This window comes from Numenius arquata, chromosome 4, assembly GCF_964106895.1.
Source record: "Numenius arquata chromosome 4, bNumArq3.hap1.1, whole genome shotgun sequence".
NCBI lineage: Eukaryota > Metazoa > Chordata > Aves > Charadriiformes > Scolopacidae > Numenius > Numenius arquata.
Genome location: NC_133579.1, coordinates 34,913,436 through 35,980,310, shown reverse-complemented (window position 1 = coordinate 35,980,310; position 1,066,875 = coordinate 34,913,436). Strand labels below are relative to the sequence as shown.

Genomic DNA, 1,066,875 nt, shown 5'->3' with positions numbered 1-1,066,875 from the left:
TATAATAGTCTGGATATTTAGTCTGAAGTTTCTGTTCTTTCAGAAAAAAAAGGATCATAAAGTGAAGTGTACTTTGAATTGTCTTTAGATTGTGACTCTCTTGTTTTCATTGTACCAACATAGTTTTCCTAATTCTAACTTCAGTGAATTCAATAAAGAATCCCTCTGAACTTTCAAGGGTTGCAAAACAGTCCCGGGCTGTTACAGAAAATCTTATAAGCTGAAACTATAACAAGCTCCTATTTTATGCAGTCAAGCTCCTATTTTATGCAGTCTTTGAGAGGTTTATTAAGATAAGGAGTAACGTTGGCTTGTGACCACTATTGGGTTGTACACTAGTAGCATTCTGATAGAGTTGTCTGAAGTTTCACTTCTTTTCTCAAAGTGATGTGGAAGGAGAGAGTTACAATTGTTTGGGTTACCTAAGTTGCACTGAGGGTTTAACAAAGTGAAACTACACCATGTCATTTTGGTGCTTTAAATTATTCCTGATTTTTGAAAATAGCTCTGAGAATGCACTCTAAAGAGATCTGTGCTAGAAATAAACAAATGATATTTGCAATTTAATCCCATATTAACAAAGGTTCTTATTATTATTGAATTTGGGTTTTGTTTGCTTCATTGGTCTTGAATTATTTTCTCAGTTGAAAATCCACTCTGTATTTCATCACATTCTGGATCAACACCAAAAGAATAATGTATGACAATTCAAAAAAAAGGAAAAGGAAATGTATAATGCAACTTAGTAACACTATGTAATTGTCATATTGCTGAAATGTAAGCATTGGAGACGGATATGAGAATGTCAAGAAGTGTAGTTTCTGTATTTAAGAATTAAAGGTGTGCCAGCCTTTACTGTCAGAACACACTTCCAGGAGGTGACAATGAAAGTTTATATTACAAAGGTCACTCAGAGAAGAAGAATGTCACAAAGTTAAGTACATCCAGGGAAGATCAGATAATAGGGAATATCTTTTTCAAAGCTAAAATGATAGATTGCAAGAATGGTAAAATAGAGCACATGGCAGATAGAAAGGGAAATCAAGACAAGAAAAAAAATAAAATAGAAGGGTAATATAATATAAGTGAAGCTGTAGAAATCATAAAAGAAATGCTTTGAAACAAGAGTGAAACTTATTGAATAAAATAAAATTTTATTCAGAGCATTCAGATGGTAAGATTCAGAAAAATAACCAGCAGAGTGGCATCTTAGCTGATTGCAAGATGCTTGACGAATACGTTTTAAAAATTGTCATGTGTTTTCATATAACACCATATGAATAATTTAACAGCAATGCCAAGATTTATGAAAAGAGCATTATCAGAGTTAATGCCTGAGACAAGAAATTGTGGGGGCCTAGGGTGACTGTACAGTTCTAATTTATAAAAAACTTACAGCATTTAACATGGACTTGTAAAGCTGGGACAAGATATTTCTGGATTTCTACAGTATTAACAAAGATGAAAGCCTGATGATATTTGGGAATTCTGTACTAGTTATCATTTAATAAAATCTTTGGCAAACAGAAAATGTATAATGCTGTCAAAGCAATATTTATACAGAATAGCAAGCCTAATTATTTTTCATTTAATATTTTGCTTCCTTTGATGAGCTCATCATAAAGTGATCCTTTGTACTGAGCAAGAAATTTTATGATGTCATTAAAATGTTACAGACACAATCATTATGTAATGTTAGTCATTTTGCCCTTGGAAAACATATAAGGAAGAGCTTGTGTGGGCAGATTGATTCGGTTGCTTCCATGCCTGGCCACAACACGAGACAGACACAGTATTTCAGTTTCCTGTGGACAGCAATTGCTGCACCTCGACAAAGAATCCCACCTTTATTCACCATGTTGGGCTTTCCTATGACACACAAAAAAGTTGACAAACGAGTACAAAACTGAGAGGTTTCCATCCATTTGCCTGCATAGCCCTTATCTGCAGGATTACAACAGTTCCTTGCAGTAATGGGAAACTGTTGGGAAAATCTCCTGAGAGGACAAAAGTGGGTGGAGCACAAAAATAGAGACAGCGTCTGTTTTAAATTTATGATACCATAACCATTTTCCAACTTCATCTGCCTTAGTGTCTCCTATAGGGAGAAGATACTAAGCTGAACTTCCATGGTTGCAATATGTGCACAAGCAAGACAATCTGATCCTCTAGCCCAGTGGTGTTGAAATCAGAAATAGTGAGTGTAAACATTCTGAACAGAGCACTTTCATATGGGACAACATCATTTTAAGTAAAATTATTTAGACAATTGGTGGGCTAAAGAAATAATGTAAATTCATTTTCAAACTATATGATACAGTGTGCTTCAGGAGTGACTTAGCATACTTCTTTCCCTACAGCTCATATGACCTCCACAGTCATTTCCAAATCTTCCAGTAATTTAATTCAATTAAATGTTACAACATCTTTTACCTTGGCTTATAGTCAGTCCTTAGCTATAGAAAGCACATACCTAATGACCATAGCTCTTTCTCAGAAATATTCTAATCACTAAATTTGTATCAGCAACATAAAACTCGCATATACATTGAACTGGTCATAAAGTCTGGCCATGATCTGGACCATGGCATATCTCCAGTTACAGAAACAAAAACATTGTACCAACCAAAAAAGTACATCTTGCTGTGGACACGCTGACTCCCAAAAGATGCTGAGGTCAACCCATTATCCCTTAGAACTGTAACAATTGACACAAAACCTTCTGGAAACAGGCTTTTCAGATGGACCTCTCTTGAGGTCAGATTGTCAGGAGAGCAAGAAGAAACACAGAGAGAAAAAAAAAATCCATGAAACCATGGCACAGCCTTCAGGAATCCTCAGCTAGAAGCAGCATGTATTTATAATTCTGTTCCTCCTAAATTGGAATCCAAACTGTGTAGTCTGCAAAAACAACTGTGTAACAGCACGGATTGGACATGTGCAGGACTTTAAGAATTTGATGAAGGTCTGTCAGCTCTGAATAGGGTGAAATCTCAGGCTGTTAAACTTGTTTGTCCACCTAAGACTGTTTTTATGGGATCGAGTTTTACTTGAAGATATGTCTTAAGCAAGCTCACTTAACCAAGAAAAGATAAGTTGGGTTTTTGTACTGAAGTTTTAACTTTTGCAATCTATTTTTGTAATGCATTTTTAAAGAATGCTTTGCATATGCATGCAGACTATTACAAAAGTACACTGTGATTATAAAACAAAACAAACAGGTTCTGTACTTATTTTAATCTCTGCAGTGAGGAACATTAGAACATCCCTGCTTTTATGTTTTTCAGACTCCTGTATATCAGGCATGACTACCAATAACAGTTGTGACTATTTTTCTTTTCGTTTTCATTCTTTTTCTGTACATTGTGGCTTATTTTGAAAAACAGCTCCTATTTTGAAACTGCAAACAGTTGAAAACTCTTAGTAAAAAGCGGATGTTGTATTAAAATATTAGACTTAACATATTGCAGTGCAGTGGCATATGATATTAAGGGTGGGACTCAGGCTGATTTTATGGTTTCTTTACATTCCTATGGTTTCTTTTCACCAGTCTGATATAAAAGTTCTCACAAAAACTGTAATTAGGCCTCAGATCTTTTTTCCTGTCTATGAGTAGTTCTCTGATTTCAGCAGTCATGATTTACTGTCATGATAAAATCTACTAATTCATGAGCCACCAATTTACTTGGTCATCTGTTCCTACACAAGCCACAGGAAATAGAAAAGGCGGAACTTACATCCTTCCACTTGCCCTGGACCACCTCTACTTTCATCGTTCATGGCAGACACTTGTTCCAACTCTTTTTGGAAATTCCTATGATGGAGATCCCACAACCTCCCTGGCAGAACCACGCAATTGTTACTTTAAGAGAAGGATTTTTTCTTTTTTCTGTTTTAATGCATAACACATGTCTTTTGCTGAAAAGAAAAAAAATGTATTGCTATAAGAAAACCTCCTGTAGTTATGTGTCTCTTTCTCTATGCTAAATAACACCATTTCAATCAACCTTTTGTCATAGGTCACATTCTCTATGTTTCTGGTCTCTCTCATTCCTCTACTAATTTGATCTTCCTCTTTGTAAAAGTATGGTATTAACAAAGTGGTACTTCAGCTGGGGCCATTCCAACACTGAGCAGGGTAGAATCATTAGGTCACATATTTTTCAGGGTATATCTTGACAGCCCAAGGTAGCGGCTGTCTTTTTGCAACACCATTGACATTGTGGACTCGGGCTGGGGTCCATTACAACCCCCGAGATCCTCTCCTTCAGTCCTTCTGCTTAGTCAGCTTGTATTTGTTCTTGCAACTATTTATTCTTATCTAAGCACAGTGCTCTGCTGATTCAGTAACTTTATCTTTTCAATTTGTCAGGAACATTTTTTTTATTCTAATCATGTCCACCAATGCACTTCGTGTCTCAGCCCATCTACAAATTCCTTAAGCATCCTCTCAAGTCCTTTGCCCAGTTCTCTAGTGACAAACTCAAGCCAGGACAGATGTCTGTCAAGTCTCATTCACTGCAGTCCTCCATTTAGAGAATATATTACTGATAGCTATAAACTGGGTATGGTTTCCCATCAATTTCTGTGCTAGTAACAATTTAACCTAAACCACATTTGCCAAGCTTTCATATCAGGCCACACTGAAAAATGTCTTACCAAAAGATGTATACTGTCAAGTCCTTCTTTCACCTATCATGTAATTGTTTTGATATGAATTGCCCCTCACAGCTCCCCCTTGGGTGTTTATTCCTCTCTGTTATCACTCAGGTGGTTGAAAATTCTTTCTTTTTTTTTTCCTTTTTTTTTTTTTTTTGTTTATATCTAAAGATCAGCTTTGCTGTTTTCTCGTTTGTGGAACTTCCACAAGGTCTCAGAGAAAATGGCTACTGGTTTGCAACTGTGAGCTACTGGTTTACTACTGGTTTGCAACTTCAGCCAGATCTGTGAGCATCACAGGGTGAATTTCACCTGGCTCACATGATTTACAGCACCTACAGAACAGCTCTCGCCTGCTCATTCCCTACAATATAGAATGATATGTTTTTTTCACCCTGACACTGGGGTTAACTTTGTGACCACAGTCGGTCCTTTTAGCAAAGGTCGTAGCATACTGCCTTGTGATATGCTGCCGTGATTTCCAGTAGCCTTCATGTTGCAGCACATCTGTAAGTACTGAAAAAGATAGAAGAGCAGCAGTGAGCTGTAACCAAACTAGTAGAATATGTTCATCTTCTCTAATTGACAGCATATTGTTTTACGTTATTGTTTCCTATCTTTGGCCTGATATATTTCTAACAGATAAAGCAAAGCTCTCTCCTTCTCTATCTCTTTCCATATGTCTGCCTTCTTCTTTTACTTCTTGTTCTCTGTCTGTTATTGGGAGTTACAGATCTTGCATGATCTAATGAGATGAATGTTATAAAGTGAGAATGGGAAGCTCTGTGCTTTCACTGAACTAATCTCTACCCTGGTCTAAGGGGCTTATTTGCAGCTGAAAGTCCTGGCAGTCTAGAAATAAATGCCTCATAAAGAATTACTTAATTTAGTTAATAATGTTTGAATCAAGTCATTCTTCATTTTCCATAAAACTAGAATAGAAGTAATTCAATTATTTTTTACAAGTACTAATGAATAAAGTAAATGTGTAATTTCCAATAAATTACATAGTTACTTGTGGTGTTAAAAATTGTGCACTCAAAACAAGTAAAAAATGTGTCACTTTTATTTTTATAGTATGTCCTTTAGAAGAGATATTAAAGCACTGTTTACTTTATCCCATGGTACTCTATAGAAAACTGTAGATTAATTTTCCCTCAGAGAAGCCGTATAGCATTTCAACCCTGAAAGAAAAAAAATGCCTTAGAGAGAATCATTCAGGTACCTTGTATAAATTCTTCAGTAATAAGAAATAGGTATTTATGCACTTACTACATAGCCTGTATCTGTTGAGGAAATATATTCTTGCCCTATTGAAGGATAGATTTGGGCTTTTTCTATCTGAGTCTTTGTGCTCCTCTTTTAATTTAAATGCAAACTTGGGCATAATCCTGCCCTCTCAAACAGTGGTTTTGTGTTCTGAACCATGAGGTTAGACTTTCTTTTCTCTGGGCAATGGGTAGGACAGAAGAGTCATCGATGGAAGGCAGGGGATGAAATACCCCTCATGCCATGTACTTCCTTTCTCTCCTGTTTTCCTTCCAAAGCTTCAGAAAATCTCTGTGTGTTCATGGAAACGACCAAGGAATTTATTTCATACTTTCAAATACAGAAAGAGGCAACTTAAAAGAGTACAGTATTTATAAAAATGTACTTACTGCAATCTGGGATCCCTCTTGGCATACCTGCATGCAAGCACCATCTATGAGTAATGCATTCACTGATTGTGCTGGTGCACTGGGGGGAAGGGGAAAATACAGAGATTCACAAAATACATATCTCAGTAACCACAAATGAAGCAAATCCACTTTAGCTTTGCTGTGACCTCCAGGAAGCAGAGCATGAATTGCTTTGATTTATCACAAAATTGGAGCTTGCATCTAGAAATGTAAGTGTGAGATCATTTACTTAAAAGCTGTAGTCATCACCATAATCTTTAAGGAGCCAGATCCTGAGGCAAATTGCTGATGTGCTGATGTGCTAAGGCCTAGAAAGCAAGTCAGACTTCCAGGATGCTTTACAAATATGGCAATATTGACAGGCTGTAAATTGGTTTCTTTGTGCATGCTGCCTAGCCAAATAACCCTTAAGGAAAGCGTGATAATAGCATAAGTCGCCAAATACGTTTCACCAGGCCTCTGTGCAGATGTAACTCTTCAGAATAAAATAAACCAGCTATGCTAGTTTTGAAGACAAGGTAGTCTTACTTAGTTGTGAAATAAACCACCGCCCAGCACAATACAACCTCCTCCTCTGCAGTAGGCTTTGTCTACAAGACATGAAACCAGTACCTTCACAGGCAGCACTGGCTCCTCAGCAGGCACGGGATAGTTGTGGATTTAGTGAAGGAATGTACTGGCCACTAAGACAATCCAGGTAAAGCAGTGCCGCGCGTTCAGATATGCATACAGGAACAATGAGTTGTGAGGCTCTATGTGTTTCTGGGCCGCGGAGGTGAATACAATCTTTGCCAGAATTTCTTTAGATGTGATGTCCCTTTGGTGAGAGCTTTTTCACTTCTGGTAGGCAGAAGTTAGGGAGTGACCTGTGTTTCAGCTCTGCTGATCCGGGACCCGTGACCTTTTTCCAAGTACGCCTCATGACTGCATTCTGTGCTTTAAAGTAAGATTACCCAAATAGAGACCTGCTAGTAAAACATTAAATAAATGTGGAATAAGTGTTGACTTCTTACAATGACTCTCTAGTATCTTCCTTTCAGTAATCTGAAAATGAGCAAACACAAAGCATGCAGTGAACCAGCTTTTACAAAGGAAGCAGGATAACAGAACGATAAAATAAATTTTAAAAAAAGAGTTCAGGTCATTTTTTCTCCACTAGCTGATTCAGAACAGAATCTTCAAAATTAAACAACACATGATCAGTATACACACAGTTATGTACTAAAAGTCCATATAATAAGCGTTTCTTATTGTTAGAAATGCCTGGAGTACCTTATCTTCTGTAATATGCTAATGCCACATGCTGATTTCCAAAACAGTATCCAGTGTAGACTAACTACTGGCAGATATAAAAATATTTACATAGATGAACAAAACTGTATGTGGTAATATACTTGCAAATTTATCTTACAGATGTCATTTCCAGACATGAAGACATGATAATCATTTTCTAGCTAGCCCTAATTAATTAAGAACCTAAAAAGCTATAACAAATTACCATCAACATATTTGAAAGCATTTTAGAAAGATATTCCTTAATTTTTTGGTCAATGTAGAAATGTGGTGATAATTCTGCTATTCATACTCTCTGAAATTTGTTTGTACAGCACCTACTATACCTAGAATGAACTAAGAAATTATTTTTTCCTCTTAAAAATATTATTGTTGTCCAAGTTTCCAGTACATATTTTCTTTTTAATTTATTTTCCTATGGGGAGGGAAAGGAAGCTTCACAGCCATTTTTTGCAAAAACGTAAGCAAAGTAAATCAAAATTGAACCACCCCACTCACCAAAATTAAAAGAGGGGCTTATATATCCTGTGTATATGGCAAAATATTATAACAAATAGTTAAAAATGAATTCACAAATTCCAGAAACTAAACAAGAAGGAATCTGAGCTAGCCATTAAAAAAATCATGAGAACCATGATGCACCTAGTCCTGCGCAGAAAGCAGATGAGCCCTGAGTACCCAGCACAAGGATCCCAGTATTTCCGCTCTGCCAATACAGCTCTCTGGCCCCATGCTACCAAGTCATACACCCTCTTGTGTTCACTTTCTCTGAACCCAAGGATTTTGCATTCATGACTGCGCTGTTGTCCAGCTTCAACAAGAAAACAGAGAATTAGCTCTTTCCAGCCAGCCTCATGAAGCCTGGTGGTTATGCTGCATCTGTATGTGACATGAAAGCTGTGAGCTTGAATCCATTCAGGCCAAGATACTTTGTGTTCTAGGTCAGCTACTTTTTGTTAAAGCTCAATCAAGACAATTAAAACAGCCCTGGTCAATGTAGACGAAACTCAGGCACCTAAATCAACACACTGAAATCTATTCCTGAAAGGCATGACTTAACTTCTAACTGTTAAGTAATCTTTTCAGTACTTTTTTTCCTAATAACTATATCCATCCAAAATGTCCAGTTCCCAATGACTACATTTTCAGAAGACATTCCATAAATGTTGTTTTCTTAGTTTTTTACATTATGTTCGTATAGCATAATATTTTTAGTATGTTATTATTTTGGTTGACTTAAAAACATATAAAGCAGCATTTATACTAAGTTTTGTGCAGACAAAAATCTTGGTAAGAGAAAGCATGACCAATATCAATGGAACAGTTTTAAACATCAGTCTGACTTCTTAAAACATAGTTAAGCTTAACTAATGAGGGCTCATGAAACCTGATAAGTCTGAATTGGGAAATGGAGCAAAATTTCTTTTAGAACAGGGCCATTTTCTTGTGGATATTGGCTTCTTATATTCCCGAGTTATTCCTCTTTAACTTGTTGGGGATTTTTTTTAGTGAAAGGTTCTGAAAAAAGTCTTTTTTTTTTCCTTATGGAGTTGAAAGGCTTTGCAAATATTCCAATTTAAAAAACATAATGAATAATACCAGGAAAAAGGACATGACCACAATTTCAACACACTTCTTTCACTAAAAGAAGCACATATGACTTTGGCTACTCTAGTTGGGAATGTAGCTGGGCATATCTTGTTCAGTGCAGTGGTGTCATACTTTCTCAGAATATTTAGAAGATGAGCATTATGTAAAAAGTCAAAAAACTATGATGTTCTATTGGAAACTAAATCAGGCCTCTGGCTCAAAGTTTCGGTGTACGAAAATGGTGTGTGGAAGCAGTTGTCGTGCTGAAACTGGCTGTCTAGGATTCGCCCTTCTGCCATCTGTATAGGCTCTGAGCACCTCCGAATATGAGAAAGTTACATTTGTGTCCCTTGTACTCCTCAGGGCCGTTAGCTGCACAAGAGCAGGAAAAAAGAAGGCTCCTTATGCTTCACCTGAACCAAAAACATTAGCTCAGTTGCTCCATGCCCACCTCTGTCAGATTTTGTGATGCAGATTGTGTGGGGATGGTAATCAAGGGGGCCTCCAGCAGGTAGAGGGAGTAGATCCTCCTGGAGTGGTGTATCCAGGTCTGTCCCCAGTACAAAGGAGATGGAGAGAGTCAAGCAAAGGGCCACAAAGATGATGGGGGGGACTAGAACATCCCTCCTATGAGGAGAGGCTGAAAGAGCTGGGACTGTTCAGCCTGGAGAAGAGAAACTCAGGGGGGAGTTCATCAATGTATATAAATACCTGAGGGGAGGGTGCAAAGAAGAGGAATCCAGGCTCTTTTCAGTGGTGCCCAGTAACAGGACCAGAGGCAATCGGTACAAACTGAAACATGGGAGGTTCTGCCTATGATGGTGACTAAGCACTGGTACAGGTCGCACAGGGAGGTTACAAAGTCCCCATTCTTATATTCAAAAGTTCTCTGAACATGATCCTGAGAAACCTGGTCTAGGTGCTCCTACTTGAGCCAAGGGGTTGGACTGGATGACATCCAGAGGTCCCATCCAACCTCAACTATTCCGTGATTCTGTGAAATATGTCCCAAGTCAGAATTATGGATATGTAACAAAATCCAAACACCATATGCACCTCATCCTGGACTCACCCAAGAGGCCATCAGGTTATGACATACATATATATACATATGGGAGGTAGAGGCAGCATGTACTTGCTTCCCCTCCCCCAAAGACTTTTGCTTACAAGGTTATGCACTCACTCAGTGTTCCATAGAGTTCATATTTTTTTATGCCCTTCACAAAAGGACTGTGATGTCTGAAGATTTCCCTCCATTTCAGAAGGATGTCCCTTCCGAATTCTCCATTTCATGAATGGCCCCCCTGAATAATTTCTCTTTCTGAAGTCAGCATTCCCCCTGAAGGCTGATTCATGGCGAGAGAGTCTTCCTGAAGTTCTGCTCTTCAGTGATTGAGGTCCCATGTTTATGGAAAGAAAAAAATCTTTTGAGAGTCTCAGGGCATTGATATCTTGCATCTCAGCAAATTGCCATGGGGTAGAGCATTCTGGTGTTATCTGTTAATACCAGAAGGTGCAGTCTTATAGATTTTTATGTTAAGATGCAAAATAGTGGCACCTGGTGACTCCAGCTCCTTGAAGAGAAACAGTATTTTTGTATTGAGTCTGTTCCATTCCTGTATTCATCAAGTCACTTTGCTGAGCAAGAACAGATCATTTAATTTTTTGGCCCAGCTTGCTGCATAACCATATTAATTGGAATTTTCCATGAAGGATTTATAGGGCACAGTTAAAATGAAATATACTTGCTAACACCTCTGCAGAGGAGTTTATATTAGAAAATAGATGAGGACTAACTGAGTTCCCTTTAGAAAACAAATGTACATGTATACACTGCACATTGCAAACCAGATAACATACATTGTTCAGGGTATAAATTAGACACAGGGGAAAAAATAAGGAGAAGACAAGATCAAGAACTTAAATCTGAAAATCTTCCAGTTGTCTTTTCCAGAAAAATAATAATGCAAAATATTTTTCTACTTGTTTTCTTCTCCCACAAACCAGCTACCTCTCAGCCACCGGGTGGTAAAGTTTCACTCTAAATAAAGCGTTGATGGTATGAAAAAACAGCTGCAAAAAAACAAATGACAGTCAGTTCTGACTGTCAATCTACAAATTTAATGAGAAACTCTGCTCAATTTAATGAATCCTGGTGCTTCAGTCTAGCATCACTTTAAGTTGAACCTGCATACACAACTATGTAGTGTCAATTTGGGGCGTGCATTATGGCAGTACAATACACCTCTGAAGGGAGAATTTCATTTTCTGAACTATTAACCATATAAGAAATTGTTACTAATTTACTGTGAGAAATGTGTGTGAAAATGTATTTGCACATGATTGGTTTGGTGAGACAGCTTGAAAATGTTTAATCAGGGCTGAATAATTCTGTGTCTATAGTAGCAGTTAGATTAAAAACAATCAAAAGAAAAAAAAATAATACTATCACTTCACCAGTGTGTCAGGGGTGAAAGTCTAATCGGTTTGTAGTTGAAGATAAACTAACTTCACTGTGAACTGACTAGTTGAAATTTGGGGATTGGATTCATTATCTTGAGCTTGACCTTTGATTCCTGAGTCTGATAAAAGTACCCTTCTTCAGAGAGTGTATTTCATGGGGGGGGGGGGGGGGGAGGGAGGGGCAAAGAAAAGAAAAAAAAATTCCTTTAAAGCTGCTATTTGACATAAGTAGGTGGCTGATTACAATGCCTAGGTCAGGACCATTCACTCTTTGCAAATATATGGATATGTTACCTCTAATAAACGCCTGTATTTATGCATGTGTTTATCAGCCAGAAGTGCTAGCACAAACAAAACGCTTGGATTATTTTAGGTATCCCTCTAAAAGATTGCCCTTGAAATTCTGCACAGTTACTGATTTTAACAACCGTACTTGAATGCTGGCTGTGAACGTCAGACCCACGCTCATTACAGACAGCCACGAACAAGCCCAAACCTCTTCCCCTCCACCCCAGGCTCTCTCACATAAACCCATCCTCGCACTGTTGTAAAGGACTGCAGCCTGGTTCCTCTCTGCATGAGGCTGAGAACCAGCTCATGTAAATACAAGCTGGAGAATTTGGGTTGTGTCACGTAGCAAAAACAATGAGTGGAACAAATGAGTCGGGCAGCTCGGAGAGTTGGAAATCTCTAATTACCAGACCCAGTCACAGACAAACACTGAAGGAGGGGCGGACTATTTGCACTTAGTGCCACTCAACCAGGGTGACAATAAATTTATGAAAGGTCAAAGAACTTTCTATATGTAAAACTTGCAGTGGGAACGACGTGGGGCTGTCATCGGGCCAGGGCTGCCAGGCCTGGGACGATGCTGCCACCTGCCGATGTCTCACCCTCCTCCGAGATTTACGTCCAGGCTGCGCTTCTCTTTGCCAGCCTCCCCGTTTCTGCAGATAACTTACACTGGTTTTCTTCCTGTCACCTGACAGAATCTCCAGTTACTCGTTGAGATTATGACACTTACTTAGGACCTAGCTGGGTCAATTCAACATCTTCTCTGCTGAGAAGCCGCTATCCTGCCTGTAACTGCAATATCACTTACTGGAAAGGCAAACATAAATATTGGACAGCTACTACTTGCCTTTGTTAAATATAGACTCCTTTTCTAAAGAGAGTTTTGACTCCAAGCATTTATAGCGGCGTGGACTATAGTATACTCCTTGCCAACATACCCCTTATTGCTTAGTTATCAGACTGTTGAAAATGGTTTTCTTATAAAAATGCCTTTCCCAAAAATATACCAAAACCTCCATATCAAGAAGTCCTAATGACAAGCACTGTAATAGCATTGTCTTATTTATAAAATTTACACAGACGTGTATAAATGCATACAAATTCACACATAAACATATACACAGGGAAACAGGAGTAATAAAAGGATTTTTTTAAAAAAGGAGAAATATAACATAACCATATTCAAGAAATATTCTCTCTGTGAATACCTCCTGCTACTTTTTTTGGACAATTCATCTAGCTCAAGCTAAAAAGTGGGGGGGAAAACATTGCAACAACATTCTTGTTGCAGGCTATGGATTAGTCTGTATGTTTGGGTACTGGCAGGACTCAAGCATCAAGGAGAGAAAAGCTGAATTACAGGATGACCACTTTGGCAACTGCTCCTGGTTCCCAACTGTACAGCAGTGCAAAAAGCAGGCTGGCATCTGCTACAGCACCATTCACCTCTCAGATTCATTCAAGGGCCATGCCTGGACAGCGAGAGGGGCTGCAAAAGCCGCTCAATCAGCAAGAAGCATGAGTACGCTGCTGTCCTCAATAGCACAGGCAAGGGGCAGGGGGAGCACCTGCCACTGTCTCCCCGGGGCTTTTGGGATGGCCTCCTGACCGGTCTGTGCCCTGCCAAGCTCCCCCTCCCCAGGCACAGCTTTACAGGGGATTCTGCAATGCCTCACTCAGGCCATTTCCGCGCTTGTACAGTCCCATTGCGCGGGTTCGTTCACATCACCTGGGGGTCTCTTTGTGAAGAAGGATCTGAAACAAAGCTCTTTCCAAAGAATTGTTTGAGTAGGGCCATCTCCAGTTGAACTCTCAAAATTAACTGGCCAGCTAAGTGTGTCCTGTGTGTGCTGTCCCTCCCCAGCTCATACTCATGCATGCAGACACACACACACTTTTTCAAGTAGTTATTGAAAAATGTAATTTTGGAAGGACTACCTTGACTTCTCTTTCTCAAAATCTTGATTTTGTGTACTCGTGTGACAGACTGCTTAGGACAATGGCATCCCAAGTTTTCATTTAGCCCTGTTCTCTGCATTTTCCTGCAAATGTGTCTGAACTGTCATGTTCAGATGCTGCACATACCATCATCGCGTTGGTTTGTGCTGCAACTACAACCAGGCCAGCACTAAGCCATAGTGTACTTTCAGCTTGCAGCAACTGCAGGAGTCAACCCATCTGTACATGACCAAGTGAAGGGAAAGGCTCCTTCTAGCTGTGCAAATGCTGTCATCAACCTACAGTGATCACAGTGGTCAGGCCCTGGAGGAAGCATGTGGTAGTGGCAACAGTACCTGTCCTCAGAGCAAAACCACCAGCCTCCCACACAGTCAGCCCAGCGCAAGCGTAATTCTTGTTTCTTTGTGCCTGATTAAGGACTCTGCACCTGAATTTTAATCGTGAGAAAATCGTGTCCAATACACGGCAAGAGACAGAGAGAGGGTGCCCTTGGAGGACCTTCTGTAGTGATTACTTGGCCTAAACCCCTAAATTTCTTACATTATGTTTAATCATTATAAGACAGATAGACCAAGGGTAACAATTCCAGCAGTGGATAAGCCCTGATGGTCAGCTAAGCTACCTGAGGGTGTGCATTTTAAAAAACATTTGCATAATGATGGGGCTGTTTAAAAATTGCATAACTACAATTAAAATGCCAGAGAGTGGCAAAGCTGAGCTGTTGCTTAGGTTAGCTGATGTGATCCTGAATCTCTCTGCCAGCTACTTTCTTCTCTGAAACTGCTTGCTGGCTTGAAATGTAAAGACATGCTTTTCCAGTGGCTTTCACAGTTTTCACTTACATATGAAGTCTCTGGTGGGCTGCATGCTGCTCTCTCAACAAAATATTTCATACCTATAAAATGTATTAGCATCTTAAGATTTGCTGCCAAAACAATACCAGCATTTAAAGGTCGTCTTTATCTGCTGTTATGAAGTTGTGGACTAAGTATTGTTTACAAAGTTATATAATAATAATAAATGTATGTATAGAGCAGTTTTCTTTATTTTAAAAAAGCAAAATACTCCCTGCTAAGTTTTCAATATATCATAATTTAATTGTACTATGGGTCTGACTGTTAAAAATCTATTTACACTAATGTAGGTTTCTGCACTTCAGCGCCACTATATATGATGTAAAGTCTGCATTTAAATACTATTCAACTTTGACATCGACAAGTGTTGAAGAGAGTGTTCACATTTTTTTCTTGCTGAGAATATTCTTTCTTGTCAAATGTTGTACTTGAGCCACTAACAGCTGGCACAAGTCTTATCTGTTTTGACAATCATGATACCAAAAAGGAAAGACATGACTTCCCTTGCCTCTTGATTTTCAAGATTACAAAGGACTTGGACCAGAATTCCAGAACTGAATATTTCCTTGTTCAGATAAGATTGATTTGGGAGATCACCTCTGAGTTTAAATTTTGTGTCTGGGCCTCATCTCAGTTCAAGACATCAAGTGCTGCTGGGAGGAACTTGACAGGCAATGGAAGCTCTCTCTATACTGAATTGTAATGGCATTTCCCAGTTCTAAAAATGAAAATGTAAGAATGAAAATTGCAATTCTTGGCTGCAAATGATTGCAAGGCACTTATTTTTGACCACTGATATTTGCTGGGAATTAAAAATGTAGGTCAAATGTACTCTCCTGTCTGTGCTTCGGAGAATTAAAGATACTGACCACTGAGAAGCCTGCCTAACTTTAAACACTAGGCTTTCTGCTGGTTATTAAAAGTTATGCAAGACCAATGGCAAATGGTAATGAACAATAGTCTTTCAAGAAATTCCAACCAGTGGAATTCTTTAATAAGAACCTAAAAACATAACCAATTTTTTTAAAATAAACAAATGTTTTCTGAATGAAAAGTGCTTGATTTCATCCCAAAATTAATTTTGCCAAAAAGAACTTTGCTACCATAAATTCTGAGCTTCTACCAGGATTATTGTTACATGAAAGTCCTCATTTAGTATTGAAAATCTTTTTTTCTTCTAGAGAAGCTGCAAATTGAATAATAAACATCCTTTTACTTTGCCTGCCAAACAAATGCAGCTTCTATGATATGCAAGAAACATCTTACAACAAGCACACGACAAACTGCCTCCAAGGGGACTTTCTTCAAGTTAAAAGGATAAAGTGGGTTTCACTTGTCAAAAATGCATTGTTGTTTTAAAGAAGCAAATGAATTAAAAAACATATATTTTACATTTAGGAACCATTTAGGAAATGAGAAATCTTCCTCAGTAATAAGAAAATAAATTATAAGTTCAAAAGCAACCTCCCTAGTCCAAAGAAAAATCCAGTATGTATTGACTGACATGCCTTTAGGTTATTACTGGTGTTACACTATTTATTTGCTACTTGCAAAGATGACAAAGGGAAGAAGCTATGCAGAAATAACCCTTTTTTCCAGTATAACGGACTTGAATTGTCCAAAGAACATGATTTTCAGTAGAACAAATATGAAATAAATAGGCCCAAGGACTCCATTAGCAGGTAAGCAGATATTTCACAAGGAATATATGGCTGCAGGCAGAGAGAAACACAAAAAAAAAGCATTTGCATTTTTTTAAATCCTGGAAAACAGAAATATTTTCTAGCTGTGTCATAACCACTGCAATGTTTCTTTCACACAATAGTTTATCAGAGCAGGCTGTGATTCAGTGAGCTGGGAGTAGGTCAGTGTATTTCTTTCACAATGTCAATATGACTCTTGAAGAAATGTACTTGGGTATGTTCATCAAGAGCAGATGAGAACTTCAGGGTCAGGCACAGTGCTGCTGCTTCTTCAGAAAGAAAGATGCAGTGACTTACTTCCAAAGCCACACCCGCAGCAGAAGTCAGTGAGTGACATGTCTTGACCTATTGGTTACGTCTGCTGTATGTAAATGGCACACATTTCTCAGCTGTTTGAGGTTTGTAATTGCTCAGCTACTGCATTAGGTAGGGAAGAAGGAAGACCAGGTCAACAAAGTTTTTTACAAATGAGCATTTCATACTACGTTTTATATTGGCTTGGGCTGAAAACCGAGAGAATGATCTTTTTTAAAAAAAAATCCTTTAATTTTATCCCAAAATTTAATAATTGAGACTGAAAGTCAAAGTAGCAGGACAGTTACAGGGAACAGTAGAATGGCATTGTGCCGTAGCTCTAATGAGGATAAACACAATAAAGAAACTATTTGATTTTCTGGAAATTAGTCTTGGATGCCATGGAGATAGAATGAACAAGATACAGTCCTCTAACACACAGATACACTACACAGGCATAAGAAAGGGTTTGCATGTACATTTATCACTCTGAAGAAGAGGAAACATTTTATGGAGGGTGTTTGAATGCTATTTATGCAAATTGAGCTATACCATTCATACTCAGTAGAAAGATTGAAGATATGTCCATTAAAACCCCAACATTTAAAACAGCGGAAAGTGCAGCACTTAATTACTCATCTCCAATACATGTAAGATAATACTTTATGGGTGATCTATGTACTGATCAAAATGGATTTAATATATTTATTATTGGAAACCGGATACAAATAAGTTAAGAAACTGGATTAATTGCATTGTTTTGCAGGAACCAAAGGAGGGGAGAATCAGCTGTGATCAAAAATGTTCTTGTTCTGCAAAATACAATATGATTCTATGCAGTGTTTTAAAGTTTGTTCAATAGTATGTAATGTAATAATATGTTATGTAGCAATACAGATCTTGCTTCTGCTTGAGGTATTGTAAATCACTATTGATTTCAGTGCAGGCAGGATCAGGTTCTTAGTTAGAAATGATAACAAGCCAATTCGGAATTCTCTTATGCTTACCAAAGATAGTTGTCATCTTTGACAGAGATGCAGAAATGGCAAGAAAATCTATTCACGTGCTTTAGACACTGGCTTTTAGCAGCAGAAAAAAAGATATCAAAAGAGCACAGCTTTACTCGCATATGCAAGAGCAGCATTATAGATGACTTTCCTGAACAAAGGCTTGCATCATCGGGCCAAATTGCTTGTGAGGCTTTTACCAAGCTTTCAAATTGTACAGAAATAAAGAGGGAAAATGGTGTTTAAAAAGTATTTTTAAACCTGTTGCAGTATTCTGACTGGGTTTGAATTAGATTGCAGATGTTCAATGTGCCTGAATTAGTACTTTTTATTAACAGACAAAGAGCACTCCATTAGACTTCTGTTTTGAATCGCACTACTTGTCCTTAAACAATCAGAGCATGTTTTCTCTTTCTTTTGACCTTGGCAATTAACATATAAACTTTCAAAGCGCTACACTCAGACCTCTAAAACGAAATATGATATAGAACACAATTAGTGACATAGAGATGAAGGAGACAAATAAAGGGTATCTAAATATAAAGAAATTTCCTAAAAACTCTTCCTGAAAATGAGAGACTGTTATTAGAGATTAGACAGTTTAAAGTGAAAAGACATCTGACATTTGCATTGATGCTATAGTAGTGTAGCTCCGACTTACAGTAGGTGTAATTAGAGCACTCACTCTACTGAGGAAGAAAGACCTGTCACTCTGCAGCAGAGCCCCAAGCAAGGCAGGATAGCTAACAATGTCTTATCCTTAAATTACGCTTCTGATTTGAAAAAATATTTTAAAAAAACAAGTTTTGAGGTGGATTCTGTAGTGTTAGTAACTGAACCTTCCCCACTTCTCTGTTAATATTATTACAGCAAGTTATTACATATTTTTTGAAGCCCAGAGGAGAGCTCAAGATTCATCTGCTTGAGTAAATGCCCTGATAGGATTATTTTGGAAAAGCATGATGTAAGCAGGCTCTTTCTAATAGAATGAAACCCCTCAAGATATTCGTAATTAAATTGATTCATTTGGCTTGTGAAGGTGCACTGTGTCATCTGATTTTGAAGGCAGACAAATATCCAAGAGATAGAATATCAGTGTCTTCTTGTCGCTTCTTTATTAGGGTTAACATACTACCTGCTAACATGGGAAACATCTCAGACAAAATCTCCTTTTCAGCTGAGCTGATTGAATGGAGTTGGAAATTTCAATTTTCTCCAGCCCTGGACAAGAAAGAATTCCCATGCATCGGAAATAGCTTTGAATGTTCTGAAATACATGAAATGCAAACAGTTCAGTCCCCGTTCAACCTTGAAGACATTCCCTGCAAACCCCACTGTTCTTAAAAAATCCCTTCTTCTACTAAGAGGAATTTAGACAAAACAGATGAGGTTCTCACTCCTACATGACCAGGGATAGAGTGGATGATACCTACAATGACGCTTTCCTCTTTTCTTGCAACACTATTGATCTTTTTGTCACCTGCCCCCAGAGATCCACTGGCACTATTTTGTCATTACAGTGCTTGCCGTGAGACACAGAAGGGACAACTTAATGCTGCTTTCTGAAATACTAGTCACTTTACAGACTTCAAAATGGAGATTGAGACCGAATGTCAGAGTTCTGTGAAGGGTAGATGACTTTCAAATAATGGCCTCACACCTACTCCTAAAGCAAGCCATAAAGGTTTTTTCTTGTAGGGATCCCTAAATCTCCTCTGTTTAGAAGAAGCAATAGCTTTCCAGGGAAGTAGAAAACAATACTAAAAGTTATTGAGAGTTTCAATTTGTAAGGGTCCCCTTGGCTACAGCCACAAAGGAAGAGAATCATTTGGGCTACCATTGCCAAATTCCGTAACTGAAATTTATGCCAGAAAATGAAATATAGGGCACATAAGCAAAACCAATGAAATATAACAGAAAATCAGAGAAATTTGGCCAGTAATCAATTTAGGATTACCATTAAATGAGGCAAATTGGCTCTTCAGAGAAGTCTTTCTCAATAGCTCTCCAACTTCTGTTGAGTAGGCATTGCAATAAACTTGATCATCATTTGAACTACTTATGAATAATTGATTTAGGAGTAATTTCCCTGACATAAATCTCAGAGTTCAGTTTGCTACGGTTTGTGGAACATATTTATATCCATTTTTAACAATGCTAATCGACAGCAATCCAGACTTTTGAACCCTTCAAAAAACTAATTGAACATTACAAACTCAAATACTGTCGATCAACGTAATTTAATAGAGTGTCTTCCATAGATTACCTAACAAAGATCAATCATAATCACAGGACCCTCAACCATTTCTATTCTCCTGTGGTTATTAAAATAGATGGATTTTTCCAGTATGTCTAGAAGATTAATGAATCAGATTTCTGGTAGATCAGAGTGGGATACTAAATTAGGAACAAGTAGTTCTCCAGAAGAACCCTCACCAGTAGCCTGTCCCCACATGCAGTTTTTGTCAATGGAGTTCCATTTGGAATATCTTTGTTGATCACAATAGCAGAAGCATGTCCCCAGGTTTCAGAATATTTAGCACTTCCAAGATTCCTAGAGGAGAACTGGACCTACAGGTGCACTACGAGATGAAAAAATAGCCAATGGCAATCCTGAGATGCTATATGTTGTTTTAATGAAATATATTTTTATCATTATTATTATTATTCATTTTGTTGTTGGAATTGATAACTAAATGTAAGATAGTTAGATCTTTACTGTGGTATCGATTATGGATATGCAGATAGCTGGACAGAAAATACATGTGCCCTGTATTCCTAGACAGAGTGTCTACTTATGTAGACCAGGAGAGATTAATTAAATTTAACTCACTGCAATAGCAAGAGAATGATGAGCTATTACGATATGTCTGGGTTTCATGCACCTCTACATGAGAACACACTAAAAGTATTAGCCGAAAAGATAATACTGTTTAACATTTTGTTGGCTTGGTGTGTGTGTGTGTAGCCCACAGACTGTGTTGCTTTCATAATAAATACGTTTTTTATGTAAGAGTGCAATGCATTGCTCTGTTGGACAGTAGCACACTGAAAAGAACAGCTCACATGGAAATCCAGAATAAAAAGTCAAGTAAAAGAAGGGTCATCGATACAAGAACTGGTAGCAGCAAAGTATGTTCTACACAATCAAGAGACACAGCTTAGGGTGCCTGAGGTGACTTGATGTAGGGTACTGAGTCTTCTTTTACCTCCGGAGTAGAAGAGATGTAATGTTCAGTGATAGCAATATGCTTCCTCTTCATAGACACGTCACATAATGATAAAAATACCAGCTGGTATAGAAGACCTCTGGCACTGAGCATAAATTTTGGCTCCAAAAATATGACTCTTTGCAAAATTTCTTTTAAACCAAAGAAGTAAATCCCCAAAGGGACCTTAACAGAAAAATCGACTTTGTTCCCACTTCTCTATTTCCATCCAGTTTGCCTTCCTATCCAATTTTTCAGGTTTCCTACATGGCTTTATCACAAAAACTGCAGTTACAAAGCATCAGAGAAACTGATGTGTGTACAAAACAGTTGAATTATTACTCATGTTTATTCAGAAAAAGGCCTGACATAACAACACAAATTTGGAAAATTACAGTGCTTCAAAAGCCCTTCTGCCCTTGTAGGACAAGGAAAATGAAATCCCTCCTGGAATAGCCCAACAAGTCCTAAAAGAACGAACAGAACATTACTCCTGTCTTCCCTCCACCTGCTTTCAGAAAAGAGGGCTACAGAGCTTGAGGGAACTGCTGCAAAGAGTATGTACAGATTTTGCTTTCCAGGTTAGTGTAGTAACCTGCAAGGGAGAGGAGAATACCTTCATCTTTCAGGAGAGGGGTGTAGCAGCTAGCAAGAGAGATCTTGATGGGCCAACTTCACCAAAGCAACACTGACACAGGTTCAGAGTGTCAAGGAAGATGAGGGGTAAGGATGAAACCTCTGCACAGAGTGTGACTGCATCTGGTGGCTCATCCTACAAGCAGATTTTCCTATTTAATAGATGATTAACAGAAAAGAAGCAAATCCCAAGCAAGTTACGTGGTGAGAATGTCGCCAGCTTTCCTAGCTTCACTATCTCTTAAAATGACCTGAAGAAAGATGTCTTGTTATCTAAGAAAATTAAAGCAAGTGTTTAGAGAACAGGTAGAAGACATAAACTCCAGAAGATCAAACCAGCACCTTGTAAACCACATGAACAAAGGTCCATAACTCTCTGCCACCAATGCAAGGAAAAGACTCAAATGCAACTCAAAACTGTGCTTCACCACAGAATTATAATGGTCACCGGCAGGCAACCACCTCCTCAAGCGGGCCTGCAGATACCACAAGCTCAAGGGGACACAAGCTCAAATTTTGCAGCCCCTCTCAACAGTCCCATTCTTTACATATGAGACTGAAGAAGCAAACAGAGCTGATACGCACTCTGGATGACAAAGAAATAAATTTTTTTAATCCATTTGGGGCTGTTCTTCAACCTACATGGAAGTCTATTTTGCTTCATGGTCAGTCAGAGTTTTAATGCTATGACATGATATGCAAACTGGTAGGAGTTTCGTATTCTCTTTTGAGGGGAGGGGGGGAAGTAGAAATGAACAATTCAACAAGTTACAAGACTTTTATTCAGGGAGTAATATGCACTAGCATGGAACACCAGGAGAAGACTTGGATTATAGGTTTATCTGTCCCTTTTTATGGGTGACCTTGAAAATGCTTAGAGAAAGCTAGAGAGAAAAGCAATTACATTTTTGAAATTACACACCACTGTTCTCATTCATCTTGATAAGCACTTTTAAGGAATCCAAAAAAGGCTAGAATATTGCTTTTATAAGAGTTATAGAGACCTTGGTTCTGCAGAGTCAGTTTAAAAATAAATTTAGATGTACAAAGATGAATTTTTATTTCCTTTGTGTTGCTAAATTGGCCACTTTAAAAAAAAAAACTGCAGTTCTATACTGGGGCCTTTGGCAAAAAAAAAGTGTACAGGATTTTTTTTCCTTTGTTCTAAAAAGATATACAGCAGCTCAGCTTATGTTGTGCAGCCATCCCTACTGTGTTGCAAGCATCTGCATTCATCCTTTTCTGTGCATTTATAAGTGTGATTGAAGTGTTGATAGGAAGCTGCATTTATAAAAACAGGATGTTATGTGAACAATAGGCACAAGATAGTAGTTATTCTTATTCCTGCTGGTTAAGCTCCCCTGTGTTCATTTAGGCATGATCTGTCTTCGTGTCTCTTTTACTCTCATTATTATCTTGCCTTACCAATTAGGTAAGGCACTGAACGGCCTGTTATTCCAGCCTGGGAGGGCTGGGGGTCAGAAGGAGTCGTGCTTAATGTTAAGTAGCTGTGAAACGTTTAAGCCTGTAAATTCATCAGGACAGTTGGCCTAGCCCACTGCAGGGCAAGGGGTATAAGTACTTTTCTGCTTGAATTACGCATGGAGCAGCTCTGGCTTTGAAATACCAGGATCCACGCTGAGCCCGGCAAACGCTCCCCAAGCGCGTAGCTCCAGCCTCAGCTCTAATAGCAGGAGCAATAGGGGTTATATTTGGAAGCTCTTGGCAGTCAGATAGAAAAAGAAACTTCAAAAATCATTCTTCCTCTTTACTGAGGACCCCCTTAGGAGTACTACTGGGAAGAATTCTGTCGACCTGCCACAGCTAATAGTCACTCAGCAACCCAGCGTAACCACCGCTCCAGAATCAATGCGCTGCAGCTATTCAGTAGTACCACATCTGATGCTTGAAAGGATGGAAAATACGATATGTGACAGCTGCTTATGAGTGATAGTGATGGTGAACAAAAAGCCTAATGGGTACTGGAATCTCCCCACCCTGCATTCAGAAAAGACGAGGAAGGGAATGATGACTTTTCCTAGCACGGCTGCACTCTTCAGCAGGCACCGTCCTGTGTGCCAGATTGGCATCTCCAACAGCTCAACAGCAATTATTCACATGCCACCTCTGAAGCTGTGGTTTGCTACTCACATAATCTCTGCTATATCACATACCAGACTGCTGACTGCACATCAAGAGGTTTTTCACTTGTTGGACAAGAGAATAAGAGAACAACAGACAGAAAACAGAAAAGGGTCAAATCTGTTAGTCTAGAGTTTGTACAAGGAAAGCAAGAGCTTTTGTAACCAACACACACAAGGTTAAAATCTAAGCAAGGCTAGTTTAGCTTTGGAAAGAAGGATTTTCTGGTGCACCAAAAAAAATGGCATGGTGTTTTACCACTGACTTCATTGGGATATTGGTTGCATATCCTCTTGGCCTGCTTGAAACTTATCACCCAGCAATACTTGAATAATTTCTGGAATTGTGGATCATTTCTTGAAATCCCATAGTTTCCCATTTTGATGTACAGTATGATATTTCTTTGCATCTGTCTTTGTGTCTGTCTGCTATATGGCTTAGCACCTCAAACTTTTGACTCCAAACCTAGATACTTATAGCTATACCTCACCTCCATGAACTTCACTCTTCATTTTGCGAGCATAACTTTGATTGTTATTTAGAGAAAAATATTCATTTGTTCTGATAGGGAAGCACATTTGTTAACATGGCTGAAACTTTTAAAAATGTGTCTCAAAACAAATATCATAAGTTATTCATTGTCATAAACTCCTATAGAAAAAACATTCAGTATAAAACATTAATGTATTTCTAGCATGCAGAATGATAGAACACCTGCCCAAAAGGAAAAAAGAAGACAAAAAGATATTTCATCAGGAGAGAACCTAATTATTAAAGACATTTTAAAAGCAGAGGTGACTCTGAATTTGGGGTAGAAAGACAAGTTTGATCAAAGGGCTAGTTCAATCACTTGTCTGTACAAGAAAGTGCTGCCCTAAGTTGTCAGTAGCTCTTTTCAACCTATTAAAAGTCCTGAGTATTATTTTGTAGATCTCATTTGGAAAGACTGCATTAATATTCCCACATATGAGAATAATTAATTACTATCTATATTACTATTTTCTGATATTATGTTCAAATTTTCATACTGTAAGACTTTTTTTTATTTTGGTTTAAGATACATAAACATCCTTTCAAATGTTTACATACCACCAAGAAATATTTTCAAGGCTACGTCTGTTTGTGATTTTATCTTCATGCTAGGGGATTCAAAAGGTTAAGATTTTAATCCACTGCAATGGATTTGTTGAATAAATATCTTGTTTCTAAGGATGGATTGAAAGTCGGATTAAGACAACACACTAAACCTGCTCCATCTAACTACAACAAACAGAGTGAATCTTGCCAAGAAAATAAACTCATCAGTTTATCCTTACTTATGCACAAATCTGTGAATAACTGTTATAACCAGCTAGTGATACTGGTTACATTATCTTGTCTGTAAACATGCTCTGCATGCTGAAACAGCTGAAAGGAATATACAGGATTAGGAAAAATCACAGAAGCTGAAAACATGTTTTAACACAACTATGGGAGAAAAAAAATCCTCTGCTCCAGGTGAAAATCTTTATAGTCTCTCTCATCTCCCCTTATCCTCTCACATTGCCCAGAATTGCCCTTCTTTGTCAGAGAGAAGCTATGAAAAAAGCTCCTTAGAATGACCCAACTTGAAGGAGTACCTCCTACTTCAATTTCCTTAAGAACAGGTAAAACAGTATATAGGCAACTACCTTTAAACTATTGTTTCTCAAAACATACACTAGCACTGGTTAGAAAAAAATGCTATATATAAGGAAATAAAAAACAGAGCCCAAGTGGTTTGTGAATTTGTAAGCCACTGTTTAAACTTTGAGTTTCAACATTTACTTTTTAGCCTAGGAGGCCCCAAGCATGTTATAAATTTATCAGCTTTGTGTTCCCATTAATCCCATTAACGTTACATGGATTTTAGTTGGCAACATCAGTTGGAGAAGTAGTGGGCTGCTTGTTTAAGGACAGCATCTAGCATCTAGCCTGCAGAGAAACAGCTGTTTAAAAATATAAAGGAATGTTGCAGAGCTATTTAGGATAACAAATACATGGCAGTATTATTCTGCCTTCCTGACATACTCTTCCAATGACCCAAACTTGTGCCAGAACACTACAATTTCTGAAATCTGCAACTTCTCAAGAATCAGCCAGCAGTTCTCAAAAAAGATTCTGTACCAGGAGAGACCTCATGTCACAGGACGAGCCACTTAAATCCAACTTCTCGGGCCCTACAGGCCACCCTGTCAGGTGAAATGAGCATAAAGCCCTTGGTATTTACTATGAAAGGATTTGTTTTCTCTCACAGTATGACCATTAGCAACATCTCTGGTTTTGTAACTGAGCTAGAAGACTGTAGCTGTGGCACAAACCAGTTGCTAATATCATTATTTTAAAAGCTGAGTTTGCTACTGAACCTGTCTGATGGAAGAGGGTAAATGTGCTTTACTGAACATTCATTGCAGTCTGCAGCACCTCAGCCTAACCCCAGGGGTGAGAGAAGAGGTTTGGCATAGTCGTGTAACCCCACCTCAGTGACATGTTCTGCTGATGTGACATATTTAGAGGCTGCAGGACTTTGAAAAATCTTGTTAAAAAATAATAGTATAAAGATTCATTTATCCTACTTTGCAAATGAATACGTCATAAACATTTCTTGAAGACCTTTACCTTTCTGCAAACTAGCTGCCTCCCGCACCACGATCCAGGCTGATTGGGGAAGGGACAGAAAGGAGATGCTGGCCTTCCTTCAGAGCTCTAATGGGGTGAAAGCAGCTAGGAAATTGCACTTCTGGCCGTTGCTGCCTGCCCTCTTTGAGCAGAGAAGCCTAATAACCTGTGCTGACGTTACAGATATACAGCAGGCTCCAGGGAAGCCTATCCCTCAGCACTGGAAGCAACTACAGCCTGCAATTCTACATTTCATATAAGAATTTACTGCCACATACAAAGAAAGAGAGGCATCATCTAAGGCTTAGACTCAGCAAAACCTTCCTATCAAAGCTGGAGTGATCCCGTACCTGGCTGTCTTGAGACTGTACTTTTGTACCACTCAACATCTGCTGACAGGAGGGATTGTAAGATGATGCCCTGCCTCCTCAAGGGTAACAAGAACTTGCAAACAAGAGCAAAAATGCTTACTTGCAGCTCACCCAAAATTATCTGACTTGTTTTGTCATTTGCTGGGGGAAGGGTGTGGTGTCAGAAAGGAAAAAATTGCTCAACGGCAGCATGTTCAGGGGATGTACATCAGTTTCAATAAACCTCATGATCCCTATGGAAAGGACTCTGATTTTCTGCCTGCTGGTTTCCAGGCTTCAAGCTCTTAGACACAAAGTTTTTTACTTTTCGAGGAAAAACCGAGTCTACTTTTGAGCAGTTGGTCCCCCCACCAGGATATTACATGACATTATCCTGGGAAGGAATCAGTAAAGCCTAACTCATCACTCAGTGAAAAGAAGATGGCCTCAATTACAACTCCTAAGCAAGAGTGTCTGTTTCCCTAGGTACATTTATGTTTCTATGAAGAAAGTCTTTTGTTCTGGAGTACTCTGCATGTGCCGACTCAGAAAACCAGATGGATCCAGCCTGATGTGGTCACATGTGGTTGGGTTGTTTAGGATCAGAAATATAGGCCAAGTTCCTTCACTTGTATTTTGAATGCTGCTACTGGCATTTCTGATGAAAACAGTCAGCTCTATGTCAAGGCCATACCACAGGGAAGAAAGTCTGGCACAGTCTATCCTTAAAATTCAGTGGTACTATTTTCACTTTATGATGCAATGAAGTTCAAGTAGCATGGGACATACCACAGATCAGACTCTTGTAGGTATTTTTTTTTCCTTCAGCAATTGGCAAAGTATTGATGTTACTGTACCATTATGTCTTCCAAAATATTATTTTTTTCCAGAAGGGAATACAGTGATGAAATACAGCAGATTAAAATCAATGTTTGAAACTTACCACAGACTCCCCAGAACTAACACTGGAAAGAAATGTAATAACTTCAGTATAAATGAATATCTTAACAGCACTGTTAAATTGCAAGATTTAAACTCCAGTTTTTTCTTGCTTAACTTTCTACTGGAGGAAAAGCAGCAAAGGGGCAAAAAGTATCATGGCCTTGAATTTCTGAATGCTAAGAGAAGGATTCATTTTTCCAACTTTACTGGAGAAACCCGTGCATTCATACACGCAACCTCAGAATCAGATGCATATGCAGTGTCTGTTTAATAACTGTTACAGCATTTGCCAACAGTTAAATGCTTTTTCAATTAGTGTATTTCCCACTTTATTTCTTTAGGCTAAATTATCTCCCAGGAAATTACCTCAGTAAAGCTGTTGTCCTAATATTTCCTCCCCCAGTCTATACACTATACACTATGTGTGCTGTGCACACACACACACACACACACATATATATATTCTTCATTTCAATAGTTTTTCACCTCTAGAACTTGGCAGAATCTAGTCTAACTCCCCTCTTATTATTTAGTTTTATAGTAGAGTAGTTTGACTGAACAGAAATTACATTTTTATACAAACAACAGTGAGATAAGATCACGATTTCACCGCAACTGAATGACTAATACCTCTAATTCCAGAAATGGGCATGAGAAAGAAAATTTATTCCATACCCAAGGTGTGTGAAATACTAAACCTAAACTGAAATTTAACCACAGAATTTGGATAGCAAGAGTACTAGTCTGAACAAAGGGACTATGAGCCTTCCTGTGATGGCTCGCTAATTTTGACCTGGAGAGTACATTTTAGGAAGAGAAGGATAACCTATTATGTACACTCACTCAGCCTGCAGTCCCTCCTCTAAAACTCTGAGATTCCATAGTAAGGCCTAAAATTTACCTTTATTTTATGGCTCTCTCTCCCCTAAGAGGTGAACTGAGAACCTCTGTTTAACAACAGAAGTGCTAGATCTCATCTTTTCTTTAGAGTTCATTTTCTAACACATATAAGATTAAATGTTTATGTTCCTAAATACGACTTTGATAATGTATGGGAATGTATTCCTGATGCAAATTGAACATTAATGAGACCCAGCAGAACAGTTGCATGTAGAATTATTAAAAACGTGGACAGAAAGGCAAAGACCAATCACACAATCTTCAAAACCAGACAGAAAACAGGAGCCAGAGAGAGAATTTAATGCTGTTAGTACTATCTGACAATTTGGTCAGTTTTTCTTCATACACAAAGAATACTAGAGGTCCAAGAAAGTCATCTGGAAATATCATATATTTCATTTTTAACACTTCTTTTGACACAAAACCTGAGGCCGTAACTGAAGCATGAACTGACAGAAGTTTGGCTCTAATGAAAAAGAAAGGTTTGAAAAAAGAGACATAACTGCTCCTTGTCACACTGAAAAAAGTATTATAGTTCCATATAAGCACTGTACAATGTCAAATGCACATGGTACATTTTTTGTCTCACGCAGACCACTACATTTTATATATTCCCAAATTTTGAATATTTAACCACAAAATCAACTATGAAACAAGATTCATGTACATTACCTTTTTTCCCATTCAATGTCCAGAAACAATTTCAGTGGATATAATTTTATAAAATTAAGCTAAACTTCCTATGTAAGATGCTGATTTGGAAAAAAAGATAGGAAGATAGGATATGGAAGAAATTCTTCTTGCAATAGAAAAACATGTAAGTTGCTGCCTGTTGAGCATGGACTTTAAAAATCTGAAAGATGAGTTTAGGGTTTTCTTCATGTTTTCTCTTCAGATTCAAAAGAATCCATCTGAGAAGTCCATGGAAAGCTGGAATTACAGCAGTGAGAAAATATTTCAGGTGTGATCCTGCACATCTTAATAGCATACAAGGCCAGAAAGTTTCTACTTTTCTAAATGTGTAGAAAACCATTTTCTTTAATAGCTATGTAAATGAAGTAAGTGAACTCTAGATTTTTCTAATTTCACATTTGCATCTACATTTTAAGGTTTTTTCCTATGAAGCCAAAGAACTGAGTTTGCAACTCCCTCCAGTTCTCCTGCCTAGCCAAACATTTTTTACTATGAGATTTCCTTAGAAATCCATTTAGAGAAAAAAAAAATTTCCCACAACTTCTAAGTAAAACAAAACAAAACCCCACAGTTCTTGTTGCTAAGAAGGACAGTAGCTTCACTCTGCCTTAGATGTTCCATAAGGCACTACATAACATTAAATTAAGTTTTTTAAGTGGTGCTCTTGCATTATAGAGTTGGAGACATGCAGATTTTTCTGCTAACCAAGCACATTTTGTTATTTATACTTTATTTCTATTATACAATGAAAAAGAATGTGTGACCAGAAGAACTAGCAAAATGGACAATAAAATGATCATTTGGTGTACAAGCTGGGACATTCCAGTCACTTAATTTACTTTTCTCCAGGAAGCATAGCTATCTGAATTTCCTTAATGTAAAACTGTTTACTCTGCCACTGAGTAGGAATTTCTGAACAAAATACCCCTGTGGCATAGCTTAAAGAAAATTACTACAGTAAAACATTCATTTTCATAATATATATTAAATAGATGTATGGATATAAAACACCACCATTTCTCTCATCCACAGTAGTAAAAACAGCAAATAGGGAGTTCAGCAAGTGGACCTCAAGGAAGTTTTTACAATTCTTTGTCAGGATTTTGTCATTGTCTGGTCAGAAACATCAGTCAGTTCTCTAATAATTTATCAGTAAAGATATAAAGAAGTGAACACTGCTTAGTGTTCATTGATTCTTCTATAAGTAAAATTATAGCATGAATTTATTCATCGAACAAAGAACACATTCACTCGGGATACGTGCTCATTTTGTTCCCTCAAATAGTTTCACAGGATGAGGAGTCTCTTCTCATAAAAAAACCTTCCACTCTTAATAAAGTGGGCAAAAAAAATATACTGGTTTTGAAACACACACAGAGTTCATAAAGATGAATCACTACATATGCTGGTTAGTAATGTCTCAATTTAAAGCAACATAATTCCTGAAAGTTGTATATCACAAATCATTTGTTTCATTTGAGCAATACTTATATGGATTTGTCCATATTACCAGAAGGAAACAAACACATTTTAATATGTGGTCCTAAAACTTACATGTAAGCACACACTACCCAAAAACTAGAACTGTAGCTAACAGCAGTGTAATTGTTAGTTTATTTCTAATCCTGTAGAGGGCTATTATCCCTAATAGTTACGGAAATAGAAATTATGTCTAAAATGAAGATACTGCATTTTTGTTCTTCAAAGACCAAGGATTTCAACTGAATAGTTTTGGTTAAGCTGTCCAAGATATTTTGGGCAATACATATTTGGAACACAAGAAAAAATAAGCATCCTAAACAGAATACAATAATACATTGGAGAAGACCTTATAAATCAAAATATTGGAGACTTTGAGAATTGCAGAAGCAAGATTCATTCCCTTGGACCAGTAATTTGGGGATGCATGCCTTCTGGTCTTTCATATACGTATATATATGTATTATACTTACTCTCCAGTATTCAGCATGTCTGCATTGGCAAGTAATCCATTTGGCATTGACAAAAGAGTTATGAAGAAGTCTTTTAGAGTGATATCCTGCACCCTCAGGCTTCAGGAGAGAGAGGATTTTCCCTCATCATTCCAATCTATTATGAAAATTATATATTTCTATGGACAGAGATGCTACAAATGCAACATAATCTATTTCACCTGTTAATATCTGTCTACATATGCCCATACCTTAAATTTGGAGACTTTTTTTTTCTTAAATGTATAACTCTTTCCACCCTCCCAAAATTCTGCATGAGTGGATCGAAGACATATTCAGTACCTAAACTGAGGAAGGTCAATTTCAGTCTAAATGCTGGAGGAACAGGAATTAAAAGACACAGAATTCAGGGGAAAAAAAATGTTAAACGGATTATAAAAATAACATTTGTTGTCTATAGATTTATTGAACAGATTGCCAAATGATCTATGCTCTTCCATAAGTACATATACATGCTTTAGATAGTATACATAATGACTACATTCAGTTATAAAATGTTCATTGTGTCAAAGTTGCTAAGTTTCTGAAAAAAAAAAACCAACAATTTACTCTTGGAACATTTTTTTCTGGTGTCATTGGTTGAAAATATTACACAAAAGATATGAGGCATTGTTCTGATGTAAGGCAGGTCACAGTAAAAAGGTTCACGAGACTCAGAGAAAATAGCATAAGAAACTTAGAGCAACATCTGGATGCTCAGCATAATTCTTTTGGAACCCTTCACCTCATCTGTCTTTTATGTCCCCCCCATATGGTGAAATGTGTGTATCTGAACAGCCTCATAATTCTTGCACTGGTCAGAGGAGTCACATAGTGCTGTACTTTCCCTCTTCCAGTCCTCCTGACACTTGTTCCTAGTCTGTGTTGTCTGAAAAAGCCCTGGAACCTTCTTCCACAAAATCTGAAGATTCAATCCAGCTCCAAAGAAACCCGAAGAGCTTCACTTGAAGATCATTCTTATCATGAGGAAAGAGAGCCTTTCCCCAAAGGAAAACTGCAGGTTGGGAAAAAAAAGTCATTATGAAATGAGGTCTTAAAAAAATCACTTCTGTGAAGAGTTCTGTTACCTGAACAGGACCACATTTTACCTGTGACCTTCACTCAGAACATCTCTGGAGTGTACCTTCCATCCATGGGAGTGCTTCAACAGAGCTTTGTGTTGTCCTGACCCCGCAGCCTGCACTTTCCCAAGCCAGCAGTGGTGAATGGAGTCTAATATCTGTGTTCCGTTTGTGTGAAAATACTTCAAAGACACAAATAAATTCCACTGCTTATTTATGAAACACTTCAGAGCTGTGGCAATGGACAGGTATTAATTCACAACCAGGGAGTCATTAGTTTGAACTGAAGTTCCAGTGTCGACTGTAAACTGGTATTTGTAGTAAAACTGAGATGCTCACTGAAGGCAGTGACTTGAGAGAGGGAATCTCACTCTGAACTTTAAAATATACAAGAATGCAATTGTTTCTGGCAATCTAAAATGTCTCTCATGTTTTTTTTCCTAGGCTTACCATCTGCTCTCCGGTATTGGAATGTTGCGGGGGGTGGAGGGGCAAGAACCAAAAGTTAGACAAGGGGGCTTTCTTAAAAGACAGCTCACCAACCTATTCTCGTGCTGTTCCATTTCAGATTTTGAAGGTATGACTTGCACCAATGATCTGGCACAATTGCCTGCCTTAAGCCCAATTAGTTGCTTCAAAAGGTGAAAACTCTTTCTGAATTTTCCCACAAATTTCACTCTTGCCTAAAACCGTTCTGCGACCCCCAATAACCCTCTGCTTTCTTTGTCAAGGCAGCTGCTCCTGAAAGACAACCTTATGCCAGAGGATGGAGATATATTAGTACTTCCAGCCCAATTCAATCAATTAATTGGTAATAACTACTAGAATTAATCATCCTTGCCTATCTGGCTTCATTACTCAGAAACAAAGTACCAACATCTCTTTACTGTTGTCACTTCTGTTCATTTTTCCTGTATATTTTGCTTAATCTTACACATTATTACATCTGAATTTATTTAAAAGGTAGATCTCACATTACAGTAAAGCACAGTATCTGTGCTTTGCCCTGTACCATCACAGCATAGGGAAGTAAGGTGCTCTGCTTGCTGGGCTGCATTTTTGTGACTGGAAAGAGAAAGTGAGAGTGTGTATTAGGAACAGTGCAAAACTGGGCAGATCCAGTGAAGCAACGGCTTTTACTTTTGCATCTGCTGGCACATTGAAAGTGTGACCATGGACTTTAACAGGCATTTGAAGTAGGATTAAAATAATATTGCAAAAGTCACTGTTCCTTGCCAGCCATGTCATATTCACCACCCCAAATGCAAAGACTATTTTGTATAGGACATCAGCAGCCACAGTCATAGGCTTGGTAACATTAATATAAATGCTGAGGTGAAATCTGTGAGGGTTTAGGAGAAAATAAGATTTTTCTGCCTCAAGAATAGAAATATCTGTCAGACAGTTGGAGGAGACACTGGGAACGTATAGATAGCTTCAGCTTTCCTGTTGCTATCTACTCCAGGTTTTTATCCAGTTCCTGTGCTGCTTGATCCCAGAATGGAAATGCAAGTACGCTATATCCACAAAAATGGACCAGTTGATGCCATTTCCCAAATAGCCTCATCCAAAAAGGTTCTCTTTACTCATATAGACTAAACTCCTGATATATGTCAAACATAAGCCTGGTATGATCAAACTCAACCAGCCAGTCCTGATCTTCTCCTTTGTGAGTTTTAGTTATTCTTCTAGATATTTCTATTTAAAGCCTTTCCATGATTTATAGCCCATTACTCCACACTTTCTTTAGTTTCCAAGGCCAGGTCCTAAATAAAGACCAAAAAACACTTCAAACAACTTAATCCTTCCTAGAAAAGGCTGTTAGCATTCAAAGATGACACTACATCAAAAGCAAAGGTTAAACTCCAGAATGCATTCTTTGAATGAAGTAACAAAAGCTCTATTATATCCTTTGATCACTTGAGCTCACCTGTAGGAAATGTTACACCTTTTTATTAAACTGTTGAATTGTCTTTGCTGTACAAGCTGGAGACATTCTTGACAGGCTTCAAGTCATTAACACCTCTGAGGAATGCTCAGCAGAGCCTGTAATACTCTCTCGTGTCTATGCATGTTAGTACAGCTACTCTATAGCTTCCTAACATCCCAGGCACTCTTTCCTCTTGATATTTGTGTAACAAATTTATTGAAATAAGTGAAATAATAGCATATTGGCAAAATTCTCTATACACAAATGTGCACAGTAAAATATACAAATAAAATTCCCTAGCACTAAATTAGCAAATTTATTGAATTACCGTGACATATTTGTAAAATAAATCACCACTTAATTACTGCAAAAAAGTCACACCAACTTTATGGTTTTTATTGGTGTCTGGCCAGTACATTTACCGGTGTAAACACATTCAATTACTAATTACTGTATACATAGTCAATCCATCTTCCATTCCCATAACATATATTCATATTCTCACACAAATAGACACACACATACACCATGCAATTCTCTCTCTTTCTCTCTTAATATCTGCTTATGTATAAATGTATATGCATGCACATACGGCCTATTAAAATAAGATTAAAGATCAACACTGTATCTTTGGTTTCTCTTCTTTTAAAGATTTTGTTACACATTTGTTTTAGAAGTATAGCCAACTATAAACATAAATAAACAACTAAATAAATTTATAAGTATTTTCTGGCAATCCAGACTGCTATTTAGTTCTAATATCTTCAGCAATGACGAGCTGAAGGTTATTTTCCTCCTGCTTCTGTGGATTCTTTCTTTCCTTTTATTCCTTCAGTTCTTTTGCAGAGCTCATCTCTTCATGCTTAAACAATATTTTAATGAAAGAATAGTATTCCTACATGGGTACTCTCTTTCAGACACACAGAGAACTGGGACTTGATTCTCCTTTTCTTCTCAAGTTGTGCACTATATACATTATTTCTTACATGTCACAAAGCTTTTGAATATGTCTAATACACTTCAGGTTCTGATACATCTTCTGCTGAATAAGCACTCATAAAGGCTTACTGCCAGACCATCACTACATACACATAGAAGAACAATTCTTACATAGCTCTGAGACAGCTAAGAAACACAGCACAAACAACTACCGAATCTAAATGATGGTAGATTTCAGAAAGAATACGTATGATTTTAAAAAAGAAATTCACATGCTATCTGTATTGTAGCCAAAGCCACACACACAAGCTAATGTAATCACCAAAACCCAAGTTTACATCCTTCTTTCATACTTGACCTATGATTTTCTTAGAGAACTTTCGACTTGCTCATGCTTCTATTCTTGGCCTATTTAGAGATAACTATTCAGTGGAGGCTTACAGTGAGCTTCTGGATCTTAATCCTGTTGTCTCGATTAGTCTCTCTAATGATTACACAGTTTGATTGCCTCAGAGGGAGGTGGAGAAGAATGGGGTGGAGGGAAGGGAGCAGTTTGTATAGTCCCCATTAGCTTCTGATTACAGGAAAAACAAGATAGCGTCATGTTGGCTGAGTTCAGTGGGGAGGAAGGCAACGTGCCTTGGAATAATTCTGTACAATCAAGAGATTAGAAGGATTAAATGTAACCAAACCTTTCCTAAAACAGAAGGATGAGCAATATGTTTTTAAATGGTAAACACTGGCTAATTTGTTCACTCATTTGTGAGATAGTCTACTAACACAGTGAGAATGCAAGTAAGAATAAAGAAGCTACCTATACCTGTTTCCCTGCTGAATCACATGTAATGGATTTAAGATTGCTGCGCTTATCTGACTTTATTCACTGAAAATTTATTTCTATCTATCTCCTGCCCCCAACTCCATTGGGCAATAAAATGTGAGTCTCTTCTAAAACTATGAATTTCTCTGTACCTGTGGATAACCAGAATGAATGAGCAAAAGTTTGGAAGAATTATTCATCAGTGGTTTTGAGTGATTTAGAATTTGTATTTTTCATAAAATTTGAAAATGGCTTTCATAAAAATTCACCCAGAAAACAACACAAATTTCTTTGCTGATTTCCTTGGAAAAATTATACAATGCAAAAAATAAGCCCGAGTGATAGACTTTTCATTTTTCTATTTTTGATCCCTTCTTAAGTTAAGAATTAGTTTTTTCCTTATTTCATTTTATGAAAATAGCTCATTATTTGCAGAGGCATAAGAAAAACTCCTCTACTTTAAATGTCTTTGGTTTCTAGAGAATCATTTCATCTTTTCCATAGTCACACCACTGTCTGATGCAGAAAGCAAGCTTCACTCTGCCCAGAGAAGCCCTTTTCAACTCCCACAAGAACTCCAACGCTGGAAAGAATATTCACGTCAATGAAAAACTAGATAACCAATACAATCCTCCCCTAAAAGCTCATAGAAGGGGATGGCTTTCACTGAGAACAGCAGCTCCTCCAACTGGAAAAAACATGTCCCTTCCTTATCAAGCACTTAAGTCTGTGCTGCTTACTCACTTTTAAGTTATCCATCCCTAGTAATGTTAGCCTGCTCTTCCCTCCCAGTCACAGCATTCAGCAGAGAGGGATAACTGCAGTGAAGTATACAAGCTAATCCGAAAGGACATGAAAAGCAGTAGTAATTCCCTCCTATATGTGGAGAGAAGAGTGAAGGAGTTGTGCCCTGTCAGGTGCTATTCTCACAACATTAAAATAAAGATGTTAAATGAGACTTTATACGGAGTTTACATAATAGGTTTAAGACTATGTATCATGTCAACAAGAATCACTAAGTCAATGTAAGGAGAGAGAATATCTTTTATGATTTCAGCTGGTACAGCTACAAAATACAAACAAATTTCTGAAGCATTTCATCATGAAATATGGTTTCAAAATACGTGGTAGCCCATGTAATTCCATTTCCAACCAACTTGAGGATCTAAACATGAAGGTAACAGCATACAAGAACTAATAGTTTACAGCTCATGTAGATATGTGGGCTGAAGCTCACAACAAACTCAGACATAGCCTAGAAATGAATTCTGAATTGCTCATGGTTTCAGATACTGGCCTTCAGTCACATCAGGATAATTCTCAGATTAGCACTCCCATTAATAGGATGTAAGCACAGCTCTTCACATGGCCTAAATTGAAGAGCAGTCAGCATCACTCTTTTGCCATCAGGAGTTAGAATCTGAGGTTTCCTCAACTTATGATTGAGCAAAAAATGAGCAGGGAAAAAACGGTGTTTGTCCACATTCTCAGGGCTGAGATTTCCAAATACATGCACCCTTCTTGTGGGAGCTCAGCCTCGTCTGGAAAAGTAAATGGATAGGCAGTGGCTGAATTAAGGATCTGAAAGATCAGGTTAACGTGGATGTTTTACCAGAAGGAAAATGTTGATTTCCAAATAGCCACCCCAAAGTGGGATTGTTTTCCACATCATTTGTTCAGCAACCTTAGTAATCAGTAATGGAGTGTAGGGACTCTTTTGACACACTATTCATCACAAGCAGAAACTAGAAAGTCATAACACTAAAAAAAAAGTTTGTTGCCCCAGGCATGTTTTAGCTTACTGTCAGCTCAGTTTGTTCTAGTGTTTCACTTGTAATAGCTCCCTCGCTGTACTTATGACTAATAACAATAAAATATTAACAAAATTGTTTTGCTTGCTGGTGACTCTAGAGATAGGAATGAAAGCTGTTGTGTCCTTTGTTTTGTTTCAAGTCTGACAACTACTTTTGCTCCCATTACCACTGTATCATTTTGGTGACAAAACCATCAGTGACAGCAGTAGCACCGTATTCCTCACTGGAGTAAGAACAAACAGGCCGGCGTGCTCTCCTCACCTTAGAGGGAACTTGTTTTCCTCTAGTGTCTCTTCCTCCTCAACTTGAATTCCTCAACACCCTTCAGTTTCCTCCAGCTTTTCCAGCTTCCTCCCTGATGTTTCTAGAAGATGCGGTCATACTTTTCCTCCTTGAGCTGCCTCAGTGCCTGTGTTGAGCTCCCTTTCACCTCTTTCAGCTCCTTCTGCACTCACTCTTCCTCCAGCCCCAGCCCTTAGAGCTGCTACTATTCACAGAGCCTCAGGAGTGATAATTTCTCCAAAAGACAATCCTCTCTCCCTCTGTAGTGCAGCAGTGGATATGAAAGGTTAGCCAGTTCTCAGAAGACACTTCCATAAAATCACCCCAAAATATCTGAAAGATTACTTTCAATTTATTTTTTTTTTAAATGTATATTTTTATTTGATTGTAATTACTCCTTGCTTATAATCATGCCTGCAGGTCCCAGGTGAGACCGGGCACCACCTCTACCCATACTAATAAACAGCCCTCAATGCAGGGTTTGCAGTATAGGCTTAAGATAAGGGAAGCAGATACTATAAATTTTATTGCCTCATTTCACTCCAAGGCACATCCGAGTTCATTCAAAATCTTTGCCAGTTGTTGCCAAGCATTCAGATACTACTATGAGCTTGATGCTGAGTGTATACTGAAGTGGGTTTGTACCATTTTCAGGGATATTTGCAGAAGCTTCATGTGGTTCTAGTACTTACAGAATTACAGTCTATATGTTTCAGCACCAGTGCCTTATGAACTAATAAGGGATCTGTTAAGACCTTCTCAAACATTTCATTCAAACTAAATTCTGTGGTAAAGCCAAGTTTAATTTCTTTAAATAAACTAAGGTTTATGTTTTTAATTCCTTGGGTGATGTCACATGAATGTACAATTTTATGGGCAAGCTAAGACGGGTTCTTAGAATGTGAAAAAAGAAAATTAAAAAGAGAAAATTAAATAAAGCTTGAAAAAATGAGGCACTAACCATTGGCTAATATTGAGATTCATTTTTACATTTTCTGTGTAATTTGCAGGCTGTCATTCAGACGAAATGATGCCTTTAAAATCTGTTTTACAAATGATGTGACAAGATTAGACAAGATTTGTGATCACACAGACAACCCTGTTAGACCTAATGCTTTGGCCCTCACCTCTTCAAGGTATTTCAGTTCCATAGTTTGTTCTCTCAGACTTTTGTATTCTGGCGCTTTTTTAATGCTGACACCAGTCGACTCTAGATTGCAATATCCCTTGGCATTATAGTGGTGATGAGATTCACATTACCACTGGCAGGTTATCTCCTGGTAATTGTGTAATTAACTTACAGTGTAATTGTCATTGTTTCCAGCAACTTGCTATATGATTCTCACCTTGTTACCACAAAGTAGCACATGTTGGTTTTCACATGGTCAAACCGTGTGGTGTTTGAAGGTTCGTGAACTTTATGATGTCTGAAGGGCTTGCAAGCTGTTTTGTCACAGCTGAGGACCAAATTAGGAGCCGAGTCAACTTGAGGAGGATCACCATACTTAAATGGATAACAACAATCTCTCTAACCTCCAAAACAGAATACTTCTGTGAATAAATTATACATTCTCAAAAATAAACAAATTCTAGATACATGCAAGCTTATACCAACTAGGAAAATGTCAACACATCTAGATATGCTAGGCACTGCATATGGCACTGTATGCTGGGTTTTTAAATTTTACTTCTCTAGGTGTCTCTTTTTAATATACCACAGTGTCCATACCTTTCCACATTGTCTGTTCTTTGATCCTGTTTTCAACCCACTTATTTTTTTCTTAAGGTTTCTATTCCATTTCTCTAGCCATTTTGTTTCATTCATTCATTGAGAAGAATTTTTGTACACAGGATATTCAAGCCAATTCAAGAAGAGGCAAATGTGGTCTTCTCATCCCACACTCTTCTACAGAAACCAGGAAAAAAAAAAAGTGTCCCCAGTGCTTCACTACAAGTACAACCTCTTTTAAACATCAGTTGTTATCAGTGAGATCAGTGTTTTCATTTCTCTTACGCACAGATCGATTGCTCAATTTAGTTCCAGCTCTGTTTAGTTTTCCTAAATACTGAAAGGAAATAGAAAGTCCTTTCAGTTCAAACTGACAAATTTTCCCAACGTGCCTGGATTGTACAAGCACTTAATTGCCTATAACCAGACTAAACATTGACATAAGTGAGGATTATGTCTGCAGATCAGTAGCAGAAAAGAGGTAGGACAGATCTACTGGGCGATCTGGGAGTTAATCAACTTTGGGTTTTATGTCGACAGGTGACACACTCTTTGCTTCATTTTCTTAGGCTGGAGACCAGGGATACCTATTCTAAACCGGCCTTTCGAACTTCCCTGAGAATGCTGAACAAATTACACTGGATATGACCGCATTATTTTTATATAGTTAGAATTGAGTCTGAATTCAGATGAGACCGAAACCACTTTTTCTATTGAAGAGTTCTCCAGCAAGACAGGCCAGAAGGGTGATGTTCGCTATTGTTTAAATATCTGCAAAACTGTAGCTTTAATATTAATGGCTTATTCAGGTCATGCCATTTCTTAACGTTTTTTTTGTATCATCCTCTATGATATTTATGCTAATTGCCAAATGCTTTCAGTGAACCTAATTTCCAGCTTCAGTGAAATAACTTCTACACATCTAATTTAAAAAGTAGAACACTTAATTTAAACAGAATATACATAAAGAGTTTTTTTCTCTTTTGCCTTATACTGTTATTGTTAAGCCCAAATCAGATATGAAATCTAAGCTTGTTACTGGGAAAAAAATCCATTCATATTCAAAGTTTAATGTTACTCGGTTTTCCATACAGTCACTGCAATAATACTTTATCTGCCTATTATGAGTGTCCTTGACAGAATGTTCACGGAGCTAATAATTTACAGAAAAAATCACAAACGAGGGTGACAATGATATGTATATATATTTTTTTATATATATATATCTCACATATATATATACACACAAACACACACACGTGCGTGTGTACATACAAGCTTATATACACTTGGAGATGATTTTTTTTCTGCTCTAGACATTTGCAGCTTCTCACTGAAGCCATAAGAAGTTACTACAACCTAAGCAGGGAAATCAAGGCTTCTGGACTCACTTATGTTTTTAAATACTTACAATTACATAAATTGTTTTGAAATTCTTAAAATAACCATTGTTGCATAGTGATTCACTACCTGTATTAAACAAAATATTGCTGTCAAATATAATCCTACTCAGTGTTTGTTATGAAATCATACACTCAAGCAATAAAAACTTTCAGAAAGTTATGACTCCATTGAACTATTTACAGCTGCTGGCCTAATATACATTCTGGTACAACTTCTTCTTTAATCTCTTAATGAAACCTAATACTGCAGATGGTAGTCTAGCTCCTTAAAACTGCAGCTTACAGGATACCTTTGTGGTGCATTAATCTTTTAACCCCTTGAGGCATTCTGAACATCAATTACACAGTGCCGTTGCCCAGAGGTGAGATATGTGAGCTGGAGCTGAAGACAGGCTACAGCAGCGGCATCTCACACACAGATCGTGAACAATCCATCTTCTTCAGAGTGTGGGGGCAGAACAACTTCAGAAAGCCGTCAGCATGTAATACGGTATTTGAGTGCATTTGCAGCTAAAACTAACTTGTCGCACAAGGAAGAGCTCGCAAATCATCCTGACCTTCTCGACCCCATGCAATCTGCTGCTGAGGAGCACAGGCTATTAAAGAGCCTCGCAAGGTCCACACAAAAGGAGCAAAAAGGGACTCTTATAACTACCCAGGATTTCTCAGACCATCCAGCTCAGTAGGAGGATGGAAGGTAAATAACACCACCAAAACTGAGAGTTATCATTGGTATTGCTTAAAGACAAGACAGGTCTGCTCTCAGAAAAAAAAAGAAAGGGGGGGAAAACCAGCTCAAAAAACATGATACGAACTCCCTGCTATTGAGATTTCCCAGCAGTTGCAAATATTAAAAAGTGAGCTTTTTCCTTCTGTGGAAACTACAATAACTGTTTGCCTCCTCTACATGTTTTGCAAGATGCTAAGTTTGTTCTTAAGTTGTTTACAGATTAAGATAGTAAGAGTGTTATTGTTTTAGGAAGTAGAAATCTAAAACATACAGAGTGGTTCTTATGAACCTAGGCTTGTTTAAGGATAGATTGAACTGATACCATCCCCTTTAACATCATCCAGTACTCTCTATTTTAGAATTCGCTTCTTATGTCATGAATATATGTACACCTTTCATGGGCAGCTACCTGCAATTTCATCAAGGCTTGCCTTGATGCAGTGACATGCCATGTCTTTGAAAACTCACCAGAGCAGCCAGTTCAAGAAACCTCTAAAACACTGAATAAAGGATGCATTGACTGAACAAGGTTAATGTTTAATAAGGATAACAATGTACTGAATAAGGGATGTGTTAGAGTATGATAGATGCGTTTCCCAAAGATTTTCATTGGGGCATCCTGGGGTTGAAGAAAGGGAATAAGTAGCCAGGAGTGAACACTGGTGTCAGGCTCCAGAACTAAGAGTTTATTATCTGCTTTTTATTACTCTTCAATTTCTATTAGACAGAATAACATGGAAGTAAAAGAAGTTTGCACCCATCTGTGTTAAATATTATACATACCTTGATACCTATTGGACAGCTAATGAGCTATCATAATCACTGCAAGTTACTGGATGTTTTCTTTCTTCAGAAAATACTGGGTACACCTTTTCTTGTTGCATTTTTATGTTGAGGTTGGTATTTATCACCTGCTAAATTCCTTCTGTGAACAGGCTTACTCTAAACTCCTTCTTAGCAATTCTTGTTTCATCTGATGTTTCTGTCTTCTGTGTTTGAAGAACATTTCCCATTTTAGAGATTTCTTTTGATATAAGTAATGCTCAGTGCTGGCTGAATGTGTAAAGGCATGCATTTTTCTCTACTAATCGTTTGTTTGCCACACGTCTGACTATTGTCTTTGACAGCCCAAGTCAGACATGGTGTCTACTCCTGCCCACAGTCATCAGCATGCTTCAAAAGGGGGTAGAAGTTTTTAGAAATCAAACTGGGTTCCAATGGTTTGTGGGCCTGCCCAAAGATTCTCAGTAGCATAGGTAAAATTGAATTTGTCATCTTTAAGAAAAAGGAAGAAGTAACTTATTTGGTTTTCACGCATGGGATGGCAAAACTCATGGTTTATTGCAGCACAGCAGGGGCCATCTACTTGTGCTCATCTCTGCTTGAAGCCGCCCCAGTTATCTCTGTTTGCCCACAGTTTCTACTTTTGTCTTCATTTGTAGACTATCAGTATTTCAAGTACCCGAACAAAGGCATAAAATATTTAGGCATTTGCTTGAACTGTATAACAAAAGAATTAAATGCAGTAAATAAATATGCACTTTAGTAAAGCACAAACATTACGTAGATTATAGGTCTTCCTAGACTGTTATGCTTTCAGTATGTTGCAGCTGCAGAAGCTTGCTGTGCTTGTAAAATAACTATACAATCACAACCTTTATTCAAGGAGGAGAAAGACTAGATTGAAGTTGGATATTTTGCACACATGTAAACAGCGTCAAGCAGTGGTGGCCTTGCTGAAGTTTGTGGAGTCACTGATTTTAGTAGGGTCAGGGTCCCATTCACTCTTTTTTAGAAAATAATAGGAGGGGTTGGCAGCATCTTTCACTAATAGACCAGCAAGGGAGAGCCTTGGCTCCACTAGCTCTTTAACTTCTAGACAGATAAAGCTAATCTAAAATAGGCTCCCTCTACAGTTAATGGATGCAGATAGGCATCTCCAGAAGGTGTTTCATCCCACCCAGTTTTGATGTATACCACGGAAGAACTGCCCTCAGGAGATGCATGTTTTTCTGTGCTGATTATGGAGAAAATACAAATGACTAGTGCATTTAGATGTGTAGGTTTCAGATAGCTAACTTTACATTAAACAAATACCACTCTGAATAGATATTTAGAAGTAGATAGTTTATAAAGTCTTGTGATCTCACTTCCAAAATGAAAATAAAAATGCAGAATAAACAAGTTATGTATTAAAACAGCTGTATAGATGCATGCAAAGAAGGTAATGGGTCTCTCCCAACACCATTAACTTTTCCTTAACATGCTAGTAACCCTTTTTTCTTTGGTCAGTCTGAGTAAAGCATTTCTATGTTATATTATCTATTAAGCCACACAGCTAGAGTAATATTCACTGCCTTCATACATAGGCACTTACATAGTACCTTCTGTGTGTGGCTCGTAGACTGTCTTACAAACATTAATAAATTTAGCTTCTCTGTGAGCAAAATACTATTGTTGTATTTGCTATATAACTGTTGAAACTACAGCAGCATACATGGGGTAGAGTCTAGTGCTTGAGAACTACAAAGTTTCATTTAATGTTCGCCCTGTGAATGTAAACATGAAACAAAGACTTTTGAAAGCTGCTTTCTGGAGGAAATGTTTCTTGGCAGCAGCGCCAAAATTACAACCGTTTCTCATTTTTGTGCAACCTGTGATTGGCGATTATCATACAACAGAAGATTAACATCAGACACGCTGAGATATTTTAAAATTTTGTCAAATAAAGAAATATATTTTTAAGGCAGTTTGGAGGAAAGTTTGCAACTACTACACTATGCATAGTATAGTGAGTATGTATCATAAGACTAGTTATAAACAGGTTATCACCATTATTTTTTAAATGTCTACTTTTTGAGCATGGTGTTTGTTCTGAATTAAAATAAAAATCAAAATTATTTTTAAATCTTTTTTTTTTTATATATCGTAGCTGAACTCATGAGAAAATGTAATTTCGTTTCCAATGTCAAAAATCCCTTTTAGTTGTATACTATTAGATGAGCATGTATTCTATACTTTATATAATGTGCATGTCTACAAATATATACATATATCCAGAGAGATTCACAGGAAAAAACAGAAATATTGGAGACCGTGTTAAAATTTTCAGGAGATTGTGTTTTATTATTTTGATTATTGGAAAACCTTTCTAATAACTTTCTACAGGCATATAACTCACTGGGAGAAGACTTTTCGAAGACTATTCAGTAAACTTGTGCCTTGAAGTATCACAAGTGCTTATTTTGAAAAAGAAATTTATTCACAATAATATTGACTAGCCTAGGATGCTTTATTTATTGAATGAAAACATCAGATCATTCAGTCACTTAGTTGTTCAATCCTTAATGTTTTTCATCGTTAAAAGGATCATTCTCTAATTTATGAAAGTAGCTGACTAGAATTTTTCATGCGTATTCTTTATATATATATACACACACATATCTATATGTGCACATATATACATACATGAACACAGAAATTAGAATGTCTCTGCAGTATCTTTCATTCTTTTAATCACTGGTAAAAAGTAGACAATGAATATCACCATTAGTATCTACTCCAACTGTCAGAACATTCCTAACCTTCCGCACACATTAACTCTCTTCTTTTCATACAAAAGCATTACAGGATTTGCTTCTAAAGATCCCTTCTGGTCCAGACAGAAATTCAGGGGCCTCCAGAGATCTCGGTCAACTGTTTAATCTCAAGAGTAAATTCCCTGGTAGGCCAGCTTCTACCAAAATAATACTGTGGAGTTGATTTGTAGCATGATATACCAACTCCCCATTTCCAAGAAAAACGTAAACTAGAAGTTATTTCTGGATACTTTTTTTCAGTGTGTCTGCTCCCTCTCCTCACTCTGCCCAAAATACCTCTCTCAGGTTCTTTAAAGTGGGGCTTCTCCCCTGCAAGAAGCAGATAGTTCACAGGAGACTGCTCTGAGAGTGACATTTCTTGCCTTCCAGCTTATGAGAGAATAGGTAACACTGACTGAACACTCAAGACAAAGAACACTGAATGTCTGAAGCAGACAAGGAGTTACAATACAGGGGCATTTCACCCTCTCAAGTTAGCAGTCTGTTGGAGCCACGGGGCATTTCTTTCTCATCAGATGAGCTTACCTGTTTTAGCACTGCTTTTGGATCTCAGTGCCAGAAATACTTAGAAAAGTATCTACTAATTATCTGATAAATGTGTTTGTTCATGTCTGAAGTGCAGCTTATCTAATTGCCAGTGCCCTTGCTATTTTCCTCTGAGGGGTGGGTTTAGTTGTGAATTCTCCCAAAGAGCTTGCTTTTCATGTAAGTAATTATGTGCTTTGCTTTCTTCGAAGGGATATTAGCTCATCTGCCAATGGCAGCAGACAAAAAAAATATTCTCAAGGAGATTCAGATCTAAAATAAAACAGAAGCAAAGAATTTTGGATTTGTGGCTTTAGACTTTATTAAAATGAACATACAGCTAACAGTGAGGCTTGCTAGAAAGTACTAGCAGATCTGTGTTACTGGAAGTGCTGTCTTAAGAGCATAAACTTGTAAGGCCAAGTCACTAATCAGCTTTGTACTTGGGAGTCAAGAGATTGAAAAGTTAATAAAAACAATCAAACAAACAAGAAAAAATTAGGTGTTATTAAGAGGTAAACTCTTGCAAACTTTGCAAATCCCTTGGCAACCACTTCTACATCTGAAATTCCAACGACTTGCTAGGCCCTACCAACACAACTTCCAGGCCCAGATGCCCCTTTCTTCAGGAGCTGCTATGAAACTGCAGGAGGCAGAATGCGGTTCAGCTTCTTACTAGGTCTACCGGACTTGGAACAAAAGGAGAAGGACTCAATCCTTTTTGTAGGATATATAAAAATTAACTTGGGCAGAATACAGTTCAGTTTTACTAAATAACGGAGAAAGCATTAATCTGGATAATACTGAGATACATTAAATAAATTGTAACAGATATATATTGCATACAAAAGAAAATAACGTTTACATTTATTATTAGAGCAAGGAGAATGTTAATACAGTTAGACAGTTATATAGGTTCATTTGTTGATGTCTTTCATTAAACGCTCTTAAAGAATATTCAGTGGGACAGTATGTATCTAAACGCAGACCCAAGAACTGATTAAAAGGCAGGAAACAATGAGCAGTTTTGACTGTCTCAAGTGGTTGTAACTGAAGTCTGACAAAGAGCTATGCCATGGAGAGTGTTATGCAATGTAAACATTTTTGAAAGCAGATGAGGTGATAAATTTATTGCTGTTTATCAGGGCTGACAGCTAAGAACTACAGACTAACCTTAATATACTTAGCAATAGAATGTCAGGTTAACTTCAAGGTAGATTAATGTTAAAAAAAAAGAGGGAAGAACTTTCCTTATTCACAGACATGAGGATGTTCTCTTGACCTACTCTTACCCCAAGATAAAAAAATATTGAGGATATATTTGGAACTTTATGAAAATGTCAACTCAGAGGTAAAAAGCAGATTGTGAAGAAAAGCTAATACACAGACCAGCACTATTTATCTTGAAAAAGCGATGACTGAAAGGGATATAACGGAGGCCTATAAAACCAAAGGTGGCAGAAGACAATGAATTGAGAACAGTTGTTCATCATTTCTCATAAATACAGGAGCTAGGGGCAAGAACTAAGATTCGTAGATTGCATATTCAGTACAGCAACAACAACAATAAAAGAGATTTCTTTATACAACCCATGAGGATAGTGTGGGGAGTCCACCACTTCCCTGGGCAAATTATTTCAATGGCTGATTGTTGTCATTGTGAAAAAATTTCCTCTTGTATCCAATGAGAATGTCCCCAGGAATAACTTGTACCCATTACCCCTTGTCTTTGCCATGTGACTCCTTGTAAAAAGGGAGTCTCTGTCTTCTTTGTAGCCACCCTTTAAATACTGGAACATGGTGATAAGGTCTCCCCTAAGCCTTCTTTTCTCAAGGCTGAACAAACCCGGTACTCTCAGCCTTTCCTCATATGGCAGGCTTCCCAGTCATTTGGTCATCTCTGTGGCTCTTTTCTGTACCCTCTCCAGCCTGTCCACATCTTTTTTTATATAGTGGGGACCAAAACTGAACACAGTATTCCAGGTGTGGCCTGACAAGTGCTGAGTAGAGTGGGATAATGACTTCTTTATCTCTGCTGGTGATGCCCTTGTTGATGCAACCCAGCAGCCTGTTGGTTTTCTTTGACGCTGCAGGACACTGTTCACTCATAGTGAGCTTGTTGTCCATGAGGACCCCCAAGGCCGTTTCCACAGAGCTGCTCCACAGCCAGGTACATCCCAGTCTGTTCTGCACTCCTGGATCATATTTTCCTAGGTGCAAGACTTTACACTTGTGCTTGTCGAACTTCATAAGGTTCTTGCTAGCCCACTCTTTCAGCCCATTGAGGTCTTCCTGCAGGAAGGAAGAAAGGCCCTCCCTACCAAAGTGCTCACTTCCCACTCAGTTTGGTACCATCAGCAAACTTCGTCAAAGTACGCTTGATCACATCATCCAGACCACTTATGAAGACATTAAGCAGTGTTAGGTCCAACATCGGTCCCTAGGGGACCCCACTTGTCACGGGTTGCAAGTTTGGAAAAGAGCTACTTACCACCACTCTCTGGGTGTGGCCTGTCTGCCTGTTCGCCACCTGCTGCACAGACTACTCACTTGTCCAGAGAGTAACACAGAGAATAATAAGAAGTAAATCTTTGTTCCTCAGTGGACTAGACTCATACCAACTCTCAAATACCTTAATCTGACTATAAATTTACCCGTCCTATACCTTATCATCCTCTATATTATTTTTTTCTCTGAAAAGACTGCTACTAACAGTTAGCTGCAATACCCCCATCCCCTCCCCCCTGCCCACCCAAGTACGAAATTCAATTAAATAGGTGTCTATTGCTAAGAGTATTGCAAAGATTGTCTATTCCTATAGGGATATATTTTCAGCAAGGTAGCGGAATTTGATGTGGCGGTCTTATTTAGAAGATGTGCAATTTAACCGTGGAAGTAAAATATTCCTGGTTGATTGGAAACATCTCCATCTATGCTATTTTGATACATTATCTGTATCACAGCAGATGTCTCACGGCAGCTTAGCATGCAAGTGCTGTCTTGGGAGAGGGAAGGCCCATACGGAAACACAGGGAGGTGTCAGCTCACAGGAGTACAGACCTTCAGCAATAAACCTCCACACTATAGAAGTCCTGCCATTGCAGTAACTTAGCAGGGTCTTTAAGCTTTTGGAAAAAAGGGGGACAAAAGATACCCTAAGCAAAATAGACCACTGCACTGTTACTACTAATAACCTTTGTCCCAGTTACACACCTCTTTCCACAATGAAATAGGGAGAAAGTCAGATGACTTCTGTCTGAAGCACTATGGAAAAAAGTATAAGCAATAAACCAACCACTTCTTTGATGCTCAGACAAACTACAGGGAAGTATGAGGAGCCAATGGCAAGCTGAGGGAGAGAGAAGTTCAAAGTTCCCTGATACTGTTATGAAACAAGCACACTCCTGCAAAGCACTTTTTGCTTCAGTGTCAAATCTGCAAAAAAACAGACTGCCAAGTAGCCTGAAGGGAACTGCGATGAAACCTCCCTTCCCTGTTCTCTTCTAACCTACTGACCTCCACGCCTCCTTTCTCACTCTACTGCTTTCCCTTCAGCTAATCATCCCTGAAAATGAAACAAAAGAAAATAAGGCTTTTTCTTATTGTGGAGCTGGAATGATCCTCAAATACTACCACCAAGTGGGTGCCCTATCCTTCTTGCCATTATTTGTCTTATCTTCTCTAAAAAGATCACACCTTCTTTATGTAGGGAATGGTATTTATTCCATGGTATCTAGAACAACCTGAGGTTTGGCTGCTCCTCTTCCCGTATCAAACAACAAACTAACAACTAGAAACAACAACTAACTGCATGCTAAATAAAATTGTGAGCAACACACTTAACCTCTTTTGGCTGAAAGGTTTTTCTTCACCCAGCACAGTTGCGGATAAACAATGAAGAGAAGGTGAAATATCTGGTACCATTCTCCCTCTCACTTCTATGTTATTTACTGTGCACTTAGACTGTCTAAGTGAAATGAAGCAAGATCTGTTGCACCTGGACAAGAGCTTCTATCCTCTACCCAGAAGATCATCTTAAGAAGAAAGTTTTTTATTAAGAAGAAAATGAGGTTCAAGAAATAGATAAATACCCAAATTAATCTTACCACAAATCCTGTAATAATTGAATATCATTTTACATCCTACTTGCCTCTCAAAATTTCACCAATTTAAGAAAGTGAAAGAATCACCCAAAGGGTAAGCTTTCTCATACATATAAAGTACCTGCAGAGTCTTGTTGATCTTATTTTGTGAGTTGTGAAGCAGTACAGAATTTGAGTTAGCAGTACCTCAGCCTTGGTTCAACAGTGGTGACATATTTCGCTTGTCTACCAAGACCTGTTTTTCTTTACATTAGAAGTTTTTCAGTGTATGTATCCAATATGTCACTTGCTTTGTAAGACAGCAACTTTACTGATTATCTGTCACAGACATTCATTGACCATTTAACAGCTGAAGTAAACAGTCATCGCAATGACATTTTGGGTGGGATTCATTTGTTGGTTTAAATTTAGGAGTCTGCATATATGAGTCTACAAGTGAGATGGGCATCTGAGCTTCTGTCAGTGGAGACCTGTGTCTCAATTCAGTTGTCTAAACATAGGCACCTGGAGCTGTTTGGGTTGTCTGAGATAAGGCAGATATGACACAGGTCCTATGGGACAGCTAAATCTTTCTGAGATGGCAGCAAAAACCAGGTTGGGATAATTTAGCTTGTCTACAATGACAACAGAGGCCTGATTTCAGGCAACTGAATTAAACCTCAAATCAGTGCAATCAGTGCACTGAAGTAGACATCTACTTCAGTAGACATCTACTTTTGGTCAACTGATTTGACTCCATTGATTGTACGGAGGACTCTCTTGTCCTCAGTCCACCCTTTGTGTATAAACAACCAAACTCTATTGACTTCTAGTAACATTTGGGAGCCTAAATACCTTAAGCTATTTTAAAAAACCATGTATAAGAGCACGTCCCCTGCAGTTGCAGGGACTACTGAAGAAAGATGTAAGTAAATGTTGCACCAATATTGCATAGGTAGCACCAACAGCAGGAGCAGTCTAGACACAGCATCTTGAGGTTGTTTGCAACTGATTTCCTGAGTTTTTCAGGCAGGTTTTGAGCCTGGAATGCTTAAGGCAAGTGAACTTATGTTACCTAAACTAATTTACTGAGTTGATGGCACAGTTATTTTAACTTATGTATAATACACTTTTGAATTTCAGTAACAAGTTTCAACTCATAAACCTTAACATTTTTAAAGCAGTAAGTACCAGAGTTGCAAGTACAGAGTCAGCTAAATTATTTCACTGAAGCAATACAAAAAGATAACTGAGAGTATCCACGTTCAAAAGTAGTTTGAGGCCAGAGGCTTTTCCCATGGTGGTGATTTATTGTCACATGACTCAGCCTCTCAAGATATAAGTTTACGTTTGTGAGTTTTAACTTAGAGAGTTCACTGATTTAACATATAGTTGCACTTAATAACACACTTTATATACATCCTCAAAAATGTGAGTTATTACTTTTGTGCTGATTTTAAACTGCTTAATTTCTGGGAGTTATAAACTGCTTTGAACATTAAAGGTGCCTAAGTTTCTTATCAATGAATTCAATAAAAACCTTTTTATCGACACGAAGAAAAACAAAACCAGGTTCTCAATGAATACTTAATGTATGGCACTAATAGGGTTAGCTATGAACAAACACTACTTGGGAAAACACTTTTCAACTAAATTGAATTAGTTTCAGTTAAATGGATAATCAGTAAAATCAGAGTTTCAAACTTTTCAATTCCTTTCATTACTTTCATTCAGCCCATAGCAGATACAGAGTTTCCATTAGACTTTCCAGTTTGACTGGCAAACTAATAAAGAGCTCAATAAAACAGTCATGGTTCATTTTGATATGGGATTTGAATACGTTTGCCTTTTTAAAAGAATTTTTACTCTATTAATTTGATTTATTATTTCCTGTTACATCCTGTCTTGAAATCATTCATTTAGCCATTGTAAACATGAGTATATAACCACTTTATTAGAATTTCTGTTTTGATTAATAATCATCAAGCTCATATTTCACTACAATTTGCATTTGTGAGAAGCACGCTAAAGGACAAGCAGTCCTTAACTGCAGTTATTTTACTAGCACATCTTACCATAATTACTTTGTTGTTTTCAACACAAGAAAGAAAATTAGGCTACCACTTCATAATTATAATCTCTACTTTCAGAGCAGAATTTGATGTCTGGTCCCAATCTATTGTACTATCCATGGATTGATTTTCAAACACTTTGATAAACTTACCAAGTATACTTATGTGCTTAAATACAAGTTCAGCTCCTTTGAAAGCTTGGACCTAAAGGCTTGGTCGTGTACAATGCTGGACTATATGTGCAATATTTCCATGACCTTTTTCTTTTCTGCTGCCTTTAAAGTAAATATTCTCTATCATGCAAAATACACTTCCGTGTTCAGACACACACAAACACACACACACAGTTACCCCTTCTCTTCTTTCTGTACTTTCTCTTTCCTTGAACCCCTCTATGTACGCCCCTTCCCATCCCTTTGACTTTCTTCTAGTGCTCCCTTCTAAGGGAAAGTTCAAAGACTGAGAGGTTTAGCACTGTTTGGATAAGCATGAAATTCTAGTTGCTTATCCCAATTACACAAAACCTCTAAGTCTTTTGAACTTTCCCTTAGAAGGGAGCACGTAAAATTTTATGCTTATTCAGGACACCTGGATTTTCAAACCTGAGCTGGAATTTTATGAGGACAGTCTCTCTCTCATGGGGTAATACACATACTAGAGTGAACAGAGAAATAAGAATAGAAAAACACTGATTTATAATCCTGGATTTACTACTGTTTTTGAAAAGTTTTGTGACCATCCTCCTGTCTCATCTTCTCTGTCTGGAAGATGAAACAAATCCAATTACCTACCCATCACAAGAAAGCTGTTGGGACTTTTAATTCATAACCCATTGCATGTGCTTTACTCTCAAGAATGACCATGGTAATGCTGTTGACTCTTAATGCCTTTCAGCACCAGAAGTTCCAGACTGGCCAGTGCAGAGAAAAAGAAAAACAAAGTAAGGAGTCAAACAAACTTTTTTTTCTTATGATAACAGTAGCAAAACCTGTATTTAAGTTTATCTGTATCTAGGTTTACATGTATTTCATATATTCCAGTTGGCTCATTATTTAAGTTCTGGCATCATAAAATTATGTTCAGATTTCCCTTTATGACTTCGCAAGTTGAGAAATATCTTTGAGATTATGATAATGCCTTTAATTCTGAAGCTGTCTTTCTGTTCCTCAGCAGTAACATCGACAGACTGGCTGAGCACTCCAGTTTAAGCTTTCTCTTCTATAGTTCTCGCTATTGGCAAAAGTATGATTCTGAGAATGGCACTAGAGAATATTATTGCAATGCAAGAACAAATGGTCTGAGTATGGCCCCACAAGAAAGAAGAGACAGAGGTAGTAAGGCATCTGTCCTTCTTGTGGTATCTGTAACAGGCATCTTAGGTGAGTTTCTTTCAGTGTCCCTGGTTATGACAGTACCATCAGAAGTGTTTATGTTTCATACCTGTGGTTCTTATATGAGTGCAGCAGACACATACTAAAATAATGAAAGTGGCATTATTAACATTATATGTCATAAGACTTGACAGCTTCATGTAAATGAGGACCTTACTTGGCCAAAAAAGAAAGAATGCAGCTTTTTCTTTAAAGCGAGTTCAGGACTAAAATAACAACTGATCCAGGCTGGAACCCAGGAGTGCAGTGCCTGTGACACTCACAAGCACAAATTAACTTCTTTTACTCTTTCTGCTTTTTAGTCTGGAAAGGGTAATTTGTCTATTTTGATATGAGTTGCATAATTCTTAGCAATGCCTTCTGCTATGTTACCCTTTCCTCAGCTGTTAGGAGAGGAGGGAGAAGAGAGAGACAGGAAAGAGGGGAGGGAGAGCGATGCGAAATGGACTGAGTGGCAGCACAGAGCAGGACCAGTGGTTCAGGTTCCTCCCTGTCAGAAACAGCACAGGTGCTTTCAGACCTAAATGGAGCAAGTCAGAGCATTTCTCCCCTGTTGTCACAACAGACTTAGCAGGTCTTCCTGATGTGGCTCCCAGCTTTCTCATTTTCTTGCCTTGTCAGAAGGTTGCCATCATTTAGAAAGGTACACAGTATTTTGATAGGATTAGGGGATAAAACACAACTCAATCCTTTACAAAAGAGAGACAGAGAAGGGGAAGGGGAAAAGCAAAGTATCAGGTGCTACAGAGCGACTGGACAAGAATAACGCGCACAAATAAAAATAGTAATTTGATTGAACTCCTGTTCCTATGAAGCAGGGTCAGAAAGAAATGATACATGACAAATACTCTACTGCCAGAGCAAAGCAAGAGGACCAAAATGTAGATTATGACAACGTATGAAGGCAGAGGGTTAGGCGACACCAGCAAGGGAGACGTCACCCCCCAGAAAAGAACTAGTTCTACAATTATTTAATCCTGACGTGGGAAGCTTCTGCTTTACTATTAATTGCATATTAACTAAAGAAATTTACAGTAACAGCAACAAATGCTGCTTATTATTGTACTAGCAAAGCCTGACAAGTTTCTTTTTTGCTTTCATGGGCTTTTCTCTTAAACTGCATATCAGGAAATGCCCTTAAATATTCAAGTCGCTCACACCTTTTCCCCCTACAAAAAATGCCCTTGTGTGTGGGTTTGCAGATTTCACAAATTGTTAGCCTGCTCATGAATGTGATATTTGTGCTGAGGAATTAATATTCACTCATTTATTAACAGATCCCATAAATAGGTCAAACATCTGTTATTTCATTGGGTATTTTGAAAATACTAACAGCACAATGTATGATACCTTGCCTCTTATGCAAGTCAGAGGTTTTTTATGATTCACAGTAAGTTTCTAACATTAAACACTGAAACACACCACTCATTTATAGAAAGTGAGATTAAAAAATAACATTTTTCATCACTTTAGTATATTTTAATGATTTTCCTCTCAATTTCTGCAGCAAATGAAAAAATGAGAGGTGAAAGTTTGTCATACTATTTTTACCAAAGAGAACATTTTACTTGTTTCCCCCTAAATGAATATAAGGCCTGTTCATGGCCATGTTTACAGTCACAAAACCTCCATGATTAATCACAGCCAACCAATTCACAGGAGCTTTCATTTCAAATTGATCTAAAACAGATTTCATTAGTATCTTCTGCCAAGATGTAGCTTATTTATTTCTAATTTATGTTTTCTCCATTTCCTTCTTCTCTCTCTATGTTACAGTACTTTTGTTTAGACATCAGTGGTTACTTAAGGCAGTGTGCTAGTAATCACTTACATACATAGATTCTGGAGTGTGATACACAACAAAACTTTTTTTCTACTGTAATACTGCCCAACAGCCTTTACTAAAATGTGCCTACTGACCAGTCAAACTATTGAATGACTGTTCATGGGAATGCGAGGCATCTGCAAGTGTGGGTTCCTTGTGCCACAGGAAGAAGTCCAGGTCATTTGAATTGCTTAGGTCACCTTAAGCACTTCAGAGACCTGAGAATTCCTCCTCCACTACTTTATCCAGTTACCTTTCTTAAGAAAAAAGAATAAAAAAGAAAGGTAACTTCCATGGAACTAATTGAATTTACGATAAAAAGGCTGAAAGCAAAGAGACAACTTCACATTGACATGTTCTGAATTTTTAGTGAATCTGTAAAGAGCTTAATGTCTTTCAGCTCATGAAAGATTTAGCAATTTTAAAACATAACACAATTATTACAATAAAAATTTATTAAAATACTTATTTTAGAATACCTCATAACTATTTTTACAAGGTATTTTAATGCTTTTTACTCAAATTTATAATATTCAGAATCTTGCTAGAATTGTTGGTGTGGTACTGGATGTCAGTACCACACGTTTATACCTTTTATCACATAAAATCTCGTGCATGCTGCAAGAGATGCTGTACTCTTAAATTTTTCCTCTACTTCATAAAATGTTTGGTAATGTCACTAACATGGCATCTCTTTAGATTATTTTTCAGCTTTCTTGCTGATCTGGACAAGGAGCAAATACAAGTAGGTAAGCTCATTCATACCCTGGCTTAGCTAATCACTAAGCAAATGTCTCCGTTCATTCCTTGCCACTACTAGCTTTCTCCTGTACAGTTGTGGACAAGACAAAACAGACACACATGGACCCTGTAAAGTAAATTCTTACTGGAAGAGAAGCAGCAACTATACAGAGCAAACCTGTAAAGAAAAGAGATGGCGATGTAGACCTAATTCTGGGTCTTGCTGGCATAAAGATTTCTTTCAGTCATGGAAATCTGAAACTTGCAGAAAAATGGCATATAATTAAAATGAAAGTGGTGTTCTTGTCCATCAGGACGTGCAATTAAGTTGAGTTTGGGGTTTTTTTGGGTGGAGTTTATTGGTTACATTACTCCAGCAACATTAGCAAACAAGGTCAGCAAGTAGATGGCTAAACAAGATAGGTACATCAGCCTAGTTATGCAGTAGAGTTTATAAGAGAAGTGGTGTCATTTATGAACTTTGGAGTAGCCTGATGTGCAGCAGGAAGATCCTGCAAGAAAATAACTTTGCAAGTGCCCAGTTATGCAAGTACTGTAAGTGCCTCTGCCCAAGGGCATTTCTGACTGATAGAGTACCCACTTAGATTATTATGGCACTGGTTGCCCACACTTCATTCTTATTTGTAAACAAATCTCTGCCTCCAGAGTTGGTTTGCTGTCTGGCCTCACCTGAAGATAAAAACTTCACTCCTAAACTCGTAATTGAGGGGAACTCTCTTATATTACTTCCTTTTATTTTCCCTGCTAGAAACTATATCCCAGTTCAGTGAATTCTAACAAGCTGCAGGAAATACTTTGGTGTGCCATGCAGCTTGAAGAATCAGTTTCTACTAAGGGAGAGATGGGGCAAGACGATCCTGAAGCACAACCCCCAGAGATATAAGGGAGGCACAGGAGGGCACAAAATCCAGCTAAGCTGCCAAACAAAACAAATCCATTAGTTTGAAGAATACCAGTATCTTTCATTTCAGATGCCACATGGACAATCTCACCATAGTCACTGGGCTTCAATTAAAAAAATTATTTTAACAAAAAATAATATTCCAAGGCAAGTAACACAGTCAGATAGGTGTTATCTTTAACTTGTTTTATCTTTTGTTGTTGTTTTTGCTTTTTTAAACATTTTTCTTTTTGTTTAATCACTCATTCACAAAACAGACAAACAAAAGCTATTTTATTAACAATTTCTAATTTTTGCTCCTCTATCCATAGCTGGTGAATACTGGCTGACAGCACACACCATTGTAATTCCTAAAAAACAGAGGTAAGCGCTACTGAAACCAGTCAATTTGCTAATTGCTGAGAGGAACTTTGACTTAATGTGACAATGGCTGCCCTCAATCAAGAGTTTCAAAAGATTCTGTGTTCCTAAATGGCTGGTTTGGAAAGGAAATTACCTGACTCAGAAATTGCAGCAGGATGTTGGCAAGCTTTAAATTCCCTGGGCAGGACTTCAGCTGTCCAGCTGGAGCTTTTTCTACACTCTCAGCATCTACTTGGCCTCAACACAATCCTATTTATCCTGGAACATCAGAACCAGCCTAAGCCAGGACCAGCCCAGACAAAAGGGGAGAAAATAGTGAGCTAAGTACTCTAAGTGCATGTAGCTCCTTAAATTGCTGTAGTCTGTCCTGAACATGATTTGAATCAAATATGTGAAGCATGTGGACAGAAAGTTCACAGTAATCTGCAACTGTACGACACACCACGGATCTGAGAAGTAAAGGGGAAAGTCCTAGTACATATATCCAAAATATAGTCATGGCTATTTAATTGTTTTATTCTACTTTGAAAATACTTAAGGCTGAAATAACTAGTACATTTAAAAGATGCTATCAGATCACCCTATTAATTAAGAAAAATGCAGCAATTATCATATATATGGTTTAAAATAAAAAATACATGATATTATGAAAAAAAAAAGTTAGTGGGAGAACATGAATGCAACCCAGCATATATGGACATCTAAGTATGAAAGCAAAAGCAAATAAATAGATTTTGTAATACTCACGAGAAAGTTACAGGTAATCTATCACTCTTAGCTATTTTGTGTAACTCATGAGAATACATAGAGAAAGCTACCACTCATTATAATGGAAATACAGAATCTTAGTCCGTATAATCAAATTTAATTAAAGACTGGGCAGTAATGCATGCAAACAAACCCTTAATTTTGACCTTCCCTGATCTCTGAGTTGGTCATCATACTTCCTTACCATCTTCAGAACGTTGTTTTTCTCATGATATTAATAAGGCTAGCTGACTTTCAAAACAGAAGTTTCAATAACAAAAAATATTCAAGTAATAACAATTGTGCATAATCTGCGTTAGTATTTTTGTTATCCAGGTTGAGTATGTCCCACACAAGTTTTTGGCGGTTTTGGAACGAGAGGTTTACACACCAACTGAGTTTGGGGGATTGGTTGTTCTTACTTTCTGAAGCCTTTTCATTCTTATCCATGATGAAAAAGCCAATGATGTACAAACAGGCACTACAGCATTGGACCGTTTTCTGTTCGGTAGCTGCAGAAATTTTTACAAACAATTTTTTGCCATGAGCTGCTTACATAGACACTCTGAGCTATGGGAAAAATTAACCCTTACACTTTGGATCTTTTTATGTCACATTTTTCATCATTACTGGTGTGCATTCTGTTACTATCCCCTACCAAAACCATTACGGTGTGCTTTAAACAAAGTCAACTCCTTCAAGCTAATGACAGCCATTCAGTGCATAGTACATTGCATGATAAGACAAGAAAACTTGTTCAAAGACACCCAGATTCTACTTTTTACAAAATGAGGTTTATAATGAGGTTCTAATCTTTAAGCAGAGCTGTGCAGGATCTCAGTCTATGAAACTTTATCCTAAAACTCATACTGAGAATTTCAAAACAAATTTGAAAAGTCTGCAGAATTAAAGGTCTATAAACTGACACGCAACGGATAGTGCTTAGCATACATCAAATGTGTGTCAGCAATAAGGACTGCCACTCAAGAAAGAAATTTTGCTGGACGTTGCAGGTTGTCATCTTTAAGGCTGCAGTTCTGATGCAGACAGCTCATCTATTGTGCTCCACAAGTCTTCAGTTTGGGGATATCTTAGTACAGAACTATCCAATTAATTGCTTAAAGCTGTAGTAATGTTATGCATGACAAGCAGGAAAATTGCTCTGATTAGGCAAAAGTGCAGAGTCAGACCTCAGAACAATGCAGTTGTATTTCCTTGTGAATATACAGGATAGAAAAACCAAGACAGCTCTTCTCTTTGAGTGGATGTGAAATATGTACTTGATGCTTTCATTAAAAATCAAGTAAATGGCATTTTTATATCATCGCTGTCACAGAGGGCCACCAGACCGCTTTTACTGAAAGAGAAACATCTGTCTTTGAATGGCATGCTTGGAACAACATCTTTTACTGTTCCATTGGAACATAAACAAAAATTCTGTCTACTAGAAATGAACAGAAGCGAGCATACTTCACCTAGGATCACTGCAAATATATTGCCGTTTCTTTCTCTCCTATGACTGAGAATGCTTTCCCTTTTCCTAGGAATTCCTCTGGATATGTTGGTAGAGGAGACAGCACTGTGCACTTCAGGAGAGTACAAATTACAGTCCAGCTGCAAAAAGGGCACTAAAACTGAAACAAGTGAATAATTAAATATGATAGACAGGGAAAAATGAAATTAAATCGGAAAAGATTCCTACATTAAGGCAAAAACTCAGAGGAAGACCGGACATAGGACAATAACAGACACAAATAAGATGGCTCATGCTCTACTTTCACAAGAGATAAGTATATGTTCAATGCAACAAGGAAGATGACTACTTGGAACTCAAAGAAAAGCTAATATAAGAAATTAATAACAGAATATAAGAGAAATATCATTAATAACTGATAAACTTTGGAAAGCATCAGGAAAAAAATAACATGCAAATAATTAAATGCAGCTCCCTGCATTTTGGAAACCTTTCAGGCGAAGACCATTGACCTCAACCTTTAAACCTATGAAATTAGAAAGGGAATTACCTAAATAAGATGACAAGTTTTAGTTAAAGGAATAACACCCAGGATTATTGTAATCATTTTTCACAGTCCTAGTAAACCAATCATTTATTTATATTATATTTTATAGTTTTATAGGGATACACCACCTTTTGAAAGTGGTGAAAGGTGTGTCAATGTATGCATGTACACTAAAAATGTTCAGTGACATTTATGCTTTACTGGACAAAGGACTTCTGTAATAAACATGATATATATAAAACACAACACACATAAACAGTATATAAACAAGAAATATGAAGAACAAGAGAAAACTGACATGACTGAATTTTGAAGTTAGGTCTGCTCTGAACAGGAGGCTAGACCAGAAAATTTCCAAAGTTCCCTTACAACCTCGACTATTGACTGATTCTACAGTGGTTCTTTTTCTATAAACTACAATCAAACACCTTGCCTTGTGAAGGTCCTTGTGGTTCACCACCAGAGAGCAGCTTTGGGAACCAGTAGCTGAGGGAAGTTGGTGTAACAGGGTCCCACATGATCTTTCAGCTGCGGGGCTGATGGCAGTAATGATATTCCCAACAACCAGCAGCCGAAGCTTGAATATGTACTGCCTTCTGCCCTACCACAGATTTCTTTAGATATAATGTTTTACGTAACTGTTAGCTCTTGTAATTACTATAGAAACAAAGCAGTCAGAAAGGATAAAAAAGGCTGGAATTATAAATTGCAGACATAATGCTAAGCTCTTGAGAAATATAATACAAATGAGAGAGTTACATAAAAGTTTGTGTGCGCAGTATTGAGGCTACAATATAATTTACAGACACTCTGAAACAAGTCTTTTTGAAGAAAGGCTTTTTTACTGGCAAGTGGTGAAAAAAGCAGGAGAAATCTGAGTACAGAGAGAAACAATAACGACCATAGTGCTTGGGCAGAGTTACAAAAATTAAGGGTGATAAACAAAAAGAACTGAAAACTTATCTCAAAAAAGTACCCTTCAGTGTATTTATGTTTGGGTTTCAAATCATGTTTGTTCAGTTACTAGTTTATTAAAGAGATAAAGTGCTCAAAATTATAGACACCGTACACCAGGTTTTTCAAAGAAGTGGTTAAGAGAGCTAAAGAGCATGTTGATTCTCATCTGTGCCATAAACATAGCTACACAACTCTGTTCATCCTAAGAGAAACTCCAAGTGAAGTGCTGGTTTCACATTATGTATGTGGCCCGTATCTATATCTGAACCCTGTATTGATCACTTTCCTGTTTCCCTGCACTAAGCAACCAGTCACACTCTGGGTGGACACAGAAGAGCTGTCAGAAATGTCATGTAGATATTGCTGGGAATTAGGTATGTCTCTTTCTGGAATCCTCTGTTAGGACCCAAAGCATCTGAGAAACTCAGAAGAGAGTCGACAGCAGACCCAGAATAATCCTGACCCTCTGCTGAAGTCACATTAACTACGTTTGGGTTTGCAAGACAGAGGATGAGATAGCACCAAGACAGCTAGCCTGGGGACAGGCTTCAGGTTATTAAGACAGCTACGGGGCTAGCCAGGAGGGATACAAACTTCGGCAAAATTTCCTGAGGGGAAGGAGGAAAAGTGGGAGTTAAGACCAACCAAGTAGCCTGCCCGGTAGCAACAGTTATGTGATGGCAGCCTTCAGCTAGCCAGAGGCGTCCATGAAAACTGCACAGAATCAGTTCTGCAATCCAACTGTAATGTCCATTTATTGTAGAAATTAATTCCCCAAAGAAGAGAGCAAAAGAAAAAAATCAAACATAGCAAATTTTTCTGACATTAAAAGATGAAGTGCAAGTCTATACCCTTCTCAATATACTATCTCTGTTAAAATAAGTACTTCCTTGGCAGTTCATTTCTGATGACAGCCAAATCCCCAAATATTAGTACCATGAAGCATTATTAGATATTGAATCACTGAAGAAATACAGTAGCGGAATAAATAGTGATGCTGTTCTATTTCTTTGAATTAGATTTTTGAAACAAAATGTGAGTCTTTCTGCTAGCTACACAGGTGTGACAGAGAAGCAGCATGACTGAATAATGAAGTAAAATGTTTCTCTATTAAACACATTAAACCAGTTAATGCAGATGAGTAGGTACTGCTCACTTGCTTTTCAGTAACATTGGCTTGCAAATTATTTGCAAGAGGATGCTAAATTCTCTCTTTGGTATGGATCCAGGAAAACTACTGCCAGATCACACCTCCTGGGAAATGCAGGACTTGGCATGGGATTTGGCACAAGACTTTACAAATGTCAGCTTTCCCGTAAAAACGTCAGGTCTGTTGTCATAAAAACATCAGTTATGAGTAATTTCTTTTCTTAATATTACTAGCCAATACAAATAGAGAGGGGATGAGATGTCAGTCATGTGCAGCCGAGCACTCAGAACTGGATTTTTGTAACACAATTGCCCAGAATAGAAATATGAATTTTGGATTTTGAAACGGATGTCCACACTTTGGATCAGTACATGTTGTATTCAAAAGTGTATTTGCCCTGTACTTCGGAATACCTGTCATTATGAAATAACTGACAATTAGGAGCGAAACAGAAAACAGTATGTGCTACGTACTCATGTTCAATCCAGAGTTGCTGGGTTGTCATTCTATTTAATTTTCTTTAAATATATTTGAAGAGTATGGATTTATTATTTTATTATTATTATTATTCCCTAAGAATATAAAGCACTAGAGAAAAGTTGGGATTTGTAAAAGATAGTCATGGCAATAAATTCAGTAGTCTGTGATATTATTTTTACCAGTTTGGCAAGCAATGAGCTGTATGAATGCTTTACTAAATTAGTACACATAAACTAAGCTCCTGGCAGGTCCAAGCCTTTATGTGGTTAATTAGTACCTCATTTCAGATATAGTGCCTAATCTGTGGGAAAGCAGAGAAAACCTGCTCCAAGCAAGTGCAAGTTAGTCATCTTTTAGAAGATGGCTATTAAGTTTGAGAAGCCAGAAAAAACTTTTTGTCTGAATGGACATCTTACTACACGCAGCTGTTCAATAGATCTTATTCATTTCTGTATGTATCAACCTGCCAGCACATAAACATTCAGCCCTCTGAGTCACATGTTAAATTTGCACTGGGATCTCCTCAGAAATCTCATATTGATAGTAACAGCGGTTATGTCTGAACCTTAAAAAAACCCATTGCTGAAGATTCCCAAATTAAACTTTGCCCATAACACCACCTTTTCTAAAATTGCCCTTTTATTAAAAAAATAATTTGAATGCATGTTTATATGTCTAGCCGTTGCATAGAACAGTTATCCAGGAAGAAGTACACAGAAGAAATCTCAGAGGTGAAAGCTTCAGTATGGGACCAGTGTCAAAGTAGGTCAATTTTTAGGACTAATAGCCTTGACAGTGTCCCTTTAATATGTTGATCTGTTTCTGTAAAGCACATTAAGAAAAGTTTAGCGTGAAAGAAGCTAAAAATGTGTTTGATATGATATGGCAATAAGTGTACATTTTGAGCATACTAAAGCTGCCCAAGTACATTTTAAACTGCTTTTCTTTACTAGCTAAGGGCCCAGTTCAATGAAAAAAAATCCAGACTTCTGTACACTAGAAGCTGCAGAAAATCTGGTTTTCTGTGACATCTATAACCCACTGTACTTATTTTCAAGGTGGAATCTACATCTTTCTTTGAGAGATAATGAATATTATTTGTCTGTTCAGACCCCTGAGAAACGTCAAATTCAGATCAGGGCTGGATGTTGTCCATATAGAGTTAGGGAAAATCCCTTGACTTGAGAATTTAGAAGTCCTGCATACTTTGTTTTTAAAAATACTGCTGAATCACCTCATCTGCTGCTTCATATTACTCCTGATGTGCTTCTCATGTCCATTATACACATGTGAATCTATTTGATGAGAGTTTGATGCTGCAAGAGATATACAGTCTGCATCATGTGAGAGGTATTGCTAAGGAAAGCTCACTTGCCGAAGAAAGTTTTTTCAGTGAGATCTTATTTCCAAAGAGACCTTACTAGTTTTTCTCAGCTTCTGCTTTGATTAAAGCAGATGTTAATTCAATGGCCAACACATACAGAAAGTATCTAAATAGCACAGATAATTCAGGTGGTTCTCTGTAAAAAGGGCAAAGTTTAAAAGGAAGTCTCAAATTTAATAAAGAACCCTTCCAAAATAAACTTCAGTGAAGAAATTCCAAGATGTCTTTATTTTTGTAATGTCTTACACAATCTCTTTCTAAAGTACTGTCTATTATCAATTATTATTCTTATGAAGCACTTACTGATGCTTCACAATTACATCGTGCTGGCCTCTTCATTGTTCCCATTGTTGCACACTATTAAAATAACCTAGAAGTACATCCAGTAGTTTTGTTTTATTGTTTTCCTATTAAACAAGTTACCCTGTAGTTTTCACCACATTTGTATCATCTGCAGTAAAGGACATAGTAATAATAGCCTCCATTTTAATCTATTTTGTTACACTAACAGATGTAATTGAAAAAGCAGACAGGTTTTCAAGCGCACAAGCCCTTCTTCAGGTCTAAAATGGAAACAGCCAAGCTTAAAGCATGGGACTTATACACACATACAAGCCTGTTAAGTGAACACAATGAAATAATTTTATTTGGTTAGCGCTGCATTCAAACCATTTCCTAGGAACTTTTCTGGAGTTGCTTCCAAAATGTTTTTAGAAGTGTAAACATTTAAGGAAACACATTTAAAAATATGGCAAAGTAATCTACTACTAGGAGATGCTTTAAAAACTAAAGTCCAATCACAAAGAAACTTCTAAGGCTTAATAAAATGAGGACTGACATTCTACAAAATATCAAAGAATGAAAAGACATAAAATATACATTAACACAAAAATATCTTTTCAAGGAATTTATGCACAACTGTGAATTAATGGCAAATGAGGATCAAATAATTTTCTTGTGCAGAACCACAACTACCAAAGTGTAAAATGTGACTCATTGTGCAACATAAATAAAAAAACAATCAGATCAACAGTAGGTACTTTATATCTCCAAGTGAACAACTCCCAAGATCTCATCTTCAACCAAAATATCCTTTTCCAGCTTTGATTTATGGCAATTTATTGTTTCCTTTGAAATGTGGGGGGAAGATGTTTCTACAGTTTCTTAGGTTTACAATAGAGCTTCATCTCCTTGTATTCATTTTCAGTACAACAGAATAGAAAGCAGGCAACATTAATTTAGCTGTCAACATTTAGTGTTTAAGTGAATTTTTTCCTCCTAAAATTATAGTGATTAGAAATGTATCCCTGCCCTGTTTCTTTATTCTTCCCAGAAACATGCCTCCTGCATTTGACACAACTTTTACATTGTTGCCATGATGGAATCTGAAAAAATCATTTTTTGCAAGAAAAAAGTAGAAAAGGACTGATTCATATACTAGCTTCCAAATCTAACTACACACCGAGCAATCCACACATTCCTTCTGAAATTCTTGTTATCTACAGAAACAATGATGGCAGGACTCATCACAAATTCTCATTTTACAATGTCTCTCTGTCTTCTCTTTAGGACTCTATTCTCCTGGAAAAGTAAGCGTTACCTAGTCTTTTCTTCTTTATGTACTTTCTTATTTTTCCACATTTATTTGTTTCAGCTGGCACTTCCTCTATTTCATTGCTCCTACCTGCAGATACAATGTATCTAAAGAAACTTTTGGTTTAGAATGATCAAATTAGGAATATAATAGACCCTAGTGCACAAAAACATCAGAACAGAACTCTGCACTACTATGATTTAATGCAGCAGAAAAGCAGGTGCCTCACCCTTGTAACAGAAGTCCTTCTGCACTGAACATCTTTGATAAGGAACATTCATAAGCAACATACTGGCAGAGCTCAAGTTTTGCACAGGCATTAACAAATGAGGTAAAAAGAGAATAACTGCTGAGGAGCTCAGGAGGGCTCTCAGTCCGGTCTCAGGGCAGCCTTGCTCTAGGGACCATAGACCTCTTCCTCTTACACAGGAAATTCTGCGTTCACAGTTTCAAAAAAAAGGAAGGTCAGATTTAGCATAAGACCTGAATGCAACAGGTCTTGCTGGATAAACCTTCTGTGCTGAAATCACATACATTGGTGTAAAAATAGCTTTGTGCATTTGGCAGCCAGAAACCATGGGTGAGAATCACTAAGTGCACCTTAAGAGATATAACCAATTAAACGACAACCACCAGAACTTTAAAAGAACTTTCTTCTAGGAATTATCTCAGAAGTATTTTGCTAACTTTACTGTTCATTTAGTGCAAAGTAGACCCATACATATAATTTACATTAAACAGGAGAAATAAGCTTCTTACAAAGCAGATCAGAGACACTATGTACATATTTGCTATCTGCTACCCCAACCCCATGCAAGATATAAGAAATAAATGTGTTTCTTATATAATATTGCACCTTCTCAGCAAAAAGCATATGACTAAGCCTTGGGAGACAAAAAAACAATCCCTCCTTCAGGGCACCGCATTGCAGAGTTTCAAGCACAGAAGAAACAGCATAATGTGAAAAGCAAGTTCCTAAGAGGTAGCGCTATCTCAGAACCCAATACTGAATATTTGTGCACGCAGAAGTACAAATAGGAAAAAAGAAAGAACAGGGTAGTCATGAAATAGCATTCAGTGAAATAAAAAAAGTCACAGTGAATGACAGCAGCAGCAAAGGCGTGGGATATTCAAGACCAAGGCACTGAAAGAAATCCTTCCCATTTATAGCCAAATTTATATGAAGACAAAGTATTTAGGATTAGAGAAGGAAAAAGATCAAAAGGTTGAAATTATGTTTATTTAACTGGGTTTATGAAAGGGTATATTAAGAGGAGCTGCACAAACAAATTAAGTTTATGTAGTTTTGACATATGCAACAAAGGGTAATGAAAACCACAACTACCACTGGGAAACAACAGCGGGTAACCAGCTCCTGCAAGGGAGTGGTTCAGAAGAAGAGAAAATTATAAAGATCACTTGATAAAAAGATATTGGTAAGAGCAAAGCCCTAACGTGCTGTATCTTTTGATACTTCGGATTTCAGCCTTGTCATGGTTTACTATAATCAAAACACAGGTAACAACACGACACAGAAATGGAGAGCAAGCCTGAGGTTATTTTCACTTGAGACATAGGAGTTGCCATGTAAATTGCTCAGAACTATTTGGCCTCCAGAACTTACCTGGCCTCTTTTCACTCCAGGCTCCCGCCAGGTGTCTGGAAGTACCTGCTGGAGTCAAGGCTGCAAATACTTGGTAAATTCTTGTTTTCACATTGCTGTAATTACTTGAACTCTCTCATCCCATCATGGCGTCCCACATACACACACAGAGTATCACTCTCCAGGTGATATTTCACTTCCCTGAAAAAAATAAAAAATGTTTTGTAAGATAAAACCCCTTCAGCCCATCTCACCAGTTGCTGGGGGGTCAAGAGTACTGCTGAAGAGATCCCACTGTGTGCTAAATTCTACACTTAATCCCACCATTTCATACACTATGGTTTTATGAATACCACTGCGTTGCCCAGTAATAGTACAAACCATTACTGATAAAAGATCACACGCATTTCCAACTGCAGGTTGATTCAGTTCTGTTGGCAATTCCTAGCAATTTTAGCGATCTCAGACTAGATCACTCTACCTGTTAAGCGATTTTTTGCACAGCTTTACAGCAAACTCTTCCAATTTTTTGTTGCACACATATTTAGGCACAAATATTGGCATATTCATTTAGCTGTTTTGAAATACAAAATGCTAATTTTGAGTTTCATTCTTTGATTCTGTCATTTTTAAACTTATAACTGCTTAGCTTCCAGACTAAAAATTCAAAATTATTTTAGGCTGCATAGTATTATATATATCATTCAGTTGAAATAATACAATTCCATTAATAGAAGGACAACTGAATTTATTGAAAAATATGTAACAAATAATGCTGCCTCTAATACAGCTGATTTGGTACGAAATATTTTTAAATAATTTCATAGCTTTAAATGCATGTGCTGCAATTTTCTTTCATTTTGAATATTCTGTAGCTACAATCAAGGCTTAACAAAAGTTAGCACTGAACAAAAAATTTTGTATATCCTTGCAACATTTTTATAGACTGACAGTAATTTAAGGACTTGTAATTAGCTAAGTTTATGGTCTTGCTTTAATTTATGTTTTTTAATGCGATCAGTACAATCTTGGTCTGAGGTGTAAGACCTAAACTAAGACTTTGGAAAAGCCGCAGAAGGTAAATACAGGAAAAAAAAAAAAAAAAGATTAAAAAAAAGGTTTTCTATGTTCTTTTCACAAAAATCTAATTAGTGGTTTGCCTAAATCAAGATTCTCTATCCCAAAAAAATCCCATATATTCTCAGTGTGAATTTTGCTAATAGGAGACACAAAAGGCCAAGCTTGGTCTGATAAAAATTAGAAGCACAAAGCACAAATAAAAACTAAAAAAAAACCCCATGGCTACAAAGCTGTCATATAATATGTATGAGGGATAGCACTTTTAACCTACTAATGTTTATGATATTTTGAGTAGTTTAACAGCGTAACATCTCTTTTGCTTTTCCTGCTGTTGAACACAATGACATATAAATAGCAGGACTTATGACTGGGCCATGTTTATGCTGCCTTTAAATTTTTCATTCATCTTTCTGTTTCTGCATTTGGTATGTAATAAAAAATTCTACAATCATTCCAGGAGTTCAACATAACAATGCTTCAGTATTGCTATAGAAAACACTTTTATAAGCAGAGATCATGGAGATGTCTGCAACACTACAGTCTGTGTTATTGTACAGCCATTAATTATTAAAAATGCCCTGAACACTGTAGCCCTACTTAGATCTTCTGGGTATTTCATTAATGTTTTCAGTGGAAATAAGAGCAATTATCTTTATTACTTTAATGTCAGCATTTGCGACTGATATTTTCCAGTAAAAGATGCATCCTTTAGGCTTGCAGAAAGGAGACTAGAGACAGTAGGGGGAAAGGGAGATACAATGATATCTATTTATTGCATTCACTCCATTTGCCAAGATGGCAAATTTCTGATAGGAAAAGCAGCACTTGATGTGAAAATAAAAAAGAAACAAAAACTTAAAATCTAAGTGTTTTTTTCTGCTTCAAATATGATACAGGATTTAGCTACCAGCAGTATGAAATATGTTCTGTTTCAAGATCTCTGTTTCATATTTACATTGCACAGTATTATGAGATTTTAACTTTCCCCTTGGAAATTACTTCCTCTTTTAAAAATTAAATACAACTAAAACTTATTTTGTAGCACAATAGCTTCTGAGGATTAAAATTAATCCTGGAATTGCAGTAGAAGATGGAAACAGGCATGGAAGAACTATTATTGTTGATGATATAGTTTTACTGCTCAGGAGAACTGCAATAAACCACACTAGAAGTTCTAGAAGAGACTGCAGGATTTTTTTTCCTCTGGTTTTGTCTGACTCTTAAACAATTAGTTTGATTATTTTTTCCTTATCAGATTTCCTATAATTAGAGGCTATATGAGAAAGATCGTTAAATAGGAAATTATTTTTTCATCAGCCATATGGTCACCTCAGAGATTTAGGAATTTAGTTTAGGCCCCATCTGTGCCAGTAAGAGTTTACTGGCAATGTCAAGAACTCTATGCTGTACACAAGTGGACACGTAGCAGAGGAAACCTAAATCTGAGATGACATGATGCCACAGACAGTTTGTGTATAGATCCGATCTCACATGCTCAAATTCTGCCCTGGGTCATACACATAAAGTCTGACATATTATGCTAAAAAGGAAATTCATAACTTGATGTAAGGAGGGAACTTCTAATTCATATTAAAATTTACATCAATTTAAAACGGTCAGCAGACAAAAATTGCCTTTTGGATACCTATGGTTCCATGTCTTGGTATAAAGAAGTTAATTATATAGCACATTCTGCTGAAAAGAAGAATTGACTCTTTAATAGTCTTTGAGGTGGCAAAGTTGAAATCAGAACTCACCAATTTGCAGCATTTTGAGACTCTAATCATGAAAACTCTCATCTAAAATCAAGGCCCAGCTATGACAAACTGTAAGTTTCTAAATGAAGCCAAAAGGTTGGGTGATTACCTGAAATCACTAAAGGAGAAATTAACTCTGAAATGTTGGATTTCTATCTGAACCTGGCATTGAAGGAAGTGGTTAGCAGTAATCTTTGGAAATAAATGCTCATCAGCACCTTTGTTCTACTTGATCCGGTTTGCAAATAAGTATGGAGATTTTATATAAACCTGTTCCTTTTGGAAAATTCTCCAACTGTTCATGCTTTTCATTACAAGCTAGAAGAGAAACAGTTTTTGTGCTGCTCATGATTGCTCTCACTGATTCTGGGCTAGGCTGAAAATGAGAAGCAAAATCTAAGAAGTGAGATTTTGCCCTACCGGGGTCAATAGGAAAATAGGCTTTAGTTTATTCAAAGTAGTTCACAAATGTGCAAAAAGATATCTCTCTCTCTCTGGAAAAAAAAAAAAAAAAAAAAAGGAAAAACTTAAAATGTCTAGTTTGTCCTTTTTTTCCCCCTGAAACACTGGGAAATGTGTGCTTCCCCCACCACCAATTTCAGAAATTCAGGAAAGAACTGGTCAAATTACAAGTAAAGAATTTTTGTATAAAAATCAGCTTCTCTTTTTCATTCTTAAGTCTAAATGAAAGACTTATTGCACTTATTGAGTAACACTCCATGATGAAATGTGTCAGGCAAGATAGTAAGGGCAAGATTTTTTTTTTAAAGTGGCTGTAATTTCCAAGTGTACATTTTAGAGCACTGAATATGAGAAAGAGACCTTTTTTTAAATTTATTTTTTTAAGAAAGCACATGGTCTCAATTTCCATGCAGAGTTTATCAAATGGGTAATCAAATTTAGGGAGTAGAGTCACTATATTCATGTCACTAGTTAGTCACTATAGTGATTATATATATACTTGCAGTGTAGCAATAGCAATAGCAATAGTATAGTCACTACTAGTAGAACAGAGTTACTAATATTCATGTACTAAAGAACAGACTTGAATGTTTTCCACTTCCCTGGAAGACATACCTTGGCTGAAACAAATTGTGACCCTACCAAAACCAACTGGGTTGTTGTGATATAAATGAGTACAAACGTTAGAAATATCATAGTATAGGTTTAGTAAGAACTAGCTGTTTACAGAGTCAGATTTTTTTTCTGTCTCTCTGACAAAAAGATATTAAGGGGCAAAGGAAATATAAAGAAATGTCATGCTGTCTTTTCTTCAATCATAATGGCTCAATTACAACCTATGGTCCTAGGTGGAGCAAACAGGGCAGTGCTCTAGGCCAAGTCCCCTTCTCTAATTCCCTTTTAAGACTTCATCCAGCAATGGAGCACAACTAGAATCACTGCTGTCCCTAAAGCACAAGTGCAATATGTGTCTTGCAAAGGGATTAAGCCCTAGTTTTCTGCCATTCTATGACCACATGCAAATGGAAAATATGCTGCAGTGCTATACTCACAGAGGTGAACCCCTGAGAGTTCATACACAGAGTATGCATTTAAAGATTATTTCAGGAGGTTTATCATGGTCTCCTGCAATGTGAAGCCATAAGGTTTTGAGTTTTAGATGTGGCTGACCACAGATTGACTTTTACATGATCTACTTGTCATCACATATCACACTTAAGAAAAAATAAATAAAGTCAGAAGTAGGCTTCTATTTTCTTTTCAAATTTTTAAAAACAAAAATATATTCATGCTATGTGCATACTGACAGCTGAACCATCAACAGTCAAGAAACAGTAAACAAAGAAAAAGCAGAATATCTGAAAACAATTTTGGACCAGCTCTAGGGCTGCCATAATTTAAATGTACTGTCACAATGGGTAGGGGAACCTTGCTTCAAAAAGCAAACAGACAAACCAAAATCAAACAGACAAACAAAAAGCAAACAAACAAACAAAAACAAAACAAAACAAAACTAAACCAAAAACAAGCTGCAAATTGACCACTGGAGAAACTCATAGTGCTTTTTAGGTGAAAGTTCAGAAGTGCTCCTCTGAACTGGGCTGACCTGGGAGCTGACTTTATTGCTCATGTGTACGAACTATTGCTCTGGTGAAAGGCTCCTGTAGTTACATATTGTTAATTCAATTAGACAGACACAGTGCTTCGGGATAAAGAGAGATAAAGCTACACCTCACGTCGGGAAGAGCAATGTGCAAAAACTTGCATCTTCTTCCATTCATGAAAAAAGCAGCATACCTGAAGAGGGAGAAGTCCTTTGTCTCCATCTCCTTTGGGAATTACAATAAGGACATCATCAGACTTTCTGACATCCCAACAACCCTAGAAGGTATGTTTTAACAATGCAGCTTACAATAGTCTGTTGCTCACCCTTTCCCGACCACTTCATGATTGCATCTCCCATGGCCCTCACAAAAGTCTCTAACCTAAGCCATAGGAGTCCAACAAATTATTGTGATTCCATGATCACAAACTATCTCACATACTCTCTTCAGGATTATCTTGCTACAGAGTAGTAGCAGCTGTTTACATTGAAAATAAATATATGCAAGAGAGCTCGTATGACCTAACATCCATCTGAATGTTTTGCATCTAGTCTGAGTGGTCTACACTCCCTCACTAGGCAATGGTAGATTTATCTCTGGTACCTTTCACCGTTTCTTGAAACAAATCACACTCTATCTCTTGATTACAAAAGGAGCTTAATGAACTTAAATTTGACACAAGACTTTAAAATGTGTTAGGTAAGTCGCACCCATGCACAGTACAGTTTTCTTACTCAAATTCTGGATCTTGTTCAGTTTCCCAAAGCTGTTACACAGTAGATTTGGTATCCTGAGCATGATGCTCCAGGGCTTCTATGTCAAACACTTTGAGAAGAGAAGAAAGAACAGAAGTACTTCCTTCATTCACGCCATATATACAAATAAAGACAAGTGGAGATGATCTTATCATTCTAACAAGTGAAAACAAACCTCAACTATGCTAGAGCAACTGAAAAACACAATCTTTCCTTTTAATATAGCAATATGCTTTAGGCCAGTTTTTGAGGGCAAGTTGAAGCTTTTGAGACTGTTCTCAGTGACGAAAAGTTTTCAAGATCTTGGGCTCCACTGAGCTAGGTGCTGGACAGATGCTGCCTACTCCAGATTTCAGAAAAGGGAACATAGAATCTAGCCTGAAACAAGATGTAGTTGTGCTACAATTGTGTTTTGCCAGTTTTCACCAAACAGATTAAAAACAAAAACTTTTTTTTTAATCCTTTTTGGATGCTATAGTTGTTTTAAACCTCTCTTGTTTTAATGCTCTTTCATGTTGAAGAATATGAGGACTGTAAATTTATTTAATATGTAAATACACTGTAAATTTACTATTTACTAATTTAAAATTACTATTCAATTACAATTAAAAAGAAATAAAAAGAAAGATGTCAAATTTAGGGCAAAAGACATTTTAATGAGCTCTTAGCAATTAATCATGAATGAGTATTCATCCTTAAACTGAAAGGAGGAAGACAGGTAGATGGAACTATGTCACCCATGGATTCAACAGCAATTGTCACACTGTTTTCCTTTCCCCTTTATTTGCCTAAAAGTTTACACTAGAAAGAAAAAATATTTGTAATAAGCAGACCATAAAATTTACCTTCTTTTAATGACCATCAAAACTGCACAATGAAAAGCAATCAATCACATACAAATATATTCAGGAGCAATGGAATGCTACTAAATGCTGTATTTCAGTGCACCAGGTGGTAACAAATACAGTGTTGCAGTAAGGGTGGCTTTTGGTAACAGCAAGGTTACCAAGAACTTTTAAGCTTTCTGTCCACAGTCCTTAGATCTGAGGAGCAAATAAACTAGACTAACCTTGACTCCTATTGCTTTAATGTATCACTTTCTACTAATTGAATTAACAACAGTAAGTTTATCTTCTCAGCTTTGTTTCCATTTAAAGTGATAAGGCCTAAGTCCCTCATAGTTTTGAAAAATTCATTACCTTCAGCCTCAGACATCCAGAAAGTCTTGCACAGAGCTCCAGTGATAAAAAGCTTGAAAAACCCGAACCTTCCTGAGTGAGATATTTCCAAGCAAAACTGAGAAATGACAGGCCTAGAAATTATATGTAAAGGCAGATCTTCAAGCAATGGTCAGCTAAGTAAGGGTTGGATAGCTGAGTGTTGGGCCTGCATCCTTCTTTATGCACAAAAGTCAAGGAAGAAATACAATTTCATAAAACAAGAAGCTGGTCATCACACCACTTTAGAAGGGATTTCTGGGAAAACAATTTCCCTTTTCTTTGGGACTGCTCTCAGGCTTTTTCATTTCATTATGAATTCTTACCAAATACAGGTGTGAATTCCTACTGGGAAAGCAAACTACTCATCCAGAGCACCTCAGGATGCACGCCAAAGCAAATGCATAAGAAAATACAACTGATGGAGCACAGGCTCTTTGCACATCACAGTAGGTTTTATTTCATCACTGATGCTCCACTTAATTCACCTTACTATGGGGCAGCGGGGAGGGGAGAAAAATGAGCTCTCTGTCATGGTTACAGGGCTAGCAGCGTCCCTTTTCCCTTCCTTACTTCTTTGAATACACTTGCCCTCTCCAAGGATATAATTCTCTAATCTATCCACTTTGGATGGACCACTGCACAGCATGTGCTTGTCTCCCTCCTCTGCCTGCACTCTGACCTGCCTGGACACAACCAAGTCAGACGCAGAAGCTGGACAGCCACTAGCAGAGCACTGAGCCTCAGTTGATAAGCCCCACTGAGAGACCAACGGCTGCTGGCTTGTGTCCACACAGACAGATACTTCAGCTCCGCCTCAGTCTGCAATATCCTGTGCATCAGCTGCTCTTGTACAATCTGTTAAACTGATATCAGCACATATGAAATCTCTGTTCAGAAATCCATGATCAGCAGTAAATACACCAGATAAACCACCTTATTATTTAACAATGCCTTGACATACGAAGAAAAAAATTTATAGAAAAGATTTGAAAGCAAGAGCATACATTCAACTCTACTGTAATTCAAGCCTTTCTATTCTTACTGTGACCAGTAGAGCAAGCTGCTCAGGGTGCCTTGGACCTGGTTCCTCCGCAAACATTCTCCCATCATAAACTACTGCAGCCTCACAGGTCATCTGCTCTCAAAGTGTAAGATCTACCCTCAGAAATAAGTCTCTGCCTGGGCTAGAGCAGAGCTAGCAGTTCAGTCAGCTCTTTAGTGTTGTTGAAGAGCAGCCCAGATTGAACAACTGTTTCCCTCAAAGCAAAACAGTTGTTCCCTCAGTCGACGTCTTTGCTAATGCCAGTAGACAGGGGCAAGGTAAAGATTAAAACACCTTCCTGAGCTGTCAGCAGGCAATCTGACTGACAGGAGATATGGCCATCCTACCCTCCCTTTCATTTTGTTCTTCCTGACAAACTTTTGCATTGGAAGGAAAGAGTGTTTGTACACACTGACTGAACCACGCAGAGCAGCCGCTCTGCCCAGCTCTGTCCCAGCACCGCGTGGAGCTAAAAGCTGGGACTGCCTCATTTCTCAGCAGCAGTTCCTTCCTTCCCCAACCCTTACACAATTAGTGTTTAGGTGAGTTGATACCTAAAACACGGCTCTGAGAGTCCACCTGTCAATAGCATGATTGACGCTAGCAACAGGAATGGATTTTGGTAAGAGAATTCTCCTGATGTACGTTATAACTAACTTCATAAGTAAATTCCATTTATGAATCTGAGCTCTTAACTGATCAGTTTTGTTCAAATACTCCGGTGCTCCTGAGGAGCCAGATCTGGTCTGCTGGCTTCAGCCACCATTCAAACTGACAGCAAGGTGTCGTATAACAACAAGAAAGTCAGAACAAGCTCACCAAGGTGACGCTGTAAGCACTTCAGCTAAACACCAAAGAGATCATCTCATATCTTAAATTAAGACTGAAGTTCCATATCCATCAAATTTCACCAGGTGCTGCTTCAGGAAGGAGATTTTACTTTGGTAGGGGGAAAGGAGGAGGGGGAATGCCTGCAACTTGCCAAGTCTTCTACTGGTCTAAAAAGCTTTAAGAAAAAGGCGAGATGTATTAAAACACAACAGAAAAGATATGCTAGTGTGTTATTGCCTATGATCAGCCCACTGTGCATTGCTGATCCAGCTCAATGTTTGAAGCCAACAGCAATGTGCTTTGCCCATTACTGAGGTCCCGGACAGGACGACTCGGTAGGGGTGGGGTTATCACAGAATAATCACACCCTTGGGTATTGGGTACACAACCACATCTCAAATCTTGTAACACCCCAGAGGTGTGATTATCTGCTGTCATGCTTTAATTCTTAATTAAAACAAGAGCTGCAGCTCAGATAAGATCTATGAGAGGATTATGGTCATTCTTGGTTAGACAAGGGGGAACGTGTATCTTTGGAATTAAAATTCAGGTGCTTGGGTGAACTCTGCAATGCTGAGCTGTGCTTGAATCCAGCTCGTCTTAGTTTTCCCTTTGATATGATTTAACCAGGAGGCAGCACACACAAAAAGCTGCAATCCCCAGGAACCAAACACTGAATAACCCACTAAGCTGCACAGAGCTGCCATCATTCAAACATTTTCACACTTTAATCACTTCTCAGAATTTTGACTTAAATAAAACTGTAAACTTTAAGTGTGCTTCTAATGATGCTAAAAGACCAATTATTGTTACTAAACATTAGTACAAGCCACCGCAACCATAAAAACACTGCAGGAATGTCTTGATGAAATGTGTACTAAACTACACAACTTGCAAATATAAAGATGGATATATGGCCCAAGGAAAAATGAACATAAAGCACTTTCGTGATTTTTTTAGAAACTTAATTTTATTTTTAACAAATATTAACCCAACTTAAGGTCTCTTTTAAAGGTTACATTTGCATTTACAAAGAACTTTCAAGCAATTTAACTACAATGAATTTTAACAAGGCAGCTTCCTGTCCTCACAGCTTACCTATTTTTAAATTTTATGAGACTCTTCTGGCAGAGTTTTGTAGCCGTTAAGATGAAAGCCTGGATGCATGCATACTTTAAAAGTGGAGGAGGAGGAAAAAGAAGAATAAAAAGAAGAAAGGAAAATAATCAATTTGGTATCAAATTTATTCCAAAGCCGAAAAGTGCATTTTTTTTTCTGATTGTGAAAGAAGACATGCAGGGAGGTCAAAGGTCAAGCAAAGAGGAGACAGTATTGTGTAGGAACTGTCACGCATCACCACCTATTTTGACATGCACAGGGCCGTTTGTTGTCTGTCGAACATGCAAATTAAGTGCCTGCTGTCATAGCTAGCCGATATCTGAAAGTGGAAAATGAGACCACCTGTAACCAGTGAATGGAGTGATGGACAAGCATTCAGAGCTCGTCATTTCCAACGCCATTCACACCACCTCCGAATTGCATATGACATGTAAAAATCTTTTCTTAATATTCACAACCGGGAAGTTTGGGGAATTATGGAGGCTTCAACTGCTGCATCTAATGGGTTCTCCAAGCAGACAGCTGTGACTGTGAGCTGGCTTGATAATTAGGTGTCCAGGAAGATTTTATGCTATGAATCAGTTAAAAGGGGGAAAAGAAAAAGAAAATAATGGCAAGCAAAACTCGCTGGAATGGAAATCATATTAACCCTTCCATGTCTTCCTCGGCACTTGGCTTTTACAATTCCTGTGAAGCAAGATTTTCAGAAATCAGACACATAATAATTTGTCTTCTGTCTCTGAGCAGCACTGTCTTCCTACTCAGAAAATTGCACTCCAACCTTGTTTGATGCTTTGTTTTCCTGAAGAGAACTTAGAAGCATTAAATCTAAATATGCCAATCCCTCTTCTATTTGAAAGCAAAGGCAAGGCTTTATTTGAATTTCTAGTTAATATGGTGCATAAGATTTTAAGGAACAGATTCATTGTACTAAAGTCATGTTCTGTCATGTGCCTGTACATATGAAAATCAAATAGTTTAGCTAGCTCTTCTGTAATCCTTTGCATGTTATCCCTATTTTTGTATGCATATCTGTCTTTGTGCATTGGATACCACAAATACTGCAGGCAGTATAATGCCAAGAAAAAATGTGATCTTCCTGATTTTTACTTCTGCTTGATAAATAAAGCTGTTCTAAAACACTTAGGATAAGACAGGAGAGTTCAGATGTGCCCAGTTGCTCAACAAGCTCACAAAACCTGTTATTTTATTCAGGGCCTAACTAATTAATGCCAGTGCTCATTCCTAAATAAAAAATAGAGCTCTTCAGTTTGCAACTTCTGTGCTGTGTTCTGAAAGCCATCCTGGCTGGGTTTCTTTTCAAATATAAAGATGACATGGATATGTACGGCAGTCTGTCAACATTCAGGAAGGTTATTCAACCCACTGAGGATGAATCAGAATTCAGCCGTGGAATACTGTCCACCAATGCCTCCAAGCATAACTAGAGAGTTTTGGGAGCCCATCTCAAGTCCTGCTAAGCAAAGATTGCAGTCCTGCTACAGACTACCAAGGAGTGAAGCCAGGCTCTCAGAATCAGAAGCAGGTGAGTTACTAGTACAATAAACAAGCTTCTCTGAGTCATGCAATAGAAAAAGCAGAATTTAAATTTGGTTTATTTTTTTTAAAGCATTACACTTTTTTATTTACATTTTATTACATTTACATTTCATTTACATTATTACATTTTTCCAAGCTGTTCCACCGTTGCCCACCACCTGCATTCACTGCTGTTCTGATTAAAGTCTCCAGCGATTCTCTCTTCCCTCCTGTGGTAGGGAGAGTTTAGAGAAGCTGAAACAGGATTCACTGACCTCTCTGAGTGTGGCTAGGAGGGGAAATCAGAAAAGGAAGGAATGAAAAGAACTACTGAATAGACACCCAAGGGAAAAGGAGCTGAAGAGACACCAGAGAAAGAAAGATCCTACCTGCACATGTTCAAAAACCATCCCTATCCCATCTTCTCAAACAACATGGCTACCCTGTCTCTTCCTCTGTGTTCTTGTCCTATTTATTTTAGACCTGCAAGTTTTCTTCAGAGCACTACTTCTCTGAAGTTTCCATATGATCTATAGAGAAAAAAGGGGATAAGCATCTCAAAGATTCCCATTTCCCAGCCACAAGCCAGCAAACCCTGTTTGATGGTTTACATATCTAAGACTGCTGGGAAACAAAGTACAAGAGCCTGAATTAGATACCACTCAGCCAGTTCTACACTGCCAGGCACAGCTGAGAAGTGTGCAAAAGCATACTTAAACACAACCCTGAAATACTATCACTCTGTTTCCTCGTTTCTCCCAAACACGTTAGTTTGCTGCTGAGCAGACAGAAGTGGAAAAGGCAAAAAAATTGGCAAGCTCTCTGTTTTATCTGTTTGCACCCACTCCAGAGAATAACCTTTTTTCTCTGTGCCTGAAATCAAGATCCACTGAGGACTTAAAGACAGGCAGCATGAGGGTGGCATCTAACTAATCATATTCTAATCTACACACAATAGAAAATCTAAAACACCAACAGTTAAAACCATCTACTGTGTGCATTTCCACAGAACAAAGTGCTTGGCAACAGAGTCAGATTAAAGATTTCTTCCTCAAAACACCTTCCAATTGCTATTCATGTGCAACACACTCACATGCCCCAGCAGTGCCTTGGCAACTGCCAGCCTGTCAGTGTGACCAGGGTTGAAAATACCCCTCGTCTTTGAGCATATTTCAGCCTTTTATATTTTTTAACTCCCTATAAAATGGAAGAAGAGGAAGCATAAGGCTCACCGACTGGCTTATGATATGTGCCTGAGCCAGCTCACTGCCTGCAACATCTGTGCTGGCACAAGCAGGAAGGCAGCACGCTGCCATGCAAAACCAAAAACCTGCAGCTTCCAGTAGGACTTAAACTGGCATTGTGGCTGAAGGACTACATAGCATGGATCTACAACCAAGTCCACACTGTTCATCTGCCTATTAGGGATCTGGGTGGGAGTTCAAGAAGTTGGGCTCCGCTTCTCAGTATGGCCCTAGGCGGTCAGTTCACCTCCAGCAGCATGGGTATACAAGGCCGTAATGTCATGACTGCTTTTAAGGGATACCATAGTCATTAATAACAACAATTCTTTCTATATGCATTTTACTTTGTTGCTACTATACAAATTAAAGCAAGCTTTGTTTTCTACATGAGCTATTAAAATAAGACTCTACAACCTTCAACCTCTGAAAATGTACTTCTCAATATGGCTTGCTCCAAGTTTCAAATAAGACCTAATAATTTTCAGGAGTCAAAAATAGGCTGTCGGGTAGCACGAGGTTGTTATCTCCATTAAACAAGAAGTTAGAAAGAAACCAAGGTCTGTCAGAAAGTTCTCATAGGAGTAAGAGGGGAGAAACGGCCATCACGTGGCTTCAAGTTAAACCGACGAGGGACTTGAGCATCACAGTTGAGCAACATCTCTGTGAGACTACCAAGTCTCATTCACACTGGACTTTTAAGCCAACCAACACATTTCCTAAAATTTAATTTCACTGGAAATGTTTCAAACAGGTCACAAGCTGGCATCAAATGCTTTCCCAGCACAGGTCTGAGTAGCAGGGACACAGGCGAGGGTTTTTTAAGAGAATTCTGTTTGCTAACACGTTGCAATACCAGGAACCCAAAAATATCATATTTGAAATGTCTGCCTGCAGTACTTCAGCCCACATGTTGCCACTCTTTCCTTGCAGTAAGCAACATGCCATGCAGAATACCTGATTTGCCTGTCAATATGCGTAACAACGGCAGAGTATTTGTGGAAGAAAGACCTCGTGAATGTAAGTCCTACTTCTCACTGTGTAGTCACACTCCTGTGTGTGACTATGTAGTCCATGGGGCAAAGTGTCATACGGCCAGCTGTGTCTGACTTAGACATACCCAGGTCAATATAAGCCACCAAATACTCATCACTTCCGAAAATTCATCTACTACTTGCATGCCTTCAATAAATAGAAAAGGACACAGAAGTTCTCTTTATTCTGGAGAGATGTACAATATAGGTTGGGCAGACAAATAAGGCCCTTCACTTTTGTATGATGTTTTTATAGAAATCTGCTTAATCTGTCACTGAGAAGCAGCGTGACTGAAAAAGACACAGTAGATGAAAAACTGAACTTTACTGAACCTTAAATAAGGTAGAACTTTTCAACCTTAAATAAAGCAAGCCAACTGTTCTTTCTAAATGAGTGTAATTTACCCAAATACAAGACCTTTTTACCATTCAAACACAAGTCCATTTAACCCTAAAACCAAAACTGTGTGACTTAGAAGTGTTGTAGACACACTGAATTTTCCCTCTTCATAAGACAAATTTTCACACTAATTAAGAAAATAAAATAATAAAAAATCTCAAGAATTTTTATTTATATGTTACATCACCTATATATAATATTATCATTAATATGTATTTAACCATTACCTGTATTATTAAAAATTACCTGTACAGGAAAAATACTTTTCTTGCTTTGGTACACACAATAATTAAAATATTCGGTTAGTCTTAACATTTAAAAGCAGCACGAGAAAATTTTATCCCTGTATTTATATGCACACGGTACTTCATTTTCTGATTATATTCTTCAGTTTCCAAGTTAATATACTGAAGCTTTCTACCAAAAGAATTTCCAACAATAGATTGTGCCAGTAATAAGGAAAAAGAAAAGTACAAACATGCTTTTCCACTCACTTTCTAGATAAGCTTAATTTCCCCTATCATTTTTTAATTGATGGTTTTATAAGTATTTTTCAATGTGACTTTATCTAGCTCTTTTAGAAATACTGTCTTACCACTACAGATTTCTGAAATATATACAAAACCAAGTGAGAAAAAAAACACAGCATGACTATAATATGCGCTACTGGAGGAAGTAAACTGCAACAAATTAAACAGCATACAACAAAAAAAGTGAGCACTGCACATTGTGATGAAGTCCTCAAACTGGAGTTTTATGATGGCAGCTTAAAGTTTCTTACATGCCCTTGTGTTGCGGCGCTGAATGAGCCAGGGACAGCTGCACCAATTCTACACAATTAGTCAAGGTCAGACAGTGGAAAGGGAGGACACTCACTATTTGTCAAGAGAACAATGGCAGGAGGCTCAGCCTTTCTCTGCCAGGAATGACTGTTCCCTACATGCATTCAATCAGTGGTGAAATTATGCCTGGCCCTTTTTTTGTATAGTAAAGAGGGGCAACCTTTCCAGACAATCGAAGTGTAAGAACTAACAAGGCAGAGCAACAGCACAAAACCAAGCTTGTTTTAAGTACTGAAAGCATATGTTCTTGACACAAATTAATGTTTTGACACTTGCAGAGACGAAGGTAATAATTTCTACAAGCTTCGAGTAAAAACACTAAACCCACTTAAAACTGTTCCTTCATTACCAATTATTGGCATTGCAGATTTAAAAAAAAAAATCCTGACAAGTTATTGGCAATTATTTTGATTACTCTGAGGGGTTTTGGAGTTTTGTGTTGTTTTCTTTTTTAAAAAACATGTATTTTTCATAAACCTAGAAACATATTCAGAAAGAAAAGAGTTAAATTTTGGGCAAAGGCATTTCCTTCAACATAGGCAGGCAACCAGTGATGGAAAACATGAAAAGCAATCCAAAGTATCAGTCATTAGCAGGAGGGGAAAAAAAAAAAAAAGAAAAACAAAACATTTTTAACAGTGAGTGTTTAATTATGTGCACTTGGAGCTGTATTTTGAGTTTCTTTATGACACAGCACAAATACAGAAAAGGCAGAAAAGTAGTCATAAATAATGGATGTGAAGTAGTAGTTTTGATATAGAATTCTCACGGTGCTGCACTGGAATAAATGGGTTTAATTGTGTAAATTCTGTCACTTGAATGAACAAGTGTGGGGTTGTAGAATGTGCTTAAATTATTACGTGGAGACTATACTGAGACCACCTTTTTAAAAAGCGCACTAAAAATTTAGATATATTAAAATTATTCATATTCACTGCAAACAGTATTTAAGCAAATTTATGACAGTTCTGAATGGGAACATACTTTTAAGTGTTTTATCATATTTGCATTCATCAAAGGCAAATAATTTTTAGATACTTAAGGCGGGAATTCTTACAATTAAGGAGTTTGAAAGCATTACTCTAAGTATGTGTAATTAAAAACATCAAAGGGCAAATATTCTAGACACGACCTGAAAACTAGATCGCATTAACTTTGGAAGAAAGGAATTTCTCCTTCAGGTAGTTTTTCCAGCTACTAAGGCTGCACAAGCCACACCTGTAGTTGCACACTGCCATGTAAGGCCAGCCCTAACCATATCTACCTCCTTCTCTGTTGCTGTCCTGCAGACACATCAGGATGTTTGAAAATTATTTTTTTTTAAATGCTCACCATCTGTTTGGTGGTTTTTCCCTCCAAAAATCTTTCCCCTTTGACCTGAAGCTGCATCGGCCTTACAGTTAAGGAGCCATCTGCCCCAGCAGAAAAACTCATTCTGGAAAGGTGCAATAAGGGGAGGAAATGGGAGTGATTTTACCTTGATTTAACTTCACACCCAAAATATCCCACATTCATGATAAACCTCTAATGAATTATATCTGAAAAACAGGTTTTTAATATCTTAACTTTAGGACATCCATTTTCACCTGGAGCAATTTAGAGAAATCTTTAAACTAGCACAAATTTTCTTCTTTGTATATCTAATAAAGACTGAGATTTGACTGTATGAACTGTGCTTGTTAATTGAGACAAGAAACTGCTGCACTACCTTCTAATTCTAAATCCTTAAAGGAACTTTGTTATGTTATTGTTTACAAAGCAAGGCATCCTTGACTGGTTTCTTTATCATATTTCCAATGTCAACTGAATAAATTAGAACAGGAAAACGTCAGAGTACAATGTACCTTTTCAAGCCATTTGGTTTAGTGAAGCAGGATAGATTCAGGCAAAATTACTTCTTTTCCAGTCTGGTGGCTTTGCAGGAAGTTAGTGCATTTTTCTTCATGTTTAGCAGTCCGTTCCCATCCTCTCTTTCTCTAGAAAGAAGCCCTGTGAGGTAAATGAAGTTTGCAAATGGAAGTAACCACTGAGGCCATTTTCAAGCTGCTTGCCATACACCTTCTGTATTGACAGGTACAGTTACTGCTTCCTGTGATGAGAATTTAAACCTAAATTTTGCTCATTCTATTCTTCCTCTCCCCCAGCCCAAAGCAGAAGCTTTGCACCGTCCTCCCCTCACTAGCTCTTATCTATTTGCTAGAAGGTGAAGACAGGCCCCATGTTTGAAAACAGTGCTGATCAACAGAAAACAGTCAATCTCGTCTAAGACTGAACAAGGAAATTTATTAGAAAAAGGAAGACAGAATTTCTTAAGCTATTCCAGTCTTTTCACTAAATCTATCATAAATCAAACAGACCAAAAACCCCACTTGGGAATTACTGGATCTGAGAAAGAACTTATTCAAATGAATTCATCTGCTAAAGGCAACTGTTATTTAACTGCATATTTTGAATTTTTCAGCAGGAAAAACTAGATATTTCTATTCCATACTGACTTTTCACACATTTGGAAGGCTGAATTTTGAAGCCTCAGAGCACATTAGGAAATAATATTTTGTGGCATTATTGAGAAGGTTTTTTCCCGACTGTGTCTACTGCCATATCTAGTATCAGTACCTGACTGGTTTGCAAATTTTTGCACACAGTCCAAAAATGGAGAAGTATTGCTTGAAACTTTTATCAAGTATAAACTATGCAAGTGATAGCATTTTACATAAAAGTTTTACCCATGGGGAAAAAAAGAATAAAACCTATATTAATGTTGAATATCTAGTAACTTACAAGCTATTTTTACAACATTCATTTAAAGTCACTATGTCACCTTATCTCAAAACACCATTAAAATCCAAATAGAAATGTTTCAAATTGGAGCAAAATCTTTTAATATTATTCTTCCTGAACACCATGGGCTGCAGAATGTTCCAAGTATATCTATTCAAATATGCATGTTCTTCATAATGAGTAGATAAACGTTTTTACATGATTGCAAAATATGTCTAAAATGCTTTCATTCATTAGCATAGTGTTATGGTAGCCATATTCTGCTTGAAGCTAGGTCTAGGTTTGATGGATGTATAGTTTTCTCATATAGTAAATAAGAACATACACCAGCTTCAGGTAGTTTATAAAACAAAAGTCACCAATGGTGAATTAAATGCTATAAACAACATTCAGAACAGTAACCAACCTGTCATTTTGATATTACTTTTATGCATTTGACAGGGAGTGTTGCCGTCTAAAGAGGTTAATAGAGTCACAACTTATGCATCACCGAAGTTGAACTGATCTACACAGACTGTCAAGAAAAGGGCAGATGGACAGCTAAATTAGAAAACACCGAAATAACTTCCTCACTGCTGTAACAAGGAGGAAAAAGAGGAAAAACTAGGACTCAGAGTCATTAATTCCTTTCCAATATCACTCATAGTGTACTAACTTAGGTCCCTATCAAACCTGAGATCCTGAAACATGGGGAAGTCAACTATAAGGAGATGGATTACAGCAAATCATAAACAGATGCACAGTTATACTCCAGCGAAAATTATAAAGGGATGCACAGTTATATTCCAAGCACACTGTTAACTCTTAATGCACATTTCTATGAACCATAAATATCACTGATTGCTGAATTTATTCATTCTAAATGCTATACTGAACTGAAAACCTCTGAAATAAAGTTGTTTGAAAGAGGGCAAATTGATCCAGTACCAAGGCATTATGGACACATCAAATAAACTGCCTTCATTTAAACCTAAGAAATCTATTTCTAGTTTAACAATATTCATTACTAAGAGAAAGCACTTGTGCAAGCAAAATGCAGTTCACACAAAATTTACATTGTAAAACAAATTATCACTGGAAGAATTAGTGTTCTTTAAAGAGGAAAACCACAGCTGAACTAGAATTGAAATAAAAACCTTTTTCGGGCTTTCTTAAATTAAAGGAATCGTGATGACAAGTGTGCGCCTGTGGAACGCAGAAATTGAAATCTAAATATTCTCTGAAATTTGATCTGAATCAAGATCAGAAATTCTACTGTGAACTATCCCAAATAAAGATAGACAGAATCATACTGTAAAGCTGAAAACAAACTCTTACTTTCATAATACAATTCATGAGCATGTATTACTGGAAATTAGCAGGAATTTCTGCTACTATAAATCCTATGTTTTGCAGAAACACACTTTGAATGATTTCACTCTTATCTGTTAGGTGCCTGGAATACTTGCAGGAAAAGAAGAACATAAAAGTAGGAGCATCCTTCAAAGCATCTAATTTAAAATTCAATAGTTAAAAAAAAAAATTTAATTCTGCATTTACTAGTTATTACCTCTAACACCTGCTAAAACCAATGACTATGATAAGACCTCAAGTTCTGGATATTTGATAAAGGGCCTTGACTTTCAGAGGACAAGTGCTCACCACTTTCTGAATCATTAAGTAGAAAATTAAGGGCTGTGTTCCTCCATCCTGGCAGAAGCACACCATATGATTTAGGTGATGAGTCACTGAGCTGGAATTTCGATGATCAAATATTCACAATGAGATCCTTGAGAATGAGCTACAGACCAAGACCAAGAATTATTCACAGAAGTTATCGGGTGAATAGTTTTGAATAATGAGCTCATATAAGAGTCTTTGCTTATACAGTCTGTGAAGAAAAAAAATATCAATTGTGGAATAAATTGTTAATTTTAGATTATATATCTGGCTCTAAAACATATTTACTACATTACAGTGAAGTGTAAGCCTGACTGTAAACTGCCTGCCCTTTATATTTTCTAAGTCCGAAGTTTTCACGATAGCCACACACTGCAAGAATAAATGTCTGAATTGAAGTGACGGTGAGAGTTTGTTGTGAAACATGAAATACATTGCTTCTTTGATCAAAGGTCAAACCTAGAATAGTGATGTAAACACACATGGGCTGGGCATAGGTGAGATGTCTTTCATAAATCCAGCAGAAGTGAAAGCTGTCACTAGTTTCTTTTTATGAGCTTGTTTGATGACAGTGGCCTGAGGTACCAATTAAAGGGAGTTACTTTATGACATTATTAGTGCAAAGTGTGTTCAAAGGTGAGCCTATTTGTCATGCCTGATTAGTACCAAGTATGGGAAAAAATTAAAATGGTAACAAACCAAGGAAAACCTGTTTTTAAAAAGATCCAGTGAAATTGATTTGACTTTCACTTGCTCAACTACAAACACTAGTTCCTTCCAGCTCTGTTTGTTTTTTTGTTTTGTTTTGTTTTTAATTAATGATTCAGAATAAAATTTCTTACCATCCCACTGGTACCATGACAGCTATTAATACTATAGTGCAGATAATTTTACTGAGTATTTGGGTGGGAGGTTTTGATTTACTGGACTCTCTAATCATCCTGTAATTTTACCCTTTGATTCTCTCTATTCTAAGCCACTGATTCTCCTACCATATCATGACTGAAAAAAAAGAGCATGTAAATCAAAATCTTCAAGCACATTTAAAACCAAATCTCAAAATGCCCTAGGAAATCTCCAAGACTCTTGCAAACTTTTCTGGAGACAGGGTCTAAACCAACAGTTTTCATCACAAAGTCAGGAAACCTAATGAAACTTTGACTAGATGTCCTGCAAGGGTAACCTTTTCCCAGAGTATAATAGTCAGTGGGGTTTTCCCATTTTCCCATTTCCTTACCTAAAGAAAAGATGTTTTGTTGACAACTCCCCAAAATTCCTGATTTCAAAATCTGAGATTGATCAAAAGTCAGTTATTTCAAGAGTCTTCCATTTTATTAACAATCCATACAGCTTTCTTCTCTTTTTAGTGTGGAATCAAAGCAAAAAGTTACAACCAAATTCAATTATATTTCAAAAAGCTCAAGCGGACAGGATGCATCTGTTGATTTAAATACTAACCCTCAATTATTTATTCTTAAGTATAACCCAAGAAAAATTGTTTTAAATTTTCCAGCATTTACCCCAAAGATCTCTTACAATGATATGGAATCAGAGAATCATAGAATTGTTTGGGTTATCATTATCTAGAACTTAAAGCTAACTCCTCTTGCCCTCTGTCCTAAATAGGAATGAACAGAAGCCAAAAAAAACAGCATCAAACCTGCATAGCTATCTCTTTCCTTCCACAATATTAAACCCCAACTTTTCATTTCATTACAAATCCTAAATATGAGTCTACCTTAAAGAATTCTGTAAGGTGAATGGCATTTCTTTGACAGTAACACCGTACCTGAAAAAAAGGTACTTGAACCTAGTTCAACATTAAAGCAGTGGTTGCATCTAATTCACCTTAAGAAATCAGCAGGATGTAGATACAGTATATGCATATCATTACATATCAAGTGGTATGCAATGTATAGTCCCTCAGAGATGCACAGATCAAGCATACAATGCATATACTGGGTCCTCAGCTCACCGGCTGAGACCCCCTTTACAGAGGGAACCCAACACACTGAGATATGCTTGACAACATTATGCAACTGCCCACTGCATAGCACTGAAAAGTTTGTTTACAATTTTCACACTTCTAAAAATGCAAAAGATGCTACTGCCTTCATTAAAACTACTACAAAAACAGACTTCTACCACTGAACTGCATATGCAGCTCATGTCTTTTCACAGATTCTATGGGAAGAAATTATGACGTGATTCAAATCAGATTCTTAGCCTAGGGTTTTTTACTTAAAACCTTCTAGAAGTTAAATGTGCCTCTAAATATGTATTCAGTTTGGCTGCCCAAAACTCAACATGTTTTAATAAGTTGGGATTCCAGTGTAAGACAAGAGAATTCCACTCAAATCCATTTAAAAAAATTAATTCAGAAGCTAAATAAACAAAAACCCATTCATCAAAAAGAAATGTTTTTCCTTAGACAGAGAAGCAATAAGCAATGTTTATTTTACATTTAACAAGTTTAGCCGCATTTCTTAACTGAATACCTATGCATCTTCATGGGAACTTTCCCTAGGTTTCTAACAGTCATTAGATGAGTAAACGTGCAACAATTTCTTTCTCTCTTTCTTTACCCTCTCCTTGTCATGAATAAGCTGACTTGATAATTTAAAAAGTAGCCTCACTTACGGTCAGTCCCTCATTTCTGATTTTTGTCTGTTGTTTACATCTCTTCTTTACTTTATTATTTGTTGAATACTATCCACGTCTTCCAAATTTCCAATGTAGATTGAGTACTATCCATGTGTCTTCCAAATTTCCAATGTAGATTTTAACAACAATCTCCCTTTATATTAAAAACATGAAATTCAAAAGAAGTACTGAGAAAAAACAGTTTTTAGCTTCACCACATTAATTATGAATACTTTTGGCTCCAATGTGGGTGTGAGTCTTGGAGCACTTAATAGAATGGGAAAATAAAATACTGAGGAAAAACTTCGGGGCCAGGTGCAGAAAATGTACATGCAAGAAAAAATTAGTAAGGAACTGTGGGAGGCCTATGAAATACCAAGCAAGTGTTGTGGAACTTCACCACTTAATTAGGTCAGGGCATGAATACAGGATTATGAAAAACAGGTAATTAAAGGATCTTGTAGAATGCTGTTCCTTCTAATAGCAAGACCAACTAAAAACATGATATTGTAGTAGGAGGGAATCACACCTAAGCACTCTTATTATGAATTAACACAAATGGTAACAATTCATTCTTTCCTAAAAAGACTGGGTCAAATTGAGTCACAACAGACAAAAGGTTTACAGACCCAGAGGAGAAGATGTGATAGCAGCAGCAGCAAAATAATTTCTCATTTTCGCTCAAAGTCTTCCTCTTATTATTTATGGAAAACTGACCATTGACCAGCTACTTCAGAGAAAATGAATTTTGCATTCTGGCATTCGGAAACTGTGGAGTCTGTTGCCATTCTTGGAAGAAGAAGCCAAGCCAAGATCTGCCTCTGGCTCCCACCAGCTCTGCCCTTAGTGCTTGACACTTCTGCTATCCCATTACAGCATTTTACCCTATCACCAACTCATCAGCATTTTTCTCCATTGACTCAAAACTTTTGGTAAAATATGTGAGTGAGTTGCACCAGCACCAGAGTGTTATTCTTTATAAATCTTGTTTTACATTTGTATGGTAAAAATATTCCCTATTGGAAGTGTTTATTAAGATATAAAATAAGATCCAAAGACCGAGAAGCAGACTGAGACTGCAGGTCTTCTCACACAAGTGCTGGGGTCACTCATTCAAAAAAAGTCTTCAGAGTTTCAAGGGGATTGATGACATCCAAAGGGGTTGGGGCAAAGTGGTTAGTCTGTTACGGACTGGGCAGTAGTTGGGCCTTTCTCCACAACCGTAAATATGCTCTCGTATTATTTCTCTGTCCAGAAGATGCTCTGAACATTTGTTGTTCTATGCTACATTAAAGCATGAAAAAAAGTCTTCTGTTCCAGGGTCAACTGCCTGTAGAGCTGGAAAAGATTTGTCTCCTTCTTCATTGTCTCTGTTGAGGTCAGGACAGGTTAGAAGCATTGGAGACCACCTAGTGACCAAGGCATGGTATTGAGCAGCATGAAAGAGCATGAGCTGCATCGAATGCTGAGCATCATTCTGCACATCTTTGTGATATTTCTTGATTAAATAGCAAGCACCACACCGACCATTAAAGGTGTGCTGAGAAGGAACTACCACCATTATCATCTGACTTACAGGACTACCCAATATAGAGTAATACTGGGATCATTTGAAGGTATCTTGCCTCATCACCGGGGCATTTGGATGATGTCCCAATCGCTCCTGTTACTTGCTGAACATGTGCAGGAAGGCATCAGAGAAACCGATACTACAGTAATGCTCCCACTGTGCTGTGGACTGGATATCCAGGGAAAGATGATTGCAGAATGCTGAGTGCATCACTTAAACACTTCCCAGCACAGAAAGAAACTCAATTTCCAGCTCAGTAATGTTTTCTGTGTCTCCAGACCTATACACATTGCCACCCACATGTGAACAAAAGCGAAGACTAATGCAGACTGCATACTTTAAAAAAAAATATTTTGCTGAAGTGTTACCTAAAAGGCATACTGAAGCTGAATAATGAGAATCATTATTCCTCTTCTTACTCAATCTGTTAAAACACATAAAGGAACAATCAAATATACCAGTGTTACTTAACTATATAACAGTTCACAGCCCTAGGAAGTCCGTCTACTCAAAAGTAATTCCCAGACAGCTAGCTCTCCATCCATGATCCCTTCATGTCTGTTTCAGCACTTCAAAAAGCCAAAACTGCTCTGGTGATTTATCTTAACATGCTAAATTCAGGCAACTAGGAAACAGCCTAAGATAAAGCTCTATGCTCCTATCTTGAAATTTAAAAAAAAAATGTTACCATCCAAAAAGTACCCCAGCAACGCCTGCTGGCATTACAACACAGAAAAGAACAGACAGTAAATTCTGGGCTTTCTGCTGTTGTACTCATTTCTTTCAGGTGTTTTCAGTTCTAGAAGACAGCTCTTTCTTATCAGTTGCAAAAATATCCCAAAATTCTGTTGCTTATTGCCTGTTAACATCCACATTGAAATTTTCTAGCACTTTTTTTTTTACACCAGACTTTCTGTTTTCCAGGTTTAGATTTACCAGTCTCAAACACTGAGAGCGCATCTTCATGGAGAAATTGAGAGATATAAAACATGACGGAAACATAAAATATTCTGTAGTACTTTTACTACTTTGTTTTGGGGTGTTGTTTTTTTAATCTAATAGGAAAACTTCTGAATCTAGTTTGATCATACAGGATTATCCAACACATATCAGTTTGAACAGGAAGCCCTTATCTTTCTGCAATGTTGACAGTAAAGGTGACAAAAGTCTTGCTTACTTTATTGTGCAGCAGTTGACACAGGTCAATGTATTTATGAGTTCTGTTGAACTGTAATTCTAATTTAAATATTCCTATTATATTGCAAACTCTGTTTGGTATACTAAATGGTACAGGACTATAACTCTCAGATAAAGTGGTATATTTAGAAAAAGAAGTATACTTATTGCTAAGAATATGTGATATGCTCTTAAAACCAGTTAAATAAGTTAGAAATAATTTTTAGACATTGAAAAATATAATTAGCAGTCTCATCTCACATAGTATGGTAAAAGTCCAGAATCATTAGGAGAAACAAAGAACTATTTTACAATAAAACATTAAACTGCCTTCTGTCATTTACCACACAGATTTCTAAATGAAAACACAGAAGTGTCCCAACTTTCCATTGCTGCATATACCACTTTGCTATTTAAAAGCTGGAATATTGAGCAATATTTTAACAAAAAAAATACTTCAGTATTTTCAAGCATATTCAGGAAATAACTCATTGTTTGATCAGAGACATATTTTGTACTGCCACAAAATGAAAGTTATCTGTATGTATGTAAATAAAAACAATAGTGAATGCAGCACAATGGAAGAGCCATTCAACCTGTGAATTGCAAGGTTATTTTTGTAGCTGTGTCCTGTCTAACCAGAGCAGCAGATGATTTATGGTCTCCAGCAGAGCTTCATCATCATTGTTCTCACCTTTATTTCCATCATAGTTAATTAAAGGGAAGGTCATTGTCACCTTATGTTTTAAGCCTTCTTAACATAATATATCACCCTGGGTATGCTTTAATAAGGGGACCTGTGAAGGAATGCTGTTATAGGAAAAAAAACTTACAGCATAATCCATCCTGTTAACAATTACACCTTAGATTTACACATAATGAAAGTTAATAAGCAGACAGAATGAAGGCTACATCTTGATACTCATTCAAATCTTGATTAATTGGCTGTGTGATCTAATGGAATAAACAGTATTATGCTCTTCTTGACTTCAGGCGTATGTGTGAAGAGTGAGTTTCTAAAGGGAAGATCTTCCCTTGAAATAATTTTAGCATACAAAACACTGTGCCAGTGGGAAAGAAAAAAAAAAAAAAAAAAAAGCAAAAAAAAAAAGCAAAGCACATATTTTAAATATTACCAAAGAAAGCTCTTTTGATGTTAGATGTACAAAATAAACCACCTTTAAGTTCAAGATTGGCTCAGACAGATTACAATATATTCAGACAATGAAGACAATGGTTCTTAATACAGTTTCAGTAGGTGTTAGCATTTTTAAACCCCCTGAGGGAAAAATTCAAACTGACTTATAATTATCTACTAAAGAGAACTAACTCACTAAAACATACACGGATTTGGGGGAGGAGGGGAATAATTTAAATATATATTTAAATATTTGCTGCAGAAGATCTCAAAAAAATCTTCTCTGCTTAATCTATGATAAACATTTTTTAAAACTATTATGTTGTTTATACAATCAGCCAAAATATGGGCTAAACATACATGGAAAACGGAGTTCTACAGCCCTATTGTACTCATTAGCCAGACTTTTATAGAAAACCTGAATGCTGAGTACTTTATGGCTTCACAAGCTTATCTCCATGCTGGAAGTCAAAGTTGATTTTTATTATAATATTAGTGAACTGTAGTATAAGCCCTAGAAGAAATAATGTACAAAAGTATGGTCCTTGTCATCTGCATGTATAGTACCTCCTGTCCTCATATTGCAAATATAGCAGCCTTCAGCTTGCCTATATGAAGACAATTTGCCCAGCTGGAGGCAAGTTTTTACCTCAGCCAGCTGGCCTGTGCAGGGAAATCATGGACCACAGAACCAATCTGTCTACTGAGAGCTAAAAAATGGGATCCGAGGCTGAAAGTCCTGTCCATCAGCTCAGCTGGAATCACTAATTTTGGCTTCCTTGCTATACACCGCAAAACTTCTCTGTCAGTGGAGAAAACAACTGTTCTATATGGAACCAAAAGCATACTGATTTAGGAACTCCTCATCCTGGTTGCAGTGCTTCCAGTGCTGCTTCCACTGATCGAGTATGCATCTCTGACATGTTAGCATGCTTTCAGATGGTGGCTCTAAGATTTGTCTTGTGCCTCAGTGGTTTGAGGAGTCAGGAAGCAATTTCATGGTTGCCCTGAAGGATAAATTTTTATCAACCCCTTCCAATGGCTTAGCTGGAGACTAGGAGAAGAATGGTTAACAAACTGCCACTTGGAAAACTTGCTCTTGAGACCAGCAATACTTTTGAAAGTATACCTCGCCAGACCACAGAAATATGATATTAATACTCTCTGTAGACAATATAAGTACATAATCTCCTTATTTGTCTCGACTTGTCTTCTGGCAGCATTAACAAAAGCCCTAAAGGCCTGAGATCCAGACCTGTGAGAACTTCCATGGAAAAGTCACAGATCCAGTAAAGGAAGCATGAAAAAAGGTTGCCATACATTCAACACATTGCTGAAAAAATTGTGACCTCATGCCAAACATATTAGCCTGCTCATGCAACAACAAAACTCATATATGCACGTGCAGTATGTTGCTGTGTACTTGTGTGGAATGGTAGATTAAGTAACTTTGTATGTTGTATTCGGTCACCGCAGAAGTAGGCTTCATTCTTAATAGACTGATGTGAGACTTTTCTTAAACGCCAACAAATAATTTTGGCAAATAGCATACATAATATATTGCAACAATGTTGATCTTTTCAAAACATCCTGTGCTTATATCTAGACAGCATTTCAGGAACTCTAGACTCAGTATTCTGCTATAGAGCAGTCAAAAAGCAAAGCAGGGAAGTGGGCAAGGATGAATCCCGGTCTTATCCTTCCTAATAATCTAGTTGTTTGGCTTATTCTGCTGTGAAGATCTCAGTCATATTAATTAGAGCAGTTCATTTTGCTTCAGGACAGAAGTATTTAACAGAGCAAAGCCTAAAACCAATGTTATTACTCTAAATATCCAACTAGAGAAATGTAGCAAAGGAGACCTCTCTTCATACACATTCATAAAAGGAAGAACCACAGCCACAAAGTGTAATCTACACCAGTTTGAACAGTTGGAAACCTGAAAGAACCACCAGATGTTTCAGTTCACATCCCAGGCTTTCCACTTGTATTCAGTTCTCCTGTGTTTTTGTACGAAAAGAGATGTTTAGCAAAATACTATCTTTTACATAACTGATGTATTGCTTTAGCTCCTGCTAAGATGTGAGAAAACTTAAATTTTGAGGCCTTAACATCTCTCAATACTACTATCACCAGTCTCAAGCACTCAGATATCATGAGTCAAACAAAAGAAAAAATCATTACCTCAATGCCAAAATCCAATTGAAAAAACTTATATTTCTCTTACACATTTGGCAAGTCTTCCAACCTCGCATTAAGTAATGTGTGTGCAAGTTACTGTGCCAACTCTGTTTGACATTAAAAAAAAAAAGATAAACCTGGCCCCTGCTGATTAACAGGTAGTATAGAACTGACAACTTCTTATCAAATCTCAACTACTAATTAACTAATTACTAACTGCATGAAGTTTCTCTGCTCTTTATATTACTATCAAAGATCCATAATTAATATAACCTTCAGAGTTCCTACATGACTTTGCACCTATCCCTGAGAGAATGAACTCACTCCTCCTGCGCTTTCAGAGGTTCTCCATTAACCTCTTCTCCTCCCCAGGCTTGGCTTAGCATGAATGGGAAAGAGAGAAAAGATACCTATACCGGCTTTTTACAATGACCTTCACTACCTGTCCCTTCCACAAAACTGGGGAACTAGAAGTGTCAGACAATCAGATGAAGGATCTTTATGGGCGTGGAGGCCGGCACTTCTCTCCTCTGATGATGCCTGCAACAGAGGCCAAAATCAAAGTTATGCAACATGTCAGCTCTGACAGACTTCCTGCAAGGTGAGAGAGATGTTAGCAAACAGAGAGAGTCAGAACAGACATCCTCAGAAGGATGCTCAGTTCTCCACAGCCACGTAAATCATTGCCTTTAGTTCGTTTGAACTTCACAAAGATGGATTTGTTCTGATCTGGCAAAAGAATGTCTCTTCTACAAGCAGCTTTGAACAAGGTTCACAAGGTTCGCTGTCTACACACTTGACAAAATTTTAGTACCTCCACTAATCTGCAATAACTGAATGACCCTGACTCTGATTATCCAGTAACAGTTCCAGCCTATCTTCATGATGACTCTTGCATGGTTTCTCAACATGAAATTATGAAAATGAGAGAGATGTCTAAAAAGAAACCCCTTGGAAACCCCCTTATTCGGCAAATTTCCTCTACTCAGGTGAGCAATCCCCTTAGGAGCATCATCTTTCTCTTGGTACCTGGCAATAAGCCCATCTGCATTAGAAGTCTCTCCTTAGAAAGAAACAAGCCATCCAGTGTAGCAATCCAGTGACCTGAGACTTCAGAAGCAGATGTGGGACAGACAACAGGTTTTCTTAGGCTCTTTTCCAAACAACAGGGTATCATCCAAGCCACCTTTTTCTCTTCCACAAATTAGACAATGACTAAATATTAGATACCTCAAAAAAGAACTTCTGTTCAAGTGGTCATCATCAGCAAGAATGGGATAAAAAATGAACTGTAAGAGAAGGTAAGTACTAATGTGCCCTAATTTATAGTGGAGGAAAGCATGAGGTTTTTGGCCTGAGGGACTTGGAGTCTTTACTTGACACTGGTATTTAAAGTGACAGATGATTACCCAGAGATGGAAATAATATGACATTAAAATATTCCCCAAGACATACGGCATTTGATAACCTACCTGAAGAAACCTACTCCAAAATAATAGTAGTAGTAGTAGTAATAATAATAATAATAGTAATAATAATAATAATAACAATTCAGATTGGGTTGGGAGGCAGCAGAGGCAGCCTGGTTAAAGAGTGGTTTAAAAAAAACATGGGAAAAAAAAGCTAGTGAGATGACACTATGTCTATGTCTAAGACTAAAATCTGGTCTTAATGCCTAACAAAACCATATAAAGGTTGGGTAGAAATCAGAAATGGGACTTACATGGGAACCATAGTGATTGAACTTTGTTTACTGACATGCGTAGCTCTCCCTGATATGAAAGATCTCATGACCAATACCACAACAGTAGTTGTTTATCAGTCTACCGAGACACAACCTACTAGTATATATATGAATATATTCTCAATTAATATCCAAAAAAGCACACTCACAACTCACTGATGACATTTGTAGATTGTAAACAAAGTTTTGCACCCCTAAAAATTGTGAGAGTTTTCTTCCAGTACCCCCCAAAACACACCTTTTTCTATTTCCTTCCAAGACTTAGAATATTCACACCGTTCAAAAGTAGAGCCAGAGAGTTCTTCAACACAGACAAAATATCACCTGTCAAAAAGCCCCTACATTTTCTAGATTTTTATGGTTTAAAATATGACAACAATGCCACCTACTAATAGACTGGGGCTGTATTTACATGACTCTTTAAATTTCCCTGATTGTTAGGCTTCAGAATTCTAGCTGGTCTCACAGTTGCCTGCCAATTCAGCATGCCCCTCTCCATTGCGAATGATTTGCTGGAGACAAAAAGTTAAATAATTGTGAAACAAGTTCAATTTTCAGCATTACACAATGGGGTTAGAGAATAGCTAGCAATAATATATATATATTTCAGGCACTGTTTACTATTTATATCTTTATAAATCATGTATAGCATCCTGCTGTATTCATATTTTTACAGCATAAATTACGTAGGTGACAAGTTGTGACAGTCATACAAAATCTGATTTTATGACAGTTTTCCACTTGCTGCCTTTGGTATTAAAAAAATCAGGTTAACATCATTCTGCTTCATATTTATAGTTCCTATAGAATGACATGGAGAAGTTTCAGAGTAGGTTAGTCACATTGATATGCATTTGTTTGCCTACATAAGTGAGACTGCTTATACATAAAATCAGTAAATTTACTGTAATTCACATCTCAGCAAGCCAGCACTGTTTATACTAATTCATATAAAAATCCCATACACTAAGAAATAGCTATAAATATTCTCTGGGATTTCTAAATACACCTGCCTATTTCAAAACTACTCCAGTTTCTCTAGTGACTCTGAAGAGAAAACACATTGAAAATATAATGAACTATTTCTATTCCCCTCAAAGCAATCAGCATTGTGACTTACTTTAGCAAGGTAAAACCTTTCTAACTGAATGTGATTTACAAATCAGTTAACACTTTCCTCTGACTTCCCCTAGAAAATGTTAAAAAAAACCAACCAAAACTTCCTGGATAACAGAAGTCCAAAAGAAGTCAGATTTTCCTTTTTCTTAAATCAGGGAAACTCAAAAATAAAATGCCATTAGTTGCCTCATATACTAGAAAACACAATATTGCTTATGCTACCAATATCTCTTGTAAAACATGTAATAGCAAATACAGACACACACTAAAGAAACCACTGGTTTTTATTACTTACATCATGGCAAACAACACACCCTATAGACTTTGAATTATAGCAGGAAGTTATCGAGAAAGTGATGATGTAGTTGTCTGGCAAACCTGAAAAGCTTTCTTGTTCTCAGCACAAAACTGGAAAGAAAACTATTTCAGAGTGCATCAGAGTTAGCAAAACAAAAGAAAGAACTCAGAAAAAGCCAAACCATTAGATTAATTTTTCACACTACACTTGTTTAGCACAGATGGTGATTGAGCAAAATTTCAGTTATGACACAAGTTCCCTGGACATCCTAAAAAGAAACCTGCCAAGCACTTTTTCTTGTCATTCTTTTTGTCTTGTCTTTGGTTGATTTTTTTCTTTTTTTTTTTTTTTTTTTTTGCCTGGTTTGAGGCTTGTTTTGTTCTGGCTTCATTTTAGGAGGATTTATGAATATTAGGGGATTTTGTTTATTTGCTTTTCCAGTTTTCAATATTACCCTTCTATAATGCATATTACCCTTCATAATCCATGATACTCCCTGTCTGAAATGTAATTCCTGTTCCTTTTGCCCTGTGAGAAGAAATAAGGTTTCAGAATTCTGTGCTAATAAGGTTTAGGATTGATTGTCCAAAATAGAGTAGGAGAGAGGAACCCAGGACATAGACCTGCAACGGATCTGTAGCATGAGGCAAAAAAGAAACAAATAAAACCCTCTCACTAACAGGAAGTTATAGAATCATTCACTTCATTTCAGTCAAATGAACATTTTAGATTAAAATATTGGCCAGATTTCATGTTAACAACAGATTTTTGAATAGCTTGTCTGCTAAATGTAATACACCTTTTTTTCAGGTTTTTTTTTTAAGCTCTTGGACAATTTATTTTTTTTCTAAAGCTTAAGAAGTTCCTATAAGATAACTTAGTGTTTTGATACACCTGTAATACCGCAGTAGCATTTTTATCTTTATAGCAATACATCGCTTAAACTCATTTACATGCATCTTTTCCATTTCTAGTTTGTCATAAAGCCATCAGGATCTTTTTCTAGGCCATTGCAGTATTTCTTGAATAGCTGTATGAAAAATAAGGTTTGATTATGAAGCAATCTATACTAAACCTTGCTGACATTCAAATTATGAGTAACCTGTCTCGTGCAACTTCAATTAACTGGCAAATGTTGTCCTAGACTACAGAAGGCAAAACTCCTTGCTTAACAAACACTACCAACCTTTTACTAAGCAAAACATTTATTTTATTGTAAAATCTCTGATGCGTTTTTCACATCTCCCATTTTCTTCTGCCAAAGACCACTCTAACAAGGAAGCTTGCAAAGGCACAGGTAAACATGTAGAATCTACTCCAGTGATGGGAGGCCAAAAGATAAGAGCTCTTATAAATCCCACCCTTCTGCTTCACTGTAGGTTTTTCAATATGCCTTTGCAAAAAGCTTTATAGACTTTTTAATCTTTCAACAGGTTATTTCTGCACTTTCATAACAGGCAATGGTATTTCAGCCCTTCCAGCATGTTTCTCAGAGAATATGCTGGAACATATCTTACATCTCACATCACTCGTTCACAGTGTTTATTAGAAGACAATCCCTATTGAGAAAGTAAGTACCGTGGAAGAAATGCATTAAGTAAATGCAAACGAAACTAGTAATGACTATGCAACATGTTAATCTGAAAGAACTACTATCAATATCTCATGTTAATTCTGTCTCAAAGGAGCACCTTCTTGTATGACTACCATATGCTTTTATCCTTTAAAAATGTCGACCCTCTCTAGTGCCTATTAGAGGGATTTCTCCCAGGCATTGTGATCATGTTTCAAACCACTTATATTCTTGGACAGCCAAGGGACTGCATTTGCTCTATCAGAAACCTAATGCTGAATGCTCAATACTTCAATGTGTCAAATTTATGTACTAGCATGAATTAAAAAGCATCAGGCAGTGAACTAGCAAAACTTCAAGGAAAATGCACAGTACTGTTGTGATCTAATACATGTATCTCTGTCAAGTTGCCATCTTTCATTGGTTCAACGGAACATTACATGTCACAAAATCCGAAACATACTACATTGGCTCCATAAATATTTTTAACTTCATGGTATTTAAATAAGTCTTAGGTAAAAATTAGAAACTTATATTTCAATTATGCCAGCTTGGAAAAAAGAATTTGAAAGATTTGTTTTTTTCAACTTGAAATCTGTTAAGAATTTATTTTCTAATTCCAGGAGGAAGATAAGCCAAAACAAAACAATAAAACCTCCACAATTATAACTGTCATAGATACTTTAAGACACAAAACCTAGCCTAAATAGTCTGTAAGTATGTGGATTCCAGTTACTCCTCCCAAATTCTTGCTGTTTTACACAAACATCTCATGATTACAAGTTATACTTTTCACACACAGTGTTTCCTATACTTTTCCTTTCCCTTTCATTGAGCACTGCTTAGTTGCCTGGCCCCGGTGCAAGCACAAAAGGGAAGACTCAAACAAAGTTTTCTTCTCCTCTTTACCGGATGACTACTTAACTCATGTCCCCATTCATTGTGGTTGGAGTCAGAGACTCCAACCTTTCAGGCCTGGGGTGCGGCTTCAGGAATACACATGGCAGAAATAGCCTCTCCCCCACTCCACATGGAGGGCATGAAATCTGGGCCATCAGCAAGAGTTTTGTCTGCAAGGCCAGGATTTCACATAGCGTGTCCATAGTTGAATGACAGACACAAAAGAACTTGAAAAGTGCTGTGCTCTTAAGATAGATGTCACGGTTGACAGTTATGGTATGGAGCTGTCAGCTGGGAGCGACAATACATTCACTACCTAAATATTCTTCTCTCTGTCCACCCCAGGGCTGGTACCGCCCAACTTTTGAATAATTGCAGGCCAAGATTTGGCACTTAAGGAACAATTCATGAAAACCCATATCTTTAGATAATTCATTCCCTTCCAGAAATCACCTCTTCAAGTTTTGTGAGCTCTAGGCTAAAATTACAAGTTTGGAGCATGCTTTGTCAAGCTCGTGCTGATCAAGGGAACTGACAACATAATTGCTTTATCAAGATGAGTATCTATTTGATGTTCTTTTAAGATTCTGCCCAGCTGGACTGCTAAGCAGAAATTTATGAGGTTTTAGAACAGATGTAACCAGGCTTAGAGCTATGGGGATCCTTTTCTTCCTCCAGATGTACATGTACTCATGTACAAGATTTTCATATTTAGTTTCAGCTCGCTCTCTCTTTTGCCCCCCACTCCATTCACCTCACACACACACAGACATGTTTCTTGAGCTGATAATGGCATGGATCCACAAAATGCCTAAAATAATATACTGTGTTGCAGCAGTGGGGAAATTAACAAATTAATAGTCCTTTAAAATATTTTCAAACCTTCTATATATTGTTTCAGACCACAGGTATCCCCTAAAGCTACTAGCAAGTTGCCTAATCTTTGGATCTGACAGTATGCAGGATGCACGGAAGGAAAGCAGCAATATGTGTTCCTAAGACTAAGTACAGACTGTTCAAATAAGTATTAGGCAACCTACTGATGTGAAAGATAAAGTATATTTCACTGTATGGCAATATTATGAAGTTTAGAAGAGCAATTTATTAAGCAAAAAAGTGTGCACCTCAATACTATACTGTTAATGAAGATATTAGAATAATTTTCTCTATGTAATGATTGCAGTCAGCCCAGATTCAGAGGAAGTTAAACTCACATTGTCATTAATTTTTTATATATGAATTTAAAATACTTTACCAAGAGAATCCCTGGGAGGAACATTTAAAATAATTGCATGCTTACATTAGTTAGTAGCAATTCAGAATGATCATTCTCTAGTACAGACTCTGAAAGAACTTTTATGAAGTTAGGATGAAAGCTTTAAACCCATCACATGCACAACATTCACTGAAGTCTAATGCGATTAAAGGAAATTATTTAAAGTTATATAAATAATCCAGTATTATATATATTTATCTTCCATAAGATTCTCTTGTAGAGAAACAGAAGAAAGATGATCATGGCTGGAAGATCTCTAGGAGGATAGGTTTGATGATTGAGCTTTGATCACATCTTGTGTTTGAGAGAGAAAGGATTAGTCCTTTACTAACTAGTTTACCATCCAGCAATCAAGGGGTGATAACTATATGAAGAAATCACTCAGTGCAAGATTCAGAGAGACTCTGTACAAAACTCTAGCTTATTAAGGTAGACTTCCCATTAACTAAACAAAAATGTATTCTGTGATGATACTGGTAATAAATACCGGTAATACTAAACACTAAAAAAAAAAATTAATTTATTCATTTTAAAGCATTATTTCCTCATTTAAAATAATTTACTCTAAGTATTTTCATTCAAATAGTGACACTTTCACTCTTCAAATTCTTACATTCCTTTCCGGTGATTTTTTCCAAAAATAAGAGACAGCTGACTCCGGACACTGAAGGGTACTTGTTGAAGTATTTTATATCTGGTGGGCTAAATTTTAGGCTACTTAGGTCTAGAGTTCTTTCTAAAGCTTTTAGCACTAGAAATGTATCAGTGAGTTCAAATGTTGCTAAATTCTGAGTAGTGACAAGATGAGGAAGTCATTTGGAAGAAAAGCAGAATTATTCTAGGCCTGAGGCCAAATCCTAGTTGCAGTTTTAATTCTGATTTAAAAGTACTCTACATGTCGAAGGATATTCTCAAGAGATTTTGGCAGCATCCAAACTGAAAACAGGATAGGAGCTCTTCCAATTTAGGGGGCAATGGTAAAGAAAGAAGTAATGCAAATCACAAAGTAATCACTGATCTCTGTCTCCACACAATTCAAAAGAGACTTGTTCACTTTATTTTATCTGATTTTTGGTTGTTGGTTTCTTTTTTCTTCTTTTTTCTTTTTTCTTTTTTTTTTTTTTTTTAAGAGGAATGAAAACTAATTACACTAAAGTGTAAGACAGCAGTGAAGGTGGAGTTTATTTGAGGTAAAGAAAAACTGTAGCAGAAAAGAGAAGGAGATACCTTCTCTTTTCTGCTACAGTTTTTCTTTACCTCAAATAAACTCCACCTTCACTGCTGTCTTACACTTTTCTCACCTGAGATTCTGCCACTGCAAGTGCCTCAGTCTTCCAGAGATGCCTCTTCTTCTTACTGGCAAATCTTTCTTAGGTGACAAAACAGGATTTCACAACCCAAAAACCCCACAAATGAGAACCAGAATCCTATATTCCTGGAACTCCCATAAATAAGAGAAGTAGATCTTCACCTGTGTCCTGAAGGTCAAAGACAACTCTAATGCAAAAATTTACAAAGTGAGTGATTACTCCCCCATCTCTTACCAACAAAAGATTTTGCTCTGCTTTTGAAAAGAAGGCAAGTAGAAAGCCAAATAACAATAATTTAATAAAATCCTGGGCTCATATGTGGATGTTTCCCATTCAAACTCCTTTCTTTTTTTCATATTGTATTAAATAAGTTGTCAAGCCATTGTATTATATGAAATAAAAAAACACTAGTTCAACTCCACCTAATTTTCAAACATACTATTGCAGGGAATTTAGTAGAAATGCATGATGTTTAAGCCTGGGCAGAATACGGTCCATTGCAAATGCCTTCTGTTTCTATCATGGCAGCTGAATTCTAATAAAATACAAAACTGTTGCATGCATCTATATTCAAACACAAGATAAAATGCATATTTGGATATTCAGCTTTGTTCTTCGACTGCTGTGCCAAGCTCTTATTTATTTGTGGTGTGTAAACCTTTATGCACGTAAGGAATATATTGATCAACTTGTCTGAGAGTTTAACTCTGATTTCAGGATTAGCCTGAATCAAATATTCACATTTGGCACATCATTTAAATTTCCAGCAATATACATCTTAGAAGAAAAGCTAAATATAGAGATCTTACTCACACACATTGTTTTCTCTCCCGCACTAGTATAAATCGAAACAAAAAAAAAGATTACATGTCAATAAAAAAAAGGCAGGATTTCTATAAGACCCCATCTTGCAGCTATAAATGGAAAAACATATGAACGTGTTCAATGGAGCTGAAGTTTAATATTACTATCCAAATTCCATTTTATCCCACTGTCACTGCCACCAAAGGAGGGGTTTTATGTTGGAGATAATATGATACCACAGTATAAGCCCTCCTCAGATTTCAAACAGGTCAACTTGTCAAAGCTTTTTAAGGGAGCCAATTACATTAATTTTCCACAGCAGAGAAATACATATTTCATTTCCATCTCCCACTAGAGATGGGGCCCAGGGATTCTGTTTCGAAAGGCTCTTATCACTAAGTAACATTCGTACCCCCAAAGGAACCTTTGGCAGTCACTGGTCCATTGATATAATTGAGCAAGGTATGAGCTGTCTGACACTGCCATGGCATTGCTCAATAGCGCTGTGCACTAAGCACTTGGAACAATGAAGCTTCAGCAGACGGCCGCATTGTCAATAAATTTCAATTACACTAATTGCCAAGAGTTCAATGAGTGCACTTTCAAAGGGGAGGGGGAAGGACGGATGGAAGATTAAAAAAAGCCTATGCCTACTATGGCTAAAGAATAGGATGCAATAAATAAACTGCAGCCTCTAATGGGGGCATTAATGTATTTTTTTTAACATGGCTTAACAAGATTTTACAAGCTGTACCAGTTTCAGGGATCCTGTTTTACATTTCTTTGTTACTGTCTCCAAACAACCTGTACAGAGACTCAATTATGTGGCATTATCTTTCAGGGAAGAATCATTTTCTTAGGTTTTTTGTTGTTCGTGTTCTGTTCAGGACGGATAATGCATTTGAAAGCAGAATGCTGTAATGTCAATTCCATGAGCAAATGAGGCTGCTCACTGAACAGGCATAGAGCGACCAAATGTATCACCTTACTGGAGTGACACAATCACATATTCCAAATTAATTAGAGCTCTGCAGGAAACTTACATATACAATCACTCCAATCACTATTAATATTAGGCACCCAGCAATGTGAACAGTATCGATAAAAGTAATTTATATACTTACCTTTTACCCACAGATTATTTACTGCAATGTCTGAACTTGCATAAAAAAAATTGGTAACTATTCTGAGCTAAATATGGGAACATTGTTTGCCGCATATGGGCCAAGACAGCAAACAAAGTATTTCCTGTTATGTTTTCTTCTGGTTTGGTTTTTAATCACAGAATCATTTTGGTTGGAAAAGACCTATAATATCATCAAGCCCAACCGTTAACCTAGCACTTAGTGGTGAAGTCCACCACTAAACCATGGCCCTAAGGGCCACATCTACACATCTTTTAAATATCTCCAGGGATGGTGACTCCACCACTTGCCTGGGCAGCCTGTTTCAGTGCTTGATACCCCTTTTGGTGAAGACATTTTTCCTAATATCCAATCTAAGCCTCACCTGGCACAACTTGAGGCCATTTGCTTTTGTCTTATCACTTGTGACTTCTGAGAAGAGATTGACACCCACCTCGCCACAACCTCCTTTCAGGTAGTTGTAGAGCGCAGTAACGTCTCCCCTCAGCCTCCCTTTCTCCAGGCTAAACAACCCTAGTTCCTTGTAAAAGGAAGTTCAGGGGAAAAGTCACTTTGCTCAGTATATTTTCAAAACTTTATAGAAATTCTGAGTAGTTAAATGGTTAAATTAATAACTACATGATGAAATAGTATGAGAACTTACAGGACTGCTAACAGTTCACATTTCTGTAGGAACTGTATAATGAATGAACTGGATAATCATTTCTCTCAGAAGGGATCTAAGGAGGTCTCTAGCTCAACCTTCTGCTCAAGCACGGTCAGTTCTGAGGTCAGAACAGGTTACTCAGCACTTTATCCAGGTGGGTTTTGAAAATGCCAAAGACAGAGTTTGCCCAACCTCTCTAAGCAACTTGTTCCAGTGCTTGGCTGTCCTCATGGTGAAAAAGATTTTCCTTACATCTGCTTGGACTCTCTTACGTTTCAAATTGAGCTTGTTACCTCTTGCTCTCCCACCATGCCTCCCATTCATCTTCCAATGAAAGCCCTTGTACTAAACACTATTTAAATGCATAGACAGAGTGCAACAGTTTAACAAACATGTAACCCAAAGAGGCACACATGAAAGTATGGCAATATCAAGAAAAGGATTTGAAAGTGGGCCTCCTCCAGTCCAGTCTACTGGCTCTACTGGAATTAAAAAAATTTCAGCTTTAAAAACCCATACATAAAAATTCAGAAGGTTTTACTGTAGCCCAAAATAGAAATCTCAAAGAACTGCAGCTCCAAAATCAGTTCAGGAAATTAATACTTTTCAAGATTTTTTCTTTAATAAGAAACTAGAGAACATAATAAAGTCACTTCAGTTTGATAAAATTAGGTCTTCAACATCTCAGTGTACCACTGAGAGTGGTGACAATAATGACTAAAGCTGTAAAGGGCTCCATAAGACACCAGAAGAATTTAGAGTACACTAGCTCAAGGCACAAAAGTTGGAAGCAGTCACTTATCTACACAGGAGATTTTTAACAATTTAGTTGAGAAACATGAGCAGATGACCTCAGATTTCTGGGTAAAAATAACAAATACTTTCTAGCAAAAGAGAGGAGGAAATGGTGGAACAAGTGGAAAACTCAATTTCCTGCTCTGCTTGATTACGTTTGATTATATTAACCCCTTTTTTACACCTCAGAAAGACCAGATCACGATTTGTCTGTGTACATAAGGAAGGGCTAAGAGCAGAACTTAAACCTCCTGGAGGCAATATTACCCAACCACAGCATGCAGAGATTTCTGCGGCTGGCATGGTAAGCAGCACAAGATCGAGAAATGCCATAGCATCACAGCATAGGAAGGAGGCTCATCACTAATATCATAGTTAAAAACACTACATATGCAGACTAAAAGTGAATCAGGTATGGCTAAGGAAGAAGTCCAGAGGTGATGTACTTATCAGAAAGCATGAGGTTATGGAGAATCTCCTGGACACAGTTAGACTTTCAAAAAATTTACTGCCAGCTGATAAAGAGATTTTCCGATTCTTTTTCTTTTACACAAATTTTACATGCCAAAATTAACCGATTAGCCCAAGTATGTCACTATTTATCATGCAGCTCTCCCAAAAAACACCACAAAAAACTAGAGAGGCAAATTATTTATCCATCTGGGCATTTATATTCTGCTAATGAAAGCAAAGGAATTATTCAGAGATTTAAGATCAGGAGTCATAATGATCCCGTGTTTCAACTTCCTGCATAAGACAGGCTGTACAATGTCACAGAATCATTTCTACATGAAGACTAGTAACTTGTGGTTGAACAAAAGCTGTTTTTAATAAGATATCTGACCTTAATTTTAAAACCTAGTGACAAAAATTCCACCACATTTATTGGTATTTGCTAGTGTTTCATTTTTCTTAAAACTGTATACTTTGTTCCTATTGTTGCCCTTACCCATATGCACAGGACTTTCTATCTTTTGAAATTTGTTAGAATTATGTCTAATAGTTTTAAAAGACCAGTAGGTATGTATTTATGTAAATCAAAAGAAGAAAGCGTCAGAGGTGCTCTGTGTGCCTTTGACCTGAAAATCTACCCTGAAACAAAATCTTAACATTAATGTGAAGACTAATTTTTATATCAAACTGCATATGCATTTGCTGTTTTCCATAGAATATTTTCTTTATCTGGGTTACAGGAACCTAATGGAACATTCTATACTGAATACCTAAATCATGCATTAATTAAATTAACACATATATAACACAATTAATTTTACATTTATTATAATAATTCTGGAAAGCTATCCATCCACTGGAAATGTTTTTCCTAAGATCAATTTTTGTGTACACTGTGAGGTACTCCCCTGGTAAAAAAAAATTTCCTCTATTCAATACCACATATATGTATGAGACCTGTGAGACATAACAAGTCAGGAAAAATCTCTCCATTTCACTTCAGAAATGAAGACACTCCCTAGTGTAAAAGAAGAAAGAAAAAAAAAAATTGCTTGTGAAGTGTAACAAATATTGTTGATTTCATTTTTATCATTTTTGAATATGATCTCATATGTGTCAAAAATAAGTGATGGTTAATGGTATCTAGACTATCTTTCAAGGTATTTATTAAAGAAAAAGAAAATTATTCTTTTTTGCAGGAAGGCATGGTTGATGCTATTACATCATAACAGCATAAATAGTCTGGTTTATATCAGAAAATTGTGATTCTGTGCTTTCTGAGCTTATGGGACAATCAAGTAAACCCATTGGAACAAAATAATTTTAAGCTTAAACCATGACAACTTTGGAATACTAACTCTCCAACTTGAATTTGTTTATTAATATCAATTTTAATAACAGGTTTTGAATCTACTTCAAATTACAAAAAATGAAGAACACATTTTCCTGGTTCAATCCCACTTTTGTAAGAGACTCATGAGACTTAATGAGGTTGTCAAATGATTCCTGATGTCTGAGAGTAATTTTTTTGCTTCCTTCTACTTACACAATTGAGTAGTACTTCCAGGATAACAGGACACAGCCATATGCAACTTTATGCATGATCCTGCAGCATTTTAAGATGCTTTTGTTTTCCACAGACATAAATTAATTTTATAGTATTTACTGTGTATCCAGATTGGAATGAAAGTTCTCCTTTAAACTCTTAAATATTTAGTTCCTCTCAGAACTTATGTCTTAAAAAAATTCTCCTAAGCATTGTTGAAAACTCTGGGAATCTATGAGAACAGTATCCTGTCCAAGTGTACTAGAGAAGTATGATATATTAAACCTGACAGGATGATGTTCATTAATCTTTGAAATGTAGTCGGGACACTGGTAATTCCAAGAGGCATTACATTAAAATGAAAAGCCCCCTTATGGCAAATGAAGGTGGTTTTTTGTTTCCTGTCATCATCCATTTGTAACTGCCAATAGCCACTAGTTAAATCAATGCACCTGATAAATATTGCTTGACTGAGGAAATCTAGAGAATCATCATTTCTTAGCACTGGGTATTTATCTTGTTTTCTTATTGAATTTCTTTTTCAGCAGTACTGTACTCTGAAAACCTGCTCATACCATTTGGCTTTTCAGCAATTAACATTGGCCTAAAGGCAAATTGAGAGAGAGATGGTTTCAGACAAAAGCATATACTACAGCTGTTGCTTTACCACTCTTCCTTGCAGAGGAAGAGGTTTGTGGACAGAATTTCATGATTCCTGATGTTTTTATTCAACATCTCCTTCTCTCAGCTGTATGGTAACATTTGGAAGACTTTGGAATAGAAAAGCTCTATTTCTTATTAAACTCAAGAAAAACAAAATTAAATACTGTATTTACAGTACAGAACAACTATACAACTCTAGAAATACAACATATACCCTGGAAGTAGGTGAAGACTGGATCTAGTCAATGATTTATCCCTCCCTCATCTTTAAACTAATACAAAATTCAAGACAAAAAAGAGGAAAATATTTGACTATTTACTGTTTAACCTCTTAGCTACAAATCACGTACTTATGATTTGAGAATAAAATACAGAAAAGTGAGTGGGGGCAAAAGATATGCATACTTGATACAGTCTAAAAGTCTCATTTGTTTGTTGGTTTTGCCTATAGTATACAAAATATGAAGTGCAAATTTAAGGCTTATCCATATTTCTTTACACTGAATATTTCTATCTCTTTCTTATGAAAAGGCAGAATTTTTCAGAAGTGCCCATTTGCTTTGATTGTTCCATTATTTTACATGTCTAGCCTGTGATCCATACATTTGGGCAATTCAAGATTAGTGATCACTAGATTTTAAAAGTACTGATACATATTTGTGTATTTTTCTTTAGTGGTAAGATTCCCAAAATATTAAAATGTTTTCTTCAGTGACGTGCAAAAACTCTTACAAGATGCTAACTTTTTCATCAGGGCCAGTGAGAAGCTATTTAGTTTAACAACAGAAAGAAGCTCTTTCTAGTGATTTATTGATGACATATATTTGCCAGATAGGCAAAGAAGCAGAGAAAGAAGTACTTTGAATGTCATTCTGAAGTATAGGGTCAGTGGTCTCTGCCAGAAATTTCCTATGTGATCTTGAGCAAGCTAATCTGAACACTCTCTGTCTTTAAAATGGGCCAACAATTCCACCCTACAATGCAGTAGTAGTGTGTAGAGATATTATAGAACATGAGGTACACAGCTAGCAGCCTTGAGAGCTGTGAGGATACCACAATATAATGCCTAAACCAGACAATATCTCGAGGGGAAGTTATTTCACAAGTATGGAATTTTGCGAACAAAGAAGTAAAATACATTCGACTTGATAAATTTGCTAACAGTTTTGGTCTGTTGTTGGTTATATCCAATGTCAAATCACTCTTCTCTCCTAAGACAGAAAATTCATTAAAAATTAATTTTGCCTCATTATCACAACTAGGTTTTGGTCCATGACCTCCACACACCAACTTAGCCGGACATGCCTTTATTTTGAGCTATACTCTTACCTCAGTTTTTATAGGAAAATTTCACTAAGAATTTGTACACACACAGAATTTGTACCCATAATAAAGGCTTGATCCAGCAAAAAAATTAATTCATGCATAACTTCAAGCATGAAAATATTGTCACTGAACTCAGTCCAGCTGGTTACATATTGAAGGTTCTACCTATGTATATGCCCTTTGACCAAAGTCACAAGTTTGCAAGGTTGCCCTGTGCTTTAGTCCAGTTATACCACACCATGGAGAAGGATACTTTTTTGACTGAAGAACCAAGAACAAATCTTTCAGCACACAGAGTATGGTTTTCCCAAAGACAAATGTCAGGTGAAAGGAGGACACAGTGACTATACTCCTACCTGGCATCACACAAGTATGAAGATAAAAGCTGCCAGAGGACTGCTCATGCTCTGTGCCCCACTCTGCATATCACAAACGTAATAAGACAACATCACTGGCAACGGCCACAAAAAGAGCTATTGAAAAGAAAATGCTACCACGCTTAGAAAGAAGAGAAAGGGAACACTGATGTATTTTGTCAGAAGTAAAAACCAGTATCAATAGTGCATATGTGTATAAATGCTCCCATTCCATTTTTGCATCACGTTTTAAAATCATTTGGCGAAGCCTTATACTTTTGTCATCCCTGCCATTCAGTAGGCTTTGTCATAAGAATCGTCATCACCATCTCTGCCATAAATATACATCTATAATTTCTGCACTAAGCTTTAAGATCTGGCTTCAATACAAATAATACAAGCTTACTCCACTCCACTGATCTGCCTCAACCTGTGAGAACTGAAAGCCAATTCAGTGCCCCATCAGCCAGTTTTAGTTGAGATGCCTTTAGAAACCTAGCCCTGGCTGACTGTCATTCACTATCTTTCTCACATCCTCATTTTCAGCAAGAAATTGCTTGCTCTTATGTTTGACAATATATATTTCACATTTGGTAATTATTCTTCATCACATTATCATAATGTACCATGTCCTAAGGGCAACGGCCCTTTGAGATTCAGTTCTCTTGGCCTCTCCCATTAATACAGGCCTACTGGCTGTTTTACACGATTGAGGTTTGACTCACAGAAATACAAGTAACATAAATTTAGGCCACTGGCTTTTTAATCTCCCCTTGGCTCCCCAGCAAGGCAAATGACAATATTCTAATCTGTTTTCCATTACAATTAAGGCTCTCATTTAGTTTATGGTTTTATAATTGGAGCACCACACCTCAAGAAAAATCACAGGTCCTTTCCACTTCACAGATAAATCAGGGAAATTCTGCACGTAACAGAGAGGCCATAGGTGTAACAGAAAATATATTTATATAGAAGGAGAAGAGATGTGGTTCAGAAAGGTTCATATTTCCAAGGTGATGAAAAGCATGTCCACACAGCACAATTGGGCACATGTTAGAGAGCACTGAGCAAGCTCCAAATTTGTTTGTATCTGGTACAATAAAAGAAAGCACTGCCCCATAAGCGTAGCAGAAGAATTAACATGCCTCACTCTGCAAGCTGTTTAGTCCTACTGACAGGGTCTGGTTTGCCACCAACTCATTTGATACCAGTAATGGATAACCCATGCCATGCCCCATGACATGATTTAAACACGCTCATCACAGTAAAAATAGTTCAGGATTTACAATAGAGTTTCCCTTAGGTTGGATTTCTCCAAGAAGGTTAAGTCTTCATGTTGACTTTGAAGAGCTATTTAAATTTGTTGGTTTTCACTGTGGGGATGAAGACAGATGAAAAGATGGTTCTTCTTACAGCGAAGAACTATGAACAAGGGCACTCAGCTGGTAAAGATGAGAAGCAGAGAAAGGCCAAAGGCTGCAGTACTAATCCCATACAGAACAACTTTGGGTTTGTTCTGAATAAGGTATTTTAGTTGTTAACAACACCAGAAGCCTGAAGTGTGTGTTTGTTCTTTCTGCTGTGAATCATTAATGCTATTCCCAAACAGGAAAACTTCAATTAGACGATTATCAACCTAAAAAGAACACATATAGAAAATGTTTTACTTTTAATCAGTCACAGACAGGACAACGTAGGGTTCCAGGGAAGAAGAAAGTGATAATACAGGATTTTTTTTTCCCAAAGTGCAGAAGAATCAAGGGAGAGAAACTTAAGGCAGAAACAGCAAAGTGACACACACATAATCTAGCGCTTACTTCAGGAGCAATGAGGAGAGGACTGAATGGTACAACAATAGTTACGATTACTGTATGTGCCAAAAATCATCATCTGTCAGCATGGGAAAATCAGGCATGATAACAGCAGTGTGCACAATGAAGTAAGGTTAACGGGCTTCCGGTTCTTTCAGGATGCCCAGAGCTCCTGGACTCCACAAGGGCCAGGATCACAGAGCTGTTGGAAGGTTATATTCAAAACAAGTGTCTGCCAAGAGAAGTACTATTGTATTGGCATCTCTGGGGGCATTTCTGACCTGCATTTTCTCAAGTAGCAGTGCTTTTTCCAAGCTGCTGGTGTATACTCAAAGCTGGTGTTTAGTGAAGCAGATGCTATTGTAACCGACAGGTGAGCTGGCCTCTCTGAGGGAACACGGAGACGCACATCTTTATTAAAATAAGCCAGCCTCTGTTGTCACAATATTACTCCACAAGTCAGAACATGGTCCCAGCAAGGACAACGATGACAAGGTTTGTACTGTAGACCTTATAAACTTTATAAACCTGGATATGCACTGCATGAAACAGTAGCTAATTGCTGTTTACCATCAGACACATTTTAACATCTAACTTCCGCACACCATATGTCATTTTCTACATCCCCATCCTCCCACATATTTTAAGTTTAAAAGAGCTGTCATTCCTTATATAACCTTTGGTTTTGGGGAAGTGGTTCCATATTGTTTTCCCTTTGGTTCTCAGCGACATCAGTTTAGGTATTTAATTACATGATCTATAAAAATAATTAAGAAAAGCTGTTGCAAGAAAGCTATTTCAATTTGCTTTCAGAGAAAGGGTTAAAATCAACTTCACTTCAACTAAAACTCTTTTGACTAGCAAAGAACTACTCTAAAAGATGATTATGACTTCACTGCTAGGGGAGCATATTTTTACAAGAATTACATGGGAAGTCTGCCATTCAGATGATACAAGAGAGATTGCACGTAGCACTGAGAGTGTTCAAGGAGGATACAGGTTAACTGTACCTACTGCACAATACCTGTCCTCCAAAGAAGCCCACTGTTGAAATGGCTTCAACAGTTCTCTACAGAAACGGTCTTCAATTTTTTTTTCTTATATTGCCAGAGCAATAACTGTATCAACTTCTCAAATGTAAATTAAACTAGCTACCAACAAAGGTTCAAACTGAAATTATGTCACAAAGAGGAGAAAAAAAAATGTTTGGCATTCTTCTACCGCTTCTTTTTTCCCTATTCAAAATAAAATAAAAAAATGAGAAATGGGTATTTTTTGTCTTTTTTTTTTACTGTTATTCTGCAACTTCCTAAAATTGCAAGAGGCTCTGAAATTGCAGAGCAGTGAACGGAAAAAAAAAGAAAGAGACTAAATCACAGATATTATCAATTTCATTGCAAGAAGAAAGATAGGGATGAGAAAGGAACATGTTAGGCCTGCATAATTTTGACGTTACCGTTTCATCAGTCTACAGTGTTTTCCACAAATGGAAAAAAAAAGAATCAGATAAAAGTTGCTCTATTTTATATCATGTTAAAGGTAAAAATTTGGAAGTTGCTTCTCTTTTGGTGAAATTGTTCTGCCATTTTTCAACACAACCTATTGGCACGTTATCTGGCTTCATCAAACACATGAAAGACCTAGGAAGAGAAGAGACATTTGGACAGGTTTTCTCAAAAGCAGACAATTATTTCCAAAGACTATTTGTATCAGTAATGTAAGTAATACATACTGTTTAACCCATAGCAGAAGTGGTTGTAAATCAGTCTGCATAACCCTAAAATCTAACCACCAATTACCCATTGAGTTGAACAACGTTCAACTCAATTTTCATAATGGTTAGAGGTCATATACCCCAGTGAAACAGTTGACAGACTGCAAATTTTGACAGGCAGACTGTGATACCAGAATTTGCAACTGAGCCAAAATAGATTTAAAAGTGAAACAAATTCCAATTTTACTGATTTCGCCATGGTAAAACAGTTTCATAGAAGCTGAACTTCCTTCATTCTGTGTAAAAGTTTTACAAAATGGTTTGCGAAATTTCACTACTACTTCCCAGACAAGGCCATTAAATGTACAAATTAATTCACAAAAAGAATCTGCAAAAGTACTTATGCAAATTGATAAATATATGATATGCACACTAATCTGTTTGATTTAAACAAAAAGAAGACAGCATGTTTATGTTTAAACTAGAAACCATTGTGGCTTTGGGAAGAAGAAAATTAGAATAAAACTAGAAACCATTGTGGCTTTGCAAAGAAGAAAATTAGAATAAAATCTAAGTCAATAGTGGTTAATACTGAGTATCTATCTGAGCCAAAAAATCTTAAAGTGGATAGGACAAAAAAGTGCACTGAAGACCTGGAAAGTTTAGACATGAACACATGCTTCAGAACTCACAGAATGCTACAGTATCTGTAGATGTTATGTCATATGGATGAGATGTTATCTGTCATTCATGAAAAGCCTAGATAGCACAATTATCTTGTGCATTAGGTGTGATACCTTTAGAATTAATTCACATCACACAGTGGGTATAAACACTCCAAAGCCTCATGAAAGGAGAGCCACCAAGCTGGTGAGGGGTCTAGAGAACAAGTCATATGAGGAGAGGCTGAGGGAACTGGGCATGTTTAGTTTGGAGAAGAGGAGGCTGAGGGGAGACCTCATTGCCCTCTACAACTACCTGAAAAGAGGTTGTAGAGAGGTGGGTGTTGGCCTCTTCTCCCAAGGGAATAATGACAGGACCAGAGGAAATGGTGTAAAGTTGCGGCAGGGGAAGTTTAGATTAGATATTAGGAAGAATTACTTTACTGAGAGAGTGGTCAGGCACTGGAACAGCCTGCCCAGGGAGGTGGTGGAGTCGCCATCCCTGGACGCAATTAAGAAACGTGTAGACATGGCACTTCAGGGCATGCTCTAGTGCCCAAGATTGTTGGTTTGTGTCTGTCTGTGGGTGGGTGTGGTGTGTGGTTGTGGGTCTTTGTTTTGGTTTGGTTTTGGTGCTTGGTGTTGGGGGGTTTTTGTTGTTGTTTTTTTGTTGTTGTTGTTGGTTGGACTTGATGATCTCAAAGGTCCCTTCCAACCAAGAAGATTCTGTGATTCTGTGAAATACAGGAAACAGAAAACTTACCTGATCAATACTAACCTACTTTGCTATACACTTGCATAAAAATCTGTTGTAATAAATGGTTGCACCTTGCTTAGCTCTTATGCGGAATTTAAAAAATTTCTTACAGTTCTGCAGCCAAAATTATGGCTCAGGTCTTACTGACACACGGATGAAAAAAAAACGTTGAAATACAGAAGTCTTAGCATTTAAGTCAAAGACGTTAAACATAACGGTCAACAAAAGAAATTAACAAGAATTATGGCAAAATACTCTTAATAAAGGAAGATACAAAAGAAAAGGATCACTGGCAAATGAAGTAGCTATAAAAATGATAGAGACATGGGCAGTTTCTGACATATATTTTGTAGTCAGAAAAACCCAGTTAATCAAATACATAGATAGATTATCTATAGGTAAATTTTTATAACATTCTTTTGCTACTGTGTTTTGAAGTTGTACCTCTCCTCCTCTAAGACTCTGACAAGAAATTGCAAAACTGGAAGCTACCAAAAGCTAAATTGTTCTAAAGTGCCCAGGCTGGACACAGCCACCGCATATGTAAGTAAAAGTAAAATTTGTACTCCTAAATTGAAAGAAGCAGCACACATTTCTCTCTCTTGTTGTTTAAGTATTTTGCTTAGTACATCCAAAAAATGAATACAGTCAAAACACAGTCCTAGGAAAGAATTCAGAACATAATGGTAGGACATAATGGTACTGACTATATCACTTCACTATACCTTTCAAAGAATAACTGACAATTAATTCCCCTCAATAATTCCCCTTAAGGAAGTAAATATTACTGTTTTACATTTTACAGCTGGTGAAATAGTGAAAAAGACTGAGGAACTCCCCTCTGGCTGCATATCATATTAATGGTTTCCCAGAAGCTGTGTGGTGCCTACTGGCTCACACAACTTCTTCATTGCAATGACTTCAATTGTACATTGTACCATCAGAAACATGAGCCTGACCTGGTACAAAATCATGATGCGAATAAACAGAAGACAAAGACCACTGTAGTGGAAGTAAGACACAAACACAGATGATGCACGCTAAGTGTTTTTCAGACATGAACACAGGACTTGCTGTTCTGGCTCAAACTTGTCACCCACCAAGCCTAATACACTGTCTCCAGCAGTACCCAGCACCAGATGCTTTGGTGAAAGATACAGGAAACCCCCACAGATGCGGGATAATCTGTCTCCCTTGAAGGTCTCCTCCTAATCCTTTTAGTTATAGATTCCCTTAAATCCTGATGCATGAGGGGTTTTATCCCTTCAAATACTCTTTTTTAGCATTACTATGATAACTCTGGATATTCTTGTTATCCATATAAATGCCCCTTCCCTCTTTGAAGCTTGCAAAATTCTTGATTTCATCTTCATCCAGAGTCAATGAGATCCACAGTTTATATAGCCATCTTTTGGTGAGTGCTTCTTTATTCTTAAGAGACAGGGAAGACTGTAGTCTCCTGATCTTTGTTCTCTGCTGTATTATTTTTTTTACCTCTTTTTTTTTTTTTTTAACCATATACTTTATCACTCTCACTCCCATCTGACTCTTCAGGTAAGCAATCACTTCAGATACTTTTATAAACTAGCCTTTCTCTCTATTTTTATCTGGGCCTGTCTAATTCTGCAATATTTTTTCCAAGATGGACTTTCCATTAATGCCCAATAAATTTTATGTAACACCATACTGCTGGTTGATACAATGACTCTGTAGGCAATTGCTTTAAATTTTTTCTATATTTCTTCAAAAAAAACATACCTCACAGTTACCTAGTCTGACTGAGTTCATGTGAAATTCCTTAAGGCTTCTCTGGACTTGATTAACAAGTAACCTACAAAGAAGTTATCTACCAATAACGTGGTGTTGCTGCCTCATTTCTCCTTCCTCTTTCCAAATAACTAATAAATACATTACACAACAACAGACCTAGTACAGAAACTTGTGGCTATTAACCTTTTGCCATGATGAAAATGGACCATTTGTTCCTGCTTTGTCTCCTGCCTCTCTGCTACTTTTTGATCCATGATATTACATTGCCTCACGGCTACTTGGTTTCTTTTAGAATAGACATTATCAATCCACAACCTTCAAAAAACCATGCATGACTGGCAAAAGAATCACGTGATAGATTACAAATCACGACATATTAAGACATGATAACAATTCTGGTTCTCCTGCTGTCCAGTTTCTGAGCTAGACTGAGTCACAATTGTGAGCTTTAATTCCTGAGCTTCTAGGTTGGGGCTTTTTTTTAGAATTCTTTCTTTTTCACAAAACTCATTCCATTTCCTCACTTCCATAATGAAGAATTTCAAAGAAACAAAAACAGGTAGTATGGGGCTTAAGGGAAAACCTCGAGAACTAGCAGTGCTTAGCTATATACATGATTAGCTATAGATTATTATCTTCCAACTCCTTTTTCTATTTCAGTGTTACCTCTTTAAAAAATATAAAATTTACCTTTTTAAAAGATACAATCAGCATTTCTACCCTCTTATCATCTGGCCAGTTAGCCCATTTTTAAGCAAGCTATTGGTTTTGTTACAAACTCAGCTGAGTCATACTTAAAACTCCTTCAATGCTCTTCGATATATATAATGTGGGCATGGTAACTTCTTTTGAAATTATCACTGTTTTACTACACCTTTCAAAAGTATAGATTGAAAAACCAGCCTGTGCTTTTATAGATCAGTGAATCACTGAGAGAAAATAAGTGTAAATAATCAAATATTCTATGTCAAAGGATACATAAATTGTATAGAAAACTTTTTTGAATTTGTTCAATGGTGAACTCCAAGCACAAGGTGGGGGAAAAAAAAAAAAAAAGAGACAGAATAGAAACAGAGAAAAAAGACAAGATATTCAGGGAAAATATCATACCAAGAATTACCTTAGTAACTGCAGAAGCCATACTTTTGGCAACTTATTTTTTAAGTAGTTCACACATTTTATTTCATTTCCTTTAGCTACCCTTGTGGAGAAAAGGAGAGGTTTCATACTGGGATAATATCTTGCTATCACACCTAGATGAAACAGGTAGTTTTATAACATAGCTTAGAAGATGTATGCACTCCTTGGAAAGATTCATGTGCATTTACATTTTAAAATGTAAAGTGAGGGATTCACTTCTGCTCAATTGCCATTGTCCTACTCCCTTGAGTCCTGTGCAGTTGTGGATCTATGAATGAAGCCTGGAAAACATGCAAGTCCCTCTAAGAAATTGTCACACTCTAAGGTTTGAAAAATCTTACAGGATCAGAGGGTACAAAGAACATAATTTGACATGGTCTGCATAATACTGTTACCTGCAGCATCTAAAAGCAGGCCAGTAAAAAAGTTCTGCACAGACAATTGCTAGTTGCTAGCAACAACAAACAGATGAAGAAAGTAGGCCAGAATTTAAAGGAGGAAAAAATATAATAAAGATAAATAAACAAACCCGCTCAGAAAGACTATATGATGTGGGGAAGGAAACGTTTCCTTTCCAAAATCACTAACACAAATACTGGCAAGAAGTTGGGAAACATATCCTGCTTGTTTCACTTGATATATCTAAAACATTTTGTGTGATGAGTACAAAGCTGAAGGTTTATCTTGTGTTACTGTACTTGTTCTAGCGTATATTTGACATGTGGCTTCCAGAAACTCAGTTTCAGCTCACAGTATTTGAAAAGTGAGATTTAAAAAACAAGAAAAGGAATTCTATTCTCTTGTGAACTTTGACATGGCAGACTGCATAAGTTGTACTTACCAAAGCCCACAAATCAAAAGGAAATTCTGCCGCTTCCAACTTCCAATCAAGAACTTCCCCGAAACTCGTAATTCCAAATGCAAAAACTGTGAAGCATAAGAGAGGACACAGGCTAAGTCCAGCCACCTTTGTAAATCTCCTGAATTTGTACTGTATGTTTTTATACTGTTATTATGGTCTGAAAAGGTCACCATACAATGCCATACATGATGTGGCTGCACCATTTTGGGAACAAATTGCTGAGTTCTCCTGCATCTGGAAAGCATACCACATGGGAAATATTGGTTTACATATAATTTTAAAGCAAAAGCTGATTTCCAATAAAGCCTGTAATTGCAAGAAGATATGAATTTACTCACAAATACCAGACAGCACTTACAATTTTCCTAGGTATTTTTTGGCACAATAGTTATATTACAGTGCCATCCACTGACTCTCTCCTGCAAGTACGTGCACAGACACACAGCTGCTGTTTTACATTGAGTTGGCTTAATTCCCACTGAAGGGCCAACCATCCCCAGACAGATATATTCCCAATTCATTTCCTCCTGCAATGATAACTGTGAAATTTACCCAGCTCACAAAGGAAGAGAAATAATTTCTCTAATAGCCTTAATGGGTTTTTAGAGACCTTGGCTAGCAGCCAAGAGAGACTTAGACATGGCTTTGCAGTCAGCATGAATACAGAGCTTAGTTTCGTGTGTGTGTGTGCGTGTGCGTTGTGTGCATGGTTTTATTGTGAGATACGTTTCAGAAAAAAAAAAGTATTAATTGAACCCCATCAGCACTGATGCACCCACCAATAGTTTTCCCTCACTGACATCAAGGGATATGAATGAAAACTAATTGTGCTTCAAAGAAAAGGCAAATCACAAGTCTGTTGTAGGATTAGGTTTTTCTTTAATTAAGATTGTTGAAATAAACAGCAAGAGAGCTGTTACGGACTTTTTCATGTATACTTTAGTTCCAGTTTCTCTATTGAAATGTGAGACTATCATGTTATTACAAAAGAAGATCAAAGAAATGAATACACTAGAAAAGCCTGAAAAGCTTTCAGAAGACAAAAAAAAAAAAAGCCAAACATTAAGCTTTACTTAAGTAAAATTCCCTGAAATAGTCCACCAAAGAAAAGTTTTTAATATTTCATTTACAAAGAGTTCAATAATAAACTCTTACAATTAGAATTTCATAATATGGACCTTACTCACAGTCTCTTTCAAACAGAAGTAGAGCATGTAAAGACAGATTTGAGAAGTAACTTCGACGATTCAGGGGCTGCTAGAATTAACACAGTAAAATATGTTTTCTCACTTCTTGTTATAATACATGTTCATTGACTGGCACATTACATGCTAGCACAGGAGGATGTGTCCACATACCAGCAGAAACACACTGCAGAGACTCTGCAGTGCTTTAAAAATCCTATAGAGAAGGATCCATTTTTGTGACAAATCCCATGCTTAGAAAAGAGTGACTGAGCCATGAAGAGCTTCAAATTAAGAGCAGGTTAGGAAGAAAGGAGCCTGAGTAGTACAAGGGTAGTCCAGCTGGTTGGACTATTTAGTAGCAGTTCTGCACCACACATGCATACATGTTGCTACAGACAGTAAGGGGGAAAGGGGGGGGGGAAGTGTGTATCACAAAGTCATGTATTCTACCATGCCTGTAATGTGTATAGTGTGAACAGAGCTTTAAAAATCCTCCTCTATAGCAGTTTGTCACTGCCTGGAGATGTATTTAAAACATGTTTAGCTGAAATACGGTTTTTAGAGCTTGATGCACACACAGCAGACAGAAGAAACAGGCCAAACTTAATGCACCTCCGCAAATTATCTGCCATACAGAGGCAGGGAGGAAATTCCATTGGAGCACTGCGATTTGGAGCATTTCAGCAAGTACATGTCCTGCATGACTTGCCAGTCTCTCAGCCCCCTCCATCTCTTAATCTTTAGCCCCTTTCCCATTCTGCTGGTGACAATCACTCATTTCAAACACTCTCACGTTCCTTATTCCTACCTCCACTGGCAATGGAGCAACAGTTGTGTTGCCTCCATACTGTGAGCTGGCTGCCTTCTGACACCTGAACTTCTAGCAGCCAGGTACGCAATGAGCCAGGAGCCATCAGTCAGACAAGAGCTGTAGAGCTTCACAAGCACCAACCAACATAGTGCAACTATCGCTGTTCAGTAATTGCCAATTGCCTTGCTATACAGCAATATCTACTGTTGCTTCTCATTGCTAGCAATTAAAAAACGTACCCAAATTGCTCGTCAGCCACAAAGTACTACAGATTTCCACAATCTGTGATCTCTGTCTTTGGGTACCGCTGGGGAAATCTACATATCTATTACCACTGTATCAAAGGGTTTTAGTACACTGATACTGATGCACATATGTTTTCATAGTGCCTACATGGAGGAGTTTTAATAAATGCTACATTCTGTTACTTTATGAAAGCTGGAAAAAAATTGCGTTAGGGAAAAAAAAATTTAAGAAAAGTTGCAACTGGAAGTTCTCCCTAAGAAGCTGGGTCCTGGTTAATGTAACAGTAAAACCCCACCTCCTTGGGTTTCAGGTTAGTTCAATGACACCTTACTGCAGGATACAACTATACTGAAAGCCACCTACATAAACACAAAAAAGTGGTAAGACAGAAAGCCATAATATTTGGAATGAGAAGGGAAAAGGAGATCTTTTTTGACAAAGACAAGGGTCATGAAGACTACATATATGTGCTCCTGAGTCCTGAGACACTGCCTTTTAAAGTATTCCTTCTAGCATTACCAGAATAGACTGGTTTTATTTCAGCTACACTTCATATATGTAACTATCTTGATTTTTTTCAGTCTCAAAATATTTGAGTTATTTTTCACAATGGCATTGGAAGCATGGACTAATTTTGTCCTCACAGAAAAGGAATGAAAGTCCAAATTCAGCAATTTTGCTTTAAAACAAAACAAAACAAACAAACAAAAAAAAAATCTTTCTCAAACCTCTAGTCTCAGCATAGCGGAGATTAAATGATGGTTTAAGCTCGCCTCTCTTGAGACAGGTACTTAAAGCTGTTTGAACATTTCTGCTTTATCCCTTTTCTAAGAGCTATGGTGCTAAAAAGAATTCTCTTCCTCAAAGACCACTGAAGTCTGACAAAGATAGTATAAAAAATTTGCTGGATTTTAGCACTCATGAAAGTTGGAGACAAAGTATACGCCCTAGAAGCATGCCATATATGTGCATATCCAGAAGCAAAATTCCTACATGTCCACAGTGATAATTTCTTTTTTATTTAATATTGTTTCCAACACCTGGAATCCCATCTTCTATTTTCCCTGCTTTTTCCGATATCCATTAATGTCTTTTGCTACAGCTTCTGCAGCACATGTATATCAACTGGCCAACATATTACTGTCATCTTTTGAGGTTGAGGAAACTCAAAATAAACTTTAGAATAGCCACTAAGTGCAGTAGACATTTTACAGTGCCTAACCTGACAAAACTGTAAAATGAATGGCTGTGACTGGAACATAATATGCTGCATTTTAGGTCCATAACCTTTAATATCCCATACCCATTGTTCAGAACTACTGCAGAGATCCCAGGTCCAGCCGTGCCAGATGAAAATCTGGTGCTCACAAGGACATCCAGACTGTCATTTGAAAAGAGCTCCCCGTTCAATTCCAACACCATCTATCTATGTAGAAACCCCAGACATGAAGCCCTAGGCAAAGCAGAAGGCCATCTTCTAAAACACACAGAAACCTAGTTCCCTAAGGACTCCCAAAAGCTTTGTATGGTGAATATGCTGCCAGGCATACCCAGGCAAGTTTTTCCTCAGCTGCTTGCAATGCCCAGGAGGTGGACAGAGTGCAAAACACATCATGTCACAAGCACTTCTGAGGCCACTTTTCAGAAAAGCATTATAGATTTAACCAATAAAACTTAACCTTAACTTTAACCACACAAAATCCCATTCAAACTTCTCATGAATGTTGCTTTTTTCCTTTTTTTTTTTGTTGTTGTTGTTGTTGTTGTTTGTGTTCTGGTTAGGTTTTCTTATCTAAACTCCCCAGATTGCATTTCTGTTGTGGTTCAACCTGGATAAAACACAGTAGCAAAGTGGATTAATACCTCTTCCAAAGAGATAGTGGAGAGACCAAAACCACACATATAGAGAAGTTACAACTTATGTGATTGCCTTCAGATCATACAGGCAGGACAATTTCTCATTTGTCATTTCAGTTTTTCAATTAAATTCACCCATCTTGTTTACAAACTGTAGTTACACTCTCCAGCTACATGGAAATAGACACATGCTGACCTGAAATATCATATTCTTCAGCCACTCTTAGGAGTTCATAGTCACAGCAATGATTTTTCTGGCATCCTCTTACAGGAAAACTTTAGACCTTCCCTGTTCTGGGCCAGTTTCAGAATTATCAGTCTCCTCTATTAGGATCTCTACCTACATTACTTCTCCTTGAACCTAAAATTTCAACATCATTTTTTAGCCTGTTTAATTCAGTAGGTGATATGTGTTTCAAATTTAGACAAAATCTGACCAAACTAAGCAATCCATGTGCATTGGATTTGCAGCAATCCCTTGAAAAGATTACAGCTCAGAAGCATACCCTAGATGCATGCCACATACTCAGATTTTCACTACTATGTGTCAATGTGTGGGTCAGCTGTGGCTAACAGCCAAATGCTCACCCAGATGCTCACCGCCAGATCCCCCTCAGTGGGGCAGGGCAGGGGAAGTAGGAGGAGAAATATCCCAGTCAAGATAAAGACAGGGAGGTTGCTTACCAGTTACTGTTGCAGGCCAGACTTGACTTTGGGGAAATTCCTTTACTCTATGGCCAATTAAAACAGATTCAGGTAGTGAGAAACAAAGACAAACATTCAAAAAACACCTTTCCTCCTTGGAGCGGCGTAGGAGGGGATGGGGGGGGCATGTGGACAGTGCACGGAAGTGAGAGGATCTCTACCGCTCCATCTCCCTCACACTTTTCCACTGCTCCATCATGGCTCTCCCTGTGGGCTGCAGTCCTTGAGGAAAAAAAAAATATCTGCTCCAGCATGGGATCTCCATGGACTGCAGTCTTGTCAGGACATATCCACTGCTCTGGTATGGGGTCCTCCACAGGCTGTAGTGGATATCTGCTCCAGTGCCATGGAGCACCTCATCCTCCTCCTCAGTCTTCCCTCTGCTGTTTCTCACTCTTCCTTTCCACACTCCGGCCCTTCCTCCTCTGCCTGTGTAGTGTTTTCCACCCTGCCTTACACAGGCCTTCCCTGAGGCACCACCATCTTGGCTGCAGGGCCAGGCCAGGCCCTGCAGTTGGTTGGTTGGAGCCGGCTGAGCCGGCTGTGTCCGGCACAGGGCAGCCCCAGCCGCTCCTCACAGGGGCTGCCGCTGCAGGGCCCACTGCCAGCGCCTGGGCACCCCCACTTGGTACAGTGCAAAGGATGAGAATTTACACATATCAAGGCCAGAAAGGAACCAGGGGAAGGCTCAGTCTGACACAAAGTGTTACGTTTTACCCAGCTCAGCCCTGCACCAGCTAGAAGCTTACATTCATCTACAAAACGTCTTCCTCCAAAAGGCAGTCTTGGTTTGAAGACTGAGACTGCATCACTCACCAGCTTAACTGTTTTCACCATTTAAGGTGCATTTCAGCCGAACTTGGCCGTTTTCTCTCAAGTTGCTCATTCCCGTTAACAAGAAGACAGTGTGTAGCATCTCTGTCTCACCAGCGCTACAGATACACTGCTTTTGGCGTCCTGAAGTTCTTATAACATTCAGTCCCCAATTTCTCAATATTACTTATACTTTATCAAATCTCTAGCACTGGTCACTATTTTCTCAGCTGTCACCAATTTTATTGTTTTTTTTCACTAGATTTGAACAGCTGAAATAAAGCCTTCTAGGTGAAGGGCTGTGACCTACATGTTTCTAGTCTCTCGCTTTCCAGGCAGCATTTGACTCAGTTCAGCAGCCATCTCCTTTCCGCCTTTCAGCTATAGGGCCCCATTCTTTTTTCTCCCACAGAGATTAGAGGTCCATGCATTGTAAGAAGTATCATTTTCTGTATACTCATTTATTTAGCTTTTAATTCCTTACCAATGACTTCTCCAATGGGCACTCAGAAGTTGAAAATCCTTCCCGTAATACTGGCACCTATGGAGAGGGTGGGAAGAAACCCATTAGAGCGTTTACACGGTAACATCCACTCACTATATTGTTTCTTTCAGCAAATATAAACTAAACACGAATAGAAGCAGTAAAAGAATCAATAACAGCTCTATTTAAGAGAAAGAAAAAGAACAGCTGAAATCTTAGCCAGCATTAAAATAAGCCAGTTGTCCCCAACTAAGAAAAGTCCGACAATGTCTCATAATCTGGCCTCAAAGTACCTACAAGAGATGCAGGCAGAATGAGACCCACCTGCAACAGCACCCAGTCCAGCACTCAGAAGAGAAACCTCCTGCCCACAGCAAGGATGCCAGGAAGCTCCCACATACTAAAGGTAGGCTTAATATAGCACAAGCTCTAAGGTAAGTCCTTTATTCAGTCGGGACTGCTAAATAAAGCAGCTTGAAACTAGAGGTTTGGAAACTTTTACCAGCTCTTCCTTGCAGAGGTGCCCTTGCCTTTAGCCCTAATTTTCAAGCTAATGACAAACTCCTAACATGCACAAACCTCACAGTACCCTGCAGAGCTCCACAGCAACCTCTTTCATCCCCATCACCTGAAGGCTCGGCTGCATGTCTACCCTCCTTTCATGCAAAGCCCACCTTACTAAAATCCACCTCACCTCCAGCCATCGCAGTCTGCACCACCCCACAGCCCAGATGCCTCTCCCACCTGCACAGCAAGATTACTCTCAAGGGAAGGCACAATCTCCCCTCCATCTATAGTTTTCCTGATCCTGAACACAATGTGCTGCCCAGCTACAGGCTTGTTAACGAAACTGAACACACAGGGTGTATTCAATGAGCAAAATAAATAGTTCAACCATTCATCACACTGTTCTTAACAGAATTTTAAAACAATAACAGTGTGCAAGTGTGATGCCAGACTGAGGCGTATGTACAAACGCACAAGCTGTATGGGCTAACATTAAGAAACTGTATGTTATACTTTAGAGAGCAATAGGTCACCACAAAGAGCAGGGCAGGCAACACCTAATATAAAGCAGACTTGAACAAACTTCACATGGGGCTTTGGGAAGTATCCACTGATGAAATAGCACCAGTCCAATGTTCAGTGCTTTAGAAATTACACCTCGCATTTTTTATTTGTGTCATTACACTTGTTTTTCTGTCTTTTTTTCTTTTAAATGTGATTGTCCTTGTTCATAATTTGCTGTTGCTGGCTTTTTCTTTGTTTATTTTTGCACTTTCACTAAAGTATTATTTTGCTGGTTCTCAGGTCTTATGTGTTCCAGCGCAGAAGTGTCACCCACTCCTGCTTGAGCAGTGCTGTGTATGCCCTCTTGAACTCACTCCATGGATAGAGGAAAGGAAACAGCTTCATATTAGAGTAGGATGCACTTAGAATTCCTATTTAATAACGCAGAGAGCAGTAACTAGGATGATTTACTAGTAAGTTTTATTTCCTCTACATTAATAGTCCATAGTGGTCTGTCAATGCGTGTTAAAATCAGAACTGAATGTTGTCACCAGGAAACAGAGGCACAGAAGGTTTAAATGTCTCACTCCAACTTTACACAGCAGAATAATCATGAAAACAGTTAAATACTGGTTTTCTAGGGCATTTAGATCAGACTGAGTCCTGGCTAGAGGGTTCATGCATTGCAGTATGGCCATTGTGTTACATAGGACACAACCAAAATGGAGACAAATAGATTTGAGATGAAGAGGTTTGGTTTTTAGTGTTTCTCACCTCAAATTCTGTCTAAAATGTTGGGTGTACAGCATTATGTTTCTGGTGTGGTTCATATAGTAGTTAGCTGTGCTGTTGAGCTCTTTATTATATTACTAAATCACAATATCTCAATTATGTTCTGTTATTATACTGAAATATTATAGTATTCTTAAGTCTCAAGTGACTATGAGAGACACAAAAATATGCTCCGCTGTACATAGCATGAAAATTAATTGGCCTCCAGATATAGAGCTGTATCTGGAGAAAAGTGGAAATGTACTGTAGATAATTAGGTCAGACTTGAGGGCCTCCTAAGCCTGCTTTTGACCCATAATATTTCTAACTCATGGATTCAGTTACAGTAAAACTGTTACACTCCAGAGGGAGTGCAGCTTTAAAGGTCTTTGTTTGTCATACCATTTGGGATTTTCTCATAGATAGTAAAAAACAGAGACCAAAACTTGTCGGAATGAGAATTTAAATTATGCTTTTATTTTGACATTGTAACTAAGCCTAATAACATTGTTTTGCAGCTCAGAAGAGATGCTAATATTAATACATTTTAATGGTTAGCAGTATACGCAATGCTGTGGGACTTTGACAAACAGTAACATGTGTAATTTCAGATTTAATTAATTTGTGGGGTAAATGTATTTCTCAAATCCTAAACACCTCACTTCACCCCTCTGCTCAGTGCAATCACCAGCGCAAGCTCATTCAAAGAAATCTGTAGGGTAGAATTCAGCAAGCTGCAGCTGCTTGTCTCTGCCTTTTTTAATGAGAAAGTATAATAAAACTCTAATTTGGTTCCATGTTTATCTAAGATCTAACACACAGCCAGCCTACTTTTGTGAGCAATGAGTGTATCTATTTTGTTCAACTGAGGAATGCACTTTTGAAGCAAATCTCTCAATCCACCCAAGTTACTGTGTTTTCATTTGTACTGTGTAGCAGTCTCAGAGGCTCTATCTATCTGTATGAAATTAAGCTGGAAGATGCTCACTCCCCAGCAGCACACCGGAATCCCTAGAAGGCTGTTCCTGTTATGCTGGACTAATTTAATGGTTAATATTGACACAGCCTGTGAAGGTGTGTCTACAGGCCCAACTTCTGAGTTCAGTTCATCTTAAGCTTTAACTGCATAGATTTGTAAGGCTCCAGCAGTAGAGTGTTGTTTATAAAAACAGGACAGCCTGGGCAGCTGGAGCCCAGCAAGACATAGATCCATGTTTCAGTATCCTACTTCCCAGATAGGTTTTCTTCTATCTATCTTATATTATAATTTAAATCCAGTTTCTGCAGATATGTCCACATCCCCTGACCACAGTTCAATCAGACTGTACAGTATCACTCAAACACACTGAGTTCAATCACTCCCTCTCTAAAGATTGGGCAGGACAAATCTTCTGTGCAGAGTAGGAAGTGGAACATGAGGAGTCCCGGTCTTCTAAACAAAGTAAAAGCACACTGTCAAATATCCAGGCAATCACAATCTGAACTGATTTGGATTAATTAACCCCACTGCCGCTCTGAATGCAGCAGTTTACCTAATGTCCATAAGTATTGTAGTGAATGAAGCTCAAAGCTTTGCACTCCAGGGCTAAATCACGTAAATCCTATTTTACACACACACACACACACACACACTCGTTTCATTTTCTCAGACCACACTCATCTACCTGTCAACAAGGCCAGTACTAAACCCACTAGTTCACACTGTTGCAACCCCTCTAAATCTTGTGGTCAGTGGACTGGAGGGATTGTGTCTCTCTTTGATGCCTTCTCACTGTTTTTTAATTTAGCAGGACAGTGCAGCATGTCCTAGCTCTTCCACATCTCTAACACTGTTTTTTAAGAGCCTGAAGTCAGTCCCATGATAATTCTGGATCTGAACAACTAGAGATGCCCTTGTTTTTCAAAAGTCATTAAGAATTCAGTAGTTTCCACTGTCTTATTGGAGCTGCTGGATAGATGGCAGAAGTCCTAAATCTCCTGGAGGATGTAGCCAGGTTACCAAGTAAAAGATCAGAGAGCAAAAGTCTCCTAAGCTTTGCACTAAGTAGCCAAAACAATCCAATGGTTTACCTGTGGATTCAGCAGTCCTGCAAACTTAATTTTCAGAAGATATTAATGGTATGTGAATTACTGCAAAATATTCACCATTCCCTAGTTCACTGTATTAGGAAGAACTACTCAAATAACTGGGTCTCACGTGGGTCTTGTGTACCTAGAGTTTCTGTGGATGCTCAGTTGTAAGACTTCAAAATCTCTAACCTGATAAAAATAGAACTGGTCAGGTAGTCTTTGTCAAATGTATTATTCAAAGAGTACTGCTGTTATTCATCAAAACTGTTCTTCAGCAAATAGCTTTTAGCAGCATTTGACCAATTCTGTAGCTAGCTGAATACTATTCACTGAATAAATTAATTCATGTATAATGGCAATATTCACTGAATAATTTATTTGAGGAATACTTTTTTCAAGCATTTGACAAGCTCCATTAAATTCCAATAAAATCTAAGACATCTCCTAATTAAAAATAATTAAAAGTCTGTTTACAAAAATTGGCCTTATTCTTTGGTAAATTGTACATGTTTTATGGCATTTGACTAACTCTCCAGTTGCCAGATAAAGTTTGGATAACCCAGACAGGAAAGCAGACTCAGACTGCTCAGAGCTTTAAACTCGTATTTTCACTGCTATTTACATACTCCAAGACACATGAAATATATGCTGAAAGAAGCTGTGTACATACCTATAACCGTGTATCGTGCAGACCACAGCTAAGATTTCTATCCAACTGTGCAATTGATATTTCAGGCTATTAATATAATACACAAATTGTTAGGAAAATTACTTTTCATGAATTATCAGCAAGAATCACATTTTTATGTAACACATAAGATTATTTCTTTCACTGTGACAATCTTTTTTGTGACTTTTTTCCTGTGGAAAGCATTTTGACATTATGGCAAATGTTATGATTTAAATGTACTTTGTGCAGTATGTACACATACAGATGCAAATATAAATTCCTACTTTTGTACACACGCATTGAAAGATGACATTTAGATTTACATGTAGTTAATTTCCAGTGAAATTATTATAATAATTGCTATCTCCATATTCCACAGCTAATAGATTGGCATTAATAAACTGAGCAATAATATTTTTCAGAAGCCTGTGCCTCCTTTTGTCACCACTCTGAGTATGAATCTAGTTTTCCACATTACAGTTCCTTCATATATGTCAGTGGCGACCAAAACTTCAGTCTGGTTCTCTATTGCCCAGTAAAGAAATCAGGCTCGATGCAAAGCATGAAGCTTCAGTGCCAACCGATTAGTCTTAGGGGAAAATTACATGTATATAGGTGAGATCCATTGATTTAATAGATCAAAATGATTCACCCCTGAAAGAATGGTGACAAGGCAGCAGAGGGAAGCTGTTCACAAGATTATCCTGTTGGAAGGATTTTCAGTACATGGGATTATCTGTAATGAGATTAACCACTGGGAGATCAAATTCTGAATGGATGCTTCAGGGAGACAAAATGCCCACTAAAACAAAAGAGAAGTGGGAGGTAAAAGCTACAGGATTTAAGATAAAGTCTGGTCCTGAAAGTCCTGTTGTTCAGGCAGCAATAATAGGAAGAAGGCTGCTTGGCAAACATTCAAGAGACATGCCAAGCGCACATCAGTAAGGCTCTAATGACAGGGTTTCTAATGAATGGAGCAATGTGGAAATGTGATACAAGGTGGCCACTGATTCTTCTGCATCAGTGGGGGGCTGAGAATTCTTATGTGAGCAGCCAGACAACGCTGCAAACAATCACGATGTGTGTTACATTTGGTGTACAGTTACACAGATCAGCTTAGACAGGATTTTAAATAAGAGCCTAGAATGAAGTACAAAGAATGGGTAACATTTATTCTTAAAACCAACCAGGAAATTTCCAAGAGAGACATTTGGCAAACTGTCAGTCCTTCTAGCAACTAGTCAGTAAAAAAATTCTGAACTTCTGGTGCAACATTTAGTCAAAACAGAAGGTGGTTTTGGGAAGGGAGATATCTGTATATCATAAAAATGCCTGGGAAATAATTGTCACTAAATTTAAACTTAGGTCAAAATCAAGATCTAAATTTCCCAGAAGTTTCAGTCCAATGCAGTATTTTTGCACTTCTAATTAATAGCCGATGCACTAGTGGGTAAGGTTATATTTCTGAGGCATAGCCCAAAGCAGAGGTAGAGATTGTGCATCCATCCAGAAATGCAACTGTACCCTTCCCTCTCAAACCTTAGGTGTTATGCATATCTTTTCCTGCTCTTCAGGCGGAAACATACGTGGGACATGCTTTCTCTGCAGTGACTTTGGCATATCTACTAGAGACATCTGAAGGCTAGTTTTATAAAAGCCATCGAAGACAGTACTCAGAAAAAGTACTCTGTCTGTACAAGAATCTGCTGTTCACAGGCGTATTTACAGTTCCACAGGTTGTAATATATGGGACTTCTATTTTGGGTAGAAACGATTATCAGGAACAACTGGAAAAGAAGCCAGGTTTGGTCTGGACCCCTGTCCCTGCTCTTTCTCCATTATCCCTCTCTCAGTCTGGTAAGAAATGTCAACGCACAGCTGCAGTTTGTGGTGTGCTCCTCTGCTCAAATGTCCTCAGCTATTCTGTATGCCACACATGGGAAGGGATAGACAACACTGGCTACCTGCAGAAGCCCCAGACTTGCAGGTAGCCATGAAGATGCACTACTTCATTGTGGGAGCAAGTTTCAGAAGGAGAGAGAAACAAGCATACAACAAGCATGGGTTTGTGCTGAGTGGGATGCCAGACCTCGGAAACCAGGGGGTGTATGCTAAGCTGTAAGTCACCAAGGGTATTTGAAAGGCTTTCTCAGGCCCTGCAGAAGTCAAAGACTCTTCACCTGGCAATTGCAGCACACACCCGAGAAGCAGTAGAAAGGTGTCTGAGACCTCTGCAACTTAAAGGGATTAAAACACTTGCTTCCCATGCCCCAAAAAAGTGTTTGATGAAGAGACTGCAAAAAGGAAAATAACTACTTCTCCTTGAAGAGTTTCTTTCAAAGAATATTTTAGGGAACACCATTTAGTTTAATATGTTTTTCATCAAGATATGTGGGCGTGCCTGTGAGCACACATTTATTTTCTTCAGATATACAATTCAGTATTGTAGGTTCAAATTTTAAATTATACCTGCTTAATATAGTTCCATGCAAATATGCGCCGTATATCAATTCATAAAACTTTTGTCATGTATAAGTGAAATAAAATTTAAATTTAAACAGTCTCTACAGAATCCATGTTTATGATATTCTTAGCAAGCTTGTTTACTCAAGGAAATATTATTCTTACTGTTGTACTAGAGTGAACATAAATTCCACAGGCTTTAAGTAATTAAGGTACTCAGGATTTGAAGATTGAAATGTTGTTTCCTAACACAACATTTCTGAAGCTGTATGCATGCTCTACTAAGCATCTCGCTACAATATTCCTGACAGTCTATACCTCGTCTTTTTCGTTACTGAGCCTTCAAGAATGCTTGACATGTTTTTTCAAAAGGTGACTGGATCAGGTAAGGATAGTGTGAAGTCAGATATTTGAGAGCAATTGTATATCATTAAATGGAGACACTTTACATTTTTCCTGACTTATCTTTTAACATACTCTGAAAAATAAATAATTAGTATTCGGGCACCAGACGTGAATCCATCATTCCCATTTCTTCCTCCTCAGAGAACTAAAAATCTCAGTCTCGTCTGACATTCAATATCTAACTTTTAATAGCTGGGTAATAATCAAGAATCTTTCAACTTCATAAAGATAATCTTAGGGTGATAAGGCTCAACACTTCCATATATTTAAAGTTAGGAAAATTAAATTTTTCCCGCAATTTGAAAACTCGTTGCTATACAATGTAATTGAAAAACTTGTTATTTTTTCTATATCATCAAATGATGACTAATCTATCATGTACTTTGTTGCAATATGCAGTATATGAGCTAAGTAATTAGCTAGAAGCAAATCTTTTCCATTATTAATCATGAACTGTTTTCCTCCCCAAGTTAACAGTAGTATGGTAGGCACTAAATAATGAAAAACTGCCAAAACCCCTCTAATTCAATTAAACTCACTACATTATCAAATATTGCTAATGCATTTTGATTTTTGTCTAAAAAAAAGGGTGGATTATTCTTATGTATTGTTGGAAACATGACATATTTCAATTGCTTTGAAGTATTAGTAGCTATAGAGAAACATTCACAGTTCAACCAACTTAATTATTGTTTCCTCCTATGAAAGAAGAACTGGAATTTTGTTGACAATGCATACACCTTTCTCCTTCTTAAACATAGCTTTATAGCACTCACTAAACCATACTCATACATCGATGGAGTAGGAGTGACTGGCAGGATATGTCTTACAATTTTCTTAGCAGCAACACTGTTTCAATAATTGTCTTCTTAACTATATTATATACTTTTATGATTTATGTTTGTATTTTTTTGCATCTGACAGTCTTTCATGAAGAATTAAGCAACACATAGTCAACACATTGAGTATGCAGCAACTGTTCTACAAATACATTTAAAATGTATCTTTCTGAATTTCAGTGGTAGTAGTATTCATATCATCACAATTTTTTTTAAACTAGATCCTTTTTTTAAAAAAGTCAGTGCAAGTATAATGTATGTTAAGCCTATGAGTGTAAAGTACTCCTATTTGGGAAGCCTTGATCTTAGACCAGGTGCACTGAGAATATAAAGCAGCCTTCAGAGCAACAGCTCAGTCTGAGTGATTCTGATATCCCTCTGATGGAGTGAATACTAATAATACTTCTCCCTGTTTGTTGTGCTGAGATTTTTTTTCCTTACTCAGACAAGTGAGGGAAAGCTTTATGCTTCTCTCCTCATATTGCCTCAACGAATGAGTCCAGAAGTTTTCCAACACAGCTCTCTGAAAATTTCAGCTGGGCTTTACTGTAGGATCAGAAAAAGCCAATTTGTTTTCCCAGTTCCACATCCCAGCTCAGAAACTGTTCCCTACTCTCCCCTCAGCAGCAGCACAGTAGAGTGAAGCTCCACAAAGGCTGGAGATCTCCTTCAATATACAGGCTGGCAAAATCAAATGAGAATTCAGAAAATTCTAGTAAGGCCCTTGACCCTTAAAGCTGCAGTCAGAGGAGCTGGCTTTTCCTCTGCTCATAGCAGTCACTCAATGTGTGAGTGTGCACTCACATTCACATTTCACACGGCTGTTAGTCACAAAGGCTTCTTCCTTGCACAGCTCTACCGCAGTGACACAAGAGAGGGGAAAAAAAGATCTAACAAGTACAATCTCATGAATCAGCTCCATGATTTGTATTTCAGGTAGTTCAGTGTGCTGTTAGATCAGCACAAAGAAGCTTTTATTTTTCTAACATTTTGTGTGTGTGTGTGTGGTTAGCATAAGGATTCTGTATGCTGCTTAAGCTTTCTCTACGCTTATTGTTGAAAACATCTTTAATCAACTCCTACATTGTTCTGCAAAGGTTTGATTGATCTTTTCAACCCTCCTCTTATTCACATAATAGGCAAAATAGAAGAAAAGACAAAACAGACAAAATAGAAATAAGGCATTGCTTGCTTGACACAGACAAGAAATTAAAGGAGTAGGGGGCAGAAAGTAACTGTATGTACTTTCTATTCTTCTTATAGAAGCTGTGCCATTGTGCAGATAGGAACAAGTGATTTAAGCCCTAGTTCATGTCCAGCCCTGCGAGTGTCTATGGGTGAGTTTAGAGCACGTCTACTGGTAAAGACTGAACAGGGGATTTAAGTGCTGCTCACAGAGTTGCTGTTTCCTGCCCCATCGTAGGAAGATGTCTACCTGTGCAGGTGAAAGCAAAAGCAAAAGACAAAAGAAGAGCAGGAACATGACGAACTTTCAGGTCAAACTGGAAAACATCTCCAGCATTAGACAGCTGCCAAGAGAGAAGTCTTTTTCAGACCACAGTTTTGCACCAAGGTGTCCAAGCTTTTCTTCTTTTTTTTTTTTTTTTATTTGTCTAAGTCCAGGAATTTCAGCTACTTCAAGATAGGTGTTCTGGAAAAAGAGTCCTAGTTTCCACAGCCCTGCTATTACACTTTATCAGAGAAGAATTGCATCTTTATGGCTGAGGGATCAGTGACTGAATAAATAGCCACTAACAATGGCTTATTCTACCACTAACTAATATCATTGATTCTCTCTCCTTTCCAGAAGGCAATGTTAGCCTACTGCCATCCCTGGGAACTCACTCACAGTTAAGCTTCTGGTGATTCTGTGTGTCATGTCAGCTCTTCAGAACAGTGTAAGGAAGATAGGTTGAATAACAGAAATCTACCTGGCTTTAACATTTCATAGCATCGTTCATTAACTTAGTACTGATAACCACCTGCAATCTACTTCATTATTTCCTTTTCAAAAGGACACGTGACTAGAATCCATCTCTAAACCAAACTGAATAGACCGTTGCTTTCAGCACCATGATGCTCAGCTGCCTAAATTTTGTACAATTCCTGCTTATGAAAATATGCACTATCACAGCATTTGACAAAAAGGAACAGGGGTATCTGCAGGGATATATAATTAATTTAATAACTAATAGCCATCACAAAGAATCATACTACCAAATTACATAACATATTAGCTCATAAAGAATTGTTTTGATGAACAGAGAATGAAATACAATGAAAAGTAAAGCAGAAGTAAAAGTAGCTATACATCTTCTATTATTTGTCCTTCTTTTTAAGTATCTATTTTTCATTTTGGAGTTTTTCATTCCCTTAGGTACAGCATGAACTTAAAAGCAACCTATATTCTTCACAGGATTTTTAGAGTATATGATGGATCAATAATTTGTTGGTTTGTTTATGAAATATGCCAACTTACTGGGACAGAGTCATTTTTAAGAGGAAAGAAAGATCAATATATATGTGCATAGATTTATGGGTGTTTTTGTTACAATCAAAATAAGTCTTTCTCTTTAAAGAACTCTAAAAGGCAAGCTTGGCTTTTCCTTTTCATTGATGCATTGGCTTGAGCAGGCTGCTTTAATTCTAAATCTGAGAAATACTACTTGTGAATCTTTCACTCTGTTAAAATCTTAAGTAAAGCAAGTTCTAAAAACACAGGCATCAAGCCTACTAAAACTTTTAAAACATTATGATGACTACAATTTTTCCACTTCTTTTAAATATAAGAAATGTTTTCCTAGAACTCTGAATCTTATCCACTGTTGCGCTTTTTCTTCCATCAGGTTATACAGATAGAAGTTTCTCAGGAGAAAAAAAACAGCGCTAGATGGGAAAAACAGAGGGCTTAGAATCCCCAGTTCCTATTTGCATCCCCCACACAAGGGCCACAGCTTTTTCCTGGCTCTTGCAGCAGCAGTGCAAGTGTGACAGGGAGAAAGATTGAGCCTGATGAGAAGATTGAAGTCTCTGACCCCGTGGCTGCAGGACACAGTACACACAGTACTGGCTGTATGGGAGTAGGGAACTTCCTCGTCCACACCAGTTTTCTGTTTCAATACTCTCAGTGCCATGGTGCACTCTAAAATTTAAATATTAAATTTACCTGTCCCCTCCCGTTCTTGCTGCCAAATTTGAAGACAAAGAAGTCCTTCAGGGCTTCAGTGATGCTAATACTGCTCTCTAATTATTTGCTACCAATCACGAATATAGCTACCGATCTCCTGATGGCACACAGCACTCTTACTGCCATTTTTCACACATCAGTAAGAATTTCAAACTAGGTGCATCTCTGCCTATCTGACCCCTAGGGTTCACTTTGATTACTTTGGTATTCTCAAACTCCATACAAACTGTAATGGTTACACAGTGATAGTGCTGTATATAAAATATCTAATTTTTACCTAGCAGATGCAGCTTTTCCCTGGCATAGAGGTAAGAATAATCAGTCTTTCCTCTTCCTGGGCAGGCCAGGTCACAAGAGAGTTCCGTAAAATAATCCCAAGGAGAGGGATAGCATCTCCTTATTAAAAATGCTGAGTAAACCTTTTATATATGCGGCCTAAGGACTAGAACCTGTATCTGCTAGGTAGTCTACTGTAAGGTAAGCCTATAAGTGATGTGAGTTTTGACATCTGTCTGCCGTGAAAATATTCAGAATTCTTCAAGCCCCTATTGGTCACTTAAGCAGCTGTTATCTCACATTCACGAATAGGCGTGACACATGCCCAGACTGAGTGAGGTATGTTTAGCCTTCCTATATGTTGCTTCTAGAGGGGATGGACTTGAAATCTAAAAATACATCACTTGATGCAAATCTCACTGTGGCCAGTTGTTCACTAATCCTAGTCATTGGATAGTCTCTCACTGAACACAACAGATCTGAGATGCAGACTTTTCATGTGACTATGCATTCTCTTTTGTCACTGCTGGTATAGATGCATTCTCGAACTACTGAAAGAAAAATCAGAACGAACTGGCCACTGCCTCGCTTGGCATATCTGTTCCACTCATGACGGGAAAGGTCTGCCTTTCAAATCAGAGTAAATGCAGTAATTAAAGACACAATTATTTTTTTCCCATTTTACACACAAAGGATGAAGATTAATACATATTACTACATACACACTGTATAGTAATAGAAATAAAATATGCATTGGAAGAAAATTAACTATTTTATTTACTGGATAGATGATGGTACTAACTGATAACATTTTTTTGTTTGCTTGGAAATGTCATTAAAGAATGGAATTTAGTACTGGGTGTTAAAGAAAAAATATACAATTGGTTATTTTCAGACCTCCTTGGAGGTTAATTTTTTGCATAATTTTTGCATAATTGCAGTGCAATTCCACGAACTTGGCTTAGAAAACAAGACATTACAAAATTGATTTTTACTGTTTGAGCACCTAAGTTAGTTTATTGATCTTTCACTTCTTTGTGTGATTTCAGCTATCTTCCTTAAAATACAGGTTGTGTGTGGGAAGAGGATAACATGATGCAAGCCACCTACTAAACACAGTTAATTCAACTGTTTCCCAAATTCTGTTTTCTTCCTCAATGAATACATTCACATCCACATTTTTTCTCTTTCTCACTTTCCCTCACCCTGCTAAAGCATCCAGAGATATCAAAGGCATCATTAAAGAAACAAAAAAGAGAAATCAAGGAAATAAAGCAAGATCACCTTGTTAAAAAAATTCAAATGAGCTACTAAAACAAGAAGAAATAGCAAATAAAATAATAAAAGTATTTTTCAAAAGATGCTATTAATAATATTTTGATTGTGATGTGTCTGAGAGTTAGAGTTGAGAAGTGAAACTGCCCCACCTCTTCAGTAATATGCCAAAGGTTCCCAAACTTAGCCATTTAAACAAGGTAATTTATTAGCTTCAATATCTTGTTATTGTCAGAATTTTTAAAAATCTGCATATTATCTAGGAGCTTTATTTTTCATTGTTCTAATCTACACTTTTATTACATTATCAACAAAACAATTGGAAAATCATAAAACAAACAAAGTTTTCAAGGATTTGCAGTGTTGCCAGTAACTTTATAAAACTAACCAGAGGAAATTTACCTTTCTTGTCTTGTTCTGACTCTTTGGCTGTCATGGGTAAAATTCTTAGTTGCTGTCCTACTGATTAAAAAAAAAAAACAAAACAAAACAAAAAGGCATCAAACCACAACATTCAGTTCTGTCAGGGCTGTCAAAAAGGTGAAGAAAATTACCCAAGAGTTCTGGCTGTTCTTTGAATAAAATGAAAAAAAAAGAACACATTTCTTTCCTTCATTTATATTTTTATTTCTTTCAATGCACTTGTCCAAATCCGAACATAATTCTTTCTTGGGCTTTTTCTACCATTGTTGATTTTATTGCCTAATATTTAAAAGAACTCAGTGCAATTTAAGGAGATTACGTCAGATAAATACCCTGGATGTGAGGGACTACACAAGTGCTGACCAGCTTCAATGGATAATTTATATGTATTTATCGTGCTCTACAAAACATAACACACTAAATGTTAAATATTAATAATTACTATTTCTATTATAAATTATGTCTCTGTTAACTATCATAACTACAGCAAGCTAAGCAAAGTGTGAAACTATGTAACAGACTTTTTATAAGGGACCTGAAATAATATTCTATTAATATGTAATAATTAATAGTCCTCTCTATTGTCCTTTACAGTTTAATTCACAGACTCACTCAGAGGTAATAAAAAATGTCTATATCACCCCAGAAAATATAGATCCAAGATTTTGTGCTAACAGAAAGTATATATCCAAGATGCAGTGATCAATGTTATATTTATTTATCCATAAGTCTTTAGATTAATCCTCTGTTGCGTTTGAACTGATTAAGAAGATACACAGTCAAAGATAAATATGTTAGACCTCAACAATGTCCAGTTAATTGATGAGTCTACTTAAAATTACTAAACTGTTTACATTAGCCTGTATTACAGATATTATTTTCACATTTATTTTATGCATCATTGTCCAATAATCAAATGCATCAATTCTATCAGTCATTGAACTATTCATCTTTTTTCTCAGTCCCTGTTATTTATAGCCAGAAATACTTATTTCAAGAAGCTCATTTGTTCTCTAGTATAGCAATACTCTGCTTTTCCAAGTTTCTGCAACATGAACTAATAATTCCTAGTAATAATAATATTAATAAACGAATCTAATCTAAAGTCATAATGCAGGTGCTGGTTTAGGAATTTTGCTGTAATACAAAATGCCCAAAGTAATGATGAGGTGCTAACTGTCTTTGACTTTCAATATGAAAACTAGAAACTACTTCTTGAAGATGCTCATTTACAGATGTCATTAGGTTTTGTTGAACTGAATAGGAAAGTCTTGGGTTTGTTATTTTTTAATTTGATGGAAAATACGTTCCATGACTGAGTAGCTTTTGACTGTGCTTAATCTTAGAATTCCTGAAACAATGACTAGTTTTGTTAAAACCCTTGGAGATCAGATTACGCCTCACCTTCAAAGTCCCAAAGGAATGAAATTCATTACTATTGTGATCCCATTCTTTGTGCATGTTGACAATGTCTTGAGAAAAAAAAAAGCCACAGTGATTGAAAAGACCACACAAAACAATTTCAAAATGCTTTAGGCACAAACTATGTGAGTGACAACTACAAATTTAAGTGCTGTAATTCTTTGATTAATATAAGGAAAGTGATTTAGATTATTTTGATAACAGCCTTTAGGGAGAAAATGACACTTAAAGGAATATAAAGATTTGAGGTTTGAATTACTCGCCTAAGATGTGTTTTTATAAATAACCTGTCACCTATATTTTGGAGGGAGAAGAAAAAAATCTGAGTTATTGGCTTTTTACAAAGTATACTACCTACTGTATACTCCAGAAATGACACTTACATTTTTTCTTACTATATCCAAAACCTCAAGAACTTGAAACATATAACAACCTATCACAGAGCCAGAGTATGGACATGATAAGAAAGCAAATTCAGAATTTACTTCTAATTCACTAAAAAGAGTAAAACTATACTCTCTTCAAAAAATGCTCCGTACAAAGACTTCTCTCTAATAATAGCAGTTTTGAAGACTGGCTGCACAGATCAATAATGTATAATCATTTAGCACCTAGTACACTAACATGAATTAAAATTACCTGTTTTAAGAAGTGTATTTGAAGTCCAATTCCACTCAAAGGTTCTACTTGTTTGCCATTTTAGTCATTTAGGTGAACAAATAAAGAATTAGAACCTAACTTTGCAACTTCCCATTTTACCACTATTAATTTTTCACAAAGAAAAATCTGGTACTTCTCAGTGCTTTTAAACAGCACCCTTTGCATGACTCAGTATCCCCTCAGGAAGGAGAAGCCTGGGAACTCTGTAGATCTGCAAAAAATTACAAAATACCCTTACCCTCTATTCATAAACTTCTGAAGCAAATTTGTATCCCACATGCTGACCTTCTTCATTGAGTCTTGACCCCTAAAATTATTCTGCCACTCACTTTGCTGTATCTACGGCCTGATTTTGTGTAAAAAAGCTAAAAGGGAAAGGGAAAGATCCTGAAAAAGAGTGTCTTCCTCTTGTGTCACTTGCTTCCCTCTCTGATAATCCAAAAGGTCCTTGCTTAGACTAAGTTTCAGCTGATAGAGCAATCAGTTATGACACCAAGTAATGCGTACCTTAACAGGAGGCAACATAGCATTTGCTGAAGTTGTCATTCTCTCATTTTTGTAGCTACTTTCATATCTGTTTGATCCTTTCACTCATTATTCAAGTAAATAATTTGATCTTACCCAAACAAGATATTTTTTTAGTGCATCTCAGAAAACCCTTTACTGAGAACTGTCAAATACATAATACTTTATATTACATGATTTTTAAAGAAACACAAAATTTAAACTACTTTTTTTTTAGCTTTCTTGGTGCAAATAAGTACCAATAAACTAAGGAATTTGCAGAGTTCAGACAAAAGTCATATCTATTTTGTACCTCATAATTATTTTGCTTATAGAAACTGCAAAGTCAGATAAAAATTTATAGCATGACTCATTGCTGAGGGCTGTAAGAGACAAAACTCTCCTGGGCAAGTGAAACTGCAGATGTCACAGGCCCCTTTGAATGTGAAAAATCAGAGTCAAACAGGAAAAGGAAGAGTATATTTAGCTGGGTCAAGGCATTAAAAAACATTTTTTTCTCTCTTCATCCTCCTCAGAAGACACACATAGCAAAAGCGTTCGTATAGAGCACATAGAAAAAACACAAGACAGAAATTCAGTTAAGTTCCTACTAAAGGAACCAACCTATTGATAAGGTCAGTTCATCAGTAATATTCTTGATGAAATTTTAGGTGAAAGTGTCACATAAACTTCTATTCACAAGGATTTTGCGTATTTGAGATTGTCCACTGTGAAAAGAATTCTTAGGATAGGAGCATAGGTTCTTTGGATAACTCAGGTTATAAAGGACTTAAGGGGCCTCAAGCCCAACCTTCTGCACATTCTGTTAAACTTTAGTGTAGAATAGAATAGAATAGAATAGAATAGAATAGAATAGAATAGAATAGAATAGAATAGTTCAGTTGGAAGGGGCCTAAAACAATCACCTAGTCCAACTGCAACTTGCTCCAGTTTATCAATGCCTTTCTCTAGATGGGGTCTATGAGTGCTGAACAGGTGGGAATAATAATTTTCCTCCAGCGACCAGCTATGTTCCTGTTAATATAGTCCAGAGTCTTCTTTTCTGACAGGACATGTTGCTGGCTTGTCTCCAGCTTCCGCAGAGCTGTTCCGCTGCCACTCCATCCTTGGCCTATATTCTTGCAGAAAGTTTTCCCATCACATACACTGGACACTGAAAAATTTCAAAAGGTTCCTGCTGGTCCATTCTTTCAGCATTTCCAGGTGCCTCTGAATGGCAGCCCTGGCCTTGATCACAAATGGTCACCGTCACCCAGTTTGGTGCCATCTGCAAGCTTGAGAAGCAAGGACTCCATGGCTTTCTCCAGGTCATTGATAATTGTGCTTAAAAGGACAGGTTCCAGAATAAACCACTGCAGGTCGTCATTCAGCTCCAGGTGGACTATGACTAATTAACCACTACTCTCTGAGCTTTATGATCCAGCCAGTCACTATGGATCTTCCCTTATCTCCATTTACACAATTTTCAGTCCACCTCACTGTCTGCTCATCCAGCCCACACTTCATCAGGTTCTTTATGAGGATCTTGTGGAATACACTGTCAAAAGCCTTCTAAAGGTAGAAAGCAGCCTCACAAAAGCACTTGACAGCTCTCTCAACAACCTTGGATAAAGGTCATGGACTTGTATGGGTTGAGTTTTCTCAAGTTACCCCTACCTCAATTTACATCCACTTCTGGTAGCTCTCCTTGAACCCTTTCACTGAGCACAGAGGCCATGGACAACTTGTTGGTGAAGACTGAAGCAAACAAGGCACAAGCCTTAGCTGTGTTGCTGATACTAAAACACCCATTCCATTCAGCAGTGGCCACACATTCTCCTTGTTCCCTTTTTATTATTGATATCACAGTAGAAGTTCTTCTTGATGCCCTCGATATTCTGCACAGGTGTCAGCTCCAGTTGAACTTTGGCCTCCTAACATCTTACGTGGATCTCTAAGCAGTATTTCTTAAATTCCTTCTTCACACCATCTGCGTATACTGTCTGTCTGCAGTGGAGCATCACCATGAGTTCTCTGTTTAGCTAACACCTCTTCACAGTGGTGTTTCCAGGCTGAGGTGCTGAATGGATACAGGGCTATATTGATGTGTTTATAATAGAATGTCAACCTAGAAAAATCTGTGTGTATCATCCAATATATTGGATGGACATACCTAACAAAAGGATGCTGTACTGCCCCCTTAAAAAAACCCTCAGCAGATCCACACAACTTTAATGAAACCAGAGGGGAAGGGAATGTACTTTAACAAAGCATCTAATGAGGTACACATTTAGTATTTACCCTGTTAAGGAAAATTCTAAGTTCTGCTGTTTTTAAAGGCATCTAAGGAACTTGGGCAGCCAGTCCCACAGCAGTGCCAATGGAGCTGGACACCCATGTTCCTTACGCGTCTTTGCAAATCCCAGCTCTCACCTATACAGGTTTTTGAAAACTTTGTAGATTAATGATAATGGAAAGTAGATTAATAATAATGGAAAGTTTTCACCCACACATGCTTTGAAATTTAATGATAAAATTTTAAAAATTAACACACATTGACAGGAAGCTGATGCAGAGGACAGAGGACAGTAGTGGTAACAGCATAATCACTAGGAACAAGAACACATGGTTGCTGCAGCATTTAAACATGTGGGAGCCAGAAGCAATTTATCTGACAGTGTAACTGATAGAGAAATACAGTAATGTCACCTCAAGTTGATCAAGCATACACCAAACTCCAGCATCACTCTTATATTTCATACAGCTCCATCTAGGAGTGGCCACTCAATAAAAGATGCACTTATTGTGCACCTATTCTATAAAAAATTAACATCACTGAGTAGGAAACAGGCATTTACGTTATTGTCAACATATTACCAGAACCTGAAAGACCACTGAAGCCGGCCAGTTTCAGTGACTTCAGTGGTGTTTGAATCTATCGCACTGCTTAAATATTACATATTCAGGGAGAAAAACAAGTACTCTTCTCAAGAAAATTACTGTTTCAAGCAGACTGAACATGGCACACTAAAAAGAAGACAGGATGCACGTGGGGATACATACGTAATATGTATTATATACCTCCTTATATATATACACACATATTATTGTATTTATCTGATCAATGATTCATAGTTTTTGTTCCCTTTTGCTTGCATAAGGATACTAAAACTGTAATACTTTATCCAGTCTGCATTTCCTTATGGTCAATAATAAGACTGAAAAATCCAGCTAACAACTTGCATGCATAAAATATATTCTCAAACTTTTTATAATTATACTAGAAAGCCAGGTTTGAAAGGCACAAACAGGTTAATATTGAGAAAAGTTTCAATTAAATGATCAAATTTTGCTACACTGTGAATGAACCTGAAGCTATTTCAGTTAAAAACACAAAAGTTTTTCTGATTTATTTCAGAAAGGGAATGAATTAAGACAGGCTTTTTTACAAATATATATCCATTGCCAGATGATCTGTTGGTTTTGTACCAAAAGACTACTTGTTGGTAGCTAGAAGTTTAGAACTCCAAAAAACAAAAAATCTTTTCCTGAAACTCTGAAAGAGCATAGAGAAGTGGCTAGTAAAGGTCCCGTGAAATAGATGATGTAAGGTTAAGGTCTGTTGAGAACTCCTTTAATCCACCAAAGTCCTTAAATAAAACATGATCTATAATGAAGAATTGTGCACCAGCTGTTTTAAACTCAATAGGCAAGAAAAGGTAAATCCACAAAAGAAAACTAAATCAAAAAATGCTCTGACATTAGTGACAAGATTTTTGGAGCAGTTATAGTTGCTTTAAATGCAGATTTGGAAGATCTATGGTATCACTTGGAGGCAACTCAGGCCTCGTCTTTTTCCATCCCTCATTAAATACTTAAAAGATTATCAAATTAAAATTTTTGTCCAGAGATTTTACTGACCTACTGACAGAGTAATTTGGGTCGTCACAGAGTAATATAAGTGTGAAGGGGCCGTGGGAGGCCATCCAGTTGAACATATGGCTCAAGGCATGCTTAACATCAAAGCTAGATCAGATTGCCTAAGGCCTTGTCCGATCGCATTTTGAAGCTCTCTGAGGATGGGTATTTCACAACCTGTCCAGGCAAACTGTTCCAGTGCACTGATGCAGTAACGGTACAAGAAAAACAATGTAAGCAATGGGAGGTGCCTGACAGCCACTGGGACATTAAAGATTTCCTCTTCTTCCAGCAGTAAGGGGTGCAGGGGTCTTTGTCATACAGGACTGCTTGGACAGAGGGTTCCCAAGAGGTGGACTACATCCAGAAGCAGTAGCACTTCCACAAAGACTGAAGGGCCCTGCAACCACATGCAATTCCTGGCCACACCAGAACCTAAGAAGACTTTGTAGAGGTGGCCTAGCATGCCCTAGTCTGGAGGGTTAAGTGGCAGGAGGTAGTCTGGAGGTCAGTGACACAAAAGAACTGAACAGAAAGTTAGAAACTGGCTTATATTGAAATTGCAGGAAACAAGAACAGGGTGGAGAGGAGCTGAAAAGCTGTGATCAGCCCCATGTTCCCTTCAATTGCTCTGGATGTTGCTTTTTTTTTTTTTTTTGAATGATTCATCTCCTACTAAAAATAATTGTGGAATTGACAAGATGGGTCCTGCTATGACCAGTTTACTCCAGTTATGCTCTACATTATTTGCAACCTATTTAAATTGTCAACTCTGTGTTTGTACAGGGCTTAGCAAAATGGTGATCAATACTTGGTTGACCCTTAACCACTGCAATAATAAATATGATTAATAACAATGTCAAGATTTTTTATCTTTTTTGGTCCAAGAACATGAACAGAAACAAGTTCATTGAGGAAAGATGAAAAGGTTCCCACTGCTCTATTCTCTGCATTCCACCTGCTGTTTAAATCCAGATTTATAAAGCCAAATAAACAGTCATTCTGCCTCAAACTTTGCTCACTTTTTTCACTGCATGAAAGATAAGCCACTGCTACTATACAGAGAGCAATCGTACATTCAGCCTTCAATATCTGATATCCTTTACTTCCCAAAGTTACCTTTAGATCATTAAAGAATTTTATCAGCTAGACCTTTTGCACTCTGATACCCATCAAGAGGGGAAGGGAGCCTCCAGTGTCTGCACACTGATAAGAAAGTCTTGCTCAGGAAAAATAAATTACCATCTTCTGTCTTATTTAACATTTATTCCCTTTTTTGAACTATAGTCTTTCTCAGAGTGTGATCAACTAAGATTATTGCTTTTCATGCAAAACAAGATCATTATGCTGTCTTACTACCTTCCCATCCTGTATTTAGCTGGTTATAATCTATTGTGCTTGTCATAAAATTACCGTATAAGCATTTGTAGGCAAGAGTATTTATATTACATGTTATACAGAGCCTAGCACTTTTTAATCAGGGCACTTTTATTATATGTACTACCAATAATTTAAACATGGTGAAAAGAAAACTCATATTTTTATATTGAAACAATTGTAATTTTTCTGTTTGAAAAGGTGCAGAGGGCTCAGGGACTGATATAGATTCCTTTGATGTAAAAAGGACTCAAAATCTGATAATCCTCTCCACTTCTATAAGCAGAGGGGACCCAAATGAGCAGTTTTTGACTGAGAATGGACCTATGGATATCTCCTGTCTGCAACTAGGCACAGCCACTGCAACAGCAGGCAGTTACCATCACTAGACACAATTTCTTGTGCAAATCATTGTATTAAAATCAGAAGTGTAAGCAATGGCCACTCTATCCAAGACTGAATATATATGGTAAAAGCAGTTACTTAGGAATAACTGTGTTAGTTTCTTATAATAAATTTACCAGAAACGTTTTCGCATAGGGAAGGGAAAAAAGTATCATTGACATCTGCTTTTTGCCCTCCATAGCTAAATCCATTTTCACCTCTCTTCTCTATACTCTGATATGCTTATGATGTATTCTTAAAAAGTCCAACAGCTCACAAATTGACGGATAGCAATTTTTCCCATGAAAATTACTGTGACAGAGGAGTGATGCAGGCAGGGACTTAAGAAATGCATACATTCTAAATACATAGGGAGAGTGTGCATGGGGTGGGGGATGGAGAGGCAAGAGTCAGATCATCCTTATCATCAACTGGAGGAGAGGCTGGTTTTTTTAGTGGCTGGTTTTACAGCAGCTGAGATCTTTTGAAATCATCCTTCACCAATCAATTTATACTGAGTTCTGCTAACTCTTGTCACTGTGCTGTTTTTTTGTGCTTCCCTCTGGATGGTCTTGCTGACCTTGATTCAGCAGAGGAAGACGATGAGAATGAAAACATAGCCATTCAGAGAGAAAAAGCACTCACAATAAAAGATCTACGCTGGATATTCAGGCCCACAGATGAGGCAGCTGAGTCTGACAGATAGTACATCACGTTCAGAAAGGTCTCATGCACTGCCAGCACCACCTCCAGCAGGTGATCTCAGTGATCTTGTTGTACATTTAGAATAGGGAAATCAGGGTCTAAGCAGCAAGTTGGCTGGGAGGACTAACAATTACAAGGCTGCTAAAGCTAAGTAAACAGCAATTGAGTGTCAGAGAGAGGGAAGAACTTATAGTGAAAGCTTAATTTTTTATTTTGTTTCTGCAAAAATTATCACCTGTAGCAATATCAACAACCCAAAAGAGACAGTCTTAAACTTTCAGTTGTCACACAATTTAGTGCAAGAATACTTACACTAAATAAGGGTAATATTTTCTATTTTTGATCACTCTGTATCAAAAATTAAAAAAATTCTTTAAATACAACCATCTTTCAGAATGCTTAGGTCAACAAGAAACAGAAAGAGAAAATGAGTCCATTTTAAGTGTTGTGTAAGACTGCATAAAATCCAAATATATCACCTGTCTATAGTCAGAGAGGTAATTTAAAAGAAAAAAAAAAAACAACTTGATAATATAGATTGCTTAGTCTAATGCCTTTGTGCAACATATTAAAGCAGATTCTTAAAACATGAAGTAGCCAGGCCAGTTTCATTTGGCTTATTCATGTAATCAATATCGTCACACTAAGTATTATTGTATGAAATGAACTGCACTTACAAAGAGACCCCACAGTGCTATTGTGACCATGAGAAGCAGCAAGACCTGCTCTGGATGGTCTGACCTGGACTGGTAGCATGCTTGCTGCAGGATATCTTCTCACACAGCTTTGCACAGTTAAGCACTTCTACTGGTTGCTGTAAAGGATGGGATGCAGAATCCTCACCCTGCCTCCATATAATTTTCTCTGCTTTACTGGAAAACTGACTAATACAGGGTTAGAGAGAGGAAGACAGCTGTATTCCAACTGAATGCAAGGACTGTTATTCTACCTTGCCTTTACAATTGTGGCTTAGTGGCAGACACTTGCCTTAGCCTCCAGCCTTGCCTTTCTTAAGGTTCTGGGAATGCCCTGAACCCTAAGAAAGGGAATGGTAATGACCTCCAGAGAGTTTGCAAGCTAGAAAGTGGGACCCAAGTCCAGTACATACAGCAATCAATGCCTTATGCTATCAATATTATTTTTTTAAGTGTAAGGCAGAAGATTCCCAACAACACAGTTTCAGTAGAGTCAGTTGGTCCAGAGGTGGTAAAATACGACCACTGTTATCCCTAACATGAATTCCCCAGGTATCCACAGGACTGTGAGTCAAACTGTCCTGCGCTTTGGTAAGGTCCAACTCTGTCCAGCACTGCCAAGCAGAAAAGGCAAAGTGTAAAATGACATTGGATAGACAGAGCAGGTATCATTGCCTGGGAGGGCTTCTCTTTCTCATGTTGTCAACATAAGCTCTAAATTCAGCGATAAATAAAGTGTGAAGGAGAGAGCTGGATATCAAGCCGGGGGAAAAGCAAGTGATAATGATTCCATATTAGCTGTTAAAAAACCTCATTCAAAACACAAGATCCAGGATTTTGCAGCAGTGCAGAGTGTTTCAGGCTTCATAAAGACACATATTCAAGGTTTTAATTAGCACTGTGACAGTTTCGAAACCACTGTCAATCAATCTTTGGGAAAAAAAACCCACTTGTCAAGTTTGCATGCCCAGGGAGAGTTAGTTAAATTGAAATTAAAGTGAATTTTAAAAGATGGGAAATAATTAGGGCACCAGGAAAAAGAATCCAGAGAAAAAGAAAGCTGTGAGAGGAAAAGTATGTTACTAATTATGCTTTTTACTTCTCCTAATTAATCCTCATCCCAGTCGCAGCCCACCTTTAATAAAGTTAATGAATGATTACATAGGGAGTGTTATACTGTTCAATATTTGGTTATGCAGATTTGCCACACCATGCGCACACATAAAAGCATGCCCAAATGACCAAGTATGTGCCCGTCGGAAATGCAGCAGAACGATCTACACCATACAAATGAGATTCCCAAACTCACATGTACAGTTTATTAGCATATTCACACAGCCCAGTTTCAAGTGCAAAAGCAAAGTTGTATATTCCCTAAAGCCTGCTCAAGAAAATTACAGAGGATGTTCACATAGGACAAAAGGGTATCAGCATCAAACACTTCCATTCTCCAGTCAGTGCCGCTCCCATGCAAAAGCTGAAATCTGGGAGCAATGAAAACATTAGCTTGTGAAAGAGAATTGTGGGAAAGACGTAAAACTACTGTGAGACAAGCACCCAAAACAGTAAGCTAACAGAGACTGCACAAAGCAAAAGCAACCAGGGAGGAAAACCTGGCATTGTGTTCCGAACAGACAGCTGGGTGAAGGAAATACATCAGAAACCCTCACTGGAGAAGACAAGCTAGACTTCATTTTGCTAAAGGAGAAATGATAATCATTGTCATAGCTCCTGAAGATACCACTTTCATATAAACACATATATGGGAGTGAGGGCATGTGCACATGTGTGGTTTACAGATAGAAACATACACAAAACACACAAAATGTCCTATATAAGTATATACAAAATCCCCTTTATCTACAAGGTCAGTACAGAGATGCAGTGTCATTTATACTTTTTCAAGTAACCAGTGGTTCATGGTGCATATCTGAAATGTCTGTACTGCTTTAAGGCAAAGATCCTGATGCTATTGTCTTTGCAAAGAGGTCTAAGAAACAGAATGAGATTACATACCCAGTGAATAGGAATGGTATCTGTAACTGCTGTGGCTGTCCCGAAACATGGTTAATAGCCTTTGTCTGACTCATTGAGCAAAAGTGGCATCCTTCTGCAATGTTTTGTGAACCTGACAATTTAATGGCAAGTAAGACAGGAGAAAGAAAACTCAGCTCCCAGACAGCAAAGGGGTTCAGTTCCCACCCACTCTCCTACTTCAGAAGCCTTAGCTTTATCATTAAAGGAATATGTGTGGTCGCTCCAAAGTGATAGTTCATAATCCTAATGTCAAAACAAAAAAGCTTTGATAAGGGCAAGCTTTAGCTTACAAGACAATAGACTCAGAGGATCTGTTCCTGCATAGCTGCTCCATGCATCCATGGGGTTCTTCTTCAGGGAAAAAAAAAAAAGTGATGTACAGTGTTCTGGAAAAGTCTATGTGCACTCTGGTCTCTCAGGGCCAAGCCCTCCACTGGGAAGGTAATATCCTTCCAAACTCTTTCCCTCTCTTCTCTAAGAAAGCAATCACAGCTCAGGCTTGCTTAAATGTGAATGTACATGCTAAATGATATTGATATAAGTGAGTTGGAGACACAGTCTCTTTCACTCTCTTGATATTTAAAATCTTTCCGAGCACATGAAAATAAATCCGGCACCTCTCCATAGCTCACTAATGTTTCTTTATAAATCTGCAGCTCACCCATAAGATGAATGGGCAAGCTGACTTTGCTCTCACATACTCACTCTTTTTTCTAAGCCAATTTTCTTATCCTTACTTTCTCTTTTATTTCCCAAGGTAGAGATGCTGGACCTTCAAACAAGAGACACAACTGAACAGTTTCCTGCAGTGCCCCCACTGAAACTGTAACTGTATTTTATCTCACCTTTTAAACAAGATGGGTATTGTTGCTTTTAACAGACATCTAAGATATAAACAGCCAATGTCTGCACTCTTTTTTCTTGAGCTCCACATCGAAACAAGGTAACTGCACTAAAATTGTATTTTACAAAAAACCTGATGTAATTCCAAAAAAGGCAAATGTTATTGGAACATTTCTCAGCAGAGAAGTTCCACCTGCTTCAGAACGACTGCTGTTAAACCTTTCAGCAAGAATATGGTTAGATGTATCAAAACACCTATGTTTGGTTTCACAATCTGCTAACACTTGAAATTGCCAATATAAACAGCTTTCCATGCCCCCTTCCTGCCTTTATGCATGTACAGTTCTTCTGCTGGCAAATATATATTATCTGAAAATGTATTGCAAACTGAAATGATACCAACTGCTTAAGTTAGCCCTGTGCGTTAAGGCTGTATTTGCTGCTACTTCTAATACACGCCCTGTGAGAAGTATGTTTTTAAAATATATCCTTTAGTGTCTGCAGTTTTAACAGACATGTCACTGCAAACAAGTACAGACAAATATTGTGACACTTGAGTTCTTCATTAGAACACATACTGATCTATACAGTTTTTCTTTTGTGTATAGAGAGTAAAGCATCAGATAGCTTCAGAAAGTCAATTAAAAAGAGAGACAGTGCATCTTAATCACAGGGCTTTTCCTATCTATTTTTTCCAGTAGTTACTTAAAACCACTAACTTGAAATCAGTCACATGCTGTCTTCAGAAGTTCACTCAATCAAAGGGCCAAGCTCTGAGTAATCAAAGATCTTAAATCACTGGAGCTCCCAACATCAGCCACAGGAGGATTAAAAATCCAGTAGCCAGAACTCAATTCTTCGATCTAGCGAGCACCAGCGCATTATGAGAAGTCCCTAAAGCCCTAGATCACAGCCCAGCCTTTGCCTACTGTGGAGCTAAGTGGAAACCGTCTTTAATTCCTTAGGAGATCCTATCTTGCCAGATGAAAATAGATATTGGCCTCTGTGTGTAGGATGATTAGAAGAATGGAAGAGGATTAAACAAGATGCAAGGGGAAAGGCTCAGAGTGGCTCATTTACATGGTATTACCGCTGACAGATAGGTGTTAACAGAACAGAGCAACCTAAAGGCAAAACTGTATCTGAATTAAAGCTGTATTTATTTACTCAAGTTATAAAGGGATTAAGTCCTGTTTATTTTACCACATCCAGCACTGTTTTATCTATTAAGCACTTTGATGCTTACTCAATTGTTCTGTGTCATGCATTGCACAGCTGTTTGGGGATGTGTTTATCTTCATTTAAAACAGAAGCTTTTAAATGTTTCAAACATAAAATATAGATGCTAATGGCAAGTTAAACATTCACGGCTGTCTTCTTGTCTCCCAAAATGGAGACATTTTTAAAACAGACAACGGAAAAAGTAAAAAGCACATTTATAAGTACTTTGTAGATTGCTGACAGGAAGAACCAAGTACAGGAGAGTATGTCACACATACACATGTGAACACAAAGGCAGTGTCACTGACACAAAATCATTGTATTTCTATCAATTTCTAGTTATTCAAAAGCTTTAATTAGGCAGGAAAATTATTTAGCAAAAATTCCATCTAACCCAAACTATCAGTCTTTCTGGGAATCAGTGATTTTTCCCAAAAGCCAGTTTAACATCTCATAAAGTAGCTGCCATTTTACTCTTGAGTGAAGCCCTCTAACAGCTGCTCCCGGGTGACCCAGTTCTCAGGGGACTTCAGAAACTTTCCCTGCTCTGCCAGCAACACCAGAAAACCAGTTATTTGTTAGACCCTGTCTCAGTGCTGCTTGGCTGCTTTTATACCCTTAGCTGCCCCGTTTACCATCCCAAGGTTGTTCATGATCTTTATCGTCTTCTGGGAACTGAAAAGCTAACAACACCACTTAGCTTGCCCTTCCCTGCTTGTGCTCCAGAAGACTTACTTTCCTTCTCCTCTCTTCTTCTCTTCCTGCTCATTGCAGATCATACCACTTTGCAAATGTTTGTGTCATAGCCCACTCCTAGACAACCCATTCTGCATGAAGTATGGTGAGAGCAGTGAGAAGAGAGGCAGGGCATGAAGACAGACAGAGGCATAGAGAATCTTTCAGAGTTTCGTTTTTCACTCCTACCACTGCTCAGTGCTGTTATGGGTTTGCCTACCTTCATACTCTCCACAAGGAAATATTTGCAAAGCCATCAGGACTCACCTGATTGCAATCACGCTCTTATTAATCCTGTCAGTAACATCAAGAGTTTTGTCTTCCGTTGCTACATTTTCTGTTCCAGCTGGGACAGAACTGAAGTGCTATGAGGCTCTGGGAATAGGCTTCTGCAGGTTTTTTTTCTGTGGAGAAAAAGAGCAGGTAAAAGACAATGGAAAATAACTTCTGTCCCAAATTGTACAAGAAATAGTAACATGTTTCTACAATCTGAACGCTCAGCTCCCTGCAAAATCACAGCTAATAAGACTTGCCATAGTACCCTAGATCCTTTATAAGAGGCTGCTCCAGGTGAAATAGAGGCAAAGCTAAGTACTTGGCAGGAAAATCTTCCATGTTCTGCTGGGAAGGGCTGTGCTTCTTTTGTTATTAAGGTTTCTCACTCTTCTTTGTGGATGGCTTACTATTCATAGGAACCTATCTGTGCCATGATGGCCAGTAAAATCTGTGCAAACACTTTTGAAGCTAAGCCCCATGCCCCAGGAAGGTTATCATCAAAGGAGCAAGAAAAACAAGCAAACCACTCTCCAAAAAAACCCCAATAAACAAGCAAGCAAACAAACAGAAAAATGGATTGAAGACATAAGGAATAGATTCAGTCCTGCCTTCAGAGAGCACCCGAGAGCCTTCATGTCATGCGGGGCAAGTAACCCCCTGTAGGTATAAGGGTCTAGCAGCATGTCAGTAGTTGGATTCATATCTCCATGTTCATCACAATTAGGTCCTCCTTCCAGTCACCTGAACTGTCCCCAGCTCTCTCAGTGTGCTCCTCAGACATCCCAAGCACTTTTTGCAGTAATATTCTCGACCCTGCCTGCAGTTGAAGCATGACCTACTTACATTTGATTTTGAAAGATAGTGTGACCCTGACATTGTTGAAGATTTTTTTCTCGGTAGTGCAGTTCCTTGTATTCTCCTACAAGATCAGACTCTGCCATTAATACTTTAGATGTGAATACTGGCCCTGTTACGCCAGGTACACTATTATGCACAAAGGAAACAAGATTGAAGTAAACAAGATTTCCAGGCATTAAATAGTAATAAAAGAACCCAGAGACTTTAACTAGCCTTTTTATAGAGCTTCAATGCCTCTTAAAATAAATAGGTCAGTGTTGATAGAAAGACTGGGCTCTGATTTTATCATTCTGTATTTTCAGAATGCTTTCCAGCATCTAAGCACAATATGAAGAAAAACCACAGGCCTATCTCTTCATGCTTCCCTAGCCTTGGTATTGATATTAATGCCAACAAAATTAGTAATTTGACAATTAGTTTTCCACTTACCTGAAAAGACATGAAAGGCAGAAAGAAAGTAGTTTAACTAGATTATAATGTGGCTGTGACAACTCAGGTTCCTGTCATGTTATAGCCTTCCAACTTTAACATTTTCATGTCTCCTTGGCAGGTTATTAAAATAAATGAGGGTGTGTTGGACTGCTGTTGCACTTTTCTCTAATGGGAGTTCAGGAATTTGCAAGCCGCTACCGTAAATTGACCGATCGTGAAGTCTGAAAGAAGTTGGCTAAAGTGGACAATTAGGAGCATTTCTCCACAGCTGAGTGAAATATTCCTTGTTATTTTAATAATTCAGGCACAGGCTAATTTTCGGAGGCTGAGTTTGTCAAGATAATGTGCCTTGTGCTTGTCTGCTTGTCATTTTTAACTCAATCCCACATGTTACAGGTGCAGCCTAGCTTACAAAACAGGCAAATCACTCACAGTGGAATTTGCATATGGAATATAGATATATTGTACTAAGGAAAAACAGTCCAAGAAGTCAACAGATAGCTGTGATAGGAATGCACATGATGGTAAAAACTTTTGATGTTTGATAGCTGTTCTATCCCTCTTTATGCTGATATAATTAAAGGTGTTATTTGGCAGCATGCATACACAAATATGTATAATGTAAAGCATCATGTAGATTTCTTTGTAAAGAGAGATGGTAAGGCCACAGGAATCCCATGTGGCATGCAGATGTTCTGGGTAGACTCAGTTACTTTTTTCAACTTAAAACATCTCAATGTCAAAAAATGTGGAACATGCAGGGAATAGTTACTTCCTTCAACTGAAAGGATGAAGTCTCCTTTATAAAAGATGAAGCAGCTTCCATAGACATTATTATACCCAGCTTCTGAAGGCAAAGGCTACACTACTGAGCCAGAATTTTGAAATCTCCAGTTCTCTTTTCTCCTCTGTGTCACTTACCAGTTGTTTCTTCTCTGAGAGGTGGCAAGAATGGCATTCTCACAATGCATTTTTTTCTCCTTTTCTCAAGATGGATTTCTGGCACATACAGAAGCATGTGTTCAGGTCCAAAATAGTTGAGAAATTCTTTAACTTGCTACAAGCTGAATGTGAGCCAGCAGTGTGTCCAGGTGGCCAACAGCATTCTGGCTTTAATCAGAAATAGTGTGGCTAGCAGGACTAGGGAAGTGATCATCCCCCCTGTCCTCAGCACTGGTGAAGCCGCACCTCGAATACTGTGTTCAGTTTTAGACCCCTCACTACAAAAAAGACATTGCGGTGCTGGAGCAAGTCCAGAGAAAGGCAACGAAGCTGGTGAAGGGTCTAAAGCCCAAGTGTTATGAGGAATGGCTGAGGGAACTGGGGTTGTTTAGCCTGGAGAAAAAGAGGCTGAGGGGAGACCTTTTTGCTGTCTACAACTAACTGAAAGGATGTTGTAGTGAGGTGGGGGTCGGTCTCTTCTCCCAAGTAACAAGTGATATTAGACAAGAGGAAAGGGTCCTCAAGTTGTGCCAGGGGAGATTTAGATTGGATATTAGGAAAAATTTCTTCACCAAAAAGGTTGTCAAGCATTGGAACAGGCTTCCCAGGGAAGTGGTGGAGTCACCATCCCTGGAGGTATTTAAAAGACGTGTAGATATGGTGCTTAGGGACATCGTTTAGTGATGGACTTGGCAGTGCTAGGTTAACAGTTGGACTCAATGATCTTAAAGGTCTTTTCCAACCAAAATAATTCTATGATTCTAAGCTCCCCCAGCAGATTTAAGAATTCGTGATGAGCCAGGAGAATTCATTCCAGGATAAAACAATTGGAGTGGATAAAGCATTTCTAGGACAGATTCTTGAGAGTCAGCTCAGACCTCTAAAATACCAGCCTATAATGAAGACATCAGAACTATATCATCCTAAGGAACATCTTCACACTGCAGCAAACTTGTATGTACATATATGAATAATGTGTATGCATATATATGAATATATATTTTTACATATGCATTTATATATTTTAAAGTGTAGGAAAATTCAATTCATTATGGCCATTTTATCAATCAGATTTCTCCCTTGAGGTCATACAAAAGAGCTCTTTGCTAGAAGACAACGCAATATGCACCACTGTGAGCTCACCAGTCAAAAGGGTCATGATACTGCCTGATCTCTGGTGTTGCCATCACACCTGTATGTTCAAGAAGCGATGGACCAATACTACCGTCTCCTACTATGAAACAAAACTGAAGGCAGTTTTGTTAACTGGGTTGAGAGATGAAGGATATGGATTCCCATTGGCACCAAAGAGGAGCCCATTAAAACTTGCAGGACCATGAAAGGTCTGGTGGAGAGAGAGAGCACTTACTTACACTTAACAGTGGTGTGGTATGAATCCTTAAAAGAATGCACCATGAGAGTTCCTGTTCTCAGGCCTTTCCTATAGATACTCTAAAACACTGAGAACGATCTGAATTCCAATATTTGCATGCAAACCAGGTTATCCATGTGTGAACACGAGCATTTATCATATATTATTCATTTCTGATTGCATTTTGAAAGTTTCAGTCATTCAATCAGGGAGCAAACTCAGTCCTAGGCAGCTGAGGTGGCCACTCACTCAGCATGAAGAATGAAGAGCACAGAGTGAAGAGCTGAAGCAAACAGCTCACTCTCAAAGACTATTCATATAAAATTGTCCATATAACAAAGCATATCCATAAACAAGCAACTTGCACTCAGCAATTTGCAAACAGAATTCATGGAATGAATTACATGTTAGAAATTATTCTGAACAGCTCTGATCTTCACACACGAGGAGCAATAGTCCTTAGGTCAGACCTAAGACATCACTTCTGGTAGTACAGATTCCATTCCTTTTTGGGACTAGATAACATACAGACAATTACCTCTGAAAATGATTGGAAGACCTTGTCTGCTTGTGGTTCAAAAACCACACAAAATCTATTTGAAAAAGAAAAAGAAAAAGAAAAAGAAAAAGAAAAAGAAAAAGAAAAAGAAAAAGAAAAAGAAAAAGAAAAAGAAAAAGAAAAAGTTATTTTTGTTAAAGGCAGGCACTTGAATCCAATGTGTGTCAACAAAACAAATTATGTACACTAAATATGGAACTTAAAATGTCAAGAACATTACACCTGACATTTTGAAGTTGCAACAACTGAAAACATGGTGTATATTTGGTCCTCAAAGTACATTTTAGTGGCCAAGAGGAATAAAGGCATCCTCATTATCAGCAACAAATTGTGACCAAAAACTAACCATAAGCAATTCTGCAATATTTGGAGGTTAAGGAACATATTCACAAATGCTAGTGTTTGTCTAATTGTTTATGTGTCTACCCTTGAGCAAATCTGAGTTCACACATACTTTATCTCCTTAACACTAGAGGGAATTTGCAGCCATTTCTTTACAGAATAAGAGCCCACTAGTGCGTGTGAATGCAGATATTCCCCATATGTACATGCAGATGTAATATTTTAATGCAGATGCAGTGAAGCCCCATTTATAAACTTAATCTTATAATTAACTTAAAATAAACAATCTTAAAAATACTCATATTAAAATATTTGCATGTAGAACTGATTTTGAAGCAGTATATGTAATTTCTTATGTGCTGTACTCTCAGTCTTGTTAATATCTGCAGTTGTCTTTTGCAGAAGCAGACAAATGCTAGCACCTGCATTTTATTACAAAGATGTAGATTCAGAATCCTGAATTTTGGAATAGAGCAGAACAAATACATTTCTACCAGAATGCTTTCCTCCTTTTTTTATTCAGCATAATTATAAAACAATCCTATTGTCTGAATCATTTTGCAGCTACACCTGATATTTAATAAATAGAGACTGAAACTGCTTGAAACTCTCTCCTAGACGAAAGATATGACACCTCTTTTTAACAGGAAAACTGTAGTTCCTTCAAGGATTGATTTATGAGTATATAGAGAGTCTGTTTAAGTCTGTTTAACTCTGAATTGTTACACATAATGAAGCCTGAAATATTTCAGATAAACATATGACATTTATAAACACACTTTAATATAAAACACATAGTATGACTTACCTTGTATGTTTGTAACAGAAATGTTAAGGATAATTATCAGACAGATTAAAAAATCCTTGATATTTCTAAGTCTCCTATAGAACTCTAACCTGCCAAGACACAAATGTGGACAAAAAGCATGACAGAAGCTCAATGACTTTTTAAAGTAATTATTTCTTATTAAAAATAAGAATATCTGATATTATCAGTGTATGTTCATCAAACATATATGGCACTTGAAGCTACTTTATGATAAAAAGGTTACATTCCTCAATGTTTGAGAATCTACCTCAGTCAATTGTAAAAATGGTTGTGTAGCACCTAATAAGTGAGTCAGTGGAAAATGTAGAAATATGCTGAAATATATTTTCATATATTTCCCCCAAAACCTCAAGGTGACTGTAACTTGGTTTGAAATTGTCAATTCACTGTTTGAACATAGCAAATAAGACTGGTTATGTCATGGTATATTATACCATGATATATATGGATAATAGAATGCAATCATATTATTATAAAATTATATAACTATACAAAATATACATAATATTGCATATTAACATTAAAGAGAAACTTTCTGCAGACAACTCTTCTCATACTGTCTTTTCCCCTTCAGGAAGCTCTTACAGAGAAACTTGCCCTTTACAGAAAAATTATAGTGATTAGTTCCAATAACTTGGACAGCTAAATAAATATTTACAGTATCAGAACATACAGTAAAAACTCATTTGCATGGACCTAGGTGACCTCATATGGATTATCAATTTTTGCAAGTAGTGTGTAAATAAACAAACAGGATTTAAAAAGTCAAGGATACTTTATCACAGAGTGTACTTTGTTCATTTATTTTGACAAGCACAGTTTTGTTTTAATTGTGAATAATAACGCTACCAATCATTTTATAGTTAAAGTATTATGGGATGTTTGATGAACAGAATGTGCTTTGAAAATATATCTGCAAAGATAGAATCAGGGAGATAAGTTCAAAAGCAAATTTGATCTAATGATATTTGTCTTTTCAAAGGAGGTTTAGCTTTTTTTCCTTTCATTTCATTGCAAAATTTCATTATATGTTTTAGTTTCAATAAACCGCAAAATGTTTTTCCTGTTATCAATTGCTGAGGCAAAATATTATTTTTTTTTTAATTTCACGTTTCCACATACTTTTTACTTACTTTACTCTTTTTCCGGTGTTTTCAAGGGTATCAACTTAGTTGTGTAATCTAGCACAAAGCAGATTCTCCATGCTTTGGCTTACTCATCTACAAATACTGTGTAACACGCTGATTGTGCAGAATTAGTGTGATGTTTAATCAATCTTCATAGAAGCACTCAGCTTCAGAATCCTAGTAGCACATATGTAGGAAGTACCAACACATTTGATTTCTTATGTTTCCAGCATTGACAGAGTGGCAAAAATGGAATGTAGTTCCACTTTTTAAATGTTAAAATTATTAATGAGTCCTGCTTTTTTGCGTTTTAGAAACAGAACATGCTAGCATTTCTCCAAGTCAGACCTGCCATTTTGCTAATGCAGCTCTGAGTATACTGGAAGTGTATTAAGGTATAAATGCAGCTCTATAGTAGTGCTCCTGAGACAGAAAGACTGTTAGAGTTGTTTCGGTATGTTCCATTTTATTTCTCTCCAGTGTGTAGAAATGTTAATGCTTAAGACCAGGTCTTGCTATATGTCATCAAACTGTCCTTTTAATGTCTCCCTCTTCTGAGCTATGTTCCCTATGACCAATTTTGTTACCAGATTGCTAACACAGCAGCTGCTTAAATAACTGTTAAAGATTAATTATTACCATTATTTCACAGGAGTTCCCAAAACATACCAAATGCTAGATAAACGTTATAGCAAGATAGGGACTGTCCCCACCCTTAACTCCCCACACCCCCGCCCCCACCCATGCGATGGGAAAAAGCCTTCAGAAATGTTCCTAGTTCATCGCCTGTGAAAGTCAATGGACAATCGATCAGGCTGTACTCTTGCAACTAGAGGTCACGATTAGAAAGTCTGTAACACTGTACTGCTTCACAGATATGACAGCAATTGTAGTGCAGATGCTTAGTAAGTAAAACAGCATGTTTTTCTCACCATTGATGTTGTTTCTACCTGCTAAAATATATCTCTTCAAATAGATTTCTTCATTAATAATATTTTAGATTAATGTCTTATGTTGATCATTAAAGAACAGATTGGAAACTGAAGTAGCTGTGCCTAATTGAGTAACTAATACTACCCCAGTAATGGGACATGTGAAGCATTTTATCTGCTTTCTTTGCAGATTGTTAATTTAAATGGATGGCATAGCAATAAACCAGTTAGAGTTAATCAGCTGAACAAAACTGTAGAAAGACAATGTAAGGATCATTTTAATGTTAACTCAGAAAACTACAGCTGCTGTAAAATATAATAATTAATAATTAATACAGTTGATGAGAAACTAATTTCTGAAAAACTGGACATCATTCTAAAGCTACTCATGGGTAAAAGCCTCTGAATTTCTTCAACATAACAGCCTGAAAAGATCTCATATTCTAATGAGAAAGACTGAATTGTAGCAAAGCAAGCTGGTATTTCTCAGCCTCCGTAGCTGCAGTGAAAGGAACTGCAAGGGCCACATACAAAGCAGCAGCCCCAAAGGGCTACACTTTGAATCATAAAAACCCAGAAATGTGCTGTATGTGCTTTCAAAATTAATTAGAAATCTCATTACCACCTACACAAGGTTTCAGTGGACCCTTAACAAAAAATTGTGTTTTCAAATTATCAGTGTTAAATAGTATCTTTTTGTACATGTTTTCTCAAACATTAACAGAAATTTTTGGGTTTCAGAGATTTGGAACTCTATATTTTTTGGAGCAATGCGAACTTAATAGTATACAGTTTAAAGGACTAGGTCCCTGGCCCTATTTATTTATTAATATAAACTTATATCTAGTGTGACACCAGTTCTATCAAAGTTTAAAAAACTCTGGATGTCCTACTTCTGTTTGGAACCAGAAGGGCAGTGGAGGGAAGAGTCTCTTGTCTCAATATTAACAACGGATTTTGTGAACTCAGATGTCACTAAACGTTCAGGGTGTTGGATGCTCTTTGTGATCCATTTTTTTGGAACCTTTGCCTATGCAACCATCACAAAACACAACTCCAAAGACCCTACAGCTATTAGAGATGTCCCCAAACAGCGCTTTTACATCAGAATATGTGGGGAAACAAATGTAAAAATATCTGTTTTTAACAGACAACCTCTTCAGGCTGCACAATTCTTCTTGAGGTCTATTGACCTTGTGACCACCATAGCAATGTCTTGGCCATAACAAGTATTCAACAAGTCAATGGAAAAATATTAACAAGAAATTTGGTCCCAAATTCTTGCCTCAAATCTGTTCAGTTTTAAACAGCAAGTCTCTTTAAAGTTGGCATATTGTAATCTGATTATACAGGCCTGTAGAGCACAAAGGATTACAGTCTGTAAACATGGTTTCTAGGTTAACATATGGGGATCTCAAAGGGGACAAATCATTACACAAATACACTGAAATCAGTAGGACTGAACAGCAGTAATGGTCTGCTGAATCTTAATCAAGTTTAATAATGGTCCGGATTTTAGACTAAATAAAATCACTACGTCTCAATAGCTTTTACCCTGAACTCCATTTTGGAGTTTTGGAGTTCCTATGCAGAGCCACCCACTTCAAATCATGAACATACCTGGAACTGAGTTAACACTGCCACAGAATTAAATTCATAATGCCAGGGATAGTTTTTACAAAGCAGACCATGACTCACATATCAGCAGTTTTGATGTTCCATAGATCTATGCTAGAGAGGAGGATGAAAATATCTTTAATGAAATTATGAACATGACAAATATTGCATCTCTTCAGAATCTGAAGGTAACAACTTAATAACAGGGGTTTTAGTATTGTATGTTTTACAAAACTCTTCTGGTTACAGTAATAGAGAAAGGATGAAAGCTGGCTTATATTTTTGCATAAATTTGCAAAGTGGAAGAAGCAGCACCTATGTTAAGGTACAGACATGAAAGATATTTATATACAGGTTTTTAAAGGATGACATATCAAAGACATTTGCAGGAATATGCACTGGGTCACTCAACCTGATAGAGTGAGGACTGCAACATTTAAAATCCCCTCTCCTGAGTCTTCTCAAGGTCAGAGAAATGTTTAAAATAAACTACGAGGTGAGGAAAAATAGAAGAGCAGGTAAGCCAAGGTACTCATCTGCCTTGTCAGCCTCCTTTGCACCAGCAGGCAGAATAGCCATGAATCAGCACAACATCAGAATGCCACAGAGATGCAGATGTCTTTGAAATGTCTTCTTCTTAAACATCTGTCTGGGCAAATGCATCAGGAGGGTTTCTAATCTCACCAGCCTTTTGCCAATCTGACACTGATGTAAAAATTGCCATTTCCATGAAAATGCCAACCCTTATTCAGAAACATATCCAAAGTCCCTGTGAGTACAGAGAGCTCCATATTCATTATAGGCATATTGTTTGCATCACGGAACTGGATTATTTTTTGGTTTTAAGTTGATATGCTTCTTTGCTGACGTACTGTAAATGTACGAATCTATTAGTCCTCTTTCCCAGCTGGAAAATACTTTTATTGGGAGTGTTTTTTATTATTATCAGCAAGAAAAGTAAATACTGGGTGAATCATTATTAAACACAGTAGGCATGACTTTTTCTGGGAGTCTTATAGCAGCTTTGTATTCATTCAGGGATCACTCAATTCTCGTCATTTAAGATTTCTGATGTTTTTAGAGTTATTGTCCTCAACCTCCTTAAAAACAAACAAACAAACAAACAAACATTAAACTTTTACATTTATTCTTCTAATCCTTATAATTTCACAGCAACACTGATGCATCAATCTCTTTCCTTGGAAGGGAAGCCAGCTGCCACAGCACTCCTAATGCCAGACAGAGATCAGTGAATCATGGTGTGGTCCCCTGACCACCAGCTTACTGTATGGGGATACAGACAGGCAGAATCACTCTGCAAGTCTCCACTGTAATGATACTTCACAAAGTTGCAAAGGGAACTGGGTCTGTGGTCATATTCCCATTCTTCCACTGTGGTGACGGCAAGGCCAGCTGATGAACAAAACACTAGGATCCGCTAAGACCATCTGAGGAGTTACAACAAAATGGTGGGTTTACTTCCATCCTGGAGAAAGAAGGAAAACAGTCTACCGTCACTTCCCTCTGTGGTGAAGAGAACTTAAAAGTTGGCTCTTCCAGAAGCAACAGCACTCTAAGATAGCGTGTCTTTAAATTTAAAATGTTGACATTCTTGTCGACAACTCCACAATTACATCAAAAATCATCCTTGCTTCAGATATGAAATAAAAATTTCTTATTTCCCCGCTTACATTGTGGCATGCGATCAGTCTAGCTACTTGCATTTGTGAGGGTATAGACATCTTAACGATACACAAAGTCTGTAGAGCAAAAGCTCCTTCGATTTAAGAAGTAATCTATAATAGCCAACATCTGAGGAGACAGAGAAGATTCATAATGAATCATGCCTAAGACTACATGGTACAGGTCACAGGAAAGTTTAATTTATAAATTTAAAATGCCTCTCGTCCTCTGTTGATGTTTGTTTTCCTCTATTCCACAAGTTGCAGAGTGAAAATAAGAATCTGATGTTTTGACTGCTTGGGTCCTATTCAAGCCTGGACAGAAATGTAGCTATTCCTGATGATGAAATATTTCCTGGCATCAGTGCCTTCTTGCAGTTAAGCACCAAGTGTTGGCGTATCTTCCTCTCTCCCCCATCCAGTATTTGACAACACAAAATGCTGCTCATCCAGACATGAAAACCATATATGGATGCAGCCTTCAAATGAGTGCTGAGCACTCCAAATCTTCTTTCAGATCCAGCTGCTATACACATCTGTTTGTAAGTACCAAGCTAAAGCTTATTTATGCTTTGTCAGCAAGCAGACTTTCTGTTCCAGGCTTCCTCAATACCCATATTATTAGTCCACTGAATGCTGAATTATCAGAGGATAAGCAGGAAGCAAAGCTGCTCTGGTTGCTTACTGCAGGGGAGAGGTGGAGAAATAGCAGGAAATCAGAACATTCAACAGCTGCACATGTAAGGTGGCTTCTCCTCTGAAAAATGTCAAAACAAAAAGAGGGAGGAAAGTTTAATTCCCTCTCCAGGAATCTTCTCTTCAGAACTCTTCATAATAACATCAGCTGTTCCCAAAACTTAAAAACAATTAGTTCTCATCAAAGACAGAATATCAGACACTCCCTCTACCTTCTCTCAAAAAAAAAAAAAAAAAAAAAAAAAAAAAGTGTGGGAATAATAAATTCCATGTATTCAAATCCACAGAGCCTGGCAGAAATAATTTGAGATTGCCAAACGTTCTGTAATCAAGGCATATTTGAGAAATTTAGCACCATTCTGGACTTCTGCTGGAGAGCTCCTCACCTCTCCTTCCTTGCTGTCTCTGTCTTAGCATACCTGCTCTCCTTCCTCTACCACAAGAATGTGCCTGGCAATGATTTCTTAGCTTGGAATCAGTACCTTATCCCTGCTGCCTCAGAATATCCCTGCTGCCTTATCTCTCACAGGCTGGTGAGAAACTGGCTTTCCCAATGAGGAATCAGTGCCCTTAAACATTTAGGACTCTATGTGACTTCTAAAGCACTCATTTTTGAGAACTTGGAAAGATTGCTAGAGTAGCAAGAATGAAACAGAGTACCTAAACGGAAGACAAAGGGAACTACAAAACAGCCCAAATTCAACACCCTAGAACTACATATTAAGCAACCAGCATTTAAGTACATAGAAGACAAAGAATTTGCCAACACATCGAGAACCTGTAGCATCGCTTCAGGCTACTTATCTTCCTTGATAACTGTCATAATGGAAAGAGAGAAGCAACAGATGTGATATACTAATTTTTCTAAAACTTGATATTTTCTCTCATGATAGTCTTGTAAGTGAACCAGCAAAGGCAGTGGAGATTAAGTTACAATAGGGTCACCACTCACTTGGTAGAAAACATGTACATTAGGAATATCAGTGTCAGACTGGGAACACATTTCAGTTGGAGTAGAACATGAATGTCTTTGGCCAAACTCTATTCAACACATTAATTTAAAACTTGAATGCCAGAGAAAAAAAATCATCAGTTTGCAGATGTCATTGACGAGGAAGGCCTCACGCCAGAGACAGAAGTGATATTACAATGAACCTAATAAGTCAGGAAAACATTCAATAGGCAAATGCAAAGAACTGTGGCCTGAAGAAGTGAAATGCATAATAAGATATAAAGAATAACTGCTCAGCTAGAGCAGTGAGGAGTTATTATGGTCCATAAATTGACATACTCAGCACTGTGATGTTGCGGCTGTGAAAAGAAAATCTTTTTTAGCATATACTGGTAAGACTGTCATATACATGGTGAAAGTGATAAAGATTGTTCTACTCTGTGTTCAGTCAACCTTGGCTGGAACGCAGCGGCCAGCTCCTGGCACTATACTTCAAGAAAGCAGAGAAATGAGAGAAGTGCTCACGAGAAGAATGGTGACAGGTTTAGGCAACACAGCCTGTGAATACGGGTGAAATGAATTATGTTTGTCCAGCCTTGGAGAAATGTACTGAGGAGGATCTCTAAAAATATTGTAAGATTTGTAGGAAAACATAAAATTACCAATACTCTTTCATACTCAGTGAGAGAGAAAACACAATCAGCAGAAGACACTCAGGTGGAATTTTAAGAACCATTCCACTCTGGCTAAAGTTGTCTGTGAGGCAGCAGAATCTCAGTCATTAAAGCTTTTGAAGAAAATGTTACACACGTATCTGTAAGGGACAGTTTAGGTATATTTATCTATGAATGGAAAGGCATTAGTTGGCCTTTTTGAAGTAATTCCCAAACTTACATTGCTATGAAAGTTATTCTCTGCTTTGTTAAGGATTTAGGAATGCTGACAGGATCCTGAGCGCAGACCGTGAGATGGGGGAAAGGTTTTGCAGAGTCCAAAGGCCAGGCTTCACGGTGCTTGTCTTGGGGCTCAAGAAGGTCCAAGGCAACCAGCAAGGGCTGGCTGGTCCATAAGGACCAGGTAGCCAGGCAGGCAGAGGCTTCATCAGCAAGGACACAGACTTGCAGTATCCAAAAAAAAGAGCAAAGCAGGTCTAGTGGCAGCAATCAGAAGCAGGAGTCCAGACTACTGAACAAGTCTGTAATGCCAAGGCAGGTCCAAAGCCAAACCAGGCAGTTAAGTCCATAATTTGGTGTCTGGCTCAGTGGGGTATGTGGCCAAGCACAGGCATAGCTGCAACAAAGGTCAGGCAGCAGCAACAAGCAAACACTCAAGCAAAATGGGAACAAACCCCAACAAGTCTTCTCACAGGTCTTTCTCACACAACTTCTTTCACAGCAGTTGTATCCCAGGCCACACAGCTACACCATATCAGCACTGACTTTGAGCCCAGGCTGACAAACCTGCAGAGGGGAGTGGGTGCACTCAGAGATCCGACAAATACTTAGGAAGTCACAGGGAAACCAGTGCTGCATTCATTTACCTTTCTTCAGTAGGTACCTCCTAATATTTTTTTGTTTTTTGGTTTTTTTTTTTTGTATAAATACTATCCACAAATTCCTGCTCTGGCATAAATTGACATTTTTATTTGCCTCTTAAGGGGTGCTAGTACAGTTCCAAGGTTAAACAACTGAACCAGCATAATAATATAAAATCCTGGCACATGCATGGATAACACTAATATATTAAAAATATTGCTTTCTTGGAATGAATGCACGTACAAGCAGGTAGAAACTTATAGCAAATGAATATAAATGTTCAGATTGCTGACAGTAATTGCAATGGTTTTAAATGTTTATATTGTTTTAGTAAGCTAAATTTTGTTAAATAGGTCAAGTGTCAATGCATTCTCTAATAACAGTATCATTACTAAAATTAAGAGAAATGAGATTTGCAGGTATTCTTATTGATAGAATAAATGGAAGTCCTTGAGAGTATGCCATCTGTTGAATAAAAATCTTAATGTAAATGTGATTAAAATTGTATTACTAATTAGTATCAATGAACCAAATATTTCCTTTTAAAAAAGCTTCATACATTTCAAAGCTACACCATACAGGCACCCAGAGTCCATCCAGGGATCAACTACATCCCTTTATAGTAGATATTTCACCTGACCTTCTAATCTAAAGCTTGTGCTTGCTACTTTACAGTCAGCTTTTCTTCAAGCCAACTTGTCAAACACATGGGTCACATTTTCCAAATGCCAGCGATAATCTGAAGTACGATCACCCAGAATGCCTTATCTTCGGGAAAGCAAGAGGTGGGGTCATTCTCTTCTGTTAAGAAAACAGAAATAAGTGTTCAACATGACAAGTCTCAGATCTCTGAGACTCAGCTAGCCATGCAAAGCTTCACTTATCATAACCCACAATTCCCTGTCAGCTTGGATTCCTCTCTCCTTTCCAGGAAAAAAAACTAGCTGCCAGCTCAAACTGTTGCACAGGGCTGGGGCTTCCCTACAAACCTCCTCTAGAAAAAGGAGCTCTTCCCTAGGCCTGCCATGCTCCTACAGCAAAGTACTTTGCTCAAGTCTCAACAGAAGGGTCAGCAGTGGCCTGATGATAGACTGGTGAGAAAAACAAATAGCAACTGCAGTACCAATTATCATTTTAAGTACAAGGTAGTTCCAATGCTGCTGAAACCAATGGCCAAAGATCCAGAACAGGAGTTTAGTTTTAAGATGGCCTGATCTTTTCATCTTAATAATAAATGTTAAAAGTTCTCCACTGTGTTTAGTTCAAGTGTTGCAAATTTAATGTGTTATATGTTGGATAAAACTATGATTTTCAGAGATAATCTAGGCAGGTGATGGAGACGATGATGCTTCTGCATTTACATTTTGTCTGTCCAACATTAGTCTTTACCTAAACTGTCACATACTTGAGGAATTGTGCCAACTGTGGTAACTGCTATCAAATCATTCAATGTATACAGTATATGCAACAGAATCCTTTTAATATTCTATGGTAGAGTGTATAATTTGATGAAATAAATCAGGTTGGTTGATGCTTAAAATTATAGAATTTGCCAAATTACACTGATTTGTGATGTTGTAAGAAAGTGTCAAAAATAAAATCCAGAGTCTGGTGATAAATAAGACAGATTATGAGGTGTTGTGTTAATCAATCACTTTGCAATTCTTCCCCCTCCTTGTTTGCCAGAGCCCAGAGTAGTTTGGATACTTTGGCATATTTCTATAAAAACGCCTTTACATTATTAATGACATTCCAAAGGCAATGAGTGACTGAAGAAAAGGCTCAGAGTTGTGAGGTCACAGTTTTGTGGGGCAACAATATCTGGAGAAAAAACAGTGACTTGACCAAATCCACTGACAAAAAAAGGACAAATGGAGATCTTTCCCTGTGGATATGAAATATGATAGCATTTTATATCACATATTAAATAATTCTCATCCTTTTCTCAACCAAATGCTTTCCTAAAAAAAAAAAGTTATAGTTTTTCATGTTGAAATCTTTCTTTCTAGATCCTGTACTCCAGTTCTTCCCTTCTTCTTCACTAGCAACCCTTATTGTCTTAAAAACTTACTGAAATTTTTCCTCTGGTTCTTTTTGTTTAAAAGACATGCAAGATACTTTTGTTTCATGAAAGTTACAAGCAGGTAAGGATTTAACAATTAATAGTATGTTTTTCATACTAGTAGTGCCAATTATATGCTGTTTAAGCTTATTATCTAATTGCATGCTAGTGCTGGCTTCAGAGATGGCATGACATTGTCAGACTTGTGCTGCATTCCCCAGCAGTGGAATATTCAATTATTTGTTCTGACTCATGTAATTCCCTGTATTCCAGGCTTGTTAATGTCATTACAGGGCTGAAATAAAGTGATTACTCTAAATGAGTATTTATCCGATAGGCAATGCAATTCCTGCCCCCTCCAGCTGACAACAGATGATTGCAAGTGTTTTTCTTGACTCCCTCATCTGCACCTCCCCCTCCTTCCCCTGTCAAGGAGGAAACCATAACGTTGTGGTACTCTGTGAAATACTGTCAGATGGCGTAAAATATATATAATAAAATAAAAAGAAGCGCAACCTTCCCTGGCAGAGTTAAAGCTAATGACCACTGCTTCCACTCCCAGTCAGTGATGACAGGTTGAACTAACTGATAATGGCATGCCTGCTGTTGAGCTGGCCACTTATGTTATTTCTCTTGACATGGTTCTGGGGAAGGCCTAATTTTTTTGACATTTGACCATGCAAATTTGAGTCCTGATACATTATTCTGCATTTACATCCTCCCAGTGTTGCTGTTTAAAATGTGCTACAAGCTCCTTGAGCTCAGCTAATAAAGGCCACAGAATGAAAGAAAGTTAAATATGAATGTAAGAGGAGACCTAAATGAAGGGCTAGCTTGTACATCTCAGAGATGACCTTCTGGAAATGAGCAAGTGAAAAATCCTTTTTAAAGCAAATGGTAAGAAGTGTAACATTGATTATTTTTTTTTTCTTCAAAAATTTTTTTAAAGATTCTAAAATATTCACAAAAAGGAAAACATTAAGTTTTACATAGACATTTCTTCAGTCAGCAATTCGGCTGAGTGTATTTTAAGCCTAGGTTCCATTAATGACTCTTAGTAATACACCTTTCCCAAAGAGCCAGAAATTCATAGTGCTTCATTAAATATAAGGAAAAAATATGGCTTGCTTTCTCTCTCTCTTTCTTTTCACTTGCTCTTAAATTTTTCACATTGTTGAAGTCCAAATGTATTACCTGTGAGCAAACTCAACTTTTTCCATCTCTTCAAATTAATTTGTATAAATTTACTGCTATGAACAGCAATAGCTTGACAGCTCTGAGAAAAACACATGTCTCTCTGGCTAGAGAGTGGGTGCAGGCTGGACCTCTGGCTCCTCAGCCAAGGTTTTTGCATCAAACCTGAATGGGTCATACGCAGTGCAGAATTACAACGGCCTTTTGTATGTCTGGAGTCAGGTAAGTTGTGGTAAAACTTTAATTCCCATTTTTTTCTCTTTCGTCTTCTGTCTCATTGACTCTGTTTATTACAATGAACTTCTCAGTGCATAGGCCAATATCTCCTGAAGTCAATAGAAATTTTTCTGGCTTATGTGCTCTGCTTCACTCTCACATAGAAACTCCAATAATGAGATGGCTGCAAGAGGATTACCCTGCATGCAGCCTCCAGTGTCTGGCATGCGGTTAGCACCCGTAATGTATCAGACTTCCCCCAGTCAATCACCCTGGAAAATAGTACGTTTTCTAAAGAGCATAAATCAGCACGTCTAAGCAAAAATAAAACAGCCATCTACCATGGACAAAGAAACTTTGATCACTGTGCAGTCTGGGCCTCTAAGTAAGCCACCCACTCCAAAGCTACTGTAGCTTGTTCTTTAACGATACTCATTTGTACTCTCCTTACTTTCCTTGCAGGTTGCTCTGATTTCACCTGTGTTTGCCAACAACTAAATACTCTGCAACACACAACAAAAGACACAGTCTGTGTGATATTGGTATGTTTTAGCTAAAAAACTTGAAGATGTTAATATTGCACTTTATCTTGTTGCAATGACATTATACTGGATCATATTGTTAACCAGCTTAGGATATTATGTTATAAACAAAGCAAAGTAACACAGAATCACAGAATCTTCATGGTTGGAAGGGACCTTTGAGATCATCAAGTCCAACCACCAAAAAAAAAAAAAAAAACACACACAAAAAAAAAAAAAGAAAAAAAAAACCACGAAACATCTAAGAGACACAAACCAACAATCTCAGGCACTAAAGCATGCCCTGAAGTGCCATGTCTACACGTTTCTTAAATACGTCCAGGGATGGCGACTCCACCACCTCCCTGGGCAGGCTGTTCCAGTGCCTGACCACTCTCTCAGTAAAGTAATTCTTCCTAATATCTAATCTAAACCTCCCCTGCCGCAACTTTAGACAATTCTATGATTCTGTGATTTCCTCTGGTCCTGTGACTGATTCAATTTTCTTTTTATTTCTAATATCTGCTGGTATTGAGACCCAGTTTTCAAATTCCTTTTTTGATGCATATGTTAAATGTGTAACTTAAACGTAGCTCAGATTGACTAACACTGGGGGGAAAGAATCAATGATCTTCTCATCACTTACTAGCCATGTAAATATAAAGATACTTCCTCCAGTTTTCAAGTAAGTGTTTCTTTTGCAAAACCAACACCCATGACAACTTGATCAGTCATCTTGTAGTCACACTCTGAGGTCAAGGAACTTAAATGATTTCCTTACTCACTCTAAATGGATGGTCCCTCCAAAAGACTAAGTTAGTATCTCTCCTCTCCTTCCCTCCTGGTCAACAAGGAATAGTTCCATGAGAAGGAGGCCATTTGCCCTATCTGTTCCCCAGATAGCAGGACAGACTAAGATAGAGCCACTCACCACCCTCTCGCATATCTGTGCCTTACACAGGCAACAGGGAAATGCCCTCCCTTGCCTTGTGGGGAGGCAGATGACTAGCAGGCAAGTACCCAAACCCACATCAAGAAGAGGAATACTGCAGTCCAAATAACTGTCTGCATATTCTCATTTCTACCAGAAGATCTGTACTTCTCCTGTGATACCTGCTGTTCTTAAAACGTTTCTTCAGGCTACCTGGAATAACCCAGTTTCTCCTTTCCTTCAATTTTCAAGAAACCTAATTAAAAATAAGCGGTAGATTCATAGCAGTGTACTGACCAGAATTTGCATATCATATAACAGAAACAAACTGGAGTATGTGTTCACTGTGCTAAATAGTTCTGTGAGTGAAAATCAAGGGAGGATGGAGACTATAGGAGTTTTTCTAGTGAAGTAAATGCTAATGACATTTGAAGAGCCAATAAACTAACTCAGAAATCAATTAGATTACCACCAGAAAACCTCCACTTGAGCAAATATCAATATCTATTGTTGATCAGAAAATGACAGTAACAGCACCAACACCTTAAAAAAATCCTGCAGATTTTTCTTTTGTACAGTTGTATAAAATATGTTCTCATCCTGCTAAAGCATGAATCATCTTGAAAATCCCCCCACCTCGAGGGTTGTTTCATCCTGCAGCGGCTGAGGCTGCAGGGGAAGCCAAGTGAAACAGCTGCCTATGCAATATCCTCTCACCAATTACCTCACTTAAACTATAAAGGCTACAATCTAAGGCACATACTCTAAATCAAATAGCATTGCCCTCTGTAATACTTTAATTCCGCAAGGATTGATACCAGAGATCTAATTAGAACAACCATGTTGGAAACCCATGCTAAAATTTTTAAAATGACAGTGTAGGTGTGAGAAGTCCCAAATTTGCTTTGTAATTTCCCTTTGAAAACACAACAGACACATGCAACATTTACTTCACTAAAAGGAAATCCCATTTTGGCACTGTATTTCCCTGGGGAAAAAGTCATGAACACCCTAGTATTCACCACCAGTCTGTTTTTATAATCCGGTAACACAATAACCATGAATCCAGTAATACAGAAAACATGAATCTAGTAATATAGAAAATAAAAGATCCGAGGCAAACAGCCACCAGTTTTTCAAAGAACTGTCATGCAGACAGTTTTTTAAACACTTTTAAACATGCAGAGTGTATCTGTCTGGGGGGAAAAAAGATCCAAAGCCACAGTGGCATGAGTTGAAACTGGAAAAGGAAAAAAGGACACTGGCCAAATATATAAACACCTTTAAGATCATGATTCCTCCCCTTTTACTATTGGAAAAAAATTCCACTGAGTGTAAATGCTGCTCATTAGCTATTTAGTTAGAAAGGTTGATATCCAGCAATGTTAGGCTCAAGGGTTTTCTAGACCTACCCAAGCTGTCTCCATTTCACTACCAACATTTCTTACCTAAGCACTTTCCAGGGAAACGAAGAACTAAAAGAAATCCTAAGAGATGACAACAGAATGGGATCCTATTAACCCCTTAGTAGAGAGTAAAAATATGAGAGTTGTTAATCTGTTTCAAATATATAAAGCCCCTTCTCAAGGTCGGTTTATTACACCTCTCCTATTCCAACAAAAGAAAAGTTAGAACTTGCAACTACCTTACAGTTCCAATCTAATTTGCTTAACATATAACAGCACTGCATAAATTGCATGGGCTGACTGTCTTCTTGCAGATTCAATTTAGCCTATTTCTACAGCAAATTACTTTAAATAATAGTATTTTCCTGTTTGTATCTCAGCAAAAACAAATTTTGTAGCCATATTGAATAACAGCTAATTATGACACTATTTATCACCTTTTTTCAAGTGAAAGTGACTTTATAATGAGCAATACTAATATTTGTTCATATTTACTCATTAGATACATGTATATTTACTACTGCCCTCTGCAGAATTGAATTATACCACCTGCAATGCTCTATTTCAAGCCAAGGTATGCTTTTAAAATGTACACAATATATTTAGAAGCATTCAACTGCTACCTGTGTCCTCATATAACTCGAAGCATAAATTTCATCCTTTCCTGAGTTAGTCATGTTTTATGAAATCACATTACATCCATTCAGATTTTCATTTTGCAATTGAAGAGTATTTAGCCAGCAGCTGCATCTTTAAAAACACATCCTGAATTACTGACCAGTTATTAAAGCATCAGTAAAACTCCCAAACTGGGACCTCTAATGATCAGTAGAATTTAAGGCCTATTACAAGGATTTCAAATAAACTCATAAAACTCACAGATAAGTGAGCAGTAAAGCTTAGCTCTCTACTTAGCTGGGTTATCAACAACAAAATCAGAATAACAAGTTCAGTTAACGCCTAAAAAGAGAAAACTGGTCTATGCAGAGGAAGCAGGTATATACCTTCCAAAGACCTCTATTTCTCAAAATCCCATCTCTTTACAAGATTAATACAGGATTAATATCAGTGCAGCTGTATTTTTGTCACTTTAGCTAACCACAAATATTCTGCTTCTACATGACATTACCTTAATGCTAGCTAAGTATAACTCGCCACGCTCTGGGGTTATTTGCTGTTGCAATTTTAGCTTGCGTTCATACTTTGTCCCAAGCAATAAATTAAAAAAACCCTACCTGACTAAAATAACTTTTGCCAGAGCCATTTTGATGTTCCCTGTCACTACTTGCAATTTCTGCTACCTTTGCAGTTTCTGTTACTAATATATATAACCCCGATTAAGCAATGGAGTTACGCCACAGGCCCTCTGCTCGGTTAGGCCTTGTGCTCTGTTAGACTACAGTCTTCGTGCTCAGGTTACAGAATTGACCTGGATTTTCTGTTTTTTTCAGAGAATCTATAAAGTGTCAGGTAGTTAATTTGGAGAGAAGAAGAAACAGCAACATACAATGCCAAACTTGTAACTGGGAGGCATAAAAAAAACCTGTTTAGAGCCCAACCTGAACCAACAGAGAACACAGTAACAGCGAGAAGCTGGGCAGCGAAGACCAGACAAATGACCTGAAAGAGCGAGAACGCATTCCCGATGGGGAGGCCACAGCGACACAAAGTGGAAAGGATTTGGCAATATGGAAAAATTAATAAACTCTCAGAGACTCCTGTTCCAAATACACTCACTGGCTGTTGCTTCTAAAAGGAAAAAGCTGCATCAAAAGTAAGAGAAAGACAACAGTCTGAGTGCCCGGAAACTCCATCCCAGGCTCTCCATCAAAAATCCCGTCCAGTCCTCGCTGCCCTTGTCCTGGGAGGCCTGAGCTTGCTACTTGAATCAACAGTGCTCACTCTCGCTACCAGCAACAAACACAAATAGGAACCAGTATGTATCAAAAGCAACATGAAAGGAGGAGGGGAGGCAGACTTGAGTGGGATGGAGGAGAAGGTTAAACAGGGACACATACGCTCCAAGTTACTTCAGGAAACTCAGCAATAGCTGCAGCAAAGCATCAGCAACACTTCAGTAGCTCTGCTGTAAAAGGACATCCTGACACAGAAGCCATGGCTAACTCTTAGCAAACAAAAAAACTTACCATTTTTGTGAAGGACTTGAACTACTGGACCCCCTAGGAGATGAAGCACGGGAGCCAGCAATGTAATGCAGAATGTGCCACAGCCAGGGAATGGTTCAGATTGTTTTCAAGAAGCAGTTGGGTCAAACACAGTCTCAAACAAATCTCAGTAAAATGTATTATCGATGGCTATGTCCCTCTGTCTTGAAGTGGCTCTCAGTCATTCTTCTTGTGTGGTCATCTGTTTATCTCCCAGATGGCTGCCATGTGCCTCATCTTCCCCAGATATGTCACCTTGATCTCCTTGGAGCAGTTTCTGCTGTTAACCACAGGAAAAACAGAATTTGGACATTTGTTCTAGACTACAGGTCAGAGCCGAAGCAGCAGCATGGACTATTTGCCTGATGCCCAGAACTCAGTCAGAAACAACTACTGCATGCATGCATGGCACACTTTGGTGTGGTGGCACACCAGGTACAGAGGAGTCACTCTGGGCACACAGTGCAAGCTCAGTGAAATTCTCCTTGTGTCAGGTTTGCTGCACACACAGAGCTCGCACACGCGGTGAGCCTGGCATGACCAGTATGTCAGAGCCATTGCATGTGCACAGCACCCTGTGTGTGCAGGCACGTAGCTGGGTGGAAAGCCGCTGAGCAACCCAAGTCCCAGCTGCATGACAGCCAGGCTGCGGGGCCCTTTGCAGGCACACTGTCTGCATACACGACTGACTTGAGAGTAGCAGTAGGACAGCCCTTTGGAGACAGTGTAAACCTACCTGTGAATCTCAACACACTCCTGACCCGACAGGCTTGCAGCCGTAATGGTGACGAAAGTGCAGAGAGTAGCAGCTGCCATTGTAGGAAACAACCCAAAGTGACAGCCCTGTAAAGAAAAAAAGGGATGGAGTATCTGTGAAAGGAAGTAACAAATTGCTATGCTCTTTCCCTTAGTGTCATGAAACTGCTTGACTACATGGTGGCTAAATTTCCTTAGTTTTGCCAAGGATACCAAGTCTACAGAAATGTTGTGTCACTCTTGACCTTGCAGTTGGAAATAACAAAGCAGCAAGCACAATGGAGTATAGTTTAATCATAAATAAGCTGGGCCAGATGAGTTGGTCTATCTCTACAAACCAGTGCTATGAAGAGAGAGTGTCCTGAAAAAAAAGTGTACTTTCATTACTCAAGCATAGCCCTCTGCCTAGGCCAATTGCCTCTTTACGTAGCTAATTAGAGCAGAGCACATTAATCCAGACACTCTGCTTATCTTGCCAGCTGCTCCACTGAGATGCAGAACACAGTTGTGTCCTCTCAGCCAGCCAGCCACAAGACAAACACATGAATGTCTGCTGTGGAAAATTCATTGTTAACACCCGTTCCGTAGCTGGCAAGCTCTCATTTGTTACCAGTCTCATGGAGTGACTTCAAAAGATGATGAAAAGGTCCTTAGAAAACTAAGAATCTGGATGCACATTTAAATATGAAAAACACGAAGGTGTATGTATTAACAAGACCTTTTCATGGAGACAAAAGCAGAACAAGCATCAGGGAGATGAAGCTGGCATCCAATCTACTCAGCTGATAGCAGTGATGCTAGGTGAGTGAGTTCAGATGCTCTACCAGGGCATTCACACAAACCAGGAAAAGAAATGCTCATGAACACAAAGTTCTCTCTTACGAGTCACAACCTCTTCGCTGTTTCTTCTGGAGCACAAAAGTGCACCATCCTGTTCGGGGGAAAAAATCATGAACTCATCTTTCATAAAATAGCTGACAGACCGTTCTCAGAACTGGCCTCTTTATGTGGCTACTCGTTTGGAAAATTATTATATTTTTAAATAGTAAAAGAGGTATAACTCACTCTGGTTTTCCATTTAACTCTCAACTTCCATTTGAAAGTTGTTCTTCTGTTAACATGAGTATTGTTTTGTATTGTTTCAGAAGTCAGACTCTGACCATTTCGTGACTTTGCTATAGCCACCGTGTTTTAAAACTTCTACTTTAGCAGTGGGGAAAATTGGTTATTCTAGGTAATGGAACTGTACAGCACAGCACCATTTTAAGATAGTGAAACCTATACTGAAATTCTGTGTTTGTACCTTTAAAAATCTTTGGATGGCATATAAAAATTGAAAACATCTATTTACTTTTTTAAATTCTCTCCTTGCAATGCTAGTTTCTGATGGTTTTATGAGGATTAGACCAAATCAAATTTAAGGCCTGGTTGGTTTTTTTTTTCCAAAAAGAGCTGGAATATGGTCTGTAACCTTATTTACAGTAATCTGGAGCTGCTATCAGGCCTTTGATCACACCAAGCCTTACAGACAGAAAAGTTCTACTTTAAAATTCCCCACGTGTTTGGGGATGTCAATAAAGTTCTTTTAAAGTGTCAGAAGCAACTGCTCTATATGTAGTTCTGCTAATACCAATTACAATGGTAATTTTAAGAAGAGGGTATAAAGAAACAACTAAATGAACCCTTCTTATTCCCCTACCCACTCCAGACAGTAAACTACACCCAAGCACCCAGGCACATAAATGGATGCGCACATGCACACACATGCCACCCCGCTTCTTTGGAAAGAATACATTAAAGTATTTGCACTTTGGGATAATGAAGGAAAAATGTAAATAGGGCACTCTATTCTTTCAAGAAAAGCTTTCAAAATGCACGTACTCCACTCCCCCTAAATTATGATAGAAGATGGGTCATAATAGCTGATGTAATAGGCAAGAAGGGAGAATGGAGCACAATTCCCTAAACTCGATAAAATAAGCAATTACTCTTGTTATCTGAATGGCTCTGTCAGTGGAGAAGTTGTCTGTGTCATAACAGAATCTAACAAAGCCTGTTGCCTTTAAGCATCAAAGGCTTTGGCCTTATTATCTTTCTAAGATGTGCATGTATAATAAGTTTTCCCAACAAATGGCGAGGAAGCGTCTCTGGCAAAATATAAAATGGTGATAAACTATGTCCAAATGATTAATTCACAGAAATTCTCCATCACACTGCAGCTACATGTGCCCGTCTCTTCTGTTATGCCCTTGGAGATTTTCATACTAAACGTATGTGCATATTTTTCATGGCCACTGATATTTGAATTGCAGCCTGCTCCCATGCAGAACATAAAACACTTCAAACTGCATAATGCTGACTAAATTATAAGTTCTCCAGTGGCCCGAGGTAGCAAGGGCCATAATAATGAGTGTGCTTAAGTGGTTTGTGTAGATTTTTTTCCCCTTTAATTTTAATGCCCTGACTTGCTGCTGCCTTTTCTAAAGCTAGGGATTGTCTCATACAATCATAACAACAGGGAAATAGAAACTGCATTATGCTTTGAAAAAATGTACAATGCAAAGCAGAAGCTTCAGTCATCAAGCACAGTGATAGCCAATTCAGCCCTGTCGGTCACATGGAATAGGAAATGCTTTGGTGACTTTGTTCATATTTGTAATCATATTTGGATGCATAAAGACAATTCAGACCATGTTTACTGGATACACTAAAAAGCTGCAATCCTTCTAATCACCTTGACATTGCACATGCAAAAAATAATTAAAAAAATTTAAAAATACACAGCTGAAATCTCTTTTAGTTAAAATCATCATGAAACCAGGTAAATGAAGCCTGCCAAAATACTGAGAACTTTACTCATGCCATTACAATAGGGCAAAGTGGACATCTGTATGAGCTGTAATGAACACGTAGTGATTTTGCAATGTTTTCAATGTTCTGATATTGGTTATTTTTCTTGGTTTTACTCAAAAGACAAATGGATGAAAACACTTACACTGCAGCAATGCTCACTTCCATGGTAATTGGAAAAATATATACAAACTGTGCTAATATCCACGGATGTTTATAGTCAGGCAGATAAAAAGGACCTGGGCACGTTAACTGTTTCCATCAACTTCCCCCACCTCTAAATAGAGACCATTTTTGGCCAGCACATTGGGGAGCAAAGAGCTATTGACTTCACAAATCAGTGCAGAGGAAGACAAGCTCCTTGCAAAATCCTTTTCATGTGCCACTCTTTTGTCCCACAATGTTTTAGGAAGCTCATTTCTGTTCCCTGCTCTACAGAATTGAGGCAGATGTTTAACCTCATTTCTCACATGATTCAGACTGACCACCACCTGCACCTAACCACTTCATCTGGCCTACAGTCTGAGGCTCTCTTTGCAGAGGACTGAGCACTGAATTAGCTCAAGTGCTCCTATATGGCTACACAAATCTTCCTTTTGCACCAGTTTTCCGACCTCTTCTTCATTGTGAAAACAGAGATTAAAATTCTTTTGTAAGTAATATCAAGACTTAAATGGGAGGAATGAACACACAGACCTATGGCCTATCTCCAGGTTGCTCCAGAATCCCAGTGTGGAGCTTCTGGGTCAGGGAGCAGTAAAGGCAGCTCTGTTGGCATAGCAGGAAAATGCCTGCAGTGGCTCTGCTGACTGCCTACAGCAGGTATGAACTCCTGACGCAACACAAGGACCTCACTGGAAGTATCGTTTCTTCCCTCTGGCCTCTACTACACATCATGTTTTTTCTCTGTCCATAATGGAGAGTAGTGAATACATCTCTTATTTGGGTGTTTAATTCCCCATTGTTTTGGATAGTGTGCAACCATTTTACTTACTCAAAGCACGTCCAAAGTGAGACAATAAAACTACTGGTTAGTTTTAACACAATTCTTACTGGTTGCAGTGTCTTGACCCTCTGCGGCTCATTTCCTCACTTTAATTTTACATTTTATGTTTTAGATGTTGGGTTGAAAATACAGATTAGCATTATTTATTTAATCTGTTTTTATACCTGAAATAAAAGCATGGCATAATTCAGGGAGTCACAGCATGGCTGAGGTTGGAAGGGACCAATGGAGGTCATCTTGTCCAACCCCCCCCAGCTCAAGCAGGGCCACATAAAGCTGGCTGCCAACCAGATGACTGCTGAACATCTACAAGGATGAAGACTCCACAACCATTTTCTGTTGTGGAGAAATTTTCTTTGAACCCTCCATTTTCTTTGCACCCTCTCTTCAGATATTTGTACACACTGATGAGAACACCCCCTGAGACTTCTTTTCTCTAGGCTAAACAGTGCCAGCTCTCCCAGCTTTTCATCTTATCAGAGATGTTCCAGTCCCTTAATCATCTTAGTGGTCCTTCACTGGACTCTCTCCAGTTTTCAGTCCACCTCACTTTCTGCTCAGCTAACCATACTTTATCATTGTCTCAATGAGAATCTTATGGGAGAAAGTATCAAAAGCCTTATGGAAGTCTAGGTAGACAATATCCACAGCTCCCCCCTGGTCTACCAAGGTAGTCATTTCATTGTAGGTTATCAAGGCGGTCAAGCATGACTTCCCCTGGGTAGAATCCATGCTGACTACTCCTGATGACTTTCTTGGCCTTTGTATGCCTGGAAATTGTTTCCAAGATTAGCTGTTCCATCACCTTCAAAGGGATTGAGGTGAGGCTGTAGTTCCCTCAGTCCTCCTTCTTGCTCTTCCTGGAGACAGGAGTGATATCTGCTTTCCGCTAGTCCTCAGACACTTCTCCTTGTTGCCGGGATCATTCAAAGATAATCAAGAGTGACCTTGCAATGACATCAGCCAGCTCCCCCAGCACTCCTAGCTGATTTCCCAGTAAAGCACTGGGTTTTTTCCATAATGGTGCCTTGTAAACACTTCCTTGCTTACGTGCAAACGCTTGAGGTGACCCTGCATAATCCCTGTTCCGTTAACTTTGTTTACTATCATTTTACCACTGTTAATATTAAACAAGTTTCTGAAAGCTCAGTAAACAGGAAGGTGTTTGCTCTCTGAGCAGTTATTTTGGCCATGGGTATATATGGCGACACGTAAGTAATGACATATATATTTATTCACAATTGTTGTACAGGGCATACCATCAAAGATAGGCAAGACTGACTGACTCAGCATATCTGATGTGATTTCAAGAGGCATATTTCATAATCTCCTAAAACATCTATCTGCATATCTGAATAACTGAATTTCCAATCTTTGCAGGCATAGCTAGATCATCTATTTGGTTTAAGCACATTTTTCAATGTATAATCTGTTCAATACATTGCCTTTGCTTGCAAAACTAAGTTGGTCATGTATTTTAACACATGAAAAGTCAAACGGATGTGTCGGTTCACCAATCTGAATTCACATGACAGAGATTCTTACAATACAAAAACCCTAAAATTATTCTATTCAGATGTGTGAAGACCCTTGCCTGCTGAAAAAATAAATGGGCGATCATCTGGCTTCAATCTGTTCTTTGTCTCTTTCTCTAGCATAACTTGTCCCATATTTTAAAGAGTTGAAACAGCTACTGTTTGGTACAGCGGAAGACTCTTGCTCTGAAGTGCTCGAGGGCACTCCAGGCCTGCAAGCACCTGCGGCACAGCAGCCTTCTTGAAGTCAAAGGTGCTTCACTCAGCCCAAGTGGACAGCTAACCTTCAAGGTGGCTTTCTGAGGAAAGTGCCAATTTTGATTTGTATCCTTATTCAGAGAGCAGTGAGCTGAGAACTCCTCTGTGGCTTCAGGCAGATTTTAATTCAAAACTAAAAATACTAGTACTACTAAAAAAGAATAGTCAACTCCACTGATGGTGTGGCATGTAGCCATACTACATAACACTCTTTTGAGGCAGCCACTCCAGCTCTTAAAGCTGAATAAAATGTTTTCTTTATAGTACTGAACTTTGCTTATCCTCAGAGGTTTTTCAGAGAAGGTTTGAAAATAAAGGTGTGTTTTAGGAGATCTCATTTACAAAACAGTATGTAAATTAGTCAGGTTTCATTACGTTTTAATGAGCAGGTAAGCTTTGTTTAGACCTAGCTTCAAAAGTGCAATGTTTATACCACCTTCCACAGTAAAATAATGCATCACTTATCTCTTGGGCATTCACATGTGAATCTTGTCAAGATCTATTGCGGAGTTTTCAAGTGTCATTTTTAGGATGAAAGATTCTCAGAGAAGTATCTCACAAACAAACTTTCAAGAGTTGATTGATGTTTGAGGCATCTTGCTGTGAGTAAGACACTGTAGTTTGTTCAAATTAGTTTACAAGATTTCTCATTTCAGCTCATTAAAAGCACAAATGTTGGATGCTAACAAGTTACGGAAGTAAAGTGATTTTTATGTATCCCCTTGGAATACACCCTGTTTTCCCCAGCCCTCTTAGGATTTAATATGTGATGAAAGGTTCAATTTAGAAAAGAGAAGGCTAAATTAACAATAAAAAGGGCTTCCATCTAGTACTTCAAAAGGACATTTATGACATGCCTCTAAAGTTCTACCTACACTTTATGTTTTAATTAATTTCTGAGTGAAATATGTGCACATTTTTCAATCCCACTGAACTACACAGGTTTAAGCACCTACCTCCACCAGGCCCTTTTCTAATCCAGACCTTGTGCTCATAATTATGCTTCCGATAAACAGTCATAAAAACCAGAAACATATTTTTCATGCAAAATGCTGTACAAAATGGTCACTCAAACTGAAAAGCTTATCTAACAAGGCCTTGTTTGTGTGGCTCAGCCTCCTTGTTAAAGGATTTCCTTTCCCCATAAGAAACAAATTCAGCTTTCCTACCAAACCCAGCCCTAATGAAACACTTATCAAGAGCAGCAAACGAGCTGATAACTTGGTAATGTGGCCACCTGTCAGTTAGGCACTGGTCCAATGTTACTGACTGATTTCTTAGAGGCCACAGAAAAAACATTATGTCTGTAGTAACTTTCAGGTGTAACTGACATGGGATGAATCGATCTGATGGCCCAGAGGGAGTAGGTTGCTTATGCTGCAAAATTTTAGTCTCCCCATCTTGGAACATCATCTCTTTGCAAGCTAAAATAAACTGCAGACACACGTTCCCTTTCCTTAAATTACTTTTGCTTTGACGTCATTCATGGCATGATTTTAAGACTGCAAAAATAAAATACATGCTGGTATGTTAACCAAGCACTGGGCAGAATTATGAGTGTAAACTGGTTCCACTCATGGCTCTAAGTAAATGTAAGCATTGTAAGACTGACTTTCTAGCTTCTGTGTACCACCCAGTAAAACCCTTGGCCTGGGTCTGTGAGGAATTATCCGCAGCCAAAAGGAAGCCACAAAAGCCGGGTACTTAAATTAACCCCATACACATGCCCAAGTAGTCAGGCACTTCACTCTGCTTGGATTTACACTAATGCCTCCCACACATTACAATTACCTAATAGCTCTCCAATTTTTGTCTAAAAGCCAGTCAAGCCAGTTTTCTGTCCAACATCTTGCCACCAGCTGAACAAATGTACTAGCTTCAGTTCTTGTGGTTCAAGAGATACCATTGTCACCATCAAATTTTCCTATTTGCATAATTGAACACTTTCCAGAGAAGTTTGGCCCTCCCTAAGGAGATGTCACTGAAAGACAAAAGGAATAATCGCTGATTACAGAAATATTCTATTGTCAGAATTACATACAGCATTTGCTCTTTATGTTGTTTAATTCAGTTTGGAGACTGCATCCTTCTGATGATGAAGACAGGTCATAGAGCTTTAGTGATGAAAATGAGCACCTTCAATCCCCTTAATTTATAAAGTATTTAAATCTTTGTACTTCTGCAAGGGCTGTCATTTGCGTTATTTGTCCTTCTCTTTTTAATGGATAGTTGTAGTTCCCCTATGCTGATCTGAAATCTGACACATTCTTTTCTAATTAAGGACATCTAATGGGAAAGTTACACTTTCCCATGATGCCTGCTACAATAAATCCTTCTAATTATTAATGTACCCAGGCAAGTGACATCTCATTATTTTGGGTGACTTCACAAAACCATTTGACAGGAAATAATGATGACTCAACCCCGAACCTAAATTTGGAAGAATTTAAGCAGATCAGAGATTTCTCACTACCATAAAAATTTTTGATTCATATGGTTTAAACTAACAGATACCCAACCTGGAGGGTTCAGGTGAGTTAAACTTCTTCCTACTGCAATGGGGATGCTGACTGCAATGCAGAACAACACTGATGTGCTTTGAGACCTATGTGAGAATGTGCTGTTCCCATCACATCACATTGCCCTTCCTTGAGCTTTCTATACCCTGTTTCTGCAGTAAATATATATCATAATGACTGGGGCAGTGAATGCACAAAGGCAATTTTAAATAGTACTTAAATTGTGGTTTGCCACTGACTCACCAGCGTTATTTTGTGGGTTCTCCTTTCCTGTATGTAAACAGGGGGAAACTTAGATCCCCACGTCTGTTTCAGAGAGCGTTCGGGGAGCTCACCCAGCTCCCCACGAAGCTGTCACCCCATCACTTCACATGCAGCAATTGCATTAAATGGGAGAGCAACTGCCAGAAGGGGTCAGATGGTGGCATTACACAGCTGTGTCTATCCAGGTTCGGTCTTCAGCCGCCCTCTCCCTGTAAACTTGGGGACTCTGTTCAAGGTACAGCAAAATAAGACATTGCAAATGCTTTATGAGACTCTCAGTACCCGAAGCCACTGCTACGATTTCCAAGGCAGTGGGCACTGGGTGAGCAAGGCCTGCTCCCCACCACCAGACCCACAGGCCTTGGCCACGGTGACACTTCCCTGGTCTCCTCCCTGGTACCTGTGGCACAAGCCAGGGCTGAGGGTCGCATCAGCTTCCCCACTGTATTTCAGAGACCCAGCGTGTTTAAACTACCCATCACACTGGAGGTGAGGGCTTCGTCCCTGCTGGGAAATGTGGGGGATCCACAAGGGCCACAGCACAGTTGCAGGCCCAGGCAAGGTGAGGCTGAGGAGCCTGTGAGCTCCACAGTATTGTGCTGAGGAAAGGACCGTGCAAGCAGCCAGCTATCCCCCACCTCATTCATACCAGCTATCCCTTATCTCATACCAGCTATCCTCCAGTTCATACCAGCTATCCCTTATCTCATACCAGCTATCCTCCAGTTCATACCAGCTATCCCCCACCTCATACCAGCTATCCCCCACCTCATACCAGCTATCCCCCATCCCATCCCAGCTATCCCCCACCTCATACCAGCTATCCCCCATCCCATCCCAGCTGTCCCCCAGCTCCTACCAGTTATCCCCCATCCCATACCAGATATTCCCCACCTCATACCAGCTATCCCTTATCTCGTACCAGCTATCCCCCACCTCATACCAGCTATCCCCCACCTCATACCAGCTATCCCTTATCTCGTACCAGCTATCCCCCACCTCATACCAGCTATCCCCCATCCCATCCCAGCTGTCCCCCAGCTCCTACCAGTTATCCCCCATCCCATACCAGATATTCCCCACCTCATACCAGCTATCCCCCATCCCATCCCAGCTATCCCTCATCCCATCCCAGCTGTCCCCCAGCTCCTACCACCTATCCTCCATCCTGCACCAGCTATCCCCTATCCCATACAAGCTATCTCCACCCCGTACCAGTTATCCACATCCCATGCCAGCTATCCCCCACACCATACCAGCTATCCCCCATCCCATACCAGCTATCCCCCATCCCGTACCAGCTATCCCCTATCCCGTACCAGTTATCCCCATCCCATGCCAGCCATCCCTCATCTCCCCTGGTTTCTGCTGGCGGACGCAGCGGCGCCAACGCCGAGTAGGCAGCGCCCCCTGGCGGGCGGCCGCCCTCATGGCGCTTCTCCGAGCCCCGCCGAGTTCGGGGCCGGAGACCGGGAGACCGCGAGGGGCTGAGCACGGCGGGGCGGCCCCGGCGCTGAGGGCGCCGCCGGTACTCTCACTTAATCTTTGATCATTATTATCACGGTGCTGCAGTGCGCCCTCTTGGAGCTTTCACCGAGGGAACGTTAATTTCTGTGATTGTCAATAGCCATGAATAATTCAAGGCGCTGTCGCAGCGGCTGAGGTGCCCGTGATAAGGGTATCGAGAGATCAGAAGAGACTCAAACTTTTCAAAAGTAAAGGGGGAGCTGTTAAACGCCATCCCTGACACGTGCCCTGTATAACTTGTCACCCAGAAAAGTCCTGAAATGCTTAACGCACCCTCTCCTTTCCTGAAATGCAGCTGGAGGATGCAGGGAGCTGGCAGAGAGGTGGGGTTTTTTCCTCCTGTTTTCCCTTTCACGGAGCTGCCACGAGGCAGGAGGGAGTGGGCAGCAGGCCATTTGGTGTAAGCCTTTCATTACAGAGCCGTGGTTTGAAAGGGACCTCGGGAGGTCTAGTGGGCTAATCCAGTGCCCTGCTCAAGGCAGGATCAGCTAAGAGGTAAGAGCAGTCTGTCCAGGGCTTCATCCACTCCCATCTTGAAGTCCTGCAAGGCTGGAGACTGCACAGCCCTGTGGACCACCTGCTGCACTGCTTGCCTGCCTTCACGGTGAAAAGGTGTCACTGATAAAAAGTTTTGTTTCAGACTATAACATTTGCCTCCTGTCCTACCCTGCACCACCAAGAGGAGCCTGGGTGCATCTTCTCAGTGAGCTCCTCGTAGGTATCAGGAGGCTGCTGACTTCACCAGCTGCATAGCTATCTAAAGGTCCCATAAAGCCCCCTTTTCCGCATGCTGAGCAAGCCTCATTCCCTCAGCCTCTCCTCACAGGGCAAGGGCTCCTGTCCCCAACCATTTTCATGTCCTTTGGTGAACTCACTCCAGTTTATCCATGTCCTTCCTACACTGGGGGTCCCAAAACTGGATGTAGTTGGGGTCTAAAAAATGCTGAGTGGAGAGTGATTGTCACTCCTCTCAGCCTTCTGCTACTACAGTCTAGGATGTTGCTGGCCTTTGTAGACACTCCTTGTCTCATGTTGTTATGGTTTGAAGAACCCACAACAATTTATTGTTGTTTAGACAGTTATTCTTTCACCCAATAACCCCTCCCCACCCAGGAAGGGGAATTGGGGGAAAAAAAAAGAAACGCAAGGGTTGAAATATAAACACATTTAATAGAATAAGACTAAATAATTAACATTAATATTACTAAAGAACCAGTGTTGATCCCGATACCAACGTAAAATACACAAGGATTATATTCAGCCAGTTCTGTCCCTAGGAAGCTGTGCACTCCCAGCAGTGGACAGCACATGTGGGATGCTGCGAGCACTACGGCTTCGGGAGGAAGGGAAGAGCTCAGGGGTCCAGCACATGGACAAGGAGTTCTCAGGATCACAGCCATCAAAGAAGAGGAAGAACTCCTCAGCAAACTTTCTAATTTATATTGAATATGACATTCGTGGTATGAAATAATCCTGTTGGCCAGCTGGGGTCAAGTGCCCGGGTCTCGCTCCTCCTCATCCCCACACGTGGCCAGCTCGAAAACACTGAGACCTTGAAAGCCGTATACCATAGCTGGTTATGAAGAAAATATTTTTACACATTCAGACACTAGAGTCTTCTGAAAATGCAGTTTCCCCAAGCATTAGAAGAGACCTCACTGAAAAGTAAAATTACTGAGAGCAATTAATCCTGTGTCACTCAAATCAGGACATATGTCCACCAGTCTCACCGAATCCTTTTCCACAGAGCTGCTCCCTCACCACTGTATTGTTGCACAGGCTTCTTCCTTCCCAGGTGCAGGACTTGGCATTTGTCCCTGTTGAATTTTGTAAGGTTTCTGCTGGCTCATTCCTACACCCTGTGCAGATCCAACTGGATGACAGCTCTACCCTTGAGTATATTGACTGGAACAGGTTTGGAATCACCTGCAAACTTGAGAAGCAAGCAATGCATCACCTCCTGCAGGATGGACAGGCCAGGTCCCAGGACAGACCACTGAGGTACTCCATTTACTACTGGCTGCCAGGTAAAGCATGAATCATTAACTATTACATCTGAGTTTGATCATCCAACCAATTTTTCACCTGTCGTCTACTCATCCAAACTGTGGTATCTCACCTTGGATGTAAGAATATTGTGAGACACAGTGTTAAAAGCCTTGCTAAAGTCAAGCTGCTGTCCATGCATCCATACATCTAGACTTTTTATCATAGAAGGCACTCAGGTCAGTCAGGCAGTTGGTAAACATGCTGACTCTTCCCAGTCACTTTCTTCTCCCAGCTTTCATCATGAATCTTGGGAAGGAGCATGATTCAAAGCCTGGGGCATGGTGGTGTTCCTGTCTAGGCACCAAAACCCATGCAAATGTTTTTATAGTGTTTTTACTTTCTCATTTCAACATCCAGAAAATACTGAGCAGCTCAAAGAGCAGTTTACCACTAATGCCAAAGTTAATTCTTCCTGGAGCTTTCTGTTGTCAGCGTTGGTCAGTGCATAACCGGCTAAGGATGAAATATTACTAGATGTGTATTGCTGAAGGGAAACTCTGGCAGCAAATTGATTTACTCAACATCACACAATGTGTCTGTTGTTAAGGCAGGAGCAGAACTCAGGATGTACTCCCTCCTGGTCACACACTCATCCCCAAAGTCATCACATGACAACTACTGCCAAGAACATAGTCTTCCATTCACACCCGTGAGACAAATAAATACTTCTTCCATCCAGTGACCTCAGCCTGAGGTTTCATTGCATTATAAATATACATTTCCAATTTACAAACAAAAAAGCAACACAATAGGGAAGTGAATTATCTGGATCGCAACAGGCACTTGGCTCTGATAATAAGCACTTACAGGGAACACGAGCTCATTGGGGAATGTTAAAAAACCTAGGATGCCAGACTGAAAAAAAGCAGGTACATAAACTGAAAATAGCAAAGTGGCAAAAAATATTTTTGTTGGAAAGTAAAAATTTCTTATTTGGTGTTTTTATGGGAAATCTCTAAATGTGGGTGATTTTGTTTTGTTTTAAAAAATACTACATTTCAACAGAAATGTAGTTATTCAGCTCTTATTTATGTTGCAAAACTTTCTGTGCAATTTTTAAGTTGAAAATGCAAAAAGCACAGCAGTGTCTTTCTCCTCTTTTTCCCTTTCTCCATCTAAGAAATCAACATTGTCTCTTTGCCAGAAGAGTTCTTAAAGGCACGAAATGGAGAATCTAGGTTTTTCCGTATCTGTGTGGAAGTACACCAGCATAACACGGGGAACCATTCACAGAAGGTGAAAACGGCATTACATGGATTTCCATCCTACCATCAGCTCTGGCTTCTGTATTTCCTTTTCCCTTGGCTTTTCCTTCCTGCAAGGAAGAAGTTAGTTGCAGCAGAAAGCCAAGAATGAGTTTGTGAAACAGCTGTGTGACCCTTCTTATACTGCACGTTGTCTCCAGGAGAGAAAGAAGGTGTTAGTCATGCTGTGCTTATGCACAGTTCTCCCAAATTAGTTTAAAATATACACATGTACATAATGACTAACATATGACAAGGCTATTGCTAATTTCCACATAATAAACAGGCTAAATCCATTGCTCAGTTTTGTTGCTATATCCAGTCAAGTCAGGGTTTTCTTTTTAGTTTTCTTTTTAGTTTTCTTTTGTTCTCTTTGTCCCCCCATCTCTATGTATGAATTGCTCTTTGTGTTGCTTCGATCCAACAGAAAAGAAAGGCAATATAAACCAAGTCCATTATTAACATTTGTGATACTTGTTTTATCAAATTACTGCTTATCCGATTAGAGAGGGGCAGGGCCATTGCGCTGTTAAGCAATGGCAGAGCGATTGCCAACAGGGAGGTGAGCTCCAACAAATTCAAGTGATATCCAAAGGAATACGACAGGCACATCCTTCAGCTACTTGTCTAAGAACAGACCTACAGCCTCCTTGTGTACACATCGCGCTTATGCAGAAATGACACAATCCAGCATGGTGGCTAGGATGCTCCATTTCTAGATTATCTCAGCCCAGATTCTGTCACTGCTCCCCGCACTTAAATCCAGAGTGCCTCGAATTTGGTGGAGTTACACCAGTACAAATCAGGCCGGTATTTGGCTCTTTAGTTCATTACTTATTTACTGGAAGGTACAAAGGGACATTTCTTTATTTTTCAGAACTTCTCAGCAAGGGTATTTGCCTCAGGTAAAAAATCATTATTACGTTTAAGCAGTGCTATCACAAACCCCAGCACATTTAGGAGCTGTCATGGGGCACCGCCTAAGCCGAGAACACCATTGTCCTCTAAACCGAGCAACAAATTGACACTATTAACATTATAAGTCACTACCTTTGTCTGATTATCAAGGTTAACATCTCAGGGTAATTCAGAAGGTGCATCTCTCCTCAGGCGGAGGAAATAAGGAAGAGCTTGGCTGCAACTAGCTATTGCTGTTTGGAAATCAGCACCTGGAGCGATTGGCTTCCCTGAAAGTTGGACTCAAGTCTGCTGGCTGGCTGAATCATACCATTAGTCAGCATGACTTCACGCTCTGTTATCTGGATAAAACACGGGAAAACACCTGTGGCTACGCTAATAAGAGGCATTCTATTACTGCAGGATTTGCTATCTGTTTCTAAATCTAATAGCTTGTTTCCTAACTGAGCGTTTATTTGAATTAATTTGTTTTATTGTACTTTCAGTGTGGTGAGTGCCAAGAGTGATGACGTTAGGTCGGTCTAGGAAATATAAGGTAATGCAATCTTCAGTATACACTAGATTTTTTCCTCAGAATATTCAGAGCCCGCTGAAGTCTCAGCCATTTAAAATAGACCCTCACTCACTTCATGATGACACTGGGCTTGCGTGAATGCTGGTAACACACACAAAAAAAAAAAGTGTTGGTAAATTTTAGCTGGAACCTGTTCACTCACCTTGTCCAAGGAAGTGGAAGGAGGACCCCAAAGTTGCTGGATCACTGTGTAGGGTAAGAAGCAACACGCCATGCCCGAAGACTGGGAACCGTGAATACTATCACTGTGCCACTGAAACAATGGGATGCTTGGAATATAGCGGACAAACTACTATGAAGCTGACTGTAAGATGACGTCTATAAACCACCAAAGGACTAGCAGAGGTGTATGCAGAACACTCATGATATTGTCTGAAGGAGACATGTGATGACACAATATCCTTACGTATATTCCAGGAGATGTTGTATGACATACACAAGCCCATGGGACCTGATGGGATGCACCCACAAGTACCGAAGGAGCTGTCTGGTGTCATTGCAAGGCCACTCTCAATTGTCTTTGAAAGGCTGTGGTGTAGGCAAGGTTCCTGAGGACCAGAAGAAAGCACAGGTCATTCCCATCATCAAGAAGGGCAAGAAAGAGGATCCAGGGAACTGGAACCAATCAGCCTCACTTTGATTATGGGGAATGTGATGAAGATAATCCTGGAAATCATTTCCAAGTATTTTAAGATGGTGCTTGGGAGCAGTCAGTGTGGATTTACAAAAAAGAAGTAATGTCTGACCAACCTGATTGATAGTTTTCCAAGATGACTGTCTCAGAGTATGAGGGGAGAGCAACAGACGTGGTCCCAGACAACCAGCTCTAAGTGGCCTGCTTGAGCAGATGGGTTTGGACAAGATGATCTCCAAAGGTCCCTTCCAGCCTCAGCCATCCTGTGATTCTGTGAAATTGATCTGTGGCATTGTTAAGGGCTACTGTTTGTGTGTGTGCTTGACACAGACACCAAATGAGCAATTAAAATGCACGACAGGAGATAAACAATACAACATGTTCGGAGCATCTGTAAACTAGAGCTGTATTTTGCATTCTGTGGCCCTGACAGCTGGAAAGGTGGACCTCTGCATATGCCATTACCAGCACAGAGAATGATGCTGTTCGTTCTGAGTAAAGGTATGTGAGCAACAGATTTTGAACCGAGTCTCTGATAAAAAGTGCTCTGGAGTCCTGAGCTGCTGAAGAAAGTGAGTCCCAGGGCATTCAATATTAATTCTGACTATTCAAGAAACAGCCTAAAGGAAAGATGGATCCTGAAAAGAAAACCAGTAATCCAAACCTAGTAAAAATATTACCTGTGCTTTTATCCCTAACTTTTTTTTCAATTTGTTTTCTTTATATTCCGTCTTCCCCTTCTTAGGGCAAACTGGCAGCAGAGAGTGACTTGGAAAAAACATGTATGAAGAAATCTGTTGAGAACAACTGAAATCAGGCCCACGGTGATCAAATCCATTGCACTTTGCTGGCTGTTCTCTGGGAAGGGTGACTTTGTTCTGCAGCTCAGCAAAATGGAAGTCTCTGCTCCACCTAATTGCAGGGCACCGATTCTGGGGTGTTACAAATCACTTAGGCTTACTAAAAACAAGAACTCACAGCCACATATTAAGTATGTGCAAGAATACAGAATATTTTTAGACTATTTTTAAGGAAGTACCTCGGATGGGCCTGTGTATGGGAGCACCCAGCCAAACCGGTTTCAGAGCACAGTAGGTGAGATGCAGGGAGTTGTCATCCGACTCAGCTTCATCTCCGCCTTGCCTTGTCTATGCAGAGATAACTTGGGGGGAGCTGCAAAAACGGCTCAGCCCGGGGTTGTCTCAAGATTGCACCACAATAAGAACCGAAACCGAATGGAGCCCTAACTCCCTTAACAAATAAAATGCCCCGAGTCCCATCCCACCACTAGTCCCATGACTTTGAGTGCTAGACATCACAAAATTGGCAACAGAGACTTGGCCATTGCACCACCAGAGGTAAACTTCCCAGATAGATAGTGTAATCCACTCAGGCATAATCCTGTACCCCCACAGAATCAGGAAATATAAACCGCAAGGTTTGAGGAGGAAAATGGGGGGTAATCTTCCAACGATACAGCTGGCCTGTAGGAGATTCATCCCCCCCCTTGTCCAGGACGCTGTACAGGGTAACTTCCCAGGGATTGAGCGACCTTACCTGAGAGAAAGGGTAAGTGATAAAGAAACATACGTATGGTATGTGGCATGCTATTAAGATTGTGATTTGTGCACTCTTTTAAGGTATTAATATCTAGCGCACTTGTGGTTTGTGTTGTTACTTTTCGGGATCACTTGTAGGTTGCAATAGTGTATTCCGCGAATTGCTTTTAAATTGCAGTAGTGTAATCGCCATTGTACACATAGAACTCGCAATAGTGACGTATTGGACCTGGGAGTGAAGTCCAAATAAATTGTTAATTTGAACCTCTCAGTGAAGTCCTTTTTCCCGTTTTGTCACAGCCTGTTTTTCTACATTTGTGTTTGCCCTGTTCCAGTACAGCACTAGCCACTCGGCTAACAGCCATGACATATACGCGGCACTCCTCTTCAGACCAGACAGACCTATTTTGAAAGTGTTGTACGGACCTACTGATGAGAACTGAGAGGAAGGAGAAGCCAATTAAAATGCAATAGATGCCATGTTGGGAATACCATACTTCAAAAATCTATTTGCTTTTGGTTTTACGACTGCATGTTAATTCCGTTAAGTTTTAATGCACACTGGAGTGCTGCGAATGGCAAGTGGCAAAAACCGCTTTGAAACAATTCCTCGCTGTGACACTTTAAGGAGAACATTGCATTAGCAGTTTATTTCAATAATACAAACTTCTGAGAGACTGGAAATTAAGTATTCCAAATGAGCTTTAAATACAGCGTAAGAAGTTTTGGGTTTAATGGACAAAGCCTGTTCCCACTAAATGTACCCTTGTACTGCCAAGAGGGCTCTGAAATAAAATAAAACAAAACCTAGAAGTGGCAAGTTTGAGGCTATTAGTGTCAGAGCCAGACCAGATAACCAATTCTAAACTCAGGTGATCTTGGTATTAAAGAAATCTGTTTGCATCAACTTTTATGTTCCCCTTCACTCTGGAAACCAAAGCTGTTCCCTTGAGAAGCTGCCTGGCTTCTGAGGCGTTTGCTGAAGCACGAGAAATCCTACAGATGACTGCTTGAATCATTTCCAGACAACAAATCTGATCTTGATTAATGTTCAAAGTGCAGGGAAAAAAAAAGAAAATTCATTTCAAGACATCTCAGGGTTAACAACTACAGATTAGTCAAGTCCGTAAGTCGGGAATGAATCAGGCCAAGAAGTGTTTCTTGTAGCGTTTACTTCTTTGGAAAAACCCAGAAGGTATCACTTTTCATTATGAGGTAAACAAACTTTCCTAACAAAGATTTTCATTTAAACTAAAAAGGAGGACACAGAAAATAGGAAACAGCTTTTCACCTTTGAATGTCTGTGACAAATCAGGACAGGCCAATGAAATGACGGTCTCCATCTCTGAATGGTCTCTTTGTCCAAATGACCATTTGCAACAAACAAACCGATCATAACCTTCACTGAGTGTCACACCTGGCACCCCTTACGTGTCCTCTGGGTGCCTTCAGGCATGCAAGTGCCAGTGGACGTCTGGACAACTGAATCGAGCTTCTGGTCCAGGCTGGTCAGACACTGGCTTTTGAGGCCCCGGTGACCTCCACTGCCCACAGAGGAGTTAATAGGGGTACCCGCGTCAGCCCTTACACACACATCAATTTAGGCATTGGTTTCAAACTTATCTCCTCTCAGGGTAGCCACGGTAAGCAACCCGGTTTGTTTCTCCACTTACGATGGCAGCTAAATCAGGCAGAAGGAACACATCACCTTTAAGAAATAAGTGCAGCAGAAAATATAAAAGGTTCTCAAACTCTAAAATGTTTTTGTTCCTCTGTTAATAAAGCTAACTCTGCAGACAGCGAGACTTGTTGATGGGACAGTCTGAGGAACCCTTTCTGCCTGTTGTGTAAACACAAAAAGCCTACACTTGTGCAACAGTTGGTCTCCTTTGACAGCATTGTGTTCTGTTTAAATCTCTTTGCTGCTCGTTCTTTGAGGTGCTTTGGCTAACATTCCCAAATTTATAGCTCTATTTATCCTCAGTCGCTATGTAGCTTAGAAATTGGTAAATATATCAACTAGAGCAACTAAAGCCTAACTCTCCCCTGTCCTAGACCAATGTCTTACAGGCCCACACTCCATGAATGTTGAATTATTTTCTGCACAGTAAGACAGATTCAGCCAGAGGAATGAAGCATGCCCCTACCTGGCCTTATAGCCTTGAGGTACACAGAGAAGTGGTATATGTGAATTGGAACCCTCTTAGATTGTAGAAATCTCTCAACCTTGCAAAGTGTTTTTCACACTGAATTATTGTTCCATGTCTTCTTGAAAAGGACCTAAGAAAAGAAAAAAAGAACCACCACCCACTCTATTTAGGTGGGGTGGCTGTTCTTCTCCTTCCAAAGAATAAGGCCCACAAGCTCTTAACAAAAACAGCTGATTTGAGGATTCCCTATTAGCAGGGAGCGTATGGGATGTTTGGATTGACACCTGCTGCATTAAAAGCACAAAACTGTATGGGGAAACTGTGCTGCCACAGGGCCCATAGGCACGAGGTAGTAGGTGAGATGTTTCGACTCATTACAGATCACTCATTCCCAGTTATACCAACAGGGGCTCCAAGGTGCCACTGCGCGGTTCTGGCTCAGAAGCAGCTGCTCTTTCCCAGCTAGAAGTAAGTAAGTAGTAAGTAAGTAATAAGTAAGAAGCCGCATTTATTTCTCTGCTGCATGTTGAAGTGTTTTAACCAAAACTGCCTGTATGTTTCTTCAGGAAAGGGCAGGGCCATTAACAATGGTTTGCACCCAACATTTCTGTAGCTCTGTCCTGCCATTCCTGCCATGCCATCTTTAGCAGCAGCTCTTGAAAACTGTGAAAGCAGAAATTACATATTTTTACCCTAAAGCTGAAATTAATCCTGAAGCAAAATTTTGCACATGGAGTGATTTCCTCGGGCATAAGACATGTTGGAAACATAAAATACCACACTAAATGTTGATAGTGTTATAAGCTCATTGACATGTGTGCACTGAAAAAGATAAACAGAACAAAAAGTTATTTTTACATGGCTATACTATGAACACCTGACATGTTAATAGCATGACCACCGAGGACCTCAGGGTACTAACAGGCTCTGACTGCTCTAATGACCTCATATTTTTGCAATATCCCTCTGTATCCTCCCTTCCTGTTCCTCCTAGGGATTTAGCCACCTGTGTTCAAGGTCAGATCTGATCTGGCACACCTGCAGAAGCTGGCACAGCTCAGCCGCCCTGCTGGTCACTGTCATCATCTTGGAGCTGTTACCTCAGTTGGCCAAACCAATGAAGCCACCACAGAACCAGCTGACACACCCGGAGGCACCCGAGGGACAGCAGGGGCGTCACTACTTTCACCACTGCTGCCCTCTCTACACCCACTTCTATCCCTATTTCTGCTAAACTCCACTAAAACCAGTACAGTGGGGAGGGTGAAGAAATGTAACATTTTTAGTTCTGTTCAGAAGTAATTACTTCAGGTCGCTCCTCTGCGCTGAAGCTCTCAGATCTTCTTGACTTTACCTGCATTAGGACTCCTGGACTCACACTGAATTCAGCCAGTGGTAAAGTTAAATATTTGTGAGTCTTCAGAAAGATAAATATACTGTCAGAGGCTTCTGATGACTTGTATTTTAATTGCTCAACAAAAATTTGTATTTACTAAGCAGAAAATTATTTCCAATCATAATTACTGTAATAGACCTTTCAAAATTATTAGAAAAATAAAGTTATAAAAATGTATTTTAAGGTTCTGCTACTGTTACTGTTCAAAAAAACCCAGCCAGCATCAGTTAAATGGCTTTATTCTCAAAAAAAACAAATCAGGAATATAAAATATTTTCACACTATTTCTGTTTAAATATTGGTGACTGATTATGCATTTCCTTAAATAAAGTGCTATTTTTACAAATAGGTATTTCATATTTACTTTTACTGCTGCTCTAACTTCTTACTATTGAATAGATAAAGTGTATTTTGGTTAATGAAGAATGCAGCATTACTTTTTTCTTTATATTCCTTCTCATGAAACCATTACATTTTCAATTCGGATTCCTTTATCTGTATCCAGTCAGCACAGGCATATTCAGTTTATTTATTTTTCCATCTAGAAGCTCTCATAACTTGTGGTGGTTCTCATGCCTTCTTCCACACTTTTGCTGTTCTTGACTGTGCCCATGCAGGCCTCCTATGGGTTCTTCATCTACAGGCAGGAGTAGAATGAAAACATGAATCTTATTATACAGTCATTCATTCTTCCTGCGCTTCTGACTTTGTTCTTCAATCCAGACCACTGATGCTTTGAACAATTCATCATTTAGGTTGAATTGTAAAAACAATCACTTCATTATTTTCTTTGATTCTTTGTGGCATTTGAGCTTTAAGCATGTTACTGCAGAAAGTCCTACACAGGTGTAGTTAGGACTAACTTTTCAAATTTTCATTTGTACACGTGGATTTACTCAGCCAGATGACAAACTTCACCATAAGAAAAGAATCTTTTTTTCCAGTAGCTACCTTTTAGGAGAAACAGCTTCTTGTGGTTTTATAGAGCAGCCAGGTGCTGTAAAAAAAGAAGAACAAAAATCTGAAAAGCTGCAACCAGCAAGACTCACGGTTTTAAAGACAGAGTAATTCCACAACTAGTGGAAACAGGCCCATGTTTCCCAATGTCATTGCTATACCAGACTCCCAACAATTTGAACCTGTAATTCATTTTACTCATCTTAAACCCTCTGCTGTAGGGAGAAGGTACGACAAGTCCAAGTCACGTGAAAAGGCCATCTACTGCCACAAACCTTTCCAGTATCTCTCTCTTCTCAATGTGTGCCTTTCCAGCAAGCGATTACCCAAATCCTGTATGATTTTTATCTTCAAGTCTATATTGGCTTTTCTCCTATTTTTACTTCTCACTCTGCAATCTCTCTAAGTCCCTCCTTTGGATAATTTCCATTTGATATTTTTGACTCTGAATCCAACAGTGGAAAGCAAATACACAAATGACTCCCCCCTCTCTTCCAGTTTATTCTGTCACATCTTTTAAAATACCTATATATCTGCAGATTCATATGTGTAAGTATGTATCAATATGCAACATACTATTATACGTAAAGAGAAACTGGAAGACCAGGATTACTGCAGAGAATTATAGACTGAATGGCATCACACTCTGTCCCGGTTTGAAGTAAAACCGAACCAATTTTCTGTTCTGTAACTTTACATCCTAGCTAGGCCTCCTCTAACTCTCTGAAATTAATGGCATATTGTGGAGAAAACTGCTCGTTCTCAGAATGATAAGCCCAATGTTTGTGCTCCATGCCAAGGAATGGTATGCAGAGAGGCCCTTGCTTATACTTATTGCTGTAACAATCAAGGTCAGCCAATTTCGTTATTTGCCCCCTTAGAGGGTCGGAAACGGAAAAAACGTAGAGGGGTCACATCGGTGGGGAGGAGTGGACAGGACAGGTGACCCAAACCTGACCAACTGGGGTATTCCATCCCATCTGCCCCATGCTCAGTATAAAGGCTGAGGGATCAAAGGGTCAACCCCCTTCCTGCGATGGCCGATGTCCAGAGAGGACTCTGTCTGTTCATCTGCCTTTGATCCCGATCCGTGTGTTCCTGACTCCAGAGCTGGAATCCAGTTCCCATTCGTCACTGAGTCCAGTCTGGGACTTCCCCAGTGCCTGCCGGTGACGTGACTGTCATCCTGGGAGCTTGGTACGGTTTTGTATATATTGTATCTATTTCATTATTTTCTTCTTTATTTTTATTTTTAATATTAATTCTTCATTAAAGTAGTTTAGTTCACTCTAAACTTCTGAATCTCCTTTATCTCTTTCTCCTCCTCTCTCCTCTTTTTTGGGGGGGAGAAGGGGGGGGAAGGGCCATCTGTCGGTCCGGTTCTGGTAAATTCGGCCGAAACCACGACACACTCTTTTTTCACCATAGGCACAGTTACTCTTCATTTAACTTCTGTCTGGAGAATATTCAGTTTATTCTTTGGGTAGCTAAATCCTCCCTTTGTTCAACACCCCTGCTAGATATTGGGGTGTTCTCTTTTCTTCCCACCTGTTATAAGAGAAGTGTTACATTTAGGTGGAGCAGCTGGATGTCTATACTAAGTGATGAGGCTCATCTTTTTCTTTCTAACATTTCAATAAACTTCAATAACTTCAATAAACCCTGGTCTAGTGGGAGATGTCCCTGCCCAATGGCAGGGGGATTGGAACTCAATGGTCTTCCAACTCTAACCATTCTATGATTCTATGATTCTGATATTAGAAGGTAAGCTAAGCTAAGCAGTAGTTAGCTTTACCTCCAACAAACCTTTGTTAATTTTTTTTTCATAACGAGGTTAAGAAATGCCCCAAGGGAAGAAGAAGATTGTGTCCTTCGGAGCATAAGCCTTGGATGATCTCTTGCTTCTTTCATGTCATTTTCGTAGAAATGGCAAATTCTGCTACAAGCCTCAGACTCAGACAAGGAAACTCCATGAACGGTTTCCACTTTTTACCACAGATCTAAAATGTAACACTTCCTTATATAGGTATTGCAACTAGCACATGAGATTTTATTTCTACTCTTCTGGAAGAAATCATTTCAGTTGGTTTGCTCTTTTTTTTCAGCATATAATTTCATAGAATTCACATGAACTTTTTTCAGCTTTTTGTTTCTGATTTGGCAAGACCATATTGAGATACAGTTCTCTTTCCTTTGGTGTCATTTTTTTCAATGAGCCTGCAGACCACTGCCAGATCTAGTCAACCTCTTAATTATCCACTTGATGACTGCATCAATCTTGACACTCTTCCCCTGACCCCACAAAAAAACCCCACCTAACAATTAGGCCTGGCAATTGGGCATTCAAAAAGTGTAATTTTCTTTTTTACCAGAATCATGTAAGCAAAAAGTTTACCTCAGACTACAAAAATAAACATATCCTGGGGTGATATAATTTCTTAAATCCAGTTTCCTCAGAAATCTGGACTTCATGCTGCCACTTGCTGTTTCATTGAAGTCGTAGTCCAGACCAAGGAGGAGCGTTTTGTTCCTCAAAGCAATCATCTTGCCTCATGCCTCCACGGGCTGGTCACCTGCTCTGAATTTAAATGGTGAAGCAGCAAGCTAATTCTGTGTTTGTCTGACACAGTTCTCTGGGTTATAAAGAAGCGGTACCTTCCTAGTAGTTTTTCTTGTCAGGGACAGGGTGTTTAGCACACATTAGCAATTTTTCAAGCCATAATTTCTTCCCTTGAAAACTACCTAAGCATCAAAAAAACCCGTAACATTCACTCTTGGAATTAATTAATTTCGGCAGAATTTTCTGAAGGTCACAAATTCATTTCCATTTAAAAAAAGAGACGGAGGCAACACTCTCCATGCAAGTACTGTTCGCCTATTCAGAATACAGACAAAAACTATGGTGCTCCCGAACCTAACAGCTTATGGGCTCAGTAACCACTGAATTATTTATACTGCAATGAGGGTAGTCATCTGCCTTACGCGGTTCAGGCAAGGACTGGAATATGGAGCTCTCAGAGCCTAACCTAGTATCACTGACATGGGGTGGGGAGGATGCAGTCTCAAGTATCCTTCTGACAGAAAACAAATGTATGTCAAAGCCTGTTTTCTGTAAAGCAGAATCAGCTCACTTCCAGCCCCAGGGATGACACAGCAACTGATGTACAAAGGAATCTCTCTCCCAACTGTGAGATTTATTATAATTGAAAGAGTTCATCTGCCAAAACCCAACAAACGCTCAACAACTTTTCTACGAGTTCTTGTACTAAGTATCACAGCGAGTTCAGCAGCAGTGACCTCAGCAGGAAGTGCTCAACCAAAAGCGAGCTGAGGATACAACCCAGCAATTGATTTTGAACTGCCAGAAATACATCAAGAAGAAACTGTAATATCTTCTCTAAAAAAGCCTGTTGTGTGAAATTAGTTATACCATCAAACCTCTGTTTCTGGTGGTCTTGCTTCTACTTTTCCTGCATATCGTTGTCTTCCTTCTCCTGCATTCCTTAGAAGCGTAAATGTAGATAATCACTGCAGTTCTCTTTTCCATTCTAGAAATACTCATCTAGAAGCTTTTTTATTTCTGTTGCCTGCCATCTCATGCCAGGTTTGACAGAGCAGCAACAGCTCCTGACCCAGTGGCAGGAGCAGAGGGGCTGAGCCTCAGCAGTGTGAATTGGGGTATTTTGGGGGGAACTGAAAATAAGGGGGCATTGGAGCTACAGATGGGGAAGGATGTGGAAGCTGTAGACATTTGCAGGCTTGGTGAAGTTAGTCAGCCTACAGACCTCCCACAATTACAAGCGACTTTTCCAGAAAGGAAGGATTCAGTTTCTCTTCCCCTGCTTTTTCATTACTGAGTCTTTGGTATATGCATATATATGCATATATATGCATATACTGGGATTGTATTTCATTATCTTCTTTACACCCCTACAGGCTGGAAACTTCATGAAAACAGAGCTACACTGGCAGCCACTCTTTTAGGTACTGAGCTTTTAAAATTACTCAAAATACTGAGGAAATCACAGTGATAGGTGTGTAAACAGTGATATCAACACAGCTAGAAGAGCAGGACGCTTTTGTTATCCTGTGAGCTGCATCTAGCTTTCTAGAAGGGCAAACCATGAACTTTCTTACTAATGGTGTCCAGACAGGCTCCTAGGAAGAGCTCTAGAGAAACCAGTTGTTGCGGACCATAAAAAAAGCATAAATATTTCACATTCTATTTTTCACATCATAGGAGGCAGCCAGTTACAGATGCCATGACGCCAATCAATGATTAGAGTGTAACAAGCTAGAGAAGTAAGTTCACATCAGAAAAACTAAATGTATTCACCATGGAGAAGCTTCAGAAGGTTCCCATTTCAGAAGCTGCCTTTATGTGGGAGTCCAAGGTCTCAAAAAGCAAATAAAAACAAATTTCTGAGCCAGATGTTCTGGATTAAGCAGCTGAACTGCTGAGTACAGAGCCCAGGTTCTTGTTTACATTGTCACGTAACTGCGAAGTGATAAAAGTGATGCTGATTTTTTTTAATGGTTCAAGAGGAGATCCAGGGAAACACAGCCCAGTGAGATGGCCAGTAATACCAGGCAGATTAGCATGAACTATAACAAAGAATCTGAAATTTTGTGGAAAACAGTCAAAAAGGGATTTGAAGAGTCTTGCCTCACCAACCTACTGGAATTCCTTGAAGGTGTCAACAGTCTTATAGATAAAAGAGATGCACTTGATTTTTAAAAGGCATTTCACAAGGCTCAAGGGTAGTTCTTAAGACAGTAAGGAAGCCACAGATTAAAAAGAAAATTTCTTGTGCGGATAAATTATCGGCTGGGAAGGCAGAGGACAGAAGGTGGGAGTAAACAGTGGGTTTTTTTCCATAGTGGAAAGACTCACCACTGGCATTTCCACAGGGATCTGCACAAGGACTCAGGATATTCAATATACGATTTCAAAAGGTCATGCAGAGTGAGGTGATGAACTTTCGTAAGTTATTCATGTAAATAAAAAGACAGGCAAACAGAAGAACGGCAAAAGGACTTCATGAGATATCAATGCCCAGTCAGTAAGATGGCAGACAAAATTTGATTAAGTATGAAGTAATATGAAGTAAGGCATATGGAAAAAGCAACGTTTGAGTGGTTATATAAAATGGTAGCGTCTGAGCTTGAACTCATTAGATGAGCTGGGTAAGAGAGAATTTTAATTAGTATCAATTCAGTCTTCAGTTATAGCCAGAAAAGCAGAGTACTAGAATTAACTAGGAAAGGGAAAGAGAACTGAAAACAGAGAACACAACTGAAAACCAAACATCACTGTGTCATGTGTAAATCCACAGTACGCCTACATCTTGAATATTCTATTCTAGGCTGGTGTGTCCAGATCTGAAAGGATATGAAAGGTAGAAAAGGAAAAGAGCATCAGAAAAACTACGGTGTAGGGAATGATTAAGCAGCCTGTAAGTCTTCTGTCCGGAAAAAACATGACTGAGGAAGAGTATCACAGGTATCTGTGAAATCATCAGTGGCATGGAGGCAGTGAAGAGGCAACAATTGTCCACTGTATCTTCTGATCCAGTAGGATGAAGTAAAAGAAGTCAGAACATGGCAAGTTCACAGCAAATGAAAGCAAGCAGCTCTTCACAGCAATGTCAAATGAGACTGGATGAAAAAGCTGAACACAACTGTATGGACCTTGGATGTGGCTCAGTCCAGCTGCTCTTATGCTTTAAAACATTACACATTCTTGAAAATTACTTCAAGTTCCAGAGACTGCATAAGGGTCCCACTGCTACTTTTTACAATAAAAAGCAGCTTACCTGGTGCAGAAACTTCTTTTATATACGTGTTCTCTTCCTCTTCCTTTTCTGTTAGAGCTTCTGTTGCTGTTTCACAGTCAAATCTATTTCATGGAGATCTCACAAACAAAACCCCAAAAGATAGATCTCTGATGGCAGCCTCCTTGCAGCATCTTGTCAGCTGGCCAGCAGGAGCAACTGTTGCCTCCATGCTTACAAAAAAGATGTTCTCCCCAACTCTCTGTCACCCTTACCATCTTTTGCTGTCTTCAAGACACTTAAGCTCCCTGGTTAGCAAGTTGCTTGGAGACGCATTACATCTGTATGCTTCTTCAGTTCTCGCGCAATTCCAGTTCATTGCACCATGTTACCAAATCCCAAATAGCAGCTTCTGCTCACTTAGTAGTACCTACAGAAGAGGCTCTTCAAGTCTGGGATGTTATCAAGAGACATCCAGAAATTCTCACATATGATTACTACTCTGCGAATGGGAAGTAAACTGCACAATGCATACAGTGACACCTGATAGTGGCTTTCAGCCAAGCAGACTATACAGAATATAGAAAGTAGCCTACACTGACAAACTACCCCAGCAAGGCCCAGCTTTCCCCAACACAACAGTAGGACAACACCCGCTATCAAGTATCTAGTGATATTCAGCTGACTGAGATTGGAACCACTGGGACTAGCTCATTATTAAGGCCTCCAAAAGCACACAATACCTGAAATATTATTTAACATAACTACTAAACAAATTGTATGATTTTGTGAGTGGATGCAAGCAGGAAAACAAGCAACTGAAGAGGCACTTTAGCATGGTGAATTTCTTGAGGCCATGCAATGGCTTTCATGTTCCTCCTAAAACATGGATCCAGAAATACACATATGAATAAGTTTTTCCACATTTCTTAACCTTGAGTAACAGATGCATATATGTGCCTTTCGCCCAGGTGCCTGGCAGGACAGAGATTTGCAACTTTTATATCTAGGGGTGACTGCAGTAAATGTATTCTTTGTTACAGGTCAGCAACACCTTTCTGTCCATTTTGATTATAGATAGTACATTTTAAAAGACAGTTTCTCCAGCAATGGCTAGCAGTTAACACTCCAAAGAAACCAGCTATAGACAATCATATAAAAATATTACCTACACAAAATAACTAAATGCATACATACATGCTATCAAACCCCAAACAGCAGTTATATTAACATAATTAACATAGCTATCCAAACTAGTATACTAAATTGTAAACCTTGAATATATTTAATCTACTTAATCACACTAAAGAAAATTGTCTTCTATAAAAAGCATGCAAAAGTAACTTAGGTATCATACAGAAACACACCTCCCACTGCTGCTATATATACGCACACTATATACAGTATACTGTATACCATAGTTTGCTATACTTACATCCATTTTCTGTGTTTAGTAATGCATAACAAAAATCGTATGCTTATTTCAAACAGTACTGAAGAGTGTATAAAAATCTTACAGATATCTCTACCTTTTTACCTTGAAATCTTCTCTTCAGTCTCAGCAAAATACACTGACACGCATCAACCATTAGCCCAGAAAGCAGTTAACTGGCTTGTTTGTCACATTCTTTCTTCCAGACAATATTAATACAAAGTATCCACACATTGTTCTATTAGTTTCAGGTGCTACTTACACTGGGAATGACCTGGAGGTCGTGTGTTACTAACACTACTCTCAAAGGAAGAGTGGAAGTTGTGTATAGTTTCTTGTAAAATCTGTCTCTCTCGTCCCTGTAAAAGCACAATAAATTAAAATAAGGTATTCTTAAATTTCTGTTAAAAATAAATGAATTTATTAAGAGTTCACAAAAAAAAGTGTAAATACATGTGTCTATACCTAGAGAGTCACAGTGTACTGCTAGGAATAATAACAAGTCCTTATCTCCCAGATTCGTGTAAAACCTTGTAGTAATCTTTTCATGTAATTACCAGGCAGCAACAGAAACATTTTCATGATTTTCTTCACAGCTTTATAGCATGGAGCATCATCCACCTTCCCTAATTTTTAGCCTTATCATTTGCTGCTGTTGATCTTCACTTGGTGAAATTATGTTTTGTTTAGCTGAGCTTCCAGTATCAGAGAATAGACCTCAAAACCGCAAAAGCAGCTGAGAAGTCTCAACAGGCCTAAATACAGAGATGCTCCAGTCCATAATCTCTCTGACAAGAGCACTCCTTACTGCATGCCATTCTTCACAAATTTGTTTATGTCAATATAAAGTTAAAAGACAACAAAAGTGTAAGGAATGAGAGAAGTGCTATTTATCTAATCACAGAGAAATCAAAAACTGTTAGGCAAAACAAAGGAGACCTTTCTTTTGACATTATATTCTCCAGCTGGACTATAGTGGCCAGGTGATTCTTTTTAGCAACACTGAAATCAATATTCAGTAACTGCAATATTGCCTATATTTATGTTAACAGTAGCTTCTGATGGAAATTTCCAACAGTCTGTAAAAGAACTGTACAGTAACTGAACTAGGAAAGGGTTAATGAAAGAGAACAAACAAGGACTACCACAAAGGAAGATATTTTCACTAATCAAATACATTAAATGTTTTGTTTGGAAAACATTCATTTGAGTTTTTTTAACTAACAGCTGCAACTTGAATTTTGAAATGTATGTTGAATTAACAATATAAGCAAACCTTGAATTAATTTACTCAGTACTTCAAAATGTACCTTTCCTGCATTCAGTTCAGAAATAGCTGCCAAAATTTGCTGCCTTGATCCATCAGTTTTAATACCCAGCTCTTTCAGATCACCATCAGTAAGTGTAAGGAAGGCTTCCATATCCACCTGCATATGAAAAAAATAAAAGAAAAAAGACAAATTTACCTAGGCAAAGATTCACTATTACAGGTTAAAAGTGGCAGGTTTTTTTAATTGTATAGACTTTCTGTAAATATTATGCACAGAAATCTTTTGAATCAATTACCAGCACCAAATGGTACCCACTTTACTACTTGTTTGTCAGGTTTTAAATCTGCTGTTAATAACTCAATTCTGATAGTATATTTAAAATGTTAATGGATTATTTTTTTTTTTCAGACAAGCTCTATCAATACAATATATATGCTGTCCACAAAAATTGCTCTACTTAGAGTAGCACCTAGTCGAATAAGCCCAAGATTTCTCTCTTTTCTCTCCTCCTCCATCCCTCCAAGCATTCTTGGAATTTTAGAATATAGTGTGTACTTTTCCAGTGTCTCCTGAGGAAAACCTAGGGTTTGCTCGTATATCAGGTTTTTATTATATCAACACATCCATAAGGCTCTGATACAAACAAACATCTAAAACTTTTCATATTGATAGAACCTTCACACACAGAGAATATTCATTTCTACAAAATGCTCCATTGCCTATCACGTAGGAGAACAATAAGCCCAGTATATTGTGATGCCACTAAAAAAATCTGTTTGTGGTGCTGAATCCTGAGCTCTGAAGCAATGTCAATTTATTGTATGTCCATTCACTACCCCTCTGCCTTTCGATAAACAAACACACAATTATTGCTCACATCTGATAATTTTTTAAACATTGTAATGAATTAATTTTACTTCTTTTCAGAGATTTTTCCTTTCATTGCTTCCTTCAGGCAAGTCACTGTCACAGCCTTCATCTACAGTGATGCCTAGGTTCCCCAATTTAATTCTCCTGTTGCTTATTCATAGTGGATAAAGAAGAGAAAGCAGCCATCTCACTGACTCACACCCTGCTGTTCTCCATCTGCAAACGAGGTTCCAGCAGTGATTCCAGGGATGATACAGTATATCCTATAAGCTGCTTAACCACACTGGATATACACATACATAGAAAAGCAGAGTTTAAAAACAGAAAGAAAAAAAAAAAAAGAACTGAAGCACCTATCTGCATCATAACGGTAGGTTCAGTGTAAAAAGCACTGATATGTCAGTATCCTAGAAAATGCCAGGAATACCACTTGGTCCAAGTTTCAAGGTCCTCTCTGCAACCAGAAATAGCTGTAAAACTAAATGTGAGATTCTGGATCACAATTCTGATGCAATGTGTGCCACACACCCTACTTCTTCTAAAACAGTACAAAATAGATCTTTTGAAAAAGACATACCTCTTGTTCCTCAAAAATAGGCTGATATTTCTCAAGTGACAATTTTTTAAGGATGCCAGTCAGCTCATCTGTAATAATAGAAAAGAAAAAGAAAACAAAAAAAACCCCCATGGATCAGGAAAGATTGTAGTGTTCTCTGCATTGTTAACTGCTGAAAATATATATTAAAACATATATTCCATGCAATGATATATGATAATAAAAACCCAATCACATTTATTCTGCAACAGAAATTAAAATATTGGCTTATTGTGCCCTCACCTACTTCTGTATACTGCAATTCCATCTAATCTTACCTTGCTAGGATAAAACCTTTCTGTTGTATCGCTCTTTCTTCTTCATTAAAAGGATCTTAGAAAAACCAAACCACTAAGGACAACTTAGGCATTTCAATGCCTAAAACACAGGTGCTTGGTCCCAGATGGCTGACCCAGATCATGCAGGTTAGACAGCAAAACTCCTCAAGCAGGCAATGAACTGAATGGCACATTTCCATGTCATGATCCAGGACAGCAAAGTGTAGAGCAAGCAACCACCCAGTTGCTCATTCAAAACAGTGACACAACAAGGGCATATCTTCTATTGGGTTTGCATGGCAAGGTTTTGGTAGCGGGGGGGCCTACAGGGGTGGCTTTTGTGAGAAGTTGCCCAAAGCTCTCCCTGTGTCCAATATGGCCAATGCCAGCCGGCTCCAAGATGAACCCATCGCTAGCCAAGGCCGAACTCATCAGCAACAGTGGTAGCACCCCTGGGATAACATATTTAAGAAGGGGAGGAAAAAAGCCCAACCCAACAGCAGCCAGAAGAGAGGAGGGAGATTATGTAAGAGAAACAATTCTGCAGACGCCAGAATATACTTTGCTTTTATTTATTTCACTTATTTGTGAAATATATATATTTCACTATTTGTATTTTGACTATCCCTTTTTCTTTCATCATCAGTAGAAAAGGTAAAGAGAATCTCACTGTCTGAGCTTCTAAAAAGAAACCAAGTATCTTGAGATGGACACACTTTGCACCACTCTGGAAGCCTCCTTCTTTACACAGAACAGCTCACAGAAAACTGAAATGAAAAATTCTAGTTGAGTCTTATTTTCTGCTAGGGTTTTGGTTTTTTACCTCAAGGCCAATTAAACAAAAGTTTCATTAGAAACCCTTAGATATATCATTAACCTTTTTCTCGTTTAGGTTGTTAGGTAGCCTTCTCATTTTTTATCACACTGGTGTGCTTAAAATATAGGTTGTGATATGGGAAGAAACTTTCAGGGTCTCTGAGCCCAGCGCATCGCTGTCATAAACAACAGTAACATCTAACACTTTTCACAGAGACAATACTGTCAGCTGCAGGCCTTTCATGTTTTGTTTTCCTCTTTCCTTCTTCCAGTTCCTTTATCATACATTAAGTTTGAACAAAACCAGAAACTTCTCAGTTTTACAGCTCTGGTGTAACATATTATTTCTCCTTTCCTTTTTCACTAAATCTTTCTTTTGCTCTACTCATATCTTGTCTCCTTACCTACATCCCTGGAGAAAGCAAAGGTTCTCAGAGCTCTTACTACTTCTGCCACATTACTCCTATTTAGCACCTCTTTTGTACTACTCTGTAGTAGTAGGGTAAGATTACCTTTTTCCAAGTTTTCAGAGCCTCCTTTTACTCTCACGTGGTTTCGTCTTTCATGATTCTCTACATCACTGGTTCTCAGAATAGGGACAAGCTGTTGATGGTCCACCAAGTGGTTGCCTAAAAAGAAACCACGCACACCTCTGAACGCTGCTGCCTACTGTTCCTTCACAGTAATATTCAATGCAAACCAGTTTTCTAATTCATTTATGTTTACTTGAAAGAAAAAGAAAAGTTAGCATTGCAGGCCTTCTGTACTTATTTTTCCAATTACTGATGGGCCTGTGAGCATTTATACTGCTGTTGCTGAATCAACTCACAGTAAGAGAAGCCCTTGAATTAAAGGACCACTTAACCACAACCACAATGAACCCAGAACTACTTTGGCTTCTGAAAACCTATCCCTCTGCTACAGAGGAAACTTGCTGTATCATGGCACTAGTGGTGCAGTCAGAAAGGTCACCTTCTCCAGGTGAGAATCTAACAGCTGAAAGCTTGGGGAATTCCCTTGTTAGCCAACAGAGAGTTCTCTTCCCTTTATATATTTCTACACCGACAACTCTTATGTTATCAAGTCATCATTATAAAATGGCATTAACTAAAATGTGAAGGGATTTTCTCCAGCAGTCAGTACAATATGTGGCAGCTGAGCCACAATAGGAGGACAGAAAGCAGGTGAATCTCTTTAGTGTCAAATGCAAGTACAATGTCAATGGACAAAGTCAGCATAAATGAAAACAAAACCAAATTAATACAGACACTTTCAAAAAAACCAAAAATAGTACAAAATGCCTCTTGTAGAAACCAGATAAAAGGTACCTCCATCTCTTATTTAAAAGATTGAGTCGTTATTTTTTTCACTTTTTTCGAGATGTTTAAGAAGGAAAAGTAATTGTTATCCTGTTTCCAATGCAGTAGTATTACTATTTTAAATAAAGTGTTGCAATTTAGACCTAAATGTTCAACTTAAAAGGCAGCACTCTTCTTGGAAAAATACTAACATTATTATGCTTTCTGATAACTTAAAGTTAGAAATAAGGCTAAAATAAGGCTACTTTTGCAATTTAAAAAAATAAATGCAATACAGCTCTTAAAAATCAATTGCATGAAGCTATGGCTTGCTAGGAATCAAAATTGTATCTCTGTAGTGATGTGCTTCACTGCATTTATTAAGAAAAAAAAAAAATCACTTCAAATGTGGAGAAAGCACATTTGTTACCCTCAGCAAACAGTAAAAAACAGGATTTAAGTCAGAAAGGGGGGAAGGAAAGAGGCCACATAAGCATGCTCTATGCTAGCTTTGAGATGGTACCAAACTCCCTCTAAATGGAAGGGATCGCAGCTTTTGGGAGAGAAATAGCCAGTTACTGCAGGAATGCCAATCTCACAGTAAGAAAGACCTAAAAAAAGTTCTCACTCTCATGCAGATATACACTAATCCAGTACAGTTATAGCTTTAAACACTTTGTGCTCCTGATGAATGAATTTCCTATAATTACAGTGACCTACTCACCATCTTCTGTAACAGTACCGCTGCTGGAACCATTGCTCTTGGCCTGTCTGTGAGAAGAGGAGAGAGAGGACTCTGCGTTGTGAACCTTGGGAGATGGGGAGGGTGATGGGGAAGGTGTGAGAGTTGGTGATGTGCTTTTAGACGTAGATGAAGTCCCAGATGGAGGTCTTTTGTTCATCTCCAGTTTTTGCTGTAGTTAATGATACAATCATTTCAGTTAAAGAAAACCCAGTGTGTTTACCTATATATGATGCTTCAATATTACTTAAGTTGCATATCATTTCTGCAGAGCATGTAGTCACAACCAGAAGTTTCTGCTTGATTCACATTGAAATAATTGGAGCAATACTGATGTATCCCAGGTGAAAGTCCATCCCCTCAAACTCATCAAGAAAAATACTTCTATTAAGGCTGTAATTTTGGGGTAAGAAAATTATTTCTATGAAGTAATACTATATACAAACACTACAATTATTCTTTTTATAAAAACTGAAATTAATTTGACTCAAAAAAGGCCTTTTTCATTCATGGATTTAATTAAATAAATAAAGCCTCAATTAAAGGTTTTCAAAGTACATCAGATGCTAACTTAAAGTAGCACTTCATCCTGGATTAACCAGAAACATGTAGTAAGCATAAACTAAGTTTCAGGTGCATTTAAACCCCTTGCTGCACTGGAATGAAAGTTTCCAGTCTACCCTTAAACTTGTTATTAACTAACATGAATCAAATTATTCAAATTCATTAAATATTTTTCAAATATTTTAGACATTTGGAGGCATCGAAAAGATGAAAACAGACAAATTAAAATGAGGAACAAGAATATATATGTATGTATATCAGTCTTTTCCAAAATAAGCTAATGTGCCTCATATCCTGAACTCGTCAGTATATGTTTCGCTTCATACATTTCCATGTTTGCTTTATATGACCTAAAAAGAAGTTTTAGGTGATTTTTCTCCTGGATTCCTGAATTGAGAGTTTAACTTAAAATATCTTTTGTCAGTCAGGCAGCTACAAGAAAAACATAAGGAAAATGTTGATCTGGGTAACAAGACAAGAAGGGAGAATGACAGTGGTTCATGGTTCCTGCCTCTCTACAATTAATTAATGCTTCTGAGCTATGGCATAAATGAAATTTTTCCAGTAAATGGAAGAGATCGTATTCAAAAGATAAAACTGATTTGAGTGGTAAGTTTCTTCCATTACTCTATCCTATGCCAGAATGTACCAACTCCTTAGCCCTGCACTGAATTGCCTAGAAGTAATGTAACATGATAGAAATTTGAGAGGTGTCTGAAGAGCGTACTGAACTAATTTCAATTTTTTGACCCAAATTTCCCTGTATTCTGTTACTGGCTGTCTGTGTTTCAGAATGGTCTTCCCTCTCTATTGCACTGTCTGCATTTATTTAAATTACATCACCCTGTAAATTGTTACTCAGTTTTCCTTTTCTTTTCTTTAAGGCTTGTACAATCCCAGCCCTCATGGATAACTTTTGCAAAAACGACCAGTGTAACATCGCTGCATTTTTAGATCAGCTATTTCCAAGCTTATACAGCATGATCCTACTGGGAGAGCACAAGCAATTCCACAATGGATACAGACATTAAATTTTCAGCATTTATGTTGTTGATTTTAACAAGAAAGTAGGCTGTTTAAGCTTTTGCAGCCAGTGTGGATCCATGTGATTGTGGACTCCCAACACTGATGTCCCAAAAATCATGTCAGACACGCGATACATGAACATCTACAGTAAGATCCAAACTGATGACATGTATTGTTATTAGTGGATAAAATGAAATTACCTAGACATCTAAGCAAAGATCAGTGGAATAGCTGTTGCCTTTCCAACATCCCGGAATCATTTTCATTTAAAAAAATCTTTTTAACTGTATGATGAAATGCCTTCCCAGAAGATGATCTGCAGGGCATTGCACCCCACTAGTTCTTTATCCCCTAACGTCTTCCACTGTGAGTACGAATAATAGGTAAACTTCTTAGCGGCAGCATTGTTGTAACAACAGGCCCCAAGATCTGCAGCTCAAAGCTCACAGGCACAAGTATTATCTCTTAATAGGCTAATATAACTGAAGAAAAAATAAGATTTTTTGGGGCACATAAGAAGCTCTTCTGAAATTATTTCCAAGATAAAATCCAGCTGAGGGGAACTGCAGAGAGTTTAATTAGATATATATTGGTCAGATCACCCCTTAAAAAAAATAGCATTTGGTAGCTGTTCAGTAGAAGAGACTTTAATGAGGAAAGAGGATAATACAGTGGTTTTGTCTACAGGAAAGAAAGAGACAGATCATTTATAACCCAGGGAGCAGTTATGTGGGATAGAAAGGGAGGAAAGATTATCATGTACCAAAGAATCAATATGAGTCCATAGCTTTTGGGGGTCCAGCAGAGTTTAAAAAATTTTAGCTTCCAATCTCATCTTTGGAAAGCAACAAGTAGTCCCTTCAGCATCAGGATCAGAAACAAAGTTACTATTCATGGAAACTGTTTTGGCATTGGTAGTTGCACACTTTTTTTTTCTTTCCTGATTTTTGTCCTCCAGAAATTTCAATTAAATTACAGAACAACTTTGTAACTTCATTTATCATTGATATTTACTGATTAAATATATATATTGCTTACTGTTGTCATATAAGACATCACAGACTGACACAGCAAATGTAATAATTTTATACGCTGGCCTTCTTTGTTTCCTTGGGCAAAACTTCAAGAAGAATTTCATGAGAAGATGCAAAGATAACAAAACAAAGCAAAACGAGCTGTTTGGAGATTACACAAGCAAAAAGTTGAGAAATTTTGCTCTTGGTCATGTATTCTAACATTTTCAGAATACCAGGCATTAGACATAAAACCCCAAATTATCTGCTTTCTTTCGCTTGCTCTCTGAAATGCAATGTTTCCCTGTGTGAATAAACCCACACATTTCACAATAAAGTATCACATCTTCTGTTATGATGCTGCTTTCTAACTTGTGTCTCTGCAGATTCTGAAGATTTAAAATCTTAATCCTTAAAAATTTTGTACAAAGCAGTTGTTAACTTCAAAGTACATGCACAAAAATGGGCAGATCACGAGGGTAAAGGAAAGACATTGAGGTGCTGGAGAGAGAAGGGCAACAAAGCTGGTGAGGGGTTTGGAGAACAAGTCTTATGAGGAGCAGCTGAGGGAACTGGGGTTGTTTAGCCTGGAGAAAAGGAGACTGAGGGGAGACCTTATTGCTCTCTATAACTACCTGGTTGTAGAGAGTTGGGGCTTGGTCCATTCTCCCAAGTACCAAGCCACAGGAGAAGAGGAAATGACCTCAAGTTGCACCAGGGGAGGTTTACATTGGATATTTGGAAAAATTTCTACACCGAAAGGGTTATCAAACATTGGAACAGGCTACCCCAGGGAAGCGGTGGAGACACCATCCCTAGAGGTATTTAAAAGTCAGGTAGACGCGGTGCTTAGGGACATGTTTTAGTGGTGGTTTTGTCAGTGTTAGGTTAATGGCTGGACTCCATGATCTGAGAGGTGCCTTCCAACCCAGACAATGCTGATTCTATGAGTGTTGTGGTGGGCAGATCCTGGTACAAAATATCACATGTCCTGCACTCAGGTTGTGCCTTTGGAGAGAACCTAGCCATACCACTTCAGAGTGAAGCCCAGGAATAACTAGCATAAAACACTGGACTCAATCATGGCCATAGAAAGTAATAATGAGAAACCAAAATAACAGTGCAGATCTACCATAAGATCAAGGATTACATTTACTGTTTTGAAAATAGACTGAAATTAATAATAAAGCAAAATCACATTTTATTATTAGGTCCAATCTTTTGTAGACTTGTAATTAAAAGGAAGGTTTGTGGAGCTGAAAAGTTTCCACTACCATAGCAGGTGTTCATTCATTTTCAGCTACGCAATGTCATGCAGTTATATTTATCAACCACCAATAACTGAGACATGACCTATTAAAATTAGCCAGTTTGGAAATACAAAAATCAACATTTCTCTTTACCTTTACAACATGTCCGTTGCCAACAATTTGAGCACATTGCAAATCAGACAGAGTGGATGAAGGAGCTGACTGGACTGGACTATGCTGTTGGCTGGGTTTCTGTTCAGGTAAGCCTGCTGCTTTTCTTCTTTGGGCTGCAATCTGAGACAAAACATTATCTGCACTGCCACCTAAGAAAAAAATAAAATAAAAACAGACTCAAGGAAAACATAATTTAAAAATATTTGTTAATTCTCAATGCACCTCTCCACCGTTCACTTTCTTATAAAAACTGACTGGATGTAATAAAAGAGAGAATTGTAAGGTTCAGACCTGTTCAGCAGTTTTCAGGAAAGGGAATAAAAATGAACCACAGGAGAAGAGAGAAGCCAACCTTGTCTATACACACACAGAGCCGACTTTCATACTCTTTGGACGTAGGTTTCACGAGCTGATTCACCATACTGTGCTCACAGCTGCCAGATACAATGCTTGCAGCTTTGTTTTTAATTGAATACTGATTTTCATTTTGACCAAAAAGCAAGCAACATGAGTAAGAGAAAAAGACAGCTCCATGAAATGTATGCTGCAATGAACAAGCATCCACCTGATCCATCGTGGGTGGACTCCATAAAATCAACATGTTTTTTCTGAGACAGCAGCTAACCTATGAGAATTCTATAACACATGTAAGGCTTTTGTTCCCTTGTGTAGGTGTCCAAAGTCCAATCCTGTTCCAACAAAATTTATGGAAGTTTTGCTTATACAAGAATAGAAGCACTCATAAGAGGTTTAGTATCTTCTACCATCATCACAAACACTAATTTTTTAGCTGAACCAGATACAAACGACTTTCTTACTAAAAATAAAAGCAGTATGATACCTGATCTGTTATGCAGCTCTCCTCCATGTCTGTTAATTCCTGCAATGTTATTGGATCCACCAGAAGAATGGGGGGAGTGGTTGAAGTTGTTGGAATTTGAAGGAGATGCAGGTCTTCTTGCAAATGTTGGTAATTTGACTGGTCTAGTACCTTTGCTAACAGATGTCTGGAAAACAAAAATTATTTTCATCTTTCTTATTTGAGCAAAACAAAGATCAAACTTCAACTGCTATTTTATTTATCTTAAGTTCTGAAATTTCCACTGAAGAACAACAGTAGTATTTTTGTACACATTTTGTTTGCTTACTATATCAGAGTTCCCACTGCTGTTAAAATCATGCTTGATTGCTCTCTGCGGCCAGGCAGTTCGCATCTGTTCAGCTTTGCCATCTTTGCTGAGTCGCGTTCGGTCAGAATTCCAAAGCTCAAAACTTGAGGGTGGTAAGAAAGGGGGTATCACTGCTTTCAGTTTATCGCTGGGCAGCCTGGTAAATGGAGCACTACTTCTCAACTGAGAGAGGGAAACAAAGAAAGGGAAAACGAGAAGACACTCTTCTTAAGAAAGATTACTGGGAGTTGATGATGTAGTTTCATAATTCTAAGTTAAATAAAAAGATGGAAAAAAATGCATTTTTAAAAAAAATAAGACAGAAACAAGATACAAAAGTAGTATTTGTGAAGTGCATAGTAACAGAGAATATAATGCACATTGTGGCACCCGTCAGTACACTCGTTCATTTAATATAACGCATTAGTTCATTACATGGCAGAAACCGTCTCTTCCTTCATAGGGCTAAATCTTACTTGAAATTGACTTTAACAGGAACGTTAAAAATTAATTTCTAAAGAAATAACAAGGTAGTCCTCCCTGTACTCCCAGACAGGACACCTGGAAACAGTGACAACTGCCTGCTCCTGTTGTATATGTTCTCCAGAAACAGAACAGAATGGCACAACTGATTTGGCTCTCTGGAGTTCTGTCAGTGAGTCACATCAGAAGTTACTTAATCTTCTTAAAAAAGAACACAAAGGATAATCAGACAAATTTAATGGTATCTCCAGGGAGTAAACTGTAGGGCAAGTTAAACCTACAGCATAACAAAAGAAGAAATAGAATACTACAAATAAACATCCCAAACTAAGTATTTCATTGATGCCTCTACTAGTAATTTCTCACTTTCATATTGTACCGTGTGCTATCCATGTTTTCCTCACAGCACACTTCTTGTCAGCAACTAGTCAGCTCTTCCAGCTGTTTTACTAATTCATTGCTGATCATACAAAGGTATGGATAAGTCTCGAAAAAAGTCAGTACTTGTGGACAGCTTCCATACCGTACTTCTTGTAGTACTTCCTAGCCTAAGAACTACTGATGCATCACAGCGTGTCAGTTCCTGCCTTGTGACTATAAAGAAATGACAGCTCTCTTTCTAACGGTGACTTGGATAGGAGGGAAAAGAAAAATATGAGAGCTGCATGATCTTCCAAATTGGGCTGAACATACCAAGAACACTACGACATACCATGGTTGTCAATAATTCATCATCCCTTCCTCCTTTTGCAGTGTTTACACCTGAAAAATACATAAATGATCTTTTATTGTTTACACACTCCTACTTTTGTTCTCAAGGACAGCTTACTGTTTTCAAACATTCAACATCTTTACCCTCAGTAAGCACACAGAACCAAGATCTCCAGTGACACTGTCAAGTACCTAAATTAAAGTTAAGATTTTTGGTTTACTTCACATCACAAACTGGGCTGGGGTGGGGTGGGTTTGGATGAAGAACTACGATTTCAGCAGATGTGCTTTATGATTTGGTTTTTTGCAATCCCTCTTTCTTCTCAGAATTATTTATTTGTTTAAATAAATTTGTTTTCATTACATAATTAGTTTATCGATGATACTAACAACTTTTGAGTGACCTGTCTCTACTGTCCAATTTAATGGGGCTTGCTACAGAACAATAACATTATTATATTAGCATTTTCCTGCTTAAATGATGCTGCACTGAGCATTCAGCACAATCAACAGTCAGGAGTACAAACATCTCTCTATATAGTACAAATACATTACAGGTCTTTTCAGTTATATCAAGCGAAATAAAAACTAAATCAACAAACTAGAAATAGCATCATCTTGACTATCACACAGAGCTCACTTCCCACAAGACAACTCTGGCTTTACCACTAGTTTTGTTATTTGTGATCCAAGCTGTAGCAGCATCAAGGTTTCCAGAGGTGTCCATATCACTCTGTGAAACTGCTTTTATGGTGGAATTTAATGACGGTTCAGGCTCATCAGGAAAAGGCACAAACTGATTGGAAGGAAACCCATGGCGCAATGTCTGAGTCAACTTCAGCTTGCGGAATCGATTGGACATCCTGCTCCACCAGGACTAGATTGATAAGAAGACACAACAATTTAGTTCCAACTAAAAAAAAAAAAAAGGAGAAGAAATGTACAATTAAGTAATCCTTACAGCTGTGATAAATCTGTCAAGATAAACTACAAATGCAATCTTAAAGTGGTTTGCAATTACCAACAGAATCCTTCACCATAATTTGCATGCATAAAACTAATCTCTTTCCTTATTTTTCATCTGGCAAATGCCTTACAATATTTTTCCACACTATCTGGAAAGACAAGGAAGATAAAAGTATTAGGGCAATTTGAATAGGAAATTTTTACAGCCACATGGCAAATATTTCATCTTCCCATTAACTTCCAATTTCACCATCCATTCTTACACTCTCTGGCATCAATGAATTGGCATGAATATTTTCTCCTTTTTAGAGACGTGCATTGAAGTTTATCCGATCTGCATGAAAGCCTCTCCTTAAGATTTTCAAAATCAGTGGCAAACTGGAAGAGTTCTGACAGCATTTCTGTCAAACTAAAGATCCACAATCCATACAGTGCTGCTCTACAGAGAACTTAAGCCCTGCCAGACTGGAAAGACTATAAACTGAAGAAGAGCAAGGCAAGGAAATACCAGCTGTGAAAACAACACAAACCTTAGGACTACTGCACCTATAACCTCCATCCATACACGTATCACATATGTGGAGACTGTTACACAAGAGGACCATCTCCGCTCAAAGGAAAACTTATCCAAATATTTACAGACATACATTTTTACAGGCAGACAGCACAATATGCTTCAAGCATTTACCAGGCCATTTCTCTAGACTATCCAAGACCTGTAAGATATATTAAGAAGACCTATGCAATCTGTATTAAACATTATGTGGCTTGTAGGTACAAGTCACATTATAAATATTGTCTGATTATTTCTTAGTAAAGCTTCTTCATCCCTTTCTGGAACACTTTTTTAGAAAATTATTAATGAAGTCATGTAAAAGTGATGATACTTCAACAAGGCAGCTTTATGTGATATCCAATCCAGATAACATGCTATCCTAGTTTCCTCTTTATTCTTAGCCATTCCTTCTCATCATATATATTCCCCTCTCTCCTTGGCATTTGACATTTTTCAACTGCTTACTCATATGTCTTCCAAACCATCCATACAGTAGAACTAAGTAATATAAACTGTAAACTTATTCCCTGTAAATCAATCCTTCCAGCAGATGATCATTAAAAAGATTTTAAATCTGTACAGAGCATTAGTAATGGACAGAGTTCTCAGACCTTTGTATCTCTTTGGAGCCATAACTAATAAAGATTTAGGTTACTTTCAGCAACAAAGTCCTGACGGAAAAAGGCAAGAGAGACAAATAGTTCTGAGAAAGCAATAAAAACCACACAGTTCACCATTTATTCACCTTCCAAAAGGAATTGAAAGGGCAAAAAAAAATCCATCTAGTTTTAACACAGAGTACAATGAGCTTACAAAAGAGACTGCTTCCACAATGTGGTTGGTTTGTTACAGAAGCAAGCCAGCTTCAGTGGCATCACTTTTAAGTTTCCATCATCTTTGTTACTCTTCTTCACAGTGCTTCTGCTTCGTTAACACATGCTCACACCACAAACTAACCTGAAATGTAGTAAAAACAGCCACTATGCTACCATATAAATAACTACTGCTCTCTGACGAAAAAGGAATGATAGTGGAGAGCTTGTTCCTCTGGTGTTCAGAGTATGGTGGTCTGAGCTCTGGAGTTTCTGGTCTGCTGTTGCAAATGGTTGTGGCCTCTCCATATACCCAACCACATCGCACACATACAGAAGCTGGAATAAAGGGCTTTAAACTAGACTGAGGTAGACAAGTAACAAAAATGCATTTGTGGTAAAAAATAGTGCCGGTGAAACAGCCAAAATCTAGTAGCAGTGGGAGAAGGCAATGAACAGAAAAATAGTGTTGCCACTTGAGAAATACCTTAGACATTTGTAACAATATTAAGAACGAAAGAATAAGGGGAAGAACTGGAAATCTCTGCCCTCAAACAACTTTAAAAAAGAAACTGAACATGACTCACTCAATTCACACTGCTCCAATACCGACACTGAGAGTACACCTTGCTGAAGAAGCACAGGCAGGAAGAAGAGAGAGGAAATAGAATATGGAAAAGGCACAATTTTGTTTTAAAGTCCACAAAATGGTGAGTTAGCAGAGTTAGTTAGCAAAGTAGTTAACAGTTCTGGTGTGAAAGGGGTAAAGACTGAGATCATGGTTATCTACTACATAACCGGTAGGTAAAGGAACATGGGCCTGTATTATGTATAAATTACAAATAAAAGAAACACAAAACAAACAACAACAACAACAACAACAAAAAAACCCAACTAGTTAATGACAAAAGTGATCAAACAGCAGACACAGAAAAGAGTTTGTTTTTTGTAAACTTCAAAAGCAGCCTACTCATAATCAGATATTTTTGTATGAATACCATTCAGGAGGAAGGTAGGAGTATGTGTATATTTGCTTAACAGATGAAGAATATTTAAAGCTTACATGAATTAAAACCAGACAAGACTGATTAAAATTACCCCAGAGTAATTATAGACAACACGACCTCTGAACAAATACTATTTTCAAGATAAGTTAAGAGGATGGAAGAAGTTACAGAAATCAGGCAAAAGGCAAATATATAATCACCCTTACTCCAAAGAGGAAAAGTCTGAAAATGTACTGGTCAAAAAGCTTAACTTGAAAGAGCATCATTGAAAAAAACAAATCCTCATAACAATTCCAATCCAATTTCAAAGAAAAAATAATAGCCATGAGTATAAGAACAGTCTACTAAAACTGGAGTGTATTTGGATTTTAAAGACATTTTAAATTAAGATCATAATCAAAATTCAGTTCCAAACTGATGAATATGATATCTTCCCCTACTTAATTATGAGATCTGTGTCTAGGCACTGAAATGCTTCAATACAAACTCTTCCTTAAAAAGTCTTCCCTTTGCTTTGCCATCTGACAAAAAGAAAGCTGAACACACACTACATTTCATAAAAAAAAAAAGCACAGTCAACAAAGAATTCAGAACTATCCCTCTGCCCCCCCCAAAAAAACCAGTTACATATTAGATCCAAAGTACTTCTTAGCAATGACTTTCTCTGCTTCATTCATTAAAGGAAACAATAAACTAGTTATTTATTAAGAGTGAATATATTTACCTTTAGACCTCCCTTGTCATCTGGCAACATTGGGACATTTAAGGATTGCCTACTTCTGGAACAAGGCAAAGATGATCTGTTGTTCAGTTTATTCTTGTCTTTGTCTACTTGCATGCATGCCGATGCCAGTAACCGTACAAGCTCTGTGTCTAAAAAAAACCAAATTAAGATAATGTTTAGTCTGTTTTGCTTTCCCAAATTATGACTGATATGCTGACACTTTCCCTATAAATCCTGTATTAGTAGTAATTGATCTACCTCTAAAACACAAAGCAGAAGAATCCCCAAAACCTCCTTTATTGCCCTACGTTTCCCACCCCTTCTCCCCACAGTGTCCTGCAGTCTTACTATCACCTCTCTAACAGTATTTATCAATATAATTAAGCATGCTATTCAGTCAGAATCAGTCAAGTGTGAACAAGTGAACTGCCTCATCTCGTACTTTGTAGAAGTTAAGAACGATATTGCAATGCTCCCTTTTCTCACCTGACACAGAAGAAAGTAGAGAAAAATGAATATTCTTTCTTCAAGCGTAGGTTGCAGGAAAGAAGCTTGAAATAAAATCCCAAAGAGAAAGGAGATGTTCAGCCTAGACAATGAAGGGACTGAAAAGACACGGTAAGAAAAAAGGACCAAAGAAGTAAGAAAAAAAGAAAGGAAGAGGAAGGAAAAAAGACTAAGTATGAGGAGTACAGGAAAGCAAAAAAAAAAAACCATTCTATGAAACTGTTATTTATTCAGAAGTTGGTAAAGACTTTGAGAAGGGCAGACAGAACTGACCTATATACTCCTCTCGCTGAACAGGTAACAAGACAAACTACTCTGTCCTACAAGAAGTTAGTTATAAGAAAAAAAGATTCTCTGTATTTATTTTCTAAAATTGTCTAAAAATTTATTTTATAAAAACTATTACTGATCTACTTTTGACAAAGGAAAGGTATCCACTAGTGACCAAAAACAACATAGTGAGTAAATACAGAGAAAACAAACATTAATTCCATCATCAGCAGTGGCTTTTGGCTTCAGATAAAGCAATTCAGGTACCAGGCAAGGTTAATAATAACAAATCACATAGACTAAACAAACTGCAACAAGAACTAAATGTGTTTCATTGAAGCCTCCCCAAAACACGCTGCCTTTTTCTAAAGCACTCCCATAAAAACAACCTCAGCCCTGAAGTGTGATTTATTCTCAGCCTTTACAAGACCCAGTGAGAGGTTCAGCCAGGAATTCACTAGTTTTGTTCTGACTGCACTCTCTTTGTCCTGTCCTTTTACTGCTGTTTACTGAGTGGAAATTTCTAGCTGCAGTTGATGGCTCTGTGCTAATGACACTACAGAATACCTGGGCCACCACAGTCAAATGCTACTGAACTGACTCTGGTGACACAACACATTTTGAAGCATCTTCAAAAACAAAGGCAAGAGAAATGTGCAAACAGGAAAATCTGTTACCCCATAAATGTATACGCTCATCTAAGCAATTAACTCAAAACCCACCATTTTCAGGAAGCATTCTTTCTTGATCCAGTCCAGCATGGACCTCAGAGGATAATTCCTAGCAACTTTAATGTATTTTCTAGTTTGGAAGGGATGTTAAACTGTTTATGTTGTACATTTCTGCAATGGTCTTTGAAATAACATACCTGGATCATTCAGCAGCATTATCAGGTCAAAAGCTGTGTACCCATTTTTTGCACGAAGATTGACGTCAGCTCCTTGATTTAACAAATACTTTACAACGTCTTTGTTTCTTTGAGGGATGAAAAAAAGGCATTGCTCATGTTAAAAAAAAAAAAAAAGAAAAGAAAAAAAAAGAGAGAGAAAACCCTAATACTCCATTTTCATCCTTTTGCATCACTGCTCCTCATTTAAAGATCAGTTTTATCTTTTCTATAGCTAACCAAGTTAACCAAGTCTAAAATTTGTCCATAAGCTATTCAGAAGCTCCCATGATTCCTTTGTCAGTCACTGTTTACTCACTATGAATTACACTAATCAACATGCAGAAAGTCAGTCTAAAAAACCTAATCTAAATAGTCAGTTTCTTAAGATGACCCTTTAGAACTGACTCTGGAACTTGTGGCAAACACGTTCCCAATGGAACACTATTAATGCCTAGGGCAAAAAAGCAGATGGAAAGGCAAAGGTCAGTCCTGTAGTCATCATACACCATCACTAATACTTCAACACAACTTCATATTCAGAATAGGTAAGAAATTGCATATAAAAAGCCAAATTGACTGAAGATAATTTATAAACTCAAACAGTACTTCACTTAATTAGAGATATAAATTACATAATTGAGAAGGCACATTATCACTTTCTTGAGCTGTTTAAAATGCGAAACCAATCAGCATTAAATGATTACCAGCACAAACACCTTTCAACAATAGCTCATAAAATCCAGTTGCATAAAAGGAACTCACCATTCCATTCCCATTAGTCCCTCTCCCCTCCCATACACCTGAATAAATAAGCAGGATTTGCCTTGTGAGTTAAAAACAATACTGTAATTCAGCCTACAAAATAAGCAAACAGACAACAAAGCTAGGAAAAATATATTTAATTCAAAACTCGTATTGAGCAGAGATTGACCTTGTATAAAAACAATCTCTGACACGCATAAGTGACACAGAGCAAAAATTTTAAATAGCAATAGCTGACTTCAAACTCTAATAGCGAAGTTGACATACAGATCTCAACCACTCCACTTCAGAGCGTTCTTATCGTACAGATGAAGTTTTCACTTCTGAACTCATTCCAGATAAAATCAAGCTAAAATGGAGAAGCAATGTTCCTCCTCTCTTCTAACAAAAATTCTGCTTATCCCCACTACAGTTTCTGTATATACTTCCCATTGCTTTTCTTCTCTTCCTTAAAACTGTGTCATTACCCCATCCTGCTTTCCAGTCCTGCACCTTGAGGGCACACAGATACACAATCCTTTAGTGTCACTGGCTCACACAGACCTTTTCTGCTCCCTCCTTCAAACCGGACACCCTCCACACCACTGTTGCTCGCGAAAAGGGGTAAACTGAGGCTCTGAGGAGGCTAATGATTTCCAGTTGTTCAGAAATTTTTAACTGGCTCATGCCAACCAAGGAGAAAAGCTAGGATGCAAAATATAGAATTAAAAGGGTAAATATTTATTCATGCACATGAGGTGTCCCAGCCAAATTGGGGTATGTTGAATGTGGTTTTATACAGGGTTCTTGTACTCTTAAAGTGTTTAGGTACAACACGACTTCACTAACACCCACACTATCGATTACTAATCATAATAAAACTTTGCAAAGCAACTGTATTTCTGCAACATTCTTGCTGCTTGTCTATTCATCCTGGAGTTGCTCTTGCTATTGTTGCCAATGATGCCAACCAACAGAGACAGGGTTTCAAAGATGTGTTAGAGGGGCTACGATGCTGCTGTTATCTTGGTTGACCAGGGGTATCTTTTATCCTTCATGGATAGTTCTAAGCTTCCAAGAAGCCAAGTCCTTACTTCCAGGGATGGGATGTCCTTCTGGTCCTTCCACTGAGATGGTGTCCTTCAGATTTTTTTTACTTAAGCATGACCAATACCAAAGTCTCCGGTAAAATTCCACTGCCTCAAACATTAACTTTGTTAATACACTTCCATACTATAAAGACTGACTGATATAATAGGGAAGGGAATTTTCGTAACATAGTCAGCCTCAGCCCTCTCCATATCCCCAGTGACCAGGTCTCACGTTTCCTTCCGGAGAGGACCACATTTTCTCTAGTCTTCCTTTTACCACTGAGGTACCTGTAGAAGCTTTTCTTGACATCTCTGGCCAGATTTAACTCTACCTGGGCTTTAGCTTTTCTAACCTAATCCCTGGCTGCTTGGACAATTTCTCTGTATTCCTTCCAGGCTACCTGTCCTTGCTTCCATCCTCTGTAGGCTTCCTTTTTCCGTTTGAGTTTTTCCAGCAGGTCCTTGTTCATACTTGTTCATCCATGCATGCTTCCTGGCATTTTTGCCTGACTTCCTCTTTGTTAGGATTCATTCCTCCTGAGCTTGGAGGAGGTGATCCTTGAATATTAATCAGCTTTCTTGGGCCCTTCTTCCCTCCAGGGCTTTATCCCATGGTACTCCACCAAGCAAAGTACCTACATCTGGACCATCTTATGTAGGTCCCAGGAACTACTTCAGAAATTTTTCATAAGTCAATGACAACTTGACATCCTGTTTTTCCCCTTTGTTGCACTTTCATAGTCCAATGAGATCTGCTGACTAAAAATAAAATCCGGAGCAGAATATCTGCATCTGTACAATTAATGTCAGCATTACCAGACAGTAAAGTGAATCTTCACCTTCACGAGGGCCTTGTCTACAAAAATATAGAAAAGTTCACCTTGCTAAATTGAACATCCTATATTCTGACAATGCCAAGTGTATGACAGAGATCACATGGGAAGCACCAGGCAAATTTCTGGGGTCTGACTCTTAAAGGCCTACCTGCATTTATAATGTAGCTTGAGAGAAAAGGACAATCAGTTCTCCAGTGGGCACATTTCATAGAATCATAGAATGGTTAGAGTTGGAAGGGACCTTAAAGATCATTGAGTTCCAACCCCCCTGCCATGGGCAGGGACACCTCCACTAGAGCAGGTTGCTCAAAGCCCCATCCAGCCTGGCCTTAAACACTCCCAGGGATGGGGCAGCCACAACTTCCCTGGGCAACCTGTTCCAGTGCTTCACTACCCTCACAGTAAAGAATTTCCTCCTAATATCTAATCTAAATCTCCCCTCTTCCAATTTAAAACCATTACCCCTTGTCCTGTCACTACATTTCCTGACAAAGAGTCCCTCACCAGCTCTCCTGTAGGCTCCCTTCAGATATTGGAAGGCTGCTATGAGGTCTCCCCAGAGCCTTCTCTTCTCCAGGTTGAACAACCCCAGCTCTCTCAGCCTGTCTTCATAGGGGAGGTGCTCCATCCCTCTGATCATCATTTCAGAGAACTCAATGAAAACTAAAGGTTGAATAAGGGAACATGAGAATGAGCTTAAGACCAGAAAATAAGGCACATGGAAGGGTGATTGCCTTGAAGTTTCACAACTTGATGTAGGCCTACAGCCCTGGCAGGGGTGATACTATCTTACAAAATACTAAAAAACATCCAAGGATGGAAGTTGGAATCTGCACTAAATCTCCTAGTGTCTGCCTGTAGCACCATGTTTCCAGCACTTATTGAGCAAGATTCAAGTTCCCAAACGTGCCACTCATTCTGCAATCCAAATAGCATTCTGATCTGCCCTGAAAAACTGAGTGAAGTGCAAGAGTCCTGAAAAAATGAGGCCACAAATCTCTCAATTTTTTGTAAGACCCCTCTGCTTCCAGAGTCAGTATCAAAAATATTTTTTTCTATTGGGATTGTCGTAAGAAGAATGAAACTTTTTTTACGGCTAGACACAAAGAGAGCATGTATCTTACCCGTGGTACGTGGCCTGCATTAGTGCTGTCCAGCCATGAACATTATCCTGTTTGTCCATATCAGCATTTTTCTCAACAAGGAGCTGAACGAGGGGCAACTGTCCAGTTACAGCCGCAATCATTAATGGAGATGCACCATCAACATTGGTAATATTGACCTGACATGGGTCTTCATCAACAATCTCTTTAACCAGCTGAAAGTTTCCTGTAAAATAGTAATAAAACATAATCCATACGAGCAACAGAAAAGTGCTTAGCTGCTGAATTAGTATGTATTTTCATTTGCTGACATTGGTCTACATTTAGTGGAATTAAAAGAGTAAAAATACTAGAGCAACTGCAACACTAATGCTAAATATCTGTACTCATCTTTGGTCTTTTAGTTGATCAGTGCATCTTCCCAGACTACACAAAATTGTGGCACAAGCAAGAGGCATCGTTTTCCCTTATTTTTCCCTACCTGTACACTTACAGTACAATGCCACTACAAGTACTATTTTCTGAAAGTAACGCTTAAGCTATAAAGGCTGTAGAAACTGCAGTGCATCCCACATGTGAAGACACAAGTAGGGAATATTTCTATTGAATTGTCATAAAATGATATCGTGCAAGGAAAACTGGTGATGCTGAGACACCATGATATGCCCTTCAGCAGGGTGAAGATCCCTGTTGCATTTCCATAGGCTGAAATCACAGAGAGTAAAAATTTTAGAATTAGAGATTGGGTACAAAGGCACTCTGAAAGGTTGTGGTGGCTATCCTTGCCTTAAGCAAATAGAACAATACCCTATGTTGCACTGACTCATAAGCTCCTCTTAAAAAGGTGGTTCATGGATTCTAAAAACTTCTACTGATACAATTCTACAACCTCCCAAGGAATTAATCTATTCCAGTGCTCAACTTTCTTATATTCAGAAGGTTTTTTTTAACTCTGCCTCCAATATTTAAACTAAATCTCCAAAGCAAACCTTCCCTTCTCCTTGCTCAAGAGTAATTGTTCCTGTCATCCTTCTAGTTCTTTAAAAGTGAACCTAATGTTCAAGTTTCCATATAAAGAGGCTGGTAGCCACTGAGTTCTTGTCTAGATTACGAAAAGCAGTATAAAATATGCTACGGAACATATTTTAACCAGATTGTTGCTTTTTTCCAAATCTCAATAAAGGTAGGAACAAGTACTGTTTAAAAATGTGTGAGGTAGTCAGGGTCATCTTAAACAGAGGACTTAAGCTCACCTAGCTCCCTTACTTTTTTGATGACATATGGCAGGCAAAAGCAGGGAAGAAGCTGAGAGGAAAGAAAAAACAGAGATCTCTGTGAACGAATATTTAACACTGTAGGAACAGAGGCAAGAAGTAAATCACCAACTCCCATGCAAATAGGGAAATTCTCACCTTTAAAAAAAACTTCAGATGGTAAACTGTTTCATGACATGAGCTGCCTTCAACTCAATCACAAGCATGAACATTTTCCTTGGAAAGTCAGTCAGAATCCCAGACACCCCCTGCAGGCACTTGAATGCGCTCACTGAAACTAACACACACCCGCGCAACTCAGCTAATATCTTGGAACAGGAAAGATACAAAAGCACAGAACTACTTCTTTTATGTCCCAATTAAGCAAAAGACAGCAGGTGGCTTTTTTTTAACACAGACCCGCATCACAGACTTTGTTAAACAGAAACCCTGGAACCTACAGAGACTCCAGAACTGACTTTGAACTCTGGCCTGCACACTTCTTGAACTACTGAGTTGTTTTTTTTACAGTGCTGCCACCCACAGCAAAGCATTTCAGAAAAAACCAAAAGGAATATGCTGACTGGTATTCATTTGCCCCCCCCGGCCCCAAGACTCATTCTGACCCAGCACTAATGTTTATAAATCTCAAACTAAAAGTCACAGAGGTAGAAGAAGGGCAGCTGAACTCCCTAAAATCTAACAGACCTGAGGCCTCACTAGGAAGAGGCCTTGGTGGCTGTCATGGTTTAACCCCAGCCAGCAACTAAGCACCACAGAACCGCTCGCTCACTCCCCCCACAGTGGGATGGGGGAGAGAATCAGAAAAGTGAGAAAACTTGTAGGTTGAGATAAAGACAGTTTAGTAAGTAAAGCAAAAGCTGTGCACACAAGCAAAGAAAAACAAGGAATTCATTCACTGCTTCCCATCAGCTGGCAGGCGTTCAGCCATTTCCAGGGCTCCATCACATGTAACTGTTACTTGGGAAGACAAACACCATAACTCCAAACGTCCCCCCCTTCCTTCCTCTTCCCCCAGCTTTATATACTGAGCCTGATGTCACACGGTATGGAATATCCCTTTGGTCAGTTGGGGTCAGCTGTCCCAGCTATGTCCCCTTCCAGCTTCTTGGGTAGGGCAGTAAGAGAAGCTGAAAAGTCCTTGACTGCTTAGAAACAACTAGAATATCAGTGTGTTATCAACACTATTCTCATTCTAAATCTGAACACTAAGGCCAGGCTTGACCATTTAAAACACACCTCTAACTTTTCAATAGGAATGCAGTAAGACTCAGAAGATAATTGTCAATTTAAAGATGCATTGCTGAAATCCATTTGGACTGATATTGGGAAAAAATGGTATTTTCCTCCACAAAAAACACTTAGTCCCAAGCAAGGGCAGGTTGACTGGAGAAGAAACAAACCTCTTAGGTTTCATGGGACACCTCTCATGACTTCAATGGACATAAGATTTAATCTTACATGAGGATGACATCTTTCAATATTTGAAAAAAAAAAAAAGAAAAAGATCTATCAGGAACTTTACTACTGAGTGACTATTTTTTCCTGATTGTCTATATAGCTAGGACTGCTGGAAATAGGCTAAAGATACTATCATATAGCTGAAAACATATTTAAATGGAAAAATACCAATTATATGAGCAGTAATAAGATACAGTTCAAGTACTGAATCTCTCTAACCTGTCAAAGAGATAGCAAACAGTGCAGAGTTTTCTGACCAGCAACATTATCAGGAACCTCAGCAGAAAGTGATTAGTCTTGTTTTCCGTGCCAAAGCCATCAGATAGCAAGCCTCAAGCCAAATTAATCTTTTCCGCACTTTTTCCTATGCTAGAAGATCCAGGAAAATAGGTAACCAGAAAGCATCCTGCCATCCACTGCAGGTGCAACCCATCAGAGCCTGGATGAAATTTAGATCAACAAGATGGCATTGGCTCTGTTTGCCATGGAAAAGTTTTAGCAGTTGTGTGCTCATGAAAGTCACTCTTGCTCATGAAAGAACATGCAAGATCTGAGACATTTACTCTTTTCTTGAAGCATCTTTAAAGAGCAATTACAATGCTAATACGGAGTAGAGGCCAGCATATTTTTGGCACTAATTACCACTTTTATTTTCATACTTCCAGTTTACCAAGAAGGAAAAAAAAAATCATAGTAAATGTAGCATGGCCTTGGAATCACTGGAACTACTAAATCACACCACTTTGGCATGAAGGGCACAAACAGGAGTTCAAAAAGATTTTCTTATATTGGAAATTAAGAGAAATAAATATAAACTACAGAAATAAATGTATTATTACAATGAAAAGAAAAATAAGGAAAAAATCATAGTCGTGTGTAAAAATAGAACATGTGTCAGCTTCCCATGTTAACAAACAAACATGCTCTGAAGTTACAAGAACCAGACATGGTGGAAGAGTCCTAACAGTACTTACCCAATTTCAAAGCATGAAAGACATCAGGCTGCATCTTTTCTGTATCTGGGAGAAATATAAATATTTCTATTACCGATCACTAAAAAAGAAAAAATGTCTAGTAAAATTTTTGTAGCAAAAGCTATTAAAAATGTACATAAAGGTACTATAAAACATATGTTTAGACACACATTTAATATGAACAAACAAAGCACTGATAACCTTTTTATTCCTTTTGGGAGGAATAACTCACCTGTATGGTTCTCTGTGCAGAGTTAAAGCTACAAACTATAATAAAGCACCAGTACCGGCTTTTGCCTTTCAACTTCCATTCTGTATCATATCAGGAAATTGTATTTGAAAACTTCTGTCTTTCCTGCCTGGAAGACTAAAATATCAATTAAAGAACCACAGTACCATTCTGGGGTCTGGTGTAATCCTCTGTACAACAGCAAACACTCAAATAGTACAGGATTATTTTGAAAGGTGACTCAAAATGAGTTTTACAAGATGTCCCATTTTTATTTCCTCTTCAGTATTGCCAGGTTAATTTGTGAAGGTCACAAAAATAACATGGATGATTTAACTACACAGCTTGCAATTTGTGCATTAACAGATATCCTTCAGCTCCTAGATCATCATCCTCATAGTAAGAACTGTAATTATTACGAATTTTAGTATTTTGAGTGAAGGATCTTTCCTTCGACACGCCTTCAAAGTGCTTTGAAACTGCTGACACTATGTAACATGAGGAAAAATAGTGACATATTTTGCATCTTCTACTCAAGCCAGAAAAATATATCCTCCTCCATCTTCCAAAGCATTACTGACACTACAGAACCGATGAGGTAAAAGGATTTTAAGGAAAACAAGGGGTCGTTGAGAGATTTCTTGAGCCCGATTCTGCCATTTTCATGATAACAGAGAAAAGGTTAATGTCCATAGCTTGACTCCAAAGGAAGCAATTTAAAAATGCTGAACAAAAGCAATTGCTAGGAAGACCCAAAGAACATGAGAAACTCTTATTTTAAGACTGGGTAAAAGAGCTGTGGGTCCTCTATCTTCTCCTGGTTCAGAAACTGATCTTACAGAAGCAATTCTGTATGATCTCACCATTGGAAATTCAAAAGACTAGTTTAGAAAAGGACCAGACTCTGTACTTGGCATGTGAAAAGCTTGGAACAGAGGCAGCCTCAGGGAGCAGGAGACCACATGAAGATGCCAGAAGGAAGAACTACCATGCGAGTAAGCTGAAGCAAGGACAAGGACAGAATACAGGCAACACCCAAGCCATTTCAGATTGTTCTGAATTTGTTACTGAAAACAGCCCTGAGAAGAGAGTTGCTTTCTTTTGGGAGGCAATTCACCCTATCTATGGCAACGGATCGAAGACAAGTTCCTTTTCTACAGGAAGGACACAAACCTGTTGGAACGGGTCCAGCAGAGGGCCATGAAGATGATCAGAGGGCTGCAGCACTTATGCTATGAGGACAGGCTGAGACAGTTGGGATTGCTCAGCCTGGAGAACAGAAGGCTCCAGGGAGACCTTAGAACAGCCTTCCAGTACACAAAGGGGGTCTACAGGAGAAATGTATCAGGCAGTGGAGCGATAGGATGAGGGGTAATGGGTTTAAACTGAAAGAGGGTAGATTTAGATAAGATATTAGGAAGAAATTCTTTCCTTTGAGGGTGGTGAGGCACTGGAACAGGTTGCCCAAGGAAGTTGTGGATGCCCCATCCCTGAAAGTGTTCAAGACCAGGCTAGATGGGATTTGAGCAACCTAGTCTAGCGGGTGGTGTCCCTGCCCAGGGTAGGGGGGGTTGAAACTCAAGGATCTTTAAGGTCCCTTCCAACCCAAACCACGCTATGATTCTACTGCCTTCTTTTCTTCATCTTTTTTTCTTCCCAGGATACACAAGACTCCAGTGCTAGGAGGAGACTGAAGCCATGGCCAAAAAGCAATGCAGAGATTTGTGTGGAGGCTCAACATTTTTACCCCTCTCTCTCTGCCCCAACTAGTTACTACCCTTCTACTGATGGAAACTCCCCCTCAGCAGAGGTGACAGGAACACTCACCTGCTTTAACACAAGTCCGCTCTACTAACTGAAACAGACTTCTTAAATACTTTTAAGTCATATGGCTACAGAAGTCTTTCAAGACTCATCAGGCCAACATATGTTCTGTATGTGCCAACACATGGGCAAGGTGTAAAGCGCCACACTAGTGAATCCCCCAAATGTCTGTATTTCTTTGTGTTCTGTAACCAACTGATGTCTATTCCTCAGAGACTGGTCATGAGCAAATGTCTACAGTAAGCCGGTTCTGTCTGGTAGTATGGCTGTGTGAACGCCCTAGCTCCAACTTAACCTATGAGTCAATATCGGACTAAGTTAACAACTACTCCAAAGTAGAAAGAAATGTCTGGTTTTTTGTCCTTGGTTCCTAAAGTACAAAGGAAGCTTGACCTGCAGGAATGACACCAAATTTAAACAAAAATTATCAATTGGGGGATTGCAGACATATCCACACAGCAATGTAATACAGACATAATTAGGTAAGATTTAATTAAGGCTATTTGGGTATCACAAGTGGCAGAGAGCTTAGAGTGGACTATCCTGTCCTATACTAGTAGGGTAGGATAGTCCACTCTGCAACCATGGGCGGATGAGTGGTAGCACCTGGAAAAGGTTCTTTCTAGGGCTAGCCACATCCTTAGACTTCATAGCAAGTACTCCAAAGCAGAAAAATCCAGATGCAGCTCTTCCAAACCCTCTTGTTAAGCACCTCCCAGCACTGGTCTGCATCATAAAGCACAATACCTTGAAAAGTGTCCCCAAACAGCCCATACAGAATAAGCTCTCGGTCTCTGAAATGACTTATGGACATTCAAATGTCCAAACCAAACTGTCTGATTTCAGGAACAGATTTAATGCATTTCTGTTAGCATAAACAAACTTCTGGAGAAGGAAAAAGAAGCAAATTCACAATTCATTAACAAAACTAACATAAGACATCAATAACTTTACTTTATAGAACCAGCTAAAAAGAAAAGCCAATTTGGAAAAATATGCGGGAGAGGTATCTGCAGTAAATGAACAATTTTTTAAAACTAGATTCATTAATATTTCAAACTGGCAGGTAACAGCAAGTGGGTTTAACCGTTATCTTCAATAAAAATAAAAATCCTAGGAAATTACACGTAAAAACTGACAACAGAATACAAATTTGCTTAGTATTTAGAAGCAAACTTGGGAAATTACTGGTTAAGACACCAAATATACTATTCTGTCCTTTTGGTTGAGTGTGTAGTACTGGATATACTGGTTAAGACTGAAGGAGAAATTTTGTAGTCTAAGTTTGCTCACACCTTCCTAAGCCTTCAGATCACCTAGTTAAGATACTACCTCTCTCTATAAAATCTTGGATTTCTTACATCCTTCTACACTCACGGCTAAAGCTACATGACCATCACACATTATTTAATTACACGGTGACAAAATATTTCTTTATCAATTCTCTTGTCTCATTCACTGCTCATAATGAATGCATTACAGGGAAAAATTAAAAACCATAAAACCAGCATTTCTTAACTTCATTTTACTTGAGATTTGCGTTGAAATAATGTTATTTTAATCTAGTTTTGTACATACAAGACACAGCATGTGTGCCTATCTGCATGTGTGTGCACTCACACAGAGGCATATTCACATCTGAAGCGAGGAGGTTGCTTACAAATTTTATGAAGTCCTGAAGTTAAATAAGTATTCCCCTCTCCTGCAAGGAACAGAAAAGTAGGGGACATGTTGACTTGTTATTCATCCACATTAATAGTTGGTTTTCTTAGAATACACAGTCCACTATCAAAGGCCCCTGAGAAGGTTTCATATATTCAGAGAGTGCTAGAAGAAACTGTTAGGTTAACCTCATCTAGTTTTCTGCGTATCACAGGCCTTGCATGCGACACCCACTGAAGACGATCCAATGGTGAGGTTTAGAAAGGCATTTAATCTTGATTCAACCATTAGATTCAACTTTAAACTCACAGGTTTTTTCTTTGGCTGCCATATAAAAAGGTCATCCAGTATTGGACTTCCTTTATTAATCACACTTCTTAACCACCTCCTCATGAAACCAGACAGATAACTTCTTCAGTCTCTCCTTACAAGACAGGTTTTCTTGATTTTGTATCTTTTAGGTTTTCTTTTGAGTCTGCAACATCCTTTCTTTGATACCCTGTTCCATTTCTGATGTGCCTTCTTTAGCGCCATTTCAAGTAGGCCTTTGTAATTTTCTTCCTAAATGAGCACCCCTATCGTGTTTTAAACACAAAAAACCAATTAAAACATTAAAATATATTAAAATATTTCACATTATTCTTATTGCAGGACAGGAATCTCCTCACGCTAAAGTGGAGGAAATCTGCTGAAGTTGGGCATTCCTGCCTCAGCCAAGGTAGCTGTACCTACTCCAACATTTTCAAGAGAGTCTCGTTACAAATTATAAAGAACATTGTGTACATGCAAGATAACCCTTCAATTTCTAAACATGCAATCAAAACTTCAAGTGAAACAAAAAACTAATGCTCCATACCTGCCTGGGGTCTGATTGTCGTGAGAGATTCCAGGTAGTCCTTCATATCTTTGTGTTTGAAGCCAACAGAGATTTCAAAAGGTGTTTTATGTAGTACGTTCAGATGATCAGGATTAGCACCTTTCTCCATGAGCTGCTGTGCCAAGCTTACCTTTCCACTAACAGCTGCCAGCATTAAAGGACTCCAGCCCATAGTCTTCACAGTGTAATTACAATCAGCTCCCCAGTCTAGTAACAGATGTACCACTGCCTCGTGTCCATGCTGAGCAGCTGCCATTAATGGAGTGATATCAGGAAGGTCGTCTCTGCTGCTGTTAAGTACATTTGTGCTAAAATGGTCATAATTGTCTACAAAAGCTCCAGATTCCAGCAACAATTTCACCATGCTGACATGGCCGCCTCTTGAGGCCATTGTAAGGACACTGGCTCCTAACTTATTCTGTGCGTTGAGGTCAGCACCGTTCTCCAGCAAGATATGAGCCACACTTAGATGTCCAAACCTAGAGAGAAAGAGATAAGGAGGAGAACTAACACCTTGGATGGCAGAGGCTTCTCAAAGAAAACTGATGTATGCTGAACACAGAAAATTTTTTTTACCAAGTTGGCCTATTGACTAATACACTACGTAGCACCATGCACACACCACTGAATGTGACCGTGGTAACTTTACTGCAGCAAGCAATCAACAGTTGAGGACTGTAAATTAAACCATTCCACATATACCAGTGACCATGCTCATAAACCAGGCACCTATTTAAGAGGATGTTCTGGTCAAGGCAGCAACACGCTAGCCCCATTTTCAACTGTATGAGATCAACATGTAACTTCCATAAACCACAGAGTCGCTTTCATCCTCTTTATTTCCAGGCCTGCATCACATTCAGGAATCAAAGCCAGTTTGTTTGTAGAGATCTTAATTAAGTACCCTCTGAGCTGAATGAGTAAAAACTTCAAAAAGTCAATGCTAAATTAAAAAAAATCCACAAATCACTTAATCAACTGGATAGCCAGCCTGTATTTGCATCATCCCTTGCTTTCCAGTTGTGAACCATCAACAAACCTCCACAATGGAAGAAGGCTCAGAGAAAACAGACACATGCCAATGAAGCTCAGGGAAGAACATAGCGAGTGGCCACAGCTGTTGTAAAAAAAGCTGAATGTCTCTCAACACAAAGGGGGTGGCTTTTGTTTCAGAGGAACAGGTCTATCAGCAGCATGGGACAACTGGCTGTGGGAATGACCTTTCTCAAAACAATCAATAGAAAATACTATCTTCCTGAGTCGGACAGACCAGCATGGGGGAAATGTCTACACAGTTCAGCCCAACAGAGAGCACCAAAACTGAGCAACTAACAAAACAAATTTGGAAGAGAGAGAGGGCCTTGAGCTGGCTTCCAGTGACACGTTGCTTCCCGGCAATTGGGAACGCCCAGCATCATAATATTGAACACACAGGGATGGTGATGGGCATGCTGTTTGTCTTGTGGTTCAACTGTAGGCTGCAGTTCCTATCTTAGGATCGTGTTATGATTTCAGGAGACTACTGTATCACTAGGCTAAATCAAATTCCTGTGTAACACCAAATATCTTCCAATAAGGAAACTTTGTATTAAAGCATTAAACCCTTCTTGTGTGGAATATCTAACTCTTGACACCAGTAATCCAGCTTTAACACAACCTGACTATCAGAGGTTCTGGTAGTTTGTCAGTAAGCAAAAGAGACAATCATGCATATCATACACCCAAACAGCTAGTAAACCATGAGAAAACGGAAGCCCTTTACCGTTTCTCAGCTCAGGAATGCCACATTTTAATAAATATAAAACACTGACAAGATGTGTACTTTGTGCTCTTCTTGTAGATATCATGCATTTCTATATGCTTGAGCAGTGTTTAACACAATCAAGCTTTGATCCTGCAAGCAGCCTTCGTACACTGCAGCAAAGCAAATATTAATCGAGGAAATCCCGAAGAATGCTACTAACCACTAACAGCAGACCGGAGACCAAAACTGCCTAGTTTCCTTTCAGCAAGTACATAGTTGCAGAAGGAAGCCTCCAGGGCCTGTCTAGTCCCCAGGTCTATCCTCATAGCCTTCACTGCGTCACCTCAGTAGAGCCTGCAACCACTGTACACATGATTAATTTTATGCATATATGCTATCTCCTGTCCAATTTCAACAGGACTAACCACAGCCAGAAAATTAAACATGTACATCATTGGAAACCTGCGTTTGTACAAACACTATGTTTCCTTTTTGGTTATCCATTGAAAAGGAAGAAGAACATGCTCTTCCACTTTGAGTTTTTTCGGCAGGTTTCAATGATTCCTACAGTACTTTTCAAATGGCTGCAAGTCATTTCTTTAAAACAGTGAGAGAGTCATAGTGATTTGAGTTTATTGTTTTTAGAGAATAAGCGTACGGTTTTCATTAAGGGAAAAAAATATCTAAGAATGTTCCTGCAACTTTTTTCCTTTTTTTAACCTTCAAAAATAACAGAATTGTTGAACCTTGTCTTCCTTGTTCTTATTGGGAAACCAGCTGTGTGACTCATTCTTTAGGAACTTTCTACGGGCTTTAATTGAAAAGAGCAATGTTGACTTTGAAACAGACTCTTTTCTTCCAAGTATTTTAATCTGTCATGAAACAAAAAAAAAACTGAACCCAAAAAACATTTATCCTCTCAATTAAACATTCTATTATTACAGAAAAAGACTCCCCTCCAACGTGTCTGTAAACCCACAGGGTACTTGTATATGTAAAGATAAGCGCAAACGCGAGCATTAGCAACACAGGAACCTCCCACAACCCAGCACCGGGTTACACGAAGCACAGCGTCACCGATGCAGAAAGCAATCCAGTTTTGTCATTAAAAACCTCAGCAATGGCTTTCCACATCCTCCAGCAAGCCGCTTGGGAAAATATGGAAAAGCCAAGCAAAAGGAAATTATTTCTACTCGCTTCAGTATGTTTTATGTCAGAGGCGAATTTTCAACAGGTAGATAATACAGATACACATCAAAAAAAAATTTTAAAAAAGACACAAAATGAAGTAAGGGTGTGCACGTATCTTATTGCCACAGAGGGAAAGACGGGAGCAGGGTTTTCATGGTTCAGGTTACCTCCAACTGCGATTCTGCACTGATTTTTACCCAAGAAATAACGTGTACAGCTTCAATCACTGCATCCTTAAGGCGGAAAGGTAAAAACCAATCTCCCCAGTGTCACACTTACCCAAATTTAAACCCGTCAGCCCCTGCTCACCCACCCCCCCGGAAAGCAACAGGTGAATCCCCACCGGGATAACCGCACCAAGCCACGACCCACCGCGGCCTACAACATGGCGCCACCCCACGCGCTCTCACGCACGCTGACTCGCCTGCAACCCGCCCCCCGGCGCTCTCGGGCGCCCTCCCCCGGCCTGGGGAGCGGCACTTGGAGGGCGAAGGGGCCGAGCGCCGGCGGGAGCCCCGGGGCGGGGAAGGGAGGGCCGCAGAGACTGTCGGCGGCCCTCCCTTCCCCGCCCCGGGGCTGCCGCTGGCGCGCCCTGCCGCTGACTAGGCCGATGCCCCGCGGCGAGGCGAGATGGCGGCCAGAGACCCCGATCGCCCCCGCCCTGCCCTTACCTGGCCGCCTGCATGAGGGGACTCCATCCGTAATGGTTCCTGCTCTGTACCGAGGCCCCCTTCCGCAGCAGGAACCGCACCAGCTGCTCGTGTCCCCCCGCCGCGGCGAACTGCAGCCCGGTGTTGCCGGCCTCGTCGGTGCAGTCCACGGGCACAGCGGGGGCCGGCGGGGCGGAGGCTTCGCCGCGGGGCTCCGGCACCGCCGCCTCCTCGGTACCGCAGGAGGAAGGGGCCGCCGGGTCTCCGCTGCCGGGCAGCCCCAAGAGACGCCGGGCGGTTTCGCAGTCGCCTTGCTCGCAGGCGCGGAGGAAGAGCTGGACCTGGGGGGGAACCCCGCACTCCCCCATGGGCAGCGCCGGCCAGCCCCGAGCAGCTCGGCCGCCCGCCGCCACCACCGCCCCCGCCGCCGGTGGCTCGGCGGCCGCCGGGAAGGCAGCGGGGAGGAGGGGACTCCGCCGGCGGGAGGAGGCCGGCCGAGGGCGGCCGCAGCGCCCCGGCCGCTCTCGCCCGGCGGGGAGGGGAAGGCGGGCCGGGCCGCGATGCGATCCTCGGAGCCGGCGAGGAGCTTCCCCGCCTGGCCCGGGGGCCTGGGCGCCTCTCCCCGCCGGGCCGGCCTCCCCTGCCCCCGCCGGTGTCCGCCCTCCTCGCCTTGGATCACCGCGTCTCCTGCCCCTTCCCTTGGCTATAGGGCTTATTCACTTTCACCCGACACAACAATCCCTTTTTTTCTGCTTTGTAATGTGATTTCTACTGCCTGGCGCGGTCCCTCTGTCAGCCCCACTTCACTTACATGATACTTTGGCGTTTACTTGCACCTTCCTACTTTCGCTGTTCCCTCAGCTCCAAACTGATCTCTTCCTTCGCTGAGATACAGGATTCACAGTTGAGTCATTCTCAAAAAACACACATATATTTTCTGCCCCTCAATAATGCTGATCAGCTAGCCTTTCTTTTCAAAGAGTTTTAGCGTAAAATTCTGATTTGTTGTGGCATTTCTAAGTATTTTCTCTTTAGCCTCAGCCTCCCAGGTAACCTGAAATCTTTTCCCGGTTATATTGATTTATGAAGTGAGAAGAAGGAAAAAAAAAAAAAAGCACTGACGAAATAAGCCTTCAACTGCAGTTGACCAGTCACTTAAGGATATTTTGTTGTATCTCTATAAGTTTAGGCAGGTTTTACTGCAGTGGTGGAAGGTTTGGAGATGAGAGGACGAGGAGAGGTTTGGGGGAGTGTAGTGAAACCGCCAAATGCCACTAAAATGAAGCCATCCCCTGGTTTTAGGCAGTGGCATCTGTATCTTCCAAGTTATATGTCTTTCTGCCTCTGGTCCACTTGCAAATCCAAATTGCCAGATCATCATGGCAAAGGGCCAAACGCGTTACACTTGGAGAAAGACTGGCAAACAAGAGTCCTGGCTGTGTTTATGGCCGCTTAAACCAGTCCTCTGGGAAAGTATCATTCACAGCAAGGAAAAAAATTACACTTTTGCAAACTTATCATTACAGAAAGAATGGGACAAATACCTAGACAGGGTAAATACTCAGTGATGCTCCCTCCATTCTAGATACCATGTGTTAACGCCAGTAACATATGTAAATATTAAACATATGGACTTATGTTAAATAAGTTTCTTAGGCGTAAAGGTGCTTAGAGTGGTCATCATCAGAGGCGAGATACATGGCTAGGGTAGACTTTTGGTCTAGCCAGTAGAACCATTCTTACGTTATGATAGTATGAGGAGCTTGCCATTATCAATAAAGCTGGATAGTCCAATTCCTTCTGCAAGATTTCAGAGCTTGGAAGAAGGGAATGGCAAGAGTGATTAATGCAATACATTATTCATGATTCAAGAAAACTGGGTCATATTTACCATATGAAAGTGCATCCTTGGATATAGTCAAATTAGTGACAGAATCACTCCAGTTTATCTTTGAGATAAGCTACTGAACATGTTGATCATACAAATTTATGTTATGTAGCTGATGATTACACTGTCAAATTCTACTAATGGTTTGAAACTCCAGACAAAGATATCATGAATGTAATTAGGAATGTAACAGCAAAATATGCAACTCTTATTTTAAGAGACTCAGAACTAAGCAGTAAGAAACTGGGGGGTTTTGGTTTTGTTGGGGTTTACAAAATGAGAGGAAATTATTTGTGCTAAATTCTGCTGCTGCCATCTGACGGTCATTTCTGTCTTCAGTCAGCATCCTTGGCATTTATACAGATATGATCATTCAGTGATTTATGTCACTGATAGAGAATCAAAATATCATGAGGCAAGGGAAAAATAATCAGATCTCTTCTGAAATGAACGCAGTGCTATAGAATATTCTCATGGTGATGCATGAGCACCAAGCTCCCTGGAAAATATAGGACTTGATTTCTTCACCAAGGAAGGAACAACCTAAACCTTTCAAATTGTTCATTAGGGTAAGAGGATGGAGAAAGCTTAGTTTGGAAGATAGTTAAGGAAAAAAAAACCCCAAGATTCTCAAGTGCAGATTGTGCATTAGTCGTTCGAAAGGTTATTCCAAAATGCATCTGTTTTGTCCAGTCAGTGAAAAATGCATTGCTTTTGAGAAGAAATTCCTTCACATCACCAATGTGCTAATTTGTATAGGCCAGTGTTGGACTGCTTGAGGTTAAAATAATTTAAAATGACAGAGAAAACCTGATGAATGAAAAAAATTACTTTAGACTAAAGGAGATTTGAAAAGTGCAAGGAACAGAACAGGCCCGCCAAAAAAAACATAACAGATAAGGCAAGAGCAAACATGTGAGGCTAGCATTTGTGCAACTTAGAAGTCTCCACTGCAAATGATACCAAAGCACCAGCAGGGAGAAAAATGGGCCAATGTAAGCTTTATTAAAGCTACTCATAATACAAGGCAACATAAAGGAGATAAACTTAGAGCCATCATTCTGCAAGAGACAGAACCCGTCATTCCCAAAACAAAGCCTAGGAAACCACTAGGGCATGTAAGGTACCTGTAGAGCTAGTAAAGTAAGTATAATATGGCAAACGTGCAGTGATATAGAACTACAAATTGGCCAGGTAACATGACAAAAAATTCTGTTGCTCTTCCAGCAGTAATAGGATGTAATACATTTGGACATATCCTCATACCATGACGCACAAGCCAATTTCTACCTCATAAATAATTCAGGGTCATATAATATGAAAGACTATAAAGTTACCATCATAATCAAAAGCATCTCAGAAAGGGAAAAATGCAAGTAGTCAGGCAACTTGTTCCAAAGAAATCCAGAAAACTAGAGATAGTTGACTCAGTCATAATCTTCATTATGAAAGTCTGGGCATGGTGGCATCTAAAATCCCCAAATACGATGGCATTATTTTCATGGCAATTCAAAGAATAAAAGGCTTAGTTTCTACTGTAAAACCTTACTGATATGAATCACAAGAAAGTCACACTTCTGAGAAAAAGAAAACTGAAAGTTTTAGCTGTGTTTTATGTGAAGACTCTTATCTCCATCTTAAAGAAAAACATAGACACATACATTTAGACATACTATCAGTGAAAAGTAGGTGTTTCTCTGGTATCATCAGACTCATATGTTAACTTTGGTCCTTTCAGACACACAAACATAAATAAATTTGAAAAATGACACAAAAAAAAAAAAAAGTGGTGGCAAGTACCTACAGTATAGGATGACTAAGATTCATTCCACCACACACTATCCCCTTGAGTTTTTGGTTCAGAATTTTAATCATGGCCTATGTAGCAGGCCTCCACTTTGTCTGCTATAGCCAGCTGCTATAACTTTGTGATGAAATTACTTCATTTATATGTTTCTGAATATGCCACAATTCTGATCAAACTTTCAAAAATTATTTGCGTATTACCGAATATGAAATATTCAGTATTTCAATTCACCGTGTCTGCACCAGAACAGATGAAAAATCAGTCAGGTTTCCGATATAACAGTCCTCAACCAGACCCTTCAGCAACACATCACATCATACCATATTCCACACACAAAACTATTTTCCAGTAGTTCTCGGCAGCTAAGCTTGCTAGCCATGGCTTCCTTTATGTACGATATCTCTTCTACTGCCTGCAATTCATGCTTGCTGTTTAACTAAAGAGAAAATTTGTATATCAACAATACATACCTATAGCAAGCAAATAGACCAACTGATGCCTCTGGCAGTCATGTTGTTACTACCTTTAAGCTATACCGGCTTGCATATGACCTTTTGAACAAGGTATTTTGTATGTGTGTGTATGTCTCTATGTACATATATGTAGACATATATAAGTACATATGCACATACATGTCTTACAGAGACCTGCAAACTGGTACAGGTTGGGTCTCACCCCAGTAATCCACAGACTGCTGCCTGTTTTTACGTCACAATGAGAATTGCACAGCGTTCATCAGCCTGACAGAAAATCCCTGAAATAGCCGACAGTTTCTATCTCACTCATTAAGTCTGTGTTTTTGAATCTACTTTATTTTTAGGACTCTGTACCCACTGTGCTTCCTCCCGTCTAAATTCCTGACACGCTCTGCCTCTGCACTATGCACCCTTGACCCAAAGCCCACCCTGTAAAATAGGGCCCCCACTGAGGCACCGAGGACCTCGGCGCCCACCCTTCGGCACAGCCCTGCAGCTGGGCAAGCAGGGGCTCAGCCCATTCCACGTTTTGCCAGCACTAGGCAACCTCCTCAAATAAAGACACTTTCAACATAAACATATTAATAAAAAAAATGTTTGCTACGGGTCGAACAATGGGAATGATACTCTTGTGCTGACAAAGCACAGAAAGAGCAGCCAAGGTGGGAGTCTGGAGGGAGGGTGGGTGGGGGCTGTTTCTTTGCAGGGCAATGCCATTTTACAGCCAGTTAAAGCGATGGTGAACAATGACCCGTAGGTCCAAAGCAATCTCCAGAGGGTATGTTTTATAACTTGGCTGAATCTTCCTCTCCCTGAACAAGTTTTCTATCTGTCTGCAATGCATTTGTACACCATGTTCCTCTGATAATTTTTTTCCTTTTATTTTTTTTTAGAATCATAGAATCATAGAATGGTTAGAGTTGGAAGGGACCTTAAAGATTATCGAGTTCCAAGCCCCCTGCCATGGGCAGGGACACCTCCACTAGACCAGGTTGATCAAAGCCCCATCCAGCCTGGCCTTAAACACTCCCAGGGATGGGGCAGCCACAACTTCCCTGGGCAACCTGTTCCAGTGCTTCACTACCCTCACAGTAAAGAATTTATTTCTGGTATCTAATCTAAATCTCCCCTCTTCCAATTTAAAACCATTACCCCTTGTCCTGTTACTACATTTCCTGACAAAGAGTCCCTCTCAGGCTCCCTTCAGATATGGGAAGGCTGCTATAAGGTCTCCCCAGAGCCTTCTCTTCTCCAGGCTGAACAACCCCAGCTCTCTCAGCCTGTCTTCATAGGGAGGTGCTCCATCCCTCTGATCATCTTCGTGGCCCTCCGCTTGACCCGTTCCAACAGGTCCATGTCCTTCCTGTGTTGGGGACTCCAAAGCTGGACACACTACTCCAGGTGGGGTCTCACAAGCACAGCATAGAGGGGTACAATCACCTCCCACGACCTGCTGGCCACACTTCTCTTGATGCAGCCCAGGATGCGGTTGGCTTCCTGGGCTGCCAGCGCGCACTGCCGGCTCATGTTGAGCTTCTCATCCACGAGCACTCCCAAGTCCTTCTCCTCAGGGCTGCTCTCCAGCCATTCTCCGCCCAACATGTATTTGTGCCTGGGATTGCCACGTCCCAGGTACAGGACCCTGCACTTGGCCTGGTTGAACTTCATGCGATTTGCATGAGCCCACCTCTCAAGCCTGTCCAGGTCCCTCTGGATGGCATCCCTTCCCTCCAGCATGTCGACCGTGCCACCGAGCTTGGTGTTGTCGGCAAACTTGCTGAGGGTGCACTCTATCCCACTGTCTATGTCTCCGACAAAGATGTTAAATAGCACTGGTCCCAATAACGACCCCTGAGGAACACCACTCGTCACTGGCCGCCACTTGGACATTGAGCCGTTGACTCAGTGAATACCTAAGAATTAGGTAAATACCTAGAATACCTAAGCATTGGCTGTTACTAAAACTAGGAACATTATTCTGGAACACATTATTAGGTGCTTTCTTTTCCCCTGAAAGTATGAATCTAGGAACCTATTTGAACTTTAAGTTTATTCAAAATGTAGTCTCTATCTATCTAGAAGTATCTCTAGATACTTCTTCACACTCCTTTTCCACTTTATAATTTTGCTTCATTTTGACTGAACAAAAAAAATTAAAAAGAAAACTATGGATTAGGAAAATTTTAAAGCCTTTTCAAAATTTAACATCTCTATTTTTTTTCTGTAATGTGTATATCATCACTATAAAATAAGAATAACTTTTAATAATAATTGGTGTGGAAAATAGTTCCTCTTAACTTACCGCTTTGTTTCCCTTGTTTGTAGACCAATTCCTTCAATAAACTCATGCATTTTTAGTTAAACTAAATAATACCTGAAATTGAAATGGATATTTCAGTGAGCAACAGACAAACTCTTAATTTCAACTATTTCATTCACTATCATGTAAGTTCTTACGGACAGTTACATACTGTTGTGTTTAATCTTCTCTTACTGCTTTTTGAAAGGTTTAGTTAATATTTTTTCTTCTTTTTTTTGTGTGAAAAAATACTATTTCACTTTTTTAAAATAACCTCTTCCAATGTATTAATTATTCCACTGAACTTCTGATTTAATTTTGACAACTAAGGGCATTAGAGCTTCTTACATAAGTAACTATTGGTTTTATATGACTTACTCTACCTGTTTCTGACTGAAACTCCTTAAGCAAACATTTTACTAATCTTTTAAAAATACCTCAAAACTAATTGTTTAATTTCCACTGTTATTAAAACTGGAAATAAAATAATTGCTTAAAAGGAACTTTTCCATTAAAACGTTGCAAGCTGTACAGATAGCAGGAAACTCATTTACCTTATTAATTCTAGATTTTTTTTTCTCAGGGGCTTATTTTCACATTCAGAGCAGAAGTCTTTATACTTTAAATATTTCAGCTCCGAAATGTAATTCTTCCCATTTTAATTAAACCCCACAAACTCTTAAAAAGCTTTAAGAGAGTCTCTTTGACTTCACATTCTTTACATCTTCTTCAAACTTATTTGTGAACAGAACTGATTTATTCTTAATGATTTTTGCATTAACACCATTATTGTACTTCGCCTTGCCGAATTTCCTCAGATTTATGTGCTTGGACATCATACCTGGGGAACTACCATTTACTACCATTGCTTTCAGTCCTCATTGCGATGATGATCGCAGGAGGCCTTCCCAGCTACTTTGCTTAAGGGCATTATTACTACTGAGACCTGCCTGCCTTACTTTCCCACCAGCTCTAACCTTTCTTGCTTCCATGGAAGCAAGGTGACGCTCTCCTACCTTTTCTTCAAGCCTTTTCTTCCTTTTTAAAATGTGACTGAGAGGTAGCTATGCTTGTTATCTGCTTCAACAGCCTTGTCTGATCTTACCCTGTCTGCCAGTGATTGCAGCATGCCTCCTGCGGTCCTGTCACATTCTGGTCTCAGTTTCCCATTTTTTTTATCTCAAAACTTGTTTTAGTCATGTGATCATATTCTTGTGTTCCTTCCATATTGCTCTAATACTTAAATAAAATACTTATTCTTCTAATACTTAAGAACCCCTGCAGTAGAGCTCTCCTGTTTTCTTTCTCACTGTTCTTAATTAACACTCAGTCCTACATTTTGCTCTTTACGTCTTCCCAATCTCCCCCAATAATTTCTTTTGGGAGTCCAAGAAGGTCTCCTTTTCCTTTGATTCATTTCAGGAAGTCCTTGTTGGGCTCCTCATGCTTAACATTTCTGTTACCCTATTCTAAGTAATTTGCAACTGTACACAAAGGGAAAAACCCAAGACTATTTGTTCCAGACAACCAGATCTAAACCAGCAGTATATGCCAGAAGTACTGACTTGTATCTTCAGGGTTTATTCCTCCACCAGCCAGCAACTAGGGACCCCCTGCTATAAACTCAATGCCAATGACATCAGTAGGGCTTCATTGATTCAGGAAGGATGGCAAGCAAGGAGACAGCGCAATCACTGGGTGTGCAATTACTCATGCCACTTAACTCTCTAGACCCCAAGCTTGCTAGACACAGCTTCCTTGATGTGTATATTCTTATGTCCAGCATATTGGTATTTAACAGTTGTCTACAAACCATATTTACACACACATACTTAACCACTATTATGCTCGTTATTCCAGCTTGTACATATGCTTTGAAACTAGATTCTATGCATACATAATTCTGTGATAGATAATTGTATAGCTGAATAAGTAATAATGAAATTGTATCTATACACACACACTCATCTGCAAATCCACCTAAACTACTTCATTTACACTAGTTTGCCAGCATCGGGATGACTCATTATTATTCAGCACCCTTCTGGCCAGAGCAAGGCCACAGTAGTTGACAACCTCTGTGTTTGTTGTCACATACAATATTTATTATCATGTAAAATCAGGAACAGCTCGTAGCTGTGTGCTGTGACCCTGTCTGGTAGTGATGTGGATTTTCCCTTTCCATAGTGTCAGAGGTGTTTTCATCCATTCCTTAGCAATGCTGGTGAGCACCGCCCAATACCGCTTACCAGCCTGAAGTCCCTCTCTGGGGATGGCCAGTGTCCTCTGCTGGGTTGATCTTGACAGGCCTCCAGCAGCAGAGGATAGTGCAGTAAACAGTCTCTTTGTAAAGTGCACAGAGCAGATGACACCTCAAAGCCCAAGTTTCAGCTCCCTGCTGAACGTGACAGATAAACTGTATCAGTTATGTTACACTTACGTTAAGGTTTTTCAAATGCAAAATCAGTTTCTTATGTAATCTCCTGGCCTCTGGATCACAAGGTCAGACCAACCCGGGCTGCATCCTGTTAGGGGGTGAAGTGAAAAAGCAGCATGGATGTGTTGTTGAGTATGAAGCAAATTAAAAAGTTTTGACTACATGCCGCAGTTTCGACTACATGCCACAGTTGCTTTTTTTCCCACAATTCTGTCACGACATGAAATGGACTGCCCGTTATCCGGATAATAAATTTGGGATTTTTACTTGTCTTCTGCATTTCTCTCTATGAGGCCACATTGGTTGACTTCTTTTTTCAATGAAGAACACTGCTTTCTTCAGTGAAAGAGCTTGTAATTAACTCCCACAGCTTCTCGGCCCATGTTCTGTTTACTTCTAAAGCACATGCTATTCCAGAGGCAGCAGAATGGATGCAGCCTGGTTTCTTACCGGCTTGTTTCCTTCAGCCCCAAAGCTCTTCCTAGGCCCTCCGTGCCAAATAACCTCCCTTGCTGCCCTCCTGCAGCCCTGGATACCTCTGTCAGGGGACAGCAAGCCTTGGGGCCGTCCTGCTGATCTCCAATGGCAGAAGCAGCTTGCGGTGGCCGTGCCTGCCAACTTTCCCTTGCTGCCCGTACCCCTGCATATCATCTGCCATAGAGCTACCGGTGCTCATGAAGGTCCTTCGAGCTTCAAGGTGACCAGATCACCTCCTTCCTGGAAGGGTAACAGCAAATGTGTGAAGGGGACATGCCTTCCTCCCGCATCCCCGCATCCCAGCAGCGCATGATGCAGCAGCACCAGGCTGTCCCCTTGGGGACAAGCGCTGGGGGCTGGGGCAGGACCATTACTGGCTCCACCGGTTGTGTCTCCAGCGAGAGCCTGTGCCTCCGGTGGGGTGCCGCGGCCCTCGGGACCCAGCAGCCTGCCGACCACCCCGAAAACGAGGAACATCGCTCACCGGGGAGCCGGCTGGGGAGCGGGAGGGCCGCAGCACACCCCCGCCCTTCACCGACACGAGTGGCGGTGTCCCTGCCCCGGGACCGCCGGCGGCAGCCGCTCCCCGCCCGGCGGCAGCTCTTCCGCGCCCCTGCGGGCCGGGCCGGGCCGGGCTGGCGGCGGGGCGGGGCGGAGCGGAGCGGAGCGGCGGGAGGAGCCGCCGCCGGCGGAGGAGCCCGGGCGGTGTTTCCTGGCGGGGCCAGCGCGGCGTGGGCAGGTCGGTGAGAACTTCGCCGTAGTCCGCCCGGGGCGGAGGCGCTCCCGTGTCCGTGTCCGGGAGGAGGCCGCCCGCGGCCCCGCCGCCTGGCTCGGCATGGCCGGCCGCTTCGGCCGCGGGATGTGCTGGGGCAAGCGGGGCCGGGGCTGCCGGGGAGGGGGCGCGCTGCTGGCCCTGGGGCTGCTGGCCGCCGTCTGCTTCCTCGCCTGGCGGCACGGCCCGCCGCCCCGCCACGCCGCCCGCCGCGCCCCGCCGCCGCCGCCGCCCGCCGACACCGAGCTGCTGCGGAAGCCGGTGTACGCGAAGCCGGCCCCGGAGCCGGGGTCGCTGGGCGATCTGGGCCGGGCGGTGCGGCTGGAGCTGAGCCCGGCCGAGAAGCGGCTGCAGGAGGAGAGCATCCGCCGGCACCAGATCAACATCTACCTGAGCGACCGCATCTCCCTGCACCGCCGCCTGCCCGAGCGCTGGCACCCCCTGTGAGTACCCGCCGCTCCACCTGCCGCCCCCGCCGGGCTCCGGCGCTGGGGGACCCCGGGGGCAGGTGGGGGTGGGGGCAGAGGAGCCCTGCCTGTCCCTGGTCTGCCTCCTCAGAGCAGCTCCCACACACAGAAGAGTGTTCGGTGGCAGAGGTCGGCGGGGGGGGTAATCGTGTCCCAACTGTAGCTCACTCAGAAACGTGGAGGCTTTTAAAACTTTAATTCCAACACCCAAACGCTTTTGCTCATTAAGTTAAAACCGTCGCTGATTTTTTGCCTGTTTTCTGCTCCTCCACAAAGCAGAAACAGTAGCACGTTGGTGGTGGGTGTGTAACTCGGGAGTGGTAGTTCCCCTCTGGTAGACCCTCGCAGTGTGGTTTCAGCCCTTACGCAGTGGCCGTGTTTCTCCTGCTGCCGTCCCCCGGATCGGTCACTGTAGGCAGCACTGTACTTTTCCCAGTCACTCCCAGCTTTACAAATGTTACGTTTCCCAAACTTCAGCTGTGCGTTGTGTTCGGATGTCTCATGCCACACAGTATAAAGCAGATTGTTTTATCATCAGATTTACCAGAAGTGATTTAGAAACGCTCACAGAGATGCATAACATTCTTCTAAACTGGCACTTTGCTTGTTCCCGGATACTTAGTTGGTGGGACAATTTACACTTACAGTTACGACACTAATGCCAGATGGTGGCATGAGCAATTGTAAACTAAGGATTAGATACCGCTTGCTGAGGTGATTCTAGTTTACAGGCAGCAGTTCAGCGCGGTTGTGAAGTCGGTGCTGCCCAGCGGGTCCGACTCCATGGTCAGTTCTGGCCTGAGGCAAACTCTTGGTTTAACTGAGTAGATCGTCCCAGTGCGGGCAGTCCTGGGAGCGAGCAGCCAGGGGGTGAGGAACGCGTGGGCCGGTTACAGGTATGTACCTTCAGTCAAAGGGGTCAGGACAGACTGAGGGCTGCAGAGCCCTCTCCTCTGTTTCACCCGAGCTTGGTTTCAGCCAGTTTATTTCATTGCAGCAGGTTTGTGTGGTAGCAAAGAGCTGTGGAAAAAGCAGGGCTCTGCCTCTACCATGGGTTGACTTCACATTAGTGTGTCTTATCTGGTAGTTCACCCAACTCTAGTTGTTAGCGCTGAATCTAAAACATGAATCCTGTGATAGCTCTTAAACAATTGCAGTGCAAGTGCAAGGCCTTTTTATTGTAAATTTAAGCATGACAGTAGGCTTGTTTTCTTTCATTCTCTCCTTAGAAGAAGTCTATAGGCCATAGGCTAAAAAGGACCGTTTCAGTTGCGTTTCTACAGGAAGAATTTAAATAATTTCAATAAATAATTTTGGACTCCTGCCACTTTTCTCAGGCAGGGTGTTGCAGGAAGTGAAAGATCACAGTTGTTGAGCAGGGGACATTACAGACCTGGGGGGGGGGAGATTCTTGAAATGAAAATAATGTAAATGGGCTGGTGGATTTTGGCTACAATGACACATACTTTTTGATTTGAATATTTGGATGTTGAAGTGACAAAACATATCCAAACCAAAAGGATTGCAAAGCGTCAGTGGCATAATCTCAGAGAGAACTGCCTTCTGGGGCTGGGGCTGTATCGTGCCGTTGCAGTATCTGCTGACAGGTTCTTCATGCGTCTTCACACAGATAAATCTAAATTATGGCAGAAACATCACAGAGCATCTATCCAACTCACACAGCAAATGTAAAAAAACTCCCCCAGATACAATTCTGCTATGAGGTTGTTAATTACCTCTCTTAAGAAGGAAGACCGTATAAGAGATCAACGTTAAAAAAAAAAAAAAAAGTACTGAAAAAAGTATACCAAGACTGTAGTGACAGAAAATTTATTCCACTTCAGTGTAAGATTAGAGGCCATACAGGTTGAAATGTCAAGTCTATGAAAAATATGATTTGGTTTCTTTGTTTTAAGGTTGGTAATGCTTGACCACTCATGGTCTTTAATGAACGTTTGAGTGATGGGTGACGCTACAGTGGTAGGTAATAAGTACCATTGATAGACTTCAACTAGACTTCAGCAGTCCACAAAAATAATGCAATGGCTACATTTTAGTGGTGATCAATGAAAAAAGTTTGGTACCTGAAGACCAGAAGATCTATACCGTTTTGTTTTTTTTAGTGGTGTTCCAGAGGAGAACCAGAGAACTGTGTGCTGGCAAGGCTTGGATCTCTTCCAGGCATATTATTTAGAAACTGTGGTAAGAAAAATAATTGGTAGCAGGTAGGTAGGCGTGATCTATTGAGAAAAAGTCAACTTGGCTTTTGTCAAGGATGACGTGTCTCACAAATCTATTGGAGTTCTTTGAAGGCTGTGATTATCCGAATATGGAAGCATGTTGTTATTTCCAGAGGCTTTTGATGAGTTCCTTAAACAGCTGTGAAATAAAGTGGAAATTCCTTGCATTTATAAATAACTGGATAAAAGCTCGGAAGCAATCGTGATTTATTTTGTTTTGTTTTGTTGTTTGCTTTCTTTTTTAATAGTGAGGGGTCACATCACTGGTAAAGTCCCACAAAAATGTGTGTTGGACCTGATGCGATTCAACTTACGGCATGGCTTTGATAAAGAAGTGACTAATTAATTTACAGCTGAAAGACAAACAAGCTACTGAGAGGGTGCCTCTTGCTGAGCTGCTGCAATACTATGTCGATGCATGCAGTAGATAAATTCTGCCAACTCTTTTTTTCATAAATTCTTTATTGTAAAGCATAAGGAAGTCCATCTGCTAGAAAATCAAAATAAATTATTAATGAAATATTAATAGGTACTGTGTTTGGAGACTTTATTCTGGGCTATGGGCTTTTGGTCTGTTTCAGCATATTCTGATGTGTGTGGAGGTAAGTTCTCTCCTGGAAATTTTAGATCCCAGGAAAATGGGAGGGTGAAAGAAAGGGAAATAAAGATAGCTAACATCCCCACTACCTGGGTGCCTCACTGCTCCTTTTAACCTCAGTGACCTCCCACACTCATCAGTGAACCCAGTCTCTGGGTGTGAATTTGTGAAAATCACAGTCATGTGAATATAGTGAAAACTAGAATTTTGCTAATAAGATTTTGAATATCTGAACCAATACACCTTTAAACCTGGTCTGCAAAATTATGGATATAAGGTGTTGCTTTATCAGAAATTTATGACAAAAAAACTTTTCTCACTGCTACATATTGTATATCCTGGGCCTGCTGTCAGACCAGAAATGTGGCAATAGTAATTTGCTAATACCTATGTCTGATAGTACTGTGCAGGAAGAGAATAATAGTTTGAGATTAATCTGCCAAATAGTGTATTGTTTCACAATATTTGACTATGAATCCTATACAGATGTTATTTACTCTATAAAGTTTCTTCAACTCCAGGTGTTTCTCCTACTAATATATTCCTGCCAATGTAAATATTGAGAAGCCCTGTATTCCTTCTTGTTATTACAAACCACTGTAACATATTTTTTTTTTTGAGAACTCATCCTGTTTCTGTCTAAAGGAAGCGGGAACTGCCAGTGTTTAAGTGTCTGCGCTTGAGGTCAGCGACTGATAATACTATGTTTCATCACACCAAAGCTCTTCAGTTTTGTTGGTGGCTAGAATTGTGTGTGTGTATAGGTATGTGTATATATGTATCTATATCTATGTGTACCCATATCTATGTGTATATATATGTACCTAGATGTATACCTAAATATATATTTAAGCATACATAAAAACAAACTAAATAAATGTATAATATATATAAATAAACTATAAAAAATGTTCTTTTGGTAAAATATTATGCATAGGAATGTAAGGAAATTACTAAATGATGATACAGTTTGTACAAGGCTAGAAGTGAAATATGCCATAGGGTCAGAGAATGACAGAGGTTGGAAAGAACCTGTGGGGTTTCTAGTCCAACCTCTTGCTCATAGCAGGGCAACTTTAGTGTTAGAACGTGTTGCTAAAGGCCGTCCTCATCCTGTCAAATTTTGAAAGTCTCCAAGACTGGAGATTCAACAGCCTCCCTGGGCACCTCTTCCAAGGCTACATCACTGCCACAGTGAAATTTCCACCCCCACCCCTCCAATCATAACGTTATCTAGATGGCCCAGGTTGTCTTCTCAAGATCTATCCTTTATTTCTTGAGTTTATACGCATACAGGAAGCAACAATTATAGCAGGTTTAAAACAAGCAAGCATCCTCCATCAGCCATGGACTTACTAAGGGCCATGTTGGGGCTGATGCCCTGTGAGTGCAGAAGGGTGGGCACTGGGCCGTGTGTTTTGGCCAACTCTGCTCTGCCTTGTCCCCTGCCCCTGCACAACAGCCCGGCTGCGTCCCAGCTGGCTGGGCTTCTTGCTGCGTGCTGGTTTTACAGGGCTACAGGGTTAGGCAGACAACTGATAGGGTCTCTTAGACGGCCTTTTACAGTTTATTACAATGTGTAAGAAATACATTTCCAGTTTTTCTGCTTGGCTTTTTAGATTAAGGACTGTTTTTGAGCATTGTTCCTGATTTTAGATGTTCTACCTTCTTTTTTTAGTTTCTTTATTTCTCACAGTAGGGTTGCATTGCACATTTGTTTCAGGGATGGTTTTTGTAAAATCACACCAGCTGCCTTCTTTTAGCTGACTCGTTACAAACGGAATAAGGCAGCAATAGGCACTTTTGTGCCGACTCAGCATTTTATGTTGTCTCTTTTATGGTAGAAGACTGTAAGCTCTTGGGCCTCATTTCACATGTCCTTGCAAGAAAATGAATTTGTAAGTCTTTCCTTACCTGACAATGATCTTCAGTAGCCACAGAAGCCCACAAAAGTTTGAATGCAGTCTGCATAATATTTAGCAGCTATAAAAGAAGTTTTACATATTTGTTCTTCGATTCTAGATAATTTTCTGTATTTTGAAGAGGTTTGTTTATATCTATGTATTGTATGTATACACGCATGTTGTAATGGATGTATTTAAGTAGCAGTGTGTACATATTTAATTGTCTGTATATATAGGTAGATAGATATACACAAATACTTAATTTCCTCTGTCTCTATCATTTATGCCTACAGATGTCTGAGTTTAGAGTAACAATCTTGCACTAAGATTTTTCTGACTTCCCAATTCTCTTACAGTTTCACTTACTACTGTGTTTTGTTTTGTTTACTGGGTTGTAAGTAGCACATTACGCAGGGTGCTCACCTGGTAGTATCTCACTGGCAAACTCCCAGCATAATCCTTGAGATTAGGTTTTGGTCTCTCTTCTACTCCAAAAATCACAGCATCTGCTTTTGATGGGCACGCTGCTCCTGCCAGGAGTCTTAACCTGACCCTGTTCCAGGAAATGGCGTGGCAGCCGGGTGTTTCCTCCCCGGCACACCATGACTGCCGGACTTCACCCAGAAGCTTGTCTTCCATCTGTTATCTAAAGATGAAAGAACGTCAGTGACTTTTTGTTGTTGTTGTTGCTGTTGCAGCGCATATAGGAAAAGCGAGCACTTTAGAGAGCTTATCTGCAGAAGCTCGACCTTGCCGGTGCATCCCTTCCCTCTAAGCGCGCAGCTGGTTGCGTGCTCTGCACCCAAGGCTTGCGTTGGCGCAGGCATTCCCGGGCTTTACATTTGGTCAGAGTCCAAAAGACGCAGCGCTCTTTTACTTAAGAGCAAGCTTTAGTAGTTTCATAACACTATGGTCGCTGGTTTGGTGTTGGGTTTTTTTGTTCTATTTGTTTTCTGAGCTTTTCTGGAGTGGATGATTGGTTACTGGTAACTACATTAATCATAATACCTTTAGGTCATTACTTTATTGTTAGTTGGCAGGATTCCTTGTATTTATAAACAGGCTTTAGACCTGCAAAACAGTATGTCTCTGGGACATCTCATTTCCTCCCTCACACAGTTAAGTGGGGGAGTAATAAATCTGCAACATTGTTTTTTTGTTTTATTTTGTGTTTTTTTTTCTTAAATAAGCAGGCTTGCATTTTATCACAGTACAGAATACAACAATGCTTCCACAAGTGGTTTAATATTTAGGATATTTTACTATTTTGGTTTCCCATCTTCTGTAAAAATGTGTCAGTTTTCTTTCTCATTATGCTTTTGTTTAATAGTCACCTGCAAATGTTTTTCAGAAGAGCTCACATGATTACTTTTTGACCGTTTTTCTCTACAGATCCTGGTAGAGATCCTCAGCTTCCTCTGACGTCTAGATGACTGGTTTCTGTTGATTTCATTTTTAACCTGGTAAAGTTCCCAGATCAGTGATAGTAACCACAAATTATGATTTTTTTTTTTCTTTCTTTAAACAGTGCTTATACTATTCACAATTTTCTGTAAGGACCAGGTGCATCCACAGCCTACTATTAGTGATGGTTACAATAACTTCTTTCAGTTATTGTATTACTTTGCAAAGTTTTTTTCTTGTCCTATATCAAGTTACTCACATAAAAGTAAGTTTCTGAATGTAGGTGTAGGAAATTGCATGGCTCTATGCAAGTGTTAAGTGTATCTCATGACCTTGGAAGAAAATTGCAAACACGGGTAAGCCTTTGAGCAAAATGAAACCCCTATTTCAAATCAGCAAAATAAAATAGAAATTAATTGTTTTTTCCCCATGGACATGTACAGAAATGCCTTCTGATCTGCACATCCAGAATCTGGGCTAGGCAAGAACTTCTGTTGTCTTTTTCTGACAATTTGGAGTTAGGAGGATCTACGGATTTCTTAAATTTGTGAAATTTAGGATATAGATTTAGTCCACCCTCATAGCTGGGCTTTCTAGACAATTTTTTCTTAATGTAATTTTAATCTGTCATAAACAGATTTGCTTTTTTTTTCCCCCTCAATCTTCTTTGCAAGTATTTTCTTCTGTTTCAGACTTCCCAGCTTTCTTTCTTGCTTCTCACAGTGTTTTTATATCAGCCAGTGCTGTCCTTTATTATCTGAAGTCTAAAAGCAGTGTTTGGCAGTCTGTCCTGTTGAGAACTTACTGTCACCGGGAGAATCATTCTTTAAAACATGAAATAATCTGGAAAACCATTCCAAAATCTAGCTAGTCTCAAAGACTTGATCATATCATGGTGTTGTAGATTGAACTATATCCTGGGGGGCTCTTTCCTAATGAGGTTTGTTTCAGCAGGCACAATTCAGGGGGCATTTACCCGGGTTGTTGGGCTGGGAGCGAGTGGTGGGGAAGTGTGGGCCAACATCTCTTTAACTCATGTTGCTTACATGTTCCAGCCTTGCCCTGAATAATTCAGCCATTCTGGAGGTTAATCAGCACCTCGCTGCTATCTACTTTGCTACCAAGACACACCTTCCGTAAACATCAGCACCTTTTTCTGTAATACCCGAACACACATGGGTCATGTAGGTGTGCAAAACCGGGTGCAGTCTTTCTGTGCTCAGATAAGACTCTTTATTTTTTATTTTTTTTTTCAAAGACAAAACTGGCAGTTTGTTTGAGGTAGTTTTATGTGAGAAAATAAATTAGCATGAAAAGTTGTGTAGTGTTGGGAGGAGAAAAGAATAATCTGGTTTATCATATCCTTGATTCCACTGGAAATGTTGCACCTCTGTATCCCGGGTTTTGGTGTAATAGGGCTGTATCAGTTTTGGCTCACACACTGGATTTTATCCATAGGTTGCTCTCCCCCAAGAAGGGGTGAGGAGCAGCTGTTCAAACACATGTTCCACCTGGGGTAGGTAACATGGTGTCGGTAACTCTTCAGGGTGGCTCAGAAACCAGCACTGCCACCCATGTCATGCTGCTGAGCTTGAGATGCTCGTAGGTGGATCTGCGGAACCCGAAGCTGCTGCTGGGAGCAGCAGGGAAGGGAGAAGTGGAAGTCCTCTCCTGTGGCTTCGGGACGGTGGAGGAGGAGATGTTTTCTCTTGGGTGAAGGTGCCTGGCAGACCCCTGAGTTCACATTGCCGCTTTTGAAGCTTATGGGGTGGGCAGTGGAGAAGGTGAAATTGGACTGAGACACCCATTCATCCAGATCAGCCTTTTTCACTAACAGCCTACAGGACACTTGAGAACACCTCTTACTAAAGGGCATCTGCTGTTTAATTCAACGTTCTAATACTGTTCAAATTCGAGCTCTGGGGCCCCCAACATAAGAAGGACATGGACAGGTTGGAGGGTCATGAAGATGATGAGAGGGCTGGAGCCCTTCTTCTGTGAAGACATGCTGTGAGAGTTGGGGTAGTTCAGCCTGGAGAAGAGAAGGCTCCAGGGAGACCTTATAGTAGTCTTTCAGTACTTAAAGGGGACCTACAGGACAGATGGGGAAGGACCCTTTATCAGGGAGTGCCATGATGGGAAAAGTTTTAAATTGAAAGAGGGTAGACTTAGGCTAGATATCAGGAAGAAATTCTTTACTGTGGGGGTGGTGAGATACTGGAATGGACTGGCCAGAGAAGCTGTGGATGCCTCATCCCTGGAAGCGTTCAAGGCCAGGTTGGATGGGACTTTGAGCAACCTGCTCTAGTGGGAGGTGTCCCTGCCCATGGCAGGGGAGTTGGAACTAGATGATCTTTAAGGTCCCTTCCAACTCTAACCATTCTATGATTCTGTGAAATTAGGAAGAGAAAAGGAGGTGGTGGTGTGAGTCAGCATGTCCACCACCCACCATTAACAAACCTAGTAAGCCTGGTTCCTAGCCCACAGCGTGCAACCCAGCGTGAAGCAAGATCCTGACAATGTTTGCTACATGATGCCGTGATTGCCGTGGCAATGTCACATATCATAGTCACATAAATCATGTTAAATCAGATATAGCAGTAATATGTGCTGTTTTGAACTTCCTGAGAGAAGCTACAGAATATTGAGCTTTCTGTATTTTCAGGCATTCAAAACGAAACTTCCAAACTTAAAAATTTCAGTAGTCTAGAACAATTGTGGTTTTGTGGATTGCTGAGAATAATTTTTACATCTTGATTTTCAACACATCCTTTTTTCCATTAAAAATGTTCCAGTAAAAGAGAAGTATACCTTTAGAAACCGTGAAGGAATTTGCACCAATTGTATTCTTAACAAATCTTTGAAAACTCACAGAACATTTCACATTTTTTTTTTTTAAAATACGTGTAACTTGGCATCTAGAACATAAAACTTGGAGATTGAAAGTGTATTTTCCCTTGCCGTATTGTTGCAGTTGTGGTAGAAGTCTTACATAAAAGTATGTCAGCAACCATTCCTAATTAAGCTATGGCAGCATGCCCGGGGCACACACATTCATGCTGTCTCTCCCCGTGTATAGATACGTATCTCTAAGAGAGGAACAGCTCCTTACAATGGAATAAATTGAGTGATTACATTAATTGTCAAAAATGTTCTCTAAAATAGCCCATTTAATTTTGTTTAGGCATTTCCTGACTGATGTCTCCTTAGTTTCTAATAAATAACCTATTGTAAAACTTGCTAACAAATTTTGTAGTGTAGTAGATTCCAAACTTAAATTATAAAACTTGTCAGCCATATAGTCTCGGTTAGACTGTGACTTGCAAGTGCGATGTAAAAACATAAAACCAAAACCCCACAGGAACGTGGGTGTATATGATGATACCCCTTTACATCCTTTGCTTCAGTTTGCATTTTGTGGAGGCAGATGTTTGAGTAGGTGCTGTAGTGAAAGATGCAGGAAAGATGGTATGTAGTGAACTTGATTTTGAGTTTGTGTTCAGACACAGCATTACTCTCTCTCACTTGTGTGTAGGAATGTCAAGATTCATGGCTGAATACAATTAGAATTTTTAAAACGCAGATGTTTATTATAAATTGATAAACAAAAGCTGTATCTTTTGGTGTTTCTTGTTTTACACCTGTCTTTTAAGCTGCAGTGATCAAGGAGGAGGATCCTTGGAACATCCACCCAGTGTGGCAGAGGATGCCTGAGGGAAACCAAGTAGGTGCGGAAGCTGATGCTGCAGCAGGGCAGTGTTCCAGGCTGCTCCCTGGGAGGTGGTAAGGGGCAGTCCCAGCTGCATTCTCTCTGGGTGCAACTCTGCTGTGCACAAAGACTCTGCTTGTGTGTTTTCTAGTGGGGCTGCAGAGAAAAGGAGCCGTCAGAGGACAGAGGCTGAGGATACAGTTTGCGTTGCATTACCAATTATGGTTGTTATCCATTATATATATCAGTGTTTTTCAGTGAAATCCAGGTGCTATTTAAAACATACCTTTGTTTTGTTGGCTTCAAAAAGGCTGCTCACATGTGCTGGCCATGGATTTTTTCCTCAGTGACTAATCCTGGTATCTGGTAACTTTTTCCAAAATCAGCTTGACTAGAAATATGTGTACTTTTCTGAAAAAAATGAACCCACTCAATATGCACACATTTTTAACTTGAGGGTTTTTTTTAATATATGTGATTATTATCTGTATAAATACTGAAGTTCATGTGGTTGAATAAGATAATGAGAATAGTGAAGGAATATGTTGGACTTCAAATGACAGTGCATTTAGTTATGATAACGAGGTTCAAGGCGATATATCAGACAGCTTATAGTAAGGACTGTAGGTAGTTTCCTGTCATTTAACTTTAGCCATAGAAAAGTTAAACATCTGCTCTGTAGTTAAGCCTCTGTAGACAAGGGAGAAGTCTGTTTGTGCTAGATAAATGTCTTAAGGAGAGTGAGGTGAATCGCTTTGTCTTTATGGACATGCGGATTTCAGATGATTAGCTCAAAGTTAGCACCTAGCTTTTAGGTGGCTAGCGTGAGATGCAATTAGTCTTGTCTTAACATGATCCCCTATATTGGGAAAGGATGGTGTTATGCATTTTAGGGTGGCACTAAAAAGTGCCTTAGTCAGAAGCCGAAAGCAGCTTGCAGTATAGGCATTATAAATATACATTCCCAGTATCTGCAAAAACATATTTTTCAACTGCTGTCACCAGTTTGTATCCTCCCTGTCATATTAATGACATATTGTAACTGATAAGTGTTTGTTTTTCTGAAGAACCCAAAGTAGGAGTGAAATGATTCACTTGCAAAGTAGGAGCTTGGATACTTGGGTGACACACAAAGAATAAAAATACATCCTGAAGTTTGCAAAGGTGAATACAGAAGATGCATTGCTGAGGTGGTTCTCTTGTAAATAGGAGTTGGGAAATGGAAAAGCTGAGTTATGATCACTAGGCTTTAAGTCAGGTTTCATAACTGTAGTGAGGTTTTTTTGAAGCTTGTGTGTCTTGTGAAGTGGTAATGTTTAGTTTCCGTATGCATGCTGCTTAGCTGTTATTCAACAACACTTCTAAGCATTTCCATTTCAGGCATTAATTCTTTTTTTTTTTATGACTTTCTTACACTATTATTTTTCCAAAGTTTGAACACTTTAGGTTTGTAATCTCCCTGGTGGGATTATTTTTGAAGACTGAGCAAAGCTCTTTGAAATTTCTTTCAAAACAGAAAGATATCAGCTACTGAACAACTTTTTTGCCTCAGTCTTCACCAGCAAGGGCTCCAGCCACACTGCCCAAGTCACAGAAGGCAAAAACAGGGGCTCTGCAAATGAAGAACTGCCCACAGTACGAGAAGATCAGGTTCGAGACCTCTTAAGGAACCTGAAGGTGCATAAGTCCATGGGACCTGATGAAATCCATCCACGGGTCCTGAGGGAGCTGGCAGACGAAGTTGCTAAACCGCTTTCCATCATATTTGAGAAATCATGGCAATCTGTCAAAGTTCCCGCTGACTGGAAAAAGGGGAACATAACCCCGATATTCAAAAAAGGAAAAAAAAGAAGACCCAGGGAACTATAGGCCAGTCAGCCGCACCTCTGTGCCTGGCAAGATCATGGAGCAGATCCTCCTGGAATCTCTGCTAAGGCACATGGAAGATAAGGAGGTGATTTGAGACAGCCAGCATGGCTTCACCAAGGGCAAATCGTGCCTGACAAATTTGGTGGCCTTTTACAATACTGCCACAGACTTGGTGGACAAGGGCAGAGCAACAGACGTCATCTACCTGGACTTATGCAAAGCATTTGACACTGTCCTGCACAACATCCTGGTCTCAAAATTGGAAAGTCATGGATTCGATGGATGGACCACTCGGTGGATAAGGAACTGGCTGGATGGCCGTACTCAAAGGGTTGTGGTCAACGGCTCAATGTCCAAGTGGTGGCCAGTGATGAGTGGTGTTCCTCAGGGGTCGTTATTGGGACCAGTGCTATTTAACATCTTTGTCGGAGACATAGACAGTGGGATAGAGTGCACCCTCAGCCAGTTTGCTGACAACACCAAGCTCGGTGGCACGGTCAACATGCTGGAGGGAAGGGATGCCATCCAGAGGGACCTGGACAGGCTTGAGAGGTGGGCTCATGCAAATCGCATGAAGTTCAACCAGGCCAAGTGCAGGGTCCTGTACCTGGGACGTGGCAATCCCAGGCACAAATACATGTTGGGCGGAGAATGGCTGGAGAGCAGCCCTGAGGAGAAGGACTTGGGAGTGCTCGTGGATGAGAAGCTCAACATGAGCCGGCAGTGCGCGCTGGCAGCCCAGGAAGCCAACCGCATCCTGGGCTGCATCAAGAGAAGTGTGGCCAGCAGGTTGTGGGAGGTGATTGTACCCCTCTACGCTGTGCTTGTGAGACCCCACCTGGAGTAGTGTGTCCAGCTCTGGAGTCCCCAACACAGGAAGAACATGGACCTGTTGGAACGGGTCAAGCGGAGGGCCACGAAGATGATCAGAGGGATGGAGCACCTCCCCTATGAAGACAGGCTGAGAGAGCTGGGGTTGTTCAGCCTGGAGAAGAGGAGGCTCTGGGGAGACCCTATAGCAGCCTTCCAATATCTGAAGGGAGCCTACAGGAGAGCTGGTGAGGGGCTCTTTGTCAGGAAATGTAGTGACAGGACAAGGGGTAATAGTTTTAAATTGGAAGAGGGGAGATTTAGATTAGATATTAGGAGGAAATTCTTTACTGTGAGGGTAGTGAAGCACTGGAACAGGTTGCCCAGGGAAGTTGTGGATGCCCCATCCCTGGAAGTGCTTAAGGCCAGACTGGATGGGGCTTTGAGCAACCTGCTCTAGTGGGAGGTGTCCCTGCCCATGGCAAGGGGGTTAGAACTCAATGATCTTTAAGGTCCCTTCCAACTCTAACCATTCTATGATTCTATGACTCTATATGGAAAATTATGCTTCATTTCATCAACAATACTTGAGACTGCTAGCAACTGAGCTCTTGTAGTAGTCTAGTAAGGAATATATGTCTGGGAAATAATTTCTGAGATAAGCATGCAAATCTGCATAGAAGTTGAATTACTTTATTTTTCTCTAATTTTTTGAAAGTTTTGAAATTTTAGTGGGTCTATACATGATTAATTTTGCCCAAAAGAAACTTAACGTGCTAAAAAGCTAAGCTTCCAGTTGTGCTCTGTGTATTTCAATGTGCATGTTGAGAGATGGTTTCTTTCTTTGGCAGGTTGTCAGCGTTGTCCAACTGGGCTGTTTTGGGGATGGGGGCTGCGGGGGATCCGGGCACCACTTGGGGCAGCCAGGCCGGCAGCCTGCCCTGCTGCTTGGCGAGTCTCTTCTCCACACTTGCGTGTTGCCTTCCACCACAGAGCTACTAAATAAAATGCCCTTTATAGTTCTGGCCTTTTTCTTGACTTCAGAAACCTAAGAAACGTGTGCTCTGGTATGTCTCGTAGGAGGCTGACCTTTTCCCGCAGTGCAGGGTACGCTCATTGAAGGAGGCAGCAATGCACAGCGAATCACAAACAGTTTGGGGACTGCCTTGCTCTGCGCCAAATTATGTTCCCTGTCTCCAGCATGTAATTTTTGGGCAAATCCATTGAAGTCTTTAATCTATAATTAGGCTTATAAGCTTCTTTAGACTTCTTGGATTTCCTTTTTCAAAGAATGGAATACAATATTACTATTCAGTGAATCTTTCTGATATGTTTTCCAGAGAAAGCTTTCCTGGAGGTTTTCTATTTTCTTCTTTTTTCATTCAGTTTTCTAAAATAATTAGGTAAAGATCCCGTTTCCGTCAAGAAATGAACTGAAATTACCTGGTGCAAGTGACTGTGACATAGAAGAAGAATTTTTTCCTGGCAGTGCTGAGCATAAATGTTTTTCAATAGGCTAAAGTAAATATGTATTCCTAAAATTGGATGCATACAGTAGGTTTTTCTGCCTTTTTTTTTTTCTGAAAAGTTAATTAAAATGTCACTCCTTTTTCGTGTGTTACTACATAAACATTTGGCAAAATAAATCACTTCTGTCACCAGCCGATGGTGTGAGGCAGTTCTCTGTTAATGCTCCTGTTTGCCCCAGGACAAGTTACAGCCTGGATGGACATTTTTGTACTTCACTGTGTAAGTGTGTGTGTGTGTATTGTGTATCTACCTGTCTATGTATATCTTTATGTGTGTATGCATGCATACGCATCGTATACAGTGGATGTTGTTGCATAGCATTCCTTTCATGTTTGAGAATCACAGAATCCCATGGGATTGAAGGGACCTCTGGAGATCATCTAGTCCAACCCCCCTGCCAAAGCAGGTCCACCTAGAGCAGGTTGCACAGGAACTTGTCCAGGTGGGTTTTGAATGTCTCCAGAGAAGGAGATTCCACCACCTCCCTGGGCAGCCTATGTGTGCCTCCCCTACCCAAGTGTCATTTCTCCTCATTGCCTTCTCATTTTCAGGTATTTATTACTAAAGTACTCTACAGACTTTTTTTTTCTTTATAAGAATTTTAATTTTAGGAATATTCAGATTCAGACTTTTTTTTTTCTTTCTATACCACAGATCTTAAAAAACATTGCCTAATCTTTAAAGAAACCTAGAGGAAGTAATTTTTATTGCTAACAGCAGCATTAATTGATCAGTAAACATATTCTCAATGTGCTATAGGAATACAGTTTTCTTCTGATGTCATTGTCTGGGTGTTCGTAAGAACTTCAGTTCCCCTGAATTCACCTAAGGGATTTTGCTGTCGCGTTTTCTATTGAGCAGTGCTGGTTTCCATCGTCGGCTCCCACCAGTTTAGGTTTTGGAGAACTTGCTGCTGTGCTGTTTTTGTAGGAGGGATGTCCTACCTGCTTTGGTATCTGTTGTGATCCAGTAGTCTACAGAAGCTGAAGTATGTCCTTCTGCCCCATGAAAGCCCTGGTGACACCAGGCAGGTGTCACCTGCCTGGAGGCAGGTGCTGGAGGCCTGAGAAAATCCAAACATCTCTAAACCATTTCTGTTGGTTTCTCACAAAACTGCTCATACAGAATGCTCTAAGAAAAGGGGAGAAATGATAATAAATACCGTCATCATTTTAAAATTCTTTCAGACCATGGGAATCTTTAACAATTGACACGTTTGGCTCAGCTGGAAGTTTCTTGGCATCCTTGTGCTCATTTGGGGAATATATTTATAGCACATACATTCTGGAGCTTAATCCAAAGGTTTGCAAACTTCCTGGCTCTCCATAGAGCCAAAACCATGCATTTCTATGCCTGTCTGTGTTTTTTGTGGATTTCAGTATTATATCTTGGCAGTTCTGTGGGCTTCCCAAATTCTGCTCAGTGTGCATACATCTCAGTTCTGTAGCTGTTTGGTTGGATTTTTTTCTTTATATATTGCTGTTCCTTCACAGTTATCTTTTTACTGTCTAGCACTTGTTTTATTTTCCAAAGCACAAGTTATCAGTAATTTATGCTACTGTTTTTACCACACTTGGGTTTCGTATTTCCTTTTTTTTTTTCTTTCTTTCGTTAATCTGAGGCATGTTTTGGCCATTGCTTGTTTTTCTACTTGGGGTAATTTTGTGCAAAGACAGCTACTGCAAGTAGCCAGCCCAGAATACCTCCTATCAATTTTCTTTTTAAACATTTTTTTGAGGTTGCAGAATTTTAGTCATAATGCTGTGGACATGGGACTTCTGGAATACCAGCTTCCTGAAAGTGTTTGCGTGACTTTTCTGTGTACACACAGTTCCTTTAAGATGCTTTATTATTATTGTTTACAGCTAGTAAGTAGCATATGAACTCTTCATTTGAGAATAGTTTTCTGAAAATTAACAAATGCTTTTGCACTCATACTAAATATAATCCTCTCCTTTACAGATGCAGAGAGAAGAAGTATGATTATTACAGCCTGCCGAAGACCTCTGTTGTGATAGCTTTTTATAATGAGGCTTGGTCAACGCTTCTGCGAACTGTTCATAGTGTTCTTGAGACATCTCCAGATATACTTTTGGAAGAAATTGTCCTTGTAGATGATTACAGTGACAAAGGTAGGAAGAATAATTCTCAATGATGCTGATTGTTGGTGGGGTTTTATGGTCAGCCAGTCAAAGGAGGAAAAGATAAGCTGTTTGGGTAACATACCATAAAATTGTATGACATTGGCATCTAATAGGAGAACGTGGGGTTTTTTGTAGTGTGCCAGTGAAAATTTTGAGTTCTGGACCAAATTTAGTTTAGAACGGGGAAGCACATTTGCTATGTTGTAACATGGGTACTTCCATATATAGTTAACTACGGTCTGGATAACTAAGGTTGGAGCATTTCAGGTTCCCAAATTTGAGCAAGTTTTGATTGCTCCAGGCTTCCCCTGGTGTAAGGTATAGTAAGGAGTTACCTGGTTTTCATTTGAATTATGGGATGCAAAACAATGCTGGCTTTTTCCACCAGACATGAATTTTGTTAAGAATAAAACTTTTACATGGAAAAAGTTTTGCATAATGTTTGGGACTCACTTAACAATTTGGAAATGAATTTGAGGCAAATATGAAGCATTCAGTTTATTAAAAGTAACCATAATTTGTGTCCATCCAAGTTCTGCGCTTTTTCCTCGTCCTTTCCTAACATGGACAGTATAGCACAATAAGAATTCAAAATGATGGTATCTTTAAGGCACTGCTTTAAGTAATACGCTGCTGAAAAAAAGAGCTTTCTGTAGCGTGATGTAAACCAATCATTCCAGAACTATATTCTTCCTTTTTTTTTTTTTTTTTTTGTTTTGTTTTGTTACAGGACATTTAAAGGAGGCTTTGGAAAACTATGTGGCTGGCTTACGCAAGGTGCGTCTTATCCGTGCAAACAAGCGAGAGGGGCTGGTTCGAGCCCGGCTGCTGGGGGCATCTGTGGCCAAAGGGGACATCCTGACGTTCCTGGACTGCCACTGTGAATGCCACGAGGGCTGGCTGGAGCCGCTGCTGGCAAGGTGAGGTTACGCTCTGGGCTGGTTTTCTCTCCCGTTGCAGAAGAGACAGTTTGGCACGCTTCTGCAGTGGAAAAATGACTCTTTGCAGACGTTTACCAAAGGTTACTGCAGCCTGGTCCCTGAGGCGCTGCCGAGGGTTTGTCTCCTGGCAGTGGGGTTGTGAATGGAAGTGTGGAAGATCAGGAGGTGGATTTTTTGTTTTCTTTTCAGGAAGAGGAATCCTTCCCCAGCTTTGAAACTGCCTTGGAAAAGTAGTTTCCTATCTTCTGTCAGCCTGGGTGGTGGATGAGAAGAAGGTCTGGAAAGATGCATGCCCTGAGACATCCCCTATTGCAGGGCAACGTATGCATAAGCAGATTAGAATAGAAGTCAATAAATTCTGTCTTCCTAGTCCTGAGCAAATCCACCTTTCCAAACTGATTCTGATGCAAAGCATCACAGGGTAGGATAGGGAGGAGTTAATGTTTTGTCAGCACTGACTTTTACTTGGACACCATCTCTCCTGGGACACTGTACTTTACAGCTATGTAGTTTTTCAACTTTTCTTCAGATTTATGGAGCAGTTAGAAAACTTCCATTAGTTAAAAAAAACCCCAAGACTGAAAAACAAAGAAACAAGCCAACAAAAAAACCACAAAAACCCAAAATACTCTCTATTACAACTTAGAATATTTATGATATTCTTGAAGCCTCACCCACATGTAGTCAGCAGCCATATATGCACTTTTCCTACTGTTGGTTCAGCCACTGGTACCTCTTACTGTAGCACCCTGTCGCCCCCACATTGCATGCACGAGGGTGTATTGCTTTTGCCCCTCTTGCTGACAGCTTACATCTTTATCTCCTGGGATGCCATTAGCAGATACTGATAGATACAGTACCTGAATCAGACCTCCTAGATACTGTATATAGAAGACCAGCTCTCTTTAAAACATAATTAAAAAAAAAAACTTTTCCTCAAGGTCAGTGGTTTGATTTGCATCCTATGAAGATTCCCACCGGGTACTGTAGACTTCAGAGAAGGACCAGAAAAAACAGCCCTATGCAAACTGGAAAGAGAGCACATGATATCTTGAGGTGTGCAAGTGTTCATGATTCCCAGTGGAACTTGTGTTCTCAAACTCCCTATGTCCATTTGAAAACGTATCTGGAATAATATTTTAATTTTTCTTTCTTTAAAATTGCCACATTTAACCTATTTCTAAATTTCACACCGAGTATATTCCAGTTTACTATGGGTTAACTATGAACAGTATAGATCGTGTGAAGAAAGGAAAGGGGTAAAAATCAAAGAACAAGCTTAGTTTTAATGACCGTCCTCTGAAGGAACAGTACGTAACTGTGGAGAGGATTCTGTAATTCCTTCACTTCTTCAGGAAACCACTAGATGGCAATCTTGAGGAAGGATTGGGATAATTTTAAGTGTAATAAATCACTTCTGTAAAAAGTTAGGGCTGGATGTGTCTTGGAATTTTTGCTCTTCTTGCTGCAGATGCAGACCTCATGTCTAAGGGGATGTCTGCTTGGCGTATCTGACTCAAACATACGGGAACAATACAACAGTGTTAGCATTTTGCAATGCAAACAAAGTTGTATTTGTAAGCTGCCTGTGCGTTATACCATCAAGTTAAGAATTAACTTACGGAAAAGATGATGGCTTTTCACTTACCTGATTCATTTCATAACTGAAATCACATGCCAGCTACCTAATTTTTAGTCCTGTTCCTTTATAGGAGCAACAAAACAGTTTTACATTTTATTGGAATTTTTATTCCTCTGTGTACATAACATTCTCATTGGTTTGTACATAAGTTTTATGCAAGTGAGACAGGAGATAGCAATATTTGTATAAGCCCAACCAAACAGGATTTCACTGGGAGATCATAAAGGAGAAAACAGCTGTGTCGCATCTTCCCTCCAGCAACAAGAGACCATTTCATACTTAAGGAAGTCTTTCTCAGCTTGGTCAATACTTCTTTGGAAATGCTGCTGTTCTGTTGCATTTAACCACCAGAAGTTGCTCTAATTTTAGAGCCAGAGCCCCTTGGTCAGCCTGCAGGTTTTAAGCTTAACAATCCCATGAGGAACCAGCTCCCCTCGAATGATAGATACATCACATCTCTTCCTTGATTGGCAGTGTAACATGTTCAGTTTTCCTTCTCTGGAATATGCAGATTGGAAGATGCAGGACTAAAACAAGTACCAGCATCTTAAAGTCAGAAAAGTCATTTGATTTCACTGAAGTAATGGGAGATGTCCAAGATCAGTGTAGAGCAGATTGCTATAGAGTGATTAAGGAGAAGCACTTTAGCTTGAGTTTGCACACTTGAAGTTGATCTTTCCTAGTACTAAAAGAGATCTTTCCAGAAGTTGAGGTGAAGACGAAGGATCCCACTGCCTTCTGTAAAGGCAAATGCTTTTGGAAAGGAATCCAGAAAATCCTGCATGGTATTGAGAAATGGGAGGAAGGGGTTTATCTCCTTGCAGAAGTAGACCTGCAAGAAATGTCGTAAGCTCTGATACGTTCTTAGTATGATTAAGATCTTAACTATCTTTAGATCAGCCTTGCTGATAGGTATGTCATTCTGCCGTACTATCTTGTTTCTCCTTTTTATCTCCTATGTTGCTAGGGTTTCTGGAGGCCTCCTTCACGTAGGTTTCACTGGTGGAGATCTAATTCCCGTGTTGCATGGTTGTTTTCTTTAAGCTCGTGGCTGCTTTTTGAGTTACTGTTGTAGTGCTCAGTATAACTTTTTGCAGATGATCACAATTGCAAGAACAACCATGACTTTAAGGGCCAAGAGGCTAGCTAATTTATTATTCATCTTTGCAGAACTATACAATCATGCTGCTCTCTTAATATCTTAAAGACAGTTACCTGTACAAAACAAAATAGACATTTTTGTTGAGAATGTGGTGCTGGCTGTGGCATGCAAGCCAGATGCTCAGTGTGTTATCTTGGGCCATCTGGCATACCTTGCTTCCACTGTCCAGAAAGATTGATGCTTACCAGGTGCCTACAACCGAGTCCATCCTGATGCATCCTCCTGATGCATCCCTAGCAAGAAATCAATGGTTATTCTTGTAGCCATTATTTCCTTGTATTGCAGCATGAATTGAAAAGGAGAAAAACATCATGTTTGGTATCTGTAAGAGTTCTCTGTTCTTGACAGTTCTAGTTTTTGAGAGAAGTTTCTAATGGAAGTCTCCCTTTTCTTTTAAAAACATGTTAGGATTGCAGAAGAAGAAACAGCTGTCGTCTGCCCTGTTATTGATGTTATTGACTGGAATACATTTGAGTACTTGGGGAACTCTGGTGAGCCACAGATTGGTGGATTTGATTGGAGGCTGATCTTCACTTGGCATACTATTCCTGAAAGAGAACAGAACCGGAGAAAGTCCAAGACTGATGTGATCAGGTTAATTTTTACGCATCTTATGAAACTCTGAATGTTACAAGTGTTTTTGATTTCACTTGGAAATGCCAGGGCCTGAAAAATAGTTGAGAAATGAGCATATTACTAAAAATTGCGTATTTTGTTTAGTTCCCCTTTTTTCCAAAATAGCTCCTGCTCACCATGCTCCTGGAAAAATATTGCTCTAAAAACTGAAATTCCCATGTAATCTTCCATATGGAATCCTTATTGCACAAGCAGTTATCTTGACTCTTGCAGGCAAACTCCCATAGGTACTTATCAGCACATAGAAAGGTTGTAACTGATAACTAACACTGGAGGGATGTCCTCTGTGAAAAGCAAATAGATCAGTGTTGTAAAAAAATGTATCATGGTCAACAATGAAAAAGGGGAAAAAAGCATCAATCAGTAAGAAAGCAAAAGTATTTTTGAAGACTTTTATCTGTGCTGTAGCAATAGTGGTGGCTCCTTGCGATGTTTTCAAAGGTGAAGCAGTTTGCTGGTTCTTTTTTGGGAGGAAATGATACAGCTCTACCCACCAGAGTTTCTATCAAGGGCTAACTCACAGGAGCTCGTGCGGAAGTCTTACTTGTGGGTTTTAGTTTTGTTTTATTTTAAGATGACTTGCAGTCAGTCAGTATTATTTGTCACTCCATGCTATATTTTTAGGAGAGGTAAGGTAAGAGTACAAACAATACATCTGGAAAATGGACACTGTAGGCAAAATCCTGATAGTTGAGGGTCTACTGTGTTTAGCTTTGGAAGTTGCTGTATTTCAGCAGTGTATTGTAAGAAATGAAGCAACTGTGGGGCATTTTTAACATCATGATTTTAAAAATCCTTGCTTTTATTTATAATGTGTTATCTTATGGACTACAACAAATACAGAATGATTAATTTTTCTTAGTCTTTTCTAGGCTGCTTATCCTGGTAATATTACCCAGTACTTCACAAATATTAATGAACTTATCCTCAACTGAGAGAACTTTTTTTTTCTTTTAAATGGGAAAAGTGAAGCAGTAATTTGGTCCTCCTCAGCATATATTCATCCACATCCTCCTTAAAAGAAGTTTCACAATGGAGTAAATATTTTTAAAGCCTTAAGTTTAAATATGATGCTTTTCTTTTCCACGTCAAGAAGAATTGTCTTTGGCATACCAAGGGGAAAATGATGAGGGATAAAGCTTCACAGTAGCCCAAGGACACCGAGTTCAGCACGTGTCTGGAGAAAGCAGCAGTGCTGGGAGTGGTGTCACCAACAGCTGTGTTTGGAAAGACGAGATCTGGAGAGAGACAGAAGAGCTTGACTTCTTATGGAGTTTGTTTTTTTATCCTTCTGTCTCACTTCATCTCATTCCACTCTTTGAAACAACATATGACAGTGTAAGACAGTGTTGCTTCAAAAAGATGGCTGGTAAAATTAGTTTTGACAGATCAAGAGTGACTGATCACTGCACCTAGCATTTGTTAATATTTACCTCAACAGCAATTTAGTAAAATTCATAAAGTGTCAGCTGAATTTAGTTCCAGCCAATTTTATATGCTTGGCACTTTAAAGAGGGTCATTTTCTAAGACTGTAAACAATAAGAACAATATTGAAGAAATACAAGTTTATGTATATGTGCATACACTACTCTACTGAAAGTACATCCCTGTAGTGCACTGTTGCTCTGGGCCTTGTGGTCTTCGGTGAGGATCTGGTCTTGATCCCTGATTTTTATCTTTTCTTTTCCTGAACGTAGTAAAAAATTTTTTAAAATACAGAAGGGCAGATCTTCTTAGAAAGAAAAAAGTCTCTTTAGGGGCTATATTTACTAATTCTGCTCAATTGATGTCTGAGAGTTTTTCCACTTGATATTAATGGATCAGGAATGTTTTTAATTACTGAAGCACAAATATTTGTTTACTTATTACTTAAGTAAAACATATGAGGATACTGCACTTAGAATTTCAGAGCTGACTAATATAATTCTGCCACAAAAAAGCTTATGTTCTGCTGTGTGAAGGTAAGAGACTAGTCATTTATTGTCACTCACAAAGACACTGTGATTGCAAAAATTTATATTAACACAATGTTTATCTTCTCTGATTTCATTGTTATTTTTATTTTAATACATCCTGGAGCTTGTTTCAGATACGATTTTTTTACTACAACATTAAATTTAAGTGCCCTGGTGATAACCAATTAATGGCTGACTGTTACTTTGTATTCAGAAAAGGCTGAGATAATTGAAAAAAAAAAATACTGTATTTTTTATCTGTTGCATTGTTTTTTTAATTTATATTTTTTGCTTCTATTCAATTCAGAGTTACTATTCTCTTTCATAGGTCTCCAACCATGGCAGGTGGATTGTTTTCTGTGAGCAAGAAGTATTTTGATTATCTTGGTTCGTATGACACAGGAATGGAAGTCTGGGGAGGAGAAAACCTTGAGTTCTCATTTAGGGTAAGTGGCTCAAATAAAAGTTTTTCTTCCTGAGAATAAAAACAAGTGTCTTATTTCTTTCTTCATGTCCTTTTACTTAATGAGATAGCTGTAATGTAAGCAAGTATTGAGGAGACTATTTTGGGAGATTTTTATATGAATCTCCTTTCTTTGTTTTCGCACATTATAGCTGGATTTTCCTTCCGAATAGCCATTTTAAAACAATTTTTAAAAACATGTCTTTGTTTTGAATGCCAGTATAAAATGTAAGTAATGGTGTGATATTAGCGGATGAAGTTTACATTCTGTGCCTTGAAGAGGATTGTTGGAAAGAAACATTTATAATTCTCTAATGTGACTGGAGCCCTCACTGCAGCTGATGGAGTGAGCAGGAGGCAGCTGGTGGCAGTTATGAGTGGGGCGGGACAAGCCAGCCCCTGCACCACTTCTTTAAGGCTTTGTTCTGTTTCACTTCAGGAAAAGTCTGTGCAAAGGTTATAAAAGGTGATGGGGAAAATCTCGAGGAACTGTAGGGCTGTACCCCACTGGAGGAGGGCCAGACCAGTGCTCAGGTGTGAGGCAGATGATAGATAACTGGAATGAAAAGGATTTATGTTAGGGGAAGAGAGAGGAGATAAAAGGCAGTCCAGACTGACGAGCAAAATAGTCTTGTGCTCCTCAACTCTGCTGTTACCCCCACTGCTGCTGATTCCCACTGGGCACTGGCTGCCTGTGGTTTGCCCTGCATCACCCTTGCTGAAACAATCCAGTGGTGGTGTAAGATGTAGGCTGCAGGGACATCTTTGGCTTGCAGGGAGCTCACAACTTAGTATCCTGAATTTTCCTTGGGTTTTTTGCTCATCGTCAGGTGTGTTTTATGGTCATATTTGCATTTCTGTGTGTGGATCGAGTTGCTCCCTTCTGGGAGGCCAAAGGTTTTGCAGATGGACTGTTGCCAGCGAATATGCCAGCGCGTGTTAATTTTACTAGTGCAGATTGCCAGTAGGATCTAGGCATTTGGATCCAAATTGTGCACAACGTGCTTTTCTCTATTTGATTTCGAGCCCTTGTACTCATGCTTCCTGCGGTGAGGGTTTTTATGGAAGAGAGCAGAGCGCTATGATGTTGCTTAACTGTGTTCTTCTGGCTGCCCATGGTGCTCAACAAGGTCAAGAGGGATAAATCAGTGTTAATTCTATTGTCCCTGTGGCTTCTAAACCTGCTAGACCTGAAAATTAGGAGCAGGGGTACTAAAAACCACTGAAAACTAATTCATTGTCCTTCTCATCTGTGAAAACACCACCCTCTCCTGATGACATGAAAGGACTTGTCCTCAAGGCTCCTCTTTCTCGTACTTTGATTATTCTAAACGGAAGAAATTCTCTATAGTTTTGAGAGGTGCAACAAGGACAAAGCTTCAGCTAAAAGCATGATGACTAAGAGAGATAGAGGCTGCGTGCTGAATGCAGGATCAAGTCAATGTGCCTTGATTTCAAATTGCTTAATGCTATTTGGCTGGATAAAATTTCAGTTCATGGGCATTAATGGGCATTGAAACTCCTTTTTCTGAGGGATGGAAAACATGCCCTTTCATCTTCCCCCTCCTGTACACGGAGTGAGGGGAATCTGGAGGCGCTTCCCCCACCCCCCCGACCTCTGCTCTTGGTTCTGCTGGTGGCACTGCAATGTAAGATTGTGTCTGGGGACCACTGCTTGATACACCTGTAGTCTGTCCTTCAACCCACCATCACGGCATGAGAGAAAACCACGTTATGTGCAAAAAGGAAAAGCTATTTACCACAAAGTCCTTTCTTCATTTAGAAATTTCATTGCCCGGGGGCCTGGATGGTATGTCTCCAATTGCCTGGTGTCTTCTCTTTTCTGTCTGGATCTGGAAATCTGTCTCGCAGTGGAAGCAGCCAGGATGGGTTCGTGCAGATGGGGAGGTCCTTGTCCCCACCCAGCTCCCAGCAGACCAGGCAGGACCCCCACACAGGGGGTCATCCACAAGCAAAAATGCAGCAGAGAGAGGGGCAGGAACAGAGTATTTTTTGCAGTTTGTCTTTGTTCAGGAGGTAGCATCCTTTTTTAATTTTTTTATTTCTTCCAGAGAGTCCTAAAATGATAGAATGGAGGTGGTAGAGCTTATAGAGCTTTTCTTATTCTGCGTTCATTGACCCATTGGTCAGTTGTCCAAAGACCCTGGCAGGGATGAGGATCCCAAGGTGAGGTCTGTACTTTTACTGTAGCTTTTCATAACGCCACCGTCTGTTTCTGAAAAGAAAAAATATCGATAGTCTTCATGCATCAAGATGAAAGTGAAAGTAAAAATGAACATCGCCTTGTTTTCTTTTTGTGCTGAAAGAAAAAAGTACACTTTTATAATGAGCTACGAGCTAGCCAGACCTAGTAAAGAAACGTATTTTCATGCACGTGAGCATGCAAAATATACAAGAAATCTAATGTACTTCCTCATTAAAGGGGGTGCAACTAGTTTTAGGGGAGAAAGTTCTCCAGAGTCACTTGGGTTAGCATTTCGTAGTCAACTTTGGTTTCTCTAGTGAATTCCTTGCTTTCTCTCTCTTTTCCTTGCTCTTCATTTGTACCTGATTTTATATTGAGGTTGAAATGTGTTTTCCATTTTAAAACATATATATATTTTGAGGCATTGTTTAGCTGAAATATACTTAATTTTTTCATAACAGAGGAAGACAAGTAGTTTTGAACTGTTTTAATAAAGGAAGCGGAAGTTTATGAGCATTGCTTAGCAACCTACAGTTATCTTTTAGAGAAATGCAGTATTTTAATTATTGAAAAATCAGCTGTTGTGGAATTCCTTTAATCATCTTTCTGTTCATGTGACAAACATGCTGCTTCCCCAAAAAGCAACAAAAAAGAAAAAAGAAACCTCTCCTGAAAAGCAAGAAATGAAAATTTTAAATCCAGGAAGTAAAGATTATCCGGTGCTGCCTATAGAAGAATAATGAATTATCTATACCTTTAAGGAAACCGTTTGTTTTAAAAGTAAACATATGTATTAGAGTGCTTACAGTTTTGTTATTAAGCACAGTATTGTGTCACATGTGAAGATCTGATGTCATTATCCAAACCCAAATCAACAGAGACAACATTCATTGATTACTAAATTAAGAAATTTGAGAGGAAATCATAAGCAACTTAAAATTAGCAGTTTGAAGACAACATCCATCTTGGGTATGCTGAAAGCCTTCATCAGTAGTGACTTTCTAGATCCCTAAAAGTCCCAGGGAGAGAGATGGAAAAAGTCCCGTCACTGATCTGTTGTAATTGGTATGGTTTTCTGCCTCATAGCTTTCAGTCCTGCTGTGTTAATTTGAATAACATGTAATTAAAATGTATGTGCTGTACAAGAAGTTTGTCAGGGAGCAAACCTCTCTACCCCTTAAACATGTCTCAACTAATTTCCCTTGTCCTCCTCTTACAAAGGAAAGGTGAGCCGCCCTCTACGCACGGTTCAATACATGAGGAGAATTAGCTCACTGGAGTGCCAGTTCTCAAAAAAAAATCTACAGAAGGTCTATCAGAGCTATTGATGATTTCCTCAAGTCTGTTCAAATGCAGCAACGTGTCCTGCCATTCCTCTCATCTCACAATTTCAGAAACCATGTTTCAGGCAGCTGTCAGAAGCAGGTTGTCTGCCACATTGAACCTAGTGTTAAATGGAAAATAGCCATGCTTTCCTTTCATTACATCACACTTGGAGTCAGTGGCTGTGTGGGTGAGCTGTCAGAAGTCCACAGTTTTCAAAGGAGATGAGAATAATTACAAAAATTTGCAGAGTCCTGAGTCTAGTGTCCCTCCTTGGTGGTCATTTATGGGCTTTATCTCCAGGGCCATGTATTTCCCGACTTGGAGAGCCAGAGGCATGAAGATGAGGGCAGAGTGAGTTCTGCCAATTCCACATTCAGGTTCAAGTACTTTCCTTGACAGCAAGCAGGAATATTGCTTTAGATAGGAGAGGCTGTTTCACTAATCTTGGCTGGACCACCATGGGTCAGTCAGTTACAGAATTACTTTGCTTTTTCTTTTCATGCATTGGGTCTTGGGTTCTTTTCCCAGCTTTCCAATGAAAAAGGTTAGTTATAATTTATGACCAGGCCCCCATACCTCTCTTCTGAAATGGTGAATATAGAAATGGAAGCACAACTTACTGCTCTCCAGTAATACGATGAACTTACATGGTTTGTCAAGTCAGCTTTCTTGCAGAATACAAGAGTAAGTTTCTGGCAAGAAATCAGTCATCGGTTTCTTTGGGGAGGCTATTCATATGGCTAATTCAGACTAGAAACAGGCTGTTTTGTTAATAATCCTTATATAATTTGAATTGCAGGCCACAGTTGGACCTGCAGAAATATTGTGGACCATTTTTTATTATGCCTTCAGAGAAGGTAAAGCTAAGAAAGGGATAATTGTACACCACATAAAACCAGAGATGGGGTTATCTCCTTGTTGCTCCCAATTATTTGCTCTAAGTTCACAAGGATGTCATTTAATCTCATCAAGTGAGACACACAATTATTTTATGTGCTGCTTATAGTATGCTGTGATGTTCTTGAGAAGATATTATCCTTGCAAAGATTTATTGTTACTGTATTGTGCTTGCTAAGATTCAAATTAAAGATGCACAATGTCAATTCTTTGTTCAGATATGGCAGTGTGGAGGAAGTCTTGAGATCCACCCATGCTCACATGTAGGTCACATTTTCCCCAGACAAGCTCCGTACTCACGGTCCAAAGCGTTGGCAAATAGCGTGCGTGCAGCTGAAGTGTGGATGGATGACTACAAAGAGGTTTATTATCACCGAAACCCACACGCTCGCCTGGTGAGTTCAAGTCCATTGTTCTTGGAATTTCAATAGAATTTATTTTCAATGAAATAACTATTAATTTAGCTAATATTTAACATGAAGTGCTTTTTATGTTTATTTCTTACTTCTTCTGAAACTTTTTTTCCAAAACATAGAATAATTGCATATATAGTTAATTTTTAATTCCTTGGAAAAAATCAGAAATTCTGTGAGACCTGAAGAAGGCCACAGTTATGTCAGTATTAAATGAATGAATGAATAAATGAAAGAATAAAGTTAAGTAAGGTGACCCAACTAAGGAGGAGCTGTTTAGTCTGAAATTTATGCTTCTATGAAACGGATGATACAGGATTCTATCAATAAAGAATTACAGAAGAGACACACAATTAACAAATGCTAATCAACAGGATTCAATGGACAGTAGATTTTTAAGTGAACTGCATGGTGATAATCTTTAGCAAAATTACCTGTCTTGTGATAATTGTAAAGTTTTGGACTGATGTAAGACAAAATGGATTTTTCTGTTTGATTTACAGCTACACAGCATTTGATTAAAACCAAACCAAACCAAAATCAATATTGCAAAGATTAAATTAATTAAAATAAGTCCTGGGAACTCAGGTGAAAATGTTCCTAATAAAGTGTTTGAAGTATCAGTTCTGGTTTGGGGTGGGTTTTTTTATTGTTAATATTTTTATTTTCTATGAGGAAGGAAATAGAAGATCATTTGTTTCCAAAATTTTTCAGGAGAAGAATACTGTGAAAATTGAGTAGGTCAGAACAGTAAAGCAGTGTGCGAATTCATAGCTTGGATATATTCATTGTGTAGGCTGGAAGACAGTAACACTGAAATGTCCTCCCAATGTCTAGAAATGACTTACATGAACCTCTGGCACCAAGTCCAAAATCCAGGCCAAAAAGAAATCACTCTCTGCTGTTACTTGTTTCTGGAGGTGCTTAATCTCCCTTTGCAAGGAAGGTTTTCTGAGTGATGGCTTTGTGATTTTGTGCATGGGGGGAACTGCCCTCTGGTGGGCTCCTGGGCACCCACCTCTGGCTGCACCAGGCCAAGGCTTAGGGACCAGGCAGGGCCACAGGGATCTCCCCACGCATTTTGAGTGGCCTGCCCCAATAGACATGCCAGGGGAAAAAAGTGCTCCTGAAACCATTATGCTTTTAAAAGATATGTTGGAGGACACTGGGGAAGCTGAATTTGGTTAGCTTCCATCTCATGTTCCTTTGGATTAAACTGGGTAATTAGTTTATTATAGTCTACGCATTTGTCATAATTGTTTTACTTTAACATCGTAAAAGCCAATTAGGTTTTATTATTGGAGTCCAACTTCGAGAGAAATGTGGGGTTTGTGTATCCAAAGATGGGAGCTCACAGGCAATGCTGATTCTGCTTGTCATATGCAAAGAGAAAACAACAACAAATGCTGACAGTTTCTCTTGTAAAGTTCTGGGCAGCTGATGTCTGTGGTGACAGAACTTCAACTTTAGAGGATATTTATGTGTTAGCCAATGGGCCAAACTTCCGATACTTATTGTGAGACAGTGGATGTAAGCTGAGACTCGTGTGGGTTTTTTCGCATGTATCAAAGCTGCCGCCAGTGCACTCTGGTTTCCGTAATACTCTGTGCACCTCAGTTGAATTCAGCCTCTTTTACTTCATCTAACCCAAACGTTCAGTTCCGTAGCATAATGGAAAAATGATGGATGCTATGGCTGCAGAATTTGCTTCCATAAAGTTTTGCTTCAAGATTAATGTTCAGACCTCGGAGCTAATATGTCATGCTGTTTGTTTATTCAAGCAGGCATCTCTGCCTCTATTTTACATCTGCTTTGTGTTTTCAGTGATATTTCCACAGCTTTGAGAAATGCAAATGTATTTGCGGTTTGATGAAAGAGTGTGTCAAGTGACCTGTAAAAATCTGGGGACTGCAAATGGTAGCTCGTGCCTGGCTGTCTGAAGTCCCTGGTCAATATAAAGAGATTTTTTGAAGACAGGCATGAAAAGATGTGAACTCTGCTCCAGTCTGTAGACAGGGAAAAGTCTACAATGAAAGCTTGTCTCTGGAGATTTAAGATTTCGTACTCCCAACCCCCTAAAACTATGAAGTTAAAAGGAAACATTAGCAGATTTTAGAAATTTCATCAGTTAAGTGTAAAACTGTCTGTAAAGGTAATTTGCAAATGGATGGTGGAATAATTTAAAATTCTCAAGATTCATTCACTGCTTTTGAGATTTTCAATTATCCAGCTAAAGGAAGTTTTATTTTCCAATACACCTTCTCAGTTCCCAGCAATCTGTATTCAAGGACTTCCTTGCTCGCGGATTTAGGGAGTTTTCTCAGACAAACTGTTTCCTAGAATATTTTCAAGTTTTATGTGCACTGTTCCAATTCTTTTTTGTCAACATTTAACAAATGTAAGGATGATGAAATCAAATCCAGCACCCAAACATGAGGATTTTTCCTGGCTAAAAGTCCTACTCATCTCTTTAGCATATGGTTCCTAATAACGTATACAGATAATTTAAAAGAGAGCATCTGTTGTGTTTGGGGTTTTGTTTGTAATAGTTTTTTTCTTTTTTTTTTTTCTTTTTTTTTCTTTCAGGAACCATATGGAGATGTAACAGAAAGGAGGCTCCTTCGAGAGAAGCTGAAATGTAAGGACTTCAAATGGTTCTTGGAGAATGTGTACCCAGAGCTTCATGTACCCGAGGACAGACCAGGCTTCTTTGGAATGGTATGTGGCTGCTAAGAAGAGGCCTCATTGCGGTTCTCTGAGCTCTCCTACTAACTCAGTATGAAGGTATTTTTATGCCAAAATCAGCTTGGGATTTTGGTAGAATTCGGTTAGAATTGGTAGGCTTTAAAATGTGGTTTCTATCAGAATCTTTATTATAGGGGATGCTGTTTATGAAGGAGTTCTGTGAGAGGGTAGGAGAACAGGTAATGTTGCCATGAATTACACCTTCCAACTGACATCTTGGGAGTGTTAAAGACAGTGAAGGATGATGGGTTTTTATTTCTTGAAACATTGCATAGCAAAAAAAGAGACCACCGAAGTGTTTTAGTTTTCAGTTGTTAACTTGAAAATAGAAAGGGTGTGCTTTGAAACATGTATGTGCACATTTTATCTGATGAAAACTATGACACTCTGATGATGGGAAAAAGAGCTGGTGCTATGTGCTCCCAGATCATACAGGATTCTGTATGTCAAAACCAATATGTTAATTTTTCATCTGGAGGTCACTTTAGACAAGCACAGGTTCATAAAATATTTTCACTGGTTCACGATCAGAATCCTCTTCATTGTTAAGAGTCGACAACTTTCTGTGCTATTTGCAGCTTACAAATAAATATAAACTGTAGCTCCACGTGTATATCACATTACTGTAATCTCGTTTGGAAGGGATAAAGGCAGAGATGATGCAGCAAATACCTGCTTCCTCTGAAAAATCAGCAGATATCTGCTGTGTGTCTTATTAGGAAGACAAGACCGCACCTTTCTGCCAGGCAAAGATGTATGAAATGCCTCCCTGATAACCAGTGCCACACTGACTTAGAAGTACTTTTGCTGGTAACTCGGTCACTCTGCAGATCTAGCCAAGCTGCGTTCCCGCGCTGCTGCATCGCATCCAGCCCCTATTGCAGCCGTCTTGCCTTGCTGCCATCTGCGCTTCGTTACTCAGCCTCTGCTGGATCTCCTTCAGTGAAGGAAAAATCCCGATCGCCGTGGGCGTACAAAGCAGACAGGAACCAAGTCTCCCCGCAGTCTTCCCTAAGAGCTTTGTTACCTGATGGATGAAAAAAGATCCTACTGGGGAAACGATATGGTTTGCCATAGGGAGCTGCATTTCCCATGGGGAGCTGTAGGAGCTCCCACAGGGAGCGTGACAGTTGGCAGCAAAGCCCTCAGGAGCCTTTGAGAGAGCAGCTGCCCCCCTCCATTTGCCTTGGAACTTGCACTTGAGTTGAAAGGTCTGTGTCATCACTGGCATGAGACGTAATATCTACCCTTATCCAGTCCCTTGAACAGACCCTGGTACAACATCCGTTCGTTTTTTGTTGTTTTGTGCTGGATCACTAACTGACAAGGTCAGAGACAGTTGAAGCAATAAGATATTATAAGACATACCTTCCAGGAGCATTTCAGTAACTTTATTCTCCCCTCCACCTCCATCCTTCACCCTCCAGAAGAAAGCCTACGCTGGTGGCTGTGATAGTACTTCAACCTCCTGGGGGAGCGTATTTGTGCAGTTTCTTTCACAATTTAACTGCACGTGTCATCCTCAGGAAAGGTGTTGACAATACCTAGAAATAATAATTCTTGTTTGGAGCTGCTTGAGGTATCTACAGTATAATTTAGGTGTGCTTTATATATTTCTCTAAAAAAAATTCTTAAATGCTGTCATCTAGTTGTGAGCATAATAAGAATACACCATTTTTTTTGGCAGGAAGAATTTAAAATGTGATTAAAGTACACTTATAGTCTAAGAAAGTGACAGTGCAAAAATGACACCTACTGATTCAACTGATTTGTGGATACTGAGTCCCATCTGCTAACTTCAATGAATCATTGATCGTGTTCTTTGCTCCTGCCTTAGCCATGTAGTGCTTTTCTGGTTCACAAAAATACTGTGTTTAAAAGTGTTGGTCTTGTTAACAGCTCGGCTTAGTGTGAGGTTATTTAATTGTTCAAAGAGATTGCAAAAGGATATGGGGATTTCTCCCTCCCTTGAAAATCTTTACACTGAAATTCAAGAATCTTTCTAAGATTACCTGTAGGTCAACCAGATGTTCTTGAAATAAATGCATGAATTATTGAGTACTCATGCACTGACAATTAGACACTTGTGCTAATTTTTTTTTGTCCTGATACATAGGTAGATTTTTACTGTCTGTACTATGCTTGGTCTAAAAGGTTAGCTGCCGAAAACTTTATGTAAACATACAGAATTTTAAATATTTTTGCCTGAGCTATGCTTGCATTCTTACAAACTGCCTGAGACCTAGAAATGAGGGAAATACATCTCCTTACTAATAAAATTAATACACTTTATACCAAAATCATATAGCATAAATAAACCTGGAATGCCACAATGCTGATTTCACTCAGTACTCTGAACAAAATTATACTTTGAGAAGGGGCATTATCAATATTACAAGTGCTCTCATTCATAAATTATTTTTTTTTTAACATAAGTCAGATTTTCTCCATAGAAGTTCCAATACTGGAACAGTGGAGTGAAGTTCAAAATGTAAAAATTCAAACATTCAGGCTACAGAGGCCATTATGAGATGAAATTTTGGATGAGATAGCAGCATTAGGTAGAAAGATAACTGCATGGACAACTGAAAAAAACTAAATTGCTGCAACTTCAAGGGCTACTCCCTTTTTTGCACAGCATCTTTGTAGAAGCACATTGTAAGTCCCTATTTGCTATTTTAATGAAAGAGCAAAGAAAATTTAGAGAGGTTAATGTTCCCATCTGAGGTCCCAGTGCTGTTTTGTGCGGTGGTGTATTAAAGCAAGGTGAACTAAAAGCTCCTAGAGCTCTGTATGTGCATGCATTGAATTTCTTCTCAGGGCACCCCAGCTACCAGGGTAGGGGCATAGACATGGTCTAAGGAAGAGGGGCTTTTATGATGAGGATGGTGAGGCCCTGGAACAGATGTTCAAGCTCACGTTGGATGGGGCTTTGAGCAACCTGATCTAATGGAAGATGTCACTGCCTGTGGTAGGGGAGTTGGACTCAATGGTCCTTAAATGTCCCTTCCAGTCAAAACAATTCATTGGTTGTATGATTCTGTTTCCTTGCTTGGCTGAAGCAGCTGCCATTTTTAAGCCATACAGTGTCTCGGGCAGCTGTGCAAGTAATGTGTTTCTGGTCCCTGGGCTCCATGCAGCTTTGCAACTTTGGGACATGAACTAAATGTTTTGACTTTGATTTATTTTTTTTATTTATTTTTTTATTTTTTGTGGGAATGAAGCTGATAGGCACTTAGTGGGTTAAGATAATAAGATGTCAGTGTTTCTGGAAAGGCTGATAATCCCTTTTAGTTTCTTGTGTAGTGCACTGATGTCTCTCTGACATAGCATCTGATTTGGCCATCCCTGAGTGTGCACTTACCAGCAAAGTGTGTGCTGTACTTGTGCTGCAGCGGGTGGGAAATCTTAAAAAGACCTGAAGGTCTGTGTGCTGTGCAGATTGCCCACCTCAATAGCCCAGACAAGGCCTGCTTACAAATCTTAGCTGCCCAGGAGAGGGATTGTGTGGGCACCACTAGGGAGGACTTTGAGCCATCTTGCATGTTTAATATTGGCACTGTGACATTGCTGCATTGTGCAATTAGTTATTGAAGCAACTAAACTGACAGGTGTCTATTGTGACTATCTAGCCAATGGCACTGTTCTCTACCTATCCTTAAAGGCATCTTCGACTGACTAAATCAGTTGGCAGACCAAAAACTTGAATTTTTCTATTGGCAGCTTCTTTTCACCTTTTCATCCAAGACCATCTTGTCTTCAATGAATTTCCAAATGCTTAGTCATAATTTTCTTTTCATTTAGACCAGATGTAACCTTAAAAAAAAAAAAGGGAAAAAATATTTTAAGCCTTTAAAACTGTGAAGAATTTTGTTTTGCTGTGACATGAAAAAGACCATTTTGTAAATTATCTAAATAACACAAGATATATATGGACAGGCTTACAGAAGAAGAGATCTTAGCTATGTGGCTTAAGTTTTGTAATCAAAGACTATTGCATGGTGTTATAGGTTCTCAGCGGTATTAGGCTCCAAAACAGCCTCCTCTAGGGTATATCTCTAAAACTGCATTATCATACAATTTGTGGAGCTGCCACTTGAGATTGAATTGGTACCCAAGGTTATAGCTGACTAGACCTGGAGATCTGGTGCTCTTCGTAGGAAAATATTGACCACTCTGTTGGTTGTACAGCTTCTGAAAGCTTGAGACAGACTTTTTAAAAGAAAGTTGGACAGATTCAAGTGTTTAATATTAATCTCAAGTGAACACACCATCACTTGAGACATGTGCTTGTATGTTCTTGAGCCTCCCAGAGAGACCTGGACTTGCTGGAGTAAATAGCTGAATTCCAACAGCAGTGTCTCATCATCAATTCCTTCAAAGGATCTTAGTCATGGATGTTGCATACCCGTTTCAGCATTGCACTTAATGAGTTAACAGAAATCTGAGAATATTTACTCTCCCCCCCCACCATTTACTTCTCCTACCTCCCCCAAAAAGAAAAGGCTGATAGAAAAATAGTGTACATTCAGTAAAATTGTTCCCCATGACTGCTCAGATTACCTTTGAGGTAAAAGCTTACACCTGGTCAGTACCTTGAAGCCCTTGGCTTGCTACAAATTCATATCTTGCTGTGTCCCACAGTATCATCTGCCCATACCACTAATGCATCAGCACCAATGCCGCTGTGGCGGAATAAAGAGGATTCTGATCTATTTTGTGGATGAAGAGAAAGGTTGGCTGTGCTCCACTGGCTGTATTTACCAACTAATGTAATGAAGTTTTAATGTCAAAAATTTGTTGATGCTGTGCTTACAGTTATATGAAATGGATTTTATCTTAAAAAAGAATAATAATCAAAGAATTATTTGCAGAATGCCATCTGTATTGCATCGCTACATGCGAATGTCCAGATGTTAAGAAATAACAGATGTAAATTTCTACATGAAGTAAGGGGTAGAGGTCTGAGGCAAATATCTCAGTAGTTGCTGTTTATTACCTGTCACAGCCTCTAAACAGTGGTAACTAAACGGCACAGTAGGGTACACCTGCAACACTTCAATAGGAGGCAAGCGTAGAGGCGCCGTCAGTAATCCTGCATGGGCAGAACTTTTTATAGCTGAACTGTGTATTTTAATGGCAAGGTGATCAACATTTTTCTTGCTTCTATTTCTCTAATGCAGCATTCTGCAAAAGAATTAAGGTAAGTCACGGAGAAAATTTTGTTCTTTTTGCATGACTTGTTTATGGTGGATATGGGAACAAAGCTTCAGAAATGAATGGATGATTGCTGTTTTGATAGAGCTGTTGCACGTAAAAGGAACTTAAACTGTATTCTCATTTATTACTTTCACAAATTCATACTTATTTCTGCCTTGGAACAGAGGCCTTATTTTTTTATATATATTTTTTTTTTTTCCCCCATAAATGGTGCTGCAATCAGATTTTCAAATCTGATTATTTTCAAATCTTTGTTATTTCAGATCAGGTCATTTAACAGTTTAGTATGCACTATTCCCACAGATTAGGTCTTGAACATCTATTAGGCTTCTTGATGAAATGTGGGTATAAAAGAACATCTACTGATGTCTGATAAAACAAACTAAAGAACCAGGTTGAAATATGGACCGTGTATGTTTAGGAATATGTGTGCATGTATCAGAAGCATTTATGCATGAAAAAGAAAAATGGGAGAACGTAAGTGGTAGCATCCTGGGAGTACAGGCTCAGTTTTAAACCATCTGAAATGAAGCTTAAGTTAGTAATCTTTTACACAGCTTTTGTTTTGTTGGCTGTATTTGGGCATTGCATAACATGTCTGGGAGAGTTACAGTAGTTCTGGTGGTGCACAGCATTTTAAAGTAGGGTATTTAAAATTCCAGGCCACAAAAGGGAGCACGTGCTGGAGCACATGCCGGGGGCTGACAGTGAAGGGCGCATGCTCAGAGCAGTAGCGAAGGCGTTGGGTTGCCTGTAAGGGCACCACTGATAAGTGCTTTGCTACCTTTATCTTCCCATGGAGTCAGGAGACGGTTAGGCAAAGTCATACGTTGTCAAACATACTAATGAGAGACCCCCTGATCCTGAGGACAGTCACTGACAACAGCCAAAACTGATCTATATTTTTAGAGTTACAATTACTCCTTTTAAGTGGTTATGACTTTAATTTCACATTTCTTGACGTAGAATGTGAAAACATGAGAAGCGTATTGTTTGGTTCAGTTAGTTCCATGGTAGTGTTAAAAAATCATCTGTAAAAGACACTTTTCTTTCCTGTTTTTGTAAGTGTAATTCTTGCCTGGTGTTATGAAGGTAAACAAAATGTCTTCTTTTGACAGCTCAGGGAGGGGTGCAGTGGTCTAGTGTGTTCCCATCAAACCTGTCTGTAGAAAGGGTGCCCAGGGATTTCTTTCGCTTCTAGTAAACTTGGACACTAAAACTAAGGATGAATTTTTATCATACACCAAATTCAGATATTAGTTTGTCCCGTAGTGAAGACTGACACCAAATGCCAAAAAACAGTGGAAATATGTTCAGAGAGAAATTAAGAGGCAAAGCCTGTAAGGGTAGGGCTTATGTCCTACATTTGTAGATTTGGCTTCGACAGGAGAGCCTCGCAGCCCCAGCAGCCCTGCAAGGGGCCCCAAGCTGTGGTTTCTCGGTGGTCCTTCCCAACCCGCCAGTGCATTGCTGTTGCCTTGGGCCAGCAGCCCAGGCATGCCGAAAGCTTGGCTGTCTTTCAGCAGGAGTGGGCACAAAGCAGTGGAAAGATGTTGGGCAGCAATAAAAAGTAGAAGATGGGAAAGCAAAATACATGTAGAATACAAATATTTAATTTTCCAACTTGCGTGGTTTGCTCTGTGGTGGGTTTGGGTCCTGTGGGGTTTGTCTTGTTCGGTTGGTTTTAGCCTTCTGCAATCCCTTCGGGTCCGTTCATTCTCTGCATTTGAGAACTGAGGATACAATTATCACGACCAGGGAAGAGCAGTGAAATTACACCTTGCTGAAGCAACTCTTCTGAGATTTACTCTGCTTATTCTTTTTGTCTGTGATATAATTACGCTCAGTAACAGGGGCATTCAGCTTGAACCTGTGTTTACAAAGCCTATTTTGCTCTGTGTAATTTAAAATTTGGTTAAGTGGCTAACACTACAACTCAGTAATTGTTATGGCATTGTTTAACTTATTTTCAGTTATTTTTGCCCCCGGAATACTTAAATGCAAGTCCCTGTTAGTTAGCCTGATGCTTTTAAAATCAGGTAGCGTAATGTTTTAAAATTTAATCTAGAAGTTATGTACCAGTTGTGTCAGAGATCAGCAACACTAGTAATGAATGTTTAATATCACACCTAGTGTCTCTTTCCAAAGATATATCTTACCCCCTTTCGTGATTTCTCTCTGCTTGTTCAACCTCAAGAGGGTTCTGGAGTCCTTTTGAGAACAAATCCTTCTAACATCTCCCATTTGTCAAACTGAGAAAAGTATGTAGGCTTCTTTTCATAAGAAAATTGATGGGGGGGGAGGGGGAGAGGAAGTTAAAGACATGCCAGACTTTTGTTTTGCATGAGTTGCTGGCTTGTTGGGTTTCAACACGGCTTTTTATAGTTCCTACCTGCTTCATTTGCAAATACAGTGGAACACGGTGTCATTCCTAGGGGAAGCCATTGTGTCTGGCTGCTTCAGTGCCCGAAGTCAAGACAGTCCCTACAGTTTTATTTCTCATTATTCTGAAAGAAATGTTGCCATTGGATCTATTTGATCTATTCCAATTAGTTTGAACCAGCTCTGGGGTATACACCTCCCAGTAAAGCAGGATGGGTGTAAAGTGATTACAGCATATCTTCCTTACTTCAGATTAACACTTCAAAATATTCTTTTGTTTCGATTAGCTGAAGAATAGAGGAATGGAAAACTTCTGTTTTGATTATAACCCTTCAAATGAACATAAGATAACTGAACAAAGGGTCATACTGTACCCCTGTCATGGCATGGGACAAAATCAGGTAAGATTCATGTTTTATTTTCATTTTGACTAACACTATGGCTGTAATGTAAAATGTATGGTAAAAAGCATTGCAGTAGGGCTTAGACAATGTGTTGCCACAGCTGATCTTACATCTAATTTTGATTCTTGCACTAGGTGCTTTTAATTTTGACATCTCTTGAGGTCAGACATAGGGCAAAAGGTGAAAGCAAAAGAGAAATATAATTCATAGGAAAATAGTTGTTAAGGGGTGACATTTTTAAAGTTATCTTTTGTTTAGCTAGCACTAAAAGATTAACTGAGTTTACTGCAAAGATATCAGATCACTGGATATTAATGCACTTACGTCTCTGCTGATGGTGCGATGCATCCGTGTACCTTCCATAGCAGGCACCAGACTGAGAGCAGCGATGCGCTCGGAGTTGTGCAATTAGTGCTCCCTCTGCTGGCATCCGGGCAGCAGGAGCAAGGAGAAATGGAGAAACTCCCTGACCGCAACAGTAAAAAGTAGAAGAAAATATAAGATGACACAAGAGAACTGCAGAGCCTGAAGAGGGAAGGCCAAACCCAGTAAAGGGCCGAAACAATACTAGTAAAATGGGCACAAGGCATGGGAGGGCTGACAGAAGCCAGGGAAAGGTGGCCAAGGTGACAGAGGGCAGAAGTTTAGGACAGAGGTAGGGCATGTGTGATAGAGGAAGGAGTTATTAGGAGCTACGGGGAGGGAGCGTGAAACAAGCAGGATCACTGGAGACCTCTGTAGTGGAAAGGGGCAGGGGGACTGAATGTGGGAGCAGAGTTACCAGTTTGCAAATGGGGGCATGAGTAGGGGTGACAGGTAGTAATTGCAAGAGAAAGACTGGACAGCAGGAAGAGCTGCGGTGAGGAGAACAGAGGGAGGCAAAAATAAGACAAAACATAGAAACACAGGTGAGATGGGAAATGAAAGTCAGGATTGTTGAATTTGCACCTCCTTTTTCTGGCTCGCAAGTAGCTGTGAAGCCTACCAGCAGGACATTTCTCTCCATTTTCTTCCTGTCCCAACGCTCTTTTGATAGTCGTTCTTAAAAGGTAGCAGGCTGCAGCTGGTGGTGTGAATTCCATAGCTCAGTTGGCAGGTGACAGTGGCAGGACTGAAAGAGTAAAATCTTCCACACATACATCGACTGCTGTCAGCTGATGGAACTGATGGTGACAAGGTTGGTCATCCTCTAGTTGTAGCAACGCAACACTAAAGAGAGCAATGCATTTCACCACAGAGTTTCACAGACATTTGGTGACAACAGGCAGCCCTTAACCTCTGTTTGGTCCTTGGAGGGGAATCTGCCATCCTAATCCCAAGCTCTTCTGCCTGCTCTCCCCTGGTCTGCTCTCATCACTCTACTTAGTACCAATATACAGCTTTAGCAGCAAACTCTCATTACAAAGCTTCACTCCAGTCCCCTGCCCCACACCACATGACACATCACAGCCAGCTCCAGTTTCTCCACTCCATGCTATTTAATACTTTCATTTCCATGCTGGCTGGCTCCCAGTCTTTCTCTAACGCCCTTGCACTGTTTCTCCCCTCACGTATTCCTCCCACCAGTTACTACCTACACTAGGTCATGGTTTGCTCCTTTTCACATGCCGCCTTCTTTCCTGGTTAGCTCCCATTTTTAATCCTCTAGCCTTCTCCTTCTCGTCTCTCTCCAGTTGCAGAGTTTGTTCTGCCATTCATAATTTTCTTCCTCAAATAATACTCCCTGCTGCACATTCACACTGTCTCATGGTATAAAGGAATGAAGTTTATTCTCTAGAGTGCAGCTCAGTAAAGTTATTCTCCAAAAACATCTTGATAGGATTTAACATTAATGAAGGTTAACTTGGTCAGCCGTGTGTGTCTTACATTCCAGTACACCCATCCTCTGGCATGATATGCTAGTGGCAGGTGGCTGTTTATGTAGGGGACAACTGCAAAAGCTCTTTTCACTGGAAGCAATTCTCCACTTAAAGTGACCTCTGAATATCTGTGTGCACTGTGCCAAGAGGAGAGAGCTCTGTGCTCTTGATTATTTATAAAGTCCAGCACCTGCTCCCATTTTATGTCTCAGTAAGTAAAACCACTCTCAGAAAACAGATCTCTGGTAAATTGTTGCTATTTTTCCTTGAATCCATGGTCTAAGTGAGAGGGTTCCCTTTCATCCTATTGAGTTGCTTTTGTGTAAGTAGTAAGAAAGTAACTGTGAGTTGTTTAAAATTAGCATGTTCGTTGTAGCAAGAAGGTGAGGATATGACTGTGGTGATAGGAGCTGAGTGTATATAGAAGAGACGCAGAAAATACGCAAAACACTGGCTGCTTGGTGCTTGCACCTCAGGCTGCTGCTGTTTTGTGGAAGCGTCTGCCCCAGTAGATAAGAATGAAAGGTTTTGAAATTCAGCACCAATAAAGCCCATTTCCCTTCTCGTTATGGCTAAGAAACAGCACAGAGGACACCAACGCATGATGGCAAGAAGCCAACCTGATGTGGTAAGAAGATGGGAAACCACTGAGCAGCCTGCTTTGTCTGACACCAGTATTCCCATTTGCAGCTGATAGATTTGAGGCAAATAGGGAGAGGCAAACAAAGAGCTTAGAAAAGCCCTTGGATTTTCTGTGAAAGGGGTATCAGACCCCATAACATCTTTGCTGTTTCTACCCATCAAGTGCAAACTTAATCCTGGATACAGAAGAGCAGTAGCCAGGCACAGAGAGGGATGAGAGTGTGTTTTGGGGTCTGGAGAGGTAGCCAAAATCTGCCTCCGTCCCTAGTACCACAGAGCACTGATGCAGCTGGGGCATATGCTGTAGATTGCCCAAGAAGGGATAGGCACTGGATAAAAGGCCTCATCAAGTTTCCCCAGTAGCACTTAAGGGAATCTACTGGCTCTCTGAAGGAAGGAAATGCAGTAAGGCTACTGGTTACTGGGCCATGGATCAGTTTGAAAATACTTCCTTTCTGCCCACAGAACCCATGGGGCAAGGAAAGGGCACTAAAAAACACTTCTTTTGAGGAGGAAGAGATTAGAGTGTAGCGATAGGATGAGAGGTAATAGTTCTAAACTGAAAGAGGGGAGATTTAGATTAGATACTAGAAAGAAATTCTTTACTGTGAGGGTGGTAAAGCACTGGAACAGGGAGCCCAGAGAAGTTGTGGATGCCTCATCCCTGGAAGTGTTTAAGGCCAGGCTGGATGGGGCTTTGAGCAACCTGGTCTAGTGGAGGTGTCCCTGCCCATGGCAGGGGGGTTGGAACTCGATGATCTTTAAGGTGCCTTCCAACTCTAACCATTCTGTGATTCTGTTTATCTCATGTATTACCAGAGCTTGAAAAAGCCTGTAGCCTGAAGTATTTATTCTATTTGAAGCAGTATAGGGTAAAGAATTGTATAATGTTCATTGGGCAAGGAGGGAGGAGTGCTTGATTGCTAATACTTAGCAATAAATTAACCATTTTACTGCTCTTCTACTCCAAAATCTAGTGCGAGTCCTTGAGATGCCATTCAGAAAAGATGTCAGTAGTAAGGACCACTCTGACCCTGTAGCTGTCTACTGTCGATGCATCTGATACAATCAGCAGCTTGCAGGCTTTCACTGACACTGATACAAACTGCTGAAAAGAGTTATTATATCTTATAAATCCACTAATGAGCAAGGCTCTGAATGTGGCCTTGTAAAAGTGGCATCTGTAAAACAAGTGTCCATCCAGACAGAAACGAGCAGGAGTGAAGCTTTTTCTTTATTCATGATTCATAACCTTAAAATGAGTGCCCAGATACTGAACCTGGGAACTAAGGCCTGGAGGCCAGGGAATAGTTGAAGTTAAAAAATAATAATAATCATAAAAAAAAATTGGCCCAATATTACCATATTTGACTTCTGTTGATGATGAGACATTTCTGGCATAACACAAATGTTGTAAAGGCAGTGCAGCCTACATCATAGGAACAGGTCCTAGCAATAGGGCTATGAAGATGACTAGGGGACTAGAACATCGTTCTTACGAGGAAAGGCTGAGGGACTTGGGTCTTTTTAGTCTGGAGAAGACTGAGGGGGGATCTGATCAATGCCTATAAATACTTAGGGTGGTTGTCAAGAGGATGGGGCCAGTTTCTTCAGTGGTGCCCAGTGACAGGACAAGAGGTAATGGGCACAAACTTGAACATAAGAAGTTCCATCTAAACATGAGGAGGAACTTCACTGAATTTCACTGAATTTTTAGAGTTGGAAGGGACCATAAACATCATCTAGTCCAACTCCCCTGCTGAAGCAGGGTTGCCCAGAGCATGTTAGAGCATGTTACTCAGGACTGCATCCAGGCGGGTCTTGAAAATCTTCAAAGAAGGGGACTCCACAACCTCCCTGGGCAGCCTGTTCCAGGGCTCTGTCACCCTCACCGTAGAGAAGTTTCTTCTCAGATTTGAGTGGAACCTCCTATGTTCCAGCTTGTGCCCGTTGCCCCTCGTCCTCTCACTGGTAACCACTGAAAAGAGTCTGGCTCCCTCCTCCTTCAACCCACCCTTTAGATACTTATAATCATTGACAAGGTCTCCCCTCAGCCTTCTCTTCTTCACTTTGAGAGTGGCAGAGCACTGGAACAGGGTGCCCAGAGAGGTGGTGGAGTCTCCGTCTCTGGAGACATTCAAAACCCACCTGGACACGTTCCTGTGCAACCTGCTCTAGGTGGACCTGCTTTGGCAGGGGGTTTGGACTAGATGATCTCCAGAGGTCCCTTCCAACCCTATTGCGTTCTGTGATTGTGTAATAGGTTTCAAGGGGAAATCAGAGTCTCCTGGGTGCTATGTCAGCAGATAAACTTCAAAGTTGAAGTTGCCTTCCCAAAAGATGTATTTCCCTTTGCGGCATCTCAAATGAATGATGGTGAACAGGTTAGTTCTGGGAGGTGGGGGGGGTGTGTCACTTACATCACTGCCCAAAGAAAAGCCATGGAGCTCCACAAGCTGAGGGAGTGGACAGCATTGGTCTGTGTACAGCTGTGACAGCTGCCTCAGCAGAGAAATTCCTGATTGTGATAAAAGGAGGGGCAAAGGAGATTTCCTGAAACAACTACCAACAGCGTAGTCTAGATCAGAGCTCTTAGACCTGGAAATGAATGACTGCAGACTTTGTAATCACATGGTCCTGTTTACATTAAAAGTCCATTTCCAGTTTAATTCCAGGTTAATTAGCCTTGGTGGTTGTTAGGATGGGTTTGTGGTAAGTTCAAGTATATACAACGTTTCTGAATTGCTACAACCCCCTTCACAAAGCTGTAGAGTCTCTTTCTTCAGGGGTGAAACAAAACAAAGGAGGATTCCTTCTCTCCCTGATGCTTTTATTGCTTTCCACTAATGCAGCTATACTATTTGTAACAAGCAATCTTCTGATGTGTATAAAACTTTCCTCTACCCTACTGAGTATAATCTAAATCAGATCTAAACACATATCCGTGCACTATAGTAATCTAAATTATTTACAAGCATGCTAAATACAAACAGCTCTCAATCTCTGCCACTCTTTAATGAGGCCCAAAATTTGGCAAGTGTCCATGACAAATATAAAAATTTTAAGGAAGTCTTCAGCCATGTTTTTCAGAACACCTCTGTAAAACCTTGTACAACAAGCAAAGCCAGTAAATTGTCTCTAATGAAGTTCTGTTCATGTTTAAAAGCAGCTGTAGCTGATTTGCTCCAAATAATACCTTAAAATGTTATATAATAAAATGCTCATCACCATGCATCCTGAGTACTTTGTAACTGGAAATGAACCTTGACCAACAGCATTTGAACTATGCAGTGAACAACTCCTTAATTAAAAGTAACACTGTTTTATGACAACTGAATTCAGACGGCATAATGTCAGGCTGTAAGCTGGTTTCCATCCTGTTTTTAAGGGTGATCTAGAATGTGAAAGTAGAATATTGCAGTCAAATTTTATAAGTTCTTTAATTCTGGAATGTCTGTTTTCCAGGGCTTTTATTCAGTATTTCATACATTTGAAGCGCTACCAGAGTAAAGCAGTGCTGTGGTGAGATTGATTTTCTGTAAAATAGTAGGCAAACAGCAGCAGTTAAGGCTCCTTGAATATTTTTGGCAGGGTTTCTCTCCACAATAGCAACTTTAATATGTGAACTTAATTATAGTATCTTAGTATATCCTCCTTATAAGTATTTTTTCGTGTACATATGAAATGACTGTTGTCCTTTGTTTCTTCTCTTGGGTTTGTAGTTTTTCGAGTACACATCCCGTAATGAGATACGTTACAACACTCGACAGCCAGAAAGCTGTGTAGCAGTCGATTCAGGGACCGATTACTTGACAATGCACTTGTGTCAAGAAAATGTCCACAGTATTCCTGAAAATCAGAAGTTTGTTTTCAGAGAGGTAAGTGTGCATGCTTGGGTTTGGGCTTGCTTTTTGTGGGAGTGTGTGGAAGAAGAATTGTTGAGGTTTTTTCTTTTTATCTTAACTGCCTACACATCATGCAGGCCACAACATCAGCATAGATCTCTGGGACAAATATGCTATTTTGGCTTTTAATATCTGAACATAGAACCAGGGTAGCAGCAGTGTTCAGGTGAAGAGTATGCCCAATCATAAAGAATAGGAAGATGAGAGGAAGAGAAGCGCCCTTCTTAACCTCAAAGGAGTTGAGGAGGTTGGCAGAGGTGTCTCTTTGCCCTGTCCACATCTAGCGCTTTCTGTGGGCTGCTCAGTTCTCTCTCGCATCTCACTCCTACTGTCTTCTCATGAGAACTGAGGTGCTTCCGTATACCCCCTCCCCATCCAAGCTCATGGCTGGCATACTTCTGCTCTCCTTTCATTGACTTCTTTTATTTCCCAGCATTTATATCACCATATATCCCTGATACTTCACATACCACTGTTACTTTTCGCTCTTCTCTGCTTTTGAGCAGCTGCCCCTTCTCTTCTGCAAACCATCTCTTGTGACCCTCCCCGTAAGCAGCAGAAGTGCTCCCTGAGCTCCCAGTGTAATGTGCAGTTGTGTAATTTGATGTACCATCAAAAAATACCTTCAGCTCTACTCCTACGCCTACACGGGACACATCTTATGGGCTGTGGGGACTTAGCAAATCTTCACATGTCTTTTTCAACCTTAATGCCTACTCCTAAAGGGGAGAAATACTGAGAAGCATGGAGTATATTTAATAAACATAACATGATCTTAGGAAACCTTGTGTTTAGTAGTTTTTAATCTCTGAAGGAGTTCCTGGATGCCTGAGAGAAAATAAATTGAATGAAAAATGATGGCCTTGGTTAGGTTCTGGAGTGTTATTATTTGGCTAAGGGAAAAGGTCACATAATATATCAAAATGGTATATTTACATAATGTGTCTGCTTAATGCATCTAAACTCTACAGGGTCCACAGTTGACAAATTTCATGCTTAGATACTACCACCAGTGATAGGGGGCAGAATGAATTCTAAAGAAAAATATGAAAACTACTCTCCCTGCACTAAATCTTGTCCAGACTGAAGCTCACAGTGATACTATTGAGTAAAACAAGCCATTTAAAAGGCTGAGTTTATAAATGGTGTTTTATTCTTAATGCTGACTTAAAAAATTTTTTTTTCAAGGTCATATGCAGTAATCCCTAAGATGACACATATTGAATAACTCTCAGTCACTTCAGGGAATAATTGAGAAAATACAATAGTTTTGGAATACATCTGTTTCCACTGCACTCCCAACCATTAACTTTTAGCATCTGAAACTTTAGGAATTATTTTAAATCTTCTTTCTTTCTTGTGATCACTTTGTGCCTGTGTGCGTTTTGAATGTACTGCTCTGCTCCGATTCCTCCTCCTCTTTTGCGTTAAATCAAAATCACCAGTCCCCACCTTTCAAGGCAAGTGATGGGTGAGGTGTCAGTGCCACATTTCTCTTGCTTTGTGAAGAGCAGTGTCAGATGCTGGAAAAGCTGTCCTTATAAATGTAGCATAATCAAAGATTTGAACAGCATTCCCAGCAGCCTGGCAAGAATTAAGTTCTTATGGGCACTGAGTCAAAAATGAGTGAGGCAGATATTGATTAGTCCACTCAAAAAGCTGAATTCTGATGACGGAAACAGGAAAGTCATTCAGTAGCTAAGTCTGTCAGCAAGCCCATGAGCAAGCATGCGCTGCTGCGCATCAGGGGTTGTGGCTTGAGGCGCAATTAGTGCAATACTCCTGATGAGGGAAGGAGCAGACTTCCAAAGGAGTCAGGGTTATGCTCAGAAACGGGGTGTTAGCATTTTTCTTTTGAAGCCACCAGAGGCTTTGGAGGTGGTTAGGTGTGGGAGTGTCCCCTGGGCCAGAGGAGGGGTCTCGGAGCAGGGCCGTTCTCCAGAGCTGGCTACGCTGCCTTTTTGCAGCTCGCTATCATAGTTGACAGCGATCCCAGATTGGAGCAAGCGATGTGAACTGGAGATGAAATGTTCTTGAAGACTCCCGTAATAGGAGGGCCTGAGGCCTCAAAACGTGTTCTTTAGGGAATCTGACTGTGGAGTCCTGTCTGACCTTACACCTCTGAGGCAGCTGTGCTGCCCTCCAGCAAAGCCAGCGAACTCCACGTGCATCTGCAGGCAAGGAGCACGCTTATTTTTTCCTTTTCCGCTAAAAATATGCCCTATGAAGAAAGGGGAATTTTTTTGTTCTTTCTGAAAATATATCCAACATCTACACTTAACTAACAACATTTACATTTTACTTGCAACACGTGCAATAAGTTGGTGAATTTGGGCAATGATTGTACTTGGCTTTGGTTTTCTCTGTCCGTAGTCTGGTGCAGTAACAAAAGGCAATGGAAGTGAATGAAGTTAGCACATCCTTTACAGGCTTAAATGTCAAGACACAAATCACTCTAAAGCAATGTTAATCTAAGTTTAAAAGTAGGGTCTTTTGATAGAGTTTCAGAGATCCTCAAGGTAGGCATTTCAACTTCACTGGATAGACCCATGAGAAGGATATGTGTGATATTTATTTATTATAAATGTCTTCTATTACTTTTAAAACACAGTGACATGCCTGTAATTTTTAAGACCCGAAAAGCAAAAATTATTTCTGTCTTTTATAGGATGGTACTTTGTTTCATCTACAAACCCAGAAGTGTGTACAAGCCCAGTCAAATGCTCACAATGGTAACCCAGCACCATTATTACGACCATGTACCAACTCAGACTACCAAAAATGGTTCTTCAAAGAAAGAAGTTGATTCAGATGTCATCTAGGATATAGCTGAATAAGAAGATGTTCTCTTTCTAGTCAGCAGTTAGTCAGCCTTTTGAAAATCATCACCTAAGTGATATATTTTTGTATGGAAAGAACTGTAATTAGTTTACAAGCCTTGAATTTTGTTTTCTGGAGCATTAAAAGGCATTGAGAGCTACATAAAGTAAGTGCTGAGGTTATATCATGCCACAGAATCTGCTCCTCTTCTCTTTATTTGGCAGCTACATAACTGCTTCTGAAGTGTCTTAGGTTCTTTTCACAAGAGACAATATCTTTTTTTTTTTTAATCTACTGTGTGAAGGTAAGGCAGTCAAAATAATTGCACTAATGTTATCTGCTAATAACTTAAAATGTTTATTTTTCTACTAAAACATTCTGCAGTTGGGCCTTTGTAACAGATACTAGTTAATAATTCTTCTTGTCTTTTAAGTACCAAGAAGGTAAATGTAGGCCAGATTCTGCCCTAAGTGACTACCACAAAACCCTCACTAAAGACAGTGTGGATTTGCACATGAAGGCAGAGTAGGTCTGCATGTTTTTGCACAAATAACAATCTAGATGCATACAGATTGCTTGACAATGCTATCCATAAAATGTTATGACAATTTAGATGCTCGTGGCACTTGCCAAGTTTCTAATCACGCTTAAGTCTGGTTTTGGAGTAAAATGGGGATTTTCTCATTTTTCTTAAAGAAACAAGGCAACAATGTTTAAACGTGATGCTCTGGGAAAAACTATTTGGATTCACATGGGTCTAGCTATGCAGCTGTGTCACAGGCTGTGTCACTTACTTTAACATTATGTGGATTTTCAACATGCATCAAACTTTCAAGATCAGACCTAGCAATAATTCTTTTGACAAATTTCAAAATTACAGTTAGAAAAAATGAATCTAAGAAATTATATCTTTCATTAAATTGTAAATGTTTAAATGGTTTGTATAAAAATGATCATGCAAACAGAAATGGTTTTGCAACTAATTGATATGCTATGCAGCTGATATTAATACAAAAAGAATTGTCTTTCAGGTATAACTCATGTCTTGTCTGAGAGCTCCTTTTCTGATTAGTTGGTCATGTAAACACATATAGCCCTATTGAAAACATGGGGTTTGATCTGCAGTGGTACAAGATGTTTTCTGCTGTGGTGTGTGGGATCTGCCTTACCCAGCCAGACAACAGTGTGTATAGCAATGTATTTGGTCACTGACCATCATAATTACAATGTTGATTAAAAGGCTTTCAGTTCATAAGGAAAGTTTCTTTCTATATCAGCTGGAGGCATGCTTATGTGTCGAAGCATGAAGATTTCAACCTTTTTCTTCTCAGAAGTCTCAGCATCTGTTTCGGTTAGTTTTGGACGTATTCTGTTATTTGCCTTTGTTCATGTTTTCTCTAAATAATGTACAGCCTTTTCATCGAATCCTCATAAGCTCATGCCGTTTTGGCATACCTATTTATATGATATGGGTGTGGGGGGAGGGGTTCCTGCCTGTAGGAGATGCATGTGTAGGTTCTTACAAAGGTCCTTCTAAACCCACATAGATGGAATGTTTTTGTGAGCACCTTTGAAGTTTTGTCTTTGTGGGCTGGACTGATTAAATTGATGTTAGAATTAATAAAATATTTTGTGATTCGGTAGAGTGGGAACTGTCTTGACAATTTTTTTTTTTTTCTTATGGTCAGTGGATTTCTTTTAATCATTTCTCTGGTCTAAGGCTCTGATCCCTGCAGCACTTGGGAGAAGACAGTTTTATTTTATGGTCTCTCAAGTTCCTTTTCCTGAACTCAGTAATGCTTCTGTTCACCTGCTAGCAGCAGTGGTGTGCACTTCGTGGAGTCACAAATCAAAACTGGGTGGCTGCATGAGAGAACTGAGAGGGCTCAAGCAACACAGCAAGGATTTTGTGTTAATTTTTGCTTTGCCTTCTTGACTGTTGATTAAGTTACACTAGTAAGTTAATGAGAACCCAGCTATTACAATCGTAGACAAAACTCACATTGACCTCTGTGATCAATGAGATTTTCTTCATTTTGGGACTTCCAGATTTCATCACCAGATGGTGGTATGCCAATGAAACTTAGTAATTGGAAATTATTTTCCATACGTCTTCCCACTCTATACTTGTTTAGAGGGAACTATTGATGCACTGGGCTTCTAGTTACATGCAGCTGAGCTAGTTTTTGTTGGGTTTTTTCTCATATACCAGCAAACCTGCTAGCCTGGGTTGAGTATTTGCTAGGCAAACACACTTACGTTGAGTTCAAGAGCAGACACTGAACGTAGCAACGTCACCAACTTGCTCCCCCTGTGTTGGCCTGTCAGTCCATCTACTTACATGTCCCAGTTTGAAGTAAAACCGAACCAATTTTCTGTTCTGTAACTTTACATCTTAGCTAGGCCTCCTCTAACTCTCTGAAACTAACGGCATATTGTGGAGAAAACTGCTCGTTCTCAGAATGATAAGCCAGAATGATAAGCCCAATGTTTGTGCTCCATGCCAAGGAATGGTATGCAGAGAGGCCCTTGCTTATACTTATTGCTGTAACAACCAAGGTCAGCCAATTTCGTTATTTGCCCCCTTAGAGGGTCGGAAATGGAAAAAACGTAGAGGGGTCACATCGGTGGGGAGGAATGGACAGGACAGGTGACCCAAACCTTACCAGCTGGCGTATTCTATCCCATCTGCCTCATGCTCAGTATAAAAGCTGAGGGATCAAAGGGTCAACCCCCTTCCTGCGATGGCCGACATCCAGAGAGGACTCTGTCTGTTCATCTGCCTTTGATCCCGATCCGTGTGTTCCTGACTCCAGAGCTGGAATCCAGTTCCCATCCGTTGCTGAGTCCAGTCTGTGACGTCCCCAGTGCCTGCTGGTGACGTGACTGTCATCCTGGGAGCTTGATACGGTTTTGTATATATTGTGTCTATTTCATTATTTTCTTCTTTATTTTTATTTTAATATTAATTCTTCATTAAAGTAGTTTAGTTCATTCTAAACTTCTGAATCTCCTTATCTCTTTCTCTTCCTCTCTCCTCTTTTGGGGGGGGAGGGGGAGGGAAGGGACATCTGTCAGTCTGGTTTTGGTAAATTCGGCTGAAACCACGACATTACATTTTTCTCCTTGATATCCTTTTCTTCTCAATTCACTGGACTTGTGTTAATGTCTGGCTTCAGCTTTGGAGGGTGAAGGACTCCATAAGGATCTGAGTCACAATGCACATCTCCAAAGTCCCTTTTGCAGGAGGTCAGGGCTACCTGCTGAGACTCTGGGCTTCTCTTCAGCAGAGAAGAGGCTGGATGCCTCATGGAAGTGGAAAAATTGGAGCACTTCAGTCACAAATCAATACTTCATCTGGTTTTGGCCTCCTAGTGCTCTCTTTGAAACAGAGAGAGGGAGGAACACTTTCCACATGGTCCAAATCAAGAACCAGTAGGTCCCCCCCCTTCTTAGTATTCATCTTCCTTTTATGCTTAGAGCCACGTTTCTTTTCCCCTTTGCCACTAACCATGTGAAGCACCCATAAAACCAAAACTTGCTACTCAAGTTTATTGATAACCTTAGATTAAAAGAATGGAATATTGGCAGCATGAACTGGGAAATCTCAAGGGTCCTTCTTCCATTTTGTACCATCACTCTGTTAAAAACAAGAAAGGACATTTTTTAAATATAGAAAGATTGACTGAACTAATTGTCCTAAGAAGGTGTCGTCTCAGTGCACAGTATGTCATAGATTCTAGGGTAGAAATGAAGAAATCTGTCTTCCAAATGGATTTTATTCCTTCCTCATTGCCTAGCTGTGAGTACAACCCCTCCCATGTTTACTGCCCATTTTTAGACATTATACTGGATCAGCCTGATCCTGTGTTCTCCCAGGTTCCTTCGCTTCCCCTTGTCTGATGTTCCTTGGATGTCCCTAGATATGGGGCATATTTGACACGGTTGAGGCGCAAAAGATTAGGCCAGGAGAAGTATTTCACAAAACTGAACTGTGCAAAATGTTTTCCCAATTGTCCATATCATGTGCTGAATACACCTCGTGAGGGGGATAGTAATACGCAAGGAGTCTTTAACCTTTTATAAACTGCCTGATGGTGTTGTCCTCAAAATGAGAATTTGGGGTTTTAAGTACCGATTGATTTGCTGATTTTTTTGGAGTTAAATAAATACATTATTATTTTTAAAAATGTTTGTTTCTTAGTCCTTGTATTCCTTTATATATATATATATATATAAAAATAAAAGCAATCCAGATTGCAGTCTGGTGCCTAATTCTTTATCATATTTCTTTGAACTCATCAGGTAACTATTTTGTTGTTTTTTTTTCTTTTATTCTTCCACCATTCTCCTTCCATTTAAACATTGCGGGTCTTCAACATGGGCTAGAACTTAACGAGTTTTCACTTCAACAGCAAATGATATATGAACCTTCCTTCTAGGAAAGAAACCGTTAAAACCTCTGTATGTGCGGTCTTGACTGAACCTCTATGATGGAGCATTGTTAGAGCTTGCACAAAAACCCTGGAACAACAGTCGTCATTGTACACCCATCGGTCAACATGAATTGGAAGCAGTATTTCTTGCTAGCTCTGCTGAAACAAAGATTTGAAACTGTGTTCCATTTCTGTTATATTTATAGGAAGTGGTAAGATTTTACTGGTAGGGGAAATTCATGTTGGTTGGTAACACCAGGGCTGATGGGATTGTGCTCCTATTCCCTATGTATGAAAACATGGGCAGTTACACAGTGATACTGCTGGGTTGGTAATTCAAACCCTGATGTTCTTTTCATTTCATTTGGCTCTCTTAAAGCCTTTAGATTGGGAAATTAATTTGAAGTTGAGCTTTTTTCTGATACCCTGATACAAAGATGTAGCAGTCAAGATGTCTAGAGAGCCTGCAGGATCGTGCAGTTGTGTATAAACACTTGCAACTGTGGGATTTTTTGGCACCGTTTGAGAATGCTGTATAGGCTTGTAATGAAGACAAAATTTTTACTGTGCTAGCAAGTTAGCTGAGGTAGGTGGGAAAGTCCTTGGGAGGGAGGGAGGGAAGAGAGGGATAGCAGAGCTCCCCCCATCCTGTCGGGGTGCTAGCAGTTGACTGCAACAGCAATAGCTGGGATTGAATTAGCGCATTGCAGTATTCTTCCACTTCCCATTTACAGAGGAAAACAATTATGTATGTATATGCAGTACTAAAATTACTATGCCTAGATCAACAGTTTTCAATCTTTTTTTTCCAATCCATTACTCACTGACATTTATATGAATAGACAAAGCCTGTTTAGACCAGTCCTAGTCAGCACCGACAGGAATGACGTGGCTGTAGAAGACATACTTTTAGAGGCTTCCAGGATTTCCAAAGGGGGTTAGAGACAAAAAAAGGGCAGGACCTTCTCACTGAATTCTCCTAATTCCAAAAGTAAGACGATGGAAGATGCAAGAAGTGAGTTACTGGCCTGACAAGGTAGCGTGACATATTTCATGTAGCATCAGACCATATCCCAGAGTGGAAGAGGACTTGCAGCAGATGCAATTTTTTTTTATTGGTGGTAAAGGAAAAATCAGTTTTCTGGGTTTCTTGAACTTATCCGTGCTCTGAAGGTATTTAACTTGCAGCTGAAGAAAAAAGTGGTCAAGGGAGTCATACCAGTACAGATACTTAGACCTGAAATTAATGAATTGGGTACTCTATGATGAGCAAATATAAAGAATATATAAAGAACAAAAATGTTAACTGCATGCACTGTGAGAAGACTTAGTAACAACTGAGAGAAATTGGAAATTATCATTAGCAGAAAGATATTTGACATAACTTTTTACTGAAATACAGTTGAAGGATTCACGTGATTGAAATGCTGAATTGACTGGGTAACGTTTCGGGAAGAAAGTGACATTTGATTTTCAAGCAAAGAGAATGGGATTTAGCCAACAAGGAATAAACAGCTACAGAAGGTGTGTGGTGTAGACCACTGAATAAGAATGTAAAGCCTTTTTGCATAACTGATAAAGGATGTGTGCTACTTTAGAGGATTTCATCCTAGGGGATGCACTTGACTGATTTCATGGTAGCAAAACATTCTGGGGATTTCTTAGGAAAAAAAAAAAAAAAGGCAGCTGGGCAGGTGGCTGTGTCTGACACAATCTTTAATGAGCAGTTTGGTGCAATTCTCCTTTAGGCTTCCTTTTATTTAAAATGAGCTGTTACCTGGGCATCTGTTACACATAAACAAAGGATAGTACCTATGAAAGAAGAAATTTCTCAGTGCTGAGAACCGGAAAGAAGCAGGGTTTACAAAATATAACTGTATGTGTACATCATCTTGAAAACTTATATGTGTAGCACATGAAAGCTTTTGATAAGATTCCAAATGAAATATTTAAAATGTCAGAAATACAGTTCTTTGTTAAATCTAAATTTAGCCTCAGTGCATCTATTACACTATTGTCTTTAATTACATTATTTTCTTGCATTATGTTCCCTGTTTTTTTTACAATAGATGTGGAAACTGTCTTTTTTATGCCTCGCTGAGTATACAGGAATGATTTTGAGAGGCTTACTTTTGCCTAATCCTCATTGTTCAATATATGGCCTTATTTACTTCCCCATAGTAAATCCCTAGCCTGAAAAATAACAGTTATTTTCTTCGGGTTTTTTTTATGGAACTTGAATGTTACAGTGTCTTAGTGCTTCCCAAATTTTTACTGCTCTATCTTCACAATATGACCATGCACGAAGAGCACCCCTGTTTTACTGGCAGGGAATGTAGTGACAAAAAGATTTAAGGTCAGAAGTACCACATTATTAAATACTGTAATTTGAAGTGTAGCTTTGCTTGGTTTAAATGATACACAGTGATACTCCAGACTTCTGCACTTCAGACACGGGAGCTGGGATTCATTTGACCAAAGGTGGTCACCTTGAACAAACCAGAAATGCACATACAAGACGAACTGGCACCCCAGGGTTCCCATTATACCCGGAATGATGAACAGAGTGATGAACAGAAAGGATCTCCTGCCAAGTGCCCCCAAAATGAGGAAGGTATCATCAGAAACTACCTCTGAGAAGTCTGCCTTAGCTTTCTGGGCAAATAGGGGTAAATCTTGGTTTCCTGGGCCTGTTTTTGGAACTGTTTTTGTACTCCACAGTAAGCATTAGCTCCATGACATGGCACTCTCCAGGTGTGTTTCTTTGACCTGTCTCCCAGCATCTGACTTCCCAGTGCACTGCGTGGTCACCACCGGCAGCTGGGCTCTGCCTCCCACGTGAGGGCAAGCCTTCAGCTTTGTGCTGAGTGGAACTGTGCAATAACTCTTTCCAACCCGTGTTTGGAAAGAAGCGAGGAGATGCATTTGATTCTTAAAATAACAAAGGGACATTTGCTGCTGCATCAGTAACAAAGAAGGATGTCAAGCAGTTGCTAATAATATTCAAGGTAGCAATTCTGTTGTACCACGTAACTTGGACTCAAGCTTTCTTTCAGAAAGACCGAGTTCTCAAAAACTGGGAAATAGCTTTAAAAACAAACAAACAAACAAACAAAAAAACTTAGAAAGTTGATGACATTCCAGAGACACTGTGTGTATGTTAATATACTGCCAATATTGTAAAATGATGACAAAAGTGATTCAAGTAGCTGTAGTCTTGGTAGCCAAGTACTGGAGAAAATCACAGAATGATACAAGCAGTGAAGAATGATTTTCTGTGGGACAGATTTTGACAAACAAACTTGGTATCTATGGCAGATCAAGTTGAGAATAGTGAAACATCATTTAGCATATGAATTTCTGATTAAAAAATAACATTATACAAAATCAATATGGCACCTATTCCTGTTGGCATCCTAGGAAGATCTGTTCCTGGTGTCATGTAATCAATTTTCTGGAGGAAAGTAAGTTACTAATAAGTTTGTACAAATAAAGCACATTAGTTTGATTTATCCTCATGCAAGATCAGGTGCACAGGAGGTCACGCTTTTAGGCAGAATGGATCCAAATCGCAGTGTAGATTATTCCATAAAGAGGCAGCTCCACAAGGACAACAATCTGGCTGGTTTCCCTATAGGGATTATCTCTCCTGACCTGCCTGGCCCTTGGAAGCAGCTGGTGCATAAGGAGGTGCTGAGGTTGCTGCTGGTGGCCCAGTGCTGACGGGTTGCAGAGTCAGAAAGGCCAATTCACAGATAAAGGGGAAAAAGGAGAGATGCCTTGGGAACATCTCCAGGGATGATTCTTGAGGTGAGGGAAAGTCGGTCTAATTATTTTACAAAAGCAAAATGCGGTGATTACTAGCCTACGTGCATGGGAGAAGGTCACTGATACGATGTCTCCTTAAGCTGATAAAGGCATGATGAGAACTAATGATTGGAAGCTGGTATAAGACAAATTGTTACTGAATATAAGATACACCTCTTAGCAAACTAATTACTGATTTAAATGATTTATCAAGAGATGTGGTGGACTCTTCATTACTGATGCCTTTAAGTCAACACTGCTGGATGTCAAGGGAAAGGCTGTAAAGCAGTGAGTGTTATGAGATTACTGGTTGATGCCTTTTAGCTCAAGGTCAGATCAAGATGATCTTAGAATTTATTAATCTCTGAAGATTCTTTGCAATTTATTGTGCAGATGCCACCATCGCATATGCGATATAAATTAGATGTATTAGGTTGATCTTCAAAGGTTTGCTGTGAGCGACTTCAGGAAAATTATGCAGATGTGTAAAAAGTGAGGTGCCTAAGGCAGGGTTACGCAAAGCTTTGTGTTTTGCCAGTAACGCCTCCCGCGTGGGATCCATCTGCCTTTGAAACACGTGGTGGAACACACGGCGTCGCCTCCCGGATTTTCTTGGCAGGGACTCGGCAAGCCGCAGCAGAGGGTGGGCAGCAGGAATGTGCTCCCCCGGGGTGTGGGGACACGCTGGGAGCAAGGTGGGAAGTGTTGGCCAATAGGTGGGATGTGGAGGTAACCAGTTGGGAGAACAGTCGTGGAAAGGGCTCATCTGCCCCAGGCTACTCGCGGAGTTGTGGTGACCCATGGGGAAACTCAGGAGTGCTGCTGGAGCCTTAGGGTTTTTTGTTGGTTTTGAGGTTTTTTTTTGTTTTGGTTTGATTTGGTTTGGTTTTTTTTGGTAGCCACGAGTGGTGCTAGGCTCAAGAAACGGCCAGTTTTGTGGAGAAAAAAAGAAAAAAACAAAACAAAACAAAACAAAAAAACCCAAACCACTTAAAAAAATTAAAACCCCCGACTTCTGCTCTTGCAAAACGCCCGACTCCTGCGTGCTGCAGAGTTGCCACGGCCCGGGCTGCGCGTGTGCGTGTGTGTGTGTGCGGGGGGCTGGCGGAGGTGCCAAGCCGGAGCGGGAGCGTGTTTGCGCGTTTCGCGGGGTGCGTGGGGGAGGGCGGGCTGTGGCGGGGAGCGTGCGCGGGGGGGAGCCCCGCCTGCCAGCCCGCACCGGGCAGCTCCTATCAGCGGGTCCGTGTGTGTGTGTGGGGGTAGTGGTGGTGGTGCACGCGTGCCGGCTCACGCGTGGGGTGGGCGCGGACCCCGGAGGCGTGCGGCACCCGCCGCCCGCAGGCAGCCGCGGCCGCTCGCCGGCCCTGCCCGGCCGCAGCAACACCTCCGTCCATCCGCGCTGGCCTTGGGAGCTGCACCTGAAGAAGGTCCCACGGGCACCGAACGCTGATGCCGTGAGGGAAGCTCGGCCCGGCCCCGGCCCCCGCCGCCGCACACTTTGCTCTGCCCCCGGCCCCGGGGCCGCGCATCCTGCTCGGCGGCTCTGCCCGACTCCAAGGACGGGCGCAGGCGGCACCTCCCGCCCGCGGCGGGGGCTGCCCCGGCTCTCGGGGAATGCGGCAGTAGCACCCCCGCCCCGACTCGGCACCGCTCCCCTCCTCCGCCTCCCCGGCTCTAGGGGGGGCTTTTTTCCTCTCCGGCGTTTTCTGCCGGAGCATCCTTTTTTTTTTTTTTCTTTTGGAGGAGGAGGAGGGGGGAAGGAGGGAGGTGTTCAATGAGGGCTGCTCGGGCCCCCCCTCCGCGCCTGAGAGGTGCTGTCCCTCCCTGAGCGGAGAGGGGGGAGAGCGGCCGGGGAGGCAGAGGCAGGTCCCGCTCCCTTGCTCTGTCGCCGGCGAAAGAGGAGGAGGAGGAGGAGGAGGGTGGTGGGGAGTGTGTCTGTGTGTGCGTGGTGGTGGTGGGGGTTATTTATTTATTTATTGCTCCTGGTGGTTGCAGCTGGCAGACCTGGGAAGGAGTAGGCGCCATTGCCAGAAGGATTATTGCCAGGAGAGGAGAGGGGGGGAAGAGAGAGGAGACCCCGAGGCTCCCAGGGAAGCAGAGAGAGGCGGTTCTTTTCCTCCCGCCTTGGCTTCTGCCGCCGGGGGATGCGCCCGGACTGAGAGGGGCTCGGCTCCTTTCCGCCGCTCTGTTTCCCCCCCCCTCCCGCTTCAGTCCTCCTCCTCCTCCTCCTCCCCCTCATCCAGCAGCACGCATCCCTCTCCGCGGAGACCGGCCGCTGCCACCTCCAACCCTGCCATGCTACTGCTGCTCCTGTGCCTGGGCTGGGCGCCGCCGGGCTGGGGCTGGCCGCGGGGCAGCTCCCGGGGGGCGGCCGGGCTGCCCCCCAACGCCACCACGCCGATCTCCATCATGGGCTTGATGCCTCTCAGCCAGTCCGAGGAGGACCAGAAGAGCAAGATCGGCCGGGGGGTGCTGCCCGCCGTGCAGCTGGCCATGGATCAGATCCGCAACGAGTCCCTCCTCAACCCCTATTTCCTGGACCTGCGGCTCTACGACACGGAGGTAGGGACCGCCGCGGGCCCCGCGCCGCCCGGGCGCAGGGGGGGAGGCGCCGCCGCCCAGTCCCGGGGCGCTGCGGGGCGCAAGGGCAGCGCGGACGCCCGGGCCGGGGCTGCGGCTGCCGGCGGGGGCCGTGCGCGGCGCCTCCGAGCCCGCCCGGCCCCGCAAAGCCGCCGGTAGATGTGGAGGGACTGGCGGTGGGAGAGGAAGTGGAGCCGGCGGGCCGTATCCTGGTTCGCCCCGCATATCCGGAGCGGCTCCCCACGGCAGTCGGCGGCTCGCCCCCGGGGGAGCCCCTGCCCGGCGCGGCGGAGGTGGGCCCGGGTGGCGGGGGTGGCTGGTGGCGGCTGGGATCCGCTGCCCTTGGCACGCACGTACACGGGTGGGAGGAAGGCTGCCTCTCGCTGGCGCTCCCTCGCCCAGCGAAGCGGCGGCCGCATCCCTCGCCCAGCCGCGACCCGTTCAGCAACAGATGCACGCCGGCCACTTCGCTCCCGCTCCCCGCCGGCGGGCACACGCTGCCATCCCGGTTTATCCCGTGCTGCGCCGGGACGCCGAGGGCAGCGGCCGGAGCCGTAGCTTGAGGAGGAGGCGGGGAGGCTCCGGCAGGGTTTCGCCGGGTCTCCCTCCCTCCTCCTTCGGCTGGAGCGGCGGGAGCAGCGGGGCGCCCGGCCGGGGGATGCGCGGCGGGCGGGAGGCGGCGGGGCTCGGAGCCGCTCCTCGGAAAGAGTTAAATTTGCGGTCCCGCTCCCCGGCGAGCGGTCGGCAGCGCGGCGGGATGGCTGCGAGGTGCCCCGCTCCGGACCCCTTCCCGGGGCCGGCGGGCTGGGCTGAGAGAGGAGCCCTGGGCGCCGTGACGTGCCTGCCGGGAAACATCTTTTTCCTTTACCTGGTCGGGAGAGAGGCAGGGAGAGAGGCAAGGGCTTTGTTAAGTTGGTTCCCACCACCAGCCACCCACAACTGCATTTGGTTTTGGTCACAACTTCAATAAGCGTGTGTTTGCGGAGGGTACGTGCTGATCCAATATCGAGGCTTTCCTGAAGATGGCAGTCGCTTCTTGTGTAATGCCAGCGGCGGGTGCTCATTTCCAAGACAACCCCCGGTAAAGCGAGCGACTACTGACAATCTTCCTGGCTGTAATTTAAGGAAGCCTCTGCCTTCTCCCCTTCGATTCTCGGGATCCGGGGGGAGCAAGGAGAGCAGGAATGACAGGCTGTACTGCTTTGCCACAGCGTCTCCGTCCCCAAAATTACTGCAAAAGTCTTCCCTTCTAGAGTGGCTGCTTTTTATTGACAGGCATTTGTCATAGGATTTTTTGTTCAGATATCCCTGGACAGAAATGCATGGAGGGCAATATTGCTGAAGATGTAGTTTGGGAGAAAGCGTGCTGCTGTCGTGTTGTGTGAACAAGGCTGGGATATTGAAAGGGAATACAAGCAGATCAGCCTAGAGTAGCCGTTTGTTCCCTTAAAAAAAATGAATCTCAGGGAACTCTGCAATCATAATGAAAAGAATTGTGGGGGATTTTCTGAATGGCATTACCTATTTCATAAAGTGAGGTACTTCTTAGAAAAAAAATCACAGCTCTCCTAATCCTGTTTTCATTACATTATTCTATTTAAATTCATCTCTTGGATGGAATTGTTACAAAAATAACACATGCATAGGAAGTAGAGAAGCTTAGGCAAGATCTTCCTTCTTCATAACATCATAATCAATAAGGTGCTGCACTTCATTGCAGTCAAAATATTTTGAAGTTCTTAATACAGATTTTGGGTTCTGAACTAGGTAGTTAGCATTAAAGTATTCAGGAAAAAAATGCCCTATTTGTTCTGGAATGAGTATCAGTTTCTTCAAAAATGTGGTTTTACTGTTTTGTACTCTAGGGACATAAAGAATCAGGGTCATGTTGCCAGCTTGCTGTGTGGCTTTGAATGCTTTTAAGCAATTAATAAATGGATGGTTATGGAATGCTAAGTCAGGCGAATGTATATATTCGGAGTACGATTGGATCATTATTGCTTGCTTAATAGTGACAAGTAAATAACTCAGTGTTCACGAAGAGCACTAGATTGACTGCACCGAAACGGAATAGACTAATGGCTGGAATAGCCATTAAATACATAATGGCAGTGCAAACTTTTTCACTCGATTCAGATATTACCTTATTCCTTCAGTGCACTTACCGTAAGCAGAAGGGTAGATGGCTTGTCATGCCCACTTGGTCCTCAGCCTGTTTTCTGAGGTCGCCAATAAACAGATACGCCTGAAGGGCCTGGCTCCTTATCATTGCATAATCACAGACAAGGAAGTAGTTCTCCCTCTCAGGGCTTCGCAGGTGATGTTTGTGACATTGTTGGCTCTTGAAAAGGGAATGTGGAGCCTTGAACATGTGGGGTTTTTTTCATAGTTTAAAAAATACTTGTAGTATATTTATAATGCTTAGGAAATGTACGGCAGTGATTCAGAAACTCATATATTCTCCCTCACGTCTTTCCAAAATCTCCCATTGTTGCAATCTGATGTTTGTGTTGCAATCTTGTGTAATATTTTAACAAAAAGCTGATGAAAAATAATAACGAAAATAAACAAAATGAATTTTTTTTTTTTTTAAATTATGCATTCAGGTAGTTTTCTGTCAGGATTGAACTTTTTTGCTTGAAATTTCTGATTTGTATAATGAAACGTTATAATGCCTTTACTTTTTGATCAACCCCCTGAAGAATTGCAGTGTGCCTTCTAAGTTAGACTGTTGTTTGTCAGCACTTGAACTTCCTAGCCTTTGAGCACGTGAGCAGGAGCCCTAGCCTTTTTCAAAGCATTTAAACTGAAGTAAAAACTTAAATACAATCCTTAGTCTATGTCTCAACCAGTTGTGATTGTGTGATCTTTATTACAAAATACGATCACAGGTTACAGCAACTACAGAAAAATCCAGAGGCTTCTGTCTTGAGTATTTTTGATGGTTAGATGTGTTTGGAGTGTGATCCTGATCCAGTTTGGTGAACTCTGTTTTGCTACCCCATGGGCATGTCTTTATCTATTTGGACATTCCTATGTAGGCAGAGTCAATAAAACAGAGCTCAGGTGTAGGCGTTTGCAGAAATCTAGTCTTAAGTTAGTGACTTTAATTTGTGCTGCTCATTTCAATGAGAGCGGGAGCAAACTCTAGATGAGACTCTTAGGCAAAATTTCGTAATTACGCTATTTTAGAAGCTAGAGGATTTATAAAGCGATCATCTCTAAAGAGTCTCATCCAAAACCCATTGAAATTAATGGCAGTAATTCACTGATTCCAACGGCCCTTGGACTGGGTCCTAGAAGCTAAGGGTGCTTGATAGTTTATGGCTTTGGATCAATAACCGTGATATAATATTTCTTCTTTTTCCCGTCCCTGTGATTGTAACTTTAATTGGTCGAAAATGCAAAAAAATATTTTGCAAAATAATGAAATAAAAAGCTCTACATACACTAGATGTAATTCACAACTTCATGCAAATCAGGAAAGATGATTTCTGCTTAAGCACCCTGGCACATCTGTTACGGGGAAAAAAAGGAGAATAACCCTAAAATAAAAGAATTTGATGTTCTAGGAGACACTATTATCAATTTAAACAGTGTTTAGTTTGCATCAGGCAAAAACTGACCATGCAGAAACTAGAGGAAGAGGCATAGTGGAAGAAGACAAGGGCTTTAATGGAAGTTGCGTATCTGCCCTTCTGCATCTGGGTATCTTCCCTTGAATATGGCATGTATTTTCTGATTTCTTGTAGGAGCAGTGCTGCAAGTGGTGCACAGACAGGCTGCATTTGTTTTGAATCTAAACACGTATAGTCAAGAAAGCTGTGTATGCAAGTTAGGATTCTGTCACTTGTTTCTGAAGATCAAAGTGAGTCTTGACAAGCTGAAAAAAATATCTTCCAGAAGTAAGTGGGGTATATTATCACCAAGAGGGAAGAATATTCATACTATGGGGATAAGACTATTTCATTTTCTCTAACTACTGCAAATAATTTGTGGTAATCCTGATATAATCTCGTCTTTGTGTAATAATACGCTCTAATACCTTTAAATAGCAGGTTGGCATAGAAGGGTGAGCTCTGGAAGGTGCACAGGACTCCACAAAATTTGGAGAAAAATGTGCATTTATTGACACTTAATACATATTTGCCTACTCCTGTTCTGAAATTAAGCAGAAAGTGCCTTGCCTAATTTATCTGACAGGAAGTTACATACTAGGTATATTATAAATAGACCTCTTTATTTTCTTCTTTTACTAAAAACTTACCGGTATTTTCAGTAAAACCTTCTTCCCTCAAAGTTTCAGAAAGTTGTACAGGCCATGCACCAATCTGGGTCATTCCTACCAGCTATTCTAAGTCAAAAAAGACCCTCAGCCTCCAGATAAAGATGTCTTTTCCAGAAAGTCCAGTCATGAATGATGCCGACAAAGTCAAACCATGTCTTGTTCCTGCAAGCTGAAGTAAAAGTCACATTTACTCTTACTAAGGATGGGGAATATATTCTGAAAAGAGGAGAGCAGGTTTGTGTCAGGGGTGCAAAATAAGGTCTCTATCCAGGGGTGTGGAGCTCAGTGTTCAGTAGCACCTGATGATCCTCAGAGTCACACAAACAACTGCCGGTTGCCATCTGACCAACTTTGCCCTAACAGAATTGAGCTAGGGCACCCCCCCAGAAAGAAATCCCATGATGTGTAGGTTAGGCCATTTGTCTTAGGAGGCATAAATTGAAGTCACTCCAACAGCAGCTGGATTTGCTGGAGAGGGACTTTTTACAAAGGCGTGTAGTGATAGGACGAGGGGTTAATGGCTTCAAACTGGAAGAGAGTAGATTTAGATTAGATATCAGGAAGAAATTTTTCACTGTGAAGGTGGTGAGACACTGGAACAGGTTGCCCAGAGAAGTTGTGGATGCCCCATCCCTGGAGGTGTTCAAGGTCAGGCTGGATGGGGCTTTGAGTAACCTGGTCTAGTGGGAGGTGTCCCTGCTCATGGCAGGGGAGTCGGAACTAAATGATCTTTAAGGTCCATTCCAACCCAAACCATTCTATGCTAAGTATGGTGTACCAAAGCCAAGTTAGGACTCTGGGACGAGCCCTGACATGCTTGTGAGTGCTCTGATTACTAAATTGTCTGGAACCTTATTTTCATTTTTAAAGCAGTACGCAAAACGAGATGATAGATGTTATCGTGGTCATCTAAGAGTAGCAATCAGCTGACTACACGATGTCAGGGTCAGGGTCTAAAAGAGGGTCCAGTTTACAGCAGACTAAACTGGCAGATATTTGTTCTTGTACCGTCGGATGAGCTCGTGTCTGGCATATGTTGAATCAGTTGGGTAATTTCTTACCTTTAAATATTATCAAGTACTTGTGCTGTCTGATATGTGCAAAGAGTATAGCATTAAAATGCAGTACACTGTGTATGGATGACGATCACTGTCTACTCTACTGGCGACGTTCTGCTTGGATGGGACATATTTCTTTAAATAGTCAATGTCCCCTTTGACTTTCGCGTAATATGGCTCCATTTGCAACATAACCTCTTTTTGCTCTAGAGTTTTGGAAACTTGGAGGGAATAAGCTAAAAGTTAAGTGTTTATGTTAATTCTATGCTGGCTTCTCTGCTGATGCTAAGATGTGGGTGGGGAGAGGAGAGAAATCATGCATTCACTGCACCCACTCCTCTGGGTGTGGATCCCAGACCTGCAGAATGTATATTCTCTAAATATCTCTGCAAAGAGATTAAAGCCAATGTATCATTTTCTGGCATATGTCTTACAATTTCAAGTATAACTTATCCTATGCATACTGCAAAACACACTGTAATGGAATCTTTTGATTCAAATGCCAAACATGCTCTGTCAGCAGGGAAAAGTTGCTTTTTTAAATAAATCCAGGAAGGAGTTTGCATTTACATTTGAAGAAAGAGGGGGAAGGCCCTATCCTCTGATATGGTTATCAACCAGAGTGAATTACTCAGGTTTGTGGAAAAGATGGAGTGTAATATCCTGGTGATAACTGTGAAGAAAATATTTGTGATAAGAAAAGGGAGAGGAAAGAGCTAGAAGTGAGAGATTTAATGACGGCATTCACACAAAAAGTTGCCAGTGGAATATTTATATTGTTTTATTTAATGTTTTAACTATTTGGGATGACAACATAAATTGCATTGCACGTCAATGCTACAAAACACCATCTCACGTTAATAATGTGTGGTGATGCATGTGCATCTCAAGTTTTGTTCCCTGCTTTCAATTTCATTGCTTTATGGACATTTTCATGGTGTATGGTGGAATAACAATGCATTTGAGCAAATGGGAGAAGCTGGGGGCCAAACAGCTTTTTCATGAAACGCCAGTGGAGGCCATTGCTATCACAGGAAAGCAGATATTTTTACTTAGGAGGGGTTTGGATCATTGCATATGGAGGTCTGGCTCAGGGAATCAAGTGGTGGAAGTTAACAGGGGAAAACCCTCCGTGACCCTTTTTGGCTCAAATAATTTTTGGAGCAGCTGGGGCTAGCAGACAGGTACATTGAGGCCAGTCTGCATTTGTGTGGCTCAGTACTGTGGAGATTTGTGTTGATATGTAGCAGCCCCAAATAGTCCGGGAGATATATATATATATATATTTCAGGCTGTGGGATTCCAAACTGAGAGGGTACAGTGCAGCACATCACATTTTTAAAAATTTATTTTTGTACTAGGAATCCTGGAACTAAATCAGTGACAGAGTCTGAAGCTTTTCAGGAGCCAGATGCACTGTTCTCTGATTTGTAGGTCTGGCTGAGCTAGAAGTGAGATTTGCAGTACTTTTGTGGTCACCTGGCTCCAGCGTTAATGGACCAGTAGCCTGACTCCTGAAGCAAACTGGTTCAGCCACAGCATTGCTCTGTCTTAAAGAAGGTAGCGCTCAAAGAATAGCTGGAATATGTTTTCAGTCATGCTGTGTCTCCCCTTGCCATGCCACTTACACATATGAGATGACAGAGTCTTCTTTCCTAGGCAAGGATTCCTCTATTTGCAGAGGATTTTGCTGTGGGTAAGGTCTGCTGAATTTGAGGGCTGCTAACCTGTTAATTGCAAATGGGACATACTGACCAACAAACACTTTTTTCCCCCCATTTTTCTTCTTGTGATGGAATACACATGTAACCTCCTTGCCAAGTCAGTGATTGATGTCCCATTTCTGTGCCATTAGTTTTTCTTTATCATCAGCCTTTATTTCTGAGAGTTTCACCCATAGTATTTTCCAAATAAGTGTTCTCAAACGTGAACATGAAAGCTGACAAATTAAAAGCAAATACCCACCTTCTCTCTGAAAATAGCAGTCACAAAGAGCACGGAATATAAGGTCTAATTCAGCAGGGCTGTCCAAATTGTTTTTACTGAGGCTCCTGAGAGATGAAGGCCCAGATAATGGACTAATTGCTTTAAAGTGAACATCATGAGTTTGAGGGATAGGATTAGAAAACTTAGGTTTCCTACTATGGCCATGATACTTCTCTTAAATAATTAACGAGTTCTAAGATCAGAGGACCATTAGGATTATCCAGCTCTTACCATATAGGTCATATATTTCACTTGAGGATTTCTGCCTGCTCCCCCATGAACTAGAAGATATACTTTAGAAAGCCCTCTGATCTTGTCTTCAGGATCCCCCCAAATCCTCCTCCTCTCTGGCAAACTTTTCTCTGTGATTTGCTTGAAATCCCTTGAAAAGTCCATTGCTATTTCCAGCTTAAACTCTGCTGCCCCTGTAATAGCCGATGCTGGGAGAGCAGCAGCCCTCGGCTTTGGCACACGCTGCTCTCCCCGCGATGCCTTCCCAGCTACAGGGCTGGGAAATCACCGGCAAGGCGGGCTCCGCTTTCAGACTCTTTTCTGGCTGTCCAGGGGATCCAGCCTTGTATGAAGGCCTTGTATGAAGGTTAGATCCTGCTGGAATCAGAAGTCTTCTTCCCTTCTAAAGAGTGTCCCAGACCAGAAGTGAAAAGCTTGTTAGCTTGTTTCCTGGCAAGCTGGGTCTGCCGGATTCATCTGCTCCTTCACTGGGTAGCTGGTTCTGCAGAATATTTTTTTAATTCTTGGCTGAACCCCTTTTTTTCTTTTCTATATCCATCTTTTTTGTAAGACCACATTGCCACAATCCCTCTTAGAGGAGCTCATCCTGTGTGCCTGGTTAAGTTATTTCCAGAATCTCAGGTTTTTTGATTAAAGAATCACTGCCATATATCTTTAAAATAATGCAGTTGTTCAATCTTTTGTTTCCTTAAAGTAGTTATGTATTTTAATTTAGCATTCACCTATGGTGGGCCTCAGCTTCTGCTGCAGTTTCACTGAACTACAGGATTATGTGAAGATTCATACACACAATAGGTGTCTAAGTAACCATTTTGCATCCAAAACCTCCAGGGAGAAGTAGTAAGAGGCCCCTTTTGGGATGTTAATTAACTTCCTTTCCACTGTTTACTGCTCCTGCTTTCACAGGGAATTTAATGTTTTTCTAGCAAAGAACAGACATCTTTCTTTACAATTTTTATAAAGTGACAGTTTTTGACAGATTAACATTTAGTGTGGTACAAAATATAACGCGTAACATGTTTCAAACATTGTGATTATCAGACACGCTCTGGTGTATCTTAACAGCATCATATAGAGATATTCTAATATACACTTACAGTATAAAAACATTAAACTCTGCTTTTCTGTGAAATCTTTCATATAATTTCAAAATTCTGTAAAAGCACCTTGGGTTTTGATTTCCCCTCTCCCCTGTGAATTTGGAGAGCCCTAAATATTAATAATTTACAGGAAGTTGACCGAGATAGAGGGCTAACTTTCTCTTTTTTTTTCCCTTCCGCTTTATAGCTTTCTGAAAATTATAAACTGGACCAAATTCCATGTTATTGGTGAGAATCTAATCTGGAGGGATGTGCCAGTGGCAGGAAGACGTTATGCAAAGTAGAAAAAGAAATGAAGTAGGAATAGCTACCACAGTGTAGAGAAAGTGGTACAAAAAGTTTTGCATTCCAGATCTTTAAACTTAGCCAAGCTCCCCTCCGCTCCTCCTTTCTTGCTGTGACGAATGCTAATGGTATCAGCTCCAGATCGCTGCCTTTTTTTTTTCTTTTTTTTTCTTTTTTTTTTTTTTTAAATAAAAAAGAAATAAAAAGAGTTTCAAGTTAGGTCCCTGAACTGAAGATCTGCTTTCCAAAAGCACGGAGTGATTTGCATTTTCCGTCAACATCAGTGGGAATTGCTGAATGCTCAGCACTTTAGAAAGCCAGCCCACCTATGAAAATGCAACGTGCTTCTATGCAGGGGAGACCTAGAATTGCCACTTTTAATTAAGAACAAAGGCATTCATGGTTACTTGCTTTAAAGTTTCAAATTGTCTAGTGGAATAAAATGCTGATTTTGTTCAGCCTTTGGGATACAGACCCTTTCAGAATTGATGTCAGTATTAACAGAATTAAATATCCTTTAGAATTAGATTATTGCATCTCAAAGATCTTCTGATTGAGAAATTTGCAAGGTACAGGTATTTTTAAAAAACAGTTACTTGAAAAAAAAAAAAGTCATTTTTGTAATCAACACATATCTGGAAATGGTCTGTTTGACCTTGGCAAAAATAACAGCTTGTATGAGGTAAACAAAAGGAGTGACGTGGTGGGAGTACTGGGTCCCTAGGGCCTTGTTACTCAAGGCAGGTCTATATGGCTGGCACAATTATGTCACTGGTGGGTATCAGGTGTTACGTCAATGTCAGCAGAAGCCCTTAGTACACTTACAGCAGCCAATAGCTCTTTTTAACTGATCTAATAAGGGTTATATCATTTAAAGTGGATAGTTTACTGAAGGGTAGAAAGTGTGTTTTCTTTGACCAGACCAATGAGTTCGAAAGTTTGGTATTCTTAGAAATTATTTTTTCATCCATTATATAGCAAGTTACAGATTAAGTTGTCTCTGAAAATTAAACTAGGTAGACTGAGCTGCTTCTTCTCCCCCTCCTCCTCCTCCCTCCCCCCTCCTCCCAGCTTTTTATGCATTCCTGTGGCTTTCTTCTGAATCTTTTACAGTTTGTCATCTTCATTCTCAAAGTGCTGCCACTAGAATTTGATCTATTACTTCAGAAATAATTTCCCTGATGCTGTATATGCTAGTAATTTTATCTCTTTTCTTCAAGCCTTCTGTTCAGAATGGAGGAAATGAATTTGATCTTTGTGCTGCAGTGCCAGGGAAGAGGGAAAGGAAGCAGAGATGAGATTTTCAGGCTACGTATGAGGAGTGAGACACTAGGATTTGCGGCAAAAATAAGTTTTTATTTACCGTCTCCAGATGAATCTGCTACAAGCAAACCCAGTCAGTTTTCATAGAGTAGTTGGAAGTAGATATCCTGGTCATTTGGGTGATGCTGTAGGAGGTAAATAATTTTAGCTAAACAGCCGGCTACTTAAAAAGCTGGGACAGGTTAGAGCAGATAATAGTGCCTCAATATTGAAGCCGCTCTTGGCAAACGTAGAGGCTTGGTCTTGATGTAAGAACAGGAGTTGCTATCCAAAAGAAATCATAATGGTTTCCAGTGCATTACCAAGGTTCTTTAGGATGTGTGAGTGCTCCCTATTCTAATTACACTGAGCGATTAAGCAGCAAGAGCAGAGACGTATGGGACAAGAAGGGTGAATGATAGCCTACTTTGAAAAAACTAACATTTGAGGCTGGGATTAGAACATCCTATAAATGTTAATGGGTGTTACTCCGGGGGGAGGAAGTTTTGTGTGGGAGGTGTGAGGTGACATATAGCTTAAATATATAGCCAACCTTTAACACAGTTAATACAGTCTATAGTCACCTTTTACATGAACTAATAACTCTTTAAGTGATTTATGGTTCAGAAATACTGATCAGGGGATTGAGAACTCAATTTAAAATCCTATAAAGGCAGAGGATAATGTGGTAAGGAAGACAACACAGAAAAGATTTCTTCTTTTGCCTTTGGAAAGTATTGGCTATAGGCAATACATGTATGCCAGATGTTTGGGTTTTCTTTTTTCTTTTTTAAGTTCTCAGGGACTGTGCTCCTACGAGGGAGCACAATTTCATCCTACGGTTTCCCTCTCTGAAAATTACTCAGTTTGTGCAGATCTCACAAAGGAGATGCCAACAGTGAGTCATCTGGTCACCAGCTCTGTCCTAAGGCTTTCAGCTACCTCTTGCAAAAGCCATCGTGATCCTTACTGTGCTGAAAAACAATTAATTACCTTTGGTAGAGGCCTCCCAAAATAGTGGGGAAAGCAGGGTTTAAAACGAAATGGCCTTCATGTTCTGACACTGAAATCAAGTTTCAAAATTAGTACTATTTCAAATAATTGTGGAAATTCAGCTTCACATTTGAGAAATGCATATAAGATGCAGTGAGTTGATTTATTAGATTAAGATTTCACAATTGATATGTTTTGATAGTAAATTCTGAGGGTGTTGAGTAAACTCAGCTGAAAGACTCAATCTTCAAATGTGTGACAGGAGCAGAACAATGGGCTTTTCTACATATTAAGCCTCAGGAGATGTTATCCTAAACCTGAAAATTATACCTGTATGATTAATTACGTGTATGGCAAACATGGCCAGTATTTTTGTCAAAATTAAAACGTATGGGCATGTTTGGACACAAGTATTACAGGATTAATTAGCAATAAAATTACTATATAGGAAACAATTGCATGGTTAGATAGTTAAATGTTTCTGTCAGAAAGCAGATTTTAAGGAAGCAAGTAGCACGAGGCTGCACTAGTACCTCATGTGGTTTGCTCCTTTGCCAGGCATGGGTTAAATGCAGCAGTGCTGAGGAGACCCAAAAGTAGCACAAGGAGAAAAAAACACCGGTCTAGGTTGAGGCCAGTCACGTTATCTATAGAGTGAGGTGATGCTCCCTAAAATGTATGTCCATCTATATGGTGCTGAAAATGATTTCATAGCCTCTGAGACACCATTGCTCTCTCATGAATTTAAAGCCATTGGTTGGGCAGTGGGGTTTGAATGAGGTGTGGTGGCAGATTTTTTTTTTGAATACGGAAGAGGATATTGGATATTCAAACCACATTTTTTTGTTACCTAGATATGAGCCAAGGCTATGACTCACAGAGCCCCCATGTTCCTGCTTAGTTGGTGAAAAGATTTAGGCACAGAAAGAAGAGCAGTTGAGAGCACCTGAGCTACTGAGGTTTGGCAGCATGAATGCCTCCTGCTTTCCTGCCCTCCTCTCCCTTAGTATAGTCAATGCGGAAATAATGCTGCTAAAGAAGGCTGGTCCAAGGACTATTCACCAACAAAATCCTGTTAAGCCTCTAAGAAAGGTATTAAATGGGATTTAAGTAACATCTTGGCCTATAGTGGCCCTGTGCTCAGGGAAGAATTTCACCCTGAGTTTAAAAAATACATTTTCAATAATCACATTATAGAATATAAGACTGAGCAACAGAAAATACCTATTAAGTCATTGTGTTAAATTGTTACTATGCTGGACTGTTCTATCAGAGTGTGCTTCCTACTTAGTATTGTGTGCAGCTAATGTGCTGAATTTCGCGGTCTATGGAATTCCCATAATAAATTTTGACCCTGCTGCATTTGATGTGGGCATAGCCTTGTACAGGAAGAAAAACAGCATCTCCTTCCCCACACAAAGGGGAAAGTAGAGCCTTGCTGCTTTCTGACTATAGGAATGGTGACGAAGAAAAGCAAGGGTTCTGCATCAGGTATTTCTGTTTCACCTCATGTTTGTGTCCAAGAATAAACGGGCAGGAATAATAATTGATTGGGCTCTTTTCTTGCCCTCCCAGTTGCACAAGTGAGTTGGCAGAAGAGTCACTGTGGACAGTTAGTAATAAATTGAGCGTATCTTCTACTTGGGGCTATTTGCTAGGCCCACGGCAGACATTTATTGCTTCTTTATTCAATATTGTTTTGCTCTTTTTCCTTTTATTTGTGTATTTGCTTCCATGCTCTCATGTCACGCAATATATAGATTGTAATTATAAATCAGAATGTTTATAATTAGAATTTATTTGCAGATTTTCTGTAGAAGCTTTTTAGTTGCACGTCAGTTTCAGAATAATTTATTGACCTGGAACACTGTGTTTTGAAAATTAAAATTAAAAAAACCACCCTTACTTTCTGCAGAAAACTAATACTTTGTTTTGAAATGTCAACTGTTCACAAAATAAATTGCCAAGCTCTGAACATATAATTTCAAATTTGATTTATACCAAATTAAACTTCTGCCTATGAGCCCTTCCATTTGTTTTCCTTTCAGATTATTGAGTCATGAAAACCTTTCAGGTTTTGGGTTTCCATCCCAGCTTGGCACAGGGCATTTCTTTTGAAATCTTGAATTTCCACAAGATGGCAAAACAATTTGCTATTCAGCTGCATGTATAATGACACTGTGCTGAAAAATGGAGCTTTTTTCTTCTTGGGCAAACAAGTGTCTCCCAGGCCAGATGTTCTTCCTCTCCCTGTCCCTGGGCTCGGCTGTTGCCTTTCCCTCCCTTGCCTGTGACACCACCCCATAGGTGTGGGGGGCTTTCTGTGAGTGGGGACGGCTGGCTGCTTGAGTGGACAGAAGGCATCACCCAGGTGGCTGATACAGGAGAGCAGAGTGGCATTGCTGCTGCCAAAGGGGCAGGGAGGATGGTGCTTGCCTGAGGGGGAGAGCTGGGGAGCAGAGGTGCAGGTGGTGGTCCCATATATGTCCCCTTCTCACCCTGGTGAGTTTTGATTATCCTGCAGCAAAGAAGATTTTTCGTCAGCTTTACTAGTTTCTCTGCGTTTCTTCATGCACAGCATCCGTTCCATTCCGTAGCCTGCCATATTACTTGGAAAATTGCAAATAGTGTGATGACATCACTTAGCTGGCTATGACAATATGTGAAATGCCTTCAAAAGTTATGTGACTGCGCATGGGAGGAACAGGCCTGAATTCTGTACATGCTGACAACCGGCATTGATTTTAAGGGAAGCACGGGGTTTCAGAGAAGAGCAGAATCAGGCAGAGGATATAGAGCTTTGAGCTGGTGCAGCCTTTGCACTAGAAGGATATAGAATATTATCAGTACTCAGGACTGCGTATTCTCTGTTGGCCTGCATGAAGCCAATTGAAAATGTGATCTGTGCGAGATAAAACAAACTGAAGCAATCTTCTGACCCAACGGTGTACAGGTGGCTGCAAATAGGAGTTCAGTACGCAAGCTCTTCGATCATTCCCTAGAATACCTATTTTCAAAGGGATCATACTAGCTTGTTTATTGATTTGTCACCGATGGATGAATATTTCTGCTACACAAATGTTTAAAATGACACGTGTTTAAAATTAGACTTGGCAGAGCAATTTGCCTAGAGATTATTCTTGTGAAGTATTGATTCACAGCACTGCTGTGAGCTGGATTACTGTCCAAATTGGAAAAGCCAGTCGTAGAGAGGTCTTTATCCTTTAATAACAATTAGCTCCTTTCTTAGAGGGACACAGCTGACTGAAGCAAAGGAGAGCTGCAAAATGTCGGGCAGCCAGGGAATCTAAGGCCTGCTCTTCAAGGGATGTGGGCTGCAGGGGAAGGGAAGGAAAAAAGAGAAAAGCACTGAGAAAGATGGTTTTCTGGAACTGGAAACTAGACATGCTGGTGCTGTTTGTGTTACTAATAGTCAGGTGCTCTGAGGAACGGGATCGCACTCGCCTCTCTCTTCTCGGGCTCTCGCCCACCAGTTGCCTGATTGATCGGAAAAACCTGACAGCAGGCGTGCTGCCCGCTGTCCATTTAGCCTTGAAACATTTATACAAGCATTCATGGATGCTGAAGAACTATGAACTCCAGGTGTCATTCCACGACACGCAGGTAAATGGATGTAGGTGTAGAGCTGTGCAACGTTTGAGCCTCTGCTGTTATTGTGCTTTTGAGAGCTTGCGACTGAATCCCTTCCTGGCAAATCCCGCTCTGCTGAAATACAGCAAATGTGGCTGTATCCGGAAAAGTTTGGGCTATTAGGTGGATGTCTGACTGTGATGGGCATCTTGCAGCACAACCTGCTAGAAGCAGGAATAAAGTGTGTGCAAATTAGGAGGGATGGCAAACACCTGTGGCTCTTCAGGTGTTCCAGAGGTATCCATAAAGAGTTCCCCAAACTCAGGGCTTGCTGAATTGCTCTGTTCTTCTGCACTGTCTTCTGTGTCTTGCTCTTCCTGCTTTCTCCGTTGACAGCTCTGTAGTTTGTCGCCGCCTATTTCTGCTTCTTCCTGGGCAGGACAGAGGTCTGTGCTGCGCCGTTGGGGCAGACCATTTGCCAGTGGAAGGCTTTGCTTTTTGGTTCAGGGAAAAATTAAGGGCTGATCCAAGAGGTGAGGGCTCTGATGAGCTAGATATATAGATTATTGAGATAATATCTGTCATCGTAATACTTTCAAATTTGAGAAGAGCTGTGTTTTTTACTTTTCTTCTAGGACTGAGATACCTCTTTATCTTCTGTGCAAGAATTAAATCAAGGCAATTAATTTCTAAGGCCTGTCTTTTAGGCTGGTCAAACCAACTGTGACAAAATTAAGAGGAGGGACTTGCATATCAGCGTGATCTGGGACTGTAAACCTGTTCTTAAGGAGATTTTCACTGATTTGAACTTCTGTGTCCCGCATCAGAGGCATGTTTTGGAGCAGATGCCCTCAGACTCATACACACTTGCATGCATATGTGCATATAGGCTCCATATACAGTAGTAAACTGCTTAATATTTTGAAGTTGCAAAATAGTGCATCTAAACATATTTGCTTATCTATAAACATTTAAACATGGACTATACTGTTACGATTAAGTTATTAAAATTTGACATTATTGCACCAATAACAGTTGCACTGCATTATATAACAGGAAGAAGGTATTGTATGACTTCTTCTGAAGCTCTAGAAAACTATCCAAGGGAGAAATTGTAATGTGATTTTAATTGTTCATTTTGTTCATAAGCACTTGTGTGTAATTTTTGAAGTGCTTAACATATAACAAACATGATCCCATATGCTATAAAGTTACTTGAGGATAGCTTCCATGTTTAATAATGTAACACAGGTGTATCAACTGCGTATAGTCATTAAGAAATGTCTCTTGTAAATTACTATTAATACAATTCACTGTTTTATTTATTAGTTTATAAGTTCCTATTGGAAATGTAATTATAGATATGCAGTCCTGAAAAATGCGTACACCTTAGTTTCTTATGTAAAAAGATGTGCAGTAACATTCCAGCTTAAATAACTGGAAAGAGTAGATGTGAGTTTAAGTGGGCAGCAATTAAAACCTACTGGTATTTGCTCAGATTCAGTGCTTTTAATCCCGTTTCATTTGGGCTGGGGTGGTGTAGGTGGCTGTTTATTTGTTAATTGTTTTTGCATAGTTTCCAGTTCTGGAGCAACTCCAAAATATTTTTCCCTACCTAAACGTTCAATAGAGTTGAATTGCAGAGATTCAGCTCTGTTGCACTGACTTCTACAATTTGAACTGAAATATTGAAGTAATCTATAATTATCTTTTTGAAACAACCCCTGGAAAAAGACATGTCATATTGACTTGTAAGAGATTAACAAAATGTGGAGCATTAAGATTTCTGATTTTTCTTCCTCATTCTGAGAGTAGAGCACGCAGGTTCTAAGTTTTAAATACAGATTACAGACAAGTTACAGAGGTCTTTGGATTTAATCGTTTCTCAGGGGCAGTATGGATGCGAGAGAGCTGATTCTGTTTATTAATTTTGTGAGCCCAGATCTGCCATCTGTGACCTTATACAACCTTTCAATTAACTTTCTTTTAAGTAGAAAATACATATGCTTGGCTCGTTGGATGTGAGATCTTTCAGGTGTGGGATAGATAACTGACTTTTTGGCATAGTTAACTAGGAAGGAAGAAAGGTTGCATCAAAAATATTTGTGTTGCTATTGCTGAAATAAGAAACAGAAAAAAAAAATCAATATGATGTTGCAGACGACTTGAACAGCCTTGTAGCTTCATTCATAAACACAGGGGAGCAGGGTTGCATTCTGTCCCGTGCCCCTGGAGTTTTGAATTGCATCCTCTGCCTCCTGTGAGGCAGCACTGCCCCACTGTATGGTAGGGTGTTTGGGGGAGTGTTCTCAGTCTTTTGCTTTGCTACTGTTTTATTTCAACTAATTAAGCCGTCACTACTCCAGAATGCGAATGGTAACTATGGGGCAAAGGGAGCACTCTTGCAAGAACTGTCTGAGTTCTTTGTATTAAATGAAGCTGTTTCAGCAGGAGCCTTTGGGAAAACTTTCTTCAGCAGAGTACTTTATAACCTGGTGGCTTTGGCACTGAGCTGAGAACTGAATGCTTTCTTTGACTCATTTTTTTTCAGGTCTCCTATGATTTAACGTGCGTTTCCTAGTTACCGTGTTGTCAATTCCTTGGAAGCGGGAATCCCTTGAACACTTATGATGTAGCACTTCCACGTAAAAAAAAATGCTTAAATATTCACTGAGAATGAAGAGCAAGCGAGTGAAAATGATACTCTAATTTGGTAGATGGCTGCTTGTCCTTCAAATGGTACACCTATGCCTGCAGTGTTTATATATTTGTACCAGAAGGACAGTGTTAACAGAACTGATATGTTCCTCTTTTCCAGCCACTCCAAGCAGGGGCATCTTGGAGGGGGTTGTGATGTGTTTCTCCCTCTCTAATTGAAGCAGGACTGAACTTGTGTGGAGAGCCCTGATCCTTGAAGCATTGGACAAAGGGTGTGGGAAGGCAGAAAAACTGCTTTGGCGGATTTGTGAATCCAAGCACGGAGCAGCTTTTTAGTGTCGTAGGGGAAATTATGCCCTTGAGATTTTTACCCGCGGGGGTGGGCAGCCAGGTATAATTGAGCTGTCTGTGTATCACTTTATTTCTGTCTTTCACCGTATGGCTGACATCTGGAGGCTCTCCTTCTATGCCGTCCTCAGGGTGAGCAGGCTGGTGGATTCTTACAGGCTTAGGCACATCTAAAAATAGTTTTACTGGTGGATAAAGAACAATATTTTGGTCCTTCAAAGTTATTCTGTTCTTACTTAGTTTTCTATGAGCTAGTAGCCAATACAAGGACTGTGAAGCCAGTGCTTTGATTAGTGATGATTTTAACAGAAAATGTTTACGTGCTGTAACTGGGACATGGCTTGAGCATACAAATAGACTTAACTCTACGACTGGGATTTTCTGAGTAGTGCTGATTTGCACTCAGATTGCTTGTTGACACTTGGCTGAGTCTATCCTAATGTGTATCATCTCTGACAGGGATGATACAACATGTCCCAGTCTGACTAGAGGCTGGTTGTCTTTTCTTTGGTAATAAACTGGTTCCTTTGTAATGGAATGACACAATAACATGATAGGTGTATGTCAGCTTATTTAAGGCATACCTTTATGTGCTTATTAAAATAAAACCAAACAGCAATGGAGCAATCACTGAAAGTGACATTGATAAGCACATTATTTCTACAGTGAAAATTTCAAGGCATGCTTGTTTTCTTACCCTACCTAAATAAGAAAAATACTCCCCTTCAGGCTCAAGAGGCAGTAAACTGAAGCATTGCACTAAGTTTTTTTGGCTTGTACATGTACAGGAATTTCTACTTAAAAGCAAGTGAAAAAATAGAAATTTAGCAATGGCATTAACATACAACATCACTTATTAATTACAGAATTATTTAATAAACAAGTAAAAGTAGCTATTGGATTTCATGTGTGCAATTCATTGCATGTGATCTGTAACTCCATCATGTACGTTCATGTCTTCTGAGATGCTCTATGAAACCATCTGCCAGGACAGGCATAGGAAACAAAAGCATCTTGCCATTCAAAAAGTCTATGTTTGGTAAAAACTTGACAAGTGTCCTGTGACATTATTAGAAGACTGTGTGCTGGATAAATCAGTCCATGACATGTAGCATTCACATGAGCAAGGTATTGTGTTTTGCCTCTTAGAGAATACAGTTTCTCAGTACGTTACCGTAGGCATGAAAATTGTGAACCATAAAATACTTGACAAATGCTAATTTTAACTTTCCTAAACTGCCGTATCACTATCCCTATTGTTAGAACTGTCTAACTGAAAGCAAGAAGAAAACGTGTTCTGTTATCTATATTTTTTTTTCCCCAAGAAAGTCTTTATTATGATTCCTGGCAATGGGTTTTTGTTTCCTAAATCATATATTTAAGAAAAAGAGTAAGTAGATGAGCCTGGCTAAATTCCTTAAAAGCTATTCTTGTGAACTGTCATGGAAGGTATCCAGTTTCAGTTTTATTCTCATCTTCCACTTTTCAGTGCAGCAGAGGTTTGGAGATGTACAAAGGGGACAAAACAGTTGCCTTATGTTAACCCTTTCTAAATGTTATTTGAGCTAGTTCTCATACAGCAAATAGAAATGTAGCCTTTACTGCCTTTTAACCCTAAAGGACTCAATCTAATATCCATTGATGTAATTCTATCTTCTTACTCTATCTTCTTGATTTATTTCAGGCCTTTGAAGTTGCTCAGTATAATGCACCTTTTATGTATCGATGGTGTATATGCAGGCATCTGATGTGAAAAAAATGATTTGAGCTTGGCTTTTTTTTTTTTTTTTTCCCTGTTACTGCTTCTGACCCACAAGGAATTTGGGCAGTGGAGATGGTTGGTGGATTCAGTGAGGGCTGGGAACCCCAGAAAGGGGTTTGGCACTGTGAAGCCAGGGGGTGTTTCCAGGCATGTCCAGGGCAGAAGGGCTGTGCTAGGACTGGACTTCATCTGACCTGGCTTTGGAAGTCTGGGCTGGGGATATCTCCCTTCAGCTAGTGTGGTGGGGTTTCCAGTACTGTCAAGGAGTAGGCATTTCTATGTGGAAAAATTCATCTGACCTATTTTAGGTGACTATTTTAAGATAAAAAAAAAGAATTGTATCCTAGAGAAAGCTTATTTCTCTCTGTGAAGTATAAAGGGAGCCTCAGCAGGCTAGTATAAATGTAGATGTCTCCTACGTGGAGATCCGTATTGCGTCAGCTAGAGCCTACCCTAGATGTCTCTGGGAATTTTAATGTAAAAAGCTGTAGTAACAATGCGTTTCCATCACCTCCCGGCTTTCAGTGGGATTTCAACAGACGGTCCAGAGAACTCACTTCCCACCACCCCCGCTTCATCTTTATCAGTTACAAAAATTCCTTCTTTGGTCTCTCATGTCTAGCCAGAAGACCTGGAAACCAGGCCAGCAGAGCCATATTGTGTGCTGGGACCAGGGTGGTGGCAGCACTGTGGCCAGCAGTGAAGACTGGGGAGCTCCTCTGTGCACTGGGGACCCCCGTGGGCACCCAGGCCGCCCCTCACCTGAGCTGATGAAGGGCTTACTGCTGCCTCCCAATTTATAGCTTTTTCATAGGTGGAATTTTGTGACACTGGGGAAACATATCCTGGTCTCTGGTCCTTCTTTTAACTCTTGTATAAGGAGAAAATTGTGAGGAGAACTATTCCTGCAGAGCACAATTTCTTTTGAAATCACAAGGACTATGAAATCACATTACTATCACCCAGGCTTAATTTCCAAAGCCAAAGGAAGGATAGCATAGGTAGTCTTTATACGATTTTTGAAATTGCATGTGCTTATGTTTTCCTTTCAAAATTAATGTCAATTGAGATGGTAGAGAGTTTTGAACTATATTACACATTAAAATACAAAATAAAAAAGTCAAAATTTAAATTACTTTTTTAAAAATGAAGATTAAACATTTCGGTTAACACAATATGGATTATTTCCAGAATTCTCTTCCATGGACAAGTTCAACGTTTGGGATTTTCTATTCCTAATAACATGAAAACACCTTGCAAAATTCTTCACAAAATCACTCGCTCCTGGTCTGCATCTCCCTGCTCATGTCTCCTCATGGATGTTTTGCTTGTGTGAAATTCTACACAGATATATATTTTATAATCTTTATTGTGAAAGTTTTATAAAATGCCTCCTTTCACATTTTAAAATGGAATGGCGATCTGTCAGAATAATCAGATTCTGGATAAATTAGTGCATTTCAGTGTACTTTGTTTAGGGCAACTTCAGTGCAAGTTTTTATGCTGTTACGTTGAATTTGAATGGATCCAAGTCTCTGGTGAATACTATTGCTCTTAGAGCAATTTACATGATTTTAATTTGTGACTTGCGCAGTCAGCCTCTAAAGAAATACCACCAGTGATGTCTTCATTCTGCTGTCATTCTCAGACACACCTTGCAATTTTCTTAGCTTTTACTGCAAACCAGTAATAAAGCGATGCAGGGACCTGTTTTCCTTTTGAAGGCAAGGAATTAAAAAAATATAATTAGGTTCTGGATCATTTGCAGCTAGGCTAAAGTGTGACCGCCTCACAAACTGCTCTAAGTATGGCGAACTGCTGGAAAACTAATACAGTATCAGAAGTAAAACAGGGTTTCTTTCAAAGTAAGAGGTGGTCAGATCACTTGATGGATTTGAGTAGTTTCAGTGAAAGATTAAACACTGGTTTTGGATAATTAAGGTTTATTCAATTTTTGCACAGGCAATTTTTTAAAATAAAAATGTCTTTCAGATCTATCCATTTCAGATACCAACTGATACCATACCATTAGAAGCATTTTCTTGTTTGACACAGGCACAGTAAATATTTTAAACATACAGAAGGAATCTGGCATAAAAAAGGAATGAAGCACTGTTCTCTGAGGCTGTTCATACCCAGTTCTGGTTATTCTCCAAATCTTCTGTGTCCGTCATAGTCAAAGGTACCGAGTCCTGCTGTCCATATTCTCCATCTGTGGCTCTTATCTTCTTTTCCCACAGCAGGAGGTCTTCTTGCTCGCGGTTAGCATATGCATTATCTGGGGCTCACATCCTTACTGCTCCAGAGCTGCTTTCTCCTGCCTGTGACCGCTGACTCTGAGTGCTCTGTGATTTCTCATCTGCCCACAGTAAGTGGGAGAGGCAGGGATCCAAGAGAGAAGAGTCATCAACAGGAGGCTGATGAAATGTTGTGAAAAGGAAGCAGGCGTTTCACAAGGTTTTAAAAAAGAAGGAACAGGAAGAAGTGTTGATCCAATAGCTTATGAGCAATTTCCAAGCACAGGAATCCTTTAGGAGTGCATGGCTTGGTAACATCTAAACCGCAAGAAATTCAAAGACCCAATGGACAGAGTGCCGTATATGAAGAAGTGGGGTTTGAAGCTGTAGTGAGAGATGTTAACTCCAGAGGTATTTAGCAACAGGAAGAAAGAAATGTGGTTTTGTTCACATTTTTGTTCAGAATTCCTTCTTGTTGCTGAGTGGATCCAGTATTGCTGCAGTACTTTACTGGCTGTATTTCATAGATTGCAGGCTGAAACTGAAAATTTTCTGAAATTATTTCAAACGCATCATTTAAGGAAAATCATGAGGGTTTTGTGATTGTTCAAGTTTTGTTATTAAGTGGCATCAAATTAAATATTTGTTCATTTTTACTATAAAGGCAGGGACATTGAATTGCATTCACGATTTTATTCCAATGATGTTCTAATTCTGAACCAACACTAATTGAAATTAGAATTCCTAAACACGTAGGAAAACTCACATGAAGATTTGACAGGTAGGTGGAATTGGTTTATAATATTTATGTGATACCTATTAAATTGTTAAAACCCTACTGATACAAGCAATCATGTAGGTACTTGTATTACAATGGGAAAAATACTCTTGATCTGATTGCCATTTACACAAAGGACTGTTTTACTGAATCCTGACAAGGTAAAGGTGCCTAAAAAAGGTCTCATCTTTAAGTCTACATAGACAGAAACCACAGCCACAGCCAGAAGAATGAACATCAGTGTAAACTTCTCTCCACAAAACTTGAACAACAGTATTCAAAGAGTGAGACGTTTAACCAGTGGGTTAGTGGGTAGAAATGCAATGATAAGATATAAAAGTCAGGGGTCGGTTTGTCTTAAGTTTGGTGTTCTGGCAGCTGCAAAGGGATGCTGTAATACAGGCATGCTTTTAAGCCAAGTGAAGTGCCAGGCCTTTATTCTTGGGACTAAGATCTACTTATTAAGAGGTCGTATGGAGAACTTTCCATGTGGGGAAATACAGAGGAATTGGCAGGAATATCGGAAAGCCTCTCCTTTGTAGCACAACCTACACGCCAAACAGCAGGGAAAAACGGATGACTGAAAAGCAAAACAAATCAGGTAGGCCTTGCAAGGGATACTTGCATGTGGATATTGGTATATCAATAATAGTTTTAATAAAATAATCTTGGTACTGATGGGCATGGTGGTAGAAGTGTTAGTAGGCTGAGTGTGGGGTGTGCTAATAACAAGAACTGCTGGTTCCTCGTTTCTAATTTTTGTTACTGCTGTCTGTCCTAACTTGGTCAAAACCTACCAGTAGATTAATTTGCAAAATATGGTAATCTTGACTTCCATGGACCACTTACTCTATCCATCAAGTGATTCCTACCTCAGGTTCACCAGTCTCCCTCAGAACTGTAATTTATCTTTTTGAAAGATGTGCAATTTTTATTCAGAGGCTTCCAAGGGTGAAGAATTTACTGCATCTTTTGGAAAGTTGTACCAATAGGCAACATCACATGTTATTTCTGGTTAAGCTTTGCTAATTTCATATTTCAGTTGTAATATATAATGCTGTTTCTGTTAGATTTAAGATTATGCTGTCATCTCTGTACACTCATTGTGGATCATGTTCATTTCACCACTTTCTATGGGCCATGATAAACAGATGAAGTGCTTTTATTTTCTTGCTGCAAGGCAGAATTTGCAGGAGTCATATCATTCATTGAATTAGTTTTCTGGAGAAGGAACGGAAGAATATCACCATTCTCCCTTCCCCTACTTGACTCCTACTTCACCCTCATGCTGCAGAAGCATGGTTCCCATAGCAATTGGCTCTGCTGTTCATACTGACATGCTGAGGTCCAAAGAACAAGAGGGATACAAATCCGATATAGGAAAAGAGCCCTATTTATTTTTAAATTGTATATGAAGGTAGAATTGTCTCTAGAAACTTTGACATGTCCTTGAGTTGTCAGCACATAGAAAGCTCTTACTCTCCCTTCTTGGAATAATGCTGAGATACAGCCTGTCTTCATAAAGTATAAGGAGTTTAAACTGTAATTTTTTCAGTCTGAATTTTCTTGATAGACAGAACCACAGTATGACCTTTTCTGCTTGAGAGAAATTTGAAACCTGTCTCCTCTTGATGAAAAAACTCATTAGCATGAGAAACTGAGGATATTTTAAGATTTTATAATGCTTCACATATCAGTGAAAGATTGTTAATCTTTATTTACAGAATGTTGCATATATAAATATGCAGTTCTTTCAGTAGAAATGACATGACAGACATGTTGCATACTTTGACTTTAAGCTTACCAAAAAAGCCTGTATGTGTAAATATGTGTTCCTGTGTAGTACTATAGGAAAAGGTGTGGGATTCTGGATAGTTCTGAATAAAAAATCCAAATGATTGTTTTCTTGCTTCAGGTTTTATGTCTCCTATCTCTCTTATCTTTTATAGATGTTTCTTTTTACCTCTGGAAGATAACTAATAATAAAGTTATCTAATTTGAAATGATGGTATTTCTAAAGCTGCCGTTACTTTTTATCTAAACAACTACTTTCTAATACACTTAACTTGTAGGCCTTTCTGCCTTGATTGTTATTGAGAATACTTTCATTCTTACTTTTATATAAGTACTGCTAGTTTAGCCTTATAAAGTTCCTAAATATTTCCTCTCCCTTCTGAAGACCTGATCCATAACCGGGATCCATATATATGGATAGGACCCATCAAGGCTGAACTGAATGGAAATACGTGATGATAGATACAAAGATGATGTCTGATTCATCACACCTATTTTTAGATATGCGTGTCTAAGCTGGTCAGCCTTTTTAGTCAAGACATTTAGATGTCTGCTTTGGGATGAGATGAATCCTGTCCTAGAAGAGTCTGTTTCTTTCCACTGTCTATAAAACTAACCTAGAATATTTAGCATAACTGTCTTAAGTGTGATCAAATGAATCACACTATGTATCTGGGCATATAGATAGGGATTTGTTGTTTGTACTGTTCAGATACATGAAGATCATTAGCATTAGCTGCTTTGCAAAGTTGTGCATTTATAGTTTTCTTACTCTTTCCTATTCATGAACTGATCTCCTCTTAATTGAGGAAATACCTTCAGGTCTATGTGTGTGGTAATGGAGAGCCTGGATACCACCTAGGTTTTTACATGAGAGACCATCCATTTAGTGTCTGAGAATTAAACCCACTAATGGAAATACATCTTTGCACCTGAGGGACTGCTACCTGCCAGCAGCTGGTACCATTAGGTATATGTTACCTAATATGTGTTTTCTTTTCCTCCACTGTAGATTTTATGTTTGTCTAATTTTCTGCCTCCAGTGCTTCTTCTAGCACTGTGTTCAGATTTGGTTTTTTTACTGAATATCTTCATTTTGCAGGATGCTTTTGCTAATTAATGATTTTACAGCTTCAAAAAATTAATCTCTTTTATTATTTTCTAAACATGTTACTAAACTAAGTTCTTTGCTGTTATTTCCTTGCCTTCATTAGTATTCTCAGCAGCACACAGTTTAATAGGATCAACAGATTTCCAGCAAATTAACCAGTTGTTTATTCCTTCCATATAAAAATTAAAATGTTAAATAGGACTGTTCTGACACTGATCCTTTGACAGTCTAATCATAATCACCTTTCCTAAACTTAGCAATTTGTTGTTTATCATCACTGTGGTACTTCAGCCACAGTTCAGACTATCTTGTCACACATATGTAATCAATTTGGTGAGATAATATAAAATGATATGCTAAATTTCAAATATTCTGAGTTCAAGTTTAGTTTTCAATTAAAATTCCCACACAGTGGGCAGATGCATCAGGAAAGCAAATACATTAAAATCAAAGTGCAATGCATAACAAATGAAATGGAAAATAATGGATACAATATTATAAACAAGCATTAGATAAATTAGTGATACATCTATATATGAGCTGTACTCTACTCCATCATAAATACGAATACAAGAGTAATAGGAGGGGTTCAGAGGTGGGTGATGAGGGTGGTCAGAGGACTTTGGATGCTTTAGCCAGAAAAGACACTTGCACAACTGGGATCCAGTTGAATCCCCATGCTGCCTGATTTGAAAGAGGAGATCAATCCCAAGTATCACATTCCAGGAGACTTATTCAACTGAGTTCTCTTAAAAAAAACCACAAACCACCAAACTTTCTTTTTACTGTTGAATTTTACTTGGGTTAATTGCATATTCATTGGCCCAGAGATCACAAGTAGAACCCTGTGACTGTGGTTTCTGGCTTCATTGGGGTATCCACATAGATTCTTGGGATTGCCTGTCTTATTTGAGTGTTAGTCAGTCCACTTTTTGTATTGCCCAATGCATAGTGCACAGGTGAGTCACACCCAGACAGTTCTGTCCTGTACCAGTTCCTTGAATTTGTTTGAACTGATGTATAAAATTGCTGCTTCCATTATTGTTTCATGTAAAGGTTGCCCCAGATAATCCTTTTGTTCTTTTGACTCAGAATTGCTCAAACATGGCTTTTTTAGAGCATAAGGAAATGTGGGAAAACTCTGGATCCTCAAAATGAAGCTCTGTCTGGGAGACTTTACATAGCACGCAAGAAAAAAACAAGTAGGAGAGAACTCTGAAGTGAGTGCTGGAAGCGGTGAGGAAGGTGGAGTCATGAATGGTCAGGAAGCCGACCCGCCTGGATGCAGTCCTGAGTAGCATTCTCTAAGCAATCCTGCTTCGGCAGGGGAGTTGGACTAGATGATCTATATGGTCCCTTCCAACTCTAAAAAAAAATTCAGTGAAATTCAGTAATGCTTTCATTTAAAAATAGACTCACAGTCTCTTGTGTGGTTGCAGAGTAAAATTTGAAAAGATAATAGCAATGCATTCAGAAATCAAAAGGCAAATAAGCAATAAAAATTTATTATGATTAAGTTCAGTTTCATGATAGCTTGGAGCCTGACTCATGACTTTTGAATATCTGTAATGGATGATACTAGAAAAATATGGAAGAGATTCATAATGTGTAGTGGTCAAGTAAGGAGCATAGTACCTGTCAGCCCTTTTGCAGTGAAACTTAAATTCCTGCCCTTTTTTTCCTGTTCAGAGTAGACATTTTCTTCCTATTGTTCCCTTTAACTTTGAAGAAATATACCTTGCTAACAACTTCAGACTTTTAATCTTAATGAATATAGTTTATCTATCTGGGGTTCTTCTGTGTAATGGTAAGAGATTGAGCATATATTTCTTAAGAGGCTTTTAATTTTACCTCTCATAATTCTGCAGTTCATGTAGGTCTGATTGTGCTAAAGCAGAAATGTGAGCTGAAATTGTGTGTATAACAGAGGAAGAAATTAATAAACAAAGAATGAAGTTGGCCAGATAAGAGCCCTCAAAATTTCTAAAACCAGAAATGTAGTGTAATACCAATTTATACTTAAACTTTGCTATAGTGAGTGGATTTCATGAGTCAGTAAAAATACAGAGATAGATCCTTAAGTAGAAAAACAAATAATAAATACTCTTTTTCAATTCTAAAACATGTTGCTTAGAACTTATCCCTCTAACTAAATATATTCCTCCTAAAGACTGAGAAGACTGGGCAGTTAGCAGTGGTGTCCTTCAGAGGTCAGCCAACACCGGAGCTGATGTTGTGTAATGCCCATATTATAGACCTGGAGGGTGGGATGCAGTGCGCCCTTAGCAAGTTTGTTGATGACACCAGGTTGGAGGAGTGGTTGATGACTGGAGGCAGGGCTCTATACAGAGGGAGGTCAACAAGATTGGGTTAAAAGGAACCAATCTGGGGCTCTTGGGTATGAGACATTGACATAATGGCATGAGTCCAGCAGAGGGTTACCGGTTAAGTGGTTTTGGATCACAACGTACAAAACGTCGATTAAAATTTAGTATTGAAACACCATATGTAAGGGAAGGCAAAACAGATGATATTTGATGAATCACTAGTATGACAGTGAAGTGCAGCTACCATATTGAACCATTACCTCTTCATCTCATGGGCGACTTGTGCCACTCATGTCTGCTGGAGGGACAACACAGAAGGGCACAAGCAGCACAGGATGTTTCTGGAGTGCATTGGTGATAACTTCCTAACAACAAACGTGATCAAGGAGTTCACAAGGTTGATGAAGTATGGGCTAGTGAAGTGGGCACTGAGGTGACTGAAAGCTGTCTGAACTGGCGAGCTCAAAGTGTAGAGATCAGCGGCACAAAGTCTGCCTGGGATCATTCACCAGCAGCGTACACCAGGCATCAATACTGGGACCAGCATTGCTTAACCTCTTAATTAATGATCAGGATGATGGGGCAGACTGTACCCTCAGCAAGTTTGCAGATGATACAAAACTGGGAGAAATGCCTGACATACCAGGTGGGTATGTGAGCCTCAGCCTGCCAGAGAAGTACTTTTTTTGCAACTTTTACAAGTCACTGAACATCTTAACATAACTGGAACCAGTCAACAGTTGGGTTCATCTATTATATTAAACCCGACTCAAATGTCAATCTATATGTAAGATTAACAGTGGTAGTATCACAGTTAGTCATCATGAAACTCCAAATGTGTTTAGGGTGGATTTTTTAAGCTACATCAGGAAAAAAAACTGTGGAAAAAAATCTTTATTATTTGAAAACAAGGTGTTTTATAGGAGAAAAAAAAAAAAAGAACTTTTCTGGTTATTATGAAAGACTCTCCAGTCTGGAAGTTAGGGCTGTTTTAAATCTGGAAGAATGGCATTTCAATATAAAGGGAGATCAGTATTACATATTTATTGTTTCTGGCAATAATAGCAGGAGTAGGAGGAAGAGGAGTAGCTGTAGTAGTAGTAGCAGTAGTATATTCTCACACAACATGTAGTCCTGGGGAGAAGCAGCTGTCAAATTCCCCATCATCCTGCATCTTCAGAGGAGTACTGTTCAGTTCCCCTGTACTGGGGAGCCCGCAATAACGATGTGCGTCGGTTCACAAGCAGTGACTTGGGTGAATACTCTTGTGGGCCACAGAAGTCTACAGAGTTATATGGTGCTTCACATATGGCATTGGTAGTGCCATCATCTGGTATAATCTGAGGTGATATCTGACACTCTTCCGCAGTGGGGCACTGCAGGATGGGAACTTAATAATGGATTTACACTGGTCTGGTAGGAGCCTGCATGGGCAGCGTTTAGAGAGTGAAACGGGTGTATCAATAAGACACAAAGCAAACACAAAATTGTGTGAAGGAAATTCTGCCAGTGTGACCAGAGCCTGGAAACCTATAGATGTATCTTGTCCAGTGAATGCCCAGTCCAAAACAAAAAGTCTGTGGGAACAGCGGCTGCGTCATTTGTTTATTGAAGACTCCACATATAACAGGTCTGGTAACTGACTTTTGGTGGTACCCTGTAGCTTCAAATTGCTTTTGCGATAGGCCTTCCATAGCTAGCTATAGGAGTGAACTGAATAGTTTAGAGTAATATATTTAAATCCTTCTGAAAGTCAGAAGCAGGCAAACTCGGGGCCATAACCTGTGAACATTTCTGCTGGAATCTAAAAATAAAAATGCAACATGTTCTTTCTATCTGACATCTGCACAGAAGTCCAGGGCATGATCTGTATATTTGTGTTGATGTTTTTTCCTTCGTGTTAGCTGGGGGATGGAATTAAAATTTAATATCATCTTTATGAACTGGAGAAATAGTCTGGAAAAAATAGGTACAATTCAATACAGACAAGTGCAGAGTTCCAGCTTTAGCAATAGACAAAGTTAATAAATGCCTTCCTTACTTGTCTTTAGGTCTTTGGTACATGTGATTTAATTTGACAGTTTTCCGCAGTTTTCGATAAAGGGTTAAATATGCCTTTGTTCATTGCTGACAAGGGAACGTATATTTTAACAAAAAGATGATTAGAAAGGGTTTGGGACCATCAATTGTTTCTGCACCAATTGTCATGTATTTACATTGGCTGTAACATATCAGCTACCCAGAGAATACCTAAATCTTCATTGCAATATATTTTTTTTATATATATAGTCAAGATCTCTTACCTTAAATGAATCAAAATCTTATAAGAAGTTATCATCTGATAAAATCAAAGACCTATAATAACATTCACTGAAATCTCAAGTATGCTTGAGAAATGGTCATATGAAGGACCTACTATTTTTTTCTTTGCTTATCTCTTTTACAACTCACTTCTGCTGCTTTTTCTCAGTTCTTCAATGTTGTACAGCTCATTCACTGAAGATCTGCATTTCTTACCATGCATGAATTCACATATTAACATCTGGCAAATTCTGCCAGATGTCACTGAAATTGTTTCTTAGCTTCAGTGCTGGAGGTATTATCTCAGCTTCAGATACACAGGAGGTTTGTGATTGCTATGATGTTCTGTCCTGCTGCTTCTATATTCTCCACGCGCAGGGTGTTCTGTGGGGGAGCTGCCAAAGGACGGGAAATGCCAGGGGTATAAATGTACTTGCTGCATCATACAGAATAAACAACCTCACGTTCCCTCTCCTTTTTCGCTGTGAAACAGCTAGGGAGAAAATTAAAAACTATGGAACAGACCTTTCAACCTGTGGAACTTAAAGTATTAAATATAGTGGGGTTTTATTGTGCCAGGATTAGTGAAACATGGAAACCTGTAGAATCAGTTCATTTCTAGATTTCATAAAAGACTATCAACAGTAGGAGGCTACACTTTTACCTGTTTAGAGGGCGATCATCTTTTCTGCACCTCTTCCTGTTCCTTTCGCCTCTGACAGCAACCCCTTGCGTTCTCACTCTGCTCATGACTTAACATCCTTACTTTTGACTGTATCTGCTTAATTAATTGTTCTGTGTCGTTCTTGCTTTCCTTCTCTACACCTTTTCTTTCACATACAGTGCCATTTCACCTTGTCCTTGTAATCAGCCAAATGATTATCTATAAGGTTTTATATTCTGTGCATAAAAACAATATCCGGAAATTAGCTTGCTATTTAAACAGCCCCACTGCCCTGTAACAGCCTGCTGAATCAGTCACTCGAAATATTACTGGCAACATTGATTGCTGCACTATTCCTAAATGAAATACAAATTTATGTATTTTATCTTCTCATGACAATGGCAGTCTTAAATTATACTTCTGAGCATACTTTATTTTACTGTAGTTTATTTTGGGTAAATGGCTTTCACACATAAATCACATCATTGTTCCTCCACTCAGCCTCGCTGGGAGGCATAAACTGGATATTGTAAGGTAGAGTTGTAAATATTAGGAGGTACGGCGTCACTGCAATGAGAGGTGAAAGAAAACTGCTTTGCTGCAGTAGTGATAATTTAGTGATCTCCTAGCTGAGGATATTCTGGTAATACATTTTCATGCTTACCATTCAGGAATATGGTTATTCAGTTCCTTACACTTAATCATCTTATAGAAGTTACATGCAGAGGTAGCCTATTCCATGTGTAACAGACTGCAAAATGTTACCTCTTCGCTGCTGATAGAGGATCCAGAGTGAACATTTGGCATAAAAATGCCAAAGGAAGTGGCTGATCTTTCAATCAAAGGACACAGATAATTTCTGGCAGCAGGAGGCTGATTCTGGATGATCATGTGTTAGTTATACCCGGGACTTAAAAAGTTACCAGTCAGCCAAATAAGCAAATAAATAAAACAGATGTCATTATGAAATCATCTTCATGCACTTGACTTAGATTTTATAAAATGTGAGGTGGAGGAAAAAAAAACAAAGTCATTGTGAAAGGCTTACGTGTGCCTTAGTTAAGAGAGGAAAATTGAGAAGAAGCATTTGTGTGTAATATCAACAGAAAGTAGAGTTAATCTTAGGAGCTACCGCACACATTTTACACAGCAGCAGTTCTGCAGGCATTCAAGCAAACAAAAGCGGCATCACTGCTTTTGTGGTAAGTTTTCATGTCCCACAGATTTTTCTCAAGAAATTGAAATAGTGTCATTGTTGTTTAGAAAGCTGTGTGATCTTTGACTGGGATAGTAATAAAACATATAGTATAGCCTCTCTGCAGATCTGATAAGAAAAAAAAAAAGAGAATGAATACTTTGATGTATGCAGCATGGTGTCAGAAAAGACATAAAATATATACAACCTTAGACTTTGCAACCTCCATTTCAGTCGTCTTGGCAGATTTGGAAGGTAGACAATATGCCCCCTGCTTCTATTTTTTCAAGCTCCCTGATTTGTGTATATTTAATAGCACACTGCTATCAGAAGGTTATCAGACCTAATGTTGTACTTACTTTTTTTTTCCTGCCTTTGGAATGATAAATTGGGGATGGAAGAGTGGGAAAGCAAATGAATTGGTCTTTCTGCAATCTGAAAGAATGTTGCCTACTATCCATTTGTACCCTTCGAGGTGAAAACTTTCCCTCACCAGACAGAATATGATCTCCATGGTCTATCGAACAGATAGATCCATCAAATGTTTTTTCTTTGTTTATTGGGAAAGATGCTAAATATTTCTGATTGAAATCTGTACTCTAAATCTATATGCTGATTCTGATATGCCTAGAATAGGTGTTGTCCATGCAGTGCATTAGCACAAAGCAGACAACATAGCTTGTCAATCACACTGATATCCATGTTAATCACTACTTTCCTAGATTCCTTGTCATCCACAAGAAATGCCTTGATGGCATTGGGACCAGCGGCATCAACACCAGTACAACATCCAACTCAACATGCTGTCAAAAACCCTTCTCATCTTCCTGCAGCTCTTGCTCCAAACACTCCTTCCCCTTCCCCCCCCACAACAAGATCCTGATGTGAGATCACAGGACAAGACCAGGCACCTGCGCATCAGGTCAAGAGGAGATGTAGGAGAGGCATCAGGTATGAACAACCCTCCTGCGATAAATCCCCCCTTTTTATAACTGACATTATTATGCACCACGTTCATCGTAGATGGATTAGCTGCCGTGACTGAACAGACTCAAAGTATGTCTGAACTGTGCCTGAGAGCTGGTCGGCTCCACCAGGGAAGCAAATCCAGGCTGCAGATCTTGCACTTCATTACTCCAAGCGGAGGCCAAATGCAGCAGTTAATGTGATGGTACGGAGGGGGTGTCCCTGTCCCACTGGCACGGAGATGAATGGAGACCGTATTGCTACCAGAGACTGATGTGTCACAGTGGGGCACAAGGCGCAGTTGTCTTCTGCTCTGCCTCACAATTGCTTTAAATGCCCTCGTAATAATCTGCTCCACAGGACTCTTTCACTTCTGTTGACTACTACATTTCCTTGCCTTCTTTCTTTCTCCAAAATAAGCCTTCAAGTCCATCTGTAGGCTGGTGAAAGAACATCGGTTCCATCCTCTGGAAAAAAAAAAAAAGAATCCAGGAGGTGTCACTTGAATATTTTTCCTTATTTAATCAGATACAGTAATGCAACAGCATTAACTCAGTGAAGCATAATTTACTAATAACTTACATTCTGTAGTGGTTTTGATCCAGCTGCCTGAAAACACTTTAAAACATTAATACATTAAATTTAACACTGTCCTTCTTGTGAAGTAGGTAGGCATTATAGCCTTAGTTTTACAGATGAGAAAACACAGGCACAGAGAATTTAAATGCCTTGCCCAAGGTCAAATGAGAGATTCCTGCTAGAACCTAAGAAACTGGGAAGAGGGAGGAACAGTGTGCTTCCATTAGCACTGCAGCAGTCTATCCAGCTGCTAGCTTTTTATGGAACAGAATGTGTGCATCAGTGAAATCTACATGCATTAACAAATATATTTATCTTCATAGGTGTAACAAGACACTAGTAGAAATGACTTCATAATCAACAACATACTTTTAAATTGAGAGAGTACATCAGAGTGAGGAGTAGACCAAAGATGACATTTTGACCAGAAAGTTTGTTCTTTTTTTTTCCAGTGTTATACCCTAATCATTTATAGCATTATTATTTTTTCTTGTTTCTTTCATACAGTTGTTTTTGAGAAATAAATGCATGAAATAAGTAAGTGTGTAACCCTTGCAGTGGCTGACACAGGTTAATATGAGTCTGGACTGCTGTCTCTGGAGATGAGCACAGAACCAGTTTTTGGGCATTCCTGCAGTGGTGTTAAAAGAAAAGCAAACTATAGGGAGATACAAAGTTGGGACAAAAGCTTGGTTACAGAAGGCTGTCATGACTTTGGGGGTTTGCTCTAAGAAAGAAGGTCTGAAGTGCTGATAGGGCTGCTTTGCAAGGAGAGGGACCTCTGAATTGTGCCTTGCTAGGTCTGGAAATCTTAGCCAGAACAGAGGATGCATAAATCAAATTTTTCTTCAGAACTTTCTAGGATAAATTTGTGATTAAGCACACCAGTCAAGGAAGAGCCATGCCATGGCTCTTACGATTTGAAAGAGCCTAAAGAAGGGTTTCACCATGGTATTTAAAAGCAGTACTGAAGTAGTGCTAGTCTGTGTAGAGATGCTATTCCTAGGTTTCTGAAGAAGGCTGATAACAACAACATCAGAAGGTGTAGGCTGAGAAGTGACCTGCCCCAGTAGCCAAGTCACAGCAGAGGCAGATTGTCGCACAGCAAGAAGGCAGGACACGGGACAAAAAAATGCTGATGCCAGTCTCAGGATAGTAGGTAATAAATGATCCTTGTCTTTATGTTGCCTATTTCTAATCTTAAGATATTCCTTAGCTCTGCCTTTTGCAGCGTGTTGGGATGGTAGCTTTCTAACTATGCCCATTTGGGCACATACAAGAATGGGTTTCAAGCCACCTTACTCTGTAAGCCTAAGTGCTTTATTCAGAAGAGTAGGGCAAGCCCCCATGCAAAGCAGGTCTTAAATAAAGTTTATTTAGCAGTATTGAAGGCTGAAAACAAAAATTTTTATTTTAGTGTATTTTAGGTTTGTGTGAGAAAGTTATGGTAAAAAAATGCCTTATATGATCCACGGAGCTGAAGTCAGTTTTCCATTCATTTAGTGCTATATTCTCCCCATTGCATAGGATAGAGCATGTATGCGTAATCTAACTTCTGTTCTCCCTGGGGTCAAACAAGTGATATTCTCCTAAAGCGATTTTCTTTGGGGCTCTGGAAAATCACTTTCTTCTCTTCAGCTGTTCCATCTTGTTACATGGACGCATATATCCTAGAAGCACTTGCAAATTTCAGACTTTACTCCCTTCCTTTTCCTGTAATCGGTTGCTGCCAGCCACTTCCCTAAGTGTATATTGGCTTGTTGTCAATTTGCCCGGCTTAATCTATGTAAATACATATAAATGCTTTTATCTCTAGTCTCTTTCCCTTCCCACTTAATTTCTTTGGGGATTCTCTGCATCTACTCTGATTTGTGTTGCGTGCAGCTCTGTTCCCAAGTTTGGAATAGATACACGCACTTATCCTGTACATCTTTGCTGCTGCCTGATACCTGCAAATTCCCTACGTCTTTCAAGCATTGCTTGTTGCACTCATTTGCCCCTGTAGAGAGGTTTTAGATCTGTTTAGGAATCATGAGCAAAACCCTTTGTCAAGCAGAAAAGTACTGCTAGGTTGATTTTTCCTCTGTTCTCTGTGGATAAGTGGACCAGGACAACATAAGACTCAAACAAAAAATATGGTGTGACTGCATACGCAGCAATTGCAGCTCTTGCTTCCCAGCTGTGAGTAGCAACTCCCAGCTCCTCAAGCCAAAAGACAAAGGCTCTGTTTCTGTCCAGAAAAGTCCAAGCTGTGGCCTAGCAGAGGTGGGGGAGCTGGAGAGGATTGATGATCCCAAATTAGGACTTAGGGTAAGTTTTTAGCTATCATTTACTCTTCTTTTGCATATTTTTCATTCCTGTTCCCATTTGTTAGTCTATCATATGATGCTCCACAAATGTCATTTGGCCACAGTCCATCTCACTGTTCTTAGTCGTGTAAACACACCTCAGGCCTGGGCCTCCTTCCCTGAACATTTTTTTTTTATCAGCCCCAAATCCCTGGCAGAACAGGAGAAATGGGAGACTTTCCTTCTCTTTCCATGTAGCTAATGAATACTCTGTCCCAAACAAACCTTATTTAAGGGGTTGCTTTGTGTTGCTGCTCCTGAGCAGTACTTCAGAACGTCTTGCACTCAGGGTAGCGTGTGTCCTCGTGGTGGTATTGCGGAACGGGCATTGAGAAACGCCGGTTAAAACAAAGCAACACAAAAACCTCCTGAAACCAGCAAGAAAGAACAAAGTCGTATGTGCCTTATCTCTTGCCTCATTGAAAGAGGCAACTGTTTGCTTCCTGCTGAAGGTTTATTTTTCACATAGACTGATGCATGACATGAGGGTGATTCATATACTGTGCTAGTTGGTGATGGAGGAACTAAAGCCCCAAGCCCAAGGTGATTTTTTTTTTTTTGGTGTGAAACAGCACAATATTTTTTATAATGTGATCTGCATAGATTGGCTTAATCTGCCTTGATTTTTACATAAAGATCTGTACAACAAAGGACACTTCTCTTCCTCAGGGACCAACTTCACCTCACCTTTTAGAGTCCTGCATGTCCATAGAAATGGCTTTTATAATGGAAAGTCATGGAAAGTGTTATCTAAATGAAAAATACATAGGGTTGCCAGATAGCTGCTTAGAAGGTCCAAGTGTTTCATTACCTATAAGAGTAAAGTAATGGGCGGAGAGTAGATACGGCAACCAGAGGTTTGTGCAGAGGCATTTGCTACATTGCTCTGATAAACTTTTTTTTGGCATTTATAAAGCATTTAATGGTGTATTGTCTTCTCACTAATGTATTGACACTTCAGAAGATATAATAATAGTATGGCATGTACACTGCATCCAGTGTACTATACTATAGCATTTATTACAAAATAAAATAAAAATAATATAAAAGTAATATAAAATAATAGTGTCAGAGATGGCTTCAGACCTTCAGACATTTTAAGAAACTTGTGTAGCCTTTTTTCTTTCTGGATGTATATGTGAGCTAATACAGAAAGATGGCTCAAAGGTAGTTAGGATTCTGGTTTTGACCAGTACTAGGTTTCCTTTTGTATGCAGTTAGAATGTTGTATTTTGAAGCAGGTATGGTCTCCAAGTTATTGTAGTTTTAAAGACAGGTATTAGAGAGCCAAAGTAGGAGTTTATCTACCACTAAGAGGAAAATCCTGATTTCTCAGCCACTCAGGGGTGAGGTGATGATGGAAGGAGAATGGGAAGGACATGGATAATCCATTGGTTATAGAATCATAGAATCATAGAATGGTTAGAGTTGGAAGGGACCTTAAAGATCATCTAGTTCCAATCCCCCTGCCATGGGCAGGGACACCTCCACTAGAGCAGGTTGCTCAAAGCCCCATCCAGCCTTAAACACTTCCAGGGATGGGGCATCCACAACTTCCCTGGGCGAAAGGGAAAAGGATGTATTATCCAGAAAAGGATATTATCAGATGTATTGAAAGGATGTATTATCAGAAAGGATGTATTGTCCAGACCAAAAACTCAGGAAAACAGAAGGCGTCTGACAGTACCAGCAGCATCCAAAAGTGTCTGCATCGCTGTGCCCTCTTACAAGTTAAAATCTTTCCAGGAACACTTTATGCCTACTCCTGCCCTTGGAGGCAGTAGGGTTCTCCTTTGCAGTTTTCTTGCACAGCTTCGTTCAGGTCTGTTTGGAGGCCGAACCTGGATCTTTTGGCATCGGAAGTATAAGCTCTCTGAGTTGCTAGAAGTGCAATTACATCAGCAGGTTGCAGTGCTAGGCTCTTGCACCAATTCATTTGGCAGCAATAGAAAACTTGTCCATTATCTTTCTATTTTAAGTATGTCCAGGATGTCTTATTTGAGAATGTATGTTTTGAGTTTGATCTGAGAATGTTTTCTGAGTGGTTTGGTGTGGTTTTAAAATTGAAGTGTTTTCAGTCAAGCTCTTTGCCAAAGGGAAGTCTTTTCCCCAGTTGCTCTCTGCTGTTTTGGGAGCAATTTCAGTGGGCAGAAGTCGTCCTTTCCACAGGCTGCTGTTCAATAGTTGTTTGCTGGCTGCTGGCTGGATTGCAGAGATCTAAGTCCAGACACACAGATGATGTGGAACTAGAGCTGGTTTTCTACATTTTTCTCATCCTGCTATTTGGGTTTTTTAATTTTAATAAATATATAAGAAAGATAAATTCTTTCATAAAGTGGAAATTATAAAAACCTTAGATCAAAGGTTTTGGTAGAAGATGGAATAGTAGTTTTGGCAGACACAGTAGCATAATGAGACCTCACAGATTCATTATGTTCTATGCTCTGTTCTCAAGGCATAAGTTATTTAACAACAATAACAATCTTTGTGCTGATTTTTTTTTAATTCACCCATTAATAATAATTTCATTATATGTTACCAGATTCTGGCATAATTTTATATTTGCAGTCCGTTAAAGTCCATGGATGCTTTTTCTTTTAAGATGGATGATTTAAAATACAAAGTTTATTGTGTTTGCTCAGGCAGTAAGAAATGCAAAATGACATGTAATGTTTGACAACTAAGAGAATACTGTCATGAAATTAAACAATAGCAATTTCAAATGCACTAGGAAATGTGATCCAAAACATTCTCTTCTTCTTGCAGAAAGACTGATGATCCTGGGTAGGAAACCACGTAAAAAGAATCTTTGTATGAAGGAATTTGTTCCACATAACCATATTTTACTTTTCCCCTGACAAGTTCTTTGAAGATGCCTATTTTAATGGCTGTTGAAAATCTATTGAAGATCTGGAAGATAATCAGCATTAACAAACTTGCCTCCTCTGTACTTTTGTAGGATTGTCAAATACAATCTTAATTTGCCACAGGCATTGTATGTTTATTAAAAGTGACATTTTCCCATTTTCCTCGAAGCAGATGGCTCATATGTGCAAAGAAAACTAAGTTAGAGAACAAAGACTGTATGTAATGCCATAATGCTCCTCAGTTTCAATATTTCTGAATTTTCTTAAAGTGATGACCTGAAACAGACTCTTCCAATTGCTACCTGTGTGGCAGAAGTTTTTAATTAAAGCAACATGAACTCACTGCATAATTCTTGGGTGACTAATTTTCAGATCGAGCACTTCATCTGTGTGTGTATGTATAGGCATATACATATACGTAGATGTACACATATACATGCTTACAAACTTCCCACTTGCTTGACAGGTTTTTTTCCCCCAAAAGCCACATTTGCTACCCATAGAATGGGTTAAGTTTGTTATAGCCTATTTCTGTCTTTTATTATTAAGACCAGATGTAACATATATTAAACTTGATCATTTTATCCTGGACATTTGCTTTACAAATTTAAGTTAATACAGACAGGCTTTTTGAGCTGCACTATGTAAAGTCTTATGCATGCACAAGAGGAATTACTGAGATTAATGTCTGTGAGCACTCTGCAGCGAATTGAACATACAACAATAATTTGGGTCACAATGCCTTATAAAGCCAATGGTAGTAGGAATTTTTTGCATAAATTTAAGCTGATGCATCATTTCAACAAGCAAAACTTTTTGGACTTTTGGCCCAGTAAGTATCGCCAGGAGATTGTAAATGTTTGGTTAACACCTCCTTCTGGAAAATCCAGTCATCTGTCTGGGAAGAGTTTGCCAAAAGTGCATATAGCCAGATTAGCCTCTTACATGGATGGCTAAGTGTAAACAAGGGACTTAATGCTAGCCTGTAGGTCAGGCATCAGAGCTAAGGTGTTCAAATAAAAGACCTTTTCCAAGTAATCTCATGTTGTATGCACACCAGGTGCGGGTGTCTAAGGAATATTAGTGGTATTGATAATCAGTTTTTTCTTTGGATATCTTCAAGTGAATAACAGCAAAATTGATCAGAAACTTTAATTCTTGGTAAAGTTATGAGTAGTGCATAAACTCTTTGCAGAATCAAGAACTTACTTTTTTTGGTTTTCATACATTCATTTGAAATGCTTTATTTGCTTCAAAAGGATTAATCTTAATAGCTTTAAAAATGAAAGCCTAAAACTAGCAGGAATTGTTGGCTTAGGACCTACAACAGGGAATTAGTGGCTTCCCACTCACCACTAATGAGTGGATTTTTTTTTAAGCTCTTTATTTATGAGCACTGTTGAATACAAATTCTTTTTAAACAAGTTATTTTAGGGAACCTGCTCTGCTTGACTTCAAAAAATATTCAACAACCATATTAACAAAATGCCATTTGCCCAAATGGCAGCATAACTTCATCTCACATTAAAAAAAATACAGTGTGCTTAAAGAAGAAAATACCTAGACTATTAGTAACTATAGACCTCTGAAAAGTTACCTGCAAAAATGAATCTTTTCTTAGCATCAGGTACTTTTTGGGCAACCTCAGATACAAGTACATACTATCATGCACTGTCATTCTGTATTCAATATACTACATAACGATTCCAGAAAATTCATATTCGATGTGGTCAGTAAAGTGATTTGCTGATATTGAAGACTGCATGCCTTAAGAATATCTGGGGGAAAAAAAGATTCAGTAATGTGGGAGAGCGTAAGTGTTCCTCTGTAAAAACTTCCTCTAATATACCGGTGTTACTCCTTTATTGTGCTGGGGAAAAGACATTTGAGCAGACTAGAACCGGACTAATAGTGGGGTGAATCAGATCCTGTATTTTAATATATGAGGACAGAAGTAAAGAATTTTATTTGTTTCTTGGCTTTTGGGAATTGACGTGTAACACTCTTACTATAGGTTTTTCTTCCAGATTTCCTATTTTGAATCCACAATGTGTAAGAGAGAAAACTATTTAGCCAAGCTTAAGAGATTTTTTTGTTGTTCCACAACTGCAGGTTTTGTTTTAAAATTTTATTTTTTATCACTGTTACGAAATGAAATTTTCTTTCTCCTGTAATGTTTCCATCTTCTCGACTTCACGCTTTTTCCCTCTTCATGTTTTTCTGATTTTATATTTTCAGTCATGGTGTCCTTTTCTGCCATTTTCATTCTTGTGCTGAAACACTGGTGTGTGCAGTTTCTGGCATGCAGCGGGCTGTGATGAGCGTTTCTGGGTAGCTCTGGTCGATGTGGACACTCCAGGGTAGTGCACGAGTCCGAGCAGCTGCGTGAGCCGCAGGTGAACTCAGTTAAGCCGAACACCAAGCATCCAGCCACTTCGTTTGCCCCTTTTGTGGATGGGCTTTGGCGTTGGGCTGGGATTCCTGAATAAGGGCTTGCCTCCATGTTCTTTCTTTACATACCTAAAGATCGTGAAAAAAAATTTACTTTTCACCAGGAAGCAGAACTGCACGGCTCTGGCTATCTGCTGCTGCCCAGCAGGGGAGCGATTCTGGTCCTTGAATGGCATACCAGAAAGGTCAACTAGTTTCAGTTGCTCAAATTACTCCATTGACAGGTTGACCTGTAATTGTTGTCTTCTGCTGTCACAAATTAAAGCTCAGTTACAGTGGGTAATGATTTGCTCCATTATCTGTAAGATGGAGGTGGGATAATTTACTGCATTCCCATTCTGTACTAGAACTGCCCATCAGATTAATTTGGGGAAAAAAATTACACTGTGATAAAATGTAGCATTAGGTGGATTGTACTCCAGCTCCTGCATCATCCAAGTGGATATCTCATTTTGCATTTCTGAAGTGATGTATACAATAAAAAAGTGTTCCCATTGGTGTTTTCGCTAAAATATGTATATATATGCACACACAGAAAAGCTGTTCATTGTTTGGCACTGGCAAAGGTGTATCTTGGGGAGATGAGGCGCTCCAGATCACTACAGTGTATATATATATATGTATATCTGTATAAAATAATTGTATTTATAAAACATACTAGTTATGCATTATATAGTTACTATGTAAATATTTTTTAGAATTTTAATGAGCGCACGCTACTAGAAAGTATTGAAAGGTGTTGCTACCTGAGAAGGAAGAGAATGTCAATCATGTCATTTAAATAGTTTAGGTTAAAATTGCAATATTTGAAAAATAAAAATATAGAAATGTATGGAAAAGGAGTATCTGCAAATGTAGCACTGATTTTTTTCCTCATTTGTCCTGTCCCTTGGCAGTTTCCAGCTGAACTGCTACGCATCAGACTCCATCATTATGTCTGGCAGCTGCAGTGCAACATGGTTTTAGAACTTTCTGTGATTTCAGCAGTGAAGCACAGCAAGCACTTTACTGGCCAAATAATAAAAAAAAAAAAAAAAAAAAGGCCAAAAAACTTGAATTGAGATATTTTCTGTATCCATGGTAATGATGCTCAGTAAGGCAGGCAGCTTGCATTATATTGTTATTACTGACAGCCTGTAACAACTTACCCAGTTCTGAGTCGCCTGATACACACAGGATCAGCTCCCTCTCTTAGCACCACTTTTTGCTTTTCATACAACAGTCAGCTTGTTCAAGATTTCTTTTCTGAGTCTCAAATGCCATGGTGCTGGAAAGAAAAAAAGAAGCATAGAAGACTGAAGAAGGTGTCCATCGGGTGTGGATATAGTTTCCTTCTGATCCCTTGCTGGATCTCCCAAAATGAGCAGATTGTTTCTTTCTCCCCCTCAAAAGAGTATTTTCATGTATACTATCAACACTCCTTTAGACATGAAAAGACTCCTGTGACATTAAAATCGCTGGGTAGCCTCGACCTTCAAGTAATTCATAGAGAGGCTAAGTGATCTGGAAAAGAAGCAGCAAGTTCAGGGAGAGTGGGGAAGATGACAGATATTAACCAGAGCGGGTTCTGAAATACACTTTCTTCAACCTTTAGTATAGCTGGCATGAAGGTTTTTGTTCTGTACTTATGCTTTGCTTTGTTTCAGGGGTAGCACATAAAATAGATCTGAAAATGATGGACCTTCTCCTTGCTTCTCTAGGGACAGTGTACATGCTTCTTGTTTTTTCTAGCCTTTTTTATCAATAGCAAATGCATAGTTTGGATTTATGCTAGTGGGTTGTTTTGTTTTATTTTAAAATCTGAATAATATATAGATGGCAAAGACACGATGTGACTGGAATGAAATATAATTCGTGTTTCCACTTCCCGCAAACCTTTGAAAAGAAGAATGAAAATTAAAGCAGTTGAGGGTAGAAAACAGAAATGAGAGCTGGCTTTAAATGTGTGAGTAGACCCGCTTATGTAAATCTCTGAATCAGACTTCAGAGAAAGTACTATCATTGAAAGCTATAAATATGTTTTAATTCCTTCTGAATGAGGATCAATGTGAGGAGGTGTATAACTCCAGTTTCAGTTCAGAACAATTTTATTCCATTTTAATTTTAAACAGAGTTATTAAAGTTAGATAGTGCTCACATTTCAAAGTACATTTTTAGGGTTGGTCAAAGGTAAGATACATTTATATTTCAGGTGTAACTACTAGTCAAGCTCTATAGCACCTTTTATGGATTTAAATATGCTCTTGAGTCCCTTCCTACCTTGTGCCTTTAGATGAAAAATTCAAACAAAAGCTGAACTGACTACAGCAAAACGGTTAAACTGGCAGATATGTACAGAAAATACTAAAAAATCTTTAAAGCAAAAATACTTCAGGAGACATTTTCACCAGATTTCTTAGCATATTTGCAAATACATATTTAACATATTTTAACTTTTAGGTAGGAGTCTGTTTTAAAATATGATAGTATGGGCTCTGTCCAGTTCAGTGTATACTTCATTAGAATCACAGACATGTTGGTTTGAAGGCACCTCAGGAGGCCATCTAGTCTAACTTCCTGCTCCAGTTAGCACTCTTGGCCACACTAGAGTGGGTCAGTCACAGCTCGATTTGCCAAACCTCACATGCCTTCAGGGTGGAGGCTCCTCAGCCTCACCGGGCCACCTGCCCTGGTGATGCTCTGGTGAACAAATTATTCTGATGTCCAGTCGAATCTCCCAGGCTGCAGTTGGCAGCCATTGCCCGCTGTTACGTCATCTGCCAGGACTGCCATATTTGTAGCTCCTTTTCAAGTACTGCGATGTTGCCACTCACCCTGTTCTCCTGCAAACCAATCGAGCCCAGCTCCCTCAACCTCTCCATGCTGGGCTGTGTGCTGCAGGTTGCTGACCAACCTGGTAACTGGATTTTTGCTGGAGACCCAAAGCCAGATAGAGTATTATAGATATAGTGCCAAATAGAAGAGAATAATATCTTCCTTCTTACAGTCTAACTACATCTAATTACATTACAGGCTAATTGCATCATGTCATAGTGTTTGAGAATGTTTGAGAAATATGGTAAGATATTCTCTAAAATAATGCTGTTCTTACAAGTTCCACGAAAAATGGTGTATGCTTTCAAGAAGTCTTGCCAGCATAAACAGTACTAAGTAGATCTGAGAAATCAATGCTTGAGTCTTCTTTGTCATAATCGTAAAAAATGACTTTAGGATGCAGGGCCTATTTTCCTCAAACTGAAGTTGAAGTTCACACTTTATTAAGTTGCAGAAGGAAGGCAACATGGAAGGTGATTGCGGGCTAGTTTCATCTTTGCTTTCTGGTTGTGTACTCATGAGTATCCACAACATAGACAACTGTTTGCAGGGAAGACAGCACAGGGGAGATCTCTGACATCTCTGTGCATGCAGAATGCCTTCCATCTCTGCCAAAAGAGATGCTGATAGTCGCCACAAAGGTATTGAAGATGATATGAGGGATTTGCTTCACTACTACTTTTGACATCCGTTTTCAGTTGTCTAATTAAATGACAATATTATTAAAAATTGTATTTTTAAAGCAGAGATGATTAATAACTCAAAAAATAGTAACTTTGGAACCCATCTTAATCCCATGTGGTATACATTATAATTTTTAAGGATATTATGAAAACAGTAGATCCTATCACAAACTTTGCCTGTAAGTCATGTGTAAGCTTCTGTGTATAAATTGCATTTGAGCAGAATCTCAAATTGCATTTGAGCAGAATCTAACCTTTTGACTTTCTTTGTAGTCCTTTGTCCAGTTTGACATTTACAACAGCTCTCATTTTAATAAAAAAGTGAAAACGTATTTCCTGTTTCGCTTGTGTTTTCTTTCAATTCAACTTTAAAGGATATTGATTTCATTTAGAAATGTATTTGTTGTGAGCAACCAGATCGGAACTGGGCTTTAAATGAAACAGGACTTGGCATAAAGAGGCAGGGACAAATCTGCTTGTAATTACAAAACAGTTTAGGACTCGGTGTCCAAAATGCTTAATTTTTTATGTTATGATAACAAGAAGGGTCCTACAAAGAGTACTTTTTCATATGATGTAACTTTAGTAACCGAAAAGATGTTCCTATCCCAGAAATCTTGTTCTCCTAGTACAAGACGTATGATAACAGCAACACGCTGTCAATGTGGTAGAAAAGCACAAGCAATTAGTGTAAAAAAAAAAAAAAAGTTAAATAGATTGACAGGTGCGTAAGTATTTGTAAATGTCCTGTTAGGATAGATTTAAAGGAAGTGTTTGAAAGAGTGTATTCTTGTGCAAAGAGGTTTTTCTGTAACATAATGCATGGAAACATGAAGATTTTTGTAGGGCAGATGGCAGTTGGGCATAAAAAGCTGCTGTTGTTGATGGGGAGGAGACAAGATTTGATGCATTAACTGTACATTCAGTTATTTGGGGAGTTATAAACTGTAACAGCACTAAAGGGGAATCCCCAGTCCTATATTTTATACAGTGAATAAGGTAACATGGGTAACATTGAGGCCAGGAGCTAGCCATAGTAATAAAAAAATAACTAAACAAAAACATTCTTGATGAGAGAAGGGTGGAAGGAGAATGTACTTTAGACTTCTTGTACCCTCTCTGAATTCAGAGCAAAAAGTAAAAATTTCCATTTTTACAGAGAAAAATCTCCCCCCTATACACATAGAAAACATGATTTTCTGGAAGACAAAAAATTGATTTTTTTACACTACTGAAATTTTATTTATCTAATTATGTGACAGAATACTCAAGTCAATCTCACATCCTGCAGAATTCAACAGGACATAGAATATTACACGCGGAAAAAAGTAACTGAATGGCCAAGCAGAATCAAGAGTTTGTTTAAGAAGAAAAGACTTGAGTTTAGAGTCATAATGAGTCGAACAAGCTGTAGGATAAGGAAAGACTAAAAAGATGAAGATACACGAGTTGGAGAAGAGAGGAGGGGATAAGTTTAGGTTGAATTTCTGCATCGGGTGGATGAGGTGGAGGGGTCAATAAAGAAAACAACTATCTATCTCAGTTGCACTGACTAAAAAATTAGTAGGAGAGAAGGGGATGGAATAAAACCTGACTGGGAGGTACAACCAATGTCATATTTCACTTGGGAGTGCTGGATTGGTTTTTTGGTTGTTTCATTTAATTTTTTATTTACTTCCTTTAATTGGAAGGACTTGTTTGGGCAGGACCCCACTGGAGATGGGAGGCAGCTCCTGATGGAGTAGGTGAAGAGGAGAGTCCTTCTGACTCTCCAGAAGGAGAGTGGCAGCAAGAGACAGGAAGCCTGCAGAGCAGCAACAGCATCCAGGAGACTGTAGGGAGGAGCAGGGACCAGAGAACCAGTGACAGAAATGACAGAAAAATATTCCTAGAGACAGACAGAGGTGGCTGGGTACAGTTTGCTGTAACTCAGAAAGTCGCTGAGTTGGCCAAGACTGGGCTGTGAAGCAAGGACCTGCCTACATTTGCTGTTGTGAGAACAATAAAATTTAAGCACACCCAAAAGTTGTCTCTCTCAATTATCTTGATGATTTCTGATGATTGAGGGCATCTGCGTCAGGCTAATATTTCTTTCTAGAACATAACTCTACAATCAATATGTTTTATTAACACTTAAGTGCTAGTTATCAAAATAAAATCATGTAACTGTAGTCAGAAAAGTGTGTCCATCATCCCTTTCTCTGCTGTATAAAATAACCCATCTTTTGAATGCTTGATAGAGATTCTACCTGGGGTGTACAGTCCCTGTAGCTTTCAGGCTAATCTTCCCCTTCCCCTGCTCCAAAAGACAGACAATGCAGCCCAGTTAGATGAATTTGAATACACCAGCCAAACAATTAATATAGAAAAAAAAATATTCAGATTCAAAGTACTGATGCTTCCAATGCTATCGCAACTAGTCATATTTAAAAAGGTTTTGTGTGTTTTTATTTTTTTTAAATATTGCTTTCTCAATTTATTCCTTGAAATCTCTGTTTAATAGAAAGCCTTCTGTTTTTTGATTTACTGTTTTCAGTGGCCACTAAAAGTGCCGATTTCTAACTCTAGCTGCTAGTGAAAACAGTTGACTGAAAAAAGGATGATTGAAAACAGTCTTCAGATAATTTTTCCCAATGACATTTTTTTTGGAAGAAACAGAATCTTCATAGGAAGCCTGAGATGGGAATTTCTTTCAAAATAACAGTCAGAGTACTGATTTCATGGCTGTTCTTGAGATAAGGCACAATATCAATGCTTTTTCCACCTCCTCAAACCCCCCAGTAGAATTTGTAGTGCTGTGAGCGAGGGTAACACAGCTTTCCGAGAGGCTTCTCAAGGCTTCCGAAGAGGCTACTCACATCTTTTAGCAAAAACTCTTGTTACAGCAATGCGCTCACAGGCTGTGCGTTACCTAATGAGCGTGTTTGCTTCATGCTCTGAAGTGCTGGCACTGCAATTGCCAGGTGGGGTAGCCTGGTAGAGTACACGGAGCCCTTTGCTCAGCTCTCCTTCCACCAGAAACCGGAGGACTGAGGGGACAGTGCACCCTGGGCCCTATCCCACCCTAAAATGACATGGGTTGGGTGGCGATGGATGCATCTTAAAAAAATTGTTTACTGATCTTTTGGTGCTTCTTCATAGAAAAATGTCTTAATACACATATTCAATCAACCTAACTTTGGGCATCTAAAATATTTCTGTTAACGAGATTGAAAGGGAGGAAAGATTATGCCTAAAAAATTTTAATTGCAGTCTAATAAGATTTTACTGTTTTTTGGAACTCTTAGTATATTGTCGCCTTCCGGTTGGAAATGCACCAAAGCCAATCTCAAGCTACATTTGCCTTGCAAAGTATCCTGGCCACTGCCTAATAAAGGTTATTGGCCTGAGCAGGTCTTTGGGCTGACCCAATGGCTCAGTTCTTATCAAGCTGCTGGTGTGAGGGACAGGTGAACCCTGTTTACCAAGGCAGACATGGTTTGGTTTTTTGTTGTTGTTTTGGGTTGGGTTTTTTGTGTTGTTCTCCTCCCATCCCCCAAATCAAAGTAAGTGTTTAGTTGTAAATGTTTATCTCAGGATAATGTGATGTTTATGTTCTAGAAGTGCAAAACACTACTATACTGCCTGTTATTTTCCTTCTTCTCATTTCAGCATCTTTTTGAAAGTATATGAATATACATATCATGCAAATTAGGGTCTATAAATCAATAAATAATAGTATTTGCATGACTGCAGATGCAAATTTTGAGGTCAAGTTACAACCATTTAAAATAGTTTTATAAGCATCTCTCTTTACCTTGACAAAAATAACTCATTTCTGGAAGCAATGACTGTCAAGCCACTCAGCTGTTTTAGCTAGCTTGGTTTTTTGCTTTGTGATGCTATTTGCTATATCCAATGTGGCTAATCTGTGCAAATGCAACAGGAAAACAATTTGCTTGCTGATAATCCTGTTGTTCAGAAGGCCAGCCCTTGTATGACATCTTTGTAACCCTGCTCGTACAGTGTCTGGATTAAACAGTGATTCCCTTACTAGCAGAAGCAAACGTGAAGTGTATGTTACATGGGAAATGAATTCAACTCGCATGAGCTTCTGACTCCTTGTGGTGGAGCTGTGAAACAAAGAAGAAAAAGTAATTGTTCAAATAAAGACCTGGTCATTAATTTCAGAGTTAAGAAATTAAAATCTGCCAGAATGTGTGGAGGGAGAAGAATGAGTGGGATAATAGTCCAATATCAGTGCTAGAGGCATATCCAGGCCTATGACTTTAATAATGATGAATGTCTGCTGTATATAGAAACATTTATGACCTCATGCTGTAATGTAGGTTGTCCTTTATAAAAAACCTGGATACATTAGGCAAAGGCTCAAAGTGATTTGCTTGAAAATATCATTTGGACATCACCCCTGCAGAAATATTACAACAGCAGTGTCTTTGGAAGAAGAAATCAAACCAAATTGATAGCCTGGGGGAAGCAGAAGCTTTAAAATAAGATCATATGATCTTCAGATGCAATCAACAGTGTAATAACTTTTACAGTAACACAGGTGAATTCATAGTTACTGACTCACTGATTTTTCACTTCTTATTAAATTATTCCTAACTGAAAATTGTTAAAAAGCTAGCAGTCACGCAGGCAAAAGACTCAGTGTTAGATACTTCCCTTTAGAATGCTTTCAAGCAACAGTTTACAAAGACAACGATTACTTTTTTGACCTTCTAGATACCTTTTGGCTGGTACACCTAGTTTTCAAGGACATTTTGCTTTTTTCCCTTCTGCCATAGTGGCAATGACATTAGTTTAGTGATATGAGGCCTCAGGGGGGTTAGCTACAAACACAGATGACACTATAAATTTTGGCTGAGGAAATTCTTGATTGTAACCTGATAGCATAATGAACAATAGAAGGTGTCAAGCGTTATTACAGTTAATGGGCCTCAGTTTTCTTGTCACGAGCTTGAACACATCTAATCCTCTTTGCAGCACAGATTCTACCATGACAAGGCAGAAAAAAATTGTCAGGACTGCCAAAAACCTGGGCTTTGGGTTTGTTTGGTTTTTCGTTGTTGTGGTTTTTTTTTTTTCTCCCCTCCTCCAGATGGAGAGGGATAGGTAAGTGGGAGCATATCAGAATAACAAAGCCAGTAAAAAGAATTAGTAGACAACAGAAAAACACCAGCAGAAGGCAAAGGCAGCCTTCCAGTACAGCTCATGTCACACCATATATGGACTATCTTGTTTATAGCAAATGAAGCTTTGAAGCCAGCAACAGCTGAAAATGTGATTGCAAGCATCAAGCCGGTGATAGCAAATCAAATATTACTATGCAGAGTTAGCCAGATTCCTGGGACATCCAGTATTCTTGCCGACCAAGAATGCAACCGGCATCTATAAACAGAGGTAAAACACGAAGGGCACAAAGAGATGCACACGCAAGACTGGTTTCTAGCAACAAAGAATAAGTGACAGATTCAAATGTACAGGTGACTGGTTCAGCAGCTACCTAGCAATATTGGTTGAGACAAGGTGACCAAGATAAGGCAATAAAATCATTCCAGACAATTTACCAAGAGAGATGCAACCTGAAAACTATTTAAAAAGTAACAAAATCATACAAAATGTTGAATAAAGCAAACTGTAAACCTTTTATTCATTGTATTCCAGTAAAAGCAATGTGAGAAATAATAAATGTCCTTCATGAAAGCAATTAATGTAAAAGACAGCAGCCTACTAGCATAAAATAATGCTTTGCTGTTCATTAGTCTGAATATTTTATGCAACTCTTATTTACAGAATTTTGTTATATCGAACTATGAATGAAAAGGGAATTAATAAAGAGATTGGAAATAGAAGGGGCAAAGAGAACGCAGCATCATTTGATTTTATAAGCTTCAAATAGTTACTTGAACTGAAAATTCCTCTGAACTGAAAAATTCCTTTACTTTCAGCATGTTGCCAGAAGTAAGCTAGATTTTACTACTGTAATTCCTTATTGCATGTGGCCAGAGGCACTGGCCAGCACTCAATGACGGAGACAAGAGATTTATAGCTGAGACATAAATACAGTGAGAAGGGCAAGGTTATATATAATAGAAGTGCAAGTCATGTACCTCTACAACCATAATTTTGAAAGAATATACACTAAACTGTTGTCCTTAGGGAGCAATTTGAATTATTCCTATGGCCTGGTTATGAGGGTAGCTTACTTACTAAAAGACCTGAGCCTTGGCAAAAATCATGCAAGAAAAATAAAAATCAAAGCATGGTAGTATCTTAAAGGCAATCATGAAACGAAGAACATCGCCTGGAATAAAATCATGGGTGAATTGTACAGTGGTCTAAAAACCTCTACAGACCTTACATCCAACTAATGTCTCTTTTTTTTTTTTTTCCCCCCTCTTTGTAGGGAGAGGATCAGCACAGGTGCTCCCCCAGTAAGCAGCTAACAACTAGCTTGTTGCTGCTGTATCTGGAGCATGAGCTTTTGTAGTTCTTAAGTTCTTGAAGCTCAATACTTTCAGGTGGCCCAAGTGCAATTTTTTTGTGTTGAAGCAAAGCCACACACCTGCGAGCTGACACAGATCCTGCTGGGTATGGTGGATCCTAGCTGCCACAGGTAAGTGGCCAACAGGGCTATCCAAGCTCCTGCTCCATAGCCTACCCCAGCTCAGACCACTGCTACTTTGCAGTGAAACGGGAAGTTGCTCACAGGCAGGAAACACAAATTACTTCCAAGAGCTTGAATTAACTCTTTGCACCTTGCTTCCCCCTTGAAAGGAAGGGCGCATAGCAGGTGATTCCTCCTCACACAAACAGCCAGAGTCTCTGCAATGCTGATACCTAAGCTCCAGGTACTGCTCTACCCCTCAGCCAGGCTGCTTCAGAGGGAAGACATCTGTAGAGCTTTCTGACTTGTCAAGCTCTTTATTAACTGAATTTAACCTGAGTAGTTTGTAAATAGTTTACTATTTCCTATAAAAATAAAATAATAATAATTAAAAAAAACCCTCCACAAAACAAGCAGCTATCTTGCCTAGCCTTAGTCACAGCTGAACAGCTGCGAAGAAGCATTTCTGCTAATGCAGTGCCAGTCATGGCAGAGAAACGCAGCTTTTCACAGGTGGCTCTCATTTTCTGGGTTGCTGACTTGAGACCTCAGTGTTTGATTTGCAGAAGCACTGAGTACTTGCAGCTGCAGCTGAAGTTAATAGTAGCTGGGCTTTGAACATGCAAGGGTACCATGAAACAAGTCTTCTGGAAAAGCAGTTTTCAGCACTTTCAGACTGAGCACCCAAAATTAGTAGTAAGTGTGTGGGGTTTTTTTTTCTTAACCTTTCTCTCTGGGCCTTGTTTTGATGTTAAAGATGATATAATTTGTTCTTGCTGTAGGTATGCTGTGGAAGCAAACTTATTAAAGTATAAAGCATGTAGCTGTTGTAATAATGAACTTACAGAGGAATCACAGAAGAAATTAATTGCTTTCAGTATGAACTCATGTTGAGGTCACGGAAAGAGAGTTCATGGAAGTAGAATGTAGTAGAGCTGTGTGCTGAATCAAGTAGATATGACAAAGAGTAGCTACCCTTTTTTCTCTCTGTCTTGTTCTTAGAATCACATGAAATGGTTTAAATGTATACTCGAAAATGTAAGATCAGGTACAGTCTCTCTGTGTTGTGTAAGTCACTTCACTTGAATTACTACTGCCTTATTTTGATGTAAATGAGCAGGAAAAGATCTTGAAGGAATAAAGTCCTTTGCCCCAGTGCAAAGAGAGGTCCTATACTGTTATGGTGGTCTCTTAAGTACACACAGAATATTATGAGCAATTAGTTCTCGTACAAGGGGCCTGCAGTAATGCCAGTTGAGCATCAGTCAAAGCCTTAGCTTCAGAAATTAGTGATAACTTATAAATAACAGTACTGTAAGTATATAAAACATAGCATACTGGTTATCTGTAGCTTCTGTGGTTACTGATGGTTTTGCTTTATTATCAGGACAGTGTAGGGACAGAGATGCATCAAAGAATTATTGATGTGGCAGTCCAATAAGGTCACTTCTTGTGACAGGAGGAGAAACCAACTGTGTCCCTGAACTGCTGGTTTCCTTTTATTCCTTAAAATGTTAGAGGGGGAATAGTGACCTGGCAAAGGATAAAGAATCCTTAAAGTTTTGCACTTTCTTTCTTCTGTGTAGCTGTGGCTGATATAAGAAATGCTGTATCTGATTAGTATCCATGTATCTAATTGCAGTCAGCCTGTCTATGATTGATTGTGCTTAGGATTTTATGGCAGTTTTGCATTGCAATTAGTTTAGAAGTTGGAAGGTGAGTTTTGATGAATCTGCTTCAGATTTCTCCTCCTGTTGGAAATTACCATCTTCATTATAGCCAGAAGAATGAGGCAAGTGTCTGTGGTTTAGCTTCTCCATTTCTTAACCCTTATTAGACTGAAGTGCTGATGAGAGTGGGTTTCTGGTAAGAAGGCAGACTGTCAACAGGAAGAGCTGAAGTGCTCTCGCAGCTCGGAGCAGAGTAACCATGTTTGGTGCTTATAGTACCCAAGTGTCATACTCCAGTGCTCTTGCCCACTCTCCCTTCCCTGCGTCTAAAGTTTTATTACTGCTCTGATATCAGGCCACAGTGCAGTGGTCTTTTTTATCTCCATATATTATCAATACAAAAGTCTTTGTGGGTTTAGTGCTCCTACTGAACGTGGTGCTTGATGAAGTATGATGGCTAGAGAATGCTTCCTATAACTGAATAATGTTTCATGCTACTGGCTAAACAGCTCAAATATTGAACATCAGCAGGACTTTGCAGTCTAAGAAGTTAAACTCAATGTTATCTAGTACATAACAGATTAAAAAAAAATGAAAGCACATATAGATCCTTTAAACTAGTAAAGAAAACTATTTCTGACATTGGCAGTATGCCCCTGAAAAGCTAATCGGCTTTTTTAATTAGCAGCAAACAATGTACTTTTTTAGTTTTCTGCAGAGGCCACTGTAAATGCTGGATAACAGTTCTGAGTCCTCCTACCACTCAGTGTTTCAAAAACAGGATTTTATTTCCCTGGATTCCAGCTTTGAAATGATTCCAAGTGTCACCCCATGCAGTAGGATGACAATACCTGAAAAGTGGGACAGCATAGTCACAAGAAAGATTGCATGCTTTCAGTAAAGTACAAGTGAAGGAGACTTTCAAACTCTTAGTAATAATACTACCTCAGATGGGAGAATAAATTCTGCCAGCTTTTCGTATTATTTTGCTAAGCTATAGTCTCCGAAATGAGTCACCATCAATTCATCTGGTTTGACCTAATTCAAATTAAAGTAGAAGTTCATCTGCCCTGATCTGATCAGAAGCTGCAGGGCTCTCTGGTAGCTATAATAGTTGTGGAATGGAAACTATATACAATGATTAACAAAAATGTTGTGTTACACCTGCTGCCTTGCTCAGAAATGTGTATAATGTTACGTCAGCCTATGGCTTTTTTTGCATGCTGACCTTTTTAGTATAAACAATCTTTGTTGCACCTTTTCCTGTAAAATTTCTTCAAATCCTGGCTGCTGTCATTCCTGTTGTTTCTGGTCTTCGTTGATGTTTGTCCCTGAGAGACTTTGATATTGGCCAAACCTATCAAGTTTTGAAGGTCAGTTGCTGGTAAACTGAGCCTCGCGGTTCTTATTGGTTTCCGGTCCTGGCCCATGCTCAAAACACTTACTGTAGCATTGCATCAGTGCTTCTCTACATTTGCCTGTAGTGCTGCTGGCAGGTAGCTGGGATTCAGTGAAGAAGGGAGCTTTTTAATACCCTGTCACATCTTTGCAGATCTTAAATGTTTTCCTTCACCTTTTTGTTACTGTTAGGGTCACAAGGTAATTTGCTGTGGGCTGTAAACTGTGGATGGTGAAACAAGATGAAGTATGATACTGCTGCCTGCTCCGTTGCTTGGTGAATCTTAGTTCTGCTATTCACTGTCTCTTATCCCAATTTGCCTGGGTAATAATTTCTTGAAAGCTGCGTACACTTTGCCGTTAAACTGGCTGTGGCGTGGGAAAAATGTGAGATGTTCAAGTTATGCTGGTGATGTAAACTCTGCAAATCCTTGACAGGCAAATTGGAGAGAAGAGAGCTGGAAGGGACTTTGAGAGGCGGTGTTTTCCATATACCTGTCCAAATATAAATAGATCGATTCTAACTGTCACTTCTCATAAGGTTTGTCTAACCTACTCTTAAAAACCTCCTATGATGGAGATTTGAATCCTCTTCTAGTCATGTATTCTAGCTTTCAGTGTTGGGCGCAGGAAACTTTTTCTACTTTAAGTCTGTGATGCTAGTTCATACTTTAATGCCAGCAGACATGAGGAGAAAATAGTACCTAAGCTCCTTTAATCTACCACTTACGTACTTGAAGACTCTGATGATTGATTACCAGTTTTCATTTTCCAGGGCAAACTGTCACAACTCCTTTAGCCTTTCCTTACAAGCTATACTTTGTAGTGTTTTGCTTGGTCCCATTACTCGCCCAACAGCCAACTGTGGAGAGTCTGGGTATTTCTTTAATTTTAGCAGCCGCAACTGGATATGCTGGTAAAGGCCTTGATAGTGCCACACAGACCAAAAGGACTGCTCCAGTTGTCTTCTGGACAATACTCTTCCTTGTATGTTATGGTATGGTGCTTGGTTTTTTTATGAAGTATACAATACATCATCAGCTGAAAAGAGATCAGCAAATGCCTCCCCCCCCTTTTTTTTTTCCTAGCATAGTAATTTATCGTACATCTGTAGATCGGAAAATCTAAAATCTGCATTTGTTCTTACTGAATTAAAAGAGAGACCCATGATTTTAATGAGAGCCCCTAGAAGATTAGCCAAACTAAGCTAGTGAGTGAGGAGGACTACTTCCCCCCCCCCCCCGCACATGGAACAAACAAAATGCTAATTTTTGATCAGTTGGATCTTGGTCGTGACAGGCTTATATATTATTTCTAACTTATTACAGGTGAAGTGTCAGAAGAACAACTAAAAATGTATTTGACTGGATTATACAATTCAGGTGAAGACTTAGCAAGGCTCTGCTATCAGATGGTTTCGTGGTGAAACAAATGGCATTCATAGACCCATATCTGGACAAGTGCATATGGATTTTTTGATGTATTTATGGCAATAAGACAGGGAATAGACTACCTGGTTCTTCCTGAAAACCAGTCATCTCCTTCATAGTGAGAAAGCGTGACTGTTCGTCTGCTTTTTAAGAGTGCAAGTATGTTGGCTATATTACTTCAGACCAGAATTTCTTTGTTATACCCTTGCAGACTAAATCTTCGGAGGCTTTATTTAATTTTGAAACTTGCTAACAAAGCCCTGCCTCTAAGTCCATGTATACTGTCAGTTTCCCAGCTGAGTGACGTTTGGGATATGGTACTCCAGAAGTTGTCTGCAAATTCTGATTTTAGGCTGTCAGCAGTGAGATCTTAGCAACAAGTATCTTTAGTTCAGACTAGCAATTTATGGAATACTTAAGAAAACAGTCTGATAACCTGTCTTTCAAAATAATGTATCTTTTACTTCAGTTTTTTAATAGATCTTTTTCTTTTATAGAATGTGCCTCCATATGTGTGGGGTGGCATTGTCAAAAATAACATTACAACTGTCTCACCATTTTGGATTGTTTTTGTCTAGAAGATGAACTAAGATCAACTATTCGTTGCCATTTACTGAACGATATCTTTAATCTCATTGAGCCACTACATAAGCAAAGAAAGACAGAAAATGCAAAAGACCTTGAAGTTTTTTATGTCTATTACTTTCTTTAGTGAATTTACTGGTGGTGATTCTGATGTGCTACGTGAGGTTCTTAGGTGACTTGCAGTGAACATGCAAAACCTCCTAGTATTCCCAATAAACTCATTACTTCTTATGCAGACAAGCAATTATTCTCCACATTTGTGTTTATCTTTGCTGCGCTAACAATTTTTTGTTAACCTCTTAGCATTGATAAAGCAATTTATTAGCTACTTCTGTGAAGATCTCTGTGCAGTATCTCCTTCCTTTGAGATTCCCCCACCTTCTACAAAATAATTCCTGCGTTTAACTGATCATGTTGAAACAATGAAACAGGCTGCTTCTTATCATCTGCGTCCTTGATATACCTAGCATGTAAGAGGCTATCTGAACCCTTGAGCCAGGGTGGATGAGGCTAAAACAAAAAATACAAAGTAATTAACTGGGAATAGGGGGAGCCTGGCAATGGTTCTGAGTTCTCCTCTAACTCTACTAAACTCTGCATTCAAAATTTAAGTAGAAACATACATACGAATCTGCAAAGGTCTTAGCAAGTCTCATAGTTATCAGCTATGTATCTCAGAGCCTTAAGGAGAGAGTCCAGCCTTGCTGATAACAGGATTTAAGTTGAGGAAGTAGAAGTGCTGGTAATTGAGCAACTTGTGTAAAATAATCCAGTAACTCGGGAGTAGAGCTAGGATTTAAAATCTTGGTCTTGAGTATGACAATTTAGCTCTGAAATCATGCTGTGGTGCAATGATGTACTTGGAAAACAAACTAGCACTGATTCTGAAACAATACCAGCTAATAAATGTGATGGAAAAATGTTTGCATAGCTAGTCAGTGTGTTGCCCAGAATGAACTATATGTGGAAAGCTGCAAAGACAAAAAAAAATATGTTTAGGGGCATCTTGCAGATGGTAATTTATGTAAGGCTAAATTAAGCCTATGCAGTAAACTGTGTAGAATGGAGATGTATGCTTCTCCCAAAGATCCGTAAGAATACATGATTTACTCTCATTTCCAGTGTTGACTTTCCAGTTTCTGATGTCCCTGTTTCAGAGACAAGTTACTGCCCCTCCAGTCTTGGCACAGTTTAACAAGCAGGAGCTTTGCTCTCTCCCCACCGTCACAGTGTGCTAGACACTGGTCTCTCGCTCTGCTGCTTTCTGCAAGTTGAGGTCTAGGTTCTGGGTGAAATCTTGCTCCTTGGTTGTAAATGTTCAGGACAGGTGTGATCCAGCCTATACAGTCCAGGTAGAAGAGTTCGATACCACTCTATGGAGTCTAGCAGCTGTCTTGGTACCCTACAAACATGCGTCTTGCTCCTGAGAAAGTGAAGTAGCTTTTGGAATGAAATATGGTGAAAATCAGCAGTAATGCATACCTGTTTGTTGTAAAAAGCAGAAATCTTACCTTAGTTAGACCTAACATGACATGTGCAATCAGTGATAGAAATGTGATACAAATGGCAATTTAGACAGGAAACAAAGTGCTGAACAGTCTTTTCTGCAATCGTAATCCCCTGGCTAACCTTTTAATTTAACATTTGTATAATAATTGGATTAAACAGAGAAAAGAAAATTTTTGCTATAATGGAAATAAGTGGAAGCAATGAAGTGAAACATTTAAAAATAGCTCAGACAAAAAAGCTTTAAATTACATTGTGGAGAACGGTGGAAAAAAAGACAAAACAAACTAACAGAGACTTGTCTCATGCTTGTTCATGTATATATGAAACAGGGCTCCTTTTTATTCTTCTGTAAGATCTCTGTATTTGTGCAAGAATATTTATCAAGATGAGAGTATACACTAACTGGGGATTAAGTAGATAATCTTATGTGGTCCTTTTAGTCCTGCAATTCTAAATTAGGTTAGGTATATTCTAGTATATTATTACTCTGTGTTAAAGTTTTAAGTCTATCTATGTAAATGTTTCTATTGATTATAAAATCAACTGAACATAAAACTTATTAAAATTCAGTATTCTGTCATAAAATAGAATTTAAGAATTGTAGGGATTGGATGAGATTGGTGGGGTTTATTTTGTTTTCAATTTGTTCAAATGGCAGTGGTGATTACCTAATTATCTTTGTTGATTTCCTATGTGAGAGAAAAAGCAAATGTCTTTTCAGCTTATGTGGCTTTCACATAGCATTAAGATGTGATTTCCTTCTAGTAGCTGGCCTGTAGGCCTAGTAAATTTTTGTTTGATCCAATGAATGTAAATTGCAAAAGTGAACAGACATAAACTTTGTGGCATATACAGATGTAACCTGGATGCCAGTCTGATAAGATCTAACCAGATTCTTAAACTAGTTAGAAATGTTTGGGAGAAAAGACCTGTATATATACTTCTTATTTTCACTTTTGCATATAAAAGAACAGCGTTTCCTTGAGACATGGAAGGAAAAATGTGATATGTAGGACAATTGATAAATAACTACTTTCTTTTCAGCCTTTTTTCTATGTGGGTTGTAGTCAAGTAGTAAGATTTAGGTAGTTCCTGTCCTCTGTAGAAGGTCTACAATTGCCTCAATACTGCTGGCACCCCAAAGTTGCTGATTAGTGTCACATCTGGTCTCAGTCAAGAGCCAGTGATAAACTACATACAATTAGTCTGCTAAAATATTTGTATTGCGTGGGGTTTTTTGTTTACAGTTATATAAACTATAAAGTTCAGTGAAAGATGAGCTCCTTGCTGCTGTATAAACCCAAAGAGCCACCAAAGGGAAGGTAAGAATTTAGCCTTTCATTGCAGCAAGGAGTTGCTTAGTAACTGGTCCAGCACAGGGGTAACGTTTAGAGTAGTAAAGAAATACTTACATGCCTGTTGGAAGGGAAAATCTCTAAGAGACCAGCCAGACTGTCTCCCACGTCAGGCAAGAATAGGAGTGTTGAGGTGAAGGATGAAGTTCCTATATAATGGTTTGAAGGGGAACTAGGCCATAGGAGCTTGCAGATGGCATAAGGGAAGGCTGTATGCCCTGTGATCTGAAATTCTGATTACTGCTCTGTTAGGAAGGACGAGTAAATCAGCAAATCAACGGAAAGAAGTTTTACAAAAGAACGTAAAGCTTCTTTTTTGTTGTTTGAGGTGTTTTTTGCTTGTTTCTCCAGACATCTACATCTCCTTTGTTATTTGGTATTCGGCAATGACTTGGTTCTAACTGTAGCTTTATAATTTTTCCAAATATAAAATATACATGTGTATTCCAAATATAAAAAGAAAACAATTTTGCTTCTAAACAATTTACGTTCCTATCAGATGTGTAGGATCCAACTGTAGAAACATATACATGCTGCTCTGTACTGAGATTTTGGAAAAATCTGACCATTTCTATTCATCTGTCTTCTGATTTCTTTAATCTAAATGTTTTTAAGAATCAGCTCAGATCGTGCTCTCTTACTTCATTTTTACATAATTGGAGCATACTTATCGTTATTTAGAGATTTGGGTCCCTTAAAATAAGTTGTTAAGCAACTTTAAAGCCTACATTCTCAAAATTTCAGGAGAGAACTAGACATGTGAATCACTGACATTTTTGAAAATATTGCTTCAATCCCCTCTTTCATCTTGTAATTTTAAAGGATTAAAGGCTTGACTGTCCTTTTAAGTCACAAGCCTGCATTATCACTGAAAGTAATGGCACTGTATTTCAAGATGCATAGAGCCATCTATCCTTAGAAGACTTCTGAAAGCATGTTTGTAAACTAGATAGCTACAAAGATCGTCCTGAGAATTGGGATGTCTGTGGAGACATGGGCAGCTCCAGGAGTGATGGTTTGGGTAGGTGCTCTGTAATTAACAAGCACTTTTTTTTGTTTTCCCTCCAACCAACTGCTGCAACTGCTTCAATGGATCCTGTTCTTGGGTGTAGCAGCAGATAAACAGAGAAACTCCAACCCTTGGGCTAAAATAGAAGGGAGGAGACAGGTTTGGGGCTTGCTTGGTCTGAGGTACCACAATAAATGCACTCTGATAAAAGACAACAGAAAAAACTGTTGGTTGGCTAAAAGAACTCAATTTTTCTATCAGAATAAGGTGACAATGAACATATGTATGTTAAAAAAAGAGTGCTTAAATGTAACTTGTGAGGTTTTTGTGTTTGGGTTGTTTTTTTTTTTCCCCAGAGCTGCTTAGCATATGTACTTAAGTGCCAAAGTAGTATTAATGTTTATGTATCTCTCACTAGTTATTAATGTTGTATGTGGTATTACTGAAGCATTCTCTCATCCACGCCCTTTGCTTTCCCAGAATTAGTTGTGGTGTTGATGGATGCTTTTGTATCCAAAAGCATCTTTAGTTACAAAATGAGGCAGAGGTCTGTCAAAAAAAAGTATTAATCCAGCCATTTCATTGGCAGCAGCTCTTCTCAAGTGCCCTGCTGCAAGGCCTTCCAGTGCAGTGTACTTTCTGTAAATATCATCTTACCTGGACTTGCTTGCTTACAGTGTCCTTGACTTTTACAGTTCCCGTTTACCTCTCCCTTCTTAAAGATAGATCCTCAGATATTTCCAACTACTACTACTCCTTCCTCCTTTATCTGCTTTAGCAGGAGGTTGGACTAGATGATCTCTAGAGGTCCCTTCCAACCCCTGCCATTCTGTCATTATGTGGTACTGGTGTGTTGTCACTCCTTTCCCTGACCTCTGTGCTTGTCCCATCCTGCTCTGCTCGCTGGTGCTCTGCACCTCACCAAAATTCCAAAATGTAACATCAGTCTTCCCATATACCGCTTCTTCACAGCCAGTCCTCCCATATGTACCTTTGACTTACAGTAAAACATATTTGGAGAGAAAGCATTTAACTGCCTTGATTTAGTCTATATCCCAAAGAGTATTTGTAAAAGAAATCGTTCCTTCTCTGTACAGTGGTAGAGAAGTTTTATTGAGGAGTGAGAAATTATTATACTTTAAATGACAGGTAGAATTTCAGATCACAAACTATCTCATCATAAATGGTTCAATTTCAAATCTTCATATCGCTTCTGCTGCGCTGAGGGAGTCGTAAGCTTGTGTGCTGTCTGCTACAGTTCCATACAATACATAAGGGAGCCTGGAAAAGCTCCCTATTATATTATTATACAACGTGCAGCCATTAGATTTCATTAAACTCTGGCTGGTAGATTGGTCTCTAAAAATAAATCCTGTCTTTCCTATAGACGTTTACAAATTGTGACAAAATGCATCTTGATTTCACCTTTGATAAGATAAATGGAAGGAGTTATTTAAACTTATTAGGCATGACCGCCTACTGTGGCTCGTATAGGCTATCTCCACTTAGTAAGTTTATAGGTTGAATTAGTGAGGATGGTCATAATTATAGTGTCTTGTCCACAAAACAGGATGATGAATGTCCCTGCTTCCTGCTATTATGCTGGAGAAAGGAGAAAAAAAAAACCAACAAAAAACCACAAAACAAAAAAAAGAAAAGAAAACAAAACAAACAAAAAAAACCCAAACCAAACCCCAAAAAAACCCAAACAATCAAAAATGTTGGATAGATAACATTGCAGGAGGACTGATCTTCTAAAGGACAGTTTAAAGACAAAAGTTGACTCTCACTTTCTTCTTTTGGATCACTGCCTGCTTAAGAAAGACATACTCTTTCAGGACCCTGCTGAGACTGAAGTCTCACACTGACCCAAACCTGCTAACGTCTTGCAGCTATTTTCCTACTACTGTCTTTTTTTGGTTTTTTTTTTTTGATTTCTGCATTCTTACAAGGCTGGTAAGGAAACAAAACGTTGTGTCCTGTGTCTACCACTGATGGATTCTTTACCTGAATGAAAATGCCACTGCATCATACTAGAGCTTTAATTTTTCCTTAGTTTGCCTCCATTTATTTAAACAAAGGTATATGGAAGTAGTAAATCTTGACAGGAAGGTTCAAAGCATACCTTTTGGAAAAAAAAAAAATTAAAAATGAATCTCAGTTATCTTTTTTCTATAGCTTATATTGACTTTTCTTGAAGCTAGATAGTTCTGATTTCAGGCTGACTGACTGACTTGAAAGCCTAGTAAATTTTAAACTTGAATCATTTATGTTTTGAAGTTGGGATCTGCCATGAACTGAGAACAATTTACTTATGTTCTTAATTCAGTGTGTTGAGCTACCACAGCTAATTGTATTCATGCTCTGTGTACAGTATCAGCGGGATATTGGGTATAATGACGATGGATGTAGCAAATTGAAGAAACATTTGGGGATCACTTGATGGCTGAACAAACATCTGTGATTCTTGAGCATATGAGAATATCAAGCAGTAATAGGAACACTTTATTGCTATTCTTAATTGAACATTAAGACCTTTACTCCAAGAGTATACTGAGTTCTGGTTTATTCATTCAGCAGAGAAGCTGGAAAGGATTCAGAGTTTAAAAAAAAAAAAAAAACAAACAAACTCCAAAATCAATAAGAATGATGTGACATTTGGAAAAACAACCTTAACATGAAAGAAGAAGAAAGTCTATTTATTTTATTGAAGACTTGCTTAAGAACTGACCTGATCACAGCCTGGGGCAGGATTGTGTTGGAGACTGCTGTGCAGAGTAGAATTGGCTGTAAACAAGCAGGGAAGAAACTGCTGCTTTGCAAAACAGTATGCCCTCCTCGATGACTTTTAACTTACAGATAGGTGTTGATATGGTAGGAAATTCCCAGCTTTAACAAAATCCAATAAGAAAATTATTTCATACTGTTGTTTTGATAGGAGTCGGAGGATTTATAGGCTACAGACAGCGTAAGCAGGTAACACTAAACAGTACGTTTCTACCCACTGAAAGATTAAAAACAGAATTAAAAGTGATTACTGAAATCAAGCAGCATCCTCTCAGATGTCTGTTGTCTTAATTGAAGTGCCATTGTGAAGAAATTGGTTTCTTACAATAATGTAATTTTTTTAATACATGGAAAGGGTATGTTCATGTAACAATGTCACAAATTCAGCTTAATGATTAGGAGAACAGAAACTTTCTAAAGTTCTGGTTCTGGCAAGGAGTAAGAAACCAAAAACCTGCAAGATCAGCAACCCAAAACTCAAGCTCCAGCAAATACTTTATGTGTAATAGAATATTTAGTTGTCTGGAAAACACAACAGAAACTTAATTTGGTGCTTAATTAATAGATCTTTCTGGTTGTATTCAGTTATTTCAGCCTATTGCAGAGAAAAAAAATGTTTTTATTTGTTAGCCACAGAGAAACAGCACAGCTTCAAGAGTGCTCACTGAATTGCCACCTCGTACCATGAAAAGAATTATTTGTAACTTTCTGATCAACTATACCTGAATAAACACAGAGATGGCATCAATAATGCCAAATACCCGCAGACAAGACTTTTCACAGTGATTGCTGATTCCTAAATCAGAAAAAAAAAGGATTTGAAATTATTGTTCCACTCTGAATTTTCAAGGATGGGTCCCAGCCTTGAAATTCTGTATTAGTAAAAAGTTGAACAGATACACTGTAGCCCCAGTTATATCAGGGTAGACGTCCAAAGTTCCCTGTTTATGTGGGCAAATTTTTTCTTTGTGATATTTATTTCTAAAATTATTTGATTGAAGATAGGGTATGTTTGGGTAAGATCTGTCCTCAAAGTGTATAAGATCATAGAATTGTCTGGGTTGGAAGGGACCTTTAAGATCATCAAGTCCAACCATCACCCTAACACTGACAAAACCACCATTAAACCATATCCCTAAGCACCACATCTACCCAACTTTTAAATAACTCCAGGGATGGAGATTCCACCACTTCCTTGGGCAGCCTGTTAATGGTATCTTTCGGACAGTAAAGCACATTTGTGACAGAAGATGTCAGAAGTGAAGCTTTGAAGCTTGTGGAGCCAGTAAGGGGCTATATTTTGAATTAATATGTGGGAATGGAAATGAATCAATGTGGGAGAAAAAAGTTCTTTTTAAATAATCCAGGACCATAGTTAAAGAATCAAAATCTGAGTTGGAATATATTCTGTATAAACCTACATAAACTCTCTCCAAACCTTTTTTTGTGTGTGTAGGCAAATGATGTACTTTTTCCCAGTTGGAATGAGGTCAGAAAAAATTTCAGAAAAATGTCTTCCAAGTATACTGTTATGAAGTGGGGGAGGAAAGAGGGCAGGTGGTGGTGGCTGCTGCTGCAATCACGTTTTGTTATGACCTGTAGGTGGATTGCCCTGTTCCCCACCAGTGGGCACAGGGATGCCGTGATGGGGAACAGGCTTCCTGGCTGCTGCACAGCACCGCAGCTGCTACGGTTTGGCTTGGGAGCCTGCGCTGGTGGTGTGAGAAACAGAAATGAGAAAATAATGCAGATGGTTTTTATCTACAGCAATGAAAACATCTTAAGTTTGTCCACTGTTTCCATGGTGACCATACCATCATATAGTTTCCCTGGGTAACAGGCAGGAGGAGGAGGAGAATGCTCAGAGTCTTGAAATATCTAAACCAGCATATTCTTATGAGAAATTGTTTTGCTTAAAAAGCAAATAGATAAGGGTGTTTTGGAGAACTGCATCTGTGCTTGCGCTTCTACAATCTCACAATGATAGTGGCTCTATTGATGGGACTGTCAGCTATTCAGAAAGCCGTGTATGAGAAGTAGGACCCCATTGCATCAGGTGGAATTATTCAGAAGCTTTTTGACACCTGGATGAAAGGCTAATCTGCACACTACATCCTTTCTGGTTTTGGGTGTAGTCCATGCATATGCTGAAACCGGGTGACTGTGAACCACCTGCATTTGGAAGCTTCTCTGCGCTTTTTGTTAATGTATACTCAAAAGATACCTACTCTTTTCTCATGCTGATAAATTATTTTGTAATAATGTTTGGATTTAAACAACAAAAATGAATAGTGTATCTTCTGCTGGCAGGACTGAACCTGGGTGGCAGGGGAGAGCTGCTTGCAGGCTGGGTGCCAGCAGCTACACTCTGAGGAAGGGAGAAGATCATCCTGCTGGAAGGGCAAGCTGCACTCTGTGCTGCTGTTGGAAAAGGGTGAAGCTGGGAAAACTCCAGGAAGTGCCTGACTGGGGGCCATGGAGGAGTAGGACCTACATGGCAAGCAAGGAGTTTTGCCCACAGGGGCCGAGCAGCACAGGCTGCATCAGGGGTTTCCACCTTGTGATCCCAAATTTGCTTCAGTCATATCACTGTGTGTCCCTGTTCCCACAATTCCTTGTCAGTCCTTTCTCTTTGTCCCTTTTTTTCCTGCAGTTAGATGTGGGAGGGGTGGGTGGTATGACCGAACCTTACTGAAAAAGTTTTTAAGTTTGTTCTTTTTCTTTTTGACTTTGGTTATCCTCTGCCCTGGCTTGCCCTTGCAGGTGGCAGCTCAGGTGGCCCAGTTCCTGGGCACAAGGAATTCTTATTCAGCTGGGAGTCCAGAAGGACACTCCATGAATACGTGAAAGGCTGGTTTTCATTTACACAAAATTATATGTACATAAATATGCAGTGCATATTTATCATCTGCAAGACACGTGTACTGTATCTAATAGGTCCTGTGCAGAAGTGGTAAACTTTTGCCTTTAAAAGACAAAATCACTGTTGCTTCTTGCAAAGCTAAGGCGTGCAAAGGTGGACATGGGAATCTGCAACTCCAGCAGCTCAAACAAGAGTACTATGGACCCAGTGGCCACCGTTGACTGGGGCTGAAATGGTTTGACCATCTGTTATCCTGAAAATCTTGTTTATGGGCAAAGAGGAAGCACATAAGTAAGCAAATAAGCATGTATTTAAAGCCAAGTGTTTATTATTAATGTAATTGAAATATTAAGAGTCCAATTACTATTACTTGTAGAAAAAGCATGACTAATAATGCTGTTAAAATTTTTACACAAAAACCTCTTAGTTTCTGCCCCATTCCTGGTGTTATGCTTGCCCATCCACTGCTTCTCTGGGTCCTGAGGTTGGACAATCAGGTTGGTCCAGCAGGATCTACTGTCGGTAAACCCATGCTGACTCTTCCCAATCACCTGCTCCTTCGTGTACTCAGAAATGTGTTCCAGGAGGACTCCATTATTTTCCCAGGTCTAGGGTCTGTACTTTGCTTTTTCACTCCCTTCAGGATCTTGAACTCTGTTTCAGGATCATGACAGCCAATGCTACCATTGATTATCACATGCCAACCCAGTTCTTCCCATGTTAGTGAACAGCAGATCCAGCTGTGCATCACGTCTGGTTAGCCCATCCTATTCCTATATCAAGTTGTCTCTGATGCCCTCAAAGAACCTTCTTATCTGCTAGAAGGGCAACATGGCAAGACACAAGTAGTTGGCAGGGCAGTTATAGTCCCCTGTGAGAATGAGGGTCTGATCCAGAGGCTTCTTCAAGTTGTTTAAAGATAGCTTCATTGATTTCCTCACTTTGTGTGATGCAATATGTACAACCTGTAAACTGCAAACACCCACAGCATCTGGCAGCTTGAGTGGCATCCCAGGGCCTCTGCACACCCTTCCTCTTGCAGCCGGCTTCGGGATGGGGCTTCCTCCTCTGTACTCCAGTACAGGCTTCTTCTCATGAGACTGAGAGCTGCTGCCTGCTGCTGATTTTGCTTGTGAGGAACTCCTGTGTCACGAACTTTCCCCTAGCAGGTCCTGTCTTCTTCAGAAATTGGTCCCACTCATCTGGATGCTCTCTGGAGTCCCAAAGCTTGATTCTGAGTTAACACCTCTCAAGTGCAATCCTTCCCCTTGAGTTTGGGGTGTATTCTTGGTTCTGTGGCAAGTGAGCTGGTCTAGCAGTAGTGAAACTCATGTTTTCAGCCCATCTCTATGCTCCAGAAAGCTGTGTAGAGCTGTTATCATTAACACTTCACCTGTTTTTTAATCTTTCTTTCCTGTCAGCTACAGACTTTATCAACAGAGATTTTTGTATTTGCTTTCAGGAATGGGTCTGCCTTCTTGATGGCCTTAATCAAAGTAAAGAGGTTTGAGATTTGGCAGACTGACTGTGTCAAAGCATGACTTGATTGATGGTGTAGTCAAGGCAGTCTCATTACTCAGAACTGTTCTGTTGGAGGGTTGGATCTACTTGTCTGCATCCCACGTACTTTCTGAGCACGGAAGTTGGTAGCTGGGAGTTTCCAAGATGTTTGTGTATATATGACCTCTCACCTCCCTAGCCCAACCAACAGAAAATCTGAAAATGCACATGTAAGGTATCATTTAATATCAAGTCATCAGTGCAGAAAGCAACATAGACATAGCAACACACCTAAGGAATTTGGGCAAAAGTGTGGATAGTAGAAGGGATGTGAATAATTTTTATAGGTGGAAAGGACGATAGATGGTTGGTTGGTCCTCAGATATTCTTTTGTGGTGCTTAAATTACTACCTGTCCTGTTTTAGAGAATTACAGAAAGGAGAAAAGCTCTTTGCTGTGAGTCCACAGCAGGTGGACTGATGCTGAAAGCCTTGCAGTTGTGATGCTTGTCTGTAGCTTATTTTTAATCTCTCTTTGTGCAACTCCTGTCACTATCATTCCTTTTTGTCTTCTCTTCTTTACTTTATCATCAAACACTCCACAAGATTCATGTCTGTATGAGAAAGAATAACTGGGACATAGGAAGGGTGCTGCTTCCAGCCTTCGTATGGTCACCACTACAGAGTTTATGAAAAAAGAATATAGATGTTGTTATATTCTGCAGTAAATATACTGTCTGGTATCTGCAATCAGTAAATCTCGGGCAGAGCTCAGTGTGTCTTTATCTTGCATATTTTTATTGTGATGTTCAGCAGTTTGATAATCTGTCACTGAGTGGTCTTGATCTCTTGTTGCTCAATCTCAGTTGATATGCATGTTTTCAAGGAGATCTGGATTTTTGGACTTTGGAACACTCTGGGAATTAAAACTGTAAGTGTAGGAGGAAGAAGGGGAGGAAACACTTTGTGACCTCCTGTCCAACAGTCTTTTCAAATACAGTAAAGTGACACGCCACTTGTAAATAACTATTACTCTTTCAGGCTATGATAGCATTTAAAATGAAGTTTTCATCATCCTTAAACTTCGCTTGCTTAAGGTAGGCTTTGACAACAGAGCTAAGCTAAGAAACTGCTGCCTTTCAATTTTATTTTCCAGATGATCATGATCAAGTGTTAAGATGTGGTGAAAAAACTCTTTTATTCTGTGTTGTGGTTTGACTGCCACAGAATGGCCAGGCTGCTTTGGGGACAGTGTAAAGGGTTGTTTATTTACTGTTTGTTATCTGTAAAGTTACAAGAGGAAGGGCTAGTAATGCAGCTGGGAGGAATTTCACACTGGATTATGATGATTACCAGTTTGTTTTTTTTTTTTCAGATGGGACATTTGCTTTGTAGATTCTTACCTTGTGCTGATTCACAGCAAGGAAACTTCTTGCGAAGTTTCATGGAAACATCTCAGCCTCCGACCATGATTATTTTCCTCTCTATATTTCTATCTTAAGAGATTTTACAGAATTAATTAAGAGAGAAGGTGATTTTACCCTCCACACTGGCAGGTGTGTCTGCTTGGAAGTGCCAAGCTGGGATGTTACTATTTTATCATTTATAAAGCCAGATAGTACAGTCCTGGATTTCAATGCTAGTAAGCTAGTTGTAGTGCAAATAATAGTGGGAAAAGCTCAGCAAGTACTCAAAGATATCTTAAATGTCACTGGTGGTTTTTTGTTTGGTTGTTTTTTTCCCCGAAAAAAAGACACTGGTATTCAGTAACTAATAATATAATTATGGAGAAAAGGAGTAGCCACATTAAATGTGTAGAATCCAATTAGAAATTAGGTTTTCTGTGGAAAAAAGATTTAATAAAGCCTGGTGTCCAGGAGATTTGGGTCCTCTGTTCTTCTACCTGATCTCTGTGTGCACTGTGACAAATATAGTTTCAAGCTTTCTTTGTATCCACTGTGATTTTTGTCCCTGTTCAGCATTTGTAGCACTGCCAGCTATCTCATGTGCCCTAGTGCCTTGGGAAGAGGCAGCTGTGACTAATGTGGAGTTTGTGTGTGTGGCCAGACAGCACCCATGTGCCGACCCCTTGGCAGATGACTGAGCTCCTGGTGCTGTCTCACCTTCCAAGTTAGAGCACTCTGGTTTGCATCTTCCTTGTTACTTGGTCATTAGTTTTCATCCAACGTAAAAAAGTATGGAATAAGGGGTGGATACATATAAATTATAACTTCAGAAAGGTGAAGGGTTATGAAAGGAGAATGGTGGATAGGAGGAGAGGATGAATTCCTGGAGCAGAGGATGAAAACCAGGCTGAAAACAACTGGTACATTTGAGAAGTGAAAGAGGAAGATGTGGAGTTTCTTGCAGTTTGAGAATTAAAGGGATTAAAAAGAAGCTTTTCCTCATTGTGCTTGTTTACTGCAGGTAAAAGAAACCCTCCCCGAATGCAATGCATTCAATCTGGGGGAGAATCTGTGCTAAAATCTCTGTTAGGGATTGACGGATCGATCCTCAGCGCAGGATTTGGACCTTGCCATTTTTGGGAACAGGATGATCCTTTCTGGATTTCAGTTGCAGTCAGCACAAAACCAGAATTCGTAAACAATAACAGAGGCAATGAACAGTGTGGAGGAGGGAAAAATACCACAAAAAGGAAAATCAACTATATTGAAGTAGTGGTAAATTTTAAATTCATCTTAAAGCGAAAGAGTCACAACCAACAGCTCAGGGTAATCATTGAAATTAAGGAACCTGTTGAAAACTCTTGATAAAGCAGAATTTAGGAGAAAAAATGAATGTGGAAACATGTGATTGTCCTGTATGGATCCCAAAGGGTTAACGGATATAAATGTGTTTCTAAAAATACACATTTATTAAGAATGTCAGTGGAGCTGCACGAGTTTTCACCAGGGCTGACTTCCTTTCATATTTATAAATCTTGCCTGCTTACGTGGTCTCTAAAGCAATTTGAAATTCCTTATTTGCATATTTATTTCTTAACCTTAACATAGCAATAAAATGTATAACCATCTCCGTTTTATTATGTATCTCATGCTTGATTTTAAATTAAAGGAAAATAACCAATTCATTAAACTGTAAGCTATGACAACTGCAGGGATTTTTTAAATGAATTTTCCAGTGAGTGAAGTTGTTTGTTTGTTTGTTTCTGTGATTTTATTTTTTTTAACTGCATCTATATTTTGATATGATCATGAAACATTTTAAGATTATTTTTTTTTTTGCTGTATGTGTAAAGATCCAATATGAGATGTATACCAGGTTGTTCTGCGTTTGCAACAGAACATCAGTTTGCTTCTGCAAGAATTGCCATGTCAGTACTTCATTAATAAATACTTCCATGAAACTGCTTTTTGATAGAGAACTCGCTATATCATTCCCCAGGATGAAGAGGTAGGGAAAGACTCCATTTATTTACAAGTCCTTCTGAAATAATTCATAAATATTAGCTCACTTTGCAGGAGGAATGTCTGCTGTAGAATGACAGCATGTCTATTCAGCCAACCACTCCCATGATTATAACTGGTATTATAAATGAAATTTTTCTAGGAGTAGATTATTACCAGAAGATAAGATGAGGGAAATATTTCCTCCCTCAATGAGATTTCAGTGTCCATAAGAACACTTCTCATAGAAACATTTACAAGACAACTGTAGTAAGTGTAAAATGAAATTGCCCATGCCCCCTCATGAGGTTCAACAAAAGCAAGTGCAGGATTCTGCACCTGGGAAGAAACAATCCTCAGTATAAATACAGACTGGGGGATGAGGTATTAGAAAGCAGCCCTGAGGAAAGGGACTTGGGGGTGCTGATGCACGAGAAGCTGGACATGAGCAGGCAATGTGCTCTCGCAGCCCAAAAGGCCAATCACATCCTGGGCTGCATCAAAAGAAGTGTTGCCAGCAGATCCAGAGAGGTGATTCTGCCACTTTACTCTGCTCTGGTGAGACCTCACCTGGAGTACTGTGTGCAGGTCTGGAGCCCTCAATATAGAAAGGACATGGACCTGATGGAGCGGGTCCAGAGGAGAGCCACCAAAATGATCAGGGGGCTGGAGCACCTCTCCTATGAGGACAGGCTGAGGGAGCTGGGGTTGTTTAGCTTGGAGAAAAGGAGGCTCCGGGGAGACCTCATAGCGGCCTTCCAGTACCTGAGGGGGGCCTACAGGAAGGCTGGGGAGGGTCTGTTTACAAAGGCCTGCAGTGACAGGACGAGGGGCAATGGTTTTAAGCTGGAGAAGGGGAGATTTAGATTGGATATTAGGAAAAAGTTCTTTACCATGAGGGTGGTGGAACACTGGAACAGGTTGCCCAGGGAGGTGGTTGAGGCCCCTTCCCTTGAGATATTCAAGGTGAAGCTCGACGAGGCCCTGGGCAACCTGGTCTAGTTGGGGGTGTCCCTGCTGACTGCGGGGAGGTTGGACTAGATGACCTTTGGAGGTCCCTTCCGGCCTGGACCAATCTATGAATCTATGAAATAAATACTAATATTGTACCCATGTAATTCTTCTATGTGATCTCCATATGGAAAACATCCACTAAAAATTCTCAATTAATAATACTGATGTTTTGCACAGAAGGGAAGGCTGAGCGATTTGGGTAGTTTTCTTGTGTGCGGTATATTGCACTTACTCTCTCTAGGAAGAAAGAGAATTGTGTTTCAATCTTCATGTATTTGAATCGTACAAATCACTTCAGTGTACAAATTGCTTTTCCAGATAATGGACACAGTGTTCTAATAAATGATGCTTTAAAATTAAATGAATCTGTTTAAACTTTAGCATTTATATAGTATTTTAGTGCTGTAAATATATAAAAAAAATAAAATTATGTTCCAATGTTTTCTTCTTAGTCTCCATTTCTTCTGTGCACTCTTCTTGTGTTAGGCGTATTAGCCTCCCTGAGTGTCTTTGACTTTAGACTTCAGCTTAATGTGATTCAGAATTATTATTGTTACCATATGTGAAAGTGTGATGCTCTTCACATACTTGGCTAGGTCTGATCTGCTTGATGTATCTATATACTCTGAAAGATATTTTAGAATGATTGTTTGAAAAGGGAAGTAATTTCCCATCTTCAGGGCTGCAATGAAAATAATTAGCTGTGATCTAAACATACTCTGTTCAAAGGTGGAATATTCAAGATGCTCAAAACAGAATGTGGAAATAAAAATTATCAGGAGTTTAAGTTCCTAATCTCATTTAATTCCATCCTGATGTAGCTGGCAAAGAAACAGGACTACTCTCTCTGCACCTTTTATTTTGTGGAATAAAAAAGTCAAGCTTATTTAGCCTTCCACTAAGATAGGCTTTCTATTCTCATTATTTTTTTTAGAAGCTTTTCTCTGCATCTGTTGCACTATAAGTTAATTCATTCCCAAATGTTATGATTTGAGAAGCACATAGATGATAACCCAAAAAGGACTACTATGTCTGGAAACAGATAATTTTCAAAATTACATTTGATGTTTCCACACCTAAATGTGATCAGCTGTTAAATTCAAATACTTTCCCCTCTGTTTCCAACCACTGAGTTCCAAACTTAAAGTGTATAGTTCTGTTTTGCCCATTAACAAGTGTATGTCTAAGTTCCACTAAATTTTAGTTTTTCATATCATTATTCCTTAAAGTTGTAATGTTTTAGTGAATATCTAAGCTAATTAAATAGGTGAAATAAGGCAGTTCAATTTGTTAAGGAAACTTCCATATACTTTATATTACATGGTGTTGTAGAAAATCAGTAAGAGCTTCTGCTCCACTGTTTTGCCTAGTGCAGGGCAGGTGCTGGTCCGCGTGGTGGAGCTCAGGCAGAAGCGTCACTGGTGTCAGCTAAAAGATTAAAGGGTAAAAGTCAAAACTGAAAAAATGAAATCCCAACCCTCTTTCACCCTCTCTCATTGTGCTCCTTCATGCTTAGGGAAACCCTGAGCTGGAGGAATGTGGCTAAATATGTGCTGATGAAGGCAAAAAATCATTGTAGTTACTGATAGAACCTGGTATTTCCTTCTGCAAAGTGGACCCGTTAACAATATTGTAACTCAAGGAAGAAAGCATAACTGATATATAAAAATGCTATGCCAGCTTCAGAAACTACTTTTAAAATAAGAAAGCAATGTCCACCTATCTGTGCGTGACACAGAGGTCCCTGGGTAGTGAGCCTCAAGGCACAAGGGGAAACCCTGAAGTCACCTAGAAAGAGCAGCTTTTCTTGATTTGCGTAAATGCAGAGAGTATCCCATGTCTACGCTATTGGGTTTCTCTGTAAATTCTGCAGACTAAATAAATTACTGTTCACCTACATCTGCAACATATACAGGTATGTTATATAGTCCGGTTAGCTCTGGGCTAGAGCAATGTCATTACGATGCCTGCTGTAGTTGGAAGTATGTTTGCATCCCACTAATCCCAGTCTGAGCGGGTTTACGTAGTTGGCCTGAGTGAAAGTCCGTGAGGCTTTGGGGCAAAAAGCATGAGCTGCTGAGCCAGTGTGCATGATCTCGGCACAAAGGTAAGGCTGCACAAGACGGACTGTTGTTATGCAAGCTAGATTGATAAAAGCTAGCTTGCCCATGTGCCATGCAGCCCTTTGCTGCAGGGCATGTGTTTGTCTTCAAAGTTGGGAAATCCTGACTGTCAGTCCCAAAGGAGTTACTTGCCTGGGTGGTCTGCCCCTCTGCTTCATTTCCTCCTTCAGAACAATCGGAGAATCAAATTGCTCTCTTAAGATCTTTCTTGTGCAATGTTAGCTTTCTTCCATTTATTTTCTTGCATTCATTTAGGAGGTAAAGGGGAGGAGGAGAAGGCAATATCAGAAGTCTTACAGTTGCACAAGAAGCAAGTAGAGTCTGCTGTTTAATTTGTTTTGCCAGTAGGGCGAATTAGTTGCAAGAGTCAAAATCCTAAAGTCAGGTTTAAACTCTGCAGCATAACTTAATGTATTAACAGGGACAAATTCACATCTGTCAGTGCAACTATAACCAGGAGACTGTCTAGTCCTAAATTTAATACTTACGTGTCCAATATTTGATATCTAATATGTGTAACGCTCTCAGTGTCTACCTCAAACCCTATCTTCTGCTCTAAGGATATTTGCCCATGCTAGCATGTCTTCAAGAAACTAGGATTCCCATTATCTGCAACAGAAACATGATAGAGGTGTTCCTAGAAAACTAGAACAAAAGGCAGATGGAGACAGAGAGAGAGTGATATTGGGTGTGTTATGTGTGGAACCAGAGACCTGCCGATTTCAAATGCTGAGTGTAGGAACTGGAAAGGAGTGTGACTTAGAAATGCAAACCTCACACTTCTAAAAATTATTTGTTGGTTTGGTGTCTAGTGTTTTGGAAATTTTCAAGGATTGTGGGGCATTTTTTTTTTTCATAACATGTAGAAGCCTAGTCTACTGAAGGTCAGGGTCCTCTTATGTATGTCAATTCGGAGATGCAGAGGTAATAAAGATCTCTAATACTTCTGAAAATTTGACTTTAAAAATGCCTAGCTGAAGATTTCGCATTACCACTATGTGAAAGCCCTTAAGTTCATTCCTCCGTTTAGTGGTTTTTAAGATTGCAGCAACTTCTTTTGTGTTACAAGTGTGTAGTCTTACGTATTAACTGAGAGTGACTGACCTGTGGCTTTTTTACATCTGTAGTGTTTCCAGTTGTTATAAATGACACCCGTAAGGAATGCTGCATCGGATGTCTAACTTGCTGCAGGAACAAAATGACTCTTAATAGTGTGCCAGCATGAGGAAGTTGTAATTTAGAGACCAAAAAGAAAACTAAGAGGTGTTATTTTCTCATCCCTTTGTGCATTTGTCAGTTTTTAACTGGCCACTATAGTTTTAAAGTACAAAAGAACTCTGTCCCTTTTCCATTTTGTTACCTTAGCCAATTCATTGGTGTGGATGTGGCCTTTTGTCACAGTATAACTTCAGAACTGCTTTCTGTGAGCCAACGGAAGACTGTTTCTTCAGTTTTGTAAATTAAGATGTTTCAATCCAAATGGGCAACGAGATGATCCTAATCTTACTGAGAAGACAAGTAAAAAAACCCCAACAAAACCAAAAATTATATCATCCTCAACTATAATAAAGCTGTTTAGTTGTGTTATCTTTTATAATAACGCAATACAAAAGTGAAAATTAATTAAATGATTTTTTTAAAAAATCTGATCATTACTATTTTTAGTGAAGAGTGATCTTTTTGCGACAAGCCACAATAATGCGAGACAACTTCTTTGCCCCTCTTTCTGAAGCAACTCTGTGATTCAACTCCAATACATTTATTTCTTTTAACTAGATATAGCCCTTAATCTGTTGTTTCAGTACCTAGATTCTCTGGCTATTCTTATTTTTCAAGGTAGGAATATTAATCTAGAGTTATGGGACAGATTTATGCTGGTACATGACTAGTGTCAGAAGCGTATGCTCAAAATTTTTGAGTGTAAACTTCATGTTAAAATCTAAAGGAAACTTCTGCCCCAACACCTTCAAAACAAACTTGAAATGTCCTTTAGAAAAAAAGTGATACTTTTGTGAGGAGAATGAAGAGAGAAGTTTTGGGCATTTTAAAGTGAAATAACTAATGTTGGTATGTGTTATTAATAAGCTTGTGATCACTTCTGTTGGGGGAATGAGAACAGGGATGAATGTATAGTAGTGGAGAAGCAGGAACTGGGGGTTGCAGTGGGGCAGTAAGTACAAGTCAGAAGTAGCAGATATGACTCAAACATGAACATGTTCTTCTGCTAAACGGTGCTGTGTTTAACTTTAGATTGAGGATACAAGTAGTGTTTTTGTTCCATTTGATGAATGTTTGACATCCAGTTTCCTTGCCACCTGGGTTGCCTGTCTGACCTATGACTGGCAGTACTAGATCTATACCAACTTCCAACCTCTAGCTTAGTGTTATATAAAGTACTTACTATGAACTTCTATACCTTAATATAATTTGGGCTTGAACCAATAAGCTGTGACAGTAAACCATGGTTTCTGTTATAACACAGTCTTACGAGGGTGTTGAAAGCTGAAGTGTTTCAAAACTTGCTCACCTTTTGTTCTTTCTTGGTTACTGTCCTGCACTGGGGTGTGGATGGATCTAAGAATCACTACAAACTTAAGGATGAGACATGATTACAACAAACTTCTAAACAGAACATGGCAAACAGAAGAGGTTTTCTGTTTGTTTTCTACCCCATTTTCCTTTGCAGTGGTCTGTCTCCACCTGTCTCTGAGGAACTGAGTTTCACATTGCTATTTATAAATAGAAATAACTTGTTTGAATAAATGGAAGGTAGTGAAGATTCTCATAAAGGCATCAATTTCAGCAACAGTATCTTTTTGTTTTTATTAGTGTACAACTAATAACTACAACTAATAACAATAACTAAAGTACAACTTTAGGTTTAATTTTGTAAAATACTGACCATCAACTTCAGCATGTTGTAATTCTGCATCCTTATTTTGTACAGCACCCATCATAAGCTAACTGGCTTAATGCCTTAATGTATAGGATTAAATGACAAATAGTGTGATTTTTTTGAGTTAGATTTTTTGATGGCAGTAAGAGACTAAATTTTCTTTGAAGAAATTTCTCTCAGGGGTAGAGTGGAGTGCCAATAGCCACGCTCGTAAAAAATTTGCTACATAAATATGGCTAAAAAGGCATAGATTGTGAAAGGTTTGGGAGGGGCAGTTGTTTTCTTCCTTGTTTAATTATCAACAGCCAGTGTGGTATGCAGCCCTGTGCCATGAGGCAGTTATATTTCTGCCATTGCACAATTTTCTTGCCTTCTGGAGAGACAAAGTCTCGATCTACTGCAGAAGCAATGTGTGTACAATGCTGAAATGGAAGCAGTCAGCGACACACAAGCTTAAACACTTTTTAATGGGTACCACTCTACCCTACATATACTGCAGTTTTAATGCCAAATATTGCAGGGGAGGGTTTAAAGCTTAAAATCTGAAGGTAAGTTAATGGTCAAGAAAGAGAAATCTCTACTTCTTGAGTAGCTCAGGAGATCAATATTTTCTAACTATATCAAGAGAAGTAAATGATACTTTTTTTTTTTTAATATGAGGCTACAATATTTAAGATGTATTTAATGAGCAGTTGTAATCTAATTGCAAAATAGTCCGAAAATTGTTGACTTCAAGGAAGATGGCAGAAAGCAAAGTATTAGTGGCAGTTATTAAATGTGTTTAAGATGGCTAAAGAGTAGACCAAACTACTCACATGGCCTTCTTTGCTGGGACATAAAAGAATTGATAGTGGTTGAAGAACAGTCCCTACAGGCCTAATTTCAGTGAATTCCTTTTATACTGATGCTTTACTTATGTGCTTTGTGTAAGTGGCAGCACCTGTGTGTTGGTACATCTGCCACCCCTGGGTTTGGTATGTAACAGTGTCGTGGTTTTGACTTGCAGCTTTTCTCCAGCTAAAAGAAACTAAGGAGCAAGGAAAGACGTAAGGAAAACAAAAAGAATGCCCCAATTGAAATGCCTGATCAAAACACAGATGAAATAATCCAATATTCTGCTAATGTACAAATAAGCCTTTTCTGTGATTGCCTCACGGGTGCTATGCAATAGGAGATGAGAAACCAAGTGATTGCTTGATTCTCTATGGGAATAAAATTGACTTCCATAGTGACAGAAGTGAGAGACAGAGTGCTCTTCAAGAAATTATTCATTAAGATGTGATCCATGTTTAATATCAGGCTAGAGGAGTGTAAAAACAAATGTAATTTGTTGTTGGGAAAGAATCAGGACACGTGTTTTTGCTACAGTTTGAAATTGTGAATTTGAAGCTACTCACAGAGACGGTGATATTTTTTTGTGTTACTGAGATTTGTTAAATGTGATCTGATATATGTGGAAATCATCATAGTGAAATTGCTGGAGATGTTTAAATGTTATATAGAGGGAAAAGTAATTAGAATGCATAAGAATTTCTAAATGCCAAGATACATGAGTAAATGTAACCTTATCATTTGTAGAGTTTGCAATTATTTATGTGTATTTAGATATGCAGAAAATATTGGATATGATAGGCATTGAAACTATGTAACAGCTGGGAAATCAAACAAGTTGAAATATGGCTAATTTTACACTGGAAGGAGGAAGAGACCTACCTAATATTAATATTCTCATGTTATAATGCTGGAACACACAGAAAGGGTTAGATCAAATGCATGCAATGCTATATACTTTTTATTATAAATGCTTGAATATACAATTAGAGGTATTTCCCCCTAAAATAAAGTATGTCCACAGGCAATAGAAACACTTAAGGGGAAAAAGTGTGGACGCAGCCTCTATCAGCTGTTGTCTTTTCCTTCTTTCAAATAAGTTAGCCTTGAAAATATAAACCAACTGTAGGTAGTTATAAGGTGTATCTCAGAGTTTGCTGAGAAAATAATTTTGAACTTTGAGATAATTTATTTCAGTGCCATTCAGATGGTAATGCTTGTAAACACGCTTTAAATGTTCTCGTTGCTCAATGATTGTGTAAGTTTTCCAGCTACTCCAGCTGCCAGTGCAGCTAAGGGTTGTAAGCATGAGAGAGACAGAATAATCCTTGGGGTTGCACGGAATTAAATTTCTGACCTGTGCTGCAAGCTGAACCTGCATAGGACTATTACTCTAGAGATTAAAGCTCTTGGGTTTTCAAACACGCTACCTCAATAGGCACAGTTATTTTACTATGACTGGTAAAGCCATAAGAATATTTATTTTCATTATGCAGTGCTGCAGTTTCTAATTCAGCTTGACATACGTGCACCAAAGTGAGAATCCCAATGGCTGTTCTAACTATTTCATCCTGCTTGCAGGATGTTTTGCACCTCTTACTATGGCTTCTTGCTGCTAACAAAAAGCCGTAGATCTGTCTAGGCTTCAGACTCTGTAGCAGTTTCTCAAGGTGAGGACTGTTTTTTGTTTGGGTTTTGGGGTTTGTGGTTTTTTTTTCTTTTTTTTTTTTTTTTTTTCTTCTTTCCTCCCCCTTTGTGTCACGGCACCATGACCTCTTTTCTAAGGTAAAATTTTATAGGGCTGTCTACTGGCTGGACCTTGAGTTTAAAAATGCAGAGTTTTCCCCTAGATGATTTCCCACTGCTTATTTAGGTGTAGCAAAGACTCCTAGTGATAAGATACAAGGTTCTTTCTATGATTAAAATGGTTCATCTGTAAATTGTAGCATCAAGCAATTTAAGTACCTATTTCTTGCTCCTTTAATTTTGTATGTAATGAACTTGACACTTTTCAGGATTTCAGCACTGTACAGTGCTCAGCTTTGCATATAACCCAGGAAGTCCTTTCCAGTCCCGCATTCCTCTACCGAAGGCAGCAGGATTCTGGGCTGTGCGGCGTGACATGGACACAGAGCTTCTGGCGAGGTGGCATGGAGAGGGGGAACAGATTCAGTGGTTGCCAGTGAGAGGACGAGGGGCACCGGGCACAAGCTGGAACATAGGAGGTTCCACTCAAATATGAGAAGAAACTTCTTTATGGTGAGGGTGACAGAGCCCTGGAACAGGCTGCCCAGGGAGGGTGTGGAGTCCCCTTCTTTGGAGATTTTCAAGACCCGCCTGGATGCAGTCCTGAGTAACGTGCTCTGACATGCTCTGGGCAATCCTGCTTCGGCAGGGGAGTTGGACTAGATGATCTTTATGGTCCCTTCCAACTCTAAAAAATTCAGTGAAATTCAGTGAAAATACCTTGGAGGTAAATCCTAGATTCAGGGAGGAGAATAATTCATGGTAGATTGGCTTTTTCATGACAGATACGTGGATCAGAATAGAAACTGGACAGTTAGGCTAAGTGCTATGAGGTGTATTTGTGGATTGAGCACAAGAGATGTGCTTAGAGAGCCTCATGAAATGCTTTTGTCTTATGGCACACTAAACAATTTCATGGATATTACTATTGTACATTTTGAAATCCATTTATTTGTATTTCCTAACTATGTTCTTGGGAGATGACAAGGTAACACAGCAACAACTCAGTTTGGATCAATAATCTGTAGGTATAACATACGAGAAGAATACTTTAGGAAGGCCTGGAATTTGGTTTTTGCATGGAATTTCTATAATTACAGCGATGTCATCTAATAATGTGAGATTCCTTTCTAAGTGGCTTAGTTTTTTAACATAACTTATTTTCATTGCTGGCTGAAGAAAGCAAATACAATAAACTCTGTAAGGAGATTTCAATGGTTCCTGATGCACTCCAGCTGAACAATTTTCATCAGAACAACAACAAAAAATAAAATAAAAAGTGTGCCCTGGTGTCTAAGGGCTGCTCCTCTGCCAAATGAAAACATCCATTTATAGAAAATGGAGCTATTAGGGCTCTTTCCAAATTGAAAAATACGACGGGGGGGGGAAATGTATTATCAGAAAGCTTCAGGCGTTGTTGTTGTTTTTTCCAGTGATATGCAGGCAAAAAGATTTCAAAAATGGAGGATTATAGCAGGGCACAGTCATTCACGGCAGCCGTGGTATAAGTGAATGGAGCTTTGCGTGTTCTCGAGCGCTGTTAGGAATCATCAGATCGCTGTGGGTGCCAAGGTCTGGTGCCTGCTACTGGGTTTAATTATTTTGCCTGGTTTTACAACTAAGTGACATTAAACATTATCTCCCAGGCACAGAGATACTTCTTAACTGTATCAGCAGTATTTAACACCTTTGCTTGCTTGAAAGACTCTAACAGCTTTGTATGATATATGTGTCATTTGGGGGGAAAGCTATGGTTTTATTGACATAAAAATCATAGCTACTGTGGGCTAATTTTAACTCTGGCGCATGGAGGTGTGCTGGCCAGTGATTACAGTGGGTTCACATCTGCTTTTTTCAGGTCTGAAGTTATCACATTACCCTTGCGCCCCCCCCCCCCCCCCCCAACATTCACCTTGTTTCGTTTTTTCTGTGTTGTAATGAAACAGATTGCTTTCTCCAAGTCATTAATTCAGGATGAAACTTCAACTGAACTCTAAAGTCTTAGGAAATTCAGGCAGATGAATAAATGTATGAAAGCTCCAAAGACAGAATTGCTTGTCTGCCAAGTCACTTCCTTGAGATTAAAAGATGCTGTCATTTAATTGAAATAAATTATTGCTTAAAAATCACCAACCAAAGGCTCAATAAAATGACTTCTAGGATTAGCAATCTTTTGAAGATGACAATACACCCCTGAATAAAATCCATATTTATTTTATATGTCAAATTAAATGAGAGTATTGAAGAGTTTTTGCACTTTTGCCCGGATTTCATTTTGTTTCCATGGCCTACTTTTGAACTTATTTAAATTAATGTAGTTAGAACCAAGTCCTCTGAAGATAGTGAAATTACTGTAGCAAATAGCTCCTGTAAGGAAGAGGAGGATCAGGCGAGTATGTGTAATATCAAAAGAATTCTTCATGAAACCACTTTTACAAGGAACTATTGAAAATCCTAACTTAAAAATTAGGCCACGAGACAAGACTTTCATAAATGCTGCCAGGAAAATAAATCCCTGTTACTGTTGGCAGTGATAATGGCTACCACCCACTGCCCATTTGATGTGTGCACAATCATGGATTGGGTTAAAGTTACATGTTTAATCATTTTTTCAAGCTAAATGTAAGTGGAATTAAATATCCCTCTTCACAGTGATACCTAGATGTGTTAGGAAGTTAGCTGGATGCCTATTAAAGCCAGATTATTATACTTTGAAAAGGGATTTTTATTTTTTATTACAATTGTAAGCTGAAGGCATGTGTTGAAAGGCTGTGCATCTGTGTGAGCGCTCAAACCAAAAAAACTAGGGCAGAAAGAATGGAAAAACCAGCAAACGAACAAGCGAAGAGGTGTGAGTACGGCCTTAGTAGATGCAAAGGCATGCCCTTTGTAATAAAACACACTGGGGAGGTAGCTTTGCGATGACCATCCAGAGCACGCTCGCAGTGCGGCCAGCCCAGCTACGGGCTTGCCACTGCAGAAGGGGAGACTCCTTGTGCCTTCCCTGCGTGAACCCCTCTCTGCCTGCTTGCCCCTGATTTTCAGGGTAAGTTGATTTCACCCACTGATCAGGTGGAAAAAAAAAAATCACCTGTGTGGTTTCCTGCTTTTTTATAGTTTCAGTGTACACACTGTGGGATTGGATGACTATCAAAACCACATTTACTGAGAGTGTGGCAGGAGCAGAAGGTCAGGGCTCTTGTCAGCAGCAAGATGTTAGTTCAGCTTCAGTCACTGGGATAAGCTGTACCTTCAGCTGTGTAAGGGCATGGGTTGAGAAAGTGCATGTGGATTGTTATAACAACTTAGCTTTTAGGCTTTTTCTGCTCACTGTGACTTCATATTTTTCAGTAATTGCCAAGACTTCTAAATAAAGGCTCAAAAAAGCAGCAAAGGCTCTACCTTCGTATGAAATGACTTTCATCCTAAAAAAGATTTCTCCCCACATCTGAGTATGGGCATTTAGACTGTCTTCAGATCTTAGTGACCTGACAAACTGCTTCTAGTTTGCCCTTTTGAGGACAGGTTCATGGTGGTTTCAGTAAAGTTCTTGTGCTTATAAGGAGAATATTGCTGGACACAAGACACTGAAGCAGCAGAAGAGAACAAACCTGTGAGAGCAGGAACATAGATGCCACTTCCCAGTGTTCACAATCTAACCAAAGGCAGAAAAGGTGACAGTATCATCTTTTTCCCATGACGGTGGTATCTGGTTCTTGCCCAGACTGGTCAGGCTGTTCCAGCCCCAGCTTACTCCTTGTGCATCTCCAGGACGTACAGAGGTGGCAGGGTGGTAGCTCGGATAGTGAGATTCAGTCTTTTAAATCTTTCAGGTTCCTTAGGCTGCTCAATCTTATCTCACAGCATCTTTCTTAAAGACAGCTAAATGGAGTGATGAGTGACAGTAGTTCACTCTTCTCATTCTCTGTTCATCACTTGGACTACAAGCACCAGTTTTTGTGTAATTTCCCCTTTGCGCTCCCCCTTTCGTTTTACCAGAAAAGATTTTAGCAGAGGCTTTGAATAGTAGCAGTAGACTTATTGGATTGGATGTGTCTGATCTTCCTAGTGTTTGTTGACTATTCATAAACCATTTTGTGCAGTAGGTTGAAATGGATTTTTTGTTACCTTGAACAACTCAGAGTGCAGGCTCCTGACAAGAGACAACAGCATCATGTTAGAAAAAAGAAACTTAAAATGCATAGTACAAATGGTACTGGTAGCAGAAGTAAACTATTTTCTTGACTGTTTGAACAGGGATTAACTTTGCCAGTGTTTAATCACTAGACATTTCAGAGTCTATATAGAAATAAAATGCATGGCCTAATGACAAAGTACAGGTCAATATGGGAATTGGGAATGCAACAATATCCACCCTTCTCTTGCAGAGAATAATTCAGGGAAAGGAATTCCTACACAGCAATTTATCAGGCTCATTCTTAATGCTGGGCTTACTGCACTCTTCTACTGCCCATCTGCTGGCTGGCTGTATTCTTTACTTGTCCTTTAATTCATTTTTTAAAGATCTCAGGTTTTTAACTAGTGCTACCTGCATGAGATGGGTAATAGGAAGCTGGTTATTCCTTATGTACAAGAAAGTGCCAGTTATTCTCCCTCTCTCTGGCTTTATCATGTTTGCTGAACACGATGGAGCATGTGAAAGAATTGTACATGAGCTGGTATGGCTGCTGCATGCTGCAGTTGTCTGCTGAGGTAATTGTCTGGTGGCAATCCTGAAGGTCTTTAAATATCAGCGGCTCTGTACTAGTCTGCTGATGCAAGGGCTTGTATCCTCCTCTTTTTATGGTCAGTGGGCTAGGACAAAGATGAGGAAGAAGCAAGAGGAGGCACCTAGCATGAGATACTTCTTTTGAAGCTCCTAAGTTATCTTCCATGGGTAATTTACCAGTCAAATCAGTAGTACACTCAAGTATGTTAATGTTGTAAATAGTTGGGACTGACATCTTGTTCATATTTATTGGACAACAAAAAAAAAGAAAAGGAAAAGATCACCTTGATAGTATTATATAAAGCATAGGGATAGCATGTCCTGTTTTCCTCTCCTTATACTAAAAAAACTTCAAATGCAAATTTCCTTAAAAATACATTTTCCATACTGATGCTGCAGTGTATTGGACTATTTCCTTTTTATTTGAATGCCAACATTTGAGAATGCTAGATCTGAGAAAGCCTTATGTAAACTACACTGAATAACAGCATACAATTATGAGGCAACATACATGGTGTTCTCCCAAGTGAAAATGTCACTGAATGCTCAGTAAAAACATTTTGGATGTCTGTTAGAAATCCAAAATAGCAATGAGGCAAGTCTATCTTTTAAAAGTATTTCATCAGTTCTCAAAAGTCCATCAGAGAAGTGGTTTCTCAGAGGTTATTTGCTCTACGTACATCTGCTGCAGTAGCATGCCCAGCCTCTTGTACTTATTTAAACATCTCAGGTTGTACTCTTTGAAGAGGGATGCCAGTAGTCAGTGGGATTGCAGGACAAGAAGTGTTGGTAAGGTGCCAGTAGTGTTGGGTAAGACACAGGTCTGAGCTCAGGATCAAGTATTAGTGGAGCTGGGATACATAGGAGACTGTAGGATACACGGAGAAGTATATAGAAGCTGTATAGGCAGATGCTTATACCTGTCACTCTTTAGAGAAAAGATTATGATTATGTTTATTTTTAATTGAGTTCTGTAAATAAGCCTAGCCCTGGGGTAAGAGAAAGCAGAAAGCATGGATGAGGAAAGGTTTTTCAACAGAGTGAAGGAGGAGGATTGAAGTAAAAATAATTGGGATATCTCAGGGAAGAAGAGGTGCTAGGGTTATGGAGTACTTCGGGGAAGAGATGGGAACTCTACATGATCTACATAATCAGCCTACCAATATCTGAAGGGAGCCTACAGGAGAGCCGGCGAGGGACTCTTTGTCAGGAAGTGTAGTGACAGGAGAAGGGGTAATGGTTTTAAATTGGAAGAGGGGAGATTTAGATTAGATATTAGGAGGAAATTCTTTACTGTGAGGGTGGTGAAGCACTGGAACGGGTTGCCCTTGGGGGCTGTGGCTGCCCCATCCCTGGAAGTGTTTAAGGCCAGGCTGGATGGGGCTTTGAGCAACCTGCTCTAGTGGAGGTGTCCCTGCCCATGGCAGGGGGGTTGGAACTTGATGATCTTTAAGGTCCCTTCCAACTCTAACCATTCTATGATTCTATGACAGTACATTCTTGCACACACAACTATCATCTGCTATTTCCCTGCCTATTTTAATCAGATGGTAGGAAATCAAAAGAATTTTTTATTTGATTGCCTAAAGGAAGTCACTCAAGTGAGATCTGTCCTTAAAGGACAAGGGCTCACAGTCACAATTTAGATGAAGACTATATTAGCGCAAATGCACTCAGTGTCATTTTTGTCTGCCAGGATTGTTTCAGGTCCCCTTACCTTTTCTAGTTTTACCATCTCTCTGTTCCCACCCATTTTGCTACCCCAGGCTAAATCTTCCCAACATTATTTTTCCACCTCCTAGATCTATGGAGTATAGCACCTGCCTGAAAGACAAGATCCTGATGCTGAAACGCATTAATCGCCTTGAAGTGTTGTTCTCTTGTAGCTGCAGGCTTCTGTATGTCTCCTGACCAGTAGTAACCCCAGCGTGAAATGCTGTGTGCCCTCCAGCTGAGGAGTGATGTGATGGGGAGCTGGGGTTTTGTTCCCCAGGGTGTATTGTATTTTGGCAACTTCTAGGGCTGGTCCTAGTTCAAGGAATAGTCCTGAGAAAAGACATGAATGGATATGAAGAATGTTTAATCTAAATCAGATCCCACTTTTCCGGTCTATTTACCAAGATTAGCAGATGCCTTCTTTCCAGGAATATAGCCTAGACAATCTGGTGTTTTCTAGGGGAAGTTGTAATTACATTAAGTTATAAATACCTTAAATGGTTATAGTATTTCAATATTTCTTTTAAATCATTACAAAGAAAATTACTATCATTACTTTTACTGAGCATTTGCAAACTCTAGCTTGCAAGGAATTACCCTGGGACACAGCAAAAGGTGATGCATCCTGTGTTTGTGGACTAAATATTGTCATATTGTATTTTTCCTCACCTCGTTGAAGTTGCTTGGTGAACATGAGATAAATGTGTGAAAAATTAAAAAGCATAGACATCATTTGCTTGACTAAATGATGTTAAAAAAAAAGAAAAAGTTTTTAACTAGACAAATTGAAATTCATCTAGTTAGAAAAATTGCAGCAAAACAGTCTGATGTTAGTACAAAGAAAACAGCAGATGATACCAATTGTCCAACTATCCATAGCAATTTGTAAATAATGCTCTTTATGCTAGCAGAGAACGAAACATGACGGAAATGTAATTTTAAAAAGCAAAACAAAAAACAAGATTTCAAATAAAATCTCACATGAGAGCGAGAGGTCATGCTGCTGTTCTGTAAAAATTAACAATGCCGTTTTTTCTCAAGCATTTTATATATGTTATTATTGCTGTCTTAAGTAAAAGCTAGCCAAAGTTATCAGCTTTCCCAATGCAAAGTGATTCCTTTTGCTGGTGGAAAGGTGTGATACAAGTCTTAGCCTAGAAACCTTGCAGCCTTTAACTGCACAACTTCATCCCAAAAATGGGGTGAAGACTTTTTTTTTTTTTTTTTTTGAGCTCATGGGTGCTGTTCAAAATTTTGTACACCTTGTTGCCTCAATGTGGGAATTACCGCTGGGTTAGCTAGACTTAGCGCTGCATTGGAGGCTGCTGTGACTAGACATGGTGTTTGGAGGCTGGTTTTGCCTTCCTTCCTTTGCTTCAGCTCTTGTAGCTACTTGCTATTGAAATATCATAAATTAATTTTGATTGAAAAGGACCTGTGGGGGTCATCTGGTCCAACATCCTGTGCAAAGTAGGGCCGATCTGGAAGAGATATCGGGTTGTTCAGGACCTTGTCCTGTTCAGTGTTGAAAATTTCCAAGGAAGGTGGTTTCCCAGGCTGTCTGGGTAACCTGTTCCAGTGCTTGATCGCTGTTTTGCTTTTTCCTCTTAAATCTAATCAGAATTGGTCTTGCTGCAACTTGAGACTGTGACTCTTGAGACTGAAGTCTTGGCCTCTGTCCTGTTCCACGTGGTTCCACAGTTTGTGGGGTTGCCCTGATGTTCCCTTTAGCTCATTCAGTTTTTGCCTTTTTGTACTTTCTGAGCAGTTCCTGCATCGTTACTGTAACTTACTGAATTCCAAGCTAATATTCTCTGCTTTACTAACTTCCTGGAGAATTAATCAATGACATCAAAAGAGGGTTTTATGTTTGTACATCACCAGACTCTTTCTTCAGGGATCAATGGCACCAAGAAGCTACTGCATTTAGATTTGAGTCTAAAAAGGGTTAGTCTGACAAGCACTTGCTGGCAGGGGTTGGACTCAGCATAAAAGGAGGGTTAGCTGTTCTTTGACCTTTGTGTTTAGAGCATTAGCTGGTATTTAGAGCCTCATGTTTGTGTCTGCTCTCAGCTTGAGGTAATTCAGTCCTGCCACTCAGAAGAGGTTTTTTTTTTTTAGCTGCCAGGCCAAAGATGGTCTGGACAAGGTACACTTCTGCTTTTCTGGTAAAGGTGTCCTGAAATTATTTGAGTTAAATTAGAAGCGTTATTCTGTCTAGGTGTTCAGTTGGAAAACAGGTATCTTCTACTCAGGTCCTCGATGCCTGTTTTTGCATTTTATATTAAAAGGAAACAAAATCATCCCACACAAAACCCCCCATTTTTTTCATTAAGCAGAAGATATATATTTTTGAAGACATTACTCAATCATAAATATTTTCTTAAAGTTTGAAGCCCCATAGTGAGTAATGTTGATAGGAGTGCTTACAGAAACTCTGTGAGGTTTTAAAATGGGGCTTTTTTGCAAATGGCAGGCAATTAAATTATTTATAACAGATTAAAGCTGTGCCGATATCACTTCTGTTTTATTATTTCTAAATAGAAAGCAGTGCTGTTAGAATTCTTGTGCACAGTCTGGCACGTTCTGTGTGTCACTTTTAACACCAATATCTTATAAAAATGTGATTCCTTGGAAAAAAATGTTTGTCTATGCTGAACTAATGCTTAATATCAGATTAATTTACACAGATCTTTCATAAGATAGTAGTATTGTTTTACATGCTTTTGATTAAATGGCCTTTAGAATCATAGCATTCTATTTGCTGGACCCTAAGAATTTGTAATTAAGAACTTATCCAACGCTTACTGAAGATGAGACATTACAGGAACTAATGCTGCTAATTGTTTTTTGAAAAGGCCAAAGTAGACTGTTAAATGACATTTCAAGGTGTGTGTGCAAATTCACTGACAGTGATAAGCCAAAAATTGTATTAGAAGGCAAATTATTTCTACTCACTGAGGAATATGGGGGTGACTAGTATAAAGTTGTTCATAATACACCTGATCGACTTAACGCACAAACAAGTTGAAAAGCCATAAAAACAAGACTGTTAAGAGTCCTTTTTAAATTGTCAGGGGCTAGTCAAAAGAAGAACTTGTACTTTGTTAGCTGTGAGCTAATTTCTGTTTTCCACATGTTGTGGTATAGAGCAGAAGTACCCACCACTAAGAAGTTGATTATCAATAGTCTACGTACCAAGTCTTAAGTACTGAAAAGATTTTTGTATGTTACTTTGAATGTTAAAATACAAATTTGAGATTTGTAATTTCTCAAAGTAACACTGCAAATAACTCTTGTAGTTTAATGTTTCTAAATCTGTTTTCTATTGTGATCTCAATTAATTATTTTCTTATTTGTTTATGGTTGAACACACACTGTTCATAGTTTATGAATAAAGTAAATTCACAGAAGTGATTACCACATGATGAAGAAACTAGTGGACAAATTTTCTGTTTTCCTTCCCTCAACAGAGTTTTGTTATCATAGTGAATTTAAAGCATGAGAAGTTCTGAAATCTGGAGGTGTAGTTGTTTTGTCACATCTGCTTCTAACGGATATCTGTTGAAAAATTCTATTAAGCTTAGCCTAAAGCAGTGAATAAGCTTTTTTTGGTTAGGGGAGACATACAACACTCTCATTTCCCCAACTCGGGCACATGTTTGCATGCTAACACACCATACGCCACCCAAAGCCATGTTAATATTGCACATTTTATCATTAATACATATCTTTGCCTGTCTCTCTTCTTTGGTGTGGGTGTGAGTTTCCTACGTTCTAACTCATATAGTGGCTGAAACTATATCTTGAGCATGCTGGAAGCTGGTACTCACTCAGTCTCCCATCAGTGTGCATCTAGCAGTGCAAGTAGAAGGCAGTGGAAGGATCTGTCCATTTGTTTTACTGTTGCTAGGGAATATAGTCTCCACTGCGCCTGAAGAAGTGGCTGTTCCATGGTCTCATAAACTGGCACCTAAGAAGTTATTTATCACCATGTGCTTCTTTGCTTAGCGAGTTGACTTCTGCTTCCAGCTCCATTTGCTGGAGAGATTGGTGGGGTGGGGTTTATTTTGTTTGCTTGTGGGTTAGTATGTAGAAGCCTACTGGTAAACTGTTGTATTCTTGAGGCTAAGATATGGGGTGTGGAAAAGAGCATCTCCTTTGGACTACTGTTTTGCCATTCACTCTCAAAGCAGAGCAGTTGAATTAGTGCTGCAGGAAGATCTGTGGCAACCAGCAACACTGCTGTCCTTCTCCGTCTGTCCCCGCTCCTGCGTTCGCGCACCAACACACACACATACGCACACATCCTGATGTGCCACCGTAGAAAGGATGATGTCAAATCTCATCTGCTTCAGTGTGAGGTCAGCTGACTTATATTTGAACAACTACCAATATCAGCTGAAATCTGTCAAACCTTCTTTGCCTGAAGTGGGAACTGCTCACATGAAGTGGAAGGGCTGTGGAAGGGTAGCAGACAGGTGATGGTTTCTGAGCACAGCCTAAGTAGAAAATGTTTTTCTTGGCACTGCTGTGTCATCTGGGCTACAGCACAGGAGTGTGTCTGCTCTTGTATTTTCTCAAACCCTTCAAATCCTAATACAGGCTTGCTAGTACACATTCTCACTACTGGTTTTTAAATAGATGTTGTGCTCCTCTCCTGCACCAACACTTCCACAACTGTCAAGTTTTTATGCAGTTTCAGGTAACAAACAGAAAACCTATTTAGGTCTCTTTTCCTGCACCACTACTTCATACCAGAAGATTTAATGACAGTAATGTCTTCCCTTCCCTTGAGGCACTCGAGTGTTGTATTTAAGTCAGACATTTGAAATCTATTAAGGTATTCAGAGCACTGGCTCATTTTAAAAATTATTTCCTTGGCAAGGGTCACTATCACTTTAATATCTCATTTGGTCAGGGCTCGCACAGTTTCTTTCACTTTGTCACCTAAAAAACCACCAAGAAAATTTTGACTCATTCACGCCTCTTGCTTTACTTCTGTGATGCCATAGTAAGAAATAAAATTGATTCAGAACTGTACAAAGTACTTTTTTTTTTTCATTTGGCAATGTAGTGTCAGCCATGCTTGACAAAATGATCAAAATCATCCTATTAGCATTTTATACCATTTCAACCTGTTAGGATTCTGGGTGACAGTCGGTACTTATTTGGCAAAGGGATGTGAATAATCTGCTCAGTTCCCTGTGCAATCTTAAAGCAATTTAGCTCTGTTGGAGTACACAGTGTAACAGAAAGCAGGCTGTCTCAAGGAGCTTGTTATTTGCATGATTTTTTTTTTTTTTTTTTTTAAATCTCTGGGAACGTTAGGATTGAGTGAATCTGACAAAAATCATGGAGATTTTTAAGGAAGGGAGCTCTTTGTAAACAGTTGGGAAAAACTGATCTGCTTGCCTGTCCAGGTACTAAACTAGTCTGAGAATTTTCTACTATGATGATTCAGTAGTTTAGTCATTTAGAGTTTAGTAGAGTTTAGTCAAACCATTTTTAGTGGATGTTAGACAAGTCAAAAAAGTCAATGCTACTCACACATATGAGCTTTGCCTACAGGGTAGCAGTTCCTATCAGAGCAATATGGGCACAAACAGAGGAAATGGGCACAAACTCGAATATAAGAAGTTCCACCTAAACATGAGGAGGAACTTCTTTACTTCTTCACTTTCAGGGTGGCACCCACCTGGACACATTCCTGTGCAACCTGCTCTAGGTGGGACCTACTTTGGCGGGGGGGTTGGACTAGATGATCTCCAGAGGTCCCTTCCAACCCCATATGATTCTGTGATGTGTGCCGAATTAAGAGCAGCAATCAGTGACGTACCAAATATAACCACAATGTGAAGGTAACTGGACAAATGACAGAGGATTTGGTGGTTCGGAACTTCTTCATGGTGCGTGAATGAGATTTCTGTAGAGTTTCATTACATGCAACCAGTAGGAATTACAAGTTCAGTGAGGCATGTCTGAGGGAGTTCATGTTGGGATTTTATTATGAAGGAAAATAGCGTGCACAGAGAAAAAATGGTCTCTTTTTTGGGTTACAACTCTTCTTGCCATTCAAGGTGAACTATCAGGCAAGGAGTTGAAGAACAAATGAGTTTGTTGTTAAATGTGGTATATGTTTATGACACATTCACAAACTAAATTGAGTAACTAAGGAAGAGAATTAGCGTGATGTAATTAGGCTGAGATGGACAAGCTAGCAGGTCTTAGCTTCTAGTATGGATCATTTGCAGTTTCCAGACTTGGCACTGAATGTATTTCCTTTTAAACACCTGGGAGGTTGATCTGGGCCTGACTGCAGGTTTGATCTATGCACTCTGTGGGCATTTCACCTGCATACAGCTCAGCTCTATTTCACTTTCGTTCTACATGTCCTGTTTTTTCTGGAGCATAAGGAGGGAACTCCCAAGGGTTGATACAACAAGGTGAGTAATACCCTGCTCTTGGCAAGCTTAATTAAGATTCTCTGTAGGTGCTCCAAGGGGGAAGAGTATTGGTCATTCCATTTGCAGAAATCCCACGCTATGATGTTGAATGCGAGTGTTGAGGATTTATTTGGTAGTCTGCTAGCTTGTCTTGATCTTGCAAGGAACAACTCTTTGTTAACCAGGCTGCAATTTGCAGCACAGAGGCAATATCTTGCTTGCATAGCGTTAAAGCCAGAGAAATTTAATGTCCGTGTGTGAATGTGACTGGATCCGACTTGTGGTTGTGATCCTCTGTTCCATGTTTTTGAAGCAGTTCCTAATCTCTACTAATTAGTCTCCTGGAATATAAAACCCAACTAGATCAAGGTGAGCTTTTAAATAGGGAAAACTCAAATTAAGTTGGGCAAGTTATTAAATAAAAGGCTTGAAAAAATACCTGCAAATAACCCTGCCCATAGACTTCATGAAATTTTAATCCTTTTTAAGAATATTTCCATTCCAATATCTCCCTGTACCTCCAGGACTGTTCCTTTTCTTTCCTTGGCCTCTGAGGCTTATCTTTGAGTCTGGTCCTTGTTGCAATTAAGCCCATGACACCTCAGGTTTGTATTAGTCTGCCAGTTCCCTTTAGGAGTCTCTCTGTCGCTGTCTGCCTTCCTGCACTGTTCTGCACTCAGGAAGTGAAATGGGTAGCGCGCCATTGTGGCACAATGATGTCACGCATGGTGACACCATTTGTTATGGAGGGTTTGAACGAGGAGAAAATTCAGTCTCTTGGGTGCTGCAGATCACTTTGCAAATTTTTTTCATACTATTATTTTAAAAGTCCCTCGTTTCCAAAGTGATCCCAGAAATTTAAGTTATTTGGACCATGTAGTTCTCCTGTGAATAAGGAGTTTACAGTGAAAATGTGTACTGCATGAAATACGGTGGACAGTAGGGTCAGGAGAAAGTTTGAGTGCTGTAGCCATTGCACAAATATTCTACCTATTGGAGAAATACACTGTCTGACATAATTTCAGACAAGCCCAAATCATCATTCAAAATTTGGTTTTCAGCCTGTGGGAGGAAAAAGATACTCTGGTCTTTGTGGAGAAAAAGGATCAAGGGTCCTCACCGATACTTGGATTTCAAGGGTTTTTGGTACTTGCTGACTGTGAAGTACTGTGCCTGCTCACACACTGAATGTCATGCCATCTGCCTAGTGGTGAAAATAAAATTATATTCTTTCCATACTGTCTTTTTTTTCCATGTATTGAGGGGAAAAAAACGTATGATGTTTACTTGTGCTGATATGCATTCTATCCATTTCCAGCCTAAGATTTCTATAAAATGGTGAATTATTGTAGTCCGGTGCTATGTTAATTTAAATCAAAGTAAAACATACCATGAATTTCATTTGGCTTTTATGGGCTAACTTAAATGGTAGCTTATCCAAATGATCACACATTATTCCTCTTAAATAAATTAGCTTAGCAGAGTTTTTTTCACTATAGTCAAAGTTCAATTGTTTTACATCACAAAGATTTTAATTAAAAATCATAGATGTGTGATGAAGACTGTTACACCAGATTTTCTTGACCTTTGGGTGAAGAAATTTATTTTTGCTGTTCGTAATTCATTAAGCCCTTTTTAAACTCGTACTTTGTCAGTTGTATTGTTCTTCTGACCTGTGTCTGTCCTTCCAAAATTCTTGTTGGGGAATTAAATAAAAATAAATTAAAAAAAAAAAAAAGAATTTCAAGCAATATTGCTTCAGAAAAAGCCATGCCAGGAGCTGCTTGTATGACTTAGCGCTCTTCATGAAGAACATCATCCTCTAAAGGAAAAGAGTTTAATCTTACTTTCCAAAAATACCAGATGCTTTCTGACCTTTCATTAAAATTCAGATATATTCTCAAGAACGCCACAGACATCCTTGTGCTAGCTTAAGATATCTTCTTACGTTTTCCAGGTAAGTGACTTTCAGAAGCTGTAAGAACAATTCTGAAGGGCCTCAGAGTCACCTCTGCCTCTTGTCATTCCCGGTGAATGTTTATTTGCAAAACTCTCTGGTTATGCGCACTGAGAGACAGGCCCTGTTGCTGTATGACCAAGGCTCATACAGGAGACTTTATTTCAACATGACACAACCAGAAAGATACTGAAGAGCTCTTTTTCCGTATCTTCTCACACTCAGAATAATGTCTTATTTTACTTTCATGTCAGAAAAGTATCAAGAAAGATTTTTATTTTTATTATTATTTTTTTTAACCCTTATATAAAACTAGAGTCTTTTTCAGGAGTGAGTAGGTCATGGGAAAGAAAGAATTCTTATAACAGACTTCCCCCCCAATTGATTCTTGATGATTGCTGAGGGCCAAGTGATTTTTCAAAATATTGTTACGCTTCTATCTCTGTTTCAGTTGCAGCATATCACTCAAGGGTGGGATGCCAGGCATACTATGTTGTATATTGCTGCTACTTCAAATCTTTTGCACTAGTGCACACCCATTTTTTTCCATCTACAAGAGCTTCCTGATTGTTATTGATAAATTTGGATTTTCTCCATCTATATTCTCCTCTCGTTTCAGTCCCTCCTTTTATTCACTGTGAAGAGCACAGCTGCAGTTAAAAACAGTTTCACATTTTCAATACACAACAATTTTCAGTGTACTGAAAAGAAGCAAATCAACACTTCAGAGATGGTGACCCTTCCCTGCATTAGGTGGTTTTTCCTTTGCCAGAAATGACCTGGGGAAAAAACCAATCCTCCTGTTAAAATCAAGTACATAGTCAATAGTAGACATAAGAAAAGGAGAGCAGTGGTAACACTCAACTTCTTAAAGGCAGTTTCAGAAAAGTTATTTTACTAAATGTCGAATGAAGTACTTCTGTATTAAGTTTTGATTTATTATTTTTGGTTGTTCGTGCTGAAAGTCTTGACTTTTGCAGTGCTCATACTCTAGATCTGGAAAAGAAAACAAAATGACATATTTAAATGACACCTCTTCACTTTTGTGACTTCTTCCCTATATTCTAAAAAGCATAGGGAATAGAAGGAAAGAAAATCTAACCAAAATAGTCCAACAGAGTGTGACTATGAAAATATAGGCTATTTATGATAGTGTAATAATAAATGGTAATGAATGAAAGGAAGAAAAAGAAAGATGAGGCAAGTACAAAATTGAACAATTGACATTAGTGACTGTGGTGAGCCTGCCAAAATTAGCTCCCTTAGCTCTTCATTTTGTACTTGAGCTGTGACTGGCAAGTGCCTCGTAAATCTACTACAGCACGCCTCTCAAAATGCCAGGCAACAAAATAGTAAGTAGTTTGAAACAATAAATTTAAGTGATAATGATCTTGGTGCTCAAGTGTCTGAAACAATTAGCACCTTTTGAGGTTACTTAAATGCAAAAACACAGATGATTTCCTAGGGGAATTTTAAAAAGCCTTTTGATGCAAATAAAGAACAGAAATTTTTTCCTCATTTGTTGAATAATTAAAATTAATTCTTTGTTTTGTTAGAAATCATTGTAGTGTTGAACTTCTTTGGTAAAAATCAGAAAAGCTGGAGAAAACCAAGCCAGCTTATTCTCAACAGGACATCTTATTTGTTTTCTAAACATCTTGAATATATTATTTTTTCGTATGCTATTCTTCTGGACTTTTATGATTTTCCATATGCCACTAATTTCCATAAAACATAATAGCAATGGAGCAGTATAGATTATGTAGGGAGGAAGAAGCAGAAGTGAGCAAGGCATTGGTCTCTCTGTTAATATTGAAAGTACCAAAATATCTGAGAAGTGTTTGAGCACTGGGATGTCAAAGAAAACAATACAGTACTAAGATTTAGTTTTGCTTTTTACATATTTATCCTATAAAACCGGGAATGCCCACATGCAGATGTAAGGATACTTGGAAAAATTTATAGTTCAAGATGACATTGTGTGCGTGAACATTTATCCACTTAAATCAATGCTGCTAATTAGAAAACATCTGTAAAACTGTCTTGTGTAATGTTACTGGTTTGCTGCAGAAGTGAACGCGTTAAATAAAAAGGACTGTATGTTGCGGGTGAGCAAATACAGTGTGGATGTTATAAAATCCCCTCCGGCCCAGGAACATTTGAGTCAAGACCAATTTGATTCTGGTTAGATGATGGGTCCAGCTGCAGAATAATCCAGCAGAACTCAATAACTTATACTGTGGGATCTGACTAATTGCTCATATTGCACAATAGGAGCTCTCTAAGGCCCAAATGTTAGCTTTCCATTAGTGATTCAGAATGAGATGTTAATGTTTTGAATTCATGTTCACCATCTTACAGGCATCCTGAACAGTATTACCCGAATTACGCATTTCTTAGCTGTGCAACCCTAGAACAACTCCTGCATTTGATCAGTGGCACAGCCCCAAAAAAGGATACAGTGGAGCCTGTCTAAAATTACTCAGGTGTGGGGTCCTCCACAGGCTACAGAGTGGATACCTGCTCTGCTTTAACCTTCACGGGCTGCAGGGGGACAGCCTGCCTCACCATGGTCTTCCCTGTGGGTTGCAGGGGAATTTCTGCTCCAGTGCCTGGAGCACCTCCTCCCCTTCCTTCTTCACTGACTTTGGTGTCTGCAGGGCTGTTTCTCTCACATTTTTTCTCATTCCTCTTTCACAGCTGCTGTGTAGTGTTTTTACCCTTCTTAAATGTGTTATCACAGAGGTTCCACCAGCAACACTGATAGGCTCAGCTTTGGTCAGTGGCAGGTCCGTTTTGGAGCTGGCTGGAACTGACTCCGTTGGACATAGGGGCAGCTCCTGGTGTCTTCTCACAGGAACCAACCCTACAGCTCCCCTGCTACAAAAACCTTGCCATGTAAACCCAATATGGTTGCATTATTGAAAGGAAGTGATCTTCATATCACAAACATACAAACTGCTTCTTGGTGATCTTCTGAACTTCTGTTGGTGTAACAGATACAGATCAAGGAAAGGCTTCAACTTCCAAGCTGAATGCAAGTTTACTATGAAAAGAGGAAGTCAATTTGATCTCCGCTATTACTGCATGTTTAATCATGGTGGAAACTTAGGCAGAGTCAGTTTTGATTACACAGGATTTGTCTATTTGCTACACTTCTACCCCATTTCATATTAGAGTTCTTAAATTGGAATCATCCCGTGTAAATGTTATACACTTGAAGAAATAGTGATGAGACAGAAAATCTAAGTCATATAAATGGAAAAAAAAAGAAGGATCAGTGGAAAAAAAAAAAAAAGGAGGAATTATCTATACTCCTCTAAAAAGGAGAGACAGGAATTTTTTTGTTTATCTTGCTGGGGGGTGGAGTCAGTTCCTAAATAGTGAATCAAGAAAAATAAAATGATGTTGAGCAAGAAGCCGAGCCTTCACGAGATGTTTGGACAGTCTCTTAAGAAATGAGGGAACAGAAGAGTGAGTGGTCACCCTTGCTGTGGAGTCAGTGACTTAAGAGGCAGGTGGCAACTGAGGCAGAATGTAAGCTGTTGAATGGGATATCAAGTACCAGTATCTTAGTGGCAGCACTCTGTGAACTATTCCCTGTGCAGCAGCCAGGATCAAATAAAGAAGTTGCTAGGTAGAGTCTCAAAGTGACACCTCAAAAAGAGGTGTCAAGGTGAGAGGGTTAATTTTCTGGGAAGTATTTCACTGAATAGATTAAGTCCTCCTCTGCTGTGTCCACTTCTTCTAAACCAAAAAGAAATCTGACTGCTAGTAGTTAAAATTACAAGATGATAGAGAAATCATATACAGAAGACCCCATAGTTTGGGATGAGTTAACTTCAGTTTTAGGATACAGAAGTTTGGTTTACTTGTTGGAGGGGGGGAGGGGGTTGCTTTCGTTCTTATTTTTCAAATGCAGAACAGAGGAATGGCTCCAGTGGTTCAGAGCACACTTGGTGCAAGCACTCAGCATGTCCTGCAACAATGGATTGGCAGGATAGGGCGAGCTTTTAGTCCTACTTCAACAGAATGCTGTACTAGACACCAATGATCTGTGATTCAGGAGTTTCCTGAGAAAATCGCTCTGTCTCTATTAACCTTCCTGGCAGCCAGCAACCCTCAGGAGTCAGTTCTGCTGCTTCTCCTGACTTCAGTGATGCATGTCCTTCACATGGGACATCCTTTCTCTCAGCTGCAGGCAGCCCTTGGATACAGCAGAGAAGGTCTCGCTCGTGTAATCAGCTGCTGTGCTGTTCTATCCAGAAAGGTTTCTTGTCCTTGTGCACCCTTTATGCCTCAGGCAGTACTTTCTCCCTGTGCATTCAAGTCCCTTTCTTGGTGGAGGAGGATAGTTTTTATTTGCCAGGCACTCCTCTGAAGAGGATTCAGGAAGGTTAATTTGTCAGTCCCCAAACTAATTTGACTCCTTTTCAATGCAGCAGTTCATCTGGCTATTTTTCTTAATTAAAGTAAGTGGTTCTGTTTCCTTGGAAACTATGTCTTTGTCAGGTGCCACCTGCGATATTAATCTGTCTTTGTCACAGTAAGAGGTAGGACCCTTCACAGACCTTTGTTTGGTGGTTTGCTGGTATTTCTCCTTGTAAATTGTCCATATAATCTGTATCAAGTCAGTGTGTTAAGAGATCCACTTAATGCAATTATTTCATTAATATGAATATTTGCTATTTACATGTGGCTTATTACTGGCTTTTGGATGAGACTAAGTACTGCAATAAATGTATTTGGAGTGAGTAGTTCCCAGCCCCTTCCTCTGAAGAAAATTGTAGCATGTACCGAATCACGTGTTTGAAATTCCATTTATGGTAAAACTACATTTTTCCAATGAAAGGTATTGCAACCATGCTCAGTGTTTCAGTGTGCAGTCAAGATCAGCAGCACAGCATGGCTGTCTGTTTTTATGAGTCAAAAGTGAGCTGGCTGCAGTTGGGCTTAGCAGAATAGAGATGTTGATGACAATTTAGGTGAAAGAGCAAAACCAGCTAGCAAAAAGAGTGTTGGCTCCTTTGGGTGATATTTTTCATCATTTTAGTTTGTGACTTTTTATGAGGGATTCTTTCCCCTTCGTTGCTGTTAGTCATGCTCCAGTTAATAAGCCAGCCAGCTTCTTGTCATCCACGTGCGGCCAGGACTTTCTAGCCTCTGCTTTTTTAATGTGCATTTTGGTTCTTATGCAGTCTTTTGTTGTACTGTAATTAGATTGCTGCATGGTGTTGCTCCTGGACCTAGTTGTAGTCACTTGGCAACAGCAATTCAAGAACTCATTTGGTGGTTATGTGGTGGGAATGTCAGTAGTGTCTGTGCTTGTTGTCTTTCAACAATGTTGCCCACTTCTAGGGTTACGGATGTAGGGTTTGGCAATGGATCTGAGCAGCAGTGGTGGCCGCCTGGGATCTCTAGAAAAGTCAAGTTGTTAAAAGGGCTTCAGGAGCTCGCTAAGGATACATTCCTCAGACTAGAGGCAGGAAGAAACCTTTTCTAACTGCTTGTCTATCTGGCTTGGTAGGGATATTATTTTTATCTGAATGTTTATTTTTTAATGCTTGTGACAGCCTGTTCTGTTGCTTGCAGGGGAGAATGTTATACACAGCGTATGTTGTGAAATGTGACATTAAACAGATGTGAAAGTCTGCTTTCTCCCATCTTTCTCATTTTTCCTTTTGTTTCTGACCAGTTGTGTCCAGCCACAGTATTAAGGTTTTTTTTTCTCTATCTCTGAGACATACTTTGGACTACTTTGGCAGTTTTGCTCAAGGAGCAGGCAGAGTCCTGTAATTATTTGTAGTGGCCTAGAAGGGAGTGAGCTGAGACTAGTCAGGAAGAAAGTACAAAGATGAAACCATGGTAAGCTTTGAACTGAATCGCATTGAAAAGAAGCCCACAAGTTATTGTACATAGATAAATAAATCTTTCGGCGCGCCTTCCCAAGGGAATAGCTCTGTGATTGAAAAAGGGTTGTCATACAAGTATCTTCATAAACATGAAAAGATAAAATAGATAAGAAAGAAAAACCTTTTCATAATAGCAATTCTGGACATCACTGCGAATCAACCTACTGGGATCTGTAACTACATAAGGTTACTTTACTGCAGTGAGAAATAATTTGTAGGCAGATAACAGTTAAAAATGCATCAGTGTTTTGTGATGTAAGGGTGAATTTTAGTATGAATTTTACTTCAGATAACAGATCGTAGGTCTTTATCATTTAGAATGCAGGATTTTATTTCTCCATAACTTTTTATGTATGTAGCCCTTCATGGGTTACAGCTTCTGATGTTTTTTTACTATCAACACCCTCCTTATTTCATGTATGACCTGTATTCTTAAACTCTTACTCGACACATTTAAACATGTGACATAGTGCAAAAAAAAATAAATAAAAAAATTATATTGTCTGGTTTTAAGTTGGTATGAAAAACAATTCAACAATCTCTGTTGCTGCAGCTTCAGATGGTGAAGTGGATGAGGGCAAAGACTTGGCTAAATGTCAGAGAAGTTCAGATACTTAAAGCTCTAGTGTTCTTGGCTGCTTATAAAAGTATAGAAGTAGCTGAGCCTTCTGGTTGCACTTGGAACAAACTGGTCTATAACTAGGGGTTGGAGGAGTAAGACTGGAGGACGCTGCTTGTTCCAGTAATCACAATTTTAATTCCTTCACAATGTGAGTTTGCCACCAATCTGTCAAACTGACTAGGGAGCCTCTGCCATTCTGAATGTTTGGATTTTTATTTTTTATTTTCTGTAATAAGAAGGAAAATGTTGTGTTGTATTATGCAATTTAAAAAAGTCTATGCAGTAAAAATCCATTTGAATAAGTGGGAGCAATAATTCTATTCTTGCAGATAGAATGCAAATAGAATAATTTTTCTTTTAGCATATTAATTCAGTAAGGAGATTAATATAAGCTTGCAAACTTCTTAGTCAAAACCTTTATTCTTCCCACAGAATGCAATAAAATTACTACTTGGATGCTGATAGTAAATGAACTGTTTTATTGAATTGTCATAATGAAATATTGGAGTTTGGTGTATGATAATTCTTATAAAGACTATATTTGAGGAAGACTTTGTAGAGAAGGCAAAAGAGGGAAGAAGATTTTGTTTCAAAAAGCGAGATAAAGAAGTGGCTATTAGTGGAGCAGTGGCAGCTACCATGATAACCTGTTGGCACTGCTGACTTCCAGTATGGTTTGGAATCAAATTCTTGACTTCAGGTACATAATTAATTAATACTCTGCTGCAAGTTTAGGAATTAAGTCATGACTACAAAAGTTATGAGTGATTGGTTCTGTTCAAGGATTGATATATCTTTTGCAATACTCACTAGCATCACCCTTTGTTTCTTAGTTTTCAGCTGTAAAGAATTTTAGCATAACAGCGATCAAACTAATTATCAGAGAAGCCCAGAACAAGTCAGGTTAGAAGGGACCTCAGAACATTATTTCAGAGTGAGCTATGAGAACAGAACAATTAATTCTTGGCACTTCAAAAAATATCAAGAGAATATTCTTTTAAAGACCTTTGTTCTCCTTCTAAATAACAGGCTCTCTACTATATACTTTTGCATAGAATACTGAGGTTGGACCTTAAGGAGAGGTTACTTGGGAGTCTTCATTAAAGGCAGAATTTTCTTTACAGAGACCATGAGTAGTGTCAAACTTTCCCCCAACCATGGAAGTCCTGCTGACATTTGGTGTTACATTCCAAATTTTGCTTTGGGAGATGGTAGCTCTGAATGTAGAAAAGATTTCAGTTAATCATTTTTTATTGGGGCTTTTTTATTCTTTGTCAAATGGTGATATCAAAATTCAGATGTTGCAGCTTTGTCTTGGAAGGAAGACACAAGGGGTTGTGAATGATGTAAGGAGGGTTTTTCCTGTTCTTTAACTACTGCACATTAGGGGCCAGAACAGAATGCTCCAGTTCTTCATGTTTGGGTCTTAAGATGTTATACATTATACAATTTTTACATCAGTGCAACCCCTGAATTTTTTTTCCTGCTTAGTAGTTTATTTCTTAGTTAATGATGTTATTTGTGATGTTGAATATTGCCTCTTTTTTTTTTTTAATTTTCCAGTGTGACAATGCAAAAGGACTCAAAGCCTTCTATGATGCAATAAAATATGGACCTAATCATCTGATGGTTTTTGGTGGCGTGTGTGCAACAGTTACTTCTATCATTGCTGAATCTCTAAAGGGATGGAATTTGGTTCAGGTAAGGCATGGAATGCAATATATTCAAATGCTGACTATCATGTATCTCTGTATCATTTTTTTGAATTTAGAAACAGTATTTGATGCTTTTCAAACTTTGTGTAATTATATCTCTGTTTTGAAGGTCAGTGGAGTTATGTGTAAAGAAGAACAGTTACTTCTACGTAGTACTAGATTTTAAGGCTTGGCATTGTGCTCAAAGTGCTTGTGAGTATGGGGCAGCAGTTGTGTGTCTCAGTAGATTAATTATATAAAATTAATTTAATATATCTCAAAAAGCAACCTAATGAAATGAAGTTCAGTCATGGTAGGTGAGCAAATATTGGACTTTTCCAAAGTTAGAGGAAACAATTTGTCAGGCTTTAATTAATGGTACACTGGGGTCTTCACTCTATCTCTACTCAGTCATAATGCAATATTACTATTGCATAATATAATTACTGACTTTAAGTATGTTGGAAGTGCATAAATTGTAACTAGTAACTGGGTATGTATCTTAGTATTTGACTCACCAAGCACACTTATTCCCAGCTGTTCTTTCTGACTTTCTCAAAGGTCAACTTTGTGGAAAGGTTGCCTCTGCTGAGGAATGAGAGTTTATTAATACTAATATTTAAAATGCAGATGATAACAGCATGATCTTCTTCATTTCTTCAATCATGTGTCCAGGATGATTTTTGGATTGATGACTGACTGTTTGTGCAAGGTAGCCAGCCAGTTTTCCTTTTCAGATGTGGAAATACCCTGGCTTCCTACTCAATACTCACATTGCCCAAAGAGAAGTTTGTATAATTTTTTATTAAAATAAACAAAACATTCTATAGCAAAATAATAAAATAATAAAATATAATAGTTACCTGAGGTTTCAGTTACAAACAGACTTCTCTTTTCCACCTGGAATACTCACTGAGATTAGTGCAGAATGAACAAATGAGGCATAATTAAGTTTGTGAAGAAGATGATGATCAGAGTACAAATGGGAAAATCTTAGGAGGATAATTAAAGAAGCTTGTTAACTGTGTTTGCAGTGCTTGTCATATGAGATCTTTTTTTTTCCTTATGCTTCAGGATTTTTTCTGATGTGAGAAACATCAGTTCTACTATGGAAACAAAATAATAGTGTATCTCTGGGGAGAATAGAGAAAGCAACAGAAAGCTTGCAACTATCGTTTAACGCTCTCTCTTAAAAATGGCCTAGTCCATGGCCTGTAATGAAGTATGTGGCTGGAGCTCTGTTTTTCTGGTTTTGCTTTTTTTGTTGTTGTTGTTGTTATTTTGGTTTGGTTTGGTTTGGTTTTTAATTTGCAAAATGGAACTTCCAGATGATGTAGGATGTTTCAGGGAGTTGGCTTTCATTGTGCTAAATCCTTTTCATTTGCAGTCAAGTTCTGCCTGCGAAGGTCTGAAAATCAATTTGTTAATGAAGTTGCTCAGTCAATAAGGAAAGGCAATTAGAAAGCTTCTATTTGCTTTTAAATGTCTGAATTTGTCAATATATATGTTAACTTATATAATGATATGAAGCATTGCTACCAGACAGCATCTGTTTCTTTGTATTTAACCACTACAGCTGTGACTAAGTCTTAAACAGTATTAATGATATCAGTACATCAAGGGATTCTCTGCTGCTTGGGCTTAGTATCCTGCAGGCATTAGATAAATCCTCACATGGCGTAACTCCACTTCATGTCAGGTTTTTAGATATTGATTGACTGAATGATGAAAGAACACAAATGACAGTGTGTCTGGGAAGTGTGGCAAGGCTTAATGGATGGTGTAACAGCAATGGCAACAATCTGAATACAGCTTGTGAAAGTGTTGTGTCATACAGTGACAGCGATATCTGCATCTGCAAATCAGCAGACATAGCATGTATAAGATAGTGGGGAAACGGAGTACAAATCCTTCCGCTCCTCAGGATCCACTGTCATAAGCATCTTTGATTAAAAGCATGACTTGACTAGAAGGAATAGATAAAAATCTGTAGTTCTCGGAAGTGGAGCAATAATATTCAGCCTGATAAAATACAAGACTGGCCTCCTTCAAAACTTGAAACTTCACCTCAAGGAATCACAGCAAACTCACAGAAATAGTTATATGAAATAAAATGATGAAGTCATTTTATGTTGCAGTCAAGAAGACAGAAAACAACATATAGACAAAAAACTAACCTGACATTGTATTATTGAATAAGGATTTGCATTTGGATGTCTGTCTCCATCACTCTGTATACCTGTACATGCAGTCATGAAAAGAGAGCTCTTAACCCCAGCAGGAATATGTGTCATGTGGTTGAGCAAAGTGATGACTCTCCCACACAGAAATGCAGGATGATAGTCGGAGTACTGGGAGGAATAGGGAAGAAATGAAGAATAATAGAATTTAACAACTGAAAAATTACTTTCCTTGGCAAGTACAGTATCAGGCTGCCTGCCTCCAAAACTTTTCTGAGAGCCTTTCAGCCCTGAATTCAAAGTTTCTGGTGACTGCTTTTCCTGTGTTTGGGGGAATTTTTCTTTTCTGCCTCTTCCCTATTCTCTACAGGAAGAAGTCTCCAAAAACAAACAACTAAAAGACAAAGAGGACAAATGTGCTGGAAATTATAGAATCATAGAATTATAGAATCGTCTAGGTTGGAAGAGACCCTTGGGATCATTGAGTCCAACCATCTGCCCTACTCCACAAAGTTCTCCCCTATACCATATCCCCCAACACCACATCTAAACGGCTCTTAAACATAACCAGGGATGGTGACTCAACCACCTCCCTGGGCAGCCTATTCCAATGCCTGACCACTCCTTCTGTGAAAAATTCTTTCCTAGTGTTCAGTCCAAACCTACCCTGTTGGAGCTTGAAGCCATTCCCTCTCGTTCTGTCATTAATTACCTGTGTGAAGAGACCAGCACCAACCTCTCTACAGTGTCCTTTCAAGTAGTTGTAGAGAGTGATGAAGTCTCCCCTCAGCCTCCTCTTCCTCATACTAAACAGTCCCAGCTCCTTCAGCTGCTCTTCATATGATTTGTTTTCCAGGCCCTTCAGGCCCCTTGCCTTCAGGCAACTTCATTATCATGTTTCATTGGCTGCTTAGGACACATTATAGTAGTGATGGGGGCACTGATGGTGCTGCAACAATATGAAATAGGGAAGACTATCAGAGGTTGAGAAGAGTCTTAGTCTGAAGGTGACTTGCCTTATTTGTGTACCATATCTAAACAGAGGGTACTTTTCCTTCCCTATCTTGACAAATTCTGATTTACTGATGATCAGCAACAGAAAGGGAGATTCTGTTCTCAATTGGCTGTCTTCAGCTGCTGGCTGATTTAATTATCTCTTACTGTAACAAAATTAATGATTTTTTTTTTTTTTTTAATGGTGCGTTTTGTATCAGCAAAAAGAGCAAGTTGTTTTAGTCTGCAAGCACTCACGCCATCCTTAAGGACTTTGAAGTGTGCTAGGTGACACAAACTGCAAACTGTTTTCTGAACAGACATTCCTAGTAGGACAGATGCAGACACCCATTCCTTAGCTTTGAAATAAAAGGATTCCCTGTGCGTAATCTCTGTGTGCCAGCAGTCCTTACTTTGTTGAGTGACAGTCTGGGCATGGGCTGGAGTCGGCATGTGTGGCTTTGATCACCAGTCTGTGGTGTGGAACCAGTTTGAAACTTTGGTTTTTTGGCTTAAAAGTGCCAGTAATATTCTGTGCATCTGACAGTGGGTCATAAAGGTATGAAGGTACAATATTGGGCAGTTGCTGTGCTGCAGGGGGGGCATATTTCAATGTAAAATTCTTCCAGATTCATCTTACCGCCATTCCCTTTCAATGTGTATTCAAGGCAATTAAACAGAGTGAAGAAGAATCATAATAGTACCTACAATATGTTGCAAAAGACCATATATTTTTCTTTCATACACTGAAAGAAACTGAAAGCGTCCCTGCTAGTAGATGAGTGGTGCAAAACACAGGAGATAGTTTGCAGTTCAGTCTTTATCTTCTGTTTCAGGATATCTGTCAACTGTTTACCTCTCCATGTGAATTTCTTACAGTAGCAAAAGCACCTAATTTGTACAGCTTGCTATAGTTTCTCCTATTTTCCATTGTCATCCCTCACTTTTCCTAATTGCCATATTAGCATAAACATTTAACCAGGATGAAGATTTTGACCAAACCGGTCATGTCTCTTAACTTGTGGAACTCTCCATTTTGGAGATTTGTCTTTCTTTCTTTTTGCCATTTACATTCTCTTACAGCCTGCTTCGTTGACAATTTCTTTTTACTCTGGAAATAAACCTCTGCAAGAAACAGAGTATAAATGTTAGTGCTTCCTTGGAATATCCTCTGTTTCTACATGTTTAATGTAATCTAGTCATAACTGCAGGCTTCTAGGCAAGTAACTGCTAGAGGTGATCCAGTGATTAGATGGTAACGACATTCAAAACAGAGAAACCTTGTTTTGGATTCAGTGTCTCACATTGGAAAGTTTTCTAAGAAAACTATATGTACCCTAATCATGATGTATTATTCACTCTGTGAGCATGTTAATATAGGGCAAGTTCACATGTTAGAAAGGGAAACCTCCTTTAGTTCTCTAGCTTATGAGTATCGAAGAGCCTATCCTGACATTTGTTTTCTTACCTGAGAGATCCATAGGTATTCAAGATCCCATCTCTGAATTACCATAAAGACTGCTGGTGTTCAAGAAAATCAGTGATGTTTACAGCCTTTGATTTCCTTCTGAAACAAGGCTGATGTGATTGCATTGTCAGCTCTTCATAATTTCTGACCACTGGCCAATTGCAACCAAATTTTAGCAAAAGATTTCCCAAAGGTTATTAGCTTCTATCCATTTCTGTGAAAATGGGTTGCTGAGGAGAAGCATCCAGATGAATGAAGGAGAGGATGCAGCGTGAGCACAGAGAACTTTGAGCCAACCGTGGCATGTGGGGCTTCTTGCCCAGGTTTACGGGATAGAGACTGACTGCATTGAGAAAGGAGTTAAAAAGGCAGCAGAAAGCAAGCTGTGAAAATGCAGAGGAGGGGTGAAGCCCAGAAGGACATGAAGTAGGAGCTGGTGGGTGGGTGTGGGTGTGGGGGTGTGTGTGTAGAAGCCTAGGATACATGTATCTGTAGGAAACAAGGCTTTATTAGCTGGTTCTGTTACTCTTCAAAATTCTTACTAATACAGAATTTCACAACTGTGTGCAGGTCATAACTGATGTTTTCTAACACTTAAGTAATGCAAGTCATCACAGAGGTTTCTATACTGGCCATTGAATCAAATTTCTTCTTGTTAATAACTGAATTTTCTAAATCCTCATGCTTGTCACCCAGAGCTCTGGCATGGGCACATAAACATTTGATGAAAAATGTGTGTTGGTTGGTTTGGTTTTTTTTGTTTTTTTACATTCTTGTCACATTTGTTCCAGTACAGTGATTTTGTGCTACTTTTTCCTTCACTGCACAATTTCCATGTATTATTATTTTGGGCAATGAAAAGGGCATTTAAACTAGTCTTTGGCTAAGAAGATTAGCTACTTCTATCTGTGAGATGCAGGCAGTCCCACTTGAACAGGCTTTTCTCCCACCCGAATATGACCCAGTGCACCACTAGAGTCTTCGGCTTCTTGGCCCACAATTCACCATCATAATCTTTTTTTTTTCTTTTCTTGTTTTTAATTTCCCTTTTGCTTTCCTGTTTTATCTCCAAGTATCGGAGGGATTTTATAGACTTTCTGTACTTGTGTTGTACTTTTAATAGGCAAAGTGTTTAAGGGAAAACACCTCTTGAGGTCTTATTATATAAGGTGCAAACCTGATGACATTCTGGTCTTGCTTTTGGGAGTTAGCTAGCGTATAAGGAAGTTTTGCTCTCTTCACCATAGGAATGCCTGGGAGCTCCTCAACAGGAAGAAAACACAGCAGGACTGACCTTCAGGCAGAATTTCATGTGAAGTTTCTTCTCATTTGAGAGAAGCTCTGGTGAATTTGGAGGGAGACAGACCTTTTAGTTCTTGCAAATCCTCCCCTTGATACAAGCTGCCAGCAGGAGCTCTGCTGTTATTGATGTGGCCCTCCTGAAGCTCTGTGGTTGCTGCTGGGGAAGAAAATGCATGGGGAGTTGAAACAGATCAGCAGTACCATAGCTCCTAATTAGACCATGTTTCTCTGTGTGTGGACGGATGCAAACATGCACAACATAGAGCAGACTTAAGACTTGGAAACTTATTTGTATATTCACCCTTAAACTTAGAGAAATGAAAGTTGCAGTGCACCAGGGAAAACTAGTCTAGGGCAGAGGAATGAATTTAGTGGCAAAAGTTGTTTCATAGTGATAAAAACACTGACCCTGATTCGCAGTGCATTATTTTAGTTGTACCCCATGGGAGACATTAGCATTACATCACTGTTAATAGCAGAAATTTGGTCCACAAAATTTAAATTGAAAACTTCAGAAAATTTGCAGGCTTGAGGTATGGTAAGAAATGCATATCCTATATTCCAAATGCACTGCAAAATTAAGTAGGACTTTCCTTTCCCTTCTTTCTGTCTTCTGCTTAAATGTACGAAATTGATTTCTAGTGAGACGGGTTGGCTTAACCTCACTTTCCATCAGTTTGAAGTTGGCTCCTATCCAGTTTTCACTTTATTTAAATATGATTAGCTGTTCTTTTTCATCTTGTTTGTCTTGTATTTCTAATGTTGGAGAAAACAGAAAACTGCGGTATACGTGCTAGTTTTTGCCTTTGATCTAATGTCAGCAAGTTCAGTTCATTACATGAATAAAGGTATTTTAATAGGACTCTAGAGTTAGGTCAAAGCTGTTGAAGTTTGAACTTGTATATTTATTCTAACTATGAACTGCGTGTTCTGACAGAAAAAGAAATATATTTTTATTAATTTTGTTCACTTAGCCGTTTTTCCATTGGATCAATAATATGGAATGAAAGAGTGGTGGTCTAGGGAACAGACAAACTGGAAAGGCAAAGGTGTCACTTTCCCTTGCAGTATGCTTTGGGTTTAGGAAAACACATTTAATTCTGAAAAAACAGATATTCTCTCTCCTCCGTATACTCCTCCCTTGAATCTGAATGGTCACTTGAAGAAAAGTACATAGAGTAAAAAAACCCCAAACAGAACCATCAAAAAACCCCACCAAAACCCATAGCATAATATGCAAGCATTGATGTTTTTCCAAACACAGAGCCTTGAGTTTTAATGCTAGCTCAATTTATTGGTGAGGTAAGGTAATGGCTGTGTAGTTGGGGATTTGTTTTTGATTTTTTGGGGCTTTTTTTTTTTTTTTATGTGTGATTTTTATCAAAGTATTCTGTCTCACTGCTTGTTTGTGTGTGGGTTTTTTTTTTTTTTGGGGGGGGGGGTTCCCCTTTGGTAAAAGAAGGCTGAAGTCTTTCCTTGTGTGGCTTTCGCAGCCCCTCAGCTAGGATAGATAGGATAGACCTGCCTGGTAGAATCTTACTCAGTTACCAAAATATTTCAGTATTGCACCTTGCAGCTATTGCTGCAGCATCCTTCACTGCTACAAAAGGTATCCCTTCATGTTCCCTCATGTTTATTATTATTTGCTGCTGTTTTTTCTGGAAATGGTTTTAAGAAGTAGGTGGGTAGCTTTGGTTGCCATCTCTTCCTTCTCTTCTCCTCCTTGTCCCAATATGATAGGCAGACTTCAGCTTTGCTTCTTTGGGAAATCACTTGTGGTTTGGCATCTTCACTATGCTGAATGAGGATTGTGATATACAAATTTCTTTTTCAGATTTGAGGGTTTTTTCATGGTACATTTTCTAGTACGCTGTCTGATGCCTATTTTCTGTATGGTCCAACCCACTTAACAGTAGTGCTGCTAAATTTCCTTCTAGCCCATAGCTGGTCAGTGTGTCTCCTCTTGACTTCCTCTGGGAAATGTCATATGATTTGTGGGGATATACCTGTGTGATATTAACACTCCATTAATGATAAAGTTTGAATCTATACATAGTTCTGCCAGCCCAAAGAATCATACTTCGATTCTTTAGTCCCATTGCTTCCATTACTTTGTGACCCATAAACCAGGCTTGAAGACTCCCATTGTTAGATGGGAGCATTATTATAGTTTCTAAGCAATTGCAGCACTGAATTTTGAGCTCCCCTTTTGCCTGACTTTACACAAATCTTGTTTTCATGTTTCTTATTTGAAAGCTAGCACAGGGAAATCAGATGCTAATTGCTTGCCCATCTGTGTATGATTTTTTTCTGCTTTAAAGGTAATATTGATTGAAAGCTATCTCACTGCACTGAAAATATGATAACTTTGTCACATTTTGGTTGGTTCTTGGCAATCGTTATTAATTTACTTCAAAATATTCAGATTATAGTATTGTATTTCTGTGAATATTGAAACATTTCAAATATTCTAAAAAGATGGTTTCAAGCTTCTTTTACCACTAATTCCCCAAATATCATCCTTCTGATTATTTTCACCATACCTATAATTTCTGGAAAGCTGGAGTTGGTTATTCTAGTATGCTGTTTGCCACAGTGACTGCTTTAATTTGTTTCTGAATGGCAGCATTTGACTGTGTTCTGCAAGACCAGCTTGCTGGCTCCTTTATCAGCAGCCACCTTAGAAAGCCCTAGGATCGCCTTCTCTCTGGTCCCGTTGAGAGGCCATAGCTGTTGCTGTCCTTGGAATACACAAACATAGCCACAGTATGAAGGTAAATACAACTAAGTCAAGGAAAAATTGGTGTGATAAAATCTGTTGCTTCATACTATTACACTGACAATCTTAAATCCACTTCTTCATTTCATTTTCCCTTTGATGTTTTTCTTTATGTTACTGTCCTATTATATGACAAGGAAAGCTTTCTCATATGGTAAATTAACGTGCTTCACCCCCCGCCCCCCGAATGCTGTTGTGGCAGCAGTTACTTAATTACTTATTTTGAGAGATAGCATAATTCATAAAAATTCAGCAACAGCAGCTCCTGGGCATAGTTTGAAGAACGAACTTGTAAACCAAGCAGTTGCAAAAAGAAAACACCTTGACATTATTCTGAAATGGAAATAAAATATTTATTGGCCTTTTAAACCAGTAAAAGCTTAATTATGCTCCATTGAAGAAGTAATACATTGCTGATATGTTTATAGAAAAGTAAGCGCTGAAGTACAAATCCTCCGTATAATAGAAGCTTTTCTAAAGGCCTGATTCTCAAGTGCACTGTAGTGTTCTGGTGTATGATTCATCTAGTATTACAACCAGTATGGCATCCGTCTTCATTCTTGGCATTCTTAGTACTCTGTTACCTCTAAAGCAGATCCTGGGGACTTGTAGATGTTGCTGCATGCTTTCTCAAGGCATCAGTTAAGTTTTAACACAACTGGAGAAAAATAAGGCCTATAAAACAAGGGATAGTTATGTTTTAATTGAACTTAAAGCGATTTGGAAACACATTTATTCCCTTTAGCCTTAGCACAGATAGCAAAACCAGAATCTCAGTGTCAGGGAAAATAGATATGATCACTGTAGCTTAAGACCCTCCAGGCTCTGTTGGAAAAGCACTAATAAATGCATACAAGATTGCCTCTGAAACAACTATAGTTGGAGTAAGAGGGTTTGGTCCTAGGATTACACTGAGAACAGGAATATATTGCACAGTTCTTAAGCACAGATTTGTAATAAGGCATTTCCTTTTCCTTCTTATCACACCCAAGACGTATAGCTATAGAAAGCTTAAGTAACTGAGTCTAAACTTTTTTTTTTTTAACTGAAAAATAGTTCCACAATTGCACCTTTCCAGTCTTTCAGAGTCTCTTGGCTCTCTGTGCTGTTAATTCCTAACTGTAGTTGCATATCCAGATTTACTTTGATTTCTTGTCTCGCCTTGGTTTCATTCAATTTTAGATGAGTAACTTGAAATTGCTGAACTCTGTGTTAAGCTATGATGCAATCTGCTCCTAATTCTCAGAGTAAAGGGAAGTGTTTCCCCAGTGAACCGTACTCCTCGTCTTCCCTTATTTTGCCGGTCCACTAGACTTTGTTATCCGAGAGACAGCCTATCGCAAGCTGATTAATTAGCTACAGCAGGATTGACAGTATTTCAACTACGAGCTTTATTTGTATTATGCTACAACACTAAGCTAGAAAATTTCTATGATTACTTATAATTAAGCTGTTGTGAGGGCACAATATATATCAGGATGTGGATTCATTATGTGGATTTGCTTCCTGAAAGTAAAAATTGCAGCACAGCTTCTGAAAGGTTTGTTCAAATCCTTCAATGTTCAGATGAGGCAATAAGAATATATGTGATTGGGGAGTGAAAGATCTCCAGCAGTCTAAAGTATTGCATTAAATGCTTGGGAGCTACAGCTTTGTATTCATTATTACACATTGCGCTGTTGACATAAAGAAAGCTTTAATTTGTTATTTAAAACAGAGCAAGGAAGTGCTTTATCATAATCCTTTTGAAAATAAGAGCTTGTAAAAGAGTGATGACATTCTCAACTTGAAATAGTTTACAGTTATAAATCAAAAGCTGGATGTTGGATTTTGCGTTTGTAAACAAACTCCCAAACTGGATCCACTATTCTGTTTAAGAATATCTGTAGTTGCAAGGAAAAGATCAGTCCTGGGAAAGTGGGATAGACTTACAGCATTGATAATAATGGGGTTTTTGCTATAAAGACACACTCGTGCTAAAGAGATTATTTTCCTAATGCCTCTTGTTTAATTTAAACAATCAATCTAAAGATTTGTTTAAGTAAGCAGATATTTATTGTCTTCTGAAGGCTCTGAACGCTACTGAGAGAAGCAGAGTGACTGAGCAAGCAATAGAGAAGATCAGTATTGTTTAGCTCTTATTAACAAAATGAAAATAATAAAAAAGTTATGAAGACTAAGGTGCTGATTCTCTCAGGTGTGTAACTACATATATGTGTATACACAAACATATATACATATAATTATTTAAAACTGTCTTCAGTCCTTTTTATGGCTCAGTCTTTTCCTGATGGGGCACTGTTCTGTTTTAGACACATGTAGTTGCATTCTCTTACATTGCATCAGGATGAATTCTCATTCAGAAATGTGGCTGACGTGTAGGTGGGTGCTACATAGGCAGCCTGCTTTGAAATTTTTTTTCCTGTGACTTCTTGCTCTCCAGTTGTTTTTGCCCTTCACCTGTTTTGCATTACTTGTCTTGCTTATGAGAAGTTAAAAAATATCTGATTTGCAAATCTGAAAGAGAAGAAAAGATCAGAATAGCTTACTGTTATATAAAGATTCTGTCTGTTATTTGTGGATATTGATACAGAATTACAGATTGCGGACTGTAATCAGACCAGTCTGGAAAAAAATCAGCTATAGAGACAGAATTTTAAGAAACAATTTTTATCAAGCAAATTTAATGCAATCTTTTCAAATCCTTGTGTCCTAGCTACTAAAATTCAGTAGCATTACAATTGCCAAATCTGATAATGCTTAATGAGGTTGACATTAAATTTGATAATGTGTTATTTGAGTAGTCAGTGTGAAAACTCTTGTGACTAATGTGATTTTGTCCTTGCTTTTGGGAGTATTTCTGATGATGCGATAAACTGCTGTCTATATGCTGTTTTTGGCTTGAGAAGAAGAGAGAAAATGCAGAAAACTTTCTTTTCTGCTTCCTTTTTTAGAGCAAAAAGGTGCAACTATAGGGCCTTGATTTTCACTGCCCGACACATCCACCTTTATTGATCAAGACCTCAAGCTACTGTTTTTGCGACTACAATTATCATAGAGTCACCTTATGCATAGACTGTAGTCAAGGTGATATGAGAAGAGAACACATCTTCCCTCATAAAAAACACGCTTGCGCTGGTTTGACTTGTCTTCTATTCACTGCCTAACAGCTAGAACATAAGAGACTTACGATTCCGCTACTTATGTTGCCTTAAAGGAAGGTGGTGGTTGGGTTTTGTTTTTTTCCAATTTAAATCATTAAATCAGAAGACAACAAAACTGAGTAATAATCTTTGTATAAATGATTCTGTGGTTTGCTCTTTCTGTTAGCCTCATTCTTTTTAATTTCCCATTGCCACAAGCAGTGCTAGGAGGATTTAAAGGCAATTAGTCATGGCTTGCAGACTGCCCATTTGAACATTTATTTTTATGTCCAGAAGTCCACATTTATTACTGCAGATGAACCAACAGGGTATAATTTCATAGTTAGTTCAATGCTCTAACTGGTTATGTGAACCAGGAAAATGAAACTTTAAATGTTGTTGCCCAATATTCCACTGATTTACAGACAGATTATTATAGTAGTATAATCACCTTGGAAAGGCAGCTTGTGTCTCCAGTCACAAATCAATTCACACGGAGTATGACCACCTTCGCATTGTTGTAAAGAGGAGTGGGCACTGCACAGTAAATCTGAGAATAAGTGGACTGAGAGTGCTACTTCGTAAGTCTTAGCTGCCTGTTCAGAGACTATATCAATCCTACCTGAATGTGTTCCCTAAAAGCTGAATTTGTAAAATGTGTGGTCCCAGGAAGCAAGCGTCACCCTCAAGTGCAAGTGGTTCAGTTTTACTTCAAACCAGGACACAATTCCCTCCTCCTCAGCTCCCTAGATGAATAATGAATGCAGATCACGTGAATTCTAGAAAGCTTCAGATTTGTCCATGTATGAAATGAGTTTTGGTAACTTCACTACCTGAGGACACCTCAAGGCCCAGTCCCAGCATTCATCTCATAAACTTGTTGTCAGACTTTGCACTTGATCCTACACTACTTCAGAGTCTAAATGTCTCTTACTCTGCATTGTCTTCTTGATAGTCAACCACAAGGGCCTCCATGGCATTGTTGGTTCTGTCAGGAAGGCTCCAGTCCCAGCTGATACTGATTGTGAGTTTACCGGTATTTTAGACTGCAACTTCTACAGTCGTCATTAAAAAAATCAGGAGAGTGATCAAAACAAATGTCACTTTTCTGCATTGTCATCAAGATTATTGTGGTCAATATCATGATTTCTGGTTTTGTGCATCCTTTGCTTTTGACCTTTGAGGGAGGCCTTGCCACAAAACATCAAAGGTGCAGTGAACTGTCTCAAACGGTCCTAGCTCAGTGCTCACCCTAGTGAAATTAATGTTTATGCAGAGGAAGTGGTACTGTCTTGGCTTCTTGTTTGGTGATTACTGCTATAAATATGCTGTGTGAGTACTTGGGTCACTGAAGAGAGGAATGGGATTCCACTTCTCTTTGGGTGCTCTAACCAATATCTTTATGGAATAATAAGCATATCCACCTTTCAAGTTTACCTGAAAACAAAAGAGTGAAAAAGAATTTTCAGATTTTCAGACCATGCTTTGGTCCCCAAGAGCTTGCAGTTACAAAGTCTGCTGCCTAAGCCTTGCAGAGATTTGGATTTCAGATGCATTCCTCTGCATGGAATGGCTCATTGCTCTAGCTCTAACCACCTCCATGCCCAGCATGCCTGATGCATTTGAGGCCCATCCTGAGGCACTTAACTCTCTCGGTGTACTGTACAGCAAGCTTAAGAGCCTGAATTTGTATTCCATTACTCTGAAAAATCATTGATGCTCTCAGAGCATGTGTGTTTGCCAGGTATTTCTGAAATCATGTCTGTTTTTCATCTTACTGCAATGGCTCGCTATGTTTAATCACCATATATAACATTGCAGTTCTAATTTTAACATCACAATTGGCTGCTGTGGAAGTGGCTATAATGAACAAAATGAAAAGTTATTAGCCAAATCCTTTTTCCTGTTCTGCAATCTAATAGTCATCTGGAGAAATCTCTTCAAAGTTGTTATAACAACTTTATGGGCTCAGTACAGAGGAAGCTGTATGCCTCTACTGAGGTTTTAAGCCAGTATTATACATTGAAGACCAACACACTGATTGGAGGAAAAAAAAAAAAAAAGAATTTCCCCTTCATGAAGATTTTGCCTGATTTTAGGAATGTCTAAATGTACAAGGCAGCTCCCTCTTTGTCTCAAATGGCTCCAGGTGTCAGATATATATAAATTTGCTCTTGTGCATCGTATCTAGACCTGCTGTAGTAGATGCAGGTTACTGTCACTTAGCAGCAGAAATAGGCCTTAACAAAATATACTGTTTTTCCTTAAGATGTTTCCAGTGGATAAGATAGCAAAGGAGATGCTGCTGCTTATGACTGTACAGTTGGAACACTTGCCCAGAAATTTGAAAGTTTACAGTCCTTCCTTAGGACAGTCAGAATCACACCTGAATGCTATAACTAGTAGGTTATGGAGCTGTTGTCCCTCACATGCTCTGTTTTTCTGGTCACACGAACCTTTTAAATACTTTGCTGAGCACGACTGACGTGAGGGAGGAGAAGACTGCACAGGGTAGTTGGCACCCTGAGCTTAGAATGATGGTAAAGACAGCTCCAGTGCCTCAAGCTGATGGCGGCACCCTATCTACACTTCCTTTCTCCTGGACGTTTAAACAGTATTTAGGGACTGTTGTACTGTCCCTAAAGTGTGTGTGATCCTGCACTCTGGCAGTGAGTGTGTCTAGATAAAAATAATGAACTGTAGCCAGCTGCTTTGGCAGAACAGGTATTAGTGCTCTCCTTCAGCCTGTGATTTGCATGGATGAATGTAGGGATCTGCTGCCTTGACTGATGTCCCTGGTCTTTGCAGAGAGAGGGATTTGGCACTCACCGCTACCCTTGGCATTCCCCTCAGCTAGTTATGCCCTATTTAGTATATGGCTTGTTTTCAGCTGTGTTTTTGCACCACCATCATTTCCAGCTCATGTTACAAGGAAGCTCAATGTGTGTAGAGTCCGGAGTCCTCTTCTGGGACCCGGTTCCCACAAGCTGTGTTCTGCAGTATTTAACTTGTAGCTACTGGGATACTTAATTTCATCTATAACTGAGTTCATCTTCTCTATGCTACCTGAAGTTACCTTGTACAATATAAACACATGGTAAGCATAGAACCAGAAAATAGCTGGTTTATTGATTATAGCTTAGGGTCCATTTTCAAAGATTATAGGTATATCTAGAGGAACAATCTTATCTCCTGTTCTCCTGAAGATATAACTTAGAGTATATGACTGATCTTGTCAGGTTTAGTTTTTGTTAACTGTAGGATGTGACACTTGATATGTCTGAACTTGCATCCATGTAGAACGTTGTAAATTCTTTGGAGTCAGTTCAGGATATGGAATTCAAATTATCTGTCTTACAGGAAGAAGTGACTAGAAAATTATTATTTTTTTTTTTATAAAGTAAGGGAAACCTTCAGTTTATCTATAACCTAGTGGATAACTTCTAAAAAGTACTCAGAGGAAGAATATAATATAATTTAGGTATTGATTACACTCGGTTCTCAGAACTTCAGAGCAAGTGTTTTCCAGAATCACTATAGTCATTCTTCACTACCTTAACACATAGATCACAATGTTCCTTATTTTACCAAAAGTTGGGGCTGAGGGAGTCATGAAATCATATATGAAAGTACTCTACACGTACCAAAAATTGTGATATTCTAGTTCTTTGGGTTCTGTACACAGTCTAGAAATACAAGCTCTAATATTTCAAAACCTAGATATTAATAAAAATAATTTAATGTTTTCTAAGCTTTCTTCAGGCAAATTCAGAGACTAAGTGTCTCCATTTTTTGAAGATACTGATCTCTGTGTGCTGATTCTTAGATCCTATGCACTACTTTAATTATGTATAAATAAATATTTATGAACCTCCAGAATCTTTTCCATGGAAGTATCTATACTTTTTCTTTGATCATAAAATGTATGAAATTCTGGACTGTAAAAGTATGATAGAACATGCAGATCAGAGCTAAAAATATTGAAGTTTTTATTAAAATAGGTATGATATGATGAAATTGAGCAAAATTAAATACTGATATCTGGCAGCATTTCCAATTTTGTGGTTTTTATTATTACATATAGCTTTCTCTTGGATGAAGATTTAAATTCTTAATAATTTTCTGCATAAAACAGTTCTGAAAAGGTTCTTCCTTCGTGAAGGAGAAATTGTATTGTGGTTAGAGGTTACAACCATTATATACTTATGTCTTATGCCTATTTGATCCTAAGTTTAATTTTTCTTTAGAAATGTACTTGAAATATGTGGAGCCATAAAAATGGGAGCTATATTTGCAGTGCACAAATGAGATCCTGTTTCAAATGTGTTCTCTGTTTTTAGCATAAATGTATTTCCTAGTCTGGATACTTTAATGTTGGAACAAAGGAACTTCTGAGTAGATAGGCAAGAAAACTTTCTTTAACATGGGAGTGGTCAAATATTGAAACGGGTTTCCTAGAGTTGGTACATACCTCCATCTATGGAGATATTTGGTACCCTGGGCCTGACCACATTGGGCAGACTGTAGCCAACAGGTTGAGGGAGGTGATCCTTCCTCTCTTCTCAGCCCTGGTAAGAGCACACATGGAATGGCGTGTTGCTGTGTCCAGATCTGGGCTCTGTGGTACAAGAGGGACATGGGCATGTTGGTTTCGGTCCAATGGAGGCCCACAAAGATGATGAATGGATTGGGGCATCTGCTGTACTAAAAAAGGCAGAGAGAGCTGGGACTGTTTAGCCTGGAGAAGAGAAGGCTTGGGGGATCATGTCAACGCATATAAATACCTGATAGGGGAGAGTGAAGAAGACAGAGATGGACTCTTCTCAGTGGTGTCCAGTGGAAGAACAGGAGGAAATGAGCACAAACTGAAATGCAGGAATTTCCATGTCATTGTAGAGGTGACCAAACCTAGAGAAATTGTAGAAAGTCCATCACTGGAGATAGTCACAAATGTGACTGAACAGGGCCTTGAGCAACCTGCTCGAGTAGACCTTGCTTTGAGCAGGGAGGTTGGACTAGACAATGTGCTAAGGTGCCTTCCTACCTCAGCTGTTTTGTGATTCTGTGACTGTAGTCCCCGGTCTTCATCTTTATTTTTGTACTATAGACTAAAAAAATTGAGGTAATAGCACTGAAATTACACTGATAGGCTGAAATCACTACAGATTTCCTTACCAACTAAAAAGGATGAGCATATTTTATTTTAATTCTATTTAAATCAGTATGCAATTATTGTAACTTTTTTCCCCCCAATCCTCCTTCAGGCTTTAAAAGTAATAACACTGAAACAGAGCTATAACCTCTGAGTTGAATTGAATATGACTCCATGTGCTAATAAGTATTTTGAAAAACAAACATCTTAATAACATTGGTTTTACCCTCCTTTGAGCAGGAGGTCAGACTCTTTGATCTCCTGAGCTCCCTGTTGTTCTGTGATCCTGTGATTCTGAAATTGCTGAGCCATGGCGGTTCCTGTTACATTTTTAGAACACTAAAGATGGTTTATCTTTCACACATTATAATTCTGAAAGTGTTGGCATTATGAGCAATGTCCAGAGCATCAAAACTTTTAATTCTGGGTTCATGTATTTCTAGATGATAGTAGAGTCTTTGCAAGGTGATCTGTTTGCTTGTTTTTCACGTAAAATAACTGATGTATTTTACCACAGTGCTATGATTTTTATTTTTTTATTTTTTTCTGTAGAGGGGGTAATGATTTTTGTAGTGACTATATTGGGGAGATGAGAATAATCTCTAAACTAAGGATAATGTCAGTCCTTATAGAGAGCTTTTCTGCAGTAACGAATTTTATTTTCTGTAGTAGATCATCCATCACTTTTTCTTTGAGCTGCCATCAGATCCATGAAACCTTTAATCTAGCGCCGTTTTCTAGATAACTCCTGAAGCAGTTCCAGCAGAGAACTTCTGCATCAGCAGTGGCTTTCAAGAAAGCAAAATATCTGTTGTGAAGTCACTTTTAGTACTTTTCGTGAACTGTGGAAATGTTAGTGCTTTGCCAGCAGTTAAGTACAACTCGTATCAAGTTAGTGATTTACGCTACAAAGAAGTGTGAAATTAAAATAGGCATTTAGAATTGCTTATTTTACAATCTGCTTTTGGGGCATATGGAAAGTATTTGTTTGCCTCAATTGTGCATGATCATTTCTGGGTACAAATGCCGCCTTCTATGGCTGGATGTGGCGTATATAACTTCTTGCTGAGTATACTGATGAGGACTGAAAAGTTGTCGAAGAAAATGGATTTCAGAAAACTCCCTGTGGCAGGTAGACATTAATATTAAAAGGTCTGCAGCATGTGTCGTGGGCTTCTGTAGGCTTAAAATTATTCTGAAACAAGGAAAAATTGCTTTCCAGAAACTGTGCACAGTACTGAAAACATACTGCTTCCCAGCTGATAATAATAACTTTTTTGCAAAAACTGCAATAATAGCATTTATGTTCAGATAAACAGGACTTACAACATCTCTTTCCATAATGACATTTGGTGGTTACTAAACTGTTAAAGCTATTGTTCTAGAAGCAAAGTTCTTGGGCCTCTTTGTTAGTTACCAAATAACCCCAACAACCAAAAAATATGACAGGCAGTAGCATTTAAAAGAGCTTTCAAAAAATCTTGTCAAACCAAAAGCCAAAGAAGAGGGCAGGCAGAAGCGTACAGAAATAGTGTAATGAAACAGTGGCTGCCTTCTATCCCGAGCAGAGACTGAATAATTGCATGGCTTCCTCTTCTCTAAAACCAGAATGGAAGCTCTGGGGGAGGTAGGTTGACTAAGATGGTCAGAAGATCAATGTACTGAAAGTAAAAAGAACATAGGGAAGAGAGAAAGTGTACCTATTTAATGCAAAATTATTATATTTTGGACAGTTCGTCAAAATATCAATGGTCAAGACATTCTTTACTTGGTTGTACTTACTAGAGTTTCAAATGAGAAGAACTATAATTGCTCATCTACATACATAAGTTCAACCTTACATATTATTGAATCCTGCTGCAAAGATTGACATGATTGGAGTCTTAAATTCAACAGTCACAGCCTCTTTAAGAAAGATCAAGTGGGCAAAAGTCAAGTGGGAGCACTCAAAAATAGCATTTCTTGTTGCTGTGTCAGTGACCTCTTGAAAGAAAATTAATATTTAAGGGATTACTGTCAGATTAGAGAAATATGAAGCAAGTAATCAGTATAAAGTTATTTCCTGATGTTTGCAGAAGACCATCAGATCACAATAGAAAAACAAGATGCGCTTGGGATGTAGTTATGTAGTTATACAGGGGGAAAATGAAGATGTATGATAGAAGACTTCAATCTGGATGAAGTGTATTAGAAACACAAACTTCTTGAACAACAACAACAACAACAAAGACTATTGAATATAGAGGTTTATATTTAAATTAACACAGTTTATAGTTGTGAATTGTTTAATAATATTACTCCATTTCCAGACATCTACAGACTGCCCTGATTATAAAAAAAACAAACAAAAACCTGACTTGCTGTCTGATGTTCAATGAAAACAAAATTAAAAAGGAGAAAGTGTTAACAACGGATGGAAATCAGAAAGTAGGAACATTTGGAACATAACAAGGTCCTGAGTAAGCTGATGTGATTAGTGCTGCTCTGGGCAGAGATTTGTTCTAGTTGACCTCTGGGGGTCCCTTCCAATCTAAATTATTCTGCGATTCTAGGATGGTAAGAGAGAGGAGAGTAGCAATAGGACATTTTTAAGTATATCGGAAACCAAAGGAAATCTAACAATGATACTAGTTCATTGTTAGCAGGAAACGGCATTGTCAGTAACAAGTATAAACAGCAGAAGTGTTGATTGAATATTCTTGTACTTCCTGTGTCTGTTTTGGGGGAACAAAACAAATGTTATCACAAAACAAATCCTGTAAGCTTTTCTGCAGTAATCTGTGAAGATGATGGTTAGATATTTTAAAACAACTTGTTCTAAATCATTTTGTATTTAAGTTTTCTGAAAAACGAGTCAAAGAATACTGTGGCGGTTTGTCATGAATTTTAATGTCTTGGACCATTGAAGAACTTCAAAGGAACTGGAAGGGAGCTAACACTGCACCAGTAAGTTAGAAGACTATAAAGAATAGTTTGAGTTGATATAGGCTGAAGTGGGCCCTACAAAATGGAGCATATGATGCAGGTTTTGACTAATAATGAGCAGACAGAGGGAAGAGCAAAATGACCCATATGGATTTATGAAAAATTACCTCCTACCAAACTTGCCTTGCTTTGATGAATTATAATTTTTGTTGAGAAAAAGATAATAAATGTTTATAACTTGATTTAGTTTCTAAGTAATTTCTCACAAGGCATTTGCCTTTCAAAGGTTAGGGAATTATAAGTAATGGAAACAAGTCACTAGCACAGAGTGATCATGATTACTGAGAGAACAACATGTCTTAATATATTTCATACTCATTTTTTCTGGAAAGCAGCGCTCCTGAAAAGAACTATAATCTTGGTAGATAATTAGCCGGTCATCACAGCAGGATGCTGCACTCAACAAAACAGGATTCTTGGATGGATACACAGGTAAATAGGGGAATTTTTAGAAGAAATTGTGTCCAGTTTTGGTGCCCATATCAGATTATATTCATAAATTCAGATAACAGCTATGCAAATAGCTAAAATGCAGTAAAAAGTTCTCCTTATAAGGAGAGATTCCAAGAATTCTATTCAGACTCTGAAAAGATGATGCTGAAATTTTGTCACCTGAACTACATAAAACTTTTGATAACCACTTCAGACTACAAAGAAGAATATCAAGAATAAGTCAAAGTGAAAGCTAGACAAAATAAGGCTAGGAATAAGGTATACACTTTTAACAGCAGAGATATTGAATAGAACAATTTACTGAAGCTTTCATTCAATTCTACCTTACTAGGAAGTCAAGAGCAAATGTTTTTCTAAAGCTATGCCGTAGGTTAAAGAAAGTGCAATTCAGGATAGTCCTTTGGCGTGTCATGCATATGAGGTCATCCTAGGTCCTCAAAATTATTTGGTCCAGCCTTATCTACAAGTCAGCTGAACACAGATGTTTTTACAGGAAAATTGAAGTGTTATCCTTTGAAGTATGAAAGCATGGAAAATGACCTTTTAAAAAAAAAAATAATCAGAAAACCTTCCTTAGATAACAGAGAAAGCTACTTATTGTCTTAAATTGAGGAAAAAGTATGAGAAGGAAGTTATTCATCTGCAAATTGCATGAAGCAAAATTGTAGTGGATATTAACAGTTCATTGTACACAAGATAAAGTAATTGCAAAAAAAAAAAAAAGGCAAGCATGACTAAGTTCTTTGCTCAGATCTTTTAACAATTTGGTAGAATGTTTTTGGTCAGAAATCCACAATGCAAAAATGGAATGACTCTGTCCTGATTTTTGAGGACACTCTAGAGGCAGGCAAATGTCTTTTAGTAAAGAGACAATATTTGCAGGTTATATTATATTTTTCATTTTCAACTGGAAAGTGGGTTCATATGAATGTTGCCTGGGGAAGACAGGAAGGAAATAGTATTCCAAATCACATTAGTTTGCAGGGAGAGGAAGGAATTTATTTTTTACTTTATTCATAAATTAAAATAGAAATAATTTTATTAAAATGTTTGAACACCAGCTCTTTAAACCACATAAAGATAGACTCTGTTTTCATCATTAGTAATTGTCTAGCTTTTGTATTGTGAAGTAAAGTGTGCCACTATGCCCCGAGACATCAGAGATGCAACAGATTCTTTTGGAGCTACGAAGTTGTTGAAGTACCCTCTCAGGAAAATTGTCCTTGTACTTTTCAACTGCATCTGGGCCCAGCTGGCTAGGACTCTAGGGCAATACCTACACAAGCACTTTAATTCAGATCTGGGGTGTGGTTTTGAAATAAATCCCAAGTTGTCCCAATTTACCATGTTTTGGTTCTTTCCAAGGGGAGGTGTTCAAGTATATGACCTAGCTTCCACAAGGGAGAACCAAGAGTCCTGTGTGTTCTAGGGACACAGTTAATTCTCCAGAAATTGGTGCTCACCCACAATACCAGTTTAGAGCTAATCTGTATGATGCGTTGGACACTGGGTCCTCAGCACCAACTCTTGTGCTGAGGCAGATCAGCTCTTCTTTCTTTGCACTGCTCGCTGATGTTCACACAGCCTGACAGAAGTGCAAGCATGCAGCAGATCCTTGTCCCCTTTCTGCGGCAGGACTGGCAGAAACTACTCAGGAGGAAAGGTTGATGCCTTCTACTATCATCTGTGCTGGGTAAATATTGTTCCTGAACAGCTGTTGGGCTTCTCTGGTTTTTTGCTCCTGCATCTTTAGAAGCCCGAAAAGTCATCCTGTAACCACAACCCCGAATATTCACAGGGCTGGGACATGAGACCATATGGGTGCAGTTATCACACAGAGCTTATCACATTGTGTATCTGAGGCCTTCCACACTCTTACTCTGGGCCTTAAAAACTTTTATTGAAACTGCTGTTTTGTAGAAGTGAAAAATAATTTATTTGCTGAGTCCAAAATCTTCAGGTCAGAAGAAACAACTATGACGTTTAGTTTGATATCCAATTAAAACTCAGGCCAAAATTTTTCATCTAGTGTACATCTTTGTACAGCCCAGTAATTTATGGCTAAGATAGACCATGTCTTTATGAGAGACATCCATTTTTGATTTAAAATGTTCTACAGAGAAACCAGCATACCTTTAAGTGAGGTGTTCCATTGATTAATTGCACTCACTTTTAAAATATTTCCAGTCAGACTTTGCTTAGCTTCAGTCTCCAGTCATTCGTCTTTGTGCCTTTGTCTGCCAAGGAGCTGCTTGCCGCTGAGAAATCTTTTAATATATAGGTACCTACAAACTGAGACTTTCCTGCCCTTGGGGAAAATAGTTCAGTAAAGGCGACACACCTTGTCAAAATCCTTTAAAAGAAAAGAACCCAGAATTTAAAACATCACTTTGTTTTCAACTCTTTCCAATTACAGGGGAATAACAAGGAAAGGAGAGGTAACTTTTTTTTGTTCTTTCCATATAGTATAGTTACACTGAGCTTGCAAGAGATGGAGACAATTTTTTTACCAAACCATGGCCATGAGTTGAAATGAAGAAAGCCTGGAATAGCATTCCTTTTCGTTTCCTCACAGTTGCTATCAGTGTCAGAGAGATATAGCATGGCTATTTTTAATTTTTTTAAGTTAGTTGTGTCTCAGAAAGTCATTCCTAATGCAGCTGCTACTGAATAAAGCTCTTTTTGTCCCGAATGATAACATTAAAAAAACCTAATGGGAAGTAGAGAAGGTGGAGCCAGGCAGCCTGAGGTGTACAGTGGTAGGACATGGGCCAATGGACATAAGTTGCAGCATGGTTAGATATAAAGAAATTTATTTTATTTTTACCATGAGAATGATCAGAGATGGGAGTAGATTCCCAGAGAAGTTTTTTGAATCTTTGTCCATGGCGATACTCAAAATATGACTGTGCACAGCCCTGAGCTACCTCATCTAGAAGACCTTGCTTAGACCGCGGAGTTGACCTGGATGATCTGCAGATGTCCCTTCCACCCTGAATTCTTCTTTGATTCTGTGAAGTAACACCACAGGTATGGCTACACAAGCGTTGCAGGCTTTCTCTCATTGAGGGAACCTGACAAGGGCTCTCTCCTCCACCTGGTTGAGGATGTGTGTGAAGCTTGTTGAAAACTGCTGTCTTTGAGCCCAGGAGAACAACCCCACAAAGAAGTGGCTGGACCATTAGTAGGCAAGTAGGCCCAAACCAGACAGCAGGTCCCCATTTAACTGTATTACCTAGGCACATGTTGCATGTAAAACAGTGTGTTATTGAACTGGTAGTCTAAGTTGGCAGCTTTCTTGACATGCAACAAAAAAAAATATAATTAGGTCCAAGATTTGAATTACCCACCTTCTGTGTGGCTGGTTGCTAAATCTCAATCTCACAACTTGATCTTTTGACAGACAGTCACACTTGGGTAGGTGGTGATACCTAAAATTAATTCCACTATTTTTTTGTAATAAGTAAATTGAAGCATGGCATTTGCATTTATTGAAAATTACACAGAAAGACACTAACAATCAGGAAACAGAACTCATTTTTATTCACTTGCAGTTTGTCTCCCAGTTCTCTAGCCATTACAAAATATTGCCTCTATCAGACAAGCCAATGTACAAGCAATGCAAATTAATAGCTGAAAGAAAAATGAATCTCTCATTCTAGCACAGTGTGTTGTGTCACAAAATTTAAACAAGTATTATTCTATTACCGAATTCATTCGTTTTAATCAAACAAAGGATATGCCTGTCTGTAATTTTTCTATAAATAAACCATGAAGTCTGGAAATTTTTAAATCAGGGAAGCCAGGCTGTCAGGATTCAAATTCAAAAATGTCTCTAATATTATACTCTTTGATATGCATCTGATAAAAATAAACTTGTTACATAAGGTCCTGATTCAGCAAAGAAATTAACTACATGCTTAACTTAGGTATATAAGTGTACCTGCTAGTATTGAGTAAGTGCACGTATATCTTAATTCAAAATTGTTGAATGTCAAGAGTCATTGTCATTTTTAGGAACAAAACTGCATTTCAGCTCCACTGATCATTAAAAATATGTCTGGTGGATTGGTTGGTTGGTTTGATTGCTTGTTTTACCAAAGTAAAATATTTCAGTTGTTACGTACCTATGGTAAACTTATTTTCAACTAGTTAGGTAACAGCAGTGGTCAGATAATCAAGGTATTTGATCAAATATGGTTACTAAAAAACCAACACTATTCAACTGTTTAAATTCCATGACCTCTTTCTTTTCCTTTTTGCTATATGTCCATGGAAAAATATGAATCATGTTTCAGTTAAATATTGCTAAACTCCTCTTTTCTCTTCCTCCTGGTTTTCCCACAATCTTCTCAAGATTACTGTGACTAAGGCTAAGCCAGTATTTTCATCTAAATTCTCATCTTTGTCCCTTTTACATTATTATTGCTTTTATTAACATCTTTCTTGTAGACAGTATTTGCTTATTTGTATGTAGGAACGAAGGTGTGGTGATCTTTTGCGAAAGAAATGTTGCTGAGTTGTTTTTGTAGTAGTCCCAATTGAAAAATATCTCAAAAAATCACAAGTGTGTTCTCTGTACATTGGGGGGTGCAGTTATCTTTTTTTATTTTTGCAGTTTGATTTTTGTATGCATCCACTTGGAGCATTGCAAAAAGAGAAGCCGAAGACTTTGTATGCTGGTTATACACAACTATATATGTGTGTGAGGGGATGGCAGTGGTAGTGGTCGTGGTGCTTTTTGTTCTGTTTTTACACAGAATGATCTTCCAGCTTTGTGACTAGGAAATGTTTTGATTTGAATGATGATGTCTCTTCATAAATAAACCGGTCAGAGTATGGTAATGCACATGTGTGGTTTGAAGGTCTTGCAAATGATTTATGAATTGAAGTTTTTCATACAAATAGTTCAAAGCGTAGCTGAAGTCGTTTGTATTCTGCTGCACAATGGCATTAAATTCTCTGATAGCAACTTCTGTATTTTGCAGTAGCAGCCATTAAATTCCATGACAATATTAATGTATTTTATTGCTAAGTAATACACTTCTTGTTCCTCATTTCTGCCCCTTGCAAAGATGCAAACTATGACTCACAGCTGAAAATAATCAACAAATTTTATGTTGGATTAGTGTTTTCAACAATTACTTCTCGTGCTCTCCGAGAAGTATGGCCACATATCTTAGGCTGTGATCGCTGAGGTCACACAGAGTCTCTGTCTGAACCTGCTTTTTCCCATGTGCCAGAGAAGAGACTAAGCTTGATGCCTGTTAGAGCAGCTTTTCTTCATATTTCCACAAGTCTGTACTACTGCTCTGTTCATTAGGTTTTTTTGAGTCTGCGGTGCAAAGTGCAATGTTAGAATCTGGATGGAAGAGAGAGTTTGAGGCTGAGGTTTTTGGCCAGTGTTTCCAGCTCTTCTTGTTCCCTTTGCAAACCTAACACCAGCGTTTGCTTCCTGTCTTTTTGAAGCATTCATTGTAATCTAGTTAGAAGTGCTCAATGGGCAAATGTTCAAGAGTCAGCTGCAAACAGGAATGGCTGATTGGTTTCTCTACGTGAACTGGGAAGATAAAACATTATATTTTAACTTATGCAACTTTTTAGCATATTTATGTTAAAAATCAGCAGATTTGTCATCAGCAGAGTAGTGATGCTCTGACCAATCTCTTTTATTAAGAGTAGTCAGACCTGTAATAGCAAGGGACTAGATTCTGACTTGAGAGGTCCTGTCCAGTCTATGCTCTGGCCAAACAGTGAAATCAGAAATTACCAAGTCAACATAATGAAAATGGAAAGAGGCAAAAAGATAAAAGGCACCATTCAGAGCTGTTGCTCTGGCAAATATATGCACATCACACATATCAAATTTGTGCTACAAATTTAGTCTCTTCACTGCTATTCAGCTTCCTTGTTGCCTGTTGATTTTAGTGTGTGATTACAAGAAGGAGAGGAATTAGTTACTTGCTGAGCTACGGTCCAGCATTATGGGACTTAATTTTTGATGAAAGAAGCAATTCTGGTGTATAGTTCTGTGACAGAAGATGAATTGTGAAAGGAAACGCTTGTGATCCTTTAAACAAGAATGCTCCTTTTTCATACTGAAGCCCATCCTAAAAGTACATTCATGAGCATTTTATGCTTTTGGTCTTTTTCATAATGTTCATTTTTTGTCTTTTCAAATTCTTTCAAGCCTTTCTATAGCTCTTGGTATCACTGCCTTTTCCATTCTGGATTATGGTAGGATTTTCCAGTCTGATCTCCCTTGAACTTCACACACATATACAGGTTATAGAATTATGAGGTCTAGAATTTCTGCTTTAATATAAAAGAAAGGGAGCTTTACTAACATGTAGCAATGGTGTTGGAAGCTTACTTCTTTGGAATAAATGTGATAAAATAGATCCTAACTTTATATACATTTTGTATATCAAGTGTAAAGACTTGTAACATCAGTGAATTTGATGTCATTTCGTCTTGGTAGATGAACTGAACACATGGTTCCATGGTTTTAATAAAGCAATGCAAGAAAATACAGAGGAAGGTAGATAAGTTTACTTCTAACTCCAGCACAGGTGGAACTACTGGATTATCTGTTGTGTCTTTGTTGCTGGAACTGTAGGAAGATGTGCTGGTTTTGGCTGGGGTAGAGTTAATTTTCTTCATAGTAGCTAGTACGGGGTTTGGATTGGGTTTTGAATTTGTGCTGGAAATAGTGTTGATAATTCAGGGATGATTTAGTTATTGCTGCGCAGCGCTTACACAGAGTCAAGGCCTTTTCTGCTGCTCATACTGCCCTGCCAGCAGGTGGGCTGGGGGTGAACAAACAATGTGGAGGGGACACAGCTGGGACAGCTGACCCCAACTGGCCAAAGGGATGTTCCATACCATATGATGTCATGCTCAGCATATTAAGTAGGGGGAAAGTGGGCCAGGGAGCCACTGCTCGGGGACTGGCTGGGCATCAATTGGTTGGTGAGCAATTTTTTGTTTGCTTGTTTGCATCACTTTATCTTTCTTGGGTTTTATTTCTCTCTTTTTGTTATTTTCCTTTTCATTGCAATTTATTTTATTTTATTTTAATTATTAAGCTGTTCCCATTGCAACCCGTCAATTTTTCTCACTTTTACCCTTCCAATTCTCTTTCCCCCATCCTGCTGTGGAGGGGGAGGTGAGCAAGAGGGTGTGTGGTGTTTAGTTGCCAGCTGGGGTTAAACCATGACAGAAAAATAGTGTGAGGACTCGAATATTACATGTATTAGAAGACCTTAAAATTTAAATTTATGGAAATGGTGCTGTAACTGTCTGGGAACACTTTGGCAATTTTTTTCATGTTCTTTCTTCAATCTAGTTTCTCTGAGATCGAACAAAGATTGAGAGAACTTGATTTGCATGCAGGGAGTTGATTTATAATGTTACTGACCTTCTCTGACTTAGCAGACAAAACATAATGTGATGCCTTGCTCAGCAACAAAAATTCAAATGTGTGTATGGGGAGACATCTTTTTTTCTATGCCAGGGCCAGGGCCAGTTGCTACGGTTGTGGGAGCTTTGCTGTTCCTGCAAGTCTTCTGAATAGTATATTCCAGATGAAACATGCCCGCCTTGGATGAGGAGACGGTACGGGGACCTTCGATGCTCCTCTGGGCCTCACACTCTATGTGTCCTCTGTGTTAACCCTGTAGGCACTCTTTGCTGGCATGCCACTGATGGATAGAGATGAAAATTTGAAATTAGAAAGGGATGTTTCTGTTTGCTTGTCTGTCCCCGACGCCTTTCTTTCACAGCTGTTGTGACAGCGGAGAAGGTGCATTGCTCCTTATGCCTCCTGTTGACAGTGTCAGGGGCTTTTAAAATCCACTTTACGGTGGTTATTCTCCGTATTACTTTCTAATGGTTAGACATGAAGAAGAAAACTGTCTAGACTGCTAACTACCTTATAGACGAGGACTACACGAACAGTGAATTATGTACTCTATAAGGGGAAGGTTTAAAAGTGTATCATTTCTTCTGTCAATTTTCAGCATCTGCCATTAAAACAACTGTGTGGCAACTATTGCAGAGGGTTAGGCAGGTACTGCTGTCCTTCTTACAGTGAAAACAGAGTACAAAAAGGGCTTTGTTTAGCGAGCAAAGAGACTAAAAAGGAAAAACAATTTGCTTGGAAAACACTAGAAAATATAATGGATTTCCTTTCAAAGACTTACAAGTGCTTCTTAGTGAGTTGTATTATGATATGTACCTTTACTGCAAATAAAATCAAGTCAGAAAAGTAATACTAGCTTCCTACTGACTGCTTAGGTACCCAAGCTGTTTTATGGATATTGATCATTTTTACCTTTTATTTGCTTTAGTGGTAGTATATTTAGGATAACCAGAATGTTAGTTTCAAGGTTGACAGAAAATCTCCTGAAAGTGATATAATTTTTTCCCACTAAGTTTCTAACTAATTTGTACTTAATTAAATTAAGTTAGAAGACATATTTTCCCTAGTGAAAAAATCTACTGCCTTTGTAAATAATAAATACATGCTTAAAAACACACACAAATTTCTTACCAAATTTGATTTGGCACTGTAGATTAAATCTGTTTTATAGAATAAAATTCTGATTAACAAGCTATGTCAGCTTCTCATTTAGAACAGGTGACTTTATCTTTTTTGCATTGCTTTTTCATGTTAGTTTTGATTGCTTAGATTTTTTTATTTTTCTTGAGAACAAGGATGCATGTGTTTAAATAAGGTATTTTCATTTTTTTGCTTTGTTGTATTTTGCAGAGCAGGCTAAAGAATGCATGTAAGTAATTAATATGTCTGTTGTTCAGACCAGAGAAGTACTTTGCCTGTGGTGACATTTGAATGCCCTCTGAGAAAGTGACTGAAAAGACTGAATATGAATTCCTTTGGTTTTGGTTGTTGGGGTTTTTTTTTCCCCTTTCTGCTTTCAGTATTAGTTTATGGGAATCTAATTTAATTTAGTTTATTTTACCAGAAATATTATCACTGTTTGTAACTAGGTATTTAGCTGGAGTGACTCTTGAAACTAAAGGGTCAGGTCACGTTAAGATCCTAGTGGAGAAGGAAATCTTTATTGATGTGTATGTTTAAGAGTTTTTGAGTATTTAGTTTCCGTTCTTCTAGTTCAAGAAAGCAAAATACGTAAAACGGTTCTTACTGTAAGGCTATTTAAAAAGTTCTTGGAAAAATTGGATCTCTCTGTACACCTACAGAGTTTAATGTATGTTTTCTTTTTTTTAAAAATGTTATTAAAATTATTTTTATTTAAATAATTAGATATGAATCAATATAAACAATAACATGATGTTTTATCATCCGCTAATTCTGATGGCCTTTGTCTAACCCAAAGAATTTAGAAAATATTTTCATCATACCTGTTTTCTATAAAGTACTGTGTAAATACTAAATTTAGGTAAACAGTCTGTAGACTGAGATGCTTATACACTTATACATTTATACATTTTCCATGTATGAAAATGTTAGTACTGATCATGATTTTTCTCTTTTCTTTTTCTAACAGTAATCCAATTTTTACCCTGATAAAGTACATTTGTCTTTTTTACTCAGCTTTATTTTCAAGTGATAGATTATGTCACTCTAATTCAAATACCTTATTTGTTTTCAGTGCCTTAGCTTAATACTTGTGGTGGAAGGTTTCTATTTCTGATATCAAAATTACCAAAAGATATCCCCTTGACAATCAACAGTTTCTTTCTTTACAAACAAGATGAGCTCTGCTTTTGCTGTCATTCACTTTAATAATCAGCAAAACTTTGAAGTCAAGAATATTTTTAACTGAATGTCAAGTGAGGAATGTTTCATTTATCATTGTTCCTCTGCAGTACTTGGTTAGGGTTTGCTTGCTGGAATGCCTTTAATTTCACAGTCATAAAAAAAATTCTTTTTATGTGTCTATCATTCAATACCTCAGCATGTTAGAACCGAAACATGCCTGCAACCCCACAGCTTTCCTCATGGTAACATAATATATCTGAAAGATGCCTGCTACCCATTTGTGTTAAAATACTTATCTCAGTTTGTTATTGCGTAATGAACAGTTGTCTGTGTTATTAGGCAGTGTCGATTATTCTCTGAGTAGTGCTGTCAGCAGTGTCAAAAACGAACCTGCTAGCAAATATTATAAAATCCTCTTATTCTTGTGCCAATACCATGGCCCAGTATGCAAGATTTTGCAACAGGTGCTGCAAAACCACACCTTCCCTTTTTTATTTTTCAGTGTAAGTAATAAAGTTCTTTTTTTTACTTTCTCCCACATGTCATCTCATCACGGTTAACTGGGTATTCTTTATTACGCAGCTATCTTAACTTGTCCTTAAAAGCTAAGAGCTTATTATCCCTTCTCTGCTCTTGCAAATTCCAGACAAGAAGGTATTTTTGCTCAGAAAAACACATATTGCTTGACTTCATGCCCAGAGCACTGTAAACATTTGTAATTTGATTTGCACTTAACAAAAATTAAAATGGCCTTCTGCATTAGAAATTGGGACTGAACATATCCTCGTGAGAAGGCCACCTTCTACCATTGTACACAGCCTGTGAACTGCCCACTTCCCCTTACCCATAATAGATTTCCCAGTAAAGTGAGTAGAAAGTTCTTAAGAAGATGAAATAAACAATAAAATCTAAATGTACTGCTGGTACACAGAGTAAATGTTTCGGTGAGACTGAATGTCACAAAGAGCTGGAAAGCCAATTTTAGAGCTGCTGTTTATTGTCTTTCTCTTTCTTTCCTGGCATTCTTAGCATTTTCTTTCCAGTTCATCCTTTGTTTCTCATTTACTTTTTCCTTCTGTGTTTTATTGCTTTTGAGAACTCCCAGCTGATCCTCCTGTGCTGCGTTTCTACTTCCCCTCACAACTGCTTTCCAAAACAGGATCATTGAACAGTTAATGCTGGCACTTAAAATGAGTGAACAACCCAATTAGATTAACCAAGGGTAGGAAAATTCACGTCTCAGACTTTTATTCTCTGCCAGCTCAGGAAGACAAAAGAACATCAAACAGCTCCCAAGTTCTGCCAGGCATAGCAGTGCAACGTATAATTGGGACCATAATGTCCGTGCTGGTGATGATGTCGCTGTTTTCTGCCTTTAGAGGATAAGGACATTTGCTGTTTGCTGGGGTAGAATTAAATAGAAGAAATGAGAGAATTTCACAGGTTCAACCTTTTAGATTTTGGGTGTGAATGAATAAAGACAACTATTTAAGCCTTCCTGGGAGTAAAAGACAGTAACCAGCCCTTCTGATCTGCTTTGCGGATGTTCACTAATTCTATGGCTATGAATTCTAGCCATGGCTACCTTTCTGTGGATCAAGAATTTGAGGTTTTGCTCCTCAGTAACACACGGCATTGGAGAGAGAGCAAAGTCATGGTGCTTCGTCTCAAAAGATAATAAAACATCACAAAATGACTTTTTTATTATTTAGCCACTGTGGCTGATACAGATGGAATGTGACTTTTCCAGCCAAGGAGTGCGGGGTTTCTTTTCTTTTTTTTTTTTTTTTTCTTTCTTTTTCCTAGCTTTCTTGATCATGCTTCCTATATTTCTGAAGGGTTTTGCAGCTGTACTGCTTATACTTAGTGTTGTGGGTTTTTTTTTTTTTAAAGCTCTAAGACAAAGTTATTCATTGAAGTCTTGGTAAAATACGTTTATAGATATATTTTTGTGTATATATTAATATATATAAAATAAAATGTGTGTGTATACACACAAACATGCATATACTCCTCCTCCTACTCAGAAAAAATGTTGTCAATGTATGTTTGAGATGAGTCCCGTTGCCACAGAACAGAGGTCAACACCATTATCTCTACTGGCTGGCATGTTGATAACTTAGTTTCAGTTCCCTCCTTCCCCTGCCAAGTGTTGATAATTTTCAGTGCTAGCTGACACGTGAGCATAGACTAGTCTTCCAGAGGTTTTGCACTGAATGTGATTTTCTCTTTCCATTGCTTCTTGTTGGCAGAATAGAGATAAGTTGCCATGTTGAACTTGTGAGATGAATTCTTACATTTGACTATTTACTGTTCTCTGTATCTTATTCTTGCCTTTCACCGCCTTCCTTAAGTCCATCCCTCAGTGAGGAGATGGCACAAGTTATTTCTGCCTAAAGCAGTCCCCCAGAAATGCAAAGTCAGTTTATTGCTTGATTTTTATTTAGATGTCCTTTATTTGTGCAGTAAGGCAGAAGTTCAGAGATAGTGAGGATGTACAACCTTAGTGCGGGCTGCTATATCAGCAGGTTGCCAAACGCTATTTGATAGCTAACATTGTTTCTCATTTGCTCAGAGAAGTTTGTAACTAATCCCCTCTAGGTTTAACTCTGGCTTTGAATCAAGAAGCTAGTTAGATTTTGACTTAAATGTATTCTCTTTCACTTTAATATGCACAAATTTCAGAATCAGTGGTCCTGAAAAAGTGTTTCCCATTGGAGTTTTTCAGAGTTTATATATATATATTTTTACAAGACAGGATGGTATGTGAGTCATTTAAAATTTCCCTTCCTGCATCGTCTTAATTTCATTTTCAAAAGGTGCCATTGAAATTTGTCAACAATAATAATTTCTTACTGGCATAGTATTTCATTCTTAGAAGTACTTCTGCAAGTTTGCATCGCTTTATAAAGCCTGAAGAGGCCTTAACAGAACTTTTCACTAGAATTCCTATAAAGTGGTTTCTTATGGTTAGTTTGTTTTGCCTTCAATAAATTTCAAATTATAAATATTTGTTAAACATAACAACAAATTTCTAGTGTTAGTTTCTCGGTAAGAAAATAGTTTCACTTTGCTTTAGTCACTGTTTAACAAAACATGTCACTGGTTAATCATCGATGAAGAAGCCTTCCAACTTGCTGATGATGTTGTATTAACAGATATCCTGGATTCTTTGTTAAACTCAAAACGTTTCAGTAGAGCTTTATACCTGAGACATTATTTAATTCCTCAAAGTAATTGCTCTTGCCAATCTTTCCACGCACCAGTTTAGCGTGGAATGAGGTTATTAACAAAAGGATGCTGCTAATTTCTAGGTTTTTTCTGTAGTCAGTGCAGAAAGAGAGAGCGAGAGACTGCCCTCTAGAGAGCAAGATCAGATCCCAAGTTAGGCGTTTCCTTCAAGAGCCTTTCTCCATTGACTGCAGAAAGCGGCTCGAGGAACTAAAATAGCTTGTGTAACTAGCCTGGATTTCTAACTCATTAGGAAGGCTTAATTATATCAACATGTTGGAGATTTTTCTGTGATAAAAATTCACCTTCCATCTGCACAACCTTTTCATACTTATTTTTTAGCTTTTTAGCTACTAAGCAAAATATCTTCTCCATGAGTGTCTCAATTAATATGGGAATGACACTGAAAACTGTTTTAGAATTTGTTTTTGAGAAAAATAGAGAGATCATTTGCATGGGAAGCAGTAAAACACTGCACAGCCTCTTGCTGCATGTTGTTCATTTTAAAAGGAATTTGCCAGGACCTTGGCACTCTTTCTAGCTTGTACGCCCAATTGATACAATTTGGTTTAAAACAGCCCTTGAAGTTACCACTTAAAATGACAGTTGTTTGACACATACAGAACACCTGCCTTGTAGACCCATGCTCAGTATTATTTGATAAAGATGAGCTGCCACTTGCACATGAAACCTGAATTTTCTACAATAAGCTAGATATGATGTATTCTTCAACTAACTAGATTTCACATACGTGCTTTTACTTGTTATGTAGAAATACATAACCGTGTAGTTGTTTACACTAAAAGTTTTAGCTTTTGATTGTGGAATATTCTGTTCTCCCGATTCACTTAAAATTATAGGTCTTTAAAATGCAAGCTACAAAGTTTTATTCTTTATACTATGAAGTTTTGTAAAAAGTTTTCCCTTAACAAAATAAGCGTGCTATATATATAGCTATATAATATATGCTATATATATGCTATACAATATATATGCTATATATATATATTTTGAATTGCTGTTCTGTTTATTTCCCGTATCAGAACCTACTCTTTAAAAATGTATTCTCTTTTTTTTCTGTGTTGAAGAACCTAAGGAAATGCATCTCTGTACTTTCAGCATAACAGTGTTTTTTGTCACCTTTGTGCTGACGCTTTAATATTTGCTTCTAGTTTGTAGTTGAAAAAGGTTGGAATTTATGGTTGAAAGTGTGATTTCACGGAGCTGCTATTTGTTTTGTGAATCTACAATTGCTAGGGTTTTTTTCCTTATGACTGTACTTTTTTTATTCTCTGGTACACTGCACTTTTTACCTGTGGGTGTTTCCATTCTTCTCCTACATTTAGCAGTTTTATTTTCATGGACTTTTTAAGCCCATGCTTTTTTCTGCCAAGTCAAGTTTATTTCCAAAAGCAACCTCAATATATTCAGATTCAATTTTGTCATAAATAAATTTCATTTCCAGTTAATCCACATTGATATGATTTAGCTGCATTACTTAGTTGCTTACCATAACTCCAGAGGCCTTATGGTGCAGCTGATTTCACATAAATAAAAGTGGGTTGTTTCCTGACTATGAATTTCCAAACATCAAGTGAGTCACTCAGAAATTTCAAACAGGCCATCAGTTTTTGCAGAGCAGACCAAAGAAACTCATACTGTTGGAGCAAGCAGTTGTGCTGAAATTAAATGGTTTATGAAACTGGAGGAACATTACAGGACGTTTTTTGTGAGGTTTTTCTGATATGGGGTATTTTTTAAAGAAAAACTGGCAATATAATTTCAGGGAGATCAGAATGGATGGGCTAAATTTAGTAATTTAAACATTTTATAAATAAGAAAGTTGACTGCCATTTTGAACTATTTTTGTTTTCCTTCTTTTGTTGTATAGCAATGAAATATAAAAAGTGGAAATTAAAATAAGACTCTTCAGCTAGCTCAAAATAAGATTTTGCACAGAGGTACAATTTTTGTTAGTTTGCAATTTTCCAGAATAAGCTCATCTTTTATAATTCGTACTCCAAATTCTGCCACTCCATATAGTTGTTGCTTTCTGTCAATTTACTGTTCCCACTGGTATTAAATGGAGACCTGTCACGTTTCTTGGGAGGAGGTAAGAGGATGTCACCTCAGCTATCCTGGGAAAGAGCCAGAAGGTAGGAAAACAGTTCCTTTTGGGTTAAAAGATGCAAATGGAAGTATTCTATTTTGAAGTGCTCTATTTCTGACACCATGTAATTAGCATGCAACCTAAATGAATACGGTTAAAAAATGGACTCTTGTGTCTTGGTGCTAATCACAGTGCAGACAGACTGACAAGTAACACCACTTTGGTCACCTGCTGGGCACTTATTCACTGACCTTAACAATTGCAATAAGCAAAGCTGATTCTATTTTAAAATCTAGACTGTAGCTTATGAAAGTGAAATAATTTTATCTTCAAACTGTTGGTTCAGTAAAGCATATTGAATTATAGGTATTCTCTTTGGAGGTTTCTTTAATTTTAGGAGATAACTCAGAATTGAGAACTGTCATGGCTAGATGGAACTATTAGTCCATCTGATGTACTTCATGAACCTAGAGAAAGACCTCACTTGTTAGATACAAGTAATTCATGAAGCTCACTGAATCTGAAGATTATTGCCCAATGTTGCATTGCAGGGGTTGAGACAAGATTTAGTATTTCATTTAGATGTACCCAAAAGTGGCTGCATGTTTCTCCAGTTTACCGTTACTTTACTAAACGATCTACAGAATATTGTGCTGCATGTTTTCAGCTACTTAACGTGTGTTACCTTACAAACTCTCTTCTGGTCTTTCTATTTTAATCTCTAAAGTCTCGATGTGGGCCATAGTATTGGGAAAATCTGCTTCTGTTTCTCAGTTTCTTAGTGCCGGTGTAATGGAAACCTTTTCTCTGCTTTTAGCTTGTCCCTAAAGAAAATGAAGACATGCTTCAGTGGTTTTTATTATCCATTTTTTAGGATCTATTTTCTTTTGACTTAATGGCTCCAGTTCTTCAGGTTATTCATTGTACACTGTGCCACTTCATTTTCTTAGGAATATGTTGAAATTCCCATTGCTCCCTCAAGAATTTTTAGACATTTTCCTTTCCCCTTCTCTGGGCATGGAATTTACTTTATCCTAGTATCATTGATACTACACTTTGACCTGCTTTTGCTTGGATGGCTATGTTGATCTTTTTCCATTTGCAAATCTTTCTGCAGCAGATTTTCTTAGGGTTTTGCATATTTTTATTCCAAGTTAGTCTGCTACATCTGGATCAGTTCAACTTTTTTTTGAGAGTGCACCTCAGTGGAAAATAATTAAACTCCATTTGATAAGAATAATTTCAGTCAGTACGTACTGTGTCATACATACTACTTTCATCAGTAGTTTAATTTTGATACTTCATAGATGCTAAGTAATTAATTTCACTATTTCTTTTAGAATATAATATATAATTCTAATTTCCATTTTTGAATGAAATGCAAACAGCACAAAAATTCACCAAAAAAACCCTGAGAGAACTACTGCAGGTTACCTGGGCCACGTTAGGGTTTCTAGAACCAGATTTTAGAAATTCATCATTTAAATTATGAAGTTACAAAAGGTGCTACTAAATTGTAACCTTCTGTATGGTCCAGGCACTTCTATTTAAGGACATGGTGGGGAGACATACTCAGACTTCTACAGAAGAGGAGTCTAGTATGTTTGTCGTGCTTATTTTTTTAATGATTTAATTTTGTAGCAAATAGGGATGGGGAGGTAGAGGATGTTTAGACTATACATTTGGTCAGATGAAGATTATTCCTTTCGTGTTAGAGATATCCTTTTATGTCTCACATGATAAGATACAGCAAACAGAAGAAAATACGTTATGAGATATAAGAACAACATACCAGACGTTTGCATTATCTACAGATAATGAATAAAAACTGTTGACAACACTTCTATTTCAGCTGTTTTTAAGGGTTCATTTATAAGGAGCTTTCTGTCCCATTTGGCTGACAAATACTGACGTCTGAATCTTGATTCAATCGGCATCTTCTCCTCTTACTAAATCATTCATGAATGTTGCACTACTTTTAGCCTCTTTATTCTGTCAATGACTTTGTGATAAAAATAGAAATAGAGCTTTTTGATTTTGGTGATTTGATGCATTCGTAGTTGATGCAGATCATTAGCTTTTTTAAGCACATAAATCATAGACCCTAATTTTACAGTCTTCAGGCTTTTAATCTTTTGGCAGTGTTTGCTTATCTTAAAGGAATAACTTATCAATTACTTTTTTGTACTGAACATAGTCAATGTTTCTGCAATAGTAGATACATACCTACAAACCAGGAGTAGGTAAATTGGAGAGGGTCTCCAAGAAGAAAGAATTATTAGCGAAAAACATAAGCAATTAAAAGAACTTGTATTATTCAACCTAAAGAAAAAAAAAAAAAGCTAATATATGATAATGTTAAACACTATAGGGACCTAAGGAAAACAAGAAATGTCTTCCAAATCCTTAAGTGACCTTAAATTAAGAGATAATAAATTTGTGTTTATAACTAGCTTCAAGACGTGAGCTGTGTGAGAGCTACTGAGGTAAAAGTTGGGGAAAATGTCAACCAGAAGAAAATTCATTGCTGCAAGTAAGCCTGTTGTGCTGCACAAATGTTTCTGCAGAACTAGCGAAGGCAGAAAAACACAGGCGATATGGTAGTGCATGCATCTTCATATAAAAAGAAAAAATAAAAAGGTGGCTACAAAGAAAAGAGTTTGTATTAGGAACAATGAATCTGTGGTCTTTCCTAACAAATCAGGCTGAGCAGTTGAAGACAAAAAGACCTCATTTATATGAAACATTTCTGACATTCAAGAAATCCTTTTGAGCCTTGAAAAGCTCCATGAAAAATACGGCATATATTCTGTCTTGAGTTTTTTTTTTAGGGAGGTTTGCTGTGTTAGCGGGGGTATGTGTTAAAACTATGCAAGAACTGCACCAGTCTTACAATTTGCTCTAGTATGTTTTAGCAGGGATTGCCTTAAAATTACTTGACAAAAATAAGTAGATAAAGACAACAGCAGATAGATATCTACTAAATCGCTTCAGAGTGTGACAATACGTAAAGTATGAGGCCAGTTGGCTTTTAGATATTGAGAGCATTTTGTCTTTTTCCTTTCTTAAACCATTTACTGTGACTGTGTGGAAAATTGAACAGGCTTGGTTTCTTTTTTAAATCTATGTTTAGTGCTAAATGAGTTTAAGATGGAAGTCAAAAACCAAAAATGCTTACTTAGCAAGAAAAACAGAATTTAGATTAGGTTGCAGGTTTTTGCTCTTGAAGAACAGGCAGCTGCTCCTTAGTGATTTTTCTTTTTATAGAATTGAAAGAGAAGAGATGATCAAACTCCAATGGAAAAACCTTAATTTGAATGGTATGAGAGTGTCTTTCACAGCAGAGGAAGCAAATTGTTATATGAACTGTGTTTATTTTACTCACATTTGTTTGATGAGAACTTGCCCTTCATTTGAAATTCTATAAAGCATTAAAGCAACAACTTATATCCTATGGAAAAAGCTGCAATAAGTGACAGTAGTCACTCCTTTACGGGTCCAAAGGATATGATCTACTTAGAGCAATGGAAAGGCTTCACTTGGCTTTGGACTAGTCCTTTGCATAAGAACTGGGAGTGGGAGGCCCACATTATAGAATGCTTCTGAAATGTACCACAAGGACGTAGCTGAAGGATAAGAGCACTGTTGTCTTCTGGAAACTTCTCTCTCTAGATTTCTTTGCTCTATGTTGAGGGGCTGTAACTCACAGCTATAGTGGTATCTTATGCTATAAGATCATGTAATGGAAAAAAAAGACAACCAAGTGCAGTGGAACAGCACATCTGCCAAGAATTTACTTCAACTGTTCGATACTGGATTGTATTGTTTATCTTTTTTTTTTTTTTCCTCTTGGAGTCTAAAAGCATGGGAGAAGGGGAATAAAAGTAATGGTCTTTTTTGTTTGACCTTTTTTCTTTTTCTAACTTGCATACTTGAAAGATTGGGTCTCTAAATACACGTCAGAATGCTGTATCTGGAGAATCCAGAGAACTGTTGTCTTTTATCCCTTTACCTGGTTCAGGATTTTTTCTACTTTGTTTCTTACCATCTTCTCCACTATCATTTATGTTTTCATAACTCCTTTGCAAATTCATTTGTATCTTTTGCTGTTTTCTTTAGTGCCACATAGTGGGAATCTTTCTGTGATTTTGATAATTTTTGGCACCCTTTTGCTGTACCTCTTTTTTTTCTACCATTTCATTTTTGGAGTATGCAAAGGAGAACTGGAAACGGTGTTCTAGGTATGGTGGTGTCATGGATGTAGATACACTCTCATAAGGCTGTCCTCTGTTTTGTGCTGTGGTCTTCTAGAAATTCTTAATATTCTGTTGAAATGTTCGGTTACTATTGGATGTTAACATGATGTCTGCAGAGACCTACCTCTGTTTTAGAGCACAACTTTGTATACACCTAATTACAGCTGCAGGTTTTGTTTAGGTTTACTACACAGATATGGATTCCCATGCACAAATACTATTGATGTACAGATATACTGCACTTAATACATCCACTTTAAGCTTGCTAATCTGCCTATAGAACATAAAACTATTTATGGAATAATGTGATGTCTTAGGTGGACAGAGAAATCTGCAGGGATCATTTATCATTTTCACAAATTCTCAAGAGACCTGAAAACACTGACATGAAAGCAGTTTCAGTGTAGTTTATGATATATGAAATGCTGCATTTTAACTTGTGGGCAAATAAGGTGGTAAAAAAGCCCAAATCTGATATAGAAGATCTCTGCAGCTGAAAGGCAGTTACTAGCGCAGATGTTCTCACATGTTGCAGTTTTAACTCTGAAGGTGACAGCTGAAAACTGTGTGTAACTTTGAATAAAAGTGTTAATAACAACCGAGACAGTAAAATGTAATTATTGCATGTTATTATACTATCACCTGTGCAGCTGCGAGGCATAGACTGAATATTTTCCCACGTTCAATTAGAGTAAGATAAAAGTAGCACTGCAGAACCAAGTCACTTAAATGAGAATTTAAATCACTGCAACTGAAGTCGCAATTGTAAATTAATCCCACATCCTAGCCAAGAAGACATGTTTCAAGACTAGCAAAGCATGATTTTTCTGGACTTAGGTCACCGAAGCTGGTAGTTTGGATGATATCTTAAGAGAGTGTTTGTCCTGTCAGGCATGTGTATGATTCCTTAAAGCTCCTTGCGAAGTGATAGTCACAGAAAATGTATTGTCCTGGCAAATGGAGCACAAGAAAACTATCTCCCTGCCATATTACCAACGCTTTTCCTTTGCATTCATCTTGATGCATGCCATTCTCTTCATACTCTTATTCAGCCTCTAACCAATACCAGCCAGCATGGGAAACTGCATCTACCTACTAAGTTTGATGCATTTTTCATTGCAAGTGGTTGCTGTGGGGCTGCAGCACCTTCTGTTTTAAGAAATAAGCCATAGAGCAGTGACATCGATGGATCGATGGGCCAACATTAATGGTATGAACTTCAACAAGACCAAGTGCCAGGTCCTGCACTTGGGCCACAACAACCCCATGCATCGGTACAGGCTTGGGGAAGTGTGGCTGGAGAGCTGCCTGGTGGAAAAGGACTTGGGGGTTCTAATTGACAAGTAGCTGAATATGAGCCAGCAGTGTGCCCAGGTGGCCAAGAAGGCCAATGGCATCCTGGCTTGTATTAGAAATAGTGTGACCAGCAGAAGTAGGGAGGTGATTGCCCCCCTGTACTCAGCACTGGTGAGGCCACACCTGGAGTATTGTGTCCGGTTTTGGGCACCTCAATACAAGAGAGATATCGGCGTGCTGGAGCGGGTACAGAGGAGGGCAACGAAGCTGGTGAAGGGCCTGGACCATAAGTCATGAAGAACGATTGAGGGAGCTGGGACTGTTTAGTTTGAGGAAGAGGAGACTGAGGGGAGACCTCATCACTCTCTATAACTACTTGAAAGGACATTGTAGAGAGGCTGGTGCTGGTCTCTTCTCACAAGCAAATAGCAATAGAACAAGAGGGAATGGCTTCAAGTTGCAACAGGGTAGGTTTAGACTAGACGTTAGGAAGAAATTCTTCACAGTAAGAATGATAAGACACTGGAATGGGCTGCCCAGGGAGGTGGTTGAGCCACCATCCTTGGATGAGTTTAAGAGACGTTTAGATGTGGTGTTGGGGGATATGGTGTAGGGAAAAACTTTGTAGAGTAGGGTAGATGGTTGGACTCGATGATCCCAAGGGTCTTTTCCAACCTGAATGATTCTATGATTCTATGACATAGTCAATTGACTACGGTTCTAGAAAACAAATCAGTTACAGTGATGGTTGATCACCCTTTTTTGTTAAGAATTTATTTTATACCAATGTTAAGACTTCTAACTTTTCCTTGTAAAGGTACCCACTAGTCCTATGATTGTGTCAGCAGGGTCACATAGAGCTGGTTACCCGGGACTGTGTCCAGATGGCTTTTGAATATCTCCCAGGAGGGAAACTCCACAACCTCTCCGGGTAGCCTGTGCCACTTCTCTGTCACCGTCAAAGTGAAAAAAGCATTTACTGATGTTCAGACAGCACATTCTGTGTTTCTGGGGGGGGAAGGGCGTCACTGAGAATAGCCTTGCACTCTCTTCTTCTTTCCTTTCCATCATGTGTACACATTGATAAGTTCCCCCCCTAAGCCTTCTCGTCTCCAGGTTGAATAGTCACAGCTCTCACAGGAGAGATGCTCCAGTCCCCCAACTGTCTTTGTTGCCCTTTGCTGGACTCATTCCCCAAAGTCCATATCTTTCTCGCAGCCCAGTTTCTTCAGAAAAGTTAATTTATTTTCACTGTCTTATTTGACATTTAAGTGGCATATTCTAATGAGTCCTCTTTCAGATTGCCATTTCCCTATTAGAAACACAATTCTAGGATCTGTACTAGTTTTACCCTGATACTGACTCGATGCATAAAGTTGGAGTCTCCTTTCCGCAAATGCACATCAAGTGAAATGGAAAAGTACTGGGCTTAAAATTGGGGCTTCATGTCAACCAAGCCACAGCAATCCAGGCATCAAACTCAAAGTGTCTTTTATTTGCTGTAAACAAAGAAATTGGACAACTCCTCCCAATTAATGTCAACTGAAAGAAAACAACACTGTCCTATATAAGACTAGACAGCAGTGCTTCATTTTATCAGAGAATACCAGCTTCTTTTACCTAAAGAAATTCTTTCTGAATCCCTCCCACTCTTCAAACTACGACCTAGAAAACAGCACCCATACCCCCCCCACCAACAGCACCAGCAATCCCTTCTGATTCCCACTGTAAGTGCTTATTGCATAGCTGGGTATTGCTGCATTGGTCCAATGCACCCTCCTTCAGCTTCCAGTTTTCCTTTTGTGTTTAACACTCAATAAAACTTAGTGATTCAAAATATAAAGAAACGCAATCACTTAATACAATTTTAATTTTTTTCCAGTGTTGTTTATTTGAAACACAAGTACAATTTCACATGCTTCAGAGAAGATTAAAGGTAAACCCTAAATATAAGTGATGCAAACCCTTAAATTTCAGGCCATAATATGTCACTAGCTGGGGTGAATAAGAAAAATAAAATAAGCTTCATGTATGGCCCGGTTTTGAGTTTCTTCCATAGTCTCCTGCTGAGCAAATATTGGCCCTTTTCAGGCAACAGACTAGATTTAATTTATTGTATTTTCTTAATCTATTTTGCCTTTTAAAATTTACTCATCTTACATACTGTTCTAGTTGATGAACACAAAGTGAATGCTGAAAGGAAAATCATATTTAGGAAATTTATGTCTTCTTCTCAGGTGGAATATTGAATAAAATCTAACACATTGAATATAGAAATGCTATTAATTGGTGGTTATTTTTTGAGCACAGAGGAGTGGTAGAGTTTTAAAATGTATCGATATTTATATTGTGCCATATCCTTACTTCAGATATTACATAAAACTTTATTTTTGACCTTAAGAACAGAATACTCCAGGTGTAACAGATGGATCTTTGAAGTACAAGTCACAGTGAATTTCCTGTTATTAGTGTGGAATAATTTGAAAGATACTGTCTTTAAACACTAGCTTGTTATTGTCACTATCTGAAACTTCCTTCTTTTAGTTAGGTTGTCACTTTATTAACGTCTGGTATTTGCTTTTTATTTGCAACCTTGGTGACAGTGGCCTAGAGAGTGATTTATTCTGATCAGCTGACGACAGGATGATACTGTAAGTAGCGGTGTAAAATAAAATAGAAAGAGGTTTCAGATGCTGTGTTAACTTAAGAAATAGGTGCACAGCATTCTCTTCTGTTTCTACAAGGTAGTGACTAGTCTTGTAACTGCTGCAAGTCTTACAGTCATCCAGCCCAACCTATTCAGCCTGGTCCTTCCAGGAGAATGGAAACCACTCAGAGGCTTGGACTCGGAAACCTACAACAAAATTAGCTTCCCAGAAAATGCCCTAACTTTTCTGAGCATCCCTGCAACATGTATTACTGATAATACATGCTGAATTGTTTGAAAGTCTCCTTAATAATTAAGCAACTTCATTCTACATCAGCAGCTGTTTTGAGGGCTCTCTATTTTACAAAAATGTTTTAGCTCAGGGAAAGACAAAGGTAACAGCAGCATGACCACAACCAGAGAAATCACAGTAGTGCTTTCAAAATCAGCTGCCTTAAGCAGAGGTGGCTAAAGAAAAAAAATAATCTGGATTTACTTAAATGAAGTATTAAAGACAAGCAAAATCAATGAATAACAAATGGCAAGTTAGTAAATTCACCGGTAGAGCTGAGGAATATTTTATGACCGCTGTTTTTGTCCCCTGAGATGTGAGAGATAGTCCATCTAGAAGACTGTAACTCCATGTTGCATAAAGTTCCTTGCAGACAATCTAACATACAGACCTACCTGCTGCTTTTTCTCCCAATGCTGTCCTCTTTCCACACCAGCTGTGTCCTGGCAGCTCATCTTTCTGGCCAATGAGATTTCCCCAGTTATGGCTTCTAATGAGCCACAGCTCTGCTCACTCTGTTTGTTTTTTTTTTTGTTGTTGTTGTTTTTTTGTTGTTGTTTTTGGTTTTTGTTTTTGTTTTGTTTTGTTGCTTTTTGGGTTTTTTTTTTTTAATGTCTTGTAAACTTGACTGTCCTTCTGTTCCTGCTTCTTGGTGCAGTACAAAGAGTGGATACAAAACTTCATGACTTCCCTCTGCATCTCAGAGGTCCAGGAGTCCAGGGAATACTGTGACTAAGCTAATTCTGGAGCAGGGAATGCCATAGCTGCTTGGTGGCTGTGACTGTTGACGTGCAGCTTTCTCCACAGATTATTTCCTATTGAGAGGCAGGCTAAATTAGCTCATGTCACACGGGGATGGTTTTAGTGTGCTGGGGACCTGGGCTAGAACTGCTGCCTGCCGCTGCACTTTGCTTCTTCAAAATGAGTTCATAGTTCTTAGTTCCGTGCTCCTGTGCATGTTGCCCGCACTTAGGGTAATGAGGTGTATCAATTAGGTTATACCTCCTGGTTTTGTGCATCTGAGAGTGGCTATTTTCCACACAAACATGCACATGGAGCAAATTTAAATCTGTGTTAACAACAGTTTCGTGGCATACAGTATAAATCTGAGTCCTTGCTCAGGTCTACTTTTTTTTTTTTTTTTTTTTCCAATCCAACCACATTATATTCCCCTATCGCTTCTCCCAGGTAATGTTTCTTCTAGCATCACAACAATTCCATACTGGTGTTTTTCTTAAAACTGAAATATACACGTGTTTCAAAGTCGTAAAATAATACTACAGTGCAAAAATTATTGTAAAGCTTTTATATTTTTTACAGGCTATTACTAGCATCTCTTAATTGTTCTGACAGGCAGGAAGGAATTTCATGGAGATTGTAGATTTTTCAATATAAACTTAAAGATAGTCTGTTTAGACAGAAAAGAGCTTTGGCAACTTTTGCAATATATCGGTTTTAGGAGACTTATGAGTATCTGCAGTGCAACATAGAACAAGACACTTCTACCATTTCTTTCTGCCTTATATATAGTATTTGCATCTTTATGTTTGATAATCCTACCATGCTATATCTATATATATGTTAATATATATATGTAACTGCAAAACAAATGCTGGACAAATATAAGTTCTTTCTGTTGCGGAGAGATAGCCAGTGCAATATTTTGCCTTTCCTCTTATTTTGGTTAAAGTGTCTCTATATTGTTCCCCTCCCTCACCTTATCTCCAGAATCTTCCAATAATGAATCTGTCAAGCTTCTCAGAGCAGTTGCTTCTTATAAATAACATTTTCATTGCAGTGAAGGAAAAGCAACTAGCAGTTTTTTCTTGGCTAGTCTTGCTTTGCAACTTAAAATTCTCTCTCTCTTTATCACATGCCATTTGATTTGAAGAAAGTACAAGGTGTGCTTTGGGGGAAGTATGTTCTTCGAAGTTCACAATTTTTTGAGGTGGTTTTCAGAAAATTTTCTGAGGGGTTTTTAGAAAGCTCTTGTCATTGCACCCAGTGGTAAATACATATTTCTGAGTCCTTGTGATTTGAAAACATTGAGTTTCGTCACATCATAGAGAATCTCCAGAGTTCACCAGAATTGTTCTTTTTGCAGCACAACGACTGAATCAGGATGGCAGATACCTATTTAAGTTTCTATTCCTAGTATTCTTGTCTAAACTTGTTAGCTGAATTTATTCTTGAGATTATATGCTTTACAGTGATTTCTAATTCTTCAGAAAAAGAGAATATCAAGTCTGAAATTTCATGCTGAATGAAGTATTTTTAAGAATTGCAATTCTTTAAGCTGGTTCAGAAAACAATTCAACTGAAACTGAAAATAATTTGATTTCTGAAGCTGAAGATTTCACCTGGTCCTTTACTCAGTGTCTGTATGACCAAGAATGCCATTTCTTCTCTAAATAAATTTAAGAATCCTCTGCATTTTTCTTGTGATCTTAGATACGAGTACAGCAGTTTAAAGTACAACGTAACATTTGCTTAATCAATGTGCCTTATGAGTGCATACAAAGAAATATGTTAAGTAAGGCCCTTTAAACTATCCTGAAAAATATGAGTACCCATTGTCTAGAAAGTAAAATTATCAAATTTAGAATTAGATACAAGTGCTTAACAGAAACCATAATTAGGCACTGGGGCAGGGTAATGTTTTAAACTCAGCATCACTAGGATTATTTAATCAAGACTTCTCCAGCTCCACTAGAATTTGGGTCGGATGTTATACAGTTGATCTGACAAATTCATGTTATTGTTTTACTTTAAAAATCCAGTAGTCCGTTACCCAATTTAAAATGTGATGTGCATTGTTCTATGTTACAAAAAAAATGTAGTCACGCAATTATGCAGAAATCAAAGACAGCTTTCTACATGGTTCTCTTTCGCTCTCAGCTCTTATTTTGCCTGGAAAGTTTGGCAACAGTGACAAATTCATTAGGAGGTGGAGGAAAGTTGTTCAAAAATATGAAAGTAAACAAGATACAATTCAGTAAAGTCACATTAGACTTTTAAAATGCCAATATGAATTAATTATGCTTCTTTTTGACACAGCAGAGCACGAACTAAACACAGCTTGACATAATTAAAAATATTGTTCTTCTTGAAAGTGTATGAGTCCTAAGTGAAAGTTACCTGTTAGAGTCACAGTAGATCTCATGGTGTTATATACTTTAACATTATTAAAATACATAACCGATAGAAAAGATATATAAGCACAGAGTCACAGAATGGTAGAAGTTGCAAGGGGCCTCTGGAAGTCATCTGGTCCAACCCCCCTGCTCAAAGCAGGGCCACCTAGAGCCAGTTGCCCAGGACCATGTCCAGACAGCTTCTGAATATCTCCAAGCATGGAGACCCCACAGCCTTTCTGGGTAACCTCTATGAGTGCTCAACCACCTTCAAAGTAGAAAGTATTTACTGATATTGAGACAGAAGCTCCCTTATTTCAGTTTGTGCCCATTGCCTCTACTCCTGCCACTGGACACCACTGAAAAAAGCCTGGCTCCATCTTCTTTGCCCCTCCCTTCAGGTATTTATATACATGAATGAGATTCCCGCTGAGCCTTGTATCCTCCAGGCCGAACAACTCTCTTACCCTTTCCTCATGTGAGAGATGCTCCAGTCCCTTAATCAGCTTCATAGCCCTTTGTTCAAGTCTCTCCAGTATGTCCATGTCTCTCTTGTACTAGGGTGCCCAGAACTGGACCAGGCACTCCAGCTGTGGGCTCACCAGTGCTGAGTAGAGGGGAAGGATCACCTCCCTCGACCTGCTGGCAACACTCCTCATGCAGCCCAGGGTACCATCAGTCGCTTTTGCCGCAAGGGCACATTGCTGGTTCGTGTTATGTTTGTCTTCAATAAACAGGGAACTGCTGCATAGCTGGTTTGAAATCTTTAGGTTTTTACTCTTAAAATCTAGATATTTTCTGCTGAGACTGAAGTATAGATGCCACCAAGGTGGAAAGGCTGCAAGTTGCAACATGAGTAGTAAAGTTTGTAGGAAATATTTACGATGATGTAATAGTTAAATATTGTTTGAGCATGTAGCCATTTGTCAGTGTCTGCTGAAATATAGTATCTGCACAGAAGGAAATTCAGATAGGTGAATACATTTAATCTTTATTTTGTTTTCTATCTTTCCATACAGTCTTGGTTGCATTGAAATAAAGATTCTAAATTAAGCAGTAAGATCAGTTTAGGAATAGGGATTTTTAGAGTCCTTATCATGATAGATAAGCTTGGGCATTTAAAAAATAACACTTGTACAGCAACAGTGCACAGCAATGCCCTCATCGTTTTTCTGTTGACATATCAAAATCTGTTACAGTGAGCAAAACCTGATCATGGATGGTGCTGGGAAACAAGGAGGGGGTATAGTAAAGAAACAGCTTGGGTGGGGGAAGGAAAGCGGGAATATAAACTCTTTCAAACCAGCTCTTTACCACAAGTGACAAACAGGTTGTCATTAAATGACAAGCGTAAGGACCTCTTTCAACTTCTATTTATTAGCTTCCAGACATTTTTCAACCTATCAGCTACTGTTACAAATTAAAGACATAATGAATTCTACTGCTCAGTTAAACCCTTGTGGCCAGAAAAGAATTTCAAGAATTTTTTTTGTGGGCATGAAACACCATTCCTGTGATGTAAATTGCAAAAGTGGGCTCTGAGTGAAAGCTGTACTGTAAGAATGAGACATATCCTTTGCCAAGCACAATGTTTATAATTCAAAAGGAGTTAAAAATCATTGTTGCATAATTAACTGGTATTCAAAAGTCTTTAGGAAAGAAGAAAACGTACATACTGAGGTAGATAATCTTGGAAAAAAAATTATTCAGAACAGGAATAAATAAATCCCCAAAAGCTCTTCTTTGGTTTTTCTTTCGTTTGCTTGCTTGTTTGTTTTTGTTGGTTTTTTTGTTTTGTTTTGTTTCAACGAGTCTGAATTTCACAACTCCTAATGACATTTTAAAGTATAGTTTGAATTTACTGCACCATAGGTGACTAGCCACTGGCTGTGCCATAATGTGTATTCAGAGGGATGAGGTGTGCACCAGCAGCCTGGCTAATGCAATTGTTAGTTACTTATTGATACAGGTCCTTGATTTCCATGTAGCCTGGGTACCCAAAACTGCTTAGCATGTCTGCACCTCTCTTCTGCATAAAAAGAAAAGACTTAATCCATAATTTTCCCCTTATCAGATATTAACAATACAGAGGGCATCCACACTAGTACATAATTTAATATGTGCGAGTGACTATCATCTGGCTGGTTCAGTATGTTAATAAAACTCATTGCAGCCCTGTGAATTAACCTTTTCAGGGACATATAAATCCTACATTAAAGGGATATGATGCAAGTGATTTTTTTTGTTTTTAAAAACCTTAACATAGCACTTTTATTAAACACTAAAAATGGTTTGAATATTAAAGTGTAGATAATTGTTGTATTTTGAAAAGGTTGAATGACATTCATTCTCACTGACAATGGGAAAAACGAGTAGCCACAGCCATAGTTTCGGTAAGGTAAAGATGTTAAGACAACAATTATTATCACACCTAGCATTTTGCTATTTCATGCTGTTAGAAATATATTAGTTTAAGTTCACATTTAGGTGCCTTTAAAACTACTGCTCTACACCCAGTTACTAAGATAATAATTAAACAATGAACAGAATATTACTTGAGGGCCTGAGCTGTTGCAGTAACAGCTACCATTTTCCCACACCTTCCCAGCTTCTGAGGACGATCACGTGTATTTTTGTTGCTCCTTCTTTCAAGTTATTATTAAAAGCTTTTACTCCAAGAGGAGCCGATGCAGATCTGTCCAGCAGTGTGTTAGAGGCAGCACTGTACACCCTACGCTCCTCATGCCATGGGAGGAGGTCTGCCTTCTGCTTGTGCTACCGGGGGAAGAGCTGTTCTCCAGATACCACGTACAGCAATTCCTTGCTTGGCTGGGGAGGAAGAGGAGGGTTCTGGCAGGCTCTGGCAAATTAACTGTTTCTTTCTTTATCAAAAGTGGCAATGTATACAGGTACAGCAGTGCACTTCCCAGGGAAATCATGTCTTAATGGTTTTCTAATCTGTTTTGTTCTCACCATGGAAGCAGAAGGCAGAAGCAGCTGCTCTTTTAGTTGTGATTTATCATTAGTCTTCAGTCAAGGTCTCTCAGACTTTCTGAAATTGTCTTGAAATCTATTGCAGCAAAAAGAAAAGACTCCTGGAGAGAGGTACTCTGCATAAGTCCATACATTATATATTTAAATTTTGCAGTCTTGTGTGAAATTGTTTATCCTCCATGATTGATTGTTTATAAATGTAATTTCAACAGAAATCCATTACTACTTTAATCCTGTAGACGTAAGTGAATATTTAATTATTTTACTATGAAATCAAATTTACAAGATCCCGCTTTGTCCACTTCGTTCTCTAAGTCATCAGTAACGCCCTTGCTTACATCATGAAGGATGCACAGTATGACTAGATATTTGCAGGAAAAAAAGTACTCATTCATTTTTTTCTGCAGTCTTCTCAGGGGAAGGTGTCACAGGCAACACAGACTCCATCAGTTCACTGAGTGTTTAGTCATCATGTAGCACAAAGTGCAGGCACATGGTGACCTTCAGTGCTCAGTGTTATCATACTTTAGTGATCAAGGATTGGTGATTACAAAGTGTTTGCAACGTTGGACTCTCCGTATGTGTTATGTGTATATATCTATACATAATTTCTGCAGACATTTATTTTGGTTCACCAGTAGCTAATGACAACACACAGAAGGATCTGTCTTTGACAAATATCAAAAGCAATATGTGCCCCATATGCATCAAACTTGCAGGCTAAAGCGAAGCCTTTAGTGTGACTTTGGCAGTCATTTTTGGCAGAAAAATTTCCCAAATCATAAGATGCATGAAAATTCAATATAATGGTCCTGTTATGAAAGTTTTATGCTAAAGAATATGAGGTCTTGGGAAATGTGACATGTTGTGAAGTAACATATATTTTGCTGTTACTTGTTGAAAATATTAAGCACGTTGCAGGCATTAAGGAAATAGAATCGCAAAAGGCTTTCCCCCTAAGGAAAATGGAGTGTGGGGTCTACGGAACAGCATACTTCCTCAGTCTTAATTGACAGACATCATTACTCTTGCCCACTAGTTTTAGTGAGAATTTATTTTAAAAGCATGCATGAACAAAAAGGTAGATAGAGAAAATGAAAAGACCTATGTTATTCCCCCCAGAAACACCAAAAAACCCTGACTGTACTTCAGTGGATTATTTCTTTGTATATATGTTTATTCATTTTGTATGCATTTATATGAGTATCATCTTTGGTTTTGCTATTTTTAATTAAAAATCTGGTTGCATTTACTATTGGCCTGACGTGACATCCCATGCAGTCCTGATGGCAACCCAGTAGGCTGCCACAGACACTGCAGTAGACCAAATGCCAACTCACGCCCGCAGGCAGATGGGAAAGTAAAACATGCATGTTAATTCCAAACCACTTAAAAAAACCCCCACTTCTCTTACACCATCAGATAAAAACATATTAAAGAAAATCTGTCTTTTTGCACATTTAGATAAATATGTTCTGTAAGACCAATTACATTGGGTAATGTATTTGAACAAATATGCAGCAATTAGGATATTTTGTTGTGTGTATCTGCTGTGATTACCAAATCATATTAAAGCCATGGTGGTAGCAATCTTCTTTATTTTTTTTCTTGCTTAAAAAGAAACTCAGATGTGAAAAACTGGAGGCTGAAGTAAATATTTGGCACAATTGTTCTTTTTTAAATCTATTAGTTATATTCAGTTAAAGAGTAACCAGTTATTGCTCAGTAGGTACTTTAAAACTGAAGGCAGTTAGCATCTGCTCTTAGTATTGTCCGGTGTCATATTTAAGTAAGGATAGACTGACTTTTTCAATATCTTGAAAGCAAAACAAACAAACAAAAAAAACCCAACCCCAAACCTGCTGTTCTGCTTCTGAGAGGAATGTGCCTTTACTTTGCTGAGATGCAGAAGTGCCTTTTATCTAATCAGGCTACTGTAGCCTGCCATTCCCATTATTTTGGGACTTGTACATTAAAACAACTTTTCAGATTTTTGTGTTGTTGTTCATCGTAAACGTGCTTCTTTTGTATATTTTCTGAGTATGGGTAAGCATTTAGTTCTTTTAGAAGTAGTTTGACTTATCCAGTGATACAGAAAGAAAACTAGATAATGGAAAATTTGTTAAATGCTGCTGAAAGTTGAAGGGTGTAGGTCATTAAAACTGCTGCCCAAAGACTGTAAACTGTGTATTCAGTGTGGGCTTCCGCTGTCGGGGAAAACAAAATATATTTTTTAATAGAAAATAAGCAGGCTTATAAGTCTTGCTTTGTATACTGTCAAAATGATTATGCTTAGAAATAGAAGTGATAAAAATATAAATCTTCATACATCTGTCATTTAATTTTTAAGATATAATATTTGACTGGCTTTCTGCATACAATTTATATAACAAGAAAAATTGCAAAAATGCAGGTTAAACAATATATGAAATGGAAAAATTAGAAGATTGAGGGTGGTTTTTTGGTACTCTTTCTATATTACAGGTGTAGAGTGAAATAAGTTGAAATGATTTCTTATTCAATTTTTTATTCATCTTTAGTATGTTTGTTTCTATTCATTAGCAGTTTCCAATTTTCAATTTTTTAGTTTCTAAAGATAGCATGAAGCTAGCCAGCACAAAGAATAGGCTGATGAGAGTCTGTATGGGGCATTGATTAGGGCAAAGGGATAAAACAAAAATTTCAGGCTGGGCTAGTAATCATCCTGAATTTTCAGGTATAGGCCTGAAAGACAGAGCTGGTCACAGGATTCACTTGGTCATAAAACCCCAAGATTTTTCTGGTGTTTCAGCACTTCAGTTTCTGATTCATTTTGCGAGCCATTGGGACTATATAAGCAGTGCAATATTGAGTCCTTAATAAAACTGAATTTTATTTCCAAATTGAAATTAATAATCCCAATTGAAAAAAAAAATCAGAAATTGTTTTCTTGTCACCATGGCAATACTAGCTGAAAAGGACTTTGAGTTAAAGAAATTCTAGCTGTATTGTTACTGGCAAAGTTCTTTTATTAATCTGTTTTTAAACTTTTTCAAAACGGTGATTGTGCAACCTGCCTTCTCCAATGCTTCACTAGCAGATTATTTTTCATCAAATCTAACCCAAATCTTTCTTGCTGCAATCTAAACTCATAATTTATTTCTTTTTGAAAAAGAGTAAAGATTATTCTCACTGTCTTCATGAAAGAAACCTTTTATGTTCTTAAACATTCCTATCAGATACAGTCTCTTTTCAGCAAAGTTAAACACCAGTTTTTCCCTAAAAGTGTTTTCTGGACCTCTGGTCATTCCTCATGCTCATCTCTGGACGCTCTCTCTTTGGTCCACAGCCTACTTGAAGTGTCATTCCCAAAACAATGTTCTTTTCTGAAACAACAGTCATTACCCATTTTATGTTTGTGCAGGTGATTATTTCTGCCTGAAAATGTGATATCTTGCTCATACTTCTGTCGATTTATTTTCAAGAAATTTCTTCAAATTGTTGAGATTTTGTTTATTAGTTCTAATTTTGACCTTTAATTTGCTCACAGCTCTTCTTTACCTTGCACTATCTGCTGATTCGATAAGCATGCTGTGTTTGAAGGATATGGAATAGTTAAAACAATAATCCCATTCTCAGATAAAACCAGCAATGGAGTAGCAGTAGCATAAAAATCCTAGAAATCTCCAGGAGAATCTCTATCTCCTGATATCTCTTAGCTGTGTGCAGAAATAGAGTGTAGCCTCACTGCCCCTCTGAGTTTGCTTACTGATGAGTTGCCACTGGGAAGTTTCCTCTGGTTTGCCTATTTGTCTGATGGAAAAGGCAATTCTGGAATTTGAAGCATTTGAAAATGGGAACAAAAATGCCAACAGCAAAAAACACGCTGGCTTTTGAAGAAACCTGGAAGAATGTCCTTGAGGAGTCCAGAAACTAACAAGTTCATGAGCTTTTTCAGCTCTGTTGTTCTGTGTTCAGCTAGTTGGTACAGCTTGAACCACCAAGGGCTGTCTGAATTTTGACCCTGTCATTACCGACCTAAAGCAAAAAACATAATAAAGCCCAGAGAGTTAGTTCAGCTCTCTGACCAACAGGAGAAGTGCAAGGGGAAATGTGATAATGGGATAAAAACTCAACCCCGGTAAAGTGTCCGCATCTGAGCATGACATTTGAAGGTTACTTGCTCAGAGGTGAGCAATGAGAATGACTGTTACTCCAGAAAACTTGAACCTGTAAAGAAAGGCCAGAAAAACTGAAGTTATTCAAGGAGGGGTGGGAAGGAAGAAGGGAGACAAGCTTCAAGCGTGAAGGAGGTGACTGCCAGGAGGAAGAGAGCAGAGGCAGAATCTTTCCTTCACTGCAGTGAAAAAGATTCAGCTCAGACTTCAGGAACAACTTTTCAGTTTTATTAAGTGTTTGTCAGATTAGCTAAGGAAATGGAGCAGTCTGTCTGCCAGAAGAATTTAGGTCCCTTCCAGCCCGCTGTAGGATTCTCTGACTTGCTCCTGTCACACCATCCTCCCATACTTGACTTCATTCCCCATCTTATTCCTGCTCTTGCACGTGTAAAGGCTCTTCCTCAGATTCTTCTGTAGATGTGTATGCATAATGATTTTTCTTCTTTCATCATGGAAAAATACTTTTTAAACCTCAAACCTCATTTAACAGGAAATCTGCAACCAGTGACTATCATTATTCAGAAATTAATTTTTCTGATTATCTTCCAAGCAATTTCTGCTTTGTGTGCTGTACCAAGTTCCCATTCACAGCAAGGAAATACAAACAAATCCCTCTTGGAAAAGCAACAGGTTCTTTACTCCATCCTTACCCTTTTTATAGCATTGATAAACCAGCTAGTATTCTCCTTATACTGTTCTGGTTCTTGGGCTATCATTTCTTCCTCCTGTGTCTCGTTTAGTGGGTATAGTGCTCTTCCTCCAATGGGTGGAAATCATCTGCTTCTTCCTAGATGTGTTTTTCACGTGATGTTATCTATAGCTTTTATACTGACAGTCACCAGACACGCATCTCAATACAAATCTGTTTTCAGTCTATTAAGTGAGAATCTCTGTGGATCTTTCCAGCAGAAACTGAGACATAAAATGGACAAAAATAAGCTTAAACTTCATTTTAGTGATATTGGAATTATCATCTAACTTTTTTCAAGCAAGCGCTGTATTCTTTTTTTCTCTCAAACTTCTCTTGTTCACATTGTTGTGGCAAAGACTGAAATCCTCCAGCGGAAGATGTATTGGTGTATGTTCTGCTGAGTATTTATAAATCTACTATCTTGCTCAGTCTGCTTAATCACCACATGAATTCGTGGTTCTAGTTTTAAGATCACAACCAACTGCTGTGGAAATGCCTGTCACAAACCAAATGGAGGGCCAGTGGCCAAACCTCTCTCTCTGCCCTCAAAACAACTAGTTAGCTGATAAACTCTCCCAAGACATCAGCAAACCCACTTATGATATGAAACAAGTTGTTACAATGATTTTATGGGATAATTTGAATATGGGACAGTATGTGCATCTAATGTTGGATGTAGAAAGGATTTAAGCACTCAACCCAAAAGCTGTAGAAGCTGAGTTTTCGGGGGGGCTCTGCCTACCATTAGTTGGCATGTCTCAATTTAAAGTTCTGCCAGCAGTAACACTGCTGCTTGTACACGTGCCCGAACTGCTGTAATCAAGGTGGTGTAACACCTGGCTCCTGCTAAAAACCGATTTTTTGCATAAATCTCCTGACAGCAGTGACCAGAAGTCATGTTGTGAAAGTGACTGTGCTGCATCAGTGTGGTCAGGCCTATTATGAAATGCAGTGGCTTCCACAGTTTATTCCAAGATGTCACAAGAGGACAAGATTAGGCCAAGAAAGGGAGGTAGGAATGCCTTGCATAGCTTGTGATGACCTTTGGCTGCGTGGTGTAAGTAGCGTGCCCTTCCTTGGTGTAGCTGTGGTCTTGTGAGTACAGTGATATCCTGGATGGTGGGAGAGGAAGATGCGAACACCTGGAAAAACTGGCCTCTAGGCTTTTACACAGAGAATAGACATAATCTCGACAGAGAGGCAGAGTTTCACACCTGCTTTCCTGCTTGCCATTTCCCTCAGGCTACTGACAGTTGCACAAATGAATACTCTGGGGCACCTGACTCTTCTCGTGTGCTGCCTACTGAAAGCCAAAGGCCGTATACGTGTTCTGGGCCATATACTGCACAACAGGATTAGGAATTGCTAATCTGAAGGCATCCATGTCTGTTATTGTTGGCTCTCTCAACTCATGGTACCACTTCTGAGGACACTGCAAACGAGAAGTGGTGAATGATTCCTGACTGAGGGTTTTCCACTTTGCTGCGATTTCCAGCTAGCCCATCAGTCTTGAGGACTGTTAGAATTGCTTTGAAATGTCAATAATTTATGGTTGAATCTGAAAGAGCCACTGATGGAGGCAGGATTTGGGGGAGGTGTGAGGAAAGCAGACTCCTTCATCTGCTAGCCCTGCAGGATTCAACCTGCTAGTTTGGTGAGCTCACAAATAAGATAACTTTCCATGGATGGATGTTCTTTTAATTTTAAGATACCTCTCTGAAATCTAGGTAAGTGATTTAGGAAGATAAGGCTTAACTTGCAATGGAATTTCATCATTTAGCCAAGGGGGAAAAAACCCATGCTTTTTTAAAGATAGTTTTTTATTCAAACATAGATAATAGGTTTGTAATTTGGTGACTGCTGGAAAGCCATAAATCCACATTCACACTAACTTGTTAATTAGGGCCTTATTCTTAGTAAGTGATTAACAAACTTAGTTGAGTCATCACCCACAAGCTAGTCAGTGGGTACATATCATCAGATCCTCATTAGTACACAAACTTCCCTGATTTTCAGCCCTAGCTTGTCAGCTGCCACTGGCCCTGGAGGCATGGACTGAACAGAGCTGTCAACCCTCAAGATTCAGTTGCCACGCTTGTGATATTTGGTATTTTGCTTAACGCCTCAGTTCCTGCACTATTGTTGTTATGCAAGAATCTCCATACTTCCTACAAAAATAAATTATCTTTTTCTCCCCCACCCCCACTCCCCAAAATGAGTAGATCAAGCTTGAATTCTATAAGGTGAACCTCATAGAACAGGGCAGGGGTGGGGGGGCAGGGGGAGAGAATGCCACTGTATTTCTTTCTAATCTTATTTTAATTGGTAGTAAAACTTACTGAGGATTTATTTTCTTGAGATGCTTATCTCCATCAGTAGTGGTAGGCAAATTGTAATAGGTTAACTGCTAAAATGGCTTCTTTTAGATAATACTTTTGTTAACAATAAATACCCGTTTCTCCAACGCCAGTCAAGATTCATTCCAGGTAAGCCACTTGGAAGAAGCATTTTTCTATAGCCATGTGGAGATTGTGACCTGTCTTCAGTAGGCAGTTTCTTTTTGTTTAAAAGCCTTTCTGACTTGTAATTGGAAACCCTTCAGTGGCTTTACGCTGCGTCAATGGCATGTCCCACCCGTCCATCCCAGGTGGGGGGGATTAGCTCTGGGATAAAGTACATTTGTCACTTCTGTCATTGTAGCTTGACATTTCAGGACTACCCATATACAACTGGTATGCCAGACCCTGGTGTACCTTACAGTGATTTTTCTCCTGTTGTAATGAAAAAAGTTCTGTTGCCTATTCTGAACCTACCTGGCTCTTCCAGGAGTACTTTTTTAAAAATTTCTGTCACTAGCATAAGACCTAAAATAAAAGTTACAATGCACGATTCTGTGCATTTGATTTTTTTTGTGCATTTGATTTACTGTCAGTGTGGGCAATTGTTTCTCCAGCTAAAGAGACCTCAGGAAAGTATTGACAGCCTTTAAGTTATATGAACTCCGAGGACAGTAGCCTTCTGGTTCTTAAACTGTGATATAATATAAAATTCTCAAAAGCTTTTTTTAACCAGGAAATATTATCTGTGGGATACTTCTACTAACCTTTAAACCTTATAAGCTATTCAGCCATTGTGTTTTTATAATATGTAGGTCTAGGGTTGTTGTCATTATCTCGAAATGTAACACAAGCCAGTTCTTTCACTGTACTATTCTTATTTCCATTCTGGTATGTCTGAATGTCGGCATCATTGTACTACGCAAGTGCATTTTTCATACTTAAAAATAGACTCAATAACCATCTTCCTTCTCTTCCTTTCATTTTACAACTGCAGTAGCAGCTACATTTCCTGTCTCAATAGCACTTACGAAGCAATTAGGCAAATTTGGGACAGATCTTGCCACTGAATGCTAGACAGATTTCTCTTTATCCTCACTAGGACTTGTGTGCATGAAAGCTAACAGATTATACCCTAATGGCCTGGTTCTTTTCCTGCCCCTGGAAGAAGCGCTCCTCTCATTTTACACATGGGCCATTTGATTTGGTGCCACAAAATGAAATTAATGGATCCTCTAATTGGTCATTTGTAATTAATTAGTATCAAAAATTATTCATCGTTGTCTCTGTTGTACCTTCTGTTGTCTTTGGTGACTACTGGTCATGATTATACTGCTGAAGGAAATTATTAGCACTCAAATTAGAAAGACAAAAAAAGTAAAATAAAAAGATTTAAAAATCCCCCAAATACCTCCAACAGTAAAAAAAAATCAGTATTTCTGTAAAATGTCACTGTTTCAACTAAATTGAGGGAGAAAAATTCTTTTTATCAGGTAAAATCAACAAATCTTACCTAGCACCATGATTATGTGCATATTAACAAAGCTAAATATTCTGTAAATTTCCTTATCAAAGTTAGATATAAGATAAAAGAGCACACCAAACCATTGGGAATCATAAGCATACTATATGCAGATTTAATGCCCTCCTTCTGGAGGATTTAAATCCTATTTCTATCACCTTCTCACAAAGATTCCCTAAACCATCAGTGTGTTTGCTATTCAGCAGTGTAGAGGAAGTTATGTATCCTCTGGTCAAAACTGTCACATTTTGTATGACTGAATAGAACTTTCTTGCTGAATTCCAGAGGAGACATGCATTTTTGAAAGGAGAGATAGAAATTAGAAGGAAGGATTCATTATGCAAAATGATGCATTTTGAAACTAATAACAAAAATTTCTGCTGCAGACGTGAGGCTTGAGCCACTTACGACTGTAGACCACCAGTGTGATGTGTATGCAAGAGGTAATTCATTTTTGTCATGGCAAAGGGTTCTTGATAGGAACGAGGAACAATTAGTACCATTGTAGAAGACATTGGTAATATGTCAGTAAATCATTAGAATGTTCTGCAAAAATCTGGCCAAATTGTCCACAGAATTTAAACTGGAACAGCCCAAAAGAGGTGAATAAGAGAATGAAAGACGTATCTCAGGGGAAGATATTAACAATGTCATGATGATGACGACATGAAATGATGACGAGAGAGTACATTAATATTTTTCAACTAGCTTTGAGGCTAGTTATCAAAGAGGAAGAAGAATTATTTCTGTTAAAAGAGAAAATATGTGTGCAGTGGTCATTAAAGTACTTAGATTAGAAGTTTTTTAAAAAGTTTTTAAACATCCAAAGAGTGAAACTCTGGGACAGCCTACATCAATGGGGTGGTGAGGGCAGAGAGATAGGGAATATTTAATGGCTGTGTGTAGACTGTTTTACTGTGTTTTTATAGGGAAACTGTATGAAGCTGTTGAGAGGTTGTGGTGAAACAGTTAGATTTAGAATGAGTCATTGAATGCCTGACCGGTTGGTAAACCCAGGAGGAATTAAAAGAGGTTTTGAGCTCTGCTGGTTGTGGTGATTTTTGAAAATTATTATATGAAGATAATCATATTACTTAAAGTTTTCTGCTAGCTTCCCTCAAGGACCAGGAAGGATTTCAACCTGTAAGATAAAAAATTGATTTTTTTTTCTACTTTTCTACTTTTAAGCATTGGAAACTGTCTACAGAAAGAGGTAGAGGGTAGGGCAAGGCATGCTGGTATTCCGTGCAGTTCTTTCACTTGGTGTGTCCTGTTCATGAGTGCAGATGACTGCTTTGGTTGGGATCAGGATCACATGTCTGCCACCTCAGGCTAGCAGTGCTCCCTCCCCTTCTTCTCCTCCTCTACCATACAAGACATAGCCCATTTCTTCAGGTTATTATGGTATGAGATAAAAGGCTTGTGCCCATGAGCACAGAGGAGCAGAGGGGCAATGGCAGGTGGAGGAACCCCAGAAGCTTATCAGACAAACAGAACTCCCTGACCCAACTACTTGCAGGTCTACCTCTACAGGAGGGTGATGGGTCCTGTCGTCCAGGTGTGAGACCCATCAAGATCAGTCAACAGGAGAGGGTCTTGGGACCGCCTTTGAAAAGAGGGAGGTTGCTGCCTACAGAGTGTGGGGATCATTATGGGATGTGGGAGAAGAGTGTCTTGGAATTGTGCAAGGCTTGTTAGAGGATGTTTAGAGGAAGAACCACAAGCAGGGAAAAAGAGAGAGGGATCAAGGTGAACTGGGGAGGAACAAGCATGGAAAAATAGGGGGGAAAGGGGTTAAAAGAGGCCAGTTTTGTGTAAATAGGTTGCTGGTTAGTACACTTGTCTGACCATGACCTGTGCCTGATTGCTGCAGTCTATCCTGTCTTCTCATTAAACTCAATTTCTAACTATTTTTCTGGCTGAGGGCTCTCTATTCTGTGCATATGTGTGCATAAGGAGCTCTAAGTGCCAGCAACTGGAGCTGGGACCATGACTCACAGGGCACATGTGTTTGCAGTGTCAGACACTGGAGTAGTGGGTATTTACACTGTGGGTATGTGTGTAGTGTGTGATTACTAGTAAACATCAAGCTGGACTAGCCAGTGAGCATGGATAAGCAGCCAGAAGTCTGGGCCGGATAGCTGAGAGACCCTTTAGCATTTGTGGTGCCTGAGGCACCTGGTGACCAGAGGATCCAAGGGGAATTTACTGGGTAGGGTCTAAGGCCAGTGACAGGAGAGACCCATAGTGTGCCTCTGTGTGCCGGAGCACCAGCAACTGGAGTGGGGCTGTGGGTCTCAGGGGCTCATATATGTCCAGGTGGTAGCAGCTGGGGAGACCTGGGTGTCCAGGGACAGCTGCTGGACAGACTGTCTAAGCTCAGCTACTGGAGGGGTCCACATTGTGTATGTGTATATATTTTTTTTCCAGTAAAACACTTTCATCCTGATCAAACAGAAAGGGGAAGAGGATGAGGCCACTGGTGCTGTCTGTTTTTGCAAGGCCTGTGTTTTCTGTCCATCGTCATCTGTGTGGCTGGCCATGTGTTTTTGTGCATATGAATACGCATATGTGTGTATTCCCCTATAGCTACTGGCTAGACCTGGGGGCAGCCTCACCTCTGTCGGGCTACTGGATTCAGCAACTCTAACAAAGGTCATTAGGAGTCTCACAGAATAAATTCCCTGTTTCTATGTAGGTCAAGGACATTGGCAGTGTTCCTCATCTTTCTATGTTCTCATTTTGTGGCACATCATTGCTGTCTCAATAGGGGGTTTACAACAAGTTTTCAGTTTAATAAAGTGTGTAGGGAATATTTTCTGGGTTTGGGTTACTGGAGCATATGTTCTCTAGATTCTTCTTACTACATGGTATCTTGCAATTGCTGAAATGGGATTTAATGATCAAGGTCTAGTTTTATATTGCAGTAGACAGATTATACTGACTATATGCCACCAACTGAAAATTGTAGCTTTTTAAGTCAGTAGTTGCATCACTTGGAGCTTCTGGGTTGATCTTGTGTATAAACTCTGGAAAGAAGCACAAAATAAATGGTTGACCTCTCCTCCTTTTGATACTCATAACAACAATATCTTCTTAGACTCAGCTGCTGTATTGACATATATCAGCAGTGGATGACAAACTCCGTTCCCACTGGAGGGAAGATAACACTACTGTTCATATCTCCTGTTCGTACGCAACATCATGCCCTTTTCCCTACAGAATGCCATTGGCGATTCACATTCAACCTTGTGAACTATTATATGCTCAGATCTTTTTTTCCCAATGCAAGACTAACAAGTTGGGTTTTAGCCTTTTTTTTTTTTTTATTATTATTTGGTGGGTTTCATTGTTCATAAATGTGTAAGGCGTTTTTCATTTCTTCTAATGAATTTCATCCTATTTTTTTGCAAAGTGTTTCTCTCGTTTATCATTGTTCTGAATTCTACAACAGCGTTTCTGTATCTTGGATTCCCTCTGTTCTGATATCTGCAAGTGTAATAGCTTACATGTTATTTCATCGTTTGGTCCCTCAAGATAGCAGAATTGGAACAGACTGTATGAAACTGGAGTAGACCGTATGACATTCTATGAAATTTTTGTAACTAATTTTCTTTTGTAATTTTCTAGCTAGTTCTATACCAACTGAATAGTAGCTCGCCCTCCTTAGGATAGTTGTTAGCCTGCTTAGAAAATACCATATGATAGTGTCAAAAGCCTCGTTAAAAACAAGATGTGTGTCTTCACTTGTTTCTCCTTCAGGTACTAAATTTGTTCTCTATCAAAAAAGATGATCTGACTGGTTTAGCATGATTTGTCCTTTATGTTTTTGAAGGAGTCAGCAGTGAAAATGAAAGAAACTTGAAAATAGAGTCAGTTATGTAGTAAAACTGTGTACTTCAACATCTATCCAAAATTTTAAAAATCAAAATTATCTTTAGGCTTGTTTTTTGTAAGATACCTTAATGCAACTCAAAGGATTAATGTTAATATCGCATATTTAGATGTATAGTATATAAAATGCAAACCAAGCTGAACTAAAGAATTGTAGAAGAAAATGTTTTAATCTTTTCAAAATGAAATGAGGAAATTAAAGGTAATGCACTTTTTCCATTAAGAAGAGTTGAAACGAATCATTTCACAGGTTTTGTTTAATTTTGAGGGAAGTTTGCCTTCTGCCAATAAAAAAATGTAAAAAAAGTAAAAATAGTAAAAAAATTCAAAACCCCTCCCGTGAAATTTGCAGAGAGGATGAAACTTAAGGTAGGATTTGGCAGGTTTTTCCCTGCTCTGTGTAATAGAATCATGTTAAAATACCCTTCTATTCCCATTCTAAAATACCCTTCTAAATACCCATTCTAAAATACCTTCTTGTTGAGTTACAATTTAGATTTTATATTATGTCGATTTTGAGAATTATTTCACACTGGTTTCCTTGAACGTCTCTTTATTAAGACATGATGGAGGAAATCCACAATTTGTTTATAAGGCATCGAGCATTTTCCTTTTTATTTTTAATTCAGATTTAAAAAAAAAATCTACAGACATCTTTATGAATAATGACAATGATATCTGAATTAAAACGTTCTACTCAGACTCTCAGCTGTGTTAAACACTTTTTTTCGGTATTCAGAAGCAGAGGCTCTTTCTGTGTTCTCGGCATCCTGTGTTCTCAGCGGTGTAGCTTTCAATATTTTCACATTGCTCAAAATCTGTGTGACTTTATTAGCACAGTGCTGAGCCTGAGCTAATATACCCTGCTGAGGGACTTAGCTGCGACACAGAGCTCTGGCAGAATATCTCCTGATATTGTAAGAATTACTTGTTAAACTCTATACATGTTGTTGACATAGCAGCAGTGTTTTGAAGCACTGACTAATGCGTCCACAGCTGTAGGTAGTATCAGGCACTTGTTTATTATTAGGAAAGTTGCCAACATATTAGCAATGTTTATATGCGCAGTTACTATAGCCAAAGGTACTCTTTATTGTTAGGCACCACTGTTAGAAATGTTCTTAAAATGTCTTAAATCTCCCATTACTGTAGCCCCAGCTGACTGTGGAAGCTAATAGCATTGGCAAAAAGCTCCTTAGAAATTATAAGCAACACCCGTATGCCAGCATTTGTTGCTAAGTGAAATAAATGGTTACTAGCACCGCCAAGTTGCTGGAACTGCTTGTAACAGCTGTGAACCCCAAAGTAGGTGATTAATGTCAGCTCAAAGCATTGCTGGCTGCCTGATGGGGCTTGGAACACCCAGGAACCCTGAACCACAGGACTCCCAAGGGCTGCAAGCGTTGCTGACTTCCTAGCAATATATGTAACAGCTGCAAACCCTGAAATACAGGATTCACAGCATCTTCTCTCCTGTCCATCTTCACTTGGCTCTGGTGAAATCTAATTACTAAGATAAAACCTGAGGAATTTTAGAATGTCCATGTAGGTTTTTTGCTGGTAAATCAGCTGATAAGCACCATTACATGAAAATCTTAAATTTGGGGGTTGTAATTTACAGCTGTCCTTGCATTTTCAAGAAAGAAGGGGGCTGGATTCTCAGCGTGGCTGTACTCTCTATTTATTGCCAAGGAATAGGGACGGGCTTTTACAGAATCACTTATAAAATTCTTATCCTGGGAGCAGTTCCATGCTATTTCCTATCTCAGTATAATTGAAGGCAGCCTGAGGATTAGAGATTTAGCTTCCAAATAAGAATTGCCAGAGTTGCAGCATTGTGCCAGTAGCTTCCGCCCTCTGCTCATTGTCTGTTTGGGGGGCTGCAGTGAGTATACAAAGACTTACTAATAAAATACAAACCTTCAAAGGCGTTAATCTGTATGTATATAAAAGGTCAGTGCATAGGCCAGTTGTCCTACTGTATTTAATATGCCATGTTGCTATACAGGAGTTAAATTCAAAATCATGCAAATAATCATAACATCTCTAGCATTACCAATAGGATACACAAAATTAGTGATTAATCTAGGATTGTAACAAGCCAAAACCCAATATTTGCCCATGAACATCTACTTTTTTGTTAGTAGAAGGAATATTTCTGCTGTCTCTGCCAAAATTGTGTTTACTAGTCCTTTAACTACTAAGCAACAGTACTCAGATCTTGAAATCCTAACTTTTTTATTAAATACATATATTGTTTAGTATGAAAATGAGCACACTGTATTGCTCAGGTAGGCAGTTCTCCTACCTGTTCTGGGATTAAAATGGTGTTGATCATGAATTCTTGTGAACTTTTACCAGACCAGTAGTTTATTCACTCTTTTTTCTAAGCAAGAACTACACAGGATAAAATGAAATGTGAAAGAAACAGGTTCAGAACAAAGTAGAATAGATGGTTCCTCAAGTGAGCTATGGCTAAACTGTGGATCTCTTTGCTGTGGATTGTTATGCAGGCCAAAAATTACAACTTCAAAAAGTAGCTGAACTTGATAAATTCATGGAAGGGAAAAAAAGCATGAGGAATATTAAATGCAGAGACATCAGAAAGATCCAAAGAAATCTGGGAGCCACAAATTTCTGGTGGTTCGGTGTTTCTTTTGGGAATGTTTCTGGCAGTGGCTGAGAGCAGATGTCTATGAAAGAGCAGGCGCAGAGGTGAAGGAAACAGCGGTGTATATCTTTGCTTTGACCTGGTGTGCCCATCCCCCTGATAGGTTCTTAAGCTTTTTTGAATCAGAGCATGGGGCACAGTGCACCCCAGCACAGGGGTTTGCCTTCCTGCGTGAACAATCTGATCAAATAAATTTGAATGAATAAATTTGAATGTTGTGTGGATTATTCCCATTCATCTCCTCAGTCCGTCAGCTCTCAGGCTTCATGAAGAGGAGTGAAGTGATAACAAATTTATGGATGATTATCTTAGCTGAAATCTAAAGCTACTCTCTTATCTGCACTTCTTAGATGGATGGCAGTTTCTGAGCGCAAAAGCAGTGGGATAACTACATTTGTGAATTTACATGTGTGAAATCATGTATTGGAATTATGTGACTCAAATAACACTGTTTTTTTCAATGACAGTAAGCTGGCTGCTTGAGCCTGAAATACGACACAGTAGCTGCATATGCAGTAGCAATACAAAGGATTGAGATTGAACACTGTTAGTTTCGATTTAGTGAAGATATTTTCTGTATAACTATGTATGAATAATAGGGCTAGGGGGCATCATTCATACAGAATAATGTGTTTGCTCTACTATCAATTTGTTGGCAAAGGGGAAAATAGAGGGATATGCCATACATATTATTCTGCTTTATAGCTTTAACTCGCAACTGCACCTTAGTGGTTTTTAAAAGTCATCAAGATGACTGTTTTATTTCACTGGTTTTATTTTTCTGTTTTAATTTATTTTTGTCAAAAATATTTGCAGAAGATGACAAGCATGGAATTCAAGTACGCATGCAGGCATTTAAAACTATATTATTTAGTATTTTGACTGCAGGCTTTGATACTGGGGCCAATACTGCTTAACATCATCATTAATGACTTGGATGATGGGTCAGGGCACACCCTCAGCAGATTTTTCAGGTGTAACAAAAATAGAAGGATTGATACACCAGATGGTTGTGCTGCCATTTAGTGGTGTGCCGACAGGCTGGAGACTTGGCCAGCAGGAATGTCCTGAAACAGACGAAAGAGAAGTGCCAAGTCCTACCCTTGGGGAGGAAGAAACCCCAGGCACCCACCCGTACAGGCTGGGAGGTGTTTGGCTGGAAAGCAGTTTTGATGTAAAGGCCCTGGGGCTCCTGGTGGGCACTAAGTGGAACATGAGCCAGCAGTGTGCCTTTGTGGCATACGTGGCCAGCAACACCTGGGTTGCACTAGGCAGAACATTGCCAGTAGGTCAAGGGAGGTGGATGAGTCTTCTCCTCTGCTCAGCCTTGGCTAGAGCACATCTGGAGTGGTGTGTACAGGTCTGGCAGCTGTGGGGCAGGGGGCAGGGAGAGCGATCACTGCAGGAGGAAAGTGAGGGGCAGATCAGCCAGGGCAGGCACCTCTTTCCTCCAGCCCTTTGAGTTGTTTGGATTCTCGTTCTATCCTTACCTCTCTACTCCAGGTTCTGCAAGAATAGCTTCCAATTCTTGCTGCTTCCAAGCAGCTCAAAAGGAGATGAGTTGAGGTTACCTCAGGAAGGGAAGGATGGCTGGTTTGTGCCTTTTTTTGTGGGTCTCAAGAAAGAGGAAAATGTCATGTATTGCATTAGAAAGGGGAGAGGAAGGAAGACATACAGGGGTACATGTCTGTTCCCAGCCTCATTCCCCCCCAAACATCAGTGGCCTCTCACTCTGAAAGCTGTTGTGAAACAGCGCTGTACCTTCCTGAAACAAGCACTCAGAAACCCAGAAATACCTGGAAGCTGTAATATTCCTTTTGGAGTCATTGCCCTCCCTTGCTGCCTCCCAGCAAGCTCCCTTCCAGCCACCACACTGAATTGAGTCCTGCAGGCTCAGAGCTTGAATAAATGCGTGGTTTTACTGGCAGTGAGAGAGAGAGGCTGTCAGCATAGCAAAATTATGTATATTGATCTTTATGTGTAGCTTATGAGTTCTCGATAACATCAATAAGTAATAGCATCAAAATTTCTGAATTATTACATGCTCTATGTGAATACAGAAAAAAGCCTTTCCATCAGCAATGGGGCCATTATTTGATCAATAATGCGAAACTAGACATCACTTTAACACAAAAGGACTTGAAACAACTGCAATTTGAATGACATCCTGACACCATCAACGTATTTTACAGCCAACACAGGAAAGGAGAGTATAATACTCCCATATGTTTTTCTCTTTTATGGATCCACTAATTCAAAACATTTCCAGATCATAGGTTTTTGACGTTTTACTGTTTTGCTTTTTTGATTGTTGCTCTTACTGTCTCCACGGAAAATTCATATCTATGGTGCACCATTTTGTGCAAAGAACAGTGAGAAAGCCTTCTACCCATCTGCCCCTCTTCTCTCTTTAGCTGGCTGTCATAGGGGTCTAATAGTACCTAACTCTCAAAAAATGGGTTGGGTTTGCGTATAGTATCTGTCCAGTATCCTCTTACCCTCCGTTTTGCCACACTGCTGCTGCAAAGCCTGGCAGCTTAGTGTAGGAAGGGGTGGGTTAAAATTCTAGTCCCTTGTCTTTGATTTAGGCTCCACAGCAAACTTTGGTTGCGTTTGTACATACAAGGCAGGTCTGCCTGCAGCCGTAGCTGTGTGAACATACGTACAAAAGCTTAAAAGGAGCGGATGCAAGTATATGGGTATTATTCTGTTCGTCTGTTGCTTAAGGTTAAATGTAAATGATCTTGTTGGTCAAAGAGGAATGTTATATGGGGACGACATATAACTTGCTTAAAGACACTACAAAAAGTAACTAGATCAAGTGGCAACTCTTACTCAACAAAGTAAACAGCTGCCCCATAACTTGCTTTGGGCTGTTTATGTAAAAATGGAAGTAGTATGCTATTATGAAAGATGTGGTAAGGACAGGATAAGGACTGTTTTGAGACACTTGACCTGAATCTCTAAGTATTTTTAAGATTGAGAGAAATTACAGTGAAAATTCAGTTACCTTAAACCTTAGCACTACAGTAAGAATTTTTTCTAGACCATGAAGATACGGATCCACATGAACATTTTGTGACAACTGTATTTAACTTTTAATACGATTTTTGAAGAATTGAGGCACCATCAGTTTTACTTAACTTTTTGAAGAGAGCAAATACCTAAAAATCCTCAAGGGTTAAGAGGCCAGTGTGTCTTCTAGGTGTCTCACTGCTTCTTCACATGCTTAAATATCTATATAGGTCTGATGATTTGTATGGGATTCATTCGACCAAGTACAGTGTAGGTGTTTGCATCTGACACAGTCACTGTAGTCTCCCATTAGTGCCTACAGCAGTGAGAAGCAGATGCTTCTGGGGAGTGATTCATCTCACCTTAAGTCTTATCCCAGGCAAGTCAATACAAGTTATGATGTACCAATATAAATCACATCAAACTTGAAGCTTGGCAGTGCTGTAAATATACTGGGAGGTAAAATTCCTCGTGTAGATTTCAGGAAAGTCTTAGAAAGCGTATGCTATCCTCTAATTACTCTTCTCTCAGGTCAAGTGACCTAGGTTTTTCAGTGGCTGTAGACCTCTGAAGTTCCTTTGTTGAACATGTGGTTGTGTAATCGTGCAGCTGTTTAGATGCCTGTGTTTGCATATATCAGCCCGAGTACCCACAAAGCCAGGCTTTTAGCAGGTTAAAAATAAGGACACGATTCTGCCTGTTTACTGCATCTGTCCACAGTGTCTGTCCATGTTTTGTTTTCATCTGTTCATCTGGTTTTCCTGCAGTTTGTCTTTCTGTGCTCTGAACAGCACCTCTTCTGTTTTCTCTTATCACTTGTCCGTCTATCTCATGGTCTTTTATCCAGTTCTTGCACTGTTGCTTATTTCCTGCGAGTATTTGCTCCCTCTATTTTATCTTCAGAGCCTTGTTATGGAATGGGTCAAGACATTGTATTCAAGCTGTCCTTCTTCTGGTCCCTACTTATCTGCACTCTGGGAGGTGCTTTTCTGCTCAGAATAATCTGAATCTCTCTACAAGGGGAAAATCAGGAGCTCAGGAAGCTGGAGAATAAATAGACTATTACTGTAGTAGAAACAAAATCTGGCAACTCCATTAACTTAGGGATGTAAGATGAATGAATTTTATAATCAAATTAAGAAAAGAAAAAAAAGAGAAGAATGCCCTATTAATTTCTAGGAATTTCTGTGAACTTGCTGCAAAGACACCATACATACATTAGGAAAAAGTACCTCCATTTTGACTACTGGTGTAACAGAGTGACTTGGGGTTTACCTTCTCTTTTGTTACTGCATTGATACCGTAAGTCGGAAAAATAGGAACTCTCTAAGACTCAATTTGGAGGTTTAGAAAGCAGGCATTCTTTATTGCGGCACCGAGCGCACAGGGGATCACTCCTCCTAATGTGTGCGCACCAGATTGCTTGCTTACAGACATTATATGTGATCAAAATATACATATCCATTAGATTTCTGAGAAATGATTAACATATATTCATACTTTTCTTAGAGCTCATTAATATATGTAAATGTCCTTGATGCATGCGCATTTATGACCATTGGTGGTCTTTCAGGGTCCTCTGGTGGTCGTCGATAGTCTTCTGAGTTCATCTCCTAATTGAACTCAGTCTTCGCGCATGCTCAGCTTGGGTTTTTTTGCTATGTTTCAAAACATCTTGTCTGCACAATACTACAAAACCAGCTTATTCTAGTGTAACTTCTTTATCTATTGCACTCAAGGACACCGAGTCTTGAGACTTCCCCTTTATCTAAGCAAATTTGTAACTTATTTTGCTAGCTATGCATTGCAAAGCTTTAACTGAACAAAAGTATCACACAAATTAGTAACTGTATTACACTCTTCAAAAGGGAGCGGTGTTTTACACTCGGTATCAGCATAAGTGGTTAAATATACCAGCAATCTCAACTCTAGTAGGTAAGTGTAAGGGTAAAAAATACCACTCAAACTCATTTGCTGCTCATTTAACAACTTTAACTTCAGAGAATTTCTGAATTTATTTACTTGTAAAAAATGCATCCAAATCACTAATTTAATTTCTAAAATCTTTGGCTGAATATTAATGGTTTATATTTTCTCCTCCGGAATTGCACTAGTCACCTTTGTCAAAAATGTTTTCCATTTGCCCTGCTTCAAGTATTTGTCCCATCACGATTTTGTCCCACGTAGAAGCAATAAAAATAGTAGATGTGTTCACACTTGGCAGGAATATGTCCAAGAAAAATATATGTCCTTTGAAAAAGAAAAAAAGAACTCAGTAGGACCCAAAATAACAGAGGCCGAAGACAGCAAACTGTTAAGACCCAGTAGTCAAAGCCATAAGATACATGGTTTAAAAAACAAACAAGCAAAAAAAAAGCAAGCAAAAAAAAAAGAAAGCACAAATATGACAACAATTTGGTGAGAAATGTTGTATAAAAAGAAATGACAATTCAAAAAAACATTGGATCACAAATGAAGGGGTTCAGAAGAGGCAAGAGACTTCAAAAATTACGACTTAATCACTGCACATGAGAAGTGAGTAATAAATAATGAATTACATGAGATTGAATTAGGAAAGATGATATTTAAACCAGCCTTCCAAAACTAATAGGCACTACCAAATTCTAATGCATGTACTGAGTTTTCATATGAGTTCCTTATCTCAAATCAATATAACTCTTGAAATATTTAAAATTAAACTATATTCTTAAGCACTTTGCTGGCTCTATGTCAAAGATCAAGCACAAAGATATTCCTTGCAAGTGAAAAATTAAGGCTATGTTGGGTTTAGTACTACATATGGATGTGGAGTCATTTAGTTCAGTTTTTATCTCACCTGGGTGGATTTAAGTTATGGAAAATATTGTAAAAAGAGCAAATTGATAAGGACTGTATTCAGGAATAGATAGGATTGTCATGAACAAATAAAAGTGACTAAGTGACAAAAAAGATAACAAGGTCTAGAGAAAACATTCAGCTTTCAGCCTGCAGGAACTAGGATGATGGCAGCAACTAACAAAAAATGGTTGAGAGATCTTATTGAAGTGTGTGCAATATTAAATGGTGTAGATAATGTTAATGCTTTCTACCCAGCATGCATTCTAACACCAGGGGCAAGTACTGTACTTAAAGTCAAATGCAGACATAAAGAAACACTTATTAAATTAATCGTAACTGCTGAAGTGACCTGCAAGGCAAAGGTATTGAGAAAAACACATTGAGGGTTACTCAGGCAACAATTAGCTCATGTCCTGGAGGCCCCAACTCCACTGGGAGGAAACGCTTGTGCTTTCTTCCACTTCGTCAGTGACATTCGAGACAGGATTTTTGTTTTGTAACTGTACTCAGCCTATGACTGTTTGCCATTTTTCATTTTTTAAAAATAGATTATAATGCCTCATAAGATTTTTTTTTTTTACAGCCACTCATAGTTATAGATTAGAAACCACAGAATAGAGCTTTAAGTTGACAAATAATTTTGTGATTTAGATTGTCTGAATGTATCTGCATGAACATTTCCTAGTTGCATACGTTACTAAAAGGTTTTGTACATGTAGCTTTCTATCTAGAGCATCTTGTTAAAATCTGTGTTGACTGCAGATAAAGAAAACCATAAAGTATGTGATTTTTCTTAGAGGGCGATCAACAACATATTTGACATTTTAATGCCAAATATATTATAATCATAATTGTGATTGGCATTTCTGCTGAAGGTTTTTAGTGGCAATGTAACCCAAGTTGCCCTTGCTGCTGGGCAAGCAGTAGTTATTTTGCTGACAACGTCTGTTGGAAAAGGAAGTTCCCCAATTTTTTTATGAGTTTTCATTTCATCGTCTCCCCTCCAGCAAGCCCTTGATTTCTGTAGCATAACCCCTCTTTATCCATTATTAGAGAAGGTGCAGTTCCAAGCGACTGATGTTGGACTACTCTCTAAACAGTTCTGGTGGGGTATGACTGCAGCATGCAACGCTGAGATATCAGAAAAGTTACAGACCTGAAAGAAAAGGCACATTAGCTCAGGCAGAGTGCAGAATTAATGCCAGGGTATTACTCCCAGGACCTTATAAGGCATCTCTGAGCTGTGCTGCTCCATATAAACAGCTTCTTTACATATCACTACATTGCATAGTGAGGATGTCAAATATTTTGGCTTGAAAAATTTGGGATTTCTTGCTTAGGTTTGAAACATGAGAATGAAAAAATAAACAGACCACTAATTCATGACTTAAGGCTGTGCAAAAAAGTACTTTTGCAAATATTTCAGTAAATTGTGAGTTTAAATGGTGTGCTTTATTTCATCAGATGCTATATTTCCAGTAAAAGACAAAAAAGATGGAAAGGACAGAATTGGGACTGTATTGGGGTGTCTACTCCAAAGAGCAACTGGGGAATTCTCCCCTTAAATCTCACCAATGGCCCTTCTCCCCATTTCCAATAGAGTGCAGGGTTCATTTGCTCACAACATCAAGACACACTCGTACTGCACAGTTAAGGTATCTTAGCATTGGGGAAGTTTTTCCCTCCTTTTCGTCAATTTAGAGGGAGAAAAATAATAAAACAGATATCTTATTAAAACCCAAATGTAGACAGAACATCTGTAGTTTTAACATGTGTTAGCTGGATGAAGTCTGACAAACAAACAATACTAATAGAATGATAATAGTTTTGGGCAGCCAGCCAGGAACGCACTGTTGTGAATAGGTCTGGAAAGAATTATTATTTTTTTTAATGAATTATGATAATATAGAATGTTTTATCAAAGGTGAAATATTTTACAAAGTTGTTGCTTTTCACTAAATTTTGAGGATAATCTGTTATAGACAAGCAAGCTGGGTAGCACAGTATGAGTGTATGAGACTCTGCTTGATTTGGGATAAACAATAATGCTGTGACTGAAGCAGAGAAAGGATTTGAAGCTAAATTCTGGTATAATCCAGGCCAGTAGCCAAATGCTAAGCAACTGAGTGTGACAGACAAAGATATACAACCCTCTTTTGCAATGCAGTTCCGTTTATGAAAATGCTCAAAAGATTTTGTCTTCTGTTTGGAAATGAAAACAAATTTTGCAGCAACTTCTGTAGATCTGCCTTTTAATGTCAATACTCTGGTCAACCTCTAGTAGTAAGCAAAACACCTATATTAGATGTACATGATTTCTGCCTAATATAGATCTGAAAATATTTTCTGGGGAGTTGAAAAAGCAATTAAAGTCACCAGAGTTATTCCCTTAATACCTTTTCTTTTTTTTTTTTTTTCCTTGAGATCTGCTGCAAACTGTGATAAACTTTTTCAAATGCATGGTCAGAAGAAATATGGAATGAAAAGGGGATGATAGTTGTTTAGTTTCCATTGATAGTGAAACAATCAAGCCTAACGCTGAATTTTGACTTTTGGGTGGGGTAAGCTGTTTGAGATGATTCTGCCTCGTGATCAGCTGGCTGCCTCAGCTCCCCCTCAGCTTAGGATCAGTTCAATCACCGTTCTTCAACGTAACCCACAGACTTTATGGGAGTAGGAAATTTTAACGCTGAATGACCAAACTTTATCATCTGGTCTGACTCCTTGCATTCAGATATCTGCAGTTCCCACTGGGTTGTGTTGGGAGTAGGTCAGGCTATCCAAGAGGGAAGCAAACAGGAATAAACACTCCTTCCTCATTAGCCTATAGGCACACATCTTTCAGCTGAAGTACTTCTCATATGGATTTTATTTTATCTAAACCAGTTTCTATCCTCAAAAATATTGATTCATTCAGTAGCTAGAATTGCTTCCTGAAATGCCTCCAGAGCAGCATGCAGCTGAATATCAATCTTATTGTGATTGGATTAATTCACTGAAATGCCATCAGCGTGGAGGCGGGTGCCTTCCAACCTTGAGACCAGCTGGGAGTGCTTTTTCTGGAAACTCCCAGGTGCCAAAAGGCAGTCAGTGGAAGTAATTTCAGACACAGAATTAATGAAGGTAATGGCAGATGATATTGGGCAGGAGTATTTGGCAAAACATCTGATTTTAAAAGGAACACTAGCTCTAATCAGATGGGTAACGTGTTATGGATGATGAAAGGGATGTTCGTCCATGAGATCCATTCTTGTCCAATGTGTTTAATACAATGTGTATTTTTATGTTGCTGTTTGGATGAGGCATCATGCCCATTTACTAGCTAGTGAGCCATCATAGATATTCTCCCAGACTTTTTTTTTTGCCCTGGAAACTGTCATAATGAAAGCCCGAACAGAACATTAAAAAAATGTTTGTTAGTTTTATTTGTTATAACACTAAAGTTTGTCCAGTTCAATAAAATCTTCTGCATGTAAGTATGATGGAGTCTCCAGAGCTTTCATTCGAGTAAATATTCAAGAGTATTTAAGACAGGTGAAACTGTAGCTAATTTACCACTGCTGGAAAAGTGTAATTTCTTGTTAATATTTTCCTCTTTAATCCAGTTTCTTTCTTCTTTCAAATTATGTTAGTGCGTCACCTGTGCTATTTGGGGATCAGGATTAGAGTATAGCTAGCAGGGAAGATTGCCTCTTTGATTCCTAGGTCCAGTTCAGAACCAGCTCCTTTACCGTCTGTATGGAGACTCTCTTATCACCAGCAGCTGTGCTGGCAAATTGTCAAGAAACATTATCTTTGTTTCTTGATCTTTATTACTGTGTGTTGCTTTCACCTGCTTTGAAGATCTATGCGGTGTCTCCATCAATGAAATTGCTGCACTTAGCTTCTTATGTTGAAATATTTTCTAAATATATAGGTGTTTGCGACCATCTTTGCAATGTCATTTCCACATACCTTTTCTCTAAATCATCCATCAAAGTTAATTAAATGATACATTTTGTGTATTGGGGTGGGAAGGAGCAGTCTATCTTAATATCGCTTTTTAACTTTACATGCTCTCGTGTATTTCTTAAGGTTCTCTTTAATATTCTTCTTGATTATATATCACTATTTTCCTATTCCAAGCACTGTTATTATATTAAAATTTATTCATAACTTCACTAGTGGTAACATCAAGTTCAGTGGTAGTTTGACTGCACATCTGGGCAAGTTGGCTTGTACGGTAAGGTTACTGTTAATCTTTATATAGTGAATAAACATTTAACTGAAATCTTTATGTTTTATGTCTTTTAAAATTTATTACAAAACGTCAATTACTGTTCAATTAAAACCACAATTTAGTCATTACGCTTCAATCTAGTCTCTGTCTTTGGGTTAAGAGTGTATTGTTTCACTCATCACATGACATCATCTAATGCTGTCTCAAGAGTTTCAGCAGGCAAATCTTTTAACTCTTCGTTATTCATTAGTTTCCATTCTGGTCCCTCTAGCTCCAGGGACCATTAAGTCATCACATGCCCACACTCAAGTGTTGCTATTGTTGGCACAGACTTGTCAAAGCTTTAGAGCTCCGGGCAAGGCACACAAAGGAATGGTGTATGGTATCACAAGTGCACATTGCCACAAATTCTTATCTTCCTGAGTTTCATCCTTGTTATCTTACTGTGTCAAGATTCTATATATGCAATGTTGTACCATTGTTACAGTATTTACTATGGAGCTTTCTGACATTCTGCCTTCTTTTTGGAAACAATTAGTTGCATTTTCCTTTTCTGCAGAAAATATTGCTTCCTATCTAAGCATGACATGCAATCTTCAGTTATGATGATAATAAATTATATCATTGATTGATTGAATCAGCACTTTATATTCTGTTTAGCAATGTTGATTTATCAGCATAATTTAGCTTTCTAGAAAACGTACAGGAAATACAGGTGTTTTCTGCCATATATAAAAATCTCTCCATCAAGACTAGTTTTGCAGCAGCAGGGGCAGATTTAAATTTCTAGGTATCATTAATAAAATACTTGTATAATCCACAGTGCACAAGCCTAGGAAAATTAAGCTAATCTCTCTGGAGCACAATAAGCTAATTTTCTCCATTTGCAAACATGAATCAGTTGTCTTAGCAGATGACATTTTATTAAAGGGAGATTACCCTGTTACCTAAAGGCGCCTTTCCCCACCTCCCCAACTTCGATGTATAATATTCCATGCACACAGTGTGTAGCTTTATTTCACAACCTTCTCCTTTGTAGAGGCAAATGCTGAGAGCGATACCTTATTCTCAATTTGGGATTGACAAATCTGGATGCTCTGGCACCTTCTGCCAGACGTCAGGGGCCTTTGAGCTGCTGGGGAGTTTGTGGTGGGAAATGTTTCCAATCCTTTAGCTGCTAGACTCTTTGCTTTATGAAAGGAGTGCAGTTTCCTGCCCTACTGGCTTTATGGACCTACAATAGGGGTTTCTGTTATTGATTTACTTCCACTAAGTAAATACTTAGTGATGCTAAATACACGTGATGCTTAACAGACCTATTGCCTTAGATTAGGGTGACCGCTTACCTCAGGGATAGTTCTGCACTTTTATTTTTTCCAGATTTCTGTCCGTTATTACAGTGACAAAATTTAAACATAAATGCTCCCTAGAGATAATAAACCAAACACCAGAAGACCGCTTGCCTTTTCTGGTGACTTCCCTTCCCTCTGGAGTTCGTGGGACTGCAGAGTGGCTTCAACTTCCCAGCTTCCAACCTCTGGACCTCTATATGGGACGTATACACTCTCTATGTAGTGTAGTTTCCTTTTCTAATTTTGTTTCAACTCTCTAATATCCATCCTCTCTTACATAACTCCTGGTCTTTCCCATTGATTTTATTAGTGTTTCATCCCATTTTCTTAAATGAATGCTAGAGCTTATCATCTTACCGTTCCTACTTCTGTACTGATTTTTTTAAGGGAATGCTGTTACTTTCCTAAAACAGGAACATGCTTGCTTTAACTTGAAAGCAGTTTAGGTTTATGTTCTTGGTTTTAATCTACCATGCTTCATTTCAGCTTCATGTAGGGTTATTGAGCTAGCTTCTACTCCCCTTCTGGAGAATTGTTCCTTTCTACACTTTGTTTTACCATTATTTTTTTTTCACTTCACTCTGTCTAGTGTTGATCACAACCCTTCCATGAAACTGCATGGATTTTCAACAAAATTAATGTTTTCCTGTTTAAAAAAGTGTCATGTTTCTGGATAAAATATTGTTTATTAAAATATGCCTGACCCCAACACTTCCTTAGTAAAATTCTCCTGTATATTTCTCAGTTTTTCAGCAAAGTCCCCCAGTTCAAATTCCTTAACCTGCCCATCTGTCATATTAGGCTGAAGCGTTTCTCATAATAGTTGTGTAACATCGTCTCCTCTCCTCTTCTCTCTCTTATCAAATTCTACTTTTACTGTCAGTGTGAAGCCAAAGAAATTTCCTTGACTTCTGTGGAATAATGTTTGGTTGTTGTTTTATTTTAAATCCAAAATAAAAATTTGTCTTACTGGCTTTTTCAATTTTGGATAATTTCTAAGCTTTTTTTTTTTTTTTTTAAAGTATAAAAATGTCCTACATTTTATGAGCTCAAAACTCTTTATTGTAAGACAAACTTTTACACACACAGTGCTATCAGGTCCTTTCTGCATCATCTTTAATGTTTTTTTGTTTTTCTATTTCACACCGTTTCCTGAATTATTTTGCTTTGGACCCATTCCAGAACTGTTATTCGTTGCTTCCTTTCTATTTACAGGGTAAGATAAAGCCATTAGCTGTGTTTCTGCTCTGCTTCTCCGCCGCTAGCAATGAAGCGCAACTCAGCTCGCTCTAGAGACAGCTCTGTATTTACCTCTCAAACAGAAGAACCTGCATGCCTACAGATCTGAGTCTAGGCGTACTGCAAAATGTCAGGGTGACCTACAGAGTTACAATTACATCGATGTGGTTAACTCACACACTCACGATCTCACTAACTAAATCTGATTCTCAGGTAGAATCTGATTCTCTGATTGCAGCCTTGAAATATGGGCTCTGAGAAAGTTGGTGAAAGTTTTGGCACCAACTTCAGTGGGGTTGGGACAGGGTCTAAAATCCTGTCTCACAATTACCCTATATGGACCTCTCTAGTTAGCTGTGCTTTTGCTCCCACATGATCTGTGGAGTATATTACAGGGACATCACCTCAGGAAGCTAAACATATAAGTAACTCAATTTTGAGTGACATACTTAAAAGTCCTGGTGCACTGATTCCTTTCATAGTGACTCCCGACTGGAATGATTTCTAGGGTATTAACATTATTGTTTTTCTTTAACGTGTGCAGACCAAAAAAGCATTCTGATGAAACTCTGCTAACTGTAATCCATTTATATAGTGATCACACAAGCAATAGGAATAATTTAAAAATTGTAAACAGTGCATTTTAGCTGTTAAATAAAGTCTTTCATTTGAGAATTTGAGCAGACAATTGTTAAATTAAGGCAGCAGAACTTTTACTAAATTATGGCATTTATAAGGAAATAAACATTTGATTTTTAATACCTTAGTCTATTTGGCTCTCATTTTGTATTATAGTTACTCTTACTTGAATGGTAAATGTTCTCTTCTTTAGTATTTAAAAGTTTTTAATTCTGTTTCATCTCTGAAACCTCCACTGGAGTCATCGCTTATATATGTTTCCCTACATATGCTCATTTTAAGTTCAGAAGCAGTTGCTCACAAATTGTACCAAAGTGAGAGCAGATATTCTAAAGGGAGGTTTCTCAGGGATGACCTGAGAAGCAGGTTCAGTTTTTCTAACAGTATTCAAACTGATGTATGTATTATGTATATATGAATTTTTTTTCCCCCTAGATCTACATACACATAGGCACAGAGTCTGCATATGCACACAAACACCACACATGCAATTATGACACATCACCTGATATATTTACACTGTGTCCTTCATTTTATAGCAATTTGAAAAAAACTTTTTTCCTGTCTTTTATCCCTTCTGGAAATTTGGCTTTTGGCCATCACCTGTGGCAGTTACGCAAAATCATTTTCTGTGAAAGAATGACACCATACACCCCACAGGCATTTATTGCTGAGTTATAATTCTGCTTATAACTTTTTTATCACTTGCTCTTCCTTTACACAGAAAGGCAGCTATGTAACACCTGTAACAAATTTTTTTAGTAACGCATGAATCTGTAGGTTCTGAATGTGTAAAATAGTACTTTCGTAGTTTGCAAAGAGTTGTATGAGCAGTAGGATTGCCATTCATCCAGATTTTTGACTAAATAACTAGAGGTTAGAAAAAGAAATTCCTGTCACAAAAAGCAGAATCAGCTCTCTATGGCTTTCAGTCCTGTAGAATGAAGTGAAGAAACTATGGAAAGGTTATCTTTCATTAGGTTCAAATCAGCCATGGACAACTTTAGCCCTAAAATACAGAGGATTTATGTTCCATTAACAAGGGCTGTACCATCTCAATGCATATGTGGGTGGACTGTGTTGTGAACTTACTTGTTTTATCACATAGGTTAAAGATTTTGCTATGAATATTTACTGATATTTCTATATAGTCATGCTATATCACATACTTTTCCAGTAATCTTACATTGTGTCAATTTATTTACTAACATGAACTTTTCATTACCACTTTTTAAAACATAATGAGGTTTTTTTTCTTCCTTTGCCCTCCTTGTCACTCTCAATGCAGAATATTGAGTTCTGGTAATTGTTGGGTTAAGTTCATTGCATGTCCCCAAACTCTCATAGGGATGATTTTGTGAAAAGTTAAATATTTTCAAACTTTTGTGAGAAAGAAGGCAGCAGGGAGGGTGGGAAGACTGACATAACTATTCCAGGTTATTTTTCCCTCTTTCATGAGTGTCTTGTTAAAATGGCAAAGTGATGCAGAATAGGACCAATCATGTTATATGTGATACTTGAAAAAAAGGCCTCTGAACATATCCTGCATTCCAAGAACTGTTTGAGCATGAAATTTTCCCATATATATTTTAATAAAACCTTTTTTCAAACAGAAAATGAAGAAAAATGTTCTCTTGTAATCCAAGTGTCATTAATATTACACATAAACCTGGATTCATCTCATCTCACTTTACATGGATGAGAAATCTAAGTTATGAGTCTTCTTCAACTTTCTTTAATCGATGAAGAGAGCCAAGGTTTTGCTTCATTGTTTCCCAAGGAAATTAGGGAAAATTGGATACAAAATTAGGCACTTTAAGTCACTAAAATGTCAAAGGATGGATCTGAATTGACATGCTTCTATCACAGATCTTCACTCTAAAGCCAGCTCACAGCTATAGAACTGCTTCTCACCGCTAAGGCTTTTTGTACTTTTGATCAGAAAAACTTACTATTCAATCTGTGAATCTCAGTTAGGTGAACCTTGCTGATGTTGCTTGTCACTACTGCTACTTCAGTGTTGCTCTTTACTTCCTTTTTCTTAAGGATCAACCAAATTACGTTCGATCCAAAACCATAATAACTTGAAAAGCAGCTCCTTTGCAGTCACTAGGCTGCAAGCAGCCAGACTGCTGACAGGCATTCCCCTTCATGCTGGATTTCTAAATTCACATTTTTTCTCTTTTTCAGTCAGAGACATAGGTCCTCATTTCCACTTTTGTTGTGCAGTGGATGCATGATGTTCAGCATTAAAAGGCTGGACAAAAATGCTGGCTGGGTCTACTTGGTAAACCTTCATTCTTTTTCCCTTGAAATCAGCTCTTCACAAACTCACTGCTGATTACTAAATGTTATGAAATTCAAAGAGAGCTAAATGATACTGTTTTGTAAAATCAAGACCACAATATCACAGTAACTCAAGTGTATTTTTAATAAATTCTAATAAAAGAACAGTTGCTATATTAAAATTACTTTACCTTAGACTTACATGGCAGTAGAGGGTCTTAAAAATCCCCTCTAGCTCATGACTGATGAAGAGAAAGGATCTTCTCTCATTGAATGGTAGAGTGTAAACTGTCCAGTCATACACACTTCAAGTTGTTTTGATTTCAGCGATTTTAATTAAATTACTTAAGGAAAATAAACTCTATTCGAGCTTAGGAGGTTATAGCAACGCAATATGTTCTTTGTGAATCTGAAGTCAGAGAATGAGTCCTGTCTCTGCCAGGATAAATATAGGTTTTATAAAAATTAGATCTGTTATTTCAGATTAAAATTGTCTATTCTGACTGTCAAAAGAGGGTTTCTAGCTCCAATATATTGAATGCCCGATTAAAGAAAGTGTAAACTTAATACTAAGGTTGGATGTACTTATATAGGCTTGAATTCATCTCCACTTCCTGACTGTTTATTGAGTTTGAAAGACTTAACATAACTGTATAAGGAAGATTATTTTTCAATAGTCAAACCAATTTGCATTAAATTGGCACTTTAAAAAAATCCTCAACTGCTATGTGTGGCTGAGAAAAAAGCTTGAGAAACACATTCCTAGCAACCTAAAAAATACTAGAGGAAGTAACTACAAGTATCTTTGGATTGGGACCATTTTCAGAAGGTTAATATGCAGGTATTCCCTTCATAACACTGCCTGAAAATAATTCACAAAAATATAGAACAGAGTAGAATTCACAAAAATATGCTGCCTTTGACTTGGGCAGAAGAATCCAGTGAAGTTTTTTGATATTTTTTTTTGTGTTAACAGGTTTCTTCTTTTATCTAATTATAAGCATTCTCAAACTGTGCACAAATTCTGGTGTTTTCAGATGTGTAGAATTAGCCACTGATTCCCCTTTGATAACACAGATGACAGGGGACTGCTTCAGTAGAGGAAACTGGGAGCCCGGTAAACTTCTGAACTGCAGCCTTGGCTGCCATAATTATTCTCTGTTTCTGATACCTTTCCTACTACCTGAAAGAGAGGAAGAGGTGCTACTAGACGTTCACCCTCTAATTCAAAGAGTTTGGGAATATCCCCTTGGAACAATTCTCAACTTTTATGAAGAGAATGTAGAAGGAAGTTGATGGGGAATTCATCCTAGAGATTTACTTAGAGCTTCTTCCTCTGTGCACTGTGTAAGATGCGTCAAACAGAGGATTTTACACTACTGACTTTGAAGATTCCCTAGTTTAATTTTGCAGCAGGTGATTTATAGAACTAAGGTATTTCAAAAATCCCTTTAAATGCAAATGAGTAAATGGTGCGGGCAGGACTTCGAAGCTGTATGGTGATGAAAATTCTCTGTATGACCACAGTGCATGGATTGTGTCTTGTTGCACTGTGAAAAGCAAAGCTTTTCTTCTGGCTGCTAGATGACTTATAGTGACTTTCATTTTTTTGTTGTTTGATTTTTTTCAGCTTTCATTTGCAGCAACAACCCCAGAGTTGGCTGATAAGAAAAAATATCCTTATTTCTTCCGGACAGTGCCATCTGATAATGCAGTGAATCCAGCAATTTTGAAGTTACTCAAATATTATCAGTGGAAGAGAGTAGGAACTTTAACCCAGGATGTCCAAAGGTTCTCTGAGGTAAGATTTGCATAATTTCCAGTACACAAAGAGAGCTTCTAATAGACTTCCAAGGAGCTAGTTCCTCCATTAATAGCTATTAAGTAAAAAAAAGTAGACCCACTGTTTCAGTCTTGTTTGGCTTTGTCTTACTAGGTCACATTTGCTGTACTGAATAAACTTAATTCCCGTCTGGGACTGTCTATAGTAATACTTACCCATGCTTTCCCTTGACTGGTTTATTGCAGTGAGATCATTGCACCCAAGTGTGAAAAAGTCATTTTTTTTGTTGTTTTTGTTGCAAAGGTTCCTTTTTACTCTTTGGCTTGCCAAAGTGTATGATTTTGAAGAACGCCTGTGTCCTGACATTGGCTCACTTAAAAGAGAGAATAACTGATTTTGTTGTGTTCCTTTTGTGCTCTGACTTATTACAAGCCTGAACTTATTACAGTCTGAACACTGAGGGGAAAAAATCCCTTAAGTCTATTGGAGGGGCTTACTGGGACAGAAATGGCTGAAGCTCCAGAACTGATAAAATCATGTACTATGCATCCTCCAAATATTCTGAGTTTCACCCTGAGTAACATTTTAGTCATAGAAATTGCAATAAAGCGTGGACCAAGTGCATTAAGCATGGTTTTAACAATAGAGTAGTTAAAAGAAAACATCCTATAAGTAGTGTATCGGAGCAAGACAAGGTAAAGAGTTGGTCCATTAATTGACAGAGAGGCAAATCTAATACAGGCGTTCCAGTTTCATGTTTTTTCTTTTTTTTTTTTCCCTTCCTCAGCATTCATTTTTTTTTTTTTAAAAAAAAAGGCTGACTGTTCTGAAGAGTAGCATAATTAAAACTAGTTAAGAGGAGTAAGAACAGGTTAGAGTCTGCTTAAATGAGTCAGATATTTTCAAATTGTCTGGCACAATTAATTCACTGTAGAGTATTTAAGAAATCTTAGACTCTTCTCTTACGAGCTTTGAGAATCAAAGGATAAAAAGTAAGTGGATTTTAGGGGGAGGGAAGAAACCTTTGTGTCTGTCTTTCCAAAAAATACATAAAGACCCAGGTAATTATAGACCAGTTTGCTTAAATTTAATTCCTGGAAAGACACTTGAGCAGATCATCTGTTTGGAATTACACAGAAGATAAAAAGATGTTAAACTGGCCAAAATGGGTTTGTCAAGAATAAATCATGTAAAGCAATCTAATTTCCTTCTATGATATGATAACAGGCCTTGAGGAGATGGGGTAGGTGGTAAGTGTGATTTTTTTTATTTTATTTTTTTTTTTTATGACTTATAAAAATGATAAAGATGTTCCTAAAGAAAAGTAGAGAAACTTGATCTTGAAGAGGATAATGTAAAAGCAGTCTCTAAACAATATTCCTGCCACGAAGGTTAATTGATATCAGATCAGTTGAATATTTGTCTTTACAAAGAATGCAGAAGCAAAAAATAACCAAAAAGTATGATATGCTTTATCCTTCTCTGGTTTGGAATTATAATTTCAAAGAGTAGTTATCAGTGGTTCACTGTCAAACAAGAGGGATGGGATGTCAAGTGGTTTTCTCTAGAAAGAGATAAGGTTTCATCTAGATAGTGGGACAGAGAAAACGTTTATTAAATCTGCAGTTGATACCTACTTGGGAAAAGCTGAAAGCACTTTGCAGAGGACAGGATTAGGTTTCAGAAGAAGGTGTGCTTCTTACAAGTAGAGAAAGGCTTTAATATAAATAGTATGTAAGTGAAGAAGTGCAAAATGTTAGACTACAGTAATCAACTATATTAATGAAGAATGGCTATCTAGGCAGCAGATCTCTAGAGAAAGATATGGGAAGCACTACAAAGTACTGCAAACTGAGTAAGGGTCAAGAATGTCAGACTGCATGACCTACCGTGAAAAGCAGAAAGGAAGCAAATGGCTCCTATTTCACCACCCCCAATGTAATGCAATATTGACACTTAAGACACACAGAGTAAACTTCAACTCTGCTTAGTGACATCAGGTCTATTATCGTCTTCAAGAAAGAAGTAAATCAGAGAAGTCTGTAACAATGTTAAGTAATCTGGAAACGTGTTTTATGAGAGAAATTAAAAGTGGAAAACAGTGGAATAGACTGGGTAGTTTGTTGAACCTTCATCATGGCTTCTGAAGACAAGACTAAAACAAACACAATCCTCGGTGATTCTTGGGATTCTTGGTCTTCCTTTGGGACCGAGGGATGGATTTCATGTCTGTCCTGGTCACTTAAGAAATGTTAAAACTGCAGCTTTCTAGGGTTTGCTAGAACGCTGCCCCTGAGTTCAAAGTCTTTCTGTTCCTCTTGAATGGTAAGCCACTTCCTTCTGTGTCAAACTGCAGATTCTGTTTAGTGTGATTCATTCAGGCATTCATGTAATGAAAGATACAGTTAAAACTTCCTTGAATTCAGGTGATTTTCATAAAGCATGTTGAGTCCTGAGTCTTTAAAATTACTAGACCTTCATCCTGCCTTTTTCAGCTCTGTGCAGAGTTCCTCCCTTCACTTCATCTTCCTGTGCAGACAGTGAAAGCACAGGAAAAACTACAGGAAAAAACTAATAGGCTGTCCAGGAGCAGTGAAGGATGGGAGCCACTGGCAGCAGAGAGGGAGAACATTGTGGTGGCCAGGCAGAGCCCAGCCCCACTGCAAGAGAGGAGGGCAGGCCCAGAGGTTGAGGCCAGGCTCAGCCAAGGGTGCAGACCATCCGGCAAGTAAGTCCATGGCGATGAGACAGGTCCAAGGCCAAGCTGGGAAGTCAATCCGCAGGTCAGGTCAGGTCTAGTGATTGCTGGGCAGGTCCATGTCAGAGACGGAAGACACAAGACTAAAGGTATGGGTGGAGATTATGGCCTGTTAGTGACCTGCAGGTGTTGGTATACATCTATACATCTACTGAAACCATAATTTTCCCTCTAAAGGAACATCAGGTAAAACAGTCCTCCTAAGTACTGTTTAAACTGTTCCTTTTCCTAACAGTTTTTGAATGTGACAAAATTGTTGAATAACATCTAAAACTTTGTTGTAAAAACCCACTGAGTTTAGAATGAAATCCTTCTTTTCTATGCTGCATTACAAGCCACTAGACCAGAAGTAACTGAATGTCATCTCTGTTTACTCTCATATGAAATAAAATAAGCAGAAATAAATTAATGGGGTCTTTAGAGAAGCCTGTTTAGTAACTCAGGTGATTTTACTGTATAGCAACAAGAAAGTGCATTGCTCTCCCATTTTTCCATCTCCCAGAAAGACTGTATCAATTTGACAGATCTTTCTTTTTATTTAATCTAGAACAATTTGCATATCTATCTTAATTTCCTCCAGCTGTCCTTCTACCTAAACTAACGTGGGGATAGATATTGCCTTCTTGTTCATGGTATGTAGAGAAGACTTCATACCCATAGTTTAGTCAACAAGATGTCTAATTGCATCTCTTCAGCTGCCATCTAACTTCTCATTTTTATGGTCACTTTTTTCTTTATTTGGATCACTGTCTCCTGTCTCTTTGCGATTTGTACTATGGTCTTATATCCTGATAATTAAAGCTTACCTAACTTGTCCACAAGTTAGCTGCCCGTGAAAGTCATAAATCTGTTTGTTGGTTTACCTTGCCTTGTAATAAGGCAGTTATCTCAATTACTTAGATGATCAGTCTTAGTCCAATTTATCTTTGGAGGCTAAAATTAGCAAGGATCTCTTGCTTTATTTCAGCCATATTCCTTGGGAATCCTTTGCATTGTCACCCATTTCCATTCACTTGGTGGAAAAACTTCTCTTTCTTATAAACAAATGTTACGTCTTCCTTATTCTCCAGATCACATAGAGAGACAAAAGGTAGGTAGAGAGAATGGAGAAGTTTATGCCGGCATGCTTTCAGTTCTTGAAGCACGTGAGCAATATCTATATATCTGATACTCTAGTGAGGCTTGAGGCTCCTTTTCTTGATGTTGCTTGGATCCCAAGGATTATGACTTCTCGAGTGACCTGAATTCTATGGTTGCCAGTACCTCAGTTTACTATTAGTATTCTTTGTAAGTTAGTCAGGTCTGTTTATACAACCAGAATTGTCTCTTTTTTATTGAATTAATGATAAAATTGTGTAAGTCATCTTGGTATAAGGGTAATATAGAAACTTAATCAGTTCTGTTAGTTAACTAGGACAAGTTCATACCCATTGTGCTTCCGTGTCCTAGATTTTGTGGACTGCTGCCCTGTTCTCATCCTCTGGGAAAGATTCTGTTACAAAAGTTAATAGTTCTATGGTAAAGGTTTATAAATGAGGTTACAAAATATTTTCAGGAATTTCAACTTTAAGTTTTTGCTATGGTATATAATCATAGGATAATTTAGGTTGGAAGGGACCTCAGTAGGTTGTCTGGTCCAACCTGCTGCTCAAAGCAAGGCTAGCTTTAATGTTTATCATCCCTGAAGAGTTACAGCTGCTGTGCACCCAGTTCTCAGAAAAGTCCTGGCCGTGTCCTCTTTCTAATTCCCAGGTGACCTTTCAGCTGATTGGAGATTATGCAGCAATTGGTGGCTCCAGTTTTGGTGCTGTCTAGCACTACCTGTTCAGGATTGTATTTTGAATTAGGCAAACCAAGCAATATTCCTGTGATCTGTTTTTGCTCTGTTTCATGTATTGATGGGAAGAGTCATGAGAATTAAGTCATACTTAACTATCAATAACCCAAAACTGTTGGGAGCCACCAGAAGATATAAAGTTTTCAGAATATGACTGTGAAACAGAAATGTGTAATCAGGTACTGGTTTTCAGGTAATGCTGTATTTGCTAACCAGTAATTCTAGTTTACTGTCTAAAAACAGTATTTTACTGTTCTTTCCTGCATATTGCTCATTTTATTTATACACGTTTTTGGTTCAAACTGAAAGTTGGCACTTGATTGCACTGGTACGCTAAGAGGGATTGTGGCCACCTTGTTTTGTGATGGGACACTTCCTATAGACTGGCTTCAATTGTTTCTTTTTGCTCCCCTGTCATGTTAAAATTCAGTGAAACTGAATTTTAACTTTACATTGGGTGCCATATTCATGATATTTCTAGATTTTTGAAATATATATATTTCCCTCCCACTGAGTATCATGTCTGGGATTGTTTTTATAACAAGTTAAATTCTTATCGTCTCAAGTGACTCTGTTTTTCTGTACTTCTTAACAGTCATCTCTATGTGATTTCTCTGCTTCTTCCTGGAAATATTGAGAACTCCTAATGTAATTTTATCAGTGTAGGTGGCATTTCAAAAAGACAGAAAAAATGAGAAGTGTGCAGTAAGCTAATGAAATAGATTAACAATATGAAAAAAAGAGAAAATATTTTCTCTTGTGGCTCTATCACAATCTTCATTGAGTTTAATGACCTAAAAATAACTTGCTGATGAAAACAAAAGAGAAATAACCATTGTAAGTGGACAAACTAGCACTTTTTTTTGGCTGACAATTTAAATTCTGAGGGTTTCTTAAGGTTGTACTGCATTTTTTACAGTGACATCTACTTCAAAAATCAGCAGGTCATCAGAGTCCATTTAACCTAAATGGAGGGTATTCAGCATCTATAAATTCCATTTCTCATCCCAGAAAATGCAATACTGGGAAAAAAAAAATCATTCCAAAGAAAAGCATGTAGTAAACAAACCTCACAGTAGTATTTGTCTATTTTTGTAGAGAAAGCAGAATAGAAGTCTTATTAATCTAGAAGTTTACTTATTGTAGCCATGCTTTGTCACTGTGGAATCTGCAAACTAAGATCTGATTTAGTGGTCAGTTCTGATAAGAATTCATTGGATAAGCAGATGCAATGAGAGAGTTACTGAGGGGCTGAGAGGAATTAGGCAGTGAGAAGAAATGAGATATCTGGTGACCTTTCAAATTTCAGCCAGAAAACAGGCTTGAAACACCAGTTTTTGGTGACTGTAGGTGTACATTGTGCAGACTTCAAGGTGTGATTACACTCTTTGACTTCTCAGGCTTGTCTTCTGAGGAAAGACAGAAGAGCAGAGATTGCCGCTCTCCACCACAGTTGCCAAGAGGTTTTAAGGCAGCAAGAAAAATAATACTTTTTCTCCAAGAATGAGCTTGGAAGCATCAAATTTACCAGATAACAGCAATGTTTGAGTTGGAAGCTCTAAATAATACCCAGTGATTTCATCCTAGAAGGAGCCTGTACCTTCAACTTGGAGAGCAGAAAAGAGGCAGAAGATAAGAGATGTGAGACACAGAAAGCAGTCGAAGAAAAATATGGGAAAAGGCATGGAGGGAAGAGAATGAGAGCAGGAAAACTGAGACATTATAAACGTGTGGTGGGTTGACCGTAGCTGAATGCCAGGTGCCCACTAAAGCCTCTATCACTCCTTCTCAGATGGACAGGGGAGAGAAAATATAATGAAAGGCTCATGGGTTGAAATAATGACAGGGAGATCACTCAGCAATTACCATCACAGGCAAAACAGACTTGATTCAGGGGAAAATAATTTCATTTACAGCCAATCAAATCAGAGTAGGATAATGAGAAATAAAACTAAATCTTAAAACACCTTCCCCTTACCCCTCCCTCCTTCCCGGGCTCAACTCCCGATTTCTCTCCCTCCTCCCACTGAGTGGTGCAGGGGGATGGCGAATGGGGGTTGCAGTCTGTTCATCACATGTTGTCTCTGCCAGTCGCCCCTCCTCAGAGGGAGGATTCCTCACACTCTTCCCCTGCTTCATTGTGGGGTTCCTCCCATAGGAGGCAGTCCTCCACAAACTTCTCCAATGTGAGGCCTTGCCACGGGCTGGAGTTCTTCACGAACTGCTCCAGTGTGGGTCCTTTCCATGAGGTGCAGTCCTTCAGGAGCAGACTGCTCCACCGTGGGTCCTTACCACAGGTTCACACATCCTACCAGTAAACCTGCTCCATTGTGGGCTCCTCTGTCTCCATGGGGCCATAGGTCTTGCCAAGAACCTGCTCCAGCACGAGCTTCCCATGGGGTTACAGCCTCCTTTGGATGCATCCACCTGCTCTTGTGTGGGATCCTCCATAGGCTACAGGTGGATATCTGCTCCACTGTGGACCTCCATAGGCTACAGGGAGACAGCCTGCCTCTCTATGGTCTTCACCATGGACTGCAGGGGAATCTCTGATCTGGTGCCTGGAGCACCTTCTCCTCCTCCTTCTTCACTGACCTTGGTGTCTGCAGAGTTGTTGCTCTCACATATTCTCACTCCTTTCTCTGGTTGCTGTTGCACAGGTTTTTTTCCCCGTTCTTAACTATGTTATCCCAGAGGTGCTCCTACCATCACCGATGGGCTCAGCCTTGGCCACCAGTGGGCCCATCTTGGAGCCAGTTGGTGTTGGCTGTGTTGGACATAGGGGAAGCTTCTAGGAACTTCTCACAGAAGCCACCCTTTGTAGCCTCCCCGCTAATAAAACCTTGCCATACAAACCCAATACAAAATGAAATTGTTTAACTGTAGAACTTTTTCAAACTATCTCTTCCTGATGTTTCTTATTTTTTCAAGGTGCCATGTCTTCCTCCTGTATTGTATGCATCTTTTTGTTTTCTGCATCATTTCATTCTTTACACAAAGCATTTCAGATTTCTTTTACTGGTTCATCTTTTTGTCCCTAAAGGAGATGAAAAGATCTCTGTCTGCTATGTCTTTACTTTCCTGGTTCCACTCAGGAATTTCTCTATGTGCTCAGCTGCTTTTGGGGATGGAGCAATCTTCCCCTAACATAGGTTGCTATAGTCAGGACAAAACCAACAGATAACTTCTGACCAATATTCAATAATATTTATAAAGCCGACTGGAAATAAAATATGTTAGGCCTTCTTTGGAATATTAATGTGAAGTTCTTGAGGAAAAACTTGTCATTTTTTTCATTGTTATTGGACATTTATTGAAATAGTCTATTAATCCTGTGTTTGGAGGATGCTTGAGAGGAATTGATATGGCCTTAAATATTCTTTAAGCATTTGTTGAAATATATACTGCATCAAACAAAGAGTTTTTTATTTGTCTTTCACTGGTTTAAAAGAAAATCAAAGCAAATTTTCACCAAGCTTGGATGTATACCTTGAAAGCTGTGAACTACTGTGTAAAAATGCTAGGGAAACAAAGTCTGTATTTAATCCAACCTTATATATTATGAAGAAATGAGGTTTTGGGCTTTTGCTCTGCTTTTTCATATTTTAGGTTCCTGATCTCAGAAAGCCCCAGTTCTCTTTTCCTAAAGATAGTTCCAGCGAGTTCGATAAAGAGAAGTGCCGAGATCCTGTCCTCTTTGTGGTTTCTACATTGTCCTGCAAAGCAGAATTAGCAACGTGCCTGAGATCTTCCTTCATATTGCTCTATTCCCAGTTCTTGCCCGATTTCTATAGCAAAATCTTAGGAACAATTGACTTCAAGTTCTCTTGAGCTTACGAAGAATAATGAATTCCCCTGTTCTGTCTTACAATTATGCTTTGCTGTAATTCAAGTTAATACATTAAGATCTTCAGAGAAAGGCAGTCTCTGAAAGTGATGACTTCTTATAATATCACACGATACTATTCATATAAATGGAAAACTGTATCTTCACTGGTGTTTGCGTGATTTAAGGTGGAAGAAACACAGCAGTAATTTAAAATGGAAGAGAACAAGACATTTCAGTAGGAAATTTCAGTATCTGAAAGGAAGATAATTAGGCATATGAAATATAGGTGGTTCACTTGCTGGATTTTTCTGGAGGGCAAGCATAAGTGTCTTTTTGGTCTGTTGTGCAAACATCATCCATACTAGGAAATCTTTTTTTTCTTATGGCAGTAGTATTTATCCAATATTTTTCACCTTTTCTTCTGTTTCCAAGGAAATTTCTTAAATTTTTTTAGCTTCCAAAAACAAAAAGAGAAAGGAGCTAGAACATAATCTGGTAGAGAATTAGAGCTATGCAGTGGTATTATATGGTTCTGTCATCTTGCACTGAAGATTTACACTCCACTAACACCCAAAGAGGCCCCAGGGTTCCCACGAACTGAATAAGTCCTTGTCAAACTTCAGACGTCTTGAACAAAACCAAATCAAACTTACGAATTTTTTTCTTCATGTATAAACCTTATATGGTGCATGTGTGATCAGTTGACATTTGCAACACAAAATAAAGGAGTGGAATGATCAGTGCCTTTTCTGCCTCTAACACCTTGTGGCTGAGAAACTCCATATAGTTTACAGTTTCCCAATGGATCTGATATAAAAATCATTGCTTTATCAGAAACCAAGGCTAATGCATATTCAAAGAAAAAAAATTCCCATTTCGATTATATTGAAAAAATGTTCCAAATCAATGCTTGTTGTAACAGATGTTAGCATTGCACATAGAAATTTTATTGCTTATACCACAGCATTGTCCTAGTTCTGTTTTGGGTTTTGCTATGCTTTGGTGCTTGTTTTTTAGAAAATGATACTACAAGGATGAAATATGATTCTAAACAGTGATTTAACTTGCATGCATTCCCCATACACAATAGTTTTGATTGGGTATCTAATTATCTTCTATTCATTAGGCAATTGCAGGATATTTTCAAATTAAAATTTAAAAGTGGGCACAGTTGTGCACATGATGTAGATGAGTGGCAGGAAAATGTGATACTGTCCAAATCAGAAGAATAAGCTCACTTCACTGAAATAACCATTTCTGAAACAATTTATCAGAATTCAGGGCCTTGATTGCTAAGAGGTTAAAATAAAATCCTGGAAAAGTAATGGAATGCCTTTTGGAATGATGAACCTTCCCGGAAGAGCATGCAAATTTAACAGAATCTATTCCCCAATGTGCAAGCACTGGAGTCAAGAAGATAAAGCAGCTGTTAAACTGCCTGAAGTTACTGCGTGCAGGACTGGGGCCATTACTTTGTTTTCAGATATGTCCGTCTCTTATCACTTTCATTATTAATGTTTAATGCTAGAATTAGATCAGGATATGAGAGTAATATTTAAGCGCTCTTGTGTGTTTTGTTTAGTGCTGTTGTCTGCTCCTGGATACATTTATTTACCAAGATTTTTTTTTTTTTTTTTTTTTTTGGGAAAAAAGGAATCTTTTCCTAAGAACTGTGATTCTTTCTGTATTATTTTGGTTGTGTCCAACCTAAATTTATAGCATCTTTTCTGTGTCTTCATTCTTGCTTATGGATAGTTTTGCGATGATTCAGGATTGAGTTCCAGCAGATTGCAGAACCTCTTGTGCCCTGGGAGGAGAGTGGAACCTTTGCAGGGCGAGAGACGCCTTTTCCCTAAGAAAAGGGTTTAAGAAAAGACATCACTGTCACCGCTCTTGGACTTCAAATTTAGAAATGTAGGAGAACGTATGTAGTGTTGAACTGTCACAATTCTGCTGCCTTTTCATGTTATTGAGTTATTCTATAGAAAAGGAAGAAAGGGTCCAAGAGGAGGATTAACACTACTCTTCTAAGTCTTTTTTTGGCATGTTCTCAGTCATCCCCAAAACATGTATCTGCCCTGTCATTAATACAATACCATTCGTCTTGTGATTATCTGTGCTACAGTGTTGCACTGGGGATCTTGAGTGAACTGGTTGATGTGGACCACTCTGTAACATATGGCTCAGGCAGTCAGTCTCCCAGAGAAATAAGAATGTGAGCTGTTAACATCTGGCCAGTCTTTGTTCATTTGTCTGGAGCAGGCAGATTGATCTTCGTATAGTTTGGCTTCCAGTGTGCTTTCATGTTTTATTTACTCCCCTTTAACTGCAGGCTGCTGATGAAAGGGGAAGTCCTCTCCCCACCCGCTGCTCCGCAAGTTTCTGCCTTCTCTGTTGCACCTGATCTTAGCAGTCATTCCGCCGCATCGTGAATCAGCTCATCTGTCCAAAGCTAATCTTCCATTTGTAGGGAGACTCAGGCTCTGTGTTGGTTATAACTTTCCCTGCAGTTCTCATGTCCTTTGGAAAAGTGGGAATTTGACTTCATGGAGACTTTCTGGACATCACTCAAAGTGCAGAGTGAAGATTGTTGGGGTTTGGTTTTGTTTTTTTTTTGAGAAGTTTGCTCACCTCCAAAACGGAACAGGGCATGGAGCAGATCTAGGCATTTCTGCTTGCTAGGAAAGCAAGCAGAATTGGTGAATTTCCATGGTGAATTTCCTTTGTTCTTTGCAAAAATGGTGACAATAAAATGGAAATGAAACAGGGAGAAGTTGTTAAAGTGAAGCAGGACTCCTAGAAGTTTTGAACACTACTGAAGTACTAGCTTTAGCATGGTTCTTCTGGGTCCTGATAAATATTAAAAGGCCATGAGATTACAGGGAAGTCATAGGCTTATGATACAGGAAATGCAAAGAAAGGAGGGAGATAGAACTTTACCCTAGGTGTGTCTCTCTTTATAGGAGAGCTACAGAGTAGGAGGTCATTTGTAGGTGCCAAGCATCCTACATTGTTAAACAGAATATCTTTTATCTGAGTGAGAGAGCATCTTTGAGAGAGTTGACCTGGTAAATTTAATGACATTCCTCATTAGTAACCCTTTTCTTAACATTTTTTATTTGCCACTGGCTCATTCTGAGCTTGTTTGCTCAGAATTTTCATGTACACCGTTAGCCTAGTGCTAACAGTGTACATGAAAATTACTTTCTAAATGCTTTCATGGCTTGGAAAATGGTTCCAAATTGTGGCTGACAAAAATCAACCTTCTTGCAGATTGGAAGAATAGTTTGAGATACTGATCTGTAGAAATGCAGGACGCATCAAACATACATTTCCTCTTTCCAAATCTTGTGCCTTAGGTCTTGCACCAAAACCACCTTCAAATTGACATCACAAGTCTAATTCCAAGTCCCAGAAAGATAATTATCTTCCAAGGCAGCTTAGACATACATACAGATTATGGGAGCATTCTCAAACCTAAACTATTACTCTAAAGCACAAGGTGTGACTTCAACTTTGAGTTCGCTGTATCTGAAGATACCCAGTTTTTGAGTTTGAGTAAAGTTTGAGTTAACTATATGCAGGACATGTTTGTAGTGTTTTATGAGTTCACAGAATTCCAGAATGGTTGGGGTTGAAAGTGACCTCTGAAGGTCATCTTGTCCAAACCCCTCACTCAAACAGGGACACCTAAAGCTGGTTGCTCAGTACCGTGTCCAGAGAGCTTTCTAGTACATCCACAGATGGAGACTCCACAGCCTCCCTGGGAAACCTGTGCCGGTGCTCAGTAATCTGCACAGTAAAAAATTGTTTCCTGATGTTCAGAGGGAACCTCGTGTGCTCATCTCAAGCACCAGCTGAAAGGGTGCTTGGCCCTCCCTAATTAGGGGGTAGCTGCAATAAAGGTACCTTGGGTCAAGGGCATCTGATTATGCTCATTAGAAGTTGCTAGACCTTCCTCGGGCCCATACCCTCTTGGGTCCCCTTATCTCACCCTTGTCTGACAGCAGCAGACACCCTCAATTTTCTCAGAGGGTTCTCAGGAGTTCCCTGATGATCCTGAACCTTGTCCCCAGAGGGTCCCAAAACAGAACCCAGAGACTGCTGCACACTGTTGAGTCTGCATGGGATGCAGGAATAGCAAAGTCTAGAAGGAAAGAATAAACAAGGAAGCAGAGGGCGGGAAAGATAAATCAACATAGTTTTATCAAAGGAAGATTATGTCAGAGATGGTAAGATAATTGATTTCTTGGAACTACAAGAGTGGATTTTAATGCTTAGCTGAAATCTAAGTTGGTTGGTACAGCGCCCTGCAGGAGCTGGGTGGAATAGAAATGGGTGCAGGGAGTTCTAAGGTAGTTCAGGAGCACAGCCAAAGGGAAGACTGCAGCCAATAGTATTGTAAGGATACTTCTCAGGATAGAGAAGTTGACAGTGATTTTTATTTTTATTTTTTTTAAGGACTAGCTCTGGCACCAATTATTTTCAGTGTATTAATTCATTACTTTGGGGAGAACAAAGCATAAACCTGTGATAGTTGTAGATGGCACAGGGAATAAAGAAATACCAATAACAAGAAGAAATAGATCATCATAAAGGATGGTCTGTATGATCTTGTCAAGAGGAATCAGAAAATGAAGTTTAGAACTTCATACGTGGTAGGCTTCACATGTGGTAAGCTCCCTAGGATTTCTAGGATTTTAATTTAACAGATCCCAGCTCTTCCAGGACCCTAAACCATTGGTGGTGCCTTCAAATTCTCTCCCTTGTAAACTCTCTGCCTTTGGAACGTTATAGCTATAACTTTTAATATTTTATTACAGATTTAAGTTTGGGTTCGGGAAAGTGTTTTACAGCCTACAGCATATGGAGAGACTTCCCATGTGTGGATTTTTTTAATCTATGTGTCAACTGTTTGGTTGTCCCAGGCAATCCCTTTCAGTGATAAGTTTTTGTGGATTTTAGACACACTCCATTCTTAACAAGGATCTGCTTTCCCTGTTCTTCTAGATCTAATCAAACAAAATTGTAACCATGAACCCCTTCTGTAAGGGATGATTTTCAGTTTGTTTAATCACTGTTCCATCATTTTGTGGAGGACTTATTAAATAAAAATAATTTTTTTTCTTTTTGTTAGAAAATACAGAAATAATCAAACTGATGACTATTGAAAATGTTATGATAATAAGCATACTTTTATGATATTCAAGAGATACTTGAAGATGTTATAAGTTCATTATGAACAATTTTTGCCAAATGCCTCTTTTTTTCAGTCCAGATCAGACAAGCTGCTTGGACATTGTATTAGTATTCCCTGACTGAATGAATGCATGAGTGCCTCCAGCACACACATCTCTAAACTTTGTCAGCAGTCAATACAGCTAAAGAGAACTTGAGACAACCCTTTGTGTAAATGTCAAAAGCTAAATTGCATATATGTTAAACAGGAGTTAAATTCACTAAAAATGTTATTGCAGTGACTGTCTGGGCTTCATCTCCAGAGCACTTTGCAATTTCTTTGACACTAGAGAAAGCTTTAAGGAGGCTTATAAGGCTAGGTCTGTGAAGTGTTCAGGCTCCTTGTCCCTAGCTCCAAGAACTGTGGAGTTTATTTGTTTTTCCTCCTTCCACAATTGATGGAGTAGTGTATAAATCATTTTTGGATGCATTCCCAAAATCAGGTTCAGAGATGACAGCACACAGATCAAGGAACTAGCAAAGGTAGCCAACAGTCAACCCTAAGATTTCTGTGTATTATAAATCCTGCCACTTTCCAGGGAGTTAAAGCCTTCCTCTGGGGCTATAGAGATGTGCTTCTGTACATGCAGGATTCACATCCCTGAATCATTTTCTGGACCCCAGAGTGCTACCATCCATACCTCAAAGGCTGAATGGAGGTCAGTCCTTTCTCTCAGAAAGCTGCTTCTGCAGATGATGGTATTTTTGCCTTAGCTTCTCTGATCTATTCCCTTCTCTTTGAATTCTCTGAAAGGAAATCAAACTCAGATCGGCCCACCGCCAGGATGGAGACCTAATCAGCAGAGTGGCAGACATCTGCATCCTTTTCTGACAGTAACTCCAAGTACTTTTGCTACTGTAGTAAATGGGAGCTCAGCCCATTCCAGAAGGGTATGGTGTAGGTGGAAAACAAGGAGTGTGTCCAGATAATCTTAAATAGATGCATAACAAGAAATGCTTATATTTGCTCTGCACTGCTCTTGGGGAGGAAGGTGGGTGGTGAATTCCTGTACTTCATTCTGCAAATTACACATGTACTAAAGGGAGGAGGATTACACAACAGAATTAGATAGTGTTGTAGAGAACGTTTCGCTTACAAAAGTTTTTTTAAGGTTCAGCCCGTATATGGCCATTGAGCTGGCAGTTGTTTGGATGATGAGAAATGAGCAGGTGTTGGTCTTTCTCATGCAGAGACTGTTCCAGTCATTCCATAGATATGCACAGTTGGTAATGTGGCATGAGCAGGAGCATCTTTACTGTGCCTTTTTTTGCAGCATATAGACATAGTGAGATTTGTTCTGACATGTTTTTGTGTCCCCAATATAAATAGAGGTTGTTACGAGAAACTAAAATGGCACCATGAGCTACAAGACGATATGGCTTTAGTAGGTCCTAATGGGCAGGCCAAAGCTCCCTTAATAATACTCTGTGATCAAATGCAACTTGCCAGACAGAACAAACATTTAGCAAGGACTGGGGCAAGCTGTTAGGCCATCTCATTTGCATACCCGAGGATGCAGTTACCTTTCCTAATAAAAAAAAAACAAAAACAAGCCTCCAATTCAATTTAGAACCATACTCCCCCACAGTTCCTCTTGCCTTCAAGCACAGGGCACAGTAAGGCTTGCTTGCTGTCACTGAGAAGGAAGCAAGAATGTTTTTCCCAGACCTTACTTGGCCCGGTTTCCCCCCTTGCTTTGTGCTGAACTTCTCTGAATCTTGTCATGCCTCCATCTTGAAAACTTCCCATCTCTGATCCTGCTGTCTGTTGAGGTCACATGTCGTAGAGGTATGGTATCCTTCATCTACCTACAGTGATTCTATACGAGATAGTAATTGTAAACAGAATGGGGTTGCAGAATCCAGTTGCAGTACTTCTATCAATGAAAAGTGTATCCTTTCATTTCCTCCAAGCCATTTTCATCATTGCCCAGCTTCATCAAGAAGTTGTCCATGTGTCTTTTCAAGATATCTTCTCTTCTAAGACTGTAAAACAACAATTTATATCAGTGTTAAAATCACTACTAGGAAGATACAAGGGAGGAAAAAGCTTAGAACAAATTATATAAATCTACACTTTACTATAGGGTTTGGCATTGAGTCCTGACAATCACAGTAAGAATTCATAAGAGGTCAGACACCCCTAGGCTAGCAGTGATCCAAATTGCCATGCTCATGCAGTGTGTCGCTTGCGAAGTTCCCAGCTCTGATATATTTCTTTGGCTATACTGAAAAATTATACTCCTTGTAGTACCGGAGGTTGTAGGACTGTCTGCATCACATTGAAATGGTATGCCCTGAAGAACGAGAAGAGGGAAATATATGAGTTATCTTTTGATTATGATGCACTGCAGTATACTGTGTAGCCCTCAGCTCTTCTTTTGCTTTCCAGTCATTTTCCTCACTTTAGCTTTATTTGTTTAATTTCAGCTTGTATGATGTCCTGATGTACTAGCAAACTAATTTGCCTACAGCCTAGTAGAAATCTCATTTTTTGCCTCTGTCAGGTCTAATGATTGCAAAAGTGTTTGCTCTTGTGCTGGTGGAACAGACAAGTGCTCTGTGTTACCCTTGTCAGCCTTCTGCAATGGGTCCTGAGGTCTGCCCTCAGACCAGCTTCGCTTCGCTTGCCCAGCTTGCCGAAATGAAAATCCATGGTATCTGCTGTGAAGGTTTCTGTGATGGATTCCATCACTCATGGTTTCATGGATGCTTTTGTTTATTTGAATATTAGGCACTTTAGGACAGATGCTTGTCAAAGGCAAAAAGTAAGAACTTGTCAACACCCTTTCACCTGGATCTTTTCTTTTCTTTTGGAATTACTTTTCCTTTTTGCAGCTCTACAAATACAAAACTAAAGACACCCCACCCCCCCAACTGCCTTGTTAGCTTAAACTTTGTATCCTTAAAATGCTTTGTGTAACTTATTTGTTTATTTTTTTCCATATAAAATGCTTAGCATCAATTTCTTAAATTTACCTCTGATTGTGCCTTTCTTTCCCAGGCAGAATTCCTGTATTTGCCTTAGGCGAATTTTTAACTACAAAACTAGGTAAAGATTGATTCTCAATAGGCTTAGTAAAGCAGACCTTTTTCCATCTTTCTTATAAAGATGACTAGATTCAAACTTGGTCATCTTAAATATTCACTATATTAAGGGTGTTTGACTCATGTAAAGCTTCAGCTTTAATGATGAGCTGAGAACGTGCCAGCATAACTCACTCCTCAAGGCCAGAACGCACCACAGGAATTGCTCTGTGTTTGAGATTCATTTTGTGTAATATTAGCCACCTAAGCAGTGGTGTCTAGCCTAAGGTTTCCTTTATAATCCGTGGGCACCTCTCACCCTAAATTGAGGTGTCCCAATAGAAAAAATGTATGATACTGTCCGGATTCCTACTGCTTCCCTTTTGCTCAATAAAACTAGGAACCACAGGGGAGGGAGATTATGACCCATGGTTGAGTGAAATAATGATAGGCAGGGATGAAAACCACAGAGTCTAGGTTGATGGGAACAGGAGAGACTTCAGGAACAAATGCATGCAGCCTGGGAAGCAAGCAGGAGGAACTTTAGCTGCACGTGCAGTCACCAAACTCCATCACTGGAATAACCGAGAGACAGTGGGAGAATTTACATGGCTGATCTGCTGCGGTGGATGGATGCAAGCTCAATAGGAAACACAGGCAAAGAATAAGGAAGCTGTCTTAATAACTCCATTATTAAGACACTCCAAATGATACCCCATCATATTATTGCTTTGTGCTCAGGTTTCTGCCAGTGAAATGGAAGTCATCAGTGTTTTACATCCATAGATCTTAAATAGTTTATAAGAACTTGATATATTTGTACTCTACAGGTATTTATTCTCATTTTGTCAACACAGACGTTGCCTGAGGTACAAATAAATGAAGAGTATCTTTTGCAGTGGGGGTTAGAGTGGATGCCAGTAAGAAGTTCAAAATATGAAAGCTTGATTGTATCTCTACCATAAAATCATTGTTCCGTAGTCAAAACCCAGATATTTTCTTGGTTTTCTAAAGAAAAATGCTACAGAATCTAATTAATATATGTATAATCCTGTTGTTTCCCATGTATTCATGCTCAAGAACACCAGAAGGCTGGGAATTTGCTATAATCTTTGTCACTGTCCTAAGGGCTAGTGATACACGTTAAAAAAAAATGTGTCTTATTTAATCTTTAACTTCCAGCCACTATATTTTATGTATTTTTGTCTGCTAAAGAGATTGGAGCTAGAAAATCTCCGTAAGTAGGTAATTTATCATGTACAGACTATATCATCATGATTCAGTTCTGTCTTAATCCATCTTAGAGCTAGCTCATTTACTTTCTTACTGTACAGTCTATTTCCAAATTGCAAATCAATCTTACGGTTTTCCTCTAAATTTTGAGTTTTTTCTTGGCATTGCTTTTAGTGGAAAAACTGGATAGATTTGGCTATCTCTAGTCTTGGGAGAGGAGTGTGTAAGGACTCTAGGTACTTCAAGCATATGTCTTTCTTATAAGCATATGTCTTGAAGCGTGTGCCTTTTTGCAGGTGGGCACAGATTGCCTTCAATCTATGCTGCAATCCAGATAGATGCTGGAAAACTGTGCCCAGCTGACTGCCAGTAGGGCTAAGGGTCCCATAGAGCGGTGGTCTCCAAATGGGGGGATCGGCACCCTAGGAGGTGTGTAAGACAATCTGTTGGGGTGCAGGAAGAAAACAGTTGAACTGCCATTTATATTTATTTTTATCTAAAAAAATAAGGAAGAAATTAAGCTTTACTAATACTTAATATACAGATTGACACTGGTGCATTTAGTTGATCGATGTGTCAGATGGTCCTGCGGGGTTCATGAGGTGCCCTGAGGGAAGAGTGGGTACTACACAACATGGAGGGGTTGACAGTGGCATCCTCACTCATTCGTTCATTTTCAGCATATTGCGATGCATTAGAGTTTACATGTGCCCAGTTAAGTGAATTTATGGATTATGTTATCTAGATTTTACTAAACTGCAAAGTGTACAAGTGGCTTAAAAAGATTACTGCAAGGAAACCACAGATTGAAGGTAATACTGATAAAACCAGCACAAGTGAACAAGAAGAAAATGGCAGAGCTGACACTTCTCCTACTGCTGTAGTTCACTTACCTTCGTCAGCCATATTATGGGTAAAAACAATGACAAGCTAACAAGACCTGACAAGAAGTCAGCCAAAAAAAAAAAAAAAAAAAAAAGGCAAAAATGTCAAGAAGACTCTTTGAAATATGGATTTATAGCTACTGTTGCTAATGATGATTCTCACCCTAAGTGTATACTGTGCCTTGAGATATTAGGTATTTATGAAGCCATCAAGATTATAAAGACATTTAAAAATTAAGCATCCAGAACATGAAGACAAACTTCTACAATTTTTCTCAGTGATGTTTGAAGTCATGTGATACTTGGTCCAGTACTTTACATAAATTAACATAACAATAAATGTTTAAAAGCATCTTCTGAAGTTTCTTACTTAATAGCAAAAGACAAAAAGCCACATACCATTGGGACAACATTGCAGTAAAAATGGCTGAAATAATCCATAAAAAACAATATGTCAACAAACTGAAGTCCATTCCTTTGTCAGCAAATACTGTTGAAGATGAACAGAAGATTTGAAGAAAGAGGTATAAGAACAAATCATGCAGTGTGGGTGGTTTGCTATGCAGCTAGGTGAAAGTACAAATATTTCTAACGTGTCTCAGCTTATGGTGTTTGCTGGATTCTGCTTCAATAATGAAATAGATAAAGAAGTACTTTTTTGTAAGCCACTAAAGGAGAGATGTACTGGAGAGGATACAATCTTGACACGAAGTGACTTCTTTAATAAGAGCAATGTTTTATGGAAAAACTGTGTAAGTGTAACCACTAATGGAGGAGCTGCATTGACTGGAATAAAAATGTATTCCAGGGTAAGCTTACAGACCTGGCATCACATGTGAAATTTCTTCAGTCATCAGAAAGCTCTTGCAGCAAAGAAGTTGGAGCTGAAAGTGCATGAAGTGCTGTCGGGTGCTATTGATGTGCTTTATTTTATTAAAAAAAGTCCTTTAAATAGTAGAATATTTACAATACTCTGTAATGAGATGGGGAGTGACCACAAAAATCTTTTGTACCCCAAGGAGGTTCACTGGTTTCCTTATGGTGAAGTGCTTAAAAAGAGTTGTTGAACTTGAAGACGTATGCATTTTTCTTTTGCAAAAAGTCAAGTGTTCCAAGCTTGCTGACCTTCTCTATGATGACAAGGATCTGTCCATAGCAGATATTTAATAAAAAAATAAACACAGTTCATGTGGCCCTTCAACATGAAGGTGATGCTTTAGCAATGAGAGAGAAAGTCACTGCTTTTCAGAAGAACCTTGGGCTATGGAGAGAGCATTTTGGAAACAGACGTTTGGAAATGTTTTGATCATTTCGTGTTATTGTTGCCAAAACCGATGGAGGCCAGTCACCTAATAAATACTCTCATATCTGTACACTTAAAAAACATGGAAACTGAATTTTCTAGCTGGTTAAAAAATCTCCCCAACAAGAGTTTCAGTGGGTTTTGAACCCAGTTGTTAAATATACAAAAATGCATCACCTTCTGATTAGTTTGCAAGAGCAGTTGATTGCTGTCAGGAATGTTGGAAATTTAATAGCCAAAATTCAACAAAAATCTTTGCATAATTGCTGGATGGGACTTCAAAAATAATGTCATGGTTTAGAAAGTGTAGCCAGTGATGCAAGTCCTCCATTTGGATCCACCTATCTTTGTGAAGTATCATTTACAGCTAGCAGCCATTAAAACAAAGTATCAAAATAAACAGAACTTAGAACCAGACCTTCAAATGCTGTATCACTAAGTGTTAAGCCAGGCTTTAAAAAATAGTGACGGGTATTCAATCACAATGCTTTAGCGAGAGCAAAAAGGGGGGTTTTATACCTTTAATAAGTTAAAATAATTTTAACAAAATATTATTTATACTTTATCTCATCCTTTTAAGTTTCTATTTTTGTGTATGTTTTATAACAAACATAATATATTAGTACAGTAGCAAGAACATGTATATAATTTATAAATACATATATTGGGGATGCATGCCCAAAAATTTTTTACTGATAGGAGTGCATAATCAAAAAAGTTTGGAGACCGTTGCCATAGAGCCAGAGCATGTTAGCTTAGTTTCCTGATGCATCTCATTGTGGTTACATATGTTCAAGTTCCTGCTGGTTGTCTAAAAGAATGGGCAGAGCACATTCATACCTGTCTGAAAAAATACTGTGGAAATGCCCACAGGAGACCAGAAACTCCAGCACGATACTTTTTGTCTGTCTCATATAATTGCCACCTCTTTACTCTATTAATAAATCCAAGAAAATCCATTAAACCTTTTTTTGTCAGAGCCCTAACACAAGAAACTGTGTTTATGCATCATGAATTTTACAGATGTTCACAGTAAAGGCTCCACCCTTTATATGATCCAAGTACCCCTTGAATCCCACATAACTTCTATGGGGGTCGTTGCTCTGCTTCTGGATATCATTGTTTTCACTAAGATAAATAGCCTTAGTAAAATGTCCCATTCAGTTCCTGTAGGTTTTTTTCACACTGTGACACTATGTGAAGACATGTGCATGTCACTTCCCCCTGTATTAATCTATTAAATTCTATTCTTTAACAGTTTGGAGAAAGGATAGGATACTAAGAGATGTGCTGCATTGTAAGATATTCTCACTTTCTTAATTTCTCTTCTCCTTTAGGACCATACTTAGGAGGATCACATTACCTAGTGACCTAGAGAATTATGGGGGGGGGAGGGGAGGGAGAGAAAGAGGGAGGATTCCCCACCTTCTTTCTCTATTATACCTTTTTAGACCCAGATACCAGTAGTAACTTTTGTGTTCCCCTAAATTTGATGTGCTCAAATAACGTGGAGGAGAATCTGGTTCCATGTCAATGGATTAATATTATAAATTGTATTCACACAAATTAGCAATGAATGGTCAGTAGACACAGTGAAATGCTTCCTGTAGAGATATCATCGTGGTTTCTTAGAAGCTGTCACACCACCTACACTTCTGGCATTTTGGAGTGTCCATTTTGGAGTGTTTTATGGAAACAAGCTTCTCCAGATTATTGGTATCTGGTATTATTACCTACCAGAGTCTCTGAGCACTAAAATTAATAAAGAAATGAAACTTTAAAGAATTACTGAGATTGCAGGAACAATAATTCTAAATTTAAATATGCTTGCACAACTTTAACAGAAATGTTCTGTAAAAAAAAAAAAAAAGAATAAAACATCATCTAAACAAAATGAATGCCTTTCTCCTGACTCCCAGTGCAGTCCAGCTTCTTCTTGGCAGGACAGAGTTTGCTTGTATGGGCTACTGAGGTTATTCCCTGTTCTTCTAGGTCTCTTTCTTGTTTAAAGGAGGGAGATTAATGTTACAGGATATTAATGTTAGGGTTTTTTTTAAAAAAGCTAAATGCTGTTATCTTTCAGACCAACTAAAAATGTCTAGCAAATGCCATGGAATGTATTTAAAGCTCACAAAAAGATAGATGTTATTTTTTAAGGGGATTGTTCAATTCTGGTGAAGTCAAATGCATAACCCTTAATGACACCACGTGTATTCTCTCTTCACTGAGAGCGCTAAAATAAAGCACTACATATGCTTATGAACGTACAGAACATTTTTTCATGCCAGATTGTTGTTAGTTCTTGTGAGTATACAGAAGGGTAAAGTCTGATTCCAGGTGTTCTGTGAATTCCAGGCACAGTCCGTAATGTTAAAATGAAAAGGGTAGCGACAGTAAAAACTATTAGCACACATGGTTAAGGAGATGATCGCCAATCCATAACAAACAGGCATAATTTTCACCACCTGAAGCTGCCAACAAGTTTCCCAAAGACACAGAACGAAACTGCTTGCTTAGTTTGTAGCGTAACACATTTCAAATAATTCTTAGGTAACCTAGAAGATTTTTTGTCTTCTGGTTTCCATACTGAATTAGGGACCTCACCTCAGACAGCACTGATAAACTGCCTATATTTCTGTATCATTTTCCAGTCATGTATAAAATTGGCTTTACTTTCTTAAACCAAATAGCTTGTATTAATATGACCCTGGAGGATTCCTCTGCAGGAAAAGAGAATGCGAAGCCAATGAAATTAAAAGATGCCACCATGGTATTTTTAACTAGTGCTGTAAGAATGAGTGCAACCGCAGTAAGCCTGCTTAAGACAATATGCCAAGATGTAGCATAGTGCCTGTTCCGAATCCCATCTGGAATAACATAAAATAATGTGCAGAATTTAGTTATAAAGGACTTGATATAAGATATACCAAGAATTATTGTGATTTAAGAAGTTTCAGGAAAAGATATTAGAAGGAAGAAATTTCAGAACATAGAAGTCCACCAAAGGAGAAAAGAAAGAGCAAGAGCAATTAACGAAGGCATTAAAGGGTTCAAAAAGATATGTACAAGAGCCAGGGGAAAATTTCTTTTCTAGAAGGACTTTTCACAGGTAACCGGAGTACAGCTTCAGCTGACAATTGAAATCTCAGTGGAGGAAGTATGTGAATCAAACTGAGACGCTCAAGTACAGTAAATTATCACCACCATATGGCATCCTTCTGAGGATTCTGAAGTAAATAAAGTGTGAAATAACAGTCATACACCATTGCAGGAAATGTTGCTGCAAGGTTTTCTTCAATATTCAAAAAAATGTTAATATAGCTTCTGTATTTTCTTTTAATTTGGAGGACCAAGGGATAATCCCCAAACTCTGAATTAATGTGTAATCATCTAGTAGTCCTAGAAAATAGGATGAAAATGCTCTAATAGAGCCATTACTTTATCTTGCTTTACCTTACTTTAACTTATATTAAAAAGTGAATGTAATTTAAAGTTATCATAGCCTATGTTAACTGGATGAATTTATCTAACATGGGTTAACTAAGCTATTAACTAGTTTGCTTATCTAAATTCCTGCTTTCCAAAAAGAATGTGGTTGTGACTTCTACACATTTTTAAGTTGCTTTGTTATTTTAACAGAAGTGGTTACTCTTCAAAGCCTTCAGCGGAGGACAGTCATGTCTCATGATGAATTTGGGAGAATGAGCAATGTAATAAGTGATACTGCCGTTATCAGGTCCTAGGGGGAGGGAGGGAGAGAGAGAAAGAGAGATTAGAATCAGAAATAATAGTTTAGCCGGTAACTTGCTCCTCCCCAGGTAGGTCACCTTATGCCAGAGACCACCAAATAAACATCAACTATTTTTTCTGTTGCAGACTTACAGCAACTTTCTCCCTCCTTTAAGCAGCTTTGAATTTCAGCTTGCCACTACGTATAAGGGACTGGTAGACAACTTCATGGGCTTCCCCAGAAAAACACAATTTGTTTTTGCATCAAGTGCACGGCACCTTTTCAAAATACATTTAAGTAGTTGAAATCATGTGCCATGGTGTCTTTTATTAGTCTTGAGTTTTCCAGCCTTGTTTTTCATTTTATCCTTTTTCCTCAGGCAAAGGGGCACATTATCATGCTAACTACATGTTAGATATCGTTAATTTTGCACGTGATCCACTTCACGTGCCTTGCTGACATTTTCTGGGATCACATCTCTTTTTTTTTTTGTTTTAAAACAGAACAGTAAAATCAAGACATTTCTTCAGGAAGCATTCACTGATAGGTAGACTCAAGTGAAGTTTCCTACAATGATCAATAGTTGGCAGATTAATAGTACGGCAGAATTTGGCCACTGCAGTCCTTGTCTGGTAGCAGCAGCAAAGGTGTGTGCGTAGTCACCGTACAGCTCCTGCATGGCTGCTCCTTCATTCTACAGGGATAGCTTCCGTAGAAATCTGTGCTTCAGTGTTGCTTAGGACAAATCTGCTGCTGCAGTGTGTTTTAACCCTATATGAAGGGCATAGATCCTAATACTTTTCACTGAATTTCACTGAATTTTTTTAGAGTTGGAAGGGACCATATAGATCATCTAGTCCAACTCCCCTGCTGAAGCAGGATTGCTTAGAGAATGCTACTCAGGACTGCATCCAGGCGGGTCTTGAAAATCTCCAAAGAAGGGGACTCCACAACCTCCCTGGGCAGCCTGTTCCAGGGCTCTGTCACCCTCACCGTGAAGAAATTCTTCCTCATATTCGAGTGGAACCTCCTATGTTCCAGCTTGTGCCCGTTGCCCCTTGTCCTGTCACTGGGAACCACTGAAAAAAGTCTGGCTCCCTCCTCCTTCAACCCACCCTTGAGATACTTATAGGCGTTAATAAGGTCTCCCCTCAGCCTTCTCTTCTCCAGACTAAAGAGTCCCAGCTCTCTTAGCCTTTCCTCATAAGGGAGATGCTCCAATCCCTTAATCATCTTTGTTGCCCTTCGCTGGACTCTTTCCAGTAGTTCCCTATCCCTCTTGAATTGGGGAGCCCAGAACTGGATGCAATACTCCAGTTGTGGCCTCACCAGTGCAGAGTAGAGGGGGATTTGTTTTCTGGACTTTTTTTTTTTCCTAGCCTCCTTGCTCTGGCATAGAAAGTGGCATATCTTAGATATGAATATACTGCTTTAAGAAACAAAAGAGTTTGGAGCTTTTGAAAGTGGTCAAACCTCTGTTGTCCTATTCTGTTTCTTTATTAAAAATAATTGCTGATTGTGTATTATTTTTGTGCGTATTCTTGTGCTGACCTGAACAGGAGCTTTATCTTTAGCCAGCAGAATCTGGACACTACCAGAATACTAAGAGTGACCTGGCAAGCAGCTTCAATTTCTTAACAAGTCCATGTTTTTTTCTAAGATGGATCTTCTAGGAAGTATAGTATTTTCAAGTGCTACAGCATACTCCATCATGCGTGTGCTTGTTTAGTAGCATCAAGCCATCAAGGAATTATTCTTAAAGCAGTGTTCTGCCTCAAAACTGTCTGTTCTGCAACTAATGAAAATACTTTTTAGGGGATTTATTTTTCATACAGTTAAAGGCTGGACCAACTGCATCCTACAAAAGTTCTCATTACAGGCTGTGTTCAAAAGACATAGGGATCAGTTTTACTTGAATGAATACCATAGGAGGCTCTGTGAACATTCATGACACTATACATTGAAGTGACACTTTTTCAGAGGTTACTGAACTGAATAATGAATTTCCCAAATAGAAAAAGTATTAGTTGTGTTTGGCCATTTGAACCTTCTTGCAGCATCAAATGACAATAAAATTGAACTTATCAAGTATTCTTATCAGAAATTTTATAGCTCACTGTACAACGTAATATAAAATATATATATCAGAATGTAATAACAGCTAAGTTAACAGACTTGGGAACCAGTTGGGATTTACAGATGGAATTTACAGAAGTCTATGGTTGGGCATCTGGGGAAGATCTTTTTCCCCACATATCCTAAGTTATGTCGCCTTTCAGGTAGCCTGCAAGCATGTATACTATTTGAAATACAGAGCAGTGTGAGGAGATCCAAAGGGAAGGATGTGGTTCCCATTGTGAAGACTGACAATACTAAAACTGTGGATTTCGACCTTCCTCTGGTTTGTAGGCTTGAAAGTCAGACAGAAAGAGATTTTCCTGTAACACCAACATCATCTCTGTTCTTCATGATTTCATAACTCCTCATTTCCTCCAATACAGATAAGTGAGCACAAACTCTTGATGCCAACAATTATAGCCATATTCTGACTGCTGCTTTGGAAGGTCTGAGCTGCTGATGATTTGCCGGGTCTCACAAACAGAGAAGATGCAAAAGAGAATTGTGCTTCTCACAAGCAAAATTATTTGTGAAATTACTTTTTCTGCATTATAAAAATGAATAAAACAAAGATGGTGTTTGTCACAGAGAGCTGATGCTGAAGCATTTTGGCAGAATGATCAGATCAGCAGTGCTTGCATGTGTAGAAGGTGGGCATTTGGGTTTATAAATCAGTTGCTTCCTCAGATAATAATCCCAGTGATCAAAGGAACGGTATCAGCAAGCATCTAAGACAGAAGAAAGTTAATCAGTATGTTATGCTTCTTACTTTAAATTCTCCAAAAGGTTTTTAAATTATTTTTGAAAATTAAACATTAGTATGAAATTTCAATACATAACACTGTAAGAAATGCGTTACTACTTTATTGTCATCTATCTTCAATTTATTTTCTTTTCATTTTAGTTTCTAAATGGGTTAAATTCACAGTCCTCAGTACAATGCACTACATAATTCCTGTCTTAAGAAAATAGAAAAGGATGGCACAATTTAATAGACAAGCGCAAGTGAAAAAAGTTCTTTGAATGTAAATGATACACAAGGGAGAAAAAGAGAAAAATTTATTTTTCGAAATCTCCCAATTACTTGCCTCTTCTCAGTAATATCACTCCAGTTAGCATCTAATTTAGTTCTCTGCTATAGCAGAACCTATTTGGGTCAGAAGATATAGAAGGTAATTTCTCCTGTATTTTTCCAGAAGGAAGGAACATGGGGCTGAAGCATGGTACAAATACAAGCATATAGTACAATTTTCATGTCTGTTTATATTAGCATTATCATTTGGTGCAATGTTATCATGTGATGATCTTATATCCCTGAAGTAGTGTCTGTTTTCCTGTTTTCACCTGGAAGAAAAAAAAATAGACTTACAAACTTTAAACCACAGGGTGATTTTCTTACAAAATTGATGTAAACAAAACTGTTTGGAGCAGAGCATTGAGAAGTGGAAAGTAACTTAATGAAATGCTTTATTAAACTGCTTTTAAATTTTAAGCAAACCTGTCCCTGCACTCCTAAAAAGCCTAAAGCCTAAATACCCCAGTGTATTGTGAAGAGGACAACTATTCCCATAGTTCAGGCGTAGAACAGAGTTAAATCTTAGCTTGATATTGCTGACCTTTCCGCATTTTCCTCCATCTGAGGAATGTGGATTGCTATTTTGGACAATCATAATTTGCTATCACCCGTATTCTCACAGGTATGTTTGCTATAATCTCCCCTTCGTCAAAATGTCATCCAATTTTTATATTAGGTAAATGTTTCTTTCTTTTTAGTTTCCCACTGAGGCTTGTATTCATAGTTTTCAGTTGATAACAACTCTTACTCCTGAAAACAGGTTTTCGTAAATGTTGACATAGTCCCCTCAAGTCTGAGCAATTAAACCATTAGTTAATAACTATAACTTCAGTACAACAACTGAATGAATGGTAAAACTTCAAACTTGCCCCTGAAGGTAAAAATCCCAGATAGATAAAGACTTCCAAGCTTTTCACAAAACCCATGGTTTGTACAAACCTCCTCTACTAGCCAAGAAGTGGAAGAAGAATGTATGTGTTCTCCCTTGGTGGTTGGGTGGCCAGATTGAGAAAGGGTGCAGAGAAGTAGCCCACTCCTCTGACCTTGTCCTGAGATCATTTTATGAAGGTAAGGGATCTTTGGGGTTTCTAAGTTTCAGTGGGTGCTGCCGGTACTGGAACACCATTTTAAGACAGGGTTAGATTTTGAGACCTGGGATTCAGCCACACTTCAGCCCTCTGTAACTGTCAGTATCTTAGAGTCATCTAAGCTCCATTTATAGTTAATGGAGAAAAGAGAGAGGCATTTCCAGGGTGCAATTCATCTCACCTGGTTTAGACATCTATTTATGGATGAGATGACTCATTCCCTAGAAATGCTCATTTATCTTAACTTTGGCAATATCCGTGTGACACGTTTCTTAGTTAGTGTTGGAATAAAAAATATTTAATTCATCATGGTTGGAGAGATTGTAAATGTGTAAATGTTACTGTTGCTTTCATTCTGCTAAATCAAGGAGGATTTTACATAAAGATGCTTCCTTTTGTAATTATAAATCATAGCTCTTTTGGCACTGGTAACATTTTCTTGAACAATGTTTAATTATCATTCCTGTTGCTTTGTTTGAATTATCCCTCTCAATGAATTCTTCTCAGAATTGTTTTAGTAAATGAGCTCTTTCTGAGTAATAAATGTGTTTGAAATGTGTGCGTATGTAAGAATTACTAATGAGTACTATATATGTTGTCCACCTGTAATAATGTAATCAGATGTTGGGTCCCTAATTTTTGGTTTAGCAATCAGTCTATTTATTAGACGAAAACTATTACAGAAGTGTTTCTGAAAGTGGTGTAATAGCATGTGCTTCAAAAGAAATTCATGATAGTTTTCTAAACTGCAATTTGTTATTTTTTCAGTGATAGTATGAGACTTTCCATCTTGTTCTGTTCTTACTTCATAATCTCGATCAAATTCACCAGTGTAAAGCAGATTTACTATGTATTCTAAGTAGTTTTTAAACGTTTTTTTATTTCTCTATTTTTTGTCTAAACACATACTTTAAACCTTGTGAAATTTTATTTTTCAGAAGATCCAGATATATTCTATATTTTGCATTCTATGTTGTAATTACACTGAACACATAATAATATAGAGCCCCTTTACTTGTCTGCTTCTACATTCCCTCCAAGATAGTGTTCAGTATTTCAGCATTCCTAGTTACTTCAAAGCTTGCACCAGCTTTCAGTAGCCCTATTACATTCACTTGCTTTAATAAGCAAGCATTTATAAATTCTTGCTTAATTACTTGTGCTTCTGGCATTGGTTTACAATTTATTAAATAATCTATTCTCAATATGGCCCCTATTTACTTTCATAATACCTGGCGTGAAAATTACTGTTGTATAATATTACAACCTCCAGACCCTTTGCTTTTGTTCTGCTATCTCCAAGAGTCAAGTTTGATAAACTTGTAGAAGAGTGTTTGTCCCATTTACTTGGAAGCCATCAGAACCACATTGTGTTCAGTTTTGTAGGTGGTATCTTACATTGAAGGAACAAGAAGTATATCTTGTGTATGTTTTCTTCAATTTTGTTCATCAGCACTCCTGAAATCTCCATGTGAACTGCTGTTGTTTTTTGTAGCATAAATAATTAACTTTTAATCCTTGCCTACTATCTTTGGCATCCTTTCTGGTTTTGCAATGCATTCTGCATTTTTGCCTCTAAGGAATGTACTATGCCTTTTCCCTCCCTGCTTTACTACTGAGTAGTGTGTTTCCTTGTCTTAGCATCCAATCTTATTGCAGAGAATTTGTTTCTTTGACTGCTCAAAGTCCTGCTGAACCTATTGTCCAGGTCCTTAACATGCTTGTAGATTAAGCGAACTTGATCTGTTCATACTTTATCATAGTGCAGATGCCTGCTTCTTTTTCCTGGCTAAATTTTTCTTTCACTGTAATATGCTGGCATCTTCGAATACCTGACAGAAAGTGATCTTGATAAGATGCACTGATTTTATCTTTTTCTTGCAGAGAAATCACCTTCTAACTTGAACTGTTTGTAAGTAACCTTAAAACCCCCTAAAAAAACATCCCCCCATACCAAAAGAACCCTAAATTCCTACTAATTCTTTTAACCCACAACTATTAGGTTTAACATCAGAGTTCAGGATTACATTTAGCCTTTGTGACCAAAAAACATAAGAAGGAAATTTTTCTAATCTAGAGAATTTGAGGGGAAATTATAGCATTTTATATATGACTTTGTAAAGGTTTATGTTTAAATACATATGATCTGTGTGGTATTCATGCATATGTAGGTTTTATGTGAAGTCATATTTACCACATTGACGTTCCAGAGAGAAAGGAGTAAAATTAGCATTTTTTAACTGAAAGATGTATTATATATATGCAAAAAAAAAAAAAAAAAAATTGTATTTTTGTTCTATTATTGTTAGTAGTATTATTATTACTCTAGTCCAAAACACTCAGTGTGAAACACTCAGGCACTTCTTGCAGGCAAGAGTTACATTGATTGCATTTGCTTCCAGGTTAGATCCTTATGCTAGAGTCCTACTTCAATGAAAAAACTCATCTTTTTCTTGAAAGCCCGTACCGATAGTTTTCCCAAGTAAAAAAAATAGTATCTCAGGGTTCCTTGTTTGTTTCCTCTCACCCTGAAAACCACACACAATATGTGATTTTTAAAAAATATCCAATATGTTTTTGAGCAATAGAGGAAATCCAACACATCTCTGATCTTGTTTCTTCTTTATGCATTAAGACATTTTCCTGTAAATGTCTTTCCTAATACCTAAAATAATGTTTTCCTGATTCCTTTTGGTTTATCTATGCTTTTTGTTTCATGTTATCTCTCTGCTCAAAGTAAGGTTCTGCTTCCTTTTTCATTTTTGTAATGCCAAATGATGCGTATATCAATGAAAGTATACCTCAACTTTCTTCTATATCTAAGGGCAATGCCAATTATCAGTATATCTGTTTTCCAGATACAGTATTTCTTGAAAGTAAGTTTCACTCAGTGCTTCTAAGCCTCTAAATGTGAGTAATGTGTTTGTTTCATTGGAATGAAAATAGGGATAATTACGTTTGCTTGTAATGCATCTTACATGGTGAGATCTCTCTGTCTTTACTAATCCCAGAAATTGTAATCTGTCCTTTGCAATTACTCACAATTTATGTTTTGTCCATGTAATGAGGAAATATTTTTCCTTATAATTCATGCATTTGTTTTGTACACATATAATTATGTCTCTGTACTGAAACTCCTACAGTACAACATTTAAAAGTACACAGTATAAATCTCAGCAGCAGGAAATCTTAGTAAAATATATGACTATATAATCCATCTGGTTTGACCAGTTCTCATTCATTAGGAGTCTCTTATGATCAACATCTGGTAGGATTAGACTGCCCTGAACAAGGATTTAGCTTGCAGTACTTACATGCAGCTTTAGTGTACTAAAAGGTCATCGGAAATATCTGTTAAAAGCAAACTAGTATGATTAAACTAAAAATTATTACATTTATTTTGTAACTGGCTGAGTTGGAATTAAATGAGTGAACTGTGCCTTTAAACATATAACCTGAAACCTGGTTTGAACTGCCAATCAGTGGAGACCCCTGAATCCAAACTATCGGCATTAGATTGACAATTCATCAGGAATTTCTCCTTTCTTTACTATATTCATGGGAAAAGGGATAAAATTGGCTTGATAAGAATGAAATATTGTGGTCAAAGAGATGCTAGCTATTACTATTGGTGAGCAGGTGCTTGCACTAATAATCCCATTGAAGTTGGCAATATCTGTTCAGCTAAAAGAAAATCAATATGTGTGCAACTTTTGTATCCCTGTGAGGTAAGGGATCATTTATATATTGTAGGGGGAGAATCATCATAAGAGATCATATGGGAAGTAAAAAACACACCAACAGCTGAAATTCAGTGGCAGGGCTCTGAGTGGACCAAAAGCCCCTTCTGGCCCTCCCCACAACACAGGACCCATTTCAGCTCAGCCTGAAGCCGTCAGTCCTTGCCCCAGCGATGCTGTGAGAGTGCTGCTCTCTCTCTCTTTCTCCATCACAGCCGTGCCTGGAGTGGACCCTGTTGGTTTGGACCCATTTCCTGGCTTGCCCTCAGACCTGTCTTGTCAGTGCAGACCTGTCTTGTCAGTGCAGACCTGCCCAGCCATCAGAGGACTGTGTCTGACCCTGGTTATTCTCACCAGACCTGATCCTTGTGAGTGGACTTCCCAGATTTACACTGGACCTGCCTTATTGCTGTGAACTTGCCTGGAGGTGTAGCCTCATGGCTGAAACTAGCAGTTTTCTCCAAGACTGTCCTGCTCCCCTTGCTGGGGTGCTGGCTGGTGAGGTCCCTGGTCCAGAGCCTGTGTTATTGCACTCGCATCCCTCTTCCCTAGGGAGCAGCTGGCCCATGCTGCTCCTCAACCTGCGCTTCCTTTCCTTAAACCTACACCTTCCTCGTACAGACCACAAGAGTGTTGCAATTTGGTCGTCTTGGCTTTTTTTTTTTTTTTTTACAGGCCATTTAGTCATTCTATCTACTCTCTCAGTTTGCTAGAGATTAAAGAAATTAATTTCTTCCTTGGCAGTACAAGTTTTTTGATCCTCAAACCCCCTGTATTTCTTCCTTCACAGGTGCAGGGTCAGGGACTTTGTTGTTTGCCTCTCAAACATCACTGAATTTGATACAACAACTATGAGGTAGGCAAGTATTGCTGCCATCTGCTTCACAGAAAAGAAGATACAGCCAGTGTTGGTAGCAAGCTTTAAAACCTTATTTCAGTCTTATGAGCTGTATCTGTATCATAGGGTAGCTCTGGCAGAACGAGGTGTGAAAGGCAGTTCTCTTGCTTCCCATCTTCCTTTGTGTCTCAAGCACAAGGGCCAACCTTTTCTTCCTGTAACTGCGTCCCTTACACATGATAAAAACTTCACTTTCTGGAGCTTGCTCCTGGGTAAACGTATTTGCACCCCAGTAATTTTTGAAGCTGACCACACATAGATCTATTAAATGTGTAGTATGGTAAAATACTGATTTCATCTAGCTTTGTACGCAGAGCGATGTAAAAGCACTCTTGCTGCGCTATGAGCAAAAGACTAGAGTCTGTAAGCAGTAATTTGTAAAACCTTCCAGGTTTATTGATGATCAGGTCTGGTAATTCCTGGTTTGGGAAAATGAAATGTTGGTGTCTTTAAAGAGAGTAAATTTTATATGGGTAGGCAGAGAGCTACAACCTTCATCAAATTGTTAACAAGGGACTAAAACCACGTGGAATTATACTATTTCTGTATTATAAATCAGCACAAGATTTACTTAGGAACTACAGATCCCCACCAGAGCTTAATGCCATTTTGTTACAATTTTCTACAGCAGTTTCCTCCAGTTGAAATTATCCTATTCTACAAAATCAAGAAGCAGAAGTATACTAGTTTACAATTTTCTTTACTTGGAGTTAGTGGAATGAAGCAATTACTGCTGAGCTCTAAAACTGCTTGTACCACTGGTGACAGGCTTTCAAGGACCGCAAGCACCTGCTAAAACAAAACATGCAGCATTTTGTATTCTGAGTTTCACGACTTTAATCCAAAATTGCAACATTCGCTACAGGAATTGGCAGCTCTAGAACTGGAGGTGAGGCTTTGCAAAGTCTGATGTTGGACCCAAAGCCAAATCAGAAGATTGTGTAATTAAATTCATTTGAAAAAAGTGAAGAACTTCTGTAGGAAGAAACCCATGTTTCAATTCTGTGAGATTAGAATACTTAGAAAGAAAACATTCTAGTCTGAGGATGGTGAAAATAAAGTATGGAAATGGGAAACAAAGACTGGAAAATGCAGTGAAAATACACCCAGACCAGGCACAAGATGAGATGCGTCAGACTAGTGGTCGTAGCATTGAAAGGGGAAAAAACCTATTGTCTTCCAGAAAAACAATCTAAACCTTGTAAATTCTTATAAAGCTCCTAATATCTTCTTGTGATAATGGGAAAGAAACACCTTTCTTTTGGCAAAATCTCCACAACAGATGCATCTGAAAAGCATCCAGTATCTGATTGTGGCAGCTTCCAACTTCTCTGGCACTAAATCTAATGTGTGTCTTTTGGGAGGTTAATCAGTAGTTCAGTGAAAAGTCTGGGCTCTGAAAGCGGCAGAGCATTGGGCTTCTAGGAGATGGGTCAGGGGTTTTTCAAATAAATTTCTCAGTGGCTGAATTTAAATAAGTGTTGCTCGCAAAAATAATCCTATTGTTGCTCAGAAAAAAAAAAAATCATATGCAATTGAATATCTCAGTTGCAGAGTTCATGAACAAGTTTTGAAGGGAAGGAATCACAGCAAGTCAGTAGACAGTTTGAAGTGTAATTTTCATAATCAATTGGCCAGCCTTGTGACCTCCACAAAAGCCTTTCTATAAGTGTTAGTCTATTTTAAGAATATTTCATGTGTGGTTTTTTTATAATTTTTCTCATGTTAGTAATGGTCTGATTTGACTAAAGAGTATTTGGTGAATCAGCTGTTTTCTACATAGATCAGCTAAGTGACGTTAATCTAGTCTCTCTGAGATTAAAAGAATGACTAGAAATGGCTCCAGAAAAAAAAAAAATCAACAAAATATCATAAAAGCAAACCTGCAGCTATAATGAATTCTTATTTTACTGAAGAAAGTAAGACAGTATGTGGTAGAACCTTACTACAATTTGTTTGCCTTTGGAAAGTACAGTTCTGTTAGCTAAGGAAAATTTTACTGTTTTCTAAGTAGCATATGATAGTTTTAATGAACTTTCGTACTAGATAGAAGAATTTTGGACATTAGCTAAACTATGATCAAGAGAGGTCTATACTCTTGTTATCACTGATTGTTTCAGAAAAACAATTTTCTTTTGTATCAAGAAAGACCTGTATCATTAACCAACCAGTTAATGGTGTTGCTAGAGCTAAATTATCATTCATTTTACTAGTATATTAGCAGAAGAAGGAGTCATTACTGATCTTTTTTTTTGTCAGTGAATATGTTTTTGCAGAATGCTCTTAAAAACTGATTATAACATCACAAAAGGATGAAAGTTATAACTCAAATCTTGGTGGGCTGACCATTCTGACTGTTATTTCTGTAAAATAAGAGAATTTTAATTTAAAAAATTACTTATATGTCCACTTATTTTAATTATTGTAAAAGATTATAATGTAAAAATATGTCCTTAGTTATTTTAAAGCATGACTAAAAGGGATAAGATGAAGCAGAGGCCATGAAAGAAGTAATTAAGCCAGCGAGTGTGGTAGTGACCTTCGGGAAATACTTTACTGGCCAACCAAGAAATTTGGAAAAACCAACTTAAAAGGAACAGCAAATAAGTGGAATGTTTTTTGAGGATTACTTAATGTAATTACTACATTGCAGAAACCAGATTATGCTTCTTTGTCTTGAAGAAGTCTGCAAAAGTACGAAGATAGTTTTAATGTTCCTCTTTTTTACCAAAACCTGTTTTGCTATCTAAACCTGTTAAGCAATATACCAAAAAAATATATTCATTGCATAGTAAACATAAAAGTGTGAAGTACACCCAACTAACCCACTAACGTGCATAGATTGGGAGGATGCTCATAAACATATATTAAAGAAAGGCTGAAGGATTACTGAAGAGATGAGTTTCTCTTGAAAGCTGCAAGCAGAATGCAGAAGTCTCACCTGTGACCTTTCATATCTCATTGCATCCCCTTGCTTTTACTGTATACTTAGGCCTGAGCGGGATAGACTTTTAGCGGAGGAAATTCAGCAATAGCTGGGTCTTATTTTTGTCTTCTCATTATATAAACTTTATGGTTATTTCAATTCAATTGAAGAAGTTCATACTCCTGAAGGACAGATACCACTTCCTCTTTACTTGATCATGTCACTGTATATCAAACATTTTCAGATTGTTTTGAATGGAATGTGCTTCTCTCTCAAAGGAGGTCAAGAAAAAGGAGAATTAAGAGGGAGATTTAAAATATGTAATTCCAGCAACCTGTACAGAGGGTCATTGGAAAGTATCTGTGTATGATATATAGACTTCTAAATTTTCCTGTTTAATATCACCTACATTTCTCTTCCATGTATTGTATTTTCTGTGTTTGCATTTGAGCTACCTGTTTTACACAGTGATTTGCTTCTCTTATTTCTTTCATAACAAACAAATGAAAAAGACAATCAGTGCAATTAATGCAATCATAATTTAATTAAATGAAAATCAAGGTGCCATGCTCTTCATTTCAGTCTGTAACCTCATTATAACCAGGTAAAATTATTTTTGCTCATCTAATTCCATCCTAATGGAAACTCTGTTTTTGCAGTCATGTGGCTGGAGGAAAACCAGCAGTGATTAGGATAGAAAATCTTGAAGTATTTATATGGGAAAAATAACCCTAAATCTGTAAACCAGATTGCTTTGTATGTTATCTGGCTTCTTTGTGCTATTAGGCAGCTCAGAGAGGACAGACTCTTGCCACTGTAAAAAAACAAGAGAGAAAATCTGTTGGTAGATGGTTGTGTGCGTCACCTTTAAGGAAACCATACCACGCGCTGCCGCATGCAGCAAGACCCGTGCGCTAATAGAGGAGGAGAGCACAGAGGAGTTCATTAAGATTTACCAATCCCTAACTGATGTAACCTAAGCTCTGCTGATTCATGCTAGGACAAGCTGACAGTGGTTTCAAATCAGTACTCAGCACTGAGAATATGTAAGAGGTTCCTTGATGAGTCTCAAACATCAATTTGGCTACAGGAAAGCTTTTGGTTCTTAACAGCACTGGAAATACACAAGAATTGTCCATCCCCGTGATGCAAAGTTGGAGCCCACTCTGAACTTTTCATCATACATAGTAGAGCTCTTTACGTAGTACACCTGTTGATAGTAGATTATGTCCGTAAAAGAATAGTGCCTTGATCAGATTTTAGGCAAAATGGAAAAAAATACGTGGGTGCATATATCATCATCGAGATCATCACTTGTCGTTACAGTGACAAATATAGTCCATCTGCTTCCCCCTCACTGAGTCTCAGTTCACTAATTTGCCTTTTTCTCAACTTCTGACAGGTGAGGAATGATCTGACTGGCGTCCTGTATGGTGAAGACATTGAGATTTCAGATACTGAGAGTTTCTCCAATGATCCCTGCACAAGTGTAAAGAAGCTTAAGGTATGTGCTGCTGTTTGAGCAATAAAGAGAAAGTGGTGATTACGTCATGGCATTTGATTTAATTCTTTTTTCCTATGAAGGAGGCTATTAAAGCAAAATTTGCTTAAGAATGATATACTACTACATTCCATTGCATAATAAGGTCATCAAATGGCATTTTGAGGGCCTAGTCCTGCTTAAGTCAATGAATGTCTACACATATACTAAATATTTTTTATAGTTCCTGATAGGGACACTAAGTAAAGGAAGCTGTTGCGGGCTTAATGTTTTTGTACCTAAAGCACCAGTCTTAGCGATATACATGTGAAAGCTCTTGAGGTTTGGAACCAGAACCCATTTAAGGTAAATTATCATGTAGCAAAAGTATTGAGCATCTTTCCATTAGCTTCATTACACATTTTAGATTGAATTCTTTGCTTATATCATCTGTATTATTTTATGTGAATCATAAGATAAAAAAGGAAAAATAAATTTGATAGCAGAAAAATTTACCATCCTTCTCTTATTATAATGATTTATTAGGTTCCAAGCATCTCATAAAATTAAAACTATATTTTATCATTACCATGCAGTGCAACCAATAAACCAGACGTAGGAGACAGGAATCTTAAACTGCATATGAACACGAAAAAATGATTGAATAGCAAGAGAAAGCACTTTTAAACAGTGAAGATCAAATTGTTGCTGGCATCAAATATGTATAACTCACAATCAAAGCCAGAATCCTGCAAATACTTGAATATGTGTAAAACACATTAAAAACCCCCTAATAAACTGAATGGTATTGAAAAACTAAAATTAAAGCAAGGATATCGACCTGTATAAGACTAGACCACTACTGAAGCTAACTGGAAAAGGTCTGAAGCATGGTAAACTAAGTGTGCATTATTATTCCCACAGTCTAGAGATGCAAGCCTGAATGTTTAAAGTATAAGTAGGTAAAGATTATGTTTATAGTAAGCCATTTGTGTCTGTCCAGTCTTAGCCAGTTTGCATTTTCTGTCTGGGATTGAAAAGACTCCAGTACGTGTTCTCAGTAAAGTCCACATTTTTGACAAGGTATTTAACTCCTGGCATCAGAAAGCTAACAATTCTGAAGGCAGAGCTATTTAAACCAATGGATGATGTAATAACAGAAAAAAATACATGTAAGCATGTATATCTAGGCTGAAGGTTAGAAGAAGCAATGAGAATCTTGCATTCCTGTATGTCAACAACATGCTGTTTGTTTTATAGGGAAGACCAGAAGATTCTAACAAACAATATATTAGTTATCTCTTGATTTCTTCTTCAAAACAAATTACTACAACAATAAATAAACAATTATCTAGACAATCACTTTTTCTTGAGAGGAATATAAGGTTACTTGTCCTTAGGTAAGTATATCAGGCCCAACTTAGCTATCCAATTCGAAAGATGTTCATTCCTTTCTTCAAGATGTAAACCTAATATAGGTAAACTGGTATCTGCTTACTGTACTTGTGATTCAAATAGGCATAAAATAACTTTTATTTTCTTAAACAGAGTTTAAATTTATGAAATTAATGATTATGCAATACAAGAGAGAAATATCTGGTAGGATTTGCAGAAATATATGTTTTATATATTTCCTAGCAACACCTTAGTTTTTACTGCATTGACTCTAGCCTCTTTGAATCACAGTTGGAAAGTAAATTTAGGCTTAAGGATATCTTTAAAACTCATTTTTGTGTTCAAAGAAAGGGATGTTGGAGGATATGCATTTGTACATCAATTTATATGTTTAAAAATTCTAAGTATGCACAGGCAAGTTGTATAGGAAATAACACTTTTGCTTCCAACTTTCTTGTATCATGCACATAGGACAAAAAAATTGCAATATTTGAATTCCAATTCAATGAAACAGTTTCCATCTAATTTCCCAAATACAGTAGGTGTTTCGGATACTGACCGAACATGATCTCTCATTCTAACAGTCAATTAATTAAATTTTAAAATTTTGGGCCATGAACAGGTTTTGATGCAGCCTCAATCTGAGTGAGTGACATGCAGACTAACACAGACATCAGCAAGTTTTGCCAACGTGGTATGATGGTGGGAGCTGACATGCTCTAGCTCCCCTTCACCATCAGTGATTCCATAGCTAAGGTCAGAGGCTCATCTATAGTTCTTTAAGTGGACATCCAGGCATTTAGAAGGCAGAACATGTGGATACCTCTGTTGCAAAAGTTACCCAGCTTTAAGTAGATTTATTGATAACATCTGGACTGTCAGATACATGGTAGAGAATAAGACGGAGTATCTGAGCTGTTCAATTTAGATATTTCATAAAGAGCCTGCCAAGACATTGACTTTTTCTGGCAGATGAGATATTATAGCAATCCCTCTCTGGAAAGCTGTGTAATACAACATTGTGGTGTTATTCATTAGAAATGAGACAGATTAAAATCTGATCACAGAAGGGAAGCTCTGCAGGCTGAAAAAAAAAAAATAGCAGCCTATTCCAGCATAATGTGCATCACTCAAAAACTCTGAAAAGGCCAAAGAGTGCCTCATATCTGAGGCTGTTAGAAATGGCAGTGGAGGAGACAAGTTGTTTTTCATTCCTCAGTGGAGCATCTTAGATGTCTTGATCCTCACTGTCTTCAGGGTTTATACTGCTCAGCTTCCAATACTACCAAAGACACTTTATGTTTAGTGGGTGAAAAATATCCTCACCTATATGAAAGAAAGAAGGCAGCAAGAGAATCATTCATTTTTGAGGCTGTGCTATAGTCTTCATTTATAAAACATGGGTTTATGGAGAGTCCACCACAACTGTTGGTAAATTAAATGTAACTGTTCTTCATTTTCTTGTTTGAACTTTAGTCCATATGGGAACATATGTATTGCTTACTGAGGGGCAAAGCTTAAATGCTGATATTGCTACTCTAATCTCTGAGAAGAGTAAATATGACAGCTCACCATCTGGCAAATGGTCTAAACATTGGTCTTTTTATATAAGTGCAGTTTTGGGAGTTGCCTTCCCCCTGGGATGTTTTTAATCATCTCATAGATCACCTGCCTAGTTCCATGAATTAAAAACTCTTCTGTCAAATATGCTCTACCTCCATGCAAGCAATTTACAACTCTGTGAGGAAGAAAGATTTCTTGACACTTGCTGGGATCCAATGGGTGACTTCTTTGATCCCTACAAGAGAGTTACACTGTGTTAACTTGCATCAGTCCCATGAGGACTGATGCAAAGGAATAGTATATCCTTGCCAGGAAATCATACTGGCTCATAGTCAGTTAACCGTGAGACTGAAGGTGGGAAAAAATATGCCCCACTAAGTGTCTGATGAATCTTTTTCCACGAGTCTATAATGTAGATGCGTACCCTGACCTCCAAGTGCTGACATGAACTCAGCTCTGATAAACTTCAGTGCGGTCTTCGTTATCCATCCAGATAAAATATCTGGAAGAGATTTGAGCTATTTGCACTTGTGTGGATTTGAAACTTCACTGTCTTCAGTACAGGACAGGGCCAACAGACCCAAGCCTGGCATCAAATGGATCTAGGCTTATTTACCATCTTGAATGCAATTTGTCAGGAACAAATTTGGGAAAAATGTGGAGCGGTACACAAAAAGCAGAGTTGGAGAGAAAGAGGCTTACTGAGGAGTGCATCATTGCACAGAGGAAGAATGTTATGCGTGGAAGAGGAGAAGCTATTGTATAGACTTTCCTAAATTAGTTCCTTCTACATGTGTTCTAATGTGCAATCCATTGGTTATATGATCGCATACTAAATTTTCCACTCTTTTTAACTGCAAGCCATAAACCCTCAGGCACTGCATCTCACTGCATTGTATTGGTATCTGAGTGGTTATAAACAAGGATCTTTTATGATTTCCCACACATGGCCAAACAACTAGAACTACATATTCATGACATAACTTCATGATACAACTTCATGAAGCTGGACAAAGAAAAAGATATTCAGCCATATATCCACTGCCAGCTTGTCTGCTGTCATCCCATACTCTCCATTTAACCCAGCAACATCCCTGTATCGTTCTGGATCTTCATCCCAGTCTGAGGTTCCTTGCTTACTCGATGCTATGTTCTGCTTCTCTGATTTCTCGTCTCCCTGTGAGTACCTTTCTCTAGATTGTTGTTCTGGGTTTACTTCCTGAGATTGCATTTGTCCTAACAGTAGTTATTTGTCAAGCTTCCTGTTTGTCATACTCTTGAAAAGTCCAAATTCTCCCTCCCAAGCTGCTTATTCAATAATGGTCTCAAAGCCTACTGCTACCTCCCCAGCTGTTTTCTCCATCTTTGCCTAAAAAGTGTAAGTGCTCATTACCCAAATTCCTTACTGGTTCTGTCTCTCCTTCCCATGTGCCCTTTTTTCTCTCACTGGATCCTACCTCCAGTCACTTTATTTACCGACTCTCAGCATTGTCATCTTGGATCCATCTCTGGACAGTACTGAGCATACGTGGATTGTGACTTTCCCCACCCCGCAAAAGGTTAATACCCGGACAACTGTGGGGAAGAACTGGGGATTCATATTTCTGTCAGAGAAACCACCTTTTTCTTGGCATATTGCACATAAACAGACTTGGAAAAGAACATTATTAAGGTTATAACTTTTAAGTCTTTGGAAAAAATCAGAATTCAACTTTCTTTTGCCATAGTCTTCAATGGCGTAATACTTGAAATGGAGGATTTATGACTTATTCTTTAATAGGTGATAATAGAACATTTCTTTTGATCTTCTTCAGTCAGTTTGTGGTCGGATACCATCCAAATCTTTTAGTGGATACAGACATGTTAATGTCCTCCTTACTATACCAAGTGCTTCAAAAACAGTAATTTATGTGTTAACATGGAAACTCATTAATTTAGGCAAAAGAACATTTGGGTATTGCACCTTGGCTCGATCATACATCCCCAGGATGACAGAACATCAGGGATCCTCAAGTTCTAGAACCATAGCTGCTCTTTGCTCTTGGTTTGTGAAGCTTTCTAGCTGAGCATCAGGAATTCTCGAGAACTTGGTTCGGTTGTGGTTCTCACATTTTGCAGATTTTCTGCTCCGGCATTGAAAGCTCAGCCCGTGCTGGAAGTGGAGATTCCTGCCTGACAGAAAATCCAGCTTCCCTGAAATCCTTAGGTATTAAGGTGGTCAGATATTCAGAACTAAGATCTGCTGACAGCTGGATAAATCAGCAAATACACCCATTTGCTTGGGTGCCTGAACAAGAACAGAACATGTTTGAAAATAGGATTGACTGCCGATATTAGAATAGATGCTCTGCTATGCCTTGTGAGGAAAACATATTCAAGATGAGTTTCTTTTGTGTTTGCATGCCTTTAGACTAAAGGAATTGTAGTGCCTCATACTCTATGTGGCTAAATGTGGAAGATTTGGGTCCGAGTGCTATTGCTAAACTGCACAATGATATTAGTATAACACAATCCTTGCAGACAGAAACGTTATTGAAATGGGATATTTCTGAGGAAAAAAAAAAAGGACGCACTATACAGTTCTTGTAGTGCTTTACAGTAAAAGAGTAGTCACTGTGGGGAATATACTCTGGTTTATGTGACAATCAGGGGGAAGCAATGTCCTAAGGCGTGGAATCACACACTACAGACACTACACCTTCAGTCTGAAGGTTGTTGCACAGACAGCAGGCAGTGTTGCTGCACATGCACTATAGGGTTATTCTCTACACCCTGACTACAGTCTCTGGAGCTCATAAACTATGAGGCCACACATCTTCTGTTTTTTTTGTTGTTTTTTTTTTTTACATTGCTTCTCATCATGTTATAAAATGAAAAGGAGTTTATTCTAAGTTTTATAATTAGGTGCTGCATCATTTCTTTTTTAACCAAACTTTGCTACCCTTTTTTCAAATATTAAATCTGCATTTTTATGTTCAGAGAGGTCAAGTGATTCAGAGTAGGAATTCCAAGAGTGACCAAAATTATTTTTAAAATGTGAAAAATAGAAATAATGGATGAGGGTTTTTTTTTTTGTTGCATAATTCCTGTATCTATCTATAGTCCTTAAAAAACTGCATTAGTATTGCTGTAATTTGTTTAATTTGTTTGTTTAGTTTCATGTGACCATGTTAGATTTGTTTTAAAAAAGAATCTAATCCACTTCAATAAGATTTGCATTACTTAATCAATCTGTGGCTAAATATAAAAATAAAGAGCAGCAGGCTTACTGAAAATGCACAGGTTCAGAATGAGCAAAGCATATTAAGTACTTTGCCACTTTAACCATGCTAAGAGTGATACTAATTTCATGCATTTAATTGCAGAAGCATTCTAGTATCTTTCTGCACTGTCCATCATAATATTTTCTACTCAACAGGAAATAAACATCGAAATTATCTAAACTGGAAATCTTTGATAAATTGATTTAATTAAAACTGAAATGTTTTTTGCCACTGAAATTCACACTGGATCATCTGTTTCTTTTTTCCTTGGAGACGGAAAGAGCTATTAGTAATTCTAACCAAATGTTTTGTAAAAGAAATGAAAAATTAGATTTGCTCAACCTTTTGCTGAGAATCCAGCTTTTGTGTGAAATAAAAGGAAATGTTAAGTCATAAAAAGCTATCTGTTCTGTGTTTTATAGATGTTAGCAGCGATTTTTCACATGAGAAAAAAGCTAGCCCAGTTCCTGAAGAAATATTTTCCAGCATATGCTCCTGAATTTAGGAATATTTTCTTAATATGTTTCTAAGTATGAAAATAAAATGATCTCTTTTGACTTCAGTCATAGATTCTTAAAGTGTGATTTTTTTTTAATGTGTGGGGTGGTAGAGAGGAGGAGAGGACGGATTGACAATGTGTTATAGTGACTGTAGAGAAGACGTTGTATGAGTAAAACCTTTAAAAATTACTAAAGTGGGCATAATATCGAGGCATTTTATCTCACAAATCTCCAGTCTCTAAACTTTACAGCATTAGTTCATGTAAGCAGTGGAAAGCATATATTTTCAGCTGGTTTTAATATGCATAATTTTAAATGAAATCTTGCAAGTGATCAAAAGAGTATTTGATATTTAGTGTTACTGAATGATAATATTTGACAAAATAAACATTACAGTTTTATTCTCATTAGTGCTATTGCTTAATCATTTTCTTCAAACACCTCAGCTGCCGTCTCTTGCAGTATTTCAAGTTTTTGAACTTACAAAAATTGAATAGTTCTGAATTAATTTTGCTGTCTGCAGCTGTAATCTGTGCTAACTCTCTACACGGTTTGAATAGTCAACTGAAATGGTTTCTGGAAAGGCTGTGACTGTATTTAACTGAAACGTATCTTATTCAATCTGCAGGGTAATGACGTTCGGATAATCCTTGGCCAGTTTGATGAGGAAATGGCTGTGAAAGTTTTCTGCTGTGTAAGTAAATATATTTAATCGCATATCAGAATAAAGAATGAGTTACATTTGAACAAAAAAATACATTTGAGCATAAGCATTTCCTCATGGGGTTCAGCTCTGTCAAGGTTTATATCTTCAAGAGAAGTTACACATGCTTAGCTCCATTTCTGTTTCAATGAAATACTTTGTACTTGACTTCAGTGGAATTTAGGTGTGGACTGCATGGTTAGCTGCTTCTTATTGCTTTCCTGTAGTGGAATTAAATGTCAAATCGAGCTTGAGCCTTTCTCTTCATGTCAGATACAGGGAAACACTTGTATATGTAGCAGCAGATAGAGACAACTGCAAGATTTGAATATTGTCCAAGAGTTGTATTCGGATGGTAATGTCTGCGCGTATGCAGTTTTGTATGTTTTGCTTTGAAAGAATAAGAAATTCAAGCAGTTCCTATACATGCTAACTAAGCAACTCTAATTATTTCTGCTGTTCAAAATGTTACTAAGTGTACAGTTGTCATTCACTTCTGACTGCTGTATGTTTTGCATGCTTTACATGAAAGCAAATATTAGTTTGTCAAAAAAGGGTTTTTTAATTAAAATGCAAGGTCCTGCACCTGGATTGGGGCAATCCTAAGCACAAATACAGGCTGTGCGGACAGTAGATTGAGTGTAGCCCTGAGGAGAATGACTCGGGGGTGTTGGTTGATGAGAAACTTAAGATGACCCAACAATGTGCGTTGGCAGCCCAGAAAGCCAACCGCATCCTGGGCTGCACCAAAAGAAGCATGGCCAGCAGGTCAAGGGAGGTGACTCTGCCCCTCTACTCCAGTCTCATGAGACCTCTCCTGGAGTACTGTGTCCAGCTCTGGAGCCCCCAACATAAGAAGGACATGGACTTGTTGGAGTGAGTCCAGAGGAAGACCACAAAGATGATCAGAGGACTGGAGCACCTCTCCTATAAGGACAGGCTGAGACGGCTGAGACTGTTCAGCCTGGAGAAGAGAAGGCTCCAGGGAGACCATATTGCAACCTTTTAGTACTTAAAGGAGGCCTGCAGGAAAGATGGGGACCAACTTTTTAGCAGCGCCTGTTGCAATAGGTCAAGGGGTAATGGCTTTAAATTAAAAGAGGGTAGATTTAGACTAGATATAAGGAAGAAATTTTTTACAGTGAGGGTGGTGAATCATTGGAACAGGTTGCCCAGAGAGATGGTATATGCTCCATCTCTGGAACCATTCAAGGCCAGCTTGGATGGGGCTTTGAGCAATCTGGACTAGTGGTAGGTATACCTGCCTATGCCAGGGGGGTTGGAACAAGATGATCTTTAAGGTCCCTTCCAACTCTAAACATTCTATAATTCTATGATTCTGTGATAAGGGAAATGTAGTAAGACCAGCATAGATAAAATTCCCTATCCTCACCCTTTATTTGTGTGTGTGAATGTGCTGCAAACATGCATAGTGTGATTGCCATTGAAAGTAGCAGGATTAAAATGTGGGTCTTTATTTGTACTTGTTAAAAAAAAATCCCAAACAAGCAGATTTTACTGGCCTAAATTTGTATTGGTATTGAATTCTTAGTCTAAATAACCAGGTTAATCCTGTATGAGCCCAGAGCACAATAAATATAATGGAAAAGCAATAATGATGGCCTCTAAATTTCAGAGGGTGTTTTTTAGTGTTTTCTTACAGGGAAAGTTACCTCTCCAAGCAAAGAAAGGAAAAGCAGAATTTCAAAATCTGAGTGCTACATGTGCCTTAGACACATGTTGGCTCATACTCAGCAGGTGTCCCAGTTGCTGCCAAAATTTGGAAAGGAGATTGTCGAGTATATTTGGAAGGAAAAAATATCTGTTTGCATCCAGAAAGAAATGGAAAGTATTATTTTGTTTTTCATTCTTCTGATCTTTGATGGGTCTTTGTGTATAGATCTTTTTGTTCCAGCATTTAAATTGGATTGACAGAGATAATCTCCCATTTTTACATTCCTGGAAGAAAGAATGGTCCTCTCATGGCCCAGCTCTTCCTCAGATCTCTTGCAGTTAGGCTGCATTTCCCCAGCTGAGGGGTCCCAGTCAAGACTGTCTTCCAACCCAGTATTTAAGAAGAGATTGGCCTCGCCTTATGCCACTGCCTTTAGTATCTAGTTGCCGCCTTCTATAATCCAAGTCCATGTCCATGTGAGGCCACTGAAGAAATCCTAGAAGTCCTCAGAGAAGCAGGGTGTCTCCTTGCCTACATCACTCTAGTCTGAAGGATTTCAGGTGGGGGATGTCTCCTTCACACAAATACCCACTGTGGCAATAGTTTAGTACTAGCATGGGAAGTGTGCGTAACACAGAGCAATTTAAAGTGTGATGGCTGCTTCTAAAGTACATTAGTGTCAAAAATAATAAGGTGGACTTTTCTGGAGCCTGAAGAAATCTGAGAGATCATGTATTTAGGTTGATATAAATGTATTTATATGAGAGTTTCAGCAGGAGACTCAGTGCAGGAGAGGGCAGTTCAAAGTAGGTCATTTATATATTAATGCACTACAATATGTCAGTAAGCTTGTTATTAGTCATAAAATATATTGTTGACTCATGCACTCCTACAGCTATGTGTCTAAGAGCACAATAATTTAGATATGTCAAGTTTTTTAACCCCTTTCCCCAGGTGTATCTTCAGAAGGGTTTCACTTGTTATATTTTGCAGGGTGGCTGATATCAGCCAGAGAGAGGCTTTAAGTTTGTTTAATGAAAGTGCTAGTGTACTAGTTCAAGATTATTATTTTTTTCCTGGTTGTGGTTATAACTGGAATATTATTTGCTAGTGATTTATGTAGGTGGGAAAATCTTTAAAGTCTGCCTCAGTTTTCTGTGTGGATTCAACAATCCTATGCTGTGAGGTTTCCTCAGGATATCTATTGGAGTTTGTATAGAATCACAGAATCATTTAGGTTGGAAAAGACCTTTAAGATCATTGGGTCCAACTGTTAACCTAACACTGCCAAGTCCCACTAAACTATGTCCCTAAGCGCCACATCTGCATGTCTTTTAAGTACCTCAAGGGATGGCGACTCCAGCACTTCCCTGGGCAGCCTGTTTCAAGGCTTGACAACCCTTTCAGTGGAGAAATTTTTCCTAATATCCGTCCTAAACCTTCCCTGGAACAACTTGAGGCTATTTCCTCTTGTCCTATCACTTGTAACTTGGGAGACTGATCCCCACCTCACTAAAACCTCCTTTTAGGTAGCTGTAGAGAACCATAAGGTCTCCCCTGAACTTCCTTTGCTCCAGGCTTCCCTCAGCCCCTCCTCACAGGACTTGTTCTCTAGACCTTTCACCAGCTTCGTTACTCTTCTTTGAGCATGATATGCTCATTTTCATTTTGCCTGGCTATTTTACTCCCCCTTCCCCCTACACACACAGAGAGAAAAGATGCAGAGCACATAACTCAAAGATAAATGGACTGAAAGATAGTCTAATTCAGTGGCAAACTTTACAAACATCACAGGACTAATTCAAGCCATAGTGAATGTTAGCAGGTGTTTCCTACGATGATTTGAATAAGCTTAGCTATTCATTTAGCAGTGGTGTCAAAAACAGTTAGCATTTTTAATTCTATGGGAAATCTTAGCTTTCTAATGTTGTTTCACCTCAGTGGGATGAATGTGATATTTTTCATGGAATAGAAATTAGGGTATTTTGCTCAAAACTTAACACTTCAGCAATCAAAATGGTCAACTGTGTTGGATAGACATCATCTTTTTTTGAAATTGGATTAGCATGCATTAACATTAGCATCTTCCCAACGAAAACTTCAGTTCTGCAGAAAATTTTATTTTAAAAATAGTGGTAGTGGGAATTTTTCCAACATATTTTCTTTAAGCCAACGAGATAATGCAATGTAGCCATGCACACATCAAGACTGAGGCCTCGCTGATACAATTATCTGTCTGAAGACAATTAAAGAAGATTACTATTATACATAGGTCACTGCATGAGCTTTACGTGGCTCTTTTAGTAAACATTTAATAATAACTAAAGCCAAGCTTAATCAGCATATTTAATACCAAAGGACTGGACTCTGTTCTCCTTGAGCTGACTGAGTTTTACTGCTGAGTTTCTGTTTCAGCACTATTGATTTTTAGTGCGAAACAGATGGAGGTTCATTGCAATTCAGAAGTCTACAGCCATTCTTGAAGAGGTGGGCTATAGGATGTGTCCATGCTGTCATGATGGAAACATGATGGAAACATGATGGAAATTCAGTGGGGTTAAGGATTTGCAGGCCCATTTACACAAACTGCCAGTAATTGTTTTCTACACGTAGAAAGATCTCTTACAGAAATTTATTTGTTGTAAATAAGCATGTCTTCGTGGATCCAAACAAGAATGAAAAGTTTAAAAAAAAATCAATTCAGTCTCACAAGGGCAAAAAATGTCCAGGACAGTTTCCTGTGTGCTTGAGAGCAGCTCAGGGCTTTGTGGCCTAGATAGGGCATGAGGGAAAGATTAGGGAAGACATATGACTACTTTATGCTGTTCTGATGGTGTAAAGCACTTGTAAACCTTCTTTGCCATGCTCTTGTCTGCCACCAAACCTTCCCCTTAGAAACTGAAACCTGTAATAAGTGGTCTGTGTGCATTCAAACAGTGCAAGAAAGATCCATGTATTTCATGGAAATTATTCTTTTAAGCATCAAAATCATCTCCATTTAGTAGAATCAACAGGGAAGAAATGGAGGCAGAAAGCATCATTTTGAAACAAGTCTTCTGTAATCCAAACACTGAAATGACTGAACACTTAACAACTGTGCTGTCACTAGAAAGGTGTCTGCGTGGTCATGGTGCTCAGCTTTAGAGGAACTGATTTTGTTCCTCTTTCTTTTGCCTGTCCAAATTACTCTTCAAACCCTACCATTCCACCAGGTCTCAAATGAAGAGTAGCCAGCTCTTTGAGTGTTTGGAGTTTAGTTTCTAAAGCAAAATTTAGATGTGTAACCAAATTCTTGCAGTAATGGGAAAGTTTCAGTACAGCCTTTGGAATGATCCCTTATTTCCAGGATGGAATTCCTGGCTGTTTTGAAACTTTTAATTTTGAAGCCATATCCCAGGACATTTCCTAGATTACGCAGGAAACAAGCTCAAGTGCAAACAGAAAAATTCCAACAGCTCCAATTTCAGAATATTAATAGCCAATAATTTCTTGAAACACATGATTTGAGACTTTAATATATAGAGAACAGGAAAAGCTACTGATCATTGTCCGTCTCTAAAAGTGCAATTTTGTGTTAATTTGTGTCCTCAGAGATTTGAAAACTGTCAAATAAAATACACTGTACTACTGAAAGGTCTTGAATGACCTTCTTGTGTAATGGAAACTCTTTTTGACATCAGAAAGTATTGCAGGACAGGATTTCTGTTTTCCTCACAGGTGAATGCAGTGTAGCAGGAGCGGCGATGGGCAGGAAGGCAAAAGCATATGTGTTCCTGGAAGGGTAGAACTAATGAGCGAGAGAAAGACAAACAATTTATGTGGATTGTGGAATAAGTAAGATATGAGATGCAAGACACTGGTTTTCAGACAGGAATGCTTTCAAGTGATATTGTATACAAATGCGTGAAATTTGATTTTGGCTGAACAAAAGCTCCTGCAACCAGGGACCAAACAAATCTGCTTTATACACAATACATTTATGAACTGAGTTGGCATCATTATAATAGCCTTCACAGATTTAAAACCCAATTTTCATTTGGGTATTAATGTATTTAGGAGGCTGTCATATTCCACATTTTTTGCTACTCATCTTTATTTATCTGATAGGCTTTTGGTATGATCTTTGGAATACTTTTCAAAACAGTTATGTTCTGAATGACTAATATGTCCTGCTTGCATTCTCATGATTTCCTCCTTCTGTAACATTTTCTGTGAAGACGTAGCATTTTGTCAGTTAGGAGCACTAAGACTGTACCATGTATTTCTTAAAACTGGAATTTTTATCTTACATCTTGTATCTCCAGTATTGCTTATATTATGAGCCGAAGAAGCATGAAACCTGCTGTTTCGAAATGGAGTCTGACTGAAATGTCAAAAGAAAAACACCTTGTTACAAGACAGTGAGAGAAACATCTGAGATAAAATTTGCTAATTTTATCCTAGAACACTCTTCACAGTGGAGTAGAATATCTACTCTGAATAGATCAGTTTTTAGGCACAACAGCATATGTGCCTGACTTAATAAGGTATTTCTGTTTCCTGTTATATGTATCTGCTATGTATTGAAAGGAGAGAACCATCTCAGTATCTTTAAGTAGAGTGGGCTGTATTCAGTATTCAAACAATATAGAATTTCACCCGAAGAAATTTCTTTCTGGAAAAAAAAAAATCACTGAAATTTGCTTGCTTTATCAGTTTACTATTGATTCATGCTCCTCAGAAGAAACTGCTTGCTTAATGTCCCTGTGGTCTCCATTTTAGCACAGTCACATAATTCATATTTGCAACATTGTGATTTGATGGTGCCTAGGATCCAAGTTTTCTTGTTTAACCTTATGCTATTTTATATGGTATTTAGGATAATATTTGAATGATAATAATTTAGTTTAAACATGTTAGCATGATGATCCTACCACTCATGTAATAGTTCTGTTATGGAGAATTTTTTGTGCAAATGCTGTGCCTTCTGCCATTATTGCTCTTTCACTCCCCCGTTTTAGAATCCAGTATTTTATGTTTCTGTTTTTGAATAAATGGTCTACTAAAAGCAAAATAGGTTTCAGTAAATTCTCTTCTTGTGACCTGAATTCTAATAATGGGAATCTTCAAGAAAAGAGTCTTCATTATTAGCAAGTAATTATTCTAAACTGTTCCAAATACTTGTATATCCTTCAATTATGCCATAATTTCATTAATAGTGGAAAAAAACATGAACAGAAAACAATTACTTTTATATTTAATACATCTATTACAATGTTGCTTAGCTTTTCTTTTCTATTTCTTTTTCTTTGTAGGCTTATGATGAAGAAATGTATGGCAGCAAATATCAGTGGATTATTCCAGGGTGGTATGAAAACCTTTGGTGGGAATCCTGGATTAATTCCTCACAATGTCTCAGCAAAAATCTTCTTGCAGCCATGGAAGGTTATATTGGAGTGGATTTTGAGCCTCTCAGCTCAAAAATGATAAAGACCATATCAGGAAGGGTTAGTATTTTTCCTCTAACTGTTTTATTATACAATCAGTTGTCTCACCACTGTCTTGACATAGCAAAGCACTGCGGAAGAAGTTGAAGCTAAAGGGTTCTTCTACAAAGAGATCTGGCAGTCATCATAGTAAGTCTCATCTTTCCACTGGTTTGCAATTTTTAAACATTTAGAAACCAATTCCGATTCTCTACAGGGTAAGGAAGCAGTAAAGTCCCTTGCCTCAAATCTGTCTTCTTCCCCCTGTATGAACATTACAGTTAAATGTACAGTAAAGCTTGAATTATAGTCTGCGGTATCATATGCTGTGTCATGTCAAGTTAAATAACTGAGCAAAGAAATGGAAAACTTTTCTGTTTAAACCTAGTCCAAATTCATTGGTGGTTTTTGCTTCTCAGAACTATGGAGCGGGGCCTTATTTTAAATATGTGGTATTTCCATAAAGTATGTAACATTTTATCACAGAACAAATTCATGCAAACTCTGGCCAGTGAATAAACATGCCTGCTTCCACTGCTTTTCATCTTCTTTTCATCTGTCTTTAATGCCCTGGTGAGTGAGCACAAAAGTCAACTTTACGAAAAGGCAACTCATCATAAGATAGCACACCATAAAGAGCATAGAAAACTAGATAATTCCATGCTAAGCAAATAGTTGCTCAAATAAATGTTATTTGATTTGCATTATCCTATAAAGTGTAGTCAGACCACTAAATTGCAGGGATACAGAGTTATTCTCTGTTCTGGTATTATGGCTCACCAATACACTGGTAGATTTGGTTGAACTGAAGTCTTTTCTACAGAAGCAAAATAAAGCGAGTTGTCCATGCATAGAAGTGGAACAACTGCTTTTCAGTCCGTCTTGGAATTTTAATTTCTTTCTTAATTTTTGTTTTGGCGGCCTTTTCTGTATTAGTCATGCGTGTCTCTAAATTGGAGGGTGCAGTTCAAGGTGTAGCTTTGGACACAACTCTGTAAAATGTTAAGTATTGAAATAAAACTAAAGTTTTTCTCCTCTGCAGACTCCACAACAATATGAAAAGGAATACAATGCTAAGCGCGGTGATGGCCAATCCAGCAAATTTCATGGTTATGCCTATGATGGAATATGGGTGATTGCCAAGACCCTGCAGCGGGCAATGAAGTATCTGAATGCCACCAACAAGCACCAAAAAATTGAAGATTTTAACTACACAAATCACAAACTTGGCAAAATTTTTCTGGATGCTATGAATGAAACCAACTTCTTTGGAGTAACAGTAAGTCCTAAACAGATACTTGTGGGGTGGGAGGAGGCTTGTGATTTTATGTCAGTAGCTGAAGTAAGCATTAAATTTTAAATACTCTTGAAAAAGAAACACAGTTGTGTATTTCTTAGATCTTCAGAGCTTCCCCAGTTGTACTTTATCTTAAAATTTAATGTTGTTGTCTTGAGACTCTTGCTCATTACCTGTCTTCTGATGCCAACTGTACGGTTCCTCAGTTATCAGATTTTTAAGCATGAATGTCATCTGAATTAACAATTCAGAATGGTCTCAAGGGAACCACAAGTGTTGCAAGCTGCAGTGACCTTTTAAGTGACTGCTTTAGCAGTTGAGGAGTAGCTGGCATGTCTTCTGAACATACCTCCTATTTCCCTGCATCCTTTATTTTTGGTAATAGGTAATAGTACACTAAAGTCTCCAACTCCAGTGCTGTACATCCTAGATATTCTTACAACATACTTCAGTTGTCATTTAGGTTTATTTATAATTTGCATTTTTTCATAGTCAAGTGCAAAGCACGTTGACTATGACTTAAGAAGAACTGGTCACATATAGTAATAACCTCATTATGTTTTCAGTTGCACCGTTGCAAATTCATAGTAAATTTTCCTTTATTGACAGTGCTTCTAGGTTTTAGCAGAGCAAAACGGGCAATAGGAGTGTGGCCCTAAAACTTCTTAATTACTTAATTGTATTTGAGGCAATGTCAGTCAGAAGTTAGTGGCACCTATGTGTTCAGAAGTCTGTAGTGCTGTACTGCTTCACCAAGAGAGAGGAGCAGACTCCATTTCAGGGAGAATGGTCTTCACAGTTTCCAATAGCAGCAAACAAGGAACCTACTTGATCAAGCTTGACTAATCAGCGTACTTGGGCTGCAACATGGCTAGATAAGGAAACCAGAGTTTTGAGGAAATGTGTATTTCAGCCGTGCACAGAGGGAGTGCTTTTAGGCACCTCTTTGCAGCAAGAGCATGCAGAAAGTTGCCAATCATTTGTGCCACTGTGCAGTAGCTTGTCAGATTCTGTTCCCGTGATAATTTAAATTTTCTTGGATACCAGTTAACCTCAAAACACGTTGGAGTAGCAGAACTGAGGTTGTCATATATGTCATAAATTGGTTCAAGGAGGAAATGCCTACATATAGACATCAACAATGAGTGCAGGCTCAACTTTTTGGTGTCTTTGTTTATTGCTGAAGAAGCTTATGTTTTGTATCATAGTACAATTGAAACTAATTTAGGATTTAGCGAAAAACAATCATGCAGCAAGACAATACTAGAATCTAGTTGCCTGTACAATATAAATTTTCCTTTCTTTTTATATTGAATTTGACTGAAGGTTTCAGTAAAAGAATTGGGTATCCCATTGCACCCGTACTAGGACTGGATCTGTGATGAAACTTTCAGTCAGTAGCAGCTATGAACCAGACTCTGCAGGGAATCAGATGCTTGTCCTCAGTTATTCCTAGTACAGTATCTCTCGCTGTGGTTGAAATTGTATATTGCTATGTAGTTCCTTCTTTTTTCTTTCCTCATTTTAGTCTTTTTGCCTGCTGTTTAGTCTTGACAGCCGATTGTGGTAAAATTGATAGATTTCATTAGCACTGCTTAATTGCCCTTCAATGCTTCCCCAAAGAAAAAAATCCCCAAACCTGTAAGATGAAGAAGGCGCTTTTATATTAGTTTCAGAGACACCAGAAAAACCTCAGCTATGAACTGCATCCCTTCAGGGAGGGAATGAATCAAAGTTTCACCAACCATATTCAGCCGTAGCCATGTTTACTTACTTTATTCCTTCAGGTATAATGGTTTTTAAAGAAATTACTGCACAATTATTCACTGCATTTAGTGCTTCTCTGAGGCACTTTGTAAAACGTTTCACTTTAAGATTGGTCTACCAAGTCATTGTGACAATGCAGAGCCCAAATTTGGTATTTCCAAGGATCATGCTTCTTGTTCCTATAATACGTTCACAAAAACATTTTGATCAAAAAGATATGGAGAGAAGAAAATCTATAGCAGCTACACTTTCTTAGGATATGATTAGAACAAACAATAATTGAGTTTTTCCAGACAGTATGAAAAAGAAGAGTTTTATAGCAGATATTAAAATTTTGCATTGACATGTTCAGAAAGTTGAAGGAACAGATTGATTCTTACCAGAAATATTTTTAAACTTCTTATTCTTCAGTCTAATAAACTGCTGTCATTTGTGACCTAATTTAAAACTTTCACTGGAACATAAGTTTTAGGTCTTGGAGTGCCAAATCTCATTTTAATATTTTTTTTTCCAGAAAAGGTATTTTAGTATAAAATTTTTACAATTTATTTTTAAAAACTTATTCTAAACAGGAAAAGGACATTTATTTATTCTACAGTATCTATGCCAAATATAAAATGAGTTTCTGAAAACAGAAGAAATAAAAGGAAGGACTTAATCTTATCAATATTCAAAACCTCATCCAATGATATAGTAAAACATGTTGTTAATTATTGGGTAAGAGGATAAGGTAGACAGGCTGTAGACAAGAATCTAAAAATGCAAAATCTATTAAGAAGAGGCATCTTTCTTTATGCTTTCTGTGAATATGATATCAGAAACATTGTCATGTCATAAATAATAAATCCCTTTACCCAATTTTAATTTTCTTTGAAATTATTTATAGTAAACCACAAAAAATATAATCACTGCTGAGTGGTGTTTTTTGTGGAATTTTTAAAACAATTTTGAAAAGATTTGCTGGGGGTGGTGTGGTAGTTCCTCATTACACAGAATGTCATTCTTGCCATTTTCTGTTCTTTTTCCTGATTTTCTTTTTTTTCTAGGCAACAACATTTAGAAAACAGTTTAGGCTATGGTCCAAAGTCTTGACAGGACTAATCCTCTTTTTGTGCGTCAGAAATTCAGTACATAGATGTTACTTATTCTAATTCTATGCTCAGAAATCTATTGGAAAGAAAATTATAGCTATTCCTTAAACATTCATGAAAGTTCTGCTCTTTTTCTGGAATTTTTTTTCTCTTAGCAAAATGATTCCTTCTGTTATTTTTCCTTTGTGCTTATCTGACTTATAGTCATGTTGATTACCATGTAATTTTCACATGTATTTTGAATACAGAGCAAGGAAACATATAATTGGTGTTTTATCAGAAAACACTAATAAATATGGTTATCTGCTATACTTTTTCAAAGGTAAAATGGATACTGTTTTACAGGTACAAAAGGAATTTGTGATGAGAAATGGAGTATGAATAAATGAAAGACCTGCAGGGATGTTCCTACAGTTTTGTTAATCTGAATGTCCCAATTCTGCAGCCAGATCCCCTGATGCTGGCTGTTTTCAAATCAAGTTAGGCATTGTACGGTTAGGATGGTCCATCTGCAATGACCAGCTTTCAGGAGAGGAGTCCTTTTGATTTGAGACTAGCTTGACTTTCATGGTTTACATTTTTCTAATTCCTTGCTTATCGGAGCACTTACTTATTTTTTAATGGGAAAGTTATTGAAACAAAAAAAATCTCTTAAAGGATTTTTTCCACTTTTCTTAATCCAGATAAAGCCAGTTTTGTAAACTGAATGCAACCCTGCCACCCTAATGGTTTATAAACTGCCAGATGCCTGTTTCCTTGCTAAGTATATCCCTCTTCTGAAATAGTACACAGTCTTTCTGATAGCTTAAGTGCCAGAAAATGAAAGATAAGAAAAGAATTGCATTTTATTTTGACACAGTTTAGATGTCTGAGTAGTCCCCTTATGTAGTCAGTAGAGACACTGGAAGTAATTTAGAGTTGGAGAATCTACTGAGGTCTCTGTTGAAGTGTTACTACTTTGAATCAGTAATAAAGTGATGGGAAACAAAATATATGTCTGGGACATCTATATATCCGCATTTCAATTACACAGCAGTTTACAGTATACTACCTATAACATGCCCGTCATGTATGTGTGAAAGCCAAAGGAAAAGAAAACTCTTAAATTTATTTTGTGTAATACTACCATAGTAGTACTTGTAGGCTTGACAATTAGTGAAGAATTAGTGCTGTCTTCTCATGATACTGAGGCATATTTAGTGCATACTGAATCAAAATCCATCTAGAGAACAGAAGGATTTTGTTTTAATAATTTTTTCCTTTTTTTTTTCTTTTTGGAAAGACCATGGATGGTTACACAGTACCTTACAACTACAGCAATATTTATATTTGTTACCAAAAAATATTGGTTATACTTGGAAAGATATTAAATACCACATTTGTTCTCAGTATGCTGAAAGTTTGTATTGATTCCATGGGATAGTCAAGTGGTGGGAAAAATACAATGCACATTCGAGATAATTTTTAATTTATTTTTTATGCAAAACATTACATTATTTTTAAAAATTCTTTCCTCCAATTTTCTAATCACTTCACCTTTGTCACTGACGTCATGTCATGAATGTTAACATTTTCCCTGGTTTATGCCTGAAGTCCTGTAACTGTTGCAGTAGGGTATTCTGCTGCTTGAGTTTATTGCTATTATCTGTGATTATAAATCAGGCTTCAGGATTGTTAATTTATTTTGCATCCGTATGGCCTTCTATTATTTGTGTGTAATGGAAAAAGAATTACAGTGGAGGAGAGAGAAAATTAAATACAGTGTTGTCTTTCCTTTTATAACAGCCAGACTCTACCACAGTATGATAAAATTCCATCACAGTAGCTGCTGCACAATTGAAACCACAGCCATGAAATAGCTTTCAAGTCTGTCCCTGGCATCCTGCATTTGAATGGATCCAGTCATGTTTCATAACTGGAAAAATGCTTATTGATATGAAGTTCATTTTGTATTTTGATGCTGATTATTTCTGAAGATTGATTTTAGCAGCTTACCTCTTACCACTTTCCAGGCTTCAGTAGCCACTGAGCTGTACAGGAATATCAGAAATACAGGATGTGTTAGCATCAGAATAGGAACAGGGAGAAAGTATTTATTTCATGCCATCCTGGAAAAATAACATACTCTAAAACCGTTAGATTAAGGATTACATTGGTCTATGGGAGAGAATCAGATGGAATTAGTGTGGACTTCAGCAGAATAAACTTATGCTTAATATGGAGGTCTAACAGACATTTCTGTGGAGGCATTGATCAGTGCAGTTAATTTTGCATGAACAGTTCTGAATTAAGCCTTAAGAGCTATTTATACCTGGAGTCAAATTTTCTTTGGTGGCATGGTTGAGGTAGGGCAGATAGTAAAAAAGTATTGGGGGGAGGGCAGAAATTTTAATCAGGTAACTTCTTGTTAATCTAGAATAGTGCTTTAAAAGTAAATTTAATTTTATAAAAGCTGGGGGGGGAGGAAGGGGAGAGTAGGTTTAGTGTGCAGTGGAATACCTAACACTAAGTTTTCTGTTCCTGATATCTGTTCCTGAGAAATATTTTTGAGTGTTCCATCGAATTTGACTTGGTCTTCATTTTGAGCATTTGAAACTTCACATTTGGCCATTATCCATAATTGGGTGATTTGACGGAGTTCGATAAGCTAGCAAAATGCATAGTCAGGAAACTATATGTATGTATACCTGTATGCACACACATGTATGCGCTCATGACCCCACATGACTGTTGGCAGATCTTGGTTTTTTCCACCCCTGACCCCCAAGTTATGAATGTGAACTACTCTGAACTTAATGCCTTGTGTTTCCTTTTGATTTTGCAGGACTTGCTTCCTGTTACAGGGTTTCTTGTGTAGCACAAGAAAGAAAAATACGTGGGGTCTGGTTGTGTGCAAGACTTCCTACATCTCTTTTTGATTTTCCTGAACCTTGAATCTGAGCTTCCCCCAGTGGAGATAAACATGGTGAATCTCTTGCTTCCTTACTCCCTCCTGACTTCCAGTGCATTATCCAACTCAGATGAGCAACTGAGAGCAGTACAGTGGGTTGATGAAATAATTTGCTCTCTATGTGGCCAGTTCATTTAGGAGACTCCTCAAAATAGAGAGCTGCTAAAGTAATCTATCAGCAAGTTTGCATATGGTCATAAACAATGTTCGCTCATTAGGAAAATTCAGTGCAAATGTTTTCATCTGCCAACAATGTAAAACTGCATATAGAAGGAAATCCCAACTTTTTAAAGTGAGAACTGACATTAACTGCGGCATTTTGAGATTAGTCCTCAAGCTAATCAGCAGCTGAAACTTTAATAGATAAAGTAGGTGGCAAATAAAAAAGACTTTAGTCTGAATTTGTAGAACGCTTCTTACTGCATCTGTCATTCTAATAGATGGATATTTGATGAAAATAAATGAACAACATACATTTACAGAAAAGCAAGAGAAACGCTAAGATCTGGCTAACATCTCTTAGTTTCCTCTGCTCTATATTTAATTTTGTCTGTATCTAGACAGTGTTTAACATAATACATAATATGCCCTAGAAGCTGTTTTGTTGCTACTTTGAGTACAAAGAGTGGAAATCCCTAAAAATAATATAGAAACAAAGCTCTAGCGAAGGTGATTGCATTGTCTAAGTGGTGGTGCAGGTTTGTGCTTCATGGGGTAGTTCTCCTTCAAGCTTCTGAACAAACAAAGCACTTTTCAGTAGTTCCACCACCCTGGTTTTTCTGAAGTGTTATTTGTTTGTAGCTACCTGCTTCCAATCCACCTTTGTTTTATCTTTTTTGGTTTTGTTTTCTCTTTTCTTTTTCTTTCCTGTGTTCTTAGAATTTGAATGATGAAAGACTAAAGAAAAAATAGAATTTACAAAATTTGGAATCTCTGTCCTGCTCCAGATCAGCAGTTAAGCTGGGAAAGGGTATCAGTGGTTTTTAAATAGAGTTTTCAAGACAGTTTTTAACTCTGCCAGTAGGATGGCCTTTTGTGTTCTATTTAGACAAAAGTACTAGGAAGGTAAGGTTTTCCTTTGCCACTCCTCCAGCATGTAGTAGAAAAAGAAGGAAAAATGTTATGTACCTTCTTTCATTGCAATAACACCCTGTGCCTCACTTCACCAAGTTCTTTTTGGCAATAGATAGGAAATGTAGTTTATGTGACTGTTGAAAAAGGGCGGTAGGATAAAATCTTACAGACATTTGTGAAGAAGACCCTCTTGCAGCAAGTGTACCAATGAAATATCATCTCTGAAAAAGAATAGAAAATCTGGAGTAGCTCCATCCACCTACACCATGGTGGTCATCAAAACATGTCAGTATTTTATGATCAAAGGTAGATGACACATCAGTGTGGATCTCTGGTGATGATCCCATATCAGCAAGAGAATATGCACAACATGTCTCTGCTCTCCATATACAAGCCTGTGGAAAAAAGTTAAGGATTTGCAATACATTCTATAAAAATTGTTTTAACAGAGTCTCTCCTGGAATTATAATCTGAAATGGAAAAAGTGGTGCAAGGTGTGTGGTATTGACAATGTCACAAATTTCTAATTTTCAGTTTGTGAAATTTAGCCATTTCTGTCACTGAAACTGCATCTGTAACCTCCCAAGGAAGGACTAGAGCATTGCTGTTAAGGGAGCTGCAGAAGGAAAGTGAAGCGTGATGGAGAAGGGCTTTAATTGCCCTAGGACCTGATGCTGTTCTTGGTAGCTGTGGTAGCGCACAATGTATCAATTAATATAGTACTCTAGCAAACAACTGTATTGGGTGCTATGAATACATAGCGCAGGTTAAAATTATTTCAAGCCCCTTTCAAATATTGTTGTCTGTAAAGGAAGACTGCTTCTTCCTCAAGAGAGAAATGTCTTGAGTTCAGAGGGGACAGATGAAGAGTCAGTTGCTTCTGGGTTCTGGATGGGGAGACCTTGGGAGAGGAATTAAATCTGTAGCTACATCCCTGCTCCCCCCCCCCCCCCCCCTTTTTTTGAAAAACAATGAGACTGAAAAGGAAGACTGCAGGAAAAGGTGTATTTAGGAGAATATAATGGGAAAGGAAAAGACCTCCTGGAAGGCCTTCGTGTAATCTGCATCCCTGAGCAGTTCTGAGTTTCCAGTCTCCAGTGCCTCTTGCTCTTGTTCTGTTTTTTTTTAAAATTGCATAGATTAATGAACATCTTCTCACCTGACTGCGCTTTTCTTGAAACTGATTTTACTGTCCTTGTTGAAGAGCAGATCACTAGCTGGTTATATTAATTCCATAGAAATATGTCCAGATATAGATATGTAGGCATGAGTCATGTATTTACTAGATGGGCCATATAGGTGTTTACTAGATGGAGCGTGATGGTCCTAAAGAGCCAGCTAGGCTCTTTTATGGTTACCTGGCAGATGGTATGTGAGTCGAACAAGTAGAGGCTGGTACGAGCACAGCTGAACCATGCTTCTAGGTGAGTTTTTGCAGATGATGCAATGACTTATAGGCAAAATCCTATGAATTCCAGACATTCCAGAGTAACAGTCGTATAGTTATTCCTGCATTTGGTGTCACTAAGAGAAGAAAAAAAGATGTATGGCAAATTTAGGGATGCTACTGCTTCTGTCTGCTATGTCTCCATTTGAAATGACAAAGCAAAGGCATCTTCCATGGATACTTCCAAGCTCTCAGCTGCCCAGTATCTTGGGGATGAAATTCACCAAACGTAGTACAACCATCGGTTGCAGCACGTTCTCTCTGTATGCACAGTGGTCGGAGCATCAAGATTAGTTATCCTGCATCAGCCTAGGCTGCAAACTCTTTCCTCAGACCTACCCCAGATTTATTTCCCTTCCCTCCTAGAAGAGAGCACTGCAGAAGCACTTGAGTTCGTTTAAAGTTCAAGACGTGAATGACTTTCAGTCATGACTCTTGAGTTAAAAACCACTATGATTTTAGAGATAGCATATTTTAGAAATAGTATAAAACTGAATTCCTGAGTGCTTGAGGGTATTACAGTTCTTGTTTTATTTTCCATGGGAACAGATGTTAGCCCTGCTGCCTTGGGATCATTCCAGCTCTGGTAATTCTGTTCTGTGTACCTAAAACTCTCACTGAGATTTCAGACAGATGAGGAAGTTATTATTTACTAGCTTTACACTGGGACTCTTCTGGGACAATAAATACCATAAAGATGCAAAATTTTAGTATTATTCTTCTCACTTCTTTTATTAGACATTGCATTTTATTATTATTTCACTGCACAGGCAAGGTATAGTAAGATTTTACTGCTTTGATTCTGTTCCTGTTTCAATCAGTGGCAAATCTCTTTTAACTTCATCAGGAGCAGGAGGTCCTTACCTAGCAAAGTGCTTTAATAAATAATTTGTGGATATAACTCAAAATGTTATTCTAAAATCCATTTTGCTCACCGAAAATTTGGAATAAACTTTTTCTGAAATGCTTTCTAGAATTAATGAATAAATTTTAAGAGTGCTGATCAGTTGTAGTGCTGTAAGTTAGTAATGAATGATTAGGCACAAGAGCTTGTTCAAGCACATTTGGAGAATGCCTCTAGATAGTGTACTATGTGGAATTACATGACTCAGATGTCAAATAACTGTGAGTGATTAAAATAATGTGGTAGAGTGTAGCAATTTAAAAAGTAACATCTAGTGATGCCTGTAAAAGGGTGCAACTTCTAACGCAGATCATGTAAATCAAAGAAAAGCTGAATATTTTAGTGATCGGTTGTGCTCATTATATATATTCTTTTGGCACAGCAGCATAATTCTTAACTGAATATCAGATATTCAGGAATATGAAATATGGAAAAAAAAGGAGAAATCTCAGAGAGTGTACAGATAATATTATGAAGACTGAAACAATAGGAAGTGTGAAAATTATAAGAATTTGTTTTCTTCTGTTCTTTGAAGAGCTGTTATCATACTTAAATCTTCTCAACATCTGCTTTGCTTTGTGCTAAGTTTGGAGCATTTAGAGAATGACTAAAGCACATAGATGATAAATATATTTCTAAATATGACAAAATCTTAAAGCAGGTTCATTTAGGAAAAAAATTGTGAAGTATAAAGTTAGTTATAACCTGCTTATTTTTATCCTTTACATCACTGATTTGGATACACTAAGAAAATAAATAAAAGAAGTGCATTTTTATGATAATTTTTGTACCACATTTACAAGTATCTATTGATTTAGGATAATTGGAGTACTTCTCTCCATTGCTGAATAGTAGCATGGCAAACTTTAATTTATGTTCTGTTTTCACCTAGGTTATCCCATCAGTGGGAAATTTCAAAAAGCTTTTAAAAGGAGTTGCCTTTGTCTTCACTGAAAGTGACCCACATTGATGTTACAAGAATTAGAATTTAGCCTGATGGGAATTTCTGTGTGCACCTAAGAGCAAAATTTTCCCTTGGGGAGTATTTTGCAATGTGACATTTTTACTTTCTGGCCAGCAAAAAAGAAATTAAACTTTTAAAACTGTATTTTAACTCGCTATTCACACTGCAGTACTTCTGAGATTTTGGCTTCACCAATTAACATATTCTCTGCTTTTGTTAATCTTTATGACAGCTAGAGGCAAAAATATTCCTTAACTTGAATATAGCATTTCGCTGAGTGTGAATCCACCGGTAATGTTAAAAATGGTGTTATTAGCTGACTTAGCCTGGAAATGCTCCGAGGCTGTCAGGTCTGATGTTCAATGGATTATATTTTCATACATCACTGCTCCTCTTTTCTGGCAGTCATGATTTCTATGATGAACTAGTTTTCTTCCTTGGAGAGGTGTTCCAGTTGCAAATAGGATTGTTGGAGCCTGCAAGCATTTTAGGGAAACACAGGAAAATTGAAGTATTATAATGGCATTTATTGTAGACAAATGCATAGTACATTTTCAAATAGTTTTCTAGTATTTTTGGAATCGACTTTTAGAACTTCTGTATTTGTTACCTTCTGCACTTTTCCGCACCATCTTCTCATAGCAAGTTGTTTCCTCAGCTGTTGCTGGTGATGAGGATGGTTCTAGCCTGTGCTAGAACAATGTTAAGATAGTATTTTTTTTTAAGATTTCATAACACAACAAAGATCTTGCACTTCAGTAGAGTATATGGTACTATAGGACTTCTGCCTTGGAGTTCTTCATATGAATATACTTGCGGAAGGTGAGGAGGCAGAAAGTTCAGCAAGGCCCTTGCTGGAGCCCCTTCTGTCTAGGACATCATGTTCCTAGAACATCATGTTCATCTCATGTTTGCTGAGTCCCAGCTTCAGAGCTGTCATGGCAAAACAGGTAGTGGCCAAAGGCACCACTTTGAAAAAAGTAGGCTGTTTTTTTTTTTTTTTTTTTCCTCTGACCATCTCATTTCAACAATTTGTAAGTATTTCTGTTCTATAAGTTTTAGAAAAATAATCCCAGGATTCTGCCTTCTACATTATCTCGCACTTTATATCTGGTTTGTAGTGACAGCTGTGGTTGTCAGCATATGAACCCAAAACACTGGACAGGCAGCAGGCTGTCCTCTCATTTTGATAAAAACAATTTAATCAAATCTAGGACCCATCATGCTTGACTTGTTGAATCTTTCTGTGTGACAATAATTTTCCCAGTTTTGCAATTTGTAATGACCTCAAATGCACCAAAATTATAACCATGCCTACTAACCACTGTCAGGAATCAGATTATTCTTTCAGAGCATGGCCTAAAAAGAAGTTCACACGCCTCTGTTGTTAATACTTTTAACACTATCTATATTTCTATATATCCAGCCTCCAACATCTAGCCAAAGCTTCGTGAAACCTTATTGTCTCTCCTAACAAGTCTTTCTGCCTCTCATCCAAGAATTTGTTGGACTGCTTTGACAATGTTAAACGTTGTGGATGTGACTAAAATAAGCAAAGCTGTACCCAGCTCTCTCACTTATGTGTGATCAAGCCTTTTTGGTTGAGTGACCCTTCACTCTGAGCATAACCTGCACAGTTTCTGTCATGCCACTCATGTAGTATCAGTAGGTGTAATAACAGGTAATTTAGATGAAAACAGCCCAGCTCTAACCAAACTGACATAACTTAAACCCAAAGAGTGAACTTACAGCTAAACAATATCATAGATCATGTAAATAAAGCTGTCCAGGGCTGACATCGCTACATAGGACACTCCATGTGCTGCATGGTGACATGTAAAATTCTGAATGTCACCATAATACTGACTAACTGAAGAATTTTCCAGAGTAAATCAACACAAATCAAGAGATTATAGAGAAAAATTTGAGGGAAGAGTTGTATATATACTGTATTTCAAAATCAGCAAAAACTAAAGTGGTTTTCCATTTATGATGGCTTGATGTATGTTTTTTTTGTCAAAATCTATTATCAGTAGGCATAAATTACCTATATTGGAGCCAACCCTTTAATTGGAAAACTTTGAAAAAATACAGTTATGGATTATTTCATACCTTGTAAATTCTACACCTTTTCTACCTTGCAAATTGTGCCCCAAAAACTCCTGGTGAAATTCTTCTGCCTGAGCAATTTCAGTTCTGCCTCATTCATTCTAGCTGCTGAATTAGACAGTGGTTCAGTTGTGTTTGATCATGTAGTTAGAATGATGTTGTGCATAAGCATTCATCATTATGAGTGCTGCAAAATACACAGAGCTAAAAACCGCAGCTAGAGACTGCAAAGAATATTGTCCCAGGAGTGAGAGACAGCAGCAGACAGCCTGGCAGTTTTCCCTCCCTCCCTCAGCCACCCTCAGTGAAGGACAGGGTCCTGCTCCACGCAGCAGAGAAAATAGCTTGTTGAATTCTTTGGGGAGTCTCAGGAACTGAAGGTCCTGCTTCATTTGGCTTTCCAATCCTGTGTGCCACTGCTTGACTTGCTTTTTGATGCAGTGTGGTGGTGGTGCTGCATCTGCCTGGTGACTGGGGCTACAGCCTCAGCGTGTTCCTGTTGAGCTACTTTGGTTAAAATGTTCTTTTGGGGGTTAAAATGGTCTTCAGGAGTTACAAAGGGGAGAAGTTACAGTGATCAGAAGTGCATGTCTCAGCTGAATGTGAATTCTGTGAGATGGAGGTAAACTTCTGCAGCTTGGAGGCTCTCGTTCTGCTGAACTCAGATGTTTGCTGCATACCAGAGAAACATGTTAGCATCTCAAAAGAGGCTGCAATGATATTTTCTAATTGGAAGTGTTAGACTTTCTTAACATTGAGTTTTCTAAAATTGCAGTCACATCTCAGAAATTTTGTTTTATTAGTGCTTTTGTTGTGAATGAACCTGAAGCATGGCATTTGAGAGCCAAAATATCTATCTTGCCAGTTAATTTCCTTTTTTTTTTTCCTGAATGAAAACCTTTTCCTGGTATCTGGGTACACAATTTCCTCTCCATTTTGACATTTTCATTGATGTAGAAGCAAGGCAAAAGTTTAAAAAAAGCAATTATGACACCACAAAATTTGATAGGGGGTTAAAAGTATAAATTGCCTTGGGTGAGAATACATAGATCAGTTAAATTGCATCTAGAAATAAATCAGTCAAGCTACATGAACAGCTGAGGAATAATTGTTTGCTGGTCCCTTTAGATGAGTGCGAAACAAACCAAGACAGCATTAAATACTGGATAACATACTGGTCATTGCGAGTTGTGTGTACACCTCAGCAGCATCACAAAGCCATTGTAAGGACCTTTCCCTTGTAAACTTTGAAGTTGTTTATTGATCTGTGAATTTTTGTGTGATTTTAAAGCTACTTGTTTTAATGGGATTTATCCTCCAGCCTATTCTTTGAATGCAAAGACTGTGGCGCTGTGGAAATGTGGATCTCTTTGTAGCTAGGTGATGTTTTCTCTTAGTTTCCACGATGAAGATGCGGGTTGTTTTATAGAGGTCAAAGGGCCACAATTAGTATTCTAGAAAAGATTCAGTGCTCAGTTTTCAGCTTAATGTTTCAGACCTGTGTGTTTTAGCGTCAAATTTTCCATCTTGCAGAAATTCAGGTGAAAGTTTATTGTTAGAAAGCCATCCTTTAGTGGGTATTTCCTCATGGTGCAGTAGAACAAATTAAACTTTTTCTCTGCTTTAGGTCTATTTTCCATAACACAGCTGTTAGGTCCCAAGGGACACAGCAGCTGTCATTTCCTCAATTCGAGGCAACCCCTAACCTGGGAGAGAGAGGAGGAAGCCTGGTCCTGAGCGCTTCTAACCTGCATCCCAGCTGCTCTTGGGCTATGGGAAAAGCTGTGGCAGAGGGAACAGAAGTACCAGTAGATGTGGTTCAGAAAACATTTAGATAAATAAGTGTTATGGATCATGAATATTAAGCATATTTTCCCTTAAAACCTAAGTACTGGCATCTAGGTCACTGGGCTCATAAATTTCTGTAGCCATTACTGCAAATAGCATATACGTGGAAGGAAGAAAGGAAGCAAAATGTTGTAACTACCTCACCAATTATTTCTTTTAAGATATATTTTTAATGTTTGGGAATTTGGGGCTTATAAGATCTGGGCATTTTAGATTTCTATATTTGTATAGTGCATCATTGAGTAAATGTCAGGTCTTAGAAATGTTCAGGCAACTAAAGATGCAGCTAAGCACCTAGAGTATTGATTTTCTTGTGCAACTTATTATTTAGTTCATATTTAAACATAAGCATACTGTATTGTATTTCTGATTGAAATAAATCTATAGACTATTTCCACAGGAAAGTGGATGATGCACTTTATGTATATCCTGATAGTCATATTATCTGCCTTATAAATTCAGGGTATTTTAGATAAGCATTTTGATGAACTGGTAAATTGATGGAAGACTCACCCAATTATAAGTGATAAAAAAGAGCAGTATTAGAAAGAACTCCATAAAGATTACAAAATAGACACGGAAGATCCAACTATTGCACCTTTACAAATGTCAAACTGTGTATTTCTCCACCGTAAATCAAGGGAACATGCAACCAAATATTTAAAAAATGTAGAATATTCTTTCTCTACTTACCAATAAAGATACTTGAAAATATTAGGGACAGAATAGCTGAATTTCGTGTTTTATTTCTGAAAAATATTTTCCCTGAGGCTTTCGAACTGTTTAGATTGGTCTTTCTCTTAGGCTCTGATTAAGTGAAGTGATTAAGAGCACACTGAATATTAAGCATGTGTATTCCGAACTGACTGGTGAAGGGCTGTATTGAATTAAGTCTTAAAAGTACGTTCCTGGTTTTGCAAGGTAGGTTGTATCCAAGTAAAAGAATCATGTGCATCTAGAGTTAACATTTAGTAACCTCTCTTTGTGGAACTGTTTTACAATAATGCTCCCCAAATGCTAACAGTAAGAGAGAATAAACTTGTTATACAAAATGTGAGCATTATACAATTTTTAATGTGCATCTCAGTGAAATTAAAGGCATGTCAGACTTAGGTTTTTCAATAAAGGCATTTCGCAGCCTGGGGGCTTGTCATGGCTGAAAATCTAGTTTGTGACATGCTTTTCACTTCTCTGAGCGACACGCGAGGCAGTGCTACAACCCAAACTACAATGCTGGCAGAGACAGAATGTGTTAGGCTTTTGCAAACTGCATGTATTTTATGATCATAAGTTACAAATTGAAGTATCAAATGGAGGTAATAAAATTACAGTATTAACTTCAATATTAGGTTGGCTTTATTCTTTGAGATCTGGAAATGCTTTTTAAAATACATAAACCGTGTACTCCTCTCAGTTGGTAACAAAACGCAGCTGTAGGTGATGCAATCCCAATACAACACAGCAACCTTTTCTCTTGTGTCTTTCATACCACCTACATCCCAGACTGCTTTCAGTAATTCCTGGCAGTACATAGGAGAGAGTAACCAGGAAAGAACCTGCAAGCAAACGCCCTGTGAGTCACTAGTATAATCTCATTTAACAGTGGATCTCACACAGGAAGGGCAACAAGTGAAAAATTCTGAAACACAGCAATTCTCTCATGCTTTAATGAGATTTTAGGAAGGGAAAAAAGGGATGGCTATCTTTCTCTGCCAAAGTAAAATTATTTTCTCCATTTTTGTAAAAAGAATTAACTCATCATGGTAAAATATTTAAACTCTATTACATTCACAAGATTCTGTTATTGTTGTTTCAATTGTCTTTCAGTTATAGCAATGAGAAAAGTTGTTTGTAATAACGACAGTCTTTAGGTAAATACAACTTCAAGTTCGTCCCTTTAACCTTTATTAATTGGCAGCCAAAATAAGGCACAGTTTACATTCATAATTCAGACTACACTATTTGTTTGACTGAAACACTGATTGTAATTAATCAAATGTGCGTGGTTTGCTTTGCAGAGCAACAATGCAGATGCTTTAGTGCACAGCCTTAAAGCTCTGCACGCATGATTTGCTCTTTACCACCATCTCTCTTCCACTCCAAGATGGCAATATCTTTAGCTCTTATCGCTACACTTGCAACAGAATCCTGCTGGTCATGACCAAAGCTTGAAGTCTTTATTAAAGACATATTTCGCTCTCCTAGCCTTCTTTGTCCTGTAGATCTACTGTTCTTTTCCTACTATAGTCCTTCTTTAATTACCTTTGCAGTACCTAAATGAAAAAGCTTTTTTCTTTGCTGATTGCCTCCTTCAAATATTTGTGGCAATATCTCATTTCACTTGTTACTCAACCATGCTGTATAGATGGAAAGATCTTACTTCTCCCCAGGAAATTAATCCCTATGTACCTGATTTGATTTAAATTCCTCTACCAATGCATATGTTAAAAAGTTATGTGGCAGTGAGCAGGCCATTGATTTAAATGCTGTGATCTGAGAGGGGAAATAGTATTTGACATGCATGATGTTGGCAACAGCTGCTTTTGTGTTCTGGCTTTATGAATTTCCCTTCATTAATTCACATCTTTCTGCAGTGGAAGTGTTTGTAAGTGATAGGAGTTTTCACAGTATAAATTATTCCTAAGCTTACTCCAGACAGACAGAGGCCCTTTTGCTTCTCCTCGTCACCATTTTTCCTCGCTGCCTCTAGTTTGCACATTAGTTTGTTTAGATCTGCCTTATTTTATTGTAAACACTGACTATTTTGCTGTCCAGGTTCCTGAAGCCTGCATGTTTTGTTAGCTTAATCTTGTAATTAACTGCAGGAGGGTAGTACTGATATAGGTGGGAACAGTTGGCATCCTCCCCAGCCACCTTCTGTGCAGTCTCTTCGCAGACAGGGTAACAAGGATGCCTTTACTGACAGCGTATGTACAGCTTGTCTCTCTCTAACATTAATTAAAGCAAGGCAAGTCCTTTCAGTGATTCTGATATTTACTATATAGTACTTCTAAAATGCACAGTAATTAGTATGCATTTGTACTCACTGATTGCAGATATGGAACATTAGAAATGCTGAATATTTATTCAGAACTTGAATGTGTCAAAATTCTCCGCAAAACTACTAACAATGCTGTTGTTGATATTTTTATGTTCTATTTGTGTCAGCAAAAGAAATTGTGAGGTATTTTTATTTGAAGCCTAGGTTTATTTGAACTCTCCAAACACAAAAATAGGTTATCAAGAGTTATCATAAACTAACAGGAGAAACATGGAAGCTTGTTCCTCCTGGTAATGTAGGAAAGCTATATGTTGAATGCTGCTTCTTGAAAGTTGTTGAAAAATACTGTTTTTACAATCTATGTGAAAAACAAAACCTGACCTTACCTGATTTCACTGTAAAGCAAAGGTTGAGTATAAAGATGTTAAAAAAGGTGAAAATAATAATAAAAAAAAAAACCTGCTTAGAAAACAGATGGTACTGTTTGCTTCAGCAGAAGGGGTCATAATTCTCTTCAGATTAGCCATCCAGGATATGAAAGAAGGAAAGATGATTCATTTTAAGCAACAGTTTCTCATGTTCTTGTTTCAGGCCTGCTCTTCAGCATTTTGTCTTACTGTTTCCTTTTCACTTTTGTGATATCAGCAAACCCACTATGCTGGACAGTAAACTGAGCACTGATGGGATCAGGGAATCCGAAAATAACTGCTCTCTTGCCACTCACAAGGCTTCTCAGTGTAGAAGTAGAGTAACCCAACAGCAGCAGCAGTATTGGGTTGGTGTACATGAATCATGATGCTGCACCCTGTGGAGGCAGCACTCAAGTCAAGCCTGCTGTGGATTAGGCACCATTTCCAACTCTGCTTGAAGAGATATTCTGTGATAGGCTCTTGCAATTTACTTGTTGCATGGTGAGATGGCTTGGTTTCGAAGGTCAGACACAAGAATCAGCTCTAAGTGTTGCACATTGAAATGAACAGACAGATTTCACAAAACTTGAAAGTTTTTGCTGGATCTGATGCTTGTTGAAGTTCTGCAGTAGTTGTGGGTGAAATGGGAAAAGGAGGAAAAGGAGAACTAACCCAAGACTTTAGTTTTGTTGAATGTACCTTGTTTTCAGGAAATCTGCTGTTTATTTCAAACGTTGAACTACAATGTTTTTGTTCAGTTGCTTTTTGGTTTACATCATCAGGTAAAACAGATAAGTGATAGGAAAGAAGCAAAATGCCTAAGGAGTCCTGAAGGGCTTACTACGACAGCACCCGTAGCTCTTTACAGGGTGGGCTAAAGTTGTGGAACGATAACATGTCTCCCTGATTAGCACCATTCTGAGATACACCAAATTTGATTGACTGCATGCAGTGACCAAATGATCTTGATTTGACACATAGAAACATTAAGCACTTTGGAATAAATACAGCAGCTGGCTTCTACTTTAGGTTCGGTGGGAATATATGGCTGCACGTAAAATGCATTTTGTTTGGACAAAAAGGTTACAATGGGGTATGGTAGTCCACATACAAAATAAAAAGTTTCAGCCTTCTCACTGAGAGCAGTTAATAGGAAAGTTTCTCTTGCTTAGATGTGATCTAGAATATTTAGTCCATTACTTCCCATGGGAATACTTGCATGAATAAAAGCTCAGTGGAGTGAGTAGTGGCTCAGTTCCTAGGAATAAAGAGGTTCAGAGGCTCAGAAAACCTCTAAATGGCCTGTATTAATAAGAAGTGTATGTTCCGGGTAAAAATAATTATCATTTGGACACATTTTAACAAAAAAGTTGAATGCTGTCTTGAGACAGAAATTTGTATTAACTGGTCTTCACTGATGTCAGTAGAAGACTTCAGATATTTTCTATGATACTGTTGATCAAATACGGATTAGAATGATTGGAGATATGAATTTTCTCCCCAGACATTGCCTTAAATAGGATATTGATAGTCTCTTGGGGGTTAGATATCATAGAATCATAGAATAATTTGGACTGGAAGGGACATTTAAAGATCATCTACTCCGCCCTCCTTCAACGAGCAGGGACATCTTCAGCTAAATCAGGTTGCTCATCCAAGCTGGCCTTCAATGTTTCCAGGGGTGGCGCATCTACCATCTCTCAGGGTAACTTGTTCCAGTGTTTGACCACCCTCATTGTAAAAATTTCCTTCCTTGTATCTAGTCTAAATCTTCCCTCTTTTAATTTAAATTAAATTTAATTTGAAGCTATTACTTCTTGTCCTATCACAACAGGCCTGCTAAAAGTTTGTCCCCATCTTTCCTGTAGGCTCCCTTTAAGTCCTGAAAGGTCGCAACATGGTCTTCCTGGACCCTTCTCTTCTCCAGGCTGAACAGCCCCAACTTTCTCAGCCTGTCCTCATAGCAAAGGTGCTTCAGCCCTCTGATCATTTTTGTGGCCCTCCTCTGGACCCACTCCGACAGGTCAACGTCTTTTGTGTGCTGAAGGCCCTAGAGTGGAACGCAGTACTCTCATGAGACTAGGGTCTCATGAGAGTGAGAGACTAGGGTCTCATGAGAGTGGAGTGGAGGGGCAGAATCACCTCCCTTGACCTGCTGCCCACGCTTCTTTGGTGCAGCCCAGGATACAGTTGGCTTTCTGGGCTGTGAGTGCACATTGTTGGCTCATGTTTAGCTTTTCATCTACTAGCTCTCCCAAGTCCTTCTCGACAGGGCTACTCCTAATCCCTTCATCCCCCAGCCTGTATTGGTACTGGGGGTTGCCCCAATCCAGGTGCAGGACCCAGCACTTGGACTTGTTGAACCTCATGAGGCTCACACGGGCACACTTCTCGAGCCTGTCCAGGTTCCTCTGGAGGCCATCCTGTCCCTCAGGTGTGTCAACGATCTCTGATCAGTATCCGATCTCCATCTGGACATTTTGCTGTTGACCACTACCCTCTGGCTACAAGCATCCAACCAATTCCTCATCCACCAAACAGTCCACCCATCAGATCCATACCTCTCCAATTTAGAGAAAAGGGTGTTGTGGGGTACCATGTCAAAGGCCTTACAGAAATTGTGACAAACAACATCCGTAGAGAGATGACTACCCATATAAAAAGGTTCACAGCTAGGAGCAACTTTAGCACTAGATCCACTACTCCCTGTGTACACACCACTGTATAGGGAGCAAAATAAATTTCAGTCTTTAAAATGTAAGAGTATGAACATTGTGTCTTTCTTCAAGAATATGAACATACCCTGGCAAGAGCATGAACATTGTGTCTTCGTCTCTAGGACAGTCTGTGTCCACCCTGTGACATAAATCAGAAAGCACTGGAAATTGTTCTTGGATTCAAGCCACAGAAATTATTGCCAGGGTTTAGTAAGTAAAATTCCTTCTTCTGAATACATTGAGTCAAGAAAGACACAGCCTCATCTGCAAATGTGTCACCTCTTCTATTCCTGTATAGTTGCCCTGCCACATTGCATAGGAAAGATTTCTGATGAAAAAAAATGAAGAACCTGATAGATAACGCCCTCTCTCCTGGGGTTACCAATGCACGTTATCTGATGGCTAGTAATAGAAGAGAAATAGGATTGAAAAACAGTACTGCATAAATTCCTTTATCTAACTTGGACAGTAACATAGCCCAGCAGCACCGCCTGGTACCCAGATCTGCATTGAAACTTCCTGATAATTTCATACAAGTTTCTGTCCTGAGGATGAGGTTTTTTCTGTTACCATGAGACACAGCAGTATGGCCCTTCTAGGGAAGTGGACTTGGTTTAATGGCTTCAGAAAAACAGTCTGATATAAGTGGCATCTTCCTTATATGGGTATTTTAAGCTTTTGAAAACAAGATAATTTATATGCTAATAAGATTTCCATTGTTGCAACAATTGCTTTCTTATCCATTAATTACATACACTTTGATCAGTCAGCATTAGTACTGTGCATAAAATAGCTTTACAAATATTTAATAAATGGATTCACATTATTAGTGTTTTTAAAGATAGTTATTGCTACAAATTAAGAGATTCCTTTTCCAGCTTAGAATATGAAGATAAAATATGATCTAATTTGAGAAGTAATTGTTTGTGTTAGCTGTTTTGCAATTATTAATTCCTTTTATGACTGATAGAAAGAGTAGAATCTCCTTTTAAGTGCTGTATCCTCATTCTAGCTGGAATTCAACATTGTCATACCACTGCAATATAGTGAAAAACATCATAAATATTCATTGAATTCAAGAAGGAAATACTTTCTTATTCTAATACCACTTTCATTTGAGACAGATGAAATAAAAGGCTTCTCATTAGTTATTTTGGGACATTTAATACACTATGGGAATGCCATACACTTGGCCAATTAGCATAGATGATTGATGACAAGTATTAAAAAAATAGAAGTAACTGATTTTTAAGGGCAGCTGTGAATTTGGTTTGCTGGTATTGTCCAGAGCGGTGCAGTTTGTCAAAGTATTAAAAAGAAATTTAGTCCCATGCAATTCAGTGTGAGTGTGGTAACAAAGATAAGGAAAAGGTTACGATACTGGAGATAGCCAGAGAAAATAATGGAATCTGTCATTTGTCTTCCTTCAGGCTGTTTAGATATTGTTGCTGTCTTTCTTCATGTACTCATCTCCAAGAAGCCAAGCACCTGATGCTGGAATGCTTTAATTATAGAGGCGTCAGCATGAGCTTCAACTCATTGTACTTATTTAGAACTTGAGTGTTGAATCTTTTGTAGGAAAATTAAGAATACTGCGTCTTGAAATGATGGGGGTTTTGTGTTTTCCAGTGAAGTCTCTTCCAAGTATAGTGCTTCCTAGACCTTAAAGGTCTGATCTCTCAAACAGGGCTGAAGTAAGCAGCCAAACTGATAAGATAACGGTTTCTACACTGACACCAACCCAGGAGGCTTTTGAATATGAGGTGATCTTTTCTTTCCCTGGGAACAGAAAAACAGGCAGAGCAAGAGCTGGGCCACTGGACTTGCCTTCAAAGATTTTACCTTAAAATCAGTTCAGCATCCTCTGCAGAACAGAGTTTCAGGACTTCCTTCAGCATGAGCTGAAATGCCACCAGCAGTGGTCCCAGTGGATTCACTCTGGCATCGGCTTGCTGGGTTGGTAGAGCCCACTGCTGGGGCTCTAACAGCAATTCAACCCAGCTCAGCATGATCCAGGGATGTGATGCTGGGGTACTGCTGTGGAGACATTAGTTTGGGGGAAAAGAAACCACACCTTGTATTCAAAGGAGTGCAGTCCTTGCTGAATATAAGTTAGGGAAATTAGTGTAATTTGTTTATATTATTCTTTAAAGAGTGCAGTTATGAGTCAATCAAAAATTATCTGTTCTTTTGAGTGATATTCTGCCACCATCAGCCTTCTGATGCAGACACAAACATTTTTTCCCCAAGATTTAAATATCTGAATATTTTCAATATTTTAAAAAAATGTAGAAAGTTGTTTCTACATTTTCAAAATAAATATTTAACGTTTTCCTTTCAAATATTTTTAAAATCTTAAAATTGACTTTAAGTCCTTTTTCCATGTGAGAAAATTCTGTGAGGTTTTTTCCAGCATTTTGTGTAGATTTAAAATTTATTATTTTTCTTTTTCTTTGCAAGTAAGTAAAAGTAAGGGATATATGAATTTGAAAGTCAGTTTAGTATTAAATAACTGAATTGTGTTATTCTGCCAAATTATCAGAGGACAGCCTTAGTCACTTAATGAGCATGCGACCAGATACAAGCTTTCTCTACACAACTTAATTAGTAATGCCCACATGTAGACATCATTTAAACTAGATGTTAGTAAAACATAATAAATCAAACCCAAATCTAGAAGTTGAGGGTCTCTGTTCTTTGGAAAATGCCTAATACATAGTCAGCTCTGCCTCATGGCAAGCCTGTCTGAGTGCATGGGAAATGGAGCAGAGTATATCTGTCTGGGCTTCACGTAGCCATTTGATATAGGGTCACAAGAAAAATAAGTAAAAAAGCTAGAATATAGCTGTAGGAGAGGTAACCCCAGGCTGGACTGCAAGGGCTAGGAGAGGGGACACTTTTAGCAGAGTTTCTCCAATACACCTCTATCAGCTCTTGAACTTATATTATTAAATATCTTCATTTATGCCTCACACTAAAAGTAGGAGCGTTATTCATAACATGGATTTGAAAGGCACTCTTAAGATAGAGGACAATTAAAATGTCATGTAGGAAAAGCTAAAGGATCTTGAGGGTTACAGTAAGAGACACTGGAGAAAATAAAAGTAAAAAAAGCAGGGTATGCACTGAGGCAGCTGTCTGCTTTAGACATACCAGAGGCTTTTAAAGAGAATGGAGGTGTCCAAGGTTCAAACAGCAGCAGCCCAGAATGGTTCCTCCTCAGTCTCACTTTCAGGATGCTGAATTTCAACCCCTGCCTCCATTCTGGAACATGAAGTTCCCTATATACACTGTGGATGAGGGAGGCATTTCAGACTGGGCAGGTAAAAGTCTACCTATACCTATATAATACCTATACCGATACCTATATAATACCAATTTTTGTGGTGGAAAGATAACTCAGCTGTTTTCCTCTCTCTGTGGTGTCTCAGAGAATACCTGGTATGCTGGGAGGAGAACTGCTTGTTCTCTGCATAGATATCAGCCAAAAAACATAGGAGAAACAGCTGTTTAGTCCAAATCATATTGTAAGCCTAAAAGTAAATATATGGCTAAAAATAAGAGGAACCTGAAAGCTAGAGGAAAAGTTTAAAAGACCAGAATATTCAGGTTCAGAAGCAGTCTTCTGATGAGAATGATGGAAGTGAAAAGCTCCCCATGCGGAGTTTTATAACTCCCAGAAAAGGCTTAGATATGAATACAGCCACTTGCTAATGCATTGATGGGTAGTAATTCCCTTCCAGTTCCAAATTTACTGACTCTGATTCTGCCTGTGCTCCTCTTGAATCTAGAACTGAGACCAGTACCGTAAAGATAGATGCAATTCATTTATTTATTTATTTTTCCCGAAGCAGTTTAATTGTATCCGAGCTGAGAAAGGGGATTTGCTAGACCAAGCTTGGTAGCCTTGGAATCTGATTGTACTTCCAGACAACTGATTCCAACCAATCATGTTTTCCTGTGTAGATTTACCAGTTCACTCATCTTGGTGCATCTGAATTAGTCTGCACAACGTGGTTTAGATACCATGTCTGGCGTGAGAATGTTGGAGGGGGAAAAGAGGGAGAGATGTCTAGTCCTTAGCTATATCATGTCATTAATTGGACTTTGCACACTGCTTTGAGTTAGAAGAAAAGCAAAAGAGGACTCACTTCATTAATAACTTGCATTTCTTCTCATTTCTGCAAATTAGCTAGTGTGACTATAGAGGTGACAATGAAATATTATCTGTTGCTTTGTTTTCACTCCATCATCATGTCCTTGGGAAATCTTGAAGAGGTTACAAATAATATCTTTTAAAAATACACTGTTTCTCTGTTAAGTGACTGTGCATTCTAGATATGTCTCAAATTTGTAGTATGACATTGATTTTAAGTTCATTTTAGGCAGAGAACGTATTTGAAACAACAAAGTATTTCACAAATGTTTTTGAAAGCATCCATCACAGTGAGAGGATGTTTAAATATCAGTAAGCCTTAACTTCACTGTTCTGAAAATGTTAGAAAAGTGATCCCAAAGTAACACCATTACTCTAAGCATTGCTTTATAGAGTCTGAAGAGAGCTACCATTGAGAGCTCTGATATATGCCAGCTGGGAAGCTGATATGCTGTGTAGGATCTAACGGTATATGACGCTGATCACTGACATCTCAGAAACCGAAACGAGCCTCTTCCAACGTCTGTGGATCTGACTGGAAGAACATAGAGACTGCTGTCTTTCCTCAGTAAAACTGCTACAAGGATATAAATAGAGAATCTTTAAAGTTTCAAAACCATGCCAATTATATCTCACTGGTTCTCTGCAGGCTGTTGGCACAGGTTAGAACAGCCTGAAGGATTAAAATGGACAATGAAAAAGGCAGAATTTGATTTTATGAAGAATATGTTGGTTAAACCTCCTTCCTGCCACTGCCAAACCTCTTCAAATCTCTGTGCCCAGCAACGCTAATGCTCTTCTCTCCAGCTTTCAGTCAGAATTTGATACTGATGAAAGCAATCACCTGGAGGGATGCAGCGATAAAGAAGTGGAAGAGGATGAAACATCTACTTCATTATCATCAAACATAGCTGTCTTCAAGAGTGCTTTCTGATATGGAAAGCAATATAGACAAAATCTGAAATTTTAAAGAAAAGTAATTCTAAGAGTCCCAGGATTAGAAATAGTTTAGCCTAGGCTTTTTAGCTTTACAGAAACAGCCATCTTAAATGTCATAGTAGTTCTGACAGTTGTCAAGTAAAGCCAAAACTACAAGTGGACTAAAATAAAAGCCTCTTAGAAGCTTGCTGTAAATTTAGATAAATGAAGATTATGTCTGTTCCATTATGAAATGGAAAACTGTCCCATTTCAGTGACTGTCACTAGGAAATATATATTAGAAAGTTAATGTCCAGAACAGTTCCTGTGTGCCTTGAGCTGCCTTAATTGATTTGCCAAAGGAAGCTTTAAGATCCTCTAGTCACTAGAAACATTTCATGAATATTGGATAAAAGGGTTTGAGTTCCTGTGTAAGAGCTTGTACTGACTAAAGAGGGAAAATCAGCATTTGTGTTCTAGCCATGTATGGCTGTTCACTAAAAAAACAGCTTTTTAGCTAATTCCAAGTACTCTTTTCTGATTGGTGTCAGCTCACACTAATGCCTGCAGGGGAATTTTCAGACGTAGAGTAGCCAGGTAGCACTGTGAAGGAGTCTCTTATCATATAGCCTTTTCTCTACCCAGTAGCAAGAGTCATCCAAGATCGACAGCTATTCATACTTAAAAAGTTCTGTAAAGCTGCCTGGTCTTTGTGCCTTTTTTAAATTTTTCTTTCTTATTAAGAAAGTTTTGAATTAAAGTTCCTCACTTAGAAAGATAATTGTCTGAAAACTCTGTGCTCAGCACTTGCCCGTGAATAATGCCAGTGTGCTCTACTTTGGATGCAAAGACCTTGCTAATAACATAGGCTGCCTGCTCATTAGAAAGAACATAGTAAACAACGTGGTCTCCTACATCGAGCCAATGTGACAGTATCTGGGCAGGAAGAAGAGGTAGTGGCTCTTGCAGACTTTCGAGTCATCATCAGAACAAATGAAATACAGCCTGTGCAGTTGTGCTCTCTGCTGGGATTAATGCAGTTTAAAGAAAATGGAAGAAATTACTTCAGAACATCATCTGAAATTGCACTGTTGAAGAGATAGTACTGCTGCTTAATGTGGTGTCCTTAAAAGGCTTTATGCCATCTCTTCTGATTCATTCTTCCAAAAGCAGTGAAAAAAACCTGTGGTGGTGAAATATAATGTGCTGTTATGCTGTTTCTACAGACACACAGAGCTAGAAACTGAAATCACCAGGGACTCAACCTCAAAAGAACAATTCTGAACATCACCTCAGCAGTTCATATTTACTTTTTAATACACACAGGAAATGGCTTGAGTTCCTAGTCCCAGTGCTTCAGACTATTTCCTCTTCTCTTGCCACTCTGAAAGACAGGTTGTTTACATCAATGTTTTTACACACATCTGAAAGAAATTGAGTCAATAGTAAAGGGATTATTTTGCTCATGCTTCAGAGACCAACTATAGATCATGAAGCTGGCTAAATAGTAGTCATCAGTCAGTTACCTATATCACCAGACTTGACAGTGTTTGTTGCAAACAATTCCAGTACCTGTTGTTTTGTTTACAAAGTATTCAAGAAAAGTTGTAAAAAAGTTTGTCAAGTGTATATGTTTCATTTTAATTTCTTGTCATGCTTTAAACCTAAAACCACTAACGATGATCATGTTTTAGGCAGCCAACAAAGAGCTTGCTTATGTGGGCACTGGAAGAGATGGCTCATGTAGCGGAAAAACTTTGTCCTTAGATACAACTGATATGGCAAGAAAGAATGACAAAAGAAGAGCATATAACTGCTCTGCCTTGTGCTAATCGTAAGCCTAGCTGAATGTGTAAAAGCGCATTAATGACTGACAAAGCATAAAGGTTTCTTCTTTCTTCACCTGCGATGGCCAGCAAGTGCAAAACAGTTTGATGCGTGATTTCATGGCTAGTATTTTCTTTCCTCACCTTCACCTGCTTATGAATTGCTGGTACCCTGTCAGAGACATTATTCCCTTAGAATTGCTTCTGTGTGTAAAATAGAATGCTCAGATGTTCACTAATCATACTTTTGCTTGCTGTGCTGAAAAAATGCTATGATTGTTCTGTGTCATTTCAGCATAGCTGTGTAAAATTGTGTATATGAATCTAAATGCTAATCTAAGGCAACAGCATAGTCTGGGTTTATCTCATGTCATTGTGCTCGCAAAAGCATGCTTTTGTGCAAAGATAACAGAGGACGCTGCTGAGATGGAGGGAAGAAATTTCATCCAAAGAAATCCTGTCCATTCCCCATCTGATTCCTGTACTTCCCTGAAAAAAGAGAAGTTCTGCCCATAATATGGTAAGGTTCAGATAGCAAAATATTAGTTAGAAACAGTGGCACCCTTCTACACAGCAAGACCTTCTGTGTTTCAGTTATGGATAGTCTTCCTCAGAAAATAAATAAGAAAATTGAAAAAGGGTTTTAGAGATTGGAGATAGACAAAAAAAAATATCCCCTCTCCTATGAAGAAGAGACTGAATGGACTGGAACTCTTTATTTAGAAGGGAGTTAAGTGGCAGCATGATGAAATCATGATGGTAAGGCTTACAGTATTTTGTATTTTCACATAATCTTAGATTCAGGATGTATTTGGATGATAGGCTCATAAAAATATTGTTATACTTGATCAACTTTTCCCAAAATTTGAAACTTAAGGTGCTAGTCTTCACTTGCCGTTTCTTCCAGCCCAGCTGTGGAATACAAGTCTCTCATTCCTCTCATGATATTTGGAGATGCACAGTATAGCCATTTTTTTGAGGAAACCTGTTTTGGGGCAATGCTTGTAATTCAAGATGGTTCATACTAAAGGAAACCAGAGAATTTTTTTTATTTTTAATTTCTGGAAACTCTGTTACATATTCTGCAAGCCTTTTGGCTTGTGCCAGAGCAAAGAGCCCAACTGGCCAATGCCACAGACTACTTGTATCAGTAGGGATCTTCTCTTGGCAGATATGAGGCACCAAGCCCATCTCTTTTATTAAAATTGCTGGATAATTTTGCCCAGAACACATTTTACCCTGGAAAAAAAAGAAAGAAAAAAAATGTTACTTTTATATGTCTCTCTCCTGTGTTCTTTATTTCCAAATGGCCTCTGATGTGAACCCGTATATCTACTTATCCCATACTTTGCTCATGTTGAAGCAGTTTCTGTAACCAATTTAAAAAATCATGGGTGTTTCCTGAACCCTGAGATAAAACTGATTTTCCATTTACCTTTCTGTCTACCAAGGGTACAGAAGAAGCTACATAAGAATATATGAAGTGTCTCATAAGGTCAGTAGACTGGTTGACCTCCCAAACAAATAAAAAAGCAAACCCCACTCAATGAAAATTTCAAAAGTTCACTACCTGCTGTGCAAAGGAACAACATGAAAAACAGCACTGGTTTTTCTGCTTTAGAACAATGTCCTAATAGTTTTGATGAGTGCCTCCTAGTTCCAATATTGTGGGATTTGATGGGCACTGATTCTTCATTCTTCTTTTCCACCACTATCACGATTACCAGAAAATTTTTTTCTGTACACTTCTGTTCCATCCTTTTATCTTCTTTCTTTCTCCAAAGCCTATGTTTTCATGTTTGGGAAACTCAGTCATTTGCGAGTATATTTTTCAAGCATTATTCCTGTGGTGAAGACAAATATTTAATGCTTAGAAATAAGCATGTTCGTTTTTTCATGCTGTTTTATGCCTGCTTTGTCTAGCTAGAACACAAGTATCTGTTTAGATGAGAATGGTGGTATTGCTTCATTTAGAAAATATTTGCCAAGACCAGATTTTTAGCTGTGCTTCACACCTGCTCTTTGAGCTGCTCTGCTGCTGCTGCTCTCCAGACACCACTGTTCAGTTACCCAAATCTTTTAGAAAATGTCATAAGAGAGAAAACAGGCAGGGAAAAGAAATCCCTTTGGATCATAAAATATTTCAGATTTAAGTCTTCAATCTTGAGAATTTTGACAGAAACACCTTTTCTGAAAATAGTCTCGAGGCTTGAAAAGCTGAAGTCACTGGGTCGGCTTTGATCAAATGTTCTAGAAACATTTTATCCGCAGCGATCTAAGGATATAAAATCATGGTTTCGGAAGCATTGTTGATTTTATGAAGCAGCTTAATTTTCATCATCCTCTGGCGTCTGCTCTCCTCTCAGTGTTCCAAAGGTGACAATTACCTCTTTATCCCACAGAGGGTGACAACTTTATTGCTGTCTCCCTAGTGTCCTCTGGCACTGTGCTCAGGTCTCCTGTGCTCAGCTTTTTGTCTCCACCTAATTGAGTGGTGTAACTAGGTTGAAACCAGAAGATTTGTGCACAAGCTGCCCTCACCTGGAAGTTTGCTGTTTTGTTTCAGAAGTGAGGTCAGACTTGCAGAGCTAAAAGCTTGTTGGGTTCCTCTCAACTATATCATTTGATAGACTAAATGATATTCCCTTTCTCTGTAAACTTCTGTCTTAGAGGTGATGTTTGGAGGGTGGTAGAGGTTATGAATTACAGCTTGTAGCTCTTCACCGCCTAGCAGCTGCAGAGCCAAGACCCACAGAAAGCCACCTTGCTGCTTTGTGCATGTCAGAGGAGGCATGTCTGTAGCTAAGGAGTCCTGTCTGAGTAAATCAAGCATGTGTAACATGTGGGTAGTGGGCTGTGTGGATTGCCTGATGACACAGAAAGGTTTCTGAAGGGAGCTGGGACTAGCAGAGGGTGTCTCACTCCCTCCGTCCTAGCTCTCTCTGCAAGTACTTGCGTCCTTCCAGGGCTCCTTTGTGCTGGCTCTGGGGCTGGCTCTGGAAAGCAGTTCAGAAACGCCATCTCCCCCGCTTGCCAAAACAATACAAAATAAAATAAACAAACAAAAAAATCACTGAATACATTTTGCTGGTTTAATAATCCACGACAGCTCGCACTGGGGCCTGATGAGTGCCAAGCTACCACCAGGCAGGTGTAGGACTGTGCAGCTAGGAGGAACATGGGAGCACAGTACCTGCCCTTTGGGTGTTAGCAAGCTCCTAGGTTTGCTGTCCTGTGATGTTGCAAACTCCTTGGCTCCTACTTTTATTTGACTTAGTCCAATAAGGACACTATATGATCAGAAGTGCACCTTGATTTCAGCAGATGTCACAGAACTTAAAGGGACAGTTTAAATTATATATTAATTACTCTCTGACAAAAATGCACTGTGTTTTAAATTAGAAATATAACTTCAATTGCCTTAGTTATCCCACTGCTTTTCAGGTATTCCTGCATGCATTTATTTAAATGGTTTACTTTATATTAAATATCTAACTCAAGAACCCCTAGAGTGGCTGAGATAATTTATTTTTGGAAAAAAATACTCATGGTCACTTTTGGCTTGACTGTGTAGGTTCAGGCATTTCAGGGAAAGCCACTGGGGGTAAACACTGTTATACGGTGAGATTACTTGCCTATAGGGGACAGTAGCCCAGATTCCTGGACAGCGAAGTGGAACTGAGGCAGAGCCCTGGAATGTACCAGCCCATTGGAAAATGCTCAGGGAACACAAGTCGTGTGGCATTTAACTGCCTTGCATCCAGCTGTGATGCATGTGTCAATATACTCATGATGTCTTCTCTGATGAAGGGGTGTTTGTGCTATTAATTTAGCTTGAATATGTAATTATGACAATTTAGATCAACAATAAGATACCAAGTCTAAGCTGAGTATATAATACAAATTTGAATAAATAAAAAATTGGTGCCATATGGGGGAAGACTGTTGGAGAAGGAAGCAAGCATGGTCTAGAGCAGACATTTTTTGTAAGTATAGTATTGAAAATCATGGAAATAAATGCTATTTATTTATTTCTATGTTTACTATATTTGAGACACTTTGCATAAGAAAACATACAGTAAATAAAATGATGGTCAAAGTGCAGACCTGGCCCTGACTGAGAGAGCAGTTAAGAGTCTTCTGAACTCTGGTTTTATTGACTGATGAAGAAAGCTAAAGATGTGAATAAAAAAATGTGTTGGCTGTGGATTTCAGTGCCTGGGGAATGAAAGAATTCTAACTTTGGCATGGGCTTACGTCCAGAGCTGAATAATAATACTGTCAGTGATAATGCAAAGAAACTTCTAATAAATACTAGTGCTGCGTAGCTCAGAAAGAGCTTAATGACATGTTCATAATATACCAAAGATAACTACTTTTTATCCACCAGGAAAAGAAATAAAGAATAAAAAACAGCTGCTTCCAAGTTTAGACAAATTACTAACTGCTATAAAGAGAGGGGAAGTCCCATGTTTCTAAAATAAAGCTAATGTTGGCTAATACTTTGTGAATGCAAGTGGGTGATTGTTGTGGACTTCTTATTCTGGCCACAAGTAAAGGACTGATGGATTAAGGGAACAGCAATTCAAGAAAAAAGGTGAAGATTGTACATCCAGGGAGGGTAGAGACTGTCTTTTTAGCAATGAGATGAAATGCAGTTATGCTGTGTAACAAAATACATGTGAATAGGACAAATATCAATGATAGGCTTGTAAAACAGAGCACATAGAAGGTGGCAGTACACAGAAGAAACACAGAGATGTTGTCTTTGTGTATGGCAATTGTGAGACCAACACCATTGAAATGTTTGGTCCAGTTCTGGTTTTTCTCATTTGAAAAGGACATTGAAACACTGTCTATTTTGGGGAAAAAAATAAGCCAAACAATTACAAGAATAAGAGCTGGACTCCGAGATGTATCTGAAAAAAAACCCAAACAATAACAAAGCCACGAAAAAACCCCCAACATAAGCTTCTGTATTTCTGTCATCCAACCTGTCTAACTTGAAATGTGCAACTAGTATTGTTTTCCCTTATGGGATGGTTGTACATTTAGAAAAAATGTGTAAGGTACACTTTTCTAAGGCTGCATTATGAGTTACGCGGCTGCAACGGATCCCAAATAAAGGTCATTGAGATGCTGTGCGCAGCAGTGGCTGTACATACCAGCAGCGACATCCAGAGCTACCACACTGTGCCAGACTGAGCTCATTCAGCTTCTCTTCCACCCTCTGTTCACATCGTTGTCTGTTGGACTTCAAGCCACATACTTTCTGTTTCCTTCCCATCAGCTTTTCAAGGATAATTGCTGATGTGAAGCAGCTCAAAGTTGGGCAGATCACTTATAGAATTGGTATTTACTCTAGTATCACTTTTGCAACCGGTGAAGAAAGATGATTGAAGAAAATAAAATAGGCACTAAGGTAGCGGTTTGGTTTCTGATGGTTTCCATTGGGATGATCTGTGTGTAATGAAGAGGAAAGCTTTGTTGATTAATCATTTTAATGTATAGTGAAATACGTGGTGTAAGCTAAGTTCAAGTAATTCACTTGTGCAGTTGAATTAAATTTTTGTTAAGGACAGAGATCATATTTTATATCTCTTGAAGTAAAATAATTACTTGACTGGGAAATATTGTTTTAATCTGATAATTATGTTCTGCAGAAGTTAGTATTAACATTACTTTTATTATTTTGTTTAAAGCTGTACTTCTCTTCTAGACGATCACTGATCCTTTTGCTAATAAGTATCTAAATATGCCTATGCAATGTCACCAAAACACAATGGAAGATAAAAGAGAATTTTTATTTTTATGTCTGTTTTTATATTCACATAGATTTCATAAGATCTAGATTTTATGGTGGGTCACAGCATAAGCTACAGCCTGTACTAGCACATGTGCTGGAGTATGTGATGAGATAAAAATAAAGGACGAAATAGTACTAAGATTTGCTTTTGTAATGTCAGCACTTAGGGTGTATATTAGGAATATCTATTATTCAAACATCTGCTACTTTAAATAAAGGAAAAAACACTGTTAGTAATTTATGAATCTCAAGTCTAAAGAAGATAACTCTCTAGCTAAATCTTATGGTATGTTACCTCAGTGGCAAAGAAATGACTTGACGTGAGCCATAGAACATCATCAGATTATAACTCAATTCTCATGCCATAAATCAGCACATCATTTCTACAAAACAGGTTTCTGAAACACTTACAGCAATTTCTTACTAGCATTGCTGTAAGTCTATGAAATTAAATACTACAACATTTTATTATATATTTATATAACTTTTTTTACCCTGAAGGTACTTGCCTTATTTTTCATAAAATAGTGGTGAAAGCAATGTGTTACCTTCCTATTCCTGTATTAAGTTAATATTTGTAAAAGTGAAATGAAAGTATTGCTATTTATACAATTTCCCAGTGTTCATGAGGTGTGCTGCTTTCTGCCACGTTGGCAGAACCAAGTACTGCAACAGGAACACTATGTCCATGTCTGCTGGGGTTACCTAAAACCCCAGGAGAAATCTAAGAGTGTTTCCTCACCCAGCACACAGGAATTTCAGAGTCTTGAGGGGTTTAAGGTACTTGAGATGCTGTAGCTACTTGTCACATGTTATTATGAAGCAGCGTGTTCCCGAGGAGCAAAGAATCAAGTGGTCACTGCAGCTGCGGTTGCAGTTTTGATGCCTGCATAATAAATATGTATTGTCATCATCATGGATTGCACTAGAGATTCCTGCTTTGGGGCTTCTTGCTGATTTATTTTTTGTTTTTACCTTTGAAAACAGATTTACTAGTTGGATTACACATGGAATAAATAGCCAGTTTCAATTTCTCAAAAGGTTTTTTTTTGTCCTGTTACTATCTGTATGTGTAAAATACAGACTCTGCAGTTTTTGAACTACACCCAAGACAATGTCAGAAGTCATAAAATAGTGTTAAGAAATTGTTACTCCTTTTAATAACCCATTTGACTTTTTAGCATTTTTCCAGTAAGCTTTAATGGAAGTAAAACACCATGACTGAAAATTTTTCAGATAACAAGGACATTTTCGCGAGTTGCTCTATAACTTTCATCACCATCATCCATATCTTTATTTATCTACTGCTTAGATCAGTATAAGCCACAAATCCTAGCAAAGGGAAGTTGATAAAAACAAGTACTTCTAAATCTATAACTGTATATATTTTTTTAATCCAATTTTTTATATTTATTCAGAGCATTCGACCCGATTTGTGTTTTGTTGATAGTTTCAGAATGTGTCAATGAGGATGTATGTATTTATCTCTAGTCAGCAGATGCATATGGTATATGTCTGTCCTACTGAATGATAAAAATGTGTGTGATTTTACAAGAAGCAATGATAAAATATTGCAAACCAGTAGCACTTGGAATCTAGAAAATTTCATGAGCTGGTATATTATGCTATCAATAATAGATGACAATCATAGATGACTGTGATCATAGATGATAGCAGTGATTCTTGCTGTATGTTTATCTATAAATAGCACTCTAGTAGACTGCAACTTACAGTCCTTAGAAGTTTATATCTGGTAATAAAAGAATAAGAGGAGACAGAGTTAAAGGCAGTAAATTTAAAATCAAATGAAAAAGTAATTTTTCCACACAGTGAAAAATTTAACTATAGAAATCTCCGACACAGGTCACAGAACCAAGAATTTAACAAGGTTAAGACTGGATTGACCACAGATATGTCTGCAATAAGTGATGCTTGCACACCATCAAGTCTTTAATATTTTTTACTATTATTTACTTAAACCAAGTTGGCAAATGCATTATGACTATGTTGAAATGAAGGGATGTTTAATCATACTTCTCCAAACTAGAGGGGATCTGGATGAAGGCTGTTAAGGTGCGCAGGTTGATCTGCCAGCTCATGTTTTACGTTCTCTCCTGGAGCTGTGTTAGCAGCCACTGGGCGAGACTTGGCTCAACTGGATTTCAGTAGGAGCAGGTCCAGTGGCCTTCTGCAGCTGTCGCCAGAATTTCTCTCATTACCAGTGTCAATTTCTCATCTCTCTTTTTGTCACAGCTTGGGTGTTTTGGCTTTTAAGGCTTAGCACAAGGTAGTTTACACTTGTTGAAGGGTGTCTTCTATTTATCAAAGGAAAATAGCGTCTTGTGGCTTGCAGAAAATGTGGGGTGAGCGTGCTGTACTACACACCCATTGTACCTTTCCTTGCAGATTTCAGTAATTCAGATGGTTGCCTTCAATGCAGCCTCTTAGTGACCAAAAAGGTTTATGCAAAAAGGGGCTGGCTTGCACAGGAAAACGTATTGTAGCCTTACATGCTTATTGTTTGATTTCTCTTATCCTGGTGTCTGCTAAAAAAAAGATTAATGGAAATGATAATAATAAACCAAACTGGGGAGGCAGTAAAACAGCAATCTATACTGACAGCACTCAGCGCTCCTCTGCAAGTTCAAAATATTAAAAATACTTCTTAGCATAAATGAGTGAACACCTCTTCTTTCATACTCAATCACAAAATAGCTGAAGTAAGGAAGAAATTTAACAAGATCTTTTCAAAATTTAAATTGGAAAGATGGGATGAAAGATGGGAGTAATTTGCTGGGGATATTTGAAGAGGTTTCAGTATTATGTGACTATTATTTTGAAGAGTAACAACATGAAGCACAACAAAGGGTGGTACTGACTTAAAGGCGTTACATTTAAAAAGAATACTGGGACGTGCATGCTGACGTAGTACAAAACCAAGCAACAAAAGCTACAGATATCCATAATCATTGATATAAGTAGATAATAGAGCCATCCGGAGAACAATATGATGAATGAAATGGAGAACCAAGAACCATTTTCTTGTGTGATCTTTGATAGCTCTTACATAGCCTTGATGAAAACAGTCACACGGTGAAAATCGATTGTTTGCATATCTCTCATCACCTGAGACTCAGTAAGTTACTGGCTTTATCATTGCTCCATTCCCATCTATGAAAAGTGGGTGATAACACTGGTCAACTTTCTAAGGCCATTTGAAATGGATGGAAGAAAGCTTTAAGGAGGTGTTACACAGTTGTTTTAACCTTGGTTGAATCTGCTGTCTTAAAAAGTTTAAACCTTAGTTGGGTAATTTTAACAGTGAATGGAAAATAATTTCAGTGCTAATGAAACTATATTATGAGATATTTATAAATTGGACATATATAAATGGAAATATATAAATATATAAATTATTTATATATTATATATAAATATAATATTTATAAAACTTTTAAGATATTTCTTTATTTTATTTAGGGCCAAGTTGTTTTCAGAAATGGAGAGAGGATGGGAACCATCAAATTTACACAATTCCAAGGTAAGTTGCAGACAATTTAATTTTCATTATAATTATGTATGCAGTTTCAAACTTGTGCATCAGTTGTATTTGTTTCAGGATGTTTTAAATATGTACCATTATTTTGAAAAAAAAAGGCGCTTGGAAGATACAGCAAGGTACTCAGAAAGTTTTGTTACCTGTTTGAAATACTGTGTTTTGAATCCTGCGTGCTCTGAGCTATTCCCAGATATTTCCAAGAATTTTTTCTAGAAGAAAATCCACATACTTACAGAAACTACTGATCTATAAAGCTGTACTGGTCAGCTGAGCATCCACTTCTTAATACAGTTGTTTCTGAAAACTGTACGTGAAGAGGAACTTAGAGAGGCTTTTTACTGTTAAGCTCTTTCAAGTTAGTGTTTGTGCTCTCTGAAGACTCACTTTTGACGTTCTGCAACTGCTTGCTAAAAGTTGCTTCAGGAGTTGGTCCCTAAGCGTGCAGAGGACACACACTGCTGACCCCATCCCTTAGAGGCAACACACTCCACAGTGCGGCTCACCAAGCCTGCTGTCTTCTCTCAGCCTGAGCTGCTCCTGCAGGGAATGGTCTCAGCAGCAGAGACCAGAAATGCAGCCCTGGGGATTTGTCAGGGGTCATCTGCAGCCAGGATGAGGTGCTTGCTTGGGAGAGTTTTCTGCAGAACTGGTGGTCCATAGAAGACATGTTATAGTTGTTTCTACACTTTATAGAATGTGATTCATGTTTTTGTTCCTAGGCTGAGGCTGAGATAAAACTGGAGATGATTACATTTGGATGGTCTTGTGAGAGTAGTAGTGAGAAAGCTGCCAAATCCTTTTCAGACGATGCATGAGAAAGAAGTTTGCACTCCCTTTGTTTTAGGAGATCACTTTAAGCACAATCCTGCTGACCAAGTTACAAAGGCTCATACTTTAAGCAGAAATTGTCTGCTGTATGGGCATTATTATTAATGAACAGCAATGCACTTGAGGGGATCTGTTACTCATTCTAATTTACTGAAGCAATATTCGGGATTGCTCTTGCCTTCACAACTATAACTGATGATACTAACTCATGTTCCCTGAAGCATTCCTACCCACTAAAACTTTGCAGACATCATGTCATGATAATATAATTTAGAAATTCTTGCTCAACACTAAGATAAATATTGATTGCTTCCTCTTTTCCTGCCCCCTTCCTCCCCCCATTTTTTCATACTAGCGGTGTTTACAACCACATGAAAGGATCATGAGAAAATGTCGTAAGAATCATGACAAAATATTATAAGGGGTTTTTACATGGGGTATTTATTCCTCAGAAGTCTGAAGGAGCCCTTATGCATTATGCCTAAGGCAACCGTGTATACCCTGTGCATTAGCCCTTATGCATTATGCCTAAGGCAACTGTGTATAGTCTCTGAGCAAGGAGGAAGTTCGGCGCATTCCCTCTGCGCATTAAGGATGTGATTGGAGATCACGGGGAGGTACGACACGCATCTCCTGAGCTAATCTGGAGGAGCAATGGAAGTCCAGGATGGCTAATTTTATACAGGTTTTTACTTTCAACCGTTCAAATTTGAGTTTCTTTATAAAGATTTCAGTTTCACAGCAGATGCTATTTAACACCAGTGGTTTTACTGTCAGGTGAAGTGCTGTTTGCTCAATAAGAACGCAGGAGACAGGCACCCATTTTGTAATTCCTTGCAATTAGATAATGACAGTTTCAGAATTGATTCAGGCACATACCCGGGTTTTTGATCACCAACCAAAGGTTTCCAATTAACTCACAGGAAAAAGTTTTTTTATAACCCAGGCATCTGAGGGAGAAGTGCAGGAGAAGGGCTGGATTATCTGTCATGAAAACAGTATTCTGTCAACACATCTGAAGCCTGGTCTTATGTGTTGTTTAGTTTCTTACTAATTTTGGAAATGAAAAGAATGTACAAAAATGTACATCCTTGTACATTGTACAATGTATGAGAAATTGAAATAAGGAACAGTATAACAACATAGGTGAAAGTAATCTTTTTTTAACTGCAAGTGATATTCTAACTATTAACAATTTTTTTTTCTGTTTTTTCATTCGTATTGTTTTTATACAAGGCTTTCATGTTTGATACTTGTGGCATAATTGTGGAAATTATTAATTTGTTCAGAAGAATTCTTTATTGGTTAAGTTCCTAATAGTGGAAAGAAGTTAATTAACTCCAGTACTTAAAATGGTAAATGGGCTTTTCCTTTGTAGTTATAGCTGTTAGGTGTTATCAGGCTTGAAACAGATACACAATTCATTCATTTAACTTTTTTTTGTTTAATATAATACAAATCATAATGATTTCTAGGAAAAAAAGACCGCATCAAAGATGTCACGTAAACGCTCTTATGAGATTAATTGTAGTTTTGAGTATAGCATATATTAAATGTATTAGTAGCTTATTATCCAAATATAATAATTGGGAATCATTAGTTTTAGCATTCTGTACCTCAAGAGTAATTTCTTCATCTACACTGGTATATAGTTTAGTTAACAATTTGAATGAAAATGCACAGTTATCAGAAATATTTAAATGCAGAAAAAGATAATGGGTAAATAGGCAATCGTATATCAGAAACAGGATTCCTTGGCCAAAAACACTCTTCCTTATTTGCTGGGGTAGAAAATCAGCTGGGTAGACCCAGGAGCTTCATTTTTTGTTCTTTTCTGGAAACTTTTGTGTTCATGAGACTATCTGCAAACATTTTGGCTATGGAAAAAGCAGACAGCCGTGTCTGCCAGAGGCGAGGGAAAACCAGCCTGTGAGGGTTCAGAGGGTAATTGCAGTATGCCTGACACGCTGTGATGAGATTTTGAATAGCTGGCTTAATTTTGAAGCTAGATATAGTTTTTCCCAAACTCACGCTAGTCATGTCTCTTTTTCAGCTTCTGTGCAGCCCGTTAGTTTTGCAAGTGGTCAAACAGATGGTGCCAGAGATAGCTGTGACCGAACTACTTACTGCTTTATAGATCATGAATACCACCCAGGAATGATTTAGTATGCAGCGGAGAGTACAAAGCACACTTTACAGCATTTTCTTCCCCTACCTTACTGGCAAATAAAGAGCAGTCTGTCAGTCTAGCTCAAATATCCAAGTGATGTTTGAAGCTGGCATCCTTCTGAATGAAGCCATTTTTCCATGGGTGCAATTAAAGGACCATTCTCATTGTCAAACATACAGTTGAAGTAGATGGCCAAAATCTTTTGACTAGTGAGAACTGAAAGAGGGTCCTGGCAACTGTTGTGTGCATATCAAGGAGCAGGGAGGGCGGCAATAAAACTGAGACTGTAGATTGCTGTGATGCAGGAGGCTGCAAGAACAGATACCTACCCGTCCTTCAAAGTGGTTCACTTTGACAGGTCATTTCTGATTAATCCAACTGGAGCATAAAAGGCACCTTGCTTTCAGTCATATTCCTATTTCTGTCAGGTGTTAGAGAAAACCTAAAAGCCTTCTGTGCTAGAATAGATTAAAAAGGAAAATTAGAGCTGAATTGTAAACAAATAGCATTGAAATGTGCATAAATCAGACTTCTTGTAGGTAGGAGCAAAAGTCTGTGGTACTGTCTATTGAGAAAACATGAAGAAAGTGGGTGGTCACCTGCTGTGTCTTTTGGGGAAGAAAAGGTCAAAGAATTAAAGAGTTTCAATTCATATAGCCAGGTGATAGGATAGTAAGTTTGTTGGTGTTGAAGGCTGATCTGGGTACCAAGCAAGAGTGAGAGCATGGCTTGTCCAGTGTAACACCACTGGTCTTAGAAAAGGCATTACTGAATTTCTGCAGTAAAAACCCAAGATACACTTCTGTGAGTGAAATCAACAGAAACAGACAAACAAATGTCTACCCCACACTCAAAAGCAAGCTACATGAGAACCCAAAATTGCTCTCCTGGAGCCTCAGATCTTCTACTTAGTTCTGATTTGTTTGCTGTCCACAACTGCTTCAATGAAGGAGACTTAAGCAATTCTGCAGAATCACCTACAGATACAATAGTTTGTTCTCCAGGGGCACCAATACAACCCTGGAAAAGTTTCCTTCTATTATTCTAAATACAATCCAGCAGACTCTTAACTATGTTTGGTTCTTGCTTTCATAAGGGTTTATATAAATAATAAGACTAATTGCCTTTGTGTATTTTTTTTATGTTTTACATCTGTCCAGTATATAACCCACAGAACCAGTTTGTGTTGTGGATCTTAGGACCCCATGGGAAACTGCCCTTAGGGACAAGGGAGCAGAACAAAGCTGGCAGATCTTTAAGGATGCTCTCCATAGAGCACAAAAGATCTCAATCCCAACATGTAGGAAATTGGGTAAGGAAGGCAAGAAACCATCATGGTTGAGCCGGGACCTGCTGGTCAAACTAAGGGGTAAGATGGGGCTACACAGGAAATGGAAGAAGGGACAGGCAACCTGGGAAGAGTATAGGGATGTTGCCCGGCTGTGTAGGAATGAGGTCAGGGAGGCCAAGGCACAGCTAGAATTGGACTTGGCAAGGGACATAAAGAAAAACAAGAAAGGCTTCTACAGGTACATTAACCAGAAAAGGAAGGTTAAAGAAAATGTACCCTCCCTAAAGAGCAGCAATGGGGAACTTGTATCAATGGAGGAAGAGAAGGCAGAAGTTCTCAATAATTTTTTTGCCTCAGTCTTCACTGGCAACCCCTCTCCTCCTAGCTCTTGTATTGATGGCCCACAAGTTGAGGATCCAGGTGACAAAGTCCATCCCACTATAACTGAAGGCATGGTACGTGATCACCTAAGGAATCTAAAGACATACAAGTCCATGGGACCTGATGAAATCCATCCCAGAGTCCTGAAGGAACTGGCTGATGAAGTTGCAAAACCACTTTCCATGATATTCGAAAAGTCATGGCAGTCAGGTGAAGTCCCTGCAGACTGGAAGAAAGGAAACATCACACCCATTTTTAAAAAGGGAAGAAAGGAGGACCCTGGGAACTACCGACCTGTCAGCCTCACCTCTGTGCCTGGGAAGATCATGGAGCAGATCCTTCTGGACGCCATGCTTGGGCACATGGAGGACAGGGGGATGATTCAGGACAGCCAACATGGCTTTACTAGGGGCAAGTCCTGCCTGACTAACCTAGTGGCCTTCTATGATAAAGTGACTAGGTCAGTAGACAAGGGGCGACCTATGGATGTAATCTACCTGGACTTCTGTAAGGCCTTTGACACAGTTCCTCACAACATTCTACTTGCCAAATTGGAGGGATACGGATTTGATGGGTGGACGGTTCGGTGGATAAGGAATTGGCTGAATGGTCGCACCCAGAGGGTGGTACTCAATGGCTTTAAGTCCAGATGGAGAGCAGTGACTAGTGGTGTCCCTCAAGGGTCCGTCCTGGGACCAGTACTGTTTAACATTTTTATCAAAGACATAGACAGAGGGATTGAGAGCACCATCAGCAAGTTTGCAGATGACACCAAGCTGTGTGGTGTTGTCGATACACCAGAGGGACGGGATGTCATTCAGAGGGACCTGGACAGGCTGGAGAGGTGGGCCCAGATGAACCTCATGAAGTTCAACAAAAGCAAGTGCAGGATTCTGCACCTGGGAAGAAACAATCCTCAGTATAAATACAGACTGGGGGATGAGGTATTAGAAAGCAGCCCTGAGGAAAGGGACTTGGGGGTGCTGATGCACGAGAAGCTGGACATGAGCAGGCAATGTGCTCTCGCAGCCCAGAAGGCCAATCACATCCTGGGCTGCATCAAAAGAAGTGTTGCCAGCAGATCCAGAGAGGTGATTCTGCCACTTTACTCTGCTCTGGTGAGACCTCACCTGGAGTACTGTGTGCAGGTCTGGAGCCCTCAATATAGAAAGGACATGGACCTGATGGAGCGGGTCCAGAGGAGGGCCACCAAAATGATCAGGGGGCTGGAGCACCTCTCCTATGAGGACAGACTGAGGGAGCTGGGGTTGTTTAGCTTGGAGAAAAGGAGGCTCCGGGGAGACCTCATAGCGGCCTTCCAGTACCTGAGGGGGGCCTACAGGAAGGCTGGGGAGGGTCTGTTTACAAAGGCCTGCAGTGACAGGACGAGGGGCAATGGTTTTAAGCTGGAGAAGGGGAGATTTAGATTGGATATTAGGAAAAAATTCTTTACCATGAGGGTGGTGGAACACTGGAACAGGTTGCCCAGGGAGGTGGTTGAGGCCCCTTCCCTTGAGATATTCAAGGTGAAGCTCGACGAGGCCCTGGGCAACCTGGTCTAGTAGGAGGTGTCCCTGCTGACTGCGGGGAGGTCGGACTAGATGACCTTTGGAGGTCCCTTCTGGCCTGGACCAATCTATGAATCTATGAATCTATGAATCTTCTTTCTGTGAATAATGTTGAAGGAATATAATCCAAAAAAAGAGAAGATATTTCGTGACAACTCTGAAAACTCAAAGGTGTAATATCTCTTGTCAGGTATATCTGGAATCTGTGGTGTCAGATACCCAGAATCAGTGGATTCAGATTTCTCTGCTTTTGCAGCATATTTACAAAGTGAGGATAAATTCTCCTTATAAATATTTTCAGATTAAGATTAAGGAATACCTTTGAATAGTCAGATCTGAATTTAGGGGAAAAGTAAATAAAGAAGTACAGAGTTTTGTTGGCTGAGCAGAATTTGGATAGTGAACAATAACTAATCACTAGTGTCATGTAATGAACAATAAAGATGTAAAACAAACTGCGTGCTGTTTATCCTGGGCAGCTGAATTCTTTTGGAAAAGATCACTCAGTCATTAAAGACTATAATTTTGCATGCAAAAAAGGGAATTAATTAAGGAGTCAAGAAAGCTTACTTCTGACACATCCTAACTGGAGTGCTTGACTGCAATCATAAGAATGTGTGTTTAGTAGACTTCTTGGTGTACCGTATCCATTCCATTTTATCTGCATGTGAGTAATGTAGTTAGACTGTGGCCGCTCATATCTTAGTGACCACTGTTTTTTTTAACTTAATGATCAGTTCATCCTGTTGAATGAAGTCTAATACACAGTACCCATGGTGGTGTGGTGGGTTGACCCTGGCTGGATGCCAGGTGCCCACCAAAGCCACTGTACCACTCTGTCTTCTCAGCAGGACAGGGGAGAGAAAATATAATGAATGAGCTCTGGAGTCCTCAGCACAGGAAGGACATGGACCTGTTGGAATGAGTCCAACGGAGGGCCACGAAGATGGTCAGAGAGATGGAGCAGCTTTCCTAGGAGGACAGGCTGAGGGAGCTGGGGTTGTTCAGCCTGAAGGAGAGAAGGCTCCAGGGAGACCTTATCGCAACCTTCCAGTACCTAAAGGGGGGCCTACAGGAGAGATGGGAAAGAACTCTTTATCAGGGAGTGTAGCAGTAGGATGAGGAGTAGTGGTTTTAAATTGAAAGAGGGGAGATTTAGATTAGATATCAGAAAGAAATTCTTCCCTGTGAGGGTGGTGAGACACTGGAACAGGTTGCCCAGAGAAGCTGTGAATGCCCTGTCCGTGGAGGTGTTTAAGGCCAGGCTGGATGGGGCTTTGAGCAACCTGCTCTAGTGGGAGGTGTCCCTGCCCATGGCAGGGGGGTTGGAACTAGATGATCTTTAAGGTCCCTTCCAACTCTAACCATTCTATGATTCTATGAAATTGCCCTAAATATTAGTTTTCTACATGCTATCAGATGTTTCAATACCAGTTCATCCTGATAGCTTGATCTGTGGTGTACAAAAACCCAATGGTGTTTTTTTTTCTCATAGCTTGTCATTTAGAATGCTGATTCAACAAATATTTTAGACGTTGCATTTCAGTCACACTAACTCTGTGGCTTTCCACTTCCCTCTTTTGTTTACACTGACATTTTCTTAAGCAATTTGGGATAGTATCATCTATATGAAACTACAGGGTGTCCACAAAACTGATTTAGAGTTCCATTTCAAAGAAAAGAATGGCCTCCTAATATGGAGAGATATACCAAGTAGAGTCCTGAAAGGATGTGCCTTAAATTTGCCATCACTGATTATTGTCATTGCTGATTAAGAAGATGAACTAGAATGTGTAATTATCAAATGTACAGTGGTCTCTGAGGGGGCCAACAAGCACAAGAGGGACTAGCCAAGGATTCAAAAAGATATTAACAAATTGAATAAGTAATCAGGAAAAAACAGAATGCAGTTTATTTAGGTCAAATTCTTGGTGCTACACTGGGAATAAACTGCTCTACAAATACAAAATGGGGAACAATTCACCAGGCTGTAGTTACACATAAAAGGAAAGAGGGGTTACAGTGGGTTACAGGCTGAACATGAATAAGCAAATACATGAAGAGGTAAGAAAAGAAAAATTTTGTACTGAGTTGGATAGATAATAGTATCCTATTAATCTATCCAATGCCAAAAGGCTACAGATAACTGCTGTGTCCAGTACTGATTTAAGGAAAATGTGTAAAGATGAAAGAAGATTAAAAATGTACCTCATTACTAAAAGCAAAAGATCTAGGCTGCTTAGAGAAGATGGTTGAAATACATGACAATTGTAGCTGAAACATTTGCTTGTCCTGCCCTCATTGGTAAGAAGTAAGGGATTTAAATAGTAACAGTGGAGATTTGAGCCAAATATTAGGAAAAACTTTCTAATGAAAAGGGTATTTAAACTCTGGAAGGTGCATAAAATTACTACTTCTGGAAGTTTTGAAGAACAATTTGAATAGAGCTCTGAAGTGGTGTAGATGTATTCCTTGTGCCTTGAGACAAACAGATGACTTTATTACATCTAGAGGTCTCTGCTAGGCCAGCTGTATTTAATCTTGAGCTATTGCTCCTCTACAGTGTCTGTTACGTGATTCTGACACTCTATTTACAAGTACTCATCCACTGTATGCTACTTTGTTGTCCGTTTGTTGTCTTTCTTTGAATTGTTTATAGTAAGAGACATAGGATAAGCCTGAAACCCTAGACTGGTGGTTAGGTTATTTGTAAGGATGAAACATAGATTTAGCTGCTTTTCCAAGTTTCCATCAGTTCTGTGTTCTGGGTTTTGTTTTTTTTCTTCTAAATCTGATTTATTATTTGAATGTAAAATGCTTAAGTAATCTTTGGGGCTTGGATCCCTCATGCAAGTGAGGATCATTACTAGTAGATTATAGTGTCAGACCCTCTCGCCCTTTGTCTTCTGGTGTATCAGTCTTGATTTTTTTCCTGTGTTGTACAAGATTTTTAGCAGGGCAAGTAGTGAAAGTCCCATTTGCTAACCTTCAGTCAACTGGGACCTCCCCAGTTAGCTAATGTGATGTTAGCAAATATGATGTCCGCCTACAAGAAGGGCCTGAAGGACTATCTGGGGAACTACAGGCCTGTCAGTCTGACCTTGGTGCCACGGAAGGTTATGGAGCAGATCATCTTGCCATCATGCGGCACATGCAGGACAACCAGGTGATCAGGCCCAGTCAGCATGGGTTTATGAAAGGCAGGTCCTGCTTGACTAACCTGGTCTCCTTCTATGACAAGGTGACCCACTTAGTGGGTAAGGAAAAGGCTGTGGATATTCTTTATATTGTTTACTTGGACTTTAGTAAAGCCTTTGACACCATTTCCCACAGCATTCTCCTGGAGAAACCAGTTGCTCATGGTTTGGATGGCATATGCTTTGCTGGGTGGCTGCATGGCTGGGCCCAAAGAGTTGTGGTGAATAGAGTTAAATCCAGTTGGTGGCCACTCACAAGTGGTATTCTCCAGGGCTCAGTGTTGGGGTGTTCTGTTTAATATCTTTACCAATGATCTGGGCTAGGAGATCGAGTGCACCCTCAGTAAGTTTGCAGACAACACCACGTTGGGCAGGAGTGTGGATCTGCCTGAGGATAGGAAGGCTCTACAGAGGGATCTGAACAGGCTGGATCGATGGGCTGAGGCCAATGGGATGAGGTTCAATAAGGCCAAGTGCCGGGTCCTGCACTTGGGTCACAACAACCCCATGCAGTGCTACAGGCTTGGGGAAGAGTGGCTGGAGAGCTGCTCAGAGGAAAAGAACCTGGGGGTGTTGGTCGGACAGCCAGCAGCGTACCCAGGTGGCCAAGGAGGCCAATAGCATTCTGGCTTGTATTAGAAATAGGGTGGCCAGCAGGACTAGGGAAGTGATGGTACCTCTGTACTTGGCACTGGTGAGGCCGCACCTCAAGTACTGTGTTCAGTTTTGGGCCCCTCACTACAAGAAAGACACTGAGGTGCAGGAGCGTGTTCAGAGAATGGCAACAGAGCTGGTGAGGGGTCTCGAGAACAAGTCTTATGAAGAGTGCCTGTGGGAACTGGGATTGTTTAGCCTGGGGGGAGACCTTATCACAGTCTACAACTACCTGAAAGGAGGTTGTAGAGAGTTGGGGGTCAGTCTCTTCTTCGAAGTAAAAGGTGATAGGACAAGAGGAAAGAGCCTCAAGTTGTTCCAGGAAGGTTTAGGATGGATATTAGGAAAAAATTCTCCACTGAAAGGGTTATCAAACATTGGAACAGGCTACCCAAGGAAGTGGTGGAGTCACCATCCATGGGGGTTTTTAAAAGACGGGTAGATGTGGTGTTGAGGGACATAGTTTATTGGTAACTTGGCAGTGTTAGGTTAACAGTTGGACTTGATGATCTTAAAGCACTTTTTCAACCTAAACAATTCTGTGATTCTATAATTCTAATTAATTAGTACCAACCACTATATATGTATACTTGATATTATTTTTCTCTTGTGTGTTACTCTGGAACTTACTAGTGCTGAATGTCACCTGTCATTTTTTTTTCAGTTTCTCAGGCATCTTTATACCACTCCTCTGTCAGATGAAAACATAAAGGAGATTATATTTTTATATATGTTTATTGCTGGTTTCCCCTTTTATTGTGAGATTATTTTGAACACATTTCCTGTTCAATTTCTCTTTTTGTTCCATACTTACTAGCAGAAGTGTTTTCCCCTGAGCCTGTTATTCCTCTTGTAATCTATTCTATTGGTATTTACTAGTAGTTGGGGCTTTTGTTTGTTTTGTCTTGTTTTTATGAATAAACATGGTATAATGTATTGAGATTCAGGTACCTAAGTTGTGACCATGTACTGTCACACTGGAGAAGGGACAGATAAGAGCTACAAAAATTGTCTGGGGTCATAGGGAATTACTTACAAAGAAAGATTAACAGGATTAAGTGTGTGGAGTTGCTAGAGTCGCCTCATTTGGAACAAGTCATTTTGTGTGGATATAAATTGCAAGGCCAGGGAGGATGCACTGAAAGGGTACGCTGATTCTGCAGCTGCTGGTCATCATGGCAGCTTATTTTGTTTTACCTGAACAAGCTTTAAACCGGCCAACTGGGATGCTGCTAGCAGAGTAGCAACAGTAACGTGGAGCTGACTGTAAACTGGAAATCTGCCCAGGAGCAAAATAAACGTTTCGGTAGGTAACCTTTCCTTTGGGAGCACAGCTATGGGAGACCACAGCTTTGCAGCTCTCAGCATTCAAGCTGGCTAGTTTAAGACTCGCTGGGTACTTTGGTGCCACCCAGAGTTTCAATAAGCCAGACAGAGTCGCTGGGAAGAATTGGATTCATTATTTTCCCCCAAGCATGAGAGGCAGGCACGTGTGAGGAGCAGGGGAGACCTACTTATCACTGTGTCCATGCCTGTGTTTTATAGAGCAGTTCATCCCTTGAGAGATGGTTTGGACTGTGCAAATAATTATTACTGGGACAAGCACACACGGTATAGAAATAGCTGTAGTTTTTATAGGATTCCACTTCAGTTCATCCAGCATACTCTGAGGCACAAAGTGTTCCATTTTGTGCAAAACTGTCTTAGGGCTGTCTTAAATACCAAGGAAAAGGACTAAGTTTAAAAAGTAACAGCAAAGAAAAAATTTGGAAAGCAACAGAAAAGGATTTTACAATAATTAAAAGTTTGAAGTATCCAACTCCAGAAAGTTAACAGAAATTAGTACCTTCCTAAAGAAATTGCACGTGGGAAGGACCTGAAAGAGTTGTCAGCTGTCTCCTTCAGAGCTCTCCTACTTTTACTGCAACTTAAAAAACATATTTTTTTTGCAGTCAGTATTCAGAATCCTAGCTCTACTAGAGTTCACTTGTTCAGCTGTATCATTTCAGGGGGTATACAGTTTTCTCCACCCAGTCCTCCTCACCTTTTGAAGAGAGGCAGAGTCTCTCTCCAGGGCTGTGGAGCCACCCCGACCTGTGGCGCTCTGCAGAGCTGTGTGCTGGCAAGTCTCTCCCCTCAGCATCTCGGAGACACCCTTTCTTTCTGGAAGGAGTTGTAGTACAGTTTATACCGGGGGATAAATAGAGCCAAAAGACTTACAAGAAATCCATCAGATTCTGGTATATATTAGAGGAAAATACTTCATTTGACGTAATTGATAGAGAATGTGGTCTATTGCAGTGACACCATCTTCAACCTGTAGTTCAAATGAGATACATGAAATAGAACAACTTTAATTCTTAATGCATGGAAGAGATGAAGTTTATCTAGGTCACTAAAAGGACATAGATTTATTACTTGACATTACAGGATTTGAACAGACAAAACCAGAATATTGTTTAGTAGTACCATGCCAGCATGGAAAGGTTTGTGTAGCTGTAGGCTGCAGATATCAAGAGAAGGTTATAACACCTGATAGATCTCTAAGTCAATGGAATTTTATAACAAAGAATATTTGACAAAAATTTCCTTTAGAGAACTACTTCTGGGATGGTAGGCAATATTATCACAGTTTTATGAAAAAGTAAAGATGGCAGGCAGACCTGTCATAGATAAGGGACATGAACAAGGAACACTTTCTAAAAAACAGTGAAAATGCGTTTGTTCACTGTGTAGGTGATCGAAGGCAGTTGTGAATCCTATGCTGCAGAATTCACACAGGCATTGGTACTAAATTTTGGAGAGCACAGGAACATACTAATCCAGGTTTTACTGCCTTATTAATGGTACAAAAAGATTAAATTTCTCTTCAAATTTACTTGTCCCCTGTTTTGTATCCTAATCATAGTTTTGTTTTGTTCTGCCATTACAAGTGTTAATTTAATTTCAAGTCATAGCTGATCATGCAGTCATTGTATTGGCACCTTGCTTTCTAAGCTGACATTTCAGTTTCTGTAAAAACAGTCTGTGTCAATACATCATCACTGGAATCTAGTTCAGAAATTAGAAAATTCTGATTCTGTAGACATGATAATAGAAAATGAGCAGATGTTATAGATTTAGGAGGAGAAAAACTTTTGAATTTTGTTTCTAAATGTCTAAGTAGCACTCTACATCAGCACAGGTGTAATTTTCTGACTTGAATCACAGTATTTAAAATAACTATATTAAATTTGCTATACTTCTGTGATAAGCATATCTCTCTTTATTTTGCAGTGAATCTTTCTGACTTGAAAAAGAATTTATCACCACACCTTTCAAAAGAAATGAAGTGGGCATGTCACTTCAGGAAATAGTAGCTTTCCATTTCTTAATTCTCAGTGGCAGTATAGACCCTTTGTAGTCACATAAGCTGACTGAGACCAAGCTCGTTTTTCAGAGTTCCCTCTTGCAAACTCAGGGAGTCAAAAAAACCCCAGATATTTAGAACTTAGGCAAAACATATTTAGAAAGCCTACTATGGACTCTAATGTCCCCTTGCCCCTAGAACAAATGGACTCAGTCATAGTCTTCTTACTCTTGAGTTATGGGTTCAAAAATTAAAACCAAAGGGAGTACGTGAGTGTGGACTGTTGAGAAAAATGATGCTTACAATTCCATTCATCTTTGTACTTGTTATCTTCATATAGAGTACATGTATAATTTTTACCTTAGATGATTATGGAGGACAAGGGATGAATTCTTCATAAGTAAATTATTTCATTAGATAGATCTAATACATCTACCTGTAAAGAACTGATTTCACTGCAGATGATATAGTAGTGATTTAGTTCAAACTACTGCCAGAATGAAAAATGCGTCAAATTAATACTGTACATGTAAGAAACAGGGTCAGGCACAGGAATAGGGAGCTGTCATTTGTACATGAAACTAAGTGCTATTTTATATGATCTCTAACTACTGACACAAAGACGTTTGATACCTTGCTGTGTCCTCACTAAATTCCTCCCCCCCTTTTTTTTAACCTCTATGCCATGGACACATTTTTCCTCTTTGAGCTACTTTCTGCGTATCCAATTCAGAGCTATCCGAGCCATGCTTGACCTTGACAGGCTGTGTACTGTCTTTGCTGGTTAATCCCTTGTGTAGAAGCATATATGTATTATCAATTTCCTTTTATTTTACCAGATCTGGGAGTTCCTTGGTCTCACCAGGTGGTCTCAGAAGCCCCACTTGACATGAGAAGTACTGGCACAGCCTCCCTGCCAGTGGCTGGGCCATTGCAAACCTTCTTGGGGCTACCGATAAGGGCTAGTTTGAAGGAGGAAGAAAAGAACAGTATCTCACCGAAAGGGCATCCCCTAAAGTGCTCCTTCATAGCTGCACACCATCTTCTGGACTGAGCAGGCTGGATACCTTGTCTGTGGGAAACACATATTCCCATCTATCATAAAGTCATGGTGAATCCTTGCTTCAAGTAAAAGTATGGTCTAGGTCCCAAATTAGTAATACAGATTCCCTTTCCAGCCATTTTGAAATGTCAGGTTATTTATAAACCTGGTGAAGCAAATAGCTCCACGTTCTGCCCTGAACGGTGTTAAAATGGAGAGCTGACTATGCCAGGGGAAGCAGATTCTTGTGCTCCTCAACCTGCATATTGGAAAGAATGAGGTGGCTTTCACATAGAGAGGCCCAAATCCTTGAGCAATCATTTTGACTCTCTTGCAAGACTGCTTGTACCACGTAGGTTATAGGATGAAGCCACAGAGAGTTCAGTGGATTTCAGAGATGTTGCACGTTCGTAAAAGCTAGCAACTCCAACAGGCTCTTGAGTACGAAGTGTGTCCTCCTTGCATTTAGAAGAGAAAATATGGAGAGGCTCCCTGGACGGGGTAAGGGGAGCTAAGCCTTCATCTCATTCTGGCCCTTCAAAAGGTCAGTGCAGAAAGTGTTATAACACAAAGTGATTTTAACCTGACTTTGCTAATGTGACATTTGGAGCATGGTTGTGGCAGTCTGATGTGACAGCAGGCGAATGTTGTGTTGTGTTAGTAAATGGCAAGGGCCTGATAAAAAGGAGGAAGTTGTTCACATAGTTAGTCTGTGCTTCCCCCCTCCAAAGAGAAAGACTATGAAAAGCCCCTGAAGTGTGAATCACAAAGGTCAGTAAATACATGAAGGGCTTGCTGAATACAGAGAAGGGAGCAAAATTTTTAAAAAATCATTCATGAATTTTCACACCCAGAAAATGTTAAGTTGGATTTAAGTTTGCAGTTGTAGCTATAGATCATCAAAAGCTTTTTAACTGCTCATATCCAGGTTTGATAGATTCATCTGACAATCTAACTGATAACCTGCAGCCAAATGCTAGATTATTGCCTACGTGTTACAGGTTCATTTTTCAGCACTGTATTTTTTCAGAACTATTTTAATCACTGAAAGCCTTCCAAGACTCAGGCAGCTTGAGGCCATCTGATGATGTACTGTGATGGCTAAAATCACTAGTACACATAACTCATACTGTGAGTTGGCTCTGGAATCAGTGGGGTTTACGGAAGCATGAGTTCTGGGAAGGGCTCTGGGCTCACAAGTCATAAATACATATACATGTGCCCCATGGATGTAGAGTGCCCTACTGATGGCATGGACCAGCATGTAAGTAGAATATTCCGTCCCTCCTGTGGTCTTATGCTTCTATTTCCCTTATTGATTTACATTTCAATAATTTTTTTAACCAAAGGTCAGTTATTTTTTTTAACCCTCTGTGGTCTATCTACATGTATGGAAAACACTGATTAAATGTAAGAAATATAAAAGATAAAATGTTAGGGGGAAACAGAACTGAGTGATAAGACTTGCATTTCTAAATCACTTAGGCATTTTGAAAATGCTACCCAAAATGCATTCTCCCCAGGTGGAGCAGATCTGAAACCTCACAGTTTTGTAAGATGAAGTAGTCACAGAAATGCATTTCCCTCAGCTTTGTAGCTGAATACTTGAGCATCTAAGAAGTTCTCCAAGCCTTTTTCCCCTTAGACATTTGTAGTGATTGACAAAGGAGATCTTGCCAGAATAATTGTAATGTTTCTTGCTCTTTTACTGCCTTAAAAAAGAAAAATGGTCTAGGTAGAAGCATTGCAAAGTTCCTCAGCTCTGCCTTGTGGAATTCTGTGTTAAGGCATTCCTAGCATGAGATCCTAAAAAGAATAAAAGTTTATCTTAAATGATCTGTCAGGTTCAATTTATTTGCGGTAATTGGCCTGGGGCTCTCCCATTTAGCAAAACCTTGGCTGCTCTTGCACAGACAGAGAAGTTGGAAGAAAAGACTTTTTTTGCTACCTATGGGATGCACCCATACAAAGCAATTCAGCTAGCATCCCTGGCAGAACTTTGTATCCCATTGGATCGTGGACAGATGTACTGGAAGAATAACTTGACCCTTCACAATCTGCATATGTACCTCCTTGTGTTGGGCAGCAGACACTAGCAGAAATGCGCACTGCCCCTTTCATGACAGATTTGAGGAATTCCATGCAGCCTCCTTCCCTCAAACAGCACTGCTATAGCCAGGCATGGGCTCCAGGGGGAAGGTGGACTCATCCTAGGAACTGCTGCCAACCAGGGACTCTTGGCATCCATTAAAATTATGCTTGTTCGAATCCCAGAATTTGCAGTGCTTTTCCTGAGCTCCAGATAACAAGCTGTGGATGCAAAGGATGGTGAAAGAAGAGATGATTTCTGTCTAGTCTGCTATCACTATCTGTTGCTTTGTGCTTTCACCAACGCACTAATATATAAACCAAAAGAACAGGTGTAAAAGTGGCTTGGCAGTATCCTTCATTACAATATAATTGATTTCATGACTGCCTGTAATTTACACTTATTCAAACAATATTCATTCCAGATGGCATTTATATTCTCATAATTTTGGATAAATATAGGGTGAAATATTATTAAATGCTATATTTAAGACTAGGTGTATTCCATTTGATTGCTTTCCTTTCATCTTCTTGGCTTTGCAACTATTATTAAAAACAAGCAAAAGAGGGGGAGATGGGAGTAAGGGAGTGAAATGTGACATTTGCATGCCATAACTCAAGCACTTGAAAGTCAGGAATTACAGGATCAAAGGTAAAAAGCTCACAAATACTTTTTTTCCTTCTATTCTTAAATATAAAATGACTAATGCTAAAAATCTCTAGCAATTTAAAAGTTACAAGCAGCTGAGGTAAGCTCATTTCAAGGTCCAGGTAAAGAAACTGGAATACTCTATGCTGACAGACCCAATTTTAACTGGGTGAAAGATTAGGTCATAGAGTAGCTTTTAGTCACTTTGCATTAAGAAAGTGAAATTCTGACCCTGTTTTACATTGCTCAGGATGGAGGTGGAAACACAGAGTTGAAATGTTTCATAATGTTACTCTAATTCAGTCAAATGGTTTGCCACTTAGCATTTACAACTAGTTTCTTGACTAATATAGTAACAGGAAGCTCGCACAAGGTGGCCAGAAAACAAATACAAACTACAGGGTTCTCTGAATCTCCTGTCTGTCAATCCTTTTGTATTCATCTTTGCCACTATCCTCCCAGAGCAGAGGACTGCTAGAAAACTAGATCTTGAAAACTAGGTTCAATTGTTCCTTTGGTAAAAATTCTAGGAACTTTACTATTGATTAAATTTTGTATAAAAATAGTGTTGTAGATATACTGTTGCCTCAGAGCCGGAATAAGCAACATACAGTACGACCTCTCTGTCACCATCATGTATGTATTTTCCAGTCTCTGTAGAAGGCCAGTAGCAATCAGTCCCTGAAATATTGGTAAACTCCTTTGTGCTTTGACTAGAATATTCTCCTGTGTATTCCCTTTTCTCAGATGATATGGGTTTGCTGGCAATTTTCCTCATCTGATATTTGTGAATTGCTGTTCAAGAAGTTGCCACTGATTATCTAAACAAAAAGATGTGAGTGCCTCAGAAAGGTCTAAAACAGGAGGAAAACTTCCTGTCTTGTATATGTGGTAGGTTTCCTTTCCTATGCTACAATTCAGCTGCCGTTTTTAAGGATAGGATTTTCACCTCTAGTCCGTAATTATGAGGCTAGATAAAGATGTAACAGAATATTTAGATGAAACATCAGCAAAATCATTGGGTAACTCTATGTAACAGTCAGGCAGTAGAACAAGCTGCCAGGAAGGTTATGCCATCCATATTTCATTTTTCAGAACAGGCTAGCCTTTTTTTCTAATAAAAATGATGTTAGATAATTAATCCTATTGGGGTGGCCAAGGACAAACAAAGTTGAACAATAGATGTTTCTCCTTTTCATCTGGAATGATTCTATAAATTGTGCTGTTGTGTAGAAATCAATAGCTGATCTGTTAGATGGATAAAACCCAATCAAGAGATAAAATATAAATGGAGCTGCATCACACTGAATCGGGTCAAATTGCATTGGAAGTGGGTCAAGCCTTTAGGAATCCTTCGCTACTGTTGATTACAATGAGTGCACAAGGTTTTAAAACCAGCTTACTGGTTTTAATCAGCAATAGCTTATGGTATGATGAATTACTGCTGTGTATATAAATACTTCAATTAAGCAGTGCTTTATGAAGACAGTGTAGTTGTACCATTGTAAACTCTGAGCCTGATCCAGCAGAGTTTGGAGTAGATCTTTAATGTTAAATTGATTAGACATTCAGGACTTCAAGCATCTCACACAATCAAACCTATAATCTGACAGACCTTGTTTTGCGCGTGGCTTAAATATTCATCTGAGGCTATGGTTGGTTTTAATTTTTAAGGTATTATTACACAGTCTACTTTGATCTCATTGTATATAATAAAAACCTGAACCCATATTAATAATAAGTACCCAATTATAGAAAATACGTTCTTGAAGCATATGAAATACAAATGCTTATTTCCCTGAAGAAATGCAGAGGTATACCAGGCATGTGAAAATCTGCTGCAATGCCTTCTCACAGGAGTATAAATGCAAAAGGTGCACGTAGAATTTAGTGTTTGCAAAAGTGCCTGTACAATTAATCACATCATTCTGAATATTTGTTTTGTTTGGTTTCTGACACATGCACAAACTGACTGAGTTTGTCAAGTGAAAAGGGTCTAAGTTTGGATGATAAATTTGTTTTATTCAGTAAATGAATATTATGGAGTCCACTGAAAGAGATTTTAATTGCTTTACCCTAAGAGTGTCGGTCCTCAGAGCCGTTCCTCAGATGTTTGCCTGATCTTAAACTCCCTGCATGCCCATATTTACACTACGATTTGTCTGCTTCTGATTCACACTAAAATATGGCACATCTAAGCCATTGTACCTGAGGGCAAATTAGGTGTTTTCTTCATTCCTGGGTGGTTTGCAGTTCCAAAAGAGCACCCTGTTGGACGCAGCTTTGCTCAAGACATCCCTGTGCCTCTCAGGCAGAGCACCCACATGAAAGGTGCATAATTCAGATTTGGTTCCATCCTCTGCTTGATGTGGAGCAGGGATCTGCATCAAAACCTCTCTTTATTCTGAAGGCACTGAACTGCTTCTGAGATATATCTGGGGTGAATCTCTAAGTCTTTCATGCTGGATGTTTTTTGCTATGTATCAATAACAAAATGTTAATTTAACACAAAGAAAGCACAAAATGACAGTCCAGGAGCTGGGGCATTCATCTAGAGTGAGAGCTGAGTTTAGATCCCTCATTCAGATTGTTCAGACAAGGAACTTAAACTCTTATTTACTGTATCTCGGAGGAGTCCTCCTGTGACTGACCTAGGGGGTTAAGTGGGGTTAACAGGAATTCCTCTTTCCTGTCACAAAAAAGCATTGGGTCATTTCTAGGATATATTTGCACATATTTGTGCTTGACGTCAGTGCCTAGGTTTTTGATAAGTCCCATCGTTGAATCTCCTGGCCCATAGAACTGGAAACAGAAGTGGAAATTCCTTAACTTGTATTTCAACAGTCATAGACCCTTGAAGTGCTTCATTATCAGAAAAAGCTAAACAATTAGCTTTAACTAGTTAAAACATTAGGAAATTTCAAGCAGTATTCTAGGCCCAAACATATCAGTGCAACAGCAGTCATCTTTGGCTGAACTCAGTTTCTGTTGTTTGTGTGCTCAGCTCTGTTTGTTCAGGTTTAACTGACAGCAGGATCTTTTTTTTTTTCTTTTTTTTTTTTTTGTGAGCAGGTATTGTTTTCTTTAGTGGCCTTTTTACAAGCATTTCTTCCAGGCATTTGGTTTTTAACTCTTTTTAAAGCTATGCTACTACCCGCAATAAATCTGTGTGTGTTAGAAGAGAATAATTTATTAGATCTATGTTTGTTTTCATTCATCTTTCTTTTGTAAGATGGTTATCTCAGAAGATGATATCCATGAAAAGGCAAATAATTTACCCAGATATTTGCACCTGGGCAAGTTGCCTTGGTCCACCTTAAAGAAAGATACACACAATTCCACAATGAAACTCAATCTTATTCTTAGGTATGTGTCTACAGTAGATCAAGCAAATCATCCTGTATAAGAAGTGTCTGTTTTCCTCAACATCTTGACAGGGAGCCTGGACAAGGTGGTTGAGATACAGAAGCCTACACCAAATTTTCTTCTAACTAATAAACACTGTAATGGTTATGAAGGGGAGGAATCAACTGCAGTAATAATAATGAGCTAAATCAAGCACTGTTCAGTTGCCTGTTCAGTAGGTTTGAAGTCTGCAATCACTTCTCATATAATAAAGTTTAAATAACCAAGTTCAGATACTTATTATTTACTCACTTTAGACCTCACAAAAATACTTGGGTGCTGCTGAATAGTAAATCAAACAAAATTAAATCTGTAAATATGAGAACTGAGCATCCTTGCTGAGAAAGCCCAAACTATATTTTTTAGAAATGCCAATTAGAATTAAATTAAGTTCATTTTGGATTCTCCCTTAGCACAGTAATTTGGAGAATGAAGCAAACCTGAAGAGTAGTTCTTCAGAGCAGGACTGATAGGGATATCACCCTGAATGACTTATTCTGGCAGAACAAGGGGAAAAAGGAGGATTTGACATCCTATGTTATACTGCTTGGGTGCATAAAGTTTTCTAGTACGTGCAAATCATTGCAAACTCCACTTACACAATCCATAAAGTGGGAAACTTCCAACAAGATCAGCAATGCCAGGTTCTGTTGCACTTCTTACTCTCTCAGTGGTTGAACTCTGAAGGGGAAGATCCATCCACAGGTGAAAAGGACTTTTGCTAAGGTTGTGCCTTTAGACTGACTTTACAGGTGGTTGGGAACAAGAATTTATTTCGAAAAATTAAGCGTATTAGTTTTTTTAATAGTTAATGTGTGTGAGAAATTCTTTTGAATGTGCATTTATGATGCCAAAGCTCAGTTGTACCTGAACAGTGTAGTTGGGTTAGGAACTCAATGGCCTGTGAAATGATGAGACTTTCTTGTGTGTGGTAGCTTATGTGTCTGCAGCTGAAGACGGTCACGTCTGAGCAGTCTTGGGGGATGTATCATCTCAGGATGATTAGTTTAGTGCCAGAATAAGAGAACAGGAATTGTTAGTGTCATACCCAGGTTTTGGAGACTTTGTGGGCTCACTGAAGCACCTCTCTGATTGCTTGTTGTCTTAGACTTGCTGGTCAGCTGTGGCTGACTTTGTCCCCTTGTGGTGCCTGCTGTTTGGTGCAGGAAGCCAAACTTTGGTATCCACACCATAGAGGCCTGAGTACAGAGTGAGCTAACTCCTATGTCTGTCTCTTACCAAATTTGTTATCAACGCAGAATGCTTTTACACTCACAGCCCTGCAGCAAAAAAAATAATAAAAATATATATATAAATTACACTGTGTTCGACTATAAATATATAATTTTAAATCTTTCTCTTCTCCAGTATTATTTTTCTTTTTAAAATATTTGTTAAAATTTACTAAATTTTGCTAGATGTGGTAACCCTGTTTAATAGATGTAAAAGATAGCTGAATATTTAAAAATTTATGATTTGCACTTAATTTGATTTTATTAAGAAAGAAAAAAAAATATACATTTATACAGTAATGAGAACTCTAATTTCATTAATTCATGATTAATTTCCACTAAAAGGAAAATAGTGAGAAAAATTGTAACTTAATTTGGAGGTAGTACTTTTAAAACGGGCTTTAAAACTCTTTCTTTTATTTGTGACTGCTATAAAAGCCATAGTAATATAATTTTAGAAAAATATCATCTGAGCTGGCATGCTCTTAGCAAAAATTAGTTATGATAATTCTGTGCAACTTGATCTTCAAGAGTCTTGTTTTCTTTCTGATCTAGAACTAAATTAGTTATACACAAATTCCTTTAAGAAAATGTCTCATGCAAAAGCAGAGAAATTCAAGATTCTTCAAATGGATTTTTCACCAAATTATGTGTATAGTGCTCTCTTGATTATTAAATTATGCTCTCTGCTAGGTCAAGGTATAGAATAAATGATTATCATTTGTTTTAAGTGAATGGAAATTAGATAATTAAGAAGCATATTATTGGGTTTCAGATAGCAGGCAATTTTGTGGTTAAGCTCAATGAAAGGTTTGGATGGGGTGTAAAGAAGGTGGCTTTTATTAAGAAGGTAGGAGCAGGAAATTGGACCATTTCAAAACAGACTTACTCAATTTCTCTTACTAAAATCAGTGGGTAGGTTGTCACAAAACCAGTATTAACTTTTGAAGGTACCAGACAATGTACAAGCTAGATCATAAGGTGGATTTAGTTTTTGCTTTCAGTTGAATGCAGTTATCCTTCAGCACTATAAGTTTTACAGCATTTCCTGTAAAAACCTTCTGAGATTTGGAAAGCCCCACTAGAGGAAATAGAAACAGTGGATCTGAGAACATCATGCTCCTAGTTAAAAAAATCGTAATGTTTTTATACATTATGGAAAATTTAGTATCAGTTTATATTTTCTGTCAGTTCATTGCTTCATTTTTATAGGCAAAATGAGGAAACTCAATAGGACAGATTTATAAACAAAAATCACGAACTGAGTAGATACATTGTTCTGGTTGCTGAATTGCTGCTTTTTAACTGGACCTGGTTCAATGAGTCCTGTAACTCTTTAGAACTGTTCTGGAAAAGTTCAAAATGGTAGTCATATGACTAAACCAGTTGATTAATATCAAGGAACTTAGACTCTCCCAATATGAGAAGATTAAGGAAAAACAGGTAAAAGGCCTGTAAATAATATTTCTTTGGGAGGCTATTATGGATCTACGTGGCTGTTTCCCAGGGCTCTGGTCTCTCCAGGGTTAGCTGCTATAATTATTGGTAACAAAGCTTTGCAAGGCAGTGTCCTTGTCCTCCCACCATCTCTCTGCACCTCCCATTTGCGCCTTCTGGTCACTGGGCTCAGTGCGGTTGCCCTACCTGCCTGCTGAGCTGTGTCCTGGAGCTGTATGTATATTAGTCTGCCCTCTGGTCTCTCTGTCAGTCCTCCTGGTCTTGCAAAACATTTTTCAGTCCTATAATCCTGCTGAAATTTAAAAACAACAATGAAAAATGCTGGAGTTTTGGCACAGGTTAAGGTTTTGGTTGCCTTTATTAGGGAGAGTTGAGGTATATTGCTATATAAACGTGATATTTTTGGTATATTGGGGGTGGGAGGGGGGAGGGAGGGTTCAGTATTTTAAGTGTAGGAGCATGAACTGGAAAGGACTGTGTTGTTAATAGCTTGTCCAGAAGAGTGCATAAAATTTTCATGGTAGCTCCACCATCCCTCCCACATACATGCACAAGAAACACCAGAAAACCCATGACGTGCTATCTTTGAATAAAACAGCAACTTCAAAATCTGTCAGAACAAGTATGGGCGCACTACACAGGAAAGAAATAACCCGAGTGATGCAGCAGGCTGACACAGTCTTAATACTGGTAGCAGAAGTGAGAATCACTTTCACCCTGGTTGCATGAATTGCAACACTAGGATACTCTGCAGCTCAGGTACCAATAGCATCTGAAGCAACAGTCTGTCTCCTGGATTAAGCTATGGAAGTTAGAGAATATATTCCATTTAAGTAAGAAATTTCCATTTCTAGGAATATATCTGCTACTGCAGGGCAGAAATTATTCAGCGGAGCAAGGCAAAGTGAGCTACAGTTCAGTGTTGGTGCTGTAGATGGGAAACAGGAGCCCTGCCAAACAGCAGTGCTCTCCCGTGAATGGTGTGATTGAAAAGGAGCCAGCGACTCCTGTTGCAGCAAGGCCAGAGCAGAGGAGTATGCCGCACGAGCACTGTTCTGCTCAGCAGCTGTGTTTTCCTGCATGTTTACCCATGCAACTGATGCAATGAGGAATGACATGGTCTAGTCGAGTGAGAAAGTGATTTAAGCAGGGTGGGCTTTTGGCACAGGCAAACCCTGTCTAAACATGTGTTTACACGCAACAGATGCTAGAAATTCTGGCCCCTTTGTTGTCCCTTCTCTCTCCTGATCCTGGTCCTACCAGGACCAAGACCAGGACATCTCTGTTCCACTGGGAAAGTCAGGAGGTGCTAGATGGTGAGAAAGTGATGCTGTTGAGGTGAGGAGAGTGTCCGGAATAGGGAAAGGATTGAATTTGAGGGCCCCAGGGTTCCAAATATGCAAGTGGGGATCCAGGCACAGGTGTCACACAAGAAGTGTGACTGCTTCTTTGGGATATGTTTCAGATGTTTCTGGCTGCTGTGTGCTCGTGAGTTTTGACCTTTTTTGTCTTATAGACAATTGTTCTTGTTTAAATCAAAGTTACTTAAATCTAGAAACAAGTGATTTTTGCTGGATTTTTCTGTACCTACCCAAAACATGGGAAAGCAAGACATCATTTTTACATCTTATACTGAAAAGCAGTTAGTAGGAGCATTTGACTTGCATTGCCAGCTCCTACTAATCTGCAAAGGCTATTGCATATGAAACAATTTTGTATAAGAAGGCAAAGAGACAAAAACTATATCTAAGTTTAAGTAATCTTTCTCTAATACAGTTTGGTACTGAAGTTCTCAAAATTGGGGTGTGTGTGTGCGCGCGCATTAAAGATTTATGATCAAATAGGTAAAGTACTTGCTTTTCTTAATTTTGCTCACTATATAAAACACGTGGCATAGATTATGGTCCCGTTCCATTCAATCTTTTTTTTTTCCTTCCTGAGTCATTCTGTAATTTAAATTTCCATTGAATGCTGTAACTAGCGAGGGATTGGTAGCAATTTCTTAGATACATATGTACTGAAGTACATACTCACTTACTTCAAGTGAGATTTAATTCTGCTGCTCACAGTTTAATGGTTGTGGTTTTGACTTCCAAACTTGTCACAATTAAAGTTTATGGGACTTTTGTAGATAGTTTATAGCAATAAATATATATATAAATATAAATATAAATATAAATATAAATATAAATATAATATAAATATATATCTAAATATAATGCTATAGTTTATAGCAATAATAATAAAATTTGCCTGACTAACCTAGTGGCCTTCTATGATGAAGTGACTAGGTCAGTAGACAAGGGACGACCTATGGATGTGATCTATCTGGACTTCTGTAAGGCCTTTGACACGGTTCCTCACAACATCCTGCTTGCCAAATTGGAGGGATACGGATTTGATGGGTGGACGGTTCGGTGGATAAGGAATTGGCTGAATGGTCGCACCCAGAGGGTGGTACTCAATGGCTTTAAGTCCAGATGGAGAGCAGTGACAAGTGGTGTCCCTCAAGGGTCCGTGCTGGGACCAGTACTGTTTAACATTTTTATCAAAGACATAGACAGAGGGATTGAGAGCACCATCAGCAAGTTTGCAGATGACACCAAGCTGTGTGGTGTTGTCGATACACCAGAGGGACGGGATGTCATTCAGAGGGACCTGGACAGGCTGGAGAGGTGGGCCCAGTTGAACCCCATGAAGTTCAACAAAAGCAAGTGCAGGATTCTGCACCTGGGAAGAAACAATCCTCAGTATAAATACAGACTGGGGGATGAGGTATTAGAAAGCAGCCCTGAGGAAAGGGACTTGGGGGTGCTGATGCACGAGAAGCTGGACATGAGCAGGCAATGTGCTCTCGCAGCCCAGAAGGCCAATCACATCCTGGGCTGCATCAAAAGAAGTGTTGCCAGCAGATCCAGAGAGGTGATTCTGCCACTTTACTCTGCTCTGGTGAGACCTCACCTGGAGTACTGTGTGCAGGTCTGGAGCCCTCAATATAGAAAGGACATGGACCTGATGGAGCGGGTCCAGAGGAGGGCCACCAAAATGATCAGGGGGCTGGAGCACCTCTCCTATGAGGACAGACTGAGGGAGCTGGGGTTGTTTAGCTTGGAGAAAAGGAGGCTCCGGGGAGACCTCATAGCGGCCTTCCAGTACCTGAGGGGGGCCTAGAGGAAGGCTGGGGAGGGTCTGTTTACAAAGGCCTGCAGTGACAGGATGAGGGGCAATGGTTTTAAGCTGGAGAAGGGGAGATTTAGATTGGATATTAGGAAAAAGTTCTTTACCATGAGGGTGGTGGAACACTGGAACAGGTTGCCCAGGGAGGTGGTTGAGGCCCCTTCCCTTGAGATATTCAAGGTGAGGCTCGACGAGGCCCTGGGCAACCTGGTCTAGTTGGGGGTGTCCCTGCTGACTGTGGGGAGGTCGGACTAGATGACCTTTGGAGGTCCCTTCTGGCCTGGACCAATCTATGAATCTATGAATACTTTGCCAACAGTTTCAGGAGAAAGCTTTTTGAATTTTTTTTTTTTTTAAACTGTTTTTGGAGTTTCCTGCTTCCAGAATTTCTCTTGCTCTCATACTTCAAACAAACCTCAGCTTTCTTTGCTCATCATGCATCTACAGTTTTAACATTATCTCAGACAAAAGGCATAAGATGATGCTGGAACCGGGAGACAAATGTCCCTCACATTTGAAACAGTAGAATTTTTCAAGTTTTGATTCCAGTTGTAATGAAAAACTGATTACAATTGTTTTGTACACTGATTTTCCAGTTTTGCAGTTTTGTGCATCTACAGCATTATTTAATCTAGTATTTTATTCCCAGCCAGTTGTAATCATGGATTACAGAATCACGGAATTCTCAGAGTTGGAAGGGACCTCTAGAGATCATCTAGTCCAACTCCCCTGCTAAAGCAGGATTGTCTAGAGCACATTATTCAGGACTGGATCAAGGTGGGTCTTGAATATTTCCAGAGTAGGGGACTCCATGACCTCCTTGGGCAGCCTGTTCCAGTGCTCTGTCACCCTCACTGTAAAGAAGTTTTTCCTCATATTTAAATGGAACTTCCTATGTTCCAGCTTGTGCCCGTTGCCCCTCGTCCTGTCACTGGAAAGCACTGAAAAGAGTCCAGCTCCATCATCTTTCAACCCACCCTTTAGGTACTTTAGGTAATGTCTCTGCCATTCTTCACTGTCATACTGCAATACAGTCATACAGGAAAAAAAATGCATACTTCTGCTTTTCTAGTTTTAATCAGCTTTTCAAGAATTTTTGCCTTATATTATATTTCACTCCTAAAGGCATAAAACCTGTCCTCTTGTACCAAGTTAATGTTCAAACTAAAATCGTCATTGCTGTATGCTATCAATTTTCTGGGCAGAATAGATTCTTTGAAACTATGAGTATTTTGTCAAGCTATTTTCTCTCAGTACCTAAAATACCAGTTTTGATTCTGAAAACTCTTACATGAGTGTAGTTAATGTTATGCACCAAAAAAAAAAAAAAGCTATGCTTATGCATAAGTGCTTGTGTGATCTGGCTGTGCTTTGCCAGACAAATTTATTGTAGAGCTGTCTGTCAGGTGTATTATATAACTGCTCTATATTAATTATTAAATCCTTTATTATTTATAGTAATTATAATTTAATGGCTATAGCTTTCCATGAGAGGTTTTTTTCTCTTAATGCAGGCCTGTTTTCTGTAGCTATTCAAACTGCAAATGAAGAAATAAAAGGAAAAATAAATCAGAATTTAAAATTAAACAGCACAACAATGAAGCATACCATATTTTAGGAAAATTTTGAAGCAATAGTTAAAGATAAAATCAAGGACTTTCACTTCAAAACTCTTCTTTGTATCTTAGTCAGTCTTCTAAACCACTTTCTTTGCTTTTAGGACAATACATGTTGTTCCTAATTAGTACTAAGAGGACTAGTTGGCTCTTTTTCCTCCTTTATGTTTTATCCGGTGGATTAGTAATATAAAGAGAATACTAGAAACAGGTTAAAGAAAGCAGAGGTTCAGTGAAGTAGCAGGAAAGTGGAGTTATTTCTCTGGAACTTTGACTTTTAACAAGTTCCACTTGGAGTGTGCTTTGTTCCTCTTGAATACAAGATCAGCTTACAGGTTAAAAAAAAATCTAACCAAACTAAAATAGTTTCCTGAATGAGCTTTCTTTTGCAAATGTTATTGGTTTTTTCCCTTTAAGGTTTAACACAATTAAAAGTTAAAGGGAAAAATAAAGAAATATTAGTTGTTATAAATTTTGAAGTTTAAGACTAGAATGCATCCTATTAAAATGTACTGGTAGTAACTGGAGGAAGCCAAACAGCTCTACCAACATGAAAAATGTGTATCAGAGTGGCTTAAATTCTGATTTGACTGTTACATCTTCTTACTTTTCAAAACTGTTTTGGGCTTACCCTGACATGCAATTCCCATACACTTACATTCAGTAAAAAAAAAGAATGTCAAATGGAAATTCATAAAGCGAGAAATATCATTGTAGAGGGCTATCGGGCTGGGCTGGTACACAGAACATTTCAAATGCTGGTTTTTGAAAACCCACCACTTCTTTTGTAGATCACCAGTGATCTATATAAGTGGATCCATCTCCTGAATCTGTTTCTTAAAACCTGTGAGAACTGAGTAGGGCATGGTCATTTTTAATAGCTGCCAATATTTCGCACAGAGATTTCATGTCTACCAGTGCCTTAGGGCATGGGGCTGCAGAGCGTCACCACCTCCACTCTTCAGCTAGTGCCCCAGGCTTTAGGTTCCTTACGCACATGCTTATGGCTTCACATGGTTTCCTCCTGGTGGGTACCCCAAACTTTCCAAACTTCTCAGGTAGCCTTCTGGGGAATCAAAAAGACAGGCAAGAAACACAGGCTTTGAAGAGCCTATGAAGCAGCCACTTCTGCATGTAAAAACACTAAGTAGCACTCCCAAACACACTTTTCTCACCCTATGAATCATGCGATTCTTGGATTTGATGGGTGTCCTGGGCTTGTGTAACGTTTCTTGTTTTCTCACTCCCTGGTGTGCCATCCCTAAATGTAGCAGTGACAAGCCCGTCCCTGATGGGGAGCATACCTCCCTGAGGACAGGCAAATACAGTCTGTGATCCCATGTGGCTCTAAGCCCCAAGCCAGGCTTCTGCACAGGGAGCTGGTTGTCAGGGGAGGGCTAGAGATTGAAAGGCTCAATGTTGGTGGCTTTCGATGGTTGTTTGAGTGATGGCTCTCTTGTCATCTCAGCAGTGGAAGCTGGAAGAGTGATCTAGGGGAGTATCACCACTTGTGTGCCTTTATAGTCTCCCCTGTACCTTGGCGAGGGGTCGCTTGCAGATGCAAGTTATTATACAGGTGGGCTTTTTGTTGCTCCAAGTTTTTTTCTGGAATGCTTCCTCTCCTCTTTCTGAATAAACTATCTGAAACAAACCAGCCTGGGTGAGTCAAAGCTGGCTTTCTTGCATAGGAATAAACCCTAGCAGTTACCGTACAAATTACAAGACAGAAAAGAGAATAGAGTTTTCAGCTTTGTATAAATGTGTTCAATGCTGCATCAGCTACCTTATTTTGTATCTTAGGATGAGGGCAGTGGGAATTCTGCCTTTGGGTTTGGCCCTGAATGATGAAGAAGATATTCAAAGCTCTTTACGTGCTACAGTGTTTTCACAGGCCACCTGGTGTAATGGCAAGAGTGGATATTCAAGGACATAGTGAGTAGTTCAGAACCAACACTTGTAATAAGCACAACAGCTGCTGCTCTCCTCCTATCTCGGGCATGGTAATTGTGAAACTCCAAGCTCTAAATAATGCCCTCTTAACTCTGCAATAGTTTAAGGATGCAGGGCGTAAGGAAGAAGCCAGAGCATCTCATTTTCTGACTTCTCAGCCTGCTGCGAGGCTACTCAGCCTGGGCTGAGCCCTCCCTTCCCAGGGGAGGGGAAGCACAGCCCTGACAGATGGCGAGGGAAGGCCCTAATCATATACTCCTAGGTATGCTTCCAAACGTGTGACAACGGAGCCTTTGCTTTGTCCCTGCCTTGTGTGAGATTACCGGAAAGCAGGCGTGCCTTGCAAAGTGGAGGGAAAACAAGCTTGTTGTGAGGCACCCAGTTGCTTGATCACATCTCTGCGATAGCTGGCTTGCTGCTCTGCTCCTGTCCTCTGGCCAAGCATGCGTCTTCTGTGGTGGGGGGCATTTTTGTCACATTATGCATTTAAGTTTGGTTATGATATAAATTAGGAAGGACCACCCAACCCTCAGAAGGAGGACTGCCTCATGAGGCTTGTTCTGTATGCCGGAGCAGCCCCCAAAAACATGGTGGCAGAGACTTGGCTGCAGTGTTCGGGTCAGCTGAAGCTGTCCGTGGACTGGGGCTACTGTCAATGATTGTACTGTGCATCACTGCATGTCTGAACTGCAAAAAATAAGCAGTACTCCAGACTGAATTGAATTTAAAATTTCAATTAGATAAGAGATATGTTTAGGTAAGTGTAGTGAAACACGAGAAAATCAAATTAAATGCTAGAATATTAAACATACTAGAGGAGGAAAAGGTCACCCTCATCTTCTGGCTGATTCAACCAGAGTGTGCAGCTGGGCTGGAGTCAGGGTCGCCTAGGTCCCCCAGGCTGTCTTTCCTGTCAGACCATCCCCTGGTGGTGGCCTGTCACATCTTCTGTCAGAGTTGTGTGGAAAGCTTAAATGCTGAGCCAGCAGATGGAAGCTGGGATTAGGCTACTGTCTTGACAGCAGTGCCATTCCCAGTCATTTCTTCCCTAAATGACACTGCTTGGTGAATTTGACTTAAGTTTAGGAGTAACTTTTGGGTTAACTAAAAAAAAACATTCTCTGGTAATTTGATAATGATTCAAACCTTTCTTTTGCCAGACTCTCCTGATAGTGCACACTGTGCCTACTTAGATTCAGATTCCAGGGCACCAGAGAGATAATAATTGCATTTATTCCCCTTGGATAAGAGAGCTGTCATCTTGGGTTTCTTTGGATGTCTCATAGATTGTCAAAATGGATACGCTGCCATCCTATGGTTTCCTGTCCCTTATCTTTGAATTAGTACAGTATCATGGTATATCTTGAATTGTGCCTTACCATCTCTGACATTTCAGCACTCTGAAATCAATCTCAAGAGGCAACAGAACGTGGCCACAGCCTCTCTCAGTAGCACCTCCACCTCCTGCGCAGTCCTGGCTTCAGTTGTCCCTCTCCCAGAGAGACTCTGACAGATGGAGCTGCTGCTGGGCCCTGGGCTGCAGCCAGGGGGACATCTCCACAGATCAGTGGCACCCACGTCCAAACCTGTCACTGCCTGGATGGCCCTTCAAACCTGGGAAGCTCCTGGGAGGTCTCCTGGGAAGCCAACCCAAGCCTGTGTGTCTGCACAGTTTAATTTCTTAGCACACCCACTGTAGAAAATGGACTACTGTATGAGAGTAAAGGTACTTAAAGGCACACGACAATAAATAAAATTGTGTTGTTATTTAATAATTGAGAAAATTCCTTCTCATGGTGGCTGCCTGTAGTTTTACACATGCAGTGCTATTTCCCACTGTAAATTCTGAGCCAAGAAAAGCACACTGGTTTTCTACTCTGCTAGGAAGAGGAGATTCCAAGTGATAAGTGAAATAAAGATCAATTTTTGTTTGTAGAGCATGTTAAGTTCAGATTAATATTAATATTAAAAAACATGTATACTTGCACTCTGAGGTACTATATGACTTCAAAGAATAATTTACTTTGGCAAATAAACTCTCAGAATGATGTTGACTTTCATTCTCTGAAAAGTTAATCAAATCATAAAGGAAGATGAACAATAAAATAGGAAAACTCTTAGCTGGACTGAGATGTTGCAGTTACTGCGTATGTGTGTATCCTAAAATAGAATCATACTGTACCTCTTTGAATATTTCTTTATATCTTTTAACTTCCTTAATGGAGTTAAAGGTAATTCAAATTACTGACATGTTTCAGTGTTTATACTGTTTGATTATGATTCTCAGTTCAGATTTTATGCTGGAAGTATTAAACTCCAAAAAAGTTTGATCTCATATAAAAACTCATTTCAGACTATCAAGGAATTTATTAAGCATCCTAAGAAACAGGAATGTATTTTTAGGAGAATTAATGTAAGCTCTGTACACTTGCTTCATCACACCAGTCATTATACTTCATAGATAATCTGCCTTCATTGTTGCGTATTTGTTTATAACTTTCTCAGTTTCCTTAATGAAAGGCATAGTGATGGTGTTAGCAATTCAGATTTTAAAAAGTAATTGCTTTAAACTCAGAGGCATTATTTTTTTATTTCATTGTATAGCTCGGATACATAATCTATAAATACCTAGATATTTAGGTATTAAATCCACATGAACTATATTGCTAAATTTCTATGCAGAGCTAGAAGCCAGTCTACCAAGAAAATAAGAGACAGATGTAATATCAGGAAGGTAAAAACAAAAGTTAAAAAGAAAGTCAAATTAATTTTTATAAGCTTTTAAAGATGCAGATGCTTGAACTTTTTATGGAAAAATCTTCTTGGGCTACAAAGCAACTAGATTTTTTATGAGTTCAGGATACTTAATGATATTTTATGTGCTGCTTGCTTACTTGCTTACTATGTCCCGTTGGCTAAATACCATTACTAATGTAGTGAAATAAGCCCAGGGTTAAGACTTTTTAGCTTTTATCCTGACTCTAAGGCTGACATACACTGTTTGGCCTTTGGCTGGTTTAACCTTTCTGTCTGTTTTGCTTTATGGATGAAGGAAAGATAGGATTTGAGAACTGGCTATGAAGAGTAATTATCACTTGCTATAAATACTGCTCTCATAACTGAGGATTTCCTGTATGTTTTGTGTACTGGAAATCCAGCATTTCAGAAATAAAATACTAGACAAGAACTTCAAATGAAGGAAATAATTACAGAGGAGTTAAAGATGAAGGCAATATTTCTTTGGGCAAAACAGATTTTTAACTCTAATTAAAAGGGTAAAAACTATGGTAATTCAAATCTTTGCAAAGGTAACATATTTTTCTTCCTTGATTCTTTCTTTTCTGGCATCTTTAGCTGAAGAATAATCTTCTATCTGACCTGACATTTTCTTCCATATTTGAACTGTGATTCTTAATCTCACCATTTCTGTGTTTAAACAAAGAAATGGTTGCCTACAAGTGGATAGAAATTCATGAAAAATGCTTTGCTCATTCATTATTTATAAGCTGCTCTTGTGATTTTTTTTTAATTGGAAACTTTCAACATTTATTGGTTATTGCTGATATGTGATAAGGATAACTGAAAAGCTTCCTGGTCCTGTTTGACAAGGATATATTATGAAAGTTAAGATTACATTAATTTGCTAAGAGTTTCTACAGGATCCACAACATGAAATGTTTCTGTATTTATTCTGAAGGAAATTAGCTTTCATGACACTTGGTTTAATTCAGTAATGTAAAGGCATTTAAAACAGCATTTCCATCTTCTGTGGTAGATCATTAGTTTCTGAAACAGCTTTCAAAATGAGTGAGACAAAGGTAAGACAGGTTAGAAGAGACTTTGCAGGCAATTTATGCGGGACTTACTAAGATATGGGAAGTGTTCTCAGACTTGTCATCAGTTTGCAGTCTACAGCTCAGGTTTTTCACTGCTTGTGTTCAGCCCATCTTCTTTCCTGGGACTTGTTCTCTGAGCACCCTTGGTCGCAGGATTGCTGTCGCTCAGTGTGGCACAGTACCTCTTCAGGAGCCTTCGCAGCAGGCAATAGAGGGAATGAGAAAGAAGAGCTAAGACCTGCCAGTGACAAATAATTGCTAGGTGACTGACAGTTTAAAGTGCTAAAGAAAACTATTCGCCCTTTAAAAGGGAATGTGAACAGAAGCCAAATTGGAGAAAGGTGAGCCTCAGGACAGCACAATGTAATGTGTCTGTGCACCCATCACTGGACTGAACCTCTCAATGAGTTGCCAATAGCTTGTAAATGGTGAACTTTCAGATAAGTTAGATAGATGCATCTTTGAAAGTGTGAGTACTTGTGCACTGGCATGATTTGTGATTAATATCTAGGGGTCATTTGAAATTTGAAATGAAAAGCTTTTCAAATGTATGGGTATACAAGTCTTATTCTCTTCCTAAGTACCTTTAAACATTTCAAGTGTGTATGATCCATGCTCAGCTTCACCTATTGGCACCCACTTGGGCATTTTTGAAAACTCTTATGAGATCTGATGAGTAAATATTTCCCATGGCTGCCAGCAGTCCTGTTGGGCTGCAATGCATGGAAGAGGAACAATGTGCAAGAGATATATGTTTCTGCTGTAGGACAAGGTTTAATAATATTGGATCCTGAGGGAGGCTGCTAAGTGCTGAATATGCAGCAGAATTTCCTAATGTGCTAAGCATCTAATTACTCCCACTGAATTACAACAGTTAAGCAAGAGGGGCAATTGATAAAGAGTGGGAGAAGGGTCTGTTAAACTGATGTCAGAGTAAGGTTTTTCAGGGAGTACACTGATAATTTCCTGAATAGGGAAGTTGGAGGAGCCATGTAAAAAAATTTTGAAAAACTTTCCAAGGAGAAGAAGACATGAAGGTGGCACCTTATGCAGGGAGTTTTTTTTCAGGACAAACTAAGACCTAGATATTGTGTATTCTTTCAGCTATAGGTTATGCTCTTTTCTGCTGCTTCTAAGTTGAGAATAGCCTAAGTGTCCTTTAGATGAGAAGCCTCAGAAACCTTTAGTTTGTCTTGAGAATAGTCCATAGCAAGTTTATTGAGTTTACTTTAAAATTCACTTTATATTTGTTGGAAAGGGAATACTCATCACTTGCATATGTTTGTCTTTGTAGTTTGCATGGGATTCTAACGTTATAAAGAGCTGCAGTGACATAACAAAGTATAAGTCATTTCAAGCTATGGTAGGCTAGTTAGAGCTTTGAGATCCTTAATTTTCGTTTACGGCCATGCAGTTTGGGCATCATGGTAATGTTAGGGCAGACTTATTAATTTGTCTTTGTTCTGGTGGACTAGACATAGTTTTTTATTTGGGTATAATCAACTAGATGTGTAGGAGGTCATTAATGCATTCACATGTCAATATATCTTTTTGTAACTTCGTAGGATATTGTGTTATTTCAGCGTGCCCTAACTATTATAGGCATAAATTATACTGGTGATTATACTGGTGTAAACATTTTTATATTGGCTTAACTGCATCACCACTAGGGTTATTTGTACCATTTCAGTCAGATTGACATACCTGAAGGTGCTATAAATGTTAGATACAGACAAAGTCTTAGCATCATTAGGAGCTAGTCAGCATTGTCTACATAGAGGAAAACAAAGGAAATCCATCTGTCCCATCTCTTGTGCATTGCAAGTGCTTTCTCTCATCCTTAAAAGTCTCTCAGTAGAAATTATCTTCATGAGGTGTGTATAAGCACACATACAAAAATGTAGTGGAAATGGAAATTATGACATATAGTGAAAGGAACTGAAACTAAGCATAGTTTCATCTGAAAATTCCCAATGAAAGTGGTTATCAGTCACACTGGAAATCAAAATATTGTTGTGCATTTTGGTAAGTTTGTTTTACTTGGCTGATGTCAGTTGCAGGATTATTTTTGCTTTTATTCAACCAGAACTTAATATGCAATTAAAAATCTGTTGCATTAACTTTGTAAAATGTGGCCCAATTAATTAAGTGGTAGTGATCAATTTGTCTGGAGTTGCTTAAAGTGCGCTATAAAATTCTGCAATAAAACCAGTTGAAGAAAACCTTTTAATTCACCTTTAAGAGTAGTCCAGTTCTTTGTTGGCAGAAGGCTTTCCTATTGGCCATATCAGTAATCTATTCTTTGACAATTAATTAACGAAAAGAATTAGTTGTTTATAATTCTGTTAAGTGTAGTTTTCAGTCACATATTTCCAGGCCAGTTTTCTTTGGGTTCGTCAGTTTTCATACTTTTCTGTTCCTGTGTGAAAGAACAGCTGCAGATTCAAGTTCTAAAATCGCACTGCTCCTGTCATGCTATGGGCAAACATTATCTCACAGAACAAGTATATTTTCCTGCATATTTTTCTTCATCATTTTAACCTGAGCAGGGGGGTTTCGGTAAGATCTCTCTATCATGAGTACGGAAAGAACAAGTTAAAAACAATGAAAGAACTACAGAAAGAAGCCAACGTTGCATTCTGAATATTGCATAAAGCATTTTGTTGGTGTATTTGTTTGAAGGGGTTACACTTCCTCCTGTCCTTTTGTTGTTGAACACGGAGATTTTAACAGATATGAGCTACATTATATAATCAGTAAACTGACTTGAATAATTCAGAATTTCGAAAGGGAACATGAGGGAACAACATATAGAAAAGTGGAGCCTGCAGTCACATTCTTAGCGATGTCATACTGCTGCCTCCTTGCTTCCTTTAATTAATATTTCGAGGTGACTTTGTCATTGATCACCACTTGTGCTTGGGGAACTGAAAAACCAACAGCTGTAGTTTGCTGGGAGTACGAAAGAGCACAAGGACTGTGTCTCCCCTGCAGCAGTTCTGTAATCATACTATGATATGGATAGTATATCCTTCCTCTCAATAAAAATATGGTTTATTTTCCTCATAAGCTACTTTCCACAATTGCAACTACTTTAAGATATCAAACATCTTTATGACATTTCTTGACTTCAATAAAATTTGGTATGTGCACTATGAACTCTCCTTTTCCATTTGTAATGGACGAGGCATTGATAATGTGGTTCCTAGGTACTGAATACTTTTTTTTTTTTTTTCACACTCTTGGGTTTCTAAGTTCCAAATAGTCTTGCTCTTCAGCTTAGTCTGCTATGAAAATTTGATTCTCTCAACAGCTCTACCAAGGTCTATTCCTACAAGGGCTAGCTTCTGGTGCCCAGGTGTGAGAACCCGACCGGGACCTAACACCAGGCTTGTTTGTTGAAGGCTGCCTCATCTACATTGCACTACATTGCAATTACCATCATAGGCACATTCTCAGTGTTACTTTTATCTGTAAAGGAAGCCATGTAAGGATTTATCAATGTTGAGAGGGAATGGCATTTCACGTCACGTGAAGCTACCACAGAAAAAATTTGTCAATTGCAGTACCTTAATCAGTAGATCACAGATTTACGCTGTCTTTTGTGTATGCTTCCACAACTGTTATGTGCTTCTCACGTCTAATCCAGTCCCAGTAACTGCTCCATACAGAAATGTTTGTGGAGCAATTACTCTTTTCTCTTCATTGTTCATCAGAGCTGTCAGGTTTTAGCCTGTTGCTGTAAAGTTTTGGTTAGAACAACACCAAGGTGCCTGGCCTCCCCGTTTGGTGTAAGTAGGTGCTGTGGAGTATTTGGCATCTAATGCGCAAACTGTATGTCAGTTTGCATTCTGGTGTTTGTCTCTCCTCTCTAGGTTGTGTTTTGATGTTTTGGATCTACAGGTAATAGCTGTCATGCTACAAATACAGACAGAAGTGAATTGGTTCCGTTTTTAGCAGTAACCGTTTTAGCTTTTAGATGACTACTGGGAAGATTTTATTGTTTAAGACTGTCAAGGATTTATGCATATATTTGTTTCACAACAAATTTTCAGCCGATGATAGAAAGTATAGGTTTATGTTTACTCCTAAGAGTGTGTAATGCTGTGTGGATGGGCTTTGTGAAACTGCTGCTGGAGACCAGGGGGACCGTGCTTTTATTCCAAACTAGTCTTAGGGCGCCACAAGTGGATCATGCTCATGTGAAAGGCAAATCAGTTTTCAGAATTGCAAACTCCAGCTTTTGATGGGGGTGTAGCAAATGACTAGCTATTTCTGCAAGATTTGCAGCCCAGTCTACAATTCTGCATAAACAATATTAACAGTAAGAAGTGTGCTTTATGTAAGGAAAACTTTTGCCTCTTGTGAGCTCTCAGATTAGTATTAATCAGCCTGCAGATTTTACTAAAATGGAGCTTGCTGCTCCATTCAGCAGAGCTGAACAGGCACAATCACTTTGAGTGAGAAAGGAGAAAAGGTTAATATGGTGCTGTTGGGTGAAATACTGTCTTTTCAAATTTGCCGTCTAGTTCAAGATCATCAGCTCCCAAAATCAGTGTCACAAATAGGGTCATGAGCTCAGAATTTAAATGTAAATTGGGTTGTGCATGCCAGGCACAGAGGCTTGAAAGGAAATTTTTGGCTCTGCTGTGCCAGCTCATCAAAGAAAGCTTTAGCCAATGTGCCTGTGTTTTATAAGTCTCTGACCAAAATGTAAAAGTTTGAGTGTAAAAGTGGTAATTTAGTAAGTTCTTGCACTTCTAAGCTGTACCAAAACCCCAACAGAAATAACAGAAATTAATTGATGCCAGATGTCATCAGTAGGGTGGGACAAATATGCGCCAGAGTCCCAGCTACTGTGGCCAAGGCAGCAGCCAAACAAATTAAGTTCCTATATCTGCATTACTCTACTCCCTTAGATACAAGAAGGCCGTATATGTGACGGTAGTCCCAAAACAGCAGATGAGAGTAACACTAAAATTTTAGCTCAAGTGCACATTGGCTTTAATTATATAACACAGTATGTTTTGCAGTCAGGGTACTAATGAGTTGCTAATTCCCGGTCAGAATAAGAGATTAGATTTCCAGCGTATCTATTAACTAGCCAGTCTACTCCATACTGGCTGGAGCCTGCAACTACGACTCCCCTGGGAAATACTTCACTAAGCAAAATGTCCTAGTTGTTTAAATGAGAGGGAAACGTGATTTAGCAATACTTGTTTTCACAGCAAAATGTCCTGTGTGGTATGAGCCAGTAAGTCTGTGATCTTTAAACTGGAGATCTCTGTGCCCAATAACAACAATTCCCTATTTATGTAAATGAGTTCTTAAAAATACTTTCAATTTCTTTAAAGAATCAGAAATATTTCTTTTAATGTTGTTAGCTGTCTGGCATTCTCCTTTAATAAATCATGCACTTCAGGCATATTTCTTTTCCCATTGACATACTGTCAAAAAAAAGGCAAAATCAGTTAAATAATTGAGAACATTTGAACTGCCATAAACAATCACTCTTGTTTGTTTCTCTGCAGAAAGAAAGGAAGTGAAGGTGGGAGAGTACAATGCTGTGGCTGACACATTGGAAATAATCAACAACAGCATCAGGTTCCAAGGTAGGAGAGAAAACTGGAAAGAAGTACAGGAATGACATGAATAGCTGTATGTAGTTTATAAGATTGCATGCTGTTAGAGAACTGCTTTAGGATTTTAATATCAAAAAGCTATGACACTCTATAAAGAGAAAGGTAACTGAGCTGTGCTTAAAAAAAACAGAAGGAGAATTCTGAACAGACAATCACAATGTTTTGATATTGTATACTTGTTTTTCATTCCAGTGACCAGGACAATTTCAAATTTGTATGTGTACACAGATGTTCTTTGATATTTCAACAAGCTGCAGATATGTCTTCTATTTAATCTCCACCGATCAATAATGTTCTAATTTCATCCCCATTTCCCACTCCCCCAGTTCATCTCACCTGTGAAATGCTCTCGTGTGCTGTGTTTGCACACACAAGGAGGGGGTTGTTTCTCTTTGGAGCTGTCTGTTAGGCAGATAGAAAATAGGTTTTCAAAATACCAAGTCTAGCTTTAAGATGGCCCATGTGAAACAGGGCCAGAGAGGGTGTTCAACCCAGCAGCATTCCCAAGGTCCACAGCAGGTTTATAGCCTGTGTTGCTGGGTCTTCTGGCCATTTTTTATCCCATGCTGCTCCAAAGTAAAAATGGGGACTTCCTCTGCCTTCACAGGAGTTGGAGTGTGGGCAGACCCACGGCTTTCTGAGCATATGATCATGGCAACCAGATGTCAGCTGAAATGAGTTTTAAGGGTCTCTCCTGTTAAATATGAGCATATACGTTATTTTTGAATTAAGATTTCATCTTAAGGTCTGCTATGGTGCAATTCAGTAATGGAGAGTAGTGTTGGCTTCATGAGATCTGTGGGGTTTCCCATGGGACTGGTGAATGAGTATCAAGCTGCTGTATCCAGTGCTCAACACCCGACTCCAGTGCACCAAACCCAATGCCTGCATGAGCATGACTGGCGTTTCACTGCAGTGATCTAATCCATAACTGCTTGTCCATCTGCTGGAGCTTTCCACCTTTCCTTTTGGTATCCTTTGCTGGACTTACAATATCACAGCTACATGCACTTCTCACATCTGTCCAGAGAATGAGGTTTTGAAAATGAAAAGTGCAGAATCTGTCCCCATTGCCAAAGTCTGTGACCCAGCAGATTATTTTTGCTGCAAGGAGGAAATGATGATGTAGTTGTATACTGATTCAATGCCATTCATTTCCAGAGAATATATGCAGGTTGAAGCAAGTAACAGGAGATAGGTTTTGTCAATAACTCCATCCCTTTATGGACAGTAGATAACGGGAAAAATACTCTGTTCAGGCTTTTTTCAGGATCAGACTCCTAATTCTTGTTCTGACCACATCTGGTGTTCCTTCCACCCATATCCTGTCTTATATTTGTCATAAGATGCATTATGTGACTCACAGTGGACCTCCTCCAGTTAACCACCTTAACTTTTCATCGATGTAGTCATATATTTGATGTGGAGGACACTGTTGTTACATCATCCAGGCTTATAAAAAACTTAGTAACATTAAATATTTGAGATGAGAGCAGTAAATATAGCCCTGTTTAAACCATTGCATAAAACTGCACACAAGAGAACAGTAATTCCTGATATTAGAAATAATTGAATTGAATGGCCATTGCACAAATAAGAAAATACATTTTATAGAATCACTGTTTGTTTATATTTAATAAATATAAATCATCAATATACTCTGTATATGTTTAGATACCATAGAGTGGTTTTTTTTTTTCATTAATATTAGTTCTTTTAATTCAGGCATGTGCTTTATTGTGTTTTTGGCTTGTTACTTCTTGTCTACTTTTGTGAAGTGTCATGCACTGTAAATGCATGCTCTGAGGTGCGAAAGGAGAAAAGGGGGAGAATCTCAGCTACTTTTCTCCAATATCAAATCAGCAAATGGTCCCTTGACTGTCACTGTATTGGGATCACCTGAAAGGAAATTTTTTTTGCAGAATTGTTGGGTGTAAAGACAAAAGGATAGCAAGTTTCCATTGCCTGAATTGTTTCAGCTTAACTGGTATAAAGCTGTTTTATTGTATAAATCCTTGAATATTCAGTGGGTCCACAGAGCTCTACCTGTGCAGCCATTTTGTGAAATGAAGCTGCTTGTCCCCATGTGGTCGTCCTCACAGCCCCATGGAGAGATGATGTGAAAGGACAGGCTTGGGCACTGTAGGGCGCACAAATCCCTTTCCAAAGGAAGACAGTGATGCAAAAGACCTTTTGCCAAACCCCTGCACCAACGAAAAATTTAGTAAGCAGGTAAAATGGAGTGTGGGAAGTAGGGAATGCAGAGCTTTATTGCAGGTGTTGGACAGTAATTCAAATTAGATGGAGAGGCCTTTAATTAGTGGGAGCTGACTGTCGATCAAGTACATGGCTTTAAACATAGTTTTTAAGTCAGACATTTAAGTCTACATCTACAGGGATTTGAAAAGTGGACCTGTCCCTATAGAACCTTTGATATCTATTTTTTGATATTGTTCCATATTCTGTGGAGTTCCGAGGGTACTAATGACCCTGCCTGGCATCCACCTGTCTGGGGCTTCCCCCACCCTACCCACGGCCCAGGACCCCATTTCAGCCCCCCAGGGCCATCAGCCCCTGTGTCGTGGTTTAACCCCAGCCGACAACCAGGACCACACAGCCGCTTGCTCACTTCCCCCAGCTGGGATGGGGGAGAGAATCAGAAGAGTAAAAGTGAGAAAAGCTCATGAGTTGAGATAAAGGCAGTTTAACAGGTAAAGCAAAAGCTGCACATGCAAACAAAGCGGAACGAGGAATTCATTCACTTCTTCCCATCAGCAGGCAGGTGTTCAGCCATCTCCAGGAAAGCAGGGCTCTGTCGTGTATAGTGGTTACTTGGGAAGACAAACACCATCACTCCGAAGGTCCCTCCCATTCCTTCTTCTTCCCCTGGCTTTATATGCTGAGCACAACATCATATGGTATGGAATATCCCTTTGGTCAGTTGGAGTCAGCTGTCCTGGCTGTGTCTCCTCCTAACTTTTTGTGGCCCCCCAGCCTGCTCGCTGGCAGGGCAGTGTGAGGATCAGAAAAGGCCTTGACTGCCTAGCAACAAACAAAAACATCAGTGTTTTACCAACACTATTTCTCATACCAAATCCAAAATATAGCATGACACCAGCTGCTAGCAAGAAAGTCAGCCCTATCCCAGCTGAAACCATGACACTCTGACCCAGTGACACCACACCAAGGCTGGTATCCAGCTGTGGTAAGTATCTAGACAGGCTGTTTGAATTTGCCCTGGTGACAATGGAAGTATGCAGAAATACAATGCTCTCTTCTTTCTATTCGTTTCTCTGTCACTTGTTTCAGGAAAGCATAACCTCCTGGTAAACTTTACAGTCATAGTATGCATTTTAGCGTTTATTTACACTTTAAAATAAGGATAGTTAGCATATATTTTACGGGGTTCTGCATTAGGATTTTGTTGTGTTTTTTCTTCCAAATACGATGTTTATCTGCTCCAGAAATACAAACCTTCTTGTCAATCAATGTGACTAACGTATGTCTATCAAAGTCAATGATTTCATCAGCTGCTGATCTGGTTTACAGTTGCTAAATCTGCTAAATTGAGGTATAGTACTGAGGAGAGAAGCATATTTTCTTAGAGAAATTCTACACCTGGCTGAGCTTTAGCATTTTTTCTTCTTGTAATTCTAGGACTTGAGCCTCCAAAGGACAAAACGATTATACAAGAGGAGCTACGCAAAATCTCCCTGCCTCTCTACAGCATCCTCTCAGCCCTCACCATCCTAGGAATGATAATGGCCAGTGCTTTCTTGTTCTTTAACATCAAAAACAGAAATCAGAAGTAAGGCATTCATATTACTTGTGCCACTACTTCTTTCATATTTAAATGCCATGTTTGTAGAGTCTGTCATGAATACATATATATAACGAAAATGTTAAAACTGTGGAAAGATGATATTTTAGAACTATTTAATTGACATCACTGTGTAATATATTCACATTGAAACAGATTGTCTATCTGTTAAGAGAAGCTCTTTTATTCTGTCTGGAAAGTGTAATTTTTTTATTTATGTTTGACTGTCTGCTATTAACATTAACCCTAGCTAATAAATCCATCAGTAAAATAGGAGATCTTTTTACTAAACATTCAAAAACCTGAAACAACGCTAGACTTCATAAACCAGCAAATAGTGTGCATGCCTATAGATTTCAGGGAGTTCTACAAGAAGGGTTATCTGTTTGCCTGGTTACAAAAAGCTCTTCTTTATTGCTCTAATAGCCTAGCAATAATCTTGTCTTCTTTAATGCGCTATCACCTTTTGTCCATAGACTAATAAAGATGTCCAGTCCCTACATGAACAACCTTATTATCCTTGGAGGGATGCTTTCTTATGCATCTATTTTTCTTTTTGGTCTTGATGGATCCTTTGTCTCCGAAAAGACATTTGAGACACTTTGCACAGTAAGTAATTCCATATATTCTAGTTGAAGATAGTCTTGCAGGAAGCTGTGCGAGAAATGCAAACAGAAAAGTTCAATAGTTGGATGTCTCATTCCATTTATTCATTCATTCTCTTAGTTCTTTCCTGGGGTATCTTCTGGGACCAAATTCTGAAACATGCACAAAGCTATTTTATTATTATTATTATTATTAGTGAAAGCTTCAGGTGCATTGGGATTTGGCCTCAGACTAAAAGAGTACATGTACTTTCTTGTTTTGAAATTATATGTATGAAGATGATTAAAGGTTGTGTTTGTAGCATGACAACTGGTAATACCTGTGAAGCTACTATGTTTTCTTTAGAGATTCTATATTATCTTAGACTTCATGACTGCTGCTTATCTGGTTCTTTTTATTCAGTCTTTTTGGCTGAATCTCCAAAGATTTCTACTACTATTTCCAGGCTACACTATAAACTCGCACAAGCCTAGATCCACGTATAATATATTCTAATTAAATTAAAGCAAGCAACTCTGAAACCAAATTAAATACATCCAGCTAGAAGATTGTAATGTATAAATTGCTCACTGTAATAAGGACATCTCTGTGGTTTGGATTTGCTACATGAATTGGTAGGGGGGTTTAGCTACTGTTGCTTTTTGGCTAGTATTGGAAGCTGATTGCACGCTGCAAACAGCCACCACTTCCAACTACAGTACATTCTCAGCTCCCGTGTAAGAGTAATTTATATGACTAATAGCAGAGTCATTATATAGCAGCTAGAGTTCCATGCAGAATATTGCTTGTCATGAACTATCTCATAGAAATCCTACTTGGACAACAAACTGGAAAAGTTTAAAATACGAGGACCAAAGACTCAAGTACTTTGTCTTACTGTTGCCTACAGTAGTCTTCTGCTTTTGTCAGTGCAACTTTATAATTCTTAGTATTGATGGACTCAACCCTTTATGACAGAGGATTCCAAACAAAATTCTGGAAACAGCCTGACTTACAGAGGCCATTTCAAAGAAAGGGAAAGAACTTCACTGCAAGGATATTCCTTCCAAAAACAGTACAAACAGCATTTAAAGTATATCAAATATTTTCTCCTAAAAAAAATCCTAAGACTATACTTGGCCCATTGCCTAAGAATATCAGACTTACTCAGGAGTTATCCTCGCTATGTTTTTGATCCTTCTTCAGGTCTCTAGAAAGATGCAGTTCACAGCATCTCTTTTTAGGAGTCTGAATTTCTGGTGTCATCATTGGAGAGAGAGGAAGTTTACTTCCAGAGAATAACTCAAAGCATGAACTTTGGATGCCTAAAGCTTCTTGGTGCAGATACAACCCTGTATTTCAGCTGAAGTCCTCCATACTGACTAGAACCATTATAGAAGTGAAATATCATATGACTTGTTCAGTGATATCTTTTCAAAACACTGGAGACCTGCCAAGATGCGCTAGAAGATATAGTATATATGTATGTATAGGATTTTTATGCAGTCTTAGCTTCCTTAGTTGGGCCTGGACACAGATGTATTTTAGTCACCTAAGAATTAACAGCAAAAGACAGGAGAAGGAGAGAATATCCAGTCTTCCTACAGCTAAGGTGTAAATTCTCTGTACAGCCAGTAGAAAGAGGTGCCTCAAAGGCTTCAAAAGGACAATCCTGTTCACCACTCCCAAACCAGTATATAAGTCTCTGAATACATAGGGGCCAATAGGAAGTGGAAGATGCCAGCACCTGTATTTTATCCAGCAATTATGCCATTTTTTGTGAAACAGCTTCTAATGGAGCTGAAGTGTCCTTAGGTAGCCAGTTGTTGATGTCAGTCCCCATTCATTTCTCACTCTTGGTTGCAGAAGAACCTAGTGTCAGGGAGAAAATTTTAGGTCCTGATGTCTGCTCAGCCTTGAGGTGCTTGTAACTTCACTGCCAGGCTGTAGGCCGTTGTGTGACTAGGCTACAGCCCTCCTCTTGAAGCAGCCAACACTGCTGAACAGAAGGAAAGAAAGTGGCAACCAGAGGTACTTATCAGCACAGAGCTGTTCTAGGGAACAGGTTCCCATCCAGATTTAGCTATATAAAACTAAATTTAAGTCCTTCTTTAGATGTGAAACAGTTCAGTCTTAACTCTGAAAAATGAACCAACATCCAAAATCCTTTGTCTCTGAGCTAGAACATTTTTGCTCTCTGATTTTCCTCTAATTTGCTTCTCAAAATGTAACCACTATTCTCATATTCTAAATGCATCAAAATTTAAGAAAGGGCTGCTTTATTCTGTCTTATCTTACATATATCTTCTTTTTTTTATATTTATATCTGTCACATTATGTTAAGTCTGTTTGTCTGTCTGCATAGAGGGAAAGATCTGGTCTGGCACTTGAGTAAGATAACTCCTTTACTTAACTGACCAATAAAAGAAAGGGGTGGGGAAGAATACTGTGTTCTTAAAGCCAAACTATGATTAAGAAGCATAGCCATATGCCTTAAACAGAGATTAACTTTTTTTCAACATAGTTAAATGTTATATCAACAGAGTAGAGTCTGTGAGATTTGTCCCCAATCTTGGCTTTCCAGGTTTTCAGTCCAGTACAGAAGCATATCTGATTGTGCCTTCCTGTGCGTGGTTACTGATTTATCTTATGAATCCCAGCTCTATCAGCGATTAGTATGATGGTCATACATGCAAGAAACCCTTCAGAAGCAATGTATCAGGAAATTTTTTCCTAACCTCCTGGTCATTAAAATAATTCTTACAAAATTTCCTCATCCAATTATTTTTTTTTTTCAATAAGATAGCTTGTGCTTCTCTTAGAAATAATTTTTGCATGGCTACCTTTGACTGTGGCAATGCACCTTCCTTGTATATAGAAAACTCTGAATTAATGATGGGGAATTCATAAATATAGGAGACAAAGCCACTTTTCTGTTCAGTAACTCTTCTGTCTCTCCTCCTTTCTCCCCAAAACTATCTACTAAGTGCTGGGTCCAGCATGTACATTTGGCTCCATGTCATGAACATCCATCTTTCTGTATGGGCAATATACTTAGTAGTTTCATAAGGACTACTTACAGATACTGGTTCAGTATCAGGCCAGTACGCATCTCTCTTGATCATTCATTTCCCTGGAAATGCATGATTTTGATTACCTATTGTAGCCATATTAGACATTAGCTTAAAATTCCCATTTTATGCAAGACTATGACTTAGTCTTTAAAAGAACCGGCTACAATGGGAAGTGATCATAAAAAGCCATTGAGCCAAAACCATGTGGGTATAACAACTACATCTCAGGCACAGAGAAGAGCCATGTCAGTGAAAGGAGAGGTTTTGTTTCCAGGGAAGTAAAAATTTTGATTCAGCTTTTATAAGCACATGCAAAACTACAAAGCTGTCATTAGTGTTATCCCCTCTCTAAGCCAAGTGATCACCTTCTTTGTCTTCTATATTTCAAAAGCAATTATATCTCACCATATTACCCCTATAATCACAATAGCAAGTTTATTTAATTAGATATGTTATATATGGTAATTTTTTGACAACACTTACAGGACGTCCTTAAATGCTCCTGAGTCTACCCACAAAATTGAGGAAAAATGGTTTCCAAATTATAGGTATTACATTCCAAAATATTGTGTATGCTTCCTCTATAGCACAGTGTTTGTAGCATTGTTTGGATGGTGAAGTGCTTTGCAATCTCTGATACTTTTTGACTTTTCTACAATCTATATCTACATATGGCATATGTTTTATGCTGTAATATTCCGAGAGCACTTAAACATGATCCAAAACTACACCAGTAACTCCTGAAAATTTCAAAGGATTTCTTCTTTAAGTTGTACTACCATTTTACACTCTGCAAGGCAGTGGTTGTAGGAGGATGTGGTATGTAAGTTAATATGCTGAAACACAGAAGCAAGTGTTAAATGTATTTGAGAGCCACCAAAGCATTTCAAACATATGGTGAAATAATTTACTGGGTAGGGGTGACTTACATGTCTTTGAAATTATATAGTGTTGACTCTGTGTCAGAGTGGGTAACTGGTTCCCAAACTAACCCATTTTTATCTCGGTATGCTCATTCTCTACAGAAAAGTAATCAAGTATATTTAAATACATAGTAATTTGTGTTCTTATGGTAAGAATTCATAATACCAAATGTAGCATTATTTAGTCCCGTGTCAGAATTAGAAATTAGGTGTCATATTGTAAAGCTCCAATTACATGGAATTAAAACTATCCAAAGCAGTGAATTCTGAGAAAGTGGTCAGTGTAGAACCATTAGATCATGTCTTACTTAATAACAACTTTATTGGTCATACAGCAAAAGGAAAAGCAATACAATATTTCATTAAATGCATTTGTATGCCAAAGTAGAAAGTGCTTCAGGTATGAGGGAGAGAGAGAGAATGAGAATGATCTATCTTTGTTTTTAATCTCAGAATTACCATGGTATCATAGCAAAAAAGAAGTTAGAACTAAGGGTGTGAAACGAGATGTGATGCCAACTGGAAAAATGCAAGCAAGTGGAAAAATAATTGAAAGCATTTATTATATGGAAGAGAGAGACTCAAATTAGCAATGCCAGTGACATATCCTATGAATAGAGTTTAAGCTGACATACTAAATAGAGATACTTAAAATAGAGAGATATTAGATATGATCATAACGTTTAGACTTCCGTAATACATTCTACTGAGAATTTCACGCTTTACTTTTAAGACGAGTAAAGTCTTTGCAAGTTGGAACTGCTATGGCATGAAAGGCTACTATGGCCCTAAGGAGGAGCATAGCATCCTCTGTTATGCATCTCCCTCAACTAGGTAAATAAAATTAAGTACATATTCTCGGAAGTGACAGATTGGGTTGGGGCAAAAGAGAAGATTGCAGTAAAATGCCCACAGTCTCCACAGAGGAAGGTCTGGTGTATTAGGCAGTAGCAGACTGAGCAGCTTTGCTTCTCCCCAGTCCTGGTGGTCCTGATGTGTATCAGCACTTTCTCCTAGAGACTGTGCTGCACTGGATGATCGGAGTGATAGGGAAGAGGCAAGTGATCTGTTTGAAATAGTTCAATATAGGATTCACACCATTCTGGGAGAGATCTGTTCTGGAGATATCAATTGTCTCCAAGTCTCCTTCACAATCCAGAGTTCTGCAAAGGTGTTACAATATGTAAGAGGATCTAAGTCTTGCAATTAGCAGAGTCACTAAAATTAAGCGTACTTTATCTTATCTCATTAATTAGTATAATTGATATGAATTGCCCAAACCAGGTAGATATTCTGTGATTCCTGGTGATCTCACTGAGTCCTGTCAGCGTTTTGCCTTGGGTAAAGTAAACAAAGTGCGTGAAGGTTTTTGTGCACCTGTGGGTGTTCAACAGTGCCTTCATCCATCCCAGGTTGTTCTCAGGCTTTCAGATTTCAGTCAGTTGCTCTCAGCTGTGATGCAGGCATTTGGAAACAGAAAGAAGGAACCAAACAGTGGGGTGGGGTGGAGAGACAGACAGAAAGAGGGAAAGAAGGAGTAGAGGCAGCCCTGATAAAGTCCAGCTACTTACTGTAGTGTGTGTGACTATCTGGATTTTGTGTTTTTCTCAAACAGATATCCTGAGAACATGTACATTGATGGCAATAGTAGATTTTATAGATCTTATCTTCTCAAGCTTTAAAATGTGACCTTTAAATGTATCCAGATCTTCAGAAGCACTTAGGGGGTTTTGGCTAATAGTATTCTTAATTAGGGATCATGAACACTCGAAATCTGACTCTGTGTCTTGTCGCAATGTGAAAGGTGTGTTTTGTTCTTTTTTATTAATTTTTCATAGTCATATATATGCCCTGTTGAGAGAACAGCTAGGCAAGGTGGAACTCCATCATCCACACTGCACCTTTTCTTGCCAAATCCTGAACCTGCGCAAGGTGAGGATTGCAGGGTGGTATAGGAGTGGAGATACATCCTGAAAACCACATCAGAGACCTAGAGACAGCAGCGAGGAGCAGGGAGGAAAAGCCAGGTGTGAGACGTTATGGAACAGGTTACGAGGGATGAGGGGAGGCTGCCAGTTGAGAGGAATCCTGGGCAATTTGCTGGAACTCTGAAAGTTGAGGAGCTGGCTGAGAGCAGCTCTGGAAGCAGGCATTTGCCTTTAATGATAAAGCAGTGAGAGGGAGGTGGTGTATGAACCTTCTGTCTATTTATTTATTTCTACTTTGTCTTCCCTTGTCAATTTGAGTTCTCTCTGTTTAATAATTTTTGGGGGAACTGACTGAAAGGAAAACACCTGGACAGTGCCACCTGAAAGCTGTGGCTGTCTTGGTATACTGTGGGCAAGAGCCGCTTGGACTAGACCCTGTGCTACCAAATAGCATCAAGCCTTGATATTTGGTTAGTAGTTGATGATGTGCTCCTTATTCATACCCTTAATGTTCTTCAGGAATTGCCATAGGTTTTGGGGCCTCTTTCTCTCCCTTTGGACTTTATATTTGCCTAATTATTTTCCTCAAATTGTTTACTTTTGGCCAGGAATTTAAAAAAAAAAAAAAAGAGATAGACACTCAGCTCCTACTAAACTACAAAAGGATTTGGACCTCTAATCCATTTCTTTGTCTCTGAAAACCATAGCCTTTGTTTGTATTTTTAGTCTGGCCTTTTTCATTTTGAGTGTATTCTCTAGTTTATTTCCTACTTAATTGTTTAGCTGTTAATTTTAATCTCCCTTTTCTGTATAATCACTTCCATAATTGTCCTCACTGTCGTTCAGTCTGAGACTGATCTCACTCCTATTTAATTCAAAGGCAATTCTGTTACTGAGTTTAACATAAGCTTGATCAGCTTCTATTTTAGTAAATGACATTTTCTTGGGGAAAAAAAAAAAGTAGAGACAAAAGTTACAAGGCTGAATAGATCCCTGATACAAAATTATTTCATATGCTGAAGCAAATACACCACAACCTTGCCAGATATTTATTAAGGTAATAGTTATAGAACATTTTGCCTCTTCTTCAGTAGGACTACAACCAGATTTTAAAGCCCCCTTATTGAATCAGGAGCAATTGTAATATATTTTACACTACCCATGGATCATTTCTGAAAAGTGGTCTGAAATATATTAAGAAATCACTACAGGAGATCTCACAGCATGTGAAGAACCACTGTACTTAATTTATGTGAAAACAGCAGGATTCAATTCTCTAATGTTATTGCCACTTACATTTTACAAGAACTGTGCCAGTGCCTCACAAATTCTGAAGAATGAGTTAGAAGTTGTAAACACATGTCAAAAAATGTTTGATATAAATGAGAAAAGTATAATCCGAATGCATGAACTCGTTCCTTTGGAACCTGCCTGTGCTCACACTGGGGATTTTGCTATGGTTAATAGATCAAGCCCCAGTGATAACTTGTTGAGATGACACACTTATGTTTGTCATGATTATCCTTTATGTCCCTAGTTTGCCAAGAAAAATAAAAGGTGCTTAATTTTCAACTCATGAGTAGTCCATAGAAATCAACAGAATTGTCTACTTCAAGATAATTGTGCTCTCCAGGACTAAAGCCACAGCATGGTTTATTCTCCTGTTTGTCGATTTTAAGTGCATAAGTCTAATACTAAGATGCCACCAAGCTGCTCAGCACTAACATTCAGCTGCAGCCTAACCCTGTGGGCACTGCATCTTCCAACTTGGTGCATGTGCAAAACTGGCTTATTATTGATATTCCCAAAATTAATCAGTCTGAGTCTCATAAACTAAGCTGGAGAGTGTCTGGAGTGTCAAGTCCTAAGAAAGAGAGATTTGAACGTTTTTATTTAAAAGAAACCATTAAAATTAAGGTCTTGAGATGGTAAAAATTATGCTTTCAAGAATCTTAAATCTGAGTGATTCCTCTGCAAGAACATAATCTAAATGTTTTGCTAACTGAAGAAAAAATTAAGGAACCAAGCTGTTTCACTATCCCATTCAAATAGCTGTTATTAAAAAAAAAAAAAGTCACCTGGAGAGGTGATAAGAAGTTTATAGCTTTATATGCAACACATGGAAGTTCTTTGTGCCAATACTTGGTTTTCTTTATTCTTCATTCTGGGTCTTTAATCCCATTTTCTTGTTTGCTTGGTATTGGCAAACTGGATTAGAATAGCAAATTTAAAACTGCAACAATAATAAAAAGAGAATGTATGGTATATTCAGTAGAGAGAGTTGCTTTGGCTTTTTTTTTTTTTTTCCAACTTAACAGAGGAATAAAATACATCACTTTTTTGATCAGTTGCATTTGAAATTTTTATTATTGCTCTCTTGAGCTCAATACCTTCCTAGGCATTCCTCGCCAATTCATGACTGTGTGGTCTTCTGAATGCATATGCAGTGGTGGTCAAATATGGGAAAATAATGCAATTTCTTTAAAAGTGAAACTTCTTACCTTTCATCGATTCAGTCCATTTTCCAATATAACCTTATTTTATAATTTTATATGGAAATGTATTAAAATAAATTCTTTAAAATAAATTCAAATAATACTGTTGTTTAATTCAAATAATACTGTTGTTTATCTGAAAGTTATCAGTACCTAAAATAGTTTTTGTTTGTAAGCTTCATTCTCAGAATATATAAACAAGGAGAGACTTCTACTTTGTTAAGAATGGTTCTGATGCTTTCACCACTTACTAATTTCCCCTTACTAACTCATTGTTCACAAATAGATGGCTTCTTTTATTAATTATGAGTTGTAATATCAAAGAACTTTGTAGGTCTGTTACATAGATATATAAATAGTAACCACTTCACCATTTACATAACAAGATGAAGGGAAAGGTGCAGGTAGATTTGTGTGAAGATATTAAATAGCAGCAGCTAGCCAGCTAAAGCTCAAGGTTGAGAGGAAATATGATTCAAATCGAAGTAATTTTATATAAGGCTATTAAACTATCAGTGCTTATTATATGAAAGAAGAATAGTCTTACTTGAAGAATTAAAAGATCTTTAGCACCTTATGGATAGGTTTAAAGCAGAGGGTTTTTGTTGCAAAGGGGAAGTTGAAAAGAAATGCTTCTACAAGATGCAAGAAGCATCTTGCTCATAAATGCCATGACTCTTTAGCTGAACCTTACAACATTTGTTTAAACACTAATATTTGAAAAAGGTGGACTTCTGTTTGTTTTAAATAAACATCATATCTGTGCCAAGTTTGGAAAATGACCCAGAATGGTCTATTGCATTGTGGAGATGCTTTCAGGGTTTGGTGGTTGTCAACTGTGCTGTCCACCAAATAAATGATTTCTAGCTTTTTCAGCTCTCACAAGTAATGTGCCTGTAAGAGCTTTTATCAAGTAACTTATAAAAAGCACAAATTCCAATCATGGGTACATACATAGTATTTTCAAAAATAGACCCTAAACCAAAATAGTGTAGGAAGTATAAAGAAAAGAGAACTAGGAAACTGCATTTTAGTGACTGCATAGGCATACTTGTTTGTTGTATACCAAATAATATTATCTCCTTTGACACTTGCTAGTTGTCTTTGACAGAAAACAAAAAATTTGTAGGAGATATCCAATTAGGCAAAATATCTCATTCAAAAAAAAGAAGTAACCAAGAAATATAAGCAGATAATTGTAAATATATCCTAAAATTCAGTGAAGGCATGAGGAATTTTGCAATTACCTCAACTTTTAAGAAAAAGATAAATAGTATTTCTACAAATTATCCTTCTATAGGAGCATAGGAATGTTTTCAGGTTTTATGTCTAGTTTGGAGTAGGGATTTGAATGCAAGTTTCCTGTCTTCTAAGGAGTTCTAAGAAGAGGAATGCTGTTCCTGCTCATTTGGTGGGTACTGGGGGGAGGGTGATCTTCCTCAGCCTCTTCTGTCAAAGCGCAGCATTAATAACTTCCAACATGAGAGAATTACTGATCAGCTCCATAAAATCATGGTCATGCTCTCCAATCATTGGTGTTATTTTTATTATGTTCTTTCAAATGAGTGGAATTTGGAGGTATAATACATTTAAGGAAATAGATGGGCAGATATATGAATTTCAGAGGCTTTTGCTGTTTTCCAAATTTTTCATTTTGCTGGCTGCATTAATGAATTATAGCAGACAAATTTGAGGTAATTTTCTTCAAAATTAAAAATTTATTTTCATCTGAAACTTACCATCTCATTCTTAGCAACAGTGACCTCATTTTGACAAAATGTCCTGGTATGTTTAAGCTAGAATATTTCCAATATAGCCAATAGTTTTATTATTCTAATTTGCACAACCCACATCAGGAAAATATAAAACTTCTTCAACCAAACATGCTAGAAATAACATTTTTCTGAATATCTGGTTAGAAACATATTATGAGCATAATTGAATTTATTACTATTCCCAAGAGGCAATTACTGTTTCAGTGAGAACAAAACAGTGTTTTATTAGAGACATGAAAATACCATGTATCTGTTTGCCAAATATATCACTAAACTGTACACAAAAGAGCTGAATACTTATTAATAGCAGCAAAATGATTGAATGCTAAGTATGATGGTTATCACAGCTCCATTGATGTGAAGTGAAAAAAAGATATAACTGGCTAATATGAACATGTTGATATGAAACATATTTTAAATCACTCAGAGTTGATCTAACTGTGGTTTTACTTCAGTTATTAGCATAATGTATGATAATGAATAATGAGCAAAGACTTGAAAAAATATTTAAGTTAAAAATAATACTTTGCTGACCTATATAACTATTCCCTTTTTTTTTTTTGGTTATGGGTTTCTTTTTAAATACCATGTTCAAGAATGTCACAAAGTGGCAAAACTCACATGGTTTGAATCTAATTGTAGTTGTTTTACTGGTTTTACTAATTGCAAGATGGACCAGCATGCAGCGAACTATACATTTGGGGTCAATATCAGCAATGCCTCAGATAAACCACAACATTAGATGCTAATAAAACAATACAATTATCCAAACAGTCTTCTATAGGTAATCCCAATGTTTTCTAGCATGTGCACAAGCTGAGTTCCATGCAGCCAGCTCCTGCTCACAGGACGCATGGGTTACCACCACATCCTTTCTTCTGAGGGTGCAGGTTCCCCTGTGCACACCCATCTTGTAGGAGATGTGGGCCCCCTACCTTTGTGTGTGTCTCTGCAACCTGGTAATGCAGTCTCCCTTTTTGACAGCTGGCCCAGGTGGAGTCTCCAGAGGGAGGAGGAGATAGTTCCTCCTCCTTGAGATTTCTCAGGCTCTCAGATTCAGCTGTCGGCTTCTAGCTCTCTGCTGTGCCTCTTGCATGGTCTTCCACCTGCTATGCTCTGTAATCACTGGTCCTTCTTTGGGGAAGAATATATTCTGTTCAGGGCAGAAAAGCTTTCAAACAGCCAGACCTCCAGGGTAACAAAAAGAGAAACTTCCAAGGAATTAGAGGGGGTTGTGCAGAGCTTGCTACAGCTCTGAAAGTCACTGGCTTAGCTGAAACCAAGTCTGAAAATGAGGACCCGCCTGCAAGAATGCTACGGGCATGTGGGAAGTTGCACAAAAAACTTTTGGTCAGACTTGTGTTCTGTCCTCCCTGGTCATCTGAGGTCTTTCTATTTTTTTTAAAAAAAAAAAAAAAAAAAGCAGTCAGTCTAGTTTTTGCTCTAAAGACATCATGCCTTTTTTATTTTAAAAATACTTTGGTTTTCTCTGGCAAGATTGCTATAAGGAAAATCTCTAGATAGGTCTATGCCAAAGCTGTGGCCAGCTCAGGGTCCCATTACTGCATTGTTCTGTGTAAGCTCACCATCTCCTTTTTCTAAGTCCCATATTGTAGGTATTATCTTTAACTCATGTCTTGTCCCGGAGTCCTGCCCACCAAGGCTATGTTCCTGTCTTGCTGTTTTTCCCTAAATGATATTTTTAAGGTCACTTTTTCTGATCTTTCCAGAATGCTCAGGATCTGAACTAAGGGATGTATACCTCGCATAATACAATTTCCTCTTATTTAGTCTGAATAACATTTCTACTTCTCTGCTCATTTCTGTTCAAAATGTTGCTGTTAATATTAGCACCCTGGGTACTTTTTATAGTCTCAGTCTCTTGGTTTCCTCCACTAGTTCCTTCCTCTGTCTGCACAGAACACAATAAAAGTAAAAAAAATTGTAACTGAGTTGTGTTTTTATATATGGAAGTGATTGTTAATTCAGCACCCAGATTTGTTATACTTGGAAAGGGGATGGAGGGAAGAGAAAAAAAGCAAGAAAGCAATGAATGAGACAATTCTGAAATGTCAACATTTTTATGGAGTCGTTTGAATATTTTTTCTCGAGATCTTGAGAAAAAAAAATTGGCTGAAATGATGATATCCGCATTGTCTACTGAAAATTAAATGGCTTTGTCTTTTTTTTATATGTATATATTTTTAGGTCCGAACATGGATTCTTACAGTGGGATATACAACTGCATTTGGAGCAATGTTTGCAAAAACGTGGAGAGTTCATGCAATTTTCAAAAATGTAAAAATGAAGAAAAAGGTAAGAGGGGGTAAATTCTTTTCTTGCTGCTCTGCTAATATAATTTTCTAACTGTTTTTCTACCTTTCCTGGATGGCCATACTTGAGCTGGCCCTGTTCATGTGTCACATTCAAAGATCCTGAAAGGTATGGTATTAGAGCTTTCTTGGTCTCCTTTTTAGTCTGTGAGGTTTGGGGTCAAGCCTTTATAATGAGAGGTGGACAGTGGAGATGGCTGTAAACTGTCAAAGCAAATTTAGATCCTCAATTTTATTATGTTTCAGCATCCAGAGATCTCCTTCTTGTAGATTCACAGCTGTTATGGAATGTTTCCTGTCTATGACTGTTTGGGCTACAGTTATAACACACAAGTTTCTGATGGGTTGGTAGGAGGAGACAAGAGAGAATGCTGCTTGTACAGCTTTCTATTTCTAATTTTGATTGAAATTGCATAAGCTTACCCCAAGGCTGATTGGAATTGAACCACAGAAGTCGTCTCCAGCACTTTTGGTACAGAACATTTTCTGTAAACAATTAGGTTCAGCTTAGCAGTAGTACAACACTTCATGTTTATATTGTTCATTTGATATTTTTCCCATGGAGCTTCTTTTTGCAGTTGAAATGCTTTTAATCAGATGGTTTTATTTAAAAATGTGAAAACTAGTGAACAGAAATCATTTTGATGGAAAAAACATTAAGAGAAATGTGCATGAAACAGAGAAACAAAATTAATACTATTATAGAGTGAGAAGTAATGCCAAATGTGGTTCCTACGTGCAGCTGAATAGATTTATTCTAATAAGTGGTAAAGAGTCATTTACATCCAAAATAAGTAGAATGATATTCCGTTGTTGGATACCTCTATTTTTTTCCTTCTGTGTGTGTTCCTGGAAGAGCTGTAATTTTTTTTAGTACTGTTATTTTTTCTACAATCTCAACATGTAGGGAGTTGCTGTCACCACATGATACACCTTTCACTAAAAATGTTTGGGCTTTAGATAGACAGAGAGAGTTAACTCTGTTTCTGAGAGGATTTATGTCTCAGGTTATTAAGGAAGCGCATACCGTGGCTGGCTCTGGAACACAACCACCTAGTCCTTCCCTCTGTTATTCGGTTGTGTCAGGTTTGCTTAAATGTTTGTTAATTAAATCCTAAATATCATTCAATGTAAAAAATAATGAAAAGTAAATAACAAATACCTTAAAACTAACCAAAATTATGAGAAATTTCTGTACCAGAAATGGGATACTCTGTATGGAGGGAAGTGTCTTTGATTTGCCAGGATAGATAAAACCGTTTTTAAGAGCTGATTCAAAGGCATGGCATTCTTTACTTATGTCTTACAAGAAGGACATTTCCATTTTCAATAGATGTAGTTTAGAGGCAAAGCATTTTGTATCTATGGAAGCATAGACAATACAGATTTTCACAAATAATATCTAAACTGACAAAAAAACAAAAGTAGTGCTGCATGAAAAAACACAGTCATGTTTTTTTTGAATTAGCTGCACCATATGACAAAGTAGACTGGCATTTCAATATGAGTACTGAGTTCCAAAATTATTTGAATACTATGGATCCTATTAATTTATGATCACTTCAGTTTCCACCTGCATATAAGTATGCCAGCATAAGTATACCTAAAATCTGATGCTTAGGTATAACACATTTGTTTGTCATCCTGAATATTTTCATCAGGAAAATTTTCTAAATAGTGTTTTTTTTTTATTTTTTTTTTCAAAGTGGAAGAATCTCTCAATATTTTGAAAATATTGGTTCATTCATTTCAGCAAAGTAAGTATTAAGTAAGGAGAGAAGAATGTAATGAGTGAATCTATTTATCTTCATCAGATAGGGCAAGCTTGCCTCCAGACTCTTACTGGACACTTATCTCTTCACAATGCCATGTTGTGCACTTGAGTGCATTTCTCTCTCATTGTATGAAAATATATAGAAATTTTAATAATAATACACTATAGCTCCATTTTAGTGCAGTGGAGAATGGAACTAATTGATTTAGAGTGTCTTGAATTAGGTGAAGATTTGTATTAACTTCTGTTTATAAAGCTCTCGAAAATCTCACTTATTTTCACTATTTATACATCCACTGCTTTGTTATTGGAAAAAATAAAATTCAGACTACACTATTTCTGCTATCAGGCTAACTGACAAGTGTTGCAAGATTCCCAGAGCTCTGTTACCATCTTTGATCTTGTGAGGGCTCAAAGGAAACAAATTAAAAATGTATTAATTTTATCTGGATCTGAAACAGAGGGGTGCAAGGGAATCAATTTTTGTCAAATGGAAATGACAAAATCAGTAGGGGGAATAAATAATTTTGAGTTTTAAAGAGGTTAGAAGAAGTAATGGAAAGTAGAATAAAATTAGTATTTAAAATAACCGTAACATTTATAATTGAGGTTCAGTACTGTTTTTATAAGTCCCCTTTCTGTTGGTTTGGACAGTAGAATATCTTCTGCTGAGTGAGAGGTGGGGGCTGCTTTTATGTTTCCCTTGCCAGCAGAGGAGGACTGGCAGTCGATAAGAGTAGAGAGAGGAGAATATCATAGCAGGAAAGCATGCAGTGACCTGGGGAAGCTTTAGGTAACAGAACCTTGTGAAGAAGACAGCCCTTCTGGTAAAATGTAGAAGATGGTAAAGCTGTCTTTTTTGATGGGAACTGCACTGCCTTGGGTTTTAGGAGGCATTAAAGCAGTGCAGTGTAATGAATGCTCCTGCACAACTTCAGTATGCCAAGTAAAGACCATTCACTTCTGGCAAATACCAGAATAGTAACAAATTCAAAGCAGTGGCTTTTAAAGCCTCCATAGGCTTTATATATTCTGCTCCTACAAAGACAAGTGTTTGACACTTAGTGAATACAATAAAACATGATGATCTGGATCACAGCGTTGCTTGTTGCAGTTCGTATTTGAAAGTACAATACTTCGTTAACGTTGCTATGATACGTTTGTCTCACCCTTGGCATAGTACATTCTAGCTCTGTTCATATTTAATCCTTTATCTGTGACATCAGGGGAGGGATGTTTTAGGTTTAATTTTCAATGAAAATATTGTCAATGTACTCAGGTATTACTACCACTGTAGACTTCTGGTGGCATATTTCTTTATATTCACAATGTTGTTACAAGGTAAACACACAATATAATTGCACAAGGGATGTATAACAGCATGTTTTCTTAAGACGTGCTTCTATAGTTTTGCCAACATTATTCTACTCATTGATGATATTTCATAAGCTTAAATTTACTGTACGATTATAACATTCTCATAGACAAGAAAGGGTTGGAGAGCTTAACAAGTATTGAGAAGAGATATTGGTACTATCCCAGGGCTGGAAATGTACAACCAACCACAAGAAGGAAAAATGACTTATAAGTCCAACCTGACTTAGCTATGCCTGCCAGGCTGCAGTCTGGCAAACTTATTCTCTTATATTCAGCCTACTAAGTCCTTAAAAGATTTCTGAAGAGAGCTGCGGTCTTCATGCATTGCAAAGACGGGCAGGAGATTGTACAGCCTACTTTGTTGACACTAGGGTGGGGAAGGGAGGCTGGCACTGCAAGGGAGCTGCGGGGCCAAGAGGTAGGGAGCAGGGAAGAGGCTGAGAATGAGAAATCAAGTTAGTTGCTAAGGGCTTTAGAGGGAACTGGGAAAAGATTTGGATTATAGAGTGGGAGAAGTTGAGAAGGGAGGCTGAATTTGGACAAGAGTTCCCAGAGAGTTAAAATAAGATTGGGAGACAGCAAAGAGTTGAGTGAAGCGTGGAGGGCTGTAAGAAGTGGTCAAGAAAGCCGAGTATGCTGGAATGTAGAGCCTGAGTTTGGGATTCAAGTGCCAAACTCCAGTTGAGGGACTAGGTCTGATTTAAAATTAGATTAAGATTGAAATTTAGATGCAGGATGGCAGGCCTGAAATGTAGGAACATAGACTGGGAAAGGAACATAGGAGTGGAAAAGGAATAAGAGGCAAGAAAAAGCTGAAATTAGGACTGGATGGAACAGTTGCACAGAAGTGTGGGCAGAGCATAAAAATTGAACAGAGGATTTTAGAATTTCACTGTTCTTTTTTCTATTACTATGTATCTGTAAAACCTACAGGCAAAATATGTGCCTTGTCTTCCTGTTATGCTGTTGTACAGCTCATGATAGCTGCTAGTTACTCTTACCTCAAGCTGATGAGGTGTGCAAAGATCTAAAGGTTCCTTTTGCTGATGCATGCAGCTCTATCTATAATTGAATTCTCTTTCTTTTCAATTTCTTTAAAAAGAATGGGCTCATGAAAATGTTAAAAAGTCAATCATCGAAAACCTACAGCTTGCCAAGATCTCTACAATATATATTTGTTCCCCCATGTGCATTATTAGGACACCAGTGCAGCCTTAGTTTTCTACAGGATGCCAGTGTCATGGAGCAGACACAGTGAGTATGCTCTAGCCTTGCAGTAGGACTGTATAATAAAAAGAGGCAGTTTTCTGTTGGAATCTTCTTACATAATGAAAAAAGGCAGTAGGAGTTTGAGAAAGGTAGTCTCGTGTATAAGACAGTTATGTGCCAACATGGAGAAAAATATTTGTCAGAAGTATTTGTTATGCTTTAAAAATCTCTCTGAGCAGAGTTTTCAGAGGAGGATAGCACTTGTTTTTCAGAGGCACTTTGATAACCTGAGTGAAGCAGAGCAGGAATTCTCAAACTTTTTAGCTCGATGCCTTCCCACTTCATTTTGTAGCACAAATTTGGCCAACCCAACTCCTTAATTTGCATACTTAACGGTCCATAAACTGAGGCATGTGGAAGACTGGAAGGGGTGCGAGACCATCCATGCTCTTCTTGGGGAGTGGGGCACATGGGTTGCTCTGAGCAGCCCCTGGTCCTGACCCCTCCAGTGGGGGTGGGCAGCGACTGGCTGTGTGCTCTCACCCCATGGTACCAGCTGCAGGGAAGCCATCAGCACCTGCAATTGCACAGAGTGTCCCTGGAGACCAAAAAAACAGGGAGAAGAAAGCAGCTGGAGGCCACACACTCTCGAGCTTCTGTGCTGCTGCCTTCTCCTCATAACTTGTCTCTATTGCTATCCCCATTCCTCATTTGAAAACCTCTGAGAGAAACTTTATAGGATGAGTGTAATCTCTAGTTATATACTTTTCTATAGGTTTTTTCAAGTCACTTATGGAATTCAGAATTTATTGCAATCTATAATCTTTCTCACAGAAGTCCTGAAGAGATTTTTAAAAATATATTCATTATGTTAATAATTTTAAAATAGACAAAGCAAAGCTTTCCAGATTATATTGACAGAGAGTTTAGGTCAGAACCTCACAGGCCACATCCTGCTTACTCACTTAAATGCCTTTGCAGACATAGTTCTTTCTGTATTAGCATAAATGTAGATCATATTATCTAATTATTTCTTTCTGTAATTAATGCTAGAAATATTTTTCCAGGTCAGTTTTCAGACTGTAAATGTTTATACTTTTCCAGGACATTTTTTTCAATCTAGCTAGAGCTTTTTATGTATGTAACAAAAAGCTATATGCTGGATTTCCCGTAGGATACACATTTATTTCACTAAGTATATGTGAGAGATCATGAGTCTGAAAAGGAGGTCCAAAAATTTGCTTTGGGTAACCATATCAACAGTACAACAATCTATTAGGGACCATCTGCTGAAAATGAACCAGCATATGGATACCTAAAGAAATGTTCAACGTTACAGTTCAGTCTTTGAGAGTAGGAAAGAAGACAGTGGTTTGAAATTCGCTTGTTTGAGATTTTTATTTTTTTTTCATTATGAATATTTACCACTGGACCAAGTAATCCATGATACTTACAGTGCAGTGTAAATTATTCAGGTATAGCTTCATGGGTTATTAATATACAGATAGAATACTTCCTAAAGCCATATAAGTAGAAACCAAATTATTTTATTACTCTTTTTCCCCAGGTAGCTATAACTATAAATTCTAAGTCCAGAGCTTCGAAAATAGTCAGTGTAATCCTAGAATCCATATTTAGATATAAAAAAAGGATCCTGTTTTTCGTAAGAGCTGATCAACCAAAATGCCAGCGAGGGAACAATAGGAATCACATTTCTAAAATTTACATTCATATAAATATGGATCGGGGAGCTAAATCTCAAGCTCCTGTCATAGAAAGAAGTTGAGCTAATGAACTGTACATCTAGGAGAAAAATCTGCTTTTGAAGTAATTTATGCATGTAAATTTCTGCATGGTACAGTTTGATAAGGCTAAACCTCAGTAGCAATGAAAACAATGAAAACTCTGTGTAAAATGTAACTGCTCATAAACGGTGCTACAACCATAATTTCTATGTATTATGAGACTAATGGATGACAGAGAAATAAAGAACATGTCGCTATACAGTATGAGGCAATTTATTCCTGAATAGCTTGAAATTGGATTGTAAATGTAATCAAGTGCATTGATGTCCCCAGCTATTTGGTAACGATGTAGTATGCTTTCCACAGAATTGTTCATTAAAGAAAATATTAAGGTCTAGGTATTTAATGTTATCTCAAACAAAATCAGAACATTTTTTCCAGACCATTCAAATCCTTTCTGCACGTTTTTCCAAAAGATTGTGATCCTTTTCAATGCTGCAGATGAAAATTCACATCCCTGGTAGAAATTCCTCCACATTTATGGCCTATGCAATCTTGGGCTCAGCAGATGCATTTCTCTCAAAGGCAAATTTTACCTGCTTTGTTGATGGGATACGCAGCTCAAGGCAGTGTACCTAGTTATACATGTAAGAGAGTGCAGAAGTTAACACAATGCAAAGGTCTGTTTGCATTTGTTCTCCAAAACATTGTATAGCACGAGTGGTTGGTTCTAACACTGTCAAATCTGATTTTTTAGTGCCGTTTTGTTTTTTAAGACTATGAGGTTTTTCTTTTTTGTCCTTTCAAGAGAGTTTTGTGAAGCTAACCATGTTATATGGCTCCCTAAGGTTGAACTAGCAATGTTAGTAAACAGTCGTCTCTCTGATTCTCCAATGCATTTTACCCATGATTGAGGCTCAGGCTTTCAAAGATGATGAATTTTATAATTTCTTTAAGCTGTTACTGAATCCTTCCCCTTCTCTAACCTTGGTAAAAGTTCTGTCTTCTTCTCCCCCTAGAAGCATCCTCTAGGATGTTCCATCTATCTTATATATGCTTTGGAAAAGGGGAAAGATGTTCTCTAAAGGGATAGCTTCTCCGGGCAGCAAGGCGTAGAGTCAACACATCCACATTTGCAGTGCAGTTATTGAGAGGGTGAGTCTGCCCAAAGATACTCTGCAACTATTCGGAGCATGAGTCAGCAAGGAAAACAGGTTCTAGAAACATGTGCTTTAGCAGGCTAGCAATGGTAACTATTTAGTTCTCAAAACCAAACTTTTTGGTCATATCCAGTTGTCTATTATTATCGGTAGTACCACATGCTCCGTTATCCTGGAAAGCAGCAAAAATCATCAAGTTCTCAGACTGCAGGGGTCACAGTAGTTCCTCACAAAAAAGAGATTTAATTTTAAATTTATAAGTATATATGCAAATCTTTCATCAAATTAATCAAAGTAAGTCTAAGAGAGTAAAATGTCTTAAGCTTAGCTTTTTACTGAGTGACTTGCTAGTCACAAAATGTTGCAACTACAAAATACGCTTTTTAAAATGTTAGCATTCAGTCATTAAAACTAATGTAATTGCAGCGTGAAAAGTTTTCCCAATACTAATCATAGAACCTATTATAGGAAATACTCATAATAGCTGTTGAAAAAACATTGTGGAGTTATTGGGAACAAGTGCATAATGTGTTTTCAATAGTCCTTTTTTCTCATTCCATTACACAATAGAAATTAAGAATGTATTACAGAGTAGTCATCTAAAATATTAATGGCTTTAATAACTCAAAGATAGATATCTCCCTTGTCCCACATATGGCAAAATTCACCTACCAACCACTGACTCTGCATCACCAACCTCATGGCACCATCCACTTGTGCTGACCCACTCAGGTATGTAAGCAACCCTAAGGTGTTTCCAAGTTAATCATACTGGGAGAAATGAATGGGTAGTTTATGCAATAGAGAGAATATCCTGAACACAAGTTTAGGAGTAGTTTTATGGTCCCTTTTTCCAGCCTTGCAGGCTTTATCACTTTTTTTGCACAAACCTGTTATTTTTTCTCTTTCCCCTCAAGTTCAGAGGGAGGACTTCTATCAGCATGATTTCTGTATGTTCCAGGGAGAGGAACTTTGGGTTTCAGATTTCTAAGGGCTTCAATTGCTGTCAGTGCTATTCATTTATGGAATAAGGTCTAGGAAGCTTCACAGAAAAAAAAAAAGTTGCTGAACAGCATTAAGTGTTTATCCAGCTAGTGCCAGAAGGCAAGGGATAGATCTGTTAGCTAGACTAGGAAGGATTGATCTACATAAGAGAACCCAGAATTGCCTTCTTAAACAGAAAAAAAATCTACATTTTCAAGGAAAAAGACAATATATATTTATCTCAAAACTCATAAATACAAAAATACTCCTAGCCTTGCTATGTTTCTATGAATTCAATGAATAAAAAACCCACCCAGAAAGCAACACCAAGATTTAGCTAATAGATTTACCTTTAAATTTATAGATATTTTATTCTGAGAAAGGGAGGTGACGTTCCTAGTAACAAAGAAAGCAACTCTGAAAAAATACAGGAGGAAATGAAATATTCAATCCGTTCTGGAAAGCTATTTGTGGAACTCAGAGAGTACAAGGCTAATGTTGCATCCTGGAGAAGAGGGTAGGTCTTCATAGATAAGACTCTTTATTCTTGGTTTAGGACAAAGTTCAGCTTTAAGGTCCATATCATGTACATTTGCAGAGTTGGTTTCTAATAAGGTAAGAAATAACAAAAAATTTGCCTTATCCTTAACTATAAAAAGTCATGTTTAATTGCAGTTATTTGCCAAATTGCCAGGTAATCCCATAAACTGGTTGAAGAAAGGGTCCTGCAGGGCAAAATGGATGTGCTTTAGAAAGCAAAAGAAAAAAATCCCCACAAAGGGGCTTTGAAATAGTAACCAAACGGACAGTTGAAGTTGCTGTGGCAGGTAGTACAGGTGTGATAGTTCTAGAAAATTCCCAAGAGTTTCCTGAGCAGAAATTTCATCCCAGAGCTTTAGGCAGATTTTATATCTCCTGTGATCAGACTGCAAGGTCCATGGAAGATAAGGACTTTGATCTTGAACTGGCCTTCATGGTCATAGGTTTTCAAAAAAATTTTGATTTGATCATACAGCAGTGCTGCTGAGGAGAAAATGGCCTACCGGTTTCTGTTCTGAGTGAATTTGTTTTGAGGACAGATAGCTTCATATCCAGATATGTAGTCCAGACTCGTAGCAATGGCATTTATAACAGTGGGCAGATCTGCCAGGATGAGACAGATTCACCTATCCAATCACAGATGGTAGAAAATATTACTCACAGATGCTGCTGTATGAGAGCTTGGCTTCAGCAAGGAGCCAGGAGCACTCGCAAAAATGGATTTTATTAGCTACCATGCATTTCTGCCAAGGCTGATTTACTGTATGCTAGAAGGAGGACGAAAAAGGGAAAAAATAAGAATCTTCCACTGAAAGGAGAATGATATATTTGATTGTAAGAAGCCTCAGTTGCTCATGACTTTCTTTTTGTCAGACACAAATTGTTGGATTCACAAGATCTGAGTCAAGACTCCTTCAGTGCATCTGGTGTTTCCCAAGGAGTGAATGTACTGAACTTAAGGATTGCTGGTGGGTGGGAGTGCGGGCTGGGGAGAGGGAAAACCGGGCTTCCTGAGGCTGGAGGGGGGGAGATTAGCAAGCCTTTTGGAATTGCTGCTAGTGGTATACCAACAGCATTTCTCAAAGTAAATTTATGTTAGGACAAACTGCTAATAACTGGCAGAAGTGAAAAATAATTGAACTTCAATGTTTCTCTATGCAAAAAATAACATTTTAGTGAAGACTTCCGCTTCAGAGTTGTGTTACTGCTTTGCCAAGGACAGAACAGGGTCGCGATGGGTGTTTGAGGCAGCTTCAGGAGCCCGGCTCTCAGCCCGCTCACCCTGCATGCAGAGTTAGGTTTTACAGAGCTCATTACAGTAGCGCAGATCGCTTCCTCAGGTTATCTTATGGGCTTTCTTTTGCTTGCCTTCCTCCTGGCTGTCTGGCAGAAATCAGGGATGAATAATACCTGGTGCCAGTGACAGCTGCTGTTGTGCACCTCTCCCCTTCTGTCCACAAAAGGGCCATTCACAATGTAATGCAAGAAAAAATGCTCCAAGAGATATCCACGGAGAAGCTCCACTGTTTGCTGGATTTCTGCTTTTTTTTTTTTTTTAATAATTACCTATTACACGTGAACTAAAATGCGAATTTTGACCTGCAGTAGTGCAAGGTCAGGAACAAATAAAAGATGCACAAGGGCAATGAAGGGTGGTTAGCAGTGTGACCCTGAATAGGAAGTGTTAATACGAGATTTCTTTTAACCCTGTTAGTGAGTGGATTATCAGTATTAGTGTTTTCAATAGTATCCTTTCACTCTCTTGCTTCTGGCATTGCTGTACCAGTTTGAATAATATTGCCAGGTGTTGGTAAATCTGCATCTGATGCAACATTACTTTCAGTATCAATACAGTCTGTATAAATTTGGAAGACAGTGGGCTAATTGTCTCATGTTTTACCTGTACTGGGTAAAATGTTTACTATTTTCTTTAGAAAGATGAGGCATCATTACTGATGTTTTGGGGGTTTTTACAAGGAAATTTTATGGTTCAGTAGAGCAGAGGGAATAATTTCTGACAAATTCTTTTCACGCAGCATTAAATTTCTCAAATGCATATTTTTAGCTAACGTTAATTGTCTTCACACCCTCTGGGGGATGGGAGGGGCGATGAGGAAGGGAGGGACGCATTTCAGAAAACTAATTTCTCTGATCCTAAATTATACCCAAGATAGGTGGGATGAATTGTCCTTTAAAGGCTTCTCTCTCTGCCCACTGTCTACTGAGAGAGACTAGGCACATAATGGTTGAACAGCAAACTTCAATAAACTAAACCTCATCAATTAAAAAGAAAGACCAACTAAAATATGCCAATAAACAAATTACTGAGCCATGTAAGAGGGAGCAAAAGAAATTTGGGTTGAGGTGTCTAGATTTAATCTAAATCCAAATTCTCTTTGGACTTGATGACCCATGGTTCTCTCTCCTTTATCTCCAGTCATACTAGCAGCAGCACTAGGTATGTTTCACCCAAGTCCTGTCTAGAAGCGTTAGATAAGAGATTAAAAAGCACATGGGCTTTTCGTACCGAGAGTAACCTCAGTGGTTAACAGTCCTTTTTCAGCTTTGACTTCACCCTCCCACTACAGGCATGCCTGTGTGATCGCTGACAAGATGGACATATTGCTTATGCAAACATGTGGAAAGCATCATTTTCTGGTTCTTTATGATGACAGTAGCTACATGGATTTAAATAACTGGTTTCAGGATGGGAAAATAATGCATCAAGTCTTTTAAGTCATTCTGATTGCTAACCTTTGTTTTACAATTAGTTTACTCCAAATGACTTAGAAAATAAATTAACAGATTAACAGTGGTGCACAATATTGCAGAAACTTCTTTCAAAATAAAGAATGTATCTCACTAAATAATATGAAAAACAAACTTTCTGAAGTTCCTCTTACATTATTTCAAATTGTATTCATTTTTATCATTTCCTTAGGCTTGATAGGAGTTCAATGCAAATACAATTTATTCTAGGCAGGAATACCAGCCTCTCCTGCATTAAGATTAGCTGACACTTCTGGCTTTGTAATGCATTTTCAAAATCCTAACAAGTTTATCAAATTGAACTGAAATAATCGTAACTTTATTAAGCTGCTCAGTCTTAATATTTTTGAATATTTCATTTGGATTAAGCCAAGTCTTTCTGAGAACCAAAACTAGGGAAAAATATGTGGGTTTGCCCATGTTGAAACAATTTGGCAATATCTTTAGAATATTGGATGAGTCTTCATTAATAATAGATGTATATATTAATTTAAAAATTGAGTGTAGGAATAAGAGGACTGACATAAAGTTAATTTAAGCCTGATATTTCAATGTGCTTATAACTTTGCAACTGAAATAATGTACATGCAGTGTATTTTTTCTGTGTTACTGTGTGTATAACAGTAGAGATAATATAGTGATTGCATGCAGCTATACAAGACTGTAATACATGGTGTGCCTTGTTATTTTTATTAGTAACTCTTTTTTTTCTTTTTTGAACCTAAATTCCATGCAACATTAAAAACATGTTTTAAGTTGCGTGTGCATAAAAGCATGTAACCTTTGTAATACAGAAAAAATACATCATTCCTTTCTACTCCCTGGGTAATAGAGGTAAATGTTAAACACACGCATGAAACCTCAAAATTGAACTTATCTTTTAATACTTTGCAAGTGTGTTTTCCACATCTGAGAAGGTTATGAAAAAGTGAACACTGTAAATCTTAGTGAAAACTAAATTCTTTCTCAATTCCTGCTACTCTGAGAGATGTACTGAACACTTTTCCACATTAGCATACATAAACACAAACACAATAGTGGCTCTCTAGAATATATTATTTATTTTCAGTTTCCAGGAGTTAATATTAAACCTGGACTTCAAGATTAATGTTTAAGAGTCCTCACAATTTCTTTTTAGAAATCAGAATGTACTTTAGATACTCCTAATAACCATGAAGCGAACTAAAATAATTTTTTCATCTTGTTTTCATCTTTTGATATTTCTGAAACTTCTCTTCGTTCATTGTTAAAAAGCCTTTTTATTAGCACCCTGTGTTTTTCTCCCTTTATAGGAATAAAGCTGCACCGGAATCTATCAGTGGCTCATGGGAATCTCTCTCCCTTTTTTTTTTTTTTTTTTTTTTGTCTCTCCAGATCATTAAAGACCAGAAGCTACTGGTGATAGTTGGAGGGATGCTACTGATTGATCTTTGCATCCTGATTTGCTGGCAGGTTGTGGACCCTTTGAGAAGGACAGTGGAAAAGTATAACATGGAGGTATGTCCTCAAGTCTAAGTAATACTTTATGGTCACATATCAGTATCTACAGCTTTGTATAAGACCAAGTGAAAGATGCATTAGGTTATATGAAACCAGGACAAACTGTGTATTTGGGAGGAAGAAGGTTTCTGTTTTTTAAAAGCAAATAGAAATGAAATAACTGCAACCAAAAGAAATTGTATCTGTAGTTGAAGGTGTCACGTTTCTGTCACTTGTGAGAGATTTTAGATGAAAGTGTTGTAAACATGGGAAAGTCCTCTTCTAAGACTCTCTATCAGAGTCTGTTGCAATAAATAATAGATTATCAGAACCCATTAGTAGATTTCAGTAAAAGCTTATTCAAGTGCAGGAGAGGTCACTGCTTAGACTGCATTCTTTATGGTGCTGTTCAGGAATTATGTTACCTACTGCTATATTTATTTTCAGTAACAGCATGTGCATACACACATACTGATTTTAATGTCATTCCCAGAAAGGTCATGCTAGAGATCTTGGTAGAGGAGGTAATAGCTTAATCCTTCCTGTACAAATTTTCCACCATTCTCATAGGTTTCTAGAAGCAGAGCTTTCTGGACAAACTGACAGCAAGAAACATGGCAGCAACAATACAGAACTAGGGAAAAAAAATAAATCTATCTGTATGCAGATAAGTAGTGTTTGAGAGTTTATTACCTCCAACAGGGAAACTGGTGATATCTGAAAACTAGATTATATGAGGACAATCTAGAAGTGCTATTTTATTCTTCAATAGCTGGCAATCAGTAAGAGAAAGAATGGTAGTTTTCTCTTTTGATGTTAATGTTTGCAAGAAAAGATACGATATTTTATTCCATTGTTTTTACTTTATTCTTACTCTGCGGTGTAGTTCTGGGATTTTATTAAAAGATGATTTTATTTTTTATTTGAATATACTTTGTAGAAGATATCTTAGAATGATGCCTCCTAAACTGCAAAGGATGCCTTTCAAGAAATCATTTTAGCATCTGAAAAGATACCTCTCAGTCATTCCCTAGAGTTTGAAATTATTTTTTTTAAGACACTCCTCAGTTATTACAGTTGTCAATAAAAATGGAAAATGTAACTGCAATTTGTCTTGTGCAGACACTTCCGTTCTGTGTTTGTGGAGCTTGGAACAATAGCAGCTTGTCGATAGCCTTGTTTACTTCATTTTGTTCCAACTGCATTGCAACTGATATTTCAATTGTCAGTGTTGTTAACTGTTTCACTGCTCGTATAAAACCAAACATAATAGGATGAGTAGTCACAAAATCCAATTGAAATAATGCTCATTTCAGTGCTCTGGGCGAATGACTCAGAAGGACTTTCACTTTTTTCCCTGATCAGAGGGAAACCGTAACTGAAGATCCTGGTATCTGGTCTTAGCAGAACCATTTGAGTGAAATTTCTGTAGACAGCAGCAGTAACTGAAGCTATCAAACCATAAATACCATATATTTGAAAAATAATTTTTATTGGAGTTTTAAATTACTGCAGTTTCCATCTGAACTTATCAGTGTATATTCTTTGGTCTTGTAATGTATACCACTGAAAACTCAGTGTGCTTCTTCCATGTTCGGTGCTATCTAGACCATGGGGCTGCAAACCAGTTGCCTGAACTTTGATCAGAACTGGAATTCTCTGGGAACTATGTAAGCCCATGCAAACTCACATTCAGTCTATATACATGAGAATGTGTAATATTTTGAACACTCAGCATAGAATTGACTTAAACTTACTGTTAAGAGCACTTTGATATTACTATAAGTTGTGCAGAATGTTATTTTAAGCTAATGGATTTAGGAGGGAGAGAAATGAAAGTATTAATGCAACCAAATTGCATTGGTCATTAAAATATTGTACCTATGTTCTATCTTATAAAAGCAGTGATGTGAATGGCAATTTGGTTTCCTGAAGCAGGTCTCTTCTGTAAAAGCAAATGACAATTTTATTTGCTTTTTCTTTTATTTATTTAGGTTTGAGTTTTTTTTAGTTTTAGATATTTTAAATGCATTCTGCAATTGTGAATTCTGTAGTTGAGCCTGCCTGAGCAGGTATTATCTTTTGTATGTTTGAAAAGTACTTATCACATAGTAAACACTACTGGGGGAGAGTTTCTATTTCAGGAATCACGTGTATTTCTCGTCCCACTTGCTTCTATGAAATAGTTTTAAAGGGGTATTTTCTCTCAGTTGAAGTTGATCCAAGTGGTAGAGATGAAACTGAATGTAGCCTCCAAAGTTATGAATGCAATCAGTCATTCTAGCTAATGAACTGTTTGAGTGCTGTTTTAACTATGATACTCATTGGCCACCTAAGTGGAAGTTCTGCATTTGGCCACTACTGGGTGGTCTTCTATTAACTGTGTCTTCATAAAGACGTCAATCAAAGTAACCAAGATGAGGAGCCTAAAAACTGGAAGTTTGCTGTTTGGCATTATTCACAAAATAGTTCATTTGAATACTAATACCAGCAAATTATGAAGCACTTTTAAAAAATCCAGACTCCTTTTCTGAAGTCATTTTTAAATACAAGCTATCCATGCCTTAAAAGCTGAGGATGGGCAGTCTAGATCTGAAAATACAAAGGGAAGTGAAGGTGCTTGTGGTGACTCTCCACCCCTGACAGAAGGAAGAAATCAGATGGGATGTTGGGTCTGTCAATGTTCAGACTGGTCTTTGGTATCTGACCCTAGATGTCAGGTTCCTTATGAAAAGCACTACTATGGGTGCCATAAGAGATCATGATAAAAGTTTTACGTTTAAGCCCTAACGCATCCAGATCTTCCAACCATCAGTAGGGCAGTTGTTTGTTATATCATATATCATAAGCAAAATTGTTGGATAAAAGCAAATAGGTTATAGATAAAGAGAGGGACCGCTTTAAAATGTCTGTAGCTGTACACTGATCTCCAACAGAAGAACTGTAAGGTTACTCCTACATATACTTCGTACAGAGTACTGTAGGCTTGACTCTCACATAATGCAAAAGCATTTTCTGACACAAAATGCTTCAAGCAGCAGTGTTAAAAAATGGGAATTAATCCATAACGTTACCTCTATTCATCTGTTTTTCTTGTTGCATCAGCTGTAATATTTCTCCTTTTGCTAATGTTTCAGACCAGTGAAGAGACCAATCGCATTTTTTCTCACTAGCTTCTTCCTTGGCTGAACTTGGAATCTGCTTTTTTCATTGTAATTCACCTGTTTGTCATTATCAAAATGCTCTGTGGATATGATCTAGTCTCAGCTAGGTTTCTGCCAGACTAAGTTTCTCCAGATCGTGTGAACTGGAGTGCATCCTTCCTTGCCATCCCAGGTCTTAGGCTCAACAGGCCATGAGGAATTACAGTACTTCTGTGTATGCGGCTGTGGAAGAGCTTTGCCCTGGTGGCAAGGCTCTACTGCCTTTTTCCAGCTGTCTGGATTTTGTCCTGTTTTCTTAAGAAGGCAAGATATATGTGCAAGGGTGCCCTGTGTTTTTTTTCTGACTGCCTAAAAAACTTTGTTTGCCAGTTTCAGTCAAACCTGACAGAGCAGATACAGCTCTTAAGGACATAGCACTGCTACAGATTTCCTGGAAACAGCCAGCTGTGTGGAGGAGAGGTTCTGGTAGTTCCCCTCTCCATAAAACGAGGGTCCCAGAGTGAGTTTACCCCTCTGTCTAAAGACAAACATTATAAATGACCTGCTAAAAGGGAGCTTCACACTTAATTGGACACAAAGAATCCAGCCACAAGACAGAAATATTTAGGAAACCAGCTTGCTCTAATTTCAGTTGCTCACTGATACACCTGCGTTGGAATGACACCACAGTCTGAAATAGCAAAATCCTTTTACAAAGTGGAATCTGTTCTCCATGTGCAATAGCCACATCATAATTCAGTTACGTACCTACTACAGTTCAGTAAGTCTGTGTATAGACACACATTTAGACCCACCTCTCCATCATAATACAATGGTGTAGTAATTCTTCTAGCTTGAAATCCTCTGACTGGCTTGTCTTCTCCCAACACAAATATCTGTGACACATTTTGAATCATTATGGCCTTAGAAGGTAACCAATAATAATGTTTAATAAATAAGAACTTGTATACTAGGGAAAATGGACTAGATTTGATAGTTCCTGAGGTGTGTTAGACTCAAGAAAGGTAATACTTTGCATACTGGATGCCAATATCTCTTGTAGAATTTTAAAACCTTTTTATCTGGGGCAGCAACCTTTCCGTTCCTTGATGTCTTAGTACCAGTTAAGTAGTTATCTCTGCAATGTTTCTTCTTATGCAACCATAAGATAATGTTATCAGTATTTAAAAATAGATTTCATTCTGGTATGTGGAGTACCAGTATTTAAGGTTTCACACTGAATTGTCCTGGGATGGCAGTAAGCATGAAATGGAGAACAAAACAGAGTGCCATTTGAGAAGATACCGAAGAGAAAACCAAACCAGTGAGACAACACCCTACTTGGGCTCCTAGCACTGATATAGATGTAATATTGCTATAATAAAAATATCAATATGCAGGAAAGATTGAGTAGGCCATGCCAGTGGCATAGTAGAGCGGTCTGTTGAAGAACACTTGGAATAAAATCAGATTAACATTCGAAGTGTATAACAGTGCTATTGGACACATTACTAATCAACAAGCGAGGTCATGATATTGACTGATATGTTGAGGGAGTCATAAGCATCGCAAGAGCAAAAAAAAAATGTCTGTGTAAACTGGACAAATGTGCTGCTCAGACTAATTCATTTAGTAGCAGTGACTGCTTTGTAATTTAACAGATAAGAGAACCCACAAAGGAGGAGTTAACTCTTTATTTCATTCTGAATAGCATACAGAATCTACATACATAACATACAGAATACCAACAAAGTGTTGATATCTGAAGGACTTTTCTGTAGCTGCAAATACATTGTTCTTAGCTTTGATAGCTTTGAAGAAGCAACAACCAAAAAAAGATCAGTAGAGTGGTACTCAGCTTCAGAAGGGGAATAACATAAAACTGAAGAAGCCTCTTAAAGAGACACTAAAAAGGACACACTAGAGAGTTAAATCTTTGCAGGTGGCCTAGAGAGTATTAAGAATATCATATTGGAAACTCAGAGTAAATGCATGCCACACATCAAGTAAGATTTGAAAAAGAAGAGACTCAGCATGACAAAACAGCAGGAAGACATGCTTAGAAAAAACTAAGTTGTATCCAAATGAGGAAAATAGAAAGGATCATAAAGTCTGGTAAGTTAAATGTACAACACAAAGAAGCAGTCTGAAAAAATCTTGCAAAAAGCAAAAAAACAAGAATAATAAATCTTTCTCTAAGTATTGGTAGCAGGAAGTTTGCCAGGGAATCTTTGGGGACAGTATTTGGTCAGAATATAAGAGCATTACTTACAGAGAACAGGGCCATGTAGAATGATTAAATGATTGCTTTGCTGCTTTGTTCAGCAAAATTCTTTCTATGCTAGAACCCTTCTGCTCAACTCACTGAGGAGTGGCTGCAGTTGCTGGTAGGAATAGAGAAACTGATCAGAAATAAATCACTGGAAACAGATTATATTCTCTCGGGCTTTCTAAAGCAATTCAAATGAGTAATAGTGAAACTACTGACAGCAGTATGTAATCATTAGCTCAGAACTGCTTTGATATCTGAGTAAAAGTTGCAAATGTCTTGCCATGTTTTCAAGACAGTGGAAACCTTAAACTTGTAAGTTAATGTCTGCAGCAGGCCAACTTATAAAAATTATAATCAGGAGCGGAATTAGAAATAAATATGCTGCATTGAGGAAGAGTTGACATGGCACTTGTGAAGGAACAAGTCATTCAAAAATTCAGTGAAGTCCTTTGAAGGAGCCAGCAGGCATGTGAACAGAAGCTGACACAGCCTGCTAGGTCTCCAAAAAGGACTCAGCAATTTCTTTCATCAAAGGCTTTCATGGAAATTAAATAGCCATGGAATAAGAGAGAAGCCCTCAAATGGATATAAAACTCTTTAGAACAAGGAAACAAAATTAAGGAATAAATAAAATTCATTTTCCAGGAAGGAGGGATGTAGCCTGTGGAGTCCTGCAGGACAAGTCCTAGTCTCTGTGCTGGGACCTGTGTTGTTCAGTGGAAGAGGAAGTGAAGGATGAGATGACAAAATTTTAATGGTTATAGTACGTTATTCCAGAAAATAAAAATGAGGGCTGATTGTGAAGAATTCTGTAGGGACATTGTGAAGCTCAACATAAAGTGAAATGGTCTTTCCTGATTCCAGCTGCAGCAGCAAACCTAAAGTTTATTATCTTGTTTGCTATACAAAGTCTTACTGATATAGAGGAAGATGGGATTTTAGATTTTGATTTTAAATTCAGCTGGAGGAAACCCATAAATAGGCTAGGTGAATTCAGTATGTTTTACATCTCTTTGAATAAGACAGAATAAGCCTGTCTTAAAACAATTATAACTGCCTAAGTTTTTCATTCAAATAACTAACCCAGAACAAAATCATAGTGTTAGCTGACTTGACACAACTCTGTGAGACTGGAGAAATTAGTGTTGTTCCTGAGTATCTGTCTTTTCTTTGAGACTGCTCCTAGTGCAGTACCTGAAGAAATTAATATTCCAGATATATTATTTGACTGTATGAATTTGTGAATTCAACTAAATATACAATTCTAGAAGTTATTCGAGGTAGTAATGCCAGACCACTGATAAGTTGTGTGAACATAACTGAGATGTGAAGAGAACTCAGGAAGGAGTTTGTATATTAGGTGTGAAAGAAAAGGAAGGGTAAAAGTATGTCCAAGGTGAGCGTGGTACTGTACCCTAATAGTTAGACTAGTTAACTAAGAGCAGAGGCCACCAAATATAAAACTTTTCTTAAGGACAGCTTTTTGTCTTGTGAAATTGATTTGTGTCTACATTTTTAAACAAACAATATGTGAAAATTGGGATTCAACTGCACAGGTGTAGCTTGAATATAATTTTCATTGAAAATTTAGTTGCCTGCGTGGTTTTCCAGGGTTCTTTCATGTCCTTTAATATTCCTTTTAAAAAATTTTTTTCATTTTTAATTTTTTTCTATAATATTAATCTTCTGTCATTATACTGCTGCTATAAGAACTGGAAAATACTCTGGTCCAAAATTATATACAGAGGAGGGGGTGTGTGTGTATTTGTATACACATGATAAAAATGTGGGAATAACATAGGTCTGAAATTGGTAAAGATGTCTGGTTCAAATTCACGTGCTCAAGTAGATTTATGCAGATTCTTCGCCATTTTGAAACAATCCTATCGTGTTCTTTTCTCTTTCTTCATATGTATATATGCATAAACAGATGTGTTTAGGGGTTGTTGTTTACATTGTGCTGTTGGGCTATTCAGTCAGCTAGCAGCTGGATTAGAGAGAACTTTGTCAAACATACATTATGAAATGAAGAATATAATTGGCTGAAGTAGTTTCTGGGGGTGTTCAGCCTAATGCAGGTCAAAGCCTGTTAGTCAATTTGTTCTCTAAATATCATTACGCCCATCTGTTTCCCCTACTATTTTTTAAATAAATTTAATTTCTTTCCTTCCAATTTGAAATATTACAGACTGTGGGAGCCAAATATCTCCTGAAATCTGTAGCCTGCTTTCAAACCCTGCCATTGTAGCTCGCAACAGGCGGCCCGCCAGCAGTAGCTGAAACTGAGAACTCTTACTTGCATCTGCTGGGGCCCACCAGTGGCTGGCAGCTGTTCCAGAGAGGAGGAAAATGAATGGCCATTAGACTCAGCTGTAGACCTTCCACCGGCCCAGAGGATCTAGAGCAGGTCCAAAGAAAAAGTAAATATTAAAGAGCAAAAGCTGGTTTACTTCTCTTTCTCGTTTGACATCAGTTTCCAAGGAAACGGAACAAAACGTGAGAACTGGGAGCCAGCAGCTGAGATTGACTCAGCTGGTGGCTAGTCCTGCTTCTGTTCCCATGGAAACACGTATCAAATTGGCAAAATTAAAGAAATAGGGCAGGGTCAGTTCCAAAATGGCAGGATGAATGGCTGCTGCTTCAGCTACTTAATAAGGTGAGGCTTGCTGGTGTTTATTCCTCTTCAGTAAGCAATTCCAATTTTAGTTCTGGCTCCATTATTCACTTCCCAATAAACTTTACTTCACAACCTCAGGAACGTAGGAACCACTGTCGTTGACAAAACTTGTAATTCGTCTTGTTCAGCAGCTTGTTTGCAACAATGACTGGCACAAATACTTTCAGAGGTGGATGCTAGAAATGTGTAGTTCACATCTGAGAGTTCATCTGTCATGCTTAAGTTTTAAGCTATGGTTCATAATGAGTAGTGACTTCAAATGTATGGTTGTGTATATCTTATAACTGTTTTATATGCTCTCTGAGTACTTTTCTTATTCCCATAAATTGTAAGTTGGTTTTGACTCTTGGTAACTTTTCACAGTTCAGTGTAATTGCAAATTAGGCACTGTGTGAAGAACTTCCTTTTTCAGGTTTGGAAATGTTGCTTTTTAGTCCCATTGAATGTGCATTATTTTTCTTTTAGGGAAAGAATTGAATCTTCCACATCTACTTTTGTGGTACCATTCATTACTATACATCTGTGTGTTTACTATACAACCTAATTTTCATCTTCTTTCTTTGGTAGACAGTCCCGATCTTATTAAGCTCTTTGTCCTATGACACAGAAACTCTAAAGCATCCTTTTTAGTTAGGATGACTAACAGTGCATACTTTAGAAGATCTGTGTAATGGTTTTATCTATTATTCATCCCTTTCCTTATGTTTAGTGTATTCTTTTTCACTGTTGTACACCATTAAACAAAATTTTGGACTTTTCTGTCAAAGGATTCCCAGATCACCTCCATGCACTAATTAAGACCTCAAGAAAATGTATAAGTAGTTCCACTGTTTTTAGGTGAAAATGGCCTTACAGTTACTGAAATCAAATGCCATTTGTCATCATATGGCCCACTCAGTTACTCTTCTCGCAAATCTTTAGACTCAATTAACCTCAACATTTTTGTCTACATATTTTTCTGCTTGTGCTGCTGGTCAACACTGATTTTAGTATGAAATTATGGTTCTTAGAGAGAACATATTACTCAGGAATATGGAAGCATGACACTTTTTTTTTTTTTAATGTATAATTATTGTTACTTGTGCTGCTGTTATGTAGTCACACTTGTGGCATGTTGTTGCTGTTTTGTGAACATTTTGCTGTAGCTCCTCCAGTTTTAAGGAGTCAGCTACCAGAAGTACCCAACAGGACCCATCCTTTCCACTGCATTTGGCAACCCAGACTGTTGTTCTCCTTTTGGGATCTTAAAGTATAATTCCCAGTCTAATAGATTATTGGAGGAAAGGAAATCAGGTGGAAGATATCTAACACTGGTAAAGCCATTACACACGTGTGGATTAAAGCTGCCATTTACTGCTTTTGGTAACAACACTACTGAGATTGCTGTGTATAATGTGAGGCTACCAGTAAATGGTTCACCACCTAATCACCATTAAAAGCAATAGAGATATCATCTGTCAGTGCATTCACACAGAATGCACTGTGATAGTTTTGTTCATTCACTGAGGAGGCTCAATATATGATAGACCCAGTGGTACTTCTTCACTTTAAACTTCAAATACATAGGATGCATTCATTCAGATTTATTCCTCTGAAGGCTGAAGCCAGAGCCAAAGTTAACATTGATTTTATGCTCCCTTATAAAGCTGCCAATAGCTACGGAGTTGGTATAGGACAAAACTGATGCTGTTTGGCAGTCAGGAACTGACTGCCAAACAGCAATGTACCTGACTTTAGGATATTTTCAGCATTTGTTCAGCAGTACCAAGCTTGCAAGGGCTTAGAAACTCATCTCCTCACATACTTTCCTTGTTCTTTCAGAGATAAATCTCTGAGGGATCTCTGGACACATTTTTACTTGAACTGCATATTCAGTGTCAAGATTCAGAGGCATTATAATCCAGACAGGAACATTTTTCACTCTTTTGTCAATGATTTGAGTTGTTCTTAATATCAGAAGCAAGAAAGACAAGAAGACTCTCCCTCCATCAAATGCCAAAGCCTGATTAAGAAAAACTTCCAGAAAACAGACTCCAGGAGCTGATTAATCTTCCTTGTTGCATTCTATCCCAGGCTTTCAATGCTCAGCCCCTTCTAGCCCTGTAACATCTCTCTGTTGTTTTCTGGAAGCAAACACCACTGTACAAAGACAGACTTTAATGCTTATGTCAGGAAACAGACGCTGATGCAGATGAAATGAAGCATAATGAATTACTCCAAGAATATGCTGAGGCTGCAATAGAGACCACTAAAATTCATCTACCAGACTTCTCTGAAGATAGCATATTTCGCTTTAAAATAGCTATGTAGGATAACAAATTGTCTAATATAATTAATGCATCTCTGGGGGAAGAATATTCCCTTGTTCCTTCAAATGTTTAATAGGCTGATACTGAAAAGACACACCCTGGATATCCTGGTACTCCTTTAAAACCACATCTTTCGTCACGAGCAATCTTATGGAGAAGGCAAGCCTCAGCTTATATTGTAAGTGATTATAGTCAATATCATTCACCTGAAATGTCTTGAGTTCTGGCCAAGACATTGTACTGAAACACATTAATGTCAGTGATGGATTAGTCCTGCTGTCAATGGGGAGATGCAAGCCATCTAGTCACCTGCCACAAGATCTTTATGCAGTGCTTGACCATGACGTAGCGCGAGCTTCGCCCAGACCACGCGGACAGCGACAGCGGCAGCGGTGAGTGCTGCAGCTTTAAACTCGAGCTAGAGGGGGCTTCCCGGAGACGGAGACGCCGAGGGAAGGCGGAGAGGCCCGAAAGGACTCGGGAATCGCGAGAGGGAGCGAGAGGCTGACGTGTCTGGGGGCGGGCCGGGCGAGCCGCGGCAAACTTAAAAGCGGCCATAGCGCGAGCTTCGCCCAGACCACGCGGACAGCGACAGCGGCAGCTAGCCGCAGCAGAGTCAGAGCGCGTGCCGGGTGCGCGTGAGAGCAAGGGCAAATATATTAGCGCACGAGCGCACAGCGGGTGGGAGCAGCCATCAGTTGTCGATCCCCTCGTGGCTCTAGACAAGAACATGGCCCCAACACGTGCAAAATGCCCCGCAAGGAAGAATGTGGAAACTCAGACGGAGGTCCCACAAAAACACGTGTCTGTGCAGGTCTCCAGCCTGGCATGTGTTCCTAATGGAGCCAGAGACACCGCATGTGTGCGTTGTGATCAAATAAACCACCTACTCAGGCAGGTGGTTGAACTGAAGGAAGAGGTGGATAGACTTAGAAGTATTAGAGACAGTGAAAGCGAAATAGATTGGTGGAGCCGTACACTGAGGCGTAGGAGTGGGGCAGAGGCTCTGCAGGATGTGGATGATCTCCCTTCTGCTTGTCACCAGGCAGAAGAAAGGAACCTAAGGGACAATGAGGAATGGAGGCAGGTCCCTCCTCGGAAGGGCAAGCAAAACTCCTGCCAGCCCCTGTCACCTTCCCAGTTGCACCTACAAAATAGGTACGGTGCTTTGGAAGTCGAGGGCCAGGCATACGAGGATAGGGACAAGGATTTAGACAGTGAACTACCCAGAGTCAGCCAGCCACCCCCACGCCTTCGGACTTCAGCAACAAAAAAAAAGAGGAAGGTAATTGTGGTGGGTGACTCTCTTTTGCGGGGAACAGAAGGCCCCATTTGCAGACCGGATCCTTCCCACAGAGAAGTCTGCTGCCTCCCTGGGGCCAGGATTAAGGATATAAAGAAAAATCTCCCTGCCCTGGTCCGCCCCTCGGATTACTATCCATTATTGGTATTTCAAGTAGGCAGGGATCAGGTAGCTAACAGTAGTCCAAGGGCCCTGAAGAAAGACTTTAGGGCCCTTGGACAGCTGGTTAAGGGATCAGGAGCACAAATTGTGTTCTCCTCCATCCCATTACTTGCAGGAATTGATGAGGGTATAAACAGGAAGAGCCAGCAGATTAACTCTTGGCTCCAAGGCTGGTGTCACCGTCAGAACTTTGGTTTCTTTCATCATGGGATGTTCTATAGGACATTAGACCTGGTGGCAACTGGTAGGGCAAGCCTTACCCAAAGGGAAAGAGGAATATTAGGACAAGAATTAGCAGGGCTCATTGAAAGGGCTTTAAACTAGGGTTGAAGGGGGATGGGGATGAAAGCAGGATTACTAAGGAGGAGCCTGGGAGCAGATTACCAGTGCCGATGGGTAAAAGTGCTAGCAAGGTCTTGTGGCCTGTTGTCTCAGCAGAGGTGGAGGATGGTAACCCATGTGGTAATGACATGAGGGACAGTGATAGGCTGGATACCACAGAAGGGTCTGAGCATGGTCAGGGAGGTGTTGGGCCTCACCCCCCCATAAAAATGGCAAGAAAACTAGCCCAGCTAAAGTGCATTTACACAAATGCACGTAGTATGGGCAACAAACAGGAGGAGCTGGAAGCCATTGTACGGCATGAAAGCTATGATGTAGTTGCCATCACGGAAACGTGGTGGGATGAATCGAATGACTGGAGTGCTGCAATGGATGGCTACAAGCTCTTCAGAAGGGACAGGCAAGGAAGGAGAGGAGGAGGAGTGGCCCTGTATGTTAGGGAGGAATATGAATGTGTGGAGATAAATGAGGGTAATAGTAGAGTTGAGTGCCTGTGGGTACGAATCAAGGGGAGGACCAGCAAGGCTGATATTGTGGTGGGAGTCTATTACAGACCACCCAACCAGGATGCAGAGGTTGATGAAATGTTCTATAAGCAGCTAGCAGGTGTCTCGAGATCACTTGCACTTGTCCTGGTGGGTGACTTCAACCTACCAGATATCAGCTGGGCACTCCATACAGCTGAGAGGGAACAGTCTAGGAGATTCCTGGAGTGTGTTGGGGATAACTTCCTGACACAGCTGGTGAGTGAGCCAACTAGGGAAGGAGCGCTACTTGATCTGCTGTTTGCAAACAGAGAGGAACTTGTGGGGGATGTAACAGTTGGAGGCCGTCTGGGGTACAGTGATCATGAAATGATAGAGTTTCTGATTCTCAGGGAAGCAAGAAGGGGAACCAGCAGGACTGCCATCATGGACTTCCGGAGGGCAGACTTTGGTCTTTTCAAAAGTCTGCTTGACAGAGTCCCTTGGGAGGCAGCCCTGAAGGGCAAAGGAGTCCAGGAAGGCTGGACACTTTTCAAGGAAGAAGTCCTAAAAGCACAGGAGCAGGCTGTCCCTGTGCGCAGGAAAGCGAGCTGTCGAGGGAAGAGACCGGCCTGGCTGAACAAAGAGTTAAGGTCACAGCTCAGGGAAAAAAGGAAAGTTTATGTCCTTTGGAAAAAAGGACAGGCAACTCAGGAAGATTACAAAGGTGTAGTAAAGTTATGCAGGGAAAAGATTAGAAAGGCCAAAGCTCAGCTAGAACTGAACCTGGCCCTGGATGTTAAAAACAATAAAAAGAATTTCTATAAATATATTAATAGCAAGAGGAGGACTCGGGAGAACCTCCACTCTCTCCTGGATATGGAAGGTAACATAGTGACAAAGGATGAGGAGAAGGCTGAGGTACTGAATGCCTTCTTTGCCTCGGTCTTTAGCAGTGGAGTAGGGTGTCCCCCGAGTACCCAGACCCCTGAGCTAGCAGTTAGGGGCGGGGAGCAGGACGAAGCCCCCGTAATTCTAAGGGAGATGGTGAGGGACTTGCTCCATAACCTCGACATAAACAAGTCTATGGGCCCAGATGGGATTCACCCGAGGGTTCTGAGGGAGCTGGCAGAAGTGCTTGCAGAGCCACTTTCCATCATCTACCAACAGTCGTGGCAAACTGGGGAGGTCCCAGCCGACTGGCGCCTAGCAAATGTGACGCCCATCCACAAGAAGGGTCGGAAGGATGATCCAGGGAACTACAGGCCTGTCAGTCTGACCTCGGTGCCTGGGAAGGTGATGGAACAGATCATCCTGAGTGCCATTATGCAACACATGAAGGATGCCCAGGTGATCAGGCCCAGCCAGCATGGGTTCACAAGGGGCAGGTCCTGCTTGACAAACCTGATCTCCTTCTATGACAAAGTGACTCGCTTGGTGGATGAAGGAAAGGCTGTGGATGTTATCTACCTAGACTTTAGCAAGGCCTTTGATACAGTGTCCCACAGTATCCTGCTGGAGAAACTGGATGCTCATGGCTTAGATGGGTATACTCTCCGCTGGGTTAAAAACTGGCTGGAGGGCCGGGCCCAGAGAGTGGTGGTGAATGGAATGAAGTCCAGTTGGCGACCGGTCACGAGTGGTGTCCCACAGGGCTCGGTACTGGGGCCGGTTCTCTTCAACATCTTTATCAATGATCTGGACGAGGGGATCGAAAGCACCCTCAGCAAATTTGCAGACGACACCAAGCTGGGTGGCAGTGTTGATCTGCTGGAGGGTAGAGAGGCTTTGCAGAGGGATCTAGACAGGCTGGATCGATGGGCTGAGACCAACGGGATGAGGTTCAATAAGGCCAAGTGCCGGGTCCTGCACTTGGGTCACAGCAACCCCAGGCAGCGCTACAGGCTTGGGGAAGAATGGCTGGAGAGCTGCCTGGCAGAAAAGGACCTGGGGGTGTTGGTCGACAGCAGGCTGAACATGAGCCAGCAGTGTGCCCAGGTGGCCAAAAAGGCCAACAGCATCCTGGCCTGTATCAAGAACAGTGTAGTGAGTAGGACCCGAGAGGTGATCGTCCCCCTGTACTCGGCACTGGTGAGACCCCACCTCGAGTACTGCGTCCAGTTTTGGGCCCCCTACCACAGGAAAGACATTGAGGTGCTGGAGCAGGTCCAGAGAAGGGCAACGAAGCTGGTGAGGGGTCTGGAGCACAAGTCTTATGAAGAGAGGCTGAGGGAGCTGGGGCTGTTCAACCTGGGGAAGAGGAGGCTGAGGGGAGACCTTATTGCTCTCTACAAGTACCTGAAAGGAGGCTGTAGAGAGGCGGGGGTCGGTCTCTTCTCCCAAGTTACAGATGATAGGACAAGAGGCAATGGCCTCAAGTTACGCCAGGGGAAGTTCAGGTTAGATATTAGGAAATATTTCTTTACTGAAAGGGTTGTCAGGCATTGGAATGGGCTGCCCAGGGAGGTGGTTGAGGCACCATCCCTGGAGGTATTCAAGAGAGGAGTTGACATAGTGCTTGGGAATATGGATTAGTGTTGGGTGGTGTGGTGGTGTGTGTGTGGGTTGCGTGTGTGGTGGTTTTGTTTTTGTTTTTTTGTGTTGTGGTTTTTTTTTTTTTTTTTTTCATTGGTTGGACTAGATGATCTTAAAAGGTCCCTTCCAACCTCTGTGATTCTGTGATTCTGTAATACTCTGTCATCTAAAAGGCACACCTTGGCTTTGCTCTAAAACCACTTCAGTGCTGCTCAAACTTCATAGGTACTGATGTACTTCTACTTAGAGGCAAAGTGCCACGTGGAGCACTTCTTTTTCTAGCATGCACAGGGAGACAGACACTTGGTGAACTGACTAGGTGGTATGGGCATACACATAGGCAATATGCAGATGGCAGAGTGCTTGGAAACTTAACCCATGTAAAACAGACTTTATGCTGGCGGGGAGAGGGCCTGGAGAAGAAATTCCACACATAAAGCCATCCTCTTTATGTCTATACACTACAGGTCATTTCACTTCTATATTTAGTTCTCCTGGATTCCTCACTGTTGCTAAGCCCTCTTACAGAGCAGGATCCGTAAGTAATACTATGCTATATTTGTACCCAAACCTTGAAGACTCTGTCCCACCCTGGCAAAGCAATGCAGTCTTAGTTCTTTACACCTTCTCATCTGCATAACACCAATACTATCTATATGGACATGAAAATATACATATTTTGAAAACTATTTAAAAAACCTGCTATGCCAGCCCAGGATATTTACTGCAAGTGCCTTAGGCCATTCTCTGCTTGGATTTCCCATACAGTAGTAAATCAAGACTTTTGGATGCCTATATTTTATGTATGTAAAGATTGCTCTGCTTTAGAGGGTAAAGTTGTTTCTTCTCTGATAAGCATACTCTAAAAATTCAAATGTATATTTCATATGTAAGTGAGAAAAAGCTTTTTTGGGATCTGCCAAACACTAAAATGAACTTTTCTACAAAAATTGCAGATTATCACAAGTCTCCTCACTCCTACAAAAGCAAGGATTGTTTCTGATTTAACTCTCTCCAGCGTCAGTATCAAGCAGAATGTGTTTATGCATATGTATTTTTATTTTAAAATGTCCTGCTGTTTATTCTTCTCTCCCTGGAGGAAAGAGAAGAAATGTGTACTAGCTGTTAACCATATTGTTAATGGGACTAATATGCATTAGCAATTCTTCAGTGACATATATATATTCTTAAAAGCTATAAAACTGCAGGCTTTTTGCTTTATGATGGCCTGAATCACCCTAAAGTCTACTTTCCAAACTGTCTTTGGTCTTATATTTCCAGCAGCTGCATCTGTACCCTGGGAAGTGCATGCCTTCTTTCCATGCTTCTCCACCGCCTGTAATGCTTTCTCCTGCCCACGTCCACGAACTCTCATGCTTACCAAATCTTACCTCATGCTCCCTTTCACTACCATAATCTGCAGGTCATTGGTGAAAGGACAGCAAACTGGTGGCTTAGGTCAGCACAGCTTTAGATCAGTACCTACATGTGAGCAGCTATTAAAGACTGGCAGCGACTTGGCTGCAGGTGGCCATGGTTTATGTACCACCAAGCTGGCATTGACATGCCTGTAGGCAGTCAACTCAAGGCTTCCCAGTAAGACTTGATTTAATGGTCCGTGGTAAGAATCAAACATAAATGTTTACTACCTTATTATGTGCAAGTGGTGGAGCGAGTTCCTAGTAGGTGAGGGTGGGATGGGGCCTTAGATAGTCTTGCAGAATTTGGGAAGGTGATAGTGGCCAAAGGTAACTGAGAAGAGTCAGAGATTTGGAGGGGACAGAGGAGTGCTGGGCTTGCTGCTGTCATTGATTGTGTGCCTGAGAGATGTGGAAACAGTGCCTCATAACGGGAGACCCACTCCCCACAGCTGTAGCTGCCTGGCAGCCCTTGGTTTTTTGTTTTTTTTTTTGGTGGTAGTCTATGTGGCACACATTGTCTCTTTGTGTAGGCTAAATATTAGGCAGCAAGAGTACTGCACCTCACAGTCACCTCCTGTGACCTGTAGCAGCTGCCTACCTGTCCTGCCTACACCACTGCCTATGAAGTCCATGTCGAAGTCCATCCCTGTGTGAGAGCAGTCATCTCACAGCTTGCATAAATGCTTCTATGTATTCCAAGACATTGTTCTCATCCCATGTCCCTTACAGCCTCTAAAATGTAGGAACTGCCCTTCAGCAGTTCTGGCTTAAAAAGCAATTTGCATGAAAGGACTATACATTTTTGTCAGTTTTGTCAAACTACATTTTTTATTAGCTTATTTTTGACAATTAAATAGCAGTATTGTCTCTGGGCATACACTATATAATGAATACTTAATGTATCATTTTATTTAAAATCTTCTGAATCTTGGTGGAGTAATTAATTTATGTTACCTGAAGAGAAAGATCTGTGTCAACAGAAAATTTTGTCAACAGTCTCTTAATGAGAAAATGCTGAGACTTCATTCTTTGTCATCTTTACTTCTAGTCTTAACTCCAGCAACGTCATGGACCCAATTTCTTGATTTTCAGGCAGATTTAAAAAACCTCAATGTTGTCTTTTAGCTACTTGCTTTTAAAAACTGTATTAGCCATCCTAATTTTTCTCATATCATTTCTTCTCTAATATATATCTTTTTTTTTTTTTATCAACTTCCCTATTATGATTATATTAAAAGGGAATACCGGTTATCTCAAATAACGTTTTGCATTCAAGTGCCTTGGTGTACCGATTCCTTTAGTATTGCTGTTTTATTCAGCAATTTCCATTCATTCTGAGATATTTTTATTGCTTTCTCATGCAGCATCTGTGACCCATGTAAGATTTTTAGAGATCAGAGAATCTTTCTAAGCAGTTAGTAGTTCCTTTCTTAGTATTACTATATCAGGTTAGGGTTTATGTGGCTAGAATCCTCATTTTGTGAAAATACCCTGCTTACATTTTAAAATCATTATGCCTGCTTTTTTCATTAACAAATAAAATATTGTGTAACTCTTAGAAGTATAGAAGAATCTTTTCTGATGTGTGCTACAGAATTAGATACTCCAAAAGGCACATATTTGTAAAAAAAATGCTTCTCTAAATATTTAATTTCAGGTTTTTGCATACAGATGTACATATATGTATATATGAATGTGTGTGTTAATATGTACATATATACATATGTATTTAATATCTTGACCATTGATGTTTCAGTTCTGGTGTCTGGTCAGGGGCCACAAATCCAATTAAAGTCCTTTTTTTTTCTTTTTTACTTTTTCTGAAACTTGATGTATATATATTTTTCCAAAAATAACTGAGCAGGGAGTCTTTTGCTTTCTGTCAGTCTTGAATGTGTGAGCTCCTAGCTCACGTGAATTTCAAGAATGTCTTACGGAATTGTATAGGACCAAACATAATTGAAATAACCCATGGTTCTGATTTTGGCAGGTGAAAAGCTGGTTGTCCCCCCTGTTAAATATTTCTGCGTGCTGGTTATTTCTCTGTAGAAAAGGAATTTTGATCTAGCAGCTTTGATTAGTCCCCTCTCCTTTTGTGGGACAGTTGCAAATAAAAGTAGAACAGAACACCTACATCATAAATATATAGAGCTAATGATAGAAAGTAATTTCCTATGGAATTTTCTGTTTGTAATAATATCATTGAGCTAGAGTGTAATTTTGTGCAGCAGATAAAAGCAAAATGAAAATTTCTTGCTGCCAATGTGGAGATGTTCTTCAACTTTGTTATATAGATTGAAGGCACATATCTTTAATGTTTTTATTGGGGTCTAATTTTACAATAATGCTGTGAGCAAGGTTTTAAAGCAGTTTTTTTCATATTCTTCATTTGCATATGCTAATATAGAAGAAAGAACAGCCAGTCAAAGCACTGTGAAGACACATTCAGGATGGAAATGTATGTGCGATGGCAGATCATCAAACAACATTATAAGAAATGGCATTACAAAGGAATTAGGCTGGAGAAAGATGGAAAAGATGACTGTGGGGGAAGGAGTGTGATAATTTGGATATTTTTCCTATTTTTCCAGTGTTTGGGGTTTTTTTAAAATAAATTCATGAAATTTTAATTAATCTGAAATGAGAGCCATATCAGAAGTGATCAAAGTAATTATTTAAGCTGTTAAAATTATGAACTTTGACAAGTCATTTCCACAAGTCACTGTGATACTGATTTCGTAAATTGAAATCCCAAGTAAGATTTCTGTTTTCAGTGAAAATAGGTGGAACTGAATGTAAATAAATGCCAGGTGATGGTGAAATCTTGGTATAATAGTATATAGTTATAAGAAAATGTCAACTTGATGCTCAGAAGAACTGAAAAGGCAAATCAAGTCTAAGGAATTATAAGAAAAGAGTAGGGAACAAAACACAAAGCAGTATTATGCCAGTATATAAATCCAGAGTGGAATTATACCTACACTGTATAATTCCAGCACACTTCCATTCAGGAGATGAAAAACATACAAACAGAGCTACATAGCGGATTGAGAAGTGTGGAATAGCCTCCATCCAAGGAACAGGCTGGGATCACTTCTGTTTGGAAGAGAGATGGATGATAACAGGGAAATATAAAATCTTCAGTGACTTAGAAAATGGGAATAGAAATGATCACACATAATCTATTCCAATGCAAGAGCTAAGAAGCATGAAGTGGAACTGGCAGGTTCAAAAAGCATACATAGTGCAGATGGAGAACTTTCCTGCAGAGTGTTGTCCATCCTGAAAGCTTACATGGGATTAATGTAACAACTGGGCACACTTATGGAAGAAGAATCCATCAAGAGATGTTAAATACAAAAATGTCACCTCACTCTCAAGAAATCTTTAAGTGGCAGATAGTTAGAATATTGTAGAGAGTCATTCCTATATGCTTGGCCTTTTTCAGCTTCTTCCCTAGGGAAGGGATGGTATGGTAGGACTTGCAAAATGTATTGGGCTAGATAGATCTTTGAGAGCAAGTACACGTGTTGCTATATGCATCAGCTCTGCAGAGAGGGAATATCTCTGTAATTTTTTAACTGTCTTTGCATTTATTTTCATTTATATTCTTTATAATGTTTTTGTAGAATAAACAGAGGTGTTCTGATGAACTGCAGATAGCACTTCTGAACGTTCATGGAAGAGTGTTTAGAAAGTAATTCCCAACACCAGGTGTCCTGCATTCTTTTTGAAGTATGTCACAATATAATATAGCATGTGGTAGTTGTGCTACAATGGGAGAACATTTCTTTTGTTCTTTCATTGAATACCACTGAGAAAAGCTCTGGCTTCATCTACTTTGCTCCTTCCCATTCTGTTTTCCTGCACATGGATAAGATTCTCCTGAGCCTTGTCTTAAGGCAAAACCGTAGCTGTCAGTCTCTCCTCATGTCAGGTGCTCCCATACCTTGAGCATTTTAGTGGTCCCTTCCTGGACTCTAAGCAGTATGTCCATGTCACTCTTGCACTAGAGATACTAGGCTTGGACACAGTACTCCAAATATGATCTCACCAGGGCTGAGTAGAGGAGAAGAATCACTTCAACCTTTTGTTGACACTCTTCCTAAAGCAAGGGCACATTGCTGGCTCATGTGCCACTTGGTCTCTGCCAGGACCCCCAAGGCCTTTTCTGCAAAGCTGTATTCCAACCAGACACCACCCAGTCAGTATGAGTGAGTGACTGTGGTTCTTCCTCCCCAGAGGCAGGATTTGGCATTTCCCTTTGCTCAGCTCAGGAGATTCCTGTCAGCCCAGATCTCCAGCCTCTCAACATCCTGCTGAATCTGGTGTATCAATGCCTCCTCCTTCTTCTGTATCATCTGCAAACTTGCTGAGGTAGCACTCTGTCCTATCATCTACATCATTAACATGTTAAGCTGTATTTGGCACAGTGTTGGTCCCTAGGATAAACCACTCATGACTGGACTCCAGTTGGACATCGTGCTGCTGATTTGGTCAGTTTTCAGTCTCCCTCATAGTCCAATTGTCTAGTACCTATTTCATGTGTTTGTCTATGAGGATTATATGGGATAGTGTTGAAAGCCTTGCTCAAGTGAAGATAATAAGTGCCAGCATATATCAGGGTGATTAAGTCCCCCATGAGAACCCAGATCTGCAAACATGAAGCTTTTTCCCATTGTCTGAGTATGGCTACATCAACTTCTTCCTGATCAGGTGGTCAACCACAACATTTGTTCTGCCCACTAATATTAACCCATAAGCTCTGGACTGTCTTATCATCCACCCCAAGGCAGAGCCCAATATATTCCCGCTGCTATCTCATGTAACAGGCAACTTTCCCTTTTTCCCCTCCCAGCCTGTTCCTTCCTGTTTACCTGTTGCAGCACTCCAGTCACGGGAGCCTCCCCGCCACATCTCTGTGAGCCCAATGAGGGTGCAGCCCTGCAACTGTGCACATACCCCTAATTCCACCTGTTTATTCTCCATGCTGCATGCATGCATTGTTGTACAAGCACTTTGAAGAGATGCTCTATCACACTGACTTTCCAGAAAAAGTGTAAACGCTTACCCCACCCACTGTTTGCTTCCCCCCGTCCTCCTGGCATTTGCACGCATGCACTTCATGTGGACTTCCTTCCATCCTGTTTTGTTGTTTTAAAGCTCTTTCTTGTCTACCTCACCCTGCCTAGTCTCTTGCCATTCAAGAGAAAGTCAGTGAGCTATTGCCTGTATCTGGTGAAATTGTCAAATATCTGTATTTCTGAAAACAAACCATTGTTGTTGAAAACAAATTTTTAGGCAGAAAAATCTGATTTACATAAACTTTGTTAATAAATTCTGAATAATCTTATTTTGTTTAAATCTGGTCACCTCTGATCTAAAAGAATGAACTGATAAAGGAGGAGGTACATGCAAGAAATGTTAGATTAATCAAAAAAATGGAAAATCTCTGTTATTAAAGAAATCTCAAAAAGTACAGCTTGCTTAATTTTGCAGAATTGGTGCCAGGAGCATATATGATTACTATCTGTAAGTTTCATGGAATATTAAAGGCCAGGAGGAACTATTCAAAATTTATGTCAGTGCTGACATGAGAAAAATAGTTGAAATAGTTGAATAGTTGAAAATTGCTCAGGAGTAAACAGAAGCTGGAAGAGAAAAGATGTTTCTAAGGCACTAGATTAGTCGAAAATCTGTAATTGTCTTCTTTTAGGGGGGTAATAATTTAACATTTGAAATTCACAGTGTAATAAGTATATGAAGGAGATGATATGATATGGAGACTGGACTCATGTTTCTGTGTTTATGAACTGGGCACCAGATTTTTACAAAGACCTTGTAAAAACTGCTTGCATTCCTGTTATTTTCCAGTTAAACGCTGGCTAACTTCATCTGGATTTTGTGATATTTTTTCAGCCACAAATGGCTAACACAAGAGAGAGAATACCACAGCTATCACTGCATCTCCTTTAAAATGGTTCATTTGCCTCAGGCTTTAGGATTTAGCTCTAATGAAGATGAAAGATTGATGGCTGACTGCTGACCTACTTTGAGGAAATGAAAGAGCAGGTGGCATGCTGCTGACTAGGAAAGTAAAAGGCTGTACTAAATGCAGAGAAATACAATCATGGCTAAATAAAGTTTCTTTTAGATCACAGCTACTTTTCAGTAGCCCAACACAGAGTAATACACATCTGGGAACCTCAAAACCTCTTGTATATATATGTGTGTGTAAATACATTTAACCCATTTTAAATAGTTATTTTCATTTTACATAAGAAGGGTCTATGATTTACTGTTAGGGCTTTGAATCTATCAAACTGTCACAGTGTATTGGAGAAACTAATAAGAGGCAAATTACAAAAAAAAAAAAAATATGGCTTAGAATGTTACAGACTTGTGTCAGTGCTTTTAACAAGCTGTTCCCCAAGTTTTGTCTAAACTTTGGTGGAGAGGCATGTTCATCTAAACTCAGAATTAAGGCAGTTTCAACTGTATGACAGAAGTGTTTAATAGTAAGTGACAACCAGTCCTTCAGCAAAGAGCTGCCACACTGTAACTAGGAGCAGTGTACTGTAATTTGTGTTAGAAACTTCATACATGAATCATGAGAAGGGGCTAAAGGAAAACATTTTCAGTTTCTTGTTAGCAGTCTTGTGTTTGAAGCAAACTAGTAAGTACGTTGGCGAATTAACCTAATATTAGACCAGCAAATATCGCTGCAACTTCTCATGACTGTCAAGTTTAGAGCAAATGGCACCATTTTTAAGCTAATTGCTTTCGTTACAAAGCAATTATCTTCCATGTTTTGGAGCAGGTAGAGAAGAGCCATATTGCCTACCTGAGATCTAATGGGAAATGGACTGAGCTGCAAGCCAAGAGACTGAGTAGTAAGTGAGCATCCTCCCCTTACATCTTGCGTTTCTGCACTTCAAACAGCCCTCATTGTTAACTCCAGTGTCATGCTGACATCCTGAAGTGAAAGGAAACTTTACAATTTAAGTAGGTCCCTCTGTGTTCAGCTTCAGATGAAAACAGGACACTAGTATGTCATTTAAGACATCCAATTCTAAAAATGCCTTTTTTAGATCAAGTCTGGCTCTGACTTTTCCTTTAGTAAATTGTTATAAAGGTTCAAGAATGTGATATAAGGCAATTTTTTAGATCTTTAGACTCTTGTTCTCTTAGTTTGGTCTTTGGGTGCAATTCAGACATGGGAGATACAAAGTTATTATGCTGGCCAGTCAGAAACTATTCCCAAGACCTTTCCTTTTTTAAGTCTGGGAAAAAAAATCTGATTTTACCATTTGACATTCAGCCCATGTTCTAAAATAGTTTAACAACTCATTAGTCGTTTTTGTACTATCTTCCTTTATTTTCCAGTTTTGAAAGGGGAGACAGCTAGAGGAAGGGGCCACTGCTTATTTTGGTGTTATTCAAAGCCTGATAGTAATTTAGAGGTACAAAGGGGAAAAACTTGTGAAAATGAGTGTGCCTGGGCATATCTAAGGCGCATCTATAAAGACAATACCAAGATAATTGTTTTATTGTCTTAGACATGGACTGCAAAGTAGTAACTGAATAGATTCTTTTTAAAAGGTTAATGAAGTCTAGCCAATAAAATTGAGTGGTTTGGAGTGTGTTTTGGAAGTTAGGACTATTTTAGTACAGTTAGTAAACTTTAATTAAAAAGAAGACTCTTACCTTAAAGATCTATTCAGAAAATTGTATGGTGAAGTGATAACAATATTCTTCTGTGTTAGAAATGCCCTGCACCTATGTGAATAGGATACTATTTTCCTTTGGTATAAAATTAGAATCCATGGAAATTTACTTCCATTGGTATTGAAAGATTTTAGATGTCTCTGTATCCCTAGATGTGATCTACATATGAAGTTGAGAGGGTTTAAGTAAAGGTGTTCTAAAGTGGACGTTTTTTGTGACATCTCTAAATTGCTTTTGACCTGGCTTATTGCCATTTAATTCACACCAGAACTCTTGCAGCTATACAGTTATTAATATAAAACCTTTTTCTAATTCTGCAACTGTTTTCATCAGTTTCACTGAAATATTTTTAACATTTAAATTAAGCTGATGATGTTTATCATGTAGGGAAGCCACAAATTTCCAAGCTAGCAAGTTACCTACTTTAAAAACATACTCAGTCTAGGTGGAATAAGTTGAAGGACTGGAATCTTGTCTATTAGATATTTGAATACTTGGATTAGGGTCTAATATTGGTTTGTGTACAAAGGGATAAAAAGTATGAACTTATGGAAATCAAGTGAAAATTTAGTTTGCTTTGGGATTCAGTTTTTTCTTGATATTGTCAACTGAATTATTCATCATAAACAATTTGTGGGATTTATGATAGGAGTGGTCTGTAAAAAAACGTTCAGTAGTGATTTAATTCTTTTTTCCCCCACATTTTCGGTCACTACCCTCCTTTTTCTTTTTTCCATGTTTGCCTAAGTCTTTCAATGAACAGAACTGTAGCTTTCTCTCTTTGATGTATGTCCCTTTTGATTAGGAGATCATCAATTATTTAGATTGTTCCAAACCTTGCAGCCTAATGCTTTGAACGTAAGACTGTAAGTAGAGCATTTTGAAGATCAGTGTTTAAAAATAGGTCGTGTTTTTCAAGAGACCAGCCAATTCAGTGCTCGAAAATCTGGAAAATCTCCTGATTAACATTCAGTATTTGTTAGCCTAATATGGCTTGTTTTTACAACATTAGCCATATTTTTTTCTCTATTTAGAAAAGTCACCTAACTTATGCATAACATTTAATGCCAGTTGTATTATTAACAGAATCTATTAAAAACTAAGAACAATGATATTTAAGTGGTTTTGCTGAAGGAAAAAAGGTATTTTCCTAACTTCCCTTTAACATCCATTTCATACAGTTTGGGAACCTTATAGAATTATGAGTGTTGTTTTGCTATGATAACGAATTGGTGCATGTTCTTTAGTATTATTATTATTAATAGTAATAATAATATTTTGCATTTCTGAAGCACTTTTCATCTGCCAACCTCAGTTCTTTTTGCAAACAGCTAATTAGACTTCAAAACACAGTAAGTGGTGTAATACCCACTTTTCTGCAGGGCAGTACTGGAGGGCAAACCATGCTGCCTCTCAGTAGGCAGTCCAGGATGCTTGAGAGGATGAGTAGGAACCCCCATGAATATGCATTGTGAATTAATATGCCATGAGGGAAGTTTTCTTACTTATTCCAATTAATTAGCTCATGGCCTGATAAATGAAAAGGACAGAAACTTCAAAATGTTCCCTGCAACTGCATGCTTAAAAGTTTTCATCTTATCTTATATGGCAGTGACAGTCATGGCAACAGCAAAGCTTCATATGCCAGAAAGAAGTTCAAACAAAACTAACTATATACAGATACTTTTGATTAAATGGTGTTTTCCATCCTAACCTGCTTAAATGGTGACAATTCTATTTCTTCTAACTTTGCTTCTTTAGTTTTTTGGTTTTCAAATGAGTGCAGGCTAAGTGCTTTCAACAATGTGTCTCCTGATACTGAGCTAGTTTTGGTGGTTCTCCAAGCATTGTGGTGTCTTAAGGACTGGCTGTTACATACAGGTATATTAACGATTTTCACTCCACATAAATCCTGATACACGACTAGTTATCTCACCAAACCACACATTCAGTTTAACATACTCCTTTTTAAAAAAGGAGGATAAACTTCTATGATGAAATGACTGGCGTGGTAAATGAGAGCAGAGCAGTGGATATTGTCTACCTTGACTTTAGTAAGGCTTTTGACGCTATCTCCCATAAGATCCTCATAGAGAAGCTGTTGATGCAGGGTCTGAATGAGCAGACAGTGAGGTGAATTGAAAACTGGGTGAATGGCTGGACCCAGAGCATGGTGATCAGTGGCATGAAGTCCAATTGGAAACCAGTAAGTAGCAGTGTACCCCAGGAGTCAACACTGGGTCCAGTCCTCTTCAACATCTTCATCAATCATCTGGATGATGGGGCAGTGTGTAGCCTTGGCAAGATTGCTGATGACACATGACTGAGAGAGGTGGCTGATATACCAGAGCATCATGCTGCCATCCAGGGGGACCATGACAAGTTGGAAAAATGGGCTAACAGGACCCCCAGGCAGTTCAACAAGGGAAAGTGCAAAGTCCTGCAAGTGGGGAAGAGTAACCCCATGCAACAGTACAAGCTGGGGGCCAATCAGCTGGAAAGCAGATTGGCACAAAAGGACGTGGGGGTCCTGGTGGACACCAAGTTGAACATGAGCCAGCAATGGGCCTTTGCAGCAAAGGCAGTTAATGGTATCCTGATCTGCACTAGGCAAAGCATTGGCAGCCTGTGAAGGAAGGTGATCCTTCACCTCTACTTAGCACTGGTGAGGCCACACCTGGAGTGCTATGTCCCGTTCTGGACTCCTCAGTACAAGAGAGACATGGGTCCATTAGAGAGAGTTCAACAAAGAGCTGCAAAGATGAAGAAGGGACTGGTGCATCTCTCCTATGAGGAAAGGCTGAGAGAGCTGGGACTGAGGAAGTTCTTATCTATGTATATAAATATCTGAAGGGAGGGACCAAAGAGGATAGACCCAGGCACTTTTCAGTGGTGCCCAGTGACAGGACCAGAGGCAATGGACACAAAAACTGAAAGGAGGTTCCCTCTGAAAATCAGGAAACACTTCTTCACTGAGGCTGACCAAGCAGTGGCACAGGTTGCCTGGGGAGGTGGAGGAGTCTACATCCTTGGAGATATTCAAAAGCCACCTGGACACAGTTCTGGGAAAAATGCTTTAGGTGGTCCTGCTTGAGCAGGGGGGTTGGACCAGATGACCTCCGGAGATCCCTTCCTACCTCAACCGTTGTGTGATTCCTTGAGTCCGTGAAATAAAAAGGTGAATTTCTAAGGTTCTAGCTCAGGGCTGCTTGGGATTTCCTCTGTGCTACTAATTTTACCTTGGTTGCCGTGGAGCCAAAGGCAGAGAAGCAGAAGAAATCAAGTAATGAAGCCTACAAGTAGTTTCTCAAGGGAACAAGGAACTGAATAAGGTAAATTGATAATAAATAAAACAAAAACTATTTCTCACTTCATCGAATGCTTGAGAAAATAAGAGAAGTATGACTTTGAATGCAAAAATGTCTGGTTTGGTATTTTGCACCTTTTTTAATATCTGTAATTTCTCCATATTAGCTTAGATTTATTACTAGTATAATCTTTACACAATAAACCAGCTTAATGTTTTCTGAAGTCTGTTGTGTGCAAAGTGGATATTAATAAGGCCAGTGAAACTACCCAGCGTTTAGGTCTTGTTTTAAGAGTGAATTGAGGCTTAGATGGCTGTCCTACACACAGGTGAATTTCACTGTAATTTTATGCTTATGTTTTAAGAAGAAAGTACTGGCTGTTCAAAAATATTTTTCCTGGAGACTGAGTAGAAGACCATTGTGAGAAGAAGTACATCATTAAAATGGCTGGCGCATACTGTGAATTATATTGTACCTAACGTTTAGTATTTGAAAAAGAAAAGAGTAGGGTAAAACTACTGGTAGAAATTCCTGTCCTTAACACCCAGAGTACAGAATGGCATTTTGTTGTCTGTGTCTCATGAAGCAGGTCCTCGTAACATACGTTGTAGACTTTTAGTCTCTGTCATTTCTTCTTACTGGTTATACTGCTGACTCAAGCCCTGACTCTGCAAGTTATTCTGTACAGCCACCAGCGTGTGCAGAGTGGCTGAACTGGGACTTTCCTGAACACATGTGGTATTCCTTTTACCACCAAATTCTGCGTTAAGATATTGAAGATTATTCAGGGAGAGGTGGTGTGTTTTCACTTTCACTTTCACTTTCACTTTTCCTTTCTTTTTTTTTTTTTAATCCATTATTTGTATTGCTTCTCTTCAAAGAAAATAAATATTCCCTTGCTGCAGCCCAGGTGAAAGAGTACTGCCTTAGGGCTTCAACAGTGATGTTACAGAGGGCAAAAACATGAATGTGGCATGTTGTGAAGTCAGTAACTACTGGGGAAAAAGCCAATGAGAGGCTGTTTATCAAAAATTGTAATGTGTTATAAGGAAAAGCATTAGGAAACTGGCAAGCAGTCTGAAGTATTTTGTATTATTCTTTTTTTCTAACTAATTTCTAATAAGCAGAAAATCTCAAGAATTCAGAAACCACTAAGAACCACACTAACTGGAAATTACATGGATCATCAAATGCAGATTATATACACTGTGAAAACCAGTCTTCTGCTGATTCGTTATGGACCTACATGAAATTTGGGTGAAAATAATTCACTTTATAACGTTAGAAAGAGTGGATTATCCCAAGAGAATGTCTCCAAGGTCTTCAAGCTACAGAATAGCTGTATCCCCTTACGTGACCTATTTTCTGTGTTTTCGCTGGTACAGCTGAACAGCTGCAGACCCTCTGATTGACAGCCTTCTCTGTTAGTTTTGAAGAGTAAAGCTGTTTGGTGTGTAGAGATCACCGTTTAAGAGATCATCGTTTATCAGTCTATCCCTGGGCCGCAGTATTGCCCTGGGGGTAATTCTGATTGAATAAGGGCTATAGCAATGAGTGATATCACCTGCTGAAAGAACGAGCTGTGAGTAATAGATATAATCAGAGAGTTTTGTTAGGCAACTACATATCCATCTTTTTCTTTTCTTGCTTGTCGTTTTAATGTAACAGATGTCTGTTATGAGGACTTCTTCCCAATATCCAGCAATATTGGAAACACAAAAATACACTTCTGTGTATTTTGACTTTCTAAAATTTTGAAAAGCATTTGCACATATTCATGTTTTTGGCAAGAAAAAGTGTATTTTTTTCCCTTTTCATTTAGCATTATGGCAATACCTGTGGCTCTCCTGGCTGAGGCACTAAGATGATCAACACAGAAACTTTTGCTAACTTCAAGTAGTTATCACGTATTACCTAGCCATAAAATATACTGGGTGTTTGTAGGCCATGACTTCTACTTCAAAATTCGTCTGATTGCAGATGTGTCTGTTGAATTGCTTCCTGTAACGTAGAGCAAGTGCAATGGCACTTGGTGCAGGAGCTCAGCCTGGTCTATGCTCTTTCCAGAAGTCCCCAGGCTATGTGCTGTAGCTCTTCTGAGGCCAAAATAGATTGATGTCCTGAGAAAGTGTGTTTTGAAGTGACTTGTAGAAAACTTTTATCTTCTTATACATGTTATTAATATACTACAGATTTTAATTTTCCACTGGGTGTTTTTATTGTAAGAAGTCTAGCCTCCTTGTGCTCGTCCCACACTCTCTTTTGATTCACCAGTTCAGCAATTAATTATGTGCCCTGTGAAGTCTGCTTTCTCCCCCTTTCCCCTGTTTTCCACCTGCACACCTTCTCCCCAGTCTTGTTGCATAGATAGAAGGAGGACATGAGGAAGCAGCAGAGAGGCGTCATCCATTTTTCAGGCAGGGGAACGTGGGGAGAAGAAGCCCTGCTGCTAGTTATCAAAAGTTTGACTCCATCACTGTTGCTATAAGCTACATGTGCTCCTGAGTTAGGTTCTCTGCAGTTGTAGACTTTGGTGAGTCAACGTAATGAGTATCCTTTAAGCTTCTCAGAAAAAGGAATTTGGCCCCTCTGGTTAATTATTTTATTTGACCTTAAAGGAAGGTGGAATCTGAGACTTTCTTGCCTGAGATCAGGGGGCTTGGACTTTTTTTGCCTCTTTTAGTGGAAAAAAAAAAATAAATAAACCAACAAAAAGCATGTTTTTAAACGTGAAGGAACTATGTATTTTGTGTACCTAAGTCCTGAGGAAGAGTTAGTGTCCAAGCCCTTCTTCACTTTATAACACTTACAACATGCATTTCCATCTCAACATGCATGTGCTGCTTTTATGTTGCAAATATCTGACAAAATTGTGCCAGAAATGTCTTCTATTTCTTGCTCCTCTCCCAGATAAAACTTGTCCTTAATAGACTTCTTTTCCAAAACAACACAACTGCCAGAGCAGCAGTGGGGTGTGTATTCAGCACATCTGCACAGTCTTCCCAACTGAAGCCACATGAAACAGACATAAACCTAGAATATGCTCTAAGTTATTTTATTGTTTGTTTGGGCAGGATTATTTTCCCCTGGACCTGTCAGCCCAGCATCCCCATTTATCTGGAAACAACCAGATCCTGAAAATTCTCTGTCTTTTGCTGCACAGTTCTATTAGACAGTTGAATGTCTAATAGAAATATAAACTCAAGTTATAACCCTGAATCAAATCTTTTTGGAACTGATGAAAAAGTATTACAGAAATTAGTGGCTTTGGACTGATCCAGATGAGTATTGAAATGTTCTTTCCTCCCCCTCATTCCTTGGTTTCCTCTACTCTCTCTCTCTCTGTGTATATTTCACATTTTCTCTTTTCATTATTTCAGCTGCCTCCTTTCTGGATTACTCCCTTCCCCTTTATTAGTTCACTTTTAACCTACTACATCTCTCATTGCAGCTTTTGCAACTAAAAGCTTGCATTTACTCCTCCTTCAAGGAAAAATGTTTGTCTTTCCTCTGCTGGGGACACACCTGTGTTTGGTTAACTATAGGATTTCCTTTTCTACTACCTTACCTCTGTATCTAGCGAGGTATGCACTGATTTCGCCCAGCTGATGTTCTGTAAAGTGACTCTACAGCAAAAACATTAGGGTCACTGCTACTGGTTTCTTTTATTGCTGCAGTTTTGATGTTGGCCATATTGCTGCAAAACAAGGTGGAAAGTGCACCCCCTATTTTTACCCTGAAACATCTCAATCCAATACCGATTAGATCTTTATCATCCTTTGAAACTATCATTTGCGCCCCCCTCAGGAGCCTGCCTTTTGTGTCTATGTAGATACAGTTAACAATGAGGCATACAGATGTGCAGCCATGGCTGGGAAGACACTGTCCTTTTCACAAAATTCCAGAATCTTAACAACAAAATAGAAATAAAAAAGCTAAGGAAAGGAATTAATCTTTAGATTGTTAACAATACACATTCCTAATAGAAGTCCATCATAAACGTTCATACATGCAGAAAATGCTTGTTTGGAGGGAATTATAAGGAGGCATTCCTGCCATAGTTGCGCTGTCAGAAGGGTTGTATTAGTGTTGGAGCTGACAACGTACTTGTTTTTCCAAACTGCTCAGTACACTCGTTCATTCAGATTTGAACACTAGTATTACCCTTCCTAAGGCACTTTGCTTGAAAGCTTTTCCAGCCATTGACAGTCGTCCGACCCAATCTTCACTTCCACTTAAACTTTTATACAAGCTTAACACCTTCCCTGGGCCTTTGATTCATGTGTCAGCCTTCAAATATGTCTTCTTGTGCTGAAAAAAAATATACAAAATACTTGATCTCCTTCAAACTGAGAACCCTAAAATAAACAGCAGAAAGAAATGTTTCATGTGACAGCCTGTCTCCTACGGAAAACAGAGCTGTGAAGTGCATAGACAGATGGCTGCTGCAGGCAAAGCATATTCTCAATGTGCAATAAATCAGATTTTTTTCATAAATATTCTTGTCATTTTTTTTTAAATTGCTGTTATATAAAGATTATTATTAACTTTGAACAATGGGCTATCGATTTCATCCTCACTGCTGAATGGGAGAACATCATAATTCACTTGAGACTCTTCACTGGCAAGGCTGTTCTGAGTGGCAGGGAAGACTGTTTTGTGCTCCAAGAAATATCCTACTTTTGGAGGTGACACCCAGATTATAAACTGTAGAGCCAACCACCTTTGACAGTTTTAGCTGCATTCTTTCCATTAACCTATACATGCTTATTATTAGAGTCCAAATGGCTCACTCTTAAGGAAAAGCTAATTTATCCTTTCCTGAAATACGGAATTTCTGTTGCTCGCTGTTATCAGCAGCAAAACAAAAGTGAGATTTCTGAACCAATGATATTTTATGGTGCTTATCTTTTTCCCTTTACTGAAGTCTCCTCTCTCACCGCTGCATATTTTCCATCCACCAGACTTAACCACTAACACTATCAAATTAGCACATACACCTCTTCAATGTGAAATTTTGCACAACTGCATCTAATAATTTAATAGCTGAAAAGCAGAAAATTTGCTTAAATAAAATATATATTGTGAAAAGATGAACTAACTGGATGACTATGCTCTGTAATTATGAATGCAAGAAAACCTACATTTTTATTTCCCATAGAGAGCTTGCTTTTCTGTTTGGTCTCCCAAACTTAGAACACGAATTGTTTTATCGCATACCGCATGCTTAGAAAGTAGGACCCAGTAGACTTCTTTTTTTTTTTTGATCTTAATAGTCCCCTTGGCACTTTAATACATTTTGAAAGAGCCATGTCTGCTTCTCTAGCCTGGGGGAGCTGTCAGACCTGACAGACCGCTGAGCCTCTTCCAGGACAGGTCATAGACTGGAAAAAAAAAAAAAAAGCAAAACTAAAACATTTGGGAAAACTTGACTCTGAGACTTCATCCTGGCAAAGAGGAATCCTGAGCCAGGTCTGAGTAAGAAGCCAGGAAGAAATGGGTCAGAGAAAGTAGCATAAAACAAAAGGGCTGTTAAATTCATAGTGGCAAATATAGTTAATGACCGTGGTCACGCAAGGTCAGTGTTTTTCAGCACTGTTCAGTAGCCTGAGGTGAAAAGCCTCTCACCAAAGAGAGTAACAGTTGCTGACCTAGGAGTCCAACCTGTGAGGGAAGGGACCCACCACCTACTGTTGCAAATGTGATTGGATTTGTTAATAGCGCTCTCTTTTATTCTTCTGGCGTATTCATTTTGCGTCTTCTGCCTTCACGTCATTGTTGCATGAACTAATTAATCATCAAGCAACCACCTGATTTCACTAGTAGCGTTTTGTGCTTGAATTTGGGTTTTAAGTCATGACTTTTCAACTTGGAGCAAGCTGTACCAGTCACAGGGAAGTTTGCTACAATATTCAAGCTATTGTATGAATCCAAATCACACCTGTAATTTTTCACAGAGATAAAAGTCCTGTCTTTTAAATACTACTTTGCAACTTTATTGATCTTTTATAACATAGGGGGAAGTTGTACATAAGGTGCATGTAGTAGCATTGTATGCATGCGCTAAAATATAATCTGCCAAACATCACCTTTGCCACTCTACCATTAAGATGAAGTCCTTTCCTTGGCTTTTTGTTTCTATTTTGTTGTTAAGATTCTGGAATATTATGAGAATAACAGTGTCTTTCCCATTGTTGGTGCACATATGTATAATAATATGCACATATGTATAATAATATGCACAAGCAGAAAAGCAGTCAGGAGAACACAAGTGACAACTAGTTAGAATCTAGACAAAGAGGAGTACCAAGGGTGCTGGTTGGTTATGGTAACTGGCAAAGGTGAATGAATGAGATCTACAACTCACAGATTCTTATATTTTGTAAAATACATATGTATTAGTGATGATACTATGAAAACCCCTATGATTTAGGGGTTTTGATATGTTTAACTCTTAGAAAGCAAGAATAATATTTTGCCTGTGTGTGCAGCACTCTTCGCAGTGGCATATAATCCTGTATCTGTTTCTGAAGTGCTCTCATGACCAAAATAGTGGTGATTTTTTGCCATTACTTTATTTTTTGGGTTTGCATTCACTTTCTGCTGTCGTGTCTTACTCTGTTGAATGTTATATTTTTTGCTTTGCAGCCTTTGAGAGCAGGCTCTGGTGGCCTGTGTGTACTCAGCACAGCTATAATATTTGTCTAATTCACATTTCACATGTAAGTTACACCATAGTTTACACCTCTGCTATTTACAAAAAAACAAAACTAGCTTTCATTATTTGTTTGGTATTTCCTTCAGTTCTGTCCTTCCCTGTTTCTCAATTTCATCTTCTGAGAAGACAAAAGGACTTGGACTCTTTCTGGGGAGCTTTAGCTGTATTTATACTTCACTTAGAAATCCCTGCCCCTTGGTTGGCAGACACTTTGGTTTCACTGGTTAGTTCCCTCACGCCTAAAATTCTGCACCTGTGCATGCCCCATGTAAGTGGAAGTTCACCATCCATGTTGTACCTCAGGCCTTTCTCTACATATATCCCTTTGGGCATTCAGTCTAGTGCACATCGTCAGAGCAAGTCTAATACATACAAGCAGAACAAGGTCTGCTGAAAACACTGCAGTGTCCGATGCTTTTGTTAAAAAGCCAGAGGAACTGTTCTTGCTTCAGCCACTCTAACTGGGATGTTCCCCATTAGCCTATCTTTTGTACTGTGCTCCCTTTTTCTTTCTCTTTGTAGCTCAGCGTATCCACGATGGTTTTTGTTAGGACTGACAGCAGTTTCTGCAGGTGGGACTGCAAGTAGGATGGTGGTTCAGCTTCTTAACATCCACAGTTCCCTGTGTCCTCCATAAGACATGTATTATACAGCTGGGCATTACTACAGCTTCACTGTCTGAGTGTCCCAGTCCAAAAAGCTTGGAGTAGACTCTCCACAGATTTTGTCTGAAGCTAGGAAGATGGTTTACTGTACCAGAGAGACTTCAGTGTGTGACTCCCTAGCACAGCTAGTCCTCTTCTGGGAGTCCAAAGCTGAGGGAGGGTGGGATTTCAGACACACCTCTCTCGTTAGCTTTTTCCTTAGAGTAATGTTTGTGGCTCACTGCTCAGTGTGCAGTTGCTTTCAATCTCATTTGGAAGAGCACCGTAGAGACTGCAGTCAGCTAATGCGGGGCTGTGGATTGCACTTCAGAAGCAGATGCCAATGACTTCAAAGTCAGGCTTCACAGTGCTGGGGCTCACACTGTGCCTGCATCCTTTTGCATAACACACCTTTACATTTTTAATCTGAGAGACACAGGAACTAAACGCTGAAAGACGGCCCTTGAATCATCTCTTTCATCTATTGTGCGTTGCAGGAATGTGCTTCACACTAAATGCCTTTGCTCTGTCCATGTCAGCACGTAGCAGGTTGAGGCAGCCCTGTCCAGTCATGGGTTCAATAATCGGGCAGGCTGGCAGGAGGCAGGGCAGGTCATCTTTGGGTGAGCGACTCGGACAAGCTGATGGGCTCCAGATGTGCTAAATTCCCTGACCAGACTGTCCTCTTTTCTTGTTCAATCATGGGGGCACTACCTGTACTTGTTAATTGTCACTTCCCACCTCTGCTCCCTCTTTGTGCCGGGTCTTTCCTTTGCATGCTGGTGCTCAGAAATATCACATATGGCAATGCTAGCCCCACACAGCATAAAATGGCCTCCAAAGTCATGGTACTTCCAAAACCATTCCACAGCTGGAGACACCTCACTTTTCATAAAGTGTCTGCTTTTAGCGATCTGAGTCTTCCCTTGTTTAGTTTACTTGTAAACAGTTTTTAGATATACTATTGATATAAATATAAAGAAATACATTCTTGAAGTTTATCCTTTTAAAATTCTTGTATCCAGGACACACTTATACTTCATATAACTATGCTAGTTATATTTATTTCTAAATTCAATATTGAAGTCCTACCCATCTTATGATCATTTCTCCTCTTGTTACACTGCTCCTCCAATTTCATCAACTGTTCTGGCTCCGAACAGGGAGAGCCATATGCTGATGATCCTATCACAGCTCTTCTAGGAAGTGTGTTGTCCCCGTTACAACCAAGCAGAGGGATGAAGATTTTCTTAATATTTCACTGAAAACTTTCATCCACTTGATTCACTCTCTCCAGAACTCTTCTCTTAATATTGTGAGTTTCTGACCTGCAGAATTTTTATTGGCATTGGTATTATAGGTATCCTAAGGATAGTTTTCTCTTTTTATCCACTTGTATTTCATGCCCCTAGTCATCCTCTGCAAGTACCTTAGGTCTGCTTTCTCTTTCCTTTTGTGGGTATAGTAACACTTCCCAATCTTATATCATCTCCAGATTTGGTGTACATAAAAATTATCCTATAATACCATTAAGAAGTACACCAGTAATGTGATCCAGTTTAATGTTTTGTGACAGGCAATACCACATGCTTCAGAAGATGGTGTGAAATCTTCACACATGTACAAATCATGCTGTTATATACCCATACAGAAAGTTTATTTCTTTGCCACAACAGTCTGTAGCTGCAGCAGGTCCTGTGTCCATTCCAGCTGAACTTGCAAAAGTGATACCTGAAAGTATTTAGTTCCCAGGTCTTATTGAAGATCAGTGACAGTTGTGTTCCCAGTTCCTTTGAAGTCCCAGGATTTTGTCATTTCAGTACCCTCTTTTGGTAGATTTTTATTCCTACCTACTCTACCACCCCACACACCTGTTTGTGAAATTACACACATCGTTATCTGGTTCCATCTGCAGCTGCATATTTCTGCAGAGATTTTAATGTCATTCTGACAGTGTAATATCTGGGTTCTCAATGAGAATACAAATGTTTTCTGGGAAAATTACTGAAGTTCTCTGTTCCCTGCATGGAACCATACTGACCACACAGCAACAAAAGTGAAAGGGCACCTCTGAACCATTTCAGCTGTATTTCACCACAAAAAAAAAAAAAAAAAAAAAAAAGAAAAGATTATTTAAAAGGAGGTTAAGTAGAACAGCTAATTTTTTCTAAGAATGAGAAGCCACAAAGATTAGTAGTTTCTGGTCTAAGGGAGTACTAACTGAAGAAAAGGTTTAAACATGAAACTGAGTTTTGTTGTGTCAAAGGAACCTTTTTTTTTTATCTGACCTACAAATCAGGCAAAGACTGCCTGCACTTATAATAAAAAATTTACTCTTCCAAATTCAGCAACTAAATTTTTAAATGGAATGACAAGTATGTATTTTACTAAAAAAAGAACTGTCATTTTTAGTGTAGGGAAGATAAACTTAGAGTATTTTGAATATTAACTCTTTCCCATCAAAATAAAATGCAGGGGGGTTGTTATACTTTGAACCATATTGTTTTTCAAAGACTAACACTTTTCAGGTTTTTTTATTTCCATAAGTTTAGGTTTTTAAAGTCTCTTCAAAATAGTGAAAAATGGGAGACAACTACATATTTTAAAATTTTGACATTATTTATAAACATTCTCTTCATATGGGAAGTACACTTCATATCTGTGAATGTCTTTATTTGCATTAGTATTCTAAACAAAAAATAGTTACATTATGATTCCAGCTATTTTGAGGCTGAACATCCATTCCCAATGCTTACTGTTATTTCTTAAGAAGGCTGAAGTATATACGGAGTGAAGCACTAGACTGTGAACAAAACTCAGCTGTTGAAATACGTGTGGTAGAAAAATTTTATTTGATTTAACAGCTAAAGATGTTTCCTTACCAGAGACAGATCTAATAAGACCTTAAAGGTCTACGTGAGGCTAAATTCAGTCAATGTTTATGTACTGAGGGTAAGATGTCTTTGTGAGCAACAATCTATGGCAATAACAACAATTTCATTGGATGGAAAATGGCCGGATAGAGGTAGCCTCATGGCGCCATGAAGAGAGAGTTGCTTCAGTGCCTGGTGTTTCATGCAGCCATGGCTGGGCTCACCACTTACCGCCTAGCTGATCTGTTGCCTTCTGTATGGATCAGATCCCTTCTCACAAGGTAGAAATGCTGTAGTTTCACTGAATTTCTCTGAATTTTTAGAGTTGGAAGGGACCATAAAGATCATCTAGTCCAACTCCCCTGCCGAAGCAGGATTGCCCAGAGCATGTCAGAGCATGTTACTCAGGACTGCATCCAGGCAGGTCTTGAAAATCTCCAAGTTGTGTACAGGCTTAGGCAGGGGCAGATTAATACACACATAGGCAACAGTGACCTATAAGCAACCACCCTGAGCTGCATAATGAGATTTTTTTATTAACATAGTAGTACATAAAATGAGATTGCTATACAATTAATCAGATCCTTCCACTTAACAAACCCAGCTTTCTTTGGTTTTATATATATATCATGGTAGAGATGGCTGAATATATTTTCTAGCAGTTTAAAAAAGCAAACAAACAAAACAACAAAACAGTAAAAAATATTATACATTTGAGGCTCAATACCAAAGTTACTTGCCACTGCAACACATCAGTAGTAACCTAACCCACGTTTTACAGGTTTCTCACCAATTGAAATCTATTGTTTCAGTTACTCTTTTCTTAAATAATAAAAGGTTAATTAGCAGCCAGTGTTCTTCACAAAAGCATTTTATGAATTTTATTGAGTGAATTCTGACAAAACCAATAAAAGAAGAGAATTTATTATTTCCAGACGGGTGTATTTACAGACAGAGAAGTTTAGTGATTTGTCTCAGACCTTAAAAATTGATCTCCAGCACCCTAGTTGCATAACATAGAATGGGTTATTTTGCTTCAGAGTCCAGCTGCCAATTAGTTACACACTACATCTTTCACTGTTGTTATGTCCAAGTGTTTTTGGTATCCTGACTGCTGCCCACCTAAAAATGTCATTAACTGGCTAAGGAGAGTAAGACTTTAGTGTTTACCTGATATACTATCTATCCAGAACTGTATGCAGTGCTTTATGCCCTGGGTTATCAACTTCTTAAAAAGAAGGTCTAAAATAAAACTGATGATGTAGCCTTAGCTACAAGAGAACTCAAAGTCATTTCTATTACAGCACAAAGTGGGCTTATTTTTTCCCTCTGCAGCATTGTGGGATGCTTGGACCGAGATATTTCTTTGATGTGTAAATGCACCTTAAGAAGGACATTAAATATTTCAAGTAATTGGTATGAACATGAAATCTCTCATTAGTGTCTGCTAGACAGCTGCAAAGTGCAGATAAGAAAATGGATGTGCTAGTACAAGAAAATATTCCAAAATTCTTGAGGGAAGCTTTCTGTCTAGAAATGCCCCTTTTCTTTTTGCCCTACCAATGTCTATGCAGCCTGTGTCTACTGCAAAAATTCTGGTTATGTGGAAGAGTAAAGCACTGTGTATGTTAATCTCCTTGCCACGGAGGCTTTTCCTTACAGTGACATGACATCCAGGATCTAGGCTGCAGACCAAAATTATTTTCCCACCTACTTGCAGAATAGAATTTGAATGGTGCCTATTTAAAACACTTTAATTTGTCATATGTTTGATTTTGAAATGCGTTTTCAATACCATCCACTGAAGTCCATTCTGAAATTGATGTGACTGTCTGAAATGAAACGACAACAGTAATTAACATTCCACTTCATGGTTAATTAAAATAGATTATATACTAAGAAAACACAAACTTCATCTCATAGAACTAGTTAATTAGTCTTCTCAAAGCTGCTTTTATGAGGTCTGTTGCTTTCACAAGTTTAAAATTTGTGTGTTAGAGTAATATGGCTGTAAAGAAATCATATGTACTGTTTCAAGAAAAGAGAAAGTTTACTTCCCTACACATACTTCTGGCAGTTTCTGAGAAAGTCTGGATATATAAATTCACCCTCCCTGAGACTGAGCAAGTTGTCATTGGAAATTAAGTAGGAACTTTGGAAGGGAAAGGAATTTCATAACAGGCTGATTTTCTGCGTTCATTGTGGTTACTGCACTGTGGAGAGAAGGGCAGTGAAGTGTATACTGCCAGTATAACCATATTGAATAATCTAGTTTAGTGGGGAGACCAGAGATGAAAGCTGGAAACAGAACTTGAGTTCTTCAGAGATCTGGGTGTTTTCCAGATACTAGATAGGGTAGAATTGCGCTAGTAAAAATCTGATCATTTTTTAGTGGTATTCTGAAACGGGGTAGTACGATGTCCTTTTCAGTGCAGAATCCCAACGTAATGAGAGCAGTTCTCCCTAATATCTCCCTATTAATGCAGGTTGTGACCTGCAGTATGCTTTAACAATTAATTTTTATACAGTTGTTTTTTCTTTAAATTTGCAGATTTCTCTGAAGATTACCTTCTTTCATATAGATTTAGTACTGATGAAAGAATACCAGTTGGTAGCTCTGATGAATTAATATCTATGTCTACAGATTGGGATTAAGGCAAATTTTTCTCCTACAGTGGTCTGCAAGCAAACTAAAACCAGGAGGGAGAAGGGACTTCTGTAGGTAACAGGCATTTCAATCACAATGATTTGTGCAGCTCTGGCTTTCCAGTAAGCGTGCAGACCATGCTGAAGGATAGGGAAGCTGAATCCAACAGCCAACAAGATGACCTCCTGAGTCTTTTAAGCAAGAACAGCTCTAGCATCCTACTGAACTCGGCTGCAGAACAGTAGATAATAATATCAGTCTTGCTGCGTTTATGTGTCTAATAACCTGGACCATAAATAGTTTTCCCACTTTTGGATCTCTCTGCTAGTCAGAACAAATATTTTCCTTTAGTGCTATAAGAAGAACTATAGCACAGTGCCCAGTAAGAAGTACAATCATAAATGATGCTGCGGTTGTAAATTAGTTATTTGATGCCTGGCTTGTCTTCCTCAATCCAGGAAAAAGCAAGCAATAAAAATACCTGTTTTAGCCATTAGTGATAAATACCCATTTGTCTCAAGTTGTCTTAAGTACATAACAAAATTAAGTTTAACTCAGAACATTTTTTCTCTTCCTGCATTAGTTTGAAATTTTTGCTTCCTTTTCAGACCTGATGATGAGCTCATAAATCCATAGATTTATCTGCTTTTTTTCTAGTCAATCTAGCAAAACATATCACCTCCTCCTACAAAACCTGCTTTTCTTATCTTTTCTCATGTCATTAAAACACTAGAGCTGGAACAACACTAATATTGCGTATCTTTTAGGAAATTTGTTCTGTAGTGCAGTTTAGCAAGGCAAAATATTTGTAGCTGTTACATTAGAAACCTGGGGTTTGTGCTCAGCTCTGCCTAAAATGTCCTTATGTAACCTCATGAGTGAAAAGCATGATACGTACTTACTCCTGAACAATAGCACTAAGAGGCCTTGACTGATGCTAAGTCTGAATGTTCAGAAATATTACCATATGTAAGTGGGAGAGCTGGGACTGCACAGCTCAGTGAATATTCCTCTGAGCTATAAATAGCTTTTGGAAAAGGTAACAACTGCAATTTTAAAATGCCCAAATACACACAATTCATAACCCTGCTGTCTTGCATTACCGAGTGGTTTTGGGCTTTTTAGAGCCTGATCTAACTTTTGTGCCAGTTACTGCAATCTGGATCGCTTATTTCAAATACAATATTAAGGTAAATTCAGAAATACCTGTACACAGAGAAAAGATACAAGTTAGCTAGCCTTTTGATCCGGTAAACAAAAAGAGCATGATTTACTGAGTGACAATCAAATTAAAGCCCACAGTAAGAAGCCAGTCAGAACCTTTTAAATGTACCCATAATTAGCCATTAGGCCACCCTGATCATGTAGTAAATCCCCGTCTCTTTGCAACCTTCAATTCAAAACTAGAGAGCTTTCTCCAAAATGTACTCCAGGGCAGATCATTTTCATTTGCATGATAAAAGAGAAAGTCCTTTCTGTGAAGGTATCACTGGATAAAAGATGTTGTCTCATTGATGCAACAGGGCAGATTATTAAGAGTCTCTTTTGGCCTGAAAATATATGGCTTCTGTGCTTTGAGCATCAACATAGTATTCATCAAACAGGTAACAGTTTACATACATGAGAGATACTGATTAATACACAGAATATGCCTGTTATGTTCATTATTTTGATGAGACAGTCAAGATCTTATGTAACCGAAGTTGAAAATGAATGCCTACATTGGTATGATTTATAGAAAGACGGGAGTCTAACAGTTTTCATTGTTAGACTAAATGTAAGATACTTGGCTTACTCAAGCAAGCCTGAGTGTTTTACTCTCTTTTTCTTCATAAAACAAACATAACTGATATTCCCATAATTGACCTAAAATTATATTGCCTGCTAATAAAATCATTAGAATTTTATAATGTCTTACATATAACATTTTTCATATTTACTTGTTTTGCAGTCTACGTCATTGCTAATAAAAGTTCACAGTAATGAATTCATTTCAATGTGTCACCTTGATAGAGTAAATTGGGAAGGAAACCTTCTACCTTTACACTCTTGCAACTGTAATTCGTTATTGCTATGAGCTTGTACTGTGGTTCAGTTGTATTTTCCCTAAAGAACTTTATCCCAAATGACCAGTGTGAAAGAACTGAAGTGTCTAAACTTTCACTTGTTCACTTTTCAAACTTCATAGTATTAAGTTAGCTGAAGGGATTGGCCTTGAGGTTGGAGAGTTTTGGTATTTATTAGGAATTAAGCTTGAGGATACCTTTATAACCTTGCATTTCCATGTTTATCTGCCAAAAATGTTCACTGTGGTGAGTCTTCAATCTCAGAGAATTATTTACTGACTATGGGCAAAGATAAGGCACTTGAAATTAGAGTGCTCTGTAGCATTCAAACCGCAAAAAACCATAGTGATCCAATTTTGTAGTACTGTGAATTAGTCTCCTTCTAGTCATCCCAGAATATAGAAGTTTCCTTGCCATTTTCTAATCCCTTTCTTTTTCATCTTCCCAATTATGTTGATAATTATTTTCTATTTTTCATTATCCTGATAAAATCTGTAAATCTTTCACATTGGGGACTTCACACCATTTCAGGTCTCTAAAAGAAGGATATATCTTTTTTCTAACTTTGGTTCCAAACCAAGAAAGTATTTCAATATGTTGTACACCTTCAGCATATGGGTAGTCACACTGAAGTCAACAGGTGACTCATACTTAAAGAGAAGCATATGGTTAAGTGATGGGGGGTTTTTTTCAGACTTGGTTCTAAAGTCATGCTGGAAAAGCTTGAATATAAAAAAAAATCCTGTTATTCCACTGTGTGGAAGAGCAGGACACCTGACATATTTCCACCTTTTCTCTGTGTGTGCCATGAAGCTATGTTTTGCAGGATTTCTTTCTCTATATGTGTATGAGGTTAGAGGAAAAGCTGATGTAGTGTGATTCTATCCAAACACAAGCAAATTATGTAGTCTTCACTATGTTAACTGGAAGGCTGGATGAACAGTTTTAGTAATGCTTTGCAGAGGTAATCTATTTGAGTTCCATGAAGACTGACAGAATAATATCAGGTTTTGGTACAGTAACCAAGGTTTTATTGTATAGATACTAAACAAGATTGTGTCCTACCCATATTCCAGGTTTATTTCTTTGTACAGCTCTGCAAAGAATTCCTATTCAGGCCACAAATAGCACTAGGTTTTCAATGTTCATTTCACTCATTAATTTTGAAGGGACTAGATTTGGTTGTACCATTGTTTGCTGCTTCTCTTTCATATGCATTCTTTATATATAATTGTAGCAGATGAATGAGATTGTGTTAGGGTAATCTACTTAGCATAATCCATTCCTGAAATCAGATTTTTTTTTTATTTTATATTGCCCATTTGTGTGATGGAAAGTGGAGAGATTTCTGGGAGCAGGGTCAAAATACAGGTGTGCACACTCTGTCTTGGATTTTAGCTAGCCAGTGGATTTTTACTTTCTTTGGCATTTGTGTGGATACAGGCCGTGTCAACAAGAAGAACGCTAGGTATTCCCCTTTTTTGGTGACTTTTCTGTTCCCAGTGCTGTTGCAGCATGTATATGCTGTCTTTCTGCTGTTTAAAAGGAGAGGCAGGTAGCTGCAGAAGAGGATTCTCAAGTCTGGGTCTGGGCAGACCGAAATGCCTACAGTGCAACCTTCATGCACAGGCAGAAGCACCTGGGAGGGGTGGGTGGTCAGGCACAGCTGAGGACTCCTAGGATAGCTTTCACTTTGGAAGAGCATTGAAAATGGCTTTTAGAAGCACCTCAGTTGCCATCAGCTGTGCTCTAGCAGATGGTCTCTGGGCAATTTACTGCCACCAAACATCCAAGCCTGGTATCTACTGGGACTCTCCAGATTGTTGACAGAAGTGACTGAATGGCATTTTGGCTGCCACAGTGTGCCACCTAAGTTATTAACCTAAAAGAAAGTCAGCAGTGATTTTAAGTTAATATGTGAGCACTGAATTGCAGCAAGTATATCATCCATTCTGTCACTTCTGCTACAGCAGCAATAACCTGCGCCAGAGGTAAACAGCTCAGATTGGTGACCTCTTGAATCTTCATGAATTCCCAGAGACCACTGAGAGACTGTAACTCTGTCATTGACTGCACTAGTAATGTAAATGTCTGACTTAGATACTTTGATACTTAAGTACTTTGAATCACTCTCTCTGAAATAAAAACAACAACAACAAAAACCCTCACAAAAAAAACCCCACACCTATACTGGGTTTTTTAATCAGACATTTGGAATCAACCCCTTGTGTTGTGCATATAAGTATTATCTTTTTGCAGTTAATTGGTTTTGCATGTATTTTGCCCATCACCTCATGGCTTTGCGGTAACCTCTTTTGTAGAAACTTGAATTTTTAAATGAAATATATTAACTTTTTCTCCCATAGACACTACTTTATTTATAGTCAAAGAACTGTAAGAGATAATTCCTTTGCAGAATCCCTGCCAATTAGATCATGCCAGCAAGGCTGGTCTCTCAGGTCTCTTTTCATTCTGCTTAATTTATCATTTCAGCCTGTTTGCCAGGTTTAAATGTGAGGTTTATTGGCCTAGAATTGCCACGATCAAGCCCTGGAGTTTTTAAAAATACAGGCATAACTGTGATTGTGCTTAAATAGGAACTTATTTTTGTAACTAGTTTTTAAGTATATCTTTTTCCAAAATAGACTCTTTTCTCCCCAGACTACAATATTTAGAGACACAGAATCATAAAATGTTTTGGGTTGTAAGGGACCTTAAAGATCATCCTGTTCCAACCCCCCTGCCATCCACAGGGACACCTCCCACTAGACCAGGTTGCTCAAAGCCCCATCCAGCCTGGTCTTGAACACTTCCAGGGATGGGGCATCCACAACTTCTCTGGGCAGCCTGTTCCAGTGCCTCACCACCCTCACAGGAAAGAATTTCTTCCTCATATCTAATCTAAATCTACCCTCTTCTAGTTTGGCACTCTCAATGACTCATGTGTAGGTCTAGGTTATTGCATCGACCATTTGCTTCATTCTGATGTTGTGCTGAATGCAACAGAATCAGTACCTACATTTCAGAGTCCAATGGATGTTTTATCACATATGAAAAATCTACTGTTAGAAATGAGGTAAATCAAATCATTTCAGGTGCCAAAGTATCACATCAAAATAAAATCCTTTATGGTGGATCATACTATTCCATTAGTACTGTAAGGGATCCATGGATGGCTATGTAAATACTGTCACTTTTGTAAAGTTGATGTGGAAAATATTTCATGTATATTGACTGATAGAATCTGATTGCAAAGCTTTTAGTGCAAGACTCGTGTATCCAAGTTCATACAACAGCAGTTCAGAGCTGAGGCTCCTTACAGGTCAGAATTAAAGAACTCTTGCTACAGTAATGAACAAATTTAAAACAAATTAAAGATGAAGTGTTGTAATTCAGACAGTAGATGTTGTTTCATTAATCTTTCACACCACTTGTTATGGCTTTTCAAACATGGCTATTTTAAATACACCCTCTCCCTAACCTAAGGTGATGTAAGAGGGAGGTGGTAGGCTCCTGTGGGAAGGCTCTGATGACCATGTCATAAACCTAAACAATATAATATTTGAAATAATTAAACCTGGTAGATCAAGTAAGCTCTAAGGAGAACCCAGCAGTCAGTTGCATCCAATGTTTCCAGTGCAGTTGTGTAGACATGCCTGACGAATTTAGCCAAAACTGACACATTACTTTTGTAGCTTTAGAGTCTTGTCTCTAATGCTAGCTCCCTAATATTTTAGCTTTGCTCATTCTTAGACATTCTCGTTATTAGTATAGTTTGCTAATAGGATGTTAGTGTTAAATTCGTTATTCATTGAGGTAGACAAACAACTGGCACAAAAGAATAAAGGGGAATCTTTTGCTATGGTTATCAAATGTTTCATGTGTGCGGACCATGAGTGCTGCAAATTGCTGTCCATAGTGTTCCTACATATAATACACTTAAAAACCATGAAAATACTTTCTTTATATCCCTTAAATGTATAATAAAAACTTGATCTCTATCGCTGTTAGAAATAAGGCAGAATATCAGTGAACTTTAGGACTATTAATCTCAATCTATTCTGATTAAAGAATATGAAAGAAAGAAATTATTATGGAGGGATATCTTTTACTAGCCAGTTTAGCGTTCATCCCTCTTTCTGAGATTGCTTGTGAACCAATATACCTAGTAATGTAATTGCTATTTACTTGGGTAAATATCAGTCATACATTTCACTTGACCTTTTAGTCTATTTAAAGCAAAAAGGAAATAGATATTTATTGTTTGCCAGCCCTTTTTTCTGTCTCATTTCACTGCACATGTTCTGGAATCCAGTTTCCTAGGCAAGCTGACTGCATTCATTCCATTCGCCATTCTGCCATCTGTGAAGTAATTAACTTTTGACTTATGGAAAAAAAATCAAGAAGAATTACAATAATTTTGTTTCGCAGTACCCCTGAAAGATAAGCAGTAATATTGTTTCTATTTAAGCCAGGGGGACACATGAACATCCAAAATCTGGAAGTTACTCACAGCTTCCTTTACAGTAGCCATTTTAATTTTATTGTAGCTGAAATTTTACTCTCATTACTACAAAGACTGCTACAGTGAGCTATATTTCTGCATCTGGGTTGAGTGTGGCCCTGAAACTTAATATGAGGACTGGATTTAATAGTTTTATATAGACTGACATTCTCCTCTGCCAAACCGCAGCACTCCTAGAACAAAGATTTGTAAAACTGTTTAGAGATTTGTAGTGCTTTATGTGTTTGGGGGTAGGAGAGAAAGGTATTATCATTTTTGTTTGTAATTTACAAGCAGAAGATTTACATTACTATCAGTGGTAAAAGAAGACACTGCTGACCATCCTTACATGTTACTAGTTTTCAGTAGAAACAAAAAACACCTTCCAGACCTGTTGCGATGCTGATCACATTAGATAATCACAAGCTATGTTCTGTTGTGCAAAAGAGCAGAGAGCTGGTAAAACATCTATCTACATGCTTTGCCTATTCCAATTCATGGTCTGATGAACTAGCGTGAAGAATTCAAGTTCAGACTATAGAGAAACCATGTGTAGCTACTTGTGCAGGTTAGTGCATTGATTACAGTTGTTCCCTCCTGTTTTAATGAAACTGAGATGACACAGGGTCAATTACAGATATGGCAGAAGTGCATTTTGCCTTTACCAGTTTTCCCACCCCTAGCCCCAGGTGTTGCCCCTTCCAAAGCAGGTGTGGCTGAACCACACATGAAGTTTGCAACCCAGAAGATGGAAAAAAATATAGTCTCTGTCAGCCTATTTTCTGCAGCAGTTTGGGAACTGCTTCAGGTATGGTTCACCCGTCGTTTGGCATGGGTATACAACAACTTCAGGTGTCCTGCTGCAATTTTCAATGTGAGTCAACAATACCAGAATTACAGTCTTTCCTTTACAGCTGCTAATGTTGCAGAAAACATTTCCTGGGATGGTCTTTTCATGGCCTTTTTCCTGCAGTACTTTCTGTAGAAGAATCTCTTGTCTGAGGAACAAGCCTTTCAAATAACTCTGTCTCATCATATTTTACCTGTCTAGTGAGTGAGCTGAGCAGACTGTGTGGATGATAACTGAGGAAGCATGGTTTTGGGCCAGGAGTGACAGCAGTCTTACCCAAAATAAGGTTACAGCATAACAAACTATCCATAAGCCAGCTCTCCTGGAGAACTGGAGGCTGTCCTACCAGCCAAAAAAAATGAGACAGCTGAACAAAGATAGGGAAGGACTAAGCCAGAGAACAGATGTACTAATGGAGCTCACGCTCCATCAGATGGGGTTTGAAACTGCCATGTCTGTCACAGGCCTGGAAAAAGAGCCGCAGAGCTGCTCTCTGCCTTTCCATATATTGCAGAAAGGAAAGGATTCATCCTAATTAACCATCAAAGCACAGAAGCATCCCAGCTGCTCACTTCTGGAGCCCTCGCAAATCATGTAGGTAAACATAGGTAAATTGTCAAATGAAACAGGTTACATATACTTATTTTCTAAGGTGTTCTTCATCCCAGATGTTCTGAAAATTGTCCAGTTATATTCAGCATTTTTTTCTGAGAGAAAGGGAAGGATTTTAATAGTGTGAACACTATACAGTTTTAATTTGACTTCAGAGTTTAAACGGCTGGTGACCTATGTATTGCCCACAGCACTCCAAAGTTTTATTTCCCTTCCAGCAGGCCACGTATTTGGGTCTCGTTGATAACATTTAGAAATGCAAACTTGTTTATATGCACCTTACAGCTCCATCTTGTAGTTTCAACTATGCATTCAAAATTATAAATGTATGTATATGGATAGTGTTCTTGAAGAGTATGAATGGGTGCCCTGGAACTGCTGGAATCAATCATGTGGCATAGAGTTAGTCACCATAATCTTTTGTCTCAGTTTTCCCACCTGTGTCATAAAAGTTATTTATTCATACTCCTGCATAGCCCAAACCAAAGTAAGTTTTTCCGGGGATTTAGTGAATGTTGGCATAGTGCTTTCAGAAAGCAAAGAGCTCATTTCTGTAACATCTGGTGTAAGACGGTCCAATCCCTCCAATTTGTGCAAATCCTTCTGTAGTTTAAGTCCTTTGTAGTATTTTAATGCCTGAAACCATTTAGTACAATCAGCAAACTTTAGTAATGCACAATACAGTTCACTCTATATATAAATATGTAAAATAAGTATTGCTTTTATTAGCTCTGAAGGATATAACCTTTAGACCTTTCACCCTGCTGAATAGTGTGAAAATGGCAGTTTTCTGCTATGGTGTGGTCTAACCCAGTATACTCTACATTCGTTGTCGCTTTATCAATTTATCAGCTATACTTCGGACACCCAGGAATGGGATTGGCTTTTGGGGTATAGACTACTGGGGATTGCTGCAGAGGGATTTCACACAAGAAAAGTGCCGTAGGTACAGCCACACTTCAGGGAGGACAAACTGTGCCAAAGTTTGTGCTTTTTTTTTATCTGATAGATCAAATGTTAAATTTAATCACCTCAAATTGTATCCGTCATTGTTTTACTAACTTATCAACTAGATACTCAGACAGTTTCCTTGGCTCTGACTTAAGTTCCTTCTATCTACAGTTTCCAAGATTGTCTTTTTAGGATCAGCTTTGCTATCTTTAGAAGCAGTTGCTGTTTTTAAGAATAACTTGCATAAATAGTAGGTTTAATCGCACTGGATTATGCACAGTGTTTTCTGGATATATGATAGAGCTAGCTCAATATGCAGAAGTGCCCAGAAAAGAAAGGAAACATGTTTTCTAGCTGTTAAATGTTAGAGCTTGATTTTGTCTTCGATATTTAATCAGTTCTTATTGGCCGGCATGGCATGGTTGAAATATATGCACATTCAGTGTAAAATACTATATATTCTACCTCTGAAGTAGTTGTTACCAATCTTGAAGGTCTGAATGCCAGACATTAACATCACTTCATCTATTCTACCTTTTACCCGATAAACCTTTTGAGTCTTTGGTATTAAATATGAAAATATTGTGTCAGATGTAGCTATCTGTACAGACTTGGGTCCACTTCATTATTGCCATCGTAAGCCCAAAGCTGCTAAGTCCTTAATCATTAGTACAATGGCAATTAAAATATCATCCCCCAAAGTTTCCCTCTGTTGGATTATTGTGGTAGATAAGGTATGATACATGAAATACTCTGATACTGCTACAAATTAAAACATTTATAAATGCCTTTATTCATTTATGTATTTATTATTTCCTTTACGGTCAGCTAAAGTTTTCTTCTCCATCATTACAGACAAGAGGCTTATGGTGAACTTTGGGCAGCCAAAAAAGCAAAATGCACAAAAAGCAGCCCAAACTTCCAGACCACATGAAACAAAATTCTTTATGGTCAACAGCCGCAAAACATGTAACGCTTAACAGAATCGAGGGGAGTTTCAGGGACAACTCACAGGGAAGAAGTGGTTTTAGCTCAGAAGTATCATGCAGCTTACTCTGGGATGGGGCAATATTCCTTTGGGTAATCCTGTAATCCTGTACCATGCCCTTGCCATGAGACATGCATTGTACTTCTTTGCACATTACACATCAGACACAGTTTGGCCTTTTGCACTGGGCCATTTCTTGCTAGCTAGAGTTTTGTATTTGCTTCATAGACACAACCAATCTAGCTTGAACCACATGGCTTAGCTATTTCAGGAAGGAACAAATGAAATACCTTCTACATTTCTACTAATTTTGCTATCTGATATTGTGGTAAAGTTGGTGAGTTTCATCTTGACCTCTTGAAATCTGTTTTCTCAGTAGAAATCACTCTCTGTGAAACTCAAAATTTTCTTCAGAGCCCAAATGCGTTGACTTTCAGAGTTACAGTGTAGGACTAGTTCCTTTACTCAGGGAGCAGTAAGTTCCCAGAGAGTAGAGCTCACTCTTGTGTCACCAGAGACTCCGTGGACAACTGTCAGTGACTATTCAGTACGCTGTTCATTCTGCTGAGAGAGTGAAGCCTGCCTCTTTGGAAGCTGCAGAATAAATATCCTCTTCAGTACATTCTTTCACGTTGTTCCTTTCAATCCTTGAATGAAATACCATCTGGTCCTGATGACTTACTGTAATTGCATCTCTAATTGCTCTGTAACTTCCTCCTTAGAGAGTTCAATCTCTGTGAAAGACATATTCTGATTTACCATTAAAATTGCCTTCAGCATAGCAATTCAGTTATCAGGACTCTCCGTTTCCTACATCTCACTCTACCCAGACAGCGTAGAAGGATAATGGCTACCACAAGGTAGGATTTTTCTGGCCCACAGGAATCCTGCTTTGGTTAAATAGAGATGTTTTTCTTGGAAAACATGTTACGGATCAGACAATTAAAGAAATTAGGTGGATTGGGAATTCCTTATCATTGAAAAATCTGGTATTTATTATCAGTTCTATTGCTTACATCTCTCTGGACCCAGGCTTGACATTATCATTGTCAATCACATTGACGTTATACCTTTACTATGGAATCTTTTCCTGCATTTAATGTCTCTGTCCCTGTTCCTTAATGCTTTATTCTGATGTTGCTCAGTCACGCTTACTTCCCCTACATTTTTAAGAAATCTTTTTGAAGATGTAAAAAAGATGTACACACATTTTTCTGTCTATATGCATGCATCTTTCTGGCCCTGTAGTTATGGTGTAATGCATCATGGCTCATATATACAAGTTGTTGAGGCATTCAGATTAATGACAGGTCACTGAAAGGCTGAAAGTTCTTTGTGACAGCTAAACATCTATTCTTTGGTAGACTTCAAACCCACACTTCAAGTAATGGAACAGATAAAAGGACCCTTTTTTGATACATGAACCAGTAAAGGAGATCCTAACACAAGAGCATCCTGCAAACAGGGCAAGACACAAGGCATCTTCTCATCTTCTCATCACCTCGTAAGTAAAAAGGAGCATGTTTAGCCAAGTTAATAAGAGCTCTACCTTTTGCTTCCCACATTTTGCAGTTGCCAATTCTTCTTCTCCAACACCCAAAATCATTTGCAAATAGGTTTTGTAAACCAATGTCTCTTGAAGAAACAACGTCTTACTTCCATCTCAGAACTTCAGAAGAACTTTCTGTTGCTAGCTGTATTGCTTTCTACTCCACATCCAAGAGAAAATGGGGGGCTATAACCAATAGGGTTCAGTCAATTTCCCCATATGGATCTTCAGCTCAGGGTGGTGACATCTGCCTTGCTCATGTTCATTAGGATCTCAGGATTGTTCTTGAGTTCAGCTCCATTCTTGGTTCTATAGAAGCAGCCCTGGGATCCTGAGTAGTTTCAGCAAGATTTCAGGTCAATATCATCAAGGTGGTCATCATAAATCCTTGCATCACAATATGATTGTAATCTTTATCCCACATGGCTTCACTTGCAAGATTTCACCTGAGGCTACTTCAGACCTGGCTGCCAGTTCGAAGCAGCATATGGGCATTTATAGTATCACTTCTCTAGCACTGTCTTCTCACAGGAGTGGTGAACATACACAGTCTCAGTGTCGTCTTTCTCTCCCTGCAAATGTATGGTCTTAACAGATGCCTCAACACATGCAAACAGAAGGCATAGCCGTCCACTCTTCCTGAAAATGTATCGAAACTCAGACAATCCGGTTTGTCTGCAACGATTTTGATCTCCTGAAAAAGAAGTTACACTTCACATCCTGACAGACCGCACTGTGCTTTTTACATTGGCCGTGCTCACTGTGTAAGGGAGCAATTTTCAGCCTTATACATTCAGCATGAAATCACTTGCACAGCACAGCAGTTACCAGGTGTAAGCCACCACCCACCAGACTATTTTAAACAGTCAACAATCCCCAGGCTGCCAGGTAATGTGAAAGGCTAATCCAGACAGTACAAGAAGGAGAATGAGTAATGAGTTGAAAACATTCCATTTTGTGCCATAAGAGGCCACACTCCAGCCCCTCTCTGAGATGCCCTTTGGCATCCTTATAAAAAACTTTTACTACTAGCATCCAAACCTACTTGCTCTTAAGAAATGACAGTAATTCAAAATGTTTTGTCTCTGTCAACCCTATTATCTGTTTTTCTTTCTCTTTACACCATTACCTTGCTGTGCTTCTAGGGTGACTGAAAATGGTAGATGGACTACAAATTTCTGAAATCTCTGAGATGAGATGTTTGAAGTCCTTAGATGTACGCACCAGCCAAAGAGTATAAGGGCTATGAGAGCATCCCTGTACAAGAGATACATAGAGGAAAATATTTCAGAAAACTGTGGTTATGGTAGATTCAGTGAACGTAAGAATATGTCAGCTGATTTGATTGGTGGGAGGAGGGGTTATATAGAAATAACCTGGATTATTAAATTTCTTTTTGATGTCCTCTTTCTCTTCTGGAGTCTATGTATGTGCAAATTTGAATGTTATCTGTCCAATTGTTGGTGTTTCTCCTGTTAAGCTATACCACTGCTACAATCACATTTGTACTGTTAACATTATTATAATTAGTATAATTGGTTAGCTATTGTTTTAGGTAGAAAAACCTTCCCCGACTAGCTGAATGTATTTATATGATTTGTGAGGCCCTTATTTATTCCAGATTTAGGTTTAAAATACTTAGCAAAATTATTCTCAAATCTAAAAAGCATTGTGAACTTTATTGCAAATTAATATGTATTAATAGAGAAAATTTGTTTTTTTAACACAGTGTTTGTCCAATATTCCTTCTCCTTTTTGTAAAGTATTAGTCATCCATGCAGGAAATTCAATTAGTACTCATGTGATAGGCGATAAATAAGAAAACACAATTTCTTTGTTGTTTTGATAAGTGGCTGGCTATTTGTTTTCAAGTAATTTTTGGTATGAGGGAAGGTGCTAGCATTTATATGGATTTGTTCAGCAAATGATAGAATGGAATATTTTACATTAAACTGCTCAACACTATGACAGATTAAAACGTATGAAACTTATAAATAATTCATATTTAATAAGGAGAAGAATACACGCTGGCAGAAATCTAAGGGTTATGGACCCGTTCTTTTAAGATAGAGAGACAAAACATGTAATTTGTCTTCAGGCAAGAGTGATTGAAATGTCATCCAAGACTCATGCACCTTGACCTCTTTTTGCTGAGTAACATACCAGTTGCATGGCAGATGCATTTGAAATATTAAATTTTGATGCAACTGGGAAGTACAACTAGAGCTAGATGTGTATGTCAGCAGAAATGAGAGACATGGCTAATCTATCAGGAACAAAAAACTATTCTGCCCACTTCAGACAGAGCACCTGATCAGACACTGTATTGCTAGAATGGTGAGAGAGTTACAATCAGTTTCTCTGATAGGATGATGAATTCTGTCAGATTTTTACAAGCAAATGACATGCACTCACTGGACTGGGATTTGAGGAGAAAAGTGGATTTAATCCAGAAGTAACTGACAGCATGAGAGATTGAAAGGGTCAAAGAGTGGAAAGCAGAAAGTGCTTTCTTAGAAGAGTAATTTTTTATTCAATATAACTAAACCAATCTAGATGAGCCTTCCAGAGAGTCAGACCAGATAAAATATTCAGACAGCTATTTTAATCTGGTCTCTGTCTATTATGTATAAATCTGTTTCTAATCTGTGTTCCCTTACCCAATATAAATAATATAGGAGTAAGATTGTATAGCTGAGATGAAAATACAAGGCCATAATTCCTTAGTGGTCTCAAATCCAGCCTAAAAATTGAGTGCCTGAATTCCAAGACACTTACTTAAACTGTTGCATGTCCTCCATCCTACTGATATCTACTGTGGGGAAATGGAGGGGAGATGTCCCTTCCTGTGTAGAGAAAAGCATTTTCCTGATTTTTGAGGCATAAAGGGATTTTCCCAAAAACATCACAATGATATGTTCTGATACTCTCATCATACAACTAGGGACGGGGATTTAACCACACTGTTCTTAAAAAGAACAATATGGACCATGATACACAGCCAATTAGCCAGAAAAGCTCTGCAGAAACGAATACAGGGGAGATTCTGGACTGAGACACATTACCGGCTGACATGATTATATTTTGTTGCACACAAGCAGTATTGGTCTCTTCTGCATCACCTGAAGTCAGTTATCATAGCAAACCAGACTAAAAAGTTTTGGTTTTTTCTCCCTTTCAACCCAAAAAGCATACCACTGCTCCAGCAGTCTTTATCTGCAGAAGTCTATTTGTGTAGACATACCCAAGGATCCTTCCAGGCATTACTTAGTCTTATTTGAATAGATGTGAGCAGTGGCAATGGCCTCTCCATGCTGTGATGGAATAAAGTAGCAGGAAACCGAAGGTGAGATTCCATCTCTCCATGCCAGCAATCTTTGGGGCCAGAAAGACCAGTTTCTCTCTTTTTCTGATACCTACATAAGCCAGTGCTAAAGGTGCTCTGTTTGATTCTGTCTGAGTCCAAATATTTTGGATTCTTGTGAATAAAAACCAGCCCAACCAGCTTCATAAACTGAGTTATATGAGGGTTTAGTAATTTTTGTTTTAAGACTTCAGGCTCTGTGAAGAGAAGTTTGGGCCTCGAGAGTAGAATTACTGATTGCTGCCTTTTGTGCTTAGTTTTGCAATGCTAAGCTGATATGCAATATGAAGAAAAAAAGCTGAGAGATCAACAGACAAATTAAAAACTGAAATTAACGATAAAAAATTCAAACACCTTAACTGGGACTTGAGCAGAATTATGTAATTAAATCCCAAACTACTGAAGACTACTGTGCAGCTGTCACCTAAACCAGTAACACTCCATTTATTGCTTTAAAATCCTCCAGAATGATAACGCACACAATCAGTTGCCTCAGTCTTGGCAGAATGGAGCAAACTCTTACCTTGTTTTACCCCAGTACTTGGAAGGAAAGCATCATTCCTGTTATTAAGCTTGAGCAGCTTAGTCCAGACATCATTATGTTTAACTCACTCTGACAAACTTAGACTTAAAAAAAAAAAAAACCAACCCTCTATGACAGTTGCCCCTTTCTTGTAAAACATAACCTTTTATATAGCACAAGATGATGGTGAGCTTGTTTGCCCAAGAACTGGGACACCAGTTTCAATTTCCTCCTCAGCGTTTAAGCTCCCAGTTCATCAATCAATGCCCTAATCACCAGGCATTGACTCTTCTTTGTAGGAATATTTTTCTCCTCAAAAAATTATGTCACTGTGCATTATTGGGTTGGAGACACAAACTCTCTTTGTAGATGACTGATCCCTAATCTCAAGGTTAGGTTTTTTTGCATTTTATTCAATGAACCAGGAAGCGGTTCCCCTCTCCCTGATAACCTGATTCTAAGATACCAATTTTTCTGTGGAACTGGCAGACCATGTCTTTCATTAGCTTTGTTTTTAAAGAAAAACTCAGAGGTACATTTGATGAGTGGATTTTGTGCTGGAGAAAAAAAGAGGAATTTGGATGATGTGCCTAAAAGGCAAGCTTTAATGATCCTGCTCTCCTGTCGCCTAAATCTAGGCAGCTTTCCACTCAAGATACTAATTGTTCTGGTTCCCATTTGAGGACATCTATCTATGTCCACGTATCTAATCTAGCCACCAAACCTGTGACAGCAGATGCCTGAAAGATAGTCATCCCATCCTTACTTTTGGGATCGTCATTTATTGGATCCAGCCTCAAGAGCACATTGCTGTTGGGCAGCAGCAAATTAACTTTCTGAAATGTAGGTTTTTAAATTCCTTCTTATCTATCTAATAAATTGCAACCTTAAAAAAGAGAGAGTCTGGCCTAGAGAGTTAAATTTATCATGACATTAATCTGACTATGTTTTTACTCTGCTTAAAGTTTAATTTGATTCTTTCTCTCTAATAAATCTCATTTTAATTAAGACAGCCCAAAATGAATTATAGGGACTGTTACTGGATGCTCATTGTTGAATATTTCAGAGATAAACGAAGCTGACTCCTGCCCTCAAGTGAAGCAGAAACAGCATGAGGGCATAAACACTGATGGGGATGAGATTGCAAATTGTAACATGAACTAGAATCATGAGGCTCCTACCAGTAGATCTTGACTAGTAGACCCTGTATGGGCAGTGAAAAAGCTTGTGATTTCTATAAGGGGTACATATATTTGGGTTTGGGGTTTTTTTGCAATGGCCATCCATGCAAGTACCACATGCCAGATGTACATAGCGTAGCTAGAATTGTATGTACAAATTAATGTACAGATTTGACAGTATTGCACTACAGCTGAGCCAATGAATCTCAACATTTATCTATAACAATCTGGCCATCCCAGTCAAGCACTTTTCCTCTCCTTAGAAGAAGACTATCAGTGATGCCAAACTATACAAACAGCACTCAGTTCTTCTTTCTAATTTGCATTGGCCTGGAATGGAGTTGTTCAGATATACTTGAAGGCAGAATTGAGTCCATAAAGGCCCCATTCCTGCAAACTGTGACATGCATGCGAATAACTCAGTCTACAAAGATTCCCATTGACAGCATTAACTTTATAGCCAGATGTACGGTTTTGCGAAATCAATACCTTTGACAAGAGGGAAATTTTTTGAACACGGGACTCATGGCTTTTCACAGCCATTAGAAATGAGTATTCAGTAAAAGTTCCCTATTTGAATTTCAGATTTTTTTTTTTAAAAAGTATTTATTCTTCATAGAATATGACTAGATATATAGTTTTCCTGGTTTACCAACAGATATTGCCAGATATAAACCAAGAAATTTCTTTGACAGTACATGCTTTCATACTCTAAAACTATATTTTTATTTAAAAGTATGTTCAGCATAAAAGGATCATGAGTCCTTAAAGACTTTTTTAGACTCTACGAACTGTAAAAATGAGAACAAAAGATTTCTATTCCAGTATTGTGTGGCTGCTGCTGTATATTGTAGTATAATTAAAATCAGTTACTGAAATGGTGATAAGGTCACAGTTAGTATCTCTATTAGTATAATAAACTATGTTAACTTTTTTCCCAAAGGGATGGACTCACAGGACTGGGGTTTGAGATGAAGAGTGCACAGATTGTATAAAGCAGTTGCAAATGGTAGAATAATCAGTAGAATTGTAAAAAGATAAAAGCAGCAGCAACTGATTATCTTATAGGTTGATGCCATCCAGTGGTTCAGTAGAGCACTGAGGGACAGGTTTTGAGTAGTATCTGGTATGACATACCATTTACAGATCAGGCTACAGAATTGCTTCTCTTTGATATTATCATTCTAATTGAACTTGATTGTGGTTAGTGATTATCAGTTTACGTATGTTCTAACCTACAGTTATGTAATACTCTTTATATATGCTTTGGCCTATATACATATACACAAGCATATATTGCCTTGCATGTGTTGTGTGTCTGTGTGCACATACAGACAACAATAATGTTATATAGTACAGTTTCCACATGAAAGGACACACCTCAGAAGAGCATAGGTATTAAAAGACAAGGCAGCTAATTTTTACTGAGGTAAATCAGGTTAAAAATGTGTGCTCCAGAAGTGTTTTATATCAGAGCTCTACAGAACAATAAACTTACTCTTATCAGATGCCTACAGAGGGGAGATATCCTAAATTAGCTGCATGCAATTCTGAATGCTGTTAAAAGTAACCTACCTATACCATCATAACAATATTGCAATTTATTTATGTGACCTCTGTTTAGAAAATAAGGAAATACCAAAGGACTTGGTGTAACATAGTTTTCCGATTGATGCATTGCATTGTCAAGCTCCAGAAAAATTGCCTGTAGATGTTAATTTTATAGTGTTCAGTAAGCAGAACTGATATTTTGATTAGTTTCAAATTAGCAGATCAGTGCAAAATTTAAAAAAATTAATTCAAGCTCTGACAAGAAATCTGCTTGCTAGTTTTTTGTTACGTACAATATTAGTATTCATCCTCCAAAATATTATTCTAACAACTTGAGTTCTTCAGTTTTATGCTAACAGAATTGTTGATTTAAAAAGGGAATACAGAATCACAGAATCACAGAATTGTAGGGGTTGGAAGGTGCCTCTGGAGATCATCTAGTCCAACCCCCCTGCCAAAGCAGGTTCACGTAGAGCAGGCTGGACAGGACCACATCCATGCAGGTTTTAAATATCTCCAGAGAAGGAGACTCCACAACCTCTCTGGGCAGCTTGTTCCAGTGGTCTGGCACCCTCAAAGTAAAGAAGTTTTTCCTCACGTTGAGACGGAATTTCCTGTGTTCCAGCTTGTGTCCATTGCCCCTTGTCCTGTCACTGAGCACCACTGAGAAGAGTCTGACCCCATCTTCTTGACACCTGCCCTTTAAATATTTATAAGCATTGATAAGATATAATCTTCATTATAACAAAATACTCAGCAAGAAATGTATTGGTTCCATGAAAATCCATTGCTAATCATCAAATGAGTAAAGAACCATGGTACAAATACCGAGATGTTTATGTTAAAGTCAGAAGACTGGATTATGTGTGGATTCACAAAGAACATCATACGTGCGAGCAAATGTGAAAGAAGATTCATAGAGTCATAGAATCAATTGGCTGGGTTGGAAGGGATATTTCAGATCATCTAGTCCAACCAATATCATTGCACAAGCCTTCTACTCTTCTTCCACTCCCTGCAGCCCCCAGCTTCTTCCTTGTCATGGGACATTCAAAGTGTCTTCTTTCTTAAAAGAACATTCAGCAGTGTCTTTTTAAAGCACAAAGAGAAGTGGCAAAGGCATGTAGCATCCAACAGTGCTGCAGGGGATTGTATTCCAAGCAGAACAGTACCCTTGTTGCTCTCAAAGTTAACATATCAGGTGGAAACATTAAAAAAGAAAATCAATAGCAAAAAATATAGTGTTAAGTCAGAAAGAAGAAGTATCAGTACTAGTTATCTCAAAAGACAACATGTTTATTTTAAACTTCTCTAATTCCAGCTGTCTGTATTGTTGATGTCCCCTCCTTGGCATCTTAGAGACAGGAAAGTGGTGATCTGGAGAAGAGAGGATTGCTTCTAACACTGGTTGAGTGTGTATTTTTCCAAGATGTATTTGGATTCATAAAACTGATCTATTTATGCTAATATAGTCTGTGAAACACAGTATAGTTGTTCTGGGTTATATGAAATGCAAAGAATCATGAGTTGGAGAAATCTGACTCAAGCTTTGCAGATATTTGCCTTAAAATAAACGTGAAGAAAATGCCTTCTATTCATAAGTATGTTTATATGATATAACAGTTTATTTAGGGGATTGAAGAAGGTATTGAGACTTGTTTCTTCTTTTGAGAATGGAGGTCACTGCTAAACAGCTCCTAGAGATCAGAAACAGCTCACACTACTTTTCCATGCAAAAGCAACTTCACGAGTGCTCCATGTTGGAATTCCTACAATTTCCTGTAGAGCGACAAGTGATAGCATCGGCACGAGGTAAACACATTTTGAAGTACATTAGAGGAATTACTACATTATATTGTCCTCTGTGGAAATTGCATGATCTTCAAAAATTGGAGATTTTGGTTGGAAGGAGTGTGCAGTGATGAAGGAGAAAAAAATGTTTTCTATGTGTTCCTTTTTTTTTTTTCTTCTGTAAATAGCAGAAGCAGAAAGTGAAAGGAAAGGGCTGAGAAAATGCAAAGCGACTGACAGACGGAGTTATCCCACTTCAATTTTGACAGGAACGCAAAGGGTGTTGAAAACAAACCAGTTTCCGGGCAGTCTGTTTCATAGGAATTTCTGTCTGCTCTCAACAATGATTAAAACAGCTAGTGAAACTTTAAATTCAAGTTACCAAAAAAGCCTTTTGAATACTTAATTGTTGCAGCTTTTCTGTCCCCTTGAGTGCCAAGCACCACGCAATTAGTGTTATGAGAGCCTTCCCCCAACTTGTGAAGTCCACAGCGTTTCAAATACAGACCTAAGTTTCTTGTGCATCTGTTAACAAGGAAGTACCTTCTCTCATTTAGCAATTATTACTTTTTTCCCTAATCTCAGCCACAGGCGGTTAAATTTTACTTTGATCAACTGTCTTGTCTTTATATCACTTGTCTGAGATCTGAAGAGAGTGAAATATGACTGAGAAAATGCTTATGAACTGGCATGAATGTGATTCAGCTCATTTGAATAAGTTTTGGATTAAATTTGGCACTTCTTATCTATAAGTTTGAGTAGATATTTTTCATAGATATTGGGATGGGAAAGCATGAACACATGGATTCACTGCAATAGTTATAGGTGCCCACATACGTGTGTGCTCTGACTGTATAAGTTGTAATACATAATCTTGTGCTTCATTGTATACTTACATCAGTTATTCCCCACCTTCTCTAACTTTGGTCTTGCCTTTGCCCCTGAAATACAATATTGGCTGTTACAGCATGCTAAAAGTTAGCAAGTGGCATGGGTGAGTGGGGTAAAACTGGAGATGTCCCAGGGCAAAATGCTAGCTGCCAGTCACGTCTTCTGCAGAGAATGCTTCCCTGGTACCCTCAGAGGCTGCAGTACAGAATAATGATTTTGGTAGTGGATTTTGCCATTATTATTTAGATCCTTGTCAGACTATTTAGGGCTTCATAGGCTTAAATTGTCCTTTCACTTCCGCCCAGGAGCTCACTGGAGGCCAGTACAGTGGTGCTGAGTGTAGTAGTTTTATGGGCTTAAGTCCTACTCATCTTTCCATGTTACCAGGTTTCAACATCTCAGGCATCACAGGCAAGCTCTTTCAGAAAAGTGTATCACAGTGAGCTTTTTTTGGCAAATCCTGTAGTGAAGAGGAAGCAGCACAGGGGAGTAGACTGGTCTCTGCATGAGGGTGCAGGAGCAGCCTGGCCAACTAAAAGAAGGCCCTGTGCTACAAAAAGGAGTTTCTCCTGTTTAAAATAAGTTGCTGATATGAACTGGGATGGTGTTATCTCTGACTTGGTTAACCATGTAGCACATGAGTGCTAAGTCCATCCAAGTATCGGATAATATGTTCCTCTAGTCCAGCAGCTTTAAAAAAGGTGAAGCTGTAGGACTGTACCGCAGGAATCTCCTTGCCTTCCATCCAGAGCAGTTCTGGGAGTCACACAGTAAGGGGACACTGTTCCAAATAGTGGTTTAAGACCAGACAGTTCACAACGTAATGGTCTAACTTATCATTCAAAGGGTTTTTATGGCAACTTTAAAGTGTTTTGTTACTGAAGGTTTTTGTAAGAATAACGCTTGTAAGCAATATTGTCTTGAGGCTGAAGCAATTTCTAGTTTATCATTTCTCACAATCCTTTGCTACACTGCGTTGTACTATGAGCTAATTAAAACTGTTGTCCCTCAGAAGTTACAGATTCCTCGCTCTGTGTTTATTTAGTCAAGCTGAACAGGAAGAAAAAGTTTGGAGGTAAAAGCAGCAAATCTATAATTGAGATTGCTGTAGATAAATCCCACTGGATTTCTTATTTAGTCCTGTCAGGCTGCAGTGTCCAAACAGTGAAACGGTTTGAGTTCCTGAACACTTGTGATGTGCAAAGACAATTGACAAAGGAAGGATAAAACATGCAATCAGGGGTTTTGTTTTGCTAATCGTTGTTAGGAGTTTGCAGACAAACCCAACGCAAACTACTTTTATTTTGCTACTCTATGTAAGAATCATGAAGGACGATCTTCCTGAGGAGGACTTTGAAGGGGTGTAAGAAAAGGGATTTGTGGCCTAATTCACAGAAGTAATTCAGAAATGTCTCTGTAAAATCCTCACTACTTTTTCTTACAGAGTAAAGAAGTGGGTTTGGAGCAGGCACAATTACAGTAGCGGAAGAAACAAAAGGCAAAACCCGAATACAAAAGCAGGGACAGAAACAAATAAGGGGTATTTTAGTGTGTTTAATTTAATTAAAACAACGTGTAATATTTACAATTACATTACTTTGAAATTGGGCATTCGAGAATGCTTTGGATACAATAGGAATAATCATCATATTGTAAAATATTGCTGATGACAAAATATAAATTGTAGAACAGTCACTCTGCCTTCCATACCCAAAAAGTTACCAAAGCAAATTGTCAAATAATCAGTTTGTAAGCACATAGATAATAAAATAGCAAAATGATATGAAACAGCCAACATCAATTCATCAAGAACAAATCAAGTCAAATCAATCTGTTTTCCTTTTTGACAGTATAACTGGCCTGGATACAAAGGAAGCAGTCTATGTGATATATTTGGACTTTAATAAGGCATTTTACACACTAGCAGTTACATTCTCTTAAGCGACTTAGAGAAATGTTCTGGATGAAATTGCCATCTGGTGGGTGCACCCACTTGTTGCAGGAATGTACTAAAAAATAGTTACAACAGTTCGCTGTCAAATTATGAAGATGTTTTATATAACGTGCATTACAGACTTTTCCTGTGTTTTCTTCCAATTTCATTAATGAGCAGAAAATGCTCATCAAAAACTGATAAGGGAATATTTTGGAGAACAGGATTAAAATTCAGAAGTCATAGTAGTTTGAAGAAGTTGCCTGAAATCAATAAAATTACATTCAGTAAACATGAAAGAAGTGCTACAGTTACTAAGGAAGAATAAAATGCTCAAACGGAAAATCTTTAGTAAGTGTGATAATACTGTACAAAGGGGCAGGGATGGATCACAATCTAAATATGAAACTACAGTTTAAATACTGCTGAAAAAAAAGGAACAGATTAATTCCAATATTTGCATGTAAAGCATGGGAGATAGGAGGTATTTTATTTTACACATGACATTTTAACTAAAGCATTATGTGAGATACTTGGATTTCAGGAAAGGTAAACAAATACTGAGTCCAGAGGAAACTCAGAAGAGGTATGACAGGTTTAGAAAATGGCTTGTGAGGAAAATTTGAGAATTTGCTGATTTTCTGTGCCTTCTTTGTTCTAAACTAAATAAATAGGAGAAAGCTTGTCATAAAAAAGAACAGTGAAATATTAGGATTATTATAATGATGAGACATCAAGATTTCTTCCTATCCACTGAGGATAGGACAAAGGTAGTTATCTGAATTTACACAAGAGAGAGTTAAGTTAGATGCTAAGAAAAACTAAGCGCAGGGACAGATTGTGCTGGAACACGCTAACTGTGCAGTCTCCTTCACTGGAGATTTCTGAGGACACGTTAGATGAATGTGTAATCAAGAATGAGCCGGGTATACTTCATCCTGTCTCAGAGGTTTCTTTCAGCCTAGCTTTGTGTGATTTCTACTTAGTAATGCAAATGCCTGAAATTAGTACTTAGGTGGATTCTAGAAAACAGCTCCTAGGTGGATTCAGGCAAAAGCATCTCTGCCAAAAGCCTGGCAGAAAAGCCTGCTGAGGAGACCTTGAGGCTAGGAATGAGGAGGTGAAGGGACATGATGACCCGGAGTCCATTGAGGAAGTGGTGGGCTGTGTTGGCAAGAAAGGGGGAAGGGTATGGTAAACAAGACAGAGCTTAAGAATGACAAAGCAGGGTGAAGGAGGCCCACTTCAAGCACCTGCACCTGAACAGGGAAGTGCCAAGACGACAGCATCGTGAAGGGAGCTCTCATACTTTCTGAGAAATCAACAGGCTGGAGCACCTTTATGAAATGCCTTTACACTAATGCATGTGTGCAGCATGGGACAATAACAGGAGGAATCAAAAGCATGTGTACAGTTGCAGGACTACAACCTTGTACAGACGTGGTGGGAGAGCTTCCACAACCAGTGTGCTGCAGTGGGTGGACACATGATCTTTAGAAAGGACAGGTGAGGAAGGTTGTGGAGACATTCAGCTTTTTGTGAGAGACTAGTGGGAATTCATGGAGCCTTGCCTTGGGACAGACAATGAGCCAGTCAACAGTTTATGGGTTAGGATTAGAGGGCAGACCATGTTGTGGCAGATGTTTGCTACGGACTGAAGGATCAGGGAGAAGAGGTGGCTGTCTTCAGCAAGGGAAAGAAGCCTCACATCCAAAAGCCCTGGTTCTCGTGGGAGATCTAGTATGTGCTGGATGACAACACAGCATTAAACAAGCAATCCTGGGGACACATGGATTGCATTGATGAGAACTACCTACCAGTGGTGACCAGTGATCCCATAGTGGCTGACACTCCATTGGGCTGAATGCTTGCAAACAAGGAAGGGTTGGGAATATGAAAGTTGGGGACGGTCTTGGCTGCAGTGTCCATGAGGTGGTGGAGATCACAATCCTTACAGAAAAAAAGGGGACAAATAGGAGGAGCACAACTCTGGATTATAGGATAGCAGACTTTGGCCTGTTGAAGGATCTACTTGGAAGGATCCCACAGGAGGTGGTCATGGAGAGAAGAGCAGACCAAGAGAGCTGGCTGATTTTCAGGGATGACCTCCTCCAAGGATAACAGTGACCCATGCCAATGTGGAAGAAATCAAGCCACAGAGGCAGAAGACCTGCACTGATGAATAAGGAGCAGCTCCTGACTCAACACAGACCTAAACCAGAATTTTACAAGAGGTGAAAGCTGGTACAGGTGAAACCAGGGGAATATGGAGACGCTCTATGAGTGTGCAGAAATAGCATTAGGAAGGCTAAAGTCTATCTGCAGTTGAATCTTGGGAGAGACAGGAAGTGCAACATGAAGGACTTTTACAGGTCCATCAGCAGCAAGAGGGTGATTAGGGAAAATGAGGGCCTGCCACTGAATGGGACAGGGGACCTGGTGACAAAGGAAATGGAAAAGGATGAGGTATCCAATGCCGCCTTCACCTCAGTCTTTACTGATAAAATTTGCCCTGAGCAACTGCAGGCCCCTGAGACCAGTGGAAAAGTCTGGAGCAATTAAGTTTTATGCTCAGTTAGGAGGACCACGTTAGGGAACATTAAACCAAATTGACATACACAAATCTGTGGGACACGACTGAATGCGTCCATGGGGATTAAAGGAGCTGGTTGATGTCATTGTGAGGCCACACTTGATTACCTTTGGAAGATCATGGTGACTGGGGGATGTCCCTGAGGACTGGAAAACCAAAGGTCAGCTCTATCTTCAATAAGGGCAAGCAGAAGGATCTAGAGAACCACAGACCAGTCAAGCTCACCTTAATCCCTGTGGAGGTGATGGAGCAAATTCCCCCGCGAACCATTTCCCAACACATTATTGTGTTTTAGGCATTTTCAAATCCTTTGCAGAAAAATGCAAAACATTATTATTTTTGGTATAATAGGTTATATTATACAGGGGTTACATGTCCACAACATTGAGGCTCTCTTCAGTTCAGTGATCTTGCTAGTCAAATGTCACTTACCCTTTTCTGCCTCAGTAACAAGCAGACTATAACTTCTAGTGCCTCACAAATCCTGGTGAAGCTTCACATAGTCAGACAGTATCTTTCAAACAGCACACTGCTACTTTGTATTAGGGATCAGATTTACAAAAAAATGCCTGCTTATTCTGGACTCACCCTTTCTTCATGACCATCCTAATGCCATAGTTGGGCATAATAAAATGGACCCATCTGGAACTAGTAGATATTTGGGAGAGAGAATAAAGATGAGATTTTCTGGGTGCAGACTGATTGCAGTTGCAGAAGGAATAAATTCATTTTTAAGGGAACAATTTTCAGGAAGTTTAATTTGCAGAGTGAGAAAATTAATTGAGACCATGGGTAATTTTCATCTTTCCATCCAGCAAGAAGAGAAAACTAAAGGGAAACAGTGAATATAATTGGAATGACAGGAAAAAGAAACAGTCACTCATAATTGTTCTTGGTGACAGCATTTTTTCAAGAATATAATCAGAGGTGTCTGAAAATGACTTTGAATAGTACTGAAAATGTGAGTGATATCCAGCAAATTATTTATTATGACCAAAAGTTATTATAGTTACACGATGAGTCAGACACTTGGAGGGGACAAATCCATATTCCCAAATTTAAATTATTTTAAAAATCAATAATTAAGACATAGATCACACACACACACAAATTCTGTGTCTAGGCATAACCTGTATGTTATACTCTTGTTGCAAAACAAAAAAAATCACCTTTGTAATTCAAGAGGAAGAATTATACAGCTTTATTAAGCAGAGAGCTGCAGTGGAGCTCTATTGAGGCTTCAGGGAGAAAACTGTCTTGAAAAAAATGAAGATATTTTAACATTTGCATTTGCTCTGAATTAGCATAAAATTAAAATATGTAATTTTTTCATAGAACAAAGCGACTTTTTGTAACAGGCTTGTTTTCACATCCATGATGATGATGGCTCAGACTGCCTGATTCCCGATTCTGGGGATGGTTCTGCATGGGTTATGGTGTTTGCAGAATTTAGTGCTGTTCTAAAGACTGCTAATTAGCAACTGGCCTAAAGGAGTTGTTTGCGAATCTAAGCAGAGTGCAAGAAAACTACAGCTCTTTCAAATGCATTTCCTGTGCTAAGAATGGTGGGATACTACTGTATTTGTGATGATGAAGATCTATCTTGTACCAAAAGGATCCCTAGCTGGCAAAATGTGTCTCCTTTTGAAATCCTCACTACTGGTTGAATTGTGAAAAGTAAGTGAAGCGGATCTGATAATCTGGCCCACATGACTCCTTTACAAAGTAAACATTATCAATGAACACTTGATTTCCTGTATCCTCAAGGAAAATTGCTTTGGAAGAAAAGGCTGCTCATGAGTGGCTTTTGATAGCGTTTTTTCAAACGCTTATCTTCCTGGATCAGCAGGCAAGTCTTGTCTGTTAGGAGGGCTCCACTCTACCTCCTTCTTTGGGATACCAAGGGTAATTCACACACATCTGTATCTCGGTTTTCATCATGTTTTGTTCTGCTGTAAATATCAGTTTTATTGACAGATATCAGCCTCTCTGATACTCTTCTGTTGGCTGGAGATGTGAAATTCCCCAGCTCCATTTTTTATAAGAGCATCTCGTAGAGATATAATGAACAGCAGCAGGCATTGGAAAAAGCACTTGATAAGTGCTTAAAACCCAGCTTTGTTCATTCTTTGTGGTAATTTGCTCTAACATTTGCTGCCTAATAGTGCTTAAGCTACAAAATAGTGCTTCCTGCATGATTAGCCTTTCTCACTATTAAAATACTGCATTCTTTGTGTTTGACCTGATTGTAAGAAGAACTTCCACATCAGGCTGCTGCTGGAATTGTTTTTTCATGAAAAATAAAAAAGAAAATAAATAAGCTGTCAATATCAAGGACAGAAGACAAATGCAGTCATGAAAAAGATGCCATTTCTGCACATTTGAGTTATCTGTGTAATCTTTGCTGCGTAGCACAATTATTCTGCAAATTGTAATGCTCTCATTGTTTAAAAAAGACCTGTCTTTAACCACTAAAAATAGCTGTCTGTCTGAGTATAGTGTTACGCGCTTCTGTCCTATAGAATTAGCCTTGCAGGAAAATGCCTCAAAGCAAAAAGAGGCAAGTCTGAACTTGACCCACATCCAGAGTTTTTTGTGAACACGAATCCCATGGGCTGTTGAGTTGGTAACTATTAGAATTGCAGAAAGTTTTTTCTTACTCTTTTTTTCCTCATGGCAATGCAAAGCAACACAAAGAATGAATGTAAAAACTATGTTAGTACATCCATATCACAAATTTAAAAGCACTAAAAAAAACAGAAAGTGAAGAAATGACATTCTGGCTTCAGAAATAATACCAGGTAATATTAAAGATGGTTTGGTATGTATCTATAAATCCACATGGATTTTAGTCATAGAAAATGAGAAAGATCAGCCTACAGCCTTGCAGTTTTCATGATGTTATCATGAGCTTCATGCTTTTGAGGGTTTTCTTGTTTTTCTTATCTTCTCTCCTGAAAAGTTTTGCCTTTATTCAAAATGGTTTCTTTGTCCTATTAATTTCAACAGGATACTTCTCATGATTAACATATCTGTCATGGCCATAATTCTCTGAAATTAGAAGTGAATTCAGTCCTGACATTACACAGTCTACTCTTCACTGCATATTTTAAAAAAATATGGGACTGCTGCTTTTTCCATTGTACCCTTAATTATCCTGAGGACATATGTAGCCTTCTCATTAAAAAATATTAAATATATTTAATCTTTTGTTTAAGTGCCTGTGAAGTCAATACCATATATATTTTACAAATGCATAAGCTAAGAGTAAAGTTGGGATAAACTAGGGATACAAATACCCAGGAAGTATTTAAGAAATGTGTAGATGTGGCACTTCAGGGCATGCTCTAGTGGCATGCTCTAGTGGCCGAGATTGTAGGGGGGGGGGGTTGTGTGTGTATGGTTGGACTTGGTGATCTCAGAGGTTTTTTCCAACCATGATGATTCTGTGATTCTGTGAAATGAAGTTTTTAAGTACTACGTTTTGCTTTGTCCCTTGCACCTTAAGGTAGAAGACAGTATTGGGAGAGCGTTCTTGTATTTCTTTACAATCCTGCCAACTGTAATTCCATAGAGTGGGCTTGGGTGTATGTGTGGAAACACACTTGCTGCTGGCAGAAAGCATCCCTGGGTCGCCCATGCTACCACCATCTGCAACATATGCGCTATTTGGCAGAGGGATTTCTCTGCATTTCCTAGGAGGCAGGCCCCATCCATCCCTTTGCTGTTGCCATGGCCACATTCTCTCTCTTAGCATCCTTGAGTGGAGAAGAGTGCAATCGTGTTCCTTCCCCAGGAGATTGCCTATGTACTTTCCACTTCCTTGTGTGCAACATCAGCATGCCAAAATGACGATTCTTGGTGAGGCACCCAGTAAAATATAGCAAGTCAATGAGACTTTAACCACAGAAGTGGGCAAACCAGAACCTGGTCTTCATCTGCAGGCAGTTTGTGCTTCTGATTTTAGTACTGCATTTAGGAGTCTTCTTACTTAAAAATATATATATCTATATACAAAGATGTATTTATAAATATATATATATTCTCTAAATACATAGTTATTATATAACACATTATACCTAGAGGATAGATTCAGGTTTCCCTGGATTATGAAATTTGGGTCCAAATTTTGAAGAAAAAAAAGCAGGACTTGTGAGCTGGTTCAGGGATTATCTACTCACATACTCCTCACTTTAGCTTATTTCACAGCAATCCCATAATATTAGTAAATATTCCTATTTTTGTAACAATAGCTTTGGTTTCTCAGTAAATTAATCTCTTTTTGTTAGTTTGCTTTGGTGATAACATTTTACATTACAAGCAGCTGCTCTGTAAAGATTGAAATGAGGACTGTGTGATAACTCCACAAAGAAGCAACGCCAGGCTGTGAAGTGCTCTCTTTGTCCGAGTGCCAGCATTATGAAGAATCAATATAAAAAGAAAAATTGGGATGAGAAAGAAAACAAACATAATTGTGTCTCCGCTGCTGTTGCTCTCAGACAAAGCTTGTTTCTCAATGTTAAAACCTTGTTGTTAAACAGGCACAGGGGAAAAGATGATGTAATGCCGTGAGGTATGAGTAAATTAAACACTTGGAATTTCGGACTTTGTCTTCCTCTAAAATGACAAAGATGACCAAGGTCATTTCAAGTTAGTGAAACAGGACCCATTCTGCTGTGCCCTTCAATTAAAGCAGGATTTGGGCCCACAGAAAGATGATTTTCTCTACTGCATCCTTTTCAGACTCTAACCCAGTAATGACTCTAATCAGTATAGTGAGATGACTTTGATAATCATTGTTATCTCAGGTATCCAGGGGCGGGGAAGAAAACAACATCTTATAAATGCCTGCCACCGTAATAAAATGACAATAGATTCCATGATTAAGGAATGGGAGCTTTATTTCAGAGAAATCATGGAAACAGTTTAAGCAGTCATGGGCAGAGATAGAAAAAGTTTCAAGAGAAGTACAAGTTTCAGCAGGCAAGCAAAAACACAGTTTGAAGGTCAGATCACATGATCCTTTAATTGGGATATTAGCGGTGCACAGGACTTTAGCTGTATTATTTTTTACTGTAGACAGGCATCCAGCAAACTCAGACATACATCCCGTTTGCATATACTGCAGGATATGAAGTTAAATAAGCAGGGGGTTACAATCCTTGCAGATTCAGAACAACAACTCAAAAATAACAGCCTTAAAATAAACAGAAGCATTGAGTGCGAGGCTTTCGCACTGTCTCCTAGGCTGAGCATCTGTTCAGCAGCTGAGGTGGATATTTAGATTCAAAAGCAAATCTTATTAATTTTGGATATACACAAGCCCCTTTCTCTCATGAAAAGGGGTTTTTACAATCTGGTATGCTCCAGAGTGGAGAGCCACCTGGTGGGTATTAGCAGCAGTGCTTTTGCTGTGTTCACGTATGGAACCCAAAATACTCTATTTGCAATGTTCCTTTGGTTACTATTTTTAGGATTTCTGTTTGTAAAATCTCAGTGGTCTCCTAATTTTTATGCTGTTTTTTTCTTCGTTTTGTTTTTTTGTTTAGTTTTCTAGGCGTGCAATTGTAGTTATTCTTTGCCAAACAGTATTCACTAGCAAGGCTTATTGTTATTACAGAGCTGGAGAAACTGTTGTAGCCAAAAAAAAGGAATCACTTCAAAGTGTAATTTCACTTGCTCTGAAACATCTTACAGGTGTAGACCCAGTTCGCCAAATAGTTTCATGTGAAAAAAAAAAACACGTTTCAGTCAGATGCACGCTTGAACTAGAGAAGGGGAATTAGTATCTCTCTGCCAGCTCAGAGGTTCGAGCACTGTGGCAGATTGGAAAGGACTTGATTCAGTTTTGTTAAAATCCACCCTCTGCAAGACTGAGGGCTTGATGTAGTCTGAGGAGGAGGTTCGGATAACCAGATTATATGACATTCTAAACAAAGGCTTCCGCACTCTTCCCCATTGAGGTTGTTTCATTTTTTATTAAATACTGACATACTGACTGATTCTGCAGCCACGTGGCTGGGACATTTGCTGGTTAAGCAGTATATGCATCAGTGTTCATATGAGTTACTATCTATTAATACACTTAGTATCTATTAATACAGTGAAAGAACATCAACGAGTGAAAACTGCCCATTATAACAGCAGGGTGAGGCAATTTTGGGGGAGGTAGGAACTGGGAATTCAGATCCCCTCGAGAAAAGGTGATATCTGAGCTTGGAGCTCCTGAGCTATAAGTCCCTGAATGGTTGAATGAACCCACCCTTGCTTCTTAATTTGGTGAGTCCAGGCTTTCTTTAGCATTGTTCTTTTAACAAATTTCTGAAACAAGGTTTTCTCTAAGGGCAAATTAAATGTGTTGGTTTTTTTTATAAACGAGAAATGTCTTTTTTTAGACACAGGAAAGAAGAAAAAGTGGGAAAAATGTATATGATCCACATTGAATGTGGATGTTTGATTCAAATCTTGATTCAGCTAAATTTAAAAACATCTCACAGCCCTAATTCCAAGTGATATATATTTTATTAAGCACTCATATTCCTACTGACATTTCAAAAAGAGCATTCAGAAAGAGCTCCACCTATATTTTGCATCAGAGTTTAAAGAGAGTGTTGAAAATTCAGGCAGTGAATTTTCCAGTTTCCAAGCCTTGCAGGCAAACAGAAGCTTCTTTCAGAATTTTAAGCATCCTTTAGCCTGAGAAATATCTGGGGAGCTTTATCTCTTTGCGGAAAACAATCACAAGTACAGTTATTCTGTTTTCTATTGTTTTAAAATATCAACTCTACATAATTAATTAAATAAGCAATGCAGAACTGTTATGAGAAGGTTGTGTTGCCAATAGAGCAGCTCTTTTCTTGGAAGAGAGGTTGGAAAAACACTTACTGATATCCTTCTGAAGTGGTGGGGAGAGCTATTTACCACCCCTTCTCCCCATCTCATCTCATCCCCTTCTTCACAGCACAGCTGTATTTGTCTGGGCCTGAATAACGTGTCCCCTGCTTTCCTGAACCATCAGGTGGACTGCGTATCCTCAGATCAATCACATTGCACACATCTGGCTGCTCTGACCTGGCTGCTCATTCACCATAAAGGTCTAATGTACATTTTCTGCCCGTGGTTCCTTTCTCTGTTGGCCTCAGGAGCACGTTGGGGGCAGCTGTGGGCTGAGTGAGTGCCCCGGGAGGGTGCGTGCAGCCTCAGAGGCACAGGCTAAGCACCCCACTTGTAGAATAAAAGTCGGTCCAGAGTTAACATCCAGCCTCTTCATATTTCTCCATTTTTAAAATACTGAACCTTCAACAGAATTCTTTCATATTTTTGTCTCATTTTTCTTTCCTTTGTTTTTAAAAATTTTAAAATTCTCAGGTTATTATACTCTATATCGGAGGCATTTGTAATCTGAATTTCAAAGTAACAGTGACTGTAGTTCCTCTACTTAGTACACAAGGTGCTGTTTTTTCTAGAAGATCTTTCCACAAGATGTTGCATCGTCTCGGAAACAAAAAATTGATGGAGAATTCACCATGCCCTTTCATCGTGTTTCGAATTATTATACAACCTTGTTGCTAACTATTTTCACTGTAAACACAATGAAACAAAAAAAAAATGTTTGCTGGCATAAAATAGATAATTTCATATGCTGGACATCAACTTTTAAAATCCTTATCTCAGATAAAGTATAAACCACAGCAGATGTTTCAGAATAAACCTTAACTGCTTTGTTCTTTTCACCTGGTTTGTTGCGTGCGGAAGCCTTTTATTGCAGTTCTGTCTGACAGAATCAGCTACTCACTGAGAGCATTCAAGTAGAGCTGCTGATTTTACAAACATGCACATCCACCTGTCAAAGCCATAATTCACATTAAACAGAGATAGTAAAATTATCATTTGTTTGTGAGCTAGGTCACATGTGATCTTAAGTCTGACGAAGCAAGAAACTAGGGCAGAGCCAGTTTGTGGTCCTAACATCCCCGCTGTTAATGTCTAAAATGCGTGTGATTACAGTTTCAATTGGCATGCCTCCTGTATTGTGATTTGAAAAATTGCAATTTTATTTGGAATATCATTTCTTTGACTTGTAGAGAACTGTACTGTTACAGAACTCAAAGCAAAGCACTACCACATTTTAAACATCCATAAGCTTGTTACTGAAGCAAGTTCAACAGAGGGCCACCAACAGGGTAATTGCTGGAGCACTTGACCTGAAAGGAGAGGCTGAGAGAATGCATCTTGTTCAGCCTTGACAAGAGGAAGATTCAGGGTGACTTAACATCAGCCTTCCAATACCTACAAGGACGTTACTGAGAAGATGGTGTGAAGTTCTTCTTAGAAGTGCGTAGTGGGAAATGAGGAAAAAAATGAGCACAAATTGAAACGAGAGGCTTGGACTAGACACAAAGAGAATCTTTTTTAGGGTGAGCACAGTGAGCACAGTTCTGCTCAGAGGTTGCCCAGAGAGGTTGTACGGTCTCCGTCCATTTTAAGATCGGACTGGATGAGTAACCAGGTCTGATTTCATAGCTGACCCTGTTTTGAGCAGTGGGCTAAACTAGAGACAGGTCCCTGAGGTTCCTTTCAACTATAATTTTCCTGTGAACCTATGATACATTGTTTTAAAGGAAAACTGTCTAGCAGCATGTCAGAAACATACTTAAATGCAGTACTGACACAGTAAGAGTTACATGAGAAAACCTCTAAGGCTTAGCCATCTCAAGAGACCTCCAACAATGTCATGCTAAACTGGATTTGTTCTGATAAAGGAGCTTTGCCATGATTATACTTAATGATCCCTAAAGCCACAGGAGAATATCATTTCCTCTCTTTGTCACAGGCATGGAAATGTCTACAGCAAGGTTGACATTGGGAAGGAATAATTACAGTCATAGGAAGTTCTGACAAGAGGAACTCATGAAGTGTCTCATCTTCATGTTACGCTAGCTATGCACTAGAATGGGTTGCTTCTGCTTCTACCATTCTTCTTAAAAAAATTCGCATAAAGAAACTAAGTATTTTTGAGGCTCATATTATGTTTTTGTAAGATTTCTAGAGCTTTTTATGGAGTTATTTGAATTTTATTTAGATGTAAGATTCATGTTGAGTTGTTTCTGCTCAGTCTGAAATGGCTCTTCAAGGCAATTTGCTGTGGCTGTCATAGTTTTCTCTTCTTCCCCAGCCAGCAGGGTAAAATCCTACATGAGATGTGCTTACAGAGTTCATGTAATATTGAGTTACATATTTAAAAGACATGTTATTTGTGGCAACTGCAGAACAAGCTCTAAACATAACTTCTCTTTGCTGTATGTGTTAAATACTCAGCATAGGGAAGTTCGCTTCAATAAAGTGCTCTCTGAAGTTTCTTCTTGTTCTGGATGTTGGTTTTGTGAATAAACAGAGGCTTGCTTTAAGGTAGTAAATCTATGCTTCTGTCAGGGATGAATTTGGTCCTGAATTTATTATGTCATTAATTTAGCACCTATGAACAAAAATTATTAAAATCCAAATTGAAATATTCAATGAAATATAACTCTAGCATAGACTCCAGTAAATTGTCAAATGATGAGTTTCTGCAAAGATGCCCGCTCTTTTCAGGCATATAAGAAATATTTAGCTGACAACCTCAGTATATGAGCCTTTTCAAGAATAATTGCTTTGAAAATGAAGACAACAGCCACAAAGCATGAGTCACTACATCCGGTTGTGAAAAACAGAAACTAAATATATCCTACATGCTCTAATAGTCATATATGAAGAAGGTAGAAACTTTCAAACACTTTTGTAGGACAAACCTCCCACTTTCAAGAAGGAAGCCTAGAGAGAAATGTAATTCTAATAAATAAAATGTGTGGTGGTCGATGAGGAAAGCTTTGGAATTCCACTTTTCAAGTACAGCAGAAAGTGAAAAGGCCTGCTTTCAAACACCTTTTAGGTGTTTTTAAAGAGTATGAGGTTACCATTCCTTTCAGATATCGCAAAAACTGCAAAGTGTTCCTGTCCTTTATATTTTCTTTAAAGCACTTTGTGCATACATATATTATACTGGAATATTCTCTTCTCAAGAATAGCTGAGAAAAAATATGAAGAGCAGCAAAATTTGAGTGTGTATAGACTTGAGCAATTGCATACATTTTCAAAAGGTTTTCTTACAGTATCTCTCTCTTACCACAAGACACTAAGTGGTAAGTATATTACAAGAAAAGAACTTATATGTATTATATAAACTGATGATCCAGACAATCATTACTCTGTTATCAAAAATGAGTTGTGGCATTATTACCTTACATTTTAATAGTGAAAGACAGAGGATGGTGCTTTTGTTCTGCTACCTTAGTTCAAAAAACGGCTGACAGTTCAGAAAAGGCTAGCTTCATACATCTATTGGTTAGAAATAAACAGGAAAATGAATAGATTTAATCTAACAATGAAATGCCTCAAAATCAATGTGAAGATCACAGTTACTTAACAAGTTTATATAAGGTTGTCATGAATATTTAGGTAGCAAGATTTACAGCTGACCACGAGTTAATCAGTTCTGTAAAATTTTAGAGAGTTGTGAGACAACAGGACAGCAAAGAGAGGCATAATGTAAGAGTTTCCATTTTGAACTGCAATTTTATACATGATAACAATGGCAGATGTCTGTGGCACATAGTGATGAAAGTGGAAAATATAGGAAGGCAAGAACAGAGAGATGGAAAAGAAATTTCAAATAAGAGGACAACGGAAGTCATAAAAGAGTTTAGTTCAAATGCTTTCTAAAAACTCAGAAAAGACATAAGAGCTAATGTGACAGCAGTATATAAAATAATTAATGGTGAAAAAGGTCTAAGAGTGTATATACTCTTTCTAATGTGACATAAGCAAACTGACAGGAGAAGCCTTAATTTTATCAACACAGTTTTAAAAGATAAAAGGGTGTACTTTGCAGACTATGCATAATTAACCTGTTGAACTCACTTGTGTAAGAAATGGAGAAGAAACAGTGCAGTAGAAAAAAATAATAAAGAGTCTAACCTTTATACCAGTAATAAAGATTTTACCACTCCTTCACAGAAAAACAAAGTTCGAGCAGCTTGAGGGAAGGATTTTTTTTTTTCCTGGAAATATGGTTAGTAGGAAGTTTTGTACACTTTGCAAAGCACCTCTGCAAGCAGCTAACTGAGCAGTTCCTTTGGCTTTGCTGTGGTGCAGTGCACATTTGTTAATTATCCTGAAAAATGCAAAAACATGGAGAGAAATTATGTCTTCAAGACACCTGTCTTTGTGAAAGATGAGTACTACTTCAAAATAGCAACAGCAATAAAGACCTTTTTCTGTAATGTTCTATTTAAAGTCCACTTAAATGAAATTAAATGCTCTTTACTAGCAGCAATAAATCAATTCTTTATGTAAATGAAGCAACTCTGCTACCACAGCAGAAGTTTGTGCTGCTTATATGTTGTCATGACACTTCTGGGTAGGTCATTCCTTCCCCCACCAGTTCTCAGAAGCGCTTTAGATATCAAAATGTAAGGTTGAAACTTTATTTCCTACTAGGTTTGTCCTTGATATTAATTCAACAACTGTCATTTATGCCATGAATAAGTGTTTTGCAGCAAGGTACAGGTGAGATCCTATGATGCTCAATATAAAATACAATCAAAGCTACTTTTATAACCAGGGTAGTAGAATGGTATAATGGTTTGATAACTAACTCAGGATTCCAGTTAGGTCCACTGGATTGTAGTTACTGCCCCTGTGACTTTGGACAATCCATTTTATCTCTCACTTTCACAGTTCCCCAGCACTAAAATGGCACAATCATTCTTTTCTTCAAGATATATTGGAGGTACTCTGCTGTTGGGATTGGGTGTGGGAAAATTTCAATAAAAGATATAGTCATTTTTAAAAGCCACCTATTTTAGGGTACCATTTTTTCACTCTGTGGGGGGGTTAAAAAGGAATAATTTTTTATTACTCTATAATAAGAGGAATGGTAAAATGTCTTTATGATAATTCTTGTCATGCTTAAAAAACTCCTATGAAAAATACATGGTTTCCTCATCTTTTTTGTCAGCCAACTGAATGATGACACAGATAATTGAGCAGTTTCATATTCCACCAAATGCAGCTTACCTCTAATCAAATGTTGTCCATGTATGAGAAGGATTAGAATATTAAGGACTTAAAGTCAGGATTAGCTGTAGAAGTTGTCTTCATCCTCAGGAAACAAATTAAAGGAACTGGCTGTTGATTGAACAAATTATTTCAAAAAGCCAATGTAGATAGTACATATGCATCTTCCCATCACCATCTTTTCAAAAAGTGACTAATATATAGATGTATGACAGCATTATTCCCATTTGGAAGAAATTGTTTACTGTGCACAAGCAGGCATTGGAGATAATATTATTTTAAAAGTATGAAGAGATCTGTTGATGGTAGTTCAGAGTGTTGATGACCATGCTGCCTCTTTACTTTATTACCTCCTTGGTTATTTGAGTCATACAGTGATTGTCAAGAAGTGTTTCATTTATCTTGACTTCTACCACATTTTGAACTTGTTTTTCTTCTTAAAGCCAGCAAAACAGCTGGCAGGATGGATTTCTGTGCCACATGTAATGAAATGTTAGACCAAAAATAGAAGAGGATTAGGGACACTCAGTGGCCAGTGATTTCCCTATTCCAGTACACCATCTCAAAATTTCTCAACCTCCTTCCTAATCTGCATACTCTGCCATTGGCTAGCTGCCTGCCTTCCTCCCATTTCCTTCACCACAGGTCAGCCACACAGAGAACTGGGTCCATTTTCTAGTGCTTATACCAGTTAATAGAATTTCTGACCCCAAATTAGTTTTTTAAGTGCCTTATTTCTGCATCTCCTATCCTCCAGTTGACAACTATACATCAAGGTGTAGGGTACACGAGGAGGTGGCTGTTTCTCTTGCGCTCTCTGTTCCCACTTTGGGTACAAGGTTTTTAACACTACTGTGCCCCAGCAGGTTAGACTGCTCAAGTGGAAGATGCTGGTTCAAGTGTGATGGGGTGGAAGAGAGTTTGGAGCCCATCTCTCCTCCATCCTGATAGATGAGAGTTAGGATAGGGGGAGGGAAGAGGAAAAGGGTGCCTTCCCTTCCTTCTTGCAAGCTGTGTTTTGCACAAGGATAGGTACTGCCTAAGCAACTTTACCAAATCAGGCCCCACAAGTCATCCATTTGGGAAACATTTGTATTAAGGCTGAACATAAGGCAGGCTACAGATAAACAAATGTCCTGAGGTGCCATGCATGTACCTAGTGCAGAAAGGGAGGTGTCTCCTAGAAATGTTTGCAGAGGAAACTGAGGTGTCACAGGGATCAGGTGCCTACGAAGATGTCCTGCCCCACAGGTACTAGTGATAGCAAAATGATGGTCACGCATCCCTGAAACACAACACTCCTCTCCCCTTTGTAAATACAGCCTTGAGCGTCTTTCTGACAGTTCTCTCCGCCTTAATTGTTCTGTTTTGTTGTCTTTGGTCCTGGTGAGAATAGTCTCATAAAATATCCTTCATCTAACACATTTAAAAGAATTGCCTTCTATTTATTCCTGTGTCTATATACCCATTTGCTCTTCATGTTCTAATGGCTGTGTTTGAGATGGGTTTGAATTTTCATGATAGATATAAATAGGATTTGCATTGTATCCTTATCTATTCTCCTCCAAGGAAATTGCTTTTAATTATTATTTAAGGTTCAACTCTAGTTACTGCTGAAACGAACTTCTGCTTCTAGCTTTAGGACTGAGAACTGATCTGCAAATAAACATGAACTGAAATAATTAAATCAATTACTACCTTTGGTTATTTTACTGTTAATCTGTGTAGCCTTTATAGTTTCAGAATAATAATGTCCAAATTCATTTTAGCTGAAGTAATTTTTTTGGGTTGAGATTCATGCTTTCTTCTCAGTACTCAGAATTAGGTCTTGCTTGAGGCATTCATTTAATTTGTAAAGAAGTTTCTTTTCTAAACTTTGTCCCAATATGACTTTTGACCAGTTTATGCGTGGATAGCTGAAATAATACATTATTAACCGTTTATTAGCTTCAGTTGCCATTTATCTCCTTTGGTGTTATATGTTCAATAGACTTTTTATGATTGGTGGCCTTCAATATAACCTGCCAACTTTGTGTTTCGCGTGGGCTGAATACACATGTAGTTTTGAAGTTAAACATAATAGCTTCTATTTGGCTTGGGGAGCTCTGGATGCAGTGGGCAATTATTACCAGGTTTCTGTAGTCTTACTGCTACGGCCTTCTCCCAGACATTTACATCCCTTTCCCACATGCCACAAGTAAAGGATTGCCTGTCGCTCAGCCTCCCCAGACCATACAGGCAATGTGGCTGCCTCCCTGGCGCTTCCCAGGTTTTCGCAGCCTTGTAGCAACCTGGCTGTTTCATTCTCACCTCTGCCACCAGAAAAGAAGGAAATCATAAGCAGAGAACATGCCCACAAATGCCAGGGGTGCAAGGAATTATATTAATTAGCTGCCTGGAAAATGTTCAGAGCTAAGGATCGGGATCTTCTTGGGACAAGAGAAGATGGACAGTGTCAGGGGAAGCAGAAGGGCCACGGAGGGCCACAAAGATGAGCTGTTGGAGCACCTATGCTATGAGGACAGGCTGAGAGAGTTGGGATTGTTCACCCTGGAGAAGAGAAGGCTCCAGGGAGACCTTATAGCAGACTTCCAATACCTAAAGAGGGCCTACAGGAGAGACGGGGAGGGACTCTTCATGAAGGAGTGTAGTGTTAGAACAAGGGGTAACAGTTTTAAACTGGAAGAGGGGAGATTTAGATTAGGTATTGGGAAGAAATTCTTTACTGTGAGGGTGGTGAGGCACTGGAACAGGTTGCCCAGAGAAGTTGTGGATGCCCCATTCCTGGAAGTGTTAAAGACCAGTCTGGATGGGGCTTTGAGCAACCTGCTGTAGTGGAAGGTGTCCCTGTGGATGGCAGGGGGATTGGAACTTGATGATCTTTAAGGTCCCTTCCAACTCTAACCATTCTATGATTCTATGATTCTGTGAAGAAAAGGAGCTGGTGGCAGCAGACACGTTGGTTGTGAGCTGGCAGTAGTATTTGTTGCACGGTGGTGCATTGTTCATGGAAGGCCAGCAACAGCCAAAGTGCTGCAGGAAGTACGTGGGAATGCAGAGCAAAGACCCCAAATTATTCTACATTCTTACTTGCCTCATGCCTCATAGGCACCTAAGTGCAAATTAACCTTCTTACAACCTCAGTAGACTTGCCACTTCTGCTTGCGGGCTTCTGAAATCCTAACTCTGACACTTTTCAGATGCCAAAGTCCCATTTCTAGGGAGCTGCCTGAGCCTTGTTTGCTGTTGAGCAGCTGGGCTCCCTCACCTCTGCCAGGGTTCACGGACTGAGCACTCCTCCATCTGATCTTCTGTTTGCACTCTTGGAGCACGTTGTCTGCATTAGAGGACTCAAAACAGAGATCACAGCAGCGGTAGTCTCTTTATTCTAATAACCTGTGGGAATATAGCATGCACATTTATAATTTTTTCTCCTGCCTTTTATCACGTCCTAGAAAAGTATCTTGGCCTTTCTGTTTGCATGATCAAGACCTGAAAATAACACATCCCTTTAACCAAGTGCTCAGTTTTTATGGTTCCCTGTCTGACATTGTTCCTCCTCATTTTTACAAAAAATTTAAACAGCAGATCTTTAGGTTGTAACATTTAATACCCTATGTCCTTGCTAGGATAGTCCGTCCTCCCAAGGATACTGGAATTTATGACAGGTTGGGCATGGAAACCAGAGGAAATGGCTTTGTTTTTGAATCCTTTATTGAAATTTCTATCCATAAATTGAGCATAATTTCAATATTACAGATACACGCTCACTGTAGGTCCCACAACAGTTTGAATGTAATTGTAATGGTAGGCTTTATTTTTGAAGACTTATTTTTTAATTGGAAATCAAATCCTTGCTGCCTGACTGAAAGCCTCTCTCATTTATGTAAGTGTATAGCAGCTCCACTCAAGCCACCGGAGTTGTACCAGGGCCGCTGAGAATGCTATCGTCTTTAGAACAGTATAAACTTATTAGGATAACTGTTTGATTTTATAAGTGAATTCAGCAAGCTAAAATCACCCTTCATCTAAAGCAGATAATTACATTACGGTTAAATTAATTGATTTATTTGATGGTTATATTCTGGAGCCTGCCAGGATCCTGAGAGTACCTCTCTCTTTACTGTCTTGCTTGCTTCCTAGAATGAAAGCGGTGGGACTGAAAGAAATGTGCAAGTTGCAAATGTAAATGTGCCACCACCCACTTCTCTGTTATTTATTGCTGTTTACATAGCAGCTTAGGTCTGTGTGACACATCAGACAAGTAAAGCGTCAGGTTGCTGCCTGACAGGGTAGAAAGCCTGGTTGTTCACCACCTGGCTTAGGCATTACTGCTTGCACAAAATGAAGGTAACGTGTGCGTAACCTGACGGCAAACTCAAATTATTCATTCGCCTACTCTCCATTAGATTTGTGCTTTATGCTGACTGTTCATGGAGGCATACCAGTATAAAAGATGCATGCTGTATCAGCTGTGCTCCTGGAACAGGAATCAGACATGATGAAAGTTTGATATTATGACAGCAAACGGGCAGGAAGAATAGCTTGCAATTATGGAATCCTTTTCAGAAATTAAATTTAAAAAGACAAAATGCAGATGAGAAAGAAGCGAAAATTTGCAAGGAAGATCTTTCCCATACCTCCCCTGTTTTCCTTTATTTGTATATGTGTTTCCTTTTTTAACTGTATTGTGTTTTTTATTTCTACTTGAATATCTGTTGTTTTTTAAAGTGGTTCTAGGTCACCCATGCTTCTGCTGTAACAGAAGTATGGGTCGCCAATTCATTACTACTAGGACCACCATACATCACCTCAAATCCATTTCATTTTGTTGCAGACTTACACATACAGACAGTCTTATGTCTGTTTTACCTATCTTCATGTCATTGTGAACACTGGTTGGATGTTAGGCTCCTGATAATCACGTTCATCCTTTAGGCTCTCCTGACAGTAAAGCATCTGCATAAAAGACAGAGGGAGAGGGAAAGAGAGAGAAAGAGAGGGGGAGACACATCTTTGATCTATTTCAAGACTAAAGAACGTGTAGGTTGGGACTTGGACCCTATTAAACCCCTGCATCTGTCAGTCAGAAACACTCTGAGCAATCAGGCTTCATTAGCTCCATTTGATGCAAAACTACTTGCTTAAACACAGAGCGAGATGGAAGAAGTCACAAAAGTCAATCTGTTTGTTAAAACTCTTGCTTCTGGTAGATGATATGGTAATTTTCATTGAAAATTGAATTGTATAAAGTCGTATGAATGTGGCCAAACACAACCTGGGAAATTTTTCAAAGAATATATTCTGTATCTTGGGAGAAAAGTAAAACATCCTGAAGTCTAGCAGTTGCTATGGAAATGCTTAAATTAAATGTAAAGCATGCATAAATTTTCCATATACCCAGCACTTTGGGAATTGGGGACATATGTTAGGGGAAAAGCCATAGACACGAACACTAAGCAGAAGATAAGACATGGGATTTTTTTCTGTGGATCTCTGTATAGAATATTCCACTGGCTTATCTACACTGCGTTTTAAGTGCAGACCAAAGCCCACACTTGAAGACCAAAGTATTTCTATACAAACTCCAGGACAAGTCAGAAACTTTGGCCTGAGCTAATCATGCCACCAACTACCCTAAGGTGGCTTGCAGCGGTTCAGCTTGGCCGACTTTGGGCAAACAAGCTGAATATGGAGTCCCTTCTAGAAAGGCTCTGCATACCACCACAGAAGATCGTGCTATGTGGTTGACCCTAGCTGACTATGTTTGGAGCACAGGGGACAAGATGACTTCCGAGGGTTCTTCTGACCTCAGGTATTCCCTGATTCTCTGAAGATGGAATATGTGAATAGCCTGGTATCTTGTCACCCTGCCAACAGTCTGTCCACTGAGCTACAGATATTATTCAGAAGATGTAGATATAAAGCTAAAAAGACAGGAAAGCACACTGGGTGAAATTCCAGTCCCTTACCTCTGTTCTCTGTGTGCTGTGGATTTGACATAGACCGAGGATTTGAAGGTATGCACTTTGCATATTACTCCAAAACTTGCTAGTTCCCTCACAAGACACTCTTTTGGCCATAAGAAGGAATCATTGGGGCTCATGCTTTTTAGTAGGTGCTGAAATTGTTGGCTGTGTAAGCTGTATGCACTGTGGCTTCTCTCCTCATCATCTTCAGTAAGTCCTGGACTTGTTGCACATGCAGAGGTGTACCTGCATATACTACAGTATCAAAAATTACTGTTTGAATGCAATGCCTCTAAGGAACAACCAAGAATGACTAGTGGTTTGTATGATGGTACACAGGAACTACCCTAGGCTTACCATACAAGAAACTATGCTATCACTATTTGACACAGATCTAGAGTGAGGGTATAGCTAAAAAAACCCTCCAGGTTTCTGTCTGTGGTGATGCTGTCGTGGTGAATGTCTAATCAGCCTGAATGCTGCAATTTACAGAAACATTCTGAATCTCTACATGCTTGAAAGACAGCTTGTGTAAGGTGGTTTGGTTTTCTGGTTTGATCTTCTTGTTAAATTATAGTTCAGCATTCTAATGCAAATTAAAAGAGAAACTCTGAATCTTCAACGTGCAGCTTCTTAAATGTCAATTTCCTCTTCGAAAAAAACCCCGTAAAATCCATGTCAGAGAAATGCCAAACTATATGACATACATACACACATGTACATTTGATAATGCAAGTTACTCAGTTTAATCTAAGTCTTGACTTATGATATGAAGTTGCTTCCCTCTCCAAGGAACTTTGTGTCTGTCTGCATCAGTGATTTGGTTTGGGAATGCACTTCTGGAATGGTTCCCAGAGGTAAAGGCAAGAACTGGTGTCCTTTTCAGTGAAACTGAATCAGAAGGTGTGCTCCAAATTGTGCCTAGTATGCTCCATCCACTGGTGGGTACTCAGACCACCGGACTTTGAATAGGTGTGCCTAGCCCAGGACGTGATACAGATGGTGATTCAATGTAGCTGCAGTTGTAGGAACCCTGTCAAGCTTGAAAAACGCAAAAGATCACAGGCATAATCTTGACTACACTAAAGTGAAAAATAAGATTCCCATTCACTTTGGGGAAGGCATATTATACGTAGAGTAGGTACTCTCCTCACCTTGGCAGCTGGGTGACAAGAATGAACAACTACAGCAATCGATTTTTAGATTTGGCTACTGGTTTCAAGGCCATAATACACTCAGAATTGCACTTATCTGCAGAGGTAGAAAAGTACACCCTTTTGCACCCTTTGGTAAAGACACATTAACGCTGCTGGACAGTCACATTAATAGATAGCTTTAATAACATCATAGCTTGTTTGTTTGCCACTGTCCATAGGAGTAAAATAAATTCCTCTACTAACACAGCCTGCACCTGCCTGTATTTTGCAGCCATTTTAAACGGTATTTTGTACAGATGTGAGTGTTCATCATTTGTTAATAAGTGGCATGATGATGGGGAAAAAAGTATATTCAGTCATTTCCTTCATCTGTGGATTTATTATTTCTATTTTTATCATTTCATTTAGATAATGCTGGAACGGTAAGGGTAGAAGATAGCCATTCCCATGTGCAAATAACCCCACATCCTGTTCCAGGAGATGCCAGTAAAGACACTGTTATGTCCACGTAGGCAGGTGTTTGATCAGGGGATTTCAGGTATATATTTACATTAATTCTCCACTATGTAAAATATTCTGGCAAAAAGATCCAGAAGCAACAAATGGTACCTGGTGGATTTTATTTCAGTCTGTAAGCTACATGCTGTGCCTTCGTTACCTGTGGCATAGGCAAATTACTTTATCCATAGAGCTAAATGTTACTGGATTCTTTCGAGACTATTTTGGCAAACATAGAGCCCATTAAAGAGAGAATCAGGAGTCATATTTGTGAAAATATGTTGGGAATAGAAGTTAAACTATAACATCTGCATTATGAGAATATAGTTTATAATTAAAAAGAACATATTTGCACAGCTAATATAGATCAGAGACTATTGGAGGAAGCTGTTATTGCTTGTCACAAGAGACATTGGTCTTCAGGTTTGATTTGATTCACATGTGAACAATGTATATCTCAATGTTTAGATTCATGGTCGCTTGATTCAATCCAAATTGCATATTGTGACTACTGTATTTGTTACAGTAGTTGAAAAAAAGTGTATTTAAATATACTGCATTGAAAATTAAAACCGTTTATTTAGTCATAATTAGCAGAGATAATAATCGAGATACCACAGACTTTATTTCTTTGGGGGGAAAAAATGTATTTAAAGAACAATAAGAAGTTAATATGCCTCCAGAAAAAATGAAATGCATAGGGCCAGATTGTGACAGTTTGCTCATACAGCACTAAGGTACTATTTAACATGCAAATTAGGTAATGTGGACTATCTGCTTTTGAAGCGCTAGATTCCGATATCCATATAATTTTTGCTTATACTTTATTCCACATGTTACTCTAATTACTACAGTGAGAATTATTTGTGGAGTATGGTACTATTTAATTGAGGAAGGCTACCATAAGCTGTCTGTAAGGAACGGGTTCGTGTAACTTTTGACTTCAATAAAAAGTCCAAGTAAAAACAGGAAAACTGTAGTATTCTGAAATTTAAGCTAAGAATTTTGTTTGTTTGTTTTTTCCTGAAAATAATACTTTAAGTACTTTGAACCAACTTTATTTCGGTGGTGCTTTTAAAATTTTTCATGGTTAATAGATGTTCTAATCCCTAAACTGTATGCAAACAAACCATGCTACTTATTCGCTCTTTGCAATGTGTAAATGTTGGAACATTTACAGGTTAGCTAAAGCACAGTGTACTCAAATTTTTACATTTGTTCATCCCACTGATGGTGCCCTAGCGCTATTCAGTGGTAGATACACTTGCTTATTTATAAACAAGTGTATGAATAACCGTCAGATGTCTTTCCCTGTCCATTCTTCCCTGGATGGGAACATTGGATGGATATTTTTCGAACTAATAGACACCGTTTTTGTTAAGTCAAGATCGAAACACTTCACTTGTATTTTCCCTCCATAGGAGTTCCTGTTTCTAAAATAATATAGTTTCTGATTCATGTAGAGATGAATTTCATAGCCTTCAACCACCTTCTAAGAAAGCAGTTTTCCATTTGTAACCCATAATTGTTATTGTTTAATTAGTTGTATTGAATGCCTGATGTATTCATAAAGTAATGTCAAGGTGATTGTGGAAACACCAGGCCTTGTTGCCATGGAAATACACATTTACTTACACACACATTTCAAAAAGAAAAATCGCCTTTATAAAAGTTCTTAAAAAGGTACGGAAAGAATTATTTTCTATTCTTTGTTTATATATGTTAGAAGGGGGACTGTGTATGGGCTTGATGCTGAGTCGGTTCCTACCCAGTAGCTGTCACAGAGGGTGGCAGAAGGAGATGCTATTTAGGGCAAGCATGTGAACCTGGACACTTTCTGCTTTAGCCTCCTCCTCCCTTTCTTCTTAGTTTGGCAGACGAAAAAGGGTATTTTCACCACCATCTAATTTCTTCTCCTCAGTCTTTTTCAACCAAAATGGTCTGATGTTTCAGTCTTCTTAAGTTTTCAACATTTTCCTTGTTCCATCACATCTCAGCATTTTTCCCAAGGTTTTTTTCTATCCTTGGTGTATTTGTGAAATGCTTATTTCATCTCCTGATTAATTTACCAAAAGTCTGCTCTGCTGCATAGAAAATCAAGCGATCAAGAATTGTCACCACTGACACTTTTTCAAGCCTCAGATGAGCTGTGAACACAGGCTCAAGCTTCAGTTTCTCATTGGTAAGGAAAGCTTCTTCCAGCAGAGGAAGTGGGTTTATTCTACTTTACTTTACTTTACTTTACTCAGTGTGAGTTTACTTTGGGGAAGATCAACTAAAAACTCTGCAGCAGAATATTCTGCATTTTCTTTAGCTTCTCAAAGCGCTTCAGCAAAATTGAGATTTCCTGGGGCCATACAGCTGCTGCTCAATCTAACCCAGCTATTGAGGCTGGTTCTGCTCCAAGGAAGTCCTCTAGCACTGCAGCACACAGTCTAGTATAAAGTGACAGAAGGTCCCAAGTCCTGTCTCTCCTGGAGTCTGGTAACACTGCTATCTTAAAGGGGATATGGTGACAGCGCAATAATTGCCCAGGCAGCTCAAACAGAAGAGGTTTGTCCTGAAATGCGTGGCAGGCTAGTGGCTGCAGGTGGATACCACAAAGGAGGTGAATGCCAACTCAGACAAATCGAGATCACCTTTCAAAAATCTGCTGCTTTTCCTGAGCTGAAACCTTCCTGCCCTTGTGCTGATATTGCCTGCCTGTCTGTGCTTATCTTGTCCTCCGCCTGCCTTTCAGTGAGCAGTGAAAAATGGTGTGGAAGAACAAAGGCACCGATCCACTTCCTGTTTCTTTTCAACGCCTTGATCTCAAAAATGAAAATTTGGGTGCAAATGTAAGCTGTCGGGGGCTGTCCTGAGAAAGAGTTTCTGAGGGCTTTCATCTCAGCTCTAGAGGTGCTCTAGAAGAATTACACATGGTCACCTGCTAAAATAACAGTATGTAGTAGGTATTCCTAAAAAAATAGCAGGAGGAATGATAAAATCCCTAAGTACACCCTATTAAAAAAAAAAAAAAAAGGATGGATAGATTCAGAGGACTGTGGAAACACTTCATGTCAGAAATAACCACCTCAATGAACTCTTCAAGGCCAGTCAGGATTACAAGCTTTGCTGCCAATACTGGACCCTGAAACAATCCTTTTATATTGACATCTGACACATCTGTACTGGGAAAATGCTTGTGAATAAGATTATCTGTATATACCAAGACAACTTAAAGTTCACGACAAGAGAAAAATGTACAGCTATATATATACACTGTATATTTTGTTACAGAAAAAAAAATAGGAAATTGTATCAGAGAGTAGTTACAGATCAATGCTTCCTGTAATTCTTTAGTTTGAAAATAAGCATTTTGTCTCATCCAGGTCTCTTAATACAAGAATTTACTGAAACTTAAATTTATAAATAAGCAAATATGCTACTTGTGTCAAGAGGATGTAGGAATCACAAGGCAGAGTAAGTCCAGGGTTATCTGCTTGTACTACATATATATAAAATATATGCTTCAAAAGCCAAAAAAATCAACTCTACGATATGGAGCTTAACAATGTAAAAAACAATTCTATGGAAATATAAAATGGATTTTATGGTTGCTAGGTTTTGTTTCATATTGGCTTGCTTTCTTATCAAGTAAAAATTCTTCTGTTGTATACCAGAGCGAAGGACCTGCAACATTTAAAGTGTGTGGTAGACTTGTGTTAAATGAAATCTGGTCTGACAGATGCTGAAAGAAGATAAATTATTTAAGAAAAATGTTGCATAAAAGTTTTACTGAACTGAGAGAAAGAAAAAATTCCCATGACTACCTGCTTTGTTCTGAATAACGTCAATAGAAGTGGCAACACTGAAATAGCTATTTGTAGAAGAAAGACGTAATGGAAAAATCAAAAATGTCCATAACTGCTATTCTTTTTGTGTTTTGGGGGCATGTAACTTTCAAGGTAGCTTAGTGCAACTATTGTTGGTTCTTACTGGTGTCAACTATTCCTATAAAATCAGGAGAAATACTTGGTGAATAAGATTTCAAGGTTATCTGTGTTGTTTTCTATAGCTTTTAAACTATTTTATCATCTCTCTATTCATTTGGAATAGAGAAAAGAGAAATTGAGAGATTTTATGGCATTTGTGGTTTCATACATACACTTTGGTATAACTTGACCTTGGGTGTTATGATGGTATTAATCCTGGATATGGCTCCAGGGCAACCACAACCAGCGTACTGTGTTCCATTCTGCTCTTCAGAATTCAGGAAACATGCTGGGCCAATGGTCCAATGAAGAGAAATAAGACTTGTTAAAGAAATATATAGCATGTCCATAGTGAAAAACACTAGGAGCTCAATATTTAGGTTATCAAGGACTACATTAAGAGTTTACTGGACTAAAATCTGTAAATACCAACATAGGAACAAAATTGTGTTGCATAGCCTTTTAATTAATTAGACAACATAGTAAGAACTAAGGCATCATGACATTAAATTCATTTTAGAAATGAGGAGCAAAATGAGGACCAATTTTTCTGCAGTCAACAGAATTGACTCTGCGAGAGTTGTATAGGTTCATTGTCACTGAATGTTTTTTCTAAGAGATGTTTTATTTCAAACTGGAGTTAATGCAAAGGAAATCTACATCCCATGTTTTGCTGAACATGAGATAGTTATCAAAACAGTCTCATTTAACTGTAATGCCAATATAACTATCGAATCCTAAGCCTCGTGTTAGATTCCTTCTTTAAGGCAGGAAAGGTGTCAATTTAAGATTCCAAGAGTAATGTTAGTTTGCTGAGGGCTACGTCTTTCACAGCTGAAAAGGACTCGCCGAAGATGAACGCATACTTTGTGTACCTTTAGTGTAGCTCCAGTCTGTAGGCCTTGCTGGCATAATCACACCAGTAAAAGCTGTAAAGATGTGTGGTTCATTCATTGGTGTCACTCTGCTCTAATATAGGATCAGTTATACTATCAAGCGTGAATCTTCAGAAGTAATCTGTCAAGACCATGGGTTTACAATCTTATTGCTGATAATATTCCTTTGTTTAGGTGTTGAGATATTTTACTCAGAAAACATTGAGTAGTCATAAGATTTATATGCTTGTAAGGAAAAGGTGGTCCCCCATGAGTTTCCCCATGCAGAATTATTTTGGTAGAAAAGCGACAAAATATTCTTGTTGACCTTTGTTAACTAAAGAAAATATCTTTTTAATTCAAAATGACCTTTCTTTTCAAAATGCAGTTAGGTTATATCCAATAAGGTTAACAGTTTTAAAAGGTCAAAAGCAAATTAAATCTTTTGAAGTCATCAAAATATGTCTGTTGACCTGACCTTTATTTATTTATTCATCCATTCAGTTTTTGGATGATGGTATGAGACATTACTAGTGTTGCAAGGTGGGAGAGAAAAATTGAAATCTTCAAAATTCTTAGGAGAGACAAATATTTTCATGTACTTCCATATATTAATATGCAACTTACATTTCACTGTCAAAAAGAAATTAGGAGCTGATTTTAGCAGAGTAACTTTTGTGATGGGGAAGTTGAATCACCTAATCCTAGAAAGACTTTGGAGGAGATGTAGGTGCTTTTGCTACAGGTATGCAATGATGCAATTATGAAAATATATTTATTAAGCTAGTCGTAGCATGTATGAGTTAAAGATTTTTGAAAACAAAGACCTCCATTTAGTACAATAGTTTCTTAATTATGTCTTAGTGCAATCATAAAAATAGCAAAAAAATGCTCCAATAATGGGTTGATGGACCATCATCTAACCATTTTGGAGAGTATAAAAGAATAGTTGAGGAAATTAAAATGTCCTACATGTTGAGAAGTAATCGTTTTTATTTGCCACAGCCCAGAAACTATCCATTTGTCAGTGCATGCACAGGGGCACGGTGGTCTCCACTGATATTTGGCTCTGAAAATGTCCTACAACCCTACTTTATGCCTCTCTCTTCTTCCACACCTCCTATATATGCTTTTAAATCCTCTTGGATTTAAATGGAAAAATGGATTTTTCACTTTCTGCATGAAGACAGTGTCAATTTGTTATTGCTGTCACTGCAATGCAAATAGGCATAATAATAAATATTGTCAGAATCCATAAATAAAAGGAATTATAGCACTAAACAGAAAGTAAAGGACAGTCATAGAGGTGAGGTTGTTGCCCTCCTTGGCCCAAAAACCTGGGCACAATTGAGGACCTGAGGTTTTTTTCTTGTTGGGAGGAGCAACTGATGATGGATTCTGTTAGCTGTTGCTTGCAAATATGGCTTATTTACAGGAAAAGTGATAAATCCTGTTTCTCTAAGTGCCACAGGAAGAGCAATAAGTCATATAGGTCATATCCTTGCTTGCATCTCAAAGCCTACTCATTAGCAAATTATATGGAAGAAGGGCCTCTACCTTGGTTCCTGTCGGGGCCGCCCGAACAGTTCTGTGGCTGTCCCGAACTGTGGCTGTCCTCTGCATTTTTGCTCTTCTGTTCTCCTTTATGTATTTGTCATAATTCCACATTAACGCTGTCTGTTTCCATTACCATAAGCAAGGAGATATTGAATCGCTGCAGCCACCAGGAAGAGTGGCTCATGTGGCCTCCAGCGTAACAGGAAACTGAGTTAGGAAAGGGAAAAAAAACTAGAAGAAACTGCAAGTCCAGCTTGTAAGCCATGATTCTGGGCAGCTTCACAGGAAAGAAGGGGAAAATACTCTTCCTCAGTTTGTGAAGCTGATACCAAGAAGTGCACATTTCTGGAAGAATCTGCAGCACAGGAGGGTCTTGGTAATAACAAAGGTCTTCACTCCTCTAACCTGCTTTTCATCTGTATCTTGGCCTTTTGCCCTCCCTTCAAAGAAAAACACGTGTTCTACTGCTGAGAATGCTTTGTTAAGTCTTTGTAACAGTTGTCCCGCTGCCTCCATGCACATATGCAGAAACGTTTCATTACCCAGTCCCTAGATATGTAATTGGGGCAACATTGTCTGAGGAAATAATATGATGTAAAATTTCTACTGAAGAGATCGCTGAGAGCAGAGTGGGAAAACTTAGTCACAGTTGTTTGAAACGCCCCGTGATACAAGAGAATTCTGCCTTTTCCCTTTCATTGCTTGTCTACATTTGTTTGCAGGGATCACAGGGGTTTCTTTACTCAGTCTAATCTATTATTTTGTATTTTACATTAATACAAATAAATGAAACAGCTTGGATTAGGGGATGATATTAATAAAAATACCAAGAAATCTCTGGAAACCTTTGACTCTCAAAAACACAGTTTCATTTAAATAAAAATGAAGCGCCATAACAGCAAAATAAAAATCATTAAGTAAAGTGATGTTATAAATAATGATGCTGAAATATTTTCTTTACAAGTGAAAATATGGACACATTCACAATATAAATAAAATATATAATTATAAAAAAATCTTCTGGAATTTTATCATCTTTCAATCACACTAACTTACAGCATGTATGCTTACTGCTTTCTGGGATTGTACAAGAGACAGATGCGGAGCTAGAAAGTAGGTTTGTTTTAAAGATATTACAGTGTGACTATCACTGTGAATGTATTACCAGACCTTATTGTTTTGGGGTAGTTGGAATTACAGTGGTTATCTCTAACATGTTTTCTTTTTTTTTCACTTTTTCTTTCTTCGCTCCGATCCACTTGTAAAGTTAGACCTGGATTCTGTATTTGTAGCAAGTTGAGTAATGTAAAATAACTACATTAATATTCTCAAAGCCCCAACATGTGTTAGCCCTTTTTTCCTTGGCTTATATGGTATATCTTTTTATGTTTTAGAAAACTAAATTGAAAAAAAAAAAAAGTGACCAGATAAAAAATAGGGATATATATGTTGGTATTCAAACAAATGCAATTTCATTGTCTGATGGTTTCTAGCTAGCCAACCATTACAAAATTACTGTCCCATATGTATTCTATGCTAAAATGCCACTTGGAATGAAGATTTTTAGGCGTTACAATGTAAACGTTACAATGTAACAATGTTACAATGTAAATTTCTTCTGAACTGTTGGAAGAGTTTAATTTTTGAAGTTTTTGTGAAGCCAGATAATGCCTAAGTCCAGTCCATTGACTGAGGTGGGGTATGGAGCTGAATTTCAGTGTAGCAAGAAAATGAATGAAGCAGAAAATACCCTGTAATCACCCTGGATAACCTAAAGATACCCTTTACTTCACATCACAGGGGCAGAGGGGGTGTGCTCAGATCTACATGAGAAACTGTGCATCCTGAAATAGTTCAAACCGTAGCTCTGTGCAAATCCGAGGAGGAGGACTCCACCGAGGAGCCACTCCTGTTGAGAGCCTGGGAAGAAGGGGCAAACTGGGCCCAAGGCTGACTCCTGTCCTGCACAGTTCCCACCTGAGCCTAAGCAATGAGGTTATTGTTTAAAATAATACTGCTATCCTGCATTGCTGCAGTACTCATCCATCACCACTGTGGAATCACTGGAAACTTCAAGAGTCTCATTCATTAACATATTTGAAGTGGCTGGAATCTTCTTTGTTACAAACTAAGACAAGCTTAAGGTTTTTAAAACTTTCACAAAACACAGAGCCAATTTTTTGGTTTGGTTTGGTTTGATTTGGTTTTCTGCCAGTAATTTATTTTTATTGTGTATAATTAATATAAACAAATACTGTTTTAAAAGTCAGTCAATCTGAAAATCACACATTTTCATTTTAAATAACTTTGGAGGACAACATTGTAAAGAATTGCAAAACTGATGTTAAATGTAATCTCAAGTCATTAAACTTATTGAAATTTGTTTTCCAAAGAAAAAGATTTAAATAGAGAAAAATTTCTTCAAAATTTTCCCAGTAAATTTCTAATTAAAATTTATAATTAGAATTAGAAGTAGAATTTTTGAAATTCCTAATTCTAATTTCTAATTAGAAATTTACTGTAGAAAACTGCTTTTATCTCTGGAGCTATAAAAACTGGAATGAGAATTTTTATGTTGATCGTAGTTATGAGAAAGATGTTTTTTCTGACTCAAAGAAGTAAGGCAAAATAGGCTGAATTCCTTTCAGATTTCCTAGGCAATTTGCTTAACCTTCATATGATGAGCCCTCCTCATCTACAGAAATGAGGTAACAGCTCCCTTTCCGATAGTGCCATGAGCATTAATCCATTGTTCCAGTACAAAGTAAGTAAATCCACAGATTAGGGGTTGAGGAAATTGTAACAGTTCCATGAAATAAAATTTTGTCTTCCACCTCAGATTATGGAAAAAAAAAATTTAAAGTAACATTCCTAAATTTTTGATCCTTATCAGAATTTTTTTTTCAGATGGGAACTGACACAGCATACTATCTTGCTGCAGTTATGTATTCATAATCATCAACTGTAAATGTTTTTATAAAGATAAATAACATTATTAAAAAATTTGATAAAAACAAATCTAAATTCAAATATAAAATAATTTTCTCCTCGGGGTCTGCATGAGAGAGCATCAAGTATGCACACTGGATGCAATGAATGTTGTGGTTGCTCAGAATCTTGTCCTTATCTTCTCCTGAGGTCGGAAGCTTTATGCTTCTCATTTCTTTTGCAGGAGTCACAGAGTGGCCAGGTGTAAGGATAGTTATTTAGTTGAAAGCCTCCTTTTATTAACAAAATCCTGCATTCCTACACTGGAAAACAGCCCTTCCTATATGAAATAGTACTAAGCTCATCTATTAAAAACTGACTTTCTGTTCCATGATCAAATTGTCCCGTGACTCTGAATCAAAGAAAAATACATGAAGAAGTCTTTAAATCAATTACTGTCCTGGATCATTAGACTATTATGGAAACATCCAAACTTCTCAAGTAATCTTGAAGAGAAATGAAATTGGCCACTGCACTGCAAGAACCCAGTAACAGTTTTGTACTCTGTTGGCTACTATATAACATACAACATGATTCATAACGTATCTGAACCCAAGCTCAGATATGAACAAAGACAAACAAACTTTTATTCTATGTTGCCTACCAAATTTTTAAGTGGAAGACATTCCAAGTGAGCTACCCCTTAGTACTGCATTTGCTATTTTGCATTCATGGAAGGTATGACTACACAAAGTAAAAAATCTATGAAACTAAAGGGATCCATTTCCTGGCAAATCTCTTTTTCATATCAGAGTTGTTTTTCTCTAAAAATACCCTCAGATTATTAAGTAATTGAAAAGTAGACAGCCTCTGATCCTTCTCTTTCTCTTTTCATCAGTAATTGAGAGCCTGGCTACATTACGCTGCATATGAAAACTGTTTAAAACCTTTTGTGGAACACCTTTCCATACAAATATGCAGTTTAGCACAGAGGAGGACCTGTTACAACGTGCAAGTAAATTTAATTTCTTACAGAATTTATAGTATAAACTGACTATAATTATCCAGGGGAGGGGAGGGGCGCAGTTTAAAAAGAAGTAATGATGATCTTCTAATTTAGCAAAGTCTGGATTTCCAGATAAGGAATCACATTTGGGCTCCATATGACTGTTAAACATGCCAAATTTAAAATGCCAGAGATGTCTAATTCATGCTGCAGACTAGCGATAGTATACAGTCATTATGCCAGTTAGATGGAAGCCATTTAAAGGGAAGATAAAACAGAGAGTAGGATGGTATATGAAGACCATTTTAACAGTGTGACAGAAGAGTATGATCCTGTATTTTCCTCTATTATGGGAACTGCACAGTTTATTTTAAACCAAGTAAACAGAAGCTGCAACTATTTACCTTATGTTTCATATCCATCTTTGGAAAAGACTGAGGCCTAATGTTCTGATTTTCAAACTGATGAAGTTTCTTAGAAAGCTTCCTGAGATTGTCCACCCATTAGGTGTGTTACACGGCAGCACCACAACCCTGTACATAAGGATCATCTGCTGAACGGGCTGTGGGACCTGCAGAGGTGACCACATAGAGGAAGTACCCTAGGAAGGTCAAGGACTTTTGGACACTGTGCGGTGGCACAGTCTGTTCTTCACAGATGGTTGCTGGATGAAATGGCTCATGGAACATAGACCCTTCCTCCTTTTAAACCTATGTGGAGCTATAGAGAAGGAATGGCAATAAAGACACAAAATAACTCAATGATACTTTAATAATCATACAAATATCTCCCCACTGCACGGGGTCTTTTCCAAACGGATTTTGGCTAGTATAATAGTCACTAAGAAATTGTAGTTATAGGTGAAAAAAGTAGATAAGAGCTGTCTTTATGTGGATCAAATAACATCATGCCCAGAAGGCACAGCTGCCTCAGGGTGGTTTGCCCTATCTTCCCACACCTTAGCCTAAGACAAGGAAAGCTGTCTATTACGCTGCATACATTTGTTTACTCAAGTGAAGCCAGATCCTTAAAGAACAAAAACTGCACTTGCGCTTGAAACACTGCCTTTCTGCTTCCCTAACATGGGCCACTCCGGAAAGCAGCTTAAACCGATGTCCTGGTTTCAGGTAAAAGGGAAACAATTTTCTGTCCAGTAACTCTACTTTTCAGCTAAGCCTCTTCTAACAAACTGAACTCTCTGAAATTAACGGCATATTTTTCAAACAATGTCAGCTTCTAGCAGAGATAAGGCATGATGTTTATAATTAATGCCAAGAAATGGTATGCAGAGAGGCTCTTGCTTGTAGTTATTGCTATAACAGCCAAGGCCAGCTGACTTTGTCATTTGCCCTGCTGGAGGGTTGGAAGCAGAAAAACATAAAGGGGACCCACCTGCAGGGAGGAGCAGACAGGACAGGTGACCCAAACCTGACCAACAGGGTATTCCATCCCACCATGCTCATTATAAAAAATGAGGGATCAAAGGGTCAGCCCTCTTTCTTCAATGGCCAGTGTCTGAGGAGGACTCTGTTCATCTGCCTTTGATCCCGATCCAAGCATTCCTTAATCCAGTTCCTGAGTTCAGCTCCCGTCTGTCACTGAGTCCAGTCTGGGACTTTTCCAGTGCTTGCCAGTGACATGATCATCATCCTGGAAGCTTGATATGGGTTCGAGCTTTACTTATTTTCTTTTTTGATATTATCTTTTTTTTATTAATATTTCATTAGTTTCATTTCTTTTCAACTCATAAGTCTCTTTCTCCCTCATCTTTCTCTTCCTGAAGGGAGAGGTTGAGAAGAGCATCTGTCATTCATTTTAGTGGCCAGTCCAGCCCAAACCACAACAACTGAGCATGTAGTTCTGTATTGCAGTCTACAGAAACGTGAAGAAAACAAGAGTGTCATTGCTGCTCAGTAGTTTTGAGGAGGTGTAGGAAAGCAGGAGTCAGTCTCTGTCAATGCCCCTGCAGGTCTCTCCTGCAAATTTCCTTCCTGGTTCTGGGTGGTTTTAAGCTTCCCTCCTCCCTCTGGCAGTACCCACCTGAGCCATCACCCACCTATTATGAGGAGGACCTGCCAGCCCACCAGCATACCGAAAGGCAACAAAACTACGGAAGTGACTAATAATAATCTGAGCGTGCACTGACAGGGGATATAAACCTTCTGTAGGTAATCTGTTTACTGGTTTGGATTGCTATCCAGACCTAGCAGATCTGAAGTAAAACAAGCATTTTACTGGAGATGATACACAGCTCTTGTATGAAGTGAACAGATTAAACTGTTTATGTTCAACTGCTGAAAACACTCCAGAAATTGATGTCAGTGTCAGAAACCTTATTAGGTTTCAGAAGAGGTAGGACAGCTTTGGCCTAATCACAAGAAAGGAGGTCTTCAGGCTTTTGAGAGTGACATCTGAAGGGCATTTAGATTGTTTTCTATAAAAGGAAAGGGCAAATTTCCAGTACATATATAATCACTGGTAGCATTTATGTTGTCATCCTCTCTAAAGCGGTAACAAAGTGCACAAATGGTGGATGATTAGAGAGGTCAGTGAAGTGCCCCATTCAGCTGTAATTGTAGCGTTTTTAAAAATTCTTTTGACATCAGAAAATATCATATGTTTTTTTAACCCAGTTTTTTGCTATGATTAGTTAATTCATGCAAAATCAGTGAAGAAACAGAATGGCAAATTAAAAGCAGTGAAAAAAGAACGTTATTTTGCAGTAGTGATAAGTAAGCGGCAAAATCAGTTCACTGTAAAATCACCACTACCTGCCAATGCTTAACTCCACATGCAAAAGTTTGTTGAAAATACTACCACTTTGCAGATCTGGAAAGTGCTTTGAAAGAAGTGATGCCCCATGTACACTTTTGTTGATGCTGCAATCAGTATTGCCTCTTTTCCTGCTCCCCCTGGAACACAAAAGAATATCTTATCTCGCATAGAAAATCTGGATACACTGTTTTATTTAATTAACATATTTTTTAAACTGTCATTGCTTTATAAAATCTGGCAATCTTCCTGCTAAGGAAATGATGTGACTTCTTTCTCTCTAATAGGATTTGAAAAAAAGTTATATTTTCCATTTCGTCATTTTTCTGCCTGGGTCTCTCACTTTTGAGTAATGAATGGACACATGCTTTCCAATTTTGAAGCAAATTTGCATTAGTGAATAAACAGATAATCTGCCACTGACCAAATAAAAAGATAAATATGAAATAAAAAGATAATTTCTCACTGACCAAATAGGAGTCTGCATTTCAGTAATATTCTTCATAATAAGGAATAACTGCAATTGTTCATAGTTGCCTAAAAGTGGTGGAATGCTTCAGTCTAACTGTGAGTGGAGATTTCAATTCAGAGGCAAATAAAACAAACCGTATAACATAGTCCATCGCACCAAGTGGAAGTCTACATTATTTACAAACCTTCGTGTTTCGCAAAAGTACAAAACTGAAATCGAGGGAATACATGGCAGAAAGGATGTAGAGCTGGGGAAATGAAGAGACAGTCCTGCGCTGACTCCCCAGTGTGAAGAAAAATAATTTTAAAAAAAGACATTCTGATGACCGTAAGGTTAAATTATACCTCAGTTCCATAATTCCAGACCACGAAGGATGCAACTGTTGGCATACTGTAACTAAGATGGAAAAAACCAAATCTTTATAGCAGGTTTTAATATAGTTTAGAATTTCAGAAAAATGTAGTACAGTCCTGTTCACACATCAGTTACACATTCAGAGCTATATTTGAATGATTTGTTATGTGAACTTTACTTCATACTAGGTAAAAATTATGTTGAACCTAGTAGGTTAACATGAAAGGGTATTTTCCTTTCAGTGCACCTATATTTTAGCATTGGGTTTTTGTCATTGATGAGGGAGAATGAGGTAGTTTAACTGATCCCCAGACAAACATCTGTAGCATCTTAAATGTTGTGATGCCACTTAATGTTTGCAGTCATTTTAATTCTTCAGCTAATGGTTGTGAGTTTGTCTTCAGCAACTGTTAAGGTGGTGTCATAAGCCCTCTGGGAGAGTTAATATTGCCTTCTTGGTTTTTATCTTATTTTATTTTAGAACACCTTTTTTAAAGATCTTTATTCTTCTGCTCAGGGTTTCTATAGGAGTCCAGGATAAGAAAAGGTTTTAAGTGTTAATGTCTTGCCTACTGAATGATTTGCAAAGAAAGTTGCAAATCCTTTGACTGTGCAGTGCATAGCACAAGGTTGTTTGGGTGGTTTTTTTGTTCCCCTGTGTCTACCTCCTTGTTTGTTACGTTATCTTTTCATGGTGTATGAGGTCAGGGGCAATGCAAAAAGACTGATGGAAGCAACTGAGCTGTGGATTAATGCTGTGACCACTGAAATCCATCAAAAAATTCATACCAGCATCAGAGGCAGCAAGAATAAGCTTTAGGAAATTATTCAGATCTCTCTAAAGTCCTTCCATATACAATACTATGTTTCAGTTGGTGAAAATGTGATTTTTTCCTTATCTCATATAATAATCGTTATACTTCTGCATGAGACATTTTACATGTGTTATTCATCAGAAAGAGAAACTGTGAAGCCCACTGGGACAGCCAGGTACAGAAAGCTATGTCTGGGTTGATCTTAGTTTAGCTGAAGTTCAGGTCCAGTGTTTCCAAATAGAAAGGGAAAATAGCTTTCAGTATTTCATTGTATTCTGTAAAGTAAAACAGACTGTAGGTATGCACAGCTCAGAACAGCCAACAGGAGGATTCTGCGGTACCAAACTAAAACAGGATCTCTTAGAATCACATGCTAGAGGTACTTTGTGTTCTTATGCAGTATACACCATTAAAAAGCAGTTGGACCATACCCTGATATATATAGTAACTGTAGACAGTGTAGTACCTAGTACCTGTTTGCTCTTCGTGTCCACTTTTTTTTTTTCCTGTTATTGAAAAAAAAAAAAGGCGAGGGAGAAAGGCAGTTGTTCTTTCAGGTTTCTTTGAGTCTTATTTATAACTTCTCCCTCATATAAATCGTCCTGGTAGTCTGCAGGTCCTCTTGATTCTGCACTTTTATACAATCTCCTTTTCAAAATAAATGAAAAGCTACAAAGTCTCCAGCAGTATTAAATTTTGCATAGACGTTCACTTGCTCTAAAGGAGGGTTTTTTCCCAGATTTTTGATGATTTATGCACTCCTCTAAGCTACTGATGTAGTTTCCATAGTAAAAGGTCTCTGATTTAGCTCATGATTATCACTGAAAAAACACCTGAAACACAGCAATGTTTCATACATTGTTTATCAGCCATTTGCCAGTGACACAAGAACCGCAGGTGAAAGGAGTGATGGCTTTAAGCACATTTATTTTCAAGCCTGTGTGTTCAAGCTGTTTGCCTTGTAGAAAAATTAGATGTCCTAAAGCTGATAAATGTGACTAACACTGCTAAAGACAGAGCAACTTCTGACATTTTCTTCCTGCTTTGCAGTAGAGGTGACCTCACCTGGTGGTAATGATCATGAAGTTGTTTCCTCAGATCCTTGCTTTTCACTGTGTTCCTTTGCAGGTTCATGGGTCTGCCGTTGTCACAAGTTACTTTAAAGTTGTCCACTCTGTAGTCTACATGTCCTCAGACTACTGAGAATAGATTTAAGTACCTCTGAGGTGTGAATACAAATGAAATCTGAATGCAAATATTTCACCTTTTATTTTTGCAGCCGGACCCTGCGGGCAGAGATATCTCCATCCGACCGATCTTGGAGCACTGCGAAAACACTCACATGACAATTTGGCTTGGGATTGTCTACGCTTATAAAGGACTCCTGATGGTAAGCATAACTTGTTCTGCAGAACACTGCCTTCAGGCAGCTATTTACTGATAGGCATGAACTGAATTATATTTGCTTTCCTGATGGCTGGGAGTGAGTTAAAACTTCCTCGAATACATCTTTTATAATTGGACCTGTTCTAAAGTTCATTAGGTGGTAGTATGGGGATATATGCATGTGTAAAATAAGTAAGACATTAATAGCACTTAAGCTGAATACTATAGGTATGCTGCAAACCAAGAAATTCAACACTGAAAAGATGGGTCTATGAATGAGACAACTTTGTAAATAAAGAACCCGATCATCTGAATTCATTTAGGTTCTCCAAAAAGGTGGGACTAGGTTATTCTAGATGTTTGCCTCTGAGTTGCAAATTTCCTTCAGGAACAGTCGCAGGAGACGCAAGATGAATTTGGAGGCTGAATCAAAATAACCCTTTTGTCACTGAGGTCCATCTCCACAAGAAAATTTAGTTACTAAAATTGACCTCAAGAGCCAGGAATTCTGAACCTTGATAGTTTAAAAAAAAAAAAAAAAGAAACAAAACAAAAATGCCTGTAAAAGTGACTATTAGTGATTAAAAGCTCCTAAGCCTCAAGGTTTTAAAAACATCTGATTTTGACAGCTTGACCAGCTGAACACCTACCTTGAGCTGAGCCCCATCTGGATGCTAAACCTAGATAAACATTAGTTTACACTGCCTGAAGGGCTCAATCTGTTCTGTGTGTATGTAGCATGCCTGTTTGGACACCCGTGAGAGACTGGGTCAGCTGCTTCCACTCGACGTGGCTGGTGCTGCTGCCCTGGGGGAAGCCAGGGAGAGGGAGCTGCTGGTGCCTGGAGTGCTCCTCTTCCCTCTCCGTGGCGAATGATCGCTCTGCTGGGCTGCAGAATCTTGCTGCTTTTCATGCTGCTGTTTTTTCAGGCTGAAAGGTCTTTAAATACACAATAGAAAGTTCAACAGGAAGGGATGAGAGGGGTGGGGCTTTTTTAATGCTAAACAGTCAGTATCTTTGTGGTCATACTGGTCTGCCGGGGAGTGCCAAGCGGTGAAGGCAGTACCACCAAGTCTCTCCAGTTCTCAGCTAAGAGCACTAATCCTGGAGCTACCAACCAAAAGGAAACCTTCCCACCTTCCCATCTAAAAAAGAGGAAAAAAAACCAAAATAAAAACAAAAACCAAGCAACTTCAGGTATAGACACCTATTTTTAGGAGAATGTCCAAGCAGGCTGTGAAACTAAGAGCTAGGATGTACTTCATCCCCCAAAAAGGATCAGAAATTAAGAGAAATTCCACATCTTAGCATTTCTTTCTGGGCATGTCTGAGTGGCTCTGGATTCACAGTGACCTCAGCATGTAGCACAGCATTGAGGGATTTTTGTTTTGAAGGCAAGGCCACCAAAAGCTAGGAGCTGTGACACTGAAGCACTGGAGCCACAGTAAAATATAACTGTCCATTGGCATAAAACATCATGCTTTATGCAAAAACACAGCACACCACCCCAAATTGTGCCAGTACATTGTATCTGGAGCTTCTTTGCACACCAATGAACTAGTCCAGCTCAAAAGAGGCTCCTTCAGTCTGTCAAACCCCCTGTACTATAGCAGGGCCCATCTGCAAGTCCCCATGTGGAGCTGGGACCTTCTGAAATTCCTAATTATATCTCTTTGTTTGATTTGTCCTAATCTGCATAGTGCCAGTTTCTGATTTTTGTCTCTTTTAAAAGCCAAATCTTCCAAAAAGACACAGCTAAACTGGAAAACATAGCTTTAGTACCCAATTACTCTCAAGGTATTTAACTTTATTGCAGTATTTACATTTTGTGTGGTGATGGTTTGTATCTGTTAGATCATTTATTTCTTTTCAGGGATGAAGTTCTTAACTTTTTGTATCCCTTTTCTAGTATATTACTTTATTACTGGTTTGACATATCTGTCAATAAATTCCTGCTCTTCACTTGGGAGGGTATTTTTCACTTTGCATATTTGATTTTATAAGATTTTTCTTAGATTATTTGTTATAAATAGTTATAGGAATCAATGTTTTCCATACCTTTGTTACTTTCCAATCTCCTTGTATAGAAATTCTGAACAGTTCATTTTGTGTTCTCCCAGGTAGAATTTGCCAGTGTTCCTTATACAAGCGCTTAATACATTTTTCTCTGTAGTTCTGTTTGAAAAGTAAACCAGTAAATACGTTTGGTTCACTTAGAGTGGTGTAAATGAAAAAAATAAATTAAAATTCCTTTAAAAATACTGAAGGATTTAAACAAGGGGTGGGGTTTTCAATTAAAAATCTGTAATTTGTCAGTAAAGAGGGAATATAACATTATATATTTTAAAAATACTTTCTCAGGTAATTTTCTCTGAAGCTTCTTTCAAGTTTGAGTCATGCTGGACAGTAATCAAACTGCATTGGTTCTCGCTAGTCCTTTGCCCTAGACTGGTTTGTTGGCATGTACGTTGGACTGTTTTCTACAAGATATGTGACTCAGTTTGTTTAAGTTTGCAAATGCTGTTTGGCATTACTCACTATACTTATTTCAGGCACACAGTGTTTCATAACCACCAGTGAAATATACACTTTTTATTACTCCCGTGCCCTTTGTATCACACAAATCGCTGCATATGAAAAAGGAAGATTCTTTTCTGAATCACTTAAATAGTTGCTGTGGTAAGTTATAAGAGGACAACAGGATTGATGCATTTTAGCTCATCACCAAAGGTGTTTCTGTACACCACACATACTTTGCCTTCAAAATAAACCAACGGAACCTCTCGTGTTACTGTATCATTTTATAAAGGTTTATCTAATATGAAATTCTGCAGTTTGTAATAATAAAATACTTATCTGTAATTTAACATACTTTATACTAAAGAGCTAGTACTGCTAATTACAGTATAATGCAATATTTAAGGTTAAATGGCTTAATGATTTACTCAGCCCAAAATTATTTACGGTGACCTCTTGTTGTCTCAAATGAGCATACAAAAAATTGGGTTAACCTGAAAAAGTACTTTTCTTTTTTGGCTTGAAGATATGAAGCAATACTGTCCATTCTGATGACTTAAATTCACTGATGCAGTGAATAGATCACTCAGGGTAGGGCAGAGCACAGAAGGGCAGGAAAGCGCAGGGAAGGCAAAGCAAGGCAAGATAAGGCAAGATATTACTCACCAGGATGCACTAGTTCCTTCCATATTAAAGTAAGCAAAAAGTCAGATTTGCAATTCTTCTATTGCCTTTGAAGGGATGTGAGGAAATGCTTACTAACTGCATGAAAGCTTCTCAGTTAATTGATTCAGATTCCTCAGGACTGATGATCAGGGAGTAACAGGAAGACAACCATCCTAAATCTTGCCTTTGTCATTGTATTAGTCTTTTTAGTGACCCTGGCCAAGTCCCACCCATAAGGGACTCAGTTGGGGTTTTTTCCCGTCCTGGGTTCAGCTCCTAAAAGGCTACATACAAATTCACGGTCTATCTGTGTGTGCATGGTGAGCATCAGTTGCAGTATGTCTAGCTTTTGATTTCTGATGATGTAGACATGGTTGAAAAGTACCTTTATTTCATATATTCCAAAGGATAATAGAAATCACACCATCTTAATCTTGCCAAAGGAGCATTATTAGTGAGTGCATTAACATTTTTCTGAGGGATATGAATTATTTTTCTGATCTCAGCCAGAACAATACCAGATTAAGGATGGATTGGACTCCTCTAGGGTGCCTTACTTATTAACCACACACACTAGACTTGTCTACAGTTTGATTCCTCTCTTCCTGATAAGGTATTTAATTGACATTAGACTCAAGGTGTACATATATTGGAAGTTTCATTGTGTTGCTGAGGTATTGTTGCAGTTACATATTATTCAGCTACTGAGAAACAGGCTCTCAAGTCTAAGGTATATTTTCAGTTTGGCTGCTGCTCTGTGTATCAAAACCTACTTTTACCCTGTAAGTGTTAATTGAGGGAGTTTTAAGCTGTAACTAATATTACTGACCACTTCTGATACACAGGTTTTAATATGTAGTCCTTAGCTAACCTCAATAAGGATGAAAACACCAATATTTCACAGTGGAGATAGGAAAACCTGATGCATACACATCACAGGACTTGGTAAAGGTTTCTAAGAACAAGAAATTTAATTCCTTCTAATGATTCATATTCCAGCCTTCTGTTTTGGTCACTATAGTTGACTTACTGCACAACACAACTCTGTAATTGATTTATGAAGGTAAATAAAGTATTCATTCAACTAAAATATATCTGTGGATAGTGTTCAGTCTTAATTTCAAGTCTGAAATCTCTGTTTCTTGAGGCTCTCTAATCACGAAGTTGAATTTGTCTAGCTCTGACTTCCAAACCTTGTACCTTGCTGGGTCTTGCATATATGTTATCCCTCTTTCTCTAAAATGACTTGATACCTTCATTTCTAGGCAAACTACCCTGAGTTTGGCCAAATTTCTGTGACTTTTCTAAAAATCTTACTGCTTTATGAAAATGACATCTATTAATTGTTTACAATTCTCCACCTTTGCTTCCTCCGCATAATTTTCAGCCATGATGTTGTAGCCTCCTTCAAGTCAATGTACAAATGTGAGACAGCACTAGGTTAGGAATTTTTGGAAACCTATCCTATTTTCAGTAGCTTCTCATAAATAGTTATGTTGAGATCTATCACCTAGATTTTAATCAGTTTAAATTTGTTGTATTGATTTTGTAGCATACTATTTTTAAATAACAATACCATGCAGTATTAAGACATACACTATGGAGAAATTCAAGTAAGCTGCATAAATGTGATTATCTTTATTCAGCCTTGCAATCTCATTGAAAAAAATAATAGCATGTTGAATTATATCACTATCTTTTTTTTTTGTCATCTGTTGCATGAGTTCATGTATCAACCATTTCATTAATTTGCTTAGGATAGAAATTACCATAATAGCTCTGTAATCACTGAAGATGTCCCACTTTCTCTTTTCCCATATGGCCTCTTTATATCTTAAGTGGAGCTTTGCCAGAATTCCAATAAATATCAACAATTAAGTCCAGCAGTCCAGACAACTTCTAAATCAATTCCTAAAACTCCTGCATGCAAGTTACCGGATCTCTCTGATTACAACAGCTTTTCTTGACAGGGTTTTCAAGACCTCTCTTACTGCTGGAATAAGCTGTATTTCACTGTTTCGGCAAGACGTGAATGCATTGTTCCATCTTTATATAAATATAGGACAAAAATATTCATTAAACATATCATTACTATTGTATTGAATTTGTCATCTTCCAAGGAAAGAATCATTATTAGGATTCCTTTTTCTCTGTATACGTTTTTAGAAATCCTTATGAATTCTGTCAATGCTGTTAGCCGTTCATTTTCTACTATATATTTAACTTCCCTTTCCACTGTCTGTATTTTAGAACTTTAATTCATAATCATTATTATGAATTTCCTCTTTTTATCCTTTGTTACATTCTGTCTTGCCTTCATGCAATTTTATTGCTGTTTGCTTTAAATACCACAACAACTGAAACAATTTTTAAGGTAAGGAAAGCTTCCGTAAATGTATGAAGTTTAGGGCAGATTGTTTACAGCACATACCCAAGCATCTTTCAGTTGCGATTTGTAAACATTCCTGATGCTTCCCCTGTTCCTTTCTTGAATAGCTTCCTTCACTTTGATGGCTAATCCATAAACGTTACTTTTCCAATGTTTTCATGCACTTGGAAGTAGATTTGTAAAAAGGGTTTAAGTACCATGGTTTAGAGTTTGGGATGCAGTCAGTGCCCAGGGGCGCAGTCTTCAGTCAGCACTTGGGCCTCTTGCCTTGGTGGACAGGAGAGGAGAGTGGCTTGGCCAGGGTAGATGGACCTCTTCTATGGACCATGGCAGAGGCTGGCTGTGTGACAGGCACCAGTCAGCAAATACCCAGCTAGAGTCCCGGAAGCCGTTAGCATGCACAGAAGGAGAAACTTGGGCTCTAACAGCATTCAGGCACATACAGAAGATACTGAGAGATGGCCTGACTGTCCTTGCTAGATGCTGGATGTAGCTTCTTACTACCACTTTGGGTGATTTTCAACACATGTACTTGCATTCTTTCCTAATTCCCTTCATGATCAATAAGAGTACTCAGAAGAAGGGATTGCCATCTTTTCAATTACTTTGCAAAATTCCAACTCATATTTATGGTGGGTTTACACCAGCCCATCTGTCCCACCTTACAATCATTAGAGAGGAAGATAGTTAAGATTTGTGGTGGGGGGAGGTAGTTTATAGTGGTACCAGATATTTGTTATATCTTTAATAAAACATTGACAGTGTTTTAGCATCCAAAACATAAGTTACCATATGGTTTTGTAGGATAAATTTCTCCCTACTATGACCATAAGGAAACTTCAAATATATTCTTGAAATACTGCAGATATTGCAGTATTCCCTTACATGCCTTTTGGCATCAATTTTTATATAGAAAAAATAGATTTAAATTGTAGCACACACTTGTTTTTATAAAAGATGTTTGATCATTTTACAGTGCTCTGATTGGCTGTGGTAATCTTAGATAGCCAGAGCTATCTTATGCTATTCCAAATGATTATTCGCTAACACAACTAAGCAGAAGTTATGTGGAAGAGAGTCAAATATAGTCAATATAGAAAGAAGGGAAAAGATTTTATTAACCTGTTGATTTGGGGGGCTTGAAGTGGAAAATTTTATCTGGATGCGTGTTACTGTCCATAGCTTTGTGCAGCTGCTTTTCCATCTTGCTCTGGGCAGGACCATACTAAGCGCCCTGCAGCGTAAAGGACTTTGCCAAGACCTTTACGAAGAAAATCCTTCTGCTGAATAGCTGAATATCATATCCTGCAATTAGAAAAATATTTAGCTATTATCCTAATGCTCAATAGAAATATTAAGCTTCCCTTTAGTACTGTCTATCCAGAGCAGCTGCGTGAAAATGAACTAAATACCCAGCTGACTCATACCTGATCAGGGCAGTGAGAGATTGTTTAACATCAGATTTTACTGACTGTGAAGGTAGGAGACCTACAAGGGTATATTATGTCTTTCAGTTTGCTAACTTTACTTGGTGTGCTAGTGATTAAAAAAAAATAAAGCACTTTTCTATACATCTTCCTGAAAACTGCTCAGCATGTTTTACTGCCCGATTCTCCAGTGAAAACCTGAAAATCAAAATGCTTATTTTTTTTTTTAGTTTTGAAAATTCTCATTGAAAAGAATCTGCAGCCATTTCACTGAAATAAAAATGTGCCTATGTCAGTGATGATCTGGGTTTAACCAATGAATGGGAGTAGGGAAACACACGCAACACCAGCTTCACTGTTACTTCAGACTTGAGAGGTGTTTACAGGCCAGAGCCTGGAACTGCCTTCGTTTTACTGTGGGGCAGGAGGGGAAATCTCCCAGTAATCCAGATGGAAAAAGAAACAAAACTACTCAAAACCAAAACATTAAAAAAATCCCCAGATGCAAGATCTTGGAAGTAAAGGTTTGGTTTTGTTCTCACATGCAGCACAGCAGGGCTGTGATCCACAAACAAGCTCAGTAAGTGCTACTACAATGGAGTAATGAGCTGCAAAGCTGCAGCCTGGTCCAATACATAATCTTTCCAAAAGCATACCCTCTGGTTATCGGCAAGCATGACTTCTGACAAAATTAGAGGCTTCTCCTCTGGTATTTCTCTGCTGTTGTCTGATATCATTAGTATAATTCTGTTTCTTTATATTTCTTTCCTAATACGGCTCATAACCCATGTTCAAAGTATAAGCAGACATGACTTTGAAATGAAACAAATGGTTTAAGGGCAGTACAGGGCAAGAGGGAATATAGGAGGATAAATAATTTCCTGACTGTCATCTGCCAGTCTATGCAATCCAATAGCAAATTAGACACTTGATTTTATTCATATATGTTGCAGATCAGTAAGCAATCGTTACTGTGTTTAGCAGTAATTCTGGTGAACAGGATTTAAAATGAATTAGCTAATAGAGTTTTGAAAAACAGGGTAAAGTGTTTTCCAATACTTCATCTACAAATGCTTTTATTATATTCCCAGCTATCACAATTTAGTCAGTACAAGATTTTTAAAAATTAAAATTTGCCTATTAAATTCAAACACAAATATTGTATTCTCCATAGTCCTGTTATCCCTCTAAGACTTTAATACAGAATTCTCTTAGTGATCAGAATTCTATCTTTAGTCACAGTGGTATAATCCCATTGCCTTCAGTCCCTGTTTTTCCCAAATTTATACAATGGTTGTCTCACAGCCTTTTTAAGTGCACCGACAACACAGCCTAAACCCACCATTTCAGTTGCTACAAAGGTAATACTCTAAATCAGTGTAGTGTCAAAGGGAAGCTGCCTAACCTCAAACAAAAGATGAAACAAACCAATCTTGCCTGTACAGCTCATACCTTCAGAGAAAACCCAAACCAACATTTTATGACACTTTCTGCATCAACAAAATGTGTATTTAGTAGACCAAAATGGAAAAGGCTTTAAGTTAATGACTAAGGTGTAGGTAGCCTTCCTAGTTGCATTCTCAATGTGTCTTTGGTTGAGCTCCCCAAAGAGCCTTAAATTAAATCATTAGACTTGACAGTAGACTATTGTGCTCCTTAACTTTTAGATAGCCACTTTCTATAGGAGAACACTTAGCCCTGAGTTATTCAAACTCCTTCTGTGGTGCACAGGATCCATTAGGATCCTCAAGATGGGAATTGTAACTGCCAGCAAAGAGCTGCCTAAGCGAGCTGGTATAAAACGGTGGGGACAGATGTGTCCTACCTCCCTGCGACTCAGGCACATTAACACTGCTAAGAGCTGCCTGCCTTCATGCCTGTTTAATCAAAATTCTCAGAAGAGATCAGAACTAACAACCCACACAAGTGCCCAAGTAATTAAGACAGTCAGTCTCTCATTACATAAAATCTGACAGCTCTGAAGGAAGTTTGAGAGCTCCATCTGAAGGCAGCCTCTAGCCTGGGCCTAGGGAGTGCATCTCAGGCAAAATCTGGAACTGTGCCATGTTGCCCAAACATGAAGCTATGCAATGGTCATCACCAGCATCATTGTCTTGAATGAAAATGGCTGATCTGTATTTTGTGCGGGGCCCAAGCTGGTAGACATGATCCGAGAAGCCTTTACTAGCTTGAGCCCTCCAGGAGAAATAGGAGGAGAGAAAGCTGCGTTGCAAATTGCAAATCCCAGCAGGCCTTAAATATCCAATAGTCCTTAAACTGCACAGCAGTCTCAAGACTTAGGTGTCCCCAGGCATAGTAAGAAGCATCATTTACATACCCGGGGAAGATTAATGTTTAAAGTTTAGGTACCAGGAGTAGAGAGCAGCTGAACTGGGGTACTAAGAGTGCATGTTTTTACTGGAGCTCATGTGTTTCATATTCAAAACTTGTCAAGAAACCATGGAAATCTGGACCTTTCGCTAACATCTGCATCCTATTCCTCAACCAAGCCATTTTAAGGATTTTTAGGATTTTTGCAGCCATGAAAGTGAACCTTTCGTTTGTGCAGATTGGCTGAGCCTCAGGAAGGGAGAACATGAGAAGGTCAGATGGAGGGAAAGCAAAGTGTCATGTTCCCTCAGGAAGGCTCTATCTCACTGGAGAAATCTTATCGAGCCCTGCAGGTACCTGTAGCAGGCAAACAAGGAGCACCTCTGCGATCACCACTGTCCTGGCAGCAGGCTGCAGAAAACTCTCATCTTTTTTCCATGTCTGAGGCTCAAAGATGAGCTTTAACTTCTAGAAAAGGAGACCTCTCTTCCCAAGGCAAACATTTTACCCAAAATGGCAATAAAAATTAAAAACAATGCTCTCAAATTTATAGAGCATCATTCTGAGGAAACCAACTTGCTGCAAGAGCCTCTCCCTTTCTTTAGCTGTCATATAAACATCTATCTTTCATCTGGAAGATACTTAACTATTTTCCATGCTGTTCTCAATTATAAATGAGAATGGGCCAAACCATAACCCCCACAACGCTGTTCAAATGATCTTTTTCCATTATAATTGATATTTTAGATCGCTTTATAACTGCCTCGGCTATAAATTCATGCCTATTATTTGTAATAAGTGCTGGCCTCATTTAAGTATGTTGGCTGTATTCCCAGAATAATGCTTTTGGAAGGCAGTCTGTTCATACTGTGAGAAGTGGGGGAGAGTGGGGGATGACCTGCAACCTTAAAAATCTCATTAATAATTAATTGTAGCAGGAGAAGAGATCTTCTCCATAGTTAATCAGGGTCTCATCCCTTTAAAAACACAATATAGAGACATACACACAAGGATTCCTCCTACCCCTCTAAACAGCTCAGCCCAGACCAGCCTGTTCGTCGGTTCCAGAGGCTGGCAAAGTGTAAATTTGCAGCACAGCTGGCCTGTGCAGCAGCAAGAGTGCAGGGAATGCAGAACAGGCAGCCGCTGAGACAGTGGAGTGTCTGGGAGGAATACGTTTGTATCCTGAGAAAAGTTATCACTAGTGTATGTCCCCAGTGCAGCCAGGCCAATACAGTGGACAATTTGCTTCTGTAGAGCCTGTAATGGAGTCTGTACATTCCCTGCTCCGTCTGTGCACAGTGCCAAACCCAGCAGCAGAGAAGTGCTGCTTGTATCCTTCGTTATTGGAAGGATCATCTTGGTTACCTGAGGTTCTCTGAAAATGTATTAGGGGATGAGCTGCTTCTCTAGCACAAAGCTACCCAGCTCAATAAACAGATTATTCACCTCAACAGCCCTACCTGAATGGCTCTGAGACCCCTCTCTGCTCCAGGTAGTAGCTGTCTACATATACCTTGACCCCTGCCATGCTCTGCCTGCAGCAGCCACTACTTTTCTTCCTGCACTTTTTTGGCTGCTGGGAAGAGCAGGGGAAGACACAAGGGACCAGGGTGAGGTGTGGGCTCTGGTCCTCCTAGAGGAGACAGGTAAAACAGAAGAGGTAGGTCTGTGACAAGGAGGCAAGAGAGGTCCCTGGAGAGGACCATGTCCCGCAGGAGCGTGTGGAGGGGTCGGGGTGATAATGGTGCCAAGGAAGACTTGGGTAAGGATTGCAAGTGCAACCACTGCTGTTGTTGCTCGAAAGGGCCACCCCTGCCTCTGTATCTTGATACGTATTGTGGCAGTGATGGCAGCATTGGAAAGCGGGTGAGCAAGAGGCTTGCCTGGGCTAGGCAGCACCTCCAGCCTGCCACACTCCATGGACTGAGAGCAGATGCCTAATCCAACAAAGCCTTCCAGCCGAGTCCGCTCATGAACATGTGGCAGGGGAACATATGTGCTGTGGGCAAGGGAATGAAATGAGCTTAACAGAGAAGCTCAGCAATGGGGGGGCAGGGCTGGCAGTTCAGCAGTACATTAAAAGATGTGTAGATGTAGTGCTGAGGGACATGGTTTAGTGGTAACTTGGCAGTACTAGGTTAACAGTTGGACTTGATGATCTTAAAGGTCTCTTCCAACCAAACAATTCTATGATTCTAAGTTCTGCACTGAAGTGCCTGGGTGAGTAGGTAGGTGGCTGCAGCCTGCTAGTTTCTGTGGGAGTGCAAAGCAGCTGAGTCACAAACGGTTGGGTTTGTTGTCATTGTTAGTTGAGGTAAAAACAAAGCAAATAATCCAGGAAATTTGCAGTTATTAATGTCCAGTTGTTGCTACAGTTGAAAGCACATAAGGACAAAACTGAGTTTGTACGGCAAATATAAATCATAGGTTCCCCATTCTCTTGTGCTTGACTGGCAAACAAACAATGTTCTTCTAGACCAAGTTATTTGCCTTTGAAATTTTCAATGTGTTTTTTCCCACAAGAAAAAAGCAGAAGGTAAATTTTTACTAGGCAACTGCAATTAATCCCCAAATGGCATCACCAGAGACCTCTAATTTCCTGGATTACCACATAGGTTGCAGTTGTATAAAAGATAAGATTATCTCCATGACATGGAAGTGGACAAATGTAATGGTCTAGGAGGACGAGTACCAAGATCAATGGGAGTGCACCTTTTTTCTTTCGCCTTCTTGTCTGTCCCTGCAGTGTGATCAGAAAAAGCTAGAAAACACAGAAACCATGTCTTGGGTCTTAGTGATGGTTCCTCTCTATCTGTCCTTCCCTTCCCTCCAATATCATCTGCCGTCTGCCATCCTTCCCAGGGCACCATACACTCTTACTGGGCTTTGCCTAGACTGTAGGCTGGGTTACCTGTTTATAATGTCTTGAGTTCATTTATGGTTTTACTGCCTTGCCAGAATTTCTCTGAGGAATGCAAGAGAAAGAAAATACTCATTTGCAGCAGTTCATGTTGTAGAAAAATCTAATTAAATTTCAAGGGATGAAGATGGTTTCCATACACTAAAGACTTTCCTCTGCTGAATTGCAAAAGCATATTGCAAATAACAAAGGGGCTAAAACTTAAAAATGCACCAAAGAAAAAAGCAAACAAAAAATTGCCACAAGAATGTTTTATGCCAGAAATCATTAGATAACTGCAATTGAAAGGCCATTACCAGCTCCCACTATAATAAAAGACATTATAATTGCAGTCTGAACAACTAGGGTGACACTTTCTACATTGTATATTTGTCTCCCATGGGACACATCTTGGCACTGCTGCTTATTAATGTAGGTGCTAATCATACAATGAATGACTGGATTGATAAGAGTATATTGAGAACAGCTGCTAAAAATAGCTAAAAGAACAATGCACATATCTTTACTGGAATCCTTGAAAACAAACAGGAAGGACTGTCTTTAAAAATTACTAAAACTATAAAATAAAGAGAACCATAGCATTTAGAGAAATTTGTTCCCATCACGACTAATTCCAAATTTCATATTTTTCTTGTGAGAGCAGGAATTTCTCCTAGTGAGCAAATCAAATCACATAGGTAATTAGACATTGGGTAAAAGGTAGGTGTATATCTCTGTATTGTATCTCACCTATATTTGTCAAATTAGAAAACATACCAGTTTTAAATGAATGCTTTTTCTGGATGTCAGCCAATTCCTCTTATATTTATCATCTTTTTTCCTTATTTTACCATTTCAGTTATTCGGGTGTTTCCTAGCCTGGGAGACACGAAATGTCAGCATTCCTGCTTTGAATGATAGCAAGTACATCGGAATGAGTGTATATAACGTGGGGATAATGTGCATTATTGGTGCTGCTGTTTCATTCCTTACTCGGGACCAACCCAATGTGCAGTTCTGCATCGTTGCTTTAGTCATAATATTCTGCAGCACTATTACTCTCTGCCTTGTGTTTGTACCTAAGGTAAGTGAATTTGTTTAGCATGGGTATGGATTTTTTTCCATCTGTTTTGTAATTGTGATTTTATATGTAAAGATTCATTGCTGTTTCACGTACGGAGGATGTGTGTGAATTCTAAGCCAAGCCCATCTATAATCTCTTGTCTCTGGATCCTGAGAGGCAGAACAAAGCTCCATGAGATTTTGGAGAAAGTGGAATATGCAAAGTTACAGGAGTGTGAATACATGCGTTTCTGATGCATATATCTTTACTGAATCTGTGACTGGGGAAACAAAGGTTATTTTCTGTAATTTCATTGGAATAGTCTCCTTTTCCAACTTTTAGGAACTTTTTGAAAAAGGTAATAAGTGGGTATTCAGGGGGCACAGGTCCAGTTGTCTATTCTGCCATTTTTCTTATGTACCCTAAGCAAGATAATCAGGATCTCTGCTTCTAGACCTACAAAACAGTAAGATGTTTTTAGTTCACTGGCACGCTGCAAGGTCAACTGTGTTGAAAGCTCTAAGGTGTACAAATATGGTGGTACAATAGACTATCAGTGCTTCAGAGGAAAACACTGTACTCTGCAAATGTTGACACTGAAGATCATAGAATCATAGAATCATAGAATGGTTAGTGTTAGAAGAGACCTTAAAGATCATTGAGTTCCAACCCCCTTGCCATGGGCAGGGACACCTCCCACTAGAGCAGGTTGCTCAAAGCCCCATCCAGCCTGGTCTTGAACACTTGCAGCGATGGGGCATCCACGGCTTCTCTGGGCAACCTGTTCCAGTGCCTCACAACCCTCACAGTAAAGAATTTCTTCCTAATATCTAATCTAAATCTCCCTTCTTTCAATTTAAAACCATTACCCCTCATCCTATCATTACATTCCCTGTTAAAGAGTCCCTCCCCATCTCTCCTGTAGGCCCCCTTCAGGTACTGAAAGGCCATTATAAGGTCTCCCTGGAGCTTTCTCTTCTCCAGGCTGAACAACCCCAGCTCTCTCAGCCTGTCTTCATAGGGGAGGTGCTCCAGCCCTCTGATCATTTTCATGGCCCTCTGCTGGACCCGTTCCAACAGGTTCATGTCCTTTCTGTGTTGAGGACTCCAAAGGTGGACACAGTACTCCAGGTGGGGTCTCACCAGAGCAGAGTAGAGGGGGACAATCGCCTCCCTCAACCTGCTGGCCATGCTTCTTTTGGTGCAGCCCAGGATGTGGTTGGCTTTCTGGGCTGCCAGTGCGCACTACCAGCTTATGTTGATCTTCTCATCCACAAACACTCCCAAGTCCTTCTCCTCAGGGCTGCTCTCCAGCCATTCTCCACCCAACCTGTATTTGTGCCTGGGATTGCCACGTGCCAGGTTCAGGACCCTGCACTTGGCTTGGTTGAACTTCATGAGGTTTGCACGGGCCCACCTCTCAAGGCTGTCCAGGTCCCTCTCTCTGGACGGCATCCCTTCCCTCCAGTATGTCGACCGCGCCACACAGCTTGGTTTCGTCAGCAAACTTGCTGAGGGTGCGCTCTATCCCACTGTCCACGTCTCCAACAAAGGTGTTAAATGGCACTGGTCCCAGTACCGACCCCTGAGGAGCACCACTCATCACTGGCTCCCACTTGGACATTGAACCGTTGACTGCAACCCTTTGAGTGCAGCCATCCAGCCAGTTCCTTATCCACCGAGTGGTCCATCCATCACATCCATGACTTTCCAATTTTGAGACCAGGATGTCATGCGAGACAGTGTCGAACGCTTTGCATAAGTTCAGGTAGATGATGTCTGTTGCTCTGCCCTTGTCTAATGCTGTGGCAATATCCTAAAAGGCCAGCAAATTTGTCAGGCATGACTTGCCCTTGGTGAAGCCATGTTGGCTGCCACCAATCACCTCCTTATTTTCCACGTGCCTTAGCAGAGATTCCAGGAGGATCTGTTCCATGATCTTGCTGGGCACAGAGGTGAGACTAACTGGCCTGTAGTTCCTCTGGTCTTCCTTTTTTCCCTTTTTGAAGATGGGGGTTATTTTTCCCCTTTTCCAGTCAGCGGGAACTTCACCAGACTGCCACAACATCTCAAATATAACGGAAACCAGCTTAGCAACTTCACCTGCCAGCTCCCTCAGGACCTGTGGATGGATTTCATCAGGTCCCATGGACTTACGCACCTTCAGGTTCCTTAGATGGTCTTTTTATTAACAGGTATATTAACTGATTAAGGGAGGCACAGACTGGGAGGCATATGCTTTCATTTCTTTTTGCTCTTTTGGGCTCTGGGATGTGTTTGTTGTGCATTGTTGGAAGAACTGAGAAGACACCCACAGAGGGCTGGTACTTGATCATTTCACTTGCAAACTTAACCGTTAGACATGGGTGTAATGGATTTTAAATTAAGTGAGTTTTCAAATGAGTTGTGATAAAAATTTTATTGCTCTAGTGATCTGTGTTCAATCAATGTATTGAGCAAATTATAGTGAATAGGTTCTGGTGCTAAGTGCCATCCCTGGTGATGGTTCTAACAGGGGAACCAAGAACTATATGTGTAAAAGGAGCAAGCTAATAAATTTATCTCAAAGTGTTCGCTTAGAAAGAAATTAGAGGCTGGCAATGGAAACTGACTTCCAATCTGCAAAAAAGTGAAGTAATTCATTCTCCAGGACCAAATAAACAAGTTCTGCAATTCACTTCTCAAATTTTAAAAAGCTGTGCAGACATATATAGTCATATTTTTATTCTGGATCTTAGGGAAGAATCACTGCTTCATTCTAAATTAAGGAAACATTGACAAACACAGCAATGGAGATTACTTTGAAATACTGCAAGGTTTAAGTGTGTAAGCTGTATGAAAATGCATATTAAAACTCTGATGCCAAAAATACCTCCACAGAATGTCAGAACTCTCTTCAAAGAGAAAATATTATTAATGCTGTGACATGCTCTTCTGCCCCTTTGCTTTCATGCTCCTTTGCCTATCCTTCTTTTCTGCTGCCACAGGCTCTGAAATGACTCTTCTGTTTCCTTTTTTAACCCCTTCATCTGCTCTTCTTTTAAACTCCAATTACCCTGCCCTCATTTTTCCTCTCAGTTCTTTCTACTCAAAATACAAACATGAACCGTAGCCCTCTAGCATGTAGCACTTAATCTCACTCCATGTATTGTCACGTTTCCAAATACTTAGCTATTTTGCATTAAAAGTGGTAATTGGATAAGGTACAAAAAAAAAAAAAGAGGTTGAAGCAGGAGCTGGAATGCAGCACTTCCAATGCCCATGTGAGTACTTTCACAGCTGGAGAGTTCTTGCGCTTGTATATTTTGCCCTACATTTCTTCTCTCCTCACTGTGCCACAGTTACAGCAGGACAGCTGGCAAGCACTCCTTCCTGCAGCCTGGTCCAGCGCAGGTTTCACAATAGCCTGCCTGGACCCCGCAGAAGATTAGGTCCGACACCGCCCAGTTTGTACACCTAGGCAAGATGTCAGTGTGAGACAGGCACCAAATCTCTCCCCTTAATGAATATGTAGTCAATTAGTACAATTTTGGTGACATAGGAAGATTGCTGTTGAAATACTAAAGCCTGTGGCTCATCAAGCGCAAGAGATGATAATGAAGACTTGGAAGATTGCACTTTTTCATGTATTAAACTGTGGCGAGACAGATGCAAGCAGTAACGTGGTTTTGGGCCGGAACTTCTAGTTCTCTGCTATACAGAGTAAAATGCATTCCTTTTAACTAATCTTCAGCAGTGTCCTGGACCAACAGTGCTGGAGTTCAGTTTTGCCCCACAGCCCTTTTATGAATCTAAATAGGCAACTAATCAACGATGTAGGAAAACTAGGGAATGAAACATGGCATTTTCCCCTTACTTCTTGTCAGCTCTACTAATCTTATTTACTGAAAGCATGGCAATTACTATACTTCTTCAGTTAAATGTCCATCTCACCTGCTGCCATTTCATTCAGCACCAAGTGCCTCAGAAAAACATGAGGAAAATCCCATCATACAGTAAGATAGATCAGGGAAAAAATGTTCATTGCTCTCTCCATTTAAAGGTTTCCTCAAATACAAATGTTGATATCCATTATGCTGCATCCTACTTCTTGTTATCCACTAAAAAAATGTCCAAACATTTTTAAAACTATTATAGATTTCTGAGTTTAAGGATATCTTGTAGAAGTGATCTGCAGATTTCAAGCATACATTATGTATATTTTTCCTGTTAGAAGTTGACTGCTATGTCTAATTATCTTTCTAAGGACCAACACATCTGTAGTGTTTTTCAGCATACTCATTACTTCCTTAAAAGAAGAAATCCTAATATGTATTTTCTCTTCAAGAAGTAATTTTCCTGTGTTTATCCATGTTTATCAAACTTCCATGTCCTTCTAGTTTTTTTCCTGCATCCCTTTTGAGACCGAACACTATGCTCACTTCTAGTTACCCACTGAGTGCACACCATTGTTGGCTGCAATGGTATTAACACATTAATTCTGATCCAGTTTCCTGTAGAGCAGCAAGGCAAAATCTGTTCTAGGGGGCCAGGATTAAAAATATTAATTTTCTATGTTGGTAGCATTTTTCGTCTATTTGCCATTGACTCTTCGTAGATATTCAGCATTGACTCTGTTTAAGTCGAAGCTGCACAAATGTGAAGCAGGAAGACACAAGTTCCATTGACTTTATGACCAGAAAAAAAGAGAAAAAAGCTCATCCCTTGTATAGTGTGAGCCAAGAACATTGCCCATGGACTTTTCCATCTAATCCACACCATGTGAATGAATTCATTAAAGCACATGCCCTTGTGGCAACACATCCAGTCTTTAGCTATAAACTTGCAGATGAAGATGAGTCAATTGATGGATGGCTATACTTCTGTTTCATATTCAGATTGAACTTAGACCACATCAAATTGCAGAGCTTTTATCTTGTAATACTTTTGCCTGCTAATTTAAGAAGCCTTGTAATTACCATTCTTCACCTTTAGCTTCATTTTAATGCAGTTTTTGGTCTGGGAGTTAGACACACCAGTCATTACAACCAGCCTAATTAGGATCAAAGAAATGGGGAGAGGAGAGGCAGGGGTTTCTAGGAAGACACAGCTACAGCAGGTTACTCAGGGCTTTGAGCAGTTGGGTCTTGATTATCTCCAGGGATGAATACTCCCCAACATCCCTGAGCATCTATAGCAGTGTTTGACCACACTCACTGTAGAAAAAGGTTTTTTCTGATATTTAAATAAAATTTCCCATTTTTTATTTTGTGCCTCCCCTCCTTTCATTGGGCACCACTGAGAAGAGTCTGACTCCATTGTCTACTTTTTCCCCTCACATATTTATACACATGAATAATGTCCGCCCTGATCTCTTCCATCTCAAGGCTAAACGACCATCAGCCTCTGCTTGTGTCATAGAGGCTCCAATCATTTTCAGCATCTTTGTGCCCCTTCACTGGGCTTTTTTCAATATGTCCATGTCTCTCTTGTACTGGGGAGCTCAAACATGGACACAACACTCCAGGTGTGCTCTCACCAGGGCTGAGTAGAAGGGAAGAATCACTTCCATTAACCCAGGGTACTGCTGTCTCATGTTCCTCTTGGTGTCCACCACAATCCCCAGCCTTTAGCGAAAAGTTACTTTCCAGCCAGACACCCCTCAGCCTGTTTGGGTGGGTGCTTGCAGTTTCTTTATCCCCAAGGGCAGGACTTTGTATTTTCAGGTTTTTTTACTTCTTCAGTTTGACTGTGAGGACGTTATGGGAGACAGTGTTGAAATCTTTGCTTAAGTCAAGAAAAAGAACTCTCCCTTCATCTACCAACCACTACATCTCTGCCATCTCGCTGAAGAAAGCTGTCAGGTCGGTCAGGGAGGATTTCCCCTTCATAAATCAACAATGACAGCTTCTAATCACCTTCTTGCTCTTAATATATTTGGAAATGGTTCCCAGGAGGGTTTGCTGCAGCACCTTCCATGGACTGAGGTGAAGGTGACCAGGCAGTATTTCCCCAGATCCTCCTTCTCACCTCTCTTGAACACAGCTGTGACATTTCCTTTCTCCCAGTCCTCAGGAATCTCTTACAATTAATATCACCTTCCAAAGGTAATTGAGAGTGGTCTTGCAATGATATCAGCCACCTCCCTTAGTCCTCAGGCATACACTTATCAGGTTGCATGAACTTGTATTCAATTGCTCTAGGGACCTTAGAGGTCTGGGATTTCTGAAGGCAGGTTTTACCAGTAAAGACTAAGGCAAAGAAGGCATTGAGCACTTCAGTCTTCTCCATCTCCCTTATCACCTGAAAAAAAGGCAATTTATTGTCTTCAAGCATCATCCTGATCTTCACAGTTGTAAGTACATGTCAGGGACCAAGTGCTTCAGTGTCCAATCAGCCAGATCTCTCTGTCAGAAGTTAGTCTTTATTTCATACCACTGCAGTTGCAGAACAATTTCAGGCTCTGAAGAACAAGCAGAACCAATTCCAAAGTGGAGCTATGCCACCAAATCTGTGATGTGCTTACAAAATGATTACCCCTTCTCTCTTCTCCCAGCCCAACGCCTTTGGATTTATGGTGCCGTACCCGTGCTCTCAGGGCAGGGAGCTCCTTCAGCTTTGTCTGTATACAAATATATACGTATGCTGTTTGGCAAGTAATCATAAATTCTATATTCTCTGCAGTAATCTGAGAAGCTCTCTCCCCCTTGCCAAACAGCTAGTAGCTTTCTCTCCTCATGTCAAGGTGATATTTTCACATTGTCACTGAGTGTTAAGTCTTACTTACATTTGCTTAAATTAAATATGTTTAAGGTTAACCTTTTTTTTAAGTGGCTTATTTAATTTATTTGAACAGATTTGGTTTATTTTGGGTAACTAAAACCTAATTAAGTTTCTGTTATCTCCAGAGTGCAATCTCCCATGGGTTCCTCCTGTTAATACTCCTGCTTCATGCCTCTCTCTGCTTGAGTGTTACTTGTAACAGTAGGAAAGGAGAAATTTCAGATGAAACTGTGCTTGGGAAGAGAAGAGCTTGGTGGGTTGTTTTTTTCTTAAGGAAGGAATATATCCTTTGAAAGTATAAAATATCAATGAAGGAGAAAAATATATTTGATGAAATATTAAAATTTATTTTAAATGTAATTAAAATCCAGTTAAATATATTTTAAATTAGTTTTTCCTAATTTTTGAACATTTTTTCAAAATCGTTTTGATTCAAGCTATTCTGTAAAGTTATACAGAAATCATCTCAAGTACTGCACATGGCAAGCAGAGCTCACTTTCCAGAATTTTGTAGTTGAAAGTCAGAAAGGAACTCTTGGTTTGCCTTTCAATATTTTGACATACAAAAGAAATAGCTGCAAAAATAAGATCATGTACAGGATTTCTTAAGGCTTTTAAACTTTCAGCTCATCACACTGAGGACAAATCCAGATGCAGCCACACAGAACAGACGATTTCAGTTCACTCAAAATCAAAAGAAAGAAGATTCAAAAACATCAACATCAGTCACCAGCGTCAATCAGGCCAGCACATCTCGACTAGAAGGACTGCAGTCAGAGAACCACCGCTTGAGAATGAAAATTACAGAGGTATTGTTTATTGTATATACTGCCAAGGCAATTTTTCTTTTAATGTTTTTGTTGCAATTCTGTAATCTGCTGAAATGTTGACTACTTTTTAAAGGAAAAAATTAGATTCCCCCACAGAAAATTATTGAAACAATAGGAAACAGATGATTTATATGAATAGCTAATTAATACAGCGAATACTTTGCAGGTGTGATAAAATGAAAATGTGCCTTAGCAAATTAAAATTAAGCTTCCCCTATTTATTTGTAACAGGCAAATTACCCTGCTGCTTCCCATGGATGTGCTGAGCACCACAGAGCAATAGCTTAGAAGCTCAACCTTTACATGCAAGTGTAACAGAGACCTGCTGCCCCAGGGGCACTTAAGAGCTCTCTTTGTTCCTGTTTGTGGCTGAGTTCAGAGACTGCTGTTGCTGTTATTTCTCAATCTCTCTGAGAGTTCGCTCAAAAACTTGCTAGACAGATTTTTACATCTGCCATGAAACAGAATTAGATATTTTCTTAAGGTAGAAAAGACCTTTATGATCATGTAGGCTGACGCTTTTGGCACAGAGGTCGTGAAGTTTCTTCACTCTCTAACAAAAGGCTAAATACATGGAGTGGATGGATCCTGTCAGAGCTATAACATGTATATTTTTTAATTATGTCCATCCTTGCTCAGGAGACCTCAAATGATGACAAATCAGCCTTGAAGACTGCCCATTTTGTGAGACAAGATAACCATAACTGATCTATATCTTATCAAAAATATCAAAAATTAACCTGTTCTTGCCTTCTTACAACTTGAAGAAAAGGTATTTTATTGCAACCATTACTTCTTCATTCAGATCTTAACTAACAACAATTGCCTTGGTAACCATCAGACTACCAACAACTCCAAAAGCAAAAGTTATGACTGCCTTGTTAAAGAAATTTGCTTCTTCAGCTTTGCAAGGTCCCTTTCATGTGAGAGCCTTGCAATTTTTATTGAAGGATCAGCTGGCTACTGGCTATTTCTGTTTTTTTTTTATCCTGCTGTATTTTTTTTCTGCTAAGCCTCCTAACTCACAAGATCTCAGCCTGTGCCTTGCAAGGCTCGTGGTGGTGATCACAGGTAAGGCTGGTTAGGGTAATTGAGCCATATTAGTGCAGGAGGGCCCTGCTACTCTTTTTAGACTTTGCTTAAATAAATCAAATTGAATACCCAACACCAGTGGGTCCAAATAAGAGTTTGTCCAGGGGATTTGGAGCATGGCCTACTGTAGCTAGTAGCTATACAAGTTAGAATACAAGTTAGCCTCTGGGGAGGCCACCCTGTGTTCAGCTTGGTGCTAAAGGCTAGGGGTGCACCAACCCGGCTTTTCTGCTACATCTCTTCCAGTCAGAAAACACCTGTGATTCTCTCCCTCTCCCTTTAGTCTTAAAGGAGGCTTTTTGGGAGAGAGAGGACTGGAATTTTTGCTTATTTCCTCTTATTTCCATTTTTTTCCCCTCTTGGAAAGTTATATTTAAAGTGGCAATTTAGTGCTAGACCTCAGATTACACAAGACACAAAAGGTATAAAACACGGGGGCAATTTTCAAATCATAAAAGTGTAGAGTCCAAAACTAAAAACTGTGAGTTGGATTTTCTTCAAAATTTCTTGCACACAGAGACACAAACAAGAAGTCTATCGGGAGTCTGCCTCTCTAAGAAAGGTAAAGGGAGTAAAAATAATCTTTAGGAAAATGAAACATTCCCAGTAAAGTTAACTGCAGTCACTCACATGGCTGGCCATGACCCTAGTTCACTTATATTCTCCTGTATGTTCGATAATTTGATTGACTCAACAAAGTCGTAGCTGTGTATGCCACACTTCTATGCATAAATAATGAATACTTGAGAGGGTTTCAGACTGGGCTTACTAATGCCCATTTCTTTCCTATTCAGCAGTACACCTGAATTGCTTAAACTGAGGCTTATTCTCACATGCCCTGTGTGCAATATCACAGCTGAACATGGTTTGTTACTCGTAGCATGACTTTTAAAGGTAATGTTGTAGTGCTATAAGAAAACAGCATTTGGCACAGTGTGGCAATTGCATTAGCACCTGCTTTCTTCTCTAATTACAGAAAACTATGCAGTTACTGCAAATACCTGAAGCAAGAACTCTTGAATTTTTAGAGATTCGTACTCTTTCTATTTTGCAGCTGGACAAAGACTTGGAAGAGGTCACAATGCAGCTTCAGGACACTCCTGAGAAAACAACATACATTAAGCAGAACCACTATCAGGATCTTAATGACATTCTTAGTATACGGAACTTCACAGACAGCAAAGGTGAGCATTCGTTAAGATCCATTCTTAGCTTAACTCGCTCAGATTTTAATAGCAATCTCATTGGATTGGTTCCAGAGCACTCAGACCTTGGTAAGGCAGAGCTTTAAATATTTTGGTTGCATTATGGAAAGCATGCAGATTCACAGAAAGATACCCAGTGAGCAGTTATTTCTCTGTACATATGTCTTCTATTGTATGTTCTATGTATATAATACACATCGTAAAGTGCGAAAATTTAAAAGGCCTACTTATGCTAAGAAGTCAAGTTTTCTGTGCTGTGTGGAGGGAGGAAAGTCACAGAATGCTTCAGATGTTGTGAGAATTAATTGAGCCAGCCTTCAGCAGTAGGAAGTCCAGCTTAATATGTGTTCGTCTGAGCAGGACGTTCAAATCCTGCTTTTGGACACTGCTATCAAGCACGTAGAAGGCAAACATGTAAATATTTCAGTGCTGATTTGGCCTCTAAATGTAGAATTGAAGGCACTCATGTATGAAAATTCTTCCCTAGGAACTGATAAAAAAGGATTTCATGACTACTGTAATATTCCTAAGTTGTTTCTACTGTGTCTCTTGCATCGCTCCCTGAAGAAATATATGCAAAAGAATTGCTTCCATTAAAGCTATTTCACTTTTGGGAAGCAATAAGATGTGGTGCATAGTGCAGTAAAGTGGAAGGCAAGACACCCAGCTTCCATTTCTGACTCTAGAGTAGATCTACTTTGTGACTTCTGGCAAATGACTTTGTGCAGCGCTGAATATTACTATAGTACAGGAAAAACTGTTTGCCCTGTGTTGGGAAGTCATAGACTTCATTGCATGTTTGTTGCAATGCTAGGCTCAGGCTTCCTATTGATGTGGCAGCATAAGCTTGGTTAAGTGGAATAGAAGCTACTCCTGTAAATAGAGTTGTTGAAGAATAATTTTAAAATAACAGCAACTGTTTGTATATGCTTTTGAAGTACACCGAAATTTTGGGTGGATAAGGTTACCTTTTCATGTGCTTTTTGTTTTAGCCTGGGTATACATCTGATTGTGTAACTTGTGGCAGAAAAAAAAAAAAAAAAAAAGACAAAAAAAAAGGAAGAGCTCTGTAGAGCTCCCAGTGTCCTTTTTTAAAATTAAAAAACAGAAGGGGGGAAAGGAGGAAAAGGAAAACGTAAATAGCTGCTGGAGGCGTGTGATTATTGGGCTGAGATCAGCAGCAAGAACTAACATCAGTGAGTGGGATGAGGCAGTTTTACCAAGTGTGTGAAAGGAACACATAGAATGTTCCACTCATGTCAGATGCTGCAGGAAAAATGATAAATCATGAATAACATTTCAAGCAGAAGAGATACATTACATTGTGCCAAATGCCCATCTGAGTTTGAGTATGAGAAATAAAAGTGATTCTTAAGAGATACGCTCAGTACAAATTTAGGATGGGATACTTCCCACAGCAGGTTGCACTCCATTAGCAGTAGGATGCTGGCAAAGAAATCAAGGAGAAAACATAACCTTTCTGCACTTACTTCTGTCTATATCTACTAAGGGCATCAATGCCTAACTGCTGCTTTAAGCACCAGCATCCAAGATTGTGTTCCTAAGTTTTCCACAGTACAGTTCCCTAACTTCTACATTTCTGCTGCAGGATACATGCTTAATATTACCTGCATGTACAGAGCCTTAATATACAGAATAGTTTGGAACTATGTACTATCAAGATTTACAGGGTAGATATTTTTCTGCATACTGAAGTTGCTAGACACAGTTTTTTGAATGGACCTACAACATAAAGCTCTGCACAAAACAGAGGGGAAGGGAAGGAAGGATGTTTTACCTTGGCCATCTTTATACTGAATGGGTTACAGCATCCATTCACCTGGGAATAAGGAAAACCTGGATCCCAGTTTGCAGCAGGTGTTTGAAATTTAGTCCCACACCTAGTGGCGAATGCCCCAAGCATGAGTATTTTGTAGTATCCTGATCCTGACTCCAGTGACATCAAATATTCATACTTCCAGGCTCTGAGCCACCATCTTCAACAACCCTTACTAGCCTTTTTCTGTCCCTCCATTTCTTCTGCCTCTTGTTTTCTCTGTTGCTGTTTCCCTGTCCCTTAGCTACATGTCTGAATCTCCCCTGTATTTCTCTTACTGCAGCCATTCCCAATAGTCAACCTATGTGCTTAATTTAAATTTGCCATTCCAATCGGAATAACAAGGCTTTGGAGAATTCATGCTGCTGAGTCACTGCTACTTCTGTGCAGATGCAAACAGACATCACTTAAATGGTACTTAAAAAAATTCTGGCCCTTACGGCTACAGGAAAGCTAACTCTGACTAACAAATTATGCTTTCTGTAGCTATGTATTTCATGTAAGTTTCTGTAAATGAAAGCACAGAACCTTTAAATTATGTGTCCCTGATGGCACTTGAGGGAACCTTCAGAATAGTTAATAATTTCTTAGTGTGACCTAGAAGTGACCATGTCTCCCACATCTGCCGTGCAACTGGGCAAGCCAGTCCGATGTTGTTTTTAAGGTGATGACAAGGTTTCTGCCTACCCTGGACCTTGTAAAAAATGTGAGCTGAGAGAGGGGGATTAAGACAGTGAAGAAAGATGCTAAAAATAACAACTGACTTGGAGCTAAAAACGATAGCAGATCATTTGCCACATTTGCATTGTGAATATGGCTGAATACTCCATCAATATTTTTTATAAAATACCTTGCTGTTCTGAAGGAGTTCACATAGAGAATGTCATGTAGTGTATCCCCATTGCTATTGCTTACTCAAATTCAGGGCACCGTACTTCAGAGAATAGACAATAAGACGGGATTTATGCAGTGCTTCTCAAACAAGTCCTAATCAAACTTTAATGTCATAGTACGCTTCAGTAAGTTTCTGATTACTGTGTGCAGGTCTGGAGCCCTCAGTATAGAAAGGACATAGACCTGATGGAGCGGGTCCAGAGGAGGGCCACTAAAATGATCAGGGGGTTGGAGCACCTCTGCTACGAGGACAGGCTGAGGGAGCTGGGGTTGTTCAGCTTGGAGAAGAGGAGGCTCTGGGGAGACCTAATAGCGGCCTTCCAGTACCTGAGGGGGGCCTACAGGAAGGCTGGGGAGGGTCTGTTTACAAAGGCCTGCAGTGACAGGACGAGGGGCAATGGTTTTAAGGTGGAAAAGGGGAGATTTAGATTGGATATTAGGAAAAAGTTCTTTACTATAAGGGTGGTGGAACACTGGAACAGGTTGCCCAGGGAGGTGGTTGAGGCCCCTTCCCTTGAGATATTCAAGGTGAAGCTCAACAAGGCCCTGGGCAACCTCGTCTAGTTGGGCGTGTCCCTGATGACTGCAGGAAGATTGGACTAGATGACCTTTGGAGGTCCCTTCCGGCCTGGACCAATCTATGAATCTATGATCTGTAAAAATTGTCCAGAGTTAAAATTCCTAACTCCTATAGCCAAATGCCAAAGGAGATTACTCGATTCTTCCCTTCCTTTCCCACCACCCTCATTTATATCAAATATGGGTTTAGGATACAAAATTTAAATTACTTTAGCCAAAATAGATAGACACAGCTGTGCACTCCCATAACTGCCTGACCTCAGGCAAAGGTTCATAACTTTGGAGTTCCTGGTTAGTTATTAACAGCAACTTCTCCTGGTATAGCCCAGGAGCTCTTTGCTGGCACAGGGACTCCTTCTTTACAGCACATTTCAATGCAGTATGTCTCATTTAAAGAGAGATATTATCCGAGACACTCATCTCTTGTTCACAAATGCGTAATGTCCCTGAGACATCTACAGCAACTGGCCGTGTAAGAAAAGCAATTAGGAAATGTGGTTTGTAGTTTATGTTTTGACTGCCTTTTTTTAATGCAGGCTTTTGTCTGCACTGCTAGATAGCTTCACGTGGTCAAGCTGTTCTCAGCATGCTCCGTGCACCACAGCTCTGGGACCTCAAGTGGCTTCTCCAGTTGAATCTGAAAGGGCATGCCCTTAACTTCAGTTAATACATTCCTCAGGTGATTTTGAGTCGCTGTGTCTGCTGCTGACCTTGGCTCAGTGCACAGCACAACGTTAGCTTCTCCCTTGGCTTGCCGTTTACAGGATCTTCTCACCTTGCTGGGGCAGCAGAGCCACATTGCACCTGGGGTTTGGGGCAGGGATGGGCTGTGGGTGAGACCCACACTTGGCTCGGGCAGTTCCTGTAACTGGCAGCACCGTTCAGCAAGGAGAGCCAAGCCTGGAGACACAGCTGAGTTTTCCAGGCTGACATTTGGAAAAAAGAGGACAAATGCTTGTGACTGAGATGCTGTGTAAAGAGGAAGGTTGTGCCACACAGCTCCAGGGGAGAAGTACCCTGGCACGGCTACAAACCAGAGCTTCCCGAAAGAGCTCCTTCCACCCATGTAGCCAGTGTGCCAGAAACATGAAAGACTTTGTGAACGCAGAAGTTATTTCTACCGTGCAAGTTCCTTCAGGGATAAAAGTTATTGAGGAGAAAAATACAGAGGGAAGATACTATGTGCTTTTTGGGGGTTGGCTAATTTTCTACCCTTGTAATCTTACAGTTTTACTCTACTTGACTTCTGTTTGACATTTTATTACATGAAATTATTTCTACATGAATGATTCATAGATTGCAAGAGTTTCATATAAAGCCAAGCTCAGAAGAAATCCTGCAGAAGAGCCTCTGTTTATTTCTACCTTTGGCAGTACATTTCAGAGTAGCATATTAGGAAAATTAATGAAGGACAGCCATACTATGGAAAGTACATAAGAAGCAAGAAACAGCTTTGCAATAGTTCCCCCACTTATGAACAAACCCTTTTTGCAAGTTCTTTCTCTGCAGGCACCATAGATTGCTCAGAAAGGCTTTTCTGTTTTGAGCCAGAAAACAGCCTTTACTCATTGCTGTAAATGGACTGGGAGCATTCATTTGCATGTCAGATATGCCTACATACTGTCAGTTGTCACCCCACTCCAATGTTTCCTAGTGTTAGTTTTTCCCCATGTAAAAGCAGCTCAAAGAAAAACAGATTTCAAAAGCTGCTTGTAAATGCGGAGCAAAACAGAGTTCATCTGTGATAGGGGGCTGAAATATTACTTCTATGAAGTTAGTGTGATTCAAACATTAAGCCTGAGATTGAAACCACAGATTCAAAGGAAAGGCTTTCAGAAATAGCTCCTTTAAAGGAATGGTGTTTTAAAGAAAGGATATAGTTCACTATATCCATTGTATATAGGGATACATATACTAGTTTCTGTGAAGCCTCGCAAATGGATTTCAATCCTGAAATTGGAGCTTGTTTCTATTTCAACAGGGAGACCAAACTGCCAGAGGTTTATTGCCTGCCTTTCCTTGCACTAAAATAAATCTGTAGTAAAGGGAGTTTCTTCTGATTTAAAGTAGTGTAAATCAGAGGAGAATCTTGATGGCTTTTCTTTGTAAAAAATCTTCCCTTCAAAACATAACTACCAGAAGTCATGATTTAGACTGCCTGGTGCTGTGTGCTTAGTTCAGGAGAACTTTTTCTGATATACCCAGCAGACGATGTGATCATTTTGATTTTTCCTTTCATTTTATTTTCTTCCCATTTCTTCTTTCATCCCATTCACAGAAACTGGCTGGTCTTGTTTCACAGTCCAAACCACAGAACTGTGAGAAATTACAGTGGATTTTTAAAATCTACCTTTAGTTTCAAAGTTTCCAGAGTTCTTTAGTAAATCAGCGAGTTTATCTCTTCCAGCTCCTATAAGTCATTATTAAGCCATGCTTGCTTCTTTGTGGAGCATAAAATATGCTCTCTAGCAAAGAGAAAACAACGGTGGAATTGAAAGATGTGGGGTGAAGAGTGGTTCTGCCATCTAGTTGTAAGCCATTGGAGGAATATTACCACGAAGGCGTCATGATGAAGATGTTCAATAAAGCTGCAGTGTGCAAATGTCAACAAAACAAGCTTCTAGATAAAGAAATACAGTTTGTAAAAGCTTGGAAGCAATTGCAGCAGTGGCAGTCACCTGGTGTTCTCTGCCCACACCTGAACGGGAGTCGCTAAAATGCACGATGCGTTTAAGCCAGCCCAGGTAATTTTGACAGCAGCGGGTTGCGGAGCGATTATACGTAGGGCAGGTCGGAGGCGAGCGTCACCCCTGGCAGAGGGAGAGGCGAGCAGCTGGGAGCGGTGACCTCCTCACCGAGCCTCTCGGCACCCACCTGCTCTTGTGGCTCAGAGCTTCATAATTGGAAGCCGTTTCCCTGCTGCAGGTAGGCAAAGGTCCCGAGCTAAAGCCTTCTGGCTCTCACCGACAACTGGGCAGTGGGTTTTGTTTTCTAATGAACCCATCAGTGAGTGCTGTGCAAGGCCCTCGAGATCTATTTTTCTTCTTTCCCCGACGGTTTTCTGAATGGAAAGTGCTCAGACATCACTTATCCAGACTTCTGAGTTCCGGTTTGAGGTCTACAAAGGTGAAAATTACTTAGAAAGTGCTTCTGGCTAATGTAAATTCAATTTTGAAGGTAGTTAGATCATCCCAGTGCAACTTATTCAGTAGCACCTGCAGTTGCAGACAGTATCGTGAGAATGAAGGGCATTTTGCAAGTGGCATGCTTAATGAACAGAGGAAGAAAAGATGGGGAAGTACTAAAAGCAGTGCTGCACTTTCAGGGGAAACTGGGAACTCAAATGTTTATACCGTTACCCTTAATTTATTTTCTTTCAGTTGTTCACATTATATAAAATCAGTTTCCTCTATCCTTAAGTTTTTTAAGTGCATATGGTGATGGTGTTTTTTCTTTAAGCTCCAGCTCCTGGAAGCATATGACTAAGTGAGAATCTTGCTCTTCATCATTTAAATGAAAGGTAAATGGGAAAAAAAAAAAGAAAAAAGAAAGATATTCTAGTTTCCATAGCTGCAGAATGAAAATCTAACAACTCCTCTCCCAAAAAGCTTAACAAATAAGAATTACCCAACTTTTTTTTGTATTTTGAAAGAAGCAAAGGAAAAAGAAAAAAAAAATCTCAATGTTGTGGCAGTTTTATGTGGATTTTGCCTGTATTTTATACATACACATTAAAATTTGTATATGGTAATCTTGTATACAGAAATTTATGCAGTGTATTAAAGGAGAGTCATCTGCAAGAGTGGTAGAAAAGGGACTATTAAGAACAACACAGTGATACATGGGCAGTTGGTGTTGCGGGGTGAGTAGGCAGAGAATATACAATTTCTGCTCTACTTTAAACTAAATCCCCCACCTTTTTGACAGGGACCACCTCCTTCTCTCTCTCTCTTTCTCACAGCACAACTGAAACCACGAGAAACCCCTTTAGGGGCATACAACACAGATTAATATATGAAATCACATACTCCCAAAGCCCAACAGTTGCACCTTCCAGTCATTTGATGAAGAATTGTATCTTCAATGGCTTTGTAAAAGGTTAAATTGCTTATGTTGGCTAAAGGAGATGGGACCCTAAAATAGTTAAATAATAGACCTTTTCCATTCCTAATGACAAGGATTACTCAAATTTTAATTTTGGTCTATATCATAAAGTCAGCAGTTTTCTTTGTCAGCTTAGATCAGCTCAGGACTGAACATTGGTTTTAATCACGGAAGTAAAAAGTGTTCTTTCCTACGTGTCTGTTTATAGACATCACAAGGCTTCTATGCAAATGTCAAGCTCAATATACATAGAAATGAGATATATGGAAAATAAAAACTGAATTCTTGTGACAGCTAATGCCACACCAGCAAACTTCAGGCTGCCCGGAGATGATAGACTTCACTGCTTATCTTAGCCGCTGTCAAATTTGACTCTTTGCTGTCCTCCCTTCACATCTAACCCATCACTGAATCCTGTCACGTCTTCCTTTTAAGCACTCTTCTTGCTACAACTGAATTCCTTAGCTCTCTTTTTCTGACATTTTGTTGCCCTAGCAGAAGCAACTTCATGTGTTCTGCTCGCCTCCTTTCTCACCCAGACCCTTCTCTTCCATGCAACATGAGTGAAAAATCTCTCCTGCTCTTTTGAGCTGTAGTGATCCCCAAGTCTGCACATTTTTGCGTCCTCACCTATTCACTTCTTTCCAACTTGCCTGTTAGAATTTTCACAGCAGAAAGCGAATGCTATGAAATAATGCCGGGGGTGACCGCACTGGGATGGGCGATTATACATGTTGGAGTTTGCCCTCAAAACATTCCTGTTTCTGCTTCCAGCTTCATTCCTCACTCTTTGTTTCCGTTGCTTGTTTTGTCCCATCAGTGCTCATTGATAACATATATATTCCTAGCGTGCTGGGACCTGAGCGTTATTTGGGGTTTTTGAGTATTAGTAGAATAGAAAAGCATCTTAAGCCTTTAATATGCACTGTGTTTTTCATGCTATTTTCATTTTCTCTTCAATATTTTCCTGCTTTTCCCCCTCATACCCATTTTCACATTCAAATCCTCCAGTGTCCTTTTCCAGTTTTTACCTTCAAATCCTCTTCCATGCTGCCTTGATGCCTGCAGCAATCACTGTTTCTCTGTGTGTGTGGCAAACAACTGCCAGTGATGGATTTGGAACTGCTCTGTAATTATTTATGAAAACTGTGTGCTGTCCTCATTACTCAGATGTTTTCCACGTGACTTTATTTGGCTTAACACAGCAGGAGACTTTGGAAAAGCAGGCAGGAGCAGAAAGGATCCCTGGTGCAGACAGCCTTCCTAAAATGGCTGTGTTTGTCCACGTTTCTCAGACGGACTGATGCCACGGGCTTCAGCACAGCTAGCCAGGGACTCCCGGGACTCCCAGGGGAATCAGCTAAAGCGACCTATGGGGAAAATGATGATCTTCTACACTGTCACTATGCAGAAAAAAGAACGGCAGGAGACAGCTTAATGAAATCATTAGCTGTCCTTCCTGCAGACAGCCTATGGACCAGGGCAACTGATATGAATCATATTTCTGTGCTAAATGATAGTTAAATGACGGCACTGAATTGCTTATATGATTGCAAGAGTACCAAGGTTTTATACATCAATGAGATTATAGTTTTTCTAGGAAAAGACTTAAATAAGAGGTTTTACTCATATGAAAAAGGTAACAATTTTTGAGTGCAAGATAATATGATGATGCTGTTACATTAATTTTTTACACAGCCTAAGGCTAGATGAGAGACCATGATAGGGCTACATAGAGGTGGCCAACAAGGTTTGGTTTGTGTGTATTTTTTAAAGGTGGAGGGGAAGCAAAGGAAGAACAAAAGAGTTTTTGTCCCTTTTCTGTTTCTTCATGGCAGTTCCTATGGAGGAGCACATCACTGAAAGCATAAGAGTACCAAAGACTCACGGGGAAACCTGAAACTGTGTTGGAATATAGGCAGAAAGAGTTTACTTTGTGGCATTATGAACATCTGGGAAATTTTTTAATGAAACAATTTAAAAATGGTCACTTTGTCACAGTAAAGTAAAATTGAATGTGTTATCCATCTAGATGGTGAGAAAGCCATTTTGAAAAATCATCTTGATCAAAATCCACCAGCACAATGGGGATCGTCAGACCCTTCCAGAACAAGCAAAGATCCTATAGAAGACATCAACTCTCCAGAACAGTAAGTATACACCATTACATATTGGTAGAGAAGGAGGCACCCCGGCTCTCATGGGTATGCATGTGCTTGTGTGTGCACACTTTCTACTGTTTTAGCCATAAATTCCACCCTGGACACCAGCTGCCTTGCTGATAAAACATTAATTTAAATGATTACAAGCCCCATATTTCTCTTTCACGCATTTTTATGGGAAGACCTTCACTGTAAACCTTTTGAGCCAGGCCCCACTGCAGGGAGAGCCTGGACCGTCAGCAACCAAAGATGTGAATGGCACCTACTGAAGCACCAGTGGGCAGCAACATTGTACTGTGATGCCTCTTTGCCACCAGCTCACCATCCCCACCAGATTTAGAGGATATCAGGGCCACTAGATCCTAAGGTGACCCAAAGGCAAACTAACATACTTCGTCTTGTCAGAAACATCCATAACATGATGTCTAAAGTTTCTGTAGAGGGTTACAGGACAAGCTGTGCCCAGCCAGCAATGTATATTAAGGGGAGAAGAGGCTGCATATATGTGCACATACGTGTTATGATTGTTGTCAACAGTCCAAGTCCTTCCACACACCAGCCAGAGGGGTTCATGGTGTACATAGCCATTTTGTTCTCTTTTGATCTTAAGCTAGCTGAGAAATAAAAACAGTCTTAGGGCTTTTCAACGTTACCATAGCAGCTGGACCCAAGTTTTGGCACAGGAAAGCCTGCACCGATTAGTTTCCCTTAGAAACAATGCTGCTGCTACAAGGAGAGGATGGCACAAAGCACTTGCTAGATTCATGGAGGGGAAAGAGTCTTATGGTATCAGCTTTTCTCTCCAGGAACCTATGCAATAAACTCATGTAGTAACCTGTACCAGCTCAGTAGGGCCTGCCATGGGCCAGAGCTCAGGGAAGGGCCGTGGTACTTTGTCCCTGGATCAGGAGTTTCCCCATGGCAGCCTAGTTACATGGGCGTCACTTCATCAGGATCTGAGCTAATAACTGTCACACTCCTGTTTTGTACACGGGCATCTTAAAAGCTTATTTAAAAACAGAATAAATTAAATAAATTACTAGACTGAGTCACATATTACATCAGTGACAGCAAACCTGATTTCAGATAGCAGTTACTGCCTTGTACTACCTGGCCCAGGAAAACAAATGGATTTCTAACTCTATCCATGTACTCAAAAAAACCCACCCCAACCCAAACCTGCACAGGAGCTAATCCACACACACATGTACATGTATGCAGCAAAAAAAGCCCCCAGTAGCTGAAATATCGGGTTATTTCACAAAAGCAGGGCTCTCTCTGAGAAAGCTCTCGTGACTTTATGGCGTCAGCAGAGTGGTTTAATGCATAGCTATTAAAGGTCTGTCTGTCTCTTTCCAGCACCATTTGTCAGAAGTAATGTAGTGTGCAGGCAGCCTCATCTGAATATGGCCTCCTTACATAAAGAGAGATGCTAACAAAAACACAAACACTCAGATAATCCAGTTTTTCTGATACAGATTTAATACAGGAAAAAAAAAGAAAAACATTTGGTGGTGAGAGAACCTCCCCTAGGCTAGCAGTAACTGATGAGAAGACTGAGATTTCCTAAAGGTCTTTAAGAGGAGGTCAGTACAAAGCTGAACAGTCACTGACATTTATGGAAAGCAATTAATAAAGTCTTGCTAAATCAAAACCGTTTCGTTCAGCACTTGCATGGCTGTGACTGTGCCAGGTCCAAGGGTCAATATCTCCCCTGAGGATCCACTGGCAGTTTGGGTACCAGAGCCACACCACTCAGGCACAGCAGACCTGCCAGAGAGGGGAAGTGCAGCAGGCTTCAAGACCAGGGTTTTGTGATTCCCTCTCTCTGACAAGAGATTGCCTCTTTCCAAACTTGATGCTCTTTAAGAATATCCTTCCTCACGGATACACTTTTTTTCAACTTGTCTGGCAGCACTTCTGGCCTTCCATGGTTATTAAATATATCATTTTTTTCAAAAAACAAAGAGGTAAAGACAAGGTGTAGCTTGTGCCTTCTCTTTCTCATTTCATTGCACATATAAGGCATTTGATAGAGAGGTATTCACATAGTCGTTGAACCTATTTCTTATTCAAGAACAGAAATCTCAAGGACATTAGTCTGAAAAATAGTTTCTCTTTGCCACAAACCTATGAACCTTTGCCACGTCCTATGGAAAGAGGATGTTAAGATAATAATTTGCCTGCAGAAATTTTAACTTTTTATCAGCTATAGCAAAAAGAAGGATCCCAGCTTCCTGTTATTGACAGCACCCCAGAGAGCTGACAGCTTCCAGTGTGGAAGTTCCTGTAGAATGCAAGAGTTTGACTTGGGATTTTTTCGTTCTTTTTTACCACGAGTGCTACATTTGACTAACTACAAGTGTGATCCCTCATCCTACAGTTGTGTCCCAAGTGAAGGCACAGCAGTATGCATGCACTTTAGACTCAGTAGTTCAGGAAGTTGCAGCAATTTTTTTTTTACTGGGGTATGGTTTATAGCATCTCAATCAGAATGTGAAAAATATTTATTTTGTGCTTGGCTCAGGTTTAAAACTATGCACATAAAGAAAATGCAACCTGTATGACTGTAGAGCAGCCTTAAAGCATGAGCATGGATGATTCATGGTTCTCTCTCCTTCTTACTCTCTTTTGTGCTGTGCAGGACCCAGTAGGTTATCCACAAAGTCACATTAAATTTGCCATACCCAGTCAGACCATCAGACATGAGGAGCAAAAAGTGGGTGCTGGCTGCTTCCTCTCCTGTTCACAGTGGCTACACAGTCTAAATTAACACTTCATACAGTAGACAAAGTAGTGCTGGTGCAGAGGCTGAAGCCCTGCACTTTGATTTTCCATGCCGCTTATTAGCATATTTCCTAGCCCATTTGCATCAGCTCTTGCTTCCCCAGGTGATGCTGAGGCACAGGCTGGTATTCGGAAGCCCTATTTATGGGGAGCTAAGCTGCATGGATGGACGCTGCAGCGTGCTGGTTCATCTCAGGTCCAGAGAGCAGCCTGAACCCATTTAGAACAGATATAATAGCTCATTTCCCAGTAAGCCAGGGTGTCTCACGCAAAATCAACTCCTTCCTCTTCCTTGGGTGCGTGACCTGCTGAAGAAGATTGGCACACCTTATCTGGACACACTACTTCAGTATCAGTTTTATCAGTGCAGCGTGCTGAAATACTACTCAGGATACTATTTGTATTCCAGCCTGATAGTGACCTGCTTACCTATCTAAAGATCACATCAGCCAGCTTATCTGCACAATGGCCACAAGAATACATTCAATGGGGTATCTTCCATGACCCTAAAAGACATTCTTCTGTACACCTTCATTCCTGCATGTTGTCCCATCTCATCAGTGACCTACATTCAGTGAATTAGTTTTTGACACTGTTAAATTTTATACTGTTCTCATTTTAACAGTAACAATATGTAACAGTCTTGTAGACCTCTGAGTAAAGGTGATGATAGGTTTCTTCAGGACTCCACCAAAACCTGCCATTTTGATATACTATTTCCTATATGTGGTCATTTTTGTAATCTTCAAAGCAGCTAGTTGCTGTGTAACCCTTATAACAGAAATTACCTTGATATTTTTGGAGCTAAATCTCTGCTTTTAGCAGCATTTAAAAGACAGTCAAATACCCTGCTGGAGTCAGTTATGTCAATTTTAGTAAATGAAAATTCTCATCAAAAAAAGTTGGTTATGACTGAATAACTGCATTACAGCCATATGCTTTGGCATGAACATGCCTCCTTTATTCAGTTTCTTCACTGACAGCATTCATATTAGTCTATCTATGATCCTACTCAAATCTGTTATTAAAACAAGGTGGATATAGAATAGTTAGTTTACTTGCTAGTACAGCATCTTGCTTTATTATAGTCTTTTAGAACTTATCCAGCTTCCCAGCAGTTCCTAAAAAGCAACATTAATGGGCTGAAGAGTTGACTGAAATGACCCCTGAATGCTAAGAGACAGTTTAGGCACTCCCGCAAACCTTCAGAGGTTTGACTGTAGCAGCAGTTGCTCCAGTCTCCTCACTTACTAATGGATCTTATCAGTGGGTTTGTACAGAAGAACCAAATTATTTTTTAAGTACCCCTGCCTCTTTGTAGCATTGTGCATACCCATGTGCATTGTGTTGTGGTCCTACATGCATTGACATTGGAAGTCAAGCTTTTACTTGATTTTATTTATCCCTAATAAATGGCTTTTCTGTACAGAGCTGAGGGTACATGCCGTGTCCTAAGACAGTACCCTGATAAGCTGCTGTTCTCTGTGTGTGGCACCACCTTTCCTTTCCATCTCCTCCAGTGGCTGTAGAAAACCACTAATACTAATCATTCCCTCCCCAACTTACTTGACCACATGCTTTGCCATATCTATATTGCATGGACAACTTAAAACAAATTGTATGCCACCATCCTGCAAAGCATTGACAAACTGTGGCAGGGGTGGAGGAGGGGGAAAAGCACTGATATTAGAGGGAAAAAAAAAGCCCACACAGTGAGGCAAGGTACAAGATTTACTTTCACTTAAGGAGAAAATAGCAGTTTTGTTTGGATTTTGTTACTTTTTGTTTTGTGTTGGTTTTGCCCTAAGAGTTTTGTGTAAAGTCTTAATTGTGTGCGAGTCTCTAGGCTACAGTCCTCCGCCCCAATTCCAGGAACTAAGTTTTCATGTGAAAGTAAACTTTAAGTACAGCTAAAGCAAAATTTGCCACCCACTGCAGCCGCTGTTGGCATAGCCAAATGAACATGCTTTGTCCATGGTATGGCTAACACTTAAATGGGTGAAAAAATATCCCATTCACTTGATTATGCAAGTGGATTCCTTTGGAATAGCTTCAAAAAGCTCTTTAATGAGAAGTCTGTAACAGTTAAACAAAGTAAGCATTTCCACTGGTGGGAAAATAAGCACAGGCAATTCTGCATTTGACCCTGCAACAAGAGACAGAATGACAATCTGCAGCATCAGGCTCATAAGGATTCTGCACATGGAAGCAGCGAGCCATGCCACCTTTGCACTCCTTGGGAACAAGGCACAATTTCATTGATACCACCAGAAAGAGTCGGGCACAGCAGCAAAATAACAATGAATGGATTTTGTTTAATCCCAGGGATGCATTGCCAGCACTACAATGATCAACACTGTGGATTAATATTGCATTAAACTTTTAAAGGGAATTTGCAGGGGGGAAAAAATGAGAAAACTGTTGTCTGCCTACCTGGGAACATCTATTTCCACCACATCTCTGTATAAACAATCCTTAGTTTGTAGTGAAGAAACTAAAGAGAAACAGCATTACATTTCTTTCTGTTTGAATTTGAAAGCTGTACTGCTCGGTCTCCGAGCAGTGCAATGGGTGCCTTGGTAGCTGTCTCCACTTCCTAACACAAAGCAAAAAAGAAATGAAATGTCATTTGAATCAGAAAGGCTGTCCAAAGGCAAGCTTTCAAACATGCACTTCTTACAAGAGCCTGTCTATACACAGTCATTATATCAGATAACAGGGAAATATAAATTTAAAACTCCATTGTACCGATACAATGCTTTATATGGGCATTTTTCTTCTGGAATCAAAAAGTCACTCTTCAGTTCAGCTCTGTCACTTTGACGTCTGTCTTCTCTTTAAAAAGTCCTTCTGTGTTTCAAGAGTGAATGTCTCCAAATGCAGAAGCAATCCTGGTATGATAAATTCTTAATCACTGAAAACATCTCTTGCACTAACTAACCTCTACTGGATTTGGATTTTGTGAAAGGTGCTAGTAGATTCACAGCGTGGGGGTAGAAGTGCCCTTGTCTCATGGCACTGTCCTCTCCACGGAGAGGGGTTAGTTGGGCTATCTGTGAGCACTGTTTAGTATCCCTTTTCAAAAACCAAACAAAACAAAACAAAGCCCTACCGGTTTTCATTATGCTAATCTGCTTGGAAAATTGAATACAGAATGTTGGGCTCCTAAGTACTGAATTTTGGTGTGGGTGGTTGGTTAGGCTACTTTTAGAGTGCCAACTCCTCAGTCCCACAGCACTGACTGTGGGACTTTGAGAGCATCCAGCACCTCAAAAGCACAGACCTAAACTGCAAAGAGGAACTACTTGTAAAAAGCCATCAGTCTGAATTCTTTCCCTCCATGCACCTGTGTTTGCATTAGCTGGAGTTGCAAAAATGCCATCCGTAATTCCAACATCCTTGTGCTAAGTGATGCGTGGCTTAAAACTCAGCCTGTGGCCTCGCGCACGTCCGTGCATTTACCCGGGGCTCTGGCTCTGCACACAATAGATCACTTTGCAAGGGGCAGGGGGTTGCTAAGCCGTATGCCCTCACTGCATACTTAACTTTTTCTGGTATCAGCAGTCTCACAATTACTCTGAAACTGCCTGGGAATTTCAGAAGCTTGTGGGATGCTGAGAATGCACCCTTAGATTCTTTTGTCATGTCTAGCCTGTCAGAAAAATTCCCCAAGGGGAAATAACACCGAGGTGGCATAGCTCCACAGCAGCGAGCGTAATGCTCTTGGCGTTAACCCTCTCTATGGCAGCAGCAGGCACAGAAGATACCCTTGCAGCAACCTGCAGACGTAGCAAGCGTGTAATGTATTGTGTTTTCCTCTTGGCTAATGCTCCTCTCTGTCTCTCCCGCAGCATACAGCGTCGGCTGTCTTTGCAGCTGCCCATTCTTCACCATGCCTACTTGCCGTCCATAGGAGGAGTCGACGCTAGCTGTGCCAGCCCCTGCGTAAGCCCCAGTGCCAGTCCTCGGCACAGACACGTGCCGCCCTCCTTCCGAGTGATGGTTTCGGGGCTGTAGGCAAGGGGGATCAGTGCTTCCTGAACTGCTTTTAAGTACTCAATCACTGGACTAAACATCTGACCTAGAACTCTGCTACAAACATATAACATTGGCTCTTACGGCAGAGGAACTACCGCTGAGGCCGTCATTGCAGGAGTACCCGGGTAACTCCTGTGGGAAGGCAAAGGAGAAGGACACAAGGAGTTTGTTCTGTAGCCTTATTCATGGAGTTTTTATTTCTTCACATAGAAGTCACTGAAAAACATTTCTTCCCAAATTTCTACTCACAACAAGAAGGCTGGGAAATACGGATCTTGCAAAAAAGACACTAGGAAAACAAAAAAAACACTCAAATGTCACTGAGCTTTATGTGGCTGCTGAGAACATGCAATTCTATACTGTATCCATGTAAGGAAAATACAATGGTTGAGCTATACCGTATTTATTGAAATAGATACACTCATTTTTACAAGAGTTGTGTTAAATTGCTGGAAACATTCTGCACTGGTTAGTCTTGCTTGTTTTCATTTCAGGGACGATGCTCAATAGGAAAGGAGGATTATGAGAAATGATTCCTCGGGTGTCATTGAGACTCCGCAGTGCTGTGAGCAGGGTCACCTCTAACTTGCAGCTGTACGTGAAACCCAAGCAGAGGCTTAGGCTCCAGCTCCGAGTTGTCACCGGCTGGAGAGCTGCTGGTTGGAAGTGGAGTGCTTCACCCTTCTCCAGGGATGATGGTAGTGACTGCTGACCATCCGCAGCTTCTTTTTAACAAAGTTTCTGCACCTATTTCAGAATAAACACCACCAATCGTAGTGTACCAAACTGTCTGGAAAAATCCTAGGGCTGATAACTCAAGAAGCTGAGGACAGATGGGTAGTAAAGTCTTAATGTCACAGGATGGATTTTTTTTCATAGTTCGTTTGAATTATGTCACACATAATTACAATAAAATTAATTTAGTGGACTTGGGGGGGAGGGGTTAGGGCACAGCACTTTGCTGCTGCAGGCAAAGCCTGCAGAGCACATAGATGTGAATATACACTATGTTTGCTTTGTACCTGCGTGTGTGACAGTTGTAGTGGATAATAGAGAGGACAAATCAAATTTACCAATAGAATATTTTATCTGAATCCTAAAAGGACTGTGAAAAAATACAGCAGTTTTTATACTTTAGCTCCATCCCCTGAACCGAAGTAATTAGGAGGAATGATAGTGGCATACTGTCTGGACCAGCTCTGGAGCCAAACCCTGAGGCACAGGTGAGACGCACATGCAGCTTCTTTTTCCAAGGGACTGGAAATGTGGCATCTCACTGCCAGGGCTGTTTGCTAAGAGTAGGGGGGAAAAAAACACATGACGCACCCACCGGGCTCTCAGTTTTCTTTGACCAATGCCTGTGCATCTCAGATCAAACCTTTGGAATGATGTTTCTACAAAGGTTTATAAATCAGCAATGACTGAAGCACAGCTGAAGAGGTTCATTAGCTGAGGGACTTAAGCACAGCTTTGACAAGCTAGCATAAATCTCCATTAAAAATAAAACACACCTCATAGTGGCCAAAACCAACATGAATATGTATCTGAATCTTACAATCAGGAGCATCACAAAATGTTTCACTCGGCACATACAGTAAGAGAGGTTATGGAAATATCTGTAGCTTTTAGAACAAAAACATGTAAGTATAAACACAGATAAAATAGAACTCATTACTCTGTTTAAGCACTAAACACTGACGTTGTCACTCAATGTGTGTTGCCAGTATTCTCTTGCTTTATTAATATCATCAGGGCCTGGTTTATTTTAAAAGGAATGTTAATTTTTAAAACAAAAAAATTACAATATTGTATATAATGTATACACAAAGATCTCTGTAGAAATATTATTCCAACTTAGCAGGAAAAAAAATTTCAGAAGTATCGGACCATTGGAGGTGAGTGTGTGTGTGTGTCTGTAACTTCGTGAATACTGACTGTGTGACGTTTATTAGGTTTAAACCATGCAGTACATTCTTTGTCTCGATGATACTGTAGTTTCTCCCATAATTTTTTTTTTTTACTTTACTGCAGATAACAAGACCAACCAAGTGAATATAGCTATTTAATGTTTCTGTTCTTTTATACTGCAGCAAAAATGTACTGTAAATTTATGAAGAGGCTGTGCCCCAATGGCATTTTCCAATGATGTTAGTGCACAAATGCTTTAAACTAGACTGGAACTGCCAGAATAAAATGTAAATGAAGAATTTCTTGTATAACCTTATACTGCATGAGATCAATTTTTAATAAATTGTTGCAAATCTGTTTTTATGAATAAAATATATAAAACCTAGCTTTTTGGACTCAGTGCCCTCTTACCCCAGAGCAAAACCATTTTTAATGTGTGTGTGTGTGTTTATAACCATATGTATGTATAAAAGCCTGCCTGGAGAAGGAAGGATCCTATTACAACACCACATTGTAATAAAAAGTCAAAATACACGTCCTAGTAGTTGAAAGGTTCACATCTAGAGAAAATAAATACATGAGCTTGTGCCCTGAAATACAATTACTGCAGTACTCATGAGTGAAGTCTAAGCCCTCTTTCAAATGGGAAAATAATAAAAGAGATGCTGAACATTTACATCCAAACCACACTTAATACAGGCGCTATTATCTCTTGCACCACAGGGTGTGTGAATTCAGGAGAAAAAGAAAGATTTTACTATTTCACATAAATTACTGAAGTTGAGCCACTCTTCTAGCTCTATAGCAAAATCTCTGCTTCAACAAATGAGAAGTTTCTGAGAACAATCACCAATTGTTTTGTGAAGACAAACACTACACCTCTCCACCCAGTTTCATGCATGAGGTGGGTTCTGTGTCCTAATCCAGATTCTTCTGCATAACAGAAGAAGACGAGGGTGGGAATGTAGTGCAACAAGCCAGCTAGAGAAAAGAGCACTTTTAATTGTTTGATTTTCCACAGGAGCATCCTCAAGTCAGCACAAAATGACATAAAGCCCAAGATGAGGGAATTCAGAGCCACCACAAATGTGTTTTGTGTAGATTTCTGATGCAGCTTAGGAGTCCCACTGAACACATGTGAAAGAGAAAATAACAGTGAAGAGTGAACAGCATGGATTGTGGCCCTCAGTGCAGAATACCAGATGGCAGGAGAAACTCAGATACATCTAAGCTCATTCAAGAAAAAAAGAAAAAGTCTAGAACGACTTTATTGTGAAACCTATATTCAACCAGAAATTCTGGGAGGATGTGAATAACTTAGAATTGCTCAAGAATAATAGGAAACTAGAATAAGGCAAAACATTACTGTAAGAGGGCAAGAAAAAAATAAGAGGAAGATGTCAGGAGATCAAGTTTACTCAAACTGTTGAGTTTCCACAACAGCAAATAAATCAAATAAAATCATAAAATTTCTTCCTATAAAATCATAAAATTGCTATTGAATTCATGGAAGATTACTAACGTTGCAGCACTTCTTTCAAATTAATGAAATCAAGGATGGTAAGGAAAGACCAAGAGAGGCACTTTTTCATTTTTCTCATTCTTTTAAAAGATATAAAACTTTTCTTAATGGTTTATAAACAAATCTTTTTTGGTCTTTTCAGAACTTGTTTTTCCATTACAAATCGTGGTACGGTGCGCCTGTCGTCCCCACAACTAGTGTTTCTGTCCCTTTCTGCTCAGGTTTGCTTAGCTACTGGAAGCCAGTCCAGCAAGACCTGTCCCAGCACTTCCACAGCACCCAATGGGTATCGGCAGGGCTTTACCATGCTCTCATATCACAGCCCAAAGGATGGGCCAGTCTGCCCGATCAGCGAACTGAATCTCCCCGTCTTATTTAACAGGGATTTTCTTCTCACTGCCTGAGAAGATTGAAAGGTTTATTACAGTGGCTTAAACATGATGATTTTTATCTGAGTTCAGTTCTCGTATTTACTGACTGCCTGTTTCATCTCTTGAGATGGTGAATAGTTCTTATGGCCATTACTTTAATATGCATGCATATTATTCACGAGTGCACTTTCAAGAGCACTCTGCCTCTTGAGCCGACCAGGATTCTGCCAGCGCACTACTGAGCTCATCACTTCTCAGTAAATGACATTGCAGAGGAGCATTAACAGGTCTGGGGCTGCATTGGAAGAGGTGGGGAGGAGATGGCCAGAGCCTGTGCTGGACTGCTGGCAAGGGCAACCCTGGATGGCAGTACCATCACATCAGTGTTTCCACAGAGCTCTCTTACTTGCAAACATTTTGAGCCACCAGCTTTGTGAACTGCAACTGGTTTAAAACCCCTCCCCCGGTGATGAGGTTCTGAAATGGGCCAAATGAAGGGGAAGAGTGAAGGGCAGGCAGGAGTAGAAGGAGGGAGAGACATCACCAGCCACCGAGCACATCCTTTGCCACCCTCAAAAAAGTGGCTGCCACAAGTGCCATCAGAGCCAAGCATCAAACAAACATTTAAACATGTAACTGAAATTTAGGGTCTAAATTCAGTAGAGGTTGAATAGATCTGAGGACAGGAGCAGAAGGTGAGTGCAAGCTATAGGTACCAGGCAGTCCACAGTCTGCAGGCTGGCTCACTAGCAGAAGCATAGCAGAAGGCAGCTCAGATGACCTTGAGCTTCACGAGAAAGGACAGACATCTTCATGAGTCGACAAACACAGGCTTTGACTAGAACAGAGGATTTTTATCTCCTGACAAAAGGTTATGCCCTGTACTCACACTCGCTGGGTGCGATTTAAGCTGAGAACAGTATTGGCTAAACTTATGACCTACAGCTGTAGGTCATAGCTTCAGAGACCCATTACCCACCTACCTACTACTGCAGGCAGCAGCGTGGGATGCCTGCTTGAGCAGGGGAGCTGCCACTGGTGGCAAACTGCCCCACAGACATGAAACAGTCCATTCTGGCAAGTCAGTTTGACTGGAAAATAGTGTATGTGTTGCAGAGCACACTGATGGAAGACTGAGCAAGCTCAAGCAGCCCAGCATTAATGGCCTGGAAAACACCATGAGGGGCAAGACAGAGACATCCATGCTATCTCCTGTTTGGGGAATTTGTCAAGCATCTAATAGCAAAACCCATTCTAAGGACATACATACAAGCCGGTAATTAATTCTCCTTGGCTCTGGCCCACCTGTCACGCAGTGCAAAACCCTGAGCCTACTCAGCTCAGGGCTCAAATCCCCTATTTGTCCAGGCCTAAGGAAAAAAGGAGCATGAAGTAGAAATGGAAGACTGTGGAAAAGAGCAGGCAGGAAATACGTGCATGGCTTTGTACTTATAGAGTAAGTGCTCTACTGCACTGTTGTCCCAGGTGGCATCTACTCTGCCCTGCCTGAGGGTACTCCAGTACTTCCAAACACCAGGGATCCCTCCCAGCAGACAGAGGAACGGAGAAATCCGTTCTGTAGGAAGGAGGAACCTCACATCCTCACCCAATAAGCTAGCTGACATAATAGCTAGTTCATATTATTAAGTAAGCTATCAACTGGTAATATAAACCATCACAAATCTAACAAGAAAGCATTCCTCTCCAGCATATGAACACCTGTCTTCAGGAAAACTTGTGTTCCTGTTACTTTAGACATGGCTATACAGCATCAGCACAGCTCTTGCTACCTCAGAGAACAAAACTATTTGTCCATCCAGCCTGAGAAACCCTTCACTTTATCCCCTACTAGAGCTGTGTCTGAAGCAGAGAGCCTCAGAGAAAACAGCAGAGATTAAAGTCACCTCTTGACCATTTCAGGAGACAAAGCCAAGGGAGGCAGCAGTGTAGGACCATCTGCCCGAGGGTGTTCTGAGGGACACCTGTGAGATGTAGGTGCCACTAAAAGACCTGCTTCAGAAAGGCAAATTGCTGAGCATAGATCAGCTGCTCCTCAAGAAGAGGTAAAAGGAAGCAAGGTCTTAGTAGCTCATCTGAAAGTCAGTCACATTTCCAGACATTGACTCTCCCCATGATGGTAGAGAGAGGACACATGGGAAAGGAAAATAATGGTGGGACAAGAACAGTAGCTTCACGCTAGAGCTGTGGAGGGAGGTTGACAAGGCAAAGGTTCAAGGCTTTCAGTTAACAATTCCATAAGCCCCACAACTCGTCCTGACTCTCAGCACTGGAAAGAAATCCTCTTTGGTTTGCCTTGGATCATATTTAGGTCACGGGAAGACACCATTTGAGCAAAGTAACTGAGCTAATGGGAGAAAAGGGGAAAAAAATGTCAAAACAACCAACACACACACACGAGAAGACGGCTTGAGAGTCATAAAGATGCAAATGAACAAGGGACTCAGCTGCAGCCACTTCTGAAGACACATCAATGTCAGCATCAGATACAAGCACCCCTAGCAAAAGATAGTCACTGTCATCCCACAAAGCTAGCTGTGCAAATGAAGCTGCTAAAATTGTCAGAACCAAAGCCAACACCATCACTAACTGCCTCGGTGCTGCTAGTAACTAAAATGAGAGCAACTTTCCTCCAAATTTTGACCCCAGCTTCTAGTAGGCTCAAAGTTTGAAATTCAGTTCAATACTTCAATAACCCAGGCTGTTTCCAGGCTTTCATTATTACTGGAGGGCTGCAGAAGCGTGAAGTTTGCAAATTACCAACCCTTATGAAAATTTTACAGAAACATGTTTTTTTTTACTGGACTGTCTTAGTCAGGGTGTGAGGAGAGGGCATATTTCACTATTCTCCTTACATATATACATTTTACTGTTTTCAGACACCTCCACCGAATTTCCTTTTGAGATTATAGACTCTCCAACTTCAAGCTGAAAATCTGTCACATTGCTGCTGTAATAAGGAATATTTCTCTAATAAACACTCCCATTCTTTGAGGATCTTTCAGTCTTTGCTCTCCTTCTCCCCCCTCCCCCAGCTAATATTCTATATTTACTGCTTTGGTTTAGTTTTAAAACTCAAGAATTTATTTACCTAAGAATTAGCTGACATTTGAACTTAAATAAGCCATTTAGGATGAGAGTGAAGCTCAGCAAAGTAGAAAAAAACACATGAGTTGTTCCAGCATAATCCAGGTAAACAAATAAGAACAGTCCCTGCTACAGTTCAGAGCTTTCAGAGGTATTTCACTGGGACAAATGAAAATAATTTCAAAACTAAATCAAGTAAATGTATCCCAGGTTTAATTGACCATTGAGTTAGAGGATAAAGTCAGCTCTCAGTTTATCCTTGAGCAGATCATTCAGGTTGCCACAACCTGGGATCAAACCTGACTGCTCCACCTACTGGGGCCTCTTTGCTCACTCCTTATTAAACCTGCCCTCATCTCCATAAAAACTGGCTTGTAAGTTTTTGAAGGTGAATGAATTAACTGTGAAATTCAGACTAGCACAGGCGAATTCCCCATAGACCTTTTTTTGCCTTGTGTTAGCCTGCCACTCCTCCCATACCATTATGCTCTTTACAATACTGCCATTTGATATAAAACTACTCCTATTAGGGACAAGCAAAATTGTAATGAGGGTGGAAAGACATATAAAGACATTCATTTAATTGGGCTGTGACACAACACTTCAGTATTAGGAGTGGCAAACTGACAAAGCCAAAGGTATCTCCCCCTGTTGAGCATTAGGTTATTTGTTTTGTCACAGGACGGGAGCAGTCAAATCAGATATCCATCGATTTCCCTCAAGAGAAGTTTTCTTTGTGTTTTATTCTAACCTAATCCCAGGGCAGCAAGGCTCACTACCCTCCTCTTTGCTTCCAGAGAAGCAAACCCTCCTGGCTGACCCTCCTGTCATTTTAAGTATACAAGAAGGTGAAATCCCTTCTTTACCCTCCTGCACCTCCTCAACTGCTGCTGCGTCCTATGGCTCGCAGGCAGGTAGAGCAACCAGGACATTCGGCAGACAGACCGACCCTCTCCAAACAAGATTTTGCTGCAATGCAACATGCAAAAAGGCTGCACTTTTGCACACTTCTCATTTCCTTTTCTTTTCTTTTTTTTTTTTTTTTTACTTTTCAGCTTCTTTAGCGGCTTAACTCCATGTCATATCCACTGTTCTTTGTGTAGTTGTTACCGATGCTGGAACTTGATACATTCCAATCCTTCTGAGGAGAAGGCTGTCAGTCCTTACTTGAGAAATTATTAGGAGCAAACATTCACTTCAGGAGTCCCAAATGTGACAAAAATAGTTTCAAGAATTAAAAAGTGCCTATTTTAATACAGCCGCCTTTTAAGTAAGCTCTCTATTTTTTCCCAGTGTACGTCAGTAACCATCAATCGCTCATTGTCTTCTACAGAGAAAAAGTACGTACCCGGCTCTGTTTCAGACCTCCCAGGCATGCTTGTGTTATTTTTTCATATTCCTTATTTTCTGCGCTTTTTTTATGGTCATGTTGCTGATTTAATGTTTGTTTGTTTTCAAGCAAGTCAGAAACAAAATGAACTTTCCCATATGGAGAACACCAGCCACAGAGCACTCACGTCTGTGCAGTACAAATGCTCGAATATAAACTGCTTCTCCTCATCCAGCATGCACAGAGCGTATCCCGGGCTGTGCGGGTAGCAGCTTAGAGCTTCAGTCAGATAAAAGATAATAAAATGAGCTTGGGCCTCATTAACTTACCCTGTTGATGTGAATATTAACAGATTAAAATCCAAGCTCCAAAAAGAAAACACAGTCTCAGCCCTCGTCACAAGCAAACTGCAAGCAATAATAAATTCCTTGAATTAATTTAGTTCATCACACTCTAAAGCTACAGTAAGACACTCTACATAAAGGCCTTCTCCACATGGTTTTGAAAATTTTGTAGCCAAATGCAGTTTCAAGAATTAAATCTCTGGTTATGCACTTCGCTTATGGCTTTGATGAATAACCTGCTGCTCTGGCTGCATATACAGAAAGAGTCTAGGAAGGCACTTTTCTTTCTTTCAGGATCCAGTTCAGCCTGGTATGCATAAAAACATCTAGGAACATATCAGAATTTAGACAACCTTGCTCAAATTAATTTAATGGGGCATATTCAAAATTATGAAAAGATATTTCTCATTAATTTCTCTCTCTTTTGGAATAAAGTTTTCCTTTTACTGATGTTCAGTTCTTTTACTCTGTTCTGAACAGATCTTATATTCCCTTCATTATGATTACATTGCATTACTAGCACTACACTGGTGATGCAAATAAGGACTCTTCATCTCCTTTTCAACTTGTACAGGGGAACACTGTTCACAGTATACTGTTGTACTTATATAAGAAAAGCTAAGGTGAAGAGCTGCTTTTTTTTTTAACTTATGCTACAAACTTCATATTTATCGTGGAAGTTCAAAAATGTGTTTAACACCATAACAAAGGGAGAGAGATTTATGGACATCATTAGTTCCTCCAAAAGTCCATTCCAGTCTTGAACTGGCTCTTTGGAAAGCATCACCCTCTCCCTGGAGTAAGTTCAGTACATGAAGCGGTCATCACTGATCCTCATGCCTGAGGCTTTAGGCCGTCTTTTAGCTTCGTTAATCCCAGTCACCAGCTTATTATTTAAAAATTACTTTCCTCAAACTTCCCTCACTTGCCTCCCATCATGAGATTCCTCTGCTACACCGCATAAGACTGTTCTCTTCTTTCCTGACATAGTTCGCACGGTGAGATGTTGAAGTTGGTTTTACCCTCAGACTCTCCATGTCTAATGGAGAGACACCCTTGGCTGGGTGGATTTTATTCATTATGGAAATTCTCCACTCTTTGGGATACATCTGCATATTTCTCCACTTGCATGTGATGTTGTAAGCTGCACCATGTTAACCTGTGGTGGTCTAAGATAGGTGTCTGTTCCTGCATCTCTGACAGAGAAATTTCCTATTGGTAGCTTGTATATCCCAGTTAGACAACATTATCCCACAAGAAGGGTATAGTAGTCTATCATATGCTTTTCAGGGATGTATTTACTTAATTGGCAAAGATTTATTTGGACGTTTGTGGTACATCAAACAACATGTTGCTTTGAGCACTGTAGTTTTCTTTATATTTAATACACAGATCACTGGCTCAGTGTACAATGGATGTCTCTTTGCTGATGACAGTCCTCTGTCACATACACCTGCTTTCTGGCAGTGTTCCTGATGCAATTGCTGTGGGCAGAGCTGTACTTCACCGAAGACAGACCTTTCTGCATAAAAACATGCCATAATCTGCTAACTTGTTTTTGCACGTCAGGCAGTCATTTGGCTATCCATAAATTACATTATTCCTTCTTGCCCTACCTAGCATCCTCCTCACTTTTCTTCAGCCCTGTTTGTGAGAGTTTCTGGCTTCAAACCTAAGAAGTCTCCTCTGCATTTCTCTGACTATTCACTTCCATCTCTCTGGGCTTCTTCGGTGGACAAAGCTGCTCCTCACAACTGCCAAGGGCATCTGGCAGCCTAATAGTTTGCTAGACTACTGATTGAGCCCTTCTTTTGAAGGTGAAATAGCATGAAGCCCGAGAACAAAATCTCTATCAAAGATGTAAATCAGCAGATGGGTGTTGCTATTTCTAATCTTCATTTACTGAGTGATGACTCTGCTATCAGGACTTACTGGGTTGTGTTTTGGGCAGCTCTGAGCTCAGTTTGGCTGTGGCTGCAGAATCACTAAGGGGGTGGGAACAGCTGCTTAACTTGTTCTTTTCTGTAGCCTGAAGCTGGCTGCAATGGTAAGGTTTAACTCTACACAGTAAAGGCTCAGAAGAACACAGTGATCATTGTGTAACTCGCCAACAAAAATGAGGGACCAAACAGACTGTTGAGGAAGATACAAAGATGACCCCCCCCTAAGCCAACCCAGGACTGGAGGAAGGGAGCCCAATCCCACCACTGAACTCCTCCTGGTGAAGAATTTGGGTGACCAATAGCTCAGTGCAACACTTTCTTCTAAAGGAAAACTTGACCTTAGGGCCCAGAAGGGCACTGGAAAGATGAGCACAAAAGCCCACAAAGAATTCAGGGGGTCTAATGCAACAAAGAAAAAGTGAAATTTCTTTCATCTCAAGTTGTTCAATCGCCTGAAAAAGGTGTGGCTGCTGTTTTTCTCCCCTCCCCCAGCATTAGCACCAGAGAGCGAGAGAGCATGGACTCACCAGCTCATACGCGTTGCAGGGTATATTTTCTGTACAAACAAGCCTATATCCTCTGAGCTGCATTAGCTGAATGATTCAATGTTCTCTGAAATTGTCATAAAAAAGGCTGACAACAATGAGAAGTACTTCCCGGCTTCTGCCTCAGCACTCACCATTATTTCTAGTATTTATGCCACTGTAAATTCATCTTAGGTTTACTCTACTGAAACAAGCTCATCTTGTCTATAAGGAAGAGCAGACTGTTGCCACCTTATGATCATTTTTTAATCAACACTCTAAACACAGGCAAGTATCCAGAAACCAAAATAAAAATATAAAAAAATTAAAAAGAGAGAACTAGGGAATACATGAAGAAGGAAGAAGAATGCTTTCTCACTTCTTTCTCCTTGGAAGAAAACTTTTTTACACTGAGTTTTTAGATCAACTTGAGCAAAATCTCAAAAACAGTAAAAACAAAACAAACTATAAAAAAAGAAGATAACAGTGAGTTTTCCACCACTTCCTTACCCTTCCTCCCTAGGTGGCTATGCTGGTCAAACGAGTCACCAAGCAGAAAATATTACTTGCAGAGGGAGAAGACGATTCAGTATTGAACCATGGTTATTTCATATGGTTTCCCAGATGGAAACCCATAAAGCAGGGTGAAAGTTTTCTGCAAAATAAAACAGAGTCTGGAAAAGTGGAAAAACATATGTATGGATGCATATATTAAGAGCAGTTTTAGTAAATAATTTAGTCTTCCAGAAAATAAGGAATTATAGAATAATTTCCACATTTTTTCCAACCAAAGCTTTACATCAGAAACTGTTGTCTGGATGTATTGACAGGTTGCATATGTACAAGCACATTGATTTTATACTGCAGAATTAAGCCTCTTTGATGCCAAACTCAGAACATTGAAGTCCTATACGCAGAGTTAACATAACTCATATTCATGAGCTGATAAGAAATATTACATAAATATTATTTTATCATGTAAGGAAGTTTTTGACAGGATGTTCTGGGCCCATACATTTTTTATAAATTGTTGCTATTTTGGTAAAGCAGAAACATGGGGTGAGCAAAGCCAGCAAGTAGTTACAATTTCCTGTATTGTTACTACGAGGCATGCCAAGATTTATAGCTGACTTCGTCAATAGCTTTCATTGTCCTGCCTTTATACGTTTTCCTTACTCTGTTGTTGCTGGTTTTTTAATCATTAACTTCAAATTGACATCCTTGGGCCAATTCATTTTTAATTTAGGAGTGTGAAACAAAAATAGCTTCATGAGTCAAGAATTAAACGAATGAGAAATGAACATATGGCAAAACCCAAGCCCTTTTAGCTGCTCTTTGAATGTACTACGATCTATAACGGCGAGGTTATGCAGTAATGTTTAGAGTACAAAGCTTACTAAATAATGAATACAGTGCTTCCATGTGATTTTGCTAGCAATAACCCTGAGCAATTTTAATTAGCTTCACCTCCCCTTAGCTGCAAGGACAGCTGTGGATGTGCAGACTTCCTACAAAAGTAGCATTCTGCAAGTTCTCTTATCTAGACTTAGGTTTTTTTGCTGCCAAAACTCAGCTTTGCAACTGATTTACCAGAAGCGAGCCTGGATTTATGTCACTTCTGTTAGAATATGCAATTGAAGAATCATCCACAAAAAGACAAGCAGGGAAACCCCAATAACCCAGTAAGGGAAACTTAGCACCCTGACATTGCTACTGCCCAGGCATCACAGGAGGAGCAGTCAGATCAACAAAGGTCCATCTCCACCATCACAAAGGAGAACAGAGGAGCCAAACCCTAATATCCTAATATTAGATATTGCCTGACAGGCAGCCAAACTCCAATATCCTCATCAGACAGAGAGAAGCATCCTGACCTTGCTACTCCCAGGTCCATCACAAGAAGATATTCAGCCTGCTGTCCTGGTAGGAAACCCATTGAGTTTTAGTGGGAGAAGCTCTCTGGATCACCTCAGAGACTGAGTCGGGTTACTGCCTTAAGGTGTGTGGGATTCTTTGTGGGATGCAAGGGAAGAGCATTTGGGGATTGTGCAAGACTTACTACAGGAGAGGAAGGACCAGAGGCAGGGCCAGTGACCAAGGTGGTTTGGAAGTAATAAGCATGGAAAAAGAAGACATGAAAGGGGACAAAAGCTACTGATTATGTGCAAATAGGCTATCGATCAGTACACTTCTCTGGCCATGCCCCGTGCCTGATCACTGCAGCCTATCTTGTCTTCTCATTAAGCTCCATTTCTAACTATTTTCCTGGCTGAGGGCTCTTTATTCAGTGCACATGTGTCTGTAAGGAGGACTAAATGCCAGCAGCAGGAGTGGGGACCATGAATCTGTAACAGGGCACATGTGCCTGTGATGCCAGCAACTGAAGAAACTGACCTGCCTGCGTGGCTGTGTAGAATGCTGTGCTGTCACTAGCAAACATGGAGCTAGGCTGGCCAGGGGGCAGGGTAAGAGGCCAGGGAGGCAGGTATTGCAGCAGTCAGAAGCCTGGGCCAGGTAGCAGAGAGACCAGAGGGTCTGAGAGCTGGCTGCTGGAGGTACCAGGAAGCCAAAACCAGCTATGGGAGACTGTGGGGCCTAGGGGTCAGCTAAGGTCAGCCCCTTTGCACATGTAGGACTATGCCTGAGGCACCTGGAGACCAGTGGACCCAAGGGTCAGCTACTGGGTGGGCTAAGGGTCTAAGGGCAGTGACTGGAGACACCCACAGTGTACCTCTGTGTGCTGGAGGACCAGCAACTGGAGTGGGGCTGTGGGTCTCAGGAGCTCATATATGTCCAGATGCCAGCAGCTGAGGAGACCTGAGTGTCCAGGGACAGCTGCTGGACAGACTGTCTAAGCTCAGCTACTGGAGGCATCCATGTTATATGTATGTATATATATTTTTTCCACTAAAACACTTTCATCCTGATTAGCCAGCAAGGGAAACAGGATGAGGCCGCTGGTGCTGTCTGTGTTTTTGCGAGCAGTGTTTTCTGTCTGTGTTGACCTGTGCTGCTGGCTGGGGCCACACGAGTCCTCTGTGCCTGTGGGACATACCTGCTCGGCCTCGCCGCTGGCTGGAGCAAGGGACACAGGGCTGGAGCAGCCTCACCTCTGTCTGGCCACCAGATCTGGCAGCTCCTAATAATTTCCTCCCCAGCTTGCAGCCAGAGGGTGCAAAACAGCCTCCCACGTCATTTCCTCAAGGAAGAGTTTAACAAGACATCTTGCTGCTACCACAAGTTTCAAGTCCCCAGGCAGCAGCAACTGCTAGTCCAGCAGGTAGGTCACTCTGCCACTTGTCTGCCCTGGTAGAACCAGTGGGACTTATGTCTATTGTTACTATCTGTTTTCTGAAGCCTGGTGTTCACTTAGGTCATTGGCCTCAGCCACAGTCCCCAAAAGGCATGACTGAAGCAATCAGCCATGGTTCGGTACTCTTTGTCCTTAACCACTTAGCTGCGGGCACATGGAGAATTCGCATAATTTATGTCCTTCTCCTCAGCCCCACTAGCTGGCTTCCACCTTGATCTGTTTTCCCTCTGCTGCTAAAGCCTTCTAGAAAATCACTTCAATGAACTCAAGAGATTGCTATAACACCTAGAGAGCAATGCACCACCAGGAGCCACACAGCTCTGCTAGCTCTGCCTGCCGTGCTGATGGCTCAAAAGCAGACCTCCTGGCTCAGTCATGAGCCATGGATCCATTCTTGCTTCCCAGCATCAGGAAAATCTGGGGAGACAGTAGGAAGCAGAGGTAACTTGCCTCAGGATGAGAGACCGGGTGATCAGATGGTGATTATGGCTAGATCTTCCTGAAGAGTTTTAAACCTGTGCTTCCTTAAGGCTCAAGACTTTTCCAGCTCTAACACTGGATATGAGTTTCTCTAGTGAGTGTGGCTAACCCAGCAAACAAACATGTCCCAAAAAGGAAAATGGGTGGTCTGTTTCTTGCCTGTCCCAATTTTCACTTATTTTAAAGGAGGAAAAAAACAAATAGGGGTTATTTTGTTATTTTTTAATAAAATCTAATGTAATGTCTGTATTACTACCAGAGGCACATTATAAAGAACATAAATCTGACCTCATAGTTCTCATTATCTTCTGTTGTCTGGTAGCAATTTTGGGGTTTTTTTATAGTCACTAAAGGAATGAGAAAATTGGACCTATTCTGTTTCAGTGTACCAATTTCCTACAAAAAGTTAGTATTCTTAGACAGCAGATGCTTGGAGTCTTGCCAAATGGGAGAAGAAAATTGACATAGGTTTTCTGTTGTTATTACAGGAGTACTGTATATTTATAGGTCTATAACATATCTTCACCTCTGTAACAGTCTGCCAGACAGCTGGAAGGTTGCTAAATTATATGAAAATACCAGTTTTAGGTTCTGTCACTACAGATACTTAGAGCGGCCAAATCAAGAGAACAGAGCAGAAGTCTACACCAAAAGGATGAGCCAGATGGGAGGGCTCTACATGATGGCAGACCCCACCAAACAGTCTGACTGCACAGAGAAAGCTGAGTGAATTACTGAAATAGTTTTTCCTTAGACATCCATTCATGTTTGCTGTAGTATATGTGAGCCCAGATGTTTTCTCCTCTTGTATTTTAAAAGAACTCTTATTGCAATGGATATAAGAGCATATATGTTTAATTCCTTCAACAGCTGCTGGTGAAGAGTGCAATGGTTCCAGCTACTTTGTTGGGGATGAGAAGAAGCCAGTGAAACTAATGAAATAGAAACACCAAGTGGGAGAGGGACTTAGACGTCAATTATTGCCTTGTACCCTGTGTCTTCCAAAACATTTCCCCCCCCAGCCTAACCCACCTTCAAATAAAGAAGTGCTAGGCAGCAGGAGATGCTCAGGTGATGTCTTTACAGCCAACACTTTCTCCACATAATTACAACGCTGCTGGAGCATACGTGCATGAGGCTGCTTTGCAGCACGACCATCCTCTAAGCAAGAGGCTGCGTTAGCAGGAGGACAGGCAACCAGGCCTTAGAGTTGCTAACGTTGTTTTATTTGCTTGTGTCTGCACTGTTATTTCACTGGTGATTGTATGGCACATTGCTTGAGCCTTTAGAAAGGTAGCTCTCTGGAGGCAGCAGGCTAGCTTTTGTACACTTTCAGGGGTCTTTATTTTGGGTACCTTTGAAACCTGTGGTAAAAAATGGACTATTCCCCAGTAAAACCATAGACAGAGTTAGCAACAAAGAACAGAGCACATACCTAGAGAAAGTGACTTACTCGGTACAAGACAAAAGCTAACAGCTATAAGAAATCCAGTTGAAGGGGATGACTACCGAAAACTTAATTAAGGGATTTCAGTTTTCAAAACCACTTGACCTGTAGAGTAGTCTGTAATCAGACATGCAAAACAGAGGTATCTAAAAATTGCCAATCATGTCTAAGAATTTAAGGCAGGAGGTCTCCCTCTCAAGAAAGGGAGGATGCGTTGTCTTTAGATAACTTATTTTCTTAAATTAGAAAGTTATCTTTATACAAAGATGTTGGCAGTCCTACCTAGCTCTTGTCAACTCTGTTTAGGCTTTCGAACAAGACACAACCTGGTCTCTTTAAGTATAAAGTTAGAGAAAGTTTCTAGCTAAATAGCTTACTAACAACGTTGTCTACTTTTAAACTACATATAAATTATCTCTGGGCTCAAAGGTAAAAATATATTAAAAGAAGAAAATAACCGTGCATATGCTAACGTCAACCATCATCAGCCATTCATGAACCCCACTAAGTCTCACCCATCAGCTGTCTCCCACTCTTCTTACCCAGGAAATTTTGCAACAAAACCTTCAGATGCAAAAGTACAGTCCCTGGAGGACAAGCATAAAAGCTATTTCCAAGGTCAAGGTCTCTGCTGTTGAAAATACTGTGTCTCAGCTTCCTTCAGCTAAACTGTGAGATGTCAGCTTTAATGCTTCAGGCAATTGTAGTTGTCACCAAATGACTCAAGAGAAAGTTGGCCTTTAAGATATTTGAAAACTTTAACTGCTTTCTGGAGTACTTCAATTTGCAACAAAAAGAAATTAACTCAAGGTCAATATGTAACGTAGAACATGGGGTTAATCACAATTTAACTGATGGACTCGTTCACATGAGAAAAACCAGCACATTTAGAAAAATAAGGTAACTAGTAACTCTTAGAAAGACTAAGACTCTTGTATTGGGTACTGATTGGCAGAAAAGGGGCAGGTTCAATTCTGAGAGGTCTTCACTAAAAGCTTACATCTAGAAATCTGGAAGTTAAATTGTACTTTATGGGGGCTCAAGAACAAGCTGAATGCAGAAGTGGTGTTATGTAAAAGAGCTTTAAACAATCAGAAAGGGAGAATGAAGACAACACGTCAGTATGGAAAACTTGAATCAATCCTAAAACCTAGAGCATCCACATCTTAGAGGACAGCAGTAACAACCTTGACCGTGTCGTCTTTCAGCCCTGCTCCTGACTGTGTCACACTCTCACTTTAATGCCTAATAATGAATAAATACACATAAGGAAAAAATCAAGCTGTTGCAGACAGGAAATATTGCCTTTTGGAGACAGGTAAGGAAGCCTTATCAGAGTTGGTGGTCCAGGCTGCTAATCTTGATGATCTGACTCATCTGTCCTTCACCAGCTAGGCTTAGTTTGGCCTCATCAACTGTTACTATGAAGAACACGTGCCACAAAAGTTTCCCTGCAATTACTTCTGCTGCCCCTGACAGCAGTCCCAGCCAGCTCCTTAGATGCGTTGTACTATGCTCCTTGTAAAAGCCACAGAGTCTCTGAGTGTAAACTCTCTCTTGCTTTCAAAAAAGAAAAGCTCCCTGTTAGAGGCTTCTTTTCCTGCAGCTTCTTCTCCCAGGCAAGCAGGTTGCTGTCACTGACTAAAACAGCACTGGGCCCTAGCCCACCTCCAGGCACACTGGGTACAGCTCAGCCTAAAAAGTGACTTGAACTGCGGACACAGACCTCTGCAGTCTCTGGCCCAAACAGTTTCCCTTCCCCACCAAAGAGAGGTCCTGCTGAAGCAGCTTCTCTCACGAGTGCTTCCCACATGGAAACAGGAGCCCATTAACCACTTAACAATGCAGATATATTCTTCTACTCATGCATAAAGGAAAATTGCTAAGGTCAGCCCTATCAAGTTTCCGTCTCACACCCTGCCTCTGCTGACACCTGGTGAAGATGTACAAACTAGCCAGGTATGGTCTCCATCTCCCCCATCCAGGACCTTCACAGTCTCTCCCCATCTCTTCCCTCATCTCTCTTTGTCCAAGAGAAGGATTTATTTTCATTTCTTTCATTACCCTTTTGACTGATTGTTGGATTAGACACCAATTCCCAATCCAAGCCCATGCTAAAAGGGGACAGGCGCCTACTGGTATCTGAATAAATGAAAATGCTCACAAGAACATCAGGATTTTGAGATCTCTGTCTCAGAAATACCAACTTTTGAATGGTGTCAGGGTACCAGCCTGCCACCTGCCTCCCCTAGGACCTGGTCTCTCAGTGGGGCAGGGCCAACACCCCACTCTGTTTCCCTTAATTAGAAAGAAAAAGCCAGTACACAGCTGCTTCCCTGCATCTGTTTTTCCCTTCCCTGGTCTCCTTCCTTGTCCTTTTGTCTGGATTATTCCTGCTCAGTGCCTGTCCCCGCTCTGCTATGCCTTCCTCCCCACACCCTACCACTTGCACCTCCGCAGTCTCTTCTCCTTCACTAGCTGCACCCTCACATCAGCCCCACCGTCTCTTACCACTGTTCCAGAGGTCAAGTTATCCTCACTCCCAGGTAACCCAGGTCCTCACAAGTCTTTAGGAAATCCAAGAGGATTATACTGAGCAGCCCAGCCTTACCCACCTTCGGGGAACTCTGATACATGTACGTGTAGTGCTGAGAGACGTGGTTTAGTGGTAACTTGGCAATGTTAGCTTAACAGTGGGACTTGATGATCTTAAAGGTCTCTTCCAACCAAAACGATTCTATGATTTATGAGGCAAGACTGTGGCACAAAATCATAGTAACATTTCTGTTTGTCATTTTTACTGCCTGTCCACTAATTCACTTACTTTTATAGTTTTCCCAGTGCAAGTGTCAAATTTACCGGCCTACAGTTCCCCTCTTTCCCCTGGAAATCTTTTTTAAAAACTGGCACCATGCTTGTAACAGCCTTATAACAGCAAACTGGTTTACACAAGAGGTTGCACACTGCTGCATGCAAATCAGCTCTTGCATCCTTACACTCTCCTTTAGAAGACTTGTGTGAATATCTTCCGGTCCTGGTGATCTGGTAATACTCATTTTATCTACTCCTTGCATCATCTCTTCTGCAGTCACTTAAGACTGGGCAATTCAATATGTCACTTCTTTATGATACGTGAATCGAAGATGAACTCTGCTGTCAGGATCCTTTCCCCTGAAACGTCCACCCTTTTCCAGATGGTGGGAATGGGGAGCAAACACTCTACTCTCTCACGCACCCACTCCCTGCCTACTGAAAATGTATTTTTTTTATGCCCACGCTCAGAAGGAAGAAATAGAAGTGCTGCAATTTCAGTATACTCATTTTGTTGTGAATTTATGCAAACTGCTGGCTTTCTGCTTCCCCCCACCCCAAAGACTCAGAGAGCCAAGCGCGATGCCTGTGGCCGCTGCTGGCAGCTGACCCCAGCCGCCGAGACATGCCAGCATCGGGCGCTGCGTTCCCCTGGTGCCGCGCAGCCCGGACCGACTGGGACGTGGGCTGGTGGTACAGTGCAGTCAAGCCCTCTGTACCAAAGAATAAAACTTAGCCATTACGTAAAATACTTGGGATTTCCTCCATCGTGCAGAAGATGCCTTTGTTTAGCTCTGATTCCTGCCCCAGAAAATCACACAAATGAGATGCAAATCCATTCTTGTTCCACCAGCAAAAGAGGTGGATCCTGCCTGCTCTCTGTTTCAGGGGACCAGCTCTCACACGCCTTTACAAACTTGCATTTTGGGGGGGGAGAGGAAAGGGGAGGGTGTCCGCCTCCCTCACGTCACTGTAACTTACGTCTTTCTACTTCCTTAGAGGGCTGTTACAGTTTTGAAAAGGGCTAGCTCCACTCCGTTGGCTTTGACAGGAGAAAAAGCCTCCCTTCCCAAGCCTCATGCTTACAGGAAAGCCCATGCAGATTTTTTAAATATGTATCATCCCGCTGCCTTTTGTTGAGGAGGACTGCTGTGGATTTCCATTGCTTCATTATGCAAAAAATATATAATCAAATATTCTGCCAACCAAACTGGCTGTGAAAATGAAATGTTACAAGTGACCCAAATAAAATTTAACTGCTATGTTTCTCATTCACTCGTAGCAAAGGTACAGCCATCGCTAGCTCTGATCCCTGACTACAGATTACGGAAGCAAGATTCTCGGCGTACCTCAGCTGTGTATACATCTTTAAAGAAAAACAAAACAAATAATTTGTTTTAGAAAGATTCAGATATAGGATTCTAATCTGCATTTCTACAGTCTTTCGGGAAAATTCATTTCCACCTAAATGGATGTAGGTTTGCCGCCTGGATGATAATCCTGATGCGATTTCACACTGATTATTATCAAGGATTTTTACTGTGGCATAGCTGATCACCGGGGAAGCGGGCTCATAGGTGATTCTGTAGCTGTCTAGGTGGTCTGTTAAAAAAGGCATCTTGCTTCCTTACTTCTCCATTTTTAATACTGTTACATATAACACAGCGAAACAGAATGAAGAAGTAAGAATATTAAAAATTAGTTTATGTAGTGTAAGAAGCAAGGTGGTGATGAGACCCCGGAGGAACCTGCTGATCGATTTTGTTGTCAGAGAACAAGACAATTTCATTGCCGAGAGGCACTGCTGAGGAGGGGAGAATTGCTAATAGCACAGCAGCTCCACACAGCACCCATGCTTCTCCTTAACCATCTCCTTGGGCAACAGTACGGGCAGCGAAGCATAGAGATACTACCGGTGTCCCCAGGATCAAGTGATGGTTAAATTCACTACATTCACAATAACCACCAGTGCCCACCTAGTGCCTCACCACGCTGCTTCTACCCTCCTCACCTGATGGACAGGGAGCCCGTGCTCAGCTTCATGCCAACCAGCTGCAGTCAGATTCAGATATTTTAAAGCTTCCCCCCAAGCTGATTTCTATCAGCTCCAGCCCTACCACGAGTGGAAGGTTTTAGAGAAGATCACGGGCAGTTCACCATCAGCCTCTGCCTCCACCCCACCTTCCCGCTTCACTCAGAAGTGCCTGTGCTGAGCTGCTCCTGCCACCCCTGGGATCCAGGACAGTTTCTCCCCTCTATAAACACAAGAGAAGAAGCAAAGAGGACTTCTCCTCAGCACTGTGGAAATGCAGCCAATGCTTTTCACCCTGCATGCAACAGGACTTCAGCTTCACATCTAATATCAGCTACCAGGGGCCTGTGAGCGCACACCCAACCTCGCTGCTCAAGTCAGATAGTAGCCATGTACTTGTTCCATTCTCCAAATGGAAACTTTTTTGTACTTTCTTACAAGAAGCTGAATATTGAGGTTGTGAAACTGTTAATTAACAGTGTTTCCAGAAATGCTCATTCGTCTGCTATTTTTGCAGGACAACTTAAACACACAGCAGCAGCAATCAGAGTGCATCAACTTTTTAGCCAAAAATAGGACACTCTTCTAGCAGTAAACTTTCTTTGTCACTTAATTTTGGAGTTATATTGATTTTTTTTTAACAGTTTGTTCCACTGTTTGCATAAAAGGTGTTTTAGAAAGGTACACTACATTGGTTTTCAAATTATTTGCTAATGCACTCCCATACCAATTTCTGTTATCTTTGCTGTCTGTCCCTCTGTATTAGGAAGTGACTTTAAACAACTATCCTAATTCCAGAACAAATAAGATAGCAGTGCCAAGATGCATTCCTTCTGTCCACTCCTGCCATTCTCAAAATCACTGAATTATCCAAATTCAATTCTTTTCAAAATCCCATTTCACAGTTTACACTGGGCTTCTTAGAGGCACAGGTGACTTTCCAGTCAACACTTCATCACAGAAAACCAGTTAGCAAGAACACCCTACACATGTTCTGTACTCCTAATAAACACAGAGATTTTTCACCTGCCCTCTGGTAGCTTTACCCAGTGGATAAACAAGACTTTTCCTCTTTCAAAGCCCGCAGCAGCTTCCCCAGGAAAGCAACGCCTCCCCAGCCACCCTGCAGGCAGGTAACCCAACTCTGCATAGAAATGCAGGATAATTACAGCTTAATTTCAGCAGCAGGTGCCACTCATTAACCCACAGACGCTTGCCATCTCCCAGGGAGCAGAGGCAACTCGCCTTCAGCAGAGAGAGAGGCCCTGTGGGGAAAGCACTGTGAAAAGCGGAGCCTGGGGAAGATGTTTAAGGCACACATTAAGTTTTGTGGCAGCTACATCTGTTCTCTTTGCTCTGCGCTCTGTCTCTCCCCATAGCCAGGGATCCACAGACCTGCTGATTTCAGCTCAGCACCCGAATCATCCTCAGGTTTTCTTCACCCAGGTGGGTGGCAGGCGGGCAGGTACATTGCTGGCCAAAGGCAGACAAGTGGTGGCTGGCATCCTCACAGCCAGACTCCTGAGCACCTGAGCCACAGCTTCCCTTCTGCATATTCTGCATTGCAGCTTTATCCCCTTCCTGATCACCCTGGTGCTGCATATAAATGTCTGATGTGTTCCATGTACACCTCCTCTGTTGGGCACGTACACCTGGACCTTTCTGGGGTTATCCCACGCCTCAAGGACCCTTGTGAGCAAATTACCATGTGTACGTAGCAAGCCGTGCCACCAGCCTGGGCCAGGAGAACTGCAGTCCCTTTGTTTTCATTCATCTGCTGCCATTAGCGTTGTTCTGCCTGTGACAGGAACGTGATATTGCCATCTACGTTTTTGTGATCAGTCTTATATTTTAGTTACTAATAAAACCAAGGCAGGTTGGAAAATACACTTTTTCACATGGCTGGGAATTTGGTGGAGACTAGCTGCTTAACCAGCGAGAAATCAATTTTATTCTTTCAGGTGCTTTTTCCTTAGCCTAATTGCTAAGGTCTGGTTTATATTTTAAGTAATGTTAATTGGTTTGTTCGAGCAGTTTTAACTTGCTTGCTCATCCCTCTGCAGGTAGGAGGTGTCCTTTATGAATACAATCAAGTCTGTAAGACCAACAGAAAGGAAATCATAATTTTTAAATAAAGCATCTTGTAATTTATTTTCACTTGGAATAAAAATATATAAAGTGTTTTGAAATTGCAATCAGCTAATCCCTCTGCTGAAGCAGACTTTTGATGGAGGAATAGGGACATTGTCTGAAGGAAACTGAGGAGCAGAAGTTCAGTGACATGCTGAAAATTTCTGATGGAAAAAAAAAAAAGACAAATAAAGCAAAGTTGTGATCTGTATTCAGTTCAGCCTACCACAGGTCTACATACATTACCCTCTACATCTCCTTCCCTCCTTAATTACTTCTCCAGCTTCAGTGGCTTGCAAACTCAGGGTCACCAAAGCCACTTGCTAGTAACCTGATTGCAATGATAACAAAAGACTCAGTATTGCCTATTTTGATTATTGTTTCATTTTCATTCAATTCACAGCCAAATGATAGTGAAGAAGGGCTTCTTAATGTCTGTCTGATGATGGTAAAATTCAAACCAGTGAGTAAATATAGCTGAAAGAAGTACAAGTCCAGAGCTACTGGTCACTTGAGGACCCTTGAACGTCAGCAGGAACTATTTCCTCCTAGATGCCTGGCCCAGATGTGCACTTACTCCTCAGCTCCTCCATCACACTTAGGTGACACCTCAGCTTCCTCTGGTGAAGCCGTCTGAAAAATATATGCTGTGTAAAGATCAAAGAGAAGCAACAATTAAAACCAGGCGACGGTGTTGCTGAGGTTTAAAGGAGAAATGCTGGAAGACATTCAGAGAGAGAAATATAGAGATGATGGGCACGTCGTTTTGCAACACCATAGCTCTTTCTGATGTGTGATTTCACACGGCCGTAACTGGCAGAAAATTTTCAGAAACCTTTTCAAAATGAAGTTAAGTTTCAGAAATAGTCCAAACTTCCGTAGGCACAGCTCAATCAGCCTTGAGTGGGGAGATGAGAAAGGGAAGATTAAAAAAACATAATGGAACACAGGCCAAGAACCCTCCCTTTGCTTTCTAGCTTTTCCCTACCCACTTGTCAGGTAATAGCAATGCAAAGACAGTTGCAAGCAGCCAGTTTTCTCTGGACCCTCCAGATGAGGTTGGGATGACAGCCTTACGCAACAAAGCTGCGGGGACCGCGGTGCAAAGCCTGTGAAGAAAACACTGTCACTGCTGAACTGGCAGCTTGGTGCAGGAGGCAGAGCTGGCACTGATTTAATTTGTCTTCCTCGCAAAAGCGCATCCTCGCTGCAGCCACCACCAAGGTCCCTGGGAGAAGGGCTGTGAGGGAGAAGTGCATGGGAGAAAGAAGAAAGTTTTGCTGGCTGGCCAGTACTTAATGCTCCTGTTGAAATATTCAGGGAAAGAAAAAGGTATATTCCTTCAACCACCTCTTCTCTTTTGCTTCCTGAAACTTGATCTCAGTGGTTTTCATACGTGAGAACCTCTAGCTACCTTTAAGATATTTAAGGTCTCCTCCTCATGACATAACACGAGGACACTGATAGTTTCAAGGTGTTAAGGAGAAGGAAACAGTGGGATTGCTGCGTAGAAATGGTAACGATCTCATTCACAAGAGCTGGTGATGGCCAGAGAGACGTGTCTTTTAATGAAAAAATGTAATACCAACAAATATCTGTAACACGACTCCAAAGAGGTTCTCAGAATGGCTTTTAAATAATTGAAGAGGGAGTTTAGATGCTGCTGAATGGTGATGCTCCGGCTTTCAGGCTAAGTTTTCTGAAGTTTACTACAGACTCCAAAAATGGAGTGCATTCTAGCTTGAAAACAGAGGTGAGCGAGCGTTCAGCTGCAGTGGGATCAAAGTTTGTTAATATTTTAATGTTTCCAACACGATGCAGAGTGCATGAAAAGTCTAAGCCTTGGGGACCATCCTGCTTAATTTATGTAGTGAGTCACTACCATAAACCAAAGCTGTAGTTCTGCCTTCCTGACGGCACAATGAATTCTGGCTATTCTCAATAGTCCAATATTGATCAGTAAAACAACCTCTTTTCCCCTTTTACATTTTTAACAAATAAAATAGAAAATTAATCTGGTTCAGGGCGATAATAGGCAATGATGAAAAGACGCTGGAGCTGACTGTCATTAGCTATACTGCTTTTCAGGCTAATGTAGAGATAAATCAGATCAGTGCTTGGCAAACAAAACAGTCGTGCTGGCACTGGAATAATTGCATGCTTTGTCAGAAATGCAAGTAAAGGCCCTTCAAACGTTCTGTCTACCTACACTCAACTCTGGTCGATTTAAAATAGATGTCTATGGAGCAAATATGATCTAGTGAAAAGCAGCACTGCAAGGCATGAATGGGTACCAGCAATCACAAAAAAGCTTGTGTTAGCAGGGCAGTTGTGAAGGACTGGACCCTTGGACAAGCAGTGGCAAGCTGACTGCCCAACAGCAGGTGGATTAGGCAGGGGAGAGACCACTCAGGGCTCTCCTTTCCCCTGACAATCCCACGTAAAAACAGGCTAAGGACTGATCCTCCAGCTCCGTGGCAGAGGTGTGAGGACAGGAATCTTTCCAGTGAGAGGGTGATGCAGCACAGATATCTTCACTATGTAGGAAAAACTTTTGTCAGCCTTAGCCTGAGGTAAGCAGAATGAGGAGTCCAAAGCTCCAGACAGCTTTGAACACTGAAAACCACTGTGTCATCCACGACACATTTTCGCTCCCCTGCCTCTTTTAATTCCATTTTTCTCATAGCAAAACACCAAGGTGAAACCCAGGACAACAAATGTGTGGCCTCTCAAATAGGAAGACAGTTCATGAGAAGGGCTGTACCTGTCCTCTTGACGACAAACTTGCTGGAAGTCAAATGTCCTGAGAGGCATCCCCCATCCACGGAAGTCCATATGGACCACACTGCATTGCAATTGCTGTTGCCTTCCCCCTCCCAATACACAATACTGGGCATTAGGGGAAGATCTTCTGTGCAATTTAGATTCAGTTCCAGTTTCTGGGCTCCCAAACCAATGAGCTGTCTCATCCAGCCACGGTTGCTGCCCTGCAACATTTATAGTGGGTAGGATGGAAGTGCTAGGTTTCCATGGTTAAGGTGGGACCTTGTCACTTTTTGAAGTGACTCGAATGCAGGCAAAGGCTATGAGTTTGGCTGGGTCGCCAATCCCAGAACCAGCTTATTCATCTATCATAGGTGAGCTTTAAGCCTCAAAGAAGAAAAAGGGAAAGCGGGCTGATGGTTTCCTATATCTGTTAAAGCAACAGACCTCAATATATGTATCAGGCAGTCTTTTAATCTGACAAAGAAGCAAAAAGTTGTGCAGTTCCATAAGTACCAGTATGACTGACTTCTACCTCATTATAAAAGACTATATACAGTGATACAGGTTTTTACCCTAGTTTGAAAAGACAAAAGGATCTGATGATTTTGTTGCAGCTTTGCTCATCCCATCACAACATGATTCCCCATAAGGTTTCACTAAGCATGATGCATTGTTCTGTTTGTGTCATTAAAAACTATCACATCTCGGAGATGTTGCAACAGAACATCGGTTCAGTGTTTGTAAAAGACTTCATAGCAGCTAGACAAGCCAAGGGCTTTAGGAAACAGAATGACACTGTGTAGTAGCCAACTAATCCTGTGGCAGCCTGGAGAGCACTATTGCCTGATGCTTTTAAAAAAGCACCAATCATTGATCTGGGCCCATGGTGGATCTCCCAAAATAGCCTGGTACTGACTATCCTACTGGAAAAGAGAATAACACAGCCAAAACCCTGCGAGCATCTGGCACCAACACGCCTCCACATGTCGTGAATGCCTGCTAGCAAAGCTTCATATGGCCATTATCCTATGAAAGGTTCATTTGCATATCTGTGCCACTTGTGAAGTGAATATTGTTTATATTAGCCAACAGCTGATGACACAAAAAGAGAATGTCTGCCTGGGACATGGTGTGCTTTCTGGAGCTGAGGTGAACTTGTCGTCTGCAGACACACTGCCATAAGACACGCCAAACTGCTCTGAGATTCGAACATGGGAATGGCATCACAGTTGAAGTCATCTGGCCCGTTTCAGATGCCACCCTGTTGACAAAATATTGTACACGCCTAAAAAAGGATTTCCACTGGTCAGATGGTGAGTGAGCAGCTGCCGTACAAGGTGGGAAGATGTCTGTAAGAAAAAGACCCCAAAGAAGAATGACCCCAAGCCCCTGCAGCCCAGCTGTAGGAAGACTAGGCTTGTCACCACTGTTAGCTGAGAGGATGGTGCAGAATATGAATCTCAGATCCAAAAGCACATCAACCTCCATATTAACCTCTGAGCCTGCTGCACTGGCAGCACTGTCAAGAGCTACTCTTGTCACAGGGTAAACTATGTCCCAGTGACTCAGACAGTGCATATGGCACCTTTAGAAGAAAACAGGGATACAAGAGCTTCTTCAGAAGCATATGTTCACCTTTCTCCCACACCTACGCAGAAGCGCAAGGTGCAGAACAGGCTCTACACGCACATCATCGTCATTGCCACAGCAGAGCACGGTCTGCTCCAGGCAGGGAGCGGGGTTTGCAACCACTGAGCTCTTAGACAAATCTCAAACCTTTGCAACGTCTTCATTTGTTGTGGTTCTGCCACACTGAAGCTGTGCTCAGGCTGAAATTGGGCATTTTTGCCTGGTTTGGGCTGGCTCTTTGCCTGTGTCTGGGATACTGGTTCTCACCCTCAATCAAACAGCCATTGAGGAGGATGTATAGGGACAACTCCAAGCAATGGTTTCCTAACATTTCTTTCAACTTAGAGGCAAATCAAAACCAAACTTTCATTTTCTTCCTTAAGACATGTGGAGAGAAGTGGGTACTGCCTTTTTACGTGACTTCTCTTAATGGTTGATAGACCATATTTTGGTGTCTCACAGATGATCACCAGTCAATCCCAACACCACGATAGCAGAACAAGTCTTTAAGGCCAACAGCACAATCTTGCAAGCCCTCCCTTGCTTTTAGAGAACCTCTTTTAGCCACGTTATAGTGAGTGAGTTGTGGAGGAGCAAGGAAATGTTTCAGACTTCATTTGCTTTTTAAAAGATCTTCCTGGTTAACAAAGTGCTGTCATGGAAAAAAACCAACCAACCAAACAAACAAACAAAAAAAAACAAAAAAAAAAAGAGCAACCAAACCTGGAGTCACTGCACTGCTCAGTAACTCAGCAGGGTACAATAATTCCTTCCTATGTTATGCAAAAGGACAAGCTGAACAGCTACAGCACTTTCCCCAGACTTAAAAAAAATCAATGATTTGTTTGTTTTTAAATCTGTAAAATCCTGTGGAGACTTTTTCCTCTACACTAATTTTGTTGGCAAGGTCAACTGGAAAAGGTTTCCGGCATCTGTCATGTCTGTTCTGAGGCCTTCCACATGGTGTGAAAACCCCTCTCCTGATGTGGCTGGAAAGGCTCTCACTGAACCACAGAAGTCACTCACCAGCCTCCTCTATTTTTACTGAGTCAATAAAGGAAATTCTCACCACTGTGATTGACTGATTCTTTGACAGCGCTGCAAAGACACAGGAGGCATAATATCAGCTGCTGCGCAGACTTCCCAAACATATGCTGCCAGTACCTTCAGTCTTGGGTTGCAGCTACCCTGTTATTTTAGTATTAGCTTTATCCTTTAACAGCAAGTGCTAATCATTCCACACTGCACCACGTTTCTGATGTCTGAGGATACTTGTCACTGCAGACCAGAACGATATTAGGAAAATCAATTTATGACTTAAATGAGGAAAGAATAAAAAGTCCAACGGCAAGGAGCTACACTCTCTCACAAATACCCAAAAGACAGCATTAAATTCACATCACGTGCCTTAAATGCTTCAAATAAGAAAGTTTTACCTTGTTTCAAAGCAAAATAAAAAAAATTGCCAGTACTTTTTAAATAAACAGTTTGGTTTACTAGGCACTCTCAGACAAATATTAATAAAAGAAAAGGTGCAAAAGAGTAATAAAAACTTCTTTATTGGTAGAAATATTGTAGTGTTGGGAAAGAGGCAGTAAGTTTGATGAAAGGAAAAGCAAAGCTGCCACAAAAGGACACTGAACTACAGCAAGACTATTCAGATTGGAAAAGAAATCCATGGGTGGGAAATATGCTAGAGGTCTATAAAATCAGGAATGACATGGAGACAGAGAAAAACAACTAATCGTTTTCTTTTCTAGTACAATAACAATCAGGCATTAAATGTTCCAAACAAACAAGAGACGCATCCTCTTATTGTCACAGGGTTAACTGTGGAATTCTTTCCCATTAATCAATTGGAGGACTGCAGGTTTGCATGGATTAAAAAAGCCGTTGGACACACCCATGGAAGGAAAATAAATTCATCAATAGCTAATAGGCACAAGGACTATTCCTTTGGTTTAAGATGCTTCTGAAACATAAGTCATTGGATTTTTGGGAGAATTTCACCATATGGCAATACGTTGACAATATGAAAACCTCAACAACTTGAAGGAAGAAAATTAAATTTTTTTTAATATCTTTTTCAGATGGAGAAGTTGGGGTAAGGGAGAATTTATATAACAGAAAATAAGACCTTGTGTAATTAGGAGGTGCTATTTATTTTCTGAAGTTGTACAGGGAGTTTCCCAGCTGCAGGACCAAAACAGAAGAAAGAATGCTTTCAAAATCAGTATTTCATGATGAGAAACGTGTATCACTGAAACACTGCACTTAACTCAGAGGAGACCAAATACCTGTCTTTGAATATATTTGTAATTTATTTTGGATTTTTCGGGTCTACATGGGAGGTGCTGGAGACGCACACTTATCTTTTTTCTTATATTGCCACCTGGTGGTCCTAGGCATATGGAAGCAATAAACTCATCAATTTTTCAGTAAAATGTCCATAGTGTAAGCATTTTCAATAGATTCCATTTCTTTTCCTCTGAGACAGAAGATAAGTACTTTTTTAATATAGAATGTGAGGGGCTGTTTGGTTTTACCACCAATATGGTAGTAACTGTGTGTAGTGTAGTCAGCTCTTGATTATCTAAATGAATGGCCGCACTGGCCACCCCAAGTCACAGGGAAATGGTTAATATGGATTGCAGCTCTGCTGTGGGCTCTGGACACTCGCTTGGGCTGGGTGTGATGCTCCCCATGAGCAGGCGCCCCACACTCGGATGGAGGCAGGGGGCGAGCAGAGCTTCCAGCCAGGGCCAAACCATGTTGTCTATCTATCTCCTGCCCACCGAGCCAGCGGTGGAAAGATGGTGCAAGGATATTTAACTAGTATGAAAGGAGATCTTTTGCTTCCAGAAGCAGCATAACTACATGGCCAGAGCAATGTCCAAGTTCATGTTTCACAGAGATGCTGGAGTACATTGCACAGTGGGTACAAGGAAGGTGTTTAAAACTGCAGTCCCAGGTCTCGGGCTTGCATGGCCACCACACACAGACAAGTGCATGCAAAAGAATACTATAGAAAAGGGACATTACAAAGCTAGTTTAAAGAAGAAAGTATTGTAGCCTTGGACTTCACAGGAGAGGAAACTATACAATAGACTAGATTGTTCCATTTCAACATGCCCATGTGCACTGGTCCAGTTTTGGGTCCCGCAATACAGGAAAGATATTGCTAAGCTGGAGCAAGCGCAGCAGCGGGCAACCAAGGGAGCAGGAGCAGTTGCCCTGTGAGGGGAGGCAGAGGGACAAGGCTGGTTCAGCCTGGGGAAGAGAAGGCTTTAGGGGCAGCTGGTAGCAGCCTTCTGATACCTAGGAAGAGGCCGTGAAGAAGATGGAGCCCAGCTCGTCACAGTAGTGAGTTGCAGGAAGATGAGAAAGGGCATAAACTGAAGCAAGAGAGGTTCAGAGCTGATACAAGAAGAAACTTTTTCACCATGAAAACAGCCAGCAGTGAAACAGGTTGCTCAGAGAGACTGCGCAGTCTCCATCCTTTGAAATTTTCAAGACCAGACTGGATGAAATTCTGAACAGCCTGGTCTGATCTCATAGCTGACCCTGCCTGGAGCACAAGTTTGGACTAGAGACTTCCTGAGCTGCCTTCCAATTTTAATAATCCCATGATTCTATTCCTCTGTGAACCACAATCTGTTTCTATTTCAGTTAACAAAAGCTCTGTGCTAACAATTTGCAGTACTACTAATCTACAGAAATGCACTTGTGGGCAATTAATGGGAATTGTAGAATTTCACATCCCAGACATAACTCCCGTTTTGAACTATGATAATACTTTTTACATGATAAAACATACCCAAATTCATTCTGATGGGTAGAAAAAGTTGAAGCTGTCCTTTGCCGAGCAGTAGCTAACCAAAATCAGCATTTACACCTTTTTCTTGGCTTTAACAGACTACATTTTGTGTAGCTATATCTATAGGGGTGGTCTACCAGTCTGAATCGATGCTCACCAGCTGTAAAGGGGCTCCCACTTTGACTAATCCCAGTGGGTTTAGCCAACTGAACTGAACTTACTGAAGGCACAGCAATGTTTGCGATACAGAGAGACTGTATGCACACACCGAAGAAGCAGAAGTTTGACCAAAGCACCCATGGTAGGTTCCTACATCGCACCTCCAGCCTCTGTGTAGGTCAGGCAGACCCACCCTGAAGACCTACACAAAGCAACTTACAGACGTCTCAGGTGCTTCCCTGCACTGCAGCTTTTTCAATCTCCCCAGCTGAACCTCTTCTGCAGAGAAAGAGAAACATGTGGCGCAGCTCGGTGCTCTCCGTGGACAGTGGTGAAGACCTACAGCATCCAGAGAATCGATAGGTGACTGTCCCATATAGGACTGCCTGCCATGTTAAAGCAAAGAGCTTAAACAGCAGAAAGCTCTAAAGAGTGTCTGTGGAGTACAGATATTCTCTCCAAGAGGTACATCTTTATATGAAAACTCCTAGGATGGAGACTCTCCAAGATTATGAAACGGAAAGGTAAACATAACGATTCCTTTACCTTGAAAAGCACTAGGAGAGCTTCCCTTGGGGAGACTGCAGTCAATTCATTTTTGCAGAGGAGAAAATATTCCCCCCAGTGGCAGGTAGACAACTTATGCTTTAACAAGGAAGGGAGGAAAGGTATGCTGCTCACACATATACCAGTAATTTGCTGTCAGGGAAAAAGGAGGTAATGAGACTGGACAGCCTGTGTAAATACCAAAAGCCCAAAAACCCAGCAAAGGAAGAATCAGACACAGAGACAGAGAATGCAGAAGAGAAAATACCAAGAGGATTTTATATACTTGATATGTATAAACTCTCTTAGGATCATGTATTAAAAAGCATAGGATTATCTTACAAGAACAACAGGAAGAGAGAAGAGGATGTTGAGAAAACAAGGATTGATTATACAAGGATTTAGGGGCCTGCAAGAACAGAGAATGGACTAAGAATGCAAAACGCCTTCTTAGAAGAGTGGGTGAGTAAAGAGAGAAAAGGCTTAGAAAAAACCCACAAGATCAGGCATCCTTGTTCATACAAGCTCTTGATTCAAGGGGAAAGAGCTCCTCTGCAGTACAAATTCTGGTTGCTGTATCCCTTCTTACTTCAGTTGGGATCAGCTAGAGTCTATATATGGGTGACACTACCATAACATGGCAATTACCTCAGGCATAACACCTCCTCTCCTCTGTACAGCAGTAATGTTGGCTGAATCATGCAAACACCAATTACATGAAACAGCTCTCTTAGAGGACTTCAAGTCCAGGTCATACCTGGTTGGTACAGCTACCCCAGGGTACCGGAGTTAGCCCCCTTATTATGGTATGGCATCACGCTCTGTCACATGGCCTACCCTAAATTCCTTCCAGACAGAGCGAGAGATCATTTTTGGTATCATTACTGCATGACAGCATAGATTAGTTACTGCAGAAAATAAGATGATGATGCTAGCAAAGTTTGAAAATGCCATTGAACACAAACTACTCCAATACAGTCACCAGAGCTGGTCACACAAGGTAAGAGCAGGAGCTGGTGCTGGGGTGTGAGCATCAGGGACTGGCAAAGGGAGCCCATAGCCCTCCAGACCTTCCACCAGAAAAGGCAGAAGCAAGATAAGGGGGATCTGGTGGTTGGCACAGGCACAAAGGCAGCCCCTGGCTGGGGAAGAGGAGTCTCAGAAGGTGCCACAACCGTACGAAGATGCGCCGGTACACAAGGAAAAAGTGGGAATGGTTGGAGGATCAAGGGCTGGGAAAGTCATAGGGTAAGCACACTGCCCTGCCACCTCAAAATTACTGCTGTGGAACCCAATAAGGTACTGCTAGTAAAACAGCAGCAGTAGAGCATTGCTAAACTGTGCTCAACAACTTCCACCTCCAACAGCTTCCTAAGGCACTAAAGGCAAATTCTGATTTTTGTACTGTCAGAGATTTTGTCTCATCCTTTGTACAGCTCCAGATGCTCTTTAAAACAGAGCAAGCAATATTTTTGCTGCCCATTTCAGTTATTTTAAAGTTTTCTTATTTGCAACAGCCACTTCTTCTTTAAAGTGAGATTTGATTCTAAATGAGGGCACAGCTGTTTCCTCCTCTTCCCTCATCTCCGCAATAGCTGCAATCGGCAGTGAGCCTCGCAGCATTCTCATCTCTTCCCGTTAAAATATTTGGGAAAACAGAGATTACTCAGAGTTGCCAAAGTGATGTTCTCAATAGCTGAGAGCTCAATGATTGACTTCCTTGAAATTTTCACCAGCTTCTAGTTACTTCTGGAGTCCAGTCCACAAGACAGATGACAGCAGAAGAATATACTTCTTTTTTTTAAGGCTTAGCATGATGTGGAACCTGTTCCTTCTTTCCCATTTCATAACTGAAAAACGGGCACAATCAATAGCTTGCCGCTGGTAGCGGTGTTGAGAGCCATGTGGAGCCCAGGCAGGTTCCTCGGGCTGAATGTCAGCGTCTCGTCTTCCCAGTTTACACAAGCAGCTTGTTTTGTCCTCCAGGTCCCAGTGGACACCACAGCATCCTCACCACTGAGGTCAGTGCTAGCACGCCTTTTTGCTCCAACATAGACTTGAGGACGCCTACATTTTGGACTGACAGATTTAAGATGGCTTTGAATAGTCTCAATAAACATGTGATTTTGGTTATAGATCTCAGATTATAAAAAAAGACAACCCAGGCCATTTCTTGCTTTCCTTTTCAGAGATGCCTCTGCTGTAGGACAAGACAATTCTACTTCTTTAAGCCTGACTACATAAACCAGCTTGTTCATATCCTCAGCCACGAAGTCTCCTCAGAAAAAAACATAAATCCAGTAAAATACTTTTGTTAGTGTGCATCCAAAATATTGATGGGATGGCTTTACCTCAAATATATCACAAGGCATTAAAACATTGTTTGCAAAACTTTCATTTATCCCACCATTTTTTTTCAAGTCCATTCCCAATGGCGCTGTACAATGAGCAGGGAATTTCAGAGCACCATGTACACTGTCAACAACTCTTGATACAGACTAGTCCAGAGGACTACAGCTTATCACACTTTCTTCTAGTGCAAGTTTTATAATCAGAAACAAAAATAAATTTCAGTTATTTACTTGACTTGTCAAGTCTTTTAAGTTTTGATCTTAAATAAATAAATCTAGAGCTTCACTTCCAGTAGCAGAAGATGCATAAAGGCTCTTACACGTTCACTGAAAAAAGGAAAAAGCCTCAGAGAAACTACAAGTTGCTTTGTCCTTGTCTTTGCTGTATACTAGCTCTTCAATTTGTAAGTTTAAAGAAGTCTTTAAACATCTTTTCTCCGCAATACAAGGACTACTTCGTCCACACAAGGATGCCAGAATCTGCCCTGCAGAACACCACAGTCTCTAATGGTGCAATTTCCAGGTCATCTTTAATGGGACAGCTTGGAGATGTTGATGGCACCAGCTAATTTACACTGCCTTTGACTCAGGTAGGGGGAGCTAACGCAGCAATGTAACTTTTCAATGAAAATTTGAGTGGGAATAAACACTGTAGCATGTAGTATTGGAAAGCAGATGCCACAGAGATTCAGACTGTGTTGATTACAGGCTTTTCAAAAATACTTATGGCTGTAGTTGATGCAGAAAGATGCAACAGCTCACCTTTTAAAGTGAAAAACAAATAAATTTGGAAACTTACCCACCAACTTCAGGGTAGAAAGCAATTTGCCTCCTGGAATTGAGATTTTGGGATAAAAGCTCATACCACTACTGTAATATTTTCCAATAGCAACCATATGGACAAAACCATAAACTGGTTTTATAGACAGATCAGGTAGATGTTCTGTGTTGTTTTTCCCTGGGTATCATGCAAGCTTTACATCTCTTGGTAAAGACCACCATAAAAAAAAAAAAGAAAAAAGACAATTAAAGCATTAATTGCATAAGGGCAAAATATGAGGTGAGTGTTGACATTTTGTCAGAGCTTTACTTACATATCTGTAAATTGGGTTTAGGTTTTTACCCTGGTCTCTTAGGAGTACACCAATCTTGTTTCTCTGTTTACATACACGGGCACACATCCTATGCGTTATTTTAATCAACTGGATCATTTCAACCCGTGTCTGTCTCAAAGGTAGAGTGTTCAAAGGTGAAAATCCACAGATTTTATAGGCTTGACATAGAAGAAAAAAATTCCATCAGCATCTAGACAAGATCACACACTGGAGACAAAAATCCACACATGGAAGCTTTAAAAAATAACTAAACACAAGAAAACTAATGAAAACTCACAATCAGCAAAGCACCCAAGTCTGTGGGAAACAAGGCCTCATCCGCGTCAGTGCTTATGGCAACATTTAATTAACTGTACGCTATTATTTAGTGGTAAGGTACATGAACACATACGTCAATCAGCTCACAGTATTGAGAAAGCAGCCCCCGAGGGCTCGAGGGCTGCAGAGGCGCTAAGCAGCTTAGCTCTCTAAACCTGTACAGACCCAGTTCTGTGCATTTGGGATGCAAAGGTTGGTTAAAAACACTGGACACTAAAGCGTAAAGAGGACTAAGGAGAGCCTCAGTTTAGAGAGGATGCTGCATCAGCTTTGTATCCTGCTAGATCATAGAGGTTTAAAATAAACGCACTGCCCTTGTCCAACACAGTAACAGAAATGAAGACAGAAACTCGGGAATACACAATAGCACTAGTTAGAAATTCATGCGGATGATTAGGCTGCTAGATACACGTATTTTGAAATGTACCACTTGCATCTGGACTTTCATCACTGGAATAGTGTCCTTACACCTTAGCTGAGGACTGGCAGGAAAGGGTAGTGCAGAGCTGGGACAATTACAATTCCAGACAGCAAGATTTTACCTCTGACCCTTGGACATGATCTTGCATCACATTGTTAAGGGAAAACAAATGCAATATCGGGGGCTGTGTTGTGAAACGTTAGAGCTTCCTAAGACCAGAGTTGGCAGGGCTTATATGATAGTCTTAAACATAAATGGGAAGAAACAAATAAGATTACACCTACCTCAACTTATTTTTTATTGTATGACATTGAACTATCCACTATAAAGAGGGCAATACAAGAAACCTGCAAAGTATAGAGGCTAACTCCAACTTCCAAAATACTCCTGAGAGCAGTTAGAGTTTTCACTTAAAGGAAGCCATGAAAAATAATCACATTTTTAGGGAAAAAAACAGGTAGGAATGGAAAGAGGCACCTCTCTCTCTTCACAGGAGAGAACAGCAAGGACAGAGCACCAGGGAAGCATAGAAAAAAACCCATAGAAATAAAAATGCATACACTTAGCAGTCAGACATCTTGGTAGGTAAACGAGACTGCAGTTGGGTCAGTTGGGTGAATATGACTGAAGCTATAATTTTATTTTTTTTTAATGTATGAAACAGTACATGAATGTATGCACTACCTTTAATGACTTAAATAGAGTCTCTCTGAGTAAGTATATACAAAAGAAATGCACGTGGAAGAAAATAAAAGCAATAGCCATTCAGTGGTCAAAACCAACAGCAGATTCTTTCAAATAAAAACCTAATTAATACAGTTTTGGAGGAAAAAAAAAAAACCACACAAGCAGAAAATACAGCAAGGAGGCACTTGATTCCAGCAGTATTTATCAAACCAATAAAACAAGAATAATGAAGTAGAATGAATATAGTAAATGTCTGGCAAATGCTTGCTTTTCTCCATTTTTTAAAACAAAGAAACAAACGAAAAGGAGAACAAATTTTCTAGGGACTGTCATAATAATATTAAAGGATACTATTTAGTGGTTTAAAGAACTGTTCTTCATTAGGCAGCCAATGCCATCCCCAAAATGACTGCAATAGTTACACTGTTTTTTCCTTGGCATCACACTTACATTGATCCAAATAATTTTTTTATATTAGTTGAGATACTGGAATCAGTATCTGACTTGTTACCCCAATGCTGATTTACATGCTGGTTTGAAAAGACTTTAGTGGATTTACTGAGAAGATAAAGGCGTATGTAAAAGTCACGCCCACTAAATGCAAAGTAAAGTGATATGTGAACAAAGACAACATCATACATTAAAAAAAAAAAAATAATTAATCATATGTCAACGTGTCTCCTGACAACCTCTAACTTAATTGAAAATAAAGTGTCTATTACAAACATTTAGACTTGGGAGATCAACAGACTAATTCGATGTATTTAAAGTTGGAACAAGGAGGTATATTCTCCAATGCAATTGAGTCACAAAAATCCCTGGGGTAACAGAATGGATTGCTAAATCATGTAATAGCTGACGCTTGTTTAAAGACGGTATTTCACAAAATACAAAGAGAGGGGCAACGTGACGTTTCACTTTTGCCTACAGGCAAGACTGGCTGCATGGCAAAATGTGTAACTATTGGAAAGCATTATCCAATATTACCATCACATTGTATGTAAGATACCAAATTACAATTGCGACACAGAATAAAGTTCTACTTTCAGCAACTTTCTGATGCCTCATGAATGATAAGTTACATTTTGTTTCTGCCAGGATACACTCTATGTTTGGTTAAAAATTCCTGGACAAGTAAAATGCACTATTCCAATGCTTAAAGCACACAAGCAAAGCACAAACAAAACATAGCAAAGCATCTTTATTAAGAAGTTGGATGTTCATTCCCCTAATACAAAGACTTTTTAATGCTGAAAAATAGAATTGAAAAAAAAAGCTAAAATATAAAAACCTTTAAAACAAACTAGAATTATTCTGAAAATAATTTGGCCCATTCTGAATGAACTGTATTCTTTAGGTAACGTTGTAACACAGTAAAAAGTTAAGCACAATTCCAATTATTTCTGCACTACTGGTTTGGCTAGCAATTCGTTCAGGAACAAAAATAATTTCACTCTGAAAGTTTAACTGATTTCTATTTAGACTCCGGAATTGGAGACAGACATGCTGAGGTCTATTATCATTCTATTTAAAATACAAGACAATCAGACAAATAAGTTAACCGGTTCAACCTCTCACCAGAATAGATAAGGAGCACTCAAAAGTCAGGAAGAGTCCAAAGGCAGTATAAGAAATAGTTGCCACCTTTCAGCTCCTGCCTACTGATACTTGTAAGCTTTTCCAGCCCAAACTGTAGAGGACAGCCCTCAAGAAGAATAAGAGGCGGCTCTTCTATGACACTCTGCTCAGAGAAGACTCACAGGTACACAGGGGAGACAAGACACCAGAAGATATGAGTTAGGATTTAAGCCCCACGTGATGAAGAAGAATAAGCCCAGCACTCTGCACAGCAGAAGAAAGAGGAATACAGACAGGAAAAACAAACAAGCAGGCCTGTCCAAGCATTCAGACACAAACTATTCCTTCTAAAGTAAGGTGGTCCAAGACTTGGGTCAGGGCTGTAATATACATTCAGAAGGCAATCAGAGAAAGTTGTATATTTAACTCTGATCTCTGTTTAATTGCACATGCTTAAACACACAGTGTCAGCGTTGGCAAGTCAACTGACAGTTGAGTTTAATAGGAATATGGAGTTGAAAACAACTCAGTACTCCACTCGCAATCCCCAGCACAAAATCCCCCAAGTACTGGCAGCTTCCCACACTTGGAGTAACAGTGAACAAAGCCATCTCATCATCCTTCTCCCATGTCCTACCCCACCTCCCGTTTGTCAGTTCCAGGAAATTCACCAACCAAAACATAAAAAATACTTCATATTCCTGGAACTGCAGAATTAGAAAAGTATTTGACATTTCAAACTACCACAAAAGTTGCTTTAATAAGTTATAAGTCAGATGTTTGACTTTCCACAGCAGAAAACAGAAAATTCAACAATCAAAATGGTTAAAGCTGAAATAAAATGTTGTGAATTCATTTTGCCCGGACAGGCCTGCTGCCTTTGCTACAGAGCAAGTCTGTTGACATTGAATATCTTAACACAGTGATCAGCTCCACAACTTGCAAGCTGCAACCACTCGCTGCTGTTCTGATCATTATGTCCAGCTCTGCCCACATGATGTCTCCAACATAAACGTTTCACAGCAAGAGCATGACTTCGGCTGCAACAAAAAGAAATCCATACATAACTGCAAAATGTCAAACACAGTTGGGCATGTGAGTATAAACATCAACATTTATGTAATTAGTACTCTTCTTTTAACACTACCAACTGAGAAAAAACTGACTTGTGACAACCAGCAGGTATTAAGTTCTTAAAATAAGTAGGGCCATTAACACTAATGATATTTTATCCTCTTGCTCATCAATAATTTAAACGGCTATTGATTTCAAGTTTTACCACATTAAGCTGCAGGTCTAGCATCTCGATTACCGAGATATGACAGATTTCTGGCTTTTAGCCTGCCATTTCCTGTTATCTGGTGTCTCTTTCTAATTCACTTCAAGCACACACAGGCCAAAGTCACAATCAAGCTTTCATTTCTGGTACTACCAATACCAGTACATGAAGGAAGAATCTAGGAGAGTGCTCCAAGTGAAATATTCAAAGTGTCTCTACAGAGAGTTTCTGTAGCTGTCACTGCAGCAGCACCACACATAGATTGTCATTCCTCTGGTTTCTGCTAGAAGGTGCTCTTGAAAACTTGCTGTCATCCACCCCAAAATGTTTTGCTGATGTATATAGACAGTGATTCTTCACCCATCCCCGCTTCAGTGTTTTCTATCATCTTATTTTGTAGCTAAAGGCAATAAAGTTTGGGTTTTTTTCCTAAGTGGGGACAACAAAGGGTAATACTTCTCAAAGCATTTGCACAGCATGCAGTATTTTGGGGTTTAACATCCCCCTTGCTTTTTATTGGGGTTTATTGTTTTTTTAATAAATCTAGATAACCAATATTTTTATTTCCAGGTTTTGCTTAAAGACTTTCAGGGAACAACCTTTTCCTAAAAGGTAACAATATTTGATATATAAATAAATCAGTTTAATGTAATTTTAAACTATAAGAACAGAACCGCAGCACTAATAGTCTCAAGAATAACGCTTGCTTCTAACTTACTTCAAAAGACATACCTGTTATCCATCTCCACACACGTGGTCCAATCAGCTGGTGCTGGTTCTTGCCCACTCTGCTTCCATGTGTACAAAATAATCTTCCCATTCTCTAAGCCTACTGCAACAATGTATCTATCAAGAGAATGACCGCTTTAGTTCTGAAGGCAGAGGTAGTGAAGCTGGCTCTAATGCAAGCTAGAAAAAACTAGCACTCAAAAAGTCCTGTACCTTGCCCTTCAAATCAGTATTTACTTTTCCATTTAAAAAAAGCACAATTTAAATCAAAGCTTCCTCATACAAAATGAGTAAATCACACAGAATCACAGAATCTTCATGGTTGGAAGGGACCTTTGAGATCATCGAGTCCAATCAACAAAAAAAACAAAAAACAAAAACCAAAAAAAACCAACCAAAAAAACCCCACACCAAACAAACAGACGCAAACCAACAATCTCGGGCGCTAGAGCATGCCCTGAAGTGCCATGTCTACATGTTTCTTAAATACCTCCAGGGATGGCGACTCCACCACCTCCCTGAGCAGGCTGTTCCAGTGCCTGACCACTCTCTCAGTGAAGGAATTCTTCCTAATATCTAATCTAAACCTCCCCTGCCGCAACTTCAGACCATTTCGTCTGGTCCTGTCATTATTCCCTTGGGAGAAGAGGCCAACACCCACCCCTCTACAAGCTCCTTTCAGGTAGTTGTAGAGGGCAATGAGGTCTCCCCTCAGCCTCCTCTTCTCCAAACTAAACATGCCCAGTTCCCTCAGCCTCCCCTCATATGACTTGTTTTCTAGACCCCTCACCAGCTTGGTGGCAGAAACTTGCAAAGTATATTTGTTTAGGAAGAAAATAAGGAGGTTATTACAACATCAGATCAGTCAATACTGTTGGAAGAACTAATGTGTTTCAGGTGTGTTCATGCCCCCCTCCCCCTGTTGTTTGGTTTTTTTCTTGTTACACTGTTTGGAGAAGTCATCATACACCTAAAAATAAGGCTACAAAAAAAATAGTTCATTCAGTCAAAGAATGGTCAAAATATTTGACAGGTAGATTTTACGAGCTGTTTAGCCACAGAAACCTTACTAAAGGGGAAAATCCTAATTTAAAATTAAACACAAAATGGCAATACAGAAAAACAGCTATACCTTCCATCAGGAGTAAGCTGACGGCTGATACTGACAGCAGTGACAGAATCCCCAGCATCCAGTACTATTGAACAGGGTTTGATTGAACCCAACATATTCCCTTCAGTAGTCACAGATAAATCACACTGGCCCCAGATAATGACCTATAAGAAAGAGAATCATCTCGGAATTTTCACTTTAATCTTTTTGTAAATATGCTTACAAAAACATAAGGAATAACTAAGTTAAGCTACTTCCAGAGCACAGAACGTGAATGACCCCAAAAATAGTAAAAAATTTCTATCTACAAAGATTCAACCTTTCAGACAGTCTGTCTGATTTCATTAAAAATACTGACAATAAGACCACATTATGTTATGAAAGTTAAAGAAAAACTTAGAGACCCGTAAGAGTTGTGTCACACAGGCTTGTCTTACTGTATGAAAAGAGAGAAAGACCAACTGGCAGACCGCAGTCTTGTACATACATATTGGAGCACTATATTTAGCATATGAAAGTCTCACTGTTTTCTGTGGTAATACATACAATAAGCTGTTTGTGTATTTATAGAATATGGGTTCATTAGAACACAGCATTTCCTAATCTAAAATGCATTTTAAATAATTCTGGGCTTTTAAAATTCCTTTTATATTAATTACCTTTTTGTCCCGACTGCCAGTAATAAAATACTTGCTATCTGGTGTCCAATCACAAGACCAAATGATTCGACTGTGAACAGCTGTATTTTTGTCTGTGTATGCACAGCAACTGAAGACTGGTCCTGGAATAAAACATAACAAGGAAAACCCTTGCTTCAACTACTTTACATATAAGAAGTAATTGTTACTCAACTTTATGTAAGAACTGCAATAATAAACTTGCACATTATTCTGCTCATCTTTAAAGCATTTGGGAATACTTAGCACCACATAAATATTTTTTTCCAAATGCTTACCATGATGACAATTAGCACCTGTTCAAGACCACACCAGTCAGCCCTTCTAGCACTAAAACAGTAAGAACAGTTTGATCTTTTACACACATACCTGTTTCTGAAGAATTTAAGTCTACGTGTAAGACCTTCAGGTTCTTTCTATACAAGTTTTTCATAGGAACAGTGACTTCAAAAGATATAGCATAGTGCAATGTTTACCATGTGTACACATATCCCCAGTCATTTCACTACAGTTCCTATTTACCAACAAAGCCCCAAGAGCTCAAATCATAATGATCTAATTGTAAAGATTCATCTGTTCCCAGAGAGGCTGCCATTTCAATATGGATACAATCAGGCAATAAATCTGATCAGCAGATCAGTAAATGGGAATGCTTTTCTTAAAGAGAAAAGGCTGCGATTTTTGAGCACAGAGTTTGAATAACCACTTCTTGGGATGCCAATACCAGCAGTTTTGTTTTACACTGATAATGATGCTCTTTGTAGAGAGAAAAGTTATTGATGAACAGATGAAAAGAGGATTTCCTCTACTTCCGATGAGAATTCATACTCCTTATCCTGAAACATTATGTAACTACTGTGGACAATATGCCAGTCTTTAGAATAGAAGTCTGAATAGAACAGAAATCTCAAGCCAGTATACAACTGGACACCGAATGCGCCAAAACTCACTGCCAAGTCTCTAGGAAAACTCTACAGAGCCCAGTAGTGTTTATGTGCTACAAAGCCAACAGCGCAATGACAGTCATTTTCAGCACAAGCATCTGTTCTGGGAACCCATTAAAGTGTTCAACAGCAATCTCCTGATTTTGCAAAGCTCAAAGTCGTAATGAGAAAGTCAACTGAATCTTCACTATCAGTTCTTTCTCCAGACAGAGCCAGTCCTAGTCAAATTAATCAATTGTGTAGGATTATCAGAAAGCCACACCAAAGATAGAGATTAATCCTGTCAAGAGTCTCAAAGTGTCATGCTCTGCAAACAGGGAGAAGGCCGCTCTATGCAGAACATGGGTGTAGCAATGAACCTTCCAGCCCAGCCTGCACAGATCACTGAGATGAAGGTTTTCCTTGATAGAATACCAGTTTGAAGTCTAGGCCATTACGCTCCAGCATGTATACTTGATTTCAGTAAATCTGAAACATAAAATCACAAGCAGAAGGCAGGGGGACAAATAGCTGACTTCATTACATCCATCAAACAAATAGCTTTTAAGGCCTGGTTATATTCTTCTCCACATTTTAATTCCCTTTCTAGCTTTCCTATACACCATTAATTGCACTTCTTAAAGCCAAAGAAGCCTACAACACTATTAATTCTTTAAAGTTGTACAGAAAATGGCCATTAAAATATTTTAACAATTCTCTTTCAAATATTTTGAAGCCAAAAATATCGTACAAACCACAAAGTCTTCAAATGTGTATATCCACTTTACATCTCTTACCTGACTCTGATGAGTCTTGTTTCCTCCACAGTGACCAACTCCTGTCTCTAGAAACCGCTAATAAAAATTTGTCATTAGGAGAAAATGCCAGTTGAGTAACAGTCAGATTGTGAAATGACAAACTCTGCAGTTTCTTCCAAGAACTAGTGCTCCACAAAATAATTGCTGCATGTTCCTTTTTGGAAGCCTGTATTGATGGAAAAAATATTGGTGAGAAATAATGAAAGCAAATATAAAAGTCATAAGTCTCAAAATACTAAGAAGTTATGGGGCTTGTTTTAAGGCTTGCGATCAAATTAGAATCGGCTTTCCTCTGGGAAGTTTACAGATTGTTTCATTACTTTCTACTAATGTTGACAATATCTCAGTAAGAAACTGTTTTATACCTGTATTTGTTAGAATTTATCTCACTAATATCTTCAAACGAATCATACATAATTTACCAGCATTCATTCTCACCTTTACAAGGCAACTGTCATCTATACAAAATCTTTCACACTTAAGTGAAAGAACAGAATTCAGCCCAAACTGAATTCTGATTCCTGCTCTGCCAGGCCTTGAAATCTGGTGGCACTTTTCACTAGATGGTGCTAGAATCTTTTCTTACCTTACATGCTGAGGCAATCATAGTGTTTGAATTATTGCAAGCAACACAAAAAATTTCATATCCATGTCCATACCTGAAATAAATGTGAAAAGATATTTAACACATCACAGTCATTTTTGCAGTACATGTCAAGGTTCGTATGTGAATTTAAATCCTTTTTTTTCAAAAATAAAAGACAACTGCCAGGAACTTGTCACGACTGTTCCAGTATTATGCCCCAAATAATTCCTAAATAATTCCTAAAAATGTTCAGCATTCAATTTAAACATCTGCATAAAGTCTTTCATATTTAGGAATCGTCTACAGAACAATCTCTCCAGCCTGTTTGACAGTTTGAAAGCATCAGCACTGCAGAAGCTACACTAATGATTAACAAAGCAGATGAAAGCAGTACTTACCGTATTCTTTTTTTCTTGTAAAGCAATTTTAACACTACCAATAAAAATCAGAAGCCACATAGTTGAAGATCACCAAAGAAATACACCACAAACACTCAGCCCTAGGATGCCTGTTCTGTGAAATACTGAAAGAAGATTTCTAAACTAGAGGGCAAGAATCACGTCTGAAAAGGAAAACACTGTAAAAAAACCCCAAACTTCTAGCTTCCTCCATAAGTACATTTTTAATCAGACTTTGCATGAGTTCTGCTGGAATTCAAGCTCACGTACCCACACTGGGCTTTAACTAGTAAGCAGAAACGGCACACAGACTGACACAAATTAAAATCAGTCACAAACCAGACTGGAAGTAGAGTAAGACTGGAGAGGAAATCTATAAACAGTGGACAAATATCAGCTAAATACCAGTTGCGGGGGGGTTCCTTTGATTCCTAGCCCTGAAAAGATGGGCAGTTCTCTTAATAAACTCCTTTGGTCTGCAGTGCTGCAAAGAAGTGCTTACATGGGATTGATGTTCATGGGATTTCATTTGCAGCCAAAACAACCATCTGTTTAAATGACAAATTACTGTCTGTCTCTGTTGAACAGAGTCCAGAAGAGTTGCTGCTGGGCTTATCCCCATAGACAGACTCCCACACTCATGTCTGAAGATTGGGGATGCACTGGCTTTTCACAGAGAATAACTGTACCTGGGCTTCAGCGGGGAGAGGGACTGGTGACTACACTTTATCGGAACGTAAATTTGCAAATTTGACTGTTATCTTGTAATGATGAAGGTATTATTCCATGTCTTCCCCTTACACTGCCACCAGCAAGAGTTTTATCATAATGCTTACTTTTAAAGCACGTTTCTGGAGACTATTTTTGTAGCAAAAACCATTGAAAGTCAAGTTTCTAAAACTGAAAAGTATTTATCCCATGAAAAGTATAAATTTCCTGAAATTCAATGAAGGAAAAATAACCTGTGGAACAACTTGTGAAACAAGTCTTCAGTTACTTTGGTTTTATCTCCTAAATGCAGTATTGAAGAGCACTTAACAGAAACATTTTGAGTTTCTGCATGCAACTTTGTTCTTACTAAATAGAAGCACTAAAATGTAATCTTTCTCTTTAAAATAAAACCTAAAATACTGTCTTTTGTGAAGTCACACAAGCAGGACTATCACAGGTCAGTCAGACAGCCTACATAGCCCAGTGCTGCCTGCAGTAAAGAGAGTTAAGTTAGTGGTAACAGGAGATGCTGTTTACAAGTGTGTATGAGCCTTTAAAGTATAGAAGCTCCAGTACAACCTCCAGTACAATCCCTTTCCCTGCCCCTATAGACACAATCCCTTCATTATGTAGTACAAGACCAAAAAAAGGTTCACAATGGAGAGAAGCAACTGCATGAATGAATAATGAAGTGACATTTTCAACCGGGTGAAGATTTCGGGTGACATTGGGTTTGCACGGCAAGGTTTTGGCAGCAGTGGGGCTACAGGAATAGCTTCTGTGAGAAGCTGCCAGAAACTTCCCCCATGTCCGATAGAGCCAAAGCCAGCCCGCTCCAAGATGGACCCGCCAATGGCCAAGTCAAGCCCATCAACAACAGTGGTAGCACCTTTGTGAGAACATAGTTAAGAAGGGGGGAAAGCTGCTGCGCAACAGCAGCCAGAGAGAGGAGTGAGAATATGTGAGAGCAACAATTCTGCAGACACCAAAGTCAGTCAAGAAGGAGGGGGAGGAGGTGCTCCAGGTGTTGGAGCAGAGATTCCCCTGCAGCCCATGGGGAACACCATGGTGAGGCAGGTGGTCCTCCTGCAGCCCATGGAAGTTAACAGTGGAGCAGGTGGATCTACCCGAACGAGGCTGTGACCCCATGGGAAGCCTGCACTGGAGCGGGCTCCTGGCAGGACCTTGTAGACCTGTGGAGAGAGAAGCCCATGCCGGACCAGGTTTGCTGGCAGGACTTATGACCCTAGGGGTGACCCACGCTGGAGCAGTCTGTTCCTGAAGGACTGTACCCCGTGGAAAGGATCCATGTTGGAAAAGTTTGTGGAGGATTGTCTCCTGTGGGAGGAGCCCCACACTGAAGCAGGGGAAGAGTGTGAGGAGTCCTCCTGAGGAGGAAGGATCATCAGAGACAACACGTGATGAACTGACCACAACCCCCATTCCCCATCCCCTGCTCCACTGGAGGGGAGGAGGTAGAGAAAATTGGGAGTGAAGTTAAGCCTGGGAAGAAGGGAGAGGTGGAGGGAAGGTGTTCTTAAGATTTCTGTTTATTTCTCATTATCCTACTCTGATATGATTGGTAATAAATTAAATTAATTTTCCCCAAATTGAGTCTGTTTTGCTTGTCACGGTAACTGCTGAGTTATCTCCCTGTCCTTATCTTGACTCACGAGCCTTTCATTATATTTTCTCTCCCCTGTCCAGCTGAGGAGGGGAGTGATTAGAGAGGCTTTGGCGGGCACCTGGTGTCAAACCAAGGTCAACCCACCATACAACCACAAGCAATTTTGTCTTAGTAATGTGCAATTCATAGCAATTTTTTTAACAGCAGGTAACTGACTGGACTTTCAAAGTGTCCAGAGAAATGATTACAATAACTGTCTAGTGTCAAAAAGGATCTCTCAAGACTTCCAAGTGTCTTACATGAAGCATACATACATACGCATATATTTATGTCAACACTCAGGCTTTAATTTCAGCTTGATGCACATAAACTCTCTATGGTTATTTTCCAAGATGATGAAGATTAGCATACTCTCACAGGATTTATCAAATTTTTATTTTAAAGTTATTAGATTATGTAAAAAAATTCAGCAAGTTCTTCATGCTAAAACCTACACAAGCAAATGGTTTTCAAAACCAAACACTAATCCTTCAGAATTTGGTGCCGAGTTAGAACTGGGAATATACAAACATCAATGACAAACAAGCTATTTTTAGCAAGTCAGTTCCTCACACTGGTTTTCTGCTGCTATGGCAACTTGAAATCTACATTATGCAATTTCATGTTACTTCTTTCAAGATTATCCCGAGCAAAAAACCTGAAAGTCCATAACTGCTTTACATCTTGTTGCCCTTGCATAAAAGAACCCCTATCATTAGCAGCATCTCTAAAATCAGGAAAAATTGCTCAGATAAGTCACCTCAAGACCATCATAAAATGCAATTATTTTAATGAATGCAGGATATAAAAATCAGATAGGCAGTTCTCCTGTAGCAGAATACGAAGGATTACTGTCCCACTAGACTTTGAGAAATGTCAAAGGCAAATGAAGGAAAATTTTGGTCTCCTTTTCACTACTTAAAGATCCCTCATCGAACTGATTATGTGAGTGGGTGCATTAGCGGCCATAGCATGCATAGGAGAAGCAATGTAACAGAAATTACAAAATGTGCAGATACGGTCTAATACCCCCCAGCTTCCCTCTTAGAAGCAGTTTTGAGCACAAACGCAGTAAAATAGCTTAAAAGCATACAAAGATTAACTGGCCGGTTGAAGGTAAAGATAAGCTCCCACCAAATCTCCCATTCAGTCAAATGAAAGCAACCTGAAAACTGTTTTCCCCGAAGTTTTTTATTTCCCACCTCCCCTACCTAAAGTCAGAAAAATGTAATGTATAAAGGCAGCTGTAATCATCAGCAAAGGCTCAATATTCTTCCTGTTCCTGCCCGAGACGACTCTTTCAGGGGATTCAGATAAACAAACCCATAAGAGCTTGAGACAATGAATTTCTTTGTGCTACACTTTGATCCTAAAACTTTGAAGATTGTGAAAGTGTAGCCTAACATTACCAGGATCCTTAGAAAACAAATAAGGTGACAAACTTCACCTGCAAATTGTTGGGAATCTCAGAAAAGAAGGAACAAAACACAGCTAAAAATTCTAGAAGCCTGCAACCTCAAAACAATTACTGCCATGACCACATAACACTATTATCTTTGCAATACACAACCTGCTCTGTCAGCATTCAACACCCAAAGTGGGTCTGTAACTATCTTACTCAACATTCATCACTTTGCTTTACCACTAGAGACATCCTATTTTGGTTGATACTTCCATGTATTGCATCTCACAACGCTGTTAAGCTTTAGAGGGAAGTTCCATCTTTGATGCCTCAGCCTTTACTTCTATACCAGTAAGACAAACTCGATCTCCAAGTCTGTGCCACAAAGTGGAAAGAAGCAGAAAACTCCTTACGCAGAGACCTTCAGGATAGGCAAGGTTTTAAGCAGATGCGCTGAGCAGACAGACATAAATAAAGGCTGCAGTATGGAAAGAGAGGCCCATCACATCCCGCAGCACAGAGAAGACCATGAAAACGTGCCAGAGTTCCTTACAGCTGACCAGAAACCTTGATATTCCCTTGGAATAAAGAGGGGAAAAAAAACCCAGGGATTGGTGTCCTAAACAGACCTTCACAAGACAAATAATCAAAAGGACAATGAGTCTGATCATCACAAATTCAAAAGAAGAATAGCTTTGTGCTAAAAAACCATATATATATTTCACTGGTACAGAAGGAACTAGTGAAACACAGTTTTGTGACCCATCAGTCTTAGCGACCATTTTTTGCATTGTTTCCTCATTTTTATATACGTATAATTTATTTATTTCACAAGCAATATACTGCACAAAAAGTCAAATCAGGTAGTAAAAGAGGTAGAGTTACAAGACCAGACTACATTGATGTGTTGCAATACCTTTCTGGAAATTTGGTAAATTAAATAAAAAAGAAAAATAAAACTTACAACTTCTGAATTTCAGGCCACAAGGTATTCTGCAGCAAGTGATCCTCGGGGGGAGGTTCTAAAAGATATTTGTACAATATATTAAAATTTGGTAGTAAATAATCTAAAAATCAGCTAAATAATGCTTCAGGTTTATACCAAATCTCTTTTGTTATTTCCTACAATAGAAACGAATCTCATACCTGTAAGGATCAAGGGTTGAAAATAAATCTCAGGATACTGATTTGAAATGGTATTAAATGTTTCTTCATCCTCAGTTGGTTGGACAGCCATATCTCCTATTCAAAGTAAGGACTTCATTAGCTAGAGAGAACATACTTGACAGGATGGAAAATATGAGCATTTATTATACAAGTTAAAAACTTCTATTGTTTTTTACATTATAAGTAATTGAGATTAGGTTTTTCTGCTTCCAGAGTTACAATAATATGAATATTAGAATCTATTTATTCTACTGCACATGGGAATGAACCGAAGAGGAAAAAAAAAAAAAAAAAATCTAATCTTTGGACTAATTCCATTCCAAGACTATCCTCTCTTCAACAGCACAGTCTTTTTTAGAGATTCTTAAAGAGACTTCGATTTATCTGAAAGAAGAAGTTACCAGTAGCTGAACTTATGTCTCCCCAATGTTGAACCTTTCATTCTGTATTTTAAAATGTTTAAGGTAAAAATCTCTCACACAAGTGATGAATTCCTAAATTTAATGTAGGCCCCTAAACGAAAAGCCATCCTACTTGCATTAGCGCATCTACAATTTGCGAACTTCAGCGAAACTGCCGAGGGCTCAGTCCTTGGCTTCAGGCAAAAGTACCAGAAGTAACTGAAATTACTCAGTTAATTTTAACTTAACTTAATTTAAACTCTGTCCTTCACTTCAAAAGTATTATTTAAGAAAAGGGTACAGAATTGGGGAACAGTTGCTTTCAGACAGAATCAAACTTTTTGCCAAATGTACGTTTCAAATACAGCAGTTTAAGAAAGCAGGTACAGAAAAAGCAGAATAGAAAGACTATCTTCTCATTTATCCTGTCTTTTCTCCCTTTGAAAATGAAATTAGCAACATTTATCTAATTTGAGACCACTACCTGATCATCGCTCACCATGAAGATTCCTCTGCACAGCAAGCCAGAAGAGTGATCTGTGGGGCTTTAACCTAAGCCATCAGTGCTGACAGCATTGGGTGGGCAATAGTGGACTATGTCGGAAAGTCTCACAGCTTTCTGGGTGTGCCACACAAAATCAACGGAACTTATTATTCTGTGTGTGACAATACTCTAGGAGAAGGCAGTTTTGTTCCCTCTCTCAGCAGAAGGACTCATGAGAAAGCAGAGAAAAGAGGTTTAGCCAAAATATATTTTATAAGTTACTTCAAGTACAACAAACCTACTTTTCTCTCACAGAAGATTTAGGAAGATTTAGCTGTATTGCCACTGAAGACCCTGAAGACAAAGCTTATTGAAATGCTTCCTTTTTTAATTCACACTTTCTGATAAAGCTTTAAGCAGAGAAAAAACAGGTCTAACTTAATTTGTAGATTCCATTCTAAATGCATTTTTACCAGAACACCAGATTACTAGTCCCATCCCCAATCTCAAGACAACACTCAGTTATTTTTATTGTTCTAGACAGATATTTGTCCCTCCTTCCTTGTTAACCCACAACGCAACCACCACCATCTCTCCACGAAATTAATCTGGTGTCTCACCAGCCTTTACCAACAGAACATTAATTCCTGTTGGCTAACTAACTCTTCCTTCCAAAAAACTTTCACAAAGCATCATTTACCTGGAGAAGGTTTATGGCTATTTTTACTGGAACAGAAAATGTGACTGAACCCCCTCAAAGCAGCAATACTTCTAAAAGCCTCTACAGGTGTGCTAATGTTTGAGTAGAGCGTGAAAAGCACTCCAGAATGCAGCTACAGAAGTTAAGTTCTTACTCTGTAAGAAGTATTTTACAGAGTAACCACAAGTAGCAACAGGTAGCCCTACTTTAACAACTCTGAACCTAGTTTTCACAGTATGCTATTTGATACTAATTTTTTTGGCTAAAAGTCATCAGCCTTCTTGGCAGGTGGGCACAGGTAGTGAGCATGGAGAAAACACAGGAACAATGGCAGATCAGGGAATTCAAATAATATCCTGCCCTGGCTACTCCCAGACCCGTCACAGGAGAGCAATGAGCCCCAGCACCCGTATGAAACATGGACGAGTCAAGAGGCGAGGCTTTGGGGAGCACTGTGCAGACGGAGTGGGGTTACTTCCCACAGGGGCATGGGACACAGCATGGAAGGCAGGGAAAGAGCATTTTGGGTTTCCACAAGACATTAGGGGATGTTTAGGGGAGAAACGAAAGGCAGAGAAATGGGAGGAAAGATTCTCATTTTTTTTATTTTTAAGCACCAGAGAAATAAACATTTTGCACAATTTAATTTCTAGACTTGCAGTCAAGTTTACAATGACAGCCCTAACAAAAAAACATATGCTAAATCAATTAAAAAAAAAAAAAAAGAAAAAAACGAAGTTTCCACATGAAACACCATCACCATTATTTCTCATTAGCCGTACCTTCAAAAACAGCTTTATTGGATAATCCCAAAGCTGGCACAGTTGCACCTTCTGGAAGATGAGATGATTCCTGAATTTTTTAAAAAAAAAAAAAAAGAGAAAGTTTACACACAGATTGTCATATAGGTTCAGATTTCAAAGGCCACAGTTTAAGGAATCCCCAAGATAAAAAGAGAGTGAAGTAAAGAAGGGCACTTTGAAAAACTCTCAACTCATCCAGAACATACCCTGGGCAACATGAAGACAAGTACTCTGCCAGAGATAAAAGCTTTTCTAAGGCCTCAGCTCAATGGTTTTGCTGTAAAGCATGTATCTTCATCCCTAATTACAGGTTTTCTTCCACAGTCTTATTTATTCAAGGATATACATGATAATCAACTGAGTGCACTACAGTTTTTAACACAATAGGAGTGGGAAACAGTCTGTTCTGCGGTGAAATAATAAAGCAGCACTTTGTAAAAGGGGACAGAGGGTGAGTGCCTGGGCCCACAACTTCAAACACAACCCAGTACATAGCAGAGAGATGTGGCTGGAGTACGTGGCTGTTTAGAGCAGCACAGAAGACAGGCAAATCATCAGACAGAAAACACCTCCATAAAGGTATGGGAGAAAGAGACAAAATTTGGAAAGGGTAAGTGAACTTGGGACCCTTTGTGCAGAGATGGAAAAAGATTAGATTTAATAGCTGCAAAACCTCTTCCTTACAGTGTCTGCAAAGTTCAAAAGAAAAACTGTTTTACAAAATTGGATTAATAATTTAGCTGACAGCTTAAAATACTCTGTTATTTATTTAAATGTTCATATTTTGATGAGAAAATGTATGAGAAACACACACCAGTCTAAGGCCTCTAAAACAAAAATAGTTCTTCATTGCAACCCAAAGTATAATACAATCCCATGGATTTGAACTGAATATAATCCTATTCAACTCTTACTGAATGGAAAAGCTGGCTTTTTTGGTTTTAAGTACTTCTTTTGGGAAGGCGTTTGAGCTAAATTAAGAAAAAGCTTACCCACTTCAATGAAAAAAAAGCATTCACGGGAAACAATTTCAATAAAGCTATTTAAGAGTAGCTGTATCATTAGAGCTCATAAAGCCTTCCTCTTTAAACAAAGCCCATGTGAAACACTTTGTGATATCATGAATCAAAAAATAGAACTCAGAGGAAGGCGCTGATAAGGAAAGTCTACAATAAAAGTAAAATAATGACATCTGCCAGCGTTATAAAAGCCCAGTGTTATTTGTACGACGTCATTAACGCAAATGCTTACAAAATCGTACAGAATTAGAGTGAAATAGCTACTTATGTAACTTCTTGCTATCAAAAATGAATAGATTTCTTTCCCGGATGTTTCAATTGTTAAATGAAATGGAAAGGCTAATCCACCTCTGAGAAGCTGCGCAGAAAACACCGCTTTTGAGATAGAAATGCAAAGAGCATGCAAGGCACTGTACAGGGGCCACTATCCTGAATGAGGCCTGCTCTACAAAATGCAGAGAAAAACAGAATTAGATCTTAAAGAAAATGGGGAGCAAACAAAGGATGGCAGCTCTGCAGTCTTATCTTTCCACAGAGTAGGAAAGTATACTTATCAACAACTAAAAACGGGAATGTAGAGGCCTCAAGAAAATTTCCAATGCCAAGAGGAAATAAAGCATGAGCAAGTACATATTTATAAATATTTATATGTAACAACTAGCAACAGTGCTGAGCACTTTATTTCCAAGCATACAATTAAAAAAAACCAACACACAACTACACAACAATAATTACATCTAGACAAGACTACTACACCCTTAAATTAAGGAGAAGCACATTCCCAGGCTTTATTGTTTGCTTTCAAATCACCAAGCGTGTACAGTAATCTACTTGGTCTGACTTATTTAAAATTTACCCATACTCTTTGCAATCTTCAGACACTGGGTCTTGTTTAGTTTCAAATACAACCTGTGTTATAAGACGACACCATGAAAACAGGTATGAAACAACACACATGGAAGCAAATAGAAGGGAAAGGAAAAATAAGGTTAAGGTTTCAGAACTATTAAAAGAATGTTCGCGGAGTTTAGTGCAACCTGACATTTCCTAAAGCATTCATTTTATTTACATGAAAGAGGGCTGTCTACATTTAGCATTGCTTTAGCACACTTACGTGGGAGCACAGCTTCTCCATTGGAATTCCAGAGATGTTACTGAAATTTTCTATAAAATTCTTGGGAGCATGAAAAACTCGAAGCACTTTTTCATCTGCTCCCGACACAAACTGAAACCGGCCGATCATTGCCAGACAACGCATGTCATATCCATGTACTTGAGGCCTTGCAATTTCATGCCAGGTTACCTAAACAAACAGACACGCAATTAAAACACAATTCTTAACCAGAGAAGCAGCAAGATTTTGAATTCCAAACAAGTACTAATACTTAACTTGCTGACTTCATTAACATAAAGGAAAGTTAATAGCAACCTCCTACTGACATTCATAAAACTAATGTACGCTCACATATGTCAGTTAAATCCTATTTTTCCACCGAACAAACAACTCCTGTAATTAGTAAACTATGTCCCTGCACAGAAATGATTAAGGCATTTGCTTACCTTTGTTACTAAGGGTACACAACACTTACTGTGACTTCTTTATGCTAGACAGTCAGGAATAGGACATAATTTGCTTAAGCAAAAGGAGGATTGTATGCTACTTACTACCTTCAAAACTATAGCTCTGAAAGATGTAAGAAAGGTTGTGATAATTACCTTGCTTCCTTCATCTGCCTTTCACAAAGCACAGCAGCATTGCTGTCAATAGACTACAGGTTTCTACTTTCCTCTTTCCTTTAAATACTTGATTTTAGTGAGACCATTTAATAGAGGCTTTGGAAAAAAATGACAAAATCAAAATAGCTTCTTATAGGAAAAAGATCTGGAAAATCCTGATGATTTTAGAAATGTTTTCATTTGAAGTATTAATTTCTTTCTAGTCTCCTGAAATACTCATATCCACTCTTCGAGTATTAATACAAGAAAACCAAAGTTAACAGTTAACTAGAAATTAAATAGACAAGTTAGTTTTACAGTCACACTCAGTAAAGAATACTAGCTTCTTCAAAAAAACCTCCCCAAAAAATCTTTGTTTTCTAGCAAATACACTTCCATGAAAAGATTTTTGATGTGTCATTTGCTACTACTCCTACACGATACTTCAGTTGGAAAAATACAGTGTGATAGCAGAATTAGAATTAATTTAGAGTACTTCAGTATTACAATGCTTAGAAAATTGCAGCCAAGACAGAATTTACATGATACTAGATGTCATATAAACATAAGGAAAGGTATTATGTTGACTGTAAATTGCATGTATTACACTAAAAATTCAATTGAGATTTAAATGTCTAAGCTTCCAATAGAAGAGATCCTACAAAATCTCATGTTTTCACAAGAGCTTGATTATCTTCCAATGAGAAAAAAGAGCATTAATTCTTTAAAAAAAATATCAAAAAACCGAACAAGCAAATAGTGCAATAAACCCATCTTACCCTTTACTAGTGCATCTTTGCATACGTTAGAACACAGCACATAACAGGAATGAAAAAAAACAAAACAAAACAAAACAAAACAAAAACCCAAATCTGTTTTACCCTCCAGATTGGAGATTAGGGGAAAAGGCAGAGGAAACCAGAGATACCCTTCCTACAACACAAGACAAAGCTTAGCACTTGAACTGGGATTGCCACCAGTTCTGTGTGGACTGGAAGAAGGACATCAAGGAATTGATGCTAAATTCACTCTCCCAAAAACAGACATCCTGTACTGGTCTATACTACAGAAGCTTTAATGAGACAGTTCTAATAGCCACCCTTTGCCTCCCCCAACTAATAGCACAGTTTGCACAAGGCCTCACATGACTTCAGTCTAGCGTCTGTGAGTTTCCTGAATAGAACATTAGTACTGTTCTGCCAGGAAAAGCTGTATTTGTAGATGAGGAAAATGCATGAGCAACTAGAAACAGGAACTTTTCCATTCCTAGACAGGGTTTCCCACACCAAAATTTAGAGTTATTTCGGAGCACACAAAGTTACTCTCAGCAATAATTCTTCCTGAAAAGTTTCTTGCGCAGGCCCAACTGCACTCATGCAGTTCAGATAAACATTCCAGTAAAACAGAGTCATAAACAAAATAGTGTAAAAAAAAACAAAACAGAGGTTTGCTTAGATTAAGCTTGCGTAAAAAAACCACAACCAGCATTAAGTTTCTTCATGATTACCTGCAGCAGTGCTTAGCCAAGTGTTAAGTAAGGGCCATAGATGGTTATTAGAATCAGCCATATATTCCTCCTTCTGAATTACTGCAGAGGCTGGTTTCTAAGACCCTGGGAGAACACTAACTGTAATCTGGAGGTGAACTCAGGATTAAACAGCAGTCATGCTATGTGATTGCTAAAAGTCTACCACTAGTATTTTTAAAGTGAAAACAGCATATACTGAATGACCGAACTAAGCATTTACACAAGCAGTTTGGAACAGCTCATGGCTTGGGGAAATTTAAGGTTTGAGTTATATGCAGGTGACTTGTTCCAGGCTCAGGACAGACAAGCCCTCTTTACCAAGCTCACAAAATCTTTGAAGATCATACCTCTGTCTCTTGTTTTCTTTTCCATGAAGCGAAGAGTCTAGTAGTTTGATCAGAACCAACACTGATGATAAATTCTCCTTCTGGATCCCACTTTACATCCTCTACACTGTTAAAATGACCCGAAATCACAACTTCTGGAGTCCACTCTTTCTATTAAAAAAGTCACAAAAGAAGCAAGGAGTTTTCAATTGATTGATTGGCGTACTCTAACCAAAACGGAAGTATCAATATCCTTACTAAGAAAGAAAAAAAGACATTTGAATACAGCAAATCATTAGAACTTCAAATGGCTAAAGAGACACAAATACTGATTTATTGTTCCAATATAAAAGAAACTTGTGTTATTGATTCAGCTGCCATTTCTGAACAACACACAATCACAAAGGAGCTCAGTCTATTCCACTGACTTTATGGCTCCCACAGGGAAGCAACAGGTTTTAGAGCCTAGGAGATTGCAACCTCCCTTCTGTGCAGGAGCAAGACTCCTACAGAATATTATATCCAGAGAAGGACTATTTCAATCATTAATTTTAAATTGTACTGTTATTTTTCTATTAACAATAGACCTTACCTCAAGTGACATATGTGTAATTCTTTTAAGTACTGCTGCTAATAAAATAAACAACATACCTTATTAACTGTAGCCTGTTTCCAAAGGTGTAGCGCTCCATGAAAAGCATGAGCTATGATCATTGAACCATCTGGACTAAACTGGCAGTCAAAAAATCCAAGGGTATTGCCACCTACTTCACCTACCCGCACCTGAATAAATGATCAGAAGTGAATAACCCATGAAAATGGCGTTCCATTCATATATACTCACCCTAATCTCACGAGATCAAAATTTAGCTATAGGCAAGAGTTCACATTACACATAAAAATACATTTAAAGAATATTCTAATTGCAAAGTTAAGCACTAAAATATTATGGGAATTAAAGCTGCATGCTACTTTAACAGAACCTCTCTTCATAAACATCTCAGGACAGGATCTTGCTCAATCTCCCAGGGGAAAAAAAACACTACACTAGATGAGACAAGAACCCGATCTTTCTATATTTCAGTCCAGCCTGTTGGATGCAACCGTTTCTTGTTATCTGTTGCCTTGCTATTGTCGTGTTGCACAAAATGAAGAAATGTTCCAAAGGAACAGTGGTACCCAACTACCTTATTTCATTTTTTTCTCTCATAATTTCCAAGATACGCTACCATATTTTCACTTCCTTGTTTCTCTTTCAAGTTTTTAATAATATTAAAAGACCATTAAAGTTACATTTTGAAAGGAATTGTGGTCGTATCTCTTGAATAAAACTTCAAGCTGAACTCTTAATAGTTCTCCCATTATTATACAGCTGCTTTTAAGATCACAATGGAATGAGTCTATACCTCATTCTAAATGGCAGTGTGGACTAGTATGTCCACTTAATTAGCACTCATTCAAAAAAATACTACTCATATGGAAGTGACTTTGATACTCCATGCTAGAGGTAAGGTCTCACCTCTGACCAGGGGAACGATTTTGTGAAGACTTCTTGTTCATCGTATCAAAATGAAAGAGAGAAAATGAGATGTTCCCCTTGGGTCCTTCCTCCCTGCAGGCTTCCAGCTCAGGTTTCCCTCCCTCAATGCAAAAAGGATTGTTGCAGTTAAAATGGCTGACCTGAACTGCAAGCTGTACATTTGAGGTCTAACCAATGCAAATGTAACGTAGAAAGAAACAACTTGCAACAAGCTATACTGCACAACCCATTTTTAGAAGCTTGTAAATTTAGCCACAACTAAGTGTTACAAGGGACAACAAATAGCATCTCTATGTGATCACCCTATTATGAAGTATTTTCTACTTCAAGTAGAAAGGCACAAGAACTTTTCAATGGAACAGGGGAAAAATTAAATACACTACTGTAATTCTTTTTTTTTCAGCCAAGAGAGCATTAGAACTTTGTTTTTGACAAAAAAAAAAATCATAAAGAATGATTGGCATAACCCAATACAAACAATTTCAGCCGAACTATTGCAACGTGAAAAAGCAGGTCAACTGAAAATAAAGGCATCTACCAAAGCAGCAGATAAATCTGGTTGTACTACTTGTTTATTTAGGCTGATCCACACGAGAACAGCGTTCAAAATACCACAGTGAAACATGAGCACCCAGCCCAACTGAAAGAAAAACCTAATGACAGCCCATGAACAAGTTACTGTGAGTAAAACCAGGCTTGTGAATTGCGTGTCAGCTGCTCTGTTGTAACTGCTTGGTAGCACATTCCCACAAGGATTAGCTACAAATAATTCAGGAGAGTTTCTTCCTCTTCTTACCAGGGGTACACAGTGTGTGTTACTATGTAGCATCCGGCTTGCTATACCATGAATGACAGTTGAACACAATCTCCCCTCAGAAATGATATGGTAAAAAGAAAACAAACAAGCCATAAAAATCTTATTGCATCATATAATTTTTGAAAACTACAGTTTTACTCACAACATAGCATCAGACTGAGTATTTTTGCAAGAAACTGCTTTTGCCTTTTTCTCTCAACATTTTATAGAGTTTGTTCCCTACAGTACACACATGATGCTGGAAACGCAAACTGAGTACAGTACGTACTGTCAAAAAGACTGACACTTGCCTGTTCTAGCCAGACTCCAGTTTCCTTATCAGGTTCCCAGATGATCACAGTTTTGTCCATTGATGCAGACAATATCCTCATTGGTTGCTGCATGCTGCCATCTACAGTACAAGGAAAATGATCACCCTGCAACCTATGAGAATACTTTCTGAAAGAATCCAGTCATACTGAAATCCAAACACGCTAAGAAAATTGTTCAGCATCAGACATGCAACGCAGTACTTAAATGCCAGACTTCACAGGCTCTACGTTCTTGCCAGGTGTTCATTAGGAGGTATTCTATTTTTCAGGCGTAATCCGCGTGGTGCGGTTGACACACTGGAGGGAAGGGATGCCATCCAGAGGGACCTGGACAGGCTTGAGAGATGGGCTTGTGCAAATCGCATGAAGTTCAACCAGGACAAGTGCAGAGTCCTGCACCTGGGACGTGGCAATCCCAGGCACAAATACAGGTTTGGCAGAGAATGGCTGGAGAGCAGCCCTGAGAAGGACTTGGGGATGTTGGTGGATGAGAAGCTCAACATGAGCCGGCAGTGCGCGCTGGCAGCCCAGAAAGCCAACCGCATTCTGGGCTGCATCAAGAGAAGCGTGGCCAGCAGGTCACGGGAGGTGATTCTACCCCTCTACTCTGCGCTCATGAGACCCCACCTGGAGTACTGTGTCCAGCTTTGGAGTCCTCAACACAAGAAGGACATGGACCTGTTGGAACGGGTCCAGCAAAGGGCCACGAAGCTGATCAGAGGGATGGAGCACCTCTCCTATAAGGACAGGCTGAGAGAGCTGGGGTTGTTCAGCCTGGAGAAGAGAAGGCTCTGGGGAGACCTCATAGCAGCCTTTCAATATCTGAAGGGAGCCTACAGGAGAGCCGGAGAGGGACTCTTTGTCAGGAAGTGTAATGACAGGACAAGGGGTAATGGTTTTAAATTGGAAGAGGGGAGATTTAGATTAGATATTAGGAAGAAATTCTTTACTGTGAGGGTGGTGAGGCACTGGAACAGGTTGCCCAGGGAAGTTGTGGCTGCCCCATCCCTGGAAGTGTTTAAGGCCAGACTGGATGGGGCTTTGAGCAACCTGCTCTAGTGGAGGTGTCCCTGCCCATGGCAGGGGGGTTGGAACTCGATGATCTTTAAGGTCCCTTCCAACTCTAACCATTCTATGATTCTATGATCTCCCAAAGGAAACGTAAAACACGTACATGAGAACAACCATATCCTACTGTTTATTCACTCCAAATCGATATTGAAACAAATGTAATTTAGAGGAAAAGCTAGAGCTTCACAGAGACTGTGTAGCAGTTCTCATTTCCATTCCTCAAGTAAGTTTCTACCAAGAGATTTACAGTTTAAAACAAAATAATCTCTATACCAGTATTCACTGGTTTGTTTTTTTTTTTCCTCAAATTAAGTGTTAGATACACTACAGACTTCAATAGACTCTAGCACCTTGTAATACAGCCAGTAGTAAGGACTGCTCCCCAAAATGCAGTGAAACACGCCAGACAACCTCCCAACCCAGCCAGAATGGGGAAGAGGAAACTGGTTCATCACCCAGTTGCAAAACCCATAGGAGAACCACTGCGGAACCTTTCTTGAGAATAGAGAGATTGGTGGGCGTCTCATGAGGTGGTATCTTATGTCAGCATCAGACCTCCTACCTTCTGCATTAAGAATATATGTCTCAGATCAGTCTGCCTCTACTGAAGAAGAAAATCTATTTTGGGGAACCCAAGATTGGGCAGGCTACAGAACAGAAGCAGCTTGCATGTAGGCAGAAGCATGATTCCAGAACACCTGGAAAACTTCATGGCCTAACAGGACAGTTTTTCAGATTGCAGTGCAAGGCCTACATGTTTATATTGTGCCTAAACCTGCTTTAACAGGCAAAATCTTTTATTGGTGTCTAAAAAAAAAAGAAAAAAGTTAAACTAAGCCAATATTTCTAAAGCAAGTCGTGCATCTTTCCCTACAGATATTTTGACATTTTAATTGCATTCTTAATGTGTGAGTGTTGTATACACACTGGCAAAGCTGTGCTTTGTACCAGTGAAGTCACCTGCCATCAGTAAATCTGAAATATCTCAGAAAAAAAGGCACCTTTGCCAATACAAATAGACAACAGCATTCTGATTGTGCAAGCATGTCAAGCCAAGAATCTCCCCTCCCTTATATGCCATGCAGACGCACACCAGAAAGTAAGTACTGCAAACAAGGCTGTCAGAATTTAAGGATTTAAAAAGAAAGATAAAGACTAGGGAAAAATGCAAAATTAAACTGTAAATAACAATTTTTTTCAGTGAGATTCTGTATTAATGTCTTAAAGATACATGCTAGAGAAAACTGATACTCAAAGAGTTCCTGGCATGTTATATTAATACACAGAAGACTGAAGATTGATCTTCTGAACGTTGCTACTTGTAACTTCGTACTCCAAGAAAAAGAAAGGAGCGCTCTTGAGTTAACGCTTACCTTTTGAAGAACAGACATTTCAAATACATGTATCAAGGTAAACTATTAGAGCTATTAATTCATACTGATTAATTAAACAATAAATAAACAATAAATCAAAGCCATTACAGCTCAGTTCTTTAATGAATGAAGTAAAACATGAGTAAAAGGCAACATCCATTTACTTCTAAAATATTATTTGCAGAATTTAAACCTTTTCACAGTGCACAGTGACATGCGAACACACAGACACAATACAAAGACACGTGAGTGCACTCTGTGAACACAACACAATGTAACTGCTAAGTGCTTGGTATCTTTTTACCTTTGGGAAATGAAGGTTGCCAGTGAACTGCATACACCCAGTTTTCATGGCCAGCCAACACCGACTCCAAAGTAATTGCATATGTTGTATCAGTATCTACCACAAATCAGAGAAAAGCACATTTCTTTCTAAAAGCCAAGAAAGACCAGGTCATTTCTGACCACTTCAGTGAAAAAAATCAACAGCTTTCATCATCTACCAATATCTCAACAGCCTATTGACATTGAACAGCTCCTTGAAAACCTACTTTGCCACAAGCCCCAAGTACCAGATTGACAGTAAGAGGTCAGCCTGTTGCCTCAGAGTGGTATCACAGAATTCCAGAAGTCTCAAGCAATTTTGAAATAAATGCTCTGACATTGGCTTTACTCATACTCTTAAGTATATTTACATCTCCAAATGACTGTGAAAACAAGCATTGACATACTCCAAGCAATAAGTCAGGATTTGTATCAAGTAGCGTGAGCACTTTTTACATATATCATACAAACTTCATTATATTACCTAAGTTGCCTAATAATTTACCCCACCACGTCGGCACTGTGAACCTCTGATGTTACAGTGCTCAAACAGTATGTTAAATAACCATAAAGTAAGCCTGCACATACTTATCTGTTCTCTCCAGTACTTTTCTAAGATTTAAGTAATAGTAGCACCCTTTAATGCATTGAATTTGAAAGAAAATTGCTATTAAACTGGAGGAGAACCACATAACAGCTTACCTCCCACAGACAAATATTTCTCCTATGTACTGCATTTGGAATAGGTGTAACAATGCACGTTGGTATTAAGCTCTTTCACTGCTTTACCATTTTTGTAACACATCATTAACTTTACATATTCACAGCTTTAACTACACTCTTTCTAACAGCTGAATAAAAATAAGGTAGTCAAACTGGTCTCAGATTCTTTTAATACAAGGAACAAACCAAATTAGATGGTAACAACCTTGTTAGCTCCCCTGAAGCAACAAACAGATACACAAGTGAAAGGTAGTGCAAGAGAATTTTACAGCTGTTACCTACCCTTGACAGTAAAAACATTCTCTTTCAGTCTTATGGAATCATCTTCAGTTTCTGGAAGTTGCTTTGATTTTGTACACACTTTCCAAATTCTTATCAAACAATCCTGAGCACAGCTTGCTAAGAAAAGGTCTTCACCTATTTGGTTTATAAAAAAAAAAAATATATAATTAGAGCCATGTTTCCATTGCATTTTCATTGCAACCACTGCCATGACTAACCTACCATCTTTCCAAACATGCACTACAGTATTATCTTGCACTAATATTATTAATTTCAATATGCACTAATATTATTAATTTTCCCCACTGTATACAGTATCATAAGCTGCTGGTTTATTTCAACATCAACTCACTCTCCCGTTTCAAACTCTCTACTAGTTTATAACACGCTAACTACGGACATTTCATTGCTTATAAGACATGGTAAATACTGTACATACACTTCCCTACTTATGGCCTTCGGTCTCAAAATTCTGACAGCCTCAATACTCTTCAAGAACTCCTTTCCTCCTTTTCTTTCATCAGGATTGTAGCATCCTCTAATTCTTTCTATTTTATTTTTGCCATTGCAACAACTATTTGATTAGTTAACATCTGAATAGGTTCTCCTCTTAACCTTCTATTCCTAAACAAAAAAAAAAAAAGAGGGGTGTGGGAACAAGAAAAGTCCTATTTCCTCCTACCTTCACCCCCTTTGAAAAAGCAGCCAGCTCTTCCTCACATAGATACAAATATTTGCAAATTGAAATGGACAAGTTGCTAAAACTCCTAGTTGTTTGCATTTAGGTACCAGTCAGGTAAACACACCTGAAGTAAGCAAGACAAAATGAGGGATGTGAGCATTCTCTATCAATCCTACTGTAGCTATAATTTTGATAACTAAAATATAACTGTAGTATAGGTTCAACAATTCTTCTGTTTTAACAGGATATAAAGTGCTATCTTGATTTTTAATATTTGTACCACCATCTCAGGAAAAAAAAAAAAAAAAAAAAAGAAAAATCACAACCAGAAGAGCTTGGGTGCCACACTGCATCAAAGGCATCTGTTGGAGGGGTAAAACATTAGTACTGTCATTAAAACAGTATTCCATGTTATTCGTCTTTCATACTGACCACAGACTGCCCATTCGATGCCTCTTATCCAATCTTCGTGGCCAGGGAGTGTTAACGTTTTCTGAAACTGAATAGAAATTCCTGTTACATCAGAGAAATGCACTTGATTACCATGCGCATATCAACAATTAGCTTTGGATTTTCAAGTCTTTTATATTTACAGCTTCTATTATTTGAAACCGGAAAAATAAGCTGCTACTAAGGATTGTAATTTACTGATAGGCTCTAAATAGGCCTTTTTAGTTTTGCCGCCATTGGCTAAATATGTGTTACTTTATGGGAATTCCCATATATGAGCAGGAAAGAATGAGAATTTAATGTGCTCATCTTCAAGAGGCTACAGTACCTCTCTTATACAGATGAAAATTCTTTGAAGTTTATCAGGCTTATAGTGGTACACAAAGAATAACATAATGCTGGTATGACATGGCAAATACTTTCTATTACACGTATGAAGTGGATGCAACTGCAGATGATGTGGAAAATGAACAGAGGTAAAATCAAGTGTAAAAAGAAGAGTAGATGTTCTGAAATTATTTCAATAATTAATTAGTAAATAATAATTTTAATAGGAATTACTTATGGGGCTAGAAATATTCCCTATGTTTCTTAAGTTTATTGACTAAGTTTCTAAGGAGGGCATACATCAAGAACTGTATCTGCTGACAGAAAACTCCGCATGAGCACAGGCTCCAGAACCCAGGAATGCAAACACAGTCCGGATTACCTTTAAGAACTTTCATTAGTACTATATTTTCATTCATAACATATAATATTACCATTTTATTTTGACTCAATTAAAGTACAAGTGTTTACTGCTTACTTAGCATTTAAAACATCTCTATTTTTCTTTGCCCAGAAAAAGCCCTACTTCCATGACAAATTTTGATCCCAAGTTGACTTAAAACGTCTGAAATAACCATTACAGTTAAAACGTTAGTGTAGTTTACTATGAATAACTATCACATTATTTCTGGCATTATATTCTGCTAAATCCCTTACCTAGGCCTACTGAGAGTTAAGATTAAACGATAACCGCTGCTATCATCACAAGTCTGCAACTGAGGTCTCTTTCCCTATATGTAAAAAAAAAAAAAAAAAAAACCCACAAAAACAACAACAACAAAAAAACCAAACAACAACAAAAAAAACACACACAACCTTTCTCATTGTGTAGCTACTTTCTCAAAATCTCTGGCTTTGGCTTCAGAGGAAATGGTGAGCAACAGTAACTCACCCAAAGGAAAAATTTGTAGAGTATGTAAAAAGCCCTACTTGGAAATCAGTGTTTCTCTCTTTGGTCCAAAGTTTCTCATATTCTCCAAAACCACCTTCCCATCAAACATTACTCAGCTTCTCCTTGTTCTGCATTTGCAGTCTTAATGTTACAGAACGATCTGTATACGAGACACATAACCAGAACAGCTTAGAAGAAAATTCCAAAACAGAAAGTTTTGGTCCTAAGAATGTGTTCTGTTCAGCCAGGCCGGTCTTCTTCCCCATCGGCTCATCTTTTGGCACTTGGGGACAGCCTGCTCCTGAATGGCCAGCCTTCCTGGACTCCTTTGCCCTTCAGGACTGCCTCCCAAGAGGCTCTGTCAACCAGGCTACCAAACAAGCCAAAGTCTAACCTCCAGAAGTCCAAGGTAGCAGTTCTGCTGACCCTCTTCCTTATTTCTCCAAGAATAGAAAACTCTTATTATTTTGTGGTCACTACACCTAAGACAGCCTCCAACTGTCACATCGCCCACAAGACCTTCTCTGTTCCCAAAAAACAGATCCAGCAGGACACCTTCCCTAGTTGGGGAATGACCAGATGCACATGGTCATTATTTTTAAATAACTCAGTCAAAGTTTTTATTATTGCCTAGGTTATATTTACAAGTAATTTTATCTGCCATTCTCATTTTTACAGATTTTGTTTCTATAGTCTCATATTTCTCCTTCTTTATTTCAGTTTTCTGCTTGGTCCTCACTGGATACATGAAAAGTTACACTACCAACAGTTAAATCTAGCAAAAGCTCATGGTCTGACTCACTTCACAGGTTTTCCCATGCCTCTCAACTAATCTCTGAACAGTTTTGCACAGCAGCAATCTGGTTTCTTTTCTTTTAGGCAAAGAACAAAGCCAGTTTGTAGGTAGAAGAACTACTGAAGCCAGGTTGTCGCGGACATGCCCAGCACACTCTGCACAACTAACTCTGCCCACACTTTGGGTACATGTCCTTCAGGACCAGGCTGGTAGTAGTTTGGCAAATTTGGCAACAGAGGTCCAAGTCTTCTCAGTTTTTCTCCACTGGACACTAGATGTGATATTCCTCCTCTATCCAGCTGTTAGTCTCACTAAATTAGAAGGAGCCTGAATCATCTCCGAGTCTCTTATCCCGCTTTTCAATTAGGCCAAACTATTCGGGGGAAACATAGGCAAACATGCACCGCAAAATCTCACAGAAACCAAGCTCAACAGAGAAATGTTTTTTTTAAAGCTCTATTTTGATTCTCTGGTTTACTTACTTCCCCTCCATAGGCCTGTAATATCTCAAACAGGAAGACAGATAATGATTTCTGAAAGATTTTTCCCTGAATACTTTTATAAATCAATACCCTCTTTAAAGAGCTCAGAAAAGCAAAAGAGTTCATTTACTCTCTACTGCTTAACACAATAAGGGGTCTATGGCTAGAGAATCTTAAAGGATTTGAAGCCTGACCACTCAATTTCAAAAACAAGCAGTTTTTATGAATAAATATATATCAACTGTAAAATTAATGAGTTTACCAAAAGGCAGCCTGAATCAGTTAACTGAAGATGCCTCATCCTCCTTCAGAGTATAACAGTGCCCTTCAAGTTTCATTAGAACACCCAGTTATGAACTTAAATTTTACCTTTGGGTTCATACAATCTTCTTTTAGATGTTAACTAAAGGAAAAGGTTTCCAAGAGTCCAGCTAACAGGACAGAGCTACAGGCCCTTACCACTGACGGAATGATGCAGAAGTTTAGATTCTAATCACTCCTCTATACTAAGTTTTAGTAAAAACTGGCAGGACGACAGTAACACTTCCTTCAAATACCTTTAGAAGTGCTACAGAAACCATAAAAAAGGTGTCAGCAGATCTCACAGAACCTGACGAAAGAGAAGAACCTCCCTATAGCAGCTGGGAAGGCTTGCAAGGATGTTTTCATTCTATTAGTAGCTGTAAGGCACTTTTATTCCACATAGAATCAAATTCAGGCTCTTTGAGGTCTGTACAGTCTACTTAAAGAGATGTTAAAAGAAATGTTCTGGAAAATTAATACAGACACAAACCAGAAGTCCCATCTCATTTAAAAGAAGAGAGACTGAACACCAACTCTGCCAGGACAGCTGATGAAAATACTTCCTAAAATTGAAGGTGTGAAAAATAATGTGTAAAATATGAGAAAATTCCTCACCCCTTGTATGAATAAAGTTTCCAACCTCCAAAAAAAGACAGCACCATAAATTTGTTTATGAAGCTGAAGATGGAACTTGTTTACTCCAGTTACCTACACCCTTATCCTCCATTGACTGACTGCATTTAAGAATGGCCAAAAATGCTGTTATACTCAAAAGTTTGGTGAAAAATGGCAAAATAAGTTATGTATCTCTGAACATTTTTGGCAGTCATACTGCATACTATTTGTCAATCTGAATCATACAAGAACACAAGTTCCAGATTTTGAATGAGGAAAATCAACTGCACAGCCCCTAACATAAAAGTCTTTCTTTCGCACACAGAACCATGAGTGGCCTTCTGCCATTCCTAACTCCCTTAGAATGTCATTAAATCAATTTAACTCATGAGCGACATAGAGGGGGGAAAAAGAAGCTAAAAAAGCACCCTTTATTTCCTGCTTAGTGGTCAAGAAATCACTGAACATAGCAGATAAAGCACGAAGAACTTATTGACAACAAAAAAAATAGTCTTACCATATACAGTAGCATGAGCAGGAAAATTATGTATAAAGCAGCTTTTACCTCTCTCAAAAAGCGAAAAAGGGTATCTATTCTTTAATCTCTAAGGAGACTGTGTCTGAAAAAAATCCAAAAGAGTAAGTGGTTCCTACATACAGCAGTTTCAGTTGGGAGTTCTGAATGGTAAGTTCATTGGTACATTCATCGCGGGGCAGTGTTTGTGGTTTAAGGCATTTGGGGCTTTTTTTAAGGGAGTGATAGAGAGAAAGAAGTGACATTGACTTCTGTTTTGGAAACAGTCATTCAACATCTGGTTTAGAGTCTAACAGAACTTCTGAACAGATGCAAGAGAGGACAGAATCTCTTTCTAGTACTCAAGAGGAACATTTATCTGTATGAGATACTAACGATTGCCAGCTTCTGAGTAATACATGAAAAATGCATAAAATCTTTTAGAAGATCAGATGCTCCTTCAAATACTTCTTTCAACATTCACAAGCATTCAGCACAAAGGGCATACTTAGCAACAAGCATGCAGTTCCACAGACAGAAATCATACTAGTTTTATTATAAGAATTTATAGACTGAAAGTAACATCATTTCCATATGATCCATTCAATGCATGGGTACTCAATAAAGAAGGACAGTTGTAGCTATTTTATATCAGTGGGAATAGAAACACAGGCTATCTTTACACAGGAAAAAAAAATCTACAAAACCTAACCCTTTTATGCACTGAATCCAACTTCAACATTCTGTATATGCATTTCATCATTACCTAGATAAATGGATGAACTACTTGAAAAGGGGTAGTTGCATGTGATGGCTATCTAGACAAAGATAGTAGTTATTGAAGAACCTCAAAAAAAAAAAGTCAGCAGCACATATGAAAAGAAAAGAAGCAGAAAAACTGAATAACACTGAGCAAAAGAGAAAAACTGTAATTACCTGATCATTCTGCTGTATAAACAAACTTATTTTGCAGTCATCACCACCGCAAGCCAGTATTGGTACTGGAAAGGAAAAAAAAAAAAAGTCTTCATTACTCAAGTTACAAAATCTAATATTCTAAGATATGAAATATTATATAAATAATATAAAAAAAAATCAATATAGCATCAATAAATATATTAATACAAACAGACAGGCAAGCATGATACCACTTATTTATGCTTTCTAAATTAGACACCTACTATCTCAAGAACACAAAACTCGGAAGTAATTTTGGCATGTAAATAATATCTACAAATACTTAAGACGCTAAAGAGTAGTCTCCTTCAAGCTCACATATCTGTAGGAAGTTCAAGTATTAGAGATTTTTAATTAATTATGTTTATTCTGTTGGTATCAACAAGCACTTACTCTAAATACAAAAGCAGCAAGCAGCAAAACAACTCAGAACTAATACAGTTCAAATTCCTAAATCCACTGAAATATGTATACAGATGGAATTAGCATGATTATTATACAGCAAATAAAAAGACAGACCTAAAAAGGAAGGCAGACCACCACTCAACGTACACAAGGATATGAAAGCAATTAACATTATTATACACCTACTCAAGTAGGTCTTGAGTAATAATTTACTTCTACCAGCTATCTAAAAACTGCGCAAAAAAAACTAGTCGATTGAATCAAACCAGATAAAGTTATGTCTAAGGGGAAAGTAGAGAGTAGACAGTGTATTAATTCATCTCTCCCACAGAAGATAATGGGGGAAAACAGTTAACCCTTACTCCAGTCTTTTTGGGTCATAAGGGTGAAGTAGTACTGCTAGGGGCTAAATAGTAAAAGAAAAGGAATTAAGTAGAAAAATCATGAAGAAATAAGTTATCAGGGCTAGACATTTGCATTTCTCAAGTCTGGCTAGAAAACAAAATAGTAAATTTCACTAAAATCAACTACTTCATTAAAAAAAAAAAAAACCAAACACTAAATGCCATCCCTTTATAGAGATAATTTTATCTTCACTACGGATAGACCAAAAAATCTACTTGAATATTAATAAAAGTTTATGCTCTACGCTAATTTCCTCTTTCTGCCTGTACCAAATCTGTGCCTAGTTATCTGCTGTTCCTCTTGTACTTATAAGTCACATTTCACATTCTTATACCTCCATCACTTGCTTCTTCTCTCCAACCTCTAAGTCACATTTCACTTCCATCTCCCCCTTCCTTTACACGACACCAAAAAAGACTCCTTTGGATTCCTGAGCTTTGATAAATGAGCTGTTTTGAACGAAGACCTGGTCTTCAGGTCTACAGAAACAGGGCAAAAGTGATGTTTTCTTACACAAAATTACAATACAATGCATGTTCCTGGAGACAGTATCATCCTTCCCCAAGAAATACATTTTATGGGCCATTAAATTAATTAATTACATACTTCCTCAGTGGAATAAAAGTTTGACTAATAAAACCAAGAAAAGAAGTACGATCTAGTCGCTGTATCAAACAAATGCAAATACTTTCACTCAAAAAGTTCTAATCAAGAAATATATAATTGGCAAAAACAGACTAGGATATAGTTTTTCACATAAAAATTCTAATACTCTAGAGCATTTATCTGATTGAGACAAAGTCCGGCAAAGGAAATAGAAAAAATGAGTTGGAAAGCGTGGTCCAAATCCAATCCGTGGACGTGATCGGCAAAGCTTTTTCAAGTTCACTTGCTCTTTTTATTCCACCTGTTGCAATTCAGTTCTGAGGAGACAATTCTTATTTGTCAGAGGCCAAGCTACAGCACCACAGTTATCCAGGTAGTAGAAAGAATCACAGTATATGATAAAAGAGCTGATCAAGATCTCTAAAATAGTAAATCCTATTTCCAGCATTTTAGAAGCAGAGTTTCTGCAAACACTGCAAGGCAAAAAGTAACCAACCAAACAAAGCAGTAAGAAGCTCTTCTTCAAGACTCAAAAAAACAACTGTAAAGAAACTCCTTAATTAAGAGGCTGCCAGTAAAGTGCTTAAGCTATACTCCAGCAGCAAATGATTGTTCAGGTTTTTATGAGCAGTCTACTGGTTTTCCCCATTTGACTTTTTTCACAAAAATATTCTTAGCTTTAAAAAAAAAAAATAATCATTTATTTTCAAGGACAATCAGTTAAAATAGTAGGCATCGTGAACTTCAATGTCTTCTGAGAGTTAAAGCATCCATTACGTATGAATCAGTTTTCAATGCGAGCTTTAAATTTCTTTGCTTGGTGAAAATAGAGGTTACTGTAAATGCTTCTAGTTCAGGAGAGTAGTTTACGACTTTCAGAAAAGTAATTCTGTATTTAATTCCTGACTTCAGAACTGTGGTCTGTCCTCAAGAGAAAAGCTTCTTTAAATCTTAATACAGCTGCCAACATAGCCTTCATAAAGATTTCAGAGTAATTCCTAAAGTTATCATAGATCATTTTCCCTGAAGTTCATTAAAATTCCAAATTGCCATTACAGATGAATGTTTCTGACAAAATGATCAGCAGTGAGATTTTTAATAATATATTTTAAGCTACTTTATTTAGATTTCAGAATTAACATACTTCTCCGAATGAGAACAGTTCAGTTGCATGGACTACTGTGTAAGATTTAGGGAGAAAACACAGAACATGGCTATGCTGTATTAAAAACCTCTTTACAGATTTCTAGGGGAAACATTTCTAATCATACATTTATGGTTCAAAATCTAAACTACTTCTTGACAATTTTAGCAGCACAGATCATTCATACTGGAACTGGCATTAAAAACATAAAAGTATTGAATCTTTTTTAAAATTTCTGTAAAAAAACTAGGCAAATAATTTCTCATTTGAAAATAATTGCAGTTCTTGTAAAAGTAAAGCACTCGCATTCAGGTTATGAGCACTGTACTGTTTTGAGTAACTAGTTCAAACTGTGATGGGAAGGGGCTATAATAAAAAACTGTCCTGCTCTGAATGCAACTTTAAGCAACACTGGGTTTGGGGGACTCTGGGAGATTGTCACAGCTAAACAAAATGCTTGCTATTCCACCATTTAAAGAAACTTCAAGCACTCCATGCAATTTTGGTTTCAGAAGCATTTCATTTTAAGAATTAATACGATAATTTTCTTTTATGTTTTTTTCAAAATGAAAGGTCACTTCTCTTAATACAACATGATTTCAACATTAAACAGATGGACTACTCTAGAGTGTCACAGTGAGAATTTCTTACCTGTACAGTATTATAAATGAAGAAATAATCTATTGCTTTGCAATATGAATTTTAAACTCATGAAACTGGCACCACAGACACTTCATTTCTAATGAAAATTCACACTGGAGGTAATGATTTTAGTTTACCCTCAAGCCTTTTAAACTTCATCTCAACAACCACCTGTTAATATAATTACAGGAAAAATAGAGAGAAAGGTTTAAAGTTCTTCAGTGTTGCAGATGATGCTTTTGGTATCAGACACACCCTGGAAACAGACATTAGCATTTCCAAATGGGACAATGCATCTTGATAGAGCTTTCGTATTTCTCAGAATTATCGGTAGCCAAAGAGTAAAATAAGCTTCTGTGTAACTTCTCTGGAAGCATACAATCAAACAACTCATCAGTGTGAAACACACGCAGTGAACAGTTGAAAACTCTAGATATAGTAAGAAACTTCAGCACTTTTTCCTCTTCAGAACCTGGCACTCCGCCACCCAGGTGAAAGGCTCTACTTGATACTTAAACACAAACTTAATTCAATGTGTGTATCTGGCATGAGGATACATTTCTGAAAAAAAAAAAGCTTCTACAGGTTTGCAACAGAAGAATGTGTCTGTCCCAAGCTACAAAAATCTGAACATTTATGATAATGGAAAACTATACACGATACTGAACAGTCAGGTTAAACTTGTTCAGCATCTCAATATTTTCACATTTAATACTGAACAAGTGATAAACACTGCTCATTAAACCTGCAATTTTTGAGGCAGGCCTGCAGTTTCTTTTTCTGGATCTTACCCTTCAGTCCAAACAAGAACAAACACACACAGCAGCACCACAAGGAGTGGGTGAAACTAACAGCATCATACTCTCCTGTTCACTTACAGTCCTCGTACCCTCCTGTTTAAGCTCTCTGTCTCAAGAGTTCAACTAAAAAACTCCGCTTGAGCATCATTTTGAAGACACTGTAATTGGCCATTTTTTTTCTAATTGCTAAGAAGAGTTCAGTGAAAATCTTTAGATACAAGGAGCAGCTTAGGCTGATTCTGCAGAAAATAAGAAGTATGGCACAAGGGTGTGGAGTCAGTCAAATGAAAAGCTATTTGGGGGATTTCTTAGATTTGACATTTCCTGCATTGATATTCAAGATGTGCAGCTGTACTTACCATTGCTGCCAGGCAAGAAGGATAAGCAGACATCCATAACAAATCCATTTCCAAACTGCAGAATTTCAATGCATTTAGCTGAAAAACAAGAACAGACAGTGTTGATCTCATTCATCTTAAGTATTACAGTTACGCTGTCATTTCCTACTACATTATGTAGTTAAAATTTCCCGCTCAATTTTATTTTAAGGAGCTAAAAAACTTTTTTTTTTTCAGAAGCCTAAATAACGTTATCTTCTGTGGGGCCACAGAAATTCATCAGAGAGTTAGCTGAGTTGGAAAATAAGTCACTATTCTCCACTGAGTATTAAAGTTGTACAGCTTCACTGTGGTAACACATCAGAAGCAATAAATATTGCAAATTATATCCTGTGGCAATAGCACTCACTACACAGGAAGCTAAAACTGAATCCATTTGCTAGAAGAGCAAATAGAGCAAAAACCTGCAAACACCCCTGAGATCCTAGAAGCAGTTAAACTGGTAAGCCATCAAGACCAGAGTAACCAATGGGACAGCAGAAAAACCTCTCTACAGAAGCAGAATTGGTCCTTCCATCACTGGAACTCACAACAGCAAGACAAAACGTAAAGGCCACAACTTCATGGTGCTCTTTGGGAACATGTGAAATGCCTTCCAGAACATGGGACTCAAGATTGGCAGCTTCCACCTATTTCTCTCAAGTAGGCCGGGCAATGTGAAATCTTCAACTGTACCATATAAGGAAGAAATTAGCTTGAGAGATGCAGTCAGTAGACTCAACTAGCAAATAACACTTTAAATCCAGATTATCCACCCTGTTTATTTCTTAAGTATTTCAACGAGCTGTTCTCCCATATGTCCATGCAAGGGCCTAGTTCACCAGAAGGTCAAGATCCCAAACTTCATTAGACTCAAGTCAATAGTAACAAAGTGACTACTTTAACCTCACCTTTCTAATACCAGCATTAAACATTTTACAAAGTAATTTTACTACACACATACAGCTAGTCTGCCCCCAAGTTACAGTGCAAAATGATGGTTCAGATTATCAGATTCTGAATACATATTAAAAAGAAACAAGTAAATTCAGCCAGCACATCACTGATGAAAAAGAAAATCATTCTGCAGAACAAATCTGACCCAAAGCTGTTAAACTACTGTAACCCTCAGCTTTCAAAGAGCAATACAGTGGTTTGATGTACCAAAGCTTGAAGAGAAATCAGTGCAGTTGCATTAAAAGATGTTAGCATTTAGCCAAGTATTTCAATGGATAAGCATTCATCATGCTGGTCCCTTCCAACCTAGACAATTCTATGATTTTTATTAAGCCAGTATGTTGCCCCCAATGTTAAAAAAAGTTACCTTCTGAACCATGCCGAGACCAGATTCTCACAGTTGAGTCAGAAGCTGCAGAAGCTATCAGCAGATTTAAATCAGGTTCATCTGACTGGTAGACAGCATCCACAGCACAAACAGCTTCAGTATGGCCTTTCAGAGGAATGCTTTTCACAAGCTGAACACATCAGAAAGTTTTACAAAGTTTTAAATTCCAGTAATAATAGATCAGGGTGAGAAATTACTTGTTTCTGAGAACACTCTCACATCAAATATGCCTGGTAACAAGTACTCTAGGTGCACTTCGCCCTAGTATGGATTCTCATGCATTTTAAAATGCCAACTCTAATCTAGTTTGAGACAGCCTATGTTACCCACACGGCCATTCACAAATCAACACCTGACGTGGAAGATTTTAAAAGTAAGATGAAAGAGATATTCTATCTAACTTTAAGTTAATTCTGATGGCATCTTTACACCTTACTCCATATTTTGATTTACATTTTTACAGTGTGAATTATAAATTAGCATGTCTCCTTAATCTTCTCATTTTCGCTGACAAAACTCAGTTGTTGCACAGATTTTTTTGGCTTTTGTTTGTTTCGGGTTTTTTTTGGAGGGGAGTGATTATTTTGTTTTTTTTAAATATCTACCCCAACTTGTGTATCATTCTGGTAAAACTACTTACATACAAACACTACACTCTTACACAGATTGACTGGAAATCACCAGGAATGGATATAAAGAAACAAGGAAAAAGTGTACAGGAAATGTCAACTGAAAATGAACCTTATAGTTTGAAGATTTTAAGGTAGCTTAAACAAAAGTCATCAGAAAGATGATGACTCAAGAACGTACAAACAGCATCTTTTAGACATGGCTAGACAAATCCACCTGATGACTGGCTAGCTAATTTCTAAATGAAAGCTGATTTAAAAGAGATAAATTACAGAAAAGAAGAAATCACATTTAAAATAAAACAAAGCATGACAGAATGAAGGATACATGTGGGGTTCAGTAGTCAAGATAAAGCGAAGAGATATGAGTGAAAAATACAGACAAAACAAATAATTTGTAGCATGTGAGAAACTGGAGGGGGAAGCTTTAAAAAGAGGTTAAAGATTAAAGAGGTTACCTGATTATTCCACGTTACTGTTCCATGCCATTCCCAAAGAATGAGTTGTTTATCAGATCCACCAGAAATTAATTCTGTTTCAGAAGCTAATAATACATTTTGGTAAGTTCTTTGAACACTTTATAACAGCAGTCAACAACATAAGCAATTACATTGGTTACTACTCACAAAACATCACGTATCAACCGCAAGTGAAGTATCCATCAAAATAAAGTATAGCTAATATGAGTAGCACTATGCAAGACAGCTTAAGAGTAAATGTATTCTCTAAGAGAGCAGAAACAGAAATGTTACAGAATATTTAGAGTTCTATATGAATGTGATGAATATATCTTTCCAAGACGATTCTCAAATGCAATCATGTAATTTAATCTTTTCTTTTTTTGTGTGTGTTTTTGGATGATAGGAAAGAAATCAAGAGAAATCTAAACCAACAGAATTCAAAGCTTCACAAGAAAATTTAATTCCCAAGTTCCCCGAAAACAATTTCTTTTAACCAGTCTTCAGAAGAAAAGGTTTTAGTGCAACCAGTTGAAAGGATGGCAGTTTATATCACTATTAAAGAGGAATATTTTCATCTTAGAAACTCCCCCCAAAACAACTGGTATATTACTGGTACATTAAGAGTCTAATCAACAGCCCCATTTCTCTTTGCCAGAAAGTTTCTAGGAATCCCTAGGGTCAAGAAGACATGCCTTTGAGAAGTCTGCACTAAGCGAGTTTAAAGCCTGGAATTACTATCAAGCAAAAGCCTCGTAAGAGTCTCAAACATTTTTATCTTAAAGGATTATTTTTTCGTGTATATGACCTCTCTACGGCTTATGGTTTTACAGTATGAGATTTCTTAAAAAAGCACTGCAAATCGATTTACAAAGTAAAAGATGCAAAATTCCAACCCCTTACTAATAAAGAGCCCTGTGGCAACACAAGCACCACAGCTGCCAATCTGTCAGCGCCACCGCAGCCCCAGGCAAAACAGCCTCCCGGGCTGGCCTTGGCTGCGGGGCCGGGAGAAGACATCCCGATCGCACCCCCTCGCTTACTGGACTGCTCACCTGAGTTTGACAGGCCAGATTCGTGCGGAGCCACCTGTTAAAATCCCTACTCGAAAGCTGGGCTTAAGGCGAAAGGAAGCGCTGCACCTCCCTATTTCCTCCAGCTCGCTCCTCACAGTTTAGACCGCAGCCCCTCTGCTGCCAGCCTCCCCCTCGCCCCCCACGCCTCACCTTCTCAGCGAGGGGCGGGGGGGAAGCGGCCTCGGCCTCCCGCCACGGCGGAACCCACATACCCCCAAGGGAACAGGGAGAGGCGGAGAAAAGCCCCGCTACTCACCGCCGTCTCGCCGGCGAACCCAGCGCACGCAGTTCACCCTGCCGGCGTGGCCGCGGAGGGCGGCGGCCGCCCGCCTCGCCTGCGGGAGAGGGAGAGAGAGCACCGAGCGTGAGGCCGCGGTGCCGGTGCCGTCCCGGGCCCACCCCGCCCCGCAACGCCTCAGCTCACCGCCGGCTCGTAGAGAATGACGTCGCGGCAGCTGCCGAAAGCGAGGAGCCCCCCCGACCCCCAGGACACGACCCCACCGCCCGCCCGGTTGGCGCAGCAGGCGACGTGACAGACTTCCACGGGCGCCGCCATCTTCCTCCCGGCCGCGTGCGTGACCTCGCGCCGCTCCCGTGGCAACGGCCCCCAGGGGGGTGGGGCTTGAGGCGCGAGGGGCGGGGCGGGGCTGGCCCGCGGCCTTTGGGGCGGGGTGGGGAGAGGAGGCTAAGGTGCCAGGCGCCCCTCAGTCGCGGCGGCGGGAGCTGGGGCAGTTACCCGCTTCTGATCGGTTTCCGTCACCTGCAAAGCCTCCCTCTGGTAGAGAATCACTCTTAAGCCGCAGAGTTCCGGCTGTGTTTAATGTTACGGTTTATTATGATGTCCTGGAATAACTGTCGCACAAATCATGGGGTTGCATGAAGAGCAGCGTGGCCAGCAGGTCGCGGGAGGTGATTCTGCCCCTCTGCTCTGCTCTGGTGAGACCCCACCTGGAGTACTGCGTCCAGCTCTGGAGCCCTCAGCACAGGAAGGACATGGACCTGTTGGAGCAGATCCAGAGGAAGCCACAAACACGATCAGAGGGCTGGAGCAGCTCTCCTATGAGGACAGGCTGAGAGAGCTGGGGTTGTTCAGCCTGGAGAAGAGAAGGCTCCAGGGAGACCTCATAGCAGCCTTCCAGTACCTAAGGGGGGCCTAGAGGAAGGATGGAAGGATGGGTTGGGACTTTTTGCAAGGACATGTAGTGAGAGGATGAGGGGTTAATGGCTTTAAACTGGAAGAGGGTAGATTTAGATCAGCTATCAGGAAATTATTTTTCACTATGAGGGTGGTGAGGCACTGGAACAGGTTGCCCAGAGAAGTTGTGGATGCCCCATCCCTGGAGGTGTTCAAAGCCAGGCTGGATGGGGCTTTGAGCAACCTGCTCTAGTGGGAGGTGTCCCTGCCCACGGCAGGAGGGTTGGAACTTGATGATCTTCAAGGTCCCTTCCAACCCAAACCATTCTATAATAATTTGCACCTGAGCAATGGCCAGGGCCCCACTGGGGTGATCTGAATACATCTGAGTACCTCTGTTTTTCAAGGCAAAAGATGAGATCATAGCAGATGAGATAATTCCACCTGTTACATTTTTATTTTTTGATTTATTGATACATTTATTGCCCTCCCTGCCTGAGAAATTAAAACCAAATCAAGAAAGAAAAATACTGCCATTGTATTCTAGTTTTACTTGCACAGTCACTGGCCTTAAGAAATGGGATCATTAGAGGGTATTACACTGTATGGATCTGTCATGAATTGCTTCAGTCCTCACAGGCTCAAGAATCTTGCCTCTTCCCAGTGGCTGCAGATGCAACCTGCTGTCCCACAGCCAGTAGAGAGTTATCTGCAGGACCAAGACATCCGCTCTGCCCCCAAGCTCTCTGCCCCACACACACTGAAGGCCCTGGAGCAAAGGCTGAAGTATAAATGGACTGCCATGTGATGGAAAGTGTGGGATGTGAGAGGGTACAGAGATGTGGCCACCTACAGCTGGCCTGTGTGTGCTTCTGTCTCCCAAATCGTGCCTGGGATATCCTGAAGTAATTGAAGGGGAACTGAAAAGCTGGAAAGGCTGTGGGTGGAGGGAGAAGGCAGCTCAATGTGGCTGTGCATGGAATGGAGGGGCAAGAAGAGAAGCGGCAGAAAGCAGGCAGGCATCCAGGGGACTCATTCTGGGTAGCTGTCGTGGTTTCAGCCGAATTTACCAAAACCAGACCAACAGATGGCCCTTCCCTCCCCCTCCCCCCCCCAAAAGAGGAGAGAGGAGGAGAAAGAGATAAGGAGATTTAGAAGTTTAGAATGAACTAAACTACTTTAATGAAGATTTAATATTAAAATAAAAATAAAGAAGAAAATAATGAAATAGATACAGTATATACAAAACCGTACCAAGCTCCCAGGATGACAGTCACGTCACTGGCAGGCACTGGGGAAGTCCCAGACTGGACTCAGCGACGGATGGGAAGTGGATTCCAGCTCTGGAGTCAGGAACACACGGATGGGGATCAAAGGCAGATGAACAGACAGTCTTCTCTGGACGTTGGCCATCGCAGGAAGGGGGCTGACCCTTTGATCCCTCAGTTTTTATACTGAGCATGGGGCAGATGGGATGGAATACCCCAGTTGGTCAGGTTTGGGTCACCTGTCCTGTCCACTCCTCCCCACCGATGTGACCCCTCTACGTTTTTCCGTTTCCGACCCTCTAAGGGGCAAATAATGAAATTGGCTGACCTTGGTTGTTATAGCAATAAGTATAAGCAAGGGCCTCTCTGCATACCATTCCTTGGCATGGAGCACAAACATTGCTCTTATCATTCTGAGAACCAGCAGTTTTCTCCACAATATGCTGTTAATTTCAGTTAGAAGAGGCCTAGCTAAGATGTAAAATTACTAAACAGAAAATTGGTCCGGGTGTTACTTCAAACTGGGACAGTAGCACAGGGAACACTTTGGACCTTAAACCACTCCTGCCTGGCCTTTATCTCCCCATGTGCCTGTGTGTTCAGCCATGAACACCGGCCGGCTGTCGGCAGCGCTGTAACCTGACACAAAAATGTTGCAGCTGGGCATGGCTTTTTTCCAGTGGGTATGAGAGGAAGGAAGCGGTGCCTGATCACATACAAGATACAGCCAGAAATGTTGGCTGCTAAGGGAACAAATGACTCCTTGCACAAAAATGCAGGGATCCAGTCATCAAAGCGTGCTTTAGCTGAGGAGTGCTGCCCCGGAGGATGGCTGCCCTGCAGTCAGGTTGCACAGCAACCCCCTGCCCTGCCAGCTTCGGCGTCAGGGCTCTGGCAGGAGGAGGTCGGGCTCTGCCAAAAAGCTGGGCCGTGTTGTAGGAGTTGTGTTTGTTGCTGTGGGAACACAGCTGGCTCTGGCTGCGATAGTGGGCAAAGTGTAAGCTTTTCCAAGATGGATTTGAGTGGGGGATTCCTCTGTGACACAAGGAGTTTACTCATCTGATAGATAACCTGCTGCTGCTTGTGTTTTGTAAACAGGAGGGCACTGGGCGCTGCTTGTGTCAGAGAGATTTGGAAGTACACACCATGCCTGAGGGTGCGAGGGCACTGTGGCCCCATGCTGCAGGGTCCTTGCAGCCTTAGGCTACCACCTCGGGGATGGTGCTTTCCCAGGCAACTTGAGGGAGCACATTGCGGGGGGCTGCTAACACCAGGTATTGCCAGTGGTTGCCTCCTTTCTGCCACAAAGGTCTGTCACTAGTGCCCCTGTGCCATCCCAACACCTCCCAACAGCAAGGGAACTGGGATAAATGATCATGGAATATGGACTTGAAAGTGCCGTGGGGAATGCTGTAACAGCACCATGGCAGTACAGCCAAAAAGCATGGGAAGCTGGGTCTGTATCTGGACAGATCAGCTTAGATGAGCCTAGTTTCTTACCTTTTGTCTGATCAAGCTCTCATTCACACAAGGTGCTGGGCCTTTAGTCTAATCCAAGAAAGCTTTTTTTGTGAGTTCTGATGTTACAGGATCTTCTCTTATGTCTGAAAACTGGAAAATCTGGAGGGTAGTGTATGAGAAATTTAGAATATTGGAAAAGTAAAACAGAATCAATACTTCTTTTAGGAACACGTGCATTATAAGGGAGTAATGGTGGTAGTCAGTGATGTTCCAAGGATGGAAAAGGGCATATTCTGGGCTAGTCATCAACTGCCAGTCTTCATTCATGGCAAGTATCTTTACTGAATTCAAAGCTCTCCTTGCTGTTTTCCTTCACCTTCCCAGAAATAACTTCTTTACTTTTCAGAAATATATGTTAAAGTTATCTTCCTCTTTTTCCCGTTTGGTGTATTTTTTGAGGTACAAGAAGAACTCAATTCACTGAGCATCAGAAAAGGTTGTGATGGTGGCTAAGCACACTTCTGAAGTCACTCTGTAGCCTTATTCACCTCTTTTACATGTCTCAGTTTGGTTCTGCCAATAGAGTTATATCAACAAATTCCCCTAAGGGAGATACTGTTCATACTCAAAAGAGGTTTCTTTAGCTTAAAATAAAGTCACCAGTTAGATACTGGAAAAACTTCTCTTATTCCAACACCAAAATAATCATTTTGATGGTAAAATCATGTCTACAAGTCAGGTTTTGCAGGCAGAGGTGGCCTAGTGTTCTTCATGGGATCCCTATCCAACTCAGTTATGCCTGCAAGCTTTTAGAGACTGAGAAGATACAACACTAGTCAAAAAATGAGAAATACGATTGAATATATTTATCTAATTATGTATAAACAATGATATGAAAATATGATAATGTTGCAAATATGTTTTCACTTCCTGCAGAACGTTTCCAACACATTATACAGCATATTTAACCTCATCTTCTTTTATGGCTTTATGAGGAAAATACAGTGTTGGGTATATATTGCATGTATTGCTAATTGAATGCATGTTGAGAAGAAATCTGGTCTTTGATAGATTAAATCAAAGTTTTTTGCTTTCTTTTATTGGGTGGGGTCTTGGTGTAAGCAATATCTATTATTAGATATGAGTCATTGTGCATGATATTATTAAAAGCAACAATCATATGTTAGGTTTAAAGTTTAATGATATGCAGTTCAATTCTATACAAGAATGTTTAAAAGTTGTTAAATTAGTAAAGCTGAGTATTCAAAAGTTGGGGGCTTTGTTCTTCTTGTAGTTGTTGAACTTCGCCTATCTTTATTTGTCTTCATTGTATACATGCCTTACGAAGTAATCATTAATGAAGTTACTTCATACTCAAATTACTGCCTGCTATTTTTACTGTAGGTTGCTTGCTTCCAATAGCAACCTGGATGAATAGTGCTTGGTGAATGAGGCAGCTATTCAGTATTTCAGTTTCTCTTCATTAGTTATGTCATTGCCCTAGGCCTAATTTGCTGTACAGTATTCTTAGCACAGAATTATCCTTTTCCTAACAGCCTTTTTTTTTTTTTTTTTGGTGACTTCTACTGCTGAATGTCTCAGAAAAATGTATTAATTATATTTTTCTTTATAGTATCATTGTTAGGCAGAGGGGTATTATTATATTCATTTTCTAGGTGACAATTTCCTCCTAGAAGCAGAATTCATACCTAAAGCACCATAGTTCTTCAGTGATGAAGTGCCCAATGCAGAAAATGCAGAACAGCATTCAGGAGAAGGGCTAACCACCCATAGCACCCATTGCCTCCAGCTGGGACTGTGACTATTTAAAACTTTCAGAAATCATATTCCAGCATGAGGACACTCCTGATGGCTTCTGCAGGGCCAGGGTTTCATCTGAGGGATCAGAGCTGGAGCACTGAGAAAATAAATAATAAACAATAGTGATCAAAGACGTAAAGATGAGTTTAAATTATTTTCCAGCTTCACAAAGGATACCCATACAACAGCTAGGAACAACCCCATTGCCTTCAACATCTTGAGTGCAAATCCAGCCTCTCCCTTTTTGGCAGCTGTGGGATCTGCTTCAGAAAGTATTTGATGCATGAGGAATACTACTAACTCCTGGATTTGCTGGAATTTCTTTCCCTTAAGCCTGCATCTACCAGTACGCTACCAGCAGGGGTGACCAAGGACAAGCAACATTCCTAAAGTTACTGACTGACTGGGTCCATTAAGATTCAGTGTCAGGCTAGTTTTAAACTGCCGCTGATTGATTATGGAACTGTTGGTCCTGCGTTCCATAAAAGTTAAGATTTCCAGTGTATCTTGAACATAATGTAAGCCAGTGGCATCCTTTTCAAATATATTTCTCAAGATAAAAAAAGCAGACATTGTTACTTGAATAGATTTAATTCAAAATGTTTAGAATAACTTTTTGTAGGCAATTTCTCATTTAATTCTTGCCACTAAAGACTGAAAGTTGAATGATGCTGGTGAAAAAAGTTGACCTGAACAAATCTTAACTATAGCTATTTCCATTTTTCTTGAAGGCTGTATTTTAAGTATTCTATGAATGGCTTATATTCCTACTGCCTAAATGGATTTCTGATTTTCCAAAGCAAAAATAAACTAATCACTTATAAATACCATCAAAATTAGCTCTCCAAACAATGACTGCAATTGCTGACTGAAAGAAATTCCACAGAAAATCTCTCTGATTTTCTTTTTTTTTTTTTAAAGGAAGACCTAATGCAAACATGACCCAGAAAATTGCTTGGGGGAAAAAAAAAAAAAAAGAAAAAGGATGAAACAGCTTGTCACATAATCAAACTGATTATGCATTATGTTTTTGAAGCAGAAGCTCTAAAAGGAAACATGATAATAGGCATTCATTCCAGAGAGTGTACACATGCGCGTGCGCATGCACACACACACACACAAGAGTACTCAGAAAAATTGAATAATTAAAATAATATTTTACACTTAAATTCTGTATTAGCAGGAGCTCTAGCAGTTCTTGTATGACTTGGATAGGATATGGTTCCACACTATAGAAGAACATCTCACAAAACCAAAAAATAAATTATGTAATATTTTTCTGACCCGTCTTTTCACACTCATTTAAAAAAATAAACATATTGAATTAATATCAATGGGTTATTTTATTTATACGCACGTGTATATATTTGCATGCAACCACATCCACTATACATATATTTACAATGGGTTTGATCTTGAAGCGTTGTTGCACAAGTTATATGATATTTAGTAATTCCCAGAAGGATAAGCCTGATCCAAGGCCTTTGGCGGTCAAAAAGCTTCCTGGCATTTGATGAGGCTCTGAATCTGGGGTACAGTTACTGACACCAGGAGCGGGCAGCTTTTTTTTTGTCTGTACGGTAATGTCACTTCCCTGCTGCTTGTCACCGTCCTACAGCCAGTAGCTTGGTGAGCGCAGGTATGAAAAGCAGTAACCTTCTCGCCTGCTGGTCTGGGGCTGTCACGGGTTTCAGTTAGGAGGAAACACAAACAGCATTACAGGTTTGTGTGAGAAAATCCCCGTTCCCGGTGCTAAGTGTGCAAAGACAAACGTCTGCCGAGTCTCAGAGCTGCAGGGGAGAGGGCGATACGGCACAGGGTGTCCATCGCTCTGACGGCAGTCTGCTCCTGGCGGGTAAAACTTTGTTTCCTCGGAAAGGTAGTGAAAAACTCTTATTTCTGTTAAAACACAGTTTACCTTTAAAATTACTTTTTTATTTTTCATGTGAATATTGGTGTATATTGGTGTATATAAGTTTCTGCAGTAGACAACGATTTATGTGGAGAATTTAACGAACTGCTTTACCACCCTTTACAGATGAGGTTGTACGAAAGGCTTGAGCCTCTCCCGCCATGGCAGCGCCCCATGACACTCAAGTCAGAGTTGGCTTCACAGGTGGCTGGTATTATTTTTCCTCTCTATCGCCCACGGCACCTGTCCAGGCTGCATCCCTGCATCCCACAGCCTGGACAGATGCCCTGGGTGGCAGAGGGGAAATAATAGTTTGAAGGGTGGAAAAAGTGCTTTCTATTTAATGTTGCTCAGCTTAAATAAGCCATTCAGAAGCAGACTTCGTACCTGCCACACTAGAAGGTAGAAAACATTGTTACAAAGAAAGGTGCTTCTTACAGAGGGGTAAGACTGAATAAGAGTTGTTGGGAAAGACATTTAGAAGACAAAAATATTGAGTGAACATGAGGGAAAAACATCCCAATGGTAAATCAGATAAAGTATACCAGATAGAGGAAATTGCACTGAACAGGAATTTTGATACATCTTCAGATTTAAGGTAGTGAGTTCTACTTTGTATCTAGAACTGGATTTCAGCCTCCCTCTAATGCATAATACTTTTAAAAAACATACTCTTTGGACATTGAGTAAATATTTTTATAAGTAAAATAGTAAGACATCCATCAATAAATTCCATATCTATGTTGTTCTTTTTATTATGCAATATTACTTTATTTACAGAATGACCCAGATACTTTTCACATATGAAAATATACAGCTAAAGCAACCAAAAGAACTAAACAACAAACAGCCACACAATAGACCCCAAAATATCAGAAATAATCATTAAACAAAGATATGTTTCATTTTTTTACCATTCTTGCTTCCTGCCTCCTAAATGGAGAACGCCACAGATTAGGCATCTCATTCTGTTACCACCATATGAGGTGAAACCTGCCTTGTTTGTCAAAGTAATTGTTGAAGAGATGAAGAGAAATGTTAAGACCAAGGTCCAAATCACCAAAGTGACTTAGGAACCCAATTTCTATTCAATTGCCTAAACACTTCTGAGGATCCATGCCTACATCGTTTAACTTACTCTGTAAGTGCCATAGTTAATCTGACTCACTGGATAAAACAGGAAAAACGAAAATGAGTTTGCATCAGGAAAACACCATGAAATCACGAAAGTATGGAAGAATGCTTTACAGAAACAGCAAAAACTACATCAGTTTAATCATTTGGACAATCACACAAAAGATAACTCAGGTTGGCATTTCCAGGCATCCGGGTTTTCCCTCTCACATGCTAATGCATTTTGAAGCAAGTTGTTTTGTTTCAACTTTCTTCACATTTCCAGTCACAAATATAACCCTTTAAAGAAGTAAAATACTGAAGCAGAGATGTCCATAGACTGAGGACAAAAGCAATTTCTGCGCTAGTGAGCCTTGCAGGACATCCGGCAAATAGCTTCTCATGAAAGAACCAAGCAGAAGGGGCATGTGCCTAGAAGCCTGCAGCGCGTGCTGAAATTCACTCATGAGAAGCAAACTTCTGCACAGTCAGCAGTAATAATACTTAGAGAGTAGATGTTTACTTTCATGCTGCATTAACCATCAAAAAAACTAAGCTTGTACAAGGCTAGAGTGAATTTTACTTCATTTTTAGTACATGAAAAATTGTCGTTTCACCAAGCAATACTGGCAAAGTAAATTGCAATGTTCCTCATCTTTTCTTCCCCTGTTCTCCCATTTCTTCCATCCAAAAAGTCCATCATCCATGTAATCAGCAACACCAATACTTTTCTTTTGCTTCAGACCATATTCTACAGATGAAGAAACCTGCATCCACCCACTCTGTTTCATCCTCTATTCCCTCTTGAAGCTGCGGGGTCTCAGAGAAGATCCAGTCTCTCACTTTCTCATCATCTCTGATGCTGCACAGTGCTGACCTCGTGCAGGTCCTTCACTTGGTGACACAGATCCTGAATGAGCACACATCTCCTACAGGCTAGAAGACCATCTTCTGATGCCCCAGCCTCCATGAAAGGCTGTAGGCGTTCCCTACCGCCCAGGATGTGGAGAGCTGCATCCTCCTTCTGGAGCTCTGTTTGGGCCAAGGCCTCTGGCCCCATTTGATCGGGGAGGTTGGACCAGATGACCTCCAGAGGTCCTTCCAAATTCAGCCATGTTATGATTCTGCTAAGACCAAATTGCTACAGCGCCTGCCAGGGCCTGTGCTTCGCAGTTCATCACCACCATTGCTGAGAACGTGGATGCTGCTCAGAGCAGAGTTGCTGTGTGCCCTTCTGCACAAATTGGTGCACAAACTGCTGCATCTCTTTGCTGCCTGCCACATCCTTTGTGAAATGTTTTCCTGATTGTGCAATTAATCCTTTCAGTAGACCTTCTTTTGATAGAAGAAGTTGGACCAGGAAACCTTCAAAGATCCCATCCAGCCTAAACCATTGCATGATTCTCATAGTTGCTCTAACAGCTAATTGTATTTTCTACAGCCATTAAATTCTGAGTCTGTTCAGCTCTGCTACTCCATCTTCTCCCTACATATCTCTGTCTCTATTCCTGGTCTGTCTTTATCTTCTACAACCTTTTTTTCCTTCTTGTCGCCTTTTCCTTTCTCCTATTCCCTTCCCTGTTGCCCTAACCCCTGCACTGGGTGCCTTGCAGAAGACATTGCATTCCAGGAGGTACTGGCCCTGACCATGCCTGCTCTGCCAGCCCTTGTACATAGGTTTGAGCTGTCCCTTCGTTAGCGTGAGCAGCTGCTGGTGGGCGCTGGGTTGGAGATAATCTTCCAGCCTGTCAGGAGACTGTCTGTTAGCCGGACAGCCGACTCAGATAATCTGTAACCATTGAGAAAAGTAGATTGTGTGTGAACCAAGGAGTGGAGCGCAGCGCCCCTGCCCAGGAGAGCACTCCCGTCCCTCACCGTTACCCCGAGTGGGCGTGGGAGGTGCCAGGCTGTTTGCCATTGGGAACCTCGGGCTGTGCCGGGCTGCATGGGTCCCCTGGCCACAGGGTCACCTCGGCTTTATCACGGTCACAGAGCCACCTGTGGGCAGCTCCAACGCCATACTGGCGATTTCACCTCCTGTGTGTCCTTGCCTTTATCTAACCATGCAGCAAGAAGTTCTCATGCAAACATCCTTTAGGAATAGAGGTGTTTTCTCATGAGGAAATCCTATAGTAGCTCAAATGATCAAAAGGGGGAGAGCACCTCTCCATGGACAGCATCTGCTCTATGCAGCGTCCCTTGGGAAAAATCTATCGGGTCTCCATCTGATGCTGCATGAACAAGAGGTACCCAGCACCTGAAGGGATGTCAGATGTACTCACTGTCTATATTCCTCTTCTCATCTTATCTTTAAAAACCTGCTATTTTATTAATCCATCGTTTGTCAGGCTTTTCTTGTTGAGATCCATGCAAGCCTTGCTCTGTCCCTCTGCCCCCTCACCTCACCCCCTCCTCTGTGCGGAACAACCTCCTTCTGCCTTTCCCACCCCCTGTGCCTGCTGCTGTAACCCTGTCCCCTCGGCCGCCACCCCCCCCACACACCCTTAGCTCACTTCCCACGTCATGGCCCCTTGGAGATGCTAGTGAGACAGCACAGGGTGCAAGTACCAGGGGTTGAAAGACTGTCACCTCACCTCGGTGCATATGCACTGTATTTATATTTCTCAAACTGTAGCATGTTCCCTAAATTGTGTAAACTAGCTGTGTTTATACTATTGAAAAAAAAAAAAAAAAAAAAAAAAGAGTTCTGTATAAGTTGACAGACCTGCGCTGAAGAGTTGCACAGATGCCTCATACAGAAAACCAGCTACACCGAACCGCCGGGGAGCTGCGTATCATTCCCAGACTCTTTGCAGTACAGCACATGTGCTGGATAAATGCTACCAAGTCACCCAAAAACTCATATCAAGCAGGCAAGAAAAAGGTCTGCTTCTTGTTTAAAACTTTGTGAGAAATTATTCTGTTTAAATGATTAAAAAATATTAAATTATTATTAAATTATTCTGTTTTCAATGCCCTTTTGCCTATTTTATATTTTTTTCTGGCTGTCATCAGTCATTACCTGACTTTTGTTGGAAGCACTCAGGGTCTGGGGAAGCCAAGACGTTTTGGTTCAGCTGTTTACATGAGGCTTGTGACAGATGGCAGAACTTTATGCTTAATGAGAAGTTTTTCCACCCCAGGTCTCCAGCAAGATAGCGCTCCTTAAGCCTGCAGAGAACCCAAGGACACTGCAGTAGGACAACCTGAGGTGGGCATCAGAAAAACCCAGGAGCCCCGGGGTGGTCTGTAACAGTCTGCACATGCCATGAGCTTAATAGATGGTGTTGTTACCCCTAGCACAGTCCTACCTTTTGGACACCGGGGTCTAATAATAAGGACAGCAAAAAAAAAAAGGATGAACCTTTAGCCTGGAGGAAAAGTGAAAAAGAAGCTGGTGCATTCATGTTGGAGCCAAAAAACAAATTGTGTTATTTACTTGGACTTTATTACAGCCTGCATCCAACTGCATCAAACATTAGTCATCTTTATAGAGATTTTAGTAGAAGGAATGACTAACTTATGATAAAACCAACATTATTCCTTTATAATACAGTACAAAACCAACTAAAATATTAGCAGGTAATCTCTAAAACCATAGAGCCAGCTTCTGGTCATATTTGAATGATATAATCTGTAATAATCTTGTCATACTTAGGCGTATTTTTCCAGATGTATACCAACGGAATTGTTATCACAACCTTTTCTGAATTCTCCCAATAAAAGGCATCAATGTGAATAAAAAATTATGGTATGAAGTAGTGATTAACTTCAGGATATGTGAGAGTCATTATGATTTCTATCTTCTATGTTTGTCACTTTCTTTTTCAAAATTTATGTCTAAAAATTATTTTCTGACCCCCTTTCAAACACGTAACATCTGTTAGGAAGTAGACACAGATTTTCTTGTACTGTATGAAAGATGTTGATGAAAATGCTAAGAAAAAGGTTTTAAACATCATCTTTTTTTTTAAACATGATCCTTTTTTTCCTGAGATCTGTGAAGAGAATATGTTTTCCTTCTTGCTATTTCCATCACATACAAGAAAATTTTATTTTCCTTTATTTAATCAATTCATGATTCAGAGAATTCCTAAAATAAACCTAATCTCTCTCTAGACATGCAAAGCATTACAGGAGTTGTCCCAGGCTGATATACATTATTGTACTTCTATTGGAGCAAATCTTTGATTGTTTGCATCTTCTGAGGGTTTGCCTCTGGACTGTGAGAAAGAAAGTGGCATTTTATTCTTCGATTTAGTAAGTGTTCAATATTCCTGGTAAACTATGACATAAATCAATTTTGCTATCTTGTTGTAGCCCTATTACATTATAAAAATCCTCTTCTGAGTGTTGGAAATTTGATCTGCCTTTTTCAGTATTGCAGTTTAAAAACAAATGGAATAAATTTTAGGTGGGCGTTTATGCAATGGAAAAACAAGAATCAGAGGCCTCTTGGGCAGTATCTTTCCTTTCTGTTGGTTTTTTTTTTGGTTTTGCTTTTATGGCATATAAACAGGATCTACCTTCCCTATTTTATCACAGACAATTGCATCCTAATCTTTCCAGATATTAAAAATAGCTCATCTTCATGTATCTTTGTAAAATACCTGTGTTTTTTCCTATTTTCTGTATCACTATTATTCCACATACTGTTATTTCCATTTGTCCAGAACTATTCCTTTTTTTTTTCAAAATAAATCATTAGATGCAATTTGACAATACGGTGGAAGAAACTTTAATAAATAATTACTAATGGGCATTTTACCATTATTTCACATCACTGTTCACTTCCAAGTGCAAGCATTAACCCACATTTTTAAGGAAGTTATTTGTATGCACAGCCTATTGGTTTGTTCAAATAAACAGCATAGGGTTATCATTTGCCTTTTTGTCCATATTTTCTCATGCAGTAGTTCCCTTTCTTTTCTTTCTTTCCAGTTACTTTAAGTCCTACCTGATTCTTAGAAGCACATTATCACATGAATATTTTACTTTTCACTACATGGACATCCTTCTGCTTTTAGCATGTATATATTTTGGCCTTTCAAAACTTGAGAAATTATTTTTGTGTCTAAGAGTCTTAAATGTGTTAGCTGTTGTTTTGCTAAGCGATCTGCTTCATTCTGAGTGTCACTGAATTCTAAATAAGATCTAGTGGCAAACCAAATATTATACACAGCTACAAAATATATTAACCTACAGAACTGAGTAATATGGCAATCATTTAGTATTTTTATCTATAATAGCCATAAGAGGAGAATCACATTTTAACTCAGAAGTCCTCTTGAACGTTGGAGCCTGCGATAATCTGCTTTGGGGTTTTCATTTTGTGATCACTCTATTGACTTATGTCTCATTTGACAAGAACGTATCTGATAAAGTGTCTTTTGAGTTACAGGACAGGAAGATAACAAAAATTTAAAGTTTTCACATCTTTCAGCATGAAGTTGGGCTCCAAATCCAAGTTAAGCATCATAAACCAGAGGTGACCTACCTTGCAAAGGTGTTAACTCCCAGCTGGTGTGGACATGAGTTGCTCTCACTCGTGGCATTATCCTACCAAAATCCTCGTGTCTTGTTCTGTCTGCTCTCTGTTACATGTGACATGTCTTCTCTGGTCGCACATTCCCTTACCTAGTTCTCTTCCCCCAGATTTTGGCCCCAAACCTCTCTTCTCCCTAAACCCTTTCAACAAAACTCTGTGTATGCTTATAAATCATTTTAAATTCCATACAGAGTTTTAATAGGCAAGACACTTAGTAAAACTTGACCGTGATCTCTTCTTCATATTCTATTCTCCCCTAGCCTCCATATTCCCCATGGTGTGTTATTTCCCCTGCTCCTACCCTATTTAGAGATTTACATTATTATGTTTCTATAAAGAGATTCCCCATTTTACCTTCTTCACAGACAATAATTTATTCCAGACAATGAAAGTTTTTTTATGTCAGAGCAAATACTTGATTAAGACCTTGCCTGTATCAATGCATGGCAATTGCTCACCATCCTGGAAATCTGGTTGAGTTTGGTCATTTGCAGTTCTTCCTTTATGGAGTCAGTGGCAAGTTGGTCACCTACAGCTTTCTTAAATGAAACTAAGTTTTGCATTTACCAGGGGAGGAAAAGGTCACTGTGAAATATTTTTAAAAGCAGAAATACTCCATAGAAATGTCTGCGTTGCTTAGCAGCCTAGCATCTCATGGTAGCAGCGTTAATTAGATCTACCTTCTCCAGCTCCGACCGGTGAAGCTGGTTCCTGTTCTTGCTCTTGCCAGAGGCCAACCTTTTCAACCCTTACAGGCTCTTCATGTTCCTTTTCCAATATTATACCTGTTGCTGAAATCCCTAACACTAAGTCCTGGTTCTCCAGTTGTCCCTATCATGGGCCACCACCCATCCTTCCCATTCCCATGTCCTTTCCGTTGAAGGAGGAGCAGAGTGGAAGATAACACATTTCTCCCTTCCACCTCCCCCCACCGCATCAATCCTGTCCTACTGTGCAGCCAGGGATACACGTACTGACCTCCAAGACTAAAGGTGATCTGAAGTCCAGTGACCTGAATGCAGCTTAAGATGGCAGGCTTTGCACTGAACTTCAGAGCCAAACCCATCTGCCCTTTCCAGCTCTGCACTGGACATCTGGTGCCTGTAGCCCAGCTGCAGAGTGGGTTGGTGCATTTTGTTATTTCCCAAATTGCTGCAGTAAGTTCTGCCTGAGTTTTCTGATCAATTCCCTCGACCCGTACAGCGAATACAATAACCAGGCAAGCCACAACATTCATAAATGAGGACACTTCTTATCTGTCAGAAATGTTGTTATTTTCTGCACTGTTTTCTTTTTCAGCAGCCACATAATAAGACACAGATTTTCAGAACTGGCATCTTTTATCATGAGATGTTGTGATATTCTTACATTTAGTAAGCAACAGACTTCCTTCAAGGCAATACAGTTATATTTTCAATTAAAGCACAATGTCATACATTTGTTTCCATTTCCATCTCATCAACAGACATTGGAGGTGAAGAATATATATTGTATTTTCATCCAGTTCGTATTCAATGGTCAGGTATTTGAGTACCACTCCTAGGTAGGCAGAGACACTGTATCTCAGTGCCTATATATCTTCCCACACGTAACACAAATTTGCACAAGCACATCTGAATTCTCAAAACCTATGCATCTTTTCAATATCATTTGGTTTCAGGTAGTCATTGATTTCAGTCATTCTACGTCATTTAAGTAATACGTATGACCCTGATGTTCTCCTCCACCTCTGAGCACTGTGACCGGTTTGATCTGTTTGAGCAAGTGCCCTCCCACGCAAAGGCAAGTGAGAGATACGATACTGGTCTTCACTACCTGGAAACCTGTTACTCTGAGCTGAGATAGAGGTATTTTGGTCCTGATTCCTGAATTCAGAAAATATTTTTTATATTTAATGTTAACGTCTCTAATAAAAAGCATTGTCCTTACGCGAATCATTTTGGTGGTGCTTAAAAAGCGCAGGTTTTGTTTTATTTTTGTTTGAGTATAGTTTGGCTTAAAATAAACTTGGTTTGTTTTGCTGCGCATTATTTATAAAGGCTTGGAAGGAGTCTAATAAAGGTGTCTGAATGTGATGTGCTCTGAGCCCCGCATCTGCTGGCATGGCCCCTGTGTAAGCTGCACTAGATACAGGGTGTTAAGGTGAAAGCTGGGTAGCCTTCAGCATGGCTTTTACCACAGTACACCGAGGCTGTAAGTTTGCTAATGACAAAACTTAATTTAATCTCCAAAGTAGAAGCTAAATCTGTTTGCTTATTTAGATGTAGGTGTGTCAGGAATCCCAGGGACAGACCAAAGTTTTGTCAGCTCTATAAAAGCAAATCACCCAACACTGTATGACACAGCCTAGAAAATTTTTCCAGAGCTACTTTTGTACCATCTACACAGCCTGTCCTCGGCCTCCCCCGACAGGCTGGTCAGAGCCCTATATGGGTGATTTTCTTAAAACTTGGCAAGTGGATCTCCTTATTTCTTCCCCTTGTTGAAAAGAGCTTCTGCCTGTAGGTTGCTTTTTGCTGTGCTACGAAGGCACATTCATTCTCTGCTAATGAAGTATGATGATAGCCTTGCTGATCTTTGCCCCGCTCCTTGATTTTCTTTCTTGTTGTTCAGCTGAAGCTGATTTTCAAACCTTTTTGAAGAAATTTTAATGAAAAAGAATTTTTGCATGGATCATCCTACCTCCCACTCACAGCAATTGTTATGATTTTCTCCCATTATTCGAGGCAGAAATATTTCTACAGAGACATTACTTATGTGGAAAATTATTACTTGGGAAAAAGTTTCTTCTCCCACTACTATTTCACAGCTTATCAGGTAGGATCAAGCTAAAATGGCTAATCCTATATCCAGTTTGCAGCCTCTAAGCCACATATAATAATCCTATTTTGAAGTCCAGCAGCAGACATAGGAGGGATTGGAATAAAAAAGGCTGGGTGAGTATCTGGAAACATTTTCTTGGTCAGTCTGTAAAAGATTAAACAGTTTTCCCCGTGAGAAAAAACAAACAAACAAACAACTAACAGAAAGAAAGATTTGTCAGTAGCTTGAAACATTGAAAACAAGGTTGGATGCAACACTTTATAGAGAAAAAATACTGTAGTAAAACAGATAATAAGCAAAACAGCTTGAGAGTCCTTTCTGATGTTTCATCTCTATGGAAGGGTAATTAGGTATGTGCACAATTACAAAGCAAATGGCGTGCATGATGTTTTTCTCAATCAATCAGATTTGTTTTTCTGTTCTTCTAATTTGGCTTTAATTAATACTAACACAAATGGGATTTTTTTTTTCTGAATATAAACACAGATATATACTGCATTAAGGTTTTAAATGATGCCTGTGATGCACTTAGATAATTTCTATTAGTATCAGGGAGAATACCTCTTTTTGTTTCTGTGTGCAGGCAGAGCAAATGGTACCCGAGTATAACACCGATAGTCATGCTTCGTTGCATGTGTGAAATTTAGCAAAGGGAATTAACAGCTGAAACGAGCACTCCCACATGAAGGATAATATTAAACAAATCTAGCTTTAAGTCCTGACCTTCCTACCCATAATTCCTGTCAGGAGGCTTTGAAGTCTGAAACTAAAAAGCCTATGAAGCTTGGAAACTGAAAACAGCATTTCACAGGTATTAGCATGATAATTAGGAGTCTGTTTTACACATCATTTTAATTTGAAAGTAAGTAATCAGAGTTTAGATGACACTCTGCTTAATTATATTGAGTGTTTGACATGAAAGTAAATTAATATCAAATTGATTCCCACCATTTGCTACTATTAACACTGGGAACACCAGAGAACTTCAAACACCGTATCTTTATCCATTTTTAATATTACTATCTAAAATAGATGTTGCATCTTTGTAAGAAACAGCACACTGCACTTGATGGGAGAATAAAGCAGCCAAAACAGTTCTCTAGAGACACAGGAGAAAGCTTGGGGACTCTGGGAGCAGAAGACAGTGGGGTGTGTGACTCTGAGTGAGCCGGTAGCACCACCGCTGCCCACAACACGCAAGGCAAACGCAGTTTCCAGTGTTACGCATTCCCAGACTCTGTTGTGGAGTATTTTGGGTGCAACTCTACAGAAAGAGTATAAAGAGTATATATAAGAAAGGGAGAGAGTCCCACTATGAACACTCAACCCTCTACACCATGGAAAGAATTTGAAACTAAGAGCACGTGTTCAGGTTTGTCATTATTCCATATTGTTAACCAAGCCTCTATACATCCGGGCCTGAGACAACCATCGAGTGTTAGCATCCCTCAGTTTAACAGGCTAATGGGGAGACTCTTTGGAAATGTTCTGCCTTTGTTATTGTTGTGTTGGTTTTTTTTAAATCTCACAATGCAAATTATTTGACAATTTAAATATAGAAACCATTATCACTCTAGGATTTTTCTATGAGGAATATGTAATTGGAAATTACTTCCTCTCCTGAAGAGTGCAGCTTTCTTTGTAAAGTATACAATTCATACCCAACAAAAAAGAATACAATGAAAATGAGTTATGGCAATGAAGCGATTTTAAGTGTGAATGTTAATTTGCTTTCACAGTGTAATTTGAAAAAGCTGGACAACATCGGGAATATTTCAAAGGCAAACACCACTCCCCATCTAAAGCTGTTGTTGTTATGGGCTCTCTCACACAGTGGGTATGCTTAATTTAAAACCTAGGACTATGTTGCATCCAGCAAGCACATGCTATTACTGTGATCTGATAAAAGCTGGGACAGGCTGTGCTCACTTTGTCGAGGAGTGGAGTATTTTCTAATATCCACATTCCTATGTCTGTAATATAGAGACCCATGATAAAGGTGGGTCAGGTGTGGTACTAGTTCCCAGTAGTCATGAGGTAAAATGGAACTGCCATGTTATATTTCTTGAGATTAAAGTACTTCGAGAACACTTTTTCAAATAGTGCGAACACTCTCGCAACAGAGCTCTGTCTGTTTTACTAAACAACATGCAGAACTACTGTGCTTGCGCTGTCTTCTTTACGCTGCCTTTGCCTAATGGTTTTCAGATCATTTTAGTGAACAGATTATCCAAAAGAGGTTATTTTAGAGAACCTGGAAAAGAGTCCAGACAGAGAAAATAAAAAAAGCCCAAATGAAAAAAACTAAGTGGGAAACAGCCAGCGTGTGCAGAGACAGAGCTCAGAGTCCTACAGCCAGCAGTAAGGCAGGCACTTACTACCATCAACCTTTAGTGCTTTGCAGGATGCTTGCAGAACAGATGTTCACAATGTCTTGTTGCTCTTGTTTGGTGCTGTCTGAGCCTTCTCTCCAGAATTCCTGATCTGGTTGTAATGGTAAACAGTGTTAGCAACCTACAGAAATGATAGTTCTTAGGGGATGTGATTCTCTGGGATCCCAAAAAGGCATAGGAGAAAAAAAAAAAAAGCTTTTTGCCAAGGAATACAGTGTTACCCATTCATGAAAGTGGAAGCAAGGCAATTTCCCCAACAACCTCTGAGACTCCTGAGTCATTATAAAGACATCAGCTTTATGAAGGCATCAGTAAGACTTGAGAATCACCTTGCAAAGAGCATCCCTCAGCGACCAGCCAAATGCTGTTTGCTTTCCCCTGCTTTGTCTCTCACCAGTAGTCCTGTGCCAGATTCGTACTTGGAGTACTTGGGTCACCATCTCACATCAAGACTGGGGCTCAAGTATCCATCCCTCTTCAGCTGCAGTTTTCACCTGTGATCATCAGCCACCCCAGGCCCCTTGGCTGTTCTGGCCACGCTGTGAACAGCCTGGTCTTTACAGGGCAGAGTAGAGACAGGATTTCCTTTAAACTTCTATATCTATGCTTTTTTGCTCACAGTGACAGTCTTTAAACATATTAATAAGGAATATAACTTTTTTAAAGCTTCTAGGCACCCTCCTCAATGAGTATATTTCTTAAAGCTTATTGCATTTGCTAATTATGAAATTTAATCTAGTGTATGAGTATAGACATTTAACATATACACCAACCTCAGAAGGGATACATTAATGACTTTGATTTATGCTGCAGTGACAATTTAAGCTACAGGGATTGTAGGTTTATGTAGGTTTGTGAAGATAAAAATATCAACATTACAAATGATTCTACGTTAGCTAACACCTTGCCAAACAAATTAATTTAGGTCACATAACTCCAGTGACAAAATTCAGGTGATCTCCTTATAAAAAATATCCTTAACGTCCTATTTCATTTTCAGACAGTATTCAGATAGCTCCTGAGAATGGCTGTGAAATTCAGACCGGTTTATCAATTATCACTTTCACAAAAGAGTGGTTTTAAGTCCATTTTTCCCTTGAAGGTCTCTCAGATCAGGTGAGAGAAAAGTTTGAATGGGGTAACTGGAAAAAATTTCCTCGCTCTTTCTTTCCCTCTTTTTTAAACATTATTTAAATAAAGGGATAGTGGTTGTGTTTAAATAGAAAAATTCAAATACTATTCATGAGCTAAATTTCCCTCACATGAACATCCCACATCTAATTTTACAAGCCCCCAAAAAACAGGTTTATAATCTATGATGGATTTTTCTCTGAGCCTTATCTAGTAGTCCCTCCCAGATTTCCTTGCTGCTCACTGGCAGAACATTGTATTATGTGACACGTCGCTATAGTTCTCATGTACACTCTCACATAGCATGACAGGAAGGAGATCTAGGTCCAGAAGACTTGGTCAAAAATTCAGGCAAAAAGATCTGGCCTCCCGAAACAGTCCTCAGGTTAATGCTTGCCATCAAACATTGGAAGAGGGAACCCAGAAGATAAACCAAGGAGGTTCCCTTTGTTTTTCTTTTATGACTCTATGTGTAACCAAATTTAGATATCTTTTTACTAGCTCTTCAACAGACCATCCTGGGTTTCCCATCCTAGTGGTGACTTGCTTTGTGAAAGTCTACAGCCAGAGAAGCCAAACATGGTTTTGTAATAATTACAATTTTAACTTTCTTGCAAGTATGCGAGAAAAAATGAATCATGTTATTATAGCCAGAAAATAAAGACAAAACCCTGTTTTTAACAGATGAAATGGATTTGCTATGCTGGATTTCCATGAGAAGACTGTAATATTTCCACCCCAAAGTGGGAGCACTAGCTGCTGTGCTTATACAGTACAACTGCAGTGTCAGTGTGACATCCCTGGGTGGCCTATGAGCTTTCGCTCTGCCAGATTCATCATGTGTGATAAAAAATTAAGAGGTGAAATTTAGAAGCTTAGATTTTTACAAAACCGTTTGGTGTGAAATTCTAGGGGGACAGTATTTGCAAATGGTGTTAGAAGTAGGCAGAAATTATTAACTGATCCTGCAACTTTGCAACTTTGGAATGAAAAGAACTTCTCTTTCTTACTTCATTAAATATGTAGTAAAAAAAAAAAAAAAAAAAAAAAAGAGTAAAAAACACAAGAAGATGTTTCCAGCCTCTTTTACAAAGTGACGTTAACCACAATAATTTTTATGAATTTTTATGACTGGCTGCTCTGACTTCTGCAGTCAACATAGAAACCATCAAGGAAAAAAAGTGTCTTACTCTCCTGGGTCTTTCTGTACTGGGAATTTAGATTATTATTCTTACTGGAGCACAAGACAGACTTACGTTCTCTTTAACAAGAGAAATAAGGAAAAGATGCACCTGAATTTGCAGTAAGCCTGCAAAATCTTGTCAAGCCAATGGTCATATTAAGAAGCACAGATTCATTTCCTTGGTGGTGAACCTATGAATAAAAGATTAGTCTCTTATACCTGTATTATACCTATATTTTTAAAAGGTTACAGGCATCCTGATACGCAGGATGAGTGTCAAGGAAAACTTGTCAATTTTACTTATCAATTCTCATGTCTAATTATAATGCCGTGACATTCAATTGCAAATCCTTGAGGGAATACAGCCTCCCAAACACAAAATGTGTTGCTGAAGTGATTTTTAATGCATAAGGACAATTGCAATTGTCCAGACTCCCAGTACAGATTTTTCTAGCTGTTACACTTGTATAAATCCCAAACTGAAAGCAGAGCTGTTTCTGTTAAATAGGTAGCCCTGTGAACACCAGACCTCAGGAGGCCTGTGTCCTTTTAGTGGGGTCTCCTTGCTGAGGTGCTATCAACAGAGACATGCTCTGACAGAAAAGTAGGCTCCCCAGCATCTAATAAAGTCCGAACTCCAGATGAAGCTTTCCTGAAGTTGTGGCACTGAGACAGCATCTGACAGACTGTTTGATGTCAACCAGCCTTGGGCAAGGGCACTGATGGCCATGTCTTTATTAGCAAGCAAGTGCACGCTAATAGGACTGGGTCTGTAGAGAGGAACAGGACATCACAACCTCTCCTATTTAAATTTCAGGGATTTTTGAGCATCCTTGCTAGGTCTCGTGGACTATATGCCCGTATGTGACTGAAGTACACTAAAGACAATCCTGGAGAGCACCTTCCAGTTCAGTTTCATCTGGAAGGACTGAGACCACCCCATGACACAAAACTACACACAGCAAGAGTGGGCAAATGGGAAAATTGCTTAAAAATTAGTACTTCAATAAAGTACTAGTACCCATACATATGGTCTCTCTCATTTCTCACTTGCTTTCTTAAAACATACAGGAAATTCGCATCTTTGAAACATCTGTCTTTTTTTCAAATTTGATTGAAATATACTGACAGGTGCAGAGTCCTTGGCTGTGACTTGTGTTCAAAGGTTGTTAGAGGGAAAATGAAATGCATGCACAAAAAGCAGTATCACGTACTCTATGTACATTAACTGGGGGCAGTATAGAGTTGCATTGGCTTTCCTTTTCACACACATGAGTATAAAAGTGAGCTCTTAGGGCTAGGATGTCAATTTATTTAAATGTTCGCTCACTTCAGAGGAGATACGGTGTTTTACTCAAGTCAGAGACTTTGACCATGGTGTTTATGAAGTGCAAACTCAATTAACTCAATTGATCTGAGAAAGAATCATGATTAGAAAGACTTTATTAGGGATAGCTGTTCACTATGCGTACCCACAGCTTTCCAGAGAAACTCATTCTCGGCATCCTGCTGTGATAGAGATTAGTCATTATGCAGTAAAGCTGCATTGCTGGGACCCCATTTGCATCATTTAATGAATTAGAGTATTACTTAAGAAAAAGCAGTCCCATAGCTGTGATCACCACCCCAAACCCTACGCAAATGTGGCCAGCAAATGTCAGAGGACACCTCTCACTGTTTGGGAAGAGAACTGCTTCCTCAGTCATCCGTCACAGTTAATCAGACTTGCACTAGCATCTATAAAATACAATATAATGGAGGCCTCATGGAAATTTTACAATAGCCAAGATATCAAAAGCTAAACAACAGTAGATGTTGCTTATAAAACATTACAATAGTGAGATTTTAGGAGTTTTTCCCCATTGCATGAAGCCTGCAGCACCACGGAAACAAATCTACGTGTGAGCTTTAGCATAAACCTTCCTTCCGTTGCACTCCTGACCCACTGCTGCCCTGAGCACATCAGCACACGGCCAGGTGCTGCTCAGCCAGCCAGGAGCAACCAGCATTTGAGGTGCAATCAGGAGAAGCTTTTAAGCTATCTTTACACAGTCATCTCCTCTCTGCAAAGTTCCCTCTTCATCTCAGCTCAAGGTTAAGTAGGTGTATGGAAGGCATCTGTTTTAGTTTGAACTCAAAGAAACTCGAAGGACTCAGTCAATACCACGTGTGTTTTGGGAGACCACAAAACTGAGCTGAGGAATTTCACCTTCTTAAAGAGCCTCCTGGCCATCCTGGGACACTTAAGCCTTCCCAGTCCTTTTCAAGGTAATTTTAAACACAACTGTAAAAAGGTAATAAGTTTGACTTAGAACCTTTGTGAATTAAGAGCCTTCATGTGTTCAGTGCAATTAAAAAAAAATCCCAATTTCTACATAGTACAGACTGCCACCTTTTAGCCTTTGTTTCTGCCTAACTTACTCATTCAAGCCCCACAGCATGCAGAACGTGGGTCATGGCCACCTTTAGAAACACTGGCTGCATCTCCTGCCACTGCTCTGAGCCTCATCCCCAAGGAGATTTCAAGAGCTAAGCTGGAGCAGGCTGTAGGCCAGGGCTGGTAGTATGGCAGGATAGTAAATGAGGGCATACGCTTTTACTCAGGTAAAGGTTTAGCAGTTCAGGCATCATGTGCTGTAATTTCGGCAGCCTGGAAAGCCGTGTGAGGAAAATCAGGAAAGAAAATTGAGCTGCAAGCACGTCCTGGCCATACAAAGTAATGAGAAATGGCTGTTAGCCAAATGCAATGGGCTGGTGCATTTTAGAGTAAAAATACAAAACTCAGTAACATTTTTAGAAAAAATCATGCGCTCTAGAAGCACACAGTCCCTGACTGAAATGAAGGCAGCTTTTTACCCCCTACAGTAGCTATTACTGCATGCTGTGAGCAAACGGGTGACTTGAACTCCATTTGTATTTTCAAAGTTATCACCAAAATCATAATTCCACAAACCCAAACACAATAAGGTATAGATCCTAGCTGTTACCAAGGTCTTGGAAAAGCAAATCAAAAGGAAGTTACAAGTCTAGCAAAATACCAGGAGCCTAAACATTTTATTAAATCTGGGTTTAAAAGTTTGAACCGTGGAGACTTTGGGCTATTGCAAATCTACTGTAGGACCCCCAGGGTCCAGTCAGACCAAATAGGCTGAACTGATCCAGCAGCTCAGGGCTGCTAAAAGGAGCTGGCCTTCTCCCTCTCCTCCTCTTTTTTGTCACCAGTGTCCTCCTCCTTTCTCTTACCCCAGCAGTCCTCAGCTCTTCCTTGGACTAACTTGGTGCCATCTGACCTTTCAAGGAGTCAGCTGAGCTCATGAAGGTGGTCAAAATTAACCCAGGAAAAAAAAAAGAAAAAAAAAAAAAAAGAACTATTTCTTTGCATAGCAAGCCACGAAGTCAGCTTAGCCATGTCATCTGATTGCATCTTCAGTCCTGCTGAATTTATGAATATAACACAAGAAAACACTGGTTGTTTTTGAAAAAATATGCCGAGTTTTTCAATCAGCAGTATATGGCCTTTGTTACTCTTGCAAAGTTGTTGAAGGTGCAAGACAGTAAAGTCTGGCTCAAAATTTGTACAGTTTCCTTGTGCTAATTAAAAGTGGTATTTCCTTCTACCAGTTCCAAGATGCTGCCTGAATTTTCAAGTGTTTTTGAAGACAACTGCAATTTCTTTCTTGAAATAAAGGACCAATGGCTTAATATTTAACCTGTAGCTGTTCTCAGCTATTTAACCTTGTTAACCTTGAGAAGTGAATGGGTAATTCCCCTTTGCTAACGAAAGTGTAAAAATATCTGAAAATGACCTTGTGCCAATTTTATGGTGAAAAGTCACACTTCAGTAAAGCCACACAGCTAATAACAGTGTTGACCTTTTGTTCTTAGCCATCTAAAGGCGTTAAAATCTGACTGAAACGCGATTATGCAATCTTAGACTCAAAGTGTAGTTAAGTGAACACGTATGCTTAAATAAGGCAAGGGGATAAAACAAGTGGGCAGCGGTAGCCAGGACCAGCCAGGCAGAGGCAGAGCCAGCTGAGACCTGCTCCTGGCAGCCCTGAGGAAGGGCTGTTCTAATTTTATCTCACTGATTCTTGGCTGCTTGTAACATTTTTGTTATCAGAATAGACTTCTTTATTTGGACAAAGAGTGACTAAGAAGGGGTGATTTATTTCCATTAACAGACAGTCAGTACTAATGACTCATTAGCATATGATCAGAGAGGGTTTGTAACCCTGCAGGCCTGTGAACAGAGCCGAGCAAATCAATAGAAGAAGAAAAAACAATGAGTTTGCATTTGAAAATTCGTTTTAGGAAAGTAAGTCAGATAAGAAGGTATTAGTTATGCGGAAACTAGACTGATTAGTGGATGTTCCTATTCAAGGAACGAGCATATTAAGATTTCTCACTGCAGTGTTTTTGCAGTGATATGAAACCTGGGACTAAGCTGCAAACGAAGGGCAAAGGGCTTTACACATGGCCCATGGAGCAGTCTGGGGCTCTTAGTGGCTTGGAGGCCTAGTTACTCACATACCCAAATGAAACAGAGGAGATTTTGTAAAATGCAGTTCATCAAGCTCTGTTCATGGCCCTGAAGGCTGAAACACGTCGTTTATCAGGGTGGGAGCTACCTGCTGTAACCCTGTGAAAGGTGTAAGGGGTAATGCAGATTTTAAGCTCACTGTTCTGCTACAGCCTCGTGGTAGTTTTTAACACAATAAGGCTTGGACCACAAATCCCACTTCTTACGACTCTTGGTTCAGGAGCTCTCCTGGTTTCCACTCGATGCCAATCGTGCAAGACCTTGCTTCTCTAAAGAAAAAGCTGTACAGCTCTCTACAGAGAGAGAGCTTTCTGACTCAGACATCATTAAAAAAAAAAGATGACATTTGCTTTGATGTAAAATTGTTCCTGAATGCACATAAACAGGCAGGGTGCAGAATTTGTCATTTGGGCACAGTTTACTGCCTCTGGCATAATTATGTTTTGAAATGGTTGATTTCATCAAACTTCTCTCCATCGCTGGAGTGGATTAAGTCCAAGTGAGCTCTTACCCTCTTCTCCTGTTACTGGGCAGGTCTCACATCCACTGTTAAGTGGAGTGGTGGCTCTGCATTTTAAGAGCAGAGAAGGTACTTTTTATCTCCTGACTTTTATAAGCGAACACTGTCACAGTCTCTTTAAAAGTCTGCAATAGTCTGAAGCGGGATCACACTGCAAGTTTAATCTCCTCCTTATCACTCATCCGGGGGAAGGATTTCTACGGGAAACAGCATCCAGCTCAGCACCGCAGGCTGGAAATCCCGGCTCTCGCCACAGGCAGGGTGAGCTCTCCGGAGCGATAGATCCGGCGCTGCATTCAGCATTGCCTTTGCAGGCACCCTGGCTGCTTCCCACCACTGCGAGAGAGCCCTGGTGCCTCTGCCCACGCAGGCACAGGCAGGATGGTCTGGAAACCACCGGCGAGCCAGCACGGTCCCTTCCACAGGCACAGTTAAATAAACAGAAAATAATAGCTGGGAGTTTTCAGGAGCTTCGGCGTGGCCTGCTTCAGTTTCAGGGATGTGGGGAGAAGCCTGTGTTTTGATGGTTCAGACTTCAGAGCAGCTGCTGTAAACATGAGGTGTCTGATTGTTTCTTCTTGGCAAATGCTGACAACAATGCAGCTCACAAATTCTGTTAAAACATATTATCTTTTATCTTCCTGCTCACCCTTCTTAGGGCTGACTAGTCATTAATCCTTGAAAATTTAAGACAGCTATAGGTCTCTTTAATTTGCACCTAGCTTCCTCTAAACCAAAATTATTGTTCCAGAAGCCAAAAATAGCTGCTGCACATATCCAGCTGTCCCTTTATTTTACCAGGGATGACCTAAATACCAGTGGGGACAAGAAGATACTGCAGGGTTTTCTGCTAAATGTCTGTGTCCCATCACATTCCCACCCCATTGATAAAATTTTCTTGGGGCTCATCACTGGCTTCAAAGGTCCTTGGGGCAGTGCAGCAGCAAAACCAAATTGCAGCAGAAGGAAAAACTGAAACTTAGGGGACATGAGACTGGCACTGAACTCAGCTATTTACTTAAAACTTTGCCAAGGAGGGGAACACAAATGGTAGCATTGCAACCCAGAAGGTAGGTTTTATCTCATCCGGGAAGGTCAGCTATGCTCTAGTTTCCAAGCAAGGACAATGTTTCACAGCAAAGATGTGCAGGTGCAAACTTATGCCAGCAATGACCTCCCACTTCATTCAGGCTGAGTCCAACACACACGCTGCTGTTCTCCTTTAAAGGGGCAGTGAAGTGACCCGTTTTTAAAAATCAAATTTTAATTTGCAGGTCTTTCTTGAGTTCCCCACATCCAGTCTGAAAACACGGGCCTGTAGACATCGTGACTTAGACACAGCTTCATTAAAGACAAATTCAAGCAGCTTGGGTTTTTTGGCTACCTCAGGGCTGTAGAGTGTCCTCCCAGTTTCCTATGTCCAAAACCCCCATTTGATTTCAAAATCTACTATGCCAACACAGGAAACATGATGATTAGAACCATGAACTCTGAACAGAGGACTCTGCCACCCAAAAGATGTTTTCCTCTGATGTCTAAAAGCAAATGTCTCCCCAGCTCTCTCCTACCAAGGCTACGTCTTCATTGGAAAGTTGTGTGATGCAGTTGGAGCAAATCCAACTCTGCAGATTGCTGTCTGAGGTTGCAGTGACGATGCAATTTTGACATTAGACGTGTTTCTGCTTTTGTCTGGTGACCTGGACTGACTGCCCAGTAGTGGCTGGAGCACACTTAGTGCAGTCCTGAAGCATACCATTTGATGAAACCAAACCAAGCATTTGGTTTGGTTTCATCCAAAAGGAAGTTTGTTTTAGGGACCGTAGGAAGACCTCATCCACACATGCCAAGACCCATCTGTTTGTGATGCAAACCAAAGCACAGTAAGTGGATACAACCAGAAGAATCACTTCAAAAGCATGATTCTGATCTGAACTATGTCATTAATGACAACACATTCTGAGTAAGCCGGCATCTACTTGGGTTTAGCTAACCAGAGGTAAGTTTTAAGGACAATGTCAAAAAACATGCAGATTCTGATGCGCTCAAGTCTATACAGGCTGATGAGAGCCCTCAAGTGTCAGCGTTCTCTGCCGGCAGAGGAACCTTTTTCACCATGGGTGCACTCCATCTTTAATTGTAAGGGACATCTTTTTTTTCATTCCCTTGTCAGAAGGATATGGAGAAGGCTGAACCATTCAGTCAAATGCTACCAGCACGAGTTTTGCCAGGCAACACCAACAGATCTAATTGCTCACTGAAACCTGTTTCAGGCTGGAGTTCAGCCTGAGGAAATGAAATCTTTCAAGAAAATCTAAAGACAAAGCCTAGGAAAAAATATAATTTTCCATTATTCTGTGGCTATGGTGACTTACAGACTTGAAATATAAAATCACGGGTGTGGATTTGTATTTGAGCTCTTGGCTATTGAAGACTGATGTTCCCACACACTTTTGTTTCTGCATTTGTAACCCAGTTGGGGAAATGGCATGAAAAAACAGAAAACCTTCAAAGACTTCACATAGGGCTGTATGAACAGAAAAGACTTAACATTATTTGAAGCCTGATATGTTTTATTGCACATGTTTAGTGAGTACTGTGGGAAGGGCAGAAACATGAAACAAACCAGCCCTTCTGGTTTCTATAAATTTTTTTTAAGTAGCAGCTTTACTAGAGCTTTATGGAAGTTTCATAATAGGCTCAGCTTCCTATAAATAAAGGAGACCTTCAGCAACTGGGGGTTTTACTGTGTCACTGATGTATTCTCACACATGCTATCTCATTGCACAAATAAGAGTTATGGCCTTTTGAGGGAACTGGAAAATGAGCTGGTTCCCTTCTGAGCTTAGGAGAAAGACCACATGAGTGTTCCAGAGACAGCACATCTCCAGAAACCCCTGACATGGAAATTTCTTCTGTTTTCTGAAGACTAGGAACAGTGGAAAGAAGTATGATGAGAGCTTGCTCCTAGAGAGATTTCTGCGTGACTGAATTAAATCCTGAATCCCAAATTTTGTATGTTTGTTCGAAACTTCATGTGGAAAGGATTTCAGCTGCTGCTGAAGTGTAAGATGTCACATTAGCGATCTCCCAGAAAAGCTCTAGCCTACTTCCAAGATCTTCAGCCAGCATTACCCTCTATAAAGATTGTGCCATGCTGACTGTTTAAAATGTCATATAGAATCAAATATGATTCCTGTCTATCTGATGGACAGGCACCAAAGAAGTGAGTAGTGAATATGAGTTAGGGTTGACTGTGGCCCTCGTGTATTTCTATTTTGTTGAATTATATACCTATAAACACGATGGCCATGAATTTAAAGATGATTAAAATATCTCATCTGCAAAACAAGAGATACCCCTTCACTGTACAAGAATTCTGTGTGGATCAAAAAAGATAAGAGCTTTCCAGTTTGTCACGGTGGATTGCCATAGAATAGCACATTAGAAACTTCAGTTAAATTCTAACATTTCTGCTAAGTAACAGCTTGTTTTGTTGGTAAGAAAAAGGCAGAAGTGACTACTACAGAAGCAATAAAAAGCGTGCCAAGCAAAGAAATCATGATTGCGACAGTAGATTATTTAATCTGAAATGGGCAACTCTTTTTCCTGTAACTTGGAGGGAGAAAAAGTTTTATAGAGTTAAAAAATATAATAGCTCCTTCTTTAAAAGGAGAAAATAATTGAATACTTTGATAAAAAGGATGTACTATTCTTAGAGGCCTCTGATACTTTCAATAATTGGAATTAAATAGTTATCACAGTCATGTTAATATAGATTTACAAGGAGAATATTCTAGTATCAATCAGAATAAATACAAGAATATTTGCTTCTATCTAACCACCTAGATCATATGCTGCTTAAAACAACATACGTAACTGATAACTCTTGATTTGAAAGTTATGTAACAAAACTTTCTAATCACTCTGCTGTGCCAAAAAGTCTAGAGATTTCAGGATATGTTTCATTTTGTCAGCAGAATACACAAATACCCTGAGGCTTACTCACCAAAAATCGTTGTTTGTATGTGATGCCATTGAAAGGCACTTAAAAGCTTTTCCAGCTTCTGTAAGTTGCTTCTGAATGTTAGGTGAAGATTTATCAAGTACAATCTTTAAATTGATTAAAGACAATGAAGGTGTGCATGATGGAAAACCACTTTTGGTAACTGAATGCTACTTATATTCTTTTACAGTGTGCTAAAAGACTTTTTATGGTGTAATCTTAAAGCAGTTTCATGTTATATGCTGAGGTTTCTGAAATGATGCATTCTCTGAGGAGAGTGTTATGACAAAGAACTGATGACATTATTTTGTCATAGCAGTAACTTTTATCTAAGAAACACATCAGAACAAAGCACAAGGTGTGAGAAGGGATTAATTCAGTAACATACCTCGTCTCTCAGAAACCTGACTTCATATTTTTTTATCAGTAAACAAATTTTCAGCCACCTCCTGTAGAAAAAAATACCCATTTTCAACATGTCATAAGTGATTGAAGAGCTGGAATGTGACAAAAGACTGGAATTGGATTGTTTAATAATAATATGTGTTGAGAAATTCAGTAGAGAATATGAGAGAACTGTGAATGTACACTTAAAGCTTACAGGGTTCCTGCTTAAAACATTTTCTGATATTTTTTCCCTAGTTATCCTCTTTCTTTCCAACTAAAGGGGATCATGTCATTCTAATTGCTATTGTTAAGTCCAGATTTTTACACCTTGCCTGGAAATTCTACCTACACCTTCAAATAGTGAATGTCGTGGACCACAATGAGTTACTATGGCATTCCTGTGAAACACAATCTGTTTATGGTACATTGGACTTTGGGAAGAGATTAGAGGTGGAACACAGAAAGTACATTTTGGCTCCATTGATGCCTTCCTGCAAAACTTGGAGATCCTAAGGGTCTGAATATTTCTGTCATGACATGGTGGGTACCTTAATCAGGTGTTACGTGAGAGGTGAGAACAACAACTTTATGAGGAGAACTCAGGAGCTGCTAGCTTTCCATTAGTATCTCATTGAACAGCATACATCTTCAGACACAGGATGGGGCAGGGGGGTGTTGTACTTCGTTTCTTTCTGAGCAGTATCACTTACCAGGGGTCTCCAAAAGTGCAATACTATTTCTTGCACATTTTCTCCACAGAAAAAATGTTTTCTCTCAATCCAGTGGAAGTGCTCTTCAGACAGCTAATCAGAAAAAAGCAAGGAACCTCCTTGTCACTCAGGGTGCTCACACCACAACCCAGACCCAGAAATAAGGTTTTGTCATGAGAAACTGTTCTCAAATACCACAAAAACAAAAGATGCATTTCAAAGGAAAAGAGCATGAGACAGCTGTAAAAAATAATTCTGCAGCTGTTAGTCTCGGTTCCCAGCTCTCTACCATTTTCCCCTACTTCACAACAGCTGCTGCATAGACCTTGTGGCAGATTTCCAAAATCTTCAATAGAAGCTGTTTTACCCTATGAAAAAATCACAATTTCATTCCTAATTCCAGTTTCAGAAAATTGGTTCAGGGGGATTTAACCCACAGTCTCCTAAATCCTGAGAAGGCTTTCTAAAATCACCTGGAATTTGCCGTTGAGGGGGCTATGCAAAGTTCAGCGCAACTACAGTGGCATAACCTGGAGCAGTGAGGACACGAGGCAATAGTGCAGCTAAAACTGCTCAGCTGTGGCATAAACACTGCACTTCCCATATTCTGACGGATGGCAGCCCTTCAGACTACGCAAGCTGGAGGCAAAATTGTAGTCCAGGTCAGCAGCAACTAACATGGAGTGGAGGACCACCGAAATTCTCTTAGATGAGCAGTTCCTGCAGGCATCCTACTTTACATGCCTCAGGTGTATCAGGATGGGATGAGTACAGTAGATGCTCATCTCATGGGTGATGAGTGATTTCACACTTATTATTCTTGGTACTTTGAATAGTTATGCCATGCATTTAACTAATCAGAAGTATCAGTCATCAGGGGAAGGGATGATGATCAGTAGCGATGCTTTGACTTGGAAATCCTTCTGAGACATTGTCAGTGTCCTACCAGAAGCCAGTTACAGGAAGATTATTTATTTCTGTAAAATGAGAATGGTGACACAATATGAAGCAAAAGGAAATTAGCAGAAAGGCCTTTAAGGAAAAAGTCCAATATTCCTAAGAACAGTACTAAAAAAGATTATATGTTAAAACAGACACTCAAATGCTCCTTTAGAATTGATGCTTATCATTACTTAAACTGTCATTTATCATTAATTTAGGTTTAGGATTAACTATGAAATTGTAGGAGAAAGTATGTTGGAATCATATAGAAACACTTTCAACTTAGTCTTAAAAAATCTTCATTGATGAGAACACCAAAAAATGCTATTTACATGATTCTGCTCTACTGTAAGGATTTTCAAATGCAACAGCAGATAAAATTGAGAGAAGAGGACAAGAATGCTTAGAAATGGCAGTCTGAGACCAAATATGCCAAAACCCCAGAACATGTACATTAGGGAAAATTATCTAAATGCATAAATTAGTGGGTGCTTGGAAAATAGTTGTGCTTCTCCTGAGTGTCCCGCTGCCTTATCCCCAAAGAACCCAGAGACCTGTATTTGTGTCCTCTCACTGTCATAACAACGTTGAATATATCGTCTTTGGGTAGTTTATTTACTCTTTAATCTCCCAAGTATAAATAATTCATGATCTTTGTGTTTTAATGTAAAGGAGAACTAGGACTAGGTATTCAGCAAAATAAAACCTCCGGCCCCTTTACATGAGCCTTGGGTCTCTGACCAGCCAAAGCTCGTTTTAAAAATAAATATGGACTCATTCCCTGGAAATCTGAAATATCTGGTGCTATCTCCATTTGAAAAAATATTTTCAAATATTTTGTGGTGAGAGCATTCATTCTTCCTCATCTGTCATGGTACAGGCATCCCTGCTATCACACCAGGGATCCCAAGAGCCTCAGGAGTCCTGCTGCTCTTGGATCTATTCCAAAAGTTTCTGGGGTGAGCTGACATACTTATACCTCCCAGCTTGGAAGTTTGGTCTCCACTGCCTCTGTAAGTCAGTGGACTCAGAAAAAGCTGCCCACAGGGACTATTGTAAAAATAAGGAGAGGATGGCTGCAGGAGATAGCAGCTGCAGGTGATAATGGCTGCAGGAGGGCCCTTATCTCTTCCTGTCCGTGGTGTCCGGCATACATGTTGCTCTCACTTTCACCTGATGGCACTGCTCCCAAGCTATACATCAAGCATACATTAGGTATGAGCTATGTGTTAAGCCAAAATCTGAGTGAGAGTTGAATGAACAGCCACACCTGTCCCTTTCCCTTCCCTTCCCTTCCCTTCCCTTCCCTTCCCTTCCCTTCCCTTCCCTTCCCTTCCCTTCCCTTCCCTTCCCTTCCCTTCCCTTCCCTTCCCTTCCCTTCCCTTCCCTTCCCTTCCCTTCCCTTCCCTTCCCTTCCCTTCCCTTCCCTTCCCTTCCCTTCCCTTCCCTTCCCTTCCCTTCCCTTCCCCCTCACTCTTCATTTTCCTCCTCTCTGTGATCTCTCTTTTGCTCCTTCTTCCCCAAGCACCTCACATTCCCAAAGCCAACATGTACCCCCTACTTTAATACTTTTTCTCATTTGCCTGTCCAACAGTTTCTACTTCCTCTTCATCCATCCTCTAACTGTGGCAATGCTTTTGGTGCCATAGGAACTTCCTGACACCTAGCCCAGCCAAACTCTCAGCTGGTCCATACCCAGTTGTCCTTTTATTTCTCCTCACTACCTCAATCCTATGAAAAACACTGGACTATGAAAATCCAAAGGGACATTAAGTCAGTATCTCATGTCCAAGAGAAAAAGAGCACCACCTCTTAAACAGAAACGGAAACCATAGGCCTTGAAAGAAAAAAATATTGGTTAGCATTGGGCAGAAGTTTGTCTTCATGAAGACTCTATGAAAGACAGTGATGAGAAGATGGTGATTCTTAATAGTGACTGTGATAATGCTTAAAAAGGGGAATCCAAAGGCACATGATGAGTGCAAACAAGGAAAACAAAATTTTGTTCAGCAATAGTTCAGCCACTGCTCTTTAATAGCAATGTCTATGAATATGAACTTGTATTGCAGTACATATTAGAAAGTGATATACTCAGAAGTATCACGCAGCTTAGAGGTAAAATTCTTCAGAATAGGATTTTATACATATCTATTAAAACTCTTCTTATTTCATATTGCAGGCTGTGCTCTGGTTCTGTATGAACAGAAGGATGCACTATCCCAACAACAAAATGCGAGTGCTGTGGAATAACACAGAGTCCTGACTACGACAGCACAGGAAAACGTAGAAATTGGAAGGCCCAGGGAGAACAGGAAGAAAGCTGCATTATGAAGAAAAATTCTGTGAACAGAAAAGTTATTTCGATGGGATTCTTTTGCTTGTAGCAATGAAAGCACTTCTTTGCCAAGGCACAGTTCCTAAATATCCCGGGCCCCTCTGGGGACTGCTGTATATGGAGTGCTGCTAGCTTGTACCAGCAGACAAGGCATGCTGGCTGTCACCATTGTGAACATGAAATTTGTCTTTCTACAAATGACATACAGGCTTCGGAAGCCAGCAAGCAGCCAAGCCTAGGAAGACAAAACTGGAATCCAGAGCCCCTAAATCTTAGTCCACCGCTTTGCACAGCTATCTGCTATCTCAGCCCAAGTTCTTACACCATCCCAGTCCCTGCAGCATTGGCATGGGACACACAGGACAGCCCAGTTGCTCAGGACCCAGAACTTTCACCTCTGAAGCAGCACTAGCAATTGAGTAATTTGGAAAGTTATTACTCTTGTGCCCTGTGGCCTGTAGTTTAAACGAGAGGATGTTCTTGGGTAACTGTTCATGTAAAAGGTGTTTCAGAGGCCCACCACATTTTTAGTTTTTAGTAGTATTTATTAAAAATGAGAATTTGTAGATCCTGGGAATTCCACTGTTGAAAAATTGATGATAACCAAAAGCCAAAATACTGATTTATTCATTTCCAATTAGCAAATTTCACTTGAGAAATGTAAAACCACATAATTTTGTCTTGGTTTGAAAGTAAGTCCCTTGGCCTTCCCTCGATATCTCAGGTGCAATTGGCATTCCCGTTCTTCTCGGGAGTCTGGGCTTCCCAGTCAGGTTGCTTTTTGCCATTGCCCGTGGCCCCCACAGTGCACTGCATCAGCTTAATGACAGGGGAGACTGCCTCACTAAGAGTACTTTGAACTAAGATATAAAAACATTTCAAACCAAGCTGTCTCAATTCGAGTCAGCCACCCCTGAAGTCTCCTAATGAAATAAGTGTACATTTTTTTACTACATATTTTTTATTAAAAAAGATATAACGTAGAATTTTTTTACTAGCCTGACCTACATCGAGAAAGAAATGTATCTCTAGATACATTTTTCATTATTGGAGTTTAAATGGAAAGTAAATCTGATAATTTTCCTTTAATCTCTACTTTCTTTTTCAAAAAGATATTGAAAGGAAAGATAATTTATACTAAAGTGATGTAAATCCAATAATTTAAAAGTTATCTTTAGAGAATGAATCTTTTGTCAAATGTTAGTGATTTAGAACAGTTCTGACATAGTTCATATTCATATCCACTCTCTATTAATTTTTCTGTTTCCATTTTTCTGTCATGTATTTTACCAGTACAGCTGCCAAGTACAGCGTATAGTGTGCTCAGCTTTCACGAATTTTTCCTTTTATGTTCATGATGAATTTATAAAGCAGCTTATAATGAAAATTTACCGTAAGAGAAAAACTTATGAGATATTTTTATGGTGCATGTCAGAACTTTTACAATTTAAACTGGGAAGCAGTAACTGTGAAGTCATTGCCATACCCATGGTATATTTTAGTCATCTGTCCACAAGATGCATAAACTGGAATAAAAAGGATTTTTAAAAATACTAAAGAAGATTTTCCCCTTCTCGAGAAGCAACAAAAATAACAATTCTGAGAATTGGGGACTACCACTGATACAAACTCTCTGTAAAGATAACAGCAGTGGAATATTGCTGGAGGGATGGATTTATTGTTTGCTGTCTCCTTTGGTATGTAGACATAGATAAAAAGGAACCATAATACAATGATGAAACTAATGACAGTTTCCTCCAGCCTTGGAAATCCTCTTCCAAACAAATAGCAAAAGCACAAAGCTGAGATCCTTCAGCTAAAAGGCTAACTTGAACATGACAGTTTTGAAGTAGCACAATACAGGAGAAAATATTCTTGTGAAAATAAGTCATGGGCCCGCTAGAGATTTATATATTTATAACAATGCTTCTGAATCTCCAACCATAATCTTCAACCAGCTGTTGCAGGGCAGAAAGCACTAGTACACTTCCTCACAGTAAAATATCCTGCTTAATGAAGCCATCCATCTTGCAACAATCTCAGACTCTCAGTGGGTTGGAAACCCAGTCATGACTGGGTTGTTGCCATCATAGTCAAGCTCTGAGACGCCCAAGCAATGTGTGGCCATTTGCTGGAGGGCATCACCATCATCATTTGATCTGTCCCCAGTTTGATTTGGTACATAAACCAGCACATAGGAGAGAGGAAAGTTAGATTGCACTTGGGAGGCCTCATGAAGCAGTAAGACCAAGGTGTGGAGTAGATTCTTCCCTGGGCAAGAAACTGGTTTAGGAAAGAGAGTGGTCTTCCAGAGAACCATGGGATCTAGGTCTACCTGCAGTACTTCTCCCAGTGCTTTGAGTTTGAGGAAAACAGAAACAGAGGGGTGCAATTTGCAGAGGTAGAGATCCAACTTACAATCATAGAATATCTTGAGTTGGAAGGGACCCATAAGGATCATAGAGTCCATCTCCCAGAACTTACAGAACTAGGGACCAAATGAAGAGATCTGCTACAGAGCGGGATATAGTTTGTGTAACCTGGAAGGCAGGCTGACAGTGAAGTTTTTGCCGCAAAGGACAGGTACCACATCAGTAGCTGAACTTACAATGTTTTGCTTGACCTTAAAAATTAATTACAGCACAACTGAGAGTGTACCCTTCAAGTTAATTTGTTCCATGAGTGGGTAGGAGAGGAGACCAGTGAACCAGAACTGAAGGTCAGGTTTGGGAAGCCTAGCATAAAACCTTGTCCACACACTTAAGACTCAGTAACCGTACTTGATGCATTAAGTGGTAGGTACACCCTTTCTGTAACCCTTAACAGAGTGTATTTGAGATAAATTGAACAATTGAAGTTCTCACTTTATTGAAATTGCTGAAAATGTGCCAAAAAAGTAATAGTAAATTCAGTAAAGTATTATTCAGATTAGTAACATTTTGGTTTATTTTATGAAGTTGAAAACATCAGCCAAAATTTGGACAAATATTTGAAGCCCTTTTGTGGGCCCTTTTGAACGTCTGCACGGAAGAGCAACGACTACCTGCTGGGCTGTATGAGACCCCAGAGAGCTGTTGGTGGACTGATTTATCCTCTTTTTGAGGTGGGCAGCGTACATAAAACACCGTGCCCTCATGGGTCAGCGGGCTGGGCTGCATCCCGGAGGAGAGGGAAAGGAGGAAACAGGCTGTGCCAGGAAAAAGGGTGGTGCAAACTGTTTCCCCTCTGCAACAAGGAGGACGCCTGACACTGTGAGTCACAGTTCCCAGGGTGCTTTAGCTATGCTTCTCTTTTATATAGGTTAAATTGTTTGGTGGAAAGCCTATGTTTTAGAGAGAAACAGTTAAATACTTTTGTTAAAAGCATCTGCTCTGGGTTTCCTTTGGTTTAGGGCGGTAAAGCTTCTTCATTTTACTATGCAAGGATTGAAGTGGTTCCCCATGAGATTCAACAATACCAGTGTTTGAAGGGTGTTTTTCCATTTAGCACTGTGTTACAACAAAGTGTAACTGTTATATTAGTGAACTTTCCAATTTGCTTGATAACTGAAGAACCCTGCCACTCGACTCAGCCTCTATGCTTCTTTCCTTGCTGTTGCCTGTCTCTACAGTGATCCTTATGAATGTAATTATGAAACCTTATTAAATGCCTTGGAACGGATAACTTCTCCAATTTTTTGGCTGGTACAGTTTTTCACTGCATTAATGGTAATAATAGTCAGTGTGAAAGTAAGCCTGAAGCACCCTCAGCTTTTACTACAATAAATATGGCTACTAAGGAGCCACCTACTATACATGTACTATCTTTGTGTGTATATAATGTTTGGCATATTTTGCCTCTATAATCTGATTTATATTCTAGAAATAAATTATGTCAAACTGCCTTTCATGTAGTTCTTAGGTTGCTAGCTTCTCTTAAGCAGTATATTATAATATCTTAAGAGATTTGCATAAGTAGTGGAGTGTACTGCAGAGCAGCTTAGAAACGCTCTCTGGCAGGAACAGAGTAGAAGCAAACGGATGGGCTGCAAGAGAAATATGCAGCCAAACTAATGCTGGGTAGAGTGGATGGCGAGATGATGACATCAGTTAAAAATACAATCCACCAATGACTCAGCTTCTACTTGGGCAGCTTCATAACTATTCAGAATGCTATCGATTCAAAAGCCATGAGCTATCGCATATGTATCGGCTAAACCACACAGTGAGTCTCATGGAGTGCAGGGGACAGAAGAATCCAGTCATCTGTTTCTGACTTAGCTACAGATTTGCTGCAGACATCAAAGTATATTGAGCTCTTTATGTTCCCCTAACTTGGTCTGCAAACTAGAGAAAGACAAAAAAAATCTGCTTATGTTGTAAAATAAAAGTCTTGCTTCTAAGGAGTTAAAGGAAAAGCAAATATGTTAAAGTTAGTCCCAAATCACTGGCTCTTTTTGCTGTAGCTCCTAGTAAATTCCTCCCTGTAAGAAATGCCACAACGAATTTAAAGTTCAGTCTCTCCTGGAAGTCTCTTGCTTTTGAGAAGGAGGGGAAAGGAAAGGCACCAGCCACATAAAGGCGTTCACTGTAGAACTGCAAATGAGTCTGCACAGTGTTTTATCCTTCACCAGTACTCTTTGTCTCCTTCTCTTCTGACTGCATTCTTGGAACATCTTGTACATGAATTTATAAGACTGTTTGTTTTATTGCCACAATTTTAACTGCACATACCACATTGCAGCCTGAGAAATTCATTTGAAAGGAATGGCAAACTGTGTTCTTTTGGTTAACAACAACTGTAGCTAAAACTGAAAGCTATGTGTTTTTCTCACACTAGAATTAAAAAAAAAGAAAGTGCATTACTTCAGCAGAATCAGAACATAAAAGGTAACTGAAACATTGCACTGTGTAAAGAGCAATATGCTATCAAGCAGAGTTTAACTGGAAACTATAGGATGCAGCATCAGTTGCAAGTACTCATGTTTTATGTATTTCAAATATACAAAAGCCACCTCGATTTTCTTACAGTGAATAACTAAGCATCTTTTGTAACTTGCCAATTATAAGTGAACATAGTACACCTGTTGAGAAACAGAATTAACATCAGTCAGAAATATTTAGAACTTGAGTAATGTTTTTATTAAAAACCGAGCTGGAAGTGCCAAGCTGTCCCTGGAAGACAGTGTGTGCGGGAATCAGCCCAGCACCATGGGTGTAAATAGCCCTTTGCAGGTAAGGCCCCTCCAGGTCTCTCCCTTCAGAAGGCAGTGGCACCGCTTATCTGCTGAAAGTGATTGATGTGCTGCTCACCTGATTATCTGAGCAACGGCAGGGGAGAGAAGGGAAAGGCCGCAGCCACAGGTCCTCCAGCAATCTTTTTGCACCAGCTAATATTTCAGCTACGCTGGGTAAATGTCACTTTGGCGGAAAAAGTGACAAACGTCAGAGAACTAATCTAAGCGCAGAGATTTCATCAGCAGGCTTTTGGTTATTGCAGACTGCGTTATTGGATGACAGGATAAATAAAACTACATTGTAAATAATAAAGAAATTATGCAACTGGTATAATTAAAATGATGCCAAAACAGAGTCTACTTGTTTGATTCATTCAAATTCCCTTGAGACAAATGACATAGAAAATGATTACAGAGAAAACATAGAAAGTAATTACAGAGAAGAAATACAGGTTAGACACATTAATTGATGAAAGAAAGTAAGTTAAGAGGTTTTTAAAAATATATTTAGGAGAAATTAATAGGGAAGGCAAGCTTAGGAGCTGTGAGGCTATACTTTGAGCAACCTGGTCTAGTGAGAGGTGTCCCTGCCCATGGCAGGGGGTTGGAACTAGATGATCTTTAAGGTCCTTTCCAACTCTAGCCATTCTATGATTCTATGATTCTATTCTATGACTTCATGATGTAAAGACGTGCTTCTACAAGAACATCTTTCCAATCCCCAGCCAGAAAAGTTTGTGGGACTGGCATTTTTTATGAGAGGATACAAAATCTGTTGAAAAGAGTATTGGATAATTTTTTTCTCCTAAGGATTTAAGTTAATTTGATGCATTGATTTTATGCATTATTTTCTACACTCATTCATTTGAATGGTACCGTCTGTGATATGTTTGCATAAAATGAATTTCAGTCTCGCTGTGAAATATTTGTTGAAAGTAATTCTGAATTTATTTTAGAAAACATTCACTGTAGAAATCTGATAAAAGCTCTATATTCAACCAAGAAAAAGAAATTACCAGGGAATCTATAACCAATGATGTTAGCTTAATTTTTGGCTTTGAAATAGCAAACAGCAGAGTATAAGAAATTAAAGAAAGCCTTGTTTAACGTTTTCCAGTAAAGCCAACACTGGAAAAAAAATTAATAAAAGAGTGATACTCATTGCATCAGGCTGTTATAAATTATATGATAGGCTGTCAGCAAACAACACTAATGCTCTATAAAGTCTTTGTGAAGATATCACAGCTGTTTGGATCATGTTACTAGTACATAAGTAGATGCTGCTGCACAAAGACACTACAAATTTTATGTAACCAATAGTTCAGGTTTCCTTACCATGACTGATATATAGCTCCCGAGTCTTTCAGATGCAAAGGCATTTTCAGGAACTACCAGTTTTGTAACTTAGTACTAGATATGGTAACTTAATCCAGTATCTCTTTATTTTGTTGAACTAAGATGTGTTACGAATTTATAAACATTACGATTCATATTCATAGAGTGTCTGGGAACTTTGTTATAGAATTCCAGGTTCCAGATTCCTGTTCAAATCTCAGATTCAGTGATTCACAGCTTTCTCCAAGTGTTTAAGTCCTAGGTCAGAAATGGCAACAGCTGAAGGTTCCTTGCTCTGCATTACACTGGAGCAAAAATTTCCATGTATATTCAATTTATAGCTTAGCAAAATATATTAGAGAAATTGTTCTAAAAAGAAGCCTTTGTCTATTAAACCTGCTTAGTCTGCCTGCCTTGCCTGTCCTCTGTTTAGTGCTATGGAACAGTATCTCGTATTTGCCAACAGCCTTATATTTTAAACATGTCTCTGGAAATACTGAACTCTTCCATGAAATAATATTAAAGTTGGCTGAAGAATGCCTTCTCAGATTGAATGGTTGTGATGAATTGGTTAGAGCTTAACAGTTGCATGGTTGGAAAAGTATGAAGAGTTTAAATGTCCATGTTGGATCATACTGATATTTTTTGTTATGGAAGCATATAACCTAAACTGCATGACTTAGCACAAAGAAAGGCAGCTATTAACAATAAGACCCTGACCTCTGATAAAAAATTGAAATGAATGGGCTAAATTTAGCCTTTTTATCTTTGATCATAGTTCCCTGTATTGTTTTCTACCAAGGCTGAACTTAATACAGACCTACTTTCCTACCTAACAAACTCTTCTAAGTTTCCCTTTAATTCACAGTTTCAAAATTTTGTCTATCATCCATTGGAAAAGGATAAAAGCATACACAGCAACGTCTCAACTAGAAATCATTAAAACACCTACTCAGCTAAACCATATGTATCCTTTCCTTTTTGGAGCAGTGTGAGGTCCTGTGGGACAATAATACAATTCACTGCTCTTCTGGCCTAGGATGCTCTCCAAGGTTGGGATCTATAGAAAGTAAAAGACAGGGAATTTAATACATCAATTCTCCCAGCAGCCTCACATAAATCATCCAGAACAGGGAACACTAACTATGGTTGGATCAGCTTTCAGTACTTTCTTAGGATCAAAGGAAAAACCCTTTAAAAAAAAAATTCCCCAGAAAATGTGTGACCAATTCCTCTGAAGCAAAACTGCCAAAAGAGGGCAAGAGGAAAGTATTGTCTCCCTATTTGGAGCAAATGTACTTCCCCTCTGTCGGTAGTTGTCATTGATCTTTGACTAGAAGAGTCTGTATCTCTGAAGAGCAGAGGCATAACCATTACTCATCATTAGAAGGTGAAGTCAGTCCCTACAGCTACTGGGGTACTTGATGTTCAGCCATGTTCCGAGTGAGAAGCTACATCGCATAATCAGCAGAGAGCAGGGAAAGGTTTCCTTGCCACCCCCAATTTGCATCCATCTCATTAGAAAGGAAATAATGTAGAAAGAGCTTAGTAAATAGGGATTAAATGTCTCTCATTATCAACCCTAGAAGCACAGGATGAAAGTGGAGTCATGACCACTACAGATATTGTAAGGTTCAGTAGGTGCATATTTCCTGAGCCTAACACCTTCTAGCAAACTTTCCATGTTAGCCTGCCAAAAAGCGAGAGCATCCATAATGCTGAAGAGAGGATACCTTGATAAGTAAGAATAGTTATCAGGTGGTAGGAAGCCAGAATACAGCAGTCTCTGAAGAACAGAGCGTGAGATTACTAGAAGATGATCTAGAGGAAGCAAGGAATTACAAAAATGCCTTTATTGGACTGTGCCTGACCCAGAGGACTCAGGAGATGACCACTGACTTCCAAGGGAACAATTTTAGGCCGGTGACTGAGGGGTTTTGACTTTCATCAAAGAATTTGCTTCAGTGGAATCCTAATGAGAGAAGTGTAAGGTACTGAAATACTTTGTTGGATTTTATTCTTCTTTACTAAGAAGATTGCAACCAAGTGTAGCAGTATAAGCAGGTTTGCTATATTAAAATGAAGAATATAACTAATTCTAATCATATGGACCTATTGCTCTGTAGAAGGTGGGGAAAAAAAGCACCTAAGGGATAACAAACTCAAGATGTAAATGAGGAGAATGTTAACTGCAAAGGAGCAGTGATAAGAGATATGAAATACAGAGATATAAATTGCATGGCTATTGTGCAATTTCATCATGCACATCAAGTCTATTGGGATCAGCCTATATCCACAAAATCCCTCCCTGAGGACAGGCGCTCATGCCTTTTATAAGCGTCCCTGGAGTGGCAAACTTTCTCTGAAGCTCATATTTCATATATGACTTTTTTTCAAAGAAAGTTTTAAGAAGAAGAACCAAAATGATGCATGACTCTGAAGTCAAAAGTATTCATTCAGTTTCCATTAGGAAGGTGTTGGGGGGAAGAGTCTTAAATATCCTCAGATACTGAAAATAACACTAGGAGTGAAGAATGAAATATTTATGCTTAAATCCTTAAGTGGACTCTAGCACCATTTGTTTGGGATGAAAGTTAAACCTGCAGGAACATTGCTAAACATAATATGACCTGCTCCAGATCACACTTTTTGGTCCCAACTTTATTTTGAAATAAAAAGGGCAGTAAATCATAAGTATGAGCAAAATGTTAAGACTGAAAATGTCCTATTTAATCTATTATATTTTTCCTAGATTTAGGTAAGAATTAATTGTGGAGAACACAGCAGTTTCTGTTTTGTATCAGGATGAATCACAGAATGATATGCAGTTGGAAGATTGTGACCTGGACACCAGGCTACACTGTTCTATGTGGATTTTCCCTTTCCATCTTGTCTCTCCTATGCCCATTTTTAAAAAAAAATATGAATCCTAATCAGCTGTCTTTCAAAGTCAAGGACAAGCTCTGCTAGAGCTAAAAGAATATTATCATTTGCTGTATTCCCTCAGCACCTTGATCATCACTTTTGAAAAGGACAGAGAAGTATATAAAATACAGTTTTTGCACAGCTCCTGCTGAAAGGGCTGAAATTCTGTACCCGATGCGCATCAGTATTTGAGTATGACAGGTAGAGTAGGGAGCAATTCCATCAAGATGTAATCATCAATACTTATTATTTTAAATTTTAAAAAAAAAAAAAAGTTTTAAAATAGAGTGACATTTTTCTAATTATGCTGCTCTGTTAAGACACACAGCATTGTAAGAAATCAAAATGTGTACATCTATTGGTATAGACACTTAATGAGGTCTGGAAAATCATGAAGCCACTTCTGGGCTAAATAGCTGACAAGAAGCATGAAAATCTGAACCCTATCAGTTGGTTTCTCTTGTCTTGAGAGAAGCAAGACTTGCCATTCTTTATAAATACATAGGATCAAAGAAACATTTGATTAGGAAACTGTTAACTTATTGTTAACTGTTGCTAACTATCCAAAGCACACAATTAGATTTCACATTCTGATTAATTGCTAGAAGAGCCTAACTGTGAAACAAGAAAGCCTGGACTTTGAAGTGACTTCCACCTGTGATTTGTAAACTTGCTCCTGCTAGAGGAACACGTCCAGCGTCCTAAGCACACCGAAACATGCAGTCTTCATTTGGCACCACATCAATTGACATCAACAGAACTGTTGCCGAGTCAGGACTACCATTAGGGAATACAGCAAAAAAAAATAATCTGTCAACATGCTCCTTACACTCCAACATCTCATTTTGCTTTCAAAACTTTTGCCTATTAGGGCCTGCCTACATTATGATATTTCCAAAAAATGGTTGATATTGCACTGGCAATTCAGTACAAATGTCAAGTTCTAAGAAATACTTGTAGTACTTTGAACATGACTGAAAAAGAGAGGTTTCAAAATTTTCAGTTGTTTACATTATGTTTTCTGGAACTTTTTATATTTAGTATAAACTCACTGAATGTACTTATTACAAAAATCCTTGTGTTCCCTTGGCAATAGCTTGCTGCTTCCCTTTCCATTTCAGCTGCACTTACAATTTTCTGCTCCAATTCTGATACTCCAGCATGTACTCTCCTGCTGCCAGAAACAGAATTGAATCCTACCAGCTGCCTGTAAGGCGTTAGGCTAATGATTTCTCCAAATAGTACAGTTGTCTAATTTAGCAACAATACACCATCTATATTATAGCATTTGTTAGTAATGCATATTATTAATGTATTGAGTTTAAGTTGGTTTGTTAACTGAGAAACTATGACCCATGTTTTAAAACACATATATTGAAACAAAGTATTTTTAGTGCCCCTTTAATAAGGAATTTTAAGTAATGCTATGACCACAAGTCTAGAAGCTGTCCAATTTTTTTAGAACAGATCCAGGTTAATTTAACAATGTCGCATGGGTAAAATTCCCTAACAAGTGTCAACAGTTCAGAGGTTGGGGAGGTATGAAAGACACAGTGTCCTTGGATATTCCTAGTTTCTTTCCTGTGAGAAGGTTAAAAAAAAAGGAGGAAAATAGAGCAGCTGGGATAACTGATACCAGTGAAACATGTTCTTAAATGTTGCAAAGACTTATGCATGAGATCAATGGAAGTAGAACCCATGTGCATTAGCATCTGTGTAATTTTTTCCTACTGTCTCATTAGCATCACAAAATGCAGACCAATGGGATTTTGAGAGTCAGCCAGCTCATGCATGTTGCCATTACCCTTCCTCTCATACGATTCCCATACTTTCCTCACATATCTGTGGAAACTAACAGAGTATCTGTGAGTATTTTTAAATCATTAACATCTATAAATGGTATATTTAAAAATAATACACAGATAATTCAAACTTTTCAAGGAATGTGGTATTTATTGCATGACTAAGCCAGCAAATGCAAATTTGAAAAGAAAATAGCTTCTAATCTAAGTATTCATTTGCTGATGAATTAAAATCACCAAGTTATTCAGCACAATTCAAAATGAAAAAGCTGACATATCATTTATTGTAAAGGCCACAGCTATAATAGGAACATCATTGTTTCCCTTTCTGCTGGTCTCACACATTCTTTTTAATCTTGATTATTTGTCACCCTGTTAGGGACTTCTTATGGTAATGAAATCCTTTTGTCAGTGATGTAACCGGAGCCTTTTGCTGCATTTTCCCTTCCTACATAAGTTACAATTGTGGTTATAAACACTGTGGAGGTTTCTTCTGAGTCACACAATTGCAGATTGTTCGAAGGAGACACACGTTCCTGCTGTTGCTAGGTGGCAAATGCTCTTAAAGATTTTGCAGGCAAGAGATTTCTTCAAATCTTTAATCCCCCATATTTATTTTATAACCCACAGGAATGGTGAAAAAAAGTAAAGACCAAAAAACCCACTCAGTGTTAGGATGATAGAATATTTGAAAGAGATAAAATATTTGGCATCAAAGCTTAATTCCATGTCTAACTACAGGTCAGTTAAAATTTCATGAGGGATGATTATTATGTATCTGTGTATTGCGAAGCTGCTCATGCCTTCTTCTAAAACTAGTGTGCTAGCTCCTGTTTAGAACTGAGTCCTAGATGTAATGATTAAGCCTCAGGCATAGTCCTTTGAAAAATACACAAGTATGTAAGAAGAACTTTACAGAGCGCAAGGAAAAAAGCCCAAATTATTCCTTAGCATCTAGGAATTGATCATCTAGGAGTTGATTTTGCCTGATATGTTACAGCAGCACTAAGAGTTTTGAAGAGTATATTAACTCATTGTAAATCTATATAATCCTAGTCTGAAAAGGGTCCTATGCTCTACCATTCCTAGGGTAGGGTTTTATAACACTGCATGTTAATTCCTACTAACAGTTCAAGATGAAACTATTTTTCAGATGCTCCTTTTGAAATAAGGCCAAATTCACAGCTGAAGCTAAACTGGTGAGACTTTTCACCTCCAAAAGCTGTCACAGCAATGTCAGTAAGTGTTAGACTCATGTCCACACACCAGTAATATTTATTAAAGGACAGCACAAGGAAACTGAATAAAGGAAAAAATACCAGGCTTGATTACAGAAAGAGCTTCAGCTCTACAGAAACAGCTTCAGCTTCTCCTGCAGTACCTCATACCGGCATAAAAGTCCCAAGTCCCTGCCTGTTGCACAGACAAGACTTTGTGAAGGTAGCTTCTGCAGCTGGAGAACACTGAAATCTCAGACTAGTACAGTACTTGCTTCCTCCTACCTGTCTCACTCACAGCCTGGTCCTTATTCTCACATTGCTCACTGACTGTCCCATCCCATTTACGTAAGTGTCATTAAATTTCACTTTTGTGAGCCAGCCAGGATCTTCTCAGCAAAACAACGGTAAGGATTATTCCATTTGGACAAATGCCTTTTTTTTCCCCTAATCTCAATTTTTTTTTAAACAAAGCTATGTCATTTCTTCTGAAAATTAAAAGAACAAGTCATTGAGACAACCAGCTGTTGGAGAACCACACCAAAGTTTTCAACTTCAGCATATTCATATACAACCGAACGCCTGTCTTACAATATCTTGGGTGACTCTAGCAGTAGATCTTGGTGTAGATCTTTCCTTGCCAATAAAGTCTCATCATTAAAAAAGTAAAATCTTGCAGGATTGAAAAATGTTCCCTCGCTCTTCCCTACCTCAGCCACACATCTGCTACAACTGTAGATGTCTTGGGTAGGAAACATTAGTGAAAAGGTAGGATATATTCTTCAGATCCTGATTTTAATTTTGCTGTAATCCTGATCAGTTGACTAAAGCTCCCATGCTCTTTGCATTCAGCATGTCACAGAAAACGTATGCTTTATGCCTGTAAGTATTCTCAAAAATCAGCTACTCATTGCAGAAGTCTCTTGATGGTGCTAGGATTTATGAAGCATACTGGGTCCTTACACTTCTTGGAGAACTTGCATGGGTAACTGTATTCTTATGTGCAGCCAAGCTATGATGGGCTATCAACATCTGTCCAAACAAGCTTCCTCATTTTCTGTGTGACAGTCATAGGAAACAGAAGTGTTTTGGAGGGGTACCACATTTGGCAGTGTGGCCAAATAGCTATTACTCGCTGAAGATCTTGATAGCTACCACCTTGTATACTCAAAGGGAGCCACTGCTTGAAATCACTATGGCTGTACAGGCACACAGGCATTCTGGATAAACATTCAGAATAAAAATAGACACTAGCTGTAGTCCTTTGGGTATATCTATACATTATTTTTACATCCCCCTCTTCTACATAGTTCCTGTAATAACTGTTGCAATCCCATTGTGAAACTAGTAATTCACAAAATTACAAAAATACATAGTCACTGTATAGTCACATAAAATGCTCTCTATGTTAAAAAAGTAACGTTTTCTTTGTAAAGTGAAGTATTTTACTGGAGGGTACAAAGTATACATAAAAGATTTTTTGGTTTTATGAAGAAGTGTAATGTACTTTGGAGTTAATAACCACTAATTATCAGGATTAGGCATTTCAAGCAACGCTTGCCTCCCACCTTTTGACATTTCTTAAAAGTCTAAAACTTTTAGTGATCTTTAAAGTTACCGATTTCACAAGTCGCCTGCAAAACATCCCACTGAAACAAAAAGAAATATGACTTCATCAAGTTTTAGAGGAAACTGGAGGTAATCAAGGGAGAAGTTTAATCTTAGAGTGGATTTCTAAATTTCATCTGGAAAGATGATTGATGGATTTTCCCCTCCCACACTGCTCTGACTTTAATCTCACCTGGAGGAAAGAGAATGGGGAGCAATCTGACACTTAGCCCACTCAACTCTGCTTTCCAGACTGCATCTGGGAGATAAGCAAGCAAAGGAGGCACTGCTTCCTCTCACCCCTGGATATTTGGGATCTTCTCTATGGTAGGATAAAGAGCAATTAGATGCTCTTGGAATTCATCCTCAAAGTGTTATTAATTTAGATAATTCCTATGTCTTATCTGACTCATTATGCATGCATGCATGGAAAAGTGCTCATTATCAAAACTCACTGAGAAGCCCTCTGATCCCAGCAGCTGGCCTTTACCAGTATTTCCTTGTTCTCCCTGCAGTTGTGTTTCCTAGACCAACTGCTCCTTGTGGCCAGAAACTGTTCGGCTCCTCTTTACAAGTTCAAACCCGTCTTGACTTCTTAAATGGCATCTGCTTTGTTGCATATGCCTCAATAGCACATACTCAACAACTGTAACAACCTGTTTCCTAAGGGTTAGACACAAAGTTTCTTCCAGTGGAAAAGGTTTCTGCCCTCATCACTGACTTTACGCCAGTCAAAATGACCAGATTAGCAAAAACATTATTTAAACAGTTTAAGTGTTACTCATCTCGTTTTGTTTTAAACAGACCAGGGAACACATCTTAGCTGGAAGGTAAGAGCAGGTGCTACCTAGCCCATCAAACCGAGGCTGACTGACAGCCTCTTCAGACAAGTGGTGCGGGTAGAATAAGATGCACTTACTCATTAGTACATTTCATATCATTCCCATCAAAGCTCAGAGGCCAGCATCCATGGTCAGAGGCCTAGCTACGCATAAAGGCTCAAAACAGCCATCCTTCTCAGGAGCATCGTCACTGTCAGAGTGTGGACATTAGCTTAGAGAAACGACTACGAGTTTTGGCGTAGCACTGTGCTGGATAGTAATCACCTACAAAAGGTGCTTCAGATAGGAAAGACAAAGGTGATGAGCTAGATGAGGGAAAACTGGTTTACCTTCTGTGTGGGAACCTGTCACAAGTCACAGAATTCAAACTTGTGGGAGATCATGGATGGAGAAGCAGAAAGTGTCACATCTTTAAGTGAAGTCTGGAAGTAATATGAGCAGGAACAGATTGACATGTTCATAATACTATGAGGATATGAATCACTTCCTTCCCCTTGTTCACTGACAAAGTTATGAAGTTAGAAGTACAGTCCATTAGGCATTACTCTCGTCTTCTGTCCTTATACTTCAAATGCCTTTCAGATGCAAGGTAGAGCTAAACAGCAGCAGCTGGCTAGAAACTGCCATGGCCAGTGGTCCTGCTGCTGCATTACAGGCATGAGGGATGTTCGTTTTGGGGTGATGGGGTATTGCTTTCCCAAATCTACCACACGGGCTGAGAATGATAGTATGCAAAATATTCTAGTGCTGTGCGTTGTACATTTAGAGTGCTCCCTCAGAAGCACGTGTTGGCATGCCAAAGGTGTGGTTGCAATCTATCACGCTGGCTCATTCAAATTGTCTTAACATAATTAAAAAGCACAATTAAGCTCCGGGCTATCATTTTTGAAGATCTCCTCAAGGTGTCTTCAAAGCTGTTAGTCTGCAGCCTGCTACAGCTTTTCAATTGTGTTAAATTAAAACCATCATAATACACATTCTGTTTCCCCAGAACAGGGCCCAGAAGCAGAGCACGTGGTTTCCATGTTTAAACTGGAAGCACCTGAAGAAGAGAAGTGGGAGAACTAGATGGTGTTGTCCCTAGCACTACCCACTAATGCTGCTTCTCTAGTGAAAACAAAATGAAAGCAAGAGAGTGCTAGATTGGGAATAGAACTTCTGTCTGTAGAAAGGCATTGTGAAGTTCCTACCATTTGTCCAATCTGTGTAGAAAATTATATTTAAACTGCTATTTTTGCCACCATCTTTTATACCAAACTTGTTTTCTTTTTCAATGTGAAGTTAAAATCTTTAAAATTCATCACTAACCTCTGCTGCTAACCCTGCTTTGAATGAGAAAATGTCATCTCTGGGAAGTCTGACCTGTTACTGCATTGAAGAAGACAGACAGCCGTCTTTGAAATTAAGTGATGTAGACTTGGCTGACCACACCAAATTGTAAACCACGAGTACATCCAAGTGTGCATGTGCTTCCTGCTAATTTCTGACGCGAGTTGTAGATTCCTATCTGTAGATGGTGACGGTGTAGATAATTTGTATTATGGTAATGTTCATAAAATAGCCAGTGAGTGGGAACTAACAATTCCAAAGGAGGAAACAGCTTCAAGTAGAAGAGGGCATGGGGAAGAGGGCAAAGGAGCGCACTTCCCTCTCTCTCTCTGGTATTACTGACACTTTGTCTGGTATATGCTTCAGCTCATGATACAGAAGTCTCCTGTACCAGCGTATAGTCCTGGGGAGGCTGCAACCACAGCTGACCTTGGTACTCTACCAAAACGTGACAGGACACAACAATTGTTGCCAAAGGCTTAGAATCTGGGTATTGAGAAGCAAAGGGAAAACAAATGACCTGAAAACGAATGAAAGATGTTGTAAGAAAATGAAAATTTTAGGAGGAAAAAAACCCCAAGAAATCTCAAGTGTGCACTAAACTACTTTGATCAAGTATGACTAGCATTTACTTCAAGTCTACACCATCATCTAGATGTTTTTGTACGATGGCAGATTTAAGCCTTCAGTTCTTTCCTTGTAACACTTGATGTTATATGTCATTTTAGAAAATATGAGACCATGTTGGAAACCAATTTCCTGAAGAGCTAGGAATAGAGTCGTATCTTTATCTAGGGTTATACTTGCAGTTCTGGCAATTTTCTTTTTTAATAAATATGGATAACTCCATAGGACTCCAAAGGACAACAAATATTGTCCTTTATCTTATGTCTAGGTTGCAAAGGACAACAAATGCTGTCCTGTATCTTATATCTAGGTTTCAAAATGGTGCAAAAGATGTCAGAAATCTTCACAAAGATAGGAAATTATACAAAGCCCTTGATCTAACAACATAAAATGAGCCAAAGACATGTTTATAGAGTTGTGTTGTCTGAGAACTGAGCGGTCAAACACAAATCATCAGTTCTGACCAAGAAACTAAGTAGTTACGTTAGAGCGGTTTACTAGCCCAGACCCTACACAGGGCTTGTTGGCTCACGCACAGTGCTGCCCTGAGTTACCTGGTTATGGACGAGAGCTGCTTTGCACCTTGGTGGTTTGGATCTCAGCCAGAAGAACGCTATTCTGTTTCCACAGTTTTGTGTAGACAAGCCTGTATTAAATACATACAGCCAAATTAGATGAGTAAGCACTGATGTATTGATCCTTCTTAAATGCAGGTTACAAACTAATGTGTGCAAGTTGGTTTAGCCCATTCCAAACTAAAACAAAACAAAAAAACCCCAATAACCAAACCCTAAACAAAACACTTTTATTCCTTTCAAATTCCTTTTGCTACCTTCTTGCTAGATCAATCATAGATGGTCTGCTTTAGCAACAAGGCTGGGAAAAAACAGGTACACATAATAGAATCATAGAATGGTTTGGGTGGGAAGGCACCTTAAAGATCATCTAGTTCCAGCCCCCTGCCATGGGCAGGGACACCTTCCAGTAGACCAAGCTGCTCAAAGCTCCATTCAGCCTGGCCTTGAACACCTCCAGGGATGGGGCATCCACAATTTCTCTGGGCAACCTGTTCCAGTGTCTCACCACCCTTGCAGTAACCCTGATAACTGTTCTCTGAAAGCAGCCAGTGTGGCAGACATAGAATGCAAAACATTGAAAGGCAGGAAGTGTTTGGGTTTTTTTTCTCCTTTGCCAAGAGGCTGCTAGGATAAAAGCCGAAGGCATTTAAAACAGCTCATCAGTCCCCCCAGATGCTACAAAGTATGCGAATCGTGATTTCAACACTCCTTAAGGAGAGAGCAGCTCCCTGTCTGACTCTCCCTTGCCCCCACACCGGATATTGGGAAAAATTTCTTTACTGAAAGGGTTGTCAAGCATTGGAACAAGCTGCCCTGGGAAGCGGTTGAGTCCCCATCCCTGGAGGTATTTAAGAGACATGTAGATCTGCCGCTGAGGGACGCGGTTTAGTTGGCAGTGCTACGTTTACGGTTGGGCGATCTTAAAGGTCTCTTCCAACCAAACGATTCTATGGCGGGGACCACCCTTCCCCAGCTTCGCGCCAGCCGGTGCCGCTTGAAACCCAAGGACCCGTTACCGGCCGGAACTCCCGTTCCCTTCGGGGGGCGCCACCAGAACCTCTCAGCCACCGTCTTGGTCTGGCTTCCCCCACCGGAGCAGGGACCCTCCGGCCGCCCCCGCCTAACTTTGGGCTAGAGCGAGGGAAAAACTCTTGGTAGCGGCGGCGGCCCGTCCCGGCCGTCCTCCTCCGCCGGCTCCGGTATGAGGGAAGACGAGGGGAGGCTGCGCGCGCCTGAGGGTGGTGGGGAGGCGAGGGGCGGGGCGGGGCGGTGGAGGCCGCGCCGCTCCGCTCCGCTCCGCCCCGCCTCCTCCCCGCCAGCAGCGGTCGGCGGGAGCGGAGTTGGCGGCGGCGGCGGGGTTGCCCCTCTCCCGCCATGGCCACGTCCCCGTGCAGCAGCAGTGGCGTCTCGTCGTCCTCCTCGGGGCTGGGGGCGGACGCCGGGCTGGAGATCCGCACGCGCTCGGTGGAGCAGACGTTGGTGCCGTTGGTGTCGCAGGTAGAAATGCTGCCGCGCGAGCATGAACACACACCCACACACACACACACACACACACCGCCCCTCAACCCCCACCCAGTTCCCCCTCCCCTCAAACCGCTCACGGACCCGGGGTACGGCGGCAGCGGTGGCTCCCGCCGGAGGGGCCACCTCCCCCTTCCCGCCCGGGACGGAGCTCGGCGGACGCCGCCGAAGTTTGCGAGCTCGCGTCGCGGCGCTTCGTAGCTCCCCCCCATCCCCCTTCTCCAGCCGCTCGGGCGGGGGCGGCTTCTCTCAGCCTCCCTCCCTCACATCCCGGGCCCAGGGTCCCGCCAGCCGGCGCGGTGTGGGGGCTGCCAGAGCCGGGGTTCTGTGTGCGTGTGTGTGGGATGCTGCCTTCCCCCCACACACACCCCCGCACCGAGAAAGGCTCCGAAGTTCCCCGCAAGGTCGCGGTGCCGTTGCGTAAGGCCCGCGGCACCAGAGCGCTGCGGTGCCGGCGGCGGGTTGAGCCCCGGGACGCCGCCGTCGTGGGCGGCGAGGGGGCCGGTGGGCGCTGGGCGGCGGGAAGCGTGAAGTGCGCCGGCCGCCCCGGTTCCCCCGGCCTCCCCGGAGGGTTTTTCCGCATGGGAGAGTTCTCCTTTTCTCGCAGCTGGGCAGAGCGGTCGGCTTCCAGCGGGGGGGAGGGTTGGCGAAGCGTTGTGTTTTCGCGGTCCGGCCTGAGCGTTGCATTGGTTGGAGCCCTTCTCGCACCCGAGGGGGTACCCGAATTTTAAGAAGTTAACTAAGACGCAGACTGTGTCTTGGTGACCTCTTAACGTGTCCCATACTGTGCTAAATGAGCTTAGAAAAAAAAATAAAAATCAGGCTTTCAAGTGGTCTTACAAGTAATTATATCCCAGCCGCTTCGATGTTGAGGCTTTTTCTTTGTTTTAATCTGTAGTTACAACACTGTCGTTTGATATACACAATAAAACTTTTATTTTTTGAGAAATTATGTGTGAAAACAGCACAGTGTTTGCACTATAGCATGTTTGTACTTAGAACGCAATTTATTAAAGTTAGCAAGTCAAAACCTATCTGTACAAAATCTGTATAACAATGTTTCACAACCATACAAAAATAACTAGTCCTGGTGAGGTCAAGTTTGTATCGTCGTAGCCCATCTGGAAGCAAACTGTTGTGAGCCTTGTTTTGCATTTGTACAGCTGGGCTGCAGGAAGGGTTTGTGATGGGTAATTGTGGTTCTGTACTTATCATGGTAATTTGTCTTTCTCTGTTTGAAGAACTCCCAGTCAGTTCGAAGAAGCCTGTCGAGGCATTAAACCACTTCTTCCAAGGCAAAGTAAAATTAAAGTTCAATTAATTTTCTACTCCTGAAACAACTGTGAGAGGTAGAATATGGAGACCACTTTTAGGAAGCTTAAGAACAAACAGAAACCCCTCCAATTGCAAAGACTGAATTTAATTGCATACATTAAATTCTTACTTTTAAGAGATTTCTGGGAGGATGTGCACATTCTTACTCTTCTGGAATTCTCTTTAAGAACAGTGGTCTTATTTCTCTCTGGATTCGTTGCACGTGTAATATATCATGTATGATTTTTCATTGACCACAAAACCTATACCTGTGTCTTCCAGAAGTGCTAAGCATCTTTCACTTCCCGTGTATGCTGTGTAAGGTGTCTGAGCATTTCTGAACACTCAGAGCTTACTGTTTTCCTGGTAAAGCGCTCCAGTCTTCAGATGAGCTTGTTGCCTTGAAGCGCGAGCACTGAGCTCTGTTCAGATTCAGGCTGAAGTTGCTGATGGTATCAGCAGTGGCTCCCTACACTTGCTGATAAAATGCCCCACTTGCTGTACTGGCTTATCAGTTCTGTCTGTACTGTTTCATCTGGATTATTCAGTAGAGGTCTCACTGGCTTGCTTTGTTTGAGTGTTTATGCAGAAAGGGTGTTTATAGAGTGCTTAATCAGAATTTGTTTGTTGTATTTCGTGTAAACTATGTATCAGCAGTAATGCTCATGACTTTTTCTGCTTGTACGAAGTACGTTTGCAAAGGGATTTGTTCTTGCTGTGAAGTTAACTTTACAGTTTACCCTTTTGTTAAAAGCTGAGAAGCGCCATGTGATACTTGCATACTACTGAAAAAAAATAGTCAGTGTTGCTACTGCTTTTCACTACTTATTTTAAGCAAAGAGGAAACAAAAGGTGCCCTGTCTGACAAACTCACTTTCAGTCTCTCTTGTGGAGCTAAATCTATTTTCTTTAAGCAAAAAGAAACCCAACCAACCAAACAAAAAACCCTCTGCGTTGGTTCTTCTTTAAATTCACGTACTGTGTAGTACAGCATCTTAACTGATGTGTAACACTGTAAATGTGTGTTTGACCACTTGCTCTTACTCAGCAAACGTGAGAGTTGTTTTTGTTTGGTTTTCTTAATTTCATTTTGCAGCTTGATTTTCAGCATATATAGACTATATAGTATCAGAGTATATTTGATGCCAGCGGTGGTATAAGATTCCCATTTTCCCGGCAGGAGAAATTACCCTTAGAGTCATTACTAGATATGTTTATTAATTAATTTGTTTTTAAAACTTACTATTTGTAGAGTTGAACTAGGTCTTAATTTTCTCTAGATCTATTCAGACCCTGATGTGGCCTTTTTCTAATAGTGCCACAAATGACAAAAGAAGACAGCAGATTTTAGCCTCAGTATTAAGCATATTCGCTAACACTTGTTTTTCACTATCTATGTATCTGCACTGTGAAGAAAGCCATTCTGCAATACTGTGCAAAGCATGTGGCATGCAGTTCAGATAATACGGCTTTTGGGGTCAAACCCCACAATTTTCTTCAGAACAAGTACGATTGTTGGTTCTTTTTTTTTATAGGTGTCTTTAGTTCAGTATTCCACACGTAAATAGTACAGCATTCTTTAAAATCTAGACATCTCCTTCACTCCAGCTACCCATTTCCAGTCTAATTATGTTGGGTTTTATTTTTTTATGGAAAGTTTTTGACAACGTAAATCAGGAAGGGTGTTCTTTAAAATCTAGACATCTCCTTCACTCCAGCTACCCATTTCCAGTCTAATTATGTTGGGTTTTATTTTTTTATGGGAAGTTTTTGGCAGCATAAGTCAGGAAGGGTGTTTAAAGTGGCCAGTGCTGACTCATTTAATAACAAGTCATTTAAACAGTTGAGGAAAGGCAAAGACGGGGAAAAAAGCACTTTCCAGGATGTGGCTCCACCAGCGACTTCCTCAGCTGCCATTATGTACCTGTTTGCTAGTCCAGCAGCAGTTGGGTATCTTCACAGCTGTAGGAGTCTGTCTGTCTGGATCTGTTCTAAGGAAGCACTCTGAGAAACTGCAGAATAGTTTTTTGTCAACCTTCACAGTCAGGCACTTGAGAAAAGTTCACCAAGAGGGAACTTTGAGCTCTGTCTGTGTATGTTCCTGAAAGAACAAAGTCAGTTTTCATAGTTGAAGGTGACCTATCCTCCAACATCCTGAGTGCAGACTTGTGGGATTACAGCTCGCAGCGCTGTACAACCTGCAGAAACCCTATTTTTTCCTAGGCACTTTGGAGAATGATTGTGTGCCCACAGGTTACTGAACATGTTTTTCCAACTTCTTGTTATAGGAGATCCTGTCAGAGGTTTTGAAATTGACTTGACCTATATAGTCAAAATAAAAGCTTAAATAATATAGAAAGCCCACAATACCAATTTTTCTGAATTTTTTTATTGCCAGTCTTAGATTCTGAGTAAGTTTAACAGTGGTACAGGCCTTGAGGTAGATAAAACAAACCTCTTCTTTACTATGATACTGTTTCCTTACTTTCTCTGAAGCTAGCTAAAATAATTTCTACTTCAGTCAAGGTTCTATAGTTATATAACATTACATAATGTTCTTCTAGTATTCTGTTTTTTCCAGAAGTTTTTGGAGTTAAAAATTAGAGCCCAAAGAGGAACCAACAGCTGATGTTTTCCCATTTATAAGAACAACACACTGATGTAGTTTTCAGACTGAAAGTATGACTTTAGAATAGCCATACTAGATCAAGCTAGAGGTCTGTATATAATCAGTGACCTTTCCTCTGGTTGGTTTTTTTTTTTTGGTTAATTACCAGCGGCATCCCTCAGGTACTGATATAGGGACCAATATTGTTTAACATCTTTATTAATGATCTGAAAGTTGGGATGATGGGTCAGCATGTTCAACAGACATGTGAACTTCCCTAGAGCAAGTTGAGGAGTGTCTGATACACTGGAGGACAGAGCTGCTAGACAGAGGGACAGGCTGGGAACATGATCTGACAGGAAGTGTGTGAGGTCCAACAAAAGCAGTAATACCAAGTCCTGCATCTGGGCCAGGATAACACCTACAGCAGTACAGGCTGGGATCAGCTGCCTTCAGAGAACCTTTGCAGGGAAAGACACGACGGTCCCAGTGAACAGAGAGTTGAACAGGAGTCAGCAATGCTGGCCAGCTGCATGCTGGGTTGTTAGCGGAAGCGTAACCAGCAGGCTCCAGAAACAGGTTCTCTCCTTCTGGTTGGCGCTTGTGAAACAGCATCTGGAGTACCGTGTCCAGTTGGGGGCTCCTTGGTACAAGGGAAAATGTCGACATAGTAAAGCATGTGACATAAAAGGGGAGGCTGAAGGAAGTGGATTTGTTCCATCTTGAGAAGAGGAGCATAATGGTCAACTAGGACCTAGCTTCCATATAGGAAGCTAGGATCTGTGTCACTTTAATCTGCAATGATTTTTCATCTGGCCAACGACAGAGTTTACTGTGGTCTACAGCTACCCACCTAATGGACAGGTGTGGAGAAGACAGAGATAGGCTGATCCGGATGTGTATGGTGATAGGACAAGAAGCAATGGACAGAAGCTGGAACTTGGGAAGGTCTGTTGAGATATAAGAAAAGGCCTTTTCCAATGTAAGGGTGGTCAAACACTGGATGAGGTGTGCAGAGCACCTACAGATTCTGCAGTTTTGGAGGTGTTCAGAACTGATTGGATGAGGCCGTGAGTAACACGCTCTAACTGGACCTGGTTTGAGCAGGAAGCTGGACTGTGTAACCCTGGAAGTCCCTTTCATCATAAAGAAGTCTGATTTTCTTCACGGAGGTACATACTGTAATAAAAAGATCTTGCTGCTGAGGAGTAATGGTCATCTAGGACCTAGATTTCATATAGGAAGCTAGAAAGGTACTTGCCCATCTGTATCACTTTAATCTGCGGTGATTTTTTTTGTCTGACGCTTTGTTGCCTGGTCAGTGTTGCAAGATGTTTCTGCAGTTCTATAGACAGATCTTATCTTTACTGTCCTGAATAACTTAGGATCACCAGCAAATTTTCATCATTTTATTACCTGCTTATCTCCTCTTTCTTTATGATTATGTAGAGTAATCCATGACCCAGCTCAGGTTTCTGTGAAACTCCATTGGTCATCTCCCTCTATTAAAGTAAGCAATCATTTACTTCCTGCTTTCCTTCATCTTCCTTCTCATCATTCTGTCTCTTAATTAGTTAATTATTCATACAAAGGGCCTTCTTTTATTTTTTTCAGAGACTTGCTTGGTGTCCTTTGAAATCTTTGGTATGGACTTTGTTTCCTAGGTTTCTTTCAGCAGAGTGCCTCCTTATCCATGTAATTGGTCATCTCTACAGAGAAATGTGGTTGTCTTGTGAGGCAGGAATTCCTTTAACAACCACCATGTTGAGTCTTTGCAAGTATGCCATATTTATTTTGGTGTCCACTACTTCTGTTCTTCCTAATTTTTTGTATTGATTTGCCATGTATAAGTGTCAGGCAACCACCATACCTCAGTTGTCAATCTAGTTGATATAATCTGTTGCATCTTTGAGTCCCTTGAAATCCTAGTGAGTAACATTTAATGTTGGCAAGCTTTTCTGGTTCATTTAATCTAATGTTTTGCATAGCCTCTTCTGCAGTCACTTTCATTCCACACAGATTATCTGAGTACATCACATAGATACATTCTGGAGTAGGGATCACTTCACTTTCTTTTGTAGTCGAGCACAAATATGAATAGCTGCTCTGCTCTGTTCTTATTTTCTGTCAAAGGGATGGGGCAAAGCTGTGTCAAGGAAGTCACTGAGTATATGAGAGTTATAACTCCTGAAGAAATGGGCTGTCATCACTGGTAAGTTACTGTATGTTTAGTGGAACTGATGTTATTCTCCATGGAACTGAACAAGCACATTCTGTCAAAGAGAGAGAAGTGTAAAACTGTAGCCATGGAGATCAATATGCTACTGTTCTGTGACACCGGTCTTTGAATTTCATCTGTAGGCTAACAGTGTCTTTGGGGAAGCTGTTTTTTGGTTTTGTTGGCTTGGAAGCCAGTAGGTTGCTCATGTTGTATCTAGCAGCAGCAGAGCTCCGAACAGCCACTCGCATTCAGTTCTTCAATGTACTTGTAGGTGTGGACCTTACTATGGCTCCTTACTGAAGGATATTTCCTCCGGATGTAGTAAAGGAGCTTCGTAAGACTTAGTTTTTTGGGCATGTATGCATGTGTGTCACCAACACTGGCCGAAACCTATGTAAGAGGTTTATATATGATAAGTGACATACAGACATGTGACACCTTTCAATGAATGTTCATTTCTTCTAAACTTAATAGCTGCAAAACTAGTATTTTGGGGAATTATTCAGCCGTGGACTTGTCCTAATGTTTTGGTTTTGGGTTGTTTTTTTTTTTCCTAACAGCTTTAAAGCAGAGACTCCTCTATTAATAGCACTATTAGACTTCTAACTTGATATCACTAGTTTTTTATTCTTGGAAGTCTACAAAAACCCCAAACGTTATCCCTGTGTGTTTTTCATCCACGTCATGCATCAGTCCTGTATATAAGCTGATGTTTGAATGTCTGTAGCTGTAATATTGTATTCCAGTACAGGTTTGTTACATACCTACTTTTGAACTTTTTGCAAATCAAATGCATTCTCTCTTTCTCCCTTAGTTAGTAAATTGAAGTGTCTCATAACACTGTCTCATTCCCCTCCTGAACTTCAGCATTCAGTCCAAGCTCTCATCCATTTCAACTTATTTGCATTTCCATGCAGCAGATGCAGTGAGAGATTTGTTCCAGCAAGTCCCTTGGCTGCCTTGTTTCACTAGGCATATTTTCGTACCTCTAGGTTTTTCCCTTTCCCACCTCCAAGGTGCTAAAGGCTGTTATTGCTCCAGTATGGTGCCAGGGTATGTGCTTTGCCCTTTATGACTGTATTTGGAGGATGGGAAATCTTCTTTCTGGAAAAAGTAGGGTAATACATATTTACCTTAAACTCATTTCTTTCTTCAATGCATCTGAGGGGAAGAAAAAAATAAATCTGAGTGCATCCCTTTTAAAATGCTTTTTGGGTACTAGTCTTTATCATTCAGTACTTCAGAAATTCTGGTAACTTGCAAGCTTTGAGAAGCTGTTTCTTCCCTTTTTTAGCATTTTCTTCTTTGTGAATTAATTTGATACTCTCTTTAGACTTGAGACTTGGCACTACTGTTGAGTAATAAAATTATGAATTACGGCGTAGAGTCTTGCGCTGTAACTTGTACCGAGTGAAGCAAACCTCCTGCTAAACTCTTTCTAGTTTGCATCCTGTACCGCAAAGAAACTGTGCCATGGATGCAGTCATACACATTAACTCTGCTGTTGAGTCTGGAAGCATATGGTATGCTGCCTGTGTACAGAGTTACATCTCATTAGTTTCAATTAGTCACTAACTCACTGACTCTTCTCCCTTTGGTTCCACAGGTATTGTAGGTTAAGTTGTGAGCTTGTGTTTTGTATTACAAATCTTCTCAATAAAAATTCTTTTTCTGAAAAATGAAGCTTGCAGCAGCTCAACTGTTACTTGCCTTGCACTAGGCACTCTGTGCCCCTGAAGGATCTTGATTCTTTCTCTTTGATTTATGCGGGAAAGTTAATCTTAGGAGATTGTCATCTGGCTGTAGATAATGTGATTGCTTCAGTCACAGTATCAGTTGTATCTCTGGGCTGATGTGGTTGCAGGTTTCCCTTTACTGAGGCTAGTTTTTAATTGACAGCTATTTAGTCATTGAAGCTAGGTTGTTATGAAACAGTGAAATAGCTAATCATTTACAGCTGTGATTTTTAAGGTATGCTGGGGAGCACGGGAGTACCTTAGAATACTGTAAATAGGTAAATGACCTTTTTTTTGTTATATTAAAAATTAACAATGTTAACATCACTAATGATGTTCTGCTTTACAAAAAAAAATTGCACTTGAATGTTTTATGACATGAGCAACAGCACTACCATGAAAGAGCTGTGATTTCAGGGTGGGTTTTTTTTTTTCTGTGAACCCTTGGATGGTGAAATTGGCTTTGAGTTAAGGTTGGCTCCTGCTTTATAATGTTCAGTACATTAGTCTTTGATGTGATAAATGAGTCAGAGTAACATTTCAAGTAGCTGAAGTAAGATGCCTCTTACTGACATAGCTGAAAATCAATTGCTCTTTTTCAGTGGAATCTTATCTTTCAAATTTATGAGATCCGATTAATGGCTTTTCTATAGATTAAACAAATTTTTGTAGTTCTCTAGCAGAATGAGTATTAAATCAAAACTGCCTCACAGTGATCCCGCACAAAAAGAATTAGAGCAGCTTTCTTGCTACTCAGCATTGTTAACAGATGGTTTTAGACAGATTAGATAGGGAAATCCCCAAAGGATGAATTATGAATTAATGATTGCAAACAACTATGATGATAGTTTAGTAAAACTGCTGTATAGTAATATGAGCCTATGGCTTTCTGCATGGGTTTATTTTATGTTTATTAATTCATTGACAAAGCATAACCCTTGTTAGATAGACCCATAAATGATCATTTTTACTCACTGAGTTGTATTGCATTCCATTAATAGCCTTGTTTAAAACTAGTGGGTATAAATGAGTAGTGATACAGACTCTAGTGCCAACTTGCTACTGTTTCTTCTACTCTAGATACTGAATGGGATGATTTCTTGGTTTTATACATAAAAGGGATTCTCAAATGGTAAGATAACTCCTAAACACTAGTTACAAAAATCATATATGAACAAATTCTAAGGTTCTTTCAGATGTATGTGGACAAATAAAAAATTATGCAGTTGCTTTTTGTCTTAGAGAAACATTGACTTTTTGTGTTATGCAGAATGAATATAACCACTTATAACCACACAGATCATATATTTTCAAATAACAGTAAAGTTGTGCTGTTGTAACGTAATGTTGTAAACATTTGGTTTGGGGATGTTGGTTTGTGGGGTTTTTTTATTCACAGGTGTCAAAATTTTTTAGAAGGGTAATATTGTCCAAAGTTGCAAGTGCTTAACATGTAGGAGTTAGACCAATGTATGGAATTGTTCCCTTTTAATTATCAAAGATTCTGTATTGTATCTCCATGTTACATTTAAATAGACTTGAATTTTCCAGCTGAATGAGTTTTTGTTGCCGTTGAGCTTTTCAAGGAAGCAATCAGAAGAATATACAGGCTCTTTACCTTAAGATAATGGTTCCTGGATTATATGAAGTTTCAGTTTTTTGTTTGTTTGTTTTACACTCCTCTAGGTGGATAGGAGATGGATTTGCATAGCCTTTTCCAGAGCACACTGTACTTCTCTGTTAATCCCTGGGGCAAGTGTGTGCTTTTCAAGATGAAATACCAGGTGTTGCTCTGAATTGAAGTGGTATGTCAAAATGCTGCTGAGGAAGCCTTCTCTAAAAAAGGCTGGAGGAACCCTCCTGTTTGCAACATGCAGTGCAAGATGGATTGGATGGTTGGTATTCGTGCCAGTGAAGTTGCCCATTTATGGGACTAACAAGCAACTTTTATTTTTTTTTTTTTGCATCGGAGCCAGTCCCGATTTGAATAGAAGAAAGTGTTGTCCCTGTTACATCCTTTATAACAATGGCTGAATTTTTAGTTCCACAACAGTGGCTTTTTATTCAGTAAGCAGCTCAGAGCTGGCTCAGGCATTGTTTGCACAAGCAGTAGGTTAGGTACATTAACAAAGGCAAGTTAGGGAGGAAAGCCACAATAATTATTTGCCATTCAGTCTCTGGTTTTGGGGTTATCTGAGCATGTTGGTAAATTGAGTTATTTCTGAGACTTGCATCTCTCTGGTGCTGAAAACATGTCTGCATTTGTTTTGACCACATCTGAAAGTACACTTTTAACAATGAACTTCCCTCTGAGTTGGTTTTGTTTACTTAGGCTTGCTCATGCCCAGGATTTCTAGATGCAGAATGAAAAAGAGTAATAACTTTGTTTATGAAATCTGCCCATTTGGGTAAGAAGATTCTGAACTGGAGGGCAACAGGAGGGGAGGAAAATGTACTGGCTTGTACACCCCTAAAACCAATTATTGGGTCTATTAGCTTATGTTCACTTTTCCTAGTAAGGTAATTGTGCATCTCAGCAAACTTCAAGACAGCATTTTAAGTTAGCAAGCCAATTCACAATGAAGAGTGCAGTAATGGCCATTTTATTTTTGGATGCATTTTATGATAGGTAAATGCATATTTTCTGATGTTCAATATACTTGTTGATGCATGTATCATATAATCGAAAGAGGTTAAATTGGACTTTCCATTTGAAAAACTGTTTTTGCCAACTTGTGTCAAGTTGCTTAAAGGTGTGAACTTCAGTCTGTAAACTTGCATTTATCTTTTCAAAAAGAGGAAGATGGTAGAATTTGAATTGTCTGAAAACTAAGATCTTTATCATCTTCACTCATTTCTATAGGAATTCTGAAGACACGTTTTGGGGAGGGGTGGGGGAAGATAGGGCAGTCCTGACTTGTTGGGCATGTAACAATCAGAGAAAACAAGTTAGCTTTGTTTGATCAGTGGTCAAGCCTCACTGAGCATTCTCCAGTGATTCTTCTCTTCCGTGTGTGGAAAAAAAAAGGATAGCAGGAGTGCCAGTCAGTTTTTGTGTACTTTTGTGCTTTGTGTCTGCAGATCACTGGGGGTCTCTGATTTTAAGGAGTCTGTGAAAAGTGAACATTAAAAAGCAAGCATATTTCTTCTCTACAATAGAGCTACTTTAGTAACATTATTAAAGTAATTCAAACCTCTACATAATGTCTAAGAGTCCACTGGTTGCAAGAATCAGCCAGCTGTGTTCATTCTTTTTCTTTTTTTTTTTTTTTTTTTTTTTTTTGGTTTTGTTTTGTTTCTCTGGAGTTCCTTTTCACAACAACTTGCAAAAAAAAGCTGGAAATAATTTCATCTCACTGAAAAAAAATTCTGAAGTTTCCAGAGTTTTCATTACCCACACTGGATGAAATAAAACTTTGATGACTTCGTGTCATCAAAGTGCTACATCTCAATTGAACAAGTTCATCTGTATCACATTTTGGATAATCATTTTCTCGATGGTGTTTGGTTTGGATCTTAACTTTTAAAGGGCCCTTGGTTTTCTAGGAATGTGTTCAGCACAAAGAAGGGGTATTCACTACTAGAGTACAGTCGTGCTGCGAGTTGAATCCTTTCTTTTGATCTCTTAACAATTCCAAGAATGTGTAACAAGTACATAGCAAGGGTACTGTTAATCTGAGATGTGTATTCGAATTTGAAGTTGTGTACTCTTGTCTTTCCTGGCAAACTTTACAAAGAGGTCTGAAGTAGGTTTTGAAGCCTAGATCTGAATGAGGTGAAGAGGACTGTTTTCACCCCTTCCAAATAATATTTTCTACCTGTTGAAGCTATTGTGCTTGTGAGAGGTGCACAATTAATTGTTGTGGTGTTTTCCACTGAATTTCACTGAATTTTTAGAGTTGGAAGGGACCATAAAGATCATCTAGTCCAACTCCCCTGCCGAAGCAGGATTGCCCAGAGCATGTCAGAGCATGTTACTCAGGACTGCATCCAGGCGGGTCTTGAAAATCTCCAGAGGGGACAAAATGAAATGTATGACTTGCAGTTAACCAAAAAATCTGGTTATAACTGCAATATAACCGGTGTCTCATTTGCTTGTTTTACGCTCTTTTCTAGGCAACCACGTTTGCATACTGTAGGAGATAAGATATGAGGTTAGGTATACCAGTGATCTGATTTGGTAGGGCTCTTCTTGTGTTGCTTGTCAGCTTCTACTTGTCCCTGCAGGTCCTGAATTGTACCTTCTTCCTTTTCAGAGGTGGCTTATCAGCTTGTTAGATGCTACATGTGAAAGATTGCCTGAGGCTCCTCTAAGCGTGTTAGCATTTGCTGGCAGATAAGTGAACCAGTGAACAGGTTGTTAAAGTAGTTTATTTCATTTGCTTCCCTGAAGGCTTTTGTGAAAGATGTGTACAAAAGCAATGAGAAGATGCTTTTAAAAAGCCTTCAGGTAGAGACACAACTAAACAGTCTCAAGTGTAATAGAACTCAGCTGGCTTGGCCATGCAGTGTATTTGTACTGCCCTTCTCGACACCAGTGCATACGCAGTATGAGGAAAATACATAAATACGGGGTAGCAGAATCATACCACTTCTTGGAAGCTGTTCTTTTACAGAAGTAGTGACTCAAGGTCCTGAATGATGCGTTGGGATCTGCAGTTTCTGCAAGAGGGGGTTGGTTTCCCTTTTTGAATAGTAACGTGTAGAGAAACCGTTCTGGTTCAAGTGGCCATAAAGCAGAGGCAGCTCTTTCAAATAACTTTCAGGATAAGTAGAATATGAATTCTTACAGTTAACTAGCACATTAGTTCAGTTGATTTTCTATTAACTTTCAAAGGTGAGTTTCTAAAAGATTATTTGTGGGATATTCCTTCAAAAGAAAACTAAGTAGAAAGTTAAGGCTCTCCAATTCTAAAAATCTGCATGTTAGCCAGACTTATAAAAAAAATTTTAGTTCTTGAAGTTGTAGAAAGGGTTTAGTAAGACTTTCATTAATGCCTGGACAGGCATCTAATCTTAATAGACTTTTGATTTCTAGGACAGGGAAGCAGGTAGTCCTTGTTCACTTCTCAAGATCTCTGAGTCTTTTGTGATGAGAAGTCTGTGTGCCAGTTCTGCTTGTAGCCCTTACGGACTGGATGTCAAATGCCAGCTGCTGCTTCTGTGCTGTCTCACATGTGTGCCTGTGTTCTGCAGCAGATGTGGGTGTTGGAACAGCATGTGCTGCTCTCTGGCTAAATGAGTCCGAAGACCTGTTTGTCCTTTAGTAGTACACAAGACCTAGTGAGAGACAGTACCTAAAATGCAGAGTTAGAAGTTCCCTCCTGCCCCCAAACTCAAGATGAACTAATAAAAGTATAAGCAGTGTAGGAAAGGCCTTTTTGACCAAGTTTTCTACATGTCCTATCAAACACAACTGCTTTTACTTTACAGCACACTTCTAATATAGGGGTTTGTAGCTTCTTCCCTAGTATGTATTGCTATTGCATTTTTCTTAGCAAAGGGTTTCCATTCCTGGTATTACATTTTTTCAGAAAGGAGTTTTCTACCATTATGAAATTAATGGAAGGTAGAAAGCAGAAAATACACAAAATGGAAGAGGAGCTGTTACTCCAAGAATGCTGCAGGACTATAGCTAATGCTCATTGCATAGAGAAAAAATCTTGACTGTTTTTTTCTAGCAGGAAAATTGATTAGTGTGAGGCAGAAACAAATACTGCTCTTGAGAGTCTAAATCATCCTATGTAAAACGTGGGTATTTACCCTACCTTCCCCCTCCCGGCTATCTTCCAACATGACTTCTCAGTTTAACTTGTGTTTGTAAGAGTGGCTGTGAAATAGCTATGTTTCCTCTGGTTTTATTTATAGTTGTCTATAAATACTTCCTGAAACCCAATCTCTTAAGTATCACTTAATTCTGTCATGTAAGACTTAATTACACTGATAATAAATAGACATTGGAATATTTTTAGCTAAGCATGCTGTCATGATGCTTCCTGTGCATGATGCATATAACGACTTAAATGTCAGTATCTGAAGGCCCTTGAAAAGCTCTGAAAACAGATGCTCGAAAACTGCCACAACTGAGCTTGTTTCCTTAAATATGAAGTACGACTTGATACATTATGGCTATATACGTTAGTTTCAGTAAAACACTTGGGAAAAGGCTGTTTTTGTGGGGCTGGTCATAAGAAGGGACAAAAGATTGTAAATGACAATTTCTTGAGACTGCACACTCCTTAAACTGCTTGTCTCCAGTCTCAGATACATATTCCCTGGAAGTAGTATAAGAGCCCATACTAAGTAGAGCATGAATACCATCAAAAGGGCTATTTCCTTTCTAGGACCTGATCGGTAAATCCTTAAGTAAACAGCATGTAACATATTTCTCTTGGTCAAAGAGACTTGCAGGTAGTCTTTTCAGCTGTTAACTCCTGCCCAAACACCACAAATGTTAGTGACTGGGTGATACGCGGTCCAAATAGAACAGATTAGATATTTGGAGGTGTTAAGCTTAAAGGAGAGCTTAGATAATGTTCTTGGAGTCACAGGGATTTCCTACTTTTTAAAAAACAACCAAACAAAATACCCCACAGAAACCCAGCAGTCATAGTTCTTATCTGGTTGCAACTAGGGGGGCTGTGGGGAAAAAGCAATTCTTTGTAATCTGAAATATCCTTAAATGCTGCCAGTTTTCAGTTTTGACAGGCTCTTAGGGTATCTTTGGAGGAAGGTGGTAGCTGATTGGGGAGAAAGTTCTTTGTTAGGTTTCTTGTGGGTCTTTGCTTTTCTACATTTAACTTGTCCAATTTTATGTCTTTGTTTTAAATATTGTTTGAAAGTCAGCAGCAAAACCTGCTTAGTCTTTATTTTAGAAGACTAGCTTATTGGCCTTTTAATGCTTATTGCGTAATTTGTATCCTGACGCAAATGGTACTGTATGCCTCTCCCCATCACCCCTCCAGTCGTACTGCTTGGAAATTTTTATTTCTTTTTCCTATAGTCTGAACTGGTTAAATAATCTTTGTGCTGCTTATTAGCATCACGGTTTCCTTCAGTTTGTCACTTAACATACCTCTCCTTGCTGAGTTAAGCAAGGAGAAATTTGAATGAAATTCCTCTCCTTGCTGAGTTAAGATCGTTTGTTATGTTTTTAACCCTGTTAATTACAAATTTGATTAAGTCTTGAAAAGAATCTGAAACTGCAGTTGCTATTACCTCTGCTTTTTCATAACTTTATTTTAAATGGAGGATATATCTGAGTATACTGTCACTCTTAACACTTCATGAAGGAAAGAGAAAGATATTTCTCAGTTATACATTCTCCTTGTTTGCACAGCAATGTTTTCTGCAGGTGGCAGGTTGTGAGAAGCCCATCTGTATCTGAACTTTCCTCGTGCCTTTGTCTTTGTTAAGCATTTTACATTTGGTGTATGTCTAACTCGCTAAAGACAGTCCTTTTTCCATTAGCTGATATATATTTCGTATCTTCCTCTCTCCTTTATCGTGACTTACCTACTCCTATTTCAGGGCTCTTTGTTACTTACTTTTTTTAAAACAAACGTGCTATGGGAACTTTACTATATTAGTACAGGTTGTATTTATTATGTCTAATGTCATAACGATGATTGCACTTGAAATAGGTGGCTTTTGACGCTGTTTGTCTTTATATGTTTCAAACTTCTCTTTTAGTTCTTTCACAATGTTTGGTTTTACCCGGCAATCTATATAGGTTTTGACTTACCTGCAAAAAATGATGGAGCTCAACAAACTTCCCTCCATTTTAATGTTAAGATAATTATTGTAGTGACCCTAAGTTAACCAGTCTGAGAAGAAATTTTATTAACCAGCTGCAATTCATTATTTCAGGAGGTATTTGCAAAACCTCAGCTGCTGTGTATAACCATAGGTTTTCAAACTGAGTTTAATTTGCATATGCAAGCTACTCCAGTGGGTGTCTAGAGTAGATTGTAAAATAATAGAATGGTTTAGTTTGGAAGGGATCCTTAAAGATCATCTAGTCCAACCCTCCTGCCGTGGTCAGGGACATCCTTCACTAGGTCTGATTGCTCAGAGCCCCATCCAACCTGCCGTTGAACACTTCCAGGGATGGGGCATCCACAACTTCTTTGGGCAACCTGTTCCAGTGTCTCACCACCCTCATTGTAAAATATTTCCTCCTTATGTCCAATCTAAATCTACCTTCTTTTAGTTTAAAACCATTGTCCCATCTTGTCACTACAGGCCTTGATAAAGTCTGCCTTTTTTATAAGCCCCATTTATATATTTGAAAGGCTGCAATAGGTGTCCCTGGAGCCTTCTCTTCTCCAGGCTGAACAATCCCAACTCTCTCAGCCTGTCCTCATAGGAGAGGTTCTCCAGCCCATTTTTGTGGCCCTCTGCTGGACCCATTCCAACAGGCCCATGTCTTTCCTGTGCTGGGGGCTCCAGAGCTGGACATAGTATTCCAGGTGGGGTCTCACCAGAGCAGAATAAAGGGGCAGAGTCACCTCCCTTGACCTGCTGGCCGTGTTTCTTACAGTGCAGCCCAGGATACAGTTGGCTGCCTGGGCTGCAAGCACACGTTGTTGGCTCATGTTCAGTTTTTCATGCACCAGTACCCCAAGTCCTTTTCTGCAGAGTTGTTCTCGATCCATTCATCCCCCAGTCTGCATTGATACTGGTGATTGTCTCAACCCAGGTGCAGGACCTTGCATTTGGCCTTGCTGAACTTCATGAGGTTAAGATGACACTTGGTGAACTTATAAGATTAGATGACACTGGTGATGCACCTGCCAAAACAGCTGCTGATTCTTGCTTCACCTTATGTGGGAGGGTACAGGGAGTGTCTTTTTCTGCAAAACTAATGATCCTCTCTGAAGAGAGTGCTAAAGAAGTGGTAGAACTGTAAACGTCACCCACGTCTCAAATGAAAGTGTTTCTGTGTTTTGTAAGACTTTATTAAAGCAATTTAAGCTGTGACTTCTTTGTTATTTTTTTATCATTTGCATGCCTCTACAGTAACATATGGGATTAAAATGCCATTGATGATTTGTAAGAAACCATGGGATTCCTTTCACTCTGCAGTGTTAGGTGCACATGCATTTTTGTCGGGATTACGGAGAACATGTTTAAACTTCTACTGGTATAAAATGCCGTGGGAGGTAAACTTGCAGCCAGGATGTCCATCCAACTTGTATTCTATTTGTCTTAGGCCAGTGTTATTCTATATGTTTTTGAGAAGTCAGTAATGCTATGAATGTAATATTAGCCCTTTGTTTGCATAGCATTAGGTTGCTGTTTGCTTAAAAATCAGTTGAGGAAACAAATTTGTGACCTTCTATCAAAATGATTTTCTTCAGCATTTGGTCTAATGCTTTCTGTAGGCTTGCTGCCCATAACTAGTCAAGAATTCACCAGCAGGGATTGTTAGATTAGCTGCTGTCAGGTGTTTGATAGTTTGATATACCTGAAGCATCTATAATGCAAGAATTCAAGAGAGCTGCATGTTGCAGCTGGTTTTAATAGCCATTTGATATTAATCTGAATTTCCGCTGAAGTGGCGGTAATCTCTAGAATGAACCTGAAGGTGTACAGATGTTTGCTTATTTTACTCTTTAATGGGACTCTGTTTTCCTCCTAAGATGGTATTTTCATTGGATGGGCATCAGGGATTCACAGGCTTTTGGGGCTGAAGTTTGGTGAACTGGGGGACTCTTACACGGACAGATTTGTTGTATGAATTATAGAAAGCAGCCTGCCTTTAGAGCTTGTGGCTTAGGTACAAGTTGAAGAAGTAGGGCATATATAAGAGGGCAGCAGGCAGATGATGCTTTTCTGTAGTGATGTTTTGTACCAGGACAAAATATTCTTCCTTTACCATAGCAGTTCTTTGGTAGGGCAGTACTGTTTATTCGGATAATTCTTAGCTTTTTCTGGCTTTTTTTTTTTTTTGTGCAAAGTGCTCTATGAAGTATTGACATTTTTCATTGTGAAGAGCTTAATACTGCAAACTTGACTAAGCCAGCTCCTCGTATTTGAAACCAGCCCCAGTAAGGTATTAAAAAACACCACTATTTTTCTTTTCCTGCAGAAATGTGACTCAGTGATATCTAAAGGGGTGAGCCTTGGGTATTGATCAAATTACAAAGCAGAATAGTTCCTATACTGCTTCCTGCTCCATGCTTGGATCTGGTGTGAGCATTACAGGTACAGCTTCTATGCTCTTGTCCTACCATAGGCTTGACTGGTAGGAGAATGTATGAGTGAATGTTGATTTATGTTTGTTTGAGGAATGGACAAAGACATCTGTGATTAAGCTGATGCAGCTGAGGTGTTCAGACACTTCAGGGATTCATGTAGGTCTGAGATTCTCTCAGCAGACGTCTTTGAGCCCCTGGGGATGGGGCTTACAGTGAAGTCCTGTGGCCATTTTAAAGCATGCTCCTGCTGAAAGCAGCACTTCTGCCCATCCTTCGCTCTCTGGTCTATCCCATTTCTCTTGCCACCAAAAGTATTCACACAGCTATACAGTGAACTGGACTGGGCAACTGATTATGAGGAAAACGAAACTAACAACCACCACCTTCTCCACAACTCAAGTTTAACCCACATCAGATTGCTAAAATGAGAGAGGGAGGCAAGGACAGGCAGGACTGTCTTTGGCAACAGCAATGTTTTTAATGCTGATTTAGGTTGGTCAAAACTACAGAGTTCGACTTCTATCCTGTGTCTCGCTAAAAATGTTGTCATACCAAAAGTGTAAAGCTCGTATACTGTTTGTAATGCAGTTTGTAGTTAGTGAATTCTGAGTGGTAGGGTTGCATGCTCTTCTCATGTTTTTTTTTTTTTTGCCTTGGTCAAGAAGCTACTTCTGCATTACCTTTCTTTTTGGGTGGGAGAGGGATCTCTCTGTTTCCTTATGTTTGGTGTTCTAGGCAAATCTTGAGTCTTCTGCAGCCTGCATGAATCAGAAGGTGATCTCTGGTCGGTGTAATCCAAGAAGAAATGTATAACATAATGTATTACGGGGGCAGAAAAGCTGATACAGGATGTGGAGTTCAGAATGAGAAAGTTCTCTCAAATTGTTTTAGCGATAGCTTGCATCTAAGTGGCAAACTTGTTCTAAATTCTAGAAAACACATGTAATTGAGGATGTTTAAGTTGTAAGTACAGTAGATATTTTAATGGGGGAATGGCTGGAATACTTCAGATTATTTATAAAAGAAAAGTTCTTTTTGTGTAAAGACTGCGCTACTGCTTGTTCTTAAAGCCTGCCTTAACCAAGTGAATAAAACAATTCGGAAAGGCTTATTTCAGTAAAAGCAGCCAAAGCTCCCAAATTGTAATTGGTGAGTGTGTTTAGTTACCTGGCAGCACAAAAACTTGATAAGATTTCCAGTGCTGGCAAACCCAAAATGATATTCATATGTCTACTATAGGACTCCTCAGCTTTTACTGTGTCTGTAGTGTAGAAGCCTGTTGAGAGACCTAGGGCAGCTTATTTTAATACTGCAGATGTGGCGGGGGGAGGGAAAAATCCCTCAATTCATTTGACATGCAAGGTAAGCTGGGATCACAGCAGAGGAACAGACTAAGTTATATTCCAAATTATTTTTTTTCATTCTCTAAGAAGTTAAACGATACCTCATGACTCAACACTAAATTTTATTAGACAAGTATGATAGAAATCCGCTACTGAGTTCAGTTCAAAACTTGCCTTTAATACTGAAGTTAAATTATATTCTTGCATACAGTTCTAATAATTAACTCTTCTTGTTCACAGATAACTACTCTTATTAATCATAAGGATAAACCGAAGCGTTCAGACAAGACTCTGCAAGCAATTCAGCGAGTGGGTCAAGCGGTTAACCTGGCAGTTGGAAGATTTGTTACAGTAGGCGAAGCTATAGCCAACGAAAATCATGAATTGAAAGAGGAAATGAGTGTTGCTTGCATAGAGGCAAGGAGAGCAGGTATGTAGTTACTCATGAAATTTGTAACCTGTTGTGCTTGTGCCATTTTTGGCATGCTATTTTTAGTGTCAGGAATAATTTAAGAACTTTATTATTTATCCTAACTTTAATAATAAAGTTTATTAGCCCTTATTAAGCCTAATATGTTTAAAGTATATCAGGCCTTAACTTAATAATAAAGTTTATTATTTATCTTGACAGTTTAAGATAAACAGTGGACTTGTGGGGTGTGTGATTTTTGTCTTTTAAATAACCTCAGAAGTCTGAGAAACTTGCCTTTTGGTGTCCTAGCCAGTATATTCCTTGCTGAGTCACTGTGCTGGCCTCAAACTTCAGGGGTGCAGGTCATCCCATTTTTGTGTTTTTTGGTTTTTTTTGTTTGTTTGTTTGTTTTGGGGTTTTTTTGTTTGTTTGTTTTTTAAATCTTAGAAATTGGGCATGTTACTGTAAGAAATCCTCTGAAAATCCCTCAGCAATGAGTTGCAGTGTCTAGAGATGCTTGTGATGAATGACTGTTTTTGTGATTTGAAGGACTACTCTAGGTAAACTTCAGACTGAAAATTCATGGTCACTCCAGTAAACTTGGCTGCAAACAGAAATGTCCTAATTTGAAAACATTCAATTTGTTATACGAAGCATGTGTTTTCTCTTCAGAGATCCAAGTAAAATGCTGACAAGCCAAAATTGCTAAAGTTAACAATGATTATCTCAGCTGCTAGAAGAGCCGTACAGTCTAGATCTCTTACTTCTTCACTTCCCAGTTATGCTGTGGTGTGGTGGGTTTACCCTGGCTGGACACCAGGTGCCCACCAAAGCCTCTCTATCATTCCCCTCCTCAGCTGCACAGGGGAGAGAAAATATAACAAAAGGCTCGTGGGTCAAGATAAGGACAGGGAGATCACTCAGCAGTTACCGTCATGGGCAAAACCAGACTCAACTTGGGGAAATTAGTTTAATTTACTATCAGTCGAATCAGAGTAATGAGAAATAAACCCAAATCTTGAAACATCTTCCCCACACCTCTCCCTTCTTCCTGGGCTCAACTTCAGATTTTCTCTACCTCCTCCCCTCCAGTAGCAGAGGGGGAGGAAGAATGGGGGGTTGTGGTCAGTTCATCACATGTCTCTGATGATCCTTCCTCCTCCAGAGGACTCCTCGCACTCTTTACCTGCTCCATCGTGGGGTCCCTCCCATGGGAGACAGGCCTCCACAAACTTCTCTAAAGTGAGTCCTTCCCACAGGGTGCAGTCCTTCAGGAACAGACTGCTTCAGCGTGGGTCTCTCCCACAGGGTCACAATTCCTACCAGCAAACCTGCTTCAGCTTGGGCTTCTCTCTCCATGGGGCCACAGGTCCTGCCAGGAGCCTTGCTCCAGCATGGGATTCCCACAGGGTTGCAGCCTCCTTCATGCACATCCACCTGCTCCAGCCTGATGTCCTCCACAGGCTGCAGGGGAATCTCTCATCTGGTGCCTGGAGCATCTCCTCCCTCTCCTTCTTCGCTGACCTCAGTGTCTGCAGAGTTGTTCTCTCGTGTATTCTCGCTTCTCTCTCTGCTGCTGTTGTTGCACAGCAGTTTTTTCCCCTTCTTAAATATGTTATTCAGAAATGTTACCACTGTCACTGATGGGTCGGCCTTGGCCATCGGGATCCATCTTGGAGGTGGCTGGCATTGGCTCTGTTGGACACAGGGGAGGCTTGTGGCAACTTCTCACAGAAGTCATCCCTGTAACCCCCCACCCAGCAAAACGTTGCCATGCAAACCCGATACACATGGCCAAGTACTTTTTCTCCTTATCAATGTATCCAGGAGGAGCTCAGAATATAAAAATAGTCTGCAGTTTTTTTCTCTCACCAAATAGTTATACTTTTTTACATTGTAAGTTTTATTTCCTGTTATGCAGTAATAGGCCTCAATCTAGAGGAGTGAAGATATAGACTGCTTATTTTCCTGCCAAGCCTCATATTTATCTTGGCATGGGTCAGTTATTCTTGCTTTGAGCTACCTATTTGAGACCTAACTGAAGTCTTACATGTGAAATTCAGTTTATCAAACATGTTTGCTGCTGGGTTTTTGGTTGGTGGGGTTTTTTATGTGCCAGTATTATCTCTGTGAACTGTTTAACTTTTGTTGGACAAGATAAGAGAGTCCTTTGTGCAGAGAAGTTCTTATGGATAACTGTCCTCTGAATTCAGTCTCTGAATGCAGTTGCTCAAGTGCCATTTTGAAACACTTCAGTGTTCCCAAGCAAGCCAAAAAAATCTGGTCAATTATAGCCAAGAATACTGAATTGTATAAAAGAATCCCATGTTCTGATGGCATGGTCAGCAGAAAGCCCTTGCTGTTTAGGACAGAGGATATTGTAGAGCTGTTCATACTTCTTTTTAGACAGTAGATTAGATGGTGCCTCAAAAAATAAAGGGACACTTTGTTAGATATGTAAGATAGGTTTCAACACCAAAGGATTTAGAACATTTGGTGTCTCAGTTGCTACGAAAAGTAGGGAGTCTTTAAATCAATTGCATATCCTGCAGAGGCTTTGAAGGATGACAGATGTTGTATCTGTCTCTTGTGAAGGGTATAATCAGTGATCTGAAGTGTTTCAGACTTGTTATGACTATTTCCTTGTAATAAACCTTGTAATTTGATTGACTCAAAATAGAATCATAAAACACTGCAGAGGGTCATGTAGCAGATTTTGCCTAACATTAGTCTTGCACTGTGTCAGTGTTTACAGTGACAGTATAGTAGTGGAATGTAACTCAAACAGCACAGTTTTAGATGCCCATCTGTGATTTTTTTTCTCCAAAACTGGGAAAGACTAGTTAATTTAAAAGAGAAAACACATGTCAAGAATGACTTGGTGTCATAACATTTTCAGTATTCTCTGCCAGTTCACTACAGAGCCCTAAACGAAGATACAGAGTAAAATGGAAGCAATACATAGCGCTTTCCTATTTTTGCCTTGTCTTTTGTTACAGAGGAGGACTAAATTAAGAAGGTTCAAAACCAACAATCTAAAATGGATAAACGGAATCACTGAATAACTTAGGTTGGAAGAGACATTTAACTCGAAGAATGGAGACAGTACAACTTCTTGTACACCTCTTACAGTGTTTGACCACCCTTACAGTGCCAAAAGTATTTTCTTCTCTCTTGTCCATTGCTTCTTGTCCTATTACCATGCACCTCTGGGATCAGTCTGTCTTCTCCATACCTGCCTAAGTAGGTAGTTGTAGACCACAGTAAACTCTGCCATTGGCCTTTTGTTCTTGAGGTGTAACAAACCTGCTTTCCTCAGCCTCTCCCCATATGTCATATCCTCCACTGTGCCAGTGTTTTCCCTTGTACTGAGGGGCCCCCAACTGGACATGGTACTCCAGATGCTGTTTCACAAGCGCCAACCAGAAGGAGAGAACCTGTTTCTGGAGCCTGCTGGTTACGCTTCCGCTAACAACCCAGCATGCAGCTGGCCAGCATTGCTGACTCCTGTTCAACTCTCTGTTCACTGGGACCGTCGTGTCTTTCCCTGCAAAGGTCATCTGAAGGCAGCTGATCCCAGCCTGTACTGCTGTAGGTGTTATCCTGGCCCAGATGCAGGACTTGGTATTACTGCTTTTGTTGGACCTCACACATTTCCTGTCAGATCATGTTCCCAGCCTGTCCCTCTGTCTAGCAGCTCTGTCCTCCAGTGTATCAGACACTCCCCCAGTTTGGTGGCGTTCACACACTTGCTGAATGTGCTGGCCCATCATCCAGGGGATAGTTTTGATGCCTTGTATCAGTCCCTGAGGGACGCCACTGGTAACTGACTGCCTGTTGGACTTTGTACCATTGATCACCATCCCCAAGCCCAAGTCAAGTCTGTTTTCTGCCCACCTTATTGTTCACTTATCCAGTCCACATCTCATGTTTTAGTGGTAAGGGCACTATGGGAGATCATGTCAGAGACCTTGCTGAAGCTGAGATACACGGCATCCATTACTTCCTTTTCTAGAGACTCTGTCATCTCGCCATGGAAGGCATTCAGGTTGATAAGGGACTATTTGTCCTTCAGGACTGTGCTGGCTCTTCCCAATTGCCTTTTTCTGTTTCATGTGGTAATGGCTTCCAAGATGATTTTAATCATATTCATCGAGACTGATGTGAGGCAGACTACCCCATAATTACCTGTTGTTTTTTTTCTTGTTACCCTTCAAGATGTGTGTGACAGTTGCCTTTCTATCATTGGAACTCTGTCCCAATTGTCACAATCTTTCAGACATGGACGTATGAAATTACAGAATTACAGTGACACTGAATTGCTTCTTTGGCACTCTCAGATGTTCCCCATGGCCTTGTGTATGCCCAGCTGGCTTAAATATTCCATAGCTCAGTCTTTTTACCCTAACAGGTCTTGCTCCTCGTAGCTTACTCCCAGGACACCATCCTTGTTCCTGTGGTTGTAGACTATAGAGAAGGAAGGAGGCCTTTGTTCTGCTGTCAAAAGTCTCAAGTTTCTAGGGCTGTCTGGAACTTTTGACAGGCAGATGTTGCAACTCTTTTTAGATTCTCTGATTACTCTTTGTATGATTAGATGCTTTACCTATGACTTGATAATTCATCTTCAAGAAGATGAATCCCACAGCATAAGAAATCGGGTAATGATGTTGTGCATCCTTCCTTGGTTACCAAAAGCACTTTATGTCTATTTTAATTGTAAAAACACACAGAGAACAGGATTTTATGTTGTCGCGTGTATTTTGAGATTAAATGAAGAGTTGAACAGTTCCAACTAGAGATTGGCCTGAAATGGAATGAATTTGACTGTGGAGGAGGCAATGGCCAATCTGTTTTGTTGTTAAATTATCTCCTGCCTGACTGGAGACTTGTGTTACACTAACAGTGAAGTTGTATCTGGCTGCCCTCATTATTTGGATAATAGCTGTACTTTTATGATTCTTCTTGCTTCTTCTGGCCCTTCAGCTATGGAACTCACCATTTCAGATTGTACTCTGCTTATCGTATTTGCATGTTTGTAATAGACCCTCTGATTATTTGTACGATTGCTTTTATGACCTGGCCTGGTCCTAGCAAAAGTACTGGAAGTTCCTTGCCGTAATGCAAGACCTATTCAGGCAATTTAGAAACTCAAGCGATTGCAGTTGCCGGAGGAGAGAAATCCATACATAAACACAATGAAGCATGGAGCTCTGTGGTTTGAAGGACTATCAGACCATCTTTGTTCCGTAGTGTTTGTGTGTGGTATTTCCGGAGTAATAATGCAGGTTCTTCATATGGACCTCTGGCTTTATCAGGCTTCTGAAGTAAGTATCTTGTCTGCTGAGGTGAATTACTTTAGTTGAGGTTTTGAAGATGAGTCATAGGGGACTCAATCAAATGTCCTAGATCACAGAATCATAGAATCGTCTAGGTTGGAAGAGACCCTTGGGATCATCGAGTCCAACCATCTACCCTACTCTACAAAGTTCTCCCCTATACCATATCCCCCAACACCACATCTAAACGACTCTTAAACTCATCCAGGGATGGTGACTCAACCACCTCCCTGGGCAGCCTATTCCAATGCCCGACCACTCTTTCTGTGAAAAATCCTTTCCTAATGTTCAGTCTAAACCTACCCTGTTGGAGCTTGAAGCCATTCCCTCTCGTTCTGTCATTAATTACCTGTGCGAAGAGACCAGCACCAACCTCTCTACAGTGTCCTTTCAAGTAGTTGTAGAGAGTGATGAGGTCTCCCCTCAGCCTCCTCTTCCTCAAACTAAACAGTCCCAGCTCCTTCAACCGCTCTTCATATGATTAGTTTTCCAGGCCCTTCACCAGCTTTGTTGCCCTCCTCTGCACTCGCTCCAGCACCTCAATATCTCTCTTGTATGGAGGTGCCCACAACTGGACGCAATACTCGAGGTGTGGCCTCACCAGTGCTGAGTACAGGGGCACAATCACCTCCCTACTTCTGCTGGTGATCTTATCTTCAAGGGTGATCCGCGAGCTAGTTGTGGGTTGATCATCTTGTCTTGCATGCTGACAAAAACCATGTCTCAGAGCTTGCCTGAGTTCAGTCTCCCAGCAGTCCTTATGTGGTTGTGGAACAGGAAACTGCTCTATGCCTTTCCTCTATTGCACTGTTACCGAGGGTACTCCAGGAGATTTAGTTGAATTGGGGCCTGTGATTTTTCTCAGACAAGGGGTTCCATTGGCTGCATTGGATTGTAGAATTTTTAACCGGATAAAAAGAAAAGTGGTCAAATAGTCCTATTTAACTATTATCATATTAAATGCTAGTTGAATAGAAAGATGCTTTTGAACTGAAAATCAGTGCTACGCTGCCTTTCTTTTTCTCTCCTGTTTCTGACAACATATTGTTTGGTGGTCCTCCTGTGAACATAAAGTGCAGTAGTTTCACTAATGCTTCAGTCTTATAAGTTATAAAGATATTGTTTGGAATCTCTTTACTGTTCATGTCTGAAGACTTCTACAGGAATAGGAAATTCATAAATTATAGGAATACTAACTGAAATTTGGAAGGTTGGAGGGGAATTTGTAGTTCTTTGTTCTTTGCTGCATCCTACTCTTTCAGTGGGTTGATGCTGCAAGTGTCGACACTGATTTGTCTTTTGCTATTAAAATTGGAGAAATGTCTCCCATTAATGTTTTCTCCCTCCACCCTCCCCAGTTCCATCCCCTCTACCTCAAATATCTGTATACTAATATAAGAAAACTCGAGTATGTTACAGATGGAAGAATGAGACAGTACTGAATAGTAATCCAGATTTAAATATGGAGAGGGTGCCACCAACAGTCAATAGAAGGAAGTGAAGTGAAATAAAATAGTTCTAGGTAGCTGTGAAATTGTAGTTTTACCCCTCAATGGTAAAAGTTAAGAGTGCTTAATGGCCCGGTATCTTTTTTTGTAAGTATGAAATGTTAATTATTTATTTTTTTTCCCTCTAGGTGAAACAATCGCACAGCTTACGGACGTGGCAAGCTTGGATCATCCAGAGTCTGATAGCCACATAACAATCTTCACGGACAAAACGGGTGTGGTAAAAGCTGCAAGGCTGTTGCTTTCTTCTGTCACAAAGGTGCTGGTGTTAGCAGACAGAATTGTTATTAAGCAAATTATAACTTCCAGAAACAAGGTATTTGTAGCTTCTTTTTTTGTTTTGTTTAACTGATACGTGGAGTCAATGCAAAAGAGTAGTGCTAAATGAAGTGGTATTTTCATTGTATCTGATGGGAAAGTGCAAAATAAAGAGGTAAAAAATTAATGTCTTACACATGTTTACCTATCAGATATCTGAAAGTGGATGCCTGTAAGTCGGGAGGATAAAATAATAATTTTCAGTGACTTTCTACATTTTATGTAACCTGTATTGTTCTATTGACTTAGTATGCTGGAGGAGAGGCTGTGTTACCACTAATTTAAGTTTGCTGTGAGGTGGAAAGTGTTTCTGTCAGTAAAATGGCCCATAAAAGCTTCTGCTTGCTAAGGACAGGATGTTTGTTCTGTCAGGATCAAGACAGGGAGAACATTATGAATGTGTCTAAGGCAAAAAGCTGTGAGGGGTGCTGTTAAAAGCCTGTGCTAGTGAAGTGAGGCTTACAGACTAAAAGTTTTTTGTGCAGTTTAACTTATGTCTTGAAACTACTTAGTTGATTTAAATAATGTATGAAGACCCATTTAACCTCAAATGTAATCTATTTCATGCACTGCACTGTCTTGACTGTAGGATATTCTTTCTTTTTTTTTTCTCCCCAACGTGCTAAAACAAAAATAGAAAAACCTCATGTTTGAAAAATGAGAGCCTGGTAGGGTTTTTCCATTAATTTTCAACTCATAATCCAGAGCAGAGGCCCTCTTTCCTCTTTTGACTCCTCACAGTGTCTCTCTTCCTTTGTCCCAGTTTGCTTTCCAGACATGCTGGTCTGTATTCTGCAGCTTATAGATCCAAGACACTTAGCTGAGTCAAGGATTCAAAAACTCCAGCAATACCTGCATCAGTCTGGCTTTAGACTTGGCAGCACTCATTTGCTGTCTCAGTGCTCCCTAATTCTCCCAGTGGTTGGTGAAGGTGGCAGCAGTTTTATAAATATTAATTTGCTGAAATTTCTTGCAACTTTGGTCTCTTCTTGCACTGTAGACCAGAGTGGTGATTTTAATAGCTTTTACTGCATTTCCTGAGCTTTTCTCCTGCCCTTGTCTGCAGCCATGCAGTGATGTGAATTAATTTGACTTTCCACCTAGTGGCTGGTGTTAACACAAATTTACGCTAAGGGATAAGGAGGGATATATCTTTTCAGCAGCAGGGCATGGATTTTGGTAGTCTTAAATATATATGAAACTATTGTCATATATACAGGGATATGAATATAGTAAGAATACGTGCAGGATTTAATTTTGAAGGTATTTAAAATGAAGTCTCATTTTCCAGAGTAAGTGCGTCTGACTCTGATTGCCATAGTCACCCTAGTCTGTGTGGTCTCTTGGGTTTTACTGCATTCTCCTTTCTATGTGTAGTCTGCATGTGTTTGAGAGTGTCGCCTTCTGTTCTGTTTATGGTACCAGTAGAACAATTCATATCTCTAGGACCAAATTAAACAAACAATGGTGTCACATATAGGCATATCCTGATATTTATCAAGTGCACTCCTGAAAAGTGTGCCAGACACTTTTATGATGGATAGCAAAACAGTTCTTCCTGTAAGAAGTATTGTGGCAGTGGGATGATGTGAGCAGGGACCTACAAAATGCACACAAATACTCAGAGACTGTCAAGTATAATATGGCATAGAGGATGTAAAGGCAGGAGCAGGATCATTGGTACTGCCAGCTGGAGCAGATGCTGGCTCTTGAGATTGGGTCACTGCTCCAGAAGATATCAACTGCGTTTTTATCTTAGAGACTGAATGCCCAATGTTAAAGTTCTAGTGCCGGTTTGCTTGCTGCCTCTTTCTGAATGCCTTAATTTTCGTTGTCATCATCATCTTCCTCATATGAATCAGAAGTAGTTAAGTCAACCAAGGGCAAAGGACAGAAGAACAGTGTAGTGGTAGGACATCCAATCTCATAGACTGATGAAGTGATTGAGATCTTCTGGAATGGGGATCTACTCCAGAACCCAGCCTCTGTTTGATGATCCTGTTCCTGCTTCTGCATCCTCATACTGTCCCTGTGTTCTTAGATCATGTGCATTTCGTAAGTCCCTGCCCGCATCTTTCCTATCTTACAAAATTTGTTTTAGAATCATAGAATCATAGAATCATAGAATGGCTAGAGTTGGAAAGGACCTTAAAGATCATCTAGTTCCAACCCCCCTGCCATGGGCAGGGACACCTCTCACTAGAGCAGGTTGCTTAAAGCCCCATCCAGCCTGGCCTTGAACACTTCCAGGGATGGGGCATCCACAACTTCCCTGGGCAACCTGTTCCAGTGCCTCACCACCCTCACTGTAAAGAATTTCTTCCTTATATCTAATCTAAATCTCTTCTCTTCCAATTTAAAACCATTGCCCCTTGTCCTGTCACCACTCTTCCTGACAAAGAGTCCCTCTTCAGCTCTTCTGTAGGCTCCCTTCAGGTATTGATAGGCTGTTATAAGGTCTCCCCGGAGCCTTCTCTTCTCCAGGCTGAACAACCCCAGCTCTCTCAGTCTGTCTTCATAGGAGAGGTGCTCCATCCCTCTGATCATCCTCGTGGCCCTCCGCTGGACCCGTTCCAACAGGTCCATGTCCTTTCTGTGTTGAGGACTCCAAAGCTGGACACAGTACTCCAGGAGGGGTCTCACGAGCGCAGAGTAGAGGGGCAGAATCACCTCGCGAGACCTGCTGGCCACACTTCTCCTGATGCAGCCCAGGACACGGTTGGCTCTCTGGGCTGCCAGTGCACACTGCCTGCTCATGTTGAGCTTCTCATCCATAAGCACTCCCAAGTCCTTCTCCTCGGGGCTGCTCTCCAGCCATTCTCCACCCAACTTGTATTTGTGCCTGGGGTTGCCACGTCCCAGGTGCAGGACCCTGCACTTGGCTTGGTTGAACTTCATGCAATTTGCACGAGCCCACCTCTCCAGCCTGTCTAGGTCCCTCTGGATGGCATCCCTTCCCTCCAGCGTGTCAACTGCGCCACCGAGCTTGGTGTCATCAGCAAACTTGCTGAGGGTGCACTCTATCCCACTGTCCATGTCACCGACAAAGATGTTAAACAGTACTGGTCCCAGTACCGACCCCTGCGGAACACCACTCGTTACTGGCCGCCACCTGGACATTGAGCCATTGATTGTAACCCTTTGGATGCGGCCATCCAGCCAGTTCCCTATCCACCGAGTGGTCCATCCATCGAATCCATGAGTTTCCAATTTTGAGACCAGGATGTCGTGCGGGACAGTGTCAAATGCTTTGCATAAGTCCAGGTAAATGACGTCAGTCGCTCTGCCCTTGTCTACCAAGTCTGTGGCAGTATTGTAAAAGGCCACCAAATTTGTCAGGCACGATTTGCCCTTGGTGAAGCCATGTTGGCTGTTTCCAATCACTTCTTTATTCTCCATGTGCCTTAGCAAGGATTTCAGGAGGATCTGCTCCATGATCTTGCCAGGCACAGAGGTGAGACTGACCGGCCTGTAGTTTCCCGGGTCTTCTTTGTTTCCTTTTTTGAATATTGGAGTTATGTTCCCTTTTTTCCAGTCAGTGGGAACTTCACCAGACTGCCACGATTTCTCAAATATGATGGAGAGGGGCTTAGCAACTTCGTCCGCCAGTTCTCTCAGGACCCGTGGATGGATTTCATCAGGTCCCATGGACTTATGCACCTTCAGGTTCTTTAAGAGGTCTCGAACCTCGTCTTCTTGTACTGTGGGTGCTTCTTCATTCCCAGAGCCCCTGTTCTTGCCCTCCGTGACTTGGGCAGTGTGGTTAGGGCCCTTGCCAGTGAAGACTGAGGCAAAGAAGTCATTCAGTAGCTCAGCCTTATCCACATCCTGGGTGACCAGGTCTCCCGTTTCCTTCCGGAGGGGACCCACAGCTTCCCTCGTCTTATTTTTATCCCTGATATATCTATAGAAGTTCTTCTTGTTATTTTTCACATCCCTGGCTAGATTTAGTTCTGCCTGGGCTTTCGCTTGCCTGATCAGGTTTCTGGTGACTCGGACAGCTTCTCTGTATTCTTCCCAGTCTACCTTTCCCTGCTTCCACCCTCTATAGGCCTCCTTTTTGGTCCTGAGTTTGTCCAGCAGTTCCTTGTTCATCCACGCCGGCCTACTGGCTATTTTGCCCGATTTCTTCTTTTTTGGGATGCACCTCTCCTGAGCTTGGAGGAGGCAATCCTTAAATACCACCCAGCTTTTTTGGGCCCCTCTCCCTTCCAGTTCTTTTTCCCACGCTACCTTACCAATCAGATCTCTCAGGAGATCAAAGTCTGCTCTTTTGAAGTCCAGGGTAGCCAGCTTGCTGCGCACCCTCCTTGCTGCCTTATGAATCTTGAATTCTATCATCTCATGGTCACTGCAGCCGAGGCTACCCTTGAACTTGACATTCCCGACCAGCCCCTCCTTGTTGGTGAGGACAAGGTCCAGCACTGCTCCTTTCCTCGTTGGTTCCTCTATTATTTGCAGAAGAAAGTTGTCGTCGACACATTCTAAGAACTTCCTGGATTTCCTGTGCTCTGCTGTGTTGTCCTTCCAACAGATGTCGGGGTGGTTGAAGTCCCCCATGAGGACCAGAGCGTGTGAGCGCGATGCTGCCCCTATCTGTTTGTAGAGGGCCACATCCTCGCTGTCACTTTGATCTGGTGGCCTGTAGCAGACTCCTACTGTAACATCACCTGCCCCCGTGCTCCCTTTAATCCTGACCCATAAGCTCTCTGTCTTGTCTTCACCCATCCCCAGGTGAAGCTCCATACATTCCAGCTGGTCCTTGACATAGAGGGCAACACCCCCTCCCCTTCTGCCCAGCCTGTCCTTCCTGAAGAGCTTGTAACCTTCCATTCGAACACTCCAGTCGTAAGAGCCATCCCACCACGTCTCGGTGATGCCAATAATGTCGTAGCCCTGGAGGCGTGCGCACATCTCTAACTCCTCTTGTTTGTTCCCCATGCTGCGTGCATTTGTGTAAAGGCACTTCAGCTGGGTGCCTAAAGGGGCCGACTTATTAGCTGAGATGGCAGGTTGAAGGCTCTCTTTGAGTTTTTTTCTGCTCAACCTACGCTTAACCCCCTCCCCCTTCGATCCTAGTTTAAAGCCCTTTCAACAAGCGCCGCCAACTCACTTGCCAGTATCTTTCTCCCCTTCTGAGACAGGTGTACTCCATCTGTTGCTATCCGACTCGGTGCCATATAAAATTCCCTGAGTTCAGAATACCCAAAATTTCGGTGATGGCACCAGTTTCTGAGCCACTTGTTTATCGCAGTTGCCTTTTTATTTCTTTCAGGATTTCCTCCTGCAACTAAGGGTATCGCTGAAAAAATTACCTGTGCCCCTGATCCCTCAACCAGTTTTCCCAGTGTCTTAAAGTCCTTTATGATTGTTTTTAATTTCCTGGATGTATTATATACATCATCACTGCCTACCTGAAAAACTACAAGGGGGTAATAGTCAGAAGGGTTGACTAGAGCAGGAACTTTGTCCAACACGTCCCTGACCCGTGCCCCAGGGAGGCAGCAGACTTCCCTGTGAAGCGGGTCAGGACGGCATATTGGTCCCTCTGCCCCCTTCAATAGAGAGTCACCCACAACGATGACCCTTCTGCTTTTTACTGTCCCTCAGACTTAGTCACTGCATCAGTGAGCTTAATGTCTTGCTTCGCTTATTGTCGTCAGCCAGGTTAGGGACGCCTGAACAATGAACAGGGAAGCGACAGATCTGTGGGGGTGTTGCTGCACTATGCAGATTGGATCGAAATATGGATGTGCCCCCAAATGATGTCGGCCTATGACTGCTGTCTGAAAGGCAACATTCATAGTGCAGCAGTAGCTGTATAATACTGGGTTCTAATTTAGATTTTATAGGAGCTTAAAGCCTTTTTTGATACATGTTTTTAACCTTGTATTTAAAAATGTATATTTTAATTACTGTCGATGTGTTTCATGTTGAAGAAAGTTTAAAATTAAAAATTTTAATGAATAAAAATTTATGAAGACATCACAGGTATTTTGCATTTTAACAGCTTCTTGAATAAGCTTTAGACAAATTTAGCTGTCTGTATGGTTTCTCCCTGTATGTAGTTTCTTGAATGTCAGCTCTGCCTGGAATGTCTACAGTTGTTAGCTGTAATGGAAATGCGTGTGCTCTCACTGAAATTTTTATTTGAGAAGACATTTGTCATGACAAAAACATTTGCTCAAGGGTAACTGTAAGAGTTACTTGTAACCAAGACCATACTCATGAAGTTCTATACTTGCTTAAACCAAGAATGATTGAGCATGTTCACTATTATTTTTTAATTCATTCTTAGAATAGAAAGTTGGACCTTAGCTGGTATGTTTTCTCCTTTCTCCACATTTACTTTTCTACATCCTTGCTTTCTTAGTCCTGTGGTTCTCTGCTGCTTCCACCCTCCTACTGCTATTTTTCACATCCTCATCTTTGTGCAGCTTCTTTCCAAGCGCTTTATGTCCCAGCCTTGCTCATGCATCAGCACTTGAGTCACGAGAGTTCCTGTTTCTGCAGCCTCTGTGGAATTGGCTGCATAACATAAGATGCTCAGACAGATACTGCAGTCTAATATTGCATGATAAAGCAGTCAGTTCCACTGTGCTCACAGGATTTAGTGGAACATTTGCTTACATAGATTACAACTATGAGATTGAGGAGCTACACTGTTCCAAAAAAACAGGTGCTTCTGGGAGAGTTTACCTGGGTTGCAGAGAGTGGATGGTTTGTCATAAGCAGGTTTCTAGAGTGCTTTTTTTCAGATGGGGAAAAGATACTTTTGGCATAGGAAAGGAAAAATAAGTTGGCGTTTCTCCCTTTCAAGTACAGTTTGTCAAATTTTTGTGCAGTATCTTATCTCCGGTCACAATAAAGAACTGCTTTGACTGTCTTTCCTTCTGAAGACATTTAGTGAATTTGAAAGATCGCTTTGGGATTAGCAACTGTTCCTCTAACCTGAAAAACCCTAATGTTAATCTTTGTTGTAAACCATATTGTAGTGAATTCAGGAGGATAGTTTCAGTAATTTATAAGCTATATGATAGTTTTTGCTAAGTGTTTTAAAAATGCTGATTTTGCACACTTTTATGTATCTTGAGTAAGAGCTTGATACAGCTTGGGTTCATTTAGTTCTTGGGTTTATATAGAGATAATAAAAATCATTAAAACACCTGTCTGATGGTACAACTGTGATTTTAGACTTTGAAAGTTATGTATCTGAAATTGAACTTTGAAGATGAGAGTTACAACATAGGGATATAATCTGTAGTTTAATTTCAAGTACTTATGTTCTTAAATTTAATATGACAATAACATTTTTCCTAAATCTGGAAACTGAATCCTGTAAAACTGTTATTCTTGATATCGGGATGAGTGAGGAAAATGGTTTTTGAGGGTTGACAACTAATGACTCATTTTGAATGAAGCATGATTATTAATTTAGACCTGATTTCCAGCTGTTGAGTTCTTAATGCTTAAATAGTGACAAAATATATACATTTTAAACAACATGATTTAGAAGTAAATATATTCCTTATTATTGCAAATAATATTCCTAGTTTAGTAATAATATTTTCTGCTTAGTATCTTGATAATCTACAGTATTTTCCCTTATGTTGCAGGTTCTTGCAACAATGGAACAACTAGAGAAAGTTAGTAGTTTCCAGGAGTTTGTACAAATATTCAGTCAGTTTGGAAATGAAATGGTAGAGTTTGCCCATTTAACTGGAGATCGGCAAAATGTAAGTATTAATGAAAAGCTTAGAGAGATGGAAGGTATCATTTTTATCTGATTCACTGTAAGATTTGGGTTCTGCTGGGATGGTTAACTATTACAATACAAAACGATTGCTGGTGTCCTGTCTCTGAAACCTAACTTCTCCTTGCTCCACCCAAAGACATCTTTTGATTTTAAAGCTCAGCCTGAGAAATACGGCTGCGTTGTTTGATCTGTGTATCTTTCAGAAGCCTGGGTGCATGTTATTTGACATGTCCTTTGGTTTCAATCACTGTCTTCTGGCTCTAACTTTTTTGGCTTATTACTCTGGTAGAGAATTTGTCTGTTGTTACTTGACAGAAGCGTTTGATGTTTGCACATAGTGAAGGGATTCGAAAGCAGACTAATTATTTTAGAAAACTCCAAACGTTAATTCTTTAGATCCTAGTAAAGAATTTGCTTGCATTTTTTTATTATTATTCTGGAATATTTTCTAGGTTTAGGTCAAAACCTTCTTATGTTGGAGTAATGGTTTTTTACTTCTCACATGCAGCTACTCTTCAAATCCTTTCAGCTGCTACTTCCAAGTAAATAAAAGGTTTGCTAAGGCTTGAAGGCTTCTGCTCTGAGCTCCAGTTTCTTCCCCTTGGCAATCAAATCCTCTATTCAGAAATGAACCAGGGTCTGATAAAGATATCCAGAGTCCCTAAAATCCAGCAAAATTCAATTTGTATAAACAATTGGCTGACCTCATGCATATAGAAGTAGTTTCTTGTGATACGGTAGAGCATCCTTCAGATAAGACATTGGACAACTTTTGCTCAAAATACATAACTAACTCCTTTTACTGTTGGTGTGTTTTGAATTTACTAATTACATGCTCAGTACCAAAGAATCAGTTCTGGAAAAGCTACATATAATTGAAGGAAATAACCTGCTTGGAAAAGAACTGTATTTTTTCCTTAAATATTCATAGCAGTTCTTCCTTGAAAAGAGAAAGGTGCATTACTAGTAAGTGGTATTCTCTTCAACTATTTTTGTTTTTCGGTGTTACTCCGAAAGGCAACTCCTTGCCTACTTGACTCCTTGGGAAAGAGTGTTTCAATAGTACTTTTTAAGTTGTGTCAGGACTTTCTTGATATGCTCACTTTACAGTCTGAAGGCTGCTATGTGGCATTGTTAGTTTTATTGGGAGGAAACATCCCTCAAAGTATTTTTCCTTAGTATAATTATAAGTATGCTGGAAAATTCTTGAGTGTGGTCAGATATATCAGAATGTAATGTCAGAATTTCAGAAATGAGCTGTCTGGTTTTGTTTTGGGTTTGTTTTTTTTTTTAGTATGTTGATTTTGATCGTAACGATTTTCTGTAGTTGCTAGATAAGATTTTTATACAAATGGTAAAAGACTGCTGCTGTGATTTATCCATGTGTTTTTCCTAACCTATAGTAAATTAGGACTATTTCCATCCTGTTCCCTTTTCAGCTGGTCCCATTCAGTTGCCTGTTTAACGCTCAAATAGCTCTCAGCTATCTCTGCTAGTATTGAGAAGATCTTAGTTATAGCTTTGTAAGTTCTTCCTCTTGTTAGACCTTCTTACATGTTGAAGGATTCATGTCTTGCCCTCTTCATTCCCTCCCAAACCCATCCCAATTTGGACTCTAAATTTTTCCCTTTTGATGAACTTTTCTGGGGGTATAGTCAGTTTTGCAGGTATATCCCTCTCCCTGGAGAGTTCTTGAAAAGTTCCTGTACTCAATGCCTTTCTACAGAGGAATTGTTTTTTTAGCCAGCTAAACTTTCTTTATTACATGTATGTGTTAAATCTAACACTCAAGTAGACAAAAGACTTATTTTGCATTTCCATCACTACAGTACAATGAAAAACTGATGTTCTCTGCCTTACCCTTCTCCCTTTTCAGACAATTTTTTTTAGTCAGGTATATTTTTTTCCCCTCATTTTCCTGTTTTATGAATAATGCTTTATGTTAAAGATAGCAAATTTAGTGACAGTTTACATAACACTCTGTATCTCTGAGATCTTCCTTCTTTGAACTCTGAATTGAATAGAGCCAAGAATAAATGCATAAATTAAAATCTGTCTGAAAATCGAGTTCTAGATCATGAGCTAGGCTGAAAATAGCATTGTCAGACATAAAAAAGCTTTCTCACAACCCATCCATCTGCAGGAGAGTTTCCTTTTTCCAGTCTCACAAGCAGTTAACATTTTTAGATACTGTATAATATTCATGCCATTTTTTCTTTTGATGTTTAGGATTTGAAGGATGAGAAGAAAAAGGCTAGAATGGCAGCATCTAGGGCTGTTCTTGAGAAGTGCACCATGATGCTCCTGACTGCTTCAAAGGTGAGTGAGTATGCATGCTCTTACACAGTTTGGATAAATCACAGAGTACGGCATCTGGCAGGATAGCTGACTCTTCCTTCTCAGCCTTTCAACTTCATGCTAAAGGATGTAAAAGTAAAGAAAAAAAAAGTAGAGGAAAATTTTTATATTTTGAGCAACACTGAGTTCTACTTAACAGCAGTTTAACAAAAAGAATTTATCATATTAAACATTCTTTAAACTTGACTTGGCAGGAAGCATTCATTTCGCTATACTGCATGTGTACTCTTTCATAATACTTAATTTGCTTCTTTTAAAAAGACGTGTCTGAGGCATCCAGACTGTGAATCCGCTCGTATAAACAAAGATGGAGTTTTTCATCGCATGAGATTAGCTTTGGAACAGGTAATAGAAATTGTAACTGACTCTAGACCAAATGGAGAAAATGAAATGGCCCCCATCAGCATATATTCTGGCATCAAAGAATTCAAGGTAAGACTAGAAATAGTATTGTTTTCTACAACCTAATAAGTTATCTCAAAACTAGAATTTTAACTTCCAAGTGGTGGAGTGGTATCTTTTCAGCAGTGTAACTAAAATAACTGTCCTAAGATGTTAGACCTAAGAGATGATTATAATTTCGTTATCGTTGCCAAAAAACACCTTCTGATTCTTGTCATCTCCTCCTGGTTCAGAATGCATTCAGAACACTAATGTTTTGTTGAGGTGATGCCTTGAACTGTGAATAAACTTAAGAATATCAGAATACTAATCAACACCTCATTAAAATAGTTGTGGTTGAATTCTTGCTTCATAATTGGTAGTATTTTTAACACTGCACACAAAAATATTCATCCAAATATTTAAAAGAGCAAACAGTCATTCAAAGGAAATCTTACTAATTGATATTCGTAATATATTTAAATATTTAAATATATTTAAAATATATAAAATATTTTAAAAATATATATATGCTCAAATATTTAAAAGAGCAAACAGTCATTCAAAGGAAATCTTACGAATTGAAATTGTATCTTGTAGCTCAGTCTATTTTTCCTGATAAAGGTTCTTTTAAATTTCATACTCTGTTAAGAACAGTTAATGAACAACCACGTCTCATTTCTTTGGAGTCTATCATTTTGTTTGGTTTGGTTTTATGATGTTTGGTTTATTTTAAATACTATTTATTTATCTCCTCCCCTCTTTAGAATTTGGTTGAAATTTTTGCAAAGTGCCTGAAAGTATTCAATTTGCTACATGTAAATTTTAAGAAAGATACTTAAAATAGATAATATGGATGTAGAAAAACTTGTAAAAAGCAACCAAAATCTGAATACACCATTGATTTCTGAAACTTAATGAAGTTAAAAACTTTTTATTAAAGCTGGAGAACAATAATGTATTTGCTGTTACTTCTGTTAAGTGGCCAGTAATTTGCTGATGGTATTATTACATTTTAAAAAAAAAAATCCCGAAGCCTAAACTGTGTGTCTGGATACAAGTTGTTGGATTACTTTGAAAATAAGTGAATAATAAAAAAAACCACTGAGGAGAAAAATAAAATGTGAAATGGTGCATCTGCTTCCTGCATTTGCATCACACCTGTATAACCACATAAATTCTCAAGGAACTGAAATGTTTCTTTTTCAGAATAAGGTGGAGGGTCTTCGTGAGAATCTTTATTTCCTCTCAAAAGAGAACCTTTCAACGATGTTGGAAGTTATCCTGGAACATACGGAGGACTTCACAGACTCTGCCTATACCAGTCATGAGCACAGAGAACACATTTTGGAGCTGTCTAAACAGGCTAAAATGGAACTAGAGCAGCTGGTTTCAGTGTGGATGCAAGCTGTAAGAGCTTTTTAGCAAAGTAAATCTTTTCACCTCTACTTTGGAAAGACATTTTTAATGCAGTTTTTCTTCTGATCTAGGAAGAGAGAACTCTCTGTATTCCTCACAGTGAGAGCTGATCAAGGAAGCCAGAGTTTGCTCTGTGCTTCTACAGCTTCAATATGTTCTGTCCTCCCCCTGCCCCAGTGGTATTGGTTCATTGGTTCTTTGATGGCTAAATTAGGCTACTAGTGGTGGTAGCCTAATTTTAATGAAGCTCTAAGTGGAAATAAGAAGGCGAGTAGAAGTATCATTGCACAGTCTTAAATGGTTAGGTCTTTTGGTTGAGTAGTTTGGAGACTTCAGTTGTTTTGATCCCGTGGCAGCGACCACAGTTTCTGTTTCTTGTTTTCAACAGAATATTGAAAACACTTAAACTATTGAAAAGGGAAATATTCTAAAAAATGGACTGTTTTTTTAATCTTGTGGAGAGAGGAGAGAGATACTAAGACTTACAGGGAATTTTTGTTTGTCCTTTTTGCAAGATATAAATGATGGTAGTTTTTCTTTATAGAGAAGCAGCACATTAAGCCTCCTTCTGCCATTTGTCTTGTTCCTTGAAGATGATATGAGATACATGCAAAAAGGGGAGGAAAAGCAGAGATGGAAAACGCAGTTTCTGTTTCTGATGCTGACTTGCTTTCAGTCTTGTTCCTGGGCAGATGTATAGCACAAGATCTTATCAATGCTCTGAAATATGGCAGATATGTACTAGTATAGGATACTTACTTAATTGAGTGTATTACTTATGAGAGCATTTTTGTTCCTTTTCTCCTCTTTGAATCAGGTGTTGCAGTCAGGTGTTCTTAATGCAGTAGTGCAGTTTGAAGAGCATATAACTGTTGTTGATAATACAGACCATTGTTATTACAAAAAAGAACATATAAAATATTAATTGCATAGAATCCCATGGCTATAAGAAGCTAAAACTGTGTTTAGCTCCTTGTTGGTGGTTAGCCCTGGTAGGCAGTTGTGTAAGCACTGCTCAGCAATAGCTGACACGTCCCTGTGTTATCAACACTGCTTTTGTCACAAATCCAAAACAGCACTATAGCAGATACTATGAAGAAAACTAACTCTGTCCCAGCCAAAACCAGTAGAGTTGGGTATTTCTGAGCTGTTACTCGTTGAGACTGATCACTTCTAAATAATTTACATGCTACATTTCAAGTGATAGAAATGAGAGCCTAGTACAAGACCACACATCTATATGATCTGTGAAAATACTTGGGCGTGCACATGTGTGCTTATGCATTAAGTGTTTTCAATAATAAATAACCCAGCCTCGCTGTGACTGAAGATGCAGCAAGCAGCTGAAATAGCATCAGCTTACTGAGGTAGCTTTTTAGTTTCAGCTCAGCAGCTTTATTGGAGGGTGAATATTTTCTGAGGGACTTAATGTAATTCAAGTGGGATCGTTGATTTAAAAAGAAAAAATATTATTATGCCTTGGGGATGTGTGAACTAGGGGACATGTAAAGCTCTTACAGTGCCCAATTATTTCCCTTTCCACTTGCCATGCATCCTTTTAGCTAACTGAGTAACTGTGAGTCTTCAATGAAGAATGCGTTTTCAAATGGAAGTGTCTTGTAACCTAGGTCAAGTCGAAGTTACTGACATCACTGATATGGTCTTGTTTGTATTATTGTATGTTAACGAAAACTAGCTGGAGCACAACAGATAATCTGTTGATTTAATTTTAAATCTGTTGATTTAATTTTAAATGTTTCTGAAATCCTTCCTGTGTATGTTTGAGCTCATAAGATCGCAAGCTACTGTCCTGTTTTAGGTGTGCCTGTAACCTTATTTCGGCTAGGCAATTCCTTCACATCAAAGGAGCAAAAATGTGCACATTAAATAAGTAAAAGAAATAAAAAGGACAGTCTAGTGAGTGTAAAACATTATGCTCCTTGTGCTAAAAGTGATTTTGTGATGCTACATTTTTACACAAATTACTTAAAGGAAGGCATTAAATTTGGGGGACTGGTAGTTTTGAGACTTAGAACAGATAACACCTGTGAAAGTGATCATATTGACTTGGGTGGATTTTTTTTTTCCTTTAAATAAAATGGAAAGTGTGTGTGTCTATACGTACACACATATTGTGTGTGCATGTATGTTAACTCTTTTTCCAGTGTATGTCTCTTAACATTTGGGTTGTTCCTGCTTTTTGCAGGACTGGGAGCTCTGTCTTGGAACTACCTCAACAAAACATTGTTAGTTACTGTACTTGTTTAAATCCGACAATAATCTAGTCTTACAAGGCTGCTTTAAGTAACCTTTTTGTAATTCGATGTAGAACATTTGGTATAATGTTTAGGTACCACTTTATTTTAAAAGAGTGTTTACATTTTAAAAGAGAATAAAAATGCCTTAAGTTGTTGCTCTACTTTAGGATGTTTAGACAGAGGATTTTTTGGAAGTTGTAAAGCTTAAGGAAACCCTCTTCCTGAAAAAAGCTCAGTGAAATTCAGAAATAAATTCCCACTGAACAGAAACAGTCAGCTGGTTTGCATCACTATTATTTTTAGATTTGATTTGGTGATAAATGTCTCTATAAAAGAATTTTTAAAGTAAAATACACAGAGGATGTGCAAATGAAAACATTACATCTAGAAAGAAAAGGCTGTCTTCTAAAACAACTTGAAGTAACGTCACATGATGTGAAGATGGGATTTGCTGGTTTTTTTGTGTAATGGTTTATTGGCTGCTTTCTTTGCCTTGTAGCAAAACCAGAAGACAAAGGATCTCATGGAAGACTTGGAAGTAGCCATTTTAAAAACATGCCAATGCATGAATGAACTTAAAAGAGAGGTAAGCAAGTATGAACTAAATGAAAGCTTGACTTTCTTACTTGTTGTATGTGAAGTTGTAAAATAGGATCTTGGACCCCAAAATGCTAGTATCTGTTTATAGACAAGAGTAGCTAAATCAGAATTACGTTAGTCATTTTCTGTGTCCTTACTTAGAACTGAATAGAAGTCTGGTGGGTGCATAGACTCTTTGCTAACTGACAACAATTAAAAAAAGAAAAGTCATCGGAAATAAGTACAGTGTATATAATCATTACTTTAAATGTAAAGGCTAAACTTCCCTTGGGGATGTATGCATCACTGTTTTAAATACTTTTTCTTGATAGAGTCTGCTTAAATGGATAATTTACATTTGCTGTTTGTTTGTATGAAACCTGTTCTATTGATTTCTATAGCAGAAATGTGTTATGACAGTGCCTTATACTCAGGTATTTTTCTGGACTGTTGACAGCTGGGTAAATCATTCTTTTCCTAAATGGAAGCATGCTGGCTGTCAACTTTACATGCACATATGAGATACCTGCCTCATTTGGTACATGGGATGGACACCACTTGCTGATCAGGGTCCTTCCCCCCCACCTCTAATGGATAGCAATGGTGCCTTGTCTGTTCCACAGATTTGAGCCAAATACAGAATTACTGGTTTCTGTTCAGATATCTTTTCAACTGCTTCATATTATTGTTCCTTTAAGCAGACAGAAAAACAAAGACTAAGGACAGGGTTTCAATATTAGGCTATAGAGCAGTGCAAAGATGTTAGGGATGTATGGTGGGCTTGCTCTGACTGAGCTCTCAGCTGCTGTAACTGGAAAAACTCGAGTGCTCAAAAAATCATGCTGCATATTTTTTAATAGAGGCAAAATGAGAAATTTAATCTTCTGGATTATAATTCCTGCAGCCGTCCTGAAGATTTAAATAGTGTTTTGAATCTATTTCAGTTGCAGTTAAGTGCTTTGTGCTTCCGCTGTCAGGCAGTGTGTTGGACCCCCAGAAAATGGAGGGTACATAATTTGCCTGTATTTGGTCATCATTATGTAGGAAGTCAGTAGTAGAGCTTTTCCAGAGTGACATTCAGCTGCTTTATCTGTAAGATCATCCTTTTTGAGTAACATCACTCCCGAATGCTGAATGAGGAGGAAAAGTTCCCAGTCAAAAGAGTATGCACCTATGTAATTGCACAGATCATAAAGCCAAAGGTGGCTGGAATATAGTATGGGGAAGAAATCATTAATATCTTGTGTTTTCTTGCAGCTCCCTAAATGTAAGTCATACCATATTGTCCTGCCCACTTGTTTTTATTTATGAAAATGTCATGCAACAAAGACTACACGTTTACCACACTTCAGTTAAAGAATTGTCACATGACAATAACAGAAAATTACCTTCTGTAAACCAGCTAACAGAGGTGGCATAAAATGCAAAATAGTGGGTTACTTGTGCCCTGCAGTGTAGCCACATATTAAAAACAATGCAGGCGAAAACGTAGCACAGTGTTTTAGAAATTGTGGAGCAAATTGAGTGGGTTTTGATTTCTAAACTAACGAATTCTAAGTTCTGTATTACTTGCTTTGGTGATCTTTAGAATATGAAAGCTTGCTTAGTAAGAGCTTTCTTAAAACACACAGGATTCATGTTACATGTAGAAGTAAGTTTTCCTTGTTCTCTATGTAATAATTGGATTGATCCCAGAGTAGCCACATTTCTGTATATGGCTGAGGAGGACTGTCCTGCCAGTCTGACCTCGGATGCTGCAGTGTATCAGTCAGCAACCAGGATCTCTATTGGTGAAATTTAAGTATTGTGACTCTAATTAAAATGCTTTTGAGAGCCTGGGTGGCTTAGAACACAAGACAGCCTTGTTAAAAGCAGTTCTTTCCCATCTCTGTCACTTTATGGAAGAAATGAAGGGGTATGTTCCTTCCTTGAGATGATTTTCCTGCTAATGATCAGAGACAGCGTTAAGTAGAAATAGATTTCTTTTTTAGGTCAGGATGAAAAGAATCTCTAATGAAAAGGTAATCTTTATATACTCTATATATAAATGAGAATTGCCAGTTCCTACTGTAACGTTACAAGCCTTACAGATACCCTTTCTTCAGAGCTGACTTCATTTCTGAGATTAGTGGTTTGTGCTAATTTTTAATTGCATGCGAACAATGCTATATAAATAGTTTATAACAGATTATCATAGCCTTCTTTTGTCTCTAAAAAAAAAGATAATATAGTCACAGCAGGTTTTGAGGCAACAGTTCGGGTTTCTTGCATGAAATTTAAAAAAAAAAACCAACAACCAAAAAAACCCCCGTAATTCCAGACTGCACAGGAAGTACTGCTGGGCAAGGGGGTAAAAATAAGTAGAGTCCAGTGAATAAAAACTCCAACATAGAATTCTGGTAAAGATTCTCTTCTCTACAGAGTGAAGGCCCACTATTGTCACAATTTCAAGCTCGTTGAATTTGTAAGAACTTGAAAAATACCCTTCTTCTTGAACAGCCAAGTTTGTTGTGTATTCAGTGCAGTCCAGCAAAACGAGGGTAATACTACAAGACTTATAATAGTCTTATTGGGCATAAAAATGCTCTGCTATTTCTAGAGATGTTGCTATTTTGGTTTTACCTATGCTTTTAAAATCAGACTGATTAAAGGGCATAGGTAAACCTACTATGACTAGTCAGTAGAACTGGCAGCAGCTGTCACTGATAGCGGTTGTCAAGCAGAGCCTGTCACAGCACAATTTCAGCAGATCCACGGGTCTGAAAGTGTGTCTGGATTTAGGGATGTGTTTCAAGGGAAAGCTTCTCCTTGCTCGTAGGGAGTTTAGGGAGAGTGAGACATCTCCAACACCTATCTCTGGCTTCAGTCTCTTTGCAGAAAAGATACTTTTTATTTTTCTAAGGCTGTGTCACAAGCTGATTATATTCAAGCTTTTCTTTGCATCATTAAGAATTCAATTTATTCATAGGAACTTAATTTCTAATATATTATACACTTAGATGCTGTGAAGTTGCAGGCTGATTCACAGTTTAATGTGTGTTCTTCACGAGCAGTAGAGTGGCCATTGTGCTGTGCTTATGTTGAACTTGGTACCCCGCAAATTCATGCACCTGTTTTTTCCCAGCTGTGACATTATCAGAAAGCAGCAGTGTGATAACTTCATGTCCTAATTTTATCCAGCTGCCCTTTTGTTTATCTCCATATTTGTTTGGGGGATGGGTTGGTTTTTTGGGTGGGTTTTTTGGTTTTGTTTTGGTTTGTTTTTTTTTTTTTTTTTTTTTTGAGTGCAATGGATTTTATCTTTGGACTTTGAATAGTAATTGAAGAATTAAAGCCCCATATAATATGCAGGCTGTATATAAGCTTTCATGGCAGTAAATTTTGTTGTTCTTAGAAAAATCAATGTCTCTTAGCTTTATTTGACTTGGTACTGGATGAATTATTTTGCCTTCCAAAGTTTATCTCTCCTTCTTTTAATGCTACTCAAGGTCCACAGTGCAGCAACATCTTTGGCAACAGATCTGCTAAAATACCATACGGATCATATGGTTCTCAAAGCATTAAAAATCACAGGAGTGGAAGGAAATCTTGAAGCTGTAGCAGAATATACTTGCAAGCTATCGGAGCAGAAAGAACAACTTGTTGAGGTGAGTTCGTGGTTGCTTTTGTTTTGTAAGGCACTTAAAAAATGAGTGGCTGGATTTGTCTTAATCTGTTCTTTAGGAAGGCTTTGGTCTGTGTTTTTGTAGTTTTTATTCTATTTTCCTAGTATGCTTGGTAGGGTCTGAGCCAGAGGTGTCACTACGGCATACGGTTGTTGTAGCAGGGCTGTACAGTCGTATCCAATTCCCTGGATCTAGACTTGTTCTGAATGTATATATTGGGGCTAGAATATTCATTGAAAAGTACATTTCTAGATCCAAGTAGAGACTTAAAGCCTTTTTCTTTCAAGCAGTAGGCATCCAGCAATAGCTGAATCCAAAGAGTGCTGGAATGCAAGGTTATGTTTCTTAAGGCAGTGAACTTGACTGTTTAGTTTTTGTCAGTCAAGAGGGCCACTGAAAAGCTTTTCTCCTTTCACACTTACACATTGATGGTTTCATATGGTAGTATTCACACATGAACAAATAGGACTTCCAAGACTACTTGAGAGATCATGGCTATTTGGAGTGCCTGTGGAGAGGTTGTCTGCCATTTATACCTTGTTGCTCTCTTGTCTGACAGATGAGCAGAAGTAACTGTACCAGTAGGAGACATACAGAGATACATCACTTTGATCTGGAAGGTGGTGATGCCAGAAGCTATACTTGCATGGCATCTAATACTCATCAATTTCTAAAAAATTCTGGTATCATATGGGGCTTGAGGATTCATCCCAGAACTATGAATATGCAAAAGCAACACCCTTGAACTTCCGGGACTGGCAAATAAGTGCTGTGGAATTTTAATTTCAGCTCTAATGTCCCCTTTTTCTGTGACTAATTAGTGTTCCATTAAGACACTGGATTTTTTTCAGGCATAACCATGAGATTAAATAATGTTTGTATGTGAGGCCTTATAACATAGTTTCTTATGTTTTGTCTCCATCTCTATCTTATAAATTCTCCTTTTGGTCTGAAAACTTTGATGTTCCTTCTCAGCCCAAAGTTCACTCAATCTTATTAAAAAAAAAAAAAAAGAAAAAGATTACTACAATTTGCTTACTGTGAAAGGAAACAGTATTTCTTCCCTAAATTAATTTGACACTGATTTGCTCAAAGATAATTCAGTCCCCTGGATGATGAAAGCCTCAATTTTCCACGTGGTTGCTAATTGCTGAGTAAGCCTGCTTTGGTGAAGTTATTTATTCTACAATTTTTCCAAGTTCCACAAGTGTCTGATTACTTTCAGGTTTATTCATTCATAAATATACAAAATTGTTGTTAGTTTATTTTTATTTATTTATTAAGACTTTTCTTTCTCTTGATGATTTTCTACACGTTTCAAGTCAGGATTTAGCCCTGTTTTTATTGTAAATGCTCCCTGAGAAACACCTAGCTCTGCAGTCCCCAATAAGTTTCTGAAAGACTATCAATAACTTTGTGTGTGTGTTTGTGCATATGCATCTTTTCTCGCTACTAAGGAAAGCATATTTTTATCATTCTTTTCTCTTTATATTTATAAAAAATATTCAGATGTGTCGCTTATTGAGGCATGTTTCTGGAACTGAGCCCCTCGAAATTACTTGCATACATGCAGAAGATACCTTTCAGGTCACTGGCCCACAGGTATGCTTAGCTTTTATCTGGCCACTTCTACTGGACATAAATCAGTAAAAATTACTTGTATGAACTTTTTGGAGACCTAATGTTGAACTGTCCGAAGCAGCTGGACACTTTAATGATGGGTGGTAGTTAAAAGAATGTACATGGAAGATCATCAAGCCTGCAAATGTCAGATAAATGCACTACAAAGACGTAACAGTAGCAGTTTAATTTTATGTTTTACCTGTGAAGGCATTTGTGAATTCATGTGCAACACTATGTATGAGGACTTTCAATAGCAAATATTTTTCCAGATAATTTCTGCTGCAGAAACACTGGCATTACATCCATCTAGCAAGATTGCAAAAGAAAATCTTGAGGTATTCTGTGAGGCCTGGGAATCTCAACTGAGTGACATGTCTATGTTGTTAAGAGAAATCAATGATGTGTTCGAAGGAAGAAGAGGTAAGAACGCTATGTAGAAAAAAAAAAATGTAGTTTTCAAAACATGCAGTCTGAGAATTTTAAGTGTGATTTAGGAAATACTGTTTTCTTAAGAGAAGACCGCAATAAACAGTCCCACGTCCCATATAGCAATGGGGAATCTAGGTGGCAGTATTGATTTTTGTTTCAAAGAAAAACAGCCAAAAATATAAAGGCCTGATCTGTGTAAAATTAGGTATGTTTAACTTTCTGCACTGTGAGTAGTTCTAGCAAAATCAAATGGAACTGATCAAAGGACACAAAAGTATTCAACACCATTCTTTGCCAGAGGTGTCCAAATATTAGGGGTGTAGGGCTTTCATCCCACATTTTGGTTTGTCTAGGACATACCAGTTCATGATAATCAAGGTATAACTTGAATTGTGTGACATCTTTAATTCAGTTCCTGTATTTCTGGAAAATACACACACACACACACACATATATTCTATGCTGTCAGCTTGCCTTGTATTCACTTCATAATGTAGTGAATGTAGTTATTTGATTTTTAAACTGCTGTCGTTTCTCCTGGATGGAATCTGTGACGACTCTGCACAATCTTGGGATATTTTCTCTGGTTGGTAAGTTTATTGGTATTTGTACAACATGTAGAAGAAAACCTTGGAATCTTAAGAAAAAAATTCTGTGTTTACTTTTAGCATAGGGTAATTTACCTTTAAAATGGAAGCCATTTTGTTTTTCATTTTTATCTATCAATTTTTTTTTCAGATGATGTCTTTAGTGTAGCCTGTCATACTTCTTGTGGCTACGTGTTTGTTTCAGTCTCTAAGGTATAATTGCATACAGATAGAATGTAATATATAATAATAATGAATGTCTTGTATTTTTAAGAAAATCACTCAGGTTGAAAAGTTTAGATTTAGTTAAATACAGGGACTTCATTTTTTTGTATCTAAGATACAGAAAAAGTAATCCTTATTCAGGTTAGATGACACTTTATCAATGATACAATACTTCATCTTGCTGTTAATGTGAGACCTTTTTTTCATTTTTAGAGTTTATTTTGTCAGTTTAAGTTTCTGTACTTGATCAGGTTTTTGTGTAAGCAGTTCTTTTCTGCCAGCTTTGTTGTGAGGACAGTAAACAACCAACCAAAGGGCAATAATATCTTAAATTGCTGCTGCTGGTTGCTGGATGAATGTGTGTCTGAGCATGAAGGCTTGTAAAAGCAAAACATATATTGAAATTCTGAGTGGGTTTACAATAATTGTGTGTAGCAGAGGTTATTGGGAATTTGAGGCATTTGAGAAGTACATGATTGTTTTCCTACTTATTCTTTCACATTGGCCTGGAATGCCATATAAAGATGCGTAGCAATCGGAGATCCTGTTTATGGGCCTTTTAACTTTCAATGGGTTTGTTGTTTGTTTTGGGAGCCAAGGGCACACTGACTTTCTTTAAACATAGCATTAAATTTTATATAATGCAACTTAAAATATGATGTTACTCTAATATTAATCTGCTACAATAAATTTGTAATTTGCAGGGCTGATCATGCAGTATCTGACTTTTTTCATATTCATACAATGCTCTAGCAGAGATGAAGGGTAGCCTTTTTATATATTTATATATATATGTGCATGCTTGTATAAATTTTTTTTTTTTTACTGTATTTAAAAACAATAAGATGAGAATCATGCAGTCATAGCAAAGCATATACTTGGCTCCCCAAACAAATAGTTATTGAAGTGTTGCAGCACATTCCCAGCCTCTCCTGTAGTTAGTAACTTTCTCCTCTCTTGTGGCTGTTGACAGCAGATAACAGACATTTTCCACAAGTGGTACTTCCCAATTTCTTTAAAGCATCATTTCACAAGGCAACCCAATGTCATTGCTTGAAGGAGAGAGAAGAGAATGGGTAGGTGTTGCTGAGCGTGTTAGAGGATATAGCATGTGAGGGCCTGGGTGAAGACTGTCTTCTCCTGTTTGGCATAGCCAGATAAGTCTCTTGTTAGTACCTGTAATTTCCTCAGTCTTTCCTTCAGCTTAAAGAGTTCTGATACCACCATGGGTAGGATAGTAAGCGTAGCTTGTATTCTTTATATGGCCTTGGATCCATTAGGTCTTGTATTGCCAAAACAATGCTTAAGAAATCGTGTCTCTGTTTTCCCTTGTCTCGTGGCCCAGCCTGGTAAGGGACATCTCTCTGAGTCTGGGTTGTTTCATATTAACTGCCAGTCGTCTCCTTAGAAATAACTTGGTCTCCTATATCCACCCATATTCTACAAAGTTTTCCTCTGTGTTGTAGGCTAATCTTGTTTTGCTTGCTTGTTTTCTCTTTTTGGACTTCAAAGTGACTCTTGTCAAAAAAAACCCCTAAAGTTATCTTGCCACTTTCAACGTTTTTTTTCTCCTAGAAAACACAACTGATAACTTATTTTATTCTTCTTGTAACTCACGATACTTGTCTTAATGTTGAGGTTGGTAAAAGTGTCTTTATTTTACAGACTAAAATGTAAGAAGTGCTTTATTCCTAGTAGAATTGTGATTGTGTGTAACAAAAGATAGAATTACAGTAAAAAGGTAATATATTTTATTTTTTTTCTTCTCCATTTAAAAACTTGTATTTTTGTACTACCAAGTTAAATGTTTGGCTTTGTTAGAGAGTTCAGAATACAGTTTAAGAGGCAAAAATTGAATGGTGACTAAATGTGCTGGACACATCAAATAAAAGAAGCATTTTTCTGATTACGCTAGATTCACATTGTTTATACGCATTTCTTTATTTTCACGAGCAATTGTGTAATGCCTTATGCAGCGTTTCTTTCGTATCAGCAAATTAGGTATTTTTCATACTGAGGTTCAAAACTCACATGAATACAGAGACAGATTTATCTTGGAAATGAAGCAATATTTTACTCAATTTTAATGTAATCACAGCAGATCATGCCCAAATTGAAATGGGCTTGTCTTGGGGAGGGGGAATGCACTCACACGTAGGGGTGGGGGAGGTTGGTGAGCAGACCACAGCCCAGTTGCCCTCACGCGGATTTTGAAAATGTCTCTGTGCTATGCAGAACTGTACGGTGAGGTAGAGTTGAACTTCTTTTGCTTAATCCTGAAACGCTTTTTAATCCAACAGTGAGGAGGCCCATTCTGCACAGTGCTGGTGTTTGAAATGTGTGGCTGGTCTGGGCTGAGGAGGGTGCCAGGCATCTGTAGAGCATCTCTAGAGGTTGGCTCCTGCCAGCCCAGAGATTTGGTTCAGCTGGTGGAGGTATCGGTTTGTTCTCAGAGTTACCGGTTTAGGTTAGTTACTTAACTTTGAGGCTCTTGCACTTTGAGGTGAATCCCCTAACGAAAGTAATTCTCATTGATCCAATCTGTTGGAGTCAGCCAATTTATTTTTGGTTGTTTGTTTTTTTTTTCTTCCTAACCTTTTGGTTTCAACATACTGGAGAAGAATGTGAATAATCCTCTAATTACTCCCTTGAAACTTGGTCAGAAGTGAGAGAACAATTTATGAAGATAACTTCCTTTTCTGCCCTCCTCTTTTTTGTTTTGCCCACTTGATTTGAGAGCAGTTAAATGACCATGAGGATTTGGGAGAGTCATAGTTGATGAATAGGGAATACAGATCAGAATTTCAGAATTTAGAAATTAGAGTTCTAGGAAGAGAAGAGCAAAGCAGGGATGCAGCCATCCTACTCTCAGATAAGTGAAATCAAAAGCAGGATTTAGAAGTTGCAATAGAGACGTTTTGGAAGGAAAAACATGGCTGGAACTACTATAAAGTGGAAGATTGGGAGACAAAAAGGATGAAACAATAAAAATTAATTTTAAATTAAAAAAAGGAAAAGCACATTAGAGAAACATTACTAAAAAAGCAGTCTGGAATAAATAAAAAGATGATCATAATATGGCAAAAAGTCTTTTGTTATTACAGCAAACATCTGACATAGAAACAAAGGAAATGAAATGCCTGAAAAAATATGTATATTCTGTTAATGGAATCAAATATAAATTCTGTGATTATACTGATGCAATTAAGTATTTTCTGATGAAGTAGGATTCTCTCTGGCCTGAGTTGATCTACGCTTTTGAAAGATCTGGTATCTGGGTTCCAGTGAGGTGGGTTTTTGTGTGTGTGTGTTTTCTGGGGGTTTGTGTTGTGGTTTTTTTGTCAATGTTCCAAGAAATAAATAATGAGCTCCTTCCTCTTTCTGAATATGGCGAGCAGCTAAAACTTGCAAAATCAAATAATAGGAATTGCTTGAAGAGCAAAAACAAATTATTTTTTTCTTATTTCTGTTTATGACCCATTTCCATAATTCTGAATGCCCACCTTGTGTGTGCGAGTAGTACGTCCTCTCAGTATGCATTTGTATTCCACTTGTTATGTCAAAGCTTTCTGTGTTTGAGCTTTTTTTTAACATGGTACAAGAGGTTTTTTACATAGCACCAAGGAGATGTTTTATGCTACAGCATTTTAAACTAGAATTTAGCTTTTGTTCTTGGTATGTCTTACATGCTTTCTTACATGCCCTTTAGCTGCTTTTTTGATACATAGAATGTTGTAAATCACTTCTTATAATTTAGATCAGTTTTCAGTGAGAAACCTTGCTTGGATGCATATTTGAGCAATTACTATCTGAATAGCTCTGCATTCAGCTTGTGCCCTCAATAGCTCATTTCATCTTTCACAAAACTGGCTAGGGGAAGGAAGAGGTGGTCTTAGAGGAAGAATACCATTTTTCATATTTATCAAGAGGGTTGAGGGTCACTTGTCAACATACTGAAATTTGGTTTTTAGGAGTCAGTTGCCTGGGCATGGAGCTCATGATCTTTCTGTGGTGTCACGGGATAAAGAGCATACTTTCAAAAAAAACGTGAATGCACAAGAGAACTGTCTCCTGAGGAGTCAGAATGGAATTTCTCTAGGAGCTGATATAAGAGGAGGACATCGTAATTGTAGGGGGATTTGTTGCTTGTCCTTTGTCAAGATGCATCATCTCTATGCAAACCTGGTACCGATATCCATAGTAGTAGCCCTTTGTTCCTTCAGGTAAAACCTGTTCTTCACTAGCTCTTAAGATATTTCTTTATGTAATTTTAATTTTATTTAGCGGACTTTCCTCAATCTATTGTAATAATTATGAAGACTTACATTTAAGTCTTCTGGTAACTGGAGCTCTAATCCTAGGCCGTTAGCTCAGGCACTGTTTCCTCTTGCCGATAAACCCTTCTTACCCAATTTTAGTTAACACCTAAAAGGATATTTTTTGTCCTCCACTTGTGTTGCTCAGACTTGGGAAATAAGAAATAATTCAATAAGTGTTTAAAATGCTATAGAACTTTTTTTCTTTATAAAATACAGTGCACATGTGATGCCTATAGTACCGTACAACATGAGGGTTTTATCAGCTTTTCTTAGAAAAACCTGCCTAGGTATTTTTCACTGGTGGCATTGCTACTCCAAATTTTACACCATCCAGCCTGTGCCAAGAAGAGCCTTACAGGGAACTACCATTGTATGTTCTGTACTTTGCAACCAAATGAGTGCATGTAGCGATAACGACTCAGTCATTGGAGAGAGTTTCTTTGCTCGCTTGTGGACTGCGTGCAGGGGACTAGAAATCTTACTGCGGGAAGCTGTTCAGAGAAGCTTTCTTAACTGCCAGTTGCTGAGAGCTAAAATCTGAACAGTACAGAGTTCTTGGCTTGTCTCACTCTGGAAGCACGAGGCAGGCAATCCTCTGCAATATTCAAAGAGGAGGAATTACAGGTAAGTAATTTGCTTTTATAGTACTGTAATTTAAGGAAGGATGAAATAAGGCGTGTGATCCCATTGATTAAAACCTGCATACAAATTTTGGTGTAAATGTGTGTGTTCTTCATAGGAGAGAAGCGCGTCTACCTATCACTGCCCAGACCAGGGGTAAGTTGCTTTTGGGATTGTTGCATTTGCTTTATATCTGCGGTTTAACTAATTGACTTCTTTCCATGTTACACTGTAATGAGGACATAACAATATCTTGCAATATATATTGCAATATAACAATAACATGCATCCTGACTGGATGGCTGACAGTAAAATTTCAAACTCTGTCAATTTAATAAATGAGTAACAAGCATACTGAAAACTAGGGTAACTAGTTAAGTTAATGTGCTTTAATCACTTTGTACGTGAGCTTTAATTCCTGTTCCATATATAATGATGGTTTTTTTACCACGTACTTGACTGTCACACTATACAATAAAAAAATGCATTGTTACTATTAAAACAGTGAGAATACATTGCAACATACTGAAAATAAGTCTTGGTAATCTGATATTTTTTTTATATTGTTTCCTGAGTTGACCTATTTGGAACAAATGGACATGTTTGAGCCTATCGTAGGCTCTTCAGAAAATGGGTTCTTGTTTCCATCTTTGATCTTAAATGTTTTTAATGCAGAAAAAAAAAAAAAGCTACATCAAATTTCCAGGTTTAGTTGTGAGGTAATTAATATCCTTAGCTGACTATAATTGATATTACATTGTTTCTGAGAGCATTTGGTTGTTAAGAAGCCTCCTAAACTCTGTTGTTATCACGTAATCAGTCTTTTCATTCACTTGCTATGTACTGAATCTTTTCACGGGTAGAAAAAAGGGGAAGACTGATCTCAGAAGGTACAGTAAGCTCTGGCTTGTTTTTTTCTCTCCTTGCTTTCTTTCCTTAACTAGTAGCGTTGAGGAATTTGGGTGTGAAATGATCTCCTGTCTCCACGTCTCCTGTTGTGCAATTCTGTGACTTCAAACACAATATGCTAATTATGACCCTTAATGAAAAGAGGAGAAAAGGTCATACGTTATAAATCTAATCTGCAGATTTAAATAGACTATAATGTTAGGCTGAGTGAGCATGGATGCATTTCACTGTTACAGAACTAAATAATGAGACTGGAGAATAGATTGGTTCAGTGACTTTTGATAGGGTTTTTGTCCCTCACTGGTTTAACTAAGCTACATAGATTCTGGACTTCAGCCAAAATTTAGAGAAGAGATGTTTGAAGTCAGATTCCCACTTACTGACTCATACGCCTTTTAAAAATACTTTCAATAAATCTTTGTTACCAAGTTCTGCTGTGTTGTCGTTTGAAAGGTTGCTGCCTTCTTTTGAATTTTGCAAGATGCATAGATTTGGGGGAGTTATGATTAATAGACAGTTTGGAAGTAGACAGGAAATGTAGATTATGTCCATATGACAAAGAGTTTGTTCACAGAGTAATTTCTTTGCCTAACTGATGCACTAACCTTTGGAACCGCCTCTCTTCCCAGTGCTGTGATTTGGTGCTGCCTCTTCTCTCCCTGCTGCCATCACAGAGGTCTGCCATGCCTGGCTAATGCCCACGCTGTCCCTGCACAGAAGTCACACTGTTCTTGTCGATCTAATTAGATTACATATTTTGTTACATCTGTTTAATTGTGACCATGCTGTCTGCTGGTAATGAGTGGCATCCTAGACCATGCCATAGTTGAGGACAGAGCAGTAGTGATGACTCATGTGGGTGCTTAATGCACAGGTATATTTTTCTCTATAGTGTTAGGTGTCAAATCCTGTTTTAAAAGCAGAGTAACCGCTTATCTGATTTTTACCAGTTCTCCTATTCAAATAGTGTGAATGAACAGTAGAATGGAGAAAACTACGAATCTGACAAACATGCTGAGGTTTCTTTAGTTATTTGTGGATAGAAAAACTTAAGAGTGCTGGTTTTCTTGAATACCCTTCACTCAGCAGCTTAAATATTTGCCATACCTCGTACGTCAAAGTTTATGTTTTTATACAAACCTAGTTTGGTGTTGTGTTCCTTTCTTCTTTTAAAGACTCTGCCTTAAAACCAGCATGTCTTGAATTGCATCTTCTAACATACAATATGGTCAAACTTAAATAATCATTAGGAGTATCAGTTCTTACATTTCTTGCTAAATCTTAAATATGAGATCAGCTTTTCTAATACGTAGGCAAAATGACAGTGTCTAATCTGTGTAGACGTAAGATTCAGAATATTTAGAAATTTTGGGGTGGAAAAAGAGAAATGGCATGAAAGCTACACTGAGCAGCAAATTGCAGTAGGAACTTCAATAGCAGTACTTTATTTTTGCTCAAACTCTCGAAGTGAGAGATGGAGAGTGCACCTGGAGCTTATTTCTGATACTGTTCACAATGTGTAGTGCTGCTTTTTTTTTTTTCTTTTTTTCCCCTGCAGGCACTACTGAGCTTAATTTGCCCAAGTACTCCCACTAATGAATAGCAGCTCTTTTCAGATTCTCAGAGAAGGATTTCAGTCCTGCACTGTTGTCATCCAGCCTCCTCCAGTGGCTCACCTCTCCAAGTTAGGACACCAACTTTGTACTTTCCATTCCTCTGCACTCCAGTGCAGTTTCTGAATGTGGACTGTGGGTCCCATGCCTGCTAGTTTTTGCTCTCTTCGCACAGTGACAGCACCAGTTAAACTGAAGTTAAAGCCAGGAACTGCTGCTCTCTACATGCCAATTGATTCGAAACAAATCATGTGTTCCTGTGTATATGTGTTATGCAGTTGGCAAGCTCTGCCATACCAGATAGTGCACTCACATCAGTACCACTAATTATTCTTTAATCTGAGCCAATATTTGGCTTGCAGCCATACTGGTATTTCAGATAGCTCATGACTTAAATAAGAAGGAAACCCATAAAAAGATCAAAGTGTCAGGATTTGTTTTCAGCTACTTAACAGAGTGACACAGAATAATGAGCTACATTGTCACACTAGTATTTACATGAGTTGTACCCTAGATCAGCTCGCTACTGGCTAAATCAACTTCCAAGTCCCTCTTATCTCAGTATTATCTTTGTTTGAAAAAATGAGTGCGGTAGTACTTGATAAGACTGTTTATTTAGTCCTAAGTATTACTGAGGATTTAGAGAGTAAGGGAAAGAGATGGTACTGCATGAGGAAGTGGAGTCTGGGTCCTGGGTTGGACTAGATGATCTCCGAAGGTCCCTTCCAACCCCTACAATTCTGTGAACTGTGGAAAAGGTGTTTTCCTTGAGACTTTAGGGTGTCTGTAGGCACAGACCTTGTTTGCACAGGCCATTTCAGGAGGACAGCCAGATCAGAACAGGTTCTCAGTTTCTACCGAGAAGTTTGTCTGAATCACCGGAACTATTCTGCAAAGTCTGTCTGAGTATAGAGCCACCTCTTACAATTTGTTAGGAAAATTATTAATAATTCCTTTCATTTAAAAATACTATTTTTTTGTTTGAAACAGAAGCATAATGCAAATCTGAAAGCATTAAAGCCAGTCAAACTAGATACTGAGGTAAGATTTCATCATTTTAGTAAAAAAGCTTTTTAATTTTTTTTCTCGTTTGAAAAAAGTATTTTCAAGGGCCATAAATATGGTTACCATTTACAGGAACAAGCGAAAATTGCAAAACTTGGATTAGAATTGCATCTGCTCACATCTGATGTGGATTCTGAGACAGAGAAATGGGAGGATCAGGAGAATGAGATTGTGCAACATGGACAAGGCATGTCAAGTATGGCCTACTCCATGTATTTATTTACCAGGTAATTACACCTTAGCAGCATGTTTTGGTGGGGAGAAGAGCATTAACAGTGTTTATAAGAAATAAGACAATTTAATTTTCAGAGTATAATGATTGGGACACATTCAGAAAGGAGCTTTAATTTCTATCCTTACGCTTTATAAGTTCTTGGAAATTTCTAAGCTGTTTCATTATGAAATTAGGGGGGGTTTTAAGTGCTAAACATCTGTTTTGTTGCGGAGCAGCTATTTAAATATCTCTTGGATACAGAAAACATTTTAAGAAGCATGTTCATAAGTACTTTCAAAATTAAGGGACTTAAAGCACAGATATGTAACGGTAGATTAGAATTGCTGATCTTGTTGTGCTGAAACTTGCCCATGCAATATCAGCTTTCTTATTTGAAGAATGTAGGATTTTTTTAATAAGAGTTGAGGTTTTTTTCTTACCTTGTAGTCCAATAATACTTAGTATGCCAAAGACATGGATTTCTGTCTTTGTCCAGCTGTTGAGAATTGAGCCATTTCTAATTTCCCAATAGTGCTCTAGCCACTGAGTTGTTTATAGAACATTTTGAAATGCAGTTCTTGTAGTAAGTTATTGTTGTGTGTAGTATCCTCTAAAAGAGTGTTATTTTACAGTTCAGTGGTGTGAATGGGGGTGAGAGATACTGTAAATTGTACAAGTAGCAGGCAAAATAATCTACAGTCTGTACATGGCATATATTCTGCTTTCATTATTTCCCACAGAGGAGAAGGACTTCTGAAAACTACTCAAGATTTATTTCATCAAGCAGAGGTAATATATTTTTAACAGAACAGGAGTTAGGAATTCTGAGTGAAGAACAAATTGGAACTTAACTCTCTGATTTCTTACACATACGTACCATGAATTGACTAGCGACTGTAGATTTTGAACAGGCTAACTCTGGTATGTACTTTCTGAAAGCTGACATTTCAGTGTTCTAGTAGTAGCTTAAGACAGTGTTCCTTGAACTGACAGGTTCCAGTTAGGAGCAGGAATGGCAAACTGGCATTGTGGCAAATATAGTGGACTTCGGTGAATTAGTAGCATTCGTTGTGTCACTTAGCTCAGTCCCCGATAGTGTTAACGGGTACTCTATCCTACTCTGAGCAGCAGTATTTTCATGGGAAAGAAAGAGGTAGAAATTTGAATAATACAAACAAAAGATAAGGGGGCAAGTGAAGGAACGTGGTGTGTTATTTCCCACATGCATGCCTGTGTTTAACAGGAGACTGGTTACCTTTGTCAGGACAATAAACAAACGTAGCAGGTGTCATCTACTCACAAAACTCTTGTGAGCTGCTACAGTGCAAAAATAATTGGCAGTCAGGTGTTTGGTTTTTTTAAACATGTAAAGGCAAAGCCTTTAAACTTTGCTTATCTGGGAGACTGGCCATTTTTAGTGTAGCATGTTATTTCAGCAGTCATGGCAAATCGCTAACTTTCATTATAAAATGTATACAACTATCACAAGTATTTCCTGCTACCTTTTTCTTTATAGCACACTGTTTTATTAAAAGACCAAGGGAAAAGAGCCTGATATTTCATTGTGGTTCATTTTGTTACGTGTTTTCTTCCCCTTTCAGATCTTTGCTGCAGAGGGCACAAAGCTTGCTTCAGCTCTTCATGCCTTTTCTGATCAGGTGATGTATAACCGCTAGAACAGCCATTCAGCTTATGGCACTAGTGATACTGCTTCACGGCTGATTGCGTTATCTTCTCCGGTAACTTAATATTGGAGTCTATAACACAGAGTGGCTTTGTCTTCTCAAAACACAATTCAGGTACAGGATGATGACAAATCTTTGCTTCTGTTGGAGGCTGAAAAACTGGTCTCTATATGCAAGCAGCTCCAGATAACAGCTAAAGCTTCTGTCCAGGGTAAAAGCGCTACATTTACGAAGGTAAGGTAAAAACTGTATGTATTGCTGAAAGTAAGACCTAACGTTTTGAAATATAGTAACTTACTAATTTATGCTTCTGTTAAAATATGAAACAGTTCATGACAGCTGAACTTCTTGGATTGACAGAGGACCATAAAAATGAACAAGTACAAAATTTTACAATGTTGTGCAAGCATTTTTCTGCTATGCAATATGTCATCGTTGCTGTTACTTGTGTAGAAAAGGAATTTACTTCAACTTGAGAAGCTGATGTGCGAAATACAGAGGAAGAACAGCAAGATCTGTTCCTCTTGCTGAAAATGTTTTGTCTATTGGGACTTTCCTCACTGATAACTGTAACCTAAGCCATTTACTGCACTATCTTGTGTCAGGAAAGGATGTTCTTCAGCATGGGTACTACTGTTTTCTAGACTTCTCTCCACGCCTCCCCACCCAACAGCAGAGAAGGGCTCCAGTGAAGTTTAGCCTGACCTGACCCAACCCCCTCGTTCATGCTGAGAGTTTGATAAGAGCAAAAACACGGTAGCAAAAGATAAGAGCAAAAAGCACGGTGACAGCACCCAGCATACGTGGGAGGCTGTCAGTGGATAGCTTAGACAGGATTACTCTGCAGGCTTACATGAATGTTTTCTTTAGGGAGCGTGGATATCCAGGTTTTGTATAACTGGCCCACTGGCCACAGACATATCACTGATATTAGTGTTTTAAGGAACAGTTTTCCTACCCTTAACTTATGAACTTTACCATCAAAGAATCAGTAAAATAAGTAATAGGATTTTTTTCCTTCCTTTTACTAAAAGTACTGAAATTATCATTTGGGTTTTGGATTTCACTGTTAGTGAAGGAGTTTACAGAAATGTTTCCAAAGACAATGATGTCCCTGGACTGCCCTTAAAAAAGAAAAGTGGAAAGGTGTCCATAGGCTTTCACTACTTTATATTGCTTTTTACTGCTGAGAACTTTTTTCAGAGACCTTCTGTCAACATCTCCCTCAACCTACCCACTAGATAAAGAGAGGTACTGGAATTTTATCTTGCTGCAACTGAGAATTCTCAGTTGAATAATACAAGATGGAGTAATGCTGTATATAATAATACTGTAATCCACTAGATTACAGTAATAATCCTGTAATTCACTAGCACTTCATTCAGAGACATAAACTGCAATTAAGTGTACCTCACTAAGAAAGGTATAATATTAATCAAGGTAATTTGTATTTCCACCACTGTAATAATTATTGTTATTCTGATCTGATTGATGCTTAACATAATAAATTCCAAACCCCAAAGACTCTACCACTGAAATACATGCTTGCTTCTTAGTAGGTAGAGTCTACCCTAGACTGCCCAGTGTTTATTGTGATATTATTTGTATGTATTTTAAGGAAATATGTATACAGCTGCCGTTAAAGTTTCAGCCTTGTTACCACGATAAGTAGATCTCCAAACTTCAGTGGGGAATAGAGGTCAGGATTTTTGAAGAACTTCCCTGATCAGCAATAAGATCAGTGTAAGCAAGACTGTTCCTGTGCACCTACATGTTTGTTTCCAAGGAGCTATGGAAAAGGTGTTTCAGTTTTCCAGCAGGGACTCGAACTGTCCAGCCCATCCAAGCCATTCAAAACCCAACTGAGCACCTGAGGGCTACTGCTTGGTTTGTTGTACACTCTGTAGCTAAACTAAAAGGGAACTTCAGTCTGCTTATACAGAGTGATGTATCACTACATAGTGATAATAGCCTATCAAATTAATGTTTCTTAATTTGTGACCTGTGCTAAGTGTTAGACTTGAGGCATTAGCTAAATCTTAAAGCATTTGAGTTTATTTTCAGTGTAACTCATATCAAGGTAAGGGCTTACAAGGTTGTATGGCTTTCTAAATCATGCTGACAGGACATAAACTAAAAGGAAAACCATGACAAATTGTGGTGAATCATACTTAGATGGTAAGAGCTCCTTTCCAAGACACTTATATTACTGATTAATATTATGATATTAATATTATATTATTATGTGTGTCATTCCCTTCTGCTTCCTAGCTCAAGTGTTGGCTTAACAGAAGGGAAACTGTTGCTTTACACGTACTACATAGAGAAATGTAAAAAGGCAATGCAAAATCTTTTGATTAGAAGGTATTTATGAAGTAAAAATATTACCTTACCTATAATTATCTCATGCATTAAACAATTGTCTAATAAAAGTAATCAGTGGTCTTATTCTACTCTAATTATTTTGTTTAGGTTGATGCATGCATTCTGAAAACAAGGAACGTGATGACTCTGTTATGCCAACTTCTTCCGCTTTGCTGCAGATTGCTGAGAAAGGTGAGTACTTGGTTCATCTGCAGTATTTTAAAGGTTGTGGGGGTTGTTTGGTTTGTTGTTTTGTTTGTTTGGTTTTGTTCTTGTTTGTTTTTTGTTTTTTTTTTTTTTAAGAAATCTTTTTTTTATCTATATATACACAGAATAAAGCGGGAAATGGCTGTCTGAAACCTGCCCCACCATGGAGAGAAGACAGAATACGAACTGGAACAAATGCACATACTCCAGAAAGGAGAGCTGAGACGTTTGGCATCAAGTCTTTAGAAAGTCACGTAACAAACATGACGTTTTTAGAGAGCAAGTAATTATAGCACTTAGAAATGCAGGAACTCCCAGTTGATAATAACACTTGCTGAATTTTCAATATTGCTTTCGTTTGTGGAAAGTCAAACCAGGTTAATTTGAATTAAAACTGTTGACCTTTGTCACATCTAATAGATGTCCCGTTACTTAGCAATTACAGCACCAACAGGTCTAATCATTATGTATGTTTATAATGTGAATGCCTTTCCTATGCTCACTATTGATAATGGTTTTGTAATTAATGCTTATGAATGTCTTAATGGATGTTTCAACCCAAAGATGCTGCTAATAGACATTTTATATAAAGAACCTTGTGCTGCATATGCTATATGTAACACTACTGTTGAAGTCTGTAATCTCATCTCTGGCCTGTTTCAGTCTATGTATTTGCTAAAGCAGAATCAGGAATATAGTCTGAAAGGCTGTGGCCTAAAGCACTGAAATGTTATCTTAGTTACGAGTTATACCTGCAATGAAGTAGTTCTAGGAAAAAAAAACCTCTTTCCACAGCTGCACCACTGAATTCTAGTCTTGTTGACGTGATTCGTATTTCCAAAAGTGTATTTTTAAGTGATTAATACTCTTGACTCAAACCCTTTTCCTTTTACCATCTCTATTTGTAGGTGGCAGCTGTTGCTTCCTTTTTATTAAAACTTATCTGAGCAGAATTTGAATTGCCTGTAGAACAACTGAACTATTATGTAGACTTTACGTTATACCATTTAAAATTTAAAAAAATGGATACTGATTATGACAAACTTCTGTACAAAGGGCATTATTTGACTTCAGGATGCTATGAAAATATAACCTGGTGTGAAATACATATTCTCAAGTTTATCTGCTCTTTGTACATAGGCTTCTGTTGCATTTTTATTTTCAATTCACCTTTGTCACTTTTGTATTAGTTTAGCTAAATGAAGTGATAGCCAAATCATGTGATTTTTCTGTATCTGTTGAGGTTGCACTGAGCAGAAGCAAAGCTGCCTGTGGAACATAAATAGTCTCCAATATATCATTCTGTTCTTATTTAAAACTTTCTAGAATTGAGAGAAAGAGAAAGCAAATTTTAATACAAACTATTTGAACTGTTTTATTCTTGTATGAAACAAGCGTTTAAGTTCCACTTTTAAAAACAGACACTAGGCCTTTCAATACCATAAAAGTTACAGTGTACAAAAGAAGTAGCTTATTTAGTATCAAATACAGACAATACCTATATAATTAATTTCATGAAGAAGAATTAAGACGTTTTGACAACACTTCCTTGTATTCCTTCTGCGTCAGAAGTCCTTGAGTTATACTCTTGCTTTCTTCAAATTTGGGTAGAACCACTGCGATGTATCCCTCGGTCGATGGCTAAAATGCAAGACTAAAGTTAGTAGTGAAATAAAAGTTAGAAAACAAAAAGCAAAAATGTTTCTTACCTTTTCTTGTAGAAGAGCTGGATTGCTAAGAATGTTTTCATTCACTTCTATCAGACGCCCTCGTATACAGCTGCAAAGGTGATAAGTTTCAGTAAAAGTGCATGCTACATCAAAGGAAGACAAAAGGAAAAACCTTACCTATAAATGGTGTATTCCTCTCCGTCTGATGAAGATATCCTGCACAGAGGGGCAAGTTCTGTTAAAAACTGAGCTCCCTGCATTTGGAAAAAAAAAACAAAACACACATATGTATACATTTTTAATTACACAGGGCTTTTTAAAATATTGCCATCAGCAACACAAGAAATTGGTGAGCTTCAGACCAAAGCAAGGAAGTGTGACAGTAACAGGTCTTTGCAACTTACATAGCTGTGCTTCCCTACAGAAGAGAATATGACAACTTAGTTATGGGCACAAATAGATTAGAAGCTTGTAAGAGTTTACAAATTTAGTCATAATTAAGTTTATTGTGGAACAGCAGAGTTTGTAGTTTGACCAGATTAAATTTAGCAAAGAGAGGAGGGAAAAAAAAGCACAGTTGGTTTTAATATAACCAGGTTAAACCACATTTGAAGACCGACCATGAAACACACTGAACTGGTCCATCTGCTATCAAGGTCTGTTTGACAAAGAACAGTAGTCTCCAAATCCTTGGTGTTTTTGTGGAATGGTGGAAACACATTTTTATGTATGAAGGCATGTCTGAGTCCCTCTAATTACTATGAAAAAATGACTAAAACCAACTGTTAGCCTTGCTTTGAACAACACTGGAAACCACCGGTGCTGCAGAAGCACTGTAAGACCCTGGCTGGGACAGTTAGATGGGCACCTCCTGAGAAAAGTCTAAATTATTTAACTATGGAGGGGCTGTTTTAAAATAAAATGCAAAGGTAACCTGGTACCTTTCTATCCTAGAAAGGACAGAAAGTCTCAGGCCCTGTGAGAGTTGAAAATGAGAACAAAACAAATCAAAAAGTCATACCCTTTTTGACTTCCCAGAGACCTTATTCTGGAGCCTGCTACAGTTGGCACTGATCTGGTAATTAATGCTTGTAATTGTTTTTCCATTTTGAAGAAGAGGATGGGCTTCTGCCAAGGTGATGACACAGATTCTGCAACAAGAAATGTAATTATTATGCTGTAGTTGTGAGAAGCCATGGTCTTCCGTTCTAGTCTAGGCAAGCTCCACAACCACCTCCGCCTATACTGGTAGGATTTAGAACTGATACCGACTACTTCATTTGGGCTCCTAGTCTAAAATGCTTGCAGGACTTCCAGTGTTGTAAAAGCTCTTCTTTACTTTCATTGTGTAAGCAGTCTTCTTCCTTCTAGTTCAGCAGGAATGTTAAGCTGATATTCAGTGTGACTCACAGGAGGGGCACCTACCAGGCCCAGGGAGGATGCAAGGACAGACGGATTCTGGGTGACAGCGTGGGTGTTGAGTAGGGTAACCGAGAACACAATTTACCTGAGCTAACAAGATAATTGTTGGCTGTAGATCAGAAACAAATTTTAATTTCCCGCTTACAAAAACGTCAGATGAAAGATCAAATCAGACTCACTTGCTTCAGGGCATCCTCCTACTTGACATCTGCTGTACCAAACTGAATTGCATTCGGACCCAAAACAACCCCCACAGAATGCTTTATTTTGAGATGCCGGACTGGCTCATCAAAAGCAGTACACTTCTTAGGCAGAACCACAGTCCTTAAATACGCGAGAGCTCTTCTATCTGTTGTACCCCACGCCAGCAGACTTGGTTCATTTGTCTTTGTGACAGCTGAGGTCATGACAATCATGACAATGACATGACAATGTCATGACAACTCATGACAATCAAAAGCACAGTATGCTTTTGTAGGAGAATGTAACACGGGGCAATGTTTCTCAGGACAGCTCAAGGCCGGCAGTGGGCAATAGTTACAACAGATGAATCCTTCGCTGATCTGTGCTTTAGCTAACCTGCTGCTTGCGTTTTATCTTTCTTCTAAAGGAGGGTTGTTTTTTGTCACAGAACTGGAGAGCTTGAGACAAGCCCAGCTGCAGAGACTGGGTTAGAACCGTGCTTGATGCACAAACACACAGAGCCCAAACTTGCCAGTAACTGAACAGCGATGAAGCGGTTCTGTTCAACAGGAGTTTAAAACCCAGAGCAAGGATCAGACTTAATAGAACGGTAACTGTAGAGAAAACCGCGGCACAGAACCAGAGCCTTCCCCGAGCGTGGATGCTGCATCCATCTCCCTGCACTGTCACATCCCTCTGCAAGTTCCCACCAGAGGGAGCTGGATCCTGGCGAACCCTTTCAGCATCCCCCGGCAGCTCACAGGGACCAGCAAAGCTCCCTCCTCTCCACCCCTTCCCTTTTCTCAAGGGAAGATGACAAATCCTCCATTTGAGCTGTTACCGCTATTAAAGCCAAGACCCGGCAAAACAAAAAAAAAATCCACAAAGAATTTTACACTGCTTGGAAATACCTAATCAAGCCACAGCCCCACACAAAATAATGGTAAAATAATACTTTATAGAGCATTTAGCTAAGCTGCCGTAGAAGGCAAGGGCCCTGATATTTCAGAAGTCAAAATAGCAAAATAATCTTTATAGACATTTGAACAAGTGGTTCTATTTTTATTCCCCCCCCCCCCCATATCAACAGGACTTAAATTGTTGTCTATAGAAAGGTTTTTATAGTAGACAACTGAGACTAATGATTACATATTTAGTGCAAATGCGAGGCTTTTTGTCCATCCTTGCTGTTGCTGTCATACTGCCAGATACTCCAGTTTTCTGTTTCCAAAGAACGAGAAAGTGAACTGCATGAAACAGCCCCAGCTCTGGAGGCTGCAGCGAGGCCACCAATGGTTCTGCCAAGCACGCCCTTCCCATCACTCTGAATTCCTAACAGGAGCAGGCAACCCACTGGGGACAGCCAAGGTCTCCATCTGGCCTCCTCTTGGCTTCTCTCGACACGTGGGGATTGGCACTGCCCATTTCTGTGCAGATGGAAGTTAAGTTCTGTTCTTCCCTCAGGCACTAAGCACCCCAGAGACAGCCCCGATGCCACCAAGCCACGTGCAGCCAGGACAGGTTGTAGCTGTGGGGCAGGAGCTGGAGAGGGTAAGGAGGGTTATTAAGAGTCCAAAGCAGGTACAGGGCTGATATCTCCCATCCAAATGACTGGATACCCAGCTACAGCAAAGCAGCAGCAATGTAATGTATGGCACTTTATTTCCTATCTTGCAGTCACTGCATGTAGTACAGGGAAGTACCATTAAAAGCAATTAAGTTGTACATATAAAAAGCAAAATGTTTGTTCAAATTGAGCTAATTAATTTCTTAGAAACCAAGTTAAGCAGATTAATTCTAGACATCGTTATGAAAAAGCCTTTCGAAATGATGCTCTTCTGCCGTTGAAGAAGATATAAAGGGCCCTTCCAGCAGCAGAGGATGCCAGATCTGGAGGGCAGCACTACAGACAGTGAAGGGGCCTTTTAAAAGAAAATAAATAAATCTGTTGGGCAATTTGGGGCAATCACAGAATCGTCATGGTTGGAAAGGACCTCTGAGATCACCAATTCCAACCATACACACAAAAAAACCCCCTACCGTCTCGGGCGCTAGAGCATGCCCTGAAGTGCCATGTCTACATGTTTCTTAAATACCTCCAGGGATGGCGACTCCACCACCTCCCTGGGCAGGCTGTTCCAGTGCCTGACCACTCTCTCAGTGAAGGAATTCCTCCTGATATCTAATCTAAACCTCCCCTGCTGCAACCTCAGACCATTTCCTCTGGTCCTGTCATTATTTGCTTGGGAGAAGAGGCCAACACCCACCTCTCTACAACCTCCTTTCAGGTAGCTGTAGAGCTCCACTCTTACTGGAGTGGTAATTAAAAAAGGGCAGAGGAAACCTAAAATTGCTGTCACTTTCTCATCCTCCAGAAAAATCCCGGATGGCCTGGCATTGTCCACCTGTCCCCTCTCCAGGGGCTTCTGCCTGAGCGGTGCCTGTTGGGCCGACACCCCGAACGGCAGCGGGCTCCGGCTGCCCCGAGCCACCGGGGGACGAACGGGGCGGACCGGGGCGGCTGCCGGGGCTCAGCCCCTCGCTGCGGGGGGGCTCCCCAAGGGCCGGCACCCGGCGGCTCTGGGCTGCCCGCGGTCACCCGTGCTCGGGAGAGGGCGGAGGCGGTCCCCCAGCACCCCAAATCCCGCCCCCGGCCCCGCCACTCGCCTGTTGGAGTGCTGCAGCACGCAGAAGTCCTCGCACGGCCGCCCCTTCACGTCTGCAACGGGACACAAACACCAGTGACCGCGCACGCCGCTGCCGCCCCGGCCCCGGCCCCGGCCCCGATCCCCGCCCGGCGGTACCTGGCTTGTACCAGCGCGTAAAGTACCGCTCCGCGCCGCCCGCCGCCATGCCCCCCGCACCGCCGGCGCGCAGCGATGACGGCCCGACGCTCCCGCAGCCGCCGGTTCCGGCGGAGGCGGCCCCGGCCCGTCCCCCCGTGCCCGGCGCCGCCCCGGGAGGGAGGGAGGATGAGCGCGGAAGGGGAGAATGGTTCTACGGAAAAACCCTTCCCTCGCCTCCACGCCCGTGCGTGGGGAAGCAATTCCAGGGGGAGGCAGGCGTTTTTACTAAATGTAAATAAACATAATTTTTTTTTTTTTTTTTGTGTGAGAAAACGCTCAAAACCCAGCACTTGGTTCAGTGGTTTATTTTCTCTAGCGCACAGCAATACAGTAACAGCCACAGTGATCATACACGGACCAAACCAGCATTTTCAACAAACACACATCTCATTAAAACACCTTCCTGTCTCTCGCTTGCGGCGAAGAGAACGACCCGGATTTTCCACAGACGTTTTAAGCATGCTGCTCTCCCAGTTCCCGCAGGGCAAGAGCCGCTGAGAGTTACACCTTAGCCTTGAGCGCATTTTAAATAAAGGTAGCCCAGTTGGGTTCCCACAAGACATTTGGCATCACTCCGAGGTGCCCTGGTCACAGCCGGGCAGGGAAACCCTCCCCACAAGAACTTCCAACACCTTCGTTTTGACTCTCGCTGCGCACGGCAGCTTCGTATGGTACCTTTTCTGCACAAATACAGGCCAAAGCCTTTAGAAGAACGTGTTACAAAGAAAATAACTTTGATCCCAGCATTGTTTGCCTACTCTGTTTACCTGCTTCTAGCACGGGCGCTAAATAAGGCAGCTGTAACAGCACATAAAATTAAGGTCTGTGTCATAATTAAGGTACGGACGGATACACAGAACAGACACACTTCCATTTCTCAGCGGGAAGAGCCAGGCGCCTTACAAACTGCCGCACAAAAACATACGCATAAAAATGAAGGGCTGCTCAGGGGCTCTGCCCCATCAGTTTGCCAAACCAGGAGGACTTTCAACGCGAGCACATTGCAAGAGATGCAGATTCTACTTTATAAGGCTGACAAATTGAAAACCCCCAACAAAAAAAACAAAAAAAAAAAACCAACAAAAAATGAAAAAAAACAACAAAAAACGAAAAAAAAACCCCAACAAACCAAACCAACCCAACAAAAAACCAAAGAAAACCCACCCCAACAAAAAAACAAAAAAAAACCCCAACAAAACCCTTTTGTCAGCTTCCTGGTACAAACATACGGCAGGTTTCACTCTAGAGTCTTCCCAGTGACTAGTCTGGACAGCTGTCCATCATGGACATCTCTCCACCAAAGACTGAAGAGCACTGAAGGGGCGGGATATGCATGTGTAGCTTATCGAGCCATTTCTGCCCACATGCTCTAAAGGCAATTTATTTTTCAGGTTGTTACATTAGCAATGTGTTTTGATATGCAGATATTTTAACGTCAGTTGATTAGATCAAAAGCCAGCCAAGAACTGACTGAAACTCATATATTTATCTCCATCACTTAGCCATCCATCTTAAAAATCTCTTCGAGAACACACCTGCTTCCTGTGTCGCAGCCAGCCGCAGGACACAGAAAGCCCAGCTGAACAAGCAGCTACTAAGGCTGTGGACTAACACAAACCGCTAGCGAAAAAACTCAAAGTGAATGGAGCTGGGACCCATCCAAGTCTGATGTCCCTCATGACCAAAGAGATGGACCATGCCCAACATCCATTAGGGCTGGGGGTGCGGGACAGAAGGTGAAAGACCCACAGGCTAAACCCATGGAATTTATGGTGGTTTACTAGACCCCTGGTAAACACAGTGCCTAAGACCTACAAAACCCACTGGATGCAGTGAGGTCGCACCTCAGTCACTGCATTTCAGCAGAACAGAGCTGTGATGAGAGGTTTGGAGGGAAGAGGGGGTGAAACTGTACCGAGGGGTTTTTGCCCAGGAACACATCTTGCTCGTGAGCAGTACAGGAGCATGAACTGAGGCACATCAGCTCCAGTGGTGACCAGCACCACTACCCCCTGCAAAGGCAAGACTCATTTAAACAGGACAGGGTCAAGACAGACCATTCCAAAGGGCAGCATGTTCAACTGCATGGAAAGACATCAGGAAGAGACTTCCAGGGGAAAAGCAGCCATGTTTTGAGAGATCTGGAATGAGGTGGGACTGCCAAGAGGGGAGCTCAGTACAGGAAAAGGCAGTTGTCAAGGCATGACAAATTCAGTTTTGGCAGGTTCGGTGTGTGTGTTCGTGTTGGGGTGGGGTTGAACTTTCTGTTTTTCTAAAGAAAGCAGCAACACGCACACACCAGAAATGGAACAGCTTTCGATGAGCCAAAGATCCTGGTATTCAAGCAAAGGAAAGATGAAGATCAGCAGCTGGATTTTAGCCATAGTTTTAGCTACAACAAAGTCAGGAAATGGTCATAGCGCAGGCTAGGGCAGAAGCGTCATAGGAATTTAGATCATTTAAAAAAGAAATAGAAGTTACCACTTCTGATTCAGAGATACAGAAGCAATGGGCAGGTATATATCCGTTTTTCATCATACTCACTGATACTAGAAATTCAACCTTGGGAACACTGGAATACAACTGCTATAAGAAAGAGTGAAAAAAAAAAAAAAAAGCCCAGGATGGATGATCAAGGAGATGCTATGAAAATTGAGCAGATGGCTGTTGTACCATGGCATGACTCTTCCACACCTCAAGCTGAAGAACCCCTCTGGCAGACTGCATCTGCCCTTTGTTCAGAGATGTGCTTCTAACAAAAGTCCAGATGCTCAAAGTGCAATAGCATAGAACAAAAGAAATGCAAAACGTGAAGTGCTTGATGATGGGAATGAATGCACCTACCAACATTTTGTCTGTGTTCTTGTTAGAGATGAAAGCCCAGCACCACAGGAGTTTCTAGTGATGGAAAGTCAGGGAGAGGAAAATGAGTGCTCCCAGGAGAGAATTCTGTTCTCTCCAGACAACTGCTCACCAAGCAAAGAGAGATACAGGTTCATACACAACCAGATCTGGGGGTGCTGGCAAGACCCCACCACAACTCAATGCTCTCCTGAGAATACATCAGCAGAGCTGAAGGAAGTGCACCTTTCTCTACCCCCAGACTTCAAAGGAGACAAGGAACAGGATTTCACCACTGTGAAAAGATGATCAAATCTCAATCTTGTTAACCTGAGGAGAGACTGAAGGAGGAGGAAAAGCTAATATTACACCAGCTGCAGAAACTACTGTGATCTCCATTTCTTGACTAGTAAATAAATAAAAAAAACAAACCAAAACCCCCGCCTCCAACTAAAACAAACCTCTCAATTAATTCCAAACATCTATTTCTGAGGTGGTACACTAGCTTTGGCTTTCTGACAGACTGTTTTAACCTCACAGACATGGGATTCTCAAACACTTCCTCTTCGTTCAAGCTTTTTATTCAGCTGATGATGTGAAGCAGTGGTAAAGTTGAATGAGAAATAAGATCCAATTGGTTTATTTCTGGGATTTTAAAAGCTAACTAGTTAAGGTAGCATAATTCTGTTATGTACTCATTATATAGAAATTGCTTAATGTTCACCTTCCCCGAAAATGGAGAATTTATTTATTTTGCTATTGTCTTTTTCATCATTTTCCTTCCTTCAGTTACAAAAATATTAAGACTGTAAGCTCAAACTACATACTTATGTATAGACTTACAATTATCCTTAACGTGCTGCTTCCCTATATATGCTGTCAAAGAAATTTTGCTATTTTAGATCTGCGCTTCAGTTGTTGCAATATATAACTGTTTTGCAAGCACATGTTTGTGTGCAATCACACTGAACTAGAAGTAGTCAGCTCTCCCACTCAGCTCATTTCCTAAAGTAAATCAACACTTTACTTCAGGAAATTATTGTAGTAAGTGGCTGTTTGTCTCAGCCTGCAGCACTCCTCCTCTTGATAACAGATATAATATACCTTTGCCATTTCAGGCAGCGTAAGTGGGTTATAGGACTACTTTAAAAGTCTTTTTGATGGAATTTATGTATATTAGAGCTAGAGCTATGCTTTTACAGTCTAATAGCTGTGCTTCTGTTGCTGATTTGAAAAATTGGTAAAGAGGAACTCACATCAGAAAGGATGAAACAAGTAAAACATTTGGTACAAACACTTAAAACAGGATCTCACAAGAATTTGTTTGAAGTAGAAGCCACCTGGAATAAGACACAAAGAAACCACAAGATATTGAGAGAAGAACCACCACAAAAAGGATGGAGTGGACTCATCTGTCACTCTGTGTAAACTAGGCGGATGCAGAAGAGATGAGTCTCTACCAATATAAACATATGCTATGCATTGCATGTCTTTTTCTTGTTTTACGCTGCTCACTGTCCTTGGTATCCACTGATTTTGATTGTGCTAAAATAAAAACCACTGTCATTTTATTTCTTTAAGCCAACAAAACCATTGAAGTAAAAAAACGTTACATATAATCACATACAGTAAATAAATTTACTACAAAAAAATCCCTAGCCCCCCAGAGAATACTCCTTTAATAGATTTGGCACTTTCACCATGTTTAACTAAGTACAACTTTCCACAGTACCATATGCAATGCTAAATCCTAAATGAAAAAAAGCCTTACAGTGTCCAGTCCTACTGGGGGAGAAGGAAGAGAGGGACACAATAAAGCACACCAATAAAAATATCTAGTCTATATCAAACGTACCTCTCCACTAGGGAATTTAATAGAAAAAAACCTACCACTTAAATTTAACACCAAGCTGTCTTTCTGGCAAGCAGGATTAGAGGTTTATGCTGAATACAATCTTATGTTCAAATACGGAGATAAGCAGCATTATCCCAAAACCCAACAGAATTCCAGCATTCTGTAACAGGAAGTATCCCCAGCGGCTACATCCATGATCACTGGCATCATTGTGGAGCATTTCAGGCACCTAAACAAACAAGAAAGTGTTAAATGCCTTCAAAATAAACATTTATATCAAATTCAGTTCTTCAGCTGTGAGGCACGAGGTAGCAGAGTCTTGCTCCTCTGCTCTTTCCTGTTGACTGCATTAATTAGGTGTCACTCAACATGAACAACATTACCAGAGTCTACTTGCATATTTAGAAACAGAGAGAATCTGTAATGTTCTAATTGCTGTTTTCATGATAATTATGCTGATGTCTTAATCATATCCTGAGTAAATTGCTGGCTTATTTACCAACTGCTTTAATCAAGCCACACCAAGAATTTTATTCTTAAGATAGTTAAGTTTTCACTACTTTGTACTTCTGTATAAACATTCTTCTGAGGTACAGCATAGGTTTAAATACAATTCTGTCTCCATCCCAAGAAGCAGTAATGATTTAATGCAAAAGCCAAAGCACATTTGGTGGTACCAAGTGTGCAGCTTGTGGCCTTATCGGCTATCTGCTATAGTAGCCACTGTCAGAAGCAAATTTTTTACCCTACTTCTGCTGTTAACTGCCTCTGTTTAACAACTAAGGGAGAAACAATCTCTGTTCTGACACCAATCTAAATAAAAGCAGTATTCCACCTAAACATTTAACTGAGCTCTTACACTGCATACCCATCAGCATCTTCAAGCACAGAAGGAGTTACTGAGGAAGAAAATATGGAAGAATGTATTTTGAGATCAAAACACAATTACCACTAATTCTTAAATTATGTTATATAAATTTGAGTAGGTCTATCCACTTACCATATCCACAAGCGCCACGTACATGAACAAGCCAGCAGTAAGTGCAAATATCCACATGGAAACATTGTCTGCATAATGACCGATGAGAATCCCGGTCGCCATTCCAAGGTAGGCCAGCATAGCGGACAGAGCGTTATAGAGCACAGCTTGCTTGACAGTCATACCGGCTTTGAGAAGTACCGCAAAATCTCCTACAACGAGGAAAAAACAACACAAAAGTTCTCATCCTCGGGTAACTACTGCAGTATTCATGAGTTCTCTTCCTACTTATAGGATTGCTAAGTTATTTTTATGCTGTTGTCTGCCTTATTTTTTCCTTTTATAAAATCAGAAATCACTGGGGGACAGAAAATTAAAAAGTGCACATAAAGAAACAACATATCAGCAAACATTGTAAGCTTATGAACCTAAAGTCTTAGGACTTTTGAAAGCAGCAGCTTTTAGTGTAGTTTGCATGTAAACCAATACTGTAAAATACTGTAGTACCCAATATGCATGAGCATTCTAAAGAAGTTTCTAAAATAAAATATTCCCACTTAATTGCATAAAGCAATGGTGGTGATTCCATTTATTATCCTGTAACTGCTTTTTGTACTTTAGCTGTTTTATTAAATTTAGAAATAATTTCTTCATTAATTTGTGTAAATGATCCTTAACATCTTATTTTCACTTGAAGGAATGATAGACTACCAGTCAGAAACAGGTTTTCTATCATTCAGAATAGATTTGTTGTTGTTGTTTAGATAATTGAGATCTAAACCAGAATAAAATAATATAAGCTTATTATTTTGAAATAAAATGGATTCTATATAAAAATGTAGGTTATCTCCAGTTAAAGTAAAAAAAAGCAATCTTCAAAGCTGAGTTGAGTAATTTGTTACAACACTTTTCCCACAAGATATTGCAATTAAAATGACCTGGTATGTTATAAATATTGTTGAGCATTAACAACAGAATGATCCAATTTTATCCCCAGCTAATTTCAGCTAGCACCATTTGTTTCAGTATTCCTATGCCACTCCATGTCCTCTGTTAAAGAAAGTATTTCTATCAAGCTGTCTGTGATAATTAAGATTTAAGTTTTAAAATATTTTTCTTGCTTCCCAAACCAACAGAACACTTGAATCTAAAATTATCACATTCATAACATGAATTTTGCATATTTGTACTAACAACACTTACTACATGTAATTAATAGAAGTTTTATGATTTCCGTGGAATTTATATTAAGATGAATAAGACCCAATTCCTCCCATATCATAAACCCAGGTACATTTTATCCAGAGTAATGTATTTCTGTATAACATTATTGCACAGCCAGACAAATATATCAAACCATTTAATAAACGGTTCAATCTATACACATACTGGTTTACAAGCTCCATTAAATGAAATCGAACATTCTACTTTCTAGAGAGTTAAACCTTAAAAAGTGCAAGCAAGCTGTTCTTCCCTCATTCTATACACCAGGTATGACTGTAGCCGTGACAGCTAAGAAAGAAATACCAGCTGCACATTCAAAATGATTCGACAATTGGAAAGATGAGCTTCATTCCAAGTTAAACTAAGCAGCTATGTCCTGTTCTCATGAGCTGCCCTGCAAAAGGGCTGAATACTACATTGTAAGACACATGCATTTCCATGAGAAATTATCGTCATGAATTTAAATCACTTGAGTTTGGAAGACAAACAATTTCTAGGAAAGATTTCTAAGTAGTTCCAAGTTTAATTTAGAGCTACAGCAGTTCTTTGCAAGACTTAACGAAAAAGGAGCAAATGTTATGCAGAAAAGATTTTGACTAATCGTGACCTTCCTTTTAACAGCACTAACACAAGAATAAAATTAAACAGAGATGTGAGAATAGCAAATTCTGACATGCATTCTCCTGCAATTCACAATTTATGTTGCTAAGGAGAATAGAAACTACAACTGAACTATACAGAACAAGTTGTAAGTAACTGCAAGAGACACTGAGTTTTAAACAAAGTAGCTGAAATACTTTGATTTTTAAAAGGAAGATTAATAAGTGATCTTTAAATAAGTTAAAAGAATTCTTGAGTAGACAATCTGACACAGATAAAGTTTTCTGACCAAATTTTATTGTGCCACAGAATAAAATCACTTGTAATTCTTCAAAGTGCACCTGTAAGTACCTATATCTGCAGCATATGGAAATACTGGGGTCTTACCTAGCTCATGAGGTAATTCATGGCAAAATACAGCCACAGAAGTGCTTAAACCACTAGATAACCCTTCGGTAAAGGCTGCTCCTATGAAGAGACAGGAAAAAAACACACACAAACAAAAAACAACATTACTGGATATTCAGACATGAAGTGCAGAAGCATTGTTACATATGATTGTACCAGACTAGGCCACATTAGTTTCACTCAATTTTTTTCTTATACTTCTAGAAGCATTTACACTTTGACTGAATAGCTGTTTATGATTCGTAAGTATCAAAATCAGAAGCAACAAAGAATCCCCCAATTAGCTAAAGCAAACCAAATTTCACTATCTTAATTCTGAACTAGGCCCAATACTTCTCAACAATGCAACCCTCCCCAAAAATATGTAATAAATGGAAATACTGTTAGAAAAAACAGTTTTTTAAAGATACAAAGAGAAGGCAGCACCTCAACTGCCTCTGAGAGTCAGGCACTGGAAAAAGGGAAGCCAATTCAACAGTAAGAGAGGCCACAGTCACATGAAATCAGCAGTGAAAGATTGTGAGTTCTAGGCAGCTTGCATGTTAAGTGAACTGTCATACTTTAAGTGAAGGAAAAAAGAAACCACCAAAAAACCCCTAAACTAGTCCAACAGTCCTCATCTTTCTTTCCTCCACTCCTTCTGTCGCTTGCTATTTTTCTTATTTGACAGCAGCCCAGGAAGAAGCAGCACACGGCAGGGCTGAGGAGCTGAACCACAGCTCAGGCACAGCATGGGAGGTCCCCACCTGTATGGAGAGACTCACCAAGGGATGCAGCAGAACCACATCCAGCTGCTCCTTCAGCTGCTACCAGGAACATGCCAGCAAACAAGGTGCCACCAATAAGCAAAGAGGCACAAGGCCATGTCACATCAGTTGGCGTGCAAGGGTCCCAGGAGTACTGCTCACAGAAGAGCTACAATGGCAATGAGACCACAGGAGACAATCCCTTTTCTCCACTAGGGTTGCCACCCACAGTACTCCAGCAGCCTCTACCCAGATGTAACTCCTGAGGGTGGACACTGCTGTCTAGGTCTTCATCTGAAAGAAGCGACTGATGGTCCTCCCTGCAGTGAAAGCAACAGCAACCTTACCTCTGGGGTGTGTGCTGGAGCACCCAGTGAAGGAGATGCAAGAATTAGCAAGAAGGCATCTCTGGATGAGGAATAATGAACAGGGGATTGGGAAGGTCTTCATAAGAAGTTCTACAGAGGCAAGAGCCCAAGGCACTTCAGACTACAGAGGAAGGCAGGAACAAAGCAGCACTGGAACAGGAAACATGAACTCCCAGATGGGTACAATCTGAAAATAGTGAAGCCTGGCAACAGAAAGAACCCTCTGTCCCCACTTGCAACTGCTAATCTAAAGAACACAGTCATAACCCTTGCAGCACTGGTGAGGTGGTTCCTGGGATTCTCTATCCACTTTGAGACGTCCCAGTTCAAGTTGGATATGAATGCTGTCCAACAGAGGCTGACAAGATGATCAGAGGTCTACAACACAAGGCCTAAAAGCTTGAGGAAGCCAGGTGTATTTAACCTCCCTCTTCACCAGACTAAGGGGTGATCTAACAGCAGCTTATAAGTACCTTTAGTCACAAATAAGGAGCCTAACTCTTCAAAGTAGTGACAGATGACACAACAGGGGGAGAGGCTGCAAGTCACAACTTGGGAGCTCCTGGCTGGACATAAGAGACAGTAGTGCAACACTAGAAGAGGTGAGCCACAGACACAGTGTAATCTCCCCATCTGTGGAGGTTTCCAAGGCTTGGCCATGCAAAGTCATGACTCATCCAATCTAGTGTTCCCAAGAGCTGCTTCAAGCAGAGGGTTCAGCTAGAGGACCTCTAGAGGTCACCCATTTCTGACTATTTGTGAAGTCCAATTCTAGATGCACAGCATGCAATACAAAAGCTATTTTGGCTTAAGCCCTCAGGAGTGGTTTCCACTCCACTCCAAAACATGCAGTCAAGGAGTCTACACAGTAATTAACAGTTAAGTCAGAGGATTTACTGCTACTTGACTAGCAAAAGAGGTCATTAGTGAATACTATCAATCTTTTCTAGGTATTGGTCTGCTTCCCCCACCTTTAAACACTGCTTTATAGTTTTGGAGTCAGATTTTGAGAGACAGACAGGATAGCTACAGTTGTCTCCTAAGAGAGGAGAATTCATCAGCATTCAATCGGGCTTCAGTTTCTGAGGAGACTAGATAAGCAGAGGAAGGCAGAAGGTAATTACCTTCTCTCGTGCCTGCATCCTCAATAATCTACACGTTCCTCTGTATTGCTGTCTCATACAATGTTTTCCTAGTCTTATCACTTAGGGGAAAACCAAAAATAAGAGAATCCAGCTTAATCACACGTGGTAAATATAATTTTCTTTGACCACAAAGGTGAGCCTTGTACCAAGAACCTGGGTCGCCGATATGGCTGTATAATGTATAGATACACAGCAGCCAAAGTACAGGCTTAAATAACAGGAATATCTATTTTTATTTTTCATTGCCTAAAAGATGTCTTGAAGCATTAACAAATTGAAGACTACACTAATATATCTGGTATTATCCCCTTTCAAGAAGTTTATTTAATAGTGTCATTAAAACATACTTTTAAGGTATCACCTCAAAAAAGAGCTAAAGAAAAAAAATATATACAAGATTAGTGTAAAAATCGTGTTCTGCATTTCAGTTATTTAGTTGAAGCTAAACAGAAAAGTTCAAATCATAAAAGATCATTTTGTACAAATTAGCTGCAACTGTTCCATGCTTTAATAAAAAAATAAGCACTTTTAAATGTTACTCCTACATAACTAGCACAACAGATTTGATGAAAAATTATGAATAACAAATCACATGAAATGAACTTAAGCAAAGGGTTACTATGGCTAAAGCTATTTTCACAGAAGCATTCACAACTTCATTTAAATACAGGTAAAATACTATACAAGCACTATTGGCATTTCCACATCATCATCAAATCAATGTTTTTCTATGATAGTTTTGAGCACATCCAGACCTGAAGGAAACCCACATTTCCATTAGCCTCAACAAGCTACACAGCAGGACTTCTAAGAGCTATTGCTCTCACTTGTTCAATAAGCCTTTATTAGCCTTCCTCATACTTTGCCCTTCATAACAATAAAGTCATAGCTCCTTCCCAAATCTCTCTAATGCTCAGAGGTAATTGATTCTGCATGTCATTTGTATGCAAATCCTCCTCCTTCTACCATATTTTCACTACTGATCTTGCTCGGAAATTTACATTCCATGCTTCAACTGTCATCAAAAATGAGATTAAATCAGAAGATCTCTTTTCACATTATACTTTGAATTGACTGAATCTGAACAACTCTAAGTACCACTGTGAGAAAATAGTTATTAGTGGGTTTTCTCCTCAAACAAGAATGAACTTGTTTCTGCAATGAAATTTACAGAAAGACTGATACTGCTGAACTGACCCCAGTATGCTATACAAGCTGGAAATGAATCCAATACCTGTAAAGATTAGTCTTAAACACTAAAGTCAAGATTACGAAGGACTTGCATAAAAACTGAGGATTACTGATTTGACTTCACTTTCTATAACTTAAACCTTTTAAATTTAAGACACCTGTAGTCTAGCTCTCCTTCTAAAAAACACAAGGGAGTTCACAAACCTGACCTCCCAGCCAGAAGTCCGAAACATAATATCAATCTGTTATTTTTTTGATAAAAAAAAATTTCACTGAAGCATTGTCAAAAGAGACTGAACAACTACAACATGTAAGGGAAAAATAGACATGAACAAAAAAGGAACAAAAAGGTAAGTGTTGTGATTACATGTAAAATAACTGTTCATACTGGTTTAAATTTAAAGAAAAAGCACAAACAAAAAATGTACTATCATGCTCTATTTTCCAATATCTGAAGGGAGCCTACAGGAGAGCCGGAGAGGGACTCTTTGTCAGGAAGTGTAATGACAGGACAAGGGGTAATGGTTTTAAATTGGAAGAGGGGAGATTTAGATGAGATATTAGGAAGAAATTCTTTACTGTGAGGGTGGTGAAGCACTGGAACAGGTTGCCCAGAGAAGTTGTGGATGCCCCATCCCTGGAAGTGTTCAAGGCCAGGCTGGATGGGGCTTTGAGCAACCTGGTCTAGTGGAGGTGTCCCTGCCCATGGCAGGGGGGTTGGAAATAGATGATCTTTAAGGTCCCTTCCAACTCTAACCATTCTATGATTCTAAGAATAAGATTTTGAGTAGAGTATGTCTGGTGCTTAAGAAACTACTTTTTTTCTTTTAATACTTTTCCAAGAAGAGATACTGAGCCTGTTTTGAGACTGAGTACAGCACACTGACCATCTGAAGAAATCTACTTATGCTACCCTCCTTTAATTGATATAGACACTCTTAATCCAAAAATCTGAATAAAGATAACATATAGTGACTATATTGGTATCTTCTCCATGAATCATATTTCTGAGAGATAATAGGTAACTAAAGTCCTACTAATTAACACCCTACTCACGCATTCCTAGGATACAAAAAGCAGCACAGACCTTCTCTGGAAGGGTGCTTCTCTTCCTAGTACAAGCACCAGGAAGAACTGGAATGCTGCTCTTCAGTGAGTGGTAAAATCTGAGAATCTGGATGTGACAGGACTGCGATGCAAAACTGTAAAAGCACCTTAGAGAACACAATACCTTGGACCAAATTCATTTTAGAGTAAAAATGAATGCATGCCTACTTCCCATAGCACAAAAATCACACATTTTTATTTGTCCAATCCACTTGTGTAATCTTCAGGCTCTGAAACCAGAGTCCCATCTTCCTACTTACCAATGCTCTGGGGAAACTTATAAATGATGTGTAACTAGGGCCCAGTATTGGCAAAGCCAGATCTGCAAGGTGCAGAACCTGACCTTGCTGCATAACAAGTGGAGGTGGAGAGAAAAAGTAATAAAGAAGCCAACGATACTATTGGCCTGACCAGAGTGGAAAAAGCAATTACTTTGTATGTGACCAAAATTACAAGCTTACCTTAAAAAAAAAAAAAAATATATTGCTGAGCACTTGCAAGCATAAAAATACAAAGTCAGCTCTAAGCCCTAAATATTGTTTTATAAGTCTAGCTTCAGTTTCGAAAAATGTTAGCGTTAGCTTTGTTAAAAGTAGAAAAATAAGCAAAGTTCATAAGTCTCCTAAAGAAACTTATCTGTAAGCACATAATTTCTGGTTCATTTGTCATTGATCTCCAGGTTGTTAAACGGGAGACTTTTCTCATTCATTCAGAGCTGCTATCAGAGAAAAAGTTTAGGCTTCAAATTAGTGGGCCCACCACTAATTAGTTATGTTCCTAATAAAGAGATACACGAGATAAGAACTAGAGAGGTAAGTGACAGCAAGACTTTGCTGTCCTCACATGTAACAAAGCTGCAGAGTCCAAATTAAACACTTACCAATTGCTAGGCCATCACTAAAATTGTGTAGTCCATCTCCCATAATCACCATCCATGCCAGGGTTGCTATCCCCGCATCCTTCAGTTCTTCACGCGAGTAGCGCTGACTGTGACTGTGGGGATGATGGTTCTGATGATGATGGTGATGCAGAATATGATGGTAGTCATGGTGATGATGACTAAGATAATCTGTCTGTCCTAGAGTATCATGTAAGTGAGAATGGCATTTGTTTCTACAGCCCCTAGATACATATTCATTGTCAACCTCCTCTTGATGAGAATGAGCTATCATCACTTCTTCTTCTTCTTGCACAGCTGGCTGCTGAGAAATGAAGGGCGATGGATCTTGAGAGTCTGTCCCTAGATAGCCTTCAGGCCCTGTTACAAAACCCCAGAGCATAATATTACATATTTTTAAAATCACATAGGAAGGAAAAATACAATGAACAAGTTGAATAAGCAATGCAGTAAAGAAACAAGTAAGTCTAGAAGTGAGACTGATACCCCAACTTCTTGTACCAGAAGGTTTTTTCCCCCAAGGGTTTCCACAACTTTTTTCTTTGATCAGAATTCTGAGATAATTCCCAATATTTCAAAATAAGAAAAACTTTCAGTTTCTGTCACTTACAATTGAAGCAGCCCTTACATTATGTCCACAAATGCCTCCTAAAAAGTAAAAAAGTGTTTAATCTAAGACCCAGTGCAATTTAAACACAACAGTGTAAGGCTCCATGTCCCAGTTTCACAGCGTGAATGCTGTTCATGCAATTGCTTCAGAAAGCTAAAGTGGCTGGAAAGCATCTGCCATTTAGTCATCTTAAGGCTGAAGATTAAGAATGCATAAGAGGATTATATTATAGATAATTGTGGAAACTCATATTTCATATAAAGACAGGAGCTTAAGTTCGAACAACTTAAAAATAAACACTCAAAAGTACGGTCACCACAGACCACGAAACATCCTCATATAAGGGCCACACTAAGGTTAGTTATTTTAACTCTTAAAACTTGCTAAATTCTTTCCCTGCAATTAAATGAACAAATACACTTATTTTTTCTCCATTACTGACAACTCTCTCATGAGCTATAAAATTATTCTGAAAAACAGAATGCTTCTTTTAGCTACAAGAGCTTCACCTCTAGTGTGGTGTGTTTTGACTTACAGCACGACCACATATCATTTGCAATCCATATACCTCAACTAACCTCTAGGATTTTAGATTATAAATAAATATTCAAACTAACAAAATCCAGACCTAAAATACACAGAAATCTAAATAATGGACCACTCATATAACATCTAAAATTTTAAAGAGAAGTGCCAGTATGAGAGCCAGCAGGTACAGCTGTATTTGCAACAGGCACAATCAGAAGAGCTTCACAGAATGACTTCAGCTTCTGCTGCTAAGTCAAGAATTAAAAGGCTTAAGGTTTCAAAACTGAAATCACTACTTCCATCCTATTGATTCTTTTTAAAAGAAAGCAGCAAATAGAGCTAGTCCTCTACATATCAATGCACAGACAGGTTTTGTTTTGAAAATAATTAAAGTAGGTAGTGATTCAATCTGCAGTAAGAAGCAGATCTATGAGCTGCCATCAATCAGATGGTTTTTTAAACTGTGCTGCCACAAAATAGCAACTCTGCAATATTATTCAGACTTACGATCATCTGTGTCTAATTTTTCTTCATTTGCTGAAAACTTCTTACTTTCTCCATCATCTTCATTCTTTTTCTTATTCCAAAAGAAAATACTGCAGTTATGAATATTTTACTTATTTTTTTCAGGATATACATGAGCAACATTATATTCACAACATTTATGTAGCCTGCACAGAAAGAGGACAACATGGGAGCCATATAAAGAGCGCAGAAGAGGAACATTAGGAACTCAGCTAAGTACAATAAAACAATAAAGGTTCTTCAGGCTCCATATGAAGGGAAAAAAAACCACAACCCCAAAACCAAACAAACCCTCACACAAACACCCCACATTTTTACATGAGGAATAAGCAGAGGGGTTCTTCTGAGAAAAGAAACACATCAAATACTGAGTAAAAGTGATTCCACTAATTCTTTTCCCCTGTAATGGCAGTATAATGTTTTTTTTCTAGTAAACTGAAGGAAAACCAAGTAAACTCTCCAATCATTGCTCAGTAATTAACATCTGTATCACAACAAATCATGATCAGTGACTCAGTATCTAGAAGGGCATAATAAGTCTAACAGGAAATCTATTCCCAGTGGCTGAGAGGAGGACACAAAAAGCTTGCTTTGCTTGGAACTCTTCATAGTCCTCTCTTGGCAAATAGATTTAACCAGAGATACAGAAAGCATCCTGTCGCTCAGTTAGTTCAGCTTCAGTATAAACCCCATCACCACAACCTCTTGTGACCAAAGTCAAAGAGCTTACACTGCATCTGCTCTAAGACTGCTGCCTTAATTACCAATTTAACAATAAAACTAAACAGAGATTGTCACTCATTGTGGTAGCCTAGAAACCAGCTATTTTTAAGCTAATTAGTAGCTTACTAACTTTCTTCAAGCAAAGCTTAAGATATTTCCAGCTTTTAACATATCTTTTTTACTGAGTCAGCTTCTACATCATTGTTTATTTCTGGCTACAGTAGTCTTTAAAGAACTCAGTTACCAATAATTGGCAAGTTACCACCATTTATGACCTGCCATATTCAGTTACCATTTACCTTCCACATAAAAGCCAGCATAGCAATCTGAAAGCTGTATTGCTCTTCTTTTTGGGAGGGGAGAGGAGGGAAAGAAGAGAGGGGTTGGCAGACTGTATTTCCAAATGGAACACTATCTAATGAAGTCACTTTCTACAGTGTAGCTGGACGCTTACTTATGTAAGCACTTACTGCCACCTTTACCCATTTTGTGCAAGTGCCCCCCTCAACAGGGGTACAATAACTGTATGAGGCCATCTTATTCCATCCAGTATGAGAATTAAAATAATAATAAAACCAGTTCAGATAGTTATATAATCACCTTGGGATGTCAGAAGTCAATAATGAACAATAACTTCTTAACCCCTTGTTAAAACAAAGGGTGCAACTGGATGTTTGCTTATTAAACAATTGACTGTGGTGTCAAGCCTGGACTACATGTCTGGTTAAGGAAATAAGTCAGAGCTCTTCCCTAACAGGACCACAGAAAAAAGTTATCATGTAGTTTAAAAGTATATGTATCCCTAATATAAGTGAAATTATAACACTAAACAAGTCACAGCAACCACTATTAAATCCAGGCAGATATAAAAAACTTTTTTGAGTATCATAAGCATATTCAGAAATGATCATGCAATACAATATAGCTTCAAAATAATAGTTTCTCTACCTTTTTCTTCTTATCTTTAAACTGCTTTATTAAAGTGATCAAATGCTCCACCAGAAACATGAAATACAAGCCCCCAAGTGCTGTAAGTCCCTTCCATGTAGAATCCAGGTAAGCACTCTCCTCTGTACTTTGAAAAACAAGATGTTTGTACATAGAGCCTTTGTTTTGTTCGAGCAGAGGTTTTTCGTGGTGATGGTGATGGTTTCCATGAGACTAAGGGGAGAACCAAATGGAGAAAGTCATTATATTCAGAAGAACTGATAACATAAGAAACATAAAAAGTATTCTTCATACTCTTTTCCTCACGTCTGGAGTCCAGACTTAGGAACTTTCATGGGGTAAATGCTCTGGATACAAACTCAAAAAATTACGAAGAAGTCTGTTGATAGGAAGAAACATTGCAAGGACTGAGAGTAGACCTGGCATTCATCCCCTCACTGCAGTTACATGCATGCTGCTCAATACGAGATGTACAACTGCCCCCACAAAAACTCCTGATGGCATCAAGGAAACTGCATTTTAAGTAGTAGCCGCAGCCAGCACACCAGTTACTTTCCCATCTAAGACAGCTCATAGACTTCATACACCTTTTTCTACAAGAAACTTAGCAGCAATTTCCTTCTTTAAAGAAGTCTGACATTCTTCCCCTCCTCACTGGCTATTGATGTGTTCAGTATGGGAATTCAGCTGGGAATGTCTGCTTAAGACCTTTAAGAAAGGTAGAAATTTAATAATCATATTCCAATTTCATTGTCCATACATAATAGCAATGTGTAACTCCAAAGTCTATCAAATAATCTTTTCACAGGACTTCAGAAATGCTTGATTCTGATCAAAAAATTACTATGGATAAGCAATCAACATTAAGTGGCCAATAACGGAAAATATTGGATTATTTATTCCACATTTAAAGTGTACAGTGAGCAAGTTCTGCCAACTATAAAGTTAATTAAAGTGGAAAAAGAAAATAACGAGGCAGCATTGCAAAAAAGTGACTAAAAACATTTATCCAAAATTCTTACATGCAAGGAACAATGAGTGATTTAGCAACATACATGACTAAGAAGAAGAAACAGATTAAGGGATAATGGTATTAAGTTCTTACACTATAAGGACTGTGAAATGAGTAATAGAAGCAGTTCCAAATGCGAAACCTTTCCATCAAATAATCTACCTTACAAGGTTGAGAAATGACTCACCAAATAGGTATTAATTAATAGGGATTAAAATTATCACTAAGTAGTACAGACAGATGTTAAATTCTCTGCTTTGAGATAATAAATGAAACAGTAATTAATACTTACATGTGGAAGGAGATGTAAGAAAGCATCTCCACTCAAAGTCCCCACAGCCAATGCCACAAGAAAACTTAGGAGAAATTTGAAAAATACACGATTCATCAGTGGTACCAATATAACTCCCAATAAGGAAAGAAAACTAATGATGGAGATGGATATAAAGCCACCAATCCAAGCTGGCAAAAAAAAAAAGAAAAAAGTAACAAGAATAAATAACAGCCGTGTGTGATTTTGTTTGCTTAACATTCCTGTTATCAAACATTCCTGCTCTTTTGATTAATCGGATGTTAACAATTAGTATGCCACAAAGATTTCTCTCTAGACTTGGTCAAGTGCCAAAAGAAAACTATAAACTTCTTTCAGCTTTGAAACATATTAACATGTTTCTCAAACATACTATATAATAATAATTATTATATTATAACCAACATAAATGGGGTTCCAGTAAGCTTTTATTCCATGTTAGAAAACCAACCTACCTATTTGCAGAGAGTAACCTTTTGGAGGAGTTTCAGCTTTTTCACTAGTTGCATGGACTATGCAGTATTTGCCATCGATCTGATTAATAAGAGCTGGACAAAGGTAACTAAATTCTGTAGCAGTCAACAATACCTGAGTGTCTATTCCATGGGACTGCATCAGTTTTGACGCACTGGAGCACTGTGGAAAGACACATGTGTTGAAGATTAACCAGAACCAAAATAACATGATATATCCTCAGGAGGACTGCAAATCTCATTTTAATTAAAATGCAGTGGTGCCACATGAAAACAGCTATATCAACGGTAATCAGAAACGGGTAACAAACCAATTAAGAACGAACTGTACCTCCATCCTGCTTCTGGCCCAGAAAGCTAGTTTGGGAGTCCTGGTAGATGATGCATAATTATCATTCATACTTAGCGCAAGGGGGTCAGAGGCTTTGCTGTGCAAAGTTTTAGAAGCACTCAGTTTTAAAGGCCATATAAGGAAGTAATAACAAAGTTAAATATCTTTTTATAGAAGTGATTACTATGGAAAGCCTTGTACAGAATGTGTTCTGTATAGCTTCCTCCAGTAAAGAGTTCCCCACTGTACGACCTACAGTTTCGCTGGGTTTAAATAACAGTAGGACTTCTGCTCTGACTGTGCAGAACACAGTAACAACTTGTGAATTCAGCACCTACAACCACACACTACACAGCACCCACCCTGAATTACCTGGCCTGGCTGCATATTTTAAGGCCCCCAGAGAGACACTTGCATTTTAAAGCCTTTAATGGAGAAGGACCCGGTTGGGTAAGAGAACTGTCTACAACACAACTATAAACTTTATCAGCACTAATTTTTACTAGTATAAAGTAATAGATAACATTTTGCAGCAATCTTTTTTACAGTTGGTCCTTACATACAATGTTAAAGAGGATGGGGGTGGGGTTGAAGAAAGAAGGTGCCAGGTATTTCGCTGTAGTTCTACCTGCCATAGAATTATCTAACGATTGTCAGGCAGCTTTGATGACAGTTTTTTAACTAGGCTTTTTTTACTTTCACCACATTATTAGGAAAACAAGACAGTTTCTGGCTTTAAGGTAGAACAGCAAGTTTTTAATTTGAAGTGGTTTTCATTTTTCGTAATATTTAAAAATAATATACAATTAATAAATATATAAAACCAAGTGTATGTTTATACTTAATGAAAGTACATATTCCTTTTTAGGAAAAAATTAAAAGATAAAGTTAACTAGATTGCATATATATTTCCTTTGGAGCTTTTGAACGTAACAAAACATTCCTTCAAAATGTTAAGTTTCAAGGAAAGTTGTTTGTGTGTATTTTGCTATGAGTACTGTTACACCACAAAGCTTGTACCCAGTTAAATAATAAAAACCTGACAAATAAGCCATAACAACATTCCTGGTGGATCTGGACTCCCAAGAATACAACAGAATCAGTCTCACCTCACGTGTATTTTGGTTTTTCAGTTTAGAATACAGGTAACTTCCTCTTTCCAATTCCTTTGGAGAAGTATGAGATTCATTTGCTTTGCTGTTAGCAAGCCAGCTTGCATTGCTGCCACCTGTGGCATTAACAGCATTAGAGCTGGTCAGAACTAAACGACCAACTGGCTTGGCTTCTCCACGCTGCATATTCTGTAATTCGGAGCGGCCACCTGCAGGACCGGCGATGATAGATGTCGTTATTTGATTAACAGTGTTCTTGCTGCGTACAAAGTTCTGCTGACGTTCTACATTCTCTACTTTATGAGGTTCCTTTGAGTGACTGTTCCTGTGGTCTTTGTTAGCATCAGATTCATGGTTTGGACAAACAGTCTTCTCAGAGTTTTTACTCAACGAAACATGATTATGATGAGGGTGATGATCGTGGTCATGGTCATGATCATGGTCTATTCTAATTAGTTTCATTTTATCTATACCTATGTTCTGGAGTAGTTTCCTAAACCCTTCCATTGACAGAGAGTTGTTTTCTCCATAACGATGAAAAAGTTCTTGAAGGTGAAACTTCTGTATTAATCCTGCCAAGTCAATGTTAATGCCAGGTGCCTTTTTTGGAAAAGTTCTCTCTAATGTATGTGCAACAGTAGCTGTCTCCACTCCACGATGGTAACTTTCACACAGTAGTATGAAAAACGATACAAGGAAAGTGACCGATATTGTACTCTCCATTGCAGTTTCTTTTTAGCAGTGAAAAAATGTAGGGGAAAAAAAAAAGAGAACACTTTAAGTCTGCATAAAACTGATCACATTTTCCTCTATAAGAGATGTTCATAATTTGCTTAAACAAACCACCAAAAAATCCCTGCTCAAACTATCAATGCAGTAAGAGAAGAGCCATTTAAATTTGTTCCACGTCCAGCATTTTTCCCAGATGCATGGCCTCAGGCAACAGAGATGAAGCTGCATACCACAGTGAGGTCATTGTCCACAAACACCCCTCCAGGTGTCAACTTACCGTGTTTAGCTTGGCCTGAGACAGTTTTCTAACACAATCTAAGCAGTAAGAGCACCCTCAAGGGTACAACAACTGCATTCAAGTTATGCTGTTCTTGTGTTTAAAAGAAGCCTTATAATTTCACTCTTCGCAAGGAGTAGATATTATAAATTACCTGTTCCGCCTTAAAAATCAAAATTCCAACTCTTCCACCACTGGATTTCCCAGAGCTCTTGGGAAGACAGCACTCCACAAAAAGCATTTTTTATGCTGTTAGGTTCTGTGTTTTAACACTGCTCTCGCACAGCTCCTTTCACCGGGTAGGCAGAGCACTGCTGGGGGCCAAGCGTTCACAAACGTCAAGTTTGTGCATTTTATTCCATAAATCCTCTTAACAAGGCTATGAATTAACTGATATTTAGGCGGTGCGCAGGACTCTGACAGAGGGCTGCCTCAGCCCTTTTTCAGGGAGGCACAGAGAACATGGCAGAACGCGCAAGAGCTCCATAGTTCCCAGTGAGATGCCAACCAGCCTTAAAACCCCGGTACCCTCCCGGCAGCCGCACCCGCAGGAGTGCTGGCGGCCCCCATCGCAAACCACACCGGCGGGAGGCGGCCTCCCCAGAGCGCCCAGGCTGCGGCCGAGCCCGGCCCACGGCGAACACAAGGAGAGAGGGGCGGGCCCAGCCCGGCCGGCGTCTGGCAAGGGCCGGGCCCGGCCCCGCCTCACCCGGTGGCGGCTCCAGCGGCCCGGCCCGCCGCTACTAACCCCAGCCCAACGGTAGGGCCGCGGCAGGAGGAGGTTACCTGGCTCGCCGCCGGGACGGGCCCCGCCGCCGGCCGGACCTTTCTCTTTCTCCTTCTCCTCTTTCTGCCGCCGCCACCCACGCGCCCTAACAACTCCCCGCCCCCTTCCCTTTCCTCTTCCGGGTACGGCGGCCGCCACGCGTCTCTCCGGCCACCAACGGGGAAGGCGGGGCGGATGTCACGTGGAGGCGGCGCACGTGGCGGCGGCGGCGCGCCAGGCGGCTTCGATGGCGGCTGGAGGCGGCCCCGGCACCCGTGAAGGCGGCGTGGAGGGAAGGCCCCACCGCTCACCTTTCCGTCTGCTGCCGCCCCCCCTCGCAGCGCCGGTGCCCCGCCGGAGGGCGTGGTTGGGCGCCGCTCTGGCGTCCCAGGTGTCTGTATGGGCCACCTGGCCCGGCCCGGCCCGCCCCAGGGGGAGGGAGAGGCCTGAGCCCGAGGAGGCCCAGGAGGAACCGTGTCACCCGGCAAAGCGGGTGAGAGTCAGTGGGAGGGAGGAGGCGGCCCGGGCGGAGGGAGGAATGCATCCCGAGGGGGTCCTTGTTTCTGAAAGCACTGAGATTTGGATTTAGTGTCATTTGGATGATGGCGGTTCAGTGGGAGGTGTGAAATACTCCCGAGAGAGTAAAAATCAATGACTTCAAGCGGATGAGAGTCAGAGAAATACTTTATCAAAAGAGAAGCCACACTGGGTTTGAAGCTCTGGTTTGGGTGAACACACTTCAAGCATCTCGTAAGTCTTGGAAAGGAGGAGGCATGAGGACTGCTAGTCTTGAAAAGAGTGTGCGTGTGGGGTGTGGGCAGGCAAGGAATGGAAGAGAACTGACTTCAACGTCCTAAATAAGGGGTGCAGGTAAATGGCAAGCGATGTTTTTTGATGACATCCAGCAGGGTATCGCTTTGAGCGCTGTTTGGGTGAACCTGGCTTTGTAATTAACGACCTGGCAGAAGAAAACTGCGCTACATGTGTGAGCGAACAAAGAGACAGTAAGAAAGGACTGAGACCACCTCAGTGAAAGGCTTGAAACTTGCTGGAAATGTTACTTGCTTCTGAATAGGCATACTGTATTTTTCAAGTGTTGCTTTGCTGTGCCACTTTTCTGAACTGGCCATGACCCCATGGCTGCTGTATATCCTGGGCATAGGCTCTCTTGCATTTCCTCTTTCTTCCTCCACCACTTCCAGAGTTTTACTTTCTACCATCATGTCGAGTAGTATTGCTTGTACAGTGGGTGCAGTTCTGCGTGCCTGTCCCACCTGGCTTTGGAATTGGACCTCTCTTGTGTGATCAATTGCCAAGGTTTTCAGCTTGCTGGAGCGTGAAGACAGCACTGCATCCTGCCCCGGGATCTGGCTTTCCTGAGGGCTCCTGAATGTTATGCCAACAACTTAAACTTAACATCCAAAACGTTCTCAGCCACATTTGTCCTGCTGTCTGCTGCTCTTGAAAGTACCACCTTGCTTGCCAGTCAGGAGGTGGCAGATCTATTTTTTATGCCAAATACCTCCAACTAGCTGACTGATTTAAACCTGTTCGTGAGTTCAGCTGACTGGAGGACAGAAGAGAAGTATGTGTTGTGAACAACTCTGGAAACAGAGAGCAACACATCACAAGATTATGGATTTATTCCATACAATAGCTTTTGAAATATTGGAAAAAATACTATGTCCCTCAGCCTTACTTTTTTTTTTTTCCCTGGAGGAAGAGAAGGAGGCTATAAATTGCAAGAGTGGGTGGTTTTTTTTTTTTCTTTAATGCTAATTCATTTTGCATGAATACTGTTTACCAGATGCCTTTGTAATATTTCAGTAACACAACGTTTATGCCTAAGATGCTAATGTTAGGCGTTTGATTGTTGTAAATGATTTTTTTAAAAAAAAAATCTTTTCAAATTACAGCTGCTAAATGGTGGAGCCTGTTTTTCTAGCCTCTTGAATACATCCGCTGTCTCCATCTGTTTCATTCTGTCAAATCTGCAGTTCCCTCTCACATCTTGTCAAGGTCATCTGCAGATCTAAGTGTCAGAGCTTAGGTCACACAGAACAGGTCTTCAGTGCGGAAATACTATCTTCTCTTTTCTTTTTAATTTTAATTTAAATAGTTAACACACATCAGCAGTTCCGGTCTCTTTGCTTGCAGTTGCTAGCTATTGCAAGGCTTCAGCACAAACGTGTTGTATGAGCCCAGCCTGATACACTGAACAGTGGTGATGATGAGTAGTAAATGGGCAGGGAAGCGGCCCTGAGCATGATGCCGAGGACTGCCCTGCTATGGTCTCTCCTAAGCTTCTACTTCTGAAAGTTTCTTAAAATTTTGAAAGTTTTATATTCCCTTGCCTTTTAACTTCTCATTGAGAACAGCTATGTGATTAGAAATATTAAGTGTTATATAAAATAAATGAAAACTCTGAAAGTTACAAAAGTATTTAAACTACAGAGCTGCTACCATACAATTTGTGGACAGGTGTAACACCATGCAAAAATCTCATGTTATTTCCTAAAAATCTCCAGTAATCCAGTAATCCTGTTCTGTTAACAGCATTTCACAATTGTACATAATTGTACATAAATAAAAAACAAAATTGTAAAAAAACAAAATTGTACATAAATCCCCAAAGCAGCAATTTTTTTCTGTTATTGTTCCAATAGGTTCCTCTCTCCAATACCATCTGAACAAGTAGATGGCAATTGCATATTTGATGGTACTATATTTTAAGTCCTAAAGCTATATTTTAATGTAGCAATGTCCTTAGTTATATTAATGTGTTCTATATTGGTTTTCAAAATACTTAGAATTCTGTCTGGGGACAAACAGTATTGGTAGTTACCTCTGCTGAATGGCTGCAGATTTTCAGCAAGCTGCAAGTTGAGCTTTGGTGTTCTCTTATTTGCATATGTACAGAGCAATCATTTCTTAAGTAACAAAATGTTTATAAACGTACATCTTCAACAGTGGTGCTAACAAACAGCACATCAGTCCTTATGTAAGAATCTTCAGGACTTTCTGCTGTGCTCCTCTCTCTTTAGCGGCTCATTCTCATGTCAACAAATTATTTCCCATCTTGGAGAGAGAGGCTTTAACAAACAGCAAGAGCATTAGATCCTTTTGTGCTGTGCTTTTCCGCACTAAGGCCTGGGGAAGCCCTAAATGCCAGGGTAGGGCTTTGACTTGTATCATTTTCTTACAAGTCTTGGCTATAGTGATAGCATTTCAGTTTAGACCTCTTTACAAACCATTTCTAAAGAATAATCTCTGAAATTTATATTAAAATAGTAAAGAATGGAAATAAAATACTAAAGTTATGCTGTTTTTTTCTCTGCAGAAGATCTTTTACCTTTATCCTGATCCTTCAGTTATTGAAGTCAGTGCAAAAACTCACTGATTTGAGCATGTGGTCATCAGGTATTTATAAATCAAGAACTTTACAGTTTGGGTCTGTTGCAGTACTTGTTTTCAGTAATTTTGTTTGTACTTTGTGTTCTTCAGTGCTTATGATGTATCTAGAATATTTTTGGGCTACATCTGGCTGGTGACTGATCACCAGTGGTGTTCCTCAGGGTTCAATTCTAGGGCCAGTTCTGTTCAATATATTTATCAACAACCTGGATGCAGGAGCTGAATGCACCGTTAGCAAATTTGCTGCTAATACCGTACTGGGAGGAGCTGTTGACTCTCTTGAGGGACAAGAGGCCTTGTAGAGGGATCTAGATAGAGTGGAGCATTGGGCAATGATTAATGGGATGAAATTTATCAAGTCCAAATGACAGATTCTGCACCTAGGATGGAATAATTAATGCCAGGCACAAGTATAAACTGGAAGAGAAGCGGCTGGAGAGCAGCCCTGCAGAAGGGGATCTGGGTGTGCTGGTGCAGAGCGGGCTCAACGGGAGTCATAGCGTGCCCCAGCAGCCACGAGGGCAAACCGCATCCTGGGGTGCATCAACCAGAGCATAACCAGCCGGTCAAAAGAGGGGATTATCCGCTGGATTCAGTGTTGGTGCGGCCTCACCTTGAACACTGTGTGCAGTTCTGGGCCCCACAATTTCAGACGGATGTGAACGTCCTTGAATGCATGCAGAGGAGAGCAGTAAAGCTGGTGAAAGGGCTGGAAGGAATGTCCTATGAGGAGCGGCTGAGGACTCCTGGTTTGCCTAGTCTGGAGCAAAGGAGGCTGAGGGTCCTTATTGCTCTCTACAACTTCCTGAGGAGGGGAAGTGGAGAGGGAGGTGCTGATCTCTTCTCCCTGGGATCCAGTGATAGGATGCATGGGAATGGTTCAAGGCTGCTCCAGGGGAGGTTTAGACTGTACAGTAGGAAGCATTTCTTTACTGAGAGGGTGGTCAAACACTGGAATAGGCTTCCTAAAGAGGTGGCCAATGCCCCTTGCTTGTCAGTGTTTAAGAGGCATTTGGACAATGCTCTTAATGTGCTTTAGCTTTTGGTCAGCCCCGAACTGGTCAGGCAGTTGGACGAGATGATGGTTGTAGGTCCCAACTGAAATATTCTGTTCTATTCTAAAATATCAATATTGAAAATAATTTGTAAATTGTTAAGCTTTGCTTGATAATTTAACAATAACACAGAAAAGTGTCTTAGCATAAGCTGTACATGATGTGATCAGCAGCTCATTGCCATGAGCATAGAGGAGCCGTAACAGGTGGTGAAACTCCAGTGACCTAGTCAGCGAAAACACCCTGACTTGGACCTTATGTCTTATGTCCAAGTGTGAAACTTGCCAGACGAGAAAATGGAAGAGGCTCCCTGGGTCACTAGCAACACTCTGTCAGCCTGAGAGGGACATTGGAGTCATTATGGGATGCAGGGATAGGGATTCTTGGGATTATGCAAGACTTCTTATAAAATGCTTAGTGGAGGGGTAAAGGAGGATCAAGGTGATTTGAGGAGGAAGAAATGTGAGAAGATGGGGAAGAGGTGACAAAAAGAGACAGTTGTGAGGCTGCTGGTCAGTACGCTTATCTGGCCATGCCCTGTATGTGATCACTGCTGCCTGTCCAGTCTTGTTACTGAACTCCATTTCTGACTGTTTTCCTGGGCAAGGGTCTGTCTGTTCTGTGTAGCTGGATATCTAAGTGCCAGCAGCTGGAGGGGGAACTGGGGGTCACAGAGGCCCATGCTTCCATGATACCAGCAGCTAGAAAGACTGGAGTGTGTCATGGTCTGAGGGCCAGCAACTGGAGAGAAGGCCAAACATCATAGGTGTCCGTGTATCTGGAGAGGGAGAGACTGCAGTGCGTGCATATTGTGTGGATGCATATGCCATCGTGTGTGGTTGCTAATGAACATTAAGCTGGACTAGCAGGCTAGTAGAATAGGAGGCTTGGAAGCCGGGTACTGAAGCAGCTGTGAGGCTCCTGGAGTATGCATACTGGAGAGACCAGAGCACCCTGACTGTTGGCTATGGGAGGGACCAGGAGGCCCAAGCCAGCTGCTTGAAGGACCCGTGGGATCAGGGAACGACCTACAAGAGAGCCCGTTTTCACGTGCCTTTGTGCATGAGGCGACCGGAAGACTAGGGGATTCAGGGGCCAGGTACTAGATAGCCTGTCTAAGGGGGTTACCAGAGTCATAGTGTGTGTGTGTGTGCAGGCAACCCATGTGGGGCTACTGGCCTCAGGGGTTTATATGTCTGGATGCCAGCAACTGGAGATACCGGAGGATCCAGAGGCCAGTTACTGGATGGACAGAGTGTCTAAGAGCAGTTGCTGGAGGGATCTGTATTGTATCCATGTACTTGTTCCTACTAATGGGCTTTCATCCTAATTAGCCGAACAGGGGAGCAGGATGTGGCTGTCAGTGCTGTTGGTGATTGTGTGAGGGCTGCAGTTCTGTCTGTGTATCTGTGTGGCTGGGTATCTATGTCTGTGTGTACTGTGTGCATCTCCAGCTATTGAGAAAACATGGCTGAGGCCTTACTACTGGCTGGACCCAGAGCAGTGACAGCCTGGCTCTACTGGGCAACAAGATTAGGTACCCTCTAGTAATTATTGCTGTTTGGGTTATTGTGGTGGTATTAGATCTAGACACAGAAAGGCTGAGTTTTTAGGAAGGAAAAGAGTATAAGCAGCAGCAAAGTATACTAGAAAAGAGTATGGAGAAAATGAGAAAAGGAAGAAAAAAAAGATAAACACTCCAGAGACACCTATTCAGAATTGTAGAACAATGGACTGTGTTATAGCAAGGCTATATATATACACAATATATACAATATACACAATATATACAATATACACAATACATACAATATGCACAATACAGTAATTTTATACATTATTGTAAATGCTATTGACTGGATGCTTAAGGAAGAAAATAAGAGCATTTATTCATGCATGGCATGCTTTTAAGTAGCATAAATTATAACGTATCTTCACAGGGGAATCTACAACATAATTGCAAGGTATCCCAGGATGGAGATTCTGTTCCTTTGTGCCATAGGAATGTAATAGTTAAAGTGTCTGAGTACGGTTTATCATCTGGAACTTATAGCTTTTATGTACTTCTGAAAGTTGCCAAAGAGATTCTGCATCATAGAACATGCACATTTTATATGTGTCTGAAGCACAGGGGTAGCAATTCTTTCATCAAAAAATTTCTGCTTAATCAGAAAAAGTTGCATTTGACAAACACAGCAGTGATAGCTTCCTTGTTTGGCTGTTCCTTTTTTCCTCATTTGATTGCGTAAGTAGAAGCCCAAATCTCAAATGCCCTGGCTTAGTCAGCAAAGGTGGGCTGCAAATCGTAATGGGATAACCTTGGACTTTTTGACACTGATTGCCTTCTTTCTTTACCTGAGGTAACAATGCAACATTCACTTGCAATGAGAAAAATCATGGTGAAGAATGATCGTGGTAGCAGCATATTCTCTCCAGTTTTAGGTGCAGTGTCCTGTAAAAGGGATGTTGCACTAGGATGACCTCTGTTGTGGCTCCTTCATTTGGGCTGAACACAGTGTTGGATTTATGTCTGGCCACTTTTCCGTTTGACACAGTCTGCTCCTCTTTTGCATCCTGCTTTGCTTCGTCATAACAGAAAAATGATGCCATCTTAGTTTGTGTATTTTGAAAATGGATTGTAATAATGGAAGTCATAGCTTCTTCACGTACTGTTGGAATAAATTTTTAGTGTTCATGTTACTTTGCAAAGCTAGGAGAACTAAGAGCTGAATTCAGAAAGCTTATATGAGCACAGCAGTTTTTGCTGTATTTTAGGCTCTCTGCTGGATACAGAAGATAATTGGAAGTCATGCATTCGGGAAGTTGACTTTCTAATCTCAAGTTTAAAATCAAAGTTTTTGAACCTAAATGCCTTTGAAATCACTGAAGCTAATGGATGCTCAGTATCCAGAATCTAAGGCCACTTATTTACATTCTTCATTCTGGATCTAGCATTCCCATGCCATTTTAAAAGATTGTCTCTAATAAATAATGAAAGCTTAAATTCTGATTGGTTAAGCTATTATGACTGCCATTAAGGTAATACCTGAAGCAAACTTGTTCTGAAACAAGGACTAGATCAGAAATGCAGATGTTTACCGTATATTCTATACATTAAAATTATTGCACTTTCTCTGTGGAGCTTTCTGGAAAGAAATCATTGAATCATAGAATGCTTCGGGTTGGAAGGGGTCTTAAGACCTTTAAAGGTCATCGAGTTCCAACTCTCCTGCCATGGGCAGGGACACCTCCCACTAGAGCAGGTTGCTCAAAGCCCCATCCAGCCTGGCCTTGAACACCTCCAGGGGTGGGGGATCCACAGTTCTCTGGGCCACCTGTTCCAGTGCCTCACCACCCTCACAGTAAAGAATTTGTTCCTCGTATCTAATCTAAATCTCCCCTCTTTCAGTTTAAAACCATTACCCCTCGTTCTATCACTACATTCCCTGATAAAGAGTCCTTCCTCATCTCCCCTGTAGGCCCCCTTTAGGGACTGGAAGGCCGCTGTAAGGTCTCCCCAGAGCCTTCTCTTCTCCAGGCTGAACAACCCCAACTCTCTCAGCCTTTCCTCATAGGAGAGGTGCTCCAGCCCTCTCATCATCTTTGTGTCCCTCCTCTGGACCCGTTCCAACAGGTCCATGTCCTTCCTGTGCTGAAGACTCCAAAGCTGGACGCAGTACTCCAGGTGGGGTCTCACCAGAGCAGAATAGAGAAATACCAGTGCATGCTTTGGGGAGGTCTTGGGGGGTGCACCAACTGCTTGTTTATGTTCTGAAGAATAGATAGTGTCCAAAATACATTTTATTAATTGTACATAATTAGATAATCTCTAAAGCTGCATATAGCACTTCTAACACTCTAGATACACCGTACCTCTGCAACTACTTAGTATATGTAGGGTTTCTAGGTGCATTAATGTTCAGGACTTCCTGTAACATTTCTAGTAGGAAAAAGGAGATGTGAGTAGGAGACCTGTAGGTGGCCTCAAGACTTGCCTGTTTTGGTAAACTGGTACTCTGATGTCTTCACCCTTGTTAAATTATTGCTGTTTTCAGGTGCACTTGTTTCAAAGCTGCGATACAAAAATAACCTCATACAGCATATGACAGATGCCACAATAATGTTTGGGATTATTGTCATTCTAGTTTCCTCTGCCTGGCACGTATTAAATTTGGATGGTATAATGTCTCTTGTGAAATAGAACACTCGTAGATAACCTGAAAATGTGGCACTGCAATTTTTTTTCCTATCAAACTAATTTCCTTTAAACCTGTATGTTCTTGAGCAGCATCCATCAGATCTTGTCAGCAACACAATGAGGCACCTACTGTATATTGTCAGTGGAATACCAATTAGCCTTTAATTTTACCACATGTCCAATCAAAAGAGCTATTGCTTTCACATGATGGCAGAAGGTCATTAAAACAAATGATCTTGCTGCCAGACAATGACAACAAGACCACAGCTCGGTAAGTAGTGTATCCGTTATTGGGCGCTGACAGCACGCTAAATGCTGTGCTGCACTCGCTTTTTCATTCTGACTTGTTTCAGGTGATCTGATGGCCTGAGAGCTATAGCTAAAACATGCTCTCCTAACTTAACCTTTTAAGATGCAGTACTATTTGCCTCAGACGTAAAAGTACATGGGTACTTTTAATGTCATAGCTGTCAAATTCTGTAGCTTTTCCTTTGCTTTCAGCTGTTGCTTGCAGTTTTAGTTCTTAAGAGTCCCTTCTAGAAGAAACAACAGCCTGTCCTTTAGCACCCTAAGTGATTGTTCTCCAACCCTGTGAAAATGAGTGCTGGTGAATTACTTAAGATGTTTGTCTGGGTTCAGTCAGCTGGTTCTCTTAAGTCTTTCACTTCTCATTCTGCTGTGAACCATGACTAGTTCAATGCTGTCTTCCTCTTGGGACATCAGAGAATTTTCAGGTTCTGACTTTCCCATATTTCTCATCCTACTCAGTTTTGAACTGTCTTCCCATAAGACAATTACCTGGCTTCCATTCTTCAGCTGGAGAGCAAAGTACTTTGCAAAATTCCAGAGTCATGCAGTTACTATTGTATAATTGGAAGGTGCTTTTCACAGTTCTGAGTCAATCACACAAAGTTACTAAAAATGTGTTAATGCTTTTACATCCAAAACATAACGAAACTCTACATACTGATAAGAGATACTAATTGCCCTACCAATTATGCTTTCAACAACCCTGTGCAAAAGTTAAATAGAGAAATAAAATGGGAAGTAGAGCATAAGTGACAGCAAAAATCATCCTACTCTATATGTCAGAATTTCAGCCTTTGCCATTTTTTCTGTGCTGAGTTGTTCTGCTGGTTTTGCTCAACAATGCCATCAACACTGAGAGCTCCTGCAGAGGTGCTGCACTGGTAGCAATCAGAAAAAAAAGGATTTTTATGCTTACTGTACAATAGTCAAGTTTAGGCATCCAGTTTATGGTGTGGGTTTTTTTCTGGGTTTGTGTGTTTTGGTTTTTTTTTGGTTTTCTTTTTTTCTTCTGGAGTATGCTTTCTGCTTAACTTCTTGTTTGAAACCAAAACTTGCACTGATGGTAAATGGTCCTGTGAGAAGTTCTCAGCATGTCTGTAAATCAAGTTGCAAGTGAGCATCCAAAAAAATGAGCATTACCATGAGCATCATTGACCAGATGACCACATCTCTTCCCCCTCCTCCACAGCTGAGGAGAGTTTATTTTCTTCAAAGTGTCACCAGAATGCTTTTAACAGAGAAGAAGAAAATGATGTAGAGGTTACAGAAGTCAGTTGTAGTCTCCAAGCGTCCTGATAATAAGTGGTTCTTTTCATAAGTCGTGCCCTAAGAAAGGGTGGTGCTTAATTCACCGAGGGCAGAGATCAGAGGTTTGGGTTAGAGACTTACAGATACATGGAAACCATTGACTGTACCATCTGCTCTAACCAACCCAGAAGGGTGTCTTGACCTGATGAAATGGGAACGTGCTGATACAGTGTAGCATGGCTCTAGTAAGTCTGATTTTTCACTGAGCTGTATTCTAAAAGCTTTACTTGAAGCCATTGACCTGTTGCCCAAGGATTAACGTTGACTAAACTATTGCAAGTTGGTGAAAGGATGGAGCAAAAGTGAGACCTGAAGTGAGGGAAGTCCTCTCCTCTAGGGAAAATGTTTTAACTAACAGTGTAGTTGTGGGAAAAGGAGAAAGGTGTTTTTTCATCGTCTTGTGACTTATACCCTCAACTCAAATTTGGGGGATTCAGAAAAGCCTTCAGGTATTCTTAGTGCTCTATCTCCTAAGTGGTACTGCTTGGATCATAAAGAGGGGAATGCAGATCTGTAAGAATTTGCATGAGTTATATGTAATGTAGAGATCTTAATACCTACCTGTTGTGAATGCACAACTCCATACTGAATTTTGTTTTCTAACGTTTATTTTAAAGCCCTAAAGTACTGCTTATTTAATCACATGTTTAGGAGGGAATGTCAGTATTCATGTCTTTAAAATACACTTCTAGTTATTTTTTCCAGGAAAAAAAATGAAAATTTGATCCACATGCACCTTAGTATTTCAGAAATGTGCAAGGAAAAGAGAAGGCCATGGATCACTAATCTAGTAATCATAAGTATTAAAAAACAGTAAGCCAAATGCTGAAAGAAAGCCTGAGAAACCTTGAAGTAGATTAATCCATCTACTTCAGTGGCAGTTTCATGCTGCGAGGAGGGTAATTACTGTAGGGTTTGTAGTGCTGCTGGAGAGGGTTGGGTGCAGCAGTGGACCTTTCTGTGAGCAGTCAGCACTATATAGATATAGATATCTATAGATGTTTGCAACTTCAAAGAACTATACAGCTATGAATTGAATAATTTCTATAACATCGTGTAGTAGTTTCTCATTGTTATTTGCCCCATTTTACAGTTGGGGAAAGTGAAGAAGAAGTCAGGTGACCCTAGGCCATGAAAAGAGAGACAAAAGCACCTTGAGTTCCCGGCTCTGGAACTTGTACTAGAAGAGCACTACACCTCTTTCTTGTTCAAACTAAAGAAAGGAGGGCGGAGGGAAAGGAGGAAAGTTTGATTCTGGTCGACAACAAAAGGAAAGGGAGGGCTGTTTATCTCTTATCATCTTGCCTCACCTTGCTAAGGATTTAGTTAAGTACGTTTGGTGGTGGTGGGTTTTTTGGTGTTTGTTTTTAAATATGTTGTCTAGCTTACTGATGCGGTTGTCACTTCTCAGTGTGTGGTTGGAGGTAAGTAATCAAGCAAATAGTGATAGAACAAGACGGAATGGCTTCAAGCTGCAACAGGGTAGGTTTAGACTGGACATTAGGAAGAAATTCTTCACAGTAAGAGTGATCAGACACTGGAACAGGCTGCCCAGGGAGTGGTTGAGTCACCATCCTTGGATGAGTTTAAGAGACGCTTAGATGTGGTGTTGGGGAATATGGTGTAGGGAGGAACTTTGTAGAGTAGGGTAGATGGTTGGACTCGATGATCCCAAGGGTCTTTTCCAGCCTGAATGATTCTATGATTCTATAATTTTGTGAAAGTCTCTACTCTTTTAAGATTAAAATAATAATAAAAGTTACCTTCTGATGTCAGAGGTTCAGCAATCTTTGCTTTCATTTTTTGAAATGAACTGTAGGCCCAGAAATTCAAACCAGCCTTTTTCAAATAACTCAAAAAGCTGAACAACAGGTATTTCTGGACCATATTTCACACTTTATCGCATCTTTCTGGACTCGTGATGAAGCCTCCACAATTGCTAGTGCTGCAGTCATCAGCCAGAGAAGGCTCCAATAGGAAGATGCAAAATGCAGAAAGGTCTAATACTGCATTTAGAGCAATGATCGCTATATTATTTCCTGCAGATGCTTCCCTCATCACTTTGTCTGTTTTTCTCTTCAGGAGCAGAGAGGGAAAGATGAAGCTTTACGTACTTGAAAACAACCAAAATATTTCATTGCACATGCAGCCCCCTTTTTTGCTTTGGGCAGGAGAGAAGGGAAGGATAAAGGAGAGGTCCAACAATTTGAGATGTAATACTGAAGACAAGTCACGTTAATAGTGCTTAATTAGTTTATAGGCAGCTTTGTAAAGCACAACTAGTGTTGTGTGGATGGCAGGTACAAACAAGCTGTCTGTTCTGAGCACATGAGTCTGCTCTAGTCCAGAAGCCAGAGACTATATTAGCAAGTCACTGAGATGGAACTCATCTCCCTGGTCTTCTCAAAGAACTTACTAGTCCAGGTTTGGTGTCATATTAATGCAGTCACACATCTGTCGACAAAACTGGCTTGTGTTTGCCCACAAAGTTATACAAAAATAAAAAAGAAACTCTTCTTTATGGGCAATCCATTTCACATACTACAAAGTATGCTTAAGTAAGTTTGTGAGCTGAAGCAATTTGAACAGTGGAATATGTAAGTAAGCAGACGTATATACAGATATACACATACATATAAAATGTGTTGCTGAGAGGCTTAGGATGATTTGGTTGAAGAGGTAAAGGTGGTTAGGAGTTAAGTTGGTGGTATCCTCTTGATTGTATGGAAGATCTTCCTGTCAGCTAGGTGAGCTGCAAGTGAAGGGGTTAACCACTGAATTATTATTACTGGAAATCTGTTCCAGCACCTAAATAGTGGAAGCCCTGGTGTTTGATTTTGTGCTTCCTGGCAACAGAAATTCATCTTGTGCCTTGGTCAAGAATCAAACTGAGGGGTAGGGAAGGGTGATGGTAATAATGTCACAAAACTTGTCAAAAGCTTGTTGCTTGCTAAGTAGCCATTGAAATGAATCAGACCATCTACTTAGAAAGTATCAAAAATAAATAAGAGGATAAACTGACTGCTGAGGTCTGATAGTGTTCCTCGGCCCTACGTAGCTTTGTTCTGCAGGCTTTTGATCAAACCTTTTGTAAAACAGGTGTACGCTTTCGTAACTTTTTCTCCATGGTAGCTACTCACTTACTTGTGGTCTTTGGTTACCTACTCACAGAACAGCAGGTTATGGACATCAGTCTTTCTCATGCTTCCTAAAATAAAGTAATATACAACGGTGTTACAAAGTGGAGGAGAGAGAAAACTCTGTTGCTAATAGAATAATGACAACCAAATTGTGTTTTGAAATATAGTATTATTTATGGAATACCTTAGCTATCCAATTTTATTGTAAATGACATTGTTAATCTTGAATTAACTCATACTTTAAGGTGTTAATTTTCACTTTTCTCTGATGATAGTTTAGTGCCTGAACACTTACTCCACTAAGTCCATGTAGGATATTGTTCATTTGAAGCTGAGGAACAATGTTGGGACAGATTCTCAATAATTATTGTTCTATATATATGTACTGTTCATTCTAATTATGGGCAGCTGAGAATGCAGCTGCAAAATCATCATATCATTCAGTATACTGTTAGTATTCATTACTGGCAAGGTCTTTTAATTTTTAGAATACAGTATTTTAAGCTCTCTATATTCCTTGTGTCTCTCCACAGATGTTTTGAACGTTATTGTCAAAACTGAAATTTTACAGACTCTGGACACAATATTTTTTTATTTAGGGTCTTATTGTGGAAAAAAAATAATAATTTTTGAATTAAGTAAATGTTTATAAGAACATGTATACAAACATTATAACAAGGCAAAAGCTTATAATTAGGAACTGACAGTCAGAGACTTTAAACAAGTCTGCCATCTTCCATGAAAATACATAAACAGAAAGCAAAAGCAGAAGAGCAACTTTAAAAAGTTGCTAGGTTTGAAAGCTTTAAAAATGGTGAAAGGATAATTCATTGTTCAGACCTGAAGGTATGTTTCTGAACAAGGGGGAAAAAAAGATACATATTACCTATCTAAGAGAAGAAAAAAAAGCTTCTGCCAACCTTTACTATTTTGGATACTGTATTCTTTCAGAAGCCTTAGTAGCTTTGCATTGTTAATGTTTAAAATTCCATTTTCTTTTTTCCTTACAAATAAATCTTCTAAAAGTATTTTATCTGTGGTGGTTTTGACCACATTTGCAATAGTTATTTTGATTGAAAGTTACTTCTCCACAATCATAGAAAAAATGTAGCTAACAACTCTTTCTCCTGAAGACATCATTCCCTTTGCTACTGTTACGCTATATAATTTATGATGTCACTATGTAGAAAGTCTGATGGTTTTAACACTTTGTACTCTAAAGGGGAGGAAGTAGCATTCTTTTCCTTTCAACCTTTTTCACTCCCAAGGCAGTTTTGCTCTCAGACAGCGTGTGTTGATCCAAATCTGCAATTCTCAATTTTGTTTTCATTTTCTCTCTGTACTTTTTTATATAAATTGCAGGTTTTATGTCTTATAAATGGCACTGTTTACTGTTTCCCTTGAAGTGTATCCTGTCTTCCCAAAGCTCTTTTCTCAAGCCTAAAATCCACTGATTTAAGTGAGCAATTTTTTATATTTTGATTAATTTTATATCATTAAAAATAGGGTTAGAAGCCACAGTAAAAAGAATCTTCATTAATAAAGGTCATTTCAAACTGTAAAATTCACAAGATCGATTACGCAGCGCTTGTCAGGCAGCACCTGGAGTACTCTGTTCAGTTCTGGTCCCCACAATTCAAGAAAGATGTGGATTGCCAGGAGATGGTCTAAAGGAGCCACAAAGATGATCAAAGGGCTGGAGAACCTACCCTGTGAGGAAAGTCTGATGGGGTTAATCCCTCCCCAGACAGGAGAGGGCTCAGAGGGACCTCATCACAGTATTCCAGTATTTGAAGAGTGGCTACAAAGAGAATACCCTTTTCAGAAAAAGAATTTGTTGAAACATTCCTGCCTTGGTTTAGAAGTGAGTCGGAAGCTTTGGTGACTTATCAAACTAAATGTAAGCACTGCATTTCCAGTCTTCAATATGGATATTTTTTTAGAACCATATATTCAAAATTTGCAAGCATATTTTTATTTGAAAAGTGATTGCTTGAAATAATTATTTCATTACTACACAGGCATTGTGATAGAAGGAATAGCAGCCTCTCAGTTTGTCTGTGCTTTCATTGATAAAAAAAAATGGTTATAACTTTAACAGCTCCAATTTCATCATGATTAGCTGCACATTTTGGAAGCTTGGCAGGAGACAGTCTTTGGGTTTGAGAGGTGCCTTTTACTGCCATTATAAAAATTTCTATAGCATTGGCAGAATTACAAACTGCCAGGAATCATATTTTTTTCCATGTACTGTATATTGTACAGATCAGGGTTTTTCACTTCCTGCCAAAAGCCTTGACATCTGATAGCACTGCATGCGTATTAAGAAGATATCCTGAATCTTCATTCCGTACAGAATTCAAAGCCTGAATGGATCATGCACAAAATCGATCTTCTCCTCTTTAGAAAGTCTGTGGGGAGTAGGAACCGATCAAGTAATAAGTTAATCCTGTGCTTTACTTCTTGTTTTCACTATGATCTGTACCCTTTACTCTCCCTATTAATAAAATTGTCTCTTACTTCACAAAGAATATGCACAAGTTCGGCTGAGAAGACATCTAGGATGGATACGCGAGCCACCTGTGAAGTTACACAAGGAAAGCACCACTTAAAGTTTCTTTGTTGTTTAGCCCACTAAAACAGGACATGCCAGATGTAAACAACCCTTTAAAAAGGAAAAGAAAAAAAAAAAAAAGATAAATCTGGCATGTCTTGGAAACCTCTTTGTGGATATAATAGCTAACCATTGTAGGGCTCCATCAGAACATCTGATGATTTAATCTCCCACCTTAAACTAATGGCATCAGAAACCTTTGCAGATGTCCCAGTTTATATTCCACTAATATTTATTCCTGTGGTACCAAGATGTTAAGTTTACTGATAGGAAAAAATTAAAAAAAAGAATATTAGAGAGATAGCAAGCTGTTATAAATCAATCTGACATTTAGACAAATCTGAGCTATGCTGGTCAGTGCATGCATCACAGCAAACAATTTCTATCTGGTAGCCTTACAAAATCTTGATCAATAAAATTGCAATAACATGGGTACAGAATGAATTTCCTGAATTATAGGATTTGATTTTCATAATCATTGTGAAGGTGTTGAGAAACTGTAGAGCTGCCGTGGCAGTAGGGGCTCGTGGCGTACACTGATGTATTTAATGCATAGGATCACTGTAAAGCAACTGCAGCTGCCTGGCAAGAAGTAAGGCAGGGGAGCTCTGTGGACATAACTGATGTGAATACAGCAGCCCAGGCTTGCAAAAAGTGATAAAAAGTGATAAAGTCACTTGTAGGCAGATCGCGCTGCCTCTTTTCAGCAGGACCACAGCCACTTTACTGTCCTGAGGAGGGTGCAATGTTCTTCAGGCAAACACTTTCCTACTTGACAAATCCTCTTGAGATTCACTGGGCTGTTTTACATAGCAACACGATGCGTGCAGTTTTCCTTTATATATATTTGTGTGTTAATTCAGTGATTCCTGGAAAATTTAGGCAGAAAGTATTAGTATTTAGACTGCAATAGCAAGGCAATCAAATGTCTAGCTGGTAGTTACCTGTCCAGTAGTTATGAAATAACATAATATAGAAATGAACACCATAAATGTAGTAAGTGTAGTTCTGGGAGACAGCATTAAAAATATGGCTAAGATCATTTAAAATGTAAGACAAATTTGTGTAACATTTTGAGTCCCAGAAGCAGCAAGTATATTAAAGAACAACACGTTTTCACAAGTTATGTGAAATGTAAGCAGATAAAAAACCCTTTTGTCACAGATTATATTATCAATAGTATGTGTGGAATGTTTAGAACATTGTTTATATCTAAATCAACACACTATTTTCAAACCAAAGCAATTTTAAACTAGTCTAAACCGTTACTTAAGCAGATTCATCGTGTTAGAAAAGCTACACAAGTTTTTAGAAGCTAATGAATGAGCTAAAACCAGTTTGCTGTTGACTGTTACAAAAATTCTTAACACTTGGCCAAAAACTCATCAATTGAGAAATCCTTTCTTGCTCCTGTCAATTAAGTTTGTTATTTATACAGGCACTCTTGAAGAGATGTAGCTTGTCCTCTGCCGTGGTGCTTTATTGTCTGATATATTTAACATATTTTTCTTTCCTGGAATTTGGTGATCCTTATAATTCTCATTTAAAAGTACGTGCTCTGGCGTACAGAACTGAATATGGATAAGTAGCCAGTTACTTTTAGACACAGAGATTGAGAGAGGTGCCGTAAGTTAGTTTTTGAAAGTGTGCAAGCAGCACGGACCCTTAATTTATAGATTTCAATGGGAGAGATGCGTGTAACACACTGAGGTGCATTGGAAAGTCCAGATACGCCCTTCTCTACCTCTTTAAGGTTAGAGTTTCAAAAATATTGATGTGCTGAAGTGAAATGTCTTCTGACATCTCTTTGCAGTAACTATGTGGGAGATAGCAGTAGGTCTCCAGACAGCTTGTGACAAGATCATGTTTCTCCAGAAACTCAGCACTAACTGCTGCTTCTCATAAAAGAGTAACTGCTTCTTCTCATAAAAAAGCAAGTTGTATTCTTCTTTGTTCTTAGTTTTTATGCTCTTTCCTGTGAATAGTTAACAAGTGCTGGTAACAGCTATATGTATAAACAAAATCAGAATTTCCTTGGACATTTTTAGAGTCTTGTTCTTCACGCACTTCATCTTCTCAAAGAATTACAAAAGATATTACAATGATTAAGTTTATTTTCTAGAAATTTCACTTAAATAGCCATCAATTTCTCTTTACCAGTAGTGTATCAGCACAGACTTTGTAGCAGTTCTGGTAACTAAGATACAGCCAGACAAATATAAACTCCTAATTGAATTAATGGTATTTGTCCTCACACTTTCTGATTTATGCAGGGTTTTGTAGGCTGTATGTATTTGTATTCTTAAAGCATTCTTAAAATACAGAAAATAATTCACAGAGGAAAAGGAGGAAGTGATACTATCCTTTTGCATCTGCAGACATCACCCTCTCCATATTAGTCCAGGTTTAATTACAGTGGTTAACGTTTTTTTCTACACATAAGATAATGCACATTTTAATAGATTGTATTATTTGGAAATGTCTCTTGATATTCAGCATTTACCATAATTTGCCTAACTTTATCTCACTCACTAAATTCAAAATCCAGTTTACTTTTTCCTAGTTCTTTTGTTGCTTCAGCTTCCAGAGTTTGAAATACTAAGAACCTTTCATCTTTTATTTTTGCCTTTATTGTAAAAGTTAAGCAGGTATTTGATTGACCGTCTCTGTTTAGCTTTGGCTGAGGCTAAAAAAATATCAGACCAAGGGAGCCCTTAGAGCACTGAAGTCTGAACTTCCCAGATAACAGAAAAGGATGTTATTTCTTTCTGAAACATAAGGACTAGTTGCTTCGGTGAACTATTTTCAAAAACTGGCTTCTGAAATGTAACTCGAGAAGTATAAATTATTCTCTCTTTTGACATTCTCAAAAGGTTAAATTGGAAAGGCAACTACGCCTGTGTTTGAAGTTCTGGTAAACGGAGGGGGAAGACAAGGGCTGAAATAGGAATGTTGCTTTTAGTCAATACACATTTTAAGTTTTGTAGTGCTTTCAGTAAGAAAACACTAAGTATTCAAAAACATGTTGCTTTGATTAAACCTGGATTCCAAAGGTGAAAAGATTTAAGTAATCATGGCTTTTGCAAAATGACAGTGGAGACAGGACATAATCATACTGCAATTGTACCTGAAGCAATTTAAGACCAAAGTTAGAGTAATTCATTTCCATTTACATGGGCAAAATCAGTGCAAGTAGAAGAAGGTCTGAGGAGGTGGCCCAGATTTTATAATCTACATTCTTTGTAGCCCTTAGTGCTCATGGATGTTTACATACCCAACTGTAGTTTAACACCAGCCACTCCCTGGATTCACAGGAAATAAAGCTTCTAAATATAAATGTGAAGCCTTAGTTCTCTTGTGAATCTGGTTCTGTACTTCTGTCTATATTCAAATAAAATCAATATTGTCTGCCTTGGTTTTATCTCATTTCAATAAGGTACAATGATTCCGAGTCCCTGTTGTGGAATGGTAATGATCTAGTGAAGGGATTTCTTAAAGATTAAAGACTAGAAGTGATGTCTCCAAACAACCTTACTAGTAGATTGGAGCTCGGGGAGAATGGAGATAAATGTAAAAATAAGAGTTTACAAGTAGTGCTGGGAAGGTAACTGATAAATGGGCTATTTTAATAGAAATACCGAGAAGCTGTATTTGGAAAAAGTCAAATAACAACCAGTGTTAATTTAGTAATTATTTCTTGCAGCTCAGTAGTGTGTATGAGTCGTTTTCTACATTTCTTGCTTGAATCCAGCATTGCCACTGAGAGTTTGTTCAAGCACATGTTTATTTAATGACTTCTTTTGGCCGAATTTTGCTCAACAAGATTGTTCATAGAAGCCAGAAAGATTACCTGAGTATGAGCCATTTGCAAATGAACAGAAACTACATTATTTTTTCTGTCAGTGTTTAAATAAAAATAAAGTCTTCTTGATTGTTTTTGTTGATATTTCTGTTTTGTTTTTTTTTTTTTTTAACATGTCATAGGCTTTTTATGCCTTATGCTTTTCATGTTTTGTGCTTTGAATCTAAGGTAATGTATGCCTGATATTTAAAACAAGCAAAATAATCTTAAATTGCATTTATGACTCTAGAATTTTTTTTATTCTGTACTTTGACACCACCAGAGAAAATGTTTGTGTATTTACTATGATTGCAGTGTTATCTGTAAGTATTAAATATACTCAGCTGATACTTTATTTAGCTTCTTATTTTGTCTTTGCATCACATCTATATATAAATCAGCAGTGTTAAGCTTACAGAGTTAAGATTTTATTTTAGTGTTCCCATGATTTATAAGAAGTTAATTCATTTGGTAAATTACCTCGTTTATATACATGCTGTATAATTTTAAGGCAATCAAATTGTAGATCAGTTGCTCTAGGTTTCAGTTGTATTGGATTCACTGAAGCTTTAACTATCCACCCTAATAATTTAGAGACCCCTTGTGGATAGTTATGACCTTCATTACTATAGACACAGGCAGAATTGTAAGTATAGAAAAATCATGTACTATATATAAGATAAGCCCAGGAAATATGTATGCATTAAATTACACAAAAATTGAAAATGGAAAAGATCAACTCTGTATGTCTGCACATATAATCCTTAATCTTTTTCCTTCCGTATAGTTTTGAATACAGACAGTAAAGGTTTTTCCCCTATTTATTGATGGGAACTATTATACTACCTGAGAGTTTTTAAATTCCATCTACTTTTCATTTTTCATCTTATTACTCATAGGATAGTGATGTAGGTGTTAAATGAAAAACATTCAAAGCTGACAAAGTTGAATTGGCTTAAGAAATTTTAAACAAAAACGCATCACCAAACCTCGACTTATTCTAAACCACCAGGTTGCCTGGATGCATATGTACTGGAGCATTTCCAAAGCCATTCTTGGCAGCAGGAGAATTGCAGATTGCCTTTTGGGGTCTCCCCAGAGGTCTCAAAGAAATTATAGGGAGGAAGGTCAATTCTTCTGTGGGTCTACCCTAGGTATCCATAAGCTAGCATTACTCAGAAGTACTCTCAGAAAGCAAGCAGCAAGAAGACTACTCCAAATGAGCTGTTTGTCCAACAATACTTGAAATCCCACTGTTACTGTAGTCTGTCTGTGCGTCAGTTATGCATTCTCCAGGGGTCAGTAAGTTTAAGTATTCTGTTTAAAAATAACTGATGATTTCTGCACCCAGAAATGTGGGGAAAGTAGATGCTACTACATTAGGTGGGGCTTGTAAGAACTTCCTACCTTACAAGGAGACTGAGATTCCACCAAGACATAGAAGGTCGTAGATGCCTACATGCTTCTTCGCAGGTCTCTCCTCTCTCCTATGGAGGAGACTTCCCACCTCATCCATAGTCAGTCAGTTTTATTGAGGTGCTCAGTAGGCAGGGCATCATCAGAGTTTACTCAGATCTCTTGCTCCGGCTTCCAGCATTGTTTATTACGGAAGCTCCTCAGAAGTGGAATCATAAAATTGGAGGGTATCCTGACTGCATGAAAAAAGGCCTGTCTTCATTTCTGAACCTCTGATAGAGCCTACTGATCCATCAAATACAAATTCATATTTGTTGCACTTACTCTTCAAGTGTGTTGAGGGAAAGTTTGTTTCATAAATATCTCTGCAATAGTACTTTTCCCTTTGCATACACAAAGAAAGAATGGAGCTCTTTCAGCTTTTTTATGACTTACTTCGAAACAGCCAGTTGCACATTGTAAATTTAAAGAAAATTTAAAGTGTCATTAGAGTCACATTTGCAACTCTGAGCAATGTGTTGCTGGTCTTCTGCCTCGTGGTTAATCTAAAATTTCTAATGGTTTTTCTTGTGGCCTGCTTATACCCTGCTCTGGATATCTGAGTTTCCTCTGCAGGTTAGGCCAAAATGAATTTTAGGATATCTTGTTTCTTAGCTTTTGCACTGTTTTTGAAAGTTAGATAGTTGCATCAGAATGTCATGATTTTGGGAGTGGACTTTGTTCTCTTTTTTTTCTGTACTGGCGGATCTTTAGCCCACAAGCTAATTGGAACCCTGACTTATGTATAACCAAAGAAATTTTATCTACCTAAGCTGACAAATAGCCTGAAACAGCTGCTTTGAGATGTGAATTGCATCATTCATGTCAAGGAGTTACCAAAACTAAAAGCCGCTTCTCTGATGCCCCACTTTCAGAGAATGCTGTGCATGTGGCCATCTAAACTTAAACACCAAGGAGCTAAGGAGAAAAGGAGTCTTTCCTGTTGTAGCCAAGGGGAGAATAATCAGCTTGGTCTCTAGAGAAGTGTAAGTAGGAATGTTTTCACACCTTCCTTCCTGGGCAGGAACAAGGTGTCCCCTGTCAATGTCAAAATCTTTCCCGTGAGTAGCATACTAGCTGTTTTAAATTTGAGAGATATGATCACCTACATTGATGCAGCGTTTCTTAAGGTGACTGAAAGTCCAGTTTCTCTAACATGTTTAGCTAAAATTACATTGGAATTCCATACATCTCTTTCCATTTTAATGTTTGTAGAACAGGTTTCATTTACAAGCACTACTTTTTTTTTTTTTTAGAATAGTTAAACTTTGAACTAGGTTCTCATAATAATATATGAGGAATTTAAGCAGATAAACTATTAATACTAAGGGGATTAATTCCCTAAGAGCAAGCTTTCAGAAAGTACCTTCTGCCTTCATAATGTAATTAAATTGTAGTTAAAGTTGCATTATACATTGCTAATTAGAGGGGAAAAACAGCACTAACATCTCCAATTAGTTTTTAAATAATATTAGTTTGAAGAAAATAACTGCACTTCAATTTCCTTTAACTAAACATTTCAAGGAAGATTCTCCAGGGTCAGAGAGGAGCGCTGTAGGCACGATCCTCTTCGCATCCTGTGATCAGTGTAGGAAACACTAAATCACACTTGTGGAGACTACTTTAAGGGCAAATATGTGATATATTTCTGTTTCTGTTACTAAGAAGGAGTCATGTCCTACATTATTCACACAACAGTCTAATTGATTCAAATTTCCTTTGAATTTATGAGGGGTTATTTAAATTTTTGAAGGCTAGGGTGTGAACTCTTTGAGGCAGGTGTTGCATGCTGCTTTGTCTTTGCACCACACCTGCTATACTGAGAATTCAACCAGAACACAAACAGTCTCTGAAACTTGCCCCAGACAAGTCAGCTCAAGTTGAAGGATATGTGTAAAATCCTACAGGAAACCCTGAAAAAAAATCCTTTTGGGATCTCTCCTGTTTTTTTCTGAGATCAACCCAGTGACAGCACCTGCAGCACTGACCCGACAAGGATACAATCCAAAAGTAGGGGGTTTTTTGTCATTTAAAAGTTCTTTACTGCCACTGAGTATGGGAGTCATCTCCAATGTAAAATCAATAGTATTAGCTATGTCTTTAGTGGATTTATGGAAGAGCTATTGCCTTGTTTCTGGATTACATATGGTTTTGTTCTTGGCTTTGTGACCTGCTTAGTGCCATAGGAGTCCAGCTATTTCAGTCTGTAAAAGAGCTGGGGACTGACTCATTAATTTAATTAAACATTAAGAGGAAAACATTGCAAGCCTTAGAATCTGATCAGCAATCAGTGAAGCTGCATTTACAGCAACAGGTTATTTTCATTAGAATTTTCTATTTATCAAAGCCAAAATTTTTCATGGAAATGTATAAGATTTGGGGACATTTTGGTAAGGAAGATTATATATTTGAAGTTCTGACCTGATGGAAAAAAGTTCAAGTCCTTGCTCTTTTCTGAGCCAGAGTCTAGTTATTTTTGTTTCTGCATTTTTTTTCCGTATCCAGGTTCAGACCCTGAACTGGTAAACCCTACCAGTACTGAGGAGACAGAGGAGACAAGAGCCCAGACTAATGTGGTTAGGTGCTTGTGTGGAAAGAAAGAGTGAAATTTCCTGGAAAACCAGACATGAATTAGCATCTCTGGACAAAACTGATGCAGTCTGGTGTGTTGGATTTTTCCCTCAGCCTAGCAGGTCGGATGTGAGCTCTCAGGCTACTAAGTGAAGACTGTGTGCTCTCCTGAAGCCTCATAGTTGAAATAATTGACGTTTGTCATATTTTTCTAGTGTGGGTTTTACCCTACATTTTACATTACTTATGTTTACTGGGATTCTTTAAATTTTCAGAGATTTTTAACACTGGTATCTAGCTGACAACGCAAGATTTTGCACAGAAGGGGAGGCTGGTGCCCACAGCATGGGAGCAGCTGTGCAGTCCAGTGCCTGGGCCCCCCAGGCTCAGCCGGTGTCCTCTGGTGACTTGAGGCAAAGTCAGTGGCCAGCAGACCCCACTCTGTGGGCAAGGTGGGGCAAGAGAAGTCATTTCTTCCCTCTCCTCAGCCATTTGTGACACCACAGCAGAAGGGCTGGCTCCATGCTTGGGGCTCCCCACCATGAGAAAGACACCAGCCCAGCAGATGGGGCTCTGATGAGGGGAAGGGATTGCACTGCCCCTGGAGCCCAGTACTCTGGGGTTGGTTATGGGGGCTGTGCTGTTGAATGTCTGGAGGAGGCAACAGAGTTTGCAGATGACACCGAACAGGGGGGACTGATGGATGCGCTCGCAGGCAGGGTTGTTATCCAGAGTAGCACAGGGAGCCTGGAGAGATGGGCCAGCAGGGACATTGTGAAATTCAGCAAAGACAAATCCCAAGTGCTGCACCTGGGAAGGAAAGAAGCCTTTGTGAGAATACTGGCTGGGGTCTGAATGGTGGGGGAGCAGCTCTGCAGAAAAGGACCTGGGAATCCTCGTGGACAGCAGGCTGGACATGAGGCAGCAGTGTGGCCTGGCAGCAAAGAACACCCACAGCATCACCAGCTGTATTGGCAGCAGTATAGGCATTAGATGGAGGGAAGTGATTCTCTGTCTTGACTTGGTGCTTGTTAGACCCTCTCCGGAGTATTGCGTCCAGTCTTGAGCCCCTTATGATTCTTGAACACACAAGAAAAGTGTGGATAAACTGAAGGAGGTCCAGTGGAGGGCCACCAGGATGGCCAGGAGCTGGAACATGTGCCCTGTGAGAGGAAAGGATGAACAGGCCTTGTTCTGCTTGAGGAGGCAAGGGCTTTGGGGCCACTGTTCCCATAGCTACATGGATGTCATGAAGAAGATGGAGTTCAGCTGGACTCAGTGGTGCATGGCAGGATAATGGGAAATAACAAGCATAAATTGAAACCAGGGAGGTTCAGAGTCGATGTAAGGAAAACCATTTTCCCCATGAAGAGAGTTGTGCAATGGGACAGGTTGCTATGAGAGTCTGCATCCTTGGAGGCTTTTGAAACCAAAGTGGAAAAAGCCCTGAGCAGCCTGGTCTGACGTCATAATAGTTCACTTGCCTGGTCGCCTAGGATGCTGGTCCGCTATGATGCATGATGATGCACACAAGTGAAGAAGCTAGAGTTCAGGTCACCGTTAGTAACTTGCACATTACTACCAGTGCACAGGATGGTGGGGAGACCTTTAAGACTGCTGTTGGGGCTGGTCCCCAGCTCTGCAGGGACACTCTCAAGCATCATTGCAAGATCATGGGGCAACAGGAGGGGATTGGTGGATCAGGGGCAGTTTCTGAGACCTGGAAAAAAGACCAGAGTGCCCCCCATCCTTGCCGGATGGGCAAAGGAGAGGGATGCAAAACGCATCTCTGCCAACCATACTTCATAGTTGACTCAGCTGGTAGCAGGATGTTGGATTAGATGACCTCCTGAGGTCCCTTGCAATGTGAATTATTCTTTTATCATGTAGCAATCCAGTAGACCAGAAGTGGGTTAGCAGGCATCATGAGGTCATCTGTCACCTCCCGGAGGCCAGGAGTTTGTAAACCAGGCAGCCCAGGAGAGCAGTAGCTATGGGGCAGCTTCCCAGCTCTCCCTTCTCAGCTCTCCCTGGGCTCTGTGACTCAGTGAAATGGGCAGAAGTTTGACTCCTAAATCTTTGCCTTCAACCCATAGCTACTGTGTTTCTATAGTGTGTCTCATTTGGAGCTGATAATTCCTATACAATTCAATAGTGTCTCCATTTGCTGGTTTTGACACTGATTGAGTTTCACCAGTATGGTGTTCAAAGCAAAAATGTGACCCTGTCATTAGATGCAGAGAGTAGGAAGTGGGGAGAAGAGTTTTAAGGGAAAGATGCTGAGTTCAGCTTTTGTTCATGTTGAATTTAAAAGTTAAAGATGTGGGACTTGGGAGAATACAAAAATATTGTTAGAGCAGAAAAATCTGTGAGACCGTAATTGAAATAGGGGGCAAGAAAGGAAACCTGTGGATGAGAATGGTGTAGCGCAAACCAGAAAATAAGGAGATGCTGGAAACAGTCATCATTGAGCTGTACAAACGAAAAGGTCCACTAGAGAGGACTGTGCATGGCAGAAGAACTTGAGTTCCTAGGTTTCACTCTATTCCTTTGAACAAATGCAGCAGCAGGACCTTTGCTTGTTAGTTTTATTTTCTGTTCTGTTTAAGTGAAGGTTAGTCTAGATTAGAGATTACCACAGATAGGAATATAGGAATATAGGCTGTCTTGGAGGTCACAGGCGGTGGCATCACTTGTCTTAACTGGGTGGTGGGTGATGTTGAAGCACAGTTAGTATTGATTGGAGTCACTGAACTTTGATCTAAGAATTCGTTCTTGAATTTGTAGAGTCCTGACTAGCCATTACAGTATGAGGAAAATTGACCCAGATCAGGAATAGTATTAAGGAATATATCTTTCTGAAGGATAGAGTTTGCACTATGAATTGCTTAAAAATGATAGGTCCTTCAAAAATAAAAAGGTCTCCTAGTTTTTAACTTTTCCTTTGAAAAGCATGGGTAATTTGCCAGAAATAATAAATAGCCTAGCAAACTAGAAAAATAGAACTTCTGCAGGTATACTGGATTGGAAGTCTGTGCTGAGAAGGAAAGTTCTGCAAAAGGGAAAATAAGAAAGTGCCTAGGAATCAAATGCATACATTTAGCATAATATAGTCTTCATGTAATCTGTATCCTAGTCACTTCTCTAAAATTACAGACCTGAAATGTATATTCATAAACTTTCAGACAGTGCCTAGTACAATGAAATTACAAAGGTACTTGATTCCTCTGAGTACTACTGCAATGTAAATTTTGAATTGTATTGAGATAACTATGTGAAAGGACCATTGGATTGAAAAGTCAAATATCGAATAATTAGAATAATCCAAAATGCATACTTTTAAGTCTCAATGTACCAAACCCCTGCAGAACAAGAGCAGTATGCAGCTTCCTGAGTCCTAGTCTACCATGAGATATAAGGCAAGGTCAAGAGGTCTCATGGCAAAGGCCACTGAACGCTTCAAAGGAGTAGGTGTTCTTCGTGACGGTGAGCACACGGGGACCAGTGATGGGCATGCCCTTTGTCTTGTGGTTTAGCTGTAGGTTGCAATTCTTGTATTATGCCTGTGTTGTGATTTCAGCATATTGCTGTCTTACTCTTCTACATCAAAATGGCATGTAACGCCAGATGTATCAAATAAGTAAACTCAGTGTTAAAGCATTAAACCCTCCTCGTGTGGAATATCTAAAAGAACTTAGTGAGAGACTGTTGGACTCTGACACCATGAGAGGCCTGGAAATAGTTCAAATGAGGCAATTTCATGCATTATTTATAAATGCATTGTAGCATCCTGATAGCAGATTCTGCTCAGTAATAATATATTTCTGAGGTACGCATTCTTTTTTTCATTGCAACGTGGATCACTTTGTTCTAGAACACTACATTTTCCAGGACTGAATTGGGTCATATCAACTCATTAAATAGAATGGATTCAGCCATAAACTCAGTATTTGTAATTCCACACCAAGAAAAGTAAAGCCTTTTGTGAAATACTTGAGAAAGAAGCAAAGCATTATTAGACTATTCCTGTTTAGTAACAGTCAAAATGATTATTCTTTCACATATGAAGTGTGTGACCAAATGAAATAGAAGCTAAATGATATATTTCAGGTTATTGTCCAGATACAATCTAAAAAGATGTGTCTGAGCGCTTTCAATATTTATCTGGGCTAAGAAAAGTGTGAAATGAAAACAGACATTTTCTCTCCAAAGGATTATTCCTTTGTACCTTGTTTGGATTTTTTTTTAGTGTCTGGCATCTTAGCGGGACTAAGATTTAGCTAGGCATTGGAAATACCTAAATAAAAATGGATCTAAATCAAATAAACGCTTACTTTTTTGCCTCTTTTTCTGTGTGAGTATACCAATGAATATTTTCGATGTTAAAACTTATTTTCATCATTTGCTGTAGTACAGCTTAACAGTCACAGGTTTTCTTTAACATCTCAGATTTTTCTAAGCTCTATTTAATATAATCCCTTGTGTCTTTAGACTATAAGTTAATTTTCTTGCAAGGACTGGATTAAGCTTGGTCTTGGCCTGTGTCAGTGATTGCTGAACCAAATACGATAAATTGAAGCATAAAGTCATGAATCACATTTGAATCAGCATCTCTTTCTTTGAAAACTTCAGTATGTTGGTCGTGTTTATCCACCAAACCACTGGTGATTTAGGATAAGGTTGGGCATTCAGTTCATAATTATCCATTGAAAGTATATAAGCTTAATTAAAATATATAAGTGTAATTAATATTACAAAAAGTATAGAAGCTGCAATGTCCTAAATGCAACCATGTCATCACAAACTTTGCTTAGGAAAGCGATCACATTACACTAATAACAACAGTTATTACTAGTAAGTCATATCACAGTTGTGGTATGTGTTAAAAAACTGAGCTGTTGAAAAATGTTAGACATAGTAATAATAAAAAAAATCTTAGCACATATAATTTATAAGATACTCAGAAAGTTGCTTCATAAATAAGCCCTTTAACCTGACCATTTGGAATATTCAGAGGTAGAATCTCCTGCTTTCTTTGTTTCAAAGAAGTCTCAGGATATATCAAATGGATGTTTGTTCCCTCATTTTCTCTGTAGAAAACATCTTTAACTTCACCTGGAATGCTGCCCATATAAATAACACACATACATATATTTACGTGTATATTTGTATTTAAAAAAAAAAAAAAATAGGCCCATATAGAACAAACTAGCAGTTAAATAATCCATAATATCCAAACAAACAAACCCATTATACTTCTGAGAATTGACAAGTGACTTTTCAGATGAGAATATAGTATTTTTTTCTCTTTTTCATGAAAAAACTCATAAATCTTAAGCAGAAATATTCACTGTCTCTTTACATGAGCACTTTTATTTTCTCTAGTTATGAGGTTAATAAACCTGTCAGCTGAAGACAGGTTGACTGATGGCCATGGATAAGCAGAATGTTTCCCAGCACACTTGGACACTTGACCAGGGATCATTTGCAACAGATTTCTGTCATCTCTGTCTCCATGGAAGAACTATACTGCAGAGCATGGTGTTTCCACCTCTGGGTGAACTGGTTTGATTTCTTTCCATGAGATCTTCTAAGGCCCAGTTTTCTTGTTTTCCCTTCTGGAGTATTTTTTTTTTAAGGTTTCCTCGGGGCAGCAGTCCCGCACTATAGGTTTCATTTACTTTTTTTTTTTTCTTTCTTGATAAGCTAAAGATTGGCATTGCTAAAAGCTTACACATGCTACATCGACCTTCATATTAATTATTCCTTACCCATTAATATCAGTTAAATATAATTATCCCTGCGTAAGTTAATATGCTGCCTGTTAGCATCTGCCAATGGGTTGCTGTTATAATGGGTATGCGTTTGCTTTAAATACATGGCCCCAAGATTACTGAGATAAAAAATAAGAATAGTTACAAGTTATCCATATTTTCTGCTTCTAAGCAGGAAAAATAGTGTTGCTGAAGAACAGCTTATTTTACCCCATCTGTTCTATCAATTATCTGAAGAAAGGAATGGCAGATGCAGGGAGGGTAAGAAAAAAGTGCCATCTAATTCCTGAGTAGTCACTGAAAAGGGTTTTGCATTTCAGTTGAGCAAAAATTGAATAATCTCAGGTTTTTGTAGCACAGCAGAAGAAATGTATTTATCTAATTGTGCCCTCCAAGCATAGCTCTGTGAAAACACTGTGAACTGAAAAATAACTTGAAAAGTAACTTGAATTAAGCCATTTTATAGAGATGTGTCTATTGTTCTCTAAAATTTTCTGCAATCTAATACTTACAATGAATTTTGGGGAGTATATTTTTTCCCTCAAAACTTATTAAAATTATAGGGGGACCTCAAAAGACAAATAAACCAACATAGTTGGTAGAGTGGACTCCCCATGGAGTCAGCTGCAATGTGTTCAAAGAAGAAGAGATGATGTTACAGGTTTAAGCCAAAGATGAAATCATCCTATATCTTCCACAGCACAGCATTCTCTGTCTTCTTTCCTACCTGATTTTTCCTGCATTGCTTTGCACAACCTTCTCCCTCTAAAAGCAGCTGCGGTGGCAACATGAAGGGGCAATTTGCTATTTTTTTTCTCTTCTGCTGAGGGCAGCAGCATAGGAAAGAGAATTTTAGGTCTTCGTAGTTAAGGCAGTAGAAGAAAAGCATCTCTTGCACATCCTTTAGTGGGGTTGGTGAGCAATCTGAGTTAAGTATGAGGATTTTAGGGTACACAGCATACCTACCTTTTCAACAGTAATCTGTGATCAACCCCACTATGGCAGGGGCATATAGCAGTGCTCTGCCACAGCCATGCAGTACAATGCATATTGTCATGACTTATAGTGATTTAGCAGATCAAAATCCCTTTATAGGATAAGCAGTAGGCATGACTCTACCTAAGAAAATGTATGTAAAGTGTGACTTGCTATATTGCTACAGCGTATCTGCAGCCTGAATCCTTGGTTCAGATTTGATTATTTTTCTTGACAAGCTTGACAGCAGTGATGAAAATTAAGAGACTATGTGTGGGAGAGGAGAGAAATCTGTATATAATAAGAATTTTAAAAGAGGAATATTGTGGAAGATCTATATATTGAATACAGTAAAGTAAGCAGACTTTGTGAACATTAAGAAAGTAACAAAGCAGAAAACAAAATGTGAAAGCAGAATATTTAAAATTGACAAAAGATATACTGCAGCCCACACAAACACTTTATTAGTGATAAATGTCATGGAGTCAGAAAGTCCAGCAGGCTTTGAACGGGAATTGCAAATTTTTACTATTATGACGTGGGAATATTATGGAAATGAGAAAAAGCAGGGTGAACCTGATGCAGTGTTTGCTATACATGTACTTTGGTTGAAAGGAAAGTGCAGAACAGTATCCATTACTAATACACCATGTCTACAATACTTAATGCATAATATTACAACATCAAAAGAGCATAATATCATTACTGTCTGCCATAACTGAGCTATACCCAAGGTCTGATCCAAAGTTCACTGAGTATCAACAAAAAGACCTTCAGTGACTTCAATATGCTTGGGATCAGTTAGTACTGAAATAAGGGAATGGCTTATGCTACTCCTGCCCCTAATAGCTCATCTAATTAACACTTGGTTGCAAAGACCTCTTAGAGGTGATCGCAGCAGCCCACTGATGACTAAAATGCTGAATTCAGTGAAATTCAGTGAAAATGCTGCATGCTGTGTAAATGCCAGTCTGGGTTTACTCAGACCCTGACACAACCCTGTGTTACTGCTGAGAGAGTAAAAAGCAGTTAGCTCTTAGCTACTGCTGAAGTACCTGTGAACCAATTGTCACAATCTCTCAGCACATTCAAATGAATTCTTCCTCATGTAATAGAATGAAATTACAGAATTGTCTCGGTTGGAAGGGACCTTTCAGATCGAGTCCAACCATCAACCTAACACTGACAAACCCACCACTAAACCACGTCACTAAGCTCCGTGTCTACCTGCCTTTTAAATACCTCCAGGGATGGTGATTCCACCACTTTCCTGGGCAGCCTGTGCCTTTGTTTGGTAACCGTTTCAGTGAAGGGTTTCCTAATATCCATCCTAAACCTCCCCGATGCACCTTGAGGCCATTTCCTCTTGTCCTATTACTTGTTACTTGGGAGAAGAGACTGACCCCCACCTCACTACAACCTCCTTTCAGGTAATTGTAGAGAGTGATAAGGTCTCCCCTCAGCCTCCAGGCTAAACAATCTCAGTTCCCTCAGCCACTCCGCATAAGACTTGTTCTCCAGACCCCTCACCAGCTTCATTTCCCTTCTCTGGACTCACTCCAGAATCTCAATGCCTTTCCTGTGACAGATGGCTGTCAACCAACACTCCCAGGTCCTTCTCCGCCAGGCAGCTTTCCAGCCACTCTTGTGATACAGCCCAAGCCTGTATCACTGCATGGGGTTGTTTTGACCCAAGTGCGGGACTCGACACTTGACCTTGTTGAACCTCATACCATTGGCCTCAGCCCATGCCATTGTAAGGATATATATAAACCCTGAGATGAAGCCAGCATCTGAGCCCCTACTTGGTTAATACTCAACTCTTAGAAAACACATTTGGGCCCAGGCTTAAGGATTGGGCAGCGTGCAGAGCATGATAGTGAAGTTCAAGCTCCTACACGATTTCTTGTTACTGGCATTTTTGGAGTATGAACGGACTGCAGATGAAGTGGGACATGTGTGTTCAACCCAGACTCCTTACCATGTAATCCATAATACCTTGCAGTACCATCATGAGACCAATATTAGTTAGACAAGTCTGCTTTAGGGTGGCCAAAGCACTGAAAGAAACACAGAAATACACCATTTCATCCTAGTCTGATCCAAATTCTCCTTCAAACATCAGGGGAAAAAGCATTGCATAGATATATGCTAAATATTCAAGATGAAGCATTGGAAGGACTTTCCTTCCAGAAGTCACTACAGCCACATTTACAGTAGTTAATGAGACACTACCAGAGTACAGGCTTGAGCTCTGGCCTGAGATGATCCATACTGTTTGTTACATGCTCCTTGAACATTTTTGACCTCTGCCAACCAGCTCCCTCCTTGGGAGTGCCTGGGCACTGAGGAGTAGAAGTGGAAGGGGACCATCCTCTCAAGGCGGTGCAGACAAAGCCCCTCTGGGGAGGGGAGAGGGAGTTATCTGGAGATGAAACGTGCTGTGTCATTTGACCTCATGTGGCCAATGAATGGTCCTTGGCCCTGTTTTAAAACATGTAGCCAGTCAGTGTACCAGATTTATCAAAGAAAAATCTGTAAGAATATGTTATCTGTAAAATCTGTAAGAATATGATAATGACCTGGTATACCAAAGAGTTTCTTCGAGAAATTAACTTTATGCTGCAGTTGTCAATGTAACATAGACCGTGTAATGATTAATAGTATAGTTAGAGAAAACACATTGTACTTTTTTGCTTGCCTACATTAGATTTATTCTACTGCCATGTTATGCACATACGTCTTAGAGAAATGAGAATTGTGTAAAACTAGTCACAAATGAGAGCTCAGCAATGCTGTTAAAAAGTTCTCACTGCCGCACAGCCGTGCACCTTCCCATTGCATTCAGGAAAGGTTATTACATTTATTGTCATTTTATGTAGAATGAAAAGCAAGATGCAACACTTTTAAATGTTCATATAGGATATTCTTGAGCAGGAAATGCATAAGGTTTGGCCATACTTTTAAAGAAAAAAAGGATGCTTAAAAAGGGCTGTGAGTAGGAAAGTATTGGAAGCATGTGGAAATACGTGTGCTGTTTTAACTGGCATCTTTTGAGAGACTAGATTCAACCTTGTTGTCCTAAATAAAACATTCAGTGTGAAATCTCAGACTGAAGCCTGCATCACTGTGTTAAGACCATGGATATGCATATAAGTTAAGGTAAAAAAAAAAAAAAAAGTATTCCTTTTCTTTAAGGATCTTTGAAACTTCCCAGTTTCCATCTCTTGAAGACCGAAGCAGTGAAAGAGTGGCTACATTTGCTCCTTGAAGTGTTTTAACAGTTGTTTTAGCAGTTTCATTACACTAGCTGCCCTGCTTTCTTTTTAATCATTTAGTATGGAGACAAAAATATTCTTTATATTCATAAAAAATACCTAATGTCTGTAAACAGCAGCAGAGATCTCATTTCTTAAACTGTGAGTTCAGCATGCTGTGAGTTTTAATAAAGCCATTGTAACTGGCTACTCAGTTCTCTCAAGTGTATCATTTTTTTCTTTTAAAATGTTAATAGCGACATTTTTATCGTGAAGGCTCTCCTTCTTCGAAGTACTAATATTATTCTCTATAAATCTGAAATATTTGGTGCTATTTTTCATACAACAGCAGTTACGGAGACTGAAAGGCACACAGACTGCAAAAGAGCCAGTCTTATCTGGAAGACTCAGCCATGCTAGAGGTGAGGACTCGGTGTCTCACATAACATGACACCAAGCTAGGTGGGAGCGTTGATCTGCTTGAGGGTCGGAAGGCTCTACAGAGGGACATGGACAGGTTGGATCATTGGGCCAAGGCCAATGGGATGAGGTTTAATAAGGCCAAGTGCTGGGTCCTGCATTTCGATCACAACAACCCCAGGCAACGCTACAGGCTTGGGGAAGAGTGGCTGGAAAGCTGCCCAGCAGAAAAGGACCTGGGGGTGTTGGTGGACAGCCAGCTTAACATGAGCCAGCAGTGTGCCCAGGTAGCCAAGAAGGCCAACGGCATCCTGGCCTGCATCAGGAATAGCGTGGCCAGCAGGAGTAGGGAAGTGATGGTGCCTCTGTACTCGGCACTGGTGAGGCCTCACCTCGAGTGCTGTGTTCAGTTCTGGGCCCCTCACTACAGGAAGGACATTGAGTTGCTGCAGCGTGTCCAGAGGAGAGCCACCAAGCTGGTGAGGGGTCTAGAGAACAAGTCATATGAGGGGAGGCTGAGGGAACTGGGCATGTTTATTTTGGAGAAGAGGAGGCTGAGGGGGAACCTCATTGCCTTCTACAACTACCTGAAAGGAGGTTGTAGAGAGGTGGGTGTTGGCCTCTTCTCCCAAGGGAATAACGACAGGACCAGAGGAAATGGTGTAAAGTTGCGGCAGAGGAGGTTTAGATTAGATATCAGGAAGAATTCCTTCACTGAGAGAGTGGTCAGGCACTGGAACAGCCTGCCCAGGGAGGTGGTGGAGTCGCCATCCCTGGAGGTATTTAAGGAACGTGTAGACATGGCACTTCAGGGCATGCTCTAGTGCCCGAGATTGTGGGTGGGTGTGGTGTGTGGTTGTGGGTGTTTGTTTTGGTTTGGTTTTGGTGTTTGGTGTTGGGGTTTTTTGGGGTTTTTTTGTTTGTTTGTTTGTTTTTTGTCTGTTTTTTTGTTGATTGGACTCGATCTCAAAGGTCCCTTCCAACCAAGAAGATTCTGTGATAATGATGCATCAACACGGGCTATCAGTGTAAGGATGTCCACCCATTGAACATTACTTGCTGATGTTTGTTAGGAAACTAATGTATCTAATTCTTGGCTAGAAAAATTTGTAAGATCCTCACTCACATATGGTGTGTTTTGTTTCCTTGAAGAGATACAGGTATCTAAGATCAGGATGCTCCAAAGCCTGCGGTCTCACCGGGAGTCGCTTCATCTAGGTAGCACGAAACACAGAAGTCTCTCAAGTAGCACCATGTAGCCACCTAACACTGAGCTGCAGGAGTTTAGGGTTTCCTTGACCTGGAACATTTTAACCTTAAGTGCCTAGGCCCTTTCTATAACAAACAAAAAAGTGTAGAACAGCCTTTTATTTTGGAAGGCTGTAAAAGCAGGGTTTTATCCAAAACCTGGGGGAACACCATGAATTTTATAGTCCACACAAGAGAGCTGGAAGACAGCTGTTCCACTCTGGCTGACAGCGTGTAACTTGTCTTTTCCACAAAGAGAACATTCTCCTTGAGCCAGCAGGTATTTAATTGTTTTGCGCAAAGTTAAACAGCGAGAAAGACAGGAAAAAGGGAGCAAAAAGGTCCCGTCCTAGATCAGTTTGTAGCAAGGTTGTGCAGCTACACTGTGTGGGAGAGTTCATGGAAGACCCTGACCCCAGAGCGGTGTTCCAGGTACCGGGACAGCTCTGTGTTGCTCCATTTTTTTCCAGAGATGTAATACTCTAATCCACAAGAGAAATGTGAGGGGTTTTATTTTCTTTACTAGTTCTTGCCTGCTTAACAGGATTTCATTTAGGAAGTATGTGAAAAGGCCACTATTATTGTGGAGCAATGGGCTCAGTCAAAATTTAACCTCAGATATCAATAATCTTCCCACACTTTTTATTGCTTTTGAACTATATTCTCATTTGTTAAGATGAATAGTGTCTTACTCTGTAAGCAGTAGCTGCAAAATATGTACAACTTGCATGTGGCTAGGACTACTTAATTATCTCCCTGAATCTAGAATACGTTTGCGTTGTTATGTCACAGCTCACAAAAGGTATGATATGTATCTGTATTTTCAGAATAAATGTATTGTTTTAGACGAGAAAGAGATTCTTCATCCAATGTCATATGTGTCAGTCCACAGAAAATTTCATAACTGTTTACCTCCACTGAAAGCAGAAATGATTGACATTTCATATATAAGTGGAAAAAAGACATACCAAGTAGAATTATACACAAATATCAGTTTCTGAAATATGAGGATGGAAACAGCTAAAGAAAATTGCATCTTTTATGACCTAGAAGCCTTAGAAACCTATATAACTTCCTTAAAGTATATGCATGAAATTACTTCAGATTTATTATAATTTTATAAGTCACAGAAGCCACAAAATCCAGGTGGTTTTGCTTTCTTTGATCTAAAATAGTAAAGTTGATGATGAGTCATACATAAGAACTGTAATTTTTCTGACTCAGCACTGAGGATTCAGAAGTCTCCACCTGATATAAAAGTTAGGTTTCCAGCCTAGCTGCAACACTGTCAAGTATAAAGTAAGCAAACAAATGCAAACACATTTGGTGTGTGCGGTACTGAATCTTCTGAGGCCTTGAAACAAGGGCAGTGATTAGAAGGTATATACTGCTTACCTGGGGATGGTGAGGTGCAGAAAGCCCAGGTGAAGTTCACAGATGGAAGGCAACAAGTGGCTTCCCAGATGATCTGTTGGGGAATAGCGGTGGGCTTCGTGTGCAGCTGGATCCTTTAGGGGTCTGGTGCTTACCGTCTTGCTTCCTCATACTGCTGAGGATTTACTGAGCAACCTCTGCTCCAGCTCTGCCCAGATGCCAGTCACGTCCATGCAGTCCTGGCACAGGGATTGCTCTTGAATATTTCATAAAGTCACAAACAGCTCATCAACCACTACAGAGCCCTTCTGTCATAGAAGAATGGAAATAGCCTGCCTAAAGTTCAGTTCAGCTGGAAACTGACTGATCCCACCAAAAACTTCTGCAAGTTTTTTCCCCCTAAATTTTCTAAGATTTTTTCAAAATGTTTATTATAACAAACACTAAACCTTTCAACTGAACTTTAGTTGGTAAAGTTTAAAATATTCTTTATTTCAACTTAAAATACATCAGCTGCTCTGCAGCTGCCAGAGTTTGGATTTGGTTCTCAGCTTCCTAAAATTTTCTGATTGCCCCCTTCTAGTCGGACAGGGATGCTTGCTGGTTGTGGTGGGATGACCGTGGTGGGCTGCCAGATGCCCACCCAGCCGCTCTCTCACTTCCATTCCTCAAACAGGACAGGAGAAGGAAATTGGTTGAAATAGCTTGTGGGTCTAGATGAGGACAGGGAGATCATGCAGCACTTAACCATCATGAGCAAAACAGACTCAGCTTGGGAGGATTAATTTAATTTAATTTATTGCCAATTAAAATAGAGTTGATAGTAAGAAACAAAGACAAAAGTTAAACCACCTTCCCCCTGTTCCTCCTTCTTCCCAGGCTCAACTTCACTTCTTCATCCCCAACTCCTCTCCCCCAAGCAGCACAGGGGGATGGGGAACGGGGGCTGTGGTCAGTCCATAAAAGCTCCTCTCTGCTGCTCCTTCCTCCTCACACTGCTCCCTGCTCTAGCCTGGGTCTTTCCCAGGGACCGCAGTCCTTCAGGATAGACCTTCAGGATAGTAAAAACAAGGGATCAATTTCTGCTTGAAATGTTTTCATGTCATTTTTTAAGCTCTCACATGAAAGGCTGTGCTTCTCTCCCAAAGTGCCATGGTAAGATGAATAGTAAATAGACTTCAGCATTTGAGCCCAACAACTGAAAAAGTTTAAGGGCAGAGAGAGGGAAAGTTAAAGAAAGGAACTGGTGATCCAGGAATATGCTATACAGGCAAGTGAGAAAATAAATGTTTATGTATAGGGGGTGTGATTGGTTTTCTGTCATCCAGGCTCTGTATGAGCAGATCTTTTGAGAATATATCTACTTTTTTTTTGCAGTCTGACTAATTATGAGTAAATCCCATAGACATTTTCTTAATTAGCATCTTGCGATATTAGCCAGAGTCATTAGTGAGGTGTTGGACTGTGAAACCTTTTGCTTCAAGTGAAAGAGAACTTTCCAATTCAGATACACTCTTCATGGTGACTTCCTAGACAGCATTCATTTCTGCCAGGGCTGAGTCTGTGTGACCTTCTTGGGGCCAGAGCTCAGGCTGAGGGATGTTGGAATAGTTAGTTGAGATTCAAAGAAGAATTTGGCCATAGCTGCCATGTACTCACACTTCCATCAGCTGGGCTTTGGTTTCAACAGAAAATGAAATGAAAATGGCAATCAGACCTAACAGAACAACTTTTTAAGTGATAAATTGATGCAACTATGCTACATAATTCTACATGATAAGACAATCAATAAGGGTGCTGGAGTTAACAGGGTTCTGGAAACACGTAGTAGTACACCGTCCTTTTCCTGCTATTTCCTTAGAAACAGAGAACAAAGTTCAGAAGTTACACCATTCGCTTTCCGTGGGCTCATACACTGTGTTACTAATAAATACTCAGTAAGTAAAGCAAATGTTCAGACTGATATAATTTAAGATGTAACTTTTGTTTGTAAACATCCGCAGGTTAGCCTTTTCTTCTCTTCACTTCTCCTCCACACCTTTGCAGCACTTCAATTCAGCTGGAGAACAGCAGCAATGGACCAGAGCCACAGCTCCTCACCCGGCATTGGATTTTCATCGTCTTCCTCCTGGAAGATCAGCTCCCTGCAGAGCAGAACACAGCAAACCTCCCTGGAGAGAAATGACACCTTTCAAACACAGAAAACACAGCCATTTGCTCTCTTTTGAGTGCATCTGGCTTGGTATTTGAGTTTGGATGAGTAGTGCAACCCCAGAGTGGGTTTCCCAGTCCTCCGTAATGATCTTGCTTTGATTCACATTACGGAGGGCTCCCTGAACACAGGGATTTGATTCCTTTGGCATGAAGCTAAATTGAAAGGTGCAGTCCAGGTGTCAATAGATGTGCAGTCCATGGGACCAACTTCAACCTGGCTGAAAGAAGACATCCTCAAATGTGTACTGCAAGGATGGAAGGTCCTCAGAACCAGCCACTTTACAGATCTGCTCTCGATGGTCTTCAATACCTGCTAATGCAAACAAAGCCTTTGTGGTGGCCTGCCTTGACCTCAGCAATTCCTCACCACGTTTTTATCTCTCCAACTATAGATGTGGCTTTGAGAAACTGTGGGCACTGCCACATGCTCTGTGAAGTGAGCAGGTACGTTGTGCACAGTCAGTTCAGGGCACATCTGCCATCGACCAAGGAATATTTTGGTGGTCTGAGGGGATGGAAGAGTGGCTGGACGGTCAGCATCTCCTCCATGTGCAATGCTATCTTGAAATGTTGGAACAGCATAGAAGTAGGTTTTATGGAATTTTAAGCAGTTTTGCCAGTGTTTCAGGTTGGACAAAACAAATTATATGTGGAAAATGCCAGGGCCTGAAAGTCAGTAACTTGCCCTTTTCTGTTTTTTATAAAGCCAACAAAAGGGATCCTGGCTTTTTCACTCAAATCCTGGTGCTAAACTGTAAATCATGGAGAAATGACAGTTCCTCAAATAGTGCTGCAAGACATTTTATAATGGAAAAATGCTCATTATCTTAAATAAAGGTCTCACCACTTCTTGCCTTACCATGCAGAGTTTAAAATAATACAACAGAGCTTGCTGATTCATTTCAAAAGAAAATGCTGCTGTGCTGAAAGCATAATTGGAACATTACTATCCAGAATAAATTAGTACACCAGTTAGGAGCAATTGGAAGGTGGTGGGAAGATGCTGCAAGAGAAGTTGCATTTCTCTGCTAGTTAGAACCATCTTTGTCACAGCTTTTACTTTAAATGGGCAATAAATGAAGCAGACTCTAAGCACTGGATTTTTCAGAAGAGTTCAGCAAGCTATTGACATTTAGACATCAAAATAGGCGGACAGGTTTCCCAGAGAGCCCAGATCTAGAAACTGCTGGATGCTGGGCTCTTTGGAGCATAAGGGTCCACTAGGTTTCCGGGCATTTGGAAGTGTTAGTAAAATCTTGCCCAACATATTCTAGTCTGAGGACTTAGCTAAACTTCCAGATGTCTTCCTAAATTTCCTTTTACCTATTCTTCTAAGATCAGCTTTTCTGAAGTACTTTGCGTATTTTTACGCACAATGTATACAGTATTTGCATGTCTAAACAGTAGTTAGTAGATCCTGGTCTGGATCTAGGCAGGACATGGACGGGGGCAGCACAGTATCTCCAAATGCAGCAGGTTTTTTTCTAGATGAGACTGGCCTTTTGTATCTTATGAGTCAACAAATCTATAAATATGTCTTGGAGCCTACACATAACAAGTACCTATTTTTATGTCTTCGTATTACATTTTTCTTAATTTCATATTAAATTTCCTTGTCTAATTACATAATTTGTAATATTAAAAAGATTATCTATTCCCTAACAAAGCTCTGGCTGTATCTCATTAGTCAGATAGCTCAAACTGACTATAAAACATTTGAAATAGCAACATCACGCTATTGTAGTGCTGGATTATTTCTCTCGCCTAGTGGAAAAATGCCTTTTTAACATTAGTAACTTATGTTCATTTGTCTAGCCATAAAAATAAGAATTTTTTGAACCAAAATAAAAATTAGTTTATTAAAATTTTATCTCAGTTCTAATCTTTTCTTGTGAAGACATCTCGCCCATCATTCCTCACAGATATCGTAAATTAACAGGAGACTTTTTCTGTTTCTCTCACAATAGCCTTTAGAACAATGGAAGCAAATCAGGGGTATTGTTTTCTCCTTAGATGCCCAAGTGCATGTGATAGAATTAGGTGGGATCGTTAGCTATGTATCGTAGGTATTTGTAAGCTGCTTTTCAACTCAGCATCGAAATACTTAAGGGAAACGTGTTTTTTTCAAGTGGATAGTCGTATGATCTCTTTGAAAAACATAAAGCTAAGTCCACGTAATTGTTGGCTGGGGCGAGATTCTGGAAATTGAAACCTTTTCATCTTAAAATAATGTAGAAAAACCCATCACCAAGACAGTGATATTTTAGAAGAGTGTTTATTGCCTACAGGAGTCAGTCAGCAAATACCGAATATGTACAGCAATAGTTTTCTAGTAAAATACACGCTCACGTGCACTTGTGCTGTTCGTCATCACTATGACTACAGTGTTCCTCACAGTTCATTTCAATCTTAAACTGAAATAAATCAGGGATGTGACAAATTCATTTCTCTCCTGATTTGCCAGAACCAGCAGCTCTGGTAAGCACCAGCTGCGGTATTTGTTGCCATGCCAGCCTTGCTGTGGCCAGCGTCTCAGCTGAGTGGGGAGGTCTGTCAAGCTACCCGTCAAGGAGCTTTCAGACTCTTCCCAACTCCAAAAATGAAGGCCTGTGTGGCAGATGAGGTTTCCTTTTCCTTCCTGGTCCACCATCTGCCTTGCAGAGAGGGCTTTCAGAGAGGCAGCAAAGGATGTGTCTTTGACAGCTCTGGCTACTGCAGGTTGCCAGAAGTTGGATTTTGATCCTGCCTAGAGGTGTGTATTGAAAGGAGAAGGACACCAAATCCATCTCTGAGACAAAGTCGTTGATTTGTCTTTTGGTTCTCTTGGTAGCGAGCCTGTCCTCTTCACATACATGAGTGTGTGAGCAGCATGACTGCAACACATGGGTCTGGTCTGGGAAGAGGAAGTGGAGACCAGGGTGAAGAAAGGGGAAAACGTCCTGGTGGGGTGGGAGCCTCGTGTGTGATGAGGCTCTGAAAGAGTGCACATGCACTCCGGCGGTCAAAGTAAAAGCTCCTTGTTTCTCAGTGTGAAACAGCTTAAACATTTTCTCCTCAGTTAAACTGACCGTGTCTGGCTCTGAGCTCAGCCCGCCAGCAGTTATGCCGGAGGAACTGTACAGCATAAGGAGGCTTTAGCAGCCCTTCCACCACTTGTTCCCAGGGATGGATTCTTGCTAAAAGCAGGTATAATTTGAAAAGATGGTGTGTACAGAAAGCTATTTCAAGCAATTGCTTCCTTATCCACAACAGTGCAAGCTGGGTGCGTATCTGAGGGTACTGGAACCAATACATCTAATTCGTCTATATGGAAAACATACTTCCCTGCATACTAAAATGTATTTCAAAGTAATGTACATAAGTAATATAGATGTTGCACATTTCAAACACCTCAAGTGACAGTGATAAAAATAGAATTAAGAAACGGTGATATATCCTCTTGCTCAATTTAAAGCACTATGCTGAATAAACAGATGCATTTCTTATTCCAAGAATGAAGCCTTAAAAGTGGATTATATGCTGCCATCATTACTACAAATTCATTTAAACATTCTTTTAAAAATGAGGTATCTCAGTGATACTGGTCACTAATCAATAAAAGATTAAAAAAATGCTCCGTAAAGCTTAACTCCACTAATAGAAGAGCATTTTTTCTCATTTCCCCTCAGCCTTCATGCGAAAGTTCATTGTGTGCAGATTGAAATTCAGAACACAGTCCTGAACCAGTTCCCTTTCCTTCAGTCACAATCCTATTGTCAAGCTCCACACGACATCCAGAATCATGTTGTGCTATTCCAGAAGGAATATAAATATCTAGAGCTGTGTCAACAATAAGTCCACTACCTATTATGCTACTAGACATAGAAAGTGCTTTGGTAAAATATGTCTTTTTAGAGCAATCTGCAGATTTTGTGACTCTGATGCAATTCCATTTCTCCCTTTGTCAAAGCAAGGAGTGTAGCAAGTTCAGGGTCTTGTGAAATAAAAGTCCTTTCATCATCTCAAGCATCAATACCATGCGTGACCTGATGAAGAACAAAAGGATTAATGATATTCTGAAAGTTAACTATGACTCACGTCATTGTCCACAAACATCGTGTCTTTCGGGGAGGGAGGAAATAATCAAATACATATAACATTTCATTGCATCTCTTGGGGCTGCACAATAGTCGCATAATTTCTCTCTATGTAAGATGTAGCGCATTTCACTTAATAGTTTTAGCCGATGCTTTCATACTGATTGATATATTTCAGCCAATTTAGCCTTCTCCCTACTTACAAGCAATTAGTGCCACTTCCCGACAAAAAATACAAATCTTGGGGCAGGGAGAAGGACTTATTTGAACCTTACAAGCTTAGAAGCATCCTGTGATACAGATAAAAGTTCCACATTTAAAAATTGTGTGTAATTGATACTGCAGTCCAATACCTACTGAATCTGCCCCCTGATGCTGCCAGTGTTTTCTACAAAAGAACCCCAGCCGTTGAACGCAGGGCAATGCTGCTGCAAGAGCATAGGCAAATGCTGTTTGCTGAATGTGTTTACACCAGCCATGTGCCTCTCCAAAGGAAAAGGTAGCCTTCCCACACTCCCAGCAAGCGTTTGAGAAATGGGGATGTGTCGGGAGACAACAGGGACTCCGGATAGTTAGGCGGTTTCGCAACGAGGTTTCATCCCCACGACAGTGTCATCTGTGCCCGAGCCAAGCGGCTGAGCTGCCCTAAGAAGGAAAGCCCTGGGGGCTGCTGGTGGCCGGGGAAGCCCGGAGAGCAGTGCCCGGCCACCGAAACCCAGCAGAGCTGTCGCGGGAGTGTCCGTCCGAAGGACCTCAGTCTTTAAACAGAAAGTACTTTTAGTCTGTCAGAGGCAGGTGGTCTTTAAGCAAATTAATGCTCATCACGATATATCCATCTAGGGGAAGAGGCAGAACGTGTCCTGAGGGGAAGCTGGGACAGGAGACACTGATGCGTACAGACACACCATGTGATTACAGTAAGTCAAGAGATCTGTGTTATCTGCAAAAAGTGATACTCATCTCTTATCTTTCCAAGTAGAAATTTCGCCATTGATATTAAGGGGCCACTTATTAAATCACTTTGTCAAAAAGACTGAAGCTGAATTCAGACCTTTATTACGGTTGTGTGACTGATTGGTGGGAAATGCTTGGTTCAGCTAGCTTTTTTTTTTTTTTTTTTTAAAAAAAAGGGCAAGCCATCGCAAAATTATCCTAATTCACTACAAAACCCCTATCAGGCATTGGCCAAAAGTACCATATCTCCAGGTGCACCTTCACCAAGGTGCACCAGCTGTCGCTCATCAGATGGCGTGACAGCTCACCCAAAGGGTCTTGTTCTTATCTTGAAAACTTCCAGCAGGCAGACAGAAACACATGGGGCAAGATAGCTGATGCTCCGGACAGTCTAAATCTCTAATAGTCTCCTATTTCTGGGCACAAATGTAATCATATTAGGCAAGTTCCTATGGAAATTTATTCATTTGGCTTTATTATCCACCAAAGGAGATTTCACAAGGTTCTGGAAATCCAATAAACCTCCCATTTATAAGTCATGGCTTGCAAATAATTAGAGATGTGCTCCACTGGAAAAAGCGTATTACTATGTTAATGGAGATACACCGGGCTTCCACAAGATTTGGAAGTCCTTTCTGAATTTTTGTGAAGAAACAAGATGAGAATATATTACTATTTAAGAATGTCACTATTCTAATCTCTCATTAATCTGAACGTGCATTAGGTTAGAGTTGGCACCTTGCCTAATTCTTATTTTATATGCCACAATCACTGTTCATGCTAAAAAAACAGACAGTTTCTGTTTCTCCTTCCTGACAGTTATTTTTTTTCTAAGTATATAGTTACATATTAACATAATGATATTGTAATTGCTTTTGTGCTTATAAGTATTACATATAATATGGATCAAGAACAATGTAATCTGTCTCTTTTGTGTAAACATCATTAAAATAACTAAGAAAATGAAGTTTGGACGGTTTGGTAATGATACAAGCATGAGAAATATAGCAATTGATAACAATGCATATGGCTATGCTTGAGAAGGCTAACTGTATAATGATAGAAATCAACGTATAGCATCATGGAAACGGTTAATAAACTTCGAAAAGTTATGCAAAACTAGAGTATGAGAGCAGCAGAAGGCTGGAGAAAATTAGACTGGGAAATGCAATGCAATAGAGCAATAAAGAAAAGCTTATGCAATTCTGATTACACACTGTCACAGCGCAGGGAAGTAATAGTCCCTTTCTGTACGTCTTTAGTGGGCTGACAAGCTGTATGCTGCATCCACTTGTGGGGTTCTGTAGCAAAAATTAAAACAAAATAAAATTGAAATTACAGAGCCCCTTGACAAAAATGTTTGAGAATATTTTACTGTATAATGTACTACTAAATCCAGTCATTGGGGACAATTAAATGCAGCATAAAACATGTCATTCTTTAATCTGCTTTTACATTTTGATTAAGAATTGCAGATAACAACGTGAAGGGTATTCTCAAAGCAAGGGGCATAATTGACAAGATCCCTAGTACTCATTAACTGAAGATTACACTTAAAGCAAACTGAATACCCATCTGATTCAGAATACAGAGCGCTGTCGGGGCAATACAGCTCAAGTTCAGTGAAATATACTATATTTTTGCTTTTGAGGGTACCAAATGCTAAACGCAGGATTAAAAAATGGGCATTATTTTATGAATAGAGTGGAAGAACTGCAGAACTGAATAAGGTGTGACCTTCCTGGCACATCTAGGCACACACAGGTTACTATGTTGTGAATTAGCTGCAGTCCAGATATGATTCACTGAGGTCCAAGCTAACAAAGAACTGAAATAATACTCAGATCAATAAGTGACAAAAGCATTCATCAGCAACTGGAAAACACTTTTACTGATCAGCGGTTAGAGTCTGGCAGTATTTGAGTAAGAGAAAGATGTCAACAAAGTAGAAGAAGCTGAGAAAAGGGTAACAAACTGATTAATGTGCTGAATAATTGATTAATGAGGAAAGATTAAAAGACCTAAAATGTGAAGGTGCTAAATGCCAACTTGTATTTTATTATATAAACCAAGAAAGGAGAAAAACTGTTTGGAACGGATTAGTGAGAACCAAGAATCTGTATGTAATGACAATGTGAGATGGGCTTACCAAATGGTCACACATATTTGTGCCCTGAGAATGTTTTGAAGCTTCCACTACTGTTCCTGCCACCGCTCCAAAAGAGTCAACAGAAGGTGTTAGTGTTGGGAGGAACCAAAATGCCCTGGAGAAGCATGAGTTTGTAACTGGGTTTTGAAAGGTAAGGACTTTGTTTCCCAGTGGCTACAGAATCCTTTGTGTTCTGTGGCTGTTGCTGGAAAAAAAAGAAATCCCTCAGTGTCCCAGTTTTCCCAGCAGCAAAATGGGCTCAGCAATGTTTCTTGATTTGTGGGGACATTGTGACAGGAAATTCAATAACATATATGGGCCAGTAGGCTAGTGTGGGGACAAGTTCCTGATTACAATAGTCAGGAGATGAACTAAGAGTGTCACTATGAAAACACAAGAAGAAAAGTATCTCTAGTCTGGCTTTTAAGAATCGTTGTTGACCCAAAGGGTTTTTGATGGTGTCTTTCAGCTGAATAAAGATATTCTGGGAAAGAGGAGGCAAAGTGACGGCGAGAAACAGATCTGGCAGCATGGTGAATGGGGATGTGAAAAGTGGAAAATTAGGGAAGAAAAAAATAGCAGGTAAACATCTGAAAAATTAGACATTGAAAGAAAAAGAGGGAAATAGAAGGACTACAAGAGTGAAGTATAAGATGCAGAACAGAGTGGCGTAGCCCAACACGGGAAAAAGATCTCAGCTTCCCAGGAACAACTACCCTGAATGTGTTGCTGCCTCAAAAACTGGTGACGTACTTAGGGCAGCTTTATGTGCTGCAAAAGGACACTGCAGCACAGGGATCAGTGCCTGTGTTGTTTGACACAGAGCCATGATCAAGTTATACTAAGGGGAGTGAGCACAAGCCATTGTCCATCTTCTCTTTCCCACCTCCCAGGAGCAGCAGCATCAAGCCCAGCTTTCCTGAGCTCTCGCCCTCGCTCTGCCCTCATTACTGTGCCAGCCATTTCAGTTTGGCCTAAACTGTCTCTTTTCCTAGCTTTGAGCAGTGTTAAATACTTGGATCACTTGATCAAGCTTCTGGACCAAAAGTCAGACATGTGAGCCTTTAACAGAAGGCAAGTATTGATCTGAGACTGGTGCCACATATTTAGTCCTAGACTGGAAGGAGCAAGACAGTACTGTGCTTAGCACTCTCTCTGTTCAGCAAAGAGCCTTCCAGGCAGGAAAAGTTTTCCAAAATTATGTTTGCATGGCAGGTGGTGAGTGTGGCAAGATACACCTGTGCAGGGTCTGTTGGATACACTCCCATGTCCTACACAGTGACCTCACTCTATATCCTCTGCCACGCACTTGATTGCTGAAGCACACAAGAATAACACAGAAGAAATTCTGTGGTGCTGGAAAATAATTTTAATGTGAATCAATTAAATATGAAATTTAATAGCTAGTGAACTTTTATTTTTTTGTTATCAGAATTCAATGGGATTGTATGCTGAAAATCATCATTTGTATTATTCAAGTTGTAAATGTCGAAGGTGGCAGATTTAGGTAGGTGTCAGTTGAGATTCTGGGCACAGAAGATGAGTAGAAAAAAAAGGGGACAGTTAAATGAGTTAAATTATTGGACAAACTGAGTGGTTTTGATAAAAAAAAATCAAAAGTGAAATAGTTTATATGAGAGGACTTCTGTGTCTTGAGGCTTTTGTTGAGGCTGATTATAGATTTGGTTATACAACGAGATCTTTGGTTCAGGACAAGAGGCAATGGGCACAAACTGAAACACAGGAGGTTCCCCTTGTACATCAAGGAAACACTTTGTTAGTATAAGGGTGACCAAGCACTAGAACAGGTTGCCCAGGTAGGTTGTGGAGTCTCCACAGAGACTCAAAAATATTGGAGATATTCAAAAGCCTTGGAGATATTCAAAAGCCATCTGGTCATGGTCCTGGGCAACCGGCTCTGGATAGCCCTGCCTGAGCAGGGAGTTTGTACCAGATCACCTCCAGAGGTGTCTTCCACCTTCAGCCTTTCTGTGATTCTTCAACTAGTGAACACCATTCTAATTTATACTCTTTAATATTTTTGATGTCTTCTTCACAGTTACAGGAGTTGGAATGCTTTTTGGTTAAGAATGAAAGTTGAGATTAACAAGTACAATTCTTTGGCAAAATACCAGGCAAGGGCAGGAGTCTATTGCCTGATGCATAGGGGAGCAGGGGGCTCCGAACAACACTTTAATGGTTTCGCTAAATTATAGATCTCTCTTCTCCATTTTGTTCTCTAAACAAACATTCTCTAAAATAAAACAGTGCTTTCACAATTAAGTGTATCTGTATTGCATCCAGATCTCTGGCAAATGAAATCACTCTCACTGGTCTGGCAGCTTCTCTGCTCCTGCATATTCCCTGCTTCCCTTTGGTTGTGCATCTTCCTACAATTGCTGGAGAAAAATAAGGGAGGGCAGAAACCATGTGTGCACCAGCAGCAGACTGAAAAACTGCTGTTGGTGTTCAAGAGCTCACCAAGGATGACAATTTTCAACAGTCTGTAGAGCTTCCTGCTTCCACAGGAGAGCAGTTGGAGGTGAGCAGAAGTTAAATTATTGTATAATTGCAGTAAAGTCACATTTGCTTGCCAAAGGTACCAAATGTGACACAGTTTAGCATGATCTCAAAGACATACCAGATCTGTCATTTTGTTGGTGTGGCATTCCCTCTTCCAGTAACAATTTGTGTCACAGAAGCAGCTTGTTCAAATTCTTTCAGAGTTCCTTTGCTTCTTTAGCTGGCAGGAAAGTGTTTAGGTTTGGGTTTTGTTTTTTTTTTTTTTAATACATGTATCAGAGAACAGAATAAGAATGAATACCCAGCTGGCATAGTGTGAATTTGCCAATCAAGCATGACTGTATCACTCACTTAAGAATAGCTAGAGATGCATCCAGGCAAATAGCACAATTCAGATGTGGCTTTTCTACCTAAAAAATGGCATGTCATCCATCCCAGGAGTCAAAAAATAACAATAACAAAAACGCCAAAGCCAAACCCCATGAGATTTACCTACAATCTATCTAGACTTGTTAAAAGCTTTCGTCAGGATTGCCTAGTTAAGCTGAAAGACATGGGGAACTGAAACAAAGCTGCAAATTCTGTTGGGAACTCACCACAGCTGACTACCCACTGCCCTGGAAGGGGAATGTTCAAACTGGGAGAAGTATCGTTACTGTTTCTTGAAGTTTGTTCTGGGACCAATAGTTTGTATTTGCCTATACAAACAGGCAATAGCCGGAGAGGGACTCTTTGTCAGGAAATGTAGTGACAGGACAAGGGGTAATGGTTTTAAATCGGAAAAGGGGAGATTTAGATTAGATATTAGGAAGAAATTCTTTACTGTGAGGGTGGTGAAGCACTGGAACAGGTTGCCCAGAGAAGTTGTGGATGCCCCATCCCTGGAGGTGTTCAAGGCCAGGCTGGATGGGGCTTTGAGCAACCTGGTCTAGTGGAGGTGTCCCTGCCCATGGCAGGGGGGGTGGAACTAGATGATCTTTAAGGTCCCTTCCAACTCTAACCATTCTATGATTCTATGATTCTATGATACTTTCATTATTGTGAAGGTGGGAGCACTCTGGACACAAAGAACTGGGCAGGACTGTCGATTGAAAAGAGGTTCAGGATATCCTGCAGAGAAAACTACGTATTCTTGAGGACTGGAATAACAGAATAACAGAAACAAGATGAAATTCAGTAATGGAAAAGATAAGGTCATGCACTTAGACATTTATAGAAAGCATTTTTATTACGGACTGTAAATGACAGGCAAATAGAAGGAGTTGCCTGCATTAGTCACTCACAGCGTGACCCTGCACCATCAGTGAGATTTGGTCATATAGATAGGCTGACAGGCTGATAGGCTAGACGAGAGTGGCTATGACTACTGTCTTTAAATATATAGATTTAAATGCAAGAGAAGGAGAAATGCCTAACTGAAACACTGTACAGCACAAGGACAAGTGGGTATGAACCGGTCTTGAATATGTTCAGGCTGGGCACTAGAAAGCGCTTTCTAACATATAGATGAGGGCAGTTCAGGTCCAGAAGTGCGGGAAAACAGCATATTTAGTGTAAGATGGATCTAGTTGTGTCTATGGAAAGGGTCATATGGCGTATTTGTTCCTACAACAGCAAAGTACTACCTTTTAAACACAAGACCTGCACCAGTCCCATGGCCTAAAGGTCCAAAAGGTTTACCTGCTTAGGAGACCAGATTGCAGTATGCAGATCCAGCAAACTTCAAACATCCTGGCCAATGTACCTCAGCCGCCCAGTTGCAGCAGGACAGGATCCGTGTGAGTCAATGTACCTCACCTTACGGAGAAGCAGAGCTCTTCTGACACCTAGCATCACTGCTAGCAAAAGAAGCAAGTAATTACAGAAGAACGTTTACTTGGCAGAGGCAGTCAGCGTTGAGCCCTGTATGCCAGAAGGAAATTGCTCTCTCAGTCTTAGTAATACGGGACTTACTTCTTCATCGCCGTATTTAAAAAGACAACAATCTGACCTTACATGTCTGACCACTGTGCCTACCCAAAGCTTACTGCTGGATTTATAGCCTTGTTCTTGACTGCTGTGGTTAATGAACTACTTGAAGGTCTCCTCACACAAGAGCTATACCTTAGAGCAAGTCGGGTGTCCTCACACAAGCGCTACCTTACAGCAAGCTGGTGGCACGCAGCAGCAGAGACAGCAAGAGAATGGGCAGCTCTTGTTCCTGAAAAACAAGTGGTTTGTACAGTGGATTAAAAAGCTCGCATGAAATGTGACAACTGAGACAGGAAGAATTCTTGTTGAATGTAAAGCA

The 1,066,875-nt window shown here is 39.2% G+C and overlaps 7 protein-coding genes across 12 annotated transcripts; 3 read left to right on the top strand and 4 right to left on the bottom strand.

Annotated features, from left to right (window-relative positions):
* Positions 1 to 198,306: 198,306 nt before the first annotated feature.
* Positions 198,307 to 240,261, bottom strand: ANKS6 (ankyrin repeat and sterile alpha motif domain containing 6). Its single transcript, XM_074146618.1, has 17 exons — positions 239,915 to 240,261; positions 236,288 to 236,787; positions 231,717 to 231,761; positions 228,029 to 228,233; positions 224,216 to 224,322; positions 222,571 to 222,719; positions 219,172 to 219,382; positions 218,507 to 218,556; positions 217,291 to 217,494; positions 216,984 to 217,149; positions 216,122 to 216,291; positions 212,098 to 212,287; positions 210,588 to 210,704; positions 208,964 to 209,031; positions 207,556 to 207,672; positions 206,508 to 206,604; positions 198,307 to 199,079 (listed from the first exon to the last, which is right to left on the bottom strand). The coding sequence occupies exons 1-17, from the start codon at positions 240,259 to 240,261 to the stop codon at positions 199,030 to 199,032; spliced, it is 2,793 nt and encodes a 930-aa protein (XP_074002719.1). The 3' UTR covers positions 198,307 to 199,029.
* A 9,851-nt stretch (positions 240,262 to 250,112) lies between these two features.
* Positions 250,113 to 298,329, top strand: GALNT12 (polypeptide N-acetylgalactosaminyltransferase 12). Its single transcript, XM_074146507.1, has 10 exons — positions 250,113 to 250,492; positions 266,543 to 266,712; positions 267,455 to 267,644; positions 270,878 to 271,063; positions 273,390 to 273,507; positions 278,172 to 278,348; positions 280,953 to 281,084; positions 289,001 to 289,114; positions 295,341 to 295,496; positions 298,192 to 298,329. Exons 1-10 carry the CDS (start codon positions 250,113 to 250,115, stop codon positions 298,327 to 298,329), a joined length of 1,761 nt encoding a protein of 586 aa, XP_074002608.1.
* Positions 298,330 to 308,810: 10,481 nt separating this feature from the next.
* Positions 308,811 to 794,926, top strand: GABBR2 (gamma-aminobutyric acid type B receptor subunit 2). The gene is made up of 20 exons (XM_074146426.1): positions 308,811 to 308,847; positions 308,883 to 309,148; positions 411,582 to 411,719; positions 494,365 to 494,535; positions 531,604 to 531,705; positions 539,031 to 539,096; positions 546,075 to 546,266; positions 547,288 to 547,524; positions 584,011 to 584,071; positions 623,512 to 623,592; positions 627,280 to 627,430; positions 627,919 to 628,051; positions 640,431 to 640,538; positions 653,488 to 653,610; positions 755,256 to 755,366; positions 768,454 to 768,678; positions 776,046 to 776,228; positions 778,396 to 778,525; positions 787,993 to 788,110; positions 794,761 to 794,926. Exons 2-20 carry the CDS (start codon positions 308,996 to 308,998, stop codon positions 794,924 to 794,926), a joined length of 2,649 nt encoding a protein of 882 aa, XP_074002527.1. The 5' UTR covers positions 308,811 to 308,847; positions 308,883 to 308,995.
* Positions 794,927 to 831,941: 37,015 nt separating this feature from the next.
* Positions 831,942 to 872,974, bottom strand: ELP2 (elongator acetyltransferase complex subunit 2). Of its 6 annotated transcripts, XM_074146961.1 has the most exons (22): positions 872,809 to 872,974; positions 872,641 to 872,719; positions 871,309 to 871,394; positions 870,201 to 870,351; positions 868,859 to 868,936; positions 864,477 to 864,541; positions 859,594 to 859,660; positions 858,480 to 858,614; positions 857,455 to 857,550; positions 854,686 to 854,786; positions 852,690 to 852,821; positions 852,060 to 852,209; positions 849,583 to 849,771; positions 847,429 to 847,498; positions 845,041 to 845,136; positions 844,859 to 844,916; positions 839,718 to 839,790; positions 839,111 to 839,297; positions 837,373 to 837,494; positions 836,735 to 836,877; positions 835,606 to 835,719; positions 831,942 to 834,634 (listed from the first exon to the last, which is right to left on the bottom strand). In XM_074146961.1, the coding sequence occupies exons 1-22, from the start codon at positions 872,938 to 872,940 to the stop codon at positions 834,478 to 834,480; spliced, it is 2,481 nt and encodes an 826-aa protein (XP_074003062.1). In that variant the 5' UTR covers positions 872,941 to 872,974; the 3' UTR covers positions 831,942 to 834,477. The 6 variants fall into 6 exon arrangements, with proteins under 6 accessions (XP_074003062.1, XP_074003066.1, XP_074003064.1 ...); XM_074146965.1 differs by lacking the exon at positions 852,060 to 852,209 and having other exon boundaries at positions 831,952 to 834,634; positions 872,809 to 872,940; XM_074146963.1 differs by lacking the exon at positions 852,690 to 852,821 and having other exon boundaries at positions 831,952 to 834,634; positions 872,809 to 872,940.
* A 53,442-nt stretch (positions 872,975 to 926,416) lies between these two features.
* On the top strand, positions 926,417 to 989,568 carry CTNNAL1 (catenin alpha like 1). The gene is made up of 19 exons (XM_074146956.1): positions 926,417 to 926,587; positions 946,276 to 946,465; positions 953,420 to 953,607; positions 961,226 to 961,345; positions 963,595 to 963,684; positions 963,985 to 964,155; positions 965,314 to 965,514; positions 968,281 to 968,367; positions 971,849 to 972,007; positions 973,535 to 973,627; positions 973,918 to 974,068; positions 979,948 to 979,985; positions 983,342 to 983,392; positions 983,489 to 983,643; positions 984,371 to 984,419; positions 985,232 to 985,288; positions 985,430 to 985,549; positions 987,788 to 987,871; positions 988,012 to 989,568. Exons 1-19 carry the CDS (start codon positions 926,465 to 926,467, stop codon positions 988,171 to 988,173), a joined length of 2,289 nt encoding a protein of 762 aa, XP_074003057.1. The 5' UTR covers positions 926,417 to 926,464; the 3' UTR covers positions 988,174 to 989,568.
* On the bottom strand, positions 989,240 to 994,033 carry ABITRAM (actin binding transcription modulator). The gene is made up of 6 exons (XM_074146957.1): positions 993,966 to 994,033; positions 993,829 to 993,880; positions 990,578 to 990,707; positions 989,734 to 989,810; positions 989,596 to 989,665; positions 989,240 to 989,527 (listed from the first exon to the last, which is right to left on the bottom strand). The coding sequence occupies exons 1-6, from the start codon at positions 994,012 to 994,014 to the stop codon at positions 989,399 to 989,401; spliced, it is 507 nt and encodes a 168-aa protein (XP_074003058.1). The 5' UTR covers positions 994,015 to 994,033; the 3' UTR covers positions 989,240 to 989,398.
* A 4,077-nt stretch (positions 994,034 to 998,110) lies between these two features.
* SLC39A6 (solute carrier family 39 member 6) lies at positions 998,111 to 1,015,848 on the bottom strand. Its single transcript, XM_074146955.1, has 10 exons — positions 1,015,737 to 1,015,848; positions 1,013,939 to 1,014,672; positions 1,012,481 to 1,012,661; positions 1,012,008 to 1,012,177; positions 1,010,704 to 1,010,916; positions 1,009,015 to 1,009,084; positions 1,007,352 to 1,007,729; positions 1,001,894 to 1,001,974; positions 999,704 to 999,894; positions 998,111 to 998,932 (listed from the first exon to the last, which is right to left on the bottom strand). Exons 2-10 carry the CDS (start codon positions 1,014,662 to 1,014,664, stop codon positions 998,780 to 998,782), a joined length of 2,163 nt encoding a protein of 720 aa, XP_074003056.1. The 5' UTR covers positions 1,014,665 to 1,014,672; positions 1,015,737 to 1,015,848; the 3' UTR covers positions 998,111 to 998,779.
* Positions 1,015,849 to 1,066,875: the final 51,027 nt, after the last annotated feature.

What these genes read in the sequence shown, in the direction of transcription:
- ANKS6 (XM_074146618.1), bottom strand. Translation starts at nt 240,261, where the DNA reads ATGGGGGAGTGCGGGGTTCCCCCCCAGGTCCAGCTCTTCCTCCGCGCC. An exon ending in CTTTCATGCTTTGAAATTGG is followed by an intron (nt 228,234 to 231,716) that starts GTAAGTACTGTT and finishes ACTATTTTACAG; the next exon opens with GAAACTTTCAGCTGGTTAAA. An exon ending in ATGCAGGCCACGTACCACGG is followed by an intron (nt 224,323 to 228,028) that starts GTAAGATACATG and finishes CATCCCTCAAAG; the next exon opens with AAACAAAGACGTTGTAAAGT.
- GALNT12 (XM_074146507.1), top strand. Translation starts at nt 250,113, where the DNA reads ATGGCCGGCCGCTTCGGCCGCGGGATGTGCTGGGGCAAGCGGGGCCGG. An exon ending in ATGGCATGGGACAAAATCAG is followed by an intron (nt 289,115 to 295,340) that starts GTAAGATTCATG and finishes TTGGGTTTGTAG; the next exon opens with TTTTTCGAGTACACATCCCG. An exon ending in AGAAGTTTGTTTTCAGAGAG is followed by an intron (nt 295,497 to 298,191) that starts GTAAGTGTGCAT and finishes TGTCTTTTATAG; the next exon opens with GATGGTACTTTGTTTCATCT.
- GABBR2 (XM_074146426.1), top strand. Translation starts at nt 308,996, where the DNA reads ATGGGCTTGATGCCTCTCAGCCAGTCCGAGGAGGACCAGAAGAGCAAG. An exon ending in TGCGGCTCTACGACACGGAG is followed by an intron (nt 309,149 to 411,581) that starts GTAGGGACCGCC and finishes TTAATTTTCCAG; the next exon opens with TGTGACAATGCAAAAGGACT. An exon ending in TGAGAATGAAAATTACAGAG is followed by an intron (nt 776,229 to 778,395) that starts GTATTGTTTATT and finishes TCTATTTTGCAG; the next exon opens with CTGGACAAAGACTTGGAAGA.
- ELP2 (XM_074146961.1), bottom strand. Translation starts at nt 872,940, where the DNA reads ATGGCGGCGCCCGTGGAAGTCTGTCACGTCGCCTGCTGCGCCAACCGG. An exon ending in CATCGAATGGGCAGTCTGTG is followed by an intron (nt 858,615 to 859,593) that starts GTCAGTATGAAA and finishes TAAACCAAATAG; the next exon opens with GTGAAGACCTTTTCTTAGCA. An exon ending in GAATGTTTTTACTGTCAAGG is followed by an intron (nt 857,551 to 858,479) that starts GTAGGTAACAGC and finishes GATTTGTGGTAG; the next exon opens with ATACTGATACAACATATGCA.
- CTNNAL1 (XM_074146956.1), top strand. Translation starts at nt 926,465, where the DNA reads ATGGCCACGTCCCCGTGCAGCAGCAGTGGCGTCTCGTCGTCCTCCTCG. An exon ending in TTATAACTTCCAGAAACAAG is followed by an intron (nt 953,608 to 961,225) that starts GTATTTGTAGCT and finishes CTTATGTTGCAG; the next exon opens with GTTCTTGCAACAATGGAACA. An exon ending in TTTCAGTGTGGATGCAAGCT is followed by an intron (nt 965,515 to 968,280) that starts GTAAGAGCTTTT and finishes TTTGCCTTGTAG; the next exon opens with CAAAACCAGAAGACAAAGGA.
- ABITRAM (XM_074146957.1), bottom strand. Translation starts at nt 994,014, where the DNA reads ATGGCGGCGGGCGGCGCGGAGCGGTACTTTACGCGCTGGTACAAGCCA. An exon ending in GTGCTGCAGCACTCCAACAG is followed by an intron (nt 990,708 to 993,828) that starts GCGAGTGGCGGG and finishes TTCTTGTTGCAG; the next exon opens with AATCTGTGTCATCACCTTGG. An exon ending in TCTCTGGGAAGTCAAAAAGG is followed by an intron (nt 989,811 to 990,577) that starts GTATGACTTTTT and finishes TTCCAAATGCAG; the next exon opens with GGAGCTCAGTTTTTAACAGA.
- SLC39A6 (XM_074146955.1), bottom strand. Translation starts at nt 1,014,664, where the DNA reads ATGGAGAGTACAATATCGGTCACTTTCCTTGTATCGTTTTTCATACTA. An exon ending in AAAATTAGACACAGATGATC is followed by an intron (nt 1,007,730 to 1,009,014) that starts GTAAGTCTGAAT and finishes GTTTTGTAACAG; the next exon opens with GGCCTGAAGGCTATCTAGGG. An exon ending in TGAATTACCTCATGAGCTAG is followed by an intron (nt 999,895 to 1,001,893) that starts GTAAGACCCCAG and finishes TCCTCGTTGTAG; the next exon opens with GAGATTTTGCGGTACTTCTC.